At 43.4% G+C, this 1,153,433-nt stretch overlaps 4 protein-coding genes, 2 long non-coding RNA genes and 2 pseudogenes across 9 annotated transcripts; 4 read left to right on the forward strand and 4 right to left on the reverse strand.

The window, feature by feature from the left end:
* The first annotated feature begins 8,442 nt into the window (after positions 1-8,442).
* On the forward strand, positions 8,443-8,796 carry LOC132684591 (large ribosomal subunit protein eL34 pseudogene; annotated as a pseudogene).
* A 9,663-nt stretch (positions 8,797-18,459) lies between these two features.
* Positions 18,460-19,358, reverse strand: LOC132677077 (regucalcin pseudogene; annotated as a pseudogene).
* A 10,980-nt stretch (positions 19,359-30,338) lies between these two features.
* Positions 30,339-51,364, forward strand: LOC132684647 (uncharacterized). The gene is made up of 4 exons (XM_078434092.2): positions 30,339-30,344; positions 30,512-30,864; positions 49,283-49,336; positions 49,467-51,364. The coding sequence occupies exons 1-4, from the start codon at positions 30,339-30,341 to the stop codon at positions 49,582-49,584; spliced, it is 531 nt and encodes a 176-aa protein (XP_078290218.2). The 3' UTR covers positions 49,585-51,364.
* A 5,359-nt stretch (positions 51,365-56,723) lies between these two features.
* LOC132685219 (uncharacterized) lies at positions 56,724-60,388 on the reverse strand. The gene is made up of 3 exons (XR_014135374.1): positions 60,045-60,388; positions 57,837-57,937; positions 56,724-57,084 (listed from the first exon to the last, which is right to left on the reverse strand). It is a non-coding gene; the product is annotated as an uncharacterized LOC132685219 (long non-coding RNA).
* Positions 60,389-60,502: 114 nt separating this feature from the next.
* Positions 60,503-153,349, forward strand: WAPL (WAPL cohesin release factor). Of its 3 annotated transcripts, XM_078434488.2 has the most exons (20): positions 60,503-60,970; positions 63,739-64,259; positions 88,687-89,730; positions 92,081-92,199; positions 124,852-124,947; positions 126,231-126,383; positions 126,631-126,767; positions 127,485-127,596; positions 129,482-129,709; positions 133,191-133,302; positions 134,090-134,187; positions 135,135-135,211; positions 139,596-139,771; positions 140,304-140,419; positions 140,841-141,005; positions 143,641-143,848; positions 146,303-146,391; positions 150,586-150,681; positions 150,997-151,089; positions 153,219-153,349. In XM_078434488.2, exons 2-19 carry the CDS (start codon positions 63,761-63,763, stop codon positions 151,060-151,062), a joined length of 3,591 nt encoding a protein of 1,196 aa, XP_078290614.1. In that variant the 5' UTR covers positions 60,503-60,970; positions 63,739-63,760; the 3' UTR covers positions 151,063-151,089; positions 153,219-153,349. The 3 variants fall into 3 exon arrangements, with proteins under 3 accessions (XP_078290614.1, XP_060498274.1, XP_060498275.1); XM_060642291.3 differs by having other exon boundaries at positions 150,997-153,349; XM_060642292.3 differs by having other exon boundaries at positions 92,099-92,199; positions 150,997-153,349.
* Positions 153,350-211,862: 58,513 nt separating this feature from the next.
* On the reverse strand, positions 211,863-227,952 carry LOC145712483 (cytochrome c-like). Its single transcript, XM_081790422.1, is given in 6 exon segments — positions 211,863-211,966; positions 211,969-211,989; positions 211,992-212,040; positions 212,155-212,276; positions 223,773-224,000; positions 227,931-227,952. Coding segments are annotated over 6 exon segments (546 nt in total).
* A 5,798-nt stretch (positions 227,953-233,750) lies between these two features.
* GRID1 (glutamate ionotropic receptor delta type subunit 1) lies at positions 233,751-930,113 on the forward strand. 2 transcript variants are annotated; one of them, XM_060642294.3, is made up of 17 exons: positions 233,751-234,260; positions 236,410-236,565; positions 392,082-392,366; positions 462,612-462,817; positions 670,588-670,641; positions 703,477-703,647; positions 716,664-716,825; positions 718,302-718,421; positions 809,824-809,925; positions 811,385-811,582; positions 815,067-815,391; positions 816,593-816,731; positions 887,162-887,357; positions 911,484-911,650; positions 916,867-917,107; positions 917,368-917,458; positions 927,108-927,221. In XM_060642294.3, the coding sequence occupies exons 1-16, from the start codon at positions 234,182-234,184 to the stop codon at positions 917,455-917,457; spliced, it is 2,691 nt and encodes an 896-aa protein (XP_060498277.1). In that variant the 5' UTR covers positions 233,751-234,181; the 3' UTR covers position 917,458; positions 927,108-927,221. The 2 variants fall into 2 exon arrangements, with proteins under 2 accessions (XP_060498277.1, XP_060498276.1); XM_060642293.3 differs by lacking the exon at positions 917,368-917,458 and having other exon boundaries at positions 927,108-930,113.
* Positions 596,884-607,202, reverse strand: LOC132685222 (uncharacterized). The gene is made up of 4 exons (XR_009613001.3): positions 606,778-607,202; positions 602,087-602,165; positions 601,908-601,994; positions 596,884-597,059 (listed from the first exon to the last, which is right to left on the reverse strand). It is a non-coding gene; the product is annotated as an uncharacterized LOC132685222 (long non-coding RNA).
* Positions 930,114-1,153,433: the final 223,320 nt, after the last annotated feature.

The raw sequence follows: 1,153,433 nt of genomic DNA on the forward strand, positions 1-1,153,433 counted from the left end.
ATCAGTTTAACCTGAGTGTGTCTTTTAGAGACTAGCATGTTTTCTGGTGTAGACCCTGACTCAGGAAAACATTCTTCTGGGGGACGGGAAAACCAGGCTGTCGGCTTTCTGACCTCGGTTTCTGGTGAGCTTAATGGAGTAAATCCACTCACCCTTAGGAGGGTCACAGGTGAGTGCTGCTCCATCTGCCGGGCTGTGGCACTCTGGGAGCCACTCAGCTGGCATGCCCCAGCTCCTCCTGGAGACATTCAGCCCACCCATCCCTGTGCATTGGCACCAACACACCTGTTTCTTGGGATAGCTGTGTGCCCCTTTCTTCCCCTCCTTCTTCCTAGTCCTGATCACTAGCTGTCCCTCATACCCCCACTGTACTTCCCCACACCCAAAGTCTACAGAAACATCCGAGAATCTGTCCCTGACTCCCAACAGCCCCTGCAGATCACCAACTCTGCCCCCATCATCCTCAGTCTCCTCTTTCTCTGCTCTGGAAGTCAGGGCTGATAGACAAAGTTGAGCTGAGGAGATAAGACTAACACGGGCCAAACAACCACAGGCCATACCCGCCAGAGAGCTCCAGAGGAGGGTGCCCTTCCTCAAGGAAGCTAACGCAGATTCTGCCAGCATCTACCATTTAATGGAAAATACAAAGGAACAAAGACTTTCCGGCCACTGATGAATACGAGTACACTGTCAGGCCAGTCTGGAGCTCCTGGGATGGACTTCTTCTCACCTCCCTGAGCAGGCCCTGGACCACGCACATGGATCCCTCTCTGGGCAGGTTACAGAACCAGCTCGTACAACAACTGCAGAGACCAAGCCAGGCTCCAGGGGACAGAGAGCCTGGCTGGAGGCCAGGGCCCCCTCTTCTGGACCTTCTGGTTTCTACTGAGGGGGGAAGTGCAGATGACACAGATAGAACATGGACGGCCAGTCAGCTCTGTCCCCTGCATTGCCTGGCCAGGCCCTTGGATCCCCACTGGATCCCTCAGGGCCCCTCTCTGGTGCTTCTGACGGTCAATGTGGAGGTCTGCTCTGGGCTGCCGGTCAGTCAGTCACTGGGGAGCAGCCTCGGGAGCCTCTGAGATGGACCCGCCCTTCCCCAGCCTCAGCAGTGAAGATGCCTGCTCACTCTTCAAACTCGGGTCACACGTCCCTTGCCAGGCAACTGTATCTCCCTCTCCATTTATTTTATAGAGGGTTCCATTATACACCTTACCTCCCCATGCTGCCCCTCTCTCCACATGGGTGAGGGCCTCTGGGGTGGGCTCATTCTTTAGTCATTGCTGCAACGTCAGTGACCAGAAGAGGGCCTGGCAGGCCATTGAGTAAGTATACCTGGACATCAGTGGTGTCCCACCTCGCTGGTGCAGCCATTCATGCAATGTGGTCCATGGAACTGGAGCTAAAGATGTTCCAGCAGCAAAGGGGGATGATACTTGTTTCTTTTCTTTCAGCTAGCCAGCCACTGTGCCTGCACCACTTATTGAATACACCTTTCTGTTTCCACTACAATGAGCTACCAACTGGGTTATATATTCTATTCTCATGGGTGCTGCAATGCATTTCCGGGTTTTCTAATTAACTGTTCCAGTGATCCATTTATCTCTGCCTATGGCAATGTCATACTGATTTGATTATAGGGGTTCTAGAATATGTATTCTTGTTTCTTTCTTTCTTTCTTTCTTTCTTTCTTTCTTTCTTCCTCCTTTCCTTTCCTTTCCTTTCCTTTCCTCTTCTCTTCTCTTCTCTTCTCTTCTCTTCTCTTCTCTTCTCTTCTCTTCTTTTCTTTTCTTTTCTTTTCAAGTAGGCTTCATGCTCAGCATGGAACCCAACACAGGCCTGAACTCACAACCCTTTAGATCAAGATCCGAGCTGAGATCAAGAGTCTAGTGCCCAACCAACCGAGCCACCCAGGTGCCCCTATTCTTGTGTATTTCTTGACTGCTCTTGGGCATTTACTCTTCCAGATAAACTCTTAGGGTTATTTTATTAAATAGTTCTCCATCCAAAGACAATAATTATCATTTGAGATGGTTGGAATTGCTTTCAATGGAAAATACTGATTTTTTTTAAATTGACATTTATTGGGGCGCCTGGGTGGCTCAGTCGGTTAAGCGTCCGACTTCGGCTCAGGTCGTGATCTCGCGGTCCGTGAGTTCAAGCCCCGCGTCAGGCTCTGTGCTGACTGCTCAGAGTCTGGAGCCTGTTTTGGATTCTGTGTCTCCCTCTCTCTCTGACCCTCCCCCATTCATGCTCTGTCTCTCTCTGTCTCAAAAATAAATAAATGTTAAAAAAAAAAATAAAAAATAAATAAATAAATTGACATTTATTTTTTAGTTTCCCATCATTATTATGCTTTTCCATTCGGTCAGATCTTATTTTCTGTGTTTCACTGAGATCTTATAGTTTGTCTAAAATATAACTTATGTAATTTTCTTGTGAAATTAATTTATAAAGATTCCTGTTGCTAAAGGAGACAAAAGCCACAGATTTTGGTATGTCTAGGTTGATTGAACAAACTTCCCAGATTCACCTATTCCAGATTTTTTTTTTTTTACTAGGGTCTCTTCAGTTGTCCAGTTATCTGAGAAATAGGTGATTTCACTTCTTGTTACCAGATGTCATATCAGTTATTTCATTTCCTCATTTTCTCTGCTTGAGTGTCCTAAACAATATTAAGTAATAATGACAACAGTTGGGATCTGTCTCTAGGTCCTGATTTTAATTGCAACCGTGGCACGTGGCATCACGGGGGACTCGCTCTGCACCCACAGCCCTGAGGCCGCTCAGAGCCCCACCTGCTGGCCCCTTCCACCCCCAGAGGAGCAAAAGGCGCCCATCCAGATGCACCGCCAGCACGCGAAGCCGGCCTGGGCATTCCGAGGGGCACCCCGCGAGCAAGGACTACCTGCGCAGACCCAGAGGTCCCACTCCTGTCCATCTCCAGACTCCCCGCCCGCAATCAGAGGCAGCCCTCCGGGGAGGCCGTGCACCGTGGCTTGGGCCTCATCACCACCTCAGGGTGCTGCGGAGGCCCCACGTTAGCCAGACCCACGCCTCTGCCCAACCTTAGCGACCCCAGGCCCTCACAGGCTGCCTTTGTGGGTAAACAAGGCGAGCAGGTGCCTTAGAGCAGTGACAATCCTGCTAGAGAGGCTTTGCTGCCTGAACCACCGCAACAGAAACAAATTCACACATAGTTTTTATAACCCAAGGGATTGGCTGTAAAATGTCATCTTCAGGAAGAAACACATGCAAACAGAAATTCTTGGAAAAAGAAGAAGAAAAAAAAAAAAAGAACAAGGAGAGGCCGTGTCTTGCCAGATATAAATAAAATATGTACCAGAAAATTACTGTAATAAAATACTGTGGGACTAGCAGAAGGATAAATAAACAGATGAGTGGAACAGAAACCAGAACAGAGACCAGAAACAGAATCACACATCTAGTCATTTATATGTGGCAGGGCTACACTTTTAAACTCTGGAAAAAGGATAGATTTTTCAATAAATGACATAGTTAAACATTTAAATAGGTGATTTTGACCCATTTTAAGAAGAGATGTCCCATGGCGCCTAGGTGGCTCAGTCAGTTAACCATCCTACTATTGATTTTGGCCCCCATCATGATCTTATGGTTTGTAAAATTGAGCTTCACATCAGATTCAGTGCTGACAGCTCAGAGCCTGCTTGGGATTCTCTCTCTCTGTCTCTCTCTCTCTGTCTCTCTTTGCCCCTCTCCTGCTTGCTCTCTCTCACACAAAATAAATAAATAAACCTAAAAAAAAAAAAAGATGTCACTTTCACAAAAATCTCAGAGCAAATCTTAGAGCAAAGATTTAATGCTTTTAAAAAGTCAGTCATGGAGTACCTGGCTGTCTCAGTTGGTGGAGCGTATAACTCTTGATCTCAGGATTGTGGGTTCAAGCCCCATGTTGGGTGTAGAGATTACTTAAAAATAAAATCTTAAAATGAAATCAGCCATAACAAAACAGCAAAACTAAACAGCCAAGAAAATATGCAAGAATATATATTTCTTAAGATTTTTTTTTTAAGTAATCTCTACACCCAACAGGTGGCTTGAACTCACCACAGAGATGAAGTCATATCTATCAACTGAGCCAGCCAGGTGCCCCAATGTAAGTATATTTTCATAATCTTATAGACCTTTCCCAGACATTTCAGGAAAAATAAAGACACATAGGAAAATATTGACATATTTGTCTACATACAAATGTAAATTTTATCGGGGCGCTTTGGTGGCTCAATTGGTTAAGCTTCCAGCTCTTGGTTTTGGCTCAGGTCGCGATCTCAAGGTTTGATTCATGTGTTTGAGCTCTGCCTCAGGCTCTGCACTGACAGGGTGGAGCCTGCTTGGAATTCTCTCTCTCTCCCTCTTTCCCAATCTCCTGCTCATGCTCTCTCTTTCAAAATAAATAAATAAATAATTTTTAATGTAAACATTATCTATGGAAAAATGCAATAAACCAAGTTAAAAGGCAAATAAAAAGCCAGTAAAGGGGTGCCTGAGTGGCTCAGTCAGTTAAGCGTCCAACTTCCGCTCAGGTCATGATCTCATGGTTTGGTTCCTGAGTTTGAGCCCTGACATGGTCTCTGTGCTGACAGCTCAGAGCCAGGAGCCTGCTTGGATTCCCTCTCTCTGCCCTTCCCCCACTCGCACCCTGTCTCTCTCTCTCTCTCTCTCAAAAATAAATAAACATTAAAATTTTTTTTAATTAAAAAAAAAGCCAGGAAAAAGCATTTATGACATGTATGAGAGAAAAGGGAGTTGATGTTACTAATATTTAAGTCCTAACAAAAATAAATGAACATCCCAATAGATATCTGGACAAAACACATAATATGGCCAATTCATAAAAGAAATATACATGGCCAATAAGGAAACAAAAAGCACTACACCTCCTAATAAAGAAATGAGCATTAAAAAAGCAATGATCAGACTTACAAGTCTTCAGGAGCTTTCCACTTCTAGTTAGTAGTGGTGGCTTCTATTAGACTAATTGTCCACTGATAACAATTATGAATTCTGGACAAAATATAACGGTTTACAAACCAACTGTTTGAAAGAATTCAAGAGCAACCAAAAGTGGGCAGAAACTGAAGGGCATATGATCCTTGAAAAAAAGGGAGGAACGTGGAGTGAGATCCCCATTTACCCAACTTTTCTCCCAGGTCACTCAGTCCCTGCAGTGTAGGACTCAGCCGGGTGGGGGTGTGGGGGTAGGTGTGGGTGGAGTGGAGGTGGGGATAGATCTCAAGCAAAAAGAGGCCAACATACCCAGCTGAGGAATCAGAGGTCAAGGCCTCAGAGCATCTAAAATTGAGGGGACAATCCCAGAAACAAAGATGTACCAGAGGAAGAACCCCAAGATCTGTGTACAAACTCCTCTGAAATCCTTGGCTGACTCCTACTGCACATGTATAGGGCAAGACTCCAAGGAATCCAGAGGAAGGTGAAAGCTGAATGGAAATTTCAACCGCTGTCCAATGCTAGAGAAACAAAAGTTTGGAGCTCAAATCCTGTCAAGTTAGAGAAGCCTGGTAAACATTCTGGCTTTCCGTTGAAACGCCGGAAGGGCCACACCTTAAAAGTAAGGACCACTTCCTGGAATTAAGGACTACATCCTAGGACTAAGGGCAAAATTGAAATAGACCCACTCTAAAAAAGTCTAAAACCAAGCCTTCAGGATCAAAATGATCTGCCTGTGGTTTAAGTTCCTCCAAGAATAACACTTGACATTTGTAAGTGGAAGATCATGAAATTTAGAGTCTTTAAATTGTATGATCCAAAATATTCAGAAGCCATTAAGAATTTGCTGGCCATGCTGAAAAGCAGGAAAATGTGACTCATAATATAGAGGGAAATGGTCACTGGGAGCAGACCAACAGATGATAAAGGTATTGACAGTAGCAGACAAGGATTTAAAAATAAGTATTCCAGGGGCACCTAGGTGGCTCAGTCGGTTAGGCATCCAACTATGATTTCAGTTCAGGTCATGATCTCATGGTCTGTGGGTTCGAGCCCCACATTGAGCTCTGAGCTGACAGTGGGAAGCCTGCTTGGGATTGTATCTCCCTCTCTCTTTGCCCCTCCCCCCACTAAATAAATAAACTTTAAAGGAAAGTACATTGAAGAATGTATAAAAAAGATAAACATAAAAAGTAAAGAAATGGGAATTTCAGGAGAGATGTGGAAATTCCACAAAAGAAACCAAGTGTAAATTCTAAAACTAAGCATAAACAATATCTGAAATACTTTGTTGCAGAATTTCAGTGACTTGATAAATTAAGTTTGCATATTATAATTTTTAGAGCAATCACTAAAATACAAATGCAAAGAGCTGTAGGTAAAATGCCATAAAGGAGATGAAATACAATACTAAAAAAAATGCTTGCAATGCTTACAATACTAAAAAATCCTCAGTTGACCCAAAAGAACCCAAGAGAAGTGACACAAAGAACAAATAGGACAAATAATAAACAATAAGATGGAATACTTAAACTCAACCATATAAAAATTACACTAAATAAAAATTATTAAATCCAATTAATTTAAAAGGCAAAGGGTGAAAGGTGGGGGTAGTGAAGGTAGTCAAAATGTACCAACTCATCCACTCGCAAGATGAATAAGTTCTCTGGATGTAATGTACAACATGGTGACTGGTTAACACTACTGTATTGTATATTTGCAAGTTGCTAAGAGAGTACATCTTAAAAGTTCTCACTACAATAAAAAAATGTATAACTGTGTGAGGTGATGGATGTTAACTTATTGTGCTGATCATTTCACAATATATACATAGATCAAATCGTGATGTTGCACACCTTAAACTAATACAATGTTATATGTCAATTATTTCTCAATAGAACTGGGAAAACATTAAAAGGCAGAGAGTTCATCTTGGACAATAAAGCAAAACACAACTATCTGTTGTTTATACATAAACTGAAAACAAAATGGAAGCACTGTATCTAAAACACTAATCATTTAAAAAAAAAAACACCTGATAAGGCTCTACTATGATCAAATTAGATTTAAGGCAAGGAGAACTACCATAGATATGGAGTGACATTTCATTATCATTCTTTTTTTTTTTTTTTTTTTTTTTTTTTTGAGAGAGAGAGCATTTGAGCAGATGTCAGGGGCAGAGAGAGAGAGGGGGAGAGAGAATCTCAAGCAGGCTCCACACTATCAAAGCAGAGTCAGGCATGGGGCTCAATCCCATGAAGCATGAGATCATGACCTAAGCCAAAATCAAGAGTCTGACGCTCAACCCACTGAGCCACCCAGGCGCCCCAGACATTTCATTATCATTCTAAACAATTTGATTCCAATCAGCTTTATTTGCAGTAGCATAACCACAGTTCTTTCTTCTCATCTCCATCTATTTAATTCCAGGTACCTTAAACCCATCAAGCTTGGTGGGAGAGTCTTGTGGGCTGAATTGTGCCACCCCCCACCCCAAATTCATGTGTTCAAGTCCTAATCCTCAGAACCTCAGAATATTTGGAAGTAAGGTCTTTTTTTAAAGTTCTATTTATTTAAGAAATCTCTACACCAGCATGAGCCTCGAACTTACAACCCTGAGATCAAGGGTCACATGCTACTCTGACTGAGTGAGCCAGGCATCCCAGAGATAGGGTCTTTAAAGAGATAGTTAAGGATAAATGAGGTCATTGGGGTGGACTCTACTCCAGTATGGCTAGTGTCTTTATAAGAAGAGACAATTAGAGGGGGCCTGGGTAGCTCAGTTGGATAAGGGGCTGACTCTTGATTTTGGCTCAGGTCATGATCTACGGTTCATGGGGTTGAGCCCTGCACTATTCTCCTACTGAGTGTAGAGTCGGCTTGGGATTCTCTTTCTCTCTCAAAATAAGTAAATAAACATTAAAAAGAAGAAGAAGAAGAGGCAATTAGGACATAGACACATGCAAAGACCTCATGAAGACAAAGGGGAGAAGATAGTCCCTCTACAAGCCAAAGGAGGAGGCCTCAGGATGGAACTAAGACTGCCAAAACTTTCTCTTCCCTTCCATTCCTGCTTACAATAAATTAGTTCATTATTTCCTGAGTATATCATTTTCTTGAAGTATCGTGTAATATGCAGTCAACACCAACCAACACAAGCTACTAACATATTTTTTTTAGGCTCTTCTGGAGCTACAAGCTACAAGCTTATCAGGTCACAAGCTTACTAGGTTCATTATCTACCTTCCGAGTAATTGCAGGTGATGGTTTTGTCAACTGTATCAATATGAAACAGCTTCCAAAGTCAGCTTTCTTGCTCCATGAGTTGATCCCTAAGTCAAAGCCACAAGAGTCAGGTTTTTGTTGAGGCATGCTTCATCTCCCAGCATCAGTTTCTGGGTCGATCATAGTATGCTAACTCTCTTCTGGGGGCAGCATCCATAGGCATTCAGAATGGTGGCGCATTTGACACATCATTGTAGGCTGTCCTACAATACAACCTCTAACAAAACTAGCCTGTCCTAAACCCCTGGTAATAAAGCCATTTGCCTTTATACCAGGTAGGTTGGGAAAGCACCAAAATCTACGTGTGGCACGCACCCAGGCTGACTTGGAGGAGTTTGTGTTGTGAGGTCTACAGTTCTTATGAACTTATGAGGTTGCCTAGAACTAAAAAAACATGTCGGCAGGGCCTAGGGTGACTCCTTGCGTGCTGAGTGTGTTTGTGACAGGATCAAGTGTGCTTTCCTTATTGAAGATGTTGTGAAAGTGTTGAAGGCACAAGCTCAGAGTCAGAAAGCTAAATAAAAAAATGAAGCTTTGTTGAGTAATAAAAAAAAGGCAACAAAAACAAAAGTACACTAGATTATGTCAAAATCTTTTTTTAAATTTCTTTAATGTTTTATTCATTTTTGTTCATTCAAAACATTTGAATAAATGTTTTTATTCATTTGATTCATTGGTGGCGTGCACGAGAGAGAGAGAGAGAGAGAGAGAGAGTCTGACTTTCTTTCTGAGAGGGGCAGAGAGAGAGGGAGACAGAGGATCCAAAGTGGGCTTCATGCTGACAGCAGAGAGCCCAGATGCAGGGCTCGAACTCACAAATCAGAGATCATGACCTGAGTTGAAGTCAAACATTTAACCAACTGAGCCAGCCAGGTGCCCCGATTATGTCAAAATCTTAATGATATAAGATAACAAAAGTTTATTTCTTGTTCATGTTGTGTATCTATTGCTAGTTGCCAGATCCCTTTCACTTGACTTTCTCACTCTAGGATTTAGGCTGATGGGACCGTCACAATCTTGAACATTGCCAGACTCACAAGCAGAGGAATTGTTCTGAAAGGTGACAAATTGGCGACCAGATGCTTTGGTCCTGAAGTGGCACACGTCATCTGATCATAACTGATTGGCCAGAACTAGTCATGTGTTCCCCACTAAAGCACAAGGGGGTAAGAAGTGCAAACAGGCAGGTGCCCTGAAGGTAGAGAGTAGGAAATATTTGGTCAACAGCATCATCCAACTGCATATAAACTGTATAATCAAATGTACTTTAGGTCTGGTGAATAGAGGCCCAACTTTACTAGAGTTGCAGCCCCTGGTAAGCCTATTTGCAGACTTAAGAGGCCCCTGATGAACTTCAACAGCACAAGTGCATACTACGCACCTTCTTCCTAGTCTTTCACCAAAAACCTGTGGTGATTTTGCCAGGAAACTGTGCCAGGTAGAGAGGATTCCCCCCAAACTTTCAGTTACAATTGACCCTCACTCTGAGATAGAACTGATTCCTTAATACTCAGACCACCAACTTGGTCCACTAATCATGGCCTTAATAGCACCAGGTGACAATTGAAGATTTGACCAGTGTCAACGGCAGGTCCTATGAGGCAGCAGACATCAGGGTCATTTCCCCAAGGCCTGACTGCCATGGAGCTGCTCCAGGATTTAAAGAGTGTTTATTGTAATAGGAAACGCCAAGTAGAAACCACTGGAGTATCCCTCCAGGCTAAGGAGGTAATGAAAAAGGAAATTGACTCCCTGACTCCTAATGTTTGAGGTCGTTGGAGTTGGGTTTGCCTTGTCTCCTGCACTTGAGCAGTTGTTCCCATGTATCATGAAGGATGTATAAAACTAGGGGAAGAGAATCAGTGAGAAGCCAGCAGAACCTCAGATAAAAGGGGAGCAGAGCCAGTGGTACCTGAGGATGGTCAATGACCGGAGACCAAATCCAGAGCATATTCCAGAAAACTCTTTGTGTGGAAAAAGTGGGAAAACTAATCAAGAGCAATAGAAAGAGGAGTGACTGGGGCACCTGGGTGGCTCAGTCAGTTGAGCGTCTGACTTCGGCTCAGGTCACGATCTCGCGGTTTGTGAGTTGGAGCCCCACTTGGGGCTCTGTGCTGACAGCTCAGAGCCTGGAGCCTGCTTCAGATTCTGTGTCTCTGTCTCTCTCTGTCCCTCCCCCACTCATGCTCTGTCTCTCAAATAAATAAACATTAAAAAATTAAAAAAAAAAAAAAAGAAAGAGGAGTCACTTCACAAAGTTAAAAAATAAAATAAAATAAAATGTTTAAAAAAATAAAATAAAATGTGGAAGGACAGGGGAGTCAGAGTCTTCTCAGGAAATGAGTCTCCTTCTGTAACTGAAAAACCACCTTATATAACCCAATGCATGACAACTCCTTACCAAAATATCTCAATTTTCCCAACTTTTATTCATCATGAATATGTAAAACTTTTGAGACATAGAAGAAATAGTTATGTCTGTGTTCATCTAGTTTATTAATTTAACTACTCGTATTTGAAACCATGTATTTTACAAAGTAATATTTCCATCTATAAGTGTTTGGGTTTTTTTATTCCACATTTTGTGAAACAACCCCAGTGTTTTTATGTCCCTTATAGCCTCTTGTTGAGTCACCCAACGGGTTTCTTGAAAAACTCATTTCTCGAGAACAAGCAAAAGCCTTGAGAATTCCAATTCCCTACTTGCCATCAAAAACGTCTCAAGGAAATAAGTTTTCATATGGTACATTTATCATAGGTGGAAATGGGGACCTGCTTGACCCCCCTGTGGAGGTGTGAGGCTGGTGTAACACCCAGGGAACCTTCAAAGCACTGTCTACTAAAGGGTGGGAAAAACAAATGTCCCTGGGACTTGTGACATGGTCACAACAGATTAGGTTATGGACAAAGGATCCATATTGGTTGCTTAGGTTAAAAATAAGGAGGAGATTTGGGGGGAGGGAGCCAAGATGGCGGAACAGCATGGAAGTTTTTTTGTGTGTCTCGTGTCCATGAAATACAGCCAGACCAACACTAAACCATCCTACACACCTAGAAAAATGATTGGAGGATTAACACAACATCTGCACAACCTGAACCACAGAATTCAGCAGGTACGTGGCACAGAGAGGTGAACTTGGGGAGAGAGAAGCTGCCGGTGGGCAGGGAGCCACTTTTGCAGGTGGAGAGAGGACTGGGGGAAGGGGGAGAATACAGGAAAAGCACCCCTCCCAAAAAGCAGCTGGAGAGAAAGTGGAAATTGGAAACAGCCGCAGGGACTAAACTAAAAAGGGAGAAAGGAGAAGGTTTAAATTCCATTAAGACTGTAAACAAGGGGAGCGCAAAGGATGCAACTCCACAGCTCAATACCTGGCAGTGCTCTGGTGGGAAGGGCGAATCCCCAGGAACAGAGTGGGGTCTGGGAGGTTCTCAGGCCACACAGGGAAAAGTGGTTCCACTGCTGGAAGGACATTTGGTAGAGACTGTTGAAGCCACCTAGTCCCAGCAGACCCCCGAAAATGGCCACATTCACTGGAGCTGAACAACATCGTTAAGGGTGAAGCCTGGTGCCAGATGTGTGTTGTGATTTCCCATAATCCCTGAAACACTGCTGCTACACTGTCTTGCGAACTTTTTCTGGGACGGGCTGACACCTGGCCACAGTCTCCGGGCACCGGCAACAGCAGGGTCCAGTGGGCGTTCCTGGGTGCAGCTGACATTCGGCCGTTGCTCATTCAGCCACTGCTCATTTGGCCACTGTTCAGTGAGACCCTCCCTCAGAGGGGCGGAACGGGTCAAAGCCGCAGTCCTTCAGACGTTAAGGGGCTGGGGAAAACAGGCACATCTGAGACAAACTTGGGAGAGAGGTACTGCCTGGGGCCTGGTCACGGAGAGTGGAAAGGCAGGGAGTGGACGAGAGCTGGACAGAGGACCAGTACACGATTGCTGATCTGGAAGAACAGACTGGGTGGCTGGGTGACTCCATTTTCACCGCTCCCACGCATGCGCATACGCACCTACAAGCACTGCAACAATTCACCCCAGTAGGCTAGCAGCACCATCTAGTGGAGAGCAGAGCCGTTACACTGAGCCCCGCCCAACTGGGCCAAATTCGCTCTTTAAGAGCTCATGTCTCACCACCGGCTTAATTTATGGACTATAAAGAGCTACATAGACTGACTTCTAGGGGAAAACAAAGCAATTTCAGTCCTACTTCAATCTGTTAGCAGGTTCATCTATTCAATTTTCTTTCTTTCTTTTTTTCTTTTTTCTTTTTCTCTTTTACAATTCTTTTCTTTTTCTTGAATAAAAACCAAAAATTCGTTTTAATGTTCAATTTTTATTAAGAATATCTTTCTTTAATTTTTATTACTATGTTTTTTTACTTTTATGCAAATTTTTTCAAATTCTATTTTACTTCCATCAATTTATTTTAGTCTATGACAATGTATTCACTTTTCCAAATTTTCAAACGATTTCTTTTTTTCCTCTTTTTTATCTTTTTTCTCTTTTTCATTTCTTTTTTCTTAAATACAGAAAAACGAAAAATTCATATTTATTTTTAATTTTTATTAAAAATATTTTTCTTTAAGTTTTTTCTACTATATTCTTTACTTTTGTGTATATTTTTTCAAATTCTATTTAACCCCATCATCTCACTTTAGTCTACTTCAGTGTATTCATTTTTTCAAATTCTCAAATGATTTCCTTCCCTCCCCTTTTTTTTTCTCTAATCTGTCAAACCACTTTCAACACCCAGACCAAAACACACCTAGGACCTAGCATCATTTGATTTGTGTGTGTGTGTGTGTGTGTTTAATTTTTAATTTTAATATTTTTTAATTTTAATTTTTTTAATTTCAATTTTTCTACCTCATTAATTCCTTTTCTCCCTTCAAAATGACAAAACGAAGGAATTCACCCCAAAAGAAAGAGCATGAAGAAACAACAGCCAGGGATTTAACCAACACAGATACAAGCAAGATGTCTGAACCAGAATTTAGAATCACGATAATAAGAATACTAGCTGGAGTCGAAAATAGATTAGAATCCCTTTCTGCAGAGATAAAAGAAGTAAAAAATAGCCAGAATGAAATTAAAAATGCTATAACTGAGCTGCAATCACGGATGGATGCAGTGGCGGCAAGGATGGACGAGGCAGAATAGAGAATCAGCAATACAGAGGACAAACTTATAGAGAATAACGAAGCAGAAAAAAAGAGGGAGATTAAGGCAAAAGAGCACGATTTAAGAATTAGAGAAATCAGTGACTCATTAAAAAGGAACAACATCAGAATCATAGGGGTCCCATAAAAGGAAGAGAGAGAAATAAGGGTGGAAGGGTTATGTGAGCAAGTCATAGCAGAAAACTTTCCTAACCTGGGGAAAGACACAGACGTCAAAATCCAGGAAGCACAGAGGACCCCCATTAGATTCAACAAAAACCGACCATCAACAAAGCATATCATAGTCAAATTCACAAAATACTCAGGCAAGGAGAGAATCATGAAAGCAGCAAGGGGAAAAAAGTCCCTAATATACAAGGGAAGACAGATCAGGTTTGCAGCAGACTATCCACAGAAACTTGGCAGGCCAGAAAGGAGTGGCAGGATATATTCAATGTGCTGAATCAGAAAAATATGCAGCCAAGAATTCTTTATCCAGCAAGGCTGTCATTCAAAATAGAAGGAGAGATAAAAAGTTTCCCAGACAAACAAAAATTAAAGGAGTTGGTGACCACTAAACCAGCCCTGAAAGAAATTTTAAGGGGGACTTTCTGAGGGGAGAAAAGATGAAAAAAAAAAAAAAAAAAAAAAAAAAAATATATATATATATATATATATATATATATATATATATATATCTCCAAAACAACAAAAGATTAGAATGGACCAGAGAACACTACTAGAAACTCCCAATTCTACAAGCAACATAATGGCAATAAATTCATATCTTTCAGTACTCACTCTAAATGTCAATGGACTCAATGCTCCAATCAAAAGACATAGGGTAACAGAATGGATAAGAAAACAAGATCCATCTATATGCTGTTTACAAGAGATCCACTTTAGACCTAAAGACACCTTCAGATTGAAAATAAGGGGATGGAGAACCATCTATCATGCTAATGGTCAACAAAAGAAAGCCAGAGTAGCCATACTTATATCAGACAATCTAGACTTTAAATAAAGACTGTATCAAGAGATGCAGAAGGGCATTATATCATAATCAAGGGGTCTATCCACCAAGAAGACCTGACAATTGTAAACATTTATGTGCCAAATGTGAGAGCACCCAAATATATAAATCAATTAATCATAAACATAGAGAAACTCATTGATAATAATACCACAATAGTAGGAGACTTCAACACCCCACTCACATCAATGAACAGATCATCTAATCAAAAAATCAACAAGGAAACAATGGCTTTGAATGACACACTGGACCTGATGGACTTAACAGATATATTCAGAACATTTCATCCTAAAGCAGCAGAATATACATTCTTCTCCAGTGCACATGGAACGTTCTCCAGAACAGACCATATACTGGGACACAAATCAGCCCTAAGTAAGTACAAAAAGATCAAGATCATACCATGCATATTTTCAGACCACAATGCTATGAAACTCGAAATGAACCATAAGAAAAAAGTTGGAAAGGTAATAAATACTTGGAGACTGAAGAACATCCTACTAAAGAATGAATGGGCTAACCCAGCAGTTAAAGAGGAAATTAAAAGGTATATGGAAGTCAATGAAAATGGTAACACCACAACCCAAAACCTCTGGGACGCAGCAAAGGCGGTCATAAGAGGAAAGTATATAGCAATCCAGGCCTTCCTAAAGAAGGAAGAAAGATCTCAGATACACAATCTAACCTTACGCCTTAAGGAGCTGGAAAAAGAACAGCAAATAAAACCCAAAACCAGCAGAAGACAGGAAATAATAAAGATTAGAGCAGAAAGTAATGCCATCAAAACAAAAAAAAACCAAAAAACAAAAAAAACCAAAAACAAAAACAGTAGAACAGCTCAATGAAACCAGAAGCTGGTTCTTTGAAAGAATTAATAAAATTGATAAACCACTAGCCAGTTTGATCAAAAAGAAAAAGGAAAGGACCAAAATAAATAAAATCAAGAATGAAAGAGGAGAGATCACAACCAACACAACAGAAATAAAAACAATAAGAGAATATTATGAGCAATTATATGCCAATAAAATGGGTAATCTGGAAGAAATGGACAAATTCCTAGAAACATATACACTACCAAAACCGAAACAGGAAGAAATAGAAAATTTGAACAGACCCATAACCAGTAAGGAAATCGAATTAGTAATAAAAAATCTGCCAAAAAACAAGAGTCCAGGGCCAGATGGCTTTCCAGGGGAATTCTGCCAAACATTTAAGGAAGAGTTAACACCTATTCTCGTGAAACTGTTCCAAAAAATAGAAACAGAAGGAAAACTTCCAAACTCTTTCTATGAAGCCAGCATTACCTTGATTCCAAAACTAGACAGAGACCACACTAAAAAGGAGAACTATAGACCAGTTTCCCTGATGAACATGGATGCAGAAATCCTCAATAAGATATTAGCCAACTGGATCCAACAATACATTAAAAAAATTATTCACCATGACCAAGCGGGATTTATACCTGGGATGCAGGGCTGGTTCAATATCCGCAAAACAATTAAGGTGATTCATCACATCAATAAAAGAAAAGACAAGAACCATAGGATCCTCTCAATAGATGCAGAGAAAGCATTTGACAAAATACAGCATCCTTTCTTGATAAAAACCCTCAAGAAAGTAGGGATAGAAGGGCATACCTCAACATCATCATAAAAGCCATATATGAACGACCCAAGACTAATATCATCCTCAGTGGGGAAAAACTGAGAGCTTTCCCCCTAAGGTCAGGAAAAAGACAGGGATGTCCACTCTTGCCACTGTTATTCAACATAGTATTGGAAGTCTTAGCCTCTGCAATCAGACAACACAAAGAAATAAAAGGCATCCAAATAGGCCAGGAGGAAGTCAAACTTTCACTCTTTGCAGATGACATGATACTCTAAATGGAAAACCCTAAAGATTCCACCAAAAAACTGCTAGAGCTGATTCATGAATTCAGCAAAGTTGCAGGATATAAAATCAACACACAGAAATCGGTTGCATTCCTATACACCAACAATGAAGCAATAGAAAGAGAAATCAAGGAATCGATCCCATTTACAGTGGCACAAAAAACCATAAAATACCTAGGAATAAATCTAGACAAAGAGGTGAAAAATCTATACACTGAAAACTATAGAAAACTTATGAAAGAAATTGAAGAAGACACAAAAAAAATGGAAAAAGATTCCATGCTCCTGGATAGGAAGAACAAATATTGTTAAAATGTCGATACTACCCAAAGCAACCTACATATTCAATGCAATCCCTATCAAAGTAACACCAGCACTCTTCACAGAGCTAGAACAAATAATCCCAAAATTTGTATGGCACCAGAAAAGACCCCAAATAACCAAAGTAATCTTGAAAAAGAAAACCAAAGCTGGAGGCATCACAATCCCAGACTTCAAGCTATACTACAAAGCTGTAATTATTAAGACAGTATGGTACTGGCACAAGAACAGACACTCAGATCAATGGAACAGAATAGAGAACCCAGAAATGGACCCACAAACATATGGCCAACTAATCTTTGACAAAGCAGGAAAAAATAGCCAATGGAATAAAGACAGTCTCTTCAGCAAGTGGTGCTGGGAAAACTGGACTGCGACATGCAGAAGAATGAACCTGGACCACTTTCTTACACCATACACAAAAATAAACTCAAAATGGATGAAAGACGTAAACATAAGACAGGAAGCCATCAAAATCCTCAAGGAGAAAGCAGGCAAAAACCTCTTTGATCTTGGCCGCAGCAACTTCTTACTCAACATGTCTCTGGAGGCAAGGGAAAGAAAAGCAAAAATGAATTACTGGGACCTCATCAAAATAAAAAGCTTCTGCACAGCAAAGGAAACAATCAGCAAAACTAAAAGGCAACCAACAGAATGGGAGAAGATATTTGCAAATGACATGTCAGATAAAAGGTTAGTATCCAAAATCTGTAAAGAACTTATCAAACTCAACACCCAAAAAACAAATAATCCAGTGAAGAAATGGTCAAAAGACATTAATAGACACTTCTCCAAAGAAGACATCCAGATGGCCAACTGGATATATGCCATCTGGCACATGAAAAAATGCCCATCACTCATCATCAGGGAAATACAAATCAAAACCACAAGGAGATACGACCTTACACCTGTCAGAATGGCTAACATTAACAACTCAGGCAACAACAGATGTTGGCAAGGATGCGGAGAAAGAGGATATCTTTTGCATTGTTGGTGGGAATGCAAGCTGGTGCAGCCACTCTGGAAAACAGTATGGAGGTTCCTCAAAAACTAAAAATAGAACTACCCTACAACCCAGCAATTGCACTACTAGGCATTTATCCACAGGATACAGGTGTGCTGTTTCGAAGGGACACATGCACCCCCGTGTTTATAGCAGCACTATCAACAATAGCCAAAGTATGGAAAGAGACCAAATGTCCATTGATGGATGAATGGATAAAGAAGATGTGGTATATATATACAGTGGAGTATTACTCAGCAATCAAAAAGAATGAAATCTTGCCATTTGCAACTACGTGGATGGAACTGGAGGGCATTATGCTAAGTGAAATTAGTCAGTCAGAGAAAGACAAAAATCATATGAGTTCACTCATATGAGGACTTTAAGAGACAAAACAGATGAACATAAGGGAAGGGAAACAAAAATAATATAAAAACAGGGAGGGAGACAAAACAGAAGAGATTCATAAATATGGAGAACAAACTGAGGCTTGCTGGAGGGGTTGTGGGAGGGGGGATGGGCTAAATGGGTAAGGGACATTAAGGAATCTACTCCTGAAATCATTGTTTCACTGTATGCTAACTAATTTGCATGTAAATTTTAAAAAACAAAATAAAAAAACTACCTGTCACCCCTTACTAAAATGATCTACCTTTAAAAATTGTAAATAAAAATGTAACCCTACTCATAATGTAATTTCTTTATACATTTTTTGGTAACTAGATTGAAATTTTAGCTCTAGAATTTTCTAGAGCTTCAAAAGTCTTCAAATCACTTTTTATTTAACAAAAGTTCTTCCAGTAGGAAAGAAGACCTGACATAGGGATAAAGAGGAATTCCTCTGACTCCTGGGCCAGTTATCTTGAAAATTCCACCAGCTTCAGGTTGCTGCAGAAGACCCATGCATGGGGTCCATTCCATCCTGGGCACAGGTCATAAACATTTCAGAGAAGTCCTGCCCTCAGAAGGAGCATGAAGTTGTTTCATCAACAGGCTCCTTCACAGTTTGGAGTCTTTTCCCTGTCTTAGGATCTAAGTGCATCACTCTTTCTCCATTGTGACAGGCCACCCAGAGCTTCCTCTCAGTATCAATACACATTCCACCTGGGAATTGTTCTTTTTCCAGCTTGTGAACACATCTGCAGTAGGAGATCTTTCCTATCTGCAGGTCATAGTCAAAGGCTTCCACGGAGTAGGACAAGCTGTCAATGTAATAGATTTTTTGGCCCAGGGACCATCCAAACTATTGGTCACAGTACTTTTCCAGGCAGTGGTCAGGAAAGAGGGAGTACAGGGACCCCTGGTGCGACTCCAGAACTGCGGGGGCCATTTCCTCAGCCATGGTGCCAGCAAAGTATCTCTCAGCAGACCAGTTTTCTTGTCTTTATCTACTGTGGCCAGGACAACTGCTGACTGATCTTTCCAGTTCATAGCACAGAACTTTGTTCCAATGGTGGTGACATAGCCTCCTGATTGGCAAAGGGCCACAGAGCTGACAGAGGCATCCACGGTCACATGCTGCACTTGCTGAGAGAATCCCACTGACAAGCCTTTTTTGTAGGAATATGTATGAAGAGCAGAAAGCTGGATGCCTCCTCCTACACTGGAGATTCACCACGCCTGAAATTCTCCAGCCAAATGCACTCAATTCTAATGGAAGATATTGTCATTGTGGGGAGATCTTGATGCTAATGACCCTTGGAGAGTCAGCTCAGGACTAGATTATTATTTACCGTTCTCTGAAAGAGTCCTTGAAAATGAGTAGCTCTCAATATTGGTGTCTGTGTTAGTAATTTGACCAAGGTCACATATTTACCACATGGTAAAGTTGAAATTTGGTTTTTGGCAGCTTCCCTCCAGAGCTCTCTCTCTTAACACTGAGTCACAGCCAACCACCTCAGAACCTCAAACTAGTTTATATGATAGCCCTCGCATCTATCTTGATTTGGGTCACTTTGTTGGCTAATCAGGCAGACTTGAACACTCATGATGGAAAGTAGCCTACCAGCCTTGGATATTCAATGCCATGGGCATTGTTAGTGTGTGTGTGTGTGTGTGTGTGTGTGTGTGTGTGTGTGTGAATATGTTTTAAAGAAGGAAAAGAGAACACTTGTCAATCTGAAAAGTCAGTTAAGTACAATTCAGTTAAGGTGTATCTGGCTGGTTCAGTCAGTAGAGCATGCAACTCTTGATCTCTGGATCATGAGTTCAAGCCCACATTGGGCATAGAGATTACCTAAAAAAAAAAAAACAAAAAAAAAAAAAAACAGGGGCACAAGGTTGGCTCAGTCAGTGGAGCATATAACTCTTGATTTCAGGGTTTTAAGTTTGAGCCTCACAGTGGGTGTAGATATTACTTAAAAATAAATTTTTGGGGGACGCCTGGGTGGCTCAGTCAGTTAAGCCTCTGACTTCGGCTCAGGTCATGATCTCGCAGTTTGTGAGTTCAAGCCCCACGTCAGGCTCTGTGCTGACAGCTCAGAGCCTGGAACCTGCTTCAGATTCTGTGTCTCCCTCTCTCTCTGCCCCTCCCCTGCTCACTCTCTGTCTCTCAATAATAAATACATGTTAAAAAATTTTTTTAAATAATTTTTTTTAAAAGTACAATTCAGTGTAAGAGAGTTGCTACTGTATTTGTGAGGAAATAATGTATTAGTTAGCTTTGGTGTGGTAACAAACATCCCCCCACACTAATCTCATTGACTTACAATAATACACATTTCTCGTTCGCAATACACGTTGGTATCTATGAATTAGTGGTGGTGGCTCTGCTTCATGTTTCTTCTCATTCTGAGACCAACCTGAAGGATCGGTCCCTGTTTAGGAAATGACATTTTTATGGCCAAGGGAAACAAGCAACAGATGAGACTGAACTATCTAACGGTTCTTAAAGTTTCTGCTTGACTGTGGTATATATTACTCCTGCTCACATTTCATTGGCCAAAGCAAGTCATATTGACAACGGAATAGGAAAGTACACTCTACCTTTGGTAAGGCACTGCAGATTACACATATAATCCTCTTATAGGGAAGGGAGCAGGTGGTTGGAATTGATAATCCAACAGCCTGCATATCTTAATATGTTAACTGTTGCTGCAGCAGAGTATAGGAATATTACTGTTATTTTCCCATTCTCATATCATCTATTTTTGCAGTATTTGTATAATTTTTATAATTCAACATCTGTTTTACTAGGGTAAATTATAGTATCCATCACTTAGCCTTTAATATGTTGGAGATATTTTCTGACTATGAAAATCATACCGTTTATCTTGCATCAATCAATGTGTTCACTTGATTTCTTTTCTTTTTTTTCATGTTTATTTGTTTTTGAGAGAGAGAGAGAGAGAGAGAGAGAGCAAGCACAAGCAGGGGAGGGGCAGAGAGAGGCAGAGACACAGAATCCAAAGCAGGCTCCAGGCTCCAAGCTGTTAGCACAAAGCCCAATGCAGGGCTTGAACTCACAAACCTTGAGATCATGACCTGAGCCGAAGTCAGACACTCAACTGACTGAGCCACCCAGGTGTCCCACCCTTGATTTCTTTTTGAAAGGAGCTCAGACTGCTTTGTCCCTACTTTCACTGCATTTGTGACTGAACCTTAAACACTTACAAGCATTAATGAAAATATATGTCTGAAAGAAGCTGACATATACTAGATATTCATAAAAACATCTTAAATCTGAATGGTGTATTATTTATGTAGATAAAAATTTCAATGCAACATAATAAGAGCAGCCAATTTTATTTCATAAGTCAACTTTTGTTACAAAAGTAATAAATGTTCATTTTAGGAAATTATAAAAATATAAAGATGCAAAAACCAGTGGGTAAAAATCACTAGCTATCTCACCCTGCCAACATAACCAATATAACCATAACATAGCATTTTAGTGAATATATTTTCAGTGATATTTCTAATATATGTAAATACATAAAGAGGGATCATATTGTGATTGGTTTCACTTCTCAATATGATGTGACTAGTTGTCTAAGCCATTAGATATCATCCTACATTATTAATGGCTGCACAATATCCCATCTTATGGAAGCAGTTTAACTAGTTCTCTATTAATTATCAATAATTCTGTTATAGGGACAGACAGCCTGGCTGGCTCAATCAACTGATTGACTCACCTTTGTCTCAAGTCATGATCTCACAGTTTGTGAGTTCAAGCCCCACATCAGGCTCTCTGCTGTCAGCACAGAGCCTGCTTGGGATCCTCTGTCCCCCACTCCCTCCACCCCTCTTCTGCTCATTTTCTCTCTCACTTTTTCTCAAAATAAAGAAATAAACTTTAAAAAATTCTATTATAAATTTCCTTATAACATTCACAATTAAAAACATTTACAATTTCACAATTAAAATTAAAAAACATTCAAACATTCACAATTAAAATTTCCAAAGACCAGGGGCGTCTGGGTGGCTCAGTCAGCTAAGCGTCTGACTGCAGCTCAGGTCATGATCTCATGGTTTGTGAGTTCAAGTCCCGCGTCAGGCTCTGTGCTGACAGCTCAGAGCCTGGAGCCTGCTTTGGATTCTGTGTCTCCCTCTGTCTGTGTCCCTTCCTAGCTTGCTCTCTCTCTCTCTCTGTCTCTCTCAAAAAAATAAATAAAACATTTAAAAAAATTTTTCCCAAACCCAGCTTTCTAAGATCAGAAATCCTGGAGCAAATAGTTACATATAATTTTCAGTGCCTCAGTATTGAATTATAAGAAAAATACTCAAAATCATTGTACTTTGACAAACGAAAAGAGGAAAAAGGAGACAAACTAAAAAAACCGACTCTTAACTATAGAGAAGAAACTGATGGCTACTAGAGGGGAGGTCGGTGGGGCTACGGGTGAAGTAGGTGAAGGGGATTAAGAGGACACTTATTGTGACAAGCACTGAGTAATGTTCAGAATTGCTGAATCACTATATTGTACACCCGAAGGTAATATAACACTGTCTATTAATTACACTAGAATTAAAATAAAATTTTTAAAAATCATTGTATTTGGGTATCTAATATATGATTTCAGATCATCAGTGCTATCAGCCTTCCCGCATTCCACAATCTTCTAGAGAGATACCAAGCCATTAAACAATTTTAAACCAAGTAAAGAACCCTCACTTTCAGAAATAGTGAGCTAAGTAATTCAGAACTACCCTCCTACTGAAGACAACTAAAATAATTCATATGAAATATAAAAAGCTTTTTCCTATAACAGAAAAAAAGCTAACAAGTGCAAGGAATCACCTTGCCAATTATTGGCAAGAGATAATAGCTCAGAAAAGGTGAAACTCCAGAGAGGAGAGCTCAGTATTTGGGCCACTTTTGCAATCAGAAGAGGTGGCTAAAAAGCTGAGGGAGCTAAGGTCATGTAAGTTGGAATCTAGGGCTTTGCAAGGCAGGAGCAATTCTGGAAAACTACCCCATGCTTAGGACTGTAATCCTGAGTGGCTGCACCCTGGAAGGAAGAGTAAACTGAAGGAAGGAAGGAAGAGTAAGCTTTCTCCCATATTTCAGCTCAGTTTCAAGTACTCTGGGTAATTCAGAAAAATCTCAGGCACTAAAAATGCTTAAGGTGCTTCTGGATTGCTAATGCCCCTACACATCTGCAAAAGTCCATGAAAATCCTTTCCGTAGGAAGATGATACTATCCTAGTCTGAAAATTACCCCACTAGGGGCTCCTGGGTGACTCAGTTGCTTTAAGTATCCAACTCTTGATTTCAACTCAGGTCATGATTTCATAGTTGGTTGTGGGATCAAGCCTCAAGTTGGGCTCTGCCCTGACAGCACAGAGCCTGATTGGGATTCTCTTTCACTCTTTCTCTCTGCCCCTCCCCTACTCTCTCTCTCTCTTTCAAAATAAATAAATATACTTAAAAAAAAAAAAAAAAAAAGACTAGGGGTGCCTGCGTGGCTCAGTCAGTTAAGCGTCCAACTTCGGCTCAGGTCATGATCTCATGGTCTGTGAATTCAAGCCCCACATCGGGCTCTGGGCTGACAGCTCGAAGCCTGGAGCCTGCTTCGGATTCTGTGTCTCCCTCTCTCTGCTCCTCCCCTGCTCGCACTCTTGTGTGTGTCTCTCTCTCAAAAAAAAAAAATAAATAAATAAATAAACATTAAAAAAAATTTTTTTAAAGACTTAAAAAAATTACCTCAATAAAATTTTCAATTACAATTTTCAGCACACAAAGACAATTAGACACAGAAGGAGATAAAGTAAGAACAAGAACCAATGTAAACAATAGATGATAGAGTTTCTACAGACTGTCCAGACAGGGGAATTATTAGACATAAATGAGAAAAAAAGCTATCTTAGTACGATCATTAAGATAAAAATTGAATTAAAAAAATTTTTTAAACATTTATTTATTATTGAGAGACAGAGGGACACAGAGCGTGAGCAGGGGAGGGGTAGAGAGAGGGGGAGACACAGAATCTGAAGCAGGCTCCAGGCTCTGAGCTGTCAGCACAGAGCCTGACACAGGGCTTGAACTCACAAACTGTGAGATCATGACCTAAGCCAAAGTCAGTTGCCTAACCAACTGAGCCACCCAGGTGCCCCTAAAAATTGAATTTTTGATACAAAGTTGGAAACTAAAAAAAAAACAGAAATTGGGGTGCCTGGCTGGCTCAGTCAGTAGAGCATACAACTCTTGATCTTGGAGTTCTAAGTCTGAGCCCCATGTTGGCTGGAGAAATTACCTAAAAATAAAATCTAAAAAAACAACAACAACCAGAAATTGAGGATTCAGAAGGTGAAAAATATAATAGCACAAATTAAAAATTCAAGATATGGGTCTAAAAACAGATAAGGTGAGGAAAATAGCTTTGAAGAATCCATTCAGAATTAGAAAATTCACACATGTTTAGACCTTTACTTTTCTTTTTAAAAAATTTTTTAATGTTTATTTATTCATTCTTGAGAGAGAGGGATAGAGCACAAGTAGGGGGAGGGGCAGCGAGAGAGGGAGACACAGAATCGGAAGCAGGCTCCAAGCTCTGAGTTGTCAGCACAGAGCCCAACGCGGGGCTCCAGCCCCCAAACTGTGGGATCATGACCTGAGCTGAAGTTGGATGCTTAACTGACTGAGCCACCCAGGCACCACTAGACCCTTACTTTCCGTAGGTTATATTACAAATCATAGATTTGTTTAACATAATTCTTCAGCTGCTCGTGGCCCCTACTTCCCCCAAGATCTTGGCACCTTTCATCAGAGATGACTTTCCTCCTTGCCTGCAGGGTTAGTATCCACCATATTTGTTAGAGTGTTTCTTATCAGTTCCTACCAGTCTGGAGAGCCAGTACCCAGGCTCAGAAACTGCATACACCAGGGTAACCCCATCCTCTCCTAGACCCAGCTGTGGTAGTCACCCCTTTACTCCTTTACTCCTCCATCTGAACCCAGACCTATGGTGTTTCTTTTTTTTTTTTTTTTAATTTTTTAATGTTTATGTATCATTTTGAGAGACAGAGACAGAGCATGAGCAGGGGAGGGGCAGAGAGAGGGAGACACAGAATCCAAAGCAGGCTCCAGGCTCCAAGCTGTCAACATAGAGCCCGACGCGGGGCTGGAACCCACGGAATCGTGAGATCATGACCTGAGCTGAAGTTAGATGCTTAACTGACTGAGCTACCCAGGTGCCCCCAGACCTACAGTGTTTCTGCTCCTGGCTTCACCTTATAATAGATACATCCTTCCTAAGAAAGGAATATATCCCTTCCCTTTGTCCCAGAGCTGCTCCTCTCTCTCTCAAAGCCAAAATCACTCCTTCTTCTCTGGAGTACAGCTCTCATCTATTTACCTGATCAGGGAAGCCTTATCCTGTAACTAAGAGTCTTGCCAATCAAACAAACAAACAAACAAACAAACAAAGGCTTGCGGGTAAGGGAGGTTCAGGGAGGGAAAAGTATCAGGAGGCCTGGGCCCCCAAGAGGGTCAGAAAGGACTTGGAACAGTATAGCCCAACCCCCTCCACTTGCTCATGAGGAAACTGAGGCCCAGAGATGGTGTGACACATCCAAGGCCACATAGTGAGAAAGTATCACAGCCAGGACCAGGATGAGGGACCTCCTCTGCCACCTACTGCTCACTAAGACCCAAATCAAAGGCTGCCTGTTGCCCTGCATCTGGCAGATGTAGCACCTTTTGAGTTCCTGGCAGATGCTAGTGCAGTGAAGGTAAAATGGATCAGACACAGTCCTTGCCCCCAAGTGGTACACGTGACTGAGGAACAAAAGTACAAATTAAACCGGCACTACACTTACATGTACCTTACCAGTCTGGGTTCATTTATCCCTCACAACCCCATGGGGCATGTAGTATTATTATTATTCCCGTTTTATAGATAAACTGAGGCCAGTGAAGTTAAGGAACTCGCCTGTAGTCTCACAACGGATAATGTGCGAAGCCGGGATTTGAATCTAGGCTGCATAAGCTAGGGATCTGTGGGGGCATGCATGGGAGCAGGGGGGAAGAAGGCGGTGACTGAACTGAACCTTCGAAGTGTATTTTAATAGCCTGGGAAGGGAGAAAGGACAGCAGGACAGGGAGAACCACACGCGCCTCCACCAGCTACAGCAACATGAAGTCAAGTCTCTGTGCCCAAGGATCCCAAAGGCAGTGGGCATGCTTCTCTGCCGTTCCACTTCCATTTTGCCCTAAGTGGTGGGGTGCCGGAAAGCCCTGCGGGGAAGGTGATCCACCAGTCAACTCGGGCAGTTAAGTGGCCCCCACCAGCAGGGGGTGGGGCGGAAGGGCCCTCGGCGAACACCCTCAGTACAGCCAGCCTGCCGCTGGGTGGCACTGTGACTCCTCAGAGAGGGAACAGCGCCCACAGGGAGACTGGTCACAAAAAAGAGAGGGAGCACCATTCCGGCCCTCCTGCGCTGGGCACTGGGGTTACAAAGAAGTACAAGAAACAGTTCCTGCCTTCGCAGACCCGTGGTGGGGCTGGCAGACACCTGGGTAACTAATTAATTACCCCAATAATAGCCATAATGAATTGCTCCAACAGCCGGTTCCAGTTGCAGAGCCCAGGGAAGGAGGAGGCATTTGAGCCTTGATACAGGATTGGCCGTTCTAGGACAGGACGGCTGTGACGGTGCTGGCTCCCAGGGCACAGGCACAGATGTGGGGAAGGGGGGTTCCCAGAGTCCCAGCTGGGGCCGGGGGCCTCCATCAGCCACGTGCCTGCCGCAGGTGGGAAAGGGTGGGCATCTGTGCACAGGGCTTCAGCACCACCACACTAAGGTGCTCTTTGTCTCCATGAGCACTTCGCTCAGGGACCTGGTGAGGCCCCTGGTGCTAGGATGACTAGAAAATGCTGGAACCCCCTGGCAGGCACAGAAGACTGCTGGCATCTTGTCCTCTTTCTGTGCATTTCTGAACTCAGCCTCCAGTCCTAGCTCTGGTCCCAACTTGCTGCGGGATCTGGGGCCAGACACCACAGGTCTTGGCGCTCAGTGACTGCATCTGTAAAAGTGATCTTTCATGTGCACAAATATGTTAAAAAATGAAAAAAGTTAATCAGAAACCACAGAGTTGGGGGGGGGCGCAGAACGCTTCAGTGGCTCGGTCGGTTAAATATCCAGCTTCCACTCAGGTCATGATCTCCCAGTTGACAGGACATGATCTCGCAGTTTGTGGGTTTGAGCGCTGCCTCGGGCTCTGTGCTGACAGCTCAGAGCCTAGAGCCTGCTTCAGATTCAGTGTCTCCCTCTCTCTCTGCCCCTCCCCATCTCAAAAATAAATAAACATTTATATATATATGTATGTATGTATAATATATATATTATATATTATATGGGGGGAAATATATATATGTATAATATATATGTATATATATACATATATATGTATATACACATATATATAACATATATACGTATATATATACATATATACGTATATATGTTATATATATGTTATATATATATATATATAACATATATATATGTATAATATATATATAATATATTATATAGAGGGGGGAAAAATAAGTCAAACAGCAATAAGAACTGTCCATGATGTTTCCTGCTGGCTTGAAGGCATGCCCTGGTCTTCTTTTTAGAGGTGGGGCAGTTGGGGAGGAGGACTCCCTTGGCTCCCCTTCAGGCCTGAGCAGGACCCAATACAAAACCAGAATATATCTATTTGTCCTTGGAGAACAATTCATCTCCAAATTCAATAAGCAGAACTTTGCAGCAGGGAAACAATTTAATATCTGGTAGATACATTTTCATTAAATTTTTCAAGATGGAACAAAGACTGTATTTTCAAATTTCCTATTTAGAAGTTAACTCATCATGGTGTTGAAACCCACATCCAAGCAGTTGAACTGAAATCAGCTTCCTAAAACAAAACACAAGCAGAGATGGACTGGCTGAAGTTTCAGACAAGACTTCAAACCCTCCCTGGATGATGGGCCCAGGCTTCCTCCCACTCTGGTCCACATGCACCCATCACCAGAAGGGGGCACCCATTGTATCCACTATACCCCCTTCACAGAAACCAGGGGTGGGGCAAGGGCGCTCAGGGTTGCAGGCCAGGGCCCACAGTATCATTTCAAGCAGATACTCCCCACCTTCTTTTGTCATTTAGTAGTGAAGCTGTTGAGAGGTGATAAGGCACTTGGAGGCACCCAGGGTTTGCCAGGGAAGGGGTTTCTCCTCACACTGTCCTCCACCGGTTGTCCAGCCTCAGAGCCAGACTTGCCCAACCCAACTGGGGAGCCCAGGTCACCTTTTAGAGAGATGATTCCCTCCACCCAATGGCGATTCCAGAAGAGGCACAGGCACTTTGCGTAGCAACGGCATGTAAATCCTTTTCACTTAAATAGTGTATTACTGGGGCACCTGCGTGACTCACATGGTTGAGTGTTTCTTAATTCCAGCTCAGGTCATAATCCCAGGACTGTGGGATCCAGCCCAGAGTTGGGATCTGCAGTGATCATGGAACCTGCTTAAGATTCTCTCTCTCTCTCCCTCTGCCCCTCTGCCCCACTCTCACGTGCTCTTTCTCTCTAAAAAAATTTAAAAATAAATAAATAAATAGGGTGCCTGGGTGACTCAGTTGGTTAAGCATCTGACTTCGGCTCAGGTCACGATCTCACAGTTTGTGAGTTGGAGTCCCACATCAGGTGAGCTCGAGCCCAGCATCAAGTTAAGCATGAGTCCCAGTTTGTGTACACACGAGCCCCGCTTCCTGTGAGCTCCGCTTCTCTCTCTCTCTCTGCTCCTCGCTTACTTGCACCCTAAATAAATAGATAGTGTATGACCAGTTCAGTTAAATTGCAGTCTTCCAAAGATGCTTTCACCTACACATTTTACTACAAACAATATACATTTTATGTAATTATTTGAATAATGATGAGAGGACACCTAAGGAGAGCTGATGGGGATTAAGGGAGATAGAGCCCTTTCAGTCCCATTCTCCTCTCTGCCTTGGTCCGTTTGTTCCTAATCAATTACTTTTTTAACATATAAAGAGTCATGCAGCAATAAATCAAGAAATCCTTTTGGCCCAGGCTTTGGGGTACCACACTGTAGGCAGACTGTGCGCAATTGCATCCCCAAATTGCAAGAAGTCAGCTCAGACTAGACTAGGTGCAGAAATGCTTCAGTTTTATGCACAGAAAACTGGCCTTGGAGGAGGGGCAACTGAGTTTCCAGAGGGTATGATATGACCCCCCCCCCCACAGATTTATTATGTGCAACTGTGTCCCAGAAGAGGCTTTTGGGGGACATGGGAATTTATATATCCCTCATCTGTTCTGCAGAATGCTTCTAATCTCTTTGCAGGGTATCCTGGCATCCCTGAGTTTCTTTTATAAATTTTAGGTATGTAATTTTAAGCAAGTGATTTGTGTCTGGTCTTCCCATCAATCAGAGCTTACGGTAGACTTTGTCAATATCTTGGTGGTGTATTATCTTTAATACACAAAGAACACATATAAGCCAAAAAGAAGACAAGCACCCTAATTGAAAAATGGGCAAAAAACATGAAAAAATATAATTCAGGGTTGCTTGGGTAGCTCAGTCAGTTAAGTGGCTGACTCTTGATTTCTGCTCAGATCACCATCTCACCTGTTGGGGAGGTGGACTCCAACCTCGGGCTCTGTACAGAGCCTGCTTGGGATTCTCTCTCTCCCCTCTCTCTGCTCCTTCCCTGCTCGTTCTCTCTCTCTCTCTCTGTCAAAATAAATAAATAAGCATTAAAAAGAAAAAGAAAAATACAATTCATAAAAAGTTAAGAAATGCCCAGTGTTAGTGAAACTATCCCTCACCTTCTAGGACTATGCATATAATTTTATACGACTAAGAATAATTTCAGGGGCACCTGGATGGCTCCCACCGTTAAGAGTCTGACTCTTGGTTTCTGCACAGGTCATGATCTCACAGATTGTGAGTGTGAGTCCTGCTTAGGGCTCTGTGCTGACAGCTCAGAGCCTGAAGCCTGCTTTGGATTCTGCGTCTCCCTCCTCTCTCTGTCTGCCCCTCCCCTGCTCGCACTTTGTCTCTCTCTCTCTCTTTCGAAAATAAATAAGCATTAAAAAAAATAATAATAATTTAAAAATGTTTCAAATCTGTATACTCTTCGATCAAGCAATTCCACTTCTCCAAATGTATCCTATGGAAACATCTGCCCAACTAAAATGGACGTACAAGGATTTTCGTTGTAGCATTATTTACTACCGGAAATTTATTATAGGAAAACCGGGGGAAAGTCCAACAAGAGAGTAGATTGGGACTCCTCCAAGCCTCCGCCAGACGCGCGGAGCTGAGCCAGCCCGACCGAGCGCCGAGTGCCCTTCTCCCTCCTGCGAAGCCCCAGCTCAGACCCTTTCCGCGACCGGGACTCGGCCCACAACCGCCTCTCCCACCAGGCCTGCGGGCGGCCCGGGCTGCCCGGGGAGTGAGCGCAGCGGTTCGGCCACAGCGGGTGGCCGTTCTACGTGCGCTCGCTGCCCGTGGCCGCGGTCTAGGGCCCCGCCGCGGGGGCCGCGCCCGCCGGCGGCCCCGGGCTCGGCCGGTTAGCTCAGCGGCGGCGTCTGGAAGATCCCGCAGCCGCAGACCGTTGGCGCGTGTCCCTGGAAGTCAACCGCTCCGCCTCCGAGGAGCCGACGGTCGAGAGCGAGGAATGCGTAGTGGATGGAAGATCACTGGCAAGCTCGAAGAGAGGTAGGACGGCCATGGCTGCTTCTCCCCGGGCTTCGCTCAAAATTACACGCTGCCCCCCCGGGGTGGACCCCACCCTGGTCTCCTCCTCTCTGTCCCCTGAGGGCAGGCTCACCGTGGGGGCCTCGATGCCCAGCCAGCTTGAGGCCCCAGAAGCTGGGAAGCCGGGAAGCCTGGAGCCAAGTGAAGGCCTTAGCCTTGCTGTACACCCTCCCCCTCAGTAGCCACCTCTGACCATCCCCACCTGCCAACCCGTAAGCTCTTTTCATACTTTACCTTCTGTTTTTGTCAAAGTTCTAAGCAACTCCCCACCCCACCCCCCACACCCTCAAAAAAGAGCACATTGGTTCAACTTTTGGTTAAACATACAATAGCCCACGAAGCTATTAAAAAGGATAAGGTAGATCTGTACCTCTTGATGTAGTCAATATGTCCTCCAAGTATTGTCAAGTTAAAAAAAAAAAAAGATTAAAAACTAGTATGTTCCCAATGAATCCTTCTGTATAAAAATAGAAATCTATAAATACATTGAAACCCTGGAAAATTATACAGCTCATTAAACTTTTATGATGGGCTAGCTTTGGGATGGATTTAAATTTTCCCATTCTTGGGGTGCCTGGGTCACTCAGTGGGGTAAGCATCTGACTCTTGGTTTGGGCTCAAGTTGACGTCACAGTTGGTGAGTTCGAGACTGCATGGGGCTCCGTACTTACAGTGTGGAACCTGCTTGGGATTCTCTCTCCCTCTCTCTGCCCCTCCCCTGCTCTCTCTCTCTCTCTCTCTCTCTCTTTCTCAAAATAAATAAATAAACTTTAAAAAAAAGTTGTCATCACACACACAGAATTTGTAACTGGTTGGTGACAGATGTTAACTGAAACTATATGCCAACTATGTCAATTATACCTCAATTTTAAAAAATGAAAAAGAAAAGGCAGAAACAGAATAGTGTAAATAGCATGCTACCTGTTTTTGTAAGAAAGAGAGAAATAAGAAAAAATATGTTTTTAAGCCACTTTATTGAGGTATAATTGACATACAAAAAGCTGTACAAATTTGATGTGTACAACTTCATGAATAATAGAAACTTATCTATATTCACTTTTTTATCGAGGTGTAATTGACATATTAGTTTCAGGTGTACAACATAACGACTCAATATTTGTACATATTGCAAAATGATCACCACAGTAAGTCTAGTTAGCATCCATCACCACACATAGTTATAAAACAGTTTTTTTTATGATAGGAACTTCTAAGATCTACTCTCTGAACAACTTCTGAATATGCAATACAGTATTTTTAAAATATTTTTTTTTAAAGAGAGAGAATGCATGAACAGAGGAGAGGGGCACAAGGAGAGAGGGAAGGATCTTTTTTTTTTTAATTTTTTTATATTTATTTATTTTGAGAGAGAGATAGCACAAGGAGGGGGCAGAGAGAAGGAGAGACAGAATCCCAAGCAGGCTCCGCACACCATCAGTGCAGAGCCTGATGCAGGGCTTGAACTCACCAACTGCAAGATCATAGCTTGAGCAGAGATCAAGAGTCAGACACTTAACCGACTGAATCACCCAGGCACCCTGAGAGGGAAGAATCTTAAGCAGGCTTCACATTCAGCATGGAGTCCAACGCAGGGCTTCATCCCACAACCATGACATCATGACCTGAGCCGAAATCAAGAGTTGGACATCTAACCAACTGAGCCACCCAGGCACCCCTGCAAAACAGTATTATTAATTGTAGTCATCATGCTGTACATGACATCTTGTATGTACTTCTATTTACATAAATAAAGACTGGAAGGATTCACAATACGTGAATAAAAGTGGTTCTCTATAGATGGCAGGTGGGGAGGTAATGAGCTGGCTGGGGGTATAAGTGCAACCAAGACTTCTAAGCACAGACCTTTTAATATTGTTTCGACATTTGAAGCAAGTATTACCTTTATGAAAAAATGAATTATGAAAAACCCAGCAACAATGGCATCATCACATCTAGTGAGGATGTGATAAACTTATTTTACTCACACACACAGTCATCTCCATTCAAGCAAACATCATTCATTGCCAATGTCAGAGGTCATCCTCCAGTTGATTTTTAAAAATTTTTTTCTTTAAATCTTCTGGAACTCTGTGGTACACTGCAAGGAAATGTGATGCCGGGGCAGTGACTAGCCCAGTATCACAGAGGCTGCAAAAAAATCTAGGTGAAGATGGGTAAAATGGAGCTTTCTTTCTTTTAAGGATGTCAAGCATATGAACTTGCCTATGACTCTTGGTGGAAGGCAGAGATGATCATTTTCCACTACGGAAGCCGTAATGGCCAAATACTCGCTTTTCCAGCTGCCTTTGCACATAGGGCATAGGCTCCTAGGACACAGGGTCAGAGCTAATCAGCTGCATCCTCCCCAGAACCTGAAATAAGAGCTAATGGTATGAAGAATCCTTTCTAGGTCATCACCAGTAGCAAAGCCACCATCTGTGTCCTGGGACAGTGACAGTATCCTAAAACCAATGTTAGTAGCTTCCAGGGTTAACAGTAGGTCCAATGGTGATAGCCTTCGTCCCATGCTGACAGACCAAACAGATTCGGCAGTGGCCTCACTTTACATCTCTGGTTTCATTTTACAGCATAAAATTTTGCTGCATCTCTGACTGCATAGCCTCCCTTGGACCTGCCTATTTTCCAGGCCAGTGTCTCCAAATCTCCCTAGTTTCATTCTATACGTTCCATTTTCCTTAAATCTGTCAGAATTGGTTTCTGTTGCTTGAAGAATCTGATTCTGGATTGCATTAGGGGTTCTCTAGCTGGAAACCAGAGGAAATAAGGGAACTGACAACCTAGCCAGGATCTCAAGCCTATACCTCTGATGGAAAAGAAATAGAGAAGAGGGTAAAACAGTTCCATAAATCTTAGAATTGTGTGTGTGTGTGTGTGTGTGTGTGTGTGTGTGTGTGTGTGTTACAGGGCAGCAGTGGGGGGTGGGGTGGGTGGCTTTCCTGAGAAGACGCTGCTGGTCCTGGGTCCTGGGTTAGGCTGGATCTGAAGCTTGCTGGGAGCGTTGACCCGTACACACGTGATGGTATTAGCCAATTAGCGATTGGAGGTAAAAACTTGAGGGTAAGGTAGCATAGAGAAACTGTGAGAGTGAACATTCTGGCACATGGTTACAATTTGAAGTTGTATGATTTTTTTTAAATAATGATCATGAGTTCGTATGGTGCTTCTGAATTCAAAAGACAGATGGATGGGACAAAGGCCTTCGGGGGTGAAGGTATGTGTGATTGCTCCTCTGGGTCTATCCAAAGAAACTTCTTTTAGACGTGACTCATTTATTCATTTAACACATGTTCACTGAGCAGATAGAGAAGTGAATTAAAAACGTGCATCTAATTTCACTCCTCTGAAAACCCCAATAAAACTTCAATAAAGCGATTTATAACTGCTTTTTTTCTTTCATTTGGATCTATACATCTTTTTTATTGTGGTAAAAGACACGGTACAAATGTGTTATCATTTTAACCATTTTTATGTATACACTTAAGTGACATTAAGTGCAGTCATAATGTTGTTCAGCCATCGCCATTTCCAGAACTTTTTCATCATTCCAAACAACCCACGGTGCACTAACCCCACATTCTTCCCTCCCTCCAAACCTGGTACCTCTGTTCTATTTTCTGTCTCTATAATTTTGCTTATTCTACAGCCCTCATATAAGTGGAGTCATATTTCGGTTTTTAAAATCTGGCTTATTTCACTTGGCATAATGTTTTCAAAGCTTCATCCATGTCATAGCATGTATCAGAATCTCTTCTTTAAGGCTGAATAATATTTCATTGTACAAATCCATCACTACTGGTTAACCTGTTCATCTGTTGATGGACACTTGGGTTGGTTCCACTTTTTGGCTGTTGGGAAGAATGCTGCTGTGAGTGTTGGGGTACAGATATCTGTTCGAGTTCCTGCTTTCAGTTCTTTTGGGTACACGCCCAGAAGTGGGATTGCCGGATCATATGGTAATTCTATATTTAACTTTTGGAGGAACCACGTACTGTTTTCCACAGCAACTGCATCTTTTTTTGTATTCCTACCAGTAACATACAAGTGTTCCACATTCTCCACATCCCCACCGGTACTTATCTTTCATTTTTTTAATAATAGCCATCCCAAAGGGTATGAAGTGGTATCTTGTTGTGGTATAATGACTTTTCTTTCTGTTTTAAAAAGTTTATTTGTTTTGAGACAGAAAGAACCAGTGGGGGAGGACGGAGATTGAGGGAGAGAGAGAATCCCATGCAGGCTTCACACTGTCAGCAGAGGGCCTGATGCGGGGCTCAAACTCATGAACCGTGAGATCATGACCTGAGCCCAAGTCAAGAGTCAGAAGCTTTGCTGACTGAGCTACCCAGGTGCCCTCATTGTGGCCTAATTACTTTTGATGCATAACCTCACTAAACAAGGGATGCATAGCCAAGCCTGTCCGATCTGAGTTTTTTACTCCACATTCTGACCCTTCTGAGACCCAAGCACATTTGTTTTAACAAAGCAGAATATGGGGCTCCTGGGAGACTCAGTCAATTAAGCATCTGACTCTGGATTTCAGCTCAGGTCATGATCTCAGTTCATGACTTTGAGGCCCACGTTGGGCTCTGCACTGACAGTGCACAGACTGCTTGGGATTCTCTCTCTCCCTCTCTCTCTGCCCCTTCCCCGCTTGTGTGCACATGCACTCACCTCTCTCTCTTAGAAAATGTCTTTTAAATTAAAAAACATTTTTTTTAAGAAAGGAGCTGAGGATGGAGAATGGGAGAGATATTGCTTACGGGTACATGCTTGCAATAGTAGGTAAGTGTTTCCTGGAGGTCTAAGACACAGTACAGTGATTACAGACAACAAAACTGTATCACATATTGTAAACATTAAACTTGCTAAGAGGTTAGATCCTAATTGTTCCCATCAGTAGAAGAAATGATAATTGTGTGGCATGACAGAGATACTAACACTACAGTGACAGTCATGTTGCAATATAAATGCATCAAATCAATATGTTGTACAGCTTAAACTTACACCACATTATATGTCAATTATATCTCAATTAAAAAAATGAGAATTAGGCAAACCATAAGAGACTCTTAAGTACAGAGAACAAACTAAGGGTTGCTGGAGGGGAAGTGGGTGGGGCAATGAGCTAAATGGAATTTGGTGCAGAACCCAACATGGGGCTCGATCCCACGACCCTGGGATGATGACCTGAGCCTAAACCAAGGGTCAACAGACTGAGCCACCCAGGTAACTCAGCCCCTGTCTTTTTGAGTTTGTTTGTTTTAGATTCTACATATGAAAGATCTCATACAAGATTTGTCTTCCTCTGTCTGACTTATCTTACTTGGTGTACTGTTGCCAAGTTTCATCCATATCATCACAAATGGCAGGATTTCCTTCTTTCTTCTGCCAGAAAAATATTCCGTCATATGATATACCATATCTTCTTTATCCATTCTCCCATTCAGCGATGTTTAGGTTTCCATAACTTGGCTGTTGTGCAATGAACATGGGAGTGGAGAGTCTCTTCTCCATCAGTTTTTATTTATTTATTCTTTGTTTATTTTTAATGTTTGTTTATTTTTTGAGAGAGAGAGAGTGAGTGGGGGAGGGTCAGAGAGAGAGGGAGACACAGAATCTGAAGCAGGCTCCAGGCTCTGAGCTGTCAACACAGAGCCCAATGCAGGGCTCCAACTCACAAACCATGAGATCCTGACCTGAGCCAAACGGTCCTGAGTCAGACGCTTAACCAACTGAGCCACCCAGGAGCCCCCATCAGTTTTTATTTTTGTCAGGCAGCACATCTCACTATGATTATGAAATTTATTCTGAATCTTCTGCCAGTGCTTTTTGCCTGGTTGCATCTTTAGATGCGTTCCAAGGAAGTTTTGATTTAAACTGTGGTGTCCAAATTCTGGGAAGCCTGGATAATTCATGAAATTTGGATGGAAAGTATTATTGAGGTTTGTAATGGCTTGATAGGGATATCCTGAATCCTACATTTTTCCATGCATTAAACCACCACTAGATGCTGCTAAAGGCTGTGATATGCCTCAAGCAGGCTATGTTTGCCTTTCCTCCTTATGGGGAAACAACCAACATTCATTTATTTAAATGCTTTGTGTTAGGACACACTCATATGGATTTTTAATTTGTTTTTTTAATTTGAGAGAGAGAGAGAGAGAGAGAGCGCTTGTGAGCTCAAGCAGGGAAGAAGCAGAGAGAGAATTCCAAGCAGGCTCAGTGCACAGAGCCTGATTAAGGGGCTTGAACTCACAAACCGTGAGATCACGACCTGAGCCTAAATCAAGAGTCGGACACTCAACTGACTGAGCCACCCAGGCGCCCCAACACTAATGCATTTTAATGCAAGGTAGAGCCCAGTGGATGGGAAACGCCACCTTTTCTACATCTTTTGAACAGAGTATTGGAGCTTAGGGCTACAGAGTGTCTTCTCTGGGCCAGTTTTCATTCATTTTTCCATTTAATCTCTGTGACTGGCATCTGTTTGCCCCTCCAGATCAGCTTCCCACCCCTCTCCAACCATTGTGTGCCCCAGAGGCTGAGCTGTCGAGACAGAACTAACCAGCGCACTCCTCCTGGGACTTCCCCTTGGGTTTGGCCAGTTGGGTGCACCTGCAGGGGGCACTACACAGGAGAATGAGCACGTGACAAGTTTGTTCCCAGTTCCCACTGCAGAACTCCCACTGGCTGGCTTTGTCCTGCCACCCATGGTTCCACCGCCTGTAGGGTAGCCCTCCGCACACCCTCTCTTTCTCCAGGTTTTGTCCTTCAGGCCCAGGGGAGGTGACAGACAGCCCTATTGTTCCTAGTCCCTAGTCCCCAGTCGGAGTACTGCACAATCCCCCAGTGGTTACTCTACACCTTATTCACACCTTTGTAAACAGTCTTTTTATTAAACTCTCCTCAGATTACTCAGTTGAGTGTGTCATCTCTTTTCTGCTAGGACTCTGGCTGATATAACCCCTAGAGATAGGGGGTAGCTTATCCAAGTTTGAGAGATAGTAGTAGCATAACTGGGATGGGAAACAGGTCTGTCTGAGTCCTTTGCCAGGTCAGACTTCACTGCCCAGGAAGGGGCCTACTTGAACAATGGGCAAATCGGGCACCCGGGATGAGGTCCAGTGCTGGGCACAGCAGATGGACTCTTCTGCTCTGTGCCCTACACCACTGCATGTCCAGGGCCCATCACCACTTCTGTGTCTCCTGAAGTTGGTATGTGCCCTCCCCATCATTCAGCTGCCATTGTGTTTGCCCAGGAAGCCTTTGCTTGCAGAGCCCTGAGCAGTCTCCTTTAATGACTCTTGTGGTGGTTTTTAAAATATGTCCACAAATTCTTAAAGATTCTCTCCATCAGGAATGGAGTCTAATTCCCCTTCCCATGAATACAGGCTGCCCCTAGTAATTTGCTTTCAACCAGTAGAATAGAGAAGTGATGTGCCATGAGTTTCAAGGCTGGGTCATAAAAGCAGATCAGCTTCTGTCTGCCTCTCTCCTCTTAGGACATTCATGAGACGAAATCCAGATGCCAGGCAACAGACAGGTGAGCCAGCTGAAACCCTCGCTGAGGTTCCAGCCATGAGAAAGACTCAGGCCCCAGCCATGGTTTGATTACAACTACACGAGAGATGCCACTGGGAATTGCCTGCTGAGCCCCGTCAACAGGCACAGGGAGAGATAATAATAAAATTGTTGCCATCATTTTAAGTCACTAAGTTTTGAGATAATGTGCGACATAGCAGAGAAAACCAATAAAGTTCCTTCTGCATAGAAGGGGTAGAACCCTCAATACTGATTCTCTTTGGGCTGTCCAATATGTTCTGGGATATTACTTTAAGTCTCTTTAAAAATTTTCCAAGTTTGGAGCACCTGGCTGGCTCAGTTGGTAAAGCATTCAACTCTTGATCTCAGGGTTATGAGTTTTTGAACTCATATAAAAAAACAAACAAACAAAAAACCCCAAAACTCCAAATTTGAAGTGCCTGGCTGGCTCAGTTGCTGGAGCACGATCTCAGGGTCATGATTCAAGCACCATGTTGGGTGTGGAGTCTACTTTATTATTATTATTTTTTTTTTTTTAATTTTAGAGAGAGAGAGCAAGCACAAGCAGGGCAGAGGGGCAGAGGTCAAGAGGGAGAGAATCTTAAGTAGGCTCCATGCTCAGCGCTGAGCCCTGTGTGGGGCTCAATTCCATGACTCTGATCCTGGGATCATGACCTGAGCAGAAATCAAGGGTCAGTGGCTCGGTCAACTGAGCCACCCAGATGCCCCTGTGAAGCCTACTTTAAAAATAAAATAAAATAAAAATGTCCAAATTTCATAAATAAATAACTCTGAAGTTTTATTTTTTCCCCATTATGGTTTGTGCTGGATTTTGTTCCTGGATACTTGAAAAGTTGATAACTTCTTGGAATTAAATGTAACTGAATTTTTGTTCAGAACAGGTTCATGTTCTAGAATTTGCTTTTCTCACTTAGTAATATATTGTTGACAATTTTCCAAATGAGCAAATATAGATATCCTGCTTTTCAGACAATGGCTTCATAGTATTAAGCTCCAGTTTTTAGGAGCACCTGGGTGGCTCAATCAATTAAGTCCCACTTCAGCTCACGGTTCGTGGATTGGAGCCCTGCATGGGGTTCTGTGCTGACAGCTCAGAGCCTGGAGCCTGCTTCAGATTCTGTGTTTCCCTCTTCCTCTGCCCCTCCCCTACTCACACTCTGTCTCTCTCTATCTCTCAAAAATAAATAAACATAAATAAAAAAACTTTAAGATGGTTCCCAAAGCTCCTCTCCTCCTGTATTTAAGCTAGTGTGTGATCCAGATCTAGTGACTTGCTTCTAACAAATAGAATATGGAAAAGTGATGGGATGATTAAGTTACAAAAGACTGTGACTGTGACGTCCATCTTGCCCCATGACCTTCTATTTTTGCATGCTTTAATGAAGCAAGCTGTCATGTTAGAGAGGTCCAAATGGCAAGGAACTAATCAACAGTTCATAAGGAACTGAATCCTGTCTGCAACCAGGTAAGAGACCTTGAACATAGATCCTTCTTGAGTCAACTTTCAGATAATCCCACAGCCTTGACTGATACCTTGATTGCCACCTTGAGAGAGACACTGACATAGAAGACACAGATAAACTGTGCCCAGATGCTGACCCACAGACACTGTGAGATAATAAGTATGTGTTGTTTCGATACCTTAAATTGTAGAGTAATTTGTTATGCACCAATAGATAACTAACAGTAATTACTTAGGGATGGGAACTTGCAGGTTCTGTCATGTGGTGATGAAATCACTGACTTAACTATTGCATAGGGTTACCTGTAATGAAATATCCACTGAGGCAAGGCTCTGGGGCTCCTAGTGACTGACATCAGAAAACATCACAGAGGAAAGAAGGAATTCAAGGACTGCGGGTGATGCCATTGGTTTGGACTCTGCTGGACAATTGAAGGAAGGTGATTGAGAAGCACAAGGTCATAACATTTTATACCTCTTCTACTTCTGTTTATTTTTACTCTTCTCTTCTCTTCTCTTCTCTTCTCTTCTCTTCTCTTCTCTTCTCTTCTCATCTCATCTCATCTCTCCCCTTACATTCCTGGAAAATTCAATCCTAAAGGCATGAGGTAGGACAGAGGAAGACATTTGTACCTGGAGTGGAAGGAGTGTTGGTGGCACAGAGTGGGGTACTGGTGACTGAATGGATAAGGAGAGCATTTGTGGAGGAGGGTGGCCTGGCATAGGTGTCCGAGACTGAGAATGGTGAGAAGGACAGCACTGCAGATGGGTAGCTCAGTGAGGATGTCACAACCTGAGCAGGGTAATGAAGCATACCCTCTTGTGCTGCATTGGAAATTACCCTCAAACCTAGTAGGTTAGAACAATCATCATTTACTATCTCACAGGTTCTGTGAGTTGAGAATTCAGACTTGAATTCTCTGGCTTGTCTCTGTTCTGCAATGTCTAGGGCCTAGACTGGCAGAATTGACAGCTGAGGGCTAAAATAATCTGAAGTCCTGGCTGAGGCTTGAGGATCTTCTTCTACGGTGGCTCACTTTATGCCTGAAAGTCAACGCTAACAAGTTGATTTCTTTCTATGTGGCCTATCCACACATGACTCCCTCCACAGGACTGTTGAGTAGCTTTACAAAATGGCAACCGGCTTCCCTGAGAGCCAGTGATCCCAGAGAGTGAGCCAGGAAGAAGAGATCTTTTAAAAAATGAACTAGCTTAGACAGTCATATGGCATCAGTTAAGCATTTGACGCTTTAAAAAAAATTTTTTTAATGTATATTTATTTTTGAGAGTGGGGGGAAGGGCAAAGAGAGAGGGAGACAAAGAATCTGAAGCAGGCTCCAGGCTCTGAGCTATCAGCACAGAGCCTGACACAGGGAACTTCGAGATAATGACTTGAACCAAAGTCGGATGCTCAACCAGTTGAACCACCCAGGTGCCCGAGCATCTGACTCTTGATTTGGCTCAGGTCATGATCTCACGTCTCCTGGGTTCGAGCCCCACATTGGGCTCCATGCTGACAGTGGTGCAGAGCCTGCTTGGGATTCTCTCCCTCTCTATCTGCCCCTCCCCACATGTGCTCTCTTTCTCCCTCCTTCTCTCTCTCTATCAATAAATAAATAAACATTCAAAAAAAAAAAAGTGAGTTGCTAAATCCAACCCATAGTCAAGGAGGGGGTAAATAGGTTACATGTTCTGAAGGGAGAATATCAAAGAATTTGCAGATCTATTTTAAATTTACAAAAGATATGTAGGGACAGCTCGGTTGTGGTGTCCCAGACCCTGAGCAGAGTGAGGAGGGCATATACGTACAAGGGAAGAGTGGCATGGGTTTTCAGAGCCTGAGCAGGATGAAGAAGGCATCCATGTGGGAAAGACAGACTGGCGTGGGGGAGTTGGAGTCCAAGTGTATTTGAGGAAGGCATCTGTGCTCATGTGGGGGTGGGAGTAGTGCTGGAAGATGGTTTGCATACAGGGGATTGATCACATAAGTAAATATATTAAGGATAATTGGAGCCAGGCTTCTCACTGTCAGAAGAGTGAGTTATAAATATGGAAAGAAAAAAATAACATAATCCTGTGACGTTGGATTGGGAACTGTAGGTATGAGTGTGAACTCACAGCTCTCAAGATGAAAAGATAGGGGTGCCTGGGTGACTCAGTTGGTTAACCGACCGGCTCTTGATTTAGGTTCAGGTCATTATCTCACGGTTCGTGGGTGTCTGCTTCCCCACTGTAAAGCACTGTTTTCCCTTTGAAATTAATAAGTATTTGGTGGATATTTTGAAATTCTGTAAGTACCCCGTTCCTCATCAATTTACTCATTTATCAATGCATATCATATAGACTTGTGCTTTCCTATTTTATTTCAATGGGATATATTTTCTTTATGTGATTTTTTATTTTGACTGGCTCAAATTGTCCCAGATTTGATCAGTGGAGCCCCTTCATACTGGCTCATAGGTCTGTTTGACATGTTCCCAACATTCTTGAGCAAGTCTTTGCTTTCTGGTTTACGAAGATGTTTTGGGAAGTGCCTGAGAGGCTGTTGGTTAAGTGTCCGACTTTGGCTCAGGTCATGATCTCACAGTTCGTGGGTTTAAGCCCCGCATCAGGCTCTGTTCAGAGCCTGGAGCCCACTACAGATTCCGTGTCTCCCTCTCTTTGCCTTTGCCCCACTTTCTCTCTCTTTCTCTCAAAAATAAATAAACATTAAAAAATTTTAAAAAATGTTTTGGGCTCATCTTGTATGTTTCCTGCTCTAAGCCTGGAATCTGCCATTTCTCTATAGAACACTGGATCCTTTTAGGGGAAATGGTATTTCTGGGTGCTATGCATGCTCGTTGCTATTAGGACTCTGCTCTTCCAGGCTCCTTGGATAGCAGTAGGAAACACACACACACACACACACACACACACACACACACCCTGTCTCTCTGTATGTCTATCTATCTACCCATCTTTCCATCATTTTTTTTCTTCCAAAGTTTATTTCGAGACAGAGCGAGAGAGTGGGGGAGGGGCAGAGAGGGAATCTCAAGCAGGCTCTGTGGGTCAGCACAGAGCCCAATGTGGGGCTCGAACTCACGAACTGTGAGATTGGAGCCAAAATCAAGAGTCACGCGCTTAACTGAGTGAGCCATCCAAGCGCTCCCACATTTAATTTTCTATGAGAGAAGTAAGCCCTAGTATCTGAAGGCATTCCAAATATAATATGCATTAACTCTCTCCTTAGCATAATGCTGCTAATCATATAACATCCGTAGGAGAACTGGAATAGTCACTCAAATCATTTTCTCCTCTTCTGTCATCCAGCTGAGGAACCCTGGTTGAGAGAGCCTGAATTCTAGTATTATAGGATGATCATGTCAGCAACTTATTCTCAAATGGTTCTGGAAAAGAAACAAACAAAAAAGGAAGTCTGAGATTGTGTCAAGGTTAAAAAGAAAGAGAAAGAAGGAAAATGCTGTAAATTCTTAATCTAAGGAACAGCCCAGGGACTTTCTATGATTGTGCTAAAATAATCGCTAACCTCTTGTAGTCACAGGATGAGGGAGCCAAAAAGCAGACCCAATGTTTGAACAGTAATTTGATAAAATTACAGTATCAGTTGAATTCATAGGCTTACCATTTCTTGGGTGCAAGTTAAGGCAGTAATGAGAGAACAGGATTCTTACAAGTTCAGTGAGGTTTACAGTACTCCTAACCACACTCAGCCTGGTATGTCTGAGGAGTCACCTCATGCCTGAAGACCCCTTAGAGACCCTGGAGCCAGTCACCTGCAAAAGGAGGCCAATCTCACTGGTACTGGCTCCAGGCCTACCTCTGGAACTGTGGCTGTCAACCTTGGTTGCACATTGGAACCACCTGGGGAATCTTAAAACCTACTGGATCTCTGGATTGCAGGCCCAGATTTTTTTTTAATTTTAATTTTAATTTTAAAAAAAATTTTTTTTTAACGTTAATTTATTTTTGAGACAGAGAGAGACAGAGCATGAATGGGGGAGGGTCAGAGAGAGGGAGACACAGAATCCGAAACAGGCTCCAGGCTCTGAGCTGTCAGCACAGAGCCCGACGCGGGGCTCGAACTCACGGACCATGAGATCATGACCTGAGCCAAAGTCGGCCACTTAACCGACTGAGCCACCCAGGCACCCCTAATTTTAATTTTTTTAAATAACTTATTTATTTTTTAATTTACATCCAAGTTAGTTAGCACATAGTGCAACAATGATTTCAGGAGTAGATTCCTTAACGCCCCTTGCCCATTTAGCCCATCCCCCTCCTTCAACGCATCCAGCAACCCTCTGTTTGTTCTCCATATTTAAGAGTCTTTTCTGTTTTGTGCCCTTCCCTGTTTTTATATTATTTTTGCTTCCCTTCCCTTATGTTCATCTGTTTTGTATCTTAAATTTCTCATATGAATGAAGTCATATATTTGTCTTTCTCTGACTGGCTAATTTCGCTTAGTATGATACCCTCTAGTTCCATCCACGTAGTTGCAAATGGAAAGATTTCAATCTTTTTCATGGCCGAGTAATACTCCATCATATATATATATATATATACACACACCACATCTTTATCCATTCATCCATCGATGGACATTTGGCCATGCCCAGAATTTTTTATTTAATTGGTCTGTGGTGCAATTTAATTTGGGTCTTAGCAGCTCCCAAAGAGGTTCTAACTTGCAGCCAAGACTGAGAACTACACACCAAACTAGAGATAAAACCCAGCATGTCCAAAGGTCAGATTACAGCTGAAACCCAGAAGCAGCATTGCACAGAAAAATAATTGCAAGATTTATCCTACTCATACCAGCAATATACATTATTTGGAATTCTTCTTCATGGAAGATTTGTCTCTTCTTTTCCATGTATTTATTTTTTCAATTGTTTATATCAGCATGACTCATGGATATTTATTTTATATTTTGGGTTATATATAATCCAGTGCTATTCATATCACTCAGGTTCCTCCAGTTTTAGCCATCAGGAGCTCTTTCAGTTGGCGTCTGTGTCCCTCGGACACCTCCAGCATTGGTGGGGTTTTGTTCATTTTTCAGTACTTCCTTTCTGGCACTAGGGGATACTCCAGGCTTACTGTCACCAGCTAGACCCCAAAACCTGACCTGCACTGTCCACCTGCTTGTCCTCACTGACCTTTGTCCCACATTTTCCCTTAAACTCTTCTTTCTGGCTTTCCTCTTAACTCAGGCAAATGGAAAGCAAACTGCCTTCTGAGTCACAGCGACTGCCCTGAGAAGACCTCCAGCCAGCCCAAACCAGCCAGACCAATTTGAACTTAACCCTTGGCTCATACCTGTGCAGATGGACCATAGAGTGACCTGCAGAATGACTGACAATTACCTTTATCTCATTATAATGCTAAAATCTCTGCCCAAAGAGGAACATTTACATAACATACAAGGTGTATAGGCAAGTTTCCCTAAGGTGCATGTGCCTGTGTCCCTATGCCTGCCTCTACCCTATGACAAGGCTTCCCTGTCTAAATATTCATCCTAACCCTATATAAAAGGAACTTACCCACGCTTGCTCAAGGAGTCTCAGCTTTGGAAGCCATTCCCTGTGATCTTAATTGCTGCAAATAAAAGTTTTCTGGGGCACCAGCGTGCCTCAGTCAGTTGAGTGTCCAACTTCAGCTCAAGTCATGATCTTGCGGTTTGGGAGTTACAGCTACGTGTTGGGCCCTCTGGTGTCAGAGCGGAGCCTACGTCGGATCTTCTGTTCCCCTCTTTCTCTGCCCCCCTCCTCAAAAATAAACATTTAAAAAAAGTTTTATTTGGGGCGCCTGGGTGGCTCAGTCGGTTGAGCGTCCGACTTCGGCTCAGGTCACGATCTCGCGGTCTGTGAGTTCGAGCCCCGCGTCGGGCTCTGGGCTGATGGCTCAGAGCCTGGAGCCTGCTTCCGATTCTGTGTCTCCCTCTCTCTCTGCCCCTCCCCCGTTCATGCTCTGTCTCTCTCTGTCTCAAAAATAAATAAACGTTAAAAAAAAAAAATTTAAAAAAAAAATAAAAAAAGTTTTCTTTGTGCAACAACTCAACCTGGTGCAATTTCAGACTCACCCAGGAATGAACTCACATTGGTTCAGTTACACAGTCTTACACATTTCTTGCCCCAGTCCTGGAATCAGCCATTTCTCCAGGAGTCTCTGGTTCCTTTTATTGCAGAATGGTATTTGAAACCAAGGTCTGAGAGCTAGGTATAATTTTTATATCCTGCTACACCAAAAACAAACAAACGAACAAACAAACAAAAAAAGAAAGAAAGAAAACCAAATTAAAAAACACATGTTAGAGTCCCCAGGGCCAACCACCCCAGATCGGCCAGTGCCTAGCTTTGGAATCCTGTCCCTTTCCTTGATGTCTTTTGAGAGTCAGGGTGGGAGGCTATCCTGACCATCACCTGTTTGGTGGCCTTCTGTTAGGTGGGTACCAGTCTGGCTCTTGTGAGTCCTGATAAAACTAACAAATGATGGGAATGCAAGCTGGTGCAGCCACTCTGGAAAACAGTATGTTGGTTCCTCAGAAAACTAAAAATAGAACTACCCTACAACCCAGCAATTGCACTACTGGACATTTATCCAAGGGATACAGGTGTGCTGTTTCAAAGGGACACATGCACCCCCATGTTTATAGCAGCACTATCAACAACAGCCAAAGTATGGAAAGAGCCCAAACGTCCATCAATGGATGAATGCATAAAGAAGATGTGGTATATATATATACACACACAATGGAGTATTACTCGGCAATCAAAAAGAATGAAATCTTGCCATTTGCAACTATGTGTATGGAACTGGAGGGTATTATGCGAAGTGAAATTAGTCAGAGAAAGACAAATATATGACTTCATTCATATGAGGACTTTAAGAGACAAAACAGATGAACGTAAGGGAAGGGAAACAAAAATCATATAAAAACAGGGAGGGGAAAAAAACAGAAGAGACTCATAAATATGGAGAACAAACTGAGGGTTACTGGAGGGGTTGTGGGAGGGGCGATGGGCTAAATGGATAAGAGGCATTAAGGAATCTACTCCTGAAATCATTGTTGCACTATATGCTAACTAATTTGGATATAAATTTTAAAAAATTAAAATTAAAATTAAAAAAAATTTTTTAAAGAAAAAAAAGTGTGCTAGGGGCTAGGAATACCAAATTGAAGAACTCAGAAAGATCAATATCAACCAGAATAAAAAGAAACACACATAGAACATAAGAAAAAAAAAAAAAAAAAACTAACAGATGATAGTGGAGTAAGTGCCCCAAGAGAGGAAAGTAAAGGTTCATAGAGGAAGGAGAAACTAATTCAGTGGGGAGAGAAGCTCAAGAACTGCTGCTTGAGAGCAGACAGTATGGTTGACATCTTCTAGACCGCAGGCTCTTTATACCTCTATCACTCCACCTGTTGCCTGGCCCGCAGTAGTCCTCCATCAACACCTATTGGTGGTTTTACTCCACTGAGCTCAGAGCAAACCACAGAATATTAGCAGAGACCTCAATTTGGGACATCCCAAATAGTTCTCCAGCCCTGCTGCTTGTTGTAGGCAAAAGAATCCTGCAGAGTTTCTGGTGCTTAAGAATTTATTCTGGGTGGCTCAGGTCACGATGTCACGGCTTATGAGTTTGAGCTCCACATCAGGCTCTGTGCTGACAGTGCAGTGACTGCTTGGTATTCTGTCTCCCTCTCTCTCTGCCCCCCTCCCCACCTTGTGTGTGTGTGTGTGTGTGTGTGTGTGTGTGTGCGCACATGCACGTGAGCAAACGCTTCTCTCTCTCTCTCTCTCTCTCTCTCAAAATAAATAAAAATAAACTTAAAACAATGGGGGGAGGTACCTGGGTGGTTCAGGTGGTTAAGCGTCTGACTTTTGATTTTGGCTCAGGTCATGATCTCATGGTTCTTGAGTTCGAGCCCCCCATCAGGCTCTGAAATGACAGTGCAGAGCCTGCTTGGGATTCTCTCTCTCCCTCTCTCTCTGCCCCTCCCACCCTCTCTCTCCCTCCCTCGAATGAATAAACTTAAAAAAAAAAAAAAAAAAAAAAAGGATTTATTCTGTGTGCTTTCTGGAGATTTCTGAACCATCCTTGGTGGCACCAAAGCAGCATTAGGGAGATTATCCTGGAGGTGAAGTCATCAAATGGGTCCTAGACCCTTCAGATGTGTATCAGTGGTCCATATGCTTGGAGTATAATTACCAACATACATCTTGCCAGATAGAGATAAAGGAAGCTTCCAAAGGAATTTTTATATGTTTAAAGTAGACTCATAGGATTCTGGGGGGTCAGGCTAAGATTGCCCTTTGCCCTTAGCAAAGTGTCAACATGGAGGCAGCTGATTTCTTGGAGGAAGGTCACTCTGCTTATTTCAAGGACTTGTCAATGGGCTGTAAGTAGTAAGGAAATGTATTTTCCTTTTGCCTTTGTTCCCCATATCACAGATTACTAAAAAAAAATAAACTTAAAAAAAAAAAGAACTTATTCTGTGTGTCTTCTGGCAAGTTCTGAACCATCCTTGGCACTTGGGAGATTATCTTGAAGGTCAAGTCATCAAATGGGTCCAAAAGTCACCAGTGCAACCTGATAAACTCTGAGAGTGGACTGGACTAAAGGGGTGGAGAGGGGACACAGAAGAAGGAAGTCAAGGCCCTATCCCAAGTGGTGTCAGTCATGGGGACTGAGACAAACCCAATGAAGACAAAGGCTAGGAGGCAGTAGGCTGCAGGTAGAAGGTTCAACCAGTCCTGTAGCAGTTGAGGGGTGATGACCCCTGGCTGCAGGGGAGAGTGTGGGGGAAAGAACTTCAAGTGGGGGCATTCCTGTAGGCAGCTGACTGCTATACAAAAACATGGAAGCTTCATGGCCCAGACACCTGCTGGAGAATAACAGGTAAGCCAGTTTGGCAGGAGCAAGGAGGATTAATAAATGGAGCCTGGGAAGGTTCTGGAACAGGATTCTTAAACCTGGACCTGGACAAATTTCATGGCCTGGAGCCTGAAGCCAGGTGCGAAATTGGGAGATCACGTGTATTTTTCAGGACACCGAGTTAACAGAGCACATCCTTTCCTCAAAGTTTGAGACTACTGTGGAGTCTCTGCAATGTCAGGAGACCCACTGCAGTTTCTGGGCAGAGCGAAATAAAACTCAAAAGCCGGCTGGGATAGGACCTTGCAATTTATCAACAGAGCTTGAAGTCGGTGGCCACTAACTCAGAGCTACCTCCTAAAACCCTTGGCGGGGGGGGTAAGGGGGAACTGGTATAAATTGCCCTCATTTTACCAAAACTGACACCTCACTCCCTTTCCATAATCCCAGGGGTCCTCTGGGGAGTATCTCCGTGATTCTGGAGGAGAGGATGCACAGCCTGAGGTGAGTACAGGAAACCCCGCATGCAAACATTCATTCTCTGGAGGAGACCCCGGACCCTGTCGCGAGGGAAGCCAAGGCCTGGGGAGGCCAAGGGCGCACAGCTAATTACAAATGTAACCACAATTTCCAGGAGCTCTCTGTTAGGGGTCGCTAAGGGTTTTGAGGGCGGAGAAGACTCCGGGTCCCGAGGCATCCGGTTTGTTGTGTACATCAGCTTCAGCGGGACGGAGGAAGCAACGCAGAAGTGACCGTTGGAGACCTGAGTGCGGCAAAGATGTTCAGGAATCATGTACCTGGATGTAAAGGCCCGGATGGCGCGAAGTGTGGCTGGATGGGCATGGCAGCTCGTGACGCGCCGCCCGGCGGCCTTGGGCGCCCAGGGCCAGCTCCCGACTGCGGGTTCGCACCCACGCTTCCTTCCTGGAGCGTCATAGGCCGCACCGCGATGGGACTCAGTGGGCAGGAGGAACGGAGGTGCCGGGTGACAGGAGCAGTTCTAGCTAAGCCAGAAACCTCGGGTGAAGAGATCAAAGCCCAGGTGGAGGTGGACGGGCCAATCCCGCCGCCGCTAGCTAGTCCCCCAACCGCTCCCAAGCACCGCGCGGGACAGCAAAGCCGGTGCGCTCGGGCGAAAGCGTCCCCGACGCGGTCGCCGGCCCCGTGCAGCTCCTGGATGGGCCTTGGCTCATCACACCACATCCGCTCCCCGGGCCGCGGCCGGACAGCCCCGCTTAGCCCCCCAGGCCATCGATCAGTCTTGGAAGTGCCCGCGAGGTCATCCGCACAACAAAGGCGGCCCCAAGCGGCGCCTTCTGTCTTGTAAATATAGGGTCCCGCCCCCAGGCAAAGTGGAGCCCCTGGTACCAGCAGCCGAGGCACCAGCCCCCACTCCGCACCCCTCCCCCACAACTCCGGAGCGCTTTCATTTGAAATGTTAATGTTTTGAAGCTTCCTTCTAGGCCCGGATCTGTGTCTTTGAAAACCGGCTGAAACCTCTGGGATTAATAAACAAACCGGCATTCGGCCTGGGTGGGAACAGGGTAAACATTTGTAGGTCTAAAAGAGAGAGGCAGGAGTGCGTAGACAAACGCGGTAAATTATTACACAGCCCTGGCCACTCGCTTTAAAAAGACTGCTTTGTGCACCGATACCAGGATTTGGAGTTTTCCCAATCAAGAGACCCTTATTTGCACGCTCCAGGCCGAGGACCCCGGCGGCGCTGCCTTCCGCCCCCTCCTGGCACTGAGGAATCCAGGTCACAGGTGGAGCACCGGCTGGGCCGCGCTCGGGCGGAGCCAAGCCCAGGCCCCGCCCAGGTCCTCCTAGGCTGGAACACGGCCCGCAGCTCCTTAGCCAGGCGGCCGCTAGGGCTCAGGTGTCCTCGGGTAGCCCTGACCACCGCGAGGCTGGGTTTCTCTGGCCGGGCGGCCTTAGCGTAACTCGCTCGGCTACTGCGCCTGCGGAGGACACAAAAGGGTGTCCCAGCGGGTGCTTTTCAAAAGCCTTGGCGTGAGTTTCCCTGTACACATTCGATAGTTGGTCAGGGTTATTGCCAAAATCTTATCAAGTCGGGTTCCTTGCCCAGCCCAGCTGCTAACGATGATAATGGTGCCCGCGGTCACTTTGGGAGGAGGGCTGACATTCTGCCATGCACTGTTCGAAGCGCTGCGCGTGGAGTAACCTGTGATGAGATGACACAAGCCATCAACTTGCTTCTTTCTAGAATGGGAACATCACGTACTCTCCACTCATCCTCGCAGGGAGAGAGCAAATTGGGGCATGTGCCCCCGCTGGATATGGGGTCCCAATTGTGCACGTATGACTCCACGTGCCCGGGAATCATGTGTGCTGGGGAGGGGCTGTGGAGGTGACCAGGGCACCACTGTGGTTCTGGAACGCAGCCAGGTCCCCACAATTCCCGAACTTCAGAATTCTTTAATCCACTAAATCCTCCCAGGCACAGCCTGGCCTTCCAAAAGCTTTTGCCTGGAGCTGGGCAAACCCAATAAAGGAATGATCATTTTTCAACCATGGGAGTCAGTAACACTCATATAATGAAGCAAGTCACACAAAGGAAAGAATTCTTTCCCATTCTCCAGGGAGAGGCCCCTCAGCCCAGGCAATCTTCAGAGCTGCCCAACTGCCCAGACTATGGGCTTGGGGGGGCGGGGGAGTATACAGAGGGGTGAGGGTTCACTGAGGAGATCTCCTACCCACCCAAACGCTGGAGTTGTCACTTGAAGAAATGCCAGCCCAGGTTATTCATAAGCATTTCTTACAGATCCCAATTCCTGCGTTTTCTCTGCCCCAAGTGTCAGCTGCGAATTCCCTGGATCAGCTGAGTGACAGCGAGAAGGGAGGACAAACAGCTTATGGTAGAGGACCCCCCACCTTCATCCTAGTTATAACATCTGGATGTTGTCAGAGGACCTGATGGACGGGGTGGAAAGAGATTGTATATCACCTGGTTAAGACAGAGTGCTTTGGCCTCCTATTGGTAAATAAGCCTGGCCTTGTAGACACTCATCTGACCCTCTACCCTCAGTGGTCACAGATACTTTATCTCCCAGGTTTGTTAAACCTTCCCGCAGGCACAAGACCATTCTGACTCCAACCTGGTCTCTTCCTCTAAACACCCCTGAGGTCTTAACCAGGGGTCTTAACCTTACTCCTCCAGGGGGCATGGACCTCTGGCTGGAAAGGACAGCAAAAGAATACGGTTCCTCTACCTGGTGTGATGTTAACAACCTAGGGTAGCATATGCTTTATGTCCATAACCTTTGGAGAAAAACAGACACCTGTCAAGTAGCTGAGTGATCTTGGGTAAGTCATTTATCCTTGCTCGGTATTCCTTAAGTTTCCCACTGGCAAAGTGGTCAGAAATTAGAACATTCCTGAAAAGGAGGAGAGGTAGGGAAATCTGCATTGTAAACAGCACCTGGAAGCCTGCTCACTTCCTGCACACTTCACGCGTGTTCTCACGCATTCTCCTGAGGCCCCACTATATGGTGATAGAGAGGGAAATGCCACTGCCACACTGTCATCTGCTCTGGAAGTGAAATACCTGAAACTCAATCACCCTGGTATCCTGGCTTGGGTGAGCAGCAGTCAGAGACAGATTGGCTTTCAGAGCAGGTGACAGCCCAGTGGCTTGTCTCCTATCACGGGAGGCGGGCGGTCAGCTAACACCACCTCACTGCTGGGATGGATCTTGCTCCCAGCACAGTATCCCACTGACTCCTTCCTGGGAGATGAGCCCCAGCAGATCTTCACTGACATTAAATAGCCTTGTTCTGCTTCCATTGTTTCCATCTCAAGGATATTAATCCCTAGCCTGCCTGTGGCTATCAGACTTCTTCTTCAACATTTCCATATCCATTTTCCAAACTTACTTAGAAAGAGACACAAAGCTCCAATATGACCAAACCTTCACATGCACATTTTTCTGTGTCTACTTTTCATTTAGTATTTATAGAAACAAGGAATAGAGTATGTTCGATTTATATGGGTGGGTGTATGACTCATTGGGTTCCACAAGTAGAGAGGAAGAAGGACTTTCCAGATCATGGGGGCTGCAAGGGCCAGGCAGTGGGTGAACTTATTCTAGTAGACAATGGGGAGTCACCAAACTTGTTCTAAAAGAGGGAAGTGGTTAAATTTATGTTTTATTTGGTAGCTGTGCAAGGGTGAAATTTTTTTTTTTTTTTTTTAGTTTATTTATTTGAGAGAGATCAAAAGCATGGGAGGGGCAGAGAGAGAGGGGGAGAGAGAGAGAGAATCCCAAGCAGGCAGAGCCCGATGTGGGGCCAGAACTCACAAACCGTGACATCACGACCTGTGCTGAAATCAAGTCTTGTACGGTTAACCAACTGAGCCCCCCAGGTGCCCTGGGTGAATTCATTTTTTGAAAGCTTTAAAAAAAATTTTTACAGTAGTTTTAGGTTCACAGAAACATTGAGGGTATATTAGAGCTCCCACATACTTCCATCCCTGCCCTCATAGTTTATTTTTATTATCTTGAATTAGTGTGGTATATTTGCTACAATCAATGAACCAATATGATGCATTAACTAGAGTCCATAGTTTACATGAGGTTCAGTCTTTGTCTTGTACACTTCTATGGGTTTTGACAAATGCATAATAGCATGTACCCACCATTCCAGTATCATACAAAATCGTTTCATCGCTCTAAAAACTCCCCCACACGTCACCTATTCATTATTCCCAGCTTCCTCCTTGTAAACCCTTGGCAACCACCAACTGCTACAGTGTTGTCTTTTCCCGAACATCATATGCTACATGGACTTTTCAGACTGGTTCCTGTCTGTTATTAATATGTATTTAAGGTTTTTATGTCTTTTTGTGGCTTAATTTCTCATTTCTTTCAGCAAGCCTTTAACAAATATTTTTCTTCCATAAACATTTACTGAACTTCTGTATCAGTACTGTCCAATAGAAATATAATACAGGTCACAAATTTGTTTTTTCTAGTAGTCGCTTTAACAAAGGTAAAAAAAGGAGCACCTGGGTGGTTCAGTTGGTTAAGTGCCCAACTTTGGCTTGGGTCATGATCTCGTCGCTCATGGGTTTGAGGCCGGTGTACGGCTCTCTGCTATGGGTGCGGAGCCTGCTTTGGATCCTCTGTCCCCTTCTCTCTTTGCCCCTCCCCCCTCTCAAAAATAAATAAACATTTTTAAAAAAAGGTAAAAAGAAACAGATGAGAGTAATTTTTAGTAAGACATTCTACTTTATATATTTAAAATATTATCATTTCAACATTTAATCACTGTAGAAATTATTCGGATACTTTATATCCTTTTGTTTTTGGCCCTAAGCTTTTGGAATCCAGTGTATTTTAGATTTTCAGCACATCTTAACTTGGACTAGTCACATTTCCAGCGTCCAGTGGACACACGCAGCAGGACAAAGCAGTTACCATGCGGGGTGCAGAGGATAGAGCAGGGAACAAAACGGACAAGGTCTCTGTCCTCACATAGGTGACAGTCTAGTATGGGAGACAGAGAAAAACGAAGTAAACAAATCATTTTGGAGAGTGAGGTGTTACTGAGAAAATAATACAGTGGTATTATAGACTGGGAGGCTGATTTAGTTTGTTTGGGTAGTCAGGAAAGCCTTTCTGAGGCTGAGAACCAAATGAGGAGGCATTAACCATCAATTCTCTGTTGCCACGATAATGCTGTGTAACAAACCACTCCAAAATGCATACGCTTAACATAGAACTATTTGTTATTGTTCATGAGCCTAAAGTCAGCTGGGCAGTTCACCTGGCCCCAAGTGGGCTCACACACACATCTGTGGGCAGCTGCAGGTCAGGTAGGTGGCCATGCTAATCCTGGCTTGGCTTGCGTGTTTGGGGTCTGCTGGTTGTTGACTGGCATGGATGACCTCAGCTTTTTTCCACGTGGCGTCTCAGCCTTCAGCAGGCTAGCCCAGGCCTGTTTTTATGGCAGAGGCGGAGGTCCACGAAAGAATGTGGGCGCGTTCAAGTTTCCTTAAGACTCAAGCTCAGAACTCTATCACTTCTGCCATGTTCTTTGGGCCAACCCCAGTTACAAGGCCAGCCCAGATTCTGGGAGGAGCTGCAAAGTCACATTACAAAAGGTGTGCATACAGGGAAGGATGGAAAATTCAGGCGATTTTTGTGATTAATCTCCCAAAGCACTTAAAAAGCTTTCAATTCCACCAGGATGTTATAAAAAAAATTCTAAGTTTGTGTGTGCCCAATAAAATATCCTCAAAGTATAAAAACAAAAATAGAACCCCAGGGAGAAATTGACACAATTACTCTTATACTGGGAGGTTTCAGTGTACCTTTTGCTCTTATTGATAGGTCAAGTACACACAAAAAACTAGTGGAGATACAGAAAAGTTGAACACAATTTATGAGCTATTCAGTCAACATTTATAGCCTACTTTCTGTGTGTGAGGTCCTATTCTAAGTGTGCTAGGTGCATGGCAGTGAACAAGTCAGCAATCCCTGTCCTCATAGAGTTTATACTCTAGTGGAAGGAAACAAATAATAAACAAGTTAATAAGTAAAGCAAACATGAAGTCTGCCACGAAGAAAAATGACAGGGAAAGGAGAGATAGAGTGCTGGGCTGGCAGGGTGAGGGATTTAACTTAAATAACACCTCAGGGTAGGCACTACTGAGGAGACACCTGAGCGGAGGCCTAAAAGAGGTGAGGGAGTGAGTCATGTGCTTATCTCCAGGACTAGTGGAGGGAACAGCAGCAGAGGCCTGAAGCAGGAGCAGGTTTGGCAGGTTCTAGTAGACAGAGGCAGGATTGGTAAGATGGAGAGGGATAAGGAGTAGTCAGGGGCCAGATCACCCATGGCTTTACAGGCCACAAGATGGGTTTTGGATTTTAGTCTTGGCGATGGGAAGCCCCAGGAGGGTTTTTGTTGGGGAGGAGGAATATGATAGAACATTAGGGGTGAGGACACTGGGGAGTAGATGGCTGTTTGGAGACAAGGGTCAGGTAGCCAGACAGACCTTTAGAGGTTGCTGGGTACCAATCCTTGTCAGGCAATATGTCCCCAGGGAATTTTTCTTGCTTTGCTTTTCAACTACCAAGACAGCAGTTTATTCCCCAAAGGATGTCACCATCTCAGGAGAACATATTCCAATTATACTGGAAAACAAGACAATTGTGATTATAGTAGTATTCATCTTCTCAATTCTCAGGATGAAAACCTATCCAAAGCAAGAACAGGTTAGTCCAGAAAGCACTCCTCTCTCCCTTGGGAAAACCCAGTCAACTACTACTGACAGTTTCAAGTCACTTTCCTTTCAAGACACAATCTAACATGAAAGGAAGCAAATGGGGGGCAGGCAATTAAATATTTATTGAGCACCTACTATTGCTACACACTCTTTCATGAGGTAGGGATATACAAGAGGAGACAAAGATCCCTTCCCTCATAGGGAAGATACGTATGTAACAAACACAAAAAAACATGAGATATGTTAGATGAGATAAATGCCCTGAAGAAAAATAAAGTAGAAATAGCATTTGGGAGTGGGGTGTTACAATTTAAAATAGGTTGGGGCACCTGGGTGGCTCAGTTGGTCAAGTGTCTGACTCTTGATTTTGGCTTAGGTCATGATCTCATGGTTTGGGAGTCTGAGCCCCGCCTTGGGCTCTGTGCCAAGGGCATGGAGCCTGCTTGGGATTCTCTGTCAAAAATAAACAAACATTAAAAAATAAATAAATAAAACAGGCTGGTCCATGGGAGATTGATTGAAAAGTTCCTTTTCCATACTGGGCAGAACAGAAATGTTTGGGGAGTGTCAGGGAGGTAAGGGCAGGGCCTGGCCCTCATTTTGTAGGGCACTGTAATACAATCACCACAACGTGCAAGTGTATGATTTATAATTTTTATTATAAATTCTGATTCCCCATCCTAAAACAAGGAAACATTTCCTGTAACCAGTGTGGAAATTTCTGACTTCAAGCTCTCTGAAGTGAATTTTGAAAGTTGTGATACATTGTACTACACATTATCAGAAAAAGATTACACAGTTCTACTTAGCAATTCCAGTTCTGACAGTTCTCATGTCCGGGCTGCAACAGAGACCCAACAATGGCACAACAGATTCTTCTATTAGTTTTCCTGGCAGGATTTTCTTTCTTCCACTGAAGCAAAGGATGAGTCCACCTGAGTGGATGGAGCTCAAGGTAGTGGAGATTCTACCCTCCTCCAGGCAGCATGCAGGAGGGCAGCCTGTAGCATCAAAGGGTACAAGTGTGGTTCAGATCTATGATTTTAGTCTCTGCCATAAATATAATTTAATGGGGGAGAAAAATCAGACATCAGACACCGAGGCATTCTAGCAAACAAAAAAGCCCTTATTTGCTACCTAATATGTGCGTGAAGCAGATTTGAATGAAGTGAAGTGAACCAATCTGGGGGGGGGGGGGGGTGCAGGGAGAGAGGGTGGGGGATGGGGATAGGCAGGTGGCAGAGTATAAGTTGAGGGAACTAAGAAAACCAAAGGAAAACCACCACCAACATCCAAAAAGCTGCTTTCCCACGTGTTATCCAGACTGGAGTCCACATTGCTCACTCTGGTGTGGGACTCAGGGCCACGGCACTGGAATGGAGTGGGGCTTTCAGGGTATTCACTTGCCTCACTGGAATCAGGGAGGTAAAAGGTAAAGGGAGTGGTGTGGCCTGAAGGCCCAGAGACTGAACTGCCTCCAGAAGGGGCCCTGGCGTAGGCAGTCTTTAGTGTGAGGCACAGGAGAGCAGAGAGCCGCAGCACAGCTCTCTTCAGTATTAATACACTAAGCTTCCACAGACTAAACACACACACACACACACACACACACACTTTCCTACTCTTCAAATCACGTACCATTTTCTACCAGATTCAACAATGTCTATAATAATGGATATCCAATGTTCAAGAAAAAGTTTGATTTCTTTATTAGTTACCATATGTTGAGCAAATGCCAACCTCTCAATTTCCTCACCTGTAAAACAGGGATAACAGGCAGGGATGCAAATGAAGAGGCTGGCATCGTACCTGATGTATAATAGGTTCTTAATGTTTTCTCTTCCTCCTTTCCCCCACCTTAACAAAAAAGATTAGACTTCTGTTAAAGGCTATAGATGTACTTCAAAAATCAGGGCTTGTTGACCTTTAACGTATGGGCCAGTTACCTGGTGAATCATGTTAAAAATGCAGATTCTGATTCAGTGGAGTTGGGGACAGGGATTCCACATTTCCACTAAGCTTCCAGGGTATGCCATGCTGCTGACTAGGGATCACTCTTTGAGCAGCAAGAATTTAACTCTACTAAGCTCCAATAACACAACTACTGCACAAGAAGCCCCTAAATGGGCTCCACGGATTATCTCTTTCTATAAAAAATTAACTCTTCTATTTAAGCTTCATGTGGAGTCACTGACCCAGCCAACTAACCAGGCTAGGTCATAAAAAATGCATCCTTTGGTCCAGGAGGGTTCACAGCACTCTTCCACAGGAAGATCTTGCAATGGTCTCATCTCTGCACCACTTTCGGCTTTTTGATCTTAGCCTTTGCCTCTGATGATAATGACCCCTTAATTAGCACCCAGTACTCTGTCATCTAAATAATTATAGTAAGTGCAGCTTGCACCTCTGCTTACAATCTCTGAAGAAACTGATAAAATAAGATCCTATGCTGATTTTTTTAAGAAGACAAAAGTGGGGGGCGCCTGGGAGGCTCAGTTGGTTAAGCGTCTGACTTTGGCTCTTGCTGTTCATGGGTTCAAGTGCCACATAGGGCTTCTGTGCTGACAGCTCAGAGACTGGAGCTTGCTTCAGATTCTGTCTCCCTCTTTCTCTCAAAAATAAACAAGCAAAAAAAAAAAAAAAAAGACAAAACTGAGATGCCTAGGTGGCTCAGCCGGTTAAATGTCCACCTCTTGGTTTCCGCTCAGGTCATCATCTCAAGGTTGTTGAGTTCCAACCCCCCTAGTCAGGCTCTGAACAGATAGGTCAGAGCCTGCTTGGGATACTCTCTCTGTCCCTCTACCCCTCCCCCACTCACGCTTGCTGGCTCTCTCAAAATAAATCCTTTAAAAAAATAAAAAAAATGAAAAGACAAAACTGACCCAAATACAAGCCATGCGCATACTGCCCACAGTGGAATGCACAGACCTGTTATAACTTCCAGTCACATAAGCTATCAAAAGTTGACTTATCAAGAAAAAGTACTGTTACAATATTTGGGAAACTTTAAATGTCAGAAAAAAAATTTTGTAAACAGTAGGGCAAAAGTAAAACAGTTCAGCCATGCTAAAATCCACCTTAAATTTCTAGTGCGAAGGGCTGCAGGATATCTTAACTATTTTTTCTTGACTCAGAGTTTCCTGAATATACTTGGAGGAACCCGGTTAACTTCTGGGTGCATTCAAGGCAAATCATCCATTTGCGGAAGAAGGGGAGGGCTTTTCACTAGAAGCAATTAGTTTCCTAATTTCCCAGGTGTATCTCCATTAACCACCCACCAAACAGCTGGGCCGTCCAAGCCAGATGAATCATGCACCTCTCAGCACGAAACGATTGTGCTACTTTTTAGAACGCTGTTTTCCCACGGCAGCCTTAAAAAAAAAAAGATCCCCCCATCCAAATTTCCAACTTTGATAATCAATACATTGACCCGAAAAAAACAAAACCAAAACCCAAAGACCACAAAGGAGCGTAGTGTAAAATTAACTCTTTTCTCCCATCAATCTCCCACCTCCCTGTCCTCCCCAGAGGCAATCACTGGTTCAATTCTCGAAATTTTTCATTTATGGAAAATTTCAGAAACGTTAGTGAGACTGGAATAATCAGCCCTTGTGTACGCATTACACAACAATGGAAAAACACCCCACTGGCTTTATTCTCCCTCGGTCGGTATTTGTAGGAGTTATTTTCAAGTAAATCCCAGAGTCATAATCCTTTTACCCGTCAAAACTTCAGACTTTTTAAAAAAATTCTTACATAACCACGTTAGCGTTATTACACACAACAAAGTTAACGATACTACTATCCAGTATTCTTGGGGTCTCTCTTAACGCGTGCAGGGCAGACCGGAGAACTATGAAAGTATGAGCGGAGGGGTCGCGGGAGCATTCAAGCGCCGGAGCCGACATCCCTCGCGGCGTTAGGTGCCCAGTGCCCCGGGCTTCCCAGTTCCCGCAGTCGTTACCTGCGTCGGGCCAGCACTCGCCAGGCCGGGTAGAGGGCGGTTCCCAGCCGCGAAATCCGCGCCTCCGCGCTCCCAGGCCGCGGCCCCAGCAGGCCTGGCGCAGCTGCACAACCCACCGTCCCTAGACACGGGCGAGTCCCTGGAGGGGAAACGATTGACACAGCTGCCTGCACTGCGCCCCCGGCCCTCCCTGGCGGCACCTGCGTCTCCCGGCGTGGTCAGGAGCTGCAACGGGCTCCCGAGCCCGGGCGGGCAAAGCCCGCCACAACCGCTCCTCCCGCCGCCGGCTCCCGCGCCTAGCCGCGAGTATAGCGCCCTCGCGGACCCGGACTACAACTCCCGTCGGGCGCTGCGGCCGGGCCAATGGCGGGCGCCGGAGCATGCGGGAAGCAGCGCCTGCGCGGCGGTTTGAGTAAGCGGCCGCGCGATTGGCTGCGGGGTCGGACGGCCGCGCGGGGCCTGTGGGAAGCGGAGTGACGGAGCGAGCGGCTGTTGGAGGAAGGAGGTGGGGGCCGGGAGCGCAAATGGCGTTGAGATGGTTCAGGGCCCTGTTCAAACTCCAGCGCTGACCATTCACCGGCGGAAGCGGCGGCGCAGGAGGCGGCGGCGGCCTAGCGGGGGCACGTAGCGGGCTCCGGTACCTGCTCTGGCGGCGGCGGCCAGAGAGGCCTAGGCCCGGGCCCGGCCGGCGGCGCTAAAGGCGGGGAGGGAAGTTGCGGTGCCGCCGCTCCCCCCCCTCCCTCCACCGGGTTTCCTATTTACCCAGAGCGGAGTCGCGGGTTCTGACGGTGGCGGAGCCCCTTGCCTCTCTTCGCGCACAAGCCGGCCCTGTTCTCTCGCGCGGGGCTCCCGCGCCCGTCCGTGGGCCGTTGGGAGCAGGAGAGGCGGAGGCGGCCCGAGGCCAAAGCACCCGCCAGGCGCCGAGGGTAAGTGAGGTCTCGGGCGGCTGCCTAGGCCCGGAGGGAGCCAGGGAGGGTGGGGGAGGCAGGGGTCTGGGAGTCTCGCTATTTCACCCACACAGCCTCTGAGGAAGTTGGGCAGGGGAACGACCTGGAGAACTCTCTTTTCCCTCTTTTATTTTTCCTTTTTCTGAGTTCCTTTCGGGCGGCCACTGATTTGCCTCCCTCCCCAAGCGCGGTCAAGTGCGTTGGTTTCAGCCCTGAATCCTTTGCCGTCTTTCCTCCGCCCCTGGCCGCCACTAAGGCCTTACACTGCCCTGGGGATTCAGTGGCAGAGGCTTCCGGGGCGTCGGAAGCTACATCCCGTTCCTGGCGGTGGGGGTGGGGAGGAGAAAAGTTGCGTGAGCTTCCAGAGGGAGGGGACCGCGTCTCCTGCTCCCCCCCCCCCCCCCCCCCCCCCCGGTGCACCGACCGCCCCCAGGTGAGAATCTCTAGGTGGTTAGCTTCATCCTTTCCGGCTTTCACTCCTTGGTGGAAGCCCCTAAACCCCTGGGGGTCCTAAAGAAGCTACACTTGGTTGAGGGTTAAGTGTGAGGACTTTTTAATCCCAGCGCACGTTCCTGAAAATTCGACCTGGTTTTGGGCAGAGAGGCAAGGGCCCAACGACTGTAAAGACTTAGTTGTGAATCATTCTTTCCTTTTTAGTTAGGAAAGTCTTTGGAGTTTGAAGCCTGACTGAGCAAGATAGCTTGTGTACTTGAGATATACTTAAAGTATGTCAACTGTGTCCGCACTCTTACACTAATTTGTACGTACTTTACACTCTAGGCATTAATAATGTTATCGCGATAGTATGTCTAGTGACTTTACAGACAGACATGGAAAACTATAAAATAAATCAAAAGTAGGGGATATTACATAATGAATTCCCATGTATTTGCCGCTCAGATACAACAGTTCTTAATTCTTAACCGAGTGTTTTTCATCTACACGCTTTCCATTCCACATCCTTTAAAGCTAGAGAATTGCTGACATTATTTCATCAGTATTTTAGTACATAATTGTAAAAGACGTGGACACTTAAAAAACAAGCATGATTTTCTTATCGCTTAAAATAGTTAACTCTTTCATATCAAGTGTTCATTTGCAGACTTTCAACTTGCAACAGTGAATGCTTTGTGGTTCCAAGACCATTTTACTGCAAGACCACTAGTTTTTCTCCTGCGGGCCCAAAGGAGCTCAAGTCTAAATTTTTGGTGTGTCATTTAGTCAGCATTTTTAGGTGGTTACCTTGTGAGTGTATACAAAATGTTTCAGCTTTGTTGGTGTACATGTAAATGCAGGTCTGTAGATGAGGGCTTTAAATTATTGAAGGAATGAAATGACTTTTTTCTTTTGTTCTTGCAGCTGCCAAATATACTTAGTTTTGTTTAGACTGGACCTAACAGGAAAGCCAAAGATTCTTTAGTGTCAATCTACAGTAGATCTCAGGAAAAAGTTTTGTGACATTTTAAAAGGTCTTCACACTATTTTTTCTTAATGCAGATCTGTATGATGACTAAGTTATTACTTTGTCAAATTAGAATTGGTTTCTAGCCAAACACGAGAGAGGAAAATTATCATTGAATATACATAAAACTAAGTTTATAGTGACATAAGTTGCAAGAGTTTAAGTTAGTAAAGGAAAAATATGTTTAAAGTATAGACCAAAAACGTATTCAAGAGTAGAAGTCAAATATTATTCTACTTGTCATATTTTAAATTTCAAATTATGAAGCTTTTTTTCCCCCAAATCTAGACAGTGATCTGTTTTGGGTATATTTAATAAATTGACATTTAAACTTTAGGAGGTCAAAGTGTAGGAAATGATAAGAATTGATAGTGTTTAAGAAGTACTGTTACTTTAAAAAGTGTTTTATTCTTTTGATTTACTATTTTGAATTTTTTTTGTTATAGTATTTGTTATTATTATGTAGATACAACAGATGAGTCCACTTATCCTTTATAAAGCAAAGAGGAAAATTTACAGGTTTCTGATGCTTCATTTAATAATTAGCAGACTGGTGTAATATGCTGGAATTCACCAGCTTCAGAAAACGTAACTCTGCAGTTGAAGACAAGGAAGATAGAATACGTTTTTTTGTGATTAGGGAGATGACCGACTAGAGAATATTTTTCAAGCCACAGTTTAAACTACATTAGACCAAGGATCAGGATCTTTAAGATTGTATTAAAGGCTGCAGGTTCTAATACATAAGAAAGTAGCACCATTTTCCCGACTTTTTCCCCCTCCTATGAATAAATGCTTTGACATTTCAAGACCTAATTGAGTCAATTACTTGATAATTCTGAGATACTGAAAAAAATTAACATTTTGTGCATAAGATTTTATAGGAGTAATGACCCTATTCAGATTATTTTCTTAAGGTAAAAGTGATATTTATGAGAATAGTACATAGATTCATTTGAAACTTAAAAAAAATGGATATTCCACTCTTAAGTTGGTTTTGTGGATAAGTTGATTAATCCTTATGCTTGCTTACTTTGTAAGTGTATGACTATGTACTCATTATAAAAAAAAAAAATGAGATATGGAAGTATGTAGAATAAAAAAATGAGCCCCTCTCTTTATACACCTTCCCTGTATGTATTCAACCATTTTTAAAGTTTGTATCTTGACTGTTGAAAAGCCCCCATGGGGGAGAATCCCTGGGTTATTTTTATATTCAGTGTTAACGCTGGTTAAGTGTTTGGTGATTGTATATTTTCTTTTCTTCCCCCCCCCCCCCCCACAGAGAATATGAAACAGGTGTCAAAATGACATCCAGATTTGGGAAAACCTACAGTAGGAAAGGAGGAAATGGCAGTTCAAAATTTGATGAAGTCTTTTCCAACAAACGGACCACCCTTAGCACAAAATGGGGAGAGACAACATTTATGGCTAAATTAGGGCAGAAGAGGCCCAATTTCAAACCAGATATCCAAGAAATTCCGAAGAAACCTAAGGTGGAAGAAGAAAATACTGGAGATCCTTTTGGATTTGATAGTGATGATGAGTCTCTACCAGTTTCTTCAAAGAATTTAGCCCAGGGTAAGGGTTCCTCTCATTCAGAATCTAGTGAAGCTGCTCAGCTGGAAGATGTCACTTCTGTACTTGAAGCTAATAGCAAAATTAGTCATGCAGTTGGTGAAGACAGCGTTGGGTCTGATAAATGCTTACATTTGGAAGAAACTTTGGTTGGGAAAGAAAAGAGCACAAACCGAATCTTAGAAGATGATGCAAGCAAAAGTAGCTGTGCTAAATTAATGACTTCAGGTAAGTTTTTAATTCCTTCCTTCCTTTCTTTCTCTCTTTTTTTTTTTTTTTTTTTTTTGGTTAAGTGATCTCTATACCCAACTTGACTCATGGGGCTTGAACTCATGACCCTGAGATCAAGAGTTGGATGCTCTTCTGACAGAGCCAGCCAGGCACCCCTTGAATTTCTTTATTCTGAGCCAGGAGACCTTTGTGTATGCCATTTATTATTAAATGCTTTAAATTCTAAAATATCCTGCTGCTTGGGTTTTCTTCCTGCATTTGTGATTAATGGGGGCTTTAGATAATTTGTAGAAGAGACTTAAAAACATTAAAGAAACCAATTGGGGGTTGAAATTTTACTTAAGCAGCTTGGATATTAATGTTTCCAGACTGTTACTTGTGGTGCATTTTGGGAACAGTTTTTCCTTCCTCCCCAACTCCATTTCTAGTAAGAAACATGTCTTTTTGTTGTGTTAGGATGACACAGTATCTTACATTAGTGGGGAAGATTTGTATTGTTACTGATAATGAAAATGAGATGAGCATTTACAATGAGGATTAGGTTTAGGAGTGTTAGACTTTTTTTCAAAACTAGTTTAGAAAGATTAAGGAGGTATTGTGGAAACATTGAGGAATTGAACTTCATTGCAATTTGAGATTTGTGGAGTCTGGTGCCAGTAGCAACTTGTATTAATATATTTTAATCCACAAAACCAGTTGTATTTTTAAAGTGTTAATTTGTAAATCTGGCATCTAGGCTTCATTCGAAAAATAACATATTCTATCCGTTTTACCTCTACTCCCTTCGTAAAGGATTTGAGACTTCGGGTAAACGGTAAAAGTGCAATTAACTGAAACACTAAAGAACTAAGCTTGGAGGTAGCAGGAGAGACAGTGTGCTTGCTTTATTAGCAATAGGACAAGGATGGCACTGTAGTTGAAAACAGACCTTAGTTTCCGACTTCTTGGCAAAGTTTGGTGATACGAAAGGTTATATAGATCTCATATTTTGAAAGGAAGTAAAGACAAAACTTTCCTAGTACTGAATTCTCAAGAGGAGTTTGTCCTCGAGGCTTAATATAAGTGCCTCAAACAATATAATAAAAGACTTTGCCTTGCATAGTTTTACTAAAAATGCTGGACATTTTTCACTCTTTCTCACCCTTGGATGAGAGGATGAGCGAGCCAGCTGTTATTGTCATTCCCTTGATCCTCTTGGTTAATTCTGATTTGGCTGTCCTTATGCTTTGCCCACATTTCTCTTGACACATTGTTCAAAACTTAAGGTTAGGTTAATCTTTCACTAAAAAAAAAACCAGCTTAGGGGCTCCTGGGTGGCTCAGTCGGTTAAGCATCTGACTTCAGCTCAGGTCATGATCTCTCAGTTTGTGAGTTCAAGCCCCACCTCAGGCTCTGCTGACAGCTTGGATCCTGTGGCCTGATTCAGATTCTGTGTCTCCCTCTGTCTCTGCCCCTCCCTTGCTTGCACTCACTCTCTCTGTCAAAAATAAATAAACATTAAAAAAAATAAAAAACAGCTTAAAAACTTTCCCAATTCAGCTTCTAAGCATGTATTATAAGTCACAGGACTGTTGAACCAAAATAAACTAACTCAGTTCTCCTTACTGTACAGATGAGGCTCAAAGAGGTCAAGTGACTGTCCAAGGTTGGCTAGTGGCAGATTTGGAATAATATTCATTTATTGATTTTCAACATATTGAGCACATACTACATTACCTCCACTGTGATAGGCTGTGAGAGTGCTGTTCCACTTGCGTTATCCAGTATTCTTACTGCTCTCTTGTCCTCTGATAGTTAATCCACAATGGGGGCAGATAGGCTGGAGGAAGGAACGTGAGGCTGAGGAAGTGGCGAAACTGGTCAAGAAGGCAGACACAGCTTCCCCAAGTGCTAACTTTTGGAGAACTGGGCATCACTAGCAGGCAAAGTGTTTAGGTAGAGGGACAATAGAAACTTGGAAATTAAATCTACATAGATAGAAGTTGCTTATATTGCATATACATCTGTGTATGTCCAAACTGCCATTTGAAGTTGTTTGGTGGGAATTGGAAACAGTTTTCTGTAGAAATGAGATATTAGCTTCCCAGTCTGATAAAGCTAAATTGTAGTTCTAATGCTGACACTGTGGACTTAAGAATCCAAACTCCATGGTGATGGTTTTATGAGTAGAAAATGGGTACTAAAATACAGATAGATGTTCAAGAACATCTTATCCCTCTTCCTCCTTCACAGGTCATCCTTAGTGTAAAGGGAATGGGGTAGCACTATGAACATTTTTTTCTCCTTTCCCTTGGCCACCTAGAGCTGCAGCAACCCTAGCAGCCCCCTGTAGGATAAGAAGGGAACTTTGAAGGAGTGCTTTTAGTTCTCATGGTAGTTGTGGTTCTGAGGTCTTAAAAACCATTTATAGGTTTGTGTAAGTTAGTTATAGTTTTGGAAATATTTTTACATGGTATGACCTTGCTTTTCATTCCCCCTCCCCTCTAACATTTGGGCGTTTCCCTGTATCTAGACTCTTGCATTACTGTCTGTCATATTGTTATTGCCTTTACTCTCATGCAGAAAGAAGCCTTCTGGTTGTAATTGAAGTTTAGAAACCCAAACTTAAATTTGTGAAAAAAAAATTGTGTTTAATGTTTATTTATTTGGTGGGGGGGTGGGGACAGAGAGAGAGAGAATCCCAAGCACATTCCACGCTGTGAGCACAGAGCCCAATGAGCACAGAGCCCAACGTGGGCCTCCATCACACAAGTCGTGAGATTGTGACCTGAGCCAAAAGGATACTTAAGCGACTCGAGCCACCCAGGCACCCTACTAAACTTAAATTTTTGATAAAGGGGGTCTTTTTGGATTAAAGATTCTTCGAGAATGACAATGTTTTGGACTTAAGATGAAACTGCTTGTACATGTAATGTCTCAGAAAACCCTTGCAGGTCGTTTTTACACACTTTATTCAAGAAAGAATCTTTGAGAAATTTTATTGTAGTTTGTTCGTAGTGTAGTAGCTAAGTTCCATTGTATCCTTCCTGTGGGAAGTGCCTGCTCCTTCAGATCATTTTCACTGTGAAATTATTTCGGTGAAAAGGGCTTATCCAAGCTCAAATTTACTGTAAAAATTTCTCCTGGCATCAAGTTTTAAAGTGCATCTCTTTCTCTACAGGGGAATATGTGGTTAATTTTTAGCTACTTTTAAAATTATAGGTAAAATATTTTATACCAGGTATTACTTTTAAAAACTGTGGCTCATTTGAAGAGGAAACACAGAATAAGGTTATGATAAAATGTATTATAGTTGCCATTTTCCAGATAGATTTTTTTTTTTTAATTTTTTTAACGTTTATTTATTTTTGAGACAGAGAGAGACAGAGCATGAACAGGGGAGGGTCAGAGAGAGGGAGACACAGAATCTGAAACAGGCTCCAGTCTCTGAGCTGTCAGCACAGAGCCTGACGCGGGGCTCGAACTCACGGACCGCGAGATCATGACCTGAGCCGAAGTCGACCGCTTAACGGACTGAGCCACCCAGGCACCCCCCAGATAGATTTTTGATGGGTATGAGAACCAGAATCTAGATTATAAACTGTGAATGAGAACTGCAGAGAAGGATTGAGTTGCTAAAATGTCCTAACTCTTGGGGCGCCTGGGTGGCTCAGTCAGTTGGTTAAGCGTCTGACTTTGGCCCAGGTCATGATCTCACAGTTAGTGAGTTTGAGCCCCGCATCAGGCTCTGTGCTGACAGCTTGGAGCCTGGAGCCTGCTTTGGATTCTGTGTCACCCTCTCTCTGTTCCTCCCTGCTGACACTCTGTCTCTCCCCACCCCCCCGCAAAAATAGAGATTAAAAACAATTTTTTCAATGTCCTAACTCTTGATTTAAAAAATAAAAAACTTATATCAGCTTCAATAGTTGTCAATATATGGCAAACCTTATTTTATCTACTCTACACACTACTCTTTCCACTTCCTATCCTCTAATCCCTGGATTATTTTAATGCAGATTCAGGACTTCTTATTTTATGTGCAAATACTTCAGTTGTAATTGCTTTTAAGTTGAGTTCTCAAACAGCTTTGCCACTTAAAAATGACTGTTAGCAGTACCTAAAGTTTTGTCCTTTTAAAAGATCTTGGAATATTCTGTAAAGTGTGGTATCCAGGGCTGTGTGCATTAAGGATGAAAGGTTTCTCTTGCCTTTTATATGAGGCTACTTCCATTTTCCATCTTTGTGCTTTCTGCTACAGGTTTTTAATCTGGACTCTAGAATAAAGTATGCAAAGACTTATATTTCCACTTGGCACACTTTCCTTGCCAGCCAGCTGGGATTCAGTCTACACATCTTGCCAAATATTGAGATAACTACTGCATAGGCTCTTAATTTGCATGACTGGTTTTGTAGCCAATGCATTTTTTCCATTTGCTTAAAGCTGTACTGAGTGTTTGTGTGTTAGGGATATTATTGTCAGGAATTTAAGAACTTTGATTTGGAACTGAAGATGCTTATTATTTTTTGAATGTTTATTTTTGAGGGGGGGGGGGGAGAGAGAGAGAGAGAGAGAGAGAGAGAGAGAGAGAGAGAGAGAGAACGAGCGGGGGAGGGGCAGGGAGAGGGAGACACAGAATCCGAAGCAGTCTCCAGGCTCTGAGCTGTCAGAGCCTGTCACAAGGCTCGAACTCACAAACCGCGAGATCATGGCCTAGCCTAAGTCAGACCCTTAACTGACTGAGCCACCCCTGAAGATGATTTTAGGAAAGGGAAATAAATTGTTCTATTCCTGAAAACTTAAAGTAGCCCAGGAACTTGTGAGGTGAGATGAGATTTTCATCTGCGCATTGGATAAAGTACAGATGATTGAGGGTGTTTTTTTTTTTTTAATTTTTAATGTCTATTTATTTTTGAGAGAGAGATCGAGTGAGCGAGCAGGGAAGGGGCAGCGAGAGAGGGAGACACAGAATCTGAAGCAGGCTGCAGACTCTGAGCTGTCAGCACAAAGCCCGACACGGGGCTAAACTCACTAACTGAGATCATGACCTGAGCCAAAGTCAGACACTGAACCGACTGAGCCACTCAGGTACCACTAATGAGAATTAGTAAAGAATTCTGAAAGTGTAGCATCACCAAGAGCTCCTAACCCTTATTTAGGTATTGGACATATTTGTTGTTTAGAATGTATATGTCACACCTAAAATTCTTTTAAGGGAAGTAATGAGACCAATTATTTATTTAGTTCCTACTTTTGTGTTGAGCTCTTATATCTTATATATCAATTGATTCTTAATCAGAACTATGTAAGTCAGGCTTTGTTTCCATTTTATAGAGGGTAAATCACAGTTCAGTGAATAACTTAGATTACTAATAGAAGATTCGAGAAACAAAGTGTTCTCTTCTGTATTCTGATGTGAATGAACTTAATTTTATCATATTTAGAGGCTTACATTTAAAATAACAGTGTCACCTGTTGGTGGGAATGCAAACTGGTGCAGCCACTCTGGAAAACAGTGTGGAGGTTCCTCAAAAAATTAAAAATAGACCTACCCTATGACCCAGCAGTAGCACTGCTAGGAATTTACCCAAGGGATACAGGAGTACTGATGCATAGGGGCACTTGTACCCCAATGTTTATAGCAGCACTCTCAGCAATAGCCAAATTGTGGAAAGAGCCTAAATGTCTATCAACTGATGAATGGATAAAAAAATTGTGGTTTATATACACAATGGAATACTACATGGCAATGAGAAAGAATGAAATATGGCCCTTTGTAGCAACGTGGATGGAACTGGAGAGTGTGATGCTAAGTGAAATAAGCCATACAGAGAAAGACACATACCATATGCTTTCACTCTTATGTGGATCCTGAGAAACTTAACAGAAACCCATGGGGGAAGGGAAGGGAAAAAAAAAAAACACAACAAAGGTTAGAGTGGGAGAGAGCCAAAGCATAAGAGACTCTTAAAAACTGAGAACAAACTGAGGGCTGATAGGGGGTGGGAGGGTGGGGAGGGTAGGTGATGGGTATTGAAGAGGACATCTTTTGGGATGAGCACTGGGTGTTGTATGGAAACCAATTTGACAATAAATTTTGTATATTAAAAAAATAGTGTCACTGTACAGTTTTAGTTTTATCTTGGCATTGGAGATAATTGATAGGAACACATTCTAGATTCCCTCTTGCCTCTATTTAAATAATTTTCTTTTTTAAAAAAATATTTATCTTGAGAGGAGAGCACACTTATGAGCAAGCAGGGGAGGGGAAAGAGAATCCCAAGCACCTTTTGACCTAAGCCGAAATCAAGAGTCAGTCGCTCAACCAACTGAACCACCAGGTGACCCTGAATACTTTTCTTTTCAATAAAAATTGTGGCCTGGGGTGCCTGGGTGGCTCAGTCCTTTAAGTGTCCGACTCTTGATTTCGGCTCAAGTCATGATCTCATAGTTTATGAGATTGAGCCCTGTGTGGGGCTGTATGCTGACAGCTCAGATTCTGCTTGAGAGTCTCTCTCCCTCCCTCCCTCTCTGCCCCTCCCCTCCTTTTGCTGTTTCTAAATAAATAAATAAACTTAAAAAGAAAAATGTGGCCTAAGTAATTATAATACTTAGCAAATAAAACTGACCTTATTTTTACAAGTAATAAGTATTTTCTACTTTTTTCATTTTTTGCAATATATATTATACAAATGGAAATTTAGTATGCAAATTCTGAAAGACACACTGTAATTTTAAATTTTGTTTATGAGTGGAATTTTAATTTCTTTTAAAGTTTATTTTTTTTTAGTAATCTGTACACCCATCATAGGACTTGAACTGACAACCCTGAGATTGAGGCACATGCTTTTCTGACTGAGCCAGCCATGTGCCCCAGAACTTTAATTTCTTGTAAAATATTTTCTTAGTAAAAGGATTATTTTCTTTTTAGGAAAAAATTTTTTTTTTTTTTTAACATTTACTTATTTTTGAGAGACAAAGTATGAGCAAAGGAGGGGCAGGGAGAGAGAGGGAGACACAGAATCGGAAGCAGACTTCAGGCTCCGAGCTGTCAGCACGGAGACTGACGTGGGGCTCGAACTCATGAACCACGAGATCATGACCCGATCATGAACTGAGCCACCCAGGCGCCCAAAAGGAGGATTATTTTCAAGGTCTGAGCAATAACAAAAGTGCACGTGACCACTGACAAGTTTCTTCTCGGATCCAGGTTGAATACCAGCCATAGGAGGTAGTATGTAGAAACTGTGAGCATAGTCCATGCCTTCTAGGAATGGAGTTACTGATTTCTGCTGGTAATAACTGCTTTTAAAACGGTGACAACACATTTGTACAACACTTGATGCTTTTCAGAGATTTTCCATATGCATTCCATATTTTTAGAATTTAGAGCCAGGTGATTCACACAATTTTCTTGCCCAATCTTTGACTCCAGGAAACAGTCCTCAACTTTTCCAGAGCGCTGATGGTAGAGGAGGATGAATTTGTTCATAGGAAAGTCTGGGGGTTGCTTTCCTTCCAGCCATTCAGCTATTATTTTAGTGTCCTGTGTATGCTGAATGCTCATGTATGTCAATGAACAAGGTTTTGCCTTATTCACATTCTAGTGGGCAAGACAGAGATTGAATAGAGAATAAGAAGTGTGCTGAAAATTACAGAAAAATATAGGATCTGGGGTGCCTGGCTGGTCCAGTTGGAAGAGCATGGGACTCTTGATCTCAGGGCTGTGAGTTTAAGCCCCAAATTGGGTGTAGAGATTACATAAATAAACTTTAAAAAAAAGAAAAGAAAAATGTGGGGTCCTTTAAGAGTGTATGGTCTGAGTGAGGGATAGGGGCAAAGCTGACTTCTTGAAAATTTTGTAACAGTGTTTCAACTTTTTTTTTTTTTTTCAAGTTTACTCGTTTTTTTTGAGAGAGTGAGAGTGGGTGAGGAGCAGAGAGAGGGAAAGAGAATTTCAAGCAGGCTCTATGCTGTCGGCACAGAGCCTGACATGGGGCTCGATCTTATTAACCGTGAGACCTGACCTGAGCCAAGATCAAGAGTCAGATGCTTAACCAACTGAGCCCCCCAGGTCCCCCAAAGCTGACCCTTAAGTTGGGACCTACTGCTACACTGAGCAAGCATGAAAGTAGCAGAACTTAGTGGCGTGGACAGTGAGGAAGGAGGAGACATTAAGAATGTCTCTCAGTTATCTAATGTGAACATGTGAGCAGATGGTGGTATTGAGATAAGGGGACTTACTTTTTTAATGTTTATTATTTTTGAGAGAGAGAGAGAGACAGAGTGCGAATGGGGGAGGGGCGGGGGGGGGTGGGAAACAGAATCTGAAGCAGGTTCCAGGCTCCGAGTTGTCAGCACAGAACCAGACACGGGGCTCAGACTCACCAACTGTGAAATCATGACCGGAGCCGAAGTCAGACCTTAACTGACTGAGCCACCCAGGTGCCCCAAGATAAGGGGATGTTTTGAGGGCAGGTTCATCAGTGTAGGTTTGGGCACATTGGATTTGAGACATTTGTGAGGCATAGGGTATGCTGGTATGAACGTAGATAAGACTTGGTTGGAGATGATAAATTTGAGATTCAGCCTGTAAATGTTACTTGAAATTATATGATTAGATGAAGTCATTAAGGAGAATGTAAGAGGAGAAAGCACTGAATAATGAAGAACTTGTTATACTTAATTGATGGAGAGAAGAAGAAAAAAAAACTAGATTAGAAAATTGAATAGAGGCAGCTAGAGCACCAGTAGGAAAATTGAGCCAGTGGTATTTTATAGAAGCCAGTAGAGAGGTGTTCATGAAGGATCAACTGAACTGGAATGCTACTTGCAAAATCAACAAGAATGAGGACTGCAGAATTGGCATTGGAGTGTGCAGCTTGGGTTGGAACAGTCTGAGTAGTGAGTACATAGGATATGGGAGTAGCAAGTGTACATAACTTATTAAAGATATTTGAAGGGGAGAAGAGAGGTTCTGAAAAGTTATGAGGTGATGAGGGTTTCTGGAAGGTTTGATTGCAAAGTAGAGCCTTAGAGCATAGGATTCAAAGCACAAGGTGGGGAGATTGGTCTTGGAAGAAGAGAACCATGTTTCCTGGGTAGGAGGAAAGATGGATGAGAATGTGAACTTAGTGAAAGGATGGAAGATAGAGTGGTTTTATGGATGAAGACATTATTTTCTCCCATGAAATGATAGAAGAGATTATCCCTGAAAGGAAGATAAGGGCAAGGAAATGTGGGGGCTAGAGTGGAGGGATAAAGGGTCCAAACAGGTGTTGCAGAAAATGGAAGCAGGAGCTGTATAGAGAGAATTTCTGGACGTCAATGAAGCCTTAGTGAAGTCTGTATCATTAAAAACTTATGGTCACTTACCTCATTGTGAGTGCAAACCCCCCCCCCCCCCACCCCCCGCTGCTTTAGTAGGCCCTGTTAGCCAGAACCTGCACAGAACGTAGAATATTAGGAAAATTAGAATTATCCTGGATTGTCATTTTTGTCTGACAAGATGTGGTGTGAATAGGTAGAGAAGAAAGAATTTAGGGTATTGTCCAGAGTGAGTGAAATGATTGTGAAATTTAAAACTTTTAGGAGTTGGACAAGGCTGGTGGATAGGAGAAAGGAGAGAGGTCAGTATACTGAGTCTTTTTTTTTTTTTTTTTAATTCTTTTCAACATTTATTTATTTTTGAGAGAGACAGAGCACAAGCAGGGGAGGAGCAGAGAGACAGGGAGACACAGAATCCAAAGCAGGCTCCAGGCTCCCGGCTCCCAGCTGCCAGCACAGAGCCCGACGCAGGGCTCGAACTCCTGGACCATGAGATCATGACCTGAGCTGAAGTCGGCCACTCAACCAACCGAGCCACCCAGGCGCCCCCTGAGAGTCTTGTTAAATAAAAGTCAGGAATGGGGTTACTGGAACAGGTTGGATAGTTGGTAGGTTGTGATTGAGAAGTGAGTTACTAGATTTTAATATTTAAGAGGTGAAGCCTTCTAGGACATGACAAGTTTCCGGGTGAAACTGAGAACTGGTGGCTGAGCTGGAATGTAAAAGACTGTCTTTGGGAGAAGCTTAAAGAACTGTGAGGTCAGGGGATTGGGATTTGATGGAATTCAGGATGGTAGCAAGACTGGCATAAGGGATAGGTTATAAATCCTATGTAAAACCCTTAAATGAAGAATAAGAGGTTGTTAAATGATGAGTTTGGGGAAGATTAGAGGGTAACTAGCTAAGTGACACAAGCCTCAAAAGGATGGGCTTTTATAAGAGGGTGGAGTAGGAATAGTTTTATAAAAAGTCTCTGGAGAGTCAGCATACTAGTGACCCCAAAGCATCCTACTCTCAGATACTGAAAGGGGCTGCAGGGTAAGAGGCATATGTATGTAGTCAGGGTTCAGCTAGGGCCCGGAAGTGGTAGAGGGAATGAGCCCCCAGGTATATGTGAGTGTGCTGATCACTGAGTCCTGCGTGATTTAGACTTAAGGGTTTGGGTGGTGATGGCAGTTGGTTGTTGGATTTTGAGATTGGAAAGAAGTACCGATACGTTTTGAGTATTAAAGTGTTTGGGAGAAGGTAGATGACAAGATGAGTTTACATTTTGGATCATGACCCAGAGAAACAGATGAGAAGCATGGTGTCTTTAGAACCAAATTTTCTGATGGCAATTTTCAAACCTTCTTTGTTTGTTCACTCATTGTCTGAAAAGTGTTTGAAAACTGTCCCTGCTTCATATATCCCCTATATATTTTTTTAAGTTTGAGTCTTATCAGTCAAGATCCCAGCTGGAAATAGGCGGCATGCCCCAATTAGGCTAATACCAAGAAAGTGTATTTATAAAGGGACTATTTACAAAGTTGTGGGGAAAATGTTACGGAAATCACAAGGGGTGGTGCCCTAGACTTGGTTAGCAAGCAGTGAAGCTATTATCACCCATTTTCACAGGGACAGGGGGAATATCTGAGCTGTATAGAGGAAGCCACCTTAAGGGAGCAGTATCCTTTTGTTGAGAGGCCTAATAAGGAAAGTGCTGGTGGGAGGGAGGGGGGGTGGGGGGTGGGGAGGTGGGGGGGGGTGGGGCGGGGGGGGGCAGGGTGGTATCATACCTGAACCTAAAGTTCCTCCATTCATCCTGCTGGGGCTCCTTATGGGTAAAACCCAGTGGAAGAAGGAAGGAAACTTTTTGATATAGGTCAGCCTCCTGGGGCTGAGATTCGGGTGGTGAGTGGATCTGGAAGGACAAGTGGAATATACCTGGTGTAGTATTTTAAAAACAAACCCATATAGTTCTATGAAAATGTATATAACTGATTACTATCAAGATATAGAATATTTCTGTTACCTCAAAAGTTCCTTCATGCTTCTTTTTGGTCAGTCTCTTGTCTCACTTCCAACCCCTGGCATCCACTGATCTCTTTTCTGTCCCTGTAGTTTTTATCTTTTCCAAAATGTCATACACCTGGGATCATGTAGTATGTAGTCTAATCAGTCTGGCTTCTTTTATTTAGCATAATGCTTTTAAGAGTATTCCACGTAACAGTAGTTCATTCCTTTTTAATTGCTGAGTAATACTCCATTCTATATATGCCCAAATTCTTTCTTTAGTTGAAGGACATTTGGATTGTTTTCAGTTTGGGGCAATTATGAATGAAGCTGCCATAAACATTCACATTTAGATTTTTGTTAGACATATTTCCTCATTTCTCTTGGGTAAGTACCTAGGTTATGAAAATATTGATCTTAAATTTAAATGCTTGCAAAAGATGTAATTTCCTGTAAAAAAAAAAAAGAATTTCCTATGAATATTGATGTTTTAAAATAAAACATTTAAGTAGCTGTGATTTTTTGACCGTTCTATTATAAAAACACAGATACAGAAAACCATACAATACAATGTATAGAAATACCTGTTTGGTTTAATGAATTATTTATAAGAGCAACATGCTTATAACCACCACCCACATTAAGAAATAGAATTTTGGCAACCACTCTAGAATCTCTTCCATCTGTCTCTTCCTTCACCCCCAGAATGACTGCTTTCCTGTCTTTTATCATAATCGCCTTCTTACTTGGAAATGTTGAAATTATTTGCTGTTCACTTTCAAATATTAAAAAAAAAAAACAAAACAAGTTCTTTCACAGCCAGAAGATTTACAGTGCCCCTTTATCTTTTTGAAATTGTAATTTTTTTTAACTTTATTTATTTATTTTGAGAGAGCATCCACGTGGCAGGGGCTGGTGAGGGGAACAGAGGGAGAGAGAATCCTAAGTAGGCTCCATACTGTCAGCATAGAGCCTGACGCGGGGCTTGATCCCATGAACCCTGAGATCATGACCTGAGCTGAAATCAGGAGTCGGATGCTTGTATTTCTATTCCACTTTGCCTTCAGAATTTTATCCTAATGCACGTATTTATGTTTATTTAATAATTCATCCTTTTCATAATTCTTTGTACAGGAATATGTATATATGTTTAAATTTAAAAATTCTTCTAGATTGTTATGAGCACAGTTATTAGTGCATGTTGGTCAACTATGAATACTATACATTTTAAAGGCAAAATTTATTGAAATTTTGGAATTTATTGGAAATGTACATCTTGATGGGCAGGACTTTTTCCAATTAGTGCATGTGTATGAATGTCATTGCTTAGATAATAAAAAGCTTTGGTATCAATCTATTCTTGTTTCTTAATACATGTAAATATTGAGAAAGCATAGTGACAAAAGTAAGGGGAAGAGTTGTTACAGCAGTTTCTATTTGAAAGCAACAATTGGAAACTGCCTGACATGCAAAGGATGTTACCCATACGTTAGAGTTACTCACGTAGTAAGCACAGAAGCCGGTAATCTATCATATTATTTTTTTATAGGTTATGCCAGAATTGGAGCAATATATCACAGTAAGATTAGGAATGGGTGAGCAATATGCCATTATTTATAATGTGGGAGAATGATTAAATCCCAGGTGGGTTGGCATTTCAGATTTTGGACCAGAGTACATGTGGAATTGAGGATTTAGAAATGAATTTTTTCTTTTTTTTTTTTAAACGTTTATTTTTGAGAGAGAGAGAGAGAGGGTGTGTGTGTGTGTGTGTGTGTGTGTGTGTGTGTTTGTGTGTGTATATGTATGTATGTATGTATGTATTTGTGTGTGTGTGTGTGCACGGGAAGGGTGGGGCAGTGGCAGAGGGGAACAAAGGATCCAAAGCAGGCTTATGCTGTCAGCAGAGAGCTGGATATGGGGCTTGAACCCATGAATATCAAGATCATGACCTGAGCTGAAGTTGGATGCTCAACCAACTGACCTACCCAGTTGCCCGAGAAATGAATATCTTTAAACCTCAGTTGTGCCTATATATGTTTTGAAAGGTTTTAGCGTAGTTCTGGGTGTGTCTGTATTAATTTGAAGAGTTAATTGCCACTTGGAAGGTAGGTGCATTGGTCGAGGAGTGACTGGGGTATGTTTCCTGTCTCCTGGTAGGTAGGCAGAGATGGGCATCTTGAGCAGGAGCCATGGGAACAGGGGCATCTGGTTGGCTCAGTCAGTTAAGCGTCAGACTTCAGCTCAGGTCATGATCTCACTGCTTGTGGGTTTGATTTCTGCAGTCAGACTCTGTGCTGACAGCGCAGAGCCTGGAGCCTGCTTCAGATTCCCTCTCCCTCTCCCCCTATCCCCCCCTCTCTCCCCTCTCTCCCCTCTCTCCCCCCCTCTCTCCCCTCTCTCCCCTCTCTCCCCCCCTCCCCCCTCCCCCCTCCCCCCTCCCCCCCTCCCCCCTCTCTCTCCCCCTCTCCCCCGTCCCCCTCTTTCTCCCCCTCTCTCTCCCTCTCTCTCCCCCCTCCCCCTCTCCCCCTCCCCCTCTCGCCCCCTCCCCCTTTGTCTCCCTCTCCCTCCCTCTCCCTGTCTGTCTCTCTCTGTCTCTCTCTCTCTCTCTGTTGCTCCCCCACTGGAGCTCTGTCTCCGTCTCTCTGAAAAATAAACAAACATTTAAAAAAAAAAAAGCCACTGGAGTGAACAAGCTCCTTCGTTGCTGGTACGTTGTCATAGTTAAGGCTTTCCATAGGTAATGTTGATGGGGCATGTGGGAAGGTTAAATTGACCAGGACTGCTCTGTGATTTGGACTATCTGTGTAGTGGGCCCAGCTGAGTAGCACTTTTGAAAGCTGTTTGATATTTACTGTTTTATCTTTTTTTTTTATGGCTTTATCTTTTAAATTACATGTAACTTTGGTGTTTTGGTATACTTTATAAAATATAAAGATGTCTTTTTCTTGTTTTTTTAAAAACTATTTTTATTATTTTTAAATTTATTTATTTATTTTTTAATTTACATCCAAGTTAGCATATAGTGCTATAATGATTTCAGGAGTAGATTCCAGTGATTCATCCCCTACGTACAACACCCAGTGCTCATCCCAACAAGTGTCTTCCCCAGTGCCCCTTACCCATTTAGCCCATTCCCCACCCGTAACCCCTCCAGCAACCCTCAGTTCTCTGTATTTAAGAGTCTCTTATGTTTTGCCCCATTCCTTGTTTTAATATTACTTCTGCTTCCCTTCCCTTATGTTCATCTGTTTTGTATCTTAAATTCCTCATATGAGTGAAGTCATATGATATTTGTCTTTCTCTGACTGGCTAATTTCGCTTAGTATGATATCCTCTAGTTCCATCCACGTAGTTGCAAATGGCAAGATTTCATTCTTTTTGGTTGCTGAGTAATACTCCATTGTAGATATATACCATATCTTCTTTATCCGTTCATCCGTTGATGGATGTTTGGGCTCTTTCCATACTTTGGCTATTGTCAGCTGCTATGAACATTGGGGTGCATGTGCCCCTTCGAAACAGCACACCTGTATTCCTTGGATAAATACCTAGTAGTGTAATTGCTGGGTCGTAGGGTAGTTCTATTTTTAATTTTTTGAGGGATCTCTATACTGTTTTCCAGAGTGGCTGCACCAGTTTGTGTTTCCACCAGCAGTGCAAAAGAGATCTTTCTCTGCATCCTCACCAACATCTGTTGTTGCCTGTGTTGTTTATTTTAGCCATTCTGACTGGTGTGAGGTAGTATCTCATTGTGGTTTTAATTTGTATTTCCCTGATGATGAGTGATGTTGAGCGTTTTTTCTTGTGTTGGTTGGCCATGTCTTTGGAGAAGTGTCTATTCATGTCTTTTGCCCATGTCTTCACTGAATTGTTTTTTGGATGTTGAGTTTGATTTTTTTTATAGATTTTGTATACTAACCCTTTCTCTGATATGTCATTTGCAAATACTTTATCCCATTCTGTTGGTTGCCTTTTAGTTTTGCTGATTGTTCCCTTTGTTGTGCAGAAGCTTTTTATTTTGATGAGGTGCCCCAGTAGTTCATTTTTGGTTGTTTCCCTTCCCAAAATATAAAGATGTCTTAAATTACCATTTAAAGCTTTTTTTTTTTTTTTTTTTTTTTTTTAATGCCTTTTACCATTCAAATCTTTAAGTAAAATGCAGAGACTGATGTGGGGCTTGAACATGCAAACCACAGGACCATGACCTGAGTGGAAACCAAGTCGGATGCTTAACCAACTGAGCCACCCAGGTGCCCCCCCTTTTTAATTTAAAATGCTGCTGCATGGTCACGTCCATTTCTGTATGTGCTATAAATTCCTTAAATGGTTTCTGTTGATGTGAGACTTTTGGGTTGCTTCCGGTATTTTTGTTTTCTTTTTAAGTTGCTTTATTTTTCAGATACCACTTAATAACTGTGTGACTGTCAGACAGTAACTTATGTCTCTTATCCTTTATCTGCAGAATGGGATGCAGGTTCACATTTCTTTATCTGAAACCTTTGGGACCAGATTTGTCTTGGAATTCAGGATTAATTTGGAAAATAGAAAGTGTGTATATTTTACATCAATACCCCATCAGAGTCTGAGACAGCATTCTAATCAGTGTTTGTTCAGAAAAAGAAAATACATTTCTAAGTAGGATACTCTAAACAGCCTCACTTAGGTGAGGTCAGGTTTTGCTTCAGAATGTATTATGAAAAAATTTAGTTTTCAGAGCTTTCTGGGTGTTGAAATTGTGATAAAAGCATATGAACTGGTAGTAGTACCTACCACAAAAAGTTACTGTGAAATCAAATGAATTAAGATGCAGAAAGTATTTATAACAGTACCAGGCACATACTGAGGGCTAAGTAAGTATAGGTATAGTTCAGCCTGGTTTTATTTCGTCCCCCCCCCCCCCCCAGCTTTATTGAGAAATAATGAACATATAACATTGGGTACTTTTTTAGTTTTTGATTTTTAAAAATTTATTATTTTTTATTTTTAAGTAATCCATACATCCAATGTGGGGTTCGAACTTACAACCCTGAGATTGAGTTGTATGCTCCACTGACTGAGCCAAACAGGCACCCCTCTAGTTTGATTTTTTTTTTTTTGTACTTTGATTATTTATGTGTATATATATATATATTTTGGGGGGGAGTGCAGGCAGGGAAGGAGCCGGGGGGGGGGGGGGGGGGGTCGGGGACAGAGAATCCAGAGGTGGGCTCTGCACTGACAACCTGACAGAGAGCCCAATGTGGGGCTGGAACTCATGAACTGGGAGATCATGACCTGAGCTGAAGTCAGATGGTCAACTGACTGAACCACCCATGTGCCCCTTTTTTGTACTTTGATTTTTAATTGTGTATGAAATAAAGTATCTTTTCATAAGTTATTAATTCATTTCTGTTTCTTTTTCTATAAATTGTCTATGTCTCCAGCTTTTTTGTGTGTGTGAGATGTTGGACTTACTAATGTGTACGAATTTATTTTAATTAAAGAAAAATTTTTAAGTTTACTTTGAGAGAGAGCGCATGAGCGTGGTAGAGGCAGAGAGAGGGGAGAGAGAATCCCAAGCAGGGCCCAATGTGGGGCTTGAACTCATGAACCGAGGTCATGCATCATGACCTGGGCTGAAATCAAGAGTCAGGCACTTAACCAACTGAGAGCCACTCAGGCACCCAAGAATTTTTTTAAATTTTTTTTTTTTTTTTAACGTTTATTTATTTTTGAGACAGAGACAGAGCATGAACGGGGGAGAGTCACAGAGAGAGGGAGACACAGAATTTGAAACAGGCTCCAGGTTCTGAGCTGTCGGCACAGAGCCCGACGCGGGGCTCGAACTCACGGACCGTGAGATCGTGACCTGAGCCGAAGTCGGACGCTTAACCGACCAAGCCACCCAGGCGCCCCAAGAATTTTTAATATATTAAGGAAATTATTAGCTTTTTGCATTTCCCTAATGACTAATGATGAGCATTTTTCATGTGCTTATTTGATGTCAGTATAGTTTCTTGGCTGATGCCTGTTCACATTTTTTTGCTCATTTTTAATTGGATTGTTTATTTTCTCATTGAACTTTAAAGAGTTCTTTATATATTTTATATAAAGGTCTTTTATCAAGTATATTTATTGCAGACATTTTCTCTTGAGTCTGTGGCTTGTCTTTGCATTGTTTTAACAGTGTCTTCTGCAGAGCAGAACTGATTTTAATCAAGTCCCATTTTATCAAATACTTCTTTTATGGCAAGGGAGTACACTTTCTTCTTCCCTAGGTATTCCTTTGTTGGACAGTTCTAATTGATCTTTAGTATTTTTGCTCATTAGTCCTTATAGTTTCAATGAATTGAATGATCTTTACACATTGAATATGTTTGTTCTCTCTTCTCATGACAACCACTCTGATATTTAAAGGCAGCTTGCATATGATGGAGGTACCCCTTACTGCCCAAATTAACTTTTCTAGTTACCTCACCTGTATTTAGTCAGTAATCGTCTCCAAAGCCTCTTTATCTGTCTGTGCAGTCGTCTTTGTCAAAAGTCAAAGGTTTTGTTTAAATTTAACCTTCAGCAAATCATGTGATACACATTTGTCCAAAACATTAGATGTTTAAGTTCTTTATCTGGATCTCTTCTATTAATGTGGATTATGATGGTTTATCTGCTTTAGTATTTCAATTTTTAGCTGCTACCAAAGGTAGTAAAATGTAATAGAACTCAGGGTGGATCTTTTTATGGGGTGTTTTGGCCATTTGTTTAATTGGTAACTGTTCATGTCATGAGCCTCGCTGGGCCTGTTTTTCCTCATCTGTGTTGATGGCTTTGGTGAAAGTGAAAGGAAATATATTCACTTTCTTACAAGGGTGAAAGAAGTATATATGTTGTTAGTATGTATATACATACTAGCATACAGTTACATGTGTATATCTGTATGTATCTAGCTTCAGTAAACATTAATTCATGGTCAGTCTTGTTTCATTTTTATTCTTATATACTTTTTTTTTTAATGTTTGTTTATTTTTGAGAGAGACAGAGTGCCAGGAGGGGAGGGCCAGAGAGAGAGGGAGACACAGAATCTGAAGCAGGCTCCAGCCTCTGAGTTGTCAGCAGAGCCTAATGAGGGACTCGAACTCATGAACCAAAGACCGTGACTTGAGCCAAAGTTGGATGCTTAACTGCCGAGCCACTCGTGCGCTCCTGTCTACTCTCCTTTTTAAAGTCTCCCTTATTTTGAAGCAAATTCCAGACATTGTATTTCATACATAGATAGAATTCTTTAAAAGATAAGGATTCCAAAAAAGATAACTGCAGTACCATTGTTACTCTTTAAGGTACTTAATATGTATCTTTGGCAGTTTTTATTATGTTTTAAGCGTATGAACAGACTATTCTCAGACTGTAGGCAATTCAAGAGATAGGAAAGTCTTGTCCCTCATCCCATCCTTAACAATGACCTTATCTCTACATAACACAGATCTGCCTCATTCTTTTTAAATAGCTACATAGTATTTAGATATGTGGCTGTATGATACTTTAAGTTGTTCTTTATTGGTAGGTGTTCATATTGTGTATGAAAGCAAAAACCAGGAAACAAAGTTGTGAGTTTCCTTGTTACTTATGTTAATTTCATACTCATTTTAGAGTAAATGCGTGTAAATAAAACTGCTTGCTTCAAGGGTAAGTCTATTTATTTGACATGTACATTTTTGAAAACATTTATTTTGAGAGAGAGCTTGTGTGCACAAGCTGGGGAGGGGCAGAGAGAGAGAGAGAGAGAGAGAGAGAGAGAGAGAGAATCCCATGCAGGCTCTGTGTTGTCAGCACAGAGCCTGATGCAGGGCTCGATCTCACAAACCCTGAGATCATGACCTGAGCTGAAATCAAGAGTCAGAGGGTTAACTAATAACTGAGCCACCCAGTTGCCCTAGAAATGTAGTTTGGCTTTTACTACTCTGTAGAATTTCTTTGAATGAGCAGACCACTTTATTGACTGTCCTGTTAATGAATATTTAGATCTCATTGTTTTAGAATGATGTTGCTATGGGCATAGTTCTGTTATGCTGAACCATGTGGAATTGCTATTAGTTGATTATTTTTAAAACAGAGATTTCATATGGTTCAGCTGAATACATCTTTTGGTGTATGTTTGCACAAGTATCTATTTGGTAAGTACTTTGAAATGAAATTGTTGTGTCCTAAGTGTTATGTTTAGTTTTTATAGATAATGCCAAAGTTCAGTTTCCTCTACCACCAGTTGAAGCTGCTTTACCTTCCCCACAATACTTGATATTGTGAATTTTAGCTCTTTTGATGGTTGTGTTGTGGTATCTTATTATGGTTTTAATTTGCTAATGAATTAAGCATCTTTTAATGTATTTTATATGTTTATTGAATATCCTTTCTCTTTGAGTGAGTTGTCAAGTCTCTTGATCATGTTTTAATTAGGCATCTTTTTATTAGTTATATGCATTCTTTATATAGTCTCAATACCCTCCACTCTAGTTTGGTAGTTCTTAAATAGTATTGTTTTATGGACAGATTTAATTTTGGTGAAATTTCTTTCTTTTCCTTTATGGTTAGTGCTTTTTGTATCTGGTTTAAAAAAACTTAACCCGCCTGAGGTCCTAAAGATACACTCCTGTATTCTAAAAACTTTGCATTTACCCCCATATGTACGTCTCTAATGCATCTGGATAGGTAAGAACTCTTGTTAAGTGAAGGAAATTTACCTCTTTTTTGGTAATACTAGTTGCAGTTAGGTTTTTCACATTTTATTGTTTCTTTTAACTTTAACATGCTCAAATTTTAGATTTTGTGTAAATTAATATGGATTATGGGCTTTGTATCTGAGAATTTCCCCATTCCAGTGTAATGTATTTTTTAAAATTCTCTTTTTTTTTTTTTTTTTTTTAAACGTTTATTTATTTTTGAGACAGAGAGAGACAGAGCATGAACGGGGGAGGGTCAGAGAGAGAGGGAGACACAGAATCTGAAACAGGCTCCAGGCTCTGAGCTGTCAGCACAGAGCCCGACGCGGGGCTCGAACTCACAGACCGTGAGATCATGACCTGAGCCGAAGTCGGCCGCTTAACCGACTGAGCCACCCAGGCGCCCCTTAAAATTCTCTTTTATAATGTATGTATAGTTTCATTTTCTGTATTTAAGTCTTTGATTAATCCAGGATATATTGTAATACTTGAGGTAAAAATCCAACTTTATTTCCCTGAGATATTCCAGTACCTTTATTGAATAATCCATCTTTCCCATAGAGATTTGAAATTCCACAATCAATATACACTGATGTCCTGCATATATTTTGCTCCTTCTCTCTTTTAAGCCAGTAAAAATATTTTTTAGTTTGAAAATTTGCTGAAACTATGCATACTCTCCCTGAGACATGTGTGCACATTTTCATACAGTTTCACAAAATGTGAAGAAACTGTGAAACCCATTCATAAATCTCTGATCAAACTTACCAATTTTTTAAATACTTCAAGGAGTATCCTTCATTCACAGAAGACTTGTTACCCCACCTATTTATTTTTCTTTACAAAACTATCTATACTCCTAGTATTTTAATGACTGATAATGTTTGTGTTTCTGTTGCTAAGGGAATCATCCATTTCCTTTCAAAATTAAGAATCCTCAAGGGAATAGTGGGCATTTAATTAATCTTTTATGTGCCATTGCTTTCTGTGTTTTAGATAAGCAGTATGAGGCCTAGAGAGATAATACGGCTTGCCAAACTTTTGCACATCTAGTTACTGGCTTAGCTATGTTGTTTAACATCATGCTTGTCATGTGTTTCCTTCATTACGATAAATTCCCTCCTTTATATGTTAGCTAACGTACTAAAGATTGAGTAACTAGTGATGCTAGAATCTAGTGATGTTGGGGCACCTGGCTGGCTCAGTCAGAAGAGTGTACAACTTTTGATCTTGGGTTTGTGAGTTCGAGCCCCATGGTGGGTGTAGAGATTACTTAAATAAGAAAATGTTAAAATCAAGTGATGTTAAGAGACATTTATTAAGTATCTGATAGCGGATAGTGCTGGGCTAAGTTTTAAATTAAGAACTTTCTATACATCCAGTCTTCACACTTAGCTTGAAGAACAGTAGGACTTAGAATGTAGTTTTGGATTCCTTGCGTGAAGCTGGTAGACACAGGGCGCATAAAGGAGAATTGATGAACTTACAGGTTAGAGCCCACTAAGAAAAATCTTGCTAAAAGATTATTAAAAATACGTCCTGTATTATGGCAGAGTGGTAATAGCTATGTTAATTTGCATCTATGTGATGTTGTATAACTTGTAAAATATACTTATCTGTTCAACCTGCCCTTCAGAAATATTTTGTTAATTTTTTGCTGAAGAAATAGCCTGAACTTCTTAAGGCCTTGTTTTAGCCAGAAAGTGGCAGAATTGACACACGTTCATTGAACTCCTAAACCTGTCTTAGCTAGGAACATGTTTCTGTTTATATAGTCAATTTAGATTAAAACAGTAATGCATAGCTTCTCTGGAAGAAAATAACTGATATTTATTTACTTTTTTTTTTTTTTTTAACACTTGATGTTTTAAGATACCAAATGAGTTTATGTGACAGAGAAGCTGGGATATTTGAGGGAGGAAAGCAGTTGAAAGTAATTGTTCTGCATTTTAGGATAAGATAGCCTTGCTCTCTCTTCTAAAGATATAGTTGTAAATACTTGTTGCAGAGCTAAATGATGAAGGGAAGGTGTTTATTTTATATATTAGAATACTCTTGTGGAGAACTTGGACAGCATTTATTATGCAGAACTCTGTTGGTAATGTATGTTTAGAAATTTAAAAATAGGTAATGTATTTTAATAATTCATCTGTAGGGTTGTTTTTGCTATACAATTGAATAGATGAGTTGATTATACTTGCTAATGTAACTTTTAGTTACAACTTTTAATGAGAATATTTTCTGTAGGGCTCTTTATTACTTTGTACTTAAAGTAGATTTATATAATAAGCACACAACAAAGTTAGACATAGGAAAGATGGCTTATTTATAAGAATAGTAACACAACATGACAACATGTATTTTCTCTGATTTTAGGAGAAATGGGAGTAATAAAAGTGAAACTTGAAGTAGTTTCTTTTTTAATTTTTAATGTTTTGCTTATTTTTGAGAGAGAGACAGAGCATGAGCAGAGGAGGGGCAGAGAGAGAGGGAGACACAGAAGCAGGCTCCAGGCTCTGAGCTGTCAGCACAGAGACCAACATAGGGCTCAAACTCGAGATCATGACCTGAGCCGAAGTTGGATGCTTAACCTTAACTGACTGAACCACCCAGGTGCCCTGAAGTAGTTTTCTTTGTTTCTTTTTTTTTTAATTTGTTATATTTTATTTGTTTTAATGTTTGTTTATTTTGGGGGAGGGAGGGGCAGAGAGAGAGAGGGAGACAGAGGCTCGGAAGCAGGTTCTGTGCTGTCAGTACAGAGCCTGATGTGGGACTTGAACTTAGAAACTGTGAGATCATGACCCGAGCCAAAGTCGTATGCTTAACTGACTGAGCCACCCAGGTGCTTCCCGAAGTAGTAGTTTTTACAAATAGGGATACTGACATTTATTGTTCATGTAAATGCTGTTCTTTGTTTTTTAGTCAGAAAGATATTTATTACATAAAACAATTAGAAACAGCCTACATAAAATTTGGCATTAAGATGGTAGAGTGCTATGCAGTGGCAAAAGTGATGTGATAATACATTTAATGACATCTCACAGACCTTTGTGAAGCTAAACATACTAAGCACTCCCATAATGTATTCATTAGGAAATAATTCCTTCGGTAAGGCTGTAAAGTAGCCTAGGTCAGTGACTTCCCTTCTGAACAGATGAGGAAATTAAAGCCCTCAGGAAAACTCCTGAAGTTAGGGGTCTTGCCTGAGCTCTGAAGAGCTCGTTTAACCAGGGCAACGTAAGTCTCCAGACTCAGCTACCCTACTCTTTTCACTTGTTAGTAAAAGCTGTGGTGGTATTTCTTCTGGTTTGATTTAGACTTGACTTTGCTTGACTCAGATGTCAGAGTCACCTTTTAATTTTCAACTTTTCAGTATCTTAGGCTTAGTGATTGGTACTTCTGAGATTATGAAAGCTATAGTTCCTTTCTTTCTGCTGGAAAATATCTAAGACTAAAACAGGTATTAGGTCCCTTCTAAAGGTAAGTAAATATTAATCTAACAAGTTAAATTAGATTTAAAGCCATTGGGTAGTATTAAAAATTGTGCATTGAATTCATGTAATCATCCCTTTGCCTATATTTGATGGTTTGTTAATTGGGATCTGTAATTTGGCTTTTCTTAAATGTAAGTGCACTTTTTAAGTATAAACAGTTAAGTTTGGCATAAACATTTTGCCATTGTTTTTCTACTGCTAAGTTCTGGGAGAATTAATCATAATACCAGTTTGAGTCATATTTTCATCTTGTTTAGAAAGGCTAACAAAAAATGTTTATGATGATAGAAATTAAAGATAGTAAAAATGAATTGCCCAAGTACAAAATGAATAGTAACTGTAAGATTTACTACTTGCGGATATGCATAGATAGCCACTGTAGTCACTTAGGCACCAGAGCAGCTGTTAAGAAAAAAAATCTTTGAAGTTATATGGCTTTTAGGGTTAGGAGAAAGAATGGAAACAGAATTAGAGAAAGAAACCTGACCCTGAGATGGGTTTCTAGACAGAGCTGGCATACCTTATGGGCAGCCCTACACCAGAGAAATAAACTGCTGGAATGTTTTCATTTATTGTGTTACACTGTTTAGATTCTACTAAATAAATTTTAGTTCAAGCATTTTTATTTGAAAAACCCATAATAATCTCCAAGAAGGTTTGCTGAGTCCTTTAATTCTGAATTGATCTAGTTGCTTAACGCTGTTGAAATCTCTTGAATTAAGGATAACGATTTTAAGGGACTTGAATGACTAGGGAGAGGTCACTAAAAGGTGGAAGGGGAAATGTCAAATATGTAAACATTCATTAATTTCTTTACAGTTTAACCTTATTGCAGTTATTTCAAGACTGATTCTGTGCTCTTAGCCAGATATCATTATTTGTTAAATTTTACATTGATGTCATTTAAATTTTTATCCTTGACTTATTTTTAATTTTTATAGATAAAGTGGAGAATTTTAGTGAAGAATATGAAAAGAATAGTCACCATATTTACAAAAATGCTGAAGACAGTACTAAGAAATCCAATGCAGAAACAACAGTAGCTTCTGGATACAAAGCTGATGAAATCAAGGAAACAAATGATACTTGGAACTCCCAACTTGGAAAAAGGTCAGAATCTCCATCAGAAATATCTTCCATCAAGGGATCTGTAAGAACTGGTTTGTATGAATGGGATAATGATTTTGAAGATATCAGATCAGAAGATTGTATTTTAGGTTTGGATAGTGATCCTCTTTTGGAGATGAAGGATGAAGATTTTAAAAACCGGTTGGAAAATCTAAATGAAGCCATTGAAGAAGACATCGTGCAAAGTGTTCTTAGGCCAAGCAACTGTAGGACGTACTGTAGGGCGAATAAAGCAAAATCCTCACAAGGAGCATCAAGTTTTGATAAGCTAATGGACGGCACCAGTCAGGCCTTAGCCAAAGCAAACAGTGAATCAAGTAAAGATGGCCTGAATCAGGCAAAGAAAGGCAGTGTAAGTTCTGGGACCAGTTTTAGAGGGACGGTTGGACGGACTAGAGATTACACTGTTTTACATCCATCTTGCTTGTCAGTTTGTAATGTTACCATACAGGATACTATGGAACGTAGCATGGATGAGTTCACTGCATCAACCCCTGCAGATTTGGGAGAAGCTGGTCGTCTAAGAAAAAAGGCAGATATTGCGACTTCTAAGACCACTACTAGATTTCGACCTAGTAATACTAAATCCAAAAAGGATGTTAAACTTGAATTTTTTGGTTTTGAAGATCATGATGAGACAGGAGGTGATGAAGGAGGTTCTGGGAGTTCTAATTACAAAATTAAGTATTTTGGCTTTGATGATCTCAGTGAAAGTGAAGATGATGATGAAGATGACTGTCAAGTGGAAAGAAAGACAAGCAAAAAAAGAACTAAAACAGCTCCATCACCCTCCTTGCAGCCTCCTCCTGAAAACAGTGATAATTCCCAGGACAGTCAGTCTAGTACTAATAATGCAGGTAAGACTTAAAAAAATTATTACAAGTAAATGCATTTTAAGTTTAAGTCAACAGCTACTGAGTTTCTGCTTAGGTACTTAATTTTAACTTGTTATGTTTAATTTTAATAGAAGTATTATTTAGAACCACAGATTGTACCTTATCCAGAGGTACAGTGTTTTAAATGTTCATAATCAAGTTCCACATTGTAAGGATCAATTTATAGATTGGGTTTTTTAATATTTGTGTTTTAATTCTGCCTTTAGCACTTGAGAATTTTAGTGTGTGTGTGTGTGTGTGTGTGTACAGGGATATTAGACATCTTGATGTTTCAACTTTGAAAATCCAAATGCAGTTGGGGACTTGGTAGATTTTGGACATTTAGAACTACATAGATAATAGATGGTTTGTAATGAGGGAAATATTAGAAAATTAAAATTGATTAAAAGCATTTGTAGTTGGCTCAAAAGTAAACTAATGTTTTAAAACATTGTCAAGAAATCTTAAGTTTAAAGTTAGAAAGTAAATGTTAATCTTAAAAATCATCCTCTTGAGTTGATTTAATAAAATTAAAAAGTGCTAGTTAAGTATTTATTCACTCTTACCAGTGAAAATTTAATTTGTCTCTTAAGATAGTAGGGCCAATAATGACTGGAGGCTCTCAAGGAGTTGATAGTTACTACTGTGAGAGACCAACACAAGTAGGTTAGCTTCGCTATAATTAAGTCACTACCTGACAAGGGCTTAGTGAAGTGGATTGATTGTTGAGTGAGGAAGAGTAAGCAAAAGCCTCTGGGATCCAGGGGCTATATTTATATATATTTAACCAAATACATAGTTTCTCTGTATCGCTTTACTTGTTAAATAACGTTTTTGTCTTGTTAAGTCATATAAGAAGTGTCATTATGGTGAATTAGAATTCTAATAGTATTCTTACATATAGATTCTTGTGTACATTATAAGTCATACTTGAGACTACCTACTATTTTGCTTTATTTGGCCTAAAAATAGTTTTGTTAGATTAGAGTCACTCTTCAAAACTAGAGGCATATAAGAATAGTCCCTAAGGGCTCACTCCTTACTCCTCTAACTGTAAAAATTAATAAATAAATAAGGGGGTTATCAATTCAGCCAGTGTTGTCTTGAATCTCTTCTGGAGAATTGAAGTTTGCAGCATCCTTGCTAGTCACATGAGATGACTGGGCAGACAGCTTAGGGTTGCTTTGTCAGGAGGATGATAAGTAATCATGCACAAAACCTGAGCTCCTTTCTTCCTGCAATTTACTTAGCTCTTTCTTCTAACTTTGGTAGCAAGTTATTTTGATCAGCAATTGAAAAATCTCTGGCTGAAATTTACATTTTGGGGTAATGTAACTTTTTAAGCTTTGAAATATGAGATCATCAGGCTCCCTTTCAAAAACTTCTTTCATATTGCTACCAAATAAAATTAAAAAATTAGAGACCATTTGATACATCCAGGGTCTTCAACTGATGTATGAAATAGCAAACATTTTGAAAAAATTTTTTTAATGTTTGTTTATTTTTGGAAGAGAAAGACAGAGCATGAGCAGGGAAGGGGCAGAGAGAGGGGGACACAGAATCTGAAGCAGACGCCAGGCTCTGAGCTGCCAGCACAGAACCCAGTGCGGGGCTCGAACTTATAAACGGTTGAGAGCGTGTCCTGAGCCGAAGTCGGATACTTACCTGACTGAGCCACCCAGGTGCCCCATGAAATAGCGAACATTTTTAATGGTTGGGCTAGTGATAGTGAAAAGTCTTCCTATTTTACTTTTTTGTTTAGGCTAGAAGAAATTTTAACTGCTTAGGAATTTATCTAATTATTTGGTTATTTTTGTATGAAGACCCACAAATCATTGAGCTACATTGTACTAGGTCATTTTATATCTTTTGCCAAAAATAGCTGTCTTTTTTTTTTTTTTAATGTGACTTTTGTAGGTGCAAGCAGACATTCTTTGAAGGCCAGCATGATTCAGTATACTTAAGCTCTAGAAAAATGTTAAAGGTAGATAACTGTGTGTATATTTAAACTAGACTGCCCAATGTCAGTGTCCGTAGATACCCAGCAGTTATTTTAGAAAAGAATCAGTTTTGCCATTTACAGAAAATAAAACTGAAGCACATACATACTAACTTGGTTTCTGATTTTCTTCTAAAGTTGGGGTCGGCAGGCCAGGAGGGTGAGAATGGCAAAATGAGACTTAATATCGTTAGGGATATTTTGTCAACTGAATGGTGCTTTTTATTCCTGTATTCTTTTACCCTGCAAAATGCCACTCCCCAAATGTTCATAGGTTGTTTGGGAGATAATTTGAAATATTGGAAAGCTAGCTAGTTTTGATTACCATTTCAGAAAACTTGGATTTTACAGAGGATTTGCCTGGTGTGCCTGAAAGTGTGAAGAAGCCCCCAAATAAACAAGGAGATAAATCAAAAGAAAACACCAGAAAGATTTTTAGTGGTCCCAAACGGGTAAGTAAAGCATTATCAGTGATTTGTATTATTTATATATTATTGGAGGACTCAGTTCTGGAGTTTTTAATCTGAAAATTACTAACAAATTTTGGGTTCAAAGAATGTAAGTCAATTTTTAAAAAAAATTGTAAGCATTTTTTTGAAGTGTGGTAAAATATATACTTAGCATAATTTTTATTATATGTACAATTCAGTAACGTTAAATACATTCACAGTGTTTTGTAACCATCCCGTTATCTATATCCAAAACATTTCATCATAGCAAAAACTCTACCCATTAAACAATAACTCCCCCTTTGTCCTCCCAGCCTGTGGTAAACACTATTCTACTTTTTGTCTGTATGAATTTGCCTATTCTAGTTATCTCGTGTAAGTGGAATCTTACAATTCTTACCTTATCTGTGTCTGGCTTATTTCACTAAGCATAATGTTGTTAGGGTCCACCCATATTGTAGCACATATCAGAATTTCAGTCCTTTTTTTATGGTGGAAGAACATTCCATTGTATGTATATACTACATTTGTTGTTGTTTTTCAAGGGTATTTTATTGAAGAGAAGACCAGACTCTGCCATCCACTGGTACAACTCCTCTATTATGTGATATAAATATATTGAAGGTTACTGTTGTCCATAAACTGGCTGGCTTAAAACATGTTTATTCTGTCACAGTTCTGCATGCTAGAAATCCAAAATTAAGATGTTGGGAGGGTCTTGCTTTCTAAAAGACACTAAGGGGGTTATTTGTCCTTGCCTCTTCCAGCTTCTGGTGGCTCCAGGTGTTTCTTGGCTTATGCTGCATAACCCCATTGTCTGTCTCCATCACATGGCCTTCTCCCTCTTTCCCTGTCTTCTTTCTCTTAGAGGAACATTTCGTATTTATCACATCTTGTTTATTCATCTGTTGGTGGACACTAGGGTTGTTTTCACCTTTTGGCCATTTTGAGTCCCTGCTTTCAATACTTTTGGATAAATAGGAGTAGAATTTTTGAGTGAGTAGGTGTGTGTTTAGCTCACTGTTTTATACCTTGACTAAACCACTTTACATTCCCACCAGCAGAGGGTTCCATTTCCTCCATGTCTTCACCAACACTTATTTTCTGGGTTGTGTTGTGTTGTTTCGTTTTGTTTTGAAGTAGGCTTCACGCCCAGCGCAGAGCCCAATGCGGGGCTTGAACTCACACCCTGAGATCAAGACCTGAGCTGAAATCAAGAGTCAGATGCCCAACCACCTGAGCCACCCATGTGCTCCCCCCTTTTTTCTGATAATAGCTATTTTTTCTTTCTTTCTTTTTTTTATAATAGCTATTCTAATGGGTGAGAAATGATATCTAATGGTTTGATTTGCATTTCCCTGACTAGTGATGTTGAGCATCTTTTTGTGGTACTGAGTGGTCATTTGTATATCTTTTTTGGAGAAATATCTTTTCAAGTCCTTTGTACATGTTTGATTTTTTTTTAATCTTACAAAATTGTTCATTAACATTTTTTAACGTTTTTATTTATTTTTGAGACAGAGACAGAGCATGAGCAGGGGAGGAGCAGAGAGAGGGGGAGACACAGAATCTGAAGCAGGCTCCAGGCTCTGAGCTGTCTGCACAGAGCCTGACGTGGGGCTCAAACTCACGGAGTGTGAGATGACCTGAGCTGAAGTCAGACGCTTAACTGACTGAGCCACCCAGGAGCCCCTAACATTTTTTTAAATTTAAGTCCAAATTAGTTAACATACAGTGCAGTAATAATTTCAGGAATAGAATTTAGTGATTCGTCACTTACATATAATAATACCCAGTGCTCATCCCAAGTATCCTCCTTAATGCCTCTCACCCCTGATTTTTTTCCTTAAATTTTTTTTTAATTAAAAAATTTTTTTAAGTTTATTTATTCTGAGAGAGAGAGAGAGAGAAAGGGAGCATGTAGGGTAGGGGCAGAGAGAGAGAGGGAGAGAGACTTCCAAGCAGGCTCTGCAGTGACACATCAGAACTCATGAACCGTGAGATCATGACCTGAGCTGAAAACAAGAGTTGGGTGCTTAAATGACTGAGCCACCCAGATGCTCCTTTGTGCATGTTTGAATTGAGTTTTTTTTGTTGTTGTTGTTAATAGTTCTTTATGTAGTCTAGATATTAATCTCAGATAAATAATTTGCACATAGATCCTTCATTCTGTGACTTGTCCCTTCATTCTCTTGATAGTATGCTTTGATGTACAAGTTTTTAATTTCAGTAAAGTCCCGATTTGCTTTTTCTTTTGCTGCCAGAATGTCATTGCCAAATCAGATGCATGACTTTTCCTTTATGTTTTCTCCTAAGAATTTTATAGTTTTAGGTCTTTGATCCATTGTGAGTTAATTTTTGTATATGGTGTAAGTTAAGGGTCCAACTTCATTCTTTGGGTGTGGGGGGTGTCCATTCTTATGCATTATGTAAGTCATTTAATATGGTCCAGCATGGGTATTCAGAATAATTTGCTTGACTTTACCTGTTCAATAAAAAATTCCTTATATAACTTGTTCTTTGTTTTGTTGTTGAAAGTTGCAAGTTGTCAACATCTTTTGCAGATTGAACTGCTTTTGAGCAGCTCAAGAATGAGGGTGTCCAAGAATGAGTAAAGCCAAGTCTTAATGGCCTCATTTTATTTTTATTCTTTTACCTCTGTAAAGAGCTAATTTGGAATCTTTTCAAAGTAATTGTGCTATACTTTTGTACCCCTTCATGTGACCAACCCCTCACCAGAAAAAAAAAAAAAGTGCTTGATGCTAATTTTTTTTAATTTAATTTTTTTTGAACTCGAGTTATTTCTTTAATCTTTTTTAATGTTTATCTTTATTTTTGAGACATTAAGAGACAGAGCACGAGTGGGGGAGGGGCAGAGAGAGAGGGAGACACAGAATCCGAAACAGGCTCCAGGCTCTGAGCTCTCAGCACAGAGCCCGACACGGGGCTCGAACTCACAGACTGTAAGATCATGACCTGAACCCAAGTTGGACGCTCAACCGACTGAGCCACCCAGGCGCCCCGGTGCTAATATCAACAAACTTAAAACTTCAGAGCTTTGCTCTGGGGTGAGAGCCCAGGGGCCAGGGCAGTGTGGGATATAGTCTGTATGGAATATATAGACTATAGTCATTAATGCTTAGGTGCCGCTTTGGTTTGTATGAAATTGTGCATGGCATGTGTTAATTCCAGAGCAATAGTTATCAACTTCTTTGGTCTCAGGATTACTTTATAATCTTAAAAAATTTACTGAGAATCACAAAGAACTTTTGTTTTTTAAAGACCTTTTGATTATATGTGCAGATCAGTATCAAATTATAAGTGAAAACATTTCAAAAATACATATTAATAATTCACTTAAAATGACAACCCATTACATGTTAGTATAACATTTTATGAAAATTACTTTCTCAAAGTGAGAAAAATAACATTGTTTTACATTTTTTACAAATCTTTTTTAAAGTTTGGCTTAATGAAAGACAGCTGGATTCTCATAGCCCCTGCATTCAATATATTTCATTAATGCTGTTTTGGTTGAAATATATGAAGAAAATCCAGCCTCACACAGATAAATATTTTTAATAGCCTTTTCAGGTAATTGTGAATGTTGTTCTTCCATAAGATACCAAGACTCAACAAATAGGAGTTTCTTAAAGATTAGTTGCAGTTTGGAATTTAAAAGCATGCCAATGAACCTTTCATATTGTTACATTGAAATCTGTCGGTCTTTCACTTTTTTTTTTGTCTTCACTTTGAATGGAATTTTTACACGTACATACTTTGTGACATCATCCATTGGTCATTTGGAAAATACTGGTTACACTAATTGATGTGCAGATCTTTCGAATGGTGACACATCTCATTATATGGTATCAGAATCACAGTATCACTGCCAAAGTCATCAGAAGTCTTAAGTATTGGGAAGCTATCAGTTTCATAGTGGTAGGTAAAAGGTCTAAAATTTTAGTTGCTTAAAAGTTGAAATGTTTTCATTGGCAGAAAATACTTCAGGGTGAATGACAGTGATAGGTCCACTTTGTTCATATTTGAGAAAATGTGTGCCTAATACCAAGTCTGTATTACAGCCCTGTAAGCATAGCTTGTCAATTAGTTTTTCAGATAGAGAATGGTGATCCAGAGGTGCCTGGGTGGCTCAGTTGGTTAAGTGTCCAACTCTTGATTTTGGCTCTGGTCATGATCTCAGGATTGTGAGATTGAGCCCATTATCGGGCTCTGCACTGAGTGTGGAGCCTGCTTGGCATTCTCTCTCTCCCTCACTTTATGCCCCTCCCCAACTCTAAAAAAGAATGGTTTTCCAGGCAAAATGTGAGTAGTTCAGCTTGCAGCTTGAGCAGTTACATGTTCTTCTTCGACAAAACCACTGTACTTTGTATGTAGCAGAAGTGGGTTTTTTTTTCTTAAGTTTATTTTGAGAGAGAGAACGAGTAGGGGAGGGGCAGAGAGAGCGGGGGAGAGACAGAATCCCAAGTGGGCTCTGCGCTGTCAGCGTGGAATGGGGCTCAAACTCACGAACCTGTGAGATTATGACCTGAACTGAAATCAAGATTCAGTCACTTAACCAACTTAACCGACTGAGCCACCTGGGTGCCCCTGTATGCAGCAAGAGTGTTTTATGCATACTTCTTTTTTTTTTTTCCTTTTTTTTTTTTTTTTTTAAGTTTATTTATTTTTGGGACAGAGAGAGACAGAGCATGAATGGGGGAGGGTCAGAGAGAGAAGGAGACACAGAATCTGAAACAGGCTCCAGGCTCCGAGCTGTCAGCACAGAGCCCGACACGGGGCTCGAACTCACGGACCACGAGATCATGACCTGAGCCGAAGTCGGCCGCTCAACCGACTGAGCCACCCAGGCGCCCCTATGCATACTTTTTTTGTTGCACAGAATATTAGTGTATTTGATAGTTGTGATTTAATAAAATGAATAATTTTTACTCCTTCATCAGAGGCTTTTTCTTATATGAAACTGCATTTTATTTTTAAACTACGAAGTATCTGGCAGTAAAGAATATGACTGCTTACACAGTTTGGAGCCCCTATCTAGATTCATGCTAAGACTCCAACAGCTTTACCTGTTGTTTACTATTGTTTTTGCACTGTCCTTATGAATGACTAGACAGTGAAAAAGGCAAATAACCATCTTGTGAAAATGGTTGAGTTTCGTGGATGCCTAGCACATGTTTTGAGAACTGCTGATTTATAGCATTCTACTTTATTTTCCTCCCTCTAGACTTTTTATTATGAAAAGTCAAAATATTTAGAAAATGTGAAAGCAGTATGATGGATACCCACATCCTCTATTTAGATTGATTCCCAGTTAATATCTTGACTCAGTTGCATATACATGATCTCCTCCCCTACCGTATATAAATGTATGTGTAACTTTTTTCTGTCTTATTTGAAAGTTGTGGAGTTATAGATGGCATACATTTAAAGAAAAAAGACAATCTCATATTCAACTGTGGTGATATGATTACAGTACTTAAAAAAATTAGCAATTCTGTTCATTGCCTGGGTGGCTCAGTCTTTTAACCATCCGACTCTCGATTTCAGCTGAGATCCTGATACTGTGGTTTGTGAATTCAAGGCCTGCTCTGCACGCTGACTGTGCAGAGCCTGGTTGGGATTTTCTCTCCCTCTCTCTCTCTGCTTGCACTTGCATGTTCTCTCTCTAATGAACTTTTTAAAAATAGAAATTCTTTGATATTATGTGATATCTAGCCCGTATTTCATTTTCTCCAGCTATCTCCTGATTGTCTTTTAGTTTTTCTTTTTCCCTCAAACCATAATCTTTTAGTTGTTAATATTTCTTGAGTCTTAAACAGTCCCATCTTTTAAAAATTCTTGTGGCACTGATTTTATTTTAACGAATTCATGTTATTTTCCTTACAGAATGTTCCACATTCAGAATTTATATGATTTTTCCTCTGGTGATGTCTTTTAAGTCATTACTCCACTATATTAAAGTAGCTTAGTTGCATAGACCACTGGAATTCTGTAAGTTTGATTAGGTTTGGGTTAAACATTTCGACAAGACTAAGTCAAAGTGATAATTGTGTATGCTGCTTTACGTCAGAAGCTACATAACACCTGGTTATTCTACTCTTAATATTGTTTGACCACCAAATGAAGGTTGTGATCACCAGCTCTCCAATAAAGGCATATTTTTCCTTTTATAATTTAGTAATAATTTAGAAGTAAGCTTCTAGGTGCCACCTTGGCACCATGCGAATATCCTGTTCCCCATTATGTTTCACTTCATCATTTTAGCATCCACTGTTGCTTGCATCATTTATTACACTGATGGTTGCAGAATGGTGAGATTTCTAATTGCCGTTTCTTCTGCATTTAAAAACTGGAATTCTGTAAAGAATGTTCTTCCTCCTCTCCCTACTCCTTTGCTCTCATTCTCTTCTACCCTATAGGCTCAATACTTTTTTTAACTGTTTATTTTTGAGAGAGAGCGCGTGTGCATGCATGGTAGGGGAGGGCAGAGAGAGAGGGAGACTGAGGATCCAAAGTCGACTCTTCACTGAAAGCAGAGAGCCTGATGCAGGGCTTGAACTCACATTCTGCGAGATCGTGACCTGAGCCGAAGTTGGACGCTTAACTGATTGAACTGCCCACATGCCTCAAGACTCAGTAATTTAAAAAAAAATTTTTTTTTAACATTTATTTATTATTGAGAGACAGACCGTGAGCAGGGGAGGGCCAGAGAGAGAGGGAGACACAGAATCTGAAGCAGGCTCTAGGCTCTCAGCTGTCAGCACAGAGCCCGATGTGGGGCTTGAACTCATGAACCACGAGATCATGACCTGAGCCGAAGTCGGACACTTAACCGACTGAGCCACTCAGGCGCCCCTCAATTTTTAAAAGAATTTTATTTATTTTTTTTAATTGTTTATTTGTTTTTGAGAGTGAGTGAGCAAGCAGGGGAGGGGCAGAGAGAGAGGGAGACAGGATCCAAAGTGGGCTCTGTGCTGACAGCAGAGAAGACTCAATAACTTTTACTTATTAAATGTATTTACAATAGATTTGGCCAGTGTGAACCATTTCAAGGTATCTCTTGTGTCCTTTTGCTATAACCCCATCATCTTTTTATTTTATTTTATTTTTACGATTTTATTTTATTTTTAAAAGTAACCTCTACACCTAATGTGAGGCTCAGTCTCACAACCTCAGCATCAAGAGTCTCATGCTCCACTGACTGAGCCAGCCAGGAGTCCCAACCCCATCATCTTTGAGTACTTCCCTTGCTTCCTGCACAAGAGATGACTTGAGATTCATCTTTTTTTTTTTTTTTTTTTTTTAAGTTTATGTATTTATTTTGCGAGAGTGCTGGAGGGGCAGAGAGAGAGAATCCCAAGCATCTGCACTAGAGGCACAGAGCCCGACACAGGCCTCAAACTCCTGAACCATGAAATTATGACCTGAGCCAAAGCCATGAGTTGGACACTCAACTGACTAAGCCACCCAGGCGCCCCTGAGACTCCTCTTATATTTTACCTGTTTTAGTCACAGAATCATCCATTTATGCAAGGATCCTTGGTTCTTTTTGTATGGGTATAGTATTTTGAAACCCAGATCTGAGTGCTGGCTGTATTTGTTTCTTATAGTTTCTTTTGTTGAATGGAGCTATGAAACATGTAGAAAAATAAACTATGAGTTCATGTTGATAGTTTTCATTTCAAATGTTAAGATTATGAAAGTTTGTACTTAGTTTACGTGCTTTATTCTTACAGTATATGTTATTTTTAAAATGGCGATACTAGTATTATTATGAAAAATAAGTACATTGAGTGAAGTTTAAGATTTTTCCAGTTCTTGTGGTCTTTAGATTATTTCACTAAGGATGAAGTCATAGTAATGTGTTCCCAAATTTTGAAGTAATTTTATCTTGTGTGCTTTTGTTAATTTGATACTCATTTGCAATCATTTTTACTCATTTGTGTTCAGGTTTTTAACTTAGTTTTAATTTTAATATTGGAGTCATTTCTTTGCTACTAATGTGGCTTAGAAGGCAGTAGTGTATACGTACTTGACCCGATTATGAAGGAATCTGTCTGGCCTAAAGTAAATCGGGTCATATAACCTAGTAGGCTGAAGACCTATTTACTGTTGATGGATAGTATCTGAGAAAAATTCAGAAAGTGATTGTTAATTTATAAAACCAAAAGAACTTATGAAATTGAACTCATTTGAAAAATGTAATATGGGTGAAGCACACCTAAAAACAATAGTCCTAAATAACATTTTATTCCCTGAAGAGGCTTAACTTCAGTGTTTTGATTTCCTTTTTTTTTTTTTTTTTTTTAACGTTTATTTATTTTTGAGACAGAGAGAGACAGAGCACGAACGGGGGAGGGTCAGAGAGAGAGGGAGACACAGAATCTGAAACAGGCTCCAGGCTCTGAGCAGTCAGCACAGAGCCCGACGCGGGGCTCGAACTCACATACTGTGAGATCGTGACCTGAGCCGAAGTCGGACGCTCAACCGACTGAGCCACCCAGGCGCCCCTTGATTTCCTTTTTTAACAGCCTACTGAAATATTTGCCGAAACCCTCTTTATTTTAAGTGGGATTGTGTCACAATTTCTTCACATATATTAGTACTATTTAGGTGGAGCAGCAGTTTTCAAAAAGAAACTTTGATCATTACTGTACCTTAATAAAAATAATAAAAATGTTTTAGATCCCATGGAAGTTACGTACTCTTATGAAAATATCTAGGTAAAGGATTTAGAAGCTTACTTCAGGAAGAGAGCAACAAGAAGTTAAATGGTATAAAATAGCTCATAGGAAATAGGTCATCCATTTACCTTCAGGACACTAAAAGACTACTTCAGAGTTGTTAAAAAGGAGAGAGCCATTGAGAAACAGAAATAAGGGAAATTTTACCTGTAGAGTTTTGATGAGTATAAAGGAATAGAGGAAATAAGTGGATCAAAATTTTAAGCATTTAGTTAAAACATATGTGTAAATTAATACAGTGGAAATGATAGGTGTTTTATATATAAAAATTAGGATTCATGTTGTCTGTGCAAAAAAAATAGATAAGCTCAATTCTCAAAGGAATTTTTATGTAGGTTACCCCAAATCTCCAGAGGAGAAGGAAGGGGGGGCGGTAAGTAGCTGGGTGTAGAAAATGTTCTCAGCCGTTGTTCCCGTTTTCCAGTTCTCCGTTATAATAGAAACACCTTCATGTAGCTGATAGGTCACTGGGAGTATCTGGGTCTTCTCTAATCTGATTAGATTTAAAGACACTAATGACCTCATTTCCAAGTGAAGAGGTGGCTTGTGGTGGCAAGCCTTCCTACCTATTGGGCTTTTCTTAGGCTTGGTACTGTGGATGTTTTGGACTCAATAAATCTTACTTGTGGTGTTGGCCCTAGTAAATTGGAGGATATTTAGTAACTGGCCTCTATCCATTAGATGCTAGTAGAACCTGCTTCCCACTCCAATCCTTCTCCCCACTGCCCAACCCACCACCAGTTGTTTCAACCAAAAATGTCTGCAGATATTGCTAAATGTCTTGTGGGGATCAAAGTGGGCTTCCCTCCCATTGGAGTGTGTGTGTGTGTCTTGAGAATAAGTTGCAGACTTGATGCCCATTATTCCTAAATCCCTTAGTCTGTACTTTTAAAACACAAGAGCACTCTCCTCTGTAGCTACAGCATTCCCAACCAGGAAGTTGGTTTGACATTGATACTGTAATACAGTCTAAGTCACAGATCCATTCAGATTTTACCAATTGCCTCAATAATGGCTTTATGGCAAAATAAATGCCCCACATTTCTCCCAAAGAGCCCGTGATCCAGTCCAGAATCACATGTTGTGTTTTGTTGTGACAAGTCTCTAGTCTCCTTCAATCTGGAACATCTTTCTTTCTTGGTCTTTCTATGGCTTTGACATCTTTGAAGGGTTAAGATCAGTTATTTGTAGAACGACCCTCAATTTGTGTTGTGATTTAGGTTATATGTATTTGGTAGAAATACCACAGAAGAGATGTTCTGTTCTCATTGCATCATATCAGGTGGCACACAGTTGTGTTTGTACCATTACTATTGATATTAACTGATCCCTTGGTGTTGGTCAGGTTCCTCAGCTTTCCTCATTAAACTTTGATCCACTAGTTTTAGCACTCATTCTTGCCCAGATCAGTTTTTTACTGTGATGGTTGTTGAGTGATTTTTCCTAATTACATCATTCCTTCTACAGTTATTAGCAGTTGGCCTTTTCCTCTAAGATAGATCTTTTCCTCACATCCATGTATGTAAGAATATGTGAATGTATATATTTATATATTCATTTCTTTATGTCAGTATGAACATGGATTCCTGTTTTATTTAATCATTTGTTACTGTTATTAAAAAAAAATTTTTTTTTAACGTTTTATTTATTTTTGAGACAGGGAGAGACAGAGCATGAACAGGGGAGGGTCAGAGAGAGGGAGACACAGAATCCGAAACAGGCTCCAGGCTCTGAGCTGTCGGCACAGAGCCCGACGCGGGGCTCGAACTCACGGACCACAAGATCATGACCTGAGCCGAAGTCGGCCGCTTAACCGACTGAGCCACCCAGGCGCCCCTGTTACTGTTATTTAAATGATACTATCATTATTTCAACACTCAGATTGTTGTGGATTTGGCAGGTGGATGTTTCTTCAAACTGACTTGTGATGTGTCCAACTGTTTTGCATTTCTTACTGACCTGCTGAGATGTTCAAGACTCATCATATACATTCCTAGCCCTGACATCACCCATTTATCTAAAGGCCCCTGTTTTGTTTAGTGGAAAAGTGGAAAATGGTATTTAGAAATAAAAGTCTGGTCATTAGGTATGGTTGTTTCTCCTGTGTTGTCATTCTAGGCCTTCTTTGAGTTGACAGAGCTGGGAAGCATCTCTTTCTCTCTCTCTCTCTCTCCACATGTAAATATATGCATCTCTTCCTTTCTCTCTCTCTCTCTCTCTCTCTCTCTCACACACACACACACACACACACACACACACACACACACACACTTTGTATCTATATTTAGAACCATGAGTTCACACTGATAACTCAAATTCGAGTGTAACACCATGTTTTATTCTAGCCTTTCCACATTTTACTTCACTTTGCTGACAGAAATCTGGTTTCCATTATTGTCGACATATTTATATATTTTCTCAATCTTCGTGTAATAACCAGTTTCCTGACAACACAGGCCGTCTCCTCAGCTTTAGTGCCACTAGTCAAGAGGAGGTCCCTCTTCCCTCTCCCCATCTGCTCATGTTAGAAAACATTAACTTTTTTTAATTTTAATGTTTGTTTATTTTTGAGAGAGAGAGCATGAGCAGGGGAGGAGCAGAGAGAGAGGGAGACACAGAATCCGAAGCAAGCTCCACGCCCTGAGCTGTCAGCATAGAGCTGGATGTGGGGCTCGAACTCACGAGTGGTGAGATCATGACCTGAGCCGAAGTCGGATGCTTAACTGACTGAGCCACCCAGGCACCCTGAAAACATTTATGTTTTTTTTTTTTTTTTCAACATTTTTTATTTATTTTTGGGACAGAGAGAGACAGAGCATGAACGGGGGAGGGGCAGAGAGAGAGGGAGACACAGAATCGGAAACAGGCTCCAGGCTCCGAGCCATCAGCCCAGAGCCTGACGCGGGGCTCGAACTCACGGACCGCGAGATCGTGACCTGGCTGAAGTCGGCCGCTTAACCGACTGCGCCACCCAGGCGCCCCTGAAAACATTTATGTTTTAAGTATGCTGCTGTGATAATCTTTCCCAGCACCTAACCAGGGATACAGAGAAGGGTTGTTCACAGGATTGAGGGCTGGGTAGGGGAACACATGTGGCAGAATGAAGATGAGCAGGGTGAGGAAAACTTCTGGTAAGAGTATAGTTGAGGGGCAACCTGGGTGGCTCAGTTGGTTAAGCGTCTGACTCTCGATTTTGGCTCAGGTCGTCATCTCACGGTTTGTGGTGCCCCGAGTAGGACTCTGTGCTGACATTGTGGAGCCTGCTTGGGATTCTCCCTCCTTCTCTCTCTGTCTCTCAAAATAAATAAATAAAGGGCGCCTGGGTGGCTCCGTCAGTTAAGCATCCAACTTCGTCTCAGGTCATGATCTCACGTTCATGAGTTCAAGCCCCACGTCAGGCTCTGTGCTGACAGCTCAGAGCCTGGAACCTGCTTTGGATTCCATGTCTTTCTGTCTGTCCCTGCCCCACTCACGCTCTGTCTCTTTCTCAAAAATAAACATACATACATAAACAAACAAACTTTACCAAAAAAAAAAAAAAAAAAAGAATAGTTGAAATGATTACCCAGAAAAGTTGTCACTTGCTAGGGAGGGAAAAAATGAGAGTTTGAGGAATTAGGTTGGAATGTATCTGTATTTAAGTGCCTGTTGTTTCTATATATGGTTTTATTGGTCATTTGTCAATTTTGATGCCTTTTTTTTGGTTTGTTTTTAAAGTGCCATCCTGGGGCACCTGGGTGGCTCAGTTGGTTAAGTGTCAGACTTAGGCTCAGGTCATGATATCATGGTTCGTGTGTTTAAGCTCGGCATTGGGCTCTCTGCTGCCAGCATAGAGGCCACTTCGTATTCTCTTGTCTCCCTCTTTCTCTGCCCCTCCCCTGCTTGTACTCTTTCTCTCTCTCTCTCTCAGAAATAAACATTAAAAAAAAGTGCCATCCTATTTCTGATTGTTGGATATCGTTTTCCTGCATTCTGTTATTTGCAGTTGTCATATATGTGCTAATATACTTAATTTCTTTTGCTTTCCCTGCTTTTTGTTTGATTTCTAGCTTTCCATTCAGCTGCTGCCTTTCTGCCCTCTTTTCTTTCTGCCCCATTATCTGTGTGATCATCCTAACTAATCTTCAGTGCTTGGAGGGTTATATTTTACCTGGGAGTTTGGCCATCTTATTTTGCTAGTAAAGACTGCTGCTGGGTCACTGATGAAACTAATTGTATTTGTCAGTCTCTGTTTCAGTTCTCAAATACTTACCCAGTATCTTCATTTTTATCATTTTCCTATAGTTTAGTGTTGGGCCCATCTGGTAGCATCTTTTATCTGACTCTCAAAGGAACTTTGTGGACTTTATTTTTTTCTTCCTTTCTGTCATTCAGTATGATACTGAATAGTGGGCTTCTGAGTAATTGAATTAAAATTTGATTGGGGCTCCTGGGTTGAGGCAGTTGAGCATCTGACTTTAGCTCAGGTCATGATCTCATGGTTCATGGGTTTGAGCCCCATGTTGGGCTCTCTGCTGTCAGTGAGGAGCCCACTTCAGATCCTCTTGCCCACCCCCCCCCCCCCCCACCGCACTCTCTCACTTTCTTTCAAAAATAAACATTAAAAAAAATAAAATAAAATTTGATTATCAGTGTAAATTGTGGCTATATATTATACTTGTTAAGATTACATAAAGCTGCAGTTTTAAAGTTAAGTGTAACTTTATAATTTTATAAGCCCATTTTTTTGTTTCATAAAATGAATTTATATAGGTTGTCAACTCTTACAACAGAAGAGATTTTTAAAGGACAAGTAGTTCCACCTCCCACCCAAGAGCAGATGTTCCTTCACAGTATCCTCCTTCAGCAGTTAAAATTCACTCTCATAAAGTAGCTTATTTTTCTATCAAATTGTTTTACCCGTGATTACCTTTGTTCTGTGCCTGGGGATTCACTGATCATCCTGGGATCCAGTCATCAAGGTGGTAGTGTGAAATTTACTATATTCTCATGGACTAGAAACCTGAGATATAAATGGGTGTGGTGCCTGCAAAAAAAAAGACTCTAGCCATCAGCTTGCTAATGGGGGTACTGGCCAAAGTGTACAAGTAAAAAGCCACAACTACCCATTTATAGCTCCTAGGTGGCTGATCCAAAGAGTTGTTGAAGCTGAGCATGTTCTGGCTGATCCAGGGTGTGAAAGAAGGTCAGTTTTAGTTGGCTTTTCTTTGTGATTGTTTTTATTATTAAACATATAATACTTGCTTTCACTGTGTTAGGTGCTGAGGATACAAAAAAGAATAAGTCTGTAAAAGGCTGTCTGAGGTAGAATGTTTTTCTCTCTATGAGAACTTTTGGTTAGTCTTAATATTTCATCATTGTGTTTGTTTCAAAGCAGAAGCAACTGTCACCTTTTTATATAGGTAGAATTTAGCTTAAATAGTAAATCAGGTACTTAAATTGTTGATCTGATTTACATAAAGACTTAGGAAAATACAAATTATTTTCTTGATTAATTCTTGTGTTTTTTTTTTTTTTTTCTTGTAATATTTTAGTCTGGAAGGATTTTAATAAAGAATAAAAGTACTATTAATCTTTTCATTTTCTATAGTTCAAGTGCCTTTAAAGTTTGAAAGTTCCAAATATTTTTCTGTAACTTATTTCCTGGAAAATGAAGTTTGAAATGAAAAAATAATAGCTGTAGGTTATCAAGAACCTGATAGCTTTGACATACATTTGACACTTAGCCAAAGAGTGTGTACATGCGTATTAGGGTGCTTATTTTTTGGAATTTGTCTTTCCAGTTTGTAATATATTTTATTTAGAGTTCATTGGATTCAGACATCCAGAAAACTCTTAGCTAGACTTTATTTTCTTGATGCTCTGATGACTTCATGCTAATGATGATCACAAGTTAACAAAAGATGTGTAATTTTTTGAGGATGGTGACCATATTTTTTTACCTTCACATTCTCAGTGTCTGAGCTACAGAATGAGTTCATAAATGTTTATTGCTGGGATTCATGGAAGTATCTTTCAGCAAGGAATATTTAGTACTAAATACATATATATTTATTATTTCAAAATTGGTAAGCCTATCAGATTTGGAAAAATTTCAGCCAATATCCTTCAAATACTTTTTTCTTTATCCCCCTTTCAGAACTTGAGTTACACTAGTCCTACCTCAGTCAGCCAAAAATCAGCTGCTAAAACCTGTAGTCTGACAGAATGTTATTGGCTTATGGCAATAAAGCATACTGCACACCAGAAGAATGATGGAGCATCTTACCAAAGAATAGTTTTTGTAGAATTTTGGGGGAACTGGGGAGTTTGGGTGAAACTTAAATGAAACGGTGTCTGAGAGGCTCACAGCAAAGTGGTGCTGTTTGTGAAGAGATCAATTTGAGGTTTGGGCTGCAAAGTGGACCCAGGGCTCCAGTTTACTTGGAAATTATGAAGTTAAAGTAATTGTGGGTTGTGTCCAGAAACTCTTTATTTAAAGCTGTGCATCTCTTCAAAGTAACTTAGATCCTCCAAGCTAGAATGGGATATTTTCACCTTTTTCTTTTTTTTTAATGAATCAAAAATCTGTATTACTGTATTTTTATTTACCTGTATAGCTAACAGTACAGTGTTCTATTAGTTCCCAGTAGTATAGGGATTCAGCAGTTCTGAACATTACTCAGTGCTCATTGTGATAAGTGTATCATTAATCCCCATCACCTATTTCACACATCCCCACCCACCCACCTCCGCATTGGTAGCCATCAGTTCTCTGTAGTTAAGAGTCTGTTTGTTTTCTGTTGTATTTTTGATTGTTTCTGCTATTGCATTTTGATGTTCTGTAGTGTGTATCAGGTATTAATCCCAACCATTACAATTTTCATCTCTGAAAGTTTAGATCTGTTTTGTATTTTTATTGTCTACTTCATATATTCAGTATTTCCTTTATCTTAAATATCTGGAATATAGTTATAATTATTTTTTAATGTTCTTGTCTACTGATTCTATCATCTGTATTGTTTCTGGGTTTGTTTCTGTGGATTGATTTTTCGTATTATGGGTCGTATTTTCCTACTTCTTTGCATGCCTGATAATCTTTGATTGAATCCTACTCATTTAGGCTTTTACTTTGTTGGGCATTGGATATTTCCTTATATGATTTGACTTATTCTGAGATACATTTAAGTTATGTTTGATCCTTACAAGGCATTTAAATTTTAGATGGGTGAGCAGCTTTTAGGGTTCACCCTCCCCCCCAAAAAAATGTATCACCTGATTCCCCTGAATTACAAGGCTTTTCACTGTGGCTAGTGGGGACATGAACTTGCCCCAGCTCTGAGAAAGAACAGCCTAGGGATTGTTTCCTTGCTTTTCTGAGGGAAGTTCTTTCCCTTAGGTACTTTCTTCACATATTTGCTCATCATTACTCAGCTACATATTCGGTGGGGCCCCTTTGTATATCCAGAGTTCTTTGAACAGCTCTCTTCTCTGGTACTGTGCTGTACAAACTAGCCACCTTCATCTCCCCGGGCTCCTGGTTCCATCTCCGTAAGAGAGACTGCTACTGGTTGGACTGTGAATTCTTCCTTCCTGTGTCACTCCCTGGGAACCCAGGCAATTATAGGGCTTACCTTATATATTTGCCTTCTTAGGGATCATTGTGCTATATGCTATTTGATGTCCGTTGTCTGAAAACTGTTTCATAGATTTTGTTCAGTTTGTTATTTTCATGTGGCAAAGTGAATTTGGTCCCTGTTACAACATTGTGTCCAGAAATGTAAACTCTAGATTCATGTATGTGTTATGATAGTCATTATGTTCTATATCCTTGAAGTCTAAAAAATAAGGTTTTTTTCTCTTCATGAGGACTTAAGAATAAAAGAATCGGGGCACCTGGTGGCTCAATCAGTTAAGCATTTCTCTCTCTCTCTCTCTCTCTCACTCTCTTTTTTTAACTTTTTTTAAATGTTTATTTATTTTAGAGAGAGAGAGAGCCAGAGTGGGGGAGGGGCAGAGAGAGAGGCAGGCGTAGAATCTGAAGCAGGCTCCAGGCTCTGAGCTGTCAGCACAGAGCCCAGTGTCGGGCTCGAACCCACAAACCATGAGATCGTGACCCAAGCTGAAGCCTGACACTTAACTGACTGAGCCACCCAGGTTCCCCAAGCATCTGACTCTTGGTTCAGCTCAGGTCAAGATTCCATGGTTCCTGGGATCGAGCCTTGCATCAGGCTCCAGGTTCCAGAGCCTGCTTGGGATTCTCTCGCGCGCTCTCTCTCTCTCGCCCTCGCTCTCTCGCTCTCTCGCTCTCACTCTCTCGCTCTCTCAAAATAGCATCAAAAAAAAAAAAAAAAGCATATAAGAATTATCTCCAAAACTAATGGTCCATTCTTGTTTCTGTCTCTTGTTTTTTCTGTTTTAGCCTTTTAATTTGACTTGATTTGAAATTTTATATTAAATTGAAATACAGTTGTATCTATTTATGCTTAATTATGATTTATATGTTGCCTATATAAAAAACATTGGAGAAAATATACAGATAGAAGTTTGGTAGGACCAGGTTAAAAATAAATGAGGAAATTATATTAAGAAACAGTAAGGAATAGAATGAGGTGAAGACAAAATTCAAGCCTTTTGTCTTGATAGATTTCCTAGGGCCTACCACAAATACAACTTCAAGCTTAGAAGCTGGGGCAGAGATGGTTGTTAGTGGCCCCTTTACTTTTTAGGAAGGACTATTAAAAATAGAAAACCCTTACCACCCTTGGGCCAAGTATGGGTTATATTTTTATTTTTTTCTGTATCTCAACCAAGTAAGGTATTGCTATTAAACTTTCATTTGTTGGGGCACTTGGCTGGCTCAGTCGGAAGAGCATGCGACTCTTGATCTTGGGGTCATGAACTTGAGCTCCACATTGGGTGTAGAAATTATTGGGAAAAAAAATAAGCCTAAAAAAACTTTCATTTGTTATTGGTAGGTTACTTAATTAACAGTAATTTCAGCTTATTAGTGAAGGATATCTTTATCCCTTCCCACTTGTAAGATTGCCTGTTCTAAGGTTGTATTCATTTTTTTATTACTCTTTGACTTCCTACTTTCTTTAATTTATCTGCATTTGATATAATTGCTTCATGGAAATTAAAATATTAACTGATACAATGGTAAAAGATTTCTACCTTGTTTTATTTTTAAAGTTAAAAATTTCTTTTAAGTTAGTAAGAGAGAGAGACCATGGGCAGGGGAGGGGCAGAGAGGGAGAGAGAACCCCACACAGGCTCCATGCTGTCAGCGTGAGATCGTGACCTGAGGTGAAAACGAAGAGTTGGGCGCTTAACCAGCTTAACCAGGTGCCCTAATTTCTACTTTCTCTATTTTACAGGTTTTCTAAGTTTACTTATTTTGAGAGAGAGAGAGAGAGAGAGTGCATGTTAGTGGAGGCATGCGTGTGAGCAAGCAGGATCTGGGGAGGGGCAGAGAGAGGGAGAGAGAGAGAATCCCAGCATTCATATTGCAGTCGGTGCAGAGCCTGATGAAGGGCTCAAACTCAAGAAGCACGACATCATGACCTGAGCTGAAATCAAGAGTTGACAGTCAACCAGCTGAGCTACCCAGGTGTCCCTAAGAGAACTTACATTTTATTTAATTTGGAAAATAATTTAAATTAAAATTTTTTATTTGGAAATACTTCCCCCCCACCTTTTTTTTTTTAATGTGTTTATTTTTGAGAGAAAGAGATAGAATGTGAGTGGAGAAGGGGCAGAGATAGACGGAGACACAGAATCTGAAGCAGGTTTCAGGCTCTGAGCTGTCAGCACAGAGCCTGATGTGGGGATCGAACCCACGAACTGCAAGATCATGCCCTGAGTGGAAGTCAGATGCTTAACAGACTGAGCCACCCACGTGCCCCAGAAATATTTTTAAAACTACAGAAGAGTTGGAAAAATAAAATAGTGCAAAGAACACTCCTTATCCTGACTAACGTAACATGTATTTTTTTCATTTGTTCTTTGTCTATATTTGTCTGTATACATCCATATACTTGCGTACTTTTTTTTTTTTTTTTTTTTGGATATTTAGGTCACATATATCCTGGCCTTTTACCCTTAAATACAGTGTGCATTTCCTACTCAGTGCTAGGTCCACATCATAGTACTCAAACTAGTAAATTTAACATTGTTCCAATATTTTTACCTAAACTGTTGTTTCAATTTAGTTAGCTGACACAATAATGTCCTTTGTAGCATTTTCTTCTCTTCTGGTACAGGATCCAGTCTAGGGCGAGGTATTTCATTTAGCTGTTAAATCTCTTTAGTCTCTTTTAAAACTGGAGTGTTTCCATAATCTTTATCTTTTATGACTCTGACACACCTGATCCCTTAAAGAAAAAGCATCTCATTTTGGTTTAGTCTCAAGCTTCATCTTGATTGGATTCATGTTATTCATTCTAGATCCAGATACTGCATAAGTGATGGTGTATTCTTTTCAGTGTATCACATCTGGAGGATGTTCATTATGATCACCCACACAAGGGTTTGTCTATTCCTCTACTGTATATAACTATTTTTTTCCCTTGCAACTAAAAAGCAGTCTTTGAGGAGATACTTTAAGACTATTCAAATACCCTTTCATTAGACTATACTCTTAGATTTAGTATACCTGATGATTCTTTGATGATCCAGTGTTTATTACTATGCTGGTTACAAAATAATCCCCATCTCTCACACTCCCTCCACATTCTTCAGCACTCTGCATGAGCCCATCTCCCTTTTTTTTTCTTTTATCAGTATAGACTTATGAATATCTCTCTCTCTTTTAATGGCTTATAATTCATTACTTATTTTGGAGCTAAATTTGTCCTCTTTTGGCCTCTTAAAGCTGACTCTTTTGTGCCTGTAACATACCATCTTCTGTATGAGCACTTCTGTACTTTTTTGGCAGAACACAATATTCCAGGTTCATCTTGTACCTCTGCTCTAGCCCTGGAATCAGTTTCATTCTCTAATGAGTCCCTCTTCCCTATGGGCAGTGGTATTAGAGACTAGGATCTGGGCACTAGATGTGCTCATTGCTTCTTGGCCCTTTTAGCAGATGACAGTAGAAAACATGCATGTATATGTTCACCTGCATACATGTTTCTGCATATGCATATATCTGTTCTAAAAATCACGAATGCATACTATCTCCAATATTAATCTATCCCCATAGGGTTCTTTCTTGCCTTCTTTCTTAACCTTGACTCCCAGCAACATCAACACATTGACTCAATGCACCTACAATACAATATCTACAATACACCTAAAATAGAGAATTGCTTTGTCCATGTATTACAATAAGTCTAATGTACTCAGGATTTTTATTTTAATTTTTGCAATCCTGTATTTGCCCCACCCAATGCTGCTACCCACTGAGGATATTAAGTGAAATAGTATGTTTGTAAGTTGCTTTGATTAGTTCTGTCTGTCTGCCTCTTAGTCTGTCTTTCTGTTTTTTCTTCAGTGTATTTGGTATTCATTTGAATTATGAATACGTTTCTTTTTTTTTTTTTCTGGCTTGCTTCCAGTTTTAGTTTTTTTTTCCCCTTCCATTCTTATTGATTTGTTTTTTGAATATTTACAGTGGTAACATGCTTCCAAAAGTCACAAATACACAAAAAGGTAAGTTAAGAGTCACGTCGTTGAGATATGTTTCAGCCCATCACCTACCTTGTGTAGAGAACCAACTTCATTATTTTCTACTTTATCCTTTCTGTGTTTCCTATCTTATTCATTATTTAAAAGAAGGCTTCATGCCCAATATGGGGCTTGAACTCACAACCCCGAGATCAAGAGTCGCATGCTCTACCTACTGAGCCAGCCAGGCACCCCTGTGTTTCCTTTTTAAAAAATAAGCACAAATTATCTCATTTTTCTTCCTTCTTATATAAAAGGTAGCATCTGTATGTGCTCTTTTGTGCTTTTTTAAATTTAATAACTCTTGGAAATCACTCTGGGTTTATCCTCAGAGTATATATAGTTCTAATTTTTTTTATGTTGGGTTTGGATTGCATTTTTTCCTGTTTTTTTTTTTTTTGTTTGTCCATTCTCTTACATGTTTACATCTCTTATTTTTTAACGTTTGTTTATTTTTGAGATAGAGAGTGAATGTGTGAGCAGGGGAGGGGCAGGGAAAGAGGAAGACAGAGAATCCCAAGCAGGCTCTGCACTGTTAATGCAGAGCCTGATGTGGGGTTGAACCCATGAGCTGTGAGATCATTACCTGAGCTGAAATCAAGAGTCGGACAGTTAACCAACTGAGCCACCCAGGCAGCAGGTGCCCCTGTTTACATCTTTTAAATTGTAGTTACACATGTGTAGGTTATGTAGATACACAAATACAGTATTGGTAAAATTTTGTATATTCAGTACATCACTATAATTATTTGGTCCTAATTTCAGCTGAAGATTATTCAGGTGTTTTAGGATTTAGCTTTGCTTACTATAAAAGACACCCCAAATAAATTTTTAAGTAGGTAGCTTACTTTTCTCAGTCCTTGGCTGTTTACCTCTGGACTATTTTCAAGTTGCTGTATTGTCAGAGTCGAGTTTCCTCTGTGATAGTGTTCTGTCATCTCTATACTATTAAAGTGTATAGAAGGAATGGGAAGGTGTGAGCAGTGATCCATTCCTAGACCAGGACCCACAAGGTGTACTGTACTTCTGTTCACTCATCATTGACTTGGACTTAGTCATGTGCCACACAAGCAGCAAGAGAGGTTGGAAAATCAGGACAAGCATGTGTGCAGCTACCTATTTTTTTTTTTAAGACAGTTTTAAATGTGTATTTATTTTTGAGAGAGAGTGAGTGCCTGCATGCTTGAGCAGGGGAGGGGCAGAGAGAGAGTGGGACAGAGGATCCAAAGTGGACTCTGCTGCCAGCAGCGAGCCCAATACAGGACTCAAACTCACAGTGAGATCATGACCTGAGCCAAAAGTTGGACACTTAACTGACTGAGCCACCCAGGTGTTCCTCTAACTACATATTGTGAAAGAAAAAGAAGAGGAAATGAATGTTTTCAAGCCATAGGTGTCTCAGGATATTTATGGCTTCTCTTTTCATATTTCTAAATTTGATAATCCTCAGCTTAATGCATCTGGTCCATTATATACTTAATGACATTTTTAGTTATAAAACATGATGCCCCTAATTCAGCTGATAATTTTATCATGGCTCATTGTAGTATTTTTTATAGTTGTTGAATTGTAGGCTAAGTTGTAATAGTTTTCATAAAGTGCCAAGGATTGAATTTATGCTTTGTTATCTGGATATTTTGCAGTTTATGCACAAATTATGATATTTTAAATTCTAACATGACAATAGCCTACCTTTTTTTTTAACTTTTTTTTCTTTTACATTTTAAAATTTATTTTTGAGAGAGAAGGAGAGAGAGAGGGAGAGAGAGAGAGACAGGGCACAAGTGAGGGAGGCCAGAGAGAGAGGGAGACACAGAATCCAAAGTAGGCTCCAGGCTCTGAGCTGTCAGCACAGAGCCTGACCTGGGGCCCAGACTCACAAGCTGCGAGATCATGACCTGAGCCGAAGTCAGACGCTTAACCCACTGAGCCACCCAGGCACCCCTACAACAGCCTCTTTTTAAAAAGATTTTGTTGTTGTTGTTGTTGTTATTATTATTATTATTATTATTATTATTATTTTAATGTTTATTTTTGAGAGAGAGCACACAAGCAGGGGAGGGGCAGGGAGAGAGGGAGACAGGATCCAAAGTGGGCTCTGTGCTGACAGCAGAGAGTCCGATGAGGGGCTCGAACTTCATGAACCCTGAGATCCTGACCTGAGCTGAAGTGGATGCTTAACCGACTGAGCCACCGAAGCGTCCCCCCTGCCCCCACCTCTTTTTTAGTTTAGAGGGAGAGGGGGAGAGAGGGAGGGAGGGAGAATCCTAAGCAGGTTCCACGTTCAGTGCAGAGTCTGACATGGGGCTTGATCCCATGGCCCTGGGATCATGACCTGAGCTGAAATCAAGAGTTGGATGCTCAGCCGACTGAGCCACCCAGGTGCCCCGGTCATGGCCTGTTTCTATAAAGTCATTGCTACCAGTTACACTTTTGATGTATACTCAACAAATAACTGAGTAGTAGTGTGCCTTGTTCTTCATGTAGCTAGGAATTAACAATTTTTTCATAAAAATAGGCCATTTCTTTAAAAGGTATTTACGGAGTTTAATTGAATACAGTAGAAGAGATTTTAAGCTCAGATTTCTCCCTTGTACTTATAGACTGTATTCTCTGCATAGTGCTCTGTATTAATCTATTATAAATGTCTTGTTCTTAGCAGTGTTTTTTTTTTTCCAGTGTTTGTTTATTTTGAGAGAGAGTGTGCATGCGTGCACATGGTTTTGCATGTACGTGGAAGGGGCAGAGAGAGGGGGGAGAGAGAGAATCCCAAGCAGGCTCCATGATGTCAGTGCAGAGCCCAATGCAGGGCTCCATTTTAGGAACCTGTGAGGTCATGACCTGAGCTGAAATCAACAGTCAGATGTTCAACTTACTGAGCTACCCAGGCATCACAGAAGTACATTTTCTATTTAATTTAGGGATATCTGCCTTTTTTTCCTCAAATAATTTAACCTAAATATTTAATAGCACATGAAAATCTTTTTAAGGGTTTTTTTTGTAATAGGGTGGAACAACTTGAGATTATGTGATTATAATTAAAGGAAAGTTCTAAAAAGCTAAAAGGGGGTGCCTGGGTGGCTCAGTCGGTTAAGCGTCCGACTTCGGCTCCAGTCATGATCTCACAGTCCGTGAGTTCGAGCCCCGCATCGGGCTCTAGGCTGACAGCTCAGAGCCTGGAGCCTGCTTCCGATTCTGTGTCTCCCTCTCTTTCTGACCCTCCCCCGTTCATGCTCTATCTCTCTCTGTCTCAAAACTAAATAAATAAACATTAAAAAAAATTAAAAAAAAAAGATATCACTCATTCTTTAAAAAAAATAAATAAAAAGCTAAAAGTTATCCTAATCTTTGTTTAAAAAAAAATTTTTTTTTAAAACATTTATTTGTGTGAGACAGAACATGAGTGGAGGAAGGGCAGAGAGCTGGGGAGGGTGGGATTGACACAGAATCCAAAGCAGGCTCCAGGCTCTAGGCTCTGAGATGTCAGTACAGAGCCCAACACGGGGCTCAAACTCAGGGACCGTGAGGTGTCGAAGTTGGATGCTTAACTAAGTCACCCAGGTGCCCCAGTTATCTTAATCTTTGTAAACCTTTCTCCCTCAGATTTCCTCTGCTATCATCCATCTTTTAAAAAACTCCTTAATGTTTAAGGGGCACCTGGGTGGCTCAGTCGGTTGAGTGTTTGACTTTGGCTCAGGTCATGATCTCACGGTCCGTGAGTTCGAGCCCCGCATGGGCTGTGCACTGACCGCTCAGAGCCTGGAGCCTGCTTCAGATTCTGCGTCTCTCTCTCTCTCAAAAATAAATAAACATTAAAAAAAATTTTTTTAACTCTTTAACGTTTTTTTAAAGCCAGACTTAATTTCCCCTTTTTGAATTGCCACTAAAGTACCACAGGCGCATGTGTGCATGTGATATCTCTCTCTCTCTCTCTCTCTCTCTCTCTCTCTCTCTCTCTCTCACACACACACACACACACACACACACACACACACACACACACACAGTTGTGTGTTGCAGCACTTGATTCTTTCAGAACTCATTTCGTTGTACAGCCTGCTGATTGAATTACCGGTTAGAGTGTGATTCTGTTCTCATGATATCCTTGTGTGGGTAAGACTAGATGAATTCTAATCAGCTTACTATTTTTGTCCTCATTTAGTACATAGTCTTCTTTAAAACTCAGAAATAAATTTGGTACTGTTAAAAAAATTCATATGGCTTAAAAGCAATTATCCAATTTTTTTCCCTTTTGGGAGCCATCTCAGTGAAGGATAGCATAATACTGTCATTTCTTCTTAGCTTTTGGTGAAGGAATTCTTTCCTCTGCTTTGTAATTATGATTCAATAAGCCAATCTGTTAAGCATGGCCTTGGCATTAAAATTGTAAAGACCCAATTTTTATCCATTGTTCTCATAGAAACTGGATTCTCTCTCATGGATAAATGCTCCCATAGGTCTGTTACTGGAATGTTTTTCCCTTAGCTCTAATAGAGTGTTGTACTTAGGGTTCTTGTTTGTCGTGCCCCTGGATAGTTGAATAAAATAGTATGTGTTTAAGATTACTAAGATTGAAATATGTTAAAATGATTCCAGATCTTTAAAATGTTAGAGTATTCTTGGGCCATCTGGGTGGCTCAGTCGGTTAAGAGTCTGACTTTTGGTTTTGGCTCAGGTCATGATCTCACGGTTTGTGAGTTTGAGCCTGCATCAGGCTCTGTGTGGAGCCTGCTTGGAATTCTCTCTTTCTCCCTTTCTCTGCCCACTCCTATTCACATTCTCTCTCTCTCTCAAAATAAATAAATGTAAAGAAATATAAGGGGCGCCTTGGTGGCTCAGTTGGTTAAGCCTCCGACTTCAGATCAGGTCACAATCTCATGGTTTGTGAGTTTGAGCCCCACATCAGGCTCTGTGCTGACAGCTCAGAGCCTGGAGCCTGCTTTGGATTCTGTCTCCCTCTCTCTGCCCCTTCCCCACTCACGTTCTGTCCCTGTCTAAAATAAATGAACATTTTAACTTTAAAAAATGTTACAGTGCTCCTTTTTTGTTGTTTGTTTTGAGAGAGAGAGAGAGAGAGAGAGAGAGAGAGAGAGAGAGAGAGAGAATGAATCCCAAGCAGGCTCTGAGCCACAAACTGTGAGATCATGACCTTAGCTGAAACCAAGAGTCGGACATTTAACCGACTGAGCCACCCAGGCACCCCAAATGTTTGAGTATTCTTAAGGAGCTTTCTTACTTATTTTGTAATATTCTCCTTATTAGATTACAGCACAAACAGAACCCACAAATATTTTAACACAGCGAAAAGTTAAGGAATTTGTTTAATGTGATATGTCTGGTTTTTAAGCGAGAATAAAATTAACGAGATTAAAGGTAAGCCTAGTGTAGTGGTGCAGTCAGAATGACCTAGTTTAAACTTAGCTAGGTTGCTGAATGATAAGGATGATTTCATCTTCCATGAAAAGTCAATTCTTAAGTGGTATTTTTGCAGGTACTATACACAGTCACTTTCACTGAGTGACCTTAGCATGTGACGTAGTATTTTTGTGTAGTCTCCATAAACAATTCACTTCAGTGCATGTGCAGTTGTCATATATCATTTTGGAATGATGTAAAGAGCTCAGAGTCTGTCAGTGTTGTCCTTACCCCCCAACCATTGCCCCTTGTGTGTCCATGTGCATGCTACCTGCAGATTTTTTTATTTTAATTTTTAGATAATAGTATGTATCTTCATCTCCTCCCTTTATTAAACCTATATTAATCACGTAAAACTTTGAAATAATAGTTGAGGATCTAATTAGATCCACTTTCATTTAGTTAAGTACTAAAATGGTAAAAAGTCAAAACCTTTTTTTAAAGTTTATTTATTTTGAGAGCATGAGCCATGAGTGGGGGGAAGGGCAGAGAGAGAGAGAGGAGAATCCCAAGCAGATGTGGGACTTGATCCCACAAACCCTGAGACCATGACCTGAGCTGAAATCCAGAGGTGAATGCTTAACCAATGGAACAACCCAATCACCCTACAAAAACTTTTAAAATAACTGCATTACTGGGTGCCTGGGTGGCTCTGTCAGTTAAGTGTCCGACTTCGGCTCAGGTCATGATCTCGTGATCTCATCTTTTCATGAGTTTGAGCCGCACATAGGGTTCTGTCCTGGCAGCTGTGAGCCTGCTTTGGATTTTCTGTCTCCCTCTCTCTCTCTCTGCCCCTTCCCCATTTGTGCCTCCATACCTGCTCGCTCTCTCTCAAAAATAAATAAATAAATACATTAAAAAAATAAAATAACAGTATTACTAAATCTCTTTGTTCAACAGAGTAAATAGAAAGTTCCTTGAATATGTCCCTTTAATATAAGTTATTTGATTATTCTGTATCCTGTTAGGCTTTAGGGGCTTTTCAAAAAGAATTTATTTTGGTAAACACCACATGGAATTTACCCTCTTAGGAAATTTCTAAGTGTACAATACAGTATTATTGTTAACTATAAGCACAATGTTATACAACAGAACACTAGAAGTTTTTCATTTTATATTATTTTTTTGTATGCAATGAATAGCAGCAGCCCCTTATTTCCCACCTCCCTTAAGGTCCTGGCTACTACTCTGCTTTCTTTTTGTATGAGTTTGACTACTTAACATACCTTACATAAGTGGAATCATGCAGTATTAGTCCTGTTAGGCTTACTTCATTTAGCATAACATCCTGAAGGTTTATCAGTCTTGTAGCATATGATAGGATTTTCCTGTTTTATGGCTGATAATAGTCTATTGTATGGATATATCACATTCTCTGTATCCGTGGTTTTTTTCTTTTTTAAAATTTTATTTTTAAGCAATTTCTACACCTAACGTAGGGCTCAAACTCACAACCCTGAGATCGAGTTGCATGCTCTACCAACTGAGCCATCCAGGTGCCCCTATCCATTCATCTTTTGATAGGTTTTCACCTCTTGGCTATTGTGAATAATGCTACAGTGACCATTAGAGTGAAAAATTTTCAAGATCTTGATTTGAATTTTTTTGATAATTGGTTCTATTTTTTTTCCTTTTTTTTTTTTAATTTAAATTTTTTAGTTAACATACAGTGCAGTATTGGTTTCAGGGATAGAATTCAGTGATTCATTACTTAGATACAACACCCAGTGCGCATCACAAGTTTCCTCCCTAATAGCCATCACCCATTTAGCCCATCTCCCACCCACCTTCCTCCGTCAACCCATAGTTTGATTTCATTAAGAGTCTCTTGTGTTTTGTTTCCCTCTCTTCTCTCCCCCTTCCCATATGTTCATCTGTTTTTTTTTTAATTAAAAAATTTTTAATGTGTATTTATTTTTGAGAGAGAGAGACAGTGTGAACAGGGGAGGGGCAGAGAGAGAGAGAGGGAGACACAGAATCTGAAGCAGGCTCCAGGCCCTGAGCTGTCAGCACAGAGCTCAATGCAGGGCTTGAACCCATGAACCACGAGATCATGACCTGAGCTGAAGTTGGATGCTCAACTGACTGAGCCACCCAGCTAGCTGCCCCATCATCTGTTTTGTTTCTTAAATTCCACATATGAGTGAAATCTAATAGTATCTGCCTTTCTCTGATTTATTTCACTTAGCATTATACTCTCTAGCTCCATCCATGTTATTGCCAGTGGCAAGATTTCATTCTTTTTCATTCTTTTTGATGGCTGAGTAATATTCCATCGTGTGTGTGTGTGTGTGTGTGTGTGTGTGTGTGTGTACACACTACATCTTTATCCATTCATAAATCAATGGACATTTGGATTCTCTCCATAGTTTGGCTATTGAGGGAAGTTCTATTTTAACGTGTTTGAGGAATCTCCTGTTCCTCAATTGTTTTCCATAGTGGCTGCACCATTTAAATTCCCACCAGCCAGTGCACGTGTATTCCAGTTTTTCTCTGCATCCTTGCCAACACTTGTTATTTTCTGGGTTTTTTTTTTTATAATGGCCATTCTAATGGGTGTAAGGTGATATTTTATTACGATTTTTACTTACATTTCACATGTGATTTGTGATGATGAACTTTTCAAAAACCTGTTGTTTCTTTCTGTTCTTTGGAGCGATTTCTGTTCAAGTCCTTTGCCTATTTCTTAAATCAGTTTTGATTTGGTTTTTTGTGAGATTGAATTGTAGGTATTCCTTATATATTTTGGATAGTGACCCCTTATTAAATATATGGTTTGCAAATATTTCTTCCGTTTATAGGTTGCCTTTTTATTCTTTTGATTGTTTCCTCTGCTGTGTAGAAACCTTTCAGTTTGATGTAGTCCTGAGCCACAGCCGGGTGCTCAACCAACTGAGCCACCCAGGTGCCTTATAATGTGTTTTGGTACCAGGAAGTGTGAGGCCTCCAGTTTTTTTGTTCTTTGTGAAGATCGTTTGGGCAATTCAAGGTCTTTTGTGATTCCATATGAATTTTAAGTTTGTGTTTTATCTTTTCTGTAAAGAATACCATTGGGATTTTGATAGGAATTGCATTGAACCTATAGATCCCTTTGGGTAGTATGGCCATTTTAACAATATTAAGCCTTACAATCCATGAACACAAGATGTCTTTCCATTTATTTGTGTCTTCCTTAATTTATTTCAGTAATGTTTTGTACCTGTCAGTGTGTACAGTCTTTTGCTTCCTTAGTTTATTCCTAAGGTTTCTTTTTCTTTTTTCTTTCTTTCTTTTTTTTTTTTTTTAATGCTTTTGTAAATGGGATTTTCTTCATTTCCTTTTTGGATTTGGATTGTTCTTTTTTAATTGTATAGAAATGCAACAGATTTTTGTATGTTGAGTTTGTATCATACAACTTAAGTGAATATATTTATTAGTTCTAACAGTTTGGGGTTTTTTTGGTGGAATCTTTTGAGTTTTCTTACACACAAGATTGTGTCATCTATTAACAGATAAAATTGTACTTCTTTTCCAATTTGTATATTTTTTATTTTTTTTATCTTGCCTAATTCCTTTTTGGTATGTCTATGTTAAATAGAATTGGTGAGAATGGCCATTCTTGCCTTAATACTGATCTTGAAGGAAAACCTTTCAGTTTTTTACTGTTGAGTATGTTAGTTTGGGGCTTTTAATATGTGACCTTTATTATATTTAGGTAATTTCCTTGTATTCCTAGTTTGTTGAGTGTTTTTATCATGAAAGGCTGTTCAGTTTTGTCAAATGATTTTTTTTTTTTTTTTGCACCAAATTGTGATGATGGACAGAATTTTGTCCATTCTGTTAGTTTGATTTATCACACTGGTTGATTTTCATATTTTGAATTATTCTTGCATTCCATTGATAATTTTTCTTGCATTCCACTGATAAATCCCACTTGGTCATGGTATATGATCCTTTTAGTGTGCTGTTGAATTCAGTTTTCTAGTATTCTGTTGAGAGTTTTTCCATCTGTATTCATCAATGATATTGTTCAAAGACTTTTGAGATGAGTTAGAATAGTGTATCCCAGTCTGATTTTTATAACAGTAATACTTGGTAAGATGTGTTTTCATGTCAGTTATTTCATTTCTTCATTGCAATTCTCTGTTAGATGAATAGACCACATACTCCCAATTTTCTTTTGGAGATGCTAGTGTCAGAATTACACATCATCACTTAGCAACTATTACCATTAATATTATTGATAATAGGTAATACTTAACAGAGCACATATTCTTTTCGGCACTCTTCTAAATGTTTTATATATTTTCATTTAATCCTCAGATAAGTAAAATGTTTAGTAACTAATAGTAGAGCTCACTGTTCATCTGGATTTTAACACAGACCATCTGGTTCCTAAGTCTGCTTAGGTATATCACCACTCACAGTTAATTGGAAGGTGGTCTATTTAATTTAGATCTGCCCTGCTGTTTTGTTACCTGTGAAACCAGATACCTTATTATTATCCAGAAGATTATTATTGGAGATCAGTGCTTTTTAAAAAGAAGTATAGTGATTGGGCTTTGAGGCACCTGTTCTTTCCAAATGTCCTTTATCTTCCTGGGCTCACTACTATGCTTTGGGTGTCAGAAGTTGCTTAAATGAAGAATCTAACAACTAGCAGGCATATGGATTATATAGCTGATGTTTGAGAGAAGAACAGTAAGAAGTAGAGAGCTAGATTTAAAAAAAAATTTTTTTTTTAACGTTTATTTATTTTTGAGACAGAGAGAGACAGAGCATGAACGGGGGAGGGGCAGAGAGAGAGGGAGACACAGAATTGGAAGCAGGCTCCAGGCTCTGAGCCATCAGCGCAGAGCCTGACGCGGGGCTCGAACTCACGGACGGCGAGATCGTGACCTGAGCTGAAGTTGGCCCTTAACCGACTGAGCCACCCAGGCACCCTGAGAGCTAGATTTTAAAATTCATGCTGGATCTTCTCTATGTGGTAGTACCTCAAGAGGCCTGATTAAATCATTGTTGGAGTGCATAAATTGCTTTAGATTACTAATGCATCCTCACTTTATGTAAGCCGGTTTGTAAGAATAATGGGTTTATATACGTAGTATAGGTGAGAGACTATGCAAGTTTCAAAGTAGGATTCCTTTTAGTATTATGATTTTTCTGACACATTTAATATGCAAATCAACTTAAACTTTATCTTTCAATAAACTAGTTATTGTAGAGCTTACACTGTTACCTTGATGTCACAACATGGTTGTTTTAAAGATAGTATTTGGAAAAAGATAACTTTGATGCTTGATTCCTGTTATGTTCGTTTACTGCAGCTAGTAAGGGAAGAAGGTTATTTGTTATGTAAATTTTTGGCCTGTCTTAAAAGTATGTTTCCCAACTTGTACTTTTTTTTTTTTAAGTTTGTATATTTATTTAGAGTGAGCTAGTGCCAGCAGGGGAGGGAGAGAGAGAGAGAATCCCAAGCAGGCTCTGCACTATCAACGCAGAGCCTGACATGGGACTCGAACCCACAGAACCATGAGGTCATGACTTGAACGCTAAAATCAAGTCAGGTGCTTAACCAACTGAGCCACCCAGGCACCTCCCAACTTGTACTTCTATTTTTTGTCTGTAGTACTGAAAGTGTGAGTTATACTCTTATAAACAGAAGATCTCTTAAGGAGATCAAACATTTATTTGACGATTAAAGAACAAACTTGAAACATAACTTTTGTAAAGAATGGCAAAAGTGTTCTCAGCTTTTGTTTAATCAGTCACCTTTTTTTTTTTTTAATGTTTATTTATCTTTGAGGCAGAGAGAGACAGAGCATGAATGGGGGAGGGTCAGAGAGAGGGAGACACAGAATCTGAAACAGGTTCCAGGCTCTGAGCTGTCAGCACAGAGCCCGACGCGGTGGCTCGAACTCACGGACCGCGAGATCATGACCTGAGCCGAAGTCGGCCGCTTAACCGACTGAGCCACCCAGGCGCCCCAATCAGTCACCTTTTAAAAGTGAAGATTTTTGTGCTTTTCATACAGATTTAATCTATGGATTTGATTATAGGGGTTCATGGTTCTTTATTCTCAATTCTGAAATTGAGAATGTTAAAATTGAAAGTTATTTTAAGTTTATATTAAATTAATTTGCCAGCACACTAACCTGGACTGAGGTGGAGCATGTTCGTTTATATCTTTATCCCACTTCATGTGAATATGCAGACATTTTGCTGCAGAAATCATATATGTATTACGTAGTACTGCTTTAGATTCCACTGTATGTAATATATGTTATGTAATACATGGTAACTACTTTTTAAAATATATATATGTAACTACTTTTTAAAAATTTGTAACTACTAATTTACACTAATAGTTACTACTAATATTTAACTATTTAAATATATGTAACTACTTTTAAAAAATTTGAAAACTTCTCAGTAATGGTACTCATCTGGCCCCCCATAGTTTCACTTACATATGAATATACGGAACTTTATTACTTTTCATAAGCTGCTTTATTTCCACCACTGGAAGAATATGGAGCATGAACCAGTAGTAGGAGGAATACAGTATACGTGTATACAGTAGACTGTGTTGATAAGTAAGTTAGTACAAGATTGGTAATAGTTGCCCACAGCACTAATTGTTGATTTTGTGGCAGAATACCACAGTGATTCCATAGGCATGAGAGCATGGTGGGAATACAAGCTAGGTATTGTCTGTCCTGCTTTGTCTAGGATATATGTTTATGTATTTAAGTTATTCTTAGTGAATTTTTATTTATTAAATGAGTTACTTTTATAATGATGCAAAATAAGGAAACAGGTGACCTTTTTCTCATCTCTCTAGTCTCCTACAAAAGCTGTATATAATGCCAGACATTGGAACCATCCAGACTCGGAAGAGCTGCCTGGGCCACCAATAGTAAAACCTCAGAGTGCCACAGTAAGTGAACTGTACATTTTATTTCATTTTTGTTTAATAGATTATAAATTAAGCCATTGCTATCTTTATTCACAGTTTGAAAATCTTTGATTTCAACAGTGTGTTTTGGACTTCCTCATTAAAATTGAGTGGCTTCAGTTTAATCATTGGAAAAGTGAGGATTATGGACAGGATAATGGAAAATCTGGTGCTACTAGTTTATAGATAAGAGCCTTAAAAAATATTGGACCACTTTTTACCCTTGACCCACATTTTCTGGAATTACTGTATTTAGTGTTTTAAGGGTAAATTATTCTATATTTGAATTTTGTAATTAGCTACTAGAGCTATATTATAAATTACATCCTACATAGATCTTAGAGTAGCTTTGAGTGGTTCATTTACTTTTCAGAGGAGAGCTTTATCCTTCATTCCAGTAATACCTTTCAGTTCAAAACACATTTGAAACGGTTATCAAATTATTTTCTTCAGAATAACTGAAAGGACCGTAGATTAATATTTCTAGGTTAATGATAATACCTCAGTCATCTGGAGCTATCAAGTGATGAATTCAAAAGAGTTAGGGATAGATATCTCTATATATACAGTTCCCTGTCTCCTTAAGTTGAGTATATTCAACTGTGCTTACTAGTATAGAATCATCATTGTGTGTATTAGTAATTATATACCAGCCTTTTATTATGACTATTTATACCCTAAATTGAAGATTCTTGTACCTTTTCTTTTTTTTAGTGTTTGTTTATTTTTGAGACAGAGAGAGACATTATATGATTGGGGGAGGGGCAGAGAGAGGGGGGATACAGAATCTGAAGCAGGCTCCAGGCTCTGAGCTGTTAGCACAGAGCCTGACGCGGGGCTTGAACTCACAAACCGCGAGATCATGACCTGAGCCGAAGTCGAATGTTTAACCTACTGAGCCACCCAGGCGCCCCCGGATTCTTGTACTTTAAAAGTTCTTTTGTCTATCTGTTGTAGTTCGATTCTCCCTTTCCTAGCTTTTCTCAGTGTTATGTATGTAATTGTGGTTCTTTATTCCTTCTAATGGTCCTGGAGACAAATAATAGATTGTCTGTGAAATCTGAGGTTAAAAAAGACCAGAAAGAATTCCCGAGTGGTTCTTTTGTTGAGTCTTACCTAGTAGTGCATGGAATTTCAAAGTAGCCCTTTATGACCTTTCAGAGGCTTTTCCCACTTTTTTTTTTAAGCCAAATTTACTAGGTAGATGAGTTATTACTATTTTTTTATATTTATTTAGAACAATAATTTAATACCTTTATTAATAGGTGAGGCTGTCTTCAAAGGAACCAAATCAAAAAGATGATGGAGTTTTTAAGGCTCCTGCACCACCACCCAAAGTGATAAAAACTGTGACAATACCTACTCAGCCCTACCAAGATATAGTTACTGCACTGAAATGCAGAAAAGAAGACAAAGAAGTAAGCAGCTATATACAGTTTTACTGCACGTGGATAGATTTTTGTATGTAACATTTAGCCTTTTAATGTCTTGAACAGATATCCACGAACTTATCTTTTCCTAGTACTACCAATGATTTTAAAAACATTTCTTTTAGTTGCCATCTATTGAATTGTTTTATACACTTTTAAATGAAGTACAGCAAGCCCGTAGATTTAAGTTGCTAGTTCGTGGTTATAAAAGAGGTGGACTTATTTTTCTTGGCAGTTATATACAGTTGTTCAGCATGTGAAGCACTTCAATGATGTGGTGGAATTTGGTGAAAATCAAGAGTTCACTGATGACATTGAGTACCTGTTAAGTGGCTTAAAGAGCACTCAGCCTCTAAACACACGTTGCCTTAGGTAAGATCTTATTTTTATATTTGATAATTATGTGCATGCTATATCTTATTAACACTTTCCAGCCGAGTAGAGCCAAACATTTGTGAGTTTATTATCATGAATGTATTTTATAGTCAGTGATAAGTTAGAATGTGATTGATTTCTCATGAGGAACTTGATTCTACATGGACAATGGAAAGTTGGATGATCGTAGCCATTTAGCATAGTACAGGCTTCAGTTTACAGATGCTTAAAAGAAGTGTTACATTAAAAAATCATTAAAAAAGTTATTTTTCATCCCTAAATTTTAGACAAGTAATAAATTTGTTTTAAGCATGTTTTGATTTGGATCATCTTTTGCACACTGTAATAGATTGAATATCTTAGTTTGAATTATCCAGTCAATTGGAATATATCCAATCAAACATTATCTATAGTCCTGATACAACAAAAGTGTTAGTTACAAAAAGTAGCTGAGACCTTTCGCTTTTAATGATAGTAGTAATACACTAAAGACTACTGTGTGTTAGTTACATTTTTTAATATAGCATACCTAATCACTATGCATCAACAGGTTTTTAATAATTCATTTTGCCCATGTGTTTTATATTGTGATCTCAATGGGTAGTGCTTTGACACCCCTCACCTCTCCCCATTTGCTTGTTTTGGTATTGCACAAACAAAAAACTAATGCACTAGCTATTTTCAGTCCCCCTAACCTAGTCTGTTTTCTCCTAGTGTTATTAGCTTGGCTACTAAATGTGCCATGCCCAGTTTTCGAATGCACCTGAGAGCACACGGAATGGTAGCAATGGTTTTTAAAACCTTGGATGATTCCCAGCACCATCAGGTATTTTTAAGTTTCTGGGATTAGGAAGCATTATTTTAAAATTTTAGTCTATTTAGCTATTGAAAAATATTGGTTATTCATATATGAGTATTTCCTAATTTTGGTTTCAGTTAGTTTTATTTGCTGAATATATAGAGCTTAATGCTAGAAGTTTTTTGCTTAATACATTATTTAAGGATGTTTTCTCATGACCCTGTTTTCTCTTAATTTGTTAATTTATACTATTAAAACATCATTCTGATTTCATACCTAACATACTATGCCATGCTATACTGAATATTTAATTCTGTATGCATTGATTTCCTTTAATCATAAGATGCTGAAAAAAAAATCTTTAATTACTCTATTGAAAGCATGAGAAAAATGGTTTGAAATTAAAAAAAAAATATTTAGACATTTTGTTTGGATGTTGAATCTAGTTCTAGCCCATTGTGAAAAGAAATCTCATTTTCATTATGGCTTTGACACTATCTCTTAAAAATCAAGCATATGTAATAAAAGTTGGGTTTAACATTTTTCAAATTGGGAAAAAAATTATTTATCATTATCAGTAGTGGTGTTTTCAGATCATTTTATTATATTTTTGCTCAAGGAAATTATGTTTTAAATGCAGATTAGGTGACACAGTTTGATAGTGAATATTCTGAAACTGAAAACAGTGTACTTAACCCTGAGTTGGGAGAACTCCATTGCCAAGTTGTAGCAGATACAGAACAATGAGAGGAAGAGAAAAGAACTAAGAATTAATTTGCTTTGTTACACAGTTAGGAGAGGACCAAGGCATTAGTGTGTGCTCTTGGGGGCAGTGGATTTCCCAAGGCCTATACTGTGACATCCTAATTTCTAAAAATAATTTGTTCTGTAAGCATTTAATTAGTCACCTAGTCAAAAATTTTTCTACTTTGGGAGAATCAGAGTTTAAATCTTTAGATAATTAAGTTTCTGTACATATGAAATAAGTGTAAGTACAAAATATTCCAAATGTTAGACTATCCCAACATAGACCATTTTGTTAATATTAATGGTTACCTAAAATATATTACCTCAGTACTCTGGCTTTTAGTATCTATTATAAGCAGAGTATGTTAATAACTGCCTGATCTCAATGATTTTGAGAGCACATTATATTAATGTGAAAACATTTTTTTTTAATGTTTATTCATTTTTGAGAGAGAGAGAGAGACAGAGTGCAAGTGGAGGAGGGTGAGAGAGAGAGGGAGACACAGAAACTGAAGCACAGTCCAGACTTTGAGCTTTTAGCACAGAGCCCGATGTGGGGCTTGAACCCATAAACTGCAAGATCATGACCTAAGCCCAGCGTCAGACACTTACTGACTGAGCCAGCCAGCCAGGCACCTCCTGCTTGATTTATTTTAAAGAAATGAGTCTAAATATGTTTATTTGAGCATTTTAACTTTATAGTATTGACACAAACTCAGCTGTGTTTATTTTATAGAAAAAAAAATAATAACCTAAGTGGTACAGATTTTAAAACATGCTCTTGATTTAAAATTGAAATTCAACTTTATCAACTATATCCTAAGGTGAACTATTGTATAAAAACAGGTGTGTGTAAAAAATGTTTTATAAACTCTTAGCACAGAATGGCTAAGAAAATATGTAATTCCACTTAACATTTTTCTAGTTTGGGAGCATGCATATAGGGAGCACTGATAGAAAGGAAAATTTTAAGTAGTGATAGAAAGGAAAATTTTAAGTAACAGACCTTTATTCATTTAATTTATATTTTCCTAGAGTATGCCCCTTAAGGGGGCAGTTTGCACTGAATATAACATTTTTAAGGCTTCCAACAAATCTCAAAACAGTCTCGTAAATGAAATTGTCACCAGTTGTGTACATTAACTTTTATTTTTGTCTGTTGAAGAATCTGTCCCTTTGTACAGCAGCCCTCATGTACATATTGAGTAGAGATCGTTTGAACATGGATCTTGATAGAGCTAGCCTAGATCTAATGATTCGACTTCTGGAACTGGAACAAGATGCTTCTTCAGCTAAGCTACTGAATGAAAAAGACATGAACAAAATCAAAGAGAAAATTCGAAGACTGTGTGAAACTGTCCACAACAAGCATCTTGATCTAGAAAATATAACGGTAGGTTTCTTCCTTCCGTCCATTATAAAATGAAAATTACTTTCAGAAAGTTTTAAGTTAGTCACAGCAGGTGTGTGACTTTGGACAGATCATTTAATCTCCTGGTCAACAATTGGGCAAGTTCTTCTAAGGCTTAGCTCTGAGCATGATTCTGTTCCCTGCCTAAACTAGCCCATCTATATTTAGATTTTTTGCCAGTAAATTTTCTGTTGCGTTCTGTCTGTCCTTTTGTTTTGTTTTTTTTTGTTTTTTTGTTTGTTTTGTTTATTTTTTTAGTGTATTAACTATATTTAGACTGTTAGGAATTTGAATTCTTATTCTCTGTAGGTTTCAGGAATAAAGATCCAGAGGATTTTCAGGGGCCGTTTAAATGAGCATTCACATATTCCAGAGTATCTCAAGGTGTCTGGTTAACTCCTCAAGGGCCCAAGGCTCTGAAAGAAGTTTCCTGCCTGCAGCAATTGGGGTCATGGCCAGTAACCCTTAGGCTCAACACAACTCCCGAAGTTTAAGATGACTGTGTTGCTTCTGGTTGATTCTAGTTCTCCTTTCCTTTGGCTGCTTTACTTGTAGAATCAGTAGTATCCCCACAGGTTACTAGGTCAGTAGAAGATAATTGGCCTTGTCATTTTGAAAAAAGGTTATTTGTTTATATATAATCTGACTTTGAGATATTTCCAATCTCAAAACTGTATTAGCATTGTTTTTTCTACTGACTACTAATAAACTGAAGACTGCAGCATTTGCCTCAAAAATTATAGAATGCTTTGTACTAATTAAATATGATTTAGGGGTAGTGCTCTGTTTAATTAAGGTAGAGTGATTTGTATAAAGTGGGGTTTGAGGGGAAAGTAGGTTAACACTAAAAGACAAGATATAGAATTGAATGTATTCAGTACTTAGTAAAGTTGGGAAAATAGCTGTTATGCTCAGCTGGTGGATAAAGATCCCTGTACGTCACCACATTGTATACTACATTAAAATATATATGTAATTTTTATTTTCCTTTAACCTTTTGCAATGCGTACAAATTTTTTAATGATATGAAAATAAATTTGAGATTTTTATTTTCTGCATCATTAAATAAATGTATCTTTTTTGTGGGGGTTTCCCATATTGTTCAACATTTAGATCCTTTCCAAGCATTTGCTGTTAAATAGCATGATGATAAACTTGTTCCTTGAAATTTCTCTATGGTTTGTTGAATTTATTAGGGTGGCAAATAGCGGTATAATAACTTTCTTATGTTGTATTAAATAATTTACTTACATGGTTAAAATGAGAACACAGTTGCTAATTTTAGGATGCCTCTTTTTCCTCCCAACTTCAGCTATACTTGAATATTGTATTTGTTTTAAATTGTACAGTAGACATTGTTTTGTACAGTGACTGTTCCCCTACACATTAGTTTTGGTTTTTTATTAACTGCTTAACTTCTTAAAAATACATTCCTATTCCTGATGCACCTTGGGAAGAGAATTTAAAATATATTATGTTTTCAGGTATAATTCACATAACTGAGAGCTAACAATTGCTGGTTAGTATTCTGATTAATGATTTGATTGTGCTTTAACTCTTTAAGGACTATTCCAGTTTGCATATAAAATGTTTGATTTGTAGGCTGTTTTTAATGAATATAGCTTAACATATCAAACGATCCTTTTTATGTTGATAGAGACAAACCAAGGCCTCTTTTAGCATAAAAACTTAATGATTGTTTGCTGTATATTGGCATCAAATTACTATTCCCTTTCGTCCTTAACAAAGAAATCCTCATTAGGCTTCAGCTTTATTACTACTATGACTCTTGAGCTAATATACCTGAACTGATCTCATTAAATTACTCTTTCAGGGACTTAGAATGAGAATTGGGCAAAACGGAATCTGTTTTTATAGTGACAATTTCTCATTCTATATATGTCACCTTGGACATCAACCTTGTTTTTTTAATGAGTAGACTAAAATATTCTAGATCTCCTCTAAATCTGTAATACTAGTAAGATTTTTGCTGGTAAGCTCTGTTTTTTCAATTTCTAAATATTTATATTCAGTTCCAAACCAGGAGGACTTAATGTAAACTTGTATCTTTGAAAGGAAAGAAGCTTTGGAAAGAAAACCAGGTCTTATCAGCTTTGCTAATTTTGTTAAGCTGAAGTTCCATATTGTTACAGGAACCAGATTGTTCTTTCTTGGGGGGGTGGCTGTATGCTTTTAAAAAGAAACATAATAAGAAAGAAAATGAATAATTAAAGGCAAATGAAGAGAAAGAAAAACTCTAGTCCGGTTGTAAATACTACTGACTTTACTGTCGTGACTTTACTATTCTGGGCTTACTGTAGTGCTGGTCTTCAATCATTATTTACATATAATTTTGTCACGATAGACATATCATGTGTATCCAGGCTGCTAACACTGCATGTCAAGTTCAAGACTAGTGAATTTGAAACCCTAAAAGTAACAGGATTTTTATTCAGAAGAGATAAGAAAATATACAGAATTTAAAAACAAAACAAACAAAAAATCCCAAGCAGCTTTGCAAGGAAAATAAAGAATTACTGACAGGGACTCAGAGTAGAAGAAATACAGTTAGCTTATAAATATGTGGAAAAAATGTACAAGTTTACTGTAGTTTGAAAAATTCAAACCAAAGCAATAAGGTAATCATTTTTTATCCTTTGGCAAAAATTTAAAGTGATAGCTAGTGCTTTTGAGGATTCAAAAGCAAGGTGTACTGATAACACCCACACTTTGTTCCTAGAGTTAAATGTTACAACCTTTGTGGTAAATTATTCCAATATAGTGTATTACAGTTAATACATAGGCACTTTGATTCAACAGTCCTATTTTTCTATCTTTGTGCCTCTGTTCTATAGAAAGAACAGTATCAGCATTTATTTTATTGAATTGACAAATGATACTTTTTTTTTTAAAGTGAGCTCCGTGCCTGATGTGGGGCTCTAACCCACAACCCTAAGATCGAGAGCCGCATGTTCTATGTCCTGAGCCAGCCAGGGGTCGATAGACTTCTTTCTTTTAAGCTTATTTATTTGTTTTGAGAGAGAGATCTCGAGCAGGGGAGGGGAAGAAAGAGGGAGACAGAGAATCCCAAGCAGTCTCCACGCTGTCAGTGCGGAACCCGATGCAGGGCTGCTCAAACCCATGAACTGCAGAATTATGACCTGAGCTGAAACCACAAGTTGGATGCTTAATGGACTGAGCCACCCAGCTGCTCCTAGATAGACTACTTTTAATAAGGGGTTTTCTCTGTAAAAACAAGCCAGTGGTTTAAAGTGTTTCTTCAACTTAGACTAGTCTGATAAAAATTAGTTCAGTTTTACTTATGAAAGCACTTACTGTTACAAAAAATACTATGGGCTGGTAGCATGCAGTGAACTTTTCTAAAGTAAAACAATCTGTAGAAGTGTTGCCTCAGAAATCTCACCAAGATTCAATATTCATTAATGATGCCTCTGATTTTTAGACTGGGCATTTAGCTATGGAGACCTTGCTGTCCCTTACTTCTAAACGAGCAGGAGACTGGTTTAAAGAAGAACTCCGGCTTTTGGGTGGTCTGGATCATATTGTAGATAAAGGTATGACATACACATGTATATAACATTTTTAATGTTACTTAAAGCCTGAAGAAAATAATCTATTTACATACTTCAAAAAAATAATGGCATCAATTTAAACATATTTTACTTTTTTTTTTTTTTAAGATATATATATATATTTAAATGTTTGTTTATTTTGAGAGAGAGAGGGAGGAGAGAGAATCCCAAGTAGGCTCCAACACGGGGCTCGATCCCACAAAGGGATAAACCGTGAGATCATGACCTAAGCCGAAATCAAGAGTTGGATGCTTAACCAACTGAGCTACCCAGGCATCCCTGTTATTTTATTTTTTTTAATGTTTGTTTGAAAGAGGGAGGGAGGGAACACGTGAATGTAACCAGGGCGGGGGGGGGGGAGGGGGGGAGCAGAGAGCAAGGAGAGAGAGAATCCTAAGCAGACTCTGCTCGTGGGGCTTGATCTCACAAACCGTGAGATCCTGACCTGATCCAAAATCAAGAATTGGATGCTCAACTTACTGATTACCCAGGTGCCCCAAGGTCTGTTCTTTTAGCAGCATCTTGCAAATCTCTGACTTTTAAAGGAAAAGCCATTAGCACTCTGATATTGGGGAGTTATGGAAATAAAAGAGCAACAATAAGAGTCTCCTATATTTCAACATTTCGGTGTTCTATAAAACTCAGAATAAATTATATTCAGAGAGGTTCTGGCATGTTCGTGGGTGCAGATGGCGTTTAATGTTAGTTAAGGAGATAAATATTGAGGTGATGAGACATACTAATTTTGTATCCATTTTGTTTCTCCTAGTGAAAGAATGTGTGGATCATTTAAGTAGTGATGAAGATGAAGAGAAACTAGTAGCCTCATTATGGGGAGCAGAGAGATGTTTACGAGTTTTAGAAAGTGTGAGTATAAGTATGGACAACTATGTTGAGAAAATTGTGACTGAGTGGGTGAGAGACCGTCAGATATTTTTTATGAAGTATCCCAAAAGTTTACTTTGCTAATCCAAACTGAAATTATAATGCATTCGTTGAGCAGCCAGTGTTAATGAACAAGCTAAATAACCAGTTTGGTTTAAGGATGCATATTGTCACTCTTTAGGAAACCTTGCAGGTTAAGTTTGTTTTTATTATAAAATGTCCTTGTTCTTTCCTTAGTGTGGAATTCTGCTTAAATATATTGTTTGTGGAAAATGGTAATTAAGAGCTGTCAGGTTTTTTTTTTTTGTTTTTTTTTTAATCAATAAGGATTTTCTTGATTTAGCTATTTGAGCCAGATCGTAATCACAGCTCTTAATAATATTTGACTTTGAAGAATGCTACTGTTGAACTGTGTATGCCATAAGTATATTTGTTCTTTGGCTTTTATGAATGATTAAACCTAGTTCGGTGTAGGTTATAATTTATGCTGGCAGTGCATTTCAGGATAATATAGAATTAAAAGTTCTTGGTGTAGACAAAATTGAAATTTTTCCTGCTCTTTTAGAGTGCTTCAGGTGCATTACATTAAACAGGTAGCATTTTTTTATTCTAAATTAATCCATTTAGGGACTTTAATAGTTTATAAGTTAGAGACTGCTCTTTTCTGACATTGAGAGTGATTGGTAATTCATTACAGTGAACGTGTAGTTCAGAATGTTACTTATGAGCAAACAGTTGTAAAAATGCTTTAATTTTATAACAAAGGAATAGCTCTATTATTCTAAATATGGAACATGTTGGTTATTCCCTTAGATGACAAGGGCTGATTCTTCCCTATCTTTGTCTTTACTGTACAAGGGATCGTATGTTGTATGTAAATGAATAAAAGCTGTGTATTGCCACAATTATTTCATATTTTTCCCTTTTAGGTAACAGTACATAATCCAGAGAATCAAAGCTACTTGATAGCATATAAAGATTCACAGCTCATTGTTTCTTCAGCTAAGTAAGTTTTTTTGAAATATCATGCTGTTTATTCAAAGCATTTGAGTTGAGGGGCGCCTGGGTGGCTCAGTTGGTTAAGCTTCCGACTTCGGCTCAGATCATGATCTCACAGTTCGTGAGTTTGAGCCCCACATCGGGCTCTGTGCTGTCATTTCAGAGCCTGGAAGCCTGCCTTGGATTCTGTGTCTCCCTCTCTCTGCCCCTCCCCCACCCGCACTCTGTCTCTGTCTCTCTTTCTCAAAAATAAGCAAACATTAAAAACAGTTTAAAAAGGGGGTGCCTGGGTGGCTCAGTCAATTGAGCATCCAACTTCAGCTCAGGTCATAATCTCGCATTCATGGGTTTGAGCCCTCTGTTGGGCTCTGTGCTGATAGCTTGGAACCTTGAGCCTGCTTTGGATTCTGTCTCCCTCTCTGCCCCTCCCCTACTTGCACTCTGTCTCTTCTCTGTCTCTCAAAAAATAAAGTGTATATATAAAAAAAAAGGCATTTGAGTTGACCATAAAGGAAGTATGATTGTATCACCTTCCTTCATAAAACACTTTTGTCAAGTTCTGTGAACAAGAGGTAGTACAGTGTAGTACAAAAGTTAGGAGTGCAGATTATGGAGCCAGAAAGACTGAGTATGGATCCCAGCTTCATGACTTTAGCCCTGTGACCTTGGGCAAGTCATTTACTTGCTACAAGTGATTTAGAAGGGGGTAATAATTGCATCTACCTACCTAAGGTTGTTGTTATTAAAAATAATTTGTATATATGCTAATATATGTTATATATAACATTTTCAAAAATATGTTTTAAATGGTATATTTGTAAAATATTAAAATATTTTAAATGATTTTTAAATGTCTTTAAATGTCTTATTGTATACAATGTATATATTACGATGTTAATATATATGTGTATGCATAAATAATTCTTAGATATGGTAAAAACTAAGTATTAGTCCTTATTTTTATTGTAAATGACCTTTTCTAACCCTCTCCTGTCCTTTATATGTGTTTTTCCAGATCTATATGTAGCTCTCTCTATTGTACTCTCTCTGCCCAACTTGCATGACATTAGGTTAATGCTATCACTTCAGTTCACATAAAGTTTCCAGTTATGTTTCCAGCCTTGGTTCAAGTTTAGTACAACAGCCTCTTCCTAATATCTCCATCTTAGTTCTTGATATCTCACCTTCAGCCTGTCCAGCCCAATACCACAGGGGCTTAACTTTCCCAAATCTCTGCTTTGTAAATACAATCCCCAATGCCAAATCTCTGGTTCCTTTTTTTTTTAAGGATTTATTTATTTTTTAATTTCCATCCAAGTTAGCATATAGTGCAACAATGATTTCAGGAGTAGATTCCTTAGTGCTCCTTACCCATTTAGCCCATCCCCCCTCCCACAACTCCTCCAGCAACCCTGTTTGTTCTCCATATTTAAGAGTCTCTTATGTTTTGTCCCCCTCCCTGTTTTTATATTATTTTTGCTTCCCTTCCCTTATGTTCATCTGTTTTGTATCTTAAAGTTCTCATATGAGTCGAGTCATAGGATATTTGTCTTTCTCTGACTAATTTCACTTAGCGTAATACCCTCTAGTTCCATCCACATAGTTGCAAATGGCCCAAATCTCTGGTTCCTTATTGGCCTTGGATGTGTGTTCATAGTCTTTGGAATGAAATCAAAAGCCCACTGTAGCCTGACTCGAGTTCATGTGTTTTTAATCCTTATTTTACTGCATTTCAAACAAAGACAAAAATAGACAAAGTAGTATGATAAATCCTTTTTTTTTTTTTTTAAGTTTATTTATTTATTTTGAGAGAGAGTGCGAGCCAGGGAGGGGCCGAGAAAGAGGGAGAATCTTAAGCAGGCTCTGCACTGCCAGCACAGAGCCCAGGCAGGGCTCGAACTCACAAAAACTGAAATCATGACTTGAGCTGAGATCACGAATCGGACACTTAACAGACTGAACCATCCAGGTGCCCCACTAATATGGTAAATCTTGATGTATGTACCATTAAGCTTGGATAATCATCAACCATGGCCCGTCTTGTTTCCATTTGTAACCCTGTTGATAACTCTTCTGTATTAATTATTTTGAAGCAAATTACAGATTTCATTAATCCATTAAATACTTGAGTATATAAAGTCTCTTAAAAGAGGACTCTTTAAAAGATGTAACCACAGGGGTGCCTGGCTGGGTCAGTCAGTGGAGCTTGTGACTGTTGATCTCAGGGTTGTAAGTTTGAGCCCCACATTGGGTGTAAATATTACTTAAAATTTTTTAAAGTTAATTTCTTAGTTAAAATCATCTGGCAGTCTGGGCTGATAACACAGAGCCCGATGCAGGGCTTAAACTCAGGAACTGCAAGATCACGACCTGAGCCAAAGTCAGACACTTACCCGACTAAGCCACCCAGGCACTGGCCCCAAAATTCTAAACACACGAATGAATGAATGAATGAATGAGTGGTGTAACCCCAATACTGTTTTCATACCCTATAAATTATTGACTTAATGTTATCATACATCCAGTCAGTATTCAAATTTCTGGTAGTATTTAGTTTCCAGTAGATCTGTAGGTTTCCCCTGGGTCTTATTTTTTGGCCTTACATTTGTAAATTTTGTATCACATTTAGTACCTTTAAGGCTTGTGTTCTAGTTGTTATTATGTTTTATTCTCCCTTACCAAAGAGTATTCCTGCAGGTTAAATCAGTTTCTTCCTTTAAAAACGTATATTTCATGACCCCTGTACACATGGTGTCTTTCAGGAGGTATTTAATATGACAGTTTTCATCTCTTTCATTGTGATTAGGAATTTTCTGTCAAAAATCTTAGAAGTAGCCGTAAGGGTCAGAATTGGATGTTTGTGAAGTAACACTCCTCTGACTTTTTAAACTTTTCAGTAGGACCCTGATAAATGCAGGGATAGCATATTGAAAGATAAAATGATATACCTCTGATGTTTTCCCCTCATTTACCAACCAAAACCATGTTTTAGCTCAGTACTACTGAAGGCAGTTAACAATAATAGCACAGTTAGTTCTGGCTCACATCCTCAAACATCTAAACAACAAATTTATTTTATTTTATTATTTTATTTTATTTTTTATTTCATTTCATTTTATTTCATTTTATTTTATGTTACGTTTGTTCATTTTTGAGAGAGAAAGAGTGTGTGTGAGCAGGGGAGAGGCAGAGAGAGAAGGATACACAGGATCTGAAGCTATCAGCACAGAGTCTGACGTGGGGCTTGAACCCACAAATTACGAGATCGTGACCTGAGCTGAAGTTGGATGCTTAACTGAGTGAGCCATCCACAAGCCCGAGCAACAAATTATTTTAGATTAGACATGAGGAACACCTTCCTAATAATGTGTTTTAACAGGAGAGGCTAGAGAAGGATGAGTTACAGTACAGTTTTCTTTAGGAGTTTTGTGTGGTGTATATATAATCAACTGAGAGAGCATATACTTTTTTGAACTAATGGACTTGGTGATTTAAAGACAGTCTTCATAAATACTAGGCTCACTTAAAGATTATATTTCCTTGTTATTTTGGGTAGCATCTGGAAAATCCTTGGAATGTAACTGATAAACCTTATGGCTGCCAGGAGACATGTCAGTTAAATGACCTCATGTTAAAAAAATATGATGTACTCTAATGTTTATGAAGTATTTAATATCATCTATACAAGGTTATTTATTATGCATTATTTTTTTTTTTTAAAAGGTAGTTCTTTTTATTTATTTATTTATTTATTTATTTATTTATTTTTGGGACAGAGAGAGACAGAGCATGAACGGGGGAGGGGCAGAGAGAGAGGGAGACACAGAATCGGAAGCAGGCTCCAGGCTCCGAGCCATCAGCCCAGAGCCTGACGCGGGGCTCGAACTCACAGACCGCGAGATCGTGACCTGGCTGAAGTCGGACGCTTAACCGACTGCGCCACCCAGGCGCCCCTATTATGCATTATTAACACAAATAATATTCTTTACCTGCTCAGAGTTTGCATCCTAAATGAAAATCATCTAAATGAAATTCAGAAGTATAGTTCTTAAATTATCTTGTTTAGGGAAGGATTGTGGTAGGTCTGTTTGGGAGAGATTGGTAAAGTGGGGACAACTGTAAGTAGTACAGGTGTAAGCTTCTCCACTGAGTTTATAGTTTTAACTTAGAAAAATTTAAATTATCGAGTTTTCTCAAAATAAAATTTAGCACTTAGTGTGATATTACACCTACTTGGTATATGATTAAATAGTTAATACATTATACCTCTATAATAGAGATTAATTTGGCAGCATTTATGACATTTAAAACATTAAGGTCCAAGTAAATAGAAATTCTTAGTATAACTAATTTTGTTTAGCATAATAGTCTACATTTTGTTTTCTCTTAAGAGCATTACAACATTGTGAAGGATTGATTCAGCAGTATAACCGTGCTGAGAACAGTATATGCTTACCTGACAGTAAGCCTCTGCCTCACCAGAATGTAACCAACCATGTGGGCAAAGCAGTGGAAGACTGTATGAGGGCCATCATTGGGGTATTGCTCAATTTAACTAATGACAATGGTAAGTTATATTTTCTACATGTATTCTCATTGAAAGATTGTATATTACATGTAAAAACAAGTTATTCCCCTTATTTCTTTTCTCGATGTAGTGATTTTTTAATTGCCATCATGTAACTCACTCATGTATAGATTTAACTACTTGTAGGGGTTTTTTTTTTTTTTTTTTTAAGTTTACTTTTGAGAATGAGCATGTGTGGGAGGAGGGGAGGGGCAGAGAGAGAGGGAGAGAGCGAGAATCCCAAGCAGGCTGTACTCTATCATCATGGAACTTCAAACTGCCAAACTGTGAGATCATGACATGGGCTGAAATCAAGAGTCTGATGCTTTACTGAGCCATTCAGGCACCCCAGTATTTTTAGGGTCAGCCTGGTACCTTGGTTTGGAAATAGTATGGTCAAAAATATTTTTTAATAAAGAAATAGTTATGTATTTCTAACTTTTTATATCAGTGTTAATGAATATTGGTTGGTAGTGTCCTAGAGAAGAATCCATAACAATTTTCATATTCCTTACATTCCTAACTCTTTCAGAGTGGGGCAGCACCAAAACGGGAGAACAGGATGGCTTGATTGGCACAGCAATGAACTGTGTGCTTCAGGTTCCAAAGTACCTACCTCAGGAGCAGAGATTTGATATCCGAGTGCTGGTGAGTTGGAGTGACTATTTCAGAAATTAGTATTTAATCTATTAAAATGATAAAAACTTCATCTTAGTTTTGGGTTTAAGAACCAGCTGTTCAGTATATTGAGGGTTTCAGTGGACTACTTGTGAACACACCTCATATTATACAAAAGAGAGCCAGGAAGGGCTCTGTGCAAAAATAAAGTATTAAGTATGAAAACAATCTAAAAGTTAAAAAAAAAAAAAAAACTAACAAACAAACCTAAAAGTTGTGATTTTTAAAAAGCAGTGAAATCATTGTGAAGATCATTATCTTTCACACTGGTTTTTAACCATTTAGTGGATGGCAGAACACAGGTTTCTAGCTGCCAATAAAAGTTATGTATACTGTGTTGATTTGCTTTTAATTCTCACCTGTGGTAATATGCATGTTTTAATTTTTGTAGGGCTTAGGTCTACTGATAAATCTAGTGGAGTATAGTGCTCGGAATCGGCACTGTCTTGTCAACATGGAAACATCATGTTCTTTTGATTCTTCCCTCTGTAGTGGAGAAGGAGATGATAGTTTAAGGATAGCTGGACAAATTCATGCCGTTCAGGCTTTAGTGCAGGTAAGCAACAACTTCAGAACAAGCTAACACCTTCAGTTTGTTGCGTTGTCCAACTTCTTCATCATTTGTGCCTTTCCCGCCTCTCTCCCTCCCCTTTTCTTTTGTGGGTGTGTATGGGTGTCTCACTCTATCTAGCTCACCCTCGCCAGTTCACTGAAAGGTACACCGGGTTAGAGTGTATACCCTTCCTTACTGCACTCCACTGACAGTTTAACTATAATAATCACTCCTTAGGCGTTGTTAGTGAAAAGCAGAAACAAGGCGTATTTGTTTTATCAAAAGATTGCAGGTCAAGAATCCGTTTCCAGCCCCAATCCCATCCAGTTCAAGTCCTCTAGCATTTACTTCTTCGTGTGATCCGTGTCTCGGACTTTTGTGTTTCTAAATATTGGGCCATATCTTTCCCGTTTTTGGAAGCGGGGGTGGGGTGCACACTTTTCAGAGTATGTCTGTGGAGTAATTTCCTGGCTTAGGAATTGTGTTACGAATAACTGTATTTAAAAATTAATGTCCCTGTGGGGCATCTGGCTGGCTCAGTTGGAGGAGCATGATCGTGGAGTTGGGAGTTTGAACCCCACATTGTGTGAAGAGATTAAATAAGTAAACTTAAAAATAAATAAATAAGTAAAAATTGATGTCCTCAATTCAGTGGATCCCGGTTACCAAACACACTCCCTGTCCTCAATTTATGCTTCTCCCAAAAAACCGCACGGCTGTGTTTCTTGAACAATAGTGGGCACTGTAGTTTTTCTTTTCCAGTCTAACAGGTTAGGTTCCTAACTACCTTTTTCTTTCCTTAAATGACAATTTGCATGTTTAGAATTGATAATGAACTATCCTTTTCATTGTTTCCAAAACTTTTACTATCCTGTTAATCCTTTTGGCCTTTTTGAAAATACCTTTTTTTTTCTTTTAATGTTTATTTTACTTTTGAAATACAGAGACAGAGTGCAGGCAGGGGAAGGGCAGAGAGAGGGAGACACAGGGTCCAAAGCAGGCTTCAGGCTCTGAGCTGTCAGCACAGAGTGCAACATGGGGCTTGAACTCACGAAGTGTGAGATCATGACCTGAGCCAAAGTCAGTGCTTAACCAGCTGAGCCACCCAGGCACCCCTGAAACTACCTTTTTAAAGAAGGTAATCAGTCCACAACAACTTGATCTTTTCCTGAGTCATAACTATGACCCCATCATTCTCTTAGCAAATATTTTGATCCCGGAGTTCTTTTATACTCTTAAAAATTATTGGGAACTTAAAAAGAATTTTTGGTTTGGGGTGCCCCGGTGGCTTAGTTGGTTAAGGGTCCGACTTCAGCTCAGGTCATGATCTCACGGTTCATGGTCGAGCCTTGCATCAGGCTCTGTGCTGATAGCTTGGAGCCTGGAGCCTGCTTCAGATTCTGTGTCTCCCTCTCTTTCTGCCCTTTCCCTGCTCGTGCTCTCGCTCTCTCTCGCTCACTCACTCGCTTTCTCAAAAATAAAAATAAGCATTAAAAAAAAAATTATAAAAATTTTTTGTTTGTGTGTTTGATCTATTGATATTTACTGAATTTGAAATCAAAGCAGAAAATTATAAAACAGAGGCCTTCGTTCCCTTAGCCATCAAAGCACTAACATAATCACATGGTATGTAGATTCTGGAAAACACTGTACATTCATGAGAGAATGAAAGAAGTCAGTTGACCTCTTATTGTTATGAATGTGATTTTTGACCTCACAGATTTTCTAAAGGGATTTTGGGGACCCCTAGAGATTCTTGAACCAATTTTAAGAAATACGGCTTTTGTATAAAGCTCAAATTTTATTTTCTTAAGGGTATTAAAAGTTTCTATACCACTCTTCTGTATACTCAGCAACTTTTTGAGATTTACTTGGCATTTGATTTTCAGGTAGTTGTTTTTAGTAACTTGGAGTTTTCCCCAGATTCTATCAGTAAATACTTTCTGTACATTCAGCACTAGCCCAGCACAAGGAAAATAAAGTACATGAAGGCAAGGAATTCAGTACGTTCCCTTTTGACTTAAGAGTTTTCCCTGTGTACTTCCACTGACCATTACATTTTCATTGTTAATAATATCAGTTGAGATCGATCCAGTTCTGAGTGTTTTCTCTGAGACCTTTTGCTTTTTATTTTTACTGGTGTTTGTTTATCTCTTTAGATTTCTTTTAAAGAAGCCATGTTGCTTTTCCCTAATATTACATAGGTGTGTGCATGCGTGTGTGTGTGTGTGTGTTAATGTTATATAATTTTATTTAGTGTCCTTTCTTAATTTTATCCCGTCTGCTCAGGCTTAAAAAAATTTTTTTTTTTTAAATCAAGTTTGTATTTTTGCTTGAAATATCCTGTCATTATTATCCAATTTAAGGGCACATGTTGAGATTTGCATTCTTATAAACGGAATGCCTATAACATTAGTAGATACATTTAATTTACTTGGTTGAATCCCAATAGCATTTATACTTTCTTTTTTGCCTTCAGGTGGATGTAGAACAAAGCCTTTTATCGTAACTTACCCTTTTTAACCAGACAGCATGCTTCTTAGGGTTAGTGATTTTGAAAGCAAACAGATCTTATATTTGGGTACATACATGTTGGTTGGTGTTCTTTTAATGATCTTCAAAAAAAAATTTTTATCAGCTGTTCCTTGAGCGAGAACGAGCAGCTCAGTTGGCAGAAAGTAAAACAGATGAATTGATCAAAGATGCTCCCACCACTCAGCATGATAAGAGTGGAGAGTGGCAAGAAACAAGTGGAGAAATACAGTGGGTATCAACTGAAAAGACCGATGGTACAGAAGAGAAACAGAAGAAGGAGGAGGACGATGAAGAACTTGACCTCAATAAAGGTACATTTATTTTAAGTCGTGTATTCAAATTGAAAATGTTTCCCTCTTAACACCTTTTTAATTCGTGTGTTGTCATAATCTTGCTATGATTGTTCGGCCTCTCTAGTTCAGTGCAGACAAGCTTTCATATTTCGGTGCTCACAGGAATTTTTCTTTGCTGGTTTCCTAGCGGTGAGGAAGGCACGTGTGCAGTGTACGAAAGGTCTGCCTTTCCCAGGCTGGGCTTTACTCAGTGAAAAGAGAGTGGTTGAACATTGGGACTCCTAAAGGTTTTTACAGTTTTGAGATTTTTTTATGGGTCTCACTTTATAAAGTGAGATCTGTTACCAGAAATTACAGTAACAGTTCTCAAATGGTATTAGCTTGCAAGCACTGTAAGGAATAAACTGATGGAGTCATTACATTTATTATCCACTGTTGTCAGCAGCTGATACTGGGTTTACTTTTTATGCACGTACTGCAAAATAGCCATTTGTAACTTCATGTCACTCTGGTTATGAAATTAAATAATATGGTGAGCTTTACCAAGCTAGGAGGCAAGCCCCAGCAAATGTCTTTTTCTGAGCCTAGTCTTTCTCTTATGTCCACGGTTCCACTAATGCCATTAGTTCTAATATTGTAAAAAATTGCTGTCCCATTCTCTAAATTTTTTAAAATTTAATGTTTATTTTTGAGAGAGAGAGAGAGAGAGACACACACAGAGCATGAGCAGGGGAGGGGCAGAGAGAGGGAGACACAGAATCTGAAGCAGGCTCCAGGCTCTGAGCCATCAGCACAGTGCCCACCACGGGGCTTGAACTCCTGAATTGCGAGATCATAACCTGAGCCGAAGTTGGTCGCTTAACCAACTGAGCCACCCAGGCGCCCCAGCTGTTCCGTTTTCTCAGTGTTCATGTTTCCTTTGGGGTAATATTTTTGGTTGTGTAGCATTCTTTTTAAATAATAGCTTTATTGGCCTAAGTGTTAGCTTGTGAGGACCTGCTGTAACTGTAGACGAGCAGCTTAAACAACAGAAGTTGATTCTGTCCCACTTCTGGGGGCTGTAGGTCCAAGATCAAGGTGTCAGGGTTGGTCTCAGAGCTGATCTCTCCTTGGATTGTAGATGGCCATCTTCTCCCTGTCTTTTTACATGGTCTTCACTTAATGTATCTTTGTTCTTATTTCCTCTTATGAGGATAACAGACAGATGAGGACCCACCCCAGTGACCTCATTTAAACCAACTTCCTGTTTAATTAAACACCCTATCTACCTCCTACCCTGAGGCACTGGGGGTTAGGAGCTCAGCATATTCAGGGGGTGGGGTAATAGTTCAGCCCACAACAAGATAAAATTCAGCCTTTTAAAGGAAACTTTGGAGTAGTTTTCACTGTATTCACAAGGTGCAACCATTACCACGGCCTAATTTCAGAACATGTCATCATCCCCAAAAGAAACCCTATGCCCATTTAGCAGCCACCACTCTCTGTTCTCCCCTCCCTGGCCAGTGGCAACCACTAATTCTGTCTCTGGATTTGCCTATTCTGAACATTTCCTGTAAATGGAATAATAACAGTAGCCCTTTGTGACTGGCTTCTTTCACTTAGCCCAATGTTTTCAATGTTTTTCATGTTATAACATGTTACCAGTACATAAGTTCCTTTTTATGGCCAAATAATATTCCATTGTTGGTATGTACCACACTTTAGTCTTCAATTGATGGACATTCAGGTTGGGTCCACCTGTGGCTCTTATGAATAACGCTGCCATGACCTAACATTCACATACAAGTTTTTGTGTGAACATATATTTTCAGTTCTCTTGGGTATATACCTAAGAGTGGAAGGTGCTGGCTTATTTGTTAACTCAATGTTTAGCATTTTAGGGAACTATCAAACTGTTTTCCAAAGTGACTGCCTCATTTTACGTCCCTGCCAGCCACATAACAAGGGTTCTAGTTTCTCCAAATCCTTACGAATAGTTATTTGCCTTTTTCATTTTAGCCATCCTAGTGGGTGTGAAGGTATATGTTACTTGATTTGCAGTTCCCTATTGAATAAATGGTATTGAGCATGTTTTCACCTGCTTATTGCTCATTTACCTATCTATGTTGTCTTTTCACTTTCTTGATGGTGTCTTTTGAAATGCAAAAGTTTTGAGTTTGACGAAGTTTGGTTTATCTAATTTTGTCACTTGTGGATTTGGTGTGGTGGCTAAGAAGCCATTTCCTAACCCAAGATCATAAAGATTTAGTCCTGTATTTTTGTCTAAGAGTTTTATGGTTTTCATGCTTATATTAAGGTCCCTCTTCTATTTGAGTAATTTTTTGTTAATTTGTGTGGATATCCCATTTTTCTAGTGGCATTTATCGATGTTTAAGCAGTTCTGAAGAAAAGATAACAGAATTGGTGGTTTTGTGGGGTGGTTTCTTGTTTGTTTTGATATACCGTTACAGTTTTTTGTTTAAATATTCTTAGCCCTTCAGCATGCTGGCAAACACATGGAAGATTGCATAGTGGCCTCGTACACAGCGCTGCTTCTCGGGTGTCTCTGCCAGGAGAGTCCAGTAAGTAATGGTTCAGTATTATGTGTCTTGAAAAGATTCCATTGTGACAGCTTCATACCATTACCTAATTTACTTCTGTATTACTTTATTTTCATCTTCATGTTAAAGCTTTCAAATATTTTATGACTTTTTTTAAAAAGCTTATTTATTTTGAAAGAGAGTGGGAGAAGGAGAGAGAGGATGTAGGACTCAAAACTCATGAACCATGAGATCATGACCTGAGCCCAAGTCAAGAATTGGGCACTTAACCAACTGAGCCACCCAGGCACCCTTATTTGGTGAACTTTTAAAGGTATTAATTATTTCTTATTCCAAAATAAGAGTACATCGGATTTAATGAGAAAGGTTTTTTTGGTTTGTTTTTTAATGTTTGTTTTTGAGAGACAGAGACAGCATGAGCGGGAGAGGGCAGAGAGAGAGAGGGAGACCCAGAATATGGAGCAGGCTCCAGGCTCTGAGCTGTCAGCACAGAGCCCAATGCGGGGCTTGAACTCACGAGCCACGAGATCATGACCTGAGCCGAAGTCGGATGCTCAATCGACTAAGCCACCCAGGCGCCCCAATGAGAAAGTTTTTGATGGATGGATGAATTTATTGAAATGGCTTTGGTTGAAGTAAAAGCATAATATAAAACCTGTGCTGAGCTGGCTTTAGTCTCAGAGGGGCTGGGGGAGTGGGGGGAAGGAAAAATCTAGTCTCAGTGATATTATTATTAAGGACTCAGATAATGTGTCTTTAAACCCTACTGCCCTCTGCATGTTGTTTTGTCTTGTGCTTGGTCTCCTCCTGGCCCCATACTGGCTCTAGCTACCAGTCTCCTCTAGTTAAATAAGGTCCAATAGAAGAAGGTAGCCTCCCTCCTGTATATTTCTTTTTAAGAGCAGAGTTCCGCCCCCCATCCCTCCACACCCACTGCACCAAGTAGACAGTCCTCTTATCTTGGCCAACTTTGGCTCACATGGCTTTTGTTTAAACAACTTACTTACTCGCAGGGAAAATGGGATTACTATGGAAGATTTAGATTATGATGGTTTAACTAGAAGTATTAGTGTCCAGATGGTAGGGCTGAGTCAGCATGAGGGCAGACAGTTCTGGCTAATGAGACAGTCATTGGGAGGACTTTTTAAGGGGAAGGTCTAGTGAAGAGCCAAATTTTAAAATGAAAGGGAAGTTCTTTTCCTTAGGAGCAAGGGCATTCAGGAGGCAAGAATGGAAGTCTATTCTATAGTGAAATTTTGGGTTAGCTTCTTGCTCTCTTTTTTTAATGTTTGAGAGAGAGAGCATGTGCAAGCAGGGGAAGGGGCAGAGGGAGAGGAGACAGAATCCCAAGTTAGGCTCCATGTGGATCTCACAAACCCTGAGATCATGACCTGAGCCAAAATCAAGAGGTGATTGACTCTTGACTGACTGAGCCACCCAGGTGCCCCAAGTTTGCTTCTCTTTTGTGTTAAATGTTTTTTCTGATCCTTTCTTATCCATCTCTTCCATATTTATATTCTAGTCAAGCTCTGATCTAAATGCAGACTAGCCTGCTCCGTTGTGGCCCTTCCTGGCACATGGCTTTCAAGATCAAGACCAAAGTTCTCATCATGGCTCTAGAGGCCCTGCAAGATTTTTTCAGCTCAGCCCTTTTCTTTGTTTCCTTAAATTCAGAGATTTAAAAAAGGGTTTGTTTTTTTTTTTTTTTTTATGTTTAATTTTTGAGAGAGAGAGAGGGCAAGCAAGCACGAGCAGAGGCAGAGAGAGGCAGACAGAATCCAAAGCAGGCTCTAGGCTCTAAGATGTCAGCACAGAGCCCAGTATAGGACTGGAACCCACCAACCCTGAGATCATGACCTGAGCTGAAGTCAGACGCTTAACCTACTAAGCCACCCAGGCGCCCCCTTGAATTCAGAGATTTTAAGGGTAGATGAGAAATGCTTATCAAGCAGAGGGGAAAGAGGAAGAGGCAGGTGTCAAAAACAGTGGGCATACTATTTAAATTTAACAATTTTTAGGTATTCTGTTTTGCACACACCCTAGTTTCATTTATATTCTTTCTTAAATAACAGGTCTAGAAATTAATTTGTGGTATTACCACATATAATTTACCTTTGGCCATTTTTCTCATGTATAAATTTCTATTTGTCTGTATCTCTTATCTCTAAAGAGGTCATAAGGTCCTTAAATTGTAGGCAGTTGTGAATTCATAGAACGCTGGATGTCTTTATTGCCTTGGGGTATTATTATGATTAACCCCAGAAAGCTAGCTGATACATAAAATGTAATGGAAATTGGTTTGCTGAATGTGTAAGTAAAAGAGACACAAGAAAGCAGGTGGTTATATTATAGTAAAAGCTGCCTGTGGGAAAGGGCTGCATGCTTTGGAACCCCAGGAGCTTAGGTCATTTTCCATTGCATACCATGTATCTAGTGCATTGTAATAGTCTCCTCACTCGTTTTTGTCTTTTCTGCTCTCTTGACTCCATTCCTGAAATCTTGGACACTGCACCATAGCTAGCTTTCTTAAGACCACCTTTCTTGTCTCCCAGTCATTTAGGGAATCATAACTTTGTTTATGGCTTCATGTAAAACTTGTTAAAACTGCCTTCTCCATTTTCCAAATCTGTTCTTCCCCTTGGGTACTTTTCTAAATTTCCCAAATAGGCCATGCCATTTCTCATTTTTTTCTTTTTATTTAAGTAATCTCTACAACCCAACATGAGGCTTAACCTCATGACCCCGAGATTGAGTCGCATGTTCTTCTGACAGAGCCCCTCTCATTTTTTTCTTTTTGTACTTGCTGCTCTCTGTTTAAAAATAAATGCTGTGACTGTCCTTCCCACGCCCCAGCCACTATATGTTGCATTCTGTTTTGATGGAAAGGGATTTGATTATTGAGGCTTTCACTCAAAACCTTGGATCTAATCATTTATTCTGTGTCATAGAAATCGCTTTTCTACTGAGCAGTCTTCATAGCACCATAGCTACTGCTTTTGCCACCACTATGCTAGCACGCTGCTCTCCTAGAAATTGCTTAAAGACATTCTTAAATTAGCTTTCATTTAGCTCTATAGTTTCCATCATGATTGTCCTTATAACATTCATCACTTCAGTATATTTTTTAAGCATTTTGTAAAATCTGTTTTAGGTGCAAGATTAACTCCAGAGTAAATATGCACAGCTGGGGGCTTAGTTGGCTTTCGGTGGCTTTCGGTGGGGAGGTGGTTCACTTAGATTATGGGCGATTGATAGCACATAACTTAGCGTAGTTATTTTAGTAACATTTATTAGATCTTTTCTGAAACTGTATCCATACATTATTTTGTTTCTTTATAATTTCAAAAGTACCCTGACAGGAATTTGTTTTACAAAGGGAGAGAGGGGACTGCTGGCAAATGTCTTAAAAACATAGCATGTAATCTCATTACCTGCCCCCATCACGAAAATCCGAAGTTCAGCCCCCACCTTCTGGCCCCAAACTCAGGACAACATATTTTCTTTTGTGCTTTTTATTATAGGTGAACCTTCTTAAAAGAGCCTTTTTATTATAGGTGAACCTTCTTAAAAGAGCCTTTCCTTTTATTATGAACCTTTAAAACAGTTCAAAAATATATTGAAATAGAACAGGTTTTTTAAGCAAGTTATATATTTTCCTTGTAACAGATTGGTTATATATATATAGTTTGGCTGCTTCTTGCTAACAGTGAAGGGAAACACCTTAATGTCCTTTCTTGGCATTGCTGACATTCTCTCATGAAACTAGATTATCTTTGGAAAGATCTAGTTAATTCCTAGCCTACATAGGAACATGAGGAATTTTTTTTTTGATTTCATAAGCACCTCTGAGGACATTTTCAACTTCCCTCTTGTCTTCTTGACATGCCTGCCCCCCCTCGCCCCCCCCCCCCCCCAACAGTGCATTTTGTTATCTCAGGCATTTTTCTCTGTAGGTTTACAAAAGTAAATAAGGACACAAGTGTTTCATTGTAGCCTTTCCCAGTTTTACCTTTCTGAGGATGGGATGGAGTAGGGAATGGACACCTACACCGGCAGATTTAGGAGGGTAGAAAAGGAAATTGCACATTAACCAAGGAGTTCAAGGACCTTGTGGAAGTTTCGAACAGGGTGTGTGCCAACACCAACAACCCAGTGCCGGGGGCAGACTCCTGTTTTCTGCTGCCTGACCCATGTTTCTTTGATCTGTTTCCTCAGATCAATGTGACCACGGTGCGGGAATATCTGCCAGAAGGGGACTTTTCAATAATGACAGAGATGCTCAAAAAATTCCTGAGCTTCATGAATCTTACTGTAAGTAGCTTCTGTTGCAGCTTGTGTGGTCTTAAATATGATACTGTCATTAAACGGTAGGAATTAAAATGCTGTATGGCCATAGTGACTAGAAGCGAAAAGGGATTCTCTTTTAATGTGTTCTTTTAAGGTTCATTACTATGGCCAAATATATTGGCATTATGTTATCAAAGCCACAATTTAATCTTCATATGTTCTGATTGATAGTGTTCAGTTTAGTAAAGCCAAAGATTCTAAGCTTTGATTTGATGCTTGATAAAATTGGTTAAATATTAACTGTTACTTCCTTTCTGCCCCTCCCCACCTTCCCTTCAGTGTGCTGTTGGAACCACAGGCCAGAAATCTATCTCTAGAGTGATTGAATACTTGGAACATTGCTAGCTGCTTTACCTTTGCTTCAGGTGCTCGGTAATGCTGGAGCTATTCTTAGACAAAGAAAAGTCATGAAAGAAGTCCTTGAAGATATACCAAGAACATTCATCCGTATCATTCATGTTTGGATTTTTAAGGCCACCTGATTTCTTCGTCATGCATTCTGCATTTGCTAAATGACAGTTACTACATCAATCTGCAACTATCAAAAATGAGGGAAAAGGTTCAGGCTGTTAACAATTCCATGCAGTATTTAAATACACTTAACTTTGGCAGAGTTTATACTCTCCCCTCTTCTCTTGCTTCATTCTGGGCAAGTTTTAAGGGGAAAATTTGTGCTGCTGTTAGTGCAACTGCTGTGTATGTTGAGCCACTGTTGTCATGCCAGCCAGGTGCAAAGGCAGCTTAGCTACTGAGGTATCGAATGTTTTGAGGACATTCTAGACAACAGCTTAGTTCCTTTTTCAGGCTCATTTGCTTTTGCTTTTTTGTTGAATGATTCCAATCGTAAATAAAGCTTTTAATAATTTTGTGAATTTTTTTTTGTTGTTGTTCCCTGAACTACTGTCTATATTTAAAATTAGATGGAATCCAAAGACACAAGGGATTAATAGTATATTTTTTTATTTTTGATTTGGTTTGGGTTGTTGAGCTGTTTTTCACTTTTGAGACCATGACCATATTATCATACCATAATGAGTCATAGCTATAGACACAAGAAAACAACAGTTTGAGGGAATATTATGTAAGATGATGTGCCCTGTTAAAGGATGAAGCAAAATAGACAAACAAACCCAGGGTAGTTTACGCTTAATGCTAGAGGAGGCTCTTGAAACATTGTTTTGAGGGAGGGCTCTCTAGATATATTTTCTAATGTTCAGTACAATAAATATAAGGAAGCTAAAACACCAATGTGGAATTCATGTTTCCAGATAATGTGTATATTCTTCTACAGAGTGACAGGATCAAATGCATAAACGCAAAGCCTTAAATTGCTGGTTCAGAGAAGATCCTTTTTTTCATTCAAATTCTTAGTTCATAGAACAGTGTGTTTGGAAAACAGTCATGGAACACACAAAACACATTTTATATATTTAATTTCACAACATTGCAACTCTTCCTTATGTTAATTATTGTTCAGACCACTGGTTAAACTTTTTTTGTTGATTGGGCCTGAATACAGGCTTTCCAGAGATTTCTTTCATAAATACTTTTAAATACCTTTCAGGTAGTTATATCATGTTTCTTCATTGGATTTGTAAAACTTGAAGCCATAAAAATATATTAGTTTGGTGTGTATTGAGGAAAATAGCTAAAAGTCTAATTGTTATCCATTTAGACTTTGTTATTTCCTTGTATAAAGTGACAAATCGGGGCTCTTGTATCAGTGCCAGCTGTAATGTTTTTTAATGCAGTGGCTGCCTTCTATTGTCTTCCTATTTTTGATAATGCAGATTGTTGGGAAATCTATAAGGAAGTAACTGATTCCAGGCAAATTGTTTTCTTCCTCCTACCCACCCAACCCCCACCCATCACCTCTTAACAGCATAGTTCTAGTTATGCCAGTGTAACTTGGGAAGGACCGAGGTTTTATTTGCCCTGAGTATAAATGCTAGTGTAGTGACCTATTTTAAAAGTATATCAGTAAATGATATCCATAAAATTGAATTAGATATATTTTGTTTAATAATTTTAAAATGCATTGATATTAATCATTGGCTTTAGGAATTGAACAGATTTTTGGTTAAAAAACCTGACTTGTGGCAGATGGTAAAGAGTCTTCTAAAATGTTTGGATGAGAACAGTCAGGGCGAACTACATTTTTCTGTTACACTGGTAATCATTTGAGAATTGATTTACCTCCGTGTTTAACAGGTTTTTTTTATTTTGTTTTGTTTTTTAAATAATAACTAATTGTCAAGCACTGATAGAGATGCAGATTGTGGTGGGGGTGGTGGGGGAGAAATCACCTCACCAACTGCAGTGCATTTGTGTGTTTTTAACCCTCAGAGAACTCTGCATTTTAGGGTACTTGAGGCTGACTTGCAAATTAAAGTTTTAAAGTAACCTTTTTTCCATTGTAAATATTTCTGTAAATACTACCAATTGGAAATTAGAACAGTAGAGTACTTTTCTGAATCCAATCCTATTTTTATTTTATACAGTATTTCTCAGCTGTGATCTTTGGAGCAAAAGCCAACGGCAGGAAAAAAATAGTTTGTACCAGTTTCATGAAGTATGTCTTTGGGTTTTTGTAAATAATTTTAACTCAAATAAAATTGCTACTTTCAATACACATGTTGTCTTTAACATAAATCTATTGAACTGTTTTGGAGGAAGAAAGCTCATGAACTTGATATAGCTGACTAAGGGGAGATATGATGTGTTACGTGAATTTCCCTTTCAACATACACATAAAATTTAACCAGTTTTTGTTAAACGTTACATAACTTCTCCCTTCCTCATACTCATCCGAATGTCAACTCTTAACTTGGATTCGTTTAGGGATGGTGATTTTCTGCTTGTATGTAGTTAGGCCCGTGATGGATTTGTTAAGTTGCCTTAGTCTTTTTGCCCCTCTGAATATGACCCAAGACTTTGTTGATTTGTTTTACAGCTGCTTTTAGTTTTTCAGTTTTCTTAGATGTCAGATTCTAAGTTTGCTGCACAAGTGGATTCGTCAACCTCTCCTCACTGCTTTCAAAACTAGATTTGAAGGGGCCTCTCCCGTGAGCTCGCATCCACTCTCCCCTTTTGCACACATACACAACATGTATAACCATGTGGAAGCGGGCAGGCTATGCATATAGAAAGACCTAAATCACACACATACATTTGGAAAATAAGTGCTGATGTATGAGCAGTTTCCCAAACGACTTGTATCTTGCTTACTCAGCCACAAATGGGGCTCTCCCTGACCTCAGGACCGTGAAGACTAAACGGAACCGTGCGTATGAAGCATTAGCACCCTGTTTCAAACCTAGGTCTTGGTAAATGGTAGCTTTCGCCAACCAATTCTGTTTCCACGGTCAGGAAATGAAAATGTTCTAAACAGAGTAGACTACTGGGACTCTGTCCACACCTGGGATAATAGCTTTCCTATTGCTGAGGTCCTTGGGTTTGGGTCCCTTTAACTGCAAGTCTCTAAAATTATTTCTAAAGTAGTTAATACCTTGTTAGTGACTAAAGCAGGGAGAAAATGGAACAAACCAGTGTGATTAAAATGTTTCAAACGTACCACTGGTATTTTGTTACGTTAGGAGGAAGAACTGGAAGAGTTTGCATAATTCAGTGTCCATTAATCTGATATTGGATGCACAGATTAAAATTTTTCTAGATGAAGTTTGTTTTTTTTTTTTTTTAGTGGTCTTCACACCCAACATGGGGCTTGAACTCACAACCCTGAGAACAAGTGTCCCATGTCTTCCAACTGAGCCAGCCAGGCTCCCCTAGAAAAATCTTTGAACAAAGAAGAATATCAAGTGTCCTGGTCAAACGTCTCTTCCCTTAGCTTCTGTGCAATTTGAATACCCCAAAGGCCCTGTACTGATGTGAGCAAAAATAGAAAACAGTATCTGTGTATTACCTAGTTTTCAATGGTCTAAAATGAACTGTTAGCCACAGTTGTATTACAGAGGGTGTGGGTAGATGGAACTATGCTGTTGAAAGGTTCATAAATCTTAGTGTAAAGTAGTTTAGTAGTAGATTGTAATAAAGATGCATGTTCTAACCCCTACAGCCTCTAGTAAAAAAACATTGTGAAAGCATATAGCCAGAGCTGCTTACAAGAATGAAAATGGAACACTGAAAAGTATTTGAGTATACCAAAGGAAGACGGGGAAGAGTAACAAAAACAAAAACCAATGAGAACAATAGAAAACAAATACCAAGAGCAAATTTAAGTAAAAGCAAAGAAATCCTTTTATAAGACAGGAAGAAGTCAAGAATATCCACTAAATCTAACAGTACCAATAATTCTAATGAATGTAAGTAACCAAATACTCCCAATGATAAGGCAGAGATTGTCAGACTGAAAAGGAGATGTGCTAGGGGTGTCTGGGGGGCTCCGTCAGTCAAGCATCTGCCTTCGGCTCAGGTCATGATTTCACAGTTCTTGAATTCAAGCCCTGCAATTGGGCTCTGCACTGACAGTGCAGAGCCTGCTTAAGATCCTCTGTCTTCTCTCAGCCCCTCCTTCCCTTGTCTGTCTCTCTCTTAAAAATAAACATTAAAAAAATCCTTTGAGAAAGAGATGCTAAATACAAATAGTTTTTGAAGGAAAAAGGATGGGAAAAGATAGACCATGCAAGCACTAAGTTGGAGTGACTGTTTTAAGACAAAAGATGAGTATTAGGACTAAAAACATTTCATAATGATTAGGGGAGAGGGAAAATGTATCAGTAAGGAATAATTATGCACCTAGCAGAACTTTTAAAATACAGCAAAAACCAAAAGGTAGAAGTAGACAAGGTCACAACTATAGTTTGACATTTTAACGCCCCTCAGGAATCGATAGGATTTATTTTTTAAAATCGGTAGGAGCAGGTGATCTGAGTGATCAACTACCTTAACTGAAATTTATGGGACGCTACTCAGCAGTTCTTCTCATGCATGTGAAACTTTCACCAAGACAGATTACATGATGGGTCATAAAACAAATCTCAATATTTCAGATGACTGGACCCTTTGCAAGGAATTCTATCAGTCAATACAGTACAATATCTAGAAAATAACACTAAAAAGTCATATATACTTCTAAATAACCTATGAGTCAATCACAAAGGACATTAGAAAATAGTTGGAATTGAATAACAAAATACAAATAAAATCTATGGGATGCAGGTAAAATAGTGCTTGGAAAATTAGCTTAAAATGTTTAGGAAGAAGGCTTAACATCTAAATTTCTACCTGAAGAAACTAAAGGGATAAAATGAGCAATTTAAGCCCAAGTAAGCTGAAAGAAAGAAAGCAAACTAAGAGCAGAAAGCAATAAGAATAAAATACAACTAAAGAGAAATTTTACCTAAGCCAAAATTTGGTTCTTTGAAAAATTAACAAAATTGGTAGACACTTAGCAGGACCAATCAAGAAGAAAGAGAAGTCACAAATTAGCAATGTCAGGAATGAAAAGTGGACTATCAGTTATAGACGCTACAGATCTTTAAAAGGATATTAACATGATTAAGTCATTAAGTTTTATAATTGGACAAATTCCTTGAAAAATTTAAGACGGACTCAAATTTATTTGCCCTGTATTTTCAAAAAGCAATTTATATTTTAAAAACCTCCTACAAATAAAAGTACTATCCCAGAAGATTAGTGGCACCTTGTAAAACATTTAAGAAAATATCAATCTTAAATAGACTTATCGAGAAAGAATAGAAGGAGGTACTTTTCAAGTCGTGGTATGAGGCTCACCCATAATGCCCTAATATTAGAGGCAAAAGGAAAGAAAAAAAAAAAAACAAAAAACAACAGACCATTTCATGACCATAGATGCAAAGTCTTTAATAATAAAATATTAGAAAATAAAACCCACTCGTATATAAGAAGCATAATACATGACAACCAAGGAGTTGTCAAAGGAGTCCAAAGTTGGTTTTACATTTGTAATCAACATAATGAACTATATCCAAAGGACTAAAATCATATGATCCCCTCTACACAGAGAAAAAGTATTTGACGATGCAATAACCACTTATGATCTTAAAACCTCAGCAAATTAGTATACTGGAATTAAAATGAAAATTTAAAAACCTCAGCAAACTGGAAATAGATGAGAATTACCTTAATCAGATAAAGAGCATATATAAAAAGTGCCGTTGTATAATACTTCACTCCTAAGGTCAAGAACAAGGCAGAGATGTTCAAGCTCAACACTTCTATTTTTATTTTTCTTAAACTAGAATTTAGAAACTGACCTAAAATTCACATGGAAATGCAAAGGAGCTAAAGTTGTCAAAATAATCTTTTAAGAATAACAAAACTGGAGGATATATACTACCGAACTTTGTTTCACTATAAAACTACAGTAGTCAAAACCATGCGATATTACCTACCGCAGGGAGAAAAAATCAGTACAAAAAGAGCCTAGATGAACACCTACATGTAATGGTCAATTGATTTTTGGCAAAGGCACCAAAACTCTTTAATGTAGAAAGTATTTTTAACATGGTTCTGAAACATCTGGATATCCATTAAAACGAAACCAAAAAACCTTGACCCCCTACAACCTCATGCCAAAGACAAAAATTAATACCAGGTGGATCATATAGACCTAAGTGTAAAAGCTAAATCCGTGAGGGTTTTACAAGAAAGCATGAAAGAACATATTCATGATTTGGGGATTGGCAAAGATTTTTTAGGATAACCAACAAAGGAAAAAATGGATTAGACTTCATCCAAATCAAGAACTTTTATCAAAAGACACCATTAAGAAAACGAAAAGGCAAGGGGTGCCTGGGTGGCTCAGTGGGTTAAGCATCGACTGATTTCAGCTCAGGTGATGATATTGCAGTTTCTGAGTCGGAGCCCCACATCAGGCTTGGTGCTGACAGTGTGAAGCCTGCTTGGGATTCTCTCTCTCACTCTCTCTCTCCCTCTCTCAAAATAAATAAACTTCAAAAGAAAATGAAAAGGCAGGTCTCAGATTGGGAGAAAATATCCACAAATTGTATGCTTGACAAAGGACTTGTGTCCAGAATATGTAAAGAACCACAACTCAATAATAAAAAGCAAACAATCCAGTTTTAAAATGGGCAAAAATCCTGAATAGGTACTTCATAAAGGATGAAAATATGAAAAATAAATACATGTAAAAGTGCTCAACATCATTAGTCATCATGGAAGTGCCAATTTAAATCACAAGATAGTACTTGTATTCAGTAGAACAGACAGAATTCAAAAGATGTTAATGCTGGCACAAGATTAAAACTTTCTTAATGTAGTTGCTGGGAATGTAAATTACCATCACTTTAGAAAAATTTTCCAAATTATAAATTCCTTGTAAAATTAAAAATACAACTGGTCTTTCAATCCATTTCCATTTTGTCCAGGAGACATTAAAACATTCAACAGAAAAACTTGGGGAGGGGTGCCTGGGTGGCTCAGTTGGTTAAGCGTACAACTTTGGCTCAGGTCATGATCTCACAATTCATGGGTTTGTGGGTTTGAGCCCCATATCAGGCTCTGTGCTGACAGCTCAGAGCCTGGAGTCTGCTTCAGATTCTGTGTCTCCCTCTCTCTCTGCCTGTCTCCTGATTGAGCGCTTGCTTGCTGTCTCCTCCCCCTGCCTCTCTCTCTCTCAAATAAACAAACATTAAAAAAAAAAAACTTGCAGAAAAAATGTTGATAGCTATTATTAATGTAATAACACTAGAGGGGTGCCCAGATGGCTCAGTCAGTAGAGTGTGTGATTCTTGGTCTTAAGGTCATGAGTTTGAGCCCCAAGTTGGGCATAGAGATTACTTAATAAAAAAGGAAAAAGCTATTGGGGAGCCTGAGTGGTTCAGTCAGTTAAGCATCTAACTCTTGATTTCGGCTCAGGTCGTGATCTCACAGTGAGTTCGAGCCCCGCCTCCCCCCACCCCCCAATCAGGCTCACTGCTGTCTGTGCAGAGCCCACTTCAGATCCTGTCCCTGCTCCCCACCCCCATCCCTGCTCTGCCCCTCCCCTGCTCACACTCTCTCTTTCCAAAATAGACATTAAAAAAAAAAAGTTTCTGTATCTAATTTGAGAAAGAGCGGGGTAAGGGCAGAGAGCAATGGAGAGAGAGAATCCCAAGGAGGCTCCACGCTCAGCACGGAGCCCAACGTGGGGCTCAATCTCACAACCATGAGATCACGACTGGAGCCAATATCAAGTCAGATGCTCAACTGAACACTCAGGCACCCCAGAAATCGATTGCATTTCTATACACAGAATATATTTCAAGTAGCAGAAAGAGAAATTAAGAAAGCAATTCCATTTACATGTACAGCAAGAATATTCAAACTCCTAGGAATAAATTTAACCAAGGTGGTAAAAGACCTGTACTCTGTAAGCTAAAAGATATTGATGAAAGACATTAAAGAGGACACAAACAAATGGAAATATATTTCATGCTCATGGATTAGAAGATTAATATTGGTAAAAAGTCCATACTACTCAAAGCAATCTACAGATTCAATGCAACTACTATCAAAATAACAACAGCATTTTGCACTTAACTAGAACAAAAATACTAAAATTTGTATGGGGGTGCCTGGGTGGCTCAGTCGGTTGAGTCTGACTCTTGATTTCAGCTCAGGTCATGATCCCAGGGTCATGGGATCAAGCCCTGCATTGGGCTTTGCACTGACAGTGCTGACCCTACTTGGGATTCTCTTTCCCTCTCTCTCTGCCCCTCCCCTGCTGGCATTCTCTCTCTCTCTCATATAAATAAAATGAAAAAAAATTAAAATAAAATTTGTATGGAACCAGAAAAGACCCAAGATATCTAAAGCAATCTTGAGAAAAAAACAACACAGCTGGAGATATCCCAATCCCAGATTTCGAGATATATTACAAAGCTGCAATAATCCAAACAGTATGGTACTGGCACACAGACACTTAGATCAATGGAACAGAATAGACAGCCCAGAAAGAAACACATGCTTACATGGCCACTTAATGTATGACAAAGAAGGCAAAAATATCCAACATGGAAAAGACAGTGTCTTCAATAAATGATGAAGGGAAAACTGGACAGCTACATGCAAAAGAACGAAACAGGACCACTTTTTTACACCAAACACAAAAATAAATTCAAAATGGATTAAACACGTAAACTCGAGCCCTAAAACATAAAACTAGAAGACAACACAGGCTGTAATTTCTCTGACAGTGGCTATGGCAACATTTTTCTAGACATATCTCCTTGGGCAATTGAAAAAAGAGTAAAAATAAACTATTGAGACTACAGTAAAATAAAAAGGTTTGCATTGCAAAGGAAACCATTAACAAAATGAAAAGGCAACCTACTGAAGGGGAAAAGATACTTGCAAATGATATGTCCAATAAGGGGTTAATATCCAACATCTACAAATCAACACCAAAGAAACAAAGAATCTGATTTAAAAATGGGCAAAGGACCTGAATCATCATTCTTCCAGAGAAGATGTACAGCTGGCCAACAGACACATGAACATATTCTCAACACCACTGATCACCAGGGAAAAGCAAATCAAAATCACAATGAGATATTACCTGTCAGAATAGCTAGAATCAAAAGGACAAGAAATAACAAGTGTTGGTGAGGATGTGGCGGGGGGGGGGGGGGGGGGGGCGGGGGAAACCCTTTGCACTGTCAGTGGGAATGTGAATTGGTGCAGCCACCCCAGAAAACAAGGTGAAGTTTCCTCAAAAAAAATTAAAAAAAGAAACACCATAGGAGCCAGCAATTCTACTACTGAGTATTTACCCCCAGGAAATGAAAATGCTAATTCAAAAAGATACATGTACTCCTATATTTATCGCGGCATTATTTCCAATAGCCAAGACACAGAAGCAGCCTAAGTGTCCACTGACAGATGAATGGATAAATCTATTGAATTGTGGGAAATACATACAATGAAATATTACACGGCCATAAAAAAAGAATGTGATCTTGTCATTTGTGACAACACGGATGGACCTAGAAGGTATTATGCTAAGTGAAATAAGTCAGAGAAAGTCAAATGCCATCTGACCTCACTTATATGCAGAATCTAAAAAACAAAACAAAACCAGACCCTTAAATACAAAGAACAAACTGATGGTTGCCAGAGAGAAGGTGGGTGGGTAGGGGATGAATAAACTAGATGAAGGGGCTTAAGAGGTATAAACTTCCAGTTATAAAATAAAGAAGTCACGGAGATGAAAAGTATGGCACAGGGAATACAGTGAGTAATATTGTAATGATGTTGCCTGCTGACATGTGGAGACTGCCCTTACTGTGGTAATAAGTAATATACAGAATTGTTGAATCATTATGTTGCACACCTGAAATGAATATAATATTGTATGTTAATCATACTTCAGCTAAACAAACGAATAACATTAGTGAGTCATATTTGGATAGACTGTAAATAAAGGGGCAATGAAGAAATTATAGGAGTTCCAGCTTCTACTCCTAAGTTGTTTCCAATTTTCACTGGCAATACTGATTTTCTGGTAAGACTGTTTAAACTGCAATCATTTCTGTCAATTATTTTAATGTTTACTTATTTTTTTTTTAATTTTTTTTTTTAACGTTTATTTATTTTTGAGACAGAGAGAGACAGAGCATGAACGGGGGAGGGTCACAGAGAGAAGGAGACACAGAATCCCAAACAGGCTCCAGGCTCTGAGCTGTCAGCACAGAGCCCGATGCGGGGCTCGAACCCACGGACCGTGAGATCGTGACCTGAGCCGAAGTCGGACGCTTAACTGACCGAGCCACCCAGGCGCCCCTAATGTTTACTTATTTTTGAGAGAGAGTGTGAGCAGGGGAGGGACAGAGAGCGAGGGAGACGGAGGATCTGTAGCAGGCTCTGTGTTGTCAGCAACGAGCCCAATGTGGGGCTCACACTCACCAACCCTGAATTCATGACCTGAGCCAAAGTCGGTTGCTCAACTGACTGAGCCACCCAGGTGCCTCAAATTTCTTTTAATTGTTAAAATAAAACCAATATTTCCTTTGCAACATCTGAGTTATATAAATGTTGTCGTTACTCTTTGATAGAGAGAGCACCAGCAGGGGAGAGGGAGAGGGAGAGACAGAATCCCGAGCTAACTCTGCAATGTCAGTGCAGAGCCCCACACGCGGCTCCATTCCATAAGTCTGAGATAGCTGATCTGTGCCGATATCAACGGTTGGTTGCTTAACCCACTGAGCCACCCACATGCCCCTATGCAAATATTTTTGAAGCACTTTCTGGAGCTATTCATTGCTCAGATATTGGCCAGAAACTGTGGCGAAGGAATTTGGTAGCTTCCTATTGAAAACTCTTACTGGGGGGGGGGAAAAAAAGACATTAACTGAAGACTGGACTAAGTATATGCTAATGAACTCAGTAACTTAAATGAAGTGAATAAGTATCTAGAAAAATAAAGTGAACAAAAATTGACACCAAAAGAAATGGAAACAAGAGTTTTATAACTTAAAAAAATTTTGTTTAATGTTTATTTTTGAAAGAGTAAGAGAGTGTGAGAGGGGGAGGGGCAGAGAGAGAGGGCGACACAGGATCCAAAGCAGGTTCCAGGCTCTGAGCTGTCAGCACAGAGCCCAACGTGGGGCTTGAACTCAGGAACGGGGAGATCGTGACCTGAGCCGAAGTCGGATGCTTAACTGAGCCACCCAGACGCCCGAGTTTTATAACTTCTAAAGAAATTGAATTAGTGTTAAAAAAAATTCTGTAACACATATAACAAAGTTAATGGTTTTGAAAGCTGTTACCACTAAATTTTCAGGAAGTAAATAATCTGAATCTTATGCAAATTATTCTGGAGCACTGAAAAAGAGAGAAACACCCTAAAAACTCAGTGAACTGTATACAACAAAATAAGGACAACAGGGAAAAAAGAAATTGTAAGGTTATCCCACCCATAACCATAGACACTAAATTCCTTTAAAATATGCTAGCAAATTGAGTATGGCAATTTTAGAAAATATAGAAAAGATACAACATGTCCAAGTTGGATTTATCACAGGAATGCAACAGTAAGTGAACATCAGAAAAAAACAACTCATCACATTAACAGAGTAAAGGAAGAAAACCATGGGTTCTTCTAAGTGGATGCACAAAAATTAAACTCAAGTACTACTCAAAGATATATATTCAAGGGGCGCCTGGGTGGCTCTGTCGGTTAAGCAGCTGACTTCGGTTCAGGTCATGATCTCATGGTCTGTGAGTTCAAGCCCCGCGTCGGGCTCTGTGCTGACAGCTCGGAGCCTGGAGCCTGTTTCGGATTCTGTGTCTCCCTCTCTCTGACCCTCCCCCGTTCATGCTCTGTCTCTGTCTCAAAAATAAATAAACGTTAAAAAAAAAAAAATTAAAAAAAAAAAGATATATATTCAAAATAAAAGAGTAGCTAAAAGAAATATTTTATTTGAAGATTTGATATTAATAAATCAAATGCAAAGATAGATATCTGTGCTCATTGAAACAAGTGCACTCCTTAATCCCCATCACCTATTTAACTTATCTCCTCCACACCCAAAAGTGAAGATATTGAAAGAAAAAAAATCTTTTAACAAAGTAGGAATGGAACTTCCTTGAAACAATTGAAAGTATCCAATAAAAACCTACAGAAATTCATCTTAAGTAAGATCCTAAAAGCATTTGCTTTAAATTCAGGAACAAAGCAAGGATTTTCAATGTTAGTACTTCTATTTAATATTATATTAAAGGTCTTATCTAGTGTGATAAGACAAATAGTTATAGATGCAAAAGTTTGAAAGGAATACATAAAGCCTGAAAGTATTTACAGATGATCTATGTAGATGTTGTCTACATAGAAAATCCAAATGTTCATAGATGATTTTTAGAAATAAAAAGATAGCTTAGCAATGTGGTAGGTGGAAATTCAAAAGACAAGCAGCCAACAGAATTCAGACCAACCATTCTGCTGAAGACAGTTAAAACACTGGAAAAAAATCAAAAGAAAAATCTTTTTACAGAAGAATTGACGAGGTTAACAGACTAGTAAGACATTATTTGGCCTCAGAAAAGGTGAGGAGGAAGAACCCAGCACTCACAATCACTTTTGCCCTGAGGGATTTGCCATTCCAGAAGAAATAACCGTGAAACTTTAAAGCAAAAAGTACTACAAGTCATAAGCATTAGATTCTCATTTCCTAACGATAAAATGGTCAATTCACAAGGAAGATACAAAAATTAAAAATTTTTTTTACCTAGTAATATGACCTCAAAATATATGAAGCAATTTTCAGAATTCCTTAAAATTTTTTTTTAATGTTTATTATTTATTTTTGAGAGAGAGAGAGAGAGACAGAGCATGAGTGGGTGGAGGGGCAGAGAGAGAGGGAGACACAGAATCCGAAGCAGGCTCCAGGCTCTGAGTTGTCATCACAGAGCCTGACGCGGGGCTCAAACCCAGGAACTGCGAGATCATGACCTGAGCTGAAATCAGATGCTTAACTGAGTCACCCAAGCGCTCCAATTTTCAGAATTCTAATGATAAATTTATAATTTGGACTTTATCACAATTAAGAACTTCTGTTCTTAGAAGGCCACTGCTCAGAGAGCCAACACATAAGCCACAGACTAGGAGAAAATATCTGCAAATCTCCTATCAGATAAGACTTGTACCAGAATATATAAAGAACTGTCAAAACTCAATAATAAGAAAACAACTCAATAACAAATGGGCAAGAGATTTCAATAAAATCTTTAAGTAAATACAATACACACATCAACAGTTATGTGGATTTGTAAGGGAAAGGAAGAGTAGGAGGGAGGGATTCCCAAGGAGCATGAAAAAACTTCTGGGGGTGATAAGAATACTCATTATTTTGACTGTGGTCATGGTTTCATGGGTTATACCTATGTCAAAATTTATCAAATTGTATACCTTAAATAAATGTAGTTTTTTATATATCAATTATACCTCAATGAATCTCTTAAAAAATAATAAATCTTCCTATAAAGAAAACACTAGGCCCATTTACCTTTACTGGTGACTTTTCACCAGTTTTTTGAATCTTTACTTATTTATTTTGAGAGAGAGAGAGGCAGAGAGAGGAAAGAGAAAATCCTAAGTGGCTCCACACTGATAGTGTGGAGCCTGATGTGGGGCTTGAACCCACGAACCATGAGATCATGACCTGAGCTGAAGTCAAGAGTCGGATGCTTAACCAACTGAGCCTCCCAGGCACCTGACTTTTCACCATTTTAAGAAAAAAATAACAGTCTACACAAATGCTTTAAGGGAATTGGGGAAAAAAGGAAATACTTCCCAACCAAACCACTGTTTGCCCATGATATCAAAACCTGACAAGGACATTATAAGAAAAATTATAATCCAGTCTTCCATGTTTAGATGTGAAACGCTAAATAAAATATTAGTGAGTTGATTCTAGCAAAATATAAAAAAATGTTAATACCTCACAAACAAGTTGAATTTACGTTAGGACAAACACCAATCAGGGTGCAGGTATAGAAGCTTCTTGAGCGCCCGTGATCTCCATTCATGGCCCTCGATTCTCCCTCACTCTTTGGTGGTCTTATACAAATTCATAGCTTTGAGTATTGTCTCTGTGTTGATGACTCCCAAATTGAGAACTTCAATCCAAACCTTTCCCTGAACGTCTATATCCAGGTACCTATTCGCCCTTCCCACTAGGATATCTCATACCTAAGGTCTATAGTGAACTCTGGGTCCCTCCTCACCCCCAACTGTACTTAACCCATCCAACTTTCGTGTCTCTTTGCTTCCATTGAGCTCCTATGCTCCCAACTTGGAATAATTTTGACCCTCCCACTGGCTTTACATTGAATTTATCCATTATCCTCTCATCTCTATCTTCAAATATACCTGGAATCCAACTATTTCTCACCACCTTTTCTCATTGCCAGATATATTTTTATTATTCATCTGTTTCTCATCTCTCTCCCCTACTAGCATGCAAACTTCATGAAGGTGGGGCCTTGTCTTTTTCATTACTGCTAAATTCTAGTGTCCAGACGGCGACTGACACATAGTAGGCGTCCAATCAATATTTTTACAATTAATGACCTACAGTAACTTCTCACACATCACAAAAACTTAAAAGATTGATATTACCAATTCTGTAAGGATGTAGGGCCATAGATCCACATTCATACACTGTGGGTCTGAGTATAAAATTTTTAGAGGTTAATTTAATGGGGTCAGTTGAAATTTTACAGATGTCTATCTTTGACCTGGAAATTTGATTTCTAGCAATCCACCAGAGAAAACACTTGCATTGTACACAAAGAGTGAATATGAATATGTTCTCTACAACATCAGAATAGTGAAAGATCAAAACTACCCAAATGTTCCCTAGAAGGGGAATCTCTGAAATATCATGCACTGTCCTTATACTGACAAGGACTCAACCTCATACTGTTGGGGGGGGGGGGGATATAAGTTGCGTAGTAATATGTACAGTATACAATAATCAGTTAAAGTATAGATAATGTGCATGTATGCTTGTGAGTGCATAGATAGAAAAGTTCTCGATGGCTACATAGCCAAGCAATAACAGTGATTATTTCGGGGGGAAGATGAGATGAGGAAGATGTCAAGGTGAACTTCGTCTAAACTTTATTGACTTGGGGCACCTGGGTGGCTGTCAGGTAAGCATCTGACTCTTGATTTCGGCTCAGGTCACGATCTCACCATTCGTGAGTTTCAGCCTCCTGTCAGGCTCTGTGCTGGCACCATGGAACCTGTTTGGGATTCTCTGTCTCCCTCTCTCTCTGCCCCTGTGCTCTTTGTGCTCTCTGTCTCTCTGTCTCTGTCTCTGTCTCTCTCTCTCTCTCAAAAATAAACATTAAAAAAATCTTTAATGCTTTGATTTCTTTTTACTGAAAATATATTTGTTCATATGTATTGAAAATTAAAATTAGAAGGACAGAAAATCATGAACAGACAAAAAGTTGGTATTGTTGGCATTGCTACTTAGTAGTTGTCCACAAAGGGTGCTAAGTATCGAGTATCGATCATAAATGATCTGGTTACATTCAAGAGTGTCCCAGCAAACCACACTTAATTTAATTAAAACTGTCCTAATAGGTCAGTGGAAACTTGACTTTTGTGGGAGCAAATCATCACTTACTGCCATTGGCAAGTGGTAAATATTAACATGGTATCTGCAACTAAGAATTCTTGAGGGGCTAACATGCAATGTATATTTCAATGAGCATAATATTAATAGATAAATGCAACCTTGGAAATAATTCTTGTTCTTTTTGTGCATGTCTTGATCCTTTTAAACTACCCTGGAAAGGGGCACCTGGGTGGCTCAGTCAGTTAAGCATCCGACTTTGGCTCAAGTTATGACCTCACGGTTCATGGGTTCGAGCCCTGTGTCGGGCTCTGTGCTGACAGCTCAGAGCCTGGAGCCTACTTCGGATTTTGTTTCTCCCTCTCTCTCTGCCCCTCCCCCACTCACACTCTGTCTCTCTCTCTCTCAAAAATAAATAAACATTAAAATTAAAAAAAATAAACTATCCTGGAAAAGAGCAAATACTACTGAAAACAGAGTCCATTTCCAAATAATTGAAGGTATATAACGTGTTTGAAAAACACCAGGAGCAAGGATGTAATTCAAAGTAACTCTATGCAAGGATATGATGAGAATGTGACAACTATTTGCTGACAACCAACGAAGACTTTGGGAGGAAAAGCAGGAGCATGAACAGCAGGAGCCTGACCCTCTGATGGAGAGCCAAGCTGAGCAAGGTGCCATAGGATCATCACACTGTTAAAACCGTCCCTTTAATTTCAAGTAATACTAATGGACGGTTGATTGAAAACATATATACTTCTTGCGGCTCCTGTCTGGCTCAGTCAGTAGAGCATGTAATTCCAGATCTTGGGGTCATGGGTTCGAGCCCCCTAGTGTGTGTAAAGATTGCTTAAAAATAAAAAATCTTTAGGGGCGCCTGGGTGGCTTAGTCAGTTGAGTGTCCAACTTCAGCACAGGTCATGATCTTATGGTTTGTGGGGTCGAGCCCAGCATTGGCCTCTGTGCTGACAGCTCAGAGCCTGGAGCCTGCTTTGGATTCCCTGTCTCCCTCTCGCTCTCTGCCCCTCCCCCACTCGTGCTCTGTCTCTCTCAAAAACAAACATTTAAAAAAATTATTTAAAAAAATTTTAAAAACTTAAAAAAATGTATACTTCTCTTAGAATATGAAACATCAGAATTTTTACTGGGGGGATTTTTCTCACAACCACTGCAAGGAATTTCTGACACACAAAACTTGAGTCAAGCTCTGAAGTGGGCGTAAACTGAAATGAAGTCATTGCCTTCCAGTAACATTTGGCTTTTCTTTCCTTTTCTTTTACAAAACTGTAAAAGTGCAAGAAAATTTTATGGTGATTTTGGGAGGATGATGGCAGCATTCAATTAATATTGACATAAATCATAAGGTATGTAACCCTTGGATTCTATTTGGAGAGTGTTTCTGAGACTGCTGAGGTTGAAGGGCCATTTCAAGGGTCCAGTTTGGTACCACGTGCTTTCATGTGTCTTTTCTCTGACATCACCTCTGCAACACCCTGGGAGGAAGAGTGGTACCCATTTCACAGAGAAATAAATCCAGGCTCTGGCAGGTTAAGTGGTTAACTGAGGTCCCAGAGGAGGCAGAATCAAGATTTAAACCCAGATCTGCCTGATTCCAAAGGCAGGGGCCTCAGTACCCCATGCTGTCCTCTCTGGGGTAACCTCTCATCGTATTTCCCTTGTCTGTAAGTATCCCTGCATCTTTCTGTTTCACGGCTTTCCTGGTCCAGACTGAGCTCGTTGAGAGCAGGAAGCAGGATTTATTCATGTTTCAATGCACAGGGTCCCGATGGAACTAGCTTAAAATAACTTTTTATTTTTATCTCCACCAATTTCTAAAATAAATTCTGATTTCTTACAGCAAGGAAGAAACCATTTAAAGTTCCAGGGATGAGACTAATTAGAAGCAGGACTCCAGGAAGGACAGACACAGTTAAGAAAAAGAAAAAAAAAAAAAAAAATTCGGCTGATAGGATAGCTCATTGGTTTGAATGTTTTGAGAAGTGATTTACATGACATTTGGCAATGTGGGATGAATCAGAGATACTTAGAAAAGAAAGTAAATTATTAATTTAGAGGTCAGAAAAAAGTTGCACAAGGAAAGACGAAGTGCAATTGTGGTATGTATATATGGCTCGTCTGGGAGTAATATATGCGTACATGGTTGCAGTAATGAATATTAACCACTGATTCCCCCAAACCTGTGATCTAGCTGTTTGGGGAGAATAAGTATGTGGAGGCAGGGGACATAGGAGAGAGAAATCCTAATCTTCTAGGTCAGCCAATCCGTGGAAAAATCAAGAAATAGTATAAGCATATTGTCTAGAAATACAGAGGTGACATGAGCTGAAGAAATAGCCAAAAGGGCCGGTGCCGGATGCTTCTGGGGAACAAGCTCAGCATGTATTGGAGGAGAGCCCAGAGAACTATTATTTTTCATTGTAAGCTTTTTCACTGTAAAACTTTTTTTTTTTAAATATTTTATTTTTAAGCAATCTCTACACCCAACGTGGTGCTTGAACTCATGACCTTGAGATCAAGAGTCGCTTGCTCTACCGACTGATCCAGCTGGGTGTCCCTCATGGTAAAAGTTTTGACTTTTTAAAGTGCATACACATATGCACACGCTTTGGGAGAGAGAACACCTAAATTGTGAAAGTCAAGTGAGTGGCAGCTGAGCCTGGCTTCGGGGTGGAAACCACATCCTGAGTTGAACCTTCAGACCATGGAACAATTTCTAAAGCACTTGAGCATGAATGCTCACATGATTGGCCACGGGAAACATCAAATCGTTTTTGGTGGCTAAACTGAAATGTCAAAAAAGTCTCAGGGCTTCAGTACTGTCATCGTCAGTACTCTCTCGAGACAGCATATCACGGAAAATAAAATAATGCAAAGTGGGACGCTACTTAAGCACATGTGCTTGCTCCAAGATTTTCCTGTTTTCCGTGGCTGTTCTCCAAGGGGAAAATGAAAGCCTATCTTCATAAAAACGGCCCACCTGTACTGAACGTTCCCTCTATACATGCCAGACCCCTGTCAACCACATCCTGCCTTTGACCTTTGGATCACTGAACAGTTTCTGAACTGGTAAGCGTGAGTGACTGCACAATCTAGCGTGTCCGTCCCGAAATAGCTTCGGTGGCCTAATATTAAATACGACATTTATTTTTAGGGTTTTAGGAGTAAGTGACATAGCAAAATCACATACATGAGAGACCAGAGTAAAGGAAGCCCATCTATTTAAAGTACCTGTTCTTTTTCCAACTACTACCTCATTCATCTTCCTTTCCAAACCTAGGGTGCATTTTGGAGGATAATTTTTAGGATAAACTGCTAATGTTTATTGAGCCTCTAGGGTGTGCCTGGCACAGGTTTCAATTTTTAGATACCTCCAGAAAAAGCTGTTGTTTCAGTTCTGGGGCTCCAGGTCCGTGTTGGAAGAGTTCATGAAATGTGTACCAGCTATCTTCTAACTAATTTTCGAGGCAATGTGAAGTTAAGAGAAAAAAGGAGGCGAGGGGGCGCCTGGTTGGCTTAGAGTAGAGCATGAAACTCTTGATCTCGGGGTTGTGAGTTCAAGCTCCACAGTGGGCATAGAGCTTACATTAAAAAAAAAAGAAAAGAAAAAAAGAAAAAAAGGTTTTTTTTGCGCCTTGCCTAGATGTTAACAAGTCATTTATGATGTGGCATACACATCTCTTCTGCCCATCCCTGGTAAAATGACTTGATGGTGATGTACGTATTGCGGGTGGAGGCGGGGAGCCACAGGCATGTACAGCCTCGTGCTGTAGGAAAATGAACCACTCCTTTGCAAAAGGCAGTGCCCAGTGCGGACAGCCCACGGCCTGGTTCCACTTTATCCTGGTTTTATAAAGTGGGCAGACGTGGACAGCTGTCCGGAGGGTGGGGCTGCTCCAGGTGTCCCGGTAGAAGCCAACGTTTACTGAACACCTATGAGGTGCTATGTTCAGTGCCGCGGGCTGTATGTGCCCCGTCTCATTCACGGTCACGCCGATGGTGTGGGGACTCTGGCCTAGAGAAGGCCAGGCTCACAGTTAGAAGGGAAGGGCTAAACTCAGGGCTGTGACCCAGTTCTCCAAGCCTGTCCTGTGACAGCAGGTGCTCCCTGAGTCTGCCAGCCGTGCAGGGCACAGGAACTTCCTGTCAGAGCTCCGTGGGTGTCTCCTGAAATAATCTGCTGGATCAGAAGGCTGATGGATGTATTTTATCTGTGCAGCTTTGACATTTATTTCTGTTTTGCTCCACCCCCATTTGTACTGATGCCTTGATTTTATGAAGATCTTATCTGAAGAGAAATTGAGGAAGAAGCTGGGTAAAGTGGGGAATACTCCCTTCAAGGGAAGGGAGTGACTTAATCATTCAGTATGGGGTTTACCCAAGATAAAATTTCTTCTTCTCCTTTTTTTTAATTTTAAAAGTGTTTGTTTTTGAGAGAGAAATGAGCACATGTGTAGGGGGGAGGGGCAGACAGAGAGGGAGATTGAGGATCCTAAGGGGGCTCTGTGCTGACAGTAGAGAGCCTGACACGGGGCTCAAACTTGAACTGCAAGATCATGACCTGAGCCGACATTGACTCTTAACCCACTGAGCCCCTTAGGATCCTTGTCTCCCTCTCTCTCTGCCCCTCTAGCACGTGTTCTCTCTCTCTCAAAAATAAACATTAAAAAATTTAAAAAACAAAAAGGAAAGAAAATATTTTTAGACCAGCCTTAGTCTCTTAATCATAGAATGGACACTGTTTCTGTGTGTTTCCTTAAATTTTTAACTTTATTTATTTTGGGGAGACAGAGAGACAGAATGCAAGCAGGGGAGGGGCAGAGAGAGAGGGAGACACAGAATCCGAAGCAGGCTCCAGGCTCTGAGCTGTCAGCACAGAGCCCCATGTGGGGTTCGAACCCACAAAATGCAAGATCATGACCTAGACCGAAGTCAGGCGCCCAACCTACTGAGCCACCCAGGCGCCCCTCTGTGTGTTTCCTTACGCATGGTTGTTTAGAAACACAGAGGACATCTGACATTTGTTTATGTTTGGGTTAGGGATTATCTGCAGGCATTATCTACAAGTTTTGTAAGAGCTCAGTGGGCAAGGAGCTGATGTGTTCAAGTAATTCCTAATGAGTCAGCCTTGTTAAGAAGGGGGAAGCCCCAGCTGAGCCACCCAGATGACACCATGTGCAGGAGAAGCCACACCCACTGAGTCCTGCTCAAATCCCTGACCCCCAGCACCAGGGCTGACAAAACGGTTTGAAGCTACTAAATTCTGGTGTACTTTGTTACACAGCTACAGCTAAGACAGACACTAATTAGGAAGAGCCTGAGCTGGGAAGATGCATAGATTCATCGGCCAAGGCTGAATTCAAGTAAGCTAAACTCATGAGATATACAAGGTGCACAGAGAAGGGGGTGAAAAGGCGAGGGAGTGGAGGCAGGCACAGAGGGAGCCTGGTCATGAAGGGGAAGGAAGGTCAAGCCAGCTCTGTTGCTGAGGGGTGAATAAGGTGGCCTGATTCTTAGTGGAGAACTGTACGATGTGTGCACGTGTCAAAAGTTGAAGAAGTCTTTGTTGAATAAACAAGTGAATTCAGGAGGCAGTCAGCTCTCCTGTTCTACCTATCTCCATTTCGTCAGTGAAATACATTCCTCTCAATGGTGTCCTCTGGTTTCTTATTTATTTTGCAAGCCATTTTGTGCCCCCAATGATACTGGGTTTCCTTGCTGTGCTTGCTCACTGTGACTGCAGTTTTCCTCAGGCAAAATGTCAAGGGTTCCAGGATTCTTACACAGAGCATGCCGAGAGGAGAAACCTGGTTGGAAGGCAGTACTAGAGGACTTTTTTAAAAAAAGATATCACCTACACAGAATACACAAATCTTAATTGCTTACCTATGTATACACCATGTAACTACCACTCAGATCAAATCTAGAGAACATTTCCATTGTCCCGGAAGGTTCCCTTGTGCACTTTCGTCGGTACCACGAGGTAACCGTTATTCTGACTTCCCTCTTCACAGAATAACTTGGTCTTGAACTTCATATGTATGGAATTACACAGCATGTATGTGTTTCACTTCTTTTGCTCAACATAACGTCAGAGATTCATCCACGTTGTTGTATCAGTAATTTCTTTTTTACTGTATGAATGTGCCACAATTTATTTACCTTGTTAATGAACGTGTACGTTGTTTCCAGTCTGGGGCTATTATGAATAAAGCTGTAATGGATATTCTCATGCATGTCTTTTGTGGACATAATGCATTCAGTTCTCTTGGGCAAATGTCTAGGAGTGAAATTGTTGGATCATAAGGCTGGGCATTGGTTTAACTTCAGTAGATAATGTCCAACAGTTTTCTGAACTGGGTAAACCAATTTATGCTCCCTCTATTTAAAAAAAAAAATGTTTATTTTGAGAGAGAGAGAGAGAGAAGAGAGAACGAGTGTGGGAGGGGCAGAGAGAGAGGGAGAGAGAGAATCACAAGCAGACTCCACGCTGTGAGCACAGAGCCCTATGTGGGGCTCGATCCCACGAATTGTGAGATCATGACCTGAGCTGAAGTCAAGAGTCGGATGCTTAACCAACTGAGCCTCCCAGGCATCCCTTCCTGCCCCAGTCTATTAAAGACTATTTCTGGGTGCTATCCTATCCTTGTCAGAACTTAACACTGTCAGTCTTTAAATGTTAGCTGCCCAGTCGGGTAGGTAGTGGTAACTCACTGAGGTTTTAATTTGCATTTTCCCCATGAGTGATGAGGTTGAACACTTTTTCATGTGCTTATCAGCCATCTGGATACCCTCTTTATGAAGTGCCTCTGGTCCTTTACCCATTTTCTAATTGAGTTGTTTGTCCTCTTCTTGGTGATCCATCGGTGCTCTTGTGTCAGACAAATGCATGGTGAATCTATTCTCTCAGTTGCTGGCTTTCCTATCAGTGATGTCTTTAGCTTAACATAAGCACTTAATTTTAATGAACCAGGACTTTAAGAATATATAATGTATATGTACGTTATGATAATAAAATGAATACTTGTAAAGCTATCCCAAAGTAGAACACGAGCCCTGCTTTGGGGTAGCATGCTCCTTCTTAAGTGAACTGCTCCCTTAGAGAGAACTACTGTTACATTCTCATGCTTTAAAAAACTGTCACCTAGTATGAGTCCATCTCTAAACAACAGGTTGCTCAGTTTTGCTTGTCATGGAGGTTAATAAAAATAGTGTCTTACAGTGTTTTTGTTGTCTTCTGAGGCTTTCTTTTTTTCAATCATTATTTGCTTCTAGGATTCATCTTTATTGCTGCAGATAGGTGTAGGTCCATTCCCACAGCTGGATAATATTCTATTACATGGAGTTTTCACACTTGTGCTTTCGCACATCCATGGAAATAAGGCTTGTTCTCAGTATTTTTTTTTCTCAAAGAATGCTATTGTGGTCCATCTTGCAAATATCTCCTTGTTCACCTGTGCAAGAGTTTCTCTACGGTGTATCCCTAGGAGTGGACTCTCCTGATCATGGGATGTGCACATACTGGGTTTCACAAAATACTGAATTTTCCAGAGTGGTTTTCCAAATGCCTTTGAATGTTTTCCAACATGGTTGTACCAATTTATACTTCCACCCGCAGTTAAAGTTGCCCCCATTGTCCCATGTTTTCCCCAACACTTCGAATTATCTGATTTTAAATGTTTTTCTAATTTTGTGGACATAAAATGTCATTTCTTCATCTTTCAAAAAAAAAATCTCTGGTTTTATTTAAATATTTTTTTCTTAAATAAGCTCTATGCCATATATATATATATATATATATATATATATATATATATATATACACACACACATACATACATACACACACACATACACTCCCAGTTTGGGGCTGGACTTTTTACTTTCTTTACAGTGTTTTCTAATAGAAGTTCTTAATTTTGATGTAGTTGCATTTATTATGATTAGAACTATTTTATATTGTTTAATACGGGCATACTTTGGAGATATTGAGAGTTCAGTTCTAGACCACCACAATAAAGTGGGTCAAATGAAGTTTTTGGGTTCCCAATGCATGTAAAATATATATTTATACTATACCATAGTCTCTTAAGTGTGCAATAGCATTAAATCTTAAAGATGTACACCCCTTAATTAATACTTTAGACTTGCTTTCAGCATATCATAATTTTTTTGCTGGTAGAGGGTCCTGTCTCCATGTTGATGGCTGCTGACTGACCAGGGTGCTGGTTGCTGAAGGCTGGGCGACTGTGGCAATTCCTTAAAATAAGACAACAGAAAAATCTGTTGCATTTATTGACTCTTCCTTTCACAATTTCTCTGGAGCATGTGATGCCTGTTTGATAGCATTTTATCCGCAGTCTGACTCTTTTAAAAATTGGAGTCAGTTCTCCCAGAACTTGCTGCTGCTTTATCAACTAAATTTATGGAATATTCTAAATCTTTTATCATCATTTCAACAATCTCACAGCATCTTCCCCAGGAGTAGATTCCATCTCAAGAAACCACTTGCTCTGCTCATCCATGAGGAGTGACTCCATATTTGTTGGAGTTCCGTCATGAGGTTGCAACCATTCAGTCCCATCTTCAGGCTCCACTTCTGATTCCAGTTCTCTTGCTATTTCCACCACCTCTGCAGTTACTTCCTCCACAGAAGCCTTGACCATGAGGGCTGGAATACATGTCTTCCAAGTCCCGTGAATGTTGATATTTTGACAGTTTCCCATGAATCGCGAATATTTTTAATGGCAACTGAAATGGTGACTCCTTTCCAGAAGGTTTTCAATTTACTTTGCCCAGATCTATTGGAGGAGTCACTATGGATGTCAGCTACAGCCTTACAAAATACGTTTCTTAAATAACAAGACCTGAAAGTTGAAATTACTCCTTTGTCCATGGGCTGCAGAATGGATGCTGTGTTAGCAGGCACGAAACATTAATCTCAGCATACATCATCAGAGCCCTTGGGTGACCTGGTGCATTGTCAGTGAGCAGTAATATTTTTTAAGGAATCCCTTTTTCTGAGCAATAAGTCTCAACAGTGGGCTTAAAACATTCAGGAAAGCCTCTTGTAAACAGATGTGCTGTCACCAGGCTTTGTTCTTTCATTCACAGAGCACAGAGTAGATTTAACATACTTCTTAAGCGCCCTAGGGTTTTCAAAAAGGCAAATGAGCTATGGCTTCAACTCAAAGTCAGCAGCTGCATTAATGTCTATGAAAAGAGTCAGCCTGTTCTTTGAAGATTTGAAGCCAGGCATTGACTTCTCCCTAGCTCTGAAAGTCCTAGAAGGCATCTTCTTCCAATATAAGGCTGTTTCCTCTACAGGAAAACCTGTTGTTGAATGTAGCTGTCTTTATTATCTTACCTAGATCGTCTGGAGAACTTGCTCCAGCTCGTGCATCAGTACTGGCTGCTTCACTTTGCACTTTTATGCTATGCAGATGGCCTCTTTCCTTAAACATCATGAACCAACCTCTGCTGGCTTCCAACTTTCCTTCTGCAGCTTCTTCACCTTTCTCAGTCCTCACAGAATTGAGGTGAGTTGGGGCCTTGCTCTGGATTAGGCTTTGGCTTAGGGGAATGTTGTGACTGGTTTGATCTTCTACCTGGACCACTAAAACTTTCTCCATGGCAGAAATAAGGCCGTTTGGCTTTCTTATCATTTATGTATTCACTGCAGTAGCACTTTTAATTTCCTTTGCAAATTTTCCCTTTTTATTCACAACCTGGCTAACTATTTGGTGCAAGAGGCCTAGCTTTCAGCCTATCTCAGCTTTCGACATGCCTTCCTTGCTAAGCTGAATCATTTCTAGCTTTGAACTTAAAGTGAGAGATGGTGACTCTTCCTTTCACTTGGACACTTAGAGGCCATAGTAGAGTTATTAACTGGGATAATTTATTTTTGTTTTTAATTTCTCATTTTTTTTTTTTTGAGAGAGAGAGAGAGAGAGAGAGAGAGAGAGAGAGAGATAAAATCTTAAGCAGGCCCCATGTGGAGCCTGATGCAGGGCTCGATCGAACAACCCTGGGATCATGACCTGAGCCAAAATCAAGAGTTGGATGCTCAACCGACAGAGCCACCCAGCTGCCCCTAATGGCCTAATTTCAATATTGCTGTGTCTCAAGGAAGAGGGAAACCTGGGGCAGAAGGAGGGGGTGGAATAGCTAGTAGAGCAGTCAGAAAACACACATCTATGATTTAAACTTGCTGCCTTAGATGGACACAGTTGTGGCACCCCCAAACGATTATAATAACATCAAAGATCACTGATCACAGATCATCATAATATAATAATGAAAAAATTTGAAATATGGTGAGAATTACTAAAATGTGACACAGACACAAAGTAAGAAAATGCTGTTGGGAAAATGGTTCCAATAGACTTGCTGGATGCAGGGGTGTCACAACGTTTCAATTTGCAAAAAAAAAACTCAATTTCTGCAAAGTGCAATAAAACAAGGCACACCCTATGATGGGGTATGTCTGTAAATCCTTCTCTACCCAAGTTGATAAAGACATTCTTCTGTATTCTAAAAATATTGAACTTTCCTTTTCACATGTAAGTGCATGATCTATTTGGAATTGATTTTATGTTAAAAATATCAATTTCATTTTTCCCATGTGAACAACCAATTAGCCCAGCACCAGTTCTGACCCTTCTCTGTTAGTCTTTGTGATAAGCTGAATAATGGTTCCTCAGAGATGTCCACTTCCTAGTCCTTGGAACTTGCAAATGTTATTTTATATGGCAGAAGGAAATAGGCAGCTATGATTAAGGATCTTGAGAAGGGGAGGTTATCTTGGATTGTGTCGGTGAGCCTGATGTAGTCAGAAGGGTCCTCATAAGAGTGAGGAGTAGACTTAGTAGACATTGATGATGCACTTTGAAGAAAGAGGAAAGGAGCATGAGCCATGGGATTGCAATGTGGTAGCCTCTAGAAGCTAGAAAAGGCATAACAACACATTCTGCCCTAGAGCCTCCAAAAGGAACACAGCCTTGTGGACATATTTAGAATTCTGGCCTCCAGAACTGACAATGAATTTGTGTTGCTTTAAGCCACTAAATGTGTGGCAAATGGTTGCAGCAGCAACAGGAAACTAATATAGTCTTCAACCTCACCTTTGTCATATGTAAAGGTTTCATGCTCTTCTGAGGCTGTTTCTGGGCTATCTGTTCCATTATTCTTCTGCCCACACCACGCTGTTTTAGTTATAGTAACTTTATAATAAATGTTGATACCTGGTAAAGCAGATCCTTCATTCACCTTCTCCCTATGTCTTGGCTACTTGACTCTTCTTAGGCTTTTGCATTTCCAGATACATTTCAGAATCCACTTGTCAAGTTCCTCAAAATAGACACTTTTGGAATTCTACTTAGAATTACATTGACTCTATAGTCAATTTGGGGAAAACGGACCTCATTCTTTTAATGTTTATTTATTTGAGAGAGTGAGAGAGAGCATGCAACTGGGGGAGGGGCAGAGAGAGAAGGAGACAGAGAATCCCAAGCAGGCTCCATGCTATCAGTGCAGAGCCCCACACGGGGCTGGATCGCACGATCCTTGGATCATGACCTGAGCCCAAATCAAGAGTCCGGTGCTTAACCAACTGAGCCACCTAGGTGCCCCTTAAGATTATGTTTTCTAACTGCTGTTGGTATATAGAAATGTAATTAAATTTTTTTTCATATAATCTCTTACTACAATAATTTGTCTATAGATTATTTTTGGTTTTCTATTAGACAATATCACCTGTGTAATGAAAGTTTGATTTCACTGTTTTTTTATACATTTTTTAAATACATTTTTTTCTTCTCTTACTGCATTGGCTAGCATCACCAATATAACATTGATAGAAGTGGTAATTGTGACAATCCTTTCTATATTTCTAGTTTTAAAGGAATTTTAACATTTTCCCATGACAATAATATCTGGTATAGATTCTTTTTAAATTATGATCTGGTGTTGAACTTCATCAAATGGTCCTCCTCATGCTTTCCTTCCAGTGAAATACAGCAACATTTTCTAGTAAGAATGGACTGTCCCTGCTGTTGTCTTTGATTGCTTCTCTCTGCCATCTCTATGAGACATGTCATTCAACTTCTGACCTAATGTGCTTTGCCAAAGCTCAGGAAGGGGAGCCCTGGGTGATCTCAGCTAAGAGTAGACATATGACCCAATGCACATGTGGCTCGATGCTGGCCAAGTATTCCAATGTCAAGACCCTAACCTGTGTTCAAAAGTGTGGAGCCTAGGAGCTTCCAAGCCACAGAGATGAGGGGTCAGAATTGGTCATGGCAATGCTGGATCACTGCAAGATGAAGTCACAGGGAGCAGAAACCTGGAACCATGGAGCATAGGGCAGAGTCACAGGAAGGAGATACGTAGACTCCCCACCCCACCCACCCCCCCCCCCCCCCCACACACACACGCAAAGAGTTGCCTCTTTTGATCCTAATGATTCTCAGATCCCAACCTTGTTCTCATGAAACCTGGCTCTGCTTCATTTCTGCTCTTACAGAAAATTTCTTTTCCTCTTACTAGTTGTCTCACTGGGCTTCTCCACACGATTAACCAAGCCTGACCCATATCTCCTGCCACATCAGTTCCTATGATGCTGACCTCCACAGCATCTGTCACACTGACCCTTGCTTTTCCATCCCCAGAACCTCATTCAGGTCTTTTTCATGTCTCTGTAGAACTCTCATGCTGGTGGCAAACAAGTCTCTAGGCTGGCCCTTAGGCAATCACCTTCCCTGGCTTCCAGATGCATCAATCTGCAGCCTAGCTCTGAAACTGCCTCTGCCCTAACCTAACTAACAACTGGCCATGGCTGTCCAGCCTTTCCGAAATCTGAACACATCACCTTGGCATTCAAGGATCCGCGCAGTTTGCTCTCATTACCTCTCAAACATTTTTTACCTCTCAGCTACAAGTGACCCACACTGCGACAAAACCATATTTGCTTTGGGTGTCAGTGCGCTCACACTCTGCTCCCCAGAAGCCCTTGCTTCACCTGCAGGCTGATTCTCCTTAGGTCCTCTCAGGCTGCAAAGAACCACCACCCTCTCAGGTCCCTTAGAGATGGAGACGCTGGAAGTCAGGACACATCTCAGCAATGGTGACCAGCCCTCAGGAGCACATGTACACTGGTCCCCTGCCTGCAGTCCTGCTATTCCCATGACTCCTATGTTCTGCTATGGCTCCCCTGCTCCATCGACAAGCCCCTCTGTCCCTACTTCAGAGGCATTACCAACACCTGACTCTCAACCGCTGAAGCTGCCACTCACTAAGAAGGTTCTGCCCACATCGTTTCTTCAGAAGCACCTGCGGTTCCTAAAGATGCCCACAGTCCTCCGGGATTCCTCTCCAGGATAACTGCCTTTCTTTTCTTCTTCAGGTTTCCCTACTGGATATATATGCTTACTGTATTTTGAAATTAAAAAAAAAATTTTTTTAAGGTTTATTTATTTTTGAGAAAGAGAGAGCGAGCGCTGGCATGAGCAGGGGAAGGGCAGAAAAATAGGAAGACAGAGAATCTGAAGCAAACTCTGCTATCTCAGAGCCTGATGCAGGGCTCGAATTCAAGAACACAGACCATGACCTGAGTCAAAGTCTGGCACTTAACCGACTGAGCCACCCAGGCGTCCCTAAACTTAATTTTTAAAGTGAAAAAACCAAAACAGTGATAAAGCTGGAGTCCCACTGACTCACTCTTCTAATCTGGTTTCTCTTCTCTGAGGTACCCATTTGGGATGTCTTCTGGCCTTTTTTTTTTTTTTTTTTTCATAAATTATATCCTATTTTATGTACAGATGACCCCCACAGCCTTATTTATTGTTGCTTATTTTGAAATACTTTCTCTTCAAAGAAGAAGAGAAATTTGGAAGGTTAAGAGATGTACATAGGCCAACATTCACCAGGTAGAAAAGGATAAGCAACGAAAAATCTCGGCTACCCCTGTCCCTTAGCAGAGGCCTTCTCCACCTAAGACACCTCTTCCCATCCCTCGCCTGGTTAACTTGTTTTCAAGGTCCTTGTTGCTAGCTGACACAGAAGTATACCCGCCAGTTTCTGTTGTCCCCGGCACTGATTGGAGGCCACCAACAGTGAAGGGACCGAGTCTGTCTCGCCCAGAGCCTCTCCCAGCTCTTAGAACAGCGCCCCACGCCCAATAGAAAGCAGATTGAGGAGTCGAAGGCGTATCTGGCAGTCTGGGGCAGTGACGGTGGGGGAGAGCTCTGGAAGGTGCGGTCCTGGGAGTGAGTGATGTCCTTTGAGGAAGGGCACAGAAGAGAGTTGAGGACAGAGGTTCAAGCGGAAGAAGGAGGGAAGGATGCGGGGTTGAAGGATGACCGGGGTAGGGTGGGGACAACCCTGGGCACCGGGTCTGGTTGGTTCTGTTTCTCGGGCACTTCCCTGCCCGAGTCTTTCTCATTTAGGAGCTGGGTTGATTTTATAAGGACACCTCCCTTCATTTATTATTTGGTCACCCAAACAGTTCATGGAGGAAAGGCAGGATAGCTGAAAATTTTCATTTATTTGCCCATATTCAAGATAATGAACTGCTACACTGTCATCCTCCAAAGATGATAAATTAGTTTTTATTTTTATTTTTCAAATGTTTATTTATTTTGAGAGAGAGAGAGAGAGAGAGAGAGAGACGATGTGTGCATGAGTGGGGGGAGGGGAGGAGGGGGTTGGGCAGAGAGAGAGGGAGAGAGAATCTTAAGCAGGCTGCACGTTCAGCATGAGCCTGACACAGGGCTCTAGCTCACAACTGTGAGATCGTGACCTGAACCAAAATTAAGAGTTGGACCAACCGAACCACCCAGGCACCTCGATAAATTAGTTTTTAAGAATACCGCGAGGAAGTTAAGGATTTAAACATATTTGATGGATTTCAGTACATTGCAGTTATTATCATTACTGATGTTCAAACTGTCCCATCTTTGGCCAGCGGGAACTTCTTCAGGTTAACTCTTAAGTCCTTCCTACACGACCCCATTAGGATGAGTGTTTCCTTGCTATCTGGTTTCCTTGCTATCCAGATGTTTCCAGCTCATCTTGTATTATTTCCTGCCCAAGACTAGAATCAGCCATTTCTCCAAGAAGCCCTGGTTTCTTTTAATGGGAAATAATAGTGAAGACCACGGCTGGAATGTTAGGAATCCTCCTTACTGCTGGGTTGCTCATAGAACGGTCTTTTTGGTGAGAAAACCTAAAAATAGCATATATGATAAAATACTCATGCTTCTCCATCCAATTCCAACTGAGGACTCCAGGGTTCTTACTTAACCTTTTCTGTTACATCTATATTTCCCCTTCCACACAGGGAAACCTGCTTCTCAAGGACACAGTGAATAATTAAATTAGAATATCCAATTAGTCACTTATTTTTTTATCTCAATTTATGTACACATGGGTTCAAAATAACAATCACAGTACTACCACAAAAGACACTGATGAAAGAAATTCAAGATAGATAAGTGAAAATTTATTCCATGCTCTTGGGTTGGAAGAATATTGTTAAAATGTTCTTTCTACCCAGAGAAATCTACAGATTCGATGGAATCGCTATCAAAACTCCAATGGCATTTTCCCACAGAACAAATAATCCTAACATTTGTCTGGAATCACAAAAGACCCTGGATAGCCAAAGCAATCTTGAGAAAGAGGAACGAAGCCGGAGGCATCGCCCTCCCTACACTCAAAGTATATTACAAAGCTATATCAGTCAATGCCATACTCATATAGCAGTATGTATTAGCATTAAAAGAGACACTTAGATCAGTGGAACAGAATAGAGGGCCCAGAAATAAACCCATGCATATCTGGCCAGCTAAGTTACAACAAAGGTACCAAGAATATACAATGGAATGAACAGTCTCTCTTTTTTTTTAATTTTTTAACATTTATTTATTATTGAGAGACAGAGACACAGAACATGAGCAGGGGAGGGGTAGAGAGAGGGGGAGACACAGAATCTGAAGTAGGCTCCAGGCTCCGAGCTGTCAGCACAAAGCCTGACACAGGGCTCGAACTCACAAACTGTGAGATCATGACCACAGCCGAAGTTGGACGCTCAGCTGACTGAGTTGGATGCTCAACTGACTGAGTCTCTTTAATAAATGATGTTGTGGGAGGGCGCCTGGGTGGCTCAGTCAGTTTTGGCTCAGTCTTGGTTTTGGCTCAGGTCGTGGTCTCATGGTTTGTGAGACTGAGCTCTGTGCTGACAGTGTGGAGCCTGCTTTGGGATTCTTTCTCTGCCCATCCCCTACTCACACTCTTTCTCTCTCAAAATAAACAAACAAACTTAAAAAAGTAAATGACGTTGTGAAAACTGAATAGCCACACATAAAAAAATGAAACTGGATCCCTATCTTATACCACACACAAACATTAACTCAAATAGATTAAAGACTTGAATGTAAGACCTGAAACCATGAAACTCTGAGAAGGAAATATAGGCAGTAAGCACCATGACATCAGTCTTGGTGAAGATTTTTTTGGATCTGACTCCAAAAGCAAAGGAAATAAAAGCAAAAGCAAAAGCAAACAAGTGAGACTACACGAAACTAAAAAACTTTGGCCCAGAAAAACCAATGACAAAATGAGAATGCAACCTGCTGAATAGGAAAAGATACTTGCAAATGATGTATCTGCTATGTGGTTAATATCCATAGTATATAAAGAATTCATACAACTCAATACCAAAGAAAAATCAATTAATAGGAAGAAGATCTGAATAGACATTTTCCCAAAGAAGACATACAGATGGCCAACAGACGCATGAAAAGATGCTCAACATCACTCATCATCAGGGAAATGCAAATGAAAACCACAGTGAGATATCACTTCATACCTGTTAGAATAGCCAGCATCAAAAAGACAAGAAATAGCCAATGTTGGGATGTGGAGAAAAGGGAACCGATGTGTGCAGTTGCCGGGAATGTAAATTGGTGCAGCCACAGTGGAAAACAGTATGGAGAGTCTTCAAAAACTTAAAAATAGTAGTGTCATATGATCCAACAATTCTACTTCTGGGCATTTATTCTGAAGAAAACAAAAACACTAACTCAAAATGATATCTGCACCCCCATGTTCATTGTAGCATTATTTACAATAACCAAGATATAGAAACCAGAGTGTCCACAGATGAATGAGTGGATTACAAAAATGGTGGTGTGTACACACACACACACACACACACACACACACTGGAATATTATTCAGCCATAAAAAGGACTGAAATCTTGCCATTTGCTATAACATAGATGGACCTTGAGGGCATTATACTAAGTGAAATAAGTCAGACAGAGAAAGACAAATACCACATGATCTCACTTATATGTGGAATTAAACAACAAAACACTCAGCTCGCAGATACAGAGAACAGACTAATGGTGTCACGGGTGGGGACAGGGAGGAAATGGGTGAAGGTGAGGTACAGACTTCCATTTATAAAATAAATAAGTCCTGGGCATAGAATGTACAGCATGGTGACTACAGACAGTATTAATACTGTCTTGCATATTTGAAAGATGTTGAGAGTAGATATTAAAAGTTCTTATCACAAGATAAAAACATTTTTGTAACTGTATGGTAATGGATGTTAACTAGACTTACTGTAGTGATCATTTTGCAGCATATACAAATATCAAATCATTATGCTGTACACCTGAAACTAATATTCTATGTCAATTGTACCTCAATTAAAAAAATAAAAACTACTATATCCTAGGAAAAAATAGCAGAACTAGACTTCTGAAAACAGTTAACTCTTTCTGCATAATATTTAAATTCCACTCTCCATTTCTTCTGTTTGTACCATAACTACATTCTCAGGACGTAAAGCCGTTACATAGTATCATCTCTTTTTGACTCTCATGTAATCTTAATTCTACAAGTAACTATATGGATTTACTGCTCACCACCACCTCTTACCATAATGTCTCTTTAGTTATTCTGGTTTGGAAGCTGATTATTCAGTGCATTCCTCAGGGGGGCTGGTGGATCACTCTTCTATAACAGCATAATAAAGGCAGGGTCAGTATTACTGATTTTCCCCTTTGACTCAGGCTCCCATCTGGCTCAGCACAGAACTGTTAATGATTCTCTCTTCATTTAAAAGTTTGAGATTTTGCTCATCAAGGATTTTTTGGCATTAAATTTGCTTTTTAAAAAAGTATTGCATTAAAATCTCATTTACCTTGATTACTGAGTTGTTTGAGGCTCCCTAAAATTTTGCGCCTGAGGACAGAGCCTTTCTGGCCTCACTCTGGTTCCAGCCCTAAATTGGAGCTTTTCCTTTGTCTTTCCTCTTCCCATCCCACTTAATTTTGATTCCACTCCTGTCAGCTGCCGTCTATTGTCGGGTCCACTGCCAAGAGAGCTCAGGCAGCTTAGTGTGAGAATTCACAGACCTTCAGACCTTATTGTACAGCCTTACCTTGCCCACCGGTGGGGTGAGCCACGCCCTCCCAGTCTCAGCTGCACATCCTCGCTCTGCCCCCGTACTGTGCCCAGGAGAGGCTCTCCTGCCAGGAGTGAGTGGGGGCTCATTCTGCTCTTATACTGAGAGTGTGCCCTCAGGCCTCTAGTTACCCTATTGATTCCTTTTGCTTTCCCTAATACTCATCGTGATGTACTACAGGTCTCATGGCTCTTGTCCACCCAGTTCTATTTTGTGGTGATGGGGGATATACCATATCACCCAGTCCTGTAAAGACTGTCCATGGGTTTTGGTTTTAATTTCTTACTGCTCTGTTTGTATTTGTGTGGGAATTTTGGAAGGCACAAAACTATGTTTCCACTACCACCGCCATCTTCCCAGAATTCTTATATTTTTAACAGGATACTTTAAAAGAAAACAATGGAGAGCCAGAATTATTTTTTCATGTACACAAAGCATTAAAAGAAAAAATGACTGCATAAAAAACAGAGACTGTTGTCTACTCAAGGCCTGGGTCTGTTCTCATTGTTAACAAGGGACATTGCAACTGTTGGGAATGTAACAGGTCCTGGTCCAGGCAAGACAGTCCAAACCCCCTTGTGCTACAAACACCCAGACATGTGACGGCCTAGACAAGCTCAGAAGAAAGGCAATGTCCCCTTAGTGAAGAGGAAAGGGAAAATCCTGGGTTGCAAGACTATGATTCAATATTTCAGCTGCCAGGGTGGGGGTTCGGCTATGGGTCTACGTTGCCAAGGTGACTAAGTTTCATTGCTTTCTGATGGGAGGCAGGGATTAGGGATGGGGATACACATACAATAGGCCAGGTCCCTGGGTGGTTTGTGCCCCTAATAGGAGGTTGACTTGAAAACATTCTACTTGGAGCCCCTGGGTGGCTCAGTCAGTTGAGTGTATGACTTTGGCTCAGGTCATATCTCCCGCTTTGTGAGTTCGAGCCCCACATTGGGCTCTCTGCTGTCTGCGGAGCCTGCTATCAATCCTCTGACCCCCCTCTCTCTGCACTTCCCCCATTTATGCGCTCTCTCTCTCTCTCTCTCTCTCTCTCTCTCTCTCTCAAAAATAAATAATAAAACATGTTTAAAAACAAAAAAGAAAACATTCTACTCATCAAGGAAGCTTTATTGTCTGGGCTCTGGGGAAGGAAAAGACTCCCCTGAGGGGGAAGAATTCCTAAGCCTCTGCTATGGACTGAATGTTTATATCCACCCCCCCCCACCCCCCCCAGTTCATATGTTGGAATCCTACCCATATGGTAGTGATATTAGAATGAGGGTTCTTCAGGAGGGCTTTGGCCTAAGGAATGGGATAAGTGCCCTTAACAGAGGCCTGGGAAAAGCCACCTTGCTCCTTCTACCATGTGAATGTGCAGTGAAAAGATGGCTGTCTACGAACCAGAAAATGTGCCTTCACCAGACATCAAATCTGCAGGCATCTTGATCTTGGATTTCCAAGCCTCTTAAACTGTGAGAAATAAGTTTCTGTTGTTTATATGCCAGTTTGTGGCAGTTTGTTACAGCAGCCCCAAAGGAATAAGGCAGACTGTGATTTGGACAGCTATTGTCTGATAAGTGTTATGGATATAAATAAAATAGAGGAAGGAGATGGGAACATTTTATTTTAACATTTTATTTTAAGTAAAGTCTTTGTCCAGGAGGAACATAAAGGAAATGATATGTAAGAAGAGTACTATATGTTCATCTCCCTGGGGCCTAAAAATGCATTTGAGAAGATTCAATATTCTTTTCTGATTGAAACCCATTTAATAAAGTGGTAATGGGGGGATTAGAACCTCCAGAATTTTGGGAAAATTCGGGAAATAGAATAATCTGATAAAACTATACAATATGATTAAGTTATAAAATATAAATATAAAATTAGGTTAAAGACCTAAATGACTGCACTGAAACCATAAGTGAATTAGAGAATATGAAAAACCAATGAAAAAATGGAAAAACAAAAAAAAATACATAAAAAGAATTTCTACAACCCTCCTCTCAAAAAGCCAGGGAAATGACCATGCCATTGGATGAATAAGGTAATAGATCTGTGACCTAGAAGACAGAGTAATTGAAAGTAATCAAGCTGAATAGGAGAAAATAAAAATAATGAAAAGTGAGAATAGATTAAGGGAATTCAGCAATACTATTGAACATAACAACATTTGCATTACAGGAATCCCTGAAGGAGAAGAGAGCAAAAAGGGGACAGAAATAATAGCTGAAAACTTCCTGAACTTGGGGAAGGAAACAAAAATCCAGATCCACAAGGTACAGAGAGTCTCCAACAAAATAAACCCAAGGAGGTCCACACCAAGACACATAGTAATTAAAATGGCAAAAAAGTAGTGACAAAGAGAGAATTTTAAAAGCAGCAAGAGGAAAGAAAATAGTTACATACAAGGGAAACCCATAAAGCTATCAGCTGATTTTTCAGCAGAAACTTTGCAAGCCAGAAGGGAGTGGCAGGATATATTCTAAGTGTTGAAAGAAAAAAAGGTACAACCAAGAATACTCTAGCCAGCAGGCTGTCATTCAGAATAGAAGGAGAAATAGAGTTTCTCACACAAACAAAAGTTAAAGGAATTCATGACCACTAAACCAGCCCTATAACAAATGTTAAAGGGGGGGCACCTGGGTGGCTAAGTTGGTTGAGCGTCCAACTTAAGCTCAGGTCATGATCTGACAGTTTGTGGGTTTTAGACTTGCGTTGGGCTCTGTGCTGAGAGCTCAGAGCCTGGAGCCTGCTTTGGATTCTGTGTCTCCCTTTCTCTACCCCTCCTCTGCTTGCACCGTCTCTCTTTCTCAAAAATAAATAAAAACGTTTTTTAAAAAAAAATGTTAAAGGAGACTGAGTGGAAAAGGAAAGAGCATAAGTGGGAGTAAGAAAAACAGAAAGCACAAAGCAGTAAAATCAAGTATATCTGTAAAAAATCAGTCAAGGTTTTCACAAAATAAAAGGTTGTAGAGTATGATACCATATACTTAAAATGTGGAGGGAGAGAGGAGTAACAATTTAGTGCCTTCAGTAACAAGTTTAAGCGACCATCAACTTAGTGTAGATTGCTATATGCAGAAGACGTTATATATAAATCTAATGATAACCACAAATCAAAAACTGGTAATAGATACGCAAAAAATAGAGAAAGGAATCCAAGTCTATCACTAAAGAAAGCCAGCAAACCATGAGAGAAGAAAAGAAAGGAACAGAGAAGAATTCCAAAAACAATCATAAAACAAGTAATGGCAACAAGTACATACCTATAAATAATTACTTTGAATATAAATGGACTAAACACCCCAAACACAAGACATAGGGTGATAGAACAGATAAAAAAGCAAGACCCATCTATATTCTGTCTACAAGAGACTCATTTCAACCTAAAGACACATGCAGACTGAAAGTGAAGAGATAAAAACCCACTTATTATTCAAATGGAAGTGAAACAAAATCTGGGGTAGCATTACATACGTTGGATAAGATAAACTTTATTATTTAAAAAAATTTTTTTATATTTTATTTATTTTTGACAGAGAGAGACAGAGCACAAGTGGGGGAGGGGCAGAGAGAGAAGGAGACACAGAATCCGAAGCAGGCTCCAGGCTCCAAGCTGTCAGGAGAGCCCAACGCAGGGCTCGAACTCACAAACTGAGAGATCATGACCTGAGCTGAAGACGGACGCTCAACCAGCTGAGCCACCCAGGCACCCCAGATAAAATAAACTTTAAAACAAAGTGTGTAACAAGAGACAAAGAAGTATACTATATAATCATAAAGGAAACAATCCAACAAGAAGATAGAACATTTATAAATATTTATGCACCCAACATGAAAGCACAGAAATATATAGAGCGGCTAATAACAAACTTAAAGGAGGTAATTGGTAGTAATATAATAACTGTAGGGGCCTTTACACCCCACTTACATCAATGGATAGATCATCTGAACAGAAAATCAATAAGGAAACAGTGGCTTTGAATTACACATTGAACCAGAAGGATCAAACAGATGTATTCAGAACATTATATCCTAAAACAGAATACACATTCTTTTCGGGTGCACATGGAACATTCCCCAAAACACATCACATATTAGGCCGCAAAACAAGCCTCAACAAAATCAAAAAAGATCAAAGTCATACCATGCATCTTTTCTGACCACAATGCTATGAAACTAGAAATCAACCACAAGAAAAAATGTGAAAGGACACAAATACATGGAGATTAAATAACATGCTACTAAATAATGAATGAGTTAACCAAGAAATCAAAGAGGAAGCAAACAAACAAAATACATGGAAACAAATAGAAATGAAGACACAATGGTCCAAAAATCTTTGGGAAGTAACAAAAGCTGTGCTAAGAGGGAAGTTTACAGCAATATAGGCCTAAGAAAAATCTTAAACATCCTAACCTTATATTTAAAGGAGCTAGAAAAATAACACATAAAACAGTAGAAGGAAGGAAATAATAAAGATTAGAGCAGAAAGGGGTGCCTGGGCAGCTCAGTCGGTTAAGCATCCGACTCTTGATCTTGGCTCAGGTCATGATCTCATGGTTCATGGGTTCAAGCCCCGCATCAGGTTCTGTGCTGACAGTATGGAGCCTGCTTGGGATTCTCTGTCTCCCTCTCTCTCTGCCCTCACCCACTGGCATGTGCTTGCTCTCTCAAAATAGACAAACTTAAAATTTTTTTTAAAAAAAGATTAGAGCAGAAATAAACAAAATAGAAACTAAAAAACCAATAGATCAATATAACCAGGAACTGGTTCCTTAAAAAGACCAGCAAAATTGGTAAGCCTTTAGCCAGACTCATCCAAAAATAAATAAAAAAAGAGAACTCAAAATCACAAATCAAGGTGGAGAAATAACAACTGATACCACAGAAACATGATCTTGTGGTTCATGAGTTCATGCCCCTCATCAGGCTCTGTGCTCCCAAAGCAGAGCCTGCTTGGGATTCTCTCTCTCCCTTGTTCTCTGCCTCTCCCCCGCTCACACTCTCTGAAAATAAAGAATGAAACTTAAACAATTTTGAAAAGGACTATAAGAATATGAAAAACTTAGGCCAACAAATTGGACAACCTAGAAGAAATGGATAAATTCCTAGAAACATATAACCTCTCAAAACAATTAGGCAGAAATAGAAAGTTTGAACAGACTGATTAGCAGCAAAGAAATTGAAAAACTAATCTAAAAACTCCCAACCAGACCAGATGACTTCACAGGCAACTTCTACCAAACATTTAAAGAAGAGTTAACACCTATACTTGTCAATTTATCCCCCAAAATACAAGAGGAAGGTAAGCTTCCAAATTCATTTTATGATGCCTACATTACCTTGATTCTAAAACCAGATAAAGACACTACAAAAAAAGTTCACTATAGGCCAATATCTCTGATGAACACAGATGCAAAAGTCCTCAATAAAATATTAGCAAACAGAACTCAAAACAATACGTTAAAAAAATGAGTCATCACAATCAAGTAGAATTTATTCTTGGGATGCAAGGGTGGTTCAATATTCACAAATCAAAGAATGTGACACATCACATCAACAAAATAAAGGATATGCGATGCTGGGTAGTTCAGCTGATTAAGCATCCGACTTCGGCTCAGGTTATGATCTTACAGCTTGTGAGTTCAAGCCCCACATTGGGCTCTGTGCTGACAGCTCAGGGCCTGGAGTTTCAGATTCTGTGTCCCTCTCTCTCTGCCCCTCTCCTGCTTGCACTCTACACACACGCTCTCTTTCAAAAATAAGTAAACATTAAAAAAACAAAAACAAAAACAAAAACAAAAGAAAAGATACAAACCATATGACCATTCAATAAATGCAGAAAAAGCATTTTAAAAAGTACAATCCATTGTATCATCTTTGTACTTTAAAAAGTACAATCCAAAAGTATCATCCATTCATGATAAAAACTCTCAACAAAGTATATTTGGAGGGAACATACCTCAACGTAATAAAGGTCATATATGAAAAACCCATAGCTAACATCATACATGATGGTGAAAAACTGAGAGATCAGGAACACGACAAGGATGTCCACTCTCACCACTTTTATATAACATAATACTGGAGGTCCTCGCCATAGCAATCAGACAAGAAAAACCAACAAAAGCACCCAAATTGGTAAGGAAGGAGTAAAACTTTCACTATTTGCAGATGACACGATACTCTCTGTAGAAAACCCTAAAGATTAGCAAAAAACTACTAGAACTGATAAATGACTTCAGTAAGGTCCCAGGATACAAAATAAATGTATAGAAATTCATTACATTTCTATACACCAATAATGTAGTAGCAGAAAGAGAAATTTGGAAAACAATCCCATTTGCAATTACAGCAAGAACAATAAAATACCTAGGAATAAACTTAATCAAGGGAGTGAAAGACCTGTACTCTTAAAACTATAAAACATTGATGAAAAACATTGAAGATGACACAAACAAATGGAAAGATATTCTATGCTCATGGTTGGAAGAACAGATGTTATTAAAATGTCTATATTACCCAAAGCAATCTGTAGATTTAATGCAATCCTTATCAAAATAACAAGAGCATTTTTCACAGAACTAGAACAAATAATCCTAAAATTTGCATGTAACCACAAAAAAGACCGCAATAGCCAAAGCAACCTTGAGAAAGAAGAATAATGGAGTGCCTGGGTGGCTCAGTCAGTTGAATGTCTGACTCTTGATTTCAGCTCAGGTCACGATCCCAGAATCATGAGATTGAGGTCCATGCCAGGCATGGAGCCTGCTTGGGATTGATTCTCAATCTCTCTCTCTCTCTGCCCCCTCCCCAACTCATGTGCTCTCTCTCTCTAAAACAAAAACAAAACAAAACAAAAAATTTTTAAAAAGAACAAAACTGGAGATATCAGAATACTAAATTTCAAGTTATACTACCAACCTGTAGTAATCAAAGCAATGGAACAAACAGCTCAGAAATAGACCCACGATTTTATGGTGAATTAATCTTTGACAAAGGAGGTAAGAATATGCAACAGGTAAAAGATGGTCTCCTCGAAAGAAAGAAAGAAAGAAAGAAAGAAAGAAAGAAAGAAAGTCTTTTCAATAAATGGTGCTGGGAAAACTGGATAGCTACATGCAAAAGAATGAAATTGGACCACTTTCTCACACCATACACAAAAATAAATTCAAAATGTATTAAAGACCTAAATGTGAGGCCTGAAACCATAAAAATCCTAGAAAAGAGCATAAGCAGTAAGGTCTCTGACATCAGCCATAGCAACATTTTTCTAGATATGTCTATTGAGGGGACAAGGGAAACAAAAGCAAAAATAATCTGTTGGCAATATATCAAAATAAAAATCTTCTGCACAGCAACAGAAATGATTAACAAAATGAAAAGGCAACCTACTGAAAGGGAGAAGATATTTACAAATGACATATCTGATTATATCCAAAATATGCAAAGAACTTATACAACTGAACACTCAAAATGTAAATAATCCAATTAAAAATGAGAATACATGAACAGACATTTCTCTAACACAGATATACAGATGGCCAATAGACACATGAAAAGATGTTCAATATCACTCATCAACATAGAAATGCAAATCAAAACTATAATGAGATATCACCTCACAATTATCAGAATGGCTAAAACCAAAAACACAAGAAACCATAAGTGTTGGCAAGGATGTGGAGGAAAAATACCCCTCCAGCAGTGTTGGTGGGAGTGAAAACTGTTATAGCCACTGTGGAAAACAGAATGGAGGTTCCTCAGAAAATTAAAAATAGAATTATCCTGTAATTCCACCGCTGGATATTTACCTGTAGAATTTAAAAACACTAATTTGAAAATACACATGCATCTCTGTGTTTTGCAGCATTATTTCCAATAGCTAAATTATTGAAGCAATGTAAGTGTCTATTGATAGATGAACAGATAAAGAAAATGTTGTGTATTGGATGGAATATTATTCAGCCATAAAAAGAATGAAATCTTGCCATTTGCAACAATATGGGTGGATCCAGAGGGTATAATGTGAAGTGAAATAAGTCAGATAAAAACAAATACCATATGATTTTCTTCCTAAGTGGATTTAAGAAATAAAACAGGGGCACCAGGGTGACTCAGTTGGTTGAGTGTCTGACTCTTGATTTCAGCTCAGGTCACAATTCCAGGGTCATGGAATCAAGCCCCACATCAGGCTCTGTGCTAGGTGCGAAGCTTGCTTAAAATTCCCTCTCTCTCCACCCCTACACTTCTCCCTTGTTTGCGTGCCCTCTCTAAAATAATAATAATAGCAACAATGATAATGATAATAATTTTGAAAAGAAATACAGAAGAAAAGAGACAAACCAAAAAACAGACTCTTAACTATAGAGAAGAAACTGATGGTTACTAGAGGGGAGGTAGGTGTGGGGTGGGTGAAATAGGTAAAATAAGAATATACCCCTATTGTGATGAGCAGTGAGTAATGTATAGAATTGTTGAATCACTATATTGTACACCTGAAACAATATAACACTATGTTAATTATACTGGAATTAAGATTTTAAAAAATTAAGTTTAAAATTCACTAAAGGGAATCCATGACAAACTAGAGAATGCAGAAGAATGGAACACCAATCTGGAAGACAGGGTGGTGGAAATCATCCAAGCTAAGCAGCAAGAAGAATTTTTTACGATGAGGATAGGTTAGGAAACTCCTGGAACAGCATCAAGCACACTAACATTCACATTATAGGCATCCCCAAAGAAGAGTAAAGGGGGCAGAAAACTTATTTAAAGAAATAATAGCTGAAAACTTCCCCACCCTGGAAAGGTAAATAGACATCCACTTCTAGGAATAACAGAGAGCCCCAAAGGAAGATAAACACCAAGAGGTCCACATGAAGACACAGAATTAAAAAGTAAAAAATTAAAGAGAATCTTAAAATAACAAGAGGATAGCAATTAGTTATGCACAAGGGAATGCTCATACAGTTATCAGCTGATTTATCAGCAAAAATTTTGCAGGTGAGAAGGGAGTGGCATGATGTATTCAAAGTGTTGAAGGGAAAAACCTACAACCAAGAAATACTCTATCCAGCAAGGTTAGTGTTGAAAATTGAAGGAGAGATAAAAAGTTTCCCAAACAAAAGTGAAAGGAGTCCAGCACCACTAAACCAACCTTTCTAGAAATGTTAAAGGGACTTCTTTAAGGAAAAAAAGGTCAGCGGGGCGCCTGGGTGGCTCAGTCAGTTAAGCGTCCGACTTCAGCTCAGGTCACGATCTCACGGCCGTGAGTTCGAGCCCCGTGTCGGGCTCTGGGCTGATGGCTCAGAGCCTGGAGCCTGCTTCCGATTCTGTGTCTCCCTCTCTCTCTGCCCCTCCCCTGTTCATGCTCTGTCTCTCTCTGTCTCAAAACTAAATAAACATTAAAAAAAAAAATTAAAAAAAAGAAAAGAAAAAAAAAAGAAAAAAGGTCATAACTTGAAGAAAATTGTAAAAAGGAAAAAATTTCACTGGTAAAAACAAAGATAGTAATCTTTGTAAAACAAAGAGGTAGTAATCACCAATACACCTACTATGAAGGTTAAAAAACAAAAGCAGTCAAATCAACTATATCTACAAAAATTGGTTAAGGGAGGGTGAAGCTCCAAGATAGCGACATAGGAAAACCCCAAACACACCTCCTGTGCGAACCCACCAAATCTACACCTACATATAGAGTAATTTCTCCTGAAGATGAAATGAGGGCAGACTGAACAGCTTTTGCACAACAAGGGATGGAGGGATCACACGGAGAGTGGCAGGAGAGATGGAGACACAGGGACTCCACACTGATGCCGTGAACCACAGTGAGGAGGATAGTATGAGAAACCTGGAGCAGATCCCTCTGCCGGGAGCTATAGGGAGAAAGCCATGGTACAAAAGGGCAACCAGAATATGAAAGAATTTACTTTCAGTGGGGGACCTGCGAGATGCTTTCCAGGGTTGGAGGGGCTGGTGAGTGCCACTGTTTACATTCCCCCTCCACCTTGATGGCGCAGACAAAACAAGGAATGAGTGCTCTAGCCAACCTGCTGCTTCAGGGGGTTCTGGCCGCTAGTGCACATGAGCTTTGGCAGCGCTGGGGCACAAAACAATAAGCCGTGAGTTAAAAGGAAACTAGAAGATAAAGGAACTAGCCATAGAACTTCTGCCAAACGATGGGGGAGCTGCTGGAATGCTCTCTGGTGTTGTAGGTGCTGGTGAGCATCAGTGTTTTCATTTTTCTTCCACCTTGAAAGCACAGACAGAGCAGGATCCAGGCTGTCTACCTGGCCTGCCATCTCAGTGAGTCCCAGGCTACTATCCAATGCCAGCTCCAGCTGCTCCTCCAAGACGGCTTCCAATACCTGTGCCCACCAGAGCTCGGCTGTCCCACCACTGTGGTGACAGTGTGGTATACACTGAGAAATCACCAGAAAGCACCCACTGTATATCAAGCCATCCCATCAAGGCTACACAGGTACAAATCATCCTGGGACATCCCAACCCACACTAGCTTCAGCTCCAGATGAATCATCAGGGCACCTCCTGTGTGGAGTTCCCCAGGAACTCCCAGGCTGCACTTGTGTCAGCCTCAGTTGTTTTGCTAGGACACTTCTGGCATGGAGTACCGTGAGATTACCTGGATTGTGTCCACCTCAGATCCAACCATCTCACCAAGGTGCCTCCAACATGGGGCACTCTGGGATCGCTGGTCCAAGCATGCACTGGACCAGACATCCCACCAGGGCACCCCCTACAGAGAGCACCCTAGGACTCTCCCCTCCGTGGCCTGCACCCACTTCAGTTCCGGTGACCCACCAGGATGCCTTCCGTACGGAGGGCCCTAGAACCACCGACCGCACAACTGCTTTAGCTACAGCTATCCTGCCAGCTATCCTGCATCTTTTTCACAGAGCACCCTGGACCCAGTGGCCAGTGCTTGCTTCAGCTCCAGCCACCTCAACAGGGTGACCCCAATGCAGAGTGCCCTGTGACCCCAGCCTGCACTTGCTACAGCTCCAGCCAGCCAAAGAAGGTAGGTACATATAGTATACACAAGGGAAGTTCCCACACAGGGCCATTCTTTCAAAAGTAGGAGACTAGCTATTCTAATTCATAGAAACACAACAAATCAACAACATGAGATGAAAGGAATATGCAAAAAATGAAAGAACAAGACAAAACCTCAAAAAAGAACTAAATGAAACAGAGATAAGAAGTCTACCAGAAGAAATGTTCAATGTAATTGTCATAAAAACTCACCATAACGGAGAGAAGAACTCAGTGAAATTTTCAAAAAGAGAGAAACTATGAAGAATCAAGGCTGAAGAATATAATAACTGAAATGAAAAATACACTGGAGGAAATCAAAAGTAGCATAGAAGATGCAAGAAAAAACAAGCAGTCTGGAAGACAAGGTAATGGAAAGCACCTAAGCTAAAAAGAAATAAGGAAAAAGAATTTAAAAAGATGATAGGTTAAGAGCCTTCTAGTACAACATCAAGTGTAATGACATTTGCTTAAGAGACAGGAAGAGAGAAAAAAAGAGGTAGAAAATATATTTGAAGAAATAATAGCTGAAGAATTTACTACCCTGGAAGAGGAATGAGACATCCAGGTCCAGAAAGCACAAAAGGCCCCAACAAGATGAACCCAAGAAGGTCCATACCAAGACAAGTAAAAATTCAAACATCAAAAATTAAAGAGAATATTAAAAGCAGCAAGTGAAAAGCAACTAGTTATGTACAAAGGAACCATAAAGCTATCAGTTGTTTTTTTTTTCAGCAGAAACTTTGCAGGTGAGAAGGACTGAAAGAAAAAAAACCTACAACCAAGATTATCTATCCAGCAAGTTATCATTCAAAACTGAAGAAGACAGAGTTTCCAAGACAAAAGTTAAATAAGTTAATCACCACTAAATTTACTAGAAATGTTAAAGGGTCTTTAGGCAGAAAAGAAAAGGCCATAACTAGAAAAAAATTATGAAAAGAAAAAAATTTCACGAGTAAAGCAAACATAAAATAAAGGAAATAGAGTAATCACTTATAAATCTGGTATGAAGGTCAAAAGACAAAAGAAGTATAAGCAATTATGTCTAAAAATTAGATAAGAGGGGTGCCTGGGTGGCTCACTCAGTTAAGTGTCTGATTCTTGATTTCAGCTCAGGCCATGATCTCACACTTTGTGAGATCTCTGACAGTGCATAGCCTGCTCGGGATTCTGTCTATCTCTGCCCCTTCTTTGCTTACTTGCTCACATGCATGCTCTCTCTCTCTCAAAATAAATAAACATTAAAAAATTAGTTAAGAGGCTCATGAAATAAAACATAGAACATGACATCGTGAAAATAAAATGTAAAAGAAGGGGTGAAATTAAGTGTTTTTAGAATGTGTTTGAACCTAAGTGACCATCAGCTGAAAGCAGACTGCTATATACAGTGTTATATATGAACTTCACAGTAACGCAATCTAAAAACCTATAAGAGATAGACACACACACACACACACACACACACACAAAATCCAAGCATAACACAAAGTAAGTAATTAAATCACAAAGGAAGAGAACAAGAGAAGGGAAAAAGAACAATGAAGAACTACAAAACAATCTGAAAAGGATGAACAAAATGGTACATACTTACCAATAATTACTTTAAATGTAAATGGACTAAATGCTTCAATCAGAAGACAAAGGGTGACTAAATGGATTAAAGAGGAAGACTCTTCTACATGCTGCCTACAAGAGTCTCATTTCAAACCTAAAGACATACAGACCAAAAGTGAAGGAATAGAAAAAGATACCCCATGTAAATGGAAATGAAACAAACCTGGGGTAGCAAAACTTACATCAAACCAAATAGACTTCAAAACAAAGACTGTAACAAGAAACAAAGAGGATAAAGGGGAATAACTTCAACAGGAGGATATAGCAATTGTAATTATCTATGCATCCAACACAGGGGCACAAAAATACATAAAAGCAAATGTTAACAGACATAAAGGAAGAAATTGACAATAACACAATAATACTAGCGGACTTTTAACACCCCAATTCCATCAATGGATAATATCATCCAGACATAAAATTAATAAGAAAACACTGGCTTTAAATGACACATCAGACCACATGGACTTAACTGATATACACAGAACATTCAATCCAAAAATAGCAGAATATACTTTTTTTTTTTTGAAGTGCACATGAAATATTTTCCAGCATAGATCATATGTTGGGTCACAAAACAATTCTCCCAAACTTTGAGAAGAATGAAAACATATCAAACATCTTTCCCAACCACAGCAGTATGAAACCAGAATTACAAAAAACAAGACAAAACAAAACAAAACGTGGAGACAAATGAAAATGGAAACACAATGTCTCAAATCCTTGGGACACACCAAAAGCAGTTTTTTTTTTTTAATTTTTTTTTTTTAACGTTTATTTATTTTTGGGACAGAGAGAGACAGAGCATGAATGGGGGAGGGGCAGAGAGAGAGGGAGACACAGAATCAGAAGCAGGCTCCAGGCTCTGAGCCATCAGCCCAGAGCCTGACACGGGGCTCGAACTCACGGACCACGAGATCGTGACCTGAGCTGCAGTTGGACGCTCAACCGACTGAGCCACCCAGGCGCCCCCAAAAGCAGTTTTAAGTTTATAGTGATACAGGCCTATCTCAAGAAACAAGAAAAATCTCAAATGAACAGTCTTACATATCAAGAAACTAGAAAAAAAGATGAGCAAACAGAGCCCAATGTTAGTAGCAGGAAAAAAATACCAAAGATCAGAAAGGAAATAAATGAAGACTAGAAAACAATACAAAACAAAAAACTATTAGGAAGGATCGATGATACCAAGAGCTGGTTCTTTGAAAACATAAAAAAAAAAAATTGATAAAACCTTTGACCAAGCTCCAAGAAAAAAAAAGGAGAGAAGACTCAAATCAGAAATTAAAGAGAAGTGACTGACACCACAGAAATTCAAAGCATTAAAGAAAAGTACTATGAAACATTATATGCCAAAAATTGGATAACAAAGAAGCAATGAATGAATTCCTAGAAACATAGAATCTTCCAAAGTAGAATCAGGAAGAAATAGGAAATACAAACATATCAATTTCTAGTAATGAAATTGAATTGATAATCAAAAAATTCCCAAAAGTCCAAGACCAGATGGCTTCACAGGTGAAGTCTATCAAGCATTGAGAAGTATAGGCATTAATTGTTCTTTAAAACTATTCAAAAAAAAACAGAAAGAAGAAAAATTTCCAAATTAACTCTTTAAGGCCAGCACTATCTTGAGACCAGAACCAGAGAAAAACACTACAAGAAAACTACAGGCCAATATCCCTCATGAACATAGTTGCAAAAATCCTTAACAAAATATTAGCAAACTGAATATAATACATTAAATTATATCGTAATGAATCAACAATGCATTAAAAGGATCATTCACTGGGGCGCCTGGGTGGCTCAGTTGGTTAAGCATCCGACTTCGGCTCAGGTCATGATCTTGCGGTCCGTGAGTTTGAGCCCCGCATCGGGCTCTGTGCTGACAACTCAGAGCCTGGAGCCTGTTTCAGATTCTGTGTCTCCCTCTCTCTCTGACCCTCCCTCGTTCATGCTGTCTCTCCCTGTCTCAAAAATAAATAAATGTTAAAAAAAATTTTTTTTTAAAAAAAAGGATCATTCACCAAGGTCAAGTGGGACTTATTCTGTGGATGCAAGGATGGTTTGATACCTGCAAATCAATCAGCATGATATATCACATTAACAAAACAAAGGATAAAAACAATATGATCTCAATAGATGCAGACATAGGATTTGATAAAATTCAACATCTATTTATGATAAAACTTCTCATAGCAGTGGGTTTAGATGGGACATGTCTCAACACAAAACAGTCCATGCATGATGAATCCATAGTAATATCATACTCATTAGGGAAAAAACAAGAGCTTTCCCCCAAGATCAGGAACAAGACAAAGATGTCCAAAAGGGCTAGTATCCAAAATCTATAAAGAGCTCACCAAACTCCACACCTGAAAAACAAATAATCCAGTGAAGAAACGGGCAGAAAACATGAATAGACTCTTTTCTAAAGAAGACATCCAGATGGCCAACAGGCACATGAAAAGATGCTCAACGTCGCTCCTCATCAGGGAAATACAAATCAAAACCACACTCAGATATCACCTCATGCCAGTCAGAGTGGCCAAAATGAACAAATCAGGAGACTATAGATGCTGGAGAGGATGTGGAGAAACGGAACCCTCTTGCACTGTTGGTGGAAATGCAAACTGGTGCAGCCACTCTGGAAAACAGTTGGAGGTTCCTCAAAAAATTAAAAATAGACCTACCCTATGACCCAGCAATAGCACTGCTAGGAATTTACCCAAGGGATACAGGAGTACTGATGCATAGGGGCACTTGTACCCCATGTTTATAGCAGCACTCTCAACAAAAGCCTAATTATGGAAAGAACCTAAATGTCCATCAACTGATGAATGGATAAAGAAATTGTGGTTTATATACACAATGGAGTACTACGTGGCAATGAGAAAGAATGAAATATGGCCCTTTGTAGCAACATGGATGGAACTGGAGAGTGTGATGCTAAGTGAAATAAGCCATACAGAGAAAGACAGATACCATATGGTTTCACTCTTATGTGGATCCTGAGAAACTTAACAGAAACCCATGGGGGAGGGGAAGGAAAAAAAAAAAAAAAGAGGTTAGAGTGGGAGAGAGCCAAAGCATAAGAGACTGTTAAAAACTGAGAACAAACTGAGGGTTGATGGGGGGTGGGAGGGAGGGGAGGGTGGGTGATGGGTATTGAAGTGGGCATCTTGTGGGATGAGCATTAGGTGTTGTATGGAAACCAATTTGACAATAAATTTCATATATTAAAAAAAAATAAAAAAAAAAAAGACAAAGATGTCCACTCTCACCATTTTTATTGAACTTAGTACTGGAAGTCCTTTCCACAGCAGTCAGACAAGAAACAGAAATAAAAGACATCCAAATTGGTAAGGAAGAAGTTAAACTGTCACTATTTGCAGATGATATTACATACAGAAAGTCCTAAAGACTCCACCAAAGGCAAAAAAATCTTTTTTTTTTTTTTTAATGTTCGTTTTTGAGAGAGAGGGAGACACAGAATCCAGGCTCCGCACTGTCTCAAGCCCATGGACCACAAGATCATGACCTTAGCTGAAGTTGGACGCTTAACCAACTGAGCCACCCACATGCCGCCCCCCCCCCCCCCAAACCTATTAAAGGTGACAAATGAATTCAGTAAAGTTGCAGGACACAAAGTTAATATATGGGAAAACGAAGCATTTTTATGAACTTATAGCAAAGGAGTAGAAAGAAAAATTAAGAAAACAATGTCATTTACAATTGTACAAAGAATAATAAAACACCTATGAACAAAGTTAACTAAGGAAGTGAAAGACCTGTACTCTAAAAACTAGAAGATACTGGTGAAAGAAATTGAAGGCTACATAAATAAAATAGTATAGCATGCTCATGGACTGGAAGAACTAATAGTTAAAATGTCTGTACTATCCAAAGCAATCTACAGATTCAATGCAATCCCCAAAATACCGATGGCATTTTTCACAGACTAGAACATGTAATCCTAAAGCTTGCATGGAACTACCAAAGACTCCAGATAACCAAAGCAATCTTGAGAATGAAGAACAAAGCTGGAGGTATCTCAATGCCAGATCTCAAGATACACTACAAAGTTATAGTAATCAAAAATAGTATGGTACTGACACAAAAACAGATACATAGATCAATGGAACTGAATAGAAAACACATGCTTATATGGTCGCTTAATGTATGACAAAGGAGGTGAGAACATACAAGGGGAAAAGACTGTCTCTCCAATAAAAGGTGCAGGGAAAACTGGAGAGCTAGATGCAAAATAACAAAAGCGGGCCATTTTTTAAAAAAATTTTTTAATGTTTATTTATTTTTGAGAGAGAGACACACAGAGTATGAGCAGGAGAGGGTCAGAGAGAGAGGGAGACACAGAATTCGAAGAAGGCTCCAGGCTCCGAACTATCAGCGCAGAGCCTGATGTGGGGCTCGAACTCACAAACAGTGAGATAAGACCTGAGCCCAAGTCAGAAGCTTAACCGACTGAGCCACCCAGGCGCCCCTGGACCACTTTCTTACAACAGAAACAAAAAACAACTAAAAGTAAAGACCTAAATGTGAGACCTGAAACCATAAAACTCCTAGAAGAAAGTAAAGGCAGCAAACTTTTGACATTGGCCCTAGCAACATTTTTCAGGGTATGTCTCCTTGGGCAAAGGAAACAGAAGCAAAAATAAACAACTGGGACCACACCAAAATAAAAGCTTTTGTAAAGCAATGGAAACCACTGACAAATGAAAAGGCTACCTACTGAATGGGAGAAGACATTTGCCAATAGTGAATCTGATAAGGGGTTAATATTCAAAATATATAAAGAACTTACACAACTCAACACCAACTCCCAACCCCCCATACACACATATACAAAACAAAGAATCTGATTAAAAATGGGCAGAGGACCCGAATAGACATTTTTCCAAAGACGACATGTAGATGGCCAACAGATACATGAAAAGTTGCTCAACATCACTCATCATTAGGGAAAAGTACATCAAAACCACAATGAGGTATCACCTCACACCAGCAGACTGGCTAGGATCCAAAAGACAACAAAAAACACACGATGGCAAGGATGCAGAGAAAAATAGCCCTTGTGAACTATTGGTGGTGAAACTACCATGGAAAAGAGTATGGTAGCTCCTCAAAGAATCAGAAATATGATCGAATCCAGTAATTCCACCCCTGAGTGTTTACCCAAAGAAAATGAAAACGCTAATTTGAAAAGATATATGCACCCTTACGTTTATCCGACATTATTTACTATAGACAAGATATGGAAGTAACCTAACTGTCCCTTGATGGATGAATGGATAAAGAAGATGTGCTGTATATACATACAATGGAAATATACATACAATGGAATGGTAGCCATAATAAAGGATGAGAGCCTGGCATGGATGTACCTGGAGGGTAAATGCCAAGTGGAGTCAGACAGAGAAAAAGAAATACCACATGTTTTCACTTAGACGTGAAATCTAAAAAACAGAACAAATGAACAAGAAAACCAAAACTAAACAAAATAGCTTCTCTTCCCCCCCCATCCCCCAAAACCTCCCAAATAAACTCATAAATACAGAGTGAAACTGGTGGTTGCTGGAGGGGAGACAGGTGGGGGAGGGGGAGGGATGGTGAAAGAGTTGAAGGAGATTGAGAGATACCAACTTCCATTTACAAATTAAATAATTTATGGGATGAAAAGGGCAGCATATCATCAATGATACTGCATGAATGCCGTGTGATGACAGATGGTGACAACACTTACGGTGATGAGCACTGAGTAATGAACAGAATTGCTGACTCACTAGTTGTGCATTTGAAAGGAATAGAACATTGTATGCAAGTATACTTATATTTATTTTATTAAGTTTATTTATTTATTTTGAGGGGGGCGGGGAAGAGGCAGAGACAAAGGGAGAGAGAGAGAATCCAAGGAGGCTCCATTCTCAGTGCAGAGCCCGACACAGGGCTCAAACTCACAAACTGTGAGATCATGACCTGAGACGAGATCAAGAGTGCAACCCTTTGGGCACCTGGGTGGCTCAGTGGGTTGAGCATCCGACTTCAGCTCGGATCATGAACTCTCAGTTCCTAGGAGGCTTGTGAGTTCGAGCCCCACATCAGTCTTGCTGTCAGCCTGTCAGCGCAGAGCTGGCTTCAGATCCTCTGCCCCCCTCTCCCTGTCATCCCCCCTGCTTGTGCTCTCCCAAAAATAAATAAATATTAAAAAAAAAGAATCCTAGATAATCTAGGGGTCAAAAAAACACAATAGATATTAGAAAAACATTTAAAACTAAACTATACTGAAAACACTGCATATCAAAACTAGTGGCATTAGCTAGTGTTTCCAGAGAAATTTCCAGATGGATTAAAAAATCTAACCATGAAATTGTAAAATGTTTTAAAGAAAATGTAGAAATATTTCTTATGGCATCAGAGGTAAGGAAGAGCAGGCTATAAGAAGCAAAACCTAAAAAATAAAATAATGATAAATCTGATACTAAATTTATAAAGAAATAATAAAGAGAAAAGGCAAAATACAGACTAGAAGAAGGTACTTCCAGTGCATATAATTGACAATTAGCCTACATATGACAAATTCCTAGAAAATAGTAAGAAAAAGATAGGCAACTCTATCAAAAATATGTGAAGGATAAGAACGGGCATTTCCCTAAGGAGAAAATATGATTGGCTTGAAGAATCTCCACCTTAGTAATAACAGGGAAATGCTAATTTAAAAAACAAGATATATATTTTTACATACCCATAAATTTTGCAAAAAATTAAGACGCCTGATAATACACTGAGCTGGTAAGACTGATGGAATCAGAAGACTTATACTTTGCTTGTTGGAATATAAATGAGTGGACTTGGAGAGGAACTTGGCAGTTCTACTTAGGTCTGCAAACAACGATGGAGACATTTGTAAGTGTTTGCTCTAGAGAAGCCCTTTCCCATCTTCATTAGGACACGTGCACCAAGATGTTTACCGGGTCACTAGTGATCATCCTAGAAATGTGGATGGAAATGACTCAACTCTACCTTGGTTGGGGAATGGGTAAGTGAACTATGGATTGCTGTAAAGCAGCAAAGCCAGAGAGAAAGAACTCCACCTGCAACACATTTAAATATAAAAAAAAAAAAAAAAAATGCAAGGAAAGAGCAAGTGGCAACACGCTATGCATCCCATTATAATAATTTATGTAAAAAACACACTGAAACTGAAATATACATCATTAACGGAAACAGACATCTATCAAAGTGTAGAAAAGTCAACCAGGGCTTAGAGCGCAGTACTTAACCCAGTAACCGATACTACATACCAAAGCTACGGGGCCTTCCCACAGCACCTGCCTCCTCTTCCGAGAAGGGCCCACAGTGCTCAGCCTCGCCCTCTCCTCCCGCGGGGACCTGCTCCCACGCCCCCGCCTTCCTTTCTCTTTCTCCTGGAGGATTCTCCCTGCACCCGGACATGCCCAGGAGGCCCCACCCTAGAAAAAAAAACAAGTCTAACTTTCCTTGACTCCACAGGTCCCTCCAGCTACCGTCTGCTGCCTCCCCTTCTTTTTACGCCTACAGGCTTCTAAGAGGAATTGTCTACACTCGCCCTGCTGCTCACACCCTCCTCTGCCTATCTCCCTCGGTGCCTCTGCTTTCCGGTTTTGGCTTCTATCTGCACCCAGCGTCTTGTCTGCCAAGGTCCCCCGTGACCTCTGGGGGCCACGTCCAAGCCCTGCTGCCCCTGACTTCCGCAGCTCGAGCGCCTGCCTCTTCCCCAGTCCCCCCGGTGCTGCACGCTCCCGGAGCATGCTGCAAGCTCCCACGCTAGGGCCGGAGTCGCAGTCGTTCCCTCGCTCCTCCTCCTGAGCCCGCCGCTCACACAGCACCCCGCCCTCCTCCACCACCGCTTCTCTCCCAGCTGGACCTCTCTCGGTCAGAGCTTCTCAGCCCTAGCGGTGCACTACAATCGCCTGGGAAGCTCGGTAAACGCGGGAGCCCAGGCCATTTGCATCGCAGCCCTCAGGGGAGGGGCGGGGTCGCTGGTCTTTTATCCCAGGTCTTTCTGACGCCCACTTTCCTTCCCTACCTGATTCCTTTGCGGAGCTCGGGCTGCCAGTGTGAGAGCTCCACCTGGCGGCTTTCACAGGACGTACGGTGGGATGCAAAGAAACTTAACTTGTAAAATCTGGTGAGCTTATTAAAGAAATCTGTGGTTGCAGTTAGAGTAGGTCCAAGGGACTCGCTCCCCTCCCTCCCGCCCCCGTCACGGTTCTTCCTAATCAAATAGCAAACCCTCTACAATATACGGGGCACTGTTTTAAGTGCCTCCCTACAATCATATGACATGGATATAATTCCCATTTTACAGACAAGGAAACTGAGACACAAAAACTTGCCGGAGGCCATGCAGGTAGCAGGAACTGACATCACAAACCCAGTCTGGCTCGGCTGTTCACACCCATAAGCACAGTGCTGGGGGCAGGGAGGGTGCTGCCTTCACTGGGCACTGAGGATGGCAAGGTCGGCTTCTTTGACTGGGCACATAGTGTGACACAGGGATAGGCAGGCAGATGACAGCCTGCCATCACCAGAAACATCTGGTGTTACAGCCAGCCTCAGTTTTTGGGAGAGGCACTTACGGACAGAAATATAAAGGGAGCAGTAAATGAGATTGTCAGGTGTATCTGGGATGCTTAAAAGACAAATCTGATCCTGTCATTCTGCTAGCAAACAGTAAAATTATTAGTGGCTCTCTCAGAAAAAGCCCAAATCCTCGGCCAGACCTCGAGTTTCTCCTCCGCTTGGCAGCCCTCCTTGCTTTGCTCCCCTCAGCTGAACCACACTGGCCTTGACTGTTCTCCCTTGAACAGTCCCGTACCCAGTTTCAAACGCCCCAGACTCGAACACTTTATCTGGATAACGACTCACCCGTCAGGTTTAAGCTCAAATGCCGGAGTCCCTCCGCTTGGGACCCGCAGTTCCTCCCCCATGTCTTGGTCCAGAGCAGTCAGATGCGCCTGCTCGGCCCCAGCGCTCAGATGAGGAAGGGGCGGGAGGCTGCGGCTCCAGGCAAACTCAGGCGAGGAGCCCTGCGGCTCCCTTCGCCCCCTGCGCCCAGGTGCGCCCAGGTGTGCCCAGCGGGCTCTGTCGCCCCCTGGCGGCAGCAGCGGATCTACACGCTGGTCCTGCCAACCGGCCCTGAGAGGCCTGGCGCGGACCGCCACCCCAGGAGAAGAGGCGCCCTCTTGTTCCTCTGGCCCTGCCACCTAGCTGGCTTCCACTAGGAATTTAGGGAATTCCTGGAAAAAGCAAGGTCGGAACTGGAGGCGTGGCTTCCCGATACGGATCCCGCCCACCTCAGGCCCCGCCCCTTCAGTTTCCTAAGTGGTTAACCAGGTAGGTCTTCATCAGATCGCTGATGGATGCAAGTCCTCACTCCTGCAGCTCTACAGTGCGGGTTATGCAAATCACCTTTTTTCTTTTGATACGTGGCGGCTGATCGTTTCTATGTGCCAGGGACTGGGAATGCTGCAGTGCATAAAACTGACAAAAAGCCTGCCTCTTGGAGCTTACAGTCTAGTGTGGAGAGGCTGATAATAAAATACATAGGCTTTAAAAAGCATGGTATATTAACAAGTCCTTGGGGGAAAATGAAACAGGAAAGGAGGATAGGGACTTTGGGAAAGAGGGCTGCAAATTTAAGTCGGGCGATTTGGGAAGGCTTCCCTGACAGGGAGCGAGTGATTAAAACTTGAAGAGGTAGATATCTGGGCCCAGAGCCTTCTGGTGGAGCAAACAGCAAATGCATAGGTGTGTTCAAGGGATTCAAACAGGCCAAGGTGCTAGAGGCAGGGGTGGGCAGAGCACCTGGGATGAGGCCAGGGAGGAAACCCTCATGAGGAGGGGGACTTTTTCTCTAAAAGGAAAGGAGAAAGAGGAGGGGGGAAGGGCTCTCCACCCCGGAGGAACAGGATTGATACACAATAACTGAATCTCCGTGGTTGTTGCTATGGCGAACACACTGCAGGGCACAGGAGAGGAGAGGTGGGGCCAGTACCCGTGGTAGTGGTGGAGGGGTGAGGAGTGGGTGGATTTCAGATGTAAGGTGAAGCTAGAGAGGATACGATTTGCTGCTGGATTGGATGCCGGGTTTGAGGGAAAGTCGTAAGTTTCTGAACTTCCGGGAGGATGCAATTATCTGGGATGGGGAAGGGTGTAGGAGAAGCAGGTTTGGGGACAGGGAGATGAGGAGCTCCCCTGGGACATGTCCAGTTAGAGCTGAATTTTGACCTATCAGTGGTGATGCTGGTTAGATGCTGATTGGTTAAAGAGATGGAAATGCATGGGAGGGCAAGGCTGGAAATCAAGATTTGGGAGTCATGATGTAGATGGTATTTAAAGCCTTGGAACTGGATAACATCATCCAGAGAGTCAGTGTGGAAAGAAAAGAGCAAAGGCATGTGTGTGGGGGTGGAGGGGGAGCAGAGGAGACTGGACAGGAATAGTTGGGGTGGTGAGAGAAAAACCAGGAAGGGGGAGCCCAAGAGCCAAGTGAAGAGAGTGTTTCACAGAGGAGGAGATGGTCAGCTGTAGCAACTGCTGATGGCACAAAACGAAGACTGCAAAGTGACCACTGGATGTAACAACATGGATGCCACTGGTGACCTTGGCAGAGCAGTCTGGGTGAATGGTGGGGGTAAAGCCTAACTGGAGTGGGTTCTAGAGAGAGCCAGGAGAGAGGAGTTGGAGGTGAGTCTAAACAAACCTCCCACAGTGTTTGCTTTAACATTTTTTAAAATGTTTATTTATTTATTTTAATGTTTATTTATTTTTGAGAGAGAGAGACGGAGCACGAGTGGGGGAGGGGGAGAGAGGAGACACTGAATCCGAAGCAGGCTCCGGGCTCTGAGCTGTCAGCATGGAGCCCGATGCCGGAAGGCACAAACCCACAAACCGTGAGATCATGACCTGCGCCAAAGTCAGACACTTCACCGACTGAGCCACCCAAGCGCTCCTGATGATGTCTGCTTTAAAGGGAAGGAGAGAGATGGGGTCATGACTAAAGGGGATGGGAGGCACCCAATTACAAGAGAGAGAGAAACATATTGATGCGAGAGAGGCGAGAGTTGCTGACACAATATCCTATGTTGGAACGCTTGATTTTCCAGGAGTGAGTACACTTTATTCATAGCAACCAGAGAGAGAACGGATATGTGTGCCAAGATGCAACTTGTGGAAGTTCTCCCTGCCCCCCCGCCACGATTTTTTTTTTTAACTTGTGAAATGTGTTTATAGAAAGGCACACAAAACACATGTGTACCATTTTATGAATAAAGTAAGTACTTATGTAACCATCACCCAGGGCAAAAAAAAAAAAAAAAAAAAAGGACATTATTAACACCCTAAAAAATCTTTCCAGTGATCCTCTCCAATCAGAATCCTTTCCTAGGTGTAACCACCATTTGGCCTCACTGATAACAGTTTAAATATTAATTTTACCACCTAAATGTATGCCTAAATCATTTTGGGCTGCCGTTTAACTTCATTTGATTTTTAAAAACTTAATCCCCCCCCCCAGCTTTATTGAAGTATAACTGACAAATAAAATTGTAAGATGTTTATTCATTTATCTATTTATGTATTTACTGAAGTACTCTTGACATGCAATGTTATGTTAGTTTCAGGTGTACAGCTCAGTGATTTGCTCCTTCTAGACATTACTCAGTGCTCGTCTCGTGAGACATGTAAAGTGTACAATGTTATGATACGATACACGTATATGCTGTGAAAGGTATCCCTTTGAGTTAACACATCCATCACCACATTTATTTATTTATTTATTTATATAAATAATATTTATTTATCCACCATATATATAATTATTATTAATTATTAATATATATATATATATATTAAATAAATAATATCCACCTAGTGTGGAGCCCAGTGTGGGGCTTGAACTTAGCGCCCTGAAATCAAGACGTGAGCTGAGATCAAGAGTCAGATGCTCAACTGACTGAACCACCCAAGCGTTTTGTATTCACTTTTGTGTGTGTGCGAGAACACTGAATTTCTCCTCTTTCATCAAGCTTTAGTTACACAAAGCAGTGTGATCAGGTACAGTCACCATGTTACACGACAGCCTCAGATCTTACTCATCTTATAATTGAAAGTTTGTACCCTTTTGTCACCTCTATTTCCCCCAGGCCCAGCCTCTGCCTGGCAACCAATTTTCTACTCTTTGTTTCTAGGATTTCGACTTCTTTTTTTGTTTTGTTTTTCATTACACATAGAAGTGAAACCATGCGATATTTGTCTTTCTCTGGCTTATTTAACTTCATTTTTTTAAATGTTATTTATTTTTGAGAGAGACAGAGCACAAGCAGGGGAGGAGAAGTGAGAGAGAGGGAGACACAGAATCCGAAGCAGGCTCTAGGCTCTGAGCTGCCAGCACAGAGCCCGATGCGGGGCTCGAACTCTTGAACTGTGAGATCATGACCTGAGCCCAAGTCAGCTGCTTAACCAACTGAGCCACCTAGGTGCCTCCAACTTCATTTTTTTAAAGTTTATTTTTATTTACTTTTGGGAGAGATATAGAGAGCAAGTGGGGGAGGGGCAGAGAGAGAGGGAGACAGAATCCCGAGCAGGCTCCGTGCCGTCAGTACAGAGCCTGATGCGGGGCTTGAACTCACAAACAGCGAGATCATGACCTGAGCTGAGATCAAGAGTTGGGTGCTTAACTGCCAGGTGTCCCTTATTTAACTTCATTTGAATGGAGCCCTACTACATATAGTCTTTCTGTTTTGTTTTGTTTCCATTTCTTTTGTTCAACATTATGTTTCTGAACATCATATCTTCTTTTTTTTTCATGATCTGTGATTTTGTTTTTAATTATCTTAAGCTTTATCATATAATTTACAAATTTGTGCTGATGATATATCTCCTCTACTTTAATCCTTCTAATGAGCTGGCAAAAGCACCATTACCAATCGTGCGTATGCCGTAATTCTGCAGTTGCATTCCTGAACAGCTGTTTAGAAGACAATCCTGAATTGTAACTTAGTCTGACTTAGTAAAGAATTCAGAAGCCAAGTTTGCTACTATAACTTGTCACACTGAATTTTAAAAGCATCTGAGCTTATAGATTATCTGTAAAATGTGAGAAGTAGTAAATATTCTTTATGTAATATTATACATAAACCATACTAAAATGCCTTTCATTAAGCAAAAGGCAACATTTTAGATGCAGGGAATTTTAATTAAATTGGCACAGTTAAGATCAAAAAGATAAAGTGGACATTGCCAGCTTATCTTCAGCCCTTACCTTTAACAGGCTAACGAACACAACCTGAAATACAGCTAAATCTTGCTATTCTATGAGACAGTGAAAAGATTTCCTCAGTATTTAAATATATTAATATGACCAGTTACATAAATCTAAATATAAAACCAATCTCCGATAGGTTCAGAGATGGCATTTACCATCTCTATGAAAGGACGAATATTACTGATCAATTCCAATCCTTTTATTTATTTTTTTAAGATTTTATTTTTAAGTAATCTCTGCACCCAACGTGGGGCTCGAACTTACAACCTGAGTCAAGAGTCGCCCACCAAGTGAGCCTGCCAGGCTCCCCTCCAATCGTATCTCTAGAAGGGGAAACCAGTGACAGCACTTGCTGACCCAGAATTACTATCAAAGTTCAAAAAACTGATCACATGCATTTAACCATAAGCCAATCTTATTTAAATCAGGACTGTCCAAAAGAAATATTTTATCAGCCATTCATGATCTGGATTCTGGTGTATGAGATCAACTTAAATACGGTACACATAAAAGGAGTCATGAGACATTTTTGTTTTGTAATAAATAAGGCAGTGGCCAACTTTACTCCTTAGCAGCTCCTGAGATAAGCTGTCAAATCTGCCCTCTCTCCTCTCTTCTTAATGCCAGTGAAGATCATTTTTGTTCCAGAGATGTACTTCTTGGGATTCTCCAATATTCCATCAGTGTCTCTTCTCCCAAGCAATGCCTTTGTTCTTCATGGCATCCAGGTAAGAAAATCCAGGGGCCTGAGGTGCCCGGCTGGCTCAGTCAGTTGAGTGTCTGACTCTTGATTTCGGCTCAGGTCATGATCTCACAGTCGTGGGATGGAGTCCCACGTAGAAAAAAGAAAACCTAGGGGCCTGGACTGCCTTTTGTCCAAAGAAACCATGGAGACTTGGCCCAGTCTTGGGCTTGCTTCCCTTTTCCACAGTATGACATTGGGCACACTTCTGAACAAAAAATTTGCCCTTCTCGACATCACCTGTTTTTATTTATTTATTTATTTATTTATTTAAAAAAAAATTTTTTTTTAACATTTATTTATTTTTGAGACAGAGAGAGACAGAGCATGAACGGGGGAGGGGCAGAGAGAGAGGGAGACACAGAATCGGAAGCAGGCTCCAGGCTCTGAGCCGTCAGCCCAGAGCCTGACGCGGGGCTCGAACTCACGGACCGCGAGATCGTGACCTGAGCCGAAGTCGGACGCTCAACCGACTGAGCCACCCAGGAGCCCCAATCACCTATTTTTAAATTGCTCTTTCTTCACGCATGAAACAAAGGTGGACATCCTGCTCTCTAAGCATTCATATTTTCTGTAGTTTTAGCTTATCTATGTGTCTGTCATTTGTGTACACGTGTGGAAGTGTCTCTAGGGGATAGTGGAATTGCTGGAAGAGGGCCTAGTGTATCCTCAGCTTGGATAGATGGTAGCAAACTGTTTCCAGAGTGGATATACAAATTTACACTCTGGTAGTTTGGTGGATGTCTGATGGTTTCTCGTTCCAGTTTTAATTTGCATTTCCCTCATCATTGATGGATTTCCTTTTTTGAAAAGTGCCTATTCAAATTTTTTGCCCCTTTTTCTATTGGGTTGCTATTTCAGTTCTTTATTGCTGCATGAAAAACCACTCCAAAACTTAATGATTTAAATAGCAACAATAATTTACTTGGCTCATGGATCTTTACTTTGAGCAGGGTGCAGCCTCAGCTGGGATGTTTCAATGGCTGCTCTTTGGACCTGCTGGAGAATAGCTTCCTCACAGCATCAAAGTCTCAGGGCAATCAGACTTCTTACATTGTAGCCAGTTTCCCCCACAGCAAACATTGCAAGAGGTGTAGGTGGAAAAGGCAAGGCTTCTTTTGATCTAGTCTTGCACGTCCCAGCAGCGTTCTATTTGTCAAATGTGGGGTGGCTGACTGGCTCAGTTGGTAGAGTGTATGGCTCTTGATCTTGGTGCTGTGAATTCAAACCCCACTTTGGGTGTAGGGTTTACTTAATATTTGTCAAACGAGTCACTAAGGCCAATCTAGATTCAAGGGAATGGGGAATTAGATGCCACCTTTCAATGAGAGGAGCAGGAAAAATTTATAATCATTTTCATCTCTTGCAGTTGTAGAGCTTTTCTTATTGAAAAACTCCTTCCTACTAAGGAGTTCTGTGTATATTTTGTATTAGTCCAATGTCAGTTACATGTTTTGGGATGAGCTCTTCCATCATGGCTTTCTTTTCACTCTTTTTATCCCCGCCCTGCTTTGTGGCTAATGCTTTTTGAATCTTGTTTAGGAAGTTTTTCTCTCCGAGTCATGAAAATATTCTCTTAAAAACTTTCTAACTTTCTGGGGCACCTGGGTGGCTCAGTAGCTTAAGTAACCAGCTTTGGCTCAGGTTGTGATCTCGAGGTTCACAAGTTGGAGCCCTGCATCAGGCTCTGTGCTCACAGCTGAGAGCCTGGAGCCTGCTTTGGATTCTGTGTCTCCTTCTCCCTCTGCCATTCCCCTGCTGCCACTCTCTCTCAAAAAAAAACAAAACAAAAAAAAAACCAACATTAAAAAAAAAACTTTCTAAACTTCTAAAAGCTTTCTAATTTTGTCTTGCTTATTTAGGTATTTAATTCACCCAGAATTTACTTTAGTGTGTGGTGGTGAAGTAGTAGTTTTTTTCCCCCATATGTTTATTTAGTTTATTTAAGTACCATCTATGAGGAAGAATAAAGTTTCCGCACTGCTCTGTGGTCCACTTTGCCAGATATCAACTGTTTCTGTAAGTGTCCTTTCTGGGCCCTCCATTCTGTTCCAGTCTATTTGTCCTTAGCTCATGAATACCAATGAACTTCTTTGGCATTGTAATAGGTCTTATTATCTGGTGGAGTAAGTTTTCCCATCTTGTTCTTTAAGGGTGACTTAGCTGTCTTGGCCCTTTACACTTCCCACAAATTTTAGAATCACTTGACAAGCTCCACCAAAATATCTGCTGGGATTTTTTAAAAATTTAATTTAATTTTTAAATTTACATCCAAGTTAGTTTGCATATAGTGCAACAATGATTTCAGGAGTAGATGCCTTAATGCCCCTTACCCATTTAGCCCATACCCCCTCCCACAACGCCTCCAGTAACCCTCAGTTTGTTCTCCATATTTATGATTCTCTTATGTTTTGTCCCCCTCCCTGTTTTTATATTATTTTTGCTTCCCTTCCCTTGTGTTCATCTGTTCTGTGTCTTAAAGTCCTCATATGAGTGAAGTCATATGATATTTGTCTTTCTCTGACTAATTTTGCTTAGCATAATATTCTCTAGTTCCATTGGTGTAGTTGCGAATGGCAAGATTGCATTCTTTTTGATTGCCGAGTAATACTGAATTGTATATATACACCACATCTTCTTTATGAATTCATCCATTGATGGACATTTGGGCTCTTTCCATACTTTCGCTATTGTTGATAGTGCTGCTATAAACATGGGGGTGCCTGTGTCCCTTCGAAACAGCACACCTGTATCCCATGGATAAATGCCTAGTAGTGCAATTGCTGGGTCGTAGGGTAGTTCTATTTTTAGTTTTTTGAGGAAACTCCATACTGTTTTCCAGAGTGGCTGTACCAGTTTGCATTCCCACCTCTGCTAGGATTTTGATTGGCATTGACACCTACTCCATACTTAGTCTTCCAATATTTATTGATCATATGTTTTTGCCATTATTTAGGTACTCCTTTATCCTTATTAATAGATTTCTACTTGCCCACTTTTTGTCTCCTCCTCCCCCCCCCCCCCCCCCCCGCTTTCTTAATATTTATTCACTTTTGAGAGACAGACAGAGAGTGTGAGCAGTAGAGGGGCTGAGAGAGATGGAGACACAGAATCTGAAGCAGGCTCCAGGCTCTGAGCTGTCAGCACAGAACCTGACACAGGGCTCAAACTCACGAACCACAAGATCATGACCTGAATCAAAGTCAGACGTTCAACTAACTGAGCCACCCAGGCACTCCATTTTTTGTCCCATTTAATCCATACGTTTTTCATAGTTTTTGGTATGACTATAAATGTTATCTTTTTTCTCTTTCAGTCCGTTACAATGTGGTGAATATCACTAATTGATTTTCTAATGTTAAACCAACCGCCATTCCTAGAATAGACCAGATTTAGTCATAATGAATTATCCTCTTTGTATATTGTTGGATTTTGTTGGCTAATGTTTTGTTTAGAATTTTTGTGTTTACTTTCATGAAAGTGATTGACTTGTAATTTTTATTTCTCTCTCTTTGTGAAGTTTTAGTATTAAAGTTAGACTGCCTTCATAAATAAGCTGGGCTGTGTTTTCTTTTTCTTTTTTTTATTCTCTGGAAAAGTTTTTGTAATATTGACATTATTTCTTTCTTAAATGTTCGGCAGAATTCACCAATGAAGCCATTTGGGCCTGGAAGATTTACATTTCTTTTTTTTTCTTCTTTTTTTTAAGTTTATTTATTTGAGAGAGAGAGGGAGACAGAGAGAGAGAGAGAGAGAGAGAGAGAGAGAGAGAGAGAGAGAGAACACAAGCTGGGGAGGGGGAGAGAGAAGGAGAGACAGAATTCCAAGCGGGCTCTACACCATTAGCGCAGAGCCTGATGTAGGGCTTGAACCCCAAACCACGAGATCAGATCTGAGCTGAGATCAAGAGTTGGACACTCAACCTACATTTCTTTAATAATTATAGGACTATTCAGACTTTCCATTTCTTTTGGTATAAGTTTTGGTAATTTGTATTTTTCAATGAAATTTATCCATTTCATCTGAATTTTCAAATATGTGTTCATAATATTTCCTCATTATTTTTATTGTCTATAGGATCTTAAGTTTCTCTTCTTAGTCTTGGGTGTGTGTGTGTGTGTGTGTGTGTTCTTTCTCTCTCTGTCTCTGTCTCTCTCTCTCTCTCCCTTTTTGATCAGTCTTACCAGGGGTTTTCAACTTTATTAATAATTTCAGAGAACCAACTTTTGGCTTTTTTAAAAACGTCTCTATTGTTCTGTTGTATGTATTGTATGCTTGCTTTATATATTATTAATTTATACTCTATATTATTTTCTTTACTTTTTTGAGTTTTTTACTTTTCTTTTTCTAATATTTGAAATGGATGCTTTCTCATTAATTTTCTGCCTTTCTCCATTCAAGACTATATAAATCTTTTTCTAAGTACCCTAAGGAGTATTTTTGACAGAAGCACAAATTTTGATATGTAGTATTTTTGTTGTTATTCTGTTCTAAGTATTTCTAGTTTCCATTTGTCGTTCCCTTTTTGTCCACTGGGCTGTTTAGGAGTAGATTTCTTAATTTTCAAATACATGGAGGCTTTCTAATTATCTTTTTGTTATCAGTTACCAAGTTAATTACATTATTTTCAGGAATTATGTTTAATGCTATTTCAAGTAAGCATGATCTTTTTGTAAACGTTTTATGTATGTTTGAAAAGAATGTGTAGTCTGCTCTCATTGGTGCAGAGTTCTATATGTGTCCATTAGATCAAATGTGTTAATAATAATATTATTCAAATTGCCTACTTCTTCACTGAATTTTAATGATTTTGACTGCTTTTTCTATTACTGAGAGACGTGTGTTAAAGTCTTTCATTATGATTTTGGATTTGTCTATTTCTTTTTGTAGATCTATAATTTTAGATTTTTTATATTTTGAGACTCTGTTATTTAGTACATATAAACTTAAAATTGTTATGTCTCTAGGGTGACAGAATAGATAAAAAGTCAAGACCCATCTATATGCTGCCTATAAGAGACTCATTTCAGACCTAAAGACATATGCAGATTGCAAGTGAAGGGGTCAAGAAACATTTGTTATGCAAATGGTTGTGAAAAGAAAGCTAGAGTAGCAAAACTTATATTGGACAAAATAGACTTTAAAAGAAAGACTGTAATAAGAGACAAAGAAGGATGCTATATAATGATTAAGGGGATAATCCAACAAGAAGATATAACAATTGTAAATATTTATGCAGTTGACATGGGAGCACCCAGATACTTTTTTTTATATTAAATATAATTTATTGTCAAATTGGTTTCCATACAACACTCAGTGCTCATCCTAACAGGTGCCCTCCTCAATACCCATCACCCACTTTCCCCTGGGAGCACCCAGATACTTCAAGCAGTTAATAACAAGCATAAAGGAAGTAATTGATAGTAATACAATAATAGTAGGGGACTCTAACACCCCACTTACAACAATGGACAGATCACCCAGACAGAAAATCAACTAGGAAATAGTGGCTTTGAATGACACATTGGACCAGATGGATTTAACAGATATATTCAAAACATTTCATCCTAAGACAGCAGAATACACATTATTTTCAAGTGCCCACGTACATTCTCTAGAATAGATTGTGTATTAGCCCACAAAACAAGTCTCAACAAATTTAAAACAATGGAAGTCATACCATGAATCTTTTCTGACCACAATACTATGGAAGTAGAAGTCCACCAGAAGAAAAAATCTGGAGAGAGCACAAATATGTCAAGGTTAAATAGCATGCTACTAAACAATGAGTAGGTCGATGGAGAAATCAAAGAAGAAATAAAAAATTATATGGAAACAAATGAAAATGAAAACTCAACAGTCCAAAATCTTTGAGATGGAATAAAAGCTGGTCTAAGAGGGAAGTTTATAGCAATACAAGCTACCTAAAGAAGCAAGAAAAATCTCAATCTAATCTTATACCTAACAGATCTAGAAAAAGAACAAACAAAATCTAAAACTGGTAGAAGGAAGGAAATAATAAAGATCAGAGCAGAAGGAAGGAAATAATAAAGCTCAGAGCAGAAATAAATGAAATAAAAAGTAAAAAAACAGTAGAACAAATCAATTACATCCAGAGCAGGTTCTTTGAAAATATCAATAAAATTGACAAACCCTTAGCCAGACTCAGTTTAAAAAGAGAGACAGAGAGAGAGACAGAGAGAGAGAGAGAGGACTGAAATAAACAAAATCAGAAATGAAAGAAGAGAAATGACAACTGATACCACAGAAATACAAAGTATTATAAGATAATTTATGAAAAATTATGTGCCAACAAATTGAACAACAGAGAAGAAATGGATAAATTCCTAGAAACATATAACCTCCCAGAATTGAATCAGGAAGAAATAGAAAATTTGAACAGACCAATTACCAGCAATGAAATTGAATCAATAATCCCAAACTCCAAACACACAAAAGTCCAGGACCAGGTGAATTCTACCAAACATTTAAAGAAGAGTTAATATCTATTCTTCTCAAATTATTCCAAAAAAATAGAAGAGGAAGGAGAACTTCCAAATTCATTTTATGAGGCCTGCATTATTCTGATACCAAAATCAGAATAAGATGTTACAAAAAAAAAAAAAAAAAAAGGCATTACAGGCAAATATCTCTGATGAGCATAGATGCAAAAATCCTCAACAAAATATTAGCCAACAGAACAGAACCCAACAATACATTAAAAATCATTTACCACCATCAAGTGGTATTTATTCCTGGGATGCAAGGATGGTTCAATATTCACAAATCAATCAATGTGATACATCACATCAGTAAGAAAAAGGCTAAGAACTATAGGATCATTTCAATAAACAAAGAAAAAGTATATGACAAAGTACAGCATCCACTCATGATAAAAACCCTCCACAAAGTATGGTTAGAGGGAAAATACCTCAATATAATAAAAGCCACATATAAAAACCCCACAGCTAACATCATCCTTAATGGGGAAAAACAGAGCTTTTCCCTTAGATCAGGAACAAAACAAGGATGTCCACTGTCACTACTTTTATTCAATATAGTACTGGAAGTCCTAGTGACAGCAATCAGACAAGAAAAAGGAATAAAAGCACCCAAATTGGTAAGAAAGTAAAACTTTCGGTATTTGCAGATGGCCTGCTCCTCTCTATAGACAACCTTAAAGACTCCAACAAAAAACTATTAGAACTGATAAATGAATCCATTAAAGTCACAAGATACAAAATCAGTGTACCAAAATCTGTTGCATTTCTATATGCTAATAATGAATCCACAGGAAGAGAAATTAGGAAAATAATCCCATTTACAATTGCACTAAAAATAATAAACTACCTAGGAATAAACATAACCAAGGAGGTGAGAGACCCGTACTCTGAAAATTATAAAACACTGATGAAAAAAATTGAAGATGACCCAAACAAATGGAAAGATATTCCATGCTCATGGGTTAGAGGAACAAACATTGTTAAAATGTCTATACTACCCAAAGCAATTACAGATTTAATGCAATTCCTATCAAAATACCAATAGCATTTTTCACAGAACTAGAAAAAATAAACCTAAAATCTGTATGGAGCCACAGAAGACCCCAAATAGGAAAAACAATCTTGCAAAAGGAAAACAAAGATGGAGGTATCACAATTCCAGATTTCAAGTTATACTACAAAGCTGTAGTAATCAAAACAGTATGATACAGGCACAAAAATAGACACATAGATCGATAGAACAGGATAAAAAGCCTAGAAACAAAGCCACAATTACATGGTCAATTAATCTTCAATAAAGGAGGCAAGAACATTCAATGGGAAAAAGACATTCTCTTTAACAAATGGTGTCGGGAAAATTGGACAGCTACTTGCAAAAGAATGAAACCGGACCACTTTTTTACACCATACACTAAAATGGATTCAAAATGGATTAAAGACCTAAATGTGAGACCTGAACCCATAAAAATCCTAGAAAAGCACACAGGCAGTAGTTGATTCTTTGACATCAACTGTAGCAGCTTTTTTCTTTTTTTTTTTTAAATTTTTTTTTTCAACGTTTATTTTTTTATTTTTGGGACAGAGAGAGACAGAGCATGAACGGGGGAGGGACAGAGAGAGAGGGAGACACAGAATCGGAAACAGGCTCCAGGCTCCGAGCCATCAGCCCAGAGCCCGACGCGGGGCTCGAACTCACGGACCGTGAGATCGTGACCTGGCTGAAGTCGGACGCTTAACCGACTGCGCCACCCAGGCGCCCCTGTAGCAGCTTTTTTCTAGATATGTCTCCTGAAGCAAGGAAGCAAAAGCAAAAATAATCTGTTGACACTACATTAAAGTAAAAAGTTCTGCGCAGCAATGGAAACCATTAACAAAATGAAAAGGCAGCCTAGTGAAGGAAGAGATATTTGCCAATGGCATATCTGATAAAGGGTTAGTATCCAGACTATATAAAGAACTTACAGAACTCAACATCCCAAAACCCAAATAATCCAATTAGAAATTGGGCAGAAAACATGAACAGACTTTTCTCCAAAGAAGACACACAGATGGCCAACAGACACATGAAAAGATGCTCAACATCACTCATTATCAGGGAAATGCAAATCAAAACTACAATGAGATATCACCTCATGCCTGTCGGAATGGCTAAAACAAAGCAAAACAAAACAAAACACAAGAATAAGTGTTGGGGAGGATGTGGAGGAAAAGGAACCCTCTTGCACTGTTGGTGGGAATGCAAAGTGGTGCAGCCAAATTGGTGGAAAACAGTAAGGAGTTTGCTCAAAAAGTTAAAAATAGAACTACTCTATGATCTAGTAATTGCACTACCTGGTATTTACCCTCCCTCCCCCAAATACAAAAAAATAAATTCAAAGGGATACATGCACCCTTATGTTTACTGCAGCATTATTTCCAATAGCCAAATTATGGAAGCAGCCCAAGTGTCCATTGATAGATGAATGGATAAAGAAGAAGTGGTAAATACACACAATGGAGTATTATTCAGCCATAAAACAGAATGAAATTTTGCCATTTGCAACAACATGGATAGAGGTAGAGAGTATAATACTAAGTGAAATAAGTTAGAGAAAGACAAATACCATATGATTTCACTCATATGAGGAATATAAGAAACAAAACAAATGGAGCTTTTAAAAAAATGGAGCTATTATGTTTATTAGTGGTAAGAAATATAACTCATTTTAGTATGCTTTATCATTCACAACATTCATGGTACCTAAATACACTGGATTGAAATATTATTTGGACAATTCAGTTATGTGTTTCATACTTCCATACATTAAACACCATTTTGTATGATTAAATAGAAAAAATTTCAACAAAATTAATTTTCAAATCAATTTTGAGTAAAACAGCTATCACAGAAATGCAGAGTTGAACATTTATCCAGAACTTCTTGATCTTCCCAAACGGAAAATCTGTACCCATTAGACAACTCCCCCTCCTCCCTCCCCCCAGCTCCTGGCAATGACCAGCCTACTTTCTGTTGTTATGAATTTGACTGCTCTAGGAAGCTCATTTAAGTGGTATTATACAGTGTTTGCCTTTTTGTGATTGGCTTATTCACTTCACATAATGAACAATTCTGATAAAAATCATCAGAATTTCCTTCCATTTTAAGGCTGAATAACATTCCATTATTCAGTATACGTATTATATATATTCAATAAATATATATAACACCTTTTGTTTATCCACGTATCTACCAAATAGACATTTGGGTTGCTTCCTCCTTTTGGCTATTGTGAAACTTTTTTTTTTAATTTTTATTTTTGAGAGAGAGAGAGAGTACTCACAAGCTGGGGAGGGGCAGAGAGAGAGAGAGAAGGAGACACGAATCTGAAGCAGGCTCCTGGCTCTGAGCTGTCAGCACAGAGCCCGACATGGGGCTCAAACTCACAAACTGTGAGATCATGACCTGAGCTGAAGTTGGCTGCTTAACCGACTGAGTCACCCAGGCGCCCCTGTCCTTTTGGCTATTGTGAATGCTATGAACATTGGTATACAAATATCCCTTTGAGATCCTGCTTTCAATTCTTTTGAGTATATACCCAGAAGTGGAATTGCTGGACCACATGGTAATCCTTTTTTTTTTTTTTAAGTCTGTATTTTGCTAGGATTTTTTAAATTGAGATATAATTGACATACTAGTTTCAGGTGTGCAACTTAATGATTCAAAATAATCACAATAAGTCTAGTTAACATCCATCACCACACATAATTACAAAGTTCTTTTTCTTGTGTGGTGATTCTATTTTTAATTTTTAAGGAACTGCCATACTATTTTCCAAAGCACTTACACTTTTTTTACATTCCCACCAATGGTGCATAAAGGTTCCAATTACTTCACATTCTTGCCAACATGTGTTATTGATTGATTGATTGATATTTTTTTGATCCTATGGGTGTGATGTGCTATCTCACTGTGGTTTTGATTCGCATTTCCCTCATGACAAAGATGTTGAGCATCTTTCACATGCTTATTAGCCATTTATATATCTTCTTTGGGGGAATGTCTGTTTAATTCCTTTTCCCATTTTTTAAAATAAAAATAATTTTTTAATGTTTATTTATTTTTGAGAGAGAGAGAGGCAGAGTGTGAGCGGGGAAGGGGCAGAGAGAGAGGGAGACCCAGAATCCGAAGCAGGCTCCAGGCTCTGAGCTGTCAGCACAGAGCCCGATGCAGGGCTTGAACTCACAGACTATGAGATCATGACCTGAGTTGAAGTCGGACGCTTAACCAACTGAGCCACCCAGGCATCCCCCTTTTCCCATTTTTTAATTGGGTTGTTTGTTTTTTGTTGTTGTTGAATTGTAGGAAAGGGTTTTAAGCAGGATGTCATAATTTGATCTGTGGTTTGGAGAGAACTGAGCTTTTGCAGTAACCAGGTTGAGAGACGATGAGAACCAGAGCCGCCAGCTGTGGGAGGAAGAACACTGCACACAGTGCTCTTCACAAAGGCTCACCTGCGCCCCCTTCCTGCTCTGGATCTTGGGTGGCCTCAGATGAGAGCGACCCAGCCCATTTCCTTGGATTCTGGGGCAAGCTTAGATCCTAGCCTTTGGAAGCTCCCTGGAGAGGCTCGGAGTAGTCCCAGGTCCATAGGAAATCCAGGGTTTCAGTCCTTCCACGTGGCCAAGCAGAGGGTGGGTTTATAATTGGTGCTATAGGACACCTGTCTGCTGTTCTGCAGAGGTCGCCTGGCCTTGGGAGGAAATCGCAGAAAGTGACACTATGTTGGGACATATAAAAGCAAACTCTCCCAGTCCCCTTTCTGACTAGCAAATGGTTCAAAGGGCTGTAGAGCCAGACTGCCTGAGTTCAAATCCTACTCTGCCACTTACTAGCTGGGCAAGTTACATAATCTTCTAGTACCTCAGTTTCCCCCTCTGCAAAATGGGAATAACTAGCATGCCTTCCTAATTAAGGATTGGGTGAAGATTAAATGAGTGTAAAGTATTACGACTGTGCCTGGATCATAGTAAATGTTGGCTATTACTGTTATTTTCATTGAGACCAGGGTTGTCTGGCTTCTGACCAACAGCCCAGTTGCCCTCAGCTCTCCCAGGTCCTGTCAAGGCGCCTGCTTCCCTGTTCCCCCCTCTCTCCAGTGACCTCTTGCGGGTCGCAGCCGGGTCTGCTTCCCCAGCTGCCAGCAGGGGGCAGCATTGCACCACGGCTGCCTCTGGGCAGCTCAGTAGGTCCAGCCTCGGAAGCTGGGAGCTGCCTCGCACTGTCCCCTCTGTCCCGGCGGGCGCCGTGAGCAAGAGGGCTCGGTGAGCGCGGTCTCTGCTGGACCCCGGGCTCCTCTCCTGGCCTGGCGTCTCTCCTTCACCTGCGCGAGGCTCTTGGCCCCCGCGACTTCCTTATTTCTCTGCCTCTGTGCAGCCCGGAGGAGCTCTCGCGTGCACTGCTTCCCATGCACCATCTCCCCATCTGTGAAATGGGAGTAATGGCACAGTGTCCTAGGGCCTGGCTCAGGCCGGCTGCAGAGTGACGGGCAGGAAATGTTTTAACCTCTGCCACGGCTTTCCGTAGAAAGTAGGTTAGACAGGGCTGGCGTCAGGCGGGGGGTTATCTGGGCAAGTGCGACCAACTGAGGGAAAGTGTGGCCACTGGCTTCTGATCCAGTCTGTGGCTGGTTGTGTGGTCCTGAAGAGAGGGCTGATCTGGGCGTGAGCACATGCCATTCTTGAACCTGCTCAGCGCCTTTGCTTGTCCTTCCTGGAATGCTCCCCTGTTTGTTCTTCTAACCTACTCTATGCTCCTCAGAAGTTTTTTAACAGCCTCCTAGGTGTCCCAGGCCTGGCATCAGCTTCCCTTGGCTCCAATATCAGTCCTGGCCCTGCCTGTGCCAGGCTCTGGGCCTCGCATCAGGACTCCTATCTGTCTCACATGGCTCTTAGTAGTGGACCACAGGAGTGGCCTGGCATGAGTTAAAGAAGGTCTCAGGTCAGTGATCCCTGTCCTGGGGTCTCAAGGACTCTAGGGGTCTAGCCCTTGGCTGCCCTCCCTCATAGTTCCTGGAGGGGCTTGAACACTGGCCAAGGGGACCCCACCGTCACCATCTGTGGTCACACACCTCTAGCAGATGATGACAGATGCAGTTCACCTTCTTTAGGAACCTGGGACAGGAAAAGACCTGTCAAAGCGCCATGAACTGACAGAGAGCACTCAGTGACCCCAGTGAGCGGGAAATGCACATTAAAACAACTTTGAGACCCAACTTTTCACTTACCAAAATAAACAAAACACAAGAAATTAACAATGCCTAGTGTTGTGAAGGTACAGAGAAACATTTTCATAAATCGGTCATGGAAATGTAAATTGGTTTTAAAAAACAGCTTTTGAGGGCAATTTTAGAAATACATATTAAGAGATTTAAATTATGCATAACCTTTCTAGGCATTTATCCTAAAAAAAGTAATTGCATAAAAGCTGAACATGCCTGTATAAGCACTTTTACAGGGGCATTGTTTATAATGGTAAAAGTGGGAAAAAAACCATCCCACAGCAAGTGACTGGTTAAATAAAGTATGATAGGTCTGTGGACTAGAATTGCAATCTGTCATTAAAAATCATGTTTTCAGAAAACAATTTCATGGCGGGGGAAGTGCTCATATTAGAATGTTCATTCACTTATTAATTAATTCATTGATTTAACTAACATTTATTGAACATCTAGACATACCAGACATTGTTCTAGATACAGAGAATACAATTATAAACAAGGTAGATACTATTCTTCTTCTCATGAGGCTTATCTTCTAGAGGGAGGAGACAGACAATAAACAAGCAAAAATTAAATAATTTCAGATAGTGGTACTTCTGTCTGCTTCTATTTAAAAAAAAATATCTGAATAGAAAAAAGCACAGAGGAAACACTCATAATGTCAACAGTGGCTATGTCTGGTTGGTGATATCAGTTAGGATTTGTATTACAAGTAACTGACAATTTACTGCAGTACCTTAAATAGTCAAAAGCTTAACTGTCTCATGTGTCCAAAGCTGAAAAAGCCTACCATTTTCATCAGGTGGTTCTGCCATCCTGGGATGAGGCTGTCAGTCCCACGCTTGGCTTCTCAAGGTCACCAGATGGCAGCCTCTCTTCTGGATCTCCCATCCACATTCCAGGTTGGAGAGAAGGGGGAAGAGCCAACTTTTTCCCCTTCGAGGCACTGCCTTTTTATTACCCAGGAGCAGAGCTTCAGCCAATGTCTGATTGGTCAGAAAGAGTCACATGGCTGCTTTTAGCTGAAGGAGGTTGCAGAAGAACATGGAAGTGGTGTGATGAGTGATTATAATTTTCTTCTCCACGTCTTCTGGCATTTTCTAAATCAAGCCAGACCCTAAAACAAGCTTTTGCATAGAGGAGAAAAGGGCTTTTGGGGGTTTAAAAAGGGGGTAGGAGTAGATTGCTACATGGGACACAAGAGCAGAGCGAAGGCCACAGCAGCTGGACTGCTGGAGGTCTCTCCTGATGATTCCGGTGCCTCTTGGTGTGTGGACCACCTCAGGCTAGTGCTGCTCTGAGAACACGCAGTGAAGTGCAAGTCCATGGCTGCCCCATAAGGGCTGTTCCCTCCGCGGGCTGCCTTGCCGGCCTGCCCTAGCTGTCTCTATTTGCTGGTCTGCAAGAGGGGTGGATGTGTGTTAAGGCAAAGCTGGGCCCACTGGCCATTGGGCCTCTCTCTGCAAACAAGCTGGAGTTTGTCCCCCTGCACAGGCCCCCGGGGGCTCACGCCAGACCCACCTGGCTTCGCATCCTGGCTTCCTTTTTGTGTTCATGTCCTATGGCTGCTGTATCAAATGACCACAAACTGGGTGCTTTAGAACAACAGAAATTTATTTTTTCATAGTTTTGGAGGCCAGAGGTCTGAAATCTGGTGGGACCACGTTCCTTCCAGAAGCTCTAGGGGAGAATGTGTCCTTGCCTCTTCCAGGTCCTGGTGGTTGCTGACGGTCCCTGGGCTTATGGTTGCATCTCTCCAATCCCTGCCTCTGTGATCACGTCACCTTCTGTCTGTGTGTCTACCTCTGTCTCTCTCTTATAAAGACACTTGTGATGACATTTGTTGTCAACCCAGGTAATCCGGGACAATCTCCTCGTCTTAATTCCTTAATTACATTGGCAAAGACATTTTTTTTTTTTCCTGAATAAGGTCACATTTACAGATTCTGAGGATTAGGATGTGGATATCTTTTGAGGGGCCACCTTTCAGTATATCATACCCATTAACGGTCCAGTGACTTTACTGCTTTGAGCCTCAGTGATCGTGTCTACAGATTGGGGATGAGAAGCCCATTCTCACAGCGCCTTGTGGTGACCACCAACCTTATGAGCAGGAGGTCTGGGCCTCTCTGTGGTGGAGCCCTGCCCCTCCCCTCTGTTCTCATCTCCTAAGGAAGTGTCCCCCTCCTTCCGTTTTGTCATTGACCTGTTCTGATCCCGGAGACGGTTGAAGAGGAGCTGGGAGGCGTAGACTGTGAGGGCCTCCAGTCTGCAGACCCTTGTCCCCATCTCCACTGTTTCTCCTTCTTGCATTGTGGGCGCCCCCTCTCAGTGAGGTGTTTGTGGTGCCCAGGCATGGAATGTGGCAAGGGTTAGACACAGACAGGCTCCCTTCCTCCCCTGGGGGCCTCCTGCTGGGGCTTCTGCCCCCTCCTACCACCCCTGTTTTCCCACCAACACCCTGGGACTCTCTTTTCCAGAGCAGTCTCTGGGAAGTTAGGGACCTTGCCCAAGGTTGCACAGCCTATTACCAGTGGCTCCAGGGCCTGTGTTGTCTCCCCACCTCATTTGAAGTCGACTGGGCAGCCCCTGCTCCAAGCCGAGTCCCTAGGAACATCCCTGGGAGGTAGAACGTTCGTCCTTTGGGTTTACAGGGTGCTAAATGCGTCATGACAACCAGACTGGAAAAAAATCAATCACAATTTCATTTCATCTCCAGATAAAAGAAGAGGTTTACAGGCCAGAAAACCTCCTTATGGAAATAGGTGTGTCCATGAGCAGGGTGATCTGATCTGTTAGGGCTTGTTTCTAGCAGGAGGCCTGGGTTTGGGGAAGAGGTTATCTGCCAGACGACCCAGGGCTCCAGGCAGATACAGTTTCCCTAATCCCCACTCCGATGGGAAAATAGGAGGGGCTAGCTCTGAGAGACTGCAGGTCCGGGTTGGTGCGAGCTGCTGGGCTGCACCTGGCTTAGGATGGGATGAGGTGGGAGGCGGTGGGCCTCTCACATTCAGTCAACAAAGTGGCCTGGGTCTCCACTGTGTAGCTCCCAGTCGGTGTGCGGGTTGACACTTGAGTACCCCATTACAGGTGTGGAGCAGGCCAGGACTGGGGTCTAGTGAGCCTCACCTCACCTGTGAACACCTGCAGCCCCATCCCTGCGGAGGGCAGAGGGCATATGATTGGCACAGAGTGTTCTTGGCAGAGCCAGGGTTGGAGTCTCCTGTGAGCTCCCTGGTGGCCGGGGACAAGGGCCTCACCCCTCTATCGTGACTCTCCATTGCACACCAGTGGCATTCTGGCTCCCTCCCCTAGGACACCCACTGAAGACACACAGTTGACACATTTCTGGCTGTGGAGACACCCGGGGTGCTGCTCTGTGTATGGGGACCAGTGAATCTAGCCTCAGCATCTCTCACCTGGGCTATTCTGGAAACTTCTGCCCAGGGCATTCCACCAACTTGTCCTTCACATTCTCTCCCCTGTGCATTTCTTCATGTGCTTCTCCCTCCACTCTTTCCCTCTTGCTGTTCTCTCTGCTTGAAATGTGTACCTTTCTCCTTAGTCCACAGTCTCAGCTCAACCTGCATGGAGCCCACTGCGGTGGAGGGCAGGGGCAGGAAGAGCCCTGGGCGGTGGTGGGAGGGACGGGGGCATCTGCGGAGCTCTGTGTCCTGGATCTGGAGCCCTGGACAGTGGCTGTTGAGGGTGTGGAGCCCTGAGTTTGGCTGTAGGGACGGACAGACAGGCCAGGGTTCAGTTCCCTGCTACTTGGTCCTTCCTGGGGAATTGGGAGCTCCTCCGAATGCAAAAAAGCTAAGGCTCAGGGGCTGGGGAAAGAGGGAAAAGCCTCCCCAGGCCGTGTAACTGGGAAGCAGGGACTCCAACAGGCAACATGGGAGGGGTTTTGTGCTCAGGGAGAGACTCATTGGGGCTGTGATTTTTACACTTTAGACTCTCATCTGTGGAACGCTTTCCTCACAAGCAATGGGCCCAGAATACCCACGTGCAAGACATGGGAAGTGGGGTGGGTCTAGAGCCCCAAAGGCCCTGAGCCTCCTCTGAAGACCTTCCAGATCCAGGCTGGGGAACACACACCTGGAGGATCACTGCTTTGGAGGAGGTTGGGACTCAGACTGCCCCAGGAGGCCCGAGACTAAGAATGACAGGCCACAGGGATCCCTCCTGGGAGCCTTCCTTCCTTCTTTTCGCTCTCCCTTGGCATGCGGTAATGCTTTTGTGCTCTTTGGCCTGCCTTGTCTGATCTTCAGAGGAGCCTATAGAAAGGATGGACCTTGCTGGACTCTTAGGAGGCCAAGGGGAACCTGGAAGTCAGTATAAGAGCCCCAGATGGGCCTGAGCTGGTATTTGGTTCTACCACCCACCCTGCCTAGAGAGCATGGGTCCAGGGGCCAGACGTCTGTGGTCCAGCTTGTTTTTTCGAAAGAAGTAACTTTTTATGCGGGTAACTGTTTAGACTACCTTGGTTTTAAGCAGACTGAGAGCCCTGTCCTGGGCCCTAGTTTCCTGACCATATAATGAGGATAAAGAAGGGGTCTCTACCCTGCAAAAACAAGGTGCTCTATCTAGGGAGGACACACTAATGTACAGTTTTCTTCCTCCTCACTGGGAATGGTTCCAGCAAGCAGAAGTCCTCCTCTACCTGGGCTGCCAGCCATGGGTGCCATACTGTGCCACTGGCAGTGCAGCAGAGAGGGTACCCGGAGAAGGTGCAGCACCTGAGTGTGGGCAGAGAATGGGGCATACAAGTGGGTCCTGCCCTGGTGACTCCACTCCCCCATCCCCAACCTCAGGAAAACCAAATGAATAGAAGGCTCAAATAGTAGAACGAGCGATGCAAAAGATTGCTGGCTTGGGAAATTGAAAGTAAAAGCCCATGAGGCTAACCAAGAGTAAAAGAAAATAAAAAAATATGGTAATATAAAAGAAGATCAAATAAAATAAATATAAGCTGAGAAACCGTGAAAGTGAGATGAAAGAGGTTGGCAAGAAAGGGTAAGGAAGACAAAGTGGAGGTGGGCCACTTACATAGAACTGGAGAGCCAAAGGGGGAATAAGCGATAAATACAGGTTTTTGTTTTTTTGTTTTGTTTTGTTTTTGTTTTTGTTTTAAAGAAAAACCCAGTGGATTAAAAGGGGCAAGTGGCAGTGAAGTTTTCTGAGCTCAGAATCCTGGCAGAGGGTGGGTTTTCTGGAGCCCACGGGCCCAGCCTGGAACTCAGGCTGCAGGGCTCCAAGCCTGGCTCTTTCTAAGTTGCTGGCAGACCCCACCTTAGGGAGATGACCTCAGGACTTGGGTTGGCCTCCTCCTAGTGTACTTGGGAGACCGTGTCTTCGCTGTCAAAGCCTGCACAGAATCCCCCCAAGCCGGGCTTTGGTCTTTCTTGCCAGCAGCAACCTTCACGTAGGGCCTGGGCTGAATTGTCTTAGAAGTTCTGGGTGGGCTCTATGCTGGGGAGGGAAGAGGAAGGCAGTTTTTCAGGGTACAGTATCATATCTCATTTGCGGGGCTCTCTGGGAGGAAACATTGGGGAGGGGCACCTCTGCAGGGGTTGGGCAGACAGGATTCCAGCTGGCCCTTCCGTAGCACAGTTATTGGCTGGGTTGAGAAAGGAGAGGTGTGCATTTCTGGAATGACAAAGCTTTAAGTTACAATGATCATGGCTTCCTAGCCAACCACCATGGCCTCTCACTTTGCCTTGAGGTTTGTCTGTAGCTTCAGCAGTAAACTACTGGCTTCTAGCAGCCTTCCAGTTGAGATTCCTGAGGGGCAATCGATCTTTTTACGGCCTTTTTTATTTCCTTGTATGCAAAATGGGAGTGCCACCTCACAGGTAAGATGTAGTGTACTGGGCACAATGCCCACCTGTGGTATATGCTAAATAAATGTAGTTACAATCAGTATAACTGAATATCTCTTTAGTAAAAGTAATCACCTGTATTGGCTGAACTCTGTGCAAAAGAAGGATTTATTGACTCACTTTTAATTTCTGTGAATATATCTTTGTGTAGTTAGGAGCAAATCAAGAAGACTGAGTCCTGGGTCTGTCAGCAACTGACCTGATGCGTCGGGTAAGTCACTCCTTTATCTGAGTTTTGGTTTTCCTTTCTGTGCCATGGGTAGGTAATATATGACCCAGAGTTTGCTAATCTATCTTCTTCAGCCAAGTTATTACAGTGGGGGTGATCTTACTCATCAGGTAGAACCGCTTCACCAAGAGCCTGGTTTTGGGGAGGCAGCTTTGTGGTGTCAGGGGGTTATTAGGGCTTAGAGGGACTAGACTGGCTGGGATCAATAAGTAATTAAGGGTTTGATGAGCCTGATAAAGCCCCCAATAATAGCCAATGTCCTTGAAAGCTGGCAGTCCCAACCTCAGGTGGCAGAGAGGATTAACAGTCTTGCCTAGAGGTGGGTGTGCATAGGGAGGAGTGACCCTTGGGCCTGCCTCCCAGCTCCAGGAGAAATGTAACCTGTGCAGACTTCCCCTTGTGGCCAGGCAAGTGGAACCCAGGCCATTCCAGCCTGGCAGGGAAATCCAGCCCGGCTGGGGAGTGTAGGAGTATGAGCACTAGGAGATGAGCATCTGGGGATGGCGGAGGACCCCACTCTGTGGAAGGTAGAGGAGGAGAGGCTACCTAGGACAGGAGGGGAGGTTGCCCCAGGCCAACAGCTTCCCAGGGGGTTCCAACCCGAGTCACAACCCTCATGGCCCCAAACAGAGGGATCTCATCATCCAAACTAGAAACTGACAGAAGTCTCCTCAAAACTGTGTATTGATAGGTTGCTTTCTTAATATTTAGAAGGGAGGTCTTGAGGATTGGCCTGCTACAATCATGCTACCTCTTCTTAGTGCTACTACATACACCAAGGAAACTTCTAACTGGGTTAGAAGTATCACATACTTTACTAACACACTGCAGAGGCCCAAACAAGTTGAGTTTTGGGATTTCTGACCCTGTGGCTCTTGACCTCAGGTTTGAGCACCTACTGGACGACCACACCCACTATCTTTTCAAGGTGGACAGTCTCATAAGAACCAAATTGTTATATAATAAAGTCCATCCTTTATTTCTCTACTTTCTATAACTTTTTGGCCAGCAAATGGTGGAATTTTGAGAGGATAAGAATGGAGGCATGGGTGAGTGGGGGTTTGGAGAGGCTGGGTGGGGCATACTTTATACTTTAAGGCCCCAAAGATAGGTTTCTCGAGGAAGTGCATTTGTGTGGGCACCACACCCAGCCCCCAAGCCCAACTGCCTTCAGGCCTGGTCATTCCTCTCTTCTTGCCCATTGGTCCCTCATCCTGGAAGCTGTTTGCCTGCTCGTGTGGTTCCTTGCTATTTCTCTACCCCAGCTTTTACTCTCCACCAGGCTGCCCCCACCAGGCTGAGTCAGCCCCAGCAGCCACTGCAAGGGCTGCCTCATTGCTCTCCAAGCTTGTACTTGGTCCTCTCTGCACAGCCACCTCCCCCACCTTTCCAAAGTAACATTTGTCAATGACTCCTCCGTGGTTGGCAGCTTGAGAGACACACACCCATGCGCGTGTGCGCGCACGCGCGCGCACACACACACACACACACACACACACACTTCTTTATCTTCCTGCCTTGGCTGGATAACCAGTGTTCAATGCCTGGAGGCCTCTCTTCCTTCTCCCTTGGTAACCTCCACTCAGCTTTTAGAACTGTCACCTCTTCCAGGAAGCCATCCCTGGCTCTTCTTCGCATGCTTGGCCACGTGTATACATGGCTCATTCAAGGTCCTCGTGACATCTTTTAATGATCTGTTTAGGTGTCCGCCTCTCCCACTGCACGGGGAGTTCCAGGCAAGGTCTGTTGCTAAGCCTCTCCAGGTCCCTTGCTTCCAGCGCAAGGCATGGCAGGTACCTTCTGGCTGACCGACTACAGGGCCAAGGGGCGCTCCTGGGTTTTCTCCAGCGGCCCCTTACACTAGGCTCTGCCAGGCGCGCCCAGACCGAGCTTCCGCTGAATTGGGGTCCAGGAAGTCTCAGCTGTCTCCGCGAAATCTTGGGTGTGCCACGTGGAGCCCAGTCTGGGACTTGGGGGTGGGGGAGCTGCGTATCAGTCTTGCCACCTCCTCCCAGGCTTTTGAGCCCAGACTGGTTAACCCTGCATCTGGTGGTGGCCCGCCGGAGGCATTCACCAGGCGGCAGAGAGAGCTGGTTCGGCGCGGGCCGCCAGGAGCGGGCTCTCAGCCCGGGCTCGCGCGTGAAGGCTCCGTGCAGAGTGGGGAGTCTGAGTACGCCGGCCGCTTGGAAGGCTCCTCACGTCCAGGCGCCGCGGTCACGGCTGCGCCGGTTTCCGGCCATGAATTAGGCTTCAGAGTCCGAGCCTTCTGCCTGACTCGCGGCTGAACGCCGGGCCCGCGGGGCGGGGGATGGGCTCCCACCGAGGTCTGCGCCGCTAGCTAGGGTGCGAGCCTCGGCTCTGGCTCTGCTCCGCGACGCTCGGCTGCGTCGGGTCCCCTTTGGCTCCCCTTGCATCCCGGAGCCTGCCTCAGAGACCCGCCCCGTCTCTCTCTCTCTCCGCTACCCCTGGTGCTGCTCCGCTAGGGCTCTCTGTCCGGGGCGGGGGGCATGGCCCGAGACGCTCGGAGGCTGAGGTCGGCGGGCGCTCCGAGATCCCCCGAGGGCAGGCTGTGGCCGACCCTTCTCCATCCTCTTGCCCCCAGCGAACGGTGGGCATAAGACCCAGGGCCGCCAAGTGTCTGCGCGCCGCGGACTCGGCCGGTCCCTGCTGCCATGCCGGCCCCCGAGTGTCCCCCGGACCAGGAGCGCGGAGCACCGGGCGCCCCCTCCGAGCCGCGAGCGGGCGAGCGCCGCGCGGCGAGGCTGAAGCTCCGCAGTCACGTGGCCGAGAGGAGGGCGGAGGGGAGGGAGGCGGGCAGGGAGGGGAGGGGGAGCGGAGCCGAGGGGGAGGGGGAGGGGAGGGGGCGTCCTCCGCAGTTCGCTCCTCGCCGGGGCTCAGACACACAGCGAGCCCGGAGCCGCCGCGCCGGCCCGGCCGCCGCCTCCGCCGCCTCCGAAGCCGCCCGAGCCGCGGGAAGCGCCGCCGCCGCCGCCGCGGGCCGCCCCCGCCTAGCCGGCCTCGGCTCGGGCTGCCAGCGCCGCCGCAGCCGCCACCGGAGCGGGAGCGGGAGCCGGAGCCCGACCGCGCTGGGCTGGGCTGGGCTGGGCTGGGGCGGGCTCAGGGCGCAGGGGCGGGCGCGCGGGAGAAGACGCACGGGCGGGCTCGGCTCTCCCGGGGAGCGGCCCGGGACTGCACCCGGACCGGCGCCTCCCCGCTCCGCGCTGCCCTCGGCCTCGCCCCGGGCCCGGGCGGATGAGCCGCGCGCCCGGGGGACATGGAAGCGCTGACGCTGTGGCTTCTCCCCTGGATATGCCAGTGCGTGTCGGTGCGGGCCGACTCCATCATCCACATCGGTGAGCGCGGCGGGCAGCTGGGGTCGAGGCTGGGCGGGGGCCCCAGCGGCGTGGGGGGTGCGCGGCGTCCAAACTTGGCGGTTCCCCGGGCCGAGGGGCTCGGCGGGCGGTGCTCCCCCGAAGGGCCGTGTCGCGCCGCCCCGCGGAGGAGCTGTGCATGGGCCGCGCCGCGCTCCCGCGGGCTCTTCGCCGCTCCCCGGGGCTCCAATCCCTGCGGCCTCTGCCGACACTTAGGGCCGCGGCTGCGGGGAGCCCGGGGCTGGACGCGCGTCCGGACCCGCGCCCATGGCTGGGCCGTCGGCGGGCTCCGAGCAGCGGGGGGCAGGGGGCGGGCATGGCCCCGGGTCTCGCCAAGTTGGCAGGGCAGGATCAAAGAGGCCCCGACCGGAACCGTGTGTGAATGTGGGTGGGTGGGTGTTGTCAGCGTGTATCGCTGTGTGTGCGCCTGGCACCGTGTTGGTGTCACTGCGAGAGGGCGTTGGGATGTGTGGGTCCATCTGAGCCAGCGTTGGTGCGTGCACGACTGTCAGCCTGTTAGAGTGGACACAGTGTCTGCCTGTTTCCCCGGTGTGTGTCTGTGTATCTCGCAGTATATGTGTGGGTGTTTGTGTTTCTGGTTGTGGCGACTGCAGCCCAATCCTGGACAGTTCCAGAGTTTCCCGTGGTCCAAGTCTTGGGGGCCGGCAGACGGTCCAGGTGGTGGGAGCCGGGGGAAAAAGCGTGGGCGGCGGGGGGTGGGGAGGAGTGTGTGTGTGCGCTGAGCGGGAAGAGATGGATGGAGGGATAGAACCAGGAGAGATGAGCTAGAGGAGAAGAGGAGGGGGCGCGCGGAAGGGGAGTGTGTGGGAGTTGGTGGCGACAGGGGAGGAATCCCAGGAAGTTGGGCCAGGTTGGGGGGCTGAGAGCGGTTGCTTTGGGGGAGCCCCTCTGCAGTCGCCTTTCCGGAAGTTGGGAAAGACCAGCGAGCACAGAGAAACTGGGGGTTGGGAGGTGTGAGAAGGCAGGGATGATGGGACGGGCAGGGCGTGGGGTGGGGGGTGGGGAGGAGTGGTGAGGGAGTAGGCCTCGGCTGGGTGAGCTGCAACGCCCCCCGCAGGGGCCCGGCGCCAAACATGCTTCCCGCCCGGGGGGAGGGTGGCCTCGGGTCTCGCGGTCAGCATTGCGGCTCTGGGTGTAACGTGGAACCCGGGCCTCCCTCCTCCCGCCCAGTCCCCAGCTCCCGGGATCATCGGGCCCAGTCCTGGGACCGTGGGGACCCTCGGGGCCTGGCGAGGCTGGGGAGACTCCAGAGTTGCCCAGGCTGCAGGGCCAAGCTCTGGCGAATCGGACCGATCTCCGCTGGAAGCGCAGAGTCCGCCAAGGCGGTGCTAAGCGCGCAAAGGACCAGCCCGAGGCTGCCCTGGAGATGTTCGCGGTTCTAGAAGGCCCTTTCAAGAGCAGTACCTTATGAGGGCCTCAGCTCTACTGGGTCTGAAGGGAAGTGGTCTAGGGTACAGTCCCCTCTCCTTCCACATACACGCAGGAATAAGCAAGGAGGGGTGGAGCCCAGGGAGCCAGGCTGGGTAGCCTTAAGTGGAACCAGGATGGGACTGACCTGCTGGTCATCCAGGCCCCTGCGTAAAGAAGCCCCCAGGTGCAGCAAACTCAATGTTGACCTGCTTACTCAGCTTCACTCAAAGGGGGATCTCAGGGCAGAAGGAAGTCATCATTCCATTTTGGGATTGGGGTCTGGGACCGTTGCCCTGCAGGGGAAATTCCTGGCTCCTGCCATGGGATTCAAGGGGCCATATCAAGGCATTTAGGTGCTGCCTGAGGCCACTCCAGCTTGCCTCAGTCCGTGGGGCATGGTTGGGACACGAGGTGGCTTGGTTGTGAGACACATGTGTGACCTGGTGGCAGCATATGCAATGTGTAACTCGTGTCAACTGTGTGCACATGTACTCAGTGTGTGGGGGACGTCTTCCCGTGCTGGTTGACGAGGAGAGCCTTGAACTGTCCTGTCAAGCTGAAACCCCAGTCCGAGAAACTCCCCACCAGGCAACCAGCCGACCTGCCAGCATCATGACCCGAGGGCCAAGGCTAGGGTGGGGGTGGGGTGGGGAGGGAGAGCTCCTCTCTAGGCCGGGTCTTGACCCCTCCTCTCCTCTAGGTGCCATCTTCGAGGAGAACGCGGCCAAGGACGACAGGGTGTTCCAGCTGGCCGTATCAGACCTGAGCCTCAACGATGACATCCTGCAGAGCGAGAAGATCACCTACTCCATCAAGGTCATCGAGGCCAACAACCCGTTCCAGGCCGTTCAGGAAGGTGAGTGGCCGCGGCGCCCAGGGCTAACTAAACAGGGCCGCGGCCTGCCAGGCGGCGCAGCAGCGGAGACCCGCGGGGTTGGGACGGGCTTGGCCACCCAAAGCCCCCTGTGCACCTGGGCAGACGCGCGGTGCCAAGCACGTTGCGCGCGCCCTCGCCAGCCCACCAAACGGTGGCGCGAGGAGTGCTCTGCGCCGGCGAGCTGGAGCCGGGAGCTTGTGAGCACAGCGAGCTGGGCTCTTTGCCGGGCGTGTTGCGGGATTGTGCGGTTCTTTTACAGTTGGGTGCGCGCGTGTGTGCGCCCAGCGCTGGCGGCGCAGGCGTATGTAGCTCAGGGCCGTCTTTGTTTCTTGAGTGTTTGTGGGTGGGCGTGTCTGCGTGCCGGGTACCTGTGTCGGTGCACCGCCCCTGACCTCCATGGGCAGGGGTCTTCCGCGTCTGCAAGCAAGGAGCGCCTGGCGCCGGAGCCCTCCGACTCCCCTCGACGCAGCACAATCTGTTACGTACGGCATGTTGTGCCCTGCGCCCACTGAGTGCCTCGGCCGGCGTGTCTGTGCCGTGCTTCTCCTCCGGGTTTGGAGGAACCGGTTTCTCTCTCGCTGTCCCTGCCGCGGGCGGAGGCGCCGTCGCCTGGGCCGGAGGTGGGCGCTGTTTGACCAGAAACGAAGCGGAGTTGGGCCGGCCGGGTTGCGGGGAGGGAATCCTAGCCCTTGCCTGTGCGGCCGCCGTGGCCTGCAGCCGCTGCCTCGGTTTGGACCCGCCAGCAGGGGGTTAACGGGTGCGTGGCGGGGGTGTTCTCAACGGCGGCACCCTCTGTTTCCCCCTCGTCTCTCTTTCCTTTCCTTCTCACCTGGCTCAGGGCTGGGCTCTGGAGCCCCGTTCCTCCTCCATGTCACTAGCCACCTTCCTGATCAGGGCCTAGGGCTCCTTCCACCTCTGGCATCTGCCTAGCCTAGGTACCTTTTTCTATGCTCTGCCTTGCTCTCCGTATCCATGGGTTGACTCTGAGGCCCTTGCCCTGGAGTGTGAGGATAGGGGACACAGCTGGTGGCACAGGATGCAGGGATTCCTCCCAGGAGGGACTGACAGGACAGCCGGTAAAGGTAAGAGGTGGCTTGGTTGAGTGTTCCAGGCCAGCTCCTGCACCCCCCAGCCCATCCCTCCAGTGGCTGGGCCCAGAGCCCTCCTGCTGCCTTGGGTTATATGTTGGCTGCTGGGCTCCTGGGTACCTGCACAGGTAGGGTGATTCAGTGAAGCCTCTGATCTGTGTCCAGAAGGTCAGAGCTGGTGCTGGAGAGAACTTTGTGCTAGAAGGAGGTCTTTGGGAGTCTCCTATTCTTGGGTGCAGCAGAGAAGGGGGAGGCTCAACTGTGAGTCCTGAAGGCCCAAGGATGCCTTAAAGTGGGTGTATAGGCCTGGAGTTTTGAGTGTGTTTTTGGAGTGGTGGCGAGTGGGGTGAAGCTGGCATTGCCTATCGTGGGGACTGCTGCTTCCAGCCTTGGCAGACGTCTATTGTCTGATGTCCACTGAGGTACAGAAGGGGGAATCCCCATCCTTTGTTGTCTGTGTGGCCTACCACAGCCCCTGCCCTCACATGGCCCACCCCTGGACTTCCTTTCTGTGTGATCTCCTTACACCTCCTTGCAAGTATCTGGTGTGAGCTCCAGCCAGGGAGGGTGGGGCCTCCTTAGCCAGGAATGACCCTAACTGGGGTGGGGATCCGGGGTGACACGGACTTATCCAGTCACATGCCATGATTTTGACAGTGCTTCTTGCTCCCTTGACACTGTTTCTACACATTTGTCTCTGTGGACAGTCATTCTCTGTGCTTGGGAGCTGAGGACACAGGTGGACATATGCATTTCTTGCACCCAGGGGCTCACAGTGTGGTGGTGATCCTGCCTGTGTTCCACATGCTGCTTTGGCTGTTCCACATTCTCTGTTGACATATTTTGCTTCTTTTGACTTCCCCTCTGCTGTTTGGAGTATTCCATGTTCATTCATTTTGCTCCTGAATGACGCCCATCCCCCCTCCCTCCAACAGCAGGTCTCCAGGGAATGAAGATGATGCTCTTGCCCAGGGTTACAGTCTTAGGCAGGTGACACACATAGGTGAACTGGGCAGCTGGACCCTGCAGGGCCTGTAGCGTGCGGTCTGGAGAGGTCATCTCTGTTAAAAGGAGCAGCTGTTATACAGCCGTAGCCGATTTTGCCATTTGGGAATGAAAATCCTAGTATAGTAGATGTGCCGATTTTTTTTGTAAGGGGAGCCCCAAATCTGGACTTTAATTATAAAATCTGATTTCTAACTGTTGTCAACGAATCAAACCATTTAAACAATAAGCCAAACAAAACATACCTGTGGGCCATTCAACCTTCAAGCCCCAGGGCACCTTTGTCCTGGAGACCCGGGGTCTTGCTTTTCTGGATCTCAGTTTCTGTATTTTTATGATTGGAAGAATGTCTCAGGCTCCAGGGATACAGGCTGACAGTCTCAGAGGGTGTGAGGGGGAGCATGTGTACCTGTCCAGAAGGAGGGAGTTGGATCCTCGTGACTGAGGGATGTCTGATGACATCCGGGTAGAAGCATACTGACCGGGTGCTACTGGGATGCCTGCTGCCCAGAGAGTGTGTGCTGGTTAAAGCTGGTATGTGCTTTCAACTGATGAGCCGTGTGGGCAGAAATCCACATTGTTATCCCATGACCTTGCACAGACCTTGGATGTTGACAAGGGATAGGAAGAGCCAGCCCCTCAACGGCCTCAGGGAGTGCAGAGCAGTGCTCAGAGGCTCCTTGTCCCTAGCCTGGGGCTCAGCTGGGCAGGCACTCAACTCTCTGCATGTCCTTCCTTCTGTGCTCTGGGCTGCTGTCCATCCTGTGGTGTGGTCCTGCTTGGTGGATATCTTCTCTCTTTCCTGGGCCTGGATGATCATTGCAGCAGGCCGTGGGTGGTGGATATAATTTGGGTGGGAAAGGAAAGGACTTCTTGGTGGAGAGTGGCCATGGACCGAGGGCAGAGGCACACCGGGGTTCAGTTTCCATCATGGGCTGGACAAGATCCCAATGGACCCCCAGTACATTTGGGATTGAGGTGATCCTGTCCCTACTTTGCCTTCGAGGCAGCACCATGCAAGGATAAGAGCTTGGTCGCTACAGTCCAAGAAACCGGGTTCAAATTTGTCTTACCTCATGTGCAAGATGGAGATGTCCTAGCCTTGCTCCGAGCTTCTGTTCCCATATCTGTTAAAAGGAACCAACCATAGTACCTGGCTCATGGGATTATCATGCAGATGAAATGAGACAAGACATGTATAAATTGTCTGCAGAAGGCCTGTGGTAGGTGTTCAGTAAATACGAATTCCCTCTCTGTCCCCTGACCCAGCTGTGAATCCATCTCACTTTCTCTTGAGGCTGTTGATATTTTCAGCCACATCGTTTCTCAAGCTGGTGAATTCCTTGAGAGCACACTCTCACTGACCTTTCCATTTTCAGCATTTTGCTAAACTTTTTCCCCCCTGATTATAAAAGAAACGCATCGCTACAGTGAGCATGAATCAATTAAAAAATGTAGAAAAGGAAAAGGCCATGCATGTTCATTATATAAAACATGAAAGGGACAGGAAAGCCTCACGAGGCAGAACAGAATCGTTCAGAATCCTACCAGTTCCTTCCAGTCTTTTTTCACTCACTGTATTTTGTTAAGTGCTGAGTGAGAGCTCCCATTCTGTTCTGTTCAGCTGGATACCCTGTTTTTTTTTCTTCTTCCATGTAACATCTTATTGGCTCTTTCTGAAATTGCTACAACATACATGTAAACACTGCTTAGCGGCTGCATATATTTTTCAATATTCAAGACAATCAATTTTTTAAAAAATGAAGTCGTTTATATGCTAAGGTATGCTTAAGTGTCACTGAAGAGAACAAGAAACTCTGCTTTGATTTGTTGGTACTAAGATTTATACCTACGATTTCTTCAGGCTGGTTTTGTACAAGCTCCTGACAAACTACCTTTCAAGACACCTGGTCAGTTGATGTAAAAGAATGGGTCGCATTTAATAAAATATGTGTTTGATGAGGATTTAAAGTTAGCAAATGGTAACACCGAAATGACATTTAAATCTTTATAATGTTGTGCCTGAGATTCAGTTGGCAAAGCCCATCTTCATAGTAAGTGAAAATTTGTCTTCTGGATACTAGAAGAAACACTAATTTGTCAAGTAAAAAAATTTCATATTGTTTTAAAGTGCTTGCTCAAAGAGAATATCATATAAATGAGTAAATGCATAAAAGAACTGGCTGAGCAGGAGTCTTCTCTGTTCACAGTATTATCTTTTACTGTAAGTAAAAGATTTGAGTTATTGGTTATACTGTGGACATATCTATCATACAGTGGAAAGATAACAATTTAGGGAAGAGGAAGGAAAGAGGAATGTGCATGGGAGGCAATATTCCTTTTAGTTCCAATAAGCACAAAAGTGTTTTAGGAAGACAAGGTAAAAATTACCCAAGTATAGCTTGGTGTTCCTAATAAAACAATGAGACAATGAAATAAAGTGACAGTAAAACAGTGAGCATGTTGGTGCCTATCTGATGGCCTTGGTCATTCATTTTATATTGGTCTCTCCTAGATGGTCATCCTGCCTCCTGTGTGCCATGCTGGGATGTAGACGTTCTGCTAGAAGGTCTCCTGCCCTGAGCTTTGATGCCTCTGGCATCTTCCATGGCTTCCTTTCAGAAGGATAAGGCCAGTGAGGGCAAATCCATCTAGACCCTCTGGCCGACCCACTTGTCTCTGGGAGGGGCTTTATGGGTCCCTGCCCAGGAGATACCAGCAGGGGCTTTCTGAGTGTGATGTTGGTGATATCATAAAGATGTGTGTAGGCCCGCGACCGTCATTCCCAGCCACTTGGCCGGAGCAATTTTCCCCAGGTGCTGAAACAAATTTTGCCATAAATTTAGTTGGTCAAAAGCAGGAATTTATCATCTACGATTCTGTAGGTCAGAAGCCTGATACAAGTCTCACTGGACTGAAGTCCAGATGCTGATTCCCTCTGGAGGCTCTAGGAGAGTATCTGTCTCTTTGCCTTTGCAGCTTCAAAAGGCTGCCTGTCTTCCTCAGCTCTTGGACCCCTTCCGCCGTCTTCTGCCAGCAATGGTGGGTGGGGTCCTTCTCACAGAGTGACTCTGATCTCGCCTCTGTCCTCCTATCTCCTGTTGGCCTCTGACTCTTCTGCCTTTCCCTCCCTAGGACCCTGTGATTTCACTGGGCCCGCCAGGATAATCCAGGACAACCTCCCTGTCTTATAGTTGGCTGATTAATTAACCCTCCGCAACCTTAATTCTCTGACGTGAAGCCTCACGTGGTCACAGTTGTGGGGATTAGGGTGTGGGGGTCTTTGCGGGCCATCGCCCTGCTGCCATGTTGGCACACCTGTCAGTGCCCATCATAGCCAGTGCACGTTGTCCCCTCTTTCCTTTCTTCTGCACGGTTGACTGCTCTCCTGCTTGCTGGGGGGCATCTTCTGGTCTTAGCCAGACCTGCTAGAGGCACGTGGGACCTATGGCCGTGTTTCCATGTCTACCAAGCTTGCTCTGGAGGTGGCAGTAAGCCTGCAGGCCTCTATAGACTCACCTGTGCTCTCCAGTGATGCACTGACTTCCTTCCTTGGGCCTGGAAGCTGCTTGTGCCTAAGGAAGGTCCCAGGAGAATCTTCTTTTTGAAGAGCCAGACTGTAAGGCCCATCTACCACACAGGCCCATACCTCCTTTTCTCTCTGGGCAGGTGCTTCAAACCCTCCTTCCTCCCCCACGTCATCCACCATGCCCACCTAGAGCCCAAGGTGGGGGGCCTTAACTGAGTCCGTCTTACTTGGCCGCTGCTTGGAGCTCTTCCTGGTCCCATAGGGCCTGCTGCCAGCAAGACTTTTGGGCTGGAAGATGGTTGTGGCTGTGGCTGCAGGCAGTGATGGCTCCACGCTGGAGGGGGCCTGGGGACAGGGAACCATCTAGTCCCCTCTCTGGATTGCTCACCAGCTTGTGGTTGTGTCAAGGAGTGGTCCCCATCCCTCCCTCAGCTGAGTAACCGGGCTCCAGAATTCTCCTTCATTCTAGGGTCACTCCTGTGTGTGCAAACAGGCAGGCACACACATGCACACACACTCTCTCACTTTATGGACACCTGCCTCACTCACATCCTCATAGTTTGGGTTCTAGAGGCTTCCTTTTAGTATCCCTGTTGCCATATCCTTATCCCCAGTTTGGGAGTTTGGACCTAACTGGCAATTTGTGAATAGATGGTTATTAGTGCCAGGCATGTAGGCCAGGGGTGTGTGGGTCTAGTGAGACACTTGTCCTCAGGCTGCCTCTGAGCTGCTGCTAGTCCCTTTCTTGGTGACAGGGGGACTTTAACAACCATCCTGTCTGGAGCAGCTTGATGGGGCCATTTCTCCAGATTTCTTGTGGAGGACAACTAAGACTGGCCCTTAGTACCTGGAGCTGTATCTTATAAGGGCAGATAGACTCCTTCCAAATTCTTGTATTTTCCAGGTGAAAAATCCCCTAGCTTGGTCCCCTCTAGCAGCCATATTCCCTCTTTACTTTGCCTTTTCATTACCAGAAAATGCTAAAAACTTGAAACATTTAGTCTGTATTGCCTATTCCTGAACCATTTATAACCCAGTGCGATCCTTGGATATGAATTTTTTCAGACTTGGCTACTGAGGTCCCTGCCCCCTGGTTTTGTTCTATGGTTCCCTTGTATCAGCTAGGAAGACTTAAGTTAAGCTGTAGCAACAAACAATCTCAACATTTCAGTGGCTTTACATAACAAAAATTTATCTCCTTCTCATTCTACATGTCCGGCATTGGTCAGTGTGGAGTTTGGCTCGTGATGGTCACTCAGCTTGAATATTGCCAGTTGCTGTGCCACATGGAAAGAGAGCTCTGGGGGTCTCAGCCCAAAGTTGGCGGGGGGGAAGGACATGTGTCACTTCTGGTTATAGCTTATTGGCCAAAACTACTCACATGGTTCCAGCTAGTCATAAGGCATCCAAGAAGCACAGTCCTACTGTGGGCCTGGAAGGAGGGACAACTGGAAACATTTGGTGAATGACACGAATACGTATTCATGGGGCACCTGGCTGGCTCAGTTGGTTAAGCACCCAACTCTTGATTTTGGCTCAGGTCATGATCTCTGGGTTCATGAGTTCGAGCCCTGCATCAGGCTCTGTGCAGCACAGAGCCTGCTTAGGATTTTCTCTCTCTCCCTCTCTAACCCCTTCCCTGCTCACGTGCTCTCTCTCTCAAAATAAATAAACTTTAAAAAACAAACAAACAGGGGCGCCTGGGTGTCTCAGTCGGTTAAGTGTCTGACTTGGGCTCAGGTCATGATCTCGTGGGTCATCAGGCTCTGTACTGACAGCTCAGAGCCTGGGTCTTGCTTCAGATTCTGTTTCCCTCTCTCTGCCCCTCCCTTGCTCGCACTCTGTCTTGCTCTCAAAAATAAATGTTAAAAAATTTTTTTTAAATTAAAAAATTTTAACAAACAAATAAACACAAAAAACCAAATACTTATTCATATCAAAACAGTCCTTCCATTTCCTTGGGGACTTATTAAAACAACAGAGAAACAACCCAAAACAGGCTTAGGTATTGGATCCCATCTGGGCCAAATCCATTGCTCCCATCACTTCCCCCTTGTCCACTCATTTACACGTCCCTCTGCTCCGGAAAACTCTGGGCTTTGGTGTTGGGGGAAGTCAGGAAGCCTGGGTTCCCAGCCCCCACTGGACTTTCAAAAGAGAGACAATCTTGGGGCACCTGGGTGACTCAGTCAGTTGAGCGTCCGACTTTGGCTCAGGTCATGATCTCACAGTTCGTGAGGTTGAGCCCCATGTCGGACTCTGTGCTGAGTTTGGAGCCTAGAGCCTGCTTTGGATTCTGTGTTTCCCTCTCTCTCTGCCCCTTCTCTGCTCATGCTCTGTTTCTCTCAAAAATAAATAAACTTTAAAGAGAGAGAGAGAGAGAGAGAGAGAGAGAGAGAGAGAGAATCTTGTGTCTACCAGCCTTGTCCTCTGTAAACTAGGGACCAGACAGGCACAGCTTCAGAAGGCTTGGGTTAGCTGCTTCCTAAGTGTTGAGGTGAAGATGGGGGTAAGGCCTGGCCATCACTGAACCCAGCATCCGTGAGCCCCCGCAGCCAGACTTCAGCTGCCTGTGGCCTTGGCAGGGTTTCCTGTGGTCCTGTTCCTTTCACAGAATTCCCCTGCCCCAGGCCATCTTCACCCCTGCCTTCCCCACACAGCAGCAGCTGGCTCTCACTATAGCTTTGGGCTAGAGCAGAGACTCATCACTGCCATGGGCTGGCCAGTGACAGGTTCTCTCTCTGGGGTCTAGCCTTTCTGACAGGCATGGGGCCCAGGAAGGCATCTGGGTCCGTGTCCAATATCTCATCAGTTAAGTTCTCTAAAGACCTTCTTTCCAACCTATAAACAGCCAGTTTTGTGGCCAATGGCCATGGGGTGGGAAGAGAAAGACCCATGATTGTCCCTTCTGGGCCTAGAGCACAGGCAGGGTAGCTGTGCAGTGATTAGATGGCTTCCATTTGTTTGTTTCTGGGTCCAGACTGTGGGTGAGGTAGGCTCCCAAGGGGTGAAGCCAGGGACTGCCAGTTGGGGCCCCAGGGTGGTCCTCAGCCCAGGCTGTACCGCCCCCCCTCCAGCCAGATCTGGCATATGTGGCCTTGGCCAGTCCCGTCTACCCTGTTTGCTTCCCTCACATCAGTCCTTCGCTGGTCCCAGGCAGGGGCAGCCGGATGTTGCCTCTCCACCTCTGTTCTTCGGCCCGGCCCTCCTACTCCTCCACACGGGAGGATGTGGTGCCCAGAAGCCAAGATGGGGGCAGAAGGAGCCCTGTGCTCTCACTCATAGACTGGGGTTCTCGTCCCTGCTCTGCTGTTTGACTCTGGGCAGGTTACCTCAGTGTCCTCAACTGGAAGATGGGAGTGACAACACAGAGGACAGATAGCTCACAGGGTCAGTTGAGGAAATTTAATAAAATGCCTGGCTAAAGGCCAAGCAAAGAGGTAGAAGAGGTAGAAGAGTGGTCCCAAGGGGCTCTTGGCCCCCTTCCCCTTTGTGACCTGGGCTGGGCAGGCTCCCCCAGCCCCTGTAGCATTTAGGGCAGCTTAGAGTTGAGTCTGGCCTTTCTTGGTGTCCCAGAAGGGCAGGGAAGCAGGTTGCTGTTGATGACATGGCTCATATGGAAGCTACCTGGAGCCATCTGTGTGGGCCAGAGCTCAGGGACCCTGGAGACTGTCATTGCACACTGTTGCAATCATGCTGCAACCTTGCTGTTCTGAGTGCATGGAACAGCCAGAATCCAGCTTGCCTGGCCCAGCCTACTTGCTCTGTATGGGTAGAAAGGGCTCAGACAAGTCTGGAATCAAATCCCAGCTCTGTGAGTGATTAGCTGTATGGTCTTGAAAGGTCACTTGCCCTCTTTGAGCCTCAATTTCAATATCTGTGAAGTGGGGTTACCTTGGTGTCGTGTTGATAGATCTACACAGGTGAGGTATGCCTGGAAGGAAGGAGGCTTTCGGCAAGCGGTCATCCTCGGAATGCCCAGCAGAGGAGTGCTCAGCCTAGTGCTGGGGTTAAGTGTGTGGGTGGTGGCACATAGGACACTCCGTAGGCATTTGTTTTCCCTGTGTCCTGGCCACCATTTGTCCTGTCCTCCTGGGCCCCTGATAAGGGTACATGATACTCCTTGGTCTCTGGGCCTGCCTGGGTGCCACCAACTGCCTGGTCAGGGTAGAGACATGGGCCCTGCTGGGTGGACATCATCCTCACCCCACTGTGGCCGGTGCTCCTGGCTTAGCCTATGCATCTGCTCGCCCTGCATGGCCTGAGCCCCTGTGGACCTGACCTTGGCCTGGCTTTGCAGGCTGTCTGCTTCCCATGAGCTCCTCCTGCTCAGTCTTGAGGTCTTGCCTTGGCTCTGTCCCTGGACTGGGGCTGGGGACTGTCTTCTGTCCTTTTGTTTGGGTACCCAGAGGCACAGTGAAAGAGAGAGAGAGGGGTCACTTTCTAGGCCCTGGTCTGAGCTCCCTGCGTTTGTCTGTCTGGTGTCCATTTTAGAGGGCTGGGGCCAGGAGCTGAGGTGATCCTGACTTAGCTCAGAGCTAGGTCCTGCTGCCTTCCATTCCTGTCACGGCTGCGGACATCAAATGTTACTTCTCCTCAGTCCTGGTTGGCTCCCAGGGCACCTGCTCTCACTCGCCTCTCCCTGGGGCTCTTGTGGTCCAAACAACTCCCTGGGCTGCCCCTGAGGCCTGTATGTAGGCTGCCAGCCTGAGGGTATGTCTCTCCCTGTCACTGAGCCCCCAGCTGGAGCCTCAGCTCAGGGCTGGCTCAGGGCTTCTCCTGTGTATCTGATAAAGGCTCTCGAGGGCTGACACAGGAAACTGCATGGCTCACAGCGCTGAACTGAGGCTGCACAGGGCACCTATGGCCAGTGTTCTTCCAGGGACAGGCAAGTACGGTGGCCACACCTCTGGGCAGTGCTGAGGAGGTCCTCGGGCATCCCATGGAATCGAGGCAGAGCACCTCTGCCCTGTGTGTGCATGTGTGTGTACAAGTGTGTGTGTATGGGGGTGTATGTGAGTGTATACATGTGTGTGCACATGTATGTGCGTGTGCACAAGTATGTGTGCTTGTGAGTATGTGTGCACGAGCGTGTGTGTGTGTGTGTGTGTGTGTGTGTGTGTGTGTGTGTGTGTTGTAGATACCCATGCTGTCTGGGCAAGTTCTGCAGAAAGAGCCAGCAGTTCCAGCCGCTGCTTGGAGCCTCTCTAGTCCTGTCCCTCTTTACCCTCCTCAGGTCTCAGTTCAGATGTGGCATCCCTGGGGAGTCCCCCCATGCCCAGAGGAGGCTGGCCCTGCCCCGTGCCCCCATCCTCCTGTGTTTGGTGATGTCTCCTGGAGGCTGTGGGCTGTGGGAAGGGAGGGACTTGCTCTCTTTTGTGCCCTATTATGTCCTCAGCTCTGAGGGACATTCATGAGGAACGATCAATAAATATCATTTCCCCGTTCCTCCTGGGGCAGGCACATCCTTGGACCCAGATATGTGCTCCTGCCCCTGGGCCCCTTGGAGATCACTCCAATGGATGGTCATTGTGGTTGTGGAACCTTGACTTGACTAAGCTCAGGAAGAGGCTGAGGGCCACAGCCTGGGCCCTTCCCTATTGTTGGCATCCACGGTGGCACTTTGGCATCATGTCAGTGGGGTGAGGGTGGGAGCCAGCCTGCCTGCACACCCCAGGGAGTGGCCCTCTGGGGGTCCCAGCCACATGGGTCAGCAGCCAGCACAGGGTTCTGGTATCCAGAGCTGGAGGAGGGCCTGCAAGCCAAGGCCAGCGAAGGTTTGGAAGTGCTGTGGACTGCATGGGTCCCCCCCAAATTCATATGTTGAAGCCTCAACTCCCAACATGATGGTATTTGGAAGTGGGGTTTTGGGGAGATGATTAGGTTGAGATGGGGCCTTGAGGGTAGGGCCCTTCATGGTGGGGTCAGGCATAAGAAGAGAACAGAGAACTTGCTGTCTCTGTACAACGAGAGATGTAGCTGCTATCCCTGCCACACTGGCCTCCGAGGAAGCAGGAGCTGGAGCCCTCACAGTGTTCGGGAGCTGGAGGGGCTTTGAAGCTCTGTTGTTAATGATCAAAACCTCATCAGGAGACGCCCGCCTGAGCGCAGCTCAGGGGGTCTGACTGTGTCAGGCTGCTTAGCTCCTGTCAAGAAAATTAACTTCATTAAAAGGAGGACGGCAGGTTTGTGATGAGTATCAGCACCCATTGATCAGTCCTGGTGAATGCTCCAGGGCAGCTTCTAGATGGTGGGGTAAAGCTAGATGGGGGCCACATGCCTGCTGTGCCCTGCCCTCACCTCCGGGACACTGTTTGTGCACAGACATCCAGGCGCCTGCCACCAGTGGGGAGGCTCCTGCCCCGCCTTGCCCCTCAGAGCTCACCAGGGCCTCTTCCTGACGCTCGTGTCTGGCCAGACCCCTCTGCTCCTGACCTGCAGGATGATGTCTGTGCTCAGCATTTGGGTCCTTGGGGTCCAGCCTTGTCCCTGCTGCATGCCCTGGTGCACTTGCTGTGCCAGCAGAGAGGGCCTGGTTCTCCCCTGACTCTGTCCACCCACTTGCCCCTGTGCCCCAGTCTCCCCATCACTTTGCAGTCTTAGCTGGGGAGGTTCTTCAGAAGGCCTCCCCTGGCTGCTCTTCTCCGTTAGCTGGGGCTTCCTGTTTGCTGCCACACTGTCCTGTGTGTCTCCCATCATGTCCTAGTCACTGCCTGTGAGGTCTGTGAGTGCAGGCACCATGAGCTCCGCATCTCAGGACTCCTGGGCACATGCAGTACTGGGGCAACTGTTTGTTGAATGGCTATCTGACTGTCCCTCTGGCACTTACACGTGTGGGCCTGCAAATACACACAGGAGTGTATACCTAGTGCCCCGTTGAACTCACAGACACACGCCTGCACACTGGCTGAGACCCCAGTGGTGGGTGGGTCCAGGGATCATCTCCCCAGAGAACCCCTCCCTGGGGGAGCATGTCAGGTTGCCTGCTGAGAGTATGTTCTGAGGACCCCGCTGGGACTGTGGCAAGGTGGCTGACCCACAGTGCCCTAGAGGCTGTGGAGAGTTTCTGCCTCTCATGGCCTGGGAGGAAGTTGTTGCCCCATGCATTTGTGGGAATTCTAAGCTGGACCATCTGAAAAACCACATCCTAACCTCACATCAGGGAAACCTGCTGAGGGTCTGAAATCACCGTCTCTATTAGCTGTATTAATCATGTGGGAGTTAGAAACCCTTAGGTACTGGCCTAAGCAAAACAGGGCTATTTATCAGGCCATGTAATGGCAAAGGCCAGAGGTTGTGTAACTTCAGACATGGCTGGATCCAGGGGCTCAAGTGGTATCCCCAGGACTCTGCTTCCATCTCCACATCCTTGTGGAGCTTCCTTCCCAGGCAGCCCCATCCACTCAGTGCTCCTGCCTGCTGCAGGCTGATGTCTAATCAGACCAGCCCCATGGTCCCTGCCCATGGGAAGAGGGGGGTTGTTTAAAAGGAGTCTCATAAGGGTCCCAGGACTGCCACTCATTGGTCTGGCATGGGGACGGGCTCCTCCCGGAATCAGTCCTGTGCCAGAGGAGTGGGATGCCCTGATGGGTCAGGCTTGTGCTGCCTCAGCACCCCTGCTAAGACTGAAAGGGGTAGAGCATATGTGGTCATGTCACTGGGAGAGGAGAGAGGATGCTGGGCCCACAGTAGCATGCCCTCACATTTTCTCTTTGCTGCCCTGAGCAGCTTTCTGCCCATGGGCCGCTGGGATTGGGATTGGACTGAAAGCCCTGGAGCCATACCCAGTGGACGCCAAGAGATCCCAGAGCATGCTGACTAGAAACCTCTCTTTCGGGCAGGGTTGAGAGAGGGAGGAGCCAGGGTTTGAGCTCGGGGTAGGTGGGGAAAGGAGAGGAGGCTGGCGGCTGAGCCCTTCTGGAAGGTTTCCTTGGGGGAGGGGCACTTGTGCTGGCCTGAGGGCCAGGGGGCTTTGAGAGAGGCGGGTGACACTTGTTTCAGGGTGGGTTTAGGACAGTGAGGGAAGAGTTGGGACTAGACTGGTGGGGCCAGCGCTGGGGAGCGGGAAGATAGGAGGGGACCTGAGACCTGAGTCCCTTTCTCCCCAGTGTCCCAAGGGTCTCTGTGGGTGTGGTGTGACCCAGGCCTCCCTTAGCACCCCCAAGTCCTGATAGGAGGCAGGGCCTTATTCTCAGGAGGTGTCACTCACTGCTCCCTGGGCTCTTGCAGCTCCTGGGTGACCTCGGTCCTCTCCCTTTCTCTGAGCTTGATGTGAACACCCTGTCTGCAGGAGAGAGCAGGGCACTGGGTCATGGCCTTACACACTCGGCCCCCAGTTTTAAGTAGCCACAGACCTTTCCCTTGGACCCAGGCTCAGCCTTGCCTACCTAGTAGGTCTTTTCTATCCCCACACCGATTGTGGGCTGGGGTCTTTCCTCCCTTTTCCAAGTGGCCCATTTGTGGCTGCTCCCGAGAACTCCCTCCAAAGGAGGGAAGGAGCCCTGGGCTGGTAGCCAGAGACCTGGCCTTGCCCCTTGTCCTGGACTGGTTCTGCTCATCCTTCTGCATAGTGGGGCCATTGCCCCCGGAGGCTGGGCCACCACGACAAACTAGGAGTTGCTGGCCCTATCGTCAAGGGCTCCTGCAGCCTCCTGGGCCATGTCTGCCCTGCTCTGAATGACTAATTGAATAGAAACCCTCCACACACCGTGAGGCAGAGCTCCGGCCTTGCCTAATCTCGTTAAGAGGTCCCCTGACAGTCTCATTAGGCGGCTGGCTGCGTGGAGAGGTTTATCTCTGCCACAGGGTGGTCAGGTCCCTGGAGGCTGGACCTGGGATCAGGCCCCCACCCCACTGCCCTCCAAATACGGGTCCAGGCAGACGTGAGGCCGTGCAGCTCAGCCGGCCACTGCCAGTCTGTACTTAATCGGTTTCGGTTTGCTGGACTTAATTACTTTCAAATTATTAACTTCAGCTGGAGAAAGCAGGTGGTAGGGGTCGAGGAAGAAATATGAACATCCTTATGAGGTGTGAGGTGGGCCAGGACTGAGAGGATGGTCTCCAGCCCCACCAAGACTATTCTCTGGGAGAGCCCTGGCGGGCTGTGTCCAGCAGTGAGGGCCAGGCCCTCCGGACTGACCATCCTGCACGCTGCGGCCACAGAGCTGGGAGCGGCAGGGATAGTCGAGTGGGCTTGGAACGTGACCTGTGCTACAAGAGAATGAAGCCAGCCCAAGGAGGCAATGATGTGGTGCCTAACCTAGCCGGGGCTTGGGAACAATCATGGGAGGCTTTCTGGAAGAAGTGACTCCTGAGTCAAGTCCTAAGTGAGGAATGGGGGGGTGGGGTGGGGTTGGTCAGGCAAAGAAAGGGAGGTAGGCATTCCAGGTGGTGGAAGAGCTTGAGCAAAGGCTCAGATCACAGATCAGCTCACTGATCTGACCAGGGTGACTGGGATTAAGTGGAGGAGGAGGGTACTGACAGCCTCGTAAGGTCTACGGGGGTCTTAGAGCTTCTGCTCTGTTGTCCTGGCAGAAGTGGCCCAGGCTTTGGGGATTGAGCCCCTAGGGCAGGCAGGGGGTGTAGGCTGTAGGCTTCGGGGCCCAGAGATGTATACCTAGATGTAGGCCTTGAGTCATGAGGGAAGAGACCCATGACGATGGGGAACACAAGGGGACAGTCAGTTCCCTCCACTCTACTCCCTCCCTTGTAGACCTCCATGCTCTGCTCCCAGGGGCTGAGGATAGAGGCTTGTCCTTGAAGATCCCAGATATAGAGTGAGTCATTATTGGAGATTTCAGGATTTCTGCATAGTGTGGCCCTTCCTATATGTCTGGCTCCTGTTTCTCATGCCCACAACTGCCTGGTCATCCATGGATGGGTCAGGTGGAGGGGAGAGGAGGGGCAGGTTGCTAGGCTCTTCTGGGAATGCCACCTGGCCCCACCTAGGCTGGGGGAGCAGGGCCCAGAGCCCCAAATTCCTGCTGGCAGGTGAGGTAACCCCAGGCTTTTCTGTTCCTGTCAACCCAAGCTGGGCCTTTCTTGGAGTCACCTGATGACATCTACTGCTAATGACAAGAGTACCTGCCTTTCACAGATATCAAAGCCTGAGGTCCCCTGCCCAAGCCCAAAGCAGAGCCTGAGACAAAGGCAGATGTGTAGCAGTATACTTTGGAATGTGTTCTAAAGGGGTAGGAAGTATGAACCAGGGAAAGAGAGAAAGCTAGTCGGAGCCAGTCCCAGCAGTGGGGCCCATCCCCATCAGGACCATGCAGACCAACTCTTGGATTGCCCCCCTAGCAAAGGGACAGGAGAGTATTTATCCACCAGCCAACTCCCCAGTGGTCAGGGTGGTCCAAGGGCATTCCCTCCCTGGCTGTTCCAGGTTTGCACAGCAGCTTGGCTGGGTAGGCCCCTGTGTGCAGCTCATGTGGTGCCAGCAGAGGCAGGGAGCCCTGGTGCAGGGGAGGTGAGGCGCTGCTGCATTATACCTGCTCGCAGCCAGTCACCACGGCAACAGTCCAAAGGTGGACTAAGGGGATGTGACCTGGGCCATAAAAGTTGACTGATACTCAGATTCTGCCAGACTTCCTAGAATGACTTGATGGTGAAATTTCAGGCATCAGGGCAGGGACTTTCCTGAAATCATATCCTGCAAGTGTGCTTTGGCCCCCAAAGGGACTGGCATAGGAGGATTTGGTGCCTGGATCTATCCCCAGTGTCATCTATCTGATGACATCACTAGAGTTGGACAGCCTAGCAACTGAGTCTTGTTTGTCCCTGTTCCTCCACCAGCCTCTGGCCTAGCGTGGGGGCACATGAAGCCCCCTGGCCAATTCTGATGGACTGAGATGGGGAGGGGAGAAGTGTAATGGGAAGTTCCTGAATGGCCTTTGGCCCTGGCCAGTAACCTGGTTGGGTTTGAATTCTTCCTGTGCTTCTTGTTGGCTTGTGATCCATGGCACTTTCTCTATGTTTCCTAGCTTCTATTTCCTCTTATGTAAAGTGGAGATACTGACATTTAGCTTGAAGAATGGTTATGAAATCCAAAGGAGTGGTATATAAAGAGGACATGCACACAGTATGTGCCCATTCATTTCTTGCTTACATGTCTACCAAGGGCTAACCCTGTGCCTGCCACTGTGCTAGGGCTGTGTAAGCATAGCAGACCCAGTCCCCACCCACAGGGATCTCAGACAAGTACCTGTGCCCAGGGCTCACCCCCGAGATTCTGATTTTACAAGCCCAGGTAGGGCCCAGGCACCAATATTCTCTAGGAGCTTCCTGGCTGATGCTTATATGCAGACAGGGCCAGCCAATCAACACCGCCCTTGGTGATGGAGAGGTGGGATGCTGAGGGCTGGGCATCGCCCTCAGCCAGGAAAGCTGGACTCTTTCCTGGCTCATGGTAGGTGAGCTCATGGGGGTGCTTCTCACTGCCAGTTTCCTTCATCACAAACCCCTCGTCCCTTGGTTTTCCCTCCCCCAGACACTGGGCTCTGGAGTTCAGCGTAGGGAGGACAGTGACAGCCAGACATCACTAATGCTGAGACTGGGGTCTTCAGAAAGGACCCATCCTCACACTGGCTGCGTGGAGACCATCTCCTTTCCTGACTCAGGCGTCTCACCTGCCAGATACTACATACACCCCACAGAGCTCTGAGCTGAAGATAGCTTATGTTCTCTGTAAGGAATATTTCTCTGCAAGGAGTATTTCACCTCATCTTATCAGTAACGTGAAGCAGTAAAGCAGTGGTCTGTGCATGTTCTAATTCATAATTTTACAGTAATTTAAAAAAAACTCAAGATATTGGTTTTCTTTCCATTTAGTGAGATGGTGGCAGACAGTAAAGCCCACTGTGTTTTTATAATCGGATTTAAATTGTTTTTAATTATACAGCCCATATTCTCCCAGTAACATACCATCTCTGTGAGTTAATGGGCTTTGAAATCTCCCTTTGTTCCATACACTGTAGATACAGGTTTTTGTTAAGAGATTTATTTTATATATGGAAATTGAGAGAATTAGCGATGAGGTAGCTCCAGAGGAGTGTTGGGAGGTTCTATCACCTTAGGAGAAGGCAAATAAATGTCTGCAGAAAACTCAGCCCAAACTGTGGATAGAATTCGGAGAGTCTCCCCATCCCTGGAATAAGGTTTTGAGAGCACAAGTGATGCTCTGACCGCATTCACATAAATTTCTCTGTTGATCCTTCAGTGAAGGTATTAGAAAGGAAATATACAGTAATTCACTCATTCATGTCCTGAGTGCCTACTGTGGGCCTGGCCCTGAACTTGAGGATACGCAACAAGGAAAGCCATGATCTTTATCCTTGAACATCTGGCACTTTCCAGAGAAACAAACACTTGTGTGTATGCCTCTCAAGTGAGACGTCTCCAATGGTCAGTGCTTCCTTGGGTTGGACTGCCCGACAGGACTCGCGGCACACAGGGCTACCCAGGGCTCGCTCTCTGTGGATGGTACAGACTGACAAGGGCTTACCGAGGTCTGACCCAGGCTGGAGTCCCTAGGGCTTCCTGGAGGGTGGGCTGGACCAGGCCACATCTCCTGTTCTGCAGACCCAGAATGTCCCTTAGCCCTGCCCTCCCTACTCTGTCTTGGGGGCCTGGCCCTGTCTCAGGACCCCTGTGGGTATTTATCAGGGCCCAGCCTTGGTTCAGGCCACCTTGTAACTGGGTGGGGCTGCCCCAGTCAGGCTAATCAGGTTGGAAGATAAGGCTCCAGGTCCTCTTGGCCATTGGCTGGGGACCCAGTGAGATGTTGTGTGTGGGCATGTGTGTGCATTGTGGGGAGTGGGGTTCAGCCTCCTTGGTTATCCTGCCTAGGGCTGAGGCATTGGTGGGATCAGTGTCTGGGATCAGCTAGAAGTGCTGTGTGGCCTTTGTGTGTTGCTGCCCTCTCTGTTCCGGATGCTGGCTGTGGCAACTTGCTCAGTGGTGCCTCTCCTGAAATCTCAGGGAGGGGGGGTGTGCCTTTCACCATGAGGGCAGTGAGAATCCCTCCTTCTTCAGACCTTGCTTCTTGTCCCACCTCTTGGAATACAAGGGCACTGTGTTTGGGGTCCCATTGGTTAATGGTCTTTTAGCAGTGGTGTGGGGAAAAGGCCAGAATCTCCCCCAAGGGTTTAGGAGTGAGCAGAGGTGGGCAAGACTTGGGAGGCCCATCTGCCCCTCACCCACATCAACCCCTCCATTGGAAAAGCCCAGAGCAACTCCTTTTTATAAGCCCCTTCCCCCCAGCATAGAACTTCAAGCTCAGAAGCCCCTCCTGACCCATGCTAGAACTTCTAGAATTGGCACCCTTAACTGGACCCCTTTGCTAGACTCAGAAACCCCAGAATAGCAAGCTAAAAATCACCATGGCAAAACCCCAGGGTCCAAACCTCTATATCAGCTCCTCAGAGTAAGAGATGTAGATGCAGAACTGTCTAGCCTGGAGATGCAGTTTGGAAGCCACGCAGCCCAGATGCTCCAAGCTAAGGCTACAGAGTCCCACGACCATGCTCTTGAAGCCAGCCCCAGCCCAGAGCCCCAGCACAGCCCCCCACTCTTCCGGGCGGGCAGGCCTGGGGAATAGGGGCACCTGATCACTGCATACACAGATGTAAATGCAGAGCCTACAGCCAGAGACCACGTGTTGTGAAATGTAACTGAGGTTTCACGATACGTGGTCTCTCCTGTGGGGTTTCACGACACACACGTGGTCTGCCATTTACAGCTGGTGACAAGTGGAGTAGCTCTGGAAAGTATAAGAAAGGGGATGCTCAGGCTGAAGTGGGGCTGGGGGCTCTGCAGGGAAGGACTGTCCACTCTCACTGGCTGCAGAAATGCCACCTTCCAGCTCTTTCAGGTGAAGTATTACCCTGAGCAGGCCTTTCTGGAAATGCGCTGAGGGGAGTGCAGTGTGAGTGCCCAGAGCCTCTGGCTGCAGAGGGGGTGTGGCTGCCATGGGGCATTAGCCCCATCTTCTCTGCTGTCCTTCTGGCTAGTTTTGTGGGGCATGGAGGACCCGGGAACCTCCCAGCATGCCCTCAGGATCTCTGTGTCAGCAGTAGGATTTTCTCTCTGTTCCTAGAGCACTGTGCTCCTTTTATTCTTGTGTTTTAGGGCTTACCTTGAAACATGGACCTGGGTGGGCTCTGGGAGGCAGAGAGCTCTGGCCTTTTCCTTCCTCGATGGGCACCCTCCATGCATTCCTCAGGCCACTTCCTCCAGGGGGCCTCTCTGGCCTCCAGTCTTCACCCCAGCCGCTCTGCTCTTTCTCCCCTGCAGGCTTTTGGCTGCCCTGTGAGCCCCAAGGAGCAGGGAGTTCTTGTCCACTCTTTGTCTTCCTCTCTCACTCTCTCATTTTTTTTTTAAATCAAAATTATACATGCAGGTAGTTTAAAGAGTTGACAATTTCCACAAAGTTTAGAAAACCAGCAGCTCCCTTCCCTGCATTGTCCCCGCCAGTGGCAGCACCTGTCTGTGAGTGGATGTTAGGTGTTTACCTGCGTAGATCCCAGGAACGGGCTTGGCTTGCACCTGTGATTTTCTGGCACGGGCTTCTTGCTTCAGGGGAGGGATTCAATTCTCGGGCTCTGCCTCCCCCTGTACCCTCACTTCCCATCTCCTCCCAGCTGTGTCGCACCTTCTGGGATGCTGCCTTAGGCCTGTGCCATCGCAGCTCAGCCCCGGCCCAGCGGGGGAAGCCTTTGCCTTTCTTGTATACATTTCGTTTCCCCTGGAGTTAATGACTGACTTTGTGGCCGTCTGGGGCTTCGCTTTCCATGCATTTCATGCTAATTCATTCCCACGCTCTCAGCTGGTGGGTCATCCAAATTCCCTCTTGCTCCACTCATTTGCATCAGGTGTGGTTTCCATGCCACCTCTTGACCCATGACCCCTGGAGCCTTCTGACTGCTGCGGGGGGGCGGGGCACTCTCCCTTAAAATATCTGTGGGGCTCATTCTCATCTCTCCCCAGTCTATGCTCAGAATGTCCCCACCTCTGAGAGTTCTTTCCCGACACCCTCTTTAGATTTTCACTCTGTACCTATCTCACTCCCTGGCACTTCCCACATTGCCCTGTTTTTCTCTGTAGTGTGTCATGAGCGTCCTTGTAACAGGCCATTCATCTAGATGATTGACCTTCTTTTTGTTGGTTCACCCCCATCACCAGTGGAAGCTATGGGAGGGCAGGGATTGCTGTCTTTGGGTCCCTGTCTCTGGACAGCACCTGGCACACAGCAGGTGCCCAGTCAGGACTGAATACCTCTGAGCTGGTTGCCAGACCCCGGTGCAGAATGCTGTCCTGTGATCTCTCAGAGCGGCCTCTCTCCCCACCTGCTGGCTCCTTGGCACCTCCTTCCTCATGTTACTTCCCTCTTTTTTTTTTTAAATTTTTCCCTATGTTTATTTATTTTTGAGAGAGAGGGAGAGACACACAGAGACAGTGCCAGTCGGGGAGGGGCAGAGAGAGAGGGTCACAGAATCCAAGGCAGGCTCCAGGCTCTGAGCTGTCAGCACTGAGCCCTATTTGGGGCTCGAACTCACAAGCCATGAGATCATGACCTGATCTGAAGTGGCTGCTCAACTGACTGAGCCACCCTGGCGCCCCAGGTTACTTCCCTGTAAAGGTCTCCTGGGGTCTGCTGCTGACTCCCAGCCTTCCTCCTCTCCTCTCTCTGTTTTGTTTTCTTGGGCTCTTTAGGTAGGTGTGGTTGGCCTAATCACTGCTCTTCAGGGTGCTCAGTGTGACCATCCCTGAGGGCTCCAGGACCTTCTCCTCAGCAGAACTTCCCCGGCCCCCCTCCGTACAGCCCCTGGCTCAGCCTCAGAGTGCAGTGGGAACTACCCCACCTCTGGGAGCAGCAGGTTCATTCGTGTGGCTACAGCTAGCACTGGGTAATCACTGAGTCCATCCCAAGGGCAGCGTGTGCCTGCCCCAGTTCTCACTCACCCCAGCTTGGCCCACCCCATCCTCCTGCATGGGGCTCTGAGGTGCTCTGGCCTGGCCCTTGCCAGCCTTGGAGGCTTCTCCTGTCTCATCCTTTGCCTTCTTTCCTGCCTTCCCTTGCAGCTCCTCCCAGGGGGCTTTTCTCTGGAGGGCAGGACCCCTGGGAGGCTGCTGGGAGATGCCCAGGTGCAGTCTTGCTGGGTGTGTGGGGGGGAGGAGGGCACCTTCACTTCTGTAGGTGTTTACTGGTGTCTGGTCTGGCCAGGCACTGTATTGGGTGTTGGGATGGGCAGTGGACATGGCAGGTGCATGGATGGAGCTCATTGTCTAATGGAAAGAGTGGGTGAGAGATAGCACTTTGAAGGCGGGCCAGCTAGGTCTGAACCCCAGCTCTTCCAGCTTTTGACCTTGAGTAACTTATTTAAGCTCCCTGAGCTTCACTTTCCTCATCTATAAAATGGGGATAAACATAGCACCTGGCACTTGGGGTATTTGTGCTCACTGAAGGTGGCCCCATCCCCATCCCAACACATATTAGGGCAGCTAGCACATGCCAGGCACCTGCTGTGTGCTAGGTGCTGTGAGGAATGCAGAGGTGACTGACCTGGCCTTACAGTTTTAGGAACTCGTGACAGAGGGAAGGAGTGTGTGTGTGTGTGTGTGTGTGCTTTGGGGGGAGGGGGTAGGTGGGCGGAGCAGCAAGGAGAGAGCTGTGCGAGGCAAAGTAACAGAGGAGTAGGACAGAGTTGAAAGTTCAACTACCAGTGGTCATGGGGTCAGCCAGGGTCTCCAGGGTCCCTGACAGGGATGCCTGTGCTGCTGGACATTAAGGATTAGGCTGAACTTGGAATAGAACAGGGGAGGCACTGTGTAGGTGTTGGGTGGGCATCATAATGGGGTTCTGATGGCAGGTAGACTCCTGAGATGGGAAGGAGCAACAAGTTTCCTAAATGAATACTGATCAGAGCTCCTTCACTTACAGGAGACAAGAATCCAGCTCACCCTGGCATTTGCCAAAAGGGGCTCAGGCAAGACTGGATCTTGGGCTCTGGAGTGGACTGTGTGGGTCTATCTGACTTCATTTTTTTGCCAGGCTTTCTCCTTATTTGAAGGTCATTTTTCCTCCTTAGCAAAAATGCCAGAGGAAAGAGACCTATTCTCTCTCTCCACCCCAAGGGAAGAGGACCTCAGAAGATTTTGACTGGCTTGGCTGGGGTCATGAGCCCATCCATGAACCAGTCAGGTCTACTAGGGATGGGAGCATCCTGATTGGCTCAGCCTGAGTCATACGCCCATCCAGGAACCAGTGAGTGCACCAGGGATGTGGGTATCCTTATTGATTAGCAGTGTGCCTCACTCCTCTTTGAGACTGCATGGAATTGGAAGAAAAAGTACTCAAAGGGCAAGAGAAGGGCTGTTGGCAGAATAATGTGAATGAATAAATGTGCTGGTCATTCCGAACTGTAACTGGTACAGCCACTACCAGAGGCCATTCCGTGAGGATTAGTACTCCTCATGGGACTCTGTTGTCCTCACCATGCTGTTTTGAGGGCTGGCCTGGGCTTTCCCTACTGCTAAGGAGTTCCCTTAGGTCAGGACAGCACCTGTTACCTTTACAGCTCCAAGGGGTGTCTCAAAGGTGGATCAGTGTCTCCCCCCCAGACAGGGGATTCTGTGGTGTTGTAGCTGGGGCTCAGCTGTGATTGGAACTGCCTGTCCTTTACAGGACAACATCCTTGGAGGGATGTCCTGGGCACAGGCTCCTGGGCACACAGTTCAAGGGTCAGAGGCGCCCAGCTCTTGCCATACCCTGAGGCAGCTTCTGGTCCTGCCCACACTTAGGTTGGAGGGGTGGTGGACTTGCTGGGGGCCTCTCTAGCTAGTGCTGGGCTGCATTCTTGGTGGCTGGGCTTGTGGTCAGTCTGTTTGTTGATTGATCAGTCAGTGAGATAGAGTGGGCCAGGCAGTCAGCTGTGGTGTGGGATAGGGTCTTTCTAGAATGTGTACAGATGAATGGGCAATGCTCACACGAAATAAAACAACTGTCAAAAATAATTTGTAGCCATGTTCCCATGGAGCCAGGCCTGGTTATGACTTTGCATGTTGCCTCCTGGCAAATGAGTTTTGTCATCTGATCATTGCACTTTAGTACCTATTATGAAAGCCAGCCCTGAGGCTGGGCTGGGCAGGGGCACCACTGGGCTCCAGCACCCAGGGGATGGCGGCAGGGAGCCCGTCCATGTCTGGGAAGGTGTGGAGCTGGTAGGGGTGTCAAGGAGCCCTCGTTGTCACAGCGGGCAGGCCAGGTGGTGGAGAGACTCCGATTTCTTCTTCGGCTGCCTGCTTGGGCTCTTCAGAAGAGCACGTGAACCAGTAGGCTTCACATGCTGTGATCCTGGCACATTGATGGTCCTAGAAGCCCTCACTCCAGCCTGATCTCCACTGGTGATTTCTAATGTGTGCACATGTATATTTTATTGCAAGCACAATGAAACAAATCTCCTTCTAGGACATGGCATTGGATTAAGAAGTCCAATGATCTGGGGCGCCTGGGTGGCTCAGTCAGTTAAGCGTCTGACTTCGGCTCAGGTCATGATCTCATGGTCTGTGAGTTCGAGCCCCACGTCGGGCTCTGTGCTGACAGCTCAGAGCCTGGAGCCTGCTTCGGAGTGTCTCCCTCTCTCTCTGTCCCTCCCCCACTCACACTCTGTCTCTCAAAATTGAATAAATGTTAAAAAAATTAAAAAAAAAAACCCCAGAAGTCCAATGATCGAATTCCTAGGAAGGCAACTTGAAGTGGTCTGTGGCCAGCACAGGCCCTGCCACCTTCCTGACTCCATTAGGGGTGACATTTGTGATCAACAGGTGTGATGTTCACATGACCACTGGGCTCCCGTCCCTTCCCTGGCTCCTGAGGACTCACGGAAACCATGCTCAGCCAAACCTGGGGTCTCCCAGACCCTCAGTCCCTTTCCACTTTGGTGGCTGCAGGGACATCTTTTCCAGAACACAGGCCTGTTAAATCCACAGCCATCCAGGGGGCCAGCTAGTGGCCCTGACAGGTAAATCCATCAAGTGGCATATTCTGCTAAGAAGAACAGGAGTGTGGCTTGGGAGAAGCCAGCTGCTATCTGATGGTGCTATGCGGAGATTTTCCCAGCTAGGAGCTGTGCCCAGCACCCAGCTCATGTTGCTGCAGTCCTGTTTTGGCATAGCATAGGGGAAATCACTCCTTGCCTTTTCAAAATTAAACTTACTTTGACTTTCATTGCTAACACCACTAAAATCTGAGTGTGACAGCTACTGGCAGCTGCACCACACTGATTTGTGGGCAGCTGAGGCCCTGCTTTGTCCCTCTGCCTTCTTCAGGACACCAAGGCAGAGAGAGACTCACGGTTATTGAGTGCCTCCCAGGTACAGGGTACTCCGTGGGGTATTACATATGCTGTCTTGGCGTTTCCAAAATGGGTTTTGTGAAGCAGTAATTATACAAGATTAAACGCTCTGCCAAAGAAAGTTCCACATTCAACTGAGCCCGCAAGAGTTCACAACTGAGCTCACAAAAGTTAACAGGCTTCTTTACTGCAGGACTTCTCAGAGCCTTAAGTATGCCAATGCACATGGTGATGTCTCCAAGAGAAGCATCTAGCTGGGTCACAATGTATGCAACAACAGAGACTGTTTCTCCCACAGCAGTTTGTAGAATTAGTTGTGCAGAACTCAATTTGGGACATGCTGCTATGTCATTTTATTCCTCACCAGCCCTGGAAAGTAGCTATGATTGTCCTCATCTTAAAAATAACAACACAGAAAAAAACAACAACAACAACAACAAAAAAAAAACAACACAGGATCATGAGGTCTCTCCTATTGACTGCTGTATCCCCAGCACCCAGCACAGGGACCCCACACGGCAGGCCCTTGACACATGAGTGGGAGTTGTGTGAAGAGATGCTTTGTGAATGGCACATGGGGGAGAGCAGGGACAGCCCTCCCAACTCCTTGCACGACCCATGGTCACCTCTCCAAAGATGTCGGGAGGGCGCCTCCTCTCCCTGCCCTCCACTGGGGGCCTGTGGAGATCCCTCCAGCCATGGGGAAGGATCAGGAAGACTCAGTTTACTTCTCTGGAGCACGGGGACCATCATGGACAACAATGTATGTTCCTCAAAGTAGATAACACATCTTTCCCCGTTGTGTTCTCATAATCCAGCATGGGTGAAAATCAAAATTGGGTTTTCAAGGGTAAATAGGAGTTTCTAATACACACAAATGGGAGGAGGGCATTCTAGGCAGATAGCACTCCATGTACAAAGTCATGGAGGCCTGGAAAATCTGACATGTGATATGAGCCATATGTAATGAGGTACAGGGAGTGTGTAAAGGCTAAGTGACAGAAAACACTTCTCACTCAGGTTGATTAGGGCAGCCTTGAGAATCTGCTTCTTGTATGAGAAGAGACACTAGGAAGGGAAGCATGGTGTGTTCAGAGACCAGAGTGATTCCTGCCCCCACCCCACTCTGAAGAACGGGTTCACTTCATCCTGACAGCCAGCAGCAGCAATAAATGAGGGAGATGGAACGTGTTATTTTAATTATATACTTTCACCACCTAATTATAATTTTAATTGATATGCGAGCAGGTGCTGTGCTCTTCAAAGCAGTTTAAGGCAGGCACATTCCCTGGAAAAGGAGCACAGGTTGTTCTATTCATTAGTCAAGCAGATGGATGGGCTAGAAGGGCTGGGAGGGAGCCAAGGGGGCAGGGGGCAAAAGGGAGGGGAAGCAGCCTTTGCTCTGAGTGATGTAGGAGGTGAGGGTCCTGCCCTGGACAGGCTGAGCACAACATGAAGAAAGAGTGGAGGCGAGGGAGGAGAGGGGAGGGAGAGGAAGGGGGAGGGGACAAGGAGATGGCTGGCGTCCAGTGCTAGAGTGGATTTATTCATTTATTCATTCAGTTATACTCTCAACATTCATTCATTCATTCATTCATTCATTCAACAAATGTTTATTGAGAGCTTGCTGTAAAGGAGGCTCTGTGCTAAATGCAGGGGATTCCAGAATGACTCTGGTACAATTCTTCCCCTCAACATGCTCCCAGTCTGGTGGGGAAGAGTGGATCTATGTGGGAAAGAAACAATTACAGTTCATGGAATAAATGGAAAATTATCATAGAAGTGGCTTAGACTAGGGGAGAAGTTTTGTTTTTTAGTGATGTCAGGGAGGGCTTCCTGGGGGACACTTGAGTTGGGGTTTTGAGGTGTGAATAGGAGTTGGCTAAATTGTCTGAAGTTAAGGATAGGAGATGGTGGTGGGGGGATGGCATCTAAGCAGAGTTGGGGAGTTGTATGGGATGTGTAAGGAGTGCCTAGTGGTTTGTTGGGTCATTGCCAGGAGAGAAGGTCTGGAAGGAGATGTGGCTGGAGGTTTGAGTGATAAGTGGGTGTCCCAAGGATAGGAGCTGGATCTCAAAGAGGAGCTGGGTGAGATTTGAAGCTGGAGTTATTTGATGAGATTTGTGTTTCTGGGAGATCACCCTGGTGGAAGGTAGGACAGAGAGGCTGATGATGCAGCCAGGAGAAGTGAGGAGGGGCTTGTGAAGGTCAGGGAAAGAGCATGGAGGTTGGATTCTGGCCATTGGGGTAAGGGAAGGGGGGGTCAGGCTGAAGGCTGAGTCTGGGCTCAGGCCTGTAGAGGTTGCCATCCTTGAGATGAGGAGTTGGGGAGGAGCTGGGGAAGTTGATGAGTTGGGGCTGCCTGCGAGAGCTCCTGGCTGAGATGTCCCGGAGGCAGCACTTCGGAAAGCATTATTGGAAGGTGGGGAAAGGAATCCCCCACAGAGATGAGGCAGGGAGTTTGGAAAACAAGTTAAAACATTTTTTAAATGACTTAAAATTTTTATTTTATTGTGGTAAGCATGCTTAACATGAGCTGCCATCTTAACAGGTTAAGTGCGTGATACAGTTTTGTTAACTGTAGGTACATGACTGATGGCATAAACCTAGAACCTATTCATCTGGCACAACTGAAACTTTATAGCTCTTGAACGGTGTCCCTCACCTCTCCTTTCCTTCCAGCCCTGGACAATCACCATTCTGTTCTGTTTCTATGACTTTGTCATTTATGCTTTATATAAGTGGAATCATGCAGTATTTGTCCTTCTATGATTGGCTTATTTCACTTAGTATGACATCTTCAAGGTTCATCCATGCTGTCACATCTTGCAGGATTTTCTTCTTTTTAAAGGCTGAATAATATTTTACAGACACACCACATTCTCTTTATCCATTCATCCATTGATGGACACGTAGTTTGTTTCCACATCTTGGCTATTGTGAATAAAGCTGCGATGAACACGGGAGTGCAGATATCCCTTTGATATCCTGTTTTCATTGCCTTTGGATATATATACCCAGAAGTGGGATTGCTGGATCATATGGTAGTTCTTTGTAAAATTTTTTTTTGAAGAACCTCCATACTGTTTTCAAAAGTGGGCTGGACCCACTAACAGTGCACAGGGCTCCAATTTCTCCATACCCTTTACTTTGTTGTTCTTCTTTGCTTGTTTGTTTGTGGTTGTGGCCATCCTAGTGGGTGTGAAGTGATATCTCATGTGTAGGGTTTTTTTTGAAGTTTATTTATCTAACTAATCTCTACACCCAGTGTGGGGCTTGAACTCACAACCCCGAGATCAAGAGTTGCACGCTCCTCCAACTGGGCCAGTCAGGTGCCCCTCATTTGTAGTTTTGGTTTGCATTTCTGTGATGATGATGTGAGCATCTTTTCATGTACCTGTTGGGCATTTGTTTGTCTTCTTTGGAGATCAGGTACTCTGCCCATTTTTCATTGGGTTATTAGTGTCTTTGTTGTTGTCCTTGTTTGTTTGCTATTGAGACACGTAGACCAATGAAACAGTGTAGAGAGCCCAGAAATAAACCACATTTGTTTGGTCAACTGATTTTTGACAAGGGTGCCAATAATACACACGATGGGGAAAGGGTAGTCTGTTCAACCAGTAGTGTTGGGAAAACCGAATGTCCACATACAAGAGAATGAAATCAGATCCTTATACCATACACAAAAATCACCAAATCCACTCAAAATGGATGAAAGACTTAACTGTAAGACCTAAAACTGTAAAGCTCCTAGAAGACAACACAGGGGGAAGCTTCATGATAAGTGTCTTGTCAACGATTTCATAGATAAGACACCGAAAGCACATGCAACAAAACCAAAAACAGACAAATGGAACTACTTAGAAACTTACAAACTTGCCCAGGAAAGGAAACAGTCAACAGGGGGCAATGGGAGAAAATATTTGCAAATCATATGTCTAACAAGGGGTTAATTTCCAAAATATATGCGGAGCTTGGCTCTTAAGGTTCTATTAGCAGGCACTCTTGGGGTCCACACCTGGGGAAGGAACGAAAGGGACAGAGTCCTGGGCAAGAGGCAAGAGAGGGGGTGAGGCCATCCCAGGGGAGGACACCCGGGGGGCTCTGAAGACAAGATGCAGTGACCCTACAGAGGCCTCCTGACTCAGGGACAGAGGGCTGGACCTTCATGCCCCCTGCCACTCAGCCCTGGGGCGGCTGCCTCAGGAATGGGATGTGGCTTGGGCACAGGGTTTCTCATCAGCTGGGGCGGTCCCTTTTGGAGGCTGTCGGCAAAGAGCATCAGAAAGCAGTGTCCCAGGAATCCTTAATTCCAGAAGAGGCATCTGGGGCACAGTGTCCACCACACGTGGTGTTGAAGGAGACAGAAGGGGATCCCCAGCCTCCCTTCCCAGGGCCCCACTAACCCTTGCTTCTCCCACTTGCTGGCTTCTGTCTGTCTTGTTTTTTCCTCCTGGAATGTCTCCCTGTTCTCTCCATGGACTGTCTTCCCCATCCTTCACCCGAGTAGCCTTCCCTCCTCAGGCAGGAAGTCCATCTTGATTCTAGAGAGTAGGAGAAGACTGTGAGAGAGCCAGTCCACCCGAGAGGGTGGGGAAGGCCACGGCCAGCCATCTCCACGCCCCGCCCTCCTACTGGCTGGCTGTGTGACCTCAGGGAAGTCGTACTACCCCTGGGATCCAGTTTTTCCATCTCTGAAGCTCTGAAGTGAATGGTCTGGACTCAGCTTGTTTTCACATATGTAGGTGGCTCTGGTTTGCAGGTCTGCCCCCACACTTCCCCAGCTTGTGTCGGGTCTGTCCCCTACAGTCAATTCCTGCTCACTGTGACATCCCCATCCGACCAGATGACCAGTGTCCGGGGCAGTGGGTCTGTATCTGATTCAGCTCTGCCTACCCTGCTATGTCCAGTGAGATCTAACAGTGACGGTGGGCCGGCTACCCGTCTCTCTGGAGAGGACGAAGCAGCCCTGTTTTATCCGCTCTGTGCCAGGTGCGTTACAGGCACTAGTGTGTTTTTGCTCAGGACAGCCTGTGTACGTGTGAGGAAACCAAGAGACTCAGTGCCTGCCCCGGGGAACAGAGCTGGGGTAGAAATGACAGCTGAGTTGGGGACTCTGGTCTGGTCACCCCAAAGTCTGGGCTCTTATTCTACCTGCTCCTGGGGTCCTGGGGTAACCCTGTGGGGAGCCTGGCAGGCTTTGTCCGCCTCCAGCCCTGCGTGGCTGGGGCACTGGTGGGAATGTTCAGCAGTGTTGACTCCGGCTGTGAAGTTTCAAATGGTGCTGTGGGTGCCTGGCGGGGGGGTAGGGGGCACCGCCGTGGCAACTGATCTTCTGAGCCACCCTCCTCGCTGTTCTTGGAGCTGCTCAGGCTCAGTTGTGTAGTGGCCGGGGTGGGAGACCCTGTCAGGGCAGCTCTGGGTGTGCTTCCTGCCCCACTCAGGGGTGCCCAGCCTGACCAGAATGCCCAGGGGGAATTGGGGAGGTGCTTACAGAAATCACAGTGCTCTGACAGCTGGAGATGTGAGGGGTGAGGAGAAGTGGGGTTTGTAGCACATCCCACAAGAACAAGCCACGCCTGCAGCTTTGCACTGGTGACCGTGGTCGTCTCCTGGCCCTTGCCTGCGTGCGCTGGCCTGGTCACAGCCTCCCCCGCTTGTCTACCCCTGCAGTCCTTCTGTGATGGGACATCCTCTCAGGAGGCCTGGGTTTGAGCCCAGCCCAGGACACACAGCCTGCCTTCCTTTCCTGCCACCCTGCTTTTCTTCTCTTCTTCCTTTGTGCTCACCACAGCGAGCAGGGTTATAGGCTGACAGGCTGCCTCCTGGGCGTTGCAATCTGCCCCTTTGCTGCATGGCCTTGAGCTGGTCCTCCAGCCTCACTTCCCATGCTGGGACGTGCTCGATGTTTAGTGGGCCTGCCTGTCATGAAGGAGGCGCCCCGTACTTGTGGGTCAACTCCCAGCCAGGCTTTCCTGGCTTCTGTTTTCCAGGAAACCCTGCACCTGGCCTCACCTGGACTTTGCCGTGTGCCACACCAAGATTAGTTTCCAGCCTTGCTTTCCGGCTACGTGGCCTTGCACGAACTATGAGGACTGTCTAGGCCTTCCTGTTGCTCGGCACTGTGGGGACCCTAACGGCCACTGCCTCACTCAGCTCAGTCAGGGCTGGGGAGTGGGTATGGTCGACCATGCTGTTACTGTGCAGTCTCCAGGGCTCTGCTCCCATGGCCTCTCTTGAGCTCCAGGCTGTGGGTGAACTTGTGTAGGGGGAGACCTGCTCAGCCCTGGTGGCACTGCCAGCCTGCTGACTGGGGACAAAGCTTGTGAGGCAGGGCAGTGCCGTCTGCTCTTTGCCAGGGGTGTCCTGTGCCTGCCTGAAGATCTCCACTGGGCAGGATGGAGAGCCAGAGGAGGAAGGGAAGGGCTCCAGGAGGGAAGGGGTATGCATACAACTCCCCAGGATGGGAATGGTGAGTCTGGGGTCAGAGGGAAGCCCTGGGTGTCTGGTTCATTCATTGACATTTATTGAGCCTCTCCCTGGGGCTGGGGACTCAGAGGAAACAGATGAGGGCCTGTCCTGAGGGAGCTCACAGCCACATCCATGATACAGGCCCTGATGCCTGACTGCTCCAGAGACAGGGTGGGGGACTTCAGGGACAGGTAATGGGAAGGGAGGGCAAGGCCTGTTGGCCAGCTCTGTGTCGGGAAGGGGCATCATGGAGGCAGCCTCATGGGGTCTGGACAGGAGCCGGGGAGGAGGCTGCAATGCTCAGGCTGTTGAACTGAATCTAAGGACAGTGAGGAGCCCTTGATGATGTGGCTGCTAAGCCCTGTTGTGGCTGATTTGCATTGGAGGAGGTTCCCTCCAACTTCTCCAGGAAGATCAAGGCTCTGGGTCCCTGGGGTTAAATCTGGACCTGTCCAAAGTATGGGTGAGGAGGAGGCTGGAATGTGGGGTCGAACAGCAAGACCCCAGCAGGGCCCCGTCCCCTGGGATTTTGCAGCTGGGACATGCACGTACTGCCAGTTGCTGGTGACGGGGTCAGTGGCCTAGCGCAGGAGATGGGCACAGAAGGTAGCATATACATGCTGAAGGTCATTTGGGCCATTCTCTCAGTGCCAGATGGAGTGATCCCCCCTCCCCCCACCTTCCCTGGGCCTGCTCTCATCCTCTGGCTGAAAGGCAGGGCGTGCCTTGCCCCAAGCTCTACCCAGGGAAGGCAGCCCACAGGCTCTGATTCTGGACATAACTGTCTTCCTTCCTTGGTTTCATGGTGACATGTTAGGGTTCTTGTCCTCCAACCACATGGGCCATAGACCCCTGGCTCGTTAGGGGTTGGTGGTGCTCTGTAACCACAGCATGTTCACTTGCCTCAGAGGGTCCTTGAAATCCTGACATGGTCCTTAGGGATGTGGCAGGGCCACAGCGGGGGGCAGAGGCAGCCTGGTGGAGCCTGCCACAGGCAGCATGCATGTGTGAGGCTGGCAGGGCTGGGGAGGGCAGGTGAGCCAGGCAGCCAGCTCATTATTTCACTTCAGAGGGTGGGAAGAGATTGCCGCGTCTATCCTCACATGTGGAAGAAGATGCTGGCAGATATTTGCTGAGGACTCCATGCCCATGCTTCTTTCCTCACTTGGTGCTTCTTGGCTTTGTCTACCCATGCCGGGGTGGCAACCTTGGGGGTGTGCGGTTCATTGTCTGAATCTCAAGCCCTATTCTCTTGCAAGCACTCGGCAGCATGGGGAAGTTCTGGGCTTATTGACAGGTAGAGGGCTGGGGGTGAGAGGAGAGCCAGGGCCCTCATGGAGAGGGCCATAAACAGAGCTAAAGGGCCTCACTCAGTGAGTCCCTGAGTCCAGTGTCTCTTGGCCCACTGGCATGGCAAGTCTGAGGGTGCCAGGACAGGTGCCGAGTCCTGGGGCTCTTGACCCCGAGTTAATTCTCAAAATGTGAGAGACTCTATAGGGAATTTCTCCCAGTGGGAGCAATGGGGCACCATCCATTTGCATATGAACATGTTTCCTGAAATTTTCCGGTTGTAAAAGCAATACCTAGACTTCATAGAAAAATTAGGACCTAATGAAAAGCACAAGAAAATAGATAAATGTTGCCAGGACCACAACCATACAGAGAACTGCTGTTTACATCTTCTAGCCTCTGGTCTTTGCAGACTTCCTTCTCATATGGTTGAGCTCATTCTCTTCACTTGGATTTGTCTTAAACCTTAGTCCTTCTGTTTCTTTAAATGTCACAAGTAACACACAGATAAGTGTCACTGTAAAAGAGTTAAGGATAATGAAAAGAAATAGAAGTCCCATTTCCCTCCTCAGAGGGAAAACTGAAATCAGTTTGCTGTATATCCTTCCAGAACTTTCTCTCGGTATTTACATTTATGTACATACAAAATGGAATACAGATAAGAGCATTCCTCTGAAACTTTTCATGGGCCAAAATGGTATAAAGCAAAGAGTATCCCCTACTTCCCAAAAGTTCAAATGACACCATTTTGCTTTTTATGAAAGACCTACAGTAGTATCTGTTTTGCTAACCGAAAGAAACCCAAAGAGGATTTGCACTTTTATGAAAAAAAGCTGTTACTGTACTAATGTAGGTCTTTGGTGAAATTGAAATGGCATCTTGAGAACTTTTGGAAAGCAGGGATAACTGCACAGAGTTTTGCTTTGTATATATAAATAATACCTAATAATAAGCAATAATAATAATGCTTCTGAATATATAAATAATGCTGACTACCCATATTATACTCTACCTTGCTAATTTTTATTCACTAATATGTCTTGGTGAGCTCATTGTGTTATTTCATATAAATCTATCACTTTTTAAAAATGTTTATTTTTGAGAGAGAGAGAGAGAGAGACAGACAGACACGGAGTGTGAGTGGGGGAGAGGCAGAGAGAGAGGGAGACACCGAAGCAGGCTCCAGGCTCTGAGCTGTCAGCACACAGCCTGATGTGGGTCTTGAACTCATAAACCATGAGATCATGACCAGAGCCAAAGTCGGATGCTTAACTGACTGAGCCACCCAAGCACCCATAAATCTATCACTTTTTAAAAAATCCCATAACATGTTTCCATGTTAAGAAATATTTAAGTTATTTCTGATTTTTCACAATTACAAACCATATTGTGATGAAAATTCTTACACATGCTGATGAGTATTCATCAGGGTAGATTCCAAGATGTGGAGCTGGTTGGCTGAATGGCATGCACAATTAAATTTTTCAGTAGCTTCTGCCAAATTGTGCTCTAGAAAGCTAAATGAATCAATATGCGCTCCCAGTTGACATTGTAAGAAGAACACCAGCTTTCTTACATTCTTGCCAACACTTGATATTATCAGCCTTTTGAGTTTTGCCCATCTGATAGCTGACATGCCGTACTTCATTGTTATTTCAATTTGCATTTCCCTAATTGATGTGAGTCTTTTTATATCACATTCATCATGTATGCCATTCTAGTAGATCTTAATTGTTAATCAAAATGTTATCACATATTTATTGATCCAAATAGTTCATTGCAAACACAGTTAACAGAGGCATTGGCCTCAGTGCTCCGTGATGAAACTTTTATTTTCTATTTTTATTTATTTTATTTATTTTTTTAAAGTTTATTTTTTTATTTTGAGGGGGGAGGGGCAGAGAGAAAGGGGGAGAGAGAGAATCCCAACCAGGCTGCACACTGTCAGCTCAGAGACTGACGCAGGGCTCGATCTCACAAACTGTGAGATCATGACCTGAGCTGAAATCAAGAGCTGGATACTCAACCAACTGAGTCACCCAGGCGCCCCTCAATGATGAAACTTTTAAAAGGGCAGTATATGCTGCCCCAAGACTCAATACTGACGGTGACGGGTTGATGGGGGCCCACTGACGCGGTGGGGTTGTTCTCATGTGGATTTGATGCACTTTCTTGCTGCTTGTATAAATTCTTTAAGATGCTGTTGTTGAAGCGTGTGGTCTCCAGCAGTAGGCAGAGTAACTGGGTAGAGATAACTAGTGCATATCCAGAGTTACAGTGAGACCTGTGGAATCTCTGAGCCCTGGGGTTTTAGGCTGCTCTACCTTCATATTTAATTGAGAATAAAAACAGCACCAAACTGTAACATATATGCAAGGATGTCCAAGAAAAGTATTAGGTTTTTTCAGGATGGCTGTGAAACCAAATTATTTTTATTTTTTAAATTAAATTAAATTTTTAAAATGTTTATTTATTTTTGAGAGACAGAGAGACAGAGCATGAGTGGGGGAGGAACAGAAAGAGAGGGAGACACAGAATCCAAAGCAGGCTCCAGGCTCTGAGCTGTCAGCACAGAGGGGCTCAAACTCATGAACTATGAGATCATGACCTGAGCCAAAGTTGGATGCTGAACTGACTGAGCCACCCAGATGTCCTGAAACCAAATTATTTTTAAAATATGTTCTTGTTTTGGGGCTTCCCACTTTGCTGGTTGCCTGCTGGGTAGTCTGGCACATGCTTGACCCTTGCCTTCAGTTTAACCTGTGAGGTGCCTGTAGCCGTGGGGTGTACCTCCTATGTTATGTGTGTCTGTGGGGCTTTACGTTCACTTCTAACCGGAGCCTGGTACTACCATTTGCTTGGGCCAGTAGTGCTCCATTACTTTTCTTCCAGTGGCCATTCTTCTCTTTTATGCCCTTTGGTGTCATTGTGGTCTATTTGAATTGCTTTTCACGATTTCATTAATGTTCTCTGATTTCTCAGTTTTTGTTCATGTGGTTCAGACCATCTTGTCCTTCTTAGAACTTTCAAACATTTGATTAACTAAATAAATGCTCAGAAAATGAATGTAGTTCTCATAAACAATCATCTACTTGTCACCCACTGGTTATAAATGAAATGGTGTGTCTGTCACTGAATGCTTTAAATATATAGGTTAATAAAGCGAGAGCTGTCATCTTGATACACTGATAGTTACCATCCAGAGGCATTGTGAGTCTCTCTATTTAGTTGGAAGTCTTTTTAATGATTTTAGTAAAGTTTTATGTTTTTCTTCTTATGGGTCTTGCACATTTCTTATTAGGTTTATCCCCAGGGATTTTATAGATTTTTTTTTTTTCTGATATGAATGAACTTTCTTTTGGATTGCATTTTCTAATTGGGAGTGCTGGCATACACGAAAGCTATTGATTTTTGCCTATGGATTTTTTTTTTTTATCCGTGAGTTTTGTTGAACTTTCATGTGAATTCCTAACAGTTTATTAGTTGATTATTTTGAAGCTTATAGATAGATGCTCATATTTTCTACAATTCATGCCAATTTTGTTTCCTTTTTCACATTTATTCGTATTTCTTTTTCAGGTGTTATCACATTGTCTAGGACTGATAGTGGTAGAATATTCTAAAGTTTCACAATTAAGTATGATGCTTGCTGTGGGTTTCTAGGAGATGGCCTTTATTTGGTTAGGGTAGTTCTTTTTGATCCCTTCTTCATTAAGAGTTACCAAGGGTTTTACTGAGAGTATTATTTTGGTCAAATACCACAGGTGACCTGATTCAAATTAATTTCTAAATACTTTGGAATTTTGTGTGTGTGTGTGTGTGTGTGTGTGTGTGATGAGTTCATAAGCGAGCAGTTATATATGTATGTATATATACACATATATATACACACACATATACGGGTGTGTATGTATATATATACATACATATATATGTATATATATATGTACATATATATATGTATATGTACATATATATACATATACACTCACATATATATATACATATACGCACATATACACATATATATACACACATATATATGTGTATATATACACACACATATACACACATATATATGTGTATATATACACACACGTATATACATATATATATATATACATATACACACACATAAAGAAAAGGTTTAAATTTTCTAAGTAGGTAGATGGGGGCAGTTTCTTTTTGTTGTTAATTCCAACCTTATTGCATTGGACTCAGTTAATGTATGATGGATTTCTGAATAGTTTTTTCTCTAGGATTTCACTGAGATTTCCACTGTTGGAGAGCTGGGTGGCATGGGAGAGATTGTGCTGTCTCTGTTGGGTCTCGTGAGTAAGCCCAGAGTTGAGTTGAGAGCAGATTAGGGCAGACTTGGGTCCTAGCCTGCCTCCCACTGGCTGCATGATGGTGGGCAGGTGGCTGGGCATTAGTTTGATCATGAGTAGAATGGATATCATGTAGTGCCTACTTTGTTGCATTGTGGAAGGATTAAATTAGTTAATATATACAAAACTATAAAACAAAAGCTGGAACATAGTTGAAGTATTTAATAAATATATATTATTAGATAAACTTATAGGTGAGATATGCAAATCTTCCATATTATTGTTTTTTGCCTACTGAATCAGAAATAAAAATATTGAAGTCACTGTTATGATTGTGGGTTTGTCAGAATCCTCTTTAATTATTGTTAGTTTGGCTTTATTTTGCAGATGTGTTGTAAAGTTCATAAAATGCCACAGCTGTTCCATTTTTTTGGTGTGGCTTTTATCTTTTATCAATATGAAATTTCCCTGGCTATTCCTTTGAGTGCTTTCTACCTTGAATTCCATTTTGTCTGATAAACACCTTCTTTTTCTGGCTTACCTTTTGCTTAATATTGCCTTTCTCAACCTATTATTTTAAGCCTTTCCGGGTGTTTGTATCTTTTGTAAAAATAATTTAAAAAATCTGATTCGTTTATTGAGGTTTTAGGCGAAGGTACCCTATTTACATTTGATGAGATTACTGCCACATTTGGACTCTTTTCTTGCCATCTTATTTTGTGTTTCTCACTTACTATGCTTTCTTGGGCAGTTTTCCCCCTTTCTTGCCTTTTGTTGGGTTGATTGGGTTTTCCTTGTCCCGGTTTTTTGTTCCTTAAAGCAATGTTCTCAATAGGAGCACTGCTATCATTTTGGAAAGACTGTCCTTTGGGATGTGATACTTTTGCCTTCTTGGAGGACATTTAATATTCTTGGCTCTGGACACCGAATTACAGTAGACCCCTGCCTGTCACTATGACAATCCCAAATGCCCCTTCCCTCTGTTCCCAGTGGAGAGCCATCTGCTAAGGGTTCAAATAATACGTTATATTTTTGTTGTATGATGACATGTATTTTAAAGATCTATTTAGGCTCCCATTTGTCTCTCACCACATAATCAGTGTTTCCATTATCTTCCTGAACAAATCAAGAACTTTAATACGCCTTGACGCTTCCACACTTGAATTTTATCACCACTTAAAAGATGAGACCCAACTGGGATTTTGTTCCAAATTTTAATAATAGTCAGTAAATGGTTTTAACAGTAAATTAGAAAAATTTTCCCACTGCTGCTCTTGTATTCCACATCCTGTTCTCAGATTCATTTTTTTTGTCATTAGGGCAAGATTCACATACTGTAAATCATGATTTTAAGTATTTTCAGGTGTATAATTCAGTAATATCCGGTACACTTGCAGTGGTTGTGCAACCATCACCACTACCTAATCCAGAACATTTTCATCACCCCCACAAGAAACCCCTTCCCTGTTAGCAGTCATTCTCCATTCCTCTCTCCCCCAGTGCCTGCCAACCAGTTGTCTAGTCTCTGTCTGGATTCATTTTTGTAGTTGCTGGAGCATACCATTTGGTAATTCTTTCCAAGAGGGTTTGTGGGCGATGAGGTTTCTCACATGTCAGAAAATTCCTGTTTTCTTTCCAAAGGCTGAGTATTCAAGTTTTATGCCATTTCTCCCCTAAACACGCCTTTTGAGATACTACTGTTTCATTGGCCTGTGTGTGTTTGATCACATAAATAGTAAGAGCTAAGTCTTACTTAGTCGGCACTCTGTGTCTGGGGTTTATGCATGTCAACCCATGTAACTCTGACATCAACGATGTGAAACTGTTGTAGGGACTGTTCCCCACACATTGGATGGGGAAAGTGAGGCAGAGTGAGGAGGGGCCCCGCAACAAAGAAAGAGGGGTACAGTGCACACCCTGCTGCCTGGTTTGCAAGAAGTTGACACCAGTCAGTAACTTCTGTTCTGCTGTAGGCAATGCAATTTGTGTTGTTTCTTCTTTGGAAGAATTTGCCATTTTTCCTTTTTCCCTTGAGTCTGAAATTTCTCCACTTTGTGCCTAAATAATTGTCTTTGTACAGAATCTGGCTTTGCATGTGGTGAGTACTTTCAGTCTGAGGATTGCGTCCTTCTGAGGTTATTTATTTTACTAATTTCCTGTATTCTTTCAGATATCTCCTGAGAATTCCTTTTAGGTGGTGGTGAGAGTTTATACCCCCCCAAACCCCCATTCCCTTTTGTTTCCTTTCATCCTTTCTGTCACTGAGCTTTTGTACCACCATCTGGGAGAATTCCTGTCTCAGTCTCCAGGTCAGGAATTTGATCTTCAGCTGCTCCATGCTGCTATTCAGCCTGTTTTTATACTTTGATAACGAAGTGTTTGGTTCCCAGATCTAGTTCATTCTTCTTCCTTCTTTAGTGGATGCGATACCTCTCCCATCACTAAGAGTTTCCTTGTTCTAAAGTGTTATTCTGTCTGTCCTAATACCTCTATATCCTCAGGTGTTAGTTCTGGTAGTTGATGGATTTGACTTGCCTCTTTCAATGTGTAGCTTTTCTTAAATGTTGGTGGTTGATTCTGGGTTGTGTTCTTCTCTTTGGGTTTGAAGTCCTGTTGGACTATCTGTGAGGCTAAACACAGCCCCAGCAATGGGGGGCTGGGTTGGGTCCCTGGGTTGCTGCATTGGTGGTATCAGATTCTCATGTTCGGGGTGTGAGGATTCCACCAGGATTCCTGGGTGTTGGTGCCACTGTCAAGCTGCCTGCCCCCTGGAAATCAAGTACCTCCCACTTCTTGCTCCTGTGGGCAGTCACTTTTGTAGTTCGCTGCTTTGCACTGTGGGGTGCACCTGAATGCCTTTCCCAAGACCCTACCATTTCCACTCTCCATTTTTTTTAACCACTCTCAAATTTGTTCAGAGCTTTCCTTTGTGCCACCATACCCTCAGCTTTCCAACTCAGAACTGCCACCTCATGGCAGCTATCTCTTGAGTGTCTTTGGGCTTTGGTGCCATTTCCAATATGAACCCATGAGCCTTCATCCTTTCAGAGATTCCTCATGATTAATGCCCTCTTAAGAGACCCATTCTTGTTTCCTATCACTGGTGCAGGTTTTTAAAAAATTATTTACCTTTAATGTTGTCATTTTAAGGCATTTGTGTTGGGAAGGAGAGGTCGAACATGTCCTTGGGCTGCCATTTTGATCCAATCTCTGTTCGTTTTTTTATGGATGACCTTGTACTAGAAGGGCCTCATGATGTTGCATACAGTTCCTTCCATATAATTACTGTGATATGGTAATCATTTCCCAGGTCACTAAAAGTAATCACTATTTCAGTGACTGCATAATATTTCTTTTAGTGGCAATACCTTAATTGACTCATCCAGTTCCCTTTACTTCCCAACATTTTACTATAATAAAAAAATGTAGCAGTGAACATCTTATACCTGAAACTTTGTGTACATTTGGGACTACACACAGTCCCTGAGTAGTAATGGTCTGACTTAACGAATTTTCAGTTTTACGATGGTGCAAAAGCAATAAACATTCAGTACCGCACTTTGAATTTTGAATTTTGATTTTTACTTGGGCTAATGGCATGCAGTATGATCCTCTCTTGTGACACTGGACAGTGGCAGCAAGCTGCAGCTCCCAGTGAGCCACACGGTCACACAGGTAAATGACTGATCCACTTAGAACCATTCTGTTTTTCATTGTCAGTACACATTCAGTGAGGTGGAATCCTCACACCCCAAACATGAGAATCTGATACCACCAATGCAGCAACCCAGGGACCCAACCCAGCCCCCCATTGCTGGGGCTGTGTTTAGCCTCACAGATAGTCCAACAGGACTTCAAACCCAAAGAGAAGAACACAACCCAGAATCAACCACCAATATTTAAGAAAAGCTACACATTGAAAGAGGCAAGTCAAATCCATCAACTACCAGAACTAACACCTGAGGATATAGAGGTATTAGGACAGACAGAATAACACTTTACTGAATGTGTTTACTGTAACATTCAGTACACATTCAGTACACATTCAGAATTCAGTGAGCATTCTGAGCATGTTTCAAGTAGGCTAAGCTAAGCTATGATGTTTGGTAGGTTAGGTATATTAAATGCATTTTCAACTTATGATATTTTCCACTTAAAATGGGTTTATTGAGGGGTGTCTGGGTGGCTCATTTGGTTAAGTGTGTGACTCTTGGTTTTGGCTCAGGTCATGAGATGGAGCCCCACGTAGGGCTCTGTGCTGAGCATGGAGCCTACTTGGGATTCTCTCTCTCCCTCTCTCTCTCTCTCTGCCCCTCTCCTGCTCGCTCTCTATCTCTCTCAAAAATAAATAAATAAGCTTAAAAAATGGGTTTATTGCGATGAGCCCCTATCATATAAGTCCAGGAAGATCGGTGTTTTCCTAAGAGAATCCTTAGGGGATCCTTGTCGTTTTCACACCCAATGAACAACTTCCCATTCCCTCTTTCTGCAGCCCGTGGTAACCACCACTCTACTTTCCATCTCTGATTTGGACTGCCTTAGGTGCCTCATAGGAGTGGAATCATACAGTATTTGTCCTTTTGTGATTACCTTATTCACTTACCATGTTTTCAAGGTTCATCCGTATTGTCACTGTGTGTTTTAAAGTGTCCACTCTGCCCCCGTCTACACCGAGAGCCCCCCACCCCCACTCCCCACCTCCAGTCCATGTTCGGGAATCAACAGTGCTCTCCCGGGAGGTGGCCTGGGTATCACTCTTCATTCGTGTGCAGAGAGAGGGCTTTTCCCGGAGACTCTGCCAGCCTCATTCGCTTAGTGATTCATCTCAGAGCCAGAGCCAAATGAAATGGAATTTCATTCCCAGCAGGGCTGGTCTGAAAGTTTGTACTTATAAACTTGCTTTACAGTAATCTATACGTTGAGTTTTATCATGGTCCCTGCTCTGTTTCTCCTGCTTCTGCTACATGTATCGCCACGTGTCACGGGGCCCAGGTGTGAGGGGCGGCCCTGGAATGCCCTGTGCCCAGGGGGTGGGTGGGGATAGTGATCACGAGGGGTGCGGTTTAAAGATGTAATTGCATTTTTATCGCTTGATTATTGCTGCTTCTGTCCTGAGGAGTGAGGGGGCTCCTGGTACAGCTGTTTCTCACTGCAGTTCATGCTTTAAGATCTGACTCTGTGAGGGAATTTGATAGAGTCTGGGGAAGGGGAGGGGAGGGCAGCACCTGTAGCATCCTGAGTACCAGGACCAGCAAGTGCTCCTGAAAGCCATCAGCATCTTTGCCGCAGTCACTGTCCTCATCAGCAACTCTGCAGGCCCCAAGACTTCCCACCTCCCAGATTGTCTCAAGAATCCTCAGAGGGGGCCATTAGCATGACCGTTTTATAGATGGGTAAACGGAGGCTCCTTGCTCAGAGTCATGGCTCAAGTTAGTGCCTCTTGGAAGGTTGGATGCTTTATTCTTGGGATTGATGTGGGCAGTCAGAGGTCCACGGGGACTTGGTGGAGGCAGAATGAGTGGTGGAGAGAGGGAGAACCATACACTCCCACTCTGCACCCCCTGGGCTCACCCAGAGCAGGCCTGGAAGGGACTGCAGAACTCAGCTAGTTCAGTCACTGCGTTATTTCCTGCCCAGTTCAGGGGCTGTCTCCAGGAATGTGCAGGGCTGGGCCAGCCACGTGGTGGTAGGCAGAGCCTTTGCAGGGTCCTGGAGACAACAAGCTGGAGACCCAGAATGGATTCCTGGCCCTCTGATTCTGGCTGAGTGATCTGGGGTCAGCTACTTAACCTCTCTGAGACTCAGCCCTGTTGTTGTACTCCTCCCTGGTCTGTGCTGAGTTTTGGTGAGGCTGATCTGTCTGCCTGGTCTCTGGGCTTTTCTTCTCAGACTAGTTGTCATAGAGATGCTTTGAAAACAAAGGCAGATACAGAAACAGAATCATAACTGCAAAGAACAAAGAGGTGGTTGCCAGAGGGAAGAAGGGGGGGATGGGTGAACTAGGTAAAGGGGATCAAGAGGTACAAACTTCCAGTTATAGAATAAATGAGTCATGGGATGAAAAGTACAGCATAGGGGATATAGTGAATAATATTGTAATAACTTCGTATGGTGACAGATGGTGACTATACTTTGTGGTGGGCATTGCATAGTGCAGAGAGCTGTTGAATCTGCATGTGGTATACCAGAAAATAGTATAACGTATGTCAACTATATGTCAATAAAGAAAAAAAAGTCATCCTCAAAACATTGAGAATGGGATTGACATCAAACTCCTAATCAGCAATATTGAATGTCTTTATATTCTAGGAGAAAATTAGTTTTAAACTCAAATTCTTCTTCCAGCCATTACATACTGGTATTCAAGAATGTTACTTAAATATAAATAAGACCAAACAACAACAACAACAACAACAACAACCCCAGAACAAACAAAAAACCCAAAAGCAGGTCACATCATTCTTCTGCTTATAACCTGCCAAGGCTCCCTCCATTTCTCTTGGAGTTCAAGCCCATGAGGCCCTCAGTATTTGGCCCTCTGTTGCCTCTTTTCACTGTGTGCTTTTCATGCCAGCCACACTAGCCTTCTCCTTGCTCCTCAAGCACCCAGGCATGGTCTGGCCTCAGGGCCTTTGTACTCCCTGCTCCTGGTGTCTGGAGTGCTTTCTTCAAGACCCTCACATGGCTTCTTTTTTCATCTTCTCGGAGTATTTTCTCAAATGTCACCTTCTCAGGGAAAGCTACCCTAACCTTCTATTTTAAATTAAAGCTCACTCACCAGTCCCTATTTCCTTTTCCCTGATTTTTTCATCAAATGCTTATCACATATAACACACTATTCTAGATGTAGGTATTTGCTTATTTATTTTTCACACCCTCTTTCTTTTTTTTTTTCAATATATGAAGTTTATTGTCAAATTGATTTCCATACAACACCCAGTGCTCATCCCAAAAGGTGCTCTCCTCAATACCCATCACCCACCCTCCCCTCCCTCCCACCCCCCATCAACCCTCAGTTTGTTCTCAGTTTTTAAGAGTCTCTTATGCTTTGGCTCTCTTCCACTCTAACCTCTTTTTTTTTTTTCCTTCCCCTCCCCCATGGGTTTCTGTTAAGTTTCTCAGGATCCACATAAGATTGAAACCATATGGTATCTGTCTTTCTCTGCATGGCTTATTTCACTTAGCATCACACTCTCTAGTTCCATCCATGTTGCTACAAAGGGCCATGTTTCGTTCTTTCTCATTGCCATGTAGTACTCCATTGTGTATATAAACCACAATTTCTTTATCCATTCATCAGTTGATGGACATTTAGGCTCTTTCCATAATTTGGCTATTGTTGAGAGTGCTGCTATAAACATTGGGGTACAAGTGCCCCTATGCATCAGTACTCCTGTATCCCTTGGGTAAATTCCTAGCAGTGCTACTGCTGGGTCATAGGGTAGGTCTATTTTTAATTTTTTGAGGAACCTCCACACTGTTTTCCAGAGTGGCTGCACCAATTTGCATTCCCACCAACAGTGCAAGAGGGTTCCCATTTCTCCACATCCTCTCCAGCATCTATAGTCTCCTGATTTCATTTTGGCCACTCTGACTGGCGTGAGGTGATATCTGAGTGTGGTTTTGATTTGTATTTCCCCGATGAGGAGTGACATTGAGCATCTTTTCATGATTTCACACCCTCTTTCTGATAGAATACACACTCCATGAGGATAGGGTTCTAAATCTATTTGGTTCTCAGATGAATCCCAAGTGCTTGGTACACAGTAGGTGTTCAGTTGAATGAATGAATGAATGGATGAATGAATGAAGTGTCTAGCAAGTGGTCCTGCTCATGATAGGGTCTCAGGAAGAGTTGTTTTTTCTCCCACACTCTCTTCTTCTGCCCATGACCTCAGACCCAGCCCCATGGCTTGGATGTGTCTCAGCAGGGGGTGGATGGGGAGGATGCTAGGCCTAGCTGGTTGTGTTCTCTGGGGACAGTCCCCAGAACATCCCTAGGATATTGGCAGTGGGATTTTCACAGCAGGAGGGGGCAACAGTGTGAACTTTACCTGCAGCTCACCAGCTTGGTCGCCGTGGGTGTGGCTGGCCCTGGCAGGTAGAGGGCAGGAGCCTTGGGGTAGCCATGGGAGCAGAGCACAGCACTTTGCTGAGGACAGAGGAGGCATTTTCCAGCCCTGGCATGGCTTCTGTGTGGCAGCTGTGGCCTTGACCGAGTCCAAGTTAAGTGAAATGTGTAGAATGAAAGCCAGAGTGAGACATAGTTTCTGGGGTCAACCTTGTTCCATAATGGAGAGGGACTTTGGTAGACAGCTCGGGAGCTGGCTGCTTAGCTCCAGTGTGTCCCTTGGCCCCAAAGTCCTTGCCCCTTGCCTCTTTCACCCTGAGGGTCCTACTGATGCCTGACTGTGCTGACTCTTAACAGGGGGCATGGCACTTTGGGAGGCACCAGCCTCGTATGCTTGCTCAGGAACAATGGGGACAGCTGGAAAGAGGGGTCAGAATCTATCGACAGAATAGTGAAAGGCTCGGTCCCTCATGATCTAAGAGAGAGGCTGGGGTGTCTTTGCTGTAGGATAAGCTGGAAGGAGGTTAAGACCACCAGAAGGGCCTGGGGGGTGTCGGTTAAAGACACCTCTGCCCTTGGGTTCTTCACCCTTGCAGAGTGGGCACTGGGGTCCATAGCAGTAGGGGCCAAACAGCCACATGGTACCAGTACTCAGGTACTGAGTCAGTGCTAGTACCTGCCTATATTGAGGTGGGCTACATCCTTTTTCATGCTTCTGAAGAGCTGGCTGACAGCTGGGTGAAGTACCCTAAGCACCTGGGGCCTTTTATTTCCACTTGGGAAGCCATTTCAGACTGTATAAGCTAAATGGACACAACCCAGGAGGTATCCCTTGGCTGCTCACTAAAGCAGAGCTCAGGGAGGGGGCCCACATGCCCTCATGGCCCAGCCAGGAGCACTGGCTAGATCGCCACATACAGGGGCTCCTCACGCACCTGGGCTGCTCACCTCTCCTTGCTATCCCAGCAGAGGCAGGGTGTGAGAATGCCAGATGGGTGCCTCAAGAAAAATGGCAGTGTGGACAAACCATTTTTAGAAGGTGAGATGTAATTGTGGGTAATTGAAAACACTGTCAAGCTATTTGTCATAATTTTTACAAGTGCTTTCTCCGTAGGTTATTCATAACACTTGGAGAAACTCCCAGGCCCACAGAGCACACACTCACTGCATTCCTGTACTCTGCAGAGTCTATCTTGTTCAGAGTAGGTGCAGGGGGAAGAGGGGCTATCCATGCAGGTGGGAGCATGTAGGCCTGGATGGAGAAGGTTCTGGATTCAGGGGTCTGACCCTGCAGGACAAGGCACAGCCTGGTCTTAGCAGTGAGCTGCAAGCCCAGCGTTCAGAATCAGGAAATGAGGAAGTCAGAACAAAGGGTCAGCTTTCCATACTTGGGCTGAGTCCTGAGGCCCTGACCAAGGGCCCAGGGTGGGCTGGTGCAGAGGGTGGGGGGCTGAGTTGTGGAGGGAATGAGTGGGGGGTCTGCCTTTTGCATGGAGGTGAGGGATGGCAACCAGACAGTTCTCTTCTGAGGGGATTTAAATGTGTAGTTCTTTATTTTTTCATTTATTTATTTTAATTGTATTTTTAATTGTATTTTTAAAGTTTATTTATTTTGAGAGAGAGAAAGAGAGAGCTCAGGGGGCGCATGCATGGCAGAGGGAGGGGCAGAGAGAAAGGGAGAGAGAGAGAATCCCAAGCAGGTTCCGTGCTCTCAGTGTGGAGCCCAGTGCAGGGCTTGAGCTCACGAACCATGAGATCATGACCTGAGCTGAAATCAAGAGTTGGACACTTAACCTGCTGAGCCATCTAGGCACCCCTAGATATTTAGTTCTTTAGTGAGTGGCCCAGGGGCCACTGGTATCATGGAATCACCAAGGCTGGACTTTTATACAGTTTCCTGTGCCCACCAATCCTATCAAGTCTCTTGCAGAGGGCCTGGGATTTTAGCCAAGGTGGTTCTTGTGATTCTGTACACACTGTAGTGTGAGGAGCACTAGCTTGGAGTAGGCTGTTCTGAACTTCAGCCTGTCCTTGCCTCAGCAGAAACTACACAAGACCAAGACAAGCCCCTTATTTGGAGGATGAACAGGGTAGTAGTTTAGGGATTATATGTTTGTGAGCAATGCCCATAAAGATGACCTTGGAGCAACAGATGGCCGGGGTCCAGGAGCACTCAGGTTTTACGCACTTATTGTTGAGTCATTCTAGGCTGGGCTCTGTGTACCTGTCTTCTGTAGGGTCTAGCCCTACCAAGCCTGAAGATCTTGCTTGTGCTGTTCTAACTTGGCTGGGGGCAGTTTTGAGGGGCCTTGGGGTTCAGTGTTAGGGAAAGGTTCTTTCATCTGGTTTCAGGAATGTATAGAGCCTCAAGGGCCAGGCTGGACTGCTATATGTGGTCACACAGCTCTGGAGACTCTGGAGGGGGCAGTGACATATGATTTGACTTACTTGCAAGTCAGGGCTGTGAAGTCCTTGACATGAAGCAGGTGGCAGCCCTGGCTTATGGGAGTGTGCAGATAGGGTGCAGAGTGAGCCCAGTGTGATCCTTATAGAACATGCTGGAGGCACAGAATTTGCTTGGGGGATCAGGGAAGACTTCCAAGAGTGTTGTGCCTAATGGTTGTGAGGGGTGTTGACTGAGTAGAGGTTCCCAGTATCAACCAGAGTGGAATAGGGTAGCCATGGGCTGGGTCCATGGCCATGCTAACCACCGCCCACCAATGTTGCATTCTATGACAGGATTTCTCGGTCTTAGGAGACGAGCAGGGGGAATGGAGGTTGGTTGGATGGTACAGGTGGGTGGATAATGGTGAATGGCTGGATGTGTAGATGGATAGATGGGTAGATGGGGGCTAGACGGATGAGTGGATAGAGTTGACAGATGGTGTTTAGGAAGATGGTAGATGTATGTATACATGCATGGGTGGATGAATGGTTAATTGAGTTGATGGCCAGCTGGCTGGGTGGGTGGGTAGATGGAGGACTGATGGAGGATTGATTAGAGTTGGATGGGTGGATGGATGGATGGATGGATGGATGGGATGGAGGATGGGGATGGCTGGGTGGATGAGTGGATTGATGGAGTATAGATGGGAGTAGATGAATGGCTGGATGACTGGAGGGAGATATATAAGAGTGACTGAAGGAGAAGATGGATAGGTGGAGATATATGTGTGGGTGGGTGGGAAGCTGGATGGATGAAGAGTAGGGCGAATGGATGAATGGATCTACAGGTGGATGGTTAGTGGGCGTGGAAGGATGGATTGCTGGGTAGGAGGCAGATCGGGTGGGTGATGAGACTAAATAATATAAAATTAAGCTACAGCCAGATGTGCAAAAATTCAGCCCCATTGTGGGACTCGGAGAGGCTATAGAGGTTCTGGGAGGAGTTGCCCAGCCTGAGACCCATGAAAGGAAGCAGCCCTGCACTGCTCCTTGGGCCACCCAGATCAGGTTCCTGCCCTGAAAGTCTCTCTCTTCCCTGTGGCCTCTGCCATCCTTCCTTGGTGAGTGTGGCTACCTGGAGTCTGAGAGTCCTGCCTGGGATATGGCTGTGCCTGGCCTGAGTGACAAGATGAGAGCCATGACATGGGGTCTGGAGGACAAAGGCTGAGGGGAAGCCATGACCTTCATCCTCATGACATCTGGGGAGGTGTCAGCCCCATAGAGGAGGAGATGGAGCTGAGGGAGGGTGGGTGGCTGGTCCAAGGTCATGCTATTTGACAGGGGCAGCGCCTGGAGATCTGGCAGAGACTGGCGGCTCTGGACTAGAGACATCACAGTGAGATCAGATCAGCAATGGGTCTAGGGCAGGAGGTCAGTCCTGGGAGGACAGATTATGTGGGGATCCCTGACTGCAGGCTAAGACAGAGGGTGGTTCTTCAGGAGTGCTCCCTGTGGAGTGAACAGACATAGCGACTTGTTGGCTGAGACATGAGGCCCTGGGTCCTCTGTCTGGGCTCCATGCCCATGTGGCCTTTCTGATGCTCCTGCAGTGGGTCTTAGGGGACTGGGCAGGGTGATGGAAAGGCAGCACCATATTCCCGCTAAGCACAGAGGGTTGGACAGCTGGCTTACCTGTGAGAGGTGCTGGGAGGAGAGACTGTGGGCCTAAGAATCAAAGCGGCTTCATAATAGCGCTGCCTTTAGAGAGCTACCTCCTCAGGGGTCTTCTGGTGACCAGCAGATGCTTCCTGCAGCCCCTTCACCCTTTCATTCCAAGGGCACTCTGTCAGGATTTCCCAGGCCTGGCGGGAAACATCCCCGGGACTCCTAAAGCTTCCTTGCCCCTGTCTCTAGGCCAGCTCAGGGTTTCCTCTGATATGTTCCCAGGCTAGGCCCAGTGGGCACAGCTGATCCTATCTCGAGGGGTTGGGGGAACAGCTGGCCACTGGACATAGGTGCACAGGGTTGGGAGGAGCCCTGGTCTCAGAGCCACTTCCATGCCACCCATGTTTCAGGCAGGGCAGTCCTCATCACTTAGACCCTGGTGCCCAGGGCTCTTGGTGGAGGAGCCCAAGGGGTGAGGAATGGAGCCTCAAGAGAGAAGAGCAGCAAGCCCCGTCTTTGGGAGGAAGGAGAGAGGAAGCTGGACCTGAGCTGGCCTTAGCAAAGAAAGATAAAGTAGGAAAAAACAGAAAAGTAATTTTAGTGCATTAGGCTACAGATGTGAGAGTGTTTACGGATCATTTAGTTTACGGATGGTGATAGGTTAGCGGTTAGATTAGCAGGAAGCCAGTCAGCTCGAAAGGAGGGAATTAATTTATGAGATTGCAAAGGGGAAAATTGTTTGCAAGAAATACAGGGGTTTTGTTGTAATAGCATCAAGTTTAGCAGAAACAACAAGCACTGGCAGGCCCGGCTGTCCATCAGAGAGCCAGCCACCAGGACAGCAAGTCTATGGGCTGAGGATGCGGGGGCAGCAGGGTGCCCCAGCTGGGGGACAGCCCAGCTCTCACCTCCTCCCCAGCCAGGAGGAGGCTGTTCCTGTCCTGTGAATTTCCTGGGTTTTGGCACTGAGGTTCTGGAGCCTGGAACCTAGACTGAGAGGTCAGGATTGGTGGGGGCAAAGCCTGGGCAATGGGTAGGGGTGGTCAGGGATGAGTGAGACCCAGGGTGCAGCTCAGTCCTGGGACATCATGGCATCCTGTGCTAGGTCATGCTGCACTGCCATGGAGACCTGGAGAAGGAGGCCTCCCAGGTGGCTCTTACTGATCCTGTGCACATTGAAAGGTTGGGGGACAGAGGACCTGAGCTGAGAAGCCCAGAGGCCTGGAGAGTCCTCCATTCATCACGTAAACATCCCTATACTCAGCTGAAGCCAAGAGATGGGCAAGGCAGGAGGGCCTGGGTTCCAATTCCAGCCCCACCACCCGGTGGCTGAGTAACTTGGGGGCAGTTGTGGAGCATCTCAGAACCTCTGTATGTTTATCTGTCAGCATCTCAGGGCTGTCATGAGGATGGCCTGAGAAGGTGTGTGTAAAAAGCCTGGCACAGTGCCTGGCACATAGTTAGTGCTGGGTAATGGCAGCTGTTGGGATAATCAATGTGTTATTAATGGCAGGGGAGTAAAAGAGAGCCTGCTATGTCCCAGGTCCTGGTGCCCTCCCCACACTGCTCACCCTCAGCCTTATTCCGTGCACAAGATGTGCCTCCTGCCTAGGCTGCTTCTCCTCCTGGGTCTGCCCCATCTCTCAGTCTCTCCCTCAGCCCTGGAGCCCATGCTGTGGCTGAGCCTGTGGCTCATCCTGTGGTACCATTGCCACAGTGCCTTGTGGTACTGGGGAAGGAGCCCCTGGGTTTGGTATCCTCTGTCTTGGTTTCCTGTCCTGCGGCACCGGTGTGGGTGTGTCACTGCTCATGTTGTCACTGGGATTTGTTTGCCACGCCCTCCACTGCAGGGGGCACAACCCTGGGCACTGGTCACTGTAGTCACTGATCATGGTGCTTCCAGGGTGTGGCAGGTGGTAGCCCTGACTATACTTAACCACTTACAAAGAGCTCAGTCTCCCTATTCTCCTGTGAGATGTGACCAACTGTGACTTCCAGGGTCAGAAAAGGGGAGCATCTTGTCCAAGTTGCAGAGCTGGTAAGTGATAAAGCCAGGATTCGAACCTGCCTCCTGCATCCCTTCCCTTGCTCCAGCTCTTCCCATCTCCCTGCCTCAGGACTGAGCCTGGCCTTTGGGGTCTGAGGTCTGAGGCGACCCCCCTTGTATGGTCTGTGGAGAGGCAGGACTGGCGGGGCAGCTGGGAAGGAAAGGAAAGCAGTCACTTCCCCTTGGCTGACTAAGAGAGGGTGCATCTGCTCGTTGGGAGGGGCTGGTGGATGCTCTCATCCGGAGCTCCTGCAGAGAAAGGGACAGCGAGCTGAGGGCAGGGAGAGTCCACAGAGAAAGGGACAGAACTGAGGGGGGGGGTCCACAGAGAAAGGGACAGTGACGTGAGGGCAAGGGGGTCCACAGAGAAAGGGACAGATAGCTGAGGGCAGGGGGAGTCCACAGAGAAAGGGACAGAGAACTGAGGGCACGGGAGTCCGCAGAGAAAGGGACAATGAGCTGAGGGCAGGGGGAGTCCACAGAGAAAGGGACAGAACTGAGGGCAAGGGTGGTCCACAGAGAAAGGGACAACGAGCTGAGGGCAGGGGGAGTCCACAGAGAAAGGGACAGAACTGAGGGTGGGGGGGCAGTCCACAGAGAAGGAAACAGTGAGGTGAGGGCAGGGGGGTCCACAGAGAAAGGGACAGACAGCTGAAGGCAGGGGGAGTCCACAGAGAAAGGGACAGAGAACTGAGGGCAGGGGGTCCACAGAGAAAGGGACAGAGAACTGAGGGCAGGGGGGTCCATAGAGAAAGGGACAATGAGCTGAGGGCAGGGGGAGTCCACAGAGAAAGGGACAGAACTGAGGGCAAGGGTGGTCCACAGAGAAAGGGACAATGAGCTGAGGATAGAGGGAGTCCACAGAGAAAGGGACAGCGAGCTGAGGGCAGGGGGGTCCACAGAGAAAGGGACAGAACTGAGGGCAAGGGTGGTCCACAGAGAAAGGGACAATGAGCTGAGGATAGAGGGAGTCCACAGAGAAAGGGACAGCGAGCTGAGGGCAGGGGTGGTCCACAGAGAAAGGGACAGTGAGGTGAGGGCAGGGGGGTCCATAGAGAAAGGGACAGAACTGAGGGCAGGGGGGTCCACAGAGAAAGGGACAGTGAGGTGAGAGCAGGGGGGGTCCACAGAGAAAAGGACAGCGAGGTGAGAGCAGGGGGTGTCCACAGAGAAAGGGACAGCGAGGTGAGGGCGGGGGGGGGGTCCACAGAGAAAGGGACAGAGAACTGAGGGCAGGGGGGGTCCACAGAGAAAGGGACAATGAGCTGAGGGCAGGGGGAGTCCACAGAGAAAGGACAGAGAACTGAGGGCAGGGGGAGTCCACAGAGAAAGGGACGAAGATCTGAGGGCAGGGGGGTGGGGGTCCACAGAGAAAGGAACACCGAGCTGAGGGCAGGGGGAGGGGTCCACAGAGTGCATTTCTTGCCTTCCCTTTTCAGCACTACCATGGAAAGTCATTTCCCCGGGTTGAGGGAATTTCTGTTTTGAAAGTGAAATGACTCTGATGTCATCTGGGCTTGACGGAGCTAAACCACCTGGAAACATTTGGAAATAGCTTTGCTTTGTTTTCGCCCACATTTAACTTAACAGTAGCCAAGGCTGTCTGAACTTTACAAAAGTGCCCCTGTCAGCAGAAAGAGCCTGCACGGTGGCACTCAGCCAGGAGGCACTTTGCACAAATTACAAGTGCTGGGAAGCGGAGGCCAGGCCCAAGGGAGTCTCTGGGCTCCCCACTTCATCCATGTGGGGCAGGTACCTTGGACTGAGTCATTTGGGACCCTCAGAACTGTAGACCCGTGGGTTTTAAAACCTGTTCATCAAAACAGATAGTTGTGCTGCTGATGGGTTTTTGACTTAGCTTCTGAACTTGAGCTCAAGTTGGAGGGATGGAGGGACAGGGGGTGGGGGAGGATAGAGAAGAATCATGGTGCGTTTCTTCCCTCTGGTGGTCCAGTGTTCTCAGGAACTGGGAAGCCCCTGACATCTGTCTAGTGTTGGGTCAGAAAGGTGTGGTCTAGGTATTTGTCCTGCCTGGCTGGAGTAGGGAGGTCTGTGTGGGAATCAGTAACACCCTTAGGCTTTGATGGAGCATTTTTTGTGGAGGGGGGATCACACCCCGTGCGTGATACAATGGAACATTATGGGAAAAAGGATGTGGGTGGCCCCCATCTGCTGTGACCAGCTCTTCCGGCTGCCCCAGGGTTTTCTCCCACTGGCATTTGAAAACTTCAGGGAAACCTAACAGACTCTTGGGGGTTTGAACAAGATAGCAATACATGATGTCTTAGCTCCCTGGCTGGCACAGGGTGGCACCTGAGAGGAGGTTCTCAGAAAATATTAGCCTGTCCCTCCTAACCCTTTTCCTCCTTCTCTGCTGTTTCTCCTCGTCCTCTTCCCCACCTCCTTTTCTTGCTTCTCCTCCTCCCTCTTGACCCACGAGGCTGTTTCAGGATGGATTGGCTGGAAATCTATCATGCTCACCTTCCTATAGCCTCTACTGTCTGGGACGGAGAGATCTGGGCTCAGAGATAACAGGCTGTTACTGTGCAGACCATTGCACGGTATTAGCAAAGCTGGCCAAGTTGTGAATTCCTCTGACTTTGGCTTTTTGGAAGCTTCAGAAATAAAAGTGGGGACATTTCAGGCTCTAGCTGACTGGAGTGCATGTGGAGTCTCTGGGACAAGATGACAGAAGGGCAGTAGGTGTGTCTAGCTGGGGCCTGAGTGCGATCAACGGCCTCTTCTGGAATTTCTAGCCTCTTTGCAGACACCATAAACTAGGCAGTGGGAAACTTGGAGTCTGGACCTGTATGTACCCTTCTGCACATCACTTAGATACTGGGGTTCCCTGCAAGAGCAGGGCTGGCTGATGCATCAAACTGTGATTGGGGTCTGGGGACTCAAGGCTCCTTGTTGGGGTCATGCACAGGCTGCGAGCTGATTGAGCCCTGTTCCCACTGCTGTTCCCCACCTTGGGCTGGAAAACACCCACTGCAGATGCTGGCCCTGATGAGAGTGCTTTGCAGGAGATACCAAGTCCAAGTGTATGCAGAAACTCCATGACTCTGTCCTGGGAAGCACCTTGGGGTCTAGTCCATTGAGAAGGGCATGGAAAGATTTGAGGCATTGGGCTGTGTCTGTTCATAGTGAGAATTCATTAGTGACTGTGGGCCTGGTTAGAAGGATCTTGGCTTGGGGAAGGGGAAAGGAGGGTGTGAGGGCTGTCACTAAATTGCTCTGAGTCAGGGTGGAGCCGTCAGGAGAGGAGGATGGTGGGGCACTGGCCTGTGCATTGGGTTCTGGCTTGGGTGACAATAGAAACAACCTGAAGCAGTCCTGATGGTGGACCTGAGGCTATTACTCTCCAGGTGGCTTCAGGCAAGCCAGCTGGGACCTAAGGGAGTGGTGGTGGGGTTGAACAGATCTGGCTGTGAGTTCTGAGAAGGTGGGGGTGGGGAAATAGAGTGGAGTTGGCTCAGTCCTGGGTTTGTGCATATTGCAGGGATGGAGTGGTGGGCAGGGTTTTAGAGGCTGAGCTCATTGAGGATTGGCTTCAAAGACACATGGAGAAGATGGTCTCTCAAAGCAAGGGGGGTTTGTAGGAGGAACTTTAGTGCAACCTTTGTGTGCAAATTGCACAGGTATATTTCAGAAGGAATTCTGTTGAAGGATGTTGACCCCACTCCACTTATTGGACTTCCATTGGGTGGGTTCTTTGTTAGTGTTAATTATGGAAACCAGAGGCTACACTGCTGGTAATTTAAGTCTTTCATAAGAGCCTTCATGGGAACAAATGCTGTCCTCTCCTGTCTAGGGTTCCTTCCAGGTGGGGGTGCTGTGGATAGAACAGATGATGCAGTGTGGACATCTCTGATTCTTTACCCTGGTTGAAACTGTGTCTGTAGGAGACATGACAGACAGGTACCATGCCCAGCACCCTCTAGAACACAGGTTCACTTGATTCCTTTATGGATCACCATGGTTCTTACCCTTATGCCCTCTCTTTGTTACTCAACACCTCCAGACTCCATCCTAGTATCTCCTCCAGGGTAGTTTTTAGAGGACCAAATGCTGTTGGTTACTTCATTTACTATGGCTTTGTTAATTATCATTCATTAGCATGAGGAGGAAGCCCATTTTTGGGCTGCAGGTTTCAGAGTCAGCTGCTCCACTTTTTCACTCTTTCAAAACCAGCTGTGTTTAGTGCTCACCTCACTTTTGTAGTCTCAAGAAAATTAATGTTCTGCAGCTTCCCATCCCTTATCTCTCCTATGACTTTATAAATCCTAAGTTCTAAGACCAGTTCTCCTAAATCCACTAATTTACTATATCATCATCCTATTAACATAAAATAGGGACTATTTCCAAACATAAGTAATGAAATAATTATATGTTTAGAATCCCTCTAGCCAAGAATATTCTATATACTTGCTATTGAACCTAATACCTTTTCCTTTTCCAGCACAACATATTTCTCTTTTGATCAACACCACCATGTAGGAGGATTTATGACTTGAGGCTGGGTGTTTTGTGTTCTTATTCCACTAGTACATTTGGGCATAGACTCCCCAACTCGTCAGAATGTATAGAAGCAATAGCCCACTTGAACCAAATATTCACAAATTCTGGAAGTGGCTCTAGGGCCACAGCCAAGTGTCAGGGTCTCACTCCAAAGTATGGTGGACACTAGTTCAGGTCTGGGAGTGGAAGAACCCAGCTGGCCACTCAGATGTGGACTCAGTTCATGGGTCCATGAAGCTAAAGATAAGCTGCTTCTGGAGCAGAGTCCAGATGGAAAGTTAAGTGCCTGGGGAGAGCAGGCAAGAAGGATAGGTTTTCAGGAGGTGAGGACAGACCTGGCACCTGAATTCTGGACAGTAGAATTCACATCAAAGTGGCAGCAAGGTGTGGGGATAAAGAATGGTTCTTCCAATCCCCGTGCTCATCAAAGCACACTTCAGGAATGCAGGTCAGCACCTCGGATAGCGCCAGGGCAGCACCATTATCTCCAGTACTTCTGGGGTCAAACTATCTGGCTCCAGAGTCCAGACTGCCGAGGATGCTCTGCCCTCTCTCTGGGACTTTTATTGTTAGAAGAACTTGGAGCTCTTTATGTTGCATATCTTTAGGAGTTTGGATCTCTGTGTCAGGGGAGGTCCTTGTCTTCTGGCCTGGGAAATGGACCTCCTTCCTCCCTGTCCCCCTCTCTTCCTCCAACAACATCTAGACTAGTGTTTGATCAAACAGCTGGTCACCATGGCTTAACCAAGTTGACACACAAAATTAACCACCACAACTGGGGACAGTGTCATCCAGTGGCTTAAAAATTATCCTCTAGTCCATGTTTACATCCACGAGGCTCAAATCTGAGAACACCCCACATCCTGTCCATGGACAGAGTGTGGCTTTTTTTTTCTCTTTTTTTCCCATTGATTTGACCATTGGCTTTAGGGATCCAGACTTATGGCAAGAGAGAGAATGGGGGGAATTGAGCCCAGACATATGGGGTCTTACCATCTAGGAGATCCTTTCTTTGTCTTCTGAGCCCAGGTTGCCACAGGTATATGTTTGGGAGTTTCCAAATATTGCCTCTGTCTTTCCCTGGGATTTGGAAGTCTCCTAGAAGCAGATAAGGGAATGCCAAATGTGATTAGGAGCTATTTTAAATCAGAGGACAGTGAGTGGGGAAGGTTACCCAAACAAAGAGCCTTCTCCATTGACCTTGGCTCAAGAGAGCCCTAGATAAGCTACCAGGGTCCATTAATACTTACAGGTCTTGTGTGCTTCAGGGTCAAAGCAGGGGTCAGCTGGGGCCTGGGGCTGTAGCAGGAGAGGCCCCAAACTGGGCCAACTGGGTTGGATGACTCTTCTTTCAAGTTTTGGAGTAAAGGCTGGGATCCCATGTTTGCCTAAAGATTCACTGAGAGGTCTAGGTGGGATGATCCCTGAAGGCATTTCCTCTTCTCTACATTCACGTGTCAGGTGGAGTTAGCATTTTTCTTGACTGGGAGACATCTGAGGAAGGATAATTTAAAAATGTGGTCAAGGTAAATGTTGGGGCACTGATCATCCCCAAGTGTTGGTAGAAGGCTTTGGGCTGGAACACAGGACCATGCATTTTGAAGTCAAAACACCCATTTGTAAACCTGGCTTCCTACCATCTTGTTACAAGGTCTTTGGAAAGAGGGCTTGTGACAATTCTTGCTGAGGCCTGTTCCTCAAATGTAGATTCAGGTTGAGGCTTGTTCCTCAGCTGTAAATGGGGACTGTGTTGCTTACTTTATAGAGTAATTGCGTAGAGACAAATTATAGAAAGTGCTCAGTAGGAGTCTCAGCCCTACCTTCCCAGGGCATTGAAGACATTGTCTGATCCTCCTTTCTGAAGTCTCCATAGCAGTCACAGTGGTCTGGCCTTGGAGGAAGACCTCACTGGAATTCCCAGTTCCCATAGTTTCTGGGAGCTGATGCCAGGACTAATGATCCCACCCTCTTCTCTCCGTCCAGAGAGGCTGAATGGAGGAGCTTCTCTGTGCAGAGATGTTCTCAGCTCTGGTGGCACCACCCCTTGTGCTTCCACTCCTACAGCCTTTGGGGACTCTGATATAGATGTTAGATATTCTGTTGCTTCCAAGGGAAGGAGGGAATGAGGGATGGGGAGTGAGGTCTGAAAACCACATGGTTATAAACTAACAGTTCTTTTGAGTTTTACACAATCATAAAGCTAAGATCAATCCTTAGCCATGTCACTTTCCAGTCACTTTAAGAGAAATAAAGAAAGGTTTATGGGGCACACATCAGGGCAGGCACAGACCCTGCTTCTCTGCTTGTCTTTCAGCACCCTCATACTTCTGACCAGTAGCAGGATCTTGAGGGAGGGCTTTTTCTAGGAGGTGGTGTATTAGTCAGGGTTCTCCAGAGAAACACAGCCAATGGGCATGCATATTTCTCTCTCTTTCTTTTCTCCATCCATTGAGAGAGAGAGAGAGAGAGAGAGAGAGAGAAACAGGGATGGAGACAGAGAGACAAACAGGGAGAGAGAGCAAGGGAGAGTGGGAAAGAGAGATTAATTTTAAGGAATTGGTTCATGTGATTGTGGGTGCTGGCAAATCCAAAATATGCAGAGCAAGCCAGCAAGCCAGAGTCCCAGGGGAGAGAGCTGAAGTTGCAGTCTTGGATCTGAAAGCAGACTCAAGTCTGAAGCTCTGCAAAGACCTCAATCTTTTCTCTTAAGGCCTTCAACTGCTTAGATTAGGCCCACACATATTGTGGAGGATAGTATGCTTTGCTCAAAGTCTGCTGATTTAAATGTTAATTTTAATCACATCTAAAAAATACCTTTACAGCAAGCAACGTGTGGACTAGTGTGTTTGACAAGATAACTGGCCACTATAGCCTAGCAAGTCGACACACAAAAGCAGTCATCAAAGATGGGGACAATGGCATCCAGTGGTTTAAAAATGCTCCTGTAGTCCATGTTTAAATCTGAGAGTTTTAGATCTGCGGACACTTTACACCCTGACCACGGAGAGCATGTGGCTCTTGAGTGTGGCAGTATGGGCTCTGATGTCTGCTTCCCCACTTTCTTGGAAATCACAAGACACCTCATCCTTCTTTATTTCTCCTGTCTGCTAAATGAAGACAATAGCTTGTGTTTTACAGGAATGCTGGAGATTGAGATCACAGATATGGCAGAGTAGGCACAGTGTTAGCTTCCTCTGAATTTCTCTTCCTGTCTTTGGGGGGACCTCTGCTTGAAGCTCTGGCACTTGTCATGCCCTTTGGGCTGGGAGAAGTAGACATACAGAGCTCTGTGGGGCTCAGCATGTTCCTGTTGGGTCCATATCTGGGGTCCAGGAGCAGGTGAGGCCCTCTGCGGGACTCCGGCAGCAGACCTGGGGGGTATAGAAATGAGAAGCCAAATGCGGCAGCTGAAGATGGTATACATGAAGCATGAGTTCAAGGGTAGGAAGGGGGTGAGGAATTCTTTCTGCTGATGTCTTCCTCATTTTAATCAGGTCCCTGCTCATGCCCTCCCTTTGTCTTTGTGCATTTTCAATATGCAGCTCCTGGGCTCCCCAGCATAGATCATGTGGTGTGCCAAGGGGCAGAGTGCATTTTGAAGCAGGTTATGGAGGAGTCGGGGCAGATCGGCAGTATGGAAAAGTGCAGTGGAGTGAGCTGGGGATGTGCCTCCTCTGAGTGAGGTGGAGAGCAGGGAGGGTCGCCACCAGGGTCAGGGGCCCTAACAGCCTGCTAGGGAGGTGGTTGAGAACACTTAAGATTATATCTTCACATGGCACAGCCAATGGATACCCTGTGCGAGCATCCAGCCAGAGGAAAGGCTGGAGATTGAAAAGGGCAGTGCAAGAAGAAGTAATGATCTGAGACTAAAAGGAGAAAATTTGTTGGGTCTTTAAAAGGTCAGCAGCCGTGAGGTCAATTAGCCAGGAGACGTGGTGCAGAGGCGGGACTAGGAGGCAGTGTCTGGAAAGACACCAGTGTAGGTAGGAACAGCTCACGATGAGCCTTGTTGCACGTCCTGCCAGCACTGTGGTGGCCAGAAGGGAGTTTGGGTGAGGCCTTTGAAATAGTTCCCTGTGGAGCCAGGCGGGCTGCTGGTATGCTGGAGGGGACAGGGGCTATCACCAAAAGTCCTACCCTAGTCTCTAATAGCTGTGTGATGTGGGGTGATATGGTGTCTGGTAGGCAGCTCAGTGTCTCTATCTATAAAATGGAGCTAATTAGACCAACCTTGGGGCACCTGAGTGGTCCAGTCTGTTGAGCATCTGACTATTGGTGTTGGCTCAGGTCATGATCCCAGAGTTGTGGGATTGCCCTGTGTCAGGCTCTGCTCTGAACGTGGGGCCTGCCTGGGATTCATATTCTCTCTCTCTCTCTCTCTCTCTCTCTCTCTTTCTCTCTCTCTCTCTCTCTCTCCACTCCCTCCCTCTGTTTCCCTCCCTCTGCCCCTCACCCCTGCTCATGCTCTCTCTCTTTCTTGAAAAAAAAAAAAAGACCGACCTTGTGGGGTGATGTGAAGATAAATGAGGAAAACAAATACTAACTACTCTTGTGCCTAGGAGGTAGTAGGTGCTCAAGAAACATGTGTTCACCTGTTGCCTACACCCTCCGCACTCACTGCCTACCTGCTGAACCTAATCCCTGCCAAGAGGGGGACTCACCGGAGCAGGCTCCTACCTGAGCACTACTCTCTCTCTTTGTTTAGAAAGATCTATTTAATGAAGTAAAAGAACCCTTTATTTCTGATTATTATACAAATTTTTCATGCATACGGAGAAGTAGTAGAATAATATAATGGACACCCACATCCATCACCTAGATTTAACAGGTGTTACTATTTTGCTATGTATATGCTTCATCTATTTTTTTGTTGTTATTTAAGTATTAAAATTTTTTAATGTTTATTTTTTGAGAGAGCAAGAGAGTGAGAGAGCGAGAGAGCGAGCGAGAGGGAGGGAGGAAGGAAGGGAGAGGAGCAGAGAGAGGGAGACACAGAATCTGAAGTGGGCCCCAGGCTCTGAGCTGTCAGCACAGAGCCCGACGCAGGGCTTGAACTCACGGGCTGCAAGATCATGACCTGAGCCAAAGTCGGATGCTTAACTGACTGAGCTGCCCAGGTGCCCTGTTATTGAAATATTTTAAAGTAAATTGCAGACATGACACTTCATCCCTAAATACTCAAGTACGTATCCCTAAAAATTTAAGGACATTTTCCTATATAATCATAACACCATTATCATGCCTAGCAGAATAATCATAATTTCTTACTATAATCTAACATTCCATATTCAAATTTCCCCAGTTGCCCCCAAAGTATCTCTTACAGCTGATTGGCTTAAGTCAGTATTCAATCAAGGACTGTGTGTTGCCATTTGTTGTTATTTCTTCTAAGTCTCTTCTTATTTAGACTAGTGCTTGTCAGACTTTCGTATGTATGTACAGGCACCTGGAGTTCTTGCTGAAATGCAGATTCTGATTCAGGGGGCTGGGGAGGGGCCCAAGCGTTTGCATTTCTAACTGTTAAGTGATGCTGCAGGTGGTCCATGGATATACACTTTGAGTAGCAAAGGTCTAGAACAATCCCCCCATTACTTTCCTATGACATTGGCTTGTAGGATGTGGGCCGGAGGTAATGAACCATGCCCTGAGTCAGAAGCCCATTTTTGGGGGTGTGGGGGTCGCCTTGATGTCTTAAGAGGCTCCTTCAGGTACAGAACAACCGAAGATTTTAGAATGTGTTCTCTCTATGGAATCAGATCAGCTGTTCTCTTTAATAGTACTGGGCTCTCAAGAAGGGTGAAGAGCCTGATTGTGGAAGAGGATCCTGGGGTCAGTTACTAGTGATGATTGCCAACCCCTGGAACCCCTGATGCCAGTGGTTCAGGCAAACACAGCTCAGAGGCAAGTCAAAGCAAGGGGCTTGTGTGCTGGCTCTCTCCTGCCCAGGCTTCTGTGGTCCCTGCTGCTCCTTTCCCTAGAAAAGTTGGGATACAGGTTAGAATGGTACTCTGTGTCTGAGGGCCCATCTGTTGGACCAGCGGGCCCCTTGAGAAATGGGTCTAAATCTGGGTGAGATTTGTGTCCACTCCCTTGTTGAAAGAATCAGCAGAGCTGGAGAGAAAAGCACATGTGCTCAGGCTCGGGGGAAAGATAATGCTGTATAATTTTATATCTTCTTTTATACTGTGGCTTAGCCACACACCATTAGCACAACAGGAAGGAAAATGAGTGGAAATGAAGGGTGTCAGTGGCAGATATAGATAGATGGGGCTGATTGATTTTGGGTTTTTCTTCAGTGCAACCTGAAGCAGAAAGTCAATGAGCTGCCCTGAGCCAGAGTCGGCTAGGGCCCCAGCAGCACGGCCAGGCTGGGGCGTCGTGGCCTCTAGGTTGTAAGCCAGTGTACCTCTGAGCTTACCTGTGACCTGTGGTTTGGCCCCCATGGTGAACTAGCTCAGCTGCCTCTTTTTGGCTCTTGTGGAGGGTTTATTTTACTTTTCAAATAAGGATTTATTCCTTTTGCCTTCCTTGGAGGGAGAGAGGGAGGACCCTCCAGGTCCTGCACACATATTTTAGCTCTATGGAATGGACCAGCAGTAGAGGGGAACAGGAATGCCAGGCTCCCTACTCTCACATGATCCTCCATTTTCAGTGATTTCTTTAAGACCACCCAGCTGGTAAATGGTGGAGGTGGAATTTGAACTCAGTCTGCCTGCTTCCAAAGCTTCTGCCCTTCCTGTGCCCCATGATGCTGTGGGCCTGTCTTCTATCTTTTCCTCCTGGCCCAGGCTTCCTGGGCCCCATGCTGTGCTCAGGTAGAGGCAGGGAGGTTGGGGTGGGGAATGGTTGGCTCCACTGGGGTGGAGCCCAGGCAAATGCTTTGCTTGGAGTCCCTGGGCCTCAGAGGCTCTACTCCAAATTACTGCAGCCTCATTTGTAAGTGTTTGATGACTCTAGTGGGACCTTGATTTGGCTGGTGGGTGGGCCTCAGGGCAGGACCTGGCCAGGTCCTGGAGCTCCCTATGAAGAAAGGCTGTTTCCAGGTAGACTGGGGCACTATCCTGTTCCATCTTCCCGGGGCTGCCGTATTTAACTACCATAAACTGGGTGACTTAAAACAACAGAAATTTATTTATCTCCCGGTGTTAGGAGGCTGGAAGTCTCAAATCAAGGTGTCAGCAAGGCCATGCTCTCTCTGAAGGCTTGTGGGAAGAATCCTTCCTTGCCTCTCTCTTCCTAGCTTCTGGTGGCTTCCAGCAGCCCTTGGCATTCCGTGGCTGGTTGATGCATCATTCTGGTCTCTATGACCATTGTCACAAGACCTTCCCTCTCTGTGTTTCTGGGTGTGCTCTCTTCTTCTCATAAGGACCCTGGGCCATATAAGGATTTAGGGTCTACTCAAATCCAATATGACTTCATTTTAACTAATTATATCTGCAAACATCCTATTTCCAAAAATAGGTTGCATTCTGAGGTTCCCTGTAAATGTGACTTTTTTGGGGGAGACTACTGAACACACTACATATCCTCTCTGTTTGGGTCCAGGCAGAAGCTTGGGCAACCCAGGGAGAGGTGAGTTAGTGGTGCCAGCATTTCTTGCCCTCAAGACCGTCTCCAGCTCGCAGGTCTGTCCCATCATCCAGTTGGGATGGCCATTGATGCTGTGAGTGTCAGTGAGAAGCAGAGTGTCTCTGCTGATACACTTTCTGTGCCTGGTGGGAGCTCAGTGCTGGACTTCCAAAGGCAGACTGGACAGAATCGCTGTCCTTAAGGAGCCCCTGAGGCTAAACAGGAACACAACACAGACGTGCTGGGAGCTCTGTGTCCAGAACAGCTGTTTGTGCTATGAAGTGGAGTTTGTATATGGTAGAGGGAGGTTGCTGAGGAAGCTTCATGGAGCGTGTTTCAGGATGAATCCTGAGGATAGACTGTTTTAATTTGTCTATTAACTATTAACAATAGTTATCTTGTTCCCTTTCTACAAAGCTTTTATGTTGTTGATTGTTCCAGGATTGTTCCCAGGATTGTTCCAGGGTTAGGGTTAGTGTTTCGAGCATCCTAGGAGAAGCACAGCAGAGGTCCGGAGCTCCCAGAGAGCCCAGGCCGGCCAGACCTAATGGGCCCCAGGTCCTGACAGAATGGCCAGGAGGTGACATGACCCCTCAGCCCCAGGACAGTTTCTGGAGCTCAGAGAGGAGTGTCAGGTGAGGCTGACCACACAGCCAAAGAGATTCCTGTGTCTAAGTTTTTATGTAACACACAAAAATGCTATTCCATTGGAAGAGGAAGAATAGAACCAAGCCCCATGATTCTATTTTCATTGTCTCTATTCCCTTCCAGCCCTTGGTCCATAGGCATATTTTCAATCATAGCACAACTGCAGATTTGGTTACAGCTTTCTTTATTATCCTGTAAACATTTTTCACTGTAGCTACCGAGTTTTCCTAATTATCATTTCAATGGCTGCATAAATTGGCCATTAAAGTTGATGTTCTTTAATTTATTTAAATATGCCCCTTTGTTAGAGGTTTAGATTGCTGAGACTGTTTCTGGTTTCTGGGTATTCTACTTCATGCCATGTTGAACATCTTGAAGTAGCCTTTTCCTTCTAACTGTTTTCTCAGAAAAAGGGAGATTCTTGGGTCAGATCGTTTGGCCATGTTCATGGTACTTGAACCATAGTGAAGCCAAGTTGTTTTCCAAAAGGATCATTTCCCCATCAGCTGCATGAGAAGACCAGTTTTACTATAACTCAACAAGCACTTGGCACTGCGTTGACAAACCTTTGTTGTTCTTTAGTGCTATTTTAATAGACGTGAAGTGATTTCCCATTTGATTACCAGAGAGATGGAGCCTTTCTCCTTGTGTGTGTTTGCCTCGGCTATCTCCTCGTGCGGATTTCTGTTCCTTCTGCCCATTCATCTGTTGGCATCTTGAAGTTTTCATGCCGGTTTGTGTGAACTCTTTATATTATGGTGCTATCAACACTCAGCCTGACACGTTGCCACAAATATTCTCTTAGACTATTTTAATTTTAGTTATCTTGTTCCCTTTCTACAAAGCTTTTATGTTGTTGAATCTGTTATTTATTTTTTTCGTACTTCCTTTTATCAGTTTGAAACTTGAAAAGTTATCACTCCCTCCAGAGAACAGATAAATATTTCCTGCTAAGTTGTTCTTTCGTCTGACTTCCTCATTTGACTCTTTAATCCCTCCAGAGTTTGTTTTCTGGCGTGTGAGGTAAAGCGCGTTTCTGAATTAACTACTTTTCCTTGAAACTGCCAGTTGCCACAGCACAGTTTATTAATCAAGAATTCCTGTCTCCATTGTTTGGTGATGTCTACCTTGTAATACATGAAATTATCATGGGCAATTCGGTCTATTTCTGGATTTTTAAATTCAGATCCATATCTCTGTATTTGTGCCAGTTATATAGTACTTTAATTATTATTGCTGTATAACCTATTTTTATATCTAGTTTCCTCTCATTTTTTTCCTTTATGGAATTTTATTTAATATTCTCATCTGTTTATTTTCAAAATGATTTTATAATGATTTTATTTAATTCCTTTAGGAAACCCTTTTGAGATTTTGATTGGGATTGAATTAAATTTATAAATTAACTTTTGGGGAAAATTGACATTTTCATAACACAGTCTTCCCAGCTGGGAATGGTTATTTTCTCTATTTAGTCAAATCATCTTTTATAACTCCCAATAAAGTTTGCTAGTTTTCTTTTATTTATTTATTTATTTATTTATTTATTTATTTATTTTTTAAATGTTTATTTATTTTTGAGAGAGAGGGTGAGACAGAGCATGAGCGGTGGAGGGCCAGTGAGAGGGAGACACAGAATCAGAAGCAGGCTCCAGGCTCTGAGCTGTCAGCACAGAGCCTGACGCGGTGCTCGAACCAGGAACCATGAGAACATGACCTGAACTGAAGCTGGACGCCCAACCGACTGAGCCACCCAGATGCCCCTGCTAGTTTTCTTTAGTAGGTCACGCACATCTCTAGTTAAGTTTATTTTTGTTAAATTTTTTTTTAACGTTTATTTATTTTTGAGACAGATAGAGGCAGAGTATGAATGGGAGAGGGTCAGAAAGAGAGGGAGACACAGAATCTGAAACAGGGTCCAGGCTCTGAGCTGTCAGTGCAGAGCCCGACACAGGGCATGAGATAATGACCTGAGCCAAAGTCGGTCGCCTAACCGACGGGGCCACCCAGGTGCCCCAAATTTATTTTTAAATAATTATATTTTTTGTTGCCTCTGTGAATGGGATCTTCTTTCACTTTATTTTATATTTATGCCTGTCTAGAATATAGTAGTAGAATAACTCATTTTTAAAATATTATACTTTTTGGGGTGCCTGGGTGGCTTAGTTGGTTGAGCATCTAACTCTTGATTTTAGCTCAGGTTGTGATCCCAGGGTCATGGGATCGAGTCCTGCGTTGGGCTATGTGCTGAGTGTGGGGCCTGCTTGGGATTTTCCCCCTCTCTCTGTCTCTGTCTCTGTCTCCCTCCCTCTCTCTGCCCCTCCCCTGCTCACATGTGCTCTCTCTAAAATAAAAAAAAAATAATAAAAATTATATTTTGTATTTATTGTATAACCAAGAAGGTAATAACATTTTCAGAATTAAAAAAACAAACAAGGTAGTAACCCACAATCTCATCATTTTAACAGGCAAATGATTTCACTTTTTTTGTGGCTCCTTCTAGAACTTATCTGCAAACAGATGTACACAGCTATAACCGCAGTGGTGATCCATTTTACACCCTGTGGCTTCTCTTATATTATCTCAGAAGCATTTTCCCCTCTTGCTGCAGAGTTTTGCTAACGATCCCATTTAATGGTGAACCATGGGGACTGAATGTAGGTTCTCAGCCATCCTGAGGAGTGTGTGGGGCATGGGAGACTGGCTGTAGCTGCTGGCCATGGTGTGGAAGGCTCAGTGAATAACAGGAGGCTGGCAGAGTGGGCACGGGGGAGGCTGCCTGCTTCCCAGTAAGGCTTGCTAGGGCAAGGCCGATCCTAGCTTCAGGTACCTCCCTGGTGAAGGAGCCAGGAATCAGAAGTACAGTCTGCAGGAGAAGTGGGGGAGGTGACTTCGGAATCAACTGATTGAAATGGCCCTCCACAGCCTGGATGAACACTGTGATTTCCAGATCTCTTTGGCTGTGGTGCCAGGTGGTCACGGTATATGTCTCGTTGGTATATGTGATTGTTCCTTCTCTCAAACCTTTGTTGAGTACCTGTAGAATTTTGATAGGTACGGGAAATACAGATGAACAGGACAAGCTCAGATGTGATACCATCACTGGCCAAGCCCTAACCTGCTACTCCTGGTGGAGAAACAGGGACATCCACGTCGACCAGTCTCACTGGTGCCAACTTCAGGGGACACTTGTGCATGCTGGCTGCATCACAATGCATTTCTCTAGTCCATTCACTCTGCTGTTGCTTTTGACTTTCTTTGTCTTCCCTCCAACACCTTCCCGTGAGCACGGGATGGTTCTATTTCTATTCCTCGGGCTTCTCTTTTCTCAATGAAATATGTAGGAAGCAGGTCTTCTGCTAGCAGGGGATGGTCTTCTGCTAGCACAGGAGAGGGAAGGTGTTGGAGGCTTCCTGCCTCAGCCAGTGTCTTCCTTGGTCCTACTCTGCCTTTGTTACTGCCCCATGTCCCACCCCTTTACTGCTGATCTGCCCTCAACCTCCAGTGCCTTCCCTTCCGCTCGTTCCTGAATCTTTCAGTCACCTGACTGCCACACAGTGCAGTGTCCCAGGTCCTTCTCATCTCCCTGATAGCCACACATTGTGGTGTCCCACACCTCAGACCTTGGATGTCTCTCTTCTCCAGTTACACTCCCTTCCCTGGTAGTCTGGACCTTCTGATACCTTTAAATACTGCATACACACCAATGACTCCTAAGTGTGCCAACTCTGGGGGCCTCTGTCCTCAACTCCAGACTCTTTTGTCACTTGGACGGCCAGGTTGCCTCCTTGGGTGGCTAATAGGCTTCTAAGATATGCAGGTCCCCAGCCAAGCCCTTTCTTTGGCCCAAGCAGGCTCCTGAATCCTTTTCATCTGCCCGTCGTTCCCAGTGCTCAGGCCCAACCTCTTGGGGTCCCCCTCACTCTCCTCTTTTTCTCATGCCCCAGGCACCCATCCTTCCTGCTGGTGACACTTCCCACCCCACAGGCTGCGGCTGTATTCTGAGCCACCGCCATCTCTCACCCAGATTATCAGAATGGCCTCTGTCCTCACGCCTTCCATCTGTTTACAACACAGCAGCTGGAGTGATGCCGATACAAACAACTTGTATCTCCCCACCCCTCTGATCAAAGCCCCCAGTGGTTCCCCATCTCACAGGGCAAAAGCTGAGGTTGTGACGGGGGGGGGGGGGCAGGTGGTGAGGTGGTGGGGTGGTGGTGGGCAGGCCCTTTGCAGCCCTGCCTCTCCACCCCTGCCCAGCTCCCACAGGCTCCCTTGCTCACTGCCTTCAGCCACAGTGGTCCTTGCTGCCTTCGAGCACCAGATATGCCTTCCATAAGGAGTTTGCCCCAGCGGCTCTTCCCAGAGCTCAGAAGGCTCCTCCCTTGTCCACTGGGCTTTGCTTAAGCATTCCCTGGAGGAGGGTCCCCAGCCTCCTTTCAGTGCCCCTCCATCTCCCACCCTTGGCTTGCAAGATCCCCTTCTCTGATTTAGTTTTACTCTCACTGGGATCACCAATGAATATGCTCTATAATCTACTTGGTATTGTCTGGACTAGAGTGTGAGTCTGAGACATCAGAGAGGTGTGTCTGGTGTGAATCTACTGCAACCAGCACGGCGCCTGGGCCAGAGTGAGTGCCTGTGGTGTTTGTGGAATGAATGAGTGGTGAATGAATGAATGAATGCCTTCCACTCCACCTGCGTCCTTGCATTGCCTACCCAGGTGTCGCCTACCTTCTGCATGGCTGGTGGTGACACTCCTCTGAAGGACAGTGTCTTTACTCTGCAAGCTTTATTTGGATGCGGGTTTGTTAGAAGGTGGGGGCCAGTAAAGTTCCCCCAGACTGAGAAGGTACTTTGGGGCCAGAAAACTTTTGGGGCCACTCCGTGCAGTTTACACAGAGTTTGTTCAGGGTAACGCATTGACGGGGGGCATCAGGCAGAGGATGAGCCACAGCAGCTGGATGGTTCTCTCTCCACAAAATCCGGACCTTAGTCTGCAGTTTATAGAGCGAGGGGACACACAGAAGGGCACTGTAGTGAGATCAGAGGGCTCACATGCACTTCAAAGGGCTTGTGTGCACCTGACAGCTAACCTTTAATGAGATCTTGTGGCATTCTCTGTGCATCAGGAAGGGGAAGGTCTGTGTTATTCCTAACAGATTCTGGGGAAACCAAAGCAAGCCTCCCCCCATCCCAGCCTTGCTGGGCATTTCTAAGGTTTGTGTGTTAGTCTCCAAGGGGCCCAGAACATGTAGCCCCAAGAGAGGCCATTGAGCAAACATTGAGCAAGACGGAGGGCCAAAGATGGAGTCAGTGTTGCCAGCCCTCCTACAAGGTGAATACTTGCTGTCCCCACTCCCAATGGTGCCACACCCCTGAGCTTGAGGCCTAGGGCTAGGAACAACAGCTTGCTTTGTGGAAAATGCAAAAGGCTTTTGCTCCAGTACTGGTTTGAGGGTTTTGTTTGAAATGTAATATACAGAATAATAAAATAAAAGAAAAAAGTCTTTAACATGTAAATGGCTCTGTTTGTCAGAGCCAAGTAATCAAATCAAATGGCTCTTCTTTTATGCCCACCCTGATTCCCAGGGCGTTTGCTGGCTCTGAAAAGTTCCTGTGGGGCTTTGTGAGCAAGCTGGTGGGGGCGGCTGTGGGACCAGGGCTGTGGGGCCTCAAGGGTGCCCACCTGTGAGGGGCCGGTTGGGGCAGGACACAGGGAGGGCAGGGACTGCTCCTTCTCCCCGCCTGCTGGTGTGTGTATGAGCCCCCAGGAATCCTGTGGCCGCCCTGAAGGGGGCCTCCGAGAGAAGAGAAGTGACTGTATGTCTGTACAAAAGGCTGGGTATCTGGGAGAACCCGGGCATCATGGGACCTTCCCACAACAACTGTTGGACATTGTTCTGGGCTGAGCACTGTGCCGGGGACAGGAGCGAATTTGAGGCCTGCATCTGTAGTGGGGTGTTTTGTGGCCAGGCCACTGGGGCAGTAAGGCCTGTGGTTTTCTTAGAGCCCAGGCCCCGTGCACTATCTTTCAGTAAGTCCATTTGTCTGTCCCCATTTGCCTCTTATACACACTCATACTCAAACACTCACACACACCCATGCTCACTCTACACTCACACAACCATCTGCACTCACATACTCACATACACTCTCTCACACACGTAAACATGCACACTCACATACTCGCAGAAACACTTTGTCCCCTGAGGAAAGGCAGGAGGGAGCCGGTGAAGAGACGGCCCTGGGCCCAGGTAGGCTTCCTCTCAGCCCTGGGGCAGTGGGTTTCTGTTTCTCTCCAGGCAGCGAGGTGCAGAGGATGATGAGCCCGTGGCCGACACTTACCCCTGAGCCGTCAATATGAGCTTACCAACAAATTCAGTAGGCTCTGCTTTCCTGAGAACACAGTCTTTCTTCCCACTGATGCTTCCCTGGGGCATGTGGCTGCAGGGCGACAGAGGAATCCATTTTTCTTATCACTCTGTCACCCTGTGCATCTTGGCTGCCATCAGTCCTGACAGATCTTGAAATGGAGCTTGCAGATGAGCAAACAAAGAGCTCCCTGCAGCTTGGAGCCTGTGGATGGGCCACCATCCCCGCAGCAAGGCTGGTGGGCAGAATGGTGGGTGTGTACCCCTGAGTGTGCTGGGGTCAGCCTCCTTCCCCAGACAGGCCTGCAGTCTCTGCTTCCCCCGTGCCTGCCAGGGGATGAGGGGTGTCTGTGGAGGGGAAGCCTCTGGCTTCTCCTATGGTGTGTGGGCCCTGCAGCCCCCCTCTCTGCCTGGTTTCCAGGGTTGGCAGCCCAGACTCCAGGTGATGATGACAACCAAGGGAAGGAGGAAGCTCTGGCCTCGGTTTGAGTCCTAGTTTTGGGGCCCTGGTGGGGTCATGGCCCTTGTTTTTCTCTGTCAAATGGGAATGCTGACCCCTCCACCAGGGCCTGTGTGTTGGATCTCTGCCACCCATCCTCACCCGAAGGACCTTGGTATGTGCTGTGTCTGTACATGGCGAGGTCAGGGTGCGCAATTGGCATTTATTGAACAGTACTTCGCTCCGGGTGTGGGGATGAGCTGGATGCCATCTTTGTTCCCAGGAACCCTGTCTGGAGGGGTGATGGACATGAAAACAGAAACTCAGCACTTTGTTGATCCCCACAGCAGATGAGATGAGCACCGGGGCTGAGGGGCAAAATGGCAGCCGAGAGCAGCCCAGGAAGGAGTGTCAGGAGGGCTTCCTGGAGGATTATGGCCTACACCAAGGCCCAAAGGGTGAGTGGGGTTATTGCCCTGTGTCCCTGGGCTGAGGCAGGGCTGGTGATGAGCAGGCTGCTGCCGGGTGCTGCCTGAGGAGACATGGTCCCTAACTCAGCCTGTCCCTTTTCTGAGGGACCCCTGCTTGCCTTGGGCTCCTCAGCTCCCCTTTCTCCCGCCAGCCTCCGATGCTGTCTCTGGGGTAAACGTTGGGCCAGGCCAAGGGCTGTAGAGTGTATGGGGTCCGGGGGTGGGGGCCTGGGTTCCCGGCTCCTTCCATTCTGACTTGCTTGTGTGGGTTGTGGACTTGGAGACTCCTGTGCATTGCTTCCCACTCCCCTGCACCTGTGGTTTATCACTGAGCCTCATGTACGTGGCCTGGAGTGGCCACACTCCTGGTGGGCTCTGGGCTGCTGGGAGCAGGGTGCTAGGACTCCTATGATCTTTCTGAGCTCTCCTGGTCCCGTGAGACTCTTGGAGACTGGCACCTTTGCTGTTCTTTCCTCTGCCTTGCTGGATTGGGAACTGGACTGTCAGGATCTCACTGCCCTCCCTGGGAGGGCTTTCTTTCCAGGGCTGCTTTCTCTCTGGATTGGGCCTCAGGGATGTAGTGTGGTCTGATGGCAACTTTTCTCTCTGTTGTCTTTGCAGTAAGATATGTGTGCTTCCCACAGTGACCCCATGCCTTGCCCCATGGTACTATTTCCTGTTTCCCTGACACATTGTGGCCTTTCATGCTTTGTCTTTGCTGTTCCCTCACCTGGAATGTCCTTTAAGAGACAACTTGGATGACACCCCATAGCTCTCAGACAGAGTATATACTCCCTCTTCAGTGCTCCCAAGAGCACTTTGCGGTTTCCCTTCATTGTATTAGCCTTCTAGTTCAGGATGATTACTTATTTATCTGTCATCAAGTCCACTTCCTTTTGGAGTCATGGTCCAAGCTGTATTCCTCAGGACTATTTTAGTTACAAGTGACAGAAATCCAAGATAAACTGGTTTGAGTAGAAAAGAGAAGTTTTTGAAGCTTAAAGACTGGGTGGTTCAAGGGCATGTCTAGCTTCAGGCATGGCTGGATCCAGTGGTTAAATATTATCCTTAAGACTCTTGCTTTCTCTTTCTTGCTCCTTCTGTGTGTCTTGCTTCTCCTCTCAATTGTCTTCACTCTCAGGAATGCCCTTCCTACCTGGTGACAAAGGCGATCACCAGATGCACCAGATTATCTGGGCTTTGGTGTCCACAATCTCAACACGAGTGAGGGCTTCTGTTCTAAAAGCTCCAGACAGGCTCTGGGGATATTGTGAGGCCAAGCTTGGGTCACCAACCCATCCCTGAACCAATCAGTGAGGGTTGGCACTCTGGTTGGGGTGGGCCACCGCTCTGTAGGGGAGTGGGGCCAGCCCCCCAGAAGTCTTGGGCTAGGAGTAGAGGTGTGTGGCCCTGCGAAAACAATTGGGGATAGGAGACTGGGAAGGGGATGGCCCTGCAAGAGCCATCAGAGGTTGGTAAGCAAGGAACTGAGGAGATCAGAGCTGTCTCTAGAAGATTAAGCCAGCAACAATTAGGAGAGTGGGTTGGTCTGGGTGGGCCTGGGTCCACAGAGGGTGGAAGAGGCTGAGTTAAGAGAGCTTGATTTTGGTCTGCACTGAATCACTAAGGACACAACAGGAGAGTGAGGGGGATTGTAAATTATGGATGGTTCAGCTTGTTAATGTTTTGTTTATCAGGGATTCATATGTAAATGTTAATAACCATGGCAATGGTCTCATGAGACCTTCCTGTCTTCCTTAAGCAGCTGCATGCTTCAGGAGTTCTGTTTCTCATGGGCTGGGGCTGACGTTCATGGATACTGACTGATCTTTGTCAGACACTTTTCCCAATCAGCATGGTGGGGTCTACTGGTCTCTGTCTGCTGAACTTGAATGACAGGGATTTAGGAATTCACCTGTCACACTTGTAGTTCTAGTGAAGGTAGGCCCTTGGGGCCCAGTGAGAGCAAAAGGGTGGGGCAGAGCACATTTTTGTTCACATCTAAGCTGGGGCGGACATAAGGGAGGCGAGTGGTGTATAGGGCCAGGTCCTGTGGCTGAACGGGGTGGCAGGCTGAATTGGCTGTCTTGCGTCTACACTGCCTACACTGCCTGTTGTTCATGAGGCTGGCGCAGCCATTAGCGATGCTTAGAGAAAGGCCCTGGCAACGTTTCCTGGCAATTTGTGTGCTGCCGTCTTGGGGCTTGGGGTAGTAATGGTTGCAGTGGGGTTTGAGAGGGAACCTGAAGATCAAGGTGCCGTTTTGAGGCGGCTATGATACAACCAAGACACTTTTCTCCAAAGGTACCTGAAGGGCCAGCATGGGTGCTCAGCAGGACTTCTGGGTCCTCATGAGGTTCTACCTTGTTTCCATTTTCTGAGGCAAGTAAGAGCAAGTTTCTAAAGTGAATGGTGATCATGTACTAGAATGACAGTGCCCCATAAAAGCCTCCCTCATGGGCATATTACCCATGTCTTGAGCTGAATGTTGCTAGAGAGAACGTCCTCCCTCAGATATGTAAATGAACACACACTCTCCAAGCCAAAGGCACCATTGTTATCCTTGTAAAGTCCTAACTGGAGACAATGGGCTCTCTCAACCTCCTTGAGCACGTTCTTGGCAGGCTGTGCCTGGTCCTTCCAGCTGAGGGGGTGATTGTTCAGGAGACATTGAGGTCTCGGTGTTTGCTGCAGAGCACAGTTCTAGCGTGGCAGGGAACTGCATCACTGGTGAGATTCTGACCGGGGGTGAATGCAACCCCGTGGTCACAGTGAGAGCCCCATCTTCCCTCTGTGTGCACAGACTCTGGTCTCGCTAGGCATGGCATCTTCAGGCTGCCACAGGCACAGCCACGGGTGCCTGTTCCCCAGGAGGCAATGGTATGACTCAGCAATCAGCACCTCTGGTGGAGGCAGAACACAGCAGGGATGGAGCAGCCGTGGTAGGGGCCCTGGGTCTGCATGGGGCCTATGTCAGAGCTGGAGGATGTGACCCTGAAATTCCGGGCCCTGCCTCAGTGAGGTACTGAACAGAAATTTCCTGGAGTCTCCGTGCCTCCTCTATTGATCTGGATTGCAGCTGCCTTCTGACTTGGGTGTCTAGGTAATCTCAGAAAATCCCAGGGCAACGGAGTTCTGAGCTAAAAGCACATGGCTCAGAGGTGAGTTTGATCACATGAGCTGTCACCCAAACCTAGAAACTTCTGAAAGGGAAAGGTGGTGCTATTAATAACTATTCCAGACAACAAGTGCAGCTGGCCGTGCCAGGCGAACCAGGATGGGCGGTCATCCTGCTGGGGCGGGCTCTGCAGAGGGGGTTGGCCAGCTCTGTCCTGTGGTTTCTCTGATGGCCCAGCTGCTCGTGGTCAGAGGCGGGGGGTGGGGGGCAAGCCCCTGATGTGTGGCAGGCCTGCCTGAGCATTGTGTCCTCAGGATGAGCCTACTGCTGGGGCTGCTGCTGTGTGGTCCTGGCACAGTCCATACAGCTCATTTGAACCACTGTGCAGTCGTTCATGTGCATGTTTTTCTTTTTTGCAAAAAGCACTTGATAAAACAATAGCAGTAGCTCCTTTTAATTGAGCGATACGTTACTTGGGCTGGGCACAGTACTCTGGACTTGTCCTTAATTATCTCTTGCCTTGAGGATGGGCACCGGCTTGTCAGTTGGGAGTGAATTAGTGAATGACCTGATCCAGCTCTTTAGGAATACTTTGGAGAATTTGGTGACCTTTTATAGTTCAGGCTTCTCGTGTGGCATACCTGCTTTCCGTCTGGCTTTGTGTCCCCTCCACCCTGCCTCCTGTGCCCCAGGTGTTCCAGCTACTTCCATGTCTCCAGGCCTGTCCTGTGCATCCTTCTGGATCCCAGCTTCTCCTCCTTGAGGCTCCTGCTCTGTGGAGCCTTCCAGTCCCTGGGGAGGGTGGTTACTCTGTCCTGCTCCCCAGGTCCCCACTGCACCAGGAGGAGTCATGTGTCTTGTGTCCACTTCCCCCACTGGCCTGAGGGGTTCCCGGGAACAGGGAGCATGGCCTACAGGAGCCCAGTTTGACTCAGCAAACACACATGACCATGTCCGTGGCTCAGGGCCTGGGGCCTTGTAGGTGCCCAGGCAATGGTGGCCCAATCCCAGGGGCTTCTTGACTGGGGGGGTTCCCACAGGGCCCTAATTTCTCCCCCTCTGGTTCTCCACATGCTGGGACACCGATTGCTTCTCAGTAACCAGGAAAGCAGGCAATGCTGATGAAGCATTTGTGGGGCACCAGGCCCTGAGCAGAGCTGTGTCGAGTCCATCATGTGGTGTAGATACTGCTGTCATCCCCACCGTACAGATGAGGAAGCGAGGTTAGAAGTCAGGTAACTCTCGGTCACATAGCTGATGCCTGGCAGGGCTGTGATTTCATCCTGTGTCTTTTGATCTGATTCCAGGATCTTAACCATATGCTGAGCTACTGAGAAGCATTCCCTCTTTGCCCTTTGTGGAGGGCATTCCTGCTGCAAATTCCCTCTCGGCAGCTGTGGCCTTACTTGTGGGCTGAAGCTGGCGCCCTGTGGAGCCCATGGTGGTTTCTCTGAACCTGGTGAAAAGGCAGGGGAGGGCAGGATATCTGGCCCAGGAATCTTCCCTGATGACAGAGTGGTGGTAGTGACTGCCTCCATCTGTCCCTTGGCTGTCCAGAGGTGGGGTTAACAGGCTGGTCCCCGAGGTGTCTTTCCTAGGTCCTTGATGAGGGCCAAACTCCCACAGTCACTGCTGGGTAGTGGTCCAGGCTCACTCCCAGCCTTGTTTCCTTATCTGTAAAGTGGTACAGTTGAATATCAGTCCTGTTACGGGTTTGTGGTGAGGATTAAGATTGAGCCTATGTGCCTGCCTCCCTCTATATGCTTATCACCTATCTCTATAGCTACGTCTAATCTACACCTTTTTCTATGCTTATCCATATATCTGATCTATATCTATACCTATACCTGCACTCATCTACACCTGCATCTACACCTGCATCTGTATCTACTTATCTCAGAGCAGTGCTGGTGTGTGGTGACACTGTGCACACGTTAGTGGACTTAGGATTATTATTAACGGAAGGCCAAGTTCAGGGGTGCGGTGTTGGGTCTCTCTGAGGCCCTGGAAGCATGCTCACCCTGTACTGCCCACCCCATGCTGCCCTCTGTCTCCTCCTCATCCCGCACTGCCCCCAGGCCTGACCTGCAGGTCACCTGGCACAGGTTCCCTTCTTGCTGATGCGCTAAGCAGGGGCTCTGGGCTTGGGCATTTGAGCAGCAGGTTTGCTGAAGCCGCTCCCTTTGTTTCTGTGTCCGAAGTCTCCCTGGCTGCATCTCCTTTGGGGGTCATTAAGAATGTCACATTTGGTTTAGGCAAGCATGTCACCATGGGGTTTCTCTGTGAGCATCATGCACAGGGAAACCCTCTAGACACCATCCGGGAACTCCCCCGCTGGCAGCCCAAGACTGTGGTTGATGCCTACGTGTCACTCTGATGGCAACAGTGCCCTGGCTTGGGGGACACAAGGCCTCACCAGGTACTGGGGGGGGGGTGTTTACAGGAGCATCCTGGATCCTTCCCATGGCCTGGGATGGGCAGGGGCAAAGGTCCCTGACCACCAGAAGGGCCAGGTCCTCTCCTGACCTCACCACGGAGGGAGGGCTGTCAGCCCATGGGGCTTGGTACAAGCCTGGGCATGGCCTCTCTGCACCCTCCGGCAACTCCACTGCTATTGTCCCTGTTGTGTAGGTGTTGGCACTAAGACTGTGAGTGATAAGGCTGTCCCATGCCACCCTGTGGGTCTGATGGAACCAGACCCGAGTGACCCCTGTACCACTGTGCCCACCTGGCATCTGACCTCACCCCTCTGCTGTGATGCTGCCCTTTCCTCAGACTCTGGCCTGGGATGTTGGTGCCTGACAGCAGACAGTGTCCACGTCTGGTCTCCCCCATAGCATCCGCCTCTTCTTGGGGAGCTCACTTGACCTTTCTGCCTGCCCCACCCGCCCCACTTGTCACCTGTTGAGCTATGCTACAGCATGGTCAGCATCACTCAGGCCTGCTCTGTCTGAGTGGCCCTGGTGTGTGATGGTGCTTGGTGGCCTTTTTACTACCCTGCCTTTTCCACTCCCACCCCAGGAGCTGGCAGAAGTATTGGTTTATTCCAGCAGTGGATCGGGTGGCCTCAGCTTAGCAGTGGTGGAAGTGGGTGCTCTTATGCCAGCTGGTGCTCTGGATTTGTTCAAAGAGGAGCATTTGGAGTCTCTGGCTTGGAGACTGAACCTTGCAATTCCTGTGCTTCCATGAAGTAGAACCTGATTAGGAGGCGGCTGAGCTGCTGGGAGGGGTCTCCATCTGTAACTGAAATGTAGTGGTTGTAAGAGAGGCACAGGCTGTGTGTCTGTGCACATAATGTGCAAGGGCAGGTGTATGTGTGCAGGTGTGCTGGTGTGTGTGCAGGCATGTGTGTGTAGGTGTATGTGCCAGGGTGTGTGTGTGTGTGTGTGTGTGTGTGTGTGTGTGTGAGAGAGAGAGAGAGAGAGAGAGAGAGAGAGAGAGAGAGAAGCATGCTATACAACTACAGCTTGTTCTAACTGAGTGCCTGAGCCCAGCTCTCATTGCCCAACTAGGCCAGTTCCATTAAAATTGGCTCAACTCTTCTGAAGTCTTCCCACAGGCCAGGCAGTGGGCTAGACTCTGTGTGCACCTGCCACCTGTAGTGAACTGAATGGAGTGAAAGTCCTGGGCTTGGTCTTGAGAGGGTCTGAGTCCTCCCCAGCTTTCTGAGGGTCTGAGTTCTCTCTTACTTTTGTCAACAGCAGCACAACTGCAGTGACAGCATAGGAACTGGGCTGGCTCAGAGGTTTCTTAACCCGGCCTGGGGAGGGGTCTTCAGGCAAGGCTTCCTGGTGGAGGTGGTGACAAAGCAGAGCCTTGGAGGAATCAGCCAGGCACACAGGTTGGGGAGGACATTCCAGGCCAAGGAACAGCATGCATAGGCACAGCAATGTCCAGGATAGGGGGCGTTGGTGTCTTAGAGGAAGTGCAAGCAGTTTGGTATGAGTTAGGGGATGGGAAGAGGTGAGGGTGGACTGGTAGGTAGAGGTCTGACTCTGACCATGAAGGACCCTTCATGCCACTGCAGCCAAATGGGTTGCTGCTGAGTGATTCTAGGCAAAAGAGTGAGTGATATGAACAGACTTGAATTTTAGGAGGGTCCTTCTTGCTAAGAGTGGAAAGTGGGCTGGAAGCAGGTTGGTGTGAATATTTAGGTGAGAGACAATGACTGATATGGGGCCATAGCAGTGGGGAGAGGAGGCCTCTGAGGTCCCAGGGGGACCCTCCAGGGAGGGCTTGGGGACTGCTGAGATGAGGAGGAAGATGGAGGGGCCAAGATGCCTGGATTAGGGCATGTCTGGGGGGTGGGAAGTTATTGTCCACAGCAGCTCTCTGGCAAGAGCCCTCTGTGCCCATCCTTGGGTTCCCACATCCTAAGGCATCTTGTTGCTGCTCACAGTGACTCCTTAATTATGTACCAACCTTCTCCCTCTACTGGTGGAGATTTAAGAGATTGCTGACAGATTGTACTTTTTGACTTGCTGCCTGAGATGGACCATAGGGCCCCTGTGAGGATGGACACCATGGAAGGGCTATGCTCAAAGGCTCTCTGTGTCTGATTTCCCTGATAGGGTGAAGAAAAGAAAGGCTCAAATAAAATAATAATAATAATAATAATAATAATCATAATAAGGATGAGAAGGAGAAGAAGAAGAAGAAGGGGAAGGAGAAAGGCTCAGCTACTGTCTGTAGTTATCTTCATTTTACAGATAAGGCAGCAGAAGCCCAGGGGGGTCTGATGGCTTACCCAAGTCACCCATGGAGAGAGGGGTACACCTGGACCTCTACCTGTACCTTTAGAGGCCAGGCTGACCATGTGAGGGCATGGCTTGAACATGTACAGTGTGTTAGGGTCTCTGTGGGGTTTTGAATTACACCTTCCCATTTAGTTTTCCTAGCATCCATGCAAGGTGAGGATTGTTTTCTTAATTTACCTATGAGCAAGCCAAGACTTTAAATGTTAGAGTCACTTTGCAAGGTCCCACTCTGTAGGGTAGGGATGCAAACCTAGGTGACTGATGGTAGGGTCTTTCTGTACCACTGGGCTATCCTGCTTTCCACTGAGGGGTACAGGGAGGAGTGGTGTTTAAGCAAGCCTTGCAGATAGTGGCAGGTGCCCTCTCTATGCACCTGTAGGTTGGCCAAGCTTTCCAACTTGGCTGCTCAGGAGAATCCCCTTGGGAGCTTTTAGGATGGGCCCAGGCTCTGAGTATTTGAAATTCCATTTCTTGAGGTGGGGCATGGACAATTACACTTTTTAAATGCCCCAGCTGATTGTCTTTTGTAGTGAAGGCTTAAGACTACTGGTCCCCAGGCCTCAGGCAGGTGGTATGTGGGCAGCAGGGAGTCTAGAGTCCTTGCTGCTTCCTCCCTCTAGCTGCTGGACATGACTCTCTCCTGAGTCTGGAAAATCTCATGAAGGACAAAGTCACTTTTGGTGATAGTTTTTTGTACTGAGTTTTCAAATGAACTCTGGAAAGGCCTGCGTTAAGCTGAACCACCTGGCTAGTGAGCAGGAGAGTAGAGTAGATGCAGACATGTGAGTGCTGTAGTTTCCCTCCAGCCTAGCACCGCCCTGGTGAGAAATTCTCCCTGAAGAGCTTACCCTCCTTGCTGCACCTTGGAACCCTTTAGCAGATTCTGACTCTGGTGGTGGGTGCAACTCCTTTGTGTACCTCAGCTTCTGCAATCAGAGCAGTTCAGTGCTAGGAACAAGATGAATGTCAGATACCCTCCCATAACCATTTTCTGCTTCTTTTCATCCAAGTGTTGCATTTTCTTCCTCCCGGAAGGAGCAACCGTCCTTCTTTCCTTCCAGCACTTACTGATGGTTTCTTCTGTGTGTGCCAGGCCCTGTTGGAAGTGCTTTAGGGTTGTAGAGATAAGCCAGATACAGTCTCTGCCTCTGTCTATTAAATTTTCAGTACAGGTATCGGATAAGAAACATGTCCCAAAGGGAAAGTGCTCCCAGCCCAGTTGAGGGACGGAGTGCCCTGAGAACTCAGAGGAAGCGATTCCCTTGACTGGTAGAGTCAGGTAAGGCTTCCTGGAGGAAGAGACATTTTCAGCTTATCTCTGAGTGCAGGGGAGAACTTGTATGTGAGTAGAAGGAAGAGTAATTGAGGTTGTTGGGTGGGGACCATCCAAGGAGGGAAGGAGGAAGGGGCCGAGAGAAAATACTTGGAAATTTTATGAACTGACAGGGGACGCTGTGGGGTATGTTTGGGGAACTGTGAATCAGTTTAGCTGGTGGAAGGGTCAGTGAAAAGGGGAATAAGGTTGGAAAGGTAGGTAGGGGCCAGATCATAACCTTGAAAGCTGTGATAGGCTATACTTGGTTTCATAGTGGAGGGGATATGATGAGAACTTTTGTAAAATAAATTGAGAGGAGAGATGGAACACATGGAGAGCCACCAGACCATTACAATGCAGGTTACTCATGACTGAGAGAGGAGGGCCTTGCTCCTCTGGCTTTCATAAGGATTCTTATAAAGAATGATCCCCATGTTAACTTTTATAAGTCTCATTGCAGTTAGTAACAATGATGCCCTGAGTTTGCTGGCCACGCTGAGGAGTTGTTGAGTTTAGCCTTGACTCTGCTCCTGAAATGAAAGAACAAGGAATCATTGAAGGAGCAGCAAGTTAGGGAAGGAAAGGGAGGAAGAAGAAAAGGAGGAGGTTGTCATGGTAGAACTTTTGTCAGGTTTGTCTCTAAATGATGTTTTTGATGTTATAGTGAATTGTATTTAAAAAAATTTTGACTTCTGATTGCTAGTATCCTGACTTTTATATACGACTTTTATATATTTATCTTGTATCTAGCAATGTTGCTAAACTCAGTTTTAGGGGTGTGTGTGTGTGTGTGTGTGTGTGTGTGTGTGTGTGTATTCCATCCAATTTTCTACATAAATAATCACATTGTGAATAAAGACAGTTTTATTTCTCTCCATTCTTGATGTTATTTATTTCATTTTCTTGCCTTATTGAAATGATGGAACTTCTGGTAAAGTGTTAAATAAAAGTGATGAGAGTGAATATCCCTGTCTTCTTCCTGATCCTAGAGGGAAACCATTCAGTTTTTTACCATTAAGTATGGTGTTACCTATAGGTTTTTTGTAGATGTCCTTTATCAAGTCGTTTCCTTCTCTGTCTTGTTTTCTGAGAGTTTTTATTAGGATGAATGTTTGAGTGTGTGTGTGTGTGTGTGTGTGTGTGTGTGTGTGTACATACACATATATATGTATTATAAATTATTTATATATATAATTGTTAATATGGTTAATTACATCAGTTGATTTTCAAGTATTAAATTACTCTTGCATTCCTGGGATTAAATTTCACTTAATCATGATTTATTACCATTTTTATATACTGTTGGACTTGATTTGCTGAATTAAAAAAACAATCTGTATTCATGAGGGATATTGATATAATTCATTATTTTTCTTATAATATCTTTGGCATTGTCGGGATAACTTGTTATCAGGGTAATTTTGGCTTAGTAGAATGAATTGGGGAGTATTCACTCCTTTAAAATTTTCTGGAAGAGCCTATGTAGAATTGGTATCATTTCTTTCTGAAATGTTTGATTGAATTCACCAGTGAAGCCACAGAGGGCTAGAGTTTTCTTTGTTGGAAGTTTTTAAACTACAAATTCCATTTCTTCAGTAGGTATTAAGTCTGTTCAAGTTACCTGTTTCTTCTTGAGTGAGCTTTAGTGGTTTATATATTTCAAATTGGTTGATTTCATCTATGTTGCTGAATTTATTGTTGTTCATAATATGCCCTTATTATCCATTTAATATCTGTGGCTTCTGTAGTTATGTCACTTCTCTCATTCCAGATATATTTTTTAAAAGTTTATTTATTTATTTTGAGAGAGAGAGAGAGAGAGAGAGAGAGAGAGAGAGAAAGTGCACATATGAGTGGGGGGAGGGTTGGAAAGAGAGGGAGAGAGAGGATCCCAAACAAGCTGAAGCAGGACTTGATCCCACGAACTGTGAAATCACGACCTGAGCCGAAATCAAGAGTTGGGTGCTTAATTGACTGAGCCACTCAGGTGCCCCTCTCATTCCTGGTATTAATAATTTGTATCTTCTGGTTTTTATCCTGATCAGTGTGGCTAGAGGTTTATCCATATTATTAATCTAAAAAATTTAGTTTTTCATTTTGTTGATTCTCCTATTGTTTTTCTGTTTTATTAGTTTTTGATCTGAACTTTATTATTTCCTTTTTTCTACTTACTTTGGATGTAATTTGCTCTTTGTTTTTAAAGACACTTTTTTTTTTTTTTTTTTTTTTTTTTAGCAATTTTAGGTTTACAAAAGAGTTGAGAGGGAGGTACAGAGAATTCCCATACACTTCTGCCTTCACATATGCATAACCTCTCCCATTATCAACATTACTCACCAGAATGCCAGAAGCATAGTTGTTTTTTTTAACTGAGGCTGAACCTATGCTGACATGTTGTAACTACCCAAAGTCTGTAGTTTAACTTAGGGTTGTGCATTCTGTGGGTGTGGACAAATGTGTAATGACATATACAATCATTATGATGTGATATCAATTATTATAGTATACAGAGTGTTTTCACTGCCCTAAAAATCCTCTGTATTCTTTCTATTCATCTCTTCTTCCCCACCTTTGGCAAACACTAGTCTTTTTATTGTCTCTATCATTTTGTCTTTTTCAAAATGTCATATAGTTGGAATCATACAGTATGTAGCTTTTTCAGATTGGCTTCTTTCACTTAGTACTGGCATACTTTTATCATGCCTTGCTTTATTGAGCTTCACAGATAATACATTTTTTAAAAAATTGAAGGTTTGTGGCAACCCCGTGTCAAGCAAGTCTATTGGTGTTATTTTCCCAACAGCATTTGCTCATTTTGTGTCTCTGTGTCACATTTTGGTAACGATGAAAATATTTCAAACCTTTTCATTATTATCATATTTGAATTGCTGCAGTCTCATGATAAAACTTTAACAGATGAGAATTTGCTTCTTATGGTAGAGAAAAGAAAGTGGTGTATTGAGATGCAATCTGCTCCTGGTAAAGATGTGGTAAAGATCGTTGAATGACAGCAAGGAATTTGGAATAGTACATAAACATAGTTGATAAAGCAGTGGCAGGGTTTGAGAAAATTGACTCCAGTTTTGAAAGAAGTTCAACTGTGGGCAAAATGGTAGCAAACAGCGTTGCATCCTACAGAAAAATTGTTTGTGAAAGGAAGAGTCAGTTGATGTGCAAACTTCATCATTCTTTTATTTAAAGAAATTGCCAAAACCACCTCAACCTTCAGAAGCCACCGCCCTAGTCAGTCAGCAGCCATCTGCACTGAGGCAAGACTCTCCACCAGAAAAAGATTATGACTTGCTGAAAGCTCAGATGATGGTTAGTATTTTTTAGCAATAAAGTATCTTTAAATTAAGGTATGCACATTATTCTTTTTTTAGATATAATGCTATTGCACACTTAATAGACTATAATGTGTGTAAACATAATTTTTATGTGCACTGGGAAACCAAAAAGTTCATTTGATTTGCTTTATAGTGATACTCGCTTTTTGTGGTGGTCTGGAACCAAACCCATAGATGTATTTAAGGTTCCTTTATATCCTTTTATGGCTTGATAGCTCATTTATTTTTAGCACTAAATAATATTCCGTTGTCTGGATGTACCACAGCTTATTTATCCACTCACCTACTGAAGGACATCTTGGTTGCTTCTAAGCGTTAGAAATTATGAATTAAGCTGCTGTTATAAACATCTTTGTTCAGGTTTTTATGTGGATACAGTTTTTAACTCTGAGTAAATACCAAGGAGTATGATTGCTGGACTGCATGGTAAGAGCATTTTTAGTTTTGTAAGAAACTTCCAAACTGTCTTCCAAAGTGGCTGGACCATTTTGCATTGCCACAGGCAATGCATGAGAGTTCCTGTTGTTCCACATCCTTGTCAGCATTTGCTATTGTCAGTGTTTCAGATTTTGGCTGTTCTAATAGGTATATGGTGGTATCTCGTTTTAATTTGCATTTCTCCGATGTTATATAATGTGGAGCATCTTTTCATATACCTATTTGCCATCCGTATATCTTTTTAAGTGAGGGTTCACTTAAGGTCTTTGGCCCATTTTTTAAATTGGGTTGCTTGTTTTTTTATTATTGAGTTTTAAGAGTTCTTTGCATACTTTATATAAGTGTTCTTTGTTAGATGTGTCTTTTGCAAATATTTTCTCCTACTCTGTAGCTTTTGCCTCTAATTCTCTTGATATTGGCTTTCACAGAACAGAAGATTTTAATTTTGATGAAGTCCAGCTTATCAATTATTTCTTTCATGGATCATGTCTTTAGTGTTGTATCTAAAAAGGCATCACCATACCCAAGGTCATCTAGATTTTCTCCTATTTTATCTTCTAGGAATTTTATAGTTTTGTGTTTTACATTTAAGTCTATGATACATTTTGAGTTGATTTTTGTGAAGGCTGTTGATTTTTGTCTGTGTCTAGATTCAGTTTTTTGCATGTGCATTTCCAATTGTTCCAGCACCATTTGTTGAAGAGACAATCTTTGCTCCGTTGGATAGCCTTTTCTCCTTTGTCAAAGATCAGTTGACTATATTTATATGTGAGTATTTCTGAGATCTCCGTTCTGTTGATCTGTCTTTTCTTTGGCCAGTACCACCCTGTCTTGATTACTGTAGTTTTATAGTAAGTAGCATCAGAGCTCCAACTTTGTTTTTTTCCTTCAATGCTATGTTGGCTACTCTGCATCTTTTGCCTCTCCGTGTAAACTTTAGATTCAGTTTGTCAATATCCATAAAATAACTTGTTGGGATTTTGATTGGGGTTGCACTGAATCTTATAGAACAACTTGGGAAGAACTGATGTCTTAACAATACTGAGTTTTCCTATCCATGAACATGGAAAATCTCTCCATAGAGTTAGTTCTTTATTTTGTTCAGTTTTCCTCATATAGATCTTATACATATTTTGTTATATTTACACCTAAACATTTCTTTGGGTGTGAATATGAATGGTATTAGGTTTTTAAGTTCAAATTCTGATGCTCATTACTGGTATATAGGGAAGCAATGGACTTTTGTATATTAACCTCGTATCTTGCAAACTTATTGGAATCATTTATTAGTTCCAGGATTATTTTGTCAGTTCTTTTGGAATTTCTACATAGATGATTATATCATCTGTGAATTAAGAGTTTTAGGTCTTCTTTCCCAATCTGTATACCTTTTTATATCCTTTAATTGCATTACTGAATTTTAGTAAGGGTTTCCACTATGATATTGAAAAGGAGTGATGAGAGAAGACATTATTGCCTTGTACCTGATCTTAGTGGGAAAGCTTTGAGTTTAATGTTAGCTGTAGGTTTTTTGTAGACAGTCTTTATCAAGTTAAGGAAGCTCCCTTCTAAGTTTGCTGAGACTTTTTTTTTTTTTTATTACAAAGGGGTGTTGAATATTGTCAGATGCTTTTTCTGCATCTGATGGTATGATTATGTGATTTTTTTCTTTAGTCTGTTGATGTAGTGGATTGAGTTAATTGATTTTTTGAATGTTGAACCAGCCTTGCATACCTTGGACAAGTCCCAGTTCATCATGGGGTATGATTCTTTGGATTTGATGTTCTGTTGTTGGGAATTTTTGCATCTATGTTCAGGAGACATATTGGTCTGTAGTTTTCTTTCCTCCTAAGGTCTTTGTCTGGTTTTGGTATCAGGGTAATGCTGCCCTCATAGAATGAATTAGGAAGTATTCCCTCTGCTTCTGTCTTCTGAAAGAGATTGTTGAGAACTGGTATAATTTTTTCTTTATGTGTTTGGTAGAATTTACCAGTGAACCTATCTGGGCTTGGTGATTTCTATTTTGGAAGGTTATTAATTATTGACTCAGTTTCCTTAATAGATAGTAGGTCTAGTCAGATCGTCTATCTTTCTTCCTGTGTGGGATTTGTCTTTTAAACAATTGGTCCTTTTCATCAGGGTTATAAAATTTGTGGGCATAGAGTTGTTCATTGTGTTCCTTTATTATCCTTTTAATTTCCATGGGGTCTATAGTGATATTCACTCTTTAATTTTTGGTATTAGTAATTTGTGTCTTGTCTCTTTTTTTCTAAATTAGCCTAGCTAGAGACTTTATAGATTTTATTTTATTTCTTATTTTCAAAGAACCATTTTGGTTTTGTTGATTTTTTTTCTATTGATTTCCTGTTTTAAATTTCATTGATTTCAGCTCTAATCTTATCAATTATGTTTTTCTGCTTGGTTTAGATTTAATTTGCCCTTCTAGTTTCCTAAGGTGAGGCTTAGATTATTGATTTTAGGTGTTTCTTCTTTTTTAATTTATGCATTCAATGCTATAAATTTCCCTCTAAGCACTGTTTTCCCTGCATCTAACAAATTTTGATAAATTGTGCTTTCATTTTTATTTAGTTCAAAATATTTTAAATATTCTTGGACTCATGTGTTATTTAGATGGGTGTTGTTTAATTTATAGGTACTTGGGATTTTCCAGCTATCTTTTATTGGTTTCTAGTTTAATTCCATTATGGTCTCAGTAAAGACATTGTGTGATTTCTTTCCTTTTAAATGTGTTGAAGTGTGTTCTGTGGCTGAAAATGTGGTCTATCTTGAACATTCTATGTGAGCTTGAGAAAAATGTGTATTCTGCTGTTGTTGGATGAAGTAGTCTATAGATGTCAATTAAATCCAGTTGATTGATGGTGTTGTTGAGTCCAACTATATCCTTATTGATTTTCTGCCTGCTGGATCTGTCCATGTCTGAGTGAGGGGTGTTGAAGTCTCCAACTATGATAGCGGATTCATCTATCTCTCCATACAGTTCTATCAGTTTTTGTTCACATAGTTTGATGCTGTATCATTAGGTACATACACATTAAAAACTGTTATGTGTTCTTGGAGAATTGACCCCTGTATCATTATGTAATACCTTTTTTTATCCCTGATATTTTCCCTTAGTTTCACGTCTGCTCTGTCTGAAATTAATAGTTACTTCTGCTTTCTCTTGATTAGTATTAGCATGGTATATTTTTCTCTAACCATTTTCTTTTAATCTATACATGTCTTTATATTTAAAGTGGATTTCTTATAGACAGCATACAATTGGGTCATGTTTTTTGATCCATTCTGACAATCTCTATTAATTGGTGCATTTAGACCACTGAGATTCAAAGTGATTATTATTATTATTATTTTTTCACAGTAGATCTCTCCATTTATTTAGGTCTTTTACTTTTTCAGCAGTATTTAATGATAACAGTCCTCAGTGACAGAGTGGTTTTGTTAATTCTGTATTCCGTAACCAAGAGTCAGTCCATTCAATTAAAATATTCCTCTAAATCCTTAGCTTGAAATTTCTTTATTTTATTTTTTTATTATTTTTTATTTTATTTTTTATTTTTAAAAATTTACATCTAAATTAGTTAGCATGTAGTGCAACAATGATTTCAGGAGTAGATTCCTTAGTGCCCCTTACCCAGTTAGCCCATCCCCCCTCCCACAACCCCTCCAGTAACCCTCAGTTTGTTCTCCATATTTATGAGTCTCTTCTGTTTTGTCCCCCTCCCTGGTTTTATATTATTTTTGTTTCCCTTCCCTTATGTTCATCTGTTTTGTCTCTTAAAGTCCTCATATAAGTGAAGTCATATGATTTTTGTCTTTCTCTGACTAATTTCACTTAGCATAATACCCTCCAGTTCCATCCATGTAGTTACAAATAGCAAGATTTCATTCTTTTTGATTGCTGAGTAATACTCCATTGTATATATATACCACTTCTTTATCCATTCATCCATCGATGGACATTTGAACTCTTTCCATAACTTTGGCTGTTGTTGATAGTGCTACTATAAACATGGAGGTGCATGTGTCCCTTCGAAACAGCACACCTGTATCCCTTGGATAAATGCCTACTAGTGCAATTGCTGGGTTGTAGGGTAGTTTTGTTTTTAGTTTTTTGAAGAACCTCCATACTGTTTTCCAGAGTGGCTGCACCAGTTTGCATTCCCATCAAAGTAATTATTGAGGGGTGCCTGGGTGGCTCAGTGGCTCTGGCTTCAGCTCATAATCTCATGGTTCATGAGAAAAATTAAAAAAAATTCAGAATTAAAAAAGACAAAATAGTTATTAATATAGTTGGAATAATATCTATCAAATTTGTTACTGTTTTCTGTTTGTTGCCCTTGTTCTTTGTTCCTGTTCTATCTTTTGCCGTTTGTGGCTTTAATTGAACATTTATTTACATTGCCTTCTATTGCGTCAATCACACTTAAGTTTTGAAAATTTGTATTACTTATAAATAGAGTCCAATACATTCCTGGGAGAATATTTATATTTACATTTTAACGTTTATTTTTGAGAGACAGAGAGAGACAGAGCATGATCAGGGGAGGGGCAGAGAGGGAGGGAGACACAGAATCTGAAGCAGACTTCAGGCTCCAAGCTGTCAGCGCAGAGCCCCATGTGGGGCTCGAACTCACAGACCATGAATTTCATGACCTGAGCCGAAGTCGGACACTTAACCGACTGAACCACCCAGGCGCCCCTATATTTACATTTATATTTATAATTTTATTTTATTTTTTCAAAAACAAAACCAAAGCAGAATACATTATTATGATAATTAGGTACTTTAATGAACATCTTGCTTCTTTGGTGTCTCTAATTACTTAATATTTATTTTTATTTATTTATTTTTAAAAAATTTTTAATGTTTATTTTTGAGAGAAACAGACAGAGTGTGAGCAGGGAGGGGCAGAGAGGGAGGCACAGAATCCCAAATAGGCTCCAGGCTCTGAGCTGTCAGCACAGAGCCCGAAGTGGGGCTCGAACCCACGAACCGTGAGATGAATGACCTGAGCCGAAGTCGGACGCTTAACCGAATGAGCCACCCAGGTGCCCCCTCTAATTACTTAATATTTAAATGAAGACTTGTGCCTTCCTCTTGGTTTTCAGCTAGAGCTGAGAAATTAGATTCTCCCCCTTTCCCAAATTTTAATATTTTTTAAATTATTGAAGGCTGAGTAGTCTATTATTTAGTGATTTTTTCAAAACAATTTTTATTTCTATTTATTTATTTAAAAAAATGTTTGTTTGTTTGTTTGTTTATTTAGAGAGTGTCCACATGCAGGGCAGGGGTAGAAAGAGAGGGAGGGATAGAATCCCAAGCAGTCTCCACACTGTTAATGCAGAGCCCAATGTTGGCCCCATCCCCCAAACTGCAAGATCACAACCTGAGCCGAAATTAAGAGCCAGACCCTCAACCGACTGAGCCACTCAGGTGCCCCATCCAAACTATTTTTTTAAATTTATTTTTAACTTTATTTTTATTTTTTTGAGAGAGTGGTGGAGGGAGCAGCAGACGGAGAGAGAGAATCTTAAGCAGATTCCATGCCCAGCACGGAGCCCGAGAAGGGGCTTGATCTCATGATAATGAGATCGTGACCTGAGTGGAAATCAAGAGTTGGATGGTTAATTAACTGAGCCGCCCAGATGCCCTTCAAACTATTTTTTTTAATTTTAATGTTTATTTATTTTTGAGAGAGAGAGAGAGAGAGAGAGAGAGAGAGAGAGAGACAGAGCATGAGCAGGGGAGCGGCAGGCAGAGAGAGGGGACACAGAATCGGAAGCAGGCTCCAGGCTCTGAGCAGTCAGCCCAGAGCCCGACATGGGGCTTGAACTCTCAAACTGCAAGATCATGACCTGAGCAGAAGTTGGATACTTAACTGACGGAACCAACCAGGCACCCTCAAACTTTTTTTGAAAAGACTTTATGTTGTGCTTTATGGGGCGCCTGGGTGATTCCGTCATTTAAGTGTCTGATTTCGGTTCAGGTCACGAACCAATGTGGGTTCAAGCCCCGCTTCGGGCTCTGTGCTGACAGCTCAGAGCCTGGAGCCTGGTTCAGATTCTGTGTCTCCCTCTCTCTCTGTCCCTCCCTTGCTCACTCTCTGTCTCTCTCAAATATAAATAAGCATAAAAAAAAACCCAGAAAAGACTTTATACTGATGTCTCTGTTCCTTTAGCTTGTGCTCAGCTAATGGTTTGAGAGAGATTTCCTTGAACGCCAGGAGTTAAAAACAAAACAAATCAAAGAAAAATAACAACAGCAACAACAAAACAAACACAAGTAAAAATGAAAAACAAACAAACAAACAAACCCCAAACCCCAAACATTTCTCCCAGTTTTTGCAGATTGCCTCTCTGCTAGAGAACTCCTTGAGCACTTAGCCAGGCTTGCTCCGAGTCTGTGGATCAGCCTGAGGTGAAATCTTAGTGTCTTCTCAGGTCTCTTGTGGGCATGTATCTTTCCTTGGGTATGGTGTGGCTTTCCAAACTCCCTCCTATCAATGGGTACTTTTGAATGTCTTAATTTCCCAAAGAATCTCTTTCAGATTTTCCTCCTGAGTCTCAAGTAGTTTCCCAAGTGTATCTTTTGCCCCAGGTGTCTGTGTGTGGGTTATTAGTTCATCTTGCAGTGTTCCAACCAATGCCTGTGAGTTTTGGTTTACATTCTGAGTTGCAAAATATAGATGAGTGCCTTGCGTCAGTCCTTCGGGTAGCTCCCAGACATCTTATAATAGACATGTAGAATAATTTGTGAACATGCTCTGTTCTGCTTTCTGTGGAATCGGGGATTAAGGTTTTTAACTGGGAACATGGGCTGTGACCACTTCAAGACTGCCGTCATGCTGGAGATTGAGTGGAGCAAAGGCGAGTAGAAATGTCACAATGGTTTCCTGTTGTTTTCACGTTCCCCCCCTTTTTTTTTTGGTGAACTATTCTCTTTGTTGCTATAAACCTTTGACTGTTTTCCAGAGTTCTGACAAAGTTGGTTCTAGCCATTTCTTTCTTTCTTTTTTTTTTTTTTTAATATTTTACTTTTAAGTAACCTCTACAACCAGTGTGGGGCTCAAACTTAAAACCCTGAGATCAAGAATTGCATGTTCTACCGACTGAGACAGTCAGGGGCCTCAGTTCTGGCCATTTCTACGCGTGTGTATGTGTGTGTGTGTGTGTGTGTGTGTGTGTGTGTGTGTGTATGTGTTTTCATGTTTCTTTATGGATATAAGAACTTAGAGTTGCTTACTCTGCTATTTGCTCTGCCTTTATTTTTTGGAAGATATTTTTGTTGGATATAAACATCTAGGTTGAGGGGCTCCTGGGTGACTCAGTTGGTTAAGCCTCTGACTCTTGATTTTGGCTCAGGTCGTGGTCTCATGGTCATGGGATTGAACCCCACATTGGGCTCCATGCTGGTGTGGAGCCTGCTTGGGATTCTCTTTCTTCTCTTCCACTGCCCCTTCCCCACTTGCTTGTGCCCCTGCATGCGTGCACACACACATGCTTTCTCAAAAAAAACTCTAGGTTTATAGTTTTCCTCTTTCAGCACCTTAAACATGTTGCTCCATTGTCTTCTCCTTTGCACTGTTTCTGATAATAAATTTGTTGTCATCTTTATCCTTGCTCTTTGTAATAAGTTTTCTTGTTTTTCTGGCTGCTTTTATGATTTCTCTGTATCCCAATTTTGAGCGTTTGATTATGATATGCCTTGATGTGGTTTTCTTCTTTATGTTTTTTGTGCTTGAGATTTCTTAATATTCTTACATCTGTGGGTGTATAGTTTTAATAAAACTTGGAAATTTTTCATGAATTATTTCTATAAATATATTTTCTTTTCCCTCTCCCCCTCCTCTTCTATGGGACTTGAATCACACATATGTTAGACCATTTGAAGTTGCTCCACAGCTCATTAATCTGCTTTTCTTTTCACTCCTTTCTCTTCCTTCCTTCCTTCCTTCCTTCCTTCCTTCCTTCCTTCCTCTTCCTGTTTTTCTTTTCTTCTCTCCCTCCTTCACTTTCTTTTTCCTCTTTTCTGTATTTCATTTTGGATACGTCATCTTTTTAAGTTCTTTTTTCCTGCTATATCTCATTTGGCACTAATCCAATTCAGTTTATTTTTTAATCTCATACATTTTAGTTTTTATCTCTAGAAGTCTAATTTGCATCTTGTTTTCAATCTTTCATGCCTCTGTTTAACTTTTGAACATATGGCATGTAGTAATAATGACTGTTTTAATACCGTGGTTTGCTAATTCTGACATCTTTGCCAGCTCTGGTTTGGTTTGGATTGATTGATTTTCTCTTCATATGGGTAGTGTAGTTGACCTTGAACAACATGGGTTTGTACTGTGTGGATCCACTTACTTATAGATTTTTTTAAAAATAAATATCAAATAGTTCTGTCCATGTATTTTCTGTTCCTTATGATTTTTAATAACATTTTCTCTAGCTTGCTTTATTGTGAGAATACAGCATGTAATGCATATTGTGTACAAAATATGGTAAATCAATTATTTATGTTATTGGTGAGGCTTCCAGTTGACAGTAAGCTATTAGTAGTTAAGTTTTGGGGGAACCAAGAGTTATACATGAATTTTTGCATAGGTGATTGGCACCGCTAACTCCCACGTTGTTCAAAGGTCAACTGTGTTTTCCTACTTCTGTAAACCTCGTGAGTTTTGATGTGGTTCCAAATATTGTGATGGATATTTTTGTATTCCTAGAAATATTCCTGAGCTTTATTCTGGGATGCAGTTAAATTACTTAGAAACAGTTTGATCCTTTTGAGTCTTGCTTTTACCATTTGTTGGGCAGGATCACAGCTATTACTGCTGAGGCAGGAGCTTTCTATGCACTCTACCCAATGTGGATCATGGGATTCTTATTGGAAATAGCATTGTTCGTGGCCCTGTGTGAAGTACTAGTCCCTCAAATCTTTTTGGTGATTCTTTTCCTGACCTTGGAAAAGATCAGCTCTGCTGAATATTTCAGTGGGGTCTTTTGGAAAATCCCCAGAATTCTCTCCCTGTGTACATCTCTCTTTGGTACTCTGTCTTGTGCCTCTGGCTGCCTCAGTCTCCCTGGATACTCAGATTCAAATCATCAACTCACGGCATCTCCTGGACTCTGCCTGTGCCCTCCCCCTCCTGTGTTGTTCTGGAAACTTAAGGTAGTAAGCTGAGGCCATTGTAGGGCTCACCTTGTTTTTTTTAGTCTCTCAAGGATCACTGTCCTTTGTTGCCTCATCGACAGTATCTTGAAAACCATTGTTTCATATATTTTACCCATTTTGGGGGGGTTGTTTCAAGAAGGAGGGTAAATCTGGTCCCTGTTAATCCATCTTGGTTAGAAGCAGAAGTCAAGGTTTTTTTCTTTAATATTGATAATTTGAGTTTATTTAATGATGGAGGGAATGGAGAGGGTGAAGATGTGAGGGATGGTGGAGAGGAGGTAGGTGTTGGAATGAGAGGAGAAGGAAAAATTTGGTTTTTTAATCTGCTCTTGATCGATGCTCTCTGCCAGGCTCCTGTGGGTATTGGGTAGAATAATTCATAGCCCCTGCCTTCAAGGAGCCCATGATCTAAAGGGCTAAAGGGGTGGGAGAAATGGTTTATAGTTGTTTTAATCAAGAGGTACAGTGGCTGAGACAAAGCAGATGTTTCGTGTTTCCAAACTATGAAGAATTAGATTCATTTAAAACATTTTACACTGAACGCAATTATAAATGCTGTTCCAGGAAAGCCTACAAATCAGGATAGATTCGTTCAGCCATTAAGGGAGGAGGATGGTTAATTGTGTGAGGTGGTTGTAGGAAGGAGCTTGAGACCCACATGTGAGCCTCCTTGGCCCTTCCCCTGCAGGAAGCCTTGGTGCCCTCGTGCACAGTAAAACGGGATAATGGCAGGCATCATGCAGGGTTTTCACGGGGTGAACACGTCAAGCACCCCTCAGCGTGCCTAACAGCTAGGCAGCTAGCTAGGAGGTGATCAGCAAATGTGGTTTCTGTGTCTGCATATGAATCCTTGGTTTGTGTCTTTGCACAGTGTGATGCTCTGATGGGCATTTCTCATGAGTCCCAAGTCCCTGTGCCTGCCAGAGTTGGAGCCTCCACAGACAGGGGCTATGGTGGCTTTGGTTTCTGCACTGCATTCTGAGAGATGCCATTTCTGGCTCCTGTGGGGCCCCTTGTTCATTAGGAATAATTCTCTCTTGGGGCTCCTGGGTGGCTCAGTCAGTTAAGCGTCCGACTTTGGCTCAGGTCATGGTCTCACGACTCGTGGGTTTGAGTCCCGCAGTGGGGCTCTGTGCTGACAGCTCAGATCCCACTTTGGATCCTCTGTCTCCCTCTCTCTCTGCCCCTACCCCACTCATGCTCTCTCTCTCTTAAAAAAATTGAATAAACATTAAAAGAAAAAATTTTAAAGGAATCACTCCCTCTTGTTCCACTTAATTAGACAAGTCTGAAAGCTTAGGACAGCAGGAAGCAACAGGATGTGTTCCTATCTTCACAACATTGCTGCCAACCTGCCTCTAAAGTGTTTTTTGTTTAGGAATTGAGCCTGAGAAAAGGGCCAGCTATGGTCAGGGAGGAGGAGAGGAAGGACTAAGGACCAGAGCAGGCATGAGGATGAGGATGGAAGGACTACTAATGAACAAAGGGTCCATGCAGGCCAGGGCTCAGGTGCCCCAGAGGAGGCCGAGATGGGATCTTTCAGAATACCACCATTTGTCTGTGTGCATGGGTGTGGGGGTGGGGGATATAACTTGGAGCACTGGCTTGATGATCTCAGTGAGTTGAGCACAGCAGGAGCCTGGGCCTCTCTATGCCAGGTGTAGGTGACAGGTGGCATCATCTCAGATACAGTCTGTCCTAAGTTGGCTGGATGGAGTTACCCTGCTCCCCACTCCTCAGGCATCTTGGAGCTAATGGGAGGGACTGGCAAGTATGGGCAATGGAAGATTGCCCAATGTGCTAGGCACTTTACATGCAGTGTTTGTACTCCTCACATCTTAAGAATGCCCTGGGGGGTAGGTATTGATTGTATGATAAGAAAGCTGAGGTTCACAGAGGTGAAGAGACTTGCTTAAAGTCATGGATATGTCCTAGCTTGGATTTGAACTCAGATCTGCCTGCCTCCAAACCTCAATCTTTCTAACATGCCCCATTGGTTCTCTTCCTTTTTTAGAAATTTGTCATGGGGTCATCATAGTGCACTAGGCCTGCTTAGAAAGGCAGCCAGGGGCGTGTTAGTGGCATCCTGCAAAGTCCTGACACCTATGTTGTCCTGGGCAGGTGCAGGAGGCATATGCTTTCTCATTCCTTGCATTGCCCGGCCTGGCTAGCCTATGTGGCAGTGACAGCAGCCTCCAATCTTGGTGACTTATTTCTCACACAGGCTACATGTCCATCATGGGCTGGTGTGGGGGCACTGCTGGCCCGTTGCCATCTTCCTCCCTTCAGGAGCCAGGCTGAGAAGCAACCACCATCCAAAGTGCCTTTCACGATACGGGCAGAGAAGCAAGAACCAGCTCTGAGACCCAAAACTTCTGCTTGGAATGAATGCATCTGTCACAACTGCTTACGTTTCACTGGCCGGAGTAGGTCAGTCACCGGGCTTGACTGAGTGGTATACGGGATTATGTCGGACAGTAACAGTCTACAGTGGATGCTCTGTGCCGTCCCCTCAGCACTGGCTTTCACAGTTCCTGTGGGTGTTCCCTCACTCCATGCTGGAGCTGGGACTGCTCGGTGGAGAGGGGCCCTGCTCTCTGCCTCTAGGAGCTCACCATCTAGTGGAGGGACGCCCCAGCCCTAAGAAAGGGATGCCTCTGGGGGAGCACAGGACTGTGGGGTACACAAGAACAGTGAGGCATTTTGCTTACGGAGAATAACTGGGGGTGGGGAAGCGATGTCTGAGCCCTTGGTTCAACCATGAGAAATCCCCAGCAAGGGAGAAGAAAGCAAGGGGCTTTGCAGCCTGAGGGACAGGTGTGCAAAGGCGTGGAGCCAAGGGCAGGGTGCTGGGTGAGGGCCAGTGGGCTACTCGTTTAGAGCCCTGGAGGCCTGTGGGATTATGGTGGAGAGGAAAAATCCGGAGGGGTGGGAGGGTCAGGAGTGAGGCTTTCTTGGCTTGCCGTGGCTCCCTGTTGGGCCCTGGTTGTGGGGTGCTGGCTAGTGGATATGGAGGGCACTGGGAACGCTTGGTTTGGAAACCCGGCTAGGGCCCCTCCCTGCGTGCATCAGCTCAGCCTGGGTTGCTCCTGGCTGCAGCAGGGGTCTAGACCCCTCTCTGCTGCTGGCAGCCCCTGCTGTTCACCCTGGGTGGGGGTGGGGGGAGATGAATCAGCTTCATTCTTCAAGAACAAAAGCTCCTAGGTTGCCAGGGAGATGCCAGGGGCTGCCGCCTGCACTTCCTGGAGTTGTGGTTTGGTGTCAGGAAGAAATGAGTACTCAGAGTGCCTGGAGCGGAGTTCTGTCCTGAGCAGGGCAAGGCTGTGTTGAGCCGCCTCTCGGTGGCATCCCTGTTGAATGGGGCTCTCTGTGGGTCAGAGCTGGGCAGAGGCTCTGGACTAGGAGAGACTTGTGTTGGAATGTGGCTCTGCCAGTTGACGGCCGTGTGAGTTTAGGGCCCCAGTCTGTGCTCTGTTTCCTCAAATTGGGGTAATACCCAGCCTGCAGGGTGGCTGAGGTATTTCGTGAGAACATAGGTGGAAAGCCCTCCATCTGTTCGTTTATTCAGTAAATGCTTATTGCTGTCTGATGTGTGCCAAGCACTGTCCCAGGGCTGGGATCCATGCAGTGACGTGAGGCTGACGTGGCCCCATGATGAATAGACAGCCCGGCTGGAGCTGTGCTAATACACACAGGAGCACTCACTGAGTGGTAGTTAGTATTGTTCTTGAGGTCAGGGGCTCTGCGGATGGGGGTGGGTTGCTAGGGGAAGAGTTCCTCTAACAGTTTGAGTATTTTGGGAAGTGGAGGGATAGAGGGAGGTCCAGTCCCTGTTGCCATTGCCCTGCTGGAAAGGGCCTGGGGATCATTGGAAGACGCTTCCGTGAACATAGGCTTCCTTATGGCTGTGGGTCCCAGGGTTTGGGGGAGGCTGAGAGGGTTTTTTGAGCCAGGGAAAGCGGCTGCATTTGGCTTTGGGGCCCACTAGGGAGTCACAGTCCAGGGCAGAGTGGGCCTTTCCCTCATCATCTCTTAGCAGGTGCAGAGCTGGGTCGGGAGGCCCTGAGCTGAGCTGACAGCCCATCAGAGATTGGGGGTCGGGCGAATGGGGCAGACAGCTTTCCCCCGGGAAAGGATCTGTCCCATCTGCCCCTGCCACCCCCACGCACAGATAGGGGAAGCCTTGGGCCAGATGCAGGGGCTCCTCAGATGTGTGGAAATGCCAGGAATCTGTGAAGTGCATTTGGGGGGTCAGATGTGGTGGTTTTGGGGTTGTTGATGACACTTGGAGGTAGTCAGGGGTGCCATTTATGTGAATGCTCTGTGATGGGGCCTGGGGGAGGGAGAAGGATGTACTTGGGGAACTTCCTGATAGAGTCATTGGTGCTGTGCCTTGGGGGTTGATGGCAGGTCCCGGGGTCACAGCTGGGGCCAGAGGTATGTTGCGGAGTCTGACGATGGGGTATTTGGAGAAGATCATTGATAGTGTGGTGGTGGGGAGGGATCAGTGAGGATGAGGGAGCTCCGTGCCTGTCCCAGCTCTGCAGCATCTGTTTCTGGTCTCAGTGCCCTGGGAGGACAGCTTGGGCTTGAGCCTTTTTGAGGGGTTCCTGGGCAGAGAGGTGTCTCTGTGGGCTGGGTCTTGGGGGCCAGGGAAAGGGGCAGGAGTAAGCAGTGGGCACAGAAGGGGAGGGAGGGTCTGAGCCAGGGCAGCCAGGAGCCAGGGGTGTGGGAGGCTGGGCTGCTGCTCCACGACTTTGCAGATGCTCAGGGGTCATTACTTGCCGTTGTCACCAGGGAAAGTTGCAAAATGAAAATTAACTGTCAGAGAAGATTGATTCATTTGATGTCTAACCAGGAGCAGCCTTTTATTGCTGCAAAATGCTGATTTCCATTTGCTGCCAATGACAGGTGAGTCTTAGTGGCCCTGAAGGAAGACAGACCCCCAGTCAGAACCCACAGAGCCCAGCTCTCCTCCATCCTCTGTGGCTGTGGGAGTGAGACTCCATGTCTGATTTCATTCATGAGGCAAGAACAGGTCTGTGGGCAGGCTGGCTGCTGGCAGGGCTGGTGGTGAGACTTGGGGTTCTGGATTCAGACACATCTGGGTTTAAATTCAGACTGGGCCACTTAGAGGCTTTGTGCTCTGGGTAAACCTGTGTCCTCATCTGTAAAATGGCGGGGGGGTGGTTATACTTCGCTAAGTCTTAGATTTCAGAGCACTTGGCATAGTGCCTGGCACAGGTTATCAGGGGATGGGGCTGGGTCCTGCTGGTGACAGAAGCTGATGGGATTCAGGACTCTGCTCACTTTCCCAGGAGCAGCTGTTGATCAGGGGTGAGCTTGAGGGCAGACGTGAGTCAAAAGAGAGGGAATAGTCAGGTAAGTGAAGTAGGAGACTAGTGAGGACAGTTAAGATGAGACTGTGTCAGGAGCATGTGCCTACCGGGGTCCAGGCAGGCCAGCTGCCCAGGAGTGATGAGCAGCTCCAGTCTGCCTGCAACCACTCTCCGCCCCCCCCCCCCCCCCCCGGGGGAGGGATTTCTTCTTGCCTGGAACACTTTTACTTGCTTAAATGTGGCTAGAAAGAAAAGGGCTGGCCTAGTTCAGCTAGCCCTGGCTGGTCCCAGGCCTCAGGGGATTTTCTGGAGATTAGTGGGCAGCCATCCTCCCCTGGGAGCTTCTGGTTGGCAAAGGGTACAGCTGGCTGCAGGTTGGAGGGGCTTCCTCATCTGTGGGGTCGGGGAAGAGGGGGCGAGTAGTGGCACAGCGAGCGAGTGGGAGGTTCTGTGTTGGGCGTCTGTCTGCCCGCATGCCTGCCTCTTTGTTGCTCTGAAGGAGGCAGGGGCTGGGCCTGCAGCTGCCTGGGCAGAGCGGCTCCTGCGTGGGACACAGCTCCTCTCTCTGGTCCAGACTCACCGCTTCGCTCTCCACTCACCTCAACAGTCTGCGTGGGGCATCGGGCCGGCCTCTCCTGAGCAAGAAGATTGTGGAAATGACCTTCTCTAGGTGGAGCTGCCAGCCCTCTGGGAGGTGTTCAGGGAATGGGCCTGGCTGGGGACAGCCCCTGGAGGAGTGTAGTGAGCTCCGGCTGGGTGTGAGCTGGGCAGTGCTGCACCCAAGGGGCCTACATCCAAAGCTGTGTGGTGAGGGTGAGGGTGGGGCAGCCGGGCCCAGGTGTCACTCAGTGCTGGGTTCCGGTCTGTCGGGCAGGGCACAGGCAGCCATGGGGCTGAGGGTACAGGGTGTTAAGGGGCAGACAAGATGTAGAGAGGAAAGGTAGGTAGTTCCATCAAGTTTCTAGGCCAAGGAGATGCTGCAGAGAAGCAGAGGATGAAAGGAAATAAATGAAGGACAAACGGGCAGGGGGTTGCCAGGCTCCTGAGTGTGGATGTTAAAGTCTGGGGGTTACAGGATTTCACCTGCCATTGGGCTATGCTCCAGCTCTGGTGGGGGGGTGGTGGTGGTGCTGCAGCTGATGGGAGGGGGGGCCCAGCTGGACCTCGTCCTGGGTCATTCTGACCCGGCCTTGGGTACCTGGTGAGATCCTTACTGAAATTGAGGTGAATGGGCAGGAGGTCTAATGCTGCAGAACAAACAAACAAACAAACAAACAAACAAAACAACCCAAAACAAAAACTTGACCTTGGGCATAGAAGGCCTGGATTCTGCTTCCAGTTCTGTTGTGGACTTGCTGGGGGCTCTGGACAAGTCCCTTCCCCTCTCTGGCTTTCCATTTGCTCCTCTGTAAAATGCAAACCATAGAGGGGAAAAAGGATTTCAAACATTTTCAAGCAGCAGAACCCTTTGTTCAAATGAAATATTCCATGAATCCTCCTAACCATGACCACTCTTAATTAACCGAGTGAAATGGTGGTGTGTGTGGGGGGGAGGGGGGGAAAGTCAGTGCTCTACTCACTTTTCTTCTTAATTCAGGACACATTTAGGACCTAGTAGTCTAGCTCATCTCTAAAACCCTGCTTACAAATGCTTGTCATGGATTTTAAACATTATGTATATTTTAAACCAACTTTTATTGAACACTTACTATGTGCCAGGCACTGTTCTAAGCACTTAAACAAATATTAGCTCTTATTTCTCACAATAGCCCTAGGAAGGAGGTGGCAAAACTGAGAGGCACAGAAAGGTGGTGACATCTCAAGGTCACACAGCTCCTGAGTGGCACAGCCAGAATTCCAGCCCAAGCTAGGGGTCTAGATTTGAGGTTTCCCCCCACTTCCCTGCTGTCTGTAGGTGACAGCAGAAGGAGGTGGCTTGTCTCCTGGCAGAAGGACCATCCAGCAGGTAACTCATTTCTGCAGGTGCAGACCGAGACAGTCTCTGGAGAACTGCCCGTTGGGCTCTGGATCTGGTGGAGCTGGGAGAGGCCTATCTTCCGCTGCTGGGACCGCGGAGGCCCCAAGATGGCAAAGGCGAGTTTATAACAGCAACGTTGCACGCGTTGGCGCGTAGGAAATTGAATGCGGGAGTTTCTCCGCCAGGCACACACTCTAACCACCAAATTTATTTAAGCAGATAAAATGCAGGGGGTGTAATGTCAGATTAATGGATAAATAACCGTTCTGGTTTTTGGCAGGATGGCGGGGAGCGGCAGTGAGAAGCCTCATTATGTGCGGCTCTGCCTCGAAGAACAAGCCTCGCGCTGCAACCCCAGCACCCGGGCCCGCGAACAGAGCATTAAATTGTTGGGAATGGCTCCCCTTCACTCGCAGAACAAAGATGTTTTCTCCAGAATAAATTGACTCCCTCTCAGCGCGCTGAGTCCCTGTTTCCCACAAATGCAGCCTATGCTCCAGGCTCCGCTCGCCGGGGGAGGGGGCCGGTGCGGGCCTGGGAACGCCGCGAGGGGCGCTTCCTGCCCGGGGCGAGGGTACCGGCCTCAGGGGCTCTGGCTCCCGGGCTCTCCGTCGCCAGCCTCTGTGCTTTGGGGGGAAGGAGCCTGCAGTTGTGTGCACAATGCAGGAGTCTCATGAGGCATGCGGTTGCAACTTGGGCGCGTTGAAAGGCAGTGAGCTGCGTTGTGGTTAGGGCTTTGCGTTTTCACGTCCCTGGGTTTGCACGTCGGCTCACCAGCTGTGCGATCTTGGCAGGTTATTTAACTTCTCTGAGCTCTTGTTATCCTTGAAATAGGGCTGACGGCGCTTTGAACCTAGGGTGAGGAGGGATAATGAGATAACGCAAACGGGGAGTGCGGGAACCCTGGACAGCGCAGGCAGCCACAGCCAACCTTTGGGGGCGGAGCTGTGGGCGCAGCTCCGCCAAGGCGCCGCCTCCTGCTTCTGCAAGCTTGGTGTCCTAGCAGAGGGGAGGGATGGGGACTCTGGGGTGGTGCGTGCTTCTGGACTTTGACCCCGTGGCATGGACCAGGGGGCTGGGCTGAAAGATCGAAGCTCCTCAAGGTGGCTGGGCGAACAAGGCCTTCCTCCTGGCTCACCAAGGTCAGCCCGGAGCCTGGCAGGCTCCTGGTTGGGTGGGACTAGAATCTTAGGGGAGACTTGGCTTTGGCCTGGGCTAAATTAAAAAAAAAAAAAAAAAAATTTTTTTTTTTACATTTATTTATTTTTGAGAGACAGAGCACAAGTAGGGAAGGGGCAGAGAGAGAAGGAGACACAGAATCTGAAGCAGGCTCCAGGCTCTGGGCTGTCAGCACAGAGCCTGGCAGGGCTCGAACTCACGGTGAGATCATGACCTGAGCCAAAGTCGGACGCTTAACTGACTGAGCCACTCAGGCGCCCCTGGCCTGGGCTAAATTTAAGGCAGATTTCGAGCTGCTGCCCTGGCTGCCCTGGGCACAGTAAGAGCGTGGCTCAGAGAAGCTGGTCAGGGGAGCGTAACTGCTTTCTGTTCCAGAACAGCCCTTTTCTCCCTTTTCCTTCTCCTCCTTCTAGAAGCCATGTGTGGCAGTTGATAGAGCATGAGTGGAGGCCAGACTCTTTGCTATCACCTTCTAGCTGTGTTACTCTGGGCAAATTGCTTCCTCTCTGACCCTCAGTTTCACCACCTGCTTTCACTTTGCAAGACTGATTATGAAGAGAGAAGCTCCTGGAGCAGTGCCAGGCACATAGTAGGCTCTGGGCAGTAATGTTCTGCAACAATGTTTATGAAATGCCTAGGGCTGGTCTCTGGACATGTGATGGTGAGCAGGGCAGCCATGTTATGGTTTCTGGGAGTTGGACTGGGGAGCAGGGCTGACCAGTGTGCTGGTGGCTGCCTGGATGCACACATGTCCCTGTGAGCCACTTATGTGCACCTGCCCAGAGCCCTCAAAGTTGGGTTGCATGTGGCAGAATCTGGCCTTTGGGGCAGTGGGCTGCCTGCGTCTTGCTCTGCCTTCTTCCTCCTCTGTTGTGCCCTCTCCCTGCTCCTCACCTGCTGCCCCAGAGTTTCTGACTGATCCAGCCCAGAGGTTGGGAAAGGAAAGTCCAGAAAATGTCCTGGGGTTGGGTTTGGTGAGATGAAGCCTGCTGCAGATCCATGGGGCACAGATCCCTAGGCGTCTCCCAGCAGGATCATCAGGCACCCTTTGGGCACTAGGGTCCCAGGTGGGCAGAGCAGATGAGGTCCCTGCCCTCAAGGAGCTTTCAGTCTTCTCAGTGGTGGCAATTACTGACCAGTTTCCCAGTGCCAGGCTTGGTGTTAGTGCTTTTCACATCTAATCCTCGCCGCAAAATGGACAGTCTGTGGCCGATATTGAACCCCACTCCTTTCCCATGCTGGCATGCCTTGTCTGACCTGCCTCTTTCCTAGGGTCCCGCAAGCCCTACCAAGATAGAGCTCTGGACTCGTGGGTTGGAATGTGGCTCTGTCCTCCTTTGATGTTGCAAGTCACATAATCCATGTGAGCCCATCTCCTCATCCACAAAATTGGGATAATACTTATACTGCCTCCCAGGGGTATGAGAGGGAAGCCACCATGCACAGAGCTTGGACGGTCCTGGGGCTTGCCCGAAGTGGCTGAGTGTTTTGCTCCCCAGGTAGTGTTTTGCTTCCCAGGACTGCAGCCATGTCCCCTGCAGCCCCAGTCCCTACTATTCCTCTGGTTTTGGAACCATGTTTGGGAGGCATGAAGGGGGCTCCCTGGGCAGCACTCCATCTCCCACCCACCTTGTCTTTGTTTAGCTTAGAATTAAAGCCGAGGCAGAAAACACAAAATATTTCCTGTATCGCAAGTGAAGGAACTGTCTTGTCAGCTCCAGAGCTGCCGGTGAGCTGCTGGTAATTGTGGAGTCTGGCTGTGGGGGCCTCCCCTGGGAGGCTTGCTTTCCATCACTGTCCATGTCTGTTATCATGGTTATCACATTCCCAAGCAGACTCTGGGGAAGCAGGGCTGACCAGTGATTTTCCATTTTCTGGAGGTGCAGCTCCCACCTCCTCTCACTCCCTTATTCCACTGGCCCAGCTCCTTATGGCCCTCTCAGGCCTCACCTCGAGCCTCCTGTGATGTCACCTGGTATTGGTGTAGTTCATTTCAGTGTGTCTGTCTGTGTCCCCACTGAGATCATGAACTCCTGAAGACCTTGCTGGGGTCCAGGCTGACGTGTGCTGCAGGGATCACTGAAAAGCTCTGATGAGGAGCACTCAGCAGGACACTTGTGGGGATCTCAGGTTTCAGAGGCAGATCTGGGTTCTAAATCTAGCTTTGTTACTTGCTCCATGACCTGGAGAAAGTTACCTAACTGCTCTGAGCCTTGTTTTCTTCATTTCTAAAATGAGGGTGATACGGGTACCTGCTGGCTGTTAAGAGTTGGTATAAAGGTTATCATGAAGTTATATCCACGGTGCGTAGCTTAGTGCCTGTCACAGGGGTCAGTGCTTAGAAACGCTGGGTCAAAAGTGGCAAGAAGCCATGTAGACAGTGTTTGAATTTCCCTGTGGAAAGTAGGGCAGAGAACGGGGCATAGGAGAGGAGGGTGGTTGTTGCCCAGGCCACTCCGTAGGTGGGGAGAGGGCAGGGGCAGACTCTTGGCTGTCTTAGGACTGGGCGGGAATGACTCCCACTGAAAAGCTCATGAGAGACTGATTTTTTGTTGAATACATGTCAGCGTGTTAATTCCCAGGGAGAAACCACTGCCTGGGTTCTCACATGCTCCCCCCAAAAGGTATTGCGGTGGGAAGTCCTATCTTAGCTAGCTTCTCCAGGAGCCAGGTCCTTCCTGCGTGCTTCCCACATCCATCTCTCCTGCGGGGGGGGGGACCCTACTGGGTGGTTCCAAGGACCTTCTTGATCACCATTGGGAGCCTGCTCTGGACAGAGGTCAGGACATGGCCTCTAACCAGCCTCCTTGGCTTGCTCCATTCGTACTGGATTCTTCCCATCCTTCTCCTTCCTCTGCCTCCTTCTCCCTCTCTCATCTGTCCCCCTTCTCCTACACATGCCCTGACACAGACGTGAACTGTTGGGGGTGCAGTTTTCCAGCGGGGCTCTCGGCTTGATTAAATTGGAAGTAATTTCACTCTTGTTCTGATTTGACACTTCCAGGTGTTTCCCGCCATGTTGGTGGTACCTGCGTTTCCCCTGTTTTTCTTTATAATTTATGTGTTAATATCTTTATGTAATTTTATATATGATTATATACATGTGTATGGTTTAATCATTTTAATGATTCAGAGACATTTTGTTTTTGCACGCAGATAGTTTGCAGATAAAACTTAGGAAGGACGGGCACTAGACTGTCCTCAGTGAATGTGGGCAGATCCAGATTTCTGAGTGACAGGAGAGCTGCTGAGGTTTGAGAGCAACCAGTCTGGTCTTTGTACTTTTTGGGGGGTAGCCTGGCTCATCTGCCCGTGGGCAGGGGCTGAGCTCATGAAAGGAAGCAAGTCCATGTTCTTATGGGTTCTCTCGAGCCTTTTTTTTTCTTTTAAAGTTTATTTATTTTGAGAGAGAGAGAGAGAGCACGCATGCATGAGAGTAAGAGCAAGTGGGGGAGGGGCAGAGGGAGAGAGAGAGGGAGACAGAGAATCCTAAGCGGGCTCCATGCTCTCAGCACAGAGCCCAATGCGGGGCTTGATCTAATGAACCACAAGATCATGACCTGAGCCAAAATCAAGAGTTGGATACTCAGCCACTCAACCCACTGAGCCACCCAGGTGCCCCCTCTTGAAGCGTTGAAGGCAGAGCTGGGGAGGACATGTGACGAGTCCCCTGTCAGCACCCACTTCTGTGAAGCCCACAAGTGCACCATTTCCCTCATCAGAATATCTCCCTCTCTTTTTCTTTGAAATTTAAACGTTATTCAGTCATGAAACTTAGCATGCCGTTTTGTGTATAAACTTTTCCTTGGCACACTGTGTCCTTCTGATTTCTAATATCAGTTCTTTGTTCAATTCCTGTAACTCTTCTGATGGGCTTATGAATATAGCTGCAGTCTGTTTCTTACGTGTTCTCTGTGAAAGAGAGAACCCCCACATTGGGTTCTTCCAGCATTTTCTCTTCTGTTGATCATCTTCCCCGTGAAACAAGGCTTCTATTCATTCGTCCCATGTTCTGGATATGTGTGGTAGCCTGTCTTATTGTTCAAGATATTCAGTGCTTCTGTCAGTGGGAGGATGTACAGGCTCTGCTCTGACAGTGTCATCTCTGGCCACGTGATTTTCTTGGGCCAATGAAACAGGGGTGTGGATACCTTAAACCTCTTCTGAACAGAAGCTTTAAGAGCCATCGCGTGGTTCTGGCATGTTTGTCCTCTCTTCTGCCTGGGGAGGTGGGGGCTGCTTCCTCAGCCCGGATGAAGATGCCATAAACCAGAGCTGTGGCCAAGCTGCAATAAACACGTAGCGTGAGGGGTACATAACCTCTGGTTGATGCAGGCCACTGAGATTTGGGGGTTGCTTATTATGACAGCATATCTTAGCTTCAACTGACGAATACAATACTAATACTAATTGTCTCAAATGTGGTTTTTGTTTTCTGATATAATTTTGTTTTCTGATATAAATTATATAAGTATAATTTGTTTTCTGATATAATTCTGATATAGTAATGTTTTCTGATACAATAATGCCGATTCTGTTTTTTGCTGCTTCCAATCACAGAGATGTTAATTAAAAAAATTTTGTATTGAAACAAAAATTTAGTACTGAAGTATAATCAACCTACAGTGTTCTATTAGTTTCAGGTGTACAGTATATTGATTCAACACTTCTATACGCTATTCACCACTCATCACTATAAGCGTAGTCGCCATCTGTCACTGTACATTATTACGATGTCATTGATTATATTCCCTGTGCTGTAGTTTTCATCTCCGTGACTTATTTATTTTATAACTGGAAGTTTGTACCTCTTAATCTCCTTTATCTCTGTATTCACCCATTCCCCCACCCACCTTCCCTTCTGGCAACCACTGATTTATATAGAGATATTAATTTGTTTTGAACTCTATTATTCAATTGATGTAATGTATTTTTTGTTCTCATTGAAAACAACTGGTAGCATTTTTCCAAAATCTTCTTATGTGGGTCTGTTTTAGGGTTGATGATTGCTCTGAAATTGTCCTGCTCTCTTTTCTTTTCTTTTCTTTTTTCTTTTCTTTTCTTTTCTTTTCTCTTTTTTCTTTTCTTCTTTTCTCTTCTTTTCTTTTCTTCCCTCTTTTCTCTTCTTGGACTGTAGAGATTTTACTTCCTTTACCTATTTATTCCTCTTTGTGTTTTCTTGGTTGTTCCTCCCTGCTTTGCTGTGGGATTTGGTGGCTGCCTCGGGGTGGAAAGCTAGGGGTTGTAAGCCTGGAGCGGGACACCCACCCAGCACCCTGGCTGGTGGGAGGAAGTGTGTGGTTTGAGGCTGGGCACGTTTTCAGCTTGTCACTGTGGGTGCTGCCGGTGCTCTTTTTTTCAGTGATTGCAGACGGTTTTAATTGGATCAGAGGGAGAAAGTCCTTGGCACTGCTCCCCTGTTCTTTATCTTCCTGGAGATAATCCCTTTAGGTGTCTGGAGCTGGCTCTCATGTCACCTTCTTACATGGCTGGCCTCTTCCCAGGCTTTCTCTGGTCTCTTCAGCCACACCTCGTGACGAGTCCCTGTGTCCTGTACACCCGGCCTGGCTGTTGCCTTCCAAGCCTTCCCCATAGTACCACTGTCCCTGCTCCGTTAGAGCCCAGACCAGAGTGGAACTCAGCTCTCAGCTGACATCTGGACTGTTAAACTGGCCACGGCTGGGTGGGGGCGGGTGGAGGCTCTCTCTCCTTATCCTGGCTGTCATACCGTTAATTCACCCAGAAGTGGCCACATCAGTCTGTTGGCTCACACTCAGCTTCAAGGTGGCTGAACCCAAGTCTGCCCCAAAGCTTTTCACTGAGTCTTTTTCTGTGCTTATGCCTTTGGCCTTCTAAACTTTTAAGTCTCTATCTATCTCTGAGTTATATTTTGCTGAATATGGGCCATTGTTTCAGACGGCCAAAATCTTTTTGGATACCAACACTGCCATTCAGTAAATTAACTCTCTGTGCAGTGGGATCAGTAGCAATCAGTGTCCTTTGCCAAGTCACTCATAAAAGTCGAATGGACAGATCTGAGGACAGAGCCCTGAGGCATGTCACTAGAGACACTTTGCCGGTTGTTATGAATCATCCTGTTTTGGATCTGGTTAATCTCTGAATCCACCTAATTATACTAGCACCCACCCCACCTCAGAGAAGACTCTGGACTACTTTGCCGAAACCCAGCTCTAAACTTTAATGTGCAGATTCTTCAGGTAAATTAGTGTTGGGCAAGAAACTGATCACACATTCCCAAGGATCACTGAACAGAGTTGAATGAAGAGGAACCAACCAGAGACAGGGAAACACTGAGGGACCAGCAGTCACAGGGAGCTACACCATCTGTGGGCCTGAAGGGGCAGGGGAAGGGGCAGTGTTACGGAGCCTGCGAGAAGGATAGAAGGATGCAGAAGGCAAGAGGAAGTTGCCCGATGGGAGCCTTGGCCTCAGATGGGGGAACACGGCCATTGCAAATCTGGGCCCAGCTCAGCTCTCTCTCTGCTGATGCCTCTTAGTGGCTGAAGCCAAGGAGGAGCCAGGGGAGCGAGGGAGCCCGGGAGTAGAGTCCCTGGAGGCCAGCCTCATGGGACACTTACCAGGGTGGATCGTGAGGTGCAAGCAGAATAAGCAGCTTCCCAGGTCAGGCTCTGACTGCACATGCTTCTACAAAAGTGCTACCGAACCTCCGTGTGGTGCTACATGCAGTTACTTATTAAGGTCCCCCCAGATTCTGTGAATTAAATATTTGTTTGGGAGCTGGTTCCCGGAAATGGAGAGAGGGCTTCTTTGTCTGTTGTCACCTGTGGATTCTCTTGCCAGTGGGGTGACTTTAATTATGGTTGTGGGGATATGATGATACTTGATTTTTGCAAGTCAATGCTGTGGGAGCTAGCTGGCCAATTCCTGTGGGAGGAGAGCCCCCAGGAGGGGGAGGGTTTGATGGGTGCCCATGGAATTGCCCCTCTGCCTGACGCTGTTGGGAGCAAGACACATGGATAGAATTCAAGCAGACACACCTGTGGGGCTGGGGGACTTGATTAACTTCTGAAGAGCTGAGCAGTTTCTGTTCCAGGCTTGCTTCTGAAGGGAAGGTCGGGTTGTGATCTGAATGATCCTGTTTCTCCAGGAGCTCTGGTGACTGGCTATGGTGTCCATCCTGGGGCAGGTGGTGTGGTGCTCAGGGGTGTGTGGGTTGCAGAGAGCTGAGATGGAGTGTGTTCTGGGCTGGGCAGCTGAGGCGAGGGCCCTGGAACTCCTCTTGAGTTGTCTATCCACCTGCCGGCCCTGCCCAGCACAGGTGAGTGCACATGGCTAGTCTCCATAGCTGCCATATGCAGGGCCTCTACCTGACATTCAAGGCTGAGGATATCCCAGGATTCCTAGGGAGAGCGTGGGACTCTTCTGCCGCCCAAGGCTGGGCACTGGGCAAGAGAGCTGGTGACGGCAGCAGGAGGAGGGCCTCCCAAGCTGTGGGTGCTCAGAGCCTAGCCATGTGTGCACCCAGATGCCAAGGGATCCCAAGGGTGGAGAGGCCAGAGAAGGTATCCCTGAAGGGGCCAGTGTGTGCATGTGTCTGTGTGTGTGTGTGTGTATGACATTGACGTAGGCACAAAGTATAGAGTAAATCTGTTTTTGTTATTAATTTTAAAGTATAAATGTACTATAATATTTGTGTGACAGAATCTTTGAAAATGAAAGAAAGAAAAAAAACCCCACTGCGTTGCAACCCAATCAGGGTTGCATTTTGGCTTGTTTTCTTCTAAGGCCTTTCTCAAATAATCGTGATTTCTCAGGAAGCAGAGGGCAGGGATCACAGTGGGGTGACATTCAAGTGGTAGAGGGTCTACGGGGCTGGAGATTTGGTGGGGAGCATGAGGGAGAGATGTTGGCTACTGAGGGCAGGCCTGGTCTTGGGCTTCAAGGGTACAGGCCCAAGCAGGACTTGTCACAGTGGGTTCCCTCATGCAGCCTGCCCTGGGGGCTGGTCCTTAATCTGGGTCCTAGAGGCTTTCCCTTGTCAGTGCAGGCAGCTGTCAGTGAGGTGATGAGCAGTGCCTTGACAGGCACAGCCAGCGGGATCCTTCTGCTCTCAGGGACACTGACTGGGCCCATGTGACAGGCGTGGGGCCTGGCAGTTCTGCTGCCAGGAACTCTGGTCCCCTGGGCATTTCTGTGGCCTAGAGGCAGCTGTTGGATATTGGACAGATGATGGCCAGCAGCACAGCTAGGAGCTTGCCGGGCCCTATGTGCCATTGTGGAGAAGCATGCCGGTCCAGAGCTTGGCCCTCAGCCCCAGGCGCACATGGAACCACCCGGGAACTTGTAAAATCAGTGACTCTGGGGCCTCTATATTCTGGGGGTGCAACCAGCGTGTCAGGGTGTTTGAAAGCTCCTCAGGTGATTTTTAAAGAGCAGCCACTGTGGTTCTCAAATTTCATATGCATGAGAATCACCTGGAAATCTTTCTAGAAAACACAAATTGCAGGGCCCCACCTCCAAAGTTTCTGATTCATTAGGTGTGGGTGGGGCCTGAGAATTTACAAGAAATTGAATGCTGACAAGTTCCCAGGAGATGCTAATGCTATTGGTCTGGGGAATCACACTTTGAGAACCCCTGACCCAGAGGAAGGTGATTGGGGAAAATCCCGGTACTTCCAGGTGATGAGGGCAGGCAGGTGTCAGCTGTTCCTGGTGGTGAGGCCAGGTGTTGACTGTCACACAGAGGTGGTGAGAGATGTTTGTCAAAGTGGTACGGGACGAGGTTGTCTGTCACAGGTGGTGAGGGAAGGTGCTGCTTGCCACCCAGTTGCAAGGAAAGGTGTTTACTGTCACACCCACAGGTGCTGGCTCACACAGGTAGTGGTAGAAGGTGTTGGCTTATATCAGGTAATGAGGAAGGCTCTTGGCTATAGATGTAAGAGGCAAAGGAGGGTGCTGGCTGTGACAGGGGCGAAGGAAAGTGTTAGTGTTAGTAGGTGCTGAGGAGAGCTGGTGGCTTTATGTGTGGCTGGAGAGGGAAGGTATTGGGCTACCAGCTGGTGAGGAAAGCTGTTGGCCATCACACACATGAAATGAGGGAAGGGGGTGTCTTGTCACAGATCTGAGGGAAGGTGCTGGCAGTTACAGGTGAAGAAGGAAGGTGCCGGTTCGTCTATTTGGCTAATAGGGTCCTTCCATCAGTCCATTTGCCATGGAGGCAGAAGTGACCTCTGGCTCCAAGTTGTGCGTCGTGTCCTCTGTGTCCTGAAGCCTTCAGGTCCTGCCTGCAGCTCAGATGGGTCTAAGAAGGCCAGTGGAGACCCGAGGCCTCCTTTAGGTTGGGCATGTTTCTTGGTCTTGGAGGGAAGGGTGTTAAGGTCAGGCTGGGAAATGGCAGCGTGGGGCATTGTGGGGGGAAGTGCTTTGCACAATAGCAGGCTGGCCATGAATAATGCATCTGCCACAGAAGGAGGGCCCCAGGAAGCATAACTTCCCCGCACACATTCAGGAGGCACATTTCAATGCAGAAACCACAGGAAGGGCATCTTTCCTCATCTCTGTCTTTTATCATCAGTTTCCAATTGAGAATCACAGCAGCCCGTGTCCTGGGGCTCCGGCCTGGTGCCTGTGGGGAAAACAATCCTCCCAAGAGCAGGCTGCTGAGATGCATGATTTGGAGCCTAGTCTTTGGAGACGACAACACGCAGATGAGCCGTTCTTTTGGGGGAAAAGACAGAGCTGTCAGCCGGCTGAGTCTGATGTCCCTTGTTTCTATAGCTACAGTAAATGTAATTACCAAAGAGTAACCCTTTGCGGATTTCATTGTAACCTCAGATAGCTAATGACATTTACTGGGTTTCTAGCAATCTGGGACAAAATGCTCATTTTGAATTTAACATGAGTAATGCCATTTTCCATCTTAGTTAAGTACTTTGTGTCATAAAAGAGTTATCTGCACAGAGCCCCTGGTCCTGTCAGTAAACATATTACAAATATTATCACCACTTATTTTCTGGATGAAAGATGTGGTGAAGGCCCAGAGAAACGCTCCTCCTTTACATTTATGACTCTGCTTGGAGACTCAGCAAATTCAGCATGAAATCATCGTGGAGGTAATTCAGACTGTGCACCAGTATCACACGCAGCTGGAGGCCCCCGGAGATGTAATGTTATTTCAGGGAGCACAAACTATGTAAATACATCCTTCCGCCACTCGTCCACGGTAGGCGTCAGACGGTGTCACTCAGCTACCATCACAGATGATAGATGCTGAGCATCTTTGGCCTAGGAAAATGGAAGTCTTTGGCTGTAGCTTGTTAGGGGAAGACGCATTTCCTGTCTGTTCCTGGATTCGTGAAGGCTTTGCACACCAACGCAGAGTTGGTGCCAAACCACATATTCGTTTGTTCATCCATTTATTCATGCACCTTCCAGATCCAGTCGCATAGCCCCATCAATAATTAGTATGGTGCAATGTCCCGGGTGTTCTGATGGAGAGGACCAGGGGTGCTGGGACAGGAGGAAGCATGGGGAGGGCAGGCATGTGAGCTGCCTGGGGGAGTCCGAGGAGGCTCACTGGGTAGGTGCCACTCACCAGGGGTCTAAGTGGATGTGAGGGAGCTGGGCAGCCTGAGGCTGAAGGCAGGTCCTCCAGGTTGGTCATGATAGCAGAACTCTTCTTGGACCAAGTCCAGCATCTGGACGGAGAGAGGACTGGCATCACCTTGTCTCCCCTTGAGCCCATCACTGCTTCAGAGGTCTGCGGGACTGAGGGAGAGCCCCACTGGGCCTGGGGGTCAGCACGACTCGGGCTCTACGCCTATCTCTGCCACTTAGTAGCAGGGCCACTTCAGGTAGGCCCCACGCGTGTGTTTCCCCACATATCAAATGGGGACCCTCATCCCACCTCCTAGAGTGGCAGTGAAGATGATGTGAGACGCATCAGGATGCGTGTGCTGCGAGAGGTCTTGCTGAAGGCACCTCGCTGAGGATCTGAGAGCGCCCATCAGGATGTTCCTGTAGGAGATTTGGCTCACAGAGCTTTCCAGGACAGCCCTTGGCTCAGCTGGACCTAGAGAAGCCTCAGCAGGTGCCTGACCCTGAGCTGTCGCCTGCATGCGCAGGTGGGTGGGAGGTATCCATGTCTGGGCCAGGTGTCCGTGCTCCCTGATTTCCAGTGATCCTGTTGAGTGACCGTTGAGGCAGCTGGGTAATTGCGGGCCTGTTTCACTCTGGCTGCCACCTCATCCTGGCTCTGAATCTTGTTGGCAGTGATCAGCAGACAAATTCCAAAGTGTGAGGCCGTTGGAGGAGGCACTCCTGTGCTGCCCTTCCTGGTCGTGGATTGAGTGAAGTCCGGTGGCAGTGCTGACTCCAGACCCGCAGGCCTCTCCTTCTGGGGTCTGGCATTATAGGAGCTGAACGGAAGGTCACAAATCTAGGATTTTCCAGGAAGAGCTGGGAGGTGGCCCTTCAAGGCTTGAGGGCACCAGCTCCTGGCAGAGGGGAGGGGCCTGTAGAAATAGGCTGTAGCCCCAAGACTGCATCCTTTGTTGTTATGTCGTCACACTGCATGTCAAATACACACCATTTTAAAATAGCCCTTGGACAAGCCTGCTGAGTGTCCCTTTGTGGAGATGAGATCTGTAGAAACAGTTGGAGGCTTGGCATCCTGCTGCTTATTGGAAGGGTTTCCCTTTGCCCACTCCAGTGCCGAGGCCTCCCCATCTATCCCAGTCTGTGCACTGAGAAAGTGACCGTGGAAATGAAGGAGCTGCTGGAAGTCAGCAGACGGGGAAAGCTTAATGTTAAGCGATGTTGGGGAGGTCACCTCGTCCAGCCCTCTGCTTCTGCATAGGGCTGCCCCGAATGCTCTGAAAAGAGGGAAATGTGCCATATTCACACTTTGGTGGAGCCCCATCTGCATGGAGGGAATCTTTGACTCTGGAAACCATGTCCATATTGGCTCCTGCCTTCGCATCTTATTCAGGTGGCATTCTTGTTCAACCGATTCATCCATCTTATGAAATCATTCATTCATCTCTTTGTGTAATCATTCATTCATCCCTTTTTCCTTCCATCCATCCATCCATCCATCCATCCATCTATCTAGTTATCCATAGCTATATCCACTCATCAAACATTGATGAGGCCCTCTATGTAACTAGGGATTAGAAATACAGACATACAAGCAAACTTGTGTAAGGGGACCTGGAAGTGCAGTAGTTGGGTGGAAATTGGAGGTTTTGTCAAGGAGGGGGTGCTGGGCTGAGTCTGAAATTAAAGAAGGTATTGGCTCTATGGAGCCAATGGTGGTTGAAGGAAAGGGGTCCCAGGCAGTCCCCTCTGTCTACAGAGATGTAGAGGCCTGGAACAGCTCTCTGCTTGTGGGGGAGGGGAGAGGGTGGAGAAAGGGAGGTGAGTCGGGATCAGTGGAGGACAAATGGAGGTGGAGAGTGGTAGAAGAGCTTGGACGGTAGACAAGACCCTCAGTGAGGAAATGAACTGTTTGGCCTTTGGTTTGAGGGTCGAACAGGGGCACAGTCAGGTCCGTGTTCAGAGACTGGAGAGGGTAAAGTGGAGACCTGGATGGGGGGAATATCTGGCTCTGCTCTGCAAGGGAGGACTGGTGGTCTGTGGTGGCCAAATGCTGGGTCCTTTCCTGCCCCTGAGTCCTCACCCCAGAGCACAGGCCCTGCTGTCAGGAAGGGGCACTCTGGGAGCCCTCCATCTCCAAAGGAATATGGGACCCTCTTCCCATCTGAAGGGGAAAGTATTTGGGGATAGGAGGGTTTTCTGGGGACCCGCGTGTGCTGCTCTGCACCAGAGTATGGGCCTCCGTCCCCTTCTGGTCTTGGTTCCTCCTGTAGAGGGGCAGGTGCTGGCACCCACAGCGGGCCAGGGCACTGTGGCCTGATGTGCTTGCTCCAGCCTCTTCAATCCTGGTGGTAACTGGAAGGCGGGGATTGTCACACCCAGTTTACAGATGGGGGCTGAGGCCTAGAGTGACTGATTTATCCCAGGTTATATGACCAGAGCGGAAAGTAGAGATTTCTTCCAAATCTGCTAATTCTGAAACTCATGGTTATTTTTGGTTGATCCATACAATATTGTTGTTTCGACCCATCCAGGCAGCACCCCTCCCCAGCCCTCTTCCTCCTAGTTTGGTGCTGCAGATGTGTGGAATATGCTCCCTTGCCCTGAGTGAGTGAGGCCTCGGTGCTCAGGCGGCCCCCAGCCTGCTGAGGTGGGGAGTGTCGGTGGGTGGAGGCGATTGCTGGCTGGCGGAAGCCATCTCATTATTGCCTTTGCCTCGGAAGCCACTCTTTCTGTGCCATCTCCATGCTTTGCTTGTGGGTTCTTGGGAAGGAGTGTAATAAGCAAGGATGGAAATTCTATACATTCCAGTGGAGGTGGGAGGCAATGGGAGGCATGGGCAGCCCCCTCTATTAGTGGTCCCTGAGTCTAAGACTCATTCCCTAGGCTCCAGAGAAGGGATACAGATGCAGGCCCAAACCCCTTGGCCTCCTGTTCTGCTCAAAGGAGGAGCCCTAGCTCTGTCCAGGACGTACCACCCGCTCCTCCCTGCCAGCCTAGTGCTAACTTCACCTGGGCCCTGGGACAGTGTCCCTCCACTGCCCAGCCATGCTGGGGCCTCCAGGACTGGGACTTTTTAAAAAAAATTTTTTAGTGTTTATTTTTGAGAGAGAGAGAGAGAGAGAGAGACAGACAGACAGACAGAGAGAGAGAGAGACAGAGAGACAGAGAGAGAAAGAGACAGAGCCTGAGTGGGAGAGGGGCAGACAGAGAGGGAGACACAGAATCTGAAACAGGCTCCAGGTCCTGAGCTGTCAGCACAGAGCCTGATGTGGATCTCGAACCCACAAACCGTGAGATCATGACCTGAGCTGAAGTCAGATGCTTAACCTACTGAGCCACCTGGGCATCCCCAGAGCAGGGACTTCTTGATCACTTGTCTCTAGAGGTTGTGCTGGCATTTGGCCTTTAGAGTGGTGAGAAACACATTCCAGTCTGGCCTGGAGGGCCTGGAGACAGGTAAACACAGCTACCAACTCATGCTAGGTGCTCAGAGGGCCTGGCATCGGGCCCATGCTGGCCCTTTCAGACTTTGCCAGGTCTGCTCAAGGGTGGAGTTCTGGCCCAGCCCATTTCTCCAGCTCATGGTGTGATGCTCCTTGGGGCCTCCTGGGGCCTGGCCTGAGCTGGTCTCTGCTGTGCTTAGTGCTGCTGGTTCCCACACTCCTCTCATTTCCCCTTCTTGACTTCGGACTCTAGCTCCTGCCTCTCGCATCTTGGCTCCCCCACTTTGGAGCGATCCTTAGAGGGCATAGCTGCCAGTCATGGCCTTTTGTTGGAGCCCCGGGGCCTCTCTTCCTGGCTTGCTGTCCTTGGAGACAGTGTACAGCCAACCCTTTGGTTTTGGGAGACTGGTTGGGGTCTCTTTTTAGTGATTAGTTTGAGAGTCTTTGTGTCTATCTGTCTCTCTGTCTGTCCATCCCTCTATTCTTACGTTCTTCCACCCACCCATCTGTCCATCTGTCCATCCATCCATCCATCCATCCATCCATCCATCCATCCATCCATTCATCTATACATCCACCCACCCACTTATCTCTCCGTCTGTCTGTCTGTCCATCTGTCTGTCTCCTCATCCAGCCAGCAAGTATTTGTTGATACTTACAGTGTTCCAGGCACAGTGCCAGGTACTGGGGACTCTAAAGTAGATGGGTCCTGTCTGCAGTTGGAGAGGAGAGCCCTTTCCTCGTCTGTGCAGAGGGGCCATCAGTCACCCTCATGGGGCTGGTGTGAGTTATTACTTAGTGACCGGAAGCTGTCACAGGCATGGTGAGCTGCCTAAGGGCTCTGCATAGGTTGACTCATCATAATGGTATCTAGGTGAACGTGATGTGAGCAGGGTGGGCTGGAGGGGCGGGCAGGAGCCTACCCTGGCTGGGGGAGGCCCTGGGTGGGGTGTGGCTATGAATAGGTAACTGTGGTGAGGACAGGGAGGCCTGGAATAAGCTTTTAGGTGGTGTCAGGAAGATGAGGGGGTCTCTTGTGCAGGGTGCATGGGGTTGAAAGGGGCTCTGGGCAGTGGTGACCTGGGGAGACCTGGGCAGTAGCACCCCTGGGGCGAGGGACAGGTGTGGAGGAGACAAGGCCAGTAGGCTGGAACAGGGGCATTGGGTGGGCAATGGGGGTGTCAGTGAGGGGAATCTCTGGGCTTTGTAGTCCCGTGTGGTTGGACTGACCCCCAGCTCCTTCCAGGGTTATACTCCACTGCTCTGGGAGCTGGCCTCTGGGTGCCTGGGTTTGGGGTACTGAGAGCTGATGGAATCCTTATCAGGAACTCCCTTGCCTGTTTCTTCTGGTGGTTGGAGTCTAGCCCCTACCTGGGCTTCTCTCAGGGCCCAGACACATGTCCCGGGCACCAGAGAGGCTAGGGGAGAGTGAGGAGAGATGCCCACAGCAGGCCCTCAGGGAACACAGGTGGGCTATGCGGCTTCCCAGGAGCCTTTGGCTTTGCCTGAGTGGCTCTGGTCAGAAAGGGCAGGAAGTGGCAGGGTCAGTGGAGAGAGGTGAGGGCAGAGTGTCCTCTGCTTCCCTAGCTGGCCCTGAGCCCAAGGCAGAGAGGCCTGGAGTGGGATGGTTCTGGCCAGGCCTGGTCCCCAGATTATAGTGCCTTAAACATCGGATGCATGTTGGCTGTAAGTAATAGAGTAAAGCTAATCATAATAGGAGATAACGATAATAATGCTAATGAACCTTGGGAATAGTTGACCATCTGAGGGGAGGAGTGGGCCCTAGGATGGCCCACTAAGATGGGTGGGCAGCATCCTTATCTCCCAGGACACTAGGCTACGTTACGGGCCCTCTTGCCCTGAGGATTTCTGTGCCAACCCAGGATGGCGGGTGGATAGTATCTCCTGCACCCTTTCCCTGGGTGGAGCCAGTCCCCCAGAGCCTGGGAGAGGAACTTCTAAGTGAGGAGAGCTGGACACAGGCCCATTGGTCTGCAAGGAGCCTCAGGCCCTGCACTGGGCCACATTCCTGGTGCCAAAGTTACCCGCCATTGCCCTCGGAAGAGAAAGGAAGAAATGAAAATGCTGAATCAATGAGACAGGGGTCTAATTACTCTGGATAGCATCAAACCTCCAATTTTGGGCCCGGGTGCTCTCTTTAATTTGGGGTGTTTAAATATTTACCTGAAATGGAGGGGAAAAAATCTTTTGGGCTGCAAGGCTATTCTGGCAGCAATGCGCTGAGAAATTCATTAAACCGCAGTTAATTAGGGGATGAAAGATACATATATAGCTCATTAGTTCAACCCACATAATTTACATCTCAGAGGATATTCGAGTACTAGCTCAGCTCAGGCTCTCAGAAATGGTGTCTTGCAACGCAGCCTCTCATCGTGGCTGCCTCTCTGGGCCTGTGGGACTAGAGAGGGGGCCCTGGCTGCCCTCCATCTGTTTGTCCGTCCAGGAGAGGGGGAAGGTACCCTGGGCCTCGCTGCCCCTCCTGTTTCCCACTGGAGCGGTGGTGGCCTGGCTGGCTGTGCTTCTGCTGCCAGGGATGATGAACGAGGAAGGCAGTGCAGCCCCCTCACGGCTGAGCTGCTTAGCATAATGGTGCGGCATCTGAGCAGATTTTAAGCTGCATCGAATCCGGTTCCTAGATGGGGGACATTATCCCTGATTTAATCTGTAGCAGTCAGAGAAATCAGGGCTCTAGCGTCAAATCCCCATGTCACTCTACCAAATTCTAGTTCTTGTTCTGCCACGTGCTTGGGCCTCTCAGGGGGCTGGGGGCTGCCTTGGCCCTGCTGAGCCCTGAGCCTGGCCTTGGATGCCTTGAAGAAGAGTCTGCCCCTCCCCGAGACCCCTTTTGCCAATTGGGGACTTTGATGGGATTACTGACATTGCCAGGGGTTCCCGTGTAGCCACTGTCTCCTCTGGGGGTAGCTGGGGAAGGTGGTGCTGGTGGGGAGTGGGGTTGCTTTAAAAAAATTCCAGTGTCCTCCTAGTTATGCCTCTGGTTTGGGAACAGAGACACAGAGAGGAAGGGAGGAAGTGTGTGTGCACCTGTGCGTGCGTGCGTGTGTGTGTGTGTGTGTGTGTGTGTGCGTGGAAGGGGTGGCAGTGAGGGCTGGGGAGACCACATCAGACATCCTTAAGGATCGGGTGGCCCCTTCTCCACCCTGGAGCCTGAGCTTGTGCTGGGGGCTGTGAGTGACAGAAGGGTGGCCGCCAATAGGCCTGCGGGTGGGGATCCCACACCTGCCTGTGAGTATCTGTGCCACTTTGGGTAGGTAACTCTCATCTCCAAGCCTCGACTTCCCCATCCGCAAACTGGCAGCAACCGTCCCTAGCTCAGAGGCTGTTTCTGAGAATTAAGGGAAAGATTGCAATTGAAGCTCTTTCTCCAGGGCCTAGCATCGAGCAATTGCTCAACAACTGTGAGCTCCTTTCATTCTCCTTTTGTTACTTTACCTCAGGTTCCTCATCTGTTAAATGGGGTGATGTTGCCTTGCTCACAGGGTGATGTGAGGAGCTGAGCCCCCTTTGGAGCTTGGCACGCAGAACCTAGTTGGCCGGGTGGCTTGGGGGCCATGGGGATGAACGTGGAAGGGTGGTTGGAGGCTGGCAGTGTGGTTCACAGGCCTGTGGTGGGGCTCGAGAGTGACTGAGACCTCAAAGGCTTCATCTGAGGACACCTGACTCCTGTTCTGGCCTCCCCCATTGGAGACCTGCCCCACTGAGCTCTGGTTTGTCAAGCCAGACTTCCTCCTCTTCCTTAGGGTTGGTGCCCATTCCTGATGGCACTACACCTGTGCCAGGATCCTTGCTACCAACCACAACGTCCACCATAGCAGCAATGGCACCAAGAATGACTGTCGACATGCACTGTGCTTGTGCCATGTGCCAGGCGCTGTCCCTGGAATGACATCCTCATCCTCACCCTGGCAAGTGGGTGCCCTTAGGACCCTTATTTTACAGATGAGGCACAGGGAGCTTGGGCCAGGTCTCAGGCTGTGCCAGAGGGGTGGGTGTGTGGGCAGGGCTGTGGGAGGGACCAGGTGAGGGGCTGGTGGAGAGGCTGTGTCCATCTGTTCATCCACCGTCAGGGTCAGATCCTCACCCAGCCACTTGTCACTGTGACTGGGGGCAAGTCACCTTGCTGTGCCTGAGTTCCTCGTCTGTGACCTGCAGTGTCATCACATGGAGGGGTACGTTCACCCACGTAAAGCCATTAGCCCCGTATCAGGCACATGGAAGGCTCTGATTGCTGGGGGCTGAGGGGTGGGGAGCATGTGCTCCTGGGGGCCCTCTGGGAAGAGGGGGCCTGGTGCTGGCACCAAGCTCGTGGGCCTGGCATGGACCACTTCCCTTACTGGGGGCCTCCGAGCTTGGGCCCCACACTGTCAGCTGTCTTACCCATATGGACTTGTAGGAGCCATCCAAGTGAGGCTGAGCCGGGGCCCGTCAGGAAGAAGCTTCCCATGGGGCATCGCACCTGGAGCAGGCAGCTCTGGAGGCTCCCACCCCAACTCTTTCCCCCACACCCCCTTTCCCTCCTGGAAGTGCAAGTGTGTCGGGCCTCCTGCCTGGTTGACCTTTGGCCTGGCTCCCCAAGGCTCTCTGTGACCAGCGCTGGGATGGGGAAGAAGTCTTGTCCTTCTATACCCTTCTTGGCATTGTATGGGCCCCCAATACTCCCTCTGGGATCTAAAAACCGACTGCATTTCCCTGGACCGCATGGTCCTTCCGTTTCCAGGTTCTCGTACATCCTGTTCCTTCTGCCTGGGATGCCTGACCCTGTTCTTTACTTGGTAAACCCACCTCAGTCTTCAAAGCTGAGTCATGCTTTTAGAAACCCCTAACCTCTGCCAAGTGGGGTCATTGCCTCCATCAGACACCGCTGTGTCACCAAAACCTGGTACAGGGCTTGGCGCATTGTAGATGCTCAACAAAGATTTGTGTAACTGAATTAGCACCCATTATTTCCAGCTGTCTGTGCCATATCTCTGTGATCTTTAACATGTGAGCCCCTGAGGCAGGGCTGTCCCTGAGTGTCAGCTTGGTCCCTCGCCCAGGGGCCCAGTGTGGGTGTCAGCACGCAGGAGATGCCTCCTGAAGATCTGGTGAACTCCCTGGGCTCTGGCAGGTCGGGTTGGGGTATTCTTGTCACCTCTCCGGGCAGGCTGGGCCATGTGTCCTCAAGCTTCCGGCAGGACATCTGTCTGCTGGTGCCGGCCTCCTGGGGGCAGCAGCCAGAAGTTTGTACATGCAGGACTTTGAGTAGGACCTTGTGCTTGTGCACTCATAACTAATTAATTATATTGTGGAATTGAAACTTATTCCCATTACACACTGATGAGAAAATTAAAGATCTATTGATATTGCAATAATTAATTGAACGAAAAAGTGGAAAAAACTATGTAAAGTCTGGGATGAAGTCAGTGCTATTAACTCCCTGATGGTCAGATAGTGGTGAAGGAGTCTTGCTTAAGGGAAGTGTGGACTGGCCAAGACTTGGGGACTCTGGTTGCCCGTTGGGAAGGGGGACAGACTGATGGTGGTGCTCTGTCTTATTGGGGTGCTGCCCAGAGTGACTGTTGGGGGGGAACATAAGGATGCCTCCTTTCTTTTTTTTCCTTTTTAAAAAAAATTATTTATTCATTTATTTATTTTTTAATTTACATCCAAGTTAGTTAGCATATAGTGCAATAATGATTTCAGGAGTAGATTCCAGTGATTCATCCCCCAGGTATAACACCCAGCGCTCATCCCAACAAGTGTCTTCCTTAATGCCCCTGGTCCATTTAGCCCATCCCCCCTCCCACACCCTCTCCAGTAACCCTCTGTTTGTTCTCCATATTTATGAGTCTTTTAGGTTTTGTCCCCCTTCTTGTTTTTATATTAGTTTTGCTTCCCTTCCCTTAGGTTCATCTGTTTTGTATCTCAAAGTCCTCATATGAGTGAAGTCATGTGGTATTTGTCTTTCTCTGACTAATTTTGCTTAGCATAATACCCTCTAGTTCCATCCATGTAGTTGCAGGTGGCAAGATTTCATTCTTTTTGATTGCTGAGTAATACTCCATTGTAGATATATACCCCATCTTCTTTATCCGTTCATCCGCCGATGGACATTTGGGCTCTTTCCATACTTTGGCTATTGTTGATGGTGCTGCTGTAAACATTGGGGTGCATGTACCCGCTTTGAAACAGCACACCTGTAAGGGATGCCTCATTTCTAAGCTGCCTGGGATGAAGGGGTCCCTGTGGCCAGGGTCAGCGAGGGGTCAGAGCCTTTCTGTGGAAGGGTTGGGGTGGGGGCTGGAGTTACCACGAAGAACCAGAGTAACCGCACATGGCTCAGAGGCCTGGAGCAGGTCGGGGAAGCAGGAAGCAGCCAGCCCAGGGCAGGTGGCTGAGCAGGATGGGAATGGTCGGAGAGTGAATGACTCTCATCTGGTGGGCGATGGGGGCAGCTTGAAGCATGAGTTTCGGATCCCTTGCAGGAGCATGGGTGACAGCCACCCACTCAGCAGGATGGTGACCTCTCCCCAAAGCCCCATTGCCTGGACTTCAGCATCAGACTGTCTCCTCATGTGCATCTATAAAGAGAGAGTGTCCACTCAGGCTGCAGCTCCTCAGGAGACTGAGGGCCCTTCTCAGGGGCTCAGACTCCACCTGGCAGGTGGTGTTTAGGGGTGCTCAGGGGAAGGAAGGGTGTCTTCCGTGCCTTTCGGTGTGTGTGTGGGGTATGGCTTTGCATGTGGCCCTCCTGCTGTTCTGTGCTTTGGGCTTTCTGAGGCTAGTTTGGGGTTCCCATCCTTTTTCTTCTGGAGACAGGCATAGGTGAGCCACTGCTTGGCGGTGGCCTTGATGCCGTGGCTGGAATGCTGGAACATTCTGGCTGCTGTTCTGCTGTGTGCTGGCAGCTAGGGGAGCCCAAGCTGGTATTGCCCCAGAGGTGGAGAGGTCTGGAAAGCATCCCCTCAGCTTCCAGGCCTGTGTGTGGCCCCTCTGGGTGCTGTGGCTGCCCTGGCTCTCTACCATGGAACACATCTTATGGGTCGGCAGTTGGTTTTTCCTCATCTGGAGCTAAAATCCACTTTTTGTGGGTCCTGGATATGCCCCTGGGGCCCCAGGGCATGGCCGGCTGCTCCCTCTGTGAAGAGGCAGGGCCCCAGGGCACGTCCTTACATAGTCCCTAAGGTCTTGCTGGGAGCCTGCTTCCCATCTGCTCACTGACCTGCCTCCCTCTCCACTCTCTCCTCCACGTGCCCCGCCCCTCATGGTGCCCTGAGCCCATCTGTGTGCCCAGCACGGTCCCAGGCAAGGTTCCGCGTTCTAGTGGGGTGTGTGCTGGGGTGGCGTCGGGGGGACAGGATGGAGACCTAGGGCCTGAAGCCAGATGGCCCGGGCCGGCCTCTCCCCAGCTGTGGGCCTCAGGCATCCTGCCACCTTCTGAGCCCCCATTTCCTGATCTGGAAATGTATCAGTCTGCTCAGGCTGCTGTAGCAAAGTACCACAGACTGGGGGATTAGGTGACAGACATTTATTGTCTCATGGTCCTGGAGATTGGAAGACAGAGACCCAGGTGTTAGTGGGACTGGTTTCTTCTGAGGCCTCTCTCCCGGGTTTGTGAGGGACCATCTTCTCATTGGGTCCTGATACGGTCTTGCCTCTCTGTGTGAATCTATGTCCTAATCCCCTCTTCTTATGAGGACACCAGTCATAGTGGGCTAGGACCAACCCTGATGACCTCTTGTTAAATCAATGATCTCTTTAAAGGCCCTCTTTTCAAATATAGTCACATTCTGAGATGCTGTGGGTTAGGGCTTCAACATATGGATTTTGGGGGCACAGCTCTGCTCGTGACATGGGATAATGTCACCTCCTCTCATGACTATAGTGAAGGGATGATACAGTGTCCAGACACAGACCCTGGCACCGGGGGTTACCTTCTGGCTCTCCCTGGGCTGTGGACACCTTCTAGGGAGAGGGGGTGTAGAAGCAGGAGCAGAGGACTAAAGAATTAAAGATTCTTCACGAATGCATCTTGATGTGTCACTATCTCAGCGGAGATGCCCCAGGGGCTCCAGGATGGCTGGCTCTCCAGAGCACCCCTCACGCCCCTGGTGAGCCTGACCGTTGGGTCTGCCACACTCCCTGTCAGGTGTGCACCTCTGCTCTGGGTATCTAGAATGTGCCGTGCACCTTGTCGCTCTCTATGCTCTCTCCTCTGCCAGGATATCTTACCCTTCTACCCCTGCTAATATCCCATCACCCCTGAGATTGGGCTCCCTTCTCAGTGCTCACATGAGTTCCTGTCTGCTGCCCTGCACTTAGCTCTGTGAGGACCAGGGCTGGTGCTGCTGAGGGTAGACGGGGGATCCTGGAGAGAATGTGCAGGAGGATACCAGCATGGCTGGGAACCAGACCTGGCTGAGGTCCTCCTCTGCACCAGGCCTCACACTGGGCACCTCAAGTCAAAGGTAAAGACCACATCTCCAGTTATTGAAAGGCTTCTGTGTGGCAGGCCTCATGCCAGGCACTTCACACCATCATCTCTGCGTGGCAGGTTGTTATGATGAGCTCCATTTTGCCGATGAAGAAATAGAGAGGAGGAAATACTGCCTAAGAGGAAATATTTACAAGGCACATATCTGATCATGAATTTGTATCCAGGATATATAAAGAGCTCTTATAACTCAAGAACACAAACCACCCAGGACCAAATAGACAAACGATTTGAACGAATACTTCACCGAAGAAGACATACAGATTGCAAGTAAACACATGAAAAGATGCTCAACACCAATAGTCCTTAGGGAAATGCAAATCAAAACACAGAGATGCCGTTTCACACCTGCTAGGATGGCTGTAATAAAGACAGACAGTAACAAGTGTTGTAAGGATGTGGAGCAACCAGAATCTTCATCCTCTGCCGTTAAATGTAAAACACTATGACAGTTTCTTAAAGAGAAAAACATATACTTAACTATATTATTCGGCAATTCCACTCCTAGGAACTCACGTGAGAGAAGTGGAAACATCTGTCCATACAAGGACTTGTATAAGAATGTTCCTAGCAGCATTATTTATGATAGCTCCAAACTAGAAACAACTCAAATGTCCATCTGGTGAACTGGTGAACAGGTAAACAAAACTGGGTATATCTCTTCAGTGGAATACTACTCAGCAGTAAAATGGAATGAAACACTGAGACATACCGCAGCATGGATAAAACCTCACAAGCTTCATTCTGAGTGAAAAAAGCCAGGCACAGAAGACTACATGTCGTATATTCCGTTTATGTGAAATTTCTCGAAAAGGCAAAACTGTGGAAGCGGAAAGCAGATTACTGGTTGTCTGGGGCTGAGGCTGGAAGCAAGGATTGACTGCAGATGGGCATGAAGGAGCTTCCTGGGGGTGATGGAAGTGTCTGAGGACTGGATAGTCATGATGGTTGCACAACTGTATACATTTCCCAAAACTCAAAGAACTTCACACTTAAAATGGGTGAATGTCTTGGTATATAAATTATACCTCTAGAAAGTTGTTAAATGAAATCTTACTGAAGACCATACAGCTTGGCAAATGGCCAAGGCGGAATTCAAACCAAGGCTCACCTCCTGCAGAGCCCTGGCCTCTGGCCCCCCAGTGCCAGGTAGAGATGGAGAGATGAGCCTGGACGGGAGTCAAGAGATGTCTGGTCTCTGCAGTGGAGGGACGGGTGAAGTTATGATTACGTCTGGCGGCTGGTGAAGGACTGGGAAGTTGGGAAGTGCCATCTGGAAGTCCCAGATTTTCAGGGATGTGTGTACATGTGGCAGGGATATGTGAGGGTCTGGATTTAGGGGTGGGGAGCCTGGGGGTGCTGGCTTGGCAGCTCTCGGTCCTCTCTGCGAAGTCTGTTTTGCACGTCCGTTCTCCTCTCCACGGCACCTCCCTCCCTTCAAGGTGTCTTTAGTGCTATTGATTGGGCTGGTGGTTTGGCCATCAGTGCACCTGCAGGTTCATTAAGGAAGCCTGTGGCTCCCTGGGCCTCCAGAACGTCTGTTGTATTTTGCTGATGGGTCCTGGACTCCAGAAGCCGCTCTCTCTCGCGCCCTGTTTCCATCATTAGCATTCCAAAGTGGAAAACAAGCCTGGTGCTTGCTGCCTAAATATTTATGGAATACTGCGGGGGTCAGAGGACAGAGCAGCAAATGAAATTAAAGATTTACACTGAAATACCAGCCAGGGGAGGGCTTGCTTTCTGTGTTGCTTGGAGAAGAGGGTTTTCTTTTTTCCTTCCAAGAAACTTAGTTTTTATAGATTTTTGAAGCAAAATGCATGAAATTTTAATCCATTGCTTCACATTGCATCCTTGATAAGTTGTTAGTTACTAAGGAGCGGGTAAGTTGAGGGTTCAGGCACTTGCGAGTGTTTGGATGCACTGGGGATTTTGGGAAAATCAATTCCTTTGCTTGGCTTTCATTCTTATGGCCCCGCTGGGGAGGAGAGCCCATTATATAGTGCAGAGAGCTGTGCTCCGTGTAAGGTAAATTAGCTGGGAGCAGAAGTGGGGGGTTGGGGGAGTCTCAATAACCCTGAGAGCTGCGTGCTTCTCTTCCTGGGGCTACTTGTGACGAAACTACCCATTTTACATTGAGAAGGCAAGGGAGGGCTGGAGCTTTGGTTTCATACCAGTCAAGGGCTGGCAGGAAAGGGAGGGTGTGCTCAAAGGGTAATCGGAGCGAGGTTAATGAACTGAGTGAGTCTCTACAGAAGTGCGGACAAGGTTAAGGAGACCAACAGATTTGTTAAAGCACCTGGGGTCATGCTACGGGGGAGCTGTTTCCTTCCCTACTCCTTTGGGAGTGTGGGGGGGGGGGTGGTGGGGACAGTTTCTAGGCACAGAGGCAGCCATTGCAAGGAGGGAGAGGGGAGAACCCCACCTCTCTCCTCTCACCCTGTCATTTCCTGCCTGGGTCCTCTTGGCCAGATTCCAAAGGAAGCCAGAAGACAAGAAGTCCTGATGATACTACTGTCCTTAGTGGTTTGCCTTCCAGAGCAGAGGCGTGGCTCTGGAGGGAGGTCACGTCATCTCCGCTCAATCTCCCTGGTTGCAGAGCCTGGGACAGTGGTTGGGGGGTATGGTTTATTGAAAGAAGTAGGTTAGAGAAGGGGAAAGTGCCAAGCAAGGACATGGTGTCATGTAAGGGCAGCCTGACCTTGTGTGGGGACTCTGGGACATAGGGTTGTCCCCTCTAGGGGTGAAGCGGGGGAGGCTTCTCTCCTACCATGACTGTTGGCCACTGGGTGTGAGTTACCCTCAGGTGGGAAGTGAGGCCATCAACTCTGGGCAAGGCGGCTCCCTCAGGCGAGGATGATTTGCTGGGGAAGGGGCAGCTATGACCATCAGAGCCCAACACTTGGAGCAGGCAGGAACGGGAGGATGGCCCTCTCGAGAATGACCGCCACACCACACCATGATTTGGGGGATGTTAGTGTCAATTAGCAGATGCCTCCAGATTATAGAAAGCCAGTGCCTTGCTTCCCAGCCATCTCACATAGGTATTTCTGTTTTGAAGTTTATTTATTTTGAGAGAGAGAGTGTGCAAGCAGGGGAGGAGAGAGATAGAGAGAGAAAGAGAGAGAGGATCCCAAGCAGGCTCTGCACCATTCACACAGAGCCTGACGTGGGGCTTGAACTCACGAATTCGTGAAATCATGAGCTTAACGGGTTGAGCCACCCAGGTGCCCCTCACATGGGTATTTAATCTGTCCAATCTTTTCATTAGCTGTGCTGAGCCAGGGTGGATTTGTGACAGCAGAGCCAGAGCCCCATCTGAGGCTGACACAGCTCCCACCCGAACACGGCTGCCTCGCACTTAGCTGGTCTTGCTTCCTGTCCCCCTGCCACCAACAGACACCATGGTCTCTGCAAAGGTCTGGCTGAAGTGCTCCCTCTGGTTATCCTAAGAAATTATACAGAAGGGTTCCGGCAAGTGAAGAATTTTAGATGAGGATATTTATCAGAGCCGGGCATTAATAATAAATGCTGCATGATTTTTTTATTAGAGGAGCCACATAAATGTGGCTGCTTCAACTTTTTAACTCTCTGAACGCTTGAAGTTGGAGGCCACTCGGCTGTGGGAAAGTGTGGGGCTAATCAGTTCCCATTCATATGCAAAGCACTCCCTTAGCTGAGTTCATCAAAATTCAGTCGTTTCTTAAAAAAAAAAATACTTATAGACTTCCCCTCCCTGCAAAGGACTGTGAGGAAGATGGATAGTAAAAAATACAAATTGTTAATACCCTGAAAAGGAAGCCTCACTCTGAGCCCTGCTAAGCATTCTTTATTCTTTGAGAAAAACTTAAAAATGGGCATTTGTACCATAGTGTTCTTCCCTCCACTAAACCCTCCTCCTTGCATTCCAACTGCTTCTCAGTGTTTCTGTCCTTCAGAGGCTGGCCTGATTTGTCCCACTGGTGGTGTAGTGGTGGGGAGGGCAGGACATAGAGTAGGTGAGGAGGCTAGGCTGTACCAAGTCCCGCCTTGCCTCACCTCACCTGGTACTGTGCAGACTCCGGGCTTATGAAACATCACTGAGTCTTCACGTCAACTCTGTCCCCATTATAGAGACTGGAAAACCAAGGCTCAGAGAGATGCCAAAAGACTGCCAGCTGGAGAATCCACAGTGTATCAGTTCCCAAAGGAGCAATGTTCCTGTGTTTGGAGGACAAGAGCTGCTCAGCCTTGTGTTTCTCATGGCCCCCATAGGATGGCTGTTCTGTTACTCCAGGCCCCTTTCTGGCCTTCCATTGCTACATTCTTACAGAGGAGGGGAGTTAGGATTCGGGGTTCCCACGACTTCTTATTCTATCTTTTCTTCCCCTCTCTGATCTCCAAGTGCAGTGAGAACAATGAGAACAGGGCCCCCCAGTCCTCAGGAGGGAGAAGAGCTGTCAGTGCAGGTGCACATGAGGGTTTGCAGTACGGGTTCAGCCCTCACTCTGTCTCCCACTCTGCAAGCACTTACTGAGTGCCTTCTGTGTGCTGCTCATGGGGAGTTGTAACAGAGGCTCTGAGTGCCTGCTTTCTTGGGGAGGCAGACTGACAAATGCAGATTACTGTGGAGGATTTTGCTGGTGAGTCAGTGAACCGCGGGGGATACGTACTGGATCGGCATTGGGTGGCTAATGACCCCTGGGAGTGGTTTGTAATAGCTGCTAGCCCTCTGCTATCTCCCATGGTAGCAAATATGCTTTTGAGACAGAGTTGGAAGAGTTGAAAGGGTATTCTTCCCATTTGTCAGCTGGGAAAACCAAGGCCCTGAGAGACACCAAGATCCAACTATGCCATTCGTGCAAAACATCAAGTGTGGCCCTGTTTGGACACCTACTGTGATGTGGTCTCTTTGTGGGTGCTTGCGGTGTGAGAGAATGGTTGAATAGTAGGACTCCTGTGCCTGCTGAAGCTCAGTCTGCTCCTGGCTCGAGGCACAAGGGTTTGCAGGGTGGGGCTGGAACAGGGTTATGGGTGGCCTGCTAGTTCAGGGGTCATTAGAGCTGGACTCTCTGTCTTGGGTGCAGGAGGTTAAGAAGTTGTCTCTGACTTTGCAGGAACTGGCCTCAGACCCTCTGCCACTCTCCCAGGAGACACTCTCCTCAGATTTTCAGGCAAATTAATAGGGACTTCAGCAAACCAACCATTTCCATTTAGAATTTTAAATCGATCGTGGACAATTTTCTGACATGCATGTCTCCTGCCATTTGCAAAATGTGCATCACAAGCCCCTTCTGGAAGCCTGACTAGGCAGGTAGCGTTTCCTCTGTCCCCAGCCATCACTACAGGTTTCCAGGCTTGCTGGAGCCAGAGTTGTGTTTAGAGACCTTGGAAAGAGCCCACTGTTGAGAGACTCGGTCCTCAGGAAAGTCTCAGGGAATCTGGGATGGCAGCTTGGATGGATGCAGGGCCACTTGGTGCCCATCTCTGTCTACACTGCAGGACAGTGGTGAGTGTGCATCATTCATGTACCCATCCATGGAAGGAGCCCGTCTGCCGAAGCTCCTTCCTGCCAGTCCTAGGCAGAGGATGAATAGATAGCTGGGACATGGCCCTGTCTGGAGCAGCTCACAGACCAGAGTGGGAGGCAGCTCTGGGAACACAGAGAAGGACCTAGGAGAAACCAGAGAATACTTCCTGGAGGAGGTGATAACTGAGCAAGTTCTTGAGGTATGAGTATATACCTCAAGTTTATAGTGTTTATAGTTTATAGTTTATAGTGGCCAGGGGAGAATTCTGAGGGTTGAAGTAATAGGGCACGCAAAATGGCAAAATCTTGAATGGTGAGGTGGTTCAGGTGTGGAGACAGAGGGGAGTGCATACTTCCTTGCTCTGGGCTTGGTGTTGATGGTGGCTCATCCAGAATTGATCAGGAAAAACCATAAGAGATCTGTCTGCTGCTCTTGCATTGTGTATCATGTAACCTGATGGCTTCTGGGGGAGGTGAGGATTTGGGGAGAGGTGGCACAGGGATTCCTCTCGTTCTTTTCCCCACTCAGAGACTCATTTCCTCATCTGTGAAATGGAGATCATGATGAAAACTCCCACAGGTGGCCGTGAGTATGACCAGAGAATAGTGGGGGCCAGTGATGGCTCTGTCCCCTGTCACTCTTTTGGTGAGGCGAGCAGAGGCTCTGGGATGGGGCGGGAACTGTAGGGCCAGGCCAGGTGGAGTCTGGAGCCAGGTTGAGGAAGCGGGGGCAGGTTGGGCTGTGTGAAGAGGTGGGTGTGCCAGACAGATAGGAGGGCTGAGGCAGGGAGGAGGAGTGTCTTCCATTAACTGGGTCCCAGGAGCTTGGGATGCCCTGGAGGGAGTTGCTCCATAACTTACTAGCGGTCATTTTTCAGTCAACAAACACCCGTAGGGCCTGCTGTGGTGATTGCAAGGTGAACCAGACAGGTGTGTCCAGGTGCCGAGAGAGTGCTCTGAGAACAGGGCAGGGTGTATGGTGGCTACATCCGTACAGAGGACATAGCCTAGACTGGGGGCTGGGGCAGGTCAGGGAAGTCCCCTGGAGAAGAGGTGTCCAGGCCAGACTTGGTGAGGGGGAGGCTGTGGAGGAGCCTACGGCAGGTACCAAGGCCAGAGTGGGAGGACTGGCCTGGCTATTCAGCCCCCTGGACTTGGCCTTGGCCATGCTTTCAGGGCAGCACTGGGGGTACAGTGCCTGCCTCTGCTGTCCTTTCCAGGAAGCCCTCCTGGAGGGTACAGGGGTTGGGGAATGGGTGGGATGCCTGAGAACTGCAGTCACTCAGCAGAGCATGACTTGGAGCCTCACTGGGGCCCCCACAGTGGAGCAGAATCCAGGAAAATCCCATGACCTCCAGCAGCAGTAGACAGAGGTGTGAGACAGTTGTATAGTTGTGTGTTCCAGGCAGCGCTGGGCATGACAGACCTCCTTAGGCATTAAGCTTCCATGGGATGGAATGATGGGAGTCCCCTTGCTCCCAGAAGCGCCTCCACTGCCCCCTCCAGATCATAACAAAGTACACGGAGGACACCCTGAGGGTTAGGCTCTGTTCCTAGCCCATCATACTATAAATCTTTGACTTATGACAGGGTTATGTCTTCATAAACCCATTGTAAGTTGAAAATATCTTAAGTTGAAAATGCAGTTAATACACTTAACCCTCCGAGCATCAGAGCTTAGGCTTGCCTACCTTAAATGTGCTGAACACTGACATTAGCTTGTAGATGGTCAAACTCGTCTAACACAAAGCCAATTTTATAACAACATGCTGAGTATCTCCTGTAATTTATTGAATGCTGTACTGAAAGTGAAAAACAGAATGGTTGTAAATGTGTTGCTTTTTTACCCTCATGATTATGTGGCTGACCGGGAGCTGAGGCTCCAGACCACTGCCCAGCGTCACAAGAGAGTATCATACTACATATCGTTAGCCTGGGAAAAGATCAAAATTCAAATTCAAAGTACACTTTCTATTGAATGCTTATTGCTTTCACACGGTTGTAAAATTTAAAAATTGTTAAGTCCGATCACTGTAAATTGGGGACTATCAATATTTACTCACTTAGCCCTGTGAATGTGGGTCTACTATTAGCCCATTTTGTTGGTGTGGAAATTAGGCACAGAGAAGTTATGTGTCTTACCCAAGGTCACACAGCTCACGAAGTGGCAGAGCTTGGCTTTGAACTTGGCAGCCTGACTCCCTGTCCTTACTCAGAACCCTACCCCCTCTTTGAGTGGTCCCTGGTGTTTTGGGGGTCTCCCTTCTGCCCAAGGAGGTGGGGCACTGTCCATGCTGGCCCTGTGCACTTGCTGGGGCTGAGTGGCTGGGGTTATTGTGGGAGGCATGGAAGGTATATGACTGGAGAGACCGAGGGGTTAGGGGACCGGGAGGCATGGTTACAAAGTAAAAGGCCTAGAGGAGGTCACAAGGGGCCCCTTTCCTGAGTTTCACATAGTCCCTATTTTGAAGGCACAGAAGCCCCTTCTGGACCAAGGTGGCCCCTCCCCACTGGGGGTGCCAGTTGCCTCCATACTGCCCATCCTTGTTTGGGGCACCCTTGGGCAAGTAGAGGATCTGGAGGGGATTACCCCTCTCCTTCATTCCCTTGCATTGTCGTTTTTTGGTGTTGAAGACACTCCATATTCCAATACCTGAAGCCCTTAAAAATCCTGCCTCGAGGTACCAACTCTTTAAAGGCATGAATTTTGCCAGTTTCACTATGATATGTCGTGCAGAAGATCGATTTAAGTTACGTCTGAAGGGAGTTCTCTGTGCCTCTTGGATTTCAATGCCTTTTTCCTTCCCCAGTTCAGGGAAGTTCTCAGCTATTATTTCTTCAAGTACCCCTTCAGCACCTTTCCCTCTCTCTTCCTCCTCTGGGATACCAATTATGCATATATTATTTCTTTTTAGTGTATCACTTAGTTCTCTAATTTTCCCCTCATACTCCTGGATTTTTTTTTATCTCTCTTTTTCTCAGCTTCCTCTTTTTCCATAACTTTATCTTCTAGTTCACCTATTCTCTCCTCTGCCTCTTCAATCCGAGCCGTCGTCATTTCCATTTTGTTTTGCATTTCGTTTAAAGCATTTTTCAGCTCCTCATGACTGTTCCTTAGTCCCTTTATCTCTGTAGCAAGAGATTCTCTGCTGTCCTCTATACTGTTTTCAAGCCCAGCGATTAATTTTATGACTATTATTCTAAATTCACTTTCTGTTATATTATTTAAATCCTTTTTGATCAGTTCATTAGCTGTTGTTATTTCCTGGAGATTCTTCTGAGGGGAATTCTTCCGTTTGGTCATTTTGGATAGTCCCTGGAGTGGTGTGGACCTGCAGGGCACTTCCCCTGTGCTGTGGTGTATAACTGGAGTTGGTGGGCGGGGCCGCAGTCAGACCCGATGTCTGCCCCCAGCCCACCACTGGGGCCACAGTCAGACTGGTGTGTGCCTTCTCTTCCCCTCTCCTAGGGGCGGGATTCACTGTGGGGTGGCGTGGCCCGTCTGGGCTACTTGCACACTGCCAGGCTTGTGGTGCTGGGGATCTGGCGTATTAGCTGGGGTCGGTAGGCAAGGTGCACGGGGGCAGGAGGGGCAGGCTTAGCTCGCTTCTCCTTAGGTGATCCACTTCAGGAGGGGCCCTGTGGCAGCGGGAGGGAGTCAGATCCGCTGCTGGAGATTTGGCTCCGCAGAAGCACAGAGTTGGGTGTTTGCGCGGAGCGAGCAAGTTCCCTGGCAGGAACTGGTTCCCTTTGGGATTTTGGCTGGGGGATGGGCGAGGGAGATGGTGCTGGCGAGCGCCTTTGTTCCCCACCAAACTGAGCTCTGTCGCCCGGGGGCTCAGCAGCTCTCCCTCCCTTTGTCCTCCAGCCTTCCCGCTTTCCGAGCAGAGCTGTTAACTTATGACCTCCCAGACGCTAAGTCGCGCTTGCTGTCGGAACACACTCCGTCCGGCCCCTCCGCTTTTGCAAGCCAGACTCGGGGGCTCTGCTTGGCCGGCAGGCTGCTCCTCCGCCCCAGTTCCCTCCCACCAGTCCGTGGAGCGCGCACCGCCTCGCCGCCCTTCCTACCCTCTTCCGTGGGTTTATATACACAATGGAATACTATGTGGCAATGAGAAAGAATGAAATATGGCCCTTTGTGGCAATGTGGATGGAACTGGAGAGTGTGATGCTAAGTGAAATAAGCCATACAGAGAAAGACAGATACCATATGGTTTCACTCTTTTGTGGATCCTGAGAAACTTAACAGAAACCCATGGGGGAGGGGAAGGGAAAAAAAAGAGGTTAGAGTGGGAGAGAGCCAAAGCATAAGAGACTCTTAAAAACTGAGAACAAACTGAGGGATGATGGGAGGTGGGAGGGAGAGGAGGGTGGGTGATGGGTATTGAGGAAGGCACCTTTTGGGATGAGCACTGGGTGTTTTATGGAAACCAATTTGACAATAAACTTCATATATTGAAAAAAAAAATAAAGGCATGAATTGTGTTGGGTATATGAGAGGAGAGCGGCTGGGGCAGAAGGGGAACACGTTTGTTTCCTGAGGCTGACCTAGTTCCCTTGGGGGTATATGATCTCCTGAGGTCTCTGAGCTCAGCTGTGGGCCGCAGCTCATGAATACTGTTGTCCCTATAGGACATTGGGGACCCAGGAGGGTGACTTTGCTCTGGCCTTGGCTGAGCATATCCAGCCCCTGCGATCCTTCATATGGGGCCGACACCTGGCGGCTTCGAGTTTCCCGGCCAGGGTGTCAGGTGGAATTAACTGGCAGCGGGGACAGGTGGGTGTTGATTGAGGCTGATTGCTGGGAGGCAGCATCTGCAGGCTGCACAGAGCTATTTCCAGCCGCTCCAATTGTATCAAGGAGGCTTAATCCTTCTAAGTGCCTTTGTGCTCTGGCAGTGTGGAGTGAGGGTGGGGGGCCAAGGCTGGAGCAAGGTCAGACTTCCCCTGGTTGTCTGCATTTTCCCTCCCTTTTATCCACCCATCTACCTGTCCACCAATCCATCCATCCATCTACCTCCCATCCATCCACCAATCCATCCATCCATCCATCCATCCATTCATCCATCCATCCATCCTTCTATTGTCATTCATTCCTTGCCTCCTTCAGTGTTCACTGAACTATATGCCAGGCACTGTGCGTGGTCTAGTGGTGGGGATGATGCGCTGAGGCCCCATGATGGAAGGGAGCACTGGCTTACCTTGGGAGGTGGTCCACAGCTTGAGCTGTGTCTTGGGAACCCCACAGGAACTTCATGGGTGGGACTTGGGCTGACAGCCCTCCCTGCAGAGGGCCAGCATGGATGAGGGCTCAGAGGTGGGAAGAAGGGCAGCAGAGAGCAGGAAGTCACCTGTGTGATGCAGCATGAGGGTGGGGCAGGTGTTGGGGACAGGAGTGGAGAGCTGGATGAGGCTCGGTTTATGAGGGTGTTGGGCCAGACCTTGGAGTGGCAGGTCCCATAGGGATGGGGATCCTTGAGGGTTTTAGAAGATTGCCTGGGTGAGGAATGTGCCAGAGGGGCAAGGCTGGAGGCAGGAAGATGAAAGGACCATGAGCTCTGCTTCAGAGCCCTTCTCCCTGCCTTGTGCTGGGACCCTCTCTCTCTTCTCAAAGAGTGTAGGTTGAGCCACTGTCCAGCTAGCTCTGCGGGAGTTCTTAATGCTGGGCTTGTGCATTTCCTGAGGTACCTCAGGCCCACCCTCTGCCCCAGAAGGAGGGCCTCTTCAAATGGATAGGGTACCGCTGTCCTGTGACTTCTTTTTCTTGACCACACCTCCCACCGCTAGGTCCCTGCTGTCATTCCTCTCCCCACCAGGAGGTGGACCCACTGCCACCACACTCAGCCCCACGGGCAGCCAGGGGAGGCACATCTTGGAGATGACCGCATTCTCCTGGCAGTTCTTTGTTGTGTCGTGGGCTGTTTCTATGAGCTGCATAAACACAGCTCAGGGTGGCTCTTGCCCCAGGTGTCTGGTTATGCCGAGAAGGGTGAACTTTGGGCACCGGAGCCCGTGGGGGTGGGGCACACAGCATCAAACCAGGGAAAATGGCAAGGCCAAGGCATGGCGTTTCTCCACACTTGTCTGTCCTGGTGACCTCTGGCTCTCAGTTTCCTAATTAGTGCTGCAGGCTGGCTGGACTCAGGGTGGGCTGTGGGAGAGATGCGGTTGGGTCATCTATCTGCTGAGACCGCTCCTCTGAGCTTCTTCTGAAAGGCAGGAGAGAGGAGGTTGGCTCGGACTCTGGGGTTCCTGCCCAGGGGGGGCCTCTTGTTGCGGCAAAGACTCCCACTCCTCTGGGCAGCACAGAGGGTGGGAGGGTTGGGCGGGCTCTGCCTATGGTTCTTCCAATAGTTTCACATATGTGTCAGTTCTGTGTGTGTGTGTGGGGGTATGTGAATGCTATGGGTGTGTATGGTGCAGGCGCAGGCGTGTGTGTGTGTTTGTGTGTGTGTGTGTGTGTGTGCACGCGCGCGCGCATGCGTTGTGTATGTGTGTTATGTGTGGTGGCCAGGGTTGAGTGGGAAGGAGTAGAGTGTTCCCCTCTTTCCAGGTGTATGACCCTGGGAGTCTTCTGGGATGTCTTTGATGTGATTCTTCTCTTTTATCCATACCTTCTCCTTGCTCCTCGTGTTTCGATCTGGGCCCCGTCAGCCCAGCTACCCAGTTGCAGGTCCGTAGAAAGGGGGTATGAATCCGCGAATGCTCCCAGCCTGACCCTGGCACACACATACTGAAGGCTTATCTGCTCATTAGCAATGTTCTCAATCAATGGAAACTTAAAGTACAAGTACCTCAGGTCGGAGCCATTTTTGAACTTTAAGAGATGGTCCTGTCACTCAAAGAGGTGTGGATTTCCATGCCGTGAAGGTAGATTCTTAGCAGATCTTCCCGTGTCTCTCTCTGACAACCTAGGGCCTCTCGGCTTTCTTGTCCCTGCTTCAGGCTAGGCCTAGGGTGGGGCTGGGGGCCAGGACAGCAACACCTCTTAAGGCACCTCCAGACACTGCTGTCTCCCGGCCACTGCCAGGTGTCAGGCCTCCTTCCTTGCAAAAAAACCTGCTTCAAAGGAGAGTGCAAATTGTGGTGAGCAATGAGATAGTCCTTGTCTGAGTACAGATCTGCCTAAACACTATAAATATATGTAATTCTCAGCCTTGCACGGTGCTTCCCTTGGTGTTATATCCTGGTAAAAACCATTCAAGAAGTCACCCACTTAAGGCAAAAAGGTGTTGCATTTGCTCTGGGCATCCACCTTTGCTGATGCCTCAGCTGCAGAAATGCAGGGAGTGAGTGGAGGCGGTGAGCGCCGCTTGGATCTCAGGTCTGTGGTTTACCTGGGGCCCTAGCCAAGTCTCTGTGTATGTCCAGCTCACTTGCCGGCCTGTGGGAAGGACTGGGAAATGGCATCCCTCCTTCTTCCTCCCCCTGCTTCACACCAGGGCCCTCAGCTGGACAACTTGAGTCACAGTTCTGTAGGGCAAAATCAATACGTGGTATGTGCTAGTCCTCAGCATCTCCGCTTGATCTAACTCAACAGTTTCATTCATTCCTTCAATAAACATTCCCTGGTCACCTGTACCTTGGGGATCCTGTAGTGGCCTTAACAGTTTGGTGGCAGAGACAGAGGGCGATCATTCAGAATGACAGGTGCCAGACTGAGCTGAACTCTGTGTATGTGTGTGTGTATGTGTGTGTGTGGGGGGGTGGTTGAGAAGGTCCCGGGAAGCTTCATGGAGGGCACACTTGAGGTGAGCTTTGAAGGAGGAGGAGGAGAGGGACAGGGATCTTGGGTGTTGGTGTGACAATGGCCAGTGCTCTGGAAGGCTATGTTGAGGGAGTGCATCTTGGGTGTATTATGGATGTCAGCTGATTGTCTCCCCAGGTGAGGTCAGGGCCCCTGGGGCATGATGGAGGTGTAGGGCTCAGGTGCTATGTGGGAGGAATGGGCTGGGTCTGACCTATTTGTGTGTCCCCCCACATCCCATCATGCCCAGCCTCCATATGGCCCTGTTAGAGCAGAAGCTGCCATACTGGGAAGGCCCAGGCAAGGCTGGTAGGGTAGGGTGACTGTGGATCTGACCATGGCCAGGATAGACAGCAGCAACCCAGCGCCCACGTCTTCTTGTATCTCCTTGTGCACATTGCTAGGCTCTGAGCTTTAGGGATCATCTTCCTATTAACTGTGTGGGAGTGTGGGCAGCCGGGGTGGGGAGTGATACTCTTCTCTGGTAAGCCTCTGCCCAGACAGGTGCTGATGCATAGGCTCACTCAGCTGGTCGGCAGCACTTTCCTTCAACCAATAGTTTAAATAGGTGTAGGAAGTAGTTTTGTGAGTCTGTGTATGTTAGGAGTGGGGAGGGGGCATGAGTGGGTGGGAGTTCTGGGGGTTTGGTAGGATATGGAGGCCAGTTAGTGGGGATATGTGCTTGGGATGAGAACAGGAAGGTTTTCCTTCTTTCATTTTTCCGGGGGACTTTGCACATCGATCTATTGCCTGTTGGTCCTTGATCTTCACCTGCTGCTTCTCGGTCTTCACCTGTACCACTTGGGAGTGTGGGAATGGCAGGATCTGCAAAATCAGACTTACTTGAGTTTGGACTCAGGCTCCATTGCCTTTTGCTATGTGACCTTAAAGGAGCGACTTGGCTCTCTAAGCCTCAGTGTCTTCGTCTGAAAAATGGTGACAATAATCCTTACCTCAGAATTGTCAGGCAAGGGGTGCTTGGGTGGCTCAGTTGGTTAAGCATCTGACTCTTGATGTTGGCTCAGGTCATGATCTCACAGGTTCGTGAGTTTGAGCCTCACATCGGGCTAGGCACTGTCAGTGCTGATTCTCTCTCTCTCTCTCTCTCTCTCTCTCTCTCTCTCTCTCTCTGTCCCTCCCCTGCTCATGCATGCTATCTCTCTCTCAGAATAAAAAAACAAAACAAAACAAAAAAAAAAACAACTTAAAAAGATTGTAAGGCAAACCAAACAAGAAAAGGAAGGGGAGCTGCTGTGAACAGAGCAGTTTGCTCAGGAAGGTAGGTCTTTCCCTTGGCCCGTTTTGCCCACAGCATCACTGTGTCTCTGTGATGAGACACAGCACATGGTTGTCACTTGCTGCCTGTGCCACCTCAGCCACATGTTGGAGAGCAGTCTCGGGACCGCCTGAGGGGTGCCCACTTTTGTGGGCCTATGGAAGGGCTTGTCCGAAGGGCTGAGCTGGACTGCGCTTCCTTGGGGTGGAGGTCCCTGCAGAGGAGAGACAATGCTGAGGAGGCCGCAGAGTTCAGATATCTCCAGATCTGCCCAGAACCATCCCTGCCAAATCCTGGCAGGGGTCAGTGGGCTGGAGCATGAAGGCGCCCGCACCGCATGGGAAGTCTCAGTGCCACGTGGGTGTGTGTGTGCTCGCTGGTGTGTGGGGCGTGTCCTGCTGTGTGTGCTGGTGGCCGTGTCCTCCCACCCCTTTGCCTCCTTGTCTCTCTCCAGGGAGGGTGTCTGAGCAGAGGAGAGAGGGGCGCTGACTTTCATGGCCAGGGCAGGGCTGGAGCTGGGCTTCACTTAAACCTCTGGAGCTTTCTAGGCCTAGCCATCCAAGTGGAGCCTGCTTCATAGCAAGAAAATGCCCCGAGGGAGTGCAAATCACAACGAGCGCATATCGTGTTGGGATTCTGGGGGCAGGAGGGTGGTTCTCGTTGGTTTTCAGAGCCTCCCTGCCCTGGTTCGATGTGCCACAGCGCCCTCCAGAAGCAGGCCTGCGGCACGGAACAGTAGTCCCCAGGCTCCTCTTCTGGCCAGCGGAGACTCACACAGGAGGCTGGCGTGCCCCCACCTGGTGATGGTGCTGTTCTGTGCACGTGCCCCTGGCACTGCCAGCTCCTGCCTGGATGATGGTGAGGAAGGGGCGCCCGCTCCCTTCCAGCTGGGCTCCAGGGAAAGGCTCATGTACCCACTGTGCCCACTGTGGCTTGGAGAGTTTCATGACGTGGCTCTGCCCACACTATACCCTCTGTCCCTGTCAGCGGTCTTACACGTGATCAGTCCCGGTGACAGACCCCCTGCACTTAGGGTCTTCCTTCCACTCTCATGCCCTGCGTGGCAGGCCGGCTCTCGTGGAGTGCATCTTTTAGAGGCCTCTCTACCCCATTCAGGAGGTGAGCCTGCCTACTGGGTGCCAGGTGTGCCAGTGTGTCTGTGTCCCTCAGGCTCAGCCCCGGACATGAATGGCTTCCATAGGGTTTCCTTTAGAGGTGGGTGAGGGGCCCGCTTTTCCTTTCCAACCTCATCCACTCTCCTCCACTGGCTCCTTTCCTGGCATACAGTTCTCTCTCTTAGAGCTCTCTCAAGCCTCCGGGGACATCACAGACGCCGACTGCGGGCTGAAGGGCTGGCCTTACTCCCCACAGGGCCGGAAGGCACCAGCTCCTATCCTGCCCTGCCCCTTGGGCCCTCAGCCCAGGCTTGGGGTGGGCAGCTTGTGCCTCTTGGGAGGCCTGAGTTCTTGGCCTCATACTCACTAGCGGGAGGGGGGAGGTGGGTGGTCCACACCTGACAAGAGATCTCACATTGCCAAGCCTCAGCTCTCCCCTCTGTAGAGGGGAGGGATGGTGATGCCCTCCTAGGGTTGTGGAGGATGCCAGGCAATGGCGTGTAAGGGTAGCGTGTGCCACTAGGCGACAGGTGCCTCACCCCCAGTCCTGCTGGCTTTGTGGGGGAGCCTGGCTCCTAGGTCTGCCTGACTGCCCGCCCCCCATTCTGTGCATCTAGCTGACTTTGTCCTCTGATCTGCAGTGGCCCTGACTGTCTTCCTTGCCTTCTGCCTCCATACTTCCTGGCCTGGGTCCTGCCAGGACAGGAAGCAGGAGGAGTCAGCTTAGGCCTTTAGTCTTCTTGCTGTGTCCTCACTGGGGCCATTTTTCCATAGGTAAGCTCTGAGCAGGCCTTGCCTGTGCTCAGGAACCCTCCAAGCCTCCTTCATGGGATGAAAACAAAGCCCCTCAGCTGAGCGGGCAAGACCTCCACTCTGAACCCACCTTCCTTGTTTCCCTCTCACCCCAGCATGAGTGGCTCCCTCCTGGCAGATCCCCAGATGCCATTCATGTGCATGCCTCGGCTCATGGCATGCTGCTAGCCTAGTTGCTCTCTTTCTCTTGGTGCCCTTTTTGTCTGTGTTCTGTCCCGGCATCAGCTGCCCTGTGCCCCGTGAAGCCCCCTTGCCATCCCAGGCCTCATGACTACCTACCCACACTCCTCTTGCCTGACATCCCTCCATGGATACGGGACCACAATGTCCCGGCCCATGCCCCAGCTCCCTCTCCAGATGGCGTTTCTAGGACCTGGGGCCATATTTGCATCCTCTGTGTTCCTGGCATGGATCCTGGCTGGGCACATAGTAGGTGCTTGGAGAGATTTGTGGTGGCCTCTGGGGCTCTGGGTGGGGGGCAATTGAATTACCTAGTAGGGAGGACCTGGTTCCCAGTCAGTCTTCTCATGCCTGGAAAGGTGCCAATGGGAAAACAGCCCCACTGATCACGTTTCTCTTAAGTTCCTCTCTGGTTTGTGAATTTTGTTGTATTTTTCAATTTTCTCCAAGCATCTGCTACTGTGAAATTTTTCATTATCACTGGCAAGGATCCCCTCTCATCCCTGCTGGCTGCAGGAGATTTCTGATTTCTCTCCCTGTCTGCTCCAAAGCACCTGGGAGCCAAGGAAGGTAATGTCCCCAGGCCAGCTGGGCACGTTTTTGCACATCTCAGGAGTGAGCCTCCTCAGAGCTGGGCTCAGCAGGCCTGGCCTGAATGGCCAGGGTAGCATGGGCCATCATCTGTGTCCTGAGGGCTTTGCCTCCTTTCCCTGGTGATGCAGGGAAAGCTGCCTTCGGGGGCTGGGCCAGTACCCACACCAACCCCGTTACTTGGGAGACTGTCAGGTGGTGGCTGCTGGGAGCTGAGGCAGCTGCCCCCTCTAGACTCATTCTCTAAAAGTGGCACTGTCTCTTCAGTTTTGGAGGCTGTGTGCTGTCATGATGGCTGTTAGGATGATAATGAGATCGGAGGTAGACATCAAGGCCATGTGCAGCCTTGGGGTGAATGAGAAAAGCAGCTGGATGCTGCCCCACTCGTCCCTGGCCAGCAGAACTGCCCCTGCTGGGGAAATGCACAGAAGGGCCGAGGGTGGCCTGGGACACTCACAGGCAGCCTGTTTTTGAACCTGGCTGGGCTGCTTTCTTCTCTGGTCTTACTTAGTTCACTCCTTGTGCAGATGATCAGTTAGTTGTACTTCCTGGTGGGGGCTAACTCATTTGAGTCTTGTTAGTATCCTAGGAGGTAGCTGCTGTGGGTCTTGTTTGTGTGTTTGCTTTTGCTTGGTTAAATGCATTTATCTGATTTGGAATTACTGTGGTTAGCCTGTGTTCGAGGTGGGGCATGTTCGAGGAGAGGGTGTGACTTACCCAGAGCCACACGCAGCCTGAGGCACAGAGCAGGGATTGGGGTGCCCGGACAGTTCAGCTCTGGCACCCATCATCTTACCACTGGGCTGTTCCATCTCTCTAAGAGGGAAAGAGTGCTTCGTTTCTTTCTGTTTCAGCCCCAGTGGGCTGGACAGCAGCCCGCCACCCTCCCCTTTGTGTCATTGGCTGTCCTCTGCAGCCGTGTGTGCCTAGTTTAAAAGAAGCTGGGAGGGAGGGTGCTAAGTACCTGATAAGTGAATGAAGATGGATGAGCGAATGGATCCTTCCCAAGGGGGAAGGAATTAGCATCATAGAATTGATTCAAGATGTACTTTGTGCCAGAGGCTTTGTTTTCATGTCTTGTGTGTAATGCGGGTGCTGTGACCCATTCCTCCTTGTCCTCCTACTTTAAATTTTTTTTTTTTAACGTTTATTTATTTTTGAGACAGAGAGAGAGACAGAGCATGAACAGGGGAGGGGCAGAGAGAGAGGGAGACTCAGAATCAGAAGCAGGCTTCAGGCTCTGAGCTGTCAGCACAGAGCCCGACGCGGGGCTCGAACCCACGGACCGTGAGATCATGACCTGAGCCGAAGTCAGACGCCTAACCGACTGAGCCACACAGGCGCCCCTTGTCCTCCTACTTTAAAAGATAACACGCCACCGATATTCTGAAAAGGGACTGGCCCAGGCTCCTGGATGCTAAGTGACAGGATAGGGTTTGGGCTTTGTAATTGCTGCCTCCTGAGAAGAGTAATGGGCTGAATGGAAAGAAGTTCATTTGTAAGACACATGTCAGGAATTTGTGATGCCACCCCCACCCCCCACCCCCCACAATGTTCTGTTCACAATCAGCTGTGGGTTTGGACCAGTAAGTGTGGACACCAGCCTTCTTGGACCACTCCATGTAAGAAGCATGACAAAGATATGGTGAACACAGCAGGGCCTTGGGGTATAACCAGCCCCATCTGTCACAGCCACCTCTCTGGCTTTGCCCCAGCTCCCCACTCCTGCCCTTACCATGTAGGGTGCTGTGTGGCAGAGGGGTTAGGGAGGCATGAGGGGCTGCCTCTCGCTGTCTGTTTCCCTGGATTTGGCTGCAAGGCATGGGGGCTTGATGGCAGCCAAGGTGGGGGGCATCTAGGCTGGGCAGAGTGAGAGAAGGGGCTGAGCTGTGGAGGGGTGGTGCCTAAGGAGGGAGTCCAAACACCCTGTTTGAGGGACATTGTGCAGGTGACAGTGTTGAGCTCAAGGCTCCCATCTGGAGGTCAGGCATGGCCCTCCCAGTGGGAGAGTAAGGGAATGTGGCAGGATGGACTAGTGGCTTATCTGGGTCAGTAAAGCCAGAAGCTGGGGGCTCAGTGCTGGCATTCTCCCCTTGAGAGTAGGCTGTCCCTGCCCATCGGGATGGCTTTGGGCCAGTGCTTCAGTGCTGGTCTTCACCAGGTGACAGGCCACAGAGTAGCACAGAGGACTGGATCCATTCGTACCTGACCTGCCCAGGCTGTTGAGGTGTGTGTGGGCATCCCTGTGGGCACTCACCCTAGAGACGGACCCACAGAGTGGTGACGACCTATTGCCATTAGGTTTGCCTGGTGAGAGCAGCCATCTTGGGCTGCCCCTATGATGGCGGGTGGACCAGTGCCAGCAGCATGCCCATCCCCCATTATCCTATTGTCCCTGCTGCTCCCCTGAGGCATCTGAGGGTCCAGCCCCAGACTTGGTGCTAGGGACAGAGAGATCCTTAGGGGTCAGTCCAGTATGTGACAGAGGTCTACGAACAAACAATGATACTGTTTGAACTGCACTTGTGTGTAAAGCAGGGGGACAGTAGATGCAGGGCCTCTGTTGTCCTGACTGGGTGAAGAAGGCCCCTGAAGAGGAAGAGCCACTTGGCCTGGGTCCGGAATGGTGAGTTGCTTGCAGGGGAATGCAGGTAACGGAGATATGAATGTGACACAGGCAGGATAGCCTCTGAGTCCCTGCTTTGCACCTCAGAGCCTGGAGGTTGCCTCTTGTCTGTCTGTGGGGAGGCCAAGTACAGGATAAGTGCAAGATCTTGGAGCTAGAACTTAGAGCTGGAGCTTGGCAGGATGGGGACATTTCTGTGCCCTCCCAGTTTTTTTGGAAGGGGCGCAGGCTGAGAGGTGACACTTGTTCCTGTGACACTAATTCTCTGTGGGTGGAGAGACTGGAGTGCTGAGGGCCTAGTAGCTGGGCATCCACGGGTCAAATTCCAAACCCAGCACGGGGATTGGGAGCTGAAGCGTAGACATGGGGTTGTGTCCCTCCAGGGCAGTCGGTCCTACTGGGGAGAGAGGGCATAGGCTGGTGGGGGAGAGAGATGCACACGCATACACACACACACACACACAAACACACACACACCACGTGTGCACTCTGAGGGAGAACTGAGGCTCAGCAAGTGAGAAACAATAGCAGGGAGAATGAGAGAGCCAGCCAGAGAGAGCTAGAAAAGTCAGACATAGGTTGAGATGGGAAGGGAGATCCAGAAGCCTCACTGAGCTTCAATTCCCTGTCTCAGAGGGCTGTGTTGGGCCTGGAAGGACCACAGGCCAGGGGGTGCCTGGTGACTGGATGGCCTTCACTTTTGGAAGAAAAATGCAGGTGGAGGAAGGGGAGAGGCACACATGGAACTGGCCTTGGGCAGCCCAGGGCTGTGGGCGGGGCTGAGGTCAGGCTTCGTGATCCGGCCTGTTGGGTACATCCATCCTTGGCCTCTAGCTCATTTATTCCTTGTGGTGGCCCTAGAGATGGGGCTGTTATTAGCCTGTTTATAAGTGAAGGCTGAGGCTCAGCCAGCTTAAGTGACTTGCCTGAGAACACACAGCTGTAGCAGTGGGCCTGCCTGTCTCCTGGGCCCCTGTGTTTAACTTTGGGGTGAGAGGCAGCTCAGGGTTTGAACCCAGGCTCCCCTGTGACTTCAGGCAACACCCTAACTGTGGGTCTCTGCCCCTGTCTAGAGTGAGGTAGTGGTACCCACTTCCCAGGGAGGCTATGGGTTCAGTGATTAGATGGATGGCACCTGGTGGCAATCTGTGGCCAGGCTCCCGTCTTCCCGTTCCACAGTCCAGAGAAGCAGAAGGGCTGTGTCCTTATCCCCAGCCCAGACACTGCCACAGTCTTTTCCTTCTCACTCTTGCTCTAGAGCTGAAAACACCTTCTTGGGTACTCTGAGGTATGGCCATGCAGGGGTGCCCCATGTCCCTTAGTGCATGTCCCGGGAATACCGAGTTCTCCAGAGACCTCTCTGTGCTGCCAGTTGTCCATTGCTGTTCTCTCGGAGCCAGGCTGCCACCCGGGCTCAGGCCCCGAACTGTCCCTCCTCCGGGGCCCGTGGAACCGGTGCTCCTCGGATCTGGCTGTGTCTCTCCCTTGCCTCGCCAGGTCCAGAACAGTGCTGTTGCTTCCTCCAAGGTTCCAACTCTCCTCTTCCTCTAAGCAGTCCCTCCGTCTTGGGCAGGATTAGATGAAGTGAGTATCCCATGGCGCCCTGGCTCATCCATGCAAGGATTGTATTCTGAGCCAAGTCCAGGAGGCCCCAGAGCCCACTCACTGTGCTGCCCAGAGCTAGCCCTGCTCTTTGACAAGGCAGACTTTTCCATTGCATCATTCCTGACATGTTTCCCATCCCACGGATTCTCTGGGTGACTCGTTTACCTTATAGCACTGGCATTTCCAGCTTTTCACTCATTCTCTATGCATCTGTGCTTTCACTTACTCATGCCTTCCGTGAACATCCCCTGACCATCTCTGTATCAGGCCCTGAGCCTGGAGATACAGAAAGCCATGAAACTCAGTTTCTTTTCTTGGACCCTAGCAATTAAGCATGAAGTTAAATAATACATGCTTGATAGAAGTATGCTAGGACGCAGTACTTTCCTGCAGGGAAAGGGATGATTAATTTTCCTTAGCAAGGGGAAGTCAAGGAAAGTTCCATAGGGAAAGAGGCATTTGGGGTGGGTCTTGGAGGAGAAGTAGGAGTTTGAAGGTCATAGTGGTGGAGGAAGGGCATTTCAAGCAAAAGGAATCTGCATGTGCAAAGTTAGAGATTAGGATGGGTGTGGTGACCAGCGGAGAGCACAGGGCTTGTGAAGGTTGGTCAACAGATGGGTGCCAAGTGGTGTGTGGAGTTGAGGGGTCCTGGGGGATCTGACAAACTGGACTTTGACTCCTAGGCAGTGGGGAGCATGGCAGGTATTTTGGGGCATGCTTGGTTGCTGAACTTTGGTCTGCAGAGTGGGTTGGAGAAAGAAATGCTGGGAGGCAGGGAAACAAGTAGGCGATAAGAGATGTGATCAGGTGTAGGGAGTGGCATTTGGAGGCAGGGTGAGGGGCGTCCAGGAAGGGAAGTCTGGGCTTGGGGTGCAGAGAGAGCCACAGGAGGTTCCTGGGTGCCCGGCTGCTTTCGAGGTTCTCTCAGTCTCCCAGGACTTGTCACTGTCCTGATTTAACTTCCACAGTGTAGGCTTTGTACGAATCCGGCCCGGGAGCCTGGCGTTCCATTGGCGGAGCAGTAAAAATCATTAACGAGGAGCTGGAGAGCTATAAATAAGCCAGCACGATCCCACCCAGTGTTCCCTGTGTTTCCAATCTGTGGGAGCAGGGAATCAGTTTTGATTCATTAATTGGCATAAGGATGAGGCCCCAGAGATTGGCATGGCGTTGCCAGCTCTACCCCACCCTCCTGGTTGTCTCTGTGCATCTTGCCTGCCCCAGCTTCCCACCTGCCTCAGGCTACGGTCCAACATCCAGTGGGACCTTTTGGCCCTGCTGCTGTTGGTCCCCTGGCCTGGGCTGACCGTGAGGCCAGAGGGGTGTGGGATCTCCTACCCTGGGGGTGCTCCCCCTGGAGGAGCCTCCTCCTGGAGGAGCCTCCTCCTCAGGCCCAGCCAACTTTTCTCCCAGTGTCCCCTTGGCACCCTCTGAGCTTTTGGTGAATTAAGAAACTCCCCTTCTCCAAATTTTGGAACATGGCTACCCTTTTGGGAGGACATGAGTATCCGGGGACCTTGGTAGGTTTGAAAACTCTGTGTCACCAATGAAATATGGACCCCGATAGTGCTTCTTTTGTGGAGTTGTTAGGAGTATTAAATAGTTTGTTGCTCTGCTGTGCTGCGCCGGGCGCTGGGCCAGGGGCTCGGAGGGTAAGCGGTATGCAGGCGCTTTTGCTCATGGGCTCATGGTTCAGAGAAAGATGACTGGTGGCGGCTGCTCAAAATAGTCCACAACTGCAAATGTTGGTGGGTGGTGTGCAGGCCAAGTACAGCAAGGGAAAATAAGGGTTGTGGAAAGTTCTCTTTGGGGGGTGACGGTTACCCACAAAAGCACAGAATGAGAGAGCTAGCAGGAGGAGCACTGTAAGCAGAGGGAGTTCGTAGAGACCCAGAAGCAGGAGAAGCAGTGTCTGAGTTACAGCATGTGTAAGCAGTGTGTAAGCATGTGTTACAGCATGTGTAAGCAGTACAGCAGTTAAGCAGTGTCTGAGTTACAGTGTCTGAGTTACCAGGGCATGGGTGTGGGTTATGCAGGGCCTTGCAGGGCCTGTTTGGGGATGTTGATTTTATTTTAAGGCCAGTGGGAAACTAATGTGGGTAATTAAGCAGGGACAACACAGTCTGCTTGGTGTTTCATGAAGGCCATTCCACTGGCATAGATGGTGTGTAGATCCCAGGGGGAGGTTGGATGCATGTGGGTCCAGTAGGGATGTCGTAGTGGTTTAGACCAAGGTGGTGGAAGAAAGTTGACAGACCCAAGCATATTTTGGGGATAAAACATCCAGGACTTTATGATGGCTTGGGTGCAGAGGGTCAGGGAGAGAGAAGGGTCAAGAACAAGTGGTGGAGAGGGGTGCCTCTTTTGAAGAGATTGGTGACCAGGAGGGACAAGGTCACACCCCAGGGACCTCAGTGTTGATAAACCAAGTTTGAGTTGCTAGTGAACTCAGCAAGGGAGCCTCCCCTGGTTGGGGGTTGGCACCCCAGGAGAGGGCTGTGGGTTGGAGTCACAGCTATGGAACCATCCACATGGCTGAGGTTTAACTTGTAAATGGACAGATCAAATACAAGGAAGGTTGATGATTTCGTAGAGAGAGGGCGTGACTGATGGGTGAGTGATGGGTCTGGTCTGGGAGAAAGCAAGAGGTGGGAGCACCCAGAGCTCCTGAGCAGGGCCCGGCCTCCGACGGGAGAGGCTGCCTTCTTCAGCTTCTAACACAAATGCAGACAGATGTGAAAATGTGGTGGCAAGAAGTGGAGTGCGTTCCTTTTGATTGCGGCTTCCATTTATCCATGAAGAATGAAGCAAGGTCATCAGCTGCACTTGGGGGAGAAGTTGGGGAGGTCTGAGAGTGGGCAGAGAAGGTGGTGGAGAGGGTGTAAGGTGAATGGCAGGGTGAGTTAGGTGACACAGCTTTGCAAGGGTCACCACGTTGTTGGACATGTGGGTCTTTCTGACTCTCCACTGTTTGCTCACAGACCTGGGAAAGGGGGCTGACCCCGGGTTGGGATTTCACCAGCTGTGCCACGTAAGGAGAGAGAGGGGAGTGAGGTTGTCTGCAATGGAGTGGCTGTAGTGACAGATGGACAGACACTGAACTGAGCAAGGAGATGGGAGTGAAGGCAGGAGGAAGCCACTGGGAGTGTTATGTAAGCAGGTCTGTAGGACAGGATGCGCAAGAGGGAGGAGGGTAAAGACCCTGGTGACTCTCCCCTTTGGGGGGGTGCCCTTTGATGGTAAGTGGCTAGGGAGGGTCGATGTACTATAGGGACCAGAGCTCTAGCACCTGCCTTTGTCTGGAACTGTCACCCATTTCCCCCCCCACCATTTGATGGTATTGTTTACCTTTTAAGTGTCTTAATAAAACATGAAAAAATATTTATTCTTCATAGATCAATAATTTACTATGAGTTATGACAATACTAAATTTGGTCAATTATTCATTGACTATAAAGTATTTATAAATGCTACCTTAATTTAAAGCATTAGCCATTAGAATTCAAATATTAATAAAGCAGTGCCAGCTTAAAGGAGGAAAGGAAGGGCACCAATAATGAGGGTGGCTCAGGGGAGGGTGAGTGCTCATGGCTGTTAAGATGATTATGATAACGAGCTGTCACTGGGAGCCCCACTTACGGGGCAGGCAGAGGTGCTAGAGCTCCTGGGGCTGGCCTGCTGGACTCCCACCCGAGAGAGAGACCCTTCCTTCTGTAGGGTAGGGCGAAGCCCTGGGCTGCCCAGAGCCTGGCTCTCCCATCTGCTGCCTGCTGAGATGAGCAGAGCCTTGGCAGGCTTCCCCGGGCACCTCTGCTCCTATCCAGGTGGAGTGCCCTCTCTCTTGCCTTGTCCATCTGGAAGAGTCTCATGATTCTTGAAGGGGCTAGCCAGAGGCCAGTTGGCACGTGAGGTTGAGGGGCCCACGTGGGTGGATCTCACTTATGCCGGGCCACATCTGGTCTTTCGGGAGGAGCAGTGTGGATATGCCAGGGGCACCTGGTGGAGGGGAGGCCTGGGACAGCTGTGGCCATCATTTCTGAGTGGTGGCACCACAAATTGTCTCTTCTAGCCCAAGGCTTCTGGGGTATTGCTTCTCCCAACCAATTTTAGCCTGAGAATTTTCCAGGAATCCTGATGGGGATGGAGAAGACTGGACATGAAACGGGGGTAGTACCTGGAGTGACCTCAATGTCTGGGGATACTTCTCCTCTCAATAGTGTCCACCTGCAGGCACCGAGTGACTTGATACGGCAAGGATTTGCTGTCAGCAGAGAGAGAGGCCTTGTGCCTGCCGGCCAGCTCCTCCCCTGGGGCCTGCCCTGAGTGTGGAGCTGTCCTAGGCGTTTCTGTCCAGGGAAGTGCTGGCTAGCATTAGCCACGGAATCCTGGGCTCTGTCCCCTGCTGGCCACCGTCTCTTCTGGGACTGGCTCTAGAGGCTCCTGGTGGTCTGCTTCTGATGATCTCTTTGCTCTGTGCTCTCTGGCTAGGTGGCCCTGGCTGACCGGCCAGCCCTCTCTGTGCTGCAGTGTTCTCCCCAGGAGATCAGAAAGCTCACACGGGGTGAGAGTTCTGGAGATCCTGTCTGTCCTGTGATATAGCCGGTGCTGTGCCTGCCATGACCTACCCTCAGAGTCCTATGTCTGGAGAAGCCTGGATCAGCAGGATGCTGGCATCTCAGGGGACACTGGCAGGAACGTGATTGTGAGGCTGTCCCAGAATGCTGGCAGAGCCCATGGGTCCTCTTCATTTGGGCCCAAGCTTGAGCTCTGAGCACCCTCTTTCTCCCGATTCCTGGGACACTGTTGGGCAGTGCATAGATCTTTGCAGAGACCCTCTGCTCTCCTAGGCCACCAGGCTTGGGGAGGGGGCTCGAATCTGATCATCACATTCAGCTCTGCTTCTTGCTTTCCCAGCTGATGAGCCACTCTCAGGGTGTCCTTATCAAGCCATCAAGCATGCATTGTTGCAATCAAGAGAGAGATCAGCTTTATGACCACATGATATTGGAGGCAAAGAATTATAACAAAGGCTCTTATCTTGTAGTGAGCTGCGGAAACATGTCTAAGCAGGAGAGGTAATAACAGTGGTGACTTCTGCATCCCTACTGCGTGCCAGACGGTGCGAATGGCTCTTCACATACCAAGACCTTTCACGGAATGAGCACAACACCCCTGTGAAGTGGGTGCAATCATTGTTACATGACAGAGAAAACACAGAGGCCCAGAGAGGGCCGGCACTTTGCCCAAGGTCCCACAGCATGTTTGTGGCAGGGCCCAGATTCAGACTCAGGCCAGGGGACCCTGTCACTGGGGTTCAGCATCTCTCTCTGCACTGGGGGTATGTCCTGTCCCGGAATGAGCACACAACCTTGATTAAGCTAATAGCTGATTTGGCTTTGATCTGATGTATTTTGATCATATTATTTTTATGTTAGGAGCCTCTAAATAACCATCATTTCAACAGTGGCCCAATTAGCAGGCCATTCACAACGGATTGGAAATTGACTTGCATCGGGCCTCTCCATTAGCGCCTGGGAGAAGCTTCCAGCCTTAATTATCCACCCAGTTTCCGAGGCTGGCGGCTTGAGGAGTTTGCATGATGCTGCAGGTGGCTGTACGAGGGGTGGGGCAGTAGTGCCCACCTCTACGGCGAGGGCTGTCAGCAGCAGGAGTGAGGGCGCTCTTTGTCTTAACTACTGTTTCTTGGGATCCTGGGCATGACTTGGGTGGGGACGTTGATGGGGGAGATGGGGATGCCCAAGGAGAGTGGCAGGAAACTGGCTTCTATTTAACCTCTTTCCTGTACACAGCAAGGGTTGGCACTTGCTGTCCATGTCCTAAGTCCATATTCCCCTAGCTCTGCTGGGTAGAGATTCTTATCCTCATTTAGAAAACGGAGGCTCACAAAGGACCCATGGGCTCCGTCAGCATTCCGGGACAGTCTCACAATCACAGTCCTGCCAGTGTTCCCTGAAATGCCAGCATCCTGCTGATCCAGGCTTCTCCAGACCCGGGACTCTCAGGGTAGGACATGCCAGGCACAGCACCAGCCACGTCATAGGACAGACGGGATCACTGGAGCTCTCACCCCATGTGACCAGAGGAGCCCAAACCAGAACCTTGGTTAGTGAGATTCTAGGGCTTCTTCTGCTGCCCTGGTGAGCCCAGGCCCAGCCAAGAAGTTGGTGTCCCTGGCTACCAGCAGGACTGGGGCAAAGTGGCCAGTCAGGCAATTGTTCCCTGAGCATGTTCTTGCTGCCTGGCCCCTGTGTCTTTGTCATGCTGCATCCCTCTGTCATGCTGTTTTCCTTCATCTCAGCTGGTTTAAATCCTCTTTCTCTGAGACCCTGAGGTCACCCTTCTCTGGGTCCCAAGGAGCTTCATCTCTCCTTCCCCACAGGCTGAATCATGGGGTCTGTCTTCTTGGTGGATCCAAGCTTCTCAGAATTGGGGCTGGTGCCCTGTGCTCCCCCAGTGCCCATTGCAGGGGTTTGCACACAGTAGGGGGCGCTGAGTATATGTATGAAACACACAGAGGGGAAGGAAGCAGTCTGCAGTGATGGTGGGATGTCTGCCCAGATGGGGAAACTGAGGTTCAGAGAGGTTCAATGACTTCAGAACTGGTGTATATGGAATGGGCACAGGGTTTGCCATCAGAAGTCAGGTGATGACCTGGGAGGGAGTTGGATGGGGTGGGAAGTGGAGGGCCGGGAGTGAGTGATGGCAGCCAGGAGCACTCTTGTGGGTGTCCTGGGCTGGGTGTCTGGACAGCTTTCCATCCTTGTGATGTCCAGTTTATTTTGTATGATTACTTCTTAGAGTTAGAAATTCAGTGTATTGGCATTGAAGAAAGTATGTACCAGAGAATAAAGAGAAATCCATTCAGCATCACCACACCTTGTTCTTTTCTTGCCTTTTGGTGTTTTCTCCTGCCTTTTCCATAAGCAAGCTTTTTATCTAGTTACAGTTCTGGGGTGTGTATAATTTTGTGCCCTGCTGTTGTCACTTAGCTGCCTCTCAGAAGTGTTTTCTAGATTGGATGGCATTTCAGTTCAGCCCTGTCTCTTATTGGTTGTGTGGCCTCACAACTTGTTATCTGGAAAATGGACACAATGACACATACATAAAGTACTCAACACACACACACACACACACACACACACACACACACACGTACTCAACAGTATTTGGCACAGGGAAAATTCTCAGAAAATAGTCCCTCCTCCTATATAGCTTCACAACTTACCCATTATTGGAAGATTATTTTTCTTTTCTAAAAGAATTATCTGTTCATGACTTGAAATTTTGGCAAAATATGGAAAAGAAGGAAAATCAGTTCAGGCCTCTTGTAAAATGCACTTTTAGCATTTTGCAATATTTTCTCCTTGTCTTTCATGCGTGTTGAGTTTTATTTCATCGATGTAATAAAAGACATACAGTTTTGTATTATTTTCACATAACTTTTTTATGACAAGCACTTTCCCATGTTACCTTAGTATCTTCATCAATAATTTTAAAGGCTACATATGCTTTCAACAAATGGAGTGTTTTTCATAACCAGTCACCTATCTGCATCTTTCAGATTGTGAGCAATATTTCAACAGCATGGATAAGTATCCTATGAATGTTTTGGGATCCAGAGCCACTCCCATAATTTTGATAGGTGCCTAAAGTGGAATTATTGACCAGAGGGCATGAAAATGTCCAGGCTTACTGCATTCTTGCACCAGTCTTTGCCAACTGCCATGTGCTGGACACGGTGTGTGTCTAGGGAAGGATGATGGACAGAACAGGCGCATCACATGGCTCCCTGGAGTGTGTGGTCCTAGGAGAGACAGAGAATTACACAAGCCATGCATCATGCCCTGATAGGGAAGGTGTGGGTGTAGGGGGAGCTCAAGACAGGGGGGTGCTGGCCAGTCTGGGGATATAGAGTCTGAGTCTTGAGTATTCACTCAAGTCGAAAGTTGCAAGAGGGAACAGAAAATGTGGAGGGTTCCAGGGGCTCAAACGGGGCTGGTTGGCCTGGGCATAGTGGGCAGGGGCATGTGAAGAGCAGGAAGCTACAGGCATTGGGAAGCCTACAAGACTGTCCCCAAAGCTCTTGGGAGCCACTGAAGGCCTTAAACAGGAGCATGACGCAATTGGATTTTTGTTTGGGAGAGAACTGCCATGTGAAGCTTGCATGGGAGTTGGTCAGAGCATTTGGATGGCTGTGTGACTCCCAAGAGACATCAGAGGATCTCATTTCACCACCCCTGCCCCTGCCCCTGCATTGTGTGTGCGGGTTGAGGGTCCAGCAGGGAGCACTGCGGGCATTTGAGTCACCGTCCTGCTGATGCTCATGAATGTGCCCAGTGAGCGCCCTTGCGTGGGGAGCAGCCGGCCTTTGGGGTTTGGAGGTGTGGAGGGCCTCTCTCCTCCTTCACCTTCCCAGGCCCCCACTCCCTTCTCCTTGGGGTTGTTTCCTCTGCTCCTGGTCTCCTCTCAGCCTGGTCTGAGACGTTTACATAAACCCAAAGGCTCTCAACCGAAAGAACCGCATTGTCAAAGTTGCTCAAAAGTCTGCCGTCTGCGGCAGATGGCCTGCTGACATTCCCAGGCTGTGTTTTGAAGCTGCGTCTGCTCTCCCACATCCCTCCATCACATAAGCATTATTAATAAATGTTTGCTTCAAAACCAGAGCAGTGGGTTGCAGTGTTGGGCGGTGCATGTTTCTATTAATTGGTCTGATGTCCCCCAAAGACGTAAGTCTGTGGCTAAAAGGGGCACCCCTCACGAATACTGGATGACTTCAAAAGATGCGCTGCGAGGGCCTCAGCCCAAGAACAGGCTGCTGGCGGCTCCCTCCCTCCCTCTCCTCCTCCACCTAGTTGCTGTGCATCTTCCTTTGTTATTATCAACTGGCTTTTGAATAATCTTGGGCTTCTGGAACTGACTGCTTCATCTGGGGTTTGACCCAGTATTTTATGATATAAATTAAGTGGACTTGGCCAGAAGACCTAGGAGTGCTGTCTTTTTTTTTTTTTTTTTTGCCTGAAACCTGAGTCCTCTGGGGTAAGTGTCTCCCTGACTTTCTGATGTAATCTATTCCCTTCAGCCTCAATCAGTTCAGTCTAGCCAACAATCATAGCGCACACAGTATATTCACGGCTTATGTCTTGGCCTTGGAGACACACAGATCCACAAAATGAATTCTTGGCTCTTAAAAGGCTCATATCCCAGGTGGGAAACAGGATGGCTAATTTAGCAACCCTGATGGGTGTTTCAAGCAGATGTGCATTGGATTCTCGTCCTACCGTCCCTCTTTGAGTAGCCTTTGAGCAAATGATTTTGCCTCACCCAGCCTCCATTTCCTCATCTGCTGAATGGGTGTAAGAACATCTGGGTGGCAGGATCCCTGAAAGCATCAGTGAGACTCTGCATGTGAGAGCTCCTGGCCTGGCCCGGGGTAGTTCTGTCTCTGGAGGCAGGCAGCATTTCTTGGGGCCCCGGGCATGAGCTGCTAGGCATGGGCCATGTGGATCGAAGCCAGTGCAGCATTGTCCCCGTGCTGACCCCTCCCTCTCTCTTCCCTCTCTTTCTAGCCTGTGACCTCATGACCCAGGGGATTTTGGCCTTGGTCACGTCCACTGGCTGTGCGTCTGCCAACGCCCTGCAGTCACTCACAGATGCGATGCATATCCCACACCTCTTTGTCCAGCGCAACCCAGGGGGGTCTCCGCGCACTGCCTGCCACCTGAACCCCAGCCCTGACGGTGAGGCCTACACGCTGGCCTCCAGACCTCCCGTGCGCCTCAATGACGTCATGCTCAGGCTGGTGACAGAGCTGCGCTGGCAGAAGTTTGTCATGTTCTACGACAGCGAGTATGGTGAGTTGGGGGCAGGGGTTACTCTGTGGCTCCTGGGAGGCACGTTGGGCATTGGGAGACCCATGAGCCAGGCCATTGGCTGGTGGCTGAGTGCTTCAGAGTGGGCTGGGTGCACATGGTGGTTGGGGGTCTGAGCGGTATGGGTCTCGGGGTGCTAGGGCCTAACCTTGAGCTTTGCCAGTGGGGGAAGAGCTGCAAAAACAGATCTGTAGACAAGCACGAATGTTGCCTAGCAACAACACCTTATCATGACAGCTGAAGTTTGAATCATCTTAGAGTTTTCAATAAAATATTAATAAACTGCTGGCAGGGATCCGAAGGGCTGCATATAGGTAGAGGCAGAGGCCAGCCAGCACGGTCCTCCCAGAAGACTCCTCTTCAAAGACTGTCCTTCACACTGGACAGTCACCTGGCCCTCCCAGCCCCTTGCCTCCCTCTACCATGGTCTGCCCTGAGTTTCAGAGTCACAGGCTGGGGCATAGGTCAGGGGAGGGGCACCCTAAGGGTCATGGGGCCAGGTAAGGTCATGTGGATGTCGCTGAATGTGGCTTTTTTGAAGACCTCCCATGTGAAAAAAAAATCATACTTTGTTAAAAATGCACAAAAATGGGCTTTGGAGAAATAGTTTTAGGTTTTCTTATGGCTGCTCTGTGAAAACAGGCCAGTCCTACTCCCAAGATGAAACGGTTTCCGCATTATGTGTTTTTTTAAAAAAGACTTACTTTTGAGATAACTGAGATTCACATGCAATTATGAGAAATAATACAGAAAGATCCCTTGCACCCTTCACCCAGGTTCCCCATGGGCAACACGTTGCATAACTCATATCATATCATAAGCAGCATTTGACATTGATGCAATCCAGAGACCTTTTTCATTCTTCTCCAGTTTATAGGCACTTGGGTGTCTGTATTCACTTCTGTGCAATTTTATCACCACTAGGTGACCACTAGGGTCAGGACATAGAGTAGTTCCCTCACAGGGATCCCTGTGCCACCCTTTTATAGCTGCTGCCACTCACATTACATGTCTTTAAAGGGTCTGGGGACTGGTAAGGGTCAGCAGTCCCATCGCTGGGGCCAGGTTGGAATGAATGGGCCCTCGAAAGTCCTGATTTGTCTCTTGGTGAAATAATTCCTTTGCCAAGAATGTAACTAAGAAGAGAAACCAGCATATGTTTGCATTTGCCTAAATACTCTGCTTCTCTAAGACTGGAATGTTGTCCCCAGCTCTTGAGCAAATATGCTGTTTAGAGTCTTCCAGGAGGAATTAGAAGAGCAAACAGTCACTGTGCTGAAGTGAAATGAGGTGGTGATGGAGACAAGGGTGACTCAAGGCTTCAAGCACTTGAACTAGACTATGTCCAAGGCCTGACCTCTCCCTCCCACCTGCATTCAATCTCTGGCCCTGGGTGGTGGTGGGGGGGGGCATTGGAGGTCATGGCATAGCCCCCCGGAGCCCACAGGGTGTCTCTCAGAGGCTCAGCCTTCCCTGAGAATGCTTCATACTGATGTTTCAACCCAGGCATCCAGTTTGCTCTGAGGCTGGGCTGTTGGGAGGTGTGGACACCACCAGGGCTGGAGGATGCTGTGGGGTAGGGTCTGTAAGCCCCCTAGCCCCCCTTATTCCAACATCTTTGTTCCCTTTGTGCTGTAGCCTACAGGAACTTTTCAAGCCTTGGTTTTCCCCAAGGCCTGGGAGGTGGGAACTTCCAAGGAAAGGGGCCCTGATCCCTACCTGTCTGAAGGCTCCTCTCTTTCCTATGGAGCTGGCTCCTTGGTTACATGTGTGAGGTACACATCTCACTCTCTTGGCCTGCTATTAGCTTGTCCTGACAAACTAATGAGGGTTAATTGTTGATGGACACTGACTCTCACACCAGGCTGTAAGCTCCGGGGGAGCAGGCCAGGTGCTATTCACTACTGTGTCCCTGCTGCTTAGTACCATGCCTGGCACAGAGTTGGCCCCAAGAAATTATCAGTGTGTGAATGAAGCATCTAATTTATGAGGACATGGATATTTCAAGCAATTTTCACAGAAGACAAAGGAAAAAATGGGAAGAAAGACAAGGCACCGGGTAGTCTGACCTCTGAGGTGGGGGAGGTGGGCTAGGATGTTTCATTCTGCAAACACACCTCCCTGCCCCTCATCTCTCCCCTCCTACCCAACACCTCCAATCAAGCCTAAAGATGTGCCTCTTTTTCTGCCTTGGATACTTTTGCTACCTTTGGTGAGGTTTGAAGTTAGTTTTCAACCAGACTGGCCTTTGTCAGTGATTCCATGAAGACAGGGTAAACCAATAGCTTTCCTCTAGTAGACCAGCAACTGGTTGAGCCTTGAAAGCTGTATTGGGAAGGATTCAGAAGGATTCTAAGGCTGTATGTGGGCTCAGCCATAGAAAATGCCATGACTCCTCCATGAGGTTTGCATGGTGCAGGGGAGGGACTGGCGGCAACCTGCTATGTTTGCTGATTCTGATCTGGATGGTGGGGGTGAATGCGATGTCTCAGTGCTGCCATACATTTGATTGTCGCTGTCCTGGGTGCTGATCTGTTTGGCTTTAGGCTTTCTGGAGACCAAAGCTCTTTCACTGGATTCTGTGCAACACCTCCTACCTTTGTGGGCCCTGGACGTCGGTCCGCTGACTTGACAGCTTCTGAGGCCAGGTTTCTGCTCCAAAATATTCTCTGTAAACTGTAACCACTTTGACTTCCACTGCTTGTCCTGGCTGTGCTGCTCATGCAACAGTCTAGTCTCTGGCCTGTTTTCCAACCCATGTGCTGTTTGATGCGGTATCTCCAGCTCATGAGTGCGGGTTGTGAGTGCTTTCTCAGCATGGCTGGCATTGGCCTGTCTGAGAGTAGTAGGTGGGCTTACACTGCTGATATGCCCAAGACAAATGGTGCCTCCAGAGCTCTTTAGGTCCCCTCCTCCACCCCACCACTACAGCACTAGCTGCAGATGAGCCCAATTAAAAAGCAAATTGAGTGTAAAGACTGTTTTATTCCTTCCAAAGTCAAACAGAAGTGGTTTGGGGATATGGCAACTTTTTTTTTAAATGCTGATCTGCAAGTATCTTTATGTATATTAAATGTATATTACATATATATATATTTATGCCATTCAATAACTCTCTGAGGTGGGATTATTGTTGTGTTTTACAGATAAAGAACATGACGCCCAGAGAGGTTATTTTTGACCTTAATGCCCACGCCCTTAGCCAAGACACCATCCTATTTCTGTAATCTGGGGTTTGCTAGGCTCCAGCTTCCTTTTCCTGTCCCCAGCCGGGCAAGTTGATGCCAAGAAGGAAGGAAGAGTGATTTGGAATGGACTTGGCATTCCTAGGCTGGTGTGCTCAGGGCTTTAGTGAATGTCACACAGAAGCTCCCCCTGTTGCTTAAGGAGGCCTGATGCTTCCTCATTTGCCCCCTGGCCTCCCTTTAAGCCCAGGAATAATCTGCTCTGGGTGGAACCTTAGGACTGGGCATTTGAATCAGGAGATGAGGGTCAAAGAAGCAAAATCACTGGACCCTGAGACAGAACTTGGCAGAGGGGCGAGAAGAGGAGTGTGCATGTATATAGTTTACAAAATGTAAGATGTGCCATTTGGTAAAATTCCATTGAAAATACTTGTATGCTTGTTGTGACAGTGAAAGGAAAAATAGAAGAGAAGCTGACATTTGGGAGAGAAAATCTGTAACATTAAAATACCAAAAGTTTGGATCGAACAGAACAGAGAACTTTCTGATGTGCCACTTCAAATTCTGGGATATTCATTTGTGTGTGTGGGGAGGTGGGTGTTAGAAGCTGTAGCCACTATTTCCCCCTCAGGAATACATTTGGATGAGGGTGGTAGTTACGATGGAATCTTGGATGTCTTGACTCATTCATTCAACAAATATTCACCGTGTCCCCACCACGGACGATGATTTTGCTAAGAACTCTTCACAGATAAAGAAACAGAGGAAGTTGGCTAAAGCTACACAGGGCTGGGATGTGAAGTCGGGACACCAGAGCTCTTTTCTCTATAGCGTCTCCAGTGTGCAGCAGCTTGCTCTTGGCCCCTGGACCAGCCTGCAGGCTGGGGGTGGGTCAGGATCTGCGTGAGTGCCCACTGTCTATTTGTGCTCTTATGTATTTATGTATTTATGTACATACATAAAGGTTATTTATTTATTTTGAGAGAGAGAGAGAGAGAGAGAGAGAGAGAGAGAGCACGTGCAAGTATGATCCGGGAAGGGGCAGAGAAAGAGAGAGGAAAGAGAGAATCTCAAGCAGGTTCTGTGCTGTCAGCTCAGAGCCCAACACGGGGCTCTATCTCACAGACTACGATACCATGAACTGAACTGAAATCAAGAGTCAGACACTCAACCGACTGAGCCACCCAGGCACCCCTTGTGCTAGTTTTTAAATTATTAAAAACAACTAAAAGTCACACATGGTAACAATGTATATGCCAAGTTACAAGAATGATAATAAGTAAACTCCCATGAATCCATACCAGTTTAAAAAATGTAAAGGAACCATGTGCATCCCTTTCCTATCATGTCCTCCTTTACTGAGGGGACGTAACCACTAACCTGATAGTGTGCTAGCCAGTTCCCTGCTTTTCTTGATAGTTTATCATACAGGTATGGATCCTGAAATACATGTTGCTTAGGTTTGGCCTGTTTGTGAACTTTAAATATATGGAATAGCACTTCTATGCACTTTTGTGACTGCCTTTTTCACTCAAAATTAGATTTTTGAGAGCCATTCATCCAATTCAGGTGTATTCAATCATTTTCTATGGTTGCATAGTATCATCTGATTTATTATCCATTTTATTGTTATGGGCATTTGAGTTATTTCCAGGTTTTTGCTATTGCATATAATGCTAATTAGAACATTCTTGTACTTTTCTTTTGATGTTTGTGCAAGAGGTTTTTTTTTTTTTACTTATTCACATTTTAATTTATTAAAGTTTAAAGTTTTAAATATTCTCAATATTTCTTTTTTTTAAAAGTTTTTATTTTAATCAGCCAGTGCTCATCACAACAAATGCACTCCTTAATCCCCATCACCTATTTAACCCATCTGTCTACCCACCTCCCCTCTGATAACCCATCAGTTCATTCTGTACAGTTAAGAGTCTATTTCTTGGTTTGTCTCTCTCTTTTTTCCTCCGTTTGCTCATTTGTTTTGTTTCTCAAATTCCACATAAGAGTGAAATCGTGTGGTATTTGTCTTTCTCTGACTTACTTGTTTCACTTAGCATAACACTCTGTAACTCCTTCTATGTCATTGCAAATGGCAAGATTTCATTCTTTTTTATGGCTGAGTAGTATTCCATTGTATAATATAGCAGATTTTCTTTATCCGTTTGTCAGTCAGTGGACACTTGGGCTGCTTCCATATCTAGGCTATTGTAATTAATGCTGCTTTAACATTGGGGTGCTTGTATCCCTCTGAATTAGTGTTTTTGTATTCTTTGGGTAAATACACAGTAGTGTGATTATAGCATCGTAGGGTAGTTCCATTTTTAGCTTTTTGAGGAACCTCCATACTGTTTTCTGGAGTGGCTGCACTAGTTTGTGAAAGAGTTTTTTGAAAGTCCATCCTGAGGAGCAGAATTGCTGGAGTATTTTATCCAGGCATGTTTCAATTTATTAGGTTATTTCACATTGTTTTGCAAAGCATCTCTGCCTGTTTACACTGCTGTCTGCAACGTTCCAGAATTCTCAAAGCTCCCCAACCTCACCGACACCTGGTATTCTTTTTACTTTTAAGATTTTCATGTGACATGGTATCTTAGTATGATTTAAATTTACATTTTCTTGATAACAGATGAAATTGAGCATTTTTTCCTATCTTTATGAACTATTTTTGTTTTCTATGAAATGCCTGTTTACCATTTAAAATTTTTGCCCATTTCAAAACATTGAGACTTTTCTTTTTTAAGTATGGGAGATAACTTCTGTCAGTTAGTTGTCTTAATGCACAGAAGTTCTATATTATATTGTTGTTAGATTTATTCACCTTTTATACAGTTAGCTCTTTTTCTTCTCATTTAAGGAGTCCTTCCCTGCCCAAATGTCATATTCTCCTTCCAAAAACTCACTCTCTGTACTGAGGACAGATGTTGCCCTCCTGGCTGGGTACCTACAGTTAGGTCCCAGCATAAGACACATGTGGCTCCTGATGCTAGGCTGCCTCTTTCCCTGAAGCCGTGGCCTGACATTCCTCCATGACTCTGCCATGGCCCAGGGCCAATCTTGTTCTTGGTGGTGATTGAGCAGCCTGTGGCAAGGTGGTTAAGGAGAGCTTCCTGCAGGAGGTGACATGTAAGCAACGACTTAAGGACTATTAGGAGTTGGGTAAACAAAGGGCTTGGGAGCAAAAGGGAGGAGAGTAGGAAGAGTGTCCCAGGAAGAGGGAAGAGCACACTGGAAGGCCTGGAAGCAGTGAAGAAGAGACAGATCATATGCTTGGATTGTGGTTAGTGGCCAGGGGTGAGGCTGGACTATAGTCCATGCAGGCCTTAGAGGCTCACAGTGAGCTTAGGACCCCCAGAAATCCCTGGAAGCTGTACCTTGCTACCTCGGGTGGTGCCGTTGGGCCTATTTCTCATGCCCATTCAGAGGCCTGAGGGCAGATAGAGGACATGGGGGTCTTCATCTCTGGATGGCCCCAGTCCTTCAGCTCTTGTGTCCAGACTCACTGGCTGCTCATGAAAGAGAAGGAAGTAACGCATAGAAAGGAACTGTGATTAGACTGAGGACAAGCCCCAGGCCTGGAGTCCAAGCTGCGGGCAGGACCTGAATGCCCCAGCTGACTTAGGTGTCAGTGAGTAACAGCTCCTGTCTCTCCAGCCCTCGCTCTGCGCCAAGCACGATGCAGGCACTTTAACAGCGCCAGCTTACATCATTTCCTGGCAACACTTCCAGGTGGGTTCGCACCATTCCTGTTTTATGGGGAAACTGAGGCTCAGAGAAGTAAAGAGGCTCACTCTAGGTCATACAGCTGAGGAACAGGGGGCTGGCCACGTCTGATTCCCAAAGCTGGGTATCACGGCTGTGCTCACCGCCTCTGGGTCCACATGGCAAACACTGCAGGTAGACTCTCTTCTTAATACACAAAGATTTATTGTAGCATTGTTGGTAACAGCAGAAATTGCCAACAACCTAAATGCTCATCTTCAGCAAATTGGTTAATCTATTAGGATATACATATATAGTTGAATACTAGTTCTTTATGTACTGTGAGGCAAGAGTTCGAACACGTGACGCTGTTAGCTGACAATAGCAAAGTGAGAACAAAGGTGTGGAGGGTTGCTCGGTGTAAAAGCAAGCTTGTGTATATGTATTTGAGTACACACACCATCCGTGTGGTGAAATGTTGTTTTAGAGAGAGAAACACAATGACTTGGGACAGGCACGGGAGATCTGCTTTTCACAGCACTTAAAAAAAATACCTTTTGAGTTTTGTACCAAGTACAAAAAATAAGTAAACAGAAAAAAAATGTGGCTTGCCACCCCTCCCTCCTTCTTACTGCCCATGGAGACCTTCTTGGAGCTTCAGTTTCCTCACCTCTGGAAGGGGATGGGAATTCATAGGCTATGAGAGCAAGCACTCAGCGGAGTTTGTGGCACAAAGCAGGTGGTCTGTGTGATAATAGCAAACTGTGTGTGGGAACCGGGAGTGGAGGTACATGGCGCTCTTCCATCGGAGGACTGGGTGTGGCGACAGGGCCTCTGCAGAGGGTTGCCGTGAGAGGTCCAGCTCTTTGCCCCTCCACTCTGGCTCAGGATTACCTTGAGTGTAGCGGTTAGGGGCATGGGCTCAAGAACAGTCTGCCGGGGTTGAATCCCAGTTCTGCTTCTATAGCTGTGACAGTGGGCATATCCCCCAAGTCTAGTGCCATAGTCTCTTTGTTTATAAAGTGGGGATAAAATAACGATCCCTGCTTATAGGGTCAGTGTGGGGATTAATTTAGTTAATACATGCAAAGGGCTCAGACTAGCGCCTGGCACATGTTTAAGTGCTCGGTCAGACTTATTTACTCAGGAATTGTGGCCAGTGCAGGGCCCCGTTGCTGCTTCTTTTCTCTTGGCCTCTGAGCTGGTGAATCTCTGCTGTGGCTTGTTCTGAGGCCTGGACCACATCTTGGTTGTGTTCTTGGTACATAGGGAGACAGAGTTTGGGGATCAGGTGTCTCGCCTGCAGGGGACATTCACTACATGGTCACAGGTGGCTCTAGTGAGCCATCACACCTCCTCAGCCGGACAGCCTGACTGGTTTTCATAGCAAACATCCGTCAGCCATTGGACCTTACCCCTGAGTCTTCTTGAAGTGAAACTCCCCAGAAGAAAGAATCATTTGGACAAAATGCTATTTTTAAAAAAAGTTTATTTATTTATTTTGAGAGAGAGTTGGGAGGAGGGAGAAAGAGAGGGAGAGAGAGAATCCCAAGCAGGCTCTGCACTGTCAGCACACAGCCCAGTGTGGGGCTGGATCTGAAAAACTGTGAGATCATGACCTGAGCAGAAATCAAGACTCCAATGCTTAACTGACTGAGCCACCCAGACACCTCAGACCAAATGCTGTTTTAATGCTCTGCACCAACAGCGTCTTCTTTCTGGCCCCTGGCAAAGCAGGCCAGGCAACTGAGGATCTCATTAATAACACACATTGTATCATTATGGCATTAGTTTAAATTGAAGTAATAAATGCTTTTTCTAGATGAAATGAGTAAGTGAGTTTAATTGCTAGGAAACCTACCAAGAAGTTCGACAATAACTTTACCAGGACGAGTGTTTTGGGTTTTGTTCTTCCATCTAATTACAAAGCAACTATACTTCAGGGCATGTTAATTGTAGCATTCCCTAGAAGATTAAAGTTCATTAAGTCTGAAGTTCCCTCACCCCTCTGCCAGATTCCAGAGTGCATCTGGGGATGGGAGGAAAGGCCTGATACAGGCATGGATAAAGAACGGGAAGACAAGCCTGCACTGGCCCCCACATATGCCCCCTTGTGCAGCTGGAGGCCACAGTAGCCGCCACAGCAAGAACTTGGCCAGACCTTCTGTGCTTTCCTCTTCTACACCATGCCAGAAAGTCCCCCTTGGAAGACAGATATGGCCCCATTGTCAACCCTCTCCTGCTGGTCCTGATTCCTTTGATCCCATTGACCCCAGCACACAAGAGGAAATAGGTTTTGTTGTTAAATGCCAGAATTCCAGGAAGAGTACCATGTGATGTGGCCCCAACATCTGGGAAGACCATTGGCTCAGATTGGATCTGTCCCCCGCCCCTCGGTGAAATGAAATACCGTGTCCTCTTCAAGGCCTCAGTTAAATCACCTCCTACTGTTCTGTCAGGGAAAGCATGGCTGTTTCCTAACAGGACCCAGCAATGTCACGAGAACGCCTTCATTTTTTGTAATGAACTATATTGAGGTGTAACTGACATGCAATAAAATATACTCCTTAGGTGTGTGATATTATGGGTTTGACAAATGTATGCACCAGAGTAACTACCAGCCCAATGAAGGGGTAGAATATTGCCAGATATAGCAACATATGTTTTGAAGAAAGAATTGTAGGTCACCTGTCCTTGGCCCCAGTTACTTCAGCACTGGTTGGGTGGCCACAGGCCCTGTGCCTGGGGCCCACGTGCAGCCTCCCTGTAGCTGCCTTTCTGTTCCTAAAGAGGGTTCTTAGGGACCTAGAGTGTCAGTGTGGCTGGCCAGGAGAGAGGGAGTGGGACTGGGAGGTGTGGATGGCAGGGGAGGGGCAAGGGGAGACAGGGAAGCCCTTTGGCAACCGTGGCTGGTACTCAGGCCAAAGCCGTCTCCAGCCAGGGTGAGAGCTCTGACATCTGGTCACTGGACAGAGAAGCCTTCTCATTGGGGTGATGGTGAACACAGGCTGTAGTGTCAGAAAGAACTAGGTTCAAGTCCCTGCTGCACTGTTTACTGCATCCTGGGGGAGCCGTGTACCCTTTGAAGCCTTGGTTTTCCTGGTCTGTAAGATGCGCATCACAGCACTTCCCTCCTAGGCTGGTGGTGGGACCTGGCCTTTAGCATGTGCTTGGCACACAGTAGTGGGGTTGGGACCTTATGCTTTAAAAGTTTTCCTTTGCCTTTTGCAAGGGGATCTCAGCTGAGGCCTGGGAAGTGGGTTTCTCTTGCCTGGTGCTCAGCGCTGACCTGGCTGGCTGGAGGCTACAGCAGGGTTCTGTGGGAGGGCGGCTGGTGGGACTGGCTTGGCTTGCATCCGGACAGGATCTCTGAAACAGTTTTCGGAACATCCTTCCCCTTGGGAGTCTCAGGAGGCAGGAAGGTACTGGGGCACCCGAAGGTGTAAAGGTGTGAAGTGTCCTGTGGGAACCTGAGATGTTAACCCAAAGGTCCACTGTGGCCACTGGAGCTTTCCATTTTGTACGGGAGTAACAGCCACTGCCCTGCCTTCATGTCCTGCCCACTGTCATGGCCCCTTTCCCCCCAATCCTATCTATTCCGCTCTAGTTCCTTGCTGCTATGTGAACATACCAGATGCAGTCTGGCCTCAGAACCTTTGTGCTGGCTGTTTTCTCTGCTGGGACACTCTTCCCACCAAGAAGTTATATATCTTCAGGCTGTTTCCTCACCTTCAGGGCCTGGCTTTAATCCCATCTGCCTTCCCTCACTAACTCTTTTGAAGATGAACTCTTTTTCCTCTTGGCACCCCTTTTCCCTTCCTGCCTTATTTGTTTTCATTAAATCCACTGCCATTTATTTATTTTTTGATGTGTGTCTTACCCCAACTAGAATGTGAGTTCTGTACAGGCAGGGATTTGGTCTGTTTTGTTGAATGATGCTGCATAATCAGCATTTAGAACAGCAGCTGGAACATAGTAGGTGCTCATTAAATATTCGACAGCGAGTGAATGAAGGAATCTGTATTTTGGGACATTTCATTGCCCATTTATTCTTCTAGGAAGCATTTGTTTATTTGAGATTTAAAAAAAATTTTTAATGTTTATTTATTACTGAGAGAGAAGAGAGAGAGAGAGAGAGAGAGAGAGAGAGAGAGAGAGAGAGAGAGGTGGGGAGGGACAGAGAGAGAGGGAGACAGAATCTGAAGCAAGCTCCAGGCTCCGAGCTGTCAGCACAGAGCCCGACGTGGGGCTCGAAATCGTGAACGGTGAGATCATGACCTGAGCTGAAGTCAGATGCCAACCGACTGAGCCACCCAGGCACCCCTATTTGAGATTTTTTAAAAGATTTTTTTTTAAGGTTTATTTTATTTATTTATTTTTGAGAGAGAGAGAGAGAGAGAGCGAGCAGGGGAGGGGAAGACAGAGAGGCAGAGAGAGAATCCCAAGCAGGCTCCACACTGTCAGCCCAGAGCCCCATGTGGGGCTCGAACTCACAAACCGTGAGATTATAATCTGAGCTGAAATCAAGAGTCAGACACTTAACCGACTGAGCCAGCCAGGTGTCCCTATTTGAGATTTTTTTAAATTGAAGTATAGTTGACTCACAATGTTACATTAGTTCCAGGTACACCATAGTGTGATTGGACAAGGCTGTATGTTATGGTGTGTTCGCCACAAATGTAGCAGCATTCTGTCAAGGTATAACATTATTACAAATTATATTCCTTGTGCTGTACCTTTCATTCCCTGATTTACTCATTCCATAACTGGAAGTCTGTCTAAAATTTCCAGTTACAACAGTGATACATAATTTCTATGGAGTCCAAAGATGTACAAAGCCAAAGACTCGCCCTCCTCCAGTGTCAGCAGTGAACCAGTGTGTTCAGCCCACTGAATTTCTGCCTATATTTTCCTCCTTTGGCAGGTGTGTAGGGAGATTCTGTGTATCTGGAGGCCAGGGCCCGACGAGAGTTCAAACAGGCTCAGTTCACCTGAAAGTTCTCTCCACAGTTTCCCAGGAGGAACAAATGTTCATATCACGATGAAGGCTGTAGTCTCTGCCTTGGTTTTGTGGGGAGCCTACTGGAGGACTTGGGTGTCATTCCTGCCTCAGCCTTCTTCAGACTTATTTCTGGGCACGTGGACAAATCTTTTTCATCTTTAGTTTTCTCCCTTCGGTAATGGGGATAATAAAGATGCCTACCTCAGGGGTTCTGGGGAAGTCGAAATGAAATGCTGGGTCTCAAGGATGGAGCTCCCGGTGACCCCAGGCCACTTTTCACTGTTCCTGTTCCTCCTCAGTACCCAGGACAGCACCAGCTTATTGGCCTCTGAGCCTAGTGCTGAACAAACTGCCCAGGGAGATGGTGGAGTTTGAATTATAGCTGGGAGCAAGGAGGGTTTCGGGCAGAGGAGGGGGCAAGGAAATCCCAGGAACAATCAGGATGTGAAATGGCGTGCTCAACAGGAGGGAGGTTTGGGGGGGCCGGCAGTTTACATGACCAAGTGCTGGGAAGTGAGGCATCCGTGAGAAGGGTGGGTGGGGCTGGGACATGCAGACTCAGGTGGCCTGGCCAGGGGTGACTCGTGTCCGTGGTCGGCTTTCCCCTCTTCTGATGTGAGATGTGTGCTGTGACACGGAGGCCTGCCCTCCTGTGGGAACTCTCCTGCCCGGCGGCAATGTCAGGCAATACGGAAGCCTGACCTCCTTGGTCGCCTCATCCTGGAATGTGAAAAAGCTGAAATTGCACGAAATTGCACAAAATTGCATTGCATGGCCATTCTCCATTGTAAGAAGAAGACTGGGAGTTTTGATTTTGGTGGCAGCTGTCCACCTCACTGGAGGCTCTGGGAGTGGTGACAAGCCCACTCAGAACCAGAAGCTAGGGTCACACCTGACACACTGCTTTCCCTGTGGGTTTCTGTTTATCCAATTCCTTGCTGGAAGTCATCTTCCAAGTGGCCTGATGTCGTGCCCATGAGGACTTGCCTGCTGTCCTTACCTACCTCCTCACATCGGCCTGGCATGCTGTCTTTTAATTTTTTGGTTTAATTGTTTTGGGTTGCCTTGTCTGCCTGTTGGCTTGTTTGTTTGTTTCTTTCCTGTGCACATCCGGAGAGGGTTTGCAGAGGCTTCTAATGAGGCTCACAGATGCTGAGGTTAAGAAAGTGGCAGTTAGAAAATCAAGACAGGGCCACCGTGGTTGTGCTGGCTGGGAGGGTGGCAGGGACCCCCGAAACCACCTTCTCTTGGCAGCAAGGAAGGGAGGCTTGCAGGGCTCTGAGTCTTCTGGAAGAAAGAAGCCGGGTGACTGGCTCTTCAGAGGGACCAGGCTTCTGCAGCACTTCAAAGGATTCCCCCAGAGCAACCGGATCTATGCCATAGGGACCGAGGACAGATGGGCGGTAGCTCTGGCTCACTTTATTTATTTATTTTTTTTAGTTTTTATTTACTTATTTTGGGAGAGAGACAGGGAGAGTGAGTGGGGGAGGGGCAGAGAGACAGGGTGAGAGAGAGAGTCCCAAGCAGGCTCCACGCTGTCAGCATGAAGCCTGATGCGGGGCTCAAACTCATGAATCATGAGATCATGACCTGCGCTGAAACCAAGAGTTGGAGGCTTAACTGACTGAGCCACCCCGGTGCCCTGGCTCGCTTTAAAGCACGTGCAGAGGTGGGCTTTGTTTGGCTGTTTCTCAGTTGAGCCCAGTTCGCTGACTGTTCAGAGTATAGCCCTCTCATGGTCTGGTGGGTCCCTAGCAGGTCCCATTTTTGTAGGACCAGGAGAGCCCCAGAGGGCAGGGGCCGGACTGCCCTATGGGAGCTTCCTGCAGGCTGGCTTTGAAAGAGGTCATGGAATCTGTGGATACCTGTTCTGGCGTTCTTGGTTGTCCAGAGCGGGGCCTCCTGTACCCAGTCAGTCTGGCTCCATCGGACAGATGCCCATTGAACTCCAGGTGCTGTGTGAGGCCCAGGTGCTGTGTGGAGAGCTGGAGGTGAGTGAGGCGGGTGCGGCCTTTGCCTCCTCGGCCCCAAGGGTAACTGCCATGAGCGGGGACAAGGCTTGTGATGGAGGTCGAGCGATGAGGGCCATTTGAGCTGTAGGGGGTGAGCTCTGCCCGCCTGGCAGAGCCTGGGGAGGCCTGCTGGAGCTGAGTTGAGTCCTGGTGGAGTGAGGAGGCCTGGGCAGGGGGTGGAGGGCAGGTGTGGGGCCCAGACTGAGAGAAAACAGAGATGTTCTGGGCTGGCCTAGGTTTATGCCTGGCTGGAGTCTAGTCTCTGGGATCAAGGACTGACATGGAGTGCCCAACCAGGTGGCTGAGGGGCTGTGTATCCTAAGGGTGGTGAGGAAACATGGAAAGGTAGACCACTCTGCTTTCTTTTCCTTGAAGATACTTTTAATTCTGTAAGTAACACAGGAAATGAATCTGTTCTTGTTGAAAAAACGCAAACGACATGGGCATCAAGGAAAACTATACGCCCCCCACGCTCCCTCTTCTCCCTCTCCCACATACCTGCTCTCCTCTTGAGAGGTAATTAGAGGACTTTCCTGGTCACGTCACACATACGTGCAGATGTTCACATTCATGCACGTGGCTCTTTTCAAAAGCAGAAGCAGGACCACGCTTCGTGTATTGTTTTGTGTCGAGCTTTCCGCTTGGGGTGCTTTGGAGCTTTTCACTCCGTGCCGGCCCACTTGGCTCTCGCTTGCTCTCGTCACCTGCCGCCCAGCATTCCGCAGGGTGGACTGTGGGCTTTATTGATCCGTTTCCTCATTTAGGTGGCTTCTAGTTACTGTGCACTTGCAGGCGGCTCTGCGTGGAACGTACAGCTTCGTGCACGTGTCTGCGTATTTCTGTGGGATGTATTGCTAGAAAACAGGGTTGCCGAGTTCCAGGGGACTCTGTTTTCTAATTAGGAATCTAGAAGGATGGTGGTGAGCTGCCAGGTACCAAAATAAGGCACACAGGGAGAGAAGTGTTTTGGAGGAGAACAGACCTTGTCCTGGTCCCCGGCTTTTTGATGGCTTGGAGGAAGATAAATTCTTGGCTGCGATGTTACTGAGGAGAAATGTGATTAGGCAGAAATTCAGGGCCAAAATCCAAAATCAGAGAACCAGATGAAATGGAGCAGGGGCCCTCTGAGGTCAGCCGCAGCTCTCGTGAGAAACGATTTGGGAATTTGGGTCGCTCGGTGGGGGCGGGCAGTGGGGGAGGGGGGTGGTCCCTGTGTCTTGCTTTGAAGGGATCACGCCTGTCTGGTGCTGATGAGTTCAGGCTGACATGAGCGTGTAGAGGAGGGACCCCAAGCTCTCAGCAGGAGCAGTGGATGGGCCTGGGGGCAGGGCTGATGTGAGTCGAGGAGTCCAGTCCACTCTAAGTTGCCCCAGGAGCAGGGCCTCTGGTCAGGAAAGGTGGTTCAGGAATTAGGAGCTGTCCACCAGTCAGAGCTGGTCTGGACTAGAAGGGACTTCTCCCATGTCTCAGAGTCCCCCAGGGGCACTGTGGCAGGAAAGGTCCTTGTTCCTAGTTCACCTCCAATGGGGGCAAGAGTCTTTGGGTGACAAGTCATAATCAAAGGCTTCCCCTTCTCCCAAGATCTTTGCATCATCTCTCAACACTGGGAACTTCCCACTTTGCATTTTTTTTGCCTTTTTTTTTTTATTGTGGTAAAGCATATACAATATAAAAATTACCATTGGAGTAATTTTCAAGTGTGTAGCTCAGTACATTTAGTACATTCCCAGCGTTGAGCAGCCATCACCACCATCCATCTCCAGAACTCTTCACCTTGTAAAACCAGAACTCTGTCCCCAGTGAACACTAGTGCCCCCTAGTGCCTGGCAGCCACCCTCTTTCTGTCCCTGTGAATTTGACTGCTCTAGGTACCTCACAGGTGGGATCACACAGCATTTATCTGCCTGTGATTGGCTTATTTTACAGCCCCATGTCTTCAAGGTTCCTTCATGTCATAGTATGTGTGGGAATTTCCTTCTTTTTTAAGGCCGAATAATGTTCCATGGTGTGTACAGAACACATTTTATTTGGCCATTCTTCTGTCAGTAGACATTTGGGTTGTTTCCACCTTTGTCCACTTTGCTTTCTGAGGTTATTGGAGAAGAGTGTGGTCTCTTGGGAGCCTGTGTGCATGTGTGTGCGCGTGCGCACGTGTGTGTGTGTGTGTGTGTGTGTGTGTGTGTGTGTATGTGTGTGTGGTGTAGATTCACATGTTGTACCTTTCGGAAGACATCCATTCATTCTTCACCCTGCCACCAAAAGTCACCTTCCTGAGTTCAGCGCTCTGCTTAGAGCCTGACAGTGGCACCCCTCCTCCTCAGGAGCCTAGTTCAGATCCCTTCAGGTGGTCCTATGACCTTCAAGGTCTGTCCCTCACCTCCTTTCTCCAGCCTGTTCTCATTATTCCTTGAGACTCCTCGTGTCCTGGCTACTAGGCAGGGTGCAGTCAGGGAGACTCAGCCCACTCTGCGTCCTTCAGAGGGGGGAGTTTAACATGGCGAGCCACTGACACGTTTTGGCAGGGGTGATGTGGAAGCATCCCAGACTAACAACTGTAGGAAGGTACCAGGACACCCAGGGCTAGGAGACAAATGGGAGAGATGGTCCGGGAGCCAGGACTGCCAAGTGGGAGCGGAGACTTCCCAGAGGGACCACCCTAAGGGAGCTGGGAGCATGGAGGAGTTACTAAGCGAATGCTTATTTTATGAAATGGGTTAGATGTAACAGAAGTAAAAGGACCAGAGATCTGGAGGCTCATACACACACACGCGCACACACACACACACACACACACACACACGAGCATGCATGCACACATACATGCATCTCAGATGCCTGTGGTAATTAGACTCATAGGTGCAGATGAATGTATTCCACGGCTATGAATCTTGCTAACAGTCACTGAGGAAGATCGATAAATTTCCCTCCTTCCACGTCGGCACAAGGTTTCCCTGGAGGGCACAGGGCAGCTCAAGGTGAAATTCTTTTGTGAACTTCCAGTTATCCTGGCTTGTTGTGGTGGGGGGAGATCAAAGTGAGTATGAGGTAGCAGGTGGACCTGCAGGACAGGGCCGGTGTGCCAGGGACAGCCAGTACTGGAACAGGGGCTGTGGGAGCTTTCCGCCCAGGGGGTCCACTTTGGAGCTGCAGTGACCAGAGGCCCTGGCCATAAAGCCAGGCTGTGGCCATGACACAGTGAGGCTTGGACCCCCACCTGTGTTGGGACAGGGGCAGTGAGGGGTGGAGGTCTGCATGGTCCCCTGGAACCCTGTGCATGGGCTTACAAGGACCACTGGGCTGCCTCTTCTCAGTGACAGCACTTTGGTAGCAGAAATCGGCCATGTGTGAGTATTCACACCATGGAGATCAGCAGGTGCTACACACATCAGGGCTTTTTATTTTGGGGAGTCAGTTTAGTGCCACACCGCATGTCCCACTCTCCAGTATTTATTGTCTGCTTCGAGGTGGGGACGAGATGGTGACGCAGAGGATTATTAAGGGTATAGTGGATCCAGCCTGGGGCTGGATCACGAGGAAACCCACGCTGGACCCTGATGCTCAGGGAGGATTTGGGTGGATGGAGACAAGGAGGGGTCTCCCTGGGAGGAGACGGGCCTGAGTAAAGCATCAAATGTCTGAGTCTGGTGGTTGTGGCAGATAAAGTCAGGTAAGTTTGTAGACAAAAATGAAGGGCCTGGAAGGTGACATCAGCTGCAAGCTCCCCCCTCACCCAGAGCACCAAAGCAAGGGCTCTCAGTGGCTCCCCAAAGTAAATAGGTTTCTCTGGCAATGAGAATATGTGAAGGGGTAAACACTGACCTGTACAAACTAAAAATCAAATTCCCTTTTGCACACCCTCCCCTTTGTGCACACCTTCCTGCCCTGAGGGCACCACTGACATTTTCTTGAGGTATCTGTCGGTGGAACAGCCACAGCTTCCTTTTCTGTGTGTGTGTGTGTGTGTGTGTGTGTGTGTGTGGCCACACATGCTCACTCTAATATTCACTTTGTCCCATGTGTCACTTTGAGCATGTATGTGTCACTCATCAGTGCTCTTTGAGGATCTGTCTCCTGGGCCTGCAAAAGATGGGCAGGACAGGGCAGGGCAAAAGCCTGGAGACCCTCGTCTCCACCCAGATCCACCATTACCAATCAGTGGACTGTGGGCGGATCTCTTCTTCTTAGTTCCCTACCACTAGTAGGACTGCGGTGGTTCCTATGGCTCTGGCATCTCTACTTACACGTCTTAGGTAGCAGGTGCAGAGTAGAAGCTCTTAGAAATGGGTGGTGGGCGCTTCTTGAATTATTTCTCCCGTGAAGCTGCCATATGGAAATGAATCAATAATAGTCAATTCCAGGTGCAAATCAGCTCGAGGCTCAGCTCAGCCCGAGCAGACGTGGTGCCTCCTGCAGTGTAAATATCTCCACTGGAACAAGAGCAGCCCCAAGAGTGGCCCCAGTGCATCTCCCCACCTGTGCAGCTGCCGCAAATGTCACCTGTTCTGCCTGTGGCTCCCCGGTCCTCTGGTTCCTCCCGGGATCTCACATTTCCTGGCCTTGTTCAGTGTTGGGCCCCTTGGATATGTTCATTAAATCTCACGAAACCCTGGGAGGATAGTGTAATTAGCAGCAGTTGGATGGTGGTTTAGCACTTGGGCTCTGGTGCAGACTGTCTGAGGCCACCCTTTGTAGCTAATGCAAACTTGGGTAAGGTACTCCATCTATGTCTCGGATTTTGCCGGTGATGAAGTTGAGCCTTAGGAAGATTAAGTAACTAGTCTGAGGTCACAGATCCAGACCATATTTTCCCTACTACAATCCATAAAGATCTGTGCTGTCTGAGGATTGTTTTTAAAGTTTATTTATTCATTTTGAGAAGGGGGGAGGGGCAGACAGAGAGGGAGAGCGAGAGAATCCCAAGCAGGCTTTGCACTGTCAGTGCAGAGCCCGACGCAGGGCTTGAACCCACTAACTGTGAGATCATGACCTGTGTCAAAGTTGGAGGCTTACCCGACTGAACCACCCAAGTGCCCCTCTCTGAGGATTTTTAATTGAAGGTTTAAATGCTAAGGTGAGTTGAAAGGGCCTAGGGATACCTTTTCTTGGTTATTCTCTGGGATGCCCACAAAGCCCATTGGTGTCATGGAACGTTGTCTTTGGGTTTCTGGTTGTACCTCTAAAGTTAATCCACAGGAACAGGTGGTTCTGTTTGGGAGTTGGTTTCTGCACTCTCTGAATGAATAGATCAGGTCTGCTGGACTTTTGTGACTGCATCAATTTCTGTATCTGTGGCTGTGGGGTACTTATATGCCCTTAGGTGTCACCCAAGGAGGTGATGGGGATGATTGCTTGTGATAGGAAGGTAAGAAGCACATATTGAAGAATTACTGTGCTAGTATTGGATTTAAAATTTGGTCCTGGGTTTGAAATTCGATCTCAACGAATTCTCATAACAGCTTTAAATGGTACGTACTTTCGGGGCACCTGGGTAGCGCAGTCACTTGAGTGTCTGACTTTGGCTCAGGTCATGATATCACGGTGTGAGTTCAAGCCTCACACTGAACTCTTTCCTGACAGTGCAGAGCCTGCTTGGGATTCTCTCTCTCCCTCTCCCTCTGCCCCTCCTCCACTTGTGCACACACTCTCTCTCAAAATAAATAAATAAACTTTAAAAAAAGGTAGGTACTTTTGCTCCCATTTCCAGATGATAAAACTGAAGTTCAGACATGTTATTTTAATTAGACTACGGTCATGTAGCCAAAAAGTTACAAAAACTGATGTCTATGTGGCTTCAAGTTCTTTTGCCTCTTAGAAAGGCAGAAAGGTCTCAAATCAATGATCTCACCTTCCACTTAAGAAACTAGAAATAGAATAGCAAATGAAATTTGAATAAGTAGAAGAAAAAAAAAGATCAGAGTGGAAAGCAAATAAATAGAAAACAGAAAAACAATAGAGAAAATGTATGAAACCAAATGCTGGTTCTTCCTGAAGATAAAATTGATAAACCTCTAGACAGACTGATCAGGAAAAAAGAGAAAGCACAAATTACCAACATCAGGAATGAGAGAAGTGGCATTACTACAGATTCTACAGGCATTAAAAGAATAATAAGGGATTATTGTGAAAAACTTTACACCAACAGATTTGACAAGCAAGCTGAAATGAACTAATTTCTTGAAAGACACGAACTACTAAAACACCCTCAAGAAGAAATGGGAAATTTGAACAGTCCTATTATCTGATAAAGAAATTGAATATATAGTTAAAAAATCTGTGAGAAGGAAAACTCCAGACCAGGCTGGATTCACTCTTGAATTCTGCCATATAGTTGAGGAATAAATATTATCAATTTTATATGGTCCTCCAGAAAATTGAAGAGAAGGGAATGCTATGAGATTGGTATTACTCTGATACTAAAACTGACATTACCAAAAAACTAAACCATTATCTTTTATAAACACAGACCCATAAAAACCTCAACAAAATGTTATCAACAGCATATAAAAGGGATAATGTATTATGACCAAGTGGGGCTTACTTAGTCCAGTGATGCAAGCTTGCTTTAGCACTAAAAATTCAATTGATCTGATTCCCCCATGAGTACAGATTTAAAAAGAAAAACCATATGATTGTGCTTCAGAAAAAAAGCAGTTGACAAAATCCAACATCTGGTTCTATTAAAACCCTCAGCAAACTAGGGATATATGGGAACTTCTCTATCTTATAAAGGGCATGTATGAACAACCTCCAACTAACCTCCTACTTAATGATGAAGACAGTACTTTCTCCTTAAGATCAGGAACAAAACAGAAAGGTTCACTCTCACTGTATCTGTTCAACATTGTATCTGAGGTTTTAGCCAGTGCAATTAGGCCAAAAACAAAACAAAACAAAACAAAACAAAACAAAACAAAACATCTAGATTAGGAAGGAAAAATTAAAGCTTTTTATTTACAGATGACATGATCATCTAGGTGAAAAATTCAATGTGATCTATAAAAAAGCTACTAGAATTAACAAGTTTAGCAACATTACAATGTAAAAAATATCAATAAACAAAAATCAATTATATCTATATGCTAGGAATCGATGACTGCAGTCAAAAACAATACTGTTTAAATACTATTTATAATGGCATAAAAATGTGAAATCCTTAGGGATCAATCTGACAAAAATCAGCAAGACCCGTACACTGAGAACTATATAACATTACTGAAAGAAATGAAGACGTATATCAATGGAGAGATACACCATGTTTACAGATTGGAAGACTCATTAGTATTGAAATATCAATTCTTCTCAAATTACTCTATGGATTCATTGCATCCCAATAAAGATCCCAGTGTGCTTTTGTGTGGAGTAGAAATTGACACACTGATTTTAATATTAATAGGGAAATGCAAAGTACCCCAAATAGCCAAAACCACTTTGAAAAGGAAGAATAAATTTGCAGAACTAACTTCATGACATCAGAATATTAAAAAGCTACATTAATGAAGACAGTGTGTTTTTGCTGTAAACATAGACAGGTGGACCACTGGAACAGAATAGAGAACCCCAAAATAGACTCCCACATATATGGATGATTGATTTTCAACAGAGTCACAAAGGTAATTCAGTAGAGAAAGTATATTTTTTTCAACAAATGGTGCTTGAACAAGCAAATATCTTTGTGCAAAGAAAGAAACTTCAATCCCTACCTTGTACTATATATAAAAAATAAGTGAAGAATGGATCACAGATGTGAAAAGTCTGAAACTATAAAGCTTCTATGAGAAAGCACAATAGAAAATTGTCGTGGCCTTAGGTTAGGCAAAGATTTCTTAGATAAAACACCAAAAGCACAATCCTTAAAAAAAAAAATGACAGGCTGGATTTCATGAAAATTAAGACCTCTTTAAGAATTAAGCTCTTTGAAGGGCACTGTTAAGAGAATAAAAAGACAAACCGCAGCCTGGGAGAAAATATTTACAAATCACACATCTAATAAAGGATTCACATATAGAAGGTAGAAAACTCTTAACATTCAGTGGTAACAAACACCATAATGAAGGATGAGCAAAATATTTGAATACAACTTTACAAACAAAGATATATGGATGGCAAATAGGCGCATGGAAAGATGCTTCTTAGTGATTAGGGAAATGCAAATTAAAACTGCACCTAAAGTAGCTCCCAGGTGGCTCAGTCAGTTAAGCATCTGACTCTTGATTTCGGCTCAGGTCATCATCTTGCAGATTCCTGGGTTCCAGCCCTGTGTCGGGTTCCACTCTGACAGTGTGGAGCCTGCTTGGGATTCCCACCCCCCCACCTCTCTCCCCACCCCCCATCCCTGCTCACGTACATGCACTTTCTGTCTCTCAAAATAAATAAATAAACTAAAAAAATTTGCAACTAAAAGCTACCACGTACCTATTAGAGTGGCTGAGATTAAAGAAGGAGGATAATACCAGGCATTAGTGAGGTTCAGAGCAACTGTAATTCTTATACACTGCTGCTAGGAATATAAAATAGCACTGCCCCTTTGGAGAAGGGGCTTGATGGTTTTTTTTTCTTTTCTTTATTTTTTCTTTCTTTCTTTCTTTCTTTTTTTTTTTTTGAGAGAGAGAGAGAGAGAGTGAGAGCACGTGTGTGTGCGCGAAAGTGCGCATAAGCTGCGGAGGGGTAGAGGGAGAGAGAGAGAGAGAGAGAGAGAGGGAGAGAGAGAGAGAGAGAGAGAGAGAGAGAGAGAGAGAGAGAGAGAGAGAATCTCAAGCAGGCTCCATGCTCAGCACAGAGCCCGACATGGGGCTCAATCCTTCAACCCTGGGATCGTGACCTGTGCCAAAATCAAGAGTTGGATGCTCAATCAACTGAGCCACCCAGGCATTTCACAGTTCCTTAAATAGTTACCTATTATACAAGCCACACACCTATCATATTAGTCATTCTATTTGTAGGAATGAAAGCCTATGCCCACACAAAAACTTCTTTAAAAAAATTTAAAAATGTTTATTTATTTTTGAGAGAGAAAGAGAGAGAGAGAGAGCATTAGAGAGAGAGAGAGAGAGAGAGAGAGAGAGAGAGAGAGAGCATGAGCAGGGGAGGGGCAGGGAGAGGAGGAGACACAGAATCTGAAGCAGACTCCAGTCTCTGAGCTGTTAGCACAGAGCCTGAGGCAGGCTTGAACTCATGAACCGCGAGATCATGACCTGAGTCAAAGTCAGATGCTTAACTGACTGAGCCACCCAGCTGCCCCTGTCCACACAAAAACTTATATAGCAGCTGAATTTGTAATAGCCCCCAATAGGAAACAACTGAAGTGTTCATCAACAAGTGAATGGATAAATTGTGGTGCATCTGTGCAGTGGAATACTACTCAGCAATAAAATGGAGACAATTATTGGTAAAAGCAACAGCATGGATGAATTTAAAAACAATTAGACTAAGCGAAAGAAGACCAAAAAGAATGTATACTGAATGATTCCATTTATATTGAACTCTAGAATTATGGTGATAATTATAGTGATAATTCTATAGGGACAGAAGCAGATCAGTGGTTGCTTGGGGACAGGGTGTATGTAGGAAGGAACAGAGAGGGGCATAAGGACAACTTGGGGGGGGTCATGAATATGTTCACCATCCTGACTGTGGTGATATGTATGTCAAAAATATTTTAAATTGTACACTGTGGTATTTGTAATTTATTGCATATCAATTATACTACCATAAAGCTGTTAAACAAATTCCATTGCCTTTTCCAGATACCCTGCTGCCCATCACAGGGGTTGTGTTTCCATGCTAAGAAAATGATCATGCCTGAATTCGTTCAAACAATTGCATACCCTTTATGCTTTCCAAAGGTGTGTTAGTTTGATAATCCACCTGTATAACGTCCACCACACAATTGTGTCATGCTGGCTTGCTGGAATTCTGTCACACATGGGAAAGAAAGAGTGGAACAGCCAGGATTATATCTGGGGACCTGAATGCAATGAGCGATTTCAGCTAATAGTCCTTGAAATGCACTACAAAGGAAGCTAAGTGAATCACGATCTTCTAGGAGCTGACATCACGGTGTTTAATCTCAGGGTTATAATTTTCTTCCTTTCTCAACTGTCCACATTAGGGTTGATTAGTAGGTCCCCGGCCTGCTTGGAAGCCATCAGGTGGGGACAGATCAGCGTGTTGGTTATGGAACAGTGGTGGGGGAGGCTGATCAGATGTACTCAGACAGCTCAGTAATTAGCATGCCCGAGACACCAGCCTGCACGCTGGGGCGGCCTTGGCCAGTCTCACTGTGGAGCAGTTTGTTCCTTTCCACAAAGAAATTCATTAGTGGATATCAATGGTGAGCAGTGTGGAACCCCCACCACTGCCTTGCAATACCAAGGCCCAGAGGCAGAGGTACACATGCTAGGCTCCAGGGCCAGTGGGCAGTGTCCTCAGGGCAAGGCTTCCAGGCAGCACCTGCAGACCCTGGAATTCTGCATGCCCTACCGTCTCAGCCCAGACTCCCAACAGGAAGGGCTAGCGATTGGCTCCAGGGCTGTCTGCTTCTGAGGAGGCTGATGTGGAATTGATGCCAGGGTCTAGTTCTGGTGCCAGGGAGTCTGAAGTTGCCGAGTCCAGCTCATAAAGAAGTTCACATCTTTTCTGTGGTTAGCACCACGCCACTTTGGTGATTAATGAGAGCAAGGCCGTAGCGGCTTCTGAGTGCGCAAGCAGAAAGTTCTAGATCTGTTTATTCAACCAGCAAGTATTTATTATGTGCCTTCTGTATGCCAAGTTCTGTTTTAGGTACTGGGGATTCAGAGAATGACAGAGTCCAGGTTTCTGCTCTCATGGAACTTATAGTCTAGCCTAGGAGACAGAAAATCAATAAGTAAGGAAACAAAAAGTGATTAATAATACTTGTTCTTATTAATGCACAAAATACATCTGACGTCCTCTCTTCAGGGGCTGTCTTCTTGGGTTCATAAGCTCTAGAAGCTCCATGAGGTTGTATGGAAAAGCGTGCCTGTGTCTGTGTGCACAAGTATGTGTGTGCCCATGTGTTTTCTACTTTTTCTCTGGGAAAAGTCCATAGTCTTCACCAAATGCTTGAAGTGGCCACATTCCAAGGAAGAGGAAGCTTGTGGCTCTAGTTCACCAGCTGTCCTCATATCCATGGGCACAGGTGTGTCTATTCCTCACTCTCTCCTGGGCCCACCATGACCATTTACTCCTTGTCCCTCTATCTCAGCTCACTCCTGGAGAGACCTGTGTTCGCTTCTCCTCGTGGGGCTTTGAGCTTTGAGCTGTTGCCACCCTCTCCCGGTTCACATCGGTGTATGTTTGGAAGCTGCTTCTTATCTGGCTTCCTGTGGGACCGTGCCCAGGGCTCCACAGGCAGCCTGGTTGCCTGGCTCTGTAGGGTGCAGCGTGGGGCCTCGAGTGCTGGCCACATAGGCAGGTGCAGGTAACGAAGCACATCTTGGGGGTCTGGGTGAGGGCTTCAAAAGTAAGCCCACCTGGTGCTGAGACTTGGGGCATATTAGGGAATGTGTCCTGCTCCTGCACCTCTGTTGGGAGATGACATGGACACTACGGGAATCATTCTAGGTGTCTTGTGGGTCATTTGAGCCCCATTATGGGTGTTGCACACCAGCCTCTGGGGCTCTCTGCAGTTGCACCACCAGTGCCAGCCTCTCTCTCTTCTCCCTACCCACCTGGGCAGCCCGGGCAGAGAACTGTGCCATATGCAGAGGGCCAGGCCCTCAATGCTGAACCTCTTGCCAATGCCTGGCACACATTTCCCAGAGCTGCAGGGCAGATGTCTGTGACCATTAGTTCGTCACTCTTTGGTGGTGTTGGTTGTGGATGACCTTGATGTACTAGGCTCCTGTCTGCCTCCCCTGGAAGCCTCCCCAAATCTTCAGGCCCCCAAGTCCAGGGCACTTTTCACCTGTGTGGGTCACAGTCAGAATGTCTTTTGGCTGGAGGGTCCCAGGAAGCCATGGAATGTCTACTGCCATCTGGTGCTGAGCATCTCAGGACATCTGCTGTCGAACAAAATGGTCAGAAGACCTGAGAGATGATGAAGAACATTTTACTTAATTTAAATAGAGCACTGGTACTGGTTGGAGCCAGGGTGTGTGGGCCTGCAGGTGTCAATAGTCACCTGGCAGGGGGCAGGAAATGGGTCATGCTCAGAAACCTTTGCTTTCCTGGGCTGGTCCAGTTCAACAAAGGCTGGTCAGGAGCCCCCTGGGCACCAAGTCTGAAAGATTGTCCTGCTCATGGCCCATGTGCCTGAGGGAGCCTCAAGTTCTGGGCCTTGCTGCCTTCCACATGGCTAACGTCCAAACAAGGACTCCCACCCTGCCTGCCCTTGGTCCTAGCGCCATCTTGGATCCTCCAGATTAGCCTGCTCTGAGCTCAACCAGGTCTCTGCCAGGGCCCATGGCCTCTCTGGTCTGGCCCCAATTTCCCTAGGCCCTTCTCAGGAGGATGCTGCATGCACCCTTGGGAGCACCAATTGTGATTCTCATTCTCAGTCTCAGAGGACTTTCACTGCCCAGTTTCAGGGCCTGTCCTTAGGCGTTAGAGAAGGCTCTGATAGTTGCCTTGCTCCTGCCTCTAGCCCAGAAGGAGATGGGGCCTTTTCTGGAGTATTCAGGGGAACACTTAGGAGTAGGTGCACTTGGGTTTTCTCCTGTAAGGCTTCCTGGTGCCTGTGCCTTTGCCCCAGCCCAGCTTGGAGCAGGGAGCACGCGGTGTTAACACCATTGGTCCCTCAAATGGTCCTTGCCCTTGACCCTAGGACCTGACCTATGTGCTCAGCAGACCAGAGGTTCTGACTGTTGTTGGTATGTGGTCAGTATGAGGCACTCTGAGGACAACCTTTGGGATCTCAGAGTCACTTTCCCTACAGAGAGAATAAGGCCAAGCATACCCTGGGCAGCCATTTGGTTACCGGGAGGCTCCATGCCATTTGTCAGTAAAATGGGGAAAGGGATACCTGTTCGTGTGGTTGAGGAGAGAAGTAATTGAGGTGATCCCTGCAAGACCCCTCACATGGTGCTGGCCATGTGTTCCCTGGGTCTCCTTCCCAGGTACCAGCTGGAGCCTCCCTTTCACAGGCTTGCTGGCGGGTGACCTCACCTTTGGCCACCATCTGAGGCACCCTTCCTTTGTCTAGCCCTGCTCTTGCTGTGCCTTGCCCTAGTGGGCCCCACACTGCTCTGCCTGTTTTGGGTTGATGACACTCCATTTTATTAGTGATGCCCTAGGTCTTGAAGAGTGATATAGACCCTGCTGGGAGTCTTCCTGGACTCAGAGCCTGGGACTCTCCCATGTGGAGCAGAGCGATCTGGGCAGGGGTGGCTGATGAATAATGCGAGTCCCCTTCTCCTCTCCCTTTGTAGGAAGCTGGCTTTTTTAGGGGGAAGATGGGCTTCCTCATGATCCCCTGGAGGATTGTATGGGGATGGTCATGTGGTGACTTTTTACTGTCAAATCTGTCTTGGTTAAGGTGGCTGAAATCCTAGCCAACATTTATTAAGACATGATTCACTGGTTTGGGCCAGCAGGGTCATCTGGGGCTGTTGATGATGGATGGGCCTGGGACAGGGCAGAGTTTATGTGAGCCATGGCTCCATGCTTCATAAAGATGCTCCCATAGATGGAAGGACACTGTCCCACGGCCAGTTGGAGCAGTGACTGGGGGAGCCAAGGCGAAGAAGGGGCTTTGGGGCTCCACAAAATACCATCATCTGTCAGGGAAAGTGAAATCCAAAACTACATTGTGGCTCTGTACCTGCAAATTGTGTGACCTCCAGCAAGGGAGGGATACTTTTTGAACCGGTTTCCTCCCTTGAAAGCTAAGCAGGGAAGTGACCTCCTGCTTGTGCTGTGGTAAGAATTAGAGGATGTAGCCTTGGTGAAGATGCCTGGCACATCATCAGGGACAGCCTGAGTGAGTTTGAATGGCTAAGTGTTCCACTGGGTCCCAGGAGAGTGAGAAGGATGGAGGGGAAGGGGTCAGAGCTGCTGGAGACTGGTAGGCGCCCATCTCGATCTGATGACCTGAACCCTTGTGCTTTCCATTACTTTCTCTGCTCTGGCCAGGCTAGGACCCTGGACTGGCCTGAGGAGAATGGGGCTGGAGTAAGGCCCGAGGATGAACTAGACCCTGCAGCCTCTGTAGTGCCTGCCTGACCGAAGTCAAAGCCCTCAGCTTTTTGAGGCCTTCCTTGTCATGGCCCAGATTTTAAGGGTCTCTGGGATAGAAGATCCCACTCAGAATTAAGCTGGGATGCTGGGGAGAAGGTGTCTGCTGCAAGGAAGGTGGGTTAGGGAGGGGAGAGAAACTAGTCTCTCAAAGTCAGAGAGGCCTGGGAAATGCCTGGCTGTGGCTCCCAGGCTCCAAAGGTGGATCGAGGGGCTGCTTCATTTAAGGACCTCTGGTTCACCATGTGCAGAAGGTGGTTCTGAGGAAGAAGTTACATGTTGGTCACCTGGAGGACGGCGCGTGGGAGCGAGGTCTCTAATGGGTCTGTCCTCCGTGGCAGTTGTCTGAAACCCTTCCTGGGGCCTACCAGCTGCAGCCACACGGCCCATGGATGTGGATGGGCATGCCCTGGATGTTCTCACCAGTGGCCCTGCACCCATTTGAGAAAAGTCAGACAATGTTCCCTTAGAGCCAGTCACTGAATAACCAGTTTGCTGAGAGCTTGAAGGTGTTTTTCAAATTTCGCTTTTGCCTCAGCCCTTGCCTCTGCCTTGGATGTCTTCTTCCACCTGCCCCTCCCTCTCATGCTGGTTTATATGCAAATGATGGGTGGGAGGAGGAGCAAGATGAGGATAAAACTTGGGGAAAAACCCTCGCTATTGCCATTTGGCATTTGAGAGACAGGGGATGTTTGGCTTCTGGTGAGTTGGCTACTAAAACTAGTCGTTTAATCTTGTCATGTGGGGAACTGATTTTGGAGATTTGGTTTTTGTTGCGTTCACCTGACTTCTGAAGTGAAACGTCAGGAAAATTTACAGGAAGCCAGAGGCCTCCTACCTGGAAAACATACTCACATGTTGTGCCCCTCAAGGCTGAGACTCAGTCTCTTCCTGCAGGCAGCATGTTCCGCCCTGTATGGACTGAGGTCCTCCCTCTCTCTGTTTGTCTCTGTCTCTGTCTCTCTTTCATGCACACACACTTCTGCCTGAAGCCACCAGAGGAATAAGTTGGAGGCTGGGCAGGATTTTCCCAGGGGTGGCTCAGAAAACAACCATAGTTGGAGGGAGTAGGGAAAAGACAATGCACTATAATTGGTCTAAATAACCCTTCTCACTGAGTGTTAAAAACAAATAAGTTCTCCAGGAGCAGACACAGCATTTTCCTTCCTTGGATTTTCTTACTATTTTGGAAGTGCTTGTTCCTGGAGGACTTGCTCCTCTCTCCCCGCTCAGGGTGGGTGGGGGAGAGAGGAGCTGTTGGTATTTCCTGCTTGTACGATCAGATCACCAGACAGTGACATGACAGAGGCCGTCCCGTATGTGCCTGGGGCTGTCTCACAGACGCAGTGTCTGAACTCACCGTTTCTGCTCCAGATCTGATCCCCCCCCTGGCTTGGCTGGTGGCACCACTGTCACCCAGGTGATACTCCTTGCTTTCCCTCGTGGCACTCTGCCGATTGATCCCCAGCTCTTTCTGAGCATTCTTGAATCTATTCTCCTTCCCCACCATTGCAGACCGTCATCGTTTCTTACCTAGATTAGTGTGACAGTGACCTCAACTGGTATCTTTTCTTCCCTCCTCCTTCTCCTCCTCCTCCTCCTCCTCCTCCTCCTCCTCCTCCTCCTCCTCCTCCTCCTCCTCCTCCTCCTTCTTCTTCTTCTTCTTCTTCTTCTTCTTCTTCTTCTCCTCCTCCTCCTCCTCCTCCTTCTCCTCCTTCTCCTCCTCCTCCTCCTCCTCCTCCTCCTCCTCCTCCTCCTCCTTCTTCTTCTTCTTCTTCTTCTTCTTCTTCTTCTTCTTCTTCTTTCTCAACCATATTTTCTTTCTGATCCACTCCTTTGGCCAAGAGAGGGGAGTTGGGAACATAAATCTGATTGGTCAGATCTGAGCCTGAAAATCTTTGGTGTCTCTCCCTTGACTCAGGATCCAGTTCAGGTTTGCAGCATGACACCTGGGACCCTTCCTAACCCAGTTTTCCCTTCCTCCTTGATATTGTCTCTCCATACTCCCTATTTTTGCTGGTATTCTCCAGCAGCCTGCAGTGCTTGAGTTCTCAGAATACTTGTACACTGCTCCCTACTCATGCTTCCACCTTTCTATGTCTCAGTGCCTTTGCACTTGCTCATCTTCCTGCCTAGGAAAGCCTTCCTTTCACTTTATAATCCAGTGAATTTAACAGCCCTTCAAGACCCAGCTCAAGGAACATCTCTGTTCCTCTTTTCTTCTTCCAACATTTTTTTTTGATGACTCCTACATTGCTTCTAACACTGTGCTATATTTAATTTGTTTCCATATTCTATCCTCTTACTCCCATCCCCCAGAGAGTGATGTTTGAAGGCAGGAACCATGCTATGTCTACCTCTGTATCCCTAGCATCTGGCCCAGGACTGGACACATGCTAGTCCTCAAGAATGGTGGTCCAGTCTCCCCGAATGGGCTCATTTCACAGATGTTTATCAAACATACACCAGACACAGCTCTAGGCACTGTGAATATGGTAACGAACATGACCTCATGGAGACTCTATTCTAGTGCAGAAAGATGGATAGTAGACAAATAAACAGATAAATGTGTGAGATGATGCCCCCAAAAATCAGTGAAGGGGACTGAGAAGAAGCAGCCAAGAAAGTTGGGAGGATAAAATCCTATGATATTTGTCTTTCTCTCATTGACTTATTTCACTTAGCATAATACACTCTAGTTCCATCCATGTTGTTGCAAATGGCAAGATTTCATTCTTTTTGATTGCTGAGTAATATTCCATTATATATTATCTGTAAATATACATATATTTACAGATATATGTATATTTACAGATATATATACATATGTATATATGTACATGTACATACATATACATATGTATATATGTACATATGTATGTATATACATATACAATATGTATACATATGTATATATGTATACATATTGTATATGTATACATATAAATATATGTATATTTACAGATATATGTATATTTACAGATATATATATATACATACAGATATATATACATACGTGTGTGTGTGTGTGTGTGTATATATATATATATATATATATATATATATATATATATATATATAGTTCATCCATTTGTTCAGGTGAACGAATACCCATTCGTTCATCCATTCATCAGATGAACACTGAACATAGGGGAAGGGAAGGCAAAATAAAATAAAAATGTAGGGGGGCACCTGAGTGGCTCAGTCGGTTAAGCGTCTGACTTTGGCTCAGGTCATGATCTCACGGCTCATGAGTTCGAGCCCCACGTTGGGCTCTGGGCTGACAGGGCCTGGAGCCCGCTTCAGATGCTGTGTCTCCCTCTGTCTGCCCCTCTGTTGCTTGCACTCTGTCTCTCGCATTGTCTCAAAAATAAATAAACATTAATAAAATAATAAAAATGTAGAGGGAGGCAAACCATAAGAGACTCTTAAATATAGAGAACAAACTGAGGGCTGCTGGAGGGAATGTGGTTGGGGGGATGGGCTAAATGGGTGATGGGCATTAAGGAGGGCACTTGTTGGGATGGCACTGGGTGCTATATATAAGTGATGAATCACTAAATTCTACTCCTGCAACCATCGCTACACTCTGTTAACTAATATGAATTTAAATTAAAAACCAAAGAAAGTAGGAGGATAACCAGGAGGAGAGGTCAAGAGGCATTTTGGGGGAGAGTGGAATGAGCATCACCCAGTGGTTCAGATGGGTTGTGGAGGAAAATGCGTGAGTGTTGACTGTTGGATTTACAACAGAGTTGTCCTTGAGGTCCTTGGCAAGAGCTGTTGCGGGGTGGTGGTGGGACCAAAGCTGACAGGAGTGGGTTCTAGAGGGAATTGGAAGACAGGGAGTGGGGCCAGCAGGTATAGACAACCTTTTGTAGACATCTTATTGTAAAGGGAGGCAAAATCTTGGAGGGGGGGTGGTGTCAGGGAGGGATGATTTTATAAAGATAGGAGGAATGACAGTGTGCCTGTGTGGTCTGATGGAAGGCCTCTGCAGAAAGCATGCTGCCTACAAGAGAGAAGGGACAATTGGCTGTATGAGGCCCTTAAGTTGGCTGCAGGGGATGAGATCTGGTACTCAAGATGCATAAGTCATAAGTGAGATGAGCCTCGTCTGGCCTCTCCTGGCACCATTAACCAGCTGGCCGCCAATGAGCTCCGCACTGGAGAAATCTGCAGGGCTGTCCTTTCCCCACTGTCTGAGTGTCATGGTCATGACCGCCAGGACTCCCAGCATGAGCAGGGGTGGGGTGGAGCAGTGCTGGCTCCAGGGATGTGGCAGCGTAGCTCTGGTAACAGGACAGTCAGAGCAGGCAAGAAGGTGGATGAGCGGCACTGGAGGCAGGTTTGGCTGTGGTTCGCTTGAGAAGAAATGGTTTGCGTGGTGTCTGAGACGTGGTTGCATTTGGAGTGGGGTGCACCAATGTCCAGGCTGGTGGGGACACTAGAAGAGAGCAGTCCATAGGCTGAGACCAAGGCTACATTCAGGCTACCAATGGCTGTTGAAGAAGGTTGAAAGTAACTAGGGACAAGTCAGAGCCAAGTTCAGGAGCTAGTCAGCAGTGCGTGGGCCAAGGTGGGAGCTAGGCAGAGCAAGGCAGGGTGGATGTCCTGTCATGGGAGGTGGGGCAGTGTGGGGACCAGGCTAGAGCCCACTTAGCAGTGTTTCACACAATATCTATGCCAGATCAGCTGGGAAAGGGAGCTCACAACTATTAGTTTAATGTGCTGTGCTCTTGGGTAGATTATTTACCCATCCACCCATTCATTCAACAAGGATTTCTCGCATCTAGTCTGTTTTTCATTTAGGAAGGAATTATTGTACCCATATTACAGATGAGGAACCGAGGCTTAGCAGAATTATATAATGTTCCCAAGGTCCCAGCTATTTAATGGCAAAACATTCAGGCTTCTGTTATAGTATGATGCTCCATGCCAGGAAGACGTGATCCTGGGGCCCAGGTGGCTTGAGGGCTTGAATCCCCACAGGGGATTGAATCCCCACAGGGTGGGTTCTTAGTCCTGCAAAGGTGTGTGTGTGTGTGTGTGTGTGTGTGTGTGTGTATGTGTGTGTGTTGGGGTGTCACATGGCTTCAGCCAGGGCACAGGAGGGATGCAAAGGCTGGCAGCTAGGGAGGGTGTGAGCTAGTATCCCTATCTTGTATCTGCTCTTTGGTCATGCAGGTTGCACCAGGACCTCACCTGGCAGCCTGCTGCCTTTTTTGCTGATGGTCAGAGCTCAGGGTGTGGGGGGGAGGGCAGGTTTGGGCTCCTGATGGCTGAAGCTCTTTGCTATATCTGAGGTTGCTTCTTCCTGGCATGACAGCTGGGGACGTCCCTGATGTATTTGACACAGGGCTGCTCTTCAGGAAACATTTATTGATCACCTACTCCGTGGAAAATACTGTGCCGGAAACCTTTCATTCTTCATCTGGTTTCATGCTCATGGCAATATCATCACCTGATTTTACAGTTGAGAAAACTGTGGCACAGGAGGGATGAGCAACTCATCCAAGACCACATAATTCATGCGTGAGAGGCAGCTCTGGTGTAGGAACCAGGTCTGCCTGACAACCCCAAATTTCCAGAACCTTCATTGCTGACCATTAAGCCATTAGCTCCTATTAGGGTTGGGATCGATGTGTCTAAATTCATTGGTGTGTTCATTTATGGACAAAGTAAAGACTGTCCTTGACAGTTTCAGGCAGTGTAGTGGGATGACAGTTAGTTGAAGAGGGGGGAGGGTCTAGAAGGGCCCCCTGGAGTCTGAGGTGGAGAGGACAGGAGGCACAGTGAGGGGTGTTTGTGGCAGAGTGAACAGCATGAATCAGAGCCCAGAGTCATGGGGGTTGGGGGTGGGTGCCCTGGACAGGAAGTGGCTCTAGGCACTCCCCTCCCCCTGCCCCACTGGGCCCAGGGTACTCAGCATCTGTGCCTCTAGTTCTTTCTGTATCTAGCAGCTAGTTTGTGCATGTGCATATGTACATGTACGTGAGTGTGTGTGTGGGCAGCAATCTGGAAAGTGTGCATCCCTCCGTCCGTCTGTATCTGTTGGTGTATTGGTCTGTCCATCTATATCCAGCATTTGCTTATCTCTGTATCTCCAGTGTTTGGCAGAGAAGTGTAGGTACTTAATCAGTGTTTGTTCAGATGATGCCTGTCTCCATCTCCATGTCAGTTCATGCTCTTATGTTCTGTGTAATGGGGGCAATATGGCCACCACTGCCCCTGCTAATAGCTCCTGTCTACCTTGGGCAGGGCCTACGGCCCTCCTGGTCCCCCATTCCCAGACCCTTATCCTCTGGGGGGCGGTCTCTCAAGTGTGCAGGATGGGGGCGCCTGGGTGGCTCAGTTAGTTAAGTGTCCGACTTCGGCTCAGGTTATGATCTCACAGTTCGTGGGTTTGAGCCCGCGTTGGGCTCTGTGCTGACAACTCAGAGCCTGGGGCCTGCTTCAGATTCTGTGTCTCCCTCTCTCTGCTTCTCTCCCACTTGCACTCTGTCTCTCCCTCTCTTTCAAAAATAAACATTAAAAAAAGTGTGCAGGATGGCTGAAGGATGGGTGGCCTGTGGGTGGTAAACCAGGGGGGAGAGGGAAGCCTGGCTTTGTGGGCCTCTCCAAATCTCTTTCTCTCTCCTGGTCCCTCTTACCAAAAGTTTTCTCTGATCCTGTATTCCCCTCTTTCCAGTTGGCTTTTTTTAGTTGCATTTGGCATTTGCTTACTCTCTCCCAAGCTGGATCCATCTAGAATTTCAGAAGTGAGAAATGAAAGACTAGCCCTGAATCTTCTCAAATTTAAGGGCAGCAATTTCCTTGAGGTTCCCCCCCCCCCGCCCCCCGCTTCGGTGGGGGTAGGGAAATGGAGGAAATGCCCCCTGGGAGTAAGGAAGTAAGAACAGGGGGAGAGAAAAACAGAGGGCATAACCAGATCAGTATGCCGAGGCACTGTATCTGTATCTATATTGACATCTTTATCTACATATGTGCATCCATACACACATCCACGTGCACGTCTTTATAGAACTTCTCATGATTCTCAAAGGCCTCGGGGAACATTGGTGTGCTGCTCTAGGGGACAAAAGCAGACAGAGGAGGCAAAGTAGAGACTGAAGTGACCCAAGATACATGAGATACATACACCAATTGGCCATATGTCATGGACTTTATCAAGATCCTGATTTGAAAAAAAAACATACAAATACTGCTTATGGAAAATTTGAATACTGACTGCATACTGGAACATGTTGAGGGGATTCTTCACTTTTTCAGGTGTACTCATGGCATGGTGTTTATGTATTTTAAAGAAATCCCTTGTCTTTTAGAGATACAATTGAAATGTTTGCAAATGAAGGATATGGTGTTGGAGATTTCTTTGAACGTATACGTGGTAGGACTTGACACTGAGGGTACCTGGGGGTTCCTTACACATTTTCAATGTTTGAAATTTTCTATAATATACAGTAAAATAAAAGCGTATGATAGCAATCCTTCTGTAGTTATGCAAAGAATATTGCTTGTCTTTATTTTAGGTTTTATGTCTTAACTTTCCTGGAATCTTAGGTGGTGTTATCACTTGCCTGCTAGAGAGGAGCAGATGGCAGGCAGGATGAATGGATAAGTAACGAACAACTATTAATGAGAACAGGAAACTATCAATCGGGTTTCCTAGACAGCTTGCTTTTATCTCTGGATACTTCTGCAAAATTACATGCATATAATATAGTCATATTATGTTTTGCAGGAAAATGAGTCATACTGTGGGCTTAAATAGGCCAGCACTTTATGGTGGGGGGGGTCATAGTGGCTTAAGGGTAGGCTCTGGAGGCAGACTCCTGGCTGTGCACGTACTCATCCTCTGCCCTTGGATAGCTCTGCATCTGCAAAGTGAGGGTTATGCTAGCAACCACTATATACACATACAGTGGAGCATTATTCAGCCACAATAAGGAATAAAGTACTGGAAAATGCTACAATGTGGATGAACCTCAAACACATTAAGTGAAAGAAGACGGTCATGAAAGACCACCTATTGGGTGATTCCATTTATACCAGATGCCCCAAATAGCAAAATCTATAGAGACCGAGAGTGCTAGGGGCTGTGTGGGGATGAGGGGTATAAGGGGTATCCCAGTCAATTCAGGCCGCTATAAAAAAATATCATAGACTGGGTCGCTTATTAACAACAAACATTTATTTCGCACAGTTCTGGAAGCTGGCGGACCCAGGACCCTGGTGCCAGCAAATTCGGTGTCTGAAGGCTCTCTTCTGGGTTGGAGACTACCAACTTCTGGCTTTGTCCTCACGTGGTAGACAGGGGTATGGGGCTCTGTGGGGTCTCACCTCATAAGAGGGTTCCAGCCTCATGACTGAGGGACCTCCCAATACTGATCTTACAGGAAGGCACCACCCTAATGACCTAAACACCTCCCAATACCATCACATTAGGATTGCATGGGGGAGGGGAGCACAGACGTTTAGATTATAGCAGGGGGTGGCTGCTAATGGACTGAGGTTTCTTTCTAAGATGATGGGATGTTCTAAAATTAGATTGTGGTAATGGCTGCCCAACTCTGAATGAAATTAAAAAAAAACATTGACTTGTACACATATAATGGATGAGTTTTGTGGCATGTAAATTATATATCAATAAAGCTGTTTGAAAAAAAAATGCACCCACATCATAGAATTAAGGGTGAAATAATATACCATGTGCAACGTGTTTAGAAGAGGGCCCAGCACATCATGCAGGGTTAATAATTCTAGGTGCTTTACTGAAATCATTGGGGGGGCATTTTCCTCCAGCATTTACTTTCTGAAGTGTTTAATACGTATCATGCTATGATTACTCTGGAAGTCAGTGGTTTAGGCAGAATTACCATCTCAGGGTTTTAATGATCATACTCTGGTCTGGAATTAAAAGCCTTCTAAGCAGGGGTGAGTGGGTGGCTCTGTCGGTTAAGTGTCCGATTTCAGCACAGGTCATGATCTTACAGTTTGTGAGTTCAAGCCCCGCATTGAGCCTCGCATCAGGCTTCAAACTGACAGCGTGGAGCCTGCTTGGGAATCTGTCTCCTTCTCCGCCTCTCTCTCTCTCTCTCTCTCTCTCTCTCTCTCTCTCTCAAAATAAATAAATAAACTTAAAAAAAGCCTACTAAGTATCCCTAAAATATATTGTTCATTTCTCCACAGTTTTGGTCTTTAAAAAAATGTCTCTTAAAGAAGCTTGAGAATTTTTTGGGCAGTATTTGGGCAGTGTGGTATTTTTTTGTATTGTTCTCCTTCATACCTTTGTCCTTAGACTGTCCTGTATTTCCCAGCAGTGGTTTTTAGGTCATAGAACTTAGGGGAACATCTGAATCTCAGTACAGCTTCACCCTTTAGATTCTCGCCTCCATTAACAGGTATAGAGCCAATAGTAATTAATCTAATCGATTCACCATCTCCTAATTTATCTCTCTCCCTTCAATAATTCCTTACTTGATTAAACTGTGGTGAGAGACAGAGAGAGACCTGACCTGCAGAATTGGCTTTGATGTTGGGGTTTCAGGCTTGCTGATCAAAGCCCTGGGCTCAGGGTGGAAGGTCTAAGCAGCTTCTGCTGCCCCAGGTCCCTTAGGCAAAGGAGTACTGTCCCTTCAGTATAAACTTTGGCTGCCTTGGCAGGGCCAAAGCCTGCTTCCAGTAGTGGTTGCATATCAGAATCACTTGGGGGTTTTAAAAGAACACCGGGGGTGCCTGGGTGGCTCAGTTGGTTAAGCGTCCAACTTCAGCTCAGGTCATGATCTCGCAGTTTGTGAGTTTGAGCCCCGTATTGGGCTCTGTGCTGACTGCTTAGAGCCTGGAGCCTGCTTCGGATTCTGTGTCTCCCCCTCTCTCTGCCCCTCCCCTGCTCGTGTGCTCTCTCTCTCTCTCTCTCTCAAAAATAAATAAGCATTAAAAAAAAAAATTAAAGGACGTCAATGCCTGAGCCCTGCCTCTGGGTGCTCTGATGTAATTGGTACAGGGTACGGAGACTAGTGAAAGTTTCTGGGTGATTCAGATATGCCGCAGAGTTTGAGAACCACTGCCTCAGAGAGCAGACATGCCAAATGGGAGGTCTGAAGGCAGGGAAATCAAGAGCACTTAATTAGTAGGGGGCGGAAGGATGGAGAGTAAACATTTCTCCTGACTTGTGTGAAGAGCAAAACCTGTGAGTAAACATGCTGTTTATAACTGGTTTTCTACTGAAAATAGAAGGAAGCTCGGGTCCAGTAATCCATTCAGCTTTTAGAACACGGACACAAATAGCTTCCCTTCTGCTCTGACACATCCTCAGGCAGGACTCTTCCTTCTTTGTCAACCAAACATGTCAGTGGGGTTGTCCTCTGGTGCTCGGAGCGTGTGTGCACGGAGGACACTGGCGAGGTTTTGCTCAGCCCTGGGCCCTTTGCTGATTGCTTCTCTGTGGCTCCCCTGGCCCTGGGGGAGCAGAGGCGTGTATCCTTCTGGAGAAGAGCTGCCTGCCAGGGAGGAGAGTGGGCCCATTCATCAAAGGGCAGGATGTGGGCATCTCTTGAGGTAGGGACCTCTGGAGGCAGGCAGTGTGCTAGGTCACTCACACTCTGGAGAGGAGGGCTGTCATTTCCACATTATAGGGGAGTAAACTGAAACTGGGGGATGTGCACAAGGACTTCCAGGTCGTGGGTGGTAGAGCCCAGGTCAGAACCATACTCTCTGCGGGCAGCAGTAGGCGGGGTGAGTGCTTGCGGAGCAGATGCCCACCGCTGCTCTGGCTGAGTTGGTGCAGGAGCCCAGTCCCGGGGCACTGGGTGCTGGCTTGCACGTCACTGCCTGCTGGCTTCCTGATTCCCTTGAGTCCTAGCCTTGCCTGGGAACTTCCTGGCAGAGCCTTGGGAAATTTGCTTTTCATTAAGGATGGTGGGAAAGGGGTGCCCGGCGAGAGCCCCAGCACTGCTCTCAGCAGCGGAGGGCCAGGTGGCTGCTCCGTGCATGGGCCCCTCCTCGCCCCTCTCCTCCCCTGCCAGCTCTCACCAACAGCGCCCTGAGCAAACAGGACAAGTGAGGTGACTGTACCCTGAAGAAGATGTGTTCTCAGAGCCCCAGGCTGAGTTGCATGGGTGGCCACTGGGCTCTTTCTTTTGGGATGTGGCGTCTGCACGATGTGGTGGCACTTTGACTCTAGAATGGGAGCCTTTCCTCGGTGTGGGAGGGGCTATGTTTCTGAAACCGCAGCCTGGATCTCTGCTGGGAAACTTTAGGAGGAATTTGGCTTTTCTCTGACTTGCTTGACTCACCAGGCCTTGCCAACTGCTCTTTAGCGTCCCCTGGGGTCTCTCTGGTTTCCACTCCTGTTTTCTCCTTGGTGGCGTCTGCTCCGCACCTCTGAAATAGAACCAGGCACAAGCGGATACACCCCCCCGGACGCCCCCACCAGGCAGGAGTGCGCAGGAAGTGGCTCCCACCAGCTGGCTTCCTAACTCTGTGCTTGGCGATGTCACTTTGGTAGCTTGAAATTGATCATAATAGAAGCATTTACACCAAGGAAGTCTGCAAACACTGCGAATCAAGGACTTGTTATCTATCTATCAATCGATCGATCTATCGATCTATCAATCTATCACCTATCTATCTTTTTATTCACTTGCAGAGAGCCCATGGTTAAACCTTCACCAGTTCACCACTGCCCCTGCTGCTTTCCCTGGGTTTGCTGGGGCTGCCTCGGGGCTGGAGTATGTGAGGAGGATGCCGCCTCAGCAGCTGTGTGAACAGTAGGCTCTTTGGGTGCTGGCAATTATCTTGGGACCAGTGGTGGGGTATCTCACTCCCAGGCTCAGATGCACCCTAGGGGAACACAGACTTCCGCTGAGGCAGGGCCTGCCCATCTCTATGTGATGGACAAAGGCAGGAACAACTTGCTTTACCGAGACTGCATTGTCTCACTGGCTCTGCACACCAGCCTGGTGAGGTACGTGTCATTGTGCCCATTTCTCAGAAGTGGAAACCGAGGCTCGGCGTAATTCAGTTTCTGTCCAAAGTCACACAGCCCATAAATGCCAGGAGAAAGATTTGTCTTGGACTTGAGGGCCCATGTTCTTTTTCTCTAGTCACCACACTGCCTGAGGCAGCGACACCAAGGCCCAGCCACGTGCAGGCTGATCTTGCCCTTTGGTGCCTGTTGTGGAGTCTGGACCTCTTGGGCTGCACTCATGCCTGTGAGGAATTTCAAACCACTGATGCCTATGTCTGCCTCTTTCAGGCAGCCTGCCCTGACTGCTCTCTTCTTCTCTTGCCCTCATCATACTCAGACAGCTCGTGCCCTTGAACGGTGTGCTCAGAAGCTATGGGGTCCATGTGGCTTCTTTTGCCGCTTCCTTCCCTGAAAACCCATACTTCCCTTTGGTCCCAGTGGTTCAGTCCTGAATCTTTCCTCCCCTTGAAGGTAGCGTCTTCTGTCTCACAGATGCCCCAGCTGCTCAGGCAGGATGCCCAGATTGTAGTTGGCCCAAACCATTGTTCAGTCAGCCCTCTTTTGTGTCCCAAAACCTCAGGCTGAGGAATAGATTGGGGAGGATTGACCCCACAGTGACTGTGAGGAGAAGTTAGGAGATCCTTAGCTTCCTTATCTGGAAAACAGGTACAATGCTGTGGAGCCTGCCTGGCCTTGGTGAGGACTAAATGGGATGGTCCAGGCCCAGCCTGTTGGTCAGAACTGAGGATGCTCTGGAGAAGCCCTCCCTTCTGCCACCCCTGTGGCAGTTCCTCTCTCTCCACAGGACCTTGGGTCCATTTGCCTGGTTCTGGTGTCCTTGGGGAGAGCCAGGGACAGGGGTGTGTGTGACCTATGGGAGCTATTCTCTGCATCTTGGGGAGAGTCATGGTTCTCTTCCAGAGGGGACAAGTACTCTTTGTGGGGCTGCCTTAGAGATTCCGAAGATATGAAGGCATGTAGGCTGCCTATGTGGCCCCCTCTCCACTGCCCATCCCCAGGAAAACAGAGCAGGGAGGGGGGGACCTCTCCAGATTCCAACTGGCTAGCAGTCTGCCTCCACCCGTAGCTGGATTCACTCCCAGGGCCAGGTCCTCTGTTCTTCCTCACTGGAAGCCCCATGTTTGTTCTCTGACCAACCAGCACTCAGACTGTGGAATGACTGTGGGCTCCCCGACAACATGGCTCTGGGGGTTGTGGGTAAGATTGCAGTGCTGTAATGGGGGAGGGGTCTTCTCCTTCTGCCCCACTTGCCTGGGCCTTTTCTGGGCTGGCAGGGGGTACTCATCATTCAGCCTCCCTTCTTGCCAGAAGAACCCCAGCATCCTTCCTGCAGTAGGCAGGTGGAGGCACCCATAGGTTCCCAACACAAAGGCAGGTTGGGAGCCTGAGAACATAGGACTTTGGGTTTGAGGCATGGCTCAGACTTACCTGAGAAGTGAGGAGGTGCTGGGGGTAGGATCCAAGCAGACCTACTACCACAGACAACGTGGAAATAGAGACTTCCCAGCAAAAAACTTTGCTATGGCTGTGGGGACAGATAGAAACTGCATTCTGGTCACACTTAACCTTCAGGGTTGAGAAAGCAGAGATAGCGGATTTGTTCTTACCTAAACTTTAAATGTCGGTCAAGCCAACTTCTTGGGCCAGCCATTGGCCATCCTTGCTGCAGGGCCTGCTTTGACACTTCCCAGCTGTGGGACTACACAAAGTGACATATGCTCTCCAAACCTCAGGGTGCTCATCTGCAGAATGGGACAGTCATGTGGACCTTCCAGAGCTCTTGTGAGAACTAAGTGAAAAACTGTATGTAAAGTGCCAGGGGAGTTGGCCTCGGGGCTCAGTGAATGGTGCTACATGATGAGAGTGACAAAAAAGCACAGTTGAGAACGATACATCTCCTGTTATGGAGGCCAGTCCGGGGGTTGGAGGTTACTCCGTGGTTGGCTTGGGCATAATGAGCTCTGAAATGTTTTCTTGTGTCTTCAGCATTCTTCCAGTCTTCAGAATTCTACCAGCATTCAGCCCAGGTATTTCCCTGGGCTCTGATGTCCAACAGTGTGACTCAGACCTCATCTGAGTGTGGTGGGAGCCACCACACCGCTCAGGCTTTCTGGGGGTGTGAGCAGGGAGGTGAGTCTCACCTCCCAAATCCCAGGGGCCTGCTTGGGTATCACTTCCCAGGACTACCAGAAACTCATAGCTGTACCTGCCCTGCCTTAGAACCTCCCCTCTGCATCAGAACTCCCCCTACCCCATGCTTCCTCCTCCAATTCACCCCTAGTACAAAGAGGTCTATGTGATGGACTCTCACTTAACATTTGGGAATAAAGGAAGGGATTCCACTCACCTTGCTGAATCCCAGCTCCAACACTCATCCTACCCCTATCCTCAGACTGACCCCAGTCCCAACTCCTATCTTTAGCCACAGTCCCAACCTTACCTAACCCCGATCTCAAAATTGTGTCCATCTCTTTGTAAACTATTCCAGCCCCAGGCACCTCCTCAGCCCCCGGGCTCCAGCAGATTCTGACTCTTGGTCCTTGCCTGTCAGGGTCTATCCAGATGCTCTGTGTCTCCCCCCTTCTCCCAGCCCGCTGTCTCCAGGAAGCCAGCAAACAGTGCCACAGTTCTGCCTCTTGGTCCTGCACAGCCCATGAGCTCTGTTTTTCTTCCTCCTTGGTGCAGCCTGGGCCTCTGTTCTTCACAGAGAACTAGAGCTCCTCATGCATTTCCTTAACGAAGCTTGAGCATGAGTGACACAGCACGAGCTGCCAATGTGACACGATCGCTTCTCTTTACCTTGTTCCAGGGTTCGCGGTCCATCTTGGGGCTCCTCACCCCCAGGACGTAATAAAGGAGAGCAGGAAATGTGCACTGAGAGCAAACCTCTAGGACCATGCACAGCCATGCTTTACCACTGCCTATGTGGCCTCCCTGTGCTGCTGATGTGCAAGGAGGAAGGCCGCACACCCACCTTTATCCTCTACCCCTTGGGGCCCCGGGGGAGTGGCTGGATAATGTGGATCCCGGGGGTTGGAGGAAGGGGCTTTTCTCAGGTCCTCGAGGAGACTGAGCTCATAGCCTCTGTTCTTACTCTTCTATCTGCCTGAATGCTGTTCCCTTGCATACCCCTCCTCCAAGCGTCATCTTAAAGTCATTTCTCTGGAAGCCTTCCCTGACCTTTCTGACCAGCAGACTTTGCTCTCGTTTGATAGTAGTTGTGCAGTTATCAGTTTCATTACATATCTTGTCTCTTCCGCTGTGCTGGGTGAGGGCAGGGACTGCCCTCTGTGCCTGTGTTGAGCAGGCTGCCTGGAACGCAGGTGCCACTCAGTACGTATTTGTCCCAAGCTGAGGGTCCAGGGCCGGGTCTCAGCACCGACTTTTCTGTTTTCTGCTACAGGGGGCTGGTGGAGGTGGGCCCACCCAGGTTCTGGCAGCTTGGGAGTTCCTTCTCCTCCCAGTTCTAAGACTTTTTCCTCCTGGTTCCTGGGCTGCTGTTCCAGGTCGCTGGGCTGGAGCCTCCCCCAGATTTTGTCCTTTAAAACTCATTGATTTTTGTGCTGACTTTTACAGTACAAATGTCATCGTTAGATAAAATAATTGAAGCAGGTAATCTATTCGCTGAGCTCACACGGCCCCTCCCACTCTGCCTGGCCTGGTGCGTCCACAAAAGTGCTGCTGGGGTTTGTCTCCAAAAAGGCCCCCACTGGGCTGGTGTGGTGGTGCAGGGGCCTCAGGCCGGAGACCCTTCCCTGCCACACCAGCACCCTCTGAGATGGACAATGTGGTGACACTGAAGGCAGTCACTCAGCAGCTGCTTATCCCCTCTGCTCTTCATCCCCTCATCCCATGCAGCTGAGTTGATCGTACTTCCGCAGAAAGAAGATTAAATAAGAGACCACAGACAGGTGGCCCCCGCAGTCCCTGCCACTGAGCAGGGATTCAGCGGGTGTGGCACCCGCTTCGTCCTCTCCTGCGTGAGTCCTCCAGGTGTGGACAGGACCAGGTAACCAGCAGCCAGCAGACTGCGTATCACTTGAAAACAAAGGGTAGTTGGATGCCCCCAGCGAAAAGAGCTGTAGCACACAAACGTAACCCTGCCAACTTTTTTTTGTTTTCAGGAGCTTACTTTAGGTAAGGCCTATGGTGGTGCAACCCCAGTTTCCATTCCCAGCTCTGCAAATCCAGTCTTTGGAAACAGAGGGATTCTTGTGCATGAGAAGGGTCTTGGGGACCATTTTTTCAAAAGCGTAAAGCCGTCGAGTGTTTGGACATGGAGCTGGGCATGTGTTGGTGGGTGGGCAAGGGTGTGGGGGGCTGTGGAGAAGTGAAGCGCCCCTGGGTCCTGGAGAGGGCGAGGATGGGTCTGGGTGATGGGGAAGGAAGGGGCTTTGCTCGGACGCTGTATTTTATGGGAAGGACCGATGACGGAAGAAAGCTGGTTTGGAGCTCTGGGTCCATGGGGCAGCACCCGGTTCTGCCTGCATGTCAGCAGGGAAGCTCTAAGGCAGCACCTGCCTGCCTGGTGTGACTTCAAATTCTGTCACACTCCAGGCTGAGGGGCGTGGGGCACACCACTTTACTGTTCTGAAACCACCTCCCTGGTCTTTGAAAGGTTGCCCACCTGTGGAGCAGTGCAGATTAAGAAGTATGGAGTAGGAAGGCTTGGGGCAAGGCAGGTGCTGGCTTGGGGCCCCCACCCGCCTAGCAGAGCATATGGATTTCCTCGGTGCTGGGCTTCCTGGCAGAGCAGGGGCATGGTGGCCTTGGAGCCTGGGGGTGGGGAGGAGCAGATGAGATAAGGTTGACCCCTGGCAGGGAGAGGCGGCTGAGCCCCAAAGGCAGACTGAGCAGGTATGCTGGGAGAAGCATGGAGACCCTGCAAGCCAGAGCAGGGCTGTGGCTGTGGCTGGAAGAGCAGAACAGGACGTCCAGGGCCCCAAAGGAAGCTGTCAGGCCTGTGGGCTGAGATACCATGAGTGTATTGGGAAAGTGGCAATCTCTCCCTTGAGATGCAGAATCCACATTCCTTCTGATCTCAGTCCCCACCCTCCATTCACCCTGGGCAGCCTGGGGGGCCTGGGGAGGGCAGGCCTCAGACTTGGGGCAGTGGAAAGTGACTCCTTCTGCACCCCTGCCCTGCACGGAACAGCCTGGTCCTGTGTGGGAGCTCTGTGAGGTTTAGTCAGCCCTGGCCGGCCTGGGGCCTTCTGGCTATCCCTGCTGATGACCCTGTAGGACAGTTGAGAAGGAACATTGAGGAGGGGTGTGTTCGACACTGCCATCCTATCTCGCCTTGTAGACACTCCTGGTTTCATGGCTTCTTGAAGGGGCCGTGGCTGGAAACTGGCAGACTGGGCTCTTAGTCAGTCACCGTTGCAGGTACATCAGTGCCTCCTTCTGGGTCCAGGAAAGGTGAGGGTTCCCGGACCCTCTGCAGGGACACAGTGAAGACGGCCTGTTCTCGTGTCTCTGTTCCTGGGTCAGTCCCTCCCTGTGATGGCCACACTCTCTTCCCTTTTATCTCCTTGGGCCTTGCTGCCCAGGACCCTGGGAGCCATCTGCATCAATTGCTAATACCAACACACTTCCGTTTATTTAACACTTAATTTCAATTAGAAGTGCTAATTGCACCCTCAAAAAACTCATCCAGGCCCAGCCCCACTGCTCGTTCTATGTCTTGCCATCCTCAGAACAGGTCTGGTTTCAGCCAGCTGCCCTGAGTGCTGCCTGTGTGGCCACCAGCATTTTCCTTCTGTAAACAGAGTGTGACAATTGGACGTTCGTAGAAAATAAAACACACTTGTTTTTCTGCCTTCTCTATTGATTTGGTTTTAGCAGGAAGGGTCTGGATGTAATTTCTGTTTCATTTTCCTCTTGGTTTCTGAGTGGATAGAGATGTTGTTATCAATCCCTCCCACCCCCGGCCCTTTCCGCGATTCGGTTCCTTCGTGACCACCAGGATCCGTTCACGAGCCTCTCCACTGAGAGGTCTGCAGTACATTTGGGAAGGTGAATTCTGGCCGATGCAGAGACAAGCCCTCCTGGAGACCCCCTCAAGCACTTGTGCCCTAGAACGACCCTCCTGCAAGGTCCCAGCCTCAGCTGTAGAGGTTATTTCCTGGCTCAGGGTACTGTCTCAGCCTCAGTGTTCTTGTGTGTGTGGTGTGATGGGCTTTAGGGCATTTCTCATGGGAACCAGGAGTGCTCAGTGGGTAAACACATGTCAACTACTTGCCCCTACACCTGGCACAGAGTAAGTTTCACAAATGCCGTCCCTTCCTATAAGCTGCCTGTCCTGGCTCAACTTCTCAGACCGAGTCACTTCTCCAAGTGTTCCTACTCCCCTCTTCCAAGGGGCACATGTACCCCAACATTTATAGCAGCACTATCAACAATAGCCAAATTATGGAAATAGCCCAAATGTCCATTGACTGACGAATGGATAAAGGAGATGTGATACACACACACACACACACACACACACACACACACACTGGAATACTGCTTGGCGATGAAAAAGAATGAAATCCTGCCATTTGCAACAATGTGGATTACACTAGAGTGTATTATGCTAAGTGAAATAAGTCAGAGAAAGACAAATATATGATTTCACTCATATGTGGAATTTGAGAAACACAACAGATGCGCATAGGGGAAGGGAAGGAAAAATAAGATAAAAACAGAGAGGGAGGTAAACCATAAGAGACTTTTAAATACAGAGAACAAACTGAGGGTTGCTGGAAGGGGAGTGGGGGATGGGCTAAATGAGTGATGGGTATTAAAGAGGGCACTTGTTGGGATGAGCTCTGGGTGTTATATGTAAGTGATGAATCACTAAATTCTACTCCTGAAACCGTTATTACATGATATGTTAACTAACTTGGATTTAAATTTTAAAAAATCTGATGGAAAAAAAAAAGAAATCTGAGCATAAAAATCTTCACATTTCCAGAGCCACCTGAATGTGGTAGGATCTCAGACTGTGGCCCAGAATTTGTTTTTCTCTTCGGACACTCCCTGGCATCAGCTTATTTTCTCATGCCATCTCTTACTGCAAGGGGCATGGCTCACATCAGGTTCTCTGGGTTACTAGTTCAGGTGGCCAGGGGAAGAGGGCTTTGTGTGGTTGTAGCTTTTTTCAGGTTTCATGCAGTCAGACTGTCTGTCGTTGCTGGTAGTGATAGCTGAGAAGTGGCAGGCCGGTGATGGAGGCACAGCTTTCCTGAGAACCAGCTGGGCAAACACTTCTTAACGAGAACTCCCTGGATCTTGAGCATTGGGAAGAACTTCCAAACAGATGCTGAGAAATCGCTGAAGGCTTTGGCCTCTAAGAATAAGAGGCTTTGATTCTCAGTGTGTGAGTGTGTACTTCGACAATAGACTACACGATTCTAAGAGAAAAGCTTATGAGCTGGACTCCTCTAAATTCCATTCCTCGCTTTCTCACTTATGCCCTGTGTGAGCCTGGGCGAGTTACTTCACCTCTCTGAGCCTCAGGCTACTGATCTAAAAAAATGAGGGTGCTTATTCCCACCTGGAAGGATTTTGTTTTGAAGGCTAAATGGGTAGGGCATGGCTCCTGGCACATAGCAGGCCCTTAATGCATGCAGATGGCTTTTTTCTCCCTGTAATGATGGGGGCTGCTACTGCTGAGCTTCTCACTGCTCAGGATGTCTGGAGCAGAGCTTTGGGCAGGCGCTCAGGCTTGAGAGTGGTGACCATTAGCAGGTTGCTAGCTTCTGGCCACTCTGTCTTCACACGTTTTGTTGACTATGCCTTATTCTTTCCTTCCCTCTGAATGGCAGAAGGTACACATCAAACTTCCTTCCTCGTGGCATGGTTGTGTAAGCCATTGATGTCAGCTTTCCCAAAGGGTAGCTGCCGAGTGGTAGTGCTAGGGTTGGCCTGCAGAAGGCATGGCAGCCGGGAGAGCAGGGGCAGAGTAGGTGATCTGGACCAAGCTGGGAATTCCACATGGTTGAGATGGAATGTATGCTTTGGAGAAGTTTGCTTAACAGGGATAGAGGATAGGCACACAGTGGCATATGCAGGGTACCTTTGCCCTCACTCAGGGACTGCAGCAAGAACTGGGCTTAGTATATACCTATGAATGGGCCCTCAGGATGGAAATCAGACCCAGCCTGACCAATACCCTAGTTTAGAGATTGAAGTCCATATGGGATGGACAGGTGTGCTTTGGCACACATGGTGCGGGTGCTGGTGATGGTGGTGATGATGATGGTGATGATGGTGGTGGTGATGGTGGTGATGGTGATGGTGATGGTGGTGATGGTGGTGGTGGTGATGGTGGTGGTGATAGTGATAGTGGTGGTAATGATGATGGTGATGATGGTGATGATGGTGGTGGTGATGGTGGTGATGGTAGTGATGGTGATGATGATGGTGGTGATGATGATGGTGATGGTGGTGGTGATGGTGATAGCAGTGGTGATGATGGTGGTGATGATGAGGGTCGTGATTATAGTGATGATTACGGTGGTGATGGTGATGATGGTGGTGGTGGTGGTGATGATAGTGATGGTAGTGGTGATGGTGATGGTAGTGTTGATGGGTGATGGTAGTGGTGATGATGGTGGTGATGGTGGTGATGGTGGTGGTGATGATGGTGGTGATGATGTTGGTGGTGATTATAGTGGTGATTACGGTGGTGATGGTGATGGTGGTGGTAATGGTGATGGTGGTGATGGTGGTGGTGGCAAGGGTGATGGTGATGATGGTGGTGATGGTGGTCCTGGCAGTGGTGATGGTGATGGTGGTGATGGTGATGGTGATGGTGAGGATGGTGGTGGTGATCGTGGTGGTGATGCTGGTGATGTTGATGAAGGGGATTGTGGTAGTGTTAATAGAGCCATTTCAGGACTTAGGACATGCTAGTTACTTATCTGCTTGCTTTACATGGGTATTAATTCATTGAGTTCTCTTAAGAATCCTATGAGCTTACTATTTTATTATTTTCACTTCATAGATGAAGAACAGAGGCAGAGAGAGATTCAGCGAAGTGTCTAATGTCAAGGGGTGGAGTGTGATATTGAACCCTGGCTGACTTAATTACTGTACCAGCCTGCCTCTCTTCCAAGCATGCCGACCAGCGATGCTGAGCAAGATAGTGTCCTGTGGGGCAGACAAGGCTCTGGCCTAAGGATGTCTGACAGAAATATAATGTGAACCACATGTATAATTTAAAATTTAAAAAGTAAGAAGATCCCGGTGAAATTTATTTAAGATATTTCATTTAGCTCAGTGTATTCGTTTAGTTCATTAATGTTGCTCCAACATGTAATCAACAGAAAAAAGTATTAATGAAATCATTTATATTCTTTGTTTTGTACTAAGCCTTTGTAATTTGACGTCTGTTTTACACTTACAGCCGTTCTCAGTTGGATTAGCCATGGTTTAAGTGCTCAGTGGCCACTTGTGGCTTGTGGCTATCTATGGAACACCCATTCCCTGTCCTCTTGTGGCTCACAGCCTGACTGGGAGACAGATCCCCCTGATTTTTGCTTTGCATTTGATCGAACAGCTTCCCACCTTTGTTGTATCTCTGAGCACTTCACATGCTCCTTTGTATCATTTCAGGAGGGGATGGAACTGAGTCCTGCAGCTCAGAGAGAATTTGGAAAGGTCAGGACTGGGGGTGCCTTTGAAGGCCAAAGCAGGCAGGGGCAAATCATACATGTTGCTTTCTGGGGGGTCAGGAGGTGGGTGAGTCTGGGGCGGGGAATTTCTGGTGATGGTCATTGTAGCTGCCATTTGTACAACATCTTGGCATTTTCCACTTAATTTTCACAATAACCCCAGAGAGTAATTCGCTCTTTTATTGTAATCAGTGGATTTACTGGCAGGAAAACTGAGTCTCAGAGAGGTTAGAGGCACCTCAGCCACTGGATGGGGAAGCCAAGATTGAGGCCCAGGGCTGTTGGACTCCCAAGGCTAGGCCTTTCTTTGGTCAGCACACCCAGGCTCAGTTCAGGTCAAGGATTGGGGATTATTCTCGAAAGGAACCAGGGGCCCTTGGGGCTTGTGAACATATTTGCCCAGGGGACAAATATGGCAGAGGGAGGACTGGTGAGGCAGCATCTTCTTTAGCTCACTGGATAAATTGGGGGTGGCATGACATGACACAGTAAAAGTCCCAGGAACACTCTCAGCTTGGATGGGCCCCTTGAAATAACTGTTAACTATTAGACTCTTGGGGTCCATGCTCCAGGGCTACAGTATCTACAGTATCCCTCTGGGGGAGACACTCAGCCAGCCTGTGGGTGCAGCTGGGAGTCAGACAGAGACAGGCTGCCCCGATGGTCAGGATGCACCACCCCTGTGAGCCTGTCCACAGCGGGCAGTCCCCCTGATATTCACCACTGATACTGATGGAGAGGATGATGGACACCTTCACTGACTGCCTGCTATCAACTAGCGTTTATAAATTGGGCAGATTCCAGCTTTTCCCAGGGTAACCTCACTTTCAGTCCCTGCTCTTTTTGCCTGCTTTCTTCCATGGGGATGGCAGAAGTGGCCCAAGGACTTAAGTCACTGGCAAGTGTCCCCACTCTGAGCTGCCTTTGGGAGGAAGTCATGCAGGTGGAAAGCCACCAGTTGTGCTTTGAGGAGAAAAAGGTTGGTCATCTCCCTGCCCCATGGCCTCTACACTGGGATACTGGGTTTCTTGAAGGACCTACTGTGTGTCTGTGTTGTCTGACAGAGGGACCCTGCAGAGTATGGGGAGTCCTGCTCAGATCTGTGCTGAGTGCTTCCTCTTTAGGAGAGATTTCAGAGGCTCCAGGGCCCTGGGCCTCAGGGCAAACTTCCTTTTATTCCAGCTCAGCTGGAGAGAAGGCAGAGGGTCTTAGGGCTTCTGTGTAGGTTTCTAGGTGTCCCAACAAGAAGGATACAGTATTTAGAATCTGCCCCATCCCCTCCTCATTCCTTCCTGTATCAAGTTCCACAGCCCTGCTTCCTAGAGATGGGACCCTGATTAAGTCACTCAATGTCTCTGGGCTTCCATTTCCTTATCTACAACATTGGGGTGATGGTGTGGTGAGGGTGTGGTGAGGATTTGGAGCACATTTATTGTTCCAGCATGTATTTCCATGCTGGGCTGCTTGTGAAGATTTTGGCTGTCACTCTGATGCAGTGGATAATGAGAGACCCCCCCCCCCCCCTCGCCCCTGCCCCGGGCTCATCTTCTCTGCTCTGTTCAGGGGCCTTGCCGTCAGATCAGTTTCTCTGTTTCTTGTAATTTCAGTCTTTCCTTGTTTCAGGTCCTTCCTGTTCATTTCCCCCATCCACACAGGGCAAGGAGAAACCTAGCTCCTTTCTCTGCCATCCATCTTGCCTCTTCTCCAAGCTCCCATAGCCCCTCAGAGCCAGGTGTTTTGAAAATGTCATCAGTATTTACTGCCCTGACTGCCTCCTCAAAGATATTCTTCCTAACGCCTGCCGTGGTTGGTTTTATGAGTTAACTCGCTGAGGCAATAATACTCAGTTTCTCAGTCAAACTAATCTAGGTGTCTCTGGGAAGGTGTTTTGTAGGTGGACTTAACATGTACCATCAGTTGCCCTTAAATAAAGGAGATGATCTTTGATAGTCTGGGTGGGCCTCGTCCAATCAACTGCAAAGCCCTAAGACCAGAACTTTCCCTGAGGAAGAAGAAATTCTGCTTCAGTACTGCAGTCTTGCTGCTACATGAGGGTTTTCAGCCTGCAGTCTGCCCTACAGATTTCAGACTTGCAGCCCCCATGGTTACATAAGCCAGTTTTTTTTTTTAGGTATGGTCAGGGCTTTCTCCCCTCCTTTGTGTCTCCATCGGCACACTGGCAAATTCCCTCAGACTTGCTTTCTCCATCTGGCAAGAAACATGGCAGCTCTCACCCCCTGAGCTCACATGGCGAGTGAGCTTTGTCGTGAGAGTGCTTATCCCTCTTGGTTCCACTTAGAGAAAGTCGGGGACAGCTCTTTTGGCTTGGCCTGGATCACGTGCCTGCCGCTGAACCAGCATGTGGGACACAGGGGGCTCTGGCTGGCAGCTCCCGTAGAACTGCAGGATTGGGGGAGAGTAGGGAGACATTCCCCAGAATAAGGGCAGGAAGGTGTTTCCAGAAGAAGAGGGATCGGTGTGGCAGACCACAAGCTGTGCACCCATGCTTTTCCCTTGCGGCAGGCCTTCCGTAGAGGCGGGGCGTTCCCTGGTGCTCACGTGGCTGCCACGTGTGCCTCCGATGTGGCTATTAATTTGGCCGCGTGACACAGCATTTCCACATCTGGCTTCTCCCCCGGCCCACCGGCTGCTTGAGGGCAGCGTGCATGCGTATTCATCTCCGTGGTTTCCCCCCGGGCCAGCAGAGTGGACGCTGGTGGACGTACATGCCTTTCCTTTTTCCCCGCTCACCTGTCAGTTTTCCAATTTCCACTTTCACTTAGGTGTTTTCACATCTGCTGTTATTGGTATGAATAAAAATAGTGACTGTTGGCAAAGTTCATTCCAAACGCCTTACAACTTGCTATCTCATTTAATCCTGGCATCAACTCCTCCAGGTATTGTTATTCTCATTTTATAGATGAGAAAATTGCTGCCTTGAAAGGTTTGAAGTGATGTGTCCAAGGCCACGTGGCCAGGAGGCACCGAGCTGAGCGGATTTCAAACCCGGAGCAGTCTAGTTCCAAACGTGGGCTCTTCCCACTGCAGCATGCTGCCCCTAGGTTTTACCTGGGCCTTTAGTTAACGTCCCCAAAGTGCCTGCTCTGTGCCAGGCACTGCTGTGGGTCCTAGGGACACAGTGGAAGATGACACGAGGACTGATCAATGAAGATGATCATTTTAGGGGATGAGAGGTGTTATGAGGAAGAGGGGCAGGGGTATGGCAGAGTGACAGGTAGGGGTGAAAGGGGCCAGCTGGCGGCTCAAGGAAGGTCCCTTTGAGGAAGCGACATGTGAATCGATACCGCGGTGCTTGGAAGGAGGCAGTGAGATAAAAACTGGGTAAGATAAAACTGTTCCCAGCTGAAGGAACAGTAGGTGCGAAATCCCTGAGGTGGCAACAAGCTCTCAGTGTTCAGAAAGGAAAGGGGTGGGGGTGGTGCTGTGTGGCCGCAGGGCAGGAAAGGGGGTAGAGAAAGGAGAAGGAAGCTGGGTTGGAGATGAGGTCAGGGGCTGTGCCATGTGGAGCCTCTCAGGTCCTGGGTGAGGAGCTGGGGTTTCATCCTGAGCACGCTATCGGGCCACTGACGGGTTTTTGAGCAGAGCAGAGACATGTCTGCTTCATGCTTAGAGAAACCACTGTCTGGGTGTAGAGGCCGGGAGGCCGGGTAGGAGGCTGTCAGAATCTGGGAGAGGAGCTGGCATGGACCAGCGAGGCAAGGAGAGGTTGGGTTTCAACTATCTTGTGGACTGCAGGTGAGGAGTGAGGAAAGGGGAGGTCTCCAGGAAGACTCCCAGGCTTTTGGCCTGAGCAGCTGGGTGGGTGGTGATATTTATTGGAGTGGAGATTGAAAGTCAGGAGTTCATTCTGGGCTGGATTACATTTGTAATGCCTGTTCCCAAGTGAAGAGGTGAGTTCGGAAATCCTGGCAGAGTCCAGGGTAATGATACAAGTCAGGTGCGGATGGTGTTGGAAGCCATGGGACTGAATGGTATCATCTAGGGGAGAGGAGGGGCTGGTCAGGACCCTGAAGAGAAGGTGACTTGTGAATTTCAGTAAAACACAGGCCCCTTGGGCAGCTTCTGTCCCCACTGCTGCAGGTGTTGTGGTTATAACCACATCACCTTAGAGCCCCTCTTTACCTTCTGGGATCCCATGCTGGTCCTGTCCTCTGAAAGCCAGAGGGTCTCTGTAAAGGAGTTAGTAGGCCAGCATATGCATGGCATTCTATAGGTTTTGACCTCCTGGCTTTCAGAAGGAGCATGAGATCCAAAGCATGTGTCTGGGGGACTTGGTCCTAGCTTGGTCCTACCCATCAGCAGCTGTGGAAACACTTGAAGGCCTTGAACTATCCTCATTCGCTGATTATTTCCCCACCTTCCCATCCTCCCCAGGCCAGCATTCTGTGCAGCAGAACCTCAGACCTGCCTCCAGGGCACATAGCGGAGCCCCACAGGAGACAAACGGCTCTCCTCCCTCCCGCAGTCTGCAGCTCCCTCCCACAAGAGACTCCTGGGCACTGTTAACCTGTCCCTCGCTTGTGCTGATGTATGTAGTCAGAGGGAAAGGGCAAGGAGTGCAGATGAGAAGGGGGAGCTTTGCAGGAGCTCTGTCACCTCTGACAGCCCCAGGAACCCATGCCAACCAACAGACAATTGGATCTCTCTTTTCTCCTGGTGACAGGGCTTGTGATAAACTGCAAATATTTCATTCCTAACAGGGTTTTATTGCTATTCCAGAATGCTAGGATTAATTCTAAATGCTTTCTGGGGTGCTCATTTCCTTCTAAACTGAAAATCACTATGATCGCAATGAAAACTCTGACTCAGAATCGGAATGTGCATTTCCAGTTGCCCTTGCAAGGTTGGTGAAAAGGCAGCTGTGGGCTGTGAAAGAGCCCATTTGATGGAGGCTGCCTGGCCCCTGCTGCAGAGAATAGCAGACTGGCCGCCGACCTGGCTCGCTAGAGCCTGATAATGTGGGTGCTGAACCTTCAGCTCAGTCTCGGGGGGCCAGGTCCTAGGGCCACCGTAGGGCTGTCCCCAGCCTTCAGTGCACTGTACAGCCTGTGGTGCTGGCCTGGGATGAAGACACGGGGCAGAGTGTGGGTTTATTTTTGATTATTGGTTTTCCTGGAAGGCAAAGGAGGCTATCAACGAGGGGCTTTTGCATGGCAGAAGTGTCCCCATAAAGCCGAGGCTAAGGGCAGGGACTCTTTGGAATCATGGCTCTAGAACTTACCTCTCTTGAGTCTCAGTTTTGCCATCTGGAAAATGGGGACAATGATAGAACTGCCCTTCTGGGGTTGCTGGGTGGTCGATGTGATGGGGAGATGTCAGGACATCCTCTGTGGTTGCTGCTCCTGGAGATGATGCCATAGACAGCCTACAATGGCAACCCTGCCAGTCCTTCTGCATCGGCTTCACAACCCAGCCCCTGCATGGCTTCTGCTGCAATCCAGGGGGATCTTCTTGGGTCTAGCTTCCACCTCTGGACAGAGAATTGCCTTTCATTAGTTAATTCACACATTTTCCCCATGTGGCTTTATTGGGCTGCTCTTATATGCCAGCACTGTGTGTGGTGCTCAGCATATGCAGTGGTGGATGAGACACTCAGAATCCTGGGCCACTGGCCAGAGACACCTCCTGCTGCTGGGATGGACCCCCTTGGGTACTGAGGCCAGTTCACAGTCAGACGGGAGTCACAGGTCTTCCTGGAGAATGGGACTGTGGTCCCTGGGGATCCACGTTCTCTTGTGTTTGCTCTCCTGGAGGCAGCAGAGTAGGGTGGAGTCAGATCTGCCTGGATCAGCCTCTATTACTCAAGTGACGGAAGCTCTCTGGGCTCTAGATTTCTCATCTGTAAAGAATAGAGCCTTCACAGGCTGGCTGTGAGGAGAGCACATGGGGATGCACGCGGAAGGTGCTTCTTAACTGGGACTTTGCTCCCCTCCTCTCCATCCAGCACTCCCAGTGGGGAGATATTTATCCTTGGGAAGAGGAGCAGAGTTGGCGTTGACCCTGGCAGTCGTGTTCCTGTCTCTGTGGCCTGTCCCACTGGCATTGATCATACTGTTAGTCCAGTCGTCCCCATCCTCTTTGGAGCTCTCGAGCTGCTGTGGCATTTCCAGAGCCTTCTGGCAGCTGGTGATGGACGGCCCCACAGTCCAGCCCTTGCTTGTGGCCCCAGCGGGTGTGGATGTGTGATGGACCAGCCTGAGGATGGTATTTTAGAAGGAAAGTTCAAATTATATTTCAGGATAATACCCTGCTTCCCCTGGCCCCCACCCTGAGTCCCATTTGTAATCTGGCCTGAGAGGCTCTGGTGGGAGTTAATGAGCTGGTGATGGATGGACCGGCAGTCCTATCAGGCCTGCGGATCCTGGCTCTTAATTAATATAGATGTGGGTTTAATTTTGGGATTTAGCAGGCATGTTTTGAAAGTGGAGTTGTGTGGGCTTGTTTCCAGAATGGCCTGGCTGCCTGGGTTGGGGTATCCAGCCATGTTATCCCTCCTTGCAGGGCTCCCAGCCTCCACTGGCCACTGATTATACCATCGACTTATTTGCAATTGCCAAAGTGAGGCACCAGAGTGGGACACCGAGCCCCTGCTTGCCAGGCAGCCTGGGGAGGGGAGTTGGGTGTAGCATGGACACCTTCTGGGGGAGTCAGCTCCCGGGCCCCGAGGAGGCTGGGGGAGACCGGGGCCAGCAGGATGTGCCGCTCCGATCCTTCATCCCCAGAGCAGCCTCTGGTCTTGCGGGGGCGTGGGTGTGCTTTCCGACCTTCCACGTGACATTAGGGGAGATGACATGCTGGTGTGTGTGTAAGAGGGGGGAGTGCGTTGTGTGTGTGAATGTGTGCGCGTGCATGCGTGTGTATATGTGTGCTGAGTGCTGCCGTGGGGGTATGTGTTGGTGTGGGCATGAGTGTATGTGTGGATGGGTGAGTGTGGGTGCAGGTATGTGAGCACGCGTGCCAGTGAGTGGGCAGTGACAGTGTGTGAGCTTGGGGAGCAGTGCTGTGCTGGTAGATGCTTAACAAGCAGCTCTCCGAGAAAACAGGAAACCCTGATTTACAGTTTTTGCTGGTTCCTGGGGTGTAAATACTCCCACAGTGGCTGAGTTGGAGCTCCATGATGTCACCGGGTGTTGAGTTGGGAAGACGTGACGTGCCATTACGTGGTATTTCAGGCACAATGGACATTGATAACATAGATAAGAGTAAAATGCAGCAGAGAATTAGGAAGTGGTGAGCTTGGCGTATTTATCAGTTTGTTTCATAATATCATTTGTTCAGTTATAAATTTGTATAATTTAATCGACAGGGGCAGTGTTTAATACCTGGCTCACAAAATTGAGAATTTAACAACAGGCTCTCATGAGGTGGCACGAGCTGGTTCCAGCACACCACTGTGTGAGTGAATGTGTGTGTGAGTGCATGAGTGTGCAAGTGAGCCTATGTGTTGTGAGCAAGGGTATATGTGAAGGTGTGAGTGCGAACATGAGTGTCTCTGCTTGTGAGTGTGCACGTGTGTGTGTGTGTGTGTGTGTGTGTGTGTGTGTGTGGTGCAGGGTGAAGGAGGGGAGGCCCAGCAGGGGCCTGGGCTGTGTGTGGCTATTTTTCCAGGGCTGAGCCTCCTGCCCCCTCCTCCCGCCTCCCTCCTTTCTGTCCTTTGTTCCCCATCCATCGGCCCTGTAGGCATAACCCGCATCTGTCATCCCTTATTCCTTCTTGCCTTCCTTCTCTGCAGCCAAAGGCCCTGTTCTCCATTCTAGTGCTCCCATCCAGGTTTGGGCTCCACTGGGCCCTGCCTGCACTGTGGCCTTGGCTTTCTGTAACCTTTGGGCCTTTGCCCTCTAGGTCATACCCCCTCTTACAGAACTGCCAAATGAAGTTTTCAAACCCAAACCTTTTCTTCCACCCCATCGTGTGTTCCCACTACCCTTTGTGGCCTACCCTGCCATGGAGTCTGGCCTCATCTGCATGACACCCCAGGACCCCACTCTCTCTGCACCAAAGAGGGCCCTGGCAGTGCCATCTGTATACCTGCTGCCCCCTGACTCCAGCATAGCCTGATGCCCGGCTCGGCCCCTTCCCCGGAGCTCCCTGAGCAAAGGACTCCTGCCCTCCTTCTGCCTGGCACTGTCCACACTTCCCTCTGGGGCTGGCATAGACTTGTTTCTGGGACAGGTGTTTATGTGTCTCTCCCGCTTGCTTTGGGGGCAGCGATCCACCCCAACCCGGCATCCTTCTGGCATAGGGAGTGTGAGGCTCTGCATGGTGCCCATGCTTGGGCAGAGCTGGGTACTTCTGCAGAGGTGGCATTTGGAGGCTCCTGGGGAGGGATGATGGCATCCCCGGGCCCCTTGCTGCAATTCACTCCTGGCTCTGGTTGGCACTGCTTCTTCAAAGGCAAGTTCCAAACGAAACAAATGAAATCTGAGTAAATATCAGAGAGTCATTATGTAAATTAAATACATAAATAAAAGAACATTTGTCATGAGGTCAACAGAGAGCCGTGAAGACAGAGGCTTCCTATGCCAGGACTGGTGGGGAGCAGGAAGGGTGGGGTGGCAGTGTAGGTGGCAGTGTCCCTGGGAAGGTGAGCTCATCGTGTGCAGCCCTTCCCACACTTGGACTTTGTCTCAGGTGCTTTGTGTGTGTCATCTGCTTTGCTCCTTACAATAGTACTGCATCAGAGGCATCACTCTGCCCATTTTATGGAGCTGGCAACTGAGGCTCAGAGAGCAGAGGAGACCAGTCAAGGCAAGAGATGGCAACATGGCTGAGTCCATCTCTTGGTGTCAGACCCCAAAGCCCAAATCCTTCTCCTGTGTGGGAGCCACAGCCCTGTTTTGAAAAGGCACCCACGTGAGGGGGCCAGCAGCTGCTCAGGCCGTGTGGGTTTGGCCATGGAGGGCACTCAGGTACACACTGGGGCTCTAGACTGACTCCAGAGCATGGACTTTGCTCTCCCTTGGTCCTTTTTGTGCCTCAGAGACTTGGTGTAGAGTGGACAGGAGGGGTGGAATTGGCATAGCTGGGGCCACGGGCCTTGGCCTCAGCTAACTTATAGGCCACCCTGCTCCTCCTACTGTCCTGCTGCTTTCTGGCCAGTCCCAAGAGTGCCACCCTGGCCATCCTCCTTGGGGGTACAGCAGGCCACATGACTGTCAGGGCCAAACAGAGTCATCAGCAGGTCCCCTAGGTGGGCCGTTGAGTTCTGTGAGGTCTTTGCCTCTGTTGTCCTCTTGGCCTGGAGTAATCTTCCCTCTCTTGTTGACACAGAAAAGACTGCCCCACCCTACAACCCCCAGCCTCTGTGCCAAGCTCTCTGAAGGTTTTCTGGAGGCCTTAACTCCCACAGACGCTGTCTGGGCAAAGAGGCTCCTTCCTGGTTACCTCCCATGGGTCCTAGCACGTCTTTGAGCATCGCTCCTCTATTTCCATTGGGCTGCTTCTCTATTCCATTTCTCTAGTCCCCACAATTGGCATGGCAAGGTGTGGGCACTAGATTTTAGCTTGGAGAAAGCCTGAGTGAGTGAGGTGCTTGTGGGGCCAGCCCTACAGCCCTTTCACTGGGAGGTGGGAGGCTGCTGCTGGTCCTGGGATGGGCCAGGAGTAGGGTCAGCAGGCAGCGTCCCTGGGCATCCCCTGAGCAGGTCTGCAGATGTGGAACCCAGCCCAGGGTTGCTCCCAAGTCAGACCGGTTGAGGCTGCTGTTTCCAGGGGTGTGGGCTTTTCCTCAGAGTGATAATTTACAGAATTAATGAAGATGCTGCAGTTCACTGTGTAATGTCAGTTATTAATACTGATTGCAAATTAACAGCTGGTACGGCATGCCATCACATTTTCATTTCTTGCCCTTCATAAAAGCTAGACTCTGGCACTTGACCACATGCTGTGTGGTCTCCCTGGAGCTTCATGTGGAGCTATTCTGTAAGCCTGGGCCGGGGTCAGGGGGAGGCTCTGGCCTCTACCAGTTTAGTCCCATGCCTTGATGAGGCACAGAGAGCAGAGCCTCTGGCGGTGGGTGAGTCTGGAGTTGAATCTCAGCTATGTTCTGAGCCTGGGATTTATCTGTGAAATGGGCATAATCTGGTAATTCCCTGGGGTGCTCCAGGCTCAGACGAACTGTGTGTCAGGCACCTAGCTCAGCATCTGCATGAGGTTGGGGGCACTGACCTGCCTCCTTCTCATCCCTTTCCAGGTGTCTTTGACTGCTTGGTGAATGTGGGGGAAGAGGTCTGGATTTGAACCCTAACTGGCTGGATGACTTTGACCAGACATCAGGGGGTCGTGGGGATCAAAAGAGACAATATATGCAAAATGCTTAGCGTCGTGCCCTGCACAAAGTCAGACCGTAATCAGCAAGTGCCATTATGTATTTCATCATCCTTATTGTGTGTGGCGTCCATTCTGCCATGCCATGGGGGGAGGCCGTCTGTCTGTGGCATTAACAAAAAGAAATGTCCTTGGATTTGGGGCCCCTTAGAAATTCAAATGGGGCTCTTCTGGGTAAATACTTGGAAGCTACTTTTCTGGATTTGCTTTGGGATCCTACTTAACTTAGAGAAAAGTCCAGGAAAATACCTAGAACTTTCTCAAAGCATGAACATGGGTTGTTCCTCTTGCTGGACATGTGGTGTTGCTGGAGGGTCCCAACTTCCCTGGCTTCTGTTTTCTCATCTATGAAATGGGATGGTTATGCCTGCTGCACAGGGTATGGAGGAGAAATGATGTGAAGCATCTAAGCGTCCAATAGCTCTGGGAGAGGGAGTCTAGCTCTGGGCCAGTCTCATAGGTCCTAAGGACCTGAAGGTGTGCAGTGGCCTGATGGGGCTGGCAGCCAGTCTCCTGAGGACCTTGTGCTCAGTCCCCTGTGGACATGTCCAGTGGGGTTTTGTTCACTTCCCAACGTGCCTGTTGGCCCTGGAAAGAAGCCACAAAGGGTAGTGGGAACACACGATGGGGTGGAAGAAAAGGTTTGAGTTTGAAAACCCCTGAAAAGCTGCAGGGGTTTGCAAACCAGTTCTAAAAATCTTGGAGTAGAAGTGCTAAAATCAATACCAAATACCTTGTAAGTAAAAGGTGTCAGGAACATCAAACTTTATTTGTGAAAATTCTAAGAATGATTAGCATATTACAGATTCTTTACGAATATGATCTCACTATGTTGATGGAAGAGAATTGCAAATCAAAGGCACTATTTATTACAGTGGGGATAAGGGACCTGCCAGATTGAAAAAAAAATATTGAAGTAGCCAGAGAGTTGAAACATGAAAGACAGTAGCAGATCAGCACCACGGAGTTTTATCCAAATACTGGAACCCAACTTGGAGCAGAAGTTGGTGAAGAATTATTTTATAAACCCATTTTCATCATAACATGTGTAAAATGCAAATTTTGATCATTATGCAAATTAGTTACTTGGTGTAATTTACTTAATTCAAAGCACTTAATGCAGCGTGGTATGTTTTTTCCAAAGTGCCAGAGTAGATGTTTATTTTAAATTGTTTTTAATCTCGATCTTCCAGCCTGATTATTTAAAATGTTTTCCCCTTATATTTGTTTTTCAAATGGAAAGGAACAGAGAAATGGCGAGAAATGAGCATATTCTCATCAGGTGATGCCTTCCATTCCCAGGGCCAGGCAGGGGCGGTGGGTAGGGCTCACTCATGGATCCCTGTGTCTGAAATACCATGTGTGTGCACACGCCCTGTGAATGCCCTCATGAGGATTTATCCAGAACACTTCTTCCCCTTTGTGGAATCTCCTCTCATATGGCCTCCTGGCTGGCTCTGAAACCTGTTTGAGTGGAAGTCTTGTGGATATTATGGGCCCCTATTATAGGCAGATATTCGATTTCTTTCTCAGAGAGTTTCCAATGACAGACCGTTTCCTTCAGCCACTTTACAGCTTTGGAATTTCCATTATCGCAGAATGGAGAAGTGACACTTTCTGTCTTCCATTGTGCCATCCGATTGTCAGGATGGCACCTCCCTTCTTGATGAGCCTCTAGAACAAGAGAGATGATTTGTTCCTTTGGGAACCCTTTTTGGAGCGTTCCTGGTGCTGATGAGGAGATTGGAAGGCAGCTGACAGCCACTGAACATCTATTTTGCACTGTGCCAGCAGTAACGTCTGCCCCTCTCGGAAGGACCGTAGTGCTTCTGTGAGGAGGGTGGGCTTTGCTCTGTTTTACAGATGAAAAGATGGGCTCAGATGGGTGGTTGCCCAAGCTCATCTGGCTAGTGCGTGGTGGGATTTGAACCCACACCTGTGCTTATTCTGTGTCCCCCACTGGGGGGCCAATGGGCTGCTTCTATGCGCCTCTCCCCAAGCTCTATCCCAGGTCTCCAGGGGGGAGGGTATTTTGTTATCATTCAGGTATGGTGAGACCAACACATAGCATGACAGCCATTGCAAATAGTTTGTTATGGTTCCCAGGAGGAGGGGGCATGCCACGCCATGGGGGGCCACCAGGGGAAGCACATGGGTTGGTCAGGAGGCAGAGGGAGAAGGGGAACTGTGGGCAAGAGCCCTTAATGTGACCTCTGTGGGAAAGGAAGGGTGAGGTAGAGTAAGTGGGTTTAAGATGACCTAGTTTGAATAATTTCAGGAGGCCCGGGAGCACAAGGGTGTCCCCGGTCACCTGGTTCTGGGGTGATTAGAGCACTCCAAGTGTGAGAGCACCCCAAGGTGGTTGTGTGTGGGCTGTGGAGGGGCTGGTTTGCACATGAAAGGGGTGCTCTGGAGTAGGCAGTTTCCTACTTCTAGAGATTGGCTAATCCTGTGAGGGGTGGTCCCTCTCGGGTCAGCAAGACCCCGGATGTCACAGCATCAGAATATAGAAAATAAAGTCATGGTTAATGCGTTTTGGGGGGTTGGGGATGAGATGTCACCCTGGAGGACTCCCAGTGCCAGGTCGGCTGTGGCTGTTGTCTGGGCAGCTGAGACTGTGACCAGGACAGATGGTTCTCCCTCCCAGACGAGACCCTCGGCAAGAAGACAGAGCAGTGGCACTGTGCCGTGAGGACTGTGGGACACCACCTGACAGTCTTCCTGTTTTACCGAAACTGGCTGGATGTGCCACATCTCTTCCTCCCTTTGCTGAACTCTTGAGAGCCTGCTTTGTGCCCGCCTGACTCCCATAGAGATTTTTTTTGAAAATCACACCTACATAGATTGACTGCAATGAATTAATTCATCCATGAAATGCAGGCTGCAAACGGAACACATTCTGGCGCATAGGAGATGCTCAATACATGGGGGAGGGGAGCCACTCTGCTTCAGGCTCAGTCTTACCTGCAGGACTGAGTGCTCCTTGAGGATGGGGCTGCAAAGTCTTAAAATGCTGCTGCTCTGGTGCCCAGCCTGTCTGGCCCAGGACAGTGCTCAGGAAGTATTTGAGGAAGGAAGAAAGACGGGATGGAAGGAAGGATGCAGAGAGGGTGGTTGGGTGGGAAGAGGGAGGGAGGAAGGAAAGAAGGAAGGAAGAAGTAAAGCAGGAAACGCATAGGTGGGAAACTGAGGTGAGGCACACAATGGATTCTGAGCAAAGGGAAGGTTATTACTTTGATTGGAGCCACAGCGGGTAGGCCTTTGTGATCCTTTCTTTTGGAAATGGTGGATGCTTCCTCACTTGCAGACCCAGTTTCCATCCACACCCATTTCTCTAGCCCTTCTGTGCCTGTGACAAAGATGCTGGCATTTTGGGTTGGTGGTGGGGAGAGGGGAGGGCAATGAAGGAGGAGAGGAGCCTGGGCAGGGGTCTTTGGAGTGAGCTTGGATTAAGATAAACTACATCTGGGAAAAATTGTGAAACCTATATTTGGGGGCCAGATAAGAAAGAAGTTTTTTTTTTCTTTTAATGTTTATTTATTTTTGAGAGAGAGAGACAGAGCATAAGCAGGCAGGGGAAGAGAGAGACGGAGACACAGAATCTGAAGCAGGCTCCAGGCTCTGAGCTGCCAGCACAGAGCCCGATGAGGGGCTTGAACACACGAACTGTGGAATCATGACCTGAGCTGAAGTCTGATGCTTAATTGACTGAGCCACCCAGACGTCCCAAGAAAAAAGTTAAAAAAAAAATGTCCATACAATCAAAGTTGTGTCTCAGCTTCTGGAAGATTTGCCAATAATCCCTAAGCAGTTGTAACTGAACTTCTCCAGGGTGTGAGGTGGTGGCCTTTATACATTTATCTGTATATCACAGATGGTAAAATATTCTTCATAAGTACTCTCAATGCTTGGACCTTTCTCGAAGTTGAAAATAGTAGGAGAAGCAATTTGAAATGTGTTCTTTTGTTTCAATTACTTTCCAGAATGAAAGTATTTAAAGTACCCGTGATTATCTGATTTTTTTTTTTTCCAGAAGGAGTGGTGGGATAATCACAGCTACAACCTTAGATTTTGAAAAAAAAACTTTTGCCCAATTTCAATTCCTTGCCAATGGCTGGGCTTCTACCAAGTACATGACATTGCGTGGTTGCGGAAGATATGCGGGGCTTCAGGCTGGTTCTTGCTCTGGGTCAGTTTGATTCCACAAACTTACACTGTCCCTGAGCCTGTGCTAGGCACTGAGCCCGGGGATGGGAGAGAGAAATGGGAAAGCCCTAGTTTCTGCTTCCCATGTCCGTGAGTTTTGAAACTCTGAGGGGAGCATGACTTTCACTAGGTTTTGACGGAGGGGTGGGGCTGTGTCAATTTGCAATTGGGAGCACCCCAATTGGGAGCAGAGAGTATGCACTCATGAGTGGGGGTATGAATGTGTGTGTGTGTGTGTGTGTGTGTGTGTGTGTGTGTGTGTGTGTTTATGGGGAATGTCCAGGGAAGGGCAAAGAGCTTCTTCTCCTGGAGTTTAGGTGCATGGTTTCTGGTGGTGGTGTTGGAAGTAGGTGTTGGTGATACAAAAGCAACACAGACAAAGCTGTTAGGGCCACAGAGTCTTTTATGCACAGGCTAAGGTGTATGGGGTTTCTTTATGTACAATAACAGAGTCTCTAGAAGGCTTTTTGTTTGTTTGTAATTGATTGATGCTTTTGAGGATGTTAATTTCCTGGCAACTTTAAAATAAACTTGTGTTATTCATGGAAAGTTTTAGAGGAGGGCTCTTTTGTGAGCAGATGTGAACTTAGAAGCCATCCTGGCATAAGGTATTGGAGGGGAAGACCCCAGGGTTGGGGGAACCTCTTAGGAGGCTGTGGCAGAAGTCCCAGGGGAGGTATTGATGGTACCCGAAACTGGAAAGGGGTTGTGGGGATGGATTGTGTGTCTGGTGTTGATGTTCTCCCACCTGGACTGGCCAGTGGGTGATGCCAGAAGGAAGCCGAGGAGTATCTGGGAATGGGGACAGGAGTGTGTGTTGGGGGATGGGACTGGGGAACAGTGGGAGCAGAAGGAGCACACGGTGTCGGGAAGCCCAGGGAGGAGAGGCCTTCACAGACCGGTGCTCCAGGCTTGGCACTGTGGAATATGAAGAGGAGGATCCCTGTTTGCTGATGACATGGGCATGAACTTTAGAGCAGCATGGTGTGGGTGGCACTGGACAGAGAGGTGAGTGGTGGGGAAGTGCCAGAGGGCACATGGGCCTTCAGTTAGGAAGCTGGTGTGTTGAGGGAGGAGGTCCAGGACTCGGGCGCTTGGGACCTGTGTCTCTCCCTCCTCCACTTGTGGGAGGTGCTCCCCGGTGCCCATGGAACCCAGCTTCCTTCCCTTGCAGCTCCACCATTCGGGCTTCTTGGTCCTCCCTATTCCTGGCCCCCATCGTGAAGTGAGCAAGGCCCTCTTCCTGTAGTGTCGCAGATGCCTCATTCTGGAACTTTCCACATGCTGTTTCTTCTGTCTGCAGCGTTCTTCTCTGAGAGATTTCCAGAGCTGTCTTCTTTCACTGATGCTCCTTGCAGAGGCTTTTCCCACCCCCACCTCCTGCAGTTTCCTCCAGCCCAACATCTATTTTCTTCAGAGCTCTTACCACTGTTGGAAATTATCTATTTAGCATGGTGTTTATTTGTTCCGGTCTGTTCTCCAGCCCCTGAAATGTAAGTTCTTTGACAGCAGGAACACCGTGGGCTCATTCATTCTTGTTTCTCAGCACCTAGGAGAGGGACCAACATGGAGAAAGCTCTTAGTTAATATAGGAGAAAATAAGGGATGAATAAATTTCCACTGGATGGCTTGTTCAGTTTCAGATATTAGAAAGACTTGAGAGCCCGTAGGGCGGGCCAAGGAAGCTGAGGCCTGTGGTGGGGCACCGTCGTATCACATTCCTCACAGGAGTGCACTTGCCTATGCTCCCTATACTGTTTTTTTTCTCTGGGGAGCTGGATGCCTCTCCTGGGACCCTCTCCCCATCCCCATGGGTGACCGATGCCCTCTTTCGTGGTTTATGCCTCTCCTTGTGGCCTTGGACAACTGTGGGCCATTTACCTCTTCCTGCCCTTTCTGGGCTGGGGCTGGGGCTGGGGATATCCCATCGGCTCCCTGCCCAGTGGGGGTGGGTCTGGTTGGAGGAGGTGCACTAGGAGTGGTGCCTGGGCTGGCATTATGCACAGGGACCTTGCAGGGGAGGAACTGGGCCAAGGTCCAGAACTCCAGGGGGGCCAAGGGGCTCCTGGGGTGCACACTCTGCTGCTCATGGGAGTAGCCCCAGCTCTGTTCCCTAGTCTACCTTCTTGGAGAATTTCCCTTCCTGGGGAGCAGCAGTGGAGAGATGGATTTCTTGAGGGGATGGGGGTAGGGGGCATTGCAAACCCAGTCTGTTATAGGGAGAAAAGGACTTGTGTTGGAGAAGTGGGCTTCCTTGGCCCTGTTCCTGGGGAATGTCAGGAGGGCTGCAAAGTTAGCATAAGCTCTCACATGTTTCTGTGCTCCCAGCCCTCACCATGTGGAGTTGAATAAGAGCTTCAGAGGCTGAGAGCTGACCTTTTCAGCCAAGTGGGAGCAGGTGGTTATAGCCAGGGGCTGTGGTCCCTGGGGAGTGTGCCTTCAGCCCTCATCGCTTGTTCCAGGGGTGAGGAGCCAGCTGCTGACAGGGAACTTAAATTCTCTGTGATGGCTCAGTCCCAGCCGGGGCTGCCTGGAACAGTAGGCAGAAGCAGAGCAGGTGAAGGTGTGCAGGAGCTCTGACGACTTGTATTTTCCATGTGTGCATGTCCTTGTGTCTACTTGGGGGTCCCAAGACAGTTGCCTGCACACAGTGGCACCTCCTGTTCCCTAAGAAAGTGGAACAGTCCTATAGGTTGAGATGGTTTTAGGCAGGGGGACCTCAGGGAAGGGACCTCAGGGGACTTCTCGCCCTGTTTGGGAGGACTAGCCATGCTGGCATGACATATGAGGTCCCTAGAGCCCTATTGGACTCATGGACACAAGGGCATGGACACAGAGCCATGCTGGAGCCCTCATTGTGCATGTGCTCATGTGCAGGTGCAGAAAGCATGCCTCTGCAGACATGGTTAGTCTCTGCCACTTAAAATTTTTTTTTTAAATGTTTATTCAGTTTTTGAGAGAGAGAGAGAGAGAGAGAGAGAATAGGGAAGGGGCAGAGCGAGAGAGGGGGACACAGAATCTGAAGCAGGCTCCAGGCTCTGAGCTGTCAGCACACAGCCCTATGCCAGGCTTGAACCCATGAACTGTGAGATCATGTCCTGAGCCAAAGTTGGATGCCCAACTGACTGAGCCACCCAGGTGCCCCTCTGCCACTTTAAAGACTTGTGATGGCCTTGCAAGGTGCAGAAGAGGAGTGGGAACTGGTAGATGTGGGTCTGAGGGTGCCACCTTCATGCCTGTCCCAGTCAGCCCTCAGTGTCTTGTCAGCTGTGCTCACATCTGGGTCAGATTAAGCCATGAGGGCAGTGAGGCTGTTGGTGTCCAGGTGAAGGGATAGGGCCACAGAGGCTGTGACCTTGCCTGATCTGGCTCACGCTCAGCTCCACGTGGGCAGTGCCATGGGAAAGCTGTGTGTGGAGTTACTTTTAAGACATAAGCCCTGTTCTTTCATTGAAGTTCTCATACGCTATACGAGATAAAGTTGTCTGATCAACTCGCTCTGTCAGTATGCATTGCTGAGAAACACACTATCCCAAGATTTAGTGGCTTAGAACAAGTCATTTATTATTTGTTGTGCGTCTGTAGATCAACTGGACAGTTCTGCTCTAGGCTCGCTCGAGTAGTCGGATGCGGTTGACTTGTGACTGAGGGTGGCTGCCTGGGGGCCCACCTGAGTCTCCACGTGTGTCTGCATCCCTTCAGCAGGCCAGCCCCGGGTGTTCTCATGGTGGTGGCAGGCTCCAAGAGCGGAAGCAGAATGCACAAATGCTTATTCAGACCTCTGCTTGCACCAAGTCACAGCTGTCTTATAGGTCAGAGCAGGTCGTGTGTCCCAGAGTAGAGGCTCGAAGGGTCTTCAGAGTGACAGGGCACGAGGCACAGGAAGAGGGAGGCCATTACCAGGGGCCTAAATACAGCTGATCTCCCATATTTGGGAACATCATTTACACCATGCTGTTTACGAGATAGTTTTTCAGGCAGTACCATGCAATAGAACTTCTGCAGTGATCCATCATAGATGATGGCTATCTGTGGTGCCCGCTATGGTAGCCACCAGCCAGATGTGGTGGGTAAGTACCTAAAATGTGGCTAGTGTGACTGAGGAACTGAGGTATAATGTTATTTAATTTTAATGAATCTAAGTTTAAATTTAAACAGCCCCATGTAGCTAGTGGTTGCTCTATTGAACAGCCCAGATCCAGGGGGAGACCATCCTGGGCACAGATAGAAGGCCGTTGCCTGCCTAGCATGGGAGCGGCTGCTGGACCTGGGTGTCTGCTTGGGCCGAGGTGTTCAAGCTTATTATTGGCGGGTGTGAGTTGTGCTGTGCTCAGGAGAGGGGGTGGCTGGGGTTGACTGAGTTTTTTAGCTGGGGGTCCCCTCCACCTGTTGCACCTCCACACCCTGAGCCATCTCTGCACCTCTGCCCTGTCATTCCCTCTGTTCGGTTAAGAGGACTTCTTAAAAACCTCTTTTAGCTTCTCTTTCAAGAGGCTTTGGGACTCCAGGTCTCTAAGGACCCAAGCAGGCTGTGAGGACTGCGTGGCCTCCCTGGGAATCTGAGGGGTGTCGATAGCCAGGGGCCTGTGTGTCGGGAGCCTCTGGCGCTGTGGCAGGATCTCTGTTACCTTTTCATACTTCATAGCTTTGGGGGAGGGGGCAAGGGCTTGATGAAGAGAGCCTGACCTGCTGCCTGGTGCCATTTTCCTGTGTGACTCAGTGGGCAGAGCAGCACTGGGACCCCCGTGCATTGCAGGCAAGCAGCTCTGGGTAAGTGTCTGTGCTTCAGGGGCCTGGTTGCCGATGGGCAAAGCTGGCTGAGGTCATGGCTGGACTTGAATACAGGTGCCACAGGATTGAATATTAGTCCTGCATTTGCCATCCCTAGAAAGGCTCTCAGGGCTCTTATTGGGGCACTACTGTGCCCTCCCCGCAAACCATTAGGAGGTTGGTTCTCTGTGCCTCCTAGGTGCTGGCCCCTGGGACACAAACAACTGGGACCCTGAAGAATTGTGGTTCCTCATAGTCCTGTGAAAATGGAAGTCAGAAATTTACATCCCCAGTTTATAGATGAGCAAATTGAGGCACAAAGTGGATGGAAGATTTGCCCATGTGTTTAAGGAACTATCTAAAATTCTAAGTGTCAGAGTCCATGGCAAGTTCCTAGAGCCTATTCCAGGGCTTCCCCCGTGGTGGGAAATTGGGACCCCCTGCACATTTCCCCCCAGCACCCCAGTCATGACTTCCATGGCGCCCTGGTCTCCTCCCTGGCACTGTGTCTGGTTTTCCATAACCACTCTTGTTACGTCTCGCTGGGACTAGACTTACTGGTGAATCTGTCATCCTGGAAAGGTGGGCATCTGAGGGTTCACTATAGCAGCTTGCATGGTGCCTGGCAAGCTCAAGAAGTTTGTGGAATGGGCATGAAGGGAAAGTCTGGGAGAGCAATGGGTTGGGAAAGGTGCTCTGGTTGAATTAATACTGTTTACTGTGAATTTGATTCTGGGGGAGTGGATGGGGCAGGGTGTGCCCATGGTGGCCCATGGGCATCCCAGGCTCCGGGAGAGAGCACCTTGTGTGACATGGGCAGGCCCAGAGCATCCTGTAGAGGGGGCAGCTCAGGTGTGGAGGACAGAACTGCTAGAACTTTCGCTCCTGTTGGGTGGAAGCAATAGGGAGAGAAAGGGAGGTCATCACAAAGGGTTTTCCGGCCACAGGACCTTTTGGATGGTGGGCCATGCTCCTCATGGTGGGAGACACTCACCCTGGGGCCAAACAGATGTGTGGGTGTTTTCCATCTCTGTTCAGTGGTCACTGTGGCAGACGTGAGCCGTGGCTTGTGGCAGCGGCTTGTACCTGGCGCGGAGCATTGGAGTTAGACCCTTCCTGCTTAAAGCTCACTCTTTCCTCCCCCTTCTCCACTGCTTAGATATCCGTGGGCTCCAAAGCTTTCTGGATCAGGCCTCGCGGCTGGGCCTTGACGTCTCTTTGCAAAAGGTGGACAAGAACATTAGCCACGTGTTCACCAGTCTCTTCACCACGATGAAGACGGAGGAGCTGAACCGCTACCGGGACACACTACGCCGAGCCATCCTTCTGCTCAGCCCGCAGGGGGCCCACTCCTTCATCAATGAGGTAGGTGGTGGGGCCTGGGGCCGCAGGAGCCTCTCCCCGGGGTGCTGTGGGGTGGCCCAGGTGGCCGCCAGGCACAGCCCACTCGTGCAGGAGCAAACTGGACGTGGGGACTCCTGGGTGCTGGGCCCACAGCATGTTCCAGAAAGAGACCCCGAGCACAACCTGGCTCCCGACTGATCCCCAGCAGGTGACCCAAGGCCTTCATGGACCCTGAGAGGCTGGGGGCAGCTGGCGGGAAGCCCGTTTACAAGTCTCTGCCAGGGATACCTGAGGCCAAACCCAGGCTGTGGTTTGTTTGTGGTGGTGGTGTTTTAATTTTCCTCTCTTTGCTGACAGGTGTAAGCCTCTAGGGATAAAATAAATTTCCAGCTCTCTTCAGAGGTGGGCAGCTCTGCCTTGGTATTTGTTAGCACCTGGAGGAGGTGTTGGTTGCATAATCTCAAATGATAGTTGGTGTGCGTGCTTGTATTTTTGGTGCCTGGGCTAATCAGTGCATTTTTTTTAAACACCTCTATCAGGGGTTAGGGCCTTCTAATGAAGACAGGGCCCAGCAGCTTAACAAAGAATTTGGTGTCTTGAGAATAGGCAACGAGAAATACTCTCTGAGTTGGCTCATGGTGCCAGCCCTGGCGGCCTGATGGCAGAAAGGTGACGAGCTGGAAGCGGCAGGTGCCTCTCTGGCCTGGGTTGGTTTCTGGGGGCGGGGGCTGTGCTGGGGGTGTGGTGTGCCTGGGAGGAGGGGTGGACCAGAGGGGTCGCCCGGTGCCCAAATGCTCCCTGCGATTTCCTTTCCAACCCCAGTCACCTGTTTGGCTCTCTCTGATTGAAAGGAAAATGAAGGGAAAGAATTATACTAATTCCAGTTGATGTACTTTGGTTGCTTATTCCGCTTTCCCCTCTAATTAATTATTACTCAGAATGCTACCTTACGCATCAGGAACCGGCACGGAGCCTACCGCCGGAGAACTTAAAATTCGGAACGCTTAATTTGGTGCAGTTGGCTGCCAGCCCTGCCGCTCTTGGCCTAATCAGTGCCCAGATCACGCTGGTGGTCAGCCAGGCTATGATGTCCTGTCGGCGCCCGGCATTTTCTCGGGAACACGTTTCCCTGTAGGAAGTGATTCAGGCCAGTAATGGGCAGCCCGGGATCGGCTCTAATGCATCCAGGCTTTCTCAGAATGTTCCCAGCGGCGCATGTGTCGGTGTCTGCTCACAGGAAAGCTTTTGTCCTTGCTAAATTCCCCCGGCCGGAGTCTGCTCTGGTGATGGTGTCCACTAATTCTGTTGCTGGGCTTCTTCCTCTCTCTTCTTGCCCACATCTTGCCTCCTCTGCTTGCTTCCTTTCTGCCTTGTCACTGCTCTGCTGTTAAGCTTGGGAGTGGGAAGAGTATTGGCTTCGGAGTTCAGCAGATTTGGGGTCAAGTCCCAACTCCTCCACTTAGTATCGTTGTGACCTTGGGTGATTTGCCTCACCGGTGAGACCTCAGTTTCTTCATCTGTAAAGTAGGGATGAAGGAGACTAGAGCGATGGTAAAGCATTTGGTACATAGCTTTTTAGGAAACATCATATTCACTGTTTCCCTTCCAGATGAATTCAGCCCTTGCTCTGTTTCTAGGCCCTGCAAGGATTTAAGATGCAAACAAGACTGGCCTAAAGATATTATTTCCAAGTGGATAATTATGCAAACTTCTGCAGTGTTGGAAATACTTGGCTTGGCTTTGGCCTGTTGCCTTCTTGATCTCCCCCCCTTAACCCCCCCCCCCACCCCCGACTGTGTTTGCAAAGTCTTTGCTTTGCTGGGTGCTGCAGAGCTGGGGATGCCCCAGGAGGGGCTACTCTGAATGCAGGGCAAGAGTGACAAGCCCCTGGGAGTGCTGGCCGGAGACCGTGGGGAAGGATGGCACCTGGGCTTTGTTGCCTTCAGCTCCAGCTGGTCAGGGTCTTGGTTTTTGATCTCATATGCCTGGGGTGGGGGTGGGGAGGCTTCATTTCCTGGGTACCCACCATGGTCCTGGCCCTTTGTGTGCTTTCCCTAATTGTCATGGTCCGCAAATGGGGCAAGTGAAGCTGAGGAAGTTAAATGATTGGCTTTAGGTCACATAAGTAGCCACCGGGTAATTGGGCAGGAGTCAAATCCAGATTTTACCCACTCCAGGGTCCCCATTTGCCATGTTGTTGGGAGGAGAGAATATTATAGTGCCGGTGGTAGGTCAGTGTCGCCATGCTCCCTTCATGCTGGGGGATATGGCTCAACTGCCTCTGTCCAAGGTCTGGCAGAGGATTTTAGGGTGCTTATGCTCAAAGAATTTTAGGGCATCTACTAAACACAGTAGGAGAAGGAAGGTGAATGTGACATGTATGGCTGGCTAGTCCAGAAGATCCTCTGGGAGAGACCTGGGGAGGTCATCACTGCACAAAACCTTCATTCACTGCCTGGAGGCCTTGCTTGGGCTTTCTGAGCAGACCGAGCCCACCTCTTGTTTGTTATAATGAGGATAGAGGGTGTTAGCAAGGCTGATCCACTGATGGGACAGATCCTAAATTTTAAGAAACTCAGAACACTGTTATGGGGCAGTAAATGGCCTGAGAGCCCCACAGCTATTGAAGACACGTGGATATTATACCCAGTCAGGACAGTAGTGGTGGGGTATGTAGCTCTCCCGACTGTAATTTCTCCCTTCCCCACTCAAAAAGCCCGGCTGATGGGAGGAGGGAGAAACATGGTTCTGCCTGAATCTTCTACATTTTGCTACATGTGAATCTGTTGGGAAGGCTGGCACTTTCGCTATCGCTAGTGACAAATTCTGTATGATGTGGACTTGGCCGCCTGGGACTTGCCAGGCTGTCCACATGCTGTGTTGGGAGCTGTGTCTCTGTCCAGTGTCCAGGATGTGTGCATTCCCTGTGGGGGGCTCAGCCTGGGGGCCCACGCACCACCGGCATCTCTGTGATCCCACTTTATGAGAAGCCATCCTGGCTGGGAGCCGTGGGGGAGTCTGGCCTTGGTAGTGGGTGGGTGTCAGCAGAACAAGCAGGCCGAGGCCATGGGGGGAGGCACGTGGGCTCATATAACAGGCCCCACCTCAAGATCCCCTCACCTTCCATCACTCAGTCTTGAATCCACATTCCCTCCTCTGGGATCTTTTTATCACAGTCTACACAACCACCACACTAGTGCGTTGTTTTTAAAAGGCCTCCCTTGGGGAAACTGGGCTCAGGGGTGACAGCACTCTGGTCCCTTGGTCCCAGACCTGGAGCCCACTGTGGAGTGCCCTTGGGGACTGCTGAGGGCACAGGCCATAGAGAATCCTTCTTCCTGAAAGGCTTGTTTTGCTCTGGGATTGCCATTGGATCTCTGAGTAAAGGTAAGCAGCACTTTTTAATCACCCTAACTGGGAAGTGAGTTGGACTCATTCTATCCTCAGCTGGGCCTTGATATGTCTGTAGACCACTGACTGCTAAGTGGGGCTTCATTATGCAGTGATACCCACTATGCTGCTGTCCCCATGTAGCCTGTCAGCCTGAACCACCCGCTAGGGGTTTGGGGATGTGAGTGTCCTCTCCTCACTCCAGGGCCGTGGGAGTCCTGAGAGGGGCTGAGGGCAGAGGCTTTGCCTGGGAATCCTGTCTGTGGCTGTTGGAACCTTCTTCCTTCTGTCTGTGGGTTCCATCTTTCATTTCTCTAGAATTTAATGAGCCTGAGTGCCATGTCAAGTTTTGTGCTGGGCACTGAGGCTGTTGTCCCTGCTCACATGGAGCTCCCAGTTTGGTGGGGAGGAGAGAGGTGTGAACAGACTCCTTCACCTGTCAGAGCAGAGGTGTGGACCAGGTTCTGTGAGAGTGCTAAGGATGAAGAAATGCCCTCTGGCCAGGGAGAGATGGGGGTGGCCAGATGCTCAGGGATGCTTCCTGGAGTAGGTGACACTGGGGCTGGGTCTACAGGAATGAACCTTCATTAACTCCATGGCCAAAGGGGATGCTGGGGGACAGAAGTCTGGAGAGCCCCAGTGTTTTCAGGGACTTGTGCGTCATGTGGTTTCAGCAATGGATGTACAGGGTGGAGAGTGTCTGAGGCTGAGTCTGGGGTATCAGCAGGAAGGGGTCCCTGATCCAAGGTGGGGAGTCTAAACTTCAGGACCAGTTTGTTCTTGGTGTCCTTTTCAGAGTCTTTGAGGCTAACAGCTTACAGTGCATTCCATAACCACGGCCCCAGTGCTGAGAAGGGTATGTATGTCTTATTGTCCCTTCTTCTTGGGCCAGGTTTGATGGGGAGACCTCCAGTGCACACTCAGTTTTGGTCCTGGGCTTCATCTCGTCTTCCTGGAGGTGATTCCATCCATCTGTCCATCATCTGTCCATGTGTCCATCTGTCCATGCATGCATGCGTGTATCCATCCATCCATCCATCCATCCATCCATCCATCCTTCCATCCATCTATCCATCCTCCTACCTAAACACCCAACCATTTACTACAGATTGGGTGCCTACTATGGACCAGGAGCCATATCAAGTACTGGCTGGGGACACAGAGGTGGTGTCTCCTCCTGGAGACCCACATGATGTTAAATATTGTGGCTACCACCACCATGACCATAGTCGTGTTGGGCATTCGCAGTGGCTGGCCTAGGTGGCACACCCCAGAGCTCTCATCCACTGAGGATTCCTCCAGAGGTGGGGGTGGGGTACTCCAGGACTTTGTTCTTTCAGCTCTTTTTTGTCATTTGTGTGCCCCTGCCTCTAGATGGACTTAGGCCTCCCTCTTTCCTATTGTATCCTCCTTGTTTCCTCCTCTCCCTTCCCTCCCTGTCTCTTTCATTTTTCTGGAAAGAGTAAGAAACAAAGTATTTGAAACATTTGTGCACTCTTGGAGAAGAGTTGCCCAGTTCCTGAGGCAGACAGCAGCCAGCAGGTCCCGGCAGCTCGCACACCATCCAGCTCGGTGCGGCCTGTAGATATTGGGCACCCTGTCCCTCCCACAAGAAAGTGAGCCCCTCATGGACAGGGCTGGGTGGTGTCCACCTTTGTGTCTTTCAAGAGCAGCACAAGGCTAGCCCACAATGGCTGCTGAGGGAATAAATGCATGGATATTTTATATTTCTTACCTCTAATAGAAAGAGCTTGTGTGTACCTTCGTTGCCTTGTGTGTACCTTCGTTGCCTTTTCAGCTTGTCTTCAAGTCCTCGGCCAGCCTGTCAGCAAGGGCCTTGGTCTTAAAACTTCTGCTATTGGGAAGGGTGAAGTTTGCTTAAGAACCCTGCCTTAGGCCTGGGTGGGTCGGCAAATGGCAGTGGCTGCCCCTGTGGGTGGGACATTCCCAGGCCCAGCTTTGGCACGGGGTAGGGGGAGCAGTGTGCAGAGAGGTGAGTGTGTTGGGAGAGGACTGACGATAAGCAGCCATGCAGGCCAGTGTGGGAGACTAGACATTTGTGACACAGGCACAAACACACACACACGCATACGCACACACACACGCACACAGACACAGGCTGATGCAATGATACGGCTAACCAGCCTCATAGCTCGTACAAGCAGACCCTCAGACGAGCACAGCCTAACAGACAGCCCCTCAGCCCCCACACCTATACATAAATATGTGCACACACACACACACACACACACACCCACACACACACACCAGGGTAAAGGCATTGCTGGTGGCAGAGCAGTCTGGGGAAGGCATTGCAATGTTGGGAGAGAAATGGCAAGTGATGGTTACAGCAGGTGGCAGTTAGCTTTTGCAGTTAGATATCGGTGATCTCTTTCTGTAGCCAGAAGGATGGGAGAGAAAAACAGTGAGAGGAGCAGCCTATTGGTAGGACAGCTCCCCATTGCTTGGGACTGGGGGTCCCCTTTCACCCAGATTGTGAGGCACCGGTGAATAGAAGGGACGGAGGTGGAAAAGGCCACTCCCCAAATTTCTCCTCAACTCTGCTCAGAGTGGCTTCCCGGGCAAGGAGTGTGGCTGGAGGCCAATTTAATCCTTACTAGAAGCACAGGCTGGGTTAACTCCTGGCTTTGAATCAATTGCTTCTCAGAGTTTGCTGCAGCAAGTGAGTTTGCTCCCACAATTTGAATATAAAGACTGTGCTTTTTTAATACATTTATAGCAAAGGAAAATTAAGTAATCTCAGTGTTCTGTTGTCCCACATGATATATGCAAATATTTCTTACTCCAACATGGTAAAGCTTCAGCAGGCGACTTTATCACTCAGAGCTAGGATAATTCTGTGCCATTTAAGTATCATTTACCAGAATATTTTAAATTACTAATTAATTATAGAGGATTAATTTTTAAATGTGGCCCTGCATTTGCATTTAATTATATCCTACTGTTTACGGATTTTAAAGCCTTAGTACTTCAGCAAAAGTGCTATGAGTCTGAGAAATGCTTCCTCCCCCCGCCCCCCCCCCCCCCCCCCGAAATTCTTAGAAATAAGCTTATGAGGAAAAGATACTGTGTTGAGTTTGTTCTGGTAGGTTTGGAGCTCAGGGATGCTCAAGGCAGCCAGAACTGGTGGCCTGGGGCTGAGATGGGGAAGAGAACAGAGACTCCACATGGCCGCTGTCCCCTTCTTTCTCTGTCCGCACTGCCCTTGATCCTTGTGGACCCCCATGCGTACTGGGGAAGCCGTTGTGGGCTCCCTCCCTGTGGGACCTTCCACATTCCTAGCACACCTCTATTGCCTTTTGTCATCCGGGGGCATCCGCGGTACCCACCACTCTTGCTGTGACTACTTGTCATTTGTACTCCCCTCCCCATGGGGCCTTGGAACGTGTGAGGTTAGGAGGTGGGACATGTTCATCTTTGTGAATCACCTTTTCAGAGCCTATGGATGATGATTGGCACACGGGTGGATGAAGGGTGCAATCAATCCCAGGAGCTCTGACCTCGGCTGCATGCAAACATTCTCTAGAAGCTGGATTGCCTAGTGGGCAGACAAAACACATTCTTAATACTGTAGCTAAGCAGGGGCACCTGAGTAAGATAGTGTTTTGAAAGCATTTAATGTTTGAGTTTTTAATATTTTAAACAGGCATCCAAGCTCTCATCAAGGGACAATGCTTGAATGTTTCTGGGTCTTTTGGTGTTTGTTTTCTGCTCGAGTGCTGTTTCTATTTTGAGTTGCATCTTGAATCATGCCATCCCATTCCTGGTGCTCAGGAAGGTCTTACTTGGCTGTCTGGGAGGCCTTTCTGTCTCTTCCTGGGGTCAAAGAGTGAGATCATGAACCTGAAGTGCAGGTCTGGAGACACCTGGTGTTCTTTCCTTCTTCCTTTGTGGGCCATTAAATAGCCAGCAAACTGTCACTTCCTCCCTGTGGGCGTCTCTCAGCCCCTTCTGGCTGGGGAGGCAGCAAACATGAGAAATAGGTATTTACAAAGGGAAACAGCCTGTAGCAGTGGAATGACTCAATTACCCTTTCTGCTCCTGGATCCCCAAGGGTGTTCCGCCTGGGGGGCCTCCCCTGAGGTGGTGAGTCAGCCCATTTGTTGATTGAAGGGCGGGGTGGGGAGCCCAGAAGGGAAGCAGCAGAATTTCCCCAGCGTTGCAGGAAGCCAGAGGAAGGCTGAGCTGTGTTAAGAGAGGCAGAGGTGAGGCCAGGTTATTCCAATTGCCTGGATTCATCTCAGAAAAGCTCTCTGTGCCGTGCAGCCCACAGAGAAACCCACAGAGAAGCTTTCTGTTGCCGTCTTCTGCATTGCTCCCAGTGTGCCTTTGCTTGGTGCCACCAAGAACTTGGCCTCAGACACCCGCCATCAAACCACCCCAAACTCAGTGTCATGAAACAATAAGCCTTTGTTGTTATTCCTAAGTCTGGCAGTCAGCAGACCTGGGGTAGCCATGCCTGATCTTGTCTGGGCTTGCTGATGCATCTGTGGTCAGCTGGCCATTCAGCTGGGCTGGCCAGTTAGGAGGGCAGTTTTAGGGTGATGGGGTGACGAGGCCGTGGGTCTCTCATGGTACATGCTCATCCACATTTACTCATGTGACAGCAGCAGAGTTCCAAGAGAGAAAATGCAAGTGCTCCAGGCTACTTGAGGCCCAGGCTCAGACCTGGTGCCTTATTGCTTTTGTACGATCTCTTGGCCAAAGCAAGCCAAGAGATCAGCCCAGATTTAAGGGGCAGAGGAGGGAGCCTCCTGGGACACTCCTCTTGGGGGAAGTGCAAAGTCACAATGCAAAGAGGGTAGTACACTAAAGGGTAGGGACTTGGGGGCATTTTGTAATCTGTCTTCCATGTCCCAGTGTGCAGACGAGCTTCCTAGGAGCAAGCAGGTGTCCTGCAGGTGTGTGGATGATGAGGACCAGGCACCTCCTTTCTCCTACTTTGTTTCAACCTGGCTCAACTTTGGGGTGAAAGTGGTGAGGAGGGGGATGTGGAACAGAGGGAGAGATGGAACAGGCCTTTATTTATCAAGCTTGCTTATGTAGGACCCACTGATTCACCCAATCTCAGCAATGCTAGGAAGGAAGGGCTATCACAGAGCATTGGAAACTGGTGGTTGTGGGACCTGCTCATGCTCCCAGATTATGTGACAGAGCTGGGATGTGAGCTCAGAACTCCTTGACTCACAGCCCAGCTCTGTTCTACTATGTGCTGTTGGGAGGAGGAGGAAGCTTGTTCTTGACAGATCAAGGGGAAGCCCATTTTCCTCCAAGAACATGACAAAGGGTGGACTTGATGAACATCGCCATTGAAGATCATGTGGGAAGGGGGAATGTGGACTGGGCACCTTTGAGAGATCATCTGGGGAATGCAGGACACCCCCCTGGATCCCATGGTCCTGTCTCTGCTAACACACCTGCAGGGAGCACGAGGGGCTGGGCAGGCTGCCTGTGCCTCCCTGCTTGGTAACTGGAAGAGCAACGTCCATAGGACCCCAAGGTCCCCTTAACCCTTCTGTGGTGTGGTCAATGGGGCAGAGTTCCAGACAGACCTGGTTCAGGTCCTGTGTCCTCACCATGAGGCTTTCTGAGCTTTGCTTCCCTCTCTGTACAGTGGCTTTAAAATGACACTTGACCTACAAGGTTACTGTAATAATTAAGCGTGGGGAATATTCTGGGTTGCAGTTCTCTCCTTTTCCTCCCTCATAGGGCTGGGCCCCAGAGGGGCTGTCTAGCAGAGAGCTGGGCACCAGAAGGTACCCAGTGACTGCTGCTTAGACAGGGAAACGGATGAGTCTTAGCCAATGTAAGGATATGGGCCACACAGAGCATTGAGAAAAGTGAAAAATCTGCTTGACTCCAGGCAAGGTCAACATTCTGAATTTTGAAGTGCACTCATTGTTGATGTTAGGGGTTCTCATGGTGACCTGCTGCTGGGTCGATTGACCAAAGGAGAGAAGTGGGCATGGTTGATGGCCTGTTAACAGGCATGTCTAATGCTCATTTCTCGGCTGTTTGCTGTGGCATCTCCCTCCTCATAGTGTGTTAGGAATCTTCGGTGTCTGTGTTGGTGAGTGATGTCAGGGAGAAAGCCAGGGACAGGGGCTGTGGTCCATGGTTGGAGCCATGGAGATTGGGGAGAAAGGAGTTGCTGGGACAGACCCGTGTGACAGTATGAGAGAAGAGAACCAGTTGGAAGTAGGATGTCGAGGAAAACGTGCACCGGGAGAAACATGCATGTATCCCCCCAGCCCCTTATAGAAAGCCCTGGTATGCTGGCAGGTGTGGAGGGGAGGGGTTCAGCTCCTCCTGAATGGGAGAGGCAGGACAGGAATGACTTTAATTTCAGCAACAAGGCACAGGGCAGACCCCTGAGTGTGTCCCCTTTCTCTGCCTCCTCCTTCCCACACCCCACCTTTTCCCTTCTTTGCAGAAGAAATCTGAGAATCTGTGATGCTTAGCTGGGGGCACGATGGTGCTTCCCCAGGGGTGAGGGCTGCTGGCAACACAGAGAGGAAGGGGCATTGCCTTTGGAACACATAGATGCACAGTCAGGTCCCAGCTCACTCTCAGTTCCATCTTTTTGGGCCCATTTACTGGTCTGTCAACTGGAATAGTATTACTTTCCCTGAGGGTTGCTGTGGGATCTGAAATGAGATAAAGCCCATGAGAAGGCCCAGTGCAGGGCTGGTGCTCTGTGAATGGTAGTTTTGTTATTGTGCCTGTAGAAAGTGTTTGGCTGGGGTTGTAGAACCAATTGGGCTGCTGGGGTCAAGGGCACATGTGTTAGCGGCTCAGAGGAGCAGGGCTATGGCCAGTCTGGCAGGACGGCTCCTCACGCATTCTATGTCAGAAAGCACAGCTCCTGGAACCAGGTGAGGAAAACCGGGTGGTAAGGGATGGGACTAGCAAAAAGTGACAGAATGTTCACGGCCCTCGGCCAGTGCAGCTGGGATTGCAGACTGGCCTGTCATCCCAGTGCTCACCTGGAGAGATGTTAGAGTCCATGGGGGGATGGGGGAGGAGAGGGCATCTCAGCGCCCCCTCAGGCCCCTTGTGCTGGCTGGGCACTTGCAGTTGGTGCCCAGGAGCAGGTGGGAGCATTCAGGGAATCTCCCCCCCCCCCCCCCCCCCCCCCCCCCCCCGCCGTCTGGGCTCTCCCTTGCCAGGCCAAGCAGGCACAGCTACTAGTAGCTTCTCAGAGCTGCTGCTTGCTGGGCTGATAGAAGGAGAAAGAGCTGCTGTACTTTCTGCCTGCAGAATTACTCTGGGGATGAGAAGCCCTCCTTTAACAGCCTGTTGGGTGGCCAACCACCACCAACACAACGGGCCCCTTTCCCTGGACCCCTTGCACTGGATTCTTTGGTGGAGAAAGACACGGGCCCTGCCCCTGAAGAGCTAGCAAGCTTAACTGCTTGGGAAGAACCACAAGCAAGAGAAGTGGGTGCCCAAACCGTGAGCACCCAGTTGGAGACAGCCCCATGGCTAGCACAGCAGAGCGGGCAAGGGAGCTGTGTGTCTGCTGTCCTCTTGCTGCTCGGTGGCAGTCAGGTGGGTCCACCCAGCCCAGGTAACCACATGAACCACTCTTGGGCGCTCTGTAACTTGGGGCTTTTGAAGACAAACAAAGGATTAGATAAGAATAGCTGCAGCCTCCCTTTGGAACACCAGCCAGGGACAACCAAGTCACAAATCCTAATGCCTGTGACCTCCAGACAGGAATACTGAAGTGTAGAGCAGGTGGGCTGTAAGAAGGGCCGAGATTGTACCAACCGTGGGTGCCTGGAGGGCACAGCCTTCCCTGAAGGGGACAGTCAGGTTGCCCTTGAGATTCCCACGTGAAGGCCTGGTATAGCCAGTGCTTTCTGTGTCTCAAAAGGAGCCAGAAATCTGGACTTTACTGTGAAATCTCTTAATTTTTAAATGTTGGCAACTAATTACAAAACTTTTAAGCTCTCTGTTGGCCAGCTCTGCCTGTGGCAGGGCTGATAAGGCTTGCAGACCGCTGAGTGGCAACGTCTGATTTATGGCTTATATGCCATCAACGTAAGCATATTAAATACGGGAATGGCGTGAAGTAAGCCCCGTTCTCCTTTCTCAGGCCTTTCTCACTAAGCACTGGCAGTCATCCTTAGTGCACTGTTCCTGAGAGTTCCTGCTTCTCCCCTGGATCCTCTAGGTACCACCCTTGTTTTCTGTGCATCCCATACTCTTCTTATCCTTGCTGGCTGGTGCCAGGGTGTTGCTAAACTACCTTAGGATCCTTCTTTGTATTTGCAAGAAGGTCTTGGTCTTTAAGCATGTGGAGGTCAGCTCTTTAGACAGAGGGTTATCATTGGGTTTTGGTTTGTGCCCCTAATAGTGATCGACAGTGCTGGTGGTAGTTCCTTGACCCTGGCAGGTAGCTCTGTTCATGGGCGTTGTCATAGCTTTCCAGGGCTCTGGGAGGGCTACTGAGTATGATAAAGGGAACTGGGCAATTTTTTAAAGGCCTGGCTGATGCATTTGGGGATTCGCTGCGAATCTACTCTGCCTAGCCATTTCTGAGGACTGCGGAGGCACCTGAAAGGTGGGGGTTAGTCTGTTCTTGCAAGTGAGATGTGATTTAGAGAACAGGAAGTGAGCCTACAGTCCCAGGCAATAAATGTCTGAGCCAGCCCAGCCCAGATTTGCCTGGGATGCTGCACCCTACAGACTAGCGCCTCTCCAGGTCTCAGTTTGCTGGTCTTCAAATGGATCAAAAAGTTCATTGAGCAGCTAACATGGATCAGGCCCTATTGTAGGTCCTATGGATACAGAGTGACTGAGACAGACAAGGTCCCTGACTTCAAAGGATTGACATTCCAGAGGAGGCAGAGGGTGGTCACTAAATAAATAAGCAAATGAATAAAGCCACAGTAATTCAGGTAGTGATAACCTCTATGAAGAAAGACAAAGCAAGGTAAGAAGAGAGTGGTTCTGTGGTGACATCGTTTTAGATGCGGTGATCAGGGATGGTGCTACCAGGGAGGAGGTGTTTGTGGAGGGACCAGAAGGGCGTGATGGAACATGTAAAGCAAGATCTGACCGCAGAGCAATTTCAGCAGATGGAATGGCACATGCAAAGGTCCTGAGGTTGGAATGAGCGTGGCATGATGGAGGATCCGGGAGGAGGAGGGTATGCCTGGTGCTGGGTGAGTCAGACAAAGAGTGATGGGATGGGTCCAAGCCCAGAAGACTTCTCAGGTCATTGGAGGACTTTGAACTTGGTTTCAATCTAATGGGGAGTCACAGGAGGGTTGTGAGCAGGTCAGCAGCACAATCTGGAAAGGGACCAGGGTGCAGGTGTCCTCTCTGCCATTGTTCGACTCTATAGGAAGTAACTCAGGGACATGGGAAGTCTAAGGAGATAGTAGATCATAGTTGTCAGGCCACAGGGAGCCGATGTTTGTGGAGCTGATTAGGGCTACTCTGGGGGAGGTGTTCCCTCTGCCCCCTCGGCTTGCTGGGGCCATGGGGATGGCACAGGCCCTGGGTAGGTAGCCTTATTTGGGACTCCCTGCATGGGCCCTTGCTGCAGGAAATCACGCAGGCCCCTGCTTCATGTGACAACCCAGCGACTTCTCAGGGGTGAGCACAGCCTCCTGGCAGCCACCCATGGTGACTTCCTGCGAGGAGCAAGCAATCAGCCTAAAGAGCTTTGCATCTTATTAATGTATGTGAAAATGGGACTGCTTTGCTGCTCCAAGGATTCTCTTTCTGGAAGGGCTGAGAGGACACACCCTTTGCAGAACGGCCTTTCCCCATCCTTTGCCAGGGATTTCAGGCAAGCAGCAACAAGAGCTAACCCAACCCACAGCTAACTTTCCGCTACCACTTAATGGGAGTTGGGTAGGACAGCCCCTGAGCCCAGCGCAGGCCTCACACCCTGTGGGCTTCCGTTTGTTTGCACTTGTGCCAATAGGTAAACAAATCTGTGCTGCCATTGTATGTTTGTGTGCATATGTTTGTATGATGGGGGAGAGTTTGCTCACATCTCCTGCCCTTGTTGACCTGCTTCCACACTGACACTTTGGGGCCTGTGTGACACTCCCGCCCCCATAGTGGGCCCACCAGTGTAGTGGGAGATAGTACTGTGGGATTCCCTTGCCATCCATCCCACCCATTGCTCCTCCCAACTGCACCCCACCCCCCTGCCAGCTCTCAGCATCACCCATAGGTTCTAGGCCGTGCCTGTGTGGCCACAGCTGTGACCTCTGCTCCTTGGGCTTGGGCTGCAGCATTCCCCTTAGGACAGGATAGACTTACATAGTGCCCCTTCTCATGCTGTGGATTCCAATCCTATTCTTGCCTCTCATTCCACGTCCCAGGGGACCTGGGCTATAGTCATGGCAGAGTGGGAAACCTCAGACATAAATTTTTTTCTGTGTAATGGGGAATGCTATTTGCACATTTCATTTAGTGGGCACTTATAAAAAATCATGACTTTTTCTTTCTATGAAGGGAGGTATCCTTTCAAATCTGGCAAGTTTCAGCTTCCAAAAGAAGGGAAGTTGCATAATAAGCTAGTTGGGCACTCAGATTGGGTTCTGGAGCCAGGAAGAGGTTGAGCAAGGACAATCTAGTCCAGGGCTGTGCGTCTGTCTCTCTTCCACTTGTCTGGGGTATCTTTCAATGAGAAAAGAGCCATGCCCAGAATGGTCACCTGCCCAGGAAATGCAAAGCAAACGTATCCCTGACTCATTAATTGCTCTAAGTCAATGTGCAGAGAAAAACTCTGCTTCTCTGACAGGGTCAGATAGGGGATTTGGCATGTGGCACATGGGACCCATCCTCAAGGTGGAAGGACATTTGGGGCAACAGGAGTAAAGGCTTGGAAGTTATGCAGCTGGGCTTACTCTCTTTATCTGAGTGCACTGACAACATAGGGAAGCTTATCCCTACTTACCCCCGGGATTGTGGTGAAGTTAAATGAGACAATGTGTGGGGTGAATGCCCAGTGTTGTCTGACCCAGAGTAGGTCTTAGTAAATGACTTCACCCTGTTCCCTCCCATGGTATGGTGCCCCTCACTCTGGTCTGACACTCTGTCCAGAGCCAGGCTGTTGTCACCACTCCAGATGATGAGACTGAGGCACTGCAAGGTTGTACTTGGGGGCCTGGGGTCTCCACTAGAGTATTTCTAAAGAAACTCTGGATGAAGAACCATGGAGTGGGCTTGAAGAGAGAGGAGCCAGGGAAAGTAAGATTGCACATGGTGTTTGGAGTTAGTGCATTTGAAGTTAGAATCCCAGCACTGCTCTTAAGGCTGGTGGCTGTGAGCAAATTAAAAACTGCTCCAATCCTTTGTTTTCTCATCTCTAAGGTAGGGATAGTAGCATATAGGGAGGACCACATCATGAGGATGTGATGAGAATTTGACAAGCTAGTATACTTGAAGTGTCTAGGTCAGTTTCTTGTACATAATGAGTACTCAGTACATGTCCCTGTATTACATGGCAGTGGTGGTGATGTTGATGATACTGATGGTTGTGGTGGTGGCTGATGATGACAGTGATGCTGATGCTGGTAATGATGACAATGAGTATGATGATGATAGTAATGGTGATGATGATGGATATGGTGGTGATAATGATGATGATGTTGGCAGTGATGGTGATGATGGTTATTATGGTGATGGTTATGATGATGTTAGTGATGGTGTTGATGATGAGGGTGGTGGTGGTGGTGGTGATGATGATGGTGATGCTGATGTTGGTGGTGATGGTGATGGTAATGATGGCTGTGATGACTGTGATGGTGATGGCGGTGATGATGATGGTGATGATTATGATGGTGATGCTGGTGATAATGACAATGGGTATGATGATGACAGTGATTGTGATAGTGATAATGATGATCATGATGGCAATAGTTATAATGGTGATGCTGGTGGTGGTGGCAGTGATGATGATGATGATGATGATGATGCAGCTTTGCTTCCCATCAGAACCACTGCCCTTGGAGGTGCCTGAGTGGCTCAGTCAGTTAAGCATCCGACTTTGGTTCAGGTCATGATCTCACAGTTCACGGGTTTGAGCCCTATGTCGGGCTCTGTGCTGACAGCTCAGAACCTGGAGCCTGCTTCGGATTCTGTGTCTCCCTCTCTCTCTGCCCCTCCCCAACTCATGTGCCCTCTCTCTCTCTCTCTCTCTATCTCAAAAGTGAATAAATGTTAAAAAAAAAAAGAACCTCTGCCTTTGGCATTATCTTGATCTTACTTGGAGACACGAGTAACCCAGAGGTCTCAGCTCAATCATAGCATGCTCAAAGGAAATTTTTATTTTGTTTCTGGATTGATGACTGAGAATGAAGTAGGGACAAGGAGTCCTTGCTATGTGGGGTTAAAGGGGCCTGGGGATCCCAGGCCCTGTGATTGTGGGGTCTGAATGACTATTTCAGGGAGATGTTTGTTCCAGGAGCATCAGCACACTGGGGAAAGACAGAGCATCTTTCTCTGTTCACAACAGGACTGGGGCTGTGTAAGAAGCTGAAGTCAAGTTTGGCTCATGGAAGAAGGATCTAAGGGCTATTTGTTCACTACCATGGCTCTGATGTTGGTTGGACCTTTGTTCTGGTTATCTGCTGCTGTGTGATAAACCACCCCAAAACTTAGTGGCTTAAAACAAAAATCATTTTGTTATCTCACCTGTTTCCTTTGGATCGAAATTTTGGTAAGGACTCAGCTTGGTGGTTTTGGCTCAGAGGCTGTCATGAAGTTTCAGTCAGTCATACAACCCCTGGATCAGGAAGAGTGAGGGATGGGAGAAGCCGGAAGCTGGCTGGGCATCTCTCCCTCTTCTTGTGGTCTGTCTGAATTTGCTATTTGAGCTTCCTCAAAGCAGGGTGGCCTTAGGGTGGCAGGATTTCTTACATAGTTGCCCACAGCTCTGGTATAAGCTAAGTGGAAGCTTGGACATATCTGTTCCATAATTCTGGCTAGAACCAGGGTGAAAGAGGGCGTCAGGTGGGATATTGCATCCTGTATTTAGCTTTTGTGGACATTCATAGTCCTATTATGTGAGAGTGGCCTAAAGGTGACTCACAGGAGGCAATGTTTTTGTCAAGGCACAGAATGAAATCATAGTCATTGTAAATTTGGAGCCCCAGCCAGGTGGCTAAGGGAGAGGGCATGCTAGAAGGATGGAATACCAAGGTGGGGCCTTCCTTTTCCACAGCAAGCTTAGCACACTCGGGGCTTGGCTGTGCTGTCTCTGCCTTATCACAGCCTCTGAGAGCCCCTTACTCCTTGTGGTTGCTCTTACTTCTTGTTTTGGAGGGAAAAGGAGGTCATGAAGGCATATGTGACTCAGGGACCTCCCAATGGGCCTGGATGATCCCTTGAGAAATTCCTCTGCCTAAGGTCCTCAGTTCCGCCAGAGCAAGGCAAGGTTTGGTGCTCTGCACTGGAGGGTGTGAGAGATGGAGCTCATCACAGGGTCAGGGATGCCGGGAGCCCAACTTCGAGCCAGGAAGGAGACATGCTGCCTCGGGTCCAGTAGCAGCCTGCAAAACAGGTGTTCTACTTGGCATTGCTTCCCTCATGACAAAGGTACTTCTCATCAAAAACTGGTGTTTCTAAGCCCGGTAATCACAGTTAGAGAATAGTTACACTGAAGCCAGTATTTAATATTTATGTCCAAACGGGCAATATCTTGACATTAATTATCCTGTTATAATTAAATCTAGTAATCCGTTATATTGCCATATAATGGAATGTAGTTATATAGGACTCTAGTGAGAATAATGGAGTTCTAAAGAGTAGAATTTGTAATTTAATACCTAGGAACAAAAGGTCTGGACTGCTGGTTGTGATTTTTCACTGCATCTTTTTCCTCCAGTGATGTACTCATTATTAAAGAAGGATTTGGTGAGGATTGCACCAGAGATGCATGGTGAGAGCACTGTAACTGTACTCACGGAGAGAAGGCAACCGTCAACAGTGGGGGATAGATGTAAGTGTAGGCATGATTGGGGTATCCACCAAAGCCAACACATCCATCCTGGAGTGAAGGAAGGCTTTCTGTAGAAAGCAGTGTCTGATCTGAATCTTGAAGGACAGGTACAAGACAATCAGGGAAAACAGTGGAGAGAAGCCATCCCAGGTGATGGACTAGCAAACGTGGGAACATGGAAGGGAAGCACAGGTGAGCTAGAGGATTAGTTTTTTGGAGAAAAAGCAATAGATATTTTGATATGATACCATCAAGAGAGGCATGTAAAAGCATAGCAAAGGAAACCATCAACAAAACAAAAAAGGCAGTCTATCAAATGGGAGAAAATATTTGCAAAGGATAGATCTCATAAGGGATTTATATCCAAAACAAAAGAACTTATACAACTTAATACCAAAATCTCCCACAAATAGCCCAATTTAAAAATGGGCAGAGGTCCTGAATAGACATTTCCAAAGAAGACATCTTCCAGAGAAGACATACAGATGGCCAACAGACACGTGAAAAGATGCTCTACATCACTCATCATCAGGGAAATGCAAATAAAAACTACAATGAAATATCACTTCACACCTGTCAGAATGGCTAGAATCAAAAAGCCCAGAAATAACAAATGTTGGTAAAGATATGGAGAAAAAGGAACCCTTGTGCATTGTTGATGGGAATGTAAACTGACGCAGCCACTGTGGAAAATAGTATGGAGGTGCTTCAAAAAAAATTAGAGATAGAAATAATTCTACTACTGGGTATCTACCCAAGGAAAAGAAAAATAATTCAAAGAGATACAGGCACCCAATGCTTGTTGCAGCATTATTTACAATAGCCAAAATATGAAGCAACCAAAGTGTCCATCGATAGACGAATGGATAAAGAAGATGTGGGGTGCGTGTGTGTGTGTGTGTGTGTGTGTGTGTGTGTGTGTGCGGGCGCACACACGCGAGTGCGCGATTGCGGGATGGAATATTATTCAGCCATAAATAAGAATGAAGTCCTGCCATTTGTAACAACATGGATGGACTTAGAGGGTATTTTATTAAGTGAAATAAGTCAAACAGAGAAAGACAAATACCATATGATTTCACTTATATGTGGAATCTAAAAGAGAAACAAAGAGCGGAAAAAGACCCATGAATACAACTGATGGTTACCAGAGGGGAGGATGGGTTAGGAGGCTGGGCAAAATGGTGAAAGGGAGTGGGAGCTGCAGGTTTTGAGTTATGAATATAATCATGGGGATAAAAGCTACAGCATGGGGAATATAATTAATGGTATTATAATAGCATGGTATGGTGACAGATGGTAGCTGCACTTGTGATGAGCACAGCATAACGTATGGAGTTGTTGAATCACTGTGTTGTACACCTGAAACTAATGTAGCATTGTGTGTCAGCTATACCTCAGTTAAAAGAGAAACAGTGCTAATAAAAAAAAGAGAGGGATGTCAAGGAAGAGTAAGGGCAAGGCTGTGAGAGAGTAGGGGCCCCAGATTCCATGCTGGGGATCAGATGCAATCCTGAAGACGGAGGGAGCCATTGCAACACAGGTGTGCCTCATCACATCTGAGTTGTCAAAGCTCTGAGTGGCCTCCGGGAACCTGATAGATTGGATGGGGGGGCCTGGGGCCAGGGAGGAAGTGTGTTGCCAATATTTGGGTGAATGTTGACATAGCACTGAGGAAGTCAGAGATAACTGGGGAGAAGGAACACTTTTGAGGACTGTCTTGGAAGCATATTCTACAGAACTCAGGATGAGACTCCAATTCTTAAAAATAAACTTTTAATTTTAGAATAGTTTTTGATTTACAGATAAATTGCAGAGACGGTACACAGAGTTCTCACATACCCCACGCCCAGTTTCTCCTATTATGAACATCTTATGTTAGTACGGTGCATTTGTCACCTTTAATGACATTATTGATATATATTTTTGTTAACTGAAGTTCATGCTTTCAGATTTCTTTAGTTTTTACCTGCTGTGCTTTTTTGTCTCCAGGATTCCACCCAGGGTGTCACAATACATTAGTCATCCTGTCACCTTAGGCCCCTCTTGGTTGTGACAATTTCTCTGAATTTCCTTGCTTTTGATGACCTTAACAGTTTTGAAGAGTCCTGGTCAGGTATTTTGTAGAATAACCCTCAGTTGGGATTTATCTGATATTTTCTCATGATTAGACTGGGATTATAGGTTTGGGGGAGAAAGACCACGGAGGTAAATTGCCATTCTTATCACGTCGTATCAAGTGTGCGTGTTATCAACATGACTGATCACTATTGGTGTTGACCTTGACCACCCGGCTGAGGTAGCGTTTGTCACGTTTCTCCACTCTAAAGTTACTCTTCGTTTTCCCTTTTCTGTACTCCTTGGAAAGATGTCCCTATGTGCAGCCCACACTTAAGGAGTAGGGGGTTATGTTCTACCTCCTTGACGGTGCAATATCTACATACTTTATTTGGAATTTGTTGGCACAGGAGATTCTAATTCTCTTTCTGATGGGAAAATTAGCTAGGTGTGGCCTGTGGGGTTGGTGGTAGACAGGGTAGTGGCAGAAGACTCAAAGTTTCCTTGACGACTCATGCCTTGGGCCAACTGTGCCCCTCTGGGCCTGCCTCCAAGGGACAGTCTGATTGCTGGTGGATGGATGACTTGAGCCACAGCCTGGGTCTCCCAGGTGGGCAAGTCTCAGCCTCCGCTCTGTGAGCCATAGCCCCTGGCCACATGGCCTGTTTGTGCTCTTCTTCCCACAAAGTAGAGACTTCATTCAATTTAAGTCAAACCCACAAGCACTTTTACGCGTGTTGAAGTGTTTCTCCCTAAATGCCCTTTTGGGGACAAGGAAAGAGAGCAGCATTGTTGCTTTTGGGCATTTACATGATGGGTTCTGGGGGGAGGCATGGCAGACGTGCCTCAGCCTCAACATTCGAGGCTCCGTCCTTTCCACACTCCTATTTGTCATGTTATTTTACTGTGTTTCTAGGAAATAACATTTTGTAAGCACTTATTGATTATAGCCAAGGAGGGGGTGGCTGCATTTGGTTGATTTTTCTGCTATGTATCCTGAAGCTGTTGGAAGATATACACATATTTTGGCCTCCCAGGGTAATACCCTGTAGCCTTCTTCTTCCAGGAGTGGCTGGGATGGGACTGACCTTGTGTGGTGGGGTAGCTGGCTCTGTAAGGCGTTTTTGGCAAGCGAGTTGGATCTCTGCGCAGGTTAGTAGAGTTGTCTAAGCAAAGGAGTCTGGAGCCATCTTCCTGAGTTGGAATTCTGGCTCTACCCTTCACTAATGGTGGGACCTAAGGTCAATGTCTCACCTGCAAATGCAGGTAATGTTATTACCTACCTCATAGATGGTTGTCAAGATTAAACGAGTTAATATATGCAAAAAGTTGCCTCACCTAGGGCAAACCTTTACCTAGGAAGTGTTAGCTGTGATCATTTCAAACATAGGCAGGAAAGACTTAAAACTTTGTGAGCTAAACAATGGATTTCAGGTTCTCATTCATGTGTTCGTTTATTCATCTCTTTTGAATTTTTTTTAACATGACCAAAACATTTTATTAAATGTATTTGCATATATTTGCAGATTCTTTCATAGTTGAGTACTAAAATAGACATTTATAGTTTCAGAATTTTTGCTCAAAGGATTTTTTTTTTAGCAGAAGGTGGCGTGGAGGCAATAGGCTCTTCTATGAGATGAAAAAAGAGCTAAGCTTTTTTGCATGACGAATTCTAAATACATCCAGCACAGTAAGTCATAGGTACTTTCCCAGGAGATGGTGTTTCATTCCTTTGTAATCCAAATGAAACTATGGTGTCTCACATCCCAGTGTCAGTAAAGTCATATTAGGAGGAAAACCAGCAAAAGTAATGCTGTACCTAGCAATTCTTTTCTGGTATCTTTTGAAGAGAGTCGGAGGGTTCAATTCATAACTCACAGCAACAATGCTTAGAATCTGTGTTCTCTGTCACTCTCTTCCCCCTTATCTCTTACTAGACAGGGGCTCCCCAAATCTCCAGATATGTCACATGGTCCACATGTGCTCTTGCTTCTGGTCCCCTCCCCTCCTTTCTGCCCCCCCCCCCCCCCCGCTTTTTACCCCCACAAAAGTTCAGGAACCAGCCTAGGAAGCCCAAGGAGGTGGAGAAGACACAGGGGCCATTGTTGGGTCCTGTTCGTGGGCTGGGAGGGAGGATATTCCGATGTGCTTTTGTCCTGCCATGGTTATTTGGCACATCTGAGCTGAGCACCTCTGTGAGCACCTGTGCCAGGTGATGGGAAGGAGACTATGGCACGTGCAGGAAGCTCTGCACATGGGTGGAAGGAGGCGTTGTGGGAACATGCTCATTCAACCAGCTTCCTCTGAATGGGTCTGGGGTTGGATGATTGAACAGGGAGCTGAGTGCAGTTAAGACGGGCTCAACCTGGGGGGGGCGGTATTTGAGGGACCTCAGCTTCTCAGAAGATGGGGAGAGGAAAAGACAGAATGACTTGAGAATGTTTCCGAGGTTGGAAGGCCCGAGATTGGAAGCAAAGTGACTGATCTGGTGGGGGCCAAGTGGCAGGAATGCAGGTTGTGGCATCTGTCAGAACTGAGCTCAACTCCCAGCTCCCCGGATGCACTTTAGGTCTTGGACAAGCTGCTTGACCTTTCTGAGCCTTAGTTTCATTGTCTGTGGTATGGAAGTCATGTCACCCCCTCATGGCGGCTGGCAGGAGGACCGATTAAGCTAAGCAGTTGGGGTCCAGGTGTTGGCGTTCGGTGACTGCCACCTCTTACACCTCCTTCCCTGTTTGCTCTCGAGGCTTGTGTCCCTGGAGGAAGGTGGAGGCTCCAAGCTCATTTCTGTCAGCATGGTGCCCACCCCCACCCAGGGCCCCATGGAGTTGGCTCTGCCTAGAACCTCCTGGTTTCACTTACAGAGAGTCAGACACATCTATTCCACTGTGTCTGATGGACGTGTGTGTTCCATCCATTAACATGACCCTGCCTGGTGCAAGGTCCTGTGGGGCCATGCCAGAGAGCAAGTCTCTGCCATGCTCAGGGGATTGTGATCTGGCAGTGAGAATAAAAGACCAAGATGAAAGAAACCACAGTGGGTGTTGAGGATGGTTCGTGGACTCAGGAACTTAGCAGGATGTTTATCTTTCCAGTACATGGACTCCAGCAGTGGCCTCTGCTTACATACCTCCAGAGATGGGGAACTCACTATCTACTAAGGAAACCTATTGTGTCATTGGGCAGCTCAACAGTGAGAGAACTTCTACTTGATGTTAGGAAGAATCTGTCTTGTGGCTTCTCCCTGTTAGTCCTGGATCAGTGTTTTGGGGCTACAGGGTAATTTTACTGTTCTTTCCCCATGTCAGCCCCTCAGTCATCTGAAGATAACATGCATGTACCTTGTGGTCCTTTTGAAAAGCCAGATCCCACCAGCTCCCTCATTGGTCTTGAGTTCCTCAATCCTTATTGAGCACGTCCTGTGTGTCAGATACTCTGCAACCCTGTAAGGTGCTGAGGTAGCGGGCGGAGAATAAGACAGGTGAGGTCTTATTCCTCTGGAACCTACTTTGTAAGTGCAATAGGAAGAAACAACAGCAAGATAATATAAAGCTGAAGAGTTCCCTAAGAACAGGACGAGGTGATAGGGGGTGACTGGAGCCACTTTTGACTTTGTGTGGCCATCCTCTCTGCCTTTTGAGTTGAGAACCTGGTTGGTGGAGTCAGGCCTGTGAAGTCCTTTGCTTTCATAAGGGAGACCTTTTCCGTTGTCAGGGTCCCGAGGTGGTAATAAAGGCTGGCTGGTTGGAAGAACAGCAGAAAGAGTATGCCTGTGTGGCTGGAGCTTTGCGGGAGGTGGGGAGAGAGAGCTCACGAGGTGAGAGAGGTGGGCGAGGGTATGCCACCTGTGGTCTGCAACCCAGGTGAGGAGCTGCATTTTTAAATTGGAATCAGCCTTATATTTTATTTATTTTTGATAGAGAGAGACAGAGCACAAGTGGGGGAGGGGCAGAGAGAGAGGGAGACACAGAATCCGAAGCAGGCTCCAGGCTCTGAGCTGTCAGCACAGAGTCCGACGTGGGGCTCGAACCCACGAACCGTGAGATCATGACCTGAGCCGAAGTTGGACGCTCAACCGACTGAGCCACCCAGGCGCCCCGGAGCTGCGTTTAATTTTAAGTGCAATGGAGAGTCATTAGAGGGTTTTTATAAGGCAGTGACATGACCTGTGTCCCATTTTGTGATTCCTCTGGCTGTTTTGTGGGGACGGGCCTATAAGAATGGGAGGAAAATACATATCACTGCAGACATTCCAGGAATCAATTCCCCTTGAAGACTTGATTTGATAAGTACTGGACAAACCAGAGGCTAAAGATCTAGTCTCTCGCAAGTCCTGGGGTCAATGAGAGCCTCTGAGTTGTCGTACCTTGAGTACTGAACTCTAGGGGCATTTTTGACTTGTGTAATGTGAGTGTATTTTCCCCCTCCAATTCTGAGTAAACTGAGCCAATGTGAAGCTCGCACACCTCCGCCAAGGGCCTCAGGCTCTGAGCATGGTGGGGACAGAGAAGAATTCTCACGATACCTTCACGTCAGCAGTCCCCAGAGGCACTTCCTTCTGATGATGCATCATTAGAAAACATATCAGTGGAAATTGGTCTTTCATCTCCATCAGCATCACTTTTATGTTGTGGAAAAGGCCCATCCTCATTAGAAGGCAAGGAGGAGGTGAGATTTGAAGCAGGAGCTCTGTGGCAGATCCCGCCATCGCGTCCCCCACTCCCGCCTCAACCCAGCCACGGTTGTCATCAATCTGTATTTCACTCCTGCTTTCATCCTTCGCTTGCTGTTTGTCATTTTTGGAGAAGGATCCTCTCTGTTAGCACATTTGGAAACCTATTTCATTGCAGAGGAGAAGGGAACAATACAGGTTTTCATCTCAGACTAATTATGCCTCCAATACACTGATGCTAAATAAAACCAAGGGGAAGGTAATTGGAAATTCTTGACGTGACATTCACAGCTTTGAGAAAAACAGATGTTCACTTGAGGAGCTGGGAAGAGAATACATATCCTTGCAACTGGCCAATGAGATCGGTTCCAGGAAGTTGTGAGTGGGAGCCGGGCCACCCCTTGTCCTGAGGACGTGCTTGAGGATTCTCTGCAAGCCCATCTGTTCTTTGTTGGCCTTGCCTGTGCTCTGTCCTCACCTGGGCCGACACGGACGACTCCTGAGTTGAGTCATCTACGGCATTTAGTGACAACTCAGGTCTTGCAACAGAAGGAGTCACCCTGCAGCCTTGCCCCTGCCATTCACCAGCTGTGAGACTATTGGCATGGACTCTAGTCTCTATGATTGGCCATTTCCTCATCCATCGCATGGAGCTAGCACCTCAGGGCACCTCACAGGGCTCTTGGGAGAATTTGATGAGATGACATCTATAACCTGCCCAGAGCATGGAAGGCCCTTTAGAATTTCTGTTTTCTTTCCAAAAGATGGTGCTTTCCTGTGGGTTAAGGCTGTGCCATATCATAAGTGCTTCTTCCCATCAGTTTGAATTTTTTGACCTCCTTAAGTGGCATGACTGATTAGACTAGTCTGGCTTTAGTTTCTCTTAGCCTGGGAAGCTACACACACCAGATCCATTTCCTTTTTCAAATAAGTATGTTCACCAAATGCAAATAATAGGGGAGAATTGAGCAGTTGAGTGTGTCTTGGGCAAGTCCCTTTATCCCTCCGCGTTGCCTATTCTCCACATGTCAAATGGGGTGAGAATTGCTCAGTCTAATTTACAGAATGCCTGCAAAGGGGGAATGAGAACAGGGGACAGGTGTCCTTCAGACTAGAAAGGACTCCAGGTCCCAAATGACCCCAGTGATTGGCCACATTAAATTATTCTTGATACATTGCATTCTCTGTGCAGGCCAGTAGGAACTCTTGAACAGCAGAGGCTAGGTGTGGCCAATTGAATGGTCAACCTCAGTAGTTCATCATACTCTTGCTGTGACCTCATGGTGGGTAGAGTATACTTCCCTGTGCCTTAGCTTTGGGTTTGGCCACGTGACTTTCTTTGTGGCAGCAGCATGTAGCAGAGGTGACAATGTGTCCATTCTGAGCCTGGACCTTAAGAGGTATTGGATGTTTCCACCTCTCCTGAGTTTCTACCACAAAGAGAAAGAATAAGCCCTGGATAACCCACTGGTCCCAGGAGCATGAGAAATGCAAGAGTCAGAGCAGAGCCACTGAAATGACTGACCCACAAACTGGCAGTGAGGAACAGATCTTCCCCAGCCAACCCACATATCTGAGAGAGTAATTGATGGTTGTTTTAGCTACTGAGTTTTGGGTGGTTTGTTACACAGCATTATTTTGGCAATAGCTAACTGATACACTGAGTCATATTCATTTCTGTGTTCCTTACTCCAGCACTATGCCTGACACAGAGGAGGCTCTTATAACTGCTTACTGAATGAACAAATGAATGAATGGGTGAAGAATTTTATCTGGTTGTTAAACCTGATTATTGCATTGATCCTTTCTTTAAGTTGCCACATATATGGACACTCTGAGCCTGAGGGTCTGTTGGCTGCTATTGAGGTACCCACCCCATCTGGCTGACTCTTTCAGAGTTTCATTCAGATGGAAGGTATGAGGCCAGTTCTTTTCTCAATGTCAGTTGGGGAAAGTGAGCAAGAGGTATGGACCATGAGAACCAACATGGAGTTCCAAGCCTGGTTCAGTTATAGCTGTCCCTTTGGGCCCCTTTAGGAGCATTGCAGTGAAACCTGGGCTTCTGGGTGGTAGAGACTGGAGGTCTAGTAGAAGTCACGGCTATTATTAAGGCTAGTGCTTAGCCTACTGCTTATCATGTCTAGGCAGCCTACCATTTATCCCTCCATTCCCAGCAGGTGGTTGCTGTAGTGGGGTATTTCGAGAGCCCTGTGGCAGGTACTGTGACCCAAACCAGCTTTCTCATTACCTGGAGCAGTGGGCTCAACCCCATAGATGGGCCCTGGAGGCCTTTCCATTCCATCTGAAAAGCCCTTTGCGGAGGCTGCACTGAATGGAGAGAGAATTGGACTTGGATGGGATGACCCGGGGTAAATTAAGAATGGTAATATTAAATAGTTATTCAATGCTTACTTTGTGCGAGGCTCTTTGTATGTATTTTCTTCATTACCTACCAGAAGTTCTGTTTTGATTCTCCTTTGGATAGCTGAGGATGCTGCAGCCTAGTGAGGCTGGTAACTTCCTGGAGATTGTTTGTGGAAATAGGGTTTGGATCCCATCCATCTGGATCCATAGTTCCAGATTTTGGAAGCCCAGTGGTCCCAGCCTATTCCACACATTAGAGGCATCTAGAGAGCTTTCAACAACACTGAGTCCCAGGCCTGAACATCGACCAAGTAAGAGGGAGCCCTAGGGCTGAGGCCAGTCCTGCCATGTCCTGGCCTTACTGCCTGTAGTGGCTTTAGGGCCTGTCTGGCTTTGGGACACAAAGTAGTGAGTGTGGTTGTCCTTCTGTGGAGTTGTGTGTGAGAAGGAGCTGGGATGGGCGTGGAGAGAGCCTTGAACCTGTGTGGTCACTGTGACCTTGAGGGCAGCCATTGTCCCTGGGCTTGATGACAGAGACTTCTGGAGCAGGTTAATGAGGCCTTGCATGTTGGGAGCCCGAGCTCTTTGCTGAGAGCTTTCTAAGCCGTGCTCATGCCTGGCAGGGTAGGGGTGAGAGTATCATCCCTGAACATGGAGTTTCTCTTTTTTTCTGCACATCGATTTGCTCCTTCCTCCCTTCGGTCACCAGGTCCTGATAACTGCCAGGCAGAGGCCCTCACTGGAGTTAAGGGAATGGTTGTTTTGACTTACCGAGGAAGGAAGCCACCTGGAAGCAGGATAAATCTATGACTACAGTTGGAGGAATGTTTGCTTAGAAAAGGGTCAGGAGGAAAGCAGAAGAAAAGGATGAAAAGAGAAAGTAGAATCACCTTTTGGTCTTGAATGTGGGAGGCCATCCAGACTGGGCAGAGGAGGAAACAAGACAGTAGCGTGGAAGGAGGGAAGGGGCTCCAAGAGGCAGGTGGGCCAGGGTGGGGACGGGGGAAGGTGGCAGCTGCACCAAAACAACTCAGGGAAACCAAGTCATCACACAAAACCATGGCCGGACTCCGAGGCGCCGTGGCCCTCTGATGCGTGCGCCTTTTCCCAACAGTGCCGACTGGATTTTGAAAATGATCAGAGACCTCCCCTGTCAAACACAGGATGGAGAAATCAAAGAATGTGGGAAATCAGAAGAGACTCTAAGTAAGACAGATAAGAAAATGTAAACAACCGCTGAGTGGAAAAAAAGAGAGGGGTCTGGTGGGAATGCTGGAGAGTGAGCCTGGTGCCACTCGACCTTTGCACGTCCCTCCTTGGTGGGCACAGAGCTAGGTCCCTGTGCATGTGTGTGCATATGCATATGTATGCATATTATGTACGTACACGTGTGTATTTACATGCATGCATGCCTGCATGTGTGTGTATGCATATTATCTATAAACATGTGTGTGTGTGTGTGTGTGTGTGTGTGTGTGTGTGTGCGCGCGCGCGCGCATGTGTGTACCTTTTTGCTCATGGAAGTTTCCGGTCCCAGAGAGATAACAGGGCAATTCGGTGGATGAAGCTCTATTCCAAGCAGGCAGTGATAACAGCTCCTTCTTGCTGAGGCTTACCACAGGCCAGCTGCTTTCTGAACATTTATTGTGTCTTGTCTCATTCAAGCCACTCAATTCCAGGAGGTAGTTTTAAAATTTCTACCCATTTTATTTGGGGAGACTGAGACACAGAAAAGTTATGTAACCTGGCCAGAGTTTGGGGTCTCCATAGGCAGGTTAGACCCCAGCCACCAGAGGTGTCTGGGTTCTTTTGACCTGGAAACCTTCTCTTCAAGAACCCACCCCTCTCCTTACCTTGTTGCCACCATCAGTTCATTTTCTCCTTCACCTCTAGGTGCCTATCTCATTTGAGCTGCCAACTCCTATGACCTCATCCTGGAAGTTCGCCCAGCCCCAGACCTGCTCCACCTCCTGACTCTGCCATTCAAACCTCCATCCTGCTCCATTATATCCCTAGACATGCCCTTTGACCTCACGGAGACACCCCTGTGCTCATCTATCAATGAGCAGGAATGAGAAGTAGAAGACTTGGCCCAAGCGTGCTTCCCAGGAACAGAACTTTAACTTGAACTCATGTCTCTCTCCTCCCAACCCCCACCTGAAGGCAGGACCCTCCTTTACCCTCACTCTCTCAGGCAGGGTCCCTCCTCCCATCCTCACACCTACAGGTGGGTCCCTCCTCCCGTTCTCACACCTGCAGGTGAGTCCCTCCTCCCATCCTCATACTTGCAGGCTGGTCCCCCCAACCCTACTCCTGCAGGCAGGTCCCTCTTCATACCCTAACTCCTGTTTTGCTTATTTAAAACCACTATGACAACATCAGGAAGAATTTCATAACCTCACTGCCTAGCCCAGTTGCTGTTTTCATTTTCTGTATTCTCTGACCATATGCGCACCTATTTTAGATAGAGATACTCATAATCTAGATGCAATTTTATGTTCTGCTTTTTTGACCCAACATCCTGGCATAAACATTTCCTGTGTTGTTGCAAAGCCTTCCTAATGATCATTTTTAATGATTGCATTGAGATGAAGAATTGATGTTCCATAACCCACCTAATGTTTCCTGTTATTGGACATCATGCTTGTTTCCAACTCTTCAGTCAATTTTCTTTTTCGGACAGTGTTTCAGTGACAATCTTTGTGTGTCACATTGTATTTTTCTCCTTGGATTATTGCTGGTGGGAAATTTCCAGGAGTGGGTCAGAAGGGTCAGGGTGCTGGGCTCCTGAACGGGCATCATCTTTGTCTTGATACCACACCCAGTGGTGGGTATCATCACCCTCCTTTTACAAATGAGAAAACGGGCCTTTCCAGAATCTTCTCACACTGCCTTCCTCTTCCTGGAGCAGCTCCCATTGCTCTGTGCCCCCTTTGCACACTTCTGTAACCCCAGTCATCCTTTCTCTCCCAGCCTGGTTGGCTGCTCCTTAGGGCAGCCTTTCCTGGGCATCCTGAGGAACCCAGGCTTGTTAGACATGCTTACGTCTCCCTGTGCTTTTCCTTGATTCCCTCTGCGATGATATATCAGTCAGATAATTATTTGACTAATGTCAGTCTTGCCTACAGGATTCTCATCTGCACTGGAGAAGGGAACTGTGGCTGCCTTTCTCCCCACAGTGCCAGTCTGGTGCCTGGCATACAGAAGGGTCTTATTAAGTGCTTGCTGAACAAGGAAGGAAGGCTCCATGTGCCCAGGACACCCCTGGCAAGGGGCAGCTGGCCACTTGTGCTCTGCTTTCCTTGAAGAAAAATAATCTAGATGTGTGCCTCAGAGGTTATGTCTCAAGCGTGAGGACTGGGAGGCATGGAAGGCAAGAATAGTGAGTGAATCCACGATGCTCTTGGGAGACAGCAAAGTATGATGAGACAAACAAGCCCTTTGTAGCAGAGACGTTTCCTCTGACCAACTCTGACTGTGGGACTTCAAGTAGAGCATTTAGTGCCCCGGGCCTCAGTTTTCTCACCTGGGCAATGGGCATACATTGTGGCCCTCTGGGCTTGGGATTGGCCTTCCTTCCCTCAGGGTCTTCTTGGGCATATTGAAGCTACCCCAGTGCCCGTGTCATTCGGTTTTCTTGCCAGATATTTGGGGTAACACTTTTTGTGCAAACATAGCCCATTGAATTGGAAGCACTCCTTCAACTTCCTGGGAAGGTGGTGATACCCTCATCTAGAACTTCACAGCTCCTGTAAATCATAATTTTTTCCCAAAAACTTGGGTGTAATTGTGTGAATAAATCATGAAGTCAGAAGTGGGCAGGATTGATTCGTCAGGTAAATTAATCTGAGCAGCAGGTGGAGGCGCGTGGGGGCACGGGACCTGTCACAGCCCTGTCACCTGCTGTGGGTCTTGTTCACTTTCCAGCTCCAGCTTGCTGCCTTCTGCCCTCCTAGCCTCCCCACCCCCCAACCTTCCAGTGTGCTGCCCGATGGTTGGCCACACAGAAAGGCCTGGTGCACTGTCTCGGGCTCTGGAGGGTCATGGGAGTAAGGTACTGGGGCTGAATTTCAGCTGAACCTGGTGTGAGCCTGGGTGCAGGCATGTGTCTGAGAGTGAAGGACCAAGATAGAGCCTGTGGTCTGGGGGATATGGGATGGGAGTGGGGGTCCCACCAAAGAAGGCACAGAGAGGCATAGATAGCTCCTGGCTTTCAGTCTGGCGAGGGTTGCCTCTGAGGTATGACATGAGCTGTTTTCTGGGCACAAATGAGCTGGCCCTACCTATCTTGCCTGCTTGATTCCAGCTAGGGCTGGGCCTTGGGAATTTGGGACACATTGATGTGGAGGGCATGCCCCTGTCTGGGCTGTCCTTGTAGCAGAGACCTGCACCCTAGGAGAGGATGCCAGGTTGCCACCAAGCAAGTGGGTGTGAGCTGTGCCCCCCGTAGGTTAAATGATACAGGTGTGGGACTGTTATTGGGACTTCTCAGAAGAATCCAGGAGGCCCTGCACTGGCTGAGGTCTCGCCTTCCGAGCCGAGGTGGTTTGCAGGTGGAGGATGGACACAGACGCAGGTGCGCCCTAGGTTCCGAACTGGGCTGGCCAGCAGTTTTGCAAGAAGAGCAAGATCTTTCTATCCGCAGGGCATGTTTATACATGAGCACATTTATTTCTCGCGGCCCAAGAGAGACATCTTATAGGTGAGGAAGCCGAGGCTTGGGGGTTAGGTAACCTGCACAAAGTTACACAGCCAGCGAGTGGCAGGTTTGGGATTTGAATCCAGTTCATGTGTCTCCAAGTCTGCTTTACTCAAGCGTGATATTGAAGAGTCCATCAGACAGTGGGATCCTGCTTTGTCCAGTGGAATGAGCTTGATCTACCCCTCTACAGACTGGAGTGTGTGTGTTTGTGGCCAGAACAGACTCTGAAGGCCACACCATAAGGCAGTGCTTACAAGGGAAGTATGGCAGAGGGGACCATCCTTCTGAGGTTCGGGATGAACAATTTGTGATAAATGTGTAGAGATGGAGGTGGGAATGCTGAGGGATGTGTCCAGCATCCATCATTGGATGACTAATTTATTTCCCAGTGTGCGGGGATCAACCCAACAGTGCTTAGTAATGATTTTCTTCCTCCCAATGACATGGTTGGGGTGTGGGGAGGTGCACAGTGTATCAGGGTGACTGTGCCCTCTGCTTTGCTACCCTTGGGGTGTAGGGCATACTCTTTCTGAAGAACTTTGGCTGGGAAGAATGTGAGGTGCTGTGAAATGAGGGGGCCTGTCCCTTCCTGAATGGTGTTGCACGCTCAGCAGCGGAGTCACGTCTCTGCTGCATGTGTCACAGTGCCATTGTTCACCCACAGGAGCTCCCAGCCCCCATGGCTGATGCTTGCATCTGGGAGCCTGGGCACCTGAGCCAGGATGATGGTCCTGGTTGGGAGTGCGGTAGAGTCTTCCTAGATGGCAAATTGTGAATCTTGTTCCGGGCACTGAGCTGAGGCCCGCGGGCAGGTAGGGCTATACCCCGCATCACGGGCTCACATGGAACTACTGAGGGGTCCAGAATTCCCAGCTGGGCCCCAGAGGGATTTCAGGGCTAGCTCCAGCCTCTGTCCTCAGAAGGAGCCAGGCTGCTGTGGATGGCCTTGGGGGCAGAGTGGAGGCTGGCTCTAACACTGCCTCTTTTCCTGGCCTTCCTCCCCTGTGATGCACACTGGCTCAGTAGACTGATGAGCCCGGAGTGTGACCAGGGTGGCTAGCCCCTTCTGTCTGCCTGTCCTCACTTTGTACTCCTGTTCCCCTGCCCATCCCTGGGCATTGTATTCTGATAGTGAACAGTTGAGGGATAGGCCCAGCTCCCTCCCTCGGGGAAGGGAGGTCAGTTCTCCCATGAATGGTTAGCCCTGGACTGAGGTGGTTTTTGTGTGGTTGGGTGCATGTTAGGATTCCTCCCTATGTGTGATTTCTCCTTAGGAGGACAGTTGCTTCTCTCATTGACATAGGCCAATGGTGTGGTGATGCCAAGCAGCTTGCTACTGGAACATGAGTTCTGGCTCTACCCTTTTGATGGGTGGCTGTGAGCAAATGTCTTCTCCCTTCTAAGCCTGGGGTGGTGGCCTTTTCTGTAAAATGGGCCAATCACCCTTTTTGTCAGTTGCTCAGGTAAAAAATCTTGGTGTTGTCTTTGATGCTTCTTTTTCTCATACGTCATAATTAGTCCATCAACAATTCTAGTGGCTCTATCTTCAAGGTATCTGGAATTGGATTACTCCGGGCCACTGGGGAGTCCAGCTCCCTGGTCTAAGCCACCAGTGTTCCAGCAGTAGCTTTGTAGTTGGTCTTCCTGCTTCTGCCTTTGCCTCCTATAGCCAGAATGAACCTGCTACAATGTCAGCTGACCACGTCATTCCTCTGCTCAGAATCTTTCCATAGCTTCCCATCTCACAGGGGTGACAGCCAGAGTCCCTGCCTTGACCCTAGTCAGGTGAAGGCAGACCCTCCCTGATCTGCCTGGGCTGCTCCCCATTTACACCTCTTGCCCCAGAAGAATTACTCACTCTCAGCCTTGTTCTGGTTTGCTGCATACAAATGCTTATAGCGGCTTTATTCATAAAAGTTCCAAACTGGAAATAACCTATATGTCCTTTAGCCGGCGAATGGGTAGCAAATTGTGGTATATCCATACAATGGAGTATCATTCAGCACTGAAAAGGAACAAACTGCTGATACACACAATAACATGATATGATTCTCAAAAGCATATGCCAAGTGGGAGAAGCCAGATCCAAAAGGTTTTGTACTCCATGAGTCCATTTAATGATGTTTGGAAACAGGTGAAACTATATGGGCAGACACCTGCTCAGTGTTTTCCGGGGCTAGGGACATTGACTGAAAGAGGCACAGGGAATTTTTGTGTTATATATCTTCATTATGGTGCTGGTTACATGACTGTCTAAGTTTATCAAACAAATAGAATTGGACAAAAAGAATCTATTTTACTACATGCAAATTATACTTCAATTTTAAAAATGTGTTTTGGTTTGGATGATAAATTACCTGCTCGTCCAAGCAGGTAAAGTCTCGCTTGGTCTAGCCATTTATCATCTCTTTGGCCTCATTTCCTACTGCCCTTCTCCTTAGTCTCTCCATTGCAGTCACGCAGGCCTCTTTCCTATCTCTTGAATATGCCAGCTGGGTCTCTACTCTTGCTTTCCTCAATTCCTAGAACAGTCTTCCTCTGGACAGTCACGTAGCTGCTTTTCTCACTTCCTTAAGGTCTTTACTCAAAATTCCTCTGTCAGGAATGACTGCATAATGCTATGTAACAAATAACCCCAGATCTCACTGAGATCCAGCATCTCGTGCATCCCTGCCAGCTGGCTGGGCTGACTGATCCCAGTTGGACTTGGTAGGTTCTCTTTCTACCTGTGGGTCTGCTTCCTGGCATCTCATCTGGAGCTAAATATGGAGGAACAGTAGCTACCCAAGGAATGCTCTCTTTTGGCCATGGCAGAAGCACAAGACGGCAAGTGCCTGCACAAAAATATCTTAAGCTTTTGCTTGTCTCATGTCTGTTAACATTCCATTTGCCAAAGTGGAGTTACGTAGTATATACCACCCACGTGGTGGAGGAGTGAATTTATTACCGATAACCCAAACTGTCACTGTCAGCTTCCCAGTGAGGCCTTCCCTGGCCAACCTTCTCAGACTTTAACCCCCAACTTGACATTAGCTATTTCTCTCCTCAACACTCATGGCAGTATAGCTTATCATACATTTTGCTTATTTATCTTGTTTATTTTCTGTCTTTCTTACTGGAATGTATATTTCATCAGAGCAGGGACATTTGTCTGTTTCACTCACTACTGTATCTCCAGCACCTAGAAACATACTCAATAAATATTTGGCTAAATGATTGAATGGGGTTATGCTAAGACATTATTAACATGATATATGAGATACGCTTAAACTACATTCCTGCACACAGGAAGTGCTCAGTAATTGGTGGCTCTTATTACTCTACAGTTTGAATGCTGTTGGGACAGTTGAGGCCTCAGTTATGTCCATGATTACGATAATTTGCATAGTAGACCTTTGAAGCAAGATCTGTTTTTAGTTCTGGTTTCAGAGGTAAGGCATTGAGGCACAGAGAGACTGTCATTCGTTCTGAGTCACCTGGTAGGCCAGGATCTCTTTGATGGAGAACTCACCTGTTTTTCTAATGCTTTGCCACCTCCATATCTCCCTTCATGCTAGTTACAGGGCTCTGGCCTCTTCCTGTGCATCAGAATGCCCTGTGAAGTCAGAATAAATGACCGGATCAGAGCCTAGTCCCTCAGTCATGTTGAAGGTTAGCTCCCTCCTGGCTCCCCAGGAGCCAGGTGCAGTGTGGGACTGAGACCCCCAGAGGGACAGCTCTCTGCAGACTCTGAAGCAGTCAGACCCTGAGAATGGGTGGCTGGGTCTCTGGGCAGAGAGAATCAGAGACGCATATTGTCAGGCAAAATGTAGGCTCCTTCGGCTGAGAGCAGAGTCATGGAGGGAGGGCTTGATGGATGGGGCATGTAAAAATTTATGAGAGTCATTCTGTTTGGTCTGATGACCCCTCATGGATGACAATGGGCTGGAGGAGCCAGACTGCTCAAATGTGAAGCTTCAGAAGGATGAATTTGACCTTGAGTGATGGAGTCTGCCCTGCTGAGGGGACAGGGGGTCTGGGTTGTGCCCGCTCAGTGCCTTGTTCATGCTTTTGTGAGGGCCCTGCCACGTGGATTGGCAGTTAGGACTATGTCTGTTTGTTTTCCCTGCCAGACTTCGAACTCCTGCTCATCATTGCATTCCCAGGGCCAAGCAGAGTGGCCCCCATGACATCAGCAATGAAATGAAATGAATGATTTATAGAGCAGTTATGGTGAGCCAGGAACCGTGCTTGGCTTCGCACGCCCATGATCTCATTTGGCCCTTTCACTTGCCCCTGGAGGAAATTGCTGCTGTTTTCCTGGGGCTTGGAGAGGTCTGTACTTGTCCGGGGTGGTGCAAGTGGTTAGAGCAGAGCTGGTATATAGACCTGGACTCATAACCCTGTGCTACGTTTTCTCCTGAAATTGAAGGGCACTTTCAGGTCCCAGCCCTGCCAGTTAGTGGCCATGTGATGGGGAGAAGCCAATGTAATCACTTCAGGCCTCTGCTTTCTGCTCTGTAAAATGGGGATTACAAATCCCATTCGTCCTACAAATAGGGCTGTTGTGCAAATCAGACCAGAGTGCTTGTGTTGAGTGCCCCATAGATCTAAAATTTCACTCCTATTATTATTTGAAGTGGGCACCAATAGGAGTCAGGAAATAGGGGAGTCTTAGCGGAAGTGTGAGAAAGCAGACTCAGAGAAACTAAGATATGATACTGATTATCCTGAGTAGATAACTGTGCAAAGAACAGGATCCAGCAAATCACAGGAGAAAATTCAGCTTGTTAACAAACATATGGAAAACCACTAAAACCTCAGTTGTAATCAAAGCAAAGCAAATTAAGACAAGATGCCATTTTTCACCACTCAATTACAGAACACCCCGTGCTGGTGAGACTTTGGTGACACTTGTCTCTTCCGCTGCATACTGGGGAAGACTTTCTGGAAGACAATTTAGTAATGACTATCTGGAACTGTAAAGATGTTTATATTGTTTTTGACCTGGAAATCTCAGTTCTAGGAATCTCTCCTAAGGGATTATCCTAATTACACAGAAAGCTTACTGGATGACGTAGTTCAAAACAGCTGAATGAAAAAAACTGGTGATAATCTGAAGAGCCAGCATTAGGAGAGTGTTTCCGGAAAGTATGGCATAGCCACGTGATGGAGTATCGTGCCTGCAGCCATTCCATGAACATTTGCCAAGATGCAGGAGATGAGCATATTAGACTGGAAGGGAAAAAGCAAGCCACAAGATTGTATCATCTTACTACATACATATCATTTATTACAAATATGTAAGATACCCTAGGGATCCTTGCAGAGAACCAAATCTGGAAGCAAGTAAAATGAAGTAGGTAATGATGGTTGCCTCAGAGTAGAATGAATATGGGGATTTTAATTTTGTTTTTAATAGTAAGCATGCACCCCTTTCATATAGACCAACAGCTTAGGAGCTATTCATTTAGCTGTGTAAATGGAGACTTGGATGCTGCTGGAATAGAAGTGCCATGGTCACTAAAGTTGGGTCAAGAAACTGCCTTCTTATGTAGTGTTTTCATCTGGAATTCGTTCTGTTGAAAACCCAGGGGTGGTTTCTGATGATGAGCTGTGCTGGAGAATAATCACTTGGTTTCATTTTCTTCACGTCTGGAATTTTTTAGTTTTGTTTTACATTTAATACCTTATCACTTTCTCTCTCTCTCTCTCTCTCTCTCTCTCTCTCTCTCTCTTTTTAAGTAACTTGAATATTTTTCTTCTCCTTATAGACTTAATAAAACAGTTTCATAAACTTCAACCATGATCACTCCCCATGCAATTGAAAGTGAACAAGGCTTGTCTCCCACCTTCACAGATAATCACCATCAAGAGTTGAGTATACATCTGTTCATCTTTCCCAACATATACAGTGTCATGTAATTATAGTTTTTTTAAAGGTTGGATCATAGCATGCATTTGCTTGTTTTTTTTTCTTTCATTTAGCAACATATCTTTGACATTTTCTATCTCAGTTATAGAGAAGTTGCAGGCAAATGTTCCCTTTAATACACTCTTGGTGAGTGTAAATTGGTATAAATATTTTGGATGGTAATTTAGCAATATCTATTATAATGAAAAATTCTTCTGTTGACTCTACTCCTGAGACTGTGTCTTTTATTTTTTATTTTATTAAAATTTTTAAAAAATGTTTATTTTTGAGAGAGTGAGACACAGAGTGAAAGTGGGAGAGGGGCAGAGAGGGGGAGACATGGAATCCGAAGCAGGCTCCAGGCTCTGAGCTGTCAGCACAGAGCCCGATGCCAGGCTCAAACTCATGAACCACGAGTTTGTGATCTGAGCCTAAGTTGGACGCCTAACTGACTGAGCCACCCAGGCGCCCTGAGACCGTGTCCTTTAGCAACACCCTGCTATAGATGGAATGTTTGTATGTTGAAGCCTTAACCCAAGCATTACGGTATTGGAGGTGGGGCCTTTGGGAGTAATTAGGTTGAGATATGGTCATGTGGATGGAGCCTTGACCATGGGATTAGTGTTGTTAGAAGAGACTGGAGAGCTTCTTCTCTATGCCACATGAAGGTGTAACAGGAAGGCAACCATCTACACGCCAGGAAGAGAGCTCTCACCAGGAACTGAATCTGTTGACACCTTGATCTTGCACTTCCCAGCCTCTAGAACAGTTTGAAATGAATGCCTATTGTTTAAGCCACCCAACTAAGCTATTTTGGTATAGCAGCCCAAGATGATTAAGACCTACTTCCACAAAGAGATAACTACTGGCATGTTCATTTCGCACTAATTATTATATCCCCAGACTGGCCCTTAGGTTTCTGGCAAATCAAGACAATGCTTTTGTGAGCCCCACATTGTGGGACAAGGCTAGGGTAGGTCGTTCCTGGGGGCAGTCATGGGAGGTTGCACAGAAGCTCAGTGGGGCTGAGGCACCATTAGCTGATGAGAACCCTGGTGTTGTTGGAGTGAGCAGGGCACATCTGGGTACAATGTTTAAGTCCAGGCACTGCATTCTTAACAGGGCTTTGGAAAGTGAGAAGTGACAGAATGTTTCCACTGAGTATCCACTGTATGCTGGGTGTTTTGCATTCGCTCTGTTGAAGAGCACAAACATTGGTGTTGGATGGTCTGTGTTCAGATTTCAGTGCAGCGACTTACCAGTATTGACAGTAACCTCAGGGAGCTCTTTACCATCTCCAAGTCTCGGCTTCCTTCTCTGACCATGGGAATGTCTGCCCTTAGGGTGGTGGAAACCATCAAGCACATTACTGGCCCATAATAAGTGATCAATAAAAGTCGGTATGATCATGATTACTATTAGTGAATCCTCATAGCCACCACGTGAAGCAGGCATTATTAGCTCCAGTTTACAGATGAGGGAATAGAGCACTTACACCATTTGTCCAAGGCCCCGTAGCTCCTTCTTGTACCATAGTCAAATTCAGGTACACGATGATTTTTCTTCAGAGCCTTTGTTTTTTAAGCCATGTCCACTGTCCTGTTCACTGATAGAAGGATCTACTTAGTGAGATGGAGCTCCTTACTGCCACATGTGTCCAAGCAGAGGCCAGTGACCATTCTTTTGGGTCACTTGAATCCAGTGGAAGGTAGGAATAGATCATCATTTTTCAAAGTGTGTTTTTTGTAATTAAAAAGGAAGTTGTATGGCAATAGACTTCTCTGACCAATCAAATTGTGAAAGGCTGGCTTGAACACACTTAAACAGATTCTTTATGGTAGGATTTCTATACTAAAGGTAGTGCCTTTAATATGCTAATTTACAGTATGAGTTGTCAGAACGGCACGCAAAATACAATGGTTCCCAAACTAATTTGACCATTGAAACCTTTCCCCCAGAATATCTTGTAAACCTAGGGTTCCCCAGAAGGTACCTTGGACAGGAGACTTGCTGGGCAGCTTTTCAGCTTGGCATGTTTAGAGTCTATGGCTCGGCTGGAAGGTCTTTCCAGAGTTGCCCACTTCATAGTCATTATCTTGCTAGTGTATTCATGAGCCAGAGCTGTGCCCTGGGAGCTGGGTGATTCTGCCATCATTTCCCTCACAATCCCAGCCTCATGCCTTCCTCCTGTCAAGGCAGAGTGCTGTGATGGGCAGCAAAGGACAGTGGCCACGATGGGATGCCATGGAGTATACCCTCTGCCATCTGGGCACCTTGGAGAATTGGTCTTCTGGGAGGACAATCCTGCTTTCATCATTCTCCCTTCTTTCAGTGCCATGAGCCACTTTTCAGTGCCATGAGACTCAGGAACTGGGTTACTTGTTTCTGCAGTTTCTGGTGGCTCATACAGGTGACCTTTAGGGATGCTTGACATCCTGGATTCTGGACTTTACCCTCAACTTTTTTTTTTATTGCACTTTTTGTTTTAAGGTAATTGTAGAGTCACATGCAGGTGTAAGAAATAATACAGAAAGGTCCATTGTACCTTTATCCAGTTTCTCCCAATGGTAACAGCTTGTAAAACTACCGTAAAGTATCACAGCTGGGATATTGACATCGATACAGTCCAGATACACAATATTTCTATGACCAGGATGCTGTGTTTTGCCATTTATGTCCACACACACTCCCCTTCCTAGCTCCATCCCTCCTTAACCCCTGGCAACTGCAAATCTGTTCTCTATTTCTGTAATTTTGTCATTTCAAGAATGTTGTATAAATGGAATTATTCAGCACGTAGCCGATGGAGTTAACTTTCATAACAGCACAATGCCCTGGGGATTGTTGCACACATCCATAATGCACACAGTTGTTGCCTGTACCCATAGTTCATTCCTTTTCAGACCTGAGTAGTATTCCATGGTCTGATGTACCAAGAAGTGCTTATTAACAAGGCACTCATTTAAAGACATTTTTCTTTTTTACCTGTTTTTCGGCTGTTACGAATAATGCTGTAAACACTCATGTGTAGCTTTCTGTGTGAACATATCTTCACTTCTCTGAGATAAACGCTCAGGAGTGCAGCCCCTAGGTCATGTAGTAGTTGCTTTTTTTTTTTTTTTTTTAAAGAAACTGCCAAACTGTTTTCCACAGTGGCTGTGGCGATTTTTATTCCCGCCAGCAATGTGTGAATGATCTAGTTTATCCTCATCCTCATGAGCATTTGATGTTGTCACTATCTTTTAATTTAAACCATTCTAATAGGTACCTGATGATAGATCACGGTGGTTTTAATTTACATCTCCCCAGTGGCTAATGATATTGAATATCTTTTCATGTGCTTATTTGCCATCTGTATAGGCTCTTCAGCGAAATGTCTCTTCATGTCTTTGGCCCATTTTCTAATTGGATTGTTTGGTTTTTTACTGTTGAGTTTTGGGAGTTCTTCATATTCCTTGTCAGATATGTGATTTGCAGATATTTTCTCCCAGTCTAGTTTTTTTTAAGTTTATTTATGTTTTTTTTTGAGACACAGAGAGAGAGGCAGAGCTCCAGTGGGGGAGGGGCAGAGAGAGAGAGGCAGACACAGAATCTGAAGCAGTCTCCAGGTCCTAAGCTGTCAGCACAGAGCCCAAAGTGGGGTTTGAACTCACGAACCGTGAGATCATGACCTGAGCCGAAGTCAGATGCTTAACTGACTGAGCCACCCAGGCGCCCCTAGTTTTGTTTTGTTTTGTTTTGTTTTTCTTCATCCTTTTGCAGCTTGAAAGGTCCCTGGATCTTTCAGGTACAGGAAGCTTTTCAATTTGATGAAGTCCAATTTATTAATTTTTAATTTCATGGATCATGTTTTAGTGTCAAGTCTAAGAATACTTTGCCTTGGCGTCCCTCCATCCTTAAGATTTTCTCATATTGTTTTCCTAAAACAATTTTATTGTTTTAGGTTTTACATTTAAGTCTATGATCCATTCGGAGTTAATTTTTGTATACAGTATAAGACTTAGTTTGAGGTTAGTTTTTTAATTGTTTAGTTTTTTTTTTTTTTTTTTTGCTTGTGGATGTCCAGTTACTCCAGCGGTATTTGTTAAAAAGGCTGTTGTGCTGGGGCACCTGGGTGGTTCAGTTGGTTAAGTGTCCGACTCTTGATTTTGGCTCAGGTCACGATCTCACAATTTGTGAGATTCAGACCCATGTTGATGGCTTTGTGCTGACAGCAAGGAGCCTGCTTGGGATTCTCTCTCTCTCTCTCTCTCTCTCTCTCTCTCTCTGCTTTCCCCCCTCAAAATAAATAACTAAACTTAAAAAAAAGGCTGTTCTTCCTCTGTTGAATTCTTTTGCACTTCTGCTAAAGATCTGTTTGGCACAGCTGTGTGGGACTATTTCTGGGTTGTGTATTCTGTTCCATTGATCTGTGTGTTTCTCCTTCCACCAATACCACACAATCTTGATCACTGTAGCTCTATGATATGTCTTGAAATTGAGGTGGCTGATTCTTCCCTGTCTATTCTTTTTATTTTTTCTTCAAAATTGTTTTAGCTATTCTAGTTCTTTTGCTTTTTAGATTAATATTGTCTGCATCTAGGGAAAATCTTGTTGAGATTTTGATAGGAATTACTTAAACCTGTATATCAGTATGGGTAGAATTGATATCTTGTATATCAATATGGGTAGAATTGATGTTGAGTCTTACAATCCATAAACATTCTATGTCTCTCCATTTATTTAAATCTCTCTCCTTTTATTTCTTTCAATAGCATCTTGTAGTTTTCAGCATACAAGTCCTATACATGTGTTGTTTAGATTTACACTTAGGTATTTCTTTTATTTCTTGCAATTGTAAATGGTATTGTGTTTTTAATTTCAGTGTCCATATATTCATTGCTAGTATATAAAAAACAGATGGTTTTTATATGTGTATCTTGTATGATATGGCCTTGCTAAACTCATTTATTATTTCTAAAAGTTCTTTTCTAGATACCTTGTGGTTTTCTTTACAATCATGTCATCTGCAAACAGGAGCAGTTTTATTTCTTCCCTTCCCATCTGTAGGCTTTTTATTTCCATTTTTTGCTTTATTGCACTGGTTGAAACCTCCAGTACTAAGTTGCATAGGAGGAGTAAGAACAGATATTCTTGCTTTTTGCCATATCAAATAAGGAGAAAACGAAAGAGGAAAGCATTCAGTTTTTTTCCCACCATTGAATATGATATTAGCAGTAGGTCTTTTGGTAGATGCTCTTTGCCAAGTTGAGGAAGTCCCCTCTATTCCTTTTTGTGTGAGTCTTTATCATGAATGGATATTGAAATTTGTGAAATGCCCTGTTTTGATGGATATGATCACGTGACTTTTCTTCTTTTTGCCTGTTAATATGGTGGATTATTACACTGATTGATTTTCAAATTTTGAAACATCCTTGCATTCCTGGAATAAGCCCTACTTTGTCATGTTGTCTAGTCCTTTTTGTATATTACCGGATTCCATTTGCTAATAGTTTGCTAAGGATTTATGCATCTGCATGCATGGGTGATATTGGCCTAATGTTTCCTTCTTTCCTATGGTCTTTGTCTGGTTTGATATCAGGGTGATGCTAGCTTCATAAAATGAATTGGGAAACATTTCCCCGTCTTCTATCTTTTGGAAGAGATTGTGTAGAATTAGCATTCATTTTTAAACATGTGATATAATTCTTCAGTGAAACCATCTAGGTCTGGAGATTTTTTGGGGGGCGTTTAAGATTATGGTTTCACTTTCTTAATGGTTAGAAGATTCTCTAGTCCATATTGGGTAAGTTGTATATTTTGTTGTTGTTGTTGTTGTTGCTGTTGTTTGTGTGTGTGTTTAGGAATTGGGCTGTTTCATCTAAGATGTCCAATCTTGATGTGTAGAGTTGTTCACAATATTCCCTTCTCCTATGGTTGTCTGTGGGTCTAGATATTCCCTGTTTCATTGCTGATATTGGTAATTTGTGTCTCTCTTTTTTCTTTGTCAGTCTTGCTAGAGGTTTGTCAATTTTATTGATCTTTTCAAAGAACTAACTATTTTTTTTGTTTTTTATCCTTTCTACGTTTTTCTGTTTTTGGTCTCATTGATTTTGGTTTTATCTTTATTATTTTCTTCCTTCTGCTTGTTTTGGGTTTATTTTGCTCTTTTTTTTTTTAAACTCTTGTTGTGGGAGCTTAGTTTATTGATTTGAGGCTTTTCTTCTTTCCTAATGTGTGCTTTCAGCATTATACATGTTCCTCTTGTTATTACTTTGTGCACCACAAATTTAGATAGGTTGTATTTTCATTTTCATTCAGGTGACTGTATTTTTGGTTTTCCTTGAGACTTCCTCTTTGACCCATAGGCTGCTTTGTAGTGTGCTGTTTGTTTTCCAAGTATTTGGATATTTTACTGTTATTTTTTGTTATTAATTTCTAGTTTGATTCTGTTGTGGTCAGAGAATGTACTCTATAAAGTTTCCATTCTTTCGAATTCGTTGGCATTTGTTTTATGGTTCAGGACATGGTTTCTCTTGGTCTATGTTCTCTGGGCACTTGAAAAAAAATGTGTATTTTGCTGTCGAATGGAGTGTTCTATAAATAAGGATATATACATATATGGTTGACGGTGCTGTTAGGTACTTATCTGTTTTTGCTAATTTTCTGTCTAGTTCTACCAAATGTTGAGAGAGATGGGATGAAGCCTCCAACTATAATTGTGATATGAATACTTGTCCTTTTAGTTCTATCAGGTTTTCTTTACATATTTTACAGTTCTGCTATTTGGTGTATACACATTAAGGATTGCTGTATTTTCTTGGTGGACTGACCCTTTGAAAAAAATTTTTTTCATGTTTATTCATTTTTGAAGGAGAGAGACAGAACATGAGTGGGGGAGGGGCAGAGAGAGGGACACACAGAATCCGAAGCAGGCTCCAGGCTCCAAGCTGTCAGCCCAGAGACCATTGCAGGGCTTGAACTCATGATCTGTGAGATCATGACCTGAGTGATCATGACCAACCGACTGAGCCACCCAGGCGCCCCATGGATTGACCCTTTTATTATCATGTAATGTCCCTTATGTCTCTGGTAATTTTCTTTGTTCTGAAGTCTACTTTATCTGATATTAATGTTATCACTCGTGCCTTCTTTTGATTGCATGCTATGTTTTTCTTCATCCTTTTACTTTCAACCTCTATATTGTTATATTGGAATGATGTTCCTACAACAAATGTTATAGGTAGTATATAGTTGCTTATAATTTTTAAAAATTTAAGAAAAAAGTTCATTTTTGAGAGAGAGAGACAGATTACGAGCAGGGGAGAGATAAAGAGAGAGGGAGTCACAGGATCTGAAGCAGGCTCCAGGCTCTGAGCTGTCAGCACAGAGCCTGATGTGGGGCTCAAACCCATGAACTGTGAGATCATGACCCGAGCCGAAGTTGAACGCTTAACTGACTGAGCAACCCAGGTGCCCCAGTTGCTTATAAATTTTAATCTGTTCTGCCAGTCTCTGTCTTTCAGTTGTTGTATTTAGATCATTTGCATTTAATGTCATAATTGATATATTTGAGCGCGTCTGCCATTTTATTTATTGTTTTGTTGTTTGTTTTGTTTGCTTCTCTGTTTCCTTTTTCTGGCCTCCCCTGGATTACTTCAATGTTTTTTAGAATTCCATTTTGATTAATCTGTAGAGGTTTTAGGTGTTTCTCTTCGCCTAGTTGTGAAAGTGGTTGCTCTAAGTATCACTTTTTCTCTACACTCTCTCTCTCTCTCTCTCTCTCTGTCTCTCGTTACAATCTGCATTGACATTTTACCAGTTCAGGTGAAGTGCAGAAACCTTACCTCTATTTTTTTTTACCTTTCCCATTTATAATATGTAATTATCTTATGTTACATATTTACTCTTTGTACATTTAGAATCACATTAGACAGTGCTATAATTTTTATTCAACCTTCAAACATAATTTAGAAAGCTAAAGAGGGGAAGGAAAGTATACTGTATATACTCATATTTTTGCTTACCTCATTCTTTTATTTTTTGTGATATTCCAAGGTGTTTTGTTTTGTCATTTCCTTTCTATTCAGAGAACTTCCTTTAGCCATTAGGGTAGATATGCTGGCAACAAGTTCTCAAGTTTTTCACGTGAGAATACCCTTATTTTCCCATCATTCCTGAAGGATATTTTTACAGGATATAGTTTTTTTTTTCAGCACTTGAAAAATGTTGTGTCACTTCCTAATGGCCTCTGTGGTTCTGATGAGAAATCTACTGTCATTTGAATTGCTTTTCCTCTGTAGATAAGGTACTTTTTATCTCTTGCTGCTTTAAAGAATTTTTCTTTGTCTTTAATTTTTAGAAGTTTGATACTGATGTGTCTTGCTATGGATTTCTTTGTGTTTTTCCTGCTTGGAGTTCACTCATATTTTTGAATGTGTGGATTTATATCTTTTGCCCAATGTGAGAAGTTTTCAACCATTATTTCTTCAAGCACTTTTACAGCCCCACCCTCTTTCTTTTCTCCTTTTAGGACTCTGATGACTCAAATGTTAGATTTTTTTTTTTTTTCTAACAGTCCCTCAAGTCCCTGAAGCTGTGTTCACTTTTTTTTTCCAGTTTATTTTATCTCTGTTATTTACAGTGGGTGGTTTCTATTGTTGTATCTTTCAGTTCACTGAGTATTTCCTTTATTCCCTCCATTCTGCTGTTTATCCCCTCCACTGAGCTTTATTTTCAGTTATTGTATTTTTTGGCTCAAAATTTCCATTTGTTTCTTCTTAATATCTTATATTTCTTAGCTGAGACTTTTTATTTTTTCATTTGTTTCAAGTATATTTGCAATTGTCCATTGAAGCATTTGTATGATGGATGCTTTAAAATCTCTGCCAGATTGTTATTAACATTTCCATCATCTTACTGTTGGAATCTGTTGCTTGATTTTTTCCATTCAGTTTGAGTTCTGCCTGGTTCTTGGTATGAATAGTGATTTTCATTTGAATCCTGGACATTTTTGGGTACTATGTTATGAAGCTCTGGGTTTTACTTAGACCTTCTGTTTTCATTGGTTCCTTATGACACCACTCTGGGGTGGTGCTGTCATCTCATTACTGGTAAGGGAAGATAAAGTCCAGGACAGGATGCTTTCCTAGCCTCTGCTGACAGCAGAGGTGTGGGTTTCTTGCTTCTCCTTGGCAGAAAACTTGGGAATCTCAACTCCATCTTCCTGAGGTCCCATCTGGCCTCCACAGGGGGAGAGGAGGGTGGCCTTTTTATCCTTGGGTGGTGGTGAACATCCTGACTCACTGCTAAACCTCCTATGACATCATCTTGGTTGAGGAAAGGAAACTTGTTACAGCCTGCAAAGGTGGAAGTCTAAGGGGTCCACTGTGCCTTCACTGGTATGGGTGAGTGCAGGGGCAACACTGTGCTTTGTGGTGTTTGGCTGGGGTAGAGTGGTTATTGTCTGTTTCTGTCTTGCTAGGCTGTCCATTTCCTGGACCTTTGGCTAGAAATAGCAGTTTGTTTGTTTGTTTGTTTGTTTGTTTGTTTTGCTTATGCCTTTTGGTGTTTCTGGGTTGCCAACTCTTCAGCTCTGGGTCTAGAATATATGAAGTGAAAAGAAAACCTGGAGATCTAATTCCCATGTTCTTCAGGTCCCATGGTCCCTAGCTGGTCTACCTTTACTCCTCTCCTCAGATTCATCTTAAATTATTTCTGTATGATGTTTGGTTTTTTTTTTTTTTACTTGCACTTACTGGGAAGAATAAGGAAATGTACATTAACTCCATTTCCCTGAAGCAGAGTTTTGCATTCTGGCCTGCCCTCAATTAGTAAAGCATCTTTTTGTTGAGTCCAGGTTTCCCTCAGCCTCACAAATTTGTCCTGGAGAGTCAGAGCAGAGTCCCTCCTTCAGAGCTGGAATTCTAGTGTTCCTGGGACATTTCTGCTGTTCTTTAAATGGGGAGATAGAAATTTATTAAAAGTATAGCTGCTCATTTTTCAGACATGTTTAATGCCGGACATTTGCATGCTAAACAAGTATATCTGAACTCTAGGAAGGTATTTAAGGAATCTCAAGTGGAAGGTATTTGTTTAGTTCTGAATTAATAGTTGCAATCTTTCTCTTTTTTTCCTTTTTATTTGCTTTTTATCCCATTGTTGTCTTTTAATTAAACAATTCCTTCGCAGGATGTTCCTTCATTGAGAATTATTAAAGATGTCAGCCTTCCTTTATCAAACTGTGAGCTGTGTAATTGTATACACTTTACATTTGGCTCTGGGGAAATTTAAGAATTGTGGGAGAGAAGGTGCTTCATTAATTGGTTGAGCAAGATTGTGCCTTTAATGGATACAAAGCCACGGAAGCGTTTGTGGGGCTGGAACAGTCCGCGGTTGTTGGTGAGGACAGAGGCAGCCAGTGTTGGGGACTCTGCAGACAGTTCCTCCTTCTGCACTGACCGCAGGACGTGCCCTGCATGAGTGGATGGAGGGTGTAGGGGGTGGGGAGCACTGGCCTCGCTGGTGATTGCACCACCAGCCGGAGCAGACCCTTGAGAACTTTTCAGGGGGGAGTATCAGCGGTCCAAGGGGGATGGAGGGAGCTGGGCCAAATGGGTGTGGGGTGGAGGAGTGGGGGCTGTCTCACTGTGACTCTGGGAAGCTGTGTGGACAGGGATCCAGGGGAAAGGCGAGCCCTGTGCTCATCTGCTAATTAACAAATTAATCAGTTGCACTTATTGGATACCCAGGAAGTGGTCAGTGATGGAAAACAGAGAAAGATCCCACCTGGTATCTCTCTTGTCAGGACTTTATAGTCTGGAGGGGGAGGCAGGATACATACACACTCATACACACACACATACATACAGATCTGCATGTAGATTCATAGCCATAAATGGACCCAGCAATACATCACATGCAGGTCCACACACACACATGCACAGACACTCCCAGATTCACACACAAGACTCCACTCACCCAGACACACACTCACGCAGATATACATTTCATCTTCCAATACAAAGGTGACATAGTAGGCTGGATGGAGAGGCCCAGACAGGTTGTGTGTAGAGCCCTTGAAGAAACATCAGAGGACTGTGTTGGTTCCATGCTTCATGCTCTCCGTGTAAGCACATTCATTTTTTAACCCTAAACTGTTGCTAAGCTGGTTCCTAGAGGCTCACTGACTCCCCCCTGACATACATGCTGAAAAACAAAGGGACTTCAATGAGAGCTCACATGTACGCAGCTCTTGAGTAATAGTTCAGCAAACTGTTACTGAAGCTCAATTGAAAGTCCCGTGGAATGTTCTGGACTGAGAAGTATGAAAATGATGAGGTCTCTCTCTTCCAAGAGCTCCTGGGCCTTTGGGATAGAGCCAGGTCCAGGCCTAGGGGCACAGGCACAAACACAAACACACACACGCACACACACACACACACACACACACACGTGCTCACATACACACTCTGTCATTTGATTCTTGTGTCCCCCTGGGCTCTGCAGGACCCTCAGACAGACGTGACTTTGGATCCCAGCCCTGCCACTGCTTTGCTGTATGACTGGCACTCAGTTTCCTGGGGCTCACTTTCCTCATCTATAAAGTGGAGACAGTAATTCCTATCTCAAAATGATTTCTTGATAGATCAAATGAGATGACAGGCACAAAAGTGCTGGGCAGATAATATTCATTTGTTCATTTATTCTACAAATATTTCTGACTTCTGTGTGCCCAGTACTGAATCTGAGTGCTTGGCCAAAAATGACAGCCAAGACCCCAGCCGTCATGGAACTAATATGCTGTTAGAGGAGACAGAAAGTAAATGACTGAGTGAATCAAGGGAGATAATGTAAGTGGGACAGATAATTAAGGAGAGGGATGAACTCTGTAGAGGGAAGGAGCGGGGGATGTCAGAGAAAATAGCTGGGTGGTCAGGGAGGGCCTCTCAGAGGTGGTGACATTTCATGTATGTATGTATGTATGTGTGTATAGTGGAGACACATGTTACATTGTTGTGAGTATGCATCACAGTGATTCAACAGCTTTATATGTCACTCTATGCTCACAAGTGTAGGTACCATTTTTCAGTATATGATGCTATTATAACATCATTGTGTTTCCTATGCTGTACCTTTCATTCCAGTGACTTACTCATTTTATAACTGGAAGCCTGTATCTCCTGCTCCCCTTATCTCATTTTGCACCCCCCCATCCCCTTTCCTCTGGCAACCATCAGTTTATTCTCTATATTTACGGGTCTAATTCTGCTTTTTGTTTGTTTGTTTATTCACTTGTTTTGTGTTTTGGATTCCACATATGAGTGAAATCCTATGGTACTTGTCTTTGTCTGACTAATTTCACTTAGCAAAATACCTTCTAGATCCACCCTTACTGTCACAAATATCAAGATTTCATTCTTTTTTATGGCTGAGTAGTATTTCATTGTGTATACTACATTTTCTTTATCAATTTATCTGATGATGGACATTCATGTTGCGTCCATATAAATATAAGGTTGCATATATCTTTTCAAGTTAGTGTTTTTTATTTTCTTTGGATAGCTCCCCAGTAGTGGAATTACTGGATTATATGGTATTTCTGAGCTTGTGAGGAACTTCCCTAATGTTTGACAGTGGTTTCATACTGTTTTTGCACCAGTTTACATTCCCACCAGCAGTGCATGATGGTTCCAAAGATTCTGAATAGCCAAACAATCTTGAAAAAGAACGAAGCTGGAGGTATAACAATTCCAGATTGCAACATATGCTACAAAGCTGTTGTAGTGAAAACAGTGTGGACAGGGGCATTAAGAAGGACACTTGTTGGGATGAACACTGGATGTTATTTGTAGGGGCTGAATCACTGGATTCTACTCCTGAAATCATTATTGTACTATATGCTAGCTAATTTGGATATAAATTAAAAAATAAAAAGTATGTAAAAAAATAAAATGGAAAAATACAAAGATCTCTAAGCAAAAAAAAAAAAAAAAAAAAAAAAAGGAAAAGAAAAGAAAAAAGAAAGAAAGAAAAAGAAAAGAAACCAGTCTGGACAGGCATAAAAATAGACACATTGATCATAGAACAGAATAGAGAGCCCAGAAATAAACCCACACTTATATGGCCAATTAATCTACAACATAGGAGGCAAGAATATACAGTGGGGAAAAGACAGTCTCTTCAATAAATGCTTCTGGGAAAAATTGGACAGCTACATGCAAAAGAATGAAACTGGACCATTTACTTACACCATACACAAAAATAAACACAAAATAGGTTAAAGACCTAAATGTCAGACCTGTAACCATAAAAATCCTAGGAGAGAGCACAGGCAGTAATTTCTCTGAGATCAGCTGTAGCAACATTTTTCTAGATATGTCTCCTCAGGCAAAAGCAAAAATAAACTGTTGGGACTACATCAAAATAAAAAGTGTTTGCACAGTGAAGGAAACCATCAATAAAACAAAAAGATGACCTACTGAATGGGAGAAGATATTTACAATGATATATCTGCTGAAGGGTTAATACCCAAAATATATAAAGAGCTTATACAGTTCAACACAAAAAATTGCAAAGAATCCAATTTGAAAAAGTGAGCAGAGGACCTGAATAGATACTTTTCCAAAGAAGACCTACAGATGGCCAACAGACTCATGAAAAGATGCTCAATGTCACTCATCATCAGGGAAATGCAAATCAAACCCACAATGAAATATAACCTCACACCTGGCAGAAGGGCTCCAATCAAAAGACAAGATGTAACAAGCGTTGGTGAGGATGTAGAGAGAAAGGCACCCTCAGAGGCAGTGACATTTGAGCCAAGGCCTGAAGGACGAGCACCAGCCAGCCCTGGGATCAGGAAGCAGCATTCCTGGTGGGGGAGACTCCTAAGAACAGAGGCTGTGAGGTTCCAAAGGGCTTGGCAAATTTGAGGCACAGAAAAGGACTGCAGCACAGACAGCTGGAGAGTCCATGGGTTGAGGAGAGGTCTGGGCTCTGAGCAGTGCCTGACGTGGGTGCCCTGATGGTGGTGGAGGAGGCCTGGGTTCTGCTCCAGGGCACTGTGCTCAGAGACAATCGGAAGCCTTCCCAATCCCCAGCCTGCACCCAGCTTAGTGCCATGGAATGTGTGGTCAGCAGGGCATGTGGGGCGGATGTCTTGTGCCTGGATGCTCTGTGCACTGTTGGGACCCACAAGATCACGAGGACTGCTGGGTGCGGTGACAGTGCCATTGGCCTTCCTGGGTGGCCAAGCAATGAAGGAGACGTCGGACATTCTCTGTGATTCTGTTTGTTTTACGGGAAGACTCGACTCTATTGGCTTTGTCTACTCGGGGGGGGGTGGGTACGGGGTTCCCTTTAACTTTCATGCTGGCCTCAGCAACCTTCCTCTCCTGACTTTGGCCTAGGTGCATTTCTACTTTTCCTCTTAATTTCAGTGTTTTCTCACACCTGCTTGCCCCTCTAGTCCCATTGTAACTTCTTATCCTTTGGTGGCACTGTGTCCTCCTCGGACTGGTGTGGTAGGGCCCATGCAATGGGCGGAGAAGGGCAGAAGCTCTGAGGGCAGGCATATGTGGGTGGTCAGAGCACACTGCAGTGCGGGATGAGCCCCCAAACCCCAGGAGAACAAACTGAGGACCCTGACGGCTCACTGACAGCTGTCCCTGCAGGCTTCTCCTGCTGTCTCCAAGGACAGGTGTTCCTACTCTCCCAACTCTGAGTTTCTTAGATGCAGTGGGAGTGAGTTATCGTGGTGCCTCTTCCAGAAACGCTATCCCCTGGAGACTCCTTTTTGTTTTTTTATTACTTTAGTTTTTAAATTTCGGTAAAGTACACATAACATAAAATTTGCCGTTTTAACCATTTTTAAGCATACAGTTCGGTGACATTAAGTACATTCACATGGCTGTGCGACCGTTGTCACCACCATCCATCTCCAGAGATTTTTCATCTTCCCCACTGTAACTCCATCCCCATTAAACACTGACTCCCTGTTCCCCCTTCCCCAGCCCCTGGCAGCCACCTTCCTCTCTTTCTTTTGTTGAAAAATATAATTTATTGTCAAGTTAGCTAACATACAAGTGTATACAGTGTGCTCTTGGCTTCAGGAGTAGATTCCCATGGTTCATCGCTTACATACAACACCCAGTGCTCATCCCAACAAGTGCCCTCCTCAATGCCCATCACCCATTTTCCCCTCCCCCCTGACCCCTCTCCCCATCAACCCACAGTCTGTTCTCTGTATTTAAAAGTCTTTTATGGTTTACCTCCTTCCCTCTCTGTTTGAAACTATTTTTCCCCTTCCCTTCCCCCATGGTCTTCTGTTAAGTTTTTCAAGTTGCACATAAGAGTGAAAACATATAATATCTGTCTTTCTCTGACTTATTTCACTTAACATAATACCTTCCACTTCCATCAATGTTGCTGTGATGGCATGATTTCATTCTTTCTCATTGCCAAATAGCATTCCATTGTATATATAAACCACACCTTCTTTATCCATTCATCAGTTGAAGGACATTTAGGCTCTTTCCATGATTTGGCTATTGTTGAAAGTGCCACTATAAACATTGGGCTACTCGTGCCCCTATGTATCAGTACTCCTGTATCCTTTGGGTAAATTCCTAGTAGTGCTCTTGCCGGGTCGTAGGGTAGTTCTATTTTTAATTTTTTGAGGAAACTCCATACTGTTTTCCAGAGTGGACTGGCAACCATATTTCTATTTCCTCTCTCTGTGACTACTCTAGGTAGTCATATTCCACTCATATCTGGGGAATCACAGAGTATTTATCTCTTGGTTGACTACCTTATTTCTTATTGTGACTGTGGACTGAGCATCACATCCTTAATGTTCATCCATATTTTAGCCTATGTCAGAATTTTCCTCATTTTTTTTAAGTTGAATCTTCTTTTTAATGTTTCTTTACTTTTGAGAAAGAGAGAGAGTGTGAGCGGACAAGGGGCAGAGAGAGAGGGAGACACAGAATCTGAAGCAGGCTCCAGGCTCTGAGCTGTCAGCACAGAACCTGATGTGGGGCTTGACCTCACAAACTGCAAGATTATGACCTGAGCTGAAGTCGGAGGCTTAAATGACTGAGCTACCCAGGCGCCCTTGAATCTTCCTCATTTTTTAAAGGCTGAATAATATTCCACTGTATATATGTACCACATTGTGTTTATCCATTCAACCATTGAGAGAAATTTGGGTTGCTTCCACCTTTTGGCTATGCTGAGTAATGCTGCTATAAACATGGGTGGATAGACATCTCTTTGAGACCCCACTTTCAATCCTTTTAGACAGTGCCCAGATGTGGAAGTGCTGTAGCATATGGTAGTTCTTTTTTTTTCTTCATCATAAATTTTATTCCCCTGAGATCCAGACTTCATCTGGTAGCACCTCAGCTCACAAAACTAAAAACTAGTCACTTTGGATGGCAAAATTGTTATAAAGTCTGTAGTTCAATTAATAATGCTGTGTCAATGTTCTGGTTTTGATAGTAGTGCAATGAACAATGAGGACACATTGGGTGAAGGATTTATCATATGGTAGTTCTATTTTTAATTTTCTGAAGGACCGCCACATTGTTTTCCATAGTGGCGGTACCATTTGACATTCCCACCAACAGTAAGGATTCCAATTTCTCTGCATCCTCACCAACACTTGTTATTTTCTGTTTTGTTTTGTTTTGATAGTAGCCAACCTAGTGGGTATGAGGCCTCTTTACTTTTTAAGACACAGGTCAGCCATGACCTCTTCCAGGAAGTCTTCCCTGATGTGCTCAGCCTGCTCAGGCTCCTGTCTTCCACACTCCCTCAGTCCACTGTGCTTCCCTTGGTTATGTTTGGTTGTGTGTGTATTTCCTGCCTTGCTAGTCTGTAAGCTTCTAGAGGGAACATGCTGTGGACATCCAGCACTACTCTCCCTGTCATGTCCAGGCTTGACCCACAGGATATGCTCAGGCATTTTTGTGGATTGAATGCATAACACCTAGACCCAAGAGGGTCCCCAGGGTCTGATAATAGAGACTCTAGACTCAGGGAGAAGAGCCTGGTCTCCTCCCCTGGGGCTGCTGGACCTAGGACACCAGAAGAGCTTTTCATGGGTGCTGGCACAATCCTCGGAAGCACCTAATGCTGCCGCAGGGCCTTGTAGCTGAGAACACAGAAGCACAACTTGTGTGAGCTGCACCAGAGTTTGGCCTGCGTGGAGGTGGGGTATTCAGGCAGACAGCTGCATGCGAGGTATGTGCTGAGCGGAGGTCATTGGCGGTGTTGGCCAAGGTGGCCCAATTCCTGAAGCTAATGGCGGCAGATTTATCATTCTTCTTCCCAGTGATGAAGACAATGACATAACTTATATTACTTGTGATTTGGTGGCAGCCCCTTCATATCTCAGAATGGCCAAGAGATCTGGATCTGAAGTTAGGATGGCCTTTTACTGTATCATGTGAAAAAGCAGTCTAAGTTAGAGCTATCTTTTATCACCTAGGGGAATGACTGCTCCTGAAACAAGATTGAAAGAGCAGACTTCTTGACAAGAATTGTCCCATTACCTCGATGAAGGGAGTTAAGTGGCAGTAATTAGGCACCTACTGTGTGTCAGCACTGGTGAAATCCTCGGGGCACTTTATCTGGCTGTGGCCTCACAGCAGCGCGCGAGGCAGTGACAGAAACAGAACTCTGCCGGGCGTGCCACGGTAGCAATGGCTGCCAGAGCTCTCAGGCTGTGGCTTGCTCAGGGCCAAGCCCCACGTAGCCCCTGTGCCCTTCTCAGAGCTGGCAGCTGCCAGCAAGTGATGCTTCAGAAATCACTCCGCACGAGAATATAATGTTCAAGAGAGGAAGTAAATGCTGCTTTCAATGTCAAGTTTGGGTGGGAGCTGGGCCAGGTGGTATTTCCATCCTTTACCTTCACTCGGTCATTCTGCAAACTTTCCTGAGCCCCCACGATGTGTCTGGCTTTATGTTGGGTGTGGTGACAAGATGAATAATGTGATGTCTTCCACCCCCAGAAGCTCCTGGATTAGTGGAGCAGAAAGGCAGACAAGCCCTTCCATTGCACCATCAGAGCTGCGGGAATAGAAACAGAAGCCCAGACTACTGCTGCCACAAGCCACCTGTGTCACTCTGTGGAGTGACCACGTGAGCCGGGTGTTGAGGATAAAGGCAAAGAAAGGTCAGGACAGGGTGGACAGAGGAGACAGTGTGTGCAAAAGCAGAGTCATGTGAGAAACTCTGCATGGCAAGAGCAGAGGGTATGGGGGAGAATGGGCAGATGAGGAAGACAGTCAGCTTGGACCAGGGTGGCTGACAGTTTCCTTGTGTGTCATGGAGGAAGGAGCCTGGTGTCTATCCTGTAAGGCAGCCGGGCACCAGCAGAGATTGTGAAGAGTGGAAGTGACCCTCTTGGATGCATTTTCTTTGAAACTCCCTCTGGTAGGCATGTTGGGGATGGATTGGAGTCTCAATGGAGAGGAACCAGGGAGAAAGTATCACAGATTACAGTGATGTAGGTGAGCGATGACGAGGATGGGAGGTGGGGGACAAAGCACATCTGAAGAAGCCCGCTTGTCTAGGACAACCCGGTCCTGGTTAAACCCAGCTCCCTCCCTGCTGTGCACCTGCCGTTGTACCTGGCTGGGAAAAACACGCAACCAGGCTGGAGCTGGTGTCTCTATGATCTGGCTGCCCATGTCCTGTAGACCCTTAATGCCTCCTGGCCATCCCACCACCCTCCCCAGGCCGCTCATTTTCCCACTTTCCTAGATGAATATTTCACATGTTCCCTCTCCTCAACTCTCCAAAACTTATTCTGTACTTATTCTTTGCTGTTTTTTTTTCTTTTAAAAAAATTAATAGATGTTACTTCTTCGGATAGTTTTAGGTTTAAAGAAAATTTAGCAGAAAGTACAAAGTTCCATACGCCCCCTCACTCTCCTTCCCAACTTCCCCTATTAACACTTGCATTAGTGGGGTACGTCTGTTACAGCTGGTGAGCCAATAATGAAACGTCATTAACCGAAGTCCATAGCTGACATCTGGGTTCACTCTTGGTGTTGTACATGTTCTGGGTTTGGACAAATGTATCATGACATGTATCCACCATTGTAGTATCATACAGAGTGGTGTCACTGCCCTAAAAATCCCGTGTTCAATTTATTCATCCCTTTCTCTCCCTAACCTCTGATAACCACTAATGTTTTTACAGTCTCTGTAGTCTTGCCTTTTCTAGGGTATCTATAGTTGGAGCCTTGCATTTTATAGCTTTTCGGATTGGCTTCTTAGTAACAGTGGGCTTAGTAATATGCATATACAGTTTCTCCATGTCTTTTCATGGCTCGAGAGCTCATTCCTTTTAAGGCTGAATAATATCCCACTGTATGGATGTACTACAGTTTATCTATCCATTTACCTACTGGAGGGCATTTTGGTTGCTTCCAAGTTTTGGCAATCATGAATGAAGCTGCTATAGCCCGAATTACCATACGTTTTAAATCTCTGAGAAAACAGGATGGATGAGGACGGAGGCTGATCTGTGTACCCTCTGCCATGCCCTCCGGCTTCCCTTGGTGGTACCCATGAGCTCCTGATGCTGTGCATGAACTCTGTGGGCCCGATAAAGGCATCCCCTCTCCTTGGATGCTCGAAGCCATTCCCTGTCACCTGCTCAAGGGTAGAACTCCCTCTCTGTTAATATCTCCTTTCCAGGTGGACCATATCTACCAGCTCTCGAGCACGCTGCAATGCTTTTCACCTTTGCACAGTCCTCTCTGCTCCCCACATTTGTCTCTTGCCCCGTTTCTCTGTTCCCCTTGAAGGAAAACTCTTCAAAGACAGTTATCTGTGCTTGCTCTTTGCACCTCATCTCCTCTTGTTCTCCTATGGAGTTCCTGTGTAGCAGGCGCTGGCCATGACTGGTCCACACCCTCCAGATCCTCCCATTTCCTACGGCTCTGCCTATGTCTGCCCCTCTGTGCCCAAGGGTTTTTTTTTTTTTTCTGGAACATCAAAGGCCATGCTCTGCTTGCCCTCATAGCAGGCAGGAAGTACCGGGGAAGTAACACACCTGGGAGTTGCCCTCACCTGAAGAGTGTTTGGGAGTGGTATATAGATACTCCGTCCCCTGTCCCACAGTGGCATAATCCCAAGGCCCACACTGCTTCTTGGGGATTCCCTGCAAGAGGAAGTGCCAGTCTCTATGTGGAAGCCTCCTAATAATCCCCATTTTTGGCTCTCTTCCCTTCCCTGTATCACTTCCCTACTCCCTGATGATGTTTATTGAGCCTCCCAGATTAACCCCTTGCACTTGAATCTTTATGTCAGAGTTTGCTTCTGGAGACCCAAACTCAGATGCTTTCCAGTCAGGTGACGCCCGCCATCCCAGGCATTGCTCCTGTGTGGCCAACAGTGACCTCTGTGGGCCCAAGCCTTCATCTGACTCCACCTCTCCACGGTCTTTGGTTCTGCCTGTTACCTTCCTGCACAGAGAACACTTCCTTCATTTGGACTTTGGGACACTTCCACCCTTGGTTTACTTTACTGACTACCCACTGCCAGGGAGCTCAGCCAAAATATACAGAAAGGAGATAACACCACTTCAAACAGAATGGCTGTTAATTTTCTCTGTGCCTGTTAGGTCGAGGGGGGGCAGTGACCCCATTTATCGAGGGCCTGATGTGTGCCAGGCACTTTGCATTGTTAACTCATTTGATCCTGACAACCAGCCCATGGCGGAGATATTATTTATCACCAAATACATGGGAGGCAACAGAGGGTCAGACAGGTGGAATAGCTTGGTCAAGGGCATTCACTGGTGGTACTGGGATTCGGGCCTCAGGCTGTCCAACTCCTTCCTCTTGGTGGAGGGAGCTGCATCCTGAGACAGCTCTGCTGTCTGGACCCTGACTTCTTTCCCTTCTTCTTTCTCCCTCATTTCCTGGTCTGATGGATGCCTTACTCCCTCCAGCCCAGTGCTCCAACCCTTGATTTGGCTGAGCCGTGGAATAAGCCCCAGAGAAAAATGGATGATTAAATCATCAATAGTGCATCGCCCTGGCCACTTGCAGGCAGGCCTCACCCCCATCCGCCCGAAGCATTCCACCTCCATCAGGGAGAATGAGGCTGACTTCTGAAATTCCCTTTCCGAGCTGTGTTCAAAGGGTAATCAGCCCCTATAGTCCAGGCCACTGCCGAAACAGGGCTGAGTAATTCACCCTGAGTAAGCTCACCCCAGACAGCCCCAGTGATTTGGCCTGAGCTGTGGAGGCTGGTAATGGGGCTTCCTGGAAGTGACAGGCCCACCTCCCCACCCTCATTTCTCTGAAACACACTCTGTGGCCCCGTGAGGGAGCACGAGGCCCCAGGAAGGGAAACCCCTTCATGTCCGTGAAGGGAACTGCAGCTGCTGGTCTGTCACTTAGGTCCCTGGGCTGGGGCACTGCTGAGCACCTCTGCTCTGGAAACCGCCTCTGCTTGTGCCTGCTGAGCCCTTCCAGAGGTGGATGCGAGTCCGTACGGGTCCTGACACGGGGTCTGCTCCAGGCAGGCTGCACAAGGAAAGGCTTGCTGGCTCCCCTCCCTGCCACTGGTGCCGGGAGAGGTGGGGGAAGGTGAGCACAGTCCCCAGGGGGTTTGCTGCAGTGCCCAGGGGAGGGGCTGGCCTCCTGGACAAGGCTGGGCTTGGACGCCTGCCTGCCTCTCCTGCGCTCTCGCGCGTGTCTCCCGTTGCCCAGCCGGCCCTGGCCCTGAGTCGTGCCCAGAGCTCCGTGAACAGTGGAATGGGATGGCATTGCACGCAGAGCGGCGTGCTCCCATATCGATCCCGTGTCTGATCCCTTGTTCAGGGGAGACAGAGGACATGAGGCAAGGCTTTCCAGAACATCATGGCTTTTGAGAGAGAAGGTGTGAAGCCTGATTTACATGACAGGGCGAAGAGGAGGGACTGAGAGGGAAGCAGAGCAAGGAGAGGATGGCGTGTGGAGAGGCTGCTGCAGGCTCAGGGAACACCTGCTCCGACTCCTGACTGTGCCCGGGGCAACCAGCTGCTGACCATGACACGGGGACATTTCTGATTTACAGGGTTTACACTTAGGGGTTTTTGCAGTGAACAAGGCAGGACACTAAAAGGAAGCACAAAGCCCAGGCAGGAAAGGATTGACTGTGTTGCCCGTTCAATTCGTTCCAGGGCTTTGCTAAGCATATCCTTGGAGGTGTCACTGTCTCCTGGCCTTTGGGAAAGATAAGCTGTGTGATTGCAGCCCTTTTCTAGTGATGGCGTTGAAAATCAAGCCCCGTGCATTTCCTTGGAGACGGCCTGCAGGTGCTCTTGGTCAGGCCCTGCCAAGGGAGAGGTGAGTGCCAGCCCCGGCACAGCCAGATCCCTCTTTAATCCATGTATTGGAGAGCCCTTGAGCGCTAAAGCCAACAGGCTGGCTGTGGGTCAGGATTTGGCTCCTGCAAGCCCTTGGGGCAGCCTCAGAGGAATCTTCCGGATGAGCTTTGGAACTGGAGCTACCTGGGCTTGCTTGTAGGCCAGGCCAAGTGAGCCACTCTACTTTTCACTTAATGTCCAGGCCCTGTCTGGGCTCTGAAACCAAGGTTTCTTCCCATCCATGATTTGTCTTCCTTCCGGCCATTTGTTCACCAGCCTCCCATCCTGATGTTTGTTTTCCAATATATGTCCCCAGAAGGCCACAAGGAGCTCCCAATCTACAAGTGGAGATGGCTCAGCCAGTGGTCACATGAGGGTGGGGACAGACCCCTCTTTCTTCTTTGAATATATACAAATCACCAGAGTCACACAATGTGTGTTTTAATGCAGGTCTGTGCATATGGAGACGTAGAAAATAAAGACATGATTCTGTCTGCAGGGATCAGGGAATGCTTCATGGAGCAGTAGTCCCAGATAATGAGGGGCAGATGAGATCGAGTGAGAAGGGGGCGGGCACTCCCGGGGCAAGATGTAAGGTGTGCAAGGATGTGGTGGCTGGGGATTATAGGGGGCACTCAGGTGGAGCATCATGGTTTAGAATGATTGGATCAGGAGCCTTCACATGAAAAAGTTGGTGGCCATCAAGTCAGGAAGACTTTGGAGACTATGGTGGGGAGTGGAAGCTTATGCTGCAGGTGATTTGGAGGGAGGAGGAAGGTGTCAAAGAAACGGCCTTTGAGTTGTGAATGCTAAAATCTGACCTATGGATCAGTTTTGGAGCGGACTTGGCTGGAAGTCAGGAGAGCAATGAGGGGGGTTGGCCTGGGGTCCAGGAACGAAGGTCAGCGTTACTCTTCTCCAGTGTTGTGTTGACCACTGATTAGACTGAGGTTGGGGGAACCATTCTGTGTTGGCCTTCAGTCCTCTCCATCAGCTCCTGGAACTTCCGTTCCCTAGGTGTGGTGGTTAGTTTTATGTCTGTTCGGCTGGGCCATGGTGCTCAGATATGAAAGCAAATAGTATTCTAGAAGTTTCTTTATGGGTGTTTATGGATGAGACTTGAATAGAACAAAAGACTGACTTCCCTTGAGCAACAGGGAATTCTACACGCGATGGCTGGCTTTTGACTTGAATTGCCACATTGGGTCCTTTCTGGGTCTGCAACCTGACAGCTTTCAGACATGAACTGTAGCATCACCTGTTCTCTGGATTTCCAGCCTGACCGCCCACCCTAAAGATTTTGACATGCCAGCCTCCATAATCATGTGAGCCAATTCCTTCAAGTACATCTCTTTCTTGCTCTCTCTAAGTACACTTGCTGTTGATTTTGTTTCTTTTGGAGAACGCTGATGGATACACCAGGTTTGGCCAGGCTATTGGCTGATAGCAGCAGCAGGCTCAAGCCCCAGTGATTCATGACTGACTTTCACAGTTTGCCATATCTTGTTCATTATGTACCATTTTTCTTCAAACCCATTCACTTCTTCAATGTTGCCTCATCTTCAGAAATAATTTCTGTGAAATCATGGATTTGATATAGTAGCAGTGAATAGTTTCCCAATGAAAACCAATTAAATATGTAACTATTAAAAATGTCTGCCTATATACCACCTAATGTCATCTCTCACTCACTTGTAGTGGTGGAGAACAAGTTGAGAAATGTAGTGGGGCCTCCTCTGGGCACCAGGAGCAATTTTGGTTTAGTTTCCATGAGCCTTAACTTCTTGCTTCTGTCTGTCCTTCAAAACTTTACTGAGCACCTACTAAGTGTCAGTCCTGGAGCAGGAATTGGGGGTATGCATAACAGTCTTGGCTTTGACTGGCTGGGCTCTATGGGGAGAGTGAAGACTTCAGCAGTTACAACAGTACAGGGAGGGCTGGGGCAGAGTGGGCAGCAGGCCTCTTTCCAGCTGCCTAATGGTGCTCCTCACATTCCAGTTCCTCTGAACATATTCCAAATACCTGGCCAGGCTCACAGTCTGCAGTGTCTTTCTCCTTTGTGTATGAGTGGAGGGATCTGCTGTGTTTTCCCTAAGGAGCTGCCATGTGCCTGCCTCTTCCCTTGGACATCTGCTCTGAAACAAGCTATCCACACTGCTGGTGTCATGGTGGCCATTAGTGCTTCCTGGTCCTGAGGGGAATCTCATCATGGCTGTGTATTTGTTGGCCAGGGCTGCCGTAACAAAGTACCACAAATAAGATGGCTTACACGACAGAAATTTATCATCTTACTGTCCTGGTGGCTGGAAGTCCAAGGTCAAGGTGTTGGAAGGGTTGATTCCTTCTGAGGGCTGTGAGGTACAATATGCCCCATGCCTCTCCTGGCTTCTGGTGGTTTGCTGGCAGTCTCTGGCCTTCCTTGGCTCATGGAAGCATTTCCGATCTCTTCCTTCTTTGCATGGTATTCTCCCTGGGTGCATGTCTGTCTCCAAATTTTACTTTTTTATAAAGACAGCAGTCATATTCCAATCTTCTCTTCCTAATGACCTCATTTTAACTTGAATACTTCTGTAAAGACTCTATTTCCAAATAAGGTCATATTCTGAGTCATTGGGGTTAGGATTCCAACATATACATTGTTAGGGGGCACAATTCAACCCATTATAGGCTGCAAGCACTGTCACTGAGTCAAAGTGGCACGGTGAGGTGGTGGTGAGTGAGGAGCCTTTGGTGAGCACCATGACGAGTGAGCTGAGCCAGGGCCCCTGCTTCTCATACCTCTCACTGTGGAAAGTTATGCTCAGGTTGAAGCTCATTCATTCATGTTATATATTTCAGTCATTCATTCAACATGCACATAATGCTCAGTTATTTATCCATTCAATTAATCATTCCTACTCTGGTTCACTCAGTCACACATTCATTCATTCATTCATTCATTCATTCATTCATTCATCAACCACAATGATATTCACTCTTTACTCCTTCCTTCCAACATCCATACATGAACACTCATTCAATCTTTCATTCATTCAGTCCCCCATCAAAGGCATTGGAGCCCTCTCCTGCCCCATCCTTGTGCTAGGAGCTGAGGTCAGATTGTAATAACACCCATGCCCTTTCCTAAAGACATTCCCCAGGATTCAGAAGGTAGGGAGGGGCTTGTTTTCTCTACTGTGTTTTGACAATTGAACCATTCAGCTATCTTTGTCTTCAGAGTGGTGTGCTTTTCCAAGACTGAAAGAAAATAATGGTTTGGTGAAGAATGGGTCTACAGACTGCATGTACACTTGATTTTTTGGCCACTTCTGCTCAGAATAATGGGGATGTCTCCCAGGCAGGGATGGCAAGCTGTGTCCTGCTTTCCCATCACAGATTGCTGGGATACACTCCTTTGAAATCTGGTCCATGTCAGCTGCTGCCCTGACTGTCCACACTTCTCTAAGCAAGAGGAGAGTCTGGGCACTCACACTGGTCAGCCATGCAGCATGTGTATGTTCTTTCCTCCTATCCTTGCTTTTGTCCAGATCCTGAGTTTTGCTCTTGAGAAGATTAGGGCCCAGTGACATTGGTTCTTGCTGTCTGGCCCAGCCTCAAGCAGGCATTTGAGTGGTGTCTACGTTGTGACCTGGAGTTCATTGGAGGCCTGGGAGTGTCCTTGGTTGTCTCTGGAAGAAAGATATGCACTCCGACTTCCCACTAGCAGGGCAGGACACCTGGCCCTCCTTTTTCCTCTGGTTCAGGAGGCAAGAAAACAGCCTCATTAGCAAACTCTGTTTCTAGGCTGTATAACCGCATCCTTATGAACTCCACCAGACAAAGTTCTGTTGTTGGGTGAACAATGGGGACCACAGGTGACACTTGCAGGAGGCAGCGGCTCCTATCTGAGTGGCATCCACTGTCCCAGGACACGGAAAATACCTCCATCCACCCCGTTCTGGTGTGTAAGTGAAGTAAGCACTGGGTTTCCTGCTGCAAAGATCTGAATGAACAGGTCCCATCCTAAGGGTCACTCTGATGGAGAGAAAGATGACATTATGAACATGTGTATTAATCTGCATAGATGCTAATCATTTTATTTAGAATTTGTTTTACTTGCTGAAATATCTGGGGGTGTAATGTGTTGTGTCTCCTCCTCAATCCCGTCAACAAGCAAAGATTTTTCCTTTACTAATAAGTTACCAGTAGGAAATGTAAATGGAGCTGTTGCTCTCTGTTTATTCCTGATTCTTAAGACTCACAAAGCCACACATCTGGAGAAGAAGGGAAAATTCTATCAGCTAGCTCTGTGTTTCTAAATATTGTGGCTTTGGCATTGGGTGGATGAGAAAATAGAATAAAAAAATTTTATGTCACCTGCATGCTGTGTAGACACAGTGTGTGCTATACAGGGATCTGTACATTTCACAAGCAGCCGTAGTACGGCTGAAGTGAGGGCAAGTGGGTTAGTTGTTTTCTTACACTAGCAAAGGGGTTAACATGTCTCCTTGGTGTAGACTGAGGTCTGAGACCATGAAAGAGTGTAGGATAGATTGATGAAAACACATGAACAAAGGCACATTAGAAAGATAAATTCACCATGCTGATCAGGATGGAACTGCTTTGTTTTAAGCATGGCTACTAATGTTGGCATGTGTTTGGATTTTAGTTCTTGGCTCAGCTTGAGAACTTACTTGTATTTGTCTTCCTAAAAGATATATTTGGTCTTACTTCTGATATTTTATTTATATTTTTGTTTTCTTGCTGTTTTTCTGGTTTTATATTTTGATATGTGATTTGAGATTCCATAGGTGATTTCTTTAGTAATTTGGAATGAATATTTTATTTTACTCCTACAATATGGTCTTTAATTACCTATGCTATTTAAAAAAGCATATCTATGTTTCCTGAAATGTGCTTGTATTTCTTTACTCAATAGAATGAAGAGATAGAGAGAGTAGGCATTGATTCCTCTGGATAAGATGAAGAAATACCTGGTACTGTCTGGGAAAAAAAAAATCTACTGGCCTGAAAAATTGCCAAGCAATGTCTTGTCCATGAGTCTTCTTTTAGCAACTTAGATGTTACAAATTGCAGAAGTTTCTTCTGGCATCTGGCCCTTGGTTAGTGATAAATCTTAGTTTACCATTTTCATCTTGGTCTGAGTTGTCATAGATTTTTTTTGGAGGGAAGTTGGCTGACTTATGGATTGTTGCCAGACACTGTCTTAAACTTGAAAGTCTAAAATATGAAACTTACCTTGTCACGCCTCTGCGTAAAACCCTTCTGTGGTTCTCCACTGCCCCAGAATAATGTCATGTTCCTTTATCCCTGATAGGGTCCTCAAAGAGCTGTCAACCCTTCTTCTGTCACTCCCCCCCCCCCCCATTGTTCTCACCTTCCTCTTCTCTGTCATCAACACCAAGTGACCCAAGTCCTGTCCTCATCACCCTCTCCTCTCCTGGCCTCTGCTCTTGTGGTCCTTCTTCCTCCACTCTCTCTGGCCACCATCTTGTAGTAACATTGTGGGTTGTTTAGGGGTATCTCTCTCTCTGAGTAGACCATGAACTCCTCAAGGGCAGCATCCTTGCCTCATCTCCCTCACACATGTAGCACACAACTCAACATATAATCGTGCTCAGAAAATGTTTGTCATAACCTATAAAAAGAAAGATGTCAATCTTCATTTGATCCAAAGGAAGCTGTGTACCTTTAATGGAAAGGGAGTAAAACTCTCCATGAGAGGTTGGGCCAAGTAAAGGGGGTGGCCCATAAAGCCCAACTCTGCTCCCATCAGGGGTTCATGCTTTGATTTCCTCTGCTCCTGGGGATGCTGGCAATGACCACTCCCAACCACACAATGCTGTCTTCTAAGCCTGCATGCTTGGTATTCCTCTGGTTAGACCAGCCAAGAAAGAATTGAACTTCAACTTTTCTGAACTTTGAAGGGAAATAATGAGGTAATCACAAGGTATGCATAAAATATACATAAAAATGCTGTCATTACTAAGGCTGATAAACTGGTTTCTGTTCCACATACCTTCTGAGAGATAGTCTCTCTGGCTCCAAAGCTGAGAGCTGGCATGGCCACAACAACTTCTTACCTGGGCTCCTTCCTTTCCTTCTATAAGCTTGTTACCCTTGGCAGGCACCATATCAAGACCCACAATGACCCAGGAGTTTCCTCTTGGGTATCCCTCTCTCTCCATGGTCAAGAACAAGTGGCCTCACTCCCTTCACACACCCACCAGCCGCTTGGGCTTTCTGGGTTTTCTGCACCAGGAACAACCTCAGCCCTCCATGGGACCCCGACTAAGGCATAGAGGAATATTCTGGCCAATGGGAAATGAAGACAGTGCTGGACTAGCTTGCCTTTGACTTCCTGGACATTTTCTACACTAAAAATGGAATTTGGCATTGTCTTGTTGATGAAGCTTCTTGGCTATTTGGGGCCTCTGTGAGGGAGGGTAGTGCTCTCAAATGCAGTGTTCTCAGGGCCTGGCTCTGTGTTCTGGAGTTCCCCAACCCCTGAGCTGGAGCCTACTTAGAATTCTGCTCACATCTGGGGCCAAGTGCACCCGGCAGCCATCTCTGTGTCTGCAGCAGCAGACGTGGCTGCAAACCTGGCCTGGGTGAGTGGAGCCCCCTCCTGCCTGCAGCTCTCATTAGGGATACATGAACATGTTTTATGCCTGTCCTGGGTTCCCCATGGCCCAGCCTTCCCCAACTGTCTGCACACACTCCCCCTGCCCTTGGATTTCCTGGGAAATTTTCAGGTCAGATCAAGCCAGAGGCAAAGGGACCGCAGACCCGATGGGAATTGCTGATTGTGGCAATGGGAACCAGGACTTGCCAGACACTGGGGGCAGGGTGTGTGGTTGCAGAGTGGTGAGACTTTGAGAAAGGGGCTTCCCATCCACCTCTTGACTCCTGCTCACGGCATTCTGTCTGTCAGCTAGCAGGTCCCTGGGACAGTAATTAATACCTGCACAGAGGTGGCACATTTCACTGTTGGTTTGTTTGGACTGCAGTTAGCCTACCTGCCTTCTTAGTAGGAAGGATGGTATCCTTGGGTGACACCATCTGAGCAGGTTGTCTCTCCCGAGATGTGCATCGTGGAGCACGTTTTAATTAAGCTAGAATGTGTGACAGTATCAGAAGGCACTGTCGCTGACAGAAGTCTTCTTTACCTTTATGGAAACTATTAGCTCCTTTAGGCAGGAGCCCAAAGTGGAAACATTTGCTTCAGTCTATGGCCAGTGAAATATGCATGCTAAATTAAAATGTAGGATATGCTGTACAACTGAGAATCAGAGAGGTGGCAAGTGATTAGGTTCTTGCCAGGCAATATCCTTAGGTTCCACTGGGGGTGACGAGGAGCATACAGAATGGTGATCTGAGCGCCTGCTTCAACTCAGTGTGGGAGGTTTTCTTTCTTCCTGCTGGTCTGCCAGCTCTTACCCTTATGTACCTTTTCAGATCTGTATCCTTATTATAAACTCCATCCTCTCTTCTTCTGATGTCACACAGCTCATAGAAAACATGAGGAACAATGTGGTGTCATGGAAACAGACTTGCTTTGACTTCAACATCAATCTTGCCTTTGCCATTTATGTACCGTGTGACCTTGGCTGAGTCACTTTCCCACTCAGAGCCTCCATTTCCTTTTCTATGGTTGGTGATGTTCTCCCATACCTCACAAGTTTACTGAGGAAGGCTCGTGAAGTTATGTATGGGAAATGTCTAACACTGTGCCAGTGCGTAAGAGTGCTCACAAGTTAGTAGTTCTCATCTCTCTCCCTTCCTCTGGCTAAGTCTGGTCTCCTGGAAGCAGAGCCTGGCACCCCACAAGTGATGTATTTGGGACAGCCCTCAGGTGAGAGCCTTTGGGGTACGAAGGAAGCGGGATGGAGCAGGGGAAGAAACTCTGCAAAGCCGGGAGCTCCTGGAGTAGGAATTGTACCACAAAGTTATCCCAACTCGAGGATGAAGGTCTGCACTTTTGGGTCGCATTGCAGCCATTCATTGGCTGCAGGCCACTCCCAGAAGGAGGAGGTAACCTGCTGGCGTTTCTGGGCAAGGCAGAGCCCGCACGAACAGCAGCTGGAGATGGGCACACCAGCTAGTAGAAGGGATCTGGGCATGGAACCAGCAGCATCCACTACACCCACCCCCTCCCCCCCCCCCCCCCCCCCCCGCGCCTATTCTGAAACTTCTTATCCCAAGAGTTTGCCATCAGCTATAAATGTAAGTCCATTCGAGGAGGTTGTAACTATATTCCCAAATACCCAGTACCTCATGGTTACCTGGGGCACGAGGGATGTGTGTCGATTTCTCTGGCATTTTGGGGTGGGGTTTGTGAGGCTCTCCTTGCTGACACTATCTGTCCCTTGTTGTGGAGCTCAGACTCCATGCCTTGGACCAGTCACAGGACTGCCGGACCTGTGGGGGCAGCCCTGGGGCGCTGGAAATGCTTTCTGCTGCCAACCGGGGATCAGTTCCAAATTGAGAAGCTCCCCAGCTTTCATTGCCAACCCTCCAGCACCTCTGTGCTGCTGGAGCCCCCTCTAATCAGCATTTGCTGAGGTTTATTAACACCTTGTCAGTGCTTGGGACAACTCAGTGTGCATTCCCTCTTGAGAGGCATTATCTCACTCCGGGAAATCTGAAAACATTAGACGAGGAGCCATCCTGCATGTCTCACTAGCTGTTCAAAGCACGCATGGTTTGAAGGCCGGTGGGGCGTGGTGGTAATCCATCAGGCCACGTGATATTAAAGGAGGGGTGATTGATAGGTTAGCGCTGTCCAGTGGCTCTGTGAGCACCAGGGGCATCCAGGTTGTGTGACGACAGCCCACGAAAAGCCCCAGGCCCTGCCAGCACCTATGGTGCCTGACAGGTTCTGCGCTGTGGCTCAGGGTATTTGCCACCCGAGCCCATCACCACTCTGCAGTCACACCAAGTGCATTTCCTTAAGAGGTGGGAGGAGGTGGCCCAGTGACAGAAAGAGCGCACAGAGCCTCTCAAGTTAGCAAACTTGGGTTTGACCTCAGCTCTGCCATTTACATGCTCTGTGAACTTGAATGCCTTCCTCAGTCTTCTTATCTGGAAAATGGGGAAAAATCTTTCCCTTTTAGGGATAAGTGTGGGCCCCCACCCCACAGCACACACCCTATTGGAAAGCTCCTGGCACATATTAGCTGCTCAACTATTAGTAACAGTTTTTATTATTGCCCTTGGATTTCAATTCTCAGCTTGGGTTTGAGCTTGTGGGTGGCATGTGGTCCCTCTGGGCACATCCTTGGTCTTTGGATCGGAGCCACCCATGGAAGAATATCTCTGAATTCTCTCCTGGAAGGGGCTGTGGGATTGAGGGGTATGATGAATAACTTTTCTTCCAAATCTTACATTTCAGTCAACTTAGCCTCCTGCTGTGTGTGGGAAATTGCACCATCTTAATACCTCTCTCCCCCCTCTTCAATCTGTCTTTTCAGAGTGTTCTGTCAATTAGAAAATGCTTGTCAGCTAAGTGACTATTCGGAAAACAACCTACATGACTTCTCTAGCACTTGAAGAATTTGAAATAATGGAAGGGGATTAACTTGCCGGGGAAGGCATTGTTAGGAAGGAGGGCTGCTATTCAGAACTGCCTCCTAGTCTGTATGGTTTCATTAATAACACCTTTCATTCTATAGCCCCTCGAATCTAGAAGGATCTTGAGTGATTAACAGATGCTGTGAATAGGAATTACTTCATCTTCTGCTGAAATATCACTTCTCCTGGAGCTGCAAGCATTTGGTTCTCGATATCCTTGTCATGTCAGAGGAGGGCTGAGGCTGCCTCACGGTCACTCTTGCTTCAGTAATTAAGGGAACATAAATATCACCAAATGAGTTGATTGTGTTCTGGAGAAGACCCTCAGCTCCCACTGGGGGCCTGGCTCTGTGCTCGGTGCTGGGGAGGGAGGGATCAGGATAGCCTTCACCCAAAAGGATTTCACGGGGTAGGAAGATGGACAGGTAAATGGCCGGTGGCCACAGGGCAGGTGAGTGTATGTGACAGAGGTGCAATGCATGTGGTCATTAGCTGACACAGGACCGAGCTGTGCTGTGACTGAGGATGGAAGATTGGAAGTCAGGGCTGGAGAAGGCTGGTGGGAGACACAGCTGGCCTCTTGCTTGAGTGAGACCCTACAGTGCCAGAGCAGGGATTCTCAGATTGGTGTGGTCATCAGAGTCCCCTGGGTCACTTGGTACAACATGGATTGCTGGACCCTGCCCCTGGAGTTTCTGATTCCGTAGGTCAAGAATTTGCATTTCTAGTAAGTTTCCAGGTGGTGCTGCTACTGCTGGGCACAGAGAGTCATTGTGCCAGAGCACTTAATGCAGAGATTGTAGTCGTAAATAGATGTGGGCATGGGTGGGGTCCATGGCCGACTGAGAAGCACGCACCCTATCAAAAGAACAGCTGCTACTCAGCCACAGCCTATGGTTGCCATGTGGGAATGTGGGATGAGTGTTACTAGATCTTTCATTTGGTCTGGGAAGACTGGGAATCTCAATTTTTTTTTTTTTTTTTTTTTTTTTTTTTTACATAAAATGCCCTGATTTTTACAATGCCATGCGAGTCTGAGAAAGCACATCTGTAGCCGCCATGCATTTTTAGTTTGTGACCTGTCTTTGGAAGAAAGAGTGGGAATTTGCCAAGTGGCCGGAGAGGGAAAGCACTTGTCCTGCAAAGGGAACCTTGTGTGCAAACACCGCGGGTGGGGAAGTGCAGAGCCTTCTAATTGGCTGGAGCAGTGAGTGGATGCCTGGGGAGGGGTGGTGGGGAGGTGGAGCTGGAGGAGAAGGTGGGAGGTGGGCAGGGAAGAGCCCTGGAGCTCTGGGGAGGTTTAGATGTGGTCTCTGACCTCAGCATGGCCAGCTTTTCCTGCTGACCTCAGGGCTTCCGTGCTTGGGATAGAGGGAGCAGTTTGGTATCCACTATGGTGGTCTTGCCAGGCTGAGGTAGGCACTGTGCACTCAGTGAGCCACATGCAGTGTTCTGAAGCCTCGAGAGAGGCTTAGCGAGATGCTTCCTATCAAGGCCAGTTTCTGGGAGGAGGGGCTCTGGGCTTATGGTGGTGATGCTTCTCAGACAGATGCACTTTGTCGCTATCTTCTCAGGAGGGGAGCCTGGGGCCTTTCTTCCATTGTGGTTCTGTGAAGGTCTTTGGGTCAGACAGACCCAGATTGGGGTCTCACGTGTAACACTTGCTGTGTGACTTTGGGCAAATTGCTAGACATTTCTCAAATCTGGTTCCTCGACTGTAAAATGGAGGAAAATCACTGTGAGCATTAGTGAAGTTATTTTTAATGTAAATATGCCAAGAAATTATTTTTTTAAGTTATGTGCTTTTTAGAAGATTACACATTATTGTGGTAGAAAAATGGAAATATGTATATGTATATAAATATATATAAATAAAAATATATAACTAACCATAAAGGAAAAAGCCCAAGAAAACCAAAATTACCTATCTTTCCTCTATCTTGCGATAAACATCATTAACATTTTGATATTAACATTTGCTATCTATTCTTCTAAACCAGAGCTAGCAAACTCTTTCTTAAAGAACCTAAATATCACTGGTTGGAAGACCCTAAGGTCTCTGTTGTATCTCTTCAACTCTACCTTGTAGCCTGAAAGTAGCCACAGAAAATTCATAAAGGAAGGGTATGCATGTGTTCTAATATAACTTTATTATAACAATAGGTCCACGGTTGTAGTTTATCAGTACTAGGCCATCCTGGTGCCTCCCTCCTTCCTCCATCTCCTGAAGGTGGATGGCCTGGTACCAAGGAGCATGAGGCCACTAGAAGGAAGGTGCAGGCAATAGGGGGTGGGCGGGGGGGCCCTGCCGAGGGCACGGCTGCTCTGTTCCTTCCCTTGGGGACTTTGGGAAGGGCTTGGGAAAGGCCCATTGATCTGCTGGTGGCTGAGAGGTGAGAGCTCAGTTCACTCATCTTCTGACTCAGTTAGGATCAGCTATACACAGGACAGTGACCTCTGTAAAGGAGAGAGCCACCAGTGGATGGAGGACAGGTTCAAAAGTTAGCCCAAGAGGATCCAAGGAACCCAAGAGGCTTGCCACACATGGGGCGGTTGCCTGTGGCCTGGAGGCTATGTTTCTTGAGCTTGGATTGGGTGTCATATTCTCAGGAGAGACAGAGAAAACAGCTAGGGGTTTAGTCTCGAGCTCTGGAGCACTCTTCATGTGCTGAAATAGGAAGGTGGGTCACCAAGGCCAGGTCCTGCTGCGGGGAAGCAGCTAGGTGAAAGATTTCAGATTGGAGCAGATTGGGCTAAAGTCCTGCTTTGCCCTCTGTGCCTGTGCCCTTGAGCAGGTCAGCTTCCAGGGCCTCTCTGGACCCAGTTCCTCATCAGTAAATGGGGGTTTGCTCCCTGCAAAATTTGGGTGCGCATATAGGGTGCTCTGGCTGGCAGGGCCATTTCCATCTGGTGTGTAGAACTGGATGAGCTTCCATTCCGTCCCCTGTCGCCAGTTCCCATAAATGCTGGAATAGAGAGCAGCTCCTTTCCTAATAGAAAGTGCTTTTTGCATTTTCGCAGTGGGGAGATCCTGTAGTCAGGGGAGAGGGTCAACTTGAAGTTGAACATGTAAACTCTTAGGGAGGTAGATCAAAGAGTCACATGTCTATCTGTAGCATTAGATTTATTAATTTAGCTACCAATACATATTTAAACTCATATGTTATATAAAATAGTGCACTAAGAAATACTGCTTTCTTCCTCTTGCATTTCATGGAGTAATTTTATTCAAAGCTTTCCCAGTCCTCTTGGGCAACAGTACTGTCATTGCCAGAGCCACTGTATGGAGCGACTAACCCAGTTCTCCAAGCCACAGAAATCTCCACTTCTGTCATAGTTGTTTGAGATCTGGCACCCTGTGGATCTGTGTAAAATTCTGTCACTGGAGATTTTATCCCAAGCCACCTGCACTTACCTGCACAACATTAGGAGAGTGTTTCCTTTTTAACCACTTCCTTCCACATTATTCTGTAGGTATGTTCATAGTCATGATCTCCACAATAAAACTTGCTTTTGAAAGTGATTTGTACTAACGCTTGTTTAGAACAATATCCCCAGTTTACAATTCTAAGGTCATACTCAGGAAAAATTATTAAGTAGGGTTAAATATCTTTGCCTCTTTCTGTAACGATTCTATCAGACAACCTCTTATAGGCATCCAAAACTAGCATTGATTGAGGTCATTTCAGGCTAATGTCTTTTCCCCAAACAGTACTTTGTTGTGGAAAATAAACTAAATGAGAGAACTGGCCTTTAATAGGAGAAAGTTTGTCAGGAATTTGAATATAAGTTCTCTCACTCTTTTTCTGAGTGATGATTTTGGAAAAAAATTACCCTTGCCTTCTACTTGGCCATTGAGTAAAGTAGTGGCTCAGTAGCTCTGGGTTGAATTGGATGAATGAATGAATCTAAGAATTTCTAAATTCTTGCATGTGGCACAGTGCCTGCTACATAAGAGGTGCTCCGGAAAGGCCAATTCTTTACCCACTTGCCCGGGTCCCATTGCATCTGCACTGCCTCACCTTTGCCTACCTTCTCTCACATCTGAGGTTGGCGGGCCCCCTAGAAGTGGGGTTCTTTGATATCCTCCTGCACAGTGGGACTCAAGACCTGAACTGGCCACACCTGCTTCCCCTGTCTGCCTTGTCTCAGATCACACCTGTCTTCATTGTCCACTTTGTCACGATTCTCCCATCAAAGGGCTTCGTACATACCATTTCCTCTGCTGTGCATGCTTTCCCCTCTCCTTCATCTTCCCATTAACACTTACGTCGATCTGGTGATGATCCATCCTCAGGGAGGCCTCCCTGGCCTCTAGATGAGGCTCCTTCCCTCCCCCCCCCCCGCCAAGTGCTCTGCCCCATGCTATGCTCTTGTAGGTCTGAATACTTTCCTTCAACATGCATTTTGGTGGTTACATGTCCTCTCCCCTGGGTTAGAACCTCTTCAAGGACAGGGATTTGTTCTACCTTCACAGCTGTGCTACCAGTGCTCCATGTAGTGCCAGACACAGAGTAGGCATCCCAGACATTTGCTGGACATTTGGCTGAGCACATGGTGCTTGTGGATTAAGAAGTTTGGTGGAGGAGGAATGCTATTCGTAAAATCTTGACCTGCTTCCTGGGTCCTGAACGCCCTCTGGCAGATGTTGGTTTCTGTCATTTTGGATAAATATGATAGGTTCAGGAAATAAAGGCACATGGACACCTGGAGTCTCACCTGTGTGGGTCATGGTCTCCTTATAAAGTACCACTTCTTCCTCTGGAGGGAATGAGTTGGATCTTTCAGTGCAATCAGCCAATTTTGGTATTCCATGGAGCCGGGAATTGAGAGTTCTCTAAAAAGATTCCTGTACTGGACCACCTGAAATTGTGTGCTCATGGGGAACCAGTAGTAGAAACAGAGAGGTTGGACCTGATAACCTTTGTGTCAGTAAGCCTGGGTCTTGGGGCTGGAGTCACCAGAAATCAAGTAGAAAACCAAGCAGAAATGGGCAGATTTCTTCCTTTCTCCCACCTGACCTGTCATACACACAGCGGCTCCACCAGCCTCTCTCTCTCTTCCTCCCTTTTGCCCCAGCCCTCTAGTCCAGGAGTCCCGTTTATGCACCCTGGATCCCTTCCCTTCCCTTCCCTTCCCTTCCCTTCCCTTCCCTTCCCTCCCATTCCCCTAGCACTTCTTGGTTTCACTGCCAAAATAAGTTGACTTATACTCAAGGTTTTGTCATAGGCTCTGCTTTTGGAGACGCCCAACCTAAGACACAATGGATTCTCCATTCCCTGGAGCAGAACTCCCAGTTAGAATTCTTGCAGTGCTCATCCATTCACCCATTAATTCATCAGGTATTTGTTGAGTGTATACCATGTCCCTGGCACTGTGTTAGATACTGAGCCTACAAATGTAAGCAAAAGCAGATGTGATTCCTACTTTCATGAGGTTTACTGACTAGTGGGAAAGACAGACATTAACTGAAAAACTATGAGAGGGATATAACTTCAAGATGTATTAAAATACAGTGAAAGAAAGGGACATGGTTCTATGAGGGATTAAATCTGAGAAAGCTGACCCAAACTGGAGGGTCAGGGGAGACTCCCCTGTTGAAGTGACCTTTGTGCTGAGACTGAAGGGCAAGAGACACATGTGTCAAATCCTGCAGGTGAGGATTCGGCTTGAGGAACTGAGGGAACACCACCGTGCCGGGAAACCCGAGAAGCAGGGTGAGACTGGACATAGTGGAGTGGGCAAAGGCCACACCTGCAGGCCCTTGGGACCATACTGAAGACTGTAACCTCATTTCAGATAAAAAGGAAAGCCATGGTGTGGTTTTAAGCAACGTAGTGGCAGTAAGTAGAGTGGGAATCCAAGCCATTTTGTGGGTCATGGAAGGAAGAGGTGAGCCCAGGTGCTGGAGAGCCTGGCACATATAGGAGGCCAGCATTTGGGGAACACCGGAGACAGAGTTCTCATGTACATCACGCCTGACCTCAATCTTAGACAGCTCCTGCGCAATCTCCAGAGACGTGATGGCAGGAAAGATCTTCTTGGACTCCCAGCCCAAAGGTCATGTCCTCTTTTTTTTTTTTTTTTTTTCAAATTAAGTAGGCTCCATGCCCAACATGGGGCTTGAAGTCACCACCCTGAGATCAAGAGTCACATGCTTTACTAACTGAGCCAGACAGGTGTCCCCCCAAAACCTTCTGGAATGCCCTTCCTGTCCTCGCTCTCTCCAGACCAGAATTAGTCGCTGTGTGTGCATGCCCACAATTGTATAAACCTCTGTAGGACTCTCACTACTTGACTGGGGGCTTTTGAGGGCCAGAGTCATACCTCATTCATCAGAATGTCCCCAGAGCCCCAGAGCCCCAGCACTTTGCCTGTATGCTGAGTGAACTTCATCTTCTCTAAGAGTTCCACCACAGCCTAAAGGCTGGGGCAGTGCTCCAGCTCAGAGGGAAGCATACAATGTCCTCTGATGCTTCGTGGCATCTGAAATGAAGCTCTATCTTTGCACAGCAGATGGGCCCCAGGCCCTAGGGGCTCCTGATTGCTATGTGGTTTGCAAGCTCTTGGAAGTAGCTGCCAGGCTACCATATGCATGGCAACAGCCAAACTGCCTACATAAGCTGCAGTCTCTGCTACCAGATCTTCTGCATGGCCTTGGAGAAGTAACCGAGGGGCTCTGTCTTTTATGTGGGCACAGGGTGCTGCTGCCTTTATGACGCTGGTAGGCCAAAGCAGTTTCATTCCCCTGGATGTCCAATAGGGAGCCAGGCCCTACCATCTGCCCATGCTATGTTGACTGCATGGTTCAGCAGGCTGGTTTGTGGAGAAGAGTTTGGGGAAGGGACTAGATTCGGTTGGAATTTATAAGTAGCTCATAGGAGTTCTGGCTGCTGGAGCTCAAGACTGGAACCCTTGCGGTGCTGGGGCTGGGAGCAAGATGAGAATTCTTGAAGAATGATCCTTCTCATTTAAATTACTCCTGGAGAGACAGATGAGCCCAGTGTGGACAAGCGAGCACTTCCCTGGGGGCTCAGAGACCTTTACTTTAACCTTTTCTTTGCTTTTATATACAGTCTGACCTTGAACCATTCATTTGAATCACCTGGTCTTCGGCATCATCTATGTAGCCAGGCAGTTGGAGTTAATGCCCTCCAAGTCTGTTTCCAGCATCGAAATTCCATGTGCCTAAGACATTTGGGATTCCAGGAGAGCTCAAGGCAGAGAGTTGCCCCAAGGGTGTGGCAGAAAAATTTCCTGGAAGTGGAGTCTTCCTTCTCTGTTCACTGCCCCAAGGCTGGGCAGGAAGCCTTGGACTCTTCATTAGGAGTGCAGGCTTTGGATCCTCACTCTGTCACCTACTAGCTGTGAGATCTGCCTAGGCTCCAGTAACAAAATCCCACAGGCTGGGTTGGGGGGACTTAGACATCGAAATTTATTTCTCACAGTTCTGGAGGCTGAAGTCCAAGATCAGGGTGCAACGTGGTTGGGTCCTGGCGAGGGCCCTCTTCTTGCCTTGCAGATGGCTGCCTTCTTGCTGCCTGTTCTCATGGTAGATGGAGGGAGTTAGAGGTGGGGAGAGACTAAGAGAGCAAGCGAGCACTAGTTCTTGTTGTTTCTTCTTATAATGGCAATAATCCCATCAGACGGGCCCCACATTCAGGACCTCACTTAATGCTAACTCCCAAAGACCCCATCTGCAAATACCAACACACTGAGAATTAGGGCTTCATATATATGAATTTGGGGGGGTGGGCACTGACATTCATTCCATAGCAGGAAAATTTCTCTTTTCTCGAGTTTGGCAGCACTGATGGTACTCACCTGTATCCAGGTATCTACTATCACAATAATACAGTTAAACAAACTGTCCCTGAACAGACCAATTATATATATTATTCCTCATGAATCTATAGGTCCACTGAGTAGGTCTGCTGATCTGGGCCCAGCCTGGCTGGTCTTGGATGGGTTCACCCATGTCTGTGGCCAGCTGACTGAGTTAGGGTGGCCTCGGCTGGGTCAGTTCCTTTCTACATGGTCTGTCATCATCCAGCAAGCTAGCCCAGGCTTGTTCTCATGGGATGTCAGGATCCCAAGGGAAGGAAATAGACGTGAATGGAAGGTTACAATGGCTCTTGAGGCCTGGGCTTAGAATTGGCACTTCAGGGGCGCCTGCGTGGCTCAGTCAGTTAAGCATCAGACTCTTGGTTTTGGCTCAGGTTGTGATCTCATGGTCTGTGGGTTTGAGCCCCATGTCGGGCTTGCTACTGTCAGCATGGAGTCTGCTTGGGATTTTCTGTCCCCCTCTCTCTCTGCCCCTCCCCAACTTGTGCTTTCTCTCTCAAAAATAAACCTGAAAAAAAAAAAATTGGCCCTTCATCAGGGTGTTAGACTCTTGGTTTCTGCTCAGGTCATGATCTCACAGTTCATGGAATCAAGCCCCACATCAGGCTCTGTGCTGTCAGCAGGGAGCCTCCTTGGGATTCTCTCTTTCCATCTCTCTCTGTCTCTGCCCACCCCGCTTCACACACACACACACACACACACACACACACACACACACCCTGTCTCTGTCTCTCTCTAAATACATAAATAAAGTTAAAAAAAAAATTGGCACTTCATCATGTCTGTGGCCATGAAAGTCACAATATCTGTCCAGAGTCAAGAGATGAAATATAGACCCCGCCTTGTAATGGGAGGAGCTGCAAAGTCACATGACAAAGAGAACAGATACAGGAAGTAGTAGAGAAGTGGGATCATTTTCACAGTGAGTCTTTACGATACCTCTTACCCTTGCTATTAGGCTTAAATAAAATTGTTGATGATATCGCAGTGCCTGACCAGTAGTGAAAACATGTTAGGTGATAGCTGCTATTACATTATTATTAGCTGGATGACATTTCAGAATTAATACAGGGTCAGTCACTTCATCCAGCCAGTGACCAAAGTGAGAAGCACATCTGACCTCAGGTTGGCAGGACACACTAATGCCTCCTTTACATTCAGGAGGACAGAAACTGTGGATAAACGTGGGGCCCTCCCCTAGAAGGGGAGTCAGCAAGATGCTGACTTCGACCTTTTAGAGTTCGGGAAGGTCAGCCCGAGTCTGACTTTCCAGCACCAAGGCATCTCGGATGGGAGATGTGGCTAGCATATTCTCAAAGACTGACCCACGTTATGCTCCGGCACCTGCTGAGAGGAGGGACTAGGCCTCTGCTTCAGTACTTCTCTGTTTCTCAGATGCCCACTGTGCTTTTGCCTGCCCCCCATTCTGCTCTCTTGTAGGCAGACAAGCCCACCCTTTTCTCCCAGTGAGTCCTGTTGAATCCCACCTCCGGGCCTTCGCTCGTGCTTTCATCCGCCCAGGATAAAAGCCCTTCAGACTCATTACTTCAGTTCCGAGAAGTCTTTTTCAGGGGTAATGAGAGTTAAGTGTTTTCTTGGTGCTCAGACATGGCATCCGGACAAAGCTTCATGGGATAGTATGTGTGTTTTTTCATCTGCAGGCTCTTTTATTAAAGTTAAATCTTAGGCAGAACACCTCTTTATAAAACTTGAGAAAGTGGAGCTGCTCTGACTGAGTGTATGTGTTACTGTGGGTGTGTCTGTGTGCACAGGGGTGGGAGGGCCTGGGTGTGGAGCAGAGCTTCCTGCCTCCTTCCCTCTTGCCCTCTGCAGCCTCTGCGGAAAGCTTTTGGATTTCACCATGGCACAATTTTAAAAATATTGAAGCAGAGAATCTAGACAAGTGGTGGCCATTAGAGCCACTCTCTTGGATATCGATCAACTAAGCTGGGCTTTTCCTTTTTTTCCCTCTTTTAAATAACTTTTATTGTTTTTTTATTACACAAGTAATACATACTCATTGTAGAAAAATTAGAAAATATTAATATGCAGAAAGAATAAAAGTCATCCATAATACGACTCACAGAGATAACTGCGGTGAATATTTTAGTGTATATCTTTGCCAGCAGAGAGTAAACATCTTTCACAGTCACTAAATATTCTCTGGCATAAATTCGGTGCCTGCTTGGCATTCCATTGTGCAGGAGGGCATGATTTATTTAACGAGTCATTTATTGTTGAGCATCTGAGTGTGAGATACAGCTTTGTACCTAAGTCTTTGAGCACCTTCCTAATGATTTCCTTAAAAAAAGATTTTGAGATGTACAGTTGCTGGGGGCAGAGGGCATTCATTGCTCATTAAAATGCTCTGAATTATGAAATATATACAGATGCAGACACACATGTCAGTCTTATACAAAGTGTATGACTAGTTCAGAAACACCCGGGGTGTGTATTTCAATCTTTTCGTCTATTCAGTCTTTTCAATCTATTCCTAAATGGTGCCGAATATTTGCATTTGGCACTTCTGCCTTTTTTTGTCCTGCAGAGTGGGCTCTTTTCTCTTTTTTAACCTCCCCTCTTGCATGTTCTCTGTCTCTGCAGTTCTGGAGTGTCACTTTATTTTTGCGGACTCTGTCATCTGTTCCATTAGCATTTATTTTTCATTTGAAAACATAACTTTAACATGTTTATTTACTTTTTGAATAGATAATGGATTCCCGTGGTTCAAAAATTAACGGCTTTTGTAAAAGTCAGTTTTGTAGAGTCAGAATTCTCCTAAGCTCCATTTTGCTCTACCCCTTCCCAGTCCCTCAGATAAACACATTATTAATTTTGGGAAGGGGTCCTTCCAGAGTTTCACTATGAATTAGAAGCAGACGTGAATATAAATTCATACCCCCACCCAACATCCTGTGCAAACGGGGGCATGCTGTCTATACGTGTTCCACACTTCACTTTTGTACTCAGTAACCCACCTTAAACATATTTCTGTATTAGTATATAAGGACTTTCCTACTCTCTTTCCCGGCTGCACTGTACTTTATTGTATGGATGTGCCATAGCCTTTTTAACCAGCTTCCTAATGCTAACATCTAGGTTCTATCCAGTCTTTTGCTGTGAAAAGCAGTGCTGCAAAGAATAATCTTGTAATCAGGTCAGTTTGTATTTTTGCAAGTATCGGATAAAATCCTAAAAATGGAATTGCAGAGTAAAAGGATTTTTGCATTTGTAATTTTGATAGATATTGCAAAATTCCCTTCCAGAAGGGTTATGCCAATTTACACTCTCACCAGCAATGAATAAGCGTGCCTCTTTTCCCCATAGTTTTGTCAACAGAATGCGTTCTCAAACTTTTGGATTTTTGCCAGGTTGGTGGATTAAAAATAGTATGAGAGCAGAGTTTTAATTTGCATTTCTATTTTGAGTGAGATTAAGCATCTTCTCACATGCTCAGGAGTTATTTGTATTTCATTTTCTGTGAATCATATACTTTGCTTATTTTTCTATTGGTTTTGGGAAGCTCTTTATATGAGGGATTTTCTCCCCTGATCTTTGGCATGAGTTGGAAGTATTCTACCCAAGTCTGCTGTTGTTTTCACTTTGCTTTTTTTTCATGACAAAGTTTTCTTATTCATATAGTCAAATTTTCAATCGTTTCGTTTACGGCTTCTGAATTTTAGTTCACAGGAAAACACACCCCAATACAAAGTGATAAAGGATTTTCTCTATTTTTCTTACAAGTACTTCTGTGCTTGCATTTAAAACTCTTAAATCTAAGATCCATTTAGAAAATGTGGACTCTTGATACCATTTACTGAAAATTTTATCTTTTCTCATTGATTTGCCATAGCACCTTTATGATATACTCAAATCCTGCATATACTGTGTCTATTTCTGGAAATCCTTTTCTGTTTGACCACTCTTTCCTGTGGTCTTTCGCATGTCTGTGCTTCACTATTTTAATTAGTGATGTTTTCTAATGTGCATATTTTCATACCTGGTAGGATTATGTCTCCCTGAACCCCCTCCTATTATTATTATTATTATTATTATTAGGTTTTTTTCAAAGTTTTTTTCTCGTTTGTTTTTTCTTTTGAGCTTCAAAATTAGCTTGTCTAGTGCCAGAAAAACAGCCTATGGCCATCACATTGAAATCGCTTTCAATATGTAAACTAACTTAGGGACAATCCAAATCTTTGTGATGTTGAGTCCTGCTCTCAAAAAATGGCATGTGTTTCCATGTTCTTCAAGCCTTCTTTTGCATCCTTTGGTACTATTTAAACATTTTCTTCATGTAGATTTATGCATTTCTAGTTCGGTGTATTCCTAGGTATTTTCTTCTTTTTTTTAAAGTTCATTTATTTATTTTGAGAGAGAATGAGAGACAGAGGGAGAGAGAGAGAGAGTGCCCATGAGAGAGCATGTGTGGGAGGGAGAGAGAGAGAGAGAGAGAGAGAGAGAGAGAGAGAGAGGATCCCAAGCATGCTCCGTACTGTAAGTACCTGGCAAGAGGCTGGATCTCACAAACTGATGAGGTCCTGACCTGAGCTGAAGTCGAGATTTGGGATTTTTTTTAACCAACTGAGCCACCCAGGTGCCCCAGTATTTCATTTTCTACCCTTGTTTGTGAATCTTCTTTTTTCATTCCTAAATGTTTGTAATTAGTCATGTTTTGTAAAGATAAGAATTACTGACCTTTTTGGGTTGGTTTCATTTCCTGATATATTACTAAATTGTCTCCTTTTTTGTTTACCAGAAGTAGCTCAGCATTTTTTCATTTGTTTCCAGAATTCTTCTACAGGGTCAGCCATTTACCCATTAAAAATAAAAAAAGTTCCCACTCATTTTTAAATAAATAAATGTTCAAAATGTATAAAATCACTTAATGACAAACTTTCAAGCATTGCATGGTCCAAATCAATTTTGCCAGTTGAGATATTCTGTGCTTCATTTTAAAAGACTGAATAATTGGAAACAGATATTTCTTATAAAGTGTCACTATAAACCTGTCACATGGTCACCCTCATGCATTTATTGATTTAATTCTCCAGAGATTCCTGGATATGCCCTGTGAAATCACACCTGGCTGAGTCTTGTGGGGCTGTATCCAGATTTTTGTGTGCATAGATCCTGTCATTTCCCAACTGCCTGCCAGGTTTTGACAGGATTGTATAAGCAGACCATTTGAGGTTGAGCCCTGGCAAGTGCTTAATATGCAAGCATGACTCTCTGGGAAAGGTGAGAGAACTTCTCACCTTTTAAAACCAGCCATGTAAGGGCCAACATGGACATTCTGTGTAATGGGGGGATGTGGACATTCTGTGTAACATGAGGGACAATGTGGACATTCTTTGTAATGTAAGGACCAAGTTGGACATTCTATGTAATGGAAGGAGTGATGTGGACATTCTGTTAAAGAATACCTGACAACAGTGTGACAGACTTGAGTGGCAACAAGAAAGGGAAGGGTGGAGCTGCAGGCAGGGCCTGAATGTGTTTCAAGAAGAGTTTGTATTTCTTAAGGACTTGGACAAGTAAGACTCCTAGGGTGGAACCTGGTCGCAGTGGTAGTCAAAGCCAAGCAATGCAGCCAGACCCACCAACAGGTCTGGTATGTTGGAAAATGCATGACATCTGGGATCACCCTGATTCTGGTGGGGGTCCCTATTGCTATCTAATGGTTGAATTCTCTCAATGGTGGTGAGAAGCAGCCTCTGCCTAACCTATGCATACATATGTCTGTCCTTGGTTTATAATACCAGACTTGTTTTCTGCCTTCTGGCTTAGTCTCCCCAACCTCACTATCAGGCCAGGCTTTTCTGGGCCACACAATAGCCCCCTCACTAGTATCAGGACTCCTTATTCAGGAATAATGTCTTTAAGAAGGAAATCCTATGGGTCAAAAATATGTATGTTGCTAGCATGTTGGGTCAGACGTAACAGGATAAAATTTGGTTTGGATCAATGCAGTATGTAAGAGAGAACCTCCCCACCACCGTCCTGATCATCTGATTAAGCTGTTGGTGGGGGTGGGGGACAGCGAGGTCATGATGCTACACGAGAAGCTGCTGCAGGCCTGGCATTCACTCATTCACTTAGCATCATGTGGTGGTGATACACCCTAGAGCTGCTGTGGACACACCAAGTTCCCATCTCAGCTCTGCTGTTTTCTGAGTAATGGACCAAATTGCTTAACTTCTCTGAACATCAACTTCCATGCCACACTCATGGAATGACCAGAGTGAGATGACATATATAAGGTGACTGGCAAGAGGCTTGACATATACAGAAGGACTCTTTTTTTTTTTTTTCTATTTTCAATTCTTGCACTAATTCTGTGAGAAAGGTGTGTCACTGCTTCTGTTTCATAGAGGAAGAGACTGAGTCTCAGAACAGAGAAGGAATAACAGATGAGTCCCCAGGCCTGTAGGGCTCTATAGCTGGTACACTTTCCACATGTCCTGCGGTGTCCCATAGCCACAGCAGTAGTATTTCTTGACATTACAAACAAGGTGAGTCTTCAGTGTGATGTGTCACGAATAAACTGCCAATGTGGCCTTAGGCCACATTCACAGATCTTCTTCCTCCTGTCCTAAATGGCGTTTCTACGCACAAGCACTCACTCAGATTCCTGGCTTGGGAGGGGAGAGGCCTTCTGGCAGCAAGTTGGAAGTTCTGCCATGGACCCTGTGCTCGGGGTCTTAAGCCCAGGCCACTGACCTGGCCCCACTGTTCCTTGAAATGGTTTTATTTCCAAGTCTTGTGGTGTGCTCCTGCCTCTGGTCCTGGAGGAGCCGCTCTGGCCTACCCTACCAGTCTCTCTGACTTAGAATATTCAGTTGCAGCTGTTGGGGTTTTAGTGCTTTTTCTCTTGGAGGGCCCTGTGAGGCTTTTCAAACCTCCAAGGAAAGGATTGTGTTAATAGACTCATAATCTCAGGCAGTGGCTGCCTGTCTGCCTTACTTTTGCCTAAGACTAGCACTCAAGCGATCCTTCAGAGGTCAAAGAAGTCGGTGTCTCTATTAAAAAAAAAAAATATGGCGCTCTGCTTCATATGCCAATGAACTTGAAATGAAATGAATAGCACTTAGAGCCCTTAACTGGTGACCTTTGATCCTGGGGCCCCAAAATAGTTTATCTTCTTCACTAGGCATTCAGAGTTTGCTTTCCAAAGTGAAGAAAACCTATACATGTGTTTATTTGTCTGCCCGAGTGATAAGGTTAAGGTCTGGGGCCAGGAGAGCAAAAAGCAGGAGCCGACAAAGGGAATGCAGCCACCAGCCACCGCATCGCCACATGGGGTGTTTCCAATGAGGACAAAGCAGCCTTTATTTTCCTCCTGGGAAGTTCCGGTCAGCCAGAGAACGCAAATCCAAATGCTTTCATCAGCATAGTTTATGCCTAAGTTCTCGCTGGCCGCGGAGAACGGAAGCGCAGTATTACAGCGCGTTCCCTTGCTTGTGGTTTTGTGGCTGTGTCTATCTAATTACACATGTAATTCCATTTCCCAGTCTTGATTAAAAGTCATTTTTCTCCCTGGAAACCACGTCTCCAGTGCTTCTGCTGTACTACTACGGAGGGCACGGGGTGTGGCTCAGAGGCCACCAGGAGTTGGCCAGCCCACGGTGACGACGAAAATCATCTCCGACAATCATTGCCGGGTTCTAATCAGCCCAGAGCGGCTTGGCTTTTCCCAACCCTTAAAGTTTACTTCATCACAATGTAAAGGCAAGGAGAGGGGCAGGGTTAGGAACTCTGTTTAGGATGGGTAATGTAACAGGGCTCCCCTCCACAAGTCCTAATTAACCATGAAATCGTACACTCTGCCCTGGTAGTAACCAGTCCCTTAACATCTCCATTCGCTGGGAGTAATCTCATCATTTCTCAGGGCTGCTGCCATGTGCAAGGAAAGGACTGGCACTATTAATCACCTAATGCAGAATAAGTGATTTTCAGCCTATGTTTTAATAATGTGCGCGCGGCTCGGGTCCATGTACTTGGGGCTTGGCTCTGCTCCATGCTCGTGGATTAGTGTTCAGCCCCTTGCCGCTCTCCCTTCTCCCACCAGGGCCCAGGTGGCTCTGGAGGCCTAGTTATTTAGACAAGTAGGTTTCCTGCTGAGGAGTTGTCTTTGATGACAAATTCAGGTTTAGTAGTTTCAGTCACTGAGGGTGAGATTTCAGTGAGCTTAACTAAGATTAAGATTGGTTTTGAATATGAGCAGCTAATTAGTTTTGAGGCAGTCCTTTGTTCTGATGCTTGAGCTGTGGAGAAGTCTGCCACCAGTGTTCCAGTGGCCCGTCTAGAGAGAAGTGTGAGTGGGGACAGGACGTGGCCTTTGCTGTCGAACAGACGGACCTGGATGGTATCCCCACTTGACTGCCTGCTACCCATGGGGCCTCAGCAAGGATTTGACCTCGCTGAGTCTCCATGTCTTCTATGTGAAATGGGCCTAAGCATTTGCAGCCTTATTGCAGGGATTCTTTGCACACGTTTAAATGCATACAAGTGATCAATAATTGGGAGTTTTATGGGGGTAGTTGTCCAGGGATGAGCAAATGGTATTTCCTTCTTTGTCAGTGTCACTTGTCAGGATAATTGGCCCTCTTTCCTCCTTTGTTGGCATGGGCAGACCAATCCAGATAGATCAAGATGAGTTTAGGGTTTAACTATTTAAAAAAAAAATTTAATGTTTATTTATTTTTGAGAGAGAGAGAGAGAGAGAGAGACAGAGCATGAGCAGGGGAGGGGCAGAGAGAGAGGGAGGCACAGAATCCGAAGCAGGCTCCAGGCTCTGAACTGACAGCACAGAGCCCGATGCAGGGCTGGAACTCAGGGACTGTGAGATCGTGACCTGAGCTGAACACGCTCAACTGACTGAGCCACCCAGGTGCCCCTAGGGTTTAACTATTATGTATGATCTTTATCAGACAACTCTTTGGGGAAATAAACTTTAAGAAGAGAAGGAAGACAGAAATTCTTGACTGTCTCATCTGACATGGTCATGCTGGCTATAACCAAGAACACAGTCACGGGCCACTTTGTATCTTGAGACCAAGGTGTCCAAGTCCATGGCCAGTGGTAGTTCAAAGCTCATCATATCACCATATAATCTGCTGGCCTCTTTTCTCTCTGAGCCACGGTTTCAGCAAGTACAGCCTGTGCCTGGCACCGTGCCTCTCCATTGGGAACCTTAGCCCTCCTCTGGTTCCAACAACAGACAGAACAATCCTCACACTAATCAGCCATGAAATTGGTAGACTTGCCTCAAGATTTACCGGTGGGGCATCCTGAGGAGGTCAGCCTCGCCTTCCTGCCCTCATTTTGCTCTCTCTTTCCCTCCCTCCATGTCTGTTCCTTATCCTGTGTCCCCCAGACTGTCCCAGGAAGTCCAAATTCTCTATTTTACAAGCTTCTCAGAAGTGTGGGGCCAGTCAACATGCAGGCCTTATGCAGCTTATCTGTTGCCCTAAACAAATGTTAAATGTTGTCCTCAGTAGACAATTCTCTCCCTGAGAAAAATCCCAGTCTAACCTGTCAGGATAATTTTCCCCACCTCATTACCTATTGACCACCTGTTGATCCCCACATTATATGTTCATTTTGCTCTGCAGTAACTGTTGGAGAACACATGGATGTGGTAACTCAGAACATCCAGACCTCTGCCCCGTTAAACTGCTGTATTGATTATAAGTGACGACTCCAGAGGCAAAAAGTCAGGCTTCCAATCCCAGCTCTGCCCTTAACTGTTGTGTGGCCTTGGGCAAGTTGCTTAGCTTTTTTGTGCCTCAGTTTCCTCATGTGAAAAATGGAGATAATCACAGAATCAACCATATTGGGTTACTTGTGGATTAAATGAGTTAATACAAATAAAGCTCTAAGAACAGTATCTGGTACATGATAAGCACTCAGTAAGTGTTATCTGTGCTGAAATAATTTCCAGTAGGCTACAGGATCCATGAAAGCAGGGATTTGTAAATCATTATGTCCCATTGTTGTGAGGAGGGCCTGGCATATGGCAGTTTCCAGGTAAACATCCAGGGAATGAATGTGTGATGAATTTGCATGATTCTGTCTGGCATTGACACAGGGCCCAAGGATGTCGAGCACTGGGCCAGGGCTCCCTGCTGCAGCATCCAGTTCGGCAGTGTCGATGGAATGTATTTTTGACCTGTATGAGACAACTTGGCAAAATGACCTCCAAGTTCTACCCGAGAACGAAGAGTTTGGACTTCTCCTTTTGCAGAGGAATGTGTGATTTCCATGAGGCTCCCTGAAAGTCTGGAAATCACTCACATTCCTCTCCTCCCTGTCCCATGTTACTTCTACACATCCCAGGCAGTCCCTGGGGGACCCTGTAATGGCACCTTTGTGCTGTGATTAGTAGGCTTTTTTTCCCCTTTGTGTGAGGTCTTCGATGGGAGGTGAGGTGTCGGGATCCTTGGGAAAACTGGGTGATCTGTAATAGCTCTTGGTAGATCTGTAGTAGAGACAAGCCTGATGCAGGGACAGAGTTGCCTTTACAAACACCTAGTTCTTCTTTTCTAAGCAAATTGTGTATCCTCTGTAGATTAACAGTGTTTCAGGCCTTCCTGGCTCTGCAGAAGGGCTGGCAATTAAAATATAATCAAAGTTAGAGTCACTCGCTGGCACGTCAGAAATGGTTAGGCCAATGCAGGTTTACAAGTTTATGTGCTGTGATTACTGAGTAGGGAAAGGAGGCAGGTTGTGTGGGTGTTCGCCTGGGATTTGAAAATTAAACACTTGATGCATTGGAATGCCATTAATTTCTTCACTCCTTCATTCAGCAAACACTGGCACTTATTATGTACCTGGCACTTGTTAGGCACTGGGTGTAGAGATTTAACACAGCATAGTTCAGTTCTTAACCTTCACAATCCTACTGTGTCGAGCTGTGTTTCCATATTGGAACCTGGTAAAACAACTGATGTTTCTTTTGTGCACTGTCGAAAACAAATGTGAATCTGGTATAACATGAGAAGATATTACTCGCTTCCTTAATATTGAATACATGTTGTATATGGTGTTTAGTAAGTCCTCAATTATCATATTAAAATATTTTTTCATTTTCTATTGCCATGCATTAATTCCCACTGAAGTGTAAAATCCCATAGGTGCATATCACATGGGATAACTCACCTTGCAGGTAAGGCTCTGGTTATTTAAGTTTCCAGAAAGTACAACTTTTTGTAGATTGGTGAAATTCGGTATGACGGCTGGTGTTTGGGAAACAGAAATCGGAGATGTAAGAAGAAATTGTTTTTGTGAGAGTGGTCAAAAATCTGGTAGTCGGGTTATTTATGATGCAGTGTTCAGTTCCGGAGGGGGGTTTATTAAATTCAGTTGAGCTGCGAATTTGCGAGAGGTTGAATTGAAGCTCCAGCTGGATGCTGAACTGAGGTAGGTCACCTATAGCCTGCAGCCTGCCCACCTTTGCCCTTTCCTGTGCCTCCAGGCCCCATCCAGCCAGTAATGAGGGCAGGGGTCAGTGGGCTGCGGGCAAGGGCCTTGCAAGGGAGCCTCAGGCCACATTCCGAGGGGAGGCTGCCTTGGGCTTCCTGATACCTTCAGTGTGTGCTCCCAACCCACTGGCTGGTCAGGAAGATCTTCTTTATGCTGATCTAATTCCATCAGGATTGAGAGGGAGCGCTTTTCTTGTTCTTGGTCCTCAGATTCTTTGTGGTCATCTGAGGGAGCCAGAGAGGTGGAAGATCCAGGGTGTAGAGAGAAGAGAGAGTCACCCCGGGCTGAGTGCCTGGGACAGAGGCCCAGAGCTGCCAGAAGCTGTGTGGGCCATGAGTGTGGTGTTTGGGAGCCCCAAGGCCAGGCTGCCAGTCCAGGCTGCCAGTCCAGGCTGACTTCCTCTGGCTGAGAAAAGACTCCAAACACAGAGACAACCCTCCTGTCTAACTCAGTGGGGGTGGTGACAGTCTTCTGGATGGAAGGCTTAGGACTAGATGAACCTCTGTGCTCCCCACAGCACTTTATAGGATTGACTGAAGCCCATCTAAGCCCCTCTGGCACCTACACAGTTTCCCCATTGCATGTGGTCCAGCCTGAGGGGCTGGTGGACCTGTTCCTATTTCAGGGTGGAGACTGCTTGGAGAGGCCGCCACTGGACAAGATGGTTGGCTTTGCTTGGTCTCCTTGGAGAGGTGCCCAGGATGAGGCTAGAACCAGAGGGGAGGGCCTACCAGGTAGGAGGGCCTGGCAGGCTGTCCCTCAGTGACAGGCTGCGTGAGGTGTTAACATCCCAGCTGAAAAGTGGTGGAACAGAAGCAGGACTTCATCAGGGTTCCAGCAGACAGCACAGCTCTTATATACTCCCTTAAGATATCAAAGTGGATAACCCTGGGGTTTAATGAAATTTACATGTGTGCTCCCTGTTAGACCTCTCAATGACTGTGAGTGACAGAGTAGGTTTTATAGATTAGGAAACTGAGTTTTGATGTGGTCAAGGGACTGGCCCAGGTTACCTGGATAGGATGAAAGAGAGCTGGGATTTGAACCCAGGAAGTGTGAATGCAGAGCCCATGCTCTCTGAGAAAGCCAGGCTGTCTCAGGTGGATTCCCCAACTGGCTTTACGAGGAATAGAAAACCATCAGCTACCTCTTTCTACCCTGTTTTATGTTGCCACCTCATAAATAGCACCAGCCAGGGAAGTTTCTAAATAAGATCAGCCTCTTCCCTGTGGGTCATGGACAGGCTTTGGCTCATGGACTTACACCTGTCTCTGAGCCCTTGTTGATGGTGATGGTAGAAGCAGGTGGATGGTCTCTTCTATTGCTGTGGTGTTTGCAAGGCTTCAGTCCTTGAAGGAGGCTGTACAGGGGCTCGAGGCCTTGCAGAACTACTGACACTCTGGGTTGGTTTGCAGGAGCATATTTTAGCAGATCTGCCCTAAAAACTGGTCTGAGGTATTCTGAGTGGTCTCTGTGTGGTTGAGTCGGTAGAACACGACTCATCTGCCTCTGAGATCCAGGCATGGTTGACACCTAGCACCAAGGGGCAGCCATATCACAGATGTGCAGTGAGTGAGAGAGAGACAGGGTGAGAAGAGACCAAGCAACAGAGGAGGTGGCAGGACCATGGAGAAAGTGGGCTAGGAGCCACATCTGGATCCCTCCATGGCTGGTGCATCCCTGCCTTGCACTGCAGGAGGCCTGGGTCCTGCAGCCCAGAGATCATCTTAGCCCTGCTCTTCCTAAGCATTCAGGTCCTAGAATTGTTGATGTCCCACCTGAAAAGGAACGGGCACTCTGTGCTTCTAGAGTGCATTCCATTCAAAAAAGACTCAGTCCCTATCCTCCTAGGGCTCACTGTCCACTGGGGGAAACTGACAAATTAGCAGATAATCACTACTCTGAATACAGATCTCTTCCTGACACACAAGTTCTGTGTTCTCGGGGCTAATTGTTCATACTTGACTCTTCAGTGAGTTCTGGATCATTGAGGAACATACAGAAGAGACAGATAGGGATAAAATACACTGTTTTATTGTTGAATAAAAGACCTGTTTTAGAGCTGAGGTCAAAATGGACTTGCTGCTCTTTTCCCCTAAATGCATTCATTGGGCCCTACATGTGGGGACAGTCTGTCTGTAGATACAGCCTCCACTCAAGCAACTGCGGAGGCAACTGGCCTGGGCCTCGGGCCTCACTCTTCTCCTCACTCACTAGAGATAAGTGAGCCAGTGGGTGTCAAGCTCTTGCCCCCTTACCAAGCAGGTTAAACTACCTCCTTCCTTTAAAAATTTTTTTTAATGTTTATTTATTCTTGAGAGAGAGACAGAGCATGAAGAGCAGAGAGAGAGAGAGGGAGGGAGACACAGAATCCAAAGCAGACTCCAGGCTCTTACCTGTCAGCACAGAACCTGATGCAGGGCTCAAATTCATGAACTGTGAGATCATGACCTGAGCCAAAGTTGGATGCTTAACTGACTGAGCCACCCAGGGACCCCTAAACCTCCCCCTTCCTAAGGGAAGGAGCTGGGAAAGGTGAAAGGAAGAACAGCAGCTTTTTCCTTAATATATTTAAAGGGGTGAAAGTCCTTCTTTAGATTTGAGGACAAAACATGGGTAGAGAGAGCAAGCTGTTTCTCGTAATGATTTATTACCATCTGAAAGGGTTTTTCTTTTTCTTGTTTAAGTTTATTTATTTATTTTGAGAAGGAGAGAGAGGTAGAGAGAGAGAGAGAGAGAGAGAGAATCCCAAGCAGGCTCCATACTGTCAGCGCAGAGCCCAAAGTGGGGCTCGAACTCACAACTATGAGATCATGACCTGAGCCGAAACCAACAGTCAGACACTTAACTGACTGAACCACCCAGGCATGCCCAGAAAGGGGTTTTGAAGGGTGAAGAGGAATTGTCCAGGTGGTCCGGTTGGGGTGGGGAAGGGAACTTCAAGTGGAAGAAACTGCACATGCAAAGACACAGAGTTGTAAGCTGTCATGGGGTCCAGCATGTAGTCCAGAACTACCAAAGTTGAGGGTAGGAGTTGGGGGGGAACAGAGAAATTACCTTAGAGAGCTTATAAGTGGGGTGTGTGTGACAAGGTCAGATTTCCATTTTGAATTCTTTTTCTAGTTGAGTAGAGGAGGGAAGGATGAGAAGAAGTGAGATTAAAGAAAGGTGATTAGCCAGGGGACCATTGAGTAGTCTCGGCAGAAGATGATGAGGGTCTAAGGGAAGGAAGTGTCAGTAGAGACGGAGTGTACCACTTAGAAAGCCAAATGATGGGACTTGCTAATAGCTTGGTTTGTCACCACAAGGATAACAATGGCTTTGAGTAGGATTCGGAGTTACAAAGCTAGCCTGTTGAAGAGAAGAGTAAGGGCTGTTGCAAGTGACTCCCCTACACCAAGAACGAGGAAAGAGGAGCAACAACCATCTTCTGAGAGTTACCACTTTAGCTAACACAAAATAGAGCTGCATGGACATGTGTGAGAGAGAGCAGTGGCTTTAGTGTCAGGACAAAATGGGAACTTCAGAAGGACTGAGAAGTGGAGGTTGTCTCCTAGAAGCGAAGGCAAAGGAGAGTTGCAGGGGCCAGTATTAGCTGCGTCCATTTAAACACCCTGCAAGCGGTGAAGGGGACACCCCTGGGCTTGCAGGAGCATGGCATTGTCATCACCACTGTGGGCGCAGCACCGGAAGCCAGTGGACTTCCAGGCTCTTCTGGAAGACCATCAGCTCTACAGAGAATTGTGCATTTGGCTAACTCCACTTATCCCATGACTCACCTGCTACCTCTGAGCAGCCCCGGAGTTCTCCTTCCCGCCCCCCGCCCCTCCCAGGAATGTGGCTTGTCTTGTGGATACAAGATTGCAACCCCAGGCTCAGTTTTAGCTGGTGGTGTACCGGACCAGCTCGTACCTGCTTGTGGGTGTCGATTGTGTGTATCTGTTCCCAGTTCTGCTGTGTTCAGTGACATCACACTGACAGCTCGGAATCGGTCATGGTGGGAGGATTTCCAGCCTGGCAAATTTCCAACTCAGGGCTTCCCCCTCACCTCCACCCCCACCACCTGAGAGTTGTTGCACATTTACTAGCACACCACTGGTTATCGCTCTCACTGCCACTTACTCACTTTTTGGTGTGTACATCCATTTGAGTGACTTGGTGTTTCCCCAAAGAGAAGCAGTTTCTGAATGAATAAGGCTAAGAACAGGCCCTCGACTGTCCCTGGAGGAAAGGATGAGGCATCTAGGCCACCAGCCCATAAGGCTTCCCCTAAGACAACATGCTTTCAGTCTTCCAATGGAAGTGCATCGTCGTCTTCTTATGGACCAGGCCCTGGTCTAAACACTTGGCATGAAGTAATACATCAGTCCTGACGGTAAGCCTTCAAGGCAGGTATTATTATTACCATATCAATTTCTGGATGAGAAGCCTGCCTAACACCACACAGCTGACAGATGGCTGAGTCAGGATTCCAGCCCCAAAGCCTAATGCCCTCGATCATTAGCCTGCTCCCAAGGCTCAGCATTTCTCACTTTACATTGCCTCAAGTAACTAATTGTTATTAACTCTTTTCCAGAGGCCAGGTCTCGGTCCTTGACAGCCTTTGTTCCCCTTCCAGGAAAAAAAGCAAATCTTTGCAAACACCGTTGTGGTTGGAAGCTTGGATGGCGGGTTTGATGATATTTCTAGCTGCCTTGAACCCCTTGTTCTGTCCCAGAAAGTGGCACCAAAAGGGCACCTTTAGAATTCACTCTGATTGCATAAGTTCTTTTAATAATACATCTGTAATTTGAGACATATATTCTCTAAGCAAAATATAGTAAGCCATGCTTCAGGGAACGCACTGTGCTGCTGTATTAATTAATTTGTCAAGTTGTGGCTAATTATAAAATGCAATGTTGCTTATTTTGATTTGTAATGTAGCTTGCATTGTTTGAACCACTAAATGGGAAGTGGCAGGGTGTGGGGGAGTAGAACATTCCCTCCAGGTTACAGAAGCCCTGGGCCTGGTGTCTCGGCTACCTGTGTCATGAATGCGTATTGCAGCTCATGGTCACTGTGCCCTGTAAGGCCATAAGTCTGCCTGGACTCTGTGCTTCCCCAGGCTGCTCCTCTCACACTCAGTGGGCGGGGCAGGGCCCCTGCTTGTTGGCTGCTGGATGCTTTCACGTGGCTTGCAAAGTTCTGAGCGGGGGCTCATGGGGTGGGTCCAAAGCCCTTGGTTTCCAAGCCCACTGAGAACTGAGAGGCTGCATGGGGTTATTTCCTTGGGCCTCTGCTGGCCACAGTGGAGTGTCCTGGCTCTCCAGAAACACTAGCTCTATACCTGGGCCTCCCTGGGGCCAGAGATGACAGGATCAAGGTGAACAGGGGTGTGGTCAGAGTGCCAGAGACTAGCTTTCAAGACTTCTAGGGAATGGCATTTTGGGGAAGATTCACCAGGGTGCAGGCTTAGATCTTTTTTTGTTTGTTTGTTTGTTTATTTTATTTTATTTTATTTTTGAGAGAGAGAGAGAGCGAGCATGAGTGGGAGGGGCAGAGAGAGGGAGACACAGAATGTGAAGCAGGCTTCAGGCTCCCAGCTGTCAGCACAGAGCCTGATGCATGGCTCGAACCCATGAACCGTGAGATCATGACCTGAGCTGAAGTCTGACGCTTAACCGACTGAGCCACCCAGGCGCCCCCAGGCTTAGGTCTTTGGATTGAATTCTTAGAAGCTTGATTTTGTCTGCACATTTAGAGGAACTCCCTTCCCAGGATAAATGCCCAGCAAGGAAACCTCCAGCCAAGGAAACCCGTGTGTGACCCCAGGCCAGAATTCCTGGGACTGCAAAACCTGTCCCTTCTGCCCTTACCGAGAGCCTGGCCAGGGAGCCCTGTCTCACAGTGGGAGTGTTTCCTGTCTGAACCATCACCCAGGACCTGTGTGCCCCACATCTGGGGTCCTAGGTACCCTTTGTCTGGTAGCCCCCGAATGGGTGCTGCCAACTTTTGTCCCTTTGAGCTTCCCTCCCCAGTTCCAAGCTGATTGCCTTCCCCTCTTTCCCCCCTAAACTGATTATAATACATTTAGCAAGATGCCCCCACAGTCCTGCCTTCTCAGGTCACACTCAGGGCCACTTGGTGTGGATGGCAGGAGGCTCTCCAAAGCTGCAGTCTCAGGCTCCAAGTGTCTGATGATGTCAGTTTTTTGATATTTCCCTATATTTTGTCCCCCCTCACCATGTTATTCTACCAAAGCACCTGCTACTTTCTTTGGGAGTGTGTATCTCAGCTTATAAATATCTATTTATTAATATTTATGTATTTATGCCATATATATTAAATTATGAGCATATTTATTTATTTACTTTATTCTCATGGTTTGTCTGCCTCCTGGACCATGTATGCTTTGTTCACCAGGGCGTACCTGGTGCTTAGCCCAAGGCCTGGCATCTAATAGGTGCTCACTAAAATGAATGTTGGATGCCCAAAAAGTTTGGTCCTGAGAGAAGGAACCCAAGGAATACCTCATAAACCCACTCTGCACTGCCAGCTCTTGACTCTGGACCCTGTTCACTGTGATCGCCAGGCTGGTGCTTCCTCTTCTGAGACCTGCAGGCCCCCAGCTCGCACTGGATCCTGCATAGCGCACTCTCATTCTCAGTGCTTTCATAGTCAAGAGGACACTTGATGAAATTAAAAGCCTGCAAATTTAAAATAGACACGCGGGAACCCCCTTTTTTGGCAACATGCAATTAATCAACCTTTGGAACTCAATCCTGCAGGATAACATTGAGGCAAATAATTCAGCATGACTAAGGAGAGGATTAGAAACCTCTATGAATAAGAATAGCATCTATTAGCAGAAAGCTTCTTTGACCAGAGAAATCCATCCCTGGGCTATTAGGTAAAATCTCATCATCAGCTGTGATGGAGGGATAACAGGCCTATTAGAACAGAGTAGACAAAATAAAGGGGGCTGATAAAGGGTGGCTATGGTCACTGCCCTTTGGCCAGGTAGAGAGGCCCTTGTCCAAGGTGGCCTGGCTCCCAAAAGGCTTCTGAACAAATAACCATGATCCCCAAAAGCTAGAACCTAGACCCACTTAGCCCCCAGTGATTCCATATATCTGTCCACCCATCCATCTACTCAGCCATCCAGCCACCCATCTGCTTATCTGTCTGTCTGCCCATCCATCCATCCATCCATCCATCCATCCATCCATCCATCCATCCCCTTGCCTGTCTATTTGCCCGTCCACACAGGCACAGTTGGGAATACAAAAGTGAAAAGATAGACAAGGCCCTTGTTCTCAGAAACGGATAGTCTGGTAAAGGAGACCAATGAGAAAACAGTTTAAATAGTACATGATTTCAGGGAGTCTTCCAGATGCTGTGGGGGCTCAGGGGAGGGCCCCTTAGCAAGAAGTGAAGTTTCAGCTGGTTCCTGGGAGACAGTGTGGTATTGCGGAAAGAATGTTTGCTTTGGAACTAGTTGGAAATGGGCTTGAGTGACTGTGGGCAAGTTACGGAACCTTTCTGAGCCTTCATTTTCCTCACCTCTGAAATGGAGACAACGCCATCCAGCAGGGCTCTGGGAGGATTCAGTGAAGTCATGTCTGTGAAAAGTCTCAGCAGAATGTCTGCCATTAGTAGCTTGGGCTGGGGGGGAGTATCCTTCCTTCCCTTTCCCTGTCCTATGCTAAGCCTCCCTTTGGTTCATTTGTTTATAAAATACAGATCCTGTTTAAAGATTTACATATCCCATATTTTACACATACACACTTATACACATCCATAGAACTTAAAATTCTCAGTTCAGCATTAAAGCCCTCCCTTTTCCCAGGCAACTCAGAAGGACATCTGTTACCTCAATGCCATTAGCTGTGTTAGCACACATATAAGTACCTCGTTAAAAAAAAATCAAATATTAACACACATAGCAGGAGCCTTGGGCTTTCTGTTTGATTACTCTGAAGGGTAAGTTTGCTTAATATAAGCTAACTTGTAATTCTGAAGTTATAAACTTGAATAAACCTGTCTCCTGAAAACTTTTCCTGACGAAGCCAAGTCTAGAATAGATTCTGCATTTTCTGCAGGGGAGACACCAGGGAAGATGGGGATGAGGTGATACTGGGTGATGCCTCTCTTAGGAAGTGTAGTCAGCACATCTTAACATCGGAGCTGATATTTGTGGGGATTTGGCACCTGTTGCTGTGACAGGGAGTGGTTACCATTTTCATTTGGTGGGACCCTCAATGGGCCATGTGTTCTCTGGGTGCAGTGGGAGAGAGCTATCATTCTTGCTGTCCTGGTAGTTGGTCAGGGCTGGAGCTCCAGCCCCTAACTGAGAAGGCTTGGGTGATTCATCAGCTTGGGGCTGTGGTGGGAAAAAAGCAGTCTGTCTGCCTGGGTGCTCCTTGGGGCTGTCTTCCAGTCCTTGCTTCTGTAAGACAAGGGTGCTGTTCTCTTATAAGGGCTTCAGGAGGTTTTCTTGCAGGCCTAGATTGTTTTTTTAAAAATTAGTCCAATTTCTATCTTGTCTACACTTAATTCCCAGCCTTCTTTGACTCTCTGCTTTCTTCCCCAGCCCATGGGCAGTACAGAGGCTGAAGCATCATTCATATTAATGGGCCTCCCATTGTCTGCTGTTCTAGTTTTCTCTATCCCTCTGAGGAGCCTGCCAAGCAGGGCACCATGTGCTCATGGGCCCTTAATAAATGTTTGATGATGATAATTAGATCATGGGCAATTTGTTACCATAACATTTATTTTTCACATTTTTCTTGGAAATGTTATCTGTCTCCAGCCCTGCTTGACTCGGGATAGTGATTTCAATTTCTACAAAGAATGTTGCCCAGAGATGCAATTCATTGTTGGAGAAAGAGCACAGGTTTTAGAGCATCACAATCTGGGCTCACACTCTGGATTCTCTACTTTCTAGCTGGATGAATTTGGGTGAGCTTGCATTTACGGGCTTGAATTTCCATGATTGGTGAAGATACCAGTATCAAAAGACAATTCTCATCATCTCTAAAACATTCCAGGGCAGTCAACAGATATTTATTTTGTTGGTAGGAAGATTGGGACCTGTTCAGTGGAGTCGCTTACCAGAAGTCACACAGTAAATCAGGGCTGGGCTTCTACTCCTTTGTTTAGGATTCTGATTCCATAACCTTGCTGAGTCTATAAAATCCTCCTCCCCCCCGCCCCCCACTCGCTGCCTCCCTTGTTATCCCCTCCTATAAATATTTAATGAGCACTTACTATATGCCAGCCAGTGAAATAATGCAGTGAACCAGACTAAGCCCCCCTTTATCATGGAACTTATATTCTGGTGAAGTGAGACAGATAATAACCAGATAACCATAAAAATATATAAGAGACATGTAGTGAAGGACAAAAAGATAAGGAGAAAAGAAAGGGTCTGGGGCACCTGGGTGGTTCAGTTGGTTAAGCATCCAACTCTGGATTTCAGCTCAGGTCATGATCTCACGGTTTCTGAGATCAAGCCCCACATCAGGCTCTGTGCTCACAGTGTGGAGACTGCTTGGGATTCTCTCTCTCCCTCTCTTTGTGCCCCTCCCCTGTTCATGCTCGTGCACTCTCTGTCTCTCTCAAAATAAATAAATAAACTTAAAAAAAGAGAAAGGGGTGAGAGTCCTATTTTAGAGAGAAGGGTAGGGGAGGTCCCTGATGTGGGGGCATTTGAGCAGGGGTCCAAAGGAAATGGCAAGTGCGGAGACTGAATAGGGGTGTCTTTAGTATGTTCAAGAAACTGGAAGCAATTGGGTGTGGAACTGTGGTCAGAGAAGTAGGCTGACAGCAGGTTGGGTAGGGCCTTGTGGGATTGGTAAGAAAATTGGATTTTACTCCAGGATGGAAGCTATTCTAGGGTTTTGAGTAGGTACACTGGGAAGGACAGACCTTACTGGGAGAGGGAGAGAGGAAGGCCTCTTAGGACACTACTGAGATAATCCAGGCAGAGGTGTTAGGGAGTTTGACTTGGGAGTGGGGGCCAGAGGTGGAAAACCTGGAAAATGGTCTGACTCTGGATGCATTTTGAAGGCAGATTGACAGACCTGCCAACAATGTGGATGTGAGTCTTGAGAAAAGAAGAGCCAAGGATGGCACATTGCTTTTGGGCCCTAGTGGCGAGAAGAATGCTGTGGCCATTCCTGATGAGGAAGACTGTACAGGAGCAGGTCTTAGGGGGGACATGAAAACCAGAAGTTTGTTTTGAACATGCTACATTTGAGATGCACCCTAGACATCCATTCGGAGGCTTGGAGGAGGCAGTTAGATATACTGTGTTGGGGATCAAGGGGAGGTCAGGGCTGCAGATTCAACTTTGACACTTATCATCACACAGATGAAAAAAGCCAGGATACTAGGTGAGGCGGACCTTGAGGGAAGGAGTGAAAGTCAAGAAGAGAAGAGGTCTGGGGACTGGTAGCAGAAGGGCTATTTTAAGAACTGAAGATAGGAGCTGAAGCAGCCCACTTTCCTGCCTGTCACCCCTGAGAATTCATGGGAACATGTTGACTTTTGAATATCCCAATTTGGAAGTCTCCAGCTAGAAAACCTGGGACATTTTCTAAAAAGTATGGGTATTTGGCTCATGATGGTACAAACATTATTTAGTTAGTTACAAGGCTGCCATTTGAGATGGATAATATACCCTTTTCCACGGCTCCTGAATTCCTTCTACCAGATGGTCTCTCAGAGACAATGGATGTCCCAGGGCTCTGGGTGCTGGCTGAAGGGTGGTCCTAAGGGGAGCCCTGCTGTTCTGATTAGCTTGTCTCTGGTAAGTAAACACCCCACACTCCCCTTCTCTGGATTTAAGCTCAGGTCTTCCATGTGAATATGCACACAACTAGCTAAAGATACCAATATCTAGAGACAATTGCCACAGTTCCTAGGGCGTTATAAGGGCAGACAGAAGCCCATTTTGCTGACAGGAAGATGAGGACCAGTTTGGTGGACTGGCTCCCCTCATGTCAGACGGTAACTAAGGATGCTGCAGAGACCTGGTCTTATCTTTTGGCCCAGGGCCCCAATTCCACCTTGCCTAGTATATAAAATTCCATTACCTTCTCAGAAGGAAGTGGGTAGAATTGCCCCCAAACCCAGCATACAAAGACAGGAGCTTTGTTTATTCACGGAGATGCAGTGGTACTCAGTTTGACAGGGCGGAAAGCAAACAGGTACAATCAGAGAAGCAGGCTAAGACGGCCCGTTGTTAATAATTATTCCATCAAGGAAGCATTGCGCTGTATTTCAAGGGCAGCTCTGGGGCCAAACACACCTGTGGGGCTGAATGCTCCCCTAGCATTTCATTAGCTGTGTAATTTGAGACAATCCCTTCATCTCTTTGAGTCTGAGTTTTCTCACTCATGTGACAGGGGATGTTAACTCCTCCCCCTCAGATAAAGGAGCCAGCACAGCACCTGGCACCAACTCAGCGCTCACCCAATGTTCCTTCTCTTTCCCCATCTGTATGCAGCCAACAAGAAATTCACGATGGTGATAGTTACAGGTTGATGATGAGCTGTTTCTGTAATGACTGTTATAGTGATGCGAGGGTGGATTTTATGTCAATAAATCAATTAGGAAGCTGGAACCGAGGAAACACAAGGTGGTGGCTGATGTGTAGGCAAAACAAAGACCGTGTTCGAATAGAAAAGCCATCAGCTGCTGGCTTCACCTGAAGAAGTCTTGGCCTTATTGGGAGGAGGAGCTCCAGACCCCACAAGGATGATAGGATGATGTGAGTTAAGGAATACAGCACCTGAAATTGAAGCAGTATTGGTCCCGGCCACTAAAACCAGAGAGGGTTTTATAGCAGCATTGTTCACAATAGCCCCAAAGTGAAAACAACTCAAATGGCTGGATAAATAGAATGTGGTATATCCATGCAATGAAATATTTTTCAGTCATAAAAAAGAATGAGTGTCGATCATGCTACAACTTGGATGAAATTTGAAAACATTATGCTAAGTGAAAGAAGCCAGACATAAAAGGGCAGGTACCATATGACTCCATTTATATGAAACATCCAGAATAGGCAGCTCCATAGAGAGAAAGCAGCTTGGTGGTTGGCAGGGCTGGGGGGAAGGAGAAAGAGAGAGTGACAGCTAGTGGTCATGGGGTTTCCTTTGGGGATGAAGCACATATTCTGGAACAAGACACATGGCGTAGTTGCACAGCACTGTAAATGTACTAAATGCCATGAAATTGTACACTTTAGAGTGGCTATAATGGTGAAGTTTTTATTATGCCTATTTTCCAGCAGTTAAAAAATAACCTAATGCTAGGAGATTCTCTGATAGGACTCTTTTTCCTGCCTCCCTTGGTTCCTCCATGGGCCAGACACAGGGCAGTGCACTTTAGATGTGTCATTTCTTTGGGCGCCTGGGTGGCTCAGTCAGTTAAATGTGTGACTTCGGCTCAGGTCATGATCTCGTGGTTCGTGGGTTCGAGACCCACATCAGGCTCTGTGCTGACAGCTCAGAACCTGGAGCCTGCTTCAGATTCTGCGTCTCCCTCTATCTCTGGCTCTCCGCACCTAAAAAAAAAATAAATATTAAAAAAATTTTTTAAAAAGACATGTCATTTCTTAATCTTCATGCATGTCTATGAGTTTGGAGGCATTGGTCCCACTTTACAGACCAGGAAACGGAGGCTGAGAAAGGGACATTCAGAGGCCACATGCACTGAGCTCGCAGTTAAGCCCTGCCTGTGTCCGTCTCCACTTTAGGGCCAGACTTGCCACCGTAGACACATCGCAGTCATTGCCAATCGTTGAGCACCTAGTGTACCAGGTTCTGTCCGAGGTTCTGTGAGAGGTTTGTCTCTCACCTCTGGGCTCGCTCTGAGATCCCTATGCCTAGTGCAGTGTCTGACCTCTGGCAGAGGCCAGAAACCGCATGTGCGTTTAATCAATAAATGACAGGGTTTTTTGTCATTGAGCTTATCGACTTGGCAGTTGATTGTGACCCGGACTGGGGGAATGGCTTTCTCTTTGGCAACCATTAGCATGAGCCATTTTCACAAAAGTGAACTTGACTCCTAAGTTCTCTGAGGTGAAGCTTCGTGAAGCTGTCATCCTCTTTTTCCCTGATACTTGGCGGCTCCAGCTCATCAAGCTGTTAAAAATTATTTACGTGTTCAGAGATGGACAATTCAGTATTGTAATAATTAAAAAGGAAAAAAAAAACTGTTAAAGGATCAGTGCACTTCAAGTCGTGGTAGAAAGCAAGCAAATTTCAGCTCTTGAAAGAGCAATGTGTGTGTGTATTTCAGATATTACCTATCAGATACAAGCATATGTCTACAGCCCGCCATCTATATGCAAATAGCTTGTTCTGGGTGCATATATCCCCCACAAACAGTGTGAAATGTATATAAATTATGCAATAATATAGATGTTGCACATATGTTATTTTGAGCTAATTGTCATCAAAACTCTGGGCTTAGATGGGTTTGTGTTGCATGTGTTGGCAACATAGTTGTGGGCCTGGGAGAAGTGCTGTGGATGGTCTCACTGCACTAGGGACCTGCGTCGTAATGTGGCATGGGAGAGGGGCTGGCTGCCTGCTCTGGGGTGCAGAGGGGCTAGATCCTGAGGCAGGAGGCTAAGAAACAGGTTCCCCAGGCCAGGGGTTGGCTTTCAGTCTTGAGGGCTTGAAATTCAATTTTACCGGGGCCCTGGGGAGTGGATGGACCAGATATACTGTTGCAGATTGACGGGAGTGCCCAGACTGGGTTACTCTTAGTGAGGAGTCCAGTGTGTGCTGGGCTCACCTTGGCTGAGTAGCCTGGGCTCCCCTTGCTGACACAGTGCAGAGAACAGACCCTGATGTCTGTGCCCTGGTTTCCCAGTCCAGCCCTGCCACTTCCTGGTTGTGTGCATGACACTCGAAGGAAACGCTTGCCCTGTCTAAGGTAAAATGAAGAGAGTCTGGGTCCTCTCTTAGGGCTGTGGTGGGGACCAAAGTGATATCATTTGAAAAGAACTTGGCATGTATAGCGATGCCCACCCGGTGGGTCCCGTGACTATGACTGTAGGAGGCCTACCAGGGAGAAGTCACTTCTGTCACCAAGCAGAAGACTGCTTGGTCTGCTTACTGGAGCCAGGTGATGTCAAGCACACCATTGCTGAGTAGTTAGCAGGATGCAAACTTCTCTCCTGCCATCACACAGTCCCCACACAAGGGAACTGCCTGAATACCTGTTTTCAAGGACCCACTATGTGCCAGGCGCTAAGTGCACTATATGCATTTTATTATCCCATCCCCCCAAATTGGAGAGGTGATACTGTTTCTATTCCTGGCCCAGAGCTGAGGAGGCTGCAGCTCAGGGAGTGGAGTGGCAGCTGTGTCCCCCAGTCACTGACTGATCCAGGATTTGAGTCCAGTCCTGTCGGACTCCAGGGAGGCTGCTCTGTGGCTCTCTCCTTCCATTGGGACATCCTCTTCCCAAAGATTGCTGGCCACTTGGGGACACATTTCTGTATTTGGAGCCCCTCTCATCATATGCTCTGTGTTTAAAGCAGTTTCAGAACCTGGTGCTGTTTCAGGTTTCTGCTCACTGGGACTGACATTGCAAACCCCCACCCCCAACCCCTGCTCCCCAGGCCTGCTTTCTGGATTTAGTCTGGTGTAAAGACCCCTGAGCCTCAGATGATGTGTTTGGGTGTTTTCCTTGTTTACATCTTGGCAGATGGGACCGACCACCTCTCCATCCCCACCCCCACTGTCTCCCTGTGCTGGGGAGCCAGCAGCCTCCCCTATCCCCTGGACGAGCAATGAGTGATAAGATTGGGCTACGTGCTCAGAGAGGAGGCCTCCAGGGGCAGAGAGGAGAGGGTTACTGTGAGGCCACTGGGAAGAAGTGTGGTGGCCATAGGGCCATCTGACTGCAGCCAGCCAGAGGAGTGAGGCTCAGAATTCAGGGGTGCTGTTTGCTGGCAGGAACCCTGCACCTTGTTCAGAACTACTCACCTTGCAGAACCCCAGCTCCCACCATGTTGTGCTGAGGTTTCTCACGCCTTCTTATAGAACACTGTGTACCATTTAGAGAATCACACAAGCAAATTTAGCCAAGCATATTTTGGGCCAATTGAAGTTGTAGGCATGCTGCCTGGGGAAAAAATAGATCTTTTCTTACTTGATGTGTGACAGATGAGAGCGACGGAGAGGCCTGTGCACTCTGTTCTGCACACACAGTGATCGCTGCCTGGGGGCCTGGGGCTGGCTACCTCATTATCCTGTTTCTTGCCATTACTTCGGACATGTTTAAATGGGTTGTTTTCACCCGACAGCTGGGGGGCAGTGGAAGAGGGGTAGCACAGAGAGCAGAGAGGTTACTCTGCAGGATGCTAATCAGGTAGAGCTGTCTCTGGTCACCAATCTGGGAACTGGGGTGAGGAGTCTCATCCCAGACTGACCATTCCGGCTGTTGCTCCACTGGTCCATGGCTAGTGGGTTGGCAGAGTGTGGACACCCATCTCCTCCTCACCATCCTCTGAGGGAAGGTGGCGGCCCTTGACTGGGAAATCTGACAGCTCTTAGACCATCCGCAACCCCTGGAGACATAACTGGCTGGCCTTGGTTCACAGAGGTGTAGACAATGGAATGAAGAGGAAGGCATTAATTCAGCACAATCAATGAGTACTCGATCACTGTGTACTTGGTATTCAGATGTGGTTGTGATTATTATTTTGTGTGTAAGTGTGTGCAGTTTGTTGTTGTTGTTGTTGTTGTTGTTGTCTGTAACCTAAGTGAGAGCTGGGGAGGCCCCTTCTAATATGCAGCTAGAGGTAGGAAGGGGAACTGAGTCACATGCAGGGGACACATGTAATTGACTTTGGTAGGAGACAAATGAGACAGAAGTGAGAGGCCGTGATGAGGCCTGGGTGCTTACCTGTGTGGCTGTATGAATTGTACATGATTCGTGGAGAACAAGTAGTGAGGAGGAGGAAGGTGTTTGGCCAGGGGAAAATGGTGAGTCCAGCCTTGGGCCTTTTGAGCCTTCAGTGTTTGTGTGGGATACACGCGCAGGTAATTTTAGTAGGCAGATGGTGGTAAAGAAGTGGTATTCAAGAGAGGGGTCTGCACTGGAGACTTGGGTGGTAGGAGCAGTGGGTGTGGAACAGGTTGATCAGAGAGATAGTCTAAAAGGAAAAGGACCCAGGGACAGAGACAGGGAAGATGGGCTGGGCAAAGGTAGTGGAGGTGAAGGTTGCTCTGCAAAATGGGACCGTAATAGTGCTCAGCTTGGAATTGTGAGTATTCATTGAGGTGGTGCTCACCCTCCCCCCGCCTCAACCCAGGTGCTTGTAGCAGAGCACAGACCACTGTGAGTCTGCAGGCCAGCTTCACTGCTCTTGTGGATGGCAATGATTGTCCTGAACTGATTAGTTTCTCAACCTTTTCTGGAGCACACATTTCACCTTTGGAGCAAGTCAGACATTAGTGGGGAGGGGGGCTGGGACTCTTGTGCATATTCCTCAGCTGGGCAGGGGAGATCCTGAGGACAGAGTGGGAGGTGGCAGTGCAAGGTTGGGGGGGGGGACCTCTGAGTGCCCAGGGCTGGACAGGAGGCCAGGAGAGCTGGAGTCGGTCTGCCCAGGAGGCAGGGGTTTAAAATCTCCTGTGGGCCTTCCCAACATGTGACCATGGTTTGGGCCTGGTCTCTGCTCGTCTTGAAAATGCCATCTGCAGTACCATCCAGTCCCTGGTAGTCTCATAGCCTTGAACTTGCCCCTCAATGAGACCATCAGAAAAGAAGAACTTCAGATCTGCTGTCATTTTCACACCTTTAATCAGCTTTGGGACCATGGAATAATGGCCACTGTGGGTGAAAGCCAGCATCGGCTGACTTGTGGGCCTCCCTTGGCCTTGCCCTGTCTGACACAGGAGCCACCAGCCACATGTGGCTGCTGAGTGCTTGAAGTGTGGCTAGTGCAACTGAGGACCTGAGTTTTTAAATAATATTTAATTTTAATTAATTTAAATTAAAAAAATCATGTTCAACTTAAGCATTAGAAAAATTGTAAGTATGTTTGGAACAACCTGATTATGTGACTGTACTTTTCCAGGGCAAATTCTATGAAATCTAAAATTAGATCAAGTATTTCTGATGAAAATTTAGCATTTAGATTAAAACGTGCTATAAGCATAAAATACACATTGGTTTAGAAGATTCAGTACAAGTGTATGATATCTTGTTAATAATTTTTATATTTATTACATGTGGACATGTGAATATTTTGGATATATTGGGGTGAAGAAAATATGTTACTGAAATTAATCTCTCCCATTTCTTTATGTCTTTTTAAGGTGGCTACTAGAAAATTAGAAAATTGAGGAGGCCTGGCTCAGTTTCTGGTCTGAGAAGCCTATGGCTTCACCTAGAGAATACTCTTTTGTGGTAAATAAGACAAATTTGTAGGTTTAAAACAGACACCAACCATAATGTAAATTACTGACTTTGGTGATAGTGATGTGTCAGCATAGCTTATCAGCTCTAACAAATAGACCATTCTGGTGGGGGAATATTGATAATGGGGGAGGGTGTGGGGGGGTAGGGGGCATAGGGGAACTCTCTGTACCTCCCTCTCAATTTTGCTGTGAACCTAAAACTTTTCTAAAAAAATGAAGTCTATTCAAAAAACTTCAAGCAGAAGAGTAAGAAAAACAAACAACAAACATGCAAACAAAAAATTAAAAAAAAAAAAACCAGACATCTCAGAGTGCCATCCATGTGTTTTGGGGGGAAAGAAATTTGCTCATTGAATCTCTGCTCATCAGGGCAGGCACCTGCTCCATCAAAGCCTCTTATCATCAGAGCATTCCCGAGGCCGCCCGGCATGCAGCGCAGGGCTGAGCTGTGGGCAGCAGCCGCCTGCCCACCAAGGAGTCTCTCCTGAGAGTCTCACCAAGAAACCCAGAGGGGTCCAGAAAGGAAAAGAATGCCTTTTCTTAATTTGAATGGCCTCCGTTTTGGAGATCAAGGCCTTAAATCAAACCTCGCGATTACAAGCGGATTCGTCTCCAGCTTTGATCACGGATGCCGTCTTTGCATTGGAGATCCGCTTTCTGGCACTTTGATCCTCCTCCCAGGCAGGCTGGCCCAGGCTTGAGAATCAGAAAGGGTGGTAACACTTTGCAAAGTGGTCCCCAAGAGTTCTCGGGGGGCTGCTAATATCCAATTTTCTTATCGCTGTGTCTTCTCTTATAAAAATGCATCAGTCTTAGGATTTTTGCACTTTTCTGTTTGCATATTCAGTGGACATAGTCTATTTAACAAAAGGCCCCAAAGTTAGCTGCCATGGTGGCCAAACCCATTAGAAGCCAGGAGGATGCTGCTCCCAGGGGGTGCTATCCTACCTCCCCAGGGAGGCCTGGTAGTACTTGGCTGGCTTTGCATGCTGGCCCTGGTGCTGGCTGAAATGACATAGTGCTTTAGGATTTTGCAAATGGCAGGGATGGAATTAATGATGGTGGGTTACAAAGCACTTTCTACTTTTTCTCCCTTTCTGTTACTTCCTCTGATGTGCAGTCACGTTCACACACTTGACTTCCTTTTTTTGAGTGGGGGCGAGGTGGAGAGGGAGAGAGTGAGTGAGAGAGAGAGAGCAGGGGAGGGGGAGAGGGAGAGGGAGAGAGAGAATCCTAAGCAGGCTCCATGTCCAGTATAGAGCCCAACTTGGGGCTCAGTCCCACGCCCCAGGGATCATGACCTGAGCTGAAATCAAGAGTCAGATGTTTAATTGACTGAGCCACCCAGGCTGCCCTTGACTTCATTTTAACAGGCTGGAAGGGGAGGCTTAGAGAAGCCAAGAAATGGCAACAAGGTCCCTGGGCAAAGACTTGAATTTAGTTCAGCTCGAGTCCCCTGGACCCTACAGGCTGTGCCTAGTGCCATGTCCATGATCACCGAGGGACCCGCGGGCTGGAACTGAGTGGGTGGGCTGCTCACCCTGCTCAGGCTGATCTGTCCATCTGTCAGTGGCCTGGAGCCATCCTGCCGATCATGGGAGGTGGGAATGGCCAATGCAACTTATGTTCCTGTCCTGTGCCAGACTCCATCCTCGCTCCTGTTGGGCACATTACAGATGTGGGAGGGGTCTCCCCCCTGCCATCTAAAGTCAACTAATTTTTTCTCCCACGTTGGAACAAGTTTGCTCATAAGTGATCTGTGCCATCTCGCCTGTGCCAGTGCATTGCCAGCTCTTGAAGGTGAGTTTGCAGAATACTAAATGAGCTCCTTTGATGTTACACCTGAGACATGTTTGTGTTATAAATGGGTACAAATTGAGTTTGGCTTTAGATGATGTATGAGGTCTGTCACGTTTCTCCCCGTGGTAGGACAATTAGAGGAGAGCTAATTTATTCTGGGTTAGGGCATTGCCAAGGCTTCGGTGTGTTTGGGACTGCTGTTTCCCATCTGTAAGCGCTGGGATGGAGCCAGCAGGGCCCTGGGCTGCCAGTGGGCAGGTGGTCAGCTAGGGCACCCCTACTGTCGGCATGCCTGCCCAGGGTGCCCACCAGGATGCCCTGTGGCCCTGAGTAAATGTGTCTGCCTTCTTTTGGCTGGTGAAGACCTGGCTTGGAGTCAGACCCCTGTTTGGATCCTATGCTACTTATTAGCTACCGCACGACAGTGTGGCTCAAAGCAGGTCACATACCTGTTCTGCACCTGAATGCTAACTTGCACTGAGAGGCTTCTGGGAGGATCAGGTGGACAGTCTGACAAGGGCCTGGCAAGGATGTTCCATGCGCGGGAACTGCTTTTCCTCACTGTCAATTCAGAGCACAGAGGCTGCCTGCTTACCCAGCCTGGTTGGAGTTGAGCAGATTGGAGTGGGCATGGGGTCATGGGCAGGAAAAGTGGACACATCCTAGGTCTTAAAGCTCCCCCCACCAAGTTGCACAGGAGCTCAAGGTTGCTGCCTCCTTCCTGACAGAGATGCAGTGACTATCCCATGAGAGCCTATAGCTGAGGCACTGGGGGGCCTGCTGTTGTGGTGCCTGTGGGAGCACCGTCATGTCAAGGGGGTGTCATGCAGAGGGCACCTCGGGTGGAAGGAGCAGCTGTGAGGCAGGGCTTGCCGTCGTCAGCACGGAGAGCAGGAGGTGTGCTGAGGTGCCTAGGCGGCTTTGCAGTGCAGAAGCCAAGCCTGGTCCAGATGTGTTCCCAAGTGGGTTCCAGAGAGCTGCCAGCCCCTGGCTCGGGCTGCTCATGTCCACCCCATGCACTGTCACTGGAGAGAGAAAGCTCCGCCTTCATGAGGCACCTTCCTGTCTGATAAGAACCACAGTGTCCTGGATTGTCCTCACAGTCTGGCATCCAGTATTAGGTCTCCTGACTATGCATCCTAATTTGGGGTTGCAAGCTCCTCAGTCCTTTTGGAGGAGGTCCTTTGTGGACTAGATGTGCATGCTCTCTGGGGGTTTTCCAAGTGTGGAAAAATATCTGGTTGCATCATGAGGAAGGAGGGGACGTATTTTGTCAATGGTGTCAGAACCCAAGATTTGTGGCTGGTGGCCACCATTGAACCCACGGCAGTCTTCTGCCATTCAGCCTCTGACAGGGCTGGGAGACAGGCCAGAGCCCCCATACAGCAAGTTTTGGGGGTGTGTCTGTAGTCCCAGCATTCTGGCTATCTGTGCAGAACTGGTGGGCCCGTGGATGCTCCCTGGAAGTTTGGAAGATACAGCTTCTGCAGCTCCAGAAGGCTGAGTCTGGGCCCAGCAGAAGACATGGGCACCTGTAGTCATGTGGGCTGTAGCAAGCCAGCTGTTTGCTTTTGGCCTTGGAGGCTTACTAAAGAACCAATGGCTTGCTGGAATGGGAGGCATGCTGTCACGTGGTGCTAAGAAGGCTGCATGTAACTAGATACAGATTCCCCAGATGCTCTGGCATGGGTTGCTGTCTGTCTTGTGGCATCTGCTGACTGCTTCACACAGGCCTGTCTTGTCTCACTCCACAGAGTTGTGGGGGCCAGAGAGTGGGTCACCGATTCACTTGCATCTACCACAGGTGGTCACAGAATTGTGACCAAGCTGAGGCAGTTTTAGTGTATTACAGGAAGACGTTTCTGATGCTGGGGTTTGGTTATGGCTCATGGTGTAAAGGAGCTCATGAGGAGTCTGTATCCGCATGGCCAAGAGGGTGACCCAGAGCCAGATCACCCCTGAATTGCCACATTGGGATCATTCTGCCTGGGTGTGACCATTGTCCTAGACTGTTCCTCCTTTCCCAGAGATGTGAGGGAAGCAAACCATCTTGCAGCTGGGGGTGAGGTACCTGGAAGAGTCTGTTTGAGCAGCATGGGTGCAGCAGGTCTATGCTGACATGGTGTGGCATCTGGGCCAAACACTGGAGGGTGTGCCAGTATCCTCCCTGTCTTTCTTCCTCCTTCTCTCTTGGTGGCTTTCCAAAGCATGCAAAGGACCAGCATCTTCCCCACCTCTTCCTTGTCTTCCCCACTTGGAACCCCCATGGTAGCTTTTCTTGCTGCAGCATGCATAGCTGTCAAATCATTCTCAATTGTCAAGACTGCTATATCTATTCAAATGGTTCAAACTTAAAAGGATGTTTGAGTTGTCAGCTGGACAGTATGGTTCTCCAGATTGGATGTGGACCCTTCATACCCACCCCTTGTCCTGGGGATACCAGGACCAACATAGCCAAATGGGCTGTGATGTTGGGCAGTGACCCAGGAGTGCCTGTTCAAGGGTTCCAGAGAAAGTGGCTGGTGAATCCTAGCTTCTGCAAATAAGGTTGGGGCAATGGGAAGCCTATTCCTGCCTTCACAGACTGGTAACTGAGTCTGCAGCAAAAGGTGAGTCAGTGGTCAGGGCTGAGCCAAGACTCACCAAAATCTGAAATAGGACCCTTCAGTCCAGCCTTCTCCAACAATTCATATTTTGAGCACTTGCTGTATGCCCAGCCACAAAGTAGTCTTAACGAGACATGCAAAGAAGGGGACAGGAGAGCAAAGAGAGGTGAGAGATGTCTCTTGATACTTACCCACATGCCAGGACTTTTAGATTTAGGTATCCTCACAGATAAATGAGGGGACTGAGCCTCAGATAGGTTTGGACATTTGCTTAATGTCTCCCTATAGCAAATAAGTGTTGGGGTAGAATTTGTACCCAGAAATACCTGTCAGCAAGTCCAGTCTTTTTCTGCACCCTTTGATCTCCATGGTTATGTGCGCATGGCCTCCTCTTGGGGTTTTAGACCCTTTTTAGTTCCCAGCCTAGCAGCATATGGCCAGGTGGTAGCACTCAGTAAAGGTTTATTGAATGAATGAATGAGTCAGTGCCAGACTTAAGACTGATAATTGCCCCTCATCAGAGCACACTTGTCCTGTGGATGCTGAGTGTGAGAAATGATGTCTTGGCTCTCAAGTCTGTGGTCTCTCTGCCCAATGGTTCTGGCTTTGTGGAAAGACAAAATAGTACATATAAAAGAGGGAGGTGAGTTCAGAAATGGAAGCCAATGCTCTGAGAGAGAGAAAGGGACCAAGGTATATGGCCAGCTATTCTTTAGAGCCGCAGAAATAAAGTATTACAGAAACAGGGAAGACATGAAATGGGTGGAAGAGAAATTTAAGTTCATTCATTTATTTTATATTCCATAAATATTTATGCAGGATCTGCTCTGTGCCAGGCACTGTTCTAGGCCCCTGGGTGATAGGAGTGAACAAGGCAATCCTAGGAGAGAACTTGGGCAGTAATGTCTCTGACATGGGCCAAAGCAACATTTTTTCTGGATATATCTCCTCAGGCAAGGGAAATAAAAGCAAAAATAAACTATTGGGACGACATCAAAATAAAAAGCTTCTGCACAGCAAAGAAAAACAAAACTAAAAGGCAACCTACAGAATGGGAGAAGATATTTGCAAATCACACATCCGATAAAGGGTTAGTATCCAAAATACATAAAGAACTTATATAATTCAACACTGAAAAAATGAGCAATCTAATTAAAAAATGGGCAGGAGACATGAACAGACATTTCTCCAAAGAATATATTCTAATGGCCAACAGACATATGAAAAGATGCTCAACACCACTCACCATCAAGGAAATGCAGATCAAAACTACAATGAGCTACCACTCCACACCTGTTAGAATGGCTAAAATTAACAACACAGGAAACAACAGATGTTGGCAAGGATGTGAAGAAAAGGGAACTCTCTTGCACTGTTGGTGGGAATGTAAACTGGTGTAGCCACTGTGGAAAACAGTATGGAGTTTCCTCAAAAACTTAGATCTACTCCACAATCTAGGAATCACACTACTGGGTATTTTTTCCCCCAAAAAAACAAAAACACTAGTTCAAAGGAGTGCATGCACCCCTATGTTTATAGCAGCATTATTTACAATAGCTAAACTATGGAAGCAGCCTAAGTGTCCATCCACAGATGAATGGATAAAGAAAATGCGGTAGCTATATACAATGGAATATTATTCATCCATAAAAAAGAATAACATTTTTCCACTTGCAAACGTGGATGGAGCTAAGGAGTATAATGCTAAGAGAAATAAGTCAATCAGAGAAAGACAAATACCATATGCTGTCACTCATACGTGGAATTTAAGAAATAAAACAAAGAAAAAAAGTGATGAACCAAGAAACAAACTCTTTAAAAAAAATTTTAATGCTTATTTACTTTTAAGAGAGAGAGACAGAGAGCCCAAGCATGGGGGGTGGGGGGCAGGGAGAGAGGGAGACACAGAATCCGAAACAGGCTCCAGGCTCCAAGTTGTCAACACAGAGCCTGATGAAGGGCTCAAATCCACGAACCGTGAGATCATGACCTGAGCTGAAGTTGGATGCTTAACCAGTAGAGCCACCCAGCGCCCCAAAACAAACTCTTAACTATAGAGAACAAACTGATGGTTACCAGAGAGGAGGTGGGTGGGGGGATGGGGGAAATGGTTGAAGGGGATTAAAGAGTACACTTATCATGATGAGCATTGGGTGATGTATAGAATTGTTGAATCACTACATTGTGCACTGGGAACCAATATAATACTATATGTTAACTGCTCTGAAATTTAAAAAAACCTAATTAAAAGCTAAAAAAATAAAATAAAAAAATAACTAAACCATAAAAATAGGGTGAATGAGACAAAAATTTGTATGCTCATATAGGTGTACTTTAAAGAGAAGTTCTAGAGATGAACTCTTATTTATAACTTTTACTCATGTGGTTAAACATGAAGAAGGCTGGCTTCCTGTGACTCCTCAGCACATACGTGCTGTTCTAGGTCTGAGAGATTCAGGAATGGAGATCTCTGATACCCTTGTAAGATATGCTGCCTTGGGGTCAATGTGATGACTTAACACACTCACTGTTTACTTCCTCTCTTTTGTGTAAGGTTTTTGGCCCTGGATAACTGGATAACTATCTTCCTTTGCCAGCCCCAGTCCAGACATAATGCTGGGTGACTTCACTGACCATGTGGTGACTCTTCAACTCTATGACCTTTTATTTCCTTGGCCTTGTTTCCGGTGACCCTCCCCTCCACTGCCCCTCAGCTTCCTACCTTCATGGCCACCTTGGCCTTTAGCATCCTCTGAAACTATTTCATCCCAGCCCCTACTTTCTGACCATATCCTTGATCCTTCCCTCTCCCTCGCTTCCTGTACCTTTGGGGTTTTGCTTGCAAACAGTGCAAGTCACTCCCGTAACCTAAATTGTGAGAATAGTGAAATGTTATGATGTTGGACAGCTCACAGAATCAATGGGAAGTCTAGAAAATCTGATCAGGGAGATGGGCACCAACCAAGGGAGTGTGAGCCACAGAGGACACAGTGAAGTCACACATTCAGTGACACCTTGGTTGAAGTGTCAGGGCCATTGCTGAACTCTGGCTACCAGTTCTACTCCGCCTCATCACTTCCACCATGGTGGCACTCTTGATTGCACTATGATGGTGCCAATCTCTCCTAAACTTCTTTGTGTACTTTCCTCAGAGTTGAAGAGTTTGGCAAGATTATCCAATCCCCACTTTTCACTGTAGCTGCAAGGGTGTTGGGAGAGAAAATATCTGGCCCCATTCAACATCCTTAGTAAGAGGAATGACCTTTTCTTCTGGAAATACTAAAGCTATGGTTGAATTGTCCCCAAATTAGAAGGGAGTTCAGATGCTACAGAGCCAAAACAAAGCCAAATGGTCACTACATTATCCTCGTGTGGCTGCCCAATACCCACATACATTATGAGCACCTGCTATGTGAATGGCTTGGCTTTAGAGGCCTGGGGCAGTGAACAACCCAGGAGAATTTCCGCTCAGGCGAAATTCTGGGGAGATGGGCAATAAATAGAATAAATAAGGATATAGTATGTCATTTGATGACAAGTTGTATGGGAAAAAATACAGGAAAAGGAGATGTAAACCATTAAGAGAGATTCAGTTTCAAATATGGTGGTAAGGGGAGGGACTACTAGGAAGTTGGAACTTGAACAAAGATGTAAAAGTTGAAGAAGTGGGCTATCTGAATAATTGGGGAAAGGATATTTCCCAGTTGTGGATAGCAAATGAGAAGACCTTATTGTGGGGATGTGGATGCATGTGGAGGCATGCTGTACTTATGCGGGCTGCATGTAGCATCCTGAGTTACTGTAGCCACTTTGAATCCTGAGCTAGGAGAGGTGTCAGAGCTGTTTGCACTGCAGCCAGGACAAGGCAGAGAGCCTACTCTTTTTTGGGGGCCCCATTCAAAGTTGTCAGAATTTCAACTCATCCAGTGAGTGGATGGGAACAGCTCACCTAAACATGGTATCTATTGCCTCCAAAATCCAAGGAGACCCATGCAGCATTGATTCTTTATTAATAACGTGGGATACAAGGAGCAACATCTTAATCTTTATTTTGCAGTGCATATTCTGAAAGACCCCAGAGCACTGGGAGTCCAAAAACCTTAACCAAGTTTTCAAGTTCCTACACTTTCACTGAAGTTATTTTTGACTTTATTTTATATATATATATATATATATATATATATATATATATATATATATCAGCATGAAGTTACCCATGTCTTGGACTAGGATGGTGTTCTGTTAGATGATTGGACAGTCAAATTTGTGTGGACTGTGTGGTTTAGAGCCAGAAAGTTGATATGGCCCTCTGGTAGGACAGTGAAGTTTTATTGCTATATCTTCCTGGAGAAGGCTAACTGCTTATAGCAGTTTTTGCTTGTTGGGGGTAGTGGAAAAATATATTGACAGATCAATAAGTGTGTACCAGTTGCTAAGGTCTGCATTGATTTGATCCAATAAGGAGACTATATCAGAAATAGCAGATCTAAATTGGAGTTACCATTGATTAAGTTCATGATAATCCACTGTTACTCCATATGACTCATATTTTGCATCTGCCAGCCTATAAGTTATGTAGGGATGTAATTGGGATCTCTGCTTTGCACCTTTCAAATATTTAGTAACGATGCTACATTCCCTGATTTCCCTTGGGATGGAGCAGTGCTTTGTTTTCTGATCTTAGCACGGAGAGGGAAATAAATGGCTTCCATTTGCCCTTTCTGCGTTATTAGCCCTTAGTCAATTTCCAGGGAGTCAATTAGGAAGTTTATCAGATTGCTGAAGATGTCTTTTTCACACATTCACTCTAGAAATGGGGAAACAACCATTGAGAAGGTCTGGGGTCCCTTGGACGTTCTATGAGGCTGACCTAGGTCAAAACTCGATTTTTCTTTTGACCTCCAATAGCCCCCACTCTGACAGATGCACCAGTGATGAGCCAGGTTTCTAGGAATCAGGATGAGCCAAGATACAAGATTCAATAATACCCAGTAGGTCATGGTTTTTCCTGTCTGCCAGTGCAAATTGATCCTGATAAGTAGTTTCACGTCCCTTTGAGAAAGGCTAAGAAGAATATTCACAATATTTGTGATACTCGAGGGAGAGTTCAGGGCTTCCTTTCATTTAAAAGGTTCAGGGTTATTGAAGAGATTTAGGATTTGGAGATTGTATGAAAACAGTCTGTGGTTTCATTTTTTATGGCTTAAACAAGGCCTCTTTTTCCCCTCAGTTATACAAATTAAGTAAGATCTTAGTAGGTCGCCTGAATTTACTTTTGTTTTTGGGAACTCAGGGTCAATTAATCACCATCAGCAATCCCTGTGGATGAGAACAATGGACCCCTCTGGTCCTGTTGCTTCCTGTAGGCACCCAGCACACTTTACCCCTGGGGTTTGGGTGCTTTCACTTGGCCTCTGCCCATCTCTGTTGAAATCAGGGACCTCAACTACAGTTGAACAAGCACTTTTTAGCCTATATAGACCAGGCACTGAATTATTTTCCCAAAATGCTGGTGGCTCTCCCACCATTTTATATATAGACAGTTGGGGAAGGGTGTGGCTTTTGGGAGTGTGTGTGGTTAAGGGTGAGTAGGGGGAGACAGCATGTGGTAAATTGGTGTCAGTATTCTGTGGTCTTTGGACTACTTCATCTCCATTATGTCAAGGAAGTTCTGGCATCTCAGCTGTCTTTGTTCTGGTCCTCTGTCTTTGTCTTTGTCAGACAAAGTTCCCCTGTCTTTGTTCTGGTCCTCTCAGGGCCCATTATATATATATTTCTGGTGTAAATTAGCTAAGACCTGCTATATTTTTGTATGAGTGAGCCTTCTTCTCCCAGGCTTAACTTTGTAATTGATCTTCCAGGAGATGCTGGGGTAATAATCTCATTACAGATATAGAGACAATGAAGTGTGTGTGTGTGTGTGTGTGTGTGTGTGTGTGTGTGTGTTATAGTTGGGAGTGGTGTTAGGGATGATGGAAATGAGTTTCTTGTTTCAAAGTAGAACCCAAATTGAAGGGATGTTTGGGTCTTCAAGCAAAGAAGGACTATGCAATAGGGAAGGGAGGAGAGGCTGTTTCAGCTCATAATGGGGACTTGCAGGGTTGGGGTAGTGAGGCCATTCTTAGTCATCTTACATTCTCCCATTAATATCCCTTTTAATTCTCAGCTCCCTCCTGGTTCCCAGCCAATGCCCCAACTTCACCATAAAAGACTTGGTGAGGTTGTGAATGCAGCTATATTATAATTCAGCTTCTACAGAGATCTGAGTTGTTGTTTTTTCTCCCATTTACACAGTATAGTCAGAGACTGTCACTATAACTCACTCCATCATCATTTATCTCTTCAAGCCTTTCATATTGCTTTTGGGGAGTGGAGCCTTAGTTGACCAAAGGCTTACCTTCAATTAGGATCCATCCATCCATCCATCCATCCATCCATCCATCCACCCAACAACTATTTAACAAGTATCTATTGTTTAGTAGGTGTTATTCTAAGTGTTAGGATACGGCAGAGGTTAAAAAAAAAAGTAGCTGAGGAAAATCCCTGACCTCATGGAGTTCCAAGTCTAGCAGACATTTTATTTCACATGATTACAGGTGATAATTAAGGAGTTATTTCATCATGGCAAAGTATTCATTTTCTGCTTCTCGTTCCCGAATCCCACTAAGATTTTCATTACCATAACCCCCAGTGGGGCCCAAATATCAGTCCCAGATATCATCCATTATTTCTTATTGCAATAGACTATTAACTTATTCTCACATATTAACTGTGACCACCTCAATTCTTTATTCAGAGTGATTTTTTCCAAAAGGCAAAATGCAGAAGTCATTTCCTGCGCCTACTGTCTCCTACCCCAAATTCCTTTTAAGATTTCCATTGAATTTGAGTAAAGACCAGAATCTTTTTTTTCACTCAAGTATAGGTAACTTACAGTGTTATATTAGTTTCAGGCGTGCAGTATGTACAGTGATTGAACAATTATATACATTTCCTGGTGTTCACCACGATAAGTGACTCTTAATCCCCTTCATCTATTTCACGCCCCCCCCCCCCATGCACCTCCTTTCTGGATAACACCAGTTTGTTCTCTGTATTTAAGGGTCTGATTTCTGTTGACTCTTTTTTCTTGTTTGTTCATTTGCTATTTTGTTTCTTAAATTGCACTTATAAGTGAGCTCATATGGTATTTGTCTTTGACTTATTTCACTTAACATGATACCCTCTAGATCCATCCATGTTGTTGCAAATAGCAAGATTCCATTGTTTTTTTATGGCTGAGTAATATTCTGTTATATATAAATATATATGTGTATGTGTGTGTGATATATATCTATAGATATAGATACAGATATAGATATAGATATATAGATACAGATATATAGGTATAGATATATATACACCCCACATTTTATGTATCCATTCAGCTCTCAGTGGACACTTGGGAATCTTGAAAATGTGGCCTTTATGGTCCATCTACTACCTAAATTTGCACTTATTTCCTCTGCCTTATTTGTTCCTCCACCAAACACACACACACACACACACACACACACACACACACACACGTACATTGTGTAAATACACATGCACACACCCCTTCAATAGATTACTTCTTTTTCATCATTCAAAAACAATTTAGACAATACTTCCTAACCTCACTCCCACTCCTGCCAACAAGATCTGGTCCCTCATTGTCCTGCTTCCCCTTCATTGCCCTTAGTTTGATTTTTAATCATGATAGTATTATGACTATCTGATGAAGGGCTTTTCCTTTGCCAGAAAGTGGCCCCCAGACAGCAGGGGCCCTGTTTGTGTTCATTTTCTGCTGTATTCCCAGTTCTCAGTGCACTGACTGGCACAGAGTAATATTTAATGGTATTTGTCTAATGAATTAATAACATCATGATACTCATTCTAATGATTGCTCATTGTCTAAGTATCAAAGTATGCACAGTACTGATACTGTAGTCAGCCGTTGGACGAGGCCCTTCAAAGGTTTTAGGGGCAATCAGAGATAGCTTCCTGGGGGAAGGGGGAGTTCCCCTGGGGGAAGGGGGAGTTTGAGCCAAGAAGTGAACTGAATTTGTTTCTGAATGGATGTTTGACAGTAGTGTGGATCTTTTTGTTCTGGATCCTAGTCTGTGCCTGATCAAAACTGGATGAGGTAATTGTTGGTTTGAAATCACTGTCTGGAGTGCAGGAAGTGGAAAGAGATAGCACTTTTGTGACAGCCATTGGAGACCATTGAGACATGGGTTTTCACCCCTGTAAACCTCTCTGCTTATTTATCTCTTAATGATAGTGACTGAACTTTTGGGTTTATCCCCATTTTTGTCCATTCTGGTGTCTGATAGAGATAATTTAGGCAGTTTACAGACCTCAGCTTAGGTTGGGTTGGGTAATGTGTCCATGATCCTGGTTCTCTGAAGTTGTTTAGGAAAGTGAGAAAGACTTTGCAGAGGAGGAGCATAAATAGTGCTTGGAAAACTGGAATCTAACAACAGCTTTTACCATTATTCCAGCTCTATTTACCTTCCTTCTTGGCAACAAGGTTACCTCTTTTATCACTGCTGATTTGTCCAATAAAGTCTCAATTATCCATCTTCAACAGCATGGCCTGGCTTTATCTCAGGCAATCGGTTCCATCAGACAGACTGATTAGAAGCCATTTCCTTCCCAAATTCTGTAGCCTGGTGTTCCTGTTAACTTTTACCATCAGGGTTGTAGTATCCTCTCTTTGCTCTGCCTGAATGCATGCATATATAAAAATGGCTGCAGCTAAGCCCCCATCCTCTGCCATTTAAATCCCAATTTATCTCACTCTGGGATGCTGGCATAGAAATTTCATTTATGGTATTGGTTTGAGGAATGTCAGAAGGGACTTGCTGTTAAAAAATTCCCCTTCAATAAACACTTATGTCCCTTGCAAGGATGAGATCACAGCATTTGTCTGACCAGGGAAAGATAGGTGTCCTTTCAAAAATTTTTTTTCCTACTCCTTTTCATTTATATTGGAGACCTCAGATTTGGGTTAATCATAATCTCTGGTTTATGACACACTCTCATTATTACTGTATGTAGCCAGAGTTCATTACATAATATTCGAGTAGTGTACATTACAATGGGATGCTATTGTGAATGGTGTCTCCTTTTAATCCATTCTCCTGTTGATGGGCATTAGGCATGATGCCAAGATTTTGCTATTATGAACTGTGCTGCTATGAACATTTTTGTGCATGTTTCCTGCTATACATGTCCAAGTTTCTCTTGGAGTGGCATTGTTGGATTGTCGGGGACAGAATGTTTAATTTTACAAGAAAATTACAAATTATTTTCTAAACTGACTGTATCAGTTTATGCTCCTACCAGCAACATATAGGAGATGCTCTTGTTCCATATACTCTGCAACACACAGAGGCTTCTTCATCTGTGTCTACAGAATTTGTGTAAAATGGTATTTTATTATGGTCTTTATTAGCATTTCTCTGATCACCAAAGAGAATACAGATCTTATATAGCTTTATTATTCACAGGTGTTTCCTTTTCTGTGAACTGCCTATTTATGTCTTTTGATCCTTTTTCTATTGGTTCAAAGATCCTTACTGATTTTTAGTTCTTTATATATTACTGATATTAATCCCTTATCAGTTATAATGTTAACAAATATTATTTTCCTATTTGCCTTTTTATTGTCTTGAAAGTTTTCATTGATATATAGGAATTCTTAATTTGGATATAGTCAAAATTTATCAACCATTTATTTTATGTTGTTTTTTTCTTTTTTTTCTAAGAAGTCTTTTTTCATCCCCAGATCAGAAAGATATTTATCTACATAAAACAGTGAAAGTTGACTTTTATCATTTAAGTTCTTCATCCAACTATAGTTAATTTTTATGTTTGGAGTGAGTTAGGAATTGAAGTTCACTTTTTTTTCCCAAGTGGACACCTGTATTTTCTGGCTCCATTCATTGACTGGTTCCTTATGTGTCCCATGACCTGATCTGCCACTTCTGTCATCTAGAAAATTTTCGTATAACTTTAGCATCTGTTTCAGGGCTTTGTATTCTATTCTGTTGGTTATTTTGTCTATTATTGCACTAGTACCACAATGTCTTAATCCCTATGACTTAATAATTCTTGAGACCTAGTAAAAAACTCTCTCCTCAGCAGTCTTCTTTCTCAGAGGTGTATTGGCTCTTCATTGTTCTTTATTCTTCCATGTAAATTTCAGAATCAGCTTGTTAGGGCCCATGAAAATACTGTTAGAATCTTGACTAGAGTTGAATTAAATATACAGATAAATTTGGGAAGAATTTACTCTACATAATTGTACATATTTCTATCCATGAGTATGGTATGTATCTTCATTTATTTCAGGTTTTCATAGATCAGACAGGACCTTGTATTGCAATATTTCTTTTGTCTGCTGCTGTGAGTCTTCATATATTTCTGCATAGTCATCACAGGAACTATGCCCCATAATTAGACATTCCTGTATATTGTCTTAATTCACTGTCTGCTCAGTTACTCAAGGTTCCTAGGTGGTTGTTGTTTTCTGACACTGAGGAGTGTGTATATTGGAGCCATCACTGTGTCCCCATCAGGATTTTGACTGTGCTGTGAGATTCCTTGTCTGAACTTGGCAGTTAATTTTTTAGAAATGTTTATTTATTTTTGAGAGGGAGAGACAGAGAGACAGAGACAGAGACAGAGCATGAGTGGGGGAGTGGCAGAGAGAGAGGAAGACACAGAATCTGAAGAGGCTGCAGCCTCTTAGCTGTCAGCACAGACCCCAATGTAGGGCTCAAACTCACAAACTGTAAGATCATGATCTGAGCCGAAGTCGGATGCTCAAATGACTGAGCCACCCAGGCACCCCGTGAACTTGGCAGTTAATTTAATAATGATTTCTGTAGATGTTTGCTTTCACTTCTCTTTGTGCTATTTTCTTGTAGTCTGGGTATCTTGTTCTTTGTTATTAGATATTTCAATGAAACCACACTTTCTTCCATCTGCTACCTAATCTACATGATTACACTCCCCAGCAGGATTTACCCTTGTCCTTGGTTTCTCTTCTTACTGTTTTAAGGGAAGCCCCATATGAGGGAGGGGGTATCTATAAGTTTTGCTTTATTTAACAAGTACATGTCCATTTAAAAGGTACTTATTGAGTAGACTGCTGGAAAACATACAAATATTTGTCCTGGGGGAAGAGGGTGACCAGGCTGTGGGCTAAGCATAGGATCTCTGTAGTGAAAAACAAATTCACATCAGTGGCCCTAGTACCCAAACTGATCAACTCTTAGGATCCCTGGGATTTGTCTGATTTGGGTTTGACTGTTGGCAAAGTCAAGGTGCACCCACAGATAGCCCTTGCTGTATGCTTTAGGGAAATGTGCTTTGTTCCTTGCCTGATGGGAGAACTTGACAAGCTGTTTATCTCCTCAGTTTTCCTCCCTATAAGATGGGATTAGCAATAGCTACCTTGGAGTGTGATGTTCTGATAATTAATGGCTTCTTTAGGATTCTTTCTCTCAAGACTCCACAGATAGGAGGGAGTAGGAGCAACCCAGCCAGGACTCTTTCCATCTGTCCTTTGACAGCTGTACTACATTCTTCTAGGCAAGAGCTGGAGGGGGGTGTATTAGTCAGGGTTCACCACAGAAACAACACCAGTAGGATGTGCACATGCGTGTGTGTGCATGTGTGTGTATATATGAACATACATGTGTGTATGTATATATATGTATATATAATGTGTATCTCTCTATATAGTATCTATCTATCTATCTATCTATCTATCTATCTATCTATCTGGAGAGAGTGAGAGATCTTGAAAGAATTGGCTCATGCAGTTATGGAGGCTGGCAAATCCAAATTCTGCAGAGTGGGTCTGCATGCTGGAGCCCCAGGAAGAGCTAATATCGCCGACCACTTCTGAAGTCCATCTGCTGGAGAATTTCCTCTTGCTTGGCGGAAGTCAGCCTTTTGTTCTACTCAGACCTTTAAGTGATTAGATGGCTCACTCAAATTCTGGAAGGCAATTTACTCTACCCAAAGTCCACTGATTTAAATGTAAATATCATCCAAAAACATCCTCACAGCAACATCCAGAATCATATTTGACTAAATATCTGGCCACTGTGGTCCAGCCAACTTGACACATGAAGTTAACTGGGGGCTTTGGGAAGCTCTTTCTTGTAGCACTTCTACATCTTCTTTGATTTTAATTAGGGAAATTTCCAAGCCTATGTAAAGGTCAGGGAGAATTGCAATATACCTCCATGTCCATTCCACAGAGTCAGGATTCCAGAGTGGTTAAGAGCACAGATTTGGGGCCAGATGGCCTGGGTTTAAATCCTGGATGTGTAACTTCGGGCAAGTTACTTAGCCTCTCAGTGTCTCAGTTGCCCCATTTGTGAAATGGGGGTAAATAATACCTTCCCTCACAGCATTGTAGTGAGAGTTAAATGCTGTAGTGTATGTAAAGCATAAGTTAGTGCCTATGACACATGGGTGTTTCTATCACTCAGCTCCAAAGGTTGATAAGTCCTACCATTATGATATGATGTGTTTGCTTCCAATTTTTTAAATAAAAAGTAATTTATAGTTGAAGCCTCCATTGTTTCTATCCTCAAACTCCTATACCTTTCTTCTTGTTCAAATGCAGCATTGTCCTAAACTTGGCATCTACTTTGGCATTTATTTTTTCTACATTTTAACTACATATTCACTAACAAGATATAGCAGTGTTTTCTGTTTCAAATGATAGAATGTGGTAGCATATTGGACATAATATTCTATAACTTGCTTTTTTTTCACATAGCAATATGTTTGGGGGAATCTAACAAATCTGAATAGACAGAGATTTGTTTCATTTTAACTGCTGATTGGATTCCTCTGGATGCATAGTTTACCTTCCTGTTCCTCTACTGGTAGACGCTGGGGAGTTTCTAATGTTTTGTTGTAATAGGCAGCACTATGATGAACACATCCTATGGCTTCCCTTGTGCCCTGTGTGATGGGCTGCCCTGTAGCTCATTCATGCTGGCAGATTCCCTGGGTATGGACAAAAAGCTCTCCAAGTTAGTTGTACTCTGTTTTTTACATCCTGGCAACTCTTGGTTGATGTTGCTGGAGTTGAAAGCTTTTTTTTTTTTTTAATGTTTATTTGTTTTTGAGAGAGATAGAGAGAGAGACAGACAGACAGACAGCATGAGCACGGTAGGGGCAGAGAGAGGGTGACACAGAATCCAAAGCAAGCTCCAGTCTCTGAACTGCCAGCACAGAGCCCGACGTGGGGCTCAAACTCACAAACCATGAGATAGTGACCTGAGCTGAAGTCGGACGCTCAACCGACTGAGCCACTCAGGCACACCTGTGTTGCTGGACTTAAAATCCTTGTCTGTCAGATGGGTATAAGTGGTGCTTTGTTATAATGTACATCTCCCTATTTGCAGATGTTTGGACATCTGTTTGGGTACTCATTGGCCATTGGGTTCCAAAGCTTTATAGAAAGAGAGCCACTCTCATATTTGGGGTCTGCTATGGCAGCCTTCTCCATGTACTTGGGCCTGGTGGAGATTGGCAAACTAGATGCCAATCCCTTGGGCCTGATGGAATGATCAGGCCCACCTGGGGCTGCATGAGCCAGCTTCCCCGAGTCCTGATGGCTGCTGGTAGCCTTTGTACCTTTGACAAGCTGCCTGAACTCTCAGGAGTCTGGAGCGGTTGGGTTCCCCTGATTAGTGACTGAAGTAATAATTCTAAGTGGAGCATAAGTGCCAGAGAATTAAAAATATTTCTTGTTTTTGAATAAGGTGACATGTTCTCAGGACAGCAGGGCTATATCTGGATGAGCAGCTGTTGGCTGCCTCGTGGGCTCTCCCAGCCAGCTGATGTGCCAAGGCCTCCCCATTCTCCCAGCTCCCTGACTTCCTAGGAGCCAGTCTGTGGTAGACAATGGCTCAGGAAGGACAGCTGCCCTGCCGTTCTCCTCTATCTCCACTGCTTGACACCATGGTTGGCATATTGCAGTTGTACACTTCCATTTTTTTTAAGTGATCTCTATGCCCATGGTGGGGCTTAAACTCATGACCCCAAGATCAAGAGTCATATTCTCCAACTACTGCCCCAGCCAGGTGCCTCTGTATACTTCTATTTGTTAAATGAATGCGTCAGGTGCCTCTGGTTGCCCTAGAGGTCCTGAGCTGGTCTGATTCTGGGTTGCTTTGGTGGGGGAGATATAAGGAGAGGAAGAATTTCTTATCCTTATGGGTTTGCCATTGAATTGGTGACAAGAATTGAACTAGTTGGAGGACAGTCACACTTTACTCTCAGGAGGAGTTAGGAGCAGCACCAAGATCCTAAGATACCTTATGCTCACCCCGTGAAAACACTCAAAATACTGAATTTTCATCAGTGTTATGGCTTGTCCTATTTGTACCCCTAGTATGATATAGGGTGCAGAGCATCCTATACGCTCAGTGAATGTTTACCAGGTGAGTATATAAACCAATGGAGGAAGGTCCAAGGATCTTCGCCAACCATAGTTTTGAAAAGTTATTTTTGTTTCAGTATATTAAAAATTTTTAATTCCATGTCTTCAGGTATGCATAGTTTGACATAGTAGCATAGTACCTTTAAACAAAAGAACACAGCGACAAATATGGCTCCTTCCTCATAGAATACGTGGCTGAGTCTGGGGGGTTGTAAGGGGAGAGAGATTTGTTTATATCCCTCCCAGGCCCAGTAAGTACCATGATAATTTTGTGAAAAGGCCAAGTGGTTAAATAAGGATTTTGCTGAGACTTGGGAAATCGAAACATAGCAGAAGCAAGTGTAAAAAAATCATTAAATTGTACATCAGTGAGGGCTGGTTTGAAAACTTTAAAAAGAGGTGCAGCCTGCATTATATAAAAACATACAACTCAAGGGACGGTTTGTTTTTCCCAACAAGTTGAAAAGGTGATTTAGGATAAGGAGAGCAGAGACTCAATGCTTGTCAACCTCTTTAGAATCAATTGCTATCAGTACATTCAACAAATGAATGCCAGTACTGTTGTTTTACCTTTCATTTCCTATTTTCTATGAAATTTTGATGGTATAGGTTGAATTGTATAAAGTTATGTGGAAGTTCTGATTCCTTGTACCCGTGAATGTGACCTTATGTAGAAACAGAGCCCTTGCAGCTGTGATCAAATTAAAATGAGATCTAATTGAGGTGGGCCTTAGTCCAATATGACTGGTGTCCTCATAAGAAAAGAAATTCAGACACACAGAGAGGAGAATGTCATATGATGACACAGACACAGAGGGAAGACAGTCATGTGAAGATGGAGGCAGAAATTGGGAGTCATATGGCCACAAGCCAAGGAATGCCCGAGGTTACCAGAAACTGGAAGAGGCAAGGCAGGATCTTACCCCAGAGGCTTTGGAGAGACCATGATGCTGCCGACACCTTGATTTTGGACTTCTGGTTTCCAGAACTGTGAGAGAATATATGTCTTTGTTTTAAATTTATGGTACCTTGTTACAAAAGCCCTAGCAAACTAACAGGGCTGCTCTACCTGTCATTTCAACAATCCAGCTAATTGTAAGACATACATCCCGCAGATGATAAGGGAACTGGAAGCTACATTCTGTGGCTGTATCTCAGACACTACTGAAGCCACATCTCTGCATTTATAATAGATGCCCTTCTGTTGCAAGGCCAAATTCCTTTAGTTCAGACTCTGTATACAAACAAACTTGAGGACCAGTGCTCATAGGACTCACTGTGTTCAGGGAAATGTGGCTGAGCAGTGTTCTAGGCTTGGGAGGAGTAAGCTTGGATGTGAAGTCAGGGGACATCCTCAAGGGTCCACATCTGTCTCTTCAATGCTCTGTCAATCTACTTCTGTGTCTTCTGGTTCAAATGTGTTTTTTGTCTTGTTTGTAAGTTTTTAACCTAAGAAGCTCTTGCACAAAGCCTCGGAGGTTGATTGAGGTTTGCTACAGTGGCCTGTCCTATTTGTGTCATGTTTTTGTTGTGATTTTATTTCATTATTTTTTGTTATGGTTCTCTGAATCTCAACACATGTGGAGATACATGGAGTCACCACCCCAATCAAGATACACAACAATTTCATCAGAAATCTCCTTCATGCTATTCCTTTATGGCCTCAGAATTTCCTAACCCCTGATCTGTTCTCCTTCATGATAGTTTCATAATTTCAAGACTGTCATATAAATGGAATCAGACAGTGTGTAGACTTTTGAAACTGGCTTCTTTCACTCAGAATAATGCCTTTGAGATTCATCCATGTATGTGTCAATAGTTCACTCATCTTTTTGTAGAATAGTATTTTATTGGACCAACCATAGTGTGTTTATCCATCCACCTGCTGAAGGATGTTTGGGTTTGTTTCCAATTTTTGGTGACTATGAATAGTGATTCTAAAAACTCTCATGTTCATGTTTTTGTCTGACAATTTCATTCCTCTTGGATAAACACCCAAGAGTGGGTGTCCTGGATCATATGGTAAGTATATATTTAACTTTATTAAAACAGCCAGACTTTTCCAGAATGGATGATCCATTTTGAGTTAACTTTTGTATAAGTTGTGAGGCTGAATTCAATGTTTTTTTTGTTTGTTTTTGGATGTGTAGTTGTTCTTACACTATTTGTAGAAAAGACTATCCTTTCTGCATGGAATTGCTTTTGAAATGTTAAAGTCAATTGGCCATATTTGTGTGGTTCTATTTCTAGGCTCTTTACTCTGTTTCACTCATCTACTTGTCTATCTGTTCACTAATATCATGTTGTCTTGATTACTATAGCTCTATAGTAAGTCTTAAGATTGGATAGTGATTTTTTCAACTTCTTTTTCAAAATTGTTTTAGCTATTTTAATTCCATTCCTTTCCATATACATTTTAGAAACAACTTGTCTATATTTAAAAAATCCTTCTGGGATTTTAATCAGAATTGCTTTAAATCTATAGGCCAATTTGGGGAAAATTAACATCACTGCTATGTTGAGTCTTCCCATCTGCGAACACAGTTTATCTTTCCATTTATTTAGGTCTTTGATTTCCTGTATTAGTGTTTTGTACAGATCCTTCATAAGTTATATTAGCTTTATAATTTATTTCATTTTGGGGAGCTATTGTAAATAGCATTATTTTTAAATTTTGTTTTTCAGTTCTACATTGCTGGTATATAGAAATACTATTGATATTTTGTGTGTTGACCTTGTATTCTCCAACTTTGATAAACTTAATTTTTGATTCTAGGAATTGTTTTGTAGGTTAATTGAGGCTTTCTACATAGAAATCTTATTGGTTGTTAATAGGTCAGTTTTATTTCTTCCTTTTATTAAAAAAATTTTTTTAAATGTTTATTTATTTTTGAGAGAGAGACAGAGACAGAGCATGATTAGGAGAGGGGTGGAGAGAGAAGGAGACCCAGAATCCAAAGCAGGATCCAGGCTCTGAGCTGTCAGCACAGAGCCTGATGCAGGGCTCAAACTCACAAATCACAAGATCATGACCTGAGCCAAAGTTGGATGCTTAATCAACTGAGCCACCCAGGCACTTCTCTTCCTTTTCAATTCATGTGCTTTAATTTTTTGTTGTTGCTATTGAGGTAAAATTGGTATATGGCATTATATTAGTTTCAGGTGTACAACATAATGATTTAATATTTTATACACTGCAAAGTAATGATCACAATTAGTTTAGTTGCCATCCATCACCATACAGTTGACCCTTTTTGTCCTTTGCCCTTTTGTCCAACCCCTAACCACCAATCTGTTCTCGGTATCTGTGAGTTTTGTTTTGTTTTTTGGATTCCACATGTAAGTGAAATCATACTATATTTGTATTTCTCTTTCTGACTTATTTCACTTAGCATAATAACTTCCAGGTCTATACATGTTCTTACAAAAGGTAATGTTTCCTTTTTTATGGCTGAGTAGTATTCCATTGTACAAACATGCCACATCTTCTTTATCCATTCATCCCTCAATAAGACACTTAGGTTGTTTTCCACATATTGGCTATTATAAATAATGCTGCAATGAATGGAAGGGTGTGTATATCTTCTTAAATTAGTGTTTTCATTGTCTTCAAAAAAATACCTGGAAAGCAAATAGCTGGATCATATAGTAGATCTGTTTTTGATTTTTTCAGGAACCTGCATACTGTTTTCAATAGTGGATATACCAATTTACATTCCTATCAACAGCGTATGTGGGTTCCCTTTTCTCGACATTCTCTTCGATACTTGTTATCTTTTGACTTTTTGATAATAGCTATTCTTGCAAGTGTGAGGTGATATCTCATTGTGGGTTTGATTTGCATTTTCCTGATAGTGATTTTGAACATCTTTTGATATGCCTGTTGCCCACCTTTATGTCTTTTTTTGAAAAGTATTTATTTAGGAGCACCTGGGTGGCTCAGTTGGTTGAGTGTCTGACTTTGGCTTAGGTCATGATCTCACGATTTGTGGTTCGAGCCCTGTGTTGGGCTCTGTCCTGACAGCTCGGAGCCTGGAGCCTGCTTCTGATTCTGTGTCTCCCTCTCTCTCTGCCCCTCCCCTGCTCATGCTGTCTCCCTCTGTCTCTCAAAAATAAATAAATGTAAATTTTTTTTAAAAAAAGAAAAGTATTTATTTATATCTTTTCCTCATTTTCAAATCAGATTGTTTTTTTGCTGTTGAGTTGAGTACTTTCTGCCTCCCTCCCTCTCTCTCTCTCCCTCCCTCCCTTCCTTTCATTGCTTCTTTTCTTTTAATTCCAATATAGTTAGCATACAGTGTTATATTAGTTTCAGGTGTTTGAATTCTTTGTATATTTTGGTTATTAACCCCTTATTAGATACATGATTTGAAGATACATTCTCTCATTCAGTAAGTTGATGTTCATTTTGTTGATGATTTCCTTTGCTGTGAAGAAGCTCTTTAGTTTGTTGTAGTTCCACTTATTTTTGCTTTTGTTACCTTTGCTTTTAGAGTCAGATTTAAAAAAAAAAACACCAAGACCAATGTCAAAGAGCTTACATCCTGTGTTTTTTTTTTCTAGGAGTTTTATGGTTTCATGCTTTACATTCAAATATTTTTTGAGTTTATTTCTGTGTATGATTTAAGACAGTGATCTAGTTCCATTCTTTTGCATATGGCTGCCAAATTTTTCCAACATCATTTGTTGAAGAGACTATCCTTTCTCCATTGTGTATTCTTGGCTGCTTTGTCATAAGTTTATTGTCCATACACATATTGATTTATTTCCAGGCTCTCTATTCTGTATCTATGTGTCTGTTATGTCAATACCATACAGTTTTGATTACTATAGTGTTGTAGGGTAGTTTGGAATCAGGAAGTGTGATATCACCAGCTCTTTTCCTCTTTTTCAATATTGCTTTGGCTTTTCATGGTTTTTTTTTTTTTTTTTTTTGTGTGGTTTCATACAAATTTGAGAACTATTCGTTCTAGTTCTATGAAAAATGTCATTGGAATTTTGATAGGGCTTGCATTGAGTCTGTAGATTGCTTTGGGTAGTATGGACATTTTGACAATAGTAATTCTTCCTATCCATGAGCACAGAATATATTTCCATTTATTTGTGTATCTTCCATGTCTTTCATCAATGTCTTATAGTTTTCAGTGTATAAATATTTTGCCTCCTCGGTTAAATTTATTCCTAGGTATTTAATTCTCTTTGATGCACTTGTAAATGGTATTCTTTTCTTAGTTTCCCTTTCTGATAGTTTGTTATTAGTGTATAGGAACATAATAGATTTCTATATATTGATTTTGTGTCCTGCAACTTGACTGAATTCATTTATTAGTTCTAACAGGTTTTTTTTGTGTGTGTGTGGAGTCTTTAGGGTTTTCTGTATATAGTATTATGTGATCTGAAAATAGTGACAGTTTTACTTTTTCCTTTCCAACTTGGATGCCTTTTTTTTTTTTTCGCCTAAATGTCATGATGAGGATTTCTAATACTATGTTGAATAAAAGTGATGAGAGTGGGCATCCTTTCTTGTTCCTGATCTTAGAAGAAAAGCTTTGATATTTTTACCATTAAGTAAGATGTTAGCTATGGGTTTCTCATATATAGCCCTTATTGGTTGAGGTACCCACTTTGTTGAGTATTTTTTTTTTATCATAAATGGATGTTGAATTTTGTCAAATGTTTTTTCTGTATCTACCAAGATCATCATATGTTTGTATTCTCATTTTGTTAATGTGGTGTTTCATGATTGATTTGTGGATGTTTAACCAACCTTGCATCGTGTCCTAAATCCCCCTTGGTGCTGGGACATGGTACTTTTAGTGTATTGTTGAATTTGGTTTGCTAATATTTTGATGAGAATTTTTGCATCTATGCTCATCAGGTATATTGGCTTGTAATTTTCTTTTTTTGTGGTGTTTTTGTTTCGTTTTGATATCAGGCTAATATAGGCCTTGTAAGGTGGGTTAGGATGCATTCTCATCTACTCAATTTTTGGGGAAAGAGTTTAGAAGGATAGGTATGAAATTTTCGAATATTTGGTAGAATGCACCAGTGACCCCGTCTGGTCCTGGACTTTAATTTGTTGTGAGGTTGTTGGTTATTTTTTTTCAATCTCTTTACTAGTAGTCTGTCTATTCAGATTTTCTATTTTTTTCATGATCAGTCTTGGAAGATTGTATATTTCCAGGAATTTATCTATTTTTTTCTGTTTTTCAGTTTGTTGGCATATAATTATGCACAGTGATCATGATACTTTGTAGTTCTGTGGTATCAGTTGTAACTTCTCTTTCACTGTGATTTTGAGTCCTCTCTATTGTGTCCTTGCACTGTGGAAGACCACATCTCTGCTTTTCCTGTCTCAATATGGTTCTTTTATCTTTTATTTTGAAGAGAGTTATTCAGCTAGTTTTCAGTATTTTTTGGTGAGTATTTTTCAATATGTAGCTATAGATTCTGTGTTTCTGTCAGATGAGGTGAGTTCAGGGTCTTTCTATGCTGCTATCTTGGAATACATATTTTGTTTTTTTTCTTACCTTATTGCACTGGCTATAACTTCTAATAAGATGTATAATAGGAATGGTGAGAGTAGAGATATTTGCCTTTTTCTTATTTTAGGAGAAAATCTTTCAGTCTTTCAATATTAAGTATAATATTAGCCATGTGTGTGTGTGTGTGTGTGTTGGTACCCTTTATCAAGTTGAGGAAGTTATCTTTTATTCTTAGTTTGCTGAGAGTTTTTATCATGAATCATGCTGAATTTTGCAAAATGAGTTTTCTGCATTTTTGATGTAGTTTTTGTTTCTTAGACTGTTAAAATAGTGTAACATATTGCTTTACTTTTAAGGATTGAATTAGTCTTGTATTTCTGAGTTATATATTACATGGTCATAATATTCTTTTTATATGTTGCTAGATTCAATTTGTTTATATTTAATATTTTCTTGAAGATCTTTTTGTGTATGTTTTTTTAAAAAAGTTTTTATTACAATTCCAGTTAGTTAACATACAGTTTTATATTAGTTTCAGGTGTACGATATAGTGATTCAACAGTTCCATACATCTCCCAGTGCTCATCATGCCAAGTACATTCCTTAATCCCCATCACATATTTAACCTAACCCCTCACCTGCTCCCTGGTAACCATCAGTTTGTTCCTTATAATTAAGAAGGTTGCCCCTCTTTCTCTTTCTCTCTTTTTCCCTTTGCTTGTTTGTTTTGTTTCTAAATATCACATATGAGTGAAATCATATGGTATTGGTCTTTCTCTATTTTTGTCTATGTTATTGAGGAACATTGATCCGCAGTTTTCCGTTTTGTACTGTCTGATTTTTATAGCAGGGGAATTCTGGCTTTATAAAATAAGTAGAAAGTGTATCCTTTCTGTATTTTGGAAGAGATTGTGTAACGTTGGTTTTATTTCTTCTTTAAACGTTTGGTAGAATTTTCCAATAAGATCATCTATGACTGAAGATTGTGGGGGGGGGGGGGAAGCTTTCAATTATGCATTAAATTTATTTAGTAGTTACAGTAATATTCAGGTTATTTATTTTATCTTGGTTGAATTTTGGTTTTTGTGTTTTTCTGCAAATTACTCTGCATCGTCTAAGTTGCTGAATTTATGGGTGTAGAGTTGTTCATTTTATTCCCTTATTTTCCTTTTAACATCTGTGGAGTCTGTAGTGATGTCTCCTTACATGTCTGACATTGGTAACTTGTGCCCTCCTTTTTTGTTAGTCTTTCAAGAGGTTTGTCAATTTTGTTGGTCTTCTGAAAAAATCTGGTTTGTTTCATTTATTTTATGTGTTGTTTTTATGTTTTCAATGTCTTTGATTTCTGATGTTATCTTTATTTCCAGCCTCGTGCTTGCTTTGGGTTTAATATGTTCGTCCTTTTCTAGTCTCTTAAGATGGAAGCTTAGATTATTGTTTTGAGTTCTTTCTTCTTTTTGATATACGTATTTCAGTGCTACAAATTTCTCTCTAAGCACTACTTTATTTGCATTTCACAGATTGTAAAATGTCAAATTTTTATTTTTGTTTAAAATATTTTTGAATTTTTCTTTAGACTTTCTCTTTGATCTGTGGATTATTTATAAGTGTATTCAAATGTTTAGACATTTCCTTTTTTATTTTTCTGTTACTCAACAATTCTAGTTTAATTCCATTATGGCCAGAAAGCCTTTTTATGATTTAACTGTTTTAAATTTTTAAAGATTTCTTTATAATATGAGATGTGGTCTTTCTTGACGAATGTTCCATGTGTATTTGGTAATAAATTGTATTTTGTTGTTGTTTGAAGTGTTCTATAAATGCCAATAAGATCTAGTAGGTTGATGGGACTGTCTAGTTCTTCTATATCTTTTTTGATTATCTGTCTGCTGATGCTATTACTGAGAAATTTGTATTGAGCTGATCCAATGAGTTTTTATTTTTTCTAAGTTACTGTATATTTTAGCTTAACTTTTCTACTTTTTTTTTTTATATCTTCTATTTCTTTGCTGAGACTTTTTATTTTCCCATTTGTTTTTAGAGTATTCACAATTGTTTGTTAGAACATATTTTAAATAGTCATTTTATTTTTTTTATTTTTTAAATGTTTATTTTAATTTTTGAGAGAGAGTTGGGGAGAGGTAGAGAGAGGGAGACAGATGATCTGAAGTGGGCTCCGTGCTGACAGCAGAAAGCCTGATGTGGGGCTCTAACTCACAAATATGAGATCATGACCTGAGCCAAAGCTGAATGCTTAACCTACTGAGCCAATCAGGTGCCCCTTAAAGGTCATTTTAAAGTCTTTGCTAGAACATCTCAACATCTTCTCTTAAAAATTTTTTTTTAATGTTACTTATTTTTGAGAGAGAGGGAGACAGAGTGCAAGTGGGGGAGGGGCAAAGAGAGAGGGAAACAAAGAATCTGAAGCAGGCTCCAGGCTCTGAACTGTCAGCACAGAGCCAGACGCAGGACTCAAACTCATGAACTTGAGATCATAACCTGAGCCAAAGTCAGATGATTAACCAACTGAGCCACCCAGGCACCCCAATATCTCCTCTTGATATTAATGTCTTTTTTTAAAATATGAATTGAGATTTTACTGGTTCTTATTCTGAGAATTTTTGGATTTTATCTTGGGCATTTTGAATATTATGCTATGAAACTCTTGATCTCTTTGGATACTAATATTTTTGTTTTAGCAGGTTAGGTTAAGGCCACAAGTTCTAGCATGTTGCCTATGGACTGTTTCTAAAATCAGTTCAGTTTCAAAGCACTTGCAGTGCTCTTTTGATATGTCCCATTTGTGTATCACCCAGTGACCAGTCTAGAATCTGGATGGTAACTTGTCTTTAAATTTTGTTTTCACAGGTTTTTTTTTTTTTACATCCTGTTTAGTATCTTATCCTTTTATGAGAAGCTCAGGGGTGTGTCCCAGAAGTTTATAAACAACTTGATGGAACTGCTTTCCCAAGCTCCTCCCTCTGTGTGATATCCCCAGTACTTTCCTGTTCTTATGGATCTCCTGTGATGGTCCTTCAGTCAGATAGCTGTGGCTTTTGTGATCTTGCCCTGCTGTACACTTTTGTGGCTGTACCTATCTCCAAGGCTGAGGAGCAAGGGGAACAGAAAATGAAAACTTGTTAAACTTCAATCCAGTTTAGTGGAACTTAAAATTCTTGTCCTCTTCCCTTACCTGACTGCCACTATTTATTTTTCAGATTCCTCTAATACTGATCCATGCATTCTGTCTAGGTTTTATGGCTACATCCAGGGAAAGAATCATGGTTGGGTGTGATTACTCCAACATGCCATATCAATGCTTCTTAACCAGATGTGCATTTCTCAATCAGCTGTGGGATGTTTTTTCCCTTGAGTAGTTTGAATGGAGCCCTCTAAGTGAGATTTATAACCTTTCCTTGCCTCTGAGGTGGAGACCCTTGAATAGTGTAGCCATAGTGGTGAAGTCCCTGGAACTAAGACAGAGCCAACAGATGGAATGCAGAGGATGTAGCTGCTCACTAGTTGGGGACTGCTCCACTAGCCAGATGCTCTTAGAACATTTGGTCTACCCAGAAACAAAATATAGGATAGCGGATAGAGGGCACATCAAAGAGTTGGCTCATGATACCAGAGAACTACTTTGTTTCTAGATGATGCCTCTACATTGAGTTGTGTATGTGAAGACTCAATATTCTGTGGGTGCAAGATTCTACTTTTGGAAAACAACTTTATAAGATAAAACCCCGAGTCTAACATGAAAATAAACAAAAAGAATATAAAACACAAAAATGTGCTTTTGAAACATTTATAGTAAGTTTATGAAACCAAACAGGGGATATCAAAGTTGGTTTTACATTTGCATCTGTTTCAGCCAAGTGTGGGCTGGCAGAAATGTTAAAAAGTATAAGCCCAATGGCATCTGGACTGAAGATACTGTGTTCTTATTAACACTCCCAACGTTAGTTGCTTTTCATTGCTTTAAGAACCTTATATTGCATTTAGAAGTAGGGAATTCTTGTCTGTAGAAGATTCTCTCATTAAAACCAGAGGCCACCACTCCTAATCTTGCCTGGGCACCTGGAGATAAGGTTTCAGCATTATTCCCAGACCATTGGGGTGAACCTAGCATTCAGTCCATTTGCAGATGCATACTTGTGCTGAGCATCTAATACCTCACCAATTGATGAAGTGCAGGCATGATGCTCTGGCCATGAGATACCTCTATTTCTTCATCCCAGGGTCTACCAGTATCTCACTGTTGGTCAGTTTTAGGGTTACACAGAAGTGAACAGCTGGGGATCTTGTGGTCCTCAGCTTCTGATTCCAGGTACACGACTTAAGGGCAGGGATGTTGGGTGTAGAAATTGCAGTTATTGGCAGTTATCAGCTGGATTTCAGGCAACCTCAATCCTGCAACTTTCTTCCCAGGGAACCGCCCTGTTTTGCCACTGCCCACTCACAGGCACCGTCACTATGCGATCCTCTCAGCTTCCCCTGAGGGGCCAGGCTGCCTGACTGAGGGTCACTGAACAACATCTGTAAGCCCAGATGGAGGGTCTGTTTCTTGACTGGAAGAGCTATTTGGGGGCATTGGGTTGAGCCTCTTTCTGGATCTGGTTTGATCATTTTTCTTTCCTGTTGTTTGTTGTGTTTGAAAAATTGAAACAGCTTGTAGCCCCTGGCCCAGGACATGTGTCTGATTAGCTGACTCATCATGGAGGATGGCTCAGCAGGCCAGAGTCCAATGAGGTTAAAAGATGTGGCGTCCATCTCCATGGCAGGGGCACCTGCTCTATATTTAAACTGGTCTCTTGATGGGGCATTTCTCTGCATGAGTGGGGCTTAGAGCATGACTTCTGTGGGTAAAAGACATCATGTCCAACAAAGGATATGGGTGTCTGCCTTTGACTTTGGACAGATCTCATTACTCTCTAAGTCATAATTATGCCATCTATAAAATGGGTATATAATGCAATTTAGTTTATTAGTTTCATCATGAGAATTAAATAAGATAGTGTGAGTAAAAGCAATTAGCCATGGCAGGCCTATGACAGGAAGTTCTAAATAAATCTAAATAATACCCTTTTCATCATTTCCTCCTCCTCCTTCTCCTCCTCCTCCTCCTCCTCCTCCTCCTCCTTCTTCTTCTTCTGTTACTTGCTAGTCGGGGCCCCTGGATGAGGTACCTACTTTCTCTGAACCTTGTTCTCATGTGTGAAGTGGAACAGTAATAATTTCTCTGCGTACTTATCAGAGGATTAAACAGACATAAATATAAATGTCCTGGGACCAGTAGTTTTTCAATATTAATTCCCTCCCTAGCCTTCTTTGATTAACATACATATTTGTCCTTTGAAAACATTGGCTACAATACAAAGAAAGGTGGCCCTTGTACAGAGAATCACCCAATTGAGGTAGTGTCCTGGGATTAATCACACCGTCAACCAGAGCACTAGAGATGTCGGCTCTAAAACTGTCCCGTCTCTGCTATGCATATTTTTTTTTTAACAATTATTCATTTTTGAGAGTGAGAGAGACAGAGCATGAGCGGGAGAGGAACAGAGAGAGAGGGAGACCCAGAATCAGAAGCAAGCTCCAGGCTCTGGGCTGTCAGCACAGAGCCCGACACAGGGCTCGAACTTAAGGACAGTGAGATCATGACCTGAGCTGAAGTCAGACACTTTACCAACTGCTCTGCATCTTTTAATTTCCATCCTACTGTTCTGACTTCAGTCACAGCTGTCCCTGAGCCTACACGAACCTCCACCTGCTATCTGCTTCCCCACCCATCCTCTCTCCCTTGGCAGCTGCCACCCTGGAGCCGACAGACACCCTGACCTCCACCTCTTCTCTTCCCCTACTTACCTTAACCGACACCTGGTTATCCTCTATGGACAGCCTGTCAAGTTGAGGGTGTTATTCCCTCTCGGGCTTGCTCTCTCCCCATCCCAGATCTGCCTCATTCCTGATGACTTTCACATTTTGACCTTTCATTTCCATAACCTCTTCATCTCCAGTTGCACCTCCTCACTTACCTGAGCCTTTCAGCCTCGTGGAGTTCATATTCTAGACAAGCCCACTGGCGACAGCTACCCCGTATCCAAAATCACAAGCACAACCTACCGTTCTCCAACTACCCTCAGTTCTTCTGCTGGAACAGTGAGATCTTTAACCCCACATTCTTCACAAAACCCTTGTCTCCTGAGTTAAACATCATGATTTTGTTTCATTAATAATCCTTCCCTTGCCTGCCCAATTTCCCTGTTCACTTTTCTTTGTGATATTTATCAGGCAAAACTCCTGATGAACCTGGAGGCCAACTTGCACAGGTGCATGGTGTTCCGTGAAGAGGAGAGCTGGGTGTCAGGTTTGACTCTTCAGCACTCACCTCTATAGCATTCACATGTCCTCCCGAAACCCCTGTGTTGTACTCTGTCTTCTGCTCTCAATCCCCAATCCACTGCCCTTCCCATCTCCCAGCCATGTCTCATCTCCAGGCTCCCAAGTTATAACCCCACCTGCATCTGCATCCTGTGGCTCATGACCCCATCCTGTTGTCCTGGAGGAAGTAGGTCTCCCTCCCCTTGCAAAGGCCACTTCCTGCCCTGGGCTCTGGATCCAAGCTTTTACCCTCCCTGGGATTTTGCCTTTCCCCCTTTTATACCTCTCTCCTGCATTCCACCTCTCCCACTTTCCTGCTTCGCTGCCTAGAAACTTGTCTTAGAATCTTCCATCAGAAAAGCAAAACTGCAAACCCCTTACCCGTTTTTCCATTCCCCTCCAGCTACTGCCCTGTTTCTTACCTCTCCATGTCCTCTCCTTCTGTCCACGTTTCAACCCACCACAGTGTGGCTACTGATGTCACCCTCCCTTCGCTGAAACTACCTTTGTCAAAGCCAGCCATCTTTATATTTCCGCCCCAAGCTCCTTTCCCTCTTCGGTGCCCTTGCTGTGACATTTGACAAGGTTGAGCATGACCTCCATGATAGTCTCTTCTCTGGTTTTCACCATGTTGTCATTAGCTGACAACTTTCTGCTTCACAGGCTCCCCCCAATGTCCTGCCCAAACTTGAACTTTTGACAGTCCCCAAGGGGCAGATCTGTGCTACTTCTCCTTCCTCTGTTCTCCTTTCTTGGTGACTTCATCTATCCCAGGGGCTTGTCATCTCTACACATCAAACTACTCCAAATGCTGGTCTCTAGCCCAGACGTTTCCTCTGAGCCTTGACATCTGCAGGCATGTTTCCCACATACCTTGGCCTTAAGAGATCCCAGAGGGATTTCTCCAGCCTCCTCCTTTCCCAACATCCCACCTCACAAAATGTCTCCAACAACCATCTAGATACTTGAGCCTGAAACAGAAATCTCCCTGATCCTTCTTTTCCTCACTTTCCACATTCCATGCAGTAGACCCCCCAACATAATAAGGAACTAGATCCAACCAGATGGAAGCCAGGGGCACCTCACCTCATATACAGGTGATCGGACAACTCAGACAACACTGGCCATGTTTCTATCCTTGCCCCCCTGTTCCTGCAGGCCCTAGGAAGGGAGGCCTGAGGAGTAGGGAAGGATATGAAAGGAATCTCTTAGAAATCATGCTTCCTCCCCAGGACAAAGATTAGCCATGGCATGAGAGACAGTGGAGGAAGGCATGAAAAGGGGTGAAATAAGCTTGGACCTCTTGATAATTAAAAGTGACTTAAACTTTTGGGTGTCATTCTGGAACCAAGGTGAATGACTAAAGGAAAAGAAACTTTTAATATTTTTATCCTCTTGGGTTTTGGTTGTTCAATAAGTCACTGACAATAAATGTGACCTCATCACCTACTGTGTAAGATTTTTCAAAGGTTTTCTATTAAACTTAAAATAAAACTCAAACTCCTCACAAGGGCCTCTGTACAGTCTGTGTTAGGTGCAGGGGATTCATTGGTGAACAAACTCAGCTTTTTACCTTCCTTCATGGAGTTTTCAGTGGGTAGGAGATGTAGACATCAGGCAAATAATTGCTGTGTCCCCAAAACCGTATAAATCACGATGTCTGTGAAGGAAAAGTGAAGTGTGTTAAGATGGGTTGTGAGGGGTCTGTTCTGGATGCACATCTGAGAAGGTTCCTGAAGAAGTGTCACTTACAGTTGGATCTGAAGGGCTAGCTTGACGCTGGCAGTGATGGGGGAAGAGCATCCTGGATTCAGGTAGAAGGAATGGAGGCCTAGAGAGATAAAGAACTGGGTAAGGTGAGGCTAGGAGCCTGAGGTGAGGCTAAGAGGAGGCAGGGAGGAAGCAGGGAGATGAGGGAGAGGGAGGTGAGGCTGTGAAGAGGGAAGTAAGGCTGGGAGGAAGTTGGTGAGACTGGGAGGAGACAGGGAGGCTGAGGAGGTGAGGAGGGAGGGGAGGCTGAGAAGAGAGAGGTGAGGCTGACAAGAGGGAGGTGAGGCTGGGAGGAGGGATGTGAGACTAAGAGGAGGTAAGGAGGCTGGGAGGAAGCAGGGAGGCTGAGAGGAGAGAGGGGGGACCGGAGGAGGTAGATGAGGCCTTGTGTGAGTGAGGAAGAGGAAGAGAGAGGGTCTGATTTTCAATGAGTGAGCTTTTAGAAGGTGGGTGTGCAACCCCATCCAGGGTAGGTTTATAGAGACCACTCGGGCTGCTGGGCTGGAAGGCTGGCGAGCTGGGAGCAACAAGGACTGGGCATCGAGTGACTACTCTGGTGTCTGTTGTGGTGCACCCCCTCCTCCAGTGACTGGCCCTAGATGGATGGGGTTTTTAGGGTGTGGCAGGGAGGGAAGTTCTGAGCCATCCTGGAGCTCAGGCTGGTGGTCTTCCCTTAGAATCAGCACTCATAGCTGGGAGATGCAGACATGCCAGAATGGGGCTGCTCTGGGGCAGGGTGTGGAACAGGGGAATGGGAAGAATCCTAGCTCCATGAAATGAACAAATGGGCATTGTTATTTTTCCCCCCATTCACATGAGAGAAGGAAGCTTTATCTGCATTGCCCTTTGCTGTATCTTCAGTACCTAGAACAGTTCTCTGGATTTAGTGCTCAGCAAATGCTTGAGCACATGAATGAATATCGTACATGTGTTACACTCATGTGCAAAGGCAGGCTGAGCTGACCAAGGAGCTGGGGAAAGTTTCAGGAGACCCCAGCATCCTTGCCCACTTCCTCACTCAGTGTGCAGGGTCCTGATATGCTTTCACCCCATCAGACAGTTCCCTTCCACCAGTGTGGGTGGCGGGTGGGGCAGGTTGTAGGCAGGCTTTGGCGGAGATGCTAACCTTCTCTATGCTGCTGCCTCCCCCAAGCTCTCCCCAGTTGTGCCCCCTCTCCCCACCCCCCATCAGTGCTGCCTCTGTGACTAATGCTATTTCCCCAAACAGAATGCGCACACAAGTGCTTTAGACAACAACCTGCATTATTATTTTTTCTCTTGGACTGACTGCTTCGGTGCCCACCAAGGGTTCTCCCAGGGCATCTCATTTGGAAATATTCTGGGCTAGCCATCTGCAGGCAATTGCCTTTAAGACAAAGGCAGTCTGAGACAACTTCATTACCTTTTCAGGGTTTTCTCCATTAAGTTTGGGATGCTTCAACTATGAGGTGCTGCAAGTAGGAGGTATTCTTTGTCTGGAGTATGAGGGCTCCTGGGTTTGCTGTTGACGGAGGACGCTTCCCTCCCCCTTTCCTGGGCCTCAGTTTCACTACCTTAATGTGATGTATCTGATGGCTTCTGTGGGGCTGTCTGGCTCTGATACTTCTTCCCAGGGTCTGGCACATGCTGGGCTCTGACCAGCACCCAGGTTTTTGAGAGCTTTTCACAGGGGTCCTGCCTGCTGCCTTTCAGCTCCAGGTTCTGGACCAGGCCCATCTCACCTGCCTGTACTGTTGAGGAGAAGTCTCAGCAGTTGGGGGAGGCTCTCCTCCCCAGGACCCCTCAGCATCTGGGCTTCATTATTAATAGGCATCAACAGTTTGTGCCTTGGTCCCAAGTGTTCAGATGGTGGATAGATTAGACCTCACCAGGTTTGGGCATAGGCTGGGTATGCTGAGTCTATAAGAAGGAGGGAGAACTTGTATTTTTTCCTTGTTCGACATTGTCTGGTCCCAGGTCTTTTCTGAGGCCACCAGGCTGTGCAGTCAGGGGTAAAGGGAATCTGTTAAGAGCCTATGAAAAAGTCGCTAGCAATAAGCATAAAGATTAGCAGGGTAGGGAGGAGGCCAGGGGTGTATGCTAGGGCCTCCTGGTGTGGCCAGGAAGAGTGGTGACTGAAACCACTTGGTGGTGGAGAGGAAGGCTGGGTTCAGGCAACTTTCCTGAAATCCAGTGGCCATGAAGATTGGCAGGGGGTGGAGGGGAGAGGCTGAAGCCCAGGTATCTAGAGGAGACAGGAGAATGTAGGAGAAGGGACAGTTTGGTTATGTTGAGGTTGAGGAGTCCAGGCGCCACAGGAGAAAACAATATTGTGCCACGAAGAACAAAGAGAAGGAGCCCTTTTCTCTGTGCAGTCCCCCAAGGCCATGGCCTAGTGACAAGCCTTGATTCTCTCGCGCTTGATAGAGTTGTGGCAAGGGAAGGTCTCTGATCAATGGAGCATGGCCTTGAGGAGGAGCCAGGCTCCACCTGGGAGACTCCCTGGATCTCCCTTGGCCCATCCATGGAGCCCAGAGGCTCATTCAGTCTGACAGCCCTGGATGTGACACACTGGCTGAGGAGAGGTTGGCAGCTAGGACTCCCAAATGGTCTCAGAAGGAGGTTCATTCTGTGCAAGTCTCCACAACCCCTTTCTGAACATCAGTTCTCTCCCCTTTAAAATGGGATAATCCTTTATGTCCTGCCCATCTTAGAGGGGTGAAAATTAGAGTCTGTGAAAATTAACTAGGCTCATTTCTGAGGCGATATGCCACTATGAACTTAGGAGTTACTGCAGCGCATGGGGCACACAGCGCAGTCTCACCTGGTGAATTAGCACATGTGCCCTGCTCTGTCTTCTCTTCCCTGTCTTGTGCACATGGCTTCCCCAGATTTCCTGGTTGAGCTGGGTCCTAGCCTGCACCCAGGGCTGACCAGCATGTGGGGAGAGACTCCATCATCTCACTTATCGACTCAGCAGAGGCAACCCAGTCATACTCACTTAGGCAAGGTGGTGGGTACAGGAGTAGGGTTGCCCACCTGCTACCCTGGAGCCCTGTATCCAGTTCATGGTCAACGTCCACTCCCACTCAGGCAGTTCCTCCTTCTCTGGGGACCACCAGCCTCTGGAGATCTATGTTGTTCCTGGCCTTCAAGTTGGCTAATTGGTTCAACCACAGAGGGCCTTGAGAGAAAAATACCACGTGTGTTTCTAAAGGGTTTTTAGGGAGCCATAAAAGTGCCAGGATTTCTTTTTTGTGATGGTTTTTAGGTCCTGATGTAAGAGATTCTTGAGTTTTCCTATGTTTGCCCATGAGTTGCTCTCACTAAAAAACTTCCAGCCTCCTCGGAGGGAGTATTTTCCAGCTGCAACAGCCATGATGGGAAGGGATTCTGCTGGAAAGGTAGAGACACTAGTGGAGGCAGAAACACAGTCCTGATAGGAGCCAGGCACTATGCAAAGCTGGTTGCATATGTTATCTTGTTGTGTTCCTATTAGAAACTGAGGTCATAATGGGATTGTCCGAGGCAGAGAGCGGCTCTGAGAAACCACTGACTTGTCTGGAATCACACAGCTGCTAAGGTTAGGCTCCCCTCCTCCTTGTCAGCAATACTGTCTGTGACACCCTCAGCTCTCACTGACTGACTATGCCCACAGGAGTCCTCAAGGGTAGCTGCACTTCACCATTGAACTCTATAGGCAGTTTCCATAGAGCACCTGAACTGACCCTCTTAAATATAACCCAGATCATTTTTGCTCAAAATGTTTCCAGTGATGTCCACTCATACTCAGAAAAAGATCCAGAGTCCTTTTCATCACCTCCAATGCCCTCACAAAATGGCCACTACTCCCCCTGGCCTTGTCTCTGTCTGACTTCTATCCCTCCATGCTCCTCTGGTGCCTCCTTTTCGGTCCTCATATATGCTAAGCAAGCTCCCACCTCAGGACCTTTGCACTGGATGTCCCCTCTAATTGGATCACTCTTTTCCCAGATGGCCTCAGGTTGATTTCATTACCTTGTTGGAACCTCTGTGCAATACTGCTTCCTAGAGAGGCTTTCCCTGACCGCCCTTCTTGTCCCTGTTCTCCTCTGGCCCTCGCCCTGCTTTATTCCATAGTGTTTGTCATGACCCAATATTATATCACATGTTAGTTGGAAGGTCACTTGATTGTCTCTCTCCTACCAGGCTGCAATAAAAGGAACTGTATCTTTCTTGCTCCTGTTGTGTCCTCTATGTTGGTGATAGTGCTGACACACAGTTGGCACTCAAGGCATTTGGTGAAGGAATGACTCATTGAACGGACACCAGGATCAAGAAGTGATGGATGGGGGATGGAATACAGTGACAGTAAAGGAAAGAGAAGATCCAAATATGGACATCTGGGCATTAGGACTCAGGCCTATGGGACCCCAGGGCAAGAAGGCAGAACTTGGAGGAACTTTGGCACCATTTGAAGGAGACCGGCATAAAGTCCTTTGCCAAGGTTCCTAGTGGCTGCTGAGCACTGATCTAAAGCTGGACAGCCAAAGAAGCCCTTGTGAAGTCAGCGGCCTTGGTAGCCAGATACTTCCAGATTCCCTTTCACAAAGGCTGATACTCCATGAGGGTTTTTCCCCCAGAGTGACTGTGGCTCATATCCCTTGCCTGCACATTTCAAGGCATAAAATGGAGCAAAAGCAAGCAGGCCTTACCTTGCAGCTGCATGTCTGACCAAAGGTGTTGCTTGCAGAAGTGTGGGTTATTCCTGTCCAGGTGTGGAGAGGTATGTATCTTGTGATTGGCTACTGGTGGTCATTTCTTCCAGGGATTGAACTGGAACATGCAGCCTGTGGGTTAATTCTTGATTCTCTGCAGCCATTGGCTGCTGTTGAATGGTGGTTTGCTGAGATTTATCCCTGTCATTACCCCTGAGATTTACAGCTGTCATTTCCTGTGTGCCCACGGTGGCTGGCATGTGCTCCCTAAAAACCTTGTATGAGGACACTATTCACCCTATAGTGATCCCATATAGTCACCCTAAAGGCCTCATCTTATGTTTTTATTTTATTTTTGAGAAAGAGACAGAGTGTGAGCAAGGGAGGGGCAGAGAGGGGAGACAGAATCTGAAGCAGGCTCCAGGCTCTGAGCTGTCAGTGCTGAGCCCGATGCGGGGCTTGAACTCACAGAGTGCAAGGTCATAATCTGAGCCAAAGTCAGACACCCAACCAACTGAGCCACCGAGGTGCCCGCCCTAATGACCTCATCTTAACTTGATTATCTACACAGACGCTATTTCCAAATAAGGTCACATGCTTAGGTACTGGGGTTAGGACTCCAACAGATCTTTTTTGAGGGGACACAACTCAACCATAACCAAGGGCTAGGTGTTCATGGTGTCCTGAGTTCTCACTGAAATATTCTGTCACATTTTACAGAGAAGGAAAGCGGGATTCAGGGAAGCCATGTAACTTTCCCAAGTTCCTGTTCCATAAGTAGCAGAAGTAATACCTGATGCCTCATTTTGGGATTCCAGATCCAGGGCTCAATTCATGATGATGTCTTTAGGAGGCAGGTCCCCTTTTCCATCCCACTTGGGACACATCCAGCACTGTTGGCTGTATTATTCTCTTATCAGCCTTTTGCCTCATGACCTCTGGATGGGAACACATGGGTGTTTTTCCATGGAGAAGGAGCAGAGGTTTGTCTGCTGCCCAAGAAACACCCAGAGATGAGCTACAGAAGGAGGAATCAGAGCTGTCCTGGATAACTCCCAGCTTTGTGAGAGCCAGTAGAGCCTTGTGGTTGAGAACTCAGGGTCTGGAGTCAGACGTGTTAGCTGTGTGACCTTGCACAGTCACCTGGTTCAGAAATTCAGTTTCTTCATCTATTACATGGAATTAAAGTTTGTTTTGACATCTAAGGCTCCTAGTGTGATGCCTTAGGTGTAATAAGTACTTAAACATTCACAGAAGAAGAGAAAGTAATCCAGGATAATACACTTAAATGCATCACTGCCATACTTTGTTTTCACTTGATAAATACTGAACACTGTCATTCTGGGCTTGGTTGTAGGTGCTGGGGATCCAGTGGGGAGCAAAACACCTTGATACTGTCAGGCTGGGGGCTGTGGTGTGGTACCAGACCCTTGGGGAGAAGACCTCTGAGCTGGGATCTGATGGGTGAGGAACCTAATTGTGACCCGATCTAGGTGAGTCCCAGGTGGGAGGGGAAGGAAGGGGAGAGCATTTCAGGACCTAGTACAACGTTTGAAACATAACGAAGATGGAGTGGCTTTGGTCTCTCCTGAGACTAATAGGCAGCCATTGAAGGCTTTGAAGCCATGACTGCTATTATGATATTTGTGTTTGATTGAAAAGTTCATTCTGGCTGCTATGTAGAGCTTGGATAGAGGTGACAGTTGTGGACTATTGAAGACCAGGTAGGAGGCTATTGAGGTTGTTTTGCCAATAGACAAAAGTGGCTTGGTTTAGGCCAGTGGATAGACCTGGAACCTGGCAGGAAGCCTGGCCTCCTGGCTGCTTCCTGATCCCTGTGGACTATCATCTGTCGCTGAGGATATCCATACTGTAGCCCTTGGTTATGGTTGAGTTGTGTCCCCTCAAAAAAGATCTGTTGGAGTCCTAACCCCAGTACCTAAGCATGTGACCTTATTTGGAAATAGCGTCTGTGTAGATAATCAAGTTAAGATGAGGTCATTAGGGCGGGCACCTCGGTGGCTCAGTTGGTTGGGTGTCTGACTTTGGCTCAGATTATGACCTCGCACTCTGTGAGTTCAAGCCCCGCATCGGGCTCAGCACTGACAGCTCAGAGCCTGGAGCCTGCTTCATATTCTGTCTCCCCTCTCTGCCCCTCCCTTGCTCACACTCTGTCTCTTTCTCAAAAATAAAATAAAAACATAAGATGAGGCCTTTGGGGTGACTATATGGGAACACTATAGGGTGAATAGTGTCCTTATACAAGGAGAAATTTGTACACAGAGACACAGAGACACACAGAGGGAAGACGATGTGAAGACACCATTCACAGCTAAGGAGAGAGGACTGGAACAGATCTTATCCTCTAAGCCTACAGAAACCTTGATCTTGAACTTCTAGAATTGGGAGAGATGAATTTCTGCTGTCTAAGCCACTCAGGTCTGTGGTACTTTGTTACAGTAATCCTAACAAATGAATACCTGTTTTTCTCTTTGTAGAGAAACCTGGAGACCTACAAAACATCAGCACCTGGGTCCCACTCTCGGAGATGCAGATGTGGTTGTGGGTGGGGTCTCTCTGGGTGGGGCTGATGAGTATCAGGGGCATGGGAAGGGTGGGTTGCAGAGCACAGGTCTCATGCAACCCTTCTTCTGTGCTTTTGCACCCTTAGTCCTCAGATCTATCCATGGAGCCAGTCTACTAGAAACCTCTGAACTTGGTATTCATTATGCCCCTAGGGCCTTCAGAGTCCCCTATACAGTGGTAGCTTTTGTCATGGGTCCCACAAGAAAACAAGGTATGGAATTTGCCATAGTCTCTGTGTCTGGCACTGTTATTTATTTAGGTGTAGTGGGAGGAGGTTGGACATGGGAGTCAGAGAATGCAGCTCTGCTACTCCCTGACTTGAACTTGGCCAAGATGCTTACTCTTTCTGAGTCTCTCTCCTTTTTTAAAACCCGTGGAGTGGAGCCATGTCCTTGCAGGGTCCCTATAAGGATGCAGGGAGGATGTGCATAAACAAGGCTTCCTATACAGTTGGGCAGGCTGTGTTCTGCACAGGATGGCCAGGGGCTGAGTCAGAGCTGGACTTGGCTGGCACACTGGTCACCACCCCTTCCACACTGGTCATGTTCTCATAAACTCCTACAGGCTGGGATGTCCCTGTATGTCATGGGTGTCATGGCATTCCCAGTATGTAGTTGGTATTCAATGAGTATTTGCTTTTTCCCTTGAAGAAACTCTTCGTTACACAACTTGGAGGTGTGTCTTTCAGAACTTAGTGAATATCTGCTTCCTCCTCCCTGGCATCATGATCCAAGCAACTGAATGTATTTCCCTTTTTTGTTCTTACTATCAGGAAGATCAAGGCCATTAATTCTTATGTTGGTACAATTGTAGTTCCCTTTTCTCTTGTTCTAATTGATTATGCTTTTTTTATGTTGTATCAGTTGATTAGATAAATTCTTTGTGTAAGCTACTCCGGTTCCTTTGAGAAAATGTTTACAAGCAAATGCAATATGTTTTCAGACTTTGGCCAGCATATCATGTGGCTGTTCTGCGTCCTTTAGTCTGGCAGCCAGTCAGAGATGAGTGGAGTAGCCCTGGCAGCTACATGGAGTTGAGCCCGAACCCCAAAGATGTGGCTTTCGGGATATTTCTTTGATCACAGGGTGAGTGGGGGGAGGGGGGGATGCTGGATGGTCTGGAAAAATGTCCATCTCTCCACCATTTATTGATGGCTTTATTTCATATAGCAAGCAAGAATTATAAGGATAACCCCAGGTTTTTGGGGGAGCTCCAGAAGGTTAGCAAAATGCTTTTAGAGAGTTGGATAAGTTCCAGGGCCGCTTTGGCCTTCTGGTCCAACTTGAACTGGTTCTCATGAGGGCCCTGCCATGGCCATCAGTTATCATATCTGCCATCATGCCCATCCTCCAGTGCATTGGATACTGAGGTCAGCCTTGCCAGTCTGTTTAAATAGTAGTTAGCGTTTCACCTTCAGTGGAGGGACTTTAGCAGGTAGTGGGTTTTTGCGATGTATAGATTGGCCTGGTGTTTCCACATGGGATTTGAGGGTTTGTAATCTAATCCAGGGAAGCAAAGGAGATAATCTCACAGCATTGTGTCCTGAGGGGTCAGCCTTGAGGGTGCATGTGCAAAAGTGAGAGCTAGGCTTAGCAGGTTTGCATGGGGATCTTGCTTCGGCCTGCTCCCTTTATGTTGCTAGAAATGTTCCACAACTATTTGCATTTTCCAGATCTTTCTCTCTTCTGGAATTGAAACCTCACTGCCCGTGTGCTGAACTCAGCTCAGAGATGTGTTTGTGTGGCCTACACAGTGTTTTTCACCGTGTCTACTGGAGCCCCTTTAGATGGGGTGTGTACCCTTGGGTCAGGCCTGGCTATTAGCCCTCCTTGTGGACTCTTCCCTGAAGCCTGTTCCCTCTCTCCTCACCATCTGATCTGCCTGGGGCAGAGTATGTGTGGCCTCTACCATCTGCATTTTCACCACAAGAGGCTGTGGAGTGGAAGAAAAACCTTTTCTAAGCATCTACTACACGTCACTCACTTCTCCAACCATTTTTACATCTCGAGTCTTCTTCCAACTGTAGTAACGCTACAATGTAGACATTCGTTGACATTCACAGAGGAGGGGCTGTCCCCCAAATCAAGTGTGTTAAGCATCCTTGGCTCCTACATAGGTTTTATGGGCTTCACCTCTCCCCTGAGAGCTGGGCTTTGTCAGGGAGAAGACTGCACTGGAATTCATGGGCCAGTGCTTGCTGCTTAGAAATAAGTCCTCCCTAAGTGCCTTCCATATACGGCAAGAGGAGGAGAATGGTTCCTTTGATGATTTCAGATCACTTACGGTCCCATGGCTCACAGATCAGTTCCCATTATGGTTGGAGCAAACTGTTCCAATGTGGTATATTTTCCCGGGGACTGGGGAACTCTGGATTTTTGTTTTTGCCTGTTATCTGGGGCTTTTGAAGACTGTCAGGACTGAAGGCACAAATTTGCAGAGCATACACAGAAAGAAGGAGATGTGGCTATGGCTGACAGAGCAGCTGCTGTAGGGACACTGGGAGATAGGAGGGCTCTGTCTCCTGGGAATCAGCTTGGAATGTGAGCACCCCTCTGTTGGTGTACACGCAGGGCAGGGCAAGGGGTGACAAGGGGCAGGGAGGCTAGCTGGCTGGGTTAGGTTTTCTAAGACAAGGAGGCAGTAGCTCGCTCTTTCATCTCTGAAGAGGACCAGGCATAGGTCTGATGAGCAATAGCTCTCACTGCCTTCCCTTGGTCTAGAGGAATCCCTACTTCTTGGGGCAGTGATTCCAAATCGTTTCATTGCTGGCCACTCTAGTAATTGTGCTGTATTGATGGAGCATGGTCCTGAGGCATGATTAATGTGGATCAAAGTGCTCAGCAGAACACGGCCTTACAGACAGATTAATCTCTGCAGGAAATGATCACAGTTTGATCGCTGGTCATTTTGTTTTTGCTTGAAAACAGAACAAAAACTCAATAATCAAATTAGAGAAAATAAAGGCTTTTATATTAATGAGAAGAAAGGAAGAGAATAGCACAATCTTGTCCAGGTTCTGAGAAGGATGAGACATACAGTGCAGAGGCATTCATGTCTATTAGACGATGCTCGCCAACCCAGCGGTTAGCTGGCGAGGTGAACAGAGAGAGAGAGGGCCCTTGCACCTTCAGTGAGCTCTCTCAGGGCTCCCCTTACTCTCACCAATGGCACGCCATTCAAGTGATAGATTTTGGAAGAGTAATAAAGGAAAAAGTCTTAAATAGGTTAAACTGTTCTTATAGGTGAAATATATATTACAAGAAAAAATCACTATCATCTTTTTGGGGGAGCACAAATGAACCTAGTTTTTGGGCAGATGGCCTATGTAAGAGCTTGGCCTTGAGCATTGACTTTCTTTTTTTATTAACTCCTTATTTTTTACTTTAGAGAGAGCATGAGTTGGGGAGGGGAGCAGAGAGAGACAGAGAATCTTAAGCAGGCTCCATGCTCAGTGCTGAGCCTGATGTAGGTCTCGATCCCACAACTCTGGGATCATGACCTGAGCCGAAATAAAGAGTCAGATGCTCAGCTGACTGAGCCACCCAGGTGCCCTGAGCATTGACTTTCTTGATCATCTTCTCGATGGTCTCTTGCCTTATGAGAACTTGTTGAAGTAGGGCTACTTGGAGACTCACTGACCACAAGTCTGGACCAAGAAAAGCCAGTCCTTGGAATTTGGGGTTCCAGCCTAGACTACTATAAACTGGCCCCAGCTCAATGTCCACAGGGAGGCCAGTTGGCTTCCCCTGTTTGAAAATTCTAGGATGACCCCTAAGCTGATCCCAGTCACAAACTAGCCATCTGCTAGGTCTCATCAAGCATCTTATAGCTTTTTGGCAATTTTATTTCCTATATGACAGAGGATTTGATGAAGACAATTGCTATCTTGGCCCTAAATGTGGACACTGTGGAGGAACCATTTGGTGAAGTGGAAGTGAGGGGAGCCTTGTGACAGATTTCCCAGATGACCTTTCAGTTTCTGAAGCCAGGAAGGGAAGGCTGGGCAAAAGATGCTCTCACCCTACAACTTGGTAAGGGGAATTGCAAAAGTCCCAAAGAAATCCCAATATTTTTGTCAAAATAAGGAAAGATGACTCTTTGGGCTGTAGAGGCTCTGAAATGAATGTGGGCACATAATCGTGAATACCTCTAGTGGAGATAGGGAATGTCTGAATAAACCAACAGAGCCATACATGGAGATTTTGGAGAAATTCATACTCAGGACAAGAATATATAATAGGACTGGGGATGCCTATTCAGATTTGTATGAGGCCCTTCTAGAGGAAACAGGGAAGCATAGAATTTTAAGCAGGTCAATTAGGTTGATGTATAACTTTAAGCATATATCCAGAGGTTATTGATCCACTGATTGATGTCAATCAAAAGAGGACTTCAATATTGGCTCTGTCTCCTTCAACATGTCCACTGTCTGTGAAGAGCTGTGGCACAAAGATCAAACATTACATGATGACAAGTCAAGAAGGATGGCTCTGTAATCAGTGCCACACAAGCCCACTGTGTAATATATAGAAGCCTAGGTAATATGGTGCTGTCAGAATTTGTTTATTTACTTGAGAGATGATGATTCCAAATATCTCCAATGACTGGCACAATGTGTCAGAGAACACAAGATAAAATCTAAAACATGCAAAACCTGAAAGGTTCGAAAGGCCAATTGCAGTGTTTGGCCTAGAATTATAAAGAATAATAATACCTGACATTTACTGAGTTCTGCTACTCATCAGGCATGATGCTGAGTGATTTTCAGACATTATTCTATTTAGTCCTCATGGCAGCCCATGAGTTGGCAGGGTGATAATCTCTATTTTATTAAAAAAGAAAACTGAACCTTGGGTTTTAGGTAAATTTCCCTAGGTCATATGGTATAGTAGATGAAATTATTGTCCAGAAAGTATTCATTCCTATCCCTAAATATCCTCCAATAAGTTACTTCCATGCACTATTGATTCTGGACCTGGCCATGAACTTGCTTTGACTCATGTTATGTGGGCAAAAGTGAATGTGAAAGTTCTGAGTCTAAGCTTTCAGGGGTGGGGAATGTTTCCCCTTGTTCCTCCATTTCTGACCACAACAAGAAGAGCCTGCCCCAGGTACTCAGTGTCCTCTCACCTGAGCCACAGGAATGAGAATGTGGAGCGGGGCCACTCAGCTGACCCAAAGACCTGCCAGTGGGAGAAGTATGTCCTCAGTGTTGTATGCCACCAAGATTTTCTGGTCATCACCTAGCAACACTAACTGATACATAGCTCCAGTTTGTAGATGAGCTGACATTCAAACCCAGATAATCTACTCCAGAGTCCATGCTCTTTGGCATTTCACCATATCTCACTAAAAAAAATAAAGAAGAATAATTGAGGTGACTTACAATAGTCCCAGATAGAGTCTTTCGGGTAAATATAAAAAAGTCTATTCTCAATTTATAATTGTAGTTCAATCTCTATCAAAATCCCAATCATTTTTTTAATTGGACTTTTACAAATTGATTAGAAAATTACACTGGCAAGGGGCACTTGCGTGGCTCAGTCAGCTGTGTTTAACTCTTGATTTCGGCTCAGGTCCATGATCCCAGGGTCGTGGGATGGAGCCCCTGCTTAAGACTCTCTTTCTCTGTCCCTCTCCCCCACTCGCATTCTCTCTCTCTTAAAAAAATAAATAAAAAGAAAATTACACTGGCAAGGGAAACCTGGTCAATATAAAATACTTCAAAAACAAGAAATAATGAAGGGGACAACTATTAACAGACTCTAGAACATATATACCAATAATTAAATCAGAGAGATAAAGAGACACTGTGCAAAACAAATTTATAGCAACAATAAAGTCTGTAGGAGATCCTATTACATAAAATAACTTAATAGAAGATAAAGGAGGAATCAAACACCATGGAGAAAGGAAGGATTGTTGACTAAATGATTTTGGCAGAATTTATTGTTATTTTGGGGGAAAATAAAGCTACACACCTCATCGTGTGCCAAAAATAAGTAACAGTTCTATTAAGGAATTAAGTAGGAAAAAAAATCCTGGAAAATAAGGAAAAGATAGGTCACAAGATTTTTCAGATAATTTTCGAAAATGTAAAGTGATAAAAAATATTACAAAGGCAAATACAGTTGACCCTTGAACAGAGTGGGGGTTCGCATGTGCAGTCAAAAACCTGCATTTAACTTTTGATTCCCCTAAAACTTGACTACCTAGCCTAATGTTGACTGGAAGCCTTACTGATAGCATATACAGTTGATTAACACATATGTTATATGTTACCGGTGTTATATATAGACCATATTCTTAGCATAAAGTAAGCTAGAGAAAAGAAAATGTTAAGAGAACCATAAAGAAGAGAAAGTACAGTACTGTGCTGTATTTGTCCAAAAAATCCACATATAAAATATAAGTGGACCCACACAGTTCAAACCTATGTTGTTTGAGGGTCTACTGCAGACACAACTTTAAAAAAATTTAGAACTAATTTTATAGAAAAAAAAAAGAAGAAAGATAGTGGAGGGTAGAGTAACAAATGCTATATATATGACAAGTTGGAAGTACTTACTTTGCCTCTTTCAAATCAGTGAGGCATACATTAGAGCTTAGATTTAAAAAATGGGCAAAAGGCATGAATGAACAACTGACATCCCAAAAAATAAAGTTAGTTCACTTCAAAAGACGTTTATCAAATTCCTTCTCTGTACCTGGCCCTGTGTCAGATACCAGCATTTCAAAAACAAACATGGCAAGATGGAGAACTACTTGAGTAATCACAGAATTACAAAATAAAATGGAATTTATGAAATAATTTTATGTGTATTGCCTGTGATTAAAAGTTATAATAATGCTGTCAAGGTTGTGGTAAAACTGTTTATTCATTGTGGGTGGCCAAGTCAATTAGGAAACCATTTTGCAAAACATACCTAAAATCATACCTTTTGACCCAATAATCTTGCTTCTAAGAATTTAGACTAATGGTATAATTTAAATGAGAAATGCACGAATACATAAGCATTTCATTGCAGTGCTATCTATCATACTGAAAAATTGGAAATGACCTCAGTGTTCAGTGCAGGGAATAGCCAAGAAAATTATGGGTGTAGTCACCCTATAGACTTATTCTGCAGCCAATAAAAATTATAATTATAAAGACTATGGGAAATATTTATGATGTAACAGTATGTACATTTAAAAAAGAATAGCAGACTTGTATCTATGGGGTGATTATAAGTACATAAAAATTAAATATGTAAGTGGACAGGGACTGGAGGGCTCTGGAACTTGACAATTTGTGAGATGGTTGGCCTGGGGGAGAATTTCCTTTTCCCTTTGCATTTGATTTCCATTAGGGTTGTTACATCTTGCAGTAACAAGTAACAATAATAATAATATTAAAAATGTTTTTTTTTTTTTTTAATTTTTTTTTTTCAACGTTTTTTATTTATTTTTGGGACAGAGAGAGACAGAGCATGAACGGGGGAGGGGCAGAGAGAGAGGGAGACACAGAATCGGAAACAGGCTCCAGGCTCCGAGCCATCAGCCCAGAGCCTGACGCGGGGCTCGAACTCACGGACCGCGAGATCGTGACCTGGCTGAAGTCGGACGCTTAACCGACTGCGCCACCCAGGCGCCCCTTAAAAATGTTTTAAAGTTGTAAAAGGACAGAATGAGGACAATGGGTCCTAGCTGTGCATAGGGGAAAACAGACTTGGAAATTTTAGTTGACTAAGAGTTCACTATGAGCCATCAATATTTTGAGTCAGTAAAAAATGCGTGGGAAATCCTTGGTTGCTTTTATTGAGACACAGCCTGAGGCCCATGGGACATGGGGGAATAGACATGTGTGCTAGGTGCTGGGGCAGACCTAGGCTAGAATCCTGGATGCAGTTTTTTAAATAATTCATTTTGTTTGATGTTATTTAATATATTTTAATTTCATCTTTGATAATGTCATTTAAAAAACTTTTTAAATCCCAGTTTTGTAAAGTACATAAAAACATTGATATTTAAATGTACAGCTTGATTCCGTTTTTACATATGTACACTCCTATGTAACTGGCACCTGGATCAAGATGTAGAACACCATGTATTCCGGAAGGTTCCATCATGTTCAGTTAGTCCATCAATTAGTCCATCAATTAGTCCATCAGTAGTCCAATTCTCATCTATTTCTCACCTGGTGATAACCATTAACTTCTTTCACTGTCAGTTTGTTTTGCCTTAACTTCATATAAATGGAATCATGCAGGCTGTACTTTTTATGTTTGACTTCTCTCGTGCAACATAATGTTTTGAGACTGCTCTGTATTGTTATGTCTATCTGGTATTTGTTGCTTTGTAGAATTCCATTATGTGAGTATACCACAATTCATTTATCCATTTCCTAGTTGATGGTCATTTGAGTTATTTCTAATTTTGTGATATTATGAATAAGTCTGTTGCTAATGTGTTTGTCCATGTCTTTGGTGGACATATGTTTATTTCTCTCAGATGTATATATAGGAATGGGATTGCTGTGTTATAAAATAGGCATATGTTCAGCTTTAGAAGATGCTGCCCAACTTTGTTCCAAAATGGTTTCAGTTCTTACTCCCACAAACAATGTGTGAAAGTTTCAGCTACTCTACATTCTCACCAACACTTAGTGTTGTCAGTCTTTTTAATTTTAGGTCTTTGGAAGGCAGTATAGTGGTGTCTCACTGTAGTTTTAATTTCTATTTCCCTGATAACTAAAAATCATTATTTTATTATATATATATGTATATTTTATAGTTTTTAGCTCTGTTTTGTTTATGGGGGTCCCTTAGGAATGTCTATATACAAGTTTTTATCATCTGCAAATAGAGATAGTTTTACTTCTTCCTTCCTACTTCTAGATGCCTTTTAATTTCTTTGCTTGTCTAATTGGCATGATTAGAATCTCCAATACAATGCTGAGTAGAAGTGATATCCAATGGTGGACATCCATCCTTGTCATGTTCATTATCTTAGAGGGAAAGCATTTAGTCTTTCATCATTAAGTGTGTTAGCTGTGGATTTTTCATAGATGTCCTTACAAAGGTTGAGAAAGTTTGCTCCTATTTCTAATTTGTTTAATATTTTTATTATGAAAGGGTGTTGGAGTTTTTCAGATGCTTTTTCTGCATCATTGGAGATAATCATGTGGTTTTTGTCCTTTATCTGTTAATATAGTGAGTTGACTGATTTCAGTCGTTAAACAAATCTTTTCATTCTTGGAACAAATGTCCTTGATCATTGTGTATAGTCCTTCTTATATGCTGCTAGATTTGGTTAACTATTATTTTATTGAAAACTTTTGTGTCTATCATGGGAATTTACCCCCAAAACCAACAGCACACTGTACACACTGTATGTTAGCCAATTTGACAATAAATTATATTTAAAAAAAAAAGAAAACTTTTGGGTCTATAGTCATAAGGGATGTTGGCCTGCATTTTTCCTTTCTTGTGATCTTGTTGCCTGATTTTAGTGTCAGGGTAATAATAGCCTCATAGAATGAGTTGGGAAGTGTTCCTTCCTTTTTGGGGGGATAGGCAGGTGGGTGGGTGGAGGAAGGTTTGTGGAAGCTTGATATTAATTCTTCTTTAAATAAAAATTTGTCAGTGAAGACATTTGGGCCTTGGCTTTTCTTTGTGGGAAGGTTTTAAATTACTAATTCAATTTACTTACTTACTGAATAAACTTACAAGTTTGTTCAGACATTCTAGTTCTTCTTGAGACAGTTTCAATAGTTTGTGTCTTTCTAGGAATTTGTCCTTTCACCAAAGTCATATAATTTGTTACCCATACAGTTATTCATACAATTCTTTTATAATTATTTTTATTTTTGTAAGGTTGGTAATGATGTCCTCTCTTTCCCAATCCTACTAATTTGAGTCTTCTGTCCTTTTTCCCTGGTCAGTCTAGCTAAAGGTTTGTTGATTTTGTTGATCTCATCAAATAACTGACTTTTTTGTTTACTTATTTTCTCTATTGTTTTTCTATTTTCTATTTCATATATTTTTACTCCAAGCTTTATTATTTCTTCCCTTTTGCTTGTTTGCATTTAGTTTGGTCTTAATTTTTTTTTAACAGTTACTTAAAGGGAAGGCTAGATTGCTTACTTGAGATCTTTCTTTTTTAAAAAAAGAAGTCTCCCTCTAATCACTGCTTTCACTGCATGCCATGTTTTTCTTTTTTTCATTTATCTCAAAGTATCTTTAAATTTCCTTTGAGATTTCTTCTTTGAAATATTGGTTATTGAGGAGTGTGTTGTATAATTTCCATACATTCATGGATTTTTAACATTTCTTTCTGTTTTAGATTCCTAATTTAATTTCACTAAGGCCAGATAATACACTTTATGTGATTTTAACCCTTTTCATTTCATTGAGGCTTGTTTAATGGTATAGTATATGATCTGTCTTGGAAGAATGTTCCATGTGTGCATGAGAAGTATACGCATTCTTCTCTTTTCACATGGAGGGTCCTCAGAAGTCTTTTAGGTCCAGTTGGTTTATAATGTTGGTCAGGTCTGTTTCATGTTGACTTTCTGCCTAGTTGTTCTATCAATTATTGAAAATGAGGTATTACAGTTTCCAATTGTTATTGTTCAGTGATCATTTTCTACTTTCAATTCCATCAGTTTCTTTTTCATGTGTTTTGGGGGATCTGTTGTTACATGTGTATATCTCATATATAACATATTACATCTAGTTATATGATATATGTGTAATAAAATTAGAATTAAATAGAATTATATATGTAATGCAATTAGATATAATTATTATATCTTCCTGATGGATTGACACTTTATCATTATAAAATATCTGTCTTTATCTATTCTAACACTTCATCTTAAAGTCTATTTTCTCTGATATTAGTCTCTTTTGGTTAATGTTCCCATGGTACATCTTTTCCCATCTTTTCCTTTTTACCTATTGTATCTTTGAATCTAAAGTGTGTTTCTTATTGACTGCATCTGGTTGGATTTTTAAAAAAATTCATAAATCCCAGTCTTTTCCTTTTGATTGGAGTATTTGATTCATTTATAATTAATGTAATTACTGATGGAGTATCATTTGCATCTTCCATTTTGCCATTTGCATTCTGTACACCTTATATCATTGTTTCTCTATTCCTACATTACTGCCTTATTTTACATTAAGTAGATATTTTCTAGTGTAGCCTTTTAATTCTGTTTTTGTTTTTTATTATACATTTTTTGAGTTATTTTCTTAGTGGTTGCCCTGAGGATTACATTAACATTTTAACTTAAAACAGTCTAGTTCAGATTAATAGTGGCTTAATTTTAATATTATATAAAAACTTTAATATAGCTGTTTGTAGTATTATTGCCATACAAATTAAGTGGAAAAGTGATGACCAGAGAAGTGATGACTAAGGCAGTGGCAGTGAACTAGGGCAGGAACGGTTGGAGTGGAGAGAGAAATTCAGTAGTGGAATCCCTAGGGCCTGGGACCTGGTTGCACATGGAGGAAAAAGTCAGAAGAATCATTTTGTGTCTGAAAAATGTAGCTTGTTCCACATGAAGAATTCCATGGAATCTATGCTTCAGCTGCCTTTAGCAACATGTCTCAGAATCCACAATACAGTTGTAGCAGCAGTGAATAAAAGATAAACAATACTTGTCTCAGGCATCAACAACACAGATCATTCTTCCAGGCTCCCCTGACTGGGTTGGGCATCTTTTCTTAGGCTCACAGATAATTATCTCCCATGGAGCACTTAGCATAATATTTTAAACTATCTGCCCATGTGCCTATATTTCCCTGTAAACTGTGAGTGCCTTAAGCATAGAAACTCATCATTGTGTTGCTAGCTTGTCCCAGAGTAGGGGCTTCACAATTGTGTGTTGAACTAAGTGTAGGTATAGTAGGTTGGGAGGAAGAGGGAATCTAGCAGGCTAGTACTGATTGATTCCATCAGTTCCTAAATCCCTCTGCCAGTTCAGGACCTCCCAAACCTGAGCAGTATGCTTAGTGTCTTCACCCCAAAGAGCTGAGAGTCCACAGATTATGGCCCTGATATCCAGTGATCAATGTGCCCAGAGTAGGCAGCATCATGATTACATATTGAATAAGAAACTTTAGCCTTCTGACTCAGGATGTCCCATTCCAACTTGTCCAGTGCCTAATTTGCATCTGCAGTCCTTGTTCTGTTCATCTGCTGAAGTCATGTGAGACTTTGGCCCCTTTCCCAGCCTCTATAGACACTTTCCCTCCAGGAGCTTGTGAGGTCTGCGCTAACTTGGGAGGAAAGGCTTACTGAACTAGGGCTCCCATATTTGCTTCTGCATGCTTAGCAGGACTGTGGTCACCTTCTGGGACTGGGCCCATGCATACTAGTTAGGTACGAGATTGTCATGGCCCTCCTCAGAGCTTAAGGCACCTAACCTCATTGGAGCAAGGGTGGCCCTTGAGGTATAGTGGTTTCTCCAGCTCCCTCATCTTGCTTTTCAGGATCCCTGCTGAGAGCTCTGAGAGTGCCTGGATACACTGTGATGGTGTATTCTTTCCTCCATCCTCATTTGGGGAGCTAGTCTGGCTGTAAGCAATATAGATTCCCTGGACATCACTTTTAAGTGTAGCTTTTGAACAGTCATGGGGTTTGCCGGGTACTTAGTAATGCCACTTAGTTGAGCAAGGACTTTTTCTGATTTGAGAGATAGGCAGCTATAGGTTGACTTCTTTTTTTTTTTTCTTTAATTAAAAAAATATTTATTTATTTTTGAGAGAGAGAGAGACCATGAGCATAGGAGGGACAGAGAGAGAGGGAGACACAGAATCTAAGCAGGCTTCAGGCTTGGAGCTGTCAGCACAGAGCCCAATGTGGGGCTCGAACTCATGAACTGCGAGATCATGACCTGAGCCAAAGTCAGACACTCAACCAACTGAGCCACCCAGACTTGAGCATTGAGCATTGAGCATCTGACTTTGGCTCAGGTCACGATCTCGTGGTTTGTGAGTTTGAGCCCCACATCTGGCTCTGTGCTGACAGTTCGGAACCTGGAGTCTGCTCATGCTCTTTCTGTCTCTCTCTCAAAAATAAACAAACATTAAAAAAAATATTTAAATGGAGAAGCAAAGTGGAAACTGGAAGAGAAGGCTGTAGGGAGGACCACCCAGGTCCAGCCACCAGATATTAAGTATTTTTGTCGCCAAAAATGCAAATCTGTGGATGTTGGGAAAGAACACTGAGGAGGGAAGGAGGGAAGGAAGGAAGGAAGGAAGGAAGGAAGGAAGGAAGGAGGGAGGGAGGGAAGGAAGGAAGGAAGGAAGGAAAGAAGGATGGTGTAACTCATAGGTCCTGAGGTCTGAAGCCTTGGAGCATATGCTTCCTTTGGCCTCAGAGCCCCAGTGGTGGGAAACCACCTTAACTGGTCTCGGCCTGACAGTGCTCCTCATACAAGGTCGCCGGTGGGTGCTGACAGTGAGTCTGTTCATGGCTTCTAGACTGACAGATACATGAGGATGTGTTCAGCACAGCTAATGAGCCTGGTGATACTGGTGGGCAGGCTGTGTGAGGAGAACCAAGTCCTGCATGATAATAGGCCTTACGTTTGGGGAGTAATTTAGTGTTTTTAAAGCACTTTCATATACATGATTTCATTCTAATCTCAGAGAAGTGCTGTGAATGTGTTATTACCACTCTGTTCTTTCTGGAGGAGAAAACCTGGGCTTAGAATGGTCTTGCCACTCAACCAAGGTGGGGACCTCTCCTGAGATTCTTGAGGCCCAACTCTGGAGCTCTTTACTCCCATGACCAGGACAACCATACAGGAGACCTGTTTTCCAGTGTGGAAGCAAAGACTGTGTGTGTGGAAAGAAAGGCTCCACCAGGGAGGCCTCCCTCTGGCAGTCCTTTTGGTGAAGGCAGGGGTTAGTAGGGAATGCAGCAGAAGCCCCTCTCCCTCCCTGAGTGGTCAAGTCCACATCAGGTTTAGTGTTCTCAGAAGACTGAAAGGAAGGTTTTCCCCAAGAGAGGTCAGTGCTCAAATCACACACCCAATTGGAGAAAGCAATGGTCCAACTGAGTGAGGCGGGCATAGAGATAGAAGTTATTAAAACAGACTTCATTCATTCATTCATTCATTCAGGTATTCATCACACATGTACCAGAAAGTGGTAATGCCAGGCATGGTGCAAGATTGTCAGGGGTTGGGGGTCAGGAGGAGAGATACCCAGGTAAATAAAACAGAGCCCTGTCCTTGAGCCCTTGGCTGGTAGAAATATACAGTGCTCTCCCTCCCCAGCATGGCCATTGCCATGTGGGTACATGTGGGTCACTGTGCACATGGAGGTACAGAGGAGAGCACAAAACTGAGGGCCAAGGAAGCCTTCAGCAAGGAGGGGGCTCCAGACCTGGCTGGGAAGGCCCACCATGCAGTGATACAGGCATAATGTCTTCTGGCTTGCATGCCCTATAAACCCGGCATGAGCACCTCTCCACCTGTCTCAGGGTTGGGGCGGGGGGCAGAGTGATACGAAAACTTTGCTCCTGGGAATGGAAGATAGGGTAATCACTTTGGTAAACAGTCTGACCATTGCTTATTAAGCTAAGCATAAATTTACCTTATGAGCCTACTATTCTGCATCTAAATATTTACTCAGAAGCAATGAAAACATAGGTTCACATGAAGACTTGGACATGAATGTTGAGAGAAGCTTTAATCATAACAGAAAAAAACTGGAAATATCCAAATGCCCATCAATAGGTGAATAGCTGAAGAAATGGTTATATATTCGGGTAACAGAAAACTACACAGTAATGAAAGGAAATAGCTTCTTGATACATATGGTGATAAGGATGAATCTCAAGAACATTATGTTGAGCAAAGGAAGCCAGATGTACCTATGATTTCATGTATGTGAAGCCCTAGAAAAGATTCATCTGATCTATGGTGATATAAAGCTGGTCACTGGTTTCCTGGGCTGAAGTTGGGTGGGAGCTGACTACTCAGGGCACAGAGAACTTTCCAGGGTGATGATTATGGTGGTGGGTGCATAGATGTATCCGTTTGTCAACACTGTGACCTGCACACCTCAAAGCTGGTGCTGGCAGAGTGCTGGGCAATGTCCTGGAGACCCCCTGCTGTACCACGTCTCCCCTGCTTTGTCTGCTGGGTTAGAGGGAGGCCCAACGTTTCCCAGGACAGGGTCCATAGTCACCAAATCAGTGGAGAGGTGTTACTGAGGAATGCTATATTAGGGTTCTCCAGAAACACAATATATATATATATATATATATATATATATATATATATATATATATATATAGAGAGAGAGAGAGAGAGAGAGAGAGAGAGAGGTTTATTATATTATGAGGAATTGGCTCACACAGTTATGGCAGCTGAGAAGTCCCAAGCTCTGCAGTTAGCAAGCTGGAGACCCAGGAGAGCCAGTGATGTAATGCAAGCCTGAGGCCAAAGGCCTGGAACTCAAGGAGAGCCAGGGTACAAATTCCAGTCTGAAAGCCAACAGGCTGGAGACCCATAAAGACCTGATGTTTCAGTTTGAGTCCAAAGACTGGAAAAGAGCAATATCCCAGCTCAAACAGCCAGGCAGGAGGAGTTCCTTCTTGCTCAGCCTTCTAGTTCTATTTAGTGTTCTATTGATTGCATCAGGCCCGCCCACATTAGTGAGGTCAACTGATTTTACTCAGTCTATTGATTCAGATGTTAATCTCATCCAGAAACACCCTCACAGACACACCCAGAATAATGTTTGACCAAATGTCTGGGTACTCCGTGGCCTAGTCAAACTGACACCTAAAATTAACCATCACAGGGATCATCAAGGGCCTTGGAGCAGCAGATGCGTATGGTATTTCATGTTGTGTGCACTTACTTTCAGTGTACCGGGCTACCTGTGGGGGAGGGAAGGTAGTTTGTAACAACCCCCTTCTCCAATAGAATCCGATTTCCCTGCACAGGCTCACCTGCTTTCCATCCCACACTCTCCCTTCAATCCACGTTTAGAATCTCTGCTGCCACACTATTCAAGAAAATCAGTATTTTCTATAGAACCTTGGCCACGTTGAGGTAGGAGTGATACATGAATAATGCAGCTGTGGGAAAACAAGCGAGTCAGGCTCCATGTGTTCATTCATTTATTCATTCATTGCCTAACTCAACACATTTACTAAGCACCTACTTATGTGTATCAGACGCTAAATGCTGGTGACATTTGTGGGAGCAAAGACCAGACAGGGTCCCTGCCATTGAGGAGATTGTGCTCCAGCAAGAGGCTATCATCCATAAATAGTCACCCAAGGAATTCTAATTCAAACTGCAGACCTGTCCATGAAGGAGCCATGTGAGATCCAGGAGTGGGCCTGGCTGACCTAACCAGCAGGGTGTCAGTGGGGGCTGTCCTGAGCACGATGGCCCCAGGTCTGGGAGGTTTGCTTTTGTTGCCCACTCGCTGGATTCTGCCATCACTAACATGACTAGCAAGCACATTTCCTGACCTCACATGTTCCATTTTCATTTTAATCAAAAGTTGTAATCCTCCTTTTGGGAGAAGGTCCCTGTTTCCAGCTGGTCTCACCATGGCAGGTGATTGCTGACTTTGCAAAGCTGCCTCTGAGTGGCAGTTTCATCTGATCAGACAGACAAAACATCCTAACCCTTACTTCCTTCCCATTAACCCCTGGTCTCTCCACCTCTGGGGAAGCGTTTGTTGTTGGGGGGAGTGTGGCTGACCTCTGAGATGGGTGCAGGGAGAGAGCATGGTGCACAGCAAACAACGTGGAGGCTTGTGAAGCCAACCCTGGCTGGGAGGTGGGGTGTCTGAGGCAGGTGCGCCCTGGGTGTTTGGGATGTTCTTATTTTCATTTTCTCTGTGGGGCATATTTATCCTTTCCTCCTTCCGTGGCTCTTGGATTTCCTTTTGGAGAACTGCCATTTACCCCTGTGTATATTCTGGGGACGGGCGGGGGGTGGGTTTTCCCATCTACAGATGCCAGAAGGGCCTGTTTCTTCTCACTGACTGGGACAACCAGAGGGAGCACCAAGGCCTAACCTGACTGATCACATGCTTTTTGTGGGGCTTGGAAAATTGGAGGGTGAAAGAACCAGCTAGAGTTCGTTCATCTGGGGGCATGGGTCTGGGAGCAGACTGGTTACCCCGTTCCTGATCCAAAGTCCACTTCTGTAGTTTGTTCTTTGATCCTCTGGAGCTGCCTTATATCCCAGCTTCATTCACCAGCCTTTGGCAGTGATTCTGCGAGTTCCCAGATTCTTTCCAATAATTCCCCAACTTTAATTAGAATTAATTTCTGTTGCTTACACTAAAAAACCCAGTGGTGATGGTAGCTTTCTGGACCCTTTTCAAATTGATGCTTCCCATTCCCCACCTGTTCTGCACTGACCTCATGAACATGAGCAAGGGCATCTTCAGTTTAGCTTGGTGGACCTCTTTGAATTAGATTTTGTAGAGTCCCGGCCCATGTAGGGACGGTTTCTCTGATACTACTGAATGTTTGGTCGGCTTATGGTGATCAGACCACATGCATGAGCACAGACAAGGCTAGGATGGTCTCTTGGGGTCAAAACTGCACTTAATCCCCATATGCTCCCATTTTAAAAGAGAAATCCGGAACATCTATTTTAAATTCTTAATACATGACATTCATAGAACGTATGGAAGTTGCAAACCTCCTCCTGAACTTTGAAAAGAGTGAGGATTAGCGTCTCATGAGTGTCCAGGGAAGAAGAGTATTAGGGAGGTTTGGGCTAGAAGGAGCTTGCTGGAATAGGAATTGTTTGGGAAAGGAGTTGGCACAGCCAAAGAAAGGCTCAGGTGGTCAGTGGTGCCCAGTTGTAAGGACCTTGCTCTGGACTTCTAGAGTCCAGTATTTGTCTGGCAGGGACAGACCATTTGAGGCAGTAGCTTACAGTCTGATTCAGGAAGTTATTTTGGTTAAAATTAAAATGAGAAAAAAATATGTGTATAATGGAACATGAGCATAACAGGTGTTGAAGGGAGAAAGGATGAGATGTCTGGCTGGTAGTGAGGCTGTCCAGTATATCAAGCATCATACATCCTGAGTAACCATGTCTGGACTTTAGCCCTTACATAGAGGTCCAGAATTGAGACTCAATTCTGCCAGGGTGTCTGGAGGCCACTCAAGCTGGTCAAGCTCACAAGAAACTGTTGTGCTTGTCAGATCCCAGTTTTCTTGTCATACTGAGAATTAGGAAGGGCCTGGGGGCCCATGATGGCTGGTAGCTGGCCAGCTGGCCCTCTTGTGAGCTGAGCTGGAGGAGCTCTCTGGGAGTCCAGCAGCATATGGGTACTGGGGGTGGGTGAGAAGGAAAGGACTGAGGGACGGGTTGGCTGTACTGTGTGTGCTATGACTTTGGCAGATAGGGGCAAAGTATCTGGCATGTAGGATGCCCAGTAAAGCTATTAACTAATGGATGGGCTGAATGAAGGAATTGGAGGCACAAAGCCTCCACCTGTCTGTCTACAGAGACCTTTCTGCCTCACTGGACTCTTTTGGTAGCTGGCTAGAGCTTTCTTTCTTTCTTTTTTTTTTTTTTTTTATTTTTTTATCCCAGGCAAAACTGGAGGCCTGGAAATACTTTTCTTTCCTTTGCCCTGCCCATGTCTTTTAGCAGAACAATCCCCTTAATGAGTTCATGTTCCCAGGCCATGCTATTCTTGCATTGACTGCAGAGACCTTTCTAGGCAGAGGGCCAGGTATGGGGCTAGACCCTCCTTTACTGATTTCACCAGTTTTATTCCTGAAGGAGGCCCTTGCATGCAGGTTCTTGGTACTTCCATGCAATCTAGATGCATGTTCTGAGGGGCCTCTTGATTTCTGTATATGTTGCTTATTCATGGCTAGGGGTTTGTCATCTTGATACTACCACCAGTCCCTGTGAGCTGGGATTCTGGGCCAAGGTCCTGGAAGCTTCTGTTGTCCTAGTTCTTGATGGGTGAGCAAGTTCTTTCTGCACCATCCAAGGGACAGGTGGATGGATTCTCTCCTTTGACCCCCAGCAGCTCATCATCTGAAGCCATAAGTCACTGAGGGGGGTCAGCGGTCCTCCCCTCCCCACTCCAGCACATGCATGCTTTTCCCAGGGGAAGGGGCCAAGTTTCCATAGTTACGTGTAGGAGCATTTAGTATACTTGTATCTGTAAACTCCAATCTTTTACACCTGTTTCAGAGTATGTGCTAGAAAGAGAGAAAAACCTAACGTTCAGAGAGTGTCTGCAATGGGTTTGACACTTTATATCCAGGACCTCATTTGAATTTCACAACAACACCTTGGGGAATTGTGGCTCAGAGGGATTAAATGACTTATTGTAGATTGCACAATTAGTAAGTGTCTGAGTTCACACGACTTCAACACTCATCCACGTAATTTACTCCCTTGATCTTCATTTTTGGGGTTTAACACAGTTCAGCAAGATTGTGAGGACCTGGAAGGCTGATGTAGGGATGAACATCACCAGGTTTTGTTATTTTCTGGTCATATTAGAGTTCAGAGTTTATCAGAGGAGCCACGTGGCATAGTGATGTTGTTGGTTTAGGGACAGCTTTCTCAACTCTAGCAAGGGCCAACTATCTGTATTTGGTGAGTTAATCTCTTCTATAATAAAAAGGTATAAAGATGTTTTTTTTGCCTGCCAGGAGTGCTAATTAAAGGGTCATTGTATTTTCTGTATTTGTGACTTAATATTTTAATGTAGCCTTAATTTCTGAAGATTTCCCCACTACTATTAGTCACTCTCTGTTTGTTAAATAGTTAGGACATGGGAAAGAGACGATGTTGATAATCACTTGGCATACTTTGATACAATGATTGGCATTTACTGATTTGCAGTGGAAGTGCAGTCCTTGCTCTTAAAGTTTATATTTAATTGAACATCCTGAGAGTACCACCCAATTATTATCTTCATGAATGGCATTTCATGGTGTGGTTTTCTGGGGCCAGAGCTTCTGGCTGGCCTCCTTCTTGCCTCCATTTTGTATACTTGTTAATTCTGGGTCAGTTTCACCTGCTCTCCGAAATTTGTGGAGCAGTCCTAGCCTCCCTTCTATCTGACTTGGTTGTGAAGTGCCGAATCCCAAGTTTAGAAGAATTTATTTGGAAATTATTTTTCCCTCTTTTGTAAATTAATTTCCTTTCCTGCAAAGACAGCCAAAGCACTACAATGATTTTCTACCACAGAGAGGTAATGAGGCTTAGGGGAAAATGTTTAATAGGAAAACATTGTCCCACACTGAGAATTAGAAATTCTGGGTGGAGAAGAAGCTGATGAATATTAAAACCGGAGAGTATGATGTTTCTGGATGAACATTTATGTGAGGGTGTGCATGTATTATGCTGGGAAGGAGTTATGTCTGTGCCTTCTTGCATATTATGGATGTACCTAAGTTAGAGACACTGTGAAATGGTTAAACACTTAAAAGCCCACAGGGGCTGAAGCAAGGGAGAAAGATACATGCTAAAAGTTTAATGTTGGGAAGCCAAGAATACTCCAGAGTCCAGGGATTCTGCCCAGGGGGAAGCCTTTTTTGTTTTTTGTAGTCTGGGAGTTTCTTCTTACCAAATATTCTATAAACTATATAATTCTCTTAAGATGACAGCTCAGATCAGTGGGGGGAAATGCATACCAGAGAGCCCACAGCACTAAACTGTAGTTCAATGTGCGAGACCCCTTTCTGTTAATTAAAGTGGCAGAAGAGTTTATTTGGAGAGGGAGGCAAGTATTGGAGGAAATCAAACCTCCTTAAAAAACAGGTTTCACACAGATACTGAAGGCATTGCCTCCATGTCACGCTTGATACAAAAGTGCCCATCTCATTACAGATGAACTGGGGGAATTCGGATACATTGGGAATTTACTTAAACTGGGGGATTTAGGAAACACTGAAAAGGATCAGTAAAAGAAAAGAATTTCTAAAACAGCACATTTGTCTAGCTTTCCCTGTGGATAGAGCTTTTTAAAAGGCCATTTTTGTTGTTCTCTGAGTTGATTTGAAATTTCCGCCCTGCTCTGGAAGCTGGCTTCCTTGTGCTGTGTTTACAGGTTTGCACCATGCCTATCATCTACTCCTCATTTACTCCAGACTGTTAACTCTGCTGAGTGCTCCCTCGTTCCTCATTCACACAGCCCCTCATGCTTGTGTCTCACAGTTCCAAGAACGCACTGCGCTACAAGGGATGGAAGGGGGTCAACATACAGCTTGTTTTTAAGAGATTTGTTAGGGGAGATGGGACATTACCTTAGACCTTATTCCTTATTTGCACAGCATGGCCTGCAGATCAGTGAGCACTTTACTTCCTGGGGAAACGAAACACTCAGAAGGAGGGAGGGGCGTGGCACGGAGGAAGGGGTGGGCCTACTCTAGAATGTGGATTCCGGAGAAACCCAGCTTGATCCCCTGGAGCAGGAGTGATGCTTGGAGCATGCCTTGAGGTGTGATGGCCAGCTTTGGTTCTTCAGCCAATGCTCGCTGGGTTGTGGCCCTACAGGTAACTGACTCCCAGGTACCTCTGGGGTTCAGTTGTCCCTGGGGAAGGTTGTAGGTCTGAGCCTTTAGCCCAGCACCCATACCCTCTGGGGCAGGCTTGTAGCAGCTGGCCCAGTAAAGGGGATCCTGGGGGACATCTAGGTGGGGCACCAATGGCATCTGTTGCAGCTGTGGCAATAAAGAGCTTTAGATCAAGGTAGAAAATAATAAATGTTTAAAGGTTTAAATAACGTGCGATTGGAGTTTAAAAAACATAGAGGGTACCTGGATGTGGGAGCATCTGGGAAGACTGCATAAGAGACCTAGCAAATGAAAAAAATCTGGAGAGCTTTGAGCTTTTGAACATGTGTTGGGGCTAGTCTTTTGGTTGTATGTGACAGAAACCCAGCTCAATTAGTGTGCACAGAAATGCGGAAATGGGATATGTAAGTGAACTTAATTTGGAGGTCTGAAAGGCACACGTTCAGGAATCTGTCTGTACTATTATTTGCCTGCTGATCAAACTCAATTCTGTCTCATTCATTCATCCATTCATTCGACAAATAAGGGTGCATTGTGTGCCACACAGAGCTCCCCTGCTCTTATGGGGCTCAGGGACCAGTTTTCCCCATGGTGGGTAGGATGGTGGCTGGTAGCCCCAGCCCATATTTTAATGACTTCTCATCCCAAGGAACATAGAGGGTGAATCTGTCCCTACGTTCATCTGGCACCTCTCTTAGAAAGGCTGGGCTTGGTCTGACTTGGGTTATGTTCCTATGCTGTGAGTTGGTCACTGAGAAGAGGAGGTTGGGATCCTCTAGTGGCCAACTCTGGAGTGGTATCTTGTGAGTGCTATTTGATTAGAACCAGATGAGGTTCTATAGGGACCATTTCCAGATGGAATGGGTGAGCTAGACAGGCCCCAAACGCTAGGTGTCCACCGTGTATATACTCTAGGCCAAGGTACAAGTCAGGATGGGACCAGATTTAGGAGGATTCTGAATTCTAGGCCAGGACTTCAGACTTTATTCTGTAAATCACAGAGGAATATAGGGCCTGGCATCATTAACAGTGAGTTTAGGAAGATCACTTCTGCTGGAGGTTTATACCAGGCATAAGGTTTATGGGATTTGAGAACTGATTAAATTAGAGGATGAATCAAAGTTGGTTGCAAGGCTGTGCATATTTTGTTATCTCATAGGCCTTTTGAGATATTCTCCCCTTTTATTCCTTGCCAGGACTATTTATTATAGTCTGGTCAGGTTTGGATTCTGGGAGCCTCCCACATCTGAAGCTGTATCATTTTTAAGAGTCTTAGTCTTGCTTTTCTCTGGGTGTTTTACAATCCCTCTGGCCAAAGTCTGGAATACATTTGTGATTATATAGAGCTTCACCCTCCCTGGCTAGTGCATGCTATTAAAATGACAGGGCCACTTTTTCTCAATGTTCTGGCCATTCCTATTCCCTGAACCACTTCTTAGATCCAGAAGAGTACCATCTCCTCCATCCCTTCCTCTACCTTCTGAGGTGGGCAACTGTCACCTCCAGGTGTCTTAACCACTGTTCTTGGTTTAATGGCTCTTCAAGCAGATACCTTTAGAGAATTTAAATTCCCTATTGCTTCTGCTCTCTATTTCTGTAAGTGGAAAAGGAAGGAACTTAAGTTTATTGATCATTGAAATTCCCCCCATGTCCTGTTAGTGAGGAGTAACTCTTGTTAGGTTTCCTTATTTAACAGGCATATATTCATCTGTCGGTTGGTCTCTCCATCCATTCATTCATCCATCCATCCATGCATCCATGCATCCATCCATCCATCCATCCATCCATCCATCCATCCATGTGTTGGTCCACCCATTTTTATCTCTATATCCCTCCGTGTCTGTTTCCGTCTGTCTGTCTCTCTTTCCTCCTCCATCTATAGACACACACACACACACACACACACACACACACACACGTACTAGGTAAACCACCAGGCATTTTTTTTTCATTCAATTTCACTCATTAACATAAACTCATTTAATTCACACAACCTCCCTGTAGAGGTAGACGTTATCTCCAATTGAAATGAGGGCATTGAGTTTCAAGGAGGTTAAATAATCTGTCTAAAAACACAGAGTTAGTTTTGGAAGTGCAAGGATGGTAGTTCAGAGGGCTTGATGTAAAGATTGTGCTCATTAGAGCACAAACAATGTGGCAGCATCATCTATAATAGCAAGAAACTGGAAGCACTGTAAATGAAAATCAATAGGAGAGTGGATGAATAATTTAAGGTTTATCCATAAAACGGAATACAATGCAGCTTCTCAAAAGAATAACTTAGACCTACATACACAAAGGGTGGAAAATGTCCATGATCTATTGTTTCATGAAAAAAAAAAAGCAAATTATACAATAGTGTATGTGTATGATTCCATTTCTGTTAATATTATATCTTTGTATATGCATAAAAAGAGTCTGGAAGGATGCCCAAAAGTGTGCAGTTACCAGCAGTTACTTCTGGGGAATGAGATTAGGGGAGAGAAAGGAATTTTTAATGAAGACTTGTTTGGAATTTTTATAAATATTATTATTTATATATTTATATATTATTTAATAATAAATATTATTTTAATAATAAAATATTTTAATAATTATCATTTTAATAATATTTTAATAAATATTATTTTAATAATTATTTTAATAATATTTTAATAAATATTATTTTAATAATTATTTTAATAATATTTTAATAAATATTATTATTTTAATAATTGAATAATTATTTAATAATTAATAATAAACAATAATATTTAATAATTTTAATATTTTTATTATAAAAATTTAAAAGCCTATTTCATGACTTTCTCACTCTGATACCAAGGGAGGGCTGACCTCTCCCCTCCCCACCCCACCGCCTCCTTCCTGGGCATCTCTTCTGTTTTCACAGCAAGAACTCTTCCCTTGTCCTCTCTGCCCAGAGTCAGCATTGTGTCCTCATGGCTCCACTTGTCTGCCATCCTATGTGGGCTTGAAGCTTCTTTTATTTTGTATACCATTCTTGATCATAAAAAGTAGTATTTAATAATAAAAATGTAAATTCAGGCAACAATGCACTATCACATTACCTTTCAGAATATTCAAGTGATTGAGGAGGGGAGGTTATTACATACAAATTTTTTTTCCATGAAACACATGTTTTGATTTAAAAAATAACATATGCTTAGGAGCATTCAGAATGTCAAGACAGTTGCAACTTTTTTTTTATCAATTATAAACTGTGTTCATTTCACAGAGCAATGATTTAATATAAGTTGTATCAGAAGCAAAACTGCCATCCCATATATAATTTGTGTTATACACGGCCTGCTTTAAATTTCCATGCCAATTTACAGCCCTCAAATTGTATCATAGGAGGTTAATGGCTATTGCAAATCTTCCTGAAAGACAGGGTTATCTTAATGCTAGATTTAGTACTCTGCAAACAAATGATCTTTTATATCTTTGTTATTTCAGTAATATTTTGTAAAAATCATGGGAGATGTGCACATGAGTTCATTCCTTTGGAGAAAAGGAAAACTTGCATTAGAAACAACTAATCCATCAATTTATCTTTGGCTACCTCATCTTCCTCTTCTTTCTCTTCCTTTTGTTGTTTCTCTTCTCTTTTTTAAAATGTATATTTATTTTTGAGAGAGAGAGATAGTGTTAGCAGGGGGAGGGGCAGAGAGAGAGGGAGACAGGGGATCCAAAGCGGGCTCTGTGCTGACAGTAATAAGCCTGATGTGGGGCTGGAACTCACGAACCATAAGATCATGACCTGAGCCAAAATCTGACGGTAAACCAACTGAGCCACCCAGGCGCCCCAACTTCTCTCACTCTCTTTTTTAAAAATACACTCTATTTTGGAATAAGTTTTGGTTATTGAACATAGTACACAGGGTTCTCCATCTCCCTTCACCCAGTTCCCCCTAATGTTAATGATCTGATCTCATCAATCTTATGTTACCCCACACGGTACATTTGTCAAAACTAAGAAACTGACTTTGGTGCATTACCATTAATCAAACCCCAGACTTTACTTGGATTTCACTAGTGTTTCCACTGATTTCCTTTTTCTGGCCCAGGATCCCATCTGGGATACCACACTGCAGTTAGGACAGCTTCCTTTCTTCCTAGGTCAGAATCTCTTTGAACGCGCAAAGCAATACTGTTTTCAAAATTTTCTTTAGGATCACAGACTTATGATGAAGTTGCTTACCATCTGCAGAGTTGTTCAACATTCCCCCAGTAATTTTGCAACATCTCCGAGATGCTCTCCCATGACGTCTGGGTGACATGAAGAACGAAACAAGAACAAGGTCACAGGAGGCTATTCTCGTATACTTTTGTCGTGCATCCAAGTTTTCCTCTTTCTTTAGCAGACATGGTGGTTCTCTCCTTATTAAGCATTTTGGAGAAAAATTCTGTGAAGTTGACTGAAGCATCTGGGTGCCTCTTCTGGCCATCTTCCTGTGGAACAACAGCCTGTAGAAACATCAACAGGCATCCCGTGTGCAGTGTTGCTCGGTGGAGGCCTGGGGGCAAACCACAACTCCTCAGGGCATCTGTTGGGTGTTCTGGGGCAATCTGCGAACACAGCTTCACTCAAAAAACCAGCCAGCCTGTAGGGAAACACTCACATATATGTTTTTAAATTATATTTTGTCTGAATGAAAAAGTTATAAATGGCCATCAGAACAAGTCAAACAATGTAAAGGAGCATGAATCAGTGATTCCACCCCCACCGCATGCCACCCTCCAATCCCAGCCTGCTGAACTAGCCCCTGTTCCCAGCCTGGAGGATATCCTTGCACATCTCCATGTAGGTACAAATTTATAACATGCATAGTGCATATTAATCTCATGCCACAAGTTCAGAAATGAAGACCATGTCACTTTCTGTGTCTATAGATGGCCTAAATTTTTACCTTGAGAGAAATTGTTACCCCTTCCTCTGTTCCTTTTAGAATTTGCTTGCTCTCATCTCTCCTGCTATATTTTCATTTCCACGTCTTTAATTGTGGACACTTCTGCTGTGACCTTCTCATCTGCATCTGTGATTATTTTCATCCACAACTCCCAGGTCACCAGGCAGCTTTGGGTGCTACACTGGCAAGTGTGTGTGGGTTCTGTGGGCTGCTGCACATCTGCCTTCCTGGATGCCTGGGAGCACTAGGCTTCTTCCTATCATAGTCTCCCAGTGAAATCAAAGGCCAGGTCCCCTTTCCTTACAACCACCCAAGACCAGGAAGTTCCCTCAACACTCTTCCACAGGGATGGCTTTGGATTGGGTGTCAGGACCCAGTGAGCTGGCACAGCACACCTTTCAGAGACCGCATTGGATTCTGTTGTTCAAGTGCTTCATGCTCTCTCTTCTTGCCTTAGCAAGGTGTTTTTATCTCCTTGTGCCATAGAAAGTATTTTTCCAAATGGGTTATTTAGAGCAGTGATCTCCAGAGTGGGTTGTATGGTTGATTGTCTCGGGTATGAGAGGAAAATGTTAAAACTTCTATGGTTTTAATCAAAAAAGAAAGGAACTAAACTTTCCAGTTATTTAATATGAGTTGGTAGTTGGGCTAAATGGAGTGGGCAGTGAGGAGCGTTTGGAGTGGTGACCACACTGGTCTGTGTCTTCAGGGTCCTGCAGCACATCCCATTTGACCTGCTGTGGGATACCACTGGTTGATTGTTTTGCTAACAACAACACCTTTAAAGGGTAGCATTCTTTACAATACTTTGTAATGAAATGGGGAGAGATTTTGAAATCTCTCCCATGACCCAGAGCTTCAGTGAAGACCTCACGGCACAGTGTTTAAAAGACTTGCTGAAATTGATGTTAAGATATTTTTGTTTCACAAAAAGACAGATACTCAAGTTTACTGACCTATGTTTGAGATGCCAGTATTAGTCAAATGCTACCAGGCAGCTATTTTTGAAAAAATTAAATATATTCAATCTGTCCCTTCAATGGGATATCCTGTTTTAACAATGCATGAGAAATAATTGCTTTTTGAAAGAAACTCTCACTCTTGAGCATTTTGAAAATGAATGTTTGGAAATATTTCTATTATCTCGCTGCTGCTGAAAACAACATATGTCATCCACAAATAATAATTTAAGAAACCCCTCTCATATCTGCAATTGGAAAAAAAAACACCTGGGAAACAGTATTTTCTAACCCATATATAAAAATCTTCCAGAGTGGAAAGTTTCAGTGTTTTGAAATGATTTCCTAAAAACATGAAATTTCAGTGTGTTCTGAAGCCTTTGCAAGAAGGAATGATTAACGCCTGGGAAGATGAAAATGTTTTAGCCAACTTTGAGCATCTTTTTTTGTGGCTGAGATTGAGCAAAGCAATACCACCAAAGATGAACTTCTTCCATTTGGACTTATGAAACTCTGTAAGTTCCCACTTTCAGTTACACTAACGATTAAAATGAAGTATTGAATTCAATCGAAGCTGGTATCAGGGCTTTGATTCACAAAGAGTGAAACCAAGATATTTTTTAAAAAGGAAAGCGTTTTCAATTACACTGCTCTAACTAAAAATTATTTATGATTGAGGATGTGTTTTTAGCAATAGCAAAAGCGATTTGGTACTATTAATGCATTATATAATATATTTTATTTAAAATAGTTTCCCTTTTTGGCTCTTTTTGAATATTCATAGTTTTGCATATGTTTTATACTATGTGGTAATTGATGTACCTAAGTTTTAAGTACTTTATACACATGTAATGGGACACCTGCTTCAAAGGTCTTACTGATATGTGTACACAGGTAGGATGTTTAGCAGTCATAGTTTAGATGAGGACCTCAATTTGAAACTCAAAAGCCATGAATTAACCTCTGTTTCTATAATACACTATGGCACGCATTATTTCCATTATTATGTCTTTAGGGGGCCACTGCATAAAAGGAATTGGTGAAATGAAATAGTATTCTGCTAAAACATGTACACATATGTCATCTTTTTTATTTTTGAAAAATAGAATTATATCCATTACATTGTAAATGGCTTTAAAAATTCAACAGTAAATCAAATTTATTCCTCCAAATTAGTAGATGTAGCTCTAATTCATTCCTTTAATATTTATATGATAATCCATAATGTACATGCCCTGCCTTCACTCTCTTCTTTCCTTCTCCTTTCTTCTGTTCTTTCTGTGTTGATTCCCGCCGCCCCCACCCCCCACCAGATGCCAGCAATGCTCCAATAAACATTCTTATACATCTTTTCCCTGAAAGATAAACCCCCCAAAGTGGCCAAAGGGTACATGTATTTTCAGTTTTAATCGGTATTGTCACATTACTTCTCAAATAAGTTTGCAACAATTTACACTCTTGTCAGCGATGAATGAAAATATTTATTTCTTCACATCCTTGCCTGAACTGAAGTGATCATTCTTCTTCATTTTTGTCAATTTGATGGGTAAAAAAAAAAATGATGTTCTGCTTAAATTTGCTGGTTGTGAATTTGAACATTTTATTTATTAGCTGCTTTTGTTAGCTTTTGCTGCATAATAAACCACCCCAAAACTTGGTAGCCTGAAGCAACAGCTGTTTCTTTAGCTTATGATTCTGTGGGTCAGCAATTGAGGCTGGGTTCAGCTGGGCACTTATACTACTGGCCTTGGCTCAGCCCCCTCAGGGGTCTGTGGTTAGCTGTGGGTCAGTTAAGCAGCTTTGGTGGTTGGCAGTTGCTAGTTGTTGGCTGGAGTGGGGGTGGGGGGCGATGAGTGGGCCATATGTCTCTCATCATCCACCACGATAGCTAGGGCCACAGGGTGACTGTGGCAGGGTTCTTCAGAGGAGCAACACAGGGCAAGCCTCAGCACCAAGTGCTTTTCTTTGCTTGCATTATATTTGTTAATTTCCCATTGGCCAAGCAAGTCACGTGGCCGGTTGACTGGCGGTGGGGAGAGGGTTGCAGAAATAGACTCCATCTCTTGATGGGTGGGTGGAATCCGTGGTTCTTGTTGGCCATCTCCCACATTAGTCTTTTTAAATTTCTTCTTCTCTGCATTGCTTTTTGCAATCTTTGCCCTTTTGTTTTCTTATTAATTCTGAGGGAGCTCTTTGTTTATGTTTTTAACCAGTTGCCTGTCATATACCCTATAAATATATTCCCTGACTTTCATGTACCACTTGGCTTTGTTTATGGTATCTTACTGTATCTTATAGGTATCTTACTAAAAATAATCTGGGGTAAGAAGTTCTTCTTTATTTTAAGGTGAGGTTATACTCCTGTTTCTGGTATTTTTTCTCCTCATAGTTTAGCCATTTTATTATTTCCAGTTTAAAAAAAAATTTAATGTTTGTTCATTTTTTTGAGAGAGACTGAGACAGAGCATGAACGGGGGAGGAGCAGAAAGAGGGGAAGACATAGACTCCGTAGCAGGCTCCAAGCTCTCAGAACCCAATGCAGGGCTCGAACTCACAGACCTCAAAATCATGACCTGAGTTGAAGTCAGATGCTTACTGACTGAGCCACCAGGCACTTCTATTATTTCCATTTTAATCTATCTGACATATGGTTTTATTTTTTTAATATGATATATATACATACATCTTTGGTTTATTCTGATTCGTTCAGTCGTTCTTTATTACATTGATTTATTAAGTAAAATATCATTTTTTACATGGACTTGCATTTTTTAAACCTATAATATTCCCATATATATGTTGTCGATGGGGGCTATTGAGCAACAGATATCCTTTGACATAACAATTGCACATCTAGGAGTTTATCCTGCAGAGACAGATGATCAAGTGAACAAGAGATAATGAACAAGAATGTTCATTGAAGCATTATAATAGTGACAAATTGGGGACTACTCTATTTTTGGAAAAGAGGATTAGATAACCAAACAGGACAATAGAATATTACTCAGCTGTTGCAAAGAATCTATTTGCCCAATAATTTCCAGACATATTGTTCAGTGAAGAAAAGATCTCTGGAAAGTATGTGTGGTATGATTCCAGTGTTATACTACTGTTAAACTCTCAGGGTATTTATATTCCCATATCCAAAGGCACAAATAAAGTGAGTGTTCTAAAATATTCACAGATTTGTTTTTCTGTTCTTTCTGTGCCAAGCCCCTCCCCGCTTGTAGCCCCCTCAAATTTGATCATTTCTTGGTCCTGCTGCAAGGAAGGGGTATAATGCCAGTGCAGAATACGAGACCACAGGACGAAAGTTAATTTTCAGCTTTGGAATTTCGAAACAAATTTTATACTCTGTGAAGCAAAGTATAAAAGTCTTGGCCAGAAGCAAAGGCTTGTGTCGTCTCCAGGCTGAGTCAAAGGGCTCTCGACATCAGGTTCATGTCATACACCTCAGATACCCAAATTGGCTGTCTGACCCAGAGAGAGAAGGTGAAGATCACAGATCATACCTGCCTCAGAGAGGGGAGGATCTGAGCGGAGAGTGATCTTGGAGTGTAGTGGGGTGTTGGGGAGGACTTGTCTTTGAGTCTCTCCCAGAGTGAAGAAGGGAAGTCTGGATCACAGGTCCCAGATCACTGGTGATGTGAGTCAAAGAGACCCCACCAGAACTCAGTGAGCTGGCAGACCTTGCAAAAGGCTCCTGAGCAGAGCGAGGTGGCTGCAGCTTCAGAAGAGTAGAAATTTCTTTTGGAGTCTGAGAGAGCCCGAGAAAGCACCTTTCAGGGGTATGTGGGAGAGCATGCAGAAGTTTTCCGTGTGAAATGGAGGTCCAAAGCTGCTCGACCAGAAGGGGGCTTCCAGTCAAGAAAGGGGTGTTCCAGAATATTCAACATGATTGCTAAGTAGATTTGGGAAACTTGAGGTCTCCCAGACCTGTCAGTTGGCATAGATTCTGCAGACCAAGGCCAGGCAAAAGGTAGACCTCTGCTCGCTTTAGCAAAATTGGATCATGAGTCAGCACGAGACATCCCCACAAACCTGGCTACCATGTCAGCCCCCTTGGATGAAGATGCAAGTCCAGGTAGAAGTGGGGGGATTAAGTTAAATACACAGAGAAAACCCTTATTTGCCTGAGTGTACTTTCTTTTACTTAAAGTTTCTGCCACTAGGTGGATTGGGGGCTTGAGACAGAAAGGAAATTCGGTTATAGAAAACTAAAGCTGCCCTCTTTTGCACACCTGAATTTTTGGCCTGTGAAACTCATGCCCTCTACATATATATTTAGATATGCAGAGAAAAACATCTGCAAGAATTCATAACAAGCTGTTCCCAGTGGTAGCAAAGTTTAATTTCCTATCCTGAACATGGATCACTTTTGCAATAAAAATGCAAATCTAGAAAAATATTTCAAAGTACGTCATGTTCATTGTAGGCAATTTGGAAAATATGAAAAGTACATTTAAAAATTAAATCATCTGAATTCCCACCATGAAAATAACTACCGTTAATATTTTTATTTTCTTTCATATGTATACGTGCATATGTATTCAAAATATATAGATGGGCATCTATTCAAAGTGTATATATTCTTTCTACGAAATAAGAATTATATTGGTATTTGCCATCTACTTTTTTTCCCTGTTAATTTTGTCAAAGGGCATTTTCCCATGCTATTAAATGTTTTTTGAAAACACCCTTTAAAAGATACATGCTCTGTGAGGTATATATTATATTTGATATATAATAATTTCTAAATACAGAATGGTAGTTTTTTAAAAAAATGTAATATTTATTTTTGAGAGAGAGAGAGACAGAGACAGAGACAGAGACAGACAGAGCATAAGCTGGGGAGGTGCAGAGAGGGAGGGAGACACAGAACTGGAAGCAGGATCCAGGCTCTGAGCTGTCAGCACAGAGCCCGATGCAGGACTCGAACTCACGAACCATGAGATCATGACCAGAGCCAAAGTCGGACGCTTAACTGACTGAGCCACCGAGATGCCCCAGAATAGTAGTTTTTAAATACAGATGAGAAGACGGGGGTCAGAAAGGCTAACTAACTTACCCAAGGACACCCAGCTAGCGTAAGTTACAGCTGAGATTTGAACCTATTCCTTCCTAACTGTTAAGGCCAATCCTCCCGAGGTTGGAAGAATAAATGAATGTCACAGGTAGACATAAAGTACCTGACATGTGTGGGTGCTTAATAACTAAAATTCCTCTCCCTCATCCTGCCTTGCCTTTTCCAGGCAGGGCATTTCTTAGGTCCTACCAGGTTCTTCCTTCTGTGTTCTGGTTTATGACCACTCTTGCACAGAAGCTCTTGTCACTTGAGCTGCTCCTTTCAGAGCCTTGGGCACCAGAGCCTCTGCCTTGCTCTGCTCTCGGGGATTCTGGCTGACACTCTTCTCCATCCCAGCTCTGCCTCTGTCTCTGCTGCACTTCCCACCCCACTGGCGCCATGTTGTTACCATGGACCTGTAGTGCTTTGTGTTCAGATCATCCAGAAGTATAACAGAACCTTCCACAGAGGACAAGATTTAAACAGTTCGGGCAGCCAGAGTTCTCCCAGTGCCCCTTTAAATTTAAAGCGATCAATCCAATGAGTTATTGTGGAAGCAGTAACTGGGTTTCAGCTGGGAAAAGTCTAGGATCTATAAAATTCAGATAAATCATCCTGGAGATATATGTTTAAAGCTGTAAGTCACCCAGACATCGATGGAAACAAATGCTTCTCCAGTTTCTTTTTTGGAAGTCACATCAGCGCATGTGTATCCCAGAATCTACATTCATTATTCACTCCAGTAGCATTGGAGAGCCCTGAGGATGGCATGGTGCCAGGAGCTCTTGGGGTCCATTCACAAGATCACGCCTGTGAGCTTGGCTTCTTAAGAAAAGAGCCCCAAGCTAAGCAAGACTGGTCCTCCCTCTTGAAGATTCAACTAAACCTGGGTTGGAAAACCCAAATGCCTCCTTGGTCCAGACAAATAAGATAAATGAGGGCCGGAGGCTGGGGAATTAGAGAGTGGTAGGAACTGGGCAAACTGGATGGGGCATGTCCCCATAGCAAGGCTTTCAAATTCAATTAAATTCTTGTGGGGGCCAAAGTTCTCTGACAGTTTGCTACCCATCTAAGAGGTGGTGTGGTAGGTAGAATACGGCCTCCCTGTCACCTTTTCTCCAAAGCCATGTCTTAACCCTTAGGACGGGTGAATATATTAGATTACATGGCAAAGGGGAGGTTGCAGATGGAATTGAGATTGCTAATCCTCTAACCGTAAAGTAGGGAGAGTATCCTGGAGTATTCAGGTGGGCCCAGTGTAATCACAAGGGTCCTGAAAAGTTAGAGAGGGAGCCAGAAGAGTCAGAGGAGGGTGTGACTACTGAAGAAAGGCACAGGAAGATGCAATGCTGCTGATTTTGAGGCGCCATAAGCCAAGGAATGAGAGTGGCTTCTGAAAGTTGGAAAGAGCAAGGAAATGGGTTCTATCCTAGAGCGCCCAGGAAAGAATACAGCCCTGCCAATACCCTGATTTTTAGCCAGGGAGACCCATATTGGCTTTGCAACTTCTAGAACCCCAAGATAATAAATTTGCATTGTTTGAGCTTCTAAATCTGGCATAATTTGTTGCAGCATTAATGGACAACTAAGATAGGTGACTTTCCTTTAAACCAGTAAGAACACCTCAGTCTGCACTGCAAGGCTTTCTTGCTTGGATAGAGTGAGATGGGAAGGAAATGACTGGACTTAGCTGTTGACTCAGGTGAGAGGGAACGCGCCCACCCCCCCACTCCACGCCTCCACAGTTTGGGTGAGCTGGAAGAGAGGGGATCCTACTGACAAGGCACCAGGTGAAACATGACCTGAGCAATGACCCATCTATAGAGGGTTGACCTCAGGGCACAGTCCTTTGGCAAGGTCCAGTTTTCTAAGGGGCTACACCTATCATTGCCCATTCTTAAAATAGCCAGCCCTTGGCAGTTCTGAACAGTTATGCTCAAGTTTATTTGATTAATTTTTGTTACTTTTAGGAAATTAATTTTAAAAAGTAATACTACATAATGCATTTCTGTGTGACTACTTTGGGTTCAATATGAGAGATTTTTTTTTATTGCTGGCATTAGCATGTTTAGGTTTTTTTTTTTTAATTTTTTAATGTTTATTTTTGAGAGACAGAGAGAGAGAGAGGCAGAGCATGAGCAGGGGAGGTACAGGGAGGGAGGGAGGCACAGAATCGGAAGCAGGCTCCAGGCTCAGAGCTGTCAGCACAGAGCCCTACGTGGGGATTGAATCCACGAACTGGGAATTCATGACCTGTGTCGGAAGTCAGACACTTAGCTGACTGAGCCACACAAGCGTCCCAGTATGTTTTAATCTTTTAAAACTTTTTGAGTCAAAGGTTAAGTGACTATCTCTGATTGTCCCACTCCACTGTTGTTACGTTGCTATAGGTGATGTCCCATGGAGGACTGGGTTGTTGACAACCACTCAAACCTTCTAAATACTGTGGGTTATAACTGGAAAGGCTTTTGTACATTTTCAATGTATTTACTCACTATCCCTGGAGTGAAATCCTGGTTGTTTTGTATTATGGCATATTATCATGTTTCTGAGCCTCATTTTTCTCATTTGTATAATAGACATAACCATAGAGACCACCCCATAGGGTTGCTGTGAGCATTCAAGGAGCTAAGCCACATAAAACATAACCTAGCACGTAGTAAGTGCTCAAATAAAAATAACAGTTTCTCTCCTTTTTTTTTTCTAAATTTAGAATCTATAATATGAAAAATTGGAGAATACTTGCTGTATGGAGGGTCAGGGCAAGTGTAGAGGATAGAGTTTCATCCCAGCTGAGCATTTAGATGCTGGTGATCCAATAGGGGGTCATGAGTGTGACCAAAATCCTTCCCTCAGTATTGGACCCTATTTATAGGTAAATGTGTTCATGTATTTCCATCTTTAATTCAGGTGAATATTCCTGGAGAACTGGCCCTAGGGAGCCAGTCTTTCCCATTCACATTTCCTCTGGCAAGAGCTTTGGGAGCATCTTTGGAATGGAGGCATTCAGATCTCCTGAAGGAACTCCGTTGGTTTATGTATTAAGTTCAAAATGTTGTCAAATTGAGACCAGATGGCCAACAAATCTGGCATGAGGATTCTAGATGTTTATAGATCATGCTGGCCTTATCTGGATGATGGATATGTATGGGAAGAAAAAATTCCTAATGGGAATATCTTTCTGATATTTAGTGTCAGCTCTGTCAAGTGTTAGACTAAACTAGGGTTTCTCAACCTAGGTACTATTGACATTTTGGGCCAGATAATTTTTTGTGGTGGGGGACTGCCCTGTACATTGTAAGATGTCTAGCTGTGTGTCTGACTTCTACCCGCTAGATGCCAGTAACACCTCCTTCCCCAAGTTGTGGCAACCACAAAATCTCCTGATATTCCCAAATGTTCCCTGGGGTTGGGGGCCCAAAACTGCTCCTGGTTGAGGACCACTGGGCTAGACATGGGGTTACAGAAACTTATCAGACTCCACCTTTGCCATCAAAAATCTCACAATTTGGAGGGGAGACCCCCCTCCCCCACCACAAGCATTGGGCCATGAGAGTAACAGTCAGACTAACCACTGGGCTGAAGCCATATGGGAGATCCTTATCTTTCTTAAGATCGAGATGGGCCGGGGGTGGCCAGTGCCTTCACTACAGCTGCTTTGCTGGATACAAAGGCAGAAGACTCATTTGTTCTAATTATAGGTCAGTGTTTTGAATATCAGCTTTGGTTTCCTGAAACTCACAGGGGCCAATCAGAGGGTGCTGTTTTTTTGTGCCTATAGCGAATGACCCCAGACTGCTCTACATTTTGACTTTCTACAGCTGTTTTTAGTGTGTGAGTGTGGGAGGTTTTCACTTCTGATTGCCCCATAGTACCTCTCTAGCTTTCTTGCTCTTCTCTCAAAGTGCTAGTGCTTGGTCACACCCCACCCAGATTAATTAAGCCAGAAGAGGTGGAGTCTGGATGCAGATATTTTTTAAAGCTTGCTAGGCAAATCTGATGTACTTTTAAGAGACTGAGGGAGGTTTTGGGCGAAGCAGGTGGGGATGATGGTTTACTGCATCTCTCAAAATCTGCTCTCCAGGGCTGGGCCGGTTCCCACCAGTAAAGTTGGGAAGTGGCCACTTCTAGGCAACCAAAGCATTGTTTTAATTTATAAAATTAAACTCCTTTGATTCAAAAAACAAATATGAATTAAAATTAACTTATTAAAGTACTCTTAAAACTTAGTACCAGAAGAGATTTTATTCATATCATTTTATTTATTTATTTTTTAAATGTTTTTTTTTAACGTTTATTTATTTTTGAAACAGAGAGAGACAGAGCATGAACAGGGGAGGGGCAGAGAGAGAGGGAGACACAGAACCAGAAGCAGGCTCCAGGCTCTGAGCCATCAGCCCAGAGCCCGACGCGGGGCTGGAACTCACGGACCACGAGATCGTGACCTGAGCTGAAGTCGGACGCTTAACCAACTGAGCCACCCAGGCGCCCCTATTCATATCATTTTAAAGCACACTCTCTTTTAACTGTTTTTTAATTGAACCCCAAAATAGCTCACTAAAAATATTGAATGTAAGGTTTTTCTCTCAGACTAGAGCCAAGTTTTTTTCCTGAAAAGAGTTTATAAGCTAGCATTCAAAAGGTCCAGTTTTCATTAATATGAACTCAGAAATAAGGAGTGAACCATATCCACTCCAAATCAGTTCAGTTGTATTTTAGTTCCAGACGGTTCACTTGAGTTTAACAGGACTCCGTGGTGCCCACTATGTGCCTGGCACAGTCCTAGAAGTTGGGAGGCAGATGGGTAAAGAACAGCCTTTTGAGACTGTGTAAGATGCAAGGAACATACACTATGCCTTAGGACTGTTTATCCATCCATGTGTCCAGTGCCAGACCAGGAGGTATGTAAAATAGACAAGGGAGCTGAACATTCCCAAATGTCTTCTGGGGATGGCGGAAAACCACTGGGTTCAGAACTGCCCCAGAGAAGGATGAAATGTCCTTTGTACTGGGGCAGGACTATGTTATCTGTGGTCAAAGGGAAGACATGGCAGAAACTTAAGAGAAGTCTGAATGTCACGGGAACCAGGTTAGCGAGGCAAGACCACCAGGTCCTCACCCAACCAGGGAACTGACCACCAAACTTGCCAATTAGACCATCATATGGGGTGAAGGAACAGACAGACTAGATCAGATGAGCTGGATGTTCCATTCCGAAGCCCTCCCTACCACTAGGTCATGAAAACCCATCATGGGAAGAAGGAACAGGGCCAAGGGGAAGATATCTAGAAGACATCCACTAGAGACAGCTGAACGCGAAGTTCCTGAGACACACATATAGACATATCTGCTTCTCTGGTGCTCAAGGGTGGGGATGGAGAATTGTGAAGAACGTTCTGGAAAATGGAGGCTATGTTATCTTTGCACATTGAGTAAAGGAGTAAATTTGCAACTCAGCTATATATCATGTCATCTGTTTAGATCTGTTGTTTGTTGTCATTGATTCATTCCAGCAATATTTATCAAGTGAGTATTGTGTTCTTAGCATGAGTATCTGTCTGGTGGCTTCTAAAGGCCAGGATCTGCTTTAGGCACTGGGGACTAAAACAGTCAGTAACAGTCCTCATCCTCCTGGAGACTGCAGTCTAGCATGGAGAGAGCAAATAAAGAGGTAATCGTTATTAAGTGCCAGCTGATGGCAGGTGTTCATATGTATCGTCCTTGTAATGCTTCATAGCCACCTCATTTTGTGAATGGGGATAAAAGAAGCCTTGGTCATGCTAAGATGGAACACAAGAGTTAGGGGGGATTTGGAGAGACACAGACACACGCATGCATGAGCACACACATTGTGAACCTAGCTACACAACCCTCTTCGCCAGAGTTATCTCAAATGCCTCTCAGCAGCTGGTGCTGATGCTTGGAGTTCTTGAAAAACCTGTCCTCAGAATTTTCTTGAAGCCCTGAAGGGGGTCATGCCTGCAGGGTTTTGATGTACAACTCTTTCTTCTCTTCCGAGAGGAGACCCCGCATCACAGATCCCACAGGCAGCAGATGGGGGCCATTTTGGCTCGTGGGCCTTTCATATTTAACTGTAGATCTGGACCCATCCCTTCTGGTTATGAAGGGACACTCAGGGTTTGAAGAAAATAAATAATGGGATATTGTAGGTATTAGTGAGCTGGGGAGCAGCGTGGCCTTGAGTGTTAAGCCAGCCTGCTCAACTGTTTTCTATATGCTGCACTGTGCCACAGTAATAGTAATAAGTAGAGGCCTAGTTACAAAAAGACCTAACACCTTAAATCCATTAAAATAAAGTTATGATGTTAAGAGCCAGATAATCAAGGGCAAAAGGGATATTTGTGCCAAAACACATAAGCTAAAGGAAACTCCTAATATTGACCTCGGTCCTGAGCTTCCTGGTAGGCAGGACAATGATAGACCGGATAGAATGCATAACCCTCAGTGCTTACTACAAAGAAGAATACCAATCCATTGGGAGAGAGGTTTCTATTTCTTTTTCTTTTTTCTCTTTCTTTTTTTTAGTTTAGTGCTTTGGGAGACATTTATCACATTAGTCTGTAGATAAGGGACATAGAACAACATAATGGATAGTGTCTTTGCTAGCAGTTTTACAAACAATGCAAATGTGATTCATATGACTGCTTCTTATATCAGCCCTGGCTGAAAGCCAAAGGCATAAACAATGTGATATTCTAGTTCAGTGCAAATTTTTCTGTGGAAAGTTGAAATGATATCATTCAGACTTGGAGCTTCCTAGGTATTTGACTTGGCACAAGGTAGAGCTTAAAAGCTTTAGAAGAATTAAAATGTGTTTCTTAGGTTGTCTTGCTGGCTAGCTTCTATTTCATTTTTAAGATCTAGCTCTAGCATGGTCTGCTCCAAGAAACTTTCCCTGACTCTTTGAGGTCAAGTTAGGTACCTTGCTATGCACTTCCCTAATGCCCTGTGTACCCCTCCCCTCCAGAGAGCTCCTGTCTCATAATACCTGTTTCTCTGTCTGTGTTAAAGGCAGTAAGATCCTGAATGGTAGGCGTGGCCATTATCATATTTGTATTCCCAGCTCACACAGTGGTTTTGGATATTATAGGCCTTTGTGTGTATCAGTTAGGCATGTCAGAACTCATACGTTCTTGGTATAGGGAGAGGTAGTACAGAGAATGGTTAGAATCTGGGCGTTTGCACCAGATTGCTGGATTCAAATTTGGGCCTCTACCACTATCTAGCTCTGCTACCTTGGATGAGTTCAAGAATTACTTTATGCCACAGTTTGTTGCTCTGTAATATGGAGCTAATAACAGTACTCACCTTATAAGATTGCTGAGAGAATTAAGGGAATCAGTGTATGGAACACACTTAGTACAGTGCCTGGTGTATAGATATTGCTGTGAGTGTAATTAGCTATGATGACTGGTATCTTTGAAGTCCTAGCAGCTCTTTTACCAGGGTTAGTAGACAGATGGGCTGAGCTGTGGCCTATGCTGGGCCTGGCACACAGGCTTACTTGTGGTCACTCAAGAACAGCTCCTGTTCCTTGGGAACCAGGCTGACAGTCTGTGCTCACTGGCTCTCCAGGCTGCCTCTGTTTAGAGATTGGGCAACCCCATGTGTCCTTCTCAGAGCTCCCTGTCCAGCCACACAGAGGAAGGATATTGTGATTCCTAGGCTGGAGCTCCATCTCTGAGGCTTTCCAGCCTTCTTCAGGTAGTGTCTTACCCTGCCTCGGTTTCCCTCAGGAAACAATTGAGGAATCTTTGGCTACCAGTTGGGATCTTCTCCTGGCTCTCACTCTCTTATTTCCTGTGTGAACTAGGGTGAGTAATGTAACATCTGCGGCCTCAACTGTCTTTTCTTTAATGATAGGGATGATGGTACCCCCTGAGGAGGTGGCTGTTGTGTGGATTCATGAAGGTCATCTATGTACAACACTTGGCTGGGACATGGCTTGTGATTAGTGGACATTCAGTGTAAGAACCTATTCCTCTAGACTTTGTGAAACTCACTTCTCTGAAGTCTTCCTCTGGCATTTTTCTTCTTGACATGAACTCACTTTAGAATTCATCTTTGTCAAAATAGCCAGGAAAACTCAAGAAGCCTTAAAGTTCCAAGGTGGGTTTATCCCAACCAAGGTCCTTGGGGCTCAATTGTGGGTAGGGGTTAGTGCCCACCAAATTGAGCCTAGAGGTACAGGACCTCCCCGCACACCCCCTCCCATAAGAACTTCCTACAGTAGGTAGGCTATCTGACACCTGGGCTTGGGCCTGGCTGGTGACCTCAGCTGACCTTGCTGGCATCCCATCTACCAGAGTACGTCCAGGTCAGGAGAAGCTTTTCACTGCTTTGTTCATACTAACTGCATCTTCTGTTCTAAAAGACACACAGGTATTTTACTTGAAAGGATTAGGAAAAATTAAATTCTCATCATACTTGTACAGGAAATGATACATGAAGTAGTTTTGTTGAGGAAAATGTGATTTTGTTACTGTAGTTGTAGTATACCATGTACTAGAGTCAAAGAAGAAGCCATATGTTTAGGTTTTGCAAAGAAATCTTAGCCTTGGAGGGACACACTCCTGAACATGCATGGTGCTGGGGGCCATACATGAGAATTGAGTCTCTCAGAGGAATGGCCGAGACTCTAGCTCTGACCCGTCATTTTGGTTGAGCATGTTCTCGGTGAGCGGCAATCTCTGCTGTGGGTTTTTTGGTGTTTCCCATCTCTGCCACTAGGGGCACTTACAGCCACTATTTGGAGGCATACTGTAGGCACTTTGGATGCAGAGTAATTTGTATGTATACTTGTTATATTTGAGAGCGGGGGATGTTTTGGTCTCTTGCCTACACAGTTTTACTCATCATCACTCTTCCTACCCAGGATTTTATTGACCTCCTTCTTCCTTCAAGTCTCTCCGAGCCTCCTCACCCTTCCAACCCAGCCTATCCATGAAGTCTTTCCTACTCCTCCAGTCTTCTCTCACTTCCCTGTCAGATGCCCTCCAGAAAGCTCGCCTGTCCACAAATAACATGTATTCTCTGTCCGTCATCCCTCTCCTTCTAACAACTGGGGAAAGAGACATCATGTATGGCTTGCCTTGTTGCCCTCAGGCTCACCCTTACCAAGGGCAGTATGCTTAAGAAACCCTCATCCTGGATTTCTGTTGATGGAGCCCAGATCCCTGTATTCTGTAGATTTGTAAATCATTCATCCTTCTAGAGGAATGTGTTGATCAAAGTGAGCCAGTATGTTTGAACTATTTCTTTGAACAAGCTATTATAAATCCCCAGACCTCATGCACATCCATTGATATAATGTCAATCTGAGGATACCGATGGATTTTCTCCTCATCTTACCTTGGGTTGCCTGTTTATTTAAATGGGCTGTGGAATGAAGTTGTCAGATAAGAATCTGACATCCTTCCCCTCTAGGAGTGATAAACAGAGCCTAAGCCTAAAATGGGCCGTGGACTTGATCAAGAATTCTCTGTGAAATTGTGCCTGTTCAGCTGCATGTTCTACCAAAGAACATGCTGCCCCAACAGCCTCCAGAGGCTGGAGATTAGAGCAGAGAAGGCAGCTGTCCCTCCCTCACCCCAAAGTTTGGGCAGGCTGCCTCACCACCCCAAAGCTTTTGAAAATGCATTCTTTTTTTTTCAAGTTTATTTATTCCAAGAGAGACAGATATTTGAGTCTCTGTCATGAGCAGGGAAGGGGCAGAGAGAGAGGGAGAGGGAGAATCCCAAGCAGGTTCTGTGCTGTCAATGCAGAGCCCCACAAGGGGCTCAAACCCACAAACCATGAGATCATGACCTGAGCTGAAATCAGGAGTCGGACACTTACCTGACTGAGCCACCCAGGCACCCCATTTAGCACATTTTAAATACATATATATGTACATATTCCACATCTTCCTTATCTGTTCATCAGTTGATGCACATTTGGGCTCTTTCCATACTTTGGCTGTTGTTGATAGTGCTGCCATAAACATGGGGGTGCATGTGCCCCTTCAAATCAGCATTTTTGTATCCTTTGGATAAATACCTAGTAGTGCAATTGCTGGGTCATAGGGTAGTTCTATTTTTAATTTTTTTGAGGAACCTCCATACTGTTTTCCAGAGTGGCTACACTCTGGAATGCCTCACTTTAAATATAAATGGACAGCTCAGGATCACAGTGCATTTGAGGAATGAAAAAATATAAAACAAACATAAAAAGGAATCCAGGGCAAAACTTAGTTCATGGAACAGAAGTTCAAGCACCCTATCACTGATAATCTTAAAGAGCTAAAATAAATGTGTATCCTTAAGACATGAACAGGATACTATGAAAAAGAACAGAGAACACCAAATAGCAACTGAATTAACAACGTGTGACAATTTAAATTGTAAAAATCCAGTTAAAGTATTAGACAAAATCGAGAAAGGTAAAACCAAGGGTAAAGTAATAGTATAAGTTGAGAGAGAAAAGTTGACGAAAATGAGTGGCTTAATTCAGGAAGTTCAATATTCTTCTAAGAAAAATTCTGGAGAAAGAACTGAAACTAATGGAGAAAAAGCCAGTATCAAAGAAACAAACAAGAAAATGTCTCAGAACTAAAGGACATGTGTCTCCAGACTAAAAAGCCCCATGGACCATTTAGCTCTTAGCCAAAATAAGTGAAAAGAACACCCATCTCAAGGCACTGCAATGGCAAGTTTCAGAGCATGAGGGAGAGAGAGAGGGAGACAGAGGCAGAGAGAAGAAAAGGAGGAGAAGGAGGAGGATGAAGAGCAGGTGATGTAAAAGGAACAGGAACAAGAGAAATCAGAATGGCATTAGGATGCTAAAGAGTAACACCGGATGCTAGAAGATACTGGAGAAACTTTCTGTGGAAGAATTCAGATTACCGTGTCTAAGGGTACTAAGTGAATCAATCAACAATCAATCAATCAATCAATATAGCAGCAACATTAAAAAAATTCCATATAGGCAAAGCCTAAAAAGTTTATGCCTCATGTACCATTTCTTAGGAAGATACTGTAGGATAGACTTCAGAAAAATAAAATGAAAGCCCAAAAAGATGAAAGTAAACAATAACAGATACAGAAATTCCAAGCAGAAGAGCAGAAAGGAAGGGGTCAGGTGATCTAACCGAAGACCAGACATCTGCGTAGGAGCAGGGGAGGGAGGGCTCCGACAGGCCATTTCTGAGATGTAAGGAAACTGGAAGACTGTTTCATATGGTTGAGCATTTGGGCACGTTTAATACAGCACGTGTGTAAATAAATACAAATCAAGGCACTTGTTGATGCAAGAAAAGCTGAAGTTGTATAAGCAACTTCATTTTGAGAGAGAGAGAGAGAGAGAGAGAGAGAGTAGGGGATAGTATTTCATAGTCCTAATGAAGTCACCACTTTTGATTTTATTTAAAAATTGTGATACAAGTAAGTGGAGAATAGTAGGACAGAAAATGAAAGGATGAGGGGTCGTGTAGAAAGTTAAGTCCTCATCACCATATCAGGAGGATAATGGATAATGCTAATGTCTAAAATCGAGCAACCAAGTGTAGCAGTGTGAACATAAGATTGAAAAACATGGAAGTAAATCTCAAAGAAATAGCTAAAAGAGTTACAAGTGTTTGCCTCTGGAGGGCAGGGCGAGGGGTAGGGGCAGGGCCAGGGATTGCCATCTGCCAAAGGAGGGCTTTTAATACCGCTTCATTTTAAACTATGATTTTGTAAAGGATAATATGTTTATAAACTATGGTTTATGATTGTCTCATTGTGCTTTGCAATTACTCCATTTATTCTCCCTTAAAAATATTGATTATGTTCTTGTTCGGCACATTGGTCTTACTAGTGTTTGATATCCAGATTCTATTTATTTTTTTTTTATTTTTAAAATAAATGTTTATTGCCCATTTGTATGTCTTTTGATAACTGCCTTTTCGTGTTCTTTCCCTATTTTTTTTCAATATATGAAATTTATTGTCAAATTGGTTTCCATACAACACCCAGTGTTCATCCCAAAAGGTGCCCTCCTCAATACCCATCACCCACCCTCCCCTCCCTCCCACCCCCCATCAACCCTCAGTTTGTTCTCAGTTTTTAAGAGTCTCTTATGCTTTGGCTCTCTCCCACTCTAACCTCTCTTTTTTTTTTCCTTCTGCTCCCCCATGGGTTTCTGTTAAGTTTCTCAGGATCCACATAAGAGTGAAAACATATGGTATCTGTCTTTCTCTGTATGGCTTATTTCACTTAGCATCACACTCTCCAGTTCCATCCCCGAAAAGGGCCATATTTCATTCTTTCTCATTGCCATGTAGTACTCCATTGTGTATATAAACCACAATTTCTTTATCCATTCATCAGTTGATGGACATTTAGGCTCTGGATACTTTCCTTTCATTTCCTATTAACTCTGTTTTAAAACTTTTTACAGGCAATAGGGAAAATAATACTTATTTTTAAAATCTGCCCCTATGCATCAGGGGCAGATTTTAAAAATAAGTATTATTTTCCCTATTGCCTGTAAAAAGTTTTAAAACAGAGTTAATAGGAAATGAAAGGAAGGTATTCAGATGATATTGGGTAGCTCACAAAGGTGGGCAGAAGGATGGGGAATCAGGGCTGGAAACCTATGGAAGGCCAGATGATGGGGAGATGGTCAAGGTCAGTTCTGAGCCCAGTCTGGATAAGACACCATCATTGGACTCATAACACTGCCCTCATCCCTGGGATTAACTTTTCAATTAGATCATGTGTCACTTTCTCACAATTCAGGGGAATCTACTGTGCTAAGCTTAGGTTCTGTGCTGGCCTGTGTATGCTGGGAAGAGGGTCCTTCTCCCGTTGAAGCCCCTTACCTCTGGCCCAGACACATACAATGGGCATCTCTACAAATCAAGAGTTTTCTGGTATTGGGTGGCCAAGACCCTACAACTGGTTCTCATTCCCATATGGGACACCCTTTTCTTTTCTCCCAAACCACTCTGCTCCCCAAACCATCAGGGACCTTCCCATAGAATCTTAGAATATACTGAGAATGAAGAATCACTCTTGCCTATCTATCAGACTTTTCAGATGAAAACTATGAAGCCCAGAGAAGTCTGATGATGTTGCAAAGCAGGAAGATGTTCCAAAGTGGTCTCAACAGTTTAGATAGAGTGGCAGAGTGATTCTAAAAGCATGAAATCTACAAGGATACTGTGAAGTCTTCCAGTTAGGTTTAGAACCCTCTGGATCAGTACAGGGTATAGAAGGGAGGTAGGGGAGTATGTGTGTGTGTGCATGTGTGTGTAAACGCCTCATTTAAAAAAAATACATTCTTGGGGGTTGAAAGTGATACAACTGGGTGTGTGCTGTGCAGTCTCCAGGAAGGTGCTGGGTTGACCTGCACCAGTAGAAGCAACAGTGGTACAAAGGTTAAGGTGAAGAAGTCCCTGTCCTCCTGGCATGCTTGTCTGGCTCCCAGCCTCCACAGGTCACTGGTCCTACAACTGGAGCCACTTGAATGTGTCTGTAGATCAAGCTAGACACCGCCGGTGCTCACACTAGAAGATGGGGACTCTAGGTTAACTTGATGCTTTGTCATCTGCCTTGTCCTGTGCACCTTCACCTTTTGCCTGAGGTAAGCCCTTGCCTGATCCCTCTTCACTCCCGTGATCACTGATCTCTTCCAAACTTTTAGGACTTACCTATCTGACTTCCTGCTGTCCAGGAGGTTATGCCTGAATTAATGTTCTTCACTGAGCCTGATCCACCTTCTGTTTTTATGTGATTGCATCTAGTGTCATTTCTGATTTCTTTTTGTCCTTCACACCTTGCTCAATTTCCAACTGATGACCATATCCTGTTAATGTTTTTCTTTTAAACATTTCACACCCCATCCCTTCTGCTCCAGCCTGGTGACCTCACTCTGTTCTGGCCCTCACCACCAGCTTTCTAGACCACTGGGACTGCTTCCCAACTGATTCCCTACACTTCTCATGCTTGTGAACTTCCATGTGGCCAGTCTGGCCCATCTGGAATTCACATCGACCATATACTTCCCATCCGAATGTCCTCTCCCAGACTCCCAAGGCCTGGAGTACCATTTATCCCACCCCGTACTGTTTGCAACCTTAGTATCCTGTGAAATACCTGTATGTTCCTTGAACAAAGAAACTTAGTATTCCAGGGAGATGGGTTTGATAAACATGGGGTTCAGCCAAGTTCGATGATTTTCTGTAATATGAGGACTTTTCTGTTAGTGTGCTTTGTGGTTCTTCAAACTTTCTGATCACAATTTGTTTTCAAGACAACTTTTAGCATCAGTTTTCTAGGACTGCCATAATGAAGTACCAAGTCGGGGTTGCTTAAACCACAAAAATATATTGTCCTATAGTTCTGGGGGCCAGAAGTCCAAGATCAAGGTGCCTGGTGGGTTGGTTTCTTTCGAGGCCTCCTTTCCTGCTTTGTAGATGGCTGTCATCTCCCCATGTCCTCACATGGCCTTTTCTCTGTGAGCATGTAACCCTGGCATCTCTTACTCTTCTTATAAGGGCACCAGTCATATTGGATTAAGCCCACCCTAATGGCCTCATTTTACCTTAATCACTACTTTAAATACCTTATCTCCAAATACAGTTATGTTCTGAGGGACTGAGGATTGGGACTTGAACATATGAATGTTCTGGAGGGTCCACAACGTAGCCCTTAAAGTTCTAAGGATGTTTCTGTTAGTGTCCTTTGCGTTTCTTCAGGGTGCAGTATATCCCACACTTTCTGAGCATAGATTTTTTTTTCTTTTACAATAGGAGAACTCTTGGAAACTCCTAAGCCTCTTCTCTTCCATAGGACACAATCTGGGGCTCCCATTTAACAGAGTAAAAGCCAGGCTCCACTGCATAGGCCCTGCTGTGTGGGACCTGGCAGTATTTCAGGTCAGAGCTCATGCCTCATGCCACTGATCCTCCCTCCTTTGATTTTCAGCCACAGAATAACCACTTGTGGGGATGCTTCATGTGCAGATTTAACTCTAGACAATAGGTACTTAGGCCAGACAATTCTCAATTGACCTCATCAATAGACAATGGACACAGTAGAGCTGGACACAGTAAAAGAAAGTGGTAGAAAGAATGCATGCATAGTGTCCAGGGCTTCTCCACATGGCCCATCTGACCTCTCTGGAATGCAGATCTCCCATCTTCACTTGTAGGGTAGGAAGAGGTTCCAAAGCTATCTGGTTCAATTGACTGGACAGAACAGCAATCTGACAGGACAGGATTGGGAGCATGGCTTTCGAGGGCTGGACAAGGGTCGAGGATGATAGTTTAGTCGATACACTCAGGGAAGAAAATGAAGCTCTAATTGAGGGTGAGAAAGAAACGTTGATTAATAAAGGTGAGGGGAATGGATCCAGGATTCTTTACACAAATTATATTTTCTGTACTACACTTTATCCATGAGCTAAGAAGTCTTCATGGCTAATTTTGATTATAATGATTTTTGGCTCCCCTACTAACTTCAGAATCAAATTTTTATTCACAAGATGTAACTCAGCCACCATTCCCTAACCTAATGGCCCCTCTCACCTTCAGGCTTACACATGCTGTCAATTTAGACTGGGATAGCCATCTGCCCCACTACTGCCTAGCCCCAGCATGGGGACTTCTACTCTCCAGGAGGAAGTTGGTATCTCGATCCTCATTAACTGAACATTCCCCAATCACTGCAATCTCTCCTTTTATCTAGTAGAATTTTCTCTCTGGATGGGTCGTCTCTCGAAATGGGTTGGATTCACTCAAAGATAAGGCCCAAGACTCCCTTACTTCCTTTTCCAGATTGATTATAGCACCTGGCCCCTCCTAGGAGCCCAGGTACATGGTTGTTAAATGGGTGGGTGGACCCTGCTGTTGTCTCTCTCATACCTGCTCATGGATTTTCTCAAGGTTTACACCTGCTTCTTTGACTTTTTAATCCCATGATTCCCCAAAGTGGATGAATCCAAAAAGCCTCTTTTTCACCTCTGGGCCTCCCTGAAGCCTTGCTCTTTCTCTAGATAAGGCAGATTCCTTAGGAAGCTTATAGGGACTGGGTCCCTTTCTAGCCTGAGGCCTCTTGGCTTGTGCCAGTTGTCCTCCCCCTCCCCACCCCCCCAAGCCCTGAACTGCCAGACCAGCACTGGTTGGCACTTGGCCCTTCCCTTGGGCTATAGCCAACCTGGTACTAGGAAGTACAGAGTCAAGAAACATCAAGTCTACACTGAATGACTGGAGGGGAGGGGCTGAGACCTCATGCGTCTCCCCATCCTTGGTGTCTGGTGGGACACACAGCTACTCCAGATGTGCTCACAGGCTATCTCATGCTATCATTATTTGAGCTGTGCTCCTGAGTTCTCCAGTCTGGGCAGAGATGATGCTCTTCCTGTCTGTGAACCCAAAGAGCTAGCTATTTGGACATTTATTATTTTGTAAGCTTCACCTTCTTCTTCTTTCAAAGGGGATCATAAATGGTCACCTTTCAGGATTTGTTGCAAGAAATAGTGCTGATATAGATAGAAAACTTACATTTTGGAATAAGCACCTTGGAGGCCATGTGGAACATTTGGTCGTGAAAACAAAAAAGACCAGTGTGAATCTGACATAGGAATTTGGTAGGGATGCAATAATGCCTACCCTTGGCATTTTGTGCCTGTTGTTTCATTGATCTTTTTACTTGTGCCCCATTTCCCCCTATAAGGTGTATGAAATGGAATTGTTTGTGTGTGTGTGTGTGTGTGTGTGTGTGTGTGTTTGTATATGTGTGTGCGCACATGGATGGGAGTATTTGGAGAGTTCAAGGTTTAGAGTTGCCCTGGGGGTCAGATAGGATTGCCTCCTACTCTTATGCTTGTCACCGAGATCATCAAATTAGATGAAACCAGTGTAGTGCTTCAGATCTGCAGCTCTAAGGCAAGTGTAGGACATGGTTATGGTAAGTTTTCTCACTGCTTTTTCTACTCGAGATACTGAGCCTGGAAGCCCTGTGCCCAGAGTTTTATCTCCAAGCAATGCCTCATTCATGGGTAGGGCCTTTCTAAGTGCTTTGTGCTATCCAAGGGGGTTGAGGGTGGGGTAGGTGGGCCACACCCCCCTGAGGACAAAGCTTATGTGTATTTGGCTTCTGTGTCTACCCCTTCTAGCAGCTGAATGTAGAGTTACATGGCTTTATTAATTTTTTTAATGTTTATTTATTTTTGAGGAGCAAGAGAGAGACAGTGTGTGAGTGGAGGAGGGGCAGAGAGAGGGGGAGACACAGAATCCAAAGCCAGCTCCAGACTCTGAGCTGTCAGCACAGAGCCTGATGTGGGGCTCCAACTCACTAACCATGAGATCATGACCTGAGCTGAAGTCGGATGCTCAACCGACTGAGCCACCCAGATACCCCAAGAGTTAACGTGTCTTTATTGTTGGGCCCAGAGGATTTGGGGCTAAAATTAGGTTCCTGGCCATGTCCAGGTCTGGGACCCAACTGCACAGAGGCTTTGTACTTGGAGAGAAACTGTCTCAAAGGTTGTAGAATAGTTTATATTGTGGATTCTAAAGGAAATAGATCCTCCCCTTTCTCTTTTCAGTGAATTTGCAATATCCTCTCTTCCTTACTCCCCAGGACCTCACAGCCCCGCCCATGGCCTCTTAGAAGCATTTTCACTAGGGCCAGAATGCCTGGGTAAGCTTTATGCCCCCTCTCCAATGCAGGGCACCTCCCTGGCTTTCCCATGTCACAAATCAGGGACTTGTTTCCTGACAATTCCTGAGCCAGAGAACTCCTCCCCGGCACTCTGAGGAAGAAGCAGCTCTTGTCTCCAGAACTGAAAAGAAGATATTTTTCTTTCTATTCCATTTTCCAAAAAGTCAGGCTCATAAAAAAGAATACAAATTACACCCAGCAGCTCTTATCAGCTTGGTAAAGAATTGCTACTTTCAACTTTATTGCCTTAAAAAGAATTCAAACGCTTCCATCTTTTAAAAACAATTTAGGTTGAGAAAAGGAATTAGATCCGTGTGCAGAAGCCGCTTGCCTGGCAGGATTTGAAGGGGTCACGGTATTAACCTTGAACGCTGATGCTTTAATTGAGCAGCCCCGGCAGTGTAGATATTCTCCCAGTGGATGTCTGCCGTGGGTCTGGTCTCTGGGGCTGACAGCCACACAAGGGGGCAGGTCTGTGGGGCCTTATGTGACCCAGTGGCCCTAGGAGGGAGTTTTCTGCCCCAGATGGTCCCCACCCCTTCCTTTCCTTTCATAGCCCCTCATGCTGCGAGTCCCTAGAGCCAGTCTTTGGATGCAGGCAGCACCTTCTCAAGCTCCAGCATGAACGTGTAAATACTCCTGGGAGGGAGAAGAAAACATTTTTAATCAGGTTTGGACCTTGCTTTGCTTATATCTGAAAATCACTTAAGCTAGAGCTGAACAGCAGGGCGTATGAGAAATGGCTCAGCGCAGCCACCTGCCACCCAAGAGCTGTGTCCCCTGGCCTCTGGGGGACCGCGTCACGAGATTGTTCACAGCCCGCTGCAGAGGCTGGCGGCTGTTCTCGCCAAACCGGAGTGTAAATAAGCTCAGAAGTGATTTGTTCTCTTGTACCTCTCCGTCCTCAAAAGGAATTGTGCGGTCGTGGCCATGCGGCCAATGGTGGGAATGCCCTTCTTCTCCGTGAGACAAGATCCGATAGAAAAGCCGGCTCCCGTTGCCCTCCCAGCAGGACAAAGCCTGGGTGTCTGTGAGAGTCGAACATGGGAGGGTCTTATTTGGCGTCTGTGCCCTCCAGATGGTGGGGAAATTATGGACCATTTATTAAAATCCGAGTATCCATCAGTTGCTACTTATCGGCAGCGCCTGGCTTTACTTTCTCCAAGTTGCTCTTATTAAGCAGGTCGTGCCTGTGAGCAGACTCCATTTCATTTTTCTGCTGATATTAACGTTTCCTCATAAATTGTCCACATGTAGCATATTCTCACTTTTTATTACAGTAAATTGCACTTCCAGCACAGCCCTGGAACCTGTCTCTATTTCATCTGAAGGATCCACAAATGATCTGTAATGAATCTTCATCCCCGGAGGCTGTGAGCTGGCACTTCTGCCCTCCACACAGAGTGGGAAGGCGGTTTGAAAGAGCTGTTTATCTCAAACTTGGTAAACAGTGAAGACGAAGGCCAGGGAGGTCTAATGATCGACGAGAAATTGTCCAGATCTATCAGATTTTTACATGTGTTTAGTCAATTATGCTTGCTTGCTTGCTTTTTTTTTTCAATAGCAACATAATAGTTTTTCTGAGATCAAAGCCAGTGTAAAAAACAAACAACAACAACAACAACGATACAAAAAAACCCAAAAAACCTAACAATGAGTATCCTTTCTTCAGTGTTACAGTGCTTTTAAAATGCCAGCTGATTGACCAAACTACATTACAGGGCTGTCTTTTTTTTTTGAGTTTAAGGCTTTCTTATTTATTTATTTATTTATTTATTATTATTTTTTTTAAATTTATGAAATTTATTGTCAAATTGGTTTCCATACAACACCCAGTGCTCATCCCAAAAGGTGCCCTCCTCAATACCCATCACCCACCCTCCCCTCCCTCAAATGCCATTTGATTGACCAGACTACTCCAGAACTTACTATGTTGTTAAGCAGGATATAAGGGAGCTTACATCAGGAGTTCCAGCACTCAGCCCAAATGAAGAAACAGTTATATCCCCATATAGAACTCTAAAATGTGATCATGTTTCCAAAGGTCACCATGTCTTGCATTTATCCACCTTTCAAGTTCACTTTGTTTCATTTCACCTTCTCTCAGATGTGTAGGAAAAGGGTGCTATTTTCAAATAGGCGGTACTTTTTTGACAGAACAGTGTTAACCAAAACTCAAGTGCATATCCAAATGGTGCAAAATGAGGACACAGGTCCTGGATGCATGGGTTTCTGTTAACATAGTACCATGCAAAGGAAAAAATACCTGTATGTCAGTACCCCTTCTGAGTACTGGGGGCTTCCTATTGATGTCCCTGGCCTTTGTCGTACTCAGCACCAGGGAAGTATTGCGGGAGTGTGAATCCACTTATTCATTGATTCCATGGACATCTTTCAAAGTTCATTGTCTGTCAGGTGCCATATTGGGAAGGGCCTGCATGGTATCTAGACCAGGCCTTAGCCCTTAGTGAGGGACTGGAGGCTCCTCCCCATGTACGACCAGAGGACCACGTGACCCAGGAGTTTGGAGGATCACGGCATTGACGGTGGCAGGAAACTGTAGAATCCGGGACCCAACTTTGCAGAAGTCTCTGTGGCTTCCCAGATTTCCTATCCGGGCCTCATCACTATCTGCATTGCCTTCCATCTCGACTCTTGCTTCTGTATGAAACATCCCCAAGAAGTGGCCAGAGTGAGTTTGTCCTCAAGTTGGCATGACACACTAGAAGGGCAGGTTGTGTGCCTCTGTGATGCTGACTTGCAGGGAGGCTTTGGGCAAGTTTCCCCATCTCTCTGTTCAGATCAGAAGCCACTTTCAGTGGACAGTTGTGAGGACTCATTGAAGTATTGTGTGCAGAGGGCTTAATTCAGGGTCTGGTTATAGGGGGGTGTTCACAAAGTGCCAACAATTGCACCCAGTCTGCAGCCAGCACCTTCCCCAGACTCCCAATAGCAGGCTCAGATTTCCCTCAGCAAATGCCCTCTTAGTGTCCCCCAGAGTCGGGTTGGAAAGCCACACAGGCTTAATTCTGTCACACTTTCCCCAGATGGCCTTGTGTAGCCTGGTGCAATTGCCTTGTCTTCACCATCCTCCAGCAACCAACCTTCCCAACAACTCACACAGGCTAAACTGCCTGTCTGTGTGCTCAGGTGGCTGTGTTTCCTGCTTCCACCAAGGGTGAGGGCCCTCGGCTTCAAGAAAGCTCTAGCAGAGTGATGGGTGAGGTGGGAACAGGTAACTCCTGCTTGGTCAGGAGGAGCTGTTTCCTGGGAAGAGACTGGGAGAAGAAACTAGAAAAGAAACCCACATATGGTCCAGGATTCCCCAGTAGGACCTAGGAGTAAGGATGGAGCCAGCAGTAAGAGCCATCGACTTGGGGAGAACATTAAGGCAGTTTTCCAGTAAGAGCAAGGCCCCAGGAAGTTCTGGAAACAAGGCTAGGGTAAACAGGAGAAGTAGCTGGGCCAGCATCTCGGGCCCTTTTCTTGAGGAGGCAAGTCTCTGGAAAGCCCAGAGTGACCAGAAGTAGTTCAGCAGTGGCTGCCCTTTATGGGTTTGCTCATGGTTCTGGGCATAGCTTCTGAAGTTGGGCCACATGGTGGCTGCTTTGCTGATTTCCTTGTAAAGGGGCTCCTTGAATCATCCGTAGTCTTGTAGCCAGCTACTCCCCTTCTTTGCCGATGGGGGGCATTGCACTCCCTCATGCTTCGGAAGGGTGACATCGCACACAGAGAATTGTTCCTAAGTAGCATGTTGTTGCAAAGGCAGCAGTGGGTCTTTAAAGTTAGCGTGCTATCTGTCCTTGGGAAAATGCCAGGCTGTGCGCTCCATGGAGGGAATGTTCTGAAATGTTACAAGCTGGGGTTTTAAAAAGATGCTAATTGTTGACAAGTTTTCATTATCTCAGGCTCCCAGTGTTGGGGGGTGCCTAGAGAAGAGTGGCCAACAATTAACACATACATAAATAATCGGTGGCATTTGCACTTTGTGAAATAAATCCTCAGCTATGCTGCTGGAAGGCTTCCATGTGGAGGTTTCTTTCCACTCCATTTACTATTCCTTTAGGCCAAGATAAAGTGAAACAGGCTCATACTTAAGAAATGCAAGTAGAATAATGGTCTCAGGCTTATGAGAACAAGTTAACCTGGAGAAGGAAGGCACTGCCGCTCCTAACGGTGTTTTCTCGGTTATGAGAAAAAAGATCATTTTGTCCCCATTGTCAGGGGCTGGGCACAGGCCCAAAGGCTCACATTCTTGCTCTGATAGCTATGTGGGCCTGTTGAGGAGCAGCGTGACTGATGGAAAAGAACTCAGGATTTGGAGACTGAGAGACCCGAGTTCAAATCCAGTCTCTGCCAGGTACTAGCGGAGGGACCTGTGTGAGCTACGAGGCCAGATCTAGGTCCCAGCTCCCCGCCACACAGACGGGGATGAGAACGCTGCCTGGCTCATTAGGGCGTGTGAGTAAAGGAAAGTGTGTGTGTTGTGAAGTGGGGGAGATGTAGTATCGAAGAGTCTGGTGGGGTGCTTGATTGGAGGAAATGGCCCTGACTTGGTCCTGTGCGAAAGGCTGCAGGCAGAGGCAGGGGACTGGACTGGAGGTGCTTCCTCCGGCCCCTCAGAACTGCTGTCTTCTCAGCCTCCTTAGAGGGATTTGGATATTAGAACTGATCTCCACCTGTATGTGGCCAAGACGGGCCACCCTGCATATACGATTCCCGTTAGCACTAGGGACTGCTTCCTGTCCAGAGCTTTGGGGAGCTGGGAGCGGGGGCTTTGGTCTGTATCTACTTCTCTAGGGAAACTGTGGAACCAGAGTGGCTGAATAGCCAGGACAGGATTCAAATGTCCCCTGGCCTCCAGGGGGCCTGCAGGATGGCCTGTTGGTGTCCTGCATCACCTATACGAGAGCTCTGGTGATGCGATTGGAGCAAGGTTCAGACAGGGGCTGCTGCTCATGGATGAGGGGACACTTTCTCTTCTCTAGGTGTGGGAGGGACAGATGCCTTCCACTTCCCTAAGAGGCGTGTAGCTATGACAGTGTGCTTTTCTCTCAAGAAGGTGGTGTGTGGGTGTCAGGACAAGTGTAGACACCTGGCTCTGTCTCTATAGGTGATGCCCCTCACCGCTGGCTACCTGTGTCCACCATTCCAGCCCTTTCTATGAGCTACGTGCCATGGTAAGCTCCTTGGGTCTTCTATTTAAAAGGGGCTCAGGGCACCTGGATGGCTCAGTTGGTCTAGCGTCTGACTCTTGATTTCGTCTCAGGTCATGACCTTGTGGTTGTAGGATCAAACCTTGCACTGGGCTCCATGCTGATAGCATGAAGCCTGCTTGGGATTCTATCTCTCTCTCTCTCTCTCTCTCTCTCTCTCTCAAAATAAATGAATAAACATTTTAAAAAAATAAAAATGGCTCAAACAGGAGTCAGCATGAGCCTTGGAAGGTTCCACCTCCTCAGCTCTTCTTCTAAAGTTCTGTGTTGGCCAATCTACTGATGGACCACAAGAGCTGGAAAGTCGGCCACTGATGGTTTGGCCAGGCCTTGTGGGACTCACAGCAGCAACTTAACCAGGGCTGCTGGTGCTGTGTCAAGGCATCATGACACTGCAGGGACTCCTTGGGGTCACTGTGACCTCGTTCCTGCCTCCCACAGGGTCTAGGTGGAGCTCCTACTGTTGTGCAGGACTCTATTGCCTACCACTGTGTTATTTTGAGGGTTGCCCCACAGTCCTGGTGCCCAGCTCCTGCAGAGAAGCCCAGCTGTAGGAACGTAGCCTCCCTACTTGCTGGAGACGAGTGACCAGAACCCACCCAGAGCAAATAGCCCACTCCACTCCCTTCCCCACCCACAGAATGAAGGGCTGCCCTTTGTTTGTCTAGTCAGCTCAACACTTCTCTGCCCGTGCCAATGGTGTTTCATAGCAATGGACTCACAGCGTTGCCGAGGTGAAGGGAGGCCCCACGTTGTGCTGCCTTAAAGGGTCTGTGGATTCCTGGAGGAGAGGGCACTTATCACACTCGCCACATTGTGTTTATTGTCGGTTATCTTGGTACTGTTGGCTCCATGATGGCACGGACGAGGCTCCTGGCTCATACCCATATTGAGGAGAGTTAGGACAATAGCTGGTGTGTGGCAGGCACAGTGTGTTGAGTGAAGGAGGGAATAGATGAGAGACTATACATGTCTACACATTCAAGAAACCATTGAACAAAGACCAGGCTGGGGTCTTGAGTGGAAGGAATGAGGACACCTTCATGTTCACTCATTATCTGTAGTGAGCAACTCTCTGGGCTGGAAGCTTCACATAATTTCATTGAATTCCCATGATAACCCCAGGGTGGGAGGTGTGTGTCTCAGGTTGGGTTCCCAGAAGCAGACTCTGGAGTGAGGATTTGTGTGACAATGATTTATTAAGAAGTGTTCCCAGGGGAATAAAAAAAAAAAAAAGAAAGAAAGAAAGAAAGACAGCAGGGGAGTGGGAATGTGGCAGGGAAATGAAGGAAGCCAGAGCTGGTGTGCTAGCAATGAGACAGTTTGGGCTCAGTCCATGGAGAAATTCTGTAACCAGCAGAGCTCACACTTGAAGCAGTCCCCATCTGGGAACAGGGCATCTGGGACTTGTATATGTGACACTCTCTGTCCTTGCTGAGGGGTGTAAATTCCCAGGCACAGTGAGTGCTGTGCGGGGTTCCGGCAGCCTGAGCCACGGGTATCTGCCGTTGGGCGTGAATGCACACAGGGAGCCAGTGTGCTCAAAAACCCTAATGGGATTCAGGGGGAATGTGGGCAGAGCATCGATAGCACTGTTGGCATTCGAACGCCTTAAAGGCGTGGAGCTGCCACTCAGGGAGGTGGAGTAGCTCAGCCAGCAGCCCGCAACCAAGCAGTGCCAGAACTGGGATTCGAACATGCTCTGCCTGCCTGCTTCCCCCTTACCCTGCTGGCCCTGCCACGGAAGGGAGGACTCAGCTGCACCTGCTGCAGACATGGCTGAGGAGGAAGAGGAAAGGATAGCGCTTAGACGGGGAATTAGTGGTGCTGCGAGGGGCACTGCCCACTGGGCTGTGAGCATTTAGGGCTCTTCCCACAGAGCTGGCAGCTCACCAGTAACTAGGGGGTAGGGGGGGAGGTGTTCTTTCCAAATCTGCAGTAGCTTCTCCTTCTTACAGTCTAGCTCAGCTTCTGGGTGAGTTGCATCCTCTGGAAAAGGCTACAGCCAAATGCTATTTATCTCTGTGTGGGGAAAAGAGGCTTAACAAATTAGCTGAGCTTAATTGATGAGGAAAGTAGGACAGAAAAGTTGGCCAGTTGTCCTGTGGGGTTTTCTGATCAATTCTCTCCATCAGTATATTTCATGTATGAGTCTGAGACCAGGTAGAAAAACTCCTGAGGGTAGCCAGGGTCCCACCTGTTCCCTGGGATGTCCCAGCAGCTGTGGCAGGTCCTCTGCACTGCTGGCTCTGTGGGTACACAGAGGACCGTTCTCCTGCACAGGTGCACCTGTACCTTCAGATTCACAGAACCAAACATTCTGGAGCAGTGTTCCCAGCTGCAGAGGCCAAGAGTCAGGGTCAGAGCTCTGAAATAACACAGGATTCAGGCATATCACCATTCCCAGTGAATTAGGATCCCAAGGAATTGGGCCCCAAAGTCTACATTTGTTAAAAATACATCTTTTTAAAAATTTTTAAAGGTTTTTATTTGAGAGAGAGAGAGAGAGAGAGAGAGAGAGAGAGAGAGAGAGACCTAGCAAGCGGGGGAGGGGGAGAGAGCAAGGGAGACAGATTACCAAGTAGGCTCCATGCTGTCAGCTCAGAGCCCCATGCTGGGCTCGAACTCATGAACTGTGAGATCATGACCTGAGCCAAAATCAAGAGTCAGATGCTTAACCAACTGAGCCACCCAGGTACCCCTCAAGGTCTTCACTTTTAAAAGCTCCCTAAGAGATTCCTACATGCAGCCAGACTTGAAAATCATTGCTTTGGAATGTCAGTGTGTGATTAAGTCTTGCCTTTTGCCCATGGTCAGCTTCTATGCTGATACTTAAATACCTTTCAGGGACACGCCGTTCACCTTCCACTAAGGCACTTCCCCTGATGAGACCTCACTGCTCCTGAGGCAGCCCCATTCCATCTTGAACTACTTGGAAAATCAGAAAATTCTGTCTTACATAGTGTTGATACCTGCCTCCCAGATTACTGGAGACCTTGGTCCTAAATAAACTCTGAGAGGCTGCAAAGAGCAATTCCAGTCTCTCTTGCCCATGACAGTTCTTCACGTGCCTAAAGACACCTATACTTTCACTGGCCTACTCCGTGACCAAGTCTAATTTGTGGTGTCCTCCATTAAGTGGTGTAGCCCAGTAGTCAACTCCCGGCCCCAGCAGTGTTTCTTCTAAGTCTCCTCTCCCCAGTTGCCCTTCTGTTCCTGGAAACCCAGAGCAGGCCTTTGAGTGCAGCCTTGTTAATCTACATCTCTTTAGATTCAGTTCAGTGTTCCAGTGTTCTGGAACCTATAAGTTCCCTGATAGTTACCTCCTCTGAGGATCTGAGGCTCCTCAGAGGGCAACTGGCCCTTAAGTCCTCATAGCTTCTAGGGAGAGGGCCTGGTTTGTGGAGTTTGTAGAATGGGGAGAAAGTATCTTTGGGACATGGCCCCACAGGAGTTTGGCATCTCTGGAGATCCTTTCTTTCAGGGGCAGAACAGAGAAGACTTGGAGCCTCCTTCCTGAGGTGGGGGATGGAGCAGCCTAGGAGGGGAGAGTTTTGTGGGGGCATGGCTCATAAGGAGGAGGACTTGTGTGGCTCCAGAAGACTTCCAGGTTCCAAGAATGTGATGGATCAAGGAATAAGGGTGGAACCTACAAAAGGTGGGGGATGGCCACTTCCCTTCTCTGCTTTGTGAAAAAGGCTTGGGATTTGTATGGACGCCATTTTGTATTTGCTGCTTCTTGAGATTGAGGACTGAAGATATTGGCAGACAAGAGGAAGCAAGCGTTATATATGTCTTACAGATGCACAAACTGAGACCAGAGGGGTTAAATGACAGCTGGTGGAGGCAGTCCTTTCCAGCCCAGTCCAGACTCCCATCCTAATTTGTCTTCACAGGGGCTGGCACCCTCTCACTTCTAGGCTGGAGAAGGGGAGTTTGTGTCTTTAACCCCCAGATGGCCCAGAAAGACCCCTGTGCCCACCATTGGTGTCCTGTGGGAGCTTTCTGTAAAGGACTGGGATGCTAGAGCTGGGACACTCACACAGACTCTATTTCCACATGCTTGTTGTGCTGGCCAACAAACGTGTCCATTCTTTGTGTGGATGAAGTTTTAACAGAAGCCCGTGCACAGACAGTGCAATGATGTACCTCCCACATATAGCTGGGTTGCTGGTGCAGGCAGGCTCTTTAGCCCTCTATGCCTCATGGTTAAGGAGAAAGAGTCAGAGCTCTGTGTACTGATGAGGAAAGATATTCTTGATATATTGATAAGTAAAAAAATGATAGTTGTAACCTGATGCATATTTCGTGATCTCATTTAAATAAAAACATCTGTCTGATATGGGTACATAGATATGTACTTGCAGATGTGACCACAACCTTCTAGAAGGGGACACCTTAACAATCTCTGGAGGATAAATGCGGAGGGGTAAAAGGGACATTTCACCATTTAGCATATTTTATTTTATCTTTTAAAGTTTATTTTTTAAAGTTTGAGAGAGAGAGAGAAAGCGTGCGCATGTGAGGCAGGGGAGGGGCAGACAGAGCGGGAGAGAGAGAATCCTAAGCAAGCTCTGTGCTGCCAGCATGGAGCCTAACATGGAGCTCAAACCCACGAGCCCTGAGATCATGACCTGAGCTGAAATCAAGAGTCGGACACTTATCCGACTGAGCTACCCAGGCACCCCATTTAGCACATTGTTAAAAAGGGGGCAAGGTTATGGGATGATTTTGAACATTTTTACTTCTCTGTGTTTTTTTTCAAATAAAAAAGAGTAATAAAAATTACATCACAAAAATATACACAAAAAAGTAAAAATAAAAGAGGACTACAATCTGATAGTTCTCTCCCACGTTCATAGGTGGCCTGGCACAGTGCCTGGTACTCAGCAAGTACTTGACACATGCTAGCTGTGAGAGCTCTCACAGGACATGCTTGACAATGATCAGTTCCTTCTCTCCTTTCAATCTGATGGCTTTCCAGTTAAAGGAGGATAAAAGCACCCATAAAACATATGAGAAACGAAATAAGGAACCCTTATTTTCACCCTCTTCCACTTTCTTCACGTATTCAACAGCAATATTCACTCATATATTGAACACTATGTGCCAGTTAAAGGGTAAGGTTCTGGGATACCACGCAAGATGTGGCCCCTGTCGTCATGGAGACCCCAACTTGGTGAAAGAGATAGATAGTACGAAATAAATAAGCCACTAATATTCAAGCACAGAAATAGCACGTGCTATAAAGAAACAGAACAAAGCGCTAGAAGAGAGAATGATGGGAGTAGGGTCATTGCCCAGAAGCAAGAAAGAGCCAGTTCTATGGGTCCTTTATGGGTTCTTTAGAACTGAAGGCAGCTCAGAACCCCAGCTGTGAGCTGCTGTTCTCCCAGGTGTCATTCATTGCAGCTGGACAAGCTGCCATAAATCCCTCATTCCAGATTTCGGATTTTTAGCCTCTGGCAGTAATGAGAATCATCCCCCTAAGCTCCCCTTCAGAAAAGCATTTGCAGGTACTCTTTTGAGAGGGGAGAGGAAAGCCCTCACCTTTGGTGGCCCTGTGATGCCTGTAGGAACCAGAGCTTCCACCTTGCTGAGGGCTACTGCGTAAGAGCTTGGAAAACAGCAGGAAATCAGATATCTGTGTTCAAATGATGCGTCTTGTAGCTAAGGCAGGGAAAGCTCAGGGGATGGCATGTTTTGTGAAGAAAAAAATCTCCAAGAACAATGTTTATCAAACCCCGTCTCGGCAATCATCTTGCGTGTCTACCAGCTTCTGGCTTGCTTCTATTCATGTTTGTTTTCTTTTTCTTTCTGCAGGCCGTAGAGACCAATCTGGCTTCCAAGGACAGCCACTGGGTCTTTGTGAATGAGGTAAGAGCCCCAGAGTGGGAAGGGGTGCAGCCTGCACTGAGCCCCCAGCCCCTTGAGAAAGCTCAGTGGGAAGCTGTTGGGGCCAATTCTGACTTGGGATGCTGGAGTGAATTCCAGGGCCCCACCGTGCAGCACAGGGTCTCAGAGAGTTGGACCTGACCTGCCAAGATGCTCAGGGGAGCAGGTGAGAACCAGGGAAAGAGTCAAGATTGGAGTACATGAAGTCAGAAGAGAAGTGGTTTCAGGCATTAGATGTGCAGAGTGAGGAGAGACAGCTGGTCAGGGGGTTGGGGGCTGGAGAGATTGGGGCAGGTTAAAAGATGGGATGGAGAGGGAGTGGGGCAGAGGAGTGAGGGGGGATGGAGGAGGCTGCATTTCATGCAGGAGTTTGCAGTTCTGTGTGTTACATGACTGTGAATGTGTGTATGTATGAGTGCCTGCATGTGGGAGTATATGTGAAAACACGTATGTCAGCATATGTGACAGTGTAGATGTATATGTGTGTGAGTGTGTACGTGTGTGCACACGCCCCTGGACCTAGCGGGGGCAGGAATCAGTGTAGCCATTTAAAGCGGGTAGATGAGAAGTCTCTCCCATGACAGGCCATCCCACTGCTTTGGGTGCTGGGAAGAAGGGGAACACCAAGTTTTCACTGTGGCCCGGTCCTCTCTTCACCTGTTTTACCTGCCTGGCTCTGACCTCCTCCACACTGCAGACATTCTAAGTGAGTGGTCTTTAACCACATGCCCATTCAGGAAACACCACTAGGGCAGCCTGTGTGACCCCAGCATGCTGTTAACAGAGCTGATTCCGGAAGACGGTTCCTGGTGCATGCTTTCATCAGGGCTTTGGCCTTCAGCTTCTCCTAAATTAACTGATCAATTTCTAATGGCCTCATTCTAGAAGATGCAAGGTTTATTATAGAGGTAATTTATTCTTTTATGATGTGTGTTTCTTCATTAGCTCAGTGCTCTATGGCTGGAAGAGTTTTGGGTGGCTTATTTTAATAATTTTGCAGGTAGTATCAGATAGTAACTTTTGCAAGGCCCACTTTTCATGGCTTTCCTCCATAAATTCACATCTTATTAGCTCTACCCGGGCCTGTTGGACAATGCAAGTTAACTGTCCATTTACCTCGGGTTGTGGCTGGTTGTGCTGCTAATTAGAAGGGACATGTTGGCCACCTCCCCGTTCTTCAGAGCCTGCTGGAGTCCTCCTTGGTCCTGGGAAGTTTTGATCCTCTGGGCTTTGTCATCTTCTCTATGGGTTCTTCAAAGTCTGTTTTTCTTTGTTCCAGAGAAGGGATGCATTTCATGTGCCTCTTAAGGCAAATGTCTGGTGCTAGCTTGAATATTTTGGTGACTCCTCCAAACTGAATCGTCAGTGTTCCTCTGTTGTCAGTCTTCAAAAAGCACTCTGATTTTGCATCTTTAACCTGTATGCTTTTTTCTCCGCTGCATCCTGACTCACCTCCAGGGTCCTCTGTCCCTCCTGAGCCCCTCTTCATGGCTAGGAGTGACTTCAGAATGGTTAGTGCTGAAGTGCCCGCAAGGGCATTGCTGGGGCAGCTGGACCCCAGGACTTACTTAGGGTCACCAGGAGTAGTCAGGCTGACAGATGTCAGCCACACTAGAACAGCCTCATCCAAGAGGATAGCTGTGCCCCACGACAGTCAGCAGCACATTGTGGGCTGGGGCACACATCATGTGAATATCCCCGGGCTAAGTGTATCCTCCTCCAGAAGTGATCTCCTTTCTTGGCTTCCTTTTCTATAGGAGGCTATTCTTCTTCAGAATGAAAGGGTAACACCTACCATTTCTTATTTATTTATTTTTATTTTTTTATGTTTTTTTTTTACTTTTATATTTGAGAGAGAGAGAGAGACAGACAGACAGACACAGCATGAGTGCAGGAGGGGCAGAGAGAGAGGAAGACACAGGATCTGAAGCAGGCTCCAGGCTCTGAGCTGTCAGCATAGAGCCTGACGTGGGGCTCGAACTCACAAACCTCGAGATCATGACCTGATCATGAGCTGAAGTTGGATGCTTAACCGACTGAGCTAGCAGGCATCCCTTACTTATTTAATTTTTAAAGTTTATTTATTTATTTTGAAGGAGAGAGAGAGAGAAAGCACACATAGGGGAGGGGCAGAGAGAAGGCTAGAGAGAGGATCCAAAGCAGGCTCTGCACTGTCAGCTTGGAGCCCGATGCAGGGCTCAATCTCATGACCGTGGGATCATGACCTGAGCTAAAATCAAGAGTCCGAAGTTTAACCAACTGAGCCACCCAGGCACTCCAACACCTACCATTTCTTGATCACCTATTATATGCCAGACACTTGTCAGAGCGTTTTATATTTGGGACCATCCTTAGACCTCATCAACAACCCTATATGACAGTTATTATCATCCCCATTTTACAGTTGGGAAAGGGCAGGCCCAAGAGGTTAAATCACTTGCCCAAGGTCATACAATGATTAAATGGTGCATTTGGGATTCTGTATGAAGACTGACTACAAAGCCATTTCTACCAAATGATGCTATTATGCATACGGCCCTGACAAAGATCCTTAAACTATGGTCAAGGTCTAATTCAGTGAGGCCAGTAGGTAGGACTCAGGTATGCACACTTATGGAGACACTCTTGGCTTTGGTGTCAGCTCATGTACATTCTTGAAGTCTGTGATCTGGAGGTATGTCGTCCTATAAAGCTTTGACCCTTAGGTCCCAGTGTGGCCTTTGGTTAATGAGCAAGCTGTTCTCTCAATTGTATGTAGATTTACCCTTAGGATCCAGCCATATTCAGAACTGCTGTTTCCTGTTACATAATGGCCCCACTGGAAACAAAAGTCCTATTATTCTTATGATAGTTGTATCATTCTAGACTCTATCTAAATACAGAGCCACAGACAATGTTTACCAGTTGCTTTGCTGTTTGTCGTATGTGATGGATAGGATAAAATAAAGTGGGAAGAAGAGAAGCAGGGGAAGGCATTTGGTGCTTCCGACATGGTCTCCAGAATTCAGCAACAGTATCGGGGCCCCATCTTCTCATTTCCTGAGCTGCTCCCTACTTCTTTAGAAGCAAGTTCAGTTTGTTTGACAAACTCAGGTTGGTGCCTCTTCCCCTCATGTCTTTCCCCCAAGGAGGCCTGCACTGTGGTCCCCAGCTCTGCCCCTGCTCCCTCATTCCTCACAGGCTGTGTCTTCTAGTTTCTCCCTCTATATCTGACTTCCTTAATGAATTTTCCTGGATTCAAGAGAAACACTCAAAGGCACGTGATTTTGTTTTGTTTTGTTTTTTCCTTAATCTGGTGGTTTTCTTAATACATATACTCCTTCACTGGTGAATATTGGTGTTGTATACATGAGGTCTATTTCATTTGGAGAAGGGGTAATTGGATGCAGAGAAAGGCTTGTGAGCATGTAAGCCTCACTGATAGTTTTTAGATTTTGCAGGTCTCTGGGCTTGACTGTGGGAACACTGGCAAGCAGATGTACTTTTGGGTCTAAACTATATTTTCATTGATTATTTAAATTATATGTTAGTTTGGAGGAGGGTGGGGGATTCGAAAAAACCTGTGGAAAGCAAATTGGACCAGTTGTCAAGGTGGCCACTAGGTCATGAGTCCCTAGAAGACATGGTCAGAATTTAGCTAATCACTGAATCCTAGTGCCTTATGCAAAGAGTAGGTTCTTTTCTTTTTTAAGTTTATTTAATTATTTTGAGTGAGAGAGAGAGAGAATGATAGCACATGTATATATGCTTGAGGGGAGGTTGGGTGAGGCAGAGAGAGAGAGAGAGAGAAAGAGAGAGAGAGAGAGAGAGAGAGAGAGAGAGAGAGAGAATCCCAAGCAGTCTCCCTGGTGTCAGCACAGAGCCCTACATGGGGCTTGAATTCATGAACTGTGAGATCATGACCTGAGCCGAAATCACAACTAGGACACTTAACCAACTGAGCCACCCAAACATTCCCCAAATAATAGGTTCCTAATAAGGTTTGGTTGAAGGCAGGTTGATATACTTAGGATAGAGCAAGTTCCTTTGAAGAACATTTCTCAGTAGGCTTTCGAGGAAAGACAAAGGCAACAATTGAACTCGAGGCTTAGGGATGGAGGGGACTAGTCTGGGTCATTCACCAGAAGTTGCCAGTTGAGGACCAGTCACACATGGCTCTGGATGAGCTAGGTAGCTTCCAGAACCTCTTCACCAGCTGGTCTGGAGTGTCTCTTCTCCATATGGCTTTCAGCAGATCCCAGGTGAGCCAGTGTGCAGGACAGGTGTCCTCAATGCAAGGTGGAGTCTGAATGCAGAAGAGAATGCCCTTTCCATGAGGATATGTCTTTTGGGAACTTTTTGGAGGAAATTCTTTTATGGAATATATATATATATAATTTTCAGCATCTTCCGGAACTAAGTGTGATGGGACTTGGAGTGCTCTGTTTGTTGCTGAACAGCTCAGACTGTTAGAGTAGTTCTTCCAGACATGCACCCAAAGCATGTTTTGATGGAAATGGTTTAAGATGTTTAGAAAGCAATTCAGAAGCTCATATGTAACCCTTGTTCTTAGGTTTCTCAGTGAGTGAGGCTCTGGGCTGTGTAGGTGGAAGAGACAGAATTGGCAGGCACCCCTGCCACATTTCCAGCAGACATCAATGACCACCACATCCCATGCCCATTTCAGAACTTGTGTCTGAGCTCCAGATCCAGAGGTCCAGATGCCTTCTAGACTCAGCTGCTTGGAAGCCTTGTGACCACTTCCAGCTCAATGCATCTCTCCCCAATGCTCCCTCACTCAGCGTTCCATTCCCAGGGGCCCATGTCTCCACCCCTCTGGTTGGCTTCCTACTCAGTGAAGAAAAGCCAACATCATGGGCCCTGCCTCAGAACCTGTCTAGGGTGACCCTGACTGCACCTGTACACCTTCATGTACTTCTTACCCTTCTACTCACTCTCCCATGACTCATCCCTGCAAGCAGAGGAGTGACTTGTTTTCTCTATTTATTTTCCTTTCCTGGCTCTGTCTTTGCCGGGATCTCCCTTTATACCTGGCATGCTCTTCCTGAATGTCTGATTGCCAAGGTCTTACATTCCAGCAGGGGTCTGCTAAACATCTCCTTTGCCAAAAAGTCTTCCTGGATTTCCCCATTAGAGTTATTCATTGTCTTACTGTCGTACACTCCTTGCCCCAACTATGATGCTCTGTGCCTGATTCCCTGTGCATGCAACTATGATGCATGTGCCTGATTCTCTGAACAACCTGTAAGTGGACCTCCTTTCTGTCAGGCTGCCTAGAGTTCCCAGCACAAGGGAGTCACACACAGAGAATTTGTGTGCATCAAGGCTCCTGCTGCTGGCCGGCCTCCTGCTTCCTCACCTTGACTCTGCTTGTCTAATTGCCTACATGTGGAAGAAGAGCATTTATAACTGTCCCTATCTTTCATGGACTCAGAAAGCTGTCATTCTGCTCTATGAGCTACAGCTGTCAGCACCCCCTGCTCTCGGCATCCCCTTTCCCTGCACTTATGAGTCCCATGGGGCACAAGCTCTTCCTCTGAGGCACACGCATGCTCCCTTCAGCCCCAGTCCAAGCCATTAGCCGATGGCGGAGCAGCCAGGGAGAAGGGCAGGGGAAGTGCTGGCTGGGCTTCCTACAGCAGTCTCCAAATTGCATTTGGGAGCATATGTTCTGCTAATTTGTAGGTGCTTTGTGGAAAAAGGATTCTGTGATCAAAGAGGGTGGCTAAGTTAGAGTTAAAGAGTGAGAAATGGGTGTCTCCTACAGGCATCTTCGGTCTCTGAAGCCGGCTGTGCTTTCCAAGGATGGGGCCGTGCACACTGTCACGTGCATTTGTTCCAATTGCACTCGTGCATTTTCTCTCAGTGTGCTCCCCTCTGCTCTTGAATAGGTTGTTGGCAGGTGGTGGAGTGTCAGGACCCGGAGGCTAGAGTGCACATTCTTCCACATGACTCATGAGGTTGCTCATGTGCTGACCTCAGAGCCCTCTCTGGTCTTAGTTCCAACCACCTCTTATCTTACAGGGCTGCTCTGAGTGTATCCTAAGAGATCACTACCCCAAGCACAGGGTCATCCTAGGGTCTGGACCTCTTCAGCGAGCCTCTGCCCAGAATGCTGTTGTGTTGTGACCCCTCAGGCCTCAGCCCCCACCTTATTACTTTCACTGGTTTGCCACCAACATATACTCTATGAGGATCCCTGGGTGCAGACGTCGGCTTGCCCCAAAGGGCATTTCTGTCAGCAGTCCAGAAAAACGTTAGTCCAGACTTCCAAATCTTCCCCACCCACAAACACATGCTGAGTTAAAATAAATGAAAATGAGATGAGGCTATACATGAATAATGAGGGGGAAAGAAATGCTAATACACTAATTGAAGAAAACAAGAAGAAAGACCATGATATGAACATGGAATCAAATAGCTTTAAGAAATCTCTATTTGGGACACAGAGAAAGGTCAGGAGAAGATTCAATTTTTTTCTTCCTTTCATTTTGAAGATTCCAATTCTGCTTGGATATGAAGTCCCTGTACCATTTACTGTCTACAAATTTAATTTAGGAACACTCAAAACCAATTATGTTTGTTGTAATTGGGTCGCTTGTTTCTCTCCTCAGCCCCACCGAGGAGCCCTTGAGGACAGGGGCCACATCCTATCCACCTCTGAAACGCCAGCGGATCTATCAGACATTACAGATGCAGACACTTTTTTTTTTTCATGTTTATTTATTTTTGAGAGAGGGCGAGAGAGCGTGCACAGGGGATGGGCAGAGAGAGCGGGGGCAGAAGATCTGAAGCAGGCTCCGTGCTGAGAGTAGAGAGCCCAGTTCAGGGCTTGAACTCATGAACCATGAGATCATGACCTGAGCCCAAGTCGGTCACTTAACCAACTGAGCCACCCAAGCACCCAGCACTGTTGTTTTCAGCATTCCTTTCTTCATCTATTTTTTCACTTAAATTTTACAACTTTATTGAGGTTTAATTCATGTACAGTAAATGCATATATTTAAGTGTACAATTTACATTTGACATATGAGTCACCCATGAACTCTTACCACAATGAAGATAGTGAACATGTCTGTGACCCACAAAGTGCCCCTTGGTAATCCCACCTCCAGCCCCACCTTCTCCCACTCCCCAAGCAATTACTGATCTGTTCCTGGCACTTACAGATTATTCCTACTTTCCAGGGTTTTATACAAATGGAATCACACAGTATGTACTCTTTTTCCTATTTTGCTATGGCTATTTCCATCCAGATAATTATTTTGAGATTCACCCATATTGCGATGTATACCAATAGTTCTTTTTTTAATTGAGGAGTATTCAAATGTATGAATTCATCACAATTTGAGTATCTGTTTGTTCACTGATGGACATTTGGGTTGTTCTAGATTTTTTAATAAGGCTGTTGTGGATGTTCATGTACAAGCCTTTGTATGGACATATGCTTTCATTTTTCTTGGGTACATATTTACAAGTGGAATTGCTGGGCCATATGGTAGATGTATGTTTAACTTTTTAAGAATCTTTCAAGTGGTATGAGAATTCCAATTGCTTCACATTATGTTAAGTAGCTGGTTTGATCAGGTTTTTGATATTAGCCATTATAGTGGTATGTAATGGTACCTCATTATGATTGTAATTTTAATTTCCCTACTAACTAATGATACTGAGCATATTTTCATGTGTCTATTTGCCATCTATATCTATATCTCTCTTGGGGGGGGAGCTGAGATCATTGATTTGAGAACTTTTTCTTTAGTGCTATAAACTTTCCCTCAAGTGACTTAATGGCATCCCCCAAAGTTTGCTATGTTGTGTTTTCACTGTTATTCAGTTTAAAATACTTTCTATATTACCCTTTGATTTCTTCTTTGACTCATGGGTTATTTAGAAGTGTGTTATTTAGTTTCCAAATATTTGGGGATTTTTAAAGGATTTTTCTCTTATTGATTTTTAATTCAGTTCCACTGTGGTCAAAGAATATAGTTTCTCATACTTACACCTTTTAAAATTTATTGAGACTTATTTGATAGTCCAGTACACTTTCTGTCTTGATAAATGTTTTATGTGCACTTGAAAAAGATGTGTAATCTATTGTTGTTGTGTGGAATGTTCTATAAATGTCAATTAGGTCAATTTAGTTGATAGGGTTGTCTATGTCTTCTGTATCCTTGATGACTTTTTGTCTATTTGTTCTATCATTTATTGAGAGGGGAGTATCAAAATATTCAACTTTAATTGTGAGTTTGTCTGTTCTCCTTGTAGTTTTATCCGTTGTTGTTTAATGTATTTTTAAGCTTCGTTACAAGAGGCATAAATGTTTAGGATTTTATGTCCTGTTGATTAATTGATCTGTTATCATTACAAAATGACCTTCTTTATCCTTCTGCTCTGAAATGTTCTCCACTCTGAAATATAATTTGATATTACTGCAGCTATTACAGATCTATTTTGACTAGTGTTAGCCTAATATGTCTTTTTCCGTTCTTTTACTTTTAACCTACTTGTTTCCTTGTGCTTAAAATATAGCATGTTTCTTGAAAGCCACTCATACTTTGATATTGCTATTTTATCTGTTGTAACACTTGGCCTTTTAATTGCAGTGCTTAGATGATTTAAATTTAATGTGAATATTAATATGATTAGTATCTATGGTTTCTTTACCTGGAAGTCAAATGAAAAAAACATTTCTGAGGTGAGGGAGAGAACATTGGTGCCAAGTGCTATTGTTATGAGGATGTGATGACCTGTGGGGTCAATGGTTGGAAAGAGTTGGAGGACCAAGTCTCCATGTACCTCAACTTATATTATTCCATTTTACAGATAAGGAAACAGAGGCTCAGAGAGATGGACTGACTTTTCAATGTCACTTAGGAAGTGGCAGTCAGGATATGAACTTAGGTGTAGGTGACTCCAAATTTAAGAAATAAATACCTATGCCACACTGCCCCTCTCTTACCTTTCCTCCTCATACTCAGTACTAACTAAACACTAAGTACGTGACTGAACCCCAGTAATATTAGAATGTTTTTACCATTTGGAAGTGGTAATACAGTTCTCATTTATGGAAATTTCTTCTTATAAAACCTTTATTAGAGTTCTTCCCTTTATGTTACTTTACATAGTACCACCTTTTTTTGTTTGTTTTAGATTTCCTGTGGAAATAATGAAAGAGCCCTGCAAAAGCCCATACAATTAAGCTAATACCTGTCACATGAGTAGTATCTGAAGGGAACAAACCATATTTGCTAAAAATGTACTTCCAGTCATTACTCAGAATGTACCTATTATCCTTCCTCAGCCAAAAGGAATCTATGAAATTTAACACTTATGGTTGTAGATACATGAGGAAATTGTCATTGTGTATAACGTTAACATCATTCTCCAGCCCTTTTCAGAGCCCCATGGGAAGAGTACTTGGAGCTGTACAGATGAGTTGGGGGATAGTACTAAGAGAGTAGTGATGTACCCTTGTGTTTTAGATCAATCTTTGGGAACACGCAATGGATACTTCCTTCCTTAAGCCTTATTTTCTTCATCTGCTCAATGGGGTTCATGATACTACCTCCTAGGAAAGTTGTGAATATTAGGTGAGATAACTCACCAGAAGTGACCCATCACAGGGTCTGGCACACAGCAAGTACTCTTGAAGGAGCATTCCTCTTATTAACCAATCACTAATGTCCTGCAGGGGAGTTCATCTTTGGAACTTAAGGAAATACCCAGATTTGAGGAATTGATAACAGGTCAGTGCATGTCTTCATGAGGAGTGCCAGGGGACAGAGCCATGGCTTAACTCATCGTCTGGGTGACCTCGGATTGGAACATTTCTAACTGTGCTTGGGGCTTCCTGGGGCCCTAGTTCTCCCTTTCAGACTCCTATACATCCTTTAAAACTCCATCCAATTACCCTCCCCTCACTTTGCAACACCTATGAATTTCTTCCATAACCTTTCTTTTTTCCAACTCCCCCAGAGAACTCAGGCAGTGATTCTTCATTGGTCCTTAACTTCTTCCTCCATGTCCTGTCTCCCTACCAGGATCTGCAACTCTTGACAATCTATAATTCGTTTGTCATACATGTACTGACCACCCCTGAGGCATTGGGATGCTCATGCACATTTGAGAGATATCCTCCTCACTCTCAGAGAGCTTATGGCATCATGGGTGAGAAACATGTACTCTTGGATCACAAACCTACAGCTAGGCAATGCTTGTAGGGGCCACTCCAGATCCTCTACCTTTTGCAACCAAGTTCAAGCTTCCTGCAGACAGAACGGCTCAGCTAGATTCCTGCCATTGATGTGGAATCAGACTCCATGTTTTAGATGTGAATCAATTGTCCCCAACAAGTACGTTATCCTTTTGCAGAGTTTTGACAGAAGGATGCTTGGGAAAGGGAGTACTGACACTTAGGGAGTTTTAAAAATAGCTTTACTCCCCATGTGCAGCAAATGCATCCAAAAACTAAAGGTTAGCGTCTACCTTTGTGCATTCCCATCCATTGCTCTTCTCACAAATGGGTTCTGATGGATTCCGATGAACTCACTGCTTATGCCAGAAAGATCCTATTATCTGTGCCTTCTAGTCTGTTATTACACCTCCTGTGCCAGGCTGGTTAATCACCGTGTACCACATGGAGAGGCGAGCAGCAAGCACATGCGCGCATGCTCATGCGCCACGCAGCTACCGCCTTTACGCAGCGTGGGGCGGGGGAGGGATAGGAGGCTCCTGGTGGGGTTCCCAAGGAGTGTGCTTTCAAAACTGGAACATAGAAGCAGAGGTGGAGGCAGGAGACAATTCAGAACACCAAAACTTTTTGTGAAGTGTCTTAAATAACGGTCAAGGGCTCATAAAGACAGTAGGCTTTGCTTTGGTTATTTTTTCCACTGTCTCAAACCAGAAGATGTTCTGTGGACTGGGGAAGACTGTCTCTTAAGCTGGTTGAAGAATCCCATATGAATATTGTCCAATTTCAGCAAGAGGAGGGAAGAAACCCTTTACTTGTCATTGATCAGTACTAGGCCGCAGTTTCCTGCAGCCCTGAAGACTGGCTTGCTGGCTGCCAAGGTGATGAGGGGCTGAGGAGCCAAGTGCTCCTCCTGGCCAGCTGCAGAGTGGGGCTTCTGGTCAAGAATTGCTAAAGAGCCCACCTTGTGAGGCCAGTGGGGTCTGAATGACCTCCTTTCTTACCCTCAGATCTCTGCTTATCTGCTGTGGGGTACTGCAGGAACAGTGAGCCAAGTGGTTGCTCCCCGAAGCAGGAAACTTACATTTGAGTACCTACTATGTGCCAGGCCCTGCTTTGGATGCTTTGTAGACATTATTTCAAAACAAATTAAATTTATCCGTGAAATCCCATTTAAAGGGATGGCAAGAAATTTGAACCCATTACAACAGGATAGCTTCCTCCTTTTCCTCTTGAAGGTTGTGCAAAGGTCCTTGGATTTTGCACTGTCAAGATCAATCATAGAGAATCTGTCTAGATACTCAGGAAGTTTCAACCCACTTTGGGTCTCAAGCTTGGACATGGTGTTTTGTTTTTTTTTGTTTTTGTTTTTTTTTCTGAGCCTGAAGGACCCCAGGCATTGGGCTCAGGCTTCCTACATGGCTACCAGCCACTCCTGTCTGATACCCCATCCTGGATTATCACGTATCAGGGAATGGGAAGACCCATAGACCCCTCTACTGTCCCCTTTCTATCTTAACTGGAAGCTTCCCAGCTGAAGCCACTTTGACTATTCCCATTCTCTAAGCCACAGAAACTTCCCAGCCAATATCATTGTCAGTTCACATCTTTGTTGAAAGAAAATATCTTGGGAGAAAGAAGAGCACAAACTTTCTAGAGTCTGTAGTATTGCTTACTTCCATGTATATATGTGGGCACATGCATGGTAGGGAGGGAAAGACACGGGTAGAAGGAAAGCAGGGGGAAATTGCTCTATTCTTTTCTGAATCTTCTACAATAGTAAAACAAAATACAAATTAAGATGCTAATGAATTATCCTTTCCAATAGCCTTATATATGTAGTTTATTTTGCCAAATTGAGGTTTCTCTGTTATGTTCAGCTTTGTATCTTATTGTTTTCAATTAAGAATGTATCATTCACAATTTATCCTGTCAGTAATTAGCATTCAGAATAATATTTAATGGTCTTGTAGTAGTCTGTCATTTGGAGGAATCATAATTTTTGCAAACCTTCTCCACTTTTAGAAACTTAGGTTGGTTAATGCTGTTGTAAATAATGCTGCAGTCAACATACTTCAACCTAGATCTGACATGTCTGATTCCTAGTGATGGTAAAAATACTGTTTCAAAGTATGGGAGCCCTCAATGAGCCTAAGCTTCTTTTATCAGAGTGCCTGTCTCGTCCCACTCTTGTGTTTTATGAACATGACTATCATTGTTTTTCATCTTTATCAATATTATAGATAAAAAGGCTCACTGCATTGTGTTAATTTGTATTTCTTTGCTTATTAGCCAAGCCAAACACTTTGGACATTTAATTTTTGATCATGCATGTTTCTAATTTTGTGACTTTAGTTGCTCATGTCTTTTGTGCAGAGATATTAGTCTTTTGTTATATGACTGACCCTTGCATCCACCTTCTGAGAGAGATGTTACTAACACTGGAATAAAGATTATAAACTTGAGGGTCAGAAAAGGACTAAGGTCTCACAACTGTATAAAGACAAGCTGGAATTTTAAGCTCAAGTTGGTCTTGTTCAATGTGGTGCTGCCTTTGAGCCAGTCCAGTCCTACCTTAAATGGAGATGCATGTTCATTTATCTTATAAGGGACAAAATTTCTGCACTGAAGAAATAAACCTTCCAATTGTTATATTGGATTAGATCAATTCCTGAATCAAAAGTTGGTTTTACAACTTAAAGTGGCATAGAATTTTCTTTTTTTTAAAAAAGTTTATTTTTGGGATGAGCACTGGGTGTTGTATGGAAACCAATTTGACAATAAATTACATATTTAAAAAAAGTTTATTTATTTATTTTGAGAGAGAGAGAGAGAGAGAGAGAGAGAGAGAGAGAGAAAGTGAGCAGGGGAGGGGCAGAAAGAGAAGGAGAGAGAGATTCCCAAGCAGGCTTTGCACTGTCAGCTCCGAGCCCAAGTCAGGGCTTAATCTCGGGAACGGTGAGATCATGACTTGCCAAAATCAAGAGTCTTGAGCTAAATCAAGACACTTAACTGACTGAGCCACCCAAGTACCCAGACAGAATTTTCTGTTAACCTTGGGGCACCTGGGTGGCTCAGCTGGTTAAGTCTCCAACTCTTGATTTTGGTCCAGGTCATAGTCTCACAGTTCATGAGTTCGAGCCCCACATGGGGCTCTACTCTGACAGTGCAGAGCCTACTTGGGATTCTCTTTCTCTCCCACTCTTTCTTCCCTTCCCCTGCTCTCTCTCTCTCTCTCTCTCTCTCTCTCTCTCTCTCTCTCTCAAAATAAATAAACTTTAAAAAAAGAATTTTCTATTAACCTTGGTTAATACACAGAAAAGTCATGAAAATTTCTCTAATTTTTATCCAATAGAAGGGAATGAGCAGCATCAGTGGGCTCATAGAAGACACATAAAGTAGCTTTTATGATTAAACTCACAGTATTGTGCTTAAGGCCCTGGCTCTGTTTTGTGAGAGTCTTCAATGGCCCCAGTGAAGCTCCCCCAAGCAGACTTGCAGTGAGGGAGCAGGCGCCCTCCTTCCTTTCATGAGGAGTGGAATCACATCCCTGTTCCCCTTTCCCCCTCAAGGAAACGTTCCTCACTAAATCATCTTTTCCTCGATTTTAACTCTTCTGGTTTTTTAGTCAAGAAATTAATTCTCATTTTCCTTGGCGAATCTGCATGTGTGCCAGGCTCTTCACTATGGAATTTCATATCATTAAAGCTTGGTGCCTCCAAGGGAAATTCCAATTTAGCATAATGGTTTCGTTTAATATGAAATGCTGTTTCCTCTTCCAGATATTGGTTTCAGGAAGAAGGGATCTATTATCCATTAAGTTTTTGTACCTCTGCTCACATAACACAGCCCAGGGAAGGATGTGCCCCTCAGGTGAAAAGTAGTTACAGCAACGAGCTGTAGGTCTGGGCAGTGTGGTGAGCTTGAGGGATGAAATTATGGGTAGACATCTAACTGGGCAGTGGTTTGGAGTGCAGGGTGCTAATATGTGAGGAGGGGCACGAGGAGATTCTGCTGAATCTGCTCCTACAAGGATTTGGGCTTTTAACCTGAGTGAGCTGAGGTGCCACTGGAGCATTTTGAGCTGAGGAGTGATGCCATCTGAGTTATGGTTTGGAAGGACCACCCTAAATTCTGTGTTGAAAATACACTGTAGGCATTAGGGTGGGAAAGGACAGAAAAAGGAAAAAGAAAGCTTAAAAATTAGTGCCTTTAATTAGCGATGATGATGGCTTGGACCAGGATGAGATAAGTGAGCAGAGGTAGTAAGATGCACTCAGATTCTGAAAGTTTGAAGACAGGGCTGACAGACACTGCTGACCAAACTGATATACACAGAGGACAAATGACTAGCCAAAGGGCAAGCATGTAGCAAGTGTTAAAGCTGAGGAAGGGAAAAGGAGGCTTTAGGGTGTTTGTGGGGGGGAGTGGTATTTTATGTAGGGTGTTCTTGATTTTAACCAAGCAGTATGACTCTAGTGCATACACTCTTATTATTTCACAAACTTTTTGAAGTGTAACTGACATTAAAGATACTGCACAGTTTGATGAGTTATGTCTTGGAGTTTTGACATATACATTTGTGAAACTATCACAGTAATCATGAAGATGCACCTTTCTATTACCCACAAAAGTTTTCTCCTGTTCCCACGTAACCAGTTTCTCTCTCTCTCCACCCAATCCCAGGTAACCTCTGATCCATTTTCTGTCAGTGTAGATTACTTTGCATTTTCTAGGATTTTAGATCAGTGGAATCATACAGTACATACTCTTTTTTGTCTAGCTTATTTCACTCAGAATAATTTTGAAATGCATTCATGTTGTTATGTATATTTGTTGGTTAATTTTTGTATATGGTGTGAAGTAAGGGCTGAGATTAATTTTTATTTTCTTCTGATTTATTTTCTGCATTAATATTTAATTTTTCCAGTACCATTTGTTGAAAATAGTACTCTTTCCCCTTTGGATCATTCATTGAGTATCAATTGGCCTTCAATGTTTGGATCTATTCCTAGGGTCTCTCTTCTATTTCATTGACCTATATGTCTATCTTCACACTGGTACCATGCTGTCTTTATGCTTGTAGCTTTATAGTTAGTATTGAAATGAAGTAGAGTAAGTTTTTCACCTTTTTCTTCTTTAAAAATGTGCTTTTACCCATCTACATCCTTCACATTTTCACAGGCCTGGGACTAGGATGAGGCAAGTGAGGCACCTAATAAGGCAAAAAATTTAAGGGGGAACTCACCCTCAAGTTTGTGCAAGTACCTCACCTTAGTTCTTGCCTTGCATTTCCATATACATTTTATTTTTAAAAACTGTTTATTTTGAGACACACACACACACACGTGCCCACGTGCATGCGCATGCACGTGCGCACACACACACATACACACAGGGCAGGGAAGGGACAGAGAGAGAGAGAGAGCAGTGAGAAAATTCCAAGCAGGCTCCATGCTGGTGCTGGAAGCACAGAGCCCAATGTGGGGCTTGACTCATGAACCGTTAGATCAGGACCTGAGCCAAAATCAAGAGTTGAATACCTAACTGACTGAGCCACCCAGGTGCCCCGACCATATAAATTTTAGAATTAACTTGTCAGTTTGTAGAAAAGGCCTGCTAAGATTTTAATTTCAATTGTATTGAGTCTAGAGCTCATTTGAGGGAGAATTGAGAGCTTCACAACATTGAGTCTTCTGATCTATGAACAAGATATATATTTTCATTTATGTATATCCTCAATTATTTTTAGCAATGTTCTGCAATGTTAAATGCACAGGTCTTGTTAAATTCATCCCTATGTTTCTAATATTTTTGATATAATTGTAAATGGTGTTGCTTTTTCAATTTAAGTTTACAGTTGTTTCTAGCATGTAGAAAATACAAAGGGCTTTTGAATATTGACCTTGCATCTGTGTCACAACCTTGCTAAACTTATACATTAGTTCTAGTGGCTTTATTTTGTAGATTTACAGTTTTCTACATAGATAATCATGTCATATGTGAATAAAGACAGTTCTACTTCTTCCTTTCAAATCCAGATCTTTTTTATTTCTTTTCTTGCCCTACTGCATTGGCTAGAACCTCCAGCACAATGTTGAATAGAACTATTAAGACTGCACATATTTGGGGATGCCTGGGTGGCTCAGTTGGTTAAGAGTCCAATTTCAGCTCAGGTCATTATCTCACGGTTCATGAGTTTGAGCCCTGCATTGGGCTCTGTGCTGACAGCTCAGAGCCTGGAGCCTGCTTTGGACTCTTTGTCTCCCTCTCTTTCTGCCCCTCCCCCACTCACTCCCTGTCTCTGTCTCTCAAAAGTAAATAAACATTAGAAAATTAAACAAAAAAAGACTGCACATCTTTACTTCTTTCCTGATTTTAGGGCTATACATTTAGCTTTATACCATTAATTATGATGTTAGGTATAGGTTGATCATACATATGCTTGATAAGGTTGAAGAAGTTCTCTTTTGTTATTAGTTTCCTGAAGGTTTTTAACAGAATTAGAGACTGGATTGTGCCAGTTTTTTTATGCATCTATTGATATATTCACATGGTTTTTCTTTTTTTATTCTGTTGATATGGAGTACTAAATTAATTCATTTTCAAATGTGAAACCAACCTTACAGCCTGGAGATAAACCCCACTTGCCCTCATCATGTTTCTGGGTTTTATTTTGTTTTGTTTTGAGTTGTTGGATTTACACTTACCTAAAATATTAGCAAATATATTTTAAGGAAGTTTTGTATCTATGTTCATGAGGGATGTTCATCTGTAGTTTTCTTATCTTGTAAACCCTTTGTCTAGTTTTGTTATCAGGGTAGTACTAGCCTCCTGAAACAAGAATCTGTTTCGTCTCTTTAGTTTTCTGAAAGAATTTGTGTAGAATTGATATGTAGAATTCACCAGTGAAGATACCTGGGCCTTGAAATTCCTCACCTACCCACCTACCTCCACCATGGGAAGATTTTTAACAACAAGTCCAGCTTTATTAGTAGATATATTTAGGTTATACATTTTTTTTCTAAGTGAGGTTTGGTAGTTTGCACCTTTCAAGGAAGTTGTCCATTGTATCTAAGTTTCTCATAGTTCTGATCTGCTTCTGATAAATTCTTCACCTTGTGTTTTTCATTCCTTAAAGGTGTTATTTTACTGACTTATGGTTCACCTTGTTTCTGATGAGAAATCAGCTATCATTCTTATCTTCATTTTTCTCTGCATATTGGATCTTTTTCCTCTGGTTGTTTTAAGATTTTTCTTTTTCTCTGATTGTGTGTTTAGGTGTGGATGTCATCAAATTTAGAAACTGTTTAACCATTATTTCTCCCAATATTTTTTCTGTCTTTCCCTTTATCTCTTTTATTTCCTGGACTTAAATGACATGTATATTAGGTTGCTTAAAATTGTTCCATTGCTCACTAATGCTCTGTTGATTTTTCCCAGTCTTTTTTTTTTCCCTCTGTGATTCATTTTGGGAGTTTTTGTTTTGGTACTTTCAGATTCATTTATTTTTCTTCTAATCTGCTGTTGATTTCATCTAGAGTAATTTTCATTGCAGACATTGCATATTTTATTTGTAGAAATTCAATTTGCGTCTTTTATTTTTCTCCCTGTCATGTACATACTTTCCTCTATGTTCTTGAACATATGGTGTGTGTTTATACTATTTATAATATCTGTTTTAATGTCCTGTTCTACTAATTCTGCCATCTGTATTATTTCTGGGTCTGTTTCCACTGATTGATTTTTCTTCTCATTATGGAGAGTATTTTCCTATTTCTTTGCATGCCTGGTAATTTTAGATTAGATGCCAGACATTGTGAATTTTACATGGTTGGGTGCTTGATTCCTTTTCTTCTTTAAGTATGCCCCACCCCCACCTCTATTCTTCCCCCAGGACAGGGTTAAGTTATTTTGGAACATTTTGATTTTTTTGAGAATTGCTTTGAAGCTTTGTTAGGTCAAAAACAGTTTTAGTCTGTTGCTGTTGCTAATGTGACCCATTATTACGGATTGTTAAACCTGATCCTACCAGGTGGTTCTTTCCTTAGACTCAGGTAGTTACCTCACTCACATGCACTAACCAATACTCAGCTGAAGATTCAAAGGGAACTTTCAGTAGATTTCTGGAGGGCATTTTCTGTGTAGCTCTCCCTTCTCTGGAATTCTGCCTTATGAATTGCAATTGTTTTGGCTTCCTCAAAACCCAGACTCTCTCTTCAACTCATGGAGACCATCAGGCTCTGCCTAGGTTTCCCTTTCCTCTGCTGCAACCTGGAAAGTCTCTGTTAGCATGAAGTTCAGGCTCACTTCATTTGTTTCTTTTTTTGGGGGTTAACACTTTTTAGTTATGCCTGTTGTCTAATGTCTGAAAACTGTCATTTCATGTTTTGTTTTTTATTTAAAGTGAATGGTAAGTTCAGTCCCTATAAGTCCATCATGGTCAGTTAAGTACCATGCTACATACCTTCTATTCTTCCAAATTTATATTCTCAGATCTTTACATTTAAATCTACACAGTGGGCTCCAGTTCAGATGTAAGGGCTTTGATATGGTAAACATGGGGCTGTAAACTTGAGAGCCATCCATTCCAGGGCTCTGAATCATGAAGTCTTATTTTAAAATCATATTTGGAAAATTTTTAAATAATATTTCAGGATTTTAAATTATAATGCAATTAACAATTATAATTTTCTATCAGCTCCTTGGGGATTAAAAAACCATGAAATGGTAATGTGAAACATTTTCCTGGTGGTGGGGAGAGTTGTGCACAAATAAAAGCAGATTTAAATATTCTCCTGAGACAAACAAATAGGTATTGCAAACAAAATAATTGAAGTGGTTTGTAGCAAGCAAGCAAATGAATGCCATGAAGGATCAGCGGCTATTATATTTATTTTTCTGTTTGAATATTTGCCTGGGGAGTAAGCTGAAAATTGAAACCCCGATCAGCTTTTAAAAATTTAACAACAGACTGAAGAGCGTTGGCTTTATGTTAGAGAATTACTTAGGTCAGAGTTTCAAATACTAAAATTTTTGAGGGTCACTTTTGCTTCCTTTCTCTCTTCCTCCCTCCTCTCCTTCCCTCCCTCCCTTCTTCTCCCTTTTCCTCCTTCTTTCCTTCCTCCTTCTCTTCCCTTCTTTCTTCCTAAGTGTTTACCAGGCCTGGTGCTCAGTATCAGAAAGACAACAGAATATGAGAGACATACACCTTGGCCTCAAGGAGCTGGTTTTAGTTCTGAGCCCAGTGTAGATGGAGCAATGGATTAGCACCTGCAGCTTCCTTCTGGTTCTGTGGGGAACACAGAATTCACAGTGCCTCCACATCTGAATCAGGGTTGTGGGTATACAATAAAGGGCCAGAGGCTCATTATGGATTTTGGATCTAAGTTAATGGAGTTGCCTTATTCAGCTCTTGACACCCGTTTTTCCAGGTGACGTCTGTAGTGTTCTCCTGGGGGCATATGGTTGCGTGAAGGATCACTTTTCTGCCTGTGACTGCCTGCCGGGTTTGTTACCTGGAGAACTCTTTCTCAGACTCTGACCTGAGTTGTTGAACTGTGTAGACACTAGATTTGCTCCTCCCTCCAAATGGCAGACTAACTATTTTTAGCTTGTCCCTACAATTATTAGTGCTTTTAATACACGGGCCTAGACCCGCAGAAGAATAGGTTTCAGGCCCAATATAGAGGATATTTCAGGCATATCTCATCTGAAGAAGTGAGGGTAAGGTTAGCAGTCAGCGAACCACTTCTGGGAATTGCTTTGACCTACCTCAGATGTTCTGAGTCCCTTGGAATTAAGGGAAACTGCCTGAGCAGAGGTGAGTGATACCGGTTGTGGGAATTCAGAACTTGCAAGGTTGCTGGGAGCAGGAAGACCTGAGAAGATGGGGGCAGGGCACACAGGGAAGAAGGAAGAGTGAGATCCAGGAGAGGGAGTTGAAATGGAAAAGGAGAAAGTGGAAGTAAAAGACATGAAAGAAAAAAAAGGAGAGAGAGCAGGGGTAAATCTCACAGACAGCCCAGTCCAGCCCAGCTGTCATCCATAAATACCTTGCAGCCAGAAGCTTTACTGACTGTCTCCAGTAAATGTTGGGGACATGTGTGGGTCCCCTGGCTCATTGGAGGGCAGATGTCCACCTTGTGTTCATGGTCAAATATAATAGAATAAAATGTGATGAAATAAAAACTCAATTAAATGAAATAGAACAAAAGAGCCACTAAAAATGCAAGACCCCAGAGGACTTTTTGGTCTTCTCTGGGTGAGATTGCAGATTCTCCTGATAAGCCGGTAGGCCTGGGGAGAACCTGAGGGGACATCTGTTTCACCCTAGGGCCAAGGTTAGGGGCAGGTCTTTAGGGAACAGGGCCAGCTGCTCACTACTGGCCGTTCTGACTGGACCACTCAGGAAAATGGACTGTGATGGAGGCGGTGGGATGGGGGGAGAGCTCTGCCGCCTGTCTGGGCAGCCCTGGGTAAAAAGGGCAGGCAGAATAGGATGCTGGCTTTCCTGTGAACAGAACCCATTTGTGTCATTTATGAAAATAAAAGAAGCCATATGAATTTTCAATTAATGGGCCATTATATTTAGTGATAGGATGGCTGAGTTCTGATTTGATGTCTTGGCAGGGAGTCAAGTGAACCCTAGGATCTCTTGGAGAGGAGGGACAGGAAAGAGCTCCGTATGTGCAGATTGGGGTGGTCTGCTATGGGCTCCCTTAGGGGTGTGCATGAGGCTGCATGGGGCCATGGAGTGGAAAGAGGGGCAGAAAGAGGGCTGGTCTGTCTTCCTTGAGGCCAGGCTGTGGCAGATGTTTTGCCGGCCTTCAAAGGCTGTACAGAGAGCTTTAGCTTCTGAGGTAGAAGGATAAGAAGTACTCACCGCAAGACTCTGTGCTAGACATGTTGGGTCCCATTGGATGAAAGTCTTTGAATTAAGGCAGAGCCCCTGGGGAAGTAGTTACCCCATTTCCAGATGACACTCAAAGGAATTAAGTTCCTTGTCCAAGTTCTACAACCAGGGAGAGGAGAAGCTAGGACTGGAGCCCATACACACTTGATTCCAGATTCGACACTCTTTTCACTTCACTGTATAATATAGACCAGTGCTTCTTAAATTTGAACATGCCTATAAGTCACCTGAGAATCTTGTCAAAATACAGATTCTGGGTAGATAGGTCCAGCGTGGGGCCTGAGATTCTGCCTTTTTTTTTTTTTTAACAAACTCCCGGTTGATACTGATGCTGTTGGCTCTTGGACCACACTCTGGGGAGCAAGGGCATCCTCTATGGCAACTTTCCATATCCTGTGTAAAATAGGGAGACTGCTGCATACCCCATGAGTTTTTAGGGGATGATGAATGAGACAGGATGTCTCTGGTCAGAACCACCATGCAGAAAGTGCCCTCCTCCCACCTTCTCTGTCTTGGAAATGTAACCAGCACCAAGCTTCGGCAGCTTCCTCCCACCCTCTCCACCTCACCAGGATGTCCTAGTCTCTATGGAGCCTTAGCTTGCCTTGCCTTAAGCACTCTGTGGGGATCTGAAAACAGCAGACATTCTAAAAAGCCTGTTGACTTCAGTGGGAGGAAATCTTTAATCACGACATTATTGAATCTTCCTTCTGTTTTTCTCAACTTCTCTCAAGCCAGTTTTGTCTGTGAAGTTTTCCTTACTATCATCAACTTTAGATTACTGGCACTATGGTTGTTAGGAGGGAAACAAACTTTATTATTTCTCCAGCAATGGAATAATGCTGGTATCACACAGATGTTTGATAGATCTAGGCCTTTCTAAAGAATAAAAGGAAATGACTAATAATGTGATTACACAGCCCTATATAAGTTTAGAGCTCTATATAAATGTTTAATAATATTTTCCCCTGGTATCAGAGGGTTCAGAAATTTTACTGAAGTCTTAAAGATCAGACAGAAACTTATTTGTGCATGAGTTTTGCATCAAGTTTGCCAAAGCGTGTATTTAGAAAAAGGAGATCCTTACCATTTTAATTGCTATTTTGAAGATTTCTCCTCATTATGAAAATTTATCCTCTTTGCTACTCAAGCAGACATGGAGTGAGGCTTCTTCAGTGATTCTCTCTGTTTTAAATAAAAATTTCCAAGAGGTACAGGGCATGATATCTAAACACCTTGTCCATCATTCAAATGTTGCCATATTTGAGATCTCAATTTTTAAGAAGCTGACCATTTCAGATATAATTGTCTATACACACTTACATTAAGTCCCATTAAATTCTGTGTCAGGTTTTTTTTTTTTTTTTTACCACAAGTAATAGAAAAGTATGAATCTAGTTTCGTTAAATGGTCTGAAGCTTTATCGTTTCACCTTTGAGGAGGCTCATAGGTAGGTCATGAGGTTACAGGGCAGGGTGATTCAGAAGCTAACTAGTTTCCTCAGGGGTCTGTTGTGTTCAGTGTGCTTAGCCCACCATCAAATGGAATTTCCCCATGAGTCAACCTCCAGAGGCTGAAAGGTGCTGTCTTTTCTTGGTGGTCATTTTAGGATTGAACAAACCATCTCAGAATCCTTCCAGGAGAACCCCCCTTCACATCTGAACAGAAATAAAGTTGTGTCCCCTCTCCAAGGACTGCCTAAAGTAGTAGGACCATCCAGGTTGGCTCAGAGCAAGCAGGATGCACCTGTGGCTGTGGGTGCAGCGGTCATGATGTCCCACCACCCCAAATCCCATGGTGGAGGGAAGGGCAGCTGTTCACCCTAGGGTTATGGTAGCATAGGGGAGGAGGGGCAAGACTGCAAGTGAGGCAGCAAATCGGTTTGCTATTCCCCTCTATTTCCCCTATGGCAACCATTCTCTTGAAGCTGCCATGTGTCCTTCACATTTGTTTTTACTGCATTACACATATCTCTACTATAAATGTACCGTATTTGATGTATCATTCTGTAACTTGCTCTTCCTTTTTTTCCTTTCTGGTCTGTCTTCCTTAACTCTATTATCTGCATGGTGCAGGTGATACTGTAGTATTATGGGTTTACTCAGTGATTTTTATAGCTGCATCATAGTTCATCATGTAAATCCCATTGCCTCTGGTTTTTGTTATTACCTCAGAGGCCTGTGTGGAAGTGAGGAGGAAGCAGAGGAATCTGAAAGACATGAAAACTCCCAATTTTTCTGTTGATGTTTCCTCATCGTTTTTGTTCTTCCCATAGTTAGCAACAAGGGGCACTTTCAAAACCATTACTGGCTTTGGTATTGCTTGTTCCTCAGCTTTTTGGGGTCAAAGGCCTCTTTGAAAATTGAATACAGCTCATGCGCTTTCTCCACAGGAAAATTCACACATACTTGTATGCTTAACATTTTTTTGGAATGGCAGCCCCCCCGCCACCCCCAGCCCCAAGCAGCCAGAGGCCCTGGCTAGAGACACAGGTTGTCTCTGAATGGAGACAATCAGGTCTCATTTGGTTCCTTATTGTGCCCTCTATGAAGGACAATTTTGCTTTCAATCAGTGAATTAAGTAATGCCTTCTGAGAGGATGTGAGGATTGGTTTTTCTTTCGAATTTGTCAGACTTTTCTTTAGTCTTACCTCTTTGTACAAGGAGATGTGTGGAGGTTTCCTGATAATTTACTTGCCTCCAAATGAAGATAGTCTAGGTTTCAGTGTGCATGTTCAGGACAAAATTAGAGGCAGTGAATATTTTTATTATTCGGTCTCACATTTTATTGTGTTCATAGAAATCTTCCTTTAAGTATGCTACAAGGCATAAGAGTCTTTCTTCCCCGCTGATAACTTGAAGAATGGGGTGTTCACTGGCAATTCTATCCCCGTTTTCTTCCTCTGCTTGTTTTAGCTGTTACAATGTTTTTGTTATCAAACTACAAATATTTCTTACATTGAAAAAAGATTCAGCGATCTTTGCCATCGCTCTCACCCAATCCCATAGTCAGCATGTGCTCTAGCTTCAGCATTTAAGCTCTGTCTAAAGATGGTCCATTTGCAACAACCCTAGTCCAAGATGCCATCATCTTTCACAGAGATGATCTCTTGAGTGAGCAATATTGATGAGAGATGATTTATGGGGGGAAGCTATTAGGTTGCAGGAGGGCAAGGTAACAGTAATTTAGGGAAATGTTTCTGGAGCAAGAGATAAAATATTAATTTGGGACCTGCAGAATATTTACCTTTTTGCATGCACAATGGGAGATGATTGAAGAATACAATTGGGATTTGAGCAAATGGAGAAGATTGCACATGCTTCTCTTGGGTCCCTCAGAAATGGCTCTCCTTCCAATATTAATGACAAAGAACTTAGAGAAAGGCAGTCAAATGAAGTAAATAGAAATTGTAGCATGACAACTGAGGTTTAGTTAGTCATACAGCCAAAACATATGAGGAGTTTGGGAGGTGGGTGTGTGTCCCAGGAAAGGGTGGAGTCATTCTTCTAAGAAAAGAAAATTCTGTATAAAAGGATTAGTAGTATTTAGCCTGAATGATGCCCCCAAATGGAAAAGAACTAGAAAAGCAGGGTATAATATACTTTAAAAGTATTTTGAAATGGATCACTTAGCAGTCAAAAGTAATGTCCACAGAGGACTAATATGAGGTGAAAATCGAAACTTTGGGAAATACATGAGCTTCAAATTTAGTTTTGGCCTTGAATCTATTGGTCAAACTGCAGAAACCTTGAACGTTTATTTTTCTGGCTGTTTGGGGGCACAAAACACATGAGATCAGTGTAAGAACCAATCAGATGTGGGGCCTAATGAGAGATTTCCTCATAAAGCTAGAAACTTAGATCCTTGGTATACAGGCTAACTAGAAATGAACTCACTGCACAGAAGGGAATAGCAAGGAAATGTTCTCTCTTGACTTTGGAGTTGCATGATGGGAATGAATTTTCTTGACAATTGATGAGTCCCATGTGAATTTGTGACCCAAGTCATACCACCTGTGGTGCCTAATGAAGCTCTGAGGAAGGTTTAACATGAAATTCAATGGCTGTAGATCAGTAGTGCTCTAACCTTAGTAGATTAGGTTGTAGAAGTGAATGCAAATAAAGTAATGTGAATTCCAGTCAGACTTCAAGGAATTCATAAGGAAGTTCTAAGGAAACTAAGAGTACACACAAGAGAAGGAAAGAAAGAAAAAAAGAAAAAGAGAAAGAGAGAAGGAAGGAAAGAGGAATATAGAGACAAAGGAAAGAAAGAAGGAAACAAACCACCATGAGTGAGAGCCAGGGAGGAGAAAAGGACAGTTTAATCAGATCTCAAATAACTTTAGATATTATAACTATCTGACATAGACTATTAAGTAAGTATGCTGAACTATGTTTAAAAATAGATGCTGGAAACATAAGCAAGGAATAAAAGCTATTTAAAAATGAGGCAGAATTGAAAAATAAACAGTTTCAGGAAATTAAAAAAACTAATAGTTGATACTAAAAAATGTGAAGGATGAATTAACTATCAAAGTGGACACATACGTAGAGAGAATTGGTGAACTGGAAAATGTGAAGACATTATTTAGAAGGCATACCAGAGATACAAAGAGATGGAAAATATGAAAGGGAGATATAGACACATGGAAGATAGAATGATAATATTGGATTTCTAGAAGGAAATAGGAAATGATGGGGAAGAAATAATATGAAAGGATATTATGGTCAAGAATTCTCAGGAATTATTGACAGAAACTAAACCCCAGATCTAGGAATCCTAAGGATAAAAATAAAAGTAAAACATCCATGCCTAGAGACGTCATTAGACAGAGAAAAATCTAGAAAGCATCCGGGGAGAAAACACAGGTCTTCTTCAAAGAAATGGCAGTTAAATGGATTCCTAATGTCTGGAGTTAGTGGGCTGAATAATGGCTCCCAAAGATATCCAGGGCCTAAATCCCTGGAAATTGTGTGTTACCTTACATGGCAGAAGAGATTTTGCAGAAGTGTTTAAATTAATGATCTTGAGGTAGAGAGATTATCTTGGATTATCTGAGTGGGTCCTAAATGCAATTTCAAGTGTCCTTATAAAAGGAGGCATGGGGAGATTTAAGAATACAGAAGAGAAGGCAATTGGTCACAGAGGAAGAGGCTGGAGTGATGTGGCCACAAGCCAAGCACTGCTGGAAGCCATTAGAAGCTGTGGAAGGCAGGGAACCGTCTCTTGTAGAGCCTCTGGAAGGAGCACATCCCTGCCAACATCTGATTCCAGCCCAGTGAAATGGATTTTGGACTTCTAGCCTTCAGAACTGTGTAGAATAAAATTCTGTTGTTCTGAACTGCTAAGTCTGTGATAATTTGGTATTACAACCATAGGAAACAGATATAGTGGACAAAAATGGAAGGCAGACGATAGTGTCATATGAAATTCAGAGTGCTAAGAGAAACTAGTAATCAACTGTGATTTTTATCTTTCAAGAGTGAGATTACAAAAGGTATTTTCCAGCAAATAAAAACTAAGTTTATCACTAACAAACCGACATTAAAGGAAATTCTAAAAGTAATGGGAAATTAATAGGAATTATATGTAATAGGAAGGCATAAAGAAAGAATTAAAATGCTGGATATTATTATCACATTAGTCAGGATGATGGTGATTGGAAAGAAATGTTGAAGAGAAGAGAATAAAATACTGATTAGCCTCATGCTTTGTTCAGTATGCATTTAAAAATATCTAAGATAACCAAGAAAAAAATAATATAGAGAACAAAACTTCCAAAAGAGGGTAAAATAATGAAAATAGGGGAAAAATCATTCTAAGGGGAAGTAAAAAAACACACAAAAAAGAAACAATAAGATGTAATGTAAATAATATGGTACAAATCAATGTAAATGTATAGATAATCATAGTCCAATACAAATGGATTGAGATTTCTACTAAAAAGTCAAAGATGGATGTAAAAAACATGTAGTATATTTTGTTTATAATAGTCTCCAACTTAAGTGTGAGACAGAGAAAGATGGATGATGGCAAAGAGGCGGAAGACGTTAGAGCAGGCAGCTCGTAACCAAAATAAAACTGGTATCACTGTATTAATATTGGACACAATACAGTAGGAGGCAAGATGAATTACTAGAAATAAAGAGGATATCTAAATAATGATAAAAGATTCAATTCAGGAAGGAGTTTTAGTTCTCCACTTATGCATAACTAATAAAACACTGAGAATATGTTTTTTGAATTTTTGAAAATATAGGCTGAATACAGAAAGAAATAGACTAATTCCTAATCTAATGGACCTAAAAGCAGACCACAGAAACCAACAACAGCAGGACAGTTAATGCACATGAAACATTCATGCAGACTGACCACGTGATAAGCCACAGAGCAAAAGTTCAATACATTTTAAAAGATTAGCTTCAAACAGTCCATGTTCTCAGGGCACAATGCATTTAAATTAGAAATCAATAGGATGATAGTAAAAAGAATACCCTAATGTTTGGAAAATTTTGAAAAATCCCTAGTAAATTACTTATGGGTCAAAAATATATCAAAATGGGATTTTAAAATGAGTGATACAATTTGTATGTATAATTTATGGGACACAGCTAAAGCAATGTTTGGATGTAGATTTATTGTCTTAACCACTTTATTAGAAAAGAAAAAAATGTGTAAGATTCCACAGCTGAGCTGCATACCTTAACAGTTGGAGAAATAACACCTAATAAATCCAAAGAAACTAGAAAAATAATAGAGTGGAAATTAATGAAACAGAAGACTAACACATAAAAAAGTATCAGTTAAGTCAAAACTTACCTTTTAAAAAGTATTTATAAAATAAACTTCTGTCATCAGAGGGCACAAATAAATATTGTTAGCAATGGATGGGAGCACATGGCTTTGGATACATTAGAGAGTGAGGAAGTAGAGAGACATTGTGAACAACATATGCCAATCAACTGGAAAGTTTGGACAACATAGCTGAATTTTTAGAAGAAAACATGACTAAGGACAGAAGGAAAAATGAGCAAAATCCCTATATACAAAAGGAAAGTTAATGAGTAATAAAGCAACTTCCTACAAAGAACATACCAGGTTAGATGAGTTTATAGGCCAATTCTACTAAACGTTCTAGAAACTGGAGAAGATAATTATAACATGTGACAAAGAATTATCTGGAATTAAAAAAAAAGGTCCCATGAATCCATATGCAAGAGACCCAACCCAGTGGAAATGGGACAAAAACACAAATACAAGAAAAGAAACACAAATAATTCATAAACATATGAAAGATATTTAATATTATTAAGAATTAGGGAAGTAGAAATCAAAATCCAATGATGCACCAATTCATACTCACCAGGATGACAAATATTAGGAAGTCCTACAATAATGTCAGGTGCAGGGAAGGGTGCAGGAAATCTCTTTACCAGACATGATTATAAATTGGTACAATAACTTTGGAGATTTGATATTACTATGTAAATTTGAACATATTTATGTTCTCCTATTGAGGAATTCTAATTTTAGGTATATATCCTAGAGAAATTCTCATACAAGTCACCAACACACGTGCACAAGGAAAACGTGCACAGAAGCTTTGTAGTAGCAAATGGACACAAATGTTCCAATGGTAAGCAACACTCGAGTGGATTAATGGTGACAGAGGCATACAGGGCAGTAGGGTACAGCTAAGAAAACGATGAAACTAAGCTGTACCCATTGCCATGAACAGATTAGGAAAATGTTAAACCAGTGGGTTTTAAATGTTTGTTGAATATTGGAATTATCTGGAGAGCTCATGGAGAAAACAGAAAACTTTGCTGGGTGAAGAATGGGACCTGCATTTTATCAAGTTCCTGAGGTGATGCAGATACACAACAAAGTTTGAGAACCAATTGTGTCAAAACACAATCACAGGGGACCTGCAGGTGGTTTAGTTTGCACAAAGCTAAACAAAAATGTGTAAGGCAAAGTTATACGTTATTTGGGCTATACACATAACTCATCGCATGACAAAGTTAGCTGCTGGTAAGGAGGAAGGGGTAAGCATTTGGGGGGAGGGATCCAACCAAGATGCAAGGTATACTTTATTTCTTAGTTTGGCAGAAGGCACACTGATCATTTGATTATTCATACTTAATGTATGTAATGTTTGTGCCTAATATATATTTCGCGGTGTAAACTCACAAAGTCATAAAACAAAAGCAAGATTTATTTTGAGCCTGTGCACCCCAGTAGGCATCTGGGTATGACACATTATTGCTGCTACTGCAGACTTGCTGATTTTAGTGAGGGTAGTGGAGGTCACACAGTATATATATACACATTGTCTTTCTTCTGCGGCTCATCACCAGCACTCTCTGGAAGGAATGTTTAACTGGGACAAAGAGAAAGTTTGTTCTCCAGGTGGGTTGTATAAAGTGACTGTGTGGATAGCCTTCTGCATCCATAGGAAGGCCCAGAGGTTGGATGTCTTCACATGGGTCCAGAGGCTGGCCAACTGTGGAGGCTGGGTGCAGGGAGTGAGTGAACCCCTGTCTGTACTCTGTTGGTACACAGTGGTACCAACAGCACGGGAGAGAGCCTGACACAGAGCTCCTGGAATTGACAGATGGTGTAGGGTTGGAATTCTCCAAGGGGAGGGACACATCCTTGGGAGAAGAGGTGACTCTTTTCATTGCCCTCAAGGGACCCGAGGGAGTTGCTTCTGTTCTTCTGTTCTTTTACCTGCACTTCTTACATTCTGATTGCAACTATCTCTGTGTTGGACACTAAGAATAGGCCCAGAAGGATGGGGAGGCAGGGAGGAGTACACTGGAAGATGGTGTGTGTGCTTTGACCCAGAGGGGGTGGATGAGAACTGGGCCATAGGAGATGGGGTCTGCAGAGATCCTCATTGATGCAGCTAATGGGTTGGGTTGAACTGTGCCAAGTTTGTAAGGATTTCTGGGCAGGAAGAATGGAGAAAGAACAGTATAGAGACCACAGCAGCTGGGAGCAGAAGCAAAGTCCCCCACCCCATTATGTTGGGGCTGCCCTTGGCTCACTTAGCCACTCACCCCTGATTCTGCTGCAGGTTGCCAGGGAAGATGATGGGCGTGCTTTCCAGAAAGGTATTATGTACCCTGTAAGTCAGACTCCCTACAGAGTTGCAGGGTCCCGCTTGGGGTGCAGTGTCACTGACCTACCAGGAAGTTGAGAATGCAGGAGAGGTTCAATAAAAGAGCCTCTACAATGACTCTGCAATCAATGAGTATGTGAGAAAAACAAAAGGTATGTGACTTCCCGTTTCCTCTCCAAGGTGTGCGGGCTCTGATTAACCCTCTTATGCATAGTTCAAATTATGTTCTTCCTGACCTCATGGTTTTTTGAGTTAAAAACAATTTCCTCCCCCAATCTTCTGTATTCCTTCTCCAAGTAGAGCTAACTGGCCCATCGTTGCCCTTTCGTACGGTCCTACATACTGTTTGATCAGAATGTGATTTCCCTCACCCCACTGTTGGATGCTCAGGGCAGGGGACCTGTTAGCAAGGCAGCTATAAGCAGAGTACAAACATCCTGCTCAACTATAGTCTGTCTTCTGTTTCCTGAAGCCTAGCTGGTTCTGGGCCCATCTCACCTTTGCACTTTCCCCCACCTCTGGGCTTTTGGTCCCAATCCAACAAGATTATCTTCCCTGAAATAGTCTTTGGTCTGAAATACAAAGTTTAGTAGTTTAAACCCAGATTTACTTGAATTCTTTTGAGATTACTGCATTTCCACATCCTTGGGAACTATATCTATCGATCATTCTAAAAGGATATGACTCTCAATGTCTTACTTTCTCCCAGATCCAGCATGTTGTTTCAACTGGTCAGTCTTCATGCTTATGCCAGGTTCCTAAGAGAGTTCCTGGAACAGAGACTTTACCCCAGTTCACCCATCAACATTCTTGTTTAAGTGATTTGAACCCTCCCCATCACTAATTTCTAACCTTATTACCTCCACTTATACCAGTTCATTGCCTCAAAGCTAGAATGTGTCATCTGTAATGAGGAAGATTTAAGACCTATTTTATTTTATTTTATTTTATTTTATTTATTTTTTTTAACGTTTATTTATTTTTGAGACAGAGAGAGACAGAGCATGAATGGGGGAGGGTCAAAGAGAGGGAGACACAGAATTGAAACAGGCTCCGGGCTCTGAGCTGTCAGCACAGGGGCCCGAGGCGGGGCTCGAACTCACGGACCACGAGATCGTGACCTGAGGCGAAGTCGGTGCTCAACCGACTGAGCCACCCAGGCGCCCCAAGACCTATTTTAAAACACGGATAGTCACAGTTCAAATTTTGACTTGCAACCAACCACTGATTTAGCCATCCCTTTTGAGAGACAATAAACAAGAACTTTTCTTAACCTGACTCCACCTCTAAAACCCTTTATTTGTGTTAGTTTGTATTTTTTGTCATTCCTGTGTTGCTCCTAGCCTTGAAGCAATTCTAATTCCTTCTTGTCTTCTCATATCATTGTATGGCAAGCAGCCACAGGGTTTTGAAATGGAAATCTGAGTGTAGCTGCTTTGTACCTAAACCTTGCCAGAGCTCCTCACTGCCCTTAGCTGGGTCTATTCTCCCTTCCCCCACATCTGGCCCTGAACAGGAGCTTGAGGGTTGCGTCTGACCACTGCACCTTTCTGCCCGAGGCACTCACATGCCCTGCTGCCGCTCCAGGAATCCGGTGCCACAGGGTGTCACCCGCTGCCTCTGTCTTCAGCAGCACTGCCACCGACTCAGCTCTGAACTGCCCCTTCCCTCTACATATACTTCTGAGCACTTTGCCTAACAAGTTCATCTTTCAGGTTCAGCTTCAGTGCTAATTCCTCATCGAAGCCTCGTTCTGGAAGGAGCTCCCTGTGGCCAGCTGCCTTTACTATTTCCATGCTTGAAAGTGCTCAGTCAAAATGGGATAGTAATAGGATGTACCTCCTAGAATTCCTGAAATTGTTGTGAGCACCAAATGAGATAATGTGTGTAAAGAGCTTAGCAGACATCTAACATGGAAGCACAATGGGTTTCCTGTGCCCCTAGATTTCCTTATTGCAACACTCAGCCTATTTCATGCTACGAAAACCTTGAGCTTTACTGGGTGGGATTAGGCCTGACTCATTCAAGGCTGTGTCCCCAGTACTTAGTACAGAACAAACCACACAGGAGATGTTGGGCAGATTTTGTGCAATGAATGAGTGAATGAATGAGTGTATGTATTTTCAAAATTTGTATGCAGATCTTAAAAAGCGAAGCTAATCATTAAAGAATTAGGGGAAACTCATGGCATTTTGGTCAGTTTTGTCTGAGAAAACCAGTTTTGTTTCTCTCAGGGAGATGACCCCCAACAGGAAGTTTAGCTTTTACTTCCAACTGATGCCTATCATGACATTGACAGCATGGGTTCTTCAGAGCTTGACCCTATAGAAGCTAACGCACTGGTGGCTTGGCCACAGACATCTTTTTTCTGGTCTTCAGGACAGCTGTTGAGTAATTCTGTGTGGGTTTTAAGGGTTAGCAAGTATTATTTAAAAATAACCTATTAATGAACTGTGTGACGTGGGCCCAGTCCCTTGACCCCTTTGTCTATTTAGGCTGTTGGCCATTGATACCTCCTGATGGGCCTTTTGCAGGCGCAGTTTGTGAGTCTATGGTAAGCATGGGTCTGATTATCTTCCCAGGAAATCAGCGACCCAGAGATCCTGGATCTGGTGCACAGCGCCCTTGGCAGGATGACTGTGGTCAGGCAGATCTTCCCATCTGCAAAGGACAACCAGAAATGCATGAGGAACAACCATCGCATCTCCTCCCTGCTCTGTGACCCCCAGGAAGGCTACCTCCAGATGCTGCAGGTCAGTGCTCACCTGTCAAGCTCCCTCCAGAAGGGAGTCTCACTCATGCCCTTGGCCTGCCGCAGGTAACGGGCAAAGATGTGCCACAGCTTCAGCTGAGCACTATTGCCCACCAACTTTAATTACTGGAACCCTGTCATTTGCTGAAATTGAAACCAGTCAACTGGGCAGTGCCTCTGAGCCGCATTAGCAGGCAATTATGCCTGTTGTCAGCAGACGGGCCATATGAGCTCACTGGGTGCCTCTTGTATTTAAAAGTTACATGTTCAGGGAGTAAAGACATTACTGTCTCTCAGGCTTCTGCGCTGACTACTTTGTGGGTGATGGGTTCGTCTGGCAGGATTGGAGATGGAGCCTTCCTGTGGGGAGTCAGCATTTTGAAGCTGTTTTAGGGTCTTCCCTGTAGAAAGTCAGTAATACAGACATAGCTCTTGTGAAACAACTAGGGAGTGTCCCAGCTCATCTGCTGAGTGCTAAGGTGTACGCCAACCAGGACATTCCTGGAGTCCCAGCTGAGCGGGGGGAGGCCCGAGGGCAGGACCATGACATGCCTAGCTCTTGTACTCCATCCAACGCAACAGGTACAGGGTGCTTCCAGTTAGTGCTTCTACCACACCTGATGCCATATATGCAATCAGTGTTAGCTTCCCCTGGGGCCAGGGAGTAGGATGGCGAGTTGTGTACCTATTGTGAGAGGTCGTTTTCCCTCTGGGTGTTTGAGGATAGCAATGAAACACAGTGGAGACTGCCCATTGGCAGCTCAGAATCCACTTCTCCATTAAGACTTCCATGCATAAGGAAACTTTCGCTCGATGCTTGGTGGGAGACACATAACAGAAGGAAATTTCTCCCAGTTGGGTTTGCAGACATTACCCAGAAGTTTGTGCATGTGATATGCTTGCCATTCAGCATTTGAAACTAGTTATACCTTCTTTACCCAGCCAGGCATGACGAGTGGAAATCAGGTTTCAGGACAGAGATATGCTGTATTTACCACCTGAGTATCTGTTGCATCCCAGGACATTTTGGTATTAACCTTATCAGGAGGCACACATTTTGGGGAGGGGGATTATTAGAATCTCTGGAGTGGTCTGGGTACATGTGTAATTTGCCAAAGCATCAAATCCATTCTATAATCTTATGTTTGGGGAGGGGGAAGGGAAACATACCCTAAAAGATGGTAAACACTAGAAATATGTTCTTGGTTGAGGAGGGAATGTAGCAGACACAGATTTTAGCTGGAGTAATTCCTACTACCCCCATGTCCACTGCTCCCGGGAGCCACCACAATGTCTGGGTTCTTTCTAACCTGGTGAAGGATTGGCCAAGAGAGCAGACCAAGGCCCCTGCAGGGCTCATGGACCCGAGAGTCCTGGGCATATGGGGCAGGGGTGGAAGGTGCTTAATGCAAGATTTTATATGTTTGGATGCGGCTGGCCTGTTCTGCCTTCTTCCTTTTTTGGAGCTTGGAAGAAGAGGTCAGGACCAAGTAAGTCCCCTTCACTGGGCCTCTGCATTTCTCTCCGCGCTCTCGACATGGATGGAAGCAGAGTGAGATGATTGACTCCAGTCAGTGTGTGCCCATCCCTGTATCCTCGCCTGGGGCAGGAGGGTGCGGGGACCCCATCACTCTCTGGGTGGTCAGACCCTAGGAGGGTCTTACTCCCAGGCGTGGTCTCCCCTTGATGGGCTTCATCCCTCTCCAGCCTTGTCCCTGCTCCACGCCACTGCCCCATCAATTTTTCCCAGTTCTTGCCTGGTCACTGCACTCTTTCTACTTGAGGAGAGCAGGAGGGGCCCCTTTCCACTGCACAAGTATGTGTTGTATAGGTTGTGAGTGGTGGGAGAATGGAAGTTCTTCTTATTAAGGCCTATGATTGCTTATTTTTTCACGGACTAAAATGTGGGCTCTTTGGTGGCATACTAGATACTCTAGATGCAAAGCATGTGTCCAGGAGGACAGGAGAGAAAAGGAGACCGGCAGGCTGGATGAGGAATCTGGCGGAGAGCATACTAACATGGCCCACAGCTGTGAAGAGGGTAAACAAAGGCACAGCTCCGAGGTGTGTGGCTGGTTATCATCAAATATGGTAAATGCAATATCACACCTGGAACCCTGGCCACCCTACCTCCCTCTGTCTGTTCCTGCTGATACCCAGGCACTCCATCAAGAGCAAGACGGAAGAGTGACATCAGAGACATCTTGTGGTGGTGGAAGCGACAGCAGTGGTAGTAGCAGGAGTGGTGTTAGTAGTAGCAACAGTAGTAATAACAGCAGGAGTAGTAATAGCGGTGCAGTAACAGTACTGGTAGTAATAGCAGTAGCAGCAATAATAGTAAGAGCAGCAGCCGCACAGCAGCAGCAGCTCAAGAGCCATACTGTGTGGGTTCAAATCCCAGGAACTCTAGTAACTAACGAAATATTTATTATTTACTTGTCATTTTGTGCCTCCATTTCCTGTCCCGTAAATTGGAATGTAAAGTGTCTACCCCCTAGGGACATAATAAAAATTAAGTGAGGGAATGTATAGAAAGCATTTAGAATAAGACTGACCTATTCATGTCATTACAGAGGAGGTGGTCAGGTGTGTTCGGGGTTTCCAGCAAACATGGTCTCATTTAAAAAAAGAAATTTTTTAATCTTTATTTATTTTGAGAGAGAGAGACAGAGCATGAGCGGGGGAGGGGCAGAGAGAGAGGGAGACACAGAATCCGAAGCAGGCTCCAGGCCCTGAGCTGTCAGCACAGAGCCCGATGCGGGGCTCGAACTCACAAACTGTGAGATCATGACCTGAGCCGAAGTCGGACACTTAAACGACTGAGCCACCCAGGCACCCCTCATTTTTTTTTTAAATTTCGTAAGGTATAATCCACTTGTCTTCCTGAGCATGCTCTTTAAAATTTATTTATTTATTTTGTGAGAGAGAGCGAGAGAGAGAGAACCCCTGGAGGTAGGGCAGAGTCAGAGGGGGACAGAGGCTCCAAAGCACTGATAGCAGAGAGACAGATGCGGGACTTGAACTCGTGAACCGCGAGATCATGACTAGAGGCTAAGTCAGAAGCTTAACTGACTGAGCCACCCAGGCACCCCCCTGAGCATGCTCTGTAAGAGCAACACAGCAGGTAGGAGAGCGTTTCCTTTGGGTCTAGACCCATATCACAGGCCTTGTGTACTGCTTTCTGTCCACACCACTCCTGCAGGCACTCAGGCAGAGCTGCCTTTTGTGGGAGAGGAGAGGCCATGTCTGGGGAGACCCATTGAGCCCTTTTTACAAGACTCTGCTCATTGGAAACCCTCAGTAAGGACTGATGGGGTGGATCTGTTAATAATGCAGATCTTAACACAAGTTAAATTGTCTCTAGAAGTCTCTTTATATATATTTATATAAATGAAAAACTTTATGAAAAGAATCTCCATCTCCATTTGTTGCCTCTGCCTCGAGAAGGGGTGTGGTGAGAGGAAAATACATGGATTTACTTTACTCACCCCTCCCAACAACCATTTGGGCAGCTCCTAGATTCATCTCATTTATAAGCCATTCTCTTCGAGTTTCCCAAGTAGCTATTACCACTTCTTTATTTCTTAATGACAGTATAGAAGACAAACTAATTTCTACTAGCCTCTAGCTGTGAGATTTATCGAGAAGACTCTAACATGTTTAGAACAACTAACTCAAGAAAAAATAAAACATTTGTGTCATGGATTATTAACTTTGTCTTGATGAAATTAATGAAGATCCTTTGGGAAGTGGAGCTCTCAAGTCCATCTTTTAGTTCTTCCCCCGGACGGCTGCTCTTGGGATGATAATTCTGGGTTAGATGTTTTCAGGAGAACCATCAAGAATGGGGAGTTTTTACAAGATCGTCCGTCTCTTGGCTTCTCCACTGCACTGGTCTCAGAAACTCCATCTTCTTCTATTAGTCCTGTGGTCAGAGCTTTCTGTGCTCCAGAGCCAACCAAGCACTATTATAGCAAATCAATTTGATTCCTATTTAGTACAAAGTCCCTTGGAGGAAAAATACCAAAATAAGTGACTTGTAGTAGCTCCAAAAGCTTTGCATTTGCCGGTGTGCTGTTGTTTATTTTCCCCTACAAAGCACTGTCTCATTTGGGTATTTCTCATTCTTGTTCCCTTGACAAGTTGGTTTAGAGCTTGTCTGACTCAGCCAGTAATAAAAGTGATAACCAGTCTGGAAGAACCTTGAGACTTTGCTAAGATTTCACGGGCAGCCTTGCTGAGAGGAGAATCTGTAAAGCACTCGGTCTCCATGACTGCCCTGTCCGGTGACTTCAGGGCTGCAACAGACATATTGTCACATTGTCATGTCATTTCTATTCAAATGGGCTTCCAAAGGGGGACAGACAACTGATAGAAGTTGTGTTGTCTGGTCACCATGGAGCCTGATCCTTGAATTAAGCTGTGGGGGCTAATGTGGTATTATTATAAAATGCTCCCTCGGGTTGGAATTTCTCCTCTTTGTGAATTTCTAAATTGTTGAATGGCTTGATAGATGGAATAATTCTTCCCTTGCTCAGTCTACTAAAACATGTGGAAACCCCCCCTTCCCACATGCCCCTATTTCGTTAGGGCTTTCTGTATTCTTCTCTGGCTACAAGTTGTTTGTCAGCCTGCCAGTAGAATCCTTTTCTCTGGAGTAGCAGTGGGCCACCCCACACCATAGCTATCTTGGACTTTATGTCACTTTCACTGGTTTCCTTTTTTTACCCTAAACACCCTGGTGGAATATGTAGCAACAGTCAGTCATGAAGCATAACGGGAGCATGGCGGGGCACGATCCTCAATGCCTTTGTCAGAGACAATTGCGCAGGTGGTCTCTCTGGCTGCAGTCGGTTGCTGTTCTGGCCACAGATGTCCACATGCACATTTGGAGGCCAGAGAGCCTCAGGTACGGACAAATGCCCTTCCCCACTCTGCCTTCCATCCCCTTGGATTCACTGATGAGCAGAGAGCCCCAGCTCCTTTGCCCTCTGCCACCATCTGCTCCCTCGCCAGGCCTGGCTGTGGTGCCCTGTCTCAGGATGGGCAGGCTGGCAGCAGTCTGGCAGAAAGGCCTCGCCTGGGGATGGATTTCTCAAGCTGCGACATCTGGGCGTCAGCTTGTCCTCCCAGCTGGACCCTCTGCCGGCTGTTTGTCTGACTTTGCTGGTTGACCGGAGCCTGTCTGAGGATCTGGTCGGAGGTCAGTTCCTGCTGTTTGCCCCTGTGAGGTCTCCCTGAACAGTCCACTTGGCTTGATTAATGATGGAGGGAAGAGAAAACTGGGCTCTTTAGAAGCCTGGAGGAAATGCAGACTTCCTTAATGAAAACATTTCTTATGTTTCTATCTTTGGTGTGGGGTGGATAATGGTCTGGTGTTGAGATGCAGCTGGCTCGCGTGGCTGTGACCCTGGCCTGCCATTCATCTTCCTTTGCCTTCAAGCATGATTCTTCCCCTGATAATGTGGCTGCACAGCAAATACCCTGGGCCCTGGAGTATAACGGAGACACGGCTGGAGCACCCTCACACTTACTACAGGGAAACATGCACGGAGCACTGGGAAGTCAGGCAGCTGGCTCCACAACGGGGCCATTGTCTTTTGGGGGCCTGTCTCTTCCAGTCTGTTGGAGGTGGACACAAGTCTTGGCCTGCAGGGTCTAAATAGGATCTGAAGAGTATAGGTCTCCTTAGCATATTTTATGAGTGGGGTGGGGGGGGGGGCTTATCTTTTCATTACTCCTGGTCCTAATGCTGCTTCTGGGGACTCATGTAAGTAAACAGATCATCCAGCCTTCTCATGGGGCTGCCTTCAAATTAGGGTTGACTCAGATGTGAAACCAGCACCTTTCCTGGCTTTGCCTACAAATCTAAGTCTTGAATATGCTGTCACATATGGTAAGAGTCAGGGTAGGGTATTGGCATTGTAGTGGCACAGACAGCCTGTGATGTCCTCAGTCCTTTCCTGCTGAGGAATGTTCTCTGCCTGTCCCCCCACCCCGGGACCTCACACTCTCTTTCCTGCTGACTTCTCTATCCATCCTCTATTTTCTTCCTCTGGGTCTTGACTCCAAAGTAAATTCTCCTTATTTTTTCATGAAGATAAACTTAACAATCTTTCTGGTAGCCTTTGCCCCTGCTAACACAGGAATATAAAATATAACTATATAAAATATAATTACTGATGTAGTGGGGATTCTGGTGCCAACTCTTAAAAGAATAAAATCTGTTTTTCCATATCCAAGGTCCTCAGTTGGCTTCATGGGATTGGTCTTTGATCATTGGGCAGCCAAGAGGTCTACCTGGGTCTCTCAAGGGCTGCAAGCCCCAATCAAGGCCTCCTGGCCAAATTCTCTCCTCTACCTCCGAGAAATGTGTCCTCACATTTCCCATTTCCCTTCCAAAGACCCACTTCCTGCACAGGTTATTGGCTTTGGAAATACAAGTTTGCTAGGATGCTCCCATCTCCTGGAAATGCATACCCCAGATTCTGATTGGAGATGGACACTTCCCCACGGAATATATTGGTCCAGAGCTCCTATACCCTTTTCTCAGCATGGCTTGTATCCTCCATCAATGATATTCTTTTTTTTTAATGTTTATTATTTTTGAGAGAGAGACAGAGAGACAGAGTGTGAGCAGGGGAGGGGCAGAGAGAGGAGAAGACAGAGCATTTGAAGCAGGCTCCTGGTTCTGAGCTGTCAGCACGAGGCCTGACTCCAGGCTCGAACTCATGGATTGTGAGATCGTGATCTGAGCCAAAGTCAGATGCTTAACCGATTGAGCCACCCAGGTGCCCCCTCCATCAGTCGTATTCTGAGAAGCATTCTTTTTGCAAATACCTTGGTATATCTTTACTTTGGTGTTCTTTTTCCTAAAAACAGATTTAAATCTATTCATTCAGCATTCACTAATTCCACAAACCCTCTTTATCCGCTGATTATGTGACAGTTCCTATGTTAGACATTCAAAAATGCTCTCTCTCTTAATTCCCACAAACTCTGCATAAATGGGGAAGTTTCATCTCTATTCCGTAGCAAATACCAGTTAGGAAGAATGGCATATACAAAAGCCCAGGGGCCCAGGAGAACAGGGACAGAGTTCAGTGTGTCTGAGGCTAGAGGTGGGAGGTGGGAAATGTTGGGAATTCAGTCAGAAAGGGGGATAGCCGCCAGGGTGCCGAGGACCAGGGTGTGGCCTTTGGAGATGTGACAGGGCAGGATGTGCATCCAGGAAAGACAACTCTGTGCAGGGGTGGGGGAGGGCCCAAGGCTGGGAGACAAGGTAACCAGTAGTTACTATTTCCTCAGGGAGAAATGAGGGCACTTGAACCATGCTGTGGTTGTAGGAGATGACCACATAGACAGGACATAAGGAAGCTTCCTTGGGATTGAAGCCCCTAAGCCTGGGGGAGGGACAGGTGACAGGGCAGAGTACAGAGCATGGTGCTTCCCACAGGGCTGGGCTGGAGCTGCCCCTGTTCTAGCCCTGCTTGCCTGCCTCCCTCTTTCTCCTCCATACCTGGGTGGTCTCCTGTGGTTGAGCCAGCCCTGCAGGACACATGTCAGACCTTCAACTGCAATGGGCCAAGCCACCTCCCTTTCAGGAGCCTGAGTCAGGCATAGTGAGGCCCCCACTCTGGGCCTTCCGATATTGGAACCTTTTACAGAACACCCCAGAGGCAGAGGAGTGGCTTTTCCCATAAAGGGATGCTCTGCAGCGCCTCAGCCCTTGCAGACCCGAAAGGTCTGGCTCAGGCCAGGGGGCTATGGCAGCTGTGACAGGGCTGCTGGGGCCAGGAGGAGACCAGGGACATGTGTCCAGGTGAGCAGTGTGCAGGCAGAACTGGGGATATAATGCTCAGGGGGATCTTTGCTCAGTCTTCCCAGCCACAAGCTACAAATCCAGATACAACTCCTGCTCCTCCTTGAAAAGCATTCAGGCCAAGGGGCATTGGGGAAGAGGGCGAGTGGTGTTGGCAGATACAAGTTCTTTTCCCAGTGGTTCTGAGGCTTCTGTGTTCCAGACTCATGCTGGGCTCAGAGATGGGGCACCTTGGAGGAGCTCTCAAACCATCCACATTGAAGTCAGGAACCTGTGTAGGTCTTGTATTCCCCTTCCATTTCTTCCTGTTTCTTCTCCCTCCTAAAATAAAGCTGCACACAAAGAAGTTAGGACAGTACTTGGCACGCATGAGTACTACCATCCCGCAGTTCTCAGGGGAGTTATTCAGGGCCACCCCTCCAGGGTGCACCTCTCCAGGGCTGCTGATCACATTGTATTTTCTTGTCATCAAGGCGAGTCTTAAGCATTAAATGACTTGTTCAACATCACTCTGCATGAATGCAAGTGGAGATTCAATTCACTAATTCAATAAGCATTTATTGAGCACCTGCTGTCTCCATGCACTGGAGGAGGAATAGCAGTGAGCAGAGCTGGCCCAGGCTGGGATGAATCCAAAACTCTTGCTCATCCTGCAAGGCCACCCGGCTAAGCTGCACACTCAGTACAGTAAGAGTTGTGCTGTATGGCAGTGAAAGAGGGATCAGGCATACACCTCTAAGGTGGCTAACTGAACCAGCTGGGTTCCATTCTAGCTCTGTCCCCACTCAGAATGGAGGCCATAGGCTCCAGCCTCAGGCCCCTTGCCTGGCTGTGGCTTTTGTCTGCCTCTGACTTTATATTGTCTGACCTGGTCCCAGGTCATTTGCTTTGCATCCAGGTCTTTATTCTGCCATACCCTTGGCCTCAAACTTTGGTCTGTCTTTTTTTCAGGTCTACTTTCACCTGAAATGTCTTTTTTTTTTTTTTTTTTTTTTTTTTGGTTCCTTGTCACTTTTGTGCCGCAATGTCCCTAGGCCAGCCAGAGGGGATGAGGGTTTAAATAGTGACAGTATCTGCTCTGCTTGTCTGTCTGCTCTGTATGAACTGTGCTGTGTCTTACCTGAGAAGTGAGGGAAAAGAGGCAAGCATTCCCTCAAACCAGGCCCCTTTTCTCTGCCCTTGTGGCCTGGGGCTCCCAGCTTGGGCTGTTAGCCCCTCGAACCTGACATTGAGTGAGTGTTCATACAGTTGGGAGCCTCTCTCCTTCCAGACCACTCTTGGCTCAGGGGCTGGTCGTGACCATGCCCTGATGCTGGTCTCCACCCACCCACCCTGAGAAAAGGCTTGCCTTATATTTATCAGGACCCAGACAGAGCCCCAAGCAGAGGCTGCCTTTCTGCTATCTGCTCTTGATCTTTTCCCCTAAAGGTCCCGTCTCCAGTCTCCAGACAACAAGACTGTGAGGGTAGTGCTCTCCCTTTGCATCCCCACACATGTCTTCTCAGTGTGAGGATGCTGAAGTTGAACAGCAGAGATAGGGCCACAGATCAACACAGGGTGTTAGTGTCTGCCCACAGCAGGGAGAAGTACTGACATAGCATCTTATCAGGAGAAGGGACAGGAGTGAGAGAAGGTGGAGCTCCAAGTGGGGATCGAGAAGACATTTTGAGCAGGCTATAAATGAAAAGCAAGATGCTGTTTGAACAAAGGAGGTTCTCTGCCAAGTCAAAGTGGAGGCGCCCAATCTCTTCTTCCTACTGTTTTCTCTTTTGGGGAACCAAGATCATTGTGTATCCTCTTAGCGGGAGATCCATCCATCCATCCATCCATCCACCCATCCATCTCCCCCTCTATCCTTCCATCCATCCACTCCTCCTCCCTTTCACCTACCCATCCCCTCATTCATCTATTCATTTAGCCTTCCATCCATCCATCCATCCATCCATCCATCCATCCATCCATCCATCAAACGTATATTAAACACCACCTGTATGCTTTGGTTGGTGCTGGATGCTGTGTTTAGAGATAGTAAGAAAAAAGTTGTATACATACATACATTATGTACACACACACACACACACACATGTTTCATTTATAAAAGTTATATACGAGTTATATATGAATATATACATATTTATATAAAAGTTGTATATATGCATGTTTGAGATATATATATATATATATATATATATATATATATATATATATATTTCCAGATACATATATCTATCTGGAAAAGAACATTGCTAAAGCCTTTGAACTGAAAGCTTGTTCCTTTGAACTAAAATGTGTTCATCCTTCCCAGCAGACATACTTGTGGGAAGGCTGAGGACTTCCTTTGGCCTTTCTGAGTCACATCCTGTTTTTGCCTCTTCATTGCCAGCCTCTTTGCATTCATTCATTTGTTAAGTACCTTAATTCCTTGTGAATAGAAGTGCTGGAGGCAAAAAGGGATTCCTTTGGGTGCTGGTCTGGGTCACAACTGGGGCTGTGCTGTTCCAAGTGGCCTAAAACAACATCTCCATTATGAGTTTGTATTCCAGAGGGGAGGTGGACTTGTCAAAAATAATTTTGCAGTGGTAGGGGCTCCTGAAGGTTGGGGATTTGACAAGCACAGAGAGTGGGTTAGTCCTTCTCAGGAGGGAAATGCTTGCTCAGGGCTCGAGCATCGAGAGGTACGGTTCTACCCTGGTGTTGCCTGTAAGGCAGGAGGTCAATTCTTCGTGATGGCAGTGACTTCTCTCTGCTGTCAGGTAAGCACACGTGTATTTCAGGGCCCCGGAAAATGTCACCAGGCACCAAAATACTTGGAGGCCTTGGTTAAGTCAGCAGTGCTCAGGTGTCCCAGACACACTCCTGCCACATCTGCAACATCGCCTGTCCATCCTCCACCCATTTCTTATGAAGGCCTTAGTGGCATACATCCCTGTGTCCACTGTAAGGACATAGGTTGAAGGTGGATAAGGCAGGGCTCTGTAGGAATGGGCAGGACACAGGGACACCCACAGAAGAAATAGTCAGCTCTGCTTGACATGGTGTAGCAGAAATGCCCCTGAGGGTTGGTTAGCATGAGTTACTGGACAGTTGTGATGGAGCAGATAGTTTTGATGTCCAGTACCGGCTCTCTTAGCCCATCTCTGATTTCACTTGTAGAAAACGGTCCATGCTACCCAAGCTCTTGCCTGGGGCTGTGCTTTGGGAGCACCCAGTCCAAGACAGGTGAGGAAAGAAACTGCAGGTGGAGAATAAGGCATGTAGATACTGGGGTGTGAGGGCCATACTGGGGAGTGGTGAGGGGTAAAGTTGGAGGGCAGCAGGGGTTCGTCCTGCAGACCAAGGATCTTATTTGATTCTCCCAGGAGTCCTAAGAGGTTGACACATTTTCCTATTTATATCCAGTGATTTTGTTTTTCTGAAATATTTTTAGCAGACACCTTGCTGCTTAGGTGTGCAGAGAATCATCCCCTTGACCCACTTTGGCTGATGGTTGTTTGTGCACCAGTTACCCAGGAGGGACCACACACCTGAACAAGGGTGGACATTACCTCCTACCCACGCCCTCCCCTGACTCTCCTACCTTTGTGCTTCATGACACCTCCCTTGGAGGAGAGGGATAGTGTGCAGGTAACATCCGAGAACAGGGCTGCCTTCCACCCTACAGAGGACTCTTGATGGGCCCCTGAGAAGGCAGGTGCTGGTGTTCAGATTCATCTGGATCAGGGTCTTGAACTGTAGTCAGGAGGATGAGCTGGACCTGTCCCATCCCTGGATACCAGGGCTCTTGTACAGCTCTCCTCACCAGTGTACCAGCTTTTCCCTTGCAATCATGCTCTCAAGAGCTCTGAGATGGGCTTTGTTTCTTCTATGAGCCATCTCTACTTAGCAGCTAAGCAGAGGGATAGTTCTCATATGTGCACAGTTGAAATTCCCAAACGTATCCCCTGGCTGGCAGTGATGCCACTGCAGAGCAGGCTCTGTGTCCTCAGATATTCTATAACCACAAGCTGCCAGTGTCACTCAGGCCATCATTGACCCCAGGCCTATCTGGGGATCAGAGCAGGCTTTCCAAGGCACTTATCTGATTTCTGGGCACAGATCCCACCAATGGCATCCTTCTCCCTAAAGTCACCTATGTTGTTACTCCTTAGCATGGCCCATGAGGCTCAACATGGCTAGATCCCTGATCCCTACCTCCCCCTTGATCCCACTTCATCTCTACTGTACCCATTAATACAGATATTTGGCACTGTTTTCAATCCCTCTACCCCAAGGCTTGGCCGACTGTAGTCTTCAGCTCAATCCAGCTTACTGCCTATTTTTTAAAATAAAGATTTATTGGCACATCCTTTGTTACATACTGTCTTTGGCTGCTTTTCTGCAGTAAGAGCAGAGCTGAGCATTGCAAAAGAGACTATAAGGTCCACAAAGTCTAAAATCTTTCATATATGATCACTGCTGGTGAACCCTGCCCTATCTGACCCCACTCCTTTGTACCTTCATGTCTTTGCATAATTCTGCCTCCCTGTAATGCTCTCTACCCTTTATCCTACTAATCCTTCTAGACCAAGCTTTCTGTCTATCCTTCCCTCCATCCTGTGTTATGTGAGCAGGATGCCCCAGTCCAGTCTTGCACAAAGCCTGGGTGCAAGTCTCAACCATGGTGATGACCATGCTGGTTCTCATGATGTACAGATCCACTTCCCACTCTAGTTCCTGAATCAGGGCTAGTTCTTATTCTGCTTAAGACTCCAGTGCCTGGCCAGGTTTTTGGTTTTTTTGTTTAAAAATTTTTTTTAACGTTTATTTATTTTTGAGACAGAGACAGAGTGTGAATGGGAGAGGGACAGAGAGAGAGGGAGAATCAGAATCACAGATTCTGTGATTCTGTGAGGGAGAATTCTGAATCACAGAATCAGAAGCAGGCTCCAGGCTCTGAGCTGTCAGCACAGAGCCCGACATGGGGCTTGAACTCACGAACTGCGAGATCATGACCTGAGCCAAGGTTGGTCGCTTAACGAACTGAGCCACCCAGGTGCCCCAAGGTTTTTGAATGAACAACTAGAAGCTAGAGGATTGTGGTATAGATACTGGTACCACTTGTTAGTGTTGGCATCCTGGATCACCCAAGGCCTCTGCTGCTCCCCTTCTCTGAAAATGCATCAGTGAAAAGGGTTTCACTGCCTTTGTGTTTGCAGATCTCCAACCTCTACCTGTATGACAGTGTCCTGATGCTGGCCAATGCCTTCCACCGGAAGCTGGAGGACCGGAAGTGGCATAGCATGGCGAGCCTGAACTGTATACGCAAGTCCACCAAGCCATGGAATGGAGGAAGGTCCATGCTGGACACGATCAAAAAGGTGTGTGTAAGGGGACACCCATTGGGCTAAGGCTGAAGACAGGTCCTTCCTTGCATGCACATGTGTGCAGACACACACACACACACAGATACACACACACCCTTGAGCAGGTGGTCTGAAACTGAGCTCTTTGTGTGGTTGTCCCTGCAGGCCCCCCACAGACCTCCCTCCTTGCCACTCTTCCTTTCCCAGCATTTAGGGCTGGTGAGTTGGGCTTCATAGATTTATTATTATTGTTTTCTCTGTTTTCTACAAGGAGATTGGACTTTAGAGTTGCTTAAGCAACCAATGGAGGCAACTGCCCAGCTCCTGTGAGCCAGATACCCTACCATGCAGGTGGCCACTATTCATAAGAGAGGCTGTCTCAGTATGCAGTACACGTGCTGATCGCTAAGACTTTAGCTTGTGTGTGTTCGTGTGTATGCACATGTGTTCTGCATTTATGACCTGTCGCACACACTCAGGCATGACACCAAGTTGGAAGGCTGAATTTGAAGTGAATTGGGTAATCCATAGAAGACTTGTTAGAGTGAATTGGCTTTCAGAGGCTTCAAAAGAGCATTTAGGGAAATCTATAGTGCTAGGAATTGTAGTCACAATAAATTGTGTGCACTGTCAATAGCAGTGAACGTATTCTGGTGTTGGTTGAATCTATTGCAGCCTGAGCCAGAGCTGGGGCCCCTCTTTGGCCAGCTCAGGATCTGGGACTCTCCCAGCTCATGGTCTATGGGAGAACAAGGCTGGATGGAACTGCCACCCTAGGGAGGGGGGGTTGAAGGGAGAGGGGGTTTGCCATAGGCTCCCTCAGCCCCTCTGCCACCTGCTTCTACAGAACCCACTGAATGGCCTGAGAAGGGGGCAGGGCTTGCACACCCACCACAGCCAGTCTGTGCCAGACACCGTGCTTTGTACACATTTTATCCTTTGGCCCTTGCAGGCCCTGTGATGTGGATCTAAATAACTTCAGGCTGGAGATGATGGGAGATGGCTTGCCCAAGGTGACACAGGTGGCAAAACCAGGACTTGAGCTGGTGTTGGCCTCTAGTGCTCATGCTTTGCTGCCCAAAGGCTCTGTTGACCTTTGACTTTTCTTTTGGCTCAGGCTAAGGTGACCCATGGAGCAGGATGCACGGGAAGACTGTGAGCTCCAGGAGGGTGGAGACAGAACTGTCACTTTTTGACCTATATAGCAAGCACGATATGTGGCACAGAGCATGTGCTCTAATCATACTGACCACATGAATGTCAAGTGCAAGCCTTAGGGATTTCCCCTGTGAGCAGCGGTCTAGGAAATGTCAATCTTGCTCTGTGGCTATAGGACTGCTAGCAGCCCGGTCCTCATTTATAGCCTGTCTGGTGCTTCCTCGAGATCTTGATTGTCCCCTTCTTGGTGACTACTTCCTTCCCTTCTTTGTCTTTGGGACTCTATCCCTTCCATCCACATTTTCCTCAATGGGTTTTCCTTCTCTCCTGCAGGGCCACATCACTGGCCTCACAGGGGTGATGGAGTTTCGGGAGGACAGCTCGAATCCCTACGTCCAGTTTGAAATCCTCGGCACAACCTATAGTGAGACCTTTGGCAAAGACATGCGGAAGGTAAGCATCAGGGCACCCTTCTCCCTCTCCTCCGGTGGCTGGGTCCCTGGCTCTGTGTTCTGAGCAGGTGTTAACCAGCACAAAAATCCCCTCTTCCTGTCTCTCTCTGATGATGCTGCCATTGATGCTGGTGTTTATGGGGCACAGTGTGGAGAAGGCTAAGAGTAGTTTTCAGCCAGGAAGTTCTGCTAATACAGTCTCTGAGTACAGCAGGGCCCCTGGCACCACCTGGTCTCACTGCTTGGCCCTGGATGGCCAACCATGCAGGCCTAGGCTGAGGCTGGAAGGGACAATGTATTTTCCCCAGAGTGGCCAAAATTAGCCCAACCGCAGGGACAGGTGTAACTGTGGCTGAGGCAGGAGTCTGCGGTTACGGCCAGTTCCCCCCCAGATCTAAGAACAGAAAAATGAGCCACGAGGAGTGTGGGAAGCAGGGAGCAGTGGAGCCCAGTGGAGGGAGATGGGAGAGGCAGACAAGCCACATAGCTCAGGGTGGGGTTAGTCTACTTTATTTGGTGCTAATGCAAGTGGCTGGCCTGGGGTCTCTTTCTGGTGATACTTTGCCTTTTTCTCTCTCCTCCTATGGGAGATTTTCAGGGCTGAAGACTTGGGGGTGAGGAAGGTAGCCTTTCCTCAGAGTTGGAACCCCAAAGTTAAGGGGAGGCTTGTGAAGTCAAGAGCCTGGTAGGTATTAGGACCAAGAAGTCAATGTAGCAAGAAAGTTATTGGAACAGTTATCCAAGAACTTCAGATGTGGTCATTGTGAGCCAGTATGGGGCTGATGATGGGGTTGCAGGTAAAGGCCTGTGGCTGGCTGCCCAGGGCCAGATCACCCAGCTGGCTTAGATGCACTCCTAGGAATGGTCCTCATAGAAGGCCCAGTGTTTGTTGGGCCATTAACTAGTTGGCATACACTCGGGCACAGGCTCATATAGTCACACACACATATATTTCTATACACTTGAAAGGAGGACATCTCTACTAATTAGTGCCCAAAAGATGAATAGGGCATAGTGAGCTCTCTTCAGGGCAGGATAAACCCTTGGCAATGAGCCCTCTAGCCTGGCCTCCAGCATTAGCTGGGGGTGGTGGAGGGGCAGGAAAAGCTAACGTGCTGTTGGGATATTGAGAATCTGGGTGAGGGGATTCTTTGGCTGTGCTCCTTGAGGAGCAGGTAGAAGGATACATGTATGGAATGGTGGAGGGTGTAAGGGCTAGAGGACATGCTGGGGATGGTTGTCACCACCAAGAGACTGGGATGGCTGGGGGTCCATATGTGATGTGGGAGTTGGGGGGTTTCAGCCCATCTTATGACAGAAGGTGGAGTCATAGGTTGGTCATTTAAATAATAAGAGGTTCAATAATTGGTCATGGTGCAACAGTGACAAACATGGTTTGATGATATTTTCGAGCTCAGAGGTTTGTTTGTGCCATCGTAAAGTGAGTTGGCTACTATGGTGTGATAACCCTGGAGGACCAAGGTGTGATGTGGAATGTCAAGGGCATCAGGGGTGGCTTGTGATGTCTACTAGGGATGCCCAAAGCTGTGAGGCTTGGTTGGGGCCAGGGATGGGTGGTCAGCATTGGTCTGGGTCAGTCATGATGGCAACAGAAGTTGGCTTGTGTTAGGACTTCCACCTGGTGAGGAGAAACCAGCATCGGGGAGCCCTTTTAGTCACTCTGTTACAACACGGTCTTGCAGAGTGTAGCTACCTGCTGAAGCGACTATTCACATCTGCTACCATACGTGCCTTCATCCCCGTGGTCCTGAGAGGCTGGAGACACTCAGGCCCTGCCTGCTGGCTCCCTTGCTGTCCCCATCACCCTTCTTTTAGCTTAGCTTCAACAAGGTCCCACAGTAGGTGGGAACATTGGCTGTGGGGGCCCCTGCCTCATAGGGCCACGCTGGCAGCTCCAGGTGCCTGAGAGACCCAGAGGCACCGTGTCCTCCACTTCCTGTTTCAGGTGTCTGGGCCTTCCATGTTGCCATGGCAACTCTCCTTCAATACCCCTGAAGCCAATGGGAGCTGGAATCTCTCAGTCTAAGGAGCTTCGGAGAGCAGGAGGCCTGAATGTAATTGAGTTGGAAGGGAAGCTGATTTTCAAGTGGGCTTTATTTTAAAATGTATCCTTTTGTCATTTTAAAATCTGACCTTAATAACTGCATATCCCAGTTGTTATCTGTCTGCCTGGCAGCTTATCTCTGCTAAGGAGAAGTTATCTGGAAAGCGGGGAATGGGATTTACCATAGCAAATGTTTGTTATTCAGGCCCAGGGTGCATTCAAACAAGGTCTGGGAGGTTTCAGGATGAAGCAAGGCAAGGGGACTGGGGCAGAGTGCTTAGGCTTAGGGCAGCATTTGAAGGCAGCTCTGGGCTATGGTTCCTGGTAGAAGACAGAGCTGTGAAGGGTAGGGCTGGGAAATTGGTGTGACCTAAAAGTAAAGTTTAGGGTGGAGAGCAGATTTGAGGGTTAGGGTCCTGAAACACACAAAGGCAGAGATCATTCATTCTAAGGAAGCAGGGGCACCTCTGAGGAGCCCCCCTCAACTGCATCTCTTTGGCCACACCCAATTCAGAATGGTTACAGGAGCCAATTGGGCTGACTGCTAGATGCTGTCATGTTAGAGCAGGGTCAGGGGTTTTCTGCAAAAATGGTGCTTATCTCAATATATGTATATATTCTATTCTCTCTCTCTACTTATATTTATATAAATTCTATATCTTATATATTCTATAAGCTGTTATTATAATAAATATATCTTAATTATATATGTATACCTATATGTACATATGTATATACAAGTATATAGGTATATATAAATACGCATATGTATTTATAACTTTAAAAATAACTGTAGCAAACAAACAAACACGGGCACAAAAACAAAAACCAAGTAGCTTCTTTAAGATTTAAACCAAGAGGAATTGTTTAAATTAGGGAACAAATGGATGTTTTCTTAAGGTAAATACTCTGGAGGGAAATCTCAGGGAGGGTGAAGTCACCCAGACGTTTTAGATTAAATGGCATCAAGAGACAGTGGATTACTCAGCCCCTTCAGAGGATGGAAGGGGTAGGTGATTGCCTTTCGCTGCAGGGTGCTGGACAAATACTAATTAAATTATCTCATCCAGGAAGTGCATTCTTGTTGAGGGAGTGCTGGATGGCAAAATCAAAGGTCTATGTCACGAGCCTGCTGTGTAACTCCCGGCAAAATATCAATCATCTCTGTGTTCGGCTTGGAGCTGTCTGGCATGGGTGATCACCAAGCAACCCCATGGGGAGCAGGCTTTGCTGGAAAGTCACGTCAGGCTCCCATAGGACTTGGCCTGGCATTTTACCTGGAGGTGCATGCTTGTTACTATCAGAGCTCCACAGATTTCTACTTGGCTTTCTCTTTGTTCAGACAGAAATCTGCAAAGGAGAGTCCCACGCACAGGCTTACTCAGGCAAATGTCCTTAGCTTATGACATGAACTGGGTGGGATTGTGGGAAACCACCTGTCAGGAAGTTACCAAAGGTTGGGATATGGAAAGTTGTTTAGCATAGGACAGGAGGGAACAGAGCAGGGACTATTGAACACCTACTGTGAACATAGATGCCTTACACATATATTGTCTCACTGACTTGGGGGCCTTTGTGTCACTCCTGAATCTGCTTCTCCTGAGTTTTTGCAGCCACTTCCCTTCTCTGAACCTTCATTTTCTCAGATGGGAGGTGCAGATAATACAGGTCTCCTGGTCGAATCAGGGGGTCAGTTGGTGTAATGACCCTGATACAGCGCTGGGCAGTGAGTACTCTCCTGTGTGGTGTGGGCCATCAGCTTCTGGCAGGTGGGGCCACACCCCATCTCCGAGCATTCCATCCCAGACCCCAAAAGAGCAGACACTTCTAGGCAGGCTTAGAACATGACCTTCCAGGGGGTGTCTGGGTGGCTCAGTTCGTTAAGCATCCAACTCTTGGTCTCGGTTTGGGTCATACTCCCACGGTTCATGGGATCAAGCCCTATGTCGGACTCTGTGCAGACAGTGTGGAGCCTGCTTGGCATCTCTCTTTCCCTTGCTCTCTGCCCCTCCCCCATTCATGTTGTCTCTGTCTCTCTCAAAATAAATGAACTTAAAAAAAAAAAAAAAAAAGAACGTGGCCTTCCACCTTGAAGCTCCCTGGGCTATACCCAAAGCCTGAGGCCAGAGACAGGAGGAGGGCTCTGTGTGACCGGCACTGACCGTTCCCCCTTCCATGCATGGGACCAGATATCTACTACTTATATAAAGACCATGAGGGAGAGTGTGCTGGGAACTTGGCCTCTGATGAAATTTTGTTTTTAGAACTGTTTTGGTGTGATTAAAGGAAGAAGGAAAACGTGGGTGTCTTTTTTTCCCACAAGTATGACACAAGCTACAGCCTTGCAGAAACATTTTTCTGTGACATGATTGCTGAGGATCTCCACCCTTTTCCATCCCAATGATACTGATGTGGGAGACACATTTTCTTCCACTAACACAAGAGTCCCTGCTGCAGTGACACCCTAGGGAAACTGCCAGCTGCCCGAAGGCCCTTTGAACTTCATTTCCCATGGGCGCTATCCACCTGATTCACTGGCTTCGTGGAGGCTGGCCTGTCTCCTTGGCCAGGAGGGTGGGAAGGTGGGCAGAAAGCATCAGGAAAGCCTATGAGTTTGCTGTATGTGTTGGCATTCCAGGACAAAGAATACTCTGGTGTGATGAGAGAGAACGGGCTGTTTCTGTTCCTTGTGACAGAGAGCCAAGAGACTGAGAAAGAATTTAGTCCAGTGTTTTCAAGCTTTACTTTGGTCCTAGAAAATCTGTTCCAGCAGAATCTTCTTGGAACCCAAATACATTAAATAGTTGTAGAAGCACACATGGAGTGGTTGCCATAGATAGGGAATTGGGGTAGGGGACCCTGAGCTCCCCTGCACCATCTTTCCCATCCCCAGTATCTCTGTGGTTTTTTGAGCAGCTCCTCTTGGGAAACTGAGGCCCAGAGACTGGAAAGACTCAGTTATGTAGCACCAGCAATCATGTGACTGTGCTGGGGCTGGAGGGCAGACTACCTGAGGGTGATTGTAGCAGAGGACCTGGGGCATTTTTTCTGAACTCAGGACAATGTAGTTCCATGACCCCCTCTAGACTACTTTCCACCCCATCCTCCTGTCATCCCACCCTACCCACCACCTCCAGAGCCAGCATTAGGGCCTCAGAGCCCTTTCCTGTTGGTCTAGAGCCTGCTGAAGTTCCACCAACGCCTTTGGCTCAGCCTCCTCATTCCAGTAATTACCCGAGGAACTAGGAGGCCTTCATTCTCCTTTAACCAGTTTAAGATGCTTCTTCCGTTTTCTCTGTCAATTTCCATTCTTCATGAAAGCTGGCTTTGGACAGGAATCAAATGCCCTCCTTGATATCATGTCCCTGGGAGGGTCCGTGACTGCTGATAATTCAGAGTCATAATTGCTCATCATGTAGTGATCGCCATGCCTTAGGACCCCAGCCCTCCAGGGGTTTGAACATGCATCATTAACATTCTTGCCCAGGTCTGCCACACTGTGTTAACAAATCGTCCCACATTCTCAGGGTTCAGAAGTTCTAAGCAGTGAGGCCAGGTGGAAGAGGCAGCAGCCAGTAGATAGGATAGCTCTAGTGATGAAGTAGAGACTGCCTCTTAGAGCACAGGTGGAATCCTTTACCTGGCGGCTCCAGCAGCTGGTACCAGGAGCTACGTCGTAGATTGAGCAGTGAGGAAAGAGAGATGGGCAGTGGTGGGGCTGGGAGAATCCAGCCAGAGTATTGTGCAGTGTGTCTATGAAGCTGCTCTGATAGAGGCTCCCAGCTGTGCCCAGTGAGTCACAGAAGAGAAATAAACTTCAGTCTCGTCATGGATTAGCATTCTTGCAGCATATTTCCCGAGTAAAATGTCAACCGTTCCGAACCCTTGTGCAGAACCACTTTTGATAGAGCTGAGAACCAAAACAAACCCTGCAGCTTGATCCGAGTAAAGGGATAAGGAAAAGATACAATTAAGTATTTCATTTTAAGTACATGTATCACTTCATTTTGAAGATAGCATCAATACATGCTCATTTAGGGTAGAATGATTAGAAAATACAGATAAATGAAAAGAAGAATATAAAAGTCAGCCATGATCTCTGAATCGAGGAATAAATACTGCTGGCATTTCTAGTGCTTTTGCCTTCTTTTTTCTTTTTTTTTCTTTTTTTCCCTTGCTCTGTTCATAGCGATAGAGAAAGTGATATGTATATTGATCAAATTGCTGTTTATTGTACATACATTTTATATCCTGACTTTCCCACTTCATGCTATATTGGAAGCATTTTCTCATTGCTTTCACTCTTCTTTACTATGATTTTTAATGGAAACACATTTCTCAGCTTACAAGGAGCCATCACTTATTTTGTCTTCCTATAAGGTGAATGTTTAGGCATTTATATCATAATACTATGGAATAATGTTGGAATGGACTTCCAAAATATATGCAATTTTATTGCATCTATATTTATGTCCTTCTACTTCTTAAGGAGGGGAATTACCAAACCAAGGGTAATAATTTTTTAAAGTTCTTTATATAGTTGATACCTATTTTCAAATTGATTATAGAAAGATTTAATAATTTTCACATCCACTAGTAGTATATGGAAGTTTCTGTTGGATCCTATGCTTAAAACATTGAGTGATATATTAAACATTTTTGCCAATTTGATAGCAGCATGTAAAAATAATGTTGATAAATTTCCATTTCTTGTGGAATTGTGCACTTAAAAATATAGTTATTGGTCAGTTGTATTTCATATTTTGTAAATTACACCTTAGATCCTTTGTTGTTTTATATTGGGGATGAAGTTTTTCTTGTCAGTTCCTATAACCAGTCTTTCAGAAGGGAATTGATAGTTATTTGTGTCAAATATTTTCTTCCCATTAACTGTTTGCCTCTGAAGAAAATAATTTCACACAGAGACATTTAACAGTTTATGTATTGGTATTTTTTAGAAAGTCGTACCCAATTCACAGAGTAGATACTATTCACTCATACTTTCTTCTAGTATTTTTACGGTTTGATTTTATTTCCGTGTAATCTGCCATCTACTTGGGATTGATTTGGGATAAATTGTGATGTGATGACCTAACTTTTACGTTATTCAGTGTTGGTTCCTACTATTCAGGAATCCTTCCTTTCCCTGTTGACTTGAACATCACATTTATCATGTGCTCTGCTAAGTTTGCCATATCTCACCATTGACTTTTAAAACATTCTTAGACTCTTTTCTCCCTTTTTTCCCCTCTCAGGCTCAATATAATTAATCTTTGTATACTTTTAGAATGCACTTGTCTGCAGGTAACAGAATGCTCATCTCCTGTGGATTATACAATAAGGAAGACTTATTATCTCACATAAAAAGAGAACTGGTGCTAGGGTAGCTCCAGAGTTGGCCAAGGCAGACGTTCTGTGCCCAGATCAAAGGCTTGGGTCTTTTTCATCTTTCTACTTGCCTGTCCCCAGGGTGTAGTCTGAGCTTTCTTCATAATTTCAGGATGGCTGTGGTAGTTCCAGCTGTCATACCCAGAGAGACAGTAGCAAGTGGAAGAAGAGGGTCATTTTTTTGTGTGTGTTGTTTCCTTTTTATAAATGAGGAAACCTCTCCCAGGAGTTGAGCCTGGCTACCCATTTTTATATAGTGATGGTTTTGCTTTTTTGTTATTGCTATTGAGATTTTCCACCTACATGGATATGTGACATTGACCTATAGTTTCCCTCTCAGATGCTTGTGTTCAACTTGTGTTAGGCTTGTACTCCCTGCATAACATGGGTAGAGAATCGTTCACTCTTTTGCACTTAGAGGGACAGAGCTCTGTAAAGTTGGAAAGCATTTAACTCCTAAAGTTACCTGGGCTGGTTGTTGGTCTTAGAGCTATTACTCTGATGTTTTGGAAATTCTCTTTCCTGATTTCTACATTTCTTTGAGTAATTTTTAGTAGTCTACTTTACAGAAAATCTTGTATAACACTGGTGTTTTCAAATTCATTACTAAAACTCTGTATAATATTTGCAATAATTTAGAAAGTATCTATATGTTGAAATATTTCTGTTTTCATTGCTACTGTTGTGTATTTGTGTTGTCTCCCTTTATTTCTTGGTTAGACTAGACAGAATTTCTTTATTGATCTTTTTCAAAGAACTAGGTCTAATTTGTTTAATCAATTTTGTTGTATTTTATGTTTCTCTAATTAATTGATTTGTTTTTCTTCGCGTCTCCCTGCTGCCTAGTGTTTGTCTTATTGTTGATTTTTAAACTTATTCCATGAGGTATCAGATAATTTGTTCTTTCCCGTTTTGGAATGCATTCTATTTTATTCTGAATATAATTGTGGCTGAATCTTAGTCGTTTTCCTAATGTAAACTGACATGTAACACTCGTATAGCAAAGTGCCTAAATCATGAGTAAATCACAGTGTGTTTTCAAAAAATGAACATTCTCATGCATGTCTGCATCCCCATCAAGAAACAGAACATCGTCAGTGACTACAGCATAACCCTTGTGCCTCCTTCTTGTCACTACATCCACCAGCGGAAATACTATTGACATCTAATGCACACACTCCATACTCTTTTGTAACTGCCTTCTTTTGCTCAATGTCACATTTGTGAGTTTCATTATTATTATTGTATGTACTTTTAGTCTATTCATTCTTACTGTATTTTAAAATGTAGGTTTTGGGGCACCTGAGTGGCTCAGTCAGTTAAATATCTGATCACGATCTCGCAGTTCATGAGTTCGAGCCCCGCATCAGGCTCTGTGCTGACAGCTTGAAGCCTGGAGCCTGCTTCAGATTCTGTGTCTCCCTCTCTCTCTGCCCCTCTCCCGTTCACACTCTGTCTCTGTCTCTCGAAAATGAATAAACATTAAAAAAAATTTTTTTAAATGTAGGTTTTATTGTTAATCAAGTATGGTGAGGACACCAGATCAGGAGATGCCTACTGTTGAAAAGATAGTTTGTTAACAGTTCCCTGGAGGTGGCCAAATGTCACACCACACAGGGCTACAAAGGGAAGCACCAGAGTCAGTCAGGAGGCAAAGGGCGTGGGGGAAAATGTGGACAAGAGCCTTTATGGTGGTTTTTGCAGGAATAGTGAGACAGGGTAAGCAGAGTCAGTATTGGGTTTGAAATGACATTAGTTTCAACAGGCTCTGGGATGTAGGGGCTGCTCTGAGTTGTCTGATATTTCACCCTAGGATGAGGGCAAAGGAATAGTAGCCCAGAGTGAAAATGCTCCATAAAGCAGGTGGTTGGGGGTGGTGAGACAGGCTCTGGATTGGTTAGTTTGCATATGAAAGGCACCCCTGCAAGAGAGTCATTTACTGTCACTGGGAATTGGCTAGTCCTAGAAGGGGCTGTCTCTCTAAGGATTAGCAGGACCCTGGATAGCAAAGCATCAGAAACACAGAAAATAAAAAGACATAATTAATATATATTGATGTATAATATACCTTTTGTGACTATTTCATACTTTATTCTGTTGTTGAAGGCACTTGAGCTGTTTCCAGATTTTTCTATTACCAACAATCCCACTTTAAATATTCTTAGATGCATGTTTTTGGGGAACATACATTCTTAAGTGCATGGTTTTGTCTTTAGATGCATTGTATATGTCTTTCTGTTGGGTATATATACCTGAGCATGGAATTACTAGGTCAGAAAGTATGTGTGTGATTAACAAATACTGCTAAACACTTTTCTAAAATGCTTGTTTTCAGCTTACATACCTATGGGTTTTTCCTAAGAGCGTCATCTGTCCTTCACTCACCCTCAGTGAACTAACGTGGATTGTTAGTCCTTCACATGTTAGCCATTCTGCTGGGTAGGTAATGGTTTCTCACTGGGGTTATTTCATTTCCATGATGATTAATGATGTTGAGCTTCTTCTCAAGTGTTTATTGGTCATTTGGAGATCTCCTTTGTGAGATGCCTGTTCAGGTCTTTCATGCATTTTTTTAAAAACTTGGTTTTCAGCCTTTTTCTTAGTGATTTGTAGGTGAACTAGATATGTTGTCCTTTATATATATTGGAATTGTTTTCTCACATGCTGTGCCTTGCCTCTTTAATGCTCTTAATGACATCTTTTAATGAACAGAAATTCTGAATTTTAATGTGGTTTCATTTATCTAGTTGACTATTTTTTCCCTATTTGTTTACTACATTTGGTGTGCTGTTTAAAAGATGTATACCTATTTAAGAACATGAAGCTGTCATCCTATATTTTCTTCTAAATGTTGTGTTTTACACTTCTCCTTTGTATCTCCATTACATCTGGAATCAGTCTCTGTGTATGGTGTGTTTTGGAGGCAAGATATATTAAAGAAATAATGTCAGCCTGATGCAGGGCTCAGTTTCACAAACCATAAGATCATGATGTGGGCCAAAGTCAAGAGTTGGATGCTCAGTCAACTGAGCCACCCAGGCACCCCACAAAAATCTGGGATTTTCAGTGAGATTGCATGGACTCTGGATCACCTTAGAGAGTTAACATCTTACAAATATTGAGTGAGTGATCCAGTTCGTGAACATACTATACCCCTCAATTTATTTAGATTTTTAATTTCCCTCAGGAAAGTTTTGTAGTTTTGTACTGTAGAGATCTTGAATAATTTTTGTTTGATCCCCACCCCATATTAATATTTGTGATTGTATTGTAGATAGTATATAATCAAACTTATTTTTCTACTTGTTTGTTGTATGTATATAGAAATATTGGTTTTGTATATTAAACTTGCTTCTAGTGAAGTATTCAGATTTATTCCAATAGTTTACTTACAGATTCTTAAGATTTTGTGTATACATAGTCACATCATATATGAAAAATGAGAATTTTATTTTTTCTTTCCCATTTTTATAGCTTTATTCCTTCCTGTTACCTTATCACACTACTTAGGGTCTTTAATTCAAGATGAATAAATGTAGGGATAGTGGGCATTCTTATCCTGTTCTTGGTCTCAGAGGACAGCTTTTTATAATGCACAATTTTACATTATATTTGCTGCACATTTTTAGTAGGTGTTTGTTTTAAGATTGAGAAAATTCCCCTGAGTTTATGGTTTGCTAACAGTTTTATCAAGAAAGGAGTATTAAGGGGCACCTGGTTGGCTCAGTTGGTTGGGCGCCCGACTTCAGCTCAGGTCATGATCTCACGGTCTGTGAGTTCGAGCCCCGCGTCGTGCTCTGTGCTGTCAGTTCGGAGCCTGGAGCCTGTTTCAGATTCTGTGTCTCCCTCTCTCTCTGCCCCTCCCCTACTCACCCTCTATCTCTCTCTATGAAAAAATGAATAAACGTTAAAAAATTAAAAAAAAAAAGAAAGGGGTATTAATTCAGTCAAAGGCTCTTTTACATCTACTAAGATAATTATAAAATTTATATTTTTCCTTTTTCCTGTAAATATAGTAAATCATATAGATTTTTTTCCCTTTTGGATGCTGTTTATGATTTTTCTTTTTCTATATCAATCCTATACCTTGCTCTTTGGATTATTATTTTATAATATGTTCATATTTTATAATATGTTCCAATACTTGGAAAGTTTGGTACCTTCTGATTTCTCATTCTTCTTAGAATATTCTTCTTTACATTAAACTTTTATTTTGAGATTAACATAATTAGCATTCAATTATAAGAAATAATATAGAGAAATATAGAGATCAAGTGTACCCTTTATTAAGTTTCTCCCAGTGGTAACATCTTGTAATACTCATGTACAGCAAAGCAGCTATGATATTGACATTGATACAGTTCATGAATCTGATTCAGTTTCAGACTTCCTCAGTTTCATTTGTACGTGTGCGCACATGCGCGCATGTGACAGTCTACTCATATCAGCATTTTGTCATTTCAAGTGATGTCTGGAAATCTTCCTTTCATTTACATCCCTTCTCCCTTCTTCACTTTCAAATATCACTGTCTTGAGTAGCAGAGGGTGTTATATTTTATGTCTTAATCATCAAATATGGTTTATAAAACTTAGGAAGAGGACGGTCTATGGTATGTGTATACTCATTTCTGCTCTTTGCTGTTCTTTTTTGTATTTCTGATGCTCCAAGAATTATTTTATCCTTTCCTTTTTGTTTAATAAATGTCCTTTGGCAATCTTAAGGGTCTGCTAGCCGCACATTCTTTTAGTTTCCCTTCATATGATCATGTCTTTATTTCTTCTTCATCCCTGAAGGATAGTTTTGCCAGATACAGAATTTGTGGTTGAGAGTTCTTATTTTTCCTCTGGAGAAGTGATACGTGGAGAAGTGTTGTACCATTTTCTACTAGTCTCCATGGTTTCAGAGGAGAATGCACTGTCATTGAAATTGGTTTTCTTCTAGATAGTTTCTCTCTAGATGCTTTAAAGATTTTTTTTTTTTTCATCTTTGATTTTCAGAAGTCTTCTCATGAGGTGTCTTGATGTGGATTTCTTTGAATTTATCCTGTTTGCATTCCTATGTTCTTGAGGCTGTAGGTTTATATGTCTTTCATGAAATTCAGGAAATTGCTAACAATACTCTTTCTTTCTTTTTTTGTTTTTCTCCTTCCAGGATTTCAGTGGAATGAAGGTTAGGTCTTTTGTCCCTCAAGTCCCTAGCTGAGGTCCTATTCATCTCTTTCTCAGTCTATTTTCTCTCTGCCACTCATGTTGGATAAATTTCGTTGCTCTGTTCTCTAGTTGCCAATTCTATATCCTGCCATTTAAATTCTATGATTGATTCAACCCAGTGAGTTTTTAAATTTTTGTTATTGTATTTTTTCAGTTGCATGACTTCCATTTTGTTCTGTTTTATACTCCCTTTACTGAGATTTTCTACTTTTTTTTTTTCATTTGTTTCAAAAGACTTTGTAATTGCATGTTGCAACATTTTTATGGTGACCTTTAAAATCCTTATCAGATAATTCAAACATCTGATCATCTTGGTCTTAGCATTGGTTGATTGTCTTTTCTCATCCAAATTGTTATTTGGCTGGTTCTTGGTATGATGGGTAATTTTTTTTTTTACTATATTCCGAACATTGTGGGAATTTTCTTAGGAGGCTGTGTTCTATTTAAATCTTTTATTTTAGTAGGGAGTTACCCTCTTTAGTTTTAGCACATAAGTCTGTCCTACTTTTGTCTGCTGTGTTTCCAATGACTACTTAATTTTAAGTGCTGATGTTATTTTGGTTGGCTTAGTTTATCTGGTGCTTCGGGGGTTTCTGTTGTTCCCTCTTCAGGCTTCCTGAGAGAGTGAATGCGTTTTCTCTAGGATGGGTCACCTGCTACCTCTTGTTAAAGGAAGGGAGTCTCTGGCCTATGAAGGTGAAGACCACGTCCCAAGCCTGGGCATTTGTGGTCAGATCACCCTGCCTCTGGGGAATAGAGGGCACTTCCCTGGCTGAGCCCTGATTATGGCAGGATTCACCCTGTTAATGCTACCTGGTGACTGTCAGTGAGATGGGGATTCTCAGACCTATGGAGACAATGAGGCCTAGTGGATTGGGCACTTGTAGTGGTGGAATCACCCCTGTTGGTGATTGCCCAACTGCCCAGGTGTCTCATGATGGGTCACCAGAGACTCAGGCTGATGTGGAAGAGAAGCATTTCATAGGCTGGGCCATTTGTTGCTGGAGAAGCTCCTGAGGGATTTCCCAGGCCAGTGCTTCTGGGCTGGACTGACTGGGGAAGAATTAGCCTCCTCGGGCTAGATTGGAAGTTTCCAATTCCAGGCCTGAGATGTTTTCTTCTGGTGATTGGGGGCCATAAGACACTCTGCCACTGTGTGCTTCCAGTCCTAAGGTCCCTGACCCATTTGCTGTCTGCTTCCTATCTCTCAAAGGTCTCCTTTGGTTGCCTCTTACATAATGTCCAGGGCTTTTAGTTGTATTTATTTTACTATGATTTGTTATTCTTTTCAATGGCTTCTTGATATGTTTGGTTACATAACTTAATTTTGTTTTTTTTCTTTTCTTTTAAAGCTATTAATCCCCTTCTCGGTACAGTACAATTCTCGACTTTTGATTGATGCTATTTTGTCTGTTTACATTCCAAGTAATGGCTAATCTGTTTGGGTTTATGGTCATCATTTTCTTATTCATTTTCTGTTTGATCCACATACTTCATATTCTTTGTTTTCTCTTCCTTTTTTGCCTTGAGTGGTTTACTTTTAAAATATTATTTTCTCTCTCATAACTGTTGATCTGCATGTATTTTAAAACCCTACAAGCTATTACTATTCAGTTTGTACAACGAATATTTTTGTGTCATACACCCACAAGTGCTCCCTCCATTTTCTGGAAAAGACTGTATAAAGTAGCCATTATTTCTTCCTGAAGTGTTGGGTAGATTTCATCAATGAAATCATCTATGCCTGAAATTTTCTTTTTTGAAAGGTTTTTAATTATAAATTTTATGCATTTAATATATATTTGGGATATTCTGGTTATCTATTTCTTCATGAGGGATTATGATAGTTTATGTCTTTTAAGGAACTGGTCCTTAATCATATAAGTTGTTTTTTCCTTATTACTTATTTTATTTTATTTTATTTTATTTTATGTAACAAATTTTTAAATGTTTTATTTATTTTTGAGACAGAGACAGAGTGAATGGAAGAGGGACAGAGAGAAAGAAGGAGACACAGAATCCAAAGCAGGCTCCAGGCTCTGAGCTGTTGGCACAGAGCCCGACATGGGGCTTGAACTCACGAGCTGTGAGATCATGACCTGAGCCAAAGTCAGATGCTCAACTGACTGAGCCACCCAAGCACCCCATATTTCCTTATCATTTTAAAGTCTGTAGTGATGTCTCATTTTCACTGGGGATATTGGTGATTTGTGTCATTATTTCTTGGTCAGTCTTACTAGTTTTATCAGTCTTATTGATTTTTTCAAAAGCCAGCTTTTGATTTCATTGATTTTTCTCTATTGTTCTTCTGTTTTCAAATTCAATGATTGCTTCTCTCAACTTTATTATTCCCCTTCTTTTTTGTTTTTTTGGATTTAATTTGCTCTTTTTTTTTCTCTAATTAAGGATGGAAACAGGTTACTAATTTTGTATCTTTAGTCTTTCTCTAATGTAAGCTTTAAAAGCTACACATTTCTCCATAAGCAGTGCTTTGGCTACATTCCATAAAACTTAATAAGTTTTGCCATTATCCACCTATTTACTTTCAATCTGTCTAGCATTTATGTTTAAATTATGACTTCTATAGGGAGCTCATAGTAAGGTGCTCCTTTTTGTCCACCCTGTCAAGATCTGTTCAGACCATTACCATCTTAGCTAATTATCGATAGAGTTGCATTTATGTCTACAATTTTGTTATTTGTTTTATTTTCTTTATATGTTGGTATTTTGTGCCCCCTTTCTTGCTTTCTTTTGGATTACATATTTGAATATTTTTAATGTTCCATTTTAGTTTATTTATTTCATTTTGGGTCTTATCTCTTTGTACCAATATTTAAGGGCCTTATTTAGGGATCTATCATTATATACCTATATGTCTGTATCTATATTTATCTGTATTTCACAGTTTACTTAGAGTTAATATTGCACTATGTTACATAAAATGTAGAAACCTTGTAACATATAGGTTCCTATAATTCTCTCAGCTTATCTCTAATTTATTATGTGTTATTATAGGAGTTATATATATCTACATACATTGGAAACCCAAGGTATACAATATAATGATTTTTTTTAAATTTCAGCAGTCATACTTGTTTAAAAGTACTTCCGGTGGGGAAAAAAATCTTTAAGTATTTACCATTTATTTTTTATTCACCTTTTACCCTGGGAGATCCACATTTCCCTTTGAAATTGTTTTTCTTTAGCCTGTAACAATTCCTTTAGCATTATTTGTAGTGCAGGTCTTCTAGCAAAAAATTCTCCTAGTTTCCCTTTTTCTGAGAAGATCTTAATTCTTTATTCTTGGAGGATATTTTAACTTGGTATAGAATTCTAAGTTGACAGCTTTTTATCCTGACCTCTGTATTCTCTGCAAGACACCCATGGTCATCCCAAACCTGGTTCCCCTGTATGTAACGTGTTGTTTTCCTCCAGCTGCAAAATTTTTTTCCTTTGGTTTTCAGCAACTTGATTAAGATGTATTGTGTATAGGCTTTTGGAAGTTCATTGAATGTCTTGAATTCACAAATGTATAGCTTTTACCAATACTGGGAAATTTTCTGTAATTATTACTTTAAATGTCGTGTGTGTGTGTGTGTGTGTGTGTGTGTGTGTGTGTGTGTGTGTATGTGTCTGTGTGAAAACCTTTTTCTTTTCTTCTGGGGTTCTAATGGTACATATATCAATATTAATATTGTCCAATAGGTTCTCAGGCTCTCTCATTCTCAACCTTTTCTGCCCCTATTTGTTTCTTCAGATTGGATAATTTTTGTTTGTTCTATGTTCAGGCTCACTGAATGTAGAGCAATGACAGGTTTCCATGCTACCTTTAGGTACCATTGCTATCACCAACACCACCATGTTGATCATAATAAGAGCCCCCTAAAGGGTAAAATGGAGCAAGAATGGGGAGTGGGGTTTATATGTGTGTATATATATATATATATATATATATATATATATATATATAAATGTATATGTAATATATATGTATATATATTATATATACATGCATATGCATATATGTGCAATTAAGTAATACATATATCTCTATCTGTGTCTAGTCCATCTCTTTGTTGTCGAGAGAGAGAGAGAGAGAGAGGAAGCTCGTCTGCATGCAGTTTGCTTCTCTAACTTTGGACGCCCTTCCACATTCTGCCTACATTTTTTGTCACCTGTTAGAGTCCTCAAGTGATTGTTTTTTGCATTTTGCCGAGAAATTAGAGGTCCATCAAGCAGGAGCTATGGGCTAGAGTAGATTTATGCCAACATGAACTAGCTAGAACTCCAGTCATTGGTCTTTTAAATAAATTAAGAGAAGAAAATAACTAATAAAAGTGCTTATAATTTGCTAGCTACAAGAGGGTTTCTGCAACCATTTTATTTCATGGCCATTATCACAAGGTACCCTCATCATCATTTTTTTTTTGAAGTATATTTTCTCCAGGTATCAAAATCAGGTTTCCTGTTATTTTAAAAAATACTTTACAAATATAATTTCATTAGTCTTTTATCTACATAAATTTTATTTTGAAAAGTCAGTCACCATTCTTATTGTTGCACCTTTCCAGGGAGTGTGTGTGTGTGTGTGTGTGTGTACAATTTTTTAAGCTGCTTTTAAGATTTTCTCCATCTTTGATTTTCAGAAGTTTGAGTATAATGTATCTAGGAAGGTATAGTGTTTTCCCCTTTATCCTGCTATATTCAATGGTTTGATGTATTTCATTAGATTTGAGAACTTCTCAGCTATTATTTCTTTAAATGTTGCTTATGACAGTTTCTCTCTTTTTTTCAGACAATTAAACATTTATTAGATATGTTTAACAGGAACCTATGTCTTTTGTACTGTATTTCCCCCTTTTTTCCACTCTCTGAGCTTTATTTGAATATCAGGTATAAACATGTCTTTGAGTTAACTAGCCCCATCTTCTCTTGGGACCAGTTTTTGCACTGATTCAGTGAATATCTAATTTTACATTTTTTATTTTACAATTCTTGACTGTCTTTATAATTCTTTTTTTATGGATTCAGATTACCTGTATAAAAATTACAACTATCCAGACTCTTTCTCATTTCTTCTGTTTATGTTAACATATAGACATGACCTAGATGTACTATTTATGTTCAAATCTTGGTATGTTATCTCCAGTATTAATCTACTAAAGATTTATTTTTTTTGATTATTGGTTACTCTTTTTTAAACACTTATAGTAGTAATTTTTGTTTTATCTTTGACAGTATGGGATTTATGTTGTAGGATCTGGCTTATATTGTGTTTCTCTGATGGTTATGAAATGCTGTACTTGAAGACATCTGAGTAACCAACATACTATCTTAATACTATTGAGATTAGTTTTAGAATTTGTTATAATGATTCTATTGTAGTCTTTCCCTCACTCTTAGAACTGGATTCTTAGACTTAGGACATGGCCTCCTGTGGTCTCAGTTGAAAGTGATTGGTATGCATCAAGATATTTAAACTCAAGTTTTTAGCCTATGGTTTAACATGTCTCTACTATTCTGTGTCCTCTGAGAGATCTGCTCATTTCTCCATTCTCCCAGTGCATCAATCACATCCTCGTAGATTCTTTGCAAGCTGGATTCATACCTTAGGAGTCATCTACGAACATGTGCATAATTTATACAGAGGTATTTTGTACTTTGTCACTTCAGCTTCTTCCCTTTCTTAACATCCTTCAGAATTTTGTTTCACCTCAGCACTACAAACTGTTCTCTTCACCTAGTGAGATTGCCATCCCATGCCCTTGTTTGATTTCCATGCAAAATGGATGGAAAAAGTTCTTCAGGTAAGAAGATCTAGTGTGAATATCAGGCTCGTCTCATGTTTTGTTTTTTTTTTTTTCATTATCTCAAACGCAGTCTTGTATTGGTTGGTATATAAAGGCCTGAAAATGGTTATTTTATGCATTTGAATAAGTTTCATGGTAGTTTACTTATTTTTATGATTTTTCACATATTTATTTGTGCCCCGCACCCTAGCTTGATGCATTGTTTAAATAGTTTTGAACTTTCAAATAAGGGTATGATGTTATAATATTCTCTTGGTACTTAACTTTTAAATTAACATTATGTTAATGAAGTTTGTTACATGTAGACAAGTTGTTTAATGTTTACAGATGTATAATGTTTTATTTTTGGAGTATATGATTTATTTATCTATTTGCCTGGACATAGACACTTGATTTATTTCTAGTTGTTTTTTTCATTGTTATAAACCTTCTTGTTCTGAATATTATTTGGCATACATGTGGTTATGTACAAGAGTTTCCCTTGACTGTATACAGACATGGAATTGCTGGGTTGTGAATAATTAACTAAAAAATCAACTTATAATAGTGGTTTGTTTTCCAAAGTGGCTGTATTAATTTACACTGCCAGCAGTATATATGATACCCCGTTGCCCTGCATCTTCTGAACCCTGACTATATCTTGGACTTCTTATTTTTGCTGGTCAAGACCGTGTACAGCTGTTATCATGTTTCCACCTTGATCTGCATATTCCTGATCACCGTGAAGATTGAGTGTCTCTTCACATGTTTATTTAGTGCACATTTTTCCTGTTAATGTTCACTTCTCATTTTTTTCTGTTTATTATTGATTATTGGATTATTTCTGATTTTCTCACTGGTTCCTGGGAGTTCTTCAGTGTTCATCTGTTCCTGGAACTTATGCCTTTTTGGCTTTAAGTCATGCAGCTATCATCTGTCTTTAGTATCATGGTTTTTTTTTTCTTCCATATCTTTATGGTGTCTTTAAAATAATACATTCTTGGGGTGCCTGGGTGGCTCAGTCGGTTGAGCCTCCAACTTCAGCTTAGGTCACGATCTCATGGTTCACGGGTTCAAGACCCGCGACGGCTCTGTGCTGGAGCCTGCTTCGGATTCCGTGTCTCCCTCTCTCTCTGCCCTTCCCCCACTTCGACTCTGTGTGTCTCTCTCTCTCTTTCTCTCTCAAAAATAAACGTTAAAAAATTGTTTTAAATAATTCATTCTTAAAAATAAATAAAATAGGGGCGCCTGGGTGGCTCAGTCGGTTAAGCATCCGACTTCCGCTCAGGTCATGATCTGGCGGTCCATGAGTTCGAGCCCCGCGTCGGGCTCTGTGCTGACAGCTCGGAGCCTGGAGCCTATTTCGGATTCTGTGTCTCCCTCTCTCTGACCCTCCCCCGTTCATGCTCTGTCTCTCCCTGTCTCAAAAATAAATAAACGTTAAAAAAATTTTAAAAAATAAATAAATAAAATAAATTCTTAATAAAGCAAGGATGATTTCTCTTTACTTTTAAAATTAGTATTTTTTGTCTAAATCTCAGGTAAAAAGATGTTTTTTTATATTTTCTAGTAAAAGTTTGAAAATTAAAAAAAATTTTTTCAATGTTTATTTGAGAGAGAGTGAAAGAGCATGAGCACTTGCACGCACACCTACACATGTGAGCGGGGGAGGGGCAGAGAGAGAATCCCAAGCAGGCTCCATTCTATCAGCACACAGCCCTACATGGGGCTCCATCCCATGAACCTTGAGAACATGACCCAGCCAATTACGAATCTGATATTTAACTGACTGAGCCACCCAGGCGCCCCTCTAGTAAGAGCTTTTAAAATAAATTTTGTTGAGACATAATTTGCAGACAATAAAATGTATGCATTTTAACTGCACACTTAGATGAGTAATAGTAAATGTGTTCATCTGGAGAATCACCACTCTATTTAAGGTGTAGAACATTTCCATACTCCTTTGAATTCAGTGCCCACCTACATTATACACAAGTGATGATCTCATATCTGTCATTACAGATTAGTTTTATCTATTTTTGGAATATGTAAGTAAAGTGCATAGTCCTCTTTCCTATCAACTTTCTTTACTTAGCCTGATGTTTGTGAGTTTTTCTGCGTTGTTTTGCATGTGAGTAGTTTGTTCCTTTTTATTGATGAATTGTATTCCATTACATGAATAGAAGCACAATTTTATGGACATTTGGATTCTTTTCAATTCTGGATCATGAATAAAGCCACTAAGAACATTCACATACAATTTGTGATGTGGATGTGAACTTAATGCTTTTATTTGTCTTGGGTAAATATCTAGGGGTATGGCACTTGTGTGTCTAGCTTTCTGAGAAACTACCAAACTGTTTTCCAGATTGACTATACCATTTTTCAATGTCACCAGCAATGTGTGAAAGGTCTAGTTGTTCCACATTCTGCCAAAACTTGGTATGGCTACTAAATTTGTATCATTTTTTATCATGTAGGAGTTGTACAGTAGCATCTCTGTGTTTTCCAGTCCCTCCCCTGTAATGACTAATGATTTTGAGCATCATTTTATTTGCAGTTCCTAATGTGTTCTTTTCTGAAGTGTCTATTCAAATCTTTTGCCCATTTAAAACATTGGGTTCCTTGTCTTCTTTTATTGAGTTGTATGGTTTCTTTAATATTCTGGATACCAGTCATTTTTAGATATATGTAATATTAATATTTTTCCCAGCCTATAGTTTGCCTTTTTATTTCCTTAATGGTATTCTTTAAAGGGGGTAAGTGTTTAATGGTGATGCAATCCAATTTGTGTATGTGTGTGTGTGTGTGTGTGTGTGTGTGTGTGTATATATATATATATATATATATATATATATATATATATATATTTACCTACCGCAAAGCTATAAATGTTGTTCCCTACATTTTCTTCTAGAAAATTTGTAGTTTTAGGTCTTACTTTTCTGTCTGTTAACTATTTTGAATTATTGTTTTGCATATGGTGTGAAGTAGGCATCAAGGTTATTGGGTTATTATTTATTTACATATGCTATCTAACAGTTGAAAAAGCTGCTCTAATGAATTGCTTGGGTATCTTCACTGAAAATCAATTGAGCATGTACATGTGGTTTTTTTTTCCTAGACTCTATTCTGTTTCATTTTTTTATACATCTGTCCTTATGCTAATACCACACTTTATTACTGAAACTTTATGGTAAACCTTGAAATTAGGTAATAAAAATTTTGTACTTTTGTTCTCCTCAGTAAAAACTATTTTATCTATTTTAGGTCCTTTACATTTTTATAATAATAAAATTTCTTTAGAATTATAATGTCAGTTTCTCAAAATACCTGCTGGGATATTTTGGAGGATTGTCAAATATTTTGATCAATACAGGGTTTATTAGACATCTTAATATTAAGTATTTCATCCATGAACATAGCAAATAATTTAGGTTTTATTTCATTTCTCTCAACAATATTGTGCAGTTTTTAAATTTTTTTTTAAATGTTTATTTATTTTTGAGACAGAGACAGAGCATGAACAAGGGAAGGTCAGAGAGAGGGTGACACAGAATCCAAAGCAGGCTACAGGCTCCGAGCTGTCGCACAGAGCCCGACACGGGGCTCGAACTCACAGACTGTGAGATCATGACCTGAGCCGAAGTCAGACACCAACTGACTGAGCCACCCAGGCACCCCAATATTGTGAAGTTTTTAACATATAGGTCTTACATATACTTTATTTAACTTATCTTTATGTATTTTATGTTTTGTACAGTTTCAAATGTTATTTAAATTTCACTTTTTAATTGGTAACTGCTGGTATGTAAAATACACTAGATTTTTACATATTGACATTATATACAATGATCTTGTTAAAATTATATGTCAGTTCTAGTAGTTTTTTCCTAGATTTCTACATAGATGACCAAAAAAGGCAGCCAACTTCTTTCTGCCTCCCTTATTTCCTCCCTCCTCTCTTCTTTTCCCCACCTTTCCTTTTATATCTCTAATAAGATGTCAAAAAGATATGGTGAGGGGCGCCTGGGTGGCTCAGTCGGTTGAGCGTCCAACTTCGGCTCAGGTCATGATCTCGCGGTTTGTGGGTTCGAGCCCCGCATCAGGCTCTGTGGTGGCGGCTCAGAGCCTGGAGCCTGCTTCGGATTCTGTGTCTCCCTCTCTCTCTGCCCCTCCCCTGTTCATGCTCTGTCTCTCTCTCCTTCAAAAGTAAGTAAACATTAAATAAAAAAAATTAAAAAAAAAAAGATATGGTGAGAGTTGATATTCTTTCCTTATCCTGATCTTAGTGGGGAAGTATTCAGACTGTTACCATTAAGTATGACGTGAAATGAAAGTTTTTTCAACATGCTCTTATCCAGTTCTGACTTTGCTGAGACTTTTATCGTAAATAAACTTTGAATGTAATCAAGTTTTTTTCTGAACTTATTGTGATTATCATGTTAATTTGTGGCTTTATTCTGTTAATGTGGTGAATTATATTGATTGATTTTTGAATGGTAAGACAACTTTGGACTTGTAGGATAAATGCCCTCATTATCATGATGTATCCTTTTTTATACATAGGTGGATTTAATTTACTTTTATGAGGGATATGGATCTGTCATTTTTATTTCTTGTAAAGTCTTTATTATTAGAATGGGGATACTGCTGGCCATATCAAACGAGTTAGAAAGTATCCTTCTGTTGTCTAAAATTATTTATGTGAGGGGCACCTGGGTAGCTCAGTTGGTTGAGCACCTGATTTTTGATTTTAGCTCAAGTCATGATCCCAGGGTCATAGGATTGAGCTCTGTGTTGGGCTCTGTGCTGAGCATTGGAGCCTGTCTCGGATATTCCCTCTCTCTCTCTCTCTCTCTCTCTCTCTCTCTCTCTCCCCCCCTTTGCCCTGCTTGTGCTCTCTCTCTCTCAAAAAAAAGCAAAAGTAAAAATTAAAAAAATTGTGTGAAATTGATATTTTTTTCTTCCTCAAAAGGAATTTTATGTTTTCTTTGTCAGAAACTTTCAAATTATGAATTTAATTTCTTTAATAGTTATGATCTATTCAGAATTCCTATTTCTTCTAATGTCAGTTTTGGTCATTTTAATCTCAAAGTGTTTTTTTCCACTTCATTTAGGCTTTCAAACTTATCAGCATATTTTATTTTTAGCATTTCTTCATTATTTCTATCTCTGTAGAATCTGTAGTGCTGTCCCCTCTTTTATTCCCTATATTGGTAATTTATACTTTCTTTCATTTTATTTCTCCCCTTGATGGGTCCAAAAGGGTTTTATCATTTTTTAATTGACATTTTCAAGAACCAATTTATGACTATATTTTTTTCCATTTCTTCAATTTCATATATTTCCCATATTAATATTTTCTGAATTCTACCTACTCTGTTTTAATTTGCTCTTCTTTTTATCTCCTTAAAGAAAAGTTTGGGCTAGTGATTTCATGCCTTCTTCTTTTTAGAGCTGCCCAAGTATTTATAACTATGCTTTTTTGCTAAGTACTGATTTAGGTATTTCCCACAAACTTTGCTATATCGGTTGTGCATTTTGTTTTGGTTCAAAATATTTCCTAATTTTCATTGTGATTTTTTGACCCATTGTTTATTTATACATATATTTGAACATTTTCATTATTTAGAGCTTTTAAAAAAATATTTTGTTACTAATTTTTTAACTGATTTTTGTTGGTCACAGGATATTATCTGTATGATTTCATTTCTTTTAAATTTATTGAGACTTGTTTGGTGGAAGAACAATAGTTTATCTGGGTGAGTAGACTTCATCTCCACTGTAGTTGTTAGATGGAGTGTCCATACATGCCTGTTAGGTCAAGTTTGTACAGAGTATTGCTTCAGTCTTCTGTGTAACTACTGATATTTTTAAAATACCAATTGCTGAGAAAAGGATATTAGAATTTTCTGTCATTTTTCGGTCCTGTATTTCAATAGTTTTTTATCAGGTGCATACATAGATGCATCATTACTTTTATTACTATAAAAAGGCCTTGAACTCAGAGCCACAACTGGTGCTCATTCCCTCACTTCTTTTCTTTTAATGTAATTTATTTATTTTTTATTTTTTTAAGTATCATTTATTATCAAATTGGCTAACATACAGTGTGTAAAGTGTGCTCTTGGTTTTTTGGGGTAGATTCCCATGGTTCATCGCTTACATACAACCCCCAGTGCTCATCCCAACAAGTGCCATCCTCAATGCCTCTCATCCATTTTCCCCTCTCCCGCACCCCCTCATCCACCCTCAGTTTGTTTTCTGTATTTAAGAGTCTCTTATGGTTTGCTTCCCTCCCTCACTTCTTGATCCACTCTAATTCTCTTTGCCCTCGTATATCATCTCTGCTGGGCTCCACGGTTTATCTAGTGGTATGAACTAAACCCTAACCCTAAGAAGTCTGAGCTCCTAGGAATAATACTTCTCAGGCTGGGTAGCTGTACTTTGTAATTCACAGTCACAATTGGTCAAGGCAGCACCAAGAGGCACCCAAATGGATCACAGGTTTCCTCTCTGCCCCCACCATGTAAATAGTGTTATACCACCTCCCCATAAGTGTGGTGTCTTCTCTTTTTGCTTGCTGGTCCTTGGACACAGAGAGTTAAAGAGAAAGAAAGTAAGCAAGAAAGGAAGGAAAAGGAAGGCATAGGGAGGGGAGGGTAGAAAAGAGGAGAGGAGAGGAGAGGAGAGGAGAGGAGAGGAGAGGAGAGGAGAGAGGCAAGAGGAGGGAGAAAAGAAAAGAAAAATCTGTATTTCTTGCTCTCCAGGGTATTGGATCAGATATTAATTTAGCCACTACCCCCCACCCCTTTTATGGTTAGGGTTCGCATGGTATATCTTTTTTAATCTTTGTATTTTTAATCTGTTTCTTTCTTTCTTTATTTTAATATGAAATTTATTGTCAAATTGGTTTCCATACAACACCCAATGCTCATCCCAACAGGTGCTCTCCTCAATATGTAAACACTTCTTTATTAGACAACATATTTGGCTTAAATTTATTCTAACAACCTTTACCTTTTATTTGTGTGTTTATTTTATTTGCATTTGCTGTAAGTATTTATATGGTTAGATCTAGGTCTAAACTTACTAGGTTTAGTAAGTTTAACTTACTAAATCTAAACTAAACTAGGTCCAAACTTACAAGTTTGCTGTTTGTCTATCTGTATCATCTGGATTTTTTTGTTGTTTCTCTGTTACTATCTTCTTTTGCATTATGTCTAGTATTTCATTTTATCTCCTCTATCGGTTTATTAGATATATGTCTTTAATTTTTACATTTATTTTTAATGCTTGTTATAGGATTTATAATAATCTTCATTTTATCACCTTCTACCCTCAAATAATATTGTACCAATTCATGTACAATGTAAGAACACTTGATAATACTTCCAGTTTCCACCATCCCATACTTTATTGTCATTAATTTTGTTTTTACTTACTTTTTAAAGCCACAGTTTACTGTTATTAATTTTGTTTTACGCATTCAAGTGTCTTTTAAAAATGAAAAAAATTAAAAATCACATATATGTATATATCGTTTCCTTCGCCCCTTATTGATCAGATAAATCAAAGATAAAATCTATTTATAGACCCACATTTCAATGTGATATGACTTTCCAGCAGCCTGAAAATTTTCCTGTAAAAGTTTTTGTTGGGAGTTTCATTGTTTGTAAATATGCTTTACTTTTTCTTATTTTTGGAGGGATTTTATTTTTGCCGCATAGAGAATTCTACTTTGATAATTAAAAAAAAAAATTCGCCACTAACAATTTTGCTTTATTATCTTCCGGCCTGTACTGGGATTGGTAAAACGTCTGCAGTAGCATTTTCATACATTTTCCTATTCTAAATAGTATTTCTTTTTTCTATGGTTGATTTTTAAGATTTTCTCTTTCTTTTAGCGGTTGGATTATAATGTGCCTTGGTGGGACGTGTGTGTGTGTGTGTGTGTGTGTGTACGTGTGTGTGTACGTGTGTGTGTGTGTGTGTGTGTGTGTGTGTGTTTACCCTGCTTGATTCTGTAAGGCTCTCCTCATCTGTCTCTTTCCTCTCAAGGATCATAGTTCTTCACTGCCTCTTGTCTGATATCTGAAATAGGTGTTGCATATTATTTAGTGCAACTTTTTAGTTATTTGTGTTGGAAGGGCTAATATGGTACTGATTACTCTGTTATGACTGGGATTAAGAGTACTTCTTATTAAAGTTTAAATGTTTTCCTTTGAAACTTAAGGTCTGAATCTATCAGAAAGTGATTTTTGTGCATAATACATCATGCCTCCTCTTCCCTCGTGACAAATTTCCATATATATGTGGATCTTTTTCTGGGCCTTCTATGCTGGTATGTTGGTCAGTTGGTCTATCCCTGTACTAATACTGAACTATCATAGTTTCTATGGCCTGATAATGAATCATATGAATTATACTATATTTTAAGTTGGGTCCTCTCCTTGAGTTCTTCAGAAATATCCTAGGCATTCTTAGCTCTTTATTCTTCTGAGTTCCTTGGAAAATATTGCTTTTCTGGTTAGAATTTCTTTACCTATGTAGATCAACTTAGGGATGATTGATATCTTCAGCATATTATGTCTGTCTTTCCTTCATCATGGGTTAAATATTCACTTTCTCAGTTCTTTAATGATGTTCAGTGATTTTTTTATAACTTTCTCCATATAGATCTTGTACATATTTTCATAGAATTATCTTGTAAGTGCTGTCCTTTAAATATATTTTTTTCTAATGGTTTGGTGCATAGACATGCAATTGACTTCAGATGGAATAGATTTTATAATCATTCTTCTTGCTAAATTCATCTGTTACAGCTAGTAATTTTTCTCAAGATTATTTTGTTTTATATATAAATGAATGTGTAGTCTAAAAATAATGACTCATTTCCTCATCAATAATACTTAAGTCTTTTTTTCTCTGTCTCTTATTGTATATTCTGTAATCTCTAGTATAATCTGGTAATAGTGAGCATCCTCTCATCCTTCTGATTTTAAAGTGATTGCTTTTCTGTTTTCCCATTAAAGTTGTGTTTATTAAAGGTACTTTGCAGATAGCTTTTATCAGATTAAAGAACTTTTCTTAATGTATCCTGATTGTCATCATGAATAAGTATTGAGTATCATGGAAAGCTTTTTCTGCCTCTGTGAGGTGATGACATGGCTTTTTCCATCAGCTGTTCAGAATTTTGTTTCAGATATTTTTGTTTAGGTATTTTGCATCTGTGTTTATAAATGAGAAATGGCTTGGTGAAATTTTCTTGCACTATTTTTGTGTCTTTCGGGATCAGAATTATCTTGGATCAGGAGATGGGCTAGGTCTGTTCCCTCTTAGATCTTTTATAGAACAAGTGCTTTATACTCTCAACAATAGCCAAATTATGGAAAGAGCCTAAGTGTCCATCAACTGATGAATGGATAAAGAAATTGTGGTTTATATACACAATGGAGTACTACGTGGCAATGAGAAAGAATGAAATATGGCCCTTTGTAGCAACGTGGATGGAACTGGAGAGTGTGATGCTAAGTGAAATAAGCCATACAGAGAAAGACACATACCATATGCTTTCACTCTTATGTGGATCCTGAGAAACTTAACTTCCCTTCCCCATGGGGGAGGGGAAGAAAAAAGAAAGAGGTTAGAGTGGGAGAGAGCCAAAGCATAAGAGACTCTTAAAAACTGAGAACAAACTGAGGGTTGATGGGGGGTGGGAGGGAGGGGAGGGTGGGTGATGGGCATTGAGGAGGGCACCTTTTGGGATGAGCACTGGGTGTTGTATGGGAACCAATCTGACAATAAATTTCATATATTGAAAAAAAAAAGAACATGTGCTTTATAAATTTACTGTAAGTTGCCTATAAAACCGTCAAGAACTTATGTGTGGGAAAAATTTTACTGCTTTAAAATTTCTGAAAAAAAATTTCTGTAAGAGTTATAGAAACTTTCATGTATTATTTCTTCTTGGCTTATTTATGTGTTAGTTTTAACAAATGTTTTTTCAAATTTTTGTAAGTTATTCCCATAAAAGAGTTAATATTCTCATCTTTTTAATCTCTGCTATGTTACTCTTTCATTCATATTTTTTTAAGTTTATGTATTTATTTTGAGAGAGAGAGAGAGAGAGAGAGAGCAAGCATGAGAGAGGGAGAGAGCGAATCCCAAGCAAGCTCCACACTCAGTGCAGAGTCTGACGCGGGGCTTCATCTCATGACCCTGAGATCATGACCTGAGCTGAAATCCAGTCAGACACTCAACAAACTGAGCCACCCTGGCATCCCCATAATATTTTTTATGTATACCTTTTCTCCCTCTCTTTCTTTTTCTTTAAAAATCAATAACACAAGAAGTGTATCTATTTTGTTATTCTTTTTTTAAAAAAATAACTTTCATCCTTGATTTGATTCTTTCTATTTTAACAAAACAAATAGCCCAGACTTTGTAGTCACATTCTGGCTATAGCAATTATTAGCTGTGTGGTCTTGTGTAAATTAATTAAGCTCTCTGTGCTTCAGTTTCCACCTTTTCCTAAAGAATATAGTTGTTATGAGGATTAGATGAGTTACTAAAATGTAAGACACTTAAAACAGTGTGTGGCAAATAGTTCTATAAAAATAATTTTTTAGTAAATAAATACACATATTTTGTTTTTTTCTGTTCTTACCTTTATGTCCTTTCTTATATGTTTTTGGGATTATTGTCATCTTCTTTCTAAATGTTCGGGTCTTTCTCTCTTTCAATATAAGAATTGGAAGCTATACATTTCCCTCATATTATCACTTGCTACATCCTATAAATTGTGTTATATGGTAGTGTTGGTGGTGATTATTTAGTGCTATATGGTTTTGAATTATCCACTGTGAGTTTTTTTTTATGATCTCTGAGTTATTTAGATGTACTTAACACACACACACACACACACACACACGCACAGGAATATCTTATTTATGTTTTTATTATTAACTTATACTTTTGGTCAAAAATAATTTGTTCGTGTTTAGTATGCACTGGTTTTTAAAAATATACCATTATGTATCTGAGCAGAATGTATATTTTTAAATTTTCCAGTGCGTAATTATATGTTTATTAAATTTTGCTGTTCACATCTACATTTTTGGTAATTATTTGGTCTACTTGACCAGTGATTGAAGTAGCTTCTTGGAAATTAATCACTATGTTGCTAGATTTTTACATTTCTCTTTGCAATTCTGTATATGTTCGCTTTATACATTTTGAGGCTAATTATTAGGTATATGTTTGTTTAGACATATCATATATCTTCTTGATTAAACTCTTCAACATTTTGTAGTGACTCTCTGTATTCTTTATACTTTTTGCCTTAATGTTGGTTTAATTTTTTTTCTTAATTAGTACTGCTTGGTATATATTTTTTTCTTATCCTTTTTCTTTTAAGTTCTCTGTGTCCTTTAAAACACAATTTGTAAACAACCCACAGCGGATTTCCCCCCCCCAATCATTGTCTTTGAACTGAAAATAATATTTATTATGATTACTAAGAAATATGGATTTTTCTATTCTTTGAAGGTTTGATTTAAATTATTGACTTTTTCTGCCTTTTAGGGGTACCTGGGTGGCTCAGTTGGTTAAGTGTCCAACTTCGGCTCAGGTCATGATCTCACAGTTTGTGAGTTTAAGCCCTGCGTTGGGCTCTGTGCTGACAGCTCAAAGCCTGGAGCCTGCTTCAGATTCTGTGTCTCCCTCACTCTCTGCCCCTTCCCTGCTCGCACTTTTTCCCTCTCTCTCTCTCTCTCTCTCAAAAAAATAAATAAACATTAAAAAAATTAAAATGTCTTTTGCCTTTTCCCAAGTGATAAATATGTAGCTACTTTGTACTATTAGCTTTTCCCATTGCCCACATCATCTTGCTATTTTCTAGAATTTTCATTTTGGTTTCTTATGGATCTACTTTGTCCTTTTCTTTTGGGGGTGCTCTTATCCTTTTGAAATACAAAAGACAATTTTACAGGTATTTCTCTCCCCTACTTTATGAATCTCTTACAACATCTTCTAGATTTGTTCCTTTTCTTATTTGAGTACTTTCTCACAGAGTCTTTTTAAAATGTGCTTTTGTGCGACAAACCTAATGAAGCTTTGTAGGTCTGACAGTTATTTTATGGTATTTGAAAGGCAATTTGGCTGGATATAAAATTCGAGATTTAATGTCCCTTTGCTTCAAAGCCTTAAGAAATATTACTCCGTTGTCTCGTGAACCCAGCGTTGCTGCTGAGAAGTCTGATGTCGAATGGTTCTGATAGGTTATTTGCTCTTTCTTTGAGGAAACAGTTCAAATATTTTCCTTTGTTTTGGGTATCCTTAAATTTCATTACAATACCCATTCGTACGTTTTGTTACTTCCCTGTATCTTAACCATGTTGTGCTTTCAATTCAGGGCATTCAGGGTCTTTATTTAAGTCTTGAAAAATTTATCTCCAGACTTCCCTCATTATTTTCTCCTCCACCATGCCTCACCCCCTCACCCCTAGACTGCTTTTTTTTTCCCGTTTCTTCTTTTGCTCTTCTCTCCTTTTCTGTGATGACCAGCATGGCCCAGGAAGGCCTCTACTACCATCCCACCCCTTGCATTCCGGTGTTCCAAATGAGGGCATTTAATATGGGTTTTGGTTTTTTGTTGTTGTTGTTTGTCTTTTGATATTCTACTTGCATGGCAGATGAAAGAGGCAAATTGGCATATAATTATCGGAAAGGCAGAGATTAAGACATATAAACTATTTGCTTCAGTTATTTCAGTGTTCAGTGTCATCGTTTTTCTACCATGATTTGCAAATCTTGATTTCTGGACTCCTGTTATCTCTTTCAGGTGGCTGGGTTATATGCTTGGAATTTTTCCAAGTATGTCACCTTTTGTTCATTTCTGAGCCTTTTATATCTGACAGTGCCCTCCTTAACCTATAATGTACTTCTTGTGTTCTTACACAAGCTGGAGACATTTACTTTTTTTTTGTTTGTAATGTAAAAAAGGGAAAATCTGAAATCAGATGCATTTTAGTCAACAGTATTTTTTTTTTTTGTGAGAATTTATCGCAGCATATACTCTTTGTTCAATTAAAGTATTTTTTTTTACCAGAATGTGTCTAGATTTAATTGAAATGATTTCGTTTTGAGCCTTATAAATCCTTTTGATTTACCATCGATTCGTTTAAAATTCAAAAAGCATTTCTTTGTGTCTTCCTTGGTTTTGTTAACATTTGTGCATATTTGCTGGTTTGTGCATATATTCCCAAGAGTCTTCTGTAATTCTGGTGTTGCTCCTCATTCTCTATCTTCCCCCTGCTTTTCACCCTAGCCCTTGTCACCTCTGTCTGTCACGTTGCCAGGGAAAGGAGGTGTCACTGCACCCATTCTATAGCTTCTTTGTCAATTCCAGTGTAGACTTGAACACGGGGATTAGAGGTTTGGTTTTATTTGCAAGCCTTCCCTCTTTTAATTCACCAACTCCCCTCTTGAGCTCAGCTTTTATATTTGTGTCTTTTCCTGTGACTTTTTCTCTTAGCTCGTTTTCTTCTTTTGGTTCTTTGTAACAGTTTCATAAAAAAAGAAATGTCCTCGGAATTATTTTGCAGCCATTGTTTACTATATTATACGTTGTTCTACTTATGGTCATTCTCCCTGGCACTTGACACAGATTACTTGGTAATCACCACGGTGCCTGCTGTAAGATGTTAAGATTCTTTCTGAAAGTGTCTTGGCCAAATGAGCTTTGCTGGTGGGGACTACGTTTCTTGGGATACAGTGTATCCTTGCCTGTTCCCTTTCTTCTCCACTTCTTGCCCTGTAGTTCTCTGGAAACTGTTTTCCCTGAATGAATTTAGAGCGTTTTCTGAAAATATGTTTCAAGGAACAGTAGTTCTTCCAATGTGTGTAGATGTTAAGTGGAAAGTAAAAATGCCATGAATTCAAATGCATATAATAAATATTGAACAAAATATAAAAACAAGCAGGGGGACAAAACATAAGAGACTCTTAAAATACAGAGAAAACACGGAGAATAAACTGAGCGTTACTGGAGAGGTTTGGGTCAGGGGGTGGGCTAAATGGGTAAGGGGCATTAAGGAAGACACTTGTTGGGATGAGCACTGGGTGTTATACATAGGGGATGAATCACTGGAATCTATACCTGAAATCATTATTGTACTATGTGCTAACTAACTTGGATGTGAATTAAAAGGAAAAAAAGAAATCGAATGAAATAAACTCTAAAAGACTTTTTGGTAAATGGCTTCTGAGAGCCTTTGATGGCTGTGTAGCTCATTGGGATGGGGGCTAGATGAAGCTCTTTGAGATGCCCCTTGTAAGACTGATGTTCTACAGGACACTTTCTGGTTACCTTTGCTGTCACATGTTTGGGAAAATCTAGAAGATCATCTGGCCACCCAGGAGCAGGAAGCACACATGAAGGGAATTGATGCACACTATTCAAGTTAGTGTAGACCCTGGCTCCAATCTCAAGAGCAAGCAAAGAAGTGGATGTTAGAATATCCACTGATGATGTTTCAGAAAAGCGAGGCTGTCCTGTCTTTTGCAGAAAAGTATAGGCAGTCCACTGATTGTATTTCTCAATCCTTATCCATCAAACTTCTATTCAATGGAAATTTCCCCAATATTTACAATAAGATGAATTGACGCATTGTCTTCATTTTTTTTCTTTGAAAAATGTTTTAATGTTTATTTTTGAGAGAGAGAGACAGAGTGCAAGCAAGGGAGGGGCAGAGAAAGAGGGAGACACAGAATCTGAAACAGGCTCCAGGCTCTGAGCTGTCTGCACAGAGCCCGAAGTGGGAGCTCGAACTCGTGAACCACGATATCATGACCTGAGCAGAAGTCAGATGCTCAACCGATTTTTTTAAAAATCATTTCTGTGTCTTCATAAATACTTTAGTTAGATTTTGGGGGAGAATGTGCCATCTGCCATCTTAAACCCAGAGACCTAGCTAAATAGTGCAAAAGGTTGGTAAATAATCCACACTGAACTTGTTATCTCTTTGGGGGCTGGGAGAGTAATCACTTGGAAGTGTGCCAGCTTCTGCTTCTCCATGAGTGCTTGACCTCAAGGGCACAGCTCTGTGGCCTCATGATTACAGCAGGCAAATGCATGGTCTTATCTCTGGCTCAGCTGCTTTCAGAGCACCTGGCTCTATTGGCACCCAGTGGTAAGTACTGGCTGCACCCCAGGTACTTGTTTAGAAATAAAACCATGAACTTGTCACTACATCTGCCTCTGGGGGGGGGGGGGCGGGGAGAACCGATACAGTTAGTAGATTACCTGAAAGCTCTTCACTGTATCAATCCTTTAGACATTCTAATGTTTATATTCTGAGGAAACGGACATGGAGCATGCCTCCTTTGTTGAGAGTCGCTTTCTTTCATGGACACCTATTTCGTGAAATATTTTTGGTGTGATGTCATTGGCTGTCGCTGAGGGACAGGGTTAGAAACATGCTTAAGAATTAAGGAAGTCAGGATTGACTTCTTTGTGCACATGAGCTTGAAAACTCTGTCTGACACACGTTTTCTCCGTAAACACTGACACACTGAGATTCAGTCTCCGGGATAGAAATAGCTATGCATGTCTTTGTCCTATGATATTATAAATTGTGTAAATGATTAGGTTACTGATCATGTTAAGTGGTTAAAATGATGGGTGACAGAGTTGATATTCAAATCATTATGGCAGACTGGTGGAGGCTTAACCAAATAACCTCAGCAGGGGAGAATCTACAGCCTTCGTTTGGGTAAAAACAATCCACTGAAACACCTGTCCTGACAGAGAGATTAATACAGAATTTCCAAGAGTATGTTCTGAGCAACAGCACTTCAAGAAGATGCTTCCCAAAGGAAGGGGACTCTGGGGAAAGCTAAGTATGAGGAACGCTGTATGTTCAATCTATCTTATGATGATTCACAGCACACATTAGCATATTAGAAGTTTGTAGTAAAGAAATCTGTTTAATTTTCATCATGACCATTTTTTTTTCTTCCAAAGTTTATTTTTCACAGGACTTTCCTTGCTGTTGCTGCCATTACTATCCCCCACGTAGGATCCGGTACTGTTTGAGGGGTGCTCTGTAGAGTGCACTTTAGAAAATGCTGGGTTAAATCATTCAACCTAAGACCTGTGGGTTTTTCCTCATACCAGGGTCTGTCTCCTAAGATAATAATGCTCTTATGTTTCAATATACTCTTCCTTATCTTCCTGGAACTTTGTTTTCTTTGCAATAGCTGTAGCGGTTACCATCTATGGGGTGTCTAGGACATGTTACACTTTGGGCAAAGATAATATCGATTAACTTTGATATTAAACCAAAACAAGAAGCCTGGAAGACGGGGCCCGGCAGAGACCACCTTGCACTGAGGTTGGAGAACAGCATGTGACAGCCAGCAGTCTAGAAGCAGGACTGGATTCCTTCATGCACATCTTCATTGACCTTCCAGGCCTGTGCTAGATTCTGTGAATAAAGTTATGAATAAAAGGTAGGGGTGGACTCCAAGGGCTTCACATCTGGAGTGGGGACAGATACATGAACACACAAGGGCCTGCCATGTAACAGGGGCTGGGGCAGAAGGCTCCAGAAGAGGAAGTGATTATTCGAGGTTCAGGAAAAACTTGACTGAGGAGACCACACCTGAGTTGCTGGGTGGACGGGAGCTGCCGGGTGGTGGCAGGCTTAAGGACTCCCTGCAGAGGAAGCAGGGGCCATGGGTGTGCAGCTTGAAGCACACAGGTGTGTGTCAGAAAGTGCCATAGCTGCTGCTGCTGGGGGCAGTGGGTTCAGGGTGGCCAGACACAGAACCCTTGAGGAAAGGAAGATGGAAGATGGAAAATGGGCCTAAAGAGGCTGCTAAGGGCCATCTTCGGGTGCTGACCTACAACAGGTGGGGGTGCACCCACTTTGTGCAAGGAACACTGGAGCTGGGAGCTAACATCTGGCACTTGCCAGATGGTTCATCTTGAGAAAGCTACTTAGAGATGTGGTAAAGACCCTTTTCTTCACTTATTAAATGGGGACTTTTAAAATAAGATGGTGGGCTTAGCCCAGCGCCTGTCATATTCTCTGAGTTCCATGCAGGTTACCTGTTATATAATATCTAGGTTTCACTGTAGAAAGATCACTTTGTGTGGTGAGGGGTTGGGAGAAGAGAGCCTGGAGGCATGAGGGAAGATGTGGAGGCCGAAATAGTCTAGGAGAGAGACGTTCATCCACCAAGGCTCTGGCAGAGATGCTGGAAAGCATTGAAGGGTTTGACGGAATCCAAGAAAGGAGATGGTTCTTGAGACTGCCTGGGAGGATTAGGTGACCTTTGATAATTAAGGCCTTACCTCCTAAAAGCACACATGTCCCTAGAAGTAGTCCTAGGACAGTATGTCTTAGAAACGAGGGGGAGTGTGCTCTGTGTTTTTCCAGAAGGAAGATATTATAGGAAGACAGTTTTCAACTAAAGGAAGTTTCTAACAGAGCTGTCAGAAGATAGGGGGCTGCCCTGTGAAGTAGTGAGTGTCCCATCACTGAGGGTATTCAAGTAGAGTCCAGATGCTATGAGGGGATTTCTGTTGCCAGTGGGATTTTTGGCTATTGGCCTCCAAAAGTCCATCCAATTCTAAGTTTCTGTAATTGTGAGCCTCTTCCAGATTCTGAGGTAGTCAGTGGTTCCTAAAACTAGTCATAAAGATGGAGACAGATTTAAGCCCACACCGGACAAATAACAAGCAACACAGCATTTTCTTATCTGTCATGATGTAGGGTTCTGCATATTTGGATCCAGGCTGGGCAATCTCATATCCTTGATATTGGAAGCCTATTGGGAGCCTATTAATACCTGTATCAGGCCATGTGGGTGCTTGGTGGCAGGATGAGGTACCTGCTCACCATTTGTGGGATCGCAACCTCAGTGCGTGTTAGAGACCAGAGCCAGGTACGATGGGCTTTGCATACCATCTCCTTGATGCCCACATGGATGCCCTCCTTTGTGGAGTCTGAGCATCAGGCACACCATCCATCAACAGTTATCTTGTTTGAAGGTGGTAAAAAGAAAGGGGCCATATCAACAGCTTTCAGCAGGACTTGGTGGTGCCAGGGCTCCCAGAGACCTGGACATCTTGACCCATGGGGAACACCACTCTCCACGGGCAGCTCTCCTTCCTTCCTGCCGGGTGCCTGCCTTGAGTGGGAATGGGGTGGGGCGAGCGTGTGGTAGAGCCCGAGAAGCCATCTGATTAAATCTGAGCTGATCTGCAGCAGGGTCACTGTTGTGTTTTTGTTGGGCAAGGACCTGAATCGCCCTCTGCTCTGCTGGCCCGCTCTCTCAGGAGCCCTGCACTCTTGTGTGGTTTTCTTGGAAGGGACATCAGACCCAAGTCACTGGTGGCTCCCCCTGCAGAACTCTGGGGTGTTATTTCTGTCATGCCACGGGGATGTCATGCAGGAGAGGCTTCCACCTTCCACTGAGAAGGCCTGGGGTGGCCCTGCCTCGGAACCTGCCCCACGGATCTAGGTGCCCAGACAGAGCTTCAGCTGTCGCTCTATTTAGCCCATGCCAGGAGGAGGGCAGGGGGAGACTGGGGCCCGAGGCCTTCGGCAACTCTCAGCTTGGATCATGAGCTGTATTCCAGAGTAATAAACCCTGCCTCCTGCCAGAGAACAAATCATTTCAGCAAGAAAGAGGATTCTGGCTTTCAGTGTCTGATGACTTATTATGAAGTACAGCCAAGAGGAAAAATCATTTAAAAAATATTGAAAGGCACCTCGCCAGGGCTCCCTCCACTGGTGGAAATATCAATACAAGATTTATTTGAGGCCCCGGGTCCTGTGGCATCATCCGGAGACAGGGACAACACTGTCTGCATTTCAGAACTGACAGCTACAGCTTGTTTCTCCTGCGGCAGCCTTCAGGAACTTTGCATGTCAAGATGGCTCTCCGGTGGCAGTGACAGTGGGGACATCATCGTCATGATCATCCAGCAGGCTGGGCCACAGTTCCAGTGGGGGCCGAGGTCCCAGGCCTGAGGAAGGAGGGTTTGGGGAAAGGTGTGCTCTGTGACTTGGCTGGAAGTAGACAGAGAGCTTTAGTTACAGCCTAGCCCATAAATGCACCTTTCTGCTCTCTGCCCCATGGCTGGGACCTCGCAGCTGCCCTCCCTCTGCAGCCCCTGCACTGGGGCCCAGGGTCTCCCAGGCTTCTCTTTCCAGAGCCCCACCATTTCCTTTCATCGTCTCTGTGGTTTTATAATCTCTTTTTCCTCTACTCTAGTCTTCCAGATTTCCTTTCCCTTTCAGAGACTGTGTTGTCTACAACGTCTCTTAGACTGGAGAGAATATTTGTCTAAACTCTTTATCCTTGTATTTGTTTTTCCTCTCCCTGAAGGATAATCCCTAGTGGTGGATTTTACATTTTTATCGTCTGCTCTTTGAGATGTTCCTTTCTTCCCCATACCTGCCCCTGCCTCCTCTGCCCATTTTGGGGGAAAATTCTGCTCACTTTTGATTCCTTCCTGGTTGTTGCCCCTCTTTGAGGGGCACCTGCTCCCTGTTAAGTGAGGGGAGGGATCGGGGTTGGGGTTGGGGGAGTTGGGGCAATGCTTGGGCTCCGTGGGAACTGGTGATGCCCTCTCACAGAGTTTGAGCTCACTTGGTGCAAGGTATGTTTGTCTCCATAATTTTAAGCATTCAAAATTTGAAGGGGCTTTCAGAATATTGCCTTCAGATCTACGTTCTCCTTGTTATGACTTGAGCTCTTTGTCCTCGACTCCTTCGCTCCACCACATCTTGAAGCATGTCTCCTGGCTGGGACTGGGAGAGGCCGCAGCATGGCCTCTCCCCTGCCCAGCCCCCTGTTGTGCTGGGGTGGGGTGGGGGGGCCTGACCTGGCCTCTTAGGTGACATTGCTCGCTTCTTCCATGGGCTCCCTGCAACACTCATGTGGGGACACCTGTGTTCTGCTCTTTAGCGTCTGTCATTTCACCCGAGTGCCACCGCCCAGCAGGTGTGCTCCAGTTACCTTGGGGTGAGCGTCCCTCATCGTCTCTGGGAAAGGCAGAGTTCGAAGGAAAGCAGATTATGGAGGCAATAGAGTGTGTCCCACCCCCACCCTCCACCAGGCCCACAGAAAGACCAGAGCCACAGGCGATGAGCCTCTCATCCCTGCTTGGAAAGTGCCGGAATGTGGCTAGCTGGCCTCTCAGAGGGCTTCTCTAACAGTAGAGTGAGAGCTGAGGGGCAGAAAACTCTGCGCAGGCCGTGATGAGGGCTTGGTCAGGGCAGTAGGTGGGGGGAAGGGAGGAAGGGTTTGAGGAGGAGGAATGACAAGCCAGAGATCCCTAGGACAACAAGGTGCCTGACTCTGTAAAAGCCTCATGTCTTTCAGCAGCCACCTCCATTGTCAGCCTCTGGGTGTCTATTCATCGAGTAGGGTGGTGTCTATCCCCTTGTGGCCTGATCAAGCCAGAAGACAGGTTGGACTAAGCACCTGGCCACTTCCTCCAAGGCATCTTCTGGTCTGACCCAGTGTGTGGACCCACTTAAGCCAGTGACTCCAATGTGTCCTGGTCCTCTTCCTGATGGGGCTTGAACCGTCTCCACCTTATCTCACCTGCTGCCCTCCTCTCTGCCCCACTAGCCCCATTCTCTATGACTGCTAACTTTTGGCCAGTTCCTAATCTCCCCTGTAATTCCTCTGTCTTGCTGTCCCCCCACAGACCTAGACCTTGTTTGTTTCTTGCCAGTTTCCCTTTGTCAGGGCCTGAAATGGCCCCTGAGTGTTGAACTAGGTCCCTTGAGGACAATTGCCTGGTGACAAAGTGCTGCTGCTTGGCAGAGTGTCATCTCATTTAATCATTCTGCTGCTCAATCTGTATTTATTGAGTTCCTGATATCTGCCAGTCATGGGGTTAGGTGCTAGAGAAATGGCAGGGGACAAAAGGAGACGTGGCCTTGCCCTCCCACATTTAGAGGCTGGTCCTTACCCCATCCGGTAGATGTTTCTTGTGATGCTTTAAGTGCTGTGCCTGGGGGGTGAGGGGGGGATAGGGTGCTACAGAACATACAACAGTGGTCCCAGCCCAGCTTGGGGAGGGGGGTGGCATCAAGAAAAGCTTTTGGACAAAGTAACATGTAAGCCAGGAGTCCTGGAGCCGATCCAGGCAAGGTTGTGGAAGAGGGAGAGGCCTCCCTGCAGGTGGTGGAGCAGGTGTGACTGCCTGAGAGGCACGAGAAGGGGGGTTGCTGCCATCGTGGAACCGAGGCTCCTCAGGGTGGTTGGAGCAGGAGAGCAGCAGGCCCAAACCGCTCGGCTGCTTGTAAACCACACTTGTGCACTTGGACTGTATTCCCAGGGTAGAGGGAGGCTTTGCATCTGCCACAGCGTGAGGATGTTGAGGACTGGCTGAGGCTGGGGCCTGGGCTGCTGCTGCTCCTCTGCTGTGAACCCCTGCCAGCTGGCTTGAGAGGCACCGAAATCGCGTGGGTGCCTCCGTGACTGTCACCCCGTGGGCAGGTCTGAAGTCAGCCCAAACCTCCCTCTCTGTTGTGAAACTTGAGGGTGCTTGCTGCTTTAACCTTGGCAATGGAATCCATAAGGCTGTGCTTAGAGGTCATCACCTGAAACCTACCTGTGCAGCCAGGTGAGGTATTGGATACCAGGTGCCACACTTCATCCTGGCCACTGCACCAGGAGCTGTGAAACCTTCTCTTCACCCTCAGAGACCGTCTTTGTCCCCAAGCCCCATTTTCCAGGCCAGGGAGAGATGCGACCCCCAATTATTCCTCTGGATTTGCTGTGCTGCCAGTCCCTGTGGGCTGCCCATCACTCTGGGCTACATTGGCATCTTCCCCAGACCCTTGGGGCTGGTCTCAGCCTGCACACTAGTGGCAGGGCCCTGCTGAGTGTCGGCTTTGGCAGGTGTCTTGGTCCCAGAGCCAGCTCTGTGGCTCCTGCTTACATAGCCAGAATCCTGAAATTCGAAAATAGATCATAGACATGTGGATGACCTAAATCCAAGTGGAGTGGGGCACCCTGGGGGGAAGACAGAGCTTATTTATTTATTTATATTTATTTATTTATATCCTGCCTCATGCCAAAAACGGATTAGTGGCAGCTTACAGAAATATTCATGTACAACTGGAAGTTGGTTTTTCGCCCCCATAATCAAGAAATGGGGGAAATCAGGGCAAAGAGAAATGAGGGCAGGGATGCGAGATGAAGCCAGCTGAAAACTTAGAATACAAAACGCATGCGCCCACTCTGCCTGCCACCTCCCACATTCTCTAGCCCAGTTGTATTTCCCAGGCAAGTCCTGACTTGAGCTGAAGCCTTTAAAGCTGCCCAAACCCTCTCAGATGGTGCAGTTATTAGAGGTCAGCTGCAGATACTTCTTATGTACCTGGGAGCCTGCTACTAACCACACTGAAGAAGGAAACAAGTTCCAGTCAGAGTACCAGGGTGTTCTATGGCAAAAACAAATCAGGTACCCCAGGAAGTGATGAGCTTTCCCAGATAGTCGGGATTGAAGACATCTTCAATTGATGATTTATATTTAGAAACATTTAGTGTTTGCCTTCCATCAGAGAATAAATTCATGTGACCAGCCAGCGAATTGTCACTGGCCCTCCTCTGGTCCAGCCACTGTGTCAGGTGCTGCAGAGAGGACATCAGGGAGACAGACCATAGCAAGAACACCCTAAACATAAGAATTAAAGGTCGTGATAAATGCTAAGAAGGAAACAGGAGGAGTTCTGATGGAGACAGAACTGATGGGACAGTTCTGATGGGGCAGGCTGTGCTCCCACTGGTGCTCTGCTGGGTTGTTTCTGAAGATGTAGTATACAAATGGAAGCCTAAACATTGAGTGGATGAAATCCACATAAAGAGGCTTGGGAACTATGTTGCTGGCAGAGGAAAGGAAGAGACAAAGGCACCAAGGTGTGACAAATCTTGAGAGTTCTAGGGATTGATGGAAGTTGGATGGCTTCTATGATGTCTTTGGCTTCGCAACTTCTGTTTCTACCCAAGGGCTCCAGGGACTTCTGCCTGAGAGCCTGACTTTGAGACTAGTCCAGTTGAGAGTCTGGGTCCTCTTGGAGGCATGAGGGGCTCAGGAGGATTCGATGGTTCTGCCTCTTAAAGCAGAGGGAGCTCATCTGGCTGGGTGGATGCTGGGGTACGGCAGCTATGTTTCAACAGAGGGACTTCATCTTCTCTGGTCATGATTGCCCTCCCCACCTCCGCCTCATGAGAAGAGCAAAGTGCTGGCATAGGAGCCTGCATTCCTGAGGGGGCTCTTAAGGATTTGGGGATAAGGATTTGAGTAGAGAACCAAGGCCACGGGTGTCAAACTCAGCAGTATATTTAGGACATGGAGGAAAGTGACTGACCTTGCCTTGGTCCTCCTACTAGTGAGATCTGATCATGGGCATTACATGGTACAGAAGGACCCACAACAGACTTACCTTATCAGATATTAGCTTTGAGAGAGGCCAACAGGGACATCAGGAGAATGTGGAGGGCAACCAGAGAGGCTACCTTGGGTGGGGTCTGTTCCATGGGAGGCAGGGTTCCAAGATTTTCCACTATGCAGTTATCCTTCTGAGGCTCTATATCACTGCGGATGCTCCTGGGTCAAGGTTGGTTGAATGTGTTGGAAATGCTAGCCTAAAGATGTGTGACAGTGGGAAATAGGGATGGGAGCTTGGTTGGTGAGGTGATGTGGCAGCATTGCCAATGCTCTCAGTTCATGGCTATATCAGTACTTTGTTTTTCTATTCAGAGGGCAGGGGCCAACAGGCAAAACACCGAGCCTGAAAAACTGGCCTGGTAGCCACTTGCAGATTCTCAGAAAAGCGTTTAAATTGGATTCAAGTTTTCTTGGTGAACATAAGGAGCAGAGATGATGAGCAACACAAGCCAAGCTGTACAAGCCCCATGTCAAGCCTAGGGTTTCCACCCTTACCGGGTAAGAGGAGACCATATAGAATCTCAGACCTCCTAGTTTACTTACATTGACGAAGACTGTGTCTCCAGGCCTTATGATAAGCCTGACATAGCCAAGAGTTTCCAGTGCTTTCAGACTCCGTTCAAATGTGTTATTTCCGCAGAGCGAATGGGAGTCATCCTCCTTCCTTCCTGACTTGCTGGGCCCAGTGCACCATATAGCACTGTACTCATATCACTGTCTGTCAGTGCACCGTATAGTCCTGCACTGAGCACTTTCTGCCTCTGGCCAGACTCACTGAGCCTCCCTACCCCTGACTGCATTCCATAAGGAAAGTTTCCCCCAACAGAGAAGAAGTAAATGAAGAAAGTTAAAGGCTGGGAAGATTCTAGACATTAATACTTTCTTATTTTTTTTTCATTCATTCATCAACTCTTAATTGGAGTCTACCATGTGTCAGACACTCTGCTAAGTGGTAATTAAAAGGCAAAATAACGTTTTTTTTGCATGAAGTTTATAGCCTTCTGAGGGTGACCGATGAGTAAGCAGATACTTATGATGTGATGAGCATTTTGCAGGCATAGTTGGAGATGAGGGCAGAGAGTGTAACCAGTAGCAAACCCTGGGCAGTGATTTTGGAATGGATTCTGTGAGCCATAGATCCCCTTCTCAGATCCAGGGGCAGAAATATCATGCATGGGAAGGAATTCTGGGGGGCCCTCAGCTGATGCGTGTCAGAAGGCAGAGCATCAGAAAGTGTTGGGCCTTGGGGCACCTGGGTTGCTCAATGGGTTAAGGGTCCAACTTTGGCTCGGCTCAGGTCATGATCTCACGGTTCACGAGTTTGACCCCTGTGTCAGACTCTGTGTTGACAGCTCGGAGCCTGGAGCCCACTTCAGATTCTGTGTCTCCCTCTCTGTCTGCCACTCCCCTGCTCACACCCCGGTTCTCTTTCTCTCTCAAAAATAAAACATTAAAAAAAATAAAGTGTTGGGCCTTGGCAGTAGACACACCTACTGAGGCTGGCCAAAGGATGGTCTGACCTGGGAGATGGCGGGGGTCCAGCAGGTGGGGCAGTACGCTTGGCTGGGCATATGCCTGTTTCAGACAAATGGGTGGCCCTGAGTGTCCAAGTAGTGGTAAGTGTCACTGAAGCTAGGCAGGCTCTGGGAAGAGAAATAGGGTTGGTTGGGTAGGAGATACCCATGACATCAGCTCCCAGTTATCCTGACCCAGGACTCAAAATAGGGCTGTAATTCCTATAGGACAGATGAATGAGAGGGAACACTGGAGGCCAGCACCAAGGTGGATACCCAATCCATGAATAAGCCAGGAGCTGCTCAGGTGGTAGCCTTACCCACAGGACCTTTTATGAATGGGGTACAGGTGGACAGCAGAGCCATTACTCAGAGGACAATGCAGATTTCATGGCCAAGGCAACCATTGGCTGTGTTCTTCCACCCAAGGTCAGCATTGTTCAGGTCAGGAGGCCAGACTGGCCCTGAGGATGACAGTCCCAGTAGATTCAATGGGGACAGGAGTGGCTGGGACAGGGGAAGGAGCAGTCACATTTACCAGACCCTTCTCCTTGCGAGGCATAGTCTGTCCTAGACATTGTATTTCTGTGATCTCACTACAACGTTGCATGAATGGGAATGGTCTCTGCATCCACCAAGAAGGACAGCAAGGCTCAGAGAGAGTCTAAGTCACTTGACAGTATCTCAGTCATCCTTGGTAGGTCTTGTGCTCTAGACAGACCTCTGTAGCCCTGATGGGAGATGGCAGACTGGAGCTGGGAGGACTCAGTCCCCGATTGCACTAGATCATGGTGCGAAGCCCAACCATCACTCTGCCCCTCACATGGACTGCAGGGTTGGCTACGTGTGACCCCTAGGCAGCCTGGCAAGAGGACTCATTCTCTAATGGCTCATTTATTTCCACGTTAAAAGCTTCTCCCTCCCACTGCCCATCCTCAGCCTCCCTGCCCTTTGCAGCCTGGGCCCTGGGAGGCTGTAGTGACATCCAACGCTCACAGCAGGTTTATCGCCCTCTGCACAAATCTCCTTCATATCAGCCGGGTCCTGGTGGGGGGTGGGCGTGCTAATCTAATCGGCCCTTTCCCCCTCTGTAATTACTGTAATCTATAACAATAATTACAGTCCATTTTATTTTAGTGCCACTTATCTAAATGTGGATGTGCACCACTGAGATTGCCAATAGAAATAAGCCCCTGGGTGAGGTGGGAGAGTGGGGAGGGATGAAGGGGAGAAGCCTGCCTCACAGCTCGTGGAGACTACCTTTGCCTTTTTGAGCTCCTTGCTACCTTCCCAGGACGCCCCCACTTTCTTCTGGAGTCCAGCGTACCTGCAGATGGGTGGCCCAATGAGCCATTGGGAAAGAGGCAGGACTGTCACATCAACTCCAGGCGTGACTCCCCAGGCACAGGGTCCTTTTGGACGTGAGAGCCAGAGTTACCACTGGCTCCAGCTCCCAGGAGGTGGCCCCTGTAGTCTGGTTGCGAAGTCCTCCGAGGATGGGGATGCCCTCCTCTACTCCCAGTTTATCAAATGCCTAACGTGATGTCTGGCACATGGTAGGTGCCTAATGAGTGCTTGGCAAATGACATAAAAGCAGTATTAAAAAAATGTTATGCCACTTAGTCTGGCCATTGATCTGGGCAGCTTTCTATCTGTGAGTTGGGATTCACTGCCTGTGCATTTTTGGAAAGATGATTGCTTGGTGGAAAAACTTATGAAAAACATTTCATTTTATCTAGCATTATGTAGTTGGGCCAGAAATTGTGTGTGTGTGTGTGTGTGTGTGTGTGTGTGTGTGTGTGAGCATGTGAGTATGGTGTGTTGTATGTGTATGTGTGCACTTGTTTGATGTACCTTGGTGGCTATTTTTCCTTTTCCTCCCATTGAAAGGGAGCTAATGTTCTGTCTTCAATCTTATCCTGAGCCAGACAAATTTCCCAGGGCAATTCCAGGGTTTGGAAGTCTGGGGATGATGCTGGTCGTGGTGGTAGAGTCGAGTGCCAACCATTTATTACTGGAGACTTTGCCGTTAAGTCCAATGGAGCTGCTTCTCTGGATGCACAGGCCACCAGAAACAGGGAAAAAGGAAGTCACCAGCTTTGTCCTCAAGGACTGGTGGAGACAGATTTCTTTCCACCTGCAAGCCTCAGACTCTGGAGGTCATGCTTCTATCAATATGTAAAAATGGCTGAGTCCTCATCCAGGCTGTGGTGGCAACCCCATCCCTCCCCCTGTCCATACCGGGAGCTCTGGGCCTCTCAGGGAAGCTTGCTTTGCTCCCCGTCACTGTCTTTCTCCTCTCTTCCCCACATCCGTGGATTCATCTCATGCTCATTCGATGTCCTACTGTGCATTTCTTTCCTTGGGGTTTCTCTGAACCACTGTGGAACCAGACTCTTATCCTTTGAGGTACAGAAGTGACCCGAACACAGGGCTGTTGCATTAGCAGAGTTTCAGTAAAGGTTTGGGGGTGTGCTGAGACCAGCATAGGGCATTGCCTACCTGAATATTTAGCCTTAGCATTTAAAAGCTTCTCCACCCTTGGGGTGCCTGGGTGGCTCAGTTAGTTAAGTGTCTGACTTCAGCTCAGGTCATAATCTCACTGTTTATGAGTTCGGGCCCCACGTCAGGCTCTGTGCTGACAGCTCAGAGCCTGGAGCCTGCTTTGGCTTCTGTGTCTCCCTCTCTCTCTGCCCCTCCCCTGCTCATGCTTTTTGTCTCTCTCTCTCTCTCTCAAAAATAAATAAATATTTAAAAAATTTAAAAATAAAAAATAAAAGCTCCTCCACCCTTGTCAAGTTTCTCATTCGTATAAAATCCACAATGGGTGTTCCTGATCACTATCATGTGTGTATGTGTATACACGTGTGCTCTTGCATGTGAGTGTCGGAGACAGAATGTGATTGGCCTCAGACTGAACAGCTTGTCCCAAAGCAATGCTTGCAGGGCAAGAGTGTCCTGTCTACAGATGGGGGTGAGCACAAGAATCTCCGTGGAGAATTGTTGTCAGGCTTGGAAGTATTACCTGTCATATCTCACTGAGCAGAACTCAGTCACATGGCCATGCTAAAATGGAAGTGAGGCTGGAATGCAGTCCAACTGTGTGTTCAGAGAGAAAAGAATTTGGTAGTCAGTTACAACAGTGCCACCATCCGCCCTTCTGGTCACCATATAATATTTCATCTTTCTTCCCTCTTATAGCACGTACTCACTCCATCATCAAAAATGGCACTCAGGTCCCATCCAGTCTCTGGATCAGGTCCAAAGGACGGGGATTCTGGATTCCATTAGTTTATGATGAGGATCCTTGTGGTGCTGCGCCTTAGGCACTAAAACAAGCCAGCCCGTACCTCTGATTGTCTGCAGCCCTCTCCCCCAAACCCTCATCCATAGTCCTGGAATTGGGACAAGATGAATGTGATAAACACTCCCACTTAGGAGGAGGAAGAAAAGGAGCCATATAGCAGTCATCTGGAGCTACGTTGAATCCCCAGGGCAGCCCCGTGAGTTCTTTTGCCCTGGCAGTAGACAAAGCTCCTCAGTCAGGGTCCAGTTCTGCTCTCTGGGGGAACTTCCTGATTCATGTCCTCTGCGGCTCCTGACTCTCTCTCTAGAGGTTTGTCCTTTACCCGTCAACCTCCACGGCCACATCCAAGGTGGGTGCTGAGGAGTATGCGTGTATGATTAGGGGCTTGAGGATCAGTTTATATAAACCAATGATCAGAGCTTGTGTTTGATGTATATACATATATTACTAGATAAGCTTGAACCCCGCTATTGAGACGAGAGTCAAACATTCTTTAACATGGAGCTGACATGCTTTTAACATCTTGAACTGGGAGATTCCTGGTCGAGCAATAAGCCGTCCAAAAGAGTTCTTCTAAGACAAGGTCCACATTTCTTCAACTTCCCTAAAATCTACGTTTACTTTCTTTGCGACGTGTTCCCCAGCTCTTTTTCATCTGTAGCAGATTTTAGTGAACGTTTGATATGATGGAGGGCAGTTACATCACAGACCCTACGCAGGAAACCACCCAGAAATTAAACATTGCATCCTCTTATCCTTAACAGGCCCACATCTACCCTGCCATGTCAGGGGCACCCCAATCTGAACTAGCCAACCTCTTCCACATAACATGGTCTCCTCATGTGTTCTGGTCTGGCTATCCTTTCTCAAAGGCTGCACTTCTCTGGGTGCTCTTGTGGGGGGTTATTTTGGCTCAAGCAAGTGTCTGGTGATGATGACTATATTTTTTCAGAGTAAAAGAATTCTGGTCGTGTTAGATGAAATCAGTCCCTGATTGCCCAAGTGCCTGTGCACGGAAGCTGACTCCCAGTAGTTTCCTGAGGTGATTCCTGGTCCCACCAGAGATAATCCTTGGCTTGCCTCAGGGCACAGGTGAGACTGTCAGTTAGCACCCATGGTTTCTACAAAAGAATGTCATCTCTACCTGGCTGTATTTCCTGCTAAGGCTTTGAGGTCACTACTTGACCAGCAAGCAGAGATCTACACTCCCAGGGTTTGTGGGCAGTGCCTGGACAGTCCAAGGTCACCCTCGCTCTTTCTGTCCACAAATCAGCTGCAAACCCCCCCCCCCCCCCACTCAGGATTACATGAATAGCAGAGGTCTCTCTCCTCAATATTATAAAATAAATTCTTTTTTTCTAAAAATTTTTAATGTTTATTTATATTTGAGAGAGAGAAACAGAGTGTGAATGGGGGAGGGGAAGAGAGAGAGAGGGAGACACAGAATCTGAAGCAGGCTCCAGGCTCTGAGCTGTCAGTGCAGAGCTCGATGTGGGACTCAAACCCATGAACTGTGAGATCATGACCTGAGCCGAAGTCGGACACTTAACCGACTGAGTCACCCAGGCGCCACTAAAATAAATTCTTAAGTCAGTCTGTGCATCTGAAGATGGCGCCCTTAAATGCCCAGTCCTCCCTGCACACTTGGCAGAACTGGTTAGGGTGCCTTCTACTTTGCCACCTAAGAAACAGGATCTGGAAAGCTTTTCATAGCATTCATTGCAAGGAGGCTGCGACTGCTATTGGCCACGTTTTTCACAGTCTGGGATTATGATCCCCAGGAAAGTCTTTCTGATTATCATGCCGAAAATAGTCATAATGCCCAGAGCTATTTGTTTGCATGTATCTTCCGGATATGAGGAACACGGTGACTAACAGCATGCCCCTGTTCGTGCTGACTCCTAGGAGGTTGGGAGCAAAAGTGGGGCTCACCTGTTGGAGATGTGGAGACCATCTTTGATTTCTAGTCAGGGGCTGGCCCCAGTGTATTTTCATCCTTACTTACTTTCTTTCTTTTGATCCCATGTCAATGTATGCAGCGTTATTGCAGTTAGCGTTGTAAGTTGGCCTAAATCTCTCCTGGAAGAGGGTTTATACCTACCCAGATACACAGACATACACACAGGCTTGTACATGAATCTTGTCTAGGATGGCTCCCGAGACCATGGTGACTTGTCACCTCTGACCTCTTTAACACCACTACAGCTGCCCTGGCCTCCTTGTTGATCCTTACATCTATGAGGCACATACCTCCTCGGAGTTTTTGCACCTGCTGTTCCTTTAGCCTGGAATGGCTCTTCTTCCTGATATTCATTTGGCCTATTTCCTCAAATCCTTCAGGGTTTCATTTAAATATCTCCTTTTCAATGAGTCCTTTTTTTGTTCGCTTCACTTAAAATGTCAACACCTGAACATTCACCATCCTTCCCCTACAACCATTTGTATTAGTCTGCTAGGGTTCTCCAGAGAAACAGAACCAACAGGAGAAATAAATAAACAGACAAATAAATATTCTGTATATGATATATATATGTTATTATTAAATATATTAAATAGGAATATATTATTAAATATATATAATTATACACATATTAAACACATATAATGTATATTATTAAGGAGGCTGACAAGTCCCAAAATATACAGGCTGTGTTGGCAAGCTGGAGACTCAGGAGACCTGAAGGTATACTTCCAGTCTGAAGGCTGGCGGACTCAAGACCCAGGAGAAGCTGATGTTTTACTTTGAGTTCAAAGGCAGGAAAAAGCTGATGACCCAGTCTCAAGGCAGTCAGGCAGGAGGACTTCTCTCTTACTTGGGGAGGGTCAGCCCTTTTCATTCTATGCAAGCCTTCAACTGATTGGATGAGGCCCACCCTCACTGGGGAGAGCAATCTGCTTTACTCAGTCTATAGATATAAATGTGAACCTCATCCAGAAACACCCCTACATAAATAGAATAGTGTTTCACCAAATATTTGGCCACCCTGTGGCCCAATCAAATTGACACATAAAACTAACCATCATACTCTGTAACACACTCTTTATTTTGACTTTTTTTGCTTTGCTCTTTGCCTAACTCCCTCCACTAGCCTATAGCATGCAGGAAAGCTGTGATTTTTGCTTGTTTTGTTTAGGTTTTGAACAATGTCTGGTATGCTCAATCAACATTTTCCAAATGAAGAGATTCTGTTTTCAGGCTGTCAACAGGCAATAATACTGTCCATCCCACAGAGATCTCATGAAAGACATTGGTTGCTGACAATTCAAGCATTTCTTTAGCATAATGTTATGATATAGATTCAGACTACTGTGTGCAGACACCTTTCTAATCTGAAGGTTAATTGTTAATTGTTGTAATTAGTATTGTTGCTCTCATTTTCATTTTATGCTCACTCTAGTGGTTCTCAGACCTGGTTGCCTTTTTAACATAGGAATGTCATGAAACACTTAAAAGAATATTAATTTGGATTTACTATAATTAAACTTTTAATTTATGCCCTGAGGAAGATTAATTTTTCGACAAAAGACTAACAAAAATAGGTCAAACCAATGCTATTGAGAATTCCTGGCCTCCTGAACGATTAGCAAGTTCTGTCAGACCCTGTCAGGGCTTAGTGATTAAGATCATGGCTTCTGAGACCAGACATTTCCGGGTTCAAATCTAGGTCCAATCAGTCACTGACTGTGTGAAAAACTAGTCTGCACTATTTTTTGTTAATGCACAATCAATCCCTGTTTCTTTGCCAGAAAATGGAGACAGTGGCATTTACTTCACAGACTTATTGAATATGATTCTTTGTGTACAATGCCTACCACAGGGCCAGGCATGTAGTAAGTGTTCATTAAGTACAAGTTTTACTCAAGACTATTAGAGGAACAAGTTAGCATTTCCAGAGCCAAGACTCCAGAGCCAATGAGCACTCCTGCTCATTAACATCATATGAGCATTTTCTTATCTGAACTGTGTTTTATTCTGGTCAACCACCACTAGATTGTAGCTTCTGTCATCAATAGTGCCACATTTAAAAAAAGCAAAGATTATTCATTTGTCAGAGACACTATAAAAAAAAAAAAACAACTGTGGATTTTAGAGGACAAAGAATTCATTTCTGGTGGTACCAGAAGTGCTTATATAGTGTAGCGGGAGCGTGTGGAGGTGTCTCAATATTTGAAGGGAAATGTTCTTCTTCAAATGATATTAGGACTCAGAAGTCTGGGGCAATTAGCTTTTGTTCCTTTCTAGAAGAGGAAAAATTATCCTTGATTTGATACTGACTTTTTAAAATTGAGCTCTGCTGCCTTCACACTCAATCTGAGAGCAGAGATTCAAATGCCAGCTCTTAATCTTGGGAGCACCTACCTTTCCGTCTCCGCTTCTGGTTGGGGTGTTAAGAAGAAGCTCCTGGCACTCAGCAGGGATGGGAGGAAACATTTCCTGTGATACAGAGAATTATTTGCTTCCCTTGCCGCCTGAGTTTCTAAGCACATGTGTACCCATATGGAACCACCCTCTGGGCCAAGCAGGGTATCCTGGTCTCTCTCAACAAGACCACATACCCTGGAAGTCGTAATACAGCAGATCTTTATTAAGCCCTTACTATGTGCCAGAAATTCTTCGAAGCACTTTATATCTAATGGCTGATTGAGTCCTCATAATCTTTCTGTGACTTAGGAACTGATGTGGGCCTGAGGCACAGGGAGGTGTAGCTCGGCCAGGATCACACAGCTCAGAAAGGGGCGGAGACAGGGCTGGACCCAGATGGTCTGCTTCCAGATGGGGTGTTAAGGAAGTTGGCGTATGAGTGTCACTGATCCATCTAATCTCTTGTCGGGCCTGCTATGTTCCCAGCACCTCATACATATCACCTCTCAGTCCTGGCAGCTACCCCCTAGGAAGGATTATCATCCACATTTTACTGCTAGGGGGACTCAGGCAGACTGAGTTTAAGTGGTGTGCCCAAGGTCACGTGGGCAGTGGCTGGCAGAGACAGGGCCTATAGCTGAGTGGGGAAGGATGAGAACCAGCCTCTTACTCTCCCTGTGACACAGGTTCTCAGTGGTTCTCCTCCAAGCACACTTGATTTCTGGGACTGAGGTGATCTGTTGGAAGTTGAAGGTCAGCATGTTCCAGACTTCCAGCTGTTGGTAGCCTTGGCTTTGAGTCCATTTGGTCTGCAGTGCCCATGGGAGGTCTAGCAGACCCTCTTTTCCACTTAGCAGATGTGCTCTGAAACCCTGGGCTGGGGTTGGGTGAGGGGCCTGTGATGCTCTTCCCACTCTGTGCAGTGCCATGAGGTAGAGCTGCTTTGCTCCCTTTATTTCACCTTGTCTTGACCTGGCCCCACCTGAGTTGTGACAGAGCACCCGGTTGGGGCTCGTGCCTGTGGAAGGTAGATAAAATCAGAATCTGCCCCAGGCTGCAGCCTGCCCTTCCCAGGCAGGCATCTTTCCATCACCCCGCCAGGCTCCTGTGTGCAAAGCCAAGCAGGTCCCGATGCTTTGTCAACATGGTGGCATCATGGGAGCCACCCATCATTTCGGCATTTAGCTTTCCTTTTCCCTTTCCACCCTTGTCTCTGCAGCTGTGAGATTAGCTGATGTTGCCAACTGCTCACTCGGGGGCACACTGAGAGGGGAACATGCCTGGAAGGGGCAGTTAGGACCTCTTTAGATGGTGTGATTAACCTCATCGCATTTCTGCTTGTAGAGCAGATAACGCTGTCAAACGTTGTCCAATCTTCCTGGTATTCAACATGTTTTAATTAAAACAGAAAAGCTCGCGCTGGGCAGGGAGAGGAGTGGCTGAGCCTGTCCTTTGGGATTTGCTGAGCAGTTTATGGTCTTGTTGGTCTCTGTCCTTCTGGAACATGGGAGTAGTGTCTGCTGGGGGTGCTGGGAGCCTGGCCCCGAGTCAGTGTTTAGTAAGCATCTGAGCCCAGTGGCGGGGATGAGACCCTGGCAGGAGAACTGCAAAGCTCTTACTGGGTAACACAGTTTACACTTTCCCAAAGCAGGCTTTGGAGTCTTCTGAAAGAGTGAGGCAGGGAAACAAAAATCGAGCCTTGTTTCCATTTGATGTGTTTTGTGTGTCTGCCCTGGGAGCCTTCGTGAAGTGAGAGACACCAGCAAATGATACAAGGACAGGGGCTCGCGAGCTATGACATCTCCCTCACATGAAAGGTGTCAGAGCACCCTCACCCAACTTTTTCTCCAGCAGCAACTCGGGTGCATGAACAGCAGGAAGAAAGAAAGGCATCCTGCTTTGCCGAAAATATTTTGAAGGATGACAGCTTAAAAACATTTCTGTTTAAATAGTCAGCTCCTTGTCAGACTTTGGTGCTTTCTTCCCCTTCACACCCTTCCAAATATTGTTATGTCCCGGGGATATTGTATTGTTCCACACTCTTCCCAGTTCATGTCTGTCACGCCCCAGCTTTCAGGAGCTTTCATGTTTGTCTTCCAGCTCAGGAGTTTTTCCAAAGGTCATCGCTGAGAGAGGTCTTTCTTTCTGCTTGGAATTCTTGGTTTCCTGTTGACGATGAGTTAAACTCCCAAAATGTCAGCACAGCATGTGAGGCATGCTTGTCCCCATGCCGTGAAATTATGTCTTATGGGTTTCTCTCATCCACTGGAAAGTGAGCTTCCTGAGGTCAGGAACTGTATCTTTTTTGCCCATCATAATGTCTCAAGGACCTACAGTGACTAGCTGTGACTAGAACTACCTGCATATATGTGTATATGTACGTGTACATGTGTGGATATGCATGCATGTATGTATATATAATGGATAACTACACAATCTTGACAACCTGGACCTGTAGTCTCATTGCCAGGTGTCATCCACTGCCACCTCATCTTGGCTTCCCTTGCTGCCTGTGTCTTACCTCATCGAGCCATTGGCTCATCACCCCATCACTCCATGCCTCTGCTCCCCTGCGTGTGAGCCCCGCTGGGTTTCCCTCCTGCCTCAGAGGATGGAATGGTGCATAGGATGTGCCCATCCCAAGAGCCTGAGCTCACAGCTAGTCTCATGTCTCTGGGGCCCCTTCTACTGGAGCTGGGGCTCCCCATGGTCCTCAGAACCTCTTCCCTCCTCCGTGATCACCCTTATCCCATTGTATCCTGCTTTCATCCTCTGTGTACTCATCTCAGGCATTCCACAGAGGGCATGGCCTCATCTGTAGATCCTGTGGACAACATGAACCTGGTACTTAGATGCCCAAGAATTTGGTTGAGTGAATGTGTCTCGAGGTGGCCATGGACAGAAATACATTTGGGGTGTGGATTTTTTCTTTCCTCTATGTTTCCCATGATTTCAGGTATAAACTTTGTGTGTATCTAATGATATTAAACATCTGTCTACTACTGCTGACTGATGTCCTATCCTGTGCTACAGTGACCAACTTCCCCAGTTTGCCTGAAAGATGGGATTTGAAAAGTGATCAAACTTGCAGAGTCCTGGGGTCGTTTTGTCCTTCTATCCTGAGCTGTGGCCAATGAAGAATTCTCTTTAGTAGAAGAAAGTCAGGGTATTTGCCGTTATAATAATCTTTGCTCCTCCAGTAGTTTATAATCTCCATGAAGACAGATAATGACACCTTCAACGAAATAAAATTAGATAGCAATAGGATATGGGTTTCGGAGAGCTCTTAAAAATTCCAGTGTCCAGGTCCCACTCCATACACTTGAATCTTAAGTCTGGGGGTGGGAGCCGGCCATTCATCTACTTTAAAGACTCCCAGGAGGTTCTCATGTTGAGCAGAGTTGGGACCGCTGTGATGTGGAATTGTGAGGACACATTTGTGAATGGGTTTGATGAGTGGACTATAGGTGGAAGGTGGGTAAAGCACCGGTAACAAAGTTACTGGCTGCCTGTGAGAAAGGAGGGGCCCAGGGCAGAATGGACCCCTGGCCTCAGGCACTCTGATCACCACTAGTGCTTGCTTGTTTGTATAGGAGGATCCAGGTATGACAGCGTGAGTTGGGGCTTGGTAGATGCCCTCCATCTAGGAATCTCCAGCTTCCCTTTGTCCCCTTGGTACTGTAAGTACCAAGTTTCACAGGCCACACCAGCTCATGCCCATGCTTTGCGTAGGTGACCATCAGCTCTGCCCCAACCAAGATCCTGGACCTGTCTTGTAAAAGCGTGTTTCTATTTTTTCTCATAAATGGAGGGAGTGGAAGAGTATTATTTATTTACTTGTTAATCTTTTATATTTTGTCTTCTGTCAATTGTCTCCCCTGTCCTTTGTTGAGGAAATCATGAAGTTGATCTAAGCTTCGCTTTTGTTATTTTAAAACAGAATTGTTTTGAAGGTAAGCTTCTACTTCATACACACATGTCAAGTGCTCGTTCTTGGCTGGCACTATCAGGAGCTGCTTGCTAAATCTTTATAGCCGTCCCTCAGAGCAGCAAAGTCCTTACTTACCCACTGTCTCCTCCAGCATGTAAGGCCCAGGGGTGTTGAGTGGGTTGGCCCGGAACAAGGAAGGGTTAGTGCCAAGGTCAGGAGGCACACCTAAGTCTCTCAGTCCACAGCTTCCATCTAGCCACCTCACTAACACCACCACTAACGTAAAGTATTTGCCTGTATTTCTGATGGTGTAGAACTCAGGCAAATATTACTCTAAAAGTTCATCAGGTTAGAAATTTTTTTAACTTGTGAATAGTTGATTGTGTAATACATTTACATGGTTCAAAAAAATCTCTTTTTGAAAAGCGTGTAAAAGTGTAGAGTGAAAATTTCCCTCATATTAGCTCAGAAAGAACTTCTCAATTTCTATTTTTACAGGTGCATTACTGCAGATTTTTTTTCTGTTTACTGCTGCAGTACTTGCCTGTGAGTGAACGGGCCATGATTTATTTTACCAGTACTCAATAGAGGGACATTTGGGCTGTTTCCAATCTTTTGCTACTGGAAACATCATTGAATGAACAACATTGAACGTATATTAATTCAGAAGAGTGTGAGAATCACTTTAAGAGAAATACCTAGAAATAGAATTGCTGGTTAAAAGGATTATTTTGTGTGCAATTTTGCTAAATATTGCCAACTTGCCTTCCATAGGGGTCAAGTCATTTTCTACATCTACCAACAATGTATGGAGGGAGCAGTTTCCCCACAGCCTTGTTAACACAGTGCATTACCAACCTGATATGTTTGCCAATGTGACAGATGAAAATTTGTAACATAGAATAATTGGAGTTTGTATTTTTTATTATTCTCCAACAAGACTCTGTGTATCTGTCCAAGATATTTTAGAACCATTTTCTGTTAACTGCTATTCATATACATTTCCATGTTAAAAATTGGGCTTTTGATGTGTCTCACTCTTATTCATTTGTCGGTGTTTTTACACTTAACAGAGATTACCCATGGTGTTGTGCTTTGCTAATATTTTCTTCAGAATATTGGTAGTTTATTTATTATCATTATTATTGTTGTTATTATTACCTTCTTACCACATGGAAGGTTTTTATGTAGTCCAATTACCGTTCTTTTCTCTTTATGGACTCCAGATTTAAATAATTTTCCATGTTTTCTCCCAGTATTTTTGGAGTTTTAATTTACTCCATTTGAAGCTTTGATCCTTTTGGAATTCACTGTGGTGTGTTGTGTGCCTAGTGTAAAGAATGGATCCCACTTAATATTTTTCCAGATGGCCACCTGGTTGTCCCAATACCGTTTATTGAATAATTCATATTTCCTGTACTTTCTTAGGGTTTGGTTAAGGGCAAAACATTCTCAACTTTCATCCTGCCTTAATGGATTTTAGCCTGGGATTTCCTAGGAAGGTGATAAATCTTTTTGTCAGGGCTTCTGGTGTTTGCATTTCCTGTTCTGTCCGGGATTACTCTGCACTCCTCAACTTCATCACCTGCTGGGTTTCCAAGCCTTTGTGGTTGCCTGCCTGGGCCACAATCTTCTTTTCATACAAAAAAATCACCTTAAATGCTCCATGTGTCTAATGTGCCTTCATGGTGGCTACAGCACCAGTACCAGCCACAGCCATTTGCTAGCAGAGAGCTCTCGGCAAATACTCCATGGCTTGTTGATTTCTACCAAGTAATTCTGTCTCAGGATAGGATGGGTGCCTCCAGCCCAAAGAAATATCCACAGGTGGAATAGAGGCTCCATTTGGAAAGTGAGAGCATAAAGGTGGAGGAAAATGTCAGCTGTCAAGCATATGAAAAGATAACAGAAGGAATGCCCAGTCCCTTCCCTGAATGCCACCTCGCCCTTATCCGTCCCCAGGTCTAAAACTCTTGCTGATGGAATGATTAACAATGAGCTGAAAACTCCAGCAAAATGCAGATGACTCAGGACTTCTGGGTCCTGTTTGTCTATTTATGCATCTCTGTATAAAGTTTATTGCCCCCTTGTAAAGATAAGTTTGCTTCTTGTATATAGATATGCTTTTTAACTTATGTGCACTTTTCATGAATCTGATTCACTAAAGAAGAGGAAGCAGCTAAAGAGAGTTAAAAAAAAGATGAGTAGTTGGTGGAATTAGAGCCAAGATCATGAAGGACAAAAGATTAATAAAGCCGGGGGTGGAGGATGGTGGCGTGTGAGGAGGGTAGAGTCACAGAAATGTGGATTATACAAGTTCATTCACCTGCTACCTTGCACACAGATTTGGCTCTGGCAGGCAAAGCTAAAATGGAAATACTAGTTACAACCTTTACAATAAGATAAAGAACTGTGGGTGAGGAGTCCAGCTTGCCTTGATACCAAGGCCTGGGACCTAGTTCTCTCTCAGGTCCAAAAGCTCATTATAAAGGAATTCTAGAGCTCAGGATTGACAATCACGTATGTGGATTTGCTTACAGGAAACAGGAGGAGTGTAGATGTATCCTTACCCCGTGAAGGAAAGATTCTTCACTTCTAGTTAGCTTCGCAGGCCGGGGAGGTCCCCGTTTTGTGAGACATGAAGCGTATGCAACATCAAAGGATTGTTTTTTAAGGAAAAGAACATGAACTTGTGAATATAAAATCAGGTGTGAAACTGAATATTTATACACCGAGAATATAAATCATAACACAAATCATAAAAGACATGAAAAAATTGACAAATACAAGAAAATCACACACACACACACACACACACACACACACACACACACTCTGCCTGGTGCACAGTTCTATAATACTTTTTCCCCTTTCTTTTTTTGGCTAATGTTTGATTTTACCTTCATATGATGATCTTTTTAAATTTATTTGTCTATAGCAAGGATAGAAAGATAATTAAATCTTTTCTCCGGTACGGTTGATTGAAAGTTTTTTATATTAGCATTTATTTAGAAAAGTTTTATTTAGCTTCCCATCATTGTTGCAGTTCTATAAATTTAAGATTACTGTCAAATTTGGGGTTTTTATATGTGAGTTGTAAGATCTGGAACATTTTTCCATTTTTCTGATTTCAAACCTAGTTTCTCCACCACTGCCACATACTTCTGGTGGCCAAGGCTGGACATGACCTCACTTGTGCACCTTGATGTTATGAGGCCAGATGAGTCAGCACACAGCATGGCTAAAAGTAATTCTGGATTGCCACCCTGAGTCAGGTGGCAATAAGTTAACTCTGCACCGAAGTGACATTAGAACACACAAATATGTCCCACTAAACTCAAACCAAATGTACCGAAACTTGGCTTCCCCAAATTTTTATCATCTGCTCCACCAGCAGTAGATGTAAGAGCAAGTGACTAAAGAGAGTTGGAGAGAACAGTGGTCTTAATTGATTTCAGTTAAACATATTAACTGTTGCACATTTTATAAAACCAAAACGGCAGGGGGGAACATAGCTGGCCCCCCTCCCCCTGTCCCCAGCAGTTGGTCAGGCCAGACCAACAGAAGAGCCATGGGCCCAAGTAATTCCCTTTAGTTAAATCTCCCTCCTCATGCAGGACTCCATGGGGGGTGGCCACGATCGATCGCTTCCTGTGCACTCTGAGGGGTTTAACATAAGGGATTTGGAGGCAGACACCAGATCCCAATAGGTTGCCGTGTGACCGTGGGATAGTTATTTCACTTCGCTGGGCCTCAGTTCATCAGCTTAAAAATTGAGATCATCATAATCATATGAATGTATGAGGTTGAGGATTAAATGAGACATATGTCGGTTGCTTTGTGTAGCACATCATAAGCTCTAAATTAATACCATGTATGAAGATACACCAGGCATTTTGAAAGAGACCATTTAACCATTACTACTTTGGCCTCCATGGGACCAAGAAAAATGCCTGGTGCATCTGTGCTTTATAGTCAAACTACCCTTTAATATTCTAGAACCATAGAGGTCTTGCCTTCAGACAAGTAGATCCTGATTTTTGTTTTCACCTTTACTCTTCTCTTTTCCTTGAATTGTGCCCATACTCTGGCCAACATCCAACGTTAACCAGAAGTGTAAGTTAAAACCAGAGCAAACTCTGGCTGCTTTCTGTGATTGGGGTGAAGGTACTAACGTAGTGCAGATGGACGAAGGCTAACTCAAGGACACAGTTTTACTAACTTAGAGTAGATTCAGAAATAAAGCCTTAAGTATGTTTTCAAGGGTTTGGGGCAACCCCGTTAGCACAGGCTGGGCATCCATCTGCCTCTTTCTACCCACCATATCCTGGATTCTAGTTTGCTCTGGACCCTACGGCACCTGTGGACTCCTACAGCAGCCCAGTGGCTGGGTTTCTCCATGCCATGAAGGCTGGCTCTTCAGGGGACCAGGGAAGCCTTTTCCTCCTGGGTTTGCTTTCTCTGTCCTTGTAGTGTCTCACTGAGGGTTTGTGAATACTGCCAAAAAGTGCCATGAGTTTCCAGGCAAAGGCCCTGCATTTATTTCAGGCCTGTGATGGGTTGATTTGCCAGATGTACCCCTACTAAAAATGGTGCACCTCACAGGGACTCTGTGCTGCCCTTGAGAACAATCACTTTGCAGAATGGCACCCAGCAGTGTGGAGAGACACTGGATCTCTCTGATTATTAAATGCGGCTGCCCCTTGGCCTGGGAAGGATTTACTGAGCATCTCAGATCACCTCTTGTCACTCTTCATGGAAAGTGTCATCATTTGAGAGGCTCATCATCCTTTTCCTGAACAAACTGGATTTCTGTGGGCAGAAAACATATTTATTTAACTTTTATTACGAACTAATGTGGGAGCATCCTGCAGTCTCCAGAGGTCTTCTCTGTGCCCTCCTCTGTAATTTATGTATTATTTAATCTTTAAATGCAGTCTCATAGAGACTTTGCCGTGTTTTCCTCATCTACCTTCTCACACAGAGACAAAATTATTCCCCAAGCGTCTTATATCACAAAATGGTACCTTTTGGAAATGAAAAGATAATACTGTTTATGTATGAGTATGAGAGAATTACTTTACTTGTCTGTAGTAACACTGATTAAATTGAAATGTCAGAGCTAATGTTACAGTTAATAAATGTTATACATATTCAAATCTGTCTAAATACTGAAGATTCTAACTAATGCAGAGGATGCTATTTAAAATTGCAGGAATACCCAAATCTCCTTGTGAGTGCCATTTGTGCTATCCATTTTCAGTGAATAAGGTACAAACGTGTATTATAAATGAGACCCGTGTTGGCGATATCTGCTGCTGATGTTTTGTCACTTTGGAGTCTTCTTAGCCAGATAAATTGGTACTGTTATGAAAAATCTACCTAGCATTTGGGAAATGCTTTGTGAGATAGGTTGCGTTGTGGAAACCAGAAGGTGGGAGGATAGTGATGTGTTGTCAGGTGTGATGGGAAAATGGAGAGTCAGACAACCCAATGCCAGGGGCCTTCCATGATAGGGCAAATGGGCCTTCCCGGGTCCTCCCCTCTCATAGCCTTGAGAAGAAGATCTATGGTTGTGTCTTTTCTTCGTACGATAAGATGTAGCTAGCTACAGTCCCAGTGGGCCTCCTTGGGCAGAGGGCCATAGCATCCTTTCTGTGGAGTAGAACACAGAGAACATGAGGAAGAGGAAACCAGAAAGAATGGGGATTAGGGCTGTGGCCTGGGCAGCTGGCTCGGGGGTCACTGGCGAATGGAGAACAAGAGTCCGGGGCACTCTGCCTGTCCTCTGAAAGTCAAATCTCAAGTTCTGAAGAAGAGTGGCACCTCTTGCTCTGGCCACACCCAGAGCAGGAGGGGCCCCACCCAGCCCCTCTCCCAGATGCTCTGTGTTCTGCTGTGGCTTCCCGGTTTCCAGAAAGAGCATGAGATTTCTAGCCCCAGAGATATAGTTGCAAATTCTAGTCTGCCCCGAGGTAGGTGTGGTAGGGGTGTGGCTTTAGGCTAGGTTTTGACAGCCAGGCTGCTCAGGGCCTCCTGTATGTGGGGAGGGTGGGTGGTGGGGGGAGACATAGCTGTCTCCTGGGATCACACTGCTTCATCAGTGAGCTAATGTATATAAGGCATCTTGCAAATCACCTGTCTCATAGCTGGCACTCACTCTTTGCACATGCTCCAACCTTACTATCAGGCGTTTTTATACCCTCAAGAGTGAGGATTCTCTTCTTCTCCCCTCTGCCTTCCCTGCGTCCTGGCAAGCCCCAGTTAGCTTTTTCTGTCAGCAGGAAGGGAGCAAGCAGCCTGTTCTATTTCTTCCTGGCATGTGGAGTAGGCAGGGCTTAGGTAGAAAGGAAGTGGATTGAGGCATAGTCCCTCCAGCAGGGCCGATCTGGGAGTGAAATGTCTGTGACAGAGTAGCTGGCATCCGTGGACAGGTACCTCATCACCCTAGGAGAATTCTAATTCAGCAGGATTTTACCAGCAAATGACTGTAACAAAGAAAGGATATATCAAAGTGTGCATTAGGGATTGTGGTTATTATAAATTCTTTGAAATCTCATTTAGATCCAGGAAACAGACTGCATTTGGAAGGCTCTGAGGATTAATCCTTTTGGAACAATGGAGTGTCAGTGATCATTTGGAAAAGTAATTATGCCAAATTTAATTATCATGCACGTGCATTTCATCAGCATCACCGTGCGCACCCAGAGGATGGTGGGGGAAAGACTGCCCCAGCAAGGGCCCTTGATTGAGGAACATGGTGCAAAATTATACATGTTGTAATTGAGTGTCGTGTAATATGAGGCTTGATGGATACAGAGATTGTGGGTGGAGCGAATGGGAAGGGGGGCGTTTGGCCCACTCGGCAGATGTTTGAGATATTTGTAAAGGCTTTTCAATGTTTTCAACATACTGGAGAGCAGCAAACTACATTTCAAGTAGGCTGATAAAAATGTTTCCCTGTCTTAAGCATTTCTTTTGTCCTGTGTTCTTGTGGTATCCTCACCTCTTCCGAATTGCCAAATTCAGCTAGAAATAGTCAAGTGAGCTGCTAAACTGGAGGACAGATAGACCAGAGCAATGTGGATTCCAAGGTTTTCAGAGTTTATGTTATGGGGGGCTGACCTGCTGGGGATTCATGTCAGATTTATCTGTCCCATGGCCTCCATCCCAATTTCCTCCCTGTGGCTGGCTAACACTTAACCTTAAGGACCTATTGTCATTGTCTCTTCTTTTAGAAGGCTTCCCCCATGACCTTGGGTTGGGTTGGTTGCCGTGCACTGACTTGCACAGCACAACAATACCACTGCTACTTTATATGCCTGTCTCTTCTTCTTCTGTTCACCATGGGACGTCTGTCTGCCATGAGAGAAGTAGCCACACCCTTTGCTCAGCGCGCTGGCTCCTCAGCTCCCAGCACCACCCCAGCATAGAAAGGGCTCCATAAGTATCTGTTTGAATGGATGATCAGAAACTGGAAGGAACAGGAGTCCATTCGTCCCTCTGTACTACATCCTTATCCATGCAGAAGCCTTAACAAGCTGTCATCAAAAGCTGTGGTCTTCGGTTTGGGGGTGTGATCTATAAAACTTGAGGCAAAAACATTAGTGTTTTGAAACCTGGATCTTCCACTTGACGTGTGACAGGAACTAATGGGTTAGCTTTTCTGGGGCTCAATGAGGATTGTAAAGCTGGCTGCAGGCATCCTTAAGAGGACAAACCAAAATAGCATGTAGCAGGTGCTCTGGCCTTCCTGGGATATGCACGAAAAGTTACTTTTTATTTGCTCAGATGAGCTCAGACTCTCTTTATCTTTTAAAGAGTTTACCAAAAATTTATTAGGGATCCAAAAGCCAGAACCTTTAACTTTGGGTTAAAAGTGTTATTAGTGGATCATCAGTGCCGTGAGGCTGAAGACACATCTTGTGGATGTGAGTGGTGAGTGGGAAAATGTGTGGATATTGTAGCAAGACCTTCTGCCTCTGCTTTTGGCTGAATACCTCATTGCCACAGGTGGGGTTCAGTGACCCTGCTGGGGTTTGGCATCCATGTGATACAGCTTTCCTGGCAAGGGTGTTTTACGAAGGTCCATGATCCTCAAATCACTATGGCCAAGCAGAATGGCTACCACACTGGGAACTGAGGTGTAACCCCTCCCTCATGGAGTTCTTAAGAGAGAGAAAATGGGAAAATTATGTAGGTGGTGCTTGAGAAACCATGGAGAACATTGCAAATACATATTTTTGTCAACCTCTGTCTCACTAGCTAATACAATGAGTGTGACCATTTGCAATTGCTTTTCCAAGACATGGGCAGGCTTACCGGTAGAGGGGTGCAAGGTCCCTATGACTTGTGTGTAGTTAATTCAGTTTTCTTGGCAGCAAACGAATGGAGCCAACCCAAAATTGGCAAAGCAGGAGGATGAAATTGTTGGGAAATAGGCTGGTGTGTCAGGCAGAGTGCTCAGTACATTGTCTCACGTAATTTCATCTGATTCTCCAAACAACCTGAGGAGTAGGTGCTACTGTCTCAATTCCCAGGTAAGTGGCCAAAATCATGCAGTTCGTAAGAATGAGAGTAAGAGTAACATCTGAAATCTACTGAGCATTTCCCATATGTAGGCGTTTAGTAAAGCTGAACCCTATAAAATTGCCATGTGTGGTCAAAAACAGTTGCAGGTCAGCATTTTCATATTTCTCACGTGTGGCTGAACTAAGGGGTCAGGGAGGGCTGGTTGTCTCCAAGTTTTCTGTTATGACACCATCTCCCGAGGAGGTAAGCTACAGACCTCCTGACAGAACAGGATGTCAGCATTGCCATTTTACATATTCATACTAACCAACACCGGTATTCTCAAGGCCCCCCACTCCCCGCCCGAGAAGACATGGGCCTGGGGATGGTAGGAGATGGTGGGGACATGGGACGTGAGAGCACATCCCCAGGCACCATGCTTTAGGGACTCTTCCTTTCTTGCGCTAATTTTTCACCTGGCGTGGCAGGGTGCCCTCAGAGGTGGAAGATGGTTTGCTGTATTAAGTTTAAAATGTCATCACTAATTAGCTAGGATTACAGGCTGGAGTGATACAGCACCAGGCCTGGGGACTTAACTTTATAGACACAGAATTGAAGGGAAAAATACATTTTGCAAACTCATTTTAAAAATAGTTTCCCTTGGAAATTAAAACCATTAAATGTACATCATTATGCAGATCAGTATTCATGCTTTAAAGAAACATAATTTTGCCTTCACTTAATTTGTTTCTCCTAGACCTAATTATGGATTGGATAAAAAATGTTATTTTTCTATCACTGAGCAAATCGCCTTTTACCACCCAGGAGGACAGTTCTCTCTGGTTTTCCAGAGGTTGTTTCCATGCTGTGATTAGTGAAAGAAAAGTCAGGGAGATGTATTTCTAGAGGGAGCTGCTTGCGCATGAAGAGGAGAAAACATAGCAAGTGTGCTCCTACTCAGGAAGACAGAGTGGGGGGGACCGGCTTGGGTGGGGCTCCCGGTCTTTCCCCAAGAACAGGTGCATTTAGCCATTTGGTGGGGTTGCAAGGATATAGCAGGCCGAGGGCTGGCCCGGGAGCCAGGAGCAAGTCCCATCAAACGGAACTGCCTGGCAGGGAGCACCAGGATGGTAGAGGGCAGGAAAGGCATTCAGCGACCTTGACTGATCTTCAGGGATGAGGCAGAAGACAATATCTCTGTGGAAGTCACTTTGCTTGGTGGGAAGTGCTGATGCTAGTGACTTCATCAAGGGGAAGACTCTGAGACTAGACTTAGCTTTGATTAGGATTATAATAACAGCAAGCACTTCTGTCTCGTGTGCTATGTGGCAGGCACTTTGTTGTTGTTAAACACTAATGCTTGTTCATTTTAGTGTTAACGTATGTGTTTTTTTATTTTTATTTATTTATTTTTTAAATGTTTATTTTTGAGAGAGAGAGAGAGAGAGCATGTGTAGGGGAGGGGCAGAGAGAGAGGGAGAGAGAATCCCATGCAGGCTCTGTGTTGTCAGCACAGAGCCCGAAGGCAGGCTCGATCGCACAAACCATGAGATCATGACCTGAGCTGAAATTAAGAGTCAGAGGCTTAACCAACTGAGCCACCCAGGCACCCCCCTTTTTTTTATTTTTAAAGAGAGAAAGAGAGAACACAAGTCAGGGTGGGGGGAGAGGGACAGAGAGGGAGAGACAGAGAATCTTAAGCAGGCTTCATGCTCAGAGCAGAGCCCGATGTGGGGCTCAATCCCATGACCTGGGCATCGTGACCTGAGCCAAAAGCAAGAGTTGGATGCTCAACCGACTGAGCCACCCAGGTGCCCCTTAAAGTGTGCTGTTAACACTTTGCAAACACCCATTTACCGAGTCCTCATAAGCAATTCTAGAAGCAAGTGCTGTTATGACCTACATGTTATATATAAGGACTCTGGGGGGCATAGGGGTAACTAGATGTCGTGGGTCACATCACTGGTAAGTGGTGGGACTCCGGCAGTTTGGCTACATTCTATGGCTTTGGCTACTCCACTGTCCCACCTCTCAGTATGAGCAGATCACTCACGATTTGTCAAGAGCCATACATTTAATCCTCTTGGTGAGGGAGATGGGACGATGGTGAGTGTTTCTCTGGTGGTCTTTGATGACTCACACCTCCTGGTATTTGCACCCTTTTTTGTCCCTTCCCTTTTGAACCTGGGCTGACCTATGACCTGCTTTAATCAATAGAATGTAGCAAAATGGACACTGTGGCACTGTGACAGTTCTGGGCCTCAGCCTTATGACACTTGTCAGCCTTTACTCTGTGCTCTGGCAGAAACTAGTTGCCCCATCAGAAGTCTGATGACCCCGAGGCCACTGTGCTCAGCAGTGAGGAGAAACTGTGTGGAGGTAAACTGAGGCCCTGGCCAGTGGCTCCTGCTGAGCTGTCAGCTGATAGCCCACCACCTTGCAGCCTGTGGAAGTGAGTCCACTTTGGAAGTGAATCCTGCCACCCCAGCGACCTTTCTTGGCTGATGCCACATGAAGCAGAGATGAGCTATTGCCAGACTCTGTCCAAATTGCAAAAGCATGAGCAAATAAAAAACTGAACACGATTTTTGTCTTAAGTCACTAAGTTTTGCAATTGTTCAACAATGCAGCAAAAGGTAATTGAAACACCTACTAACTTCACTTTACAGATGAAAAATCTGAGGTATAAAGAAGCTATGGAACTTGCCCAAAATGACGTAGCTAGGAAGTGGCGGGTACAGAAATTGAATCAAGGAATTTGGGTGCAGAGATACCCTCTGACCATGATTCTCTACTCCCTCTGTTGGTGCCTCTTCAAGGATTTCCTCGGTGCCAAGGACAGTTGGTCTGTGTGAGGCTGTGCAGGGAGTACTCAGATGTGTGACCCCGGCCCTGCCTACTGGGCCTTCTTGGTCTGGCTGGAGCTTCCACTCCCCCTTAGAATACTTCCTGGCATAGAGGCATGTGCGGGCCTTACTGAACTCCAAGGATGTGCTAGATACATTTTAGTGCCCTCATAATGTAATCTAAGAACAGATGAGATGATTGCCCCCACCTTGCAGGGAGGGAAACTGGGGCTTGGAGAGTTAAGAATTTGTTCAGGTTAGGGGCACCTGGGTTAGGCGGTTAGGCGTCCGACTTTGGCTCAGGTCATGATCTTGTGGTTTGTGAGTTCGAGCCCCGCGTCGGGGCTCTGTGCTGACAGCTCAGAGCCTGGAGCCTGCTTTGGATTCTGTCTCCTTCTCTCTCTGCCCCTCCCCACTTGTGCTCCGTCTCTCTGTCTCTCCAAAGTAAATAAATGCAAAAAAAAAAAAAATTAAAAAAATAATTTGTTCAGGTTAACACGGCATGTTTGGAATGCAGCTAGAATTAGAACCTGGTTCAGCTCAACCTCTGTACATAGTACATGCCCCCCCTCACCTCCTGTACCCACTCTCCAGTGTTCCCAGACAGGCTGTCACGCCATTGAAGCTGTTCCTGAACTGTGTCGAAATTCAGCTTCCTCCCCACTTCCTCCAGGACTAAGGGCAGCTACTACCGGGAGATGCTTTGCAAGTTTGTAAGACCACCTGGACTTGGAAACCTCTCCTCAACTCCCTGATCGGAGACTGCGGTGTCTGTTTTTTCCGTGCCTGCCAGCTCCCCCAGAGGACAGATGGAGGGATTTCCTGCCCCGACCCTGCCTGTGTGCATCAGCTCCACTCAGCATTAACAGAGCTCAGCTGGGCTTTGTCAGGATGGAGTCCTGGCTGGGCCTTGAAGTCTTTACTTCTTACCCCCAGATAATGAACAGCGAGGTGCTCCTAGAGGAAGGGCTGATTCTTCCTAGGGAGGGAGCAGCAGAGCCCCCACAGGCATTAGAGGCCTTCAGGCAGGGAGGAGGCCAGTGAAGGAGCAGCTGCAGACGAGGGATCCTGAGTTCCCTGTTTCTAATGTGTTAGATCCTGCTCTTAGCTTGGGACACAACCCAACAGCTCAACCCCTGGAGGGTCTCTGTGCAGGTAGTTGGCAGACCATGAGCACATCTTGATTAAAAAAAAAAAAATACATGTGATCACCCGCCCCCCTTATGCTTGAAAATGACTCCCTACCTCTGTCTCCCTACTGTACCTGGAGTCGGGAATGGTACCTACCTCCTTAGGTTGTCATGAGGATTCGAGGGGTTCATATTTGTGCAGGGCTCAGCAGCCCCTGGGATAACCTATATATTTGGTGATTCAATCAACAGAGAAGAGGTGGATAGGCCGGTGTACAGGACAGATGGACAAATGGCCAGATGCCTTTGCACACGTGTAGCTGGGGGATGAGAGAGAGAGAGAGAGAGAGAGAGAGAGAGAGAGAGAGAGGGATGGAATGGGTGGGAGGGAGATCACAGTGAGGGAAGTTTCAAAGGTACGTCTGGTAGTATCCAGTTCATTGGGTGGCTCAGTGTGTCCTCGAAGAGGCATGGAAGGGCTCTGAGAAGTCTGGATGCCACTCCCTTGTTTTAAAGTAAGGGGACTGAGGTGGGGGGCCGGGGGAGAGGCCTATGTCATTTGGAGTAAAGTCATGTCAGACCTTTCCTGTCTAGGTCACCAAGATGCAGATCTCTGGAGGGAGCTGGGCATCAGAGCCACCCTATCATGTGTGTTTTGGGGTTTGCTGTGCCTTGGGCCCCCTGCACAGGTGCCCATGTGTGCCTGAACACAGTGCCAAGTTAGAGCCCCAAGGGTGAGAATGCCACTGTCCCCTGTTGTGTTAGGCTCTCTAAGGGTGGCAGGTTCCTCAGTTTAGCATGTGCGCCCTTGGCGCTTGCTTTTTGCCTTCCTTTCCTTCCAGACGGGGAGTCTCTTGCTCTACCCCAGGAGACTAGGCTGGCCAATGATTTGCTTTGACACATGGGAAGTGGCAGAAGGGACACTGCGGAAGTTTCAGAGTCTCAGGAGGCCACTCAGCTTCTGCGTCATGCACTAGGATGCTACCCTGAGTGAGCCACACCCAGAGGACCCCAAGTTGGAACCACAGGAGAGCAGGGCCCTGTGACCCCAGCCCCCTGCTGCTCCGCCAGCTGAATGCAGTCCCCCAGCGAGCCCCATTAACCCACTGACTTGTTAGAAATCATAAATTGTAGCTGCTTTAGGCCAGTAGGCTTTGGGTGGTTTATGTTGCTGCAGTAGGTAACAGAAACACCTGCTCAGGTCAGACTAGGCTTGGAGTCCAGGGCCTTTTCTAGGTGCTCGTCTACCAACGTATGAAGCAATATTGGATTGTGTTTGCAAAGGGTCACCCTGAAACATGCCTCATGAGGAACAGTTGGAGGAGCTGGTGGGAAGAAAAGCCTGAAACCTCCCAGGTGCATGAGCAGGCTGCTTTGAGTGTACCAGGAGGGCTGTCATGTGTGAGAAAAACTAGACTGATTCAGAAACAGCCCAAGTAGTTGCAGAAAAACCATAACAATGATAAAAATATGTTTAGTACTTTCAGTACACCAGTCATTTTATATACAACTGACCCTAATCCTGTAAGTAACTCTTTTAGCTATTACTTTATTTTGCAGGTGAAGAAACAGAAACAGAGAGGCTAGGTTACTTGCCCAAGATCACGCAGTGTGCAAGTGGGGCAGGGGAACTAGCATTTGAACCTGAGTTTGACTCCCAAGAATAACCTCCTCCCTCTATTATGCCTTGCAGTCTCCTTCTTGGTCCACAGGATGGAACCCAAGGAAAGGGGGACTTTTTTTGGATGGAAGGAGGTGCTCTCAGCATGGCATGCTCTCTCTGACCTCCATGATGTTGTGTATGGTCTTCTTTAACTAGCAAGGACCTTTCTGCTGTTCGTTGCTTGGGGAAATCCTATTCACTCTTTAATATCATATCTCACTCTTTGCCATAACTTTCCCTAGTATTCAAGGCTTAGAGGATCATTCTTTCCTCAGACTTTCCACAATGCAATGGACAAACCCTCCTTTTATATGTACCCCATGATTTTAATTACTCTGCATTATTGTATCTTTCTCCCTTCCAGATCATAAATTTCCCTGGGACAGGGACTGTGCTTCATTCATCTTTGTGACCTGTGTCTGTCAGGTTCTGGCATGTGGAAGGCTTTAATAAATGTTTAGTTAATGAATATATTGAAGATTCAATAGAAGAAATAACTCTGTGAACCATTGCCCAGATTTGGAAAATGATGCCTGTGATAGAAGTGAGCTCCCTCCACCTCCACTCGTTGAGTGTCTAAGTAGTCACTGAGGTTGCTGTCGTGTGGATTCTGGTGTCATGTGCGGATTTCACGAGATCATGATCTCAGGAGCAAAATGGACCGTTGGGTGATAGAGGATAAAATTAGAACATTTCTTTATAGGTTTTTTTAATTTCCTAAAACCTGAGAAGGAAATGAAGCTTTACAGTATTTGCCATGTGCATGTCAGGGAATAGCTCTCCCATGATGCTCTCACATCCCTGCATATATCCAGACAGGCCACACAGGCAGAGGCTGTAACTGCAGCTTACGTACGTGTCGGTGGAATACTTTGTGACCTTCCTGGAACAGGAGAAGAAGGGACACCTGGGAAGAGTTGCTATAATAATCTCCCACCGCCCTCCCTATTTCTCCTGGGGGCTGCCCTGAGATGCTTTCTCATTGCTTCTCAGGCGGTGATGAGTTACAGGGCTTTCTGTGTACTGAGTATAGCTGAGGGGTATGAAACCGCTTAACTGAAGTCTAGAATTGGCTCTTTAGCAGCAGGGCACCTGCATGGTTCCTGATACAATCATGCAAGCCCTTTTGTTTCAGGGCCATCGTTTTTGGTGTGTGGCAAAAAGACCCAGGATCTAGCACACTTGGCTACTCTTCCTATCTCTATCCATATAAGTAATGAACTGTCTGAATCTAAAGGTGGCTTGCTGTATCTTTAGCAGCCCCGCCAATCTCGGCCTTGGCCCTGGCCTTGCCTGTGTGCCTGACTCTGCCCTCTGTCCACATATCCGACTGTCCACGTGTCATATGGCAGTGCTTCTCAGTTATCTGTAATAAAGGACTAATTATTCTTATTCTTGATCTGCCACCAACCAACATTTTCATGAAGCATAATAAAATGAATTTCCTGAAAAGATAAAATGAAATAAAAGACATGCAGGGCACTTGGGTGGCTCAGTCAGTTGAGCGTCCTACTTCGGTTCAGGTCATGATCTCGTGGTTTTTTGGGTTTGAGCCCTGCATTGGGCTCTGTGTCGACAGCTGAAAGCCTGGAGCCTGCTTCAGATTCTGTGTCTCCCTCTCTCTCTCTCTCTCTCTCAGCTGGTCCCCTGCTCACGCTCTGTCTCTCAAAAATAAGCATTAAAAAAAAAAAAGACATGCAATATACAGGCCCCTCCTACCTCTCTTAGTTAATAAATTAGTTCTCACAGTGTAACCTGTCAAAGTGTTAGGTGCTTATACAGACTTTCTTCTGATTTCTCTGCTTATCTCATTGAGGACTAGAAACAGTTTGAGGGCTGGCACTGCTCCACGGATGACACTCTAAGCAGCACTGATGTGTGGAATGTGGGAGACCCCAAGGGGAAAGTAGGGATTTCAGAACACAGATGGTTTGCCAGAGTGCCCAAGTTTTTATCTGATTTCAGTAAATTAGAATATATTGTAATTCATATTTGTCCGTTAAGAATTTATGGATAATACTGAATTTATAACTACAATAATCCTTAAGAATGAGGAATAAAATAGCTTAAAAGTTACCTGTTAATAATTTACAGCTTAAAGATAATACTAATAAGGCAAACACAGCTAACAGTATGAAAATGGCAGAGTGGACATTGCTTCAGATCTAAAGCTGAGCTCACTGTCAACCACATAAGGAAGCAAAAACAATGATAATTTGTCCGGATATTACAGGAAGTTGGTTTAAAAAATTCCAAGTTATCGGGGCACCTAGGTGGCTCAGTCAGTTAGGCGGCCGGCTCTTGATTTCGGCTCAGGTCACGATCTCACAGTTCCAGGGTTTGAGCCCTGCGTCTGGCTCTGTGCTGACAGTGCGGAGCCTGCTTGGGATTATCTCTGTCCCTCCCCTGCTTGCTCTCTCTCTCTCTCTCAAAATAAATAAATAAACTTTAAAAGCAAATTCCAAGTCATCAATAGAACTATTTATGATGACAAATTAAATTTATAGTAGTTAATAATGAACCTTGCCTTAAGTGTATATTGACTCTTGAACTATTCTCCAATAATCATATGATCTATCAAGTCCAACAAGACATTTAACAATAACTTATTGTACCTGTATCTCCACTTGTGAAATTCTACATTATATTTCTTTTATAATATATATAATATATTTGTATATATGTATCTTATATATGATATAGTTACATATGACAGATAAGCATTCATATATTGTTTTGAGGCTTAACATTCTTTCACTGAAGGAGTAATATCCAGGAAGTGTGGAGACCCTGGCACGAGGTCACCTTCAAAACCTTCCCAACCTTGGAGAAGGTGGTCAGACACATCTCAACCCCAATCTTGCAGGCCAAGATTTCTGTTCTTTCTCCGGTTGGAGGGTGTCTCCAAGAGCAGAGCTCAGTCCTGGCCCAGGATTGTGCTCCCCAACAATCCTAGCTCATAAAGGGCCTGAGTGCTGGGATTGTGTGTGCTTTGGTCTTGTACCAATTACAAGGATCATAAAGATACACTCATGGGGCACATCGACTCTTTCTACAGTTTGTCTATTCCAAGCTTCATTAAGGAATGTGGATTAAAGAAAGGCCATTTGGGGAACCTGATGTGGCTCTTCCCTGGCCAGAGTGGGCTGGCTAGCACAAATGTGGGGATGATGACTTTCAGCTGGTCACTGGCATGGCCTTATCCCTGGGCTTCTCTGCCAATGAACACTGAGCTTTCTTGCATAAAAGCATGGCCTAATTTAAAATTACAGTTTATTTTTCTCATTATAAAAACAAGTCAAGATCATTAGAGAACATTTAAAAAATGCATTGAATTCTAAAGAAAAATATTAAGGAATAATTTCATTACTAAAAGGAATAATTACTAACTTTTGTATCTATCAATCTTGGAAATATATATCCCCATATCACATACCATATATATATTATTAAATATATATGGATGTAATAAGAGCATGTACTTATCATTTACGTTTTCTTTTTCTTTTGAAATCATGTAGTTTTGATTCCCCACCTTTACCTACAATGACCCCCAAAACCACTGAGAACAGTGAGCTGTCCCATTCTTTGGAGCTGAGGTATCTTCTCCACGTAACAAAAGACACCAGACTGAACAGGTGAGGTGTGTGAGCCCAGGCTGTGATGGGACCACCTTGGTGGGAGTGACAGCAGATCTGGTGTTCTCCAGCTTCGGGGTAGTAACCCCTTCACGTTCTGAATGTGCCATCGTCTCTTCTTAATGCCACCTTTTGTCTCCTGCACAGACCCTTCCCAGACTTCCTCAGACCTGCCCCAAGACACAGCTTCCTAGGGCCAACTCTTTCTTCCCTAGTATCTGCCTGCTTCATTTGCATGTGATTTGGCCCATTTATAATGTCATTATCCAGTGAAGGAGGCCAGTAACCGGGGCAACCAGAAGAGGTGGTTTTGCAATTCAGACTTAACCAGACTTTCTGCTCCATTTAGTTGGATTCTGATCCACTCTTGGCTCCCTTCTTTCCTGAGACTGTAAGAATGTAAACACCCAGAATCTTCCTTCAATCTCATGTCCTTGTCTCCCAGAGCTTCCCCTCAACCCACTGACAGAGCACATTCTATTCCTACTAACTAAACATTTCTTCAACAGTGACAAGATTTCCTTTCTCATTACTACCACCCAACATTTAGGGACATATTTTCTAATGTTATCACAATCTCTAATAATCATTTTTGATGCTGTATAATATACCTGGGAGTGGACCATAACTACTTAACAATTCTCATATAATTGGGCATTAAAGTTTTGTTTTTATTTATTTTCACCATTATATTTATTTCTCTGAGGATCATTTTTGGGGGTATTTTTTTTTTTGGTCATTCATATATAGAACTCCTTCCCTATGAAAGTCCCCTAGAATTGAAACGGCTGGTCAAGAGGTATATTTGTTAGGCTCTTAAGTACCCTCCACAGAGGGTCAATTTAGCCTGTATTATAATTGTGCTCATTTTACTGTGTCAGCACCAGGTATTTTACAATTTAAAAAATATTTTTGTAAGCAAGAGATAGCACATGACTACAACTTATTTTTTTTCGTGATATTAAATTGAACATATTCCCATCCTTGTTAGATAATTGCATATTCTCTTTTGTGGATATACTTGGGGTTTTTTTCCCATAAAATTACTGGCTTCCTTTCATTTCAGTTTTTAAAACTGTTTTATGTTGTGGGCCATTCTGTCTGTGAGACCAGGTCATACTCCCTGTTTTTGACATAAGAGTATCACACCTTTCAAACAATCATGACAGGTAATCAGATGCCCAAATTTGATAGTGGGTCAGAAGAGTCATGTGCTTCTGAGCAGGGCTGAATCCTCTCTGAATTTTAGGTGAGGGAAGGCTCCATATGATCTTAAATTAGGATTCATCCAGATCCACATTCCAGTCACCTGTCTGCGCTGGGATAGATATTCCTGTTGGAATTCAGCTAACTATAAAAACAGGCATGCCTTTCTGCATTGTTTGTTTTAATGATGGTAATAATCATTAGTTTTTATTGAGTGCCTGCTCTGTGCTCCGCATTTTAATAAGTGCTGAGGGTCTGGCTGAGCATGGTTCAAAAGTATTCTGTCCTCATGTAGCTTGTATTCCAGTGAGGGGAGATACACTATACATTTATATACATTTTAGCAATTAAATAATAAGTTGGATAATTTCATGTAGTCATCCATACTATTCAGAAATGAAATAGGAAAACAGGATAGAGAGGGAGTCTGCTTGGATAGAATTGGCAAGGAATCCCTTTGGAGAAAATGAGGACCGAATGATGCACGGAAGCCAACTCAGAATAATTCAGGGTAAAAACGCTTCCAGAAGAAGAACATGTACAAAGGATCTAAACTAGAAATAGTTTTGGAATGTCTGAGAAACAGAAAGAAGGCCAGTGTAGCTGTTTTACATAACTAGGAAGAAGTGATAGAATACTATGAGAGGACGAAACAGGGACCAGATCTTGGAGAATAGGTCATGCTTAGGCGCTTGGATCTTATTTTAATTGGGAGCTCAGGGAGCCTTTTAAATGAAGGAGTGATATGAAATCATTGATGCTTCTGAAATGTCACTCTGCCTGCTGTGTGAAGGATGCACTATGGTCAGGATAAGCCAGAGTGTGTTATTGTGAGAGGCTTGATATAATAAGTTTATTTCTTGGTCACACAAAGTTGGTTGCTTAAGCAAACTTCAGTCATCCTTGGTTTTCACCTCCTGCAGAAATCCATCCACTCGTCATGAGGCCCTGTGCCTGAGGTCAAACAAATGAGAATGTTTGCCAAGAGGATTCTTACTTTTGGTCCAGCACGTATGCGAGTTTGTGTGCTTATTCTTTCATCTCTCCACTGGTGTCATGGAAGTCGTATGTCGATAAGGTATAATCACAGGATAGATGTAGCGTGGATCCCTGAGTCACTGCATGGAGAAGATATTCCCTAGAGGTAGCCCCAACCTCATTGAGGCTGAGAAGTTTAGGGGAACATATTGATATTTGATCAACTATAACTGCCTGTGACCACATGAGCCTGGCCATGAACAGAAGTAGTAGTAGGGATTATTTATAAAGCAGTTTCAGTGATCTAAATGATAATGGTGGCTGAGATTTGCAAGGCAGCTGTAGAGATGGTTTGGGGATGTATTTCAGAAGCAGAGTAAGAAGCAGATGGCTTGTATATGGGAGATAGAATCAAAGATGATGCTGCCATCTTTGGCTTAAGCCACTGGGCGGATGATGGTGCTTTAACTGAGACAAGGAAGAAAGCAAAAGAACAGCGCATCATGTATATTTGGGGAGTTTGAGGATGAAAAATTACATTTTGGAGATTTTTCACTCTGCGTTATCTATGAGGTACTCAAATGGAGATGTCAGTTTGGAATCTGAACATTGGAGTCTGGAGTCCAGGAAGGAAAGGTGATCTAGGAATATAAATTTGGAAGTGATCAGAGAGCATTGGTGGATTGTAAACTCATAAAAACCTATCAGTGCTATTATATCCCCTGCTTTAAAGAAGCAAAGCTTGAGGCTAAAAAAGGTTAAGCAGCTTGCTCATTATCTTAATTAGCATATGATTGAGGTAGGATTCAAATTCAAGTCCAAACTCATTCTGCAAAAGATAAACATTGCTTTAATATTATTAGTACAATATCAACTTTTTGTTCCATTTTATAGCTCTCTCAACCTGCTTTTTCATACATGGTTTCACTAGGAGAGATGGTAGATATAAAAAATTCCTACCCCAATTTTCAAGTGATGACAATGAGACACAGGATATTCAAGTTTATTGACCAAGGTCATATATTATGTTCCAGGCAATCATACCCTTGATTTGCAAGTTTTTCAACCATACCACATTATACTCTACCATAGCGCCTTTCAATAAGGAGTCACGTGAACATTCTGTGCCATTCTATTCATTTCCGTTCACTTGTCAATGTCCTTTTATGAAATGCCCTTACTGAGTATTCGATGTGAGTCCAGAGTCTCTAGAGGCCACCAAGAGGCACTCTTCGGTTTCCAACCTTCAGGTGCACACAGCCAAGATGGCCAGATGTCTTTTATTCCTGTGACTCATTTCCCTGCACACAGTCTTGAAGCTCATCAAATGCAGAGCACCCACCAAATTTTACAGAGTTGAGTACTGATCATTTTGTGTTTTCACTCTTGTAGAAGCAAAGATGCTTTATTTGGCTACCTTCAGATCTGAGTTACATGTGTAATACAAATAAGAATCACTGGTACAGAAGCAAACATCATTTTACCTTCTGATTATGGACTGTGAAAGGGAAAATTAGAAATGGGAAGAGCTGTCTTTCTCCTCCCACACTGTCTCTGCTCTAGGCTTCCACTGTTCCACATAAGATGAAATGTTTTCAAAATCTCCATCTCTTGACACCCATTTCCTAATATCAACTCCAGGTTATCTATACAAACCACTTTCAGGGATGGGTTTAGCTCTCTTATCGCCACCCTTATATACATTTTCTGGGTAAGAATAATTGAGTCTGGTGCTAAGGGAATAAGAGTCTGTTTGCCTTCTGTGCAGTTGGAGAGATCTCTAAAGTATTGGGCTAAAAGCAAGGGGCAGGAAGAAGGAGGTCTGAGGCCTGTGAGGTTTCCAAGTTATACTGGTGCAATGATCTGGCTCGCAGAAATCAAATAAAATTTGGGGAAAATGGGACTGGGCAAAATGCTGACTTCGGGGAGGTGCCTTCTTTCAATGCCTCATTAGTAACTCCAGAGTGTAGAGGAGATTCCATTACCATCAAAATTAACATCTTGGGCCCATTCATTCTTTCTATCTTTGTGAAATGAGTAAATGTTCATGCAGACCCTACTGTGTGCTGAGGAAGCATTTTATAAGAGAAGTCCAGTGGACTTGGGTTCAGAAGTCCAGAGTTTACAGCCTCCTAAAACTATTTAATGGACACACAGCAAGTCATGTAACTTCTCTGAGCCTCGGTTTCTCCACTGGCAAAACTGAGGATAATAATTCCTGTTCTACTTCACTCACAAAGTGTTGGTGGCACTCGAATGAGATGTCATGTGTGGCAGTGCTTTGTAGTGCTTTGTAGCCCTTTGTAGGTTAACCTGTTGTGTGCCGTCAGTCCACCTGTTAGGTGCTGTGAGAACACAGAGAGGAATGACCCAGGCATGCCTGTAAGATGGGCATGAGGACAAATGCTTGGCAAACTGTTATTATTGATGCATAGCAAACTACCCCCGAATTTAGTGGCTTCAAGCAACAGTGTCTCACAGATTCTACAGGTTAAGACTTTGAGTAGAGCCTGGCTGGGTGATTTTTTGCTCCTGGTGGCATTGACTGAGATCATTTAGTTGCACAGCCTGCTGATGGACCAGTCTGGAGAGTTTAAGAGGGCTTCACTCACGTGTCTGGCACTGTGGCAGAGAGGATGGATGGCTGAGCTCATCTAGAACTATCTGCCAGGGCACCTACGTGTGGCCTCTTCAGTGTATGGTTGGATTTCTTACATGGTAGCTGGCTTTTCCTGGAGCAAGTGTCACAACAGAACCAAATAGATGTTGCATGGCCATTAGAATATAGCCTCAGAAATCACACGGGTGTTACTTCCACCATAATTTATAAATTACACATGAAACCAGTCAAGATTCAAGGGAGAGGAGAGGGGTTAGGCTCCACGTGTTGATGAGGACATGGTAAAGCCACATTCTAGAAGAGCATATGAGATAGATGATTTTGTTGCTACTCTTGTGAACACACAATCTGGAAGATTCATTCCTTCGTCTGACCACAATGATCCACACACACCCCTGTACATGAAAAATAATCTCATTCCTTCCCTCAAGAAGCCCAGAGCCTTGTTCCCTTGTGGCATTGGCTCAAAGTCCAGGATCTTGTCATCTAGATTAGGTCAAAGTAAAAATGAAGTTCCTTGGTTCAGATTCTTGGATGTAGCTTTCCAAGTGTAGTTCCCCTCAATCTGAAGACCTCAGTCTAAAGAGACAAGTTATCTGACCTCTCCACATTCAATATATGTAACGATAAGACCACAGTAGTATTACTGCAATAAACATCCCCATTCATAAGAGAGGGAGGAGATAGGAGGCACATAGTGGTCACTGGGCCATAGTAATTCTCATATCCACCTGGGCTCATGTCATTAGCTCCTTAATTAGGGTCTGTTACTGCTTCCCACAAATGATCCTCTGTCTGATCTCCTTTGAGCTCTTGATTCTGCCTCCTAAGTTATCCTTACTTTTCCACAAAATGTGTACTCTGTTTGCAGCTGTGTCATTTTCACAGCTGCTTCCTGCCTGTAGGAGCTTGGAGATCTGAAGTCTCTCTTCCTTTTTCATTCTCTCTGTCCCATTTAGTCTGACCTGGATATGCTTCTGTCATTATAATTCTGTTAAAAATTGTGTGGGTTTTTATTAAGTGTGTTGTTTGTTCGCTATACCAGATGAAGACCATACCCACAGTTTTCTTGGAGTCGGGCTCATCTCCATCTGGAGCTCCCCAACAGGCTGTGATGGGGCACAGTAGCTCTGTTGTCTAACAGAGATGGTCTGAGACACACACCTTTCAGATTGTAGAGATTGGTCTCCCTAAAAGGTCTACCAGATGCTTTCCTGAGTATTTTCTAAAACCTTAAGAAAGGATTTTATAGTCGTACCCTTGATTTCATGGGGCCACATTTTCTGGGTAGTATGTGGGATTTGTTCTTTGTGTTGAGAACCTCTATTATTTTAGAATTTTTGGCTAGAAGAGACGGGTTGAGAAAGTTTCATTTTTGAATCCTACAAATCCTGGCTTCTATATATTTTCTCTAAATTTTGCTTGAAAAAAAAATTCCTTCTGTAGTTCACCTAGGAACCATTTATGCATCTGTGCTTACAAGATGATACGCAGCTAAGAGGAAACAGAATACTATAAAATTCTGATTGATACTTTCTTAGCCAGATCCGTCAGCTTATTAAGTAGATGTTCCTTATTATTGCAGGTGATGGTTTTGTTAAATTTTCTGTCACTATATCACAATGGTACTGTTTCCTGCAACTTCCAGTATTATTTTCTCGCTTTGCTTTAAACTCTCATAATCTGTGCCCTCAGGGTTTATTTTGCTTCTACTAAAAGTCTCCTCAAGGTCCGTCTAGGTTTTTCTGCTACATCGTCTCAAAGCCAATTCTACATACTTTATATATTTTTTATAGTGACACCACATTTCAGGTACCAAATTCTGTTCAAGTTATTATTACTGCATAACAAATGTACCCAAATTTATTACTGTAAACAACAATTTCATCATATCTTATGTATTCTGCATGTCAGACATTTGGTTAAGGCTTGGCTTGACAATCTTTTAACATTATCTGAGATCATTTGGTGCTACTTGTCCGGCTGATGGGCTGGTATTAAGGGTTCAAAATGCTTCACTCACATGTCTAGCACTTTGGCAGAGGTAGCTGGAAGGCTGAACTCATCTGGAACTGTTACCCAGAATACCTACATGTGATTTTTCCGGTGTTTTTCCCATGTGGTTTCAGGGTGTTGAACTTTTTACATGGCAGCTGGATTCTCATAGATAAATGATTCTAAATGAGGGTCTATTATGTCCCCCAGGGGATATTTGACAATGTCTGGAGATATTTCTGGTTGTTATTCTGGTGGAGGGGATGCTACTGGCATATAGTAGAGGACAGGGATGCTGCTGAACATCCTACAATGCTCAGTACAGCCCCCCCCCCCCCCCCGCCGACTCCTGCCCTGCCAGCAAAGAACTATCTGGCCCCAGATGTCAGTGATGTCAAAGTTGAGAAGTCTTGTCCTAGAGCAAGTATCTCAAGAGTCGGGCAGAATCTTTAATGGCCTTTTAAAAAAACCTAGCCTCAAAGACAAGTAGAATCAGATTCAGACCAGATTTTAAGAGAGAGGAATTAAACTTCACTTCTTGATAGGGCGTGGTGAAGTCACATTATAGAAGAGCAGGTGGGGTGGGAAATATTGTCACAACATTCTTTAGAAAATACAATCTGCTATGGGAACTGTCAAGGAAACCTGAATGTAATCAGTGCCATGAAAAAGGAGCAAGGGTAAGGCTTTAAGGTTGTAGGAGGATCTGTCACTTTTGATTGGAGAGATAAAATGAGGCTTCTTGAAAGATAACAATTAAACAATTTTTTTAATGATAAATTAAATCTTGAAAAAAGGATAATGTTTTGAAAGGTTCAGCTGGAGGGGAGAGCTCTCTAGACAGAGGGAACAAGAGAAATAAAGGTGTCAATTATTAGAGACTAGTAAACTATAGCCTTTGGGCCAAATCCAGCCTGCCATTTATTTTGTTTATTGGAACCCAACGACACTCATTGGGTGGTTGACCACAGAGGCCATATTTCCCAAGAAGACTAAAGTATTTGCTCTAACCCTTTATGGAAAAGTTTGCTGACCCCTAGACTAGGTTACTCATTTATTTGTTTATTCCTCAAAAACTTGTTAAGAGTCTGCTATATGCCAGGAATTGTATCAGATGTTTAACGCATGGTGCTGAGCAAACCCAAGCAAAACACCCTCCTATCGTGGAGGGTGATATTAGAAATGATAACATTTGAGAGCTATAAAGAAAATAAGTCTTGCGCTTGAGAATTTGGAAGAGTGACCTGGGAGGCTTTATCAGGAGGATAACTCATTGGGTAAGATCTGCCAGATGGGAAAGAGCCAACCATAGGATGTGAAGGATAGAGATAAGAGTTATCAGGGAAGCGAAGGGCACACACAGAGTTCCCAAGGCAGGAAAGACATTGGTTTGGAAGAGTAACTGAAAAGTGGCCAGCATTGGTGGATGCAGGTGGGACGTGTGGCATGAGATGAGGTTGAAGGGCAGGCGTGGACCAGGGCTTGGAGACTTATATGGGCTATGAAAAGGATATATGCTTTTAATCTGATTTCACAGGGAGCCACTTGAGAATTTTAAAAAGGAGAGTGAAATAAAATAATTTTCAGCAAAAGAAGAAAAAGAAAGAAAAGTCTGGCTTCCGTGTGGGGTTTCGATAAAAGGCAGTTAAGGGAGGCAGTGAGAAATAGGTAAAGCAACTTATAAAAAGATTCCAGGTAAGAAATAAAGATGGCACAATTTAGACACTGTGCTTCTCAAACTTTACCGTGCCTATACGTGACCTGAGATTCTTGTTAAAATGCAGACACTGACTCAATAGACATGGAGTACAGTCAAGATTCTTGGATTTAAACAAGTTCCCAGGTGACCTGGCATAGACCACACATTGTGTAACGAGGGTCTGGAGGGAAGGACATAAAAAGTGGGTTTTAAGAAATGTCTTCTGAATTGTTCATTTTACTAACATTTTTCATGACTCAGAGTCTTAAAGTAAATTGGCAAAACAAAACCAGGAAAAAGAGAAATCCAGCCTGGGCACTTACAACCATCATAAATAAATCAGTGCTGAGAAAGCCTTTTTGCAGAACTTGAGACATGGGACGTACCTGGAGGATTGAGTTTCAGAAAAGTGTGAAATTCTGACCAGTTAATGAGGAAGTACGCAGGGGATGGTCAATTTCATTAATTTTTCTAATAAAATTTTATTGAGTGAGTTGAAATGAAGAACAGATAATCCCTGCCATACAAGTGATATAGTAGATTTGTGAATAGATAGACATGGAATTGAATGTATCATGAAAAGCATTTCCACCAGCATCAAGTGCTATGGGATGGGGTTGCCAAAGGGAGACACCTACTCTTGGTATAAGGTGCAAGGAGTGATCTTTAAATGGTGACTAGGAGTCAGAGAACAAAGAAAGAGAAGAGTGTTTCAGGGAGAGGAGAGAGCCAAGAGTTTATAGCGAGTATGGTGAGAGACACATGCTGCCTTAACAATGCAAAGACGCCTAGTGCTGGCTGTTGGGAGGTAAACCTTGTCAGACTTCAGACTGATGTAGAGTGTAGATAGTGTGGATGGTGCCAGTGATTCTAGTGTGTTCAAATTGGCAAGAATTCTGTAAGCTGCTGGTATGGACCTGGGCATAGTAGAGACCTAAGAGCAAAGAGAGTATTGACAATAACAATAACTAATGTCTATTAATAACTGATAATAGGTGGGGATATTTGATGCCAGAGAAAGCATATGACCAATTCAAGTAACTTGCCGTAGGTGTCCAGCTTGGCTTGGCTCACTGCAAACACTGCCTTTGCTAGAACATACCATTTATTTAGAGAGACAAAACCAATACATCTAAAACATTTAGAGAAAGATACAAAATCAACATTACAGTTACAAGCTAGATTGCAGTGCAGTTTCAAAATGAAAATAGCTTTATTGCTTTTCTTCTGCTTATAAGAGCGATGCTTCCTGTCCATAAAACAATCCATACATCATGGGATAGTATAGTACAAGAGGTAAACATTCCTATTGTCCTACCCAAGGCCAGAAATAGCCACTTAAAACTACCTTTTTGTCTTAGGTATGCATGTGAACTATCACCCAAAAGGAAATAAACATTTAAAAGGTAGATCATACTACATACAATGTTATGAAATATGTTCTCCCCCACACACTGAGGAACTATTTGAAGGTAAAGCTGCACTCATGTTCTTCCTAAACCTTTATAAAGATACATTCAGTTCTTCTAGATTGATAGGTAATTTCTTGGCCACTTGATACTTATTTAACTTCAGCTAGTCCAAGAATGATGAACAAGTGTACTGACATCAGTCAGAGTTAGTATCATATCATCATCCTTGCTTTAAAAGTCATCATCCTTGCCAAAGGTCATAGGTGGGTCACTTGAGAGGTTAGTGCCACTACTTCATCTCTCCAGCACATGGCTTCATCCCTTTCCAAATCACTAGCAATGTGTGTGTGTATTTGTGTTTGTGTGCAATAAACTCACTACTTTAGGTATACACTCTTCAATCAGCTCTGACAACTCCACATAGCCCTTCTTCCTCTTTGCATTCAATACCTTCCTCCAACTCCTGACCCCAGACAACCACTGATCTATTTTCAGGACCAACAATATTGCCTTTTCAAGGACATCATGTATATAGAGTCATAAAGTCTTTTGTGGCTGGCTTCATTCACTAGGTGTGATGCTTTTAAGCTTCATCTGTGCTGTTGCACATGTCAGTAGCCTATTGCTTTTTATTGCTGAGTAGTATTCCATTGTATAAGTATGCCACATTTTGTCTATCCATTCACTGATGAGCATGATCAACATTTGGAATGTTTCCAGTTTTTTGCTATTATGAATAAAGTTTCTATGAACATCCACATACCGACCCCTGTGTGGACATACTTAATATGAAGTGTTTAACTTTCTAGGAAATTGCCGAACTGTCTATCAGTGTGGCTGTACCTTTGCTTTCCAGATCCCCACCAACACTTGATAATGTCAGTCTTTAATTTTGGCCACTCTAAGGAGGTTAGTGATATGTCCTTGTAGTCTTGTTTTGCACTTCCCTGATGACGTATGATATTGAGCATATATAGTTTCATGTTCATATTATCCTTCCACATATTTATTGGAAAAATAAATCCTTTATTTTTAAAAATTGCAATTTCTTCTTATAATTGAGTTATAAGATTTATTCATATATAGCAGATACAAGTCCTATAATATTATAGATACACATATATCTGATATTGTCCTACAACTTTTGGATGCTCTGTTCTGTTTTTCCTTCTTCCACTCCATTCCCTAAAGGCTTGGAGGAAAGAGCTGATGAATGGGTGTGGCCTCTGTTGTGTCTAGGCTCCCAGGGAGCCTCACTCTCATGCTAGCCCACACTTGGCCTTTAAAATTTTGGTAAAATTTCAGTCCTTTTCCTTCTTATCCACTGTTACATCTCTTGTTCCATACTCTGCCAAAGATGAAACATTTCTTGTGTCCTGTGACTCTTTGGAGGGGCTTCTCATCTTTTGAAATTCATGATGGTTGTGTGACCACAGGTCTCTTAGAAGCTAAATTTTTTTAAATATAGTTTTGTTGATTATCTGAATTTTTGTTTGTTTCAATGAATGCAACATTGTCTGGCTGATTTCTACATCTTAGGCAGAGTGGAACTGCCTCTGTCCTTACTGTTAATGTGACAGAAAGACTCCATCACTGGCACCACTGGAGTTGGGCAGTCCTTCTATCCCTTTGTGGGCACAGTGAGTCCTGTGTGTCTGTCCTTTTAGATAATGGTGGCTAGCACTGGGGCATGTTCATGGTCTCCATCACGAATGACCTGGTTGCCAATATTGATGGCACTTCTGCTAGTTTTCCTGGTTCTCCTCTCCAGTACCATTGTGGAGGGGGGGAGGGAATATCTTTCTCTCATCCTTGCTAAAGGTTTTTCATTAAGCCCCCATTTGTGATAGCTCTCTGGGCTATTTTATTCTTCTTTTCATTTTCTCATGACTCTGTCCTCTGGATCTTTAACACAAATTCTGTAGGGATTTTGTTTTAAGAGTGTGTAACTTTCACCACATGCTCAATTCCCTGCATACAGGGTCCTGGGCTGAGACTTTAAGTTCTCCACTGTAAGTCCTTCACTCTCATGTGAGTCTCCTCTTCTCATTATAGTACATCTGGCGCTTCAAGAGTGGTCTAATGGGTACATCTGACCTGATGGTCATCTTCTATGGTTCATACTCTCCAAGGCCCATACCTTAGTGGCCCTGATATACTGGAATTCCCAAATGAACTTTTAAATTAGACCATACTTCAGAAACCCTGGCTACAAATTATTTTCTATGCTCAGATTCTTACATTCTGTTTCCAAGATGCTCTTTTGTGTCTAAACATGTCCCTGCATTTAGAAGCTTAAAATGTGCAGTTGACTCTCTGAAATCATTGCTGGCTGAATGCCCCAACTCAAGTTGATTCAAGATGTGGGTTCCCCCTTTACGCCATTCCCACCCAGGGCCATGATCCTTTCAAACATATACTGAACTCATCGATTCTCTAATAAAAAGGGATGATGGAACAAAAGCTAATAGAAGGATTATGGTTTTAGAAAAGTCCATGCACTGCCATAATTATAAACCCACTGTGGCTATCACTACTAATGCCCATATCCCAGCCAGGGCTGTGTGCTCAGCTGAAAGCAGTCACTGGCCAATGAGGGTATAGCTCAAATTGGATTCCGGCAATGGCTGTGAGGTATGACCAATCTGGTTGTAAAAACTTCACTTCCTTCCTTCAGTGCTCTCTTGAGATAAGCTTACCACTGAAGTGGTTGGTCACCAGTTGTAAAATGTGAAATATAGATTATTGATCTACTGTCTTGTTGGATATAGTTAAATATGAGATTTGAGATGAAACAAACCTACTTTCTTTCCTTCCCTCACTCTCTCCCCAGGAACTGGTGAGGCTCTGTATATGGAACTGGTCATATCCTGTGTCTGGGCTGTGAAGCAGTTAGACTGCCTCTCCTCTCGTCCCTCCTCCCCATGAAAAGAGATGGCACTTCAAGAGACCTCTGTAACTAGATTATAGACCACAAAGCCCAGTCTTCCAAAGGAGGCCTTTCCCATTTATGGTTAATAGCCCTGCATTTATTAAATACAGGGCCACAGAGTCCCAAATCCCCACATCTCACAACTCAAACGCTAACGTGAAGAACACCCCGATTAACTCAGGAAATATATTTTCCTGAGACCAGTGGGTCATGAAATTTATTCTCCAATTGGCTGATCTCTTGAACAGTTGTTTGTCATAATCAGATTTTGAGACCATATATCTCCTCTCAAGGGATGATTGTGCTCTAACCTCTGGCTCCATCCATGCTTCTGGTCTGGGTAGAACAGACCTCCTGGATGAATGAGAACCAGAGCTGTCTTATCAAATAGTGGCAGTTCTCGTATTGTTTAACAGTGCTGGAAATTAGTTTTTCAGGCACTGATCTTGACAGGTCAGCTGTCAAAAGTGGGTGTCTGTGGCCATAAAATTCATCGATCCCATAAACAAAATTCTGTCTGCAAAATACAAGGGGAAGTCAGAGTAGATGCACTTATGTACAAATGAAATGGTCTGCAGCTGTATGAGTAAGTGTCAGGACTTCTACGGGGGAAAGCTTTTTCTGGCTTCCCATTTATCAAGCCTATCAGCCTCATTTGGTTTCATTGACTGAAACTTTTTCCTCGCCATTCTGAGCCAAGAGAACCAGGCAGCCTCAGGAAGGAGGCAGAATACAGTCTCCTAATTTTGATCGGTGGCAAGCTTGGAAATCTATTTAAAGGCTTTATTTTATTTTTTAAAAAATCCCCCTAGAGTCTTCTGTTTGGACCATGATTTTTCTGGTCTTATATATCAAGTGTTCAGAGGGATGGCTCAAAAATGATGAAGGTTTGGGACGCCTGGGTGGCTCAGTCGGTTAAGCGTCCGACTTCAGCTCAGCTCATGATCTCACAGTTCCTCAGTTTGAGCCCCGCGTTGGGCTCTGTGCTGACAGCATGGAGCCTGGAGACTGCTTTGAGTTCTGTGTCTCCTCTCTCTGCCCCCCCCTACTCCTTCCCCTCTCTCTGTCTCTGTCTCTGTCTCTGTCTCTGTCTCTCTGTCTCATTAGAAATGGTGAAGGTTTACTGCTCTCGTCTTAAGATTCGGGTAAGAACACAAGGCTTTGTAGAAATGGGGGGATTCACTCAGCCTGGGGCACTCGGCTTCAGGCTGATGTGAGGGAATAATAAACTTCCCTGCCCAACTGAAGGATCTTGGATCCTGGAACATGGCTGTACTTTGATGTGTTTGAAGGCAGAATTTTGGTTTCACTTTGAAGTATCTTTTCTTTCTCTGTCAGAGTACAGGATGCCCTGAAGGCCAGGGAGAGAGAGGTCTGCATTAAAAAACAAAAACACACAAAAATAAAAACCTTTAAGTCCTAAATACTTTCAGACAAAAAATAGGGGTAATTACAGGCTTGGAGGATTTTTTTCCCTCTCATGTAGTTGAGCTTTGATTTAAATGGCTTTGCCTTAGGATTGCTGTATTTCTTTCTTGGTGGAGAAGGATTGTCTTCATGGAGCTAGACCTCAGCAGTGGCCACTTCCCCATCTCCAAACCCAGTAGGCTCATGGGGTCCACACCATCTTGGAGAGGTCATAGAATGGGAGATGTCATGCTGGATGAACCCACAGTTGCCTCTTCTAGGCATTAGGAACCCCTTGGCCACAGCTCCTGGCAGCCAAGGGGACTGATTTATTGGATTCTGACCCTCAGACTGGCCTTGACAAACAAATTATTTGACTTTGATCACTCCCCTCCATTCAGTCCTTAGTCATACAAATACCTGTGACAGGATTTTGTCACATATACTAGTTATTTCAATCAACAGCTTATTTTCCTTCCTGTGTAAGTAGGTGAAAAACCTGTTGAAAACATAGAACACTGTCAAGAAGTTGTAATGATTATTCATAATTCCACCACCTGGATATATTCCCATGTTACATTTTAATAAAGCTCCTCCCATTTTTACCACCACCCTTTTAAAGAAACATAATTAAGGTTTTATTGCACAGTTTTTATATCCTGATTCTTTACTTTGTCATTATTATTTTATAACAGATTATTTCAAAGCAATTGTTTCTTTTTAATAGCCCCTGAACATTTGGTAGGCAGGGAAGTTACTTTTATTTTACTTTTTATACAAGAAAATGGAATCTCAATGGCGTCATATTTATTTAAAAAATATTTGTAGACTGCCTTCTGTGTTTTAAGCACCACAGTAAAACATGCTGTCTGAGGTCGTTCAGGTAAGTGGTAGAAACAACCAGAATATCAGTCAGCTGACTACTGAACATATGCTGCCTTCATATCTCCAAGTTCCTATCTTCTTCCCCAAATCTTTACCATACAGAGTAAGTTGACATTTGAGAGAAGAACATGGCATTCAAAGCAAGGTTGGAAACTCTAAGATGAGAATAAGCAAGGTAAGGTCTAGTCCAATGGCCCAAATTTCTAGACAGTTTATGAAGACAAGGTTTTAATCTCAGTGGACAGGATAACAAACCCAAATAGCACAGTAGGATCACGGACTGAGGTCCAATATGGAAGACACTGGAGATGCTTTCTACTGCAGCTGTGTATAATTGGAAATTGGGCTAAACATTGCATTAGCTGTGATGAATGTATGACACTAATGTAACATCTTAAATAGGGGAAACTGGGTGTAGGGTATATGGGCAGTCTCTAAACTGCCTCTACAACTTTTCTGTTTATCTAAAACTATTCTAAAGTGGAAACTTATTTTTAAAAAATATGAATAAGAATGTACCAGACCCAACCAAAGAGGGATGATATTACAGGCAGAAGGAACTACATGTAGGGTCAGGAAGAAGCATGCTGTGTGAGGTGCATGAGGAAGGTGCAGGGTTTGGTGGGGTTGGCATAGACTGTGCCTACGTAAACTGAAGTAAGCTGATGGTCAGGCTTGGATCTCAATGAGGAAGGCCTTTCTTTTAGGCCAAGCTTCAGAGTGTTTGAATGTATTCTGTAGGAAATGGGAAGTTGTTCTAAAATTTTCATTGACACAGATCGTGTCTCAGTTTGTTTATTACAAGGATACATATCAGCATGATGGAGGAGGCTATAAGAGGGAGAGGTTGGGGGTAACAAGATCAGTGAGGAGGCTATGGCAATACTCTGGGGCAGAGGTGCTGCTGCCTTGAGCCAGGCAGGGGGCTAGAAAAAGAGGGTTGTATGGACAGGCATTGAGAGGCAGAGCCTTTCTCACAGCTGAGCTAAAACTCTAGAAGGACAGGGCTTCATTCCAACTGCTTTTTCCTGTGCCTCCGTTCTCCATTCCCATGACTGATTACAATCCCACTAGACAGCCAGGTAAAATTTCTTTGATCAAGGCCAAACAGGTCCCCAGTCCAGGTGCTTGCTCATCTAAGCCAGGGTAGCACAGAGTTGAGATGCCCCTTCACCTGTGCCAAGGGGGTTTGGCAGCACGTTAGGAATTCAAGTCTTGCTGCAAGGCAGAATATCTTGTACTTGGAACTCACATGTTATCATTAGGACAAGATAGCCTTCATTATGACTCTTTCAGTCATTGAGGTGGTCCAAGGGACCTTCTTAACACCACCCAACTCAGTCGGTGCAGGTTACCCATCAGGGCTAAGCAGCTCCAATGCCTGATAGTTATGCGAATAAGATGCAGGCAGCCCAAATGCACATCATGAGTCCCCTCGTCCATGTCAGAGGGTCCAAAGAATGTAGGGAATCAACACCTTGACTCTTTTTGTCTGGGTTTGTCTCTTCCCTTTGACCAGAATTTTGACCCAGATGCAGGAAGTGATTCTGGGTCCCAGTGCTATTTCCTGAGACCCAGTGGAGAAATAGCCATGAGCTTTCATTCTGATGATACCAGTTACCAGAGCATGGTATCTTTGCTATCCTTGAACAGGACTTTGGGTAGATTTTAACTTTGCTCTTTACTGCAGTGCCTCTGAAATTAATTAGTGGTGGCTGTGAGGAGCTCCTCAGAGCACATGGCCATGCTCTTAACTAAATGATTCATTCATCACCACTAGGTATCCTATTACTTAGGATGGAGTGAGTCTTAGTTGGCATTGTGTGCAAAGTGACAGCTGGAGTTTCCACGTTCCTTTTAAACCAGGTTACAACCATGTATCTCATTCTGATGTTCCTGCTTTAGGTCTCGGGGTTCTAGTATCTTCCAGGTGGAATGGTCCTACAGATTTTGCAACTGTGGCCTCACAGTCAGAGCTCAGTGTGCAGACCCTGCTGTAGACATCAAGGCTACAGGACATGCTGGGAAAATAGAAGTGTCCTTAGGTGGTACTACTGGTGGCTTCTTTAGGACACCTGGTGACATTTCTCCACAGATGAATAGTTCTTCTGTTCAGCCTAACTAGGGGACTTGTGGACTTTCTCTGACGAAGAGTAGATGCTGCCTGCAGTGGTTTGATTATTTGATTATTTAACCCCTTGCTACTTAAATGGTGGCCATAGATCAGCAGCAGCAGTGTCACCTGGGAGCTTGTTAGACAGGAATAATCACAGGCTCCAGAATCAGAAAGTGCATATTAAATCCCTGGATAATTTGTGTGCATATTATAGTTTGAGGATCACTGCTTTAATCTATAGCAGTGGTTTACAATCCTGGCTGTGCATTAGAATCACCTGGGAAGCTAAAATATTCATATCTAGCCCACTACAGACCAATTAAATTTGAATCTCTGGGGGTGAGGCCCAGCCTTCAATATGTTTAAAAGCCTTCTTAAGAGAATCTAATATGCGGTGACCTAGAAGAACAGGGTTTCTCGATGAGGATTGCTGGGGAAGTATTAAAATCCCTCAGTGCTGGGATCCTGATTAAGTTCCCTTGAGATGGGGGTTGGTATCTGTATTTTGTTTACATTTCACCAATTAATGATTGAGAATCATTGATCAGACAAAAAAGTTCATCATGGTTGCCCAGACGCTACAGGGATGCAGAGAGGGGAAGCAGGTCCCAAGAACTTCTGTGTCTCCTGTTGTTTCTGAGCCAGGATAGGGTGTCCTTGACCACCTCAGGGTGCCTGCCAGAGATGCATCAGCCTATTGGATAAACTCTGCAAGCTCAGGAAAATATGGTGGATCAGAGTATGTGTATTCTTAGCCTATACCTGCATATCAAGCAAAATTATGAAATATGCATTACAGTGAAGACAGGCAGTGAGCTCTTGACCTTTGCACTAGGCATCAGGGTGCAAAACAAGCTGTACATGTGGGTCTTTGTTACCTGGTTCACTGCTGATTGTCATCCTGCCCTGGTGGCAGCGATGGCTGAACTCAAGGGCCCTCTGGCCCAGGCAAGTAAAGTTGTAATTAAGAAAGAAGACACTTTGTGGGAGACACAGTGACATGACCTCAGTGGGCAGGCAGAATAAAATTATACAGAAATATTCATGCTAGAAACAAGTCCTTACCAATTGGTTTTATTTTAAAGACGTGGCAGGTCCTTGAGTTCCAGATGAGCTGATGGAAGAAGTGGAACTTTCTATCACACCTGTATTCTTTCTAAGGTTTGAAGATGGCTCTGAGTGTCTGGGAAATGGATTGGACTGCTGTCCGCCTCTCTGCCTGACTCAAGATCCCAGTTTAGGAGACGAGTTCCTAGGTGCACACAGGTGCCCATTCTGTCCCTCACACTCCCTTTTTCCTTCACAGTTGGCGACGTGGGACTCAGAGAAAGGTCTGAATGGCAGCCTGCAAGAGAGGCCCATGGGCAGCCGCCTCCAAGGACTGACTCTCAAAGTGGTGACTGTCTTGGTAGGATCATGGGCATATTGGGGAGGTTCACCATTCAGGATTTTGAGCTAGAGGCTTCTCTCCATTTGGTTTAATACTGGGTTTGGAGAGAAGGGGATCTTGAGTAGTGGCTTGAGTGTTCATAAGGCCTTTTTGGCAAATAATTTTGCAAATAATGATGTAAGAGTAAGATCGGATATTCTGCCCCAGGGCCTTCCATGGGAGGTGACTGGGCTGCTCTACAGAAAGATCACAAATCTGGATCCACTGCTGGCCCATCTCTACCTGCTCCTGGATGTAAACAGTATGTTGACCTACTCGTGGTCCTTAAGAGAACTTTGCTGGTAGCCAGAGTCCCCAGAAAGATGCTCGGAGGAGGACATTCTTCCAGCACCCAATCCCGCTGATGACCCCCATGTGGCGCAGACTTTATAATGAAAACCATTTGTTGCAATTTTTCTGCATGGATGTCCTGGAATCATAGACTTTTAGATCTTTAAGAGACCTTAGAATCATCTTCTTTTCAATTTCTTCCTTCACCTTTCCAGAGCTGTAGGAGACATTTTAGATTTACTTCTTATCAGCTGGCCAGACATGGTTCAAATGTCCCCTCTGTCGCATCAGGCACTGACATCTCCTTGGCTCTAGAAGCCTTTGGCAGCAGTGTTCCTGCATTCCCTGAATGCACATCACATAATAGGCATTATACCCACCCACCCACCCCCCCCCCCCACACACACACACTCCCAGTTAAATTAATGAGGTATATTCTCTGAGGCTATTTGCCAAAAGTCCACTGTTGGTCAGTTTCACAGGATTGTGGCGGGGAAGGCTGAGGTGTTTTCCAGAGGACCGCATGCCCTACAGGAGCACACATGACAAAGCACAGAATGTGTGAATGTGGCTTTGGGCTCGGACACTGTGGGGTTTAATTCTGTCCTGTCCTTTGACTTATGGTATGACATTCTCCCATGAATCAGAATCCATTTTCTAGTACAATCTGATAGATATAATTCTGTCTTCTCTCAATCAAATATCATAGAGCTTTTATTGTCGTTCTTTATCCTGGATGAGAAGTAACCACAGTTCTTATGTGGCTCCTGAAGAATTATGGCATTTCCTAAGGACGGAGTCCTGAATGTCACAAATGAAGGAATAAAAACAAATCATGTCATTCTGGCAATGGGGTTCTGGGCAGAAGTTGGGATAGCATCACACAGGACAAGTAAATCTCCATTCCTCCATCAATATGCTGGTTGCAGGGATCTTCCTACGTACTATGCTCTGAGTTTCCATAAACTGCTTTAAAAAAGGGCAGAGATGTTCAGACTCCAGCCCTAAATTGCGCATATACATGCCCATGTTGGGAAAAATTCTAAAGCTATGATTCATCAGGTTGATCTTTCCAATAATACCCTGGAAATATATGTGTTAATGAATCTGTTATTTAATTGAAGAACATCCATTCTGTTGTCCTCAGGAAGAGCCTTTCGTGATGGTGGCTGAGAACATCCTTGGACAGCCCAAGCGCTACAAAGGGTTCTCCATAGATGTCCTGGATGCATTGGCCAAAGCTCTGGGCTTCAAATATGAGATTTACCAAGCCCCCGATGGCAGGTATGGTCACCAGCTCCATAACACCTCCTGGAACGGAATGATCGGGGAGCTCATCAGCAAGGTAGGTCCCAAAAGCAGGACCATGGGGAGGGGCACCCTAGTCTGCCTCTGGGGTGATATCTAAATTTGATCCATTAGGCAGTTAGAACCTTGGAACTAACTAAATAAACCACAGCCTACCACTCACTCTTCACTCACTAAGACTCTCTTTTCTTCAACCCACCCATTTCTGCTCTTTTATTTTTCTCATTTCCTGGCACTCTGTGTTTTCCTTCAGTGCTCATTGCTGTCTTTCCTTTTGAGCCTATCTGCTGAGCCTGCTTTATAATACACCCTTCTTGAAACCTACCCCCATATTTGGGCTGAAATAAGAACTTAGTTCTCATGGGAAGTTAATGAATGCTTATTCTTTTCTCCCTCATGACCCACAGGTGGGGTGTGTATATGCAAGTGTGTGTGTGTGTGTGTGTGTGTGTGAATGGGTGTGTGCATGTGTCTGTATTGTTGTGTGTAAGTGATACAGCATTCCCTACCTCCTCAAATTAGTTTCAAATAATTACTCTTCCTGTCTCCTATAGAGCCTGGATCCTCATTGAGACTCATGGTATGAGGCCAGTTCACTGTGTCCCCATCCAAGCCTCCTGTCCTCCCATGACCTCTGGGTCATTTCCTTACAATCATTTATGATGGTGGTATCTGCTAAAGCCTTCCCTCTCTAGTGTTGATCTTGCCACCAACTTTGATGTTTCTGACATCCCTATGGACAACCCTGGGCTGCCAGCATTTTGACCGCCTCACCTCCAGTGACCTTTGTTTGTGCTCCACATCAGCACCCGTACAGATGCATCTTGTTAGCGTCCTACATACTATTGTCACTGTTTCACTCCATGACGACTGCCTGTTAACCTTCTGACTCTTTTGAACCTTTGCTCCTAAAACATTGGTGCTTCGCTTTATAAACTCATAAAGGCAGACCAAATGTCTCCAATTTCCCCTAAGATTTTTTTAAAAAAACTTTGTTGAGGTATTAATTTATATATGAAATTCACCCATTTAGGATATACAATTCAATGATTTTTAGTGAATCTACTGAGTTGTGCAACCATCATCATAATCTAGTTTTAAATTTTTTAATGTTTATTTATTTTTGAGGAAGAGAGAGAGACAGAACATGAGTAGGGGAGGGGCAGAGAGAGAGAGGGAGACACAGAATCCAAAGGAGGCTCCAGGCTCTGAGCTGTCAGCACAGAGGCCAATGTGGGGCTCACACTCACAAGCCATGAGATCACGACCTGAGCCAGAGTCAGACGCTTAACCAACTGAGCCACCCAGGTGCCCCTAGTTTTAGAATAATTCCATCAACCCAGTGATATCCCTCATACTTATTTACAGTTAATCCCATTCCCAACCCCAGCCCTAGGCAACCATTGATCTATTTTCTATCTCTATAGAAATACTTTTGTGAACATTTAACATAAATGAAGTCATATGATATATGGTCTTTTGTATCTGCCCTGTTCCACTGAGGTTCATCCTTCTGTAAGAATTTTGTGCCCTTGTGATACTGCATCCTTCCCTGCCTGGTGTGCCCTCAGTGGTTGATCAGATAATGCTGTTCCCTTCATCTTTTGTGATTCTTTTTGTTCTGGGTTTCTTATTGTACTGAAACCCTGACTTGATTATATTATCTACCCGCTGACTCTGACATCCAAGTTGCTGCATGGAATTAGAGGAGAAAATCACAAATTTGCTCAGATGGGTATGTGAACAATGTGTGGTCTCTAACCTCAGCTAGGTCTTCAGGACAGCCCAAGTTCCTTACCTTGTCCTCTGTTGGGCCCCTCAGCGATATCCCATAGAGATTGTTTTCCTCATGTTACAAGCCATCCCTCTACCTGTGTCATGAGTTGATCCCTTGTACTTCTTCTGGACCTGGTTTAATTAATTACTTTTCCTTATTCCTATGTTTGTAAACCTATCCTGCTCCACTAGATCTCTTCTTAATCCTTAATTATGGTCTGAACTCTCTAAATCCTTAAAAATAAATCCCTGGATCTTGAGTTTTTGAAAAAAGAGGCAAGAACCAGAGATGCAAATGTAACAACTCTAAGAGGAGACCTTCACCAACGTTACCTCCAACATTTTTTCTCCTTGCTCTAGATATGTTGTTGGATTTCAGTTTTGTTTTATTTTATTTTATTTTATTTTATTTATTTTATTTTATTTTATTATTTTTTTATATTATTTTTTGGATTTCATAGTTTACAATATCAGTATATCTGCTGCCCCTCTAGCCCATATATTAGACCTGATAATTTTTTTTCTGATAAAATCTTTCTGTGTATGTTTTCCCAATTTACATATATAGGTTGAATTAGTTGTTAGAGCTGGTTATTCTAAAACCTATTTTTATTTTTATTTTTATTTTTTGAGGAGATATTTTTTTTCTTTTATTATTTTATTATTTTTTTGAGAGAGAGAGAGTGTGTGTGTGTGTCTGTGCATGAGTGGGGGAGGGGCAGAGGGAGAGAAAGAATCTCAAGCAGGTTCCATGCCTAGTGCAGATACAGGGGTCAGTCTCACAACCCTGAGATCATGACTAAGCTGAAATCAAGAATCGGATGCTCAACCAACTGAGCCACCTAAACGCCCCTAAAATAAACCTAGTTCTGTTGATGCCTCCCACTTAGAGGTCCAAGAGTCAAGATCAGGATGGTCATTATACATTTTAGTGCTCCAGTGGTTTAAGTGGGGACTCCAGGCCCATTATTGGCTGCCACCATCCATCTAGGCATAAGTATCCTAACCTCCACCAGTCTTGGCAGCTTTAATCTCACATCTAACTCCATCTTAATGGAGTCTTTGTCTATTTTAAAATTAATCCCATCTTGGAAAGCAGAAATCTTGCAAGTTGCTTTAGAGGTCACAGTACAGAGTGCCCAGAGAGTCTCTTTACAACGTGGCTTTACTATATGAAGAATCAACCCATATGTCTGAGAGGCCATGAATTAAGGGCAGTGGACAATCAAGAGAAGTAGATAACCCCTTTTTGCTTGGAGGACATTACTCTCTGGCATAGAGTCTACATACAAAACAACCAGGGACTGACATTGATGAGATATAAAGTAGTTGTACAACTCACTGTATAATTTCTGAAGAACCTCGGAAAAGGGAGACATCATGTGGGCTAATGGAAGTTTGGAGAGGCTTAATGGAGGTATAAGAAGGATGCAGATAAGCCTAGAAGAAGAGAGAAGGGACTTCTTGGTGGGGGGCAGGGATGGAGTAGAGGGAAATACCAGCAAAAGGAAGAGGATAGTGATAGTTTGTGAGAAGAACAAGAAAGTAAAGACAAACTACAATTCAAGCAGACAATTTAGTGCTGGATTATTTTTTTTACAGTATTCAAGGTCACGGCGTGTCACCTCTTGAATCCATTTCCTCTGGACCGAGTAACCCAAAGGGCAGAGGGCGAGCCTTGACACAGGGTGGGACCCAGCAGGAACCTGAGGACTGCTTTCTGATCAGATGACTTTGCCTTTCAGAGAGCAGACTTGGCCATCTCTGCCATCACGATCACCCCGGAGAGGGAGAGCGTTGTGGACTTCAGCAAGCGGTACATGGACTATTCAGTGGGGATCCTAATCAAGAAGCCCGAGGAGAAAATCAGCATCTTCTCTCTTTTTGCTCCATTTGATTTTGCTGTCTGGGCCTGCATTGCAGCCGCCATCCCTGTGGTGGGTGTGCTCATATTTGTGCTGAATCGGATACAGGCCGTGAGGGCTCAAAGTGCTGCCCAGCCCCGACCATCCGCTTCGGCCACCTTGCACAGTGCCATCTGGATAGTCTACGGCGCCTTCGTACAGCAAGGTACTTTCCTGGTTTCCTGATGTTGCTGTAGCTCCGCGGGCCTGGAAGAACTTTGCCCGTTGGCAGATTCCTTAGATGCGTTTTGCCAAAGTCCTTTTAAATGCAGTTTTATTTAATCTCTAGAACGATACTGATATCATGCTGCACTCAGTTTCTCTGAGTTATATCAGATAGAAATTAAATGAAGTGACAAGGAACTCAACTTCAAAGCCTAATTCTGCACTTTAGATAAAATTGACTTTGGAGTTCTGCTTTGCACTTTTCTCCCCTCCCACATCAGATTGATTGTTATGCACATGGGGTATGTCAGATGAAACTGAATCTCACTTAAATTTGAAGTCTTAATAGGAAAAAAAAATCACAATTGTTTTGTAATCATCTAAGCAGTACTCCATCCATTCTTGAGATACAAAGTCCCCTTTCTTTGTGAAGTCTGGAGAGCACTTGGTGAGTTACAGGATTATGCAGTTTGGACCAAAACAACAAATTGCAAAGTTCCCTAATGTGAGTGTTGGCCTTATTTGCACCATGGCAAAGCCTGTAGCACCTGTTTGCAAGGTTATATAAGAACAGTCAGTGAGAAGCTTTCTTCTGCTACCACCTAAGGGACCAGGGAGAAATAATTGGCCTCAACGGGGCAGCTTCTGACTGCAAGTCACAGGCAATGATTTCTGAAAATCCTAGGGAAAAAAAAAAATCATCTAGTGAGGGCTGAATATTAATAAAAGTGATATCTCATTTCTGAGGTTTGAAAGAAAGCTGGGGAACCCTCCAGGTAGGAGGTAATTCTATATTTACAGAATTCCTGAGACTACTCTCTATGAATCTGAAATTCGAAAAGGATCTTACATCAGGTTGCAGCCCTGGAAACAACACAGGGAGGTTGAGTCTTCTAACTGGAAGATTTGATATTCAGAACTCTATCCTTGGCATTTTGACAAACACCACATCACTAAAAGGCCAATCCTACGTTTTTTTCGTATCTGGTGGGCCTTCGTTCCTTTCTGAGATTGGCGGGCTTTGGGTTTTTTCCCAGAATTGTCACGGTGGTCCCCCATAACCAGTCAGCAAATCACTCCCCTGTTCCCCAGCCCATCCCCAGTGGTGGTTCCCTAAGCCAGGCTTCAGGCTGGAGTACTTCTGTGGGGATGGGAGTAAGAGTGGAAGCCCAGGACCAATCCACTGTGCTGGCCCCCTGCAGGTGGCGAATCCTCAGTGAACTCCATGGCCATGCGCATCGTGATGGGCAGCTGGTGGCTCTTCACCCTCATCGTGTGCTCCTCCTACACGGCGAATCTTGCTGCATTCCTTACCGTGTCCAGGATGGACAACCCCATAAGGTAAGATCCAGTCATCCTTCTAGATTAGGACCACTCAGCTCCGAGGGGCTGTAAAGAGAGCATGTAGTCTTGTCCAGGGCAGCCTGGTGTCATGGAGGCAGATGACTTAGATCCCAGATCTGCAAGTTGATTATTATGATCTTTAGCCCATAAGGAACTTCACTCCTGTTGTATTTTATTTCATACACAATTAAATAAATGTATAAATGAAATAATACTTCTCTGAACATTGAAATGCTGCTTGTAAGACTAAGAAATCAAAACATTAAAAATTAACAAATTAAATTTCCTCAGGCATTTAAGTGTTGATTACAAACTTATTTAATCAAAATTTTCTAAACATTAAATTAAAATTAATTAAGACCACAAATGTAAGATGTTTTTTTCAAATCCTCAAACACCTTAAAATTATTTTTAAAAACCTGTCATTATCACAGTGATTGGAAAACTTATTTCACATATATTTATAAAATTATAAAATTACTGAAAACGGGGAATGAGAACGTTTCTTTGTTTTATCAAAGTGGTAAAAATATGGCATAAAAGAATTAGTTCAACATGGTGAAATAAATTGGAAATGCCTCTGTTTCAGGAGATTCCCACATATTATGTAAATTGCAAATGAACTTGGACAAAGTGAAGGGGTATTGGAAATGTGGGTGCTGAGGTGACCAAAGGCACAGATCTAGTCTGCATTTCCTTGTTGGCTTCACTGTCATCTCTCACTTGATCCCTGATTAAGGTTTTCTGTGTCCCTGCCTTCGGTGATTTCTCTTTGAATTCATCATACTATCATTATATGGATTCTTTTGATCCATAGCCCTACTGGTCATCCACATTTAACCAGCTGATACAACTCCCAACTGCCTATTTAAAACACTTCGGATGCTGGGCAGGATTCAAAATTTAGTATGAAATTATCCAGTTTTATTTTTTGGTTTACAATTTTACTGAGATAATTACATATACACATGCAGTTATAAGGAATAATGCGGAGAGATCTCATGATATTCTCTAACTGGTTTCAACCTGGTGGTGACATTTTGCAAAAATTATTGTATCTTATCACAACCAGGGTATTGACATTAATACAATTGACTGATTCTATTCTGATTTCTCCTCTTGTACTCATTACTCTGTGCATGTGTGTGCATATTTGGTTCTACACAATCTTTTCACATGCGTAGATTTGTGTATTCACCACCATAGTAAAGGTGCTAAAGAATTTTATTCCTGTAAGGATCCCTTGTGTTTTCACTTTATAACCACACCCGTCTGCGTCACACTTCTTCCCCTCTAGTCTTGTTCTTAACCACTGGTGACCACTAATGTGTTCTCTCTTCTAAAATGTTGACATTTCAGATATGTTATATAAATGGAATCAAACCTTTTGGATTGCGTTTTTCATTCGGCTTAATTCTCTGGAGATTCATCCGGGTTGGTGTGTCTATTAATAGTTCATTGCTTTTTGCCACTTAGTGGTATCCAGTGTACCACAGCTTGTTCACCAGCTCACACTTTGAAAGACATCTGGGTTGTTTCCAGTTCTGTGCAATTATGAATAAAGTCACTATGGATATTTGTGTGAAGAAATTTTCACTTGTTTGTGCTACATATCCAAGAGTGCAATTGCTGGATCATGTGGTAATTGCATGTTTTATAAGAAAGTATCAAGCTGTATTCCAGAGTGACTGTGGAATATTATGTTACTACTACTAGTGATGTGGGAATGATCCAGTTTCTTTGCATCTTTGCCAGCGTTTGGTATTTTCACTATTTTTTATTTTATCATTTTCATAGGCATGGATTGATAACTCATTCTGGTTTTAATTTGCATTTCCCCTGATGAGTAGTTGTGGTGAACACCTTTTCATGTGCTCATTGCTATCGATATAGTATTATTCTCTTTGGTGAAATATCCATTTATGTATTTTTCCCATTTTCTAATTGGATTGTTTAACTATTACTGTTGTGTTTTGAAAGTTCTTTATATATTTTAGATACTAGTTCTTCGTCAAACATGTTGTTTGTAAATATTTTCTCCACTCTGTACTTTCTCTTTTCAACCCTTAACAAGGTCTTTCACAAAGAAAAGTTTTTAATTCTGTAAAGCCCAATTTATAAATGTATTCTTTTGTGGATCATACCTTTGGTGTCAAGTATAACTCTTGCCTAGCCATAGACCATGAAGATAATCTCCTGTTTTTTGTGTTTTTCCTAAAAGCTTTGTAATTTTACATTTTGTATTTTAGTCCACAGTCAATTTTGAGTTAATTTTTTATAAACTGTATATGTATATATATATATGTGTATATATATATACACATATATATATATACACATATATATATATGTACATATATATATATGGTTTTGTCTATGAATGTCCAATTGCTTTTGCATCATTTATTAAAAAGACTATCCTTTTTTCATTGAATTTCTTTTGTGATTTGTCAGTAATCAGTTGGGCATGTGTGAGTTTCTGAGTTCTCCATTTTTCCATTCAGTTCCATTGATGATGTGCCTATCCCTTTGCCAATACTACACTATCTTGATTACTATTGCTACAGAGTAAACCTTAATATATGGACAGAGTGACTCATCCTATTTTATTTTTCTTTGTTGAGATTGTTTTAACTATTCTAGGGCCTTCACCTTTCCACGTAAATTCTAGAGTAAGCTTGTCTGTGTTTATAAAGAATTTTTCCATGGCTTTGATAGAAATTGCATTAATTATAGTTGAAATTGCATTAAACTGATAGATCTTAGCTTGCTGAGACTATTTATCATGAATGGGTATTGGATTTCTCAAATGCTTTTTATTTTTTTGCATTGCTTGACATGACCATATGATTTTTCTTCTTTAGCTTATTAATATGATAGAGTACATTGATTGTTTTTCAAATGTTACGTACCTTGAATGAATCTCACCTGGTCATTATCTATGATTCTTTTCATATATTTTTGGATTCTGTTTGCTGATATGCTGATTGAGGATTTTTGCATCGACCTTCATGAAAAATAGAGGTTTGCACTTTATTTACCGTACTGTTTTTGTCTAGTTTTGGTTTCAGGGTGACACTGGCTTCATAAATAAAATGATTTAGGAAGTCTTCCCTTATCTTCTATTTTCTGGGAGAGATTATATAAAGTTGGTGTTAATTCATCCTTAAATGTTTGGTATAATTCTCCAGGGAAACCATCTAGAAGATTTCATATTCTTAGAGCTTTTAAATTAATAATTAAAATTTTCATAGCTATAGGGCAATTCATATTGTCTATTTCATCTTCAAGTCTAGTTGGTTTATAGTGCTGTTCATATTTTCCATTTACTTGCTGATCTTCTGTTGTTGTTGTTTATCAATTATTGAAAGTGGGATATTAAACTCTCTGGCCATTTTTTTTCAGAACTGCCTATTTCTCCCTTCAATTTTATCAATTTTGATTCATATATGTTGAGCCTCTATTGTTAGGTGTAGATTTGTTTCTAATTGTAATTTTTTAATACTCTTATCGAATGACCCTTTTATCATTATATAATGTCCTTCTTTGTCTCTTATAAAAACTTTTCCCTTAAAGTTTACTTTGTCTGATATTAGTGTAGCCACTCCAGTTCTCTTTTGGTTATTCTTTGCACAAAATATATTTTTATTCTTTCATTTTCAATCTGTCTTGGAATCTAAAGTGAGTCATTTCTATACAACATGTAGTTCAATTATGTTTTTTAATCCATTCTACCAGTCTCTGTTTTAATTGGAGACTTTAATCCATTTACATATAATGTAATTAGTGATAAGGAAGAACTCACTTCTGCCATGTTGCTATTTGTTCTCTATGTCTTACACCTCTTTTGTTCCTCATTTCCTCCATTACTGCTTTCTTTTGTGTTAAATAGATATATTTTATATACCATTTTAATTCTTATGCTGTTTCTTTTACTATATATTTTTGGGTTATATTTTTAGTGGTTGCCCCAGGCATTTCAAATAACATCTTAATTCATAACAATTTAATTTGGAGTAAAGCAAACTTTAGTTTAATAGTATAAACAAATGTTTCTCCTATGTCACTCTGTTCCACTCCACCCCTGCCACAACATCTCCTTTTTGAAGCTGTCTGATCCCTTACTTTTTAGGAAGTAAACATTTTTTCCCCAATTTATTCAATGGAAAGTCTCCTGTATTTTTAATTTTTAAATTATTTTATTTTATTTTATTAATGTTTATTTATGAAAGACAGAGAGAGTGCAGGTGGGGAGGGGCAGAGAGAGACGGGGACAGAGGATCCAAAGCAGGCTCTGTGCTGACACAGCAAGCCTGATGCAGAACTCAAACTCGTGAACCATGAGATCATGACCCGAGCCAAAGTTGGATGCTCCACCGACTGAGCCACCCAGGTGTGTGCCCCTAAATTATTATTTTTTATTGTTTTTAACTTAGTGGATAAACTTCACAATTTGTTTTAAGACAACTTTAGATATTAGAATAATTATTAAAATACATGTTTATAGTTTTTAATTTTAATTTCTAAATTGTGATAATATATACATAACAGAAATTTTATCATTTTAATCACTTTTAAGTGTATAGCTTAATGCCATTAAGTATGTTCACATTGTTCTACAAACATCACCACCATCCATCTCTAGAATACTTCATACTGCAAAACTGAAAGTCTATACAATACTCCCCATTCCCCACTTCCCTGACCCTGGAAACCACCATTCTGTTTTCTGTCTCTATAAATTTGACTATTCTAGGTGCCTCATATTAGTGAAGTAATACAGTTTTTGTCCTTTTATGACTGTCTTATTTCACTGAGCATATATTAAATTTTCATCCATGTTGTAGCATGTGTCAGAATTTCCTTCCTTTTTAAAGCTAAGAAACATTCCATAGTATGCTAATACCACATTTTGTTTATCCATTCATCTGTTGATAGACACCTGAGTTGCTTCCATCCTTTGGCTATTTAATAATGCTGCTCTAATCGTGGGTGTACAGATATATGTTCAGTATATCTTTTCAGTACTTTCAGGTATACAGTCAGAAGTGGAATTACTGGATCATCTGATAATTCTATGTTTAATTTTCTTTCTTTCTTTTTTCTTTCTTTCTTTCTTTCTTTCTTTCTTTCTTTCTTTCTTTCTTTCTTTGGAACTACTTTATCATATTCAACAGCAGTTCCACCATTTCACATTCCCACCAACAACTCACAAAATTTCTAGTTTCTTCACATCCTCACCCTCACTTGTTTTTCTGTTTTGTTTTTGTTTTTATAATAGCTGTCCTAATGGGTGTGAAGTGGTATCTCATTTTGGTTTTGACTGGCCATTTTCCTAATAATTAGTGATGTTGAGCAGCTTTTCATGTGTTTATTGTCCCTCTGCATATTTTCTTTGGAGAAATGTCTATTTAAATCTATTGCCCATTTTTAATCGGTTTGTTTGTTTTTGTTACTGAGTTGTAGTTTTGTATGTATATTCCAGGTATTACTATCTCATCAGATATTGATTTGTAACCATCTTCTCCCATTTTATGGGTTGCCTTTTAATTCGGTTGGTAGTGTCCTTGGGCACAGAGAAATTTTTAATTTTGGCGAAGTCCATATTATCTGTTCTTTATTATTGTTGTTGTTGCCTTTGCTTTTTTGTTATTTCTGAGAAATCATTGCCAAATCCAATGTCATGAAATTTTTCGTACGTTTTCTTCTAGGAGTTATACAATTTTAGGTTTTATTTTTAGGTCTCTGATCCATTTTGTTAATTTTTTAACATGAACTAAGTTAAGGATCCTACTTCTTCTTTTGCATGAGGATACCCAGCTTTCCCAGCACCATTTGTTAAAAACACTGTCCTTTTCTCATTGAATGGTTTTTACACCTTTGTTTGAAATCATTTGGCCATATAATGTGATAATATTTCTGGAGCTTTTACTTTATTCCATTGGTCTATGTGTCTGTCTTCTGCCAGTACCACACTGTTTTGATTACTATAGCTTTGTAATATGTTTTGAATTCAAGAAATTTGAGGTCTCCAACTTTGTTCTTTTTCAAAATTGTTTTGGCTATTTGAGGTCCCCTGTAGGAGGGGGAATTTTAGAATGAAATTTTCTCTTTCTTCCTGAAACACCATTGGAATTTTGATAGAGGTTACATTGAATTTGTAGATTGCTTTAGGTAGTATTGACATCTTAGCAATATGAAGTCTTCCAGTCCATGAACACAGATGTCTTTCCATTTATTTGTGTCTTTAATTTCTTTCAGAAAAATTTTCTAGTTTTCACTATATGTGGTTTTTTTTTTTTTTTTTGGTTTTTTTTTTGGTTTTAAGTGTATCACTAGGTATTTTATACTTTTTGATATTATTTTACCTGGAATTGCTTTTGGATTCCCTTTCAGATTGTTCATTGTTAACGTATAGAAATGCAACTGATTTTGGTGCACTGATTTTGTATCCTACAACTTTGCTGATTCATTTATTAATTCTAATAGTTGTGTGTTTGGGTGTGTGTCTGATTTTAAGGTTTTCTATATATCAGGTCATGTTGTCTGACAACGGAGATACTTCTACTTCTTTCTTTCCAATTTGAAAATCTTTTCTTTTCTTGCCTAATTGTCTAAGACTTCTAGTACTATGGTGAACAGAAGTGTTGAAAATGGACATTCTTGTTTTGTTCCTGACCTTAGAGGACAAGCATTGAGTATGACGATAGCTTTGAGTTTCTCATACATGGCCATTATTATATTAAGGTAGTTTCCTTTTCTTCCTGGTCTGTTGAGTTTTTATCATGAAATGGTATTGCATTTTGTCAAATGCTTTTCCTCCCCTGAGATGATGTGTTTTTTTTCCTTCATTCAGGTAACGTACTATTTTATACTGATAGATCTTTGTATGTTGAACCATCCTTGTATTCCAAGAATATATTGGTTAGTCCTGGTGCATAATTTTTTTATTATGCTATTGAATTCAATTTCCTAGTACAGTAAAACCTTGGATTATGAGTAACTTGTTCTGCAAGTGTTCTGCAAAATGAGCAAACATTTCTAATAAATTTTAACTTGATAAATGAGCCATGTCTTGCAATATGAGTAGTATGTGACACCAAATGTCACATGATCACAACTGAGCCAATGGTTCTTGAAATTCGCTTTGATATACAAGTGTTTTGGATTATAAGCATGTTTCCAGAACAAACTGTGCTCGCAAACCAAGTTTACTGTATTTTGTTGGGGATTTTTGCATCAATATTACTCAAGAATATTGGTCTGTAGTTTTCTTTTCCCTTTTTTGGGATTTTGTAGCAGGATAATTCTGGCCTCATAGGATAAGTTAGGAAGTGTTCCCTTCTCTTGAATTTTTTGGGTAAAAACTTGAGGATGATTGGTGTTTATTATTATTTTTTTAAGTTTATTAATTTATTTTGAGGGGAGAGGGGCAGAGAGAGAGTGAGAGAGAGAGAATCCCAAGCAGGCCCCATGCTCAGCACAGATCCCGATATGGGGCTCAATCCCCACGACTGTGAGATCATGACCTGAGCCAATATCAAGAGTCAGATGTTTAACCGACTGAGCCACCCAGGCATCCTGGTGTTCATTATTCTTTAGTGTAGATTGTGTGTTGCTGGGAATTTGTTCATTTCATTTAGGTTTTCCAATTTATTGGCATACAATTGACAGGTAGTATAATATAAATATATTTAATCTTCTATCATTTCTACTTATACATTCTAAATTGTTTTTATGATGTTTAGCATTCTATTACCATTATTATTACTGTGGTTTGCCCACCCTCCACCACCACAACTGGAAAGTAAGCATCATCTTTTACTCTTTAGTGGTTTCCTTTATGCTTAATCTACATGCATTGCTATTTCTCTTTCAGAATCAAATGTGAAACCGTATATTTGTATCTCTTCCTATGGAAGATGATACTGGCATACTTTTTTTCTCTCCTCTCCTTCCACCTACTCAATCATGTTTTGGTATTATAATCTGAGTTTTTAGGCCCAGTTTACTATTGTTATTTCTTGTCTCCTTCTCCACTTCATCCTCCTTCTTCTAATATATAATAGTTTCTCTAATATATATGTTTGACATTTTCATTCTTTTGTTTTATCCCATCTGCATTTATGGTCATTATTTGGACTGAAGCCTATGTTCCAGGGGTTTCAGTGATTGTTGAATCTCTCTATTCTGCAATTTAGCCATTGTTCATTTCTTTATTGGTGACTTTTTGTTCAGCTAGAGTAGTTATTTGAGCAATAGATCTAGCAAGAGTGGTATATTTTCTTAGATAATATATATGAGAATCGTTTTCTGTTGCATTTATGCATGAATTAAAACCTAGCTGGGTATAATATTCTTGTGTTACAACTTTTCCCTTAATATTGTATAGAATTTGCTCTAGTGTATGGATTCTATAGAATTTGCTCCATTGTTTTTCCTGTATGTAATGCTATACAGAAGCCTGAGAATACTCCATTCACTATCTTCTCCCCTCCTTTTTCTTTTCCTATCTTTCCTTCTCACTCTTTCCTCTGTTCTCTCCTCTTTTTCTCCATCTTCTTTTTCTCCCTCCTCTTCTCCTTCCTCCTTCTCTTCTCTCCTTCATACCCTTCTTGCTGCCTTTCCTCTTCCTCCCTCTACTTTAATCCTTCCTTCTCCTTCTCCTCTTCCCTCTTATTCCTTTCTCCACCTATCCCTTCTATTCATCACTTTCTTCTTCCTTTTCCCTTTATCCTCCTTCTCCTTCCCTTTATCCTTCTCCCCCTCCTCTTCCTAACTATTCCCCCTTCTTCCTTCTTCTCTGTCTTCTTTCCATTATTTCCCACTTTTTCCTTATCTCCCTGCTTATCTTCTTCCTTGTCTCTTCTCTCTGTTTCTAATCCCTTTTCATTTTTCTCCCCTCCTTCTTCTTTTCTTCCTCCTTTACTTCTCCTCCTTTTCTGTGCTTTCTTCCTCGTAATTAACCTTAATAACATCATTGAATTTAAAAACTTCCATCAATATTTAATGAGTTGGCCTATATGCTATTAATTATGATTAGAATTCTGAGTTATTTTTACATGCAAAAACAACCTGATAACTTTAGCTCAATAATTTTGTTATCTATTAAATATTTCCTTGTGTATTACATTCTTTTCATTTGTTTTCATTTTGTTTCCAGGAAATTCAACTTTTCATATGTTGATGTTATGAGTCCTCCATGTCTGTTGTATTCTCTTTGATAATTTTCAATTCATCATCCTTTTACTTTTTATTCTGAGAGTTCTTCAGTTTGTCTTCCAAATTTTTGATTAGATTTTTTCCAGTGTTCATTTCCTTTTCAACAACATTAATGAGTATATAAATTCTCCTTTTATGTTTGTATTTACCCTTCATTTTCTCTCCCTATCACTCTGTTAGTACCTCTTTTTATGTCTCTGCCACTCTTTATGGAATTTTTAATTTTCAGTTGTAAGAGTCTTTACTATAGTGAATTATGCCTACAGAAAACCAAATATTTTTAAAACTATATTTTCTTTAACATATACTTTTCAAACAATATGTTTTTAGTGTCTTCAATGCAATATAATATAAAATATTTACATATTTTTTATTTCATACTAAATCCTTTCCTTGTACCTCCATTTTGTTGTTTTGATGTCTAGTTTGTTCTTCCTTGATTCTGGATAACTTGTTCCATAAACTGATATATAAAGACTCTGTGAGCCTCCTAATAGTTAACCTGGCTGCAGGTAGAATCATCCCCTCAGATCGTAACCTGGACTGGTGAGTTTAACTAGAAACTGTGACATAAATTCCCATTACCAGTCCTGTGCCTTAATGGAAAATTTTCCTTTTTAGTGCTTTTGCCCTGATAAAGTTTCTGTTTCTAGAATCCTGACTGATGCAGTCTCTACAACTGTAAGAAAAGCCACAGTGTTTCTTAACCTTCTTTCTGGAAATGTTCTTCTCTGTGTCAGAGATAAATGCCAGTGAACTGGGATTTCTGAACACTGTATTCTGCAGAAGTTAGAGGAATTCCAGGGCCTTCCATTATTGCTTTCAACTGCTCCATTACTTTCAACTGTTTTGTCCACGTATATACAAAGGGAAATCCACTGAGATGATGCACTTTCAAAGCAAGATGAATTTGAATCTTCCATTACTATCTCCCACTAATTTGCTTTCCCAAAATATCTGATAAGTGGGTAGCATCCTTCCCTAGGTTCATGATACATTATTTCCTATAGTTTAAAAAATTACACAGTCATTTTAGTAGGTATCTGGAAGGTTAATGATGGGTATATGTCCTCTCTTTACTGATGAATCTTTCTTATTAATCTAAATGATCTCAGCCTATACATTTTCAAACTAATATAAAACCATTCAATAATGATTGTAATACCCCTTATAAATGTTCATAGTCACTGTCCATGTAAATGTCCTGGTCTTTAAAACCTATAAATTCCTTTAAAGACATAGGGAAGGCTGGTATCCAAGAGAGATTGAAATTTTTTAGAGAACAGATATATATATATATATATATATATATATATATATATATATATATATAAAACAGTTACCTTAAGCAATTTTTAGCTTTTTCGTTTGGAGTGTGTATGAGGCCCATTCAGGGATGAGGGCCTATCTTACTTTTAGTTCACTAAACATGCCTCAAAATTTAATTACTTTCCTCTCCATTAAAATTACAGATTGATCTTCACCCGTTATGATGAAAGCAGACTCATTTGAAAATGGTAGCATTGGCAGGTGGTTTGGCAGTGCAGGCATCAATGCCCTGTATTTAGGAAATGCTTTGGTTAAAGTTCTAGGTGAGTAGAATTCAGAAGGATCACATTCAGAGGGATCCCATTTGGCCTGGAGGCTCATGTTGGCAAGCAGAAGCACAGTGGCATGACTAAGAGATGTACAGAGTGTGGTTGTAATGACATAGACACTAAAGCTTGATTGCCGGGGTTCAAATCTTTTCTCCCACTTACTAACTGTGTGATCTTGGGTAATTTACCTAATCTCTCTGTACTTCACTTTTCCACCTATACATAGGAGTAAGAATAGCATCTATCTCATAGGACTATTGAGGGGAGATTAACAAATATATGTTATAGTTTAGAATATAACCTGGCACATAGAAAAGATCATATAAGTCTAGATACAATTGTTGTTGCTGACAAGGATATTGGTAGTCAAAATAATAGCCCTGAGGTTTGGATTCCTGGATTGAGGAAAAGCAGCATGACTGGGAGAAGTGAGTGAGAAGATGATAGTCTAGGAAATAGACAACTCTGTTTTGGTATTGTCACCAGCTGGGTAGATGACATTAGTCACTTGTCCCTTCTCATTCTTAGTTTCTGTATATATAAAACGGAGAGGTTGCTATAGATGGCCTAGTCATGGTGTTTAAAATGTTTCTTCTTCTTTTCATAGAATTTGGAAACATCAAATTTGTAAACTAAAATAAGCATATACTTCCTTCAGATAAATTCTTGTGCTAAGCTAGGGAAAGATAGGCAATCCATGATAAGAGCTTTGTCTTATGCCCACACATTCATACAATTTCAGAAAGGAAAATAAAAAGATTGAACACACTGACAATCTAATTTATTCCGATTGGTTTTCCTTCCAATCTTCCTGATGTAAAAAATGATCTTTATACACACAAAACTTGCTGTAAGCTTTTTATTTTAAATGTTTTTATAATTATTTGCAGTCTTGTGATAAACTGAAATCTAGATGACCTTGGGTGTGGTGATGATTTCTTAGCTACAACACCAAAAGCACAATCAATAAAAGAAAAATTGGTAAGTTGGACTTGATTAAAATTTAAAACTGTGACTAAGATACTGGTAAGAGAATGAGAAGACAAGTCACAGACTGGGAGAAAATCTTTGCAAATATATATATCAAATAAAGGATTAGTATCTAAAATATATAAAGAACTTGGGGTGCCTGGGTGACTCAGTCGGTTGGACATCCAACTTCAGCTCAGGTCATGATCTCACAGTTTGTGAGTTCAAGCCCCACGTTGGGCTCTGTGCTGACAGCTCAGAGCCTGGAACCTGCTTCGGATTCTGTGTCTCATTCTCTCTCTGTCCCTCCCCAACTTGTGCTCTGTGTCTCTATGTCTCTCAAAAAATAAATAAATGTAAAAAAAAATTTTTTTAATTAAAATATATAAAGAACTCTTAAAATTGAGCAATAAGAAAACAAACAACCCATTTTAAAAATGGGAAAAAAGATCTGAACAGATATCTCACCAAGAAGATAGGCAAATGGCAAAGAGCCATATGAAAAGATGTGTAATATGTATCATTAGGGAACTGAAAAATAAAATAACAATGAGATATTGCTACACACCTATGAGAGTGGTCACAATGTAAAACACTGACACCACCAAATACTGGTGAGGATGTGGAACAACAGGAACTCTCATTTCTGGTGGGAATGGAAAATGGTACAGCAGCTTCAGAAGAAAGTTTGAGAGTTTCTTACAAAACTAAACCTACTCTTACCATGTGATCCAGCAGTCACACTCCTTGGCATTGTACCCAAATGAACTGAAGACACATATCTACACAAAAACTTGCACATGAATTTTTATGACAGCTTTACTTGTAATTACCTAAATGTGGAAGCAAGAGGTGAATGGATAAATAAACTCAGGTACATCCAGTCAATGGAATATTATTCAGTACTAAAATTAAATGATCTATCAAGGTATGAAAAGACATGGAAGAACTTTATGTATTAATAAGTAAAAGGGTTATGAGAGATGAATAATTAAACATTTATATATTATTTATAATTATTATTTTATATCATTTATATTTAACTATAAATATATTTATGTTTATTTATATATTAGTAAGTTATTATTTATATTTAAAAATATATACAGAGAAAGAAAGAGAGAAATATATATATATATATATGGGCTTTCCTAAGACCTATCTCGTTTTAAGATATATTTGTGGATAAAATGGGGAATAATATGAAGGATAGGGCTAGTTATCAATTAGGCCAAAAGAAGTCTATTTATCAGGGTTTTTTTTATTGATCATGCTATTGGCGTTGTATCTAAGAAGTCATGGTCAAACGCAAGGTAGATCAATTGCTCTTTGAAGAATGAACTTAAAGACTATTTACACATGGCTTATTATTAAGTTGGACATCAAGTGTTTATTTTTACAATTAATATATGGATAAAGACATTGAATAAGAATTATAAACAGTTGGATATGATGTGAATTTACCTCACAAGGTTTGTTTGCTTGTTTGTTTTTAATTTGTAGATCATAGTGTTTTAAATATTTACATTTGAATGACTGGTGGTGCTAGCACTCTTCTGGTTACATCTGGTCCTGCTATCCTCTGTTTTTGTTTGTGTGTTTGTTTTTGGGTTTTTTTGTGTGTTTTTTTTTACATCTGTTGGTTTCACACTCTCACATACATACCTTCTACCATCAAGTCATTTAGGTTGGTAACCTTGCTGAGAAGACCCGAATGACTCTTTGCAAGTTAGCAAATCCTATATATTATTGCTATTCAAACCATGTTTCACAGACCAGTATTGCTGACATAGATTAGAATCTCAGGCCTCGTTTTTGATCTCCCGATTTAAAATTTGTGTCTCACTAAGTCTCCAAGTGATTTTTATTTATATTAAAGTTTGGAAAGCAATGCCTCTGATGAGAAAAAAAAGATCTATATAATTACAATAGACTGAAGTCACTGGCTGCATCTAACAAATGCATTTTAACAGAGCTACACATCAGTTCCTTCCTTCGGGGCACCACAAACTGGAAAAGGAAGGTGGTGCATATAAATGGTACTCATAAAAAAGAATGCGGGAATTCCTGTACCTGCCATGATGGAGTAGCAGGTACCTGACTAAAACTTCCATCATTAACAACTATAAACAGGAAAAACTTCACTGTCTACAAGCGTTTTAAACTTAAAGGCACAGGTAGATTGAAAGGGAAGGGAAAAGATATGCCATGCAAACAAAAAACATAAGAAAGTTGGTTAGGCTATCTCAGTAGTAAAGTACTTCACAATTGACTCCTGACCAAGGCAAGGGTTGGTGGTGTTGACTTCTGCACAATCAAAAATTTACATATACCTTTTGATTCCCCCATATTTAATTGCTAATAGCCTACTGTTGACCAGAAGCATTACTGATAACATAGTCAATTAACACACATTTTATGTTATATGTATTATATACTGTATTGTTACAATAAAGTAAGCTGGAGAAGAGAAGATGTTATTAAGAAAACCATAAGGAAGAGAGAATACATTTACAGTACTATACTGTATCCAAAAAAATCCAAGTGGACCCATGCAGTTCAAACCTATGTTGTTCAAAGGTCATCTGTATACCACACAGTATTACAAGGGATAAAATAGGATATTGTGTGACAATAAAAGGAGCAATTTCATCAGAAAAACAGTTCTAAATATGTATTCACTTAATAAGGAGGCATCAAAGTATGCAGTAAAATTTGACAAATCTAATGGGAGAAACAGAAAAATCTAAAATAGTCCAAATTTTAACTTCATCCCATTATAAACTGACCTAGCAAGTAAACAAAAGACCAGTAAGGTTGTAGAAGATCTAAACAACACTATAAACAAACTTGACATGGTTGACATTTATAGAACACTACACCCAATGATTGCAAAATAGACATTTCTTTCAAGTATACATGGAACATCCACTAAGACAGATGATTTCTTGGGCCATTAAAGTTACATTTCACCCAGTTTCAAAAAAGTAAAATCTTACAGAGTATGTTCTATCAGTATAATTAAGTTAAATTAGAAAGCAATAAAAATAAATAATCTAGAAAATCCCCAGTCAAATTTAGATAACATAATTCTAAACCTGTGGGTCAAAGAAAAAAAAAAACCAAAAGAAATGTTTAAGAAATATTTCTTACCACGTGATAATGAAAACACAACATATCAAAATTTGTGTAATTCTGCTAAAATAGTGCTAAAAGAAAAGTTTTATAGTTTTAAATGCCTATTAAGAAGAAAACAAGGGGCAATGGGTGGTTCAGTTCATTGAGCATCTGACGTCAGCTCAGCTTATGATCTCATGTTAGTGGGTTCGAGCACCACATCAGGCTCTGTGCTGACAGCTCAGAGCCTGGAGCCTGTTTTAGATTCTGTCTCTACCTCTCTCTCTGCCCCTCCCCTTCTCTCGCTCTGTCTCTCTGTCTCTCAAAAAATAAAATGAAATGTTAAAAAAATTTTTTTTAAAAGAAGCAGAAGAATGTTTAAGTTCATGATTCTTAGTTCCCCCTTTAAAAGATAGAGAAATAAGAATATGCTAAACTCAAACTAATTTTAAAGAAAGAAATGGAATGTGTGTGATAATAGAAGAGTAGCAAAGGCAAAAGTTGGTTTTTTGATAAGTTTAAACTCCAAGTGGTAAACTCCAAGCAAGACTCATCAAGAAAAACAAATTAAAAAACAGTAAAATAAATGAAAGAAAACTGAATTACCAATATCAGAAAGGAAAGAGGGGATTTTGCTTTAGATCCTTCAGACATTAAAAGGATAATAAGACAGGGGCGCTTAGGTGACTCAGTTGGTTAAACATCCAACTCTTGATTTCAGCTCAGGTCATGATGTCACGGTTCATGAGTTCAAGCCCTGCGCTGGGCTCTTTGTTGGCAGCCAGAGCCTGCTTGGTATTCTCTTTCCCTCTCTGTTTACTCCTCCCCTACTCATGCTCACTGTCTCTCTCTCAAATAAATAAAAATTTTAAAAAAAAATTAACAAGATAATAAGACAGTATTTTAAAAGTTATTTGACAACTTTATGCTGATAAATTAAACTTAGATGAAATGGATATATCTTTTTTTAAAACACAACTTACAAAAATTGATTTAAAAAGAGATAGAAATCTGAATATCTATGTATTAAAGATAATGGATTGTGAGCCTTACCACAAATGAAATCGAGGCCAAATGGCTTTACTGTTGAGATCTATCCAACATTCAAAGAACTAAGACAAGTCATAAGCTCTTTCAGAACATAAAGAGGAGAAAATGTTTTTAAATTCATTTAATGAAACTGGCCTAACTCTGATACCCAAAGCTGAAAAAGATATTACAGGAAAAGAAAATTACTAGCCAGTATCCCCTGTGAACCTAGATGCAAACATCCTCAACAAAATAGTAGTGGTTATTTGAATCCAGCAATGTATAAACAGGATAATATGTCATATTCAAGTGGAGTTTTTTCCCTGGGATACAAGCTTCTTTCAGTATTTCAGAACCAATCAATGTTACTACCATATTAATAAAATCAAGGACAAAAATTCCATCATCTCAAATGTACAGAAAAGCATCTGACAAAATTCTACACCCATTCATTATTAAAAAATAAGTGAATTAAAGGAAACTTCCATGCTGATAACAAGCATAGGGGACTGACTACTAACAATATACTCAATGATGACATCTTCACTGCATTTCCACCAACATTGTTCTGTGTGTTCCTGCCTGACCAACAAGCAATAAAAGAAATAAAAGACTTGAAAGTAAGAAGTAACCCTTTCTTTCTTTTCTTTTTTTAAACAAAAATTTAATGTTTATTGGGGGAGGGGCGGTAGAGAGAGAGGGAGACAGAATCTGAAGCAGGCTCCAGACTTTGACCTGTCAGCACAGAGCCTGCCACAGTGCTCAAACCCACAAACCGTGAGGTGGTGACCTGAGCCAAAGTCGGATGCTTAACTGAGTCACCCAGTCACCCCACCTTGTCTTTGTTTTCTGATGGCATAATAGTCTTTGAAGAACATCCTAATGATCTTCTAATAAAATTAAATTTAATAAATAAATCTTCATAGTTTATAAGAAACAAAGTCTCCATACAAATATCAATTGTATTTTTATATACTAACAACCAACAAGTAGCAAACAAAATTTTTTTGACTTTATTTTTTATTTTTTAAAATTTATACCCAAATTAGTTAGCATATAATGAAGCAATGATTTCAGGAGTAGATTCCTTAATGCCTCTTACTCATTTAGCCCATCCCCCTCCCACAACCCCTCCAGCAACCCTCAGTTTGTTCTCCATATTTATGAGTCTCTTCTGTTTTGTCCCCCTCCCTTTTTTATATTATTTTTGTTTCCCTTCCCTTATGTTCATCTGTTTTGTCTCTTAAAGTCCTCATGTGAGTGAAGTCATATGATTTTTGTCTTTCTCTGACTAATTTCACTTAGCATAATACCCTCCAGTTCCATCCATGTAGTTGCAAATGGCAAGATTTCATTCTTTTTGATTGCCAAGTAACACTCCATTGTATATATATAATGTATATATGTACACCACATCTTCTTTATCCATTCATCCATCGATGGACATTTGGGCTCTGTCCATACTTTGGCGATTGTTGATAGGGCTGCTATAAACATGGGGGTGCATGTGTCCCTTCAAAACAGTACACCTGTATCCCTTGGATAAATGCCCAGTAGTGCAATTGCTGGGTCGTAGGGTAGTTCTATTTTTAGTTTTTTGAGGAACCTCCATACTGTTTTCCAGAGTGGCTGCACCAGCTTGCATTCCCACCAACAATGCAAAAGAGACCCTCTTTCTCCGCATCCTTGCCAACATCTGTTGTTGCCTGAGTTGTTAATGTTAGCCATTCTGACAGGTGTGAGGTGGTATCTCATTGTGGTTTTGATTTGTATTTCTCTGATGATGAGTGATGTTGAGCATTTTTTCATGTGTCGGTTGGCCATCTGGATGTCTTTGAAGAAGTGTCTATTCATGTCTTTTGCCCATTTCTTCACTGGATTATTTGTTTTTTGGGTGTTGAGTTTGATAAGTTCTTTGTAGATTTTGGATACTAACCCTTTATCTGACATGTCATTTGCAAACATCTTCTCCAATTCTGTCAGTTGCCTTTTAGTTTTTCTGATTGTTTCCTTCACTGTGCAGAAGCTTTTTATTTTGATGAGGTCCCAGTAGTTCATTTTTGCTTTTGTTTCCCTTGCCTCTGGAGATGTGTTGAGTAAGAAGTTGCTGCGGCCAAGATCAAAGAGGTTTTTGCCTGCTTTCTCCTCGAAGATTTTGATGGCTTCCTGTCTTATGTTTAGGACTTTCATTCATTTTGAGTTTATTTTTGTGTATGGTGTAAGAAAGTGGTCCAGGTTCATTCTTCTGCATGTCGCTGTCAGGGTTTCCCAGCACCACTTGCTGAAGAGACTGTCTTTATTCCACTGGATATTCTTTCCTGCTTTGTCAAAGATTAGTTGGCCATATGTTTGTGGGTCCATTTCTGGGTTCTCTATTCTGTGCCATTGATCTGAGTGTCTGTTCTTGTGCCAGTACCATACTGTCTTGATGATTGCAGCTTTGTAGTATAGCTTGAAGTCTGGGATTGTGATGCCTCCTGCTTTGCTTTTCTTTTTCAAGATTGCTTGGGCTATTTGGGGTCTTTATTGGTCCATACAAATTTTAGGATTATTTGTTCTAGCTCTGTGAAGAATGCTGGTGTTATTTTGATAGGGATTGCATCGAATATGTAGATTGCTTTGGGTAGTATTGACATTTTAACAATATTTCTTCTTCCTATCGAGGAGCATGGAATCTTTTTCCATTTTTTTGTGTCTTCTTCAATTTCTTTCATAAGCTTTCTATAGTTTTCAGCGTATAGATTTTTCACCTCTTTGGTTAGATTTATTCCTAGGTATTTTATGGTTTTTCATGCCACTGTAAATGGGATCAATTCCTTGATTTCTCTTTCTGTCACTTCATTGTTGGTGTATAGGAATGCAACCAATTTCTGTGCGTTGATTTTATATCCTGCAATTTTGCTGAATTCATGAATCAATTCTAGCAGTTTTGGGGTGGAATCTTTTGGGTTTTCCATATAGAGTATTATGTCATCTGCGAAGAGTGAAAGTTTGACCTCCTCCTGGCTGATTTGGATGCCTTTTATTTCTTTGTGTTGCCTGATTGCAGAGGCTAAGGCTTCCAATGGTATGTTGAATAACAGTGACATGAGTGGACATTGCTGTCTTGTTCCTGACCTTAGGGGGAAAGCTCTCTGTTTTTCCCCATTGAGGGTGATGTTAGCATTGGGTCCTTCATGTATGGCTTTTATGATCTCGAGGTATGCTTCTTCTATCCCTACTTTCTTGAGGGTTTTTATCAAGAAAGGATGCTGTATTTTGTCAAATGCTTTCTCTGCATCTATTAAGAGGATCCTATGGTTCTTGTCTTTTCTTTTATTGATGTGATGAATCACGTTGTTTTGCAGATATTGAACCAGCCCGCATCCCAGATATAAATCCCACTTGGTCATGGTGAATAATTTTTTGAATGTGCTGTTGGATCCAGTTAGGCTAATATCTTGCTGAGGAATTTTGCATCCATGTTCATCAGGGAAATTGGTCTATAGTTCTCCTTTTTAGTGGGTTATCTGTCTGATTTTGGAATCAAGGTAATGCTGGCTTCATAGAAAGAGTTTGGAAGTTTTCCTTCCATTTCTATTTTTTAGAACACCTTCAAGAGAATAGGTGTTAACTCTTCCTTAAATGTTTGGTAGAATTCCCCTGGAAAGCCATCTGGCCCTGGACTCTTGTTTTGTGGCAGATTTTTGATTACTAATTTGGTGCTGGTTTCGTTCAAATTTTCTCTTTCTTCCTGTTTCAGTTTTGGTAGTGTATATGTTTCTAGGAATTTGTCCATTTCTTCCAGATTGCCCATTTTATTGGCATACAATAGCTGATAATATTCTCTTATTGTTGTTTTTATTTCTGCTGTGTTGGTTGTGATCTCTCCTCTTTCATTCTTGATTTTATTTATTTGGGTCCTTTCCTTTTTCTTTTTGATCAAACTGCTTAGTGGTTTATTAATTTTGTTAATTCTTTCAAAGAACCAGCTTCTGGTTTCATTGATCTGTTCTACTGTTTTTTGGTCTCGGTAGCATTAATTTCTGCTCTAATCTTTATTATTTCCTGTCTTCTGCTGGTTTTGGGTTTTATTTGCTGTTCCTTTTCCAGCTCCTTAACACAATAAAGTTAGATTGTGTATCTGAGATCTTTCTTCCTTCTTTAGGAAAGCCTGGATTGCTATATACTTTCCTCTTATGACCACCTTTGCTGCATCCTAGAGGTTTTGGGTTGTGGTGTTATCATTGAAAGTAAAAATGAAGTTTTTCTCTTTCTGCATTCAAGAAAAAGAAAAGAAACAAAAAAGAGAAAAAAAGAAAAAGAAAGAAAAAGGAAATTTTTTGAAAATTTGAAAAGGTGAATACCCCGAAGTAGGCTAAAATAAAATGATGGCAGCAAAATAGAATTTGAAAAAAAATTACAGAAAAGTAAAAATATAGTAATAAAAATTACAGAAAAATATTTTGAATAAAAATTGAAAAAAAATGAGTTTTTTTCTCTTTCTGTATTGAAGAAAAAGAAGTGTTAAAAAGAAAAGAAAGAAAAAAAAAAAGAAAGAAAATTGAAAACATGGACCTGCTAACAGATTGAAGTAGGACTGAAATTATTTCATTTTCCCCTAGAAATCAGTCTGTGTAGCACTTTATGGTCCATAAACTAAGCCAGCGGTGAGATTTGTGTTCCTGAGAGCGAAGTTGGCCCACTGGGCGGGGCTTAGTGTAACAGCTCCTTTCTCCACTAGATGGCGCTGGTAACCTACTGGGGTGTGTTGTTGCTGGGCTCATAGGTGTGTATACGCATGCGTGAGAGTGATGAAAATGGTGCCACCCAGCTACCCAATCTGTTCTCCCAGATCAGCAATTGCGTACCCGTCTTCTCTCTTCAACTTTTGTCCACTCCCCACATTTTCACTCTCTGTGACCAGGCCCCAGGTAGTACCTCTCTACCGGGTTTTGTCTCAGATGCGGCTGTTTTCCCTGGTCCCTTACTTCTAAAGGACTGAGGCTTTGACCCGTTTCGCCCCCTCTGTCAGAGGTTCTCACCGAGCAATGGCTGAATGAGCAATAGCCGAATGTCGGCTGCACCCAGGAACACTTGCTGGACCCTGCTGCTGCCAGTGTCCCGAGACTATGGTCATGTGCCAGCTCGCCCCAGAAAAGGTTTGTGAAATAGTGTAGCAGCAGCTTTTCAGGGATTATGGAAAATCACAACACACATCTGGCACCAGGCTTCGCCCTTAATGACCTTGTTCCAGCACCAGCAAATGTGGCCGTTCTCTGGGGTCTGCTGGGACCAGGTGGCCTCAACCGTCTCTACCAAATGTCCTTCCAACAGTGGAACCACTTTTCCCCGTGTGGTCCAAGAACCTCCCGGACCCCACTCTATTCCTGGGGATTCGCCCTTCCCACCAGAGCACCTCCAAGTATCAAGCTGCGGACTTGCAGCCTTTACACTCCCCTTGTTTACAGTCTTAATGGAATTTAAACCCTCTCCTTTCTCCTTTCTCCCTTTTTAGTTTAGTCCCTGTGACTGTGTCCAATTTTCCACTTTCTCTCCAGCTGCTTTTGGAGAGGGGTGCTTTTCCCGTATTTTCCCCCCCACCCCCTGTATCCGTGCTCTCTCCACTCACAAAAGCACCTCCCTTCCTGCACCTTCTCGCTCCCCAAGTTCACTTCTCCATGCCACGTACCTGCTGAATTCTGTGGTTCAGGTTGTGCAGATTGTTGTGTTAATCCTCCAGTCAGTTTTCTAGGTGTGTAGGATGGTTTAGTGTTGGTCTGGCTGTATTTCATGGATGCAAGACACACAAAAAACTTCCATGCTGTTCTGCCGTCTTGGCTCCTCCCAGGAATGTATTTTTAAAAGATGTGAAGATGTAAAAGATTTTTCCTCAGTGAAAAAATTAGTGAAATATGTTTCCAAGAGAATTGAAAGATCTAAATAAATGTAAAGATATCCAATATCCATGGATTGGATTGGAATATTCAATATTGTTGAGATAGAAGACCTTCCTAACTGAGCTATAGATTTAATGCAACCACTATCAAAATTCCAAAGACTGTGTGTGTATGTGAGAGAGAGAGAGAGAGGAGAAAGAGAGTCTACTCTGTAGACTATACATGTATATATACATACAGATGCACATACAAAGTGTCTAGTATGGGGGAAAGAATTTTGATAAAGAAGAACTAAGTTGGAAGACCAATACTACTTTATTTCAAGAGTTTCTACAAAGCTGTAGGGGCATTCTGAATGCCCTCTCTAACTTAACCTGCTATAATTTCTCAATATTTTTGCTTCCCTGGCTCCTGTATGCTCATCAAAGGTCACAGGTAGTTTCCTACTCTGTGGCTTTTACTTAAGCTAATTTATATTTTTGGGATACTCGTCTCTGTTTTTTTACCTAGTCAACTCTGACCATCCTTTAAGCCTCTGCTCACATATCATCTCCTCCAGAGTGGCCTTCCTGGATACACCTCAGTTTAAATCACCGTTTTCTGTTTTTCTCTTTAGAGACTCCAGTACTTGTCTTTCTTAGAAGTTATCACATTGTGTAACAATGTGTGTATGTGCATATTGTATGTATGCAATGAAAAAGAGTTGACTTTGGCATTTTTGTTTCTATTTTTATCTTGAGGACAAATGCATATGTTGTGTATACATATTGGTCTCCTACTGGGCAAAGTGTTGACAGGACACCTTTTTCTAAAGGCCAAATTGGAGATTTTCCACATCTTTTGATTTTTTTCATCCTTCTTATTCTTTTTTGCTCCTATATTCGTGGATCCATTAGAATAGTGTGAAATGCAGTTTGCTGTGTGTGTAGTGTTTCACATCTGAACCCTGAGATTCATGAATTGAAAAGTTCCAGATTTGATAGCTGTGCTAAGTCATCCATATGCACAAACTGGCTGTAGAATCAGTATTCGTGCTCAGGCTTATGAGTGCAAAAATCATATGATTCAAGGGAGCTGGGTTCGTAAGGGGCAGATGTATTGTGCAGCTCCTGTGATGGGGTGCATGCCCCATTCTCTCCTGTCACATCAACAGCTGCAGCATCATGTTGTGAAAGAATTTCGGAAGCATGGAGTCCAGCCCTCTGAGGCAGATGGTGGGTTCTCAAGGAAGTGGAAAGACAGGGCTTTCCCATACTTACTCTATGGACTATGCTCAAGAGATGACCCTCCTCAATGCTAACATAAAGTGTCATGCCCAGTGTGCTGGGAGATCTCAAGTTGGTGCTTCTCGCACTTTATATTTTGTTTTTTAATAGTAAACTATTTTCTTGAACAGTTTCAGGCTTATAGGAAAATTAAATGGGAAGTATGGAGAGTTCCTTTATACTCTCTCCCACAAATTTCCCTAATTTTTTTTAAGTTTTATTTCTGAAAGAGAGAGAGAGACAGAGAGAGAGAGAGAGAGAGAGAGACCACCAGTGGGATAGGGGCAGAGAGAGACAGGGACACACAGAATCCAAAGCAGGCTCCAGGCTCTGAGCTGTCAGCACAGAGCTCAATACGGGGCTCAAACTACCAAATTGTGAGATCACGACCTGAGCCAAGTTGGACACTTAACCAACTAAGCCACACAGGTACCCCCAACTTCCCTTTCATTAGCATTTTATGTTAGTGTTGTACATTTGATGAGCCAGCACAGATACAATGCTAACTAAATGTCATGGTTTACTTAAGGGTCGTTCACTGTGTTATACATTACATAGATTTTGATAAATGTATAATGACATGTATCCATTATTATAGTGGCATACAGGGTAGTTTCACTGTACTGAAACTGTCCTCTGCTCCACCTATTCATTCAACCTCCTTTCTTCTCGAATATCATTTTTTAAAGTTTATTTATTTATTTTGAGAGAGAGAGCAGGAGTAAGGGAGGAACAGAGAGAGAGAGAGAGAGAGAGAGAGAGAGAGAGAGAGAGAGAATCCCAAGTAGGTTCCATGCTCAGCACAGAGCCTGACAGGGCTCGAACTCATGAACCATGAGATCATGACCTGAATTGAGATCAAGAGTTGGACACTTAATCAACAGAGTCACCCAGGTTCCCTGAATCTTATTTTTATTAATTAAGCAGAAACTGGGATCATTCTAATTTTTTTAATATTTATTTATTTTTGAGAGAAGGGTGGGGGAGGGAGGGACAGACAGAGAGGGAGACACAGAATCCAAAGCAAGCTGCAGGCTCTAAGCTGTCAGTACAGAGCCAACACAGGGCCCAAACTCATGAACTGTGAGTTCATGACCTGAGCTGAAGTCGGATGCTTAACTGACTGAGTCACCCAGACACCCCTCAAACTGGGATGATTCTAAATACCTACCTGCTCTGTACTCTCTGGGACTACTCTGTCAATAGGTAATATTCATTCTACCTCCTAAATGTTTCAAATAGTTGTCATTTCTATAGTCTCTCTACCATGTCCAGGTCTCAATGACCACTTAGTTTATTACAACAGCCTTCAGACTTTCCTTTATCTCTACTCTTTTCACCTCTTCAACCCTTTCTCCATATTGCCAGCAGAAACACTTTTATAAAATAAGTTCTGATCAAGTCAGTACATGGTGTTTAAACCTCCAAGGACTCCACATACATTTCCGGTTAAAATTCATCTTCCTTAGCACAGCATCTTTGCTTGGCCTTGGCCACCTTTCCAGTTTTACTTTTATTTAACTACATGCATGTTCTGTGCTGCCTCGAATGCTAAGCCTTAGTGGGTATCTCATTTTATGTCCTGTACTTAGCTCATTTAAGAATTGTATTTTTCATGATGTAGTTTTGTTTCCTTTTAGTTTTTTTTTTTATCTTCTATGGTTTTCTTATTTTTTTCCTATGGCAGCTTCTATATAGAGCTTCTTAAATTCAGTTTTAACTTTCACTTATTTTTTCTCTTTGTGTTTCTATCATTGAACTTATTAAGTTGAATTATTACTATTCATTTATAGGTTATTCCCTTCATTAGACCACAAGCTCTTTGGGGGTGGAAACTATGTCACATTCATTTTAGAATTCTCCACAGTAGGCAAAGGGCTTGACACTTAGCTAGAATTTAGTAGGGGTCAGGTAAATGCATGAATGAATAAATGAGGGAACTTGACAGACTCAGGTAACCTAGAGTCAATAAGAAAATAAGTAATAACAAAAATGAGCATTGAAAATTGGAGGAAGAAATGGATGGATTTAGAGAGAAAGTAGCATAAATGGGGCTGCCAGTGAAATTAGGGACAATATTTTCTGCTGAGAACAAACTCCTTATTGGGCTTGTCCTGTGTGATGGGGGGCATTTGGGTGCCAGAGAGGCTGTCTCAAGAACCACTGAGAGGGACAACTTGAAGTGAGACCACCCAGTGTGCAATGGGACCCCGACTGTAGCATCCACTAAAGTGGAAACAAGTAGTTTAAATGAAGTGGTCACTGCTGTTGGTGTTCAGTGACTGTGGGACCATTTAATCTTCCAGCCAACCCAGGTGTTTTTGGTGTTCAGTGACTGTCTTCTAACAAGATGAGGTCAAGTATCTTGGAAAACAACCAAGATATTTGTGGCAAATTTAAAACCATGTGAAGGTGTTCTCATTTTAATTATTATGAAAAGGAAATGATTTGCTGACAATGCAAGTAATGGAAATTTGAAAGGAAGAGAAACTACCTTATTGAAATTTTTTGTAACAGACATGAAAGAGAAGGAAGAGCTAGGGGTACTTGACTGTTATCTCAGATTACAGGAAATTTAAAAGGAAACACCTTTAAAGAATGAAATGGTAGTGGTCTAATCACAAATTATCCTAGTGAGGAAGAGAGAGGAGGATGTCCTGGGGCTCTCCCATGGAGTCAGATGGCTACAAGAAAACAAGAAGTTGAAAGGTAGGGCACAAAACAGGGGGCATCCTGTGAAAACACATGCAGGTAGGGCCAAGTTACTGAATTCACTTTAGGGAAAACTGCTGAGAAAACAAATGTAAAGTTTTGGAAGAATTAATTTCTAAGCCCTAATTTTGATTAAAAATGTGTCTCAAGGAAAGAGAAGGTGAGTACTTAGGGAATACTGCGTGCTATTGATGGATGGTTAAGTAGAATCATTGCTGCAATATAAAAATCAATGGATCCAAATGTTGTGCTAAGCATCATGGCATGCTTTATGCATGATTTTAGGTGGTCACTTTATGGATCAGAGTCTTTGCTTTCTCAATTCCAAAATATACACAACTCTGCCAGTTCAGTGGTGTGCTATATCAGTTAATTAAAGGAAACTTTGTGAGATTCACCGTGATGTCGGCACTCAGCTGGTCCTCAATAAATAGATTCATTGTTCCTTTGATGCCTTTTAAAATCTTGCTTCTAGATGCAATTGGATAATTATCCCAAGACATTGGAAACTTACGGAAATATATGCAAGTATATTGCTCATATTTGAAAATGGGAATGGTGTCAGATTATTGGTGATGGTTAAATATTTGAAAAGCAGTTGAAATTTTGAATTTTTTATTTGATATGCCAATTTCATGTGCAACCATGGAAAAACTTATAAATGATGCATTTGAAAGGAGATTTGTGAATACTTAGGAAAGATTCCTAGGAGTAGTATCAATTCCCCAGGAAAAAATCATGTTGGGGTAGGCTAACATCTTCCTATTTGTTTTTGTTTGTTTTTGATAGGGTTATTAGACCAGCAAATTAGGATAACTCTATAGACATAGTATATCTTGATTTCAGCAGTGCAATTGATGGGCATATGCAGTAATCTTCTGAATAAGATGGAAAATGTGGTTTATTGTTACACAGATTTGCAATTGGTTAAAAGTGGTCCCAGAACATTAATAAAATAATACTTGGCTTAACTTGTCAAATGATTGCCTAGGAGAGTGGCCCAAAGTCCTGGAACCATAGCATTTAACAATCATCAAAGACTTCAATTAAGAAAACAGAGACATGCTAATCAATTTCACAGATAATATAAAATTTAAGGATATATAAATGTTTAATACAAAGCTTGTTATTTAAAAGTAAATAACTTATTAAAGACAAATACACATATCAAAGCACAAAAAATGCAAGACTGTATTTCAATGTGTAATTATTTTATTGCAGATTCAATTCATGGCCAATTCTAATAGGTATGGATTATTAAAATATTTCTCCTTAAGATAATTTTGATAAGTTGGGTGTAGCTCCTGCCAATAAGTTTTTTTTTTTTAATTTAGATATCATTCTATATACAGCTTTTCTGTAGTTAGGTTCTTACTGTCAGTTTAACTTTTGATTGGTTGAAGTATGTTTTCAGTAGGTGTTTCAACAACAGAATATAGGCATTTTCTCTTCTAAACTCCTTGATTCCTGCATGTGTGTTTCATTTCTGGTTCTTTATAATATGAAGGATAACTGGCTGGATTGAAGTTTGTATCTCTACCATGTAGGACTCCACAGGGTGTGAATGACCAACTTTATTTTTCTTCCTTTGGCTCCTTACTCTCCTACCAATTTTAAGCTTGAATTCCTGTCGTTCCTTATTAGTACACACATAAGTAGCGTATGTTTCTTTTCATTGAATTTCCATCAAATGTTGTGAATCTCTCGGTTGTCATGCTTTTATATTTTGTTGGTTTGTTGTATTTGAGGATATTTTTTCCCTTTAATTATAAATACAGTTATTTACTATCTTTGTAACTAATATATTCTGAAGGTAGTGTTCTGGTCTCTAGTCTTTGTAACTATTAGCATTTGATTTTCACTTGCCTTCCATTTCTTTGTTCTTTTATTCTGGATTCAGAGGCAACTTTTGACGTGTTCTTCACCTTCATACCACCTATTCTGTTTTCTCTACCATCAGTACGAATTTCATTTGAGTAACTACAATTTTTCCCCCGGTAATTCATTTTATTAACCATTTTCCTTGACATTTCATCCTATTGACTTTTCACTTCTGGCTTTTATCTTCTACCAGTTCCAAAAACCTTTGTAAAAGAAGTGGCACATTTGCTATTTTCAAAGTTGTAATTATTAAGTGATTATGTGACCATTTATTCCTATTATAGTTATTTTATAAGGAGGTTGAGAGTGTAGTGTGTGATAGTGAGAAACTATTTTAAAATGGAAGGTCTGGGATAGCTGATGTGTTGACTGGTAGAATCAAGACTCTAAATGATGTCAACAAGATGAAACAAAGTGCTGAAACCAACAAAATGGATAAATGTAATCTGACAGGCTACCTAAAAATAATCAGCCACTTAAGTATAGGACAGGCTGGAGGATGCCTGACATGGTATATTTCCAGACTTACACATTCAGCTCACTGCTTAGTTCACTCTTCTTGGGCAATCTAATCTACTCTGAAGGCTTCAATTACCAGCAAATACTGAAGATGTGACATCTGTGGCCCTGGTCCAGGCCAGGCACCTAAACTCAACATGTTCAACACTGAGCTCATTAGCTTGACCCCCGAACCACTCCACCAACATTATTCATTAGTTGAAGAGCATCACCGTCCACCTGGTCACAGAGTCATCCCTAACCCAGCCTGTCCTCTTTTCCCACAGGAAATCATTTGCCACCTTTAGATTTTTCGTATTTCCCAAAATCTTCGCTTCTTCACTGTACCTTGGGAACATGTGTTCATACACCTGGATGATTTCCTTCTGCCTTTGGATATATTGAAACCCATCTTCTCTGCTTTTCTTTTATCCAGTACCTTCCAAGTACCTTTTTAAAAGACAAATTTGATCATGTTATTTCCCAGCACCCAAGAAAAAGTCTGTTAGTGTCGCGCTGCTGGAAGTCAAAACTCTTTCAGAAAGCACAGGAGGGAATACCCTTACAATCCTTACTACCTTTGAGCCCCCACCTTTCCCCAGTCCTCCTCACACATATTATAATTTCAAAAAGTTGTCTCTCTTTCCTGTACTTTCTCATTTTTTTCCCATCTCAGAATACTTTAATCCTCTTGTCTTCTTGGAAACCTCATAATTTTCCATTCAAGAATCTATTCCAGTGTTCCATTCTCTGTGAATCTTCTGTGATCTACCAGACTCGGTGAACAATCCTCACTTTCCTAGCACTTTTCACATGCTGTATTAATGGCTAGCTTCTGCTATTGAAACTGTGTTTTTAATATACTATTATCCCTACACTTTTAAATGCAGGCATTTCACTGTGGGCAAACCAGTCATTTTCAGATTGCTTTCCTCCACTTACCACCACACATTCAAACCTCTGTTCTTTGTGGTATTTGAGCATTCCTCCAGGTCGGAGTAAAGACTGCTCTTCCTCAAATTGTTCTTGAACTTTTCCAATTGAGTTGATATTCCCTTCCTTAAAATTCCTCGTCACATACTGTTTCTTGCAGATTGCATCTCATTCTCATTGCCTTATAGTTAAAATAATGGATGTTTTTAAAATAAATATATATTTTTAATTTTTATTTATTTAAAAAAAATTTTAACGTTTATTTATTATTGAGAGACAGAGAGAGACAGAGCATGAGCATGGCGGGGGGGTGGGGGGGGGGCAGAATCCAAAACAGGCTCCAGGCTCTGAGCAGTCAGCACAGAGCCCAATGTGGGGCTCGAACCCACAAACCGAGAGATCGTGACCTGAGGTGAAGTCGGACGCTTAACTGACTGAGCCACCCAGGCGCCCCATATTTTTTATTTTTACCATAAAAATTCAAATACAAAAAAAAAATAATTATCAAAAAATTTCCACTTTGCCTTAAATACTTAATATTTTTATTTGCAGAAAATCATTTTAGATATCTGGCTCTGCATATTTATAGATGGATAGAAAGAGGCAATCTAGAAAAAAATGGGATCATATGATCAAATCTGTTTTCAGTAAAATGATTATAATTTATTTTAAGTTTGAGGAAAAAATGAATGTAAGTAAAACTAAATGTATTGCTGAAATTTGATAGCTTTTTTTTATCGTAGGAAAACATTAGTTTCTAAATTATTCTTCTGTGGCTATACAATTAAATCTGAAAAACTGAAGAAATTCACGTGCACTTTAACTACAGGCTTCCATTATTTGAATCTGTACCAGGAAATTACCATACATAGGTCGCCTCCCATTTCCTAAGCATTACTTTTCATTTTTGCTAGTTATTATATTTACATTGTAAAAAAATTATGACATTTGCATCACTTTTCTGTAACCACAGTAACCCAGAATTGCCAAATATTAGTTCTGTAAGTAAATTAATTCAGGACCTGCTCAATATTTGTGTTTTTATCACAGTTCACATCTCATTAGTTGTCTTGGATTTCACACAAAACATTTAAGTTGGGAGAAATATTTAAAAATAATATAGCAAACACTTATGCCCCACCACCCACATGGAAGCAATGTTACTTAATCAATTTGCTTCAAATTATGCTTTTGAAATAAAATCTTACAGAGTTGAACACACATTGAAACTTGTCCTGTTTTATTTTTTTTTCTATTCTATCCAGAGGCATTTATGGACATGAATTCAGAGTCTGCCAAGTTCACATATAACTGTATACATAAAATGGTACCGTATATAATATGCATCTGTAAAACATTTTAATATATTTTAGTATCTTAATATATTTAATATCTATATCTTTAATATATTCAGTATATTTGAAATATGTAAATATATGTAATATATAACACACAATTTTAATATGTAAGTATATAATATATTTATATTTATATTACCTGTCTCCCTATTGACATTTGGGTTGTTTCCAATATTTTGCCAGAATTGACAGCACTGTGGAATGCATTTTTGTATGTGTCCTGTGAATGAACACATGGATGTTATTTCTCGGGATACATACCTTGAAATAGAATTGCTGGCTCATTGATGTAGGCCTGTTTAATTTTATTAGATATTGCCAAATTGCTCTGTAATGTGGTTTTGGAAATTTACATTCTTAACAGCTGTGTAACAGAGTACCCTTTGTTTATCAACCTTGTGAATATTTGATGATTTCACACTTTTCACTTTTGAAAATCTGATGGGTATGACAAGATATTTTATGACTATATTAATTTGCAGTTTCCTGGTTACAAGTGAGGCTAAGCATTTTTTCATAAGTTTATTTTTACTTAGGTTTATCCTTCTGCACATCTTTTATTTATATTTTTTGCTTTTGTTCAACTGGATTATTTGTTTTAATCTTATCAGTCATACATATATCTGTCACATGTGCACAAATATTTTCTTCCTATCTGTGGCTTATATTTTATTTTACTTACAGTGTCTTGTACTGCGAAGAAGATTCATTATTAATACAGTCAACTTTATCAGTTATCCCCATTCAGGTTTCTTCTATTCGTGTGTTATTTAACAAATATCATCCCTAACTCCAGGTCACGTAATTTGTTTTAAAAATTGTGTGTTATTGATTTTTCACATAAATGTTTTTATCCATGTTGAATTTATTTTGGAGACTATCATTGAAGTCATATGAATAAACAATTTTTATGCACTGTTTATTGAAGACTTCAAGTTTTCCCCTCTGATGCTTTTAAGTAAATCTTTTTTTAGAATAATTTATATTTATGTAAAAATTGTATAACTAGTACAGAGAATTTTTGTGTACTCTTTACCTAGTTTCCCCTGTTGTCAACATCTTACATTATGATGGTATTTTGTCACACCTAAAATCCAACATTAGTATATTACTATTAACTAAATGCAATGGTGTATTTGGATTTGACCAGTTTGCCCCAGTGTCTTTCTTCTGTTCCAGGATCTCATCCAGGATAACGTATTACATTTAATTGTCATGTCTCCTTTGTCTTTTGGGTCTCTTACAGTTCTTCAGACTTTGTTTTTCATGACCTTGGCAGTTTTGAGGAGTGTTGGTCAGATATTTTGTCGAATGTTTCTCAGGATTTTCCTGATTTCTTTTTTCCATGGGTTTTTCCTTCTCATCACATCATGTCAGGTTTACATTATATAGACGCTGCTTATTACTGGTTCCATTAATTTTGTTCACCTGGCCAAAGTAGGGTTCTCCAGGTTTCTTCAGTGTTGAGTTACTTTTCCTTCTTTTCCATATTCTACCTTTTAGAAGCAAGTCATTAAGCACAACCTGCACTCAGGTATGAAGGGATATTAATTTCCACTCCCTGGAGGAGGGAGTATCTACATAAGTTATTTGGAATTCTTTAAGGGAGAAGTATTCCTCTTGTCCACATTTATTTATTTATTCAGTTATTAATTTGTTATTATGGACTCATGAATATTTTATCCTTAAGTTATAATCTTCAAGTACTACTATATCTATTTTGTTTCTCAAATTATTTCACCTTTGGCCATTGAGAGCTCTTTTGGTTGGGCTCCTGTGTCCCTTTTGCACACTCCCATTCTTGTGATTTCTGAGAACTTTTTTGTTTTCTGACATTACAGAGGTGCTCCACAATCATCTTATATATTCCATGCCCCAGCCCCAGGATCAGACATTTCTCCAAGGATCTTTATTTAAGAATGGTATTAGAATCTAACATATGGGCTCTATGTGTGCTCATTGCTATTGGGCATCACCACTTCTACACCCTCTCAGAAGTTAGAGTTAGGAAGTATCTGTATGTGTATAACTCATGTATCTATAATCATTTCTTTATTTATTCATATGGACCTTGACTAAGCTAAACATGAACTCATACTATTGTCCCTGACTCTAATCTGGTACCACGTGTTTTATTCTGGTTTCTTCCCTTTGCTTCTCTGTAATTTCTCCCTCCAATGGTCAGAAACATCCATCTAACTATCCACCATTCATTTATTTATTTGTTGAACTCCAGTATATATGCACAGCGGTTTCAGAATTATTAGCCCATACTCTCATGAGAGACAAATTTACCAATCAGGACACCATGTTTTGGATACTTCCTTTGTCTTGACCCTTACACTTCACAGTAAAACACCATTTTCCATAGTTACTTGTGTTAGCTTATTCTTCCCCCAGCCTTTTGGAGGTTATGCCACACATTTGTATTACAGTTAGATTACTATGTTGCAATTTCTATTCCATTCTGGATTCCCGCCAATTTTTAAAATTTGTATGCATTATTGTTCACTTTTTGTGCTATAAAATTTTAAGGATTTTGACCAGCCCCCCTAGTTTCCAGTGCCTGTTCTATCACATAAGAAGTCTTTGTATGTCCCAGAGACTGTCACTGGGCTTTCTTTTTTTTTCTTCCAGTGATCTATTTGTAATACCTGTGTAATTGCCACACTCATCTTGGTTTTTCTTTTCCAGAACTGCCTTCATCATTGTTTAATATACATTTTAAAATCAGCTTCTTAGATTTCATAAAAACAAAAGATACACATATTTGCAGATAATTTTTGAGATAATTGGTCTAATTATGACATGAGTCATTCTACTCATGAACATAGTATATCTGTCTTTCCATTTTTTATTTATTGTATTTTTCTTCAGTATTGAATGTTCCAACCCATGTAAGGGCAATCTCTCCATTTGTTTAGGTATTTTCTTCCTCAGTTTAATTTCTCTCAATAATGATTTTGCCATAAAGACAGACAACTTTTGTTAGATTTATTACTTGGTACCTGAAATTTTCATGGCATTTTAAATGGTATCTTATAATTTCTAAATTTATTTTGAATATTTATGTTGCTGGTATATAGAAAAGCAATTTAGTTGCGTATTGATTTTAAATCTAGTTACTTTTCAGGACAGTCTTATTAATGCTAATTTAACTCTAGATTTTCTTAGAATTTCTATGTGCATAATCATATGACTTGTGAAAAATGAGGATTTTGTTTATTTTTTCCATTTCTTAGAGTTTTATTCCCTCTTCCCCTTTAATGAACAAAACACGACTTCCAGCATAATCTTGAATAAAAGCAATGTTAGTGGCTGCTATAGGCTAAATTGTGTCTCCCCAAGATTCACAGGCTGAAGATACCTAAGCTCCAATGTGACTGTATCTGGAGATAGGGTCTCTAGGAGGTAATTAAGGTTCAATGAGGTCATAAAGATGGGGCTCTAATCTGATAGTGTTGTGGCCTTATAAGAAGAGGAAGAGAGATCTCTCTCTTTCTCTATCTCTGACATGTGAGGACACAGTGAGAAGGTGGCCATCTGCAAACCAGAAGAGAGCCTTCAGCAGAACCTGACCCTGGTGACACCCTGATCTTGGACTTCCAGCTTCTAGAACTGTGAGAAAATAAATTCCTGTTTTTCAAGCCATTCAGTCTGGTACTTTATTATGGTAGTCTGAGCTAATACAGTTGTTGGCACTGAGGAGTGGGGTGCTACTATAGTAAATACCTAAACATGTAAAAGCAGCTTTGGAACTAGATAATGGTTAGAGGATGGAAGAATTTTAGGTGTATGCTAGAAATACGGATGTTAAGGACAACTCTGGTGAGGTGTCAGATGAAAATAAGGAACGTTATGGGGCGCCTGGGTGGCTCAGTCGGTTAAGCGGCTGACTTCGGCTCAGGTCATGATCTCGCGGTCCGTGAGTTCGAGCCCCACGTCAGGCTCTGTGCTGACAGCTCAGAGCTCAGAGCCTGGAGCCTGTTTCAGATTCTGTGTCTCCCTCTCCCTGACCCTCCCCCGTTCATGCTTTGTCTCTCTCTGTCTCAAAAAATAAATAAACGTTAAAAAAAATTAAAAAAAAAATAAGGAACGTTATTGGAAGCTGGAGGAAAGGCAGTTATAAAATGACAAAGAATTTGGCTGAACTGTGTTCTGGTGTTTTGTAGAAGCTAAAACTTGTGAGCAATTAAATGAGGTATTTAGTTGAGATTCCTAACCAAAGTGTTGAAGGATCATCTTACTGCTTCCTGACTGGTGATGGTAAGACATGAAAGGAGAGATGAATTGAAGAATAAATTGTTAAGCAAAGAGGAATAAAACTCACAGATTTGGGAAATTATCAGCCTATCCATATTGCCAAATATGAGAAAGCTTATTCTAAATAGAACACTAAGGATGTGGATGAACAACCATTTAATAAAAAGATCAGGAGTGTGACTCATGGACTTAATCAGCCATCTCAGCAGAAGCCAGGAATAGAGTGGGAATATACCAGCAAAAACATTTCCAGTTTGAACCAAAGGGTTCAGAGAACATTAGGTGGAATGAAGGAAGTCATCTTGGACTTCTTGGATCCTGCAAGATTGAACCATAGAGCTATTTGGCTGTGAATATGCACTGTCCTTCAAGGAAAGAGAAAAATGAACCTGAAGGTGATTCAGAAATCATCAGGACTGCCATTTCCATTCTATGCCCAGGGGGAAAAGATGTTTCCTGCCTGGTTTCAAAGAATGGGGCTCATCTCTCTGGCTTCACAGGGTTAAGATGACCCTGCCCAGTGCTTTGAGAAGAGGGGCGCTGCACCCAGAGAAGCTCAGGGGCAGGGCACTCATAACCAAAGGAGAGGGTTGGCCCTGCAGAGCTGGTGACAGGCAAAGTAACCAAAGAGGATCGTTCTTCAGCCTTAAGATCTAATGGAATTTACCTTGCTAGGTGTAGGACTTGTTTGCAACCCATCACCCATCCTTCCTTCCTTCCTTCCTTCCTTCCTTCCTTCCTTCCTTCCTTCCTTCTTGCCTGCCTGCCTGCCTGCCTGCCTTCCTGCCTTCCAATTTTTTCCTTTAGAATGGTTATGCCTATCTTATGCCTGGCAGACCATTGTGTTTTGGAAGCACATCACTAGTCTGATTTCATAGGTTCACAGTGAGAGGAATTTGGCCTTGGGATGAATCATACTACAAGTCTCACCTATATCTGATTTAGACAATATTTGGATGAGACTTTGGACTTTATATTTTAGAATTAATTCTGATATGAGTTAAGACTTTTGGGACTGTGGTAATGGAGTACTGTCTTTGGAATGTAAAAAGGACATTAATTTTGGCAGGCCAGGGATAGAATTGTGTCCCCTCAGAACCCCTACCATGATCTCAGACCTCTAATCTCCAGGACTGTAGATAATATATCTTTGATGTTTAAATCAGCCAACCTATGGTATTTTGTCATGGAAGCCCAAGCTAATAGAGTGGGCCTATTCATCTTGCTTCTTGTCTCAGAGGGAAACCTTTCAGTATTTTGCCATTTAGAATGATGTGTGTTATGTTTTATAGATAAACATTAAGAATTTCCTTCATTCCTATGAAGCTGAGTTTTTGTTTTGTTTTTCTTAAGATGAATAGATATTGCATTTTATTAAATCCTTTTTCTACCTCTGTGAGGATGATCATAGAGTTTTCTTTTTCTGCTTTGTGTATTAATGTAGTAAATTACATTGATATAACTAATGCTGTACCAACTTTGTATTCCTGAAAGAAACCAAATTAAGTTATAATGTTTATCTTTAAAAATATATTATTGTGTTTATTATCCTAGTATTTTGTTTAGGATTTTTGCATCTATATTTATGTTTGAGTTTGACCTATAAGTTTTCATTCATTTCTATCTTTGTCAGATTTTATTATCAAAGTTATGATAGTTTCATAAATTGTGTTGGAATATGTGTGTCTGTCAGGTTAGTCTGGGCTATATTGTGGTAATAACCACATGCCAAAATGTCTTAATACAATTCATTCTGGCTTCCATTAGAGTCCAGTATAGTTCAGGTGACTCCCCACTGGCATAGGGATGACTAAGAGATCCATAATATGTATATATTGTAAGACTCTCGTATGTGTGGTTTCCAAGAATTAACATTCTGCCCATATGCCATTAATTTGTATCTAATCAGATGATCCCAACCTAACTGCCAGGAAGGGTGCAGGATGTAACGTACCCTTGTGTCCATTAAGAAGAAATAGGTTTAATAAGCATTGAGCCACTGTTTATCACAGGAGAAAACCTTCATCGGCTATTATGTGCAGGAGTTTGTTGAAGACTAGAACTATTTAGTTCTTAAATACTTGGTAGAACACTACAGTGAAGCTGTCTGGGCCAAGAGTTTTCAATGTAAGAAGGTTTCAAAGTATGGAATTTGTTTTTTGTTTTTGTTTTGTTTTTTAAACTTTTTTTAAAATTTTTTTTAACGTTTATTTATTTTTGAGACAGAGAGAGACAGAGCTTGAATGGGGGAGGGTCAGAGAGAGAGGGAGACACAGAATCTGAAACAGGCTCCAGGCTCCAAGTTGTCAGCACAGAGCCTGACGCGGGGTTCGAACTCACGGACTGCGAGATCATGACCTGAGCCGAAGTCGGACACCCAACCGACTGAGCCACCCAGGCGCCCCTGGAATTCGTTTTTTTAATGCTTGTAGGACTATTCAAGTTTTCTTTTCTGATGTCATATTTTACTAGAGGCAGTTTCTAGATTTTACTCTGAAGCATTTTCAAACATTTGTTCATGTATAGTGGCCATGAAAAATCCCTGAGGATTGTATGGCAAGTTTTTTCTCCCTCTAATGAGGAGAGGAGGAAATAAGTATACCTTAGAGTTGATTTCATGACCTTTGTGTGGTCCATAGCACCTCATCTTAGCTCTCCAGTCCTCAGGATTTAATATGCCCCATGTCAAGTTGTTACTAAGGGCTCTAAAACAATATTGTGAAGATACATTCATATTCTTAGATCAGAACTTTTAAAAATTCCTCTCTTAAGGTTTAGAGATTCTCTCTCCAATGGGATTTGTATATTGCCACTGAGAGAGAGTCGGTTTTCACCCTGTCTTAACATTCACACATCCCTCAAAACATGTGGCAGGAGATCATGTTCACTTTTGTCCAGTGAAATTTTGTTTTTTCTATTTTTTTCTGCATATCTACAACAACCTCTAGAACTTTCTGTAAAGTGATGTCTCTCTTGTTGAGTAGATTTCAGTTAGAGATAGGAGAAATATCTGTTGGAATTGTTCTTTATCTGGGAGTGGTGATAAGTCTGGTGTGTGAGAGCTACTAGCCCAACTTGTTGCCATGGAAACTGAGTGCCACTTAGGTACTGGTTGTAGAAAGAAGTTGCTTTACAAAACTGGCTGAGGCAAACTGAGAAACAAAGTAGAAATGAATCATGAGGAAAATGAAGGATTCATATCCTTGGAAATTGGGAAATTTCTGAAGAGCTGTCTAGCCATGATCCATCTTCCTCGGGGGATGCCAGAAGGAGGCTTTTCTTGTGCCTTTAAAGAGAATTCTCATAACAGGCAGCCTTGTTGTTCTTTCCAAGCACCTATATTCCATGAGCATGGCCACACCCAGACACAGAGACTAATCCAGTCTGGTCTCTGGATTGCTGAGGCCATGCAGGTTGTTTGGTAGGAGACCTCAACCTCTGTTGGCAAGGGTGCCTCAGGTCTCAGTCTCCTATTCACACTCCACTGGATACCATAGTTATTGTTTCCTGTTCCATCTGGCAAAGAAGTCTGTCTGTGTTTGTAGGAAGTGGAGGGAGTGGCAAATGGAATTAACATTGTGTGTGTGTGTGTGTGTGTGTGTGTGTGTGTGTGTGTGTGTCATAAGCAATGGCGTGTTGGAGCTGACCAGTGATAGTTCTATGGCATCATGTTGCTCACTTAAAATTGGCCATCGTAGGAGCATCTATACCATAGAAATTGGTGAATGCTACAATTCAGGACTTCTTATTTATTAACTCGGTAACTAATTTACTTTGATTTTTTCTAATTTATGTTTAAGTTTACTTTTACTAATGGATTTTTGAGAGTCCATTGTTGAATATTCACCCTATCAACCATAGGATGTAATTGCTGCACACCTACTATGCACTAGACCCTCTAATTTTGTCTTACAAACATAATCTCATATTATCATCTTAACCCTCTGGGAGGAGTGTACCATATTATCCCCATTTCACTGAAAAGGAAAACAGAGGATCTAGGAGATTGAGAGACTTACTCACTGTTACCTGACAGCTCATGGAAGCACTGGGCCTGGGATTCATCCTGAGCTCTTGTTTGGAATCCTTGTCTCTTGCTGCAGAGAAGGCTGTTGGTTCTGAGAGGGTAAGTCTGTCTTTCTAGTCATCATCATCCAGTACCTGTTTCTCTCTGCTGCTTCCCCACCTAAAGTAAACTGCATCCCATGATGAGAAATAGAATGAGATGCTCTCCCCGTGCTTGCTAGTACATGACTCATGCAGGGATTTCACTGAGAGCATGAATTGCCTGAGGTACCCCAATGTTCATTCAACTCTGGTTAAGCATCAGCTCTGTGTAAACACTGTGCTGAGCATGTGTGAGGAGAGTAGAGCAACTATTGTCACCCTTGGAAAGGACCCTCCATCAGAGAGATTCTTGTTTGACATGGGAAGTAGGAAAGAAGCAGAAATTCCAGCAGAACAACCCAGAATGATGTGTCAGATGCGTGGGTCAAAGGCAGTGTGGAGGAAATAATTATTCTTGGCTGAGGTAGTAGGAAGGGAGATGGGCCATAAAGGAGATGTAAGATCTAGAAAGTGATGGTGAGTGGCAGGGCATTCCAGGTACATGCAATGCATTTTGGGTAATAGCAGAGGTGAGAATCCACAATGTATTCTGGGGAAGCATCATGTTGTACTGAAAGGAGAAAAGATGTGGAAACTGTCAGACAAAGGTCTGAGTCCCTGCCCTAGGAATTAATAAACCCTGTGAAACTAAACTTTTCTTATCTTATTTTTCATTTTTCTTTTTCCAGAGATAAATGAAAATGCTGATATCTGATTTATGAGGGTTGTTTGGATTGGGAAAAAAAAGAGAATGCATTTAAAAGTGTTGGATATAGTGCTGGACCCCAAGGAAGTGCCCAGAGAATCCATTCAGTGTTCCTTTTCTCTCTCTCTGGGTTCAGATTAGGTGGAGAATAGGGCTCGTAAGGGAGCTGGGGAAATAAATTTGAAATGAGGTTGGGCCATGTCCCTGGACAAAGAGCCTTGCATACAAGATCAAGGATTTCTACACTTAATGAGTAAGTGAATGAGGGTTTCAATCAGGAGTCAACCATGATCATGGCGGCACATGGCACATCTGGGAGATGAGTTTGTGTGAATAGGCTGCAGCAAGAGGCTGTGAGCTGGTGTAACCCCTCTAGGCTTACTTATCTTCACATGTACCCTTTATTATTATTGAGAGATCCAAGACTTCCCTGGAATGGCCGAAGGAAAAGTCTTGGGCATAGCAAGGAAGAACAGGTCAGTGGTGTAGGTTACCATATAGTCTATTGCAGTCAAGGCTGTGGTGGATGCAGTAGAGATCAAGCTGCCCTCCCAGTGCCACGTAACACTTTCCTAACCACCCACATTGACCCACTCCACCTCCCTAGGCCTTCATCATTGTTACCTGCTCACCACTCTCAGGCTATTCTTACACAGGGTTGGAACTGCCTCAGTGGTGGGGACTGGAGTGAATTAACATCACTGCAGTGACTCTTGCAGATCATTTGCCATTGTGTCCTAAAATTAGTTTAGAGACACTTTTTGCCTTTGTTATATCACTACTGTTTTTGTTACTTTTCAGTAGCTGGGTAGCATTTTCTCTAGAACCATTTTGATCTCATATACTTCCCTACCCCTACCAGTAATACAATTTTGCCTAGCAGACCAGGGGATCTCTCACTCTGTATCCCATGCTCTTCGCCCTTCTCCATCTCCCTGGAAGGCCCTGCTCTCTTGCTTCTCCAGGGCACTGATATCTGATACCAGTTCAGTTGTTACCTTCTTAAGAGGCCTTCCTGTATCCCTCTAGAATGAATTGAGGAACAGCTAGAAATGTGCACCTGTTCATCTGGGAGAAGTAAGAACTGCTAAACCCAGAGCCTTCAGAGTCTTTTGCTAAGACCTCCACACATCATTATGAAAGTTAATAAATTTCAAGTGGTGATACTGTAGACTATAAAGCAGTAGGGCTTGGATAGGACCTTGGGCAGCAGTAACATGTAAGGTGTGACTGAGGAAGAGGGGAGAGGTCTGTGGTTAGGGAGGTGGAGAAGAGGCCCAGGGAGCTGGATTGCTATGGTATTCTAGGGAGCAAGCTTTGTGGGGATGCAGTAGGGGTAGGGGAGGCATTTGGTCTGGTGTTGATATCAGTTTCCCTTTGGGGTTTGCAGCTATGCTCCTCACTACCATGGGAACCATTGCCATGATAGTCAGGCCTTGCTGCCAACAGGAGGATATTCTATCCCTGTATCTGATGGGGCATGAGAAACTACAAAGAACACTGGATTAAATGACATATGAAGTCATCAGCATTCTTTGAGAGCCTGTTTTCTCTTATGGCAGGTGTAGATTACCTATAATGAGGCATGTTAAGCAGCAGCGTGGGACTTGGCTGAGTGTAGCTCATTCTCCTTTATCCACTGAGAGAGAAATTTAGTTGCATGCTAAGGGTGTAATTTAAATTTCAAGGAGTATAAACCAAAGTTGAAGAAGTGAGGATATATCATTATTGAGACCTTAAAGGGTGAGAGGCAAGGGAAAGGAGGCAGTAGCTTGCAGAGGTGGTGGCGGTGGGGTCGGAGGTGGGGGGAGGAGCTATCCAGGGAGATTTGAATGTTGTAGTTATGGATTTTAGATGAGGCAGACCTGAACATGCTTTAACATTGAGAGGGACCAGAGGTAAGAGAAAGAGGGGCTGATCAAGGGCAAAGTCTCTTAAAATGAGATTAATGGTAAGATTCAGATTGAGAAGGGAACCAGAGAATAGAGGTACAAAGACCACCTGAAGAGATGAGTCTTCTCCACAGGCCACAAGCTGCAGAAGAAGCCAAGCTTTAAGCCTGTCTTTGGGTATTGATCCTTCTAGAAGTCCACATTTATTATTTGTGCTCCTAGAGCTGATAAAGGACAGAAGGGAAGCCTGAGGTCATAACTGTCTTTGAATATGTTTAAAGAAGGCTGGAAGAGAAGTCAAATGAGTGTGTTATGTCCATCCTTTTTATCTTTTCCTTTAGGGCGTCAACAATGATTCTCTGCTGAATCATTCCAATGTTGGTTTCTTCTTAAGGTGTATTGGCCAGTGGGAAGGCGGTCATTCCTTTTGGCACTCAGCAGGGCCCTGAGCCTCCTGCCCCACTGAGACTTCAATTGAAAGGCTCATTAAAAATGACTCCATTCTTGCCGGGAAGCCTACCCCAGGCCTTGCCTTAGCTCTGGCCAACTTTAAGTTTGGTTGCAGGAGCAGGGTAAGGAGTAATGGAGAAATGGGATTCTTGGCGTCTGAGTGCCTTGTCACTGAAGAATGAGAAACAGCACCCTGCCTTCACGTGTCCTAGTTAAATCCCTTCCACAGATTCCAGGGATTTTGTTTTTTGCTTTTTGTTTTTGTGCATGTGTTTTTGGTTTTTTTGTTTTGTTTTGTTTTGTTTTGTTTTGTTTTGTTTTGTTTTGTTTTCATGTCTGAGCGTTCCCTGGCACCATCACCCTCTGCAGCATCTTGGTTTTTGTGTCTCAAGATGCAGCTTTATCAACTCACTTATCTAAATCTCAACAGTCTAAAGTTCATTGGGCCCTTTATCCCATCACTGTTTATGTTGTTCCTATTTTCTGATATGTTCTTTGTAGCATATGTACACCTAATATTCTACTTTTCATTCACAGCTCAGCTCATAAGCACTACTTCCTAGGGAAGATTCAGGGTCAGACCCAAGACTCCATTCTCTCCAGAGAAGATCCCATCCTAGAAGTTCTAGGATTTCAGAAAAGAATTGAGTGTAGAGCTATAGTTGGTGAAAATCACCTTGACTAATATAGGCTTATCTTCTTGGCTTTGTTTCCTTGGACTCTGAGATAGAAATATGAATCCTTTCTCTATAAGGATGAAAACGTTAATAAAGACAACTATGTGAATGCATCTAGCACATGGTATGTCCTCCGTTAAGATTACTGCTTCTCTGTTCTTTGCCTTTTCTTCAGTTCCCAGTTCTTGACACATCCAGGAACTCATTGACCTCTGACCTTACTCTTCCTCCAACTCCCAAATCACAAGGGTGACTCAGACTGTGCCCTCTTCCTCCTGCACACTGGCTACTTGGTACTGGGTGTGCTGGCCAACAAGGGACTTGGTCTACAGCCATCACGCCTGCCCTAGTCCTACTTTATCTCTTGTCCTATCAAATGCTTTGGCTCTTGAGATTTTGCTTTAGAAATAGATTCCAGGCTTAACACTGAAGTCACCCTGGCTGTTTTGGGGATTAGGAATCCCTGCTCTGAGATTACCAGAGGAGACCTGTCACCCAGTCCTAAATCATCAGGAAAGTTTAGCATGTGCTAACATAGGGGCTAAAGAATCTGTTTCTCAACTTGTCTGTAAATATTATCTACTGTGGAGCCAGGTTTTATCGTAGGCCTTATTTATTTCATCTTTTCCCCAAACAGAAAAAGTATGGTTCTGATAACTCTGCCTGCCATTAACTAATGGCAAATTCAGTGACTTATTGTGCTTGAATCTGGTGAGCAAGTGAAATTAATTGTCCTCATAGATCCTGGGTCATGAGGACTTGGGAGAGAACAGAGATGCCAGCATGCAAACAGCCAACCATGTGAAAATATGGAGTTTTATCAATTAAGTCAGACCTGTAGGATTTAATGGGTGCCTATGACATTGCTCAGTTCTGTGCCTCATAACTTGGAAATGTACGTCTTTCTAACTTCCATCTGCCATCCTGGGGCTCAGAGAAGCTCATTGGAGTCTGCATCTCCATTATGGTGTGTTTGACCCCATTGCTCCAGGCCTCTTGCCTCTCACTGGAACCTGAGCAAGCAGAGCCTGAGCCCAGGATTCTTGCCCACATGGTTTAGGAGGGTGTGTGTGTGTGTGTGAAAGTAGAGTCTCAAGAGAAGCAGAATTAGGGAAATAGGGTAAGGCAGGGAAACCTTGCTAAACAAGGATGTGATATCAACTGAAAACTAGCTCCAGATTGATCCTCCGTGAGAGCTCTGGTGTGAGGGTAGCCCCACAGAGCACAGAGTTGGTCCTATTATCAGGCAAAGGGGCTGGCCTTTTACAGTTCCAGATCATTCAGTTGTTAGCTATGGGCTGCCCCTTGCAGGGGAGAAGGGAGAGGGGGTCATTTCTAGGGGAGGCAGCAACACTCTATGGAGGGCAGTGCTCCAGGAGGGATGGATCCATCCTTGCAAAAAGGGATCCAGGAAGGATGCAAACAGTGTCCTCTGCACATATGACTGTTCTTCATTCTATGAGCAGGGACTCAGAATATACCCATGTTCTTTGCTGCCACAAAAATTCTCCCATTGCAGCTGTCCCCTATGTGCTGCACAGGCTTCTTAGTGAAAACCACCTGGCCACAGACAGGGCAGGAGGGAGAACTTGACAACTGCCCTTTGACCAAGCCCAGGATTCTGAACTCAGGGCCTGATCTTGGAACTTCAGTTCTCCATCATGGCTTCCCCTGCGGGTCCTAGCCCTCACAGGGTGCCTGGAATGCTCACTGTGCCTCCCTGTGGCCCCCTGACATTGACTCCACCCCTGGCCTCTGACTTCACCCTCACAGGTCAAGAACCAAGCCTGCCCTGCTCTTGCACACACACCTTCAGCAGACACCCCCAATTTTGTCTATACTTGTTAATGTCACACTAAGCTTTGCAGCATTTTTATTCAGGGGCCCTGCTGGATGGTGAAGGGACATCATTCCTCTAATCCCTGAAGTTTGAATGCTGACTTCATTGTGTTTATGATCTCCCTCTGTTTGGGAGAGATAAAGATGGAAGAGAGGTAGGTGTTCCTTCTTCACCACATAAACGCATTTTAATTAACTTGCTTTGTCCTTCTCTCAGACATCTCCCTTAAGGATCTTGAGCCACAATCCACAGGACTGGATCAGGCAACCCCTCAAGTGACACTCATACAGTGTCATTCCTCAAAGCAGCCTTCTCTCCAACTGGAATGTCAATCTCCTCCTGGAGTAATTTGCCTCAGGTCGAGTTCTTTACTACCCCCTAAACTGGGAGAAACTGGGTGAAGAGGAGGGCACTTGCATGCTAGACTGTCCATGCAGGGTCAGTTGCTAGCCCTGCTGTATCTCATCATTCCCTCCCAGCCACGTCTCTCATGTGTGAGCCGCCCCAGGGTAGACACTAACAGTAGCCTCCTTCTGGACGCTCTAATAGTGTGAATAATTTCTGGAAACTTTCTCTGAGATAGGTTTCTCTTTTTTGCTGGGCAATTTTCCTGAGAGGAAATGACACAAACCAGCAGCATTGAGCCTGATGGACGGTCTCTTATCTCCTCCGAAACAGCTGTAAAGCCATTGATAGAACATTGAACGTGAACCCAGAAATGAGTTCTAAAAAATAATTTTCAATAAATTCCAATGGAATTTATCAGCAGTTAAGGCAGAATGATTCTCTCCATTCCTCACTTCCACACCTAGGATTTGTCCTACATATATCTCCTCCTAGGGTAAAAGACCTGGTGTGCATTTGGTTATGATTTGCATTAATAATGAATGAGCATCATATTAACATACACTGGGTGTGTCACTGGCAGGAAATCCATTTGTCTCTGCTATGGATGGATTTATGTAGCACCTGAAAAAATCTACAGTGTCAGCTCTTAGCTTTTCTTGTGTTATTGGTATGACTAAAAGGACAGGTGATAGGGTTCCACAAAACACTAGCTCTGTGGTCCAGAATAACCCTTCACCTCTCAGAACCTTCATTTCCTCACCTTTCAAATGGGAATAATTAACTGCAGCTGATCTCATAGGATACTCCTCTTGATCAATCAATGTAATCTATGTGCTGATTCCTGGAATACTATAAAATGTCATGTGAGATATAAGCCTTTATCATTTATCAGTCTTCAAAATAGCACTTTTATAATTTATATTTCCAGAGCTTTGAGTTGTGCAGCAGGATATGTTCAAGGTGTTCTCCAAGTGGAGAAAGATGTAGACTTTTTCCTCTAGGTCATATAAAAGGAGAACAAACCAGTGCACAGCTTTTTAACTAATGAGCAAGTCATGGCACATGGGCCAGAGAAATGGCCCAGAGAGAAGGGCAAGCTCACACATTCAGTCTAGAAAAGTGGATGGAAAGGAGCAGAAAGGAAGTCACCTGTGAACTGGAACAGGTATGGCAAGTAGTACACATAGAGACACAGGAAGGTGGAGTCAAAAATTTTTAATGTAAACCAGATTAGAAAATTGGATCTTCTCAATGGGTGCCATGATTGTGTAAAGAGATGATGTCTGTAAAGTGCTCTTCACGGTGTCTGGCACATGGGGAGTCCTCAATAAGCAGGAGACCTCACTATCATACTCTCCCTCTACCCACCCCCTGCCCCACCTGAGATGGACTTAGTGGAGCCAGAAGAGAAGACAATGTCCTGAATTTGGGTTATGGCCATGAAATAGCCACTGACCATGGAAGTTGAGTCAAACTTGGTTAGCGCTTCATGCTTGTTCAAGCCTGGACCCGGGAATCCAGTGATTAGTCCTGTATTAATCCTACGGGAATCAAGAGGATTCCTAACTTCGATAATACTTTCCAAACACCTGACTTTGCAGACTCAAATCCACAGTGGCTGCCAACCTGGGTCACTTCTTTTCCCTCTGGCCTCCTGAGATCTGGGCCCCTTAGACCAAGTCCACTGTCATGACTTGGTTTCTGGACTCACAGAAGGGTCATGAGCTGTTGAGAACACAGTGACCAATGTGACTCTCTGATGTGCCACGTTGAGTGTGAATACTGGTGGCCTTCCTTTTAGGAGCCTTCTCTTACTGCATTGCTAAAACATGGGATGAAGTCTACTTTTTAGCTTTGGTGGGTTCTGTTGCAACCCCTCAGACATTATACAAAGTCTCCTGAATAGGGGCGGAGAGTGCTGGCATCCTTACCAGCTGTGTGTCCTTGGAAAAGTGACTGTCCTTTTACAAGATTCCTGAAGTGTCTTCCCATACTCTAACAGTTTGTGAGCTTAACAACAACTTAGCTCTGACTTGGGTCTGACAAAATAGTTTCTGTAGAACTTCTCAAAATTGGCTTCTCTCAGCTCAGCATACTAAGAAAACCAGGCCTCAGTCTAGGGTCAAGAATGGACACATTTCCTTCCCTCTGCTGCAGAGTTTCACAGCAAGAGGACACACATTAGCCCACACACACCCACTCAGAGGTGGACACACACACACACACAATGTCATAACCACACACTCTGTTGCTCACACACAGAAACAAATTTAATCTCTGTGTATAGCCTTCTTTTATTCCCCTCTCTGCTTTTGGCTGCAAAGGGCAGGGCTGGAGCTGAATTTGTCTGTTTAGGATTTCCCTTGGAGCCTCTGCATCAGAGCATTTCCTGTGTCTGACAGGCTCTGGGATGCATGTGTGTACCTGATGCCCTCACATGGCTAGTGTGCCTTATATCATAATAATGATGGTCAAAATACACAGCAGGTTGTCACAGGCTTTTCCTCTGAGCCTGGGGAGAACTCAGCTGCCAAGGTATATGTGATCTCTGCAGGGCTGGGCTTTGACTGGGCATGGTGGGTGCTCTCCCATTGCAGACACTGGCTCAGGCTGAGTTGATGGAAAGGTGAGGAGGGAGAAGGTTTCGTGTCTTGCAGGGAAGGGAAGCCGAGTCATGCAGCAGGGCCAGAAGCAAAGTCTTCCTGAACCATTGCAGGGTTTATGTAATGACGTGAATTGCATTGGGGTAGGCTGGACTCATCTACTCATCCACTGACATTTCTATTGATCACCTACTGTGTGCCAGGCAGTTTTGGGGATGCAGTGGAGAAGAAGCCAGACCTGTCAAATATTTTCATGGAGCTTAAAGCACAGAAGCATGACTACAAGTACAGGTTGCCTGATTTTATATCCTGGACCCAATGTTTAATGGAGGCATGACTTTGGGCAACTTAATCTTCTGGGACCCAGATTACTCTTTTGTAAATTGGGAAGAATAATAGATTTTACCTAAAAAGCTATTCTGTAAATATTGAGAACAGTGCTCTGTACCTAGTAAGCACTTACTAATAATCTTCTCTGATTTACCTTTATTTTTTTTTTTTTTTAGATAACAGCTTATTAGGGGAGCAATCAAGCAAGTATGAGACATATACTGTATATAAGACTTGGTTAAAGAAGAGTGTGCTACATATAAGGTCATCTTCCCCAACCTGGGGTCATAGAAGGATACTGGAGGGGTGAGATCTCCTCTACTTGTCTGTGTTAATGAGACTTATCACTCCTCTATCTGTCTGCTCCTCTCTGCTTCTGCTGGGCTCTCTTCTTTTTACAGCCCAATGAACATTTTCTGTATTTTCCTGAACTAGGGCAGTGGCATTGTTTGAGGAAGAGAGATCTGAGAGAGATGGATTGGTCATGACTTTTTGGGTGTGGCAGGTGGGAGAAAGGCTGAAGTGAAGGGGCAGCCCAGGACTGGGGGGCTGGTGATGCCCATAGCTGTCATGAGTATTAGGAGAAGAGCAGGGTTGGATGGGCACCACGAGGTCCAGTTGGAACTAGATGTTTTAGATGCTTATGGATGCTCAACAAGTGATGATGGTAAGGGAGCTCAGGATAAGCTGAGGTCAGATCTCTTATAGTTTTGGAAATCAGGGCACAGAGCACAGGGGGCTGTGAAAACTGATTCACTGACCACAATGAAATTGACCTGAATAAAACAATGCAAACATGAGAGTCTCTAAAATCATCCATCATCTCCTCATGAATCTTACACTTCTCCACCCAAGGCAGCTGGTACCTGTCCTTCCCTGTGGGGAAGGGCCTCCCTGGCTGGGATGTGGGTGTCCCAGTGCTGATGGGAGGGACAATAGCGAGTGATGGTTTTGTAGAGGGAAATTCCAACCCTGTTCCAGGACTGCTCCCATGGATAAAACCTGTTCATTCTACCCTGGCTTCTTCTGCCTCCTATTTTAGTCAAATATGGTGTTGATATTTGGCCAAGACATTGAGTAACCATACTGGGCCTCAGTTTCCTCATCTATAAAATGGTACCACTCTATCTTTGTCAGTATATTGTGAAAATTAATTGAGTATATAATAACTATCCATTAAATATTAGCTACTCCCCAGGTCATATAAGGGGATATTTACAAAAGTGATGGTCTGGTTTCTTACAAAAGAGGGGGCGTCTGGTCTAGAGATGCAGTCACTGGAATCAGAGCTGTGACCTCCAGGGGTAAATTGTGCACACTCCTCTCCACCTTCCCCGTGGTGAAATTATGCTGATCTTGCCTGGCCACGTGCCTCCCTTCCCGAGACAGCCTGGAGATGCATATTTATGTATTTCCAGTCATCACCCCAAGAGCTCAGATTTTCCTGTCCTTGGTGTCACTTTAATTAATACACTCCCGTGTTCTGGGTGACAAAATTAGGTTGCAGGGGTGGCAGGCATTTATATCACTAAAGGAGAGAAAAAGGTGTTTTGCACCATTTTCCTTCTTAAGCTCCATTATTAATCTTTGCAATCAATACTCCTTTATTTTTGGCTCCAGGAGGTGGTGGGGTGGAATCAGACTGTCAGGCAATTTAAGGCCATATCTGCATAAGTAATAGAGATGGTTTGTTACTTTCACTCTAGGTGAGAACGCGTGTCCCGGGCCAGATGTGGCAGGGCTAGCCTCTGTGATTCTCATGCCAACTTTATGATATGTTTGATTTAGGTAAAGTGCCTGGAACCTGCTGGGACTAAGTTGTTATTAAACACCATCTGCGGTTTTCACTTTAATTAATATCATAAGAATTAGGATCTCACTCTTTAATTACCATGGTAACTCTTTACAGTCACGGGAAGAAGGAGAGAAAAGTGGCAATGTGGACCAGAGTGGTGCTTTAGAGGCCTTTGGATCTATGTGCTGATGCCCCTTATCGTGAGCTCAGCCCAGAGCTTTGAATGCATGCTGTGGGCTGACCACTGCCCCAGCGTGGCCCTGAGAGCTGCTGGGGTTTGCTTATGTGGAAAGGGAACTGGAGTATGTGGCCCCTGTGGAGGAGTCTACTGAAATATCAGTCACACCCATTTACATCAATGGGTATCATTTATTGAAGAATTACTATTATTTTACTATATTATCTGATATAATATGTGTTCTCTATATAGGTATGTACGTCATATATACACTGTGTTATACAATACAGTTATGTGCTACAAGTTGTCTAAGTGTTCTACATACGTTCTATTATTTAATTTGTACTACATTGAGCTATTATTGCAGATAAGGAAACCAAGGCAGAGAACCAGTTCATACAGTTGGTATGTAGCAGAGCCTGGATTCAAATGTCTGCTTGTTTGAATCAAAGCCAGTGCTTTCACTGACATATGCCACTTAATAAAATATTCATGTTGAAAGTTGAAAGGAAATTCTCCAAGTAGAGAGGGGACCTATTTGGCCCTTTCGAGTTTCATTTTCTTTGATTCTAGTATTGCTGCCTCCACGACCTCCAAGGTACCCACAGCTGTGGTTTCAAGCTCCACTCTTCAGCAAAGAGAATGAGCTCATTGCTTGGGTTCCCCGAACACAGCTAAGGTTGGCGGGGACTTTGAAAATACTTCTTCAGTCCATGTGGAATGATAAAACATGAACACATTCAGTCATTACAAGGGATGAAAAACTGAAAACCTATACTGTGAAATTGGAGATGGAAGTCTAGCCTCAAAGTAATCCTCTAGTTTCAAAGGAAGAGCATTTTGGAGTCAGACACCACTGTGAAATCTTTGCTCATGCCCTTGCCGGCTTCAGGACCATAGACAAGTCCCCTATCCCATTTGTCTTGGCTTCCTCATAGGAAATTGGAAATGTTTATGCCTAGCTCCCTTGGGTTTCATGAGGATTTGACACAGTGTCTGACACATAGTAGGTGTTTTTTATTTTTTTGATGCTTATTTTTTTTTTTGAGAGAGAGAGAGAGAGAGCACAAGCAGGGGAGGGGCACAGAGAAAGAGGGAGACACAGAATCCGAAGCAGGCTGCAGGCTCTGAGCTGTCAGCATAGAGCCCAACACGGGGCTTGAACCCACAAACTGTGAGATCATGACCTGAGCTGAAGTCAGATGCTTAACCGACTGGGCCACGTAGGCACCTCTAGTAAGTGTTCTTTAAACAGCATAATTCCACTTGCTGAAGGCTTATGCATGTGGACTCTCATACTAACTGTGCAAGGGGCCATGATTTTTGCCTCCCAGTTAGGAGCTCTCTACTGGGAATCTCAACATCTCCGTGTTCCTGCTCTTCTACACACCAAGATCGAGTGAATATTCCATGTGGCTGGGTTCATCTCTAGGAGTGTGATGCCAGGAATGAACTCATCCTAGAAGGGAAACTGTGATTTCTACATTCCAGGAGAGAGCCCAGGCCTCTTCACACATTCATTGATACAGTTATTCATTTATTCATTCGTCACACATTTATTGAGCATCACACGGTTATTGGGCTGGGCAGGAGTGAGGTAACAGTGCTCAAGTAATATTACCATGTAATTGACACAATGACCATAATATAAGAGTGGCCCATAACCAGAGATTGTCCTTCCCATTTGTTAATTCACTCTCTCACTCATTCATTTACACCTTCCTACAGCAAAGAGATCCTTTGTTCCTGTTGTGCGCCTGGCATTGTGTTAGGCTCCAGAGATAAAAATGTGAAAGAGAAAAACATCATCTCCACCTTCATAGAATGGCACTTGCAGATTCAGAGAACCAGGTAAACCAGTGACTCAATATAGTGCAGTGAGGAAAGAGTGTGATGGAGGAAGTGTTGGTGATTGTCAGAGCACAAAGCTGTATACATTTCCTGGGGCTGCCATAACAGAGGACAGGCACACCTCAGAGATATGGGGGTTCAGTTCCAGACCATCACAATAAAGCAAAAATCCCAATAAAGTGAATCAAATGAATTTTGGGGAACTCCCAGTACATATAAAAGTTATGTTTACACTACAGTGTAATCTATTAAGTATACAATAATAGCATTATGCCTAAAAAACAATGTATATACCTTAATTTTAAAAAACTTTATTGTTAGAAAATGCGAACTACCATCTGAGCTTTCAGAGAGTCATAATCTAATGGAGGGTTGTGCCTCTACATTAATGGCTGCTGAGTGATCAGGGTGGTGTTTGCTGGAGCTTGAGGCAGCTTTGGCAATTTCTTAAAACAAAGACAACAGTCAACTTTGCTGCACCAGTTGACTGTTTCATGAACAATATCTCTGTAGCATGCTTATGTCTGATAGCATTTTTCCCACAGCAGAACATTTTAAAATTGGAGCCAATCCTCTCAAACCCTGCTGCTGCTGCTGCTGTTTTATCAACTAAGTTTGTGGAATATTCTGAATCTTTTGTTGTCATTTCAACAGTCTTCATAGCATCTTCACCAGGAGTAGATTCCATCCTGAGAAATCACTTGCTTTGCTCAGCAGTAAGAAGCAACTCCTCATCCATTAATGTTCTATCATGAGATGGCAGTAATTCTGTCTCATCTTCAGGCTCCACTTCTAATTCTAGTTCTCTTGCTATTTCCACTATATCTTCCGTTAACATCCTCCATGGAAGTCTTGAACCCCCAAAGTCATTTTTGAGGGTTGGAATCAGCTTCATTCAAATCCAGTTAACATTGATTACATTTTGACCTCTATCCATGAATCCTGAATGTTCTTAATGGCATCTAGAATGGTGAATCCTTTCCAGAAGGTTTTCAGTTCACTTTGCCCAGATCTGTCAGAGGAATTCCTATCTATGGCAGTGATATATTACAAAATGTAAGTCTTAAATAATAAGACTTGAGAGTTGAAATATTCCTTCATCCACAGGCTGCAAAATGGATGTTGTGTTAGCAAGCATGAAAACATTAATCTCATTTTACATCTCCATTAGAGCTCTTGAGTGACCAGGTGCATTGTCAGTGAGCAGTAATATTATGAAAGGAATTTGTTTTTCTGAGCAATAGGTCTCAACACTTGGCTTAAAATATTCAGTAAACTAAGTTGTAAACAGATGTGCAGTCATTCAGGTTTTGTTGTTCCATTTATTGAGCACAAGCAGAGTAGATTTAGCATAATTCTTAAGAGCCCTAGGATTTTTGGGAATGGTAAATGAGCACTGGCTTCAACTTAGTCACCAGCTGCATTGGCCCCTAACAAGAGAGTCAGCCTATCCTTGGAGGCTTTGAAACCGGGCATTGACTTCTCTCTAGCTCTGAAAGTCCTAAATGGCATCTTCACCAATAGAAGGCTATTTGTCCACATTGAAAATCTGTTGTTGAGTGTAGCCACCTTCATGAATTACCTTAGGTGGATACTCAAGATAACTTCCTGCAGCTTCTACATCTGTACCTGCTGCTTCATCTTGCACTTTTGTTTTTAAATTTTGTTTAATATTTATTTAGTTTTTTTTTTTGAGAGACAGAGACAGAGCATGAGTGGGGGAGGGGCAGAGAGAAAGGGAGACACAGAATCAGAAACGGGCTCCAGGCTCCGAGCTGTCAGCTCAGAGCCCGACGCGGGGCTTGAACTCACGAACCGTGAGACCATGACCCGAGCTGAAGTCGGATGTCCAACCGACTGAGCCACCCAGGCACCCTCATCTTGCACTTTTATGTTATGCAGATGGCCTCTTTCCTTAAATCTCATGAACCAACCTCTGCTAGCTTCCAACTTTCTTCTGCAGAGTCCTCATCACTCCCAGCCTTCATGGAATTGGAGAGAGTCAGGGCCTTGCTCTGGATTGGGCTTTAGTTTAAGAGAATGTTGTGGCTGGTTTGATCTTTTATCCAGACCACTAGAACTTTCTCTATATGAGCCATAAGGCTGTTACACTTTCTTATCATTTGTGTGTTCACTGGAGTAGTGCTTTTAATTTCCTTCAAGAACTTTTCCTTTACATTCATAGCTTGGCTAGCTGTTTGGCACAAAAGGCCTCACTTTTGGCCTATCCCAGCTTTTGACCTGCTCTCTCACTAAGCTGAATCATTTCTAGCTTTTGATTTAAAGTGAGAAACATGTGACTCTTTCTTTCACTTGGACACATAGAGGCTACTATAGGGTTATTAAATGGCCTAATTTCAGTATTGTGTCTCAGGAAATAGGGAAGCCCGAGGGGGTGGAGAGAGAGAGAGAGAGAGAGAGAGAGATGAAGGATGGCTGGTTAGTGGAATAGTCAGAACACACACATTTATCGATTAAGTTTGCCATCATCTATGGGTTTTGTTGTGGCACCCCAAAACAATTACAATAGTAACAACAAAGATTACCACACAGAACACTAATGAAAAAGTTTGAAATATCATGAGGATTACCAAAATGTGGCAGACACGAAGCGAGCAAATGCTGCTGGGAAAAATGGTGCTGATGGCCTTGCCCGAAACAGGGCCACCCCAAGCCTTCCATTTCTAAAGCACACAACATCTGCAAGCACAGTAGAGTGAAGCACCATAAAATGTGTGCCTGCACTGCAAACTGGGTTACTTCACAGAAATTCATTGCCTCCCAGCTTGGGCAGTTCGAGAACAAGGTGTTGGTGGGGTTGTTCCTTCCAAAGTCGGTGAGGGAGAATCTATTCCTTGTGTCTCTACTGGCTTCTGTAGGTTTGCTAGAAATCTTTGGAATTTCTTGACTTGTGGATGCATGCATTACCTCGATCTCAGCTTTCATTTTCACATGGCATTCTCCCTGGGTATGTGACTGTGTCCAAATTTGCCTTTTATAAAGACACCAGTAGTTGGATTAGAACCTATTCTAATGACCTCATCTAAATTGGTTACCTCTGTAAAGACTCTGTCTCCAAATAAGATCACACTCTGAAGTACTGGGAGGTTACAACTCTTGACACATCTATTTTGGGGGACATGATTCAATCCATAATGGAGAGAATGTCTTAAACAAAATCCTGGAGGTAGTGATATGTAACCCAAGACTTAGAATATGAGGAGATACCTGTGTGTTTAGGAAGGAGAAGTGGCCCACATGGCATATGAGAAGGACCAGAGGTGAGAGGAAGCTCCCCAGTGGGCTTAGGGAACAGTGTGGTCAGGACAGAAAGTGTAGGGGTGCTGGCTGGAGGACCAGGTGGACACAAGTTGTGCAAGGCCTAGGGAGTTGTATTTAGGAGGGGCCCCTTTCTTCTGAAAAAAATGTGAAGCCAGAGAGGTTGTCTAGACAATCATCATGGTCAGAACTCATCATAACCTCCCACTCAAAACATTGTTAAACCATGCAGCAGGGAACCACACCTCCTAAAACTCAGCATGCATCTGTGTTCTGGTCAGCCAAGTTCCCCTGCTAGGCCTCCCATCAGGAAAATGCTGCACATGGCTCATTCAGGCATGGGGGGAGGGAGGGATGTGGCCTCTTCCCTAAAGACAAGTACTGTGGTCTACAAGGAGCCTAGAGCCTGTCTCTGCTTGGCATTGGATGCACTGGGAGGGATCCCTTTACTTTTAGTGCTCCCTTTACTTTTGCTTTGTCAAGCCTGGCTGGTCAAACCCATGATGGGTATTTTTAAAAATTCCTTTATATAGAGATTTAAGCATCCCCTGTTTATTTACCTGACCAGAACATCCAGAATAGAAGAGAAGATGAGGAAACATGCATGAGGCAGCAGATATGTGTGGTTTATGCATCATTCATCCACTCAAACAAACTGTTCTGTTCACTGAGTGAATCTTGTGATCTGGACATAAACATCCAGATAGAGTTTGGTCCTGGTGCTCCAGGCTCTAAATCCTAGAGAATGAGAGGCAGCTTCTGTCCTGCCTGGTCCAATTCCCTGTGAATGTGGCAAGAAGGAGACATTTCAGGGAGACACAGCTCTCTGAAGGGACAAAGAAAGCACACTGACTTTGAATAACACAGTCCTTTGAGGGATCCCATGATAGGCTCTTGTCTCTTGAAGATTGCAGACAGCTTCCTCCTAATATTCACTATCAACTCTTCCTGCTGCAAGACCCTCTTGTCCTACTGAGGAAGGGATGGGCTCTGCTTTGGGCTTGTGGCTGTGTTTCATGCATTATCTTTCATCCCAAGGCACTATGGGGACAATATTATGTTGCTAAGAGTCAGGGAGGCCCACAGCAACCTTTGAAGGTAGTTAATTTGCTTTGCCCTGTTGGGTGTGGTGTGGCTGTGGCCTTGACGTGACTTGAAGACAAGCCTCAGCAGTCCCTGCGTCTGGGGAGATGGCTGTAAGTGCTCCTTAGGAGCAAAGCTCCTGGCGTCGAGACAAACTGAATTTTAATTGCTAGAGGCCTGTTCTTTGTGAACTCTTCCCTACAATAGCTCTGAGTCCCGACAGACACTTCAAAATGAGATTCCAGCTTTCAGAGAAAACAGCTATGTTTCAGAGAAAACAGTTTATGGTGCTGCTTTGTCAGAAGAGAGAATCCTAAATAAGATAAGGATTTAGTGCCAACCCAGGCCATAGAGTCGTGAAATATGGTGGGAAGACCTGAGATCTCATCTTGGCCAGGGGTTCCAATCACAAATGTTTACAGGGCCAGGCAAGAATGTCAGTGCAGGTTTAAGACCAAGGAGAGTTCTGGGGTTTGTGGTGACCCAGAAATCACATGCTCATATTAAAGGGATTCAAATTCAAAACAAACAAACCCTATGCTAGGCAAACCAGCTGTTTCTGAACCTGTCATGAAGATTGGCATTTTATAACTATAATGTGCAAATCTCTCATTGCATAATTGGGATCATGGATATGACTGTATACTAAGTGTCTTCCATGGGCCAGCACTGTCCTCAGTGCTTCCTGAATTCACTCAATCCGTGAAGATCCCTGTTGTATAGAAAGGAATGATGCAAAGAGAGACTGAGCTTGTCCAGGGCCACAGAGCTAGCAAGTGGTAGCATGAAATTCGCAACCAGAGTCTGACTCCAGTGTCAAGGTTTTGGACTCCTGCCCTGTATGGTCGCCCCATTATGGATGCCCCTCAGAGTAGGAAAGTACCATGTACCCTGGGCAGAGCCCAGAACCCAGGCACCAGACTTGCAGTGTGATATTACTAAACTGGACCATGTTGTTCATGCTTCTCAAGAGTATAACAGGTCAAGTAGAGCCAGGCTTTGTAGCCATAACAGACTGGTTTATATGCCTAACTCTAGTGCTGGCTGGATGTAGGGTCCTGGGTAGGTTGGTATGAGTCTCTAACTCTTGAGGAAGTTAGTTCATCTCTCAGGGTCCTAAGAATGAGGACTGTGATAGCTTCCTTCAGAGTTGTTAGAAGGATCCAATAAAGAGGGAATAACATAAGGCATGGATATGTTTGGATGCCCCCTAAATGTTGGTGTCTTTCTCTTTGTCTTCTGGTCTGTGGAAGCCACAGTGTGCTTTTCCAACAAGTACCCCTTGGTGGTTGATCTAGTGTTCTGCACCTGGGTGTGTTGCTCCCATCATAGAGTTTACTGTTGGACACTGGCAGAGTTGTCCTGAGTGTCCTTCCCAAACCCTGGGAAGTTCATGGGATGGGTAGTTATTTTAAACCAAAAGCAGGATTGTGCTCAGTTCTTCCAGCATCCAGGTGCAGCAGTGTATGCCATGTTCCTCTGATCAAGGCACCCATAGCTCCCAGTGGTGCCTGCCAGAGAGAGTGCCAGGCTGAGGCTCATGGGGCCCCTGACGTGGTGTGTCTGGCACCTGGCATTGCTAATGGCATTTGAAGAGATTTCGTCCAAGAGAAAGCTAGCTATAGTGAATGGTCCATGGTCCATGGCATGGACACCATCCTTAGTTGGAGCTGGTGTGGGAAGATCCCTCAAGCATCTTAGAGAAAAACTCAACATCAGGCAAACCAGCAAGTTCAACCTGGTCCTGGCACAAAGTAGCCCTAAAAACCTCATAATTTCCTCATCTATAAGGTAGGATGAATAATTTATCACAAAGGTACAGTCTGAAGATGAAATGAGCCCTCCCTTATTACAGCACTTGGCACGAGGTAGGGCCCCTGCCATCCCTGCACCCAAACAAGACTCATCAATAATAGAACATACCTTCTCCTCCCAACTCCCTTCCCTAACCTTTCCATCAGTCTGTATCTTGTTTGAGCAATTTTTCTGCACGCTGATTCAGAACAGCTAGCATCTTGTAGCTTCACATTTAATTACAGTTGGTTTTGTTTTGTTCAGTAACAGGCTCACATGTGCTAGTGTTTTCTTTCCAGCTTCCCCACATGGGGAGGGCTTGAGTCCCTGCTTTCTTGCACTGTGAGTGCTGACTACCCAGGTTCATAAACAAGCTCAGGTGGGCAGATGTCTCCTGTGCTGTGATCCCTGCACTCACTGCATTGGTTGGTTTCTCTGTCACACAAATCTTCCTCCTACGAGGTCACCATTCCATGACTGAAGAGCCCCTAGCTGCTCCTTTATTTAAAACTCTGTCACAGTGCATGACTTCTCTTAGTCTGAGTCTCCCAGCCCTCCAGCAATCCCCCCTTCCCTCTTTCCTTTCTTCTTACTGCTCTGGGGTCCTTCCATGCACATTCATACACGCACATGCCCAGGCCCTAAACACATGTGCCCATGCATGCATGCACACACATATAAGCACGTGGGTTCACCAGTACTCTTCAGTTTTGCCTTCTAAAGCACATGTGAGAGGGACGCCTGGGTGGCTCAGTCAGTTGAGCATCCGACTTCAGCTCAGGTCATGATCTCTCAGTTGAGGAGTTCGAGCCCCGCGTTGGGCTCTGTGCTGACAGCTCAGATCCTGGAGCCTGCTTCCGATTCTGTGTCTCCCTCTCTCTCTCTGCCTCTCCCCCACTCATGCTCTATCTCTGTCTGTCTCAAAAATAAAGATAAACATTAAAAAAAATTTAGGGGTGCCTGAGTGGCTCAGTTGGTTGAGCCTCCAACTTCGGCTCAGGTCATAATCTCACGGTCTGTGAGTTCAAGGCCTGCGTTGGGCTCTGTGCTGACAGCTCAGAGCCTGGAGCCTACTTCAGATTCTGTGTCTCCCTCTCTCTCTGACCCTCCCCCGTTCATTCTCTGTCTCTCTCTGTCTCAAAAATAAATAAACATTAAAAAAAATTTTTTTAATAAAATAAAAAAAAAAAAAATTAAAGCACATGTGACAGCTTTCTGTGGTAACTTCCCCATTGCCCTGTGCATAGAACGTGCCCTCCTGCCCATCTCACACATTCTCGGATCCTGTGATCAGTACTTCATTTCCCATCATTTTTGAACTTCTATCCCATCATACTGCCCTCTTAGTATTCTATAAGTAATTATGCCCTTGGTCCATCCTTAGTGCTTCTTAGTTATGTTACCATGTCTGCTCCCTTCTAGTAACCTGCTATAGTTCCCAGAGCTTTCATTCTCTCCAAACATCAGTGGTTTGAAAATACAGTCACCTTTGCCCAGAACATCTTTTATTCCTCTCCTCCATGTGTCAGTTTCTGCTTTCTCCTTAAGCCAGAACTTAAGCCTCACCTTTACTGCTAACCCTTGCTCCTCGTCCCCACCCCAGTCTCTCATCTGCTGAGCTTTAGTCAGGTCCACATCTTGTCCCAATAACTCTGAGCTTACTTCTAACAGTGTGTTTTTCATGATATTTTTGATTGTCTGTTTGCTCATTTATCCTGCACACTTGGCTGTGGGCTGCTTGACATTGCTATAGGATGACAATCAAGTGCATGGGTTTTGGGGTCAAGCAGTGCAGAGTGGAAAGACAGCTCTTCCTTCTACTTGCTGCTTCTGTAGCCTTCCATAAGTTACTTAATCTCCTTGAGCCTTGATTTCTTCATCTCTAAAATGGGGGGATAATAATAACTTTATGTGAGAGTATGGCCAAAGTTAATGAAGCAATACAAATGATGTATTAGCACAGTGTCTGGAAGTTAGCATTATTATAGCTTTCTTCTAGCATATCAAGTGACTGACTGCCTGGGAAGCTGACATAATTGAGGGGCTCAGTCAGACATCTGGAAAGGAGAAGAGGGAGGGAAGGACAGTGAAAACAAAAGCCAGCAGAGAGAGAAGAGGCTCAGACTGTTTCTCTGGAGCAGAGGGGGATGCAGGCTGTGCCAGGAGGCAATGAAGGCACCTTCACATCTTCCCGAAGGGCTGCTGTCCTGATTTGCATTTCGGTCACATTCATGACAGCCTCATAATGGATTAAGAGCCCCAGCACTGATATATTAAAGGTTAATGGTGCATCCTGCTTTTGTATTGATTTGTGGCAGCAAATATTTGCGGGTGTTGAGAGCTGGGAGTCTGCCATATTCCTGGCATGGAGGTACGGCCGGCTGGCAGGGCTGTTTGTGCAGGGCTCCCACTGAGCCCAAGGGGCATAGGAGCTGGGTAAGCAGACAGCTGCTGCTTGCAGGGTTCAGGCTCAAGAGGATTCTCTCAGCCAATGCTGATTTCCATTAGATCCACAAAGAAACTGGATCTTGAAGCTTCAGTACCCTGAGGAGGAAGGCTGGGGAGTACCCGGCCCCATCCCTGAGCTCCTTGGTGATTGGTTCCTGGGATAGCTCTGACCACATAGCTCTGTGCTGGGTTTCCTGGCCCAAGGCTACAGTTCTTCTGTTTAAACTCTCAAGCCATCACTATGTCTGCTTCTCTGCAGATGACTAGCCCACACCTGTCCTGAAAGGAGACTGGTCAACTCAAGAAAAAGACCTTTCCAATACAATATACAACCTACACATTTGGAAAGTGATAAAAATGAATTCACTAATATATTATTCATGCACATAATAACCCATGTTTATTAGAGTGTCTACTAAGTGCCAGGCAGTATTGTAGGTAGGGAGGCAAATTATCCCAATTTGGCTGGAACTTACCTAGTTTTAGCACTGAAAGTCCTATGTCCCAGGAAATCTCTCTGCCCTGTGCAAACCAGGATGGTGTGGTCATGCAGTTGTAGGCACTGGTGATATAGCAATAAACCAAACAACCAAGTCCCATTCCAGGGGAAGAACTGACATTCAAAAGCCTGTGATATATTTCTTTGCTTTTATCATATAATTTAAGACGGATGGTATTTTATATAGGGTTGTCAGCAAAGGCCTCACAGAGAGGGTGACATTTGATCAGAGACACAAGACACTGAGAAAGTGAGCCAATTAAAGATGTGAGGGAAGTGTATATCAGGCTGAGGGGAAAACAGCTACAGAAATCCCAAGGCAGGAAGGCAGGGAAGCCATTGTGGTGAGAGCAGAGGTGTTGGGTTCTGACCATGTGGGACTTTTCAGACCTTGTGAGGATTTGGATGCTTCTTTGAGAGATAGGAAGCAATTGGAGGGTTATGGACGAAGAGGTGACATGATTTGACTTAGATATTGAAACGATCATTCCACCTATTCCCTTGAGGAATATTGTAGAGTTAAAGGTGGAGACAGGGAGACCATTAGGGAGATGATCTCAGTATCCACATAAGACACAGAGTGGTGCATGGTGAAGGTGATAAGAAAGCATCTGCTTCTGGATCTCTCTTGATGATAGAAGAGAGCAAATATGCTAAGTTAATATGTGAGATATGCAAGGAAGAGAGGAACAGCAATGATTCCAAAGCTTTCGTCCACAGCATCTCAGAAAATAGTGTTTGTCTGAGATGGACAAAGTAGAGGAAGAACAGGTTTGCTGGTAGATTTTGGGGTTCACAATTCAAGAGCTTGGGTTTGAACGTGTTCTGTCTAGGGACCTATTAGCCATCCAGATGGAGCTGTCAGGTGTGGGCAGTTGCCTAGAGTCAATGGGGTGGGTCAGGGCTGGGGTGGTCCACTGGAGGCATCAATGTATAGATGTATTTACAGCCAACTGACTTGACCAAATCATGGGGAAAGGGATGTCACTAGAGAAGAGAGGGAATCTATTGGCTGCACGTGGGACACCCCAAGATTCAGAGTGTGGGAAGAGAAGAAGAAGTAGAAAGGAGAGGAATAAGGAGGCACTTGCAAGGTGAGAGAACTAAGAGTGATGTCCAGAAGCCAAATGAGGGAATGTCTTCAGGAAGGACAGAGTGATCAAGTTTGTCAAATTCTGCTGGTTGGGGTAGAGTGTGGAGTGGGAAATGGCCACCATATTTGGGAGATCATCAATGACTTTGACAAAAACAGCTTCAGTTCAGTGCTGAAATGAAAACTTAACCAAGGTAGGTTCATGAAAAATGGGAACAGAGAAATGGAGACTCTTAACATAGATGACTCTCCAGAAGAACTGGAGAGTGGTTGGAGAAGGGTATGATTTCAAAGAACGAGTTTTTGTTTTTTGGGGTTTTGTTTCGTTTTGTTTTGTTTTGTTTTTAAAGATAGAAGATGTATGTGTTTTCATGCTGATGGAAATGATCCGTAGAGAGAGGCAATTTCATGATGTTGGAGATAGAGGTGACAACTGGAAGAGCAATGTATTTGAGAAGGCAAGGAAGTGTGGGCTCCAGGAGATAGACACAGTATGACAGAAATAGGAGCAAGGACTGACCACCATTTTAAACGTTGGGCCAGCAGGTATTCAGTGGTTTTAGGAAAGAAAGTTCTTTATAAAGAAGCAAAGTTCTCTACTGATTGCATCTACTGTCTTAAGAAATGGGAAGTGGGGTCATGGTCTGAGAGTCATCTAAGAGAGTGAGAGGATGAATTGGGCAGGGGAGTTTGGAAGCACACCAGGCTGCATGAGGGTCTACTTGAGGTTAGCAGTTGTGCTTCTAAAGTTAGACCCATCACTGTGCTGGTATCCAGCCTGGATTTTTTTTCTCCATCATATTCAGCTATAAGCACAGAGTTGTTTTAAACCAGAATTGATTATTTCAGGAAACACAAAGTCAGCACCTGTTGTCTGTTAGACCATATGTGGAGTGACAGGGATCTGGACGTGGACAGAGTCCAGCCCCAAGGGAGCTCACTGTTGAGGTGGGGAGCAGACATGTTGATGGACACATGAAGTCCAAAGGGGTAGATGCAAAGATAGGCTACCCTGGGAACACAAGAATGGGGCCTGGATCCAGGAGGATCTATTCTTCCTACTGGAGATGTCAGCTGAAATGATTCCTGGAGGGCGGGTGGGTTTTAGTCCAATGAGGAAGGCAGGGCACAGCATGGTGGACAGATAATGAGCCCAGGGGAAGGCTTGGAGGCCTGAGAAGAGGCTAGAGACGATGGATCTGGAATGCAGGAGGCATCGAGACTGAGCATCTTTTGCCAATGGTATTGCCCTGGTTTTGACTTAGTGGAGGATATGGACGTTCAGCCTCTGACACATGCCAGGGCCTCAGTTTGCTACCCGGCTCAGCAGCATCTGACCCAGGCTGAGGTGATAGTCACAGCCCATCCCTCAGGACCTGTCACTGAGCCCTGCTCACTTACAGGGTACAGACTGAGTTTCCCAAATCTGAAACACATGACCACATATGCCTTCCTTTCAGAAACTTTGGCTGCCAGGGTACCAGACCTGAGCTCAATCCAGAAGATGCACCCATGAGGGAAATTTCAGACTGCCTTGGTGAGGGAGCCTCAGTCCTAATGGGCTCTGGATTCTCAGGATGGCTCAGGCCTTTCTGGGTTAGGCTGGGCATTTTCATCTTGTTCTGGGGACTGAAGATACAACTATCAGAGCCCCTTGGAGCCTGCTTCTCATAGCCAGAAGGGCAGGTATTTGATGAGGTAGGAGAGGAGCCCCTCTCCTCGCAGTGGATCTGGACCATGCTGGGCAGTTGGCAGAGGGGGTGGACACGGAGGACAAGGACAGCACACAGTTAAGTTCCCAAGGCCCAGAGCTGTCACTTAGGTAGCAGAAGGATTTTTAATTTTTAAGGATTTGCGTTCTGTTTACAATGTAATTAAAAACGCAAATTTTATAGAAACACATTTGTAAAAAGTGGAAATCTCACAACTGTTCAGGGCTTATTCCCCCTGTGTTTATTCTTATATTTATTTACATTTATTAATGGTTACTTTTTACCAGAATGCAGATCGGCTGTATACAAATACATTTTTTCCTAGCAGTTTAGTTTGGGCATCTTTTTATTTCCATAGCATTCAAAAACATGGACTATGGAAAGAAAGCGGTGTGGAGGGAAGGTTGGGGAGGGAGAGGAGTGTGGCTCTGCTGGGTACTCAGTACATGCCAGGCCCTGTGTGGCTGGCCCCAGGGCTCATATTTGAAGAAGGGCTTTGTGGCCTTCTATATCCTATAAGTGCGTGTCTTCCTGTCATGAGCTACACCGCCCTCATCCTGATGGGTCATTAAATGTCCTCAGAGGGTTCCCCACCTGGGATTCAGAACTGCAGTCACTCTCATGACTGACTGGATACAAAAGAGTGTGTGTGATGCCCCCGCCTCAACTTCCTCCAAGCTTCCATGATGGGCCCTGGCAAATGTTGAGGGTGCTGTTCCTGAGGAGGAGACAGATTTCCAGCCTGCCAGCCTCTGCTCTTGGAAGGCACATCTTCTCCAGGTCTTGTCCCACCCACAAGGTGGGACACAAGCACCCTCAAAGTGCTGGAGAAGTACATGCCCTCAGTGTGAACTCCAATGGCTAAAACGCCCCCTACACCCTTGATCTAATCTCGTCCTCCATTATTTTCCATAATTCTTACTCTGCTTTATTAATCTTCATAGTACTTTTGATCACTGGATACATGACATTGGAAGTCTGCTGACTACGCCCCCACAGGCCACATCAGCAGCCTGCAAACTACACTGTTTTTCTTTTTTGAAACATTTTTAGTGTTCTAAAACACACACACACACACACACACACACACACACACACAAAAAAAAAAAAACCAAGGGATATGTGACAGATTCGTATGTGGCCCTTATTGCCCACATATGTAAAATTGTTCCTTTCCAGAAAGCGTGCTGACCCTGGCATTCCATCTGTTTTTGTTGTTGTTCATATGTTTGTTTCTGTCTCCCTACCTCTACCACATAAATGCCCCAGAAGCAGGAACTTGGTGTTGTTCATGCTGTATCCCTCACCTAGAGCAGTGTTCGACACAAGCAGATGCTTAGAAAAGGTGTTTTGGGATGAATCAGTGGAAACATGAAGACACCTGTGAAGCCTTTCAGAGCCCAAGGTTGAGAGGCATCTCAGAGTATGTCAGCCTTCTTCCGAGGTCCTGTCCACCTTAACGGCCCCAGGTGTGGGGGAGGAGAGACCAGGAAAGGTGGCAAAGCCTCGGGTAGGAGAACACTGCATGAGAGAGGAACCAGAGAGGCTGGAGGCACAGGGGGAAGCCCTGGTGAAGAGACTGAGGAGGGGCAGACAAATGGTGGGGAGTTGAGAGCACTGGTCCTGCAAGCAGCCTGTGGAAACCTAGCCAGGCCATCCCAAATGACTCAGGTAGCATCATCTCTTGTAGAGTCAAACAAAAGCAATAGAAAAAGGAGGCTGCTGGGATGATCATCAAGGCATCTGTGGGCTTTAGTTCATGCAGCTTCACATTAGGATGAGCGTCCCCACCCTCCCATGCCTTTTGGGTCACTCCACTATTTTCTTTGCTTTTTCAAGGAAGAATAATAGGGCTTTGGGATTTAGATTTACCAGGCCTGTGATTATGGCAAGCCCACAACTGTTAAAATCTGTTTTACATATACTGTATATTGATTCTGCTCCTGTTACAAGTGTATTTATCTCCATTGCTAACATAAATATTTCTGTAACATGCAAAGATGTATTTATAAATTCTGTATTATTGATTTTTTTCATGTGGCAAACACATTTATCTCTTTGTTAATGAAAACATATCTAGGAAATAGTAAGATTGATTTATGGAGAAAGGTATGGGGAGGGAGGTGGTGCCGAGCTGGGTAGACTGTCCTTGGCCACAGCTGAAGGAGATGTTGTGGGACTTCCAGAAAGTGCGTGTGCATGTTTATTTGGAGGAAACTGCTCTCAGAGACAAAGGATGTTTGCAAAGTCTTTCTGCAAGGCAGTCTTGTGTGTTTGTAGGAGTCAGCTATGCTTTCAGCTAGGGGAGACTCCCAAAATTAGCATCCGGGCCAGGAGATATAAAGAAGCATCTCCCATTGGTCTCAAACTCAGTTTCCATAGGGCACAACTGAGTGAAAGGTACGGGCTCAAAAGTAGGCTTGGAGGAAAGGCTAAGCCTTGCCATGGAAGGATTCCAACACTACAGGTTGTTAAAAGATGAGAAAGTAAGGAGATAAGCAGTAGACTACAGGGAGCTAGGGTCAGCTGCAGAATGTGCATGCTTGCAATGTGGCACTTCATTAGTGAATGCAAACCCAGACAGGGCAGCCTGGCGAAGATTCTTTTAAAGACTTCCTTCCATAATACAGGCAATGGTGTTATAAAACCATATGGTGTCACGTGGTAGCTACATCTGTGGTGAGCATAGCCTAATGCATAGAGTTGTTGAATCACTATGTCATACACCTGAAACTAATGTAACATTGTGCGTCAACTATACTTCAATAAAAATAAATAAATAAAGACATCCCGCCCCAGAAGCTTCCCTCACCCAGGCACTTACTAATTTCTCGGGAAAAACCTCTGCTAGGCAGTTCCCATCATGGTTCACAAAAACAAGGGTCCATATGGCCTGCCAAAGGAGTTTTGGTGTCTCCATGCTTACTCTGGATTCAGAATTCCTCAGGTTGTCACTCTAGGCATCTTGGGTACCTAAAATGTGTACTGTTCACAAGGCAACCCATTGGATGCTGATGAGGAGGAATTTGCATGTACCTTGGCAATAACATGGAAGCAAGAAACTCGACCACAGGCCTCTTACTAGGAAGGCAAATGGGCAGATGCCAAGGCAGGCTTCAATCTCATGAACGTAGAAAAGTCTAAAAAAGCTGCCTGTCCTCGGTTGCTTCCATCCAGGTGTGACCATCCCAGCCCCAACCCTGATTAGTCCTTTATACTGTTCTCTGTTTTGACCATTTGAACTGCTTATTGACAGCCTAACAGAAGGGCCACCATTTTTAAACATTGACCATGCACCAGACCTATGTCTGTGATCCTTAATCTTCACCAAATTTGTGAGAAAAGTATGAGTGAATAAAACTAGGGTCTCAGTAGGTGATTCTGAAACCTGCACATGCACCACACTCACCTGGAGGGCTGAAAAAGTATATAGATTGCTGAGTACCACCCCTAAATTTCTGATTCAGTAGTACTGGGATAGGCCCAAGAACTTGCATTTCTTCAAGGACCCTGGGTGATGCTGATGCTGTGACTCTGAGGACCATTCTTCGAGAACTACTGGTCTACCTCAAACAGCTAAGGTATCCACAGGCAGGATTCACACCCATATCTGCATGATTCCAACACTGCATTGTGTTAGCTGATATGAATTGCCCCATGGTGTGTGTTCCAGATGGGCCACCAGGGCCTTCTCAGGTCATATCTTGTCTTAGTGGAACACCTTACCCCTTGATTCTCCATCTAGCTACCTCTACCCATCTTTCATGGCTCAGTTAACATTTTCTCTTCTACGAAGTCTTTCCTTAACTCTGGCCATAGCCAGCTGCACCTCCCCTTTGCTTCCAGGGTCCCCCATGCAGAGCTCTATGTCAGCTCTCTCATGTTGTTTAGTGACTACTGTTTTACTCCTCTGACCATTCTCCCATCCCTCACTGTGAACCCCATGAGGATGCCTGCCATTCATTCCTTGCTGTGTGTGCCACGGTGCCTTACCAAGTGGCTATTCAGCAACTGTTGGTGGGACAACTGCTTGAATGACTCTAACCAGTTGTCAGCATGCATGATTGAGGTTTATAGACATAGCACCAGTGATGGGCAGATCTTCATCTCTCTGTGTTGAGGGTGCAGGGACCCTTTCTAGAAGTCATTGCTGAAGAGACTACTTTGAGAAACATGCTAAATTAAGTGTGTTAGTGATGTCTTCTCCAAGCTAAGCATCCCTTGCTTGTTCAGATGGGTGTGCTATCTGATGTGCACATCTGTCTTTCCCTGACTGCCAGTGTTGGCTCGGAGCCTGGTTGGCCCATTGCACCTATACTCTTTCATTCCTCCCCCTTTCAAAACTGATGAGAGGATGAGTGCCCCAAGGAAATGATGGCTTTGGTGTATGAAGAGTGGAGTCCTCCTGCCTAAACCTCTGAATGTTTTGATAGTGTTATTTACACAGAAGTATGGTGGAAGTACCTACTGTGTGCTGGGCATGTTAGTGAGCTTGGAAACTTTCCTTGAAAGAGTGTGTGTGCATCTGAGATAGGAGAGATCCCTCTGCATGGACTCATGGCTATGAAAGATGATATATGGAGGCCATGGGGCTGAGCCATGAGGCTGGCACAGCAAAAGGAGGTGGTGTTTGGGGGCGGGAGCAGTGAGGTCTACTGGGACAGAAATGGACATGAAGCCATAAACATTTGGGCTGCCTACTTGTCATCCAGAGATGATCCCTGAGCCTCTGGCCAGGGGCACCGTCATGAATAAATACTAAGAGGCGAGAGAAAATCTCCATTTCAAATGTGGGGATGGAACAGTAGTGCTGAGCTCCTTGGCAGTTACGCATTCATTCCATACTCATGGAAACTGCAGTAATTTAGAGCAGTTCAGTATTTAGACTCAACTGTGTAATTCATCTTGATGTTTCCCATTCATCAAAGCCTTGTGTTTGTTTGTATTACCATGAGAAAAATAAAAAACGTGGGAAAAAAGATCCCCCCTTCCTTTCATTACAGGCAAATTACGACAGAGTTACAACCCTTGGGGCCCTTCAAGCAAAGGAACATCTTGCTTCAATTAGATATAAATAATGAACAATAATTAGAAAGATTTCTTCATCGAATTTGTTATTTTGTGTTTCCTTTCATCTGTAATGTATTGAAACAAACACTGAGCTCTGTTTCTGGGCCATGTAGCAGGGCCTAAAGGAACTCCATGGAGTGCATCTCCAAAGCAGGAAGAAGCACCCATTTTTGGCTCCTCTGTGTGCATGTTGTGAAGACTGGTGTCAGCCCTGGATCCAGTGCCATGGATGTAAAAAGGAGGCTGCCTCAGCTCTAGTTCTCCAGATTCCTATAGTCTACCATGCAGAATAATTGCTACTAGTTACTGGCCACTCAGTTTGCGTCAGGCGCTGCTTTACAAGCTAAACACACGTTATTTCACTTAGTCTTAACAGTAGCCCTCTGCCACGAGCTCTACTTCTAGCCCTGTTTTAAGTGTTTTGGAAACTGAGGCACAGAGAGTTTAGCTAACCTGCCAGTCCTGCGGTATCAGTGCTGGTGGAGACAGGAGGTAAGGCAGGTGGTTGGACTCCAGAAATGTTGCTTCCTCTCACTCTGGGATGCTGTTCTCTCAAATCACAGTGATATTATGCAGCCATAGAAACCGTACAAAGTATAGAGATGGCACAGGGAGGTGATGGCTTCACATGGGGAAGGGAGGCACCCAGATCTTCAGGGTGTCTGCAGAAGAATATCTGGTGGATGAGTGAGATAAACGGGTTCCAGGCTGAGGAAGCACCATGGTCTGGTGCCATAGATGGGGACTGTGTGGGATTTCTCGTTTCAGCATTGGCTGTGGAGTTGCATGGAGGCAGGGGCAGCAGCTGGAGATGAGACCAGAAGATGGAGGGTTGGGTAGATCAGGTCGAGAAGATGGGATCTCCTCGTGGAAACGGTGACTCATGGAGAAGTGGGGATGATGATCCTTGTTGTTACAAAGGAGAAACAGATTTCTAGAAGAGAAATAAAGAGTGATTTAGTTGGAGCCTGGAGAGAGAGGCTGGCTCACCACAAAGCATTTGGGGATTTTTTTTTTTTGCCAGTTTATTCTATATGTGGCATTCTCTCAACACACTGAACCAGGTGATGCTCACTTAAGGCAAGTGAGAGCTTCGTGCCAATTGGTCCTTCCTGGTCTATTTTCCTACCCCCAAGAAAGCCTCTCCTTGACCCCTAGCTCAGACATCTGCTGGTGGGCCTTCCCGATGCACTCTCCACCTCCAACATGCACCTGACTTGAACTACCTGCTTCTCCTTCATGTACAATAAACCCAAGGCTCTTGGAAATGCTTTGATTTATCTCCACCATCTTTCAATAATAGCACCTAAAAATCAAGAGAATTCATATAAAAATCCAGTTTTCTTTCTTTATTAGAAGGCAAACTGAGGGGTAATGCTTAAAGTGCAACAATGGGTGGAACTCTAGAAGAGCCACAAGTTTTGGAGGGGACATGCATATTCACTGGCACCACCTGAGTGTGTGCCTCTGCCCACACCAGTTCTAAGTGTCAGGGACTAGTCATCATCATCCATGTTGCCAACATGTATTTCCTTCCTGTGCCATAGGCATTGGAGTTGGAGACCTTTAGTATCCAGCTTCCCGTGTTGCCCTGTCTCCTATATTGTGATTGTCTGTCTATATATTTCTCTGGCTAGACTAGAAGCTCCTTGAGGGCAGGGATGATGTCTTATTCATCCTTTTGCCCCTTGATCTCAGCACAGGACCTGGTTTTAGGTATTCAATAACCTTACTGAATTAATCTACACTGAAGAAACATAACTGTGGTAGAATTAGGCCCTGATAAGTCATGCTCTGGGCTGAGAAACTCGAGCTATTTGAAGTTGGAAGCGATGAATGTGGATAGCGGGCCACAGCTGGTCTCGGTCCTCAGGAGGACTTTACAGCCCATTTATATCCCTGCAGTGTGCAACATGTACACATGCTCCACTGCCTTTTTGCATTTCAGGACATTCCAGGACCTCTCCAAACAAGTTGATATGTCTTACGGTACCGTCCGGGATTCTGCTGTGTATGAGTACTTCCGAGCCAAGGGCACCAACCCCCTGGAACAAGACAGCACATTTGCTGAACTCTGGAGGACCATCAGCAAGAACGGAGGGGCTGACAACTGTGTGTCCAGCCCTTCGGAAGGCATCAGGAAGGTAGGTGAGAGCTGGCCACCTAGCCACATGTGTGCTATGACTGGCTGTGGGCACCATCGTCTCCAAGGTAGGAGACACCTTCTCAGAGCAACTCCTTTGAGTAGCCCTGTCATCTACAGGGTGATCATCTTCAGCCAGTTTGATAGAAATTTCTCACAGGCATCTGAGTGTCCATAGGAGATGCACACATTCTTTAGGTAGATGCCCATTCTTGGCAACAGAAGCAGAGGGGCTGCTCATTAAGTATATTCTAAGTTTCCAAAGGGTCAGTGAAGAGCAGGCAGAGTAAGCCCCCACATATGGACCTCCTTCCTCATGGGCCCATAGGATGGTAGCCCTGAGGAGCCTGCGCATCCCAAGCGAGAACACCCAGCAAAAGCAGAAGCTGAGGACCAGTTAAGAGGTGGAGGGACTGAAGGGACAAGGTTGAGGAGAGGGTGAGCACACTGTGGGCAGCTGGGGGTTAGAAAGGGGAAGACCACACCTAAGGGGCAGAAGGCCCAGAGCAAGGGCTGGCCAGTTGGGCCTGTCTGTGGAACTGTGCTTTGGAAAAGAGGTGTTCTTAGGGGATGGTGGTGAGGGCAGCAAACCTAGGATGGAGGCCATAGTGGGGGAAACTGACAGAGAGCAGGGAGCAAGGAAGCCAGGGCCAGAGAGAAGAAGGACATAGTAGCAACCGTCATTCTTCGGCAGTGGGTTAGACTCTGCTCATTTATTTCATTTAATTGCCCACAATGGCCTGAATTAATCATTGTTATCCCATTGTACAGGTGAGGATCAGAGATGTGGGGTCACACTCGTAGTTAGGTCCTGATGCCTGGGGTTCCAGGCTGTGTTTGGCATTTACCCATTGTATGCTGCAAAGCCCCTAGGGGTCAGTGAGGAGGAAGGTGGTAGGATGAAGGCAGGTGTCCTCTAAGGATGCTACTGGTGGTAGTATCCTGCTATCCAGTGACCCTCACATGCGGTGCCTACTGTCCCGGAGGTCCCTAGTGAATGGTGTAAGAAAGACGTGCACCTGTGGCTAGGACTCCTGCCTCTGAGCAGACGGGCATTCCACCCTGCCTCAACATCTCCTCTTCTCCCTTCTGTTCTCACAGAGCAGTTAGCTCATGATGGCTTCTCCTTGTAATTTAGCCACGTGAAACAGTAGAAAGCGTCTGGGCTCTGAAGCCTGACACACTTGGGTGTGAATGCCAGCTCTGTGCTAACCAACTATGTGAATGGAGCACACTGCTCTTCCTGTCTGGAACCTCTCAGAGTTGAGAGAGGCCCTTTGGAGGTCTCCTTAGAAAGGTAAAATATTCAGGGGTGCCTGGGTGGCTCAGTTAGTTAAGCATCTGACTTCGGCTCAGGTCATGATCTCACGGTTTGTGAGTTCGAGCCCCACGTCGGGCTCTGTGCTGACAGCTCGGAGCCTGGAGCCTGCTTCGGATTCTGTGTCTCCCTCTCTCTCTGCTCCTCCCCCACTTATGCTCTGTCTCTCTCTCCTTCAAAAATAAATAAAAATATTTAAAAAAAATTTTTTTAAAAGGTAAAATTTTCAAAATTATATGTTATGGTAAATTTTGAATGTTTACGTTGAACCAAGTGATACCTTAACAAAAATAATAGGCTGCAATGTAAATATGCTATCCCCATGCTTACGAGATTTATTAAAATCTCTTTGTTTTTAGTGATTTACAAAGGATGGCACTCTAACCTCGAGCTGCCAGGTCTTCCTTCATCCCTAATAAGTGACTCTCTGTGGTTGTAGGTGACCTCATTTGGAAGTAATGAATACAAAGTTGACTTAAGGCTTTTTATGAATGTAAGGCCTGGGCCAAATGGCCTTTGAGTTTCCGCTCTCTGCTTTCTTTGTCTCTCATAGACAGCCAATACTCCCATCCATATAGCATTTTTATGAAGATTCATTGCAACAGTGCTACAAAAAGTACTTCTTAGAAAAGATGGCTACTTTTGACTTTATTAAACTTCCATTTGTCGTAAGACACTTTAAAGAAAATAAAAAGACAAGTCGCACACTGGGAGAGGATCTTTACAACGTGTTATCACCAATGTAGGATTAATATCAAGATGAGAGGAAGAACTTTTATAAAAGTAAGAAAAATTAAAACAGTTTAACAGAAAAATGGGCAAAAGACTTGCACGGGCCTTTCACAGAAGAGGGAATGCATATGGCCAGTAATTATAGGAGGAGATATTCAAAATCATTAGTGGTCTAGGATATGCAAATCAAGAACATAAAGGTATATCATTTTACACCAATTAGACCTGCATAAAATGAAAGGTGGTGGAGAGGACGGGAGTAACAGGTGGTTAATTGCTGGTGGGAGTGTACCCAGTACAACCACTTTGGAAATGAATTTGTTATTCTCTTATAAAACAGAACATCCACATACCCTATGACCCAGTGATACCACGCCTGTGTATCTACCCAAAGGAAACTCCTGCATGCACTTCAGAAGTGAGAAAGGTCAGGGTAGCATTGCTTATAGTCAGAACCCTGGAAACCATCCAAATGAGCTTTACCAAGATAAAAAAAATATGACCTACAATGAAATGAATGGACTACAGCTTCATGTAATACCTTGGATGAATCTTAGCAGAATAACATTAAGTCAGAAAAAGCGTTCAAGGCAGTCTCATATGGATCAATGAATAGAAAACAACATATGACTTAATACCCATGTAAAATGTATAAAACACACGCATACACACATCGAAAGTAATGATAAAATACAGAATTCATGATAGTGGTTCATATAGATGGGAGAGGCAGAGCAACAGGGAGGAGAAAAGCAAATGGTTGAATCGCAAGCCAAGGTCAGCGTTAGCTTTAGATTCACGGGGTTTTTTAAATTTTTTTTCATTTCTCATTATAATAAATAACTAATGAGTTAATTAAAAAAGGGGCCATTCCTGGACAAAAGGATGGGTGTCCTGACCCAAGGGTTCAGGTGATTAATCCTAGTTTGTGCACCTCCCTTCCCTTCCAAATGAGTGAGTCCTGACCAAGCCAGGGAGAGTTTGGCTCCCACAGATGTCAGGCCCTTTTGTCTCTGAAAGCCTCCAAACCTGCCTAGTGTTGTTCCCGGTGTACCATAAGACAGCAAACACCACCATAGAGCCCTCTGGAGGGTGATAAATCTGGAGATGGGTCATCAGGGGAATATTTACTTGTCATCCTACTTACCCCTAGCCCATTGCTGGCACTTTGGAAATCATTCACCCTCTGGTAATATTTAGGGTCTTATCTCATGAATAAAACAATGTAAAAAAAATGTGAGTAGTGGAAGATGCAAATAAAGGATTCCTTATAAATGCCTATAGCTTCGTGGCACAGAATCTAATTTTTTTCCAGTACATAGGATGTGTTCCTTTTATGACACCTTCATTTTATAAACCCCAAACCAGCTTTGGGGTCACAAATCTCTCTCTTGCATTTGGATCTTTAAGAAAAAACTGAACTGCCAGCACTAGACAAATGTTAAGGGTTTTATAACTAGTGTCATAAAAGTAAGTTTATGGTATTGTCAGAAAATGGAGTGTGCTGCATTTTTTACTGGAAGGAGAGCTCAGATTTGCTCTCAGGTCCTCTTCATGTGCCTGTTTGGGGGGCTCCTGCACCTAAATGCTTGCCTGAAACTCTTCCCATCTCTTGCCCCTATGGAGCTGCCCCTCAAGCCCCACCCCACCCCCCAACCCCAGGCTACAGCTTTGGAAACCTTGTGAATCCCACCCACCTGCTGCAGACCAGGCTGGGGATGACCATGCCCCAAGTGAGGTTCATGTCCTGAATTCAGGAGCTATAAGGAGAAATCCAGCCAAAGAGAGCCTGCTTCTGTGCAGCACAGGCAGCCTGGTAAAGGTGAGGAGGGGATACCCCCAAGGGACATTGCCAGAAACTTCTTAAGCAAAGGGAGGATGACCTCACTTGTAATTTCCAGTTACTCTTTGGTGGCTCTGGCTCCATTTCTGGAGAGTACTTGGTAGTGGAGTGATGTCTAATTGCTACTAAAGTCAAGGAGCTTGGTGTGGAGGGTAACCTCAGAGAGCTGCGATTATTTTTTCCTTGGGAATGCTGCAGATTTTAATGACTTGAAACCAATTTATGTGGGAAATTGCTTAGCAAGAGGTGATTACTTTTCCACAGTAACAGAACCAGGGAAAGGGATTATGTCATGGTTGCCCCACCTCTGTGACCCTTTCCTTCATGCTGGTGGCCACTCAGACAAGGAGGGGGCAGCCCTTTCCAGGCCCTGGTGAAGAGAACAGGAAGGAATTTGTAAGGGGAAGGAAGTTTTATTTATTTACTAAGAACCCACAGCATACAGTTTTTATAACAGACCTGCCTGGCACCCAGTAAGTCTCAATAAATACTGGGTTGTCCCTAAATGAGTCATCTGTTTACTGTTTGACTGAGCAGAGACACATAAATCTGAAATGTAGTTGGTGCCATCAGTACCATCAGTTGGTTACCCTCCATGGACTTCTCGATGGGAGGGGTAAGGAAAATAACTCCAGGGTCCCTTTCAGGCTTGTCCCTTAATAGCCTTCTCTTAGGAAAGCAACCCTGCTGGTCCTCAAGAGGAAAGAAGCTGCCTTCATTTTTCTCAGCCACCTGCTCCTGCCAGACCTGAGCAAAGAGTAGACCAGATGTCAGCAACATTACAGTCCATGGGCTAAATCTTGCCCACTGCCTATTTTTGTAAATGAAGTTTTATTGGGACACAGACACGTTCTTTCATTTACAAACTATCTGTGGTATCTTTCCTACTACTTCAACAGAGTTGAGTAGTTGTAACAGAGACCATATCGTCTCCAAAGCCTAAAATAGATATGATGTGGTCCTTTACAGAACAGGTTTGAGGACCCCTGGTCTAGAGTAACAGGTGTGCCAGGGATACCACCCCTAGGTCTATGTCATCTAAAAGCACATACACATATCCAGGTACTCATTATCTGGCTCTATATCATCTAAGAGTGCATGAGCACAGCAAGTAAGGAGACCATCTGTTAGCTGTCCATCATCTAACAGCCCATAGGCACATGCAGTAACACATCACCTAGCTCTAGGCCACCCAGTTGCACGTAGGCATATCTAGTAATATATCCTCTTATCTCTATACCATCTAGTGGTGTGTCGTCTGCCTACACACTGTCCTTTCTTGTCCTCTTCAGGTCTAACTCTGGTGGCCCAGGGACTTCTCCCTCACTCCACCAGGACCCAGCTCTGCTCTTGGCCTGGCCTAGTCTCCCCAGAAATCTGTTGAGCAGTCTCTGTGTTTCAGGCACTGTGCCAGAGGATCTACGTATACTATTCTTCTCGTCATAAACAGAACTTGATTATCATTATCTACATCGTGTAGAAATGGGACCTGAGGGATCCCCCTCACAGAGGGATGAAGTGGCTTGCTCAAAGTCACATGGACCTGAGTAAGCCATGGCACAATCCAAGCCAAGACTCACTCCAACCTTGCTTCCCATGGGGTGACATTCCCATTTCTGTATCTCAGTGTGTCTCTTCCCCTTGCATACTCTTTACTCATGCTTTTATTTCCCTTCCTCTTTTACACTAAAGTAACAAGACGTTTACCTGACATTCATTTTTAAAGGCCTTACTGTCCTTCCAAGCCCTAGCAAAGGTTTTCTAAGTCTCTGGATTTATCTTTTGATTTCCAAACTACTAAGAATATCAATTAGAGAAATTTTGAGATGCAGAATTGGGCTAACAAGTGGTTCAAATTTATATGGTAATAACTTTGTCACAAGAAATCAGACTTGAATGTTGTTAGTGGATTTTTTTTCCTTTAGTTTGATCAACACTATCAAGTAACATCCAGCATAACCCAATTTCGGTGCAGAGCCAGGGCTGACCTGGACTGTCAATTTATTAAGCCTTTCCATAAATCAGACCTAATATTTAATAACACTGTCAAATAGAATACAGTGTTTATGGTTCAAATGTCAATCTTCACTGCTCATCAAGCTCTTTGAATAGATAGACAAGTAGCTTGTTTCAGACCCTGTGGCTAGAGATAGTATTTTTCAGAGGGAAGTAGCTTTTGAGTCCAGCAGTTGTCACAGAAGGTGGTTTTTTCCACTCAGTAAATATCGTTGAGGTCATAAAGTGTGAATGCAAATTCAGGAAGAAAACAGGCCCACAAATCTTATTTATTTCCATGCTGATCTAATGCTTACCCTGGACCAGATTGGGTATCACCCATTAGCACCTGAATCTTATCCCTTCCCCTTGCTCACTGCTCTATGACAAGGGCTGCTCCCATTGCACGTACTCCCTGCTCAATGTCAGGGACTGTACCCCATGGAAGAAAAGGACAGGGTCTGAGACCATACCCTGTGACAGGAAAGTCCTTCTTGAGGTCTCCAGAAAGACTGCAGCATTCCAGGGGAGGTCAAGGAACTTTGGTGGCCCACAGTGCTCTTCATTTGGAGGGAGCAAAGTGAGGAAGCATCCTGGTTCCATGGCATGCTGGAAGTTCCTACTGAGGAGGGGAAAGAAGCTTCTAAGGAATGATACTCCTTTGTATTTGGGGGATGCTAGGTGCAGTGATCAGGAAGTTTTGGTCAAGTTGATGAAAGGAACTCTCGATGCAGATCTGACTCCTGGTAAAGGGATTGGTACAAACTAGGTAGCCCTGTGTAATGAAAGGAACAACATACTCTCCGCAGCAGCCATGGGTCTTATAGGCATACTCTAAGACACATATTTTGTTCTTTCTCTGCTTCCGAGTCAATGTAGACCAGGGATTCTATATACCTCTTCCTTCTGAGAACTCGTACTGGATAACTATTCATCTCTATAGCTTTTATGCTTGCTCAAAAGGCACTATATCCGTTTTTCAAGTTGGGTAGTCTCTTTATTCATTCATTTATTCACTTATTCATCCATTCAAGAAATGTAGTTTGAATAGCTTCTGCCTAGAAGTTTGGAGAGGTGAATTTAAGTTCCACTTTTGACTTAATTGAATCTGTGGCTTGCCTTTGGTCAAGTGAATTCACCTCTCGGAGCTGTCTGTGAGACTGAGAAGAGCCTGCCCAGATTAGCTGTGAGCTTACCAATTCATACAGCAGAAAGTGTCTGTCATGGAAGCATAAGGTTGACATTCAGTAGACCTCAGCAAACTGTGTATTAGGAAAAGAAGATAATAAAAATACAAAGACAAATAGAATGTAGTCTTCTAACAAGACATACGGTAAAATGCAGACATGCTAAGTATTTGTTTCATGGGTTTAGACAATTGTATACAACTGTGTAATCACCACCCAAAAGAAGCTATAGAAACTCTCCATCACCTGGGGAAGTTTCCTCGTGTCACTTTCTGGATACTTCTCCCTACCCCCAGAAGCAACCACTTACAACTTTCTGGTAACACAGATTAGATTTACCTGTTCTTGTAATTTATATAAATAGAATAGTGTACAATGTGTGTATTTGTGTTCAGTTTCTTTCCTCAGTGAAGCAGCAGTGAGGTTTAACTGTGCAATTCCGGATACTTCTTTTTCTTTCTTCGTTTTGAATAGTATTCCATTGTATGAACAAACCTCATTGTATTTGTTCATCCTTCAGCTGACATACATTGCCAATTTGGGGCTAATAAGAATGAGACTGTATGATCGTTTTTATACAGAGATTTTTGTAGAGAAATGTTTCCATCTTTCTTTACCAAATACAAAAGAGTAGAATTCCTGGATCATGGAGCAGATGTGTGTTTACCTCTGTAAGGAACTGCCTAACCACCTCCAACGTGGTTATTCTATTTTCTACTCCCACTAGTAATACCTGACTTATATACTTGTAAGCTCCAGTTGCTGTACATCCTAACCAGCATTTAGTGTTGTAGCCTTTTTGACTGTAGACAATTTAGTAGGTGTGAAGGATGGTCCGAGGTAGTTCTGCTGCAGGCATCTGGCTGCAAGAATTTTCACTGCAAACATTTTGGCTGAATAACTAGTTGGCCATCAGGCAATTTTGCCATAAAAGATAAAATAACCAGTTGACAGTCCGCTTTCATTTCTCCATTGAAAAATTTTCCATTTTTATATTATATAAATTTTAGCTAGTCCTCATAATGATCTATATAAATCTCAGCTAGCCCTCAAAGTGGTCTATGCAGTAACACATAGAGATGGTGGTCTTAAAATAGAGGATGATGACAACTCTGTATGTTGACTTGATAGAAAGTAAAGTGATAAAACTTACTGGTAGTGTGAAATAAGAGAGTGGTAAAGCCAGATTGCACACTAGACTACACTAGAAAATGATGACAGATCAGCTAAAACAATGACAAAATTTAGTTACAAATGCATTACAGCATTGGCCTATCACATTTTCCATAGAAGTTTGGAGCATCTATCAGTGGACATGTGTCAATATGCCAAGAACAAACAACAGTGCAAAAGGCTCTCACAATGCAATGCAAAGCTCAGTTGCAAATATGCACCCTAGTTTTTGGAAAATTGGGATCTGCTTAATAATTTTATTTTTTTCATGTTTCATTGTGTGCTTTTTAATGCCCCTCTTTTCTTTTTCATTCTTTTATCTTTTATGGCAAAAGTGACTCATGACCAACTAGTTATGTGGCAGAAATGCTTGCAACAAAGATATCTATAGCAAAGATGCTTATGGCAAAAATGTGGACTTGGTGAAGGGTATCCCATCCTTTAATTGGCATTCTTATGGTGGCTAATGGTATCTGGCACTCTTTCACATGCTTATTGGCCATCCACATAGCTTCTTTCAGGGAGTGTATGCTCAAGTCTTTGTCAATTTTTACTGGGCACTGCATCTTTTCATTATAGATTTAGATGAGTTTTCAATATATTCTAGATGTAAGTCCTTGATCAAATACTAAGGATCAAATATCAAGTTCCAGTCTGTAACTTACCCATTCATTTTTTTAATGGTGTTTTTTAAGGAATAGGATTTTTTTAAAATGTTTATTTATTTATTTATCTTGAGGGGAGCAGAGAGAGAGAGAGAGGGAGAGAGAGAAAATCCCAAGCAGTCCCCATGCTCAGCATGAAGCCTGATGCAGGGCTCTATCTTACAAACCATGAGATCATGACTTGAGCCAAAATCAAGAGTTGGATGCTTAACTGACTGAGCCACCCAGGCACCCCAAGGAATAGAATTTTAAAATTTTGATAAAACCCCATAGAGCAGGGCTTTTTGTTTCATGGTTTAATGCTTCTTGTTTCTAGTCTGAGAAAGTTTCCTACCTTAAAGTTGCATGTTTTCTTCTAGTTTTTACATTTATGTCATATATTTGTGTTTTACATTTATGTTGCATCTCAAGGTAGTTTTTTGTGTGTGGAATAAAGAAGTGGTCCAGGTCCACTTTTCCTCCCCATATATGCGTCCCATTGACCTAGCATTTATTTTAAAGACAAAAACAAAGTGTGTGTTTACTTAACAAATAGATATGTTGACTGAAAATCAACTGGCCATATATTTGTTGGCCTATTTCTGGATTCTTTATTCTGTTCCATTGATCTATATATCTATTCTTATGCTGATACAAAACTGTCTTGATTACAGTAGCTTTATAATAATTCTAATAACTCCTTAAATCAGGTAGTATAAGTCCTGCAACCTTTTCTCTTACAAGAGTATTCATAGATCTTTTCCATTTCCACTTAAACTTTAGAATCATCTTGTCAAATTTCTTCAAAAATGCCTGAGATTTTGATAGCTATGGCACTGAATCTATAGATCATTTGGAGGAAAATTGATATCTTCACAATATTGGCTCCTCTAATCCACAAACATAGTTTTTCCTTTCAAAACACCAACTTTTGACTTTATTGAATTTTCTCTGTTGTTATGGTTTATTGACTTCAGATTTTTTTTAAGTTTTTTTTTTCTTCTAATGGTGCCTGAGTGACTCAGTCGGTTGAACGTCTAACTCTTGATTTTGGCTCAGGTCATGATCCCAGGGTTGTGGGATCAAGCCCCTCATTGGGCTCTGTGCTGAGCATGGAGCCTGCTTAAGATTCTCTCTCACTCCCCTTTGGCCCCTCCCCTGCTTGTGCTCTCTCCCTCTCTCTCTAAAATAAAAAATTTTTTAATTAAAAAAAATTTTTTTCCTCTAGTCACTTTGGTTTTAATTTGCTCTTACTTATTTTTGCTTTTTAATGTTGAGACTTAGGCCATTGAATTTTGCTCATTTTCTTTCCTAATATAAACATTTAAAACTGTAAATTTGCCTCTGCTCACTGTTTTAGCTGCATCCCATGGTATTTATGTATTGCATTTTCATTAAGCTCAAAATATGAAGTGTGAGACTTTTAGTCTTTTTCTTTAAGGTATCCCTATTGAGTTCTGGAAGACAGCAAATGGCTGTGATTTAATGTGGGAAAGGCTATGGGGACGGAAAGCAGGGATGTATTCTGTTTAGTGAAGTTGAGGAAAGCTTCCTAAGGTAGTCCTGTTGTGAACACACATTTTGCAATCCAAACGCCTCAATTCCTTTTCAGTTTTGACAATACAAGTGTGAGAACGTGAGAGAAAATTGGTTAGCAGAAAATTAAATACATGGAAAAAGAAGGAAAACCAGAGAGGCAAAAAAGACAGTTAAATGCCATGTAAACGAAGTGCATTTTTATTTCTACTGAATGTATAGTTTCCTTGTAGAAGAATGAAGGCAGTGGTGTTTTCCCTGCTGAACAGTTGCTGTCTAAAGAACCCCCTCCTGGGGTCTCAGCCTTAGTCCTAACTGTCTTGGCCATGCAATATACTTGAGCCTTCTTCATTCACCTGCTTTAACTCTGTGGCCCAACCCAACTCCAAGTGCACTAAAGTTAAATATCCTCCAATCCATGCCAACATTTAAAGTAATGAGGCTTTAAGAGGAAATCTTATATATAAATATACATTTATAATTTAAATATATCACCATTAAGAAAAGCTTAGAATGTTTTTAAAAATAAGCAGAAAAGAACCAACCAAACTTTTCTCATCACCTAAATAAGGCTCTAGGAATTCTTGTGTACATTTCTGTCTAGTCTTTTTTGAATCTGTACAAAAATTGTATATAATTATGATGTTTTAGAAAATATATTTTATCCTGTTTTTCTAATATTGTTATAAAACTTTATAAAAATTATTTTAGTGGCAAATTAATATTTCATCAAATAGATGTAAAATAACTTATTTAAACATTTTCTTCTTGATTATCATTTGGGCCATTTCTAATTTTTCACAAATATAAATAGCATTATAATGAACACCTTCATGTAAAATGTTTTTTCAGTTACTACATTTATCCCTTCAGGTCAAATTCTCAAAAGTAGAATTACATTATTAAAAAAGGATATAAACATTGAAAGCTCTTGACAAAATATTGCTGAGTATTGCCAAAAGTAAAGCTTTGAATTACATTCTTATATTTGGAATCAAAAGAATACTCAGGTTTCACGTTTTTTTCCCCATCAAATCCTCGTGGATTTGTCTTTGGTAGGAAGAATCTTTTTACAAATTGGTATTTTTCTATTTTTCTCATGTTCTCTATTGTGATTTTTTCCCCTTTCTTTTTCTTTTTATATAGGTACATATGTATTTTTGCTTTATTTTGCTTTATTATCTCTGGGAACTCAAATGAAGAAGAAATCATTTCCTTTTCAACTCATTCTCCCCACACACACCCTTGGTACACATGAGGTATTGCCATCAATGATCCATGTATTTTGGTGGGTTTGAGAAAATTAAGATCCTGCTTAGACTTAAGATCATGCTTAGACATCTACCTTTATTTAATAATCAGATTGATACACATATAAACCCCTTCCAAGATGTGTTATTTCTGCAACAATTTATTATTTGAACTATTTTGTTTCTTATTCATTCATGCATTCATTCATTACATTAATCATACATTAACTCATTTACTATTGCTGAGTTTGGTTAATATATAAAAGTGGGCTTGATACTTTCCTCCTAAAATTGAGTGAGAATTGATGTAAGGTCAAAATGAAGGCAAAGGCTTATTTTGCACATATGTTATTCATAAAATAAAAGAGTTTTGTTTCCTTTCTTACTTTATCCAGGGATTTCCTTCCTAACATTGGGTCTGGGGTCAATGTTAATCCAGAGATTAATATAACCATGATGGCTACCATTAGAGAGACTTAGGATGACTGAGGTGTGGAGTTAAGTTTCCGCCATGCTTTAGCTCACTTGTTCTTCAACACAACCTGTTTATTAATGAGAAAACTAAAGTTTGACAAGGGCAAGGCACTTCCTGAAAATCAGTCTTGAGTCAGTTTGGGACCCAGGATTTGAGCTCAGTATTTTTCTCACTCCAGCACCTGTATCATTATCTGTGGCATCTTGCAGAAATGGAAGGAGAAGCATGATCAGAGTAAAACTGGCTCCTGCCTTCCACTCACCTGGAAACCTGAGCACTTCCTGTCTCTCTCCCTTTCCTGGTACACCACCATGGTACTTGATGCTTGGAACATCATTCCCTTTCTTGGCTGGCCAGGCTGGTTCCTAGTTATTCCTCCAGCCTTAGCAGAAGCATTCACTCTTCCTGAGTCCCTGGCCCTCCACCCCACCCCCAGCTCCTCCTTCCTCCAGGCAGGGCCAGGGGCTTCCTTATCACATTGTGCATACTAGAGCACAGCTTCATCAGATGCCACCCCATCTTTAGTGCCCTGCTTTGTCATATCCCCCGCTAGATTCAGAGGCTCCTTAGAGTCAGGGCTGTCTCTTATTCATTCGTCTGTTCCCAGGGCCTAGAGCAGAGGTAGGCATAGCAGCAAAGCACATGGACATCCATAGCCTTTTATCCTTTTTAAATCAAACAAATGTTCGATGAGTAACAAATGAGAGTGTGCAGAAATGTAGGCATGTGCATCTTTCTTCAACATAAATGAGGAGGATTGCTGGTACCCAGTTGCAGAGAGGGCAGGAAGGGGGTGAGGAGGGGCACAGAGGGCAGTGGGACTTAGCCAGTCTCCTGGAGCAGGTTCCTATACAATTGACTAAGTTGGTCCCTTCATAACACCCTGCTGCTTAATTCTGTTTGATGATGATTGGTTTGGGATAATACAGTCCAAAGATCAAGGAAAGCCCCCAGTGTGCCTCCCTTATTAAATTACTTTGCTTTGGGTTTTGAGCATTGCCAAGCAAATCTCGTTATGAATTCTTCAATTACTTTCTTTTGCAGTTTTAATAATTTGGTAGGGTAAGCTCTGGAATCAAACCAATATCTGTGCCATCATGCTAACTTTGATTATTTTCATGCTCCTCATTAGAGGGTGGGAGGATGTTCACTCCCCTTAAATCTGATTTTATTTTTCAGATTTGCTCTGCCCCGTAATTTGCTTTGTACCCAGGTCTGATGCACTTCACCTTCGTGCTGGCTGTAAATGTGGGCTGATTCCATTCTGTTTGTTCCACTGAGTATTATTGCTCTGGGTTTTATGATTTAAGTTTTTTTTTTACATTTTGAATTGTTTTGTTATTTGATTCCAAATCAAGAAGCGATTGCTAATGAAAACAATTTTGATTTATTGCATCAGCCAGATCATTGGCAATTTTTGTTTAGCTTATTTTTATTTCCGCTCTGTTGGTATAATGTTGTTTGTGCAGAAACAAAGGGAGAAAGGGAGGGAAGAAAATAACAGTTATAAAGAAACTATTCCATGTGGCATGGTGCTTATGTACTCTGTCTTCACCATTGATGGCGTTTTGTGATATTTTCATTTTGCAAATGAGGAATGCAAAACACAAAAAAGGTTAAACAGTTTGTCAAGAGATTATCAGACTCTTTCTACCATCCACAAGTTCATTATTGTTACTACTGTTATTACCATCACATCATCCCTAGCATCATAAATAATATAAAACCTATTTGGGTAGAAGTAGTGGTTTCCCCTGGGATGGGTAGCTCTAATGAGGCGTCTCTTTACCTTCCAATATAAAGGTATTAAGATTGGCTTTGAACCTGACATTTTAAAATTTTAGTGTGTGAGAGAGAGAGCATACACACACAAACACAGAGATGGACAGAGAGAGAGTGATGAGGGGTAGATGACCTTAAATCAGGGACAGTAATGAGAGCAGTAAAAGCCCTGAAGATCATGCCTCTCAAGAATCAGATAAAGGAACCAGAAATGGTGTAGAGCCTGGTAAAGAAAACCCTGAGCTGTGAAATTGGCTATCTCTAGTATTTGAAGAATCCTCATATGGAAGAGGTCTTGGATTCATTCTGTACAGCCCATATCTCAGACCTCAGCTTAGTTATGCGAGAAGTGATGAGAAGTGATCACAGTGCTTTCTAGTAAGGGCTGGTTGTCCCTGGGCCATGTGGCAGGCTCCTATTCACCCAGTGCCCCCGCCAGTCCCCTCTGGTGGTGAATCTTTCTGATTCTTTGACTTTACAAAGCTGTACATCCTGCCAGGTAGAGCTCAGAGTTTGTTCTGTGAGAGATAGGACTCCATTTCAATCTTTTTGGTCAGAATGTGACCTCTTTCGTAGCTCCTCAAAGTGCTTTCAGACTATTGTGTGAGGTATTTCTCTCAAGGCTGACATTTCAGCAAAGGCCATAAAGGAATACTTAAGCCGCAAATGGGGTTAGCAATGAGACTCTTCAACATTAAACCCACAGAGATGGCCTCCCAACACTTTCAGGGGTAGTCTTTAATATTAATTGTGATCACACACAGTTTTACTACTTTTCTCTCCTTCTGGCACAGTCTGAGTTGCTAGTTCCCAACAACCTTTTATGGCTAAAGAAACAGAGAGGGGGGAAGTGGCCGCAGATGTCAAAGTCACCTTGGCCTCAGGGTGTGGTTTCATGGGTCTCATTTGAACTTTGTCTCCAAGAAGTCAAGTGCTCAGTTAAAGCAGCATGAATGAGGCGAGGAGAGTGAGGGGTTTGAGTTAACAAAAACTGGGTTTGGTTCTTACATCCCTTTTGTGCCAGAGGCGAGACCTTTGTAAGATAATTCCCGGACAAAGTTACCTCCTCTGAAATACAGGATTAATACTCCTGGGTCTTCCCAGAGTTATAAAGATTAGAAGTGATGTAAGGGTTTGGTGCAGTGCCTTGTAGGGTGTCTTTTAACACTGTCATTCTCCAAGTGTGGTCCTTGGACCAGCAATGTCAGCATCATCTGGGACATGTTAGAAATGAAATCTTTAAGTCCTCCTTATACCCAGTAAATCAGAAGTTGAGAGAGGGAAGCAGGGTGGAGACTAGTTGTCTGTATTCTAACATTCCTTCCAGATGATTCTCATGCCCTCTTAAGTTTGAGAACGTGCACTTGAACAAGTGGTGCTTATTGTTATGATTGTTGCTTTATTAGTATTAATATTTGATTTAGACCTGAATCTTAGAAAGTGACTCTTAGCCAGAGGCCGAGGAATGCCTTTTGATAGGCATTCCTGCCTTTGTCCAGGAAGGTCAGCCTGTGGAGGAGAGAACGGGATGGATAAGGGTGAAGGAGAAATCTGGAAGGGCGTTCAGGACATATCCAGCCCAGCTTGCTTTGATTCAAGACCCCAGGCTTCCCCATATCATTGCATTCATGCCTTCAGTTCTTCATTAGTCACTTTACACATATTTATTCAGCACCAACTGTATACCAGACATCATGCTAGGGCAATGAACAGGACACGCATGGCCATGGGGCTTACATTCCTTTGTGTGGGTGTGTGTGCATGTGAACACATGCACTCATGCATGCGCAGGGAGTAGCTGCATGGCCCTATCCCTATGCTTCTTCAGAGAATGTTTGACCACATGGATGCCTGTCCTCTATGCTGCCTGAATTCATATATTCTTAAGTTGTTTCCCTTCCCCAGGATAACATTTTTCATTCTGTATTTTCTCTTTGTAATCTATTTTGTATCTAAGCAAACCAATTTACTCTTTCTTTTAGATCATTCTTAATCTTTCCCATGGAAGAACTCAGATTAGATTGTTGTTTATCATGGTCTTTGGACAATTTAAAGTTTTGACAAATCATTGAAAATCAATGTGTCCCTTTGCCCTGCTGGGAAGGTTGTTTATGGCCCCTGGTTTTGCTGATGGTGTGCAGTTTTAGACTTTGAGGAAGAAGCCATTGATTCTTCCAAGTTAGGACTTTTATCTTTCCTTTGTACTGAACCAGCTCCATCTCCCTTGGAGATGTGAGAAACCTCCTTCCACTAAGACGATACTTGATTCACTAAATAAGACTGTCTGTCCCAAAGTGTTAGAGGTGCAAAAAGGGAATGCAACCATAAAGCTTCCGTAGAGTCAGGTGCTGGAGGCTGAACATCATTAACAAAAGCTTGGCAAAAATTTGGTAGCAGAAGAGAAAAAAAATCAGTATGATACCAGAGACAGCTGCTCAGGGGGCTCTGTGTGACTCTTTGGGGCTACTTAGATGTTGAACTTTTGATATGGGAGAGTGGAAGGCCATTTGCAGTCCAGGAGACCTGGAGAGACATTCAATCTCTGTCAATAGCTGATTCTGTGGTCTTGGGCATAGTCCGTTTTGAGCCTTGATCCTCTTGGGAAATTGACACAGTCTGTGCTGTAGAAGTTTATTCTGAACTTTCTAAGAAGAGAATGTATGAGAAAGACCCAAGTAGAGCACTTTGCAGGAAGAAGATGTAAAACATAACTTTCCTTTAGTGTTTATTTTCAATAGTCTTGGTCTCTTGACTCCATGACTTCTGCTCCTCCATTTAGTGCCCCAACCCAAGACCCTAGAGCCATTAATACTCTCCCCCTTTCTAGACCTGCTCTCAAGAGAGGGTCAGAAATTAATGGACACAAAGGTCTGTATTGTTGGATCTCTCAACTTGAGCACACATCAGCACCACCTAGAGAGATTATTAGATGGTTGAGCTCCACTCCCAGAGTCTCTTATTCAGTGGATCTGACATGAAGCCTGAGAATTTACATTTCTTATTAAGTTCTCCAGTGATGCTGATACTGCTGGTCCAGGGAACATACTTTGAGACCCACTGGTCTACATCATACACTTTGAGGATGTTAAAGCAGGAGAAGACCTGAAGGACCATCTGGGCTCATCTTCCATATTTACAAATCAGTAGTGAGTCAGTAACCGGGCCAAGACTGTGACCCAGGCTAACAGTCTTTCTAATTTACCAGGCTGATGGGGGTCCAAGCTTTAAGCTATAAGGATGATGCTGATGATGATTATCATGATCATGAGGACAGCGTCTTATTGTTTGAGTTCCTTCTATGCATCAGACACTTTCCATGCTGTCTCCTCCTGTGATGAGCCTGTGTGGGCTTGCTATTTCTACCTTCTAGATGAGGTTATGTAGGCTCAGATTTCAGGTGACTGGCCAAGAACACTAGGGGAAGGCCTGATCTGCCCGTGTCCAAACCTTTGCTATCATTGACATATCAGGCCTTTGTCTTTATGAAATGGAGCTAAAAATTCTATAAAGGAAGTTAAAGAATCAAAGAAAAGACAATGTAAGAGTAAGGGCATTGGTGGCTTGAGGAATTACTTGCCATTCTCTCTACCCCTTGGTGAGCTCCTTGCCACTGACTTTGTTACTCTAGGATACAAGAATACTAGGATGGGACAGGCAATCATTGCAGAAATCTTGCAGGCCTAATGCCTGGCCATCAGAAGCCATTTTCTGCTGCTGTAGCCTTATGACATTTCCCTTATCCCAGTCTTGTCCCTCAGGTAATGGGCAGCCTCACTTCGACCACCATGACAAACTTGCGTGTTTGCCCTCACACCTGCACTCATGTCCACAGACACACACACACTCAGGACATCCCCATACCAGATGGCCTTGCTGCCGCTTTGATTGTGTTATCTCATTGTCCAGCTCCATCCTGTTCACTCTGGTCTGAAGACAGGAGCCAAATTGACTTTGTGCCCCGTGGACACTTCAGAAGAGCAGCCATTGCACTAATTGTGGGAGTGTTATATTGCCATTTCCCCCTCCCATGGAGCCTTCCCTGGTTTTCCTGCTTTTCCTGTTCTGGGGGCTGGTCTAGGTAAATGGTCATTATCTCTCACTTCATGGGTGGCAGGTTTCTTTACAGCCACCTGAGATTAGCTTGTGAACACCTCTGAGAGTCCTGTTGATTGTCTGCCCTACATGTGCATGTCATTTTGGACGATCTGTCCATTGTTCTGAGAGACCAGGAGAGGTAGGCTCCTTACCTGCTGTTAGTCTGTTTATCTTAAACTCTTTGTGGTTCTCCAGGCACTTGGTACCTGAGTTTACTTCTCTCCTGCTTCCCTGGGGTCTGTGGTACTTATGCACGCATGCATGCATGCGCACACACACACACACACACACACACACACATACACACACATTTGCATACATTTATGTACTCATACTTACACACACCCATACACATACCACAGACTCCCACAGAGCATGTTGCTGACTTGGTCAAGGTGGAGGAATGGATGTGGGGGGGTGGTGTGGGAAGATAGATGTTCCCATAACAGCTGACAGATCGGTCTCCTGAATCAAGCTGGGGACTGCAGAAGGGAAGAGAGAGAGCTTGAATCGAGCCCTCACTATTGCCAGGCACAGTGCATTGTGTCTTGTAATTTCACAGTCAGAATAGGTCTCTAGGAAACAACTATTGGTCCCCAAGATTGTTGGTTCCTGGAAGAGCTGGGGGTGTAGCCCTGCACTTGTCTTTGTCTACAACTCTTCTCTTTTCACTACACTGTGCTCAGGAGGGGGGCTGAATCACTAAAATTCCCCTCTGGGACAGTGCGGTCACAGGAGAGATGCTTGCCAAGCTGTAGAAAACATGGGCAACACAGCAGATTAAAAGAAACCAACAGAAGTCACCCATGGTGGCATCACCCCAAGATGACCATGTTGGTATTTGGTGCTTGGTTTCATTTCTTCATAAACATAAAAACATTATTTTTACATGATGATTTAAAAAGGATATCACAGTGCAAATACTCCAGTGTAACAGATTCTTTTTCACTAAACAGCATAATACTGGTTCTCATGTATTTAGCATCTACTATATGCCAGGCAAGGTTCTAAGCATGTCACATTTATCGAGGGATTTAATCCTCATCAGAACTCTGAGCAATGGACCATTTTGCGTCCATGAGAACTGAGGCCCAGAGATGTTAAGCAACTTGCCTGCACTCACACAGTCAGAAAGCAGTGGAGCTGGGATTCAAATCCATACTGTTGGAGCCAGATCCAGGCTAGCCCTTGTTTGCCACAGACAATTGTTTCCCTTAGTGATCATTGCTCTCTTTAAGACTCCATGGTAATGGTAATATAATATTCCATCATTTAATACTGTCATTTGCCCAGTTGATTCTTAAGTTTTGAACATTTAGATTATTTCCAATTGTTTCTAGTTTAAACAGTGTTACTCTGAAAATCTTTGTACAAACATCTTTTCAGAAACTGAATAATTCCTTAGGATAGATCCCTAAGGGTGGAATTGCTGTATATGCACATTTTAAGAGCGTTTGAGTCTCCCCACCAAATTGCCTTTCCAGAAATATCGTGCCAGCCCACATTCCTACCGGCAGACTGTAAAATTGTCCTTTTCTCCACAGATGGTCTGGGTTTTCACTGTGCATCTTGTAATTTGGTGCAGGTGTCACTGTAGCCAGGGTTCAGGCTGTGCATGGCAATGCATTGCCAGTTCATGAAATGACCATGGGAGCTAACACTTGGGACACCTGAGAGGGCCAAGCTCTGCTTTGGGTGAAAGTGGGCTCTGGGAGAGGCACTAGGTGTGCCTCCAGATGGCGAATGCACATGAGGATGCATCAAGTGTCCAAGGAGTCCCTGATATCCTGACAACCCCATCCAGAGACAGTGTGGCCCGTGACCTCCATTTCACAGGGGTTCAGCAGTTCCACAAGCCACCACGTTTCCAAAGCTGGAGAAAGACAGTCATTGCCATCTCAGTGTGTTCTGTCACCAGCAGCACTGCCCTGGGAAGTGCTCAGAGGGCAAGGACACCAGGACCAACTTCCCCAGCCCTTCCTTCATGGGTCCAAGCAGGGCAGAGGGGACAGCACAGCCTTCTTTGGAGCCAGAGTGCTAGCTTACCTTAACCTGGCTCTGCCTTTCATGATCTGGGTCTGTTTGGGACAACTCACTTTGTTTCTCCTTCATCTGTCAAAGGGGATGGATGTTCTGCCCTTTAGAATTATACCAGGGATGGCAAAGGAATCAGGGCTCTGAAAGTCCCGGCACCCAGCAGGTGCTCTGCACCTTCCCTGTAGCTGGCACTGTAGACACCTGATTTCCTTCAGCACTTTCTTTCCAATAACATTTGTGTTCGCTGTTTGCAGTCCCAGCATTCTTGTTTGGGGGAACAATGTGGTCGCTTGCCCCTTTCCAAAAGCAGTTAGAATGGAATAGAAGAGCATAATGAAGTTCTTGCCTCAAAGGCTGTTGTCTCTGGAAGTTTGTGCTCCAAGTGAGTTCTGTGAAGGGCAGAATCAGCTGTGCAATGAAAGGCAATGCAATCTCATTTTATTATTGGTGTGGAGCAATGGAGAGGGAGTCCTCCAATATCCCAGCTCACTCGTGGCTTTGTTTATTGTGCCCAACCTTCCTCCAGCCATAGAGGCTGATCACATTCCCCCAAATGTTAGGGAGGATGCTCTAAATGCTGGGGCCAGGCACCCTCATATCTCCATCCCTTTCCATTCGTTGTACTCCAGCGTACATGTGGACTGGGCACAGAGTGGACTTCAGGGAAGGGCTTGGATCCTGTTTGCTAAGGTACTTACAGGGAGATATGTCAGGGGTGGCCTGCTACCTGCTGCTATCCTGACTTCCTGGGGATGGATGCTCAGATGCCTTTGACTTTGTCTAATATCAAAGCTGTTCTTTTCCTTCTATCCCTGAATCTTCACATCTTTTCATTTTTTATGTTTAAACCAATTGCCTTTTCTTTCCCTTTTAGGGAAAGGGGAGAATGAAACAAAGCAAAATGTTTAGATGCATCCCAGGGAAATAAGGGCTGTATTTGGGTAATAGCCGGGAAATTGGAGAGCTCTGCCAGGCCTCTGTGTTGTATTGATGGGCAAGAGCACACAGGGGAACGGAGATCAGACTTGGTGCCTGTATAGTGTGTGATAACATAGATTGTGTAACAAGATTAAAGAAAAACCTTTAACCAGCTTGTCCTAAGAATCACTAATACCACTCCATTATGTAATAATCCTATCCATCTTTTGGCATATTACATTTCACATGTATACAGAACAATAATAATACTGTATCTATCCTATTGTTTTATACTACTTTAATTTTGTGTATATATATGCTTATGCATATACATATATTTCTGTGTATACACACACACACACACACACACACACCAAGATTTGTGGATAAGCAGCACAGATTGTAGTTTTCCACAAATTGTGGTTTTCTACAAACCATGGAAAGCTGGTTTGGGCCCTATTAGGGAGAAACATGTCTTCAAATTTGGGGCAGGTGTGTGTGTGGAGCTCATTCTTCATGGAGACAAGAACGTCTATATAAAGGGGACATAACCATGATGGGTAGTGTGTTTGGGCTTCTTATAGTTGGTATCTGAATATTCCTGAGAGCATGGCCAGGCCTAAGAAGACTTCTGTGTTACACAGGGTCTGTGACACACCAGGAAGATGGGGAGATATCTACAAGGTCCAGAAAATTTCCCTGGAGCCTAACAGACTTGGGAGGCACAGGGAGGGATCTGATGCTACATTTTACTCAGCATGGGGCTAAGAGGAGGACATAGGAAGCTCTGGGATGCTGAGGAATTGGGGCAGAGATGTTGGGGATGGAGAGTATTTTCATAAGGCTAGAGCCCAATGCATCTGGAGCCTCTGATGTGGTCCACAAACAAGATGGGGCACATTAGTCTCTCCAGACCCCCTGTTCAGGCATTGTCAAGTATATTAGGGACTGGCCACATGCTCCTTGAAGCAGACATAAACATAATAGTAACTTCAGTGTCTGTTTAAAAATGGGAAGACTCGCCACTTCAAGAAAGAACTACTCTCCCCTCTTTTCTCAACAGCCTTCCTGGTTAAGGGATTTGCAGCTGAGACATTGTCAGCATCCTACCCATGTGTTTCCTGGCTTCTCGGCTTAGGTCAGCAAGACAATAAATGCTTCCTTCTTGCAGCTGCGCTCACCTGTCACTGAGCCCAAACCGGAGCCGCAAACACTTGTGACTTGAAGGAAGCTAAGTACCCCCATAGAATGGCTGCACCAGGTTTTTGTCAGTCGGTTTCCACTCAATCTGAGCCAGTCTATTTCCTTTTCCTTCTTGGAACATCACTTGAAAGGTGGAAACGAACCTGATCTTAATTCTTCCTTCAACATGACATGCCCTTTTGAAACCGTCCAAATAACAATGTCTGATTGTCATGTTGAATTGCGAGCGTGGATGTGAAATGCTCCAAAGTGAGACCAAAGCCAAATATTAGGTCATAAGTCAACATTTTGCTGAGAAACTTGGATACTAAGAGGTTGAAAATTTATATCTTTTCAAGAGAAAACTTGTTTGCCAGCAGGAAAAAATTTCAAAGACTGTTATCTTCCCATGTGGAAGGAGAGAAATGAGTGTAATTTTGCAACCTGGGTCAAAGTCCTTTAGGGACTTCTGAAATTGGCTTGGCCATGGAATGCAGCTTTGATGTAATATTTGGATTGCTCCCGGAGGTACAAGTCCATGGGTGGCACAGGTGCGTGTGTCATTTCTTACAAGGTCTTTGGGAAAAATTGTTGAATGGCCAGGAGCAGCCTCTTCGTGCCGGGGGGCGCCATGCTCTGCTCACAAATCCTTTTGATGGAAAACTTCTGAAGAAAAAATGAGCCATTTTGGCCCATGGGCACTTTGGGTCCTAAAAGAAGTAAAATCTTGACTACCTTCACCTAAGTAACAATAGCACTCTTTGGAAAGTCTCAGTGGACATGAAGACTCACCTGAAGCAAGAGATCAGCACAATGCCCATGATGATGCCACAAAACTTGTAGCGTGCAGCTTGATCTCTTGTCTGTGATCTTTCAGGCCTGCCACCAAGCCCAGACTGAGGTCTTACAGCACCCAGTGTGAGTTGTGGTAAGAGGGAAGAAGTGGCAAAGAGACAACTGTGTGCTCACTCTAGAATAAAAACCAGGCACTTGGCTACATTAAGAACATTATGCTCTATTTTAAGTTGGCCAAGTGACAATGTCTAGTTTGCATCTCCTTCCAAAAAGCAGAGCAGCTCACATTTCCCCTGAGTGTCCAAGTTCCAGGCAAAGTCAGAGTTAAGGCTCAGGATATAACTGAAGGTCTTCTATGGATGGGTGTGATGGGGTGGGACTTCAGCATGGCCATGGGCAAATTCCTTATGAAATAATCTGCAACCACTGCATTGATATAGAAACCTCCTGTGTGTGTGTGGCTGTGCGTGTGTGTGTGTGCACTCTTGCTTGTGTGCCTGTGTGTCTGCGCATGTATGTATGTGTTTGTGCATGTTCGTATGTGTGGGGACACTCTTGTGTGGGCAGTAGAAGGCACGTGGCAGAAACGCAACCTGGCACCATAATAATCAGGACTCTGACTTTATGGGTTCTTCCCTATGCATAGCAAGTTCAAGTTCATGACTTATATATAGATATTTTTTATGACTTAGATATTAAGTCATAGCCACTCAGGGCACTAAATCTAGGGCCATCTTCCACATTCACCCTAAGCAGGGCTCAGCCAGGTTCTAAGTAGAAATACTAACTGGGTGCTATTACACTCCCCCTAAATCTCTGAACAGAAAATCTCAATTCCCTGGGTCAGACTTCCTGCACTTTTGAAGGTGAGCCTGCTAATCTGAGAAATAGGTCCCTGCCATTGTGAGCAGGTGGCTAGCCTTAGAGCTCACCTACCACTCACCTTTCCTACCTCTCTGTGTAACGTGTGCTTTCCTGGAGCATACTGGAGATAGCATCACAGCCTTTTGTGTCTAAACACAGCGAGTGGCAAGCCAGTGGCTTGCTGTGCTGGCTTGTCGGCAGGGGATCGCATTGGAGGGTCCTGCAAATTTCATCACTGAGCTACTCGGTGCTCAAAACTGATACAGGCCTACCTGACTCCATGGTGATTTTGGTCTTTCAGGCAAAGAAGGGGAACTACGCCTTTTTGTGGGATGTGGCAGTGGTGGAGTACGCAGCCCTAACAGATGATGACTGCTCTGTGACTGTCATTGGCAACAGCGTCAGCAGCAAGGGCTACGGGATCGCCCTGCAGCACGGCAGCCCCTACAGGGACCTCTTCTCCCAGAGGTAGGCACCGTCAGCTAAGGGGGGCTTAGAGGATAAACTTCTCTTAGGAGGCAAGAGCCAACACAAGCTTGGTTCTTCCTCACGTGACCTCAGCCCTGATTGTACACCAGCACATGCTCCTCCATCCACCCCAACTAGTCCCATGCCAGCCGGGGACGACGAAGAGGAAGTATGTGGTCCCATCTCATGAAGGTGCATAGTCTCGGTGGGAACTGTGATGCAGGCAGGCAATGCCAGCACAGGGAAGTAAGTACAATGGAGAGGCTATTCTAGAAGTGGAGGAGGGCAGAGGAAAACAGCTAATCAGAACCGGGAGGCCAGGGAGGGCACCTAAGGCCTGAAGGGTGAGTAGGAGGTAGCCAGATAGGCCCAGTAATGTAAAATTAAGTGAATAATTAATTGGATCGAAGAAGGGCCCAGTACTTACTTATTATTATAAGTTTTAGGAAGTTCTAAAATTGGCTTTCAGTGGGAAAAGTCAGTGAGGGAAGAGTCAATGTGGTCTTGAAAAAAAGTGTGGTCAGAGAAGCAGATTGACTGCATATTCATGTGCACATGGGCTGAGGGGGCAGACGCTATCTGCTGGGGCAGGCAAGGGACCTGCCTCCTCCCCATCCTCCCCAGATCAGCCTCCTGGTAATTAATACTAGCAAATGGTAGGGGGAGGGCCGGGGTAAGAGGGGAGGAGGGCTTTATAGGCCTGGGTATTCTAGCCCAAGCAAAGGCACATGGATACCCTCCACCAGAAGTGAAACATTGTGTCTAGTTTGTGTTGGCCTATTAAGCTTCCCATGTAATTTGCTGGTGGGAGTCCATCCCTTCTTGAGCCTGGTCTACTCTAGACCCTTGGGCATGATCAAGTTTCCAAGTGCTCAATCTGAACTCCTGGCCAGCTTCCTTGAGAAAAAAAGTCTGTCATCAACACCCTGCTTTTACTGCCAGAAAACTTATCTTAGTCTTTGACTAGGGGTCTTGGCCTTACCAGACAAGGTGAAAGTGAGGAGCATTGGTGAGCTCAGTGGCCTGCTCACTGGGGCTCCTGTTCCTAAGGACATCTGTGCCTTGGGCCCATCACCCACACATGTCTGTGAGGTGACATCCTGGTGAGTGAAGAGGGCAGGACTAAGGAGCTTAGAGAGGAATCCCAAAGGACAGGCTATCTTGGTCCACCAAAATCCAAAATAGCAGATGTGTCCAAATGAAAAAGCTGGCATGGTACCCAGGCTTAGGGGCAACACCAGTTGACTGGTAAACACAGGCATCCCAGCACTGAGGATAATCCATTTGGAAGGGCGAGAGTTGTTAGAGGTCATTCATTTAACATCCTGAAGTTCAGAGAGGCTCACTCATCCAGCTCCTGGCAGAGTTGGGAGGAGAGTGCATATTAAGTCTCTGTGTTGCAGCCTCTCTTGGGCTGAAAGCATCCCCCCTCCCCTACCTGGGCAGATGGGTATCTACTTAGAAGGAACACTCTGACCTCAGGTCGTCAATGTACGACTGCCAGTGGTTCTTTGAGAGGCTCTCCGTTGTATGATGCCTACAGAACCGTGAGCTGCCTCTAGTTGGGGCATGCCTGAGAGGAGGGAGGGGGCAGATCCAGGAAGCAACGCACTATGCCATTTACAGGGAAAAAAAGGCCTCACAGAAATCACAGATCCCGGTCTTATCTGGAACTGCTGTAACTTTCTTTCCCTTCATCCTGGAAACTAAGCTGTTTGCTTGAATATGGGTACACGCCCTTGCTTTGGCAGAGGACAGGTTCTATAGGCTGTGCCTTCTAAGTGTGTATGGCAGGGTTGAGTGCTGTAGCCTGTTTGTGGACCATGGCATGCAGGGCAGGCATTCAATAAATGTTTAACAACCTAATAGCCATTTATAGAGCACCTACTGTGTAGCAGGCTCCCCAACTATTGACCAGAGGAAAGCACCTGCAATTATATCTGTCTGGAAAATAGAACAACTGGCTTCAGGAAGTGGCTATTATCGCTCCGGCTTACTCATAAGCAGGAGTATAGATTATTATGGTGTGCATTAGTTTAGCCTCGTTCTAGGACTGATTTTGTGCCCGTGACTTGTTTTATCTTTCCTTTGTTGCTTACATGTTTAAATTTTCTTTTTGATTTGTTTGTTTTTACTTTATTCTATGTTTCCCTATAAACTGCCTTACATTCTTCCTGAAATAATATTGGGCATAAAAATGCATACAATTAAAAGGAGCAGGAAGAAGAGAAGCATCGGTAGAACTAAGCAGCCTGCCTGATGTTGCAGTCAGTGAGTGGAGGAGTAAAAATCAGACCCTACAGCTATGCTCTGGCCAGAGTTTCGTGGTCCCGTAGACCAGAACCTAACTCTCAGAGAGCCCGCTGACTGCACTTAGCAGCCTGATTATCTGGAAAGAGCATGGCCTCCCGGGTCAGCACGCCCCAGCTCTGAAGAATAATCTTGCCACTTTCTAATTGCAACCATGAACAAGTCATCTAGATGCCAAGCCTCAGGTCTTCAAGATGTAAAACTGATTCACTAAGAACTACTTTGCAGGCTGCTAGGAGGATTACAACAATGGGAAATGATCAGTCCCTACTATGTTCTCAATAAAAGGCAGTGCATGTCAGTACTGGACTGGATAGGGCTGCTGGTCAGCATGGCCATCAGACTGTGCAAATTTTACCAGCTTTTATGGAGCTCTTATTACTTGCCATATCTTGAGCTGAGTGGTGCCCATGTGTCCCTTTTCCATTTTCCACAGTCATGCTGTGGTAGGAGTTGTTATGATCTCAGATTTTAGTAATAACAGCACTGAAATTGAGAGGTTGCATACCATGGCTAGTGTGATGGCACGGTCTGTGTTTGCATGATGTCCATCAGAGCAGAATCTGTGCTAAATACAAAGCTCTGCTGTCTCTCCTCAGCGAGCCATTAGTCTACCCACAAGTCTTCTCAAAGCCCTGAGATCCTGCATATCCAGCCCTGGGGTTCCTATAACTGCCAGGAGGCCCAGCTTATTCAGACCTGCCAGCATAGACTTAAATAGTGGCCTTTCAGCATGAACCAGTGGCCAGCTTCTGTAACATGTCCAGCGCCATACAGAGGTATGGGACACTGAAGCTGCCCAGGTGATCATGGGATGTGCCATGTGAGATATCTTGTGCTCAATAGCATACCAAACACAAGCCCAAGGCGCACAGGTGCACATGGCAATCATGCATTTATCTCAATGACCAAGTCCCTGCAGGCACCAGTGGCATATTAAGTCTTTTGTGCTGACTTGTGTCCTTGGCTCTTAACAGACATTATCTCATTATCTCACCATGGCCATTTTAGCTTAGATTAGTTTTCATGATTCAATTAATATATTCATACACATATTGATGCAGCCAACATCCATTGATGGCCCAAGTTGTGCCGCCACTCTGCTTGCTCAGGAGAAACCATGGAGAGTAACGCACAGCCCATCTTGAAGGATCTACTCACCTAGTGGGGTCGTGGATCTATCTTGCAAAGATGAGCCAGCCAAGGTTAAGCAGGAGCAAGTCACTTGTTCCGTCATACCCAGCTGAGATCTGGTGCCTCCATTCCCTGCTTCTTGTACCGAGCCAAGCTATTCACAGCCTATGAAAGGCCATGCTATGCTGGATCCATGATGGTGAAAGGTCAGAGGACCCCCTCTGGGCTGTCACCTTCCCTCTCCAACAGCCACAGCCCATGCATGCATGCACAGCCCATAGACCTCAGCCTCAGCTTATGGTCACAGGTGGCCTGCAATGCAGGTCCAGGGCAGAGACTGCTCAACTGGACAGTTGGAAGTGAGCTTCTCCTGGCTGTACAGAACCACTTCTCCTGAACTGTGTACACCCAGAGAGCTGAGAATATGGGCTCAGAGAGGTCACAGCAGGTGTTATCACCTGGATATATCACCACGTACCAGGCTGAAAGTCTCCCTCCACAGATGGAAAAGCTTGGGTATGAGGAGGCTGGGGACTACCAGATTCTACTAGCTCACTGTTCAGACCACTGAATTACAGAGGGAGTCCATAAAATGCCACAAGAAGGAAAACCACCGTCCAAACACCTGCATGGGGACTACAGGAGCCCAGGGGTTTGCCCCACCTTGGTGATCAGGATGGAATCCAGACTCCCTCTCATACCTTCTCAGAACCGACATTCTCTGCTCTTCCTGCTTTAGCTTCTTCTCCCACCATCTTCCTCCTCACCCATCACTCTCCAGCCTCTGTGGCCGTATTTTAGCATCTCAGACATGCTGAGCACTTAGCCCAGACAAGACTTTCAAGCATGGCTGTAGTTTTTCCTTCTTGTTGAATGCCATCCCTGCCAACCACAAAGTGAATTTGGCAAGATATTTCACCTCTCTGTGCCTCCATTTCCTTCTGTATAAAAATAGGAGAATGGAAGGAACCATCTCAAAGGGTTGACATGACAATTAAACACTATCCTGGCACATAGCATATATCCTGGCACATATATCCTGGCACATAGAATATGCCAGACAAGTGTGAGCTATTTGATGACTAACCTTCCTTCAGGTGGCAGCTTACCTGTCACTTCCTTGATGAGGTCCGCCCTGTAACCCCCCTGGTCTGGACACCCACCCAGTGCACCATTTCTTAGCACCTGTACTTTCGTGGCATGGTATTGATCACAGCTTCGGTGTCCACATTGATTGCTCTAATTGTTTCAAGGTCCATGTATGTGTCTCTGGACTGCACCCTCAGCAGTGTTGAACATCACACATAGCGCAAGGCAGATACTCCTCAAATCGAATGAATGAATGAGTGATTTGGGGAATCCTGGTGGGAGAAACTTACAATGGATTGAAGGTTTAAAGAAAGCATTTTTGCAAGTCCACAGTCCAAATATTGCCTCATCCAGTTCTATATTTTCCTATTTTATCCCCAGAGCTTGCTCCCAGTCCCATGTGAAGGGTCCTTATGTGCTTGCTATTGAACTTTATCCATGGGCAGTGGTAGGAGGGGGCATCGAGACTTTTAAGGAGAAAGACAAACCTGATGTGTATTTTGGGAAGAGCACTGTCTCACAGTGGGAGAATGGATTGGGGAGGGAAAAATTGGTACAGAATAAGAGCCACCACGGTTCAGTGTGGTCTGTGGAAGGGCCAGCATGGTGGGGAATGGGCCAAAGCCCCCATGACCACACTGATGAGGCCGGTGGCTGTGGCTCATGTGGATTGTATCTTGCAGGATCCTGGAGTTGCAGGACACTGGGGACCTGGACGTGCTCAAGCAAAAGTGGTGGCCTCACATGGGCCGCTGTGACCTCACCAGCCACGCCAGTGCCCAGGCCGACGGCAAATCCCTCAAGCTGCACAGCTTCGCTGGGGTCTTCTGCATCCTGGCCATCGGCCTCCTCCTGGCCTGCCTGGTGGCTGCCCTGGAGTTGTGGTGGAACAGCAACCGGTGCCACCAGGAGACCCCCAAAGAGGTCCGTGCCCTGAGTCCTGCTTCTCCTTTCTGCATCCTAGAGGCAGGAGAGTCATACTGGGCCACTCGGCGGGCGGTTTTCTTCCAGTTAGTATTTACCGAAGTCACTTGTCTAGAGGCGGCAGTGTTTTATTTGGGGGGATGGTGTCATTGTTTTACTTTGATTTTAAAGCAAGAGAACAAATGTAGGGGATGTTTTTATGCTTGAACAAAGTGCCAAGGCACCAGCCATGGCCACTAAAGTCCTGTATTTATCTATAGAGCGGGTACAGCATGAGCAGCGCCAGAGAGCCCTTCCCCACCCTGCCCCGCCCATGTGCCTCCACCCTGACCTGGAGAGACCAACTGTAGGGTAAGAGAGGAGATCTCATTCCTTCTTGGTTCTCTTTGCCTTCACATCAAGGGCCACAGGGCTCTGCTCTTCCAGCATGCAAGTAGGGCCTGGCCCCCACTTCCCCTCCCATCGCCCCTTCTCCCCTTCCCTTCCCCCTCCGTATAGGGCCCGGCCTTGCCCATGTTCCTCCAGGAACACCCAGCACAGGGAACTTTGTGGCTCTGTCCAGACTTCAAGTTCTGGCACAAAATCCCTCCTTATGTGTGCCAACCACAAGCTGATTCTTTCCACAACACTTCCTTCCGTTGGGGTTTTGTTCTTCTTTGAGTCCATTTTTTTATATGAAGCCTCCACCAAGGGACCCTGGAGCCAGTTTCCCTAAGGGAGGGTGGCAAGGAGTGCCATTTGGGGATGATCTGTGCCAGTGGAAACCTACACACAGGCAGGGAGACATAAGCCGAGCCACTGGATTGCAGGGCTGCCCCTCTGTGCTGCCTATACCTCAGCTTCTTCTGAATTCTAATCAACAGATTATGTTGCTACAAACAGGTGTAAATTTCAAACAAGATGCAGCAAAGTAACCAGCGCCAAATCCAGAAAGGCAGTGTCGCCATGGCCACCATCTCTGCAGCGTGGAGAGACTGGTTGGCCATACCCCATATCAGTCTGTAATGGAGCGCCTGGCAAGGTGGGGGTGAGGACAGACTTTCCATTCATACCAGGCAGCAAGCTCTCTGTCATCACACTTAGTTTTTGCTGGAAGGATCTTGCCATTTGATTCAGCATGTTGGAAATGTTCTGGGGACATCCATCTTCCTCATCTGCCTTCTGTGTGCTTCCCTGCAAGGAAGTGCAAAGTGGAAAAGGCCTGGGTCTCCCATGGCCTCAGTGCTTCTCTGGTCACCCCTGGGCCACGGGTGAGAAGGAAGGAGGAGACTTAAGGGAAAGCCACTGAAAGGAACAGTTAATGGTTCTGCTTGAACTTCTTTTGCTCCTGGAAATTTTTTTGTGAAGAAGTCATTGAGAGGGACTGTGAATTATTCCGATGAGTAGTTTTTAGGAAAGTCTGCATATATGTCCCCTTACCAGCCTCAAGTCTATATGTACAGAAGCCTCAGCATGTACCCAGGGTAGGGTGGTCCTGGAGCCATCCCCAGTGGGACAAGGGAAGACAAGATCCCATTGCATTCACTCTCCATATTGTTTGGTTTGGGTTTGTTTTTTTCCAGACCCAATCAGCCACAGCCTGACTTCTCAGTGCACATGCCCTTGGGTCAGGGGAGCAGGAGAGGCTCTCTGGGTGGGTGAGCATCTCCCTGTCATGGAAGTGCTGACCTGGGATGGCATGGGCAGAGTGGGTGCCCAGGAGAAACAGGTTCTGCCCTCCAGAATGTCCCGTATGAACTAGGTGCAGAGAGAGGCCATTCTTCCTTTGGACAGGGCATTCTCATATGCTTCTGGTCATCATGTCCCTTCACATCCCCTAGTTTAGTGTTTAGTGACAAGCCTAGCCTGGGCAGCCAAAGTGAATGATTACTCTGTGTGTGTGTGTGTGTGTGTGTGTGTGTGTGTGTGTGTGTGTAAGAGAGAGAGAGAGAGAGAGAGAAGGAAGAGGGGAGAGAGAGAGAAGGAGTGGTGAGGGGATTGATTTTTGGAGAGATATAGAAGGCAGACGTGAAAGAGAGAAATACAGAAAAAAGACCAGGAGACCAAGAAATGACCCAGCTGTGAGGAACAGCTCTCTTCTTGTCAGCAAAGCATTCTGTCTTCTCCTCTGGCTTCTGCATAAGCCCAGGATCTGAGGCATAAGAGAGAATGAAATACATTGGTCCTGCCTAGAAAATATGGAAGTTTCTGCACCTGCCCCCAACTTGCTTCCAGACAGGAATGAGGACCAGTGAAAAGACAGGTTGCAAAAGCATGGTAGCTGCCTTTCCTCCAGCCCCTTCTGGTGTTGCTAAGGGTTGCATGATAGAAGAGGGAAATATTCCCCATCTTTTTTCTGTTTTTATGAGTTTCTGATTTTCAAATGAAATTTCTCCGTCTCTCTTCTTCCTTTCATAAATATATGCCTGTGGGGGAACAGTCCATGTCCCCAGGGGGCTTACCTCTGGAGGAGCAGATGTGGTAGAGAGGTTGACCAAAGCAGCCTCCATTGATCAAGGCTATTCTCAAGTGAGCAGAGGGTACCATGGATGTACTGAGGGGCACCCAGCCCAGCCTGGGGTCATAGGGAGGGCAGGGGTATCAGTTAGTGAAGAGCTCCTCCCAGTTAGTGAAGTGTTGAAGGGTTGGTACAGATCCTAGAGCTGGAGGTGAGATTGGAAGTTGCCTTTCGGGTAGGGTGAACAACACGGAGGTAAACAGTCATCACACCTCCTGGAGCTGTGGGGGCTGGAGTGTCGCCATCAGCAAGGGGATGTGAGTGGAGGACACTGGATCAGGGAGCAGGGACTTGCTCTAAGGGACTTGGATGTCAGGCCAAGTGGTTGAGCCCTCATCATGGAGGGAATAAGAACCAGGAGGGGGTTGAAACAACAGGATATTAGAAGCATATCTTTCAAACCTTCCACAAATATTAACGGTATTTAATCCAGAACCACTTTGTGTTACTGGTTGGCCGTGTTTTATGGAGCAGCATTCTCAATTAGGTGAGAGTGTCTGCTTTACCTTAGAATGCTTCATTTTGGGGCACTGGCTGTATTTCTTAAGAGCCAGAAACCTGTCTTTGGGTGTAGTTCTAGTTGTGTTTAATGGCTTGTGCTGAGATGTCTTCAGACTTTAGACACCTACTTGAGGAAGAGTAGTAATGTGCGTTCAACCCCTTAATATTCATGTGGATTTGAGCTCGTATTTTTTCTAAGGAATCAGACTATTATGTAGTTACCCAGTGCAGGTGAGTGCAGCAGACTCTGTGGTTGCAGTAAAGAGCCACCCTCTAGATTTATGGGGGAAGTGGAGCCATTGCTCTAAGAATAAAATATTCATGAAATAAAGATGAGAACCGCACAAATGGGAGATGACATGAAGAGTGAGGGATGAATCATCCGTCACTGGGCTGGGAGCTTGGAATGTTTGTGCTTCCTGCCTTGCCTGCCCTCCCCACCCCGTCCCTGCTTCCGTCGCAGACAGGAGCTGACAGAGGCCAGGGTGGCCGGGCAGCAGCGGCAGAGTAGCAGCCGGCGGGCCAGCTGCTGTCTGTGTGGCCGGGAAGCACACGCCTGCTCTCCGTGGAGGATTTGTGGCAGGGGACACCCCCTTTGGCTCTGCACCCTTCTCTGCCTTCACTCCTCTGATGCTTCTTCCAACTCCATGTAGAGATTTTTCTCTCCTGTACCTTTCCCCTCTTCCTTTATGCCAGCCTCACGGGGTTGCTCTGAGATTCAATGAGGGAAGGCGTGGAAAGTGCCATAAGCGGCACCTGCCCATGGGACATGCTTGGCAAATGGTGGCCAAGGCCCTATTCCCTCCCAAGGACCTTGTGATGGGCAGTAAGGGGTGTGGGGAGGACAATTCACATCTTAGGGCACCTTCTCTGTGCCAGAAAGATTACATGTTATCTTCTTAACTCTCCTGATTGCCTTCAAGAGCATTGGAGGAAGACATCTTTGGCCCTAGAGAAATGAACAGCAGAATGGGCAGGGACAGAACTGGGATATGATTGCTGTGTCTGCCACTGGGCCTTCCATGGGGTGTGTGCAGGAGCAGGGGTTCCTGCCTGACATTTGCCAGAGGATTTGGGGAATTAAAAGTGTAGCTTGGGCTTTTTTCCTTGAGCCAGGATGCCGGCTCCTAGCGAGGCATTGACATCCTCTGCACCCCAGTTTGTCTCTTCAGCCACAAACTGAGTCTGGCCCAGTGGCTACACTCCTGATGTCAGGCCTCTTAGCATGAGGGTAAGGATAGCAAGTGTGCATTTAAGCCCTTATCGCAGGAGCTATTAGCAAGAAGAGAGTGAATGCTTATCTTACACCAATGTGTATCTCAAAAGCAGCTCAGACATCACTCCCCTCCGTAAAATCTCCCCTGCTCACCTCTATGGGCTGCTTCCCTGGGTGTATGCACTCATGCTGGCTGATTCCAAATTGCTGCTAATGGTTTACTTGCCTCTCCCTGCTTGGAGTCTGTTGGCACTTCTCCACCTCCGCATTGCCATCACTTTGCCCAGTGTCTGGAACAGCGGAGCCTCTCGTTAAGAGGTGATGAATATAGCCGAAGTATTGAGCACCTTCTACATGCCAGGGACCAAGATGGATGCTTTACCAAGAACATTAGCTCATCTGGTAGTAGGAGCTCAAAAGTGTTTATCGAATGAATGAACCAGTCTGGGCTCCTATAAAGAAAACGTTATTAATGTTAAATTGTTGTGTAATCATTTCAGCTGGATCAATGACTTTCAGTTCTGGCTGCACATCAGAGGTGATTAATCCTGGAGGTTTTTAGAAATACAGATGCTTGGGCTCCATTCCCCAAAGGGTCCTATTAGGTAGATCTGAACAACTGTAGTTTCTAAGAGCTCCACATGTGCTTCTGACATCCTGCCAAGGATGAAAACCACTGGTCTACACAATCCTCCCAAGGGGAAATTGGGAACACACAGCTTGGCATAGTTGGAAAGAGCCCAGGTTTTGGAGGCAGGTAGATATGGACTCTGATCCTGATGCTCCACTTAGCATGAAGTAGTGTGACCTTGAGCGAATCTCTTAGCCTCAGTTCACCCCAGGTACACCTACTGCTACCACGTATGATGGGAGATGTCCATCAGCTCTCTCTTCTTTTTGCCCTCCCCTGTGGAATCTGTGACAGAATCCATCAGAACTCTTTCCCAGTGATGCTCTGAAAACTGTCCATCATCTCTTGAGACCACTTCATTAACTGCTCAATTTCTTTGCTCTTACCTAGCCACTACTTTCAGACCTCCAGACCAGTCCTTTAGGGCTGGGCAAGTCTTTAGAGCAACACTTAAGAAGTTCGTATTGATGGCATTTCCCCCGGCCATTGGGTCTCATTTACAACCCGGTTGGTGTCAGTGGTAATGGGAGAACACCTCTACAACCATCCCAGTCAGGTGTGAAGTCCCCTGTCCCATTTTGTTCCTGCTCAACTTAAAGTAAAAGCCATTGGACACCAAACAAAGCCTGTTCTAACGAGTCCCATGTGTAACTGGCTGTTACATAGATGATAGTTTAGTTAATTACCATTTTCCAGTACGCTGAATTATTTCCACGTTGGTGAACAGCGGCTTAATTACAGAACTTTATCTCTCTGCAAGACAATGCCTGGGAGAGGGTCCCCAGTAACCTCTTTTGGTGCATCTGTCATCATGTTTAATATGAGGTGAGAAACACAGAGCTGGAATTCAGCCGGATTCGTGGATAAATGCAGTCCGTGGATTTTATGTCATATTCAGGGATGTTTGACTAGGTCAGTTACCTACAGTAAATTAATGAAGACAGCAGCAAGTTTCCATACGGTTGAACACCAAAAACTTGAGATAATGAGGATGTAAACTGATGTAGTTCACATAAAAAAGTCCATTATTTGAATTTGCATAACATAATAGAATGTCCCATTTTGTCTAAAATATAGATAATTATTCAAATCACTCCTGCCTCTTTCCTTGAGCAGGTGGATTATTTCTGCCTCCTCGTTCCTTGGCCGGGGACTACTGGAAATGACTTAGTGTGTGCTAAATCTGTGGCCCCAGGTGATCCAAGACGATGCTTCCAGGCTTTACCGTACAAGGTGGTTTTCTCCAGTTTTCTGCACTTCAGATCTGACCTCTAGACGGCGGTAGAAGCAGGCAGCTTAGAAATAGATTGGAGGCTCAAACAGACTACCTGTGTTGGGGGGTGGGGAGGCATTTTCGTAAGTTTTTCTCATTTTCTGTCCAGTTAAACAATCAAATATGGGCAGGTCACGATGCCACCTTGTTCTTCTGGGATTTGTTTTGTGTTGGAGCTAGCTACCAGCGGTAACAGAATTTGAACAGAATGAGGTCCCACTGGTGCAGAGAGGATTAATTACTTCACTGCCATTTGGGGTGGGAAGGTCTCCCAGGAAAGTCTGTTCAGTTAGTGTGGATGTTTTCTCTGTGTCCTGACGTGGAAAGGTTATAGGCTAATGACTAACCTCAATTGGAAGCTGACACTCACTGCACAGCTTTACAGTCCTTGGAAATGCTTCGTTTGTCCTTAACTTGAGGCAAGAAGAAACATATATGGATTTAGGAAACTATATTCAAGCTCTTTCCTCCAAAAGTACTGATTCTCAGGTAATTGGGCTGTAGCCATACCTACGCTCTGGGCTGGTTTTTATTCTAGATGCTTTGGTAGTACCAGATCAAGTCCTCACAGCTGTGATTATTATGCTAGATTGGTGCCTAGTCTCAACCACTTTTATAATTCCATCCCCTGAACCTCTTCTGCCTTATACTTCTCGGGTGAAGGATTTCATCTCAGAGACCTCCTTTGTTCACATTTTTCTTCAGAGTATTTTGGGTTGTTGGTCTTCCCCCAAAGCTCTCCTTCTGTTTTGTGGCCCTGGCATTCGATAGAGAGGGCTCCTTTCACTTTGTCCCCACTCTCAACTCTCTGCTTTCCTGTGGTCTTCTTGGACAGGAAGTTCTCCTTTCTCTATCTCTAGACCCCTGCAAAATGGGGAGCATCTCCTGAATACTTTCTGAGAAAAAGGGTCATACCCTTTCTTTTAACTGCCAGAGTGAACAGGACTGGGACCAAGATACTTGCCTTCCCTTCCAAATTAGTCCACTTTTAAATGTGGCTTCATTGTGTCCCCAAAAGGATTATTAGAACCCTGGAAAGAAAATCTAAAGGAGGAAATGGTGAGATCATGCAACTACCCCATTCTTCCAACGATCCAGGTCCATTGGTCATCGGTTTTTCTTCAGTGGAAACTGAAGACTTTGCCAGCAGGGACAGCTGGCTATCAAGCCTTCTCCAAGCTTTGCTGTCTGCAAAGAGAAAGGAAGGTTCTATTATGAGACCCTAAAAGTTTCTGAAATTCTCTCTCAACTAATCCAGCTACCAGGATCTCTGATACTTGTCTTCTGCCCTTCCCATATTTTGAAATGAAAATAGCCTATAGATGCAGATATTTACCAACACAGCTGTGGCACTGAGTTTGGCCAGTGGAGATGACAGATTTATCTGTCCCAGAGTTTATCAGGGGCACACAGCAACCATGAGAAGGCTGGAGAAGCAGGATGGGTGGTGGGCAGGAGTCAGACTTGTCCAGAGAACCTGGGGGGGGGGGGGGGGCAAGATCTAGGAGGACAGTCATGGAGCAGAAAGTTTGTTGAAGTACTATTGCATTATTGGATGGACAGTCAACTCTTTTCTGTCTCTTTATCTCTTTGTTCAGGATTCAGTTCATTCCTATTGTCCTTGTTTGCATAGTGGTCCTTCGTCTTAGCTACAGGCGGGCAGGGCACCTTCCAAACTGTTATCCAGTGAGAAGTAATTCCCTCAAAGCAAACAGACCATGGTCTTAGGAAGGGATAATTGATGCTTGGTGGTCTTAAAACAGCCAGAGACTACTATAGCAGTTTAAAAAACTATTTAAAATGGTTTCATATGCAAGACTAACAACAAAGCAGATAAAACAGAAAGAAAAAGGCAAAGTTGTACAGAGCTGGATCAGCATGTTGTAAGGTAATTAAGAGAACTTGAATTTGGTGTCTTGTAGTTTTTTACAGCCTTAAAAGAGTCAGTGAAAGACATTGCATGCATTACATTTAGTCAGGTTAAGTCAAGGCCTGGTAGTCTCCAGCCACTTTCCCTGATTTTACCCAGGACACTTGCCACCCAGTGGTGTCCTCAACTTGGAGCTGGTTTCCCGGCATCAGTGAGCTGAGCTCAGCTGTGTGGGGCTTCAGATCCCTGGAATGTCGGCTCTGCCCATGGAGCTATGCCAGTGAATTCTGATGTTGTTCCATCTATGATATGGAGCCATGCCCCATAGTACCTTCCATCCTCAAATCAGTTGGCTTTCTTATTCTCAGGTCTCCTCTTGGCCTGGGATGAGTTTCTTATTTTCTTGTGGGGGTTGTCAGTTTTCTTTTTCTGTGAAAGGTTCTGGAAAAGGCAGAAGCCAATGTCTGACTACCAGTCTTGAGCTCAGCAGAGGTGTGGAGAGAGCAGTGGCCCTGCCTTCTCCACACCAGGGGCCACTGAGAAGAAGGAGTAAACTGCAGAGGCAACTTCCTTGCCTGAGGAAGGCTGGGTTGAGACTTCATGGGGGTTAGCAACCCATGGGAGAGGGGCATTCACACCAGCTACTCAGGGTGGCCTCTTCCTGGGAAAGATCCTCTCCCACCAGCCTCCTAGGAGCTCAGAACAGCCACTGGAATGGCCCCCTAGATTTGTGTGGTTCCTTCTTTTATCTTTTGAAAGCCCGTTGAGGGCCTTTACATCTGTGGTATTTCTAACTGCCCTATAAGATGGGCCCGGGACAGGCTCCTCTCTCTATTGTACGGATGTCACCATTAGACAGCCTGTGGTGTTCTATCTCAGAGCAGAGCTTTGACATGGTATTTCTCTAGGAGTTTGACATCAGGGAAGTATGGGTGATAGGCATGACCTTGCCTGTCACATTGGCACTCATGCTGCCTAAAAATAGGAGTGGAACTTTGAACCTCATTGGGGAGCTGGCATGGCTCCTTTGTGGACACCTGGTCTTATGCCCCACCTCACTGGGGGGAACTGAGCAAATAGAGTACCTCATCTTTGTCTTTTAGGAGCTTTCAAGCAGTTTGGCCTCCTTGATTTATTTTGATATTGTAGACAAAACATCAGGTTATTTGAAGTGAATTTTATTCTCTTTCTTAAGCACACAAATAAACAAAACCATTTCCTTGCCACCATTTACATTATGGAGAAAGAGTCGAGTGTCAGGGTCACCCTCTTGGCTGTCTCTACATTCTTGATACTGGGAAAGTCATCTAAGCCCTGCAAAGACCCATTCTTCACCATTTCCACCATCTTCCTCATCCAGGAACCAGCTCCATGGGCCTTGGAGACAAGGACATGCCTGCTTGCTGGCATCTCTGGAGATGGAGAGAACAAGGGTTTTAGGGTGAGCCAGGTGCCCACTTCCTGCTTCAGCCTTCCCTTGCTGCCTCTGCCATTCACAAGGGTGGTGATTCCAGGGAGGTCACTGGCCTTCCTGAACCCAAGCCTCCTTTTGTGTCTGATGGGGATGATCACATCAGGCCCTTTGAGCATTATGAACTCCGTGGTAAATACACAGGACACCCTGGGGGCTCAAGGACCAGTTCCTTTTATTCCCACGGGAACTCCCTTCTCCTCCTTCTGTCTCTGCCAGTTCTTCAAGGCATCTTCTCGCAGGGGTTGCCTCTGAGTGTGACCGTGGTTCTAGGCCAAGTGAGGAGGGAAGGTACATGTTGCCAAGGCCTGCTTTCTGGGTCTTTGCTACCTTGGGGCAGTGTCCTAGGCCACCAGTTCCCAGATAACTGAAGTTCACCCAGATGTAGGTGAGGGGGTATGGGAGGAATGGGGGGGGCAGTGCTCACCTAGTGTCTACCAGGCTTAACATGCCTAGGGTCTCCAGGCCTCCCAGAGTTTGTAGAAAGCCAGCCTTGGCTCATGTGAGGGCTTGGCCTGACCTTCCTGTGCTTTCCCTCCAGGACAAAGAAGTGAATTTGGAGCAGGTTCACCGGCGCATGAACAGTCTAATGGATGAAGACATTGCTCACAAGCAGATTTCCCCAGCGTCCATTGAGCTTTCGGCCCTGGAGATGGGGGGCCTGGCTCCCAGCCAAGCCTTGGAGCCGACGCGAGAGTACCAGAACACACAGCTCTCGGTCAGCACTTTTCTGCCAGAGCAAAGCAGCCACGGCCCCAGCCGGACACTCTCGTCAGGGCCTAGCAGCAATCTGCCGCTGCCCCTCAGCAGCTCGGCCACCATGCCCTCCATGCAGTGCAAACACAGGTCGCCCAATGGGGGGCTATTCCGCCAGAGCCCGGTGAAGACCCCCATCCCCATGTCCTTCCAGCCTGTGCCGGGAGGCGTCCTTCCAGAGGCCTTGGACACCTCCCATGGCACCTCCATCTGACCGCGCCGCCTGCCCTCCCGCCCGCCCATCCACCCACCCGACCAGCAGAGCTTTTTAATACAAGAAAACAACAACACAAACCACACACACGTGCACACACACACACACACACAAAGACTCTTTCATTTTTCTTGTACATATGTGTAAATAATGACAGAATGGAGTGGGGTAAAAGTGTATTTTGAATATTCCCAATTTTCGAAGTCAGTAAAAAAAAACCACAAAAACTGTATGAATGACTTTGTAAATTTTGTTCTATATGAATAAAAAGGCAAATTACTTGTGATCATTCTGAAGTGCCAAAGAAGCCCCCTGTTCCTGGGCCTTTCTGAAGGCAGGAGGGGTGATCAGATAAGAAGCCCCTTCCTGCCGGGGGAGAGGGGAAGATAAGCAGCCAGTCCCTTTAGAGGAGCCCCAAATGCTGCTTGTTGCCATGTCCCATGGTTTCCTGCCAAGTTCCTCTGCTCTTGGCCCTTGGTTCCTCTTTAATCCTCTCGGGTAGATAAACAGTGAGCCAGCATTGGTCTGACCCCAGGCCACAGGGCTATACGGTGATCAGCTGTTCCTGTCAGCCTGGGACTTAGGAGACTTCCAGAACCTGGGGAGTCCTCTTGTTCACCCACTGCATGACACGGTGTGCAGTGGGCCCAAGAGAAGCACCCACAATGAGGCGACCATCTCTGAGGGCTTTGATGCTGACATGCTCTAGGGTCATACTATTGGCCTTGTGTTTTTTTGCTTTCTTTTCCTAATTAGAAGAATCAACAAGTGATAGAATGTGGGAGAAGGCAGGTAGGCTCCATCATTGCCTTGGGAGGCTTGGCAGTGGTGGGCTTGTCCTTGTCCATGGGGATAGAGAAATGCTAGCTGTAGTGTGTGGACCAGGTGAGGTGGTGAGACCAGGCAGAGGGAGAATAACCCCTGGGATTTGTGACCTGTGGTTTCGGGTCAAAGGGTTATGGTGGAGGAGTGGAGGGAGGTGCCTTAGGTGAGCAGACCAGTACTCTAGGCGGTGGGCAGTGCTGGGAATAGTTTGTTCAGATAGGAAGGAGCCTTGGCTCCTAGAGAAGGAGCAGCAGAACTTGGTGTGATGTAAACACAAGTAACTCTTCATCACCCAGGGAACTAACTCCAGAATTAAAAGGATGTCTCCAGGTCCGAAACCCTGCAGGCAGTCTGCCAAATGGGGCCAGAACACAGTGTGAGGCCTTACTCCCTGCTTTGCCCCTTTCTCCAGACAAGAAGCCTTCAAGCGGTGATCCAGCCAATAGGCAGGGGCCCCTCTCACTGAGATTCCCAGGATTATCCCCAAGCTAAGGAACCTACTGGTAGCTCTGTTCCTTAAGGCTAAGACAGCTAGATAGCCACGCCTCCCTCCCTTGTCTTTCTTGGGACAATTAAACCTTATAACCAGACATAGAACCAGTAGGAGCAGAGCAGTTTGAGTAATCTGAGCTGATGACAAAGGTGATTCTGCTCTCCTAACCTGCCAGGATGGTGCACACAGCCCACATTGGGCACCAAGAGGGCTGGGCTCCCCTCCCCATCCCTGGCTGGGCAGTCATCAGGGAGCTGAGAGCCCATGGTCATGGAACAATACAAAGACTATTGACTGCATCTCCTATAGCCTTGTAGAGTTGCTCCAGAGGTGTATTTATGAGGGTGATAACTAGCCCCGGATTGATTTCTTTCCTGAAGTCCTGACTGACATGATTGAGCGGAAAGGAACGGCTGCATCACATAGTCAGCTAAAAGCACCCTGGAGAGGAGAGTGTTTATAATTATGTTATTTATCTCTGGATGCTGAGAATGGCCTGATGTTAGCACTACCCAGGCAATCCATTGACATTTCTCCAATCAGAGCATGGAGAACCAGGAGCTGGGTGCATGCGCATAGTGAAGCCTAGGTGGGCGACAGTTACCCTGAGGAAGAGCAGGCTTCATTTTCTTTCCATCAGCACTTTGGGGGGCCCTGCCCTGGATGGTCAGTTTTTCATATATATCTATTTTTTTAATCAAATTCTGGTCTCACTGCCTTATCTCACTCCCAAGTCTGTTTTTTCCTGAGATGATCTGTCTTCTGGGGTACACCATGGATGTCTTCTTGGACAGCTTTGCTTAGAGTGGGTGTAAGGGAGAGGAGAGAGATGGCAGGTGTGTGTGTGTGCGTGTGTGTGTGTGTGTGTGTGTGTGTGTGGGTGTGTGCATGTGTGTGTGTGTGTGTGTGTGTGTGAGAGAGAGAGAGAGAGAGAGAGAGAGTATACCTTTGAGGAAAAGGCATCCTGCTTATTAAAAAAAAAAAGCCCTTAACACCTCATGGTGTTATTTATTCTTCACCATGTTTATGTTATTTTTTAAATTTCCTACCCTTGGCATGAGGGGAAATGATTGATATTCAAGTAAGTTCTCAAAAAAAAAAAAATCCCAACTCAGATTTCTGTGTCAGCTCAGAATGTATCTTTTTTTCATGCTTTGCTCTTTGGATTTATAACTCTGTTTAGACTATTCCATACATTTTAGGTATATTTTGTGCCTTCAGACACTGCAAATAATAATCAGCATTTGGATTAAAGTTGTTTAATAATAAAACTTGACTTTGCTCCCTACCCTCTTCTTCTCTTCGGTGAAGAAATGCTATCTGCTTGTTCCCAGGGAATGCTGTGGTCATGAGCTGAGTTCTGTCCTATTGGCATGGGCAGTGGTGAGAGAGACCTCTCTGACCAAGTGGGTCTCAGACATGCCTGGGGGTGGAGGCACACCCTCCTTACCCGGTATATGTCCAGAGTCCCCCCATATCAACCAGGGGGCAACGTGAGGGACAGGCTGAGAAACAATTCTAATTTTCGATTAACCTAACAATTTCCTGTAAAATGTGAGTTATTAGAAAACTCATGGGAGAGAATTTATCCATACTGCATGGAGAAGTGCTCCCATGGCCTCGTGGAGTGAACGACTTCTTAACTGTCAGTTGACTTTGTTTCCTCTCTCATCCCTACACTTCCTCTGACCTCAGATAAGTTGTTTCTCTGTGCTTAGGCCTAAGGGCTAAGGGACTGTCATTGTTTGAGGGACCATGGCATGGCTTTTCAATAGCCAACCCTCAGAGGATGTGTCTGTAGGTACCATTCTCCAATAAATATTAATCTGCCCGGAATCATCAGCATGGGCCCTGGACGCCCCAGATTCATATACTCCCCACCCCAACTTTTTGTATCACAAGGTTCCCCTCTGACTTCTAGGCCTTCCAGGGAGAAGCGGCTCTTCTGTCAGCCTTATACCAAATAGGGCCAACCCAAGGAGTTTGGTTTTCATTCTCAAGATCTCAACTTCCAGGAACTGAAAGGATAACGTCTAGTCCTTGTTCTTGTGCCCCTGCACCAATGAGAGGCATCTCCAAATGCACCAAACGGGTGCAAATTCCAAAGGCTGAGGGGCAGGGAGGCAGAGACCCAGCAGACACTCCCAGATTATCTGAATAGACAGATGGATCTGGACAGCTCTCCCAAAGGCTATGTTTCCTTAAGGAACTGCCCAGTTCCTAAATTCTAAATCTTCCCAAATCTTGCCAAGGTAGAACTAATTCCATATTTAATTTTGTCTTCTCCAGCACTGAAAGAAGACCAAAGACACACCAAGGAAGACAAGATCACTGGGCCTGATGGCCATGATGGTACAGAAGGGATATTTGGTTCCTCTGCTATTTTGGTTCTCATTTAATAATCATAGAGAGGGGCAAGGTCTGGTGGATAACGTGGGGCTTTGCATGACCTTATGCTTCTGAGACGAAGGGGTTACTCACGGGCATCTGCCTTCATTTTCAGTTCCCTTTCTTGGGGAGCTCACGTTTCACTCCCATAGACATGTGCTCATGAATTAGCACCTGTGTCTCAACAAAAGCCTTGTTTTGTGCTCTTAGCTTTGGCAACACGAGATAGATGAAAGTTCCAAGAATTTTTAACTGACCTTTCCTTAAGGAAAATAAATAAATAATAGATAAAGAGACACAATAAAAGAGAGCATTTCTGTTAGTAATGTAACATTCCTTATACCGAAAACATTATTTTATTTCACCCCATTAGTTGCTTTTAATAAATGAAATCATGTTGGGTTCTTATTATGCTGACCCTTCATACCTGGAAACTCCAAATAGGCAAAAATTTTCTATGCTAATAACTTTAATTATTATATTTTCCCCCCTCTCCATGATACGTAGCCAGAGAGATCAGTTATGAAAAAAAGTGCACAAATTCCAAATAAATCAGGCTAACAGTCCTACAAAAGAGGAAGGAACAATTATCAATGATATCAGTCAGACCTTCTCTCCAGCTTTCATTCTTTCATCTCTGAACCTGACCTTGGGTGCTGAGCCCCAGAGAGAGGAGAGGTTCTCTCCACAACAAGAAAAACTCCTGCTACAGAAATTTGCAATGACCAATGGTCAGGATCTGGAAGAGGGCGTACCAGGGTGAGCAACCAAATGTGTCTCAAGGAGGGTTGAGTTGCTGGCAGATTCAAGAATACAGTCATCAGGGCAACCAGATGTCCAAGCTCAGAGGAAAACAAAATATTCACCAACAGCGAGTCTTATCAATACACAAAATAAGTATACACAGGCGCATGTACCCCTGTACACACAGACACTGAGGTCCATATGCGTTAGTTCAGTCACATGTATATAAATTTTGAAAGCACACAACAAGGCACTTGGGCAATGCAAGCAGATGAAGTCATGCTCATCAGATGTGGCAAAATAGTCCAGTGGAGGAAAGAGGCTGCTTCAGGGCCGCCTTGCCCAGTGTATGATCTCAATGCAATCAGCCAAGTGGTTCTCTGCGATCAGCTGCTATGGAGGGGGACAGGTCTCCTGCAAAGTGGCCTCTCTCTGGCCAGGTGTGTGCACAGCAAACCATCCTCTGCCACCAAACACTTGCTCTGAACTACTCCTGATTTTCAACCTGAATCCCAAAATACGCATTCTCCAAGGCATCATAATGGCTTCCAAATAAGAACACCCATTATCTTATTCATATCAGCAGCTTGTTTACTGATCAAGTGTAGTGTTGCAGGGATTGTATCATACCCTTTACATACAAATGCTCTTTCATCTTCACACCAGTCCCGCAAGGTAGAAAGTTCTATCTAAAAGTTATAGGAAGGGAAAATGAGACTCAAAAAGGCATGGGTCCAAAGCTGGTAAGTGGCAGTGCTGGGATTCACACTTCCTCTGCTATCTGACTCTGTAGCGCTTGTTCCTATCAGAGCAGCTGGTCCTCCCTGAGTGGGGAGCACACTGGCTGTCTCTCAACCCCTAAACAGTTGCTGGCCTTCTCTGTCCCAAGGCTCAGTGGCACCAGCCCTGCCACTGCCCTTGGCCTCCACATCTGCTGCCTCTTCTCCAGTGGCCTCAGGGCATGTTGGTGAGTATCTGCTTTTGCACCCCTGCAGTGGCTGTGGCTGGCCTGGGATAACAGGGTCACTCTCAACTGCTCCACTGATACTGCCTTTGGCCTGGCAGGACATCAGGGTCCACCAGATTCACTTAAGATGGAAAAATGGCCTGCTTCTATCACGGTCCCTCTCCCCTCCCCTCCTGCACAGGGTAAACTGTGAGTCAGGTCCACGGAAGCTCTATGGCTGATGAGTACTCTAACGAGTTTTAGGATTCTCCCCCAGATCAGGAATGCCTCCCCTGAAGTCCCTGGATAGATCACAGAGGTGTCTGAGAACCTTCTACAATTGCTTGTCATATTGCTAGTATGTGTACGCATTTTTTTTTCCAGGAACAGGGCCCATGTATTCCAATATATTCTTGACATTCTTTTGTAAGAGTTCTAAGTCACTGCCCTGAAGAGCCGGGAGTCAGGCAAGCCCCGGTGTGCCATTCTGTCAATACCAGTGGTTAGGTGTAATCCTGTTTCAGTGCCTGTCTCCAGGAGGGGTGTAATAATTACAGAAGAGTGGACAGAGGAAGGGGTGTGGGAAATGCATTGCAAATAAGGCGCCCTGAGGTTTAACCCAGAGGCGGGCAAGCCCCACTGGCAGAACACATGGCCAACTGCAAGATGCAGGGGCAAAGGGCCGATGCTGATGCTCTAATGCCTGTGAAGGTGGTCCAGACAAGACACAGGGTATTGAAACTGGCCAATTGTGGGCTGGAATCCTACTTGTGTGTACTGGCTGTGACATCTTGAGCACATTGTTTTTGTTTTACTTTTTTGAATTCCATTGCTTCGATCATATATCAATGACAGTAATATCTATCTCTGTCTTCTGTGAGAATTTCATAGCTAGCAATCATAATGAGAGCCATAAGTTATAGAGTGCTTACCACGTACCAGAGCTTCCCCTGTATCATCTCATCTGCTCCTACTACTATCGTTTGTGGTAGCTAATGAGGAAAATGAGGCTCCGAGCAGTTTAATGACGTGCTTACTGGTGGGGAAGGGATATGACGTCAAGGAAGTCTGTGTGCAGAGACTGAGCTTCTCCTCGTGACCCAGCATTAGTACTTCGCATTGCCAGTGTCAGCGTGGTGCCTGTGGGACATCTGCACCTGCTTTGTTCTCCTAGGCCAGGCCCCCAGAGTGGCAGGCTCAGGAAGAAGGGATTTGTGTCTCTTAGACCCAACACGAGACAAATGCGGAGGGTCAATAAAATAGGTGAAACTCAGTTTACATTTTGGTTCTGGATTCTCTAGCTGTGTGATCTCAGAGTTGAAGTGATTAGAATGAATCTGCAGTGCTGTCTGTGATCCACAGAGTGAAGTTTGCCCAGTTTATAAGCTCCCCTCTTCCGACATCTGAGCCTCTAGAAACCTACACAGATCCCAAAGGCCAGCGCTGACTCCTGACAAGCAAGACCATACTTACTTACCTTTGCTTCATGGAGGTGAAATTACTTTCTTCTGCATTAAGGTAGAGCCAAATGTGTGGTCTAGTGCTCACATAATAGGTACAAACTGGGCATCAGACAGATCTGGCTTAAAATCTGGCTTTTGTCACTCATCACACAGGCATCCCCAGTCCCATTGCTATCAAGGCCAGACCGTGCTATCACAAGGACACCTCCCTTGTGTCCCCCCACCCATAGAATGGTCCCTGAGTCCTGAGCTGTGGTGAGGACCAGTGATAATGCAGGTAAGGCGCCTGCACAAACATACTCTTGCCCAAGGCAGCTCTTGGGGTGATCGGCATACCTACAGCATTACTCTTCTCGGTGGGAACTGCAAGGCTCTGTTAGCCAACCACGTCACCCAAAGTGTTCAGGTCCTGCCAGCTGGGGCAGGAGGTGGAATTACCTGCTGGGGCAGAGAGAAACAGCATTACCACTTCTACCCTTAGCACCAGGATGCTTGCTGAATGCCCCACTCCTGTCCTGTAGGGACCTGATGGTACCAGCAGGCCCCACCTCTGTTCCTGAGACCCACTCAGGGTGAGTGTTCCCAGAAAACAAATGAAAAGCAGCCCAGCATCCTGCAGAGGCATGATTTGGTTGTGAGCTGTTCAGTCAATGCGCTCGCTGCACCTGACTTCCAGGTGTGCTCCTAATGAAATGCAGACGAGAAGAAGCAGGCTCCGGGAGAGAGAAGCTCCAAAGCTAGTAGAGGCACTGATGAGTCCTTGGGATATATTTCATAAAACCTCAGACCTTCGGGGGCTTCCTGGCATGACAGCTTCTTTTTTTCCTGAGGTAAGACCCAAATTCCTCACATTTTGTGGGGAAAAAATAATGCATCCGTTTGGAGTGACAAAAAGCACATGTGCTGAGATAATTTTACATTCACTCTGTCTGTGCCTGTTTTTTAGTTTCTGCCACTTCCTTCGGTCTGAAGCTCACAAAAGCCGAGTCTTCCTCAGTCAGCAGCTTGTGGTATGGACAAGCTAAGTTGCCTCATGGAGAATGGAGCTTTTCACATTTAGGGGGAAATGACGGAGCAGACCACTAGGTCAACATGGATTCTGCCTGTCCAGTATGAAAGGACACAGTGAAACTGAGGGATCTGGGGAGAGGAACTATTTACAAAGATGTATGCATGCCACACATCACGGAAAGCCACAGGATAGTGGAGACACGTGGGAACTGAAACAGCAGCATCTCTTATGCTCTCATGGCCAGAAAGGACAGTGGGAGGGGGCATGTCTTCTCACTGTGAGAGATAAGGTTGGAAAGGGCTGTCTGAATCCATTTCCAGAGAATGAGCCATCGATGGTGATCCCACAGGAGCGAGCTGCAGGGACCCATCCTCTGAACTCACGGGCCCCCTGCCTCCAATCTCCTGCAAATTCCAGGAGCAGAGGACAGGGTGCCCACTGAGGCATTCACACTGACCAACCTGGGGCACAGAGCAGGGTGGAGAAGGATGGGGAATGAGTATGGAGGTATGGCAAGAGGGAGAGATGAAAGATATTTATTTAATACAGCAGGATCCAGAAAGGAAAGAAAAGGGATTCACGTGGATCATATGCCTATCATGTCCTAGAAGAATTAAATCATTTCTTACATTGGAAAATTAAGAAATCTCTTTCTGACAAATGAGGACAATGAGACTCAGAATAATCAAGTGGTTTGCTCAAGGTGATCCAACTCACCTGTCAGTCTAAGTAAAACCTGTGCTCTTTCCACCCTGAATTGCCCTGTATGTTCAGAAAATATAGATGTAAGACACCATCAGACAGAGGGTCACCTCCCAAGATCTGGGGCTCAGCCACAGACTGTAAATTTGTGGGGAAAGGTAGGCAGAGTGGGGTATGTGGCATTTGTGGAGAAAACATTCCTCTGCCTTTTCACAGTTGAGGCAGAGGGACTGTATCCTACAAAGCTAACTTGGTTGTTGGAAGCCATTCTTCTGAATGGATCCCCAAAGAATATAAAGGCAGTGTATTGGAATCAGAAAGATGTGGTTTTGAAGGCAGGTTCTACTATTTTCTAGCTATATATGACCACGAGTAAGTCACTTAACCCCTCTGAACATCAGTTTCCACATCTTTGAAATCTATACAACAAGGGCAGCAATCCCATCTCAAAGGATGAAATAAGACTTGGAATAAAGCACCTTGTGCCAGCATCAGTGGCTGGCTCAGCCCAAGTGTTCAATTGGAGATGACCATGATGAATGTAGGAAACAGGGTTGCAAAGTACCTGACTACAAGGCCACAGTTCTTAAATATACTTTTTAAAAAAAAATCACAAAATACATGCCAAAAAAATGCACAAATCATAACTGTACAGTTCGATTCATTTTAACAAGGTGAGCGCTTCTCTGTAGCCACCAACCAAAACAAGAATAGAACACAATCATTTTCCTGATTGAAACCTCCAGAACTCCAAAGGTAGCCATGACTATCAGTTCTTTAACCACTAATTAATTTCATATACATTTAAAATACGTATACATAGAATCAATTATCCTTTTTTGGTTTTGTTTTCATTCGACATTGGCTTTAGAGACTTATCTATGATTCTGCATGAGGTTCATTTTCATTGCTGTTGAGGACTTCACTGTGTGAATGTCACAATGTGTCTATTTTATGGGTGACAGACTTTTGGTTTGTTTTCATTTTGAATTAGTACAAACAGTGTCCCTATCAACATTTTTTGTGCATGATTTTGGGTGAATTTATGTGTGCCTTTCTGTTGGAATGCTGGGTCATAGGTATGCATCTGTTTGACCTTAAGTGCATACTGCTAAAAGGTTTTCAGAAATACCTGTAGTGATTTGGGTACTTGTGATGTTGTGATTTGGGTACTTGTGAATCACACGTGTTCCACATCTTCACTGTCACCAGTGCTGTCAGGTATTCTGATTTCAGCTATTCCAGGGGGGGACTGTCGTATGCCTACTTGTGGTTTTAACTTGCATTTTCCTGATGAGCAGTGAGATTGAGCCTTTACGTGTGCTTTTGTGAAACGTCTCTTCTTCCACACCATGGCTTGCCTTCTCACTCCCTTTCTTTTGATGAACAAAAGTGCTTCATTTCAATGTAGGCTCACGTATCCACTTGTCCCTTATCCTCAACGCTTGGTATGTGCTGTTCTGAAAGCTTTACCTAACCCAGTTCAGGGAGCTATTCTCCTCTGTTTTCTTCTGATGTTATCCTTTGTTTTGCCTTTCATATTTACATCTATAACCCTTCTGGAGTTGGTTTTCAAGTATGATGTGAAATAGAGGTTAAATTCATTTTCAAAAATACAGATATTTGATTATTCCAGCACCATCCATAGGAAAAATTTTTTTTCCTCTGCCATCAACATTGCAGCTTCACGTTTTTCTTAAATACCTTGTACGTATTGGCCCATTTTCATATTTTGTTCTGTTGCCCTGTATGTCCATTTGGCACAAATACCACTCGGTCTTAGTTATGGTAGTTTTGTGGTCAGTCTTAATATCTGGTAGTATAAGTCCATCCTTTGCATTCACACGTAGATTTAGAATCACTATCCTATTTCCACAGAAATCCTCTTGAGATTTTAATTAAATCTGCATTGAACTATATGTTCACTAACTTGGATGTAAATTAAAAAAATAAACAAGGTTAAAATAAAGTAAACTGCATTGAACCCAAAAACAAACTTGAAGAAATAAAATTGACTCCTTTTCATCCCTTACTTTCAACTTTTCTGCATTCTTATACTTAAGATCTGGCATTTTTAAGCATATTAAAGTTTAACATAAGTGCGTGTGTGTGTGGGTGTTTAATTTATTACAGGTTCTTAAATCCTTAATTGAAGTGATTAGTCCATTCACATTCAATATATTTGGGTTAAATCTATAATCATATTACTTTTTCCATTTCTTCCTCTGTTCTATGTTAATTATGTCCCTTTTGCCTTCCTTATGGTTCAAATAATGCTTTGTTATTCAATATCCTATCTCTGTTAACTTGTTGGTTATGCATTCTTATATGTTCCAAACTTTTAAAGGAAACACCCTAAAAATAGAAATATGTACTTTTACTATTCTCAAGACAAGGCCAAGACCTTAAAATACCTTAAATTCATTTATCACTTTTTTCCCCACCTTTTGTTATTTTGATTCTACAATTATTTTCAGTAAGATGAGATATAATCATGGCTCTATGCAGTCTGGAATCATTTAGATTTATCAATATATGTATCTTTTCTATGTCTCTTCTTTCTGAAATTTTTCCTTTGCCTCAAGAATTCCCTTAAGAATTTCTTTAGCCGTTGATCTGTTGATGGCAAATATCACCACCTTTTTTGGGTGAAGTCTAGAAATCCATCTTTATTTTATTTTTCCTTTCAGAGGATATTTTCACTGGGTACAGAATTCTTGGTCATCCCTTACTTTCTCTCAACACCTTAAAAATATCACTCCTTTGTCTTCTGGCTTCCAGAGTGTCTGCTGAAGTCATGTCTCATTACTATTGTTCTTCTTTGAACATAATATGTCTTTTTTTTATTGGCTGCTTTTAGGATTTCACTTTGTGTTGGGCTTTTCAGCAATGCTACTATGATGTGCTTAGGTGTGTTTTTAGAATAAATTTCTTATGCTTGGTGCTTTAGAATTCTTTGTATCTATGAATTATTATCACTTACCAGTTTGGGTAAAATTTCAACCCCTCTTTCCCTTCTGTGGCTGTATGTGTATTCAAGCTTGTACTTTTTTTAAAAAAAAATAATGTTTATTATTATTTTGTTTTGAGAGAGAGAGAGACAGTGAACAGGGGTAGAGCAGAGAGAGAAGGAGACAGGATCTGAAGCAGGCTCCAGGCTCTGAGCTGTCAGCACAGAGCCCAATGCAGGGCTCAAGCTCACCAACCTTGAAATCATGACCTGAGCCGAAGTCAGATGCTTAACTGACTGAGCCACCCAGGAGCCCCTCAAGCTTGTACTTTTGAAAAATCATGATCTATAATACCTGTAGGCTTTTTGCTGCATTTTCCATCATTTATTTTTTTAACAACCTCTTTCACTCTAGATATTCTTAAAGACTGATCACAATTTTTTTGCTTTGTCCAAATTCTAGATCACCTAGGTGTCTGATTTTATATATATATTTTTCTGTTGGCTATGTTTTTTATGTGCTTTTTTGTTCTATGTTTTTAAAAGCTTTGTGTACCTTTCACATATTACATATTCATCCTTATTATAGTATCACTATTTTTAATAGACTATATTTTTAGGGCACTTTTAGGTTCACAGCAAAATTGGATGGAAATTAGAATTCCCATGTATTCACTATTCACACATGCACAGGCTTCCCCACTATAAGCATTCCACACTGGAATGGCACATTTGCTATTATCAATGAATATGCATTGAGACATCATATCACCCAAAGTCCCTCTGTTTACAACAGAGTTGATCACATTCCATGGTTTAACAAACCTATACTAACATGTGTCCATCACGAAAATATCATACATAACAGTTGCCCTGCCCTCCAAGTCTGTGCTCCTGCTATTTACCTCCTATTCCCCCTAACCATAGGCAACACTGATCATTTTATTGCCCTCATAATTTTGCCTTTTCTAGAATGTCATTTAGTTGGAATTATACAGCATGCACCTTCTCAGATTGGCTTCTTTCACTTCGTAATAGGTATTTAAGGTTCTTCAATGTCTTTTTATTATTTGACAGCTCATTTCTTTCTAGCACTGAATAATATTCCATTGCCTGGATATACCACAGGTTATTTACCCATTCACCCATTGAAGGACATCTTGATGCCAAGTTTGGATAATTATGAATAACATTGCTATGAACATCTGTGTGGTTTTTATGTGAACATAAATTTTCAATTCTTTTAGGTTGAAATATCAGTGATTATTAGCTCCTTATACCAAGATATACCAAGCATTTTGCATTTGGGCCATTCTGAAAGATGTGTAGTTGTATCTTGTTATAATTTGCACTTCCCTGATGACATATGATGGGGAGTATCTTTTCATATGCTTATTTGCCATTATCCCCTTTGGTGAGATGTCTATTCAAGTTTTTTGCCCGTTTTTAACTTGGATTCTTCAGATATTCTTAGTTGTGGGGAGGCCCCTTGCAAAAAACTGGAAGCTGGGGGAAGAGGAACTGGAACATTCTAAGGATTGAGCAAACCTAGCAGTAACACCAAAACAGGACAGAGGGATGCCAATTTAAAGGTCTGAGAGACTCAGGACACCTGGATGGCTCAGTTGGTTGAGCATCTAACTTCAGCTCAGGTCATAATCTTGTGGTTCGTGAGTTTAAGCGCTGCATCAGGCTCACTTATGTCAGTGCAGAGCCTGCTTCAGATCCTCTGTGCCCCCTCTCTCTCTGCCCCTCCCCCACTCATGCGCACGCGCGCTCTCTCTCTCACACTCTCAATAATGAATAAACATTAAAAAAAGAATAAAGGTCTGAGAGACTCAATGTAATACTCAGACCAGAAGAGTAGGGGCCTGAGTACAGTGGCCATCAGCTCAAAAGCAGTTATCCTTGAACCCGAGCAAGTGACCTGAGTATGCTTAGATTGGGATAATTATGTTTTCTTTCCTTGTTTTTCAGTAATATTCCTTTGGAGGTGTTTCACATGTGTCTTAGCAGAGTTCAACAGAATTTGTTCTTTGTTATATGAGTCTGGGAGATCTCAGATGGATGGGGAGCATGTACCCGAATGGACTGCATGGTGAGGACCAACCATAGAGATAAATGAAAACCAGGATGGGCCAGGAGAAATGGTCAACGTTTGTCAAACACAACCACATGCAGGGCATCAGTGTCTTCTGGGGATCCAAAGATGCATAGAAACACCCATGGAGATATCAAAGTATACTGCAGTGAAGCTGTAATGAGAATGACCTTACATCCTAGTCTGCCAGAGATAGTCTTAGATTATGCCTATTGTTCCAGAAGTTATTAATAGCTTCAATTAGAAGGACAAATTACATGGCTCCTGTGGATGTGTTGGATAGTTTCATGTGTCAACTTGGCTGGGCCACAGCTCCCAGATATTTAGTCAAACACAGTCTAGATGTCATTGTGAAGGTATGTTTTAGAACAGATTAATATTTAAATCAATAGACTTTGAATAAAGCAGTTACCCTCCACAACGGGAATAGGCCTCATCCAATCCAATCAGTTGAGGTCCCCAGGAAAGAGGGAGTCTTCTTCCCTTCAGCCTTCATACTCAAGTTGCTGCATCAGCTCTTCCTGGGTATCCAGCCTGCTAGTTTGTCCTATGGATTTCATACTTGCCAGCCTCCTCCATAACTGCTTGAGCCAATTCCTTAAAATAAATCTTTCTTTCCATGTCCCCCACACACACCCTATTTCTGATTCTTTGGAGAACTCCGACTTATACAATGGACTTACATATAAGGGACTATGGGGACATATTTACAGGAGGCTTTGTTTCTTCAGGACCCAAGCATCTGAAGAGCAAGCCATCTAAATAACAAGGCAGGTGAGGGAAGAGCTTGGGGATGCTGAGCATTGTGTGCCTGGTAACTGGTGGGCAGCATCTGGAAGAGGTAGTGAGCTATAAACTCTGAAGGGCCAAAGCCTGTTTGCACTTCTGAAAAAATGCTCCTCATGTAATGGCGTACCACCAGGGAGTTGTAAGCAAGGGAAAATATGTTTCAGTTTACTTTTTCCTAAGGCTCTCTCTAGCACTGGATCAAGTGGTGGGATGGGGGAAGGGGTGACAGCAGGGATTAAGTGGAGAGGAGCTGGCTGTAGCTCAGACAGTGAGACCATGATTCTGAGCTGAGGCAGCAGCAGAGATCAATTTCAGAAAAGTTCTCCTTCGTTTTTTGTTGTTGTTGCACCTGTTAGGTGACAACTATATTCTGAATAAACTCAACCACCAGCTTTCTTTATTCCTAACCCAGACAGTGGAGCACCAGTGATGAAAGCTACACAGCTGAGCAGATTGCTGTCATTATAAATGCATGATCCCCAGTCTCAAAGAGACCTGGAAATTCTACCAGGACTTTCTGGCCAATTCAATCTTCACTTTCCCCAGAAACTTCATATTTTTAAAATGCATGAACATGCTTTTTCTCCCTCACTGAACATTTTTTAAACTAAACTTAAAAAAATTTTTTTTAAGATAATTATAGATTCACATGTCATTATAAGAAAGAATACAGAAAGATCCAAGGTACTCTTTGGTCAGCTTTCTCTAGCGGTAACCTCTTACAAAACTATAGTACATTATTACCACAGGATATTGACATTAATCTAGCCAGGATAGAGAATGTCTTTACCATCATGACACTTTTCATATTATTTTTTATAACCACACCCACTTCTTAGTGCTACTCCTGAACTCCTGGCAACAACTAATTTGTTCTTCCTTCCCATAAATAATTCTGTCATTTCAAGAATGTTACTTATGTGGAATCATGCAGTGTATAACTTTTGGGAATTGGCTTTTATCAGGATAATTCTCCGAAGATTCTTCCAGGTTGTTATGCATATTAATGCTTTGATCCTTTTTATTGTTGAGTAATATTTAAAGATATGCATATACCACTATTATTTTAACCATTCACCCATTGAAGGACATTTTGAGTGTTTCCAGTTTTTGCCTATTACAAATAAACCTGCTACAGACATACATGCACAGATTTTAATGTGAATATAAGTATTATTTTTTTTTATTTTTGTAATATTTATTTTTGAGAGAGACAGAGAGAGAGCAGGGGAGGGGCAGAGAGAGGGAGACAGAGGATCTGAAGTGACCTCTGTGCTGACAGCAGGGAGCCCAACACGGGGTTTGAACCCATGAACTGTGAGATCATGACCTGAGCTGAAGTTGGATGTTTAACTGACTGAGCAACCCAGGCACCCCTTCAGGTATTCATTTTTATGGGGTAAAAATCTAGGAGTGAAACTGCTGGGTTGTGATTGCTAATGATGGTCGCATGTTGGTTTTATAAGAAACTGCACATTTTTTTCCAGGGTGGCTGCACCATTTTACCTTCCCACCATCAGTATGGGGGTGATCCAGTTTCTCCACAATTTCTCTAGCATTTGGTGTTGTCATTATTTTTTATTTTAGTTATTGTGATAGGTTTGTAGTGATATCTCATTGTGATTTTCATTTTTATTTCCCTAATGGCCAATTATATCGAACATCTTTTCTTGCCATCTGAATATCCTGTTTGGTGAAATGTCTTTTTGTGTCTTTTGCTGTTTTCTAATTATATTATTTTACTGTTCACTTTTGAGAGTTCTTTATACATTCTAGATACTAGTAATTTGTCAGCTATGTAGTTTTGTTGGGAGAGGTCATTGAAAAGACCTGATCACCAAGGGACCCATGTGCTGGACCTGGGCACTTGGATGCCCCTCACCCTTCCCCTGTCCTTAGGCTGTGGGTTCTGCTTGTCTTTCCCACTGCCAGAGACTGCTCCGAGAACATAGGCTTGAGATAGCGATGTATTGAAAACACCTGCAAGGTATACACGCCTGAATCCAATTAAGGCCTTTTTATAAACTCTGAGATTCTGGCAGGCAAGGTGGGTGGATGAGAGGATTCATTCCTCTTTCTGCAGCTCAAGATGATCCTCGTATGTAAGTTCCCTTTTTATTAAAACTGCCACGTACCGATCTGGAGTTACCTGCCTTTTCTTCGGTCTCTCCTTGGCCTTCATATACAGGGTCCATTTACAGATTTCACCTAGAAATCCCCTGAGAGGGTTTTGAACCAACAGGTTTGCAAATATTTTCTTCCAGACTATTGCTTGTCTTTTCATCCTCTTTGAAGGATCTCTCGTATGGCAAACATTTTAGATTTTGTTAGAGTCTAATTTATCAGTTTTTCCTTTTATGAATAGTGCTTTTGATGTCAAGTTTAAAAGCTCTTTGCCTGGCCTTACATCTCAAAGATTTTCTCTTTAAATAAGTTGTTTTATACTTTTATATTTTACATTTAAGTTTGTTATTTATTTTTGCTTATTTTTTCGTGTACGCTATAAGACTTTGGTTGAGTTTCAATTTTTTTGATTAAGGATGTCCACTTGCTCCATCACCATTTGTTTGAAAGGCTCTCTTTCCTCTATTAACTTACTTTTACTCTTTTTTCATCTCTAGTTTGGCATATTTACATAAGTGATTTCCGGGTTCACTGTTCTGTTCCACTGATTTATATGCACATCCCCTATCAATACCACACAATCCTGATTACTGTAGCTATATGATAGGTCTTGAAACCAGACGTACAGATTTATTACCGTTTATTCTTTTTCAAAATTATATGGGTATTCTATTTCTTTGCCTTGCCATTGCATTTAGAACAGTTTTGTCCAGATCTTCAAAATGCTTGCTGTGAATGTTATAGTAATTACATTAAACTTGTATATAAATTTGGGGAGAATTGACAGCTTTACTATATTGTGTTCCAACCTATGAACATGGTATGTATCTTCCTTTATTTGGATCTTCTGTGATTTCATGAACAGTTTTTAGTTTTCTGGCATAAAGTCTTATACATATTTTATATTTACACTAAAGTGTCTCACATCTAAAATAAATGGTATTAAATTTTTTAATTTTTTAATTTAATTTTTATTTTTTTTAAATTTACATCCAAATTAGTTAGCATATAGTGCAACAATGATTTCAGGAGTAGATTCCTTAGTGCCCCTTCCCCATTTAGCCCATCCCCCCTCCCACACCCCCTCTAGTAACCCTCAGTTTGTTCTCCATATTTATGAGTCCTTATGTTTTGTCCCACTCCCTGTTTTTGCATTATTTTTGTTTCCCTTCCCTTATGTTCATCTGTTTTGTCTCTTAAAGTCCTCATGTGAGTGAAGTCATATGATTTTTGTCTTTCTCTGACTGACTAATTTCACTTAGCATAATACCCTCCAGTTCCATCCACGTAGTTGCAAATGGCAAGATTTCATTCTTTTTGATTGCCGAGTAATACTCCATTGTATATATATACCACATCTTCTTTATCCATTCATCCATCGATGGACATTTGGGCTCTTTCCATACTTTGGCGATTGTTGATAGTGCTGCTATAAACATGGGGGTGCATGTGTCCCTTCAAAACAGTACACCTGTATCCCTTGGATAAATGCCCAGTAGTGCAATTGCTGGTTCGTAGGGTAGTTCTATTTTTAGGTTTTTGAGGAACCTCCATACTGTTTTCCAGAGTGGCTGCACCAGCTTGCATTCCCACCAACAATGCAAAAGAGACCCTCTTTCTCCGCATCCTTGCCAACATCTGTTGTTGCCTGAGTTGTTAATGTTAGCCATTCTGACAGGTGTGAGGTGGTATCTCATTGTGGTTTTGACTTGTATTTCCCTGATGATGAGTGATGTTGAGCATTTTTTCATGTGCCAGTTGGCCATCTGGATGTCTTCTTTGGAGAAGTGCCTATTCATGTCTTTTGCCCATTTCTTCACTGGATTATTTGGTTTTTGGGTGTTGAGTTTGATAAGTTTTTTATAGATTTTGGATACTAACCCTTTATCTGACATGTCACTTGCAAATATCTTCTCCCATTCTGTCGGTTGCCTTTTAGTTTTTCTGATTGTTTCCTTCGCTGTGCAGAAGCTTTTTATTTTGATGAGGTCCCAGTAGTTCATTTTTGCTTTTGTTTCCCTTGCCTCTGGAGATGTGTTGAGTAAGAAGTTGCTGCCACCAAGATCAAAGAGGTTTTTGCCTGCTTTCTCCTCGAAGATTTTGATGGCTTCCTGTCTTATGTTTAGGACTTTCATCCATTTTGAGTTTATTTTTGTGTATGGTATAAGAAAGTAGTCCAAGTTAATTCTTCTGCATGTCGCTGTCAGGGTTTCCCAGCACCACTTGCTGAAGAGACTGTCTTTATTCCATTGGATATTCTTTCCTGCTTTGTCAAGGATTAGTCAGCCAGATGTTTGTGGGCCCATTTCTGGGTTCTCTATTCTGTGCCATTGATCTGAGTGTCTGTTCTTGTGCCAGTACCATACTGTCTTGATGATTACAGCTTTGTAATATAACCTGAAGTCTGGGATTGTGATGCTTCCTGCTTTGGTTTTCTTTTTCCAGATTGCTTTGGCGATTTGGGGTCTTTTTTGGTGCCATACAAATTTTAGGATTATTTGTTCTAGCTCTGTGAAGAATGCTGGTGTTATTTTGATAAGGATTGCATTGAATATGTAGATTGCTTTGGGTAGTATCAACATTTTAACAATATTTGTTCCTCCTATCCAGGAGCATGGAATCTTTTTCCATTTTTTTGTGTCTTCTTCAATTTCTTTCATAAGCTTTCTATAGTTTTCAGCGTATAGATTTTTCACCTCTTTGGTTAGTTTATTCCTAGGTATTTTATGGTTTTTTGTGCAACTGTAAATGGGATCAATTCCTTGATTTCTTTCTGTCGCTTCATTGTTGGTGTATAGGAATGCAACCGATTTCTGTGCATTGCTTTTATACCCTGAAACTTTGCTGACTTCATGAATCAATTCTAAGAGTCTTTGGGTTTTCCATATAGAGTATCATGTCATCTGTGAAGAGTGAAAGTTTGACCTCCTCCTGGTGAATTTGGATGCCTTTTATTTCTTTGTGTTGCCTGATTGCAGAGGCTAAGATTTCCAATACTTTGTTGAGTAACAGTGGCGAGAGTGGACATCCCTATCTTGTTCCTGACCTTAGGGGGAAAGCTGTCCGTTTTTCCCCATTGAGAATGATATTAGCGGTGGGTCTTTCATATATGGCTTTTATGACCTCGAGGTATGCTCCTCCTATCCCTACTTTCTTGAGGTTTTTTATCAAGAAAAGATGCTGTATTTTGTAAAATGCTTTCTCTGCATCTATTTAGAGGATCCTATGGTTCTTGTCCTTTCTTTTATTGATGTGTGAATCACGTTGTTTTATGGATATTGAACCAGCCCTGCATCCCAGGTATAAATCCCACTTGATCATGGTGAATAATTTTTTTAATGTATTGTTGGTTCCAGTTAGGCTAATATCTTGTTGAGGATTTTTGCATCCATGTTCATCAGGGAAATTGGTCTATAGTTCTCCTTTTTAGTGGGGTCTCTGTCTGGTTTTAGAATCAAGGTAATGCTGGCTTCATAGAAAGAGTTTGGAAGTTTTCCTTCCATTTCTATGTTTTGGAACACCTTCAGGAGAATAGCTGTTAACTCTTCCTTAAATGTTTGGTAGAATTCCCCTGGAAAGCCATCTGGCCCTGGACTCTTGTTTTGTGGCAGATTTTTGATTACTAATTTGGTTTCCTTACTGGTGCTTGTTCTGTTAAAATTTTCTTTTTCTTCCTATTTCAGTTTTGGTAGTGTATATATTTCTAGGAATTTGTCCATTTCTTCCAGATTGCCCATTTTATTGGCATACAATTGCTGATAATATTCTCTTATTATTGTTTTTAGTTCTGCTGTGTTGGTTGTGATCTCTCCTCTTTCATTCTTGATTTTACTTATTTGAGTCCTTTCCTTTTTCTTTTTGATCGAACTGCCTAGTGGTTTATCAATTTTGTTAATTCTTTCAAAAAACCAGCTTTGGTTTCATTGATCTGTTCTACTGTTTTTTGGTTTCGGTAGCATTCATTTCTGCTCTAATCTTTATTATTTCCTGTCTTGTGCTGCTTTGGGGTTTTATTTGCTGTTCTTTTTCCAGCTCCTTAACACATAAGGTTAGATTGTGTATCTGAGATCTTTCTTCCTTCTTTAGGAAAGCCTGGACTGCTATATATTTTCCTCTTACGACCACCTTTGCTACGTCTCAGAGGTTTTGGGCTGTGGTGTTATCATTTTCATTGACTTCCATATACTTTCTAATTTCCTCTTTAACTGCTTGGTTAGCCCATTCATTCTTTAGTAGGATGCTCTTCAGTCTCCAAGTATTTGTTACCTTTCCAAATTTTTTCTTGTGTTTGATTTCGAGTTTCATAGTGTTGTGGTCTGAAAATATGCACGGTATGATCTCGATCTTTTTGTACTTACTTAGGGCTGATTTGTGTCCCAGTATATGGTCTATTCCGGAGAACGTTCCATGTGTACTGCAGAAGAATGTATATTCTGCTGCTTTAGGATGAAATGTTCTGAATACATCTGTTAAGTCCATCTGGTCCAGTGTGTCATTCAAAGCCATTGTTTCCTTGTTGATATTTTGATTAGATGATCTGTCCATTGCTGTGAGTGGGGTGTTGAAGTCTCCTATTATGATATTACTATCAATGAGTTTCTTTATGTTTGTGATTAATTGATTTATATATTTGGGTGCTTGCACATTTGGCACATAAATGTTTACAATTGTTAGGTGTTCTTGGTGGATAGACCCCTGAATTATGATATAGTGCCCTTCTGAATCTCTTGATACAGTCTTTATTTTAAAGTCAAGATTGTCTGATATAAGTATGGCTACTCTGGCTTTCTTTTCTTGACCATTAGCATGATAGATGGTTCTCCATCCCCTTATTTTCAATATATTTTCAATATAAATATATATATTCATATATATATTCATATATTCCTATATATGTATATATATATATACATATATATGTGTGTGTGTATGTGTGTGTGTATATATATATATATATATATATATATATATATATATATTTCATCTTTTCTCCCCTCAGAGATTCCCCCTTAAAATTTCTTGCAAGGCTGGTTTAGTGGTCACAAACTCCTTTAATTTTTGTTTGTCTGGGAAACTTTTTATCTCTCTATTTTGAATGACAGTTTTTCTGGATAAAAAATTCTTGGCTGTGTATTTTTCTGATTCAGCACATTGAATATATCCTGCCACTTCTTTCTGGCCTTCCAAGTTTCTGTGGATAGGTCTGCTGCAAACCTGATCTGTCTTCCCTTGTAGTTTAGGGACTTTTTTTTCCCTTGCTGCTTTCATGATTCTCTCCTTGCCTGAGTATTTTGTGAATCTGACTATGATATGCCTTGATGATGGTCGGTTTTTGTTGACTCTGATGGCTGTCCTCTGTGCTTCCTGGATTTTGATGTCTGTGTCTTTCCCCAAGTTAGGAAAGTTTCCGCTATGATTTACTCACATAACCCTTCTACCTCCATTTCTCTCTCTTCTTCTTCTGGGACCCCTATGTTTCTGATGTTGTTCCTTTGTAATGAGCCACTGATTTCTTTAATTCTTAAATCGTGCTCTTTTGCCTTAATCTCCCTCTTTTTTTCCTGCTTCATTATTCTGTATGAGTTTGTCCTCTATATCGCTGATTCTCTGTTCTGCATCATCCACCCTTGCTGCCACAGCATCCATCTGTGATTGCAGCTCAGTTGTAGCATTTTTTATTTCATCCTGACTAGTTTTTACTTCTTTTATCTCTTCTTAAAGGGATTCCAATCCCTTTTCAATGCCAGCTAGTATTCTTATTATTGTGATTCTAAATTGTGGTTCAGACATCTTGCTTGTATCTGTGTTGGTTAAATCCCTGGCTCTCATTTCTTCGTGCTCTTTCTTTTGGGGTGAATTCCTTCATTTTGTTATTTTGAAGGGAGGAAAGGAATTAATGAGGTAGAAAAATTAAAATTAAAAAAATTAAAATAAAAAAATATTAAAATTAAAAAATTAACACACACACACACAAATCGAATAAATGATGCTAGATCCTAGGTGTGTTTTGGTCTGGGTGTTGAAAGTGGTTTGACAGATTAGAGAAAAAAAGGGGAGGAGGTAGGAAATCGTTTGAGAATTTGAAAAAATGAATATACTGAAGTAGACTAAAATGAGATGATGGGAGTAAAATAGATTTTGAAAAAATTTACACAAAAGTAAAGAATATAGTAGAAAAAATTAAAGAAAAATATTTTTAATAAAAATTAAAAATAAAAATTAATTTTTCTCTATTCAAGAAAAAGAAAAGAAACGAAAAAGAGAAAAAAGAAAAAAAGGAAATCATTTGAAAATTTGAAAAAGTGAATACACTGTAGTAGACTAAAATAAAATGATGGAAGTAAAATAGAATTTGAGAAAACTCACATAAAAGTAAAAAAATATAGTAAAAAATTAAAGAAAAATATTTTTAATAGAAATTGAAAGTAAAAATGAAGTTTTTCTCTTTCTGCATTCAAGAAAAAGAAAAATGAAAAAGGGAAAAAAGAAAAAGAAAAAAAGGAAATCATTTGAAAATTTGAAAAAGTGAATACACTGAAGCAGACTAAAATATAACGATGGAAGTAAAATAGAATTTGAAAAAATTTATACAAAAGTAAAAAATATAGTAAAAAAAAATAAAGAAAAATATTTTTAATAGAAACTGAAAATAAAAATGAAGTTTTTCTCTTTCTGTATTCAAGAAAAAGAAGTGAAAAAGAGAAAAAAAAAAAGAAAGAAAATTGAATAGAGGGACTTGCTAACAGATTGAAATAGGACTGAAATTACTTCATTTTCCATTAGAAATCAGACTATGAAGTGCTTTATAGTCCATAAACTAAGCAGGCGGTGAGACTTGTGTTCTTGAAGAGCAAGGTTGGCCCAGTTGGGCGGGGCTCAGTGTAATGGCTCCATTCTCCACTAGATGGCGCTGCTAGCCTACTGGGGTGGATTGTTGCAGGGCTTGTAGGTGCGTATGCGCATGCGTGGGAGTGGTAAAAATGGTGTCACCCAGCTACCTGGTCCGTTCTCCCAGATCAGCAATTGTGCACCCATCCTCTGTCTTCAGCTTTTGTCCACTTCCCGCTTTTTCAGTCTTCATGACCATGCCCCAGGCAGATACCTTTCTCCCAAGTTTTGTCTCAAATACGACTGTTTTCCCCGGCCCCTTACTTCCGGAGGACTGCGGCTTTGACCTGTTCTACCACTCTGCGGGAGGGTCTCACCAAGCAGTGGCCGAATGAGCAATGGCCGAATGTCAGCTGCACCCAGGAATGCCCGCTGGACCCTGCTGCTGCCGGTGCCCCGAGACTATGGCCAGATGCCAGCCCACCCCAGAAAAAGTTTGCGAGATCGTGTAGCAGCAGCTTTTCAGGGATTATGGAAAATTACAACACACATCGAGTACCAGCCTTCACCCTTAACGACCTTGTTGCAGCACCAGCAAACGTGGCCATTTTCTGGGGTCTGCTGGGACCAGGTGACTTCAACAGTCTCTACCAAATGTCCTTCAAGCAGTGGAACCGCTTTTTCCCATGTGGTCTGAGAACCTCCCGGACCCTGCTCTGCTCCTGGGGATTTGCCCTTCCCACCAGAGCACCACCAGGTATTGAGTTGCAGAGTTGCAGCCTTTGCGCTTGCCTTGTTTACATTCTTAATGGAATTTAAACCCTCTCCTTTCTCCTTTCTCCCTTTTTAGTTTAGTCCCTGAGGCTGTTTCCAATCCACTTTCTCTCCAGCTGCTTTTGGGGAGGGGTGCTCTTCCCATATTCACCCCCTCATATCCATCCTCTCTCCCCCCACAAAAGCACCTCCCTGCCCACCGCGGCTTCTGGCTCCCCAAGTTCACCTCTCCACACCACGTACCTGCTGAATTCTGTGGCTCAGGTTGTGCGGATTGTTGTGTTAATTCTCCAATCAGTTTTCTAGGTGTGCAGGATGGTTTAGTGTTGGTCTGACTGTATTTCATGGATGCGAGACACACAAAAAACTTCCATGCTGTTCCACGACTTTTGCTCCTCCCCTAAATGGTATTATATTTTAAATTGTGGTATCCATGTGTTCACTGCTATTATATGCAAATATGATTTTTGTATGTTTATTTTGTATCCTGCAACTTTATTGAACCTCATGTATTAGTTCTAAGAAGTTGTACATTTCGTGAAATTATCTGTGTAGGCAATCAAGTCCTTTTCAAATAGAGACAATATGTTTTATTTTTTCCTTCCCAACATGTATGTCCTTTATTTCCTCTTCTTGTCATGCCTAGAACATCCAGGACTATGTTAAATTGGATGCTTTGTTCCTGGTTCATTATTTCATGATTAAGTATAATGACAGATGTAGATTTTTTTATAGGTGTTTTTTTATCAAGTTGTAGATTCCAATATGCCCCTCTCAACAACCAAAGACAACCTGACAAGGATAGAAGTATAGAATCCTCATATGACTTTTGTTGGTATGAGTTGAGGTAAAGGCATACCTTTTTTTCCTATTATGTTTTACTATAGTAGAGCAGTTATTGTCTATAGTTTTCTGTATTGCTAGGCTATCTATTTCCTGGTCCTTTGGCTAGAAAGAGCAGGTTTTTGTTGAAGGTTGTTTTTTTTGTTTTGTTTTGTTTTGTTTTGTTTTGTTTTGTCTGTGAATATTTCTGTTCCTAGGTTGTGGGCTTTTTAAGCAACATGTCTGGAATGTATAAGAAAAAAGTAAAACCCAGGGAACTCACTCACTGTGGTGTTGTTCCTTCTCATCCCGATGCCTAGTCAGTCCGCCATCTTCTCCTTCTACTTCGGAGTCTTCTTCTATTTGCTTTATATATAATGTGAGAATATATTTCATATACAATGTAGTTAGGGGAAGGAATAGGGAAAGGTATGTCTACCCCATTTTCCTTGAAGCAGTTCTTGCTCAATCTATTTTACTTCATGTCCACTTTACAGAAAAAAAAATGAAACAAAATAGAGGCCACCAAAACAAGAATTCCCTTGTCTTCCCAATTACAAACCTATAAAATGACCTACATCTTCTCTCAGCAGCTCCCCCTTTACTTTTTCTTGTTATAACAGAGGAGACTTTCCACTTGGGAGCCAACACCAAACCTCCTACTGAATACTAGATCCCATCCACTCCTTTCCCCAGCATTTCCTTTCCCTTATACATAGATTCCTCCTATTAACTAGATTTTTCTATTAGATTTTAATTGTGCTCAAGCCCTTCGCATTAAATACAAGTCAAATCTTAGTTGCACATTTCCTCCAGCTATAGCTCTGGCTATAAGGTAAGTTTATAGTTTATAGTTTATGAGGCTAATGCAATTACCATAACAGTCACAGCAAAATTTTGTAGAAATGGATAAGATTGTTATAAAGGCAATGGAAAGGCAAAGAACTAGAATAGCAAAATAATTCTGAAAAAGAATGAAGGGTAATAAATCAATAAAGGAAGGCTGTACTGAATTTCTCAAAAGAATGTGTTCTTATGTCCCTATCTCTTATTTACTCCTCAACCATTCCTATACGACTTTAGTTCACATAATTCCACCTCCAAGTAGCTCTACCGAATAGAAGTATTTTTGTATGCCATCTTTCTTGACCTGCACCTTTTGGCTCTGATGATCACTCCTTACTTCTTGAAACACTCTCAGCCCTTAGCTTCCATGAGACAGCACTCTTCTGGTTTTTCCTCGTACTTCCCTTGCCACTTGTCTCTTTTCTGAGCTCATTCTTTTACTCTACCAGTAAAGGTTGTTCTCAGACTTTGGTCATGTGCTTTTTTCCTAGGTCACTCAAGTTTTTCTCCCTGAACATTTTCACCTATACCATAACCTCAGTTATCAGCTACACACAGATAGCTCATACACATATATGCAGCCTCATCTCATCTCCCTTCTGAGTTTCACACTTGTATAATCTCCTCCGAAGGCTGAAAGTCCCTGCAAACCAATATGCTCTAAATCAAGATCAGCTTAACAGTCTCCTAGTACTCCCCCACATCACATAATCCTCTCCCCTTGTTGTCTGAGCCAGTGAATGGCACCAGCATTCATCCAATTATAAAAGCCAGGAAACTATGTAGGAATCAGATATTTTGTTCTCCTCTTTATCCCTCATATTCAACACATTACTGTGTCCTGTTGATTTTACCTCCCAAATGACTCACCAACCTATCTACTTGTCTCTAGTCTCACTGCCCTCACACTGATCCAAGAGACCATCACATCTCTTCTGCCATAGCTGCCTTAACATTCCCGACATCTACCCTTGCTCCTCACCAAGTTAGTTGCCACACTGAAGCAGAGAATTTTTTTTTTCAAAATTCAAATTTGATTCTCTGTCTGTCTTGTTCTTTCCTTCTTTCCCTCTCTCTCTCTCACACACATGCTCACTTGCTTAAAATCTGTAGATGTCTCCAGGTGTAAAATGATCTACATCTTCCCTCAGTAACTTGCCAGTACTCTGAGGGCAGAGACATAACTTGTTTATATAGTCTAATGTTCTGTGTGGTTAGATTCTCCTCTATTCTTTGGTCCCATTTTGTACAATTACCACCCCGCCCCATCAATTTCTGCTTCAGCCACACTGGCCTTTCAGTAACAAGTATGCTTCATGGTGCTTCTGCCCCAAGACATTCGCCTGTATGACTTTCTGCATGAACCCTTTTATCCCACCCTGTTCAACTCTTTATCTTTCCCTCATCCTTCAATTTCTGGCTCAATCATCATTTCCTGTTATATCTTTGCAGTGTTTCATTTACTTGATAGTTACCTTATTGATGCCTATGCTCTCCCGTTAGATTTAAAGAGCGATGAAGGCAGAGAATGTCAATTATTTCATGTCCTTATATCCCCCATGTGTAGTACAATACCTCAAAATTATCGTGTTGCACAAAATGCATGATACCCCTGAAGTTGTGCATTGTTGCAGGTGTAATTATTTACTTCATACACAGAGGATTTCAAATACATACTTTGGAATGGATGAATGAGATTAAATCTGTGGGACTTAATATTGACTGGGCATGTGTGTGGGAGTACCTAATAAGAAAAGATAAAATGTCATTATTAAGTTTTGACCTTGAGCCATTTTACCCATTTGAATGCCATTAACTAACACAGAGATTACAGAAAACTATTTTAGAAGGAGGAGGTTGGGTTTAATTTTTGACATATAATTATTTGCTATATAAGTGCAGGTCTCTGTGTTTAATTGAGGTCTGGGTTTGGGAAATTGGTTTGGAATCATCAGCTTATATATGGTATTTTCAGTTATATATGTAAATAAAATCTAACCAGTGGAGGAGGGGAAGCAGGTAGAGTGAGACAACCCTGAGCAACCTGCCCTAAGATAAAAAAAAAATGCACCGTCACAGGAGGAAGTTTCAAAAAGAGGGTATGCTAAGCACTATTAAAAGTTATACATTTCCATTAAGATGAGGAATGGAGTGGGGACTATGGACTTATTCTTTCTAGAGGGACCATGGGGAGATGGCAGGGGACTCAGGAGTGAATGGAATGATTGATGGTAAACATAAGTACTCACTGGACACTTAGTGGCACGGCAGGGTCCAGGGATCTCTTTGACAAAGTGAGGTCCTACTGAAGACCAGGATATTTGAAATCTGGGGGACTTGTGGGTACATAAATAGAGAAAGTAAAGGGATTTTAGAGGAAAGTTGAAGGAGTTCACACTTAACGATCTCAATTTTCTCAGTGACACCGACCACTTATTCATCAGCTGAGAGAATGAGGGCAGGAGCCTGGTGGGGTGCCTGAAGATAAAGACAAGACTAAGAGTCATCACTGTGGTGAATAGGAAAGGGATCCAACATGAGCAGGATAAAGGATTTTTGAGTGAGCCTGAAAGCTTAACAATGCCTGAATTCATGCATGTGTCATGGATTTTCTCCAGCAGCACTCTGTATCCCTGGGGCAGCAAAGGGAAAAACAGGTGGTTGTATTAATCGGGGTCTGGACATCATCAGAGTCTATGCTGAGAAAGATTAAGGGATCAGAGGAGTGGAGGGAATTGGTAAGCATGTAGTTGAAATGACTGACATCAGTAACCATGTTGACAGGGAAGGAAGTGAAGCTGGGCTGAGATTGGTGGATTGGGAAGATAAAGCAGGGGCACTGGAGTTCTCCAGGAGGATAAATTAGGGCAGTTTTATTGGGACAGGTGAAGAGAGAGACTTTAGACACGGACTAAAATGTTAAATCAGAGATTGCAGAAAAGACACAGTGGGAAACTGATATAAGTATATACTTATACACATCTGTGTATATGTTTTGCCTCTTAGTTATTAGCTGTGTGAACTTGAAACTCAGTTGCTTAATCTGTAGAGATAATATTAGTTCCTATGTCCCAAGCTTGCAGTGAGACTCAAATGTGATAATGCATGTGAAGCATTTAGCACAATGTAGAATATGGTAAGCTTTGTAGGAGCAGGTGGATATTTCTACTCTTTTATGATGATCATGATGTGACCTCAGAGCATGGCTGTGACTGTGAGTAGCTGAAGATGTGCAGAGGTGCAGGATTTGGGAGTGGAGAAGACTTGAGACCAGGGGTACAGGAAGGGTAATGCACACGGGTAGAGGACAATATCCTTGCTTTGTCTCCATTACCGACATGGGTGCCCCAGCTGTAGACTGGAGATGGTGCTCTTGCTTTCTCTGTGCCACAAAAGGAACTTAGCAAAGGTAGCCCAAGGCTTAACCCCATTGGGACCTGTTTGCAACTAGAGGTACATGTGCAGCCGAGTTCAGGCTTTTTGATCAAAGTCATCCCATGTATATCACAGTGCTTCATTTGCATGAAAGGATGCCCAGGTTTTAGTAATGAGACCTTTTTAATTGTCTGGTTTCTGTACATAAATTGGTTCCGAGTCAGCCCAATATGCTAGCAATTAGGAGACAAACAGCAGAGGCCAGTGAGTAGCATTTCCTTTTGCTTATTTAAATAGTCGTCTTACTTGGAGTCAAGCCATATTGATTCTGAGAAAGCTTTATTCAATTAGTGCCCACATGTGCCTTCAGCACTGTGTAGTCAGTGAGGACTCAGGAGGGCTTGGGAGTGACTCCAGGTACTTCCCAGGAGTATTTGGTCACCATGTGTCCTACATAGAAGATGGAGAGAGTCTGGCCCCTGCAAGATGACACTTGTGTTACCCCTGCAGAAACCGACCAAATCAGCACCTGCAGGGCCCCTACAGTCCAGCTGGCAACTTATTAAAGCCCAGTGTCATCTTGCAGGGGACAGACTCTCTCCATCTTCTATGCAGGACACATAGTGACCAAATACGAAAAGACCTGGGGAAGAGAAGTCCTGGTACATAGCTTAAGAGAAGAAAGAAACTGAACAGTTCGTAAGTTCCCACTGTTTCCCAGGTACAGTTATGAGTACATTACTGATAGTAAATCATTTAATCATTACCCTGTCCTACAGCAGCAAGGAGAACTAGACTCAAAGAAGTAAATGACTTGCCCAAGATCACACAAAGCAGTGAAACTGGGCTGTGAATCCAGGTGTTACAGAGTCTAAGGTACACAAGCTTAGTGGGCTGCTGGTGTGTTTTCCCCTTTATGTGTATATGTGTTTTTCTTGTTTTTGTTTTACAAGGATTACTAGGGAATCTGAACAAATTAAATAACAGATTATGTATTTATAGATTGAGAGCCTACCTATGTGGGGAACATCTGGGACCAAGGTGAGACTCTGGCATGTAAGAGCAGGGTACTAGTCATCCAGGAGCCCAAAGCCAATTGGAAAGATGATGATGAGAATCCCTGGGACTGATAGTCACCTATACAGTCCATAAGAAATCTCCTGGCAAGTTTTAAGAAGATCAGAGATCAAGGTCTGTCCACCTTGAATCTCATAGGAAATTGACACACTGGAGGGGTGGCAAGCATCTTTTTCTTTGGCTTGAACAACCTAAAAAAATTGGATGACAGAGGAAGACCAGAATGACACTGGGATGGTATCAGGATGTAGTGCATGAGGTTTCGAGAGGTTCTGGCAGAAATATTGCATTTGGTTAACTAGGTAGAATTAATGAGATTTCTACTTAGTAGGAAAAAAAAAAAGATAGAAATTGTAGTTCAGCCCAAGAGTAAGTGTTAAGAGTGTCCAGCCATTTAGTTTGCCTACAACTATCATGGTTTTGCACTGAAAATTCTGCGTATGGGAAATCCCTCATTCTGGAATGAGTCAGGAATGAGTCATCAATGCAGATTTCATGAGAGGCTCCGGAAAAAGGTAAGGAGACATGATAGGGCAGCTAAATGCTTGTCACTATAATGGATTATCTCTCTCAGCTTCAGCATCCTTAAATATAAAGTAGGGAGAAGGATTCCATGGGTCAAGGACCCATGACTGGGAAGTAGTAGAGTTACATTTGAGAGTCAGCTAGTAGGGAAAAGGAGTTACACATAGCTGAAAGAATTTACTCGCCTGTAGGACTTGTGAAAAATCCAGAGTTGGTTATCCCACTACCCCAGTGAGGCCCTTCTACTGGGAAGAATGGCTGGGGATGACATTACTCTGGTTTGAAGTGTCTGAGCTATAGGGTACTGTATGGTTCTCAAAAGAGCTGACCTTTTTGACCTGAAAATTTATATTTCTTTTTAAAAAAGCACTTTTTTGAATTCCTGTTAAGGAGAAAGTTGGCTATTCCAAGCAAATAAGGCAGAGATAAAATGGAATAGGCTCTGCAACACTAATGCACAAGAGTGTCAGGGATTATTTCTTCTTTACTTGAAAGAGGATAATCAGCTCAGAAAAGAGAAGATGCCTTTGGGTATGAAATCTGTTTTTACAGAAGCTGGTTGGCAAGCATTTAATCGGGTGCGGATACATACACCTTAATCCACTGCAACCCAGAAGCCGACTCCATTGGGAGTGTCCCCATTGGGATATTAATCATTTCTAACTGAGTTAACAAGGAAGGGACATTTCCAGAACCAACTCATGAGAACTTTAGAGCTCCATGGCATATCTCTGGGTAATGGCTCTTGGAACTTCATGGAGGCCTGGAGATGCCATCCTGCTTTGAGGAAGGAAACTCCAGTCAGACTGGCCTTTATGTCTAGCACTCCAACATTATATAGAACATTTCAAAAAGAACACATGGCCTGCAAATGTTTACCTTTGAAATGATAATTTTCTATTGTTTATTCATTAGCTTTTAATTACTGTAGAGATGTTTCTAAGGTGGGGGAAGTGACAGCTAATCAAGGCAGAATTTGAAAATCGCCAATTTGCAACCCCAAATATAAAAACTTATTGAAGCAAATATTAGCAAATGGATGCAAAATCCTTTGGGTAAAATGTTCCTGGGGATAAAGAAATTCATGTAGTGACAAATATCACTGCCCAGTTATTTACCAATTATATAGATGTAGCTGTATAATACAGTATTATATTACATATATATGAGAATAAAAGTGCAAAGGACAATGAAAAATAAAACTATTGCTATGGCAAGCTTCTTCTATTCATGGCAAGGCAAAGTTATATAATATTAACTTTTAAATTAAGATTCTTACAGTAATTTCTAGAACAACTACTAAATGTAATATAAAGATGTATAGCTGAAAATCTAACAGAGAAATCAAGTATTAAAAGAAAGTTAGACAAAAAAAAGAGGAAAAGAATAATAGAAAAACAAAAAATATGAGTTGAAAACAAATAAAATACACCTAAATCCAGCATGTCAATAACTACATTAAATGAAAAGGATGAAATCCTTCAATTAAAGGACACAGGCTATCAGGTTAGATTTTTTAAATGACAACAGGGTTTAGCTATATACTGTCTATAAAAGATAAAATTTAAATATACTTAAATAGTTGAGTAAAAATTGATAAAAATAATGCCATGAAACCAATAGCTAAAAGAAAATTTCAGTGGTGATATTCATAGTAGACCAAATAGACTTCAAGTCATAGAGATTTACTAGAAAGAAAGAGGAATATTTCATAATAATGAAAGTATCAACTCATGAGAAATATTCAGCAATCATAAAATAATGGTAATAAATATTAAAATAATAACATAAATGACAATGAGAAGAAAGCAGTGAGAGTAAACAGACCAATGAAACAGAAAATTAACAAATGTAAAAATTTTCTTTAAAATTTTTTAATGAATATATAATCCCTGAGCAAGGTTGATCAAGAAGAGAGGAAAAACAAATAACTGTATCAAGACTATAAAAGGCACCATTGCTACAGATTTTATAGTTATTAAAAAAATGAAAGGGGGTGCCTGGGTGGCTCGGTTGGTTAAGCGTCCAACTTCGGCTCAGGTCATGATCTCACGGTCCATGAGTTCGAGTCCCGCGTCGGGCTCTGTGCTGACAGTTCAGAGCCTGGAGCCTGTTTCGGATTCTGTGTCTCCTTCTCTTTCTGACCCTCCCCTGTTCATGCTCTGTCTCTCTCTGTCTCAAAAATAAACGTTAAAATTTTTTTTTAAAAAATGAAAGAAACTATTACTAATAGTTTTATACCAATAAATTTTACCACTTAAATGAACTAATTTCTTGAAGCACATTTTTAAATATTTTATTTTATTTATTTTATTTTATTTTATTTTATTTTATTTTATTTTATTTTATTTTATGTGTGTGTGTTAGAAAGGGAGAGAGAGAGAGAGTGCACGCACACACAAGGGGGTGAGGGGTAGAAAGACAGGGAAACACAGAATCTAAAGCAGTCTCCAGGCTCTGAGCTGTCAGTCAGCACAGAGCCCAATGCAGGGCTCAAACCCATGAACCATGAGATCACGGCCTGAGCTGAAGTTGATTGCTTGACCAACTAAGCCACCCAGGCACCCCCTTGAAAGCACATCTTAAAACTGACACAAAAGGAATTAGAAGTTCTGAATGGTTGTCTATTTAGCCAAAGAACTTAAGAAAAAAAAAAAAAGAATTTCAGTCATGTTCAAATAAGATTTGCATTCACTTGTGAATTCTATCAAACCCTTGAGGAGGAAGTAATGCCAATCTTACACAAACTCTTTTAGGAAATAGGAGGGAAATTTTCTCAACTTATTTTACAAAGAAAACATAACACAGATAGCAAAATCTTACAAAGATATTACCCCCCCCCCCCAAAAAAAAAAGATTTACAGGTCAATAGCATCATGGATACAGAAACACATCCTTAGCCTAATATAAGCAAATTGAATCTGGAGTGTATGAAAAAAATATAGTAGATTATAATGAAATAGGGTTTATTCTAGGAATTAAATTATCTTTTTTACATTTGAAAATCAATGTAACTTACTAGATTTTCAGAACAAAGGTGAAAAATCATGATTGTCATTATTGATGCCTAAAAATAATTTGATAGAATTTAAAACCCATTCATGTTGAGAATACACAGAAAGCTATGAATAAAAGGAAAATTCCTCCATCTGAAAAAGGTCATATGAAAAACTACCCCTAGGGGCGCCTGGGTGGCTCAGTTGGTTGAGTGACTTTAGCTCAGGTCATGATCTCATGGTCCATGGATTGGAACCCCGTGTCGGGTTCTGTGCTGATAGCTCAGGGCCTGGAGCCTGCTTCAGATTCTGTGTCTCCCTCTCTCTCTGCCCCTCCCTCTCTCATGCTCTCTCTCTCTCTCTCTCAAAGACTAAATACATGTTAAAAAAAATTTTTTTTTGAAAAACTACACCTACCAATATACTCAATGATAAAATGCTAAACATTGTCAGCTGTGGTAGAGATCAAGGCAAAGGTGTCTGATCTTCCCACTTCTATTTAGCATTGTATTAGAGGTCCCAACCAGTGCAATAAGGCAAGAAGTAAAAAAACAAAAGGCATAAAAAATTAGTAAAATAAAATAAAGAAGTAAAACTGTCTTTGTTCAAAGACAGCATGATATTTAAATAAATAATTCTGAGAAATCTATGAAAAGCTCAACTTGGATAGTAAGTAAATTTAGTAAGATTGCAGGATACCTGAGCAATATACAAAATATATATATTTCCATAGAGTAGCAGCAAATAATTAGAAAATGGAATATGTAATAAAGATAAAAGATAATTTATTTAAAAATAGGATAAAAGTAAATAAAATAGGTACAGCTATATCGAAAGGCATGCAATAAAAAATTTAATACATAGCTGAGAGAAATTAAAGAAGACCTAAATGGCAAGACATGCCATGTTTATGAATAGGAAGTCTCCATATTTTATCATCTCAGTTTTCCCAAATTGATCTGTAGGTTTATGGTAATTCTAATAAAAATCTCAATTAGTGTTTTGTAAAAATTTACAAACGACCCTATAGCTACAACAGTCTTGAAAAATAAGACAAATATAAACAAATTAAAGTTTATGACTTCAAGACTTAATATAAAGCTACATTAATAAGATAGTGTTGTTTTGGTATAAAGGTAAACAGATTAATGGAAGAGAAAAGAGAGCCCAGAAATAGACCCGCACTATTAATTTCTTTAGAGGTGATGTTTTTATTTTTTAAATTATTTTTATTGATGTATAGTTGACAAAATTATAAGATATTTAAAGTGTACAAAGTGATGATTTGATACATGTATACATTGTGAAAGGTTTCCCTTCATTAACTTAATTAACACACCCATTACCTCACAAATTTACCATTTCTTAGAATATGTAAGTTCCACTCTCTTAGTAAATTTCAATTATATGATATAGTATTATCAATATGGTCACCATGTTATGTATTAGATCCTCAGACCTTATTTATCTTACAATTGAAAGTTTGTACCTTTTATCAACCTCTTCCTATTTTCCTGCACCCATAACGCCTGTCTGGCAACCACTTTTCTACGCACTGTTTCTATGAGTTCAATTTTTTGTTATAAGTGATCTCATGCAATATTGGCATGGAATCAATTGAATGTAGAAAGAAAAATCTTTTCAATAAATGTTATGAGAACACCACCAAGAGAATATCCATAGAGGAAAGGCAAATTAACATCAACTCCTACTTCATAAAACGTAATTCAAGGGGCACCTGGGGGGCTCAGTCGGTTGAGCGTCAAGACTTTGGCTCAGGTCATGATCTCATGGTTCGTGGGTTGAAGCCCCGCATGGAGCTCTGTGCTCACAGCTCAGAATCTGGAGCTTGCTTTGGATTCTGTGTCTCCCTCTCTCTCTGCCCCTCCCCTGCTTGTTCTCTGTCGCTCTCTGTCTCTCAAAAATAAATAAATGTTAAAAAAATTTAAAAAAAACTTAATTCAAAAAGAATCAATGATCTACATGTAAAAGTTAAATAAAACATTTAGTAGAAAACATAAGAGAATATCTTTGTGATGTGGATGTAGACAAAAATTTCTTAGAAAAAGCATAGATAGCAAAGTCCATAAAAGAAAACTATATGGATAAATCATATTTTATTGGTATTTTGATCAGAATTCTTAGTAAAATGTGTAGGCAAGCCAAAGATGGAAAATATATTTATAGCACATAGAGCTGACAAAATACTTGCAACCAGTATACATAAAAAGCAGTAACAACTTAATTTTAAAAGTCATATAATTGAACAGAAACATCACAACACTGATAACAGAATTAGTTCCATGCAAAAATATTGCACATCATTAGTCCCTCCCTCCCTCTCAGACTCCTCTCTTGCTTTGATGAGACAGACTACAGTGTTATGAGCTCCCCTTCTGAAAGGCCCATGTGGGAAGAAACTGGCTAACAAAGAACTGAGGTCCTCAGTCCAACAACCTGCCAAGAACTGAATCTTGTTCACAATGAAATGAGTGAGCTTGAATCCTATCCTTTTCCAGGAGCATTTGGAGATGACTAAGGCTCCAGCTATACCTTGATGGCAGTCCAGAAAGAGATTCTGAGCCTAGACCCAGCTTAGCAGTACTGAAATTCTCAACCCACAAAAATTGTGAGATAATAAATGTTTGTTGTTTTGAGCTACTAAGTTTTGTGGTAATTTACAATACAGGGATACCTAATACAGTGACTTTGTAAAACATTAGTTGATTATTGGCTCCATTTCTGGTGTCTCGGTTGACCTATTTGTCTTTAGCCTAAGAATACACCCCCCTGATTTTTTTAGTTTTCAAATTAAGTATTGAAAGTTCTCCAATTTTGTTATTCTTTGTCAAAGTTGATTTAGTTATTATAGGTCCTTTGTTTCTCATAGTGATTTTAGAATCATATTACCAATTTCTGAAGTAAGTAAATAATAAAAGCCTGACGTGATTTTAACTGAGATTGCGTTGAATCTAGATGATTTGCAAAGAATTGACATCTCAACCCTGTTGTGTTTTCTAAAATATGGATATAATAGATACCTCTCTCTTTCTTTTAATTTTTGCCTTTAATTTCTTTCTGTACTATTTTATAGTCTTTAGGACAGGAAACTTGCATGTTGCATATTATTTAGTATGGGAAATTTGCATATTTTAATTTTTTCTTAAATATGTTTATGACACTGTTGGTGGCACTATTGTTTTGTAAATTTTATTTGTCCATTCTTACTTGCGAGAATTAGAATTATATTTGATTACTGTATATTGACGTTGACTTCTGTGACCATGCTAAATTTAATTTTTACTTCTGGTAGTTTTTTAGTAGAACCCATAGGGAATTGTGTAAATCATTTCTCTGCAAATAATAAGTCAACAAGTTTGTCTTTTCTTTTCCAATACTTATTTTCCTTTTCTCCTTCCTCCCAGCATCTCCCCCACCTTTATTTTCACTAGTTTAGACTTCCCATAAAATGTTAAATACAAATTAGGAGAGCAGATATTTTTGCCTTCTTCCTTAACTTAGTGGAAAATCATTCAATATTTCACAATTAAGCATGATGTTAACTACAGTGAGGAGTTTTTGTTTTTGTTTTTGTAGCATAAATGTACTTTATCAGAATGGGGAATTTCTCTTCTGTTCTTGGTTTCCTGAGAGTTATTATCATGAAGAGGTGGTAAATTCAATCAAATGCTTTTCTGCGTTTACTGAAACAATCATTTTTTTCTCTCTCTTCATTCTTTTAATGTGGTGAATTGCATTGCTTGATTTTCAAATGTTAAAACAACCTTGCACTCCTGAGATAAGTTGTACTTCATGATTTATTATCCTTTTTAAACACTGCTGGGAAAGAGTTACTAATATTTTATTTATTAAGTATTTTGTGTCCCTGTCCATGAAGGATATTGATCTGTAATATTTTTCTTTGAATGTCTTTGTCTGTTATTGGCATCAGTATTATGACAGTTTTATAAAATGTGTAAAGAATTGCCCTTTGTATTTTGAGAAAGTTTACATAGAATTTGCATTTTCTCTCTTAATGTTTCATTGAACTGCTATTAAGACATCTGGGCCCAGATTGTTCTTTGTGGAAGATTTTTTTTATTATTAAAAAGTTATAAATTATTAAATTAAATTTTTGAATTTTGCAATAGATTTTGAGATTTCTAGATTTTTAGATTTTCTCTTTCTACTTGTTTAAACCTTGGTAAGTTTTACTTTTCAAAGATTTGTTCATTTAAGCAATGGTAAAGAGTTTATTATCATAAAGTTTTTCACACCACTCCTTTATTATCCTTTTAATGTTTATAGACCTGTAAGGATATCCCTCTTTTATCCGTGATTTTGGCAGTTTGAGTGTTGTCTCTTTGTCTTAATCATTCTGCAAGATTTTTGACTCATTTTATTACTACTTTTGAAGCACTGAGTTACTGATTTTTGTATTTATCATTTTTCTATTTTACTGACTTCCAGTATTTATTGTTTTTCCTTCTACTTACTTTTGGTACAACTTGCTTTTTTTCCCCCCTAGCTTCTTAAGGTGGAAGCTAAAGTAATTAGTTTCAACCCTTTTTTCTTGTCTGCTATAGTCATTTAAAGCAATTTCATTTTCTCTAAGCACCTCTTTAGCTATAACCTACACATTTAGGAATGTCAAGTTTTCATTATCACTCAGTTTGAAATACTTTTCAATTTTCTTTTGATAACTTGTTTGACTCATGAGTTATTTAAAGTGGTGTTACTAAATTGCCACATATTTGGGGATTTTCTGGATCTCTTAATGCTGTTTATTTCTAATTTAAAATGCTTTTGGCCAGAGAATACATTCTGCATGATTCCACTCATTTGTATTGATTGAAACTTGTTTTATGACCTAGAATATTGGTCTATATTGGTGACAGTTCCATATGCAACTGAAAATAATGAATATCTTCAGTTGTGAGGTGGGATGTTCTATAAATGCCATTTAGGTCAAATTGCATGATAGCATTTTTCACATCTTGTCTTTTACCAATTTTGGTATACTTATTCTATCAATTACTCAGAGAGGAGTGTAAAAATAACTATAGTTAAGCTCTCCTGCTCTGCCTTCAGCCTTTCATTTGAAAGCCTGGCTGGTCTTGAGTATTTGTCTTGATCATTTAATCTCTCTTTGTTCCTTTCCTGCCTTTGCTCTTGGATATTTGCTGTGTACTTGGGGAAGGGTCAATGCACCTCACTGCGATCTCTCCCAACTCTTGTCCTGCATCCAACTTTTCACATGCCACCGTTGAGCCTCCAGTGAAGATCCATGCCAGAGGGTGGGTGGGTGAGATGTGGTTAAGGTGGCTCAGAATTTCGAACTATCAGACAAGGCCATTCACGGCCATGGCAAGTACGTTGACAGTTTTCATATATTCTCCTAAACCTCATCCATGATAGACTATTTCCCCCTTCACAAATCTCCATGAGCCATAAGTTTCTCTTATCCTATAATGTGTTTAATCTTTTCTGGAATTTAGTACATTTGTGTTCTCAAGTTTCTGATTTTTTTTTAACTCTAATTTTCTTGCATAACCAGCTTGTTTTTGTTGATAGTGTAAAAACAATGGATTCTTGAAACTTTCTAAATACTAACAAGAGGAGAAGGTCTGTTTCAGTTGATTTTTCATTTTAGGTGTAACTTTTTAGTCTATTTTTGAATATGTAAAACATTCACTTGGTTCAAAACCAAAAGTGTATAAAAAGTGTAATGTGAGAATTTTTATTTCGATTTTTCTTTTTTCCTTTTAAAAATAACGACTGTGCTTTGCTTCTTGTTTGTTTCTTCAGTGTTTCTATTTTCAAATATAAGTGTGTGTGTAGATAGATAGTGCTGGTAGATAGATATTAATTTCCCATATTTTCTTACACAGAAGTACCAATCTTAATTTTTTTTTTTTTTTACTTTGTTGGATTGTAAACAAAAAAAATTAAAGTTGACTATAATATAGAAAAGTAAAAAAAAAAAAAAGGTAAGAATATAGCCTAGTGAATAATTATAAATGAATACATTCATGTGCTCTCTATATTTTCCAAGAAATAAAAGATTAATCAAAACCCATAACTATCCCTCATGTCCCCTCTCAGTTATTACACTCTTCTTTGCCTCAAATACATCAAATATCCAGGCTTTTTACCATCAATGATTAGTCCTGCCAGCTTTGAAATTTTATAGGTGAAAGCATACAGACATTTTTTTGTGTGTCTGACTTATTTATTCAACAATGTATTTATAAGAGCCAATAATGATTTCATGAAAAGCCTTAGTTCATTCATTTTTATAGCTGCATACTATTCCATTGTATGAATATCATGAAATTTATTGTGCTGCTCTATTCAATGATGTTTGCTATTAGAAATTGCATTTGTAAATTACACATCATGTAAAAATCATTAACTCTTACTTTCTGATCCTTATACAATTGCTTTATTTTCCTTGCCTTACAATGTTGAATAGAAAGAATAAGAGCAAACCTGTTAGTTGCTAAATGTCATAAGTCATTTTTGAGTATTGAGGCAAATGTTTATATTCTGGGTTTGCTAGTAGTTTTTGTTTTTTATTTTTATTTTTTAATTTTTAGAGAGAGAGCAAACAGGGGAGAGGGGTGGAGGGAGAGAGAGAATCTCAAGCAGGCTCCACACTCACCACAGAGCCTGATGCGGGGCTTAGTCCCAAGACCCTGGGATCATAACCTGAGCCATAATCAAGAGTCAGAATCGCAACCAATTGAGTTACCCAGGCAACCTGCTGAAAATTTGTAATTTGTGTCATCAGTAGAGGTTGACTTTTATCTAATGATACCTACTCATCTTTTGAGATAATATTTTTCATCTTTGTTTTGTTACTGAGTCCTATTACATTTTGTTTTTTAATGTCAAATCAACCTTGTAGTCCTGGGATAAACTTAAATTAGACATAAAATGTTATCAGTTTTATATATTACTGCATATCTTTGCAAATATTAACTTTTAAATTATCATTTATAAGTAGGATTGGCCAGTACTTTTATTTATTTAAAAAATTTTTTTAATGTTTATATTTATTTTTGAGACAGAGAGAGACAGAGCATGAGCAGGGTAGGGGCAGAGAGAGAGGAGACACAGAATCTGAAGCAGGCTTCAGGCTCTGAGCTGTCAGCACAGAGCCCAATGTGGGGCTCGAACTCTTCAACCGCCAGATCACGACCTGAGCCGAGGTCAGGTGCTCAACTGACTGAGCCACCCAGGCACCCCTATTTTTACTTTAATATAATGCTTTCATTGTGTTTTAAAACCAAGTTGATTATGTTTTAATAAAATAAAATGGTGAGTGCTCCCTCTTGTTCCATTCTCTGGAAAGATTTCTGTAAGCTTGGTGTTATTCTACCAATACAAGTTTAGCAACTTTGAAAAGTCCTATGGGACTACCCTTTTGTTTGTGAGGAGTCCATTTTTTAAACGATAAATTTCCTTAACACAGAAATGACTATTTACATTTTCTCTTAGTTCTTATGTCAATTTTAGTAAATTATGATTTTTCTAAGAATATGTTCATCTACATTATGAATTTTATTGTCAAAAAATGGATCTTAATAACTTCCATTTTTAATTGTAATATCCTCCCCTTTCTGATTTTGGGAATTTTTCCTTTCTTTTTTCTTTTCATTAGTATTTTTAAAAAAAGGTTTTTAAAAAGTAGGCTCCATGCTCAACATGGGGCTTGAATTCACAACCCAAAATCAAGAGTCAGATGGTCTACTGACTGAGCCAGTCAGGTGCCCCTACATTAAATTTTTTTTTCATAATTTTTTACTCTTTCTAAAGAACACAGTTTGTTTTTGTCAATGGTTTATGTTATATTTTTGTTCTTTCAGTTCTTTCTTTCTTGTCATATTGACAGTCTTCATATATTTCTTTTGGGCTTTCTTTTTGGGTTTAATTTTCTTTTTTCTGTCTCTGATTCTCCCTCATTGTGGATCATTTTCTTATTTTTTGCAACCAGATCTTCAGCAGAGACTATTTTTGTCTGTAGACACATTATGCACTCTAATTTGTATAGCACTTAATATGAATCTCTTTGCATTTGCTTCTGCCAAAGAGTTTCAATAGTTTGAAACTAGATTTTACTTTGTTTTTCTCCTCTTTGAATTACCATGAGTTTAATTTCCATGGGATATAGAGAAGACATTTTTACCCACTCAAAATCCTAGGCAAGAGCATGCTCACTTCTCATTTCTCAGTGTCATAGAGAAGGGTACAGCTCTTTTCTTTCTCCTGTCATTCAGGATAACCCTTCCATGATTTTGGTTCTGAAATAGACCTCATTTGCTTGCCTTGACTCACGTGAGCCCAAAGCCAACTATTCTGTTTCTAAGACAGCACTGAAATGCCAGATCTTCCTTCTGAGGCCTCAATCTGTCACACTATTACCGCAGGCTCCTGCAGTGACATCTAAAGGGCTTATTATTAATTCCACTTAATTTTGCTCATTGTTCCTGGGTTTTCTTTTCTTCTAAATTGCAGAATAGATAATTCATTGGGATAGAGGTTTCTGCTAATTCTTTCACCATATTGCTGGACTTCTGATTCTAGGCTACCTTTATACAAGTTAGACAAGTATGATTGTTTTGTATTTTCAAGTGAGGGGAGTAGCAATGTCAATAATGACATGATAGAAATGAAAGAATGCATTTGGATGATCAAGAATCAAGACACAATGGGTAAATTGTGTAACATACATTGTATTCTGTTGGCAAAACAGCCAACTTAGAAAAATACCACTCCCAAGACATCTTGGACATCAAACAAGTCTTAGCAAACAATGCGTCTGTGGAGTTAAGCGTAAATAAATCAGAACATAAGAATTACACTCTCCATAATGCAAATTCATGTGGGATTTGAGGTTTAATATAAGTCTACACTGGGGAAAAATTTAAGCCCATCAGCATGTATTGGGTTTTAGTGAATTTGGCTTCACTTACCCCTAATTTAGAGTGTTCTAAAGTTTGCAATTAAAAGCTACAACTGAATGGTGGCTGAACACAGACTCATTAGTACAGAGTTACGAAAGCTTAAGAAAAAAATCACCTAAATTGTAGACAATGGCTGTTCACAAGATTTCCTCAGTTTTGGAAAATCTGTTTATAAAGTGTAACTGTGGTTGGGGAAGGGATTGTGTATTTATTGCTTACTGTGTATTTAGTTATATCAGTCTTTTATTGTGTCTCAGAGATGTGCATCATTAGAATGCTACCATTCAATCACCCAGTATAAAATCCTCTTTTTTTTCTTAAAAATTTTGGGGAAGTTTTAGGTTCACAGCAAAATTGAGAGGAAGGCACAGAGATCTCCCCTATAGCCCCCTGCCTATAGCCTCCTTCATTATCAACATCCCCTGCCAGAGTGGTCCATTTGTTACAATTGATAAAACTACACTGACATCATGATCACCCAAAGTCCATTGCTGATATTTGGGTTCACTCTTGGTGTTGTATATTCTATGGGTTTACACAAATTTATGACATGGGTCCACCATTATAGTATCACAGAAAGTATTTTCACTGCTCTGCCTCCACAGTTTTGCCTTTTCCAAAATGTCCTATAGTTGAAGTTACATTGTATGTAATTTTTTAGATTGGCTTAATTCACTTTGTAATATGCCCTCTGAGCTTTTATTTCACCCATCCTTAACTCAATTTCTTTTTCCCAGAACAGTTACCATAATGTATAAAATTTACATGGCTGGGAGTATATATTCATGCTTAAAAATGAATAGATTTCAGTAGATAGTTTTGGTAGCCTGCTGCGTCCCCTAACTGCCATGAATGCTGACTGATAACACTCCCAGTTGCCCCTTGTCTGGTGAATTGCCCTTAGCTGCATGGGAGACCTGTCTCCTGCCCTATTTACTTCCTTCACTCTCTTCCTAAGAGAGACATTTCCACAAGAACATCTCTCTCAGGCTCTGCTTTTAGAAGATCTAAATGAAGATACAGATTTGTCACAGAAATTAACAATGTGATTCACATATATGATTATAAATATTATATGATTTATATGTTTCATAAGTTTAAAATGTATTATATAATTTGAATATATTGTAATATTATAAATAAATATATTATAATAACTATAAATTATAAATATATTAATATACCAAATATATATATACATATAATAAAAGGCCCAAGAATAATTTGAAAAAGAGTAATAAGAGGAGGGAATCTTCTCTGATAGTTATTATGATTAAGTGAAATATTATAATCATTAAAAGAGATCTTTAAACTTTTGATATTTTTAGGAAGAGAGATGTTAACTTAAATAAGGGAATAGAATAGAAACCCAGAATGCCACTCAGGCATAATTATTATATATATATATATTTTTATATATAATATAAATTTTAATTTTAATATATAGTATATAAATTTTAAATATAAAAATATATATCTATATGTAATATATATTTATAATATATATAATATTATAATATTTATAATATATACTAATTATGCCTGAGTGTCATATATACATATTTGAACATATTCAAATGCATGGTAGATAATAAAAACACGCTGAATGAACAGAAAATTGACATGTGATAGAATTAACATTGCAAATCCATTGGGAAAGATGGGATGAGTCAGTAAATGTTTTTGGAGTCAATAGTTGAAGTGAAAAAAATATTGTATCCCTTCTTCATACTATAAAAACAAATCAGTTCCAGTCAAAGATCTAAATGTGAAAAGTGAAACTCAAAAAAATGTTTAGCAGAAAATATAGCAAAATATCTTTATGACCTTGGTATAGAAGAGTGTAGTTTTTTTTTTAATGTTTATTTATTTTTGAGAGAGAGACAGAGACAGAGCATGAGCAGAGAGGGGCAGAGAGAGAGGGAGATACAGAATCCAAAGCAGGCTCCAGGCTCTGAGCTGTCAGCACACAGCCTGATGTGGGGCTCGAACCCATGAACCATGAGATCATGACCTAGCCGAAGTTAGATGCTTAACCAACTAAGCCACTCAGAAGCCCCTGAATCCACCAAGAAAAACATTAACAACAGAGTAAAATGTGGATTAGTTTGACTATTAAAAAAAGTTATTGTATCAAAAACATAAACAAATTGCAAAGATAAACCACAAAGGAAAAAGCTATTTATAATATATAAAAATGACAAAGGATTAATATTCACGATATATAAAAGTTACTATAAAGCAATAAGAAAACAGACAAAAATGGAAAAATAGACAAAAGATAGGAAAAGGCAAATCCCAATGAGTAAGTAAAAATAAGTTTTTCAACCTCAGATGACTTTTCATATTCATCAGATAAATAAAATTTTAAAACTACATGTACTGCATGTAAAACTGAATGTATTGCTTGTTGACCAGACTGTAGAGGAACAGGTACATTTGTGCAGTACTGATGAGAATGTAAATTGGTATTACCACCTTGGATAATCATTAGCAATATCTAGGGAAATATGAACAGCAATGCCACAGGAATTCCGGTTGTGGTTTTATGCCATATGCCCAAAACTGCTCGTTTCAGCATTATTTGTAATGTCAAAAATATTGAAACAATCTGGCCATCAACAAGACAAGCAAAAATAATATATGTGCATTCATACACATCTATAGCCAAAATGAATATACTTGATGTACCAGTAACAACAGAAAAAAATTTAAATATAATGTTGGGACACCTGGGTGGCTCAGTTGGTTAAGCCTCTGACTTTGGCTCAGGTCATGATCTCATGATTCATGGGTTCAAGCCCTGCATCGGGCTTTGTGCTGGCAGCATAGAGTCTGCTTAGGATTCTCTCTCTCTCTCTCTCTCTCTCTCTCTCTCTCCTCTCTCTCTCTCTCTCTGCCCCTCCCCCACTCACACTTTCTCTCTCTCTCTCAAATGAAAAACTTTATATATATATATATATATATATATATATAAAGTTTTTCATATATATATATATACACATATATATATATATATATATATATGCACTATATGTGTGTGTGTGTGTATATATATATATATATGTGTGTGTGTGTGTGTGTGTGTGTGTGTGTGTATGGGTGCCTGGGTGGCTCAGTCAATTTAGTGTCTGACTTTAGCTCAGGTCATGATCTCACCAATTGTGGATTTGAGCCCCACATCAGGCTCTGTGCTGACAGGTGGAGCCTGGAGCCTGTTTCAGATTCTGTGTCTCCCTCTCTCTCTCTGCCCCTCCCCTGCTCGTGCTCTGTCTCTGTCTTGGTGTCTCTCTCAAATAAATAAACATTAAAAATTTTTTTTAATTAAAAGATATGTTGAATAAATCAAGGTAGTTCCAACTACATGTGGGGTGAGTTTTATCAGCAATGTTTTATTCCTTAAACTGAGTGGCAGGTATATGGGCTTTTGTTACATTGTGCATACACTTGTTTGCCCAAAACTTCCTTGATAAAATATATATATATATTTTATGCTGTTTGCTATGTATTTAAATTTACATCAAACATACATATATATGTATGTATTATATGTACACATGCTGCTTTGTTTTATACTTTATTCCCTCAGGATTTGTTTTGTTTCATTTTTAGTATTACCTGTGTAGCTGTATGCAGAACTTCTTCAATGTTTCCAAGGGCTGCTCTGCATCCTGTATGCATCCCTTGCATTTTACTTTTATTCTTCCTGTGAGGGACAGATAAATTCCTTCCACCTTTCACTTGTAGACCTGTGCAGGAGTTTGCTTCGTGCATTGCTGGATCATAGAATGTACACATATGTAATGTCACTAGGTATTCCCAGAAAGCTCTACATCAGAGTTCCAAATGGAACTCATCTCATCTTATACTTCTACCACAAGTGGATAAGGGATTCTATTTTGCCACAATCGTTTAGTCCATTGTCAATAAACAAAATCTACAGCATCCTTTGTCAAACAGGAATTCTTAAATGTTATGTAGCAAAATTAGTTCATCATTGGGTGCTTTTTTTTTTGCATCTTATTTAGGAAGTTCATTGTCACCCATAGTTACAAAGATTTTTGGGGCTGAGGACTGGTTGCTCTAAAAGTTCTATCATTCGACCAGGCAAGTGCAGCTTGTTTTTGGTCAAAGAACTGTTCTCCTGTATCTAGGAAATTGATCCTCGTCAACCACAGACTCAGTTTCAGGAGGAATGTCCCAGGGGCTTGAGGGGGAAGGACTGCACTTAGAACACCAGAGCACATGTGTTGTCCAGGGTACTCGGTGGAGTGTGAGTTGTCTCAGATAGGACATTTTCACCTGTGAGCGGGAGACTTGAAAACAAGACTTAACCCAGTCACTCTGGACTCAGCCTTCCCCTTTTTGCACCTCAGTGTTCTCACATGTATTACGAAGAGGATGGACAGTAAGACCTCCATTATCAATTTGGGGGCATCTGGGTAGCTCAGTTGGGTAAGCGACCCATGCCAGTCTCGATTTCAACTCAGGTCATGCGTGATCCCAGGGTCATGGGATGGAGCCCCATGTCAGGCTCCGTACTGAGCATGGAGTCTGCTTGGGATTCTCTCTCCCCCTCTGCCCCTCTCCCCTACTTGCATGCTCTCTCTCTAAAAATAAAAACAAAATTTTTTAAAAGAATTAAACAAAAAGAATAAACTCTTGGTATCTTTTTTAAAATTATAAATTTCATGATCCCAGAGCTGCAGGAATCATGTTTGGTGATAATTTCTCATGTGCCTCAGACCAAGCCATTTATGAAGTAAGGTGACCTCAGATTGTAGATGAGACCATATTAAATTGTTCACAAAGTGTTTTACTTTGGCTTAACTTCCATACATATAAATTCTCAAGCCTCAACCATTTGCTGTAATAGAAACCAATGTCTCACCCATTTAAAGTCCAATCAAGGATTTTAGTTGGGTAGATTTCCAAGCCATCATTCAAGGACCTAGGATTCTTTCATCTATGGTTCTTCTCTTTTAAGGTTCTTGAAGTTCTCTCTAGTCACCTTCCAGACAGAAAGAGAGAACAGAGCTCACTGTGGGAAGCTATTTTTGGACTAAGCTTTGAAGTAGCACATATCACTACTGTTCACATTCTCTTTGCCAGAACCTGATTGATGGCATACTAACAGAGAGAGGCAAGTGTGTGCCATGAAGAAAAGGTAACACCTTTTAAAAAACAGGGAGCAGTCTCTGCCAAACCAGGAGTACCTGTCAGGCATCTGCAGAACACAATTAATTTTTTTTTTTAATATTAGAAGCAATGTAACAACATTAAAAAAACAGTGTTTCAAAACAAGGGAGAATCACCCATAATCCCATGCCAGGAACAAAGTATCTGTTAGTATTTATGCAACTTTACATAGCTGTAAATTTAGAGGGCTTGTGGTTGAATAGTACTCCTCCCCCCACCCCTGCTCTCCTTCTGCCCTTCCTTGCCTCTCTCCCTCCCACCCTCCCTCTCTCCCTTCCCTTCTTCCTTCCTTCCCTCCCTCCTGATGTCCTAACTTATTTAAACATTTTTTTTTTTATTATCTACTGGACTCACCAAGAACACAGAGATAAGTAAGACACAGCATTTTAAATTTGCCCTCAAGAACTTCCACTAGTGTAAGAGCAGACAAATAACCAACCATTATACCATCGTGTGACAAGGGCTGATAAAAATAAATACAGCGTATTGTTGCAGCACTTATACCAGAAAAAGAATTCTAGAGAAGGTGGTATCTGGACTGAGCAATAAAGGATACATAGACACTAGTGTGGTTTAAAAAAAATGAGTTTAAGAGCCTTCTGGAGTGGGGGCACCATCCTCAAAGTCCTGGAGGCATGAGATGGAACAGTGAGCCCTGGATACTGTACATAGTTCGGATGCACTGGACAACAGAGTGTTTCTGGGAAGTGGTGAGGGCTGAGTCATGACAGTTCTGATGGGTCAAACTGTGAAAGATTGTTAACTCTGGTAAGGAGATAACATTTTAGTTTAAACACAAGAGGGGTTATTGAAGTATTTTAATCAGAGAAGTGATATGATCAGAACCTTGCCTGAGAGAGATAACCCTGGTTGCTGTGTGGGGGAAAAAAATACATCACAGGTGGAAAAGTTGAAGGTAAGAGGCCAGTTAGGGGACTAGTTTCATAATTCACATGATATATGATGGCGGGGGACTTGGGTTTGATTGGTGTTGGAGAGAAACACGTAGTATTCAAGAGATATTTAGGTGGTAGAACCAACAGGGCTTATGAATTCACTGGGGGTGAAGAGTTGGACAGAGGAATGTTAGGAATGATCCCCCAAGGATTACAGATTGCATCATTTGATTGACAATTAATACAGGAACTATTGGAGAATAAGAGTGAGTGATGAATTCAGATTTATATTTTAATTTTGAGGTACTTTTGGAAATATAAACAGAGGAGACTGGTAGAAGGTAGATTATAAAACTGAAATTCAGGAGAGAGACCTACACAGAAATTAATATTCTTAACTGAATGTACAGGAGTGAAAGAAGTTGTCTAGAGACCATGTGTACAGTATGAAGACCAATGTTTATGTAAAAATAAAACAATAATGGGGCACCTGGGTGGCTCAGTCGGTTAAGCATCTGACTCTCAATCTCGGCTTGGGTCGTGATCTTGCAACTCATGGATTCGAGCCCCACATTGGGCTCTGCATTGACAGTGTGGGTCCTGCTTGGAATTCTCTCTCCTCTCTCTGCCCCTACCCCACCTGTACTCACTCGCCCACACTCTCTCTCTCAAAATAAATAAACTTAAATTTTTAAAAATAATAAAACAACAAAAGCTGATAGTGGAGGCTGTGATGAAGCACAAATAAATACAAATGAACCATGGAATAAGAGTGTCATTAAGTCACAAAAACCAGGGGGTGAGGGTTTTAAAAGCTGAGAAGGAATCAAATGAAATAAAGGTGAAAAGGTGCCCATTAGATTTGGCATCAGACTGCTGTACCTTTGTGAGTACAATTTTTATGGCAAAGAATCAGATGAGTTGGATTAAGAGGTGAATGGAAAGTGAGGAATCAGAGGTAATGACTGTAGATAGCTATTAATAAGGAGAAGAGAGAATAGGATAAAAGCTCTAATGTTTATTTGAAGAGGGATTTTTTTTTCCAAGTGGAAAAAAAATTGATAAAGTATAAAATGCTTTTGGAAGAAGTCTTGCAGAGAGAGATGCTTTGAGAATAATAGAATGATAACAGAACGAAGAGTAATTAATAGGATGAGGTTTTGAGGAGAGGAATAAACCTTTCATTTTAATAGGCAGAAACAAGGAACAGTGATTCTGGATGAGGCTACCTTTGTCAGCTCAATAGTAGGAATTTGTGATAGATCTCATGTGATGACTTCTATTTCATTTGTGATAAAATGCCAACTGCTGAGGGGAAGCATGATGGTAGGGTCAGACAGTTAAGAAAAATGGAGAAGTTTTACGGTCACCGTTGTGGGAGAAGATCTCATGAGAATTATATAAAAGGGACAATGAGTCGTGCTGGGCACATCCTAGAAATCAGAGATGCTGAAGTGACCACCACCCCAAGGATCTGCTTTGGGGAACTTCTCCAGCCATGTTCTGTGCCCTCTGTGTGGAGGTAAAGAAGGAAGATAGTTGAATGGTTGCACAATTGCCAGGTGGGGTTGGCAAAAAGGAAAGAGAGGCAAGAGTAATGGCAAGAAAGTAAAGAAAATGATCAGCTAGAAAATCTAAACTGACTGTGGAAGAAGGAAAAATTCTCCACGGGACTGGTAAGTCTTCTAAGATGGAGATTAACTGACACTAATGAACGGAGTGAAAGAAGGGGAAGAATCAATGACTTTTATTTTTAACTTATTGTTTAAAGGATCAATACAGTAACATGAATTTTATTTTATTGTATGATTCTATGACTTTTTAATTAATAGACTTTATTTTAGAGCACTTTTAGCTTTGCAGGAAATTCATAGAGTACAGATTGCCCATATACTACCCCTCTACCCCATCCCCTCTACACAGTTATCAATATCTTGTATTAATGTGCTATGTTTGTTATAATTGATGAAGCAATATTACTATTATTAATGAAACCACATAGTTTAAATTAGGGTTCACTTTTTGAGTTGTAAATTCTATGGGTTTTGACCAATGCAAATTTCAAGTATCCATTACAGAGCATAGCTTTACTGTCCTAAAAATCTCCTGTGTTCCACTTATTCATCTCTCACTCCCTAGCAACCATTGATCTTTTTTCCCTACAGTTTTGCCTAATTAAGAATGTCATATGGTTTGAATCACACAATATGTGGCCCTTTCAAACTAATTTTTTTTTCACTTAGTAATAGGCATTTAAGGTTCCTACACATCTTTATGTGGCTGGCTTGATAGCTCATTCATTTCCCGTGCTGAATTCCATTTTCTGGATGAGCCAATGTTTATTTACCCATTTTCCTACTGAAAGGCATCTTGGTAGCTTCCGAGATTTGGCAGTCATGTAATTCATGTGCAGGTTTTTGTGTGGACCTGCAAGGAGAGCTATTGTTGGATTTTATGATAAGACTATGTTTACCTTTGTAAGATACCGTAAGACTATCTTCCAAAGAGGCTGTACTATTTTTCATTTCCACAAGCAATGATTGAGAGTTCCTGTTGCTCCAAATCCTCACTAGTATTTAATGCCAGTGTTCTAGATGTAAGCTATGCTATAGGGTGTGAAGTGGCATGTGATTGTTATTTTAAATTGCCATTACTTAATGACATGCGATATTTAACATTTTTTTCATATGTTTATTTACCATCTGTTGATCTTTGTTTGTGAATTGTCAGTTCAGATCTTTTGCCCATTTTTCCTATAATTTATTTATATTTTATAATTTGCATCCAAGTTAGCACATGGTGCAAAAATGATTTCAGGAGTAGATTCCTTAAGCCCCTTACCTGTTTAGCCCATCCCCCCTCCCACAACCCCTCCATCAACCCTCTGTTTGCTCTCTATACTCCAGAGTCTCTTATGTTTTGTCCACCTCCCTGTTTTTATATCATTTTTGCTTCCCTTCCTTTATGTTCACCTTTTTCGTATCCTAAAGTCCTCATATGAGTGAAGTCACATGATATTTGTCTTTCTCTGACTAATTTTGCTTAGCATAATACCCTCTAGTTCCATCCATGTAGTTGCAAATGGCAAGATTTCATTCTTTTTGAATGCCGAGTAATACTCCATTGTGTGTGTATGTGTGTGTGTGTGTATGTGTGTGTGTGTGTATGTGTGTGTGTGTGTGTGTGTGTATGTGTGTGTGTGTGTGTGTGTGTGTGTGTGTGTGTATGTGACACCCCACATCTTCTTTATCCATTTATCCATCGATAGACATTTGGGCTCTTGCCATACTTTGGCGATTGTTAATGGTGCTGCTATAAACATTGGGGTGCATGTGTCCCTTTGAAACAGCATACCTGTATCCCTCAAATAAATACCTAGTACTATAATTGCTGGGTTGTAGGGTAGTTCTATTTTTAATTTTTTGAGGAGCCTTCATGCTGCTTTCCAGAGTGGCTGCACCAGTTTGCATTCCCACCAGCAGTGCAAAAGAGATCCTCTTTCTCTGCATCTTCCCCAACATCTATTGCCTGAGTTGTTTATGTTAGCCATTCTGACAGGTGTGAGGTGGTATCTCAATGTGGTTTTGATTTCTATTTCCTGGATGATGAGTGATGTTGAGCATTTTTTCACGTGTCGGTTGGTCATCTGGATGTCTTCTTTGGAGAAGTGTCTATTCATGTCTTTTGCTCATTTCTTCACTGGATTATTTGTTTTTTGGGTGTTGAGTTTGATAAGTTCTCTATAGATTTCGGATACTAACTTTTATCTTATATGTCATTTGCAAATACCTTCTCCCATTCCATCAGTTGCCTTTTAGTTTTGCTGATTGTTTCCTTCACTGTGCAGAAGCTTTTTATTTTGATGAACTCCTAACAGTTCATTTTTGCTTTGGTTTCCCTTCCCTCTGGAGACGTGTTGAGTAACAAGTTGCTGTGGCCAATGTGAAGGAGGTTTTTGCCTGCCTTCTCCTCTAGGATTTTGATGGATTCCTGTCTTACATTTAGGACTTTCATCCATTTTGAGTTTATTTTTGTGTATGGTGTAAGAAAGTGGTCCAGGTTCATTATTCTGCATGTTGCTGTCTGGCTTTCCCAGCACCATTTGCTGAAGAGACTGTCTTTATTCCATTGGCTATTCTTTCTTGCTTTGTCAAAGATTAGTTGGCCATATGTTTGTGGGCCCATTTCTAGATTCCTTATTCTCTTTCAGTGATCTGAGTGTCTGTTTTTGTGCCAGTACCATACTGTCTTGATGATTGCAGCTTTGTAATATAGCTTGAAGTCTGGGATTGTGATGCCTCCAGCTTTGGTTTTCTTTTTCAAGATTGCTTTGTCTATTCAGGGTCTTTTCTGGTTCCATACAAATTTTAGGATTGTTTGTTGTATCTCTGTGAAGAATGCTGGTGTTATTTGATAGGGATTGCATTGAATATGTAGATTGCTTTGGGTAGTATTGGCATTTTAACAATATTTCTTCTTCCTATCGAGGAGCATGGAATCTTTTTCCATTTTTTTTGTGCCTTCTTCAATTTCTTTCTTAAGTTTTCTATAGTTTTCAGTGTATAGATTTTTCACCTCTTTGGTTAGATTTATTCCTAGGTATTTTATGGTTTAGGGTGTAATTGTAAATAGGATCAATTCCTTGATTTCTTTCTGTTGCTTCATTGTTGGTGTATAGGAATGCAACTGATTTTTGTGCGTTGATTTTTATATTCTGCGACTTTGCTAAATTCATGGATCAGTTCTAGCAGTATTTTGGTAGAATCTTTTGAGTTTTCCATATAGAGTATCATGTCATCTGTGAAGAGTGAAAGTTTGACCTCCTTTTGGCTAATTTGGATGCCTTTTATTTCTTTGTGTTGTCTGATTGCTGAGGCTAAGACTTCCAATACTATGTTGAATAACAGTGGTGAGAGTAGACATCCTTGTCTTGTTCCTGACCTTAGGGGGAAAGCTCTCCGTTTTTCCCCATTGAGAATGATATTAGCGGTGGGTCTTTCATATATGGCTTTTATGATCTTGAGGTATGCTCCTTCTATTCCTACTTTCTTGAGGGTTTTTATCAAGAAAGGATGCTGTATTTTGTGAAGTGCTTTCTCTGCATCTATTGAGAGGATCATGTGGTTCTTGTCCTTTCTTTTATTGATGTGATGTATCACATTGATTGTTTTGCAGATACTGAACCAGCCCTGCACCCAAGGTATAAATCCCACTTGGTCGTGGTGAATAATTTTTTTAATGTATTTTTGGATCTGGTTGGCTAGTATCTTGTTGAGGATTTTTGCATCCATGTTCATCAGGGAAATTGGTCTATAGTTCTCCTTTTTAGTGAGGTCTTTATCCGGGTTTGGAATTGAGGTAATTCTGGCTTCATAGAAAGAGTTAGGAAGTTTTCCTTCCATTTCTATTTTTTTGGAACAGCTCCAAGAGAATAGATGTTAACTTTTCTTTAAATGTTAGATAGAATTCCCCTGGAAAGTCATCTGGCTTTGGACTCTTGTTTTTTGGGGAGATTTTTGATTATTAATTCAATTTCCTTACTGGTGATGGGTCTGTTCAAATTTTCTTTTTCTTCCTGTTTCAGTTTTGGTAGTGTGTATGTTTCTAGGAATTTTTCCATTTCTTCCAGATCACCCATTTCATTGGCGTATAATTGTTCATAATATTTTCTTATTATTGTTTGTATTTCTGCTGTCATAGTTGTGATCTCTCCTTTTTCATTCTTGATTCTATTTATTTGGGTTCTTTCCTTTTTCTCTTTGAGAAAACTGGCTAGTGGTTTATCAATTTTGCTAATTCTTTCAAAGAACCAGCTTCTGGTTTCATTGGTCTGTTCTACTGGGTTTTTTTGTTTTTGTTCTGTTTTTGTGTTTGTTTTTGTTTTGTCTTGATAGCATTGATTTCTGCTCTAATCTTTAGTATTTCTTGTCTTCTGCTGGTTTTGGGTTTTATTTGCTGTTCTTTTTCTAGCTCTTTAAGATGTAAGTTTAGGTTGTGTATCTGTGACCTTTCTTTCTTCTTTAGGAAAGCCTGGATTGCTATATACTTCCCTCTTATAATCACCTTTGCTGTGTCCCAGAGGTTATGGGCTGTGGTGTTATCATTTTCATTGATTTCTGTGTACTTTTTAATTACCTCTTTAACTTCTTGGTTAGCCCATGCATTCTTTAGTAGGATGGTTTCCAGCCTCCATGTATTTGTTATCTTTCCACATTTTTTCTTGTGGTTGATTTCAAGTTTCATAGAATTGTGGTCTGAAAATATGCATGGTGTGATCTCGATCTTTTTGTACTTGTTGAGGGCTGATTTGTGTCCCAGTATGTGGTCTATTATGGAGACCATTCCATGTGCACTTGAGAAGAATGTGTATTCTGCTGCCTTAGGATGAAATGTTCTGAATATATCTGTTAAGTCCATCCGGTCCAGCGTGTCATTCTAATCCATTGTTTCCTAGTTTTCTGTTTAGATGATCTGTACATTGCTGTAAGTGGGATGTTGAAGTCCCCTACTATTATTGTATTATTACCAATGAGTTTCTTTATGTTTGTGATTAATTGATTTATATATTTGGGTTCTTCCACATTTGACACATAAATATTTACAATTGTTAGATCTTCTCGGTGGATAGACCCCTTAATTATGATATTATGTCCTTCTTCATCTCTTGTGACAGCCTTTATTTTAAAGTCTAGATTGTCTGATATAAGTATGGCTACTCCGGCTTTCTTTTGGTGACCATTAGCATGATAGATGGTTCTCCATCCCCTTATCTTCAATCTGTAGGTGCCTTTAGGTCTAAAGTGGGTCTCTTGTAAACAGCATATAGATGGATCTTGTTTTCTTACCCATTCTGTTACCCTATGTCTTTTGATTGATGCATTGGGTCCATTGATGTTTAGAGTGAGTACTGAAAGATATGAATTTATTGCCATTATGCTGCTTGTAGAGATGGAGTTTCTGGTGGTGTTCTCTGGTCCTTTCTAGTCTTTGTTCCTTTTGGTCTTTTTTTTTAATTTTGTTTTTCTGTCCTTTCTCCCCTCACAGAGTCTCCCTTAAAATTCCTTGCAGGGCTGGTTTAGTGGTCACAAACTCCTTTAATTTTTGTCTGGGAAACTTTTTATCTCTCCTTCTATTTTGAATAACAGCCTTGCTGGATAAAGAATTCTTGGCTGCATATTTTTCTGATTGAGCACATTGAATATATCCTGCCACTCCTTTCTGGCCTTCCAAGTTTCTTTGGATAGGTCTGCTGCAAACCTGATCTGTCTTCCATTGTAGGTTAGAGACTTTTTTTTCCTTGCTGCTTTCATGATTCTTTCCTTGCCTGAGTATTTTGTGAATTTGACTATGATATGCCTTGTTGATGGTCTATTTTTGTTGAATCTAATGGGAGTCCTCTGTGCTTCCTAGATTTTGATGTCTGTGTCTTTCCCCAGCTTAAGAAAGTTTTCTGCTATGATTTGCTCACATAATGCTTCTACCCCTATTTCTCTCTCTTCCTCTTCTGGGACCCCTATCATTCTGATGTTGTTCCTTTTTAATGAGTCACTGATTTCTCTAATTCTTAAATTGTGCTTTTTTGCCTTAATCTCCCTCTTTTTTTCTGCTTCATTGTTCTCCATAAGTTTGTCCTCTCTATTGCTGATTTGCTGCTCTTCCTCTGTGGTATCATTTTAGACTGCAGCTCAGTTATAGCACTTTCTATTTCATCATAACTAGCTTTCCACAGAAAGGGATTCTAATCTCTTTTCAATGCCAGCTAGTATTCTTATTATCGTGATTCTAAATTCTGGTTCAAATATCATGCTTGTGTCTGTTTTGGTTAAATCCCTGGTTTTCATTTCTTCCTGTTCTTTCTTTTGGGGTGAATTCCTTTGTTTCATCATTTTGAAGAAAGGAAAGGAATTATAAGGTAAAAAAATAAATTAAAAAATGAAAAACAACACACACACACACACACGCACACACACACACACACAAACAAATAAACAAATAAAGGATGCTAGATCCTAAGTGTGTTCTGGTCTGATTGTTGAAAGGAGTTTGACAGATTAGAGAAAAAAAGGGAAAGATAAGAAAAGAAAAAAAAAGGAAAATGCTTGAAAATTTGAAAAAATGAATACGATGAAATAGAATAAGATGAAATGATTGAAGTAAAAAAACAGAATTTAAAAAATGTACCAAGAAAAGTAAAAAATGTAGTAGAAAAAATTAAGGAAAAATATTTTTAATAGAAATGGAAAATAAAAATAATTTTTTTCTCTTTCTGTATTCAAGAATAAGAAAAGAAAAGAAAAAAAAATGAGTAGACGGACCAGCAAACAGACTGAAGCATGATTGAAATTACATCAGTTTCCCATAGAACTTGAACTATGAGGCACTTTATAGTTTGTAAACTAAGCAGGCAGAGAGACTTGTATTGTTCCTGAAGAGCTAGGTTGGCCCAGTTGGGTGGGGCTTAGCGTAATGGCTCCATTCTTCACTAGATGGCGCTGCTTAGCTTACTGGGGTGGATTATTGTGGCGCCTATAGATATGCATTTGCATGTGCGGGAGCAGTGAAAATGGCGTCACCCAGCTACACAGTCTCTAGTATCAGAACTCTGTTCTCCCTGACCATCATTTGCTCACCCCTCCTTTGTCTCCTGCTTCAGTCCACTCCCTTTTCACACTGTTCGTGATTAAGCCCTCACATTGCCAGTCAGCACCTCCATCCTGAGTTTTATCTCAGATGCGGCTGTGTTTCCAAACCTCTCACTTCTGAGGGACTGTGGCTTTGGCCCGTTCCGACCGTCTAGGGGACGGTCTCACCGAGCAGTGGCTGGGTGCTGGCCACACCCAGGAACTTGGGGAGACCGTGCTGCTTCTGATGCCCAGAGACTGCAGCTGGGTGCCAGCCCGCCCCAGAAAAAGTTCATGCCATTGTGGAGCAGTAGCGTTTCAGGGATTATGGAAAATCACAAAGCACATCTGGTGCCAGGCTTCCCCCTTAATGTTCTTGTTCCAGCACCAGCGAATGTGGTTGTTCTCTGGGGTCTGCTGGCACCTTTGCCTGTGGGGAAGCCACACAGCCTCTACCAGATGTCTTCCCAGCAGGGAAACAGCTTTTCCCCATGTGGCCTGAAGACCTCCAGACCTCACTCCGCTCCTGGGGTTTGCCCTTTTCACCAGAGCACTGCCAGGTATTGAGCTGCAGAGTTTCAGACTCTGTGCTCCCCCTGTTTATAGACTCTTAATGGAATTTAAACCCTCTCCTTTCTCCTTTCTCCTTTTTTGTTCAGTCCCTGTGTACTCTTTTCTCTCCAGCTGCTTTTGGGTGGTGGGATGCTTCCCGTACTCACCCCCACCACCAAACACCCCCACCCTTGCCCGGTCTCCATCCTCTCTCTACTAGCAAAAACAGCTCCCTGCCCTCCATGGTTTTCTCCCCCAGTTCACCTCTCCACGCTGCATACCTGCCCGGTTCTGTGGTTTAGGTTGTATAGATTGTTGTGTTAATCCTCAAATCAGTTTTCTAGGTGTGCAGGATGGTTTAGTGTTGATCTGGCCGTATTTCAGGGATGAGAGATGCAGAAAAAACTTCCATGCTGTTCCGCCATCTTGGCCCCTCTCCTCTTTTGCCCATTTTAATGGAGTTGTTTGCATTCTTGTTTGGGAGTTTTAAGAGTTCTTTATATATTTTAGGAGTTCAGGTATTTTGGAAGTTCTTCATAGACTTTTAATGGATATGTGACCGGCAACTATTTGGTCCCAGTTTTGTGGCCTGGTTTTTCATTCTCTTACCCATGTTTTTCTTAGAGCAGAAGCTTTTAATTTCAGCGAAGTTCAATTTATCCAGTTCCCTTCTGTTCCTACATTTTTTCATGAGTTAATACTGAATTTTTTCAAATTATTTTCCTTTATCAATTGTTCTGATAATGTATCTTTTTTCTTTGCACTTTGAATATGGTGAATCACATTGATGGTTTCCAAAATACCTGCCTTATTCTTTTGGGGAAAATCCCACTTGATTTTGGTGTATTATGATTATGCTTACATTACTTCATGTAATGTGGCAATATTTTGTTGATAGTTTTGTATTTTTTAATAAAGGATATTGGTCTGTAGTTTTCCTTTTTTTATTGTCTTTGTCAGTTTTAGTACAAGGTGATGTGGACTTCATAATATGATTTAGGAGATGTTTCCTTTTGTACTATTATCTAAGAGACGTTGTGTACAATTGGTGTTATTTCTTTAAATATTTCATATAATTCACTGGTAAAACAATCTGGGCCTGAGGATTTCTTTTTCAGAACATTTTCAACTTATAAATTTCATTTCTGTAATATTTATTCCATTTCTCTAATATTTATTAGGTTATCTATTTCATCATGTGTGATTTGGGTAGTTTACAATTTTCAAGGAATTGAATGATTTCATGTTAATTCTTGACTAGAATGCAAAGAGTTGGACAGAATATTCACTTGTTATCCTTTTAAAAATCTATGGCATCTTTAGGAACATGTCTTCTTTCATTTCTACAATTGGTAGCTTGTGTCGTCTTCCTTTTTTCTTTATCAGTTTTGATAGGCATTTATCAATTTTATTAATCTTTCAAAGAACCAACTTTTGCTTTCATTAATATGTATTTTTTTGTCCTCAATTTTATTGACTTTAATTCTAATCTTTATTATTTCCTTTTTTATGCTAATTTTTAGTTTATTTTACTCTTCCTTTTCTTAGCTATTAATTTAGAGGCACAGATTATTGATTTGAGAACTTTTTTTCTTCTCTAATAAAAGCATTGGTTACTATGAATTTCACCCTCAGCACTGTTTAAATATTCCTCAAACTCTTGATATCTTTGTATTTTAATTTTTATATAAATTCACTTTTTTTTTTCTAATTTACCTTGGGACTTCCTCTTTGGCCTACATGTTATTTTAAAGTGTTTTGTTTGATTCCCAGGTGTTGGGAGATTTTCCAGCTATCTGTTGATTTCTAGTTTGGTTTCATTAAGATCTGAAAACATACTTTGTAGGATTTAATTATTTTAAATGTATTGAGGTTTGTTTTATGACATGGAATATTGATTATCTTGGTGAATGTTCCATATGGATGTAAGAAGAATGTGTATTTTATTGTCGGGTAATGTTCTCTAAACGTCATTTTGATCAAGTTGGTTGGTGGTTTTGTTTAATTCTTCAAAATCCTTGCTAATAGTCTGACTTCTAGTTCTATTATTCAGTGATGTGCATTGAATTCCCCAAATAATACTGTGAAAGTTCCCATTTCTCTTTTCATTTCTGTCAGTTTTTGCATATTGGCTCTGTTCTTGGGTATATATGCACGTAGGATTGCTGTTTCTTTTTCATGAATCGAATCTTTGATCAATATGCAATGACCCTTATAATCCCTGGTAATTTTCTCTACCTTGAAATCTTCTTTGTCTGATATTAATATAGGTACTCCAGCTCTCTTTTGATTAATGATTTCATGAGACATAATTGTCTATCCTTTTACCTATTTTGTTATATTTGAAGTGAGTCGTTGTAGACAGCATGAAGTGGGGTCATTAAAAAAAATCCATTCTGGGGGTGCCTGGGTGGTTCGGTTGGTTCAGCGTCTGACTTCAGCTTGGGTCATGATGTCACAGTCTGTGAGTTCGAGCCCCACATCAGGCTCTGTGCTGACAGCTCAGAGCCTGGAGCCTGCTTCAGATTCTGTCTCCCTCTCTCTCTGCCCCTCCCCTGCTCACTCTCTCTCTTTCTCTCTCTCTCAAAAACAAATAAACATTAAAAAAAACTTTTTTTAAATCAATTCTGAGGGGCACTTGGGTGGCTCAGTTGGTTAAGTGTCCAACTTGGACTCAGGTCATGATCTCACTGGAACCTGTTTTGGATTCTGTGTCTCCCTCTCTCTCTGCCCCTCCCCCACTCACACTTTGTCTCTGTCTCAAAAATAAATAATAAAACATTTTAAAAAATTAAAAATTTCATTCTGAAAACTTCTTTCATTTAATTGAGACAAATGCATTTAGACTATTTGCATTTAACCTAATTATTGAGTTTAGATATAGTACTAGTATTCTCTTGTCTGTTTTCTGACTATTTCCTTTATGTTTCATTCCTCTGTTTTTCCTTTCTTGCTGTCATTGGGTGAATTTTATGTTTTAAAATTATATTTTAATTTATGTATTTTTATTTTGACCTTATCTATTTATATGCATTTTTAGTGGCTCTTCTCACAGTTACACTATGCATACTTTTTTATTGACACCAAAATATTTTAGCACATCCAGTGGAATTTATAAAATTTATCATCATTTAGAACTTTTACTCTCCCTCCTTTACATTATAGTGGTCTTACATACTACAATTTATATTAAAAACCTAATTATGCAGTGTTAATTTTTTTAATTTTCAACCACTGAATATATTTTTAGAACTTGAGAAGAGGAGAATAATCTATCACATTGACCAAGATATTTACTTTATCTGTTGTTCTTCCTTCACGTCTGATGTTCCAAGTTTCTTTCTGATATCAGTTGTCTTCTGTCTGAAGAACTTTCACCAGCAATTGTTTTTAAGCAAATCTGCAAATAACAAATTGTTTCAATTTTCCTTCGTATAGGAATGTCTTTATTTTATCTTAGTTATAGAGGATATTTTCACTGTAGGTAAAATTCTTGATAAATAGGACTTTTCTTTTCATCATTTAACAAATGTGGTGCTTCTGGTTGGTTTGAAGGTAGTGAGTTATCTCAACTGATGGTTCGCATTCACTTATAGACCAACTCCTTGTTTTACTCTTCTCCCCTCCCCTTCCCACCCACCCCCACAGCTTCTCACTACTGTGCTTGACTCTAAAAGAAAGAGCTACTTTTTCTGGCCTTCATGATTTCTGATGAGAAATATGCAGTCATTTGAAATCACTGCTACTTTAAAGATAATGTATAGTTTTCTTCTAATATTTTCATAATTTTTTCCTTGCCTTAATTTTCAGCAGTTTGATTATTATGTGTTTGGGTATGGATTTCCTCAGGTTTATCCTGTTTAGGTTTTACTGGCTTTGGATTTATAGATTTATGTCTTTTGCCAACATTGGGATGTTTTCAGCCATTTCTTCTTCAAAAACTTCTCCAACACTGTGCTTTTTCTCCTCTACTTTTAGGATTCAAATGACATGAATGTGAACTCTCTTATTGTCACACAGTCTCTGGAACTCTGTTCATTTTTTTTTTCCCAATCTGTTTTCTCTCTGTTGTTGTGATTGAGCCCATCCAATGAGTTTTTAATTTTGGTTATTATATTTTCCAGTTCTAAAATTTCTATTTGGTTCTTCTTTATGTATTCATATTCTATTTCTTTGCTGTCTTTCTGTTTTTCCCTTTTTTGAGTGTTTACTATTGCTTATTGGGTCATTTGTATAACAGCTGTTTTTGTTAGTCTTTATCAGGTAATTCCAATATCACTGTTATATTGACATTTGTTAATTATCTTTCCCATGCAAGTTGAGCATTTCCTATTGTTTTGTTTTGTTGTTTGTTTGTTTGTTTTGCTTTGTTTTGTAAGGCAAGTAATTTTGGATTGTTTCCTGGTATTTTGAATATTATGTATGTATTTCTGGGTCTTCTTAAATACTATGGAAAATGTTGGCATTATTCTTTTAGTAGTCAACTGCCCTGGCTTGGAAGAGATTACAAGTTTCAACTTACCTTCTGTGGGCTGTGCATCCAATCTCAGCTTAGTGTTCAAAGTCTTACAGTGCTAGTCAGATTTGTCCCAGGTGTGTGCCACCCTGTACTCAGCTGGGAACCTGGACAATGATCTGCTTGTTAGCTCAGTTCTCTAAATCTCTCTGATACTCCAGTTGAATCAGATCCATGTGTGTGTAACATGAAGCGAGCCCAGGAGTTCCGAGACTACTTTGTGGGGTGGGTTTCTTGATATCCTCCTTCTTCACAGTCTCCCGGGTCCAATATATCCATCAGTTTTTAACAGATTCCAAGGGGCCCCCAGAGCTCCTCCTTTTTATCTTCCAAAGTGCTGTGACTTGATTTTCACTCCTCTGTCCTGTACTTCTAAGACTGCACTGATATCTGGGGTCAAGTGGAAATAGGACAAGGAAAAAAGAGCAATGGTGGTTAACCCTACACTCCTGAGAACCCAACTGCACTGACTGGAGAGGCCTCTGCCACTTCCACCATATTATTGCTTGGGAACTGGGCATGAGACATCAGAGAAGAGAAAATAAACAAACAAATGAAAATAACAACAGCAAAACTCCAGGAGATTTTCACATTCTCTTTGCAATTTCAGACTTCCCTTTCCAGCACCTGGAGTGAGGACCAGAGGGTTCTTCCTGGAGGTGTCTCTCTCTCTCTCTTTTTTAAATTTATTATTTTAAAATTTTTTCTTTAATGTTTTATTTATTTTTGAAGGAGAGAGAGAGAGAGACGATGCATGAGCGGGGGAGGTGCAGAGAGAGAGGGAGACACAGAATCTGAAATGGGCTCTAGGCTATGAGCTATCAGCACAGAGCCCAACGTAGGACTCAAACTCATGAACCACAAGATCATGACCTGAGCTGAAGGCGGGCACTTAGCCGACTGAGCCACCCAGGCACCCCTGGAGGTGTCTCTCTTCTGATGGCCACCTCTAGGTTTCAGTTTGAGTTACATACAGGCCAAGGGATCTTGGAGGGGGGAAAAAAAGGGGGTAAACTCACCACTATTTTGATGGTATTTTGAATTCTGGTCTTCTTTCCCAATCCACCTGCTACTATTTACTTTCAGAGTCCCAAATCAGCTCCTCTAGGTACTGAAGTCACAGCAGTGAGAGAGACATGAGAGCATAGTTACTCCACTTAACAGACCTGAAAACTTGCCAGCAGGTTTTGTAAAAAAATTTTTTTGCAGTTTTTTAACTTTTTATTTTAAAATAACTTGAGACCCACAGAAGTTGCAAAAACAATAGTTTCTGACTATTCATCCACCTTTCCCCCGTGATAGCATTTCACATACCACAGTGCGTCTTCAAAACCAGGAAGTTGGCGGTGGCAAAATACTACTGATTAAACTATAGACCTTATTTGGTTTTCCTCAGGTTTTGGCATTGCCGGTGGTGGCGGCGTATAGTACTGTGAAATTTCAGCATGGGTATAAATCTGTGCTAACACCACCACAGTCAAAGTATAGAACTCTTCCATCACTACAAAGAAACTCCTTCATGCTACCTCTGAACGGTCATACCCTCCCCCAACCCTAACCCCAGGAAACCACTGATCTGTTCTCCATCACTATAATTTTGTCATTTCCAGGTTATTCTGCCAACGGGATCTTACAGTATATCCACCAGTTTGAAAAAAAATTTTTTTAAGATTTATTTATTTTTGAGAGAGAGACAGAGACAGAGCATGAGCAGAGAGAGGGGCAGGGAGAGAGGGAGATACAGAATCTGAAGCAGGCTGCAGGCTCTGATTTGTCAGCACAGAGCCCGATGCGGGGCTTGAACTCATGAATCATGAGATCATGACCTGAGCTGAAGTCGGACGCTTAACTGATGGAGCCACCCAGGCGCCCTTCCATCAGTTTTTGAATAGAATCCAATCTTTGGCACTTTGTGCTGTGCTGCTATTAGGCATTCAGACATTCAGCAACATACCTTTACTGGGACAAAAACTGCAAAATACTGCCCCCCTTTTCTCCAGTCCCTGTAACAAGTAGAAGAGATTAGAAAGAAGGAATTAGAGCCCATGATATATAAAGTGACGAGGGTCTGTTAAAGGACGAAACACTCATTGCTGACCATTTCTGAGCACCCAACTGCTGGCCTTGGGGAGTTAGAATGAAACCAGCTTTCCAGATCAAATATATCTGAGTCATTCCCTCAAGTCACAAACTATGACCAGGGAGGGATCCAAGCCTGCCCTCTCCCTGGGCCTAAGTGGCCCCCTCTGCCTTCATGTGACTGTGAGGCCTGAAGAAAGGTATGTAAGCATGCCACAGTGAAGCTGTATAAAAAAAAAAAAAGGTACATTTAAACAGATCCATTATCCCTGTGGCTTTGTCAACAAAATATTTCAACCCCTGATGAATCTCTGTGTTGCTAGATTTATTTTTAGGTGCAGCACAACAGATTGTTTCTTTGTTTGCTCTTCTATTTGCTCATGGTTATGACTGCCTCCTGAATGGCTCATCATAGCAGCAGTCATGCAGTAATCATCTGACAGTATATTATTATTTATTGTGTATCAAATGCCATAAAGGTTCATAAAGCTTACCAGGCACCTATAATGATACTAACTATAGACTGAAGAACTTCCTGATAAACTTAGGTGCTTACTGGGGAGCAGGAACGGAAGGCCCAAAGATGGGGCAGGCAGTTCTGGGAGTGGTCTATCATGTCCTGCTTCCTCCTGACAGTGGGAATGATCACAGAGCTCAGGAAAACTCCGTGTGGCCAGGGTGCAGAGGAGGAAGTAGACAGCATGAAATCTTGATGTGGAGTTCACAGGTGAAGGTGCTAGCTGTCCTAGCTGGGCAGCTTGACTCCTTCGGGTATGAAAACACGATTCTTATCCTCCTATCTTCTGAAATGACATTCTATACTTGTGAGAAAGGATGGGGAATGAGAAAATGAGGGCAAAGGTAACTCACGTTTATAGATTATCTCGGTTTGCCAGCGCTGATCTAGACATTGGGGTATGGAGGATGGAACCTACAGAGTGTTACAGAAAACAGACAATAGATGAATAAATAAATGTATGGTGTCTAAGAAAGATATAAAAGTTGGGCAAGCAGATAAAGCATAAAGAGTTGGTTATTTTTGGTAGATTGGTCGGGGAAGAGTGTTCTGAAGCTTGACCTGTGAGCAGAGACTTTGATGAACTGAAGGTGAGCCATGTAAATATTTGAGGAAGAGTATTGTATAAGAGGGAACAGCATGTGTAAAGGCCCTGTGTTGGGGCATACTTAACAAGTAGAAGGGCAGGGATTCCATCAGTGGAGCTGTAGCCCAACAGTCAAAGGGGAATGGGAAAAAGATGGGTTTGGAACAGCAGCCATGGGCAGGCTGTGCAGACCAGGGGAGGCTTGTGGATTTGCCCTCAGGGGGATGATGAGCCATGGAAGAGTTAAATGGGGGAAATGCATAGTCCTGTCCATGATTTTAAAAGTTCACTTTGAGTGTTGTATTGATGTATGGAAAATAAACTGGGGTGGATAAGGGTGGGAACGGGTGACAGTCACTTGCTAGATTAACATACCTATAACATTCAATTCCTATATCAACACAGGAGATCAATAACAATAGTCTCCCCATGTACAAGAGTCTGCAACACAAATAAGTCCAGCATCCTGGTCCCGGTCACTCATGTAATAAACAGTAGAGCTGGCATTTGAACCCAGGGCTGCTTCACTTTGGATCCCTCCTTTAATCCCATAGATAGCCTGAGTGTGAGTACCTTGCTTTTGAGAGGGAAGGCCATGGACTCTGCATTCTCCTCACTACCCATGTTCCTTCCTTGGGCAATGGATACAAGATGAGTTTGTCTCATTCTCATGGTTACAGTTCCCAGCTTTGTGCCTTCATACCTACATGCCCCAGCTCCCTCCCAAGTGCTCACAGTGGTCATCAGAGAACACATGCTCTGGCCAGGTGAGGAATGGAGGAGGAGAGCTGCCTGAGGTTGGTTCTGCCTTCCAGAATTGCCCCTTGTCTCTCATGGTGACTGGGGAATGAAACTCCATCAGGGTTTTCTCATGTCCCTCATGGGGACACAACGGTCCCAGGAGGGTGGCTGTATGTTCCTTGGGGGTGTGATGGTTTTTTTTCCTCTTTTCCCTCCTTCCTACCTAAGTTCAAAATAGCAATTCCCAATTGCTCCCACATCTTTCACTTGGCATCTGCAAATCCTAATCAGCCAAGATTTTATAAAATTTAATTTTTGAAGTTTGTTTATGAACCAATTCTCTCATTGATTGTGCTTTATCAGCCTACTCAATGACCCTCTTGAAAATTCAGGTTCACCTGTTTATTTTCCCCTGGATGAAAATAAGGTATAATTTAGAAAGCCCTGAAATTTATTTTTTTTTAATTTTTTAACGTTTATTCAGTTTTGAGAGACAGTGTGAGCAGGGGAGAGGCAGAGAGAGGGGGGAGACACAGAATATGAAGCAGACTCTTGGCTCTGAGCTGTCAGCGCAGAGCCCAACGCAGGACTTGAAGTCACCAACCATGAGATTATGACCAGAGTCAAAGTTGGATGCTTAACTGACTGAACCACCCAGGTGCCCCATCTGAAATTTATTTTTTTACTTTTGATTACAACCCAAGTCTGATGAAAACCTTTCCTTATTTTTATTGCATATCAATTCTTCTAATAAAATTAATGGAAGTAGAGGCAGTTAGATCCCTGTGCACTATCTTACCCAAAGTCCTAGGCAAGACCAAATTTTGTTACATACTTTGAATGATGCGATGCTCATACATTTCCTAGATATGCCTGCTTAATACCACTAGGTTAACTCTTCCTGATGGATTCTATCACCTTCCCAGGCAGGGTCAGGTGAAGTCTGGAGTTTCCAGGAGGCAATGGAGCACTCCTCGTGCATAACAGACACTGTGTCAGCTTTAACTGTCAAACTCTAAGCCTGTCTGTCACACGATCTCCAGCACTTGATGCGTGTTTACCTTGGGCCCTACTCTGACAGTTGCCATTGTCCTATAGGCCCCAACTTTGCACCTGTGTGGCTGCTTACTTCACACAGGACTGGAATAGAAGTTCCATGAGGACTGGGACTAGTTTGGACAGACCCACCTTGGTGACTTTCCCAGACCCACATCTGTGACTTTCTCAAACCCACATCAATGTGTTTCCCGAAACTGTATGGTTGTCTAACACACTGTAAACCATGGACATTTGCTGAAAAATAAGTGAATATGACCAGGATTGTGGGCTAGATATTTTTCATACTGTATTTTGTCTAGATGAGGAGAGGCTTTGGCTGCCTAGAGCACGTGGAAGACTTTAACAAACTATTTCAGCCTTGGTGATGGCACACTGTGGCATATATTTAAATATAAATAAATACATAGCTAAAATATTTTTATAAATCAATTCATAAATCAACATCTAGTTTTAATTAGGAATTTTCTTACCTATAAGTCTTCTCCATAACTGTTTACTCTGGTCTTGTTTTTATAATTTAATAGTTGATAGACAAATGTTGACTACCTACTCCTATCACAGGGCATTGTCAGGCAGTATATACATAATCTAGCACCTCAGACAACCTAGCTAAAACATCAGGCTCCATAAGATGATTCTTCCTAACACAAAGATATTTTACTTTGTATATATTACTCCTCAGTCTCAGCCGGGTAGTTAGGAAATTGAGTTTGACTCAGTCTCACAAGCTCTGATTTTTCGACGATGTTAACTCAAGAAAATTGTTGAACAATCTCTGTTTTTATTTGATTTCTCACTTTGCCACTGGTGCCCTGCTCACTTTTAGTCAGTCTTTCTTGTCTATCAATGTGAGGTATCCTCCTCAAAAACATTTAAGAAAACGCTGAAAGGGGAAACAGAGAGGGAAACCATCCTTCTGTAGAGACGTATCTGTGGTAGGCACAAGTTCTACAACAGCACTTAAGATTCTACATACTAATACCTGGAACCTGTGAATATGCAGAGATATTATTTCCATGGTTGTGTTGTGCTATATAGCATACTTGACCAATGTAGAGAAGGAAAAAGTCTTCCTCTACCCTTCAAGGTCTTCTTTAACAAAGAATGAAATTGACATAAGATATTTTAAAGAGGAAAAAAAACCAAAGTTTCATTGCTTGGCTGTAATGAATTTGAAACCCAAAGAAATAACCAAAGCAGGCATTTTTTATACTTTTTAGACAAAGAGACAATAAATCTATGAGGAATTGACAAGACAAAGAAAACATAGGGAGTTTCACACTCAAGTGAAATTCTAAATAGAATTGTTGCAGGATTGTTTACCTCAAAACCCAGGATTCATTGTCTCACCACTTCGAAGAATGGAGAGGTGGACACAAAATGAGCAGCAGGCAAAAGTTTATTAGAGTATAAGATCAGAAAGTAGGAATAGTATGAAAGCTCTCTCCACAGAGAAAGGGCATTCAAAAGTGAATGCCCAGGACCACAGGTGAGGGTCCTTGTTTTATACGGTTCCTATCGCCACTCCCTTTTCTTCCCCCTTGTTCCTTCTCAGGTTTTACCCATTGGCTTGACAACTCTAGGTGCTGAGTTGTCCATTCCTGATTGGCTTGTTTCTATTGCATGAGGGGTGGTCTATGGCCATACCATTCCTTGTGGGTCATAGTTTTATGGTCTATTACTTATTTTTAGTTAGGTCTTTGGTCAAATTCTTGAGGGGAACTTGAAGAGGGAATAGGTGGTTTCTATAACATTCTTAGGAACCTTACACCCGAGGGTGTTTGCTAAGGTCAGACACTCCCAGCATTGTTCTAAAACATGTTTTTCCTCACCCTGGGACCTCAGGTCCTATCCTTTCCCTCTCTGTCTATTTTATCCTATCTTTTCCCTATCAGAATTTGGGTGGAGGGAGTAAATTAGTAAAAAGTGACCAAAGTTGTTAATACAGCCTTCTTGGCTCTAAAGGTCCTATTTCAGGTCATACGGGTATGTCTTTAGCTCCTGGTACAGATACCTTTTGCACGGAACATTTATTTCCTGCTTTCAGAAGGGGGTAGAGGAGGGTCTGAGTGTCCTTCTTGTGCCAGCTGCCTTTTATGTAATTTTAATTTAAAATAATCAATATGCCAAAGTCGCACATTTTGAGGTGGCTTCCCCTTGGCCCCTACATGTAACAAAAGGGAGAATATTCAGGTAGACATGATCTAATCACATGAACCTTAAAGCACAACACTTTCTCTGGCAGAAAGAAAATTCAGAGAGTTGTGAAGAGTAAGAGGTAGGAGACCATGTGAGAAGGAACCTAGGTGGCTTCCAGAAGCAGAGGTCATCCCCTGCCGACAGCCAGGATGGAATTCTGCCAACAATCTATATGAGCTTGGGAGTGGATCCTTTCCCAGAATCTCCATGAAAGGCTCCAGGCAGGCCACTCTTGCTTTCCCTTCGTGAGACCCAGAGCCTAGAACCTAGCGGAACCCTCTCAGACTTCTGACTTACAGAAGTACAAGCTAATAAACAAAATTTTGTTTTTTGATGCTGAATCTGAAGCATTTCCTTACAGTGGCAATGGAAAGTTAATACATACCTTTCATGTGTAATTAAGCTCTACACAGAAGAGGTAAATGGAACCCCTAAACATACTGCTTGAAAAAACTAAATTAGTGGGTGTGGACTCATTTGCACAAGAAAAATAGTCTTTACATTACAAAAGGATGAAGAAGTCCTTTTAAATAGCACTTCTTCAAATGTTTGTTTACAGATCATTACTTGCTTAACAGAGGAAGAGATGGAAAGCTGACGTGTTCCAAGCTATTGCTGATGAAGTAGCAATCAGAAATAAAGTATGATAACAAATGGACGTGTATGCATGCATTTCAAATGTTTTCACTTTGCATAATGGAAAGCAAAAATTCCAGAATCTCCAGTTCTTTCCGGGACACAGGTCAGTGTCATCCAAGTCATAGTGAGTGCTGTCAAAAAACTCTGCCACTCTGGAGACCTTAAAAGTACAAAGAGAAGATAAGAAATTCTTGCCTGGGGGTCCTTTGCTCCAAATTATTTTACCTCTTAATTCTTTCTAACACTGAACTTTTGAATAGAGGAGTAGGTAGGGAGCAAAAAAACCACAAAAAAAAAAAAAAAAAAAAAAAACAAAAAAAACCAAACATCAAGAATCTCAGAAGGCAAAGTGAAGAATCCCAACAGCAGGGATCTGGATTCTGGGGAAAGGAAAAGGGGAAACTTGTCAGTACCCCACTCCCAGGGACAGGTGGTAAGGAAAAAAAATAACCAGTGCCATTTGTCAAAGATGCTAAGACTGAATTTATTTAGGACCATTGCCATGGGCCAACCGTAATGGGATTTTACAGCAGGGGAATGGGGGAGATAGGTTGGGTTCAACTCTGAATACAAATGTGCAAGTGGAACATTATAGCCAAGGGGCAGGGTGAGGCCAGTGGATGGAAAATTTCTTAGAGGAAATGTCAGGAGTAAGGGGCTTCTGGCTAGACCTAACAGGATTCTTGCTGAAGCCAGGCTAGGTGGATCTGATATCTCCTTGGGGGGACAGAGAGTGGGGGGATGGGGACATGGAGGAGAAGGCCAATGAGTTACAGAGGGGAAGGGATTCTTGCTAAACTGACTTAGCAGGGTTCTTGCTAAAACTGGATTTTACAAGCAAGTGCACATAGATGAGACCAGGAGAAGGCTCAGCAGCCTGACTAAAATTTGGTCAACCAAAGAATCTGTGTCACCAGGCCAGGCCCACTTGACTTAACTCATTCAATTCTGCAAGAAAGATGATTTTGCCCCCTGTTTCAAGTAAATAAACCAAGGTTCCAAGAGGAAAACCAATTTGCTCAAGTTTACCAAGCATTTGAGTAAAAGGGAGACTCAGTTTGGTTCCCAAGCTCTTGCCATTTCTGTTTTAACAAGCTGCCTCACCAGACATTTGCAGATGACGAAGAGAAGTTACAAAATCAACACCAGGGCAACATCAATTCTGCCTTTGTAACAGCAAGATCTTAGGACTCTGGCCAGGTAGCAACACATTAAAATTTTTGACTGAAAGATTCCTAAGGACTTTGACACTTTCTCCTCCTATCTACATTTAACAAAATTGTAGTTAGTCCTGATAATTTTCACAATTATCCTTAATGGTTAGAGTCAGGGTTAAACTGAAGCAGAGAAACATCAGGTTCCAGTGACCTGTTGTCAATCAAAACCTGCAGTGGAACTAGGATCTGTCATTGCCAGGATCTCCTATTGCCCTGAACTCAAATTTTACCTTCAAGATACTAAAAGTTTTAAGACATATTCAAACCAAGTAAGCATTCTTTTATTCTCAAAGACATTACATCTTGGTGAATACTGAGGTAGTTTATCATATAAGCTTGGTCTTACGAAACATTTCACCTGGCATGAATTAAGCATCCCATATGTATTTCTTAAATTAGTAATATTGCTCCCCCCAGCTAATTCTGGCCCTTTCTTGTAACCCCATGGGTTCTATGAAGCAGTCAGTCATACACTCACCCACTCTCTGACTCATTAATTAAAACTCTTATCAGTTCTGTTACATTTATATTCACTTACCTCACTCTCTTGAGTGTTCTTGTTTTGTTTTGTTTTGTTTTGTTTTGTTTTGTTTTGTTTTTTTAGCTCAAGAATTCAGCATTTATTGAATGATTTCTCTGTGGCAAATATATTCTCACAAAGTATTTTGATACTGGTCTTATGCAAGATAGTGTATTTAACTGCAAAGCACTCATACATTCATTCAACAAATATTTACCAAGTACCAGCTGTTTGTCACGCAAGAGGCATGCAAATACAGAGGTGACTAACACATCTTCTGTCCTTTACAGAGCTTGCAGTGTATGTGGGAAAAAAGAAGATCTTACTGATAACAGGAAAATCTGGTAAGTACTTCTGTGCTGGCAGGATCCAAAGAATGCAAACACAGAGAAGGAACCCAACAGAGGTGGGTAGGGGAATGATGAAATGCTTTCTAGAAAAGTTACAAAATGAGTGGAATTGTGAAAAATGAGTAGGAATCAGCCAGGTGGATAAGGGAAGAAGAAGGACAAAGCATAGGCTTTTGAGAGCGTGATATTTTGAGGGATGCACTGAGCAGCTCAGACATGGCTGACTGATGTGTAGGAACAAAGAAAGCATGAGAAGGAGATGGAAAGGTTGGCCTAATTCCCTTGTACTTCTGGCTATGCTTACACACAGGCTGAGCTGATAACCATGGTGTCCGGGACAAGGTCCTGGCCGAGAAGCAAAGCTGACAGATGCCTGGCTCCTACTGGAAGTGGAATACTATCCCTCAAGGTGAGCCTGAGCTGATATGAAACCATCCGCTGCAGCTGGGGTGGAAAGGAGAGACAGTTTGGGAGCAATTGATGGGGACACTGAGGGCATCTGTGTGCATGCTTTGTGTACATGACTTTGGGACTGGATTCTCCTGGATCATCAGCTATTGCCAGGAAGTCCAGCTAAGATCGAGATAAAAGCAAGAAATCTTCAGGCCTGCAAATTGTTTTTAGGCCTGAAATAGTCCTGCCAAATATCCAAAGAGTGTGGTGAAGTCGGAGATACAATGGCTATACCCCAGCTCCTGCTGCACCTGCCAGGCCCTCTGGCCCTCACTCTGCCTCATTAACACATTCATTCCCCTTCCCCGACCCTCAAGGTGCTAGAGTTTAAAACCTCTGCTGGAAAACAGATAATGCAACTCTAGGAGACACCAGCTCAGCTTGGGAACCACCAAACCAAAAGGGGCAACGGGAGAGCAGAGAGAGTGCTACGAGGGAGGTGAGGAGAAAGCATCACCACTTAGCAGAGAGGGAGAGGGGAGAATCACAAGTTCAGTGTCAGAGGAACATCAGGGAAGATGCTTATCTGCAGCCTCCTTTGAGTGTGGCACTGAGCAAAACCAAATTGGTTTTGTCGGGTCCCTGTGGCACCGTCAGGAATTTTGAATTTTAAGAATCAGGTTTGTTAGAGTCCATTTGCTTCATTATTGACTTCACCAGAATTCTGATTAATAAAATTGAAATTTTATTTAAATTATTAGGAACCAAGTCTAGAGGGAGAACACTGATTAGCCATATCCCCATGGGTTTCCCTCTCTGCTCCTCTCACACTCCTCTTCTCACCCACCCCCAAGGGAACTGGATTATCTTTGTCCACGATTCCCAGCTTGGGCCCATTCTGTTCTTTACCTTCAAACTCAGCCCCCCTTCCAAGAACGTCATCTGCTGCTTTTCTTCAACTCCTGCTGAGTTGATTTGAACCATTTCTGAAAGGTTTTCCCTTATCAATTCTCCGTCCAAGGCAGTTGGCCACTTTGCTTGACAGCTGACGAGGCCAGTGTAATGCCTAGACATTTTCTTCCTCCTTGTTCAAGGGCATCAAGGCAGAGCCTCCTCACTCACATTTTCCGTTGGAAAATGGAAAACATTTGCTAAGATTACTCGCCAGCAGCCTTGGGGATGAGCACATTGCCTGGCAGTGGTGCTGGGTGGGATGTGAGAGGATAGTTGCACTGCAACTTTTCTTAACCCTCCTAGTAAGGAAATCCAAGAGGAAAAATCCTCCTCCCTGAGCGCGAAGGAACAGAGTGAGAACAATGAGGGAAGGTCTGTGGAACCTTCATTCTGCTGGGCTCCTGCTTCCACTGACTCTTGCCATGAAATTAGGCCCCAGGAACGCAAACTCTCCAATGAGCGTGTATTTTCCATCTTTTTCCCAGCTAGCGCTTCACAGCTGGCTTTCTGGATAAGAATGATTCCTAACATCTGTAAAATAATTTCTCTTCACATCTGCGTACGAATCTCTTACATCTGTAGCAGCCTTGAATCTTCATTATCTTCTTTGATCCTTATAACTGTCATGTATAATCATAATAATGATGATAAAAATTATTTAATACTGCATCTATTCCAAGCAGTTTCCTAGAAGTTTTATGCTGCCTAATTCAGTTCTCTCAAACCCTATAACGGAAAGCTTTTATTATCCCCATTTTTCAGATGTGGAAATGAAAATCTAAGTGTGTTGTATCCCTCAGTTAAAAGCATCCAGTTTTTCAAGGTCATGCTGCCTTTTGATTACAGAGCTGGGAAGGGTAGAAGAATATACCACCCCTATATTTGGCACTTTGGCATTTTGAACTGAAGGCAATTGAGAAGAAACAAATACAGGAAAAGCTCTATGCCTTCCCCCTCTGGCCTAAAAGTAGGACATACATTTGTACAGGTGTCTTTACCCCACCAGGAGGACAGAAGTTAATCATCAGAGATAACTCTAGACTCTTATCAGCCCAGAGACAGTACCATAAGACTCTATATAACAAACTTGGCTAAAACCATCCCTTATCTACTGTTAGTTTCCCCATATATTTGCTTTTCCAGTTTGCCACCCCTAGAAGCTCAAAGTCCTTTTTCTTTTGTCATGTTGCCTCTCTAAAAATGTATTGTTCTTGTGTTAACATGCTACATAAGCCCATATCCTAACCACCCCCTCTGAGTTACTCATCACTGATACTCTCCTGTGTATGGGGGATGTACATGGTAATAAACTTGTTTGTTTTTCTTGTTAAGGTATCTTTTTTCAGTCTAATTTATAGGGCCCCAGCCAATGAACCTAAGATGGGGCAGAGGAAGAAAATTGTTTTTCATCCCTATAGCTGGTACCAAAGATCAGATACCCCATCTCATCAGTTTGTGCTTATTATATTATACCAGGTTGCTGCAAACATACCTTATAGAATAACACTTCTCAAACTGTAATGTGCCCAGAATCCCCTGGGGATCTTGTTAAAGTGAGGATTCCAGTTTAGTAGGTCTGGGATGAGGCCCATGAATTTGTACTTCTAACAAGCCCCTGCGTGATGTTGATGATGCTGATCCAGGGACCACACTTTGAGTAGCAAGGCTTTAGAAAATCCAGAAAATGCAGGAAATGTGACTCCAGTCTTCAGTTTCCTTTTGAGATAAAAACCATTTCCAAAAGAGGATTTTTTTGTTGTTGCTGCCACCTGACCCTTATCTTGCTTGTTCTGACCCACCCCCTCCCCTGCTAGCAACTGCTTTGAATGGGCACCTGAGCTGGCCATTTGAATGGCAAAGAGCAATTATTAGAGAACCTCAGAGAATCTACATTATGGGGCATCAAGGCCTCATTCTGGGAGCTAGGGAAGGCCATTGGTTATAGAGAAAAAAGACAGGGCCCTTTATCTCAAAGGCAGTCTTACTTGGTGTAGCAGAAGGTTGAGGCAAGGAAGTAGATACATTTTTTATTCCAAATGATGTATTTCTCACTGAGATTATCAAAGCATTGTATATCTTTTACAAATAATTTGCAAGATACTTAAAAACAACAAAAGAACTACTTAGTTCACTTGGAACTCAAAATCACAATAACCACTATTTATAATTTTTATGTATTCACAATGAGTTTTTAAGCCAGGTGTAGCCATCAACTGGTAGATAAAACACTTGAGATCACATGGCATTTTTAGATTTATGTGCAGCAATTGGTTTAAAATTCAGTTAGAAACATCTCCTTATGTTATTAAGGATTCTAAAACATCATTTTTGATGGTTGCATAATTTTCCATTGCTTGTTCCCACTGCAATCTCCTTAACTATTCCCATATTTCTCTTCTTTTAAGTTATTCTCAAGTTTCCATGGTTACGATCAGTGTTGAAATCAACCTCAGTTCACATGTCTTTATGGTTTCCTTACAATAAACTAGGAGTGGAGTTAGTGGAGGTATAGTTTTAGACATTTTTAAGATTTCAACTGCATATTGTCAAGTTGCTTTCCAGAAAATGCTGTTTTCTGGAAAGGACGTTTTACAGGTGTCTTCTTCAAGATGTGAGCCTGCATCATGACACTGAGCCCACCCACAGAGGCTTCCTTCAGGAGCAAGTTCACACTGGCCTCCAGCTATTGCTTTGTGATTTTGTTCCTAGTCTTTCCTCCCTCTCATTTTCCAAAAAGTGGCAGTGGAGGACCAATTTGATTCTTAATGGACTTTTACTGATTGTACCGTATGGTATACACTCAGGTCACAGTAGTTTTGGATTCTGTTTGTGTGTCTTCAGGGAAGGTGATGAAAATAAGCCAAGAGAGGAAGGCACCAGTGATGTGGGAAAGCCTAGCTCTGGGCCTCCAGCTGCGTTCTCCATCCCAGTAGGCTGCAAGATGTGCCTAAGGGGACTGGGCACAAAGACCTAAACAAGATTGCCATTTTGGTCTATCTTCATTGTCTGGCAATTTAACTATAGTTAAATTTAACTGCAGTTAAATTGCCTGTCATTTAATTGTGGGTTCTCCACAATTGTCGTGTTTTGTTATCTGAAGTCACGTGTCTTATGACACACTTCCCCATGGAAACGTGAGCCACATTTCCTTGTGGAAGGTGTGAGAATAGCATGGGCTGTACAGACACAGCATCCTGTATCAGCTGGCAGTGTCCTGTGTCATCCTGGCATTGCCATTTTGTGACAGAGCCTTGTCTGTATTGGGCATGAGGCAGGCCATCGTGCTGAGAACTCCAAGCAGCCTCTCGGTGTGCAGTGGAGATAGGACACATGTAGGAGAGGCAGTGGTCACATGATAATGACTACCAACTCACATGGGGAGTTGAGGCATGGGGCAGAAATGATCTCCAAGCCTGCAGGAACTTCAACATTTAAATCTGGGGGGACACGAACATTTAGTCCATAACATTTGTCCTTTGACATTGGGCAAAGCTCTGTATTGCCAACCTGGGGGAGAACATAGGTAGAAATTGCCACGTATTAGTGACTCCAAACGATCATTCCTGATTCATTTATAATTCAGCCAGTGGTGCTAGCGTTCTAATGAGAGCCTGTGACATTGTTAGCCTGGCTTCCTCCTTTAAAGGTAAATATCTGGGCATTCTAAACATTTCTGCTCTGCATGATATCTGCTATTCTGGCACATTTTCACCAGGCACCCATGCCCAGGGTCCATGGCCACTGCCCAATAACTCAAAGGCGATTCTATATTCTGAATATGCCCTCAATCATCAGATCTCACTGGGATTGTGTCTGCAAGAACTATTCATCTCTCTCTTGGAGACTCGAGGGATGACAGGCATGAGTGAATTCCCTTCCACCCTTCTACAGAGAACTGGGCCAGCAGAAACCACAAGAGTGGGGCTCCTTTTTTTGTTAGCAACAGACTGACCCAGATTCGTAAAGATGTGGGAGGAAGGGGTTGTAGTCTTATTATACAAAGCAATGAAAAGAGCACATCACTTGATCCTTCATACAGATTTTTAAGTCAGTACAATTATCCCCATTTGCTTGATTAAGAAACAGAAGCTTAGAGATGTTAAAGAAATTGCAAGCTCATACAGTTACCAACCCAAGTGAGATTTGAAGGGCTAATTTTCTGCATTCAAATGACCATGCTCTTACAGAGCATGTCTTTTATAGAAAAGACAACAAATCAGTTTTCTGGGACGCAAGAATGAACTTCAATTTTTGTATGTTTTTGTGATGCATTTTAACTAGGTCCTCTCCCCTTGTCCCTACCTGAGATGCCTACAACTTTGGAGTAAGGTGAGGTCTCAAGGAGCCCTGAGGTCGACAACCATGCTTCATAAAATGGGAAACCAAGGTCAGGTTGCTTACATGACTAACTGATTACCAGCAGGAGGGATTTCTAAATCAGGGGTGTTGTACTAGAAGGAAAAAGAAAACCCACAAGTTTTGTAATAGACCATAGACAAATTTCTTAACATCTTTCAAACATCTCTGCTTCCTAATTTGTACAATGGGAATAATAATACCTGCTATCCAGGCCCATGGAAAGAATTAAATGTAAGTGCATTTCTGAACCATCTGTCACTGTGCCATGATAGTTTAAGGGGGAAAAAATGTTACAACTTGCAAAGTGATTCTAAAATCTAAGAAGTTGGGGATCCAGATCAAGTCCCCTCTATATTGTCTCCCCTTGTCTACTAGCCTTTATTTACCTGCTTCCTTCCTGCCACCCACCTTCTGACCAGATTGGCTGTGCCCCACCTGCTATCCTCTCCCCACCCAAAAGCACACATTATTTTTGTTCAATCTCCAGGTATCCTCTCTTTCTACTACTTTCTACTCACTTAGACTGTTTCCAGTGTCAGAAAACACCCATTTGACCAGTTCAAAACTCATGATCTCTGCTTTCCTTTTTGTTTCTTGTATAGTCGGTGACCATTAATGGCACTAAACAGTGCTTGCTCTGTGCCAGTAGCTTTAGAGCTGTTTTATCTGAGGGATGACAAAGTCCTCAAGGGAAGAGCTTTCATTCTCAGCACAGCTGAGTGCAGTCTCAGGACCTGAGAGCAGCACTAGGCATGTCCTGTCCCTCCAGCTGTTCCCAGACCAGAATAATCTAGAACAGTGCACAGAATATGGAAGGGAAAGGGAGGGAGAGGTTAGCGTCTTCTTCTATGATGTGCATTGCTTTCCCCCTTGCCTCACATTCATCCATAGCCTCACAATCAGCAAAACAGAGCATAGGGCTGGACCCATTTCACCACAGCAAAGTCTTGTGACTGGTTTCTGTGAAGTGTCTTCTTGGGAATCTCCACTGTTATGAACTCGGGCTTTGCCCATGACCTAATTTGTCTAAACAAGACAGGCTAATTTTGTCACTGAAGACTCAAAGACTTTGGCTAATTGTTTAGTGCTCTGATGGATGGAAAAGTCTTTCCTCAGCCACATGAGGTACACATGATGAAGAGCATGAATTAAAAAACTAACCCACTGGGTTATTTCTCCTGATGTTGAAGGATTGAGAGAAAATTTGAGCCTAAATACTTTCCAGAAAATTCCATAGGACTGGCTTGAAACACAGGCCTATCCTGAAGCCACACACATAAAATCTGACAGAGCACACTTAATTTCCCTCACTCGGAACAGTCTCTCAGTTGTTCCCAATTGCCTCAGAGACAATAGGAAAAGGGAGTCAGAGCAAAATCAGATTACTTCTGATTTGATTTCTTCCTCAGTTTCATGGATCATAGGTTTAGGTTATTTTAAGAACCACTGCCAAAGAAGAAAAGGCAAGGAATCCAATATAACACTAGTGACATGACGGAATGGGTCTGTGAAAATCTCTACTTGCCCTTCCTCCTTCCTTCTTCCCATGTATCCTCTCTTCCTTTCCTTCTCGAACACAATTAATCAAGCACTAGGCCACAAACTAGGTCCTGAGGACAAGAAGATAAGCAAGAACAATACCTTCTGTTATTCACAGGCGACATGGCAGAAGGTTCAGCCCAGGGACCCTGTTTCATTCAGAGCCTAGCTCTGGTAATAACTGCAGAGTAATGCTAAGCATACCCTTCTCCTTGCTCCACCCCAGTGTGTCCCCAGCCCCCCCCCCCCCCCAGTGATTACTGCTCTCTTTCAGATTTAGTGCCATAAAAAGGGTGAGACCCTGATGACAAAGATGAAGTTCCAGCAAGAGAGAAAAGATTGCAGCAGCAGCAGCATTAGCATCAATTCTGAATTTCAGGGTTCTTCTGTATTCCTTCCTTTTTTGCAATATTTGTTTTTAAGAGACCTTTCTTCTTACACACACAATGGAAGTTCATGTTAGAAACACTATTTAGGAAGATAATAGCTCACGTTGATGAAGTCCCTACTAGGTTTTGAGACCCTGAGCACCGTGCTCTATGTGAATTACAAATCTCATTGCTACTGAGACTGAAGTGTTGAGTTACCAAGTGGTAAAGCAAGTAAACGGCAAACCAGGATTTCTAATCAAGGTGTTCTAATGTTAGAGTACAACATTTAACTACTAACCTATGCTATCAGTAAATCCCATTGTAAAGTTATTTTGGTTAGTGTATTTTCTACTTTCTAACATTTACAGCTCTTATTTTGACACCAATTATATTGGGTGCCACTTCCATATTGACCTCCAGTAACACTGGCAATAGCACATTACCTTACCTTGTCTCAGATTTCCAAGTTTTACCAAGCATAGATGCTTAATTGTATCAAAGTATTTCTTAGGAACTATTAAGATTCTTCTGCAAATGTGGTTAATAATATCGATAAACTTGTGGATATTGAGGCTTCTGTGCATTTGTGGTCAAGGTGATATGAGAGTGAATGGCTGCTATACTGTCCTCCCTTCATGGATCATACATTATAGTGAGGGAGGTATATATCTCCCCTGATAGCAGGAGAAATCAACAATGTGTAAGAAAATAAATGCAACATTTAGCACCATGGTTAGTAGCACCAAGAGAATAAACAATATCTGTGATAAAGAATAACAGGGGAGGAGTTTTGCTACATTTATAATGTGATCCGTGGGGGACTTCTGAGAAGGCGATATTTAAGCTAAATTGTAGAAAATGAGAAAGAGTGGGTCATGTGAAGACCCAAGACAGTTGAAATCCAGGAAGCTGGCAGGTACAAATATACTGATTCCAAATTTTAGAAATCATCATAAGATCCCTTAGCTAGAAAGGCAGACAGAGCTCTGACCATGACCTGGTAGGCAATGGCAAGTTTTTCATGCTACATACAACAGGTAACCTCTGAAGAGGTTTAAGCAATGGAAGGGTAGGGTATAATTAAGTCTTTAAAACATTTATTTGGCTACTGCATGAAATCAGGACTTCTGATGAGGGACTGGTAACTAGAATATATAAAGAACTCTTACTACTCAACCACTAAAAATAAGTTAAAAATGGACAAAGCACTCAAACAGACATTTCTCTAAATAAGATATACAAATGACCAACAAACACATAAAAAGATGCTTCATATTGCTAATGATTGTGTGAATCATTTGCATCATTTACAATCATTTGATGTAAGTCAAATCCACAATAAGATACCACTTCAAACCAATTAGGGTGGTTATTATCATAAAAACAGAAAACAGAAAGTGTTAGTGAGTATGTAGAGAAATTGAACGCTTGTACACTGCTAGTTGGGGTATAAAAATGGTAACTGTTGTGGAAAAACAGGATGTTCGTTACTCAAAAATTAAAAGTAGGATTAATATATGATCCAGCAATTCCATTTCCGAGTATATATTCAAAGAAATTACAATAAGACACTTGGGATATTTGGGCACCCACGTTCATAATAGCATTATCCAAAATGTGGAAGCAACTCAAGTCTCAAGCTGCAGACATGTGGATAAGTAAAATGTTGTATATACACACAATGGAATATTATTTAGCCTTAAAAAGGGAGAAATTTCTGACATGTGCTATAACATGGATGAGCCTTGAAGGCATTAGGCATTATGTAAGGGCAATAAATCACTCATATAAGGTAAAATACTGTATGATTCCATTTATATGAGGTGCCTAGAATAGTCAAATTCATAGAGACATAAAGTAGAATAATTGTGGCTAGGGAGAGAGGAGAACTGAATATATTTAATGCCACCAATCTGTACACTTAAAAAAAGGTTACAGTGGTAAATTTTATGTTACATATTTTTTACCACAGTAAAAGTAATGGGATTTCTGTTTCTGACAATGGTAGAGGAATTGGCACTAGATTATCTCTCTTGCCACAAACATAAAATTGGACAAATATATGAGGTAATCTCATATTAGTGCAATACCACATTGGGAAAAGAAGAAATATTCATGGGGAAAACCCCATCGCGGCTTCGAGTCTCCTCTGGGGGATAATTTCCTAATGGCAGTGAATGAGCTGGAGTCCAGGCAGGGAACAACAGTACCCCTGATCAGAGAAGACGACATCAGGGTTTGAGGAAGTTAAAAGTGTTGGAATTTGAGAGGCAGCCTCTAGAGGGTAGAAGCTGAACAGGTTTCCTCCTGGGTCCCCATGAATCCTTGGTGAAGAGCTATGGTTTGTTTTTTTTAAAATTTTTTTAATGTTTATTTATTTTTGACAGAGAGAGACACAGAGCATGAGTTGGGGAGGGACAGAGAGAAAGGGAAACACAGAATCCAAAGCAGGCTCCAGGCTCCGAGCTGTCAGCACAGAGCCCGAAGCAGGGCTTGAACTCACAGACCACGAGATCATGTCCTGAGCTGAAGTCGGACGCTCAATCTACTGAGTCACCCAGGCGCCCCAAGAACTATGGTTTTATAAGGATTAAGTGAGACCTAGAAGATATAGTTGCTACAGAGTGGAGAATGAAACAGATACTAGAGTTTAAGCAGTGCTTACGGATGTTGGAGGCATCTAGCTGAGACACCAGAAGTGCCTTGCTTCACAAGGAAGGATTGTACTGTAAAGCAAGACCTACTTTTGACCACTCTAACAAAGTCTGAAAGCAAACTCTAACGAGATTCAGAGTATGGAGGTTGAATCTTGCCAAGTTGGAGAGGCTGAGGAAACAGATTTGGCTTTCAACAGATCTTCCATATTAAAATGTAAACCAAACCTACTCAATTTGAAAGGTGAGCAGCCAGTAATCATACTGCCTCTTAAGAAAAAGCCAACATTCTTCAGAGGAAGATAACAGAATCCAAAGTCCATACAACTTAAAACAGCCACATCCAGTATAAAATTAAAAATTGGTGAATGCAGAAAAGAACCAAGAAAATGTGACACATAGTCAGTGGCAAAAGTCAGTAGAGGCTGACCACAAGTTGGCCATTAATATGGATTTAACAAAAAATAACCAAAGCTTTAAAGCAGCTACTATGAAAGGGTTAAAAAAAAAAAACAAACACCTAAAACTATATTTTCAAAGAACTTAAAGTAATTAGTTATTTATTAAAGAGATCAGGAATCTCTACAGAAAAATGGAAACTATAGAAAGAAATTAACTACAAATTTGGGAATTGACTTAAGATGAAAAATTCATTGAATCAGCAGATTGAAGAAAGAAGGGGAAAACAGACAGTGAATTCGACTATAGATCCAAAGAAATCATCCAATCAGAAGAAGAGATACAATATAGTTAAAAAATTCAACAGAGCCTTAAGGATATGTGGGTCAGTATCATACGGTCTAATGCATACATAAGTAGGATTTCCAGAAGGAGAAGAGATTAATATAATTCAGAAAAAAAAAAAAAAACTTGAAATACAGTAATTGAAAAGTTACAAAAATGTTATGAAAAACATTGATTTATAAAAAGCTCAGTGATCTATAAGCAACATAAATACAAGGAAAATCACTTGAATGCATATCATAGTTAAACCACTGAAAGCCAAAAAGAAAGAGAAAAATCTCGAAAGCACTCAGTGCTAAAAAAGTCTAGTTCTGTTCCTGAGACTGTACTAACTTCTCATGAAAAAACAGAGGCAAGAATACAATGGAATGCCATCCTTAAAGCATGGGGTATTGGTGGAGTCAGTCTGCCCAAATAATATGTAAACTAAAATATCTTTCAAAAATGAGGGTTTAATAAGGAAAATTTCTGCTAAACAAAAGGTGGGAGAATTTGTCACCAGCAGACCCACAATAGAAGAAATTTGAAATAATATCCTAAACCCAAAAGGAAATGATACCAGAGAGAAACCCAGATATCTAGGAAGTTGAAAAGGCAACAGTAATTGAAAATAAGCAGTTAAACATAAAAGAATATTCATTTTTTCTACTTATAATACCTATAAATATTAACTGTTTAAAATAAAAATAATGACATCATAAGTAGAATTTATAGTGTATATAGAAATAAACAAGCACAATAGCTTTCTCCACTAAAGAAAGGATTGTGTACATAAAATTACACTTTAGTTATTCCATTTGAAAGGTGATAAGTAGGAGGTGTGAAAAGTAAAGTGAAAAGTTGTAACATCAGAAATGGAAAGCCTCAGGTGTGAAGTGGCACAGTATTAATCTAACTAGATATTGAAAGTGAAAAATACATCTTGTTAGCCTTTCAGCAACTATTAAAAAAACAACAAAAGACATACTGCTAAGAAGTTAAGAGAGAAAATAAAACAGATTATTATATTTGACTAATCCCCCCACTCCCACCAAAAAGAAAGAAAGAGGCGAGAAAAGAGCAATAGAAGAACAAAAACAGAAGATACAAATGGCAAATAAATAACAAGACTGAGTTTGAACCAACCACAGGAGTAGTCACATAGAGTGTAATCGGACTAAACTCTCCAATTTAAAGTCACAGCTTCTTTTTTTCCCTCAGGGGGAAAAAAAAAAGAGGCAAGATCCAACTCTGTGCTTTATAAGAGACAAGAATTCCAGACCCAAATGGTCTCACTCATAAATTCTATCAAACATTTCAGGAAGAAAGAATTCTAGTCTTACGCAACTCTTATAGGATGCCTACCTCATGTTACGAATTCAGTATTATCCTGTTGTCCCAAATGAGACACATACATTATCGAGGACAAAACATCCCTCATGAACCTATATGCAAAATCCTTAAAATAGGAGCCAGTTGTATCTGCAGTCGGGCCCACTACCTTATTCCAGATGTTTTATCTTTCAGCCCTGAGTTAAATGTATCAGAATGTTGTTTGTTTTATTGATATTTACAAAGACTCGTAAAGGTGTTCATATTAATTAATTAATATTTTAATGTAATGTCAGCTTTCATGCTGTATTTAGCGTCTGAGTATGTCTACAGTGTAATATTATGTTTTATTTTGTTTCCAATACCCTACAGTCATTTAAAAAGATTGTGGAGTACAAAATATACACATGTAGCAAATAAGTTTTATTTAGTGTATTATTCAGTTTCTCTAAAACCCATTGTTCTTGTCTATTTGATCTATTAAAGATTTAGAGGATTGGCTTGGTTTCCTAACTCGATTATGGTTCCATTAACTTCCCCTCATATTATAGCAGTTGTTACATTCACGGTAACGAAGTGTTATTCAGCATAATCACTTTGTGATATGTCTATTGAGAGCAATTATCATTATCAATAATGCTATTAATACTAAATATACTTCCCACTTATCTTTAAATATCCAATTTAGGAAGCACCACTTCTAAGAAGCCTTGCTCAGTTCCCCTAGGCTCCCCTTTTCTACATCCATCAGCCCTTGTATTTAATTATGTTTTTTTTTTTTTTTTATTGAAGTATAGTTGACACGTTACATTACTTTCAGGTGTACAACATAGTGATTTGGTAAGTCCAACTGTGCTTAATTTTTCTGTTGTACTTAAGGGCTCTTTATTCATATTATGCGTTGTGTGAGATGCTCTTCCTCATTAGATTGTGAGTTCCATGAGAATTGAGTTCATTTTCTTTTAAATTCCAATTCCTAGCCTCTTCTTGAATCTGCAGTGGAGCAGGGTGGGTCAACATTTATCGAACTGGACTGAAAGAAAAGTGGCCCAAAACAATAGCATTTAGAAATAGTCATCACAGGCCTTAGAGGACATGCTGGGTACGATGTCAGACAACGTGAAGAATTTGAAAACAAACAAAAACAGAAGGAAAAATGCATCCAGCATAGAGAGCCGCCCTTACCGCCCTGCCCCACCTCACTTCCCCAATCCCTCTCCTTCTGGGCCTTTCTTTTGGATGTCAGGCTCCTCCTTGCATGCTCTTCCCTCACCTTTCGCCCAGCAGCACGTCAGGTGGCTTGCAGTTTGTTGGCAAGTATCCAGGATAAAAAAACAACACAAAACCAGCGCTTTGACAGCTCTATAGTGTGAAACCATTCCTTACAAGCCACCCCTTTGGGTGCTTCTGCCTCACATGGGAAGTGGCTAACAAGGCAGTCGCTGGGATGCTCTGTGGAGACAGGGATGGGCAGCGGGAGGAGCGAGTGTTCTCGCTTCAGTGTTAGACACCACACACCAGCTCAGGGAGCACTCTGGGAGGAGGCCAGTGACAAGCCTGGGACTGGAGAGCAGCAACATGGCACCTTCAGCCCCGGTGGCCCACCTGCTCCTGACCTGTGTGTTCCTGAGGCCTCCTGAGCTATAGCTTCTGCTGGGGTCAGCCGAAGGAGAACTGAGTCCCAAACCACTTCTCCCAGCCTAACCTATTCCTTCTCAAGTCTATCCCCGCCCAGTGGGGGAAGGGATCTGGCCAAGAGGACCACATTCAATTGGTGAAAGTAGGATTGTGTGCTTTTCTCTTTGGCCTGTGCTCTTCCCTGATCCTGGGATGTTCACAGCCCTCATCTCTTGTACCTCCTGCAATTCCATGTATCATTCAGGAACCAGCTCCTTGGTGACAACTTTCTTTTTTTCTAAGCAGTGTTGATCATGTCCTTCTGTATGCTTCTAATGTAGCCTGGGCAGTGGGGAACATTTTTGTTAAGTTAGCTTTTTCCTCCGTCTGTGGGATTCTTACAGACAGGACAAGATTTCATTCATCTTTTGCATTCTCAGTACCTAATGGTTGGTACATACTAATATGTAATGAAAGCGGTGAATTTATTGAAGTTGAGGGTATAGATGCACTAACTCACTGATAAATGTAGAGTAGAATGCTTTAGTATGGAGGACTGGCCTTTCTGGAAATGTATCTGGTATTTCTGATTTCCAAAACTTTGCCCATCTACATTCCCTCTGTCTAAAAAGCCCTCGCTCCTTACACATTTTTCAAGGTCTGATAAAGACCATGTGCACTTGACTGGAAGGAACTCCAGCTCCCTTTAACCATGACAGTAACACTGTCTACAGGCTCGGGATCCCAACAGATATGGAGTCATGTTTCTGTTTTAATATTAGTAGAGCCTTGGTCTTGGTCAGGTCATAATTTTTTGAGCCAGTTTATTTATCTGGTAAAAGACAGATATTAACTCCTACCTCTTTTGATATAACCATCTGCCTGTCAGCTTTTTTATTCTAATAATTTTTATATGAAATCTAGCCTATGACTTATGGCATTCCTGACCTCCCCAGAATATCATGGAGATTAAATGAGATAACAGAGAACACTGAGGAGTTCATGCCATGAATCTCCCTTTGCTTTAAACACATCAGTGGCGGATGAGTTGTGCTCCCAAAGAGGAGACTCTTGGGGGCCCAGAGCATAACAGAAGTCCTCTGTGGTGAGCAGAACGGAAGTCACAGGCCTGCTGAGCTCTAAGTCTGGAAGCAGGCAGAAGCAGCTTGGAGAGAGGTGTGACATCTGTGGGGTAATGGGAACCAAACACACTCTGCATGGTGTGGGGGGCCCAAGGCAGCACACTGCATGAAACAAGGGTAATGGTGGGGTGATTGCACCTGGGAAGGAAGGTTGAAAAAGATACCATGAACCCTGTCCTGTGCTGTGGCTTATATAAGCTATGAACGTCATAGCTGAAGAAAGACTTAAAGTTCACTTAGGATTTGACACAATCCCCTGCTAACACAGTTGCTTGATCTGCTGGGTGATATTTGCAATATCAGTCCTGCGTGGAGCCCCAAGCCACCAATATAAGATCTGGACTGGATGATGTGGGGGACATACAGATATAATTGCGAAGCCCCTAGATTGCAAGGGATGAGTATAAAGAGAAGACAATAAACTGCCAAAGGAAAGAGCCTCTCAAGATAAGTCTGCAAAGGGCAGTACCAGACAGGCTGAAATGTACTAGGAGCTCACAAAATATTAGTACCATCTCTCCCTTCCTGCAGTGACTTTTCTGCATACATAATTAAGTGTGTGCTTTTAGACAGTGTGCTTCTTGAGGACAGTGGCTTTTTCTAAGTTCCCCCCTCCTCCCTGCAGGGTACAGGCCAGGGCAGACAGTAGGAACTCAAGATTGTTTGCTTTGGCAGAACTCTGTATACCAGATGCTGTGACTTTGTAGCGGAATCACTGCGAAGAGCACAGCGGGTGTGATCAACGTCTTTGTGAAAGGGAGTTTCAGATACTTTCTTTTCCTTAGACCGTTTCTGAAGGTTGGGTAGTTGCTCTGGGGAGCTTTTCATATTTCTTAGCCCTAATAACATTCTCTCCAACACAGCCTCAGTACACAGCAATCCTTCTGGCCACAGATGTAGCCTCCATCACAGAGCAGAAAAGTCCCAGGCCAACCGCCTCCTGTGTTCAAGGCTCATCAAGTGTATTTCATCTTTCTGGCTGGCCAGTGCTGTTTAGTGTTATTCTCCCTGCTGTCTTTTCAGATCTTTCTTTTCTCCTCCCATCTATTTTCGCTTGCATGGGCTGGCAGCTACACGCTCTAAAGTTGAGGAAGCCAGTTGCCTTCAAAACAGTAGGATAGTTTCCTTTGTTTTTTTTCCCCCCTTCCCAAGTGTTTGATTTGATATTTTCTGTGAATTTGGTATCATTTGGTAACACTCTATCAGTGCATACCCTGGGGCTACAGTTTATCTTTAAATGAAAGTAACTTTGCCTCTGAAATTCTCTCCATTAATTATTGTTGTTTTGACCTGGGTCTGTTAGCTCCTATCCATTTTTCAACTCTAGTCCTGTTCATCTCTAGCTCCCCATCACTTTCTCTTTGCTCTGAAGGGGGCCCAGTTTCCAGAGGAAGAGCCCAGTGTCTTGCTAAGGCAGTCCTCATCCCTTAAGTAGCCTCTTGCCTGTATTTAAATCTTGGCCAGAAGTCCCAAGCTACTCACATCCTCTTTTCAGCTCACGACATTCTCCTCTGAATGTGAATAAGTCAGAATCCAGGCGAGAAAGGCAAGCTACTACAGGGTGATGGTTTTCAGACTCCAGTCCAGACCTACCTGACTCCAAAGTTTGTCTTTTCTTCATCCTCCTGTGATGACCCCACTCTCTGACCACCACATGCTGTGGCCAGCCTCCTCTGCCTTACCATGTCATGCTCCATGCTTCTTTCTGGTGTTGCTTAGGGGAGCCATGGGTTTTGAAAGAGGGATCTAAAACTTCTGCCTGGGCTGAAATATTCACTCATGGCTCTGTTGTTGGCAGTTTGCTACTGCCCCCCCAAAATTTACTGGAATTACAATCCTGGCTTTTTCTCCTTAGTCCTCACTACGGACTTGTCGAAAACATGACTTCCCTTTGTCCAGGGCTTTGCTTCTTCCTAATCCTGCTTCCATGCCTTCGCATGGCTTCCTTTCTGGACTCTGGTTTGAAAGCAAACAGATGTTAGACTAACACAGTCTGCTTTTCTGCTACTCAGAGTTCATTCTTCAGTTTTATTTAACTTGCACACAGCAGCAGCTTCATGAGACAGAAGGGTAGGCAACATGTCCCATTATTCACTATACCCAGCTTGAAGTCTAACATCTCTAGGTGATATACCATCCTCGCTTTAACTTCTAGATGTGGCTTGATATGGTCTCTTGATCTATAAAGTGAAATGTAAATGTAAGCACCTCTTAACACACCTCACTCAAAACAATAGGGGAAAGGAAAAAATAAAAGAAATGATTGATGGATACTTTTATACTTAAAACTAGGCATAGCTGCTACAGTCTTATTTCTGTACCTAGTCATGGGCTATGGTGTCTTTCCTACAATAATTTTCATATTCTCTTTGCTCTTAGGCAGCATCTTGGCTGGTTGGGCTTCTTGAACTGGTGGGATAATGCAGGACTTTATTCAAGAAAGATCTCATGGGGCGCCTGGGTGGCGCAGTCGGTTAAGCGTCCGACTTCAGCCAGGTCACGATCTCGCGGTCCGTGAGTTCGAGCCCCGCATCGGGCTCTGTGCTGACAGCTCAGAGCCTGGAGCCTGTTTCCGATTCTGTGTCTCCCTCTCTCTCTGCCCCTCCCCCGTTCATGCTCTGTCTCTCTCTGTCCCAAAAATAAATAAAAAATGTTGAAAAAAAAAAAAAAAAAAAAAAAGAAAGATCTCAGTTCTTAGTAGCCCTGCCTCTGTTGGCTTCTTTTCGTCTTCTGTTAACTTTTGCTCTTGGATGCTGGTGCCTCAGTTAAACATAAGTCACTCCTGCCTTCATGTGCGTAGGTGTGGATTTGATTTGTAATACATTTTAAAGGATTTTTGAATCTTTGCCTATAAGAGATACATAATTTTATTTATTGTAATGTTCTTGTCAGTTTTTAGTTCAGGTGTATGATAGACTCATAGAAATGATTAGGAAATTTTTCCTGGTTTTATATGTGCTGCAAGAATTTATGTAAAATTGGTATTATTTTTTTTTCTTAAAAGTTTGAGGAATTTATGAGTAAAATCTTCTAGGTCAGGAGTTTTGTGGGAAGATTTTTAAATTAAACATTTATATATTATTATTCTTTCTGTGTCGAGTTTTGTAAATTGTGATTTTTCAACAACTTTGTTCATTTTATATAAATTAACAAATGTGTTGGCATAGGCCTGTTTATATCATGTTATAATCTAACATCTAGAGGATCGGTAATGAGTTCCTTTTGAAAATTCTGATGTTCCTAAGTTTCATTTTGTCTTTTTTCTTCATCATTAGTCTTGCTAGCATTTTACCATATTTGTTTTAATTTTTTCCCTCCAAACAATATTTGACTTTCATTATGGATTTTATTTTCAATTGAAATATTACCTAATGTGTGTTGGGATTTCCTCTAGGAAATATGGATTATTTCAAAATGTTTTGTTTAAATTTCAAATAGTTAGAGATTTTAAAATTATCCTCCTTCTTATCTCTCATTTCAAGCCCCTGTGCTCAGAAAACATATTTGTTTTACACGCTTTCATATTGACTTAGGAGAAGAGCACTACTTGTGTTCGATAAAGGAAAGCTGCTCTCCTGAATAAATGGTGCTGGAACAATTTGATATCTGTAGACAGAAAAAATCATAGACCTTAACTCTGACCTCATACAATACATACAAAATTATTGAAGTAGGTCATAGACTTAAATGTGATAAATAAAACAATGAAGTCTCTAGAATAAATTATAAGGCAATGTCAATGATCGTGGAATGTACAAAGATTTCATAATCAAAATAAATAACTAAAGAAAAAAATCAATAAGCTGGACTTTAATTCAATTAGTTTCTTTGTCCAAAACAGCAATAAGAAAATGAATAGGCATGCCTCATCTATCTATCTAACACCTATCAATCTATCAGATATTGTGTAGAAATTTGACATAAGAATACATATGAATCAATAAGAGAAAACAATTTAACTTAATGTATAGAACTAAGAATTGGAAAATTACTTCAACAGGTGTTTTACAGAAGAGGCTATCTAAATGTCCAATGAATATATGATAATATTGTCATCATCTTTAGGCATTAGAGAAATAAAAATTAAAACCAAAATGGAATATGTCTATATATTTCCAATATGGCTAAAATTAGTAATGCCCTTGATTTCAAGAGTTGATGAGGATTTGGAACAGTCAAAACATCTATACTTGGGATAACTGGCAGTTATCTATTAAAGCTTAAAATACTCCAGTCATCTAACCGCAATTCCATTGACAGATATACAGTTAAAAGGAGTGTATTTATATGTTCACCAAAACATGGGTGAACCTACACACAAGGATGTAAATAAAAGCTTTATATAATAGTCCAAAACTGAAAAAAGAAAAATTCTATGGTAGATTATTTCCAAAGACAACCAAAGCAGTATTTCCTATGCTTTTTTTTTTTTTTAATTCTTGTGTAGTTAACAAATATGCAATGTATGTTAGTTTCAGGTGTCCAACATAGCGATTCAACAATTCCATACATCATCCAGTGCTCATCATGACAAGGGCACTCCTTAATCCCCATCACCTATTTCACCCATCCCCCACCCATATCCCCTCTGGTAAACATCAGCGTGTTCTCTATAGTTAAGAGTCTCTTGGTTTCTCTCACATACACCCCTTTGTTTTGTTTCCTATTCTTTATGCCTTCTTAAATGACACTTTGCCATTGCTATCAAGTGGTAGGGCCTATTTATTTTTTCTCTCCTGAATCTGCACTGGCCTTGTGATTTCCTCAAACCAATATCTTCTATTTTCTTCTCGGAGCCCTAACAAAATTATGTGAAGAAATCCAGTCTAGTCTTGGTACAAGAGTACCAAAAATTTGAGTAAAGCCTTCTTAGACCTTGAAGTTCAGCCTAGCCACAGCCAAATACAACCAATGAGTGACCCCAGCCAAAGCCATTTGGATCAAGCAGAGCTGTGCAGTTCTACCCGGCTTGAATTTCTGAACTAGAGAATGAAAAGAAAGAATATAGGTCACTGTTGGAAGAGCTAAAAAAGCTAACTGGAGGACAATGAGATGAACTAGAATTAAACAGTGCAAAATGGAAAGAAATAGGTAGTATTTTCAGAGCCCTAGAGGCCTGGAGCCCTTCAAGTCTCTGGAAATTGGTATAGTGGCATGCCTGTTTTGTGGTTCTGAGACCACAGTGGGAGGCTTGTGGAAATGGAAATCATGGGAAAGATGCAGCCAGAGTTTCTGCTTCTGATAGACTTAAGTTAAAACAAAGAAGGGAGGGCACCTGGATGGCTCAGTCTTTAAACATCTGACTTTGGCCAAGATCATGGTCTCACAGTTTGTGAGTTCCAGTCCCACATCAGGTGAGCACAAGCACCACTTCCGGTGAGCATGAACCCTGTGTGAGCCCTTCTTCTCTCTGTCTCTCCCTTTCTTTCTCTCTCTCTCTCTGCCGTTTGCTCACTTGCGCCCTCTCTCCCAATAAATAAATAAATAAATAAATAAATAAATAAATAAAACAAAGAAGGGAGAGAATACCCTGACTTCTTTCTTCTTCCTTTGTGTTTGTTTCCCTTTGCCTGAATCTAGCTGGAAAACAGTTCGGAAGGGAGTGTAGGAAAGGAAGTTTAAAGGGTTTGGTTGTTCTGTCCCTTGTGATGTAGACAAGCTAGTTAAGGTCACTAAAAGTATGTGAGAGCAAACAGGAAAAACCATAAAAGCATAGGCTCTTTTGACCTTCAGAAGAGAGAATTTATGGAGCATCTTTGCAAAAGGTTGCATGAGAATTTTTTTTAGGGAAGGAGAGCAAATCCTATTTGAAACACAATTTCGTACTAAAAATGGTGAAAGAGCTTCTTATTCTGCTGAATACTTTGAAGGTTGCTTTGAAGGTTGGTTTAAAGATAAGGGTGGGGAGAATTGAATGACTTAGTTTAATGGGGGAGAAAAATACGGAGTTTCGTGGAATAAACTAGAAAGAGGGGAAGAAACCTGAAAAAATAGTGTGAGGCCAAGAACTCTGTGAGGAAAATTGTCAGTGAAAAATCTGTGGTGGTGAGTCAAGTCAAGTGAAAAAATTTTACCACTTCAAGTGCAGTGTGGAATTTTTGTTTCAATTGTCAAATGTGACTTAAAAAAAATTTTTTTTAATGTTTATTTTTGAGAGAGCCAGAGACAGAATGCAAGTGGGTTGGGGCAGAGAGAGAGAGGGAGGCACAGAATCCAAAGCAGGCTCCAGGCTCTGAGCTGTCAGCACAGAGCCTGACCCAGGGCTCGAACTCATGAGCTGTGAGATCATGACCTGAGCTGAAGTCAGACACTCAACCGACTGAATCACCCAGGCGCCCCTGTCAAATGTGACTTTAAGAACACATGAGAAGAAACATTGTCTGTTGTATGTACCCATATTTATGTTCATTCCACAGTGTTTTCATCCTTCAATAATGTGCCAAGTTTCCTTCTTTTGTCATTTTCTTCTTGTTTGAAGAACTTCCTGTAGTTATTCTTTAAAGACAGGAGAATAGTGAGACATTCTTTTAGTTTTCTTTCATCTAAGAGTGTATTTTATTTCCTCCTTATTTTTGAAGGAGAGTTTCACTGAATATAGAAATCCAGGTTGATAGTTCTTTTCTATAAGCACTTAAAAAATATCATGTCATTTCCTTCTGGCCTCCATGATGTCAGAAAAGAAAACAGTTCTGTCCAGACTGAACTGATTTCCCCCATAGGAAATGTGTTGTTTCTCTTTGAATGGTTTCAGTACTTTGTCTTTAGTTTTCAGAGGTTTAATCATTATGTGTCTTGGTGTGGATTTTGTTAGGTTTATGCTATTTAGGCTTTGGTCACCTTCATGAATCCAAAGGTTTATGTCTTTCACTATATTTGGGAATTATTCAGCCCCATTATTTCTTCAAATACTCTTATAGGCCCCCTCTCTTTCTCCTTGTTTCTGGGACTCTGATCATATAAATATTGGATGTTTTGTTATTGCTTCACAAGTAGCAGAGACTATTTTTTTAAATCTGCTTTTTTATATGTTTTGTTTTTTCAAATTGGATACATTATATTGATCTCTTCTCAAATTCACTGACTCTATCCTTTGTCGTATCCACTCTACTGTAGATTGAGTCCACCCAATGAATTTTTAACATTTCTGTTATTACATTAATCAGGTCTATAATTCTCTTTTGTTTCTCTTTTATAATTTCTTTTTTTTCTTTTTTCTTTTCCTTTTTTTTTTTTTTTTGGTGAGAATTTCTATCACTTGTTTCAAAAGAGTGGTTACTAACTTGTTGAGGCAGTTTTATCATGGCTTATTTAAAATCCTCATCAGATAATTCAAATATCCGATTCATCTCAATATTGTTATGAGTTGATTATCTTTTTTCTTTCAAGTTGTAAACTTCTTGATTCTTGGTACTAATTAATATTTTAAAAATTTTATCCTGACATTTTTACTATTATGTTAGGATTCTCAGGATTCTATGGAAATCTGTTTTTTTAGCAGGCAGTCACCTGTTCAGGTATAACATGAAGGTTTTGAACAACTTTGGTGGCTTTGGTTTCAAAGACAATTTAATTTGCAGAGTTTTTATCATGTTTTGTGGGACTTTCACTGATCTCTGCTGATACTTCTTGAAGAGCTAGAAGGGTTTCACAGGCAGGTCTGCCTGGTACCTCTTAGTGGGTCAAGGGGATCTACAGCCCATGGGAATGAAGAGTGCTTCCCAGACTTGGCCTCTTGTTATGGCAACGTATCCTTTGGCGGTACTTTCAAACTTATGTGGTGTCATCATAGAGACTCTTACTCAGTCTGGCAGAGGAATGATCCTACCTGGACTGCTTTATGTTGCTAAGTTGGATGTTGGAAAATGCTGGGCCTGAACTGCTTTCCTTAGCTGGGTGGGGTGAGGGCACCTAAGACTACCTGCCCTTACCTTCTTCTCCAGTTCTGGATTTCCTAACCAGTTTGCCTTTCACTTCCCATCTTTCAGAGTTCCTGACAGCTCTTGCATTATTTCCATGAGTTATAGTTGTTCTTAGAAGAATTAGAGAGAAACTAGATTATGACATCTTATTTGGATAGGAAGTTCTCAAGAGAAGAAAATTTAAGAACAAAGGTGTCTATTGTTTCACATTGTTGCTAAGTTAAAACCTTTCTTAATCTTTCTATTCCCATTGACAACCAGTTTTCGTAAAGTCTATCATACGTTCAAACACACACAATTTCCAGTAAAATCTACAGCTAAGAATGAAGGAGTGTGTGTGAGAGAGTGAGAACAAGACAATGAGCCGGAGAGAGAAGAAGAGAATGTTTTTTCATAGAAATATGCTATAGAATCAGAAACAACATTTATAGAAGGAAGCAGTAATTTAGGAACTATAGAACTCCAGTACTAGCTGAAATCAGAGGAAAGGCCATCCTAAGAACCTCAGTCTATTTTGTATTATTTTTTTTAACATTTATTTATTATTGAGAGACAGAGACAGAGCATGAGCATGAAGGGGCAGAGAGAGGGGGAGACACAGAATCTGAAACAGGCTTCAGGCTCTGAGCTGTCAGCACAGAGCCCGACGCGGAACTCGAACTCACAAACTGCGAGATCATGACCTGAGCCGAAGTCGGACGCTTTACTGACCGAGCCACCCAGGCGCCCCTATTTTGTATTTAAAAACAATATCTGAGAAAGTGAAATTTTCACCAGATATGGGATGGGGATTCTAGATGATCTTAACAGGGTATCAAAAGGCCAGGAGATGCCAGTTGATGTGTGAGTTAATGTGCTTTTCCTTACCATGGACTCAGGACTTGTGCTGTTTCTAATTGTAAAATTGCTAACATGTATGGAAATAAGTTGGACACATAGGTAAAGTTGCTCTAGATTCATTAAAATCACCTGTGTTTGTGATGTCTGCGTTTGGGTTGCAAGGTAGCCAGCTAATGTAAAATTGTCCCTTTGGTGTCATGAGCTGTCAAGAGAATAAAACCTATGCTCACTTGTCTATTGATGACCCAAGTACATGACAGTGAATTTTGAGTAGGAACAAACCTTTCTACCAGAGTGTTCAACATCTGGTTGGTGGCTGGTTCCATGGGCATGGTTGGAATTACTAGCAGGAACATGCAAAAGAGAGAAGAGAAGAGACATGAAAGTAGTCTCAGGAGACCAACATATCTAAGGGGCAGGCAAGGGCAAAGATCCGAAAGTGGAGACTAAGACAGAACAGAAAAATAGTGACAAGAAAATGGTACTTCATTTGTCATAATTATTCAAGGGAGAGGCAAAAGGTCAAGGACTTGCTCTTGTAGCAGGCTGAGATGGCATTGGGGAGGTCAGTCTCAATGAAAGGTACAAATGGAAGACAGATGGTAGTGGTGGAGCAGGGATCCTGACACAAAGAGACCTCATCCTTAAGGAAAAAATAGCATTTCTTACTGAATTTTGAATCCCCAGTAATCCCCTGTGGAGAATTGGCACATGGCAGATGTTTAATAATATTCTCATTTGCCCTTCTGAGTCTGGGTTTCTCTGCCTCCTCTAGGGAACTGCTCTGAGCACTCCTCCTAGGACTGTCTAGGTTTCCTGCCGGGAGCCTTGCACCATCACGGTACCTCCTAATGGTGCTTGACGTGCACCATTGTGAGCTTTTGGTGTTCCGCCATAAGCCCCAGCTCTGCTGTGGCTGACCTCAGCCTACTCACTAGTCAGGGCTTGATGCTTTTCATCCCACAGAGTCTAGAGAGGGCGTTGCAACACACACAAGGTTTGGCTTAGATAATTTCACAGAGTGATGCCCAAGTCATCCATTATAAGTACAAATGTTAGAATCAGTGAAACACACGGTTTAACAGCTGTAGGTTTAAAAGACAGTGTTGTCAATCATGGTCTGTTACTGGGAAAAGACATTTTTAATTAGCCGGTTTGGGAAAATAATCAAACACAGGACATTGTTCTAAAACTGATGAACGAGACGTGGATGCTGTCCAATTTATACTTTTTCCCCTCTGTGATGCTGACCACCTGATCAGCACATTCTTTGCCGCACATTCTTCGTGTCAATGCTCTGTCTCTTCTGGAATGGAGATGCTTCCTCAGCCCTGACTGACTACCACCTAGTCTCACCATTCAGTCTCTCCCATCAGCTGCAAACAGGTTGTGGTTTCGCTGGCTCTTCTCCTCTGGCTCCTCTTTCCTGTGTCCCTTTGAATCTTAGGAGTGTGCCTTGGAAATGCAGAACTGCACTGGAGCAAAGCATTATGTTTTTTGTCTTTCCAAGGAAAAGAATCTAAAATGCATTGCCTCTACACTATAAGCTAAACACTTCCACAGATTTTATCTAATTTAATCTTCACCACAACTCAGTGGAGTACTTTTTTCCCACTTTAGAGATAAAGAAATGGAGTCTCAGATAAGTGACTTGCTTACGCTGACGTATCCATTTTACAATAAAACCGCAATTTATAACCAAGACCGTCTTACCCAGTGCATTCCACACTGCATATTAAATCCATGTGATAAGGCAGCACCCTGTACCACTTGTTATTCCCTTTACCTAGAATAGTCTTCTCCTGTGGCTGGATTCTTTTTTTCATTTGGGCATAAGCTTAAATATCATCTCCTCCTAGAGCCTCTTATGACCACTCTAGGTCTCCAGTACCTTCTATTACCAGTGCTTGGCAGTTTTTTGTTTTTTTTTTTTTTTTTAATTTTGCGTCCTTTTTTTTTCTATAGAGAGTGAGTGCAAACTGGGGAGACGTGCTGAGAGGGAGAGAGAGAGAGAGAGAGAGAGAGAGAGAGAGAGAGAAAATCTTAAGCAGGCTCCATGCTCAGTATGGAGCCTGACATGAGGCTCCAACCCACAAACCTGGAATCATGACCTGAGCCGAAATCAAGATCAGATGCTAAACATACTGAGCCACTCAGGTACCTCAGTTTGGGGTCTTTATTATGTGTCCTCTCCTTTTACAATGAAAATTAACTAGTCAACAACATATCCAGTCTCTACAACAATGTCTGGCATATCCTAGCCATTCACTAATTTCTTGGGGAATGAATGAATAAGTAAACGGATTATGGAGTAAACAAATGACTGAATTAATGAATGAGTAGACATTTTTCTTTTCTATAAACTATACATTTTAACTATTAAGTTTTACCCTATAATATAAATTATAAATCAACAATTCTAGGAAGGAATGAAATATTCTTTTCAAACAGAATGAAATTTAGTTGACTTAGAAAATAGGCACAGGTTTGGTAAACAATGGCCAGTAGAAAAAAATGAGCACTGATAGTGATATAAGGGGACCTGGGTTCTATTGCTAATTTAGCAATGTCTGGCTATGTGATTCAAATAAGGAACCTCTGTGGGATCAAATTTTCCATTCTTTCTTGGTTTTAAAATCTAAAAGTATGTGTAATATTAGCTAGTTTTCTAAGGCAAAGCCCCACTTGGCATTCGGGGACTTCGGCACTTGAAAAGTGTTTCTTGAAAAGAGTCATTGCTTATGACTGCAGAACATGAAAAAGTACATATCAATTTATATTCCTGTGTGTGGGGGCATATTAGTTTCTTATTGTTATTAATAAATTACCATAAACTTAGTGACTTAAAACAGCACATATTTTTTCTCTTACATTTCTGGAGGTCAGAATTCCCAAATAGGTAATTTTCTATGGAGGTAACATATTCATAGGTCTGGGAATTAGTATGAGGGCGCGTTTGAGAGTCCATTATTCTGGCTACCGAGAACTTTCAAGTCTTTTTACCATGGCCTGCCAAGCTGTACAGGACCTGGCCTTAATGTTTCCTACCTTATTTTGTATTGTTTTCCCTTTCATGCACTGTATTCTACTACATTACTTTTTTCAACTCCCCATGTCATTTCCAACATGAGATATTTTCACACACTCTTCCTTATACTTTGACTTCTTTTTCTGCTATTCTTCCCTGTCTGCTTATTCCCTAATATCTCATTCTAATGTTTTTCCATTATTGTCATCATACCTTAAAATTACTTTATCTCTTTTTCTTTTTTTCTTTTTGTTCGTTTGTCTGTCTCCTCCAGTAGAAAAAAGGCCCTCAAAAAGAACTGTGTTTGCTTTGCTCTTTTGCTCAAGGCACCTCCAGTACCTTGAATAATGTTAACTACAGAGCAAGTAGTCAACAGATACCTGTTTTTATAAATAAACCAACAAAAGGCTTGAAGTCCTTTTAAAGACTTTAGTCTTTATTTTAATAGTTAGGAAGATTTTAAAGGGAATAAGATTGAAATGGGTTTGACATGATCTTTTCACATTTGGAAAATATCGTTTTGGCTGGTATGTGGAGAAGGGTCCCAAGTAAAGCAAGAATGGGTGCATGGAGGCCAGTCCACATAAGGAACCAATGCTCACTTGACCTAGGTATATGAAAGTGAAGAGGGAGAGAAACCTTGATGTCAGAGAGAAACGGGTGTAAAGAATGACAATTAGGCTTCTTCTTTTTATGCAACTGAATGTTTATGCCATTTCCTAAGGTAGGCAATACTGGAAGAGGTTGCTTACTGGCAAAGAAGACTGAGTTTAAATTTAAAGATATGGAGTCTGAGAGATATCAGGGACATCCAAGCCGAGAAATCAACTTTGTTATACTCCGAGTGGACACATGTTCAGGTTTGCTTCAGATAGTCAGTTTTATGTCAGCTGTGCCTGTATTATAATCTATAGTGCCTTCTTTCACTCACAAAAATTAGTTCTTTGTGTTAGCTATACTGTAGCAGATCTTGGGTGGGATTGGAGAAAGTTTGATAGTCTTCTGAATCTAGATTTAATTGAAGTACTAGGAAAAATGTTGCTTAAGGACAGAGCAGAGAGAGAGAAAAGAAAAAGATTAAGTATGCAGGCTTTGAAAATTCCAGTGATGGCATTGAGAATATTGATCTTGCATAGGAGACAGAGAAGATATGATTAGTTCTACAGAAGATAAGGAAAGAGACAATAATTCTTATATTTCTTTTTTGTATTCTTTTTTTAACAGATTTTTTTAAAATTAAGTAATCTCTATGCCAAATGTGGGGCTTAAACTCACAACCCTGAGATCAAGAGTCACATGCTCTGCCAACTGAGCCAGCCAGGCACCCCTCTTATATTTCTATGTAAAAAATACTAAATGCCTCCAAGTTGACAGTCTTATTAGGATTTAAAGTCTATATGCAATATTAGCACATTTGAATCTAAGACCCCTATCATCTTTTCCAAAGTAGTACTCTTGAGACAGCACTACCATATGATTAAAAAGAAGGAATCAGAATATGGAAAAAAGGATAGAGAGGAGAGGGAGGGAACAATGTTGATCCAGGTCTGAGATAGGAAGGATAGATATCTGGTCATTCTGCTTGGTGAAGCAAATAGTGGGGAAATTTGGAGAGTTTGAATTTCAGGCTATAAAGACTTCAAACCATATTCCAGAGTTTCTGGATATCCACACAACAGTGGTGCCATGGACACAATAGAACCTCTGTAAACCTTGGTTCATGGAGAAAGAAATTTGTTTGCTTGGCCTCTATTATTTAGCCTGAGTTTTCACACCAACTGTGGTAGGCCGAATAATGGACCCTCAAAGATGCCCAGGTACTAATTCCCAAACCTGTGAATATGTTACTTTACATGGAAAATGGAATATTGTATATGTGATTAAGTGAAGGATCTTGAGATGGGAAGATTACCTTGCACTATCTGAATGGACCCATTCTATTTTCGAGAGTCTCTATAAGAGGGGGAGGCATGAACATGAGAGTAGGAGAGATATTTGAACATGGTAGCCTACTGGTTTTGAAGATGCAAGGAAAGGCCACAAACCAAGGAATTCAAGCAACACCTAGAAGCTGGAAAAGACAAAGAAGCCCATTATCTCCTAGAGCCTCCAGAAGGAAAGTAGCTTGTTCAACACTTTGGTATTAAGCCAATACATTGGCGGGAAAGGGAGAAATCATGAAGTATAACTATATTTCTGATCTGAGCAACTGGAGGAATGGCAGTGCTATTTATTGAAAGAGAAAAATCTAGAGGAAGAATGAGTTTAAGAGGGAAAACCAGGACTTCAGTTTCAGATATGTAATGCCTGTTAGACCATCAGGTAGACCTGTTGAGTGGACAGTTGGATGTAGAAGTCTGGAATTCAAGAAAGTGGTTAGCTCTGGAAAAATTCAGTGAGGGAAAGACATTTTATAATGCTAACAGCTTTATTATCAATTCTAATATGCATGCTCCTACTAACAGAACTTTTAATTTAATGCCAAAACTGACAAGTACAAAGGGAAAAAGACTAATCTAAATCATATCCAGAAATTTTAACATTTCTCTCAGTAACTGGTCAAAGAACCAGGAAAAATAATCAGTAAGGGTATGAAAGATTTGAGCAGAATAATTAGCGAATTTGACAGATTAGGCTATCTACACAATATCACATGCAGCAAACACAGAATGAACCTTATTTCCAAGTATACATGGAAACTTTACCAATACTGACCACGTGCTGAGTGGTAAAAGGAAGCTGAACACATTTTGAAGGATTGAAATTCTAGAGTAGGCTCATTGACCAGAGGCACACTAAACTGTAACTAAGTAACAAAAATGATGAGGAAATTCCCATATGTCTAAAAATTGAGGAGCATGGTTCCAAATACCCATATATCAACATAAATATCAAATAAAATTAGAAAATCTTTGAAATGAATGATAATGAAAATTCGCATTAAAATTTTGGAGATGTCAGTACATACAATCTTAGAGTAAAACTTATGACTTTATTTTTTAAAGTGTTTTTTTACATTTATTTATTTTTGAGAGACAGAGAGAGACAGAGTACAAGTGGGGGAGGGGCAGAGAGAGAATGAGACACAGAATCCTAAGCAGGCTCCAGGTTCTGAGCTGTCAGCACAAAGGGCTGTCACACTTAGGGCTCAAACTCACAAACCATGAGATCATGACCTGAGCCAAAGTTGGACGCTTAACCAACTGAGCCACCCAGGTGCCCCTAAAACTTATGACTTTAAATATGAATATCACAAAAAAATAAAAGCTGAAAAGTTAGTGTCCTAAGCCTCTTTCTCAGGAAGTTAAGAAAGTAAAACAAATTAAACTCACATAAAACTTTTAGAGAAGGAAACCATAAAGATAAGAATAGAAGTGAGATTGGAAACATGGAGGGAGGAGATTAAAAGTAAAAGCTATCCCTTAAAAAGACTAATAAAATTGTTAATGCCCCAAACGCATGCACACACATATGCACACATATGCATGCATACACACATATACACACACAAAAGAAGACTCAATTATTCATTGTGAGGAATAAAAAGGAAACATCAACATAGGTGCTAAAAACATAGGGTGGATAATGAGAGTGTATGATGAATGGCATTACAATATTAAGTTTGGAAATGTAGACTAAATAAAGAAATACCTAAAAAAAGAAAATGCTAAACTTGATAAAAGGAGAAAATTAGAAGAGTACCCTGAATGTTAAAGAAGGTTAATCTGGAATTTAAAAACTTCTAGCAAAGAAAAATTCATACCTAGATTGAATGTCCTTGGAAAGTTCTATCAATATTTAGGGGGGAAAATGGTGAAAGTTGAAAGCTTTCTTTCCTTCCCCCCTCCCATTAATTTTGTCTTTTTATTTTTAGAAATTTTCAAGCCCATAAATAGGTTAAAAATCTGTACAGTGAACATTTACCCTTTACTCAGATATTCTTAATGTCTTGCCACACTCATTCCATCTCTCTTTATATACGTGCACACTCTTGTCAAACATTTGGACATTGACTACAGGCATCATAACACTTCACTCCTAAATATTTTAGTACGTTTTTCCCCTGAGAAAGGACATTTTACCATACAACCACATCACTATTACCATACATCAAAAAAAAATCACCATTAGTTTAATCTACACTCACATTTCCCTAAAATATCCTTTATAGCTGTTTGCTTTAAAAAAAATATGTTGAGGGGCACTGGGGTGGCTCAGTTGGGTGAGCATCTGACTTTGGATTTTGGCTCAGGTCACGTTCTCACCGTTTGTGAGTTTGAGTCCTGTGTCGGGTTCTGCGCTGGCTGTGTGGAGTCTGTTTGGGATTCTCTATCTCCTTCTCTCTCTGCCCCTCCCCCACTCGCTCTTGCTCTCTCTCTCTCAAAAATAAATAAACACTACAATAAAATGCAATAAAATGAAAACTTTCTTGACATTTGGAATAAAATAAAAATTTTTCCTCCGAATAGGAACATACTGCTGTATTTGTTTTGTGTGTCCAGAATAACTTTAATATCACAATATGACAAGTACATTATATAAATGAAAAATAGAAGAAAATCTCACTTGTGAAGATAGATCAGGGAACCTAAGACATTTTTGCAAACAGAACCTGTTATAGATATATAAAGTATCAAGTATCATGACCATGTTGGGTTAACTCCAGGTGAAATGATTAGTTTGATTATTTAAAAATTATGTGACTTATTACACTAACAGAATAAGAAAGAACCATTATATGATCATTGCAAAAGAGGCAGAGATAAAACTGAACATCCATTCATCTTTGATGTCTTAGCAACCTAGGAATGAAAGGGAATTGTCTTGATCTAATAAAGAATATCTTTAAAGAATGTTATCCCAAATACCATACATAATGCAGTATGATATTTTATAAATTATACAAGTAGACCAAAGGAATCACAAACAGCCCAGATTCATACCTACTCATACATAGTCACTTGGTTTAAACTAAGGAAGAATTACAGAGCAGTAGGAAAATAAACAGAATATAATAAATAGTAAATAGTAGTGGGTAAATTGTCCAAATGGACAAAAACAAAATTTGAACCCTGTCTTGTACCTACCACAAAAGTAAATCTCAAGAGGGCTGTAAATCTATATATGAATTACAACACAATAACATTTTTCTAGAAGATAATGTATGAAAATATGCTCATGATTTTGGTGTAGGAAAAGCTTTTTAAAATAAGACATAAATATCTGTAAATATAAAGGAAAATATTGAAAATGGGACTATTTTGAGTGAATCCCTTTTGTTTAACAGAGGTCATTATTAAGAAATGAAAAAAATAAATAAAACAAGCTACAGACTGGAAGAATGTGTTGCAGCCCATATAACCAATAAAGCACTTACATATAGAATCTAACTATTTCACTGAGAAAATGTAATAGACTACTCAATAGAAAAATGGGCAAGATACCTGAACAAACATTTACCAAAGTTGTTTGTTCAATTGGCCATTAATATATTTCAAAAAGTGCTCAATTTTATGTCAGTAATCAGAATAGTACAAATTAAATCATAACTTAATCCAACATTCCATTCACCAGAATGGCTAAGAGAAAAAGAAAAAATGACTACTATTTCTAAGTGCTGACAAATATGTACAACAAAAGAAACTCTGCTGGTGAGAGTGTAAGCTGGTGTGAGTTATTCTGGAAAACATTGGGCATTATATGTTAAAGTGGAAGGTATTTACAGCCTACAATCCCTCACTTCTGTACCTGTACATCCGAAAACGAACCTTTATAGATATATGCCAATAGGCAGGTGCAAGGATGCTCATAGCAAGATTTTCAAAGCCCCAAACTATGAAAAATCCAATGTCTATCAAAAATAAAATAAAGAGGGGTGCCTGGGTGGCTCAGTCGGTTAAGCGTCCAACTTCAACTCAGGTCACAGTCTCATGGTTTACAAGTTCGAGCCTCACGTCAGGGTCTCCACTGACCGCATGGAACCTGCTTTGGATCCTCTGTCTCACTGTCTCTCTGTCTCTCTCTCTGCCTCTCTCAAAAATAAATAAACATTAAAAAATGGCTAAAATAAAGAGCAATGTTCATATAATGGAAGATTTTTTTAATAACAATGTATAAATTACAGCTTTGTGTAACAATAGTGAATCTCACAAGCGTGGTGTGGATCGGAAGAAAGCAGATTCAAACAATTTCCTACCACATGGTTATGTTTATGTAAATACAAAACATCAGGCAAGCTAAACTATGGCAGGTAAGGATGCAAGTGCAGGTGGTAAAACTACAAAGCAAAGTAAGAAAGTGTTAAGTAAAATAAGAATAGTTAACTTTGGAGAGCAGAGAGAGAGAGAGAACAGGGAAGAGCAGGGGAGAGCCCTAAGGTGGTGACACTGTTCTATTACTCTGTTTTTGACCTGGGTGGTAATTAATTGGTTCTTGGGGTTCTATAAATGTGTGCTATATTTTCCAATAAAAAAAAATTGTCTCTCTGTGTGTGAGAGGAGGAGAAAGAAAAAGAGAATTAAAGGTGAGAAATTGCTCATGAAGAATTTTCTTTATAAAGAATTTTATTTATAGGGGTGCCTGGGTGTCTCAGCTAGTCAAGTGCCTGACTTTGGCTCAGGTCATGACCCACCGTTCATGGGTTCAAGCCCCATGTCAGGCTCTGCATTGATAATGCAGAGCCTGCTTGGGATTCTCTCTCTCCCTCTCTCTGCCACTTCCTGATTTGCATGCTCTCTCTCTCTCTTGGAATAAATAAATACGCTTGGAAAAAAAAAAAGAATTTTATTTATAAAAAGAAAGCACCACAACAGATGTTAAGGGAATGTGTGGATCAGTTAATTCAGTTTTTGTTTAAGATAGGAGATAGTAGGGTGTGTTTGCATGCTAGCAATAATCCTGCCCAAGAGAAAGGGACATCGATGAGGTTGAACCCAGAGGAAATTACAAAATGTGAAGCCCTGGAAGATGGTGGGAGTGAGCTGCAGGGCGTGAATAGAGGGCCCTGCCTTGGAAAGAAGGAGCTCCCCAGACTGAGGGTACCTGCGGAGGTTGAGATGAGTGTAAGCGTAGCAAAGTTCACAGTTACCAGTAGTAAGGCTGTCTCTGTCCTTAATGAATGTGGACCTCATCTCCCTCACAGGCTCATCTCAGCCTCTGTAGCTTTCTTTCAGTTCCTTCCTCCTGAGGCACCTCTGCACATGCTGTCTGCTACACAGAGTCTGCTCTGGGCCCCCTCCACCTGGTTAATGTCTCCACATCCTGGTCATCTCAGCTGAACCAACACATCCACGGGAAAGCCAGACCTGACTCCCCAGGACACACTCTTAACTCCCAGGGCAAATTTTCCTCCCAGCACATATCCCTGTTGTGAATTCATACTCATTTAATTTAGGCTGTCCTCCCACAAGACCGTGTGTGCTATGTATTCAGGGAGCATTTCTTCTTTGGACCAACCCCTGGCACAGTGCCTACGTCTTGTAGGTGCCATTTTTTAAATGCATGAATGCATGAATAAATGAAGGTCGCACAGAGTATTTTTAGAAATGTTATTTGAAGAAGTCAGAATTTGTTGGCAAAAAATGTTATTAGCAATAATGTTTCTGTTCACTGATCAAATGCTCCAATGCATTTAACCTAATAAATCATATATTCATTTAGACAGCCATTCATTAATAAACATGTATTTAGTAATGACAAAATGGGAATGGTCACAGAAGCAATTCAGTTTTCATGTAGGTAGAATAGCTCTGTGGAAACAGCCCCTGACTTTGGAGTTTATAGTTTAAATTTTAATTCCAGCTCTTCTTACAAGTTTTTAGGCATCGGGTAAGTCCCCTAAATTCTTTGAGCCTTTATCTCCTTATTAGGAAAATGGGACTCCTTGTTCATCCCTCACACTATGTTTTGTGAAGATGGCATATGGCAACCTATGGAAAGTCATGTAAGGTACAAAGCGTGTCCTGTGCTTGGTCAATATCTAAGTGGAGAAATGAAGCAGGAAGCATGTGCCCTAAGTATGCACAGATACTGCACATTCATGGGGATGGGAGACTGATGCTAGAGGAGGTCTTGAGCTGATCCTTAGATAAACACAGTGTCACAGCTAGAAGGAACTTCAGATTCATGCCATCAGAATACCTTCTTTACAGGTGAGGCCTCTGTGGTTCCAAGAGCAGAAGGGGCTACTGCAGATCTATGGTTTCATCTTGGAGCAGAGGGCAGCCTGTATCTTAGAGACAGCACACTTCTTCCTGCTTTGCCTGTGGGGGCACTCGGCTGGGGCGCTAATAGGCAAGCTATTTTGAGCCAGGAGTTGTATAAAGAAAGGCTCACAGCAGTGCCCAGCCTTGGTCTTGCCATTGTGTTGGCCTCCTGTGATGCTTCCCTCCTTGCAAGGCACTTTGTGTCAGCAGGAACGGGAGGCAAGTTGTGAAATTCAATTAATTCTACATCCAGCCCACACACCTCCTTCCTGGGCTGGCCAGCCAGAGCCAGGAGGCACTACCCACTCTAAAACACTGGGTTTCCTAACACTCTCTTCCCTTCCCTTCTACCAACTCTCTCTTAGGTCTTCCCTCACACTCTCTCTCTTCTATTCTTGGTAGAAGATGAAGCTGATCTATGGGGATGTGTCACAATATTCAAAAACTGTTGCATACCTAATTTTGATTTAGAATCTCTGAAAGCTTGAATTATAGAATTGCTTTTGTTGAAGTCGGGAGAGAGTGACTAAGATACCTTCTCCTTCTCTCTTGAGTTATAACAGAGCAAAAGCAAAAAACATGAATATCTACATGACTCATGTGTTTCTGGGATGCACCTGTAATCCTTAAATATAAGGGTTCCAGTTAGCTAAAGGCAAAAGAGGGCCACCAGTTTTCTCTCCTACAAGGGAGGGGGCAAGGTGCAAAGACTTGCCCAGGTTTTAGTGCATGAGGTGAGAAAGCAGAGTTCATTGCTCTTATCATAGACCCAGATGTCAGGAAGTAAGGGGGCTGGTGAGAGCATGGGGTGGTGTCTTATTACAGCTTTGGAGCAAAGTAAGCACTCCCTCAAAGCTAGTGAGTGTCTTAGATGCTAATTAAGTACAGAAAGAGAAAATACAAGAGTTCAGAGAAAAGCTAAGTATTCACTCCAATATTTTCATCTTCTGGGGAGTTAAATAAAAGTCCCCCTTTTTATGGATAAAGTGAATACAGGGAAGGAAACACTGGATGCCCACTGACGTTCTCCACAATTTTTTATCTTCATATATTGAATTTGCGAGTATACATTGAAACAGCACTGTAGTTGTTATTTTTGGTGCCGGAGCTCTATGACTTTTCAGAGCAGGCCTGTCTTTCCTTTCATGAAGTCACACTTGATTAGAGGTGGAAGCTCAGAGATGCTCTCCCACCCAGGAGAATGAGTCATTAATTAAATTAAATTTTAAGGTCGGCTTTTGCCCTTGGCAAATGGTTTACCCATGATTCTGTTTCCCATCCCACACTAAGCCCACCACGAAGCCCAAGCAAGGTGGTATAATGAACAGTGCATATTGCCAGCACCTCCAAAGCTGGCTTATTCATCCTCAAACCTCTTATTCTTACACATATGTGAAAAGTATGCAGCAATGGTCATAGCAGCATTATTAATAATAGCCACAAAGTGGAAACAACTCGACTAATGGATAGATAACACATATGGCATGTCTATACAATGGAATATTATTGAGCAATAAAACTGGGTAAAATACTGATGCACAGTATAACATGAATAAACCTGAACATATTATGCTAAGTGGAACAAGCCAGATACCAAAGGACGTATGTTATACGGTTCCATTTATGTGAAATGTCCAGAATAGGCAAATCCATAGAGACAGAGATGGCTTCATTGTTTCCAGGGGCTGCAGGGAGGGGGATACGAGGAGTGACTGCTATAGGGCTTGGGGTTTCTATTTTGGGGTGTGAAAAATTTATGAAATTATATAGTGATAATGGTTTCATAAATTTGTGAATATACTAAAACCCACTTTTATTCACTTTAAAACTTTAAAATGGTGAATTTTATGTTATGTGAATTATATCTCAACAAGATACATATCTACTGGCATTTTCTCACTTAACAGTAAAGAATGATGGTTCATATTGATTCTGTATTTTTTCTTCCTTCACCCTGGAACCAGACTGTTCTTCAAAAAGTCTTGGTTCTTTTTAGTCAAAAACTTAGTAGAAGTAAGATTTCTACTTCAGGGTTTAGGTACGTTTAGGTTTAGGTTTAGGTACGTTTATTACTTCAATGGTGTCTTTGCCTCCTCTAGGCAACCTTCCCACCTTCCTTCTCCCCTCCTTCCATCCATCTATTCATCCATCTATCCATCCATCCATCCATCCATCTATCATATATTTATCTATCTATCGTTCTATCAATCATCTGTCATCTATTTATATAATCTTTTTATGTTTAAAAAACATGAGTTTATGTTCATACTTCCAAATGAAAACCAAACCTAAACATACTTTCTAGTTTCTTCCACTTTCTTATTTGTAATTTTCTTTCCTGAGGAAGAGAAACATGAGCCCCATTATCTGCAATATGGTTATTTATTTGATTAAACTTGAATACATAAATCTGTCAGGATTTGCTACTTAATTTTTTATTTTGAGAGTGTATTATTGGGTTTAAAAATTGAATTTTTATGTACTGTTAGACATATAGAATTGTTATATGACATTTTTATCATAATGGATTGTCATTTTTTTCATTAGTAAAAAATGGGTCTACCCATTATTGCATAATTTTATTGCTTTTACTTTAAACTCTCCAAGTCTTTATATTTAACCTGTGAAATCTTTTTATTAATTTTTAATTTTTATTTATTTATTTTAATTTAATTTAATTTATTTTATTTTTATTTTAGAGAGAAAGAGCATGCAAGTGGGGGAGAGGGACAAAGGGAGAAAGAGAGAGAATCCCAAGCAGGCTCCATGTTCAGTGTGGAGTCTGATGTGGGGCTTCATCCCACGACCCTGGGATCATGACCTGAACCAAAATCAAGAGTCAGACACACAACTGACTGAGCCCCATGTGCCCCTAACCTGTGAAACCTTTTTTTTTTTGGGGGGGGGAGGGTATCAATTTATTTTCTTTTTTTCTTTTTTTAATTTAAATTTCAGTTAGTTAATATACAGTGCAATATTAGTTTCAGAAGTAGAATTCAGTGATTTATCACTTACATACAACACCCAGTGCTCATCACAAGTGTCCTCCTTAATACCCATCACCCATTTAGTACATCCCCCACCAACCTCCCTCTGTCAACCCTCAGTTTGTTCTCTATAGTTAAGAGTCTCTTGCAGCACCTGGGTGGCTCAGTCGGTTAGGCATCAGACTCTTGACTTTGGCTCAGGTTATGATCTCACAGTTTATGAGTTCAAGCCCTGTTTTCTATTATTAAGAGTCTCTTGTGGTTTGTTTCCCTTTCTTCTATCCCCACCCCCTCCTTCCCATATGTTTATCTGTTTTTTGTTTCTTAAATTCCACATATGAGTGACATCATATTATATTTGTCATTCTTTGGTTGACTTATTTTGCTTAGCATAATACATTATAGCTCCATCCATGTCATTGAAAATGACAAGATTTCATTCTTTTTGGTGGCTGAGTAATACACACACACCCCACATCTTCTTTATCCATTTATCAATCGATGGGGATTTGGGCTCTCTTCATAGTTTGGCTATTGTTGATAAAGCTTCTATAAACATTGGGGTGCATTAAAACCTGTATTTTTGTATTATTTGGGTAAATACCTAATAGTGCAATTGCTAGATTGAAGGGTAGTTTTATTTTTAGTTTTTTGAGGAACCTCCATACTGTTCTCCAGAGTGGATGCTCCAGTTTGCATTTCCACCAGCAGTGCCAGAGGTTCCCCTTTTCCTGCATCCTCACCAACACCTGTTGTTTCTTGTATTAATTTTAGCCATTTTGACAAGTGTGGGGTAGTATCTTGTCATAGTTTTGATTTGTATTTCCCTAGTGATGAGTGGTGTTGAGCATCTTTTCATGTGTCTGTTAGCCATCTGGATGTTTTCTTTGGAGAGTTGGCTATTCATGTCTTCTGCCCATTTCTTAACTGAGTGGTTTGTTTTTTGGGTGTTGAGTTTGATAAGTTCTTTATAGATTTTGGATACTAACCCTTTATTAGATATGTCATTTGCAAATATCTTCTCCCATTCCATAGACTGCCTTTTGTTTTATTGATTGTTTCCTTTGCTGTGCCAAAGCTTTTTATCTTGATAACATCCCAAGAGTTCATGTTTGCTTTCGTTTTCCTTGCCTCTGATGATGTTTCTAGAAAGAAGTTGCCCAGACTGAGATCAGAGGTTGCTGTTTATGTTCTTTTCTAGGATCTTGATGGTTTTCCATCTCACATTTTTAGGTCTTTCATCCATTTTGAATTTATTTTTGTGTATGATGTAAGAAAGTGGTCCAGTTTTATTATTCTGCATGTTGCTGTCCAGTTTTCCCAAAACCACTTGTTGAAGAGACTGCTTTTTTTTCCATTGGATATTCTTTCCTGCTTTGTCAAAGATGAGTTGACCATATAGTTGTGGGTCCATTCTGGATCTTCTATTCTGTTCCATTGATCTATGTGTCTGTTTTTGTGTCAGTACCATACTGTCTTGATGATTACAAATTTGTAATATAGCTTAAAATCTGGAATCATGATGCCTTCACTTTTGTTTTTCTTTTTAGGGATTGCTTTGGCTACTCAGGGTCTTTTGTGGTTCCATACAAATCTTAGGATTATTTGATCTAACTCTGTGAAGAATGTTGGTGGCATTTTGATAGGGATTGCATTAAATGTATATATTGCTTTGGGTAGTGTAGACATTTTAACAATGTTCTTACAATCCATGAGCATGGAATACTTTTCCATTTCTTTGTATCCTTTTCAATTACTTTTGTAAGTCTTCTATGTTTTCAGAGTGGAGATGTTTTACCTCTTTAGTTAGGTTACCTGTGAAATCTTAAAATGAGATAATCTATCCTGCTTCACATCCACACAAGTCTTTATCTATAATATGGTACAGGCCTTTTCTGCACCCAATGTTGTTTTACAGTTCTGTTTCCAAAAATCTACGTTTGCATTGTTGACCTTCCTTGAGCACTGGAACCTTTAAGATCTTGTTATATGTGACATAGGTACATGCCCATCATCAAAGTCCTCACTAAATTTTCTTTCTACCTGATGAAACTAAGATTCCACATCCCCTACTGACACTGATTTCTGGCCACCTCTCCAGAAAGTGTTCATCTTCTCTTTACTCCTCAGTTCCCCTTTCAATCTATCACTCTGTATTCACATTTACCAGTCCTCTCTCATTTGTAGCAGTGGCTAAATGTGCCCAATTGGGAGCTAGCCTGGAAGAAAATCCTGCTGTACTGCTTACTGGAAGGTTATCTGACCAGTGCTCATTTGTAAATTGGGGAGAACAGTGGATCCCCCACAAGGACATTTTGAGGATTAAGTTAATAGACATATCACTGCCTGGCTCACAGAAAGCGCTTCATAAATGTTAGCAACTATGGTGGTTATCGTTTGAGGCTCATGACGTCTAAATTTAAAACTTTCTGCTGCTTTCTTTTTACCATCCATTTAGTTATTCATCACAATTTGAGCAATTTGCCACCTGGTCTACAGTCTTTTACACCTCTAAGACCTGCTTTCATTCCAGGTCGCATGCAAAAATATCCACCTGACCTCCCTGCACCTGGGATCTTCTCATATCTGGATCTTTCTACTGTCTGAGCTCAACTTCTATGCCTTCTGCCACTTAGGGCCTTCATCAAATCCTTCACATTATTGAGATGGCAGACCTTTGCTTTTCTATGCCATCCCATCTATCAATGTCCTTTAAAGTTCATTCATTTCCTATAGAGCATTCTGGCCAATGTCCTCACCCCCATTTTCTCTCCCTAACAATTCCATGAACCTGGATAAATAAAATCATCTGCCTTCATTTTTCTTGTATTGGGATTTCTGGGTACACCTACATACAGAATAATAGACAAACCTGAAAAGTGGTGCTACTTTAATTTTTTTTAAGTTTATTTATTTATTTTGAGAGAGGGGAAGGGCAGAGAGAGAGGACAAGAAACCCAAGAAAGCTCTATGATATCAGTGTGCAGCCTGTGTTGGTGGGCTCTATCCCACAAACTGTGAGATGGTGGTCTGAGCTAAAATCAAGAGTCAGATGCTTAATCGACTAACTAAACCACTCAGGTGCCCTGGTGCTACTTAAAAAAAATTTTTTTTGACAATTTATTTATTCTTGAAACAGAGAGACAGAGAGTGAGCAAGGAAGGGGGAGAGAGAGAGAGAGAGAGAGGGAGAGGGAGGGCGACAAAGAATCCAAATCAGGCTCCAGGCTCTGAGTTGTCAGCACAGAGCCTGATGCAGGGCTCAAACCCATGAACCGTGAGATCATGACCTGAGCCAAAGTTGGACGCTTACCTGATTGAACCACCCAGGTGCCATGCCCTGGTGCTACTTTAGATTCATGGTCACCAGTATCTATTGGGGCATTAGTATTTTCTGATAATCCTTCCAAATGGCCCTGCCTTAACTGATTTTTATTTATCTCTCTACTCTCATTTAAAAATATAACTATTTAGAGAAATTTTCTCTAATACCAAGCTAGGTGGGTGTTCTTCCTTCATGCTTTCATAGCATCCTAGCTTATTTCTCCCACAGCTCACATTAAAAGAGATGGCAATTTCTTCCTTAATTATCCCAATCTACCACTAGACTGTGAGCTCCCCAAGAGCTGTGCACTCACTTTGTGTTTTCCCCTAATTTATTTCCACCTAGAACCTCAGAATATGACTTACTTGGAAAGAAGATTTTTGCAGATCTAATTAATTAACTTAGGATGAGGTCATATTGGACTAAGGTAGACTCCAAATCCACAAAAGAAGGCCATGTGAAGAGAGAGGCAGAGATTGGAGTGATGCATTTGCAAGTCAGGGATGCCAAGGATTACCAGCGAGAATCAGGAACTAGGAGGAAATAATGGAACAGATTTTCCTTCAGAGCCCTCCAGAAGAAACCAACTCTGCTGACACACTGATTCTGGATTTCTGGACTTCAGAACAGTGAGACAGTAAATTTCTGTTATTGAGGCCTCCCAGTTTGTGGTCCTTTGTTACAGTAGCCCAGGAAAATAATACAACTGGAAACAGTATCTTTCATACCCATACATTTAGCTTCTAACTCAGAGCCTGGTGAAAGGTGAATTCTCAGGAAATGACCATTGAATGAATGATGAGAGCAAAAAGGACGTTTGGCATGTAATCTTGGTACTAGTACTAGAGTTGATTAGTCTAGTTTGCTGAGTGTAATAAAGACTGAGCTCCAAAGATTGGATTTGAAAGAGCACATGGCAGCCTTGCTTGTTGTGGAACAAGAGCCCTCTGCTCCAGGGGACTCTGGGAAATAGGAGAGCCTTTCCCTACTCCATAGTCACAGAGAGAGTTGGGTGGATGCATAAATGTGGGAGCCAGAAGAGCTGGAACATCACAACAGGAAACTAGGAAATAATGTGACCAATGTCTGGGGTTGAGAGAAGACCAGACTGGGAGCAAACAAGCCAGGTATTAGGGGAGAGTAGAAGGGTCATCACCAATAGGGAAAAGGGATTCATCTTAAGGAGGAACAGAGAAGGGTGCCAGTTCTTAGCCATATGATGAATATATTTGAACACAGATAAAACAAACATGTCACCAACATGCCACGAGCATGCCTCAGGAAGAGAAGAGAAATTGCCACTGGAATTCCCAAGATTCTGAAACTGGAGGAAACACTCTATGCTTCTCTTATTAGGACTTTAGCTTTAGTAAAATTGGGTGGCACTTGTGATTCAATTACCTAGACCCAGACACCCATACAACTTGTGGATAGAATGAGAATTCACTTCCTTGCACCCAGGAAGTCTTAACCTCTCTCATGCAGGTGAGGATTTGACTTAAAAACACTTGGCTTATCTTACCTGGAGAAGCAAGCACAGCCATCCCATTCAGTGTTTGTTTCACTAGTAAGTGTTATCAAGAGAAGCATTTGTTCAGAACTTCTGGCCAGTCAGTCTATTCCTTTTGTTTGCTTTGTCTTTTTGCAAATGCATCCCTGGGCTAGAAGCCATTCTTGCTTCCCTTTTGCTAGAATCCTAAATCCAGACAAATAAAGATGGTGTTTGGCATACTCACATGTGAATCCATCTTAGTAATTAGTTGAGCCCATGGATTGAAGCAAAACAGGAGGACTACTGGACTGGAGCCTGGGGACTTGTGAAGGATGACACCATCTATGAATCTGTTGTTTTCTAGCTTGGGGATCCATGGCAGGAGAAATCCATTGTAGTTTTCCTCTGAGCCTGTGAAAGTCCCATCAGCAAATTTTGATTCATACGTACAACCTCCCTATCTGTTGGTGGATTGGGTTCAGAAGTGTCCTTGCTACAGGTAGGCTATAGTTGAGGCACAGATTTGGCAAATCGAACAAAGAGAGTCAGAAATTGAGGTTGGCTTGCCTTAAGGCAGGCTGAAATATGGAAGGAATCAGACAGAGTAACTGAAAAAAAAAATGGCTGGGGATACAAGGAATAGAAGGAAGTTGAAAGAATTCAAGATGCTAGACAGTGGCAGTTCTCATGTTTATGGAAAGAAGGGACTTAGGGACATCAATATGAGTGGAAGGGAAATTGTGGATAGCAGAGAATTCTAATCAAGCTTGTAATAATGTAGTTATTTAGATTGTAAAACTCAGAGGGACACTTAGGTGGCTCAGTCAGTTAAGTGTCCAACTTCAGCTCAGGTCATGATCCCATGGTTCAGTTTGTGAGTTCATGAGTTCTCTGATATCAGTACAGAGCCCACTTTGGAGACTCTGTCCTCCTCTCCCTTTGCTCCTCCCCTGCTCATGCATGTGTGTATTCATTATTTCTCTCTCAAAAATAAACATTAAAAAATAAAAAAAAATAAAAAAGATTGTAAAACTGAGATCAGCCCCTCTTGTTGTGTTTTCACTATGTGCTATACACTGTGTAAATGCTTTACACCTATTGACTGATTTGACTGTCACGTGGCTGAGACTATTATACAAATGAGGATATTGAAGCAAGGTCACACAACTAGAAAGTGGCAGTTCTGGGGCTTCAAACCCTAATGGCATGACACCAGGATCCATTGGCTTAATCCCTAAAGTTATATTCTATCTCATGCTATATGTTTATTTGTATGCATTTAGCTGTCAGAGATTGTGTTAGAAATAAGCCTATTGACCCAGTCAAAGGAGGGACACAAAGACTCAGAGCACCGTGAAGCGAAGTTTTAATCAACGTTCTTGAAAGAACAGGTGTCTGATGGACAGGCACACTCAGGACAATTAGAGCAGACAATTTATCTCCTAGCATGCAAGTCCCCCCCCCCCCCCCCCCCACCGCCGCCGGTTCCTCACTGGCTGAATACTATAGAGGTTACAGCCTTACCTGTTGCCTGTGTCCATGTAAGGCAAAAAGTAGTCTGATTGGAAAAAATGTACATTACCTGAGGTAACGCAGAGACTTTCAGTCCCTCCTCTCTTTGTTCTTTGGTGAATGTTCATTGCAAAGCCCGTGAAAATAGACCTGTAAAAGAGAGAGGGGCAGAAGAACCAGAAAATGAAGTGTCTAAGGGTTTGGGACTCCATTGTGTGTGTGGGGATGAGAGTTTGTACGTATTTCCAATAGGTTGTAAGCCTATTGTCAATCAGACACCACAGCTTTTATTTGGTATTTCTGAAAATGAATTATCTCCCTTACTTCTCACAGCTGGGCATGGAGAAAACATAATGACCCATCTTTGGCATCTGATAATTACTAGTTCAAGGTCAGGCATTGGGGAAGTTGATGGCTACACTGACCATATAATTTACTGAATAAAATTTGTAATTTTCGATTAACAATTTGGATTTGTTATATTTTCAGACGTATAAAATGGTTCTTTTCAAAAATATTTTTCATTATTTCTAAAACAAAATAAGGATGTCTTTCTGTGTATATTAAAACAAAACAAACTTTATGTTGAATATCTAAAATGAAAAAAAGTACCATTAAAGAAAATAATGTATTCTTGTATGTTCATGTATCTTAAGCAATTTTTTAGCCTATGTATCTCATTTGGATTTTTGAATATTGTATTTTTTTTCATATGGTCTTAATTACATTATTAAAATAAAATGGAAAAGTTCTTCAAGGTTTCATTTTATGGTTAATAAACTTCAAATAGCAATATTTTGAATTAATCTTTTTATATTGACCATAATATTTTTAAATGAAAAGCTACTTTCTTTATGAGCATCGACATACTTGGCAATTTCAAAGATGATGTTTATATTTAGCAACATAAATGGAGGTTGTTCATAATTCTAATTTTTGCAATAAAATTGGTGTCTATTTTAGACTATATGTATTTTCACAGGACTGTTACTTTGCCTCAGTCAAATGTACCTTTCTTTGAAAAATATTTTTACAATTAAAATCTTGTCAAATTATTTCGAGAGTTTCACCAAACGTAGATGCTCCAAAACCAGAGGCCATCTCTATTAAGTTCTGCTCTGGTGTTGCATATCAATTTATTGAAATAAAAATAGAAATTCTATCAAAAGATAGCTCCCACAGTTAAGATGTTTGAAAGAGTAATTACAGAATTTAAAACTTAAATCTTGAACACCATTTGAGTTCTCTTTGTTTAATTTGTTCAATTTCACTTTTGCTTTTGCAAGATTATAGTTAAATGTCTACCTGTTTCAAGCTTTGCTTTCAAAAGTCTCAATTTACTGAAAACTCGAAGGCTGAATTTTTTTGTCTTCCCCTTGTTGAATATGCTGATTAAAGATTTACAGCTGATTTTTAATAAAAATGCATGCCAGTTAGAGAAGATTGATTTAAACAGTGTTTAATACCATTGTAGGACATTTAAGTTGATTTATAAAGTAGTTTTTCAGAAGCCCAAACATAACTAAAAACTGGTTAATGTTAAGAAACAGAGTGAGGGGCACCTGGGTGGCTCAGTCAGTTGAACAGCGTCTGACTTCAGCCCAGGTCATGATCCTGTGCTGCGTGGGTTCGAGCCCCGCGTCTGGTTCTGTGCTGAAGGCTCAGAGCCTGGAGCTTGCTTCAGATTCTGTGTCTCCCTCTGTCTCTGCCCCTCCCCCACTCTGTCTCTCTGTCTCCCAAAAATAAACATTAAAAAAATAAAAAAAAAAAAACAAACAAAGAGTGAAAGTATGTGCTGCCATGCTGAATTTTTGTAGTCAACATCTTTGTCACACTAATTCTATAATTTATTTACTCTGTGTATATTTAAATATTTATGTATTTTTCTATAATTTTTACCTCCATCTTTAGAATATTGGTGCTTCTTTGAATGCTATTAGGAATTGTGTGTACTGCAAATAATTTTGAGTATACTTTTGTTCTTTGGTATGGTAACTTAGTGGAAATATTCTACTTGTCATGAGGCTGTGCTTCTTTAAATTTTTTACTTGTATTTTTACTGAAAAACAAAATAATTCTTCAAGTTGAATGTTTAGCTCAATTTAAAATTGCAGTCATAGTAACATCAGATATTTTACCTTCAACAGAATTAACTTCTAACTAGTCTTTATTTAGCTTCTCTGAATGGACTAATATTTGATCCATTATTGAAATTAACTTGACTGGGTTTCTTTTTGAAGCATCTGATAATATTTACATAAGACTTACATCATTTAACTGTTTATAAAATCTACTTTTTGCCACTGAAGACAACTTAATAGCAACTATTCTGCACCCCTTTTTAAATTCATAAGAAAATTTGGAATCGGATATAAATGAAATTAATTTAGATCTAGTCATTTGATCTAAATGAAAAGTCATGTTCATTACATAAGTATAACTTCTGCATGAATGAATTAAATCATCATCCACAGGCATCATTTAAAAAAAAAAAGTTAACTTTTGAAGTTGTTACTGAAGCCTTATCATATTTTTGTCTTCTTACTTTAAATTTTTTTTAATGTTTATTATTTGAGAGAGAGACAGAGAGCAAGCAGGGGAGTGGCAGAGAGAGGGAGACACAGAATTGGAAGCAGACTCCAGGCTCCCAGCTGCCAGCAAAGAGCCCAATGCAGGGCTCAAACCCGCAGACCGCAAGATCACGACCTGAGCTGAAGTCAGCCGCTTAACCGACTGAGCCACCCAGGTGCCCTTATCTTCTTACTTTAATGTGGTCAGTAATATCACTACCATCTCCATTGTGAAACATAAATAAACATGTGGAGGTGGCAGGTAAATATAATGAAATTACAGAGAACTGACACATGGGTGAAGTTTTCAGGGATCCTGTGGTCCATAGCATGTTGAGTTTTTCTCTCCAAAATAAAGAACATGTTGTTCATGTCCACAGAAAGAGGCACAAAACCCTTTTGTATGGGAAGTTTTGGATTACGGAGGCTAAATATATATCTCATTTGAGTATGTGCTATGACCCATTTACTGCGGAGTCTAAGAATCCACTGGTTTTGAGAGGGACACAGCAAAAGAGTTTCTGTAACTGGGCTGGACTCCTGTTTTGCCACTTGTGCCTTGCAGTGGAGAAGATCCAATAGGACTTGAAGAATCTGTGGTCTGTAGGATGCTGTATGAAGCTCTTGGCAAACTGTGATAGGAAAATAACAGCACAAAATCACTAGACTTTTGGAGCAAAGACATGCATTGTCCGGACATGACTACCCTACTCTCCTTTCATAGTTTATTGAGGTGAAATTTACTTAACATAAAATTCATCATTTTAAAGTGAACAATTCGGTGGCATTTAGCACATTCACAGTGTCGTGCAATGACCACATCAAGTTCAAACACATTTCTGTCATTCTACAATAAAATCCCTTACTATGTGGATTATTCCCATTCTCTTTCCTGTGATTTTCTGAAATCACTTACCTGTGTTCTGTCTCTATGGATTTATCTACTAAAGAAATTTCGTATAGATAGAATTATACAATATTCTAGATCTTTATGTCTTACTTCTTCACTTAGCATATTTTCTTTTTTTTTTTTTATTTTTTTTTATTTTTTTTTATTTTTGGGACAGAGAGAGACAGAGCATGAACGGGGGAGGGGCAGAGAGAGAGGGAGACACAGAATCGGAAACAGGCTCCAGGCTCCGAGCCATCAGCCCAGAGCCTGACGCGGGGCTCGAACTCACGGACCGCGAGATCGTGACCTGGCTGAAGTCGGACGCTTAACCGACTGCGCCACCCAGGCTCCCCCACTTAGCATATTTTCAAAGTTAATTTATGTCACAGCATGTATCAATACTCTACTCCTTTTTATTGGTTGAATGATATTCCACTGTACAACAATTTGTTGATCCGTTTTCATCAGTTAAGGAACACTTGAGTTGTTTCCACCTTTGACTGTTGCTATAAAAATGCATGTACACATACTTGTTTGAGTCCCCTTTTCAACTTTTTAGGGGTATGTATCCAGGAGGAGAATTGCAGGGTGATATGATTAATCTCTATTAAATTTTTTGACAAATTGCCAAACTATTTTCAATAGCAACTGAACCATTTTATATTCCCATCAGCAATGTAGGAAGGTTCCAGTATCTCCACACCTTTGCCAACAATTGTTATTTTCCACTTCTGAAAGCATAGCCAGCCTAGTGGGTGTGGAGTGGTGCCTCTTTGTGGTTTTGATTTGCAGTTCCCGAATGAATAAATGATGTTGAACATATGTTCATATTGGGAGTGCATGCTGCAGTCTTTGAGGCCACACTTGTGTTGGGAAGGGGATTGAAGCAAGGGTAGGTAAAAATGTCACAAAGTTTTCCTACTATTTTGGAATTGTACTTTTCTTGATTTAGTGTTTGCTTAGTTGTTGTAGGCATTGGTCTGTTTTTGAGTTCTAATAAAATTGACTCTTACCGTTTTTGCTTATTTCTTAGTATTTCTGGGGAGAGACGGGAGCCTGTGTTTGCCAACTTTATACTTTTTCTAATGGCACTCATCAAGTGTTGTTGTTGTTGTTGTTATTGTTGTTGTTGTTGTTTTGAGAAGGTTTCTGGCTTCTTACTGGAGCCTGGTAGTAATTGAATATATGACAATGACATTCTAAGTTGCTATCTAATCGATCACATTGTGATGTCAGCCATGTTCTTCAGCACTTTAATAGTGCCTGGAAGTGGTTTATATGAAATCAGGATTGAGCAGACACTGACAAAAACAAGTGAGCTGAATGAACAAGTGATTCAGATTCCCATGGCATTTACTCGTTTCACGTTAACATCTCTCATTCAACTCATATCTTCAACCTAATAAGAGTTTCCTGTGGCCAATTTTTTTATTCCTGATTTAGAATTCATTCTGACAATGTGCCCACACCAGCCAGGTTTTATAGCCCAATTAAAAGTAGCCATAAATTACCATGGGGCAAGTATATTCTCTCATTGAGCAAAACTTGTCAGTGAATTTGTTTACTCACTTTGAAAAAGCAAAGAGTCAGAGGTGTAAATGTGCAGTGCTTCCTGGGCAATAGCTAATGGTCATGTCTAATGGTCAGGGACTTGGAATGACAAGATTTGAAGATTAGTGACAAAGAATCTGAAAAAATGGTATATGGAAAGATCTCTCAACATAGACACTGATGAGAGGATACTCATTTTCTTTGTGTGAATGCACATCAAAGGGAATCCACTGTAGAGGAGTCTTTTGATAATTAGGTTGACAAAACGACACAATTGGGGCTGTGGTTGACCTCTCTTCTTGGCCACTAAAGTACTTGTTCATAGAATTCAAGAATGAAGAGACCAAAGTAGCAGAGATGGAGGTTTACATATGGGCTCAACAATTTTCCCCTAACGAAAACTGACCTGGCCATCTTTTCTTTTATGTGTTTACCTGACAACGACAAAAAACAATGTTGAGCCTCCAATACAATCACATTCTACAGAATAATCAGTCATCTACCTAGTGGCAGATAAATTACAATGACCTCTTCCATCACTAGTGGGCTTTCCATCATGGATGTATTTGTACTCAGTAGAGAACCTTTTGTTTTAGGTATGGACTTCCTTTAATATCCCAATACTTTTGCCAGGATCACCACCCAGAGATTTATGGAATGCCTTATTCATTCACTATCCTTTTATCCCAAACAATATTGCTTCTGAGCATGGGACTCATTTCTACACTGTTTTTAAAAATGGTTTTTATCGATATATCTTTCTGTTGGAAGTAGATGATAGTCTTCATTGCTACACATCACCAATAACACAGATTATCATCCAATTCAATTTATGGGTAAACAATTTGTCATTGAGTTTCTAGTGAAACTAAAATGAGAATAACTTTTGGCTTAGCAAATAATTTCATTGGTATATACTCTAAAATACTCTTGAGAAAGTTCATGAGAACATGCATATACAAATGTTCATATTACATCATTCATGATACCATACAAATGGAAAAAATCTGTATTTACTTCAACAGTAGAACAAATAATGTTGGTATATTTATACAATACTGCCAAGAAATGAAAATAAATAAATTAGAGTTACATGTTTCAGTGTGAATAAATTTCAGTGGCATAATATTGAACCAAAACAACAGCCATGAAAGAATTATATGCATTTTGACTCTGTTTGTATAAGGTTCAAGAGCAGAAAATCTCTCTATTTTTTATAAAATACAGACAAATGTTAGAGTCTATAAAGATGAGTAAGAAATTGATTGGAGGAACTTAACAGAAGACCATGGGGGAAGAAAAGGGGAAAAAATAGTTACAAACAGAGAGGGAGGAAGGCAAACCACAAGAGACTCTTAAATACAGGGAACAAACTGAAGGTGGATGGAGGGTGGGGGAGAGAGGAAAATGGTTGATGGGCATTGAGGAGGGCACCTGTTAGGATGAGCACTGGGTGTTGTATGTAAGCCAATTTAACAACAAATTATATTCATAAAAAATGAAAAAAATCATTAAACTAAACCTTTTCCTCTTCCTGATTACATAAAAGCCTCCTTTCCATTAGGGAAAACCATGGCATCAGTTCTAGCTAAGGAATTGCGAGGGAAGCACCTCATATGTCTCTCTTCTCCTGTCACCTTGGCTTCATGTCAAGATGAGGGCAGCTTGGACCTCTGAGCTACTCAGAAGGGGTGTCCTGTGAAATCTCTGGACCTGAAGTGGACTTTGTGGGAGTGAGAACTATAGCTTGCGTGCGAAGCTACTGAGATGTGTTTGTTATCGCAGGATAAACTGGTCATTCCTGTCTAATGCAATGCACTTATATGATTTATGTATTTACCCTTGTATGTAATAAATTTCTCAATATAAAAAGAAATCTGCTTTGGAGCCAGACATGGAGAGAGAAGCTGTTGGGGCAGTAGGATCGCTCACAGCTCCATTCCATAGCAGGCAGTCTCCTTTTCAAGTAACTTCACTCCTTGGAACTTCAGTTGCTTCATTTAAATAAAAAAATTAGTAATAATGCCTACCTTGCAGGATTGTCTGGGTATTACATGGGATGATGTATGTCATTGGCTTGGTGAAATGCCAGCGTGTAGTGAATATCAAATGAATAAATATTAATTTGTTCCCTGCTTCTCAGAAAGGAAGTAAGAGATGGTATAGGAAAGGTAAAAGGTTTATTAGATGAAGATATGTGGTGACTTGCCTGAACTAAGACCATAGGACATGGAGGAAGATAGAACTGAAGAGAAGAAAGAAAGAAAGAAAGAAAGAAAGAAAGAAAGAAAGAAAGAAAAGAAAGAAAGAAAGGAAGAAAAATGAAGGAATCAGTCAAAAGGAAAGCTCAAGTAAACGTCGGGGACGAATGGTTAGGATTTTCCATCTTCCCCTCCTATAATCTGATACTGGGAAAGCCTGAGGGTCATCAAGAAGGTGATACTAGGTCATTATTCACAAATCCCCCAAATAGAACTAACCTGAATGCTAAGGAATTCATTGTGACTTAGAACAAGCCTCTCAGAGTTCTCTCTTTTCTGGGGTCTTTCTGCTTAGAGCTGTAACTACTGGGCTTCAGGGTAGGGTCAGCCAGTGGTATGTCCCAAGCCAGCCAGTGTTTCCAATCACCAGGTCTCAGTCTTCACTATGACTTCTCTCCTCAGCTTTCCCTTTCCTTCAGAGTCTTAGTGACTTTGCAAAGGGCTAGTATTTCTAGATCAGTGTTTTTCAAACTTGAATGTGCATAAGAATCACCTAGAAGGCTTGTTAAAACACAGATGGTTTGGCTTCTCCCTCAGAACTTTGGATCCAGTAGGTTAGACTGGGTCCCAAGAATTTGCCTTTTGAATACATTCTCTAATGATTCAGATGCTGCTGGTCTGGCAACCCCACTGTGAGAGCCACAGACCAAGACCTTCTCTTGATTTTCTCTGGTGCTCAGAAAGGTTGGGGAAAGCAGAAGCCCCAGCCATAGCAGAGGGTCAGATTCACCAGGAATACGCATTTCTACCTGGATATGCATTTCTCTGGGTTCTATGGTCTGGGGCTGGATGTCTGCCCTCTTAATTCAGAAGTAATCCCAGTATAACCCTCTTCCACTCCTGGTGGGAATGCAAACTGGTGTAGCTGCTCTGGAAAACAGTGTGGAGTTTCCTCAAAAAATTAAAAATATAACTACCCTAATAGCAATAGCACTGACCCAGCAATAGCACTGCTAAGAATCTACCCAAAGGATACAGGAGTGCTGATACATAGGGGCACAGGTACCCCAATGTTTATATCAGCACTTTCAACAATAGCCAAATTATGGAAAGAGCCTAAATGTCTATCAACTGACAAATGGATAAAGAAGATGTGGTTTGTATATACAATGGAATACTACTTGGCAATGAGAAAGAATGAAATCTGGCCATTTGCAGCAATGTGGATGGAATTGGAGGGTATTACGCTAAGTGAAGTAAGTCAGGCAAAGAAAGACAGATACTATATGTTTTCACTCATATGTGGATCTTGAGAAACTTAACAGAAGACCATGGAGGAGGGGAAGGGGGGAAAAAGTTACAGAGAGGGAGGGTGGCAAACCATAAGAGACTCTTAAGGACTGAGAACAAACTAAGGGTAGATGGGGGGTGGGGGAGAGGGGAAAGTGGGTGATGGGCAGTGAGGAGGGCACTTGTTGGGATGAGCACTGCATGTTGCATGGAAACTAATTTGACAAGAAATTATATTAAAAAAAAAAAAAAAAGAAGTAATCCCAGTATCTACTTTGGCCTTTTTTGTGTGTGACTAGGTTAAACAGCAGGAAGTGATGGAAGAAAGCAGGGAAGGGGATGAGAGCTGGGCTCCTTGAAATGGACTTGAAATGGTGAGAAAATCTGTTAGCCTTTTGTGTTTCTCAGAAGCCTTTGCTGTAGGATGAACGTGGGAACAAGCCTTTTCAGGAAAGGGAAGAAGGCAGTTTTGGGCACCCCATGGGACCCTTCCAGCTCTAATTTCTCTCATTGTAATGAAGACTGATGGGTAATGGGATCAGCTTCTTGCCCAAGGGCCTATAGGTTTCTGCAGGAACTCTCTCCCACTGCGGCACATTTAGTCTGTGGGGAGAGGATGGATGCTGGAGGCAGGCTTGCTGACAGGAAGCCAAATTCTGGCTGGCCTCACATCATCTGATTCCCTGTATACTTGGCTGGCCCAAGGGAACTACATGCCCTCCTTCATACTCAAGGTCGAGTGAGGAACAGCAAGGGCTGATGGCTGCCCCTAGTTACAGCCCTTCAGGGCAGGCTCCGTGGAGGAATGCGATTCCATTAAAACACAGCCATCCCCTTGGGGCAGCTGAAGGAGACAGTAATAATCTTTAGATCCAACCCTGAAGTTTAAAGAAATTACTGAGAATAAAAACATGTCAGCACACTTTGCAAAAAAAAACAAAAACAAAAAATCTAGACGGAGTCTAGGCCAGTTAGGAAAGTTGAAATAAAGGGGAAGAACTAAGATTTCTTGAGCATTTTCTAAGTACCTGGTGATTTAAATACCTTCTCTAACTGCACATTTAGGAAAACCCTGGAAACTAGAATTTGTCATCTTAGTTATATGAGAAAGTAAACTGGGGTCAGAGAGGGTAATTGATTTGCCAAAGTTTGATAAGCAGCAGAGTATGGCTATGAAGTCCAAGCTGGCCTGGCTCCAGAGCACGTCCATGGCCACACAACTTGGCTTTACAAAATGTTAGATTTCATTTGGATCAGAATTAAGCTGGCCACCAGGGAACAAAGTGTCTATATGCATTGAGTACATGTCTTTAATATTCTGTGGAGGGTTCACACATTTGACAAACTCCATACTTTGCTTCTGGTGCAAATGAAATATTCCATTTCTTTCTTTTTTAAAAAATTTTTTAATGTTTATTTATTTTAGAGAGAGAGAGACAGAGCACTAGTGAGGGAGGGGCAGAGAAAGAAGGAGATAGAGAATCCCAAGCAGACTCCACGCAGTCAGCTCAGAGCCCAATGCAGGGCTCAAACTCACCAACCGCAAGATCATGACCTGAGTCAAAGTTGGACACTTAAGTGACTGAGCCACACAGGTGCCCCTGAATATTCCATTTCTATTTTCCTAATCTTGCCTTAAGAATCAGCCTGAATGCTTAATGCCTAATAATTTCCTCCTCAGCTTGTGCTTTTTGGAATCTTTCCCTCTCAACATTTCTGTGTCACGATGGTATTTTTCACCTCATTCATTCATTTATTGAATAGATATTTATTGAGAACCACCTACTGTATTCCAGACACCTGTTTTAGGTTTTAGGGAGGTAGGGATGCACCAAATAGATTAAGTCCCTGCCTCCCTGGACCTCTATCATCATAATAAAAATATATTATTTGATTTCAGCTGATAAAACTTCTGATGAAAAATACATTAGAGTAAGGAGTTTGAGAGTATGTGGGGAAGGACCTGTTAGAAAATGGTCGTTAAAGTCCTTGATGAAGAGAGGACGTTTGAGCAGACAACCTAAAGCTATAGAACGAGGGATGTGACTGTAAGGAGGGAAGAATATTCGGGAGGATAGAACAACATATTGGAAGGGACTGTGTTGGAAATGAGTGAATGTGTTTAATGAAACAGCATGGAGTTTGGTATGGCTGGGGTGGAGTCCACTAAGGGGATAATGTTGATAATACAGTGATAAATCCAGGCAGGATGTGGACAGCTCAGAGCTTCCTAGCTCAACCTCGGACAAGGCAATTGTCTTTTCTGAGCCCAGTCTGCTCATGTGTAAAATAGGGGTTATAATGTCCATAATGCTGGATTATTTGGAGGATGAACCAAGAAAATAAATTAAAGGCCTGTATAAGATAGACTCAACCATTTTCACTTTTCTTCTTATTTTTCTCTTATCTTACATTTTCCCCTCTTTTTCTCTTCCTTTTTCTTTTCCTGAAATCTACCCATCCTGAAAACCAGGACCTGTGCTGGTCCTTGGGTGTACAGAAATGACTGAACCAAGTTACTTGCCCTCACTGTCAGAGGGGATGGTCACAGTGACAGTAAAACTTGCTTGGTGTTCTGAGAGCTGGATCTGATCCCATGATAGCAGGGAGAAGAAAGAGAGTAACTCTGCCTGGGGGTGTCACTGAACAAATGATAGAGGACATGCTATTTGAGCTGTATTTTAAAGCATGCATAGAATATTCTGGGGCATTCCAAGTAGGAAAAATTGTATTCCTTATGGCAACAAGAACAACGGACTCCCAAAATGTCCACATCCTAATCCTCGGAACCTGTGAATAGGTTCCCTTCCATGGTAAATTGGATATGATTGAGGTCAGGACCTTAAGATGGGAAGTTTATCCTGGATCATCCAGGTAGGCTGAATGAATTCACAGGCATCCCTATAAGTGAGAGAGGGAAGGAGAGTCATAATCAGAGAGAGAACTGATGATGCTAGTTTGTTGGCTTTGAAGATGGAGGAAAGGAGCCATGAGCCAAAGAATGCTGGCAATTCCTACAAGCTGGGGAAAGCAAGGAAATGGATTCTCCTCTGGAGTCTCCAGAAGGCATGTGACACTACTGAAACCTTGGTTTTGACCCTGGAGACCCATTTCAGACTTCTGACCTCCAGAAGTATAAGATAATAACTTTGTATAGTTTTAAGCCACTAAATTTATGGGAATTTATTACATCAGCAATAGGAAGCTAATACATTCTCATTCCTAAAGCAAGGAAACAGTCAGCTGGATCCAGAGAGATAAGTGGACTTCAACCTGGGAAGAGCCTGGTCCTCCATACAACTTTATCCTGTAATCCTGGGACCCCTCTCCTCTGCTTTATCTCAGAGCATTTTAGCATCTAGCAAATGACACTTTTAAAATCCTGGTTACCTAGTTCTAAACCCTTTTCACTACTGGAGTCTTCTTCCCTACTTCCCCCTCAACATTCATCGTTGTATCTGTCAGATAATCTGTAGAACCATTCTCAGCCAGAGCTGCTTTATGTCAAACATCTCAAACCCTTAACTGGTTCCAGACTACATCTTCCTTATCTTACTTTTTACTTCTCTGAAAATCCCATCACCATACTGCAGTTCCTCATATTAGATCCATATCTCCAGCTATCAAATTTAGCATCTCAGTTCGGATGTCCTGCAGCAAATTAATTTTATACCTGAGTTACACTTCCCTCCCAAATAACCCTGCTATGTTATAACACAGGACGTAAACATCTTCATGGAAAGATACTCAATTTTCAGAGGCAGGTTTGGTTTTTCCCTTTCCACCTCACATTGGTGTGTAGGTGCTAATGTGCTTTGATGCCAACCTTATAATTTTTTTTTTTTTTTTGCAGCTGTCCTTCTTCCTCCTTTCACTGTCCATAGTCATTTTCCCTCTTCACTGTTTGCCTCTTGACTGACCTTCTGCATTCAGCCTCAGTGTCCTCCAATCTGTCCTACACCCAAGATACCTAGTGAGGTTGGTGCCACAGAACATCTCAGAATGAGCAAGTTACTCCCTGCGCAAGCACACCCTGTCGCATACATAATAAAGTCTCTTAGTCTTTGTCTGGCATTTCAAAATCTTCCCAACTTGGCACCAGTCTACTTTTTTCATATGAATCTCGCCACATTTCCCTCCCAGTATACTATGCATTGCAACGTTCCTGGCAATTCACCAACCCTTGAATACACCTTTATTCTTCTGATTCCTTTGTCCAAACTCTACCCTACATGCTATGACCTTCTCCCTATTGAAGTGCTTCCTCTCCCTTCCAGGCCTGCAGGAAATATTAACATTTTTTAAAACCTATATGAGATTTTTTAATCGATCTTCTTAATTAGTGTCCCGGTCTCTTATTTCCCAGTATTGAATATGGAAGTGGCGCTCTTGTAATGAGAAATGAGTCATTGGTAGAATTTTGTGTCTTACAATCCTTAAAGTTTGTAGCCACATTTTATTTCATTTGAAAGAGTACAAAGGATGCTGGGTTGAGTAGTTATTTATTGGCATGTATTGCTATTTCTCCCCATCTTTCTACCTGGGATTAAATGCCTGTCCTCAGGGTTCCTTTTTTCTTAGATATAGCTCCAGTCTTTGGGAAGTGTGCTGGGCATGTTCCATTTGCCTCTCTAATTCTGCTCCCCACCCTTCTTTGCTCTGCTCTGTGTCCCTGGAGGCCGAGCTATATGGAGTCCATTGATCATTTCCTTTGCCCACTAGCTTTTGGGTTGAGTCTGTCCAATGGGAGCTCCAGGAGGAGATTAAAGAGAAGAAGAAGAAGAGAGACATTTATTCTGGCTGTTCTTTCTGGTGGCATCATTGCAGACTGGCTGCATCCTTGGGTAAAGTCCAGGGCCCCTTTCAGGCCTTCTGCTTTACACCTCACTGTTTTATGGGAGGTAAAAACCCATCCTGTTGTTGCAAACCACATAGGATACTGCACCACCATTTGTTTCACTTTTCTTAAACCCTACCTGTATCTTTGAAGATATAGTGTGCAAATTTGAGTGTGTATCCCTTTTCTAACACGATTCTAACAGATAGTGTGATTGTCTGGTATTCATTGAGCTCCTGCTCCATCCTCACCAGATCCACAGTGCACAGAGCAGGACCCAGCATATAGACTCCAGCAAAGGTTTGTGATGGGAAGGGTGTGTGGACTATACCTAAGCACCTTCTGCTGCCACAGAGTCCTTCAGTAATGGTAGTGCAGGTGTCACTGCATTTGTTTACCAAAAAAATCAGCTTTCTTGCCTCAAATTCCATCCAAAATTCTTTCGTTGTACAGCCTGGGATGGCTGAGGGCTAGGGATTCCTCAGCAAAGATGACTGAGTCAGTAATAATCTTGCAAGGACCTAAGCCCCACCTATTAAGAATGGTCCCGTGGGCTCTGCCAGCACCTTGCTTAGGATTACACAAAGAGTTCTAGGTCATGCCACAAATCTGAGACTGAAGAACTAGATGAAGCTAGTACAGCTTTGTTCTCCAATGGATGCTAAACAAAAGCAAACCAAGGGAGATGCCCAGGCAGAGACATCTCAGTGCATGATTCCCGACACTGGCATCAGGATGGGACACTCACACTCCAGAGGCTGTAAGCAAGGGAAAGTCAGTTGAAGGCCAGAGACCCAAGGACACGCCATCAGCTGAGTGCTTCTGGCTCATGGGCCTCATTAGGGGGATGCGGCTCTGTTTCTCTGCTGATATATGACATGGGACAGACAACAATCAATGCATGGATCTGTAAAAGCTCAGCTCTGCATCCTCACAATCCCCCAGCTTGGTTGGAGGTCCTTTTATTGGGGCTTTGGAATAGATGCAAAATGATAATCATGTTATAGCTGCTACTATGCTGGATGGCAGGGCTATTTGAAAATACTCAGCTGATATTTTTGTGATACTTGGGAAGAGGAATCAGGAACAATCAAATCAGCTGTAGATGCCACTGACAAGTCACCTCTTCCTGTGAGGTTCTCATGGGAAATATGTGTGCAGAGAATAAAGCTGGCAAAGCAGTACTTTCTTCCTAACACACTTCGGTTCCAGTCACTGGGAATGACTAGAGTGCTTGCTTGCATGTTGGAGAATCCTTGACCTTGGGCAGGTAACCTGCTCTGACCTCCTCCTCTCGAAAACCTAAATGTGTCTCAGAGCTTCATTCCACCATCCTGGAAAGGTCACACATGCAGGAAGAAAGAGAGAGGAATGCCAGGGATGGAAGCATTTGTCCCAAGAGATAGATGCCAGGGAAAGCAGTTGGGAAAAAAGAGAGATAAATTCCCACAGGGCCACTGAGAGGTTAATCGAGAATCGAGGTCCAAGACACTCGTATTTCTTAGGCTCCTAATATGTTAAAAATGTGAAGAAATTGAAAAGAGGGTCCTAAAAATAATATATATTAATATACATATTATTGATATATATTAATAAAAATAATATATTATGTGTATTTATATATATTATCCATATATAATATATATAATGTTTCCTTGAAGCAAATTAATGTTGTAACAAAAATAAGGCAAAGATAAATTTGTGCGATATAATCCCAGAATTTTAAAAACCATATGCATGGAGAAGATGTCATAGGATGGTGGTGAGGGAAAGAACATGCATTTAGTGCTTTATGATGGGTGTCTCCTTCCTTCAGTTGGTCAAGTTAGCTTTATAACCGCATCTATAATGGTATTTGAATATAACATCCAAAGTGCACATAGTCCTCCTGTCTTGTCAGCCTCCTGATGGGCTCAGAGCTGTCCTAACCATGTCTCTCGTTATAGGGTGGGAGAGAAGATGGCATTTGTATTGCTTTGCTTGGGCTGCCATGACTAAGTGCCACAGACTGAGTAGCGTAGACAACAGAAATTTCTTCTCTTTCAGTTCTGAAGGCCAGAAGTCCAACATCAAAGGCATTGGCAGGGTTGGTCTTTTCTGAGGTCTGTGCCCTTGGCTTGTAGATGTCAGTCTCTTCTCTGTACCTCCCATGGTTTTCCCTTTGTGCAAGCCTTTGTCCAAATTTCCTCTTCTGATAAGGACACCAGTCATATTGGATTAGAGCCTACCCTAATGACATCATTTTAACTTAATTACTTCTTTAAAGACTCTATCTCCAATACATTCTGAAGCGCTGGGGGGTTAGGCTGAATTTGGGAAGGACACAATTCAGCCCATACCAGCAACAAAAATGAAATACCATCCCCCCGTGTTTGCTAGCCCTGACCCAGCGCTAAACTACATACATATCCATTGGTAATGCCTGTCCAACTGGAGGCTTCTCTGTGATTTCTCACTCCACCCACCTAAGGGTGAAGAATGACAAACAGAAAGAGTTGCCTCAGCTTCTGCTCCTAAAATCAGCAGAAGCCTTGTGATGATTGTCACCCTACCCCCACTTATACAGTACCTCCACAGGAAGCATGGAGACGTGGTTGGGGTCGAGGTCACAAAAGGAAAAGCACCATAGCTGAACCAGGACTCTCCCCTGGCTTGTGATTTCTCTGAGCAGGGATTGCATCATTGACATTGCTGGGACAGGCCACATTGTCACGAGTTTGAGCAACTTGAGTTTACGTGGTGTTCAATGCACAGGCAACACTTTTGTTGATTTGTTTCATCCAAGATACACGATTCTGTCCTTGCCTCAGTTCCTTTTAGGCTTCCTCAACAATTCCACCTGCTGCGGGTTGTTACCTGAGAGTCACGGAGAAGCAGGGGATGACACGGACCTGGCTGTTCCCTCCTTTCCCGTCTGCTCAGTGCTCTGGGCGCCTGCTGAAACGTTTGGCTGCTTCCCCAGGCAGCATAAGCCTTGCTGGCAGCCTCCTGGGAAGGTTTCACCAGGAGAGACGGGAAACAGGCAGAGTGAGCCATCCTTTCTTCCGCGCATTCAGCTCAGGCACTGGCTCGTTTATCTGCCGCAATGAAGCTCTGCTAATGCAAAAGGAATACATTCAGCACAGAGCGCCCTGGAGAGCAGTGGGGATAATAATGCCACTATTCATTATTTTAAAACAAACACAATTTGGAGTGTGGATCTATCTGGAAGTGTGAAATTGGTTCCTCTTAAAGAGCAACTGGCAAGGGAAGATCATGTGACCAGCCCAAGGGCAAGGATTCCACCTGGGGCCAGCGGGGCAGTCTCTGAGTCCAGCCAGCTCTGCTGACTCAGCTGCAGCCAAGAGAAATGTATGAATATAAGAAGAGGGTATCTATCATGTATTGAGCACCTACTGGGTGCTCTATATGCTTGATCTCATCGAATCTTCACAACCTCCTTGTGAGATGAATATTTCCCCCGTTTTCTATAGAAAGAGACTGAGAAGAGAAAAAAAAAAAAAAGGAAAAAGAAAGAAAGAAAGAGACTGAGGGTCTCAGAGGAGTTAAGACATTTTCCCTAAGTAACATAGGTCAGCCTTGGCAGAGAGAGAGATTGAATCCAGACTGATTTGACTTCAAAGCCATGCTCTGTCCGGAGTTCCTTGTTATAGAGGCAGGGATAACACCTAAACTGTGAAATAAGACCCCCTAGGTCTGACCCAGAGCCAACAAGTGGTGTGAGAAGGTAAGATAGGCCAAGAGAAAGAAGCCCTTCCTCCATTGTGCAGGTCAAGGCCACATCTCCCCTCCAGCCTGGCCGTGTGCAGGCACCAAAACCAGGTATGACTTTGGATAAGTCTTTTGCAGGTTTTGCCCTAATCCCCTCATCTGTAACATGGGGATTTGAATGGGATGAAAACTCTGCTCTTTGGGTTCCTGTCCTCTACTCTTACGCCAGTAGGACCTCTATTCACCGGTCCATCCAGGCACCTACAGGTTCCGGAAGGACCCACTGTGAGTGGGAGGGCAGACTCTTGTGTGGGCTGATTAGGAGTGCCCTGAACAGACCTGGTGGGTTGATGTGGTCATACCTTGAGATCCAACTCCTCAGCCCCTGTCATTTGAAAGAATCACTGTGACGAGGTAGGAAAAACACGGTTTGGAATCAGAGAACCTGGGTCCAAATTCTGTCATAGTGTGTGTCCACTCTGGGCAAGCTGATGAACTGCTTGGAGCCTTAGTTCCCTTGTCTGTAAATTAGGGAAAATAATGCAAACTTGCAGCTCATGGGAGATGTGATGTGATCCAGGTGTGAACTTGTGTGATCCAGGTGTGAAGCAGCTGGTACAGTTTTTGGCTGTTTGTCCTTCTTCACCTCCCAACCCTTCAGCAGAAAGATTCCTTCCCTGAGAAGTGATTCCCAGGCTCTGAATACCATCTGAAATAGTGACAATTCTAAGAGCCTCTTAAAGTTCCTTCAGATCATAGGCCCTTTTGAGACAACCTGAAATTGGTGAACCTTTTCCCCAGAAAAGAATCACATTGAGCTATAAATATTGGCTCTCACTTTCAGGAATCCCTTCCCGGGAACCTCAGCTGAGCATTCTAGGAGGCATCCCTTGCAGAGGGGAGGGGTTTGGAAGGCCCCATGTGACCTCCTTCATAGTTTTTCTAGAATTCATTTTGTTGCCTGTGACAGGGCTCATAGGAAACAGGAAAATCTTCCCCACGTCTTGGGAAGGCACCGGGAGAGGAGGCTGAAGGCCGGTGGTTGCCTGCTGGCCTTTCCTAATTGATTTTCTGGTGCTTGCATGTGGACGTGCACTTGTTAACCTGTGCTTCCCAAGCCCGTGGTCCTGGCACCTCCTCTCTGATCCGTGACACCCGCAGGAGCACAATTAGTGAGGAAGAACAAAGGCCTGGAGGTGCCCGGCCTGGGCTCTGACCTCACCAGATGCTCTGGCTCGGCCGTTTTCATGTAGCTTCCCGGGAAACACCGGAGGCTGCCAGCTGCTCCTCTCTGCAACGCTGCCTGGTCCACGGAGATGGCCGCTCGCCTCTGTTCTGTCATCCTGTGCGGTGACAATCATCTGTCCTCAGGCATTTCGCTCACACCAAAGCCAGGGATGCCCATATTCTGAGATCAATACCCACTTGCTTATGATCTGACTTGAGAACAAAACAGAGCAATGTGTTTAATGCAAAAAGGGTTCCTTGCTTCCTAGCCAGCCCCACTCACCTGAAGCCCCGTGTGCAGGCAGCAGCTGTGGTGTCCTCGAACGCAGAGGACAGCCACCCCAAGCTTGCTTACAGTGCACCCCCTGTTCCCCCGAAAGGGTCATGATTATCTGGCTCTTTTTGCCCCCAGGCCAGAAACTCTGCTCCTGGGCCACCCTTTGATGACCCCTCAATAGATTCTGACATAATAACACCTATACTTTGTTGAACTCCCCCTGAATGTCAGCACACATCAACTGTGCCCTCCCTCCACACTGCCCTGCTTTTGTGTGTCTTTGTCCCATGCACACAAGATTTTGGTGACAGTAGTTTGTGTCTTCCAAATGGCCACATGCTACTCCCTCCCCCCACCTTCTGGACAATCCCCTCTCCCTCTAGCCTTCTCCTCATCACCGTGTTATATTTCATCTGCAGACCTGACCATCTTCTGAAGTTCTATTATTTATTTATGTTTCACCTGTTTAGTAACTAGCTCTCTTGCTAAAGGGTAAGTCCACAGAGCAGGGCCCTCGTGTCTCTTGTTCACATTGTATCCCCAGGGTAAGGAGTAAGCACACAAAGCCGGTTCTGTTGAAACAAGTGTTTGTGACAAATGTAGCACAGTGTTATATGAATTCAAAACTTTCCCCTGAGTTGTGTTTTACCAGGAATTTTATCCATCCGAGAGAGAAGGATTCAGGAAGCTTTACAGACTGACAGGCTGAGGTTAGTTGTATCTCTAAGATAACATGAGCTCCTGGATCTTGTTTCTGATACCTGCTTGCTTCTCCGGCTTTTCAAACTCAGCCTCACCCATGTGCATGTGATGTCTGTTTCCTGAGGAATGGCCTTCTATGTCATACAGTGAAATCCGATTCCCCACCATTGCTATGAAACTGTCATGGTGCTAAACCTGATGGCCACTGTCTCGGGGTCTGACACGCCAGTGTGGGGCCTGTGGGCAGGAGCTTGGAGCAAGATCATTTCCTTCCTAAACTTGTGGTACATGAAGTCGTGGAGGTTCACAATGCTCTGTGGCCAGTTACCAGGAGAAGCTGGGGTGACTGGTATTCTGGGCATGGGGTAGTGGTGATGATGATGGTGGTTAGATTATATGGAACACTTACACTTTGATGGGGCTCTGCTGACTGTTCTATACATAATTGCATTTACCAATCACAGAAACTTAACAGTAGGTCTTATTATTAGCCAGATTTTTTTTCAGATGAGGAAACTAAAGCCCAAAGAAGTTAAATAACTAGGAGTTGAGTGTGACTCTGGAGATTGTACTTTTAACCACTGTGTTCTCTGGCTTCCGGTCCAGTAAAGGTGGGGAGTTTGGATGTGAGGGAGCATGCCTGAGTGTAGAGAAGCTGAATGGGAGGGTCCTGCGGCCATTAAGTTGGGGTTGTTGAGCACTGGGGCTGGGCAGGAGTATGGTGTGGTTTCCCTGAAGTTCCACTTTTGACAGGATGAGCAGAAACAGGGAAGAAAATGTTTAGTGGGAGTGTGAAATGACTGTGCAGGGAAGAATATTGGGAAACTGCCCTAGGATGTGAAACAGAGAATATGAAGGTGGCCAAGACCAGGAAAGAACACGTGTGCCCCAGAGCAATAGTGGGGAGAGAACAAAGCTTTGGATCTAGGAGGAGCTAGGAAGTTCCACAGAAGCCAGAACACAGTGTGCTGGAGGGTGTGGAGGGTAGAGAGGCAGGGCTTTGGGCCGAGGAGCTACCCTGGTACTCTGAAAGATGCCAGGCTGAGGTGCCTGTTGCATACAATGGAGAAGGTAAGATGCTTTTCGGATAGTTGGTCAGAGTTATGAAGTTGGGAAACCAGTGTTCCAGGATCTTACCAAGTTCACCTCAAAGAGTTTTTCAGAATAGGATTATTCTCATTTGTGCTATGCGTTCTTACCCACATGTGTCATTTTCTTAGATTCTGTATTATCTTGACGTTGGAATTGGATCCCCTTGGAGAGACAGACTTAGCTAGGGTTAGGGTTCGGTCGAGGGACATCGCCAGGACGGAAGCGACTCTGGTCTCGTGATCTCCCTCGAGGGCTGAAGTGAGGGCCCATGCCACAAGGCGGCTCAAGTGCAGGGTTAGGGTTCGAGGCAGGCTTAGGTTTCTGAAGGTCTGTGAACACCAAAAAAAAAAAAAAAAAAAAAAAAAAAACCCAAAACAAACACAAAGAAAAACATTAGTTTTTCCTTTGTTTCTTATACAAATGCATATGATTTTTCCCTATTCAATTGTGAGGGCAAAATGATGTACAGAAACTAGAGATGAAAATGATCCCAAAGCTTCTGCTCAGTGCACACTGTACTGGTATGTTCCCAACACATGGCTTGTTCCAGTGAATCCAGCTCTTTACATTGTTCTAGACAATTGGAAGAGATAGCCAGTGTGCAAACAGATCTGGGTCTTCTCTCTTTCCTCAGTACTGTGAGAACACCACTTCCCATTTCCCTGGCAGTTAAGTGAGGTCTTGTGACTAGTTCTAGTCAATTAAATAGGAATGGGGATAATGCTTCAATTCTGGGTTGCGTTATTTAACAGCAAGTGTTTCTCCCGAGTGACCTTAAAGGTCATTGCCTATCCAGCTTATGTCCTTTAAGTGACTGTTTGGAGCAGCACCCATGTGCTCCCAACCCCATCCCAGACCCTCACTGCATATGTAAAGTAAACTAGTGTAAATCCTTGTTTTCCCTAAGCCCCTGATGTTTTAGGGATTATTGTTCCTAATACATAGTCCCCACCTACATGTTCTTTTCTTTGCTTGGAATGTCTCCCTTTTTTCTTTTCTGCATGACAAACAGCTGTGTGTGTGTGTGTGTGTGTGTGTGTGTGTGTGTGTATAAAATAAAATTAAATATATGAATTATGTTATATATATATATATATATATATATATATATATGTATATGTATATATATTTAACACCCAGCTGTCATAGCACCATCATCTTATAGGGGGTTTTCACCAGTTTAAGGCACAATTACTTGTTCTCATCATCCCTTATACACTTTTACAGATACTTTATTATTACTTGGTGTTGTGCCTATTTGCCCCTCATTAGGCTGTGAGCTCTTTGGGGGTCAGGACCATGCACTGTTAACATTTCCATCCTTACCACCAGCACTTATGGGGTTCTCGGCAGGAAATCACACAACAACTTGGCTGATTGAACTTGGACAGGGCACTGTTATATTTATAAGATTAACTGGGATTTTTCTCCCGAGGATTCTTTCCATCCCATTCATTTACATTCTTGCTTTTGGAGTCTTAATGGTCAGTGAAGCCCCACACAGTTTTTCTTACAACACCAGGTCCTCTGGATTTGTCTCTGGATATTTAGGAAATCACTCCTGAGGATGGATTCCTCCCTTCTTCTTCTTGGTTAGCATCCTACTTGTAATTACTAGGCTATTAACTCTTAGAACATGCATCACAGCCTGATTGTGGCTAAACCACACTGGAATATTAAAGCATAGGATTTGGGCATGGATTTGGTTCCTGATTCCTTCTAATATGGATGTTGCCTTGACCTAGTCACATTCTGTCTCAGGCTCCCACATCATATCTGGAATAAAGAACAACATCCTCCCTCTCAGGTTTGTTGTGGGGTTTAAATAAGATAGAGCCACTTTGTATTTTCTCCTGTTAGCAAAAGAGAAAGTGTGGGAAATTCTCTGGACCTCCTTTCCCCATTTATCCCAGACATAATCTTCCATCTAGGCCTTGCTGGATGAGGATGGGTAGTCAGCTCTGCCAAGCCCAACATGGACATTACCACTCACACTGCAGGTGAGGCCCTGAAATTCAAATGTGGGGTGCTATTAGGGCAGATGCTGGCTGATGAAAACATTGCTGCCATGGAAGCTTCCAATTTGATACAGAATATCAACCATAGAGGATGCAGGAGTAGACCTGCCTGTTGCCAACCACTCTCCAGGTCCAGGCCCTTAAATGAGGTCTGAGGACGGGCTTCACATTGGGTGCCTGTGGCACTCAAATTGCATGCACATAGTTATGAAAAGCTTTGTGTTCATCTTTTTCCGAGTTAAGGACCCAATGCACTCATGAGTTTGTCAAGGAGCTTTGTGATCCAGAAGAACTGAAGGAATGCCAAGTCCTAGATGACAATCCACAGCACAGAGGGAGCAGCTTGGTACCCAGTCACACTGTGGGCTTGAATAAACATGGAAACTAAAAGGAGAGTAGGCGGGGAGGTGAGATGTGTGAGAGCCTCTTCACACTCTAATGTTTTCTCTTTTTGAAAACGTCTGGGTTAGAAGAGGCCTGTCAAAATAAATCTGGTGAGCAGGAGTGACTGAACAAGGTTGGCATGTATCTTTACTGTATCCTCTGGGTCAGGCCTCTGCCTCTGTAATCCCATTGGAGTCTCACGGGTAACCTTTAAGGGTACTGCTGTTGACTGCACTTTAAAGTGGGGAGAACAGGGGCGCCTGGGTGGCGCAGTCGGTTAAGCTTCCGACTTCAGCCAGGTCACGATCTCACAGTCCGTGAGTTCGAGCCCCGCGTCAGGCTCTGGGCTGATGGCTCAGAGCCTGGAGCCTGTTTCCGATTCTGTGTCTCCCTCTCTCTCTGTCCCTCCCCCGTTCATGCTCTGTCTCTCTCTGTCCCAAAAATAAATAAACGTTGAAAAAAAAAAATTAAAAAAAAAAAAAATAAAGTGGGGAGAACAGGCCCAGAGAACAAGGCAACTTTTTTAAGGCAATCAGCTATTAAGTGTAAGATCAAGGATCTTAAACTCAAATATTCCCAACTCCCATGTAAGAACTTTTGAAAAGAGAAGAATACAGATGAATTGTTGTCATCGGTAGAGGCAGCCCCTCAAATCTTAGCAAATAGGAAAGCTATGATAAACTCAGAGACTAGCATCACCACCTTGGGTAATATAGAAAAAAATCTATTTTTTAAATAAAGGATTATGAACACATTTCTATTTTTATTCCTTTTTATTCACATCCCCTTTCTTTTTCCTGCCTCCCTTTTTCTCTCCCTTCCTTCCTTTCTTCCTTCCATCTCATTTCCTTTACTTTTTTCCCCAAAAATGTCTTTTGCACCACTTGTAGGTGAAATATAGAGTACAGGGTATTGAGGGTCATACAGGCCTGAAAAAATGCTCAATGCCTCCTGCTCTCAAGAAAATCTTAAACTATTAAGACATTTATATCTAACCCAATATACTAGCAGGAAAACTACCCAACAAACACAAATTATAGGTGAAATTTTGGGGAAAAACTTGCAGAATGGTTGGATGCAGTCATATTTTAGGGAAGAAAACTCAGAGTGTATGACTGGAAAATTACCAAATATAGCAAAATAGGTAATATATTAGTGAGGCCTCTTTTACTTACATGTGAAAAAATACGAGTAAAACTAGTTTAAGTTAAAGAAAATTTAGAGGCATCTGTAGCTGAAAATCCAAACTGCACATTGGACTAAAGGTTAATTGTCTAAATATATCAGAAATTCCTGCATCTTGATATGTAGGCTGGCTGGATAATATCTGCCCGAGTTTAGGTATGGGGGAATATATGCATTGCTGATGGATCTGTAAATCCCTGTAGCTTTTTAGGAAAGTAATATCAAGGTTTTAAGTGCATGAAAATATCTATATATTTTGACTTTCTGGACGTTGATAGTACAAACATACATGTACAAGGATGCTTAACACAACAATGTTTGCAGTATCCAAAGCAAATGGGAAAATAAAACAAACAACAACAACAACAACAAAACCAAAGATAAAACAATCTTAAGTATTCACTGGAAGGTTATAGGTGAATAAGCCACAGAACATTCTTACTATGAAATTTTATGCTATTGTCAGAAAGGAAGAATGAGTGTGTGGGTGAGAGGAGTGGCCATGAGGGGATAGTATGTGAAATCAAGGTGCAGAGGTATGTGTACAATATCCTCATACTTCATGTGTCTGTTTATATCTTCGTGCAGAGACAAAGACAAGGCAGGATACACATTGACCCAAATGCTAATGCTCAATTCAATGGGCTTGGGGGGTGGAGAGAAGTTTTGATACTAGTATTTCTTTATTTTTTCCAACTGCATTTTTAAATGTGCCAGAACTAGCATGCCTTATTTTGTAATTGATACAAGCAGCCTCAAAAGAAGAAAATAGAAAATCAAACAGGGAGGTGAAATTCAGCCTATTCTTCTACATTAGGAGAGAGTAGGTGGGCAGCTGGGGCTCAGGAGTAGGAGGAATGGGCCTTTTGTGGAAGTCAGTGTGGTGTGGTTATTTTAGTGCCAGAGTGGCTGCAGTGACTCAGGACCCACTTTGCAGACAGAAAGAGGGACTGTCTCTCCAGAGATGTCAGGGGTAGGGGGACATGCGGAAGACCCCCACATTTCACAATCTCCTAACATGAAGTAAGAAAAATGGCAATGTGCTGCCGGTAATGCAACCGAAAAGCTCCCAGTTTTAATTGTAACTGTTGTTATAACTCAGCATAATTTCTTTGTTTTTCATTGTGGACCATTCCTTGTAAAGCGATTTATATTCTTCAATTCCAGCAAGTCTCTCCCTTACCTTCAACAACTGCAACAAGTTGGATCACGATGGACATCAATTTAAAAACCATGAGACACTTGCTGAAGTGAGAAGACTTGGGGAAATTTTTTCGAAGTGCAAATTAGATGGAAGACACAGGTCCTAGATGATTGTATTGGTGCCAAAGGACAAGTTAGTTTTCTCGGATGCTACTGAGCAGCATAATAAAGCCTGTTTCACAGGCTTCCAAATCATATGAGCGGTTTGATTTCAAACCCCACCTGTCTTATAAGCAACTGGATCATTAACCTTAAAAATGTCAACATGTTCATGTTAATGTGAAGTGAGTTCCAAGCCATGGGACCCTGCAGAACCGGCAGGTATTACGGACATACGCGTAGTGTGCTCCCTTCACACTTATTCAGGTCAGAAGTCAGGAGAGGGGTGGAGAGCAGGGATAACCCACAGGGGTCTGTGTCTACCAGCTCTGCCATGTCCAGTGGGAGAGGAGAAGGAAGGCAGGCTTGGGAGGAGCGTGGCTGGTGGCACAGTGGTAGATCTTGGGCATGGCTGAAGCCAAAGTTTGACCATGAGCACAGACCAGGGGAGGAGCCTGGAAACAGGGGTTTGACTGGCAGGAAAAGGGGGGGGATTGCCTCAGAAGGACCTCTTAGGGTGAGAAGGATGGAAGTGTGCCTCCAGCTCAGCCTTTTCCCCCGCAGTTCTGTGGGCCAGACCCTCACCCTTTTCTTCAAGGATCTATGGCACTCCTGACCTGGGAAAGCAGGCTGAAATTCTTTACTGGAAATTCTGTATAGAGTTAACGGCCAATTATTGACTGTGTTATTTTGTTCAGGCTGCCTTAACGTGGTACCACAGACTGAGTGGCTTAAACAACAGAAATTAATTTTCTTATAGTTCTGGATGTAAGAAGTCCAATATTGAGGTGTCAAAGGGTTGGTTTCTTCTGAGCCGTCTATCCTGGGTTTATGGATCACATGGTCTTCACTCTGTGAGTGTCTGTGTCTTGATAGCCTCTCCTTATAAGGACATTGGCCATATTGGATTAGGGCCCACCCATGTGACCTCACTTTAATTTAACTACATCTTTAAAGGCCTGATCTCCAAGTACAGTCACATTCTGAGGTGCTGGGGTTAGGAATTCAACATCTGAATTTAGGGGGACACAATTCAACCCATAACATCAGCTTTTTCCATTTTCCCCTCAAATAACAGCAAGTATCCAGTTAGAAATGTGTGCATTTGTGTAGATGTGCGTGTATTTATGCATGAATATGAAATGGTTATTTTCTTGCTAATTATAGTCTGTTTCCTCTAGTTTTCAACAACTACACATAAGCAGCCCCCTGAGCTACATATCTCTAAAGAGCATGACAATTATCTCCCTCAGAGGGACAACATACCTCCAAGCATATTCCCATAAATCAGCTTTGAAACCCCCGTCCATCACTGCCCCTCAGCTGGGCAGAAGTACTGACTCTTTACAGAGGGTCTGATGTTAGGGTCTGATTTTGATTGTCAGCCCCCTCAGTCTTCTCAGACCCTAATGGCACAGTCATCATTTACCAGGTTCTCACTCTGTGCTCAGCCCTTCGCCAGCTTCTGTATAGGGCTTAGTGCATTGACTTTGTATGACCCTTTCTAACTCTGTGTCACCATAGGTACATACGTATGCATGTTTGCATGTTGATTATTATATGACTCTTCCCAGGTTTCTCAGCCTAGTTCCAATGTGAGGGGTCCTCCCTCCATAACAGCAAGCAATTCTTGGACACCAGTAGGTCGTCCTCAAATTCAACTCAATTCTGACACTATCTACTTGGAAATGGCATCAGATTCCACAGATCCTACAAGATTGCCCCGCATCCACCACTTTAGACACCAGTCAGAAGCCCCAGGCTGCTATCTGTGCTTCTGATTGGCTACAGATCGGAGGTTCCAATGACCTCTTCCTTAGGTGCAATTAATTTGCTACAGCAGCTCACAGAAGTCAAGGTAATACTTCTGTCTACCAGCTTATTAAAGGATATGATAAAATATATGAATCAACAGCCAGATGAAGAAATACACAGGGTGAGGTCCTGAACAAATGAGATTCTGTCCTCATGGTGCTTGGGGCCCAGCTCAGTGGCACATGCAAGCATTCTGGTTCCTCAAGTGTGGACGGTATCCAAGAAGGGCCAAACAGCTGTTCTCTTGGGTTTGCTAGAGGCTTCGATACATAGTAATCATTGACAAGTTATTGGTCATTGGCTGATTCAGCCTCCGGCCCCTCTCCCATCCCGGGAGGTCAGTGCAACTGCAAGTTTCAACCTTCAGATCACATAGTTGGTCCTCCTGGCAATCAGCCCCCATCCTTGGGTGGGGTCCAAAAGTAATCTTTATTAATAACAAGACACCCACTTCACTTTTATGGCTCTGAAGCATTTTTAGGAACTGTGGATGAAAACCAAATATATCTGAGAAATATATTTTGGTCATCTGAATGACCTAATATTTATTTCTTATAAATCATTATATTATAACACCATTTATTTGGTGCCAAGCATTCTAAGCACTCTGTACATGTTAATGCATTCAATCTTCATGCTAACCCTGGGAGACGAGGATCTCCACTATGCCCGTTCTATAGTTGAAGAAAATGAGGCACAGGGAACCAAAGCAACTTGCCTGAGGTTAAATACCTGGCCAGTGTTAGAGCCTGCACCTGAAACCAGGTGGTCCAGAGCATATTTATCCTTCATACAGCCTTGTGAGGGAGTACCTGCTATCACCGTCTTGAAGGTGAAGAAAGAGATTTATAGCTGTTTAGACCCAGGGGTGTTTAATTCTAAAATGATTTTTCTTTCCATTGTGCCAGCCTGTGTGCTTGGACACTACCTATTCCCCAGAGCCTAGGCTAATCCCCCCCCCCCCCCCGTCACACATCCCTCTTGAACACCCAGTGCCAAGCATAGTTGCTCCTTCACATCAATATTTTAGAGCATAGAGAGCTGTCAGGTCCATTCGGTGAAATGGAAAAAGCATAGGCTTTAGAGTCCAGTAAATCTCGCTTTAAATTTCAGGTTTCTGAATCTCCAGCTCTGTAGTCTTGGCCAAGTTGCTTAGCTTCTCTGAGTCTCAGTTTCCTCATCTTAAAAGTAAGGATACTAATAACCTAGGTAATAGTGGGTCTTCGGTGTTTTGCAAATGGTAGTTAACCTGCTCACCCTGTCACCACTGAGCAGTGTGTTACATTGATGGCAAAGTGACTCTGCAGTTTTCCCCATCAAGAAATGGCACTCATTTCCCTACCCTGAAATCTGGGCTGGCCTTGGGGCTTGTTCTGGCCAAAAGACAGTGGCAGAAGTGATGGTGTATCAGTTCCCAGTCTCAGGCGACCTTCTATACTTCTGCTTTTCTCTTAAACTCTTACGACCACCATGAGAACAAGTCTGGACTAGCATGCTGAAAACAAAAACGAAAACAAAACAAAACAAAACACATAGAGCAGAACAGTCATTTCAGCTGAGACTATCCTAGACCAGTTAAGTCCCACCCGACCAGCCAGCTGACCACAGATGCATGAGCAAGCCCAGCCAAGATCAACCAACCACCCAACCATCCTGTCTGACTCCTGAGAAATACGACATTTGTTATTTAAGTTATTAATTTTGGTGTGGTATGTTATGCAGCAACAGCTAACTGGTAACTGTCAGAAATTAATATTATCTGTACTATTTGGGAGAAGCTCAAAAACGGGCTCAAGTAGTGTCCCCTCTCTTGTAAGTAATATCATAAGCAAACTCACATTCTCCCCATGTGTCCATAAGAGAGGATCCGCACTGGCTACTGGATGGTGATTCTAACAACAAATGAGAGCAGTGAATGTTTATTTCTATGGGCTCAAATAAAATTTCTTTACACATGCTTCTCATTGTCCTTATGTCAATATTGGCTTATGGAACTGGAATGTTTTTATGAGGCCTTTAGAGTTTGATTTTAGCAAAGAGGCTAACATTTCTTTTGGCAAAGAGGACACAATTCAAATGGCATGAAAGCGTTAGAAAGTGTCAGCTTCCTCCCAACCTGGCCAGTCCAACAGGGCCAGAGGCCCACAGTCAAGGTTCTGGGTCCCTGTTGGGCCTTTAGTTCCTTGGCACTAGCCAAGGTACTTGGGGTACTTGTTTGGATGGCCAAGGTGTACCCCAAGTCCTTACAACAGCTAGTGGTCTCACATGAGCCTATAAGGTTTGTAGCACCCACCAGCCTGATGAAACTATTGTGTGTGTGCGTGTGTGTGTGTATCTTTCTCCTACATTAGACTACATAACAATGAGACTGAAAATGGCTGTCCTTTATGGAGCCCTGCGTGTTTATGATAGATACTTCCTATTGCATTTGGAAGATGGGTCAGGAATTTCCACCAAAGCCGCTTGATTTTGGAGAGCCTAACAGTCTCTGCTCTAGAAGAACACAGTTGCCTTTGTAAGCTGTGATTCTAGCAGAGTGTCAACACAGTCCCCTCGTAAATGTCTACTATGCGATTGAGTGAACCTGATACTGTGGTCCATGAAGAACCCCTTCATCACTCCCTGCCCACTGACAAACAAAATTTTCATTTCTCAGAGACCAGCATGATTATTAGGAGCCTAGGTTGCATTCAGATTTCTGTTCCAGCACTTTCTACCTGAGTCATCTTTTATAAGTGTGTTAACACTGATGAGCCTCAGGGTGCTCACATGTAAAATACCCAATAATATTTATAGTGTCGTGGTGAGAAGGTGGTTTAACGAGTTAGTATATACAGGAAGCTTAGAATACTGCCTGGCATATAGTAAGCACTGTATACATATCACCTACTCTCCATTTATACACCCATTTAGATCACACTTTCAGAGCAGCAGTTATTTGCCAGCTGCAAAATATGCAGGGATACAGGGGTTAGAGACCTGGCTCTCATGAACGGCTCTCATGGAAGTGATAGTAAACAGGTACATCATGATTTATGGGGCGATTGTTTCAGAGATGAAAACGAGGGAACTCAGGGGAAGAAGCATCTAATTCCTTCTCTGTCCCCAGTACTGGGGGAGAAATTGCAGAGGAGGTGGTATTCGAGCTCAGTTTAGAAGGATGAGGGGAATTTGACAGTTGAAAAGGTCAGGTATTCCAGGCAGAAGGAGAGGCCTGTGGGAAGAAGCCAGGCCGTGCAAGGCCTGTGCTTTGTTGTGGGGACTGTGGACTTCTGCTTCCAGGCAGATTGGTTGTCTGAAGGGAAGTGCCCGGGATGGAGCTGCAAAGGAGGGTCAGGACAGAAGGAGGTCCCTGAGCTCTTCCACGGGGCCTTGTTTCCTTCAGTTGGTTGTGCCAGGGTGAGGAAAATAATGTTATTTTGGATGTTGGGAGCAGAATTCCATTCAGGGAGAGAACTGTACTTGTTTAAAAGCTAGCCTTACTGGGCCTCTTTGAATATGACTGACGGCCCTGGAGGGATTGTCAGAATGGGTTGAGGTGTATCAAGGGGAGGCACCTGTGTAATGGAAGGTTTATAGGAAGTGCGGGTGGAAGGGATGAACCGGAAGGAGGAGCAGAGACGCAGGTGGAGGAGAACCAGGAGAGAGGAGGAGGAGGAGGGGAGCTCCGGGAGAAGTCAGCAGTTGAGACACGCTTCGCCAGCAGGGAGAGGGCAGGGGGACTTCAAGGCTCCCAAGAAGAGGATGAGCTATCTGTCACTGGCTTTTAGTCTGTTGGCTGTCCAGTGCTGTCATGCCTCTTCAAGGACAGCAGCTGCACAGCCAAAATGCATGGATGCTTTTTGTGGGAAATCAAGGGACAGGGGCTGAGTTCCATGTCAGGTCAGCTCAGGGCAGAGATAAGTAAATCACTGGAAGCGGTAAGTTATCAAAAAGCCATAGACGAGAAATGAGGTGACATAAACACAGAAGCCCCTGGGAAGTCACAAAAATGTAGAAGTATTAAACTTCAGAACAGAAATAGCATAAAATTTGGAATCAATTTTATCTACATATTAAAGAACAGAGAGACATAAGCTGTCACTCTTGACTGCACATGTATGTCATGTGTCACCCATGGTATTTGCCTGTGTGATGTCTTTTCAGAACATAACACGCAGCTGTCATATCTTCAGGAGAAATGAGGACAGCGGCTTTTGAGAATATTTAAAATTTGGGATCCTTAACTGTACATTAAATTTTCATGGCATTTTTCTTGCTCAGTGATGTTAGGATACCCTGACCTTTCAAGTTTTTCTACTAAAGGCCATAAACTACACAGCATCAGAACATAGGGGGGCCACACTTGGTGTGTCTTCACCAACAGTAGAAGAGAATGCTAGGAATGTTCTAGAACTCATAGTCCCTCAGAAATGGCTGAGTGTTTTGTTCAATTCAGGGCTCACCGAATAGCAAGGAACAGAAACCCTCTTAGAATACAATGAACAAAGGGGAGGCTCTCTTGGAAAGATACTGTAGTTAGCTCAAGGTATAGGGCCACATCAGGGAGCAAACCAACAGAACTAGAAAAATCAAGAATCAAAGTTACTGCCTGCTGTCTAGGGGCCACGTGGTCTCTTGATTCGGTTTCCTCCAGCTGCGTTTTTGTCTTCCTTTGCAGACAGCCTCTTCCATTCTCCATTCCAGCATCCATAAGATCCCCAGCCCTGCTCTAGACAGGCTCCAGATGAGGTTGGCAATCAGATGCCCCACAGAGCCTGGCACCTCTCCACCTCCCTTCCAGCTCTTGGGAGCCCCTATCCCCCAGGTTTGTCATTGTGGATCGGCTGCCAGGTTGGGAGTCTCCCTCCCTTTCCTGTACCTGGACATGGAGGCAGGTCATATGGAAGTGGAATCTCACATACAAAACGAACTAGTTTTAAAGGAAGAAGAGGGATGGAAAACACCCTCCTAGCTGTTGGGCAGAACTGCTACCGTTGACAATGTCTCCTCAGCAAGCAGAGGACACTGGTTTTTAGAGCACCACATCTGTACCGCCTCATGCCAGGTACTTCTGTCTTATTTCACTCTCTCCTGCCAGCCACTCTGGGCAGAGACATGGTAGCCCTTCTTTTTGTGATTAGTGACTCAGAGCGTTGTACCCTTACTCTAGTTGATGGGGGGAAATCACAGTTCTAGCCAAAGGTGCCCCCGTTCTTCATGAATAGGAGCAAGCTGACAGGACTGCTCTGTTAACCAGAGCTCATTCCTTGAAACCTCCCTGCCCCCAGCCCTCCCAGCCCCTGGCTCTTCAGGCCCCTAGAATGCACTAGAGGTATTGTTGGGGCCTTGCCACCATCCGATTATGGCGGTTGCTTATACATTTGCAGCAGCAGCAGTTCCTAAAGGGCTCTAGGGCCCCAGATGGACAGTCATCCTGTGAAGAGACAGCTGAGGGAAGAAAGAGCTTTTAGAAAACTAAATGGATCAATGTGGGCAGGTGGCTTAGTCTACAGAGGTATGCAGGGGAATCTTGTTTGCACGCAATTGTCAAGGTCTATCTGTGCACACATACCCCCGTGCAGGGGACCTCTTTCATACACACAAGTATGCATACACACACATCCCTACACAACATGCATGGAGATATACACATGTGTCTCATGCATGTCTCACACACACATATTAGATGCACTGGGTCTACATTGTGTCAGACTGAGAATTTAATCTCAGCTTTGCCTCTTGTTACTTGTGTGGTCCTGGACAAACTTTTCTATCTCTCCAAAGCTCATTTTCTGCATTGATAAAATGAAAGTAATTATAGACTTTCAAAGGCAATATGAGAATAAACTGAGATAGTATCTGTAAAAAAAACTTAGTGCCAACCATATATTAGCCACATCTATACTCACACTAAGTACAAACTCTTATTGAACTCTATGTACACAGACCCACATAAATACACATTCATTCATATGCACGCATACACATACTTCTGTACACATACATCCCTGCATATATACAAACATATATACAACCATAAATACCAATATATATAATGATTTTATACACATCCATGTATTAACATTTATGACCATTCATATACATATATATGTATATATATACTTAACCGTACACTTACATTAGCATACCTCCACTTACTGTCAGATGCACCACATTAGATATATATACACATACATAATACATGCATATCATACACATATATACCATATATGTGTGTGTGTATATACATATATAATATATATACACAGTAAGAATTTATCTCTACCACGAAGACAAATGGAGATAATTCGTAACTCTGAAAATAACTCTTTGATCTGTTGACCTTATTACCTCAAGCATGAAAAACTATTTCTGTTGCTTCTTTTGGGGAAAGACACCTAGACTCTGGACGTGCACTCTGTGATCTTCATTAGCCTGTTGATGATGGAGAAGGTCATCACTTCAGGCAGGGAGGAGAGACACCTGCTTCCCAACCTGGGGAGAGGGGTTGGGTCCTTCCCCAGCCTGGCACGAATAGCCTGTCTGCATTTGGAGCAGCACCAGCCAACCGTGAGATGGGCTGTTCTCATAGAGAAGCTCTGTCTTCAGCACTGTCTCACGGAAGGCTGGGCTTTGTAGTACAAGGTGTTTTTCTTCCCTCGGTGATATGCCGTAAGGTGGGCTGCTGGGCATCTGCAGTTTGTCTTCCTGTTGCATCAGGGGTGCAGCGTGCAAGGCACCAGAGTCCTCCTGCTATCTGTAGAGTCCCAGAGTCCTTGGGAAATTGAATTTGTGTTCAGTGGCTCTGAGGCTGAAGCGTGAGGCTGTAATCAACACTGCCTACAGCCACCTGGACATATGGGGGCCTCCCCACCTGTGCCCCTATGCGATGGCCCATGTCTGTGTTGGGTCTGTGGGTTTGTACAGCTCACTCTGGGGAAGATGCCCAAAGACAAGGGACTGGAGCTATAGGCAGAGCTCCACGCAAAAGGACAGCAGGCCGCCTCATTCATATGATTTCGCTTCCACTTGTAAATTACGAAAGGGATGAAGAAGGAAGACTTTGATCCATCAAATTTATGGATTCAATAACTGTTGCCATTTCAGACAGCAGGGATCCCTGGGGATTATTTTTCCATGTATGCTTAGGTAGCAGAGAGAGAGAGACAAATGCTAAATATTCTGCCGTATTTATGAAATGTCAAATGTGCTTTCCGGGGTAATTACATGAATATTGAATAGCCTTGCTGAAATTTACAACCCTGCAACTGAGCGTTAGGGATGCTTCTTGCCAGCAGCCTCCCTGGAGACACGACCACAGCCCTGGTGCAAAAGACTCAAATGGAACAGAATACTGCCCAGCTTGTCATTGCCATTGCATCTGGGCGACTTGGCCTGACTTCATAAATATTGACTACCCAAGGAGACCACGTCAGGCCCAGTGGGCATCTGTAGCATAAAGAAGGGACTGAGTTGACATTAACTATCCCATGGCAATCCAAAAAATGTGATTTTATGGTAATTTTCCCAGAGCCGATGGAATGGCATATAGCATATTAAAACCCAAGACTATTTTATGGGAAGATGAATCATTCCTTTCCTAGTTTCTCTAAAATCTTGGCATCTTCTTTGACAAAGAAGAACATTCTAGATTTTGGCCAGCCAAACAGCCTCAGCATTATTTGAGGCAAAATCATGTGGACTTTCCTATGTGTAGGCCTAGAGTGGTATGAAAACATGGGGGTGCATTCCAGTCCTATTTTTTGTTAAGTTTCGGTGAAATCAGTTTAACAGTCTCAGGGGGCATTCTCAAGTCCTCTTTTGCTTTAACCACTGATAACTTTTCTATCACAGATGTGACTGCTCTCATCTCAGAAGCATCTCTCAAAGCTCTAGTTTGCTTTACAATCTGTCTTTTCTCAGGCCTTCTAGGATTATTTGAATAACATTCTATTTGTTTCTCTGTCTCCAGTTCATCCTTCACATTTCTCCCAGAATGACTTTGTCTTTAGGATGTCAGTTATACTTGACATATACATCACCCGCTATTTCCCCTAAACCCTGTGCTATATAGCTCCTCCTTCCCACTCACTGCTTCCTCAGGCCCCATTTGTTTCCCAGACCTCTGTGCCTTTTCACATGCTGCCTCCACTGCTCAGAGGACCTTCTTCCTTTTCTGCACCCAACACGTTCCTCCTGACGTGTTGAAGTCTAGTTCAAATGCTAAATGTGACTGATCTCAGAAAACTTGGCCACCAAATATAAAATCCTCTTTTTCCAGGCCCACCCAGATATGGACAAATGCAAGAATTGCAAGAGAATTTCAGTTATTATGCAAATGTACTAAGGAATTTGGGGCAAAGGGTATAGAGGCGGGGGGGGGGGGGGGGTGGGCAGTCTTAAGGAGGATGATTGAATAATGTGTGGAAGAGAGGCTGATTGGCCCCAGAGTAAAGGATAAGGATGAATCCAATACTGCTCATACTGTAACAGGTGAGGCAGGGGTCTGGGAGGGAATGATGGTGTGGAGACACAGGTGAGGTGAACCTGAGGAATGTTAGAGAAAGGACAGCTCCAATATAGCATATGGACTATTGGAGAACACTGGAGGTGAATCAGAAGAAAGAGGGTTAATAATACCAGGGAAACTGTCTACTGTTGTAATTTATAGGCCTAGGAAACTTGTCTTTGCTTATGTTGGGTAATGTGTTCTAGCAGTTAGTTACAGGGATCATAGCTCCTAGCTGTAATCATCCCCTCTTTTAGGATAATTATAGGATTCCTCAGTGGTTACATTCTTCCCTCTGATCCCATTGCACTTCATCCATGCTGAGAGGGCTCCAGATAGATGTAGGAAGCTCTTCTAATCTCTATGCTAAAGCTCTGAGCACCTGGCATACATCAGCCTTTGATAAGGCAGTGTCATAGCCCTGTGTCAGTCTTCATTCACCTACCCGGTAAAGAATGCCACCCTGTGATCCTGGAAGCGTCTCATCTCAGGAGGTTTTGCCTACACCTCTGCTTGAAGTCTCAGGCCATGTTATGGACTTTCCTCCCTCTCATCTACTGTTCTTCAATTTGGAGGCATTTCTCTTTTCAACACCAAGAAAGTAGAGAGCCCTTATTTAACTGAAAAACAAAAACAAAACCAAACTGAATTCTCTTAGCCATATGCTACATTTCACAAAAGTGCCTAAGGCCCTCAAGTTGGCAAATTAGATCCCGATAAGTCTCTTGAGTACAGACATCTTGTCAAGGGCTGGGGTGAAGTTTGCACTTGAGAGTCCCCTCTCTCTCCCTTCTCCCTGGATAATGCCCTAGCAACCCATAATGGGATGCGAGTATTAAAATAACACAAGAAACCTGAACAAGGAGGGGATTAAACCTGAACTAGGAGGGGATTATGGAAGGGGATATATCAGGTTTCTCCCATTATTTTAATACCTGCATTCCATGATGGTTATGTACATACACACATATATGTATACACATACATATATAAATATGTACATACACACATACACTTTGCTAAAATACAGTACTTCGAGCCATGATCCAGTCTGTTCCCAAGATGGCAATTAGCATCATGAGATTAAAACAAGTAAGAAACAAAGTGAGTAAAACTTCCAAATGACTGCAAGACAGGTTGATCTTTATGTTCTCTGCATGACCAAAGACTCTCTAGGAAATTGGCCACCAAAAGATAAAAGATGAGGAAGGCAGGCTTCTTGTGCCAGTGACCTCTCTAGCACCTCAATTCCAGCACTTTTGATACATCAGAATGGATTTGCTGGTTCCCGTTTCTGTTTTCCTCAAGATGCCACATCCCCTCAAGATAGGAGTGTGACTTTCTCACCTTTGCATTCCTAATGCTAACTACAGAACCGGGTACATAGGCACCCAGTATATCTATATGCATATTTGACTGAAAGAATGGCGTTGGCTGACTGTTATATATTTTCATGCAACTTGATCTTGCTATATTGTATATCCACAGATGGAACTGAGTATTACTAATAAAATTTTAAAATAACTTCTTCTTTCATGAACTTTGAGGAAAGGCAGTGAAGGGCCAGCTTAAATAAGCTATGGAAAATGGAGACATTATAGATTCTCTTAATGGCCTGTCAACTTGAAGGTCCAGCAATTAATTTTAAAAGTCTTCTGTGTTATTGAGATTCTGTTATGTAATACAGGCATATAATGAGTATCTTTTTTTATATATTATATTTTTCTATATCTATCTATATATCTATTTATCTATCTTTCTATCTATTATCATCTGTCATCATGATCCATTGTGCACATTGGCACCTATGTATAGGCACAGTACTATAAAGGATAGGCTTTTTACTATTTCCCTAACTGGTAAATGTCTGTGGGTGGAGACTTCCCATTTCTACACGGAACAGAAAGAGTGTGTGAGCTGATACCATTGGGTGATCATGGAGTAGGTTTGTTCTTCTCCCGTTCTGGAAAATACCTGTTCCATTCTTCCCAAAGTGAAAAAAGCATGCTTGACCCAGAAGAGCATGTAAAACAATCTTGTCTGACAGGTTTAGGTACTGAAATGTTTTCAAGGCCATGCAAGGTGAGTATTGTGACTGGGTTCTGCCCTGAGCTTCCCAAAGGGCACAAAACTTCATGCCCCTGACGAGCCTCCCCTCTTTCCCTGAGTCTCCCCACTTCCTCTTCTCTTCCTGTATTCCACTTGCTTGCAGCCCTCTCTCTCTATCAGATGATTGCCTCCCAGCATCCTGAAGCACACTATCCCCCTGCTCTGTGACAGTAACAAAAGTCTTCCCGGTGTCCTCTTATGTCTTAAAAGTTCCAGAGCTTCACAGTTTATTCTGTTGATTCCAAATGAGCTCTGGACAGGAAATTAGTGGTGGACAGGGAGCTTCCAACCTGGGCCATGCCTGGAAATATTAATTTTATGAGAATGAATTGCATTCAGAAGACCATCTAGCCCAGTCTTTGTCCTTAGTGCTGTAGAAACGCTAACAATGGTCTTATGGTGTTAAGGACAGAGTCCCCCCTCCTTACCTAGGCTTTATTTCAAACCATCTAGCATTAATAGATAGTGAATGTACCATGCTCAAACAGTTTCTGCCAGATTACTGGTAGGAAAAAGGGAATAACTCTGATTTCCAAACCCAAACCCTACCAGTTCTCCCCCCCCCCCCCGCTCCCCCCGCCCCAGAACAGTGGATGGTGGACTTAGCCTTTCTCTTTATGAATCAGACAGTTATTAACCATAAGGTTATTGACTGGCCCTTATTGTGCATTTCAAGCAGATTAATAGCCAGATTGAAAGTCAAGACCCCCTTCCCATAGATTCTTGAACTGCTGGTTCTGTGCAAATACAATGAGTCCAGATTGTGCTCTCAGAAATGTATGGACCATGAACAATGGGCTGAGACCAAAGAAAAGCAGAGAAGTATCTGCATCCAGCAGCTGAGATTCATGCTGGGCATCACAGAGAGTAGCAGGGCTTCCAGATGGCAGCCCAGGCTGCTGAACACCCTGTATCTCAAGTGCCCTGCACAGTAAACTTCCTTGGCAAAAATCAATAAATGAATGCATGGGTAAGCTGATTAAAGTTTAGTGCCCTACTTACCCTATCCCAAGGCTATTGCTTTTAGGAAAATATTGTAGTAACCAAGGATAGTTAAAACATTTATGATCTTTTGACAGGAAGGTTTCAGTCTTTGGTTGAAACAATATAATTTGATCTATGAGCAATCTGCTAAGAAATAATACTTTCAGAAACTGAATTTGTCCAGGAAAATCTGTTGGGAGCAAATGACCACAGTTACCTCGAAACAACACTTTTCAAACTGTAATGTATACTGGGATCACCTTGGGGATCTTGTTAAAATGCACATTCTGATTCTGTAGGACCAAAGAGCGGCATGAAATTCTGCATTCTTCATAAGCTCTTAGATGATGCGGATGCTGAAGCTGTTGGTCCCTGAACCACACTTTGAGTAGCAAGGCTTTAGAGACAGCTTGCTGCAGGGTCTTAACATGGGGTAGGGGTGGGAGAAGGGAGTTTGCCTCCCCTTCTTGCAGATAGTTGGTGATGTCTGGGGATTTTTTGATTGTCATAACTAGAAGGATGCTACTGTCTTATGGTAGTAGAAGCAAAGGGTGCTGCTCAACATCCTACAAAGCACAGGACAGTGCCGACACAAACACATCATCTAGCCCAAAATGTCAATAGTGCTGAGGTTGAGAAATTCCTCTAGAGAGGAAAGAACACATATGTGCAGTCTGGTTGACCTGAGATCAATCTGTGAGCATTTCACTGCATTGCTGTAACCCTTAAAATACTCTCCAAAGATCAATTCTTTGGAGAACTACATAACTAGGATCAGCAGAGTACCTGGATATGCAGCAAATGTTCAATAATACTTGATATCAATTAAAAGAAGGTCAAAAAACCATCTTCCTTAAAGACCTATAGAAAAGCAATTACCATTATGGAGTACCTATTATTGTATGTCTAGATAAGTATTTTGGATATTTCAGAGATACTTCAGATTACACAGGCTGAGCCAAGGGCATAGATTGCCTCTTGACAGTCTCTTGAATCTGTAATATTAGATTTATATATAAAAAAACACTGTACTTTAATCCCCATTGTCAGGCAGATATTGACAGCAGCTGTTTTCACAAAGTAACCAATTGTAATGGCCAGTTGACTGAGAGAATTTGGTACTGTGTCTTTGACCATCACAATGGTAACAGTGTTTTCTCATCTCAGGGACACCCAGCTTTGACTTGCAAAGGCATGGGTAGAACAGAGTCCCATTGTGGTAATTTCATGGCTTGGTACGGTCTCAGAACAAGAGCAAAGCCAGCCCACTAGGGAGGTCCCAGCAAAGGTGGGAAGGTGGGAGGAGGCTGAGGCTGACCACTCCAGGTGCTGGTACATGTGCGCTCCAGGGACCTTCTGAAACCTCATCTTTTCTATGTGTCTGAGAATGTTTTCCACATGTTCTTCCCTTTCCATACCCACCCTGCACAAACACACCTACGCTCCATCCCCCACTCTCCTCCCACTGCCCCATCTATGTGTCAGCAGATGAGTCTTTCTGCTGAATGCCTGTTAAAAGGGGGGAAAAAACAACCCAACAACCAGATGGCACAGCTGGAAAAAACAATGTCTGTGTTTTAGAGGGTCTATAAAGCTCCTTATCATCCCAGGAGGAATGGGCAAGGGCCTGGCAGGACAGGGGGGTGCTCAAGAAGAATGTTGAGCATCTGTTTGACATGTTGGTGGAGCCTTCAAGAATCATCTCCAGGCTGCTCTCTTGCTAAAGATATCTCCATGATAATACTGGGACCTGGAAGTTGCCTTTTCCTTCTTTCTCCATCTTTTATCATGCTGTTCTCCAGCTCATCTGCTTGTGGAATTTTGTGCAGACAGGCACTCTAAAAGGTTCTTATATTTATTTGTCTAGATTGAGACAATTATATCAGTTCATGTGGTGATAGTGGTAGAGTAGAAAGGTCAGGTATTTGGGACTGACTTTGCTGGAATACTGGCAGGATCAGCAAATACTCATCCTTGTGGCTATGATGTACTGCAAGTAAAAGGATACTAAGTATAATCAGCAAAGGGAAGAAGCACAGGAGCAAAGTCTGGGGGCGGCCAGCCTCTAGCATCCAGGGTTCTCTCCCACTAGAATCACATAGGACACCCTTAATCTCCCTAGAATGTGGGTGAAGTGTTGCCAACCAAGAAAACTCATTAGAGACTCAGTCCAGGTTTTGTTTTGTTTTGTTTTGATTTTTACTGGGATCTGATCACATTGGCAGCCTCTACCTGGATTGCCAAAATTCTAAACTCCCAGAAAGAAAACAGGTGTTCAGCATAAACTACATTGTTCACAAAAACAACACAGTGAGTGACACTCTCATCAGGTTGTGGTGGGAACCCTCCTGACATATAAGTTCCCAGACACCAGCCAAGAGTTTACACTGCAAGCAGGGCTTTCCAAGGATCACAGTTGAGACCTAAGATACTGTTTTCTGCACAATCGTGGTTCCTATGCTTGTTCCTCTCGCTTTTCTCCCTGGGACAGGTGGCAGCTCAGTAGGAGCCTAGAGCTCCAGAGCTGTGACAAGGTGCCTTGGGACCCATATTCCTCCCACAAAGGCAGAGACAGCTGGTTCTCAGCCATGCTTCCTGGAGTCTTTGCAGATGTAGGTCCTGTGGGAAGTTCCACGATCCTCAGGAATAACAGGTTATGCCAAAACAAAGACAATCTCTTCCCAAAACCTCTGTCTGTAAGATGAGCTGCTCCATTTTCTCCTTTGTTGAATTAGGAACACTCAGGGTTTTATTCTTGTTAAGTCAAAGGACTTTTTGAAGGATGGCTTCTAAGTTTTTTCCCTTCCTATTTGGCCTGAAAGCTTCCAGGAGTCTTTCTTTATCTTTGAAATTGAAAGCTTTTCCCTCCTCCTCATAGGATATGCTTGGGCATATTTCCTTACTATTAACTCTGTCCAGCAGGTGATGATCCCTCTAAATTTCTCATCTCATATCTCTTAAAATATTTTCTTTTCAGTTCTGCAAAGTTTTCTTTTAATACATCTGTAATTATTGATGCTCATTCTTGGGAAATTGATCATTTTGGGAGCTGAATGTTTGTGTTCTGCTCTGTCATTCATTCCCTAACCCATTCACATATTTAAGTCTGAAATCTGTTCATTCATTCAATAAACAGTCCCCAAACATCTACACCCATTAGAAGTACTAACAGACACTGGAGATTCAAAGATGATTGTCTTAGTTCAGGCTGCTGTAACAAAACACTGCAGTCTGGGGCGGCTTACACAGCAAATATTATTTCTCAAGGTTCTGGAGGTTGCAACATCCAAGATAAAGTTTCCAGCAAATCCAGTGTTTGGTGAGGGCACAGAAGGCTGTCTTCTTGTAGCCTCATATGATGGAAAGTAGAGCTAGCAAGCTCTCTGATTTCTTCTTATAAGGGCACTAATCCTATTCATGAGGACTCCATCCTCATGACCTAATTATCTTCCAAAGGCTCTACTTCCAAAAACCATCATATCTGGATTAGAATTTTAACATACAAAGGGAGAGGACACAAACATTCATTGCATTGCAATAGCTAAGGTGTATTACTGGCCATTTAAGATCTCAATACATATGAAAACACATGTACACAAATCCCCAGAACAAGGAGGGCTTTAATGAAGGCTTGCCCAGTATGCCGGAAACACAAAGGATGGGGGGCTTCAGAGTGATGGGAGACTGTTTGTGGACCATTTTTCATAAATTTATCTTCTATGTCAACATTTGGTTCTCCATGGAACCACATTTTGCTTATTCCAACATCATTTTTATTTGGTTGGTTGTGCTGTCTATGTTTCACTTTTCATTCATAAATGCCAGGATTTTGTACTTACTATGATGTGTGTATCTCCATTCTTCCCTAATTGTCTTAAGGGGCTGCTTTAAAGCATGTTCCCAGCCTGCGCTGCATGGGTCTAGTCCTAAAGGAGAGGCCACTTTTTAATCTTTCTCCTCCACCTTGGGGCTGACAATACCTTCACCTCAACCCAGATGCAGGAAATAAAACAAGTAGAGGCTTGAGTGCTTTCACTAATGTGCCTAGTGTGACCACAAGTGTAGAGTACTGCCCAGGACTGAGACTAGAGAGATGGCTCTGGAAGCCTTGGGGAGGACATCATGACTGTCTAGTTGCACTAGAGAACTCTGCCTGGATCACAGGTGGAATGGGAGATGGGAGCTGCTCCTGAACCAGCCCTGGGGGCCAGGCACTTTCAGTTGGTTTCCTAGACTCTCAGTGGTAGCACAGACAAGGTATGGGAGCTGATTCCTACTACCACCGAGGAGGCATGGTTGAATAGAGAGACTGCTCTCCAGTGCTGTGGGAGTGGCATGGCTGAAAGGACAAATGTGATGTGCTTTCCATCCTGGAAGCCCCTGTGAGTTCCTGTAATTGCTGCCGCCACTGCTGCAAACTCCTTGGATTGGATGATTTAATAGTAATAACCAAGAGCATTAGGGGAAACAGATTCCTTGTTATTCATCTTTTTCTGCCATCTCTTCGGGATTCTCTCCACCAGTTTATCTTCAAATAGAGGTAATTGAAAATTAATTTTTGTCATAAAAAGTAAAAGCTCTCATAATATAATTGGAGCCACTGGAGAGGTTCTGTTTAGTCAAGAAAAGCAATCCCTCCCAGTCCTTCCAAATGGTGTCTGGGGGGTTATTTCCATATATCTAGCTAGTGAAAAAGGTGGACTGTCCTCTATTCAGTACTTACCACCCATTAGGTGCTGGGAACAGATCTGTACCTGTGTTATTTCATGGGGTCCACAACACAAACTAACAAATGAAATCTGGCAGATGATGAAATAGGTAGAAATAGTTGAGGCCAAGAGATCTATGCTTGAATAAGGTTTAGGGGGCGCCTGGGTGGCGCAGTCGGTTAAGCGTCCGACTTCAGCCAGGTCACGATCTCGCGGTCCGTGGGTTCGAGCCCCGCGTCGGGCTCTGGGCTGATGGCTCGGAGCCTGGAGCCTGTTTCCGATTCTGTGTCTCCCTCTCTCTCTGCCCCTCCCCCGTTCATGCTCTGTCTCTCTCTGTCCCAAAAATAAATTAAAAACGTTGAAAAAAAAAAAAAAAAAAAAAAAAAAAAGGTTTAGGAGTTTCAGTGTTTTCTGATCCACTGTACCGAGAAGCACACTCATCTCTCAAAGGTTAACCTACTTCTCACCTGTGCAGGTGGCAAATGTCCTTCCCAAGAGCTTCTCTATTTGCTTCACCTGGTTTTGGGTCAGCATCCTTTTCCTTAAGGCTTGCTGAGTCATTTAGGGGTTGGTAAGAGCCTTCCACACTACCCCTGTCCCCCAAACCAAAGCTCATCATTGGCTATCTCATCCTCCTTCTGGTACTGGACTGTCAGCAGGCTGGGTTTATGATGTGCTTCTTTTTCATTAAGGCTCATCAGGAGTGGCCATTTTCCATTAATTCCCATTTTGATTGCTTATCTGGAACTGGTTTTTACTAGATCATTTTCAGATGCATTACCACTGCATTTCTTTTCCTAAAAAGATCTTTAACCCAGGCATCTCACTACTTTCATAGGTTATGAAGGCTGGAATGTGTACCCATTCCCTAGGTTGGGGGGGTGGGGTGAGGGCTACCTCTAGGAAGCAGGAGACTGTATGTGTTTATAGCTCTTGGATTACACAGATGCCATGTGAATGGGGAGCTATTTATTTGTTTCAAGGGTGAAAAAATATTTTTTTGTTTTTGGTCTTATCAGGAAAAAAGGTAAAAAAAAAAAAGGTTGGAAAAAGAAACCTAAAGCAAGGCTCTGGGGAGTCGGGAGATGGTCAGCATGCTCTCCTGTTGGTGGAGGTAGGCTGGAGGCTCCATCAGGGAGCGTTCTGGTTCTCCTAGAGTAGAACACACAGCTTTGTCCAAAGCTGCTTCTTTCTCCACTAATAGTGCTGCCAGTGGCCTAACATGGGAAACCTTACTGTATACGTGCCTGCGACACTATCAACTCAAGACGTTGTTCAGTACTTGTGGGGAATTGGAAACATCTTTGCTGAGGTCAGCTCTGAAGACTGCACTGACAGTCTTTCATCCATGCTTTTGCCATGTGGACTTTCCCAGCCACCATGTACCCTGTGGACCAGAGTATTTTTGTCCTGAGCTGCCATGATTGTAGAAGGGCATCAATGATGTGCCAAAAACAAATACATGTCTCCAGTTTTCTTGTTTATGTGTCATTTGTTTTCCCTTTCTCTTTTCATTTGATGATGTACTTATCTCTGCCTGCCTGATAGGGATGAGGAGAGAGGAGATGGCATTAGATGGAATGTCTTTGGAAGAGCAGTCGAACCTTAATTAATCACGGTTTTAGTCATTCATTCATCCAAGAATTCATAAACATGGACCACCTGTTCGCACTACACACCATAATACAACATTAGTACTTCATCTGTTTATTTTTTTAAAATATGAAATTTATTGTCAGATTGGTTTCCATACAACACCCAGTGCTCATCCCCAAAAGGTGCCCTCCTCAATACCCATCACCCACCCTCCCCTCCCTCCCACCCCACCCCCCCATCAACCCTCAGTTTGTTCTCAGTTTTTAAGAGTCTCTTATGCTTTGGCTCCCTCCCTCTTTCATCTGTTTATTTTTTTAGTGTAGCAGATCCATTGTAGTTCCTGACATCAACAGTAGGGTGCATTCTACTCTTCGAGGTGTTTGTGATTACCTTGACACAAATCCATGGACCCCAAATCAAGAAACTAGAGGCTAGAAAAACTCCAAAACCTCTTTCAGTTCTTAGTTCCTATGATTCATTTTTAATTTTAATGATGCAAATATAAATAATGAGATTTTGAGGCGGGGAATTAAAAAGCCCTCCTCTCTATCCCTACTATCAACACCCAACTTTAGAAAACCCAACCCCTTCAATTTGACTCCAAAAGTGGCCAGCTTCAATGTAGGAAATTTAAAATGTGGATTTAATAATGTAGGGCAGAAACTGGTCAAAGTCTCCATGGGGAAAGGCTGAAGGGGAAACAAGCATCACACCTGTGCAAAGCAGTGTGGGGGTGGGAGCCACTCTGCTGAAAGCCTCCCAGCAATCACAGTCCCTTCCACTCAGAGCCAAGTGCCCCTCATTATGTGCGTAGGCGTCAAAAAGCAATGAAACTCTAATGAAGGAGCTGCTACTGTTTTCAAGTACAGGCACACAGGCCTATCCTGCTGCCATTTCAGCGCTAATTCAGACCATTCATCTGGAAGGGAGCAAGTCCTGGGAGTTTTAATTCCCAGCCAAAATATGCCCTGATTGGACCCTCTCCTTTCCTCCCACTTGAGCTTATTGGGATGAACCTTCCAATTACTTGGGAAAGGACCAGGGTGGTTGGGGAGGGTGGTTGGGAAGGGTGGGGGCTCATAACTGAGCAGCCCACATACATGTTCACTCCAAGGGACAACTGAAGGAAAATGAACAGAAGGGAAAATTTCCCCTTCAAACCAATTGATTCTTCAACAACAACAGGAAACTTGGAGCTGAAATGTCAATGAAGCTTCAGTTCATGAAAGGCTCCAGTGAGGGCTCTGGGGGAGACAGGAGACACCTGCTAATGAGAAGAGTTTAAAACAATTGTAAGCCCGAGTTTTTGTTATTAAAAAAAAAAAATCCCTAGAATGACAATTTCCAAAACTGGAGGGAAAGATAGAAATGGTTGAGATTTTTTAAAGATGGAATCTCTTGCTGAGACAAACTGTCAAATTTTTCATTATATCCATTTCAAGGCAGGCATTTATTACCTTTCCAGTGACTATATATCTCCTGTAATGTTCTTACTGTGGTTTGCCTCTTAATTACCTGCAGAATTTGCATTTAAACGGAGTTAAAGTGTGCCATCTACTCTTCCTCTTCCCACAGTTGTTTCCATGGTAACAAAAGGGGTCTCCCAGTGCCTGGCTGGGCTGGAAAGTCTGCTTCGGCAGCCCTGGAAACATCTCGCCTTCACTGTAGATCCATCTCCTTCACTTCACCGAGGAAGTGAATGGAAAGCATCAAAGGATCCACTGACCCCTGTCGGATTTTTCTGGAAACTACTATCAGCAGCAAGATTTTCCCTTTTTTGGGTGAACCTTTCAGAACTCGGGTGTGGGGTTCATTTCTCCCTGTCTTACCTGCCCAGATTGCTTCCCTCAGCTCCGGATACATGAGCTGACCAGACCTGATGTCCAGTCTTCTCTATCGACCCAGAGATACTAGCACAGGTCCTGAGCCCAGCCCCTCCTTGACTGGAGAGTGTAAGCAGATCCTCTTCTTTTTTTTTTTTTTTAAATTTTTTTTTCAACGTTTTTTATTTATTTTTGGGACAGAGAGAGACAGAGCATGAACGGGGGAGGGGCAGAGAGAGAGGGAGACACAGAATCGGAAACAGGCTCCAGGCTCCGAGCCATCAGCCCAGAGCCTGACGCGGGGCTCAAACTCACGGACCGCGAGATCGTGACCTGGCTGAAGTCGGACGCTTAACCGACTGCGCCACCCAGGCGCCCCTAGCAGATCCTCTTCTAATGAGGAAGCAACGTGACCCTACATAAGCATCATTATAAAAGACAGTCATAGCGGGACTTGGACAAAACTGGCTCACTCCTCCAAAGCTAAGCAGAAGTGAAAGGAAGGTGGATTCATACTGTGTGCTTTTTCTTGATCCCTTATGCACTGAAAGCATGTGTTTCTGAGGCCACTTTTATGAAACAGGTTAAAAGCAAACAAACAAACAAACTTACAACATAACAATTTTGGGAAAAATAAAATCGCTGCATGGTCCTGTCCATACCACGAGGGAAGAAGCACAGACCCTTAACCCTAATCCATGGAATGGCCTGGGACTCATGAAGCAAGGAGGCAGGAAGGGAACCACACTGTTCTCTGTGTGATTCCTGTGTGATTTTCCCTCTCTGAAAAGACTAAGCAGAGATTATGCTCACACTTCCAAGAACATAGGCCAGCCCTTTAATATTTCCCCTTAATCCTCTCTGCTAACCAGCCACTGGGGTTGGGCTGACAAAAGGCATACATCTAAATCTGCCACGTGGTTTGTTACATACCATCTCACAATGGAAGAAGCAACCAACCCATGTTGGTGAAGGGGGTGGTAAAGAGACTCCCAAATCTCATGGATGGAAAGTCCATGGGAATAAGTGGCCAAAGTCTGGGATTCTAACAATTCTACTTGACTATCCTGACAGCCAGCTTTCCAAGGCAACCAAACTTCAGAAGGTAAAGTGTGTGGGGCACGTCAGTTATTGTATCTCCACATTTACTAACGTCCTTCAGGAAAACTGCTGTGTTGGATTAGAACACTTATTCTGGTTTGTCCTCATGATTAACTTTAACCGGACTTGCAATTATACTTTTTACTCTACAGCTTTATTTTCTCCTCTCATTGTTGCTGCAGTAAACTTATTTCAAGTATCTCCATTTCAAATTTATCAGTGATTTAGACTGAATGTCTGTGGCATGTGGGAGTTGTTGCCTGTATTTTCAGCATAATTCCCTGGTAATATCTAGGCTGAACTCCTGAGGGGGGATGAGCTCCCCTGTACTCATCTTGGCCTGTTTTCATTGGGCCCCAGAGTGGACCCCACAAATGGTGTGTATCTGTATGATGCCATATGTGCCTGTCAAGGTGGTAATTATGAAGATAAAACTTTCATCAGCTTGGATTTAGAAAAAGTCCTGCCTGGCAATTACTTCAGTAGTTGGCTGGGCAGGGGAAATTTGGGGAACCTTCAGGGCCTGTGGGCAAGGAGGCTGAGAGTCCTCTTATGAACTGAGGAATCACAGACTTGTATTCACCACTCTTAGTTCTTCTCTCTTTTATAAAACTTGAAAATGAAACTTTCACTAGGGTTTTCTGTCCCCTAAACTTTAGGTGTCAGAGTTCTTAGGCCTGACTTTAATGGCTTCCATTTTGGTTTCTGCTCCAAGGGGATTCAAAACAAACATAATTCTTGTGAAGACTGGGAGACACAGATAGAAGTTAATGTCTTGTCTTTTTTTGGTCTCTCTCTCTCAAAGTTACTTAATACTCTAACCTTTGAAGGTACATAGCTTGAGTCCCAGGATACAAGTGAAATTGTATGGCTTGTATCTGCATGATGTGAGTGAACAACTTCCCATCCAGTAATGGAGGGGTTCCTGTGATCTTGTAATGAAACAGTCAATACTATCTTAAAGGTAATCACTTTTAATAGCCCACCCCTGATTCTAATTACTTCATTAATTATTTCTCTTTCTGATGTAATTAAGACAGACTCAACCTAAAATATCTTTTTAAAAAAAAAAGATGGGAAGCAATTTATTGGTTCATGTAATGGAAAATACTAGAGAAGAGCTGACTTAGAATAGATAGATCCATGGACTCACATGAGGTTATTTGGAACATATGTCTCATCTCCTAGCTCTGTTTCCCTTTGATATGCTTCCACAGTTCAGGTCTGTTTTTCATTTGAGGTGGCAAGGTGGTAGACACAGTTCTAAGCTTATAGAGTATCTTCCTTCCGTAAACAACAGAGAGAAGAAAGAGAGGGTCTTTTTCTCACTAAAAGTTTTAGATGTGCTATTCATTGGATCAAGTTAGGTTATATATTCATATTTGATCCAATAGTCACGGCCAAAGAGATGAAGAACAATTATTGGTTTAGGTTTGGTCCTTCTGATTATCTCTGGGAGGTAGACTGGGAAAAGTCCCATGTAAACAATATGGAACAAAAAATTCAGAATACTACAAGAAGAGGTATAACACTCCAATTTTATTTCTTTATTTAACCAGTGTGAAAAGAGTTATTTTCCTAGTGTAAATAAGCAACAGATGCCACATGTAGTAATATTATAATATTACGTAACTAATAGATTGTGATTGGAACACCTGTCTTTCTGACACCATAGGCCATGTTCCTGATACTCAGTTCTCATGCTGAGTATGCATGGCTTCATTGTGGAGATTAAACTCAGAAAACTTCCAGGTTTGATTCCTCAAAGTATGCTAACTTTAATATATTCTGAATCTTACATGATGATGATAATGATTTCTTTAATTGGTATTATAGTATGCATTTCTAAGTATGGTCCTATCAATTATTTTCTCACTCGCTGGTGATTTAAGCAAGTATTTATATCCCCATTTTTGTTTTGAAGCTGAGTGAGAAGTAGACAATTTCCATGGTCACCCAGTTAGTGAGGGTGCAAGCCAGGATTATAAACTGGATCTCCTTTCTTTTATTTCAGAAACTCTTTCAATCCTTTGTTTTTATTTCTTTTCTTTCGCCAAGCATAGGCAATGCTGAGGAGGAGGGTGAAACCCTAAGTATCCATATAGAAGAATTCTTTACTGGTCCTGTTGGAAAAAGCCAAGTGAAATGGCCTGGAGGTAAGCAGATGAACACCTGTGAAGGTTGACTATGACCATATGACCTGAGAAAACACATTTGCTATGACATTAAGAATTCCAGGTCCCACGATACATCTCTGTTGTCCCTAGTTTGTATTTGCTTTTCTGAAGGATTTCCACAATAGCATGAGGAAGAGGAGCTCTTAGCTACCCCGCCCCCCTACCTTGGTCCCAAGACACCTGTTTCTGCAGTTCCCCCACTGGTCCACACCTTAGGAGGAAGGACATGCCAATCTGAGAAGCCTTATCCCAAGACGGGGACTGGCTATGTTTTACTCATGAGCAAGGTCACTGATGTCCAGGTGGACAGCAATGTCTCAAAGGCAAGGCAGTGGGGAAATTGGCCTTGACTGGACACAATCAGGGCATGCACTGTCTACAGGGAATTGAAAAACAATTGACGACTAAAAGTTGGTCTGCTTTTTATTGCCACTATGCTCCTGCAATTCTAAACTCAAAGTCAGTGATAAAACCCTTCTCCTCATCGAGGCATCTGCTCCCACTGCCACCTCATCCTTTATATACCATTCCAGGTGGGTCAAAATAGGTGTAGAGGTCAGGGGGAGTAGGACAGAAACCTGCAAGGCTTAGCATTTGCTGAAGCTAAACCCGCCCTCCTGCCCCGCCAGCCCCTCCCCCAGCTTGCCCACAGATGTTCTGGAGGACCACACTCCACGGGAGATTTCTACTGATCTATAATTGGAAACTGTCTGAGCTCCCTTTGGGGTGTTTGCTTCTCTCAAGCAACTCCCAGCCGAAAGAGCTCAGCAGCAGGATTCCCAGGGGCAGCATAATGACCCAGACTGTAAATGCACTTATTGCCACCACAAAACTGGAGAAGGAGGAGGAGAGGGACAGGGGGAGAAAGAGGGGTACTCTGAGTTGAGTACAGGAGTGGGGAGCACAGGGTGTTGAATTGGTGAGACACAGAGAGTGGGTGAATGTGGATGCGGATGGCTACACCAGAGGGGTTGGGGAAGGAGAGAAAAGGAGAGAGAGAAGTAGAGAAAGAGAGGGCTATTGAGGGTGTGAGCCCACCCTGTCCCCTGACTGTCACCTCCTGGATAAACTGTGCCTTCACTTTCTATTCTTTGCCTTTCTCAGCAACCCATCCTCACCTGGGTCAGTACTTATGGTTCCTAATCCTACTCCGTTCTAGGGAAGTGCTGACTTGCTTAGGAAAGAAAGCAGGGACTGTGTTGAAAGCTGCAGAGAAAGCATCTGTGGCTTTTTCAACCTTGGTGTGCTTTTCTGGGCTTCCTCTGTCCTCTAAAAGCCATTATTCCTTATGAAATGGCCTCAGCACCATGCCCTGTGACAGTGGCTTTCCTTCTTCCTAAGTATGCCCACAGGCATGAGGACAGCATCCTAAAGTTCTGGAGGCTGTAAGTCCAAGATTAAGCAGGAGGGCATGCGGTTTCTGTATTAGTGTTGCCAGGGTTAGTTTGGTCTGTGACCTCTCTCCTTGACTTGCAGATGGCGTCTTTTCTCTGTGTCCTTACATTGTCTTTCCTGTTATGCACACATCCCTGGTGTCTGCTTTGTGTGTTCAAATTTCCTCTTTTTCTAAGGACACCAGTCAGATTGGATTAAGGTCCTGTTCTCAAAGCTTCATTTTAACTTAATTACCTCTTTAAAGGCCCTATCTCCAAAATGCACTCACATTCTGAGGTGCCGGGGTTAGGACTTCGACATATGAATTTTGAAGGGATACAATTGAACCCCAAACAATATTATTCTCATGCTCCAGCAATTCTAAACAATTTCAGTAATAACATTTTCTTCCCCCAAAATTCTTTTTGTGATCTAAGCTCTAAGCAATTTCTCTAGTTACTGATGAATTTTTATTACTTAAGCTTTAATAAAAATATCTTTAACATTGAAATTAATTTAGAGAAACACCAGTTATACATTTGGCCCCTGGGACACATTGACTCAAGCTATACATGGTCAGTTTTAAGAATAAATTCTTAAAAGTTTAGAATCCTTTGAGCTGCTCTCTGGTATAGTTTATGTCTTCAACTCCTGTGTTTACTCCATACATCTGTGTTTAAATGATCAGTTAGAAATTAAGTGTAATTTTAAAGACCAACAAACAGAACTCAAGTTAGTTCAGTTGAAATTTGTGTTTAAATTTTAAAACAGTGAAACAAATGGTTATTATATTTTTATCTCTAGAAATTTATAATTGAAATTCAATACAAGATTTTCCTTGTCTATATTTTTAACTTCTGGCCATTCTTATTATCATGATTGATACTGGAAGTAACATTGACATATAAAAGGTGGGAATGTTAAAAAAAAAAAAAAAAAGTCAATGCATTAGGATCTTTTGTACCAGGAAAGCAGTTGGCATTGAAGGTTTATAGAGGGAAAATGTGAGGGGGAGCCCACACTGGGTATAGGTTAAACTGAAGGCAGCCAGTAAGTAGAGTCTAGGCAGGAAACTCAGGATTCAGTCCTCAAGCACCACCCTTCACACACGCACGCACACACGCATGCATGCACATGCACACACAGAGATGAATGGGGTCTGAGCACTGACACTAAGACGTAGGTCCACTTCCCTGAAACCAGCCATAGGACCCTAAAGGGGCTCCATTTCCCATACGGTCACAGCGATGTAGCAGATCTGTTACTCCAGGGAAGGTGGAGCCCAAGGACCCACGGGGAAATTCATGGCCAGCCTCTGAGTTTCAGCAAGGACCACTAAGGACTGTCAACTCCCATTTGCTCCTTAATAAAGACAAATACCCCCTAGCTTTCTGCTGCTAGCTGAAAGTGCTCTGTTAGGTACAGTTACCACAAACAATGGGGATAGGTCTTTGTCTTCAGGGAACCAGTATGCTTGAATAGTCATAAAGGTCAATGGACGGTGTTTCACCTGGCAGCAAGTTTCCTCCCTCTGGCCAAGAGAAAGGTGGGCAATGTGCATGGTTTGGGCAGAGACTTTCTGTCACCCAGGGTATGATTCCAAACTCTGGAGACTGAGTGTGGCTGAATGTCTACCCAGCAGACATGTCCCTTGAGTCCAAACATGCCCTCAGAACTGGTGGGCAGCCCTCAGAGCTGATGTTAGGAATGGGATACTCCAGATATTAGAAAGATGGCCGAATCAGGCAGTGGAGCTCTCAGTGACAGAGGAGCTGTGCGGTGCAGAGCCACCTTGTGCAAAACTGGGAGGGTGTGCCGTTTCTGTATTAGTTGGTATCTGATTTTTATGTGCAAGTGTTAGTGTGTCTGTGAGAAGGCCAGCTGTCTCCACTGGTACAGGACAAAAAGAGTTACTTTAGTTTGGGCATACTAAAAAGACAGGGAGAACACTGCAGAGGGTAACTAGGAAGCTTCTTGTGGGGTGCTTCTTGAGATGATCCTTAAGGATGAAAAGAATTTAATTTGGTCAAGAGCATGCAGAAGTTATGCATATTTGTGGGAAGAAGTGTTCAAAAAAGTAACCCAGTCACAGGAGGTAACCCGAACTGGCTTGCAGAGAACTTCAAATATTATTGGTGTAATTAATGTGGGGGTAAGTGCCCATGGATCAAACTGGAAATGCAAAGCCAGAGCTGGCTCCGTGCTCCAGGAGCATTCCATGCTTCCTGCTGAAAGAGGAGCCAGGCCATCCGTGTTGGAACTCCGTGTTCTAGGTCAGTCCTCAGGGAGGGTGACTCAGTGCCCTGCCACCTGACTGCCCTGGGAATTAGGGCAGGACAGCTCCTGCAGGTGGAGAGATGAGAGGCTCAGCAGGAGTAGGCAAGGCAGGACTGGCTGGCTTCTGTAATCGCCTCAGTGGGGTGTATCCAGCTTGTTAAAATGCAGGTTGAATTAAGCTCGAGGCGTTATCTCCTTTCTGTCCTCTGATCCTGGGTTAACTTTCTTCAATTACTGCAAGAGATAAGAAAAAGCTCAAATGAGAGAGAGGTGGGTGGAGGCCAGCGCCTCTTCACCCCACTAAGAAGGAAATGGAGAGGGAAGAAGAAGGGCCTTGGGGAAGTGGATGCACTCCTGAGCAAATTAAAATCAACAAATTGGCCAAACTCTGGGATGTGCTCATTATGTCTGCTTGAGACAGGAATTTCCAGGTACATGAGCATTCACCAATGACCTCCAGAGATCAGCTGGGTCATTCCTACCTACTGGAAACTTTTACTTAAAATTTATGTCTTAAAAAATAACCTTTTTTTCTTATTATTCAAGAAATATATGCATTGTAGAATCTTTGGGAAATAGAAAAAAATTGAAATCATCCATAATACCTCACTTGGCAATAACCAGTGTTAAGATTTTGGTTTTAATCCTTCCAAAATTTTTACATACACACACCACCCTATACACACATACACATGCACACACACACACTCACTCATTCAGTACTTCTTGTTTTACCAGTAGAGTGAGATGTTACTGTTTAGAAACCTGATTTTCAGCATTAATTCATTCTTAAAGCCCATACTCAAGCCTCTTCGTGCAGGCCCCCTCTTAGACTTGAGGATGCAGTGACATCAACAGCCCTCCTGGAACTGAATGGCTATAATAAAATACAGCATCCTATAAACCCAGACCAGAGCTCATAGTCAAGTATTCTGATGGAATGAGGTGCTGACTCTGAGTCTAGCAGGGCCGGAGCAGGGCTTCTGGAGCTAGGTGATATGACACCTGAGACCCGTTTGAGATGGGATATTCAGAAGTGGGTGCCAGGTAGAGGGAACAGTAACTCCAATCCTGCAGGCCTTAGTGTGGGAAAGAACTTGGTATATGTGACACACCAGAAGGAGGGTAGTTCAGCCAGAGCAGAAAGAATTAAGAAGTTAGAAGTCAAGCTGGATGGGGAAGCCAGGGTCTGGTGAGCCACAGGAGGATTGAATTTAAATAAAGCAGGAAGACATGAAAGATTTTAAGCAAGAGAGCTTGTTACACAATTTTAGGAATTATTTTTTAAAATATTTGTTTGTTTTGAGAGAGAGAGAGAGCGCACATGAGCCGGGCAGAGAGAGACGGGGAGAGAAAATCCCACATAGTCTGTGCACTGAAGGCACAGAGCCTGATGTGGGGTTCGATCTCACAAACCGTGAGATCGTGACCTGAATCAAAATTAAAGGTTGGATGTGTAACCAGCTGAGGCAGCCACGCACCCCAATCTTAGCCCAAATGTCTATGCTAACGGCTTGGATGTGAGTGATTGGTTATGTCTTCAAGGTTTCTAAAAGGGTATGATATATACTTATATGTATCAGGTTGGAGGAAGACTAACTTTGAGTAGGTTTCTTTCTAGAGGTATAGGAATGGGGAAATCAAAAGATCCATTTTGGACATTTGTTATTATTTGAGATACTTTGAAACATCTAAGTGGAGGTTTTAAAGAGGCAACTAGATCTCGAAGCATCTTGAGGCATCTCGAGTTTATAGGAGAGGTCCAGACTGGATATATGAAGGTGGGACACGGACCTGGGCACTAGTCTCAGTACTAGAGTTGGAGAACAGGGTATATTCAGGATCAATGGAGACCCTGGAGGGAGTTCTGCAGTTGACAAGGGAAGGAAAAGTCAATCGAGGACAAAAAAAAGGAGAGGCCAGTGGGTCAGGATGGAAGACAGAATGAGAACATGGCTTCACAGAAGTAGAAAGAGGAGAGTATCTCACCATTCATGTGACTAAATATCTCAACCTTAGATTTTAAAGCGTGTATGATACTTTATTGAATGAATGTACCACAAAGTATGGAAGTCCCTTTCACTCCCCCCACCTACATGCACTCACCTGGATTGGAGGATATTTTGATTATTTACAACTGTTTTGCTCTGGTAAATAAGAATGAGATTAAGTTTTAGCAGTAAACATTTGGGCACATGCACAATTCATTTTAAAGGTAGATATTTAGAAGCAGGATTATAGAGTAAAAAAGTAATGTATGATGTCTTTTCAATATTGTTTATGAAAGTATTGAGGAAATTAAATGGCATAATTTCCATTGGTAAAATGCTTATATTCTAACAAAGCCAATCCAGAAAGAACAAAAATAAAAATGATTAAATACCTATTGTGTCCTATACATTGTGAGATACATTAGAATTCCTACCTTCTAGGTACAGCACTGAGATTCAGGGAACTTCCTAACGCTCAAATTACCTATTTTGTTATAAATTTGTAAGGATTGGAGGCAACGTGTGTCTGTGTCCGCATTATTTATTTAGTTAACCTAAACTTCTCCAATTATTTTTCCTTTATCCATTCCAAACTCTGCATCATCCCTTCCCATAGTGGGTACACTCACACTTCAGTACCTTCTTTTCAATGTCGAATGGCTCCTTCTCTTTGTCCTAATCACAATCTCCTGTCCTCATCTTTTTTCTTCCTTAATGTTTGTTTGTTTGTTTGTTTGTTTGTTTGTTTGTTTTTTGAGAGAGAGACACACACAGAGAGAGAAACAGAGAGAGAATGAGTAGGGGAGAGACCGAGAGAGGGAGACAAAGGATCCGAAGCAGGTTCTGTGCTGTCAGCACAGAGCCCGATGCGGGGCTTGAACTCATGAGCTGTGAGCTCATGACCTGAACCAGAGTCTGAATGCATACATGTTAGTTCAGACTAATCGATATACATCTTACAGATTATGTGATAATGACTATCACATAATGATAATCATTTCTCCAGTGTGTCATGCTGTGTGCTAATCAGTTTACATAGAAAAGTACTAATCCTGAGGCCAACACTGTAATATAAGTGGGATCCTGATTTCAAAATAAGGGAAGGCAGCCTTATTATAATTTTAAAAAAATTGTCTTCAGTTTAGAGGAGAAAAGTTAAGAGAGCTGAAATATGTTATCTGAGGAATCACTGGTTCTCTAGGGGCAGAATTTAACACAAATCTGCCTGACTCTGAAGCCCATGCATTTTATTATCACACAACCTTGCTTGCATGCATACAGAAAGTGCCATTTACAGATTTACCATAAAATTGTTATAACTGAGAAAAATCTTGAAATTTTCAATTAACACAACCTTATTTCACATCTTGCAAAGACTGGAACATTTTTCCGTGAATAAGTATTGCAAAATGCCTTATTGCCTTCTATGAAATCTGACAGATAGGATTGCTTCCATGAGACCTGAGAAACTCTGAATTAATGTTTTATAAATGAATGACTACAGCCACAACAATGGAGTTATTACCTCAAGGGAGACCTATCCATTTTTACCTAAAATAACCTTTTCTTTTCTCATTCTTGCCCCACTCTCTTTTCTAGGGTCTTAGAATTCTGGGGTACATTTGAAGAGAATGGAGTATCTTATAGGACTGATAAGCTTAACTCACGCATGAAAGTCAATAGGCAACTTGCTATCTACTGTCCATAAGACGTCTTCATAGATGACAGTGGGGAAGAAATTAAAGCAGCACCTCCATATGGGTAATACACAGCACTTCTTCAAAAGGAAACTGTATTAATTAGGGTTCTCTAGAGAAAAAGAATTCAACAGGAGATTTTACATATATAGATATAGATAGATATAGATCTATATAGATATAGATATATATAGATCTATCTATATAGAAATTACATATATAGATATAGATAGATATAGATCTATATAGATATAGATCTATATGTATATAGATATCTATCTATATCTATATCTGTAATTCCATGTAGCCAACTATATCTATAATTACATGAGCCAACTTCTGTAATACATCTCTCCCTTTTGGATAAGAAGATATCTATCTATCTATCTATCTATCTATCTATAAATATATCTATCTATATCTTCTTATCTGAAAGAGAGAGATGTATTGTAGAACTTGGCTAATGTAATTATAGAGGCTGAGAAGTCCCATAATCTGTCATCTGCAAATCAGAGAACCAGGAAAACCATCAATATAATTCAGTCCAAGCCCAAAGGCCAAAGAACTAGAGGAATCAACGGTGTAAACCCCGTCTAAGGCTGAAGGCCTGAGAAGCAGGGGAGCCACTGGTATAAATTCCACAGTCTAAAGGCTGGAGAACCAGGAGCTCAGATGTCTGAGGAGAGGAGAATATGGATATACCAGCTTAAGAAGAGAAAGAGATAATTTGTTCTTCCTTTTTGTTCTGTTCGGGTACTTAATGGATTCAATGATGTCCATCCACATTGGTGAGGGTGGATCTTCTTTACTCAGTCTAAAGATTCAAACACTAATCTCTTCCAGAAGCATCCTGACAGACACACCAGAAACAATGTTTTACCAGTAATCTGGGCAACCTTTAGTGAAATCAAATTGAAACATAAAACTAATTAAAATTATCACAGTAAATCTTGGCAGGTGGGCTCAAGATGCGCTTTCATGATTCTCTTTCAGATGAAGACTGGGGCTTTTCTTGATGCTAACATTAATGTTTCTCACAGATAGCCACTCGTCTCCTCTTTCCAGGCATGTGGAGAATGGCATCTCTGGACCATTGAGGTTGGGCAGGACTATATGACGAACTCTGGCCAGTGAGTTCTAAGTATGAATATGGAATATATAACATCCTGGCTGGAGCATTTAATTCTCAGTTTGAGAATTCAAAGGAAGATAATTCTGATTTCTCTTCCTCTGACTCGGCAACTGGCCACATTTAAGATGGTAGCTGCTCAATCAGCTACGTGTGAATAACTTGAATGACCCTTGATAGGCATATATGTATATATATGTTTATATTTTTGTTTATGTTTAGTAGTTTAGTGTCTGTTTGTTACTGCAGAATGTCCTAACCTGTTCTGACTGATTCAGTGTTTCCTTTTCTGCCTCTTTGTTCCCTTGAGGTCTAGTCACCTCAAATGCAACTTCATCAACCTCTATTCCAGGCCATGTCCTTCTTAACCTTTTTCCTTTCCATGACCTGGGGAACCTTGGATAGCATGTGGCTGGAAGTGGAATCCATGTTCAGACCAAATATGCTTTTCTTTTCTTTTTCTTTTGATGCCCTGTGCCCTCTTAGGATTAAGGTTTTGAAGCTTTATTAAGTTCTAATAACCCTTCTCTGAGGCTTAACTGGGGAAGGCCAGGGAATAAAAAATAGCATCAGGAAAAAAAAGAAAAAAGAGACACACTATTTAATATATTAAAATGCTGTTCCAACTCAGGTACATCATATTGAATCCCTATAAACCACTTTATTAACCTGTGCTTTTGTGTGGTACCATTTGATTAAATTTAAGGACACTATAAGGAATAACCCTGTGAAACTTATTACTGTGAGTGCTGTCAGAATGTTGCTGAGGACACTGTTTATTTTATTACATATGGTTCTCTGTGTGAAGATATTCATGAAAAATTCTGAACTCAGAATGGTCATAATTCTTAGCACTTTCAAAATATTATTGATACTGTGAACTATGTGAATAACTAGATGTGGACCCATTTGTCCATCTATCTACCTATTGTTAATCAATAAGATAATCCTCAATAGATATTAGTAAAGCAAAACCTAGCAGTAGGATTGGACTTGGCTATTCCTGCTCCACAGTGCACTGGGACACTGGATTGTTCTCTGAGCCAGGGCCAGCTGGCCTTCAACTTTTCCAAGGGCTCTGTCAAACTTGACTTTGCACTTGAATGGATTAATAGAGGCTGTTACAGCTTAAGCCCAAGATTTAAGTGTTTCTTATAAAGAGTAAACGGATTGACCAAGGAATTATCCCAGGAAACCCAGTGTTGTTTTGATGCATCAGGTATCAAGCTACAATAGGAGTAATCAAACCTCAGAGCTTCCAGGATCCTTTTCTTTAACATCAACATTTCTGAGAGTGTGACTTTGTAAGAAGGTGTCAATGTGACTAGACTTCCCCAAATTCCCTTTCATCTGTGTTTGCCATTAGGATGGGCCTCAGGGAGGTTCCTGAAATATTGGGGTGTAGAAAGGAAGCAGCAGACATCTGGCAGCTCACACACATTGTTGCTGATCAAACGACTCCCCTTGACTTCAGCTAAGTCTGCCATTGCTCTACCTTCCCCTGGAGCCTCCTTCGCTTCTCTGGCTCTTGGGGCCAGGTGTGCATTTAGTTCCATAACAAGGTGCCCTGACTTCTGCAGGACATCCATACCCCTACAGTTCTGCTTCTCTGGCTGAGCCCTAACTGGTACATTGGAATCCATATGACACAGGATAAGGCATGGAATGGCTGCAATAAGAGCCTCTTCTAAGTCTTTCTCAGGCAGCTCCATTCCCCAGGATGTTCTATTTCTGCCAAATGCAATGTTTCATTTTTGATTCATAGCCTTGCCTGCTATTGCGTGGATTTGCATGTATCCATTAATTCTGCAAATAGGTATTGAGCATCTAATATCTAATGTACCTCAGTCACTTAGATTCTGGGAATACAAAGATGAATGATGTGAGTAGAGATAGTCTACAGATAACTTAAAAAATGGTAGGAGGTAACAAAGAGATACCAGTTTTCAAAATAGGAAATGGAAGAGAATGACTGCTGTTTCCTAGGAAAGATCTGAGATCAGAGAGGACTTCACAGGGAGACAAGCAATGCCACATTTTACATGATCTATTCATTGGACATTACTATTCTTTGAAATGACAGAAAACTCTAGCAGTGCAAGGTGATCCTGTTAAGTGAAGGAGGGTGCATAGGAGGAGCAGTGGGGTGTAAAGTGATAGAAGATGCTAATTCTCTTTTGTGCAAGTAAATTATCAGATGCCAGGAGAGCAGCCAAATAAAGATGTCCCAGAGAATGTTGTCTATTTCAGTCCAGGTCTTCAGAGAGAGTTCCGGGCTAGAGATATAGATTTGAAAGCTTTCAGCACAAAGGTGGAAGATGGAGTCATGGACAAGGACTCAATCCAAAGACCAACAGCTTGCCTCAGCCAGTGTCTCTGCTCACTGCAGCAGGAACCACAGACCCCAGTTCCTAACTCGTTTTAATAGGATCCATGTCTTCCTGTTCATCCTGGGCTTTGACTCCCCAGTTCCAGACTCTGTTGTCTTCTTGTCTTGGTTCATGCTTTTCATCATGTGTCTTCCTGATACAGTGCCCTAGTCTGCTTGTATACTTCATTTGGAGATCACATAGGATCCTTCATTTGGAATGTCCCCTAGCATTCCTGGGATCTGGCATTGTTGAGTCTTCTGTTCTCTGCTCCAAACTTAAAAAGATTTTTTTAACGTTTATTTTTGAGAGAGAGAGAGAGAAAGAGAGAGAGAGAGAGAGGAGGAGAAGGAGAGGCAGAGAGGGAGACACAGAATCCAAAGCAGGCTCCAGGCTCTGAGCTGTCAGCACAGAGCCCGATGCAGGGTTCGAACCCACAAGCTGTGAGATCATGACCTGAGCCAAAGTTGGATGCTTAACTGGCACCCCTCTTTGCTCCCATCCTGAATACGTTCATCTGTTCTGCTGATACTACTTCTAAAACATACCTCTGCTTCTGTAAGTGCCATTGCTGCTGCCCTGGTCTAAACCACCTGTCATATTTCATTAGGGCATGTCTGTGGCCTACTCACCATCTCCCTTATTCCAAACATGGGCCCCTATAATTCACTCCCGATGCAGCAGCTAGAGTGATCCCTTTAAAAATAAATTTGATCATTCCCTCCCCCACAGTGGTCTCCATTACACTTAATATAAATCCAATTCTTCACCACTGCAGGAAGGCCCTGCATGATCTGTCTCCTGGCCACTGGTCAAAGATCATCATATCTCTCTTCCATCCTGGAGTGGCACATGCTTTGGCCACAATGGCCCCTTTTCTGTTCCTGAAACATGCTAAGACCTTCGTGACCTCAGGCCTTCACATTGGTTGATGGTTGTACATACAACCTCTTCTCCTAGCTCTCTGAAAGGCTTCTTTCTATTCCTCAACTATCAGCCTAAATATCTTTTCCTCGGCTGAATTGTTTCCTTACCACCCAATCCAGAGGAACCCCAACGCATTCACCAGTTACACACTCCCCATTGCCACACTTATGGCTACCAAACTGATCACAACCAGCAAATATCTTGTTCATTCTCATGTTTTCTTGCTGGTCTGCTGTGTTCCACACTCCACTTGGTTTATGAAGATACCTATTTATCCTTTTCTTCTTTGTGTCTCCATTGCTAAGTGCAGTGTTTCACATATGAGGTTGCTCAGATTTTCTGCCATTATGTCAGTTGTTTGGAAATAGTAAGGGGTGTATGTATGTGTATGGGGGAGTAACCTTCCCCATATCTGGGGAAGATGATTTGATTTTATAGTTTTTGAGCATATGAAGAGAGGCTGAGTTCTAGAGAATAATATGTTCTTACCATTTTGTGTTCTACCGTTTTCATTTCACTTTATTTTATATTTATTCCAAGCTGGACAGAGTCTTAATATATTTTTTTTTTCTTACTTGGAAAGGCAACGATGTTTCTTTATGTTGACTTATCATCCTCTCCATTTGCAGTAATTGGATTATTTGCCAGGTTTTCCTTTTCTATTTCCAATTGAATTTCTATGAATACCTAAATTTTTGTTTACTTTTATTCAGGAGGATTTCTGTGCGATATAATCACAGAAGTAGAATTTCTGGGTCAAAACTGTGAACAATTTTAAAGGTCTTATTACACAGCAGCAGATTTCTCCTCAGAAAGATTGAACCAATTTGCTATGCCAAAAGCAACGCGCAACTGTGCCTGTTCCCCCACAGTCTTGTCAACATTGACTTGAAACATTTTTTATCACTTGTACCTTGTTTGCTAATTTAGGTATATTGAGAGGCACCCATGGACAATTTCACAAGGGAGAAGTCACAAAGCAGAGTCCCTGTGTTCTGTGGTGAGGCCATCATTCCCACAATTCTACAGACTTGATCTTGTCAGAGCCTATATCTGTTTTAATGTTTTAAGCCGCAGAGAACAGAAAAAACAATTCAGACTGGCTTATTTCATGAAGCAGATTTCTTGAGTCAGGTAACTGCTCTGTTCATCAGGGCTCTGGCTGCATATCTCTGGCATTCTCTTGGCTTTGCTTTCCTCTTGGTGTCCACTTGATGTGGAAGGGAAGCCCGTCGAAGCCACTCCAAGCCTCCCATCTCCGTATGACAATCCCCAGCTAATGAATGAGCTTGGATTTCCAGTGACTCTTTCTTAAGATTGAGGAGACTTTTCAAAAATAACTCCTCTCCCCTCTCAGATATATCCCTTGTGTCGCATTGAACTGAAGTGGATCTCTTGCTTATTCCCGAGCTAATGACTGCATGTCAGCAGTAAATGTGGGTATTATCTTAGGTCTCCTTTACGGTTCTTTCTCTTTAAACTGCTCATGACTCTGACTTTCTTTTGCAGGTTTCCCCACTCTGGTTTTAGTAGCTGTGGGTCATTCAAACTTTGTTCCCAGGTTTTCAGCCAGATAAACTACTTTATTTTTTGTATTTTGCCCGTTATTTATATTTATGATCTCCAGGATGTTTGGCTCAAGCAGGGAATTTACTTTGCCATGGTAGTATCAGTAAAATTACTTTTGCTGGTGTTTTTTTAAACATAGAATTGTCAAAATTTTCTTAATGATTTGTAAGAATTCTTTTTTTTGGATACAAGTCTTTTTGTTGGATATATGTGTTGCAAAGAGTCTTATCTTTTCACTTTTTAAAGTGTGTCTTTGAGGTTAATCTGAAAACATCTTTACTTACTCCAAGACATGACAATAGTTTCCTGTTTTTCCCAGTTTTGTAATATATATATATATAAGGTTTTTTTGGAGTTTAATGATATATGATAAACTTCAAAATTTGATAACTTTTGACATATGTTTATACGTATACGTATATGAAACCACTACCACAATAAAAAAAAAATGAACATATCTATCCCTTTTAATAGTTTCCTCCAACCCCTTGGTAATCCCTCTCCCTCAGATCCACTGTCCTCCTTAGGCTTTTTGTCACCATTTATTTCTGTTATTGACATGCTTTCTGTCATTGGTTATCAGTCTATTTGTTCAATATTTATTATACAATGTATAAATGTAGGGATTTTTTTGTCTCTCTCTTTTTTTTTAATTTTTGCTCCGTTCCTTCAGCATAATCATTGTGAAATTTATTCATGCTGTTGCTGTTTATTGCTGAATACTCACTCTTGCATTGACATACAACAATTTGTTTATTTATTAACCTGTTAATGGACATTTAGGTTTTTTCCATTTGGGGGCCATTACAAACAAAACTACCATAAACATTTGTGTAAAAAAATATGCTTTAATTTCTCTTGAGTAAATACTTAGAATGGGTATTGTTGGATCATGTGGTAGGTATATAATTAAATATTTTAAAAACTACAAAACTTTATCATGCTTATCTTGGGCCTTATTTCTTCTTCTTCTTCTTCTTCTTCTTCTTCTTCTTCTTCTTCTTTTCCTCTCCTCCTCCTCCTTCTCTTCCTCCTTCTCTTCCTCCTTCTTTTCCTTCTTCAATTTTCCTGAAGTGGAAGTTGAGGTCATTGATTTAAGACCTTTGTCCTTTTAAAATATAAATGTTTAGGGGCGCCTGGGTGGCTCAGTCGGTTAAGTGTCTGACTTCGGCTCAGGTCATGATCTCACAGCTCGTGAGTTCGAGCCCTGCATCGGGCTCTGTGCTGACACCTCAGAGCCTGGAGCCTGCTTCAGATTCTGTGTCTCCCTTTCTCTCTGTCCCTCCCCTGCTCATGCTCTGTCTCTCTCTGTCTCAAAAATAAATAAAAACATTAAAAAAATTTTAAAAATATATAAATGTTTAGTGCTATAAATTTCTTTCTAAGCCCTGCTTTGGAAGTATCCCACAAATTCTATGTTGTATTTTAATTTTTGTTAATTTCAGAATGAGTCCTAACTTCCCTTCTGATTACCACTTCGACTCATTTACTATTTAGAAGTGTATTAGTTAATTCTTTGTTATTGATGTCACATTTAATTCCATTGTGGCCATAGAACATACTTTGTATAACTAAAGTCATTTAAAATTTATTGAGACTAACTTTGTGACCCAGGATATGGGCTATCTTGGTAATTGCTTCACATGTACTTGAAAAGCATGCACGCTTTTTTGTTGTGGGGTAAAGTGTTATATGTATTTCAATCAGGTCAAATTATTGCTAGGGTCACTCAATTCTTCTATGTCCTTCACAGAATTCCTGTCTAGTTGTCCTATCAATTATTGAAACAAGGGCCTTGAAGTCTTTGACTGTAATTGTGGATTTATAGTTGCATCAATTTTTGCTTCATGTATGTTGGAGCACCTCTATTAGGTGCATAAACATTTAGAATTATACTTTCCCTTGATGAATTGACTGCTTTATCATGAGGAAATGCATTTATTTATTACTGGTAATATTCTTTGCTCTGAAATCTGCTTTACCCAATATTAATATACCTACTCCAGCTTTCTTTTATTTAGTTTGACCATGGTATATTTATTCATCCCTTTACTTTTACCTGTTTGTTTAATGATTTTTTAAAGTGAGTTTTTGTATCTAGTATTTCTACATTGCTTTTTAAATCAATCTGATGATTGCTGCTTTGTATTTGGGAGATATATTGGTTTAGACCTTTTTTTTAAGCTTATTTATTTAAAAAATTTTTAATGTTTATTTATTTTTGAGAGAGACAGAGACAGAATGTGAGAGGGTTAGGGGCAGAGAGAGAGGGAGCACAGAATCCGAAGCAGGCTCCAGGCTCTGAGCTGTCAGCACAGAGCTTGATGCGGGGCTCGAACTCAGAGCTGTGAGAGCATGACCTGAGCTGAAGTCGGACGCTTAACCGACTGAGCCAACCTGGCACCCCAGTTTATTTATTTATTTTGAGAGAGAGAGAGAGAGAGAGGAGTAAGCACAAGGGAAGGGCAGAGAGAGAGAGAGGGACAGAGAGAGAACCCCAAGTGGGCTCTGAGCTAACAGTGCAGAGCCTGATGTGGAGCTCGAGCCCACAAACCATGAGATCATGACCTGAGCAGCTATCAAGAGTCCGACGCTTAACTGACTGAGCAAACTCAGGAGTCCCAAAATTGAAAGTATTTATTCATATGCTTAGGTTTACACTTACCATCTTGTTACTTGTTTTCTATTTTTCCCATCTTTTTTTCCTCTATTCCTTTCCCTTTGTTCCCTCTTTTGGAGAAACTGAATATTATTTGTGATTCTATTTTGCTCCTTGCTGGCCTACTAGCTATAATTCTTTGATTTGTTATTTGCTATTTGATTTGTTATTCTCCAGCTGCTCTAGAGTTAGAAGTGTACATTTTTCCTTTAATACTGCCTACCTTCAAGTGACACACCATTTTCTGTGTGGTATGAAAGCCTAATAAAAATCGACTTCCATTCCTCCACTCTCTGATTTTTTTACTTGTTGTCATTCATTTTACTTCTACGTATGTTATAACCTCTCACCCGCATGTTATTGTATTTGTTTAAATAGTCAATTATGCATTTAAAGTATATAAATAATAAACATTTCTCCTATATTTTCCCTCAGAATAACCATTTTTTATTTTCTTCAGTCCTTTATGTAAATTATTATTTTTATCTGTTATCATTTTCCTTAGGCCCCCCAAGGACCTACCTACCTACCTACCTACTTATGTTTGAACATCTTTGCTTAGCTCTTGTGTGTATCACTTTCTCTCTGATCATTTTTACCTCTTTATTTCATTTTTTTATTTTTGGAAATTTTCATTAATTTCTTCAATATCCTCTTTATTGTATAAATTCACTGTCCTTTGGGCATCATGTAATTTAGTCTTTGTTACTGAGATGATGGCTCTGCTTATTTAATTTTATTTCCCGAATTTAATCAGCTCCTTATTCACATCTTTTTTTTTTTTGAACGTTTCTAATTTGAGTTTGATAGCAACAAATTAATTTATATATTTGTGTTTATAATTTTCAATTATTTATTCTTATTAACCTCTTTCATTTAAAATAATGATTTTGAGGGGTGCCTGGGTAGCTCAGTCGGTTAAGCGTCTGACTTCAACTCAGGTCATGATCTCACAGTTCATGCAGGCTCTGTGCTGTTAGCACAGACACTCAGAGCCCACTTCGAGTTCTGTGTCTCTCTCTCTGCCCCTCCCCTGCCCCTGCTCACACTCTCTGTCTCTTTCAAAGATAAATAAACATTAAGAGAATAATAAAATACAATAAAATAATGTTTCTGAGAGTTATTCATACAGCTGCATGTATCATTCTTGTTTATTGTATGGATATGCTAAATTTATTCTCACCTGTCAGTTGTAGAGAAATTTGAGTTATTTCCGATTTGAGGTTATTTTTGATAAAGCTTCTACAAAATTTTGCATGCAAGATTTCATGTGGACATACGTTTCATTTCTTTTGGAGCAGGATTCCTGGGTCTACTATTGAAAGCATGTATTTAACTTTATAAAAAATTATCAAATTGCATTCTCACTAACAACAAATTATTGTGCCCATTACTCCAAATCATTAGCAAAGCTGGTAGTGTGAGTCTTTTCTAGTTTAGCATTTCTAGTGACAGTGTAGTAGCAGTGACTCATTGTGGTCATGATTTGAATTTCCCTAATACTTAATTTTATTGTTAATCTTTTCTCCTGCTTATTTGCTCTTCATATATCTTCTTTGGTAAATTTCTATTTTAATCTTTCCCCTGATTTTTTGAACTTTTTTTTTTTTGCTTGTTTTATATTGAAATGTCCTTTACATATTTTGGATAAAGATATTTGTGTTATAAATATATTCTCCTACTTTGTGTGACTTGTCTTTTCATTACTTGGCTAGTAGTGACTTGAAATGCAAAGGAAAATTGGGTCACAATATTTTCTCCTATATTTTCTTCCAGGAGGTTTATAGGTTTAAGTTTTACATTTAGATCTTAGCAACTTGGATTAGACAGATTTCTTAGATAAGACATAAATGCATGAACCTTAAAAGAGAGAAAAAATACATTAGACTTCTTAGAAATAATATAAGGCAGAAGACAGTGGAGAAATATCTTTAAAGTACTGAAAGAAACAAAACAAAACTGTCAACCTAGAATTCAATGCCTAATAAGATATTCTGCAACGTTGAAGGTAAAATAAAGATTTTTTTTCAGAGCATACAGAAGCTAAAGAATTTATGAGCAGCAGATCTACACTATAAGAAATATTAAAGGAAGTCCTTCTGACAAGGAAAAATGTGAGATGGAATTTAGATCTCCACGAAATAATGAATACCACTGAAATGGTCACATAGGTGGATAAATGCAAAAGATTTTCTAGTTTTATAAAAATCTCTTTATAAGATAATTGACTATTTAAAGCAAAGACAATGTATTATATGGTTTATAACGTGTAGAAATAAAAGTGTGATAACAATAGCACAAAGTCCAGTAAAGGGAAAATGGAAGTGTACTGTTATAAGGCTGTTACACAACGTGTCAAGTGTTATGATGTTACTTGAAGGCTGACTGTGTGAAGTTAAAGATGCATATTGTAAACCCCAAAGCAACCATTAAAAACACAAAATAAACAAGTATAGCTACTAAGTGAATTAAAGAAATCAAGTAAAATTTTAAAATATTTTATGTTTGAACACAGGCATACACACACAAAGTGAACACAGCCATACACACACAAAACATACAGCTCAATTTTTTACATGTTCAGGATTTTTCCAAATACAGAATTTCAATGGATGTTGAGCAAATTTATTAAAATATCAAAATGAAATATCTTCTCATTAGTGTGTAGGAATTACTGATTGACTTCAGGAATCGTGGAAATACACAAATCCAATTTCTACAAATACCACTGCATAATTGGACTGAAAACTGATGCTGTGATCAACTATGCACAGCCAATGATGACCTTCTTCATTTAGATTCACGAATGTTTGTGAGCTCTCTTTTTCAGATACTACAAGCATTAAACCGAGGGTCAAAATAAACTGAACTTAGAACCAGACTTTGGAATTTCTACATCACCAGTAGTGAAACAAATATTATTTAAAAATGACACATAGCCACACACATTGCTTCTATTACAATTTTATTATTTATGGGAATATTTATTGCGAATAGGTTTTATATATATTTAATATGTAAAATACATTTTGAAATATAAACATTGGGTATTTCATCTTCATCTCTTTTACTTTTAATTTTATGTGATTTATAATGGACAGAATATAATATTTACTTCCACATTTTACAACTGCAATTTATCCTTTTATGTATTATTTAAGAATTGTTTTACATGCAATATATACATAGATGGCATCAAATATGAAATAAACCTATACTTTACAATGTCACATATTACTATGAAAATTAGCATTATATAATATTATTTGGAGAGTAAAACAAATACACATAGTAAGGTTTTAACGTATGGGAGGCTCAGTTCTTTTTTTTTTATAGTAGTAATTTTTTTTCCTTTTTTCTTTTTTTTCTTTTTTTCAATATGAAATTTATTGTCAAATTGGTTTCCATACAACACCCAGTGCTCACCCCAGCAGGTGCCCTCCTCAGTGCCCTTCTGCTGTGAGAGACACTGTAACTGGATGGCCAAGTATGAACTTCCAGGGAGAGACTTGCATGGATTCAGATCCCGTTTTAGCACTCTCCAGCTGTGAGAAAGTGCCTTTGCAGGTCTTTAATTCAGAAAGTATGTTTAATTAATGCATTTTAGCCTTATTTTCCCCTTCTTTTAGAAAGAGAATGCATTAATACCTACCTCAGTGAGTTATTGAAAGGATTAAATAACATAAGCAAGATAATTGACACGTGTAATTAATATGTGCAAATTAATTCGAACAGTGCATGACACAGCAGTGCAAACAGTTGGTGTTTACAACTATGACTACTGTTACTACTATTAATGATGACTGCTAATATTTATATAGAAGTTAATAAGTGCTAGGCACTGTTTAATGGACTTTGCATATACTAACTCACTGAATTCTCATTAAAAAAAAAACAAGGTGTATATGCATGAGATAATATTCCCACTTTAGTGATGAGAAAATTGGCATACAGGACTTAAATTTCATTATTATAGTGTGCTTGTGTTAAAGCAGCCTTCTATTTGTAGAATAAGTGATTTTGATCATGGTAGATAAATAAGGTTTTAAGTTGGTTAAGATAACCTTGAAAAATAGTTTTGCATTGTTTGTCATAAGTTAGGTGAGAATATAATGTTCTTTTTTGTTGTTGTTGTTCTTATCATATTTGACAATTAAAGTCAGATTTGCTTCATAACAAGGGAACAAATCAGCCTTAATCTTTCAAATATACTTTGAAATGGTTTGTGTAATATAGGAATTATTTTGTCTTTGATATTTAAAAAAAATCCAGAATAAATTAGATTAAACCCGGCTCTGTATGAGAGAGTATGTGTATGTGTGTATATTAACATACAACTAATTATAACGTGTTGTGAGGCACATTTCTTTGAGCTCAAATGATGATGGAAAAATATAACTACTCCATATATATAAGCACTCAGCAATTGAAGACTTTTAAGGCACCTTTGGGTATACTATATGAGTGATCATTATGATTTCTATTAGCTCTTAATAAGTAGTGTTTCTCTAGCCAATGATTTATTGAGGTCATAGATCCATGGGATCAATGCCTGCAACCTTTATGTTTAGAAATAAAGCGGTAGATGTCTCATGTCCTCTTTTCAATTAGATTTATTGTGCTCCTACTTTTATGCCTAGTACGGTAGCAAGTGTTGGGCAGCTAGCAATGGGAGGAATCAGAATTCTTGTCTGGAGAAATTCACAGTAAGTGAGACAGTATTGTAAGAAGATAATGACAATACACAGTTATAGGTGCTATAATAGGTGAATACAGTTATAGATTCAAGAAGATCTGCATAATGGAGATGATATTTCAGCTTCATCCTCAAGATGAAATTCTTTCCGCAACATGAACTAAACATTCAACAAAGCAAGTTTTAAATAATGTCAGATTTTGGAAGAACAGTGCAGGTATAGAAATAGTTCAGAGTTACTAGATCTAGCTGTAGAAGGTGAAAATGGACAGGCAAGCTGGGATTCATTCATAAATGATGTAGTTTTTTTTTCCTATAGAAAACAGAACAACAATTAAGGTAATTTACATAATCAGATATGTTCCTTTGATCAACAAAAGGATATGTTGAAGCCTACCCTGGGCCAAGCACTATGCAAAACCCTGGAGGCACAGTAGTGTATAACAAACAAAGCCTTTCTGCCCTCAGGATACTTATAAGGGTACTGAGCAGGTACTGAGCTGCTATTGTACTATGTCCCAACAATAGGTGTTGAGAACTGCTGAGATTTTTTGGGGGTAGACTCAAGAGTGTTTATCTGACAAATGTTACTAGTGAAAGAAGGGAGGAATAGGAGATTTCTGTTTGAGGTGAATTGGATAGTGACATTACTGTGACTCTAGGAAGAGAACCAGAGGTAGAGGGGAAGAAGCCAGTTCAGACAGGGTGTGCAACTCTTTCCTATGACTGAACACACAGTGGAGCTGATTAAAATAATACTTCCCACCGACAAGGTGTCAGTTCAAATGTCATCTCCTCAAAGAGAGCTTCTCTGACCACCTTAGACAAAAAAAATGCTCTCCCTAGTCATTTTCTACCCCATTACCCTAACTTATTTTCTGAACACTTTTCCCTATCTAGAATTATCTTATGTATCTATTTGTTCATCTCCTGTTTTCCCCAGCTGGAATGGGAACCGAATGAGGGCAGAGAAGTGGTCTGTTATGTTTTTGTTCACCACTTTATCCCAGGGATGGGAGCATAATAGGCTTTCAATACATTTTTGTTCTATGTTGAGTTGATGGATATAAGAGAGGGCTCAGGTTAAATTGGAGGTCATTGGTATTTAAGCTCCAAGTGACTGTAGGTGTTGATGAGTATAAAGTCAGTCTTTTGAGACACATTTATGGTATTTTTTACCTTCCCCTCTTCTCCAAAGGGAAAGTTGATATACAGAGAAAGGAACATAGGAGGCATCATGGATGTAAGATGGAGGGATCTTGGTGCCACGTGTGCAGCTCATGTGTTATTCTAAGGTTTTCTTTTTTTTCCTCTGTCCCCATATCTATATACGCAAGACACTTTGTGAAAACATGACCACTGGCAGGTTGGCATTATTAATTTTATTCACCAGAAAAAGAACAGCCATACATACCACCAGTTATAAAATCCCTAGAAAAAGACTTCGATTGGCCTAGCTTACATCTGATACCAACCTTCGATCCAATCCAAAGAAGCATTATGCATAGTGTGACTGTGTATCGTGGTTTGCCTAGGATGATTCTGTTTACACTTGTTATCCTGGTGTAATTATCAATAGCACACTTCCCTACTCTCAAAAATCCTCTATCTTGGGTAATGAATAATATGGTTCCTCCAGTCATAGTGAACAAAATGGCTTCCCCTGTGGTCACCAGGTGGTTGGTGCTCAATGTCTAGAAACATGGTTGGGATGGACAGAAGTACGAGGTAGCTGGAAACATGAGATGACCAAGAGGTGGGTGAACCCTTCAGGAAGGCTGATTGCCTACCTCTGTCCCTCTGGCCATCAACGCAACCCCCGGTGTGTCTCTTCCAGACATGGGGTCAGGAGTTAGAAGAACCCTGGCATACTTCATGATATGCCCATAGGTGTGTTGGTTACTTAAAAGCCTCACTCTTCCCCTGATACCTCAAGGAGGGGGTGGGTGGTAAATCATGCAAGAGTATCCACTTGAGGTCTACTGATAAATGTCTTCCCCACTTTAGGACTTCCCTGTCCTGGAAGAGTCTGTACTTGTCTCTCATGAGTGAAATGTCTGATCAGGATTTCCTGTGTAAGGCTCCTCTCAGGCCTGAGGGTCTTGAGATTCCTGGAAAACAACTTGGAAGTAGTTTTAGAGCATTATCTAGGATATCATTTACACTCTCATCTAATCTTTTAACCCCAAATATGTGCCTGAAAGCAACTGAGAGTTCTGGGTAAGTTTCCATGTTCTCCCTGGAAATCACAAAAAGAGAACAATCAAGACAAAAAGCAGCCATAGGTATCACCCAGACAGATAGAGGGAACCAGGAATCCTGGGACATTTGCAACCTTCTCTAGTTGTTTGAATTTTGTTTCTTAAATAATTTTCAATCCTTGTCTTTATTTTATTTATTTTTTTAATGTTTATTTATTTTTGAGACAGAGAGAGACAGAGCATGAACGGGGGAGGGTCAGAGAGAGGGGGACACAGAATCCGAATCAGGCTCCAGGCTCTGAGCTGTCGGCACAGAGCCTGACACGGGGCTCGAACCCACGGACTGCGAGATCATGACCTGAGCCGAAGTCGGCCGCTCAACCGACTGAGCCACCCAGGCGCCCCCCTTGTCTTTATTTTATATTCTTTTGTTTTATATTTTCCCCCTCTCTTATTTCATTCTCATTGTTCTTTTTTTTTCTATCTCTTTGCTGTTACACCTTTATTCCCCATTCTCCTATTCCTTTGCTTCTTCTGTTCCTTCCTCCTCATTCTCTCTCTCCCCCTCTTTTCCTTGATGAATAGACACTCTTCATTTATCAAGTAGATTTCCCCCTGGACATAACTGCTGCTTATAAGGAGATGCACTCCCAGGTCTGAGGACACCATTCTGCTCCACTATTTAAGGGTCGTGGAATCAGCAGTGGTGTAAGTTAAATAAGAGGTGGCCTTGGAGGAGCACCATCCCCAAAAGGTACTTTAGAAGGAACTCTGAATCACGCAGTGCTAGGTCCTTTCTATACAGCTGTGCTTGGATTTCCAGAACTGATTGCCAGTGTTCCTTTGCGGGGGGGGGGGGGGGGGGGGGGAGTGTCGGGCATTTCCTGATGCCCCATCCTTTCCACAGAACCTGCCTCCTGAGCTGAACTCCAGCCCCCTGCTTTAAATTTGGGGTATGATTTGCCCATTGCCTAGATGCATATCAATTAGTACAAGGTCAGCACAGATCTGAAGTAGCCACTCCACAATTTCAGCAACGGACGAGGAAGCAAGCAGAGAAGGGAACACAGAAACTCACTAATAATTGTGAGGATCAGGAAAAGATTAATTTGGAAAATGCAGAAGAAACCAAAAGAGACTTCTACCTTCTCCTGAGAAGAAAAAGCTATAGTCACAGACTTTATTGTCAAATTTGAAAAATAATTCATAATATATTTTCTCTCATGTTACAGTAAAAATTTTATATTCAAGGCTTCGGATGTGGCATGTGCTTTACTACTTGGCCATGGTGAATACCATTTATTCATTTGTTTGACAAACGTGCCTTGAGTGCTTACAACGTGTCAGCCACTGTAGCACACAGAGGGTTTTAGAGGTAACCAGGACAGATAAGTTTTCTGCTTTTCAAAGAGCTTTTGTTCTGTTGATTGAAGATACAAACAAGTGAATCAATGTGAGATTTCAGATTACTGTGTTTTTGAAACAGAAAGCAAATATGGCTGAAGTGTTGTGAAAAGAGTCTTTATATAGGATGAAGCTGGAAGAATAGACAGGAACAGGTTATGACGTGTCATAAAAAATATAGACTTTATTCTAGGGGTAGGTGATGCTTCAGAATCATGACTTCATCTTCAAGGCCAAAGCTAGAGATCAAGTCCCCTAAAATCCCTCCCTCTGGGACTCACTAATACCACCTTTAGTTGAATGTGACAAAGCCACTCACTTAAGAACACCTTTTAGCAGGATTAATTCCAATTGCTCCTTGATCTCCAACAACCTGTTTCACAAAACTCAGCTCCTTTCCTGAATGTCTGCTTTCAACTCTGGCTTGTGGGGTCTGATTATCTCCTCCAAATCTCCTGTTCACTCTGTCTCTGTGATTATGGTAAAATCTGTCATGTGCATTTTTCTGGCTCTTCCTCCATCTAGTGCTTGAGATATAAAATATGAATTAAAGTATAAGCTATTTCAGTTACTTTCCTTTTAATCTTTACAGACAGTTGGGGAATGTGCCATATTCTTGTTTAGAGTTCCCTTAGAGACATGAAATATCTCTAGTTCATCAAACCTAGAAAGTATGAAAAAGTAGACTGAACATTTTTCATGTCTCTTTCACTCAAATAGACCCCTTGACCCAAATATCAAAATTATTTAAAATTTGTGTAATATTTCACACAAATGAAAGGTAAAACTTGGCTGCAGTTTCCCAGTAGTTAGCATCTAATTTAGCTTATCTTGGCTTATTGTTTACCCTGTTTAGCTCTTATAGAGTTTTCATATTTAATATATATTTTAATTAAAGGAAAGCTGCAGAATTTCGATCCACATATTCAGCTATTCTTCATGGAGTTGTGCCTTTTGATAGAAATCTTCTCATTCTAAGAGCTCTACTCTGAGAAACTCCTTAATGGAGGAACAGTCTCCAGTAAGATCAAGAGTCAGTAGATGCCAGCACTCTGCAGCTGAATTGAGGCTTTCATGTGGCTGGGTTACTATGAGCCATCCATTGTTCCTATTGTTCTGTAGATCTTTGTTGGAATGTTGTTGATATTCATTGATTTCTCAAGGCAAGTACTGGAGCTCAGTGAAATTTCCTTCTAAAGAGAAAGTGTACAACAGGAGAATTCAGATGTCCTTACACTGCCTTCTTCATGCTTCTGACTTCCACCTCCCTCCAAGGAAGGAGAATTTTGTGGGAAACAGAAAATATGGAATGGTGGGTAAAAAAACAGGATACAGGAAAGGGGAAGAGTCTAATGGGCAGGTAGAAAATGGGGAAGAGAGACGTGAGAGGGAGAAGTTGGAGGAGGGCCACCTCCAAGGTAGGAGGTGGAGGAAAGTGAGGGGGGAAAGCTGAGGGAGGTAAGAGCAGAGCAAAAAAGAGATTGGGGACTTAAAAATTAATGGGGAGAAAGAATGCAATTTTTTTGGACTGAAACTGACTCGACCCTTGCATTTGTATCCTATGGCTGCTGTAACAAATTATCACAAACGCAGTGGCTTAAACACTATAACTATATTGTCTTACATCTTTTGAGTTCAGATGTCTGAAATTGGTCTCAGTGGGCTACAGTTAAGGTGTTGGCAGAGCTGTGCTTCTTTTTGGAGGCTCTAAGAGAGAATCTGACTCCTGACCTTTCAGCTTTCTAAAGGATACCCACAATCCTAAATTGTCAAAGCCAGCAATGCTGGATTGTCTTTCTCAATCCAAATTTCTCTGACCTCTGCTTCACATCCCTGTCTCCGACTCTCTTCCCTTTGCCTCCCTCTCCTATTTATAAAGACACTGGCACTTAAATTGGGCCCATCCAGATTATTCAGAATAATCTCTCCTATCTCATGGTCGGATGATTAGCCATCTTAAGTCCATCATCCACTTTAATTCTCCTTTGCCATGTAGCCTAACATATGCACAGATTCTGAGGATTAGTATGTGGACATCTTTAGTTGGGGAACATTATTCTGCCTATAGCAATCCTGGTAGTATGACAGGGATCTGCCTTATCCTTGGATTTCTCCGGCCAATAACCCCCTCACCCCCGTTGATCCATTTGTTGTCACATTTTCATCTTGAGAATGAAGGCTGATATAAGGTTGATCTTTAAGGACTTCCTTATGGAGGCCTCAAGGAATCCCTCTCCCCATACTCCTACTATCTGGAACACATTTTCTAATTTCTACTTCTGTTCACAACCTCCACCAACTGTGATAGAGTTTTTAAGCAAGAGGACTCAATTAGCAAACTTAAATCCTGGGGAGGTCAGGATAAGGTGAAGGATATGAGAATGCCTGTGGGTGTTTTGATCTCTCTGACTGGTCACCATGTTCTGTAGAGAGAAAGTCCCTGCATTCTATGTGAGTGACACCAACTAAAGGAAGAACTAGCCCATGAGGCTGAGGAACTTGGGCTGGGGTTAGAGAAGGTGCTTTAATTAAAACCCCAGGAAAATGCCACAGAAAGTATTACATAACTGCTTTGCAGTTTGTTTTTTCTCCCTAGCTGGAAGGTTATAATTATTATTTAATAACTGATATATTAATTGATAAAATAAGACAAGCTAATATGGTTATGGTTGAGAGAGTAATATGTTAGGTAATACAAAAATAGAGTAGAATTTCAAAATTAATGGGGATATTGAAGACAAAATGGTCTAAGCCAACAAAACTAAGGACACAAAAAGGAGCAAATGACAACATCAGTAAATAGTAGACAGTTTAATAAATAGAAAATACAAATTAGGATGAAAGAAACATAACCAAATATTTTAGCCAACCTGATAAATGCTAATGGATGAAATCTTTTTCTGAAGAGGGTTTTCAGAATATTATTCACAAATACACATACACATACACAGTTTGCTAGATATTTTCAAGTAGTATGCCCAATGAAAACTATCAAAGAAAAATTTTAAGGAAATAGTCTAGCAAGGATAAGTCAAACAAATATAATACAACGAAAGTAGGATGAATGGCCAAGGCCAAAGCTAAACACAAAGCCGATGTATCACACTGGAAGAAGAAAGGTATGATGTGTAAAGAATTATGAATACATATTTCTTTATGAAAAAAACAAAATGGCAGCCAAATACATAACGCAAAAACTCCAGGAGATAAAGCTTGATAACATACAATTATAGAGGAAGTTATCAATAAAACTTTCAGAATGGAAAAATTAAGTAGACAATAGACACAGATAAAGAGGATGTAGATGATCAAATAAAAGAATTTCAGGGGCTCCTGAGTGGCTCAATGGGTTAAGCATGGGACTCTTGGTTCCCAGCTCAGGTCATGATCTCACGGTTTTGTGAGTTCAAGCCCTGTGTAAGGCTCTACTACCAGTGCAGAGCCTACTTGGGATCCTCTCTCTCCCCCTCTCTCTGTCACTCCTCTGCTTTCTCTGTCTCTTTCCCAAACTAAATAAATAAACTTAAAAAAAAAAAAAGAATTCCATAGATGATTTTATTCCTTCCATTGATTATGTATTGCTTTGCATTTACAAAATTAAATAACATTTAAAATTCCAAAAAGTTGAGATCTTACTAGCCTCCTTAACTGCTTATAAATTTGTAAAAAATGTCAATCTTTAAATGAAAAATTAATATGCCAGTTAAGACACTCCTGAAATAATCTCTGAAGCAAAAAGTCTATCATTAAAACCTAAACTATCTGAAAAGGAGACATACTAAAAATATATATGGCACAGAAAAATATATAACTAAAAGAAATTTAGAATGGCATTTTTATTATTAAAAATGATTAAAAATACAATGAGCATTTGCCTACAAAATGTAAAAAAAATTAACAATACAAGAATAAAAGGGGGAATTATTCAAGACTAAGAACTAAAATCGAAGGAATAAAAAACAACTAAATGGTGAGACAGGACAATTAATAAAATCCCTTCTCTTCTGGCAATAGTAAAATAAATAAAATTCCAACAGGCTTAGTTTACAAGAAAAGAAGAGACTGTAAACATTAGGAATTATAAGGGAGGTATAAGCTCAAATACAAATAAAAGATTATTTAAAAATTATTAAGTTTAGCACTATGAATGTTACAATCATGTAGAAATAGATAATTTCCTAGCAAAAAAGAAAATTTCCTATTTCACGATGGCAGGATGAACTTTATGACAATCACTTAACCCAGCACTGTCGTGAATGGCTTCATATAGTAGGGGATATTAAAAGAAAAACCAACCAAACTAAACCAAACAACAGCCACCATCAACAACAAAGAGTTGGAAAAAAATACAATTCATCCAAAAAGTCACTGAAATCATAAAAAGTTATTTTGGGGAGAAAGTCAACAAATACCAGAAACCCATAAGAGAGATAATTTTACTTATCTATTTTTATTTTTTTGTTGTGGAGAGAGAGAACCTGCGTGAGAGGGACAGTGGGAGAAAGAGCAAGAGATCTTAAGCAGGCTTCACTTCCAGCACAGAGCTGGGGGTGGGGCTCAATCTCAGGACCATGATATCATGACCTGAGCTGAAGTCAAGAGTCAGATGCTTAACTGACCAAGACACCCAAGTGTCCCAAGAGAGAGACTTTTAGATGAAAAAAAAGAAAAGAAACCACAGCAAAAACAGGCACAGAAGAGGATTGCTAACATGGTAGAAGTGTTTTTAGAATCTCTCTGATCCTGGAAATGGAAGATTCTGAGACTAGAAGGTGCCCAGTGTCCCTGACATTTTTTACTGACATTTATTTATCAGTTGTGACACCCAACTAGGCCAGCTTTTTGACACCTATACAATTCATCTTTCCTGTGCAGCATGTGCAGTGACACAAAGCAGCCTAGCTCAGGGCAGAAGAAGTGAGTTTGGACATTGGTGTCAACATGTTGGGACTATCCCAGAAATTCATAGAAGGAGGTGGTACCTGTTGGAATGGTAAAGGTGTAATAAGGTAGATACACAAAATGTGCATCATCATAGTTTAAAAATCAGTATATTAAATTTATTCTTAAGATTTAAAGTGAAAGCAAACCTCTGATGCTCACAGATTTAGACTTCTATCTGCTATCTCCTCTCACATATCTTTCTAATTATTTTCTTTTTCTTCTCCATATTGCTTTCTTCCTCCTTTTCCCCTTTCTTCTTTGGACTTCTACTTTCCACATCGTCTCTTCACTTGGTCTCCCTCTCTATTTGTATTACGCTCCCATTTAGTTCCCTCAATGGATCTTTCTTTCCCTTTTTCTTTTCTTCTGAGGCATCAACCACCACATTTCCCACCACAAATGGACACTCTTCATTTTCTTCTTTGCCTCAATCTCTCCCTTTATTTTGTTTTTTAATATAATTTATTGTCAAATTAGCTAACATACAGTGTGTAAAGTGTGCTCTTGGTTTTTGGGGTAGATTCTCGCAGTTCATTGCTTACATACAACAACCAGTGCCCATCCCAATCTCTATTTTAAATAGCACATTCAGTGTATGTGTATATGCACAAATAATATATATTATTTGTTGTATGTAACAAATAATAGTGACTTTGTTTAACTCACAAAGAGGCTGAATCGAATATCTTAGGTTCCTATCACAAAAATATAAAACATAAATATGTTCTTGGTCTAAAAAAAAAAAAAGAAAAGAAGAAGGAGGTGGTACATAAAAACTCCCTTCAGGCGCAATGTGTAGACTCACAGAGTATTCCCAATCGGTCCAAATAACTCTCTTATACAGAAATGCACTCAGAATAACCAACTAAGAAAAATTTTTACCATGATAGAAACCACAATCAACCAATACGAGAAACTTCTATCCAGTAGAAAATAAAAGGGGTTATTTCTGTGTTGTCCTGGATAAGGATTTGAAAGGGTTCGTGGGAGGAGGGTGATACAGATATGGATTAATGCTAGCCAGATTTTGTTTGACAAATATAATTTCAGGTTTATGTGTTAGCACCTTAGGGTAAACACTTGAAAAATGGAAATAGAATTAATGACTTGCAGATCATTAGAGGAACAAAAACAACAAAAAATTTTTGAAGGAAGTGTGATAAAGACATATGTAAAAATCCAAAAAGTAGGGGGAAGGGGAAATCAGATATCAGGATAACCATCAATCAGTAAATAAGACAGAGAATATGTCCAAACATATTAATAATCATACTATTTTTGAGTGAATAAAATTCATGTATTAAAAACAGATTTTTAAATTGCAAAAAAAAATAAATAAAGCAAGCGGTATTAAGTAAAATTCAAGATGAAAATCTTTAAAAGCAAAAAACAAAATTTTTCATCTTGATGAAAGGAACAATCCAGCGTGAAAATATTACAGTCAATGATATTTATGTACCCAACAACATAGCTGAAATATATAAAGGAGAAATGATTAGCCATGGAGAACAAATTGATTAAGCTGCAGACCTAGTGAGAGAGTTTATTACACCTCTCAGAAATGATGGAACAGGTAAGTAGAACAAAATAAGTCTAGGTGTATTGAATAATAAAATGTTTGAACAAACAGAATGTGGATTAAATAGAAATTACACATTGTTTTGTGAATTTGGATAATGAAAAATTTAAGCAAATAAGGATGTATTACTTCAAATTTCACAAAACTTTACTTCTAAAAAATATGTACAAAACATTCACAGATATTATGAATTAGAACCCAAAAGAATCTCAATAAATTAAAAAGGCTGATTTCATGTAATCTATCACCATTACACAAAGCATAATACAATTTAGAATTAACAACAAAAGAGGAACAAAAATGGCATTCACTAAAAAATAAAGCATATAAGTATAGACACACACACTTTTTTTTTTTTTTTTTTTAATTGGTCAAAAAGACTTTATTTACAACTTAAGTCCTGGGAAGTTTGTTAAAAAAAAAAACAAACACAAGAAGTTATAAAGTACAAGGCTTGTTTACCATTAAACCCAAATATCCTTAGTTTCTCTGCAATTAAGTCAAAAGCAGATAAATCTTATGTTTAGTAATTAATTAATTAATTTATTTATTTATTTATTTTTTCATGAAATTTATTGTCAAATTGGTTTCCATACAACACCCAGTGCTCATCCCAAAAGGTGCCCTCCTCAATACCCATCACCCACCCTCCCCTCCCTCCCACCCCCCATCAACCTTCAGTTTGTTCTCAGTTTTTAACAGTCTCTTATGCTTTGGCTCTCTCCCACTCTAACCTTTTTTTTTTTCCTTCCCCTCCCCCATGGGTTTCTGTTATGTTTCTCAGGATCCACATAAGAGTGAAACCATATGGTATCTGTCTTTCTCTGTATGACTTATTTCACTTAGCATCACACTCTCCAGTTCCATCCACGTTGCTACAAAAGGCCATATTTCATTCTTTCTCATTGCCACATAGTATTCCATTGTGTATATAAACCACAATTTCTTTATCCATTCATCAGTTGATGGACATTTAGGCTCTTTCCATAATTTGGCTATTGTGGAGAGTGCTGCTATAAACATTGGGGTACAAGTGCCCCTATGCATCAGTACTCCTGTATCCCTTGGATAAATTCCTAGCAGTGCTATTGCTGGGTCATAGGGTAGGTCTATTTTTAATTTTCTGAGGAACCTCCACACTGCTTTCCAGAGCGGCTGCACCAATTTGCATTCCCACCAACAGTGCAAGAGGGTTCCCGTTTCTCCACATCCTCTCCAGCATCTATAGTCTCCTGATTTGTTCATTTTGGCCACTCTGACTGGCGTGAGGTGATATCTGAGTGTGGTTTTGATTTGTATTTCCCTGATGAGGAGCGACGTTGAACATCTTTTCATGTGCCTGTTGGCCATCCGGATGTCTTCTTTAGAGAAGTGTCTATTCATGTTTTCTGCCCATTTCTTCACTGGGTTATTTGTTTTTCGGGTGTGGAGTTTGGTGAGCTCTTTATAGATTTTGGATACTAGCCCTATGTCCGATATGTCATTTGCAAATATCTTTTCCCATTCCGTTGGTTGCCTTTTAGTTTTGTTGGTTGTTTCCTTTGCTGTGCAGAAGCTTTTTATCTTCATAAGGTCCCAGTAATTCACTTTTGCTTTTAATTCCCTTGCCTTTGGGGATGTGCCGAGTAAGAGATTGCTACGGCTGAGGTCAGAGAGGTCTTTTCCTGCTTTCTCCTCTAAGGTTTTGATGGTTTCCTGTCTCACATTCAGGTCCTTTATCCATTTTGGGTTTATTTTTGTGAATGGTGTGAGCAAGTGGTCTAGTTTCAACCTTCTGCATGTTGCTGTCCAGTTCTCCCAGCACCATTTGTTAAAGAGACTGTCTTTTTTCCATTGGATATTCTTTCCTGCTTTGTCAAAGGTTAGTTGGCCATACGTTTGTGGGTCTAGTTCTGGGGTTTCTATTCTATTCCATTGGTCTATGTGTCTGTTTTTGTGCCAATACCATGCTGTCTTGATGATGACAGCTTTGTAGTAGAGGCTAAAGTCTGGGATTGTGATGCCTCCTGCTTTGGTCTTCTTCTTCAAAATTACTTTGGCTATTCGGGGCCTTTTGTAGACACACACACTTTTACAGAAGTTTTATATCAAGTTAGAGAAAATATAAAAATGGAAATTATTACTTATAAAACTTTTGTCAAAGATAATACCTAGGTATAAAAAACAATAAACATTGAATAATTTATGCCCTTAAATAATATATCAGAAAAATATGAAAGTTTGGAAGTAATGAACTGACCTTTCAATTAAAAAAGCTAGGACAGTTCAGTGATTTAAAAAAAACAGAAATAAAAAATTGATAAAGATAAGAGATAAAAATATAACAACATAAAAAGGTAAAACATAAAGTTAATCAAAAAAGACAGAGAAGTCTTAATAATTTATATTAATATGTATAACAATAAATAATAATACTTATAAAATTTATATCAATGTGTTTGAATTAGAAAATCAATTTGGGAATACTTCTTAATGTCCTGACTGACATTCAAGAAAGTGACTGGATTACATAATCCTTGGCAGAAATTGAGTGCTTTACAGCAAATAATCCCAACCATCTCATCAATCTTACTTTCCATAGGTCCAACACACTGAACCACCCTCGTCCTTACAGAGAAAAGCAGAGAAGGTGAAAAGCTCCATTCACCTGCTGAAAATGCCAGATGACCAGAAGCAAAGCAAGACTAGTTGGGGAGCATTGAGCAGAGTGATGAACTGCATTTCATCCAACCCAAAATAGTCTGTGCCCATTTACCATCTTGAAGGGCCCTTGTCAGGTTGAGGGAGTTCTGCCAGGAAGCAGGCACTAAAACGGTGACCTTGAATCTTGGCTGGTTGATAATGGGCCACAAAGAATTGACAAAATCCAACTGCTTGCTGGAAGATACATGGCTTCCTTCAGCAGACAGTGAAAGATGAAATAGATTGGCTTAAAAAAAAAAAAAACCAAAGAGCTTTGGGCTTATTGATTTTTATAAACAAAACCCTTTGGGTGCCCTAAGAGTAGAAAGGTACTATGACAATTTGTCTTCTTAGAATAAAAATAGAGACATGTATAAATTAAATATGTTTTATCCCTGAAATATATGCTAAAGTAGAAGTAGAATTAACTACCACTGGACCTTTTCCTTTCATTTTTTGTTAAATCAGAAAGAAACTTATTTATCTCTTTCTTTCTAATGAAGTAGGGAACGAGGCAGTGTCCCCAGATCTTTGATTTATTTACACAGGGACCAAGAGTTGGATTGAAGCTGGATCTTTCAGGAAAGAGTCCCACCCTCATCCACCCTCACTCTTCACTAGACAAATTCATATACATTCTATAAGTTTTAACTAAATGGACATTTTCTTTGTAGTATCCTGGATACTTAAAATATTCTCCATTTTTGGGTTTATAAACTTTTTGTTCATTTCACCATTATATAATTTGCTATATGATATTGTCTGTCAAACCCCCCCACACAACACCTGACCCTCTCCTTGATGAAGCAAACCAAAGTCACTGTGTGCACCCAAAGATGAAAAACCACATCTTATCTTTTCTAAGACTAGGGAGGAAGAGAGCAAAGAAAGGAGAGAGCAGGGTCATGAAGCTAAATTTAATTGAGTGATTACTCCACACAAGATATTATCTAGATCATTTCACATTTTATTATGTTTAATCTGCACACCCACATTGCTATATTAATACTGATCTCTTCAGATCATATATGAAGCTTACAAAATTTAAGGACTTTAGCCCAGGTCACAGAGTTGGTTAACATTATACCCTTCATCTAATTCCAAAGTGTGTGCTCTCTTTGCTACTACATAATTATGTCAAATTTAAAAGCAAAATAAGTTCCCTTCATATTGTTGTTCCCTACAGGAGATGGGCCTCTAAAATGTACAGTGGACCTTTCAGTTGCCAATGACCATGAAAAAAATCAGAGCAGATGATATAGCACCTTTTGATGATGGTGTTTCTTTAAGTGGAACAAGTCTGAATTTAAAACATAGTTGAGAAAAAGGTGGAGAAAGCTTTGCTAGTGATGAATGGAGTTGTCAAAGAAATGCGCAATTTAACTGTAACTCAGTAGGAATTGGAATACACATCTATTTAAGGCATTTCTAGATCTGATTTGATGTCCAAAGTTATAGCGAGATCAATCTCTTTGGCAGGATATTAAATTAATAAAATAAATATATAAAATTAATATATAAAGTTAGTTTGCTAAGTCTATAGCCTTCAAATTATGATAAAGCTGAATGCACATGTAAATTTTTTTCTGGCCACAAGAAGATTTTGATCACTTAATCTCAGTTCTACATTTTTTGCCTTTTGTTAAATATATATCTATATTGTACATATACATATTTATATACACATATATAGTAGTATACTCTATATGGTGTATATGTGCGTATGTATATATATACATGCCTATGTACATATAAAGATTATTTTATGTCAAATGACATGAAGCAGTTGTAACTAGCTTAAGTATAAATGGGAACTTTTGGAATCATACTCTGTTGTCTCATGGAATCAAAGAAAGTAGTGAATCAAACATTACATCAAACAAGAGCTTATCTAACCCAAGGTGTTTGATATCAGAAATATATCAAATTTCGGCCCAGTTGTTAAAATAAATAGATTCAGATCAAAATATGATAAACCCATCTTGATTGCAGTGCCTAATTCTGGACCAGTCAAAACTGCCTGATGATACAGTCATTTAATATGGACATGGCTGGTGGGGTGGTTCCCCGTTGTTTCAGGGGTAGTTACCAGAGAAGAAGGAATCATGAATCTGAATGACAAATCCGGCTATGAGAATTTTGATACAAGTTTTCTCCAAACTTTACTTTTAGGTTTCCAGTATGTTACACATTCAAAATGATGCATTCAGTAAGCATTTTGACCAAACTAGAAATTTGATTCTATTTAGTTGGTCCCACCTGGTTTAGTGAATGTTTTAACGATGACTTGGTAGAGGAAAAAAACAAGATGATGTATTCAGAATGACTAAGCCCATAATCTGTAATAACTGTCTAGATTGCAGTTCTTAATCTTTGCTCAATTTTCATTCATTTTTTTTTTTCAAACCATGCCCACAGTGTCTGGCTTCTTTACCATGTGCACTGCAAACCTGCTGACTTCCTGCTTCTCTCATTAATGGCTGGATGAAACTGCGACTCTCTGTCTCCTTAAAGTGGGAGCACTGTCTCTGTGGGGTCTCTGGCATCATCAGCATTCTGCTGCAGCTTTGGAATAGCAGTAGTGCTCTATAGTAACGTTAGCAGGGAGAAGCTGATATGAAAACAGATATGATTGTGCAGAACACTGGTAACTTTTGCATTCTACCTTTTAAAAGAATGTTTATTATTATTTTTAAGAAAGAGTGCAGGTAGGGGCAGAGAGAGAGGACAGAGAGAATCCCAAGCAGGTTCTGTGCTGTCAGCATACAGCCCAATTTGGGGCTTGATTTCACAATCCTGAGATCATGACCTGAGCTGTAATCAAGAGTCAGACCTTTAACCAACTGAGTCACCCAGGTGTCTCATGCATCCTACCTTTAAATAACCCTCCAGATGCCACAGCTCAAGGGCATCCTTGTTTGTTTTATACCCAATGTCATGGTAGGTTTTGTGTGCAATTAAAATCATTGCTTTAATCGAAGTGTTCATTCTATTTTTCACCCTTTTTTTCAGTTAAAATTAATGTGTATCAATTTCCCACATGATTCTTGAAAACATAATTTTAACAATTGCATGTAGTATTTGATTTAGTGAATCAGCTGTAACTTGTTCAACCATTCCGCTATTACTGAAACAGTAGATTGTGTCTTTTCACTACCATGAATCCTACATACATGGAAACCTATATAATATAATAGGTCCTTCCCAAATAGTGGAAAATTTATTTCACCCTGTCAAAAACTAAAAAACTATTTATGCTTCCTAACACTTATTGTTATTTTTTATTCTTGATGTTTTCTGTTCTCATTTTCATGGTCACCTTCATTATATAAGAAAAAAAATTTTCTTTCTAGGATCAGATATTTACTTTATTTATTTTGCCAGTTTCATAAATGAAAAAAAGTACTGGTTGCCTTTTTTTGATGATTAGCAAAGGTAAACTTTTTTCTCATGTCCTTGATTAAAATATTTACTAGTTCCTATTTCTCCTGTGATTTGTCTGATTTTTTTTGTCCATTTACCTTTGCCAAAAGTCATGAGAACAACTTCCCTGCAAAGTCCAGGTTTGAAGCCAGGATTGTCAGACCTTGGGCAAGTCATATCATCTCTTTTCTCATCTATATACCTCAGGGAGATATGGCATTTTAATGACACAATAGACATATAAGACTAAAACTTGATAGTGGTGGATATTCAAGAAATGATTCTTGATAATAATATCATTATTTTTGTTGTTATTACATAAGTAACTTAATTATCCAGAAAATAGTAAAGAGCAGTGATGGCAGAATTGTCCTTACTTGATTCCCCATGTTTATGGACATGCTTTCATTGTTTCACATTGGTAATCATTATTGAATGATGAGAAAGAATTAGAATAATTCTTATTAGAAAGAATTGAATAATTTAGCAAGGCTTTTTGGTTTCTACTGAGGTGAATTTTGTTTGGTTGTGTTTTTCCAATTTGACCAACTGATTTGATGTTTTCTTAAAGTTCTTAATATTTAACCATTTTCATGTTTGAAAGATTGAACTTTATTTGGTCATGGTAGAATTGTTTTAGTGAGACACTAGCTTCTATTAAGAAAGAACTAAGGGTTTTCAAATCTATATTCATTGATCTGTTTTTGGCTTGTATTATCCTGATATTTTTTGATATCAGGATTATATTTCCTTTATAAATCAAATTGGTCTGCTTTATTTCTTCTGGGTTTTAGATCATCTTCTGTTGTGTGAAAATTTTCTGCTGCTGGATATTTAGAAGGACTAGCTTTCATAACCAACAAGACCTGAGGCTTCATCTGGGTTGCTGTTTAACAAATTTCTGAGCCACTTTTCGTGTTAGGTATTTATTCTGTTTTTCTGCTTTGTTTGGTAATAACTTAGGTATTTTGAATTTTTAACATTCTATTAAAATTATCTGTTACATAAAATTTCAGATTCATCAATATATGCTGTTTTATTTTATTATAAATTAAACATCTCGTCTGAAGTAACTGTCACTCCTTTTTTTCCTCTCACTTTATTTGCATATTTTTCCCTATCTTAATTTATTTTGTTGGATATTTATTTTTTAAGATACAGAATATCAGGGCACCTAGGTGGCTCAGGTAAGCGTCCAATTCTTGATTTCAGCTCAGGCCATGATCTCATGGTTTGTGGGATCACACCCCACGTTGGTCTCAGCACTGACAGTGCACAGCCTGTTTGATATTCTGTCTCACTCTCTCTCTCTCTGCCCCTCCCCTGCTCATGCTCTCTCTCTTTCTCTCTCTCCCTCAAAATAATAAAAATTTGTAAAACAACTGCAGAATATCTCTGCCTTCTAATTCACTTTAACCTTTTCAATATTCATTTTTATAAGCTTGAATGGCTTCTTTTTTAAATTTCCAGTGCATAACATTATTATTATTTAATCATTATCATTATTATTAAAAGTACTAATCTAGAAATTCACCTTTTCTTGCACTTTTTCTATGAGATATAACTCTCAATAAGGTGTGTTTATAAATTTCATTCATTTAAGCCATATTTATTTATTACCAACTCTGTACCAGACCATTACTATGAATTTATGGTATAATTAATGATGACTATGACGTTTATCTTACCACTTGGAGCTTACACAGGAGAAAAAGGCATTACTGAATAAGGATGCTTAAACCACCATGATAAGTATTAAAATAATAAGCACATGATCCCATGGAAACAACAGAAAAGGAAGCACAGGTGAGAAGTACCATCAAATGCTATACAAATATTAAATACTGCACTTTTGCTTTGCTTTTTTGCCCGTGTCATCTTTAAGGCATTACACAAAATACTTGATGCTGTGTCTTTCCTCTACCACCCCCCTCTCACTCCTCATTTGGTAGGACACTAATGAAATATATCCAAGCAGTGGCTCTTATCTACCCATCTACTCTCCCTCTTTCTCCTCTCTCTACCTACCTACCCACCTACCTATCATCTATTTGCATACCCAGTCGGTCTATCTATGCAGCTATAAGCTCAGAAAGCTTTCGTGCAGGGACTGGCCACAGTGAGCTATAATCCAGAATGGAATAGCAGTATTCCAGTTTGTCCCTTATGAGATATTCTGTTTATTGGAGCACAGTATTTCCCCAACTGGCTTCCGCAACTGATAGGAATTATATGGAAAAATAAGCCAGGGATCTCTAGGTCAAATAATTGTATTTCCCATTAGACTTTTAAGGACTTTAATGTGCTTTGAAACCTCCAAGAAAGGAATATAATATACAGAATTTTTCACGTTAATTTCGTCATGGTTTTCTTTGATCTGGGACTTTCTTGAGAGAACAACGCTCTTTGCGACAGACTTTGTGAAGAGCTCTTTTATATTACCATGGATGTATTTGGTTTGGAATTCTGCCAGCCTCAGAAAAGGAGACATAGAAAGGCCACTGAATGTATCTACATGTATTGGAAAATGTTAATTGTAGGATAAATCACAAGTAAAACAAAAGGCATACACACACAACAAAATATGTAATACAATATGTAAATATGTATACTATTTAGAATGCCAATCCTATAGTGCCTTGCAGTATCATACAACAAAACTGTTTTAATGAGACTTAGCACATGTGTGATACATTTCATAGGGAATGACTGACTATTAGACAATTTGGGAGGAAAAAAAAAGTTGCTTTTTTACGAGACAGCAAAATGGCCTGAACAATGTAAAAAATGATTGGAAGACTGATTTTTTTTGTTTTTAAATTGGTGAGACTTATGATTCACATTTACAGGAACCAAACTACATCCAGCTGGGTAAAAGGCATAAAAAATTGAACCCACCCCTACTTGGATGACACCAAAGAGAAACTCACAGTGAGAAGAGAATTTCTATACTCTTAGGACATAGAAACCACAACGATTGGCTGAAGTTGGGTGATAATTCAAAACAGGACAACTAAACAGACCATCAACCCTGGCGATCTTTATTTACAAGGTAGAATATTATTAGACTCCATATCACTTTTTTTCTTGAATTTTTAAAAAATAGTTTCAGACTTAAGAGTAATTTCTGTATGCCCTGCACACAGCTTCTCCTAATGTGTCTTCCATAACCATGGTTCAATTATTAAAACTAAGAAATTAACTGAACAATACTAATTATGAAATTACAGACTTTATTTAGATTTCCACGGTTTTCCCCATTATGCCTTTTTTTTAAATTCTAGTATCCAATCCTGCATTGTACATTGTACATTTAGTTGTTAGATATCCTTAGTCCAGTCTACGTCAATTTCTCAACGATTCCTCGTCTGGTGACCTTAACACTTCTGAAATGGTCAGGCATTTTATAAGATGTTCCCTGATTTATGTCTTGATGTTTCTTATGATTAGATTGAGGTTATACATTTTGAGGAAGAACGTCTGACGGATGATAGTCCCTTGATATGGTATCGTTATCAGTCCCACGTGATACCGATATGACAGGTGATGTTAACATCGATCACTTGGTTACGGTGTCTGCCAGGTTTCTCGATTGTAAAGCCATTATTCTTCCCTTTCCTCACTCTATTTATTAGATGTGACTGACTAAATTTAACCCATGCCTATGGGGTGAGGAATTAACCACCACTCCCTGGAAGGAGTATCAAACAATTGGTGGACCTATGTTAAAATCACTGCCTGGGTGGCTCAGTTGGTTAAACATCTGACTCTTGATCTCAACTCAGGCCCTGATATCAGGGTCATGAGCTCAAGTACCCCCTCCATGCTGAGCATGGAGCCTACTTGAAAAAATATACATGTGTATGTCGCTTCCACTAAATCTAGCATTTATCGGTGGATTTTGTTTGCAGTGATTATTACTGTGGCATTTTAATGGTGATTTTATATTTCCCTCTTCTATGTTTATCGCTTGGGGTTCTTCTGTAAGGACACATGGCCCTTGATACCTCATTTATTTATCCAGTTATGTATTTACACAATTATTTTGGGGTTATAATCTAAAACTACCATTTTTTCATTTTGTTGCTCAAATGGATTCCAACTTTTGTCAATGGGAGCTCTTTAAGATTGGTTCCTGTGATCTTTTGACATGCCCCATGCTTCGTGTTTATTTTTTTAATCATTTCCTTAATTCTGGCATCAAAAGATGCTCCAGGTTTACCTTGTTACTCATCCTTTCCCAGCCCTGGAATGGTCCACTTCCCCAAGGAACCCAGATGGTAGCTAGAAACTAAGGTGTCTGTTCATTTCTCTCTTTCTCTTTTTCATTCTGTTCCAAGAAATAAATAAATTGTATATATGTATATGTATCTCTGTATTTGCACATACATTGTCTTATCCTCTACCAACTGAGCTACACAGGACGCCTAAGTGCATATGTTAAAATATAAGTATACACTGATATATTCAACTCCAGTCCAGCATCATGGGTTCATTCTAACATTACCTCATTACTTATTTGTTCCATCTTTCTCTGACAGTGAAAAACCTGGCTTTCACTGTCTAAATACACACTATTTTGTCCAAACTTAGGGTATATGTAAGGTAGTTTCAGTATGACTAACTTGTACCCATGTGGGAAACAAATTTACCAATTAAAATACAGTATTTACTTACAGTTCATTTTGTTTTCAGCCTCATGATATATCTGGCTGAACTTCTTGTTTCCAAAAGATAATTAGGGCAGATCCCTTCTTGCCTACATCCTTCAGTGTGGTTATGTTATACATTTGTAATACAGTTAGAGTCATTTGTCAAAGTCTAGATTGCATTTCGGATTGCTGGGATCTACTGATTTTCTGCCTGCTTGTACTATCAGAAAAGAAATGTTGAAGCCTCTGATTCCAGGCATGGATTTATCCCTCTCTCTCTCTCTGTCTCACTCTCTCTCTCTCTCTCTCTCTAAATTCAGTTGTACCAATTTCTCATCATGTATTTTGAAGCTCTGTTGCTAGATTCACATACTTTTAGAATGAATATGTCTCCTTGGACAACTAAACTCTTCTATCATTAGCTAATGTCCATCTTTGTTCCTGAAAATGTTCCTTGTTTTGAAGTCTACTTTGTGTGAAATTAATACAGCTACTCCAACTTTCTTTCTGTTGGTTAGTCTTTGGGTGGTATATTCTTTTGTCCTTCTACTTTCAACTCATCTATTTTTTTTTTAATTTAATGTGATTTCTTATAGATAGCAATAGTCAGGCCTTGCTTTGTGTCCAGTTTGACAGTCTCAATATTTTAAATAATTTGTTTGTACTGTTCATCTTCAATGTGATTATAGATAGGATTAGATTGATATCTACCACCCTTTTGGCCACTTTATATTTGTTCCATTGTTCTTTTTGTCCTCTTTTTCTGACTTCTGTTGGGTAATTTGAGAGTTTTATTTCCTTTATTGATTTATTATTTATGTCCCATTGTAGGGGTGGCCCAAGGGTTTGGAATGTACATTTTTAATTAATCTTAGTCTACCTTGAAATAACAGTATACTGCTTCACATCGAGTGTCAGGACTATATGAGAGTATATTCCCAACCCACATCCTTTGTGATATTGTTGTCATATATTTTACTTTTATACTTGTAATAAACATACAATACACTTATATTAAAATTACTTCAGGATGTCAATTATCATCTACAGTAATTAGAAATAAATTCAACATATGAATTTTATTTTACCACTATATATTTTACTGCCAATGAGATTTTCACATCTTTTTCTAGATCCAGATTTCCAAACAATATTTCATTCCTTTAGCCTCAAGATCTTCCATTAATATTTCCTATTGAAAAGGTCTGTTAGCAATGGATTATCTCGGGTTTTGTTTGTGAAAGACATTTTATTTCCTGTTCCTTAAAATTGTTTTTTAGTTACTATACAGAAAAACTGACCCTTTTCTGGAGTGTATTTCAATGTATAGATTTATATAACCACATACACAATAAGGAGACAGAATAATTTTTGTTTCTGAGCAGTCTTTCATCCCTTTATGGTGATTCCTTAGGTTTAGAGTGTGGTCTTGTTTTCCACAGGTAATTTCTCAATGTCTGTTTCCTTCTTGGCTTTGTATTTTCCCTTTTGCTCTGTGCTTCAGGAGGAATTTGTCTCCTACAGTTCTACAGGTAGCTAGCATTAGACTGTTATTTTTTATTCTGTACTTATTAGCCTGTTGGGGAGCAGCACGTGAGGGGGGTAGTCTCTGATGTTCTGATTAAGCATCAATCTTGGGTAGGCATTGTATCCCTACCTTCCTAGTATGTGGCCTTCCTTGTGATCTTGTACCTCCTCCAGCTTTTGTCCTGTGCCTAAAACACATTCCTGCACCTCACAGAGAGTTAGTTTCTTTTTTTGTTTTCATTTTGTTTTTTCTGTCTGCTTTACCCAACTGTCAGGGATGCCTATCAGTGCCTCCAGGCAACACTGTATGATCATCTCTCACTGCAGACAGGGTTTGTAATCTGTATAGGCAGTAGGGGACATGCAAAACCTAGAACTTAAATAAACAATTGAGTTTATAAAAGGCAGATGGAACATGGTGAAAAGCTGTAATATATGCATAATTCAACTCCCAGGAACAGAGGAGAAAGAGAAAATGTGGAAGATCAGTATTTTAGTACATAATGGCTTAAGATTCTCTATAAACTGGCAAGTAATATAAAGCCACATATAGCTGAATCTCAAACAGAAAAAGTTCTTTGGAAACCATACACAGGCACATAATAGTAAAACTATGATCCAAAGACAAAAAAAAATATCTTAACATCAGCCTGGAGTTGGGGGTCAAGGGATATATTCATTTAAAGCAGCAATAAGGCCAGCAAATGATTTTTCAACATAATTGATGGAAAAAAGGAAGACAATTGTATTATATGTTCAAAGTGCAGAAAGAAAATAAAAACCTGCCAGTTTAGAATTTAGACCCAATGCAAATTGCCTTCAGATATGAAACAAAAATAAAGATATTTTAAAATACAAATAGATATATAAAACTAGGAGGCTTTATCACCAGCAGGCACACCCTAAATCATATGTTAAAGCAGGTTTTTGAAGAGGAAGGGAAAAGTGATCCCAGATAGAAGCTTAAGAGAGCATAAAGGAATAAAAAGCAACACAAAGGGGAAAAATGTAGATAAATGTGAATGCATGGGTTTTTTGTTGTTGTTGTTTTCTGTTTTTTTTTTTTTTTATTAAAACAGTAATAATATATTACTGGACTTAAACATACGTAGACTTTAAACAATTTTAAAAAGGGCATGTATGGGATGGCGCCTGGGTGGCTCAGCCAGTTAAGTGTGAGACTCCTGATTTTGTCTCAGATCATGATCATACAGTTCATGAGATAGAGCACCGTGTCAGGCTCCGTGCTGATGGCACGGAGCCTGCCTGGGTATTTTCTCTCTCTCTCTCTCTCTCTCCCTCTCTCTCTCTCTCTCAAAATAAATAAATAAACATCTAAAAGAAGGAGCATGTATGATAGGAGATGATTAAATATAGATACAGTGTTATAATGTCCTTGCCTTGTCTAATAACTGCTAGAAGTACTGATTTATGTTGGACTTTCATTAGTCAAGCATGCATGCTAAATTTTTAGGGTAACAAGCTAATAAAAGTGAACGCAGGAAATGGTAAGTAATAATAATAATTCCTTAAAAAAGGAAGAAGAGCTAGAAAAAAGCAGATGGGGGATGGTAGAGCAGCAAATAAGAAAATGCTACATTTAACCCCAAAATCTGATATGGGATGTAAGAAAACTAAGTAATTCAATAACAAAGATCATTTGACTTACACTCTTTTTAATCTGATGAGACAAATGAATGTACAAAATCTAAAAATGAAAAGATACAGGGGGCACCTGGATGGCTCAGTTGGTTAAGTGTCTGACTCTTGATATTGGCTCAGGCTATGATTTCACGTTCGTGAGATTGAGCCCCATGTCGGGCTCTGTGCTGACAGTGCGAACACTGCTTAGGATTCTCTCTCCCTCTCTCTCTGCCCCTCCCCTCCACTGCTCATGTGCTCACTCTCTCTCAAAATAGAGTAATAAACTTAAAAAAAAAAGATGCAAGAAGACACATCATGCAGATATTAAATAGAAAGAAGGAGTAATAATAATACCAGAGTTGACTTTAAGGTAAAAGCATTGCTATACAGGAGTATGTAATAATGATAGAGGTTTCAATTCACCGGGAAATTATACAAATCTTACATTTCTATGCATCTAGTAACATACCCTGTCCACTGTTTTCCAAGGGTTGCTGTTTAACGAAGCATTGACTTAAAACAACAGCAATTTGTTCTCATGTGGTTCTGGAGGCTGGAAGTCTGAAATCAAGGTGTCTGCAGGGTCATGCTCCTTCTGAGATTCGGGGTAGACCCCTTCCTTGCCTTCTCCTAACATTTGGTGCTGACTGCCAAGCCTTGGCTGGCAGCCACGTCAATAGGGCCTCTGCCTCCACCATCACGTGACTTCTGTCTGTGCACCTCTCGGTCTGCACATGGCTCTCTCTGCCCTGTATCTGTCTTCTCTCCTTATAAGAATGATCATTTGAGGTTAGGGCTTACCCTAACCCAGTATGACTTCATCTTAACTTACATCTGCAAAGACCCTACTTCCAAGTACGTTTATATTCACGGTTTCCAGGGGCTAGGACTTCAAGATATCTTTCAGGGGGGATTCAATTTTAACACACAATAGCTTCAAAATATGTAAAGCAAATATTGGTGGAATTAAAAAAAAACACAAATATGAAACCAGGATTGATGTGGGGGATAATAACTCATCCTTCTATTGGTGGCAAGAATAAGAATCCAACAAATCAGCAAGAATCTTGATTAAAATAATGATTAAAGGAATGCATCCAATAGCAGTAAAATATATATTCACTTTTAAGAGCACATGGGCTATTAAACCAAAATTGACCAATTGCTGGTATAAATTAAAATTCCAAATAGCTGAACTTTTCAAAGCTCTTAGCGGAAAGAAGGGTTAGATACCAACATTCATTGAAATGCCTTTGGAAACAGATTTCAAAGATTCAGCAGAAAAATAGAAGACAGATACAAATCAGAAAATAGAGAGAGAATATAACATATTTTCCCTTACTAGACAGGAGTTACAGTAGAAGTCAGTAGCAAAATGATTCTTGAAATTTCCTATATGTTTGGAAATTAAGCGGTATGCTTCTAAATAATCACTAGTTAAAAGAAGACATGATGGGCGCCTGGGTGGTTCAGTCAATTAAGCATCCATCTCTTGAGTTCGGCTTGGGTCATGATCTCATGGTTGGTGAGATCGAGTCCCACATCGGTCTCTGTGCTGATAGCAGAGAGCCTGCTTGAGATTCTCTCTCTCCCTCTGTCTGCCCCTCTCCCACTCACGCATGTACTCTCTTTCTCTGTCTCTCAAAATAAATAAATAAATAAATAAACATTAAAAAAAAAAGAAGACATGAAAATAGAAATTGGAACAAAAACAGACCGAACATCATGAACTGAATAATAATAGAAATATGATGTATTTAAATTTGTGATACATGATGAGAGCTGTGATTATAGGCATATTTATAACCTTAGACATGTAGAATATAGGGTAAGGCCTTTATTTCAAGAAGTTCAAAAAAAATCATCAAATTAAACCCCAAAAAAGTAGAAGGAAGGGCACAGGAGGCAATAGAACAAGCGTACTAGAATCAAAACGACATCCATCACACAGAGAATCAGCACAGGCAAAGCCATTTGAAAAGACGTAATTGATAAACTGCTAGAGGCAATGAACACACAGACAAGTACAGATGGCATGAATGACTCCATGGTTAGAAATGAAAACTGTCCCAACAGCATCCACGGTCACTCTTTTTATAAAGGAAGGAAGAGGACAGTCTGAACAGTTGTCTGCCAATAATTTTGAAAATTTGAGGCGATAAGTTCCTAGAGAATACAACATAACCACACGTGACACGAAGAACATAAATAATCTGCCCAAAAGAAATGTAAGTAAAGAAATTCAATCTCTAGGAGATACAGTACCCACCAGACACCAACGCAACCACCACAGCTGCTGCCTGACAAACTTTGACCGGCGAAATCTACCGGTATCTACGAAAGCAATGACCCAGATGTTAAACAAAGTTGTCTAGGTAATAGAGTAAGAGGGATTTCTTCCCAACTCATTTTACGCGATCAGTATAACTTGATATCTAAAGCTGACGAGGAGTTTACAAGGAAGGGCAACCTCTTGCACACAGGTGCAAAATTCTTAAATACTCATTATTAAACTAACTCCAGAAAATTAATCCAGAGTTTCAGAAACGCAAATGTATTCTTTTAACTGAATCGGGATTTTTATTCCAGGAACTAAAGTTTGGCTTAACGTTTGAAAATCAATCACTGTAATTTGTCACATTAATAAAGGAGAGAAACCACATGATAATACTTAAAAGATCAATTAAGGTAGGAAAAAGATTTAATCAGTAAATTCTAAAACATGCATGCTCACAAGTGTGTGTGCATGTGTGTGTGTGTGCATAAGCATTCTACTCTTCAGTTCTTTATGTCCTTTGTGAATTTTCAAAGTCCTGAAAGAAAGAAAATTTAGATCTTGAAATTTGTTGGAATGCCTTCAGAAGCAACGATTTCAAAGATGCAGTAGAAAAGAGAATCCACTTGCCAGAACAAGAAGCAGGGTATTTAGTTAAACTTTTGGGTAAAATTGCTACTTTTGAGAGGACGAAAAAGAAAATTCCAAGTGAAATTATGCCTATTCCCTCAGATGGAGCCCAGCGAAGGGATCAAATTCACAACAGCGTCTCAGAGTTTTTCTAGCACAGGAAGCTTCCAGTGAAGGAGAACATCCCTCTGCACCAGGAGACACATGGCCAGAGTAAAAGGCCAGTTTCTCAAAGCCAGGGTGATGTAGTTACAAGCATCATTTCTCCTGTACTACAAAAGGCACCATAGTCAGCTGAGAGAGAGCTGAACTGTGTGTGAGGACCCTGAGAAAAGGAACCCAGTCATCTGTGCGGACTGACCACCAAAAACCAAATGCTCAAACCTAAGTCTGAGCATATGCTGTGGTTGGTTGCCATCCTACCCTAAAATCTTGACATGTGCAAAGCTTTGGAAACCTAGACAAAACTTTAAGCAAAGGTGGTGGGTATCACTGAGTTGACTATTATAATGGTCTTGAACTCTAAGGTACTGATAAATCATGTCTCGTTAGAGAAAAAAAAAATAAAAAGAAAGCTACACATTTCATACACCTAAGTTTGTGAACTGCTGAGTGAGCATTCTGAAACCAAAAATTTTGGTAGGATAAAGGGCCTGAGTTTTGGAGCAGTTGGGAATCCGTGTGGAACTGTAGTCTGCAGTCATAATTTGACCTCCTAGGTCACAAGTTAGCCAGGGTGAGGAATAGGGGCCTACAGCTTAGGCACAGAGAAGGGCTAGAGTCTGGGGTCCTTGGACAGAGACATGTTAGTAGCACCATGTGACATGTTCTGTGGGAACTAGTCCACTTTCATTCATGGGAAAGATGTAGAGGATTTATTTCATTTGATTTCTCAAATGTATTTCCAACTAGCCTCCCAATAGGAATGGCTCAATGGTCTGTTGAGTGCTGAGTTTGGCTCATACAGAGCGCTGTTCCCCCTACTGGGGCTCAGGTGCCAGGTCCCCATCACTAGCCTTCAGCAACATCTGTCCTTCAGCTCAGCCCCTCCAAGGGGTCTTCTCCCAACCCGGGATCTGGGAGGGTTTTGTCTTAGAGGTACACCGAGTTGTTAAAAGTTGATCCCAGAAAATGAGATTCATCAGGAGAAATTAGTACCCTGGCTCAGATTCTCATCTGTACTCTGCTTTCAAATAGCTGGGTGACCTTGGGCAGTACCACTTGATTTCTTCAAATCTAATCTGCAAAATGGGCACATGGCCTCCACTCTACTGATAACAGGATCGCCCACTGAGACCTTCAAATGTAGCTTAGCTCCTCTTTTTATATCATTAATTATCATAATATGGACGTCAGTATTTGTCATCCCAAAATAGAAATGGCCCATATGTTGGGATTTAAACATAGAATAAAGTTCGCATGTCTCGCTCCCCCTTCCCTCCAATTCCATCCCCTCTGGGCTGACATATTTTTTGTTTGCTCTGAACTTAGAAATAGAATGTTTGTGGCTCTGACACTCCTCTTGTCTCCTTCTTTTATGGGAACAGTGTAACACACATTTCTATTTTGGACAGAGGCCTTCTGTTTTGAAAGTTTTGGGGAGAGAAAGGCCTGCGGCCCTTTGTCAGTACAGCATATGTCCGTGCGAAGCAGAATTAGCCTCCTGAAAAAGAGAACATGTTTGTCTTCAACCTCTTAGGGTGCTATAGCCGAGGACGGATGGCGGTTTCGGGACTCTCAGGGAAGCTGGCTCTGTGGATAAGTAATTAAGAGGTGTGGGCAGAATCCAGGTTGAAGTTTCTTTGAAGGGGGTCTGGGTGTGAAGCAGGAACTTCTAGAGGCTGCTGCAGCATGCGTGCTAGTGAAGGCAGCTGCAAAAGCTGATGGGCGCTGATGTCCAAGACAGATGGAATGCAGAAGACCAAAGATGGGCAGAGGGCTTCTATCTCTGAAAACAGTGCCACCTCCTTGACAGGTCCACAGTACCCAAAAAACAGTTTCCCCAGAAATTACAAGAATGAATAGTGTTTTAACTCTCTGGATTCTGGTTTCTCTGATTATCCTCGGGCAGAGCGTGCAGTGCAAGTGCATTAGAATCCAGGCTTGGAATCAGACTGCGGGCTCTGGGTACACAAGCCACCTTAGCGGAGCTGCTTTTCCTGTTCTGTGTAATAGGAATGATCATTAATAAGAATAATTTGCTGTGCAGATTCAATACAGGAAACATATAGCATACACTTTGAAAGCAGAAGATACAGAATACGTGGAATATATGTTGGCTATTTTTATTATGAAGATAAGACAGGCATCCTCTGAGAAAACTTCTGCTACCCGACTGAGAATATCACTGCTGATCGTCGTTTTTGATGAATCTAAGTAGGGTAACCATGCCCTTCTCCCCCACTGGTTTAATTAATCAACGGATCACAGGTCAGGAGATACAATGTATCTCTCCTTTCTCTGATAAATGGGGTAGCCTGCTGAATGCACTCGTGTAGTGTGGCTTTTGCACAAGGTAGACTTCAGTGTAAGTTTCATTTATGGTCTCACACACATACACATCTATGAAATGGGAAGCATGTGTTTAAGCTTGGGAAACAGCAACACTGAAAGTTCAAATAGAGGGTGGGAGCTCTTCACAGTTGGAAATAACCTCCAGAGAAGCAGTTACTTGCTTTGCAAATTGCATTTCTTCTACATCATCCTTGACAAGTCTGTTCCTTTCCTATGTTAATTCATCTCCAGAAACAGACTACTCTGGAGGTCACCCCACTATTGGAGAGCTGGGATGGGCTACTAGTTTCCTGTCAGTGTCTAATAACACCCGACCTTCCAAAGCTCTCAATCTCATCCCAGCCCTGGGTTCCCCGAGGGACTAGTGTGGCCCTTCCCCCACATTCTGGCGCCTCAGGGATTCCTTGGTGGCACTCTGCCCTACTGTGTTTTTCCTGTGTCAGAGGCTTTCTCTGTCACCTTCGCCATCTTGGCTGGTGCTCTGAACTGGCTCAGTGTGTGACAGACAGAGATAAGCTGTGGGGATTTGGCATCAGACAGAACCTATAAGCTCAGATTCCTGATTTGTGAAATGAGGTTAGGGGTCACCACCTCACCTTTGGGCATATTGTGGGAAAATGCAGCAAACTCTTTGCCCCCTCCCTTTTCTGAACCTGTATGATTTAACCTGAAATGTGTCACTAACTGAACTATGGAGGAATGACTGGTGGAAATCCAGGAGTTAGCTCTTCTTCCATGGTTAAGGATCAAGCCCCAAATTAAGAAAATGAGAAAGAGAGAGAGAGATCCCCTGTGTTGTGTTCACTCTTTTTCAAAAACTGTTGCATAATTACATTGCCTCAAAGCTATATAATTAGAGCTTATAATTCTTATCCCATTATGGTAGCTTTGAGCTTTAGTGAATTTTAAATTTAAGCAATATTTATATGGCCTATTATGTGTATAAAAATAAGAAAAAAATAAAAATACAATAAAGCTGCAGTTTAAGTAATGATTGTTTTCATTGATCCCCCCCTCTCCCTACCCCTGGCTACAAGACAAAAGCAAGATCTTATGATTGTAGATGCTCTCCATAGTTTGGCTATATGGTTCCTTTTTTTCTGAAAGTCACAAAAAATGAGGCCTTGGCAAATGATCTGAAATTTAAGTTTTTAAACAAACTTTACTGAAGGTCTATCAAGCACCAAAACATAGTGATGATTGTGTTGGATTCTTTCCCTTCCCTTCCCTTCCCTTCCCTTCCTTTCCCTTCCTTTCCCTTCTCTTCCCTCTGCAGCTGCTAGGTAGCATCTAGTGTAAAGGGCAGGGAGGCAGGGTACATTTTTCCTTTGCCTGAGAACAGAGCCCTGGCCTGGGCCAAAGTCTCCTGCCCTAGCTGGCATGATCCAGGGTGCAGGCATGCTGGGAGCTTCCAGCCAGAAGCAGAGCAGGCTGAAGAAAGCCTGAGGAGTGGGCAGAATAATGTCCTTCCAAGAGGGCAAAAACCTCCTATTGCTCAGGAGGATAGAGCAGAAAACCCAGCTCCACTGGAGGCTAGAATTGTGTCTGCTCGTGGTGTCTAATCTAAGTCTCGGGGACTGTGAGGCCACAGGGTTTGGAGGCAAAGAGGTCCTAGTACCCTGCAAAGGTGGAAAACATAGTCTTATCAAGTTCTGAGTTGATATGAATCGTGCCAGAAACTGGATCCCACCACAGGTAGAAGGAAAAGTAGAGGTGAGCAAATGAACATCAAGCCAAGAAGTGGGGAGACAACCCATTAGCAGATGGAAGGTGCCCCGTGGGGCTCATCCGGTGACTGCTCCTTGCTCCAAGATGGCACCTGGGGCAGGGGGGAGGTCCTCAGCTCAGGGCCATCAGGGGCCTTATTCCCTGTGGGAGGAGGAGTTCCAGCTACACAGCCAGATGGGTGGCAGTTTGTCGGCTCTCTGGGAATTGAAAGTAGACTTCTCACTGCAGCTGGCAGGTCCTGTGCCGGCCCAAGGGGACAGATTATCCACTGGCTCCCAGGTCCTAAAGCCCAGGGCCCAGACACAGGAAGCAGCTTCTGCTTTAATGATAAGGAGTGGCCTCAGCACCTCACCCTGATCCCCTGACCCCCTCCAACCTCATGGTACTTCTCTTGCTCAGATAAGATGCTCACACAGGGATGCCAAAGATTAATCATTTAGTGTTAGGAGAGGGTGGTGTTTCTGATGATGAAGAGTTTCATGTAACTGCTAAGTATTATTATAATTAGGGAACTAAGCAGATACATTTATCCTGCATCTAGTAATTAGGCAGGCAAGTAAATTAATTTTTCCCTATCCATGCTCATTTTGCTCGTTGGTTATTTTTACATCTAGTACAAGGAGAAAGCCTTATCTCCTTCAGTATGGATTATATACGCTGTGCTCCTCTGTCCAACCAATTTAGATAAAGCTGGATCCACCCTAGAGAAATTTCATTTGGAGAGGAGGAGGAGGAGGAGGAGATAAGACCTCCTTGTCTGAGTGAGTTATAAATAGCGGACAAATAAATAGAAAGTCCCAGCTGCTGCTGGGGGGAGAAAAAAGTGTATTTTTTTTTTCTCCTGTTACTGTATAATTAGCCTGAGTCACTGTCCTCTCACTGGGAGTGTGTGAGGAAGAGAAGGAGGAGGTATGGAGGAAGACAGCTGGGCCTGGGCCTGCGGACAGGGCGGTTCTTCATTGAGTTTCCTGGAGACAGGAGTCCAGAACTGATACTGCCCAGACAGCATTCCGGTCCGAGTAGGGCAAGCTAAGAGGAAAGGAACATTTTTCATTGCTCACTGCGTCCACAGACAAGACGCTGTGGGTGTACACACATGAGGTATTACGTCTGCATGTCATTTCCTGCAGGGGGCCTCATTCCCCAAGAGGTTCAGTTAGTGCCAGTCTGCAGTCTGCCCATCCCTCTTCCACATTGTAAGTACCTCCCAGACGGTTTTCATCTTGTCCTTGGTGCAGTCCCTGCTGGCAAGCTCTGAGACTACCTTGTTTCCACCTGGCCTGGGATCCCATTCCCAAACGGAAGCAAGGTGTCTCCAAGATTGGCTTTGTGTGAGTGAAACCCGCTCCAGTCTGGGGTGTAACTAGAGTGAGGTGTTAGGCTTGTGATCATGGGGAATCATTCTGCTGTTTATATCTTCTTCCTTGTCTGGTACTCTATCCCCTGCCCCCTACCCCCCGGCCCCCCACATGCAAATGCACCCCAGCTCCTGGAACCAGCAGGAACTCTACTGGACTGTCTCAGCCTTGCTGCCTAGACATACACCCACCTAACTCTGCTCTAGCTCTGCTTTGCCATTGCTGAAGCACTGGACCAGTCCAAGACAGGACCTGGACTGGGGTGAGGTGAGCAAGGCAACAAGGGCCCAAAATTTAAGGGGCTGCTCATTTTCAGGAGCTGATATTTCACTCAGGAGGACCCTGAGAGTGTGAGCCACCTTGGGTTATGTGCCCTGAGTGCCACACTCGCCTCACCCTAGTCCCCTCTGCCCCAGGGCTCTAGGGCCTTTGTTCATTAAAGGAGCCCTGGTGGGCTGATAACTAGCTTTGAAGGATTTCCAGGTTCTTGTACCCAGAATTTGTGAGTATGTTACTTTAAATGGAAGCAACCTAAGTGCCCATTAATAGATGAATGAATACAGAAGAGTATGTATGTGTGTGTGTATATTTATATAAAGGTATATTACTCAGCCATAAACAAGAATAAAGTCTTGCCATCTATGATAACATGGATGGACCTAGAGGGTATTAAGCTAAGTGAAATAAGACAGAAAAAGATACCATATGATTTTACTTATATGTGGAATCCAAAAAACAAAACAAATAAACAAAAAATAGAAATGTACCCATAACTACAGAGAAAAAGAGAACAAACCGGTGGTTTCTAGCAAGGGGGGGGGGGGGCAGGGAGAAGGGAAAAATAGAAGATTAGGAGGCACAAAATTCCAGTTATTAAAAAAAAGAAGTCACAGGGATGAAAGATACAGCGTAGGGAATGTAGCCCATAATATAGTAATAACTTTGTATGGTGACCGATGGTAAATACACTTATGGTGGTGACATTTATAATTGTCAAATCCACTATGTTGTACACCTGAAATGAATATTATATGTCAACTATACTTTAGTTAACAATTAAAAACAAACAATGAAACAATACACAAAATGTATTTGTAGATGTTGGTTAACATAAGGATCTTGAGATGGGGAAGATTGTCTGGACCCACCTGGGCCCTAAATGTGATCATGGTGTCCTTATAAGTGGGGAGCAGAGCGACATTTGAGGAGTAGACGGAAGGGAGGAGACAATGCCGTGACCTTGGCAGAGAGAGTGAGATTTGAAGATGCTATTCTGTGGGCTTTGAACGTGGAAGAAGACACCGGCCAAGGAATGGGGACAGCCTCCAAAATGTGACAGGGAAACATTGTCCCATAGAGCCGTCAGAGGGAGCATGGCTCCTTTGATTTTGACCCACAAAGAACTGTAAGAGAATAAACATGTGTTATTTTAAGCCACTGACTCTGTGGCAATTTATTATAGTAACCATAGGAAATGAATCAGGAGCCCAGGCTCCCTCTACCCTTGACTTCCCCAAAACTATCTTGGAAGCTGATCATCATGCCCCCAGAAAGCAGGCAATAGGATAGAAGGACACACACACTAGAGATCTCAGCCACACACGCTAGAGCCTAAGGCTTGCCTCCTCTCATACACTGACTCCCAAATCTTCAGCCTATTGCTAGAGATGTGGTTTCTGCAACTCCCAAGCTCAGAATTGACACAGGTGGTGAAGGTGGAAAGCCGGGTAAGGGGGCAGCGATGAGGGAATCTTGGTAAATATCACAGTGTGCTTTATCTCCACGAAGACAGCGAGCAAGGCATTTTATACACTGAGATATTTACCTATCAAGGCAGCCCAGTTCACCCTCAATATGCAAATAAGTAAACAGAGTATGAGAGAGTTAATTTACTTGTTCTGGTCTCACAGTTAATAAATAGCAGAACAGGGATTCTGTTTTCTCCTCCTATTTCCTCCTTCAAACCAGAAATTTAGAGCCCCCTCCTGGAGCATGCAGGATCTGGAAGTCAACATCCACCACCCATAATGAGCTCTGGACCAGGGAAAATACAGCCCTGTGTTTACATTGCCACACCTGTGAGTGACCAGCAGAGTAAAGATAAGCTCTGACCACTGCTTAGGGGGCTCTCTATGGTGTGGCCCTGGTCTGTTACCTCACTAGGAATGGCCATTCCCCCATGATCATTGTGCTGCTCCCCACACTCTCCTCATGGCTTCTGGCACCAGGCTCTGTCGTCAAAAGAATCATGCATTCCCATCTACCCTGGTTCTAGTAGACACACGTGCTTTTGTGCATGCCCTCTCCAATTTATTCTGCAAATACTAAGCCAAAAGTGCCCTCTCTGGCTAAATCTCTTCCGATACACTTTGGGCACAATGAGGGTGCCCTTCTAGGCACCCCCAAGTATCCACCTGAAGCCCTATCTCACCTCTCTATGACTGTCCACTTTCCTTCTTCCTACCACAGACAGAATCTCTATCTTACAAAATTCAGTATCTTTTCCCTTCAGCGATTTGCAAAGTGCCCAGTACATAAAGGTCACTCCATAAATGTTTGCTAAGTGAGTGAATGAATTAAGACACCGATATAATAAAGTAGAATGTTTTATTGATAGAAAATTAATTCTGGCATCTCCAAACAGCACCCTCTAAGATGTGCCCCAGGGTGAGATAAAGCCTAAAAGAACCCTTTGGAGGATAAATTCCAGTGTGACCCTTTGGAAATGGGGTGAGGGAGCACGGCAGTGATTTTTTCCTCTTGGTTTTTACATTTCATTTCAGTAACTATATCCCATCGCACCCACAGTGGAGCCGTACGTCTTGGAGAGCACATCAACGTAGAATGAGTGTGCCTGGAGATTATGTGGGCAATTGGAGATGAACATCAATTTACTCGGGCTAGAAAATAAAAGTTTCAGGGCAAGAAAAATCAGTCTATGTGAATCTTCCCTTGAACGTGGAGGGAGATGAATGGATGAGTCGAAGTAGTGATACTTTAAAAACATTCAGCGGAATCTGGAGGAGTGGAAGACTCATTTTGACCAGTCATGGTGGAGGTGGGGTGGGGAGGGGAAGCCTGAACACAGAAACACAATCTGGAAGGTTCTTTGTTTTTTCCCCTTCTACTTTATTTCTCTTGCCTTCACCTGAGGCTGCCCTAAAAGCAGGTATGGTTTAGAAAACTCATATTTTAATAGTCTTGTCCCTTCAGCCCTTTATCTTAGTGATTATATATCTTTGTCTCAAAATTCAGTAATTTCAAAAGCTAGGAAGTCTGGCAGAGTGTGAGTTAGGGGAATAAGGACAAGATGAGTGAGGAATAGGTTTCAATCCTTGATCATAAGAAAACAAGCCCTACAAAATATGTTTGGCTTAAGGATAAGTCAAAAAAGACCCCGAGCACAGAAGCATTTTCTGCCTCCAGGTTTAGTGGAAATAGAAACATGTGTAAGTCAGATGGAAGAGGGGAAAGAGCATGGCACCTGGGGTTCCCAGTGGCTCCAGGCTCATATTCCAGCTCTATCACTTGCTAACACAGGGAATGCAGGCTAACCGGGTAACATTGCCTCAGTTTCCCTCACAGGTGGAAGTGTGCTCATCCCTACCATGAAGAACTCCTGCAGCTCTAATCCATGGGGGACACACGCAGCAACCCTCACGCTTGCAGGGCACACTGAGGAATCATAACCTGTAAGTTCTTGTTTCCCTGTGATCACCTGTCTGCCAATTCTGGTGCAGAAATACTATTGTGTAGCATATTAATGGTTTATTATAGGTTTTATTGTTTTAATGCCGTGACATCACCCTCCCTTACTTTCTCTCAGGAAGCTGATTTTAAAATTCTCTGTGTTAAGTTACAGATTTGCTACAAACATCGTCTGCGTTCTTTTATGATATTTCCCCAGGTCAGGTGATAGAATCGCTTCTCCTTACTCTCTCTGGGTTTCAGGACACTGGACGGTAGCATCAAGGCATATCTGCAGGTAATGAACATGGGCCTTCAAATCTCTGTTGAGTCTTTCTATCAGAAAACTAGTCGTGAGTGTGTGTGTATATGTAGATATATACACACACACACATATATGTGTAGATGCATAAAACATACACATTTATATGTGTACATATAGTGTATGTTTGTACATAGGGACTGAATGAGTGGCTATTAAGTTGATGTGAGCCCTGAAGCAGTAATCTTATATCCATTACATTTGGCTTCTCTAGAAGCTCTTGAGAAATTGCAAACAGTTATATACAAAATGCTGTCCCTTTTTGGCACCGACATGTGCTTTGTCAGGGATTTTCTGTTGCAAGGAGCAGAAACACACTCAGAGAAGCTTAAGGAAACAGGAGGTTGATTATAAGAAGAGGAGAAAGTGCAACCAGACCTCCTGGGGAGTGTAAACCCTTTAAGCTGACGTGATTTTCTATCTTAGGCTCTCCCCGCTTCTGGAGCCATGTGACCTCTTGCCTCAGTACAAACTGGCTTCTGCAAGTCTCCTCCTTTTCTCCTGCGGTTTCTGGGTCCTCGTCCCGTATGTCTTTGGCTTGCATGTGATGTGATTCCAGCCAATGATGACACCACCACATACACTGCAGAGCAGAAGTCTACTGTGTTTTAGGTTTCTTAGAGCAACATATAATGCAAAGAGAGAGAGAGAGGGCGATTTTTCTTAGGTTGTGTCAGGTGCTGTCTGCTGTGAACAGGGGTAAGTTTAAAGTCAGGGTTGGTGAAATATGTTCAATGAAAGACTCAGGCTTAAGGAATTTATCTGTGTTTCTATTATATGAAGTAAAAGTACATGGTCCGACTCTTTTGAAAAAGATATTGTGGGGCGCCTGGGTGGCTCAGTCAGTTAAGCATCTGACTCCTCGTTTCGGCTTAGGTCATGGTCTCATGGTTCGTGGGCTTGAGCCCTGCATCGGGCCCTGTGCTGACAGAGCCTGCTTGGGATTCTCTCTATCCCTTTCTCTCTGCCTCTCTCTCACTCTCTCTGTCTCTCTCTCAAAAATAAGTAAATAAACTTAAAAATTTTTTAAAAGAACAAAATATTGAAAGTTTGATAAAGGAGTTTTACATTTGCTCTGAATTTTTGATCCAAACATTCTACTGATGGGACTGAAGAGTAAGAACATTATCCTGAATTCAGAAACAAATAGTCACAAAAATGTTTAATGACGCATTAATAAAAGTTCAAAAGGAAACTAATTCTAAATTCTGAGCAATAAGGAAATGATCATTTAAATTATAATCTGCTCCTGATGCATGATTTTACCATTAAAATGTGGATTATCCCTTGAGTTAGCTTTTAAAAATTGCACAATTTGGGGTGCATGAGTGGCTCAGTCAGTTAAAAGTCTGACTTCAGCTCAGATGATCTTGTGGTTTGTGGGTTCGAGCCCCACATGGGGTTCTGCATTGACAGTGAGGAGCCTGCTTGGGACTCTCTCTCTCCCTCTCTCTGTCCCTCTCCCACTCACACTTTCTCTCTCTTTCAAAATAAATAAACTTAAAAAAACCCTGCAAATTGTACATATAGTAACATCTAAAATATGCTAAGAATAAGCATAAATGAAATATAAAACATAATACATCAAAATGTTTGCACGTGGTGGCTTTAGCATATGGACTTCTGTTTCTCCCCCCTTTTCCCTATACATTTTCATGTTCTACAAATTCTGTATTATGAAGATATACACTTCTTACTACAAACTTACCCTACGTTCTGTGACTATTTAAGAGAACCCTTCTAGCTCCCTCTTCCATTTTAGCTC

Source organism: Panthera onca, chromosome D2, assembly GCF_046562875.1.
Source record: "Panthera onca isolate mPanOnc1 chromosome D2, mPanOnc1 haplotype 2, whole genome shotgun sequence".
Classification (NCBI taxonomy): Eukaryota; Metazoa; Chordata; class Mammalia; order Carnivora; family Felidae; genus Panthera; species Panthera onca.

Excerpts from the sequence above, each read along its gene's own strand:
- LOC132684647 (XM_078434092.2), top strand. Across the intron at positions 30,865-49,282 it reads ACTGGCAAGCTCGAAGAGAG|GGGTCCTCTGGGGAGTATCT; the intron begins GTAGGACGGCCA and ends CCATAATCCCAG. Across the intron at positions 49,337-49,466 it reads GAGAGGATGCACAGCCTGAG|GAGCTCTCTGTTAGGGGTCG; the intron begins GTGAGTACAGGA and ends CACAATTTCCAG.
- WAPL (XM_060642291.3), top strand. The coding sequence starts at position 63,761 with ATGACATCCAGATTTGGGAAAACCTACAGTAGGAAAGGAGGAAATGGC. Across the intron at positions 89,731-92,080 it reads GTCTAGTACTAATAATGCAG|AAAACTTGGATTTTACAGAG; the intron begins GTAAGACTTAAA and ends TTACCATTTCAG. Across the intron at positions 150,682-150,996 it reads TGAGCTTCATGAATCTTACT|TGTGCTGTTGGAACCACAGG; the intron begins GTAAGTAGCTTC and ends CCTTCCCTTCAG.
- GRID1 (XM_060642293.3), top strand. The coding sequence starts at position 234,182 with ATGGAAGCGCTGACGCTGTGGCTTCTCCCCTGGATATGCCAGTGCGTG. Across the intron at positions 811,583-815,066 it reads TCGGGGAGCTCATCAGCAAG|AGAGCAGACTTGGCCATCTC; the intron begins GTAGGTCCCAAA and ends TTTGCCTTTCAG. Across the intron at positions 816,732-887,161 it reads AGGATGGACAACCCCATAAG|GACATTCCAGGACCTCTCCA; the intron begins GTAAGATCCAGT and ends TTTGCATTTCAG.